The sequence below is a fragment of the Schistocerca cancellata genome, chromosome 2, assembly GCF_023864275.1.
Source record: "Schistocerca cancellata isolate TAMUIC-IGC-003103 chromosome 2, iqSchCanc2.1, whole genome shotgun sequence".
In the NCBI taxonomy this organism is placed as follows: Eukaryota; Metazoa; Arthropoda; class Insecta; order Orthoptera; family Acrididae; genus Schistocerca; species Schistocerca cancellata.
Genome location: NC_064627.1, coordinates 370,362,829 through 371,477,351, shown reverse-complemented (window position 1 = coordinate 371,477,351; position 1,114,523 = coordinate 370,362,829). Strand labels below are relative to the sequence as shown.

General features: G+C 40.4%; 3 protein-coding genes across 5 annotated transcripts; 2 read left to right on the top strand and 1 right to left on the bottom strand.

Moving 5' to 3' along the window:
• Positions 1 to 74,433: 74,433 nt before the first annotated feature.
• On the top strand, positions 74,434 to 139,120 carry LOC126161771 (transcription initiation factor TFIID subunit 5). Its single transcript, XM_049917839.1, has 12 exons — positions 74,434 to 74,593; positions 89,451 to 89,639; positions 90,722 to 90,924; positions 98,611 to 98,807; positions 110,233 to 110,431; positions 113,489 to 113,608; positions 117,881 to 118,026; positions 126,871 to 127,008; positions 137,795 to 137,988; positions 138,260 to 138,373; positions 138,469 to 138,646; positions 138,801 to 139,120. The coding sequence occupies exons 1-12, from the start codon at positions 74,531 to 74,533 to the stop codon at positions 139,007 to 139,009; spliced, it is 1,950 nt and encodes a 649-aa protein (XP_049773796.1). The 5' UTR covers positions 74,434 to 74,530; the 3' UTR covers positions 139,010 to 139,120.
• A 129,004-nt stretch (positions 139,121 to 268,124) lies between these two features.
• Positions 268,125 to 870,057, top strand: LOC126161767 (ATP-binding cassette sub-family A member 7-like). 2 transcript variants are annotated; one of them, XM_049917824.1, is made up of 49 exons: positions 268,125 to 268,303; positions 286,937 to 287,009; positions 293,471 to 293,564; positions 311,585 to 311,723; positions 314,480 to 314,625; positions 343,238 to 343,368; positions 345,716 to 345,913; positions 349,047 to 349,174; positions 365,069 to 365,236; positions 365,319 to 365,477; positions 391,834 to 392,011; positions 422,157 to 422,278; positions 422,362 to 422,434; positions 442,569 to 442,726; positions 468,779 to 469,000; positions 469,110 to 469,332; positions 469,438 to 469,659; positions 499,158 to 499,362; positions 499,470 to 499,592; positions 525,580 to 525,751; positions 537,210 to 537,341; positions 543,478 to 543,669; positions 559,421 to 559,506; positions 589,874 to 590,088; positions 597,676 to 597,712; positions 599,011 to 599,201; positions 599,285 to 599,357; positions 604,276 to 604,365; positions 617,170 to 617,324; positions 617,701 to 617,924; positions 618,398 to 618,542; positions 636,446 to 636,534; positions 656,078 to 656,246; positions 694,720 to 694,895; positions 729,391 to 729,568; positions 743,956 to 744,065; positions 752,026 to 752,170; positions 782,496 to 782,619; positions 792,009 to 792,148; positions 792,401 to 792,448; positions 800,152 to 800,268; positions 823,006 to 823,116; positions 824,493 to 824,690; positions 826,082 to 826,216; positions 828,986 to 829,182; positions 831,542 to 831,779; positions 838,892 to 838,944; positions 842,726 to 842,860; positions 869,606 to 870,057. In XM_049917824.1, exons 2-47 carry the CDS (start codon positions 286,944 to 286,946, stop codon positions 838,925 to 838,927), a joined length of 6,678 nt encoding a protein of 2,225 aa, XP_049773781.1. In that variant the 5' UTR covers positions 268,125 to 268,303; positions 286,937 to 286,943; the 3' UTR covers positions 838,928 to 838,944; positions 842,726 to 842,860; positions 869,606 to 870,057. The 2 variants fall into 2 exon arrangements, with proteins under 2 accessions (XP_049773781.1, XP_049773780.1); XM_049917823.1 differs by having other exon boundaries at positions 604,276 to 604,377.
• A 9,443-nt stretch (positions 870,058 to 879,500) lies between these two features.
• Positions 879,501 to 989,539, bottom strand: LOC126161770 (U7 snRNA-associated Sm-like protein LSm11). Of its 2 annotated transcripts, XR_007534953.1 has the most exons (7): positions 989,092 to 989,539; positions 944,956 to 945,013; positions 937,296 to 937,414; positions 895,226 to 895,364; positions 879,934 to 880,100; positions 879,745 to 879,851; positions 879,501 to 879,653 (listed from the first exon to the last, which is right to left on the bottom strand). XR_007534953.1 is itself a non-coding variant. In XM_049917838.1 (6 exons), the coding sequence occupies exons 1-5, from the start codon at positions 989,263 to 989,265 to the stop codon at positions 879,949 to 879,951; spliced, it is 642 nt and encodes a 213-aa protein (XP_049773795.1). In that variant the 5' UTR covers positions 989,266 to 989,539; the 3' UTR covers positions 879,693 to 879,851; positions 879,934 to 879,948. The 2 variants fall into 2 exon arrangements, 1 of the variants encoding a protein (XP_049773795.1); XM_049917838.1 differs by lacking the exon at positions 879,501 to 879,653 and having other exon boundaries at positions 879,693 to 879,851.
• Between the last annotated feature and the right edge of the window lie 124,984 nt (positions 989,540 to 1,114,523).

Sequence of the window (1,114,523 nt, the reverse complement as noted above, 5' to 3'; positions counted from 1 at the left end):
GTGAATCGACGGCACAATAGATGCATTAGCTTAACTTGTGCAGGAGTATGCACCAACAACAGATATTAGTGTTAAAAATACATACAGGAATGTAAATGTGCCAGGTCACTAAAAAGTAGTAATTCTGCTGATTACTAAGGTGTTTCTAGGAAAATATTAAAATCTTGTTCTGGATTGATAGGATTACCAGTAAACTATCTTTGTGATCAATCAATGATTTGGGCATATTTCCTGACAGACTTAAATATGCTGCAGTAATACTCATCTACACAACAGGAGAATCGCATACTGCCTCCAATTGCAGACCTATACTATTCCTCTCAATCTTTTCAAATGTGTTTGAAAAGAAACATATGATGGAATAGTGACTCGTTTAACTGAGTAGATCTTAATAATTGCCTCTGAGTTTTGCAAAGGATACTCCACAGAGAAAGCTGTAGAAGGTCTCAAAAATAAAGACAGAGACAAACAAGAAAAAATATATAGTTGTTATATTTTTGATCTTGCCAAAGTATCTGCTTATGTAGATCAAAATTCTACTTGGCAAACCATAGTGTTATGACCTTAATGGACTCACCCACATGTGTGGTGTCTTACTTCAAAACAAAGAGTATCGAGCCTCAACAGATTTTCACAAGCATGAAACTAATTTCGGAATGAGGGAACATAATATATGGAGTGCCACTGTTGCCGCTCATGATTCTGACCTACATAAATGATTTATTAGTGGCTATAGAGGAATGTTCAGAAACTGTAATGCTTGTTGTTGACACAAGCATACTAATTAAGAATCCAAAATCAACCTTAGTCTTCAACTCTCCAATTTACAGTGTTGTCTGCTCCATATATACTTCTTGAATACCAGTTACTCCTACTTCTGGACCATGTCACTGAGCAATGGTCCCTCCACCTTCCTTTGGAATTGTTGTGCTAAGGCAAATTATGCAAAAATTTCATTGTAATGTAGGGTCTCGTGCTTTACTGATGAATCAGTTGTTCCTGTTCATGAGGTTTCACAAAAGGCAAATTTTCACAGCTCCCTCAACAACACAATAACAACACAAGAGGAGTGTGCAACAATTTTTAATATTTTTTTACTGCTTAGCTTATTTACATGCCAGCATGTGTTCAGCAATGGCTGACTTCTTGGGCTGAAGCAGCTTGGTGTGGAACATGTGTTCACCTAGTTGCTGTTGTGCCAATTCTTCTTACTGTCCAACTGGCGTATTCCTTTCTGCAGTCACACTGAATGCAATACACTCCTGGTTTTCGGACCAAGAGATTGTTTTTGAATGTGACTACTAGTGCTCATGTTTTAACCAGGTATTCTTCTCCAATATGTGTCTGATTATTCTTCCTATAGGACTGGTGTATAGTAGGAAAGCCATGAAGTGTGATTCTTCCTGTGATGATTGATCTGTTTGCTGCCACTTCTGGAATTCATGTGTTACTACTCTTGAGTAACTGATTGCTAAGGCAAGTGTGATGCTTAAGAAACATTCCATTATTGAATTCTTGCGGAGGTAAGCTTACAAGGTAGTTTAGGTGGTGCTGTTTACAATTTCATAGTTGCAGAAGTGTAATTACAGCTACAGCTGTACTGACTTATAGTTTTGCAGGAGATAATTCACATAACAATAAGGAAATGATCGCATAACACATTTCAAGGAAGTTAAGTTCTAGTTTTTCCAGAAACATCAGTATATTTATGCAATTAAATTTTATATCACTTCACTCTTATCAAAACTATTGCAGAAATTCAAAGAAAATTAAACTAATAAAGCAAATGTGGGATGTAATTCTTGGAACATGTATGTCAGACAACAAAAAAAAAATTGCATACAGATGTACAGAACTACATAGCCGCGATGGTTCACTTGAATGTCAGTATAAACATTTCACTTCAACCCTTTCCCTAAATGTTTATATTGCTAATAAATTCAGTAATTAAAGCATTTCAATACCTATTTTAAATATTCAAACCAAACACATAGTACTGGTTTGGGGGTGGCCTGCCACGAACTCCTCTCCTGTGCCAACCTCTTCATTTCAGAGTAGCACTTGCACCCTGCATTCTCAATTATTTGTCAGAAGTATTCCAATCTCTGTATTTCTCTACAGTGTTTAACATCTACAGCTGCCACGAGTACCAGACAGGTTACTCCCTGACGTCTTAAGAGATGTACTATCAGTGTCTTCCATACACTCCTTTCCTCACTGATTTTGTGGAGAGCCTCCTCATTCCATACCTCATCAGTCCACCTTATTTTCGACATTCTTCTTTAGCACCATATCTCAAATACTTTGATTCCCTTTTGTTGCAGTTTTCCCACAGTCTATGTTTCACTACCGTACAATGTCGTAGTCCAAATGTACATTCTCAGAAATTTCTTCCTCAAATTGAGGCCTATGTTTGATACTAGTAGGCTTTTCCTGGCCAGGTATGCCCTCTTTGCCAGTGTTAGTTTGCTTTTTATCTCCATCTTGCTTCATTCATCATGGGTTATTTTGGTGTGTAAGTAGCAGAATTCCTTGACCTTTTTTATTTTCACTACATATTCTGTACTCACTAGACTGTTTATTCCATTCAACAGATCCTGTAATTCTTCTTCACTTTCAGTGTGGATAGCAATGTCATCAGTGAATCTTATTATTAATATGCCTTCACCTTGAATTTTAATCTTGTTCTTGAACCTGTATTTTTCTTCTGTCTTTGCTTGTTCCATGTATAGCCCAAACACTTGGATGAAAGACTACCTCTCTGTCTTACACCTTTTCCATTCTTGGTCTTCTGGTCTTATTGTTGCCTCTTGGTTCTTGCACATATTGTATATTACCCATCTTACTCTACAGTTCACTTCTATTTTTCTCAGAATTTTGAACATCTCGCACCATTTACCATTCCTGAATGTTTTTTCCTGGTTGACAAATCTTACCAATGTCTCTTCAGTGTTCTGCAATCTTGCTTCAGTTATCAACTGCAATGTCAGAACTGCATCTCTGGTGCTTCCTTAACTATACCATTGTTGTTGTTGTTGTTGTGGTCTTCAGTTCAAAGATTGGTTTGATGCAACTCTCCATACTAATGTGTCCCGTGCAAATCTCTTCATCTTCAAATAACTGCTGCAACCTATGTCCATTTGCAGGACATCTACTCAAACTTGTAAAAAAATTCCCTGAGAATTCCAGATGTGGTGGGGAAGATGGTGTCAAGAAGCTCCTCATAAATTAATGGTATTATTGGTGGGCAGGTTTGTGGGGAGTGGCAGTGCAGTAGCCACCAGAAAGATCGCGGGAGGCGCACATCGGCACGGCGCGTCACGGACGGTAGTTGCCGCAAGTAGAGTCCCGTCCACCAGAGGGTACCTCTCACGCCGCAGGTCAACAGCTGGAAGCGAGGTGCGACGTCGCGGCGGTTCAGGGCGGCGCATCCGCGTCCACTGTGTCTGGGGTGGACGACGTGCGAGCGGTACAATCCGGCCGTTACGGCCACTCCCGCACGGCGCGTAAGTAGAATTCCGGCCGCCGGCCCCTGTTGCCGTCCTGTGCGTCGTGCTGTATACACTCCTGGAAATGGAAAAAAGAACACATTGACACCGGTGTGTCAGACCCACCATACTTGCTCCGGACACTGCGAGAGGGCTGTACAAGCGATGATCTCACGCACGGCACAGCGGACACACCAGGAACCGCGGTGTTGGCCGTCGAATGGCGCTAGCTGCGCAGCATTTGTGCACCGCCGCCTTCAGTGTCAGCCAGTTTGCCATGGCATACGGAGCTCCATCGCAGTCCTTAACACTGGTAGCATGCCGCGACAGCGTGGACGTGAACCATATGTGCAGTTGACGGACTTTGAGCGAGGGCGTATAGTGGGCATGCGGGAGGCCGGGTGGACGTACCACCGAATTGCTCAACACGTGGGGCGTGAGGTCTCCACAGTACATCGATGCTGTCGCCAGTGGTCGGCGGAAGGTGCACGTGCCCGTCGACCTGGGACCGGACCGCAGCGACGCACGGATGCACGCCAAGACCGTAGGATCCTACGCAGTGCCGTAGGGGACCGCACCGCCACTTCCCAGCAAATTAGGGACACTGTTGCTCCTGGGGTATCGGCGAGGACCATTCGCAACCGTCTCCATGAAGCTGGGCTACGGTCCCGCACACCGTTAGGCCGTCTTCCGCTCACGCCCCAACATCGTGCAGCCCGCCTCCAGTGGTGTCGCGACAGGCGTGAATGGAGGGCGAATGGAGACGTGTCGTCTTCAGCGATGAGAGTCGCTTCTGCCTTGGTGCCAATGATGGTCGTATGCGTGTTTGGCGCCGTGCAGGTGAGCGCCACAATCAGGACTGCATACGACCGAGGCACACAGGGCCAACACCCGGCATCATGGTGTGGGGAGCGATCTCCTATACTGGCCGTACACCACTGATGATCGTCGAGGGGACACTGAATAGTGCACGGTACATCCAAACCGTCATCGAACCCATCGTTCTACCATTCCTAGACCGGCAAGGGAACTTGCTGTTCCAACAGGACAATGCACGTTCGCATGTATCCCGTGCCACCCAACGTGCTCTAGAAGGTGTAAGTCAACTACCCTGGCCAGCAAGATCTCCGGATCTGTCCCCCATTGAGCATGTTTGGGACTGGATGAAGTGTCGTCTCACGTTGTCTGCACGTCCAGCACGAACGCTGGTCCAACTGAGGCGCCAGGTGGAAATGGCATGGCAAGCCGTTCCACAGGACTACATCCAGCATTTCTACGATCGTCTCCATGGGAGAATAGCAGCCTGCATTGCTGCGAAAGGTGGATATACACTGTACTAGTGCCGACATTGTGCATGCTCTGTTGCCTGTGTCTATGTGCCTGTGGTTCTGTCAGTGTGATCATGTGATGTATCTGACCCCAGGAATGTGTCAATAAAGTTTCCCCTTCCTGGGACAATGAATTCACGGTGTTCTTATTTCAATTTCCAGGAGTGTACATCATGATCGGTCAGAGTGCCCCCAGCGTTGGGCCGTTTGTCGCAAATGTAATAAAAAAGGTCACATTGCTAAAGTTTGCCGCTCAGCCTCAAAAGAATCTAAGGAAGCAGGTACAGAGGACATGGACGTTGACATTCAGGAAGTTTCATCGGACCAGGCTCCCGACGCATCGGCACGCAAACTCTTTATCGAGGTGTCGGTTCGGTCGCGCCAACTGCAAGTAGATACAGGTGCGGCAGTTTCGTTGTTGAATGCACAAACTTATTCCGACCTTGGATCACCCCCGTTGGCGCCAGTTTACCGGCGTCTACGTGGTTATGGTAAACAGTTCATTCCCCTACTGGGTCAATTCACTACCGACGTGACTTACAAATCAGTCACTCGGCCTATTACTTTTATTGTTGTCAGTGATGCGAGCTCCGCTAACCTTTTTGGCCTGGATGCCTTTCAAGCTTTTGGTTTTTCTATCGCTGACACCATACAGTTGGTCTCTGAAGATGTTCCCTATCAATTATTGGAATCTTTGATCTCAGACTTTCCGGATATCTTTGAGGAGGGCCTGGGGCGTGTTTCAGATTTTTAAGCTCACTTAACGTTGAAGGCGTCGCCTCGCTCGCGTTTTCCACGCGCGAGGCAGATCCCCTTGGCTCTCTGCCCTCAGGTAAAGAAAGAGCTAGACCGGCTGGCAGTCCTAGGGGTCGTTCTTCCCATTTCTTCTAGTGAGTGGGCTTCGCCCCTCGTTATTGTAAGGAAGCCCTCGGGAAAATTACGTCTTTGTGGCGATTTCAAGGCCACCATTAATTCCCAACTGGTGGTGGACACCTATCCTTTGCCTCGTGCTGATGAATTGTTCTCCGCCGTGGCGGGAGGCCAATATTTTTCGAAAATCGATCTTTCGGAGGCTTATCATCAGATACCACTTGATGAGGACTCCAAACGGCTGGCGGTCGTCAACACCCCGTTTGGCCTTTACCAATACCAGCGGTTGGCCTTCGGAATATCCACTGCCCCGGCGATATTCCAGCGTTATCTTGAGCATGTAACGTTGACAATCCCTGATTGTATTAATTACCTGGATGACATAATTGTCACAGGCCGCAGCACGAAGGAACACTTGCATAACCTTCGCACCCTCTTTCTCAAAGTCAGGTCTGTGGGCTTGCGTTGCAACCTGCATAAGTCAAACTTCTTCCAACCGTCCATTGAGTATGTTGGTTACACCATCTCTCGGCACGGCATCCAGCCACTAGGCAGTTTGGTCCAAAGTATCGTCGACCTTCCTCGACCTGCTTCGCTGAAAGAGTTACAAGTTTTTTTAGGCAAGATAGCCTATTACCACCGGTTCATTCCAAGGGTTTCCACCATAGCCCGCCCCCTGTACTGCCTTCTGCGCAAGGGTGCTCCTTTCGATTTGTCGCCTGCATGCGAGCGAGCGTTCACCTTGTTGAAGGGCCTCCTCACGTCAGCGCCTTTATTTGGCTACTTTTGACCTCCATAAGCCATTGGTCCCGGCTAAAGATGCTTCGTAGTATGGGGTGGGGTCGGTCCTGGCCCATCGCAACACAGATGGTTCCGAGCAACCACTGGCGTTTGCGTCTAAAACTCTTAGTCCTGCGCAGGCCAATTACTCCCAGGTGGAAAAAGAGGCTTTGGCCATTGTCTACGCTGTTACCAAGTTTCACCCTTTCTTGTATGGTATGAAGTTTCAGTTAATCACTGACCATAAGCCATTAATATCGTTATTTGGCCGCGCCTCTCAGATTCCGGATAGGGCGGCCCATAGACTACAGCACTGGGCCTTGTTCCTCTCTAAGTACCATTATGACATTCATTTTTGCCCTCCTGGACAGCATGCCAACGCCGACGCTCTTTCCCGTCTTCCGGTGGGCCTGGAAGCCATCAACCGCCAAGCTGATCACTAGTTCTCGAGTCACCAGGGAAACGGCAGCTGACCCGGTTCTCCGGCAAGTAGTTCGTCTCATTCAGCAGTGGTGGTCATCCCGCCCTCCAGGCCGGGCCTCGGACCCTCTTCGTAACTATTTTATTGTACGAGACTGCCTCTCGGTCTTCGAAGGAGTTCTCCTTCTGGCTACCAATGATACAGCTCCTCACGTGGTTGTTCCTGCAAGTTTACAAAGGGAGGTCCTCAGGTTATTACATGCGGGGCACTGGGGTGTTTCCCGTACTAAAACCTTGGCTTGCAGACGTGTACTGGCCCGGTATTGACAGAGAAATTGAGCACTTGGTGGACGCCTGTTCCCAGTGTGCGAGCCAACAGGCATCTCCCAGGGCAGTGTTCTTTTCATGGCCGCCGGCAACCCAAGCATAGGAATGTGTTCACATCGATTTTGCGGGCCCGTTTCTCAATGGCTTTTGGCTCATTGTCATTGATGCTTATTCCCGATTCTCATATGTGGTTCACTGCTCCTCAACCACTTCAGAAGTTGCAATCCAGGCACTAGCAAAAATCTTTTCTGTGGAAGGTCTGCCAATCAACCTGGTCTTGGACAATGGACCGCAGTTTATTTCGCAGACCTTCCAGGATTTTTGTAGGTGCTTCGGTATTCGGCACGTTTGCTCTCCCCCCTTACATCCCCAATTGAACGGGGAAGCCGAGTGCATGGTGCGCACATTTAAGACGCAGATGAAAAAGTATGTGCACAAATTTCCTGTGGAGGAAGCATTGACGTTTTTCCTGATGGCATACCAGACCACACCAATGGGAGAACGCAGCCCCGAGAGGGTGATGATGTTTGGTTTGTGGGGCGCTCAACTGCGTGGTTATCAGCGCCCGTGAGAACGCAGCCCCGCAGAGCTCCTCCATGGGCGCCAACCTAGGACTCTGCTGCACCTCCTCTGGCCTGGTCCTTGCCAGTCTTTGCAAAACGGAGCACCTGGCTTTCCACTGGGTATGTCGGTCTGGGCCCGTGGGTTTGCTCGCAATCCACGTTGGATACCGGCGGTGGTCCTGCGCTGAAATGGCCGCCGGCTCTATACCTTGCAGGCAGGGGACCGGGTGGTACGTTGTCACCAAAATCAGCTACGTCCACGTTTGCGCACCCACCCCCCGACCTCTCGGACACCGGCTTCCCCATTGCTGGCACCCGTGTTGGTTTCTCAGGGGACGTTACCGCCTCTCCCGGCTGTGACTCTGCTGCACTGCGATGGTTCTCAGCCTTGGCAGCCTCCAGTAACTCCAGCACCGGCATCGCCATCGTTCGAGATGCCCCAGTGAGAGCCGGCCCCCCTCGCAGGCCCGGTTTCTCAGGAGGATGGTTCACCTGTGGTCGTCCCTTCCCCATCGTCCCCGCCGCTGGGTCTTGCCCCTCCCGAGGTGGAACAGGATCCGGTGTTCGACAGTTTCTCGCCCGTTCTGTCCCGGGCTCCGGTGGTGGGACGACGGGGGCCTCTTCATGTGGGTCACTTCCAGCCGTATTCGAAGGTTCCAGCTCGAGGGTTGGCAGATCCCCTCGACTCCGGCCCTCCACATCAGAGGTCATCGCTCCTGCCTGACGCTCCACCTTCCGACACAGTGGATCACAGTGGCTTCACTCCCCGAAGGAGGAGTAGTGCAGTAGCCACCAGAAAGATCGCGGGAGGCGCACATCTGGACGGCACATCACGGACGGTAGTTGCCGCAAGTAGATTCCCATCCACCAGAGGGCACGTGAGAATTTGGACGCAACCTCTGCCGGCGTAACAACAACAACTCAGGCAGCACGGGCCGTGCCTAGTCAGTTAACATCGGGCCTGCCTAGGACACAGTCCCGGTCTATGCTAAGTGAAGTACTACTTAAATGTGAACAGTGTTACTACAGGCAGCATAACACAATAATGACTTTTCTTTCCTCTCAGCAGAGCTATATACCAGTCACAGGCAGTAGTTTAACCACAGTTTTTGAACATCGATAATTTATATGGAGTAATATTCATTTAATTAACACACTTTGAGATATTAAGCATTTTAAAATTTGTGATTTATAAAACTCAGTAAAACTGAATGTAATGCTAGATTAAAAATGCAGAATCTCCTGATATTTTATGAAATTTCTGGAGATTTTCCTGACCTAACCCCTGTCAAACACACAGACACAGACACACACACACACACACACACACACACACACACACACACACACACACAATTTTCCTCCAATGCTAAACTGGTGATCCCTTGACGCCTCAGAACACTTCCTGTCAACTGATCCCTTCTTTTAGTTAAACTGTCCCATAATTTTCTTTTCTCCTCAGTACTATTCAGTATCTTCTCATTAGTTGCATGACCTACACATTTAATCTTCAACATTCTTCTGTAACATGACATTTCAAAACGTTCTGTTCTCTTCTTGTCTGAATCAATTATCATACATGTTTCACTTCCATACAAAGCTACAATTAAATCTATACTTGATGTTAACAAATTTTGTTCTTCAGAAACGTTTTGCCAGTCTACATTTTCCATCCTTTACAATCAGTTATTTTACTGTCCAAATAACAAAACTCATCAACTATTTTTAGTGTCTCATTTCCTAATCTATTCACCTCAGCATCACCTGATGTAATTCATTTTGCTTTTGCTGATATCCATTTATATCCCCCTTTCAAGACACTGTCCATTCTGTTCAACTGTTCTTCCAAGTCCTATGCTGTCTCTGACAGAGTTACATTGTCACTGGCTAACCTCAAAGGTTTTATCTCTTCTCCCTGAATTTTAATCCCTTCTCCAAATCTTTCTTTGGTTTCCTTCACTGATTGCTCAATGTACAGACTGAATAACTTCGGGGATAGGTCACAATCCTGTCTCACTACCTTCACAATCAGTGCCTCCCTTTCGTGTCTTTCAACTCCTCATAACTGCTGTCTGATTTCTGTGCAAGTTACAATAAACAACCTTTTGCTCCCTATATTTCACTCCCACTGTCTTCAGAGTTTCAAAGAGTGTATTCCAATCAACATAGTCAAAAGCTATCTCTAAGTCTACAAATGCTATAAATGTAAGTTTGCCTTTCCTTAATCTATCTTCTAAAAGAAGTTATAGGGTCAGTATTGCCTTGCGTGTTCCTACATTTCTCCGGAATACAAATTAGTCTTACCCGAGGTCGGCATTTACCAGCTTTTTCATTCTTTTGTAAATAATTCCTATCAGTAATTTGCAACCATGCTTTGTTTCACTGACAGTTTGGTAATATCCACCCATGCCAGTAAGTGCCTTCTTTGGAATTGGAATTCTTATATTCTTCTCAAAATCTGAAGGTATTTGCCTGTCTCACACATCTTACGTACCACGTAGAATAGTTTTGTCACGGCTGGCTCTATGAAAGGTAGCAGTATTCTGAAGGAATGTCATCTAGTCCAGGGGTCTTGTTTCAGCTTAGGTCTTCCAGTGCTTTGTCCTAATTCTTCTCACAACAGCATGTCTCCCATCTCATCCACATCCTTTTCCCTTCCTATAATATCGTCTTGGAGTTTCATTTCTCTGGTGCATCCCCTCTTTATACCCCTTCCAACTGAGAGCTTTCCCTTCTTCGCTTAGTACTGGTTTTCTGCCTAGGTTCTTGATATTCATACAACTGCTTCCCTTTTCTCCAAAGGCCTCTTTAATTTTCCTGTAGGCAATATCTATCAGTCCCCTATTTACATATATACCTCTATAGTCTTGCATTTGTACTCTAGTCATTGCTGCTTAGCCAATTTGTATTGTCTGTCAATCTAATTTTTTAGATATCTGTGTTCCCTATTGCCTTCTTTATTTGTTACATTTTTATATTTTCTCCTTTCGTCAATTAAATTCAATATCTCCTGTGATAGCCAACGATTTCTACTAGCCCTTGTCTTTTTAACCTATATGAAACCATTCATTTTCTACTTTATTCCTTTCCCCTGTTTCAGTCAGTTGTTGCCTAATGTTCTCTCTTCAACTCTCAACAACCTGTGGTTCTTTCAGCACCAGCATTCAAGAATGGTAGACTGAAAACTCCTATCACCAACTTGCTGGCAGTTGTAATGGTCGCCTGGTCATAGATATTGCTAATTGCTATAATCACACTATTTCACTCCCATTTACGGAGCTTGTTAGCACTCGATGTTAGGTTGGCGCCATTAAAATGCATTGTGTTGTAGTAATCGCTGCTACTTGCTGGATCGCTGCTGTCTCTCGATGCTGATGCTGGCTCTACATCTGGTTGTCTAGGGTTAAAAACATGAGGTCCCGTGTTTTTTATGTGCTTTTGATGATAAAGAACGAGCGAAACCAACAAATATGTAAACTTCAAATATTTATTACTCTGGTGGCCATCTTAATTCCACTGTCCACCAAAGATCATGACACAACACAAAGTAGTACTTCCGTTACATGATCTTTGCATTGTTTATCCACCTCAAACAATAACACACAAACACGCTTTACCAAAGTGACATTCCGACTGCCTCTCGACCGTTCTTGCTGCTTGTATTTATAACATTGTCAAAGAACTACTAAAAAGAGATATAGTTTACAAGTCACATGTACATCTGTTATCATAATTTGTCCAGAAAAGTTATTAATTTGCATCGAGTGACATAATTTAACATGTTATTAAAATGACAGACAGATTTGTTAACTTGACAGAATAATTCTTTGTTACAAAAAGGCCGTTTTTTAGAAGTTTGTCAATTGACTTCTCTAATTTGCATAAATAAGTAAATAACATGAATTATTAAGAATTACATTGGTTTTCGTCTAAAATAGGATTGCTTACGTGAATACTGAGTGAAAACGCTCCTAGTGAACAAATAGGTTTCACTGGGTGATTTTTATTTAAGGAGATCCAAAATACCTAAGTTGGCCACTATTTTTCGTACTTCATATTAATTATTTAAGATGAACTTAGTGTTTTTACAGGATGACATTTGTTGTATCAGTGATCAAGTGATATAAACTTTTGTGTGGGTCAGTTTCTGAGTATAATTTAATGGGTTGACTGTTTATGCAGACATGTAATGCAATCATTGTTAACATACACAATAACTTTTCTATAATCATAAATACTCATTAAACTGGTTGAATTTGGAGGGTATCGCATACTTCGGTACAGTAAAGCCTTTAATGTGTTCCGTTACACAGTCAAGAATTTCCACTCTCCAGAAGCATCTACAAAGGCTTTCACTTAGCCCCAAGATGCCTCTGCTGTGGACAGTGTCGCCAACTTTAAAAAACCCGAGTCGCTAGATTCAATATCAAAAGTCGCTAAAACTGATTTTACTAGGGGTGCACTGAAGATTTCGTGCAGTGAATGGTGCAATAAGCCTGTGGGGGGGTAATAAAATATTAATAAAAATTGTCTCATATGTAATTGCTATATTGTCTTAATTAAATGACGCATCGCTTGCAACAACATACATATAAAATACGCTTAAGTTCAATTAAACATGTTATCATAATTGACGCAATACATAAATTGTTGTTTCAATCACAGTAGTCAAATATACTAGAAATATACAACTATATTTGTAATAAAAGAAAGCAAGAACTCAAATTAGGTTACAAAATATATACATACCGGTATATGAGCTATTCATCGTCGTCACTCAGAAGATCGAATAACTCTTCTGTTTCATGCTCTGACAGAACTATAGTTAATGTAGAGGGTTGAACGTCACTCAAAAGATGATGTTGCAGTTCGACTGGTTTTGTCGCAAAAGAGTAATTTTTGTTCATTCCAATAAGCTCCAATACGTCTGACAGTATGTCAAAAGATGCACAATCTTTATTTTGTTTCTTCAGCTGGTCTCTCAATATGATCAAAGCATTAATTGTCTTTAACGATGATCTGTTACGTTGTTTAGTTTTTATAATTTTCGTACAACTGAATATTCTTTCCACTTCTGCATTTGAATGCAGTAGGCATAGAACAGTCATTGGTAGCTGTGAAATCAAAGAAAAAGGATTCGCCCCTGTTTCATTTTTATACTGCAAAACCTCGCTCCAAAATCGAACAGTTTTAGTAGTGTTATTCCACCTAATGAAGTTGACATTTTGCCATTCTTGCAGCATATCGTCTATGAAATCGCCACTAAAACCCAATTCTTTGGCTACATCCGCTACAGCATTATTTTTATTCACTTTAAGTGTTTTTTCAACATTCTGCATTGACATTTTTTTCAGGATCGTAACGTTACTTGGCAGTCTTTGTTGAATTTCTTTTATGAGTTTCAGATTAAACTGAATGCATCTCTTCTTCAAATAAACTTTAATTTCTTCAGACAAACTTGACTAAGATAATTTCTGTTCAAACATAAAGCCAAGGTTCGGATTTGCGTACATACATTCGCTTGGAAATGGTGTTGTCAACAAATCAACAGTTGGAAAAACTATGTTTTGTCCGAGTGACTGCATGAGAAATACAAGTGTATCTAGTAATTTAGTGGGGTCATTGTCTTCTCCTTCAAAAGCTTTTACTGCTATTTGTACGTCTTTTATAGCATGTTTAAAGTAAAAAATGTAAAGATGGTTTGAGTCGTCACAATACATCTTGTACAAAAGATTGGCAGTGTAACAATTGTCTTGAACCATGGCAAGTGAAAAATGTAGATTTAGTTCTTCCCACTGCTCCAGAATTGCTGGTTCAATTGAAAGCCAACATGTTGCACAGACCTTCAAAATTTTTGGTGGCTGTTTTCCACAATTTGTCTCATAAACCTTTTTATGTCCCCCTTGACTTTTGGGTGAAATGGAGAACCAATTGTAGGTTTCGCGTACAAGAAACTCTATGTTTTTAGGTATGGTATTCACTGAGGTGTGCGAAACTGCAAGCTGAAGAGAGTGACAAATGCAACGGATCAATACCAAATGCTTCAAACCATATTCTCTCTTGAGTTGTTCGAAAAGTCCATTGTTTATTCCAACCATTGCAGAAGCATTATCTGTGCCAATTCCTACCATATTAGCGAATGAAAGTTTGAGATCTTTCAAAGAATTCACAAGAACAGCAGCCAGATTTCTTGCATCTGTAGTTTCTACTACAGCGAGTTTGAGAAATGCTGATCTAATGGTTTGGTTGTGTACACTATAGTACCGTATAACGATACCTAGCATTTTAGATATTGATATTGATTTAGATATTGATCTGTGGATTCATCTATTAGTACACTGTATTTTTGGTTACCTATATCTTCAACCAATGATTGTGTAAAATGTGGAGCCAAAACTTCAGTTATAACGTTAGTGCACTTTGTACGATGTAATTGCATGTTTTTAGCGCCCTCATCACCTGAAAACACCTTCTTGTACAGTATTCCTATATGATCTACAGCTAAAATAGAAAAATGTTCAGCAATAAATAAAGAAAGGGCACCTTCAGCTCTGCTTGCTATTCTAACTGTAGTTTTCCGAACAATTTTCACAGGTAAGGTGGTCTGTGTTTTTTTTTAATCAATTTTTGTTTATGCTTAATAGTTTACGAATACTTTCTAATATCACACAACTTAGCATAAAATTCTGTTGCACATACTTGACATCTTGCCTTGGACAAGTCTCCAACGACTGGTTTCAGCCACCCATTGAATTCAAGTTCTGCTTCCCACGCATCCCGATATTTTTGAGCATACTGCTTCTTCTTCTACGGGAAATTGATTATGTACGCCACCACAACATAAGTTTCACCAATATATAATCACTGAAAATACATTAAAACTCAGGTGAACTAGAGGTCATGAAACAATCTACTCACTTGGTAACTCGATATCAGTCCTATTGTTCATTGTTTAAAACGTAATAATGTCTGAGATACCCCCACCAAACTGTTCTTGCGTTACCACTGTGCATGTGGTAATAATTTGACTGCAAGTTAACATTTCGAAAAATTAGAGGTTGCTGGACAGAAATGTATTTTATTATACTTAATATTACGTATGTTTTTTGTCAATTCGAAAAATAAAGGAAGTTCAAAAGTTGAAGAATTATAGATCGATACACTATCGACGATAACAGGCTAGTGGGTAATAAATAATTAATTGTTCTATAGTCAAGGTTTTCTTACTCTGTAGGCAATTCCCACATTCAGGTTTACTAAATGCTGAACAATGCTACATGATCAGCTAAGAACTTAATTTAACTTAGTAAATCTAGAACAAAGTAAGTGTAGTACCCATTCTATAGTTAAAATCTTAGTTTTGTTAATGAAAATACTGGCCCAAAATAGTTTTGATTTGTACTTCAAAAGTCGTCAGTACTCCAAAAGTCGCCAGATAAGTCGCTAAATAATTTTTGTCGCTAAAAAGTTTTCTTTTTGTCGCTAAGACGAAGGCAAAAGTCGCCATTTCTAGTGACAAATTTGCTAAATTGGCAACGCTGGCTGTGGAATTATCTTCATTCCATTTTTGGAGTGGGAGAACTCGCCATTTGTCCTAAGCATTGTTGACATTTTCAGCTCCAAGTAGTTCCTTAAAACTGGTCATTATATTTCCCACATTATATTCTCTGGATTTGACTAGTGGCTGAGCTGGGTGTAATCTTTCCCAAGAACTTTAGATTCCTTGGAATCATTTTTGAAATCTTTGGCATAATTGACAAGGAAATGATAAACAGCATTTTTTATAACCCTTAAATCATTTTTGAAATGAAATCCTAAGTTGATACGTTCAATATTCATCATGTAATGCCTGAAACTAAATCCTGTAAAATCTTGTCTCTTGACAGTATTTAAACACTCTGCGGGAACTAAAGTTGACAGATAGGTCAACAGCAAACTGTATAGTTCTTGTAAAAGATTAAGAGGTTCAAGATTATCAGCCTGAAGCATATGATTACAATCAATGATTGTTCTTAGTGAGTGATTCAAAACAGAAGATATAACTGACTCAGATTTGATAACAGCGTATGATGCAATTTTCAGCAGTCTTTACCCTTGGCCAGTTTAAAGTGAAGCTCTCAAGCATCCAATTGGTCAAAAACTTTGGTATCAGCTCTACGTAAACCAGCCAGCATACTCCTGACTAATTGTCTATTTAGAGTAGTTCTTTCCAGTCAATTTTTCGTGCTACAGAGAGTTCAGTTTGTCACTTTGAACTGCACAAAAACCAGCTGTGAACTTCTCCAACAATGTATTCTAAATGCAAAAGTAATACAGTACTCACAATTGTTACCTTTGGCAATGTGCTGAGTGTGACACATATTTTCCAAAGTACAATAAGGCAGAGATTTTTTCAAAACTGAAGAGCATGAATGATGCTGTCCTATTACTACATTAGTACCATACATACATATATCCATCAACTTTTTAAAATCAAGGCCATCTGCAACTAGCTGCTTCTTAAACGCATTAATTAAACGGTCAGCGTCACCAAATTTCTATTTCCAGTAGTCTGTGAAGCATTATTATGATCTTTTCACGTTTTGGCTAGAATAATGTACTACAATGCACGACATTTTCTTGGTGTCAGTGCGCATACTCTCATCTATTATTATCTAACAAGGGCTATCACCAATATCTTGAAGAAAATCCTCAAGAGAACATCGCAAAAATCACATTTAATGTGAATAGTAGTCTGCTGTGAACATTTAGTGTGATGTCGCTTTCTTCCACTGAGTGCGATAAATGACTTGTACAAAATTCACAACAGATCTCCTAGATGATCTACTGCTGACACCAAACAAAGCTCTGCAATGAACGCTGCCACTTCCAGCTCTGCTAATTTTCTTTTTCTAGATATATTTACACCATAAATTTTTTGTTAATTTTGAGTTGCTGCAACTAACTCATGAAAATTTGAGAGCCTGTAAATGTTTCTTGCAATTTACTTGGTTAACCAAATCTATTTTGTGCACTTGTAGCATGCATTTGCACTACTTTCAAAACTTTATGGTGGTTCCACTACCTTTTTTAACATCTGAGCCACCCCAAAACAATTATAAAAGTTGACATTATAATAATTCCTCACAAACAGCCAATTTTTGTTTAATGGCAATACTACGCAAGGAAAGACAGGCCCACAGATGGACTAAACCAAGGACTGCACTACATCGTTCATTTCTGACCAATGAGAATGGAACAGATTTATGTATATTTCTTCACTCGGTCCATTGTTCAGCATCATATGGTCCTATCATCTATTGGTGCTTTAACGAGCCCATAGAGCTAGTAATGATATTTTCAGTAATTCATAGAGTTGCTTTTTACTTTAATGGCATGCAAATCAACCTAAAAACCCACAGAGCGAACTCAGCATAAATAATATCACAAACTAGCAACCAAAACCAACCTTACATATTTCAACACTACTAAGCACTCATCGATCTCACTCAATAAGTTGGTGCTCACTTGAGTGTTTAAGGAGACCAAACAGATAAGATCATCAGTCTCCTATTTACCCCCTATGGGCAGATGTAGTGTACCCATTCTGATTGTTTGTGGGTTAAGTTCTGTGTGCAAGTTAGAGAAAGTGTTGTAAATGTATGTGTAGCGTGTATCTGATGCACAACATGGAACCAGCATTATATTCACCTAATGAGATGTGGAAAACCGCCCAGAAACCACATCGACAATGATCCCTTGTCATTAATCTGCTGTGTGGATTCTATCCAAGACTAGCGCACCTATCCTCCTGTAAGGGGTCCCGTTAACACGCCCATCTATGCGGGCACTTCAGTAAATAGGTATCGCAATGCTATGCTTTCGTATGGTGTGCTTTTAACATAACTCTATCTATTCTAAAAATAAAATGAAAATCGCTTTTTTTGAAGATTCGTATCTCTACATTAGACAAGATTGAAACTCCATTTTGCATCAAACAAAGTAACCCATCCTAGAAATTGTAGGAATTTAGGAATTGAGCTTCGGTTTCCCATGCAGACTGATATCTTTGCATTATAATTAGTTTAGGTAACTTTCAGTTAATACACAGACACAACAAAAAACTAAATGATCACCACAAAACGTACATCCACGCATTCGTATCATCTGAGATCTGGCCACAAAGGATGGGGAAGGACCATCTGGAAGGTGTTCTATAGGTCATGGAAATAACTGTGACGCTGCGCGCCATCTGTTCATAGAACTGTATACTACTCTTCTATGCGCTCTCACTAGTCACTAAATTTAGCACAAACAAAATTGGTGTCAAAGCAGTGGCTGATAGGAGTGACCATAAAGGTATTTCACATGTACAATCGTTCCCTTAAACCACTGCGCTGTTTTTCAACTTCGTTTGGGTGGGTAGTAGCAATATAGATCATAACAAATTCGAGTGACTGTGTAAATAGTCTGTTATTGTAATTGCTCACAGATCTTGTTCTCTGAGTGTTGATGGGCTACTGCTACAGGGAACCTTAAAGTTCGTAACTGCATTCCAGAGTCCAGTTATAGGTTGTAGAAGCTGGTGATACTCCCAGAGAGGGTAGTTATTGAAGTTAACAAGTATTTTCATACTGCTACGGAACTAACCGACAGCCAGAAATCATACAGTGTAGGAATTTTGTAACAATATAGTGACAGTTATTGTAATCGCTCACAGGTCTTGTTCTCTGAGTGTTGATGGATTACTGCAACAGGGAACCTTAAAGTTCGTAACTGCATTCCAGACTCCAGTTATAGGTTGTAGAAGCTGGAGATACTCCCAGAGAGGGTAATTATTGAATTTAACAAGCACGTTCCTACTGCTACAGAACTAACCGACAGCCAGAAATCATACAGTGTAGGAATTTTGTAACAATATACTGTGTTAATTTTGGTCAGTATTCAAAACTCATGTCAGCAGTAATACAAGATATTGCCCATCTCAAACTTTCTCAAAAAAATGATCTTAATAATTTTTGGCATTACCTTGAGGAAAAACACTCATTGTGTGTTATCTCGTACATAGTACGGAAACCTATAAAGTATTGTAAAGAGTATGCAACATGTTAATAATTTTTAGAGGTTTTACACTTACTGAAATATTTGCGTATTGTGGGTGATGTGAAATGGAAAATAGTTGACTGTCTTATCAAAGTATACCATATCTGCAATGCTTAGTGATCATTATCCTGGCAATATTTTCTACAAAGTATTAAGCACATCAGTTTTATAAAGGAAAATTGTACAATGGAATATTTACACTTTATGCACATTTATGGCAAATTAAGTATTTCATGGAGGCACATTTGGAATGAATACAGGTGTTTACAACATTAATCTGGTCAGTTATTTGTCAGTGCTATTTAAATAAAAGTATGGAGTTATTTACATTAGGGCCTACTAGTACTTGTGCACACTATATGAACATTTAGGATAATATATACTTTTTTGGTTTCAAAGAGCTCAAGTTAGTTACTTTTCTTATATATAAGGTAACACTGAAAAACTCATTACCATGTTGAGGTTTTGTTATATACAAAACTTAGCCCTTAACTTTGAGTCGTCATCTGTCTCATTCATGAAGTAGCCTGTAATATATTTAGACAGTTAACTGTCATGATACTAAACTGTAAAAAGAAAAAGCAACCGATAACCTATATGTTATTCGCGCAAAATACGTTGATACTGTGTGCGATTGGTGATGGGAGCAACCGTAAAGCCATTTCCCATTTACGGTTGCTCCCAGCAGCCACCGCACCGAGTGTCAACTTAGTTTGCACGAGTAGTGCATATAATATGAAATAATCGTTCAAACATCAACTGAAATGTACTGGACTGTTAATATGCTGAGGTTATCGCTTGACTCATGCGACATTCCTGCCACTCCGCGCTACTCGCAATTTTTGACAAACTAAACTGATGGACTCCACCTAGTTATTTAACTGTAACCCCTTTGGGAGAATTCGGTAGTGAGGAATAACTGACAGTTACTTATAATCGTTAAAAATAACTGTAACTGTGATTACTGATACTCCAAAATAACCATTTGGTCCATCTCTATGTAACAGGCACATGCAACGCCACTCATGTTAGCCTATATCGTCATTGGCTGACTGCAGTATGGAGCAAAAAATCTTTGGTATGTAAATACATTAGTTTGAGTACACTTTCACACAGCTTAGCTGGATGGTTATGTGCTTGCCTCCCATGCAGTGGGCCAGGGTTCGATTCCCGTATGGGTTGGGGATTTTCTCCGCTCGTGGGCTGGGTTTTATGTGGTTCTCATCGTATTTCATCCTCATCACCGGTACGCAAGTCGCCCAATGTGGCATAGACTGAAACAAGACTTGCACTCGGCGGCCGAACTTCCCGGATGGGGCCTCCCGGCCAACAATGCCACATGTTCATTTCATTTCACAACTTTTTGTGGGAACTGGCGTAGTGACGCTGTGAAGACGGCAAGAAATGAGGCTACCGATGGGTGGATCGCTATAGCGCCGAGCTGATGTTTGGGATGTGTTAGTGAGAAGAGGACCTCACAGCTGAGCACCAACATTCATATTCTTCCTTGTCGCAAATATTCCGCACGTTGCGCAGCCGCAAACACACTGCTATAAAGAGTTCTCATTACAACTTCTCCTCTCACCAAAACATCCATAAACATCAACTCGGCGCTACAGCGACCGACAAATCGATAGCCTTGTTTCTGGTAGTATTCACAGCGCTAGTACGTCACGATTACGTTAGTTCCTGCAAAGAGTAGTGAGAAACGTACTCGACCCAATGTATTTTAGGTCACGGAAATAAGCAACATTAGAACACGTCCTGATGTCGATATGTGCGACATTTCTATCGATATCTTGCAGCCGTCATCAGTTTACTAGAGATGTGGCAGATTTCATGAACTGTGATCATTCCACCATCATTCAACATTCACATGCAATGGGGAAGATTAAAAATCGGGTGTATAGGTATCACATGCTCTAAACCAAAATAACAAAAATCAGTGGGTAGCCATATGTGCATCTCTGCTTGCTCATCGGTTGGCTCATGAACAACGTTGACTATTCCTATCTGTATCGCTACTCATGACGAGGAATCGTGGCTTTATGCTAACACAAGGAAAAGAAAGGAATGGTTGACCCCAAAGAAGCAGCAACTTCCCGTACAAAGCCCTGCACTGAGCCACAAAAAATAATGTTGTGCATCTAGTGGAACAGCAATGATGCGGTGTACTATGAAAGGCTTCCCCTAAAGATAACCATCATTGCTACATTCATTATCAACAACTGAGACGTCTTGCAGACGCAATCAAAGAACAACGACCAGGAAGACTGCTTGAAGCGATGCTACTCAACAATAAAGGCCGGTTCCCACTAGGGCTGCCGCGCGTCAAAACCGCGCGTCAGAGGCGTGGTTGCCATGGAAACGGCGTCAGCGGCACGGCGCGGCGGGCTCTGCGTCGCGGTTTGACCATGTCGAACCGCTTCCGCTGCCGCGTGATGCGCCCCAGGTGCGCGCCGCCAATCACAGAACGCGCTGAGCGTGACGTCAGGTACGCAACCCCCGGGCCACAAGAACTTTCGCCGAACCGCTGGCGCGGACGCGGCGGCAGCTATGAAATACTTATCATCCGATTCCAAGGAAACTATTCGGTAGAAAAATTTGATTCTTGGGCATGTTACAGCCTGATATCTTCTCTCGATAAAGGGCCGAATTTCTTTTCGATATTCGTCGTGGTTACTTGCTGTATCTCATTTACGTAAACCTTTACACGAAATTTTAATGAGTGTGCAGAGGTAAAAACGCATTGCGTGGACTTTGCGTACAGTTCATTTTAGGTAATACTTTATTGCGTATGAAATTTAGTCAACATATCGAAATTGCTTTTAAAGCTGAGAGCAGAACGATAGCTATCACCGTTCTCGAGATATTGAATGATATGTCGGTGGACAGGCTGTGTGGTGACCGCGCGCGGGTCACTCGCGACGCGACCGATACTTCGTCCTGCTCGTTGTAAACCATGTGGTTGTATCAACTGCAAAGTTCGTAAACGGTTCAAGAAATCTAAAAGCGTTTTTTTGCAAACGATAACTTGTAAAAAGTCATGTATTTCGTCGCATGATAAATATCCAAAATCTGTTTATCTACCGACATATGAAAGAAACTACAGTTTTCCAGAAGGGATAGATGATTTTTTTTAAACAGCATTTCATAGCGTGTGGAATGAGAAGTTAAACAGAAACTAATTTACTGGTATGTCATAAGATGTAATTTGCTAAGTATCTACAGCTACTGATTATTTCCTTTGGTAAGTAACAAACGTTTTTTTTCTTTATAGAGTGTACTTTATTGGTTCAAGACGCGTCTCACCTTTTACTTTAAGGCATTTTCGGTGGAATCTAGAATGATTCAGTTTTGTTTTAAATGCATAACTGATTACTTACAGTGAATCGAGTTTTAGGCGGACATATACGTATCCCCTCACCTGGTCATATGAACTAAAACTTAGATTATGGAACATAAGCACATTTTCATGTCTGCTCTTTTTTCTTCTGTCACTAGCTGTAGACATTTTACCGAAAACACTGATTTGAAGTCGTAACTACAGTGTGTTCACCTCATGCCCCTTCCTGTTTGGTTTGTTTATGTACATGTTGCCAACCTAAAGAATTATATGCTGAAATTGTTTGTTTATTTCTGTTCTCCTTATATCTGTATATGTGTGGGGCTAGCCAGTGATAGTTATAGAAAGTTGAAAGTGAATGCAGTAGTTGTCAGACAGTGGTTGAAAGGTTTGGTGTTCAGCTGATTTCAGTTCTGGTTTAAATGTTTTGTGGAGGAGTGCATGGAAGACTAAATTCACTGCTTACATTAACAGATAAAATAGTAGAATAGCATTTGAACAAATGAATATTATCAGAATACCATCACCCAACCCCTTTGTCCTCACTCTTTGACGCCTCATAATATGTTCTGTCAACTTACCCCTCTTGTAGTCAAAGTTGTGCCGTAATTTCCTCTTCCTACTCTATTTAATTCCGTACCTCTTCTTTAGTTACACGATCCTCATATCTAATCTTCAGCATTCTTATTGATCACCACGTTTTGAAAGCGTCCATTGTCTTCTCGACAGAACTGTTCATCGCCCACGTTTCACTTACAAGGCTGCACTCCACACAAATACCTTCGTAAAATAGTACCCAATCATTACAATTTATATTCCATGTGAACAAATTTTCTTTTTCAGAACGCTTTTCTTGCTATTCACAGTCTTCATTTTTTATCCTCTCTACTTCTGCCTTCTCAATTACTGCTTCCCTTTCAAGCCATTGAAGTCTTAGAAATGCAGTTTGGTTTCTGTACAAGTTGTAGATAATCTTGTGTCCCTGTGTTTTATCGATGACATCTCCAGAGCTTCAAAGAATGTTTTAATTAAGATTGTCAAAACCTTTCTCTAAACATGCAAATGCTATAAACACAGTTTCGCTGTTCTTCAGTGTGTCTACTTAGTCAAGGGGTAGGATCAGTATTGCCTTGCGAGTTCAGACATCTCACAGGAATCTAACATTGTACTTGTATTAGTTTGTACAACCCCTCCCCCTCTCCTGTCTACATATTCCTTCCACTATCTAGCCTTCTCTTATTTGCTTAGTTCTGGCTTGCCAAATGAGTTCTTGACAGTTGCTTCTCCTTTGAGCAAAGTTTTCTTTGTTCTTTCTCATTTTCATTCCCTTATGTTTTCCAAGTGCAAAATCACGTTGCAATTTTGGACTTTCTGTCAACGTCATGTTTAGACATTTCTATTTCCAATGGCCTACTTTATTTGCTGCATTTTTATATTTTTCCCTCTTGTCAGATTTAATATTTCACGTTTTATCTAACGATTTCTACTGTACCTTCTTCCCGTTCTCATACTCTGCTGCATTCACCACTTCTTCTCTCAAAGATATCCATTCGTATTCTAGCGGATTCCTTCCTCTGTTTCAGTCAGTCGTTGCATTACGCTAACTTTAAGATTATCGAAAAACTGTGGGTCTTGACTTATTCAAGTTCCATTTCCTTAATTTGCTACCATTTACTGTCTCTTTAGTTGTAAACTGCAGCTCGTAACTAATAAAGTATTGTAGGTTTGCGTCTGCACCGGGAAATGTCTTATAATTTAAAATCTGGTTTCGAAAACTTTGTTCCAAATATGTATTATTCTTTCATGATTCTTAAGCAATGTGCTAGATAGTGAACAATGATGAACGGTAGTCATGAAATCTGTTTATGGTGAAATGAGAAAACATGCATAATGGAATATGTGAAAGAGTACATTCTACAGAAAATGAAAAATTGGTATGTCTTCATCCAACTTCGTCTTTCCTCCATGTAGGTGTAAGACATAGTTTTTCAAACGCACCGGGAGTTTCAGTTGGTCCCGACCCGTACCTCAGTAGCTGTCTGTCATTGGCTACCGCTAGCGTCTGCCGCTCCCACATGGGAACGCCAATTCCGCGAGCCGCCGCGTCAAAGCGGAAAACGCTTGCCGCTGCCGTTGCCGCACGACGCGCTGTCGCGCTCTAGTGGGAACCGGTCTTAACCCTCGCCCGCATCCTGGTAAGACTCACAAAAAAGGTATATACGACTTGTGTTGGGAAGTTATTCCTCACTCACCCTATTCAGTTGATTTTGTGCCCTCAGATTTTCACCTTCCCTGCTCTCTATCGAACAACCTTCAATGAACTTACTTTCAGGATGAAAATGCGCTCCAAACATGGCTCGACGAGTTCTTTGTCTCAAAACCATGTTGTTTCCGAAATCACGGAATCGGAAAGTTTCTCCAGCGTGGGCAGACTGTTGTAAATAGTGAAGGAGACTATATTATTGATAACTAAAGTTTCTGTTAAATACATCCGTTTTTGTTTATTAAACTATGGAAAAACGCTATGAAGTTATGCGCCAACCTGATCTTAATCCATCATTGACATACAGAGCTGTCATCTATTAGTCCTCGCAGACTTCTCAACAGAACAGGTGGGGATCTGCCTTACTTTCCACAAAGCCAAGAATCACTATGAAGTCCTTGAACTGTTCATTCCCTCACCTGATCGATTGCTTTGGTTCATATGAACTTTTATGAAACTTGCACACCAGGCTAGTGCATTAAATAAATCCTTCAACCTTCTTTTAGGAATCGATTCAAGAAAGCAGATTTTATATAGAAGATGCTCGCTAGTGGCCACAATCAAAATTGCTCAAATTGTATCATATCTAGCAACAGGACTAAATGTTCCATTATAGTCAATAATATCTTGTTGGCTAAATCATCGAACTACTAACATGGTTTTATAGCGATCAATTTTACCATCAGCTTTACTCTTAATTGTACTGTATAAACCCAATTGTTTGCAGTCTTCTTATTGTCTGGCAGCAGATGTTGCAAAGTCTGTGTAGCATTTTCCTCCAATGTAACCATTTCTTCCTTCATTGCTTTTTTCTCGTCTGCATGGCCTATGGACATAACAGCCTCTGTATAATTCTTGGGGTCCTCGTTTTAGCAAGTATTATTTCAATTTCATTTCATTTCAATTTAATGATGGATGTACCCTAACACAGTGACATGTGGGAACACGTAATACGCCCAGGAAAATTGTTGAACATGATTATTGTGGTAGTTCAGATGTTATGATATGAGGAGGCATAATGTTGCATGGATGTACTGATTGCCAAATGAAACTTCCTAGCAAATTAAAACTGTGTGCCAACCCTAGATTCAAACACATGACCTTCGCTTATTGCAAGCAGGTGCAGGACTGAGCTACCCAAGCACGACTCATGGCCCATCCTCACAGCTTTACTTCTTCCAGTACTTCATTTCCTCATGTGTGAGGATACGTCGTGAGGTGTGCTTCAGTAACTCAGTTGGTAGAACACTTGCCCACAAAATGGCTCATAAGGAGTCATAAAGATAGTCGTTTTTCCCTCGCACTATTTACGAGTGGAACAGGGAAGGAAATGACTAGTAATGGTACAGGGTGCTCTTCGCCACACACCGCATGGTAGCTGGCAGTGTGTTTTCGTAGATGTACACACAGACGAAAAAGCAAAGCTCCCAAGTTCTGCTCTCGGTCTGGCACACCGTTTTGATCTGCCAGGAAATTTTATATCAGTGCACACTGTACTACAGAGTGAAAATCTCATTTCGACCACCAAATCTTTGAACACGGAACACTCACCTATCAACATTATTGTGACACAGTACTTCTTCGACACATGTGTCATTTCAGGTGTGTACTTGCCCCTGACTTTATTTTTATGGATGTCAATGCACGACCGCATCAGATAGCGCAACTGGAGGAGCTCTTGGAACCAGAGGATATTGGGCAAATGGGCTGGCCTGCTCGTTCTTCTGATTTCAATCCTGTTGAGCACATGTGGTATGTGGGAGATATATTGCAGCACTTCCACATGCGCCAACGACGACCTGGCAGTTGTCAATCACACTGATGGTGGAATGGAACGCCCTACCACAAGAACTTCTTAGCATCCTTAGTAGCCAGCATGGGAGCACGTTGCAGAGCATGCATTGCCATTCATGGTGATCACAAATCCTATTAAGAAACATGTACTGGCTTTTGCAATGTCCAGGGAACCACAATAAATCGTTGAGACTTCAGTGAAGTTATTGGCTTTGAATAAAAATGTATTTTATGTTTGTCTCATCACGTATTTCTTTTAGTTATCTTTTGTGCTACACTGCAGCAATTCTTTCTATTTATGGTCCAAGTTTCGTCGAGCTCTGTCACTTGGCAGTGACACATCATGTGAAGATTATTTTCATCCTTCAAGTTTTGCACACCAGTGCATCTAGCTATTATATTTGCAACGTGTGGCTATAAAATAACGCGGCTGGTTCTCTCAGAGTAAGTACACATGCACCAAAGATGAACGACCAATAACTGTGAAGGGTGAAGCCTTTCTAGTAGAATGCGGCCTCTCTGGTTTCTGTAGACAAGTCTTTGTGGCTGGGGCCTTCGTTTATGTAAGTTTTTATTTTGTTTTGCTGGAAAAACGTGAATGTAATAATAAAGCAACGAACTGTCGTGAAGTTTCACATTAGACGTGCAAAAACTGCTATTGAAACCTATAGTTTACTGAAAGAAGTCTATGGCGAAGGTTGATTATCATGTACGCGGTTTTTTGACTGGTTGAAGCGTTTGCAAGTTGTCAGAGAAGACGTTGATGATGACACACGCCCGGGACGCCCTTCAACGTCAGATACGAATGAAAATATCGAGAAAGTAGGTGATTTGACTCGATCTAACAACTGGTTGAGTATTCAATAGATTGCTGAAACTGAAGGAATTGACAAGGAATGCACGAGACAAATTTTACATAACAAGTTTACTGTGAGAAAAGTGTGTGCAAAACTGCTGGCAAAAATTCTCACGATCGAACAAACAAGAACTTAGTGAACATTTTTGACTGATACCTTGAATACAGTTGAAAATTATCTTAATTTCATCGATAACATGTGATAAATTTTGGCTTTTCACTTACGACCCAGAAACCAGGCGCCAATCCATGCTTTGGAAAGGCCCAATTTCACAGAGGGCGAAAAAAGCTCTAATGACCATGTCAAGATTCAAAGCGATGGTGACTGTTTTTTCCAGTGTTCATGCAATTGTGTATCTTCGCTGGGTTCCTGAGGGTCTAATTATTAATCAGCTTTACTACATTGCGATCCTTGCTCAATTTCATTGTAACTTACCTACAACTAATATGTAACGTGTTCGTCTGTGAAAATGGACTGGATAACCAACCTGAACCATCAGTAATCAGAATCTAACCTGCATAACACTGTGTGCGCGTTGTGTGAGTGTCAGTTTCAAAAGATCGTTACATGAAAAACTTAAAACAACATTTGGGTAAGCTATTTGATTGCGTATTTCAATATGAAAAACTACAGGAACAAATGAACCTGTAACAATGAATACCTAAGCTATCTGGCTGTATATTTGAATAAGAATTTACAAGTAATACAGAATCTGGCTTGTGCAACGGAATTCGCTGGATTAGAGTACATGACATGTTGTGGTGTGTCAGTGTCTCCTTTTTGGCCCCAAGTTTTGCACTCACCTCTTTAGATTACTGCCTTTTTCCAGGTGGTTCACAGCAGCAGACAGCAGCAGTGGCCAAAGCTTATTGTTACTAAGAATGAATTTAATAAAAAGGAGTTTGCTTGGGTCCTCTAAACTACTAAATAACTTGTAAGAAGGGATTTCATACGTTAAGTCTATTTAAAAAATTCAGAAATTATCATGACCAATAATAGTTTGACAAGTATTAATAATGGCGAAATGCCTGACAATGACGTAAGTATCAATAATAGATTAGTGCCAGATTAACAAATTATTTCAATTTCAAAGTTACATTAAAATTTAATAACCACACGGTCGCAGGTTCGAATCCTGCCTCGAGCATGGATGTGTGTGACGTCCTTAGGTTAGTTAGCTTTAAGTGGTTCTAAGTTCTAGGAGACTGATGACCTCAGAAGTTAAGTCCCATAGTACTCAGAGCCATTTGAACCATTTTTAATAACCACAGCATATTTATTTGGAGGATAAGGAGGGTTCTTTAACTGACAAGAATGTGTGTGTGTGTCTAGTGAGTGAAGTGCTATGAAACAATGTGTGTATAATGTGTGCAGTGACTGATAGTGAGATATGAGTGAACAATGTGGCATTACATTATTTAATAAATTATTTGTAAAAGAAGTATTGTAAACCAGGAGTAAATCCAATGATTGTCTCTAACTAGAGGTCTGTAAATATACGAGTATACGAATTAGCTTATTTTAAATTGATCTAAATTTGTAAATACTTTGACATGTCCTCTATCCTTGTAAAATGAGATCTACAGATGAATAAAGCCACTACTAACTTCACTTAACGAAGGTTTATTCAGCACTTGCACATACAAGAGTGCAGAGCGAACTGCCTCAGGCCAGAACACATACAGTATATATACAGCTACAGAGCATTCCAGTACAATGATTCTTGATATTTGTGGGTACTTCTAGAATGTACTCGAACCGAATGTTGAAATTAAAACTATACAGTCCAGGTGTGTTTTGAACTCATAACCCTCCATGCAACCGTTTAATGTCATAACCACTACACCACATTGCTACTTAGCTTCGTCAGTGACATTGCTCCCTTCTTCCGAGAACAGCGTCTCAGTGTTACGTAGTCCAACTCCAGGAACGAGTCATCAGTCCTGCATACTTCGACTCCTGATGACTGATTCTCGCACTGGAGGTGATCTTTTTTGAATTTATTTTGCAGCTATGCTCTTCGTCACCTTTCCGCTTGTTGCCTGTCGCTGGAACTTCGAATTTATCCTAGGTTGCAGGATCCTTTTAGGGCTTCATTCGAAGGACGTGGACCATATCTCTGATCTTTCATCGTCTTGTGTCAGGGTCGAAATCTTCACCTTCGTAAGTAACATCAGACAACTGTCTTACAACCTTATAAGGTACAAAGTAGCGCCTGAGGGGCTTCTCAGAGAGACCAACCTTCCAGATAGGAGTGAAGATCCAGACGAGGTCACCAAGCTGGTAGACAACAGGGCGGTGGCTTGCGTCATACCTTCGGCGATCGTTTTTTTGAGCCTGCAGCGTGCGGAGTCGAGCTAACTGCCGAGCTTCCTTAGCTCTGGTTAACACCTGGCTGATGTAGTCGTCGTCCATGTCATCAGGGAGTAATGGAAACACAGTGTCCATCGTCGTAGTCGCCTCACGCCCATGCACCAGGAAAAATGGGGTAAATCTTATGGTGTCTTGTTTCGCGGTGTTGTAGGCAAACGTCACGAAAGGTAGCACCTCATCCTAGTTGCTCAGCTCAACATTGACGAACATTGATAGCATGTCGGCCAAGGTCTTATTAAGGCGTTCAGTAAGCCCGTTAGTTTGTGGATGGTAGTCAGTCGTCAAGTGATGAGTAACGTTGCACCGACAGTTTATCTCTGTCACAAGAATCGATTGAAAACTTTACCTCGATCCGTAATTAACGACCTTGGGGCACCGTGTTTTAATACAATGTCTTCCATGATGAATTTGGCTACCTCGGAAGCTTTAGCTGTTTTCACAGCTTTTGTAATGGCATAGCGTGTCAGATAATCAGTGCATATAATAATCCATCTATTGCCACTAGCAGACGTTGGAAATCGTCCGAGAAGGTCAATCACAATACGCTAGAAAGGCGTTTTGGCTGATGGAATTGGTATGAGTCGACCAGGTGGTTTCTGAGGAACTGCCTTTCTCCTCTGGCACTCTCGACAGTGCGACACATAGTGACGGACATTCCTAAACAAACTTGGCCAGAAAAATCTCATGGTGATTCTAACGTATGTCTTAATAAATCTTAAATGTCCGGCCTCAGGTGTGTCATGGAATTTCTGTAGAACATCTAAGTGCATGTGTTTAGCAATCACTGGTAGCCACCTCTTTCCAAACAGATCAAAGTTTTTCTTGCAAAGTAATCCATTAACTACCTTAAATTGTCCTTTCACATCTTCTGACCGATTTAAGACAAGCATAAATTGAGATATCTTGGCGCCGTTCTTCTGCTCAGCAGAGAGATCCTGAAGTGCAGCAAGACAGTCACTATCTTCTTTAGAGTCTTGATGGTCTTGCACAGGGTTTCTTGAGAGACAGTCGGCATCTTGGTGTTTTCTTCCACTTTTTTTAAACTGTGGTAATGCCATACTCTTGAAGACCACCTGACGAGTCGTCCTGTTGGATTCTTAAGACCTGTTAACCAACAGAGTAAATGATGGTCTGTAACAACTGTGAATGGCCTTCCATAGAGATACTGTCGAAATTTGCACATGGCACAGATAACAGCAAGACATCCTCTTTCTATAGTTGAGTATCTTCTCTCGGCTTTTGTAAGTGCCCTAGAAGCATAGACTAAAACCTTCTCTTTTCCATCCGAAATTTGCACCAGAACAGCACTGACCCCATGCCCGCTGGCATCTGTGTGTAGTTCTGTAGGTGCTCTCTCATCATAAGACCAAGTACAGGGTCAGTCGTCAGAGCTTTTTCGCAGCACATCAAAAGAATCTTGTTGAGCACCACCCCAGATAAATTTAGCATCAGCTTTTGACAACTCTTCGAGTGGCCTGGCTTTGAAACAAAAGTCTTTGATAAAACGACGGTAATAAGAACATAATCCGAGGAAGCTTCTCACATCTCTAATACTTTTAGGAGTAGGAAATTCCGTTATAGATCTCACCTTTTCTTGATCTGGCCGCACACCTTCGTTTGACACAAGGTGACCAAATATTTTGATTTCTTTGCTCCAAAGAGACACTTTCTTGGATTAAGTTTTAGTCCGCCTTGTTGGAGACACTTAAGAACTGCCCTCAGCCTCTTTATATGTTCATCAAATGTCTCTGAGAACACTATAATGTCATCTAAATAACGAAGACACAACGTCCACTTCAGGTGCCTTAGAAGATTATCCATCATCCCTTCAAAAGTTGCTGGTGCATTACACAAACCAAACGGCATTACCTTAAACTCGTAAGGCCTTCAGGGGTGATGAATTCAGTTTTCTCACGATTAGCTTCATCTACTTCGATTTGCCAGTATCCCGAGTACATGTCCATGGTTGAGAAAAACTTAGCCCTCTTCAGACAATCTAGTGTATCGTCAATTTGTGGAAGAGGGTAAACGTCCTTTTTAGTTATCTTATTAAGCTTCCTGTAATCAACAGAAAAGCGTCAACTGCCATACTTCTTCCTGATGAGGACCACTGGTGACGACCATGGGCTCTGCGAAGGCTGAATGATATCATTCTTCATCATTTTCTCTACCTCGTCGCGAATTATTCGACAGTCCGTTGCTGACACACGGTATGCTCTCTGGCTTATTGGTTGATGGTCTCCAGTTCTAATCCGGTGCATCACCATCGATTTGTCTAATTTGCTCTTTACCTGTGGATTGAAGCATTCAGAGAACTCTTGAAGAATGGCAAGTAGCTTCTTCTGTTGTTCCTTAGTGAGATCTGATGATAGTCGAGCTAGAAGATCTTGTCTCGTAGTGGTAGCGCCAATTTCGCCCACAGACTCGGCATAGGAGGTTTCTATGACGCTCAGCTGTTCTTCAATTAACAGCTCAGCGTTTGCTATGCACATGCGTCTTGGAAGGATCAGCAGTTCTCAGCGACAGTTAACTATCCACAATTCACCGAATCCGTTCTTAAACGAGACGACAGAGGCTGGGATGACCAAGTTACTCTTCAGTGGTATGTTTCTCTTACATTTCACTACAAGATCCATGGGTTGATGCATGCCATGACACATGACAGTTACCTTTCTAGCACTGACTGCAGGAATGATCACTTCATCCAGCACACATATTCTCCACACTCTCGGATGTGCATCTTCCTGTCCACAGTATCTCATCTCGTCTAGCATTATCTTCGAGCGACCACAATCTACAATTGCCTGAGAAGCTTTCAAAAAGGCCCATCTGAAAATGATCTCATGACCACACTCTTGTAAGACTATGAATTCTAAGGGCTGTGTATGGCCACTTATACCTACACGAATGGTACATCTTCCTGTGGGTTTTACATATTTCCCATTAGCCACCTGCAGCAGAGATGTTTTGCTGTCGACGAATGCGGTTTTCTGCAACTGGCGACGGTACTTATCCGAAATGACTGATGCTCCAGAGTCCACAAGAACTTGGGCTGGTCAGCCGTCCATGAGGATATCGACATAGTTTCCTATCATTTTTATAGTGATCGATGGCGGAGGATTTTTCTCTTCGGCGGCTTCACCTCCAAGGAAGGTCGCATCCTTTAGTTTTCCAGGTTGCAGCGGCTAGATAATCGTCTGGAGCTTCTAAACGTCGCTGGAGACCTCGATCGGCCTTTTGGGGAGCGTCCTCTCCAGCGGCTAGCTTGCGGCGATGGTGACCTACGTCGTCCTGCACCCACATCTTCTTGTTCATATTCGTCATCCCGGAGTTGGCGTCAGTTAAGATCGGTCTGCTGTCTCCTGGCGAGGGCGTCATCAAATTCCGCCGCCTTTCTCGACAATAGCGTACCACATGTCCTAGCCGTCCACAGTGGAAACGTACTGGTTGGTTATCCTGGGTCCTCCAGACGTCAATCTTCCTTGGTGCCGAAACAGGCTCCTCGTGTGGCATTGCAGGAATGTAGCTCCGCTTGGGTCTCGACTTTTTCACCATTTTAAAGGGAAATGAAGGACAAGAGATTGGGTTCAATGTCTATTCCACTACCTCCCTTATGACCTCTTGAAGTGTCTCCGTTTTTTTGCTCGCCGTGCAATCCAAGTGCCTTCTGAACTTCCTTTCTCACTATCTGACGAAGAACACTTGTGAAATCAGTTTCTTCCTCCATCACAGACATCGATACGACGTTTGGAAGCCGTTCAAACTTCTTCCGTGTAATTCTTTTTTAGTGCATTGTCTCGACTGGCACCATTTTATCAGTTCGTCTGCTGTCTGAACTTCCTTCAGGAGCAGGGCTTGATACATGTCCTCAGCAATATCCTTACTGAGATGTGCAACCTCATCTTCCTCCTTTATTCTAGGATCCACTGTTTTACACAGCTCCAAGACGTCTTGAATGTAGGATGTTGTAGTTTCTCCTGGTCGCTGTGCCCTGCAGTTTAATTTATCTTCAGCCTTGCACTTCTGTCGTTGCGTGTCGCCGAAATACTTGCGCAGTTCCGCCTGGAATACTTCCCAGCTTGTGAATTTCTCGTCATTGTTGTGCCCTCCAAGTAGAAAAATATGTTAGCCAAACACGCGGTTTCATTACATTCGTTAAATTTGGCTATACGCTCATATTACTGCAGCCACTTGTTTGGATCTTGCCCATCGTCACCAGAGAACCAGGAAGGACGTCTCATGTGGTGGCACACTGTTGCTGTCATTATAACGTCCTCGTCTTCTTCTGTCTCTGATAGATTGCGATCTGTTGAATATGGCTCGAAGTCGGATTTCCCACCACGTAAACGGCGGCTCTGTCGTGCCGTGATGGGAGCCACTGTGTCGTCGATAATGTGCGCTATCATAAGTTCCAATACCCGGCACCTCCACCAGAATAATGTCACTTAGAAGAAGGTGTAATTAGATGAATGACGAACACTAACTTCACTTAACGAAGGTTTATTCAGCACTTGCTCATACAAGAGTGCGGAGCGAACTACCTCTGACCAGAACACATACTGTATATATACAGCTACAGAACATTCCAGTACAATGATTCTTGGCATTTGTGGATACTTCTAGAATGTACTCGAACCGAAAACGGAAATTAAAATTTTACAGTACAGGTGAGTTTTGAACTCATGACCCTGCATGCAACAGTTAAGTATCATTAACACTACACAACAGTGCTACGCAGCTTCTGCTGTGACAATATAAATATCAAAGTGTACTGCATTGCACAGTGTCATACACAAAACGACACAAAAAAATTTTATACTGCGTAAGAAACGCTTTGCATATTTCAGCATCATACACAAAATGGCACAAAACATATTATATTGCATAATAAATGCTTTGTATATATGGACATAGGATATGCCACTTGAGGCAGCTATATGCAAGGATGCTAGAAAAAAGATATTGTTCTGCACAGGCAATACTTGGCGCATATTGATTAAAAATCTTAACAATGACATATATCAGTATTTTACTTGAGTAACCCTATTCTCTTAATAATCATATATTGAATAATATCGTATTGTTCTAGCAGTTATTTGTATGATCAGAAGTGCACTTTTCTTGGGCAATGGAAGTACTATCCTACCACACACCAGCTACCGCAAAACACACAGGAAACTATACTACACATAAATTAGTCTACCCAGTTGGCCATGCGGTCTAACGCACGGCTGTCCTGGCAGGAAGGAGCGCCGGTATCCGGCACGAATAAGCCCGGCGGATTTGTGTCGAGGTCCGGTGAGCCGGCCAGTCTGTGGATGGTTTTGAGGCGGTTTTCCATCTGCCTTGGCAAATGCGGGCTGGTTTCCCTTATTCCGCCTCAGTTATACTATGTCGGCAATTGCTGCGCAAACAAGTTCTCCACGTACGCGTACACCACCATTACTCTACCACGCAAACATAGGGGTTACACTCATCTAGTGTGAGACGTTCCCTGGGGGGGTCCACCCGGGGGCCGAACCGCACAATAACCCTGCGTTCGGTGTGTGGCAGTGGAGGGGTGAAGTGGACTGTGGTAGTCGTCGTGGGGTTGTGGACCTCTGCAGCTGTGGTGGGGACAGAGCCTCTCCATCGTTTCTAGGTCCCCGGTTAACATAACATAACACATAAATTGGATCCATCTTTCTACAGGACATGGATTGTAGTAAAGGGGATTGGTATAGTTAGCTTTTTCATTGTTGTATTCACTGCAGAATACTGTTCAATATATGTTCTCTCTTGTCTTTTCATCTGAAAAAATTGATTAGTCCTTATTCTAACGGTAGTATAAATGTTACATAAAATCATTTCTTTTCATGGAGATAATCAGCTCCTGTTATTTGGAAAAATTATTATTAAGTCTTATTTTCACGTTCATGGTTCATGTTGCAGTGGGTGCTGGAACATTGTCATAATTTTGGTTTCTAAAGGAAGAAATTCGTTAGTGTCTAAGCTAACAAGTAATAGGTTTTCTTCTCTCTGGAGTGGCTTCCAAGTTCAGTTTCCTCTGACACCTGCAAAAGAGATTATTAGTACAGGCAATATTTTTGTTTTTCTTAAATTAACCTTTTGTGGTTCACTTGCTTTCGTTTTATTATGAATTACTTCCATCTCTGGTCCTTTCCTTTCTTATTTAGTTTCTATTATTATCTGAAAAGATTTCATTAGTGGCCTTGCATAGATGCTTTATAAATTCTACAGCGCTGTACTTGTCTACATTTACTTGTGACAGTGGAAAACTGTATGAGACAAACCTGAATGTTACCTTGTTCCACAGTTTTAGTTTTACTTATGTCCATAATTGGTGTTGTTACCATTTCCACCTTTTTTTGAGCTATGCCATGAACTATACTTCTGTGAGACTATCCTTTGACTCCTTAGAAAAGTTTGCTTAACCTAGAATAATCGTATCAATGACGATTTATTAATAATTTAATAATCTAAGTGTCTTCCACAGACCTTCTTACATCTACAATGGACCCTCAAGGCATCTTACCTTCTTGTACTTACTTTAATATGGAGGAATTCGTTTGAATCCTCTTGTATTACTTAACACTAATCCTTTTCTGGGAGTGGTATCATCTTGCTATTTTAATTGTGCTTTCTGCATCTGTTCCTACTGACAGCTCATACAACTGATGAGTGTTATTATGCATAAACTTCTGGAGTGTTCTGAAAACTAGCAATATGTTTTAACAAGTGGAAGTTTCTATATGTAACATGTCTCGTCGTAATCTGTCAAAAATAATCATTTCATTACATAGTAAGCTCTGGATTCTTCTATTAAGTCGATGATACAACTATGTGTATCGTTTATTATTTAAAAGTGGAAGGACAGAGGAATCATTTTTGTTTCCATGGAGGCAACGGTAACCATTTCCTTTCACGAGGTAGTACATCTCTTTCTCTCTTAAAATGAACACTTTCACGGGGGCTGTGACGTATTTTACGACCCGTCTAGTGGAGTTACACACAAAAAAGAAGGTAAACTGGGAACCGCGTCCTGGGCTGGGCGACGAACTCCTGCTAATGCGTTTGTCCTTGACCTACCTTGTGGCCAGCTGCGTGAAGCTAAAAGAAAAAAATAAAATGCTTCACTCTTGCTTCGATTTCTCTCGAAAGCTTATTCTGACGTCAAGTATTAGTGCACAAAATTTAGTTCTGTAGTGTCATTATCGTTTCTTCTATAATGTGCTTTTGCTACTGGCTGTGCTAGTCACAGTGCTATTTCATGGGAATTGTTTCTAGAATCTGGTGAACTTATTTCAACAAATACCCGCTGACTTTGCTGCTTTACATCGTCATTGGGTTGCTAATCTGGAGCTGACGGTTGCAGTTGTCTGCTGTGAAAATTCGGAGCAGAATTATTATGACTATTACTCTGAGTAGAAACTGCCCAACCTCGTTTGTGTTGGCATAACTATTAGATGGCGAATCACGTTGATTCTTGTAGCTACCTGTTGTCAAAACTATACTGATTTGCATTATTATAATGCATGTTCTCGGGAGTATTGTTGCCCTGGAAAATGTCACTGTTACAGTAAGTGTTTCTTCTATTATCCTTGTTTCTGAAATTTTTCTTACCATTAAAGTGTCCATCCTGGAAATTTCCATTGCGTCTGTACCTTTGGGCCGGCCCAAGTGGCCGAGCGGTTCTAGGCGCTACAGTCTGGAACCGCGCGATCGCTACCGTCGCAGGTTCGAATCCTGCCTCCGGCATGGATGTGTGTGATGTCCTTAGGTTAGTTAGGTTTAAGTAGTTCTAGGGGACTGATGACCTCAGCAGTTAAGTCCCATAGTGCTCAGAGCCATTTGAACCATTTGTACCTTTGGACATTACGAGTTGCTACTGAATTGTTGATTGGGCACACTACCTTGTTTGCTGATGGTTTTGTTTGTCGTAATTGTTGCAGTTGTTAGGACTACTGTTAAAAACTTGCATAGGCTTATTGTTCTCGGTAAACTGTAGACTCTGTGCAAATTGTTGGAATAGGCATATTGGTATGCATGATTTTCGTAATCATAATGGTCATTTCAGTGGCCATTATTACTGTACCGGTTCACAGAAGCTTATTTCTGCCTTTATTATTATTAGAGCCCTGTCTATTGGGGTGATTGTCATCATCATCTTCCAGTTCTTACAAAAGACCTGTGAACTCGTCAACACCGTCTTTGCTTCGACTAACAACAATGACATGTTTTATATAAGTGGGCAGTTTTGTTATGCAAATACCGGTAAGCCCCGCTGGACTAACCACATTGTCTAAATGCTCGTTTTTACTCATCGTGCCCTCAAATACAATGTTGGGGTGGTAAATTCCGATCTTTCGAACGGTTTACGGTTTAATATGCTGGTTTTTACTAGTGACTGCGTTGTGGGAGACCAGCATGCCGTCAAAAAGGTGTGCTGAAATTCTGCCAATGACCGTCATTGTTGTGCTATTGAACGCTTTCTAGAAGCTGGCTCATTTTCCAAATAAGAGCATATGAATTCCAACTTGTTTGCAGTTGGCCATTCAGGGAGTAAAGAATAATAGAACTGATCGAGCCAGGCCCTTGCATGTATTTCTTCACTAGGATTACGGAATGTTTTAAATTTCCGTACCTGAAGGAAGTGTTTGCAACCGATCCAATCGCCCCTTCTTGGTTCAATATTGTGGGAATAGAATCTCATCGATTGGTCTGGTTGTTGCCAATCGTAATGTTCAGGGTGATGGACACTAGTGCATATGCGTTATGAATGAGGCTGTCCTCCAATGTTGTCAACTATGCGGTCGACGGATAACTGTTCTCTGACGCAGTCCGATTGTTGCGTAATTTCACAATCTGTTTGCGCTTCAGTAGGAGCTGGAATCTTTTGAGCGTTAAGAATTTTTCATTCTAAAAAATTTAATCTATCTTTTACTTTCGAGTTGATGAGCACTTGCCCTTACTGCACACTTTACCTTTTTAAATATTCTTCCGTTTGGGAGGAGTGCCGCGGGGCAATGAAGTCCGAGTAGCGTCTACATTGTTGGACAAGTCTGTAGCTTTTGTCGTTAGGTTGTCACTTTTCTGAGAAATTGTGCCTAATTGCTCTACAATAGAATGAACAACTTCTTGTACGGAATCTGTTTTGGTGCTAATTTCAGCAACTTTGCAGGCATTGTGATAGCAGTACTGTTTGAGATCTGTAATCAAACAACTGGGTATTGCTGCTTTGACGGCAATTAACATATCCTGGTTGTGCTTTTGGAAACTTGTCTCAGAGATTCTTTCTCTTTGTTGAGTTTGCACAGTCTCAACGGTGTTAATATTAATTTCTAAAGTCTGAATGAACAATTGTTCATTCAGTGTTTTGGTCAGTTCATTCATAATTGTTTTATTTCTTGTTGACGACGTCGTAATTTGAGTGTGCAAGCCTGTTCGCGGCGTATTACACTCCTGGAAATGGAAAAAAGAACACATTGACACCGGTGTGTCAGACCCACCATACTTGCTCTGGACACTGCGAGAGGGCTGTACAAGCAATGACCACACGCACGGCACAGCGGACACACCAGGAACTGCGGTGTTGGCCGTCGAATGGCGCTAGCTGCGCAGCATTTGTGCACCGCCGCCGTCAGTGTCAGCCAGTTTGCCGTGGCATACGGAGCTCCATCGCAGTCTTTAACACTGGTAGCATGCCGCGACAGCGTGGACGTGAACCGTATGTGCAGTTGACGGACTTTGAGCGAGGGCGTATAGTGGGCATGCGGGAGGCCGGGTGGACGTACCGCCGAATTGCTCAACACGTGGGGCGTGAGGTCTCCACAGTACATCGATGTTGTCGCCAGTGGTCGGCGGAAGGTGCACGTGCCCGTCGACCTGGGACCGGACCGCAGCGACGCACGGATGCACGCCAAGACCGTAGGATCCTACGCAGTGCCGTAGGGGACCGCACCGCCACTTCCCAGCAAATTAGGGACACTGTTGCTCCTGGGGTATCGGCGAGGACCATTCGCAACCGTCTCCATGAAGCTGGGCTACGGTCCCGCACACCGTTAGGCCGTCTTCCGCTCACGCCCTAACATCGTGCAGCCCGCCTCCAGTGGTGTCGCAACAGGCGTGAATGGAGGGACGAATGGAGACGTGTCGTCTTCAGCGATGAGAGTCGCTTCTGCCTTGGTGCCAATGATGGTCGTATGCGTGTTTGGCGCCGTGCAGGTGAGCGCCACAATCAGGACTGCATACGACCGAGGCACACAGGGCCAACATCCGGCATCATGGTGTGGGGAGCGATCTCCTACACTGGCCGTACACCACTGGTGATCGTCGAGGGGACACTGAATAGTGCACGGTACATCCAAACCGTCATCGAACCCATCGTTCTACCATTCCTAGACCGGCAAGGGAACTTGCTGTTCCAACAGGACAATGCACGTCCGCATGTATCCCGTGCTCTAGAAGGTGTAAGTCAACTACCCTGGCCAGCAAGATCTCCGCATCTGTCCCCCATTGAGCATGTTTGGGACTGGATGAAGCGTCGTCTCACGCGGTCTGCACGTCCAGCACGAACGCTGGTCCAACTGAGGCGCCAGGTGGAAATGGCATGGCAAGCCGTTCCACAGGACTACATCCAGCATCTCTACGATCGTCTCCATGGGAGAATAGCAGCCTGCATTGCTGCGAAAGGTGGATATACACTGTACTAGTGCCGACATTGTGCATGCTCTGTTGCCTGTGTCTATGTGCCTGTGGTTCTGTCAGTGTGATCATGTGATGTATCTGACCCCAGGAATGTGTCAATAAAGTTTCCCCTTCCTGGGACAATGAATTCACGGTGTTCTTATTTCAATTTCCAGGAGTGTACTCTGCGTGATTTGAGTTTTCAAGCCTTCTATCATTGTTTGTGTGTCCTGTTTATAGACTCGATAAACATGGTTTGTGTATCTTGTTGGAACTTGTTAAAAATGCTTTCTAACAGTGTTTGCAATGAGTCATTCATACCAAATTGAACATTACTGTTATGTGAAGCCGTATGAGGTCCTGCTTGTGCCTCAGAATGACTTACAGAACCTGAATTTACTATCTCTGGAAATATTTGCAGTGATGTGACACTGCGCTGTGATAATTCACTATTTGTTAATCCGGCAGTGCTTCCTGCATTCCCGCTGAGTTCATCCATTACATTGTTTGACCCTTATAATGAGGCAGTAGAAACTTGTGTTTCATTATCTGTGTGAACGTTTTCTGCTTCAGTCTCTGAAGGCTGGTAATGTTCTAGAGAATTAATGTCATCGTTAGTGGTGACTGCATATGGAAGTTCCCTGCGGTCCCTAATGCGACACTCGGATCTCCTGTTATGAGCTGTCGTTAGTAACAATCAGAAAAAATCGCTTGCTAAACGGAGATAATGAGTTGTGCTAACGCGAGATAAATTTCCTCCCACTTACCATTGATAATGTCACACGTAAAAAGAATGTTCCTAACTCTTAGTTCTAGACAATGAGTCGTAAAATATGTCACACGCAATTCTTATAATTAACATAGACAGATAATAATCACAATTATTGCTGAAAAAGGAAGTTCATATACAATTAGTAACAAGGCAGCGCAGCTGTAACCATTGTGTGTGTAACGTTGATCCGCCTGCTCTTTTTTATGATTTTCTCTGCTGTCGTCTAGCAAGAGAGTTCGCCGTATGTAACTTACCTACAAAAAACATAGTCTAAGTTCGTCTGTGAAAACAGACTCGATAAGCAACCCCAGCTATCGGTAAACGGAATCTAGCTTGCATAACACTGTATGCGCGTTGTATGAGTGTCAGTTTCACTGTCATTTAAGCCCTCAACATATCGTTACATGAAAAACGTAAAACTAACATTTGGATAAGCTATCTGACTGAGTACTTGAATATGAAAAACTACAGGAACCAATGAACCTGTAACAATGAATACCTAAGCTATCTGACTGCGTATTTGAATAAGAATTTACAAGTGATACAGAATCTGGTTTGTGCAACGGAATTTACTGGATTAGAGTACATGACATGTTGTTGTGTGTCAGTGTCTCTGTTTTGGTCCTACGTTTTGCACTCACCTCTTTAGATTACTCCTTTCTCCAAGTAGTTAACAGCAATTCGCAGCAGCAGTGGCTAAAGCTTATTGTTACTAAGAATGAATTTAATAAAAATGAGTTTGCTTGGGTCCTGTAAACTACTAAATAACTTGTAAGAAGGGATTTCATACTTTAAGTCTAGTTAGAAACTTCAGAAATTATTATGACCAATAACAGTTTGACAAGTATTAATAATGGCGAAATGACAATGACGTAAGTAACAATAATAGGTGAGTGCCAGATTAACAAATTATTTCAGTTTCAAAATTACATTAACATTTAATAAGCACAGCACATTTATTTGGAGGATAAGAAGGGTTCTTTAACTGACAAGCAAACATGGGATTATTGCAGACTCGGACTAACAATCACGAGCCTAACGCTGCAATTGCGCTTTTCGTTGTGCTTGTGAATTTTACCTTGAATTTCATCTTCAAGCGTAGTTAAGAGATCTAAATCTCTCCTGGTCATATAAATGAAATCAGGTCTTGAATGTGATAAGATCTACCATCACCGATGTGAAGCCAGTGTGACATGTCTTCTGTCTCCAAGCTCTCGACCAACACTACTGACTCGTCTCACAACAATGTTTAGAATCGCGCTTCCATGTATCCCCTCAGATTGTTACTATCGATATCTGAGTGCTTATTTATTTCCAATCTTACACAATGAGAAGAAATAGGCTATATTGTTTTCGATTCTAAATATAATATTAGGGAGAGTTCTGACACGCCTTACATAGTGAGAAAATAAGAACAAAATGACCCAGATTGTGGAAGATCATGTGAGGGGTTCTGCAACAGAACAATACATCGCCTCATACCGCGTAGTCTGTCAAGAGGTTTCTAGCAAAGTGAAGCATCCCATTATTAGACCACACACCTTATTCGCCTGACCTAGCACCATGTGGCTTTTGTCTATTATCCAAGGTCGAATCTGCATTAAAAGGGATAAGATTTCAGTCTGCTAAAGCAGGGAAAGAAAAAGTAGCACACATCATCAAAGATCTCAGAGAGGAAGACTTCCTAATTGTTTCCACCAATGGAAAACTCGCATGGGGCTTTGCAGGGACAGAGGAGGGGACTTTATTGAGAGTGAAAATAACCAAATATGTGTGTTTTTGAAATAAATTGTTTTACAGCAATAGTCCCATTGTGTTATAGCCACACCTCGTATATCTGACGAAACCCATATGATGTACATGAATATTAAGAATTTATACTTCGTCTTTTTCAAAAGCAGCGATAGATATCTCTGTTGTCATAGTATTGTTATGAATGTGATAGCTATTCCAGCAGATGAATTAAGGCAACACCTCATTATATCTTCAGTTGGTATAGTCATTACTGTTTTGGAAATTATTGCTGCCCTTTCTCTCTTTGAAAGTGAGAGCCTGCGAACTTAATCTCATTATTTTCATTTGTCTTGTGAAAAACACTTTTCGAGAAGCTTCCCCAATGGTAAATAAATGTACTGGTTGTATGAAGTCTGGTCTAATTTCTGCGAAAAAATACAGTTCACTGCGAGAAAAGTAAGCTTCTTCCTTTGCACTTGAAAGTAACTGGAACAATGAAAAAAAAAAAAAGCCAGTAGGAACAGATCTGTATCGGTACCACAATACTTATCTTCCGCATATGTACTTTAATTGAAGATGTTCTTGTATGGAAAAGTTGTCTCCTAAAATAACTATCTTATAATTTTTTTATAATTTATAGGCAGCTGAGACTGAGTTGCCTTTGAATTCTTTTTGGACTATGCCACTCTTACCTGTGTTTTTTTTATTCTCAGTGTTAGTTTGTGTTACCAGATGATCAACGTGTTTTGAATATTTAATCACATTTGCATATTTCATGCTTAATTTGTACATTATTGAATATGACAATTCACTCCTGAGAGAGTATCTAACACCAAATACTACAGAATATGTTTCTAATCAGTTAATAAGAAAGCCCAGAATCTTTCAGAAACACTGTAGGTGAATTAAAAAAATGTTTGAAGACAGAAAGATACAAACCAGATGTTTTGGATTTAGGAAGTCCACACCTCTAGCCACTGCCCTATAGTGAACATGTGCAACTTGAGACCATGTCCTTTGTCACAGACTCCTGAATACTTTAAATGCCAATTTGTCATTACCTGACATTTAATTGAAACAAACTGTACCACACTTCATTCCTTTTCGAATTTTCTCAAATGACTGGTGTTTTGAAATGGCATATATTCATAGCACATAACTTATATTCATAACACATAACTTATATAAAACTCAGCAAATATGAGCTTCAACTAAAACAGATGAAATCTATTAAGGCACCTCCCAAGTTCTTCAGCCAAAGTGTATCGTTGAAAGGAGTAATGTGTATTTGAATAATGGCACACAATTATACAACAAGGTGGCATCAGTCATATTGCTGGGAATGTTTCCCAAACTGTCATAGTGTGAATATCATGTTACGCTCTGAGTAATGCGACCAGCTCTGGCTGTAGCATTCTGCTGAACGTATTAAAGCAGTGTTATGTATATCACTAGATGCAGTCTTGAAAACTGTGCCAGTATAATATCTGATTGTGCATGAATCAAAACTAACTAGCCTCTGAAGATGATGGTGGGGGATACACATATAAGTTTTCTTTGTCTGTGGGAACACTGCATGAAATATAATAGTCAATGTAGGAAACTAAAATATCTCAACGCAATCTGTCATATCACACCTGGAATGATTTACTTCTTAATGCTTCTGGTGAGAATCTACTTGCATGCCTAATAGCAAGAAGCATTGAATCTGACCAAAGCAGTATGTATCACATCGCAATGATTTTCAGTGTCTTCCCTACACTTTTTTAGTGTAAACTCAACTGAAAGACAGCTGCAGAATGAATATAGTTATAGTTGGAACATCTGGCACACTAGAAAAACAAAATAAAGCAGTTTGCACAAAACCAAGAAATGGTTAAAATGGCTCTGAGCACTATGGGACTTAACTAGAACTACTTAAACCTAACTAACCTAAAGACATCACACACACCCATGCCCGAGGCAGGATTCGAACCTGCGACCGTAGCGGTCGCGCGGTTCCTGACTGTAGCGCCTAGAATCGATCGGCTACCCCGGCTGGCAACAGGGAACAGATGCACTTTCTGCACATTCAGAATTCTACGTAACATACTCAGCAAATGGAACAGTGTGTAATTCCTGTTTTGTCCCAAGCAGGCCTCTGACAACAGAATGATTTTCACATGCTTCTCCTCATGAAAGTTCAGTTTTATCACATGATGCAGGAAGGAGGACACAGTGTTGGCACTTTTTTTGGAACTCAGTCCATTAAGTGAGACATATAGGACACCGGAGTATTTACATGGTTAATCCATTCGACCGTTTTATATTATAGTTAAAATACAGCCACTGATGAATGTGAATGACGCCATGGTGATACATCAAAATAATTGTCATGATGAGGGTGCAATAATGAGTATGGCTATGGAGCACAGCAGAACTGCAGGCAGCGACTAAAATTCAGCAAAGTGGTTGAAAGGGAAGGAAAAAAATGGAAGGATGGTGCGTTGTGGGGCGTTGTGATTAGGGTTGGAAAGAATGTTATATCTTGGAATGGATTTCATTAGTCTGGAGTGGAAGTTGGTTGAAATTCTGGTAGGAGAATATGATAAGGCATCAAGGTGCATGGAAGGTGGAACAGATGCTGTGGCACAGCAGGGTACCTGGATTAGTTAATAGTGAGTGGGAGATTGGGTGCTGGGACTGATTTTTGCTATTAATGTGTCGGATCTGAAGATGCTCTAGGAAGAGAAGAAGATATGGGAAATGGATGAGTTGGTACAAGATGCGAGTTGGGGAGGGTATGAAGATAAAAGGTGAGGCGAAGTGTATGCCTTCCCAGGATTTCAATGGACTTATAGAATTTAGGGGAGACAGAGATCCTACAACATGGCACAGGTGAGGGTGTGGTGGATGAAGTATTTGTAGGTGATTAATTTTAATAATGGACAGCCTCAGTTGCACCGTTTACTATGGACAAACGATGATACTGTCATTCTGAAGAAGGTTGGGTTATCCCAACTGAAACCTAGGTAAATTTCTAGGTTAACGGTGCAACTGAGGCTGCTCATTATTAAAATTAAAATTAATATTTATACAGTTGCTGACAGGGCCGTGAAACGTTGAAGATATTTATGGATGAGATTAATGGTAGAAGGATCTACGAAGTATGGCCTGTTAGTAGCTTCAGTGGGTTTAACTGGTTTCAGGATTTTTGTTGGCTAAGGAGATGTGAATTCCATGTTTCTGTCAAGAGTTAGTCCTAAATACTTTACTGTGTTAGTCATCTGAATGGGTTGGTTGTAGATGGGTAGATGGAAATCTGGATGATGGAAACGCTGAGTGATGCGACCGAAGATGGTGGCTTGGCATTTCTATCAATTTATTTGACGTTTCAAGGCATTCCATCACTCAACCAGGAGATTCAGTTGGCTTGGGAGGGAGGCATAGGAAAGTTGAAGAGTGTGATGAGTGGCTAGGTAGGGTCGTCAGCATATTCAAGATGTATGCTGGGGATGGTGGTTTGGGTTTATCTGCAGTGTACAGGATGTAAAGGAGGGGTGAAAAGAGACAGCCTTGAGGTACACCTGCAACAGAGTGAAAGATGCGGGAGCAGATGTGGTTGATTGTGACACATGTAGGACAGTGGTGAAGGAAGTATGCTATAACGTGGACATTGTCAAATGGGAGTGCATAGGTTTGGAGCTTGAAGAGCAGTCCAGAATGCTATACCCAGCATAAGGCCTTTTGGATATCGGGAGAGACAACTAAGGCGGACTTCCTTTTATTTAATTGATGGGAGATCAGGTGGAAAGGTAAAGAAGTTGGTCACTGATGATTTAGTTAGAACGAAAACAACACTGGGTATTGGGAGTGGGTAGGTGGGTTGCAAAGTGCTGAAAGCTGTCAAGAGGCTGATAGATCGATAGGATGAGGCCTGCGAGTGGTTTATCAGGGTACAGAAAGAGGAGGACTTTGGATGTTTTCCACTGTTCTGGCTAATAACCTTTGTAAAGGACGGCAAGATTTTTGTAACAGGCTCTAGAACATTCCTTGAGGTGGTACTAGGTAAGTGTTTCATGACAGGGTGCAGTGTTTCGCTTTTTAGCAAGTGTTCATGTAATGCCATCAGCTGTTATAGGCATGATAAGGTTGCTAGTCCACAACGCTAACTTTATCCCAAAAACTGGTGCAGAGACGCATGCACAAAGGCAGTCGTTGTATGAGCGACCTTTATCGAATTTCACGCCATCTTCGAATATTGCCCTACATATGGCGCTCTGGCGCATACGAATCGCGATACCACATGCCCGCTCTCTGCCGGTATAGAGCTTCGCGGAGTTAAAATTCAGTCATCAAATTAATAACAAATTAACTGTCATTAGACGTGTCATAGCTATAAAAAGTTTCCTTTCCTTTCCTTATCTAATTGAGAGATGCCTTCACGATTAATAAGATCTGCCGCCAAATGTATTTCCACCGATTCCTTTATAATTAAATCCGAAAAAGATCTCGTAGAATCCAGGATTTCATTGGCAGAATAACCCACAGAATGTCCTGTGTAAATACTATGCTTGGCTATGGTTGACTTACTGGGCAGAAAACGGTGAGTTTGGTGATAATGTTCAATTCACCTTTCATGTACTGTGCTTGTTGTTTGACTAATGTGGGCTTTGGTACACTGGCATGGTATTTTGTCGATTCTGCCCCCCCCCCCCCCACACCCCACCACCCACCCGCAGTCATTGATCGTCCTTTACCGAACCGAGAAGATCACAAGTCTTTGTACCTGTAGCTTGCTGGAAGATTACTTTGACGTAATGTTTCCTTAGGACTTTGCCTAATTTCGATGAAATGTTGTGGACATATGGGAGATGGAGCAATATTCGATGAGGGTGTGAAACTCGACAGAGGTTGCTCATGTAGCAACTTACCAACTTACCTTTGCGCAGGGGTCTGCGCACCAATTTTGATATAAAGTTAGCGTTGTGAACTAGCAATCTTCATTGTAAAACACTCACACGAAGACGACTGAATGGTTGTCAGCCGAAATATCCTGGCAAGAAGTACACGTCTTCCGGCTACAATCGCAAAACTTCAGGAAATACTCCTTACACCAGGGAAATTTCATGAATCACATCATATACCTCTTCAGGAAACAGATGGCATCACACAACAAGAGGCTGGATAAGTTATGTAGTGAGCGAACGAGACTGTGAAGTTCTTAGTATTTTTAACTGAATTATTGGGGCAGTGGCCACATTCCAGAGTTTTCCAGAGTGACATGTTTTATCAAGACCGCCACTGCGAAGATCGTCACACAAAAGACAAACCTAGCGCTAGAAAAGTAGAGGATTCGTTTCACTCTCCGTGAACTGGACGCCATTTAAAAACAGCTGTTTTATTTGCACATGGAAATTGCTTCCAATTTCCTATCCCTCTCCTGGGAATGGTTCGACGACATAATCTGGGCCAAGTCAGATCAGTTCCATAAGGAACCTGCTTCAAGACAATCTCCAAAGCTCACCCACCTGTCAGCAACGTTACCCAAGAAGACGCTTTTCGACGTTCCGTACTTAATTTTACGGGTAAGATTTTGGGAAACATAATGCTGTCGGTGCTTGGGAAAGACTGGAACTTTGCACCTATACCTAGAACCTTGCCTTTAACTGATTTTATTAGTGTTATTGAAAAAGCCGTTAGACCTCTTCCCACTGACAATGCAGAAGAAATAAAGCGCGAAACATGTCGCTCACTTGTGAGAGCTCCACCTTAGAAGAATAATGCTTTTCCGATGGAGAGGGCCGCACTACGCAAGTTACGAGGAGATCCTCTCACGATGATCCTTCCAACGGATAAGAGAAATGCCGCTGTGCTGTTGCCATGCGAAGTCTATGATCAGAAGATTTGTAGCTTGCTGAGTGAACCAAAGTACTTGAAGGTTGATGAAGACCCCACAGGGAGAGCAGAAGCAAAAACCAGCAAAATCGAATTCTTCTTCTCTTCCGCGAGAAGTTGCGACAAGATAAAGACCTCACAGCTCTGTTCCACCAAGATTATATGGCCTTCCAAAGATCCACAAAGAAGACCTTGCATTACGTCCTATTGTGAGTAACATCGGCGCTCCGACGTATAACTTAGCAAGACATCTCGCTTCTTTGCTGAGACCTTTTGTGTGGAAATGGTTGCATCATATTCGCAACTCTCGTGAATTTGTTGATAGACTGAAGCCACTTCGAACATATTAGTAAGCTTCGATTTCGTTTCATTCGTCACTAGCTTCTCTCTAATGGATTCATTGTCACTCATCAGGCGTAAGTTCTAAGCCAATATAACACTGCTATTTCATCATGCCCTTTCCTCAAACCACGTTTTATTAAACAATGAATATTTAAACGTACTGACAGTGTTGCCATGGGTAGTCCTCTCTCCCCTATGGTAGCAAACTTTTTATGGAAGACTTTAACGAGAGGGTACTTGATTCGGCCGAACTTAGACCAAATGTCTATTGGTTGGCGTTATATATATGTGTGGCCCCATGGTGAATAAGAACTGTCACGCTTTTTGTAGCGTTTGACCTCAGTCAACGAGTGTATCTAACTTACGATTGGAGTAGAGAAGGACGACTGTCTGCCGTTTCTGTACTTCTTGGTGAGTCGGAAAGTGGATGGATCCTTGGGGCATTCCATCTACCGTAAGCCCACCCATACATAAACCAGGACGTCCTTCGAACGTTGGTGTACTAAGCATATGTTGCGTGGGGATAACATCTTGGACCTACTGATAACAAACAGACCCGAACTTTTCCACTCTGTAAGCGCAGGACAGGGAATCAGTGATCATAAGGCCGTTGCCGCATCCCTGAATATAGAGATAAATAGGAATATAAAAAAGGGAGGAAGGTTTATCTGTTTAGCAAGAGTAATAGGAGGCAGATTTCAGACTACCTAATAGATCAAAACTAAAATTTCTGTTCCGACACTGACAATGTTGAGTGTTTATGGAAATAGTTCAAAGCAATCGTAAAATGCGTTTTAGACAGATACGTGCCGAGTAAAACTGTGAGGGACGGGAAAAACCCACCGTGGTTCAACAACAAAGTTAGGAAGCTACTGCGAAAGCAAAGAGAGTTTCACTGCAAGTTTAAACACAGCCAAAACCTCTCAGACAAACAGAAGCTAAACGATGTCAAAGTTAGCATAAGGAGGGCTATGCATGAAGCGTTCAGTGAATTCGAAAGTAAAATTCTATGTAACGACTTGACAGAAAATCCTAGGAAGTTCTGGTCTTACGTTAAATCAGAAACTGGATCGAAACAGTATATCCAGACACTCTGGGATGATGATGGCATTGAAACAGAGGATGACACGCGTAAAGCTGAAATACTAAACACGTTTTTCCAAAGCTGTTTCACAGAGGAAGACCGCACTGCAGTTCCTTCTCTAAATCCTCGCACGAACGAAAAAATGGCTGACATCGAAATAAGTGTCCAAGGAATAGAAAAGCAACTGAAATCACTCAACAGAGGAAAGTCCACTGGACCTGACGGGATACCAACTCGATTCTACACAGATTACGCGAAAGAACTTGCCCCCCTTCTAACAGCCGTCTACCGCAAGTCTCTAGAGGAACGGAAGGTTCCAAATGAATGGAAAAGAACACAGTTAGTTCTAGTTTTCAAGAAGGATCGTCGAGCAGATGCGCAAAACTATAGGCCTATATCTCTGACATCGATCTGTTGTAGAATTTTAGAACATGTTTTTTGCTCGCGCATCATGTCAGTTCTGGAAACCCAGAATCTACTCTGTAGGAATCAACATGGATTCCGGAAACAGCGATCGTGTGAGACCCAACTCGCTTTATTTGTTCATGAGACCCAGAAAATATTAGATACAGGCTTCCAGGTAGATGCCATTTTCCTCGACTTCCGGAAGGCGTTCGATACAGTTCCGCACTATCGCCTGATAAACAAAGTAAGAGCCTACGGAATATCAGACCAGCTGTCTGGCTGGATTGAAGAGTTTTTAGCAAACAGAGCACAGCATGTTGTTCTCAATGGAGAGACGTCTACAAACGTTAAAGTGACTTCTGGCGTACCACGGGGGAATGTTATGGGACCATTGCTTTTCACAATATACACTCCTGGAAATTGAAATAAGAACACCGTGAATTCATTGTCCCAGGAAGGGGAAACTTTATTGACACATTCCTGGGGTCAGATACATCACATGATCACACTGACAGAACCACAGGCACATAGACACAGGCAACAGAGCATGCACAATGTCGGCACTAGTACAGTGTATATCCACCTTTCGCAGCAATGCAGGCTGCTATTCTCCCATGGAGACGATCGTAGAGATGCTGGATGTAGTCCTGTGGAACGGCTTGCCATGCCATTTCCACCTGGCGCCTCAGTTGGACCAGCGTTCGTGCTGGACGTGCAGACCGCGTGAGACGACGCTTCATCCAGTCCCAAACATGCTCAATGGGGGACAGATCCGGAGATCTTGCTGGCCAGGGTAGTTGACGTACACCTTCTAGAGCACGTTGGGTGGCACGGGATACATGCGGACGTGCATTGTCCTGTTGGAACAGCAAGTTCCCTTGCCGGTCTAGGAATGGTAGAACGATGGGTTCGATGACGGTTTGGATGTACCGTGCACTATTCAGTGTCCCCTCGACGATCACCAGTGGTGTACGGCCAGTGTAGGAGATCGCTCCCCACACCATGATGCCGGGTGTTGGCCCTGTGTGCCTCGGTCGTATGCAGTCCTGATTGTGGCGCTCACCTGCACGGCGCCAAACACGCATACGACCATCATTGGCACCAAGGCAGAAGCGACTCTCATCGCTGAAGACGACACGTCTCCATTCGTCACTCCATTCACGCCTGTTGCGACACCACTGGAGGCGGGCTGCACGATGTTAGGGCGTGAGCGGAAGACGGCCTAACGGTGTGCGGGACCGTAGCCCAGCTTCATGGAGACGGTTGCGAATGGTCCTCGCCGATACCCCAGGAGCAACAGTGTCCCTAATTTGCTGGGAAGTGGCGGTGCGGTCCCCTACGGCACTGCGTAGGATCCTACGGTCTTGGCGTGCATCCGTGCGTCGCTGCGGTCCGGTCCCAGGTCGACGGGCACGTGCACCTTCCGCCGACCACTGGCGACAACATCGATGTACTGTGGAGACCTCACGCCCCACGTGTTGAGCAATTCGGCGGTACGTCCACCCGGCCTCCCGCATGCCCACTATACGCCCTCGCTCAAAGTCCGTCAACTGCACATACGGTTCACGTCCACGCTGTCGCGGCATGCTACCAGTGTTAAAGACTGCGATGGAGCTCCGTATGCCACGGCAAACTGGCTGACACTGACGGCGGCGGTGCACAAATGCTGCGCAGCTAGCGCCATTCGACGGCCAACACCGCGGTTCCTGGTGTGTCCGCTGTGCCGTGCGTGTGATCATTGCTTGTACAGCCCTCTCGCAGTGTCCGGAGCAAGTATGGTGGGTCTGACACACCGGTGTCAATGTGTTCTTTTTTTCCATTTCCAGGAGTGTAGTTTCTTGCAGCAAAGACATCTCAAGCCGGCTAAACCTTTCTGTCTGTCTCAATGTGGTCATCTCACGAGCCCAGTCTGACTTGACCGACGTTACACCATCCATCCAGTTCCAAGAATTGTAGGGTATTTCCACAGATATCTTCAGACGGAGGCAATAAAGGTGTTCAGAAACCAGGTTCAACTGTCGATGGGTAAAGTGGGTTCTGTCCCTAACAATTGCAGCACCAACATTCTTTAAAATCTAATTCATGGCAGGCAGTTTTACAAAATTTACTATCTTGGCAAACTTAGGAACTATGCCACAGTCTGGCACCTTAACAAAACAAATTAAAGCACTCAGCAACCTCGCTCTCAAGTGACCTAACGTATCCAATCGTCGAACACTTAAAACCATCCACTCCCTGCAGAGGTATCTGACGTGCATCTTTCGCAGCAAAATGATGGTTCCATAAAATTTCGCACGTGCAGCCGCTTAAATTTCACTTTTTCTTCTGATATTTCGGTTGTATACCGTCCACTCATAGCCAGAGTGAGCCGGGTGACTACCACTACTTCACTTGCTAAATACTTTTACACTCGCGGACCGCGCCACTACACATGCGGCCACAGATACACAAGGCGCCATAGACGTTGACTGGCGGCAAAGAGGTATAACATATGCTTGAAATCAGATCTATTTCTGCACAGTCGAGCCACACAGTGATATTGATGTATCACTGCGAGCTGCACCCTTGCGGCGTCTTTGTGAGTTTATTACAGGAAGTCCTGGACTCCATAATTTGTCCAAACTGAAGCTGCTACATCTATTAACTAAATTCATCGGCTTCCGAATTTCAATTGCTTCTTTCACCAGCGAGTCTCAGAAGGATGAAGCCGAGGCTAAAATTTCGACTTTATCGTACACAACAGAGTGCCCAGTGTCAATACACTGCTCTGCCACCGCCGTTATTAGGTTGTAAGAGCCGAAGCAAGAGCTGGAGAATCAGTTACTCGGCTCGTTCTGAAGATGGCTGAATGGAATATAGCCGAAATATCACAAGAAGACGAGAAAATTTATGCTGCTCCGCGCCCGAAATTTTATGGAATGGCCACTGCGCCACGAAAATACACTGAATAGCCAAAGGAACTGGTACAGCTGCCTAATAGCGTGAAGGGCCCCCGCGAGCACGTAGAAGTGCCGCAACACGACGTGGCACAGACTCAACTAATGTCTGAAGTAGTGATGGAGAGAACTGACACCATGAATCCTGCAGGGCTGTCTATAAACCCGTAAGAGTACGAGGAAGTGGAGATTTCTTGGAACAGCACATCGTAAGGCATCGCAGATATGCTCGATAATGTTTATGTCTGAGGAGTCTAGTGGCCAGCGGAAGTGTTTAAACTCAGAAGAGTGTTCCTGGAGCCATTATGTCGCAATTCTGGGCGTGTGGGGTGTCGCATTGTCCTCCTGGAATTGCCCAAATCCGTCAGAATGCACAATGGACATGTGGATGCAGGTGATCAGTCAGGATGCTTACGCATGTGTCACCTGTCAGAGTCGTATCTAGAGTATCAGGGGTCCCATATCACTCCAACTGCACACCTCTCACATCATTAGGTCTACAGAGCCCATACCAGCTTCAACAGTCTCCTGCTGACATGTAGGGTCCACGGATCCATGAGGTTGTCTCCATATCTGCACACATACATCGGCTCAATACAATCTGAAACGAGACTCGTCCGACCAGACAACATGTTTCCAGTCATCAACAAATTCGCCCAGGCGAGGCGTAAAGCTTTGTGTCCTGCAGTCATCAATGGCACACTAGTGGGCCTTCGGATTCGAAAGCCCATATCCATGATGTTTCGTTGAATGATTCGCACGCTGACACTTGTTTATGGCTCAGCATTGAAATCTGCAACATATTGCGGTAGGGCTGCATTTCTCTCACGTTGAACGATTCTCTTCAGTCGTTGTTGGTCCCATTGAAACATCCCCTTAGAAAAATTTATAATGACAGTGCTGGTAAACCTTTTACGTTATTTGATTTTCAAACGACTGAGCAAAACTGAACGTACTCAGACATTTCTCTCTTTACTTATTGTGATCAACAGTTAACTGACACACAATATATTTTTTTTAGCGCAGCACAATCCGACTTTCAGTAATCCCTACAAAAGAATGGCCCTGACTAACAATAAGCTATAGCTTTCATGAATCACTTACCTCACAAAAACCTTTGTTACTCAAACTACTGCAATACAGCGTGCGGCAGTACTGCCAGCTAAATAAAAGATTTTTAACTACTGAAGGCACTAACTACTGATAGGCATAGTTAGCAAATGAAAGATTTTGATGGAGAACAAACAATGTATTTACCTTAATAGTGTTCAAAAGTAATAATATACATATCAGTTCATGACATCCGCTCTTACAAATTTCGTTTTTCTGACGGACACACGTCCAGATGTCCGCTCTCAAAATTCTGCCATCTCTCTCCCCACATCCACCACCACTGGCGCCTCACCTCCAACTGCGCAACGCTACGCGCTGTTCACATCCAACTGCCCAACACTACAATAACAAATACTCCAACAATGCCAACCAGCCACAGATTGCACACAGCACAGTCAGTGATTTTCATACAGAGCACTACGTGGCGTTACCAACATAAAAAACTAAACAGCCTACTTACACCATTCTTGATGGATCTTTTGCCGGCCGCAGCGATGTCGGAGATTTGACGTTTTACCAGATTCCTGATATTCACTGTACAGTCGTGAAATGGTCGTACGGGAAAACCCCACCTCATCGCTACCTCGGAGATGCTGTGTCCTATCGCCCATGCGTCGACTATAGCACCACGTTCAAACTCACTTAAATGTTGATAACCGGCCATTGTAGCAGCAGTAACCGATCTCGTTGTCTTATATAGGCGTTGCCGACCGCAGCACTGTATTCTGACTGTTTATATATCTCTGTATTTGAATACGCATGCCTATACCAGTTTCTTTGATGCTTTAGTGTATGAACATGCACATGATTCATAAAGCTTGTTTGCTGAATCACTGGCCACAATTAGTTTCAATAGACGAGCAAATGATCCCGTTTCATTGGAAAGTGCAAATGAAAAAATATGTAACAGGAGAGCCACAACACGTTGGCCTCAAAAATTTTGTAATCTCAGTAGATTTTATTTTGTATGAGGGCGGTGGAAGAAAAGTGGTACCTGAAAAAAATTGCCTTCCAGAAAATATAGATTTTGGTAGCAAGATTGTGTTGAAGTTGTCAGACAATTTACTTGCTGATACCATTTTCTTTGATCGTTATTTCACCTCATTACCATTTTTCAATGCTTCGTCGTCCTGTAGACTCATATGGGGTGTGGGATGATTAAGGCTTCAAGAATCCCTGAGCATTTGGAGCTAAAGAAAGACAATGAACTAAAACATGAAGGCAGAGGCAGTGTACACCAAGTAGGTAGTAGCGATGAGAAAATTGCAATATTGAAGTGGTTTGATAACCGCCCTATTCATTTAACTCTTATGCATTTTGGAATAAATCCAGTAGAATAGTGTAGAAGATGGTTAAAACAGCAAGGGAAACACATAAAAGTCCTAAGTCCAGTTGCAATTAAAATGTATAACTTGCACATGGGAGGTGTTGACCTTCTTGCGAGGACTATTAACAAATATTTTTTTGACTTTGCGATTGCTGCATCTTACATTGAATACGAACAGACTGCTATCGAAAATAAGCACGCGAAAAAGAAAATACTGGCCCAGTACGTATTTAAACATGACGTTTCAGAAAAATTGATGTATTATCAGTCAAAAACAGAAAACATGTAAATGTCAGCGAACCTGGAAGAGGAAGAAAACCCAGAAGGATACGAAAAGGAAAGATATGAAGCAAAGAAGCGTAGACCAATACAAAAAATCCCACCAGCGGGGGAAACATCCCAGAAATGCGTTGCATTTGCCAGAAATGTACACTGGGAGACGAAAGTGTAGATCTAGATGCAGACTGCAAGGTTGTCCCAGTCATACATTCGTAAAATGCCAAACTTGCAATGTGTCCATAGGTTTCACTACAAAAAGAATTGCTTCAAAAGTATCCACAGAATTTGAAACAACTTACAGTATGGAAACATAAATCCTAAGTTCAGTAATTTTTATATCTGCTTAATCATGTATGTTATTATACAAGAATATGTAATGAACATTGTTTTGCAAAATTTAGCCTCTGAAATGATTGTATCTTTGATATTTTTACATACTGTACTTTTTAGTTTCATAAAAAGCCTTCAAAGAATAAACAAATTGTGTATACAAGCTCTGACATCTGACACGTATTGTTTCCTAACCCAAAATTCCTTTAAATTCCATAAACAGCAATAAATTAGCATTTTATACATTTGACTATTTTAGCTTCATAGAGACCTGATGTATCGTATTTGACATGTGGGCTACAGTTACTTTTGTTGGATAGAGACCTGCTGTGTCACATATGATAAATGACCTATAGGTCATGAAGGGAATGATGAATATTTTTTTTTACAAACTGTTGGCTTTTAGTGATGTTAAGAAGTTAAATATTACAATCTTTCCAATTCTTTTTTTAGAAGTTTACTTTTAGGTCTCTAGGGATTAAGTCACAAAATCGAAGAAACTCGTTCCTGAGAGAGCACGCTCTTATATGTAACCTAGCAAGCTTGACAGTGTTTCACAATCGCTAAATTTGTGTGGAAACTGGATACACATCCTTATCTTCTTCTCTCCCTCTCTCTGTCCATCTCCTGTTTCACCCTCTCTTTTTGTCCATCTCCTCTCTGTTTCCATTCCTCTGTCCATCACCTGCTCTTCCCCCTTCTCTGTCCGTCTCCTCCCCCTATCTCTCTCCACTTCATCCTCCTGCTCCTATTTGTCCATCTACTCCTTACCCTCTCTACTGTATATCCATTTCCTTTCCTCCTCCTGTTCACCTCTTCTTTCTCCTTGACTTTGACCTTGAACATTATTGATTGTTATTACCAACGAATATATATATATATATATATATATATATATATATATATATATATATATATATATATATATAATTTCTTGCCGCGATATTTCGACTGACAACCATACAGCCATTTTCAGGTACGTGTTCTGCACTGGATATTGCTATTTCACAATGCTAACTTTATACCAAAAATTGACGCGGAAACGCTTGCGCAAAGGCAGCCGCTAAATGAGCGACATTTGTCGAGTTTTGCACCCTCATGGAATATTGCTCCACCTAGGCCTCGTTGACGAATGAACTCTCTGTGTCGAAAGGCGGGTTTGCGGACTTAAAATTTAGATGTCAAATTAATAAAATTTCTGTCTCTATACATTCACTAGTCTTAAAAAAGTTTCTGATATTAAAGATATCACCGCGTCTCACACCTTATCCAGTTGAAAGTCGCCATCACGATTAATAAGATCTTCCACCAAGTGTGTTTCCATCGATTCCCTAATAATTGAATCCCGGAAGGATCTCGTCGAGACCATGATTTCTGTGACAGAATAAATCATAGAATGTTCTGTGTAAATTCTATGCTCGGCTGACTTACTGGGCTACGTAACGCGGGTGTGGCGATTATGTACAACGCACTTTCACTTACTCTGCGTGTTGTCTGACCAATATAGGTTTTGTAACACTGGCACATTATTCTGAAGATTCCAGCCCGCTGGATTCTCAGATTGTCCTTTAACGAACCAGGAAGAGCACATGTCTTTGTAGGTGGCCAGAATATTGCTTTGATATAATGTTTCCTTGGTATTTTGCCTACTTTTGACGAAATATTGCCGACATATCGGAGGCACGCCCTGGATTTGATACGCTCCTTCTCCTCTTGCTCATGTGTGTGGTCACGTTTCTTCCTCCCTAATGCCGTGTTGAAATGATATGGAGAATACCCACTGTCTTTGAACACAGATTGTAGCTTTTCCAGCTTCTTTGAAAGACTGCCTCTGTCTACATCTGCATCTACATTTATACTCTGCAAGCCACCCAACGGTGTGTGGCGGAGGGCACTTTACGTGCCACTGTCGTTACCTCCCTTTCTTGTTCCAGTCGCGTATGGGTCGCGAGAAGAACGACTGCCGGAAAGCCTCCGTGCACGCTAGAATCTCTCTAATATTACATTCGTGATCTCCTCGGGAGGTATAAGTTGGGGGAAGCAATATATTCGATACCTCATCCAGAAACGCACCCTCTCGAAACCTGGACAGCAAGCTACACTGCAATGCAGAGCGCCTCTCTTGAAGAGTCTGCCACTTGAGTTTGCTAAACATCTCCGTAACGCTATCACTCTTACCAAATAACCCTGTGACGAAACGCGCCGCTCTTCTTTGGATCTTCTCTATCTCCTCTGTCAACCCGACCTGGTACATACCCACACTGATGAGCAATACTCAAGTATAGGTCGAACGAATGTTTTGTAAGCCACCTCCTTTGTTGATGGACTACATTTTCTAAGGACTCTCCCAATGAATCTCAACCTGGCACCCGCCTTACCAACAATTAATTTTATATGATCATTCCACTTCAAATCGTTCCGTACGCATACTCCCAGATATTTTACAGAAGTAACTGCTACCAGTGTTTGTTCCGCTATCATGTAATCATACAATAAAGGATCCTTCTTTTTTCGCAATACATTATATTTGTCTACGTTAAGGGTCAGTTGCTACTCCCTGCACCAAGTGCCTATCCGCTGCAGATCTTCCTGCATTTCGCTGCAATTTTCTAATGCTCCAACTTCTCTGTATACTACAGCATCATCCGCGAAAACCCGCATGGAACTTCCGACACTATCTACTAGGTCATTTATATACACTCCTGGAAATGGAAAAAAGAACACATTGACACCGGTGTGTCAGACCAACCATACTTGCTCCGGACACTGCGAGAGGGCTGTACAGGCAATGATCACACGCACGGCACAGCGGACACACCAGGAACCGCGGTGTTGGCCGTCGAATGGCGCTAGCTGCGCAGCCTTTGGGCACCGCCGCCGTCAGTGTCAGCCAGTTTGCCGTGGCATACGGAGCTCCATCGCAGTCTTTAACACTGGTAGCATGCCGCGACAGCGTGGACGTGAGCCGTATGTGCAGTTGACGGACTTTGAGTGAGGGCGTATAGTGGGCATGCGGGAGGCCGGGTGGACGTACCGCCGAATTGCTCAACACGTGGGGCGTGAGGTCTCCACAGTACATCGATGTTGTCGCCAGTGGTCGGCGGAAGGTGCACGTGCCCGTCGACCTGGGACCGGACCGCAGCGACGCACGGATGCACGCCAAGACCGTAGGATCCTACGCAGTGCCGTAGGGGACCGCACCGCCACTTCCCAGCAAATTAGGGACACTGTTGCTCCTGGGGTATCGGCGAGGATCATTCGCAACCGTCTCCATGAAGCTGGGCTACGGTCCCGCACACTGTTAGGCCGTCTTCCGCTCACGCCCCAACATCGTGCAGCCCGCCTCCAGTGGTGTCGCGACAGGCGTGAATGGAGGGACGAATGGAGACGTGTCGTCTTCAGCGATGAGAGTCGCTTCTGCCTTGGTGCCAATGATGGTCGTATGCGTGTTTGGCGCCGTGCAGGTGAGCGCCACAATCAGGACTGCAGACGACCGAGGCACACAGGGCCAACACCCGGCATCATGGTGTGGGGAGCGATCTCCTACACTGGCCGTACACCACTGGTGATCGTCGAGGGGACACTGAATAGTGCACGGTACATCCAAACCGTCATCGAACCCACCGTTCTACCATTCCTAGACCGGCAAGGGAACTTGCTGTTCCAACAGGACAATGCACGTCCGCATGTATCCCGTGCCACCCAACGTGCTCTAGAAGGTGTAAGTCAACTACCCTGGCCAGCAAGATCTCCGGATCTGTCCCCCATTGAGCATGTTTGGGACTGGATGAAGCGTCGTCTCACGCGGTCTGCACGTCCAGCACGAACGCTGGTCCAACTGAGGCGCCAGGTGGAAATGGCATGGCAAGCCGTTCCACAGGACTACATCCAGCATCTCTACGATTGTCTCCATGGGAGAATAGCAGCCTGCATTGCTGCGAAAGGTGGATATACACTGTACTAGTGCCGACATTGTGCATGCTCTATTGCCTGTGTCTATGTGCCTGTGGTTCTGTCAGTGTGATCATGTGATGTATCTGACCCCAGGAATGTGTCAATAAAGTTTCCCCTTCCATGGACAATGAATTCACGGTGTTCTTATTTCAATTTCCAGGATGTGTAGAACAAAACATAAAGTCATCATATAAAACAATGTTTTTACATGCAGCAAATAAGAATGGGCTGCAGGGATCTGAAGTCTAAACCTCAGTCTCGTTTGAACAATTTGTCTCTTTCTTCTAAACCTTCCAGACATTATACAGTTTTATTTTTGGACTTTTCAAAATCATTTGACACAATGAGTCATGAAAAATTGCTTTTAAGTTTAAAAAAATAGGTATTGGTGAAGAGAAAATAACTACATTGAATCATACCATATATTGCTGCAAGGAAACAGTTTGCCAAAATCGAGCCAGAGAGAAATTGCTCAGGTGTTAAATGTAACTGAGACTTATTAAGGGTAAAAAATGGTGTCCCAGAAGTATCTGCTGTGTATCTAACCTGTTCCTTTTCCGTAAAAATGGCTTAAAAAATAACATACAAAAGAAGTTTCAGTTTCTTGATGATATTGACCAAAAGTATCACTGGTAGAACATGTCCACAAGACCACATATAGCACTTCAATTTACTTTTCTTCTGACTGTTTGTTAAGAACACAGAGAAAACACTTGCTATGAAAAAGCACACAGTCCATAAAAGAACTCCATTATCTGCTCACATTGAAGTATGAGATCAAACTATCATAAAGAGAGACTGTATACAATTTTGGGGATCTGTGGATACAGCTGTATCTTCAATGAAATACATGTTTAAATAAAACAAATTAAATTCAGTTTGTTACTTGATGGGAATATTAAAAGGTTGTACAAGAAGCAAAACACTCGCACACTCAGATCCGCATATTTCACATTTGTACAGTATAGTGTGTTGCTTTGCAACATTAGTGGTGTCAGCCTAAACTCTTTCAGACTATAAAATAGAAAGAGGTATTTCTAACCCGAAGAAAATCTTGCAGAACAGTTTTTTCAGTATGTTTCCTGTTCTTTGTATGTACATTTTGAAATATGTGCACAAGAATTGGCAGTGATTTGCAATGTATGTACAAACAGTATAACTTGTGTCAATTGTAACTGTAGCCACTAGTAATACTTTTCCCACGTCATTATTAACAGGCACAGAATCTTAATCAAATTGCCTCATAGGGCTTGTCTTCCTGCTCAACTGACTAGTTGGCTGCTGCTATTGCAGTTTTGAATGTTTGGTTCCAAAATAACGTATGTAATGAAATATGAGATCAGTTCACCCTCTGTAATAATTGACCAGTGACAAATACGAGCACACTTCTGGATTATCGTCCTCTATACAAAATTTCCCCAGAGAGAGAGAGAGAGAGAGAGAGAGAGAGAGAGAGAGAGAGCAATTTTACTATACTCATTTATTTCTCTTTTACGGATGAAAACTGCTCAGCACCCATCATATAATTTGCTCAAGGGAGTACATAATCGACTGCAAAATTGAAAAAAAAAATATTACTGGGTGCACAGTTCGGCTCCACACCATAGACTTTTCGTGAAAACATTGTCATAAAATCATAACCAGTGTTTAGTATTAATATGTTAATGAACTATCGATCTTTAATGCAGTGATTACACAGAGTGTCTAATGATTACAGAATAGTCCGGACATTCGCTGGTCACTGTATGCCTGATGGGCCACCTACACCATATTATGCACCATCTCATGACAATTTTGAGAAGAACATAGATTGGGGTGTGTGAATCCCCAGCACAATACCGAAGGTTTAAGTGTATTGCAAATTATGTTTTTACCTAAATATTTTGATGCATTCCAGACCACAAATAATTTATAGCACCTTGTAATAATACATTTTGTGGACCATAATTATAGTATAGTCCTGTCAGTGATGTGAGAGTTCTCCTCTGTTCAAATTTAACTGGGGTTACATGTATTAGAGGTCATACAGCTGAAATGCGGCAACGCCACACTAAAGCCTCTGTGTGGCTGTTGCTGTGTGGCTGTGAAATGAAACGTTTGTTTGTGTTTTTTTTCGTCTTTTTGTTTAAACTGATCTTGCTACTAAAATTATAGCATACAGCCGCTAGTACAATCAAAGTAAAGACACAAAAAATTACATAATTCTGTAATGCTTATAGTGTTCCTACACGTACATTTGCAGCTGTATTATCTAAATGACTTTCATCAACAGAAACAGAAATTAAAATATTATATTATGTTATATTACATTATATTGGACAAGTGATTATGGATTAATAATATGAATATTTCCATACATTCGCCTCAATTCATAGACTTAGTTTTGTGATACCCAAGTAGTATAACAGAACACTCTATTGAAATTCTCAGTTGCTATTCATTCATGATTGTAGTTTGACTTAAGGTAGGAACAGTGTATGCATGTGTTTCTGGTTGCACAAAAAGTATTGGATGAAATAAAAAGGCACCAGCAAACATCTACAGCACCATCAACAACAGTAACAGTAATCAATAAAAGCAAGTTCATCACAAGTAGTAACAACAACAGAAGCAACAGCAACATCAAAATCATCACCAGTAGCAGCAGTAAAATTATAACAATTGGTCAGACCAACATCAGTAACAGCAACAAAACCATCGGCAGAAACAACAGCAAAACCAACAGATATTACAACAACAGATCCACCATCAACAGAAATAGTGCCAATAAAAGAAACAAAGGCAGCAACTGGAAAAAGAATCCTGTCAGTGCCAACACTACAACCACTACCTCCACCACCTCCAACGGCAGAAGCAGCAGCAGCACCAACAGCAGCAGCAACAGAACCATCAGCAACAGTAACAGTAACAACAGAACCAACAATAACAGAAGCAGCAGCAACTAAACCAACAACAACAGAAGCAGCAGCAACAAAACCATCAACAACAGTTGCAGCAACACAACACTGCTTAAGGAGGAGTCAAAGTCAAGGTATGTCTACATGATTAAATAAGGATTTTTTATGGCTTCAAACAAAGAAAAGGAAAAGATTTTGACAAATCAGCAAGAAAATTTGCAGATAAGTCACAACTACTATGGAAAAAGCAGCACATTGCCAGGTAATGACAAAAGAAAAAATACTTGCAAACCAGTCAGGATAATGTGTCAGAATATTCAGTGCCTCAAAAACAAAGTGCTAGATCTAGAAGTAGCTTTAAACAGTCTTACTGATGTCTCTTGTATTTGTTTACCTGAACATTGGTGCAAGGCTAGTGAATTAAGTCTCATAAACACAAGCAACTTTAATTTAGCATCACATTATTGCCAAAGTGTTTTTAAAAATGGTGTGGTACGCATTTACTCTAGAGTAGGACTGCAGTTCAAAGTGAAAACAGAATTGGTCCATCTAAATACAGAAAAACATTTTGAATCATGTGCTATAGAGTTAAAAACTGAGGAGAAGAGTGAAAAACTAGTTGTCATAACAGTATATAGATCACCACTGGGTGACAAAAACATATTCTTCAAAAAAATAGAAGCAGCATTAAACACTTTTTATAGTAATGAAGTGAAATTATTGTTATGTGGGGATTTTAATATTAACCTGTTAATTGAGAGTGATGAAAAAAGACAGCTTTTGAGTATACTAAGCAGCTTTCACATGAAACCACTCTTTACAGATGCCACCAGAATAACAGAACTGTCATCTTCTCTTTTAGACAATATTTTCACATATATGGATAATGGTATCACTGAGGTACTAAACGTAAACTTAGGTCTTTAAGATCACAATACACTATTAACATACATAAATTCCTCTGTACCCAAGGCAGTAAAATATAAGTGGGAATACAAAAGTCACTTTTATACAGAAGAAGTGAATACTTTCATCCAGTTGTTAGCTAATGCAACTGGGGAAGATGTCTTTCGCAAACAACAACAGAGGAATCTTGCAATGCTTTTTCTAGTACATTCATGTCCCTGTTTGAGATGTGATTTCTAAAAAAACTCACAAAGATCAATGTCATGTTGAAGACAATGGATAACACCTGCTACTAGAGTATCTAGTCAAACACTAAAACATATCAGTCAACTCAAAAAAAGACAACAAAGATGGACACTTCACAGATTTTGCTAAGACATATAAGAAAATTTACAGGAAGGTGATCAAAAAAGCCAAGAAAATGCACAATGACAGTGTAATTGCTGGGTCAGCAAACAAATCGAAAGCTATATAGAATGTAGTAAAAAAAGAAATAGGCCCTAGCAAAAATGTTAGAAATCTAGGTGACTTTGTTTAAAAAGATGATCAAGGTGGGCTAGTCAGAAATCTTACTTTAGCAAATTACGTTAATGACTACTTCATAAATAGTCCAATCAATCTGAGTAAAAATTGTTCTAGGATTAGTAGAACATCAATCCCAGGAGAACAAAGTGTTAATTCAATAATGCTACCTCCCACAAACAAATTGGATGTTAATCGAATAATAAAAACAATGAAGAATAAAATGTCCTCGGGGATTGATGAGGTACCTTGTTCAGTCATGACGAGATGTGCTAGTGTCATATCAGAACCACTCGCACACACCATAAACATATCATTGTCAGAAGCAATCTTTCCACAACGATTAAAAATTGCAAAAATAAAACCATTGTATAAAAAGGGCAATATACATGAAGTGGGAAACAATAGACCAATAGCTTTATTATCGGTATTTTCAAAAGTAATAGAGACAGTCATGACAAACAGAATTACAAATTACCTCTAGAAATTAAATCTATTGTCTGTAAACCAACACGGCTTTCACAAAGGAATGAGTACAGAGTCATCCATCACCTAATTCATTGAAAATATTGTAACGGTGCTAGATAGGAACAACAGTGCAATAGGAATCAACTTGGACTTATCAAAGGCATTTGATACTGTCCAACATGATATCCTGCTGGACAAATTAGAATATGTCGGTATATGAGGAGTGGCAAAAAAGTGATTTGTCATATCTTCATAATAGGAAACAAGCAGTAGAAATTGCAACAACGAACAGTAAAAACCAAAGTATTGTTTACAGATCGGATATTAAGACAGTGCCAATTGGGGTACCGGAGGGGAGTGTTCTAGGACCTCTCCTATTTCTTCTTTACGTAAATGATATCAAGATTCCAGTAAATGGTACTCACATAACCCCGTTTGTGGATGACACAAACATTGTAGTAACTGACATAAACCGGGTATTGCAAACATCTGCAACCAGAGTTATAGAATACATGCAAAATTGGTTTGAAACGAACAAATTAAGCATAAATATCTCTGAAACTAATTATATCCATTACAGGAAAACAAAGTCACACTCTGGTCTGGATCTCAGAATACAAAATAAAGAAATAGCGAGAGTTGCTACCACAAAATTCTTAGGTGTACATATAGACGAAAATTTAGACTGGAAATCCCACATCCTGTATCTCTCTCACAAGTTAAGCTCTTCTTGCTCTGCATTGCGTGTTATTAGCTTTGTATGTAGTAGGGAATGTAGCAGAACTGTTTACTTTGCTTCTACACATTCTGCTATTACCTATGGCCTCACCTTATAGGGTCATAGTAAGAAAAATCTCAAAACCATCTTCACTCAACACAAACGAGCTGTTAGAATAATTACCAACAGTTCAAGGCTAACTCCTTCAAAGCAATTATTTCAACAGCTAAATATTCTATCCCTACCTTAACTCTGTTTACAAAAAAGCGTAATTAATGTAAAAAGAAATATTGACAATTTCCAATCCAACTAAGACCTACATACTTACAACACAAGAAAGTGCAATGCCATTCAAATTAAAAGAGTTAACAAGGCTTTGGTGCAGAAACAAACAAACATACAAGGAAGTAGATAAGTAGATTGTATAACAAACTATTGGTAAAGATAAAAGAAATAAAGAAAATGTCTTCACTTACAGAAGCAGTATTAAAATTTTTAATGACCAACTGCTATTATAGTGTAAACTAATACCTGGTATAGCTTCATACAAAACAATTACATTTATGTACTCTGTACCAAAAGTAATTTTTATCTTACTGTTGACGTGATCAACATAAATAATATGTACAAAAGTGTTAGAATTATTATGTGTTATATCTAAATATCAACTGTGTATTCCATGTAAAAAGTCTTTCTCATACATTAATGTAATTGATCAAAGTTGTACATGCTATTTCAATGCGGTCTGATGTTGTGTAGTCTACTATGTACATTTGTGTTGTGTTGTGTTGAGTATTGTTTACCCTTTATGTATATATATATATGTATATATATATATATATATACACTCCTGGAAATGGAAAAAAGAACACATTGACACCGGTGTGTCAGACCCACCATACTTGCTACGGACACTGCGAGAGGGCTGTACAAGCAATGATCACACGCACTGCACAGCGGACACACCAGGAACCACGGTGTTGGCCGTCGAATGGCGCTAGCTGCGCAGCATTTGTGCACCGCCGCCGTCAGTGTCAGCCAGTTTGCCGTGGCATACTGAGCTCCACCGCAGTCTTTAACACTGGTAGCATGCTGCGACAGCGTGGACGTGAACCGTATGTGCAGTTGACGGACTTTGAGCGAGGGCGTATAGTGGGCATGCGGGAGGCCGGGTGGACGTACCGCCGAATTGCTCAACACGTGGGGCGTGAGGTCTCCACAGTACATCGATGTTGTCGCCAGTGGTCGGCGGAAGGTGCACGTGCCCGTCGACCTGGGACCGGACCGCAGCGACGCACGGATGCACACCAAGACCGCAGGATCCTACGCAGTGCCGTAGGGGACCGCACCGCCTCTTCCCAGCAAATTAGGGACACTGTTGCTCCTGGGGTATCGGCGAGGATCATTCGCAACCGTCTCCATGAAGCTGGGCTACGGTCCCGCACACCGTTAGGCCGTCTTCCGTTCACGCCCCAACATCGTGCAGCCCGCCTCCAGTGGTGTCGCGACAGGCGTGAATGGAGGGACGAATGGAGACGTGTCGTCTTCAGCGATGAGAGTCGCTTCTGCCTTGGTGCCAATGATGGTCGTATGCATGTTTGGCGCCGTGCAGGTGAGCGCCACAATCAGGACTGCATACGACCGAGGCACACAGGGCCAACACCCGGCATCATGGTGTGAGGAGCGATCTCCTACACTGGCCGCACACCACTGGTGATCGTCGAGGGGACACTGAATAGTGCACGGTACATCCAAACCGTCATCGAACCCATCGTTCTACCATTCCTAGACCGGCAAGGGAACTTGCTGTTCCAACAGGACAATGCACGTCCGCATGTATCCCGTGCCACCCAACGTGCTCTAGAAGGTGTAAGTCAACTACCCTGGCCAGCAAGATCTCCGGATCTGTCCCCCATTGAGCATGTTTGGGACTGGATGAAGCGTCGTCTCACGTGGTCTGCACGTCCAGCACGAACGCTGGTCCAACTGAGGCGCCAGGTGGAAATGGCATGGCAAGCCGTTCCACAGGACTACATCCAGCATCTCTACGATCGTCTCCATGGGAGAATAGCAGCCTGCATTGCTGCAAAAGGTGGATATACACTGTACTAGTGCCGACATTGTGCATGCTCTGTTGCCTGTGTCTATGTGCCTGTGGTTCTGTCAGTGTGATCATGTGATGTATCTGACCCCAGGAATGTGTCAATAAAGTTTCCCCTTCCATGGACAATGAATTCATGGTGTTCTTATTTCAATTTCCAGGAGTGTATATATATATATATATATTCTTTTTTGACGAAACCCATGTAATGTACATTGTCTCTGGATGAATAAACTACTACTACTACTATCACAAATCCAGCAAAGAAGAAGGGGAGTGTTTGTACGTCTTTTAGGTAGTTTGGGGGAGGAGACCAAACAGCGAGGTCATTAGTCTCATTGGATTAGGTAAGGATGGGGAAGGTAGTCAGCCATGCTCTTTCAAAGGAACCATCCTGGCATCCGATTTAGAGAAATAATGGAAAACCTAAACCAGGATGGCCAGATGCGGGATTGAACTGTCGTCCTCCCGAATGCGAGTGCAGTGTGCTAGCCACTGTGCCACATCGTTCAGTGTTGTTGTGCATCAGTGCTTAGATTTCTGCTGAAGAAGAAAACAGAAAATGCTGGATACAAAACGTTCTAAAAAGTGGCTGGAATCCATCCAACATGAGGAACATGATGTTTCAAGAGTGGAAATTTACGAAAGCACTGATGGGAATTGCCCAGAGATCCCTAGTCAGACTCCACTACTCTCACGAGAAGTCATGCAAAATTACTTCCTGGTATTTGAGAAAGGTACAGATTCTAACAAGGTGTGATCCAGAAATCAGAACGAAATGTTCAATGAAAAAGAAGCGAAGAAGAACTGGTCTTGGTCAAAGAATGACGATTATACCAAATGTTCAACGTTTGTGCGCTGAGTAGCTAGCAAGAAACAATAAACAATGTAGGTCAGTGGAATGTAGGTAAGTTCAAGAGAATAATTTTCTTATGTTGTAAACTTTTCTGAAGACATACCTCAAGTCAGCGTGAGTGTTTAAGTCAATAATAAACTCATTTCAAATGTATTGTTACCAAATAAATGTTTACTTCATTATTAATGTGTATTCATATTTCTGTAGTGAAGAACAACAGATGTATGCTACTGCAACATGCATTTTTGAGCTATAATACAAAATGTAGTCTGTTGAGACTAAAATGTCAACAACAGTTGGCATATATTTACTGTGAGCTGTTTGAACCTTCTTGTGGTCATGAAGGATATACAAAACACAGTGAAATATGTTTTTGGTGCTCTGCATTCCAAACTGTAGACCTATGGTACACAATTTATTTAAGGAAGAAGGACATCTTATTCAGTTGATAAATCGATTTCATTGTGGAAGCACTTCAAATTATGTAACAGATGCCAAATATAATTAGTTTACAATATTCCAGAGCCCAAACTGCGGATCCATTGCATTATGTTATTGTTGTTGTGGTGTTCAGTCCAGAGACTGGTTTGATGCAGCCCTCCATGCTACTGTATCCTGTGCAAGCTTCTGTATCTCCAAATAACTACTGCACTCTACATCCTTCTGAATCTGCTTAATTTAATCATCTCTTGGTCTCACACTACGACTTTTATCCTCCACACTTCCGTCCAATACTAAATTGGTGATCCCTTGATGCCTCAGAATGCATCGTACCACCCAATCCATTCTTCTAGTTAAGTTGTGCCACAAATTCCTCTTCTCCCCAATTCTGTTCAGTACCTCCTCATTAGTTAAGTGATCTATCCATCTAATCTTCAGCCTTCTTCTGTAGCACCACATTTCGAAAGCTTCTATTCTCTCCTTGTCTACACTGTTTATTGTCCACATTTCACTTCCATACATGGCTAGAGTCCATACACATACTTTCAGAAAGGAGTTTGTTGTGTCTAGACAAGACAGCCTAGACACAATGAGAGGAAGCCGAAAGGCACGCGCTTAAACACACGCAGTCTGGCGTGAGGTCTGAAACAGGATACGTAATGAATGCTATAAAGAAAAGTACGTAGCTTCTCGAATACTTAACTTTAATCCACATTTGTAGAACATCGCTCTTGATGATACATTAATAGAATCTCAATATCTATACTGGTAATGGCTCCTTGCTAGGTCGTAGCAAATGTAGCTGAAGGCTTTGCTAACTATCATCTCGGCAAATGAGAGCGTAGTTGTCAGTGAACCGTTCCTTGCAAAGTCGGCAGTACAACTGGGGCGAGTGCTAGTCAGTGTGGTGGCGCTCGGTCTGCAATTACTGACAGTGGCGACACGCGGGTCCGTCGTATACTAGCGGACCGCGGCCGATTTAAAAGCTACCACCTAGCAAGTGTGGTGTCTGGCGGTGACACCACAGAGTTCATGACACTTAAATCTATAATCGATGTTAACAAATTTCTCTTCTTGTCATAACCATTCTACATTTAATATCATCTCTACTTTCACCATCATCAGTTATTTTGCTCCCCAAATAGCAAAACTCATCTACTACTTTAAGTGTCTCATTTCCTAATCTATTTCCATCAGCAACACCTAATGTACTTCGGATTCCATTATCCTCGTTTTGCTTTTGTGGATATTCATCTTATATCCTCCTTTTAAGACATTTTCCTTTCCATTAAACTGTTCTTCCAGGTCCTTTCCTGTCTCTGACAGAATTAAAATGTCATCTGCAAACCTCAAAGTTTTTATTTCTTCTCCCTGGATTTTAATTCCTACCCCCTTTATTTTGTTTCCTTTACTTTTTGTTCAATATACAAATTGAATAACATCGAGAATAGGCTACAAACCTGTCTTACTCCCTTCTCAATCATTGCTTCCATTTCATGTCCAACGACTCTTATAACTGCCATCAGGTTTCTGTACAAATTGTAAATAGCCTTTTGCTCCCTGTATTTTACACCTGCCACCTTTAGAATTAGAAAGAGAGTATCCTGGTCAACATTGTCCAAAGCTCTTCGAAAGCCTACAAATGCTAGAAACGTAGGTTTACCTTTCTTTTACCTGTGTTCTACAATAACTCGTAGGGTCAGTATTGCCTCGCTTGTTCCAAAATTTCTATGGAATCAATAGTGATGTTCCTCAAGGTTGGCTTCATTCAGTTTTTCCATTTGTTTGTAAAGAATTCGTATAAGTATTTTGCAACCATGACTTATTAAACTGATAGTTCGGTAAATTTCACACCTGTCAATAAGTGCTTTCTATGGGATTGGAATTATTATATTCTTCTTGAAGTCTGAAGATATTTCGCCTGTCTCATTCATCTAGCTCATGAGATGGAAGATTTTTGTCATGGCTGGCTCTCCCAAGGCTATCAGAAGTTCTAAAAGAATGCTGTCTACTCCCATGACCTTGTTTCGACTTAGGTCTCCCAGTTCTCTGTCAGACTCTTCACACAGTATCATATCTCCCATTTCCTCTTCATCTATGTCCTCTATATACTCCTTCTACCTTTCTGCTTTCCCCTCTTTACTTAGGACTGGTTTTCCATCTGAGTTCTTGCTGTTCATACAGATGGTTCTCTTTTCCCCAAAGATCTCTGTAATTTTCCTGTAGGCAGTATCTATCTTACCTCTCTTGATATATGCTTTTGCTTATATTTATCCACTAGCCATTCCTGCATAGCCACTTTGCACCTCCTGTCGATCTCGTTTCTTAGACGTCGGTATTACTTTTCGGATGCTTTATTTACTGCATCTTTATATTTTCTTATTTCATCGATGAAATTCAGTCTCTCTTCTGTTACCCAAGGATTTCTATTAACCCTCGTCTTTTTACCTACTTGATCCTCTGCTGCCTTCGCTATTTCATCTCTCAAAGCTATCCAATCTCCTTCTGCTGTATTTTTCCCCCTGTTCTTGCCAATCGTTCCCTAATGCTCTCTCTAAACCTCTCTATGGCCTCTGCTACTTTCAGTTTATCCAGGATCCATCTCCTTAAATTCCAACCTTTTTGCAGTTTCTTCAGTTTTAATGTACAGTTCATAACCAATAAATTGTGCTGCAAGTCCACATCTGCCCCTGGAAATGTCTTACAGTTTAAAACCTGGTTCGTAAATCTCTGTCTTACCATTATATAATCTGTCTGAAACCTTCCAGTGTCTCCAGGCCTCTTTCATTACACAACCTTCTTTCATGATTCTTAAACCAAATGTTAGCCATGTTAAGTTAGGCTCTGTGCTAAATTCTACCAGGCAGCTTCCTCTTGCATTCCTTACCCCCAGTCCATATTCACCTACTACTTTTCTTTCTCTTCCTTTTCCTACAATCGAATCCCACTTCCCAATGGCTATTAAATTTTCGTCTTCCTTAACTATCTGAATGACTTCTTTTGTCACATTATACACTGTTTCAATCTCTTCATCATATGAGGAGCTAGTTGGCATATAAACTTGTACTACTGTGGTACTGCAATATGTTATACAATCCGAAATTGTGTGTTATAGACTAAAATTAGTGGTTTTATAAAGTGACCACAAGACTATTTCCATCATCTCCATGTAGACATACTGTGTTGATGCAGAGCAGAAGGAGTCTTTTTTTTTAACTCTTGCCCTGAACCTTTCATGTTGAAATTAATAAGTGTTAGAGGTGATCACTATGAAATAATCTATAAAATGTGGATACATTTCAGTTTAAAAATAATGCACAGTTCATGCTTCTTATACAAAAACCACACGAAAATCTCCAGTTCACTCTCTCTCAGAAAGATATTTAAATTATTTTAAATAGATATGTATGATCTGAGATGGAAAAAAAAACATTCAACATTCTGATGAACAATACAAAAACGTTTGTTAAAGTAATTATTGAGTCATGCCCATGTATAGAACTGTGAAAGATGTTATTTTGAAGTTATGAGTAATTTTTATGCTTGTATAATGCCATTTATATCAGAATGAACGTGATTATATATTTCATGTAACAGTATATTGAAGTAATTGAATACCGTGAGGTTGATGAACTTGTAATTGCAAATCTCTGATGAGAAACTACTACATCTGCTGTTATGAAGTAGACATGAGTTACCAAAAAATTTCACATAAAATTTTTCGATCGTTGCTATGAAATGAGAATAAAATATGTAATCGCAGCAGAAAGTCGGCGTATTACTGCGAGATATTAGTTTTTATTTTGGAAATTTATTTCTTGAACTCATAGCTACAGTCAATTGGGGCAACGTTGTACCACTTTCTACCATTTTTTGAAAATACTAGAAACAAAGTAAATTACATATTGCAATAGATATTGTAAATTTTACTTCTGTAGGTATTGCTTGTTAAAGTGAAAACATATACTAACTATTGGAGTAAAATTCCAGGTTTACTCCTTTACAGCGTTACCCTGTCGTTCAGGATAACATTAGAGCAATCTTTAAAAAAAGGATTTTTTTCTACATGTAATGCTCCGAGTAAATTTAGATAGTGCGAGAAGGAAATCATATGCTAATAAGATGTAAAAACGAACAGTGTTAATTCACTACTTTGAAATATCAGGGTATTTGTATTGGCCTGGAATTCTTCAACTTAAATCATTGTCGCCAAATGTTTTCTTCACAGGCAACGCAATTAGCGGATTATCACAAGCCTAAGACTTTGTAGGAAGTTGGAAAGGCATCTGAAAATCTAACTAGAAATCTCCGAGGTAATAAAAGTGTTACATTTAGTACAAAATAATGCAGCTAGGTGGAGCAGCAGATGTTTGTAACAAATTTCATAAGTGGTAAAAATATACCCTGACAGGTTCAAAGTTACCCTGATTGACTGCACAAAAAGAAACTGATTACAAAGTTAGGGTAACTGTCATTCCGTCTGTACTCGATGAAATCAGATGTGTAATCTCGGTCTAGCGAGCCGGTACACTAATGTCACAAGCTACGTCGTTGTCAGCTTGACTACTCCGGACTCGATTCCATGGTTTAACCCAAAGAATTCTTCTCAATAACTCGGTCAGACTTTTTCGGAATAATGTGGATGAGATGCATCTCTTTTGGAAGTAAGGTTTAGACAGCAACCTCTGCGTATTTTTTGTGGTAGCTCTACTTCAATGTGCGTGACAAACCGGGGCGTTGTGATACTTTCTAACTAATTGTAATCACTCTTAATTTTTTTATGTTGTCTTGTTTAACATTTAACGATAATGTGCTGCAGCTTTAGTGAATATAATTTGTTTCTAACATCGTTTATATCTCTATAATTACTATAACCTTTCATTTTCTACTATGTAGAGAGACAGCGAGGACACGAGGAACGTATTATATGATTGTCATCACGCGCCTAAATTTTCACGTTGGTGATGGGAACAATGGAAATGTTTAATTAGTGAGGAATGGACGTCTATTGTTTGTAATCTTCCTATTTCCTAATTTGTAACACTGAAATCTTGATGATACCAATGAAGTGCTTGCGAATTATGATATAAACCTGATTACAACTGGCGTAAAGATGTTAGCATGCCATTTTTGGCGGCAGTAGCTTGCAGACACATTGCTCCATCGCGAGGACGCTCTTTTTGTTTTAAGAGCTTTGGAATGTGTACAATACTGCTGTTTGTGTGTATACAATTATGAATGTCAGTGTTGACGTCTCTACAGAATTTTAATCGTAAGCCAAACAGCTACAGATGGCTTCCGACAAACAGACACTCTTGGCTGTGTTGCAGCTACTACGTCGATATAACTTAAAGGTAACGTGATATTTTTCCTAATAAGTCAGAATTATTGCTATATCTTACAGTAGAAAAGCCGAGATTTATACGATGCTGCTGTTGACCCATGGATAACTGTGACGTAAATGCCTCGAGAACCAGTGTAACCTCAAGACAGTATGAAGGAAACTGGTACATGTGTTCTTAAGCATTTGATGTTGGACATATGTAGCAAACAATCCCTGCTTGTGACTTGTATATTGAAGACACGTTCCGTGGATGCCAGATATCCCCTTTACAAACTAGTGATAAATATCAAAGTTCGCCTCATTTTTCCCGCAAACAGTGGTTAAAGTATTTACACTCTAAATCTGTGGAGGAGATGTACTGTGGAAGCCTGAGAGGTTGGAAATGAAAGGAATGATTGGTTCCAGCAAACAAATGGTTTGAAAGAGGGTAGTGCATTGTCACTTCTCCTCTTCATTGCGGCCTTGAAAGAGATAATGACTAAAGTGACAGAAAAAACTGGAGAAGACAAGGTGATAGCAATGATGTTTACATATGTCTTTATGATCTGCGGAAACACGGAACTGGGGATTCAGAAATAGCTGGATGCTTCAGAAGAAACTCTGGACAGAATGGAATAAAATTTCAGCTCAACATATGAACAATCCTGGGGAAAAACCTGATAAGTCACAGTTCTCATTTTTTTCAGGGGACGAAATTTGAAGTTTCAAGGCTCATCAAATTTTCATTTTTCACGTTATATTCTTTAAGTTGATAACACATTTTCCAGAGCAATGGTACTGCTTAAATTATACATATCTGATGAAAGTTTACAACTATATGATGCATTTTTATCATGAATAAAGCTTGTACAGAGGAAAAATTTGACAATCTCATAACATATTGCAGGTAGCTATAAGATTTCAGAGACTTTACACTTATTTAAATTCTCATTATAACTAATTATCTAATGTACTCTTGTAATAATACACTAAGAAACATTGTGTCCTTTTACACTAGGTTGGCGTAACGCCGAAGACGATCGAAATACACTTGTACTTCACTATGGCAAAATCTTTTCTAGTCCTGCAAATCTCTGTATTTCTCAGCACAGATGTTTTAGGATAACCTGTGAAGTAATCAGAAACCTAAATTCAAATAGTTATATGGCTAATATAAAAAAAAAACTTACTTTAAGAATTAAAATATTGTTGTAAAGTTACCTTATCGAGTAGACGGGAGGTTGAATTGGCCTTCTTGCAAGTCGGTAACTCGCCATTACTTTCCTGGAAGAAGTAACAAAGTTTGCTTGTAAGCTCCATTGTAGCTGCTTCCAAAATAAACCAGTGCTGCATTATGTTGTATGACTTCCAATTCTCCTATTGACCGGGTTTGGAAAGGTAGTTTCTTCTTGTATATTGTGTTATCCAGATGCACTGTCCATTCTTTGATATTTATAGCTGCTCCTCAACACCAGTGACAACAAATGGCGAAGGGTAATGTGTGAAGTCTGGAAAACCTGACACCAGTCCATCAGCATATGACATTCTTGAGCTTGGTCGATCAAACGAATATTTTTATCACATTCTAGGGATGAATGACTGCTAATGGGAAATGTCATCTTTAAAAAGTCCAGTTGTTTTTCTGTGTAGACTAGATGTTGACGGAATCTCAACACAGTTGCATTCTTGTTTTGCCCTCTACAGGAGTCACAAAAGATAACCAGATGTCTGACTTGTGGATCTAGATAGTAGTGTACAAAATGAAGAGTGAACGGTGAAACTTTGTCTGCTTCTTTTTGGCCCGTGGTCTCTTGATACGCATGACAATAACTATCGCCTTCTGCCAAAACATGAACATTGAAAATAAATACAGACAGCTGACATTTGTAATTTGTCTTTATATTTGGACAAGGGAAATTTTTGCTGTAGTCCATCATTATTGCAATGTTTGATGTGTTTTTTTTTTCCCCCTGTCATACAACACTTTTTGCTTTCTAAGATGCAATTTGTGAGGTGTTTTATTGGATCGAAGTTCAGAATGAACTCTTACTTTATGTTCTACAAATGATGTTAAAGTCAGTTTGGCTAGATACTCATTGCAGGAACCACAAGTTTTAGATCAAAGTGTTATTGAAATATGAACAGAACAATTTTTTTAATATTCAAAGACTCTGTAATTGCTGTTGCAACCTTTAAATGATATAATGTACCCCCGTTATTTCATGTATTCGATCCATTAAAGCTTGTGCGCGGGTTTTATGTTTTACTCTGCCATCTCGCAGAGATTGGTCTCCAGATTTAAGTTCCATGAGTAAATGATGTACCTTGCTCTTCTTTATTCCATGTAATGACGTGTGCAAGCAAGCATTTATGTAATGACATAAATGCTTGCTAGCACACATGTATTTCTTGGATAGTTCCAGTAAGGGTAATATGAACACAGAATTTATAAGATGCTTCATGGAACTGTGCTTCCTGCTCTTCTCTTCTAGGATGCCTGTGCTGTACAGGGACCACTGTGATTAAACTACTTAAACAGAGGTTTATTTCATCATGATTTTCAGATTGGTTCTTATTATTAATAAAATTTGTTTTATTTTCATCACTGACAATATCAAAACAATTGTTTTTACACTTGTGTGATTCTCTTGTTTCATGTGACCACAGTCTTAAATGTTCTGCTCCTTTTAGGCCCGTGGTCTCTGGATACGGATAAAAATAACTATCGCCTTCTGCCAAAAAATGAACATTGAAATAAATACAGACAGCTGACATATTATAATGAACTTCATTTGTCTTTATATTCGGACAACAGAATTTTTTGCAACTAAACTTCTTCGTTTTCTTAGTCAGCTTCACCAACGACATTCTATATTTTTTTCTTCATGAATAGATGAGTCTTCTTCATTTTACATTGATACAACATAATGTTAGGTCAAACTACTATGGTCAAATTATACACAACAATGACTGTGAGAAAAATGATAATATTAGCAGAAACAGGACTTACACAGGCTTGGAATCTGTTTTGCGTGGACTTGTAAGGTCCTCCCCCCCCCCCGCACATGTTTACAAGATATTGAAATATCCCTCAACTTGTCAGATTTTTGACCAGTTGTGCAACATCATCTAAAACTACTCTGGCTGAAATATTAAACTATGGAGGGAAAACTGGAATTTTGGACGTATCAGGTTTTTGTTCTGGACTCTTCAAACGTGAGATCCTGGTTACAGCTAGCAGAATAAAAATTGTAGGTGAATAGTTGAAGAATGTGGAGTGTCAAGCACTTGGGAAGAGCGATAGAGCCAAATAGAAGAAATGAGAGAGAGACTAGTTAACATTGCAGCCAGGCAGAAGCATTCCTGCAAAGTGTAGGGAGTCTGGTTTGGAATAAAGACATCCCACAAAAAAGCAAAGAAGTAATACGTATATTTTAGTACATCCCAATACTGACTTATGTACCTGGAATGTGGGTAAGAAGAGGATGGGGGTAACAAGGAGAGACAGAATGAAGAATGAAAGGGTAAGGGAAATAGTGAAAGTAGAACACCTGCAGAGCAGGATAAAAGCATCAAGGCTGAGATGGTATGAGCATTTGAAGGGAATGGAAAACAAGAGAATTCCAAGAAGATACATGAAATGGAGATGTGAAGGAAATGACAAAGAGGAAGACCAATGGACAGATGGCTGAAAGATGCAGAGGAGTATGTTGAAAAATGAGGCGAGAACTGGACCAGAATGAATACCGAAAGATGGTGGGAAAACAGGACTAGATGGTAAGGCTTATGTTCCCAACAGATCCAGCCGGAGGTTGGAAACTGTTCAAGGTGATGATGACACACCATATCTAGCTATTCAAATGTCTAGTCAGTCTTCATGCGTAGATTTGATTTATTCATTGTTGGCATCTATCACAAGGTTGTGAAATGCATGTTGTGCCCATCTACAAATGAAATGTCAATAGGTGTGCCAAACCTTTGGTGACATCAGTAATGACCTAAATAGTTAGAACCACATTTCTAACCAAAATCGCCAGTTTTCACAACCAGAAAAAAATAATTTGGGCTACTGAAGATAGTTAGTTGTTTCCAATTACATTAGCCATTTCGGTTGAATGCAACAATGATTTATACATTCTGCATTATCTTCTTTTGTAAATAGGGCTTTGCCAGATCAACATCTACATACTTACTCAGCAAGTCACCACACAGGGTGTACCTGTCTCATAAACTAGGTCAGATCATAGAAAATGTGTAGTAGTATTACTAATTTTATTCATCTGTAGATGACTTTCAGAAGGCTATTGGACATGTCATGATATCACAGTTTCAGAACAAAATCGATGTAATTCATATATACAGGCGTTTACATACATACAGTTCTAGCTTGACAAGGTGAGTCTGGTGCTGTGATCATATATAGGAACCATCTTGCCATTTGACTGAAGTAATTTAGGGAACCACAGGAAACCTAAATCAGGGTGGCCAATCTGTTTAAAACAGAGCAATCTTATTCAGTTTTCCCCTAGTGTACAATACTGTCTTGTCTATACATTCTTGAAACAAAGTTACTTAATAATGTAAAAAACTAGTGTTACAACGATTCATCCATTTCTCAAGAACATTGTGAAAGTATATTCCTCCCACCACGAGCTGTAGACCTTGCTGAGGTGGTGTGGCCTGTATACCTCAATGCAGATACCCATATCATATGTTCAACCACAATGGAGGGGTGTCTGTGTAGTGGCCAAAAAAATGTGTGGTTCCTGAAGAAGCACAGAAATTGTAGGGGCAACAGTCTGGCATTGTAACATCAGCCAACCTGGCCTTACTGTGCTGTTACTGTGAAAAGCTAGGGAAACTACAGCCATTATTTTTCCTGGGGGCGTGCATCTCTACTGTATTGTTAAATGATGATGGTATCCTCTTCGGTAAAATAGTCCCCCTTTCAGATCTCTGGTCGGGGCTACTCAAGAGGACACCACTATCAGGAAAAGCAAAACTAGCATTGTATTGGGTGAAGTGTGGAATGTTAGATCCTCAGATTGGGCAGGTACATTAGATAGTTAAAAAAAATAAATGGTTAGTTTGAAGTTAGATATAGTGGATGTTGTGGCTGTGTCCTCTTGAAATGATTTATGGCTCCTGGCTGGATGAGGAGAGAGTGGTATGATAGGTGGGTGGCCGGGTTCTTCTGACTACAACACAAAATGAATATGTGGTTAAAATACACTTTATTACAAGTACCAATTGAGTACTTAACCTCAGTGGTATCCAATCTTAGGTTCTGTGGTTAACAGCAATCAAACAACGTATACTGATTCTTGAATCTTGACTGTGTGTGCATCACAACTTTATACAATGACTAACGTTCCCTCACAGCTAGCTAAGGTGCTAGGTGACGACAAACACTGTGGAAGAATAGAGCCCAGTGCGATGTATAGAGGTGCAATGCAAATTGGGTCCTGATGCGACATACAAAGGTACTGAGGTTGAGGCTGCTCGGTCGGCAGCGGTGGCCTATATGCACGCTTTTGGTGAGGAACTATAGATTCAAACAGAAATAAATGTAATAGGGTGGAAATTTAAGGAGATGGGACCTGGATAAGTTGAAAGAATGAGAGGTTGTGGAGAGTTTCAGTAGGAGCATTAGGCAACAATTGACAGGAAAAGGAGAAAGGAATACAGTAGAAGATGAGTAGGTAGCTTTGAGAGATGAAATAGTGAAGTGAAATGAAACTATATGGTTTCAGACACCTTTTCAAGCCTCAGACATCTATGATGTATATATTCAAACTGAAGTGATGAATGAAAATTTGTACCCAGTTCGGGATTCAAACTTGCTTCTCCTGGTCACCAGGCAGATTGACTAAGCACGACACCATTTTGGTGCAATGGCTTTGCACAACTGCACAGACTATCAGCACACCTCCCTCCTCAGACCAAATTCACATTTACACCTCAGCCCACTTGGTATTCCCCCTAAACTTCAGCAGCGTTGCAGAAGCTGTCTCATTCATCGCTTCAGTCTGCATACAGGTATATATGTAATAGATATTTGAGATTTAAAAATGTCTCTGGAACCATATATTTCATTTGAATAAATTGCCTATGCCTGGGTTTCAGGCATAATCCCCTGTTTTGTTTGATGCTGAGGTGCTATTCCAAGACAGTTGGAAAACCTCTGCATTACTTTTTGAATTTAAGAGAATACTGTGTGGGTAGAGGTATGAATGGGGATTTGGATTGATGAAGGAGGCATGCTAGGTTTAGTCTGTGCAAAGCCACTGTGCAAGGGTGGCTTAGTGGTAAGTACATCTGCCTAGTGAGCAGGAAACCTGGGTTTGAATCTCAACTTTGGTACAAATTTTCATTCATCCCTTCAGTCTCCATATATATCTACATTATATCTAAAAGATATTTATGTCATGAGTTGTTTGTGGTAATGTTCTTTCGGATTAATCTACTATGGTGAAGCTATGCTAAATGGGAGATCCTCAGTCAAAGACTGTTCCATATAGGACACATTGTGCTATTCTTATCCACTAAGAATTCTGGTGGGCCAACTGACTGGAATTAGGGGGGGGGGGGGTAGTTGAGGCTGTTCCACAATCAACCAGTAGATTTAACTGCAAAAGGTCTGAGATGCTATACTATGCAACGGACCGGACCATGCACAAGCCAAAACAGAACGGTGTGAAGATGCTATTTGAAATAAAACAGTGAGATGAAACACCAGAAGATAGGTCTAGATCTACATCTATACTCTGCAAACCACTGTGAAGTTGCAATCAATGAGTGGGGGATTGTAGTATATTCCTAAAGTCATCATTTAAAGCCAGTTCTTGAAACTTTGTTAAAAACTTACTCGGGATAGTTTATGTCTGTCTTCAAGAGTCTTCCAGTTCAGTTCCTTCAGTATCTCTGCGATACTCTCGCATGGACAAAACAAACCTGTGACCATTTGTGCTGCCCTTCTCTGTATACGTTCAATACTCCCTGTTAGACCTATTTGGTATGGGTCCCACACACTCTAGCAATAGTCTAAAACTGGTTGCATGAGAGATTTGCAAGCAGTCTCCTTTATGGACTGATTGCACTTCCCTAATATTCTACCAATAACTTACCCACAACTGAGCCAATGTGATCATTCCATTTCATATCCCTACAAAGTGTTACACCCAGATACATTTCAACAGTGACTCATTGATGTCATAGTCCTAGGATACTATGTTTTTTTTTTTTTTTTCATGTTGTGAAGAGCAAAATTATACATTTCTGTATATTTAAAGCAAGTTGCCAATATTTGCACCACTTTGACTTCATATCAAGATGTGACTGAATATTTATGCAACTTCTTCATTATAGATAACTGCATCATCTGCGAATAGCATGTTTTTATTATTAATATTGTCTGCAAGCTCATTAATATACAACATGAACAGCAAGGCTCCCAATACACTTCCCTGGGGCACACCTGAAGTTACTTCTACACCTGACAATGACTCTCCATCCAAAACAACAAGCTGTGCCCTGCCTACCAAAACATCTTCAGTCCAGTCACATATCCCATATGATTGTACTTTTGACAATAATGGTAGGTGTGATACTGAGTCAAATGCTTTTCAGAAATAAAGAGGTACTGCACCTCCCTGACTGCCCTGATGCAAAGCTATCAGTATGTGATGTGAGAAAAGTGTGAGTTGGGTTTCACAAGGTCAATGTTTTTGGATTACATGCTATCTAGCATTGAGGAGGTCGTACTGTTCAACATACCTCAGTATGTGTGAGCTCAGACTGCATTCTAAGATTCTACAACAAACTGATGTCAAGGATATTGGATGGTGGTTTTATTTATCGCTTTACTATTATTGTTGGAGTCAAGTGTGACCTGTGCTTTTTTCCAAGAACTGTGTATGGATTTTTGTTCAAGAGATCTACGATACATTTTGGTTAGAAGGGGGCTAACTCAGTCACAAATTCAGTATAGGAACTGACACAGATTCCAGACCCAATTTTAAAGATTTCATCTATTTCTCAACACCACAGACACTAATATTTATGTCATTCATCTTTTCAGTGATACAAGGATTAAATGGGGGCTATTCTCCTGGGTTTACCTTTGTAAATGAACATTTGAAAACAGAGTTAAATACTTCAGCTTTCACTTTGCTAACCTCAATTTCATTTCCTGTCTCATTCACTATGCATTGGACACTAACTTTGGTGCCACTAACAGCCTGTACGTATGACCAGAATATTCTGCTATGGTAGTCATTGAAGGCATCATGCATTGCTCTCTTGACAGCCAAATGTTTTTCATTCGGCATATCTCTGTCTATAGCCCTATGCTTTGTTTTACACCTATTATCCAATAATCTCTGTTTCTTTAGAAGTTTCTTTATAGTGACTATACAATGGAGGTTCGCTCCCATTATGAACTGTTCTACTGGGTATGTATCCAGTGCATGGTCAACTATTCTGTTGAACTTGACCAGAGTCCTTCTACATGTTTCTGCCCTGCACTGAAGGTTGTTGCCAGTTGATCCAAAATATTTCCATCTTGAGTGGGGTTCCTATCTATCTATTCTAGGTAGTTTTCAGAGAAGGCATTTAGTAATGTTGTACATGATGTCTTATCACATCCTCCACTAACAAAACTGTAATTTTCCCAGTTAATTGTTGGATGATTAAAGTCTCCACCAATGATTACAGTATAATTGGAGAACTTACGTACAAGTGAACTGAGGTTTTCTTTAAAGTTTTTGGTTACATCAAGAGATGGGTCTGGCAGAAGATAGAAGGATCCAATTAACAGTTAGGGGGACACTATAGTTCTCAACACCTATGGCGCAAGTCCAGGAAGTTGCAGCCTCGCTTCTCACAGAGCCTTTTAAGTCTCCGGTTTAGTCTCTCCACTCAACTCAGAACCAAAGGGTCACGATCATCAGTTCTGAAATTTAAAAAAAATTATGCATGTTCCATGCTTATGTCAGACTAAACACTTAGTGTTCTTCAGATCTCTACTATATTGCAGCATACAGCTGCTGCATCGCCACAAGCAAGCACTAATAAATTGTAGTCTTCAGCTGGATGGCAGGTATTTATACCTTCCACTCCTTTCATATGATGCCAAACACAGTTTCAACCACCCCCTGCTGATCCTGGGGTTCGAATGGGCGCGAAGGATTCCTGCCTGTTTTAAGAGGCAACTAAAAGGAGTCTCACACATTTCGGCCTTTATGTGATGGTCCCCTGTAGGGTTTGACTTCCGTTCTTCCAAATTTTTCCAAAGAGCGAGCCAAGTAGGGCAGGGCACCTTACATGGTGCATTGTTTCCATCGTACACTGAGATCTTTAACCCACTTTATCGTCATGGATTTGCAGTTCTGGTCATTCTCCAGCTGTTGGTTGAGGACACCTACCCGATTGCCTTTCCCTTCATCCACTGTGCGATGTCTTTTTTTGTGCCGATGATGATCATGGACTTATTTACACCTCGTATCCAGTGTGGTAGCCAGTCTGTTGTGGTGGCGTTGCATGTACCCTATTGGTTATAGCTCCCTGACTGCACAGGGATCGCTCTGCTGATGCTTACGCCGGTAACTACCCACGTATGCCAAGGAGTAGATGCCTATCTCCCTGGGTCACCGGGACTCCCGGCAATGGTCATCCTGCCAGATGGCCTTTGCTGAGGCTGGGCGGCAACTTTGGGGAGGGCCCCTGGTCGGAGTGGGTTGCATCAGGGTGGATGACACGCCATGAAGCATAGTCTCTAAGTGGTAAACTTTAATGTGAAGAAGTATGACCCCAAATCGTTCCCCTTCAAGGCCACACCATGGGAGGAACGCCAGGCTAAGGATGTCAGTGGACCTTATTCGCCCCAATACTTTGTATGTACAGGAGCTGATGGGTAATCTTTCATGTCAATGAAGCCTCAGTTTTTTGTGGAGCATTTAGATAACAAGTTTGGGGAGATGGAGGGATTGTCCAATACGCATTGTAGGTCAGTCTTGATAAAATAATCATCCTCTGCCCAGGCACTGGCATTATTCGCCTGTGACAAACTGGGGGATGTTCCTGTTTCCATCACACCCCATAAGAGTTTAAATGTGGTCCAGGGTATTATATACCAGAGGGACCTTCTTTTACGGTGTGGTTGGGAGCTGCACGCCAACTTAGAGGGATGAGGCATTCACTTAGTCCAGCACCTCCTTTCAGGGTCTGAGGCATTCACTTCGTCCAGCACCTCCTTTTAGGGTCTGAGGCATAATCAGGTTGCCACCAGTGCTTTCATCTTGGCCTTCGAGGGTGACACATTACCCAAAAAGGTCAAGGTGATGGTATACCACTATGATGTGAAACCATATATCTCTTCCCCGATGTGGTGCCTTAAGTGCTGGAAGCTCGGGCATATGTCTTCCTGCTATACTTTCAGCATTACCTGTCAAGATTGTGGACGTCCTTCACATCCCAATACTCCATGTGCCCCATTTCCCATCTGTGTCAGCTTCAGAGAGCACATTCCCTTTGCTCGTCGGACTGCAGTTTTCTACAGAAAGAAAGGAAAATCATGGAGTATAAGACCCTGAACAGAATGACCTACACTGAGGCTAAGAGGAAATTTCAGAGGCTCTATCCTGTGCAAATGACAACCACTTATGCCGCCGCTATGACAACAGTTCTAGCACCTTCATTTCCAGTGTGTACCGCTGGCTCTCAGAGCCGTCAGACTCCACTTGCCCCCTTGATGGTAGGGGAGGGGGGGGGCCTTCTATCCCTGTTGCTCCTGCATCACCTCCTTTGGCAGCAATGCCAACCCTCCACCCCCCACCCCAAAAAACCATCGGGGACACGGCCGACTACAAGCGACATTTCCTTGTCGTCTTCAGCCGGATCTGGTGCGATGGCATCTTTCCATCACAATGGCAGGAGAGCACCATTCCTGTGTACAAACCCGGTAAAAACTTACTTGATGTGGATATCTATCGATCCTTCAGCCTCACCAACATTCTCTGTAAGCTGCTAGAACATATGGTGAGTTAGCCATTGTGTTGGGTCCTGGAGTCACGTGGCTTACTGGCTCCATGCCAGGGCAGTTTCCACCAGGGTCACTCTGCCACTGATAATCTTGTGTCCCTTGAGCCTGCCATCCATCAGCCTTTTCCAGGCACCAACACCTGGTTGCTGTCTTTTTTGATTTCCGGAAAGCGTATGATACAACCTGGCGACAACATATCCTTGCCACCGTATGTCAGTGGGGTCTTCAGGGCCAACTCCCGATTTTTATCCAAAACTTCCTAACACACTGTACTTTCTGTGTCCAAGTTGGTGCCTCCCCTAGTTCCCCCCATATCCAGGAGAATGGAGTCCCGCAGGGCTCTATATTGAGTGTGTCTGTATTTTTAGTGGCCTTTAATGGTCTAGCAGCAGCTGTAGGGCCGTCGGTCTCACCTTCCCTGTATGCAGACGACTTCTGCATTTTGTACTGTTCCTCTAGTACCATCCACAAGGCGCAGTAATGGGCTCTAGCCCATGGCTTCCAGTTTTCAGCTGCGGATTCATGTGTCTTGCACTTCTGTTGGCATCGTACCGTTCATCCGGAACCAGAAGTTTACTTAAATGACGATCCACTTATTGTTGGAGACATATCAATTCTTAGGATTGGTTTTCAACGCTCGATTGACTTGGCGTCTTCATCGTCATCAGCTTAAGCAGAAGTGCTGGCAGCACTTCAGTGCCCTCCGCTGCCTGAGCAAAACCAACTGGGGTGCAGATTGCTCCACACTGCTGCAGCTCTACAGAGCCCTTGTTCAATCCTACCTTGACTATGGGAATGTGGTCTATGGTTCGGCGGTACCCTCAGCGTTGCATTTACGCACCGCTGCAGAGTTCGACTAGCAATAGGAACTCGACTAGCGACAGGAGCTTTTAGGATGAGTCTGGTGACCAGTGTACTGGTGGAGGCTGGAGTCCCTCCATTGCAGATCAGACTTCCACAACTGCTCACCAGTTACATTGCACATATTTGTAGCTCTCTTGAGCATCCTAATTACCATCTCCTTTTCCCAACCATGGCGGTTCATCTCCCGCATTGGCAGCCCAGGTCAGGGCATACAATTGTGGTTCGCATTCAATCCCTTCTGTCTGAACTGGAGTCCTTCCCCTTACCAGCTCTACTCGAGGTCCATTCACGTACACCTCCATGGTGTAAACATAGTCCGAAGCTTCGTCTGGACCTTTCACATGGCCCTAAGGACTCAGTTAACCTTATGGCTCTCCGCTGTCACTTGGATTCTTGATGTGTACCGGGGCCATGAAGGGGTTTACACCAACGGTTCGATGGCTTATGGTCATGTTGGCTTCGCCTATGTTCACAGAGGGCATATTGAACAGCACTCCTTGCCAGATGGCTGCAGTGTTTTCACTGCAGAGCTGGTGGCCATCTCTCGTGTTCTTGAGCACACCCGCACATGCCCTGGCGAGTCGTTTCTTCTCCGTAATGACTCCTTGAGCAGTCTGCAAGCTATCTACCAGTGCTACCCTCGCCATCCTTTGGTAGCAACCATCCAGGAGTCCATCTATGACCTGGAACTGTCCAGTCATTCAGTGGTGTTTGTCTGGACCCCAGTACACGTCGGCATCCCAGACAATGAACTTGCTGACAGGCTGGCCAAACAGGCTACATGGAAACAGCTTATGGAGATCGGCAATCCTGTAACTGACCTGCATTCCTTATTATGCCACAAGGTTTTTTGGCTTTGGGAGACGGAATGGCATAACAGAATGCACAACAAACTGCATTTCATTAAGGAGACTACAAATGCGTGGAAGTCTTTCATGTGGCCCTCTTGCAGGGACTCTGTGGTTCTCTACAGGCTCCGCATTGGCCACATTTGGGTGATCCACAGCTATCTTCTGCACCATGAAGATGCACCTCAGTGTCGGTCTGGCACCTGGTTGACTGTGGCACATATTCTGTTCCGCTGTCCTACTTTGGCTGCCCTGCGACATCATCTTTGGTTACGGACTCGTTAACATTAATTTTAGCAGACAACGCCTCATTGGCTGATTTGGTTTTACGTTTTATACATGAGGGTGGGTTTTATCTTTTGATCCAAGTTTTAGCGCATGTCCTTTGTACCTCTGTGTCCTCCACCCTAGTGCTTTTAGGCTGGAGGTTTTGATGTGTTGCAGAGTGGCTGGCTTATCCATTTTATTCTCGTGGTATGCCAGCCATGATAATCTGCTCTCATGCTTGAATCTCTTCCTTCCTGTTTCTTGTGTCTCTCTGTGGTTTTATTGTCCTATTTTGTTCCTTGTAGTCTTTGTTGCCCTTTTGTCATTCTTGTGTTTTTCCCTTCCTCTCGGTATTATGCCGTACGTCTCTTTGTTTTATTCTTTCCCTTGTGGAATTGTTTTAATAGGTACAAGCGACCGATGACCAAGCAGTTTGGTCCCTCCCCCCCCCCCTTTTTAAACAAACCAACCAACCAACAATTTCAACCTATGTCAGAAGCATCCTCATTCAGCATTAGTTTCTGAATGCTCGCATCTTGCAGTTTTGTGATACATTACTTCTTCTGTTGTCATATTGAAGCAAGTTAGCAAGCATCATCATCTCTGTTGATGATGGTCTTGACAGCCACTTTCAAAGTGCAATTTCGGACAATCTTAATAGTTATAAAGAGGAAATTTCAAATATTCGTATTATAGTGTGTGCTTTGTTCATTACAGTCATATGTTTTGTCACCTTCTTGCAAATTACGACTGTTGCCTCTTTTCAGCTTTTGTCTTCTTTTACCTATCATAACAATACAATATTTTGACAAGTTGGGGTGATAACACATTGAATTTTATATTTCCTTAACGAGCATCTCCATTTTTAGTAAACATTACTTTCAGAAAAAGAATTATATGGCAGTAAGCAGGGTTCCTAGCCAAAACTGACAGTCCCTTTATTGCACAAAACATTTTAACAACTAACCTCATTGTTTTTTTCATATACAGTGAGAACTGGTCTTATATATGGGCTTGTTGCCTGTACTCTGTCACTCCTCAGAATTACATCTAAGAATATTTATTACTATCAAAGAAATTGGAATACTTTGACTTGTTGCTTAGGTTTTTTTTTTCCCCTTGAAAGTAGAATTATTGCTTTGTTGGGATTAACCTGTTAGGACCAGTTTTCCAGAAGGCTACATAATAGTTAAACACGTTACCCAACATACTAAGAATATTTCTCCAAGCTTGATCATAAAATCCACGCATATGGACCTCAGCTTAATTTAGTAGATGTTGTCACAGATTTCCAGTAACATTCACAGAGCTATGTGTATGCTAAAAGTACTACTTGCAAACCTTAGGTTGTTTAACAGTGTGTTTTGTAAGTACTGGAAAGATTAAAAATTGAGTAAATACATTTGCGGTTTATTTTCTGTGACACTCATGTATTTTGTTATGCTAACTATACCTACTTAATGAAATTGGATAGATAAAAAAATGTACTCATCAAGCGATGGCAGGAGAATGTACATATAAAATAAATATTTTTAATCCGTCTCAGCCTGTCCAGTAAGTCTCCTTGACCATTGGTTCTGGGCGACTTTTCCAAACTTTACTCCTGTTCGTAAACCTCTCCAGTTTTTTTTTTTTTTTTTTTTTTTTCCTTTCACCCCTCTTCCTTCCCCTTCTACCCTTCTGCTGGAAGAAAGAATCCTGGCTCCAACAGCTTGCATAAGTAAAAGCCTGTATTTTATTTTATTTATATGTATGTTGTCCTGCTGCCACTTGGAGAGTAGATTTTTTATCTGTCCAGTTGTATTCTATTGTCAATAATTGGTTAGTTTCATTGTTATAACTGTGGTACCATATCACTGATATTACAGAGTACAGAAGAACTCTTAAAGAAGGAAGCAAATCTCACTGATGTTGAAACACCAGGTGAGACCCCTCAGACAGATTCTGAGGTCAGCAGTGTTCTGTCAGCATACAAAAGCGAGGGAGATCCAGATGTGTATGAAGACGCTTATGTGGACTTAAAGAAATTTGTGGAGGGTGCACTAGATATTTACAAAGTAAGTCATTTAACTAATAGTTACTAATTACATATATTAGGCCTATAGGTAATTAATCAGGTAAGCCAAATTGTAGATCTAATGAAATTGTTTGAGAAGTTATGGATTTAAGTTCTGCATTCTGCAGCCAATTTATATCTCAGATGCTGCAGCTTAAATAATTGTAAACTATTATCTTTCTTCTCCCATACTAATTTTGGTGATAGAATACACTGCTCATGTAAATTTAGTGTTGGTGTACAATCAAACATTTCAAGAGGACTGACAAATTTGAAGAAATGTTATACATAGTAACACACCCAGCTGCAATTGTGAGGATACTATAGACATTTCATTTGTTATCTAGCCTGTGGTATGAAAGAAACTTAACAACAGGATGTAGTGTGTTCTCCCTGATATATGGAAGTGGCATTTTTGTCAATTTCAGTAGCACAAAACATTACAATATCTTCATTTGTGCTCTGCATTTGACCACATGGTATCAGGTGCAGGTAACAAAGTATATTAGTATCATTTCATTCCTCTCCCTACTCCATTATCAGAAGACATGTGAGAAGAAATGTGATTCATACATCTCTGTATAAGCACAAATTTTTCTGATATTTCCATCATGATTATTAGGGGAATGTACTTAAGAGGAAATAATTTTTTTATACGTCATATGCTGTTGGAATTTAAAACTAAGTGTTTCAGTGCTACACAATGACGTCTATCACTGGAGATTGTCGAGCCTATCTGTGAAGCTCATGTACTGATAAAAAATATGCAGTACAAACTGCTAATCTGAGTTCATAACAGCTCCACACTGTTGTCACAGAAAACTTATTTTCCTTGTTTCCAGCCTCAGCAAAATTTCTAAGCTGACCGTTCTTTTTCAAGTCTGATTTAGAGTGATGCCGGTGATTTATTTCCCACTCTGAAAATGTTATTGTAGTACGATTTTTTTTGTTCTTGAAGTTTCATGAAGGGTATCTAAGTCCAAAATGCCTTTGTATTTATGTAAACCTTTCTAAACAAGATGTCTGTTTTTTAATCATTGATTATAATTGACATACATTGTAATAAGCTGTTGGAACTTTCAGCACGAGTTGGGCATGATACTTTACCCAGTGTTTGTACACATGTACCTAGAACTTGTTTATAATGGTCACGAACAACAAGCAATAAAATTAATGGAGAAATTTGGTCCAGATCAAGAAGAATACTATCAAGATGACCTGAAAAGACTTTCACATGTTACAAAGAAAGACCATATGAAAGGGAATGAACTTACTGACACATTTAAGTAAGTAAACATTATTTCTATATAACTGTAGAGAAACCTATTTGTGTGTTAGTTTTATAAGAGTTGTATTGGGTATCTGCACTTGTAATATAATTGTGATTTTTGTAACATAGTAAAGTCACAGTAGTTCTAGCCAATCAATATGAACATCCATTTAATCTGAGGTGGACGGTGAGTGACTACTATGTTAAACAAAATCAAAGCAATATCATAGATAAAATTGAAAATATGTACGGAGTGGGTGTGATCAGCGGCCGTGATTCACGCACCTATATTGTTTATGACAGTGCCCGCTTTAGCCACTACTGTTGTTTCACCCACTGCCAGTAGCCAGTGTCTGCTTAGGCTCAGTGTATTGTGTACATGTAGCCATGAAGAAAAGCCAAGAAGAAAAGATTGAACAGTGGCGAGACGATAAAAAAAGTAGCAGCAGAGTTGGACACTGACCAAGTATCTGTAGGCGACCGGTGATGAAACATTTTTCTAAAAAGCATGGAAATTCACTTATTGTAAAACCATGAAAACATCAGCTTACAAAGAGACTAGTGAAGACCTCTACTTGTAGGTTGCACAGTAGTGAGCTAAACGAAATCCAAAATCTGTGGTAAAAAGTTATCCGCTGACAACACAGCTGCCAAAGGTACCCCCCAAAAAATAAAAAATATGATAAATCATAAAAATCTGTCACTGGATCACATTTATAATTATGATGAGACAGGACTCAATTGCAGCGTGCTTCTAGTAATATGTAATACTTAATACATTAACTGATTAAATAACTTTATTTACTGTAATGATACATTGAACATCAAGTTCTGAATCTGTTTGTAAAGAAAAGGACTTTAAAATTGTCACTGTTTGTGTAAATGGAGCTCTACTTGGATCCAGTTACCTTGAAGATTTTACTGTATATTGTTTTCAGGTTTAATGAACACCTGAGAGAACAATTCCTGCATTTAAATTGGATGTCTTTTCTTGCCTTAGCAGTGACATGAAATTGAGTTTGATGTTATCACCGTTGCTGGTTGTGTCAAGTAATTTGATCCTTCTTTATAGAGGGTGTCCCATTTGTCTTGTCCACCCTAAATAACTGTTTGTCCAGATGCAAATTACAAAATGTTTCAAGCAAATGTTCTTTAGCCATCAGGGGGACATCAATCAGCATCAGAATCAAGGTCAATTTTGTGTTATGTTTATACTTGGTTTTCATTTGTTTTCTGATAACTCTAGCAAGTGGACAAGTTTGTGATCCCGGGCTCAAAGTCAATGTTGTGTTACGTAACAAATAACGTTGTTTTCCAGTGAATGGTACACTGTGATACATTTTTGAATAGGTCTTTAGGAGAGTAAATGAATTACTGAATAAAAAATAGAGGGTGTCATTTAAAAAAGTCATACCGCAGTTCATATCTTTGTAAAAAACAAAGCTACAATGAAGGCAACCTTGCTGATTGATGTCCCCCTGATGGCTAATGTGCATTTGCTTGAAACATTTTGTAATTTGCATCTGGACAAACAGTTATTTAGGTTGTTCAAGATAAATGGGACACCCTGTATACTGGCTTTTTCATCATTAGTGCATTGTGACATTTTTGGTACATCATGAACCAAGCCTTTGACCCAGCACACATTGTCACCTGAGATTAGCAATCTTTGCTGCTGTGACCTTTATTTATCTCGTACATCTATTTTGCCTTTATCAAATTCCTTGCTACAGAACCACACCTGTTTTCATGATATTACGCTCAGTCTGTAAACTTTAATTAGCTGGTGATATTTTCTTTAAATTCAAAAATCTTATTACACTTTACTCATTATTTGCGGTACATATAGTGAGGGCATTTGGAAGCTCCAATTGTCTCTTCTGTTTAGAAATTAAATTAATTTGCATGAGAGATTTGTGTGCATCTGCAGGAGCTCTTGTTATCTTACCTACTGAACCACCCTCATATTATTACTTACACAGCTGAAATAGAAGACATCAAAATAACAGAGAAGCCAGTACTTTGAAGTTGCTTGTTCAGTTTTACTGAGTAGCTGCTGTTTACATGTTTATGCTCGTTTAGTATGTACATGGTTCCACTCAGTTTAGTGAGGAATAATAATTATCTTGCTGCTTTACAAGTGGAGTCTTGTTTGTATGGAATGTGTTTATACTTGTCATACAGTTTTACAAGAGTCCACCCAGGTAACCATGTGCGTTAAAGCACCACCTCAAGGATTGGAATGTACGCTGGCCCCAGATCGAATCTGTCCAACGTATTAATGACTAAGGTCAGTCTAGATGTGGTTTTTAGGTGGCTTACCACATCCCAACTCGTGAATACTAGCTGGTACCAAAGTCCCACCTCAGTTACACTATTTGCAAATATTTAGAAAACTTTCACTCATTTTCACATGAATAACACTACATGCCAAACATTTACAACAATTTTCAGTTTATGAACCCAGATTAATTTGTAGGAGTGGCTAGTAAGTCAGCAGTTTTTTCCCCCTCCAGAAATTCGCAATTCCTTGCCTTTTGCCTGCTAACATCTAGTAAACACTTTTATACCAGAAAACAGAACCCACCCTCAACCCTAAAAAAGGAGGAAGAGCCTACAAGAAAATTATTTTTATGCTTTGTCATGTCACATGTAAACTGCTGCTGGTTTTAAACTGATCTATTTGTGTTCTGCAATTCCAGAAGGTGCGAGAGGACACATGCTCACTTTTCCATCATCCTGTTGCAGGGTGTAGGCATTCCAATGATTATTGTCTTACATTTAGTTGATTCTTATTTCAGGATGACATTTCAGTTGTATTGGAGATACCAGTGATTAAACAACCACCTGTCCTGGCCTCATAAACATGCTTATATACACTGTGTGATCAAAAGTATCCAGACACCCCCAAAAACATGCTTTTCATATTAGGTGCATTGTGCTGCCACCTACTGCCATATATTCCATATCAACGACCTCAGTAGTCAATAGACATCGTGAGATAACAGAATGGAGCGCTTCGTGGAACTCACGGACTTTAAATGTGGTCAGGTGATTGGGTGTCACTTGTGTCATACATCTGTATGCAAGATTTCTACACTCCTAAACATCCCTAGGTCCACTGTTTCCAATGTGATAGTGAAGTGGAGTGGAAACATGAAGGGACACATACAGCACAAAAGTGTACAGGCTGACCTCGTCTGTTGACTGTCAGAGACCACCCACAGTTGAAGATGGTCGTAATGTGTAACAGGCAGACATCTATCCAGACCATCACACAGAAATTCCAAACTGCATCAGGATCCATTGCAAGTACTATGATTGATAGGCAAGAGATGAGAAAACTTGGATTTCGAGGTCAAGAGGCTGCTCATAAGCCACACATCACGCCTGTAAATGCCAAACGACACCTCGCTTGGTGTAAGGAGCATCAGCATTGGACGATTGAACAGTGGAAAAACATTGTGTGGAGTGACGAATCACGGTACACAATGTGGCAATCCGATGGCAGGGGTGGGTATGGCGAATGCCCAGTGAACATCATCTGCCAGCATGTGTAGTGCCAACAGTAAAATTCGGAGGTGGTGGTTTTATGGTGTGGTCATGTTTCTCATGGAGGGGGCTTGCATGCCCAATGTAGGCCTACCATACCACAGGCCTACATTGATGTTTTAAGCACCTTTGTGCTTCCCACTGTTGAAGAGCAATTTGGGGATGGCGATTGCATCTTTCAACATGATCGAGCACCTGTTCATAATGCACGGCCTGTGGAAGACACAACAGTAAGATCCCTGTAATGGACTGGCCTGCACAGAATCCTGACCTGAATCCTATAGAACACCATATTTTGGAGCGCCGACTTCGTGCCAGGCCTCACTGACTGACGTCGATACCTCTCCTCAGTGCAGTACTCCATGAAGAATTAGCTGCAATTCCTTAAGAAACCATCCAGCACCTGATTGAACATATGCCTATGAGAGTGGAATCTGTGGGTCAACACCATATTGAATTCTGGCATTATCGATGGAAGACACCACAAACTTGTAAGTGATTTTCGGCACGTGCCCAGATACTTTTGATCACATAGTGTATTCTGTGTGTATATATGTTGGAGCTAATTATTTTCATTGTATTCTGATGACAAATCCTAATCACTGAGACGTGATCACTAGATAAATGTTGTTGTTGTTGTTGTTGTTGCGGTCTTCAGTCCTGAGACTGGTTTTGATGCAGCTCTCCATGCCACTCTATTCTGTGCAAGCTTCTTCATCTCCCAGTACTTACTGCAACCTACATCCTTCTGAATCTGCTTAGTGTATTCATCTCTTGGTCTCCCTCTACAATTTTTTCCCTCCACGCTGCCCTCCAGTACTAAATTGGTGATCCCTTGATGCCTCAGAACATGTCCTACCAACCGATCCCTTCTTCTAGTTAAGTTGTGCCACAAACTCCTCTTCTCCCCATTTCTATTCAGTACCACCTCCTCCTCATTAGTTATGTGATCTACCCATTTAATCCTCAGCATTCTTCTGTAGCACCACATTTCGAAAGCTTCTGTTCCCTTCTTGTCCAAACCATTTATCATCCATGTTTCACTTCCATACATGGCTACACTCCATACAAATAGTTTCAGAAACGACTTCCCGAGACTTAAATCTATACTCGATGTTAACAAATTTCCCTTATTCAGAAACGCTTTCCTTGCCATTGCCAGTCTACATTTTATATCCTCTCTACTTCGACCATCATCGGTTATTTTGCTCCCCAAATAGCAAAACTCCTTTACTACTTTAAGTGCCTCATTTCCTAATATAATTCCCTCAGCATCACCCGACTTAATTCGACTACATTCCATTAACCTCGTTTTGCTTTTGTTGATGTTCATCGTATATCCGCCTTTCAAGACACCGTCCATTCCGTTCAACTGCTCTTCCAAGTCCTTTGCTGTCTTTGACAGAATTACAATGTCATCAGCAAACTTCAAAGTTTTTATTTCTTCTCCATGGATTTTAATACCTACTCCGAATTTTTCTTTTGTTTCCTTTACTGCTTGCTCAATATACAGATTGAATAACATCGGGGAGAGGCTACAACCCTGTCTCACTCCTTTCCCAACCACTGCTTCCCTTTCATGCCCTCGACTCTTATAACTGCCATCTGGTTTCTGTACAAATTGTAAATAGCCTTTCACTCCCTGTATTTTACCACCTTCAGAATTTGAAAGAGTTTTTCAGTCAACATTGTCAAAAGCTTTCTCTAAGTCTACAAATGCTAGAAGTATAGGTTTGCCTTTCCTTAATCTATTTTCTAAGGTAAGTCATAGCGTCAGTATTGCCTCACGTGTTCCAACATTTCTACGGAATCCAAACTGATCTTTCCCGAGGTTGGTTTCTACCAGTTTCTTCCATTCATCTGTAAAGAATTCGCGTTAGTATTTTGCAGCTGTGACTTATTAAACTGATAATTCGGTAATTTTCACATCTGTCAACACCTGCTTTCTTTGGGATTGGAATTGTTATATTCTTCTTGAAGTCTGAGGGTATTTTGCCTGTCTCATACATCTTGCTCACCAGATGGTAGAGTTTTGTCAGGACTGGCTCTCCCAAGGCTGTCAGTAGTTCTAATGAAATGTTGTCTACTCCCGGGGTCTTGTTTCGACTCAGGTCTTTCAGAGCTCTGTCAAACTCTTCACACAGTATCGTATCTCCCATTTCATCTTCATCTACATCCTCTTCCATTTCCATAATATTGTACTCAAGTACATCGCCCTTGTATAGACCCTCTATATACTCCTTCCACCTTTCTGCTTTCCCTTCTTTTCTTAGAACTGGGTTTCCATCTGAGCTCTTGATATTCATGCAAGTGGTTCTCTTTTCTCCAAAGGTCTCTCTAATTTTCCTGTAGGCAGTATCTATCTTACCCCTAGTGAGATAAGCCTCTACATCCTTACATCTGTCCTCTAGCCATCCCTGCTTAGCCGTTTTGCACTTCCTGTCGATTACATTTTTGAGACGTTTGTATTCCTTTTTGCCTGCTTCATTTACTGCGTTTTTATATTTTCTCCTTTCATCAATTAAATTCAATATTTCTTCTGTTACCGAAGGATTTCTACTAGCCCTCGTCTTTTTTCGTACTTGATCCTCTACTGCCTTCATTACTTCATCCCTTAGGGCTACCCATTCTTCTTCTACTGTATTTCTTTCCCCCATTCCTGTCAATTGTTCCCATATGTTCTCCTTGAAACTCTGTACAACCTCTGGTTTAGTCAGTTTATCCAGGTCCCATCTCCTTAAATTCCCACCTTTTTGCAGTTTCTTCAGTTTTAATCTACAGTTCATAACCAATAGATTGTGGTTAGAGTCCACATCTGCCCCTGGAAATGTCTTACAATTTAAAACCTGGTTCCTAAATCTCTGTCTTACTATTATATAATATATCTGAAACCTGTCAGTATCTCCAGGATTCTTACATGTATACAACCTTCTTTTATGATTCTTGAACCAAGTGTTAGCTATGATTAAGTTATGCTCTGTTAGATAAATAAGTAAATGAAATTATATGTAATACATGAAATTAACAAATTTGGCCATCACCACCTATCTTTATATCATGATGGATGCCATAAATCGCTCCAGTGACTGAGGAAATTGTAGTACCATTGAAAGATGGCTAGTGATGGCTGCAATTGGTAATTTCATATTGAAACTTTGTGATTTTACCAGAAAATAAATTATCTTCATCTTGCTGTTAATTACTTCAATGAACTCTATAGTCATAGATGTCGGAGTTCATCCTAAAAATGTAGTTAGTGTGTGCATATCTGCACCAGTATACGATCAGTTTTGTAACAGTTCAAATAATCATTCCAGCAGATAACATAAATGGCTGACTGCTTGTTATATCATAATTTTCCTGTCACTATATGCTGTAAACTGAAGACAATACAGAAATTATACCATGAAATAAAGTGCAGTTTACATCTGTCATGAATCTAGACTTGAGAAATTGTTAAATTTTCATGGTGGTTCCCAGTTAATTGAGCTTTGTTACATATTGATGCCATTTAATGCACCAATATTTCATTCACTTGTCTTGCATGATGAAAAAAAGTTTAAAAAAATGCTGTTAATTATTACGTAGGCTCCCCACAATAGTGTCAAGTTTTTTAATGTTAATACTTGATAGCGACTTACTGTAGATACTGGACTACCATCAGTGAAAAATATGCCTGTCTCCCCTACACAGCTTTCAGATCTTTCTGCAATATTTTACAGCTTTCTGTAATATGTCGGTGGAATTATAATAGTACCAGCATACAAAGTTTAACAATTATCTGAGTATTAAATTCTGCATTGGTGCTCAAAAATAAATAAATAAATAAGTAAGTAAATTAGTAAATCCTGGGAACCTTAAATCAGATTGGCCCGACAAGTAATTGAAACAGATGGTTCCGATTAGAACTACTTTAGAAAAAAAAAAAAAAAAGATAGAAAGAAAAGAAAAGAACAAGAAGTGAAAGGATGTGAGTGAAATAGTGGCAGTGATGGAAGAATGCACAATGTGTTTTATTTTTCAGGTGTTGTTCTCTAGTGTGTATTTCAATCAGTCTGGCTAATAACATATTATAGTCCCTTTTTTCATTGTTTTATAAAGAATGATAATCTTGAAAGTGGAGTCTAACAGAACTGTTACCGGTTCACAGGTCAAGTGAATTTATTATCAGGATGTCACGTGATACCCTTTCAATCTTGAAAAGACACCTTCAAGAAAAGAAACACAGTGTTGTCCTCAATATCATACAAGAACATTTGTATTTTGATATGTACGAAGGTGTAGCTCGCAATAAGCAACAAATTGAAGCCACATCCGGAGCAGTAGTAGGGGAAGCAACACGGCAAGGTATTTTATTTTAGCTATAAAAACATTTATTTAGGTAGCTTCGATTACATCATAAAATATTTCTAGTTGAATAGTTCTGAGAGTTATTGCCAAATTATCTTCCATACAAAATTCATGTGATGGCTACATATGATTTTTCAGTTGGCTTCATTAATTTTAATTTAAAACTTGGGCAAAAAACTACCTTAGTCAGCATACATCTCTTCTGTTAAGTTACTCTCTGATATGTTTGTTTGATCATGGCCTATTTGTTGTGTATGTAATTTAATGAAAAATTTTCTTAAAGTAGTGGAACATATTTTATAACATTTAGGCAAGAGTAAGATCCAGTTTCTGCAGATTTTAACAAATCTATTAGTGTAATATGTTATATACTGTTTTTGGACATCATGCCTTGTAACCAAGATATGTTTATTTTATATCACCTTCACAAACATCACATAGCTGTACCAATATTTAATGTATTGCATAAGGGAGGAAAAATCATCCTGCAACTACCAAATATGTTTAGTTAGCTTCCTCTTTTGTGGGGTTATTCTCTTAATGTACTTTTGGCAAATTTCTGTGTTTAGGGTTGTGGATTCATAAGTACTGTAATTATTAATTTCTTGTCCAGCGTATGGAGCATGTTGATGCAGATTTTGCTACAGAAGTATTGATTTTGAATGAAATACCAGCACCAGCACCAGTGTGGGTATCTGAAGGGAAATTGTGCTGGCCAAATGTTAGCATGCGGCCGCTTAAATATTATGCCTGGGTTATTAATCTGCATCTGTGATCTGTTTGGTGGGTGCATTAAATAGTTCTAGGGTTCAGCACTTTCTGTAATAACAGATGTAACAACTGGCAAACGACTGGACTATCTGAATTTCTTGTAGCAGAAACATAAAGTAATTTCTGGTATTTGCACCATCTAGGAGGCAACCAACCATATTTTGTGTGGTACCAAGCTGACATTGCTTGGAATGTGATACCCTACTGAAATGTGATGCTGTGTACCATGTTTGGTGAAGACACAGTAACATCGTGTTGAACAAAATACCACATCCTAAAAATAACTTCCAGAAAATCTTGTGCCCTGATCAGCCCATTTTCTTTCTATTTTTCCACTGTTGTTTCTCTTTGTTTTTATTTTTATCCATCTTGTTCTTTCATTGCCAATCTTCATTTATGTGTTCTCTGCTCCTGTATCTGTATTATTCTGTCTTCCTTGTTTGTCGCTTCCTGTTCCTCTTCAGAACCTTGTATGTGATCCATAGTTGTTGCAACTTCTTGTAATTTGGATGTCCCACACATCTGCTTCTTGTACTTACTCAGTGACATAGTCAATCTTCATCATCATGCTCACCAAACTTGTTTAGGCATTGCAAACATTTTTGCCAACACTACATAATAAATGTTATCCAGTGGCCTGAAATGATGGTACTATCATCTGCCAAAATAGCATATAGCTGTCAGTCATATTGCGAATTCTATTTATGTCCATTATATGCCCCATTGTTATTCCTTATGCACTTCTCACAGCTCTAAGAGTAAACTCTGTTGATGCTGTCCTGTGACAAGTCTATCTTTTGAGAATTTTATGTGGAGTACTGACTGCACAATGCGCATTTCTTCATCTGGGCCAGTGCTTTGTATCATTGAAGTTTCTTCAAAAATTTTGTATTTCATTCTTGTGGTGTCATCAAGAAATTTGCTCTCTGACTAGGCTTATTCAACCTTCAAAATTTTTCTGTTGTATACACATTGATACAAAAAACAGGTTGAACCTTGAAAATTTCTCAGGTATTCAGCCGGGTAGCGTTGTCCAAAAGGCTTCATATTTTGGCTAGCTGACTTCTTACCATCATCAGGCGTTCTTGGTGTCTGATTGCTCTCTTATGGATGCCGACTTTATATAATCTCCACCCTTCTCCCGCAGCCTCTGTCTGGGCGCTTCGAACGGTCCGCGGCCGGTGGTGGGGGAAGGGCAGTGCTGGGTGGTGGGGGAAGCGCGGCGCCCCGCCACAGATCATGGGCCACAGTCCTTCCACGGCTACGGCCGCTTGTGGAACTCTGCCATTGTGGTGACAATGCTTCTTCTTCTTCTTCTTCTTCTTCTTCTTCTTCTTCTTCTTCTTCAGGTGTCCTGACATAAGTGGATTTCCGTGTAGACTGTCATTGTGTTTTAATCATACTCATAGCTGGATCCCAGGCTTTGCTTAACTGGAAACCGCTGTCTTTATTTATTAGTTCGTCATGCAGCTGGATCTCCACTGTCTCTTTGAGGAGACAATCCCAGAAGTTGTTCGATTGCTGTAACACCTTTGTGCAATCGTAGTTCATGTCATGTCCATGAGAGATGCAGTCCTCTGCCGTGGTGGACTTGGTCAGCTGTGCGTTGTCTGTGTGGCGTTTATGTTCACTACATCTCTCCTGTACCGTCCGGATGGTCTGGCCTATATACATTTTCCCGCGCTGGCAAGGGATGCTGTAAACTCCCAGTTCCGGAGTCCTAAGTCATCCTTGACTGATCCTAATAATGTTTTTGTTTTGGATGGAGTGCGAAACATGCACTTGACATTATATTTTCTGAGTATTCTGCCGATCTTTGCCGATGTGTTCCCGACACATGCGCACACTGGTGCACAGAGCATGCGAAATCTCAGACTGTGACAGCCTAGCAGCTGAATTGCAGCAGTTGCAGGGTGTGTTCCGCATGAACGGTTAAAACAACCAGCAGATAAAATGCACCTTAAGACTGAAGAAGCCGAGACTGCAGCCTTCCGAGGATGAAGACAAACCGGTTGCAACAGCAATCATACCATATGACGGGAACACATCAGCAAGGATTGACAGAATACTCAGAAAATATAATGTCAAGTACGTGTTTCACCCTCCATCAAAAACAAAAACATTATTAGGATCAGTCAAGGATGACTTAGGACTCTGGAAACCGGGAGTTTACAGCATCCTTTGCCAGTGCAGGAAAATGTATAAAGGCCAAACCATCCAGACGGTACAGGAGAGATGTAGTGAACATAAACGCCACACAGACAACGCACAGCCGACCAAGTCTGCCGTGGCAGAGCGCTGCATCTCTCATGGACATGACATGAACTACGATGGCACAAAGGTGTTACAGCAATCGAACACCTTCTGGGCTTGTCTTCTCAAAGAGGCAGTAGAGATACGGCTGCATGGTGAACTAATAAATAAAGACAGCAGTTTCCAGCTAAGCAAATCCTGGGATCCAGCTTTGAGTATAATTAAAACACATCGACAGTCTACACGGAAATCTACTCCTGTCAGGACACCTGAAGAAGAAGAAGCATTGTCACCAAGACGACAGAGTTCTGCAAGCGGCCGTAGCCGCAGAAGGACTGCGGCCCATGATCTGTCTCGGGGCGCCGGGCTTCCCCCACCACCCAGCACAGCCCTTCCCTCACCACCGGCCGCGGACTGCTTGGAAGTGCCCAGACGGAGGCTGCGGGAGAAGGGTGGGGATTATATAAAGTTGGCATCCATCAGAGAGCATTCAGACACCGAGAACGCCTGAAGATGGCAAGAAGTCAGCTTGCCGAAATATTGTGCCTTTTGGACTACTCTACCTGGCTGAATAACCAAGAAATTTTCAAGATTTCTGTACGCCAGGAAAACCTCAGATCACACATCAAGTACCTCTATGGGGAGGAGATGCACAGCAAAATCAAGAAGCTGGACAAACTTCGGAACAGGAAGGAGCGCCTCTTGGCCTCCCTTGTCTTTCTACTGAGATGCCGAGAGGACCGAATCAACCATCTATTGCGAAGGTCACTCATCATATCAGAACCGCAGCCACCAATGGATCACCAGAAGAGCTAGCCTGACCCTGCTCAGGGAGAGGATCCGGTACAATCGATGCAGACTCGACGAAAACTCTAGAGAACTCTTCTCACTTCACTTACAGCTTGCCTCGACACTCTCCCCTGTCTCGTGGGAGTGGGTAGATGCAGTTAGTTGGCCTCAAGCCAACAGTGTTTGGCAATTGGCCACCTGCAGACAAACTGCAAAATATGAACGTCTTGCAGCCAAACCACTGCAAGAAGAACCACAGAGAACTGTCATCAACTGTACAGGGAAATTAATTGATGATGCTACCTTATCCGTACTTAAAAATGGGCTGAATTTCGCACCAACACGGACAACATTACCAACAGAACAATTCATCAGTGCAGTGGAATAGGCCACTCTCGCCCTTTCACATGATGCTGGTGAGGAAATATAATGGGAAACATGCCATGTAGTCACCAGGGTGGCTCCCACGGAGCCAAACATCTCCAAGGAAGAGAGGAAAGCACTGAAGCGGCTCCATAATGTATACAAGCAAAAATGTAGGACCTATTAGAAGACGACATCTACTGTAGAGTCGAAGACGATACTACCAGCAGAGTAAAAAGGAAGACTACTGAGCTTCTCCAGCACGCTTTTGACGATAAGAAGATGGTGAAGAAACCTCGTCTATGAGCAGCTGCACCTCCTAGACTTTATGGACTACCTAAAGTCTATGAAGACGGATTGCCTCTCCGCCCGATTGTAAGCATCATTGGAGCACCAACATATGAATTAGCAAAACATCTGACTTTGATACTCAGTCCCTTTGTGGGCAAGTGTCAGCACCACATCAGAAACTCCATGCATTTTGTTCAGCAGCTACATAACTTCCGATTGAGCCAAGAAGACCTTATGGTGAGCTTTGACGTGGTATCCCTCTTTACTAGGGTACCTCTAAGAGACTCCCTAAGCCTCAAAGGAGAAAAATTCGGACCAACAGTAATGAAAGTTTTCGAATTTGTACTTATGTCAACATACTTTCTGTTCGATGGAAACTACTGCGAACAAACAGATGGGGTAGCGATGGGCTGTCTGCTACCACCAGTAGTGGCCAATATGTTTATGGAGGGCTTTAAAGAAGAATTATATGTAGATGATACATTCATAATCTGGCCACATGATGGACGACAACACATCCAAGACTTTCTGTAGCATCTGAACTCACTGCACTAGAATATCAAGTTCACGATGGAGGTAGAAGAAAACAACCAGCTTCCATTTCTGGATATGCTCGTCAAGTGAAGACCAGATGGCACACTAGAACACAGCGTCTATTGTAAACTGACACATACAGATTTGTACCTGCATGCCTTCAGCTGTCATGCTCCTTCACAGTGAGAGGGTGTTCTAAGCACACTGGTGCACAGACCACGCGAAATCTCGGACTGTGACAGCCTAGCAGCTGAATTGCATCACTTCCAAGCCGTGTTCCGCACGATCGGTTACAACAACCGGCAGATAAAACGCGCCTTAAGACTGAAGAAGCCAAGACCGCAGCCTTCCGAGAACGAAGACAAACCGGTTGCGACAGCGATCATACCATATGTCGGGAACACATCGGCAAAGATCGGCAGAATACTCAGAAAATATAATGTCAAGTGCATGCTTCACCCTCCATCCAAAACGAAAACATTATTAGGATCAGTCAAGAACGACTTAGGACTCCGGAAACCGGCAGTTTACAGCATCCCTTGCCAGTGCGGGAAATTGTATGTAGGCCAGACCATACGGATGGTACAGGAGAGATGTAGGGAACATAAACACCACACAGACAACGCAGAGCCAACCAAGTCCACTGTTGCAGAGCACTGCATCTCTCATGGACATGGCATGAACTACGATGACACAAAGGTGTTACAGCAATTGAACACCTTCTGGGATTGTCTCCTCAAAGAGGTAGTAGAGATCTGGCTCCATGACGAACTAATAAATGAAGACAGCGGTTTCCAGTTAAGCAAATCCTGGGAACCAGCTTTGAGTATGATTAAAACACAATGACAGTGTACATGGAAATCCGCTCCTGTCAGGACACCTGAAGAAGAAGAAGAAGAAGAAGAAGAAGCAGCAGCAGCAGCAGCATCGTCACCATGACGGCAGAGCTCTGCAAGTGGCCGTAACGGTGGAAGGACTGCAGCCCATGATCTGTTGCGGGGCGCTGCCCTTCCCCCACCACCCAGTGCCTCCCTTCCCCCACCACTGGCCATGGACCACTCGGAAGTGCTGCTGGAGAAAGGTGGAGATTATATAAAGTCGGCATCCATCAGAGTGCAATCAGACACCAAGACAGCCTGAAGATGGCAAGAAGTCAGCTAGCCGAAATATCATGCCTTTTGGATGATGCTACCCGGCTGAATAACCGAGAAATTTTCAAGATTTCTGAACGCCGGGAAAACCTCAGATCACACAAAAAAAAGGTGACGTACTACAAAGGTCTTAAACAATTGGGGCAAAAATCGGTAGCAGTGATGTATATGTAGAGATAAACAAATGATTACTATTACAGAAATATTGGATGATTTATTCAAGAGAAAGAGCTTCACAAATTGAGCAAGCCAATAACATGTTGGTCTATGTCGGGCCCATATGCAGGCAGTTACTTGGCTTAGCATTGATTGATAGAGTTGTTGGCTGTCTGCTGAGGGATATCATGCCAAATTCTGCCCAGTTGGTGTATTAGTTCATCAAAATCCTGAGCTGGTTAGAAGGTACTGCCCATACTGCTCAAAAAATTCTGAATTGGGTAGATATCTGGCAACCTTTCTGGCCAAGGTAGGTTTGGGAACCATGAAGGCAAGCAGTGGAAACTCTCACTGTGTATGGGCAGGCTTATTTTTCTGAAATGTAAGCCCAAGATGGCTTGCCACATAGGGCAACAAAATGGAGCATAGAATATCATTGACGTACCACTCTGCAATGAACGTCATATCATCACTCCTTGTTATCACACCGTATGGCAGACGACAGTCAAGTTGGTACCCCGCCGTTGTCTAGGGTGTCTCCAGACATGTCTGTGCTGGTCATCAGGGCTCAGTTCAAAGCAGAACTCATCTGTGAAGACAGTTCTACACCAGCCAATGATTTCTAGGCTGACGACATAGACAACCTTATAGGTGGGCAACTAAAACTATGAATATTCATCTTGGGTATTAATAATCACTTCAGCTGATTTGGAGAAGCAACCCCTATGATACAATTTGTTTTGGATCCATCCACTATATTGGAAATTGGCAGTTTTTGACCCATGACATACCATCTTTTAGCAGTATTTTGTATTTGACAGACAACAAATGTTGGGAAAAAGATTCCAAGATTTTTTGCTCTAATGTTTTAATCATACATCACCTGAAGATATGGCTTTAACGCCATGAAACCGGTAGTGGTACAGTATTAAAGGACCAAAATACAATGGAAGTGATTATTAATACCCAAGATGATGACATAAAATTTAATCCACATTGTGACATAGTCTAATGCTGAGAAAGTATGTGCAACCTTGTTGTCTAGTATGGCAGTTAAGTATAGATGAAAATGTACTCTCCATCATTAGAATTTGAACAAGCTAAGCATTGTTATAGTACAATTGCAAAAGAGTGTGAAAATCTCTTTAATTTTCGTGTGTTTTCTGTCAGAGAACTGGAGCACTTCTATTTTCCTTTTCATTAAATTCCTTTTATTACTCAATTTTCATTACATAATTGCAAATATCCACAAAGTGGTTTCCATATAATTTATCCTATCTCTAAAATCTGATCAGTAAGCTAAGGTAGGGTATTATTTTATTACCCTCCTAATGATTATTGAACTTGGTTCTCTCTTCACTTATAGTTTTATTTTACATTTCATTTTAGAAATTACTCTTCCATTATTATAACCTTCAGTCATGTCAGCACAGTGTGATATACACAAGTGCACAAACTGTCTGCTTACTGCAAGATTTTTTACTGGATTACGGAAATGAAAATGTTTCTTCCACAGCCATCTGGGGTGCCATGGTAACATTTAGTCTCAAAAAGTATAACATGGTGCCTCCAGGGATGTTTTTCATTCTTTTAACTCACAAACCAACATGATAACTGCTACTTGCCTGGTACATCAACAGCTTCTTGAGATTTTATCTTTCAGTCACAGTATTCTGATTCATCAAAAATATATATGACATTAGCCATAATTACTGTTGTTATAAGAACAATAGTTTGTGACGCTTTTGTATCCTCAGCTTTATAAATAGATGTAATAACAGCATATAGCATCATGTCTGAAAACTCAGTTTAACAAAGAAACATGTTTCAGATGTGAGCCAATGTATTTGCTTATTTCATTACACCATAATTTCAATAGCTTTATAAAAATATCTCCTATGATAGTAGAGGTTGTATTTTCTATTGAGGATCTTATTTTTCGTGTTTTATTGGCAGTAACAGTTGCAAAAAAAGATTCAATTAGTTCATGGAAATAATGTTTATGTTTCTCTGCAGCCTGACTTTAGTCACCAGTGCAGTTTATTTCACTATTACAAATAAAATATGGTAGTTAAGAAGTCAACTCTGTCTATGTTTCATATCACAATGCTGCAACTATTCTACTTCACAGGAAAGAAAACTGACAACATGTAAAACAGCTATAGATATGTCAGACTGCTCACCATAGTGTTCTGTATATTCACCTAAATTTTTACCCTACTGCAAAGAAAAACCAATAAGCAAGAAAGGGAGCAAACTGGCTATAGAAGTGGGTGCAGTACATGGAACACTTGCAAGTCTCGAAAGAAATTACTGCATTGAGAAATGTGTATGAATTACTGTGTTGTCTATGAATGTACATTTTAAGAAAGTTAGACTCAGTTTCAACAAAGTCTGTACTAACAGCCTGTGAGAAATATGGCATTGATTCAACTTATTATAGTATACTGAAGAACATGAACATTGATGAGCCAACACGTTATGACCACTGCCCACCACAAGACTGACTGTCTGCCAGTGGCGTTTTGCGGATGTGATATGTTAAGGGAAGTATAGAATCAGAGCAGAGGAGAATGGGGAGAGATTCTAGCAGTAATAAGGGCTACAAATGGGGAACTGGGGCAGGTCTGATGACATAGTACAGTTGTGATGCAGAGACAGGTGTTTTGGAGCACATCATTCAGTGCACATTGTTGAACATGAGGCTTCACAGTAGACGACCCCTACCTATTCACATCTTGATCTAACAGTATTGTCAATTACAATTGTTATGACCACAGGATAATTGAATTTGGACCCTGCAGCAATGGAAATGTGTTACCTGGTCAGACAAATCATGTTTCATGTTGCACCTGGTTGATGATTGTGTTGAGATACCCCATCATCCAGGCAAACGACTGCCCCGAACATGCACTGTGACATGAACGCATGTCAGTGGTATCATTAAGCTATGGGTGACATTCCCTTGCACTCCCATAGGAACTGCAGTGGTAATCAAAGGCACCATGGCATCTGTAAACTATGTGAACTTTCTTACAAACTGTTGTAACACTTCATGCTTGATCTTTTCTCCAATAGTGATGGCATCTTCCAGCATGGTAACTGTCTATGTCACAAGGCCAGACTCATGCTAAAGTGGTTTGAGGAACACGATAGTGAATTTATGTTGATGTCTTGACCACCAAATTTACCTACCTGGAACACAATGAAACATCTGGGATGCTATTGTGTGCCCACAAACTAGCAGCCCATAATTTATGGAAATTGTGTACTGTGTGCACGGATATCTAGTGCCACATTCCTCCACAAACCTACCAAGGACTTGTTGAATCCTTGTCACTGAGAATTGCTATGTACAGGGTCCTAGAGGTGGACCAAAGCACTATCAAACAAGTGGTCATAATGTTTTCATGAATCAACGAATGTTACACCTTCCACTAGACGTACAGAGCAAGAGCAAGGTAGCACTATGATAAAGTCTCTGAACTCACAATCTGGAGCAAATCTCTGTCCAGTATTTGGTTTTCTGTAGTTCCCATAAAGTCCTCAAAGCAAGTACTGAGATTTTTTTGCTTTTAAATGAACAAGACCAATTACTTTCTCCACTCTTCCCCAATTTTACTTCTTAAACTTGTGTTCCATCTTCTCTAATGATGTCCGCCCCGACAGCTGAGTGGTCAGCATGACGGATTGCCATCCTATGGGCCCAGGTTCGATTCCCGACTGGGTCGGGGATTTTCTCTGGTCAGGGACTGGATGTTGTGTTGTCTTCATCATCATTTCATACCCATCTGGCGCGCAGGTCGCCCAATGTGGCGTTGAATGTAATAAGACCTGCATCAAGGCGGCCGGACCTGCTCCGACACCAAACGCTCATTTCCATTTTTTTTTTCTAATGATCCACCAACAGAACGTTAAATCCTATTTTTCATATTCCTTTCACTACACATTGTCAGAATAGTGGGAAATTCAGAATTGAAAGAGAAATCAACAAGTAAATTCCATATCAAATATAGTCCTAATCACCAAAATTATTTGCAGTAGTCCTAGAGGAAGTTTTCAAACCCTTAAACTGGAAAAATAAACAAGGAATATGAGCTGTTGGTACATATGTGAACTAGTTTCTTTTTATTGATAATTTTCTAGTTTTCATCTCTAGTGCAGATAAACTTTAACAAGTAAAGGAATGGTGTAATGGAGCAAGTTTGAAAGGGACTTAATGCAAAAAGCATTAGAGAGACGCATGCTTGCAATTACAAGAAGAGAAAAATGGACTGGGGAATGAACTGAAGTGGAAGAGATAATGATGACTGTATTGAAAATGAAATAGAGGTGGACTGGATCTGCAGCCAATGAATGAATGAATGTTAGGTGGACCAAGAAAATGTAGGTTGGATTTTAAGGGATAAAAAAAGTTAGAGAATGTGAATTGGTGAAAAGTATCCGAATGACATTAAAGAAACTTGCAGAACAATTATAAAAGTCAGCAGCTAAGACCATAATATACTGAAAAGTGTAGATGAGGCTCTTATCTATCTTTAAGAGAAGACACATTAAAATGCCTTATGTCCTGTCAGTTTTGGAATTGGTGGAATTGTTTGAGTGGTGGAGATTGGTTAATGAATGGCATGCTTTTGGATGTTCTGCTGAGTAGTTGTTTCCTTTTTATGCACATCAATTCACACTGCATGGTGGAGATTGATTTGCAGTAGACACAGTTTTCTCGTTGTTTCTGGCTTAAGCCAAATGCTTTAAGAAAGATAATTTCTTTCATTAATTTTACATGCAGAGTAAAAAATTATATTGTATTCAATAGGCGTTTTGGAGACTCATTTTATAAATTAATCTGTATGTGGGAGTCTTTTTGTTGTGCCTGCCTGAAATTCAATTTGTCACCTTCATGGTGAGTGGCAGTCTATCATTGTAGTTATATTTTGAAATTTGTTTAATAGTATTTAAGATTTTTTAATTAGACTTATGCATATTTATAACATTTATAATAATATGAAACTGGTCTTTCTGGCATGAAATCAGATTTATAACCTAAGGTGTTTAGTACTTTATGGTGACACTGATGTTGAATATGACAAGTAAATGGTCCTTTAACATTTCAGATAACAAAGCTAAGGTTTACTATGGATTGCTGAAAGAACCAGACATTCAGTATCTACCAGTTGAAGAAGAAGAAGAAGCTGATGCAGATAATGCTGATAAACCAAAGAAGAAGAAACCAAAGAAAGATCCTTTGTTTTCCAAAAAAGCAAAATCAGACCCAAATGCTCCGCCACCTGATAGGATGCCTCTTCCAGACCTGTAAGTACGTTTCTTTGTTAGTGAGCTTATATGTACTTATTGCAGTCATTTACATCTCCTTATATATTTTTATGACTTGGAAGATGATTTGATCAGAGTGGATAGTGTCCTAAAAAGAGGTTTCATGATATCCAAAATCAAAACACAAAACTAAATATGGTCAGATTAAATCAGCTGATGCTGAAGACTTAATATTAGGAAACGAGACACCAAAAGAAGAAGACAAATTTGGTTGGTGTTAATGAAACTAAATATTGTGTGACAATTGTCAAGTAAGAAATCCTGTGGTTGTCCTGTATATGTAGTCTTGAGATGAACTTTGGAAATTGAATGTCAGTGAAATGGTATGTCTCAATCTCATTAGTTTCTCTTCACTCTCAGGGGTGATTTACATCTTTACAGTAAATAAAATTTTGAGATATTTATTCTAGATTAGGCTTAATAAAATCAATTCATACTAAAAAGGCATTCAATAAATGATACCAAGATTCAGTCACAACTTTGCCATTTTGTATATGATATGTTGGTCTTTCTGTCTCATCCTGTCCAATAAGTCTCCCCCAACCTGGGATTTTGGCCGACTTTTCCATAACTCTCTTTATTTCCTGAACCTTGCCAACCTTTTCCTTCATCCCTCTCTCTTTCCCTTGTACCCTTCTGCCAAAAGAAGAGCCACTGGCTCCAAAAGCTTGCACATTTCGATATCCTTCATATGTGTTTCCTCTTGCTGCCACTGGGTGAGTTGATTTTTTTATCTATCCATATTATACAATATGATAAATTAGGTTTGCATTTTTAAGCCTCATTCATTGGGTTTGATCATTTAATGTTTTGTGTTCCAGAGAAAGATTGTGTTAGCCTTCTTTAACAGTATAAACATATTCAACATCAGTGTTACCATAAAGAACTAAACATTTATGTTTATAAATCTGATTTCATGTCAGAAAGACAAGTTTTAGTATAGGTGTCTTACTAGGCACTGTATAAATCATAACAAATATATTCAGTCACAGAGATATAAACTGTAATGGCTGAATTTATCAAAAAGTATTCATGGCTTTTAGAATTAAAGCATTACAGATATCCAGTGATTTTTTTCCCACCTAGTACGTAGGTGTTTTCAGCCATGTTGAGTAGTATCTGCTAATTCAATTATTTTATACTTTCACTTCTGACAGGTACACTCTGAATATTGGATGAAGCCTTTTACAACTTGAGTATCTGTCTCATGGCACTAAAGAACAGAAAGAACTGACTGTTAGAAATTATGTAGGTGTTCTAGAGAAAGTAAAATGGAGATTTTATATATTTATTTAACTAGATATATGCAAATGAATTGCAGCAGTGTTGTTGGGGAGACAAGAAGAAAGGGCAGATAAAAATACATTCTATACCTAAATTGTAACAATAGAAAACTGTTGGTAGAATGTAATATATTTGAATAAAAGCTCATAAAATTAGTAATTAATTTGGAGAGATCCACTTCAGTTGTACTTATATTTATCCAATCCATGACCAGTTTTGGGATTTTAAAATCACATCTCCAAGTGTATGAAATTATAGTATTTGGTAATACATAACATGTGGTCAGGCAAGTCAGTCCAAGAGTTTCAATCATTGCAAAATGGCAGAAACTGTCCACTGTCGGGCAGCCATATGGTAGAAATGCGAACCATTACTTGAGCAGCTGGTGTTCCTACCGTGTGACTGCCCAGTGGCAGAGTGTGTCCACCAACATGAAATGATTGGAACTCTTGCACTGACTGGCCTGACCTCATGTTGTGTATTATCAAGTACTATAATTTCCTACACCTGAAGATTTGTGTATCAAACAAAATTTGTGCCTGGATTGAGGATGTCATCTTGGATGGCAAGTCATCGACAGAAGCAGGAGTAACTTAAGGTATGCCCCAGGAAAGTGTGATGGGATCCTTGCAATGACTTGGCAACAGCAATGTTAATTACCTCAGACTTGCAGATAATGCAGTTATCTATAGTGAAATACAATCTGAAAACATCTGCACAAATATTCAGTCAGATCTTGAAGAGGTTACAAATTGATTCAATGATTGGCAGCTTGTGTTAAATGTTCGTAAATGTAAAATTATGCACTTTGCAAAAAGCAATAGTCTGAACAACATCATTGCGTCACAATTGGAATCAGTCAAACAAATACCTGGCATTAACAATTTGTAGGGATCTAAAATGGAATGATTACACAGGCTCATTTGTAGGTAAGGTATGTTACAGACTTCGGTTCATTGGTAGTACTAGGAAGAAGCAATGAGTCTATGAAGAAGATCCATGTGACGCATCCTGAAATATTGCTCAGATATATGGCACACATAACAAATAGAACTAACGGGTAATACTGAATGTATACAGAGCAGGGCAGGACGAATGGCCACAGGATTGTTTGGTTCATGGAGGAGTATCACAAAATTGTTGAAAAACCTCAATTGGCAGATTCTTGAAGATAGATGCCAATTATCCTGTGAAACCCTACTTACAAAGAACTCCAGAATATAAACAGAATAGTGTCTATCAGCTCTTGGACAGCCTTTAGCTGAACTTTGCAGCTTTGGCCTTTTATATATGATTCCTGTCTCAATCTTCTATGCACAACAAAACTGTGGAGTTTATGTGCAGAAGCTATGGACTTCCTACTGGGCTTTGTTCATAGCTTTCAACCAAACTACTGAGCAAGGTGGCTTAGTGGTTAGCAAACTAGACTTGCATTTGGGAGGACGAATGGTTCAAACCTGCATCCAGCCATCCAGATTTAGGTTTCTGTGATTTCCCTGAATCACTCCAGGCAAATGCCAGGATGGTCCCTTTGAAAGGGCATAGCCAATTTCCTTCCCCGTTCTTGATAACATCCGAGCTTGATCTCCGTCTCTAATGATCTCATTGTTGATGGTATGTTAAACTGAATCTTCTTTCCTTCAATCAAACTACAATTTTCAGGGTTACTTTGTGCTGGACTTTTTCTATTTGTTAAATGAATAAAAATGTGTATATACCATCGTCCTTATGAATGTTTTGTATTATTTCCAGGAAGGATGCAGACAAAGTAGAGAAGGCTAAGGCTATGAGAGAGGCTTCAAAACGGGTAACTTTAGGTCCAGACTCACTTCCATCCATATGTTTCTACACATTACTAAACTCTCACAGTATGTAAGTATCATAATAAAAAGTAAATAGCTGTTCTGTTACCTCTACGTATTGTTTTAAATTGCTTATTTTCATATTAAGATGTTACCGCAAATAATGTCATTCAGATGGAAGTACTTTACACCCTTCTGTTGTAATATTCAATGTTTAAGAACCAGAACTGTTTCTTTAAGAACTAGACTGAAGAGAATAAAGACCCTAGAAATTTCACAACTTTGACATAGGGAACTCCTCCTATATAATTACTGACAAAAAAACAGGGTATATACTATGCACTTAATGTGTCCCTTTTTTCTACCTCTCTTTCCCTCCATCATATTTGGTTGTAAATCACCTGCCCTCGTCAGCTTTTATATTATTTTTATGTTAACATCCCCCCCCTCCCCCTCCTCCCTTGCAAATAAAATGTGACAGTGTTTTCACTGATTGAGTAACAACTTCATTTATTAATGATACTAACAATAGCAGATAAGTTTATTATTTTTTTGATCTGAAATGCTTTATTTTTGGCTGTCAGTATTGTAATTTTAGTGAGAAATTCGACAATATTTAAGCCTATAAAATCCAATGAAGAACTGTGAAAAGAACTTTTCTAAAGTTGGAACTGGCAATGCTGGTGACATATTGTGATGTGAAATTAAGTAGTAGTCCATTCATGGCAAAATCTTGCAACAGATACCAGTGTCACATAATTGACATTTGAAATTTGGAAAAGGAGGCAACCCAAATGTGTGCAATAATCTATAAAGTGCTTGTCTTTCCTGCTGCAAAATAAAATGATTTAACTTTACAGAAAAGAATGCTACTGATTCACACGATTCTAGTCTTCAGTGCATAAAACTTACTTCCAGATATTATATGTTGACACAATATTGCCTCTGATGTTCAACACACCTGAGTCAGCATTAACAAGCAGGAGTCCAGTAATTAATATTTCTTAGATTCACGTCTCTCAGGATGTCCAGTGAACCTTGCAATCTTGAAAAATTGAAAAGAGCTGGAAATTTTCAAAATTGGGGAAAACCCTTAATTTTATTCAAAAAACTCAATTTTTAAAATTTTGTCAGTGTATCCAGTCCATATTATTATTATCCAGTCCATATTATTATCAGTTTAAACCATATGTGATGTTTCTCAGTTTAAACCATATGTGATGTTTCAAATAGCATTTGAATATTCAAAGGAAAATCTACATGTTGTAGACGTACTACCTGTTTGTGATCCAGTGTGTACACAAAGATTTATGACTGTTGTATTCCTGTTGAGCTGTCACATGAGGCAGAGATCCAAGGCAGCTGACTGGTGCTAGCACATGAGGGCTGGGGAGAGTGGGGAATTCATTACTTCCAAGTTGGACACAAAGCTGCTATGATGGAACTAACACACAGAACTAATACATTTTGTAAAAACACTTTATAGAGCTGTTTGTGCACAATTTAATACAATATCTGAAACTAAATTAACCCTGTTGTAACACTTATTATAACAACTGTTAGATCATTGCTGTTGCAGCAGTCGAAAACAAAATGTCATAGTTTTGAAGATTACCAACTTGTACTGATATATATTGAACAGACCTATGGGACAGAACGACTGCTCAGTGGTGACAGACTGACATATTATTATGGCTGAAGAAGATAGCCTTCAGTTTACCTTCGGGTTATCCACCATCTTGTGACGATAAATCGATAGCTTGTGAATCCTTGCATGGTCACCTCACTGAGCAGAGGGCTAATAATCTTCAAAGCAATGGAATGAATGCTTAGGCAGCTGGCAGCCACAGGGTGACAAAAGGTGCAGGGAAGCAGTGCTGTGGTGGAAGTGACATACAGGAATAACAAGCTTTCATGGAGGCACATTTATAGAGATGTGCACAGTAAATGTGATGCTTATTTGTACTAATGAAAATAAATCAAGGCTGTTGTAACACAACTGTTCAGGTAGGAGCAGACGAATGACATTTTAAACATTTATGATTGTGTCTGATTTTACAATGTTAATACAGTTATCAGTTTTAAGTAATTATTCACATCATCAGTGTGCTCACCTATTTCCATCTTCATCCGTTTGCAGCACTGCATGGCATTTATAATAATATTTTTCACTTCTCCCTTTGTTAATGGAGTTATGTATGGACCAAGAGTAGCTTCTTTATTCATCATTTTTCCACTCATGCATCCACACAGATCAGCTTCAAACAAGTGACTTTGTACTGCATAATGACTACTTAATACAATGCCACACACTGTTTGAATTAAACCAAAAAAATGCCTTATTGCTCAAACATATATATATGACAGATTCGCTAATAGAGTTGATTATTTCAACATCTACAAAAGTCTTTTCGCTGATTCCGCAATGCACATTCTTTGTACAAAGACAATATGAAAAATAAGGAGAAGGATGGTGAAAGAGGAAAGGAGAAATGATTACTGAACAAACAAAAGCAAGCTGAAGTCAAAGAATTAGAAACAAAAAGAGTAAATATGTTGAATGAAACCTCAGAGATTTTGGCAGATATAGAAAATTTCAAGGAATGATTTATTCATCTCTATTGCTCATTTCAATCAGCAAGTAATAATTTAAGTCTACTGAAGAGCCAAAGAAATTGGCACACCTGCCTAATATTGTGTAGGGTCCCTGCGAGCACACAGAAGTGCCGCAGCACGATGTAGCATGGACTCGACTAATGTCTGAAGTAGTGCTGGAGGCAACTGACACCATGAATCCTGCAGGGCTGTCCATAAATCCATAAGAGTAAGAGGGGTGGAGATCTCTTCTGAACAGCATGTTGCAGAGCATTCCAGATATGCTCAACAATGTTCATGTGTGGGGAGTTTGGTGGCCAGTGGAAGTGTTTAAACTCAGAAGAGTGTTCCTGGAGCCACTCTGTAGCAATTGTGGATGTGTGGGATGGCACATTGTCCTGCTGGAATTGCCCAAGTCCATTAGCACTCAAAATGGACATGAATGGATGCAGATGATCAGATAGATCTAGACATATCAGGGGTCCCATAACACTGCAACTCCACATGCCCCACACCATTACAGAGCCTCCACCAGCTTGAACAGCCCACTGTTGACATGCAGGGTCCTTGGATTCATGAGGTTGTCTCCATACCTGTATGTGTCCATCCTCTCGATACAATTTGAAACGAGACTCATATGACCAGGCAATGTGTTTCCAGTCATCAATAATCCAAAGGCGGTGTTGATGGGCCCAGGCGAGGTGTAAAGCTTTGTGTTGTGCAGTCATCGATGGTACATGAGTGGGCCTTTAGCTCTGAAAGCCCGTATTGATGCTGTTTCATTGAATTGTTTGCACACTGACATTTGTTTATGGCTCAGCATTTAAATCTGAAGGAATTTGTGGAAGGGCTGCATTTCTGTCATGTTAAACAATTGTGTTCAGTCGTCGTTGGTCCTGTTCTAGCAGGATCTTTTTCCGGCTGCAGCGATGTCGGAGATTTGATGTTTTACCGGATTCTTGATAGTCATGGTACACTTGTGAAATGGTTGTATGGGAAAATCCCCATTTCATCACTACCTTGGAGATGCTGTGTCCCATCTCTCATGCACTGACTATAACACCACATTCAGACTCACTTAAATCTTGATAACTTGCCATTGTAGCAGCAGTAACCGATCTATCAACTGCGCCAGACATTTGTGGTCTCATATAGGTGTTGCCGACCGCAGCACCGTATTCTGCCTGTTTTTGTATCTCTGTACTTGAATACGCATGCTTATACCAGTTTCTTTGGCACTTCAGTGATGTGGGTACAAACAGAATTTGTAATTTGTTATTTGATATTTTCCAATATCTGTAAATCAAAATATAGTATTTAACATTTTATAAAAATTTAGTTCATATCTCTAAGTTATATTACTAAAGAAACATTTTGTAATTAATTATAGATATTCTCATAATTATCAATACATACTTTTGAAAGAAAGGGTGTATTAGTGTCAAATTTAATAAAAAAAGTAACTAGGAAATAAATTGCCTTAGAAGACTTGGAAAAGACCTCGAATATGAAAAAAATGACGGATCGCTGGACACCCCATCTCTTAATTTATGAATAATGATTTGTTGGTGAAGTTATATTTGATGGAAGAGCTATTCGTCTTACGGCAGCGTAATTTCTAGCTGACCGCACTGAAGCATTTTTGAAATAAGTTTTATGTTTGAAACCCACTTTCCTTTGAGTTTTGAAAACTTTTGTTTCTTATTTATATATTTATTTATTTTTGTTGTTGTTGTTGTTGATGCAGGGTCACAAGCGCAGAAATTGCAGAAGACTCAAGTCTCTTGGCAGTTGGATTTGCTGACTCTGTGATAAAAATCTGGACCCTTGTACCTCAAAAACTGAGGGCAATGAAATCAGCAGAGCAACTTCAGGACATTGATAGAGAAGCAGGTTTGAAACAACTATAAGATATTGAAATTCTTGACATACATTTATTTTTTGAATTAATGGAATTTAATAAGACTTTTGCTTATTTGTGCACAAAATGAAATCATCAACTTATCCAGAAATCAGAAACATACTAGTTATCATACTAGGATAACTTCAAAAATATCACATTGATAATTACCCCTCCCCCCAGTTATGGTTTGTAATTACTATTCATTACTTCTACCCCTTCTTTCCACTGCTATCATCATTTTTTCAAGCCTGTTCTTTTAATTAAATATCCATGTTTATTACTGAACCAAATGGCACCAGTGATTAAGGCAGTGGACTCACATTTAAAGGGAACAGGGTTCAAATCCCCACGTTGACATCCAAATTTAGGTTTTCCATAATTTCACTAAATCACTTACGGCAAAAGCTGGGATAGTTCCTCTGAAAAATCCAAGCTGATTTCATTTGTGTCCTGAAATATGCTATCTCGGTGAGACACAAAGTTGGAATATGCTCACTATTTTTTATTTACTTAAATTTGGCATATTTCGTGACAGTACCTTTTCCGTTAGATGTATACAAGGTGATATTAGTCTTGGCTTCAGTTGTCTAGTTGAAGTATGATTCCACAATGCATCTTTGTCGGCTGCAGAAATGACCTGGTTCAATGTGTTTGCCACATTTTTGGTGCTTCAAATACCATTTCTTCGAATGTAGTTTCTTCTTAGAGTTTATTTTAAAAAAATAGTAACATAATTCAAAATTATTTATGACGGCGACCTGCACAGTGTTCTACCGTCAACACACACCACGAGTTCACTGCCGACTGAGTACAGTCAAAGACGACTCCAGCGTCAAAGACATTTTACACAACACACAATCTTCCACTTGTAATCAGTCTCTTTGCTATTCTTCGACACATTACTAATAGTAATCAGTATGCTTTCGCTCTAAAAAATATAAGTAAATTAACATATAATAAGGCAAATTATAATAAAAAATTCTGACAAAAAATATAAGAAAACATTTACAATTTGGTATCGACAAATCCGGTAGAAAATAACACATCTCCCAGATCCATTACAGTCCTATGCTATCTTACGTTCCATCTACAATGGTCTCACCATTGGTGGGACGTTAGACCCTAACCATCCTTCCTTTTTTATCATGTTTATTTACCTTTCCTTTTTCATATTTCATGGGGTTTCTTTTGATTCACTTCTTACGTTAGTATCATCTCATTTTATGCCCACCTATATTACATTATCTCCAGAGAATTCAGTTATCAGTAGTACTTAGCTTTCATAATGTGCACAGACCTTTGCCAAAGGTGTGTGTGGTGTTGATTCTGGAAATGACTTTGACTGTTCAATTGAACCACGATGCCATACTGTAGTTTGTAAATTTGACTTATTACAGTGGAATCATATGGTGGTCTATTAAGAAGCTGGCAAATAAGAAGCTTCTTCAGAACTTATTAAATGTTTTATGACATTGGGAGATGAGTGTTTATTCAGCTGTCCATCAATATTAAGTGTGAAATCTGTTACCATAAAATCAGGTTTGGATCTCACTGTAGTTTGCAGTTGTAAATTATAGTTTAGCCTGAGCCCAAATAGTTCCAATGGCTCAGTGTTCAAACTTCAAATCGTCTTAGGATTTTTTTCCCTACAGTTAACATGACTTTCACACATGGCACGGCGTGTATGTGTGTGTGTGTGTGGGGGGGGGGGGGGGGGGGGGGGGCGGGTAGACACTCAGAGTTTGCTGGAACACTTCTGGTGGTCAAAATTCTAGTTTGTGTACACTCACAGCCATCTACCAGTATATATTGTATGCACTCTGCACTAGAGTGATTGAAAAACAAAACCTGTCACAAACATGGACTAGCATAAATTCTTCTCCTAACATTTGAATAGAGTTGTTATCAGTTCCACTTCTACACTAAGTGTCATGCTGCTTCACTCTGTAGCAGTTCAAGCATGGGTCTCATGGTTATGAATGCCCCTGAAAGATTGAAATTAATATTCTCCAGATTTTGTAATCATTAAATTTATTGGAAAAAGAAAAAAATGTTGAGGAACACCTTAAATAAGAGATGTATTCAGTTCACAGGCAGGAAAATCCTGCTGCTTCTCAACAGAACAATCATTTGTTGAAAGCATAAATAGAGAGAAAAGAAGAAAACAAAGACCATTTCAGAAGAAAATGGTTGAAATTTTTGCAAAAGCAAATATTCCTGTCAAAAAGTTTCTCAACCAGCACTTTCTTAGCAGTCAGTTTCAAAGCACTGAGACCTTGTCTTCACAGATGTAGCATGACAGTCTTTTACATTTGTGTATCTAATCACTTAACAACAACAAAATAACTGTGAATTTCAAAGACGGCAAGTCCTTTGGATCCGCCTTTTTTCCATTTTAGTTGTTCAGTCGAGCAGACACAGTTATGGTACTTTCATTAGGTTGGGAAAGGTCTATGGTCAGTGAAAATATTAAAAATGGTTGATAGTGGTTGCAATACTGAAATCAATGGTATCCAGGTGCACAAAATTACTTGAGGTAGTGGAACTGAGCATGTTTTGTTGGACAGCCATGACTGTGGTGGGGGATTTTTATTGGTGTCAGTTTGGAGAACAAGGCTGGTTGAGAGAGCAGTTACAATGAGCAAAGGGAGACTCTGTCTGGGGCGTTCGCACAGCAGAAGCCTAAGCCATAGGGGATCCACTGGCCACACTGCTTTAAGTAAGATGCAACGGACCAAGGCACTGACAGTTGTTCTCAGATGAGGAGATGTGTGCATTCTGCCATTTCTGCTGGGGTCCTCACAGTGTTTCCTGGAAACTGTCCTGTAAGATTGGTATCTGTTTAGACCTATTAAAAGATTTCACAGAAGCAGCCAAAATGTGATGGCACTTCAGGGTGTCCAACACTGTGTTGCTGAGAGAGTTGTCACCTTTTTTTCAAGGTCACATAGGAACACAAGCCATTTTGTGTCCCACATGTGCAAAATAACTGTGTGTTGATTGGGTTTCCCACTGTAACGGTAGAAAATGTAACAGTGGACATCTGTTCAACGTCCTGAGATGTGTTAAGATTGGAGGCACCGTTTTTTCACTTGTATGAAGGGAGGCTGAATGGTGATATGCGATTGGTGCAGGAGAGCAATACCATTTTCAATTTATGGTTTTTAGCTTTTTGGCACATACTCCATGTGGAGTGTTTCGCAGTCTTACATGAAGTGTGAGGAAGGGAGAATTTTGTCTGCTTCATGGATAAGTGTAGGATTCAGTCATGTGCCTCGGAGGAAGGAAGTTGATATGAGCTTGGGCGGTAAAGTCTGGGCATAAAGGTGGACCTGAATGAGAGGTGGAGGTGGATGTCCACTGTTCAACCCAATGCAGAGGTACACTGACCACGACATTCAAGATTTCTTCATGTGCTTGGTGAGCACATCACACCACCAACACTAGGAACCTGTGGAGTGAATTTCACCACATGCTCACAGCAGGAGCAGTCGCTGTCCAATTTAAGTGCATTGCAGTAGTTTGTTCCAGTCAACAGTTCACAATCACTGTCAGTCACATTACCTATAATCAAATCACATTAGAGTCAAATTTCCACCCTCTCGTGGACTTTGTCAACTATATGTGGTACACTCCATTTTATGAACATGAGCATAAATGTAATTGATATCATTATGTTAAGCTATGTTCCATATCATTCATGTTTTGTAGAAATAAATCCATCTTGATATTGAATTCTAGTAGTTGTTCAGGTAGACAATATTCCTTGATCATCTTTATTGATGTTATTTATCTGCGTGGGGAGCATAGGAGTGGTCTTGGAATAAAAAACATTATGTCATCTTCAATTTCACTACACAGAGCCAAATATCTTCTCATTCATGTTTAATTTCCATTGAGTATAAAACCTAGAGTAGTGTAACTAAGGGGTGGGTCTGTGTCAAAAGATATTCAGAAGCTGTAGCTCATCAGAGGTACCCACATAACTGCTCACCAGACAGGACATTTTGTAAATTTCAATAAAAATAGATGTGTATTTTGCCAAAAATAGATGGAAAATTTTGCCACAAATAAGATGTTACATTTTCCAGTCCCTATTTATCAGAAGTGGACACTATAAAAAATTGTAGATGGGTACACTGAAAGTAACTGACAGGGAGATGTAGAAGAGCCTAATGGAGTGTTTTCTGACAAACTGTCTATGTAATAAATATATACACATGAGAAAGAATCAGAGCCATGTGGACTGGATTGACCATAGCAGATGAATGGGAATGGTGCATAAGTGGTAACCAATGAGAGAAAGCCCATCAACTCAGATTTTCTGTGGCATATTGAGCGACTGTTGAGGATTAGAAATGTAGAGTTGTCATTCCCGGAGGACAGTGGTAGCAATGACAAATTATGTACATAACACATTTTTATTATATCATTATTATGTTTTATTAATTTTGTTTATTCTTCTTGCTTAACACTAAAAAAATTATTAATATAACTGGACTGCTGTGCCACACTGAGTTCATAATACCACCAGAAAGGAGGGAAAATGTGGAAGTAGTTGTGGACAACATGTGATGCAACCACAAAAATTGAAAAATGTTTATGATGCCTGTATTACATTTTCAAGAAATTAAAAGGCTGTCATTATTCAAAAGTGAATAAAAATAGATTGTTTTATTTCTTGTTAGCATTTGCATCAGTTTCTACAAATATGACTGCCTCTTTATAGCAGGATAAACAGACACTGTGTCTGAACTTTATCAGTACTGTGGAAAAGTACCAAAGCAATCTGAGTACTTCTCGGTATCCTCCTAAAACAAACTAACTGCCTTTGATATGGAATACTTAAAACCTGTTACAGTACTACAGTGGAACTCAGGAAAGACACCCCTGCCTGCAACTTGTACCCTAGCTTACATGCCACTTTCTCCTGCAAAAAGGGCTTAGAGGATCCTTAGGGAATCACAGTTTTATCTAAAAAACTTTATTCCATATTTAGAAAACAAAATAGTGTAGCATTGGACCTTAATTGCAATTGGCCTCAGGGGAGTGAGTATTGGTCAAGAAAGTGTTTTGTACTATTGTGGGTCATGAGGTGAGTCGGTGACAATTGTTCTGTCCTCTACAAAGTTTTGCGTCCATTCCATGCATAAAACATTGAGAAATCAAGAAACATATAGTCACATATAATTGGCAGATTTGTTGAAATATCGTGGGCTGATATTTTGACTAAGTTGCACTAGTAGAATAATGTTTTATATAGTTGTATGCTTGTATTATTATGCTGCTTGGAAGCTTCCACTTAATTTCTACCCTTATTTCTGAAACTGAGTACAGAAAATTAAACTAGAAAAGATCTCTTCATGAAATAAAAATTAAATTATTCTAAACAATCTTCACTCTCTTCAAAACCACTGAAACCCAATTTGAAGACTTTCAAATCTTCCATTCATTAATTACTTCATTTCAAACAGTGGAAAGTCCAGGATGGAATAATGACAATATTATGAAAAAGAGATATTGCTACTCAACATATAGCGGATATGCCGAGTCACAGGTAGGCACAACAAAAAGACTGTTAAACAAGTAAGCTCTAGGGCAAAAAGGTGTCCATTGGAATTAGACAAAACACACACACACACACACACACACACTATCAAATGCAACTCACACACACATGACCACAGTTTCTGGTTGCTGAGGCCAAACTGTGAGCAGCAGCAATTAAGAAGGGACAAGCAATCTGGGTGGTGGGAGTAAGGAGGAGGCAGGGGTGGGGAGGGGGAGGTATAGCAGGGTAGAGGTGGAGGATAGTAAAGTGCTGCTTGTGGGAGCATACATGGATGAGGTGGAGAGAGGGTAGGGCAACTAGGTGTGGTCGGGAAGTTAGACAAATGGGTGCTTGGGGGGAGGGGGGTGGTGCGGAAAAAGAGAGAAGTAAAAAGACTGTGGGTGCATTGGTGGAATAGAGGGCTGTGTCGTGCTGAAACTGGAACACGGAAGAGGTTAGATGTGTGAAGGACAATGACTAACAAAGGTTGAGGCCAGGAGGGTTATGGGAAAATAGGATATAATGCAGGGACAGTTCCCACCAGTGAAATTTAGAAAAGCTGGTGTTGGTAGGAAGGATAGAGATGGCACATGCTGTGAGGCAGTCATTAAAATGAAGAACATTGTATTGAGCAGCGTGCTCAGCAACTTGGTGGTCCAGCTGTTTCTTGATCATTCATGCAGACAGCTTGTTGTTTATCATGCCCACATACAATGCCGCACAGAGGTTGCAGCTTAGCTTCTAGATCACATGACCGGTTTTACAGGTAGCCCTGTGTCTGATGGGATAGGTGATGCTTGTGACCGGAATGGAGTAGGTGGTGGTGGGAGGATGTATGGGACATGTCTTGCATCTAGATCTACTACAGACGTAAGAGCCATGATGCAAGGGGTGGCAGCAGGAGTTGTGTGGGGATGGACGAGGATATTGTGGAAGTTTTATGGCTGGTGGAATACCATGCTGGAGGGGTGGAAAGGATAACATCAAGGAAGGTAACTTGTTGGGTTGAGAAGGACCAGAAGAAGCATATGGGCGAAAAGGTGTTTAAGTTTTGGAGGACTGTGGATAGGCTGTCTTCACGCTCAATCCAGATCACAAAGATGTTATCAGTGAATCTGACTGAGGTAAGGGGTTTGGGATTCTGGGTGGTTAGGAAGGATTCCTCTAGATAACCTATGAATAATTTGGCATGGCCTCACCAGCCAGAGACTGTGGTCATGTGTGTGCATATGTTGTGTAATTCTTATGAAGGACTTTTTGGCTAAAAGCTTACTTGTTTGACAGTATTTTTGCTGTGCCTACCTGCAACTCAATGTCTCTGCTACATGGTGAGTAGCAATCTATCCTTTTCATAATAAAGACTTCATTTCTATTGTCTTGTCATGGAAAAATTACTGTTACACAGTAACAAAATTTTCATGTTTTCCTGATTGACAAATACTCATTCTCTCAGACCAATTGCAATCAAGGTCTAATTAGGTCTAAACTCTTTTATGCTACAGTATTTTTTTTTACGGGATAAGTCTTTTAGAGAAATTTGTGATTCCATGGGTATCCTCAAAATCCTTTTCTTGGAAGCCATTGGTACATAAGCTATAGTAGAGCCTGCAGGATTATTTTCTTCAGTTGCCCTGTAGTACTGAAACAGGTTTTGAGTATTCTGAAGAAGAAAAAAAAAAAAAAAAAGGCCGATAGTTTCTTTCATGAGGGCCTATACATGCAGTCAGATAGCTTTGGTACTGGTTAAGTGCAGACACAGTGTCTGGTAATCCTGCAATATAACTTGCTGTAGCACGATTCAACAAGAGTCTAGCTTCAGTATTATAATACTGTGATATTAAATCACCTTGACTAGGAATTCACTGACGTTCACTTTCTTTTGAACTGTAAATCATCATTGATGAAATTGTCTGCAGCAGCAAATGATTGTCCCATAGCTATTGAAAAGTTAAAACATTTGTTCAATCAGCATCTTATTGAAGACTGCTTGCATCAACATGATTCCTTCTTGTGTGACATTTGTTGCTTCCTCCATTTTTCATCTATCTGTACTTCAGATAAAATCAAACAGTGGGAACTCCAGGTTGGACTATCAATGATATTAGTAAAAGGATAGATTGGTACTCACCAGAAAGACGACATGAGTTGCAGACAGGCACAACAAAAAGATTGTTACACATTTAGCTTTCAGCCAAAGCTTTTTTCAAAAAAATATAACACACACACACACACACACACACACACACACACAGAAGCAAGCAAGCAGAATGTCAGTGTTGACGTCCCTACAGAATTTTAATCGTAAGCCAAACAGCTACAGATGGCTTCCAACAAACAGACACTCTTGGCTGTGTTACAGCTACTACGTCGATATAACTTAAAGGTAATGTGATATTTTTCCTAATAAGTCAGAAGTATTGCTATATCCTACAGTAGAAAAGCCGAGATTTATACGATGCTGCTGTTGACCCATGGATAACTATGACGTAAATGCCTCGAGAACCAGTGTAACCTCAAGACAGTATGAAGTAAACTGGTACATGTGTTCTTAAGCATTTGATGTTGGACATATGTAGCAAACAATCCCTGCTTGTGGCTTGTATATTGAAGACACGTTCCATGGATGCCAGATAACCCCTTTACAAACTAGTGATATATATCAAAGTTCGCCTCTTTTTCCCGCAAACAGTGGTTATAGTATTTACACTCTAAATCTGTGGAGGAGATGTACTGTGGAAGCAAGCAAGCACACCTGAAGCACCATCTCTGCCAGGGCAGACTGGTCAGAGCTGCTGGAGATGGCGTCATGATGTGTGCTTGCTTGTGTGCGTATGTGTGTGTGTTTTCTTTTCTGAAGAAAGCTTTGGCTGAAATGTAAATGTGTAACTGTCTTTTTGTTGTGCCTGTCTGCAGCTCTATGTGTCATGTTTATGGTGAGTAGACTATCCTTTCCCTAATACTGCTGTACTTAAGGTAATTGGTTTGTTATAGCCTTCCCCAGAGGCAATAGTCAATGTAATGGGTGTTGTGAACCAATAATGACATATGAGCCATGTATAGTTTGCAATTGTAAGTTTTTCAGTAGTTATCTCGTGACACTGTCATTCAGATGGAATAATACTCTTTTCAGTTGTTAATTAATAGTTTTTGATTAATTATTTTTTTGAACCTTTAACTAAAAACACAATTTTCTTTGGATTTGAGGGAAAAAATGTGCCTTTTTAATATCATTTACTTCAAGATTATTTCTGAAAATTTTGTATGTTATATTTTATATTTCCAGAGGATGTGTGGGTCCGAATGATGGATGACAGGTCAGCTGAAACATCTCGAGTTTTCCATGGCCACACAGGTCCTGTGTACAGGGTGGCATTTAGTCCAGATAGGAGTCTTCTGCTGTCTTGCTCTGAAGATACAACAGGTATGAATATATTTATCACATCTAATTAGTCTAATTAGTGTAACATGTAGAATTTTAGGCAGTTGTATTGTTTCTCACTCATAAAAATCCAATGAATATTATTCATTTGCTACTGAAGAATAGGTAAAGTTCATTAGCAACAGTAATAAACACATTCCCAACCATAGTTCATTCATTAAGCAGATCAAAGTCCAGATCCAAAATGTTTTTTATCAGTTGATAACAGCAAACTCAAAATAAAACACTGCACGGTTCTATAAGTGGCTGGTGATGGCCTAGACAGCAATGAGCCAGCAATGCTTTTCACTGCTAGGCAGTCTGATGGAAGGGTGTACCCACTGTGCACTCCCTTGTGATGGTTTCAGTAGTGACAACTTACATGTTATCTCTTGCCACCACTTTGACATCCGTCAGATATACAAGATAACTGCCAACTAAATTTGATGGGTACGGCCTAATATTACCAAGCTTGTTCTGGGCATATGAAGGGAGGGCAGGGAAGCTGAAGGTTTCTTTATGTGAACTCGTGACTCTTCTGCAGTACAGCTGTAGCCATTAGAGGGTACAGTGGTGCTGCAGGAGCAGTGCATTAGATGGTAAATAACCTCGAGGGCAGATGTGCGTGTTGTGAAGGTATCACCAAATACCAACAAGGGGACTTAAGGCATAGAGCAGGGTGCAGTTTCTGTAGCTGTCTTGTCCTGGATGGCATTATCACAGCTAGTTTCAAAGAGTGGTGCACGTTTCTGCTGTTGGTGGCTTTAACAAACATTTGAGCTTTACAGTATTTGTGCAAATTGAAAGTTATATACAATAATACACTCCTGGAAATTGAAATAAGAACACCGTGAATTCATTGTCCCAGGAAGGGGAAACTTTATTGACACATTCCTGGGGTCAGATACATCACATGATCACACTGACAGAACCACAGGCAACAGAGCATGCACAATGTCGGCACTAGTACAGTGTATATCCACCTTTCGCAGCAATGCAGGCTGCTATTCTCCCATGGAGACGATCGTAGAGATGCTGGATGTAGTCCTGTGGAACGGCTTGCCATGCCATTTCCACCTGGCGCCTCAGTTGGACCAGCGTTCGTGCTGGACGTGCAGACCACGTGAGACGACGCTTCATCCAGTCCCAAACATGCTCAATGGGGGACAGATCCGGAGATCTTGCTGGCCAGGGTAGTTGACTTACACCTTCTAGAGCACGTTGGGTGGCACGGGATACATGCGGGCGTGCATTGTCCTGTTGGAACAGCAAGTTCCCTTGCCGGTCTAGGAATGGTAGAACGATGGGTTCGATGACGGTTTGGATGTACCGTGCACTATTCAGTGTCCCCTCGACGATCACCAGTGGTGTACGGCCAGTGTAGGAGATCGCTCCCCACACCATGATGCCGGGTGTTGGCCCTGTGTGCCTCGGTCGTATGCAGTCCTGATTGTGGTGCTCACCTGCACGGCGCCAAACACACATACGACCATCATTGGCACCAAGGCAGAAGCGACTCTCATCGCTGAAGACGACACGTCTCCATTCGTCCCTCCATTCACGCCTGTCGCGACACCACTGGAGGCGGGCTGCACGATGTTGGGGCGTGAGCGGAAGACGGCCTAACGGTGTGCGGGACTGTAGCCCAGCTTCATGGAGACACTTGCGAATGGTCCTCGCCGATACCCCAGGAGCAACAGTGTCTCTAATTTGCTGGGAAGTGGCGGTGTGGACCCCTACGGCACTGCGTAGGATCCTACGGTCTTGGCATTCATCCGTGCGTCGCTGCGGTCCGGTCCCAGGTCGACGGGCACGTGCACCTTCCGCCGACCACTGGCGACAACATCGATGTACTGTGGAGACCTCACGCCCCACGTATTGAGCAATTCGGCGGTACTTCCACCCGGCCTCCCGCATGCCCACTATACGCCCTCGCTCAAAGTCCGTCAACTGCACATACAGTTCACGTCCACGCTGTCGCGGCATGCTACCAGTGTTAAAGACTGCGATGGAGCTCCGTATGCCACGGCAAACTGGCTGACACTGACGGCGGCGGTGCACAAATGCTGCGCAGCTAGCGCCATTCGACGGCCAACACCGCGGTTCCTGGTGTGTCCGCTGTGCCGTGCGTGTGATCATTGCTTGTACAGCCCTCTCGCAGTGTCCGGAGCAAGTATGGTGGGTCTGACACACCGGTGTCAATGTGTTCTTTTTTCCATTTCCAGGAGTGTACATGGCACTGCCCAGTGCCAAAAAAGGCTGAGATGCTGGTTTGCATTGTGGTGTAGGATAACCACATTGAGCTGAGAAAGGAAATGTAAACCCAGTTCCATAGAATGTCAGGAACTGGTCATTTAAGGGCTACAAGGCTAAATAATGGTTGTGCATGCATGCCTGGGAAGTAAATGTGATTTATTATTTGTCAAGCAATCAAAATCAACGGGTAGTAAAAGAGATACGGCCTTTTTAGCTTAAGATCATAAATATTACATCCTTGGAAATGAAGTATCAGCCTGTACTACTAAACTTCCCAGTCATCGTAGGAGGCATCAGAATGTGGCAGATGATGTGACAAAGTAGATGCTGCTAGCTGAGAATGCTCTACCACTGCTTGAAGATACCACAGCAGACATGGGGTCTGCTTCTTGTAGTGGTTGTCTTACTTCTCTTGAACCTCATGGTGTACTGTAAGTCAGTGCACTGCTGCTATAATTCTGACAGTTTCTGCACTGTATGATCCATACTGACTGCACTCTCAAATGTAGTGAAACTTTCCATGGATCACCTCACTGTCAATGTAAAGTTCTACGTAATTTTATTCTGTCAGTCACAAAATTCAAAACCATTTACTTCAAATTTGTCATGAGCTTTAAGAGAGGCCTTCCGGCATATAATCCACTAAGTGCCTGAAGAATAGCTACAGCCCGTCAGGAGCAGTGAGACTTACAGCTCTAATTGTAGTCCATTCATTAACCAAATGAACAGTCTAAACGAAAAACTGGTTGAGAACAGCAAGCTCAAAGGAGAACATTGCACTGCTGTGTGCATGTGTGTGGCAGGAGGTGGCTCTTCTTTGTACCACTGGCATTGCTGTCACTGCTGTTCATTGTGGAGGAGGTGTGGATCCACCAGACACTTTTTTTTTATGTCAGTGTCCATATTGCTGACTCTCATGTTAAACTCTGGCCTCTAAATCAAAGTCTAGTAGAGATATACAACTTTTTTGTGTAATCTAATTAACCATATTGTACTTTGGTGTTCCAGTTTTGATACGGTATATGCACTGCTTAGCATTGTCTTTCTTCACAAAGTATAATTAAGATTATTAGATATGGAACATTCAGTATTCCTTTAAATGGACAGAGGATTAAAAATGGAAGAAAATAATTGAAACTGATCTGTATAATTACTAGATGAAGTTACTGCTTCCAAATTACTCTCAAAGGGGGAATGAAAGAATCAGCTTAATCTTTTTATTTAATCTAGGGGACAATTTTCCAACCATTGGAAAGTAGTTACTGTGATCCTCTTTAGTAACCAGGGGAATAACTGAAAAAGCAGCAGGAGTTATCATAGGGATATCATGAGAAAATAAAATGTGTGAGTCAGCAATAAAAAGCTTGACTACATGGCTCTGTTTCTGCTTTCAGAGTGATTTCAGAAGAGAACATCCAACCATTGACAACCTGACCTGCTGTGGGTGGTTGTACAACATTCATTCCTGTACAGACAACAGCTGTTAGATATATTTTCCAAGCTTAACAACATTCACATTCTGTTTGGAAACAATTCATCATTCGACAACTTCATTAATTGGGTTTCTCGTATAGAAGTGCTTCCCCTCCTAACATTATTTTAAATATTGAGTCAGTGATGCCTAATTGGACCACTTCGATCATGGAAATGCTATCCGTCATAGTAGCAATTTTTGTGTCTTATCTTTTTGCAATTGCAGTGTTGTAAAGCTGTGACAGATGAAAAGTTAATCATCCTAACATCCCCAAGAACAAAGAAACTCTGCTTTCAAAAATAAAGTATTCAGATGGTATTGATCATGTATTTCGATAACAGGCATGATGAAGTATACCAAGTGTTATGGACTGACAAGACAGCCAATCCACTATGACAGGAAGCCTAAAGACACGCGTTTAAGCTCACGCAGGCTGGCGTGAGGTCTGGAACGTGACAAGGAATTGAGACTAGCAAAAATAGTACGTATCTGTTGGAATACTTAACTTTAATCCATAATTGGTGAACATCGCTCTTGACGGTACATGTTTTACAGCATCAATAGTAACTGGTAATGGCGCCTTGCTAGGTCGTAGCAAATGACGTAGCTGAAGGCTATGCTAACTATCGTCTCAGCAAATGAGAGCGTAATTTGTCAGTGAACCATCACTACCAAAGTCGGCTGTACAACTGGGGCGAGTGCTAGGAAGTCTCTCTAGACCTGCCGTGTGGCGGCGCTCGGTCTGCAATCACTGATAGTGGCGACACGCGGGTCCGACATATACTAACAGACTGCGGCCGATTTAAAGGCTACCACCTAGCAAGTGTGGTGTCTGGCGGTGGCACCACATTCCTCCCCCGCAAATCGGCGGACGGTTGTGGCATAAGGCTTCCGCCCGCCGTGGGGAGGACCCCATGTTGACGTATGCGACGAGGTGGGGAGCCTAACAACAGGCGAGGCTGTGCCACCCGCACCCTGCCATTCGGACCGAGGGGAGCTAGGAAACGCCTGAAAACCTGCTTCAGGGTGAACACCAACATGCGGTGTATGCGCCCGTAGAGACACAGGAGGGGCCGAAGGGTCGACCTCCATCGGGCCGGGGCACCCGACGGGCGAAGACGACAAGTGGTCCGGAGCGGGCAAGAGTTCCATGGCGAGGACAACTGGTCACAGGAAGCGATCGGCAGCGCGCAACCCAGGGTGGCGCCCAGTGGTTGCAGCGACGTGTCCACTGCAGGCGTCGCCGGTGGGAGGACAGGCGGCGGCGGCGGTGCGTCGCCATGGGGCAAAATGGAAGGCATCGTCGGGAACACCTGGGGCTGAGGCGAGCCAGTACATGGGTCCCCAGGGCGCTGACCGGACGGCACTGTCGCTGAAAGCAGACGGGGAGCGGCAGATCCCGTGCGACGACAGAGGCGCAGCTGATTGAGATGCCGACGCACCTCACCACAGGCCCCCAAAACCAGATACATAGCGCGGCCGAGGCAGCGAAGAATGCGCCCTGCGAGCCAACGCCGTGAACCTCGATAGTTGCGGTAGTAGACAACGTCGCCTGGAGCAAAAGCAGGTGTCTGCCGCTGCAGAGGAACCTGATGCGGCGGATGTAGCAAAGACATCAAGGTGCGATGAGGGCGACCATGAAGCAACTCAGCCGGCGAGCAACCATCTCGAGGCTGAGAGCGATACGAGGACAAAAAGAGCAATAACGCGTCCTCCCGAGAATGAGACTCTTTCAACTTCAACATCTGTGACTTGAAAGTCCTGACCAAACGTTCAGCGGCACCGTTTGACTGTGGCGAAAACGGCGTGGACGTCAGATGTTGAATACCATTGGCCTTGCAGAATGACTGAAATTCTGCGGACATGAATTGTGGGCCATTGTCGGAAACAATAGTCTGTGGAAGACCTTCAATGCAAAAGATAGCGGATAACGCTTGGATGGTGGCAGAAGACGTCGTGGAAGACATCCGGACAACAAAAGGAAAATTACTGAATGAATCGACCAGAACCAACCAGCGAGCATTCCAGAAGGGACCAGCAAAATCGATGTGTAAGCGTTGCCAAGGGGAAGTGGCTCTGGGCCGTGCAAAGAATAGCTGCGGTGGCGCAGATTGTTGTTCGGCACACACCATGCAAGAAGAGCACATATTCGTAATCGCGGCTTCGATTCCGAACCAAGTACAGTGCTGACGAGCAAGTTGTTTCGTTCTCACTATACCCCAATGTCCTTGGTGGAGAAGCTTTAAGACAGAGGACTGTAACGAACGTGGGACCACGACCCTGGACTGATCATTATCAGAACGCAACAGCAAAACACCACGTCGTACAAAAAGTCTCTCCTTGTGAGTAAAAAATCGGCAAACCAATGGATCCCTGATCCGTGACTTTGACAAGGGCCATTGAGTAGCAACAAGACGCAGAACGGTAGCAAGTACAGGGTCGGCAGCTGTGGCTGTAGCTACACGACGAAAATCAATTGGAAATGAGTCAACCACGTCATCGGTTTCCGAATCAATGAACAAGCAAACAAGTTCAGAGGAATCAAATGCCCTATCCTCAGCAACAGGCAAACGGGACAACGCATCGGTGTTTCCGTGCTTAGCAGTGGACCGATACAAGATATCGTAGCAGTACTGCGAGAGGAAAATAGACCAGTGAATGAATTTCTGCGCTGTACATCGGGGTACAGGCTTGGTCGGATGAAAAAGCGATGTCAAAGGTTTGTGGTCTGTGATGATGGTAAAGTGACGACCACACAAGAAATCATGAAACTTTGTAACACCAAATACGAGAGCCAATGCTTCTTTCTAGATCTGTGAATAATTTCTTTGCGCAGACGATAGCAATTTGGACACAAAGGCAATAGGACGATCGTGCGAACCATCTTTGTGCGCAAGCACAGCACTGATCCCGAAATCCGATGCATGCACCATCAATAAAAGGGGTTTCCAGGGATCAAATGGCGTAAGGCAAGTATTGGAAAGCAACGCCGATTTCAACTGGCGAAAGGCACGTTCACATTCCGTCGTCCAGACGAACGGAGCACCTTTACGGCATAAGCGATGAAGCGGAGCTGAAATGGAAGAGGCGTGGCGCACATAGCGATGATAATAATTAATTTTTCTCAGCACACTCTGTAGCTGCTTCAAATTCTGCGGCGAAGGCAAGTCTTGTATGGCACGGAGGTGCTCAGGACTGGGATGTATGCCTTGGGCATTGAGTACATGTTCCAGGTAGGGTAAGTCACGAGCAAAAAACACACATTTGTCCTTCGGCAAGCGAAGACCATTTTGTCGCAAGACCTGAAATAATATTCTGAGATTGGCTAAATGTTCTTCTTCCATCTTTCCGGAGCTCACAATATCGTCCAGATAGTTTGCTGCCGTAGGGACCGATGCACAAACAGTTTGTAGATATTGCTGGAACAATGCAGGGGCGGATGCACACCCGAATGGCAGACGTTTGAATCGGTACAAACCAAAATGCGTGTTAACCACCAAAACGCGCTGGGATTCTTCGTCCACCAGTGTTTGCAAGTACGCATCTGCTAGGTCCAACTTTGAAAAATATTTACCCGGGCACAGTTTGTCAAAAAGATCTTCCGGGCGGGGTAAAGGAACAGTAGCAGTCACTAGGTGTGGATTCACTGTTGCCTTGAAGTCCACAGAAAGTTTCAATTTGCCGGAAGGTTTTTGCAAAATTACTAAGGCTGATGCCCAGAGAGAAGCCTGCACATGTTCAATTACACCTTGTGATTCCAAATCGTGTAATGTTTTTGCGACCTCATCACGCAATGCGTGGGGAACATTGCGCGCTCTGAAAAATTTCGGTTGCGCGTTTACTTTCAGTTCCAAATGTGCTTTATAGTTCTTAGCGCAACTGAGGCCCGGTGCAAAAATGTCTGCAAATTCTTCAGATAGACGAGAAACACTGGCTGAAGGCACAGTCTGGTTCACTGATAGGACCTGATTGACTATAGACAAGTTAAACAACTGAAATAAATCAAAATCAAACAAGTTCACTGCAGAAGAAGAACGAAGGACGTAAAATGACACAAGTTTTGTTTGTCCTTTGTATGTGGCAAGAAGGCTGCACTGTCCTAACACAGGGATCGCTTGTCCTGAATAACTACTTAACTTAACATTTGCGGCATGCAACGGAGGTGTGCCCAGCTGTATGTACGTGTCTTGATTGATCAGTGAAACTGCAGCTCCGGTATCGAGCTGGAATGGTATCACTTTGCCGTTAATGTCCAAGTCTACAAAAAGTTTATTGTCCTGCTGACGACAAGAGCTACTGTCTCGTGCAATGTGAACCGACACTGGTACAGAATCACTTGCGACTTGACAGGATTTCCGGCGATGTCGATGCACACTTTTTGTGGGATGAACACAGTCACTGCTAGAGAGAGTGGCACTGGGCAGAGTGGAATGAACTATATGAATTTCCATGGGTGAAGTGTCGCGAGCCTGAGAATCCTTGGTTCGATTCCGATTCCAGCGCGAAGCAAAGGGCCTGGAATGGTTTTGAGCGTCCGATCGGAGCTTTTTCTGGCAAACACTCTGAACATGTCCTTTTTTATTACAGAAAAAGCAAATAGCCTGGCGTGACGGGCAATTCTCACGTGAATGTCTAGTAGCACACCGCGGGCATGATTTCACTGCATTTGCTGGCTGGCGCGGTACACGTGGCTGAGAGCCAGGCGGCTTTGGCGCGGCCGGGCGCGAGGACTGTTTACTGTTCCGTGCAGCTCGCCCGGCGGGCTGGTTAACCTGTTAACCTGACACACGGGTGGCGAAGTTTCAAATGATTCCTGAGCAAAGTCATGTGTATCCTGCCGATCCAATATGTCCATCACTTGTTGAAGGGAGGGATTGACTAGTTTCAAAATCTGTTCCCGTATACGAACATCAGAAACGTTCTGTGCAATTGCATCACATGCCATAGTATCTGAATAAGGGAGTCCACATTGACACTCAAAAGCACAATCTCTAGTAAGGCCTTGCAAGGTTGCAACCCACTCCCGATTAGTCTGACCTGCCGTACGTTTTGTATGAAAGAACGTATATCGTTTGGCAACTGCATTGACTGATTCTTTGAAATATGCATCTAATGCAGACAAAATTTCGTCGTAGGACAGAGTTGCTACGTCGCGTCGGGGAAATAATTTGACTATCACACGGTACGTTTGGACGCCGACGGATGCTAACAAAAAAGGCTGCCGCTCATTACCTTGAATTCTGTAGGCGGCGAGATGGAATCCAAATTGCCGTGACCACTCCGTCCAGCTTTCCAGTGCCGCATCAAAAGGATGAAAAGGTGGTGCAACTGTGTGTTGTGGCTGCGGGAGTGGTGGAGCGGCGGCTGCTGCATCGTTTTGCATTGCACGTTGACCCTGGATGAGCTGTCCAAGGGCATCCAATAAGACCTGCGTCCGCTGTTTCTGTAAGCGATAAAATTCGGACAGTACATCTGGAGATTGTGGCGAAGCCATTACACAAGTAAATCAGGGCAGTATAGTTACGAACGCAAGTTGGCCTCGTCGCCAACTGTTGTGGACTGGCAAGACAGCCAATCCACTATGACAGGAAGCTGAAAGGCACGCGTTTAAGCTCACACAGGCTGGCGTGAGGTCTGGAACATGACAAGGAATTGAGACTAGCAAAAATAGTACGTGTCTGTTGGAATACTTAACTTTAATCCATAATTGGTGAACATCGCTCTTGACGGTACATGTTTTACAGCATCAATAGTAACTGGTAATGGCGCCTTGCTAGGTCGTAGCAAATGACGTAGCTGAAGGCTATGCTAACTATCGTCTCGGCAAATGAGAGCGTAATTTGTCAGTGAACCATCGCTAGCAAAGTCGGCTGTACAACTGGGGCGAGTGCTAGGAAGTCTCTCTAGACCTGCCGTGTTGCGGCGCTCAGTCTGCAATCACTGATAGTGGCGACATGCGGGTCCTATGTATACTAACGGACCGTGGCTGATTTAAAGGCTACCACCTAGCAAGTGTGGTGTCTGGCAGTGACACCACACCAAGAATTAAAGTGGCAAATGGAACTCTTGCTAGCTTCAATCCAACTAGTTTGATCAGATTTGTTCAATTGTCCTGATTTTTCTTTGCAGCATAACAAAGTCTTTCTGAAAATGTTCGGAAGGGTGACTCAACTTGATTCAGGAGATACAGAAGGCTGTGACTGACAAGACTTGAGATAACTATGAAAGACTTTTTTGAGGGCATGAAGAGAATAAAACTCACTGAAAATGTATCATTTCAAGTGAAATCCAAGTCAAGAAAAAAATTGAAACTCATATATATTTTGTTTGGAATTGTTATTGTCTTACAAAGAAACATCTCCAACTTCACTTCATATTTTAAGGAAGAAAAATCCACTTGCACAATATCAGCCCCAGCAATCAGTCCTTTGCAAAAATTTGGGCCAAAATTCTGATAATAACTAGTTATGGCCTTGTGAATCAATTTCCCACCCATAGAATTCAGAAATATGATATAGAGGGAGACTTCTAGATTGTACAGATTGTGAAGCAACAGTCCATCTTTTTTTATGAGCAGCTTGCTTAAACAAGCACTCCAATAAATGTACACAGCAGGCAGAATGGTGTGGTACATAGACATTACAAATGTTTGGGAAGACTGTGCCACTATGATAGGTTCCCAAAACACTTCGGAATCTAAAGAAATGAGTTACAGATACAGTTGCCTAGGGGGCTTTCAGGGACTAGAAAGCTGGACAGTGTCCATTGTGGACATTACTCACACATTTGTAACTGAGCTGCTACAAAGTATTTCACTAATCCATTTTTGCTGGCACAATAAGACTTTATAATGAATAGTGATTCCACATTTGGACTTAACACCCAAGACTCTCAACTGTGTCTTTTGATGGTATTTCTTCTGCCCAGCAGGAATGCAGGAACCTCTCTTTTCCTATGAGCGGTGTATGTTGTGTGGATATCTACAGTGATTTTGTGTACTTTGAGGATAAGCAGTGAAGATACTTTGTGAAAGCTGCTACACATAGTTTTGCTTTTCAGTCAGGCTGTGGAGTCTGCAGACATGGACATGTTTGGTGTGCTACAAAGGACACTGTTTTCCTGTGTGGGATGTACGATTTGCCCCTCATGGTTACTACTTTGCCACAGCAGGACATGATAAAACAGCTCGACTTTGGGCCACAGATCAACATCAGCCTTTAAGAATATTCGCTGGTCATTTTTCAGATGTTGACGTAAGTGAATTTTTGTATTTTTCATGAAATTTGCATTATGAGATGTATTTTTTTAAACTGATAAAGAGAAAAACTAAAAAAAGAAAAAAGAAAATCGGGTGTGTGGCACACAGGCCTGTTTGTTAATAAAGAAACTCAACCAATTGTTTGGAAATTCTGGTAGCATGGTATTTCTTATTGTTCTCCTGGCCACCTGCTATAGTTCATGCTGTCGTCCAGATTTTTGTGTCATAACTGTTTAAACTGATATGTACTGATTTTGATATTTCAGTGTGTTCAGTTTCATCCAAACTCAAACTATGTGGCAACTGGATCAAGTGATCGCACGGTTCGTCTTTGGGATTGTGTTACTGGCAGTCATGTTCGTTTGATGACAGGCCATAAGGTACACTTCATTTAATTTTTTTCATGTCCTGTGATGTTGAAGTATTTTTGTGTATATAGTAGACTAATAATAAAATAATTTTATATGCTTGACAGGCGCCCATCTATTCCCTTTCTTTTTCTGTGGAAGGGCGATTCCTAGCATCTGCTGGCTCCGATTACAGAGTATTAATATGGGATTTGGCCCATGGACACCTTCTTGCTGAGCTCAGCAGCCATACTGCACCTATACATAGCCTCGCATTTAGCCGTGATGGACACATTTTAACATCTGGTATGTTCATAAAAAAAATGCTTGTGTTCTAACATTTTTTCCTCTTTTGTGCTACCATGTGGACAAGCACAAGATTTGCAACCCTTTTAGAGTGTATTGAGTCTCACCATATGTAATACTTAATATTAATTCTGTGTTTCCTTTCTTATTCCAGGTTCTTTAGATTGTTCAATTAAACTGTGGGATTTTACAAGACTTGTTGAAGAAATGACACTAGAAGATGTAAATGTGTCTCATAACCCTGACATAAAGAAGAGCGAAAGTTATTTATTGCGTTCCTATGGAACAAAGAACTCTGGAGTGCTTGGTTTACATTTCACAAGAAGAAATCTACTGCTAGCTGTTGGAATCTATGACTCTTGACATGTCGTAAATGTTGTACAAAAGTGTAATATTTGGTATTAATATTTGTTATTGAAAAGTGTTGGTATGAATGCAAGCAGATGGAAGAATATACCACTAACTGTAAGACTATATTTATGCAATCTTAAAATCTAACCTCACTAAACATGTCTTTTTAGATGATCGCTGATTAGATACAAATTTTGAAAGGCTCGCTAGTTTTTGAAACTTGGATGCATTTTCTTGGGAAAAATATCATTTAAAGACTGTAGCAAAAAGGACCTTTGACATTAAGACATAGTGAGATGCAAAGTAAAATAGTAAGATTTGCAAATCTAAAAAGTTAAAACTAAACATTTTGTAAATACATTCACAGCATTTAAGGCATGCACTTGGAAGTGACAGAAAACAAAAAGCTAATCAAAAACTAACATAAGAGACATAGGACTCATGTGGAGACATACAGATAGTAGTTTTTCCCTTGCTCGATTTACAAGTGGAACAGGAAAGGAAATAACTAGTAGTCGTACAAGGTACCCTCCACCATGCACCACACAGTGGCTTGTGGAAAATGTATGCAGATGTAGATATAACCTCAACCAAGTACCTCTGATCCAGATATCCCTCACAAACTGTGTGCTGAAATCGAATTGGACATCACTTAATCATTGTAAAATTACACAATTAAAAAACAGTCTCTGGAAGCAGTCACATCCATGAAATATCTAAGAGGGCACCTATGGGAAAGTTTAAAGTTCAACAACTATATAAAACTAAGGCCAGGCAACACACCTGCAAGATAGATTCATTTGGATAATCCTCAGGCAATGTAATCCATTGACAAAGGAGGTAGCTTACAGAACCCTTGTTTGACCAATGACTGAATACCATCAATCTGGGATCCATACCAGATAGGATTGATAAAGGGAGTACAGAAAGTCCAAGGAAGAGCAGCACATTTCATTACAGGTTCATTTTATAAGTGCAAAATTGTCTTGAAGATGCTCGCCAACTCCAATGGCACATGCTGCAGAAGAGGTGTTCTGCATCAGATGTGGTTTATTGTTAAAATTCCAAGCACATATGTTCATAGGAGAGCCAACCAATATATTAAACTATGTGATGAAATTGAGAAATTGAATTGGATATCACTTAATTGTTATATGGTTATACTTATATCGTGATAAAAGATTGTGAATGTAAAATTATAGAGATTCAAGCTGAAAAACTGTTCTTCCAGGGAACAAGAAAAGGTGGAAAATGACAGTGGTATACAAACAAGTATAAGTGTACATACAAAGGGTCCTAGAAAATTTTTGTGATACGGCTTTATTCGTTTAATTTTTTCAAAGTAATTCTCCCAACTTTCTGAGGGAGTAAGGCACACTCGTTGTTCCAAGCCCTCAGGAGGTCTTCATCCCTTGAAAACTGCACTCCTTTCAGCCTCTCTTTCACATGCGAGAACAGTGCAAAGTCACAAGGAGCAAGGTCTGGACTGTAAGGAGGGTGCTCAAGAAGTTTCAGTCCTGTATCCCTCACATATTCAATGCTTATTGTGGCCTGGTGAGCAGGAGCATTGTCGTGATGGAGGAAGCATGTGTCCATTCCTGACTTTGGTTGCATGTTCTTCAAAGATTGGGTGATTTGAGCAGGCATTGCTCAGGGTACCACTTAAATGTGACTGTCTTCTGTGTGTCCAAAACAACATGCTCCACAATTCCACTCAATTTGAATAAAAAAAAACAGCTATCATTTTCTTCTTTACTGATCGGGATTTTCTGACAGTTAAAGGTATATCATTGTCTTCAAGGACCCCAACTTTGTTTTGGGTCATAGTCGGCACGCCGTAATAGGACAGCCCAGACTCATCACCTGTCACAATGTTATTCACATACTGAGCACCAAGTCACACGTCATGTCATCCGCTCTTCCATCAGTCAATGCGACACTCAGAGGCAATGAAGTTTCTTTACTTGCAAATTATCATGCAGAGTTGAATGAATTGTTGGTGGTTGAGCCCTAAGGTATCCCCTATCTGCTAATAGGTCACTCGCCTGCCTTCGTCGACTTTTCCTTACACCATCAATGTTTTTTCTCCCTAACTAATGATCATGGCCTTCCCGTTCTCTCAGTGTCCTCCAGAACGAAATTTCCTCTTTGGAATTCTCTGTACCACCTGACTATAGTTGTATGATGTGGACACACATCACCAAGTGCAAGAGTCATTTCTTTGAAGCATAGGTCTGTGTTTAAACCCCACATGAAGCTGCACCATAAAACTGCCTGAATCTCACTTCGTGACCACAGTGCCACAGCAAGCAGTTCAAACTGACCCTACTAGTGAATGACTGCACCCACAGGTTTGGCACAGCAGCTACAATGCAAGTATGAAGTATTCTCAGAACAAAGCAACAATCAGTCTCGTGTGACTTATTGTTGTGTCGTATTGCAAAACTTTCCTAGTACCCTTTGTGTAGACACAAAAACACATCCATACTCCTATTTACTAATTACAGACAATCATAGATTGAATTAAAGTTATTTTATTTCTCATACATGTGTATAAACTAACCATCTCTGTACTCAAGGTCGCTAATGCCTTCTGTGGTTACTCTCAATTTGAAGGTAAGCTGGTTCAAATCGTGGTGGTAGATGGAATTTTCATCGCCAGTATTTGGTCAGCAAGGGCAGGAGAGTTGCTGAGGTAAAGTTTCTGATCACCAGTCTTCATACCAATGTCCTGGATTAAATTCTGAACCTCTCCACTCTGTTTCATGAAGCGAGATTATTGAGACAATGTTGATGGTGATCCATCTGATGGGATGTTAAGTTTGGCGGTCCCCTTAGGACTTTCTCAGATGAGTAGGTTATATGCGAGCACCAGGCTTCACCTTCTCCCTTCCATTAACTCCTAAACAACACAAGCATGACACTACACTGTAGAAGCACTCGTTATAGTCATCCACATAACACAGATACACACTTGACACTTCATCACAGGTCAGAGGAAGATCACAGCAAACCACCTCCATTTGGATCATGCCATGAGTGGCAGTGAAGATTTCTTGCATCTGTTCCTCCTAAGCTCATTCCCTGAATATTGGAAAATAAATTGTTATTATTATTTATAAATTAGTATTCCATAGCTGAACGGTAATGTGTGTGCCATGTGAAAGACTGGGCTGAATTTCTGGTCCTACCAGGCAGTTTTCCTCGGTGGGAGAACTGTACAGGCCTCATGAGTCCAATTGAGACAATACCTGAATGAGAAGCAGAAGCTCCAATGTCTAGAAAGCTGACACCATGTGGTTGAGGACGACATGGCCGCCAGTTGGCACTGCATGGTCCTCTGGACCCAATTGTAAAGCTACCTTTTTAAAAAAAAACTAGTAGCCACTGAGTAAGCTGCTGTGCAACAGGGGAAAGTTTTATGGCGGCCATATTGGCTGGAGATAAGAGTGGAACATAGTTCACCATCTCACTGCAGGGCACTATTGTGGCTTCTCTTCCATGTGAATGTATGCAAGAAAAGGGATTGATATTTATTATGTAGAAAAACACTTCTGATTTGGATACTCTCATCATTCTTATTTTACCCATTATTAAATTTATCTATGTATAGCACTACAACAAATCATCAGCATGTGCCATTAGAGAAATCTGTATTTATGTATGGGATGTTATGTGGGGAAACAGGCTTTCTCAGTGAACTTCAATGATGAAGTCTTTTCAGGTTATCTGGTGAGTCAAGGTGTTATGTGGCAAAATTTTGACAAGTTTCCCATTCATCATCTTCAGTCAGAGTGTTAGGTTCAATCTCACTCTCATCTAACACTTTCCCCTCTCTGGGGAAATATGTGGGAGAGTTTGTAGTCTTGTGGCTTTTACTCCACTGTGTACTTGTGTGTGTGTTTATTTCTGTGATTTTTGGGTGTCTGCGCGATGTGATAATTCTTCTGTGTGTGTCTGGTACATGCCTGGGGTTGGCGAGATGATTGATATTATGGAGGAGGGAGGAGGATCAGGAATTGGATATAGGGATTTTCTCTTTGACTTAATTGTTGAAGACCGTCATTAGGCATTTGTGCTTGTCACGGGACACGTCATACCGACCTAGGGAGTGGATGAGGATGTTTCCTGATCTGCAAGAGCTTTCATAGAAGACCCTTGCCAGATCTTGGAAATGATCTTTTAGGAGTGGGATTTCAGCTGCGGCGTGTAGGTCATCAGTAGGAAATCCAAGGGGTAGACACTGCCCTCCTGAGGGTGCGGTTCTGCAGCCTCTGGAGTTTGTCCAGGTCCTGCTTTGCTGTGTTTGCTCAGAGAGGGCATGCATACTCTATTACTGGCTGTATCAGGGACTGATATACATTCACACCCACAGGGCAGAGAAGGGAGCTGGTTGAGTTGAGGCCTGGGTATAAGATGGACATTGTGGCACAGACATTCCTGTGGACCTCGTCTATGTGGGGTTTCCACATAAGATGAGAGTCCAAGGTTACGCCAAGGTACTTGGCAGTTCTGCACCAGGGGAGTTGGTTTCCATTTATGTTAAGGTGGAGAGGGGGCGGGGCGGGCGTTGAGGAGGTCCACGCTTTCTGAGCCTCCTGGTGATCAGCATAGCCTGTGTCTTTTCAGAGTTGATGGTAATGCCCCAGCGATGGGTCCAAGTTTCTGTGTCATCTAAAACCCTTTGTAGCCTACAGATGATCAGGTCCTTGTTCACATTTCATGTGTAGAAGACTGTGTCATCTGCACACTGCGCAGTGTGCACCAGGGGGGCTGTTGGTGTGTCCGCAGTGTACAGACTGTACAAAATACTGCGGACACACCGATGGCCCCCCTGGTATTAGGTTCATGATCAGTTCATATCTTTATAGACACTGATCATAGGCTCCTTTGCTTTGTCTGCAACAGCTGGGCCAATTGTATGCCTCCAGAAGGTGTGTCATGCGTGGTGGTGGGGGCAAGTTGCTTACAAATGTGGGAGGGGACTCCTGGCATGTTGGAGGGCTCTAGCATCACGTGCTGGTTGTGCCAGTCTTTTCCATCTGCCACTTTCACATCAGAGCACTCTTTACATATTCCTGCTAGCACTACATCCCATGTGAACTTCAGTTGGAAACTTCTATCCTGGTTGACAGGATCATCAGGACCCATATCTGCACTGCCTCTTTGTCAATCAAGTCCCAAAACCCATTCGTCCAACACAACACCACTATCCATTCAAAATGAAATGTATGATTTTCATTGAGGCTGTGCTCTGTGGCTGTAGATTTGTCAGTTTTGCTGAGGCAAATGCTTCTCATAATTTCTGTGTGGTGCTGCAAAATACACTGATGCTGTAGACTTTAGGTGCCCATAGTCATAGTTTGTCTTTCATTGAGCTAAGCATATTTTTTATTTTTGCCATTGAGCGAAAAATATTTTTAATGTTTTCTCCAATACCCTGTCAATTTGAGCTGTGAGCAACCCAGGATATGGTAGGAACTCCAGATGCTTTATGATTTCTTCTGGATCTTCTTCGTTTTTCTTCTTGTGCAGCTGGATAGTGCATCTTATCTGTGTCTCTGAGTAGTCCTTTGTGCCAAATGTTTCCCTCAGATACTGTAACTCGGCAGATAGATTCTTCTTGTCACATCTCATGCTGCGTGCACTCAGGTGGTGAGCGCAGACTTGCATTGTGCTGGATGGTGGCAGCTATTGGCGTTAAGTACAGGTTAGTGTGTGTCTTTTTTCTATAAACAGAATGTCCCAGTGTGCTATCAGTTTTCTTCTTTATCAGGATATCAAGGAAAGGCAGGCATCTTTTCCCATCTACCTCTGTGGTGAGCTTTATAGTATTTTATATACAGTTAAGGCTTATATGCCATTGTCAAGTACAATGCTAAAAGTTCTTATACCATTAACATATATTTGTAAAGACCTGAACAGCATGACATGTTAATGGTCTAAGAACTTTTAGCATTTTACTCAACAATGGCGTAAAAGCTGAAATAGTACAGAAGATAGACAGTAATACATAGTCAAATGGTGGTTTATTCTTTCAATAAAAAGAGTGTACATAAACATTATTCTTAATCGTGTATTCTGGTTGTGTAAATCACAGGTCCTCTGAAAGTGAATTGTACTACTAGTTGCTAATACACCAAGAAGGAGTTTTGTGATGTAAATGAAAGTTGGTAGGTGGGTTTCTACATCTGAAAGATGTTTATTCAGCTTTTGCACCAATAAGAGTGTTGCTAGTAATGCCACTGTGAGGATTCAAATCAGGTTTGGTTTAAATACTCACTGTAACAGTCGTGAGTGTAAGTTATCTTTGAGATCGGACATGCCTTAGTTTATGCTGGTCGAGTATGCTTTTAAGGTGACAAAGACACCATTATCAACAGCTTACTGAACTGGAATGAGGTTGTGCATTAGGGTTGTGAGAAGCTGGATGTTCCTTCTGCTATATCGCAGAAAGACTTGGCAAGAATGTAACGACTGTACACGATTGATGGTGGCAGTGGTCACAAGTGTGATGTCACCGCCAGACACAACACTTGCTAGGTGGTAGCTTTAAATCGGCCGCGGTCCATTAGTACATGTCAGACCCGCGTGTCGCCACTGTCAGTGATCGCAGACCGAGCGCCACCACATGGCAGGTCTAGAGAGACGTACTAGCACTCGCCCCAGTTGTACGGACGACTTTGCTAGCGACTACACTGACGAAGCCTTTCTCTCATTTGCCGAGAGATAGTTAGAATAGCCTTCAGCTAAGTCCATGGCTACGACCTAGCAAGGCACCATTAACCATTTCTAGAGAGAGTCTCACTTGTATCATCAAGAATGCTGTATACAAATGATGGATTAAAGTTAAGTATTCCAGAAGCTATGTATTTTTCTTTATAGCATTCATTACGTATCCTGTTTCAGACTTAACGCAAGCCGGCGTGAATTGACGCGTGCCCTTTCGGTTACCCGTCTCTGTGGACTGGCTGTCTTGTCAGTCCACAACAACAAGAATGTACGGTTGCAGGAAGACCAAGCTCTGGACAGCAACGTGACACTACCAAGAGGGAAGACCATCGTGTTCGGCATATGGCTCTGGCACAACGTACTACACCTGCAGCAGCAATTTTAGCAGCAGTTGGCACCACAGTGACACAGTTGACTGTTACAAATTGATACTTCAAGGACAGCTCCAAGCCATAGCATGCATTCCACTTACTCCAAACCACTGTCATTTGCGACTTTAGTAATATTAAGCAAGACCTTGTTGGGGGGCGGGGGACAAGATGGAGGTCTGTTGAGTTTTCTGTTGAAAGCTGGTTTTGCTTCAGTGCCAGTAATGGCCTTGTGTTGGTTAGAGGGAGGCCAGTTGGGGGCCTGCAGCCAACCTGTCTGCATGCTAGACCCAGTGGACCTACACATGGAGTTACGAACTGAAGTGCAAGGTGGTTATCCCATGCACCCTGACTGCAAATTTGTATGTCAGTCTGGCGATTCAACCTATTGTGCAGCCATTCATGAGCAGCATTCCGGGAAGTGATTTTCTACCAGGATAATGCTCGCCCAAGTACAGCTCTTGCAACCCACCGTGCTCTACAGACTGTCGACATGGTGCCTTGGCCTGCTCGATCACCAGACCTGTCTCCAATTGAGCATGTATGGAACATCATTGGATAATAACTCCATCATCATCCACAAACTGCATTCATTAACCACTCCTGTATTGGCTGACCAAGTGTATCAAGCACAAAAGTCCATTCCGCAAACTAACACAATGCATGCATGTTTGTGTGCTTGCATTCAATATTCTGCCAGTTACACCAGTTATTAATGTACCAGGATTTCACATTTGAAATGGCTTATCTCACACTTGCATTAACCAGTGACTTGCAATGTTAATAACTTACACGTCACCTAATACGTAAAATTTCATTACTCTATATTAATTATTTTTTGGTGTTGCAATTTCTTCCTTGAGTGTATAATTAAGGACTAAATGGAAACAGAAGTCAGTGTAAGAACTGAAAGATCTCTGTGTAGATATTCAGTTATCTACATTAGATAACATTTTCACTTTGTCATCTTTTGGACGTGCAAGTCGTTGTTGTGGTCTTCAGTCCCGAGACTGGTTTGATGCAGCTCTCCATGCTACTCTATCCTGTGCAAGCTTCTTCATCTCCCAGTACCTACTGCAACCTACATCCTTCTGAATCTGCTTGGTGTATTCATCTCTTGGTCTCCCTCTACGATTTTTACCCTCCACGCTGCCCTCCAATACTAAATTGGTGATCCCTTGATGCCTCAGAACATGTCCTACCAACCGAGCCCTTCTTCTAGTCAAGTTGTGCCACAAACTTCTCTTCTCCCCAATCCTGTTCAATACTTCCTCATTAGTTATGTGATCTACCCATCTAATCTTCAGCATGTTTCTGTAACACCACATTTCGAAAGCTTCTATTCTCTTCTTGTCCAAACTATTTATCGTCCATGTTTCACTTCCATACATGGCTACACTCCATACAAATACTTACAGAAACGAATTCCTGACACTTAAATCTATACTCGATGTTTACAAATTTCTCTTCTTCAGAAATGCTTTCCTTGTGATTGCCAGTCTACATTTTATATTCTCTCTACTAAGTTAGGAAACTACTGCGAAAGCAGAGAGAGCTTCATTCCAAGTTTAAATGCAGCCAAAACCTCTCAGACAAACAGAAGCTAAACGATGTCAAAGTTAGCGTAAGGAGGGCTATGCGTGAAGCGTTCAGTGAATTCGAAAGTAAAATACTAGGTACCGACTTGACAGAAAATCCTAGGAAGTTCTGGTCTTACGTTAAATCAGTAAGTGGCTCGAAACATCATGTCCAGACACTCCGGGATGATGATGGCATTGAAACAGAGGATGACAAGCGTAAAGCTGAAATACTAAACACCTTTTTCCAAAGCTGTTTCACAGAGGAAGACCGCACTGCAGTTCCTTCTCTAAATCCTCGCACCAACGAAAAAATGGCTGACATCGAAATAAGTGTCCAAGGAATAGAAAAGCAACTGGAATCACTCAACAGAGGAAAGTCCATTGGACCTGACGGGATACCAATTCGATTCTACACAGAGTACGCGAAAGAACTTGCCCCCCTTCTAACAGCCGTGTACCGCAAGTCTCTAGAGGAACAGAAGGTTCCAAATGATTGGAAAAGAGCACAGGTAGTCCCAGTCTTGAAGAAGGGTCGTCGAGCAGATGCGCAAAACTATAGACCTATATCTCTGACGTCGATCTGTTGTAGAATTTTAGAACATGTCTTTTGCTCGAGTATCATGTCGTTTTTGGAAACTCAGAATCTACTATGTAGGAATCAACATGGATTCCGGAAACAGCGATCGTGTGAAACCCAACTCGCTTTATTTGTTCATGAGACCCAGAAAATATTAGATACAGGCTCCCAGGTAGATGCTATTTTTCTTGACTTCCGGAAGGCGTTCGATACAGTTCCGCACTGTCGCCTGATAAACAAAGTAAGAGCTTACGGAATATCAGACCAGCTGTGTGGCTGGATTGAAGAGTTTTTAGCAAACAGAACACAGCATGTTGTTATCAACGGAGAGACGTCTACAGACGTTAAAGTAACCTCTGGCGTGCCACAGGGGAGTGTTATGGGACCATTGCTTTTCACAATATATATAAATGACCTAGTAGATAGTGTCGGAAGTTCCATGCGGCTTTTCGCGGATGATGCTGTAGTATACAGAGAAGTTGCAGCATTAGAAAATTGTAGCGAAATGCAGGAAGATCTGCAGCGGATAGGCACTTGGTGCAGGGAGTGGCAACTGACCCTTAATATAGACAAATGTAATGTATTGCGAATACATAGAAAGAAGGATCCTTTATTGTATGATTATATGATAGCGGAACAAACACTGGTAGCAGTTACTTCTGTAAAATATCTGGGAGTATGCGTGCGGAACGATTTGAAGTGGAATGATCATATAAAATTAATTGTTGGTAAGGCGGGTACCAGGTTGAGATTCATTGGGAGAGTCCTTAGAAAATGTAGTCCATCAACAAAGGAGGTGGCTTACAAAACACTCGTTCGACCTATACTTGAGTATTGCTCATCAGTGTGGGATCCGTACCAGATAGGGTTGACGGAGGAGATAGAGAAGATCCAAAGAAGAGCGGCGCGTTTGGTCACAGGGTTATTTGGTAACCGTGATAGCGTTACGGAGATGTTTAACAAACTCAAGTGGCAGACTCTGCAAGAGAGGCGCTCTGCATCGCGGTGTAGCTTGCTGTCCAGGTTTCGAGAGGGTGCGTTTCTGGATGAGGTATCGAATATATTGCTTCCCCCTACTTATACCTCCCGAGGAGATCACGAATGTAAAATTAGAGAGATTAGAGCGTGCACAGAGGCTTTCAGACAGTCGTTCTTCCCGCGAACCATACGCGACTGGAACAGGAAAGGGAGATAATGACAGTGGCGCGTAAAGTGCCCTCCGCCACACACCGTTGGGTGGCTTGCGGAGTATAAATGTAGATGTAGATGTAGATGTACTGCGACCATCATCAATTATTTTGCTCCCCAAATAGCAAAACTCCTTTACTACTTTAAGTGACTCATTTCCTAATCTAATTCCCTCAGCATCACCTGACTTAATTAAACTACATTTCATTATCCTCGTTGTGCTTTTGTTGATGTTTATGTCATCGGCGAACCTCAAAGTTTTTATTTCTTCTCCATGGATTTCAATACCTACTCCAAATTTTTCTTTTGTTTCCTTCACTGCTTGCTCAATATAGAGATCAAATAACATCGGGGAGAGGCTACAACCCTGTCTCACTCCCTTCCCAACCATTGCTTCCCTTTCATGACCCTTGACTCTTATAACTGCCATCTGATTTCTGTACAAATTGTAAATAGCTTTTCGCTCTCTGTATTTTACCACTGCCACCTTCAGAATTTGAAAGAGAGTATTCCAGTCAACATTGTCAAAAGCTGTCTCTAAGTCTACAAATGCTAGAAATGTAGGTTTGCCTTTCCTTTATCTATCTTCTATGATAAGTCGTAGGGTCAGTATTGCCTCATGTGTTCCAGTATTTCTACGGAATCCAAACTGATCTTCCCCAAGGTTGGCTTCTACTAGTTTTTCCATTCATCTGTAAAGAATTCACGTTAGTATTTTGCAGCCGAGACTTATTAAACTGATAGTTCATATCTGTCAACACCTGCTTTCTTTGGGATTGGAGTTATTATATACTTCTTGTAGTCTGAGGGTATTTCGCCTGCCTCACACATCTTGCTCACCAGATGGTAGAGTTTTGTCAGGACTGGCTCTCCCAAGGCTGTCAGTAGTTCTATTGGAATGTTATCTACTCCCGGGGCCTTGTTTTGACTCACGTCTTTCAGTGCTCTGTCAAACTCTTCACGCAGTATCATATCTCCCATTTCATCTTCATCTACATCCTCTTCCATTTCCATAATATTGCCCTCAAGTACATCGCCCTTGTATAGACCCTCTATATACTCCTTCCACCTTTCTGCTTTCCCTTCTTTGCTAAGAACTGGGTTTCCATCTGAGCTCTTGGTATTCATACAAGTGGTTCTCTTTTCTCCAAAGGTGTCTTTAATTTTCCTGTAGGCAGTATCTATCTTACCCCTAGTGAGATAAGCCTCTACATCCTTACATCTGTCCTCTACCCAATCTGCTTAGCCATTTTGCACTTCCTGTCGATCTCATTTTTGAGACGTTTGTATTCCTTTTTGACTGCTTCATTTACTGCATTTTTATATTTTCTCCTTTCATCAATTAAATTCAATATTTCCTCTGTTACCCAAGGATTTCTACTATCCCTCGTTTTTATACCCACTTGATCCTCTGCTGCCTTCACTACTTCATCCCTCAAAGCTACCCATTCTTCTTCTACTGTATTTCTTTCCCCCATTCTTGTCAATTGTTCCCTTATGCTCTCCCTGAAACTCTATACAACCTCTGGTTTAGTCAGTTTATCCAGGTCCCATCTCCTTAAATTATTAAATTATTTGTAGTTTCATCATTTTTAATCTACAGTTCATAACCCATAGATTGTGGTCAGAGTCCACATCTGCCCCTGGAGATGTCTTACAATTTAAAACCTGGTTCCTAAATCTCTGTCTTACCATTATATAATCTATCTGAAACCTGTCAGCATCTCCCGGCTTCTTCCATGTATACAACCTTCTTTTATGATTCTTGAACCAAGTGTTAGCTATGATTAAGTTGTGCTCTGTGCAAAATTCTGCCAGGCGGCTTCCTCTTTCATTTCTTAGCCCCAATCCATATTCACCTATTACGTTTCCTTCTCTCCCTTTTCCTACTGACGAATTCCAGTCACCCATGACTATTAAATTTTCATCTCCCTTCACTATCTGAATAATTTCTTTTATTTCATCATACATTTCATCAATTTCTTCGTCATCTGTAGAGCTAGTTGGCATATAAACTTGTACTACTGTGGTAGGCATGGGCTTCGTATCTATCTTGGCCACAATAATGCATTCACTATGCTGTTTGTAGTAGCTTACCCGCATTCCTATTTTCCTATTCGTTATTAAACCTACTCCTGCATTACCCCTATTTGATTTTGTGTTTATCACCCTGTATTCACCTGACCAAAGTCTTGTTCCTCCTGCCACCAAACTTCACTAATTCCCACTATATCTAACTTTAACCTATCCATTTTCCTTTTTAAATTTTCTAACCTACCTGCCCGATTAAGGGATCTGACATTCCATGCTCCGATCCATAGAACGCCAATTATCTTTCTCCTGATAACGACGTCCTCTTGAGTAGTCCTCGCCCGGAGATCCGAATGGGGGACTATTTTACCTCCAGAATATTTTACCCAAGAGGACGCCATCATCATTTAACCATACAGTAAAGCTGCATGCCCTCGGGAAAAATTACGTCTGTAGTTTCCCCTTGCTTTCAGCCGTTCGCAGTACCAGCATAGCAAGGCCGTTTTGGTTAGTGTTACAAGGCCAGATCAGTCAATCATCCAAACTGTTGCCCCTGCAACTACTGAGAAGGCTGCTGCCCCTCTTCAGGAACCACATGTTTGTCTGACCTCTCAACAGATACCCCTCCGTTTTGGTTGCACCTACGGTACGGCTATCTGTATCGCTGAGGCACGCAAGCCTCCCCACCAGCAGCAAGGTCCATGGTTCATGAAGTTATTGTTAGATTATAACCAAATTGTTTACCATAAACCAGTTTTAACATTTCTGGGTTTCATGTGAATGAATTTGGATCCTTGATTAAAATGCTTTTGTCATCAACAAACGTTACAGCTTTAGAGAAGTCTCGGAAATCTTTTGCACATCATTTCTGTAGATTAAGAAAAGGAGTTGACTGAGCCCAACAGAGCCCCCATTTTGGCTTTAATTTATTGCTGTGGTGCACTCTGTAAATTTTCCCCTCCGTTTCTGACTATGGAAATAAAACTCTCAAGTAGAGTCAACCATATGATTTGTTGAGACATGTCTTTTCATATCGGCACCAGATTTTAACACTGCCCAAAGATCTATCACAGAGTGAAAATGTACTTATTTTCAGCAATCTAATGACTGTTGCAATCTAGTGTGCAAAAGTTAAACTTACAGGCAAAACAGGAACATGATGCAGAGGAGATGAACTGTCACTGTAAATGATCACTAATATTTACCCACTAGGTGAGATGACTGTACTGCCTATATATAACACAAGTATTCTCTCTATGTAGTGGTGCTTCCACCTATGGTGCCACCACAGCTTCAGAATTCATATGTGGTGCCGCTGGTGAGAGACCAAAAGGAGAGCACCTGCTACACTTGCTCATTTGGTGCCAGTGCCACCCCCAGCCTTGTGAATTCTGCCCTACACTGCCAGTGTAGCCACATTCTCCCTCACATTGTTTTTGCTTTATCAAGGTTCAGCTTGCCGATTATGACTGTTTCTTGATTTTGTTACAACAAACTTAGCCTTTTACCTGGAATGGCCTGAACTGTTCTGCCTCTGTTTAATGTTCATGGGGACATGTAACTCTGCACTACAGTTGTATTTTACTTTGTAAAAAGAACTGTGCACAATACAGTTTTTGCCAATGGGGTTGTTTTCATATTCACTTATGTTTCACAAGAGCGATGGATGCTACATTGGTGCAGTTGTTACAACAACTATGAAAGCCATGCAGCCATTGCCTATGGTGGTGCGAAACTTGAAATCCCCAAAGGCAGAACAAAAATTGAAAACCATCACCAACTGATACGCAACAAAAAATGTTGAGGCCATTGCTAAAAACTGATGTGAAACTGGATCTCCTTACTAATGGTGTGACACAACATAAAAACCTGGAGTGGTGGCCCTGGAGGAAATGAGACACTGAAAGCCATTACCCAGAAACTGAACAAATGGAGATCTTCATGTAAGATCTTAGAATGAGACATTTTAGGCTGGCACCATGAAGTGGAAAGAATCCTAACAAATTTTTATCATCATCGCCAATTTTTATAGCCCAACATTCAATTTGACATGGGAAAATTGATGCCGAGGTAGACTGTTAATAAGCAGTTTATTGCTGAAAGCAAAAAAGCTTCTCTTCTCCTTCTTCAGAGCTTAATTGCACAGACAAAAAATAGTTCTCAATCAAGTCTGGTCTTGAAGTGGGTGAGAGCTGGTAAGTCACTGTACTGTCAGCCATGGAAAACAGATTCACAATTATTAAAGTCACAGTTAATGTCTCACAAGGTGCACTAGTTGTCTTTGATTACATGGACACTATGGCACACCATAAATGTCCTGGAAGCTCACAGGGTAGAGGCCATGTCTCAGTGTAGCATGACAAAGACTGCTGTCAGCTCCACATAGCAATGGAGGTGAAGGTCCAAGCTTGGGACATTGGCTGGCATTGGAGAGCCAGCCACTGGATGTTCCAGGAGAGACTCTGATAGATGGCCCGCAGCAGTGGTCAGCATAAAGCCCAGAGATCTCATCCATGGAGAGCTTGATGTGGACTGCTAATTCTGAATAAAGTGTACACAAGAAAAGTGGGGGACTTGGGCATCAAATGATTAATTGCATTTGTGGAAAAATGCTCTCATACTGGCCCTGGTCTTGTATGTGCATAGCCGCAGACACAGCATTGACTGTTAAACTGATCAACCGATTTCTATTCAAGGCCAATTTATGATCAACATTGAGTATCAGCATGTTTTGCAGATGGTCACATTTTTGGCCATCAACAGCGTTATGTCCAAAAACTGTTTGGTCTTGATTCAGTCATGGTTTCAGGTTTTTTAATTCAGGGTGCCGTGCATCTCATTTCTGATGCCGTCCTCATTTCAGACATTGGACAACCTCTGCCACATGTTTGGGTCTCTTTTTTTAGCTGGGACTGGGTACTGCAAAAGACTACAAGGCCCACATCACCCGTACTTTGACATAAGTTCACAAAGTTGTTGTTCTTGACCTATTATATTGCCATGGAAGGACTAGGTAGGTTGCAAGGCATGGGCATAATTGACCCATTCCTTGCAGCCAGTGGGCTATGCCGCAGGTTGTTATCTGAATGTCTCTGGGGGCACCTGATTTATGTGGGGATTTTGAGGCCACCATTAATACTGAATTGGTTGTAAATTGCTATCCTATTTTCTGCCCTAAGATATGCTCACGAAATTCGTGGGTGATGAGCAGTTTCCTAACAAGGGCTTGGCGGAGGCTTACCTGCAGCTTCGGCTGGATTCTGACTCTCAACAGGTTATGATCATCAGCACTCTTTTCACATTGTACTGTTATACATGCCTGCTGTTCACCATCACAATTGCGCCTGCCATTTTCCCGTGATTTTTATAACATTTCCTTGTTATGCAAACTATCTTGATGACATTATCGTCATGGCAGAAACATCTTGCTAACCTTTAGATTCTGTTCACTAAATTGCATGAAGTGGGCACATCAAAGTTTTTCCAGACAGAAATCAAACGTGGGCCACCTTCTTTTAAAGGGCAACATCAAAGCTACAAAGCACCATGCAGCAGCAATTGATAACCTGTCTGCACCATGGAACGAGAAAGAACTCCAATCATTTCTGGGTGAAGTCAATTATTGTTCCAAATTTCAGACTAACAAATCAGAATGGGAGACTAATCAAGAATCTTTTGTGAATGGATTGATCATCATGACACTTTCTCTATTACAGGCCACATGTCCGATGGATTACACACTGTGTGTGTCTAATGCAGCGGTTTCCACTGTCTTCTAAATTTTCATGCTGTTGATCGTTGCTGATTATTACACCTTTTAGGAGCAATTTTCCATCCCAGACACAAAAAGTTGGCCCAAACCTCTGTCTGCTCCTTCATCTTATATATCTACATGTCAAGTTCCAAAGGACCAAATTGAGAAGCAAATCTCCAAGGTCATGGAACGTGCCAGTACATGATATTACAACATAAAAGTAGTAACAGATAAAAATAAAATGTTTATGAACCCAAAAAAGTCAAGCCATAAGTTTAAGTAAATGCAATTGAATACTTGTGGTAGCTTATTAAAAATGGATGCAACAGTATACTGCACACCTTTCTGCACAAGAGTTCAGGAAGTCTGATCCAAATGCAGGTTGGATTTCTGACAAGTATTAACTGAGTGAAAGATGCTTATTCTTGGGAATAAGCGGATATTGTTAACAACAAATGACAGTAAAGAATATATATTGTGTGGCCAATTCCAAAATACCCAGACTAGTGAACAGTTGTAGCCAGGAGGTTTGCAAACTTATACCACTTATTGCCCAAACCACCTGTTTCTGAGCCAAAAATATACTTATAGAATGGATAGAGTTAGCCCAAAATATAATACCATACAACTTTAGCAAATGAAAATAAGCAAAGGAGACTAATTTTCATGTCAAATGATCACTTACTTCAGATACCATTCGAATAGTAAAAATGGCAGCATTAAGTCTTTGAACAAGATCCTGAATGTGTCCTTTCCACAACAGTTTACTATCTACCTGAACACCTAGAAATCTGAATTGTTCAGTTTCACTGATCATATGTCCATTCCGTGAAATTAAAATATCAGGTTTTGTTGAATTGTGTGTTAGAAACAGTAAAAACCGAGTCTTACTGTGATTAAGCATTACTTTATTTTCTACAAGCCATGAACTTATGTCATGAACTGCTGTATTTGAAATCAAGCCAATGTTGCACACAACTTCCTTTACTACCAAGCTAGTGTCATCAGCAAACAGAAATATTTTAGAGTTACCCATAATACTAGAGGGGATATCATTTATGTAAATAAGGAACAGGAGTGGCCCCAACACTGATCCCTGGGGCACCCCCATTTGGCTATACCCCACTCAGACCCCACATCATAGCCATTATCAACACTGTGAATGATGACCTTTTGCTGTCTGTTCTTAAAGTAAGATGTGAACCAATTGTGAGCTACTCTCCGTATTCCGCAATGGTCCAATTTCTGGAGCAATATTTTGCGATCAACACAATCAAACGCCTTAGTTAAATCAAAAAATATGTCTATCATTCGAAATCTTTTGTTTAATCCACCTAGTACCTCACAAAGAAAAGAGAATATAGCATTTTCTGTTGTTAAATGACTTCTAAAGCCGAACTGTACATTTGTCAGCATATTATGTGATATAAAATGATCAATTATCCTTTTCAATAACTTTAGCAAACACTGATGGCACATAAATACACTCCTGGAAATGGAAAAAAGAACACATTGACACCGGTGTGTCAGACCCACCATACTTGCTCCGGACACTGCGAGAGGGCTGTACAAGCAATGATCACACGCACGGCACAGCGGACACACCAGGAACCGCGGTGTTGGCCGTCGAATGGCGCTAGCTGCGCAGCATTTGTGCACCGCCGCCGTCAGTGTCAGCCAGTTTGCCGTGGCATACGGAGCTCCATCGCAGTCTTTAACACTGGTAGCATGCCGCGACAGCGTCGACGTGAACCGTATGTGCAGTTGACGGACTTTGAGCGAGGGCGTATAGTGGGCATGCGGGAGGCCGGGTGGAAGTACCGCCGAATTGCTCAATACGTGGGGCGTGAGGTCTCCACAGTACATCAATGTTGTCGCCAGTGGTCGGCGGAAGGTGCACGTGCCCGTCGACCTGGGACCGGACCGCAGCGACGCACGGATGCACGCCAAGACCGTAGGGTCCTACGCAGTGCCGTAGGGGACCGCACCGCCACTTCCCAGCAAATTAGGGACACTGTTGCTCCTGGGGTATCGGTGAGGACCATTCGCAACCGTCTCCATGAAGCTGGGCTACGGTCCGGCACACCGTTAGGCCGTCTTCCGCTCACGCCCCAACATCGTGCAGCCCGCCTCCAGTGGTGTCGCGACAGGCGTGAATGGAGGGACGAATGGAGACGTGTTCTCTTCAGCGATGAGAGTCGCTTCTGCCTTGGTGCCAATGATGGTCGTATGCGTGTTTGGCGCCGTGCAGGTGAGCGCCACAATCAGGACTGCATACGACCGAGGCACACAGAGCCAACACCCGGCATCATGGTGTGGGGAGCGATCTCCTACACTGGCCGTACACTACTGGTGATCGTCGAGGGGACACTGAATAGTGCACGGTACATCCAAACCGTCATCGAACCCATCGTTCTACCATTCCTAGACCGGCAAGGGAACTTGCTGTTCCAACAGGACAATGCACGTCCGCATGTATCTCGTGCCACCCAACGTGCTCTAGAAGATGTAAGTCAACTACCCTGGCCAGCAAGATCTCCGGATCTGTCCCCCATTGAGCATGTTTGGGACTGGATGAAGCGTCGTCTCACGCGGTCTGCACGTCCAGCACGAACGCTGGTCCAACTGAGGCGCCAGGTGGAAATGGCATGGCAAGCCGTTCCACAGGACTACATCCAGCATCTCTACGATCGTCTCCATGGGAGAATAGCAGCCTGCATTGCTGCGAAAGTTGGATATACACTGTACTAGTGCCGACATTGTGCATGCTCTGTTGCCTGTGTCTATGTGCCTGTGGTTCTGTCAGTGTGATCATGTGATATATCTGACCCCAGGAATGTGTCAATAAAGTTTCCCCTTCCTGGGACAATGAATTCACGGTGTTCTTATTTCAATTTCCAGGAGTGTAGGTCTAAAATTATCTACATTAACCCTGTCTCCCTTTTTATAAAGTGACTTTACTACTGAGTACTTTAATCATTCAGGAAACAGACTATTCCTAAAGGAAAAATTAGGAATATGGCTACGTACAGGGCTAACATGTGCAGCATAGTACTTAAATATTCAGCTAGTCATGCCATCATATCCATGAGAGTCCTTAGTCTTCAGTGACTTAATTATTGACTCAATCTCCGCCTTGTCTGTATCACAGAGGAGTATTTCAGACATCAATCTCAGAAAGGCATTGGCCAATAGAGTCGTACGATTCCCCATGGAAACTAAATTTTTACTTAATTCATCAGCAATGCTTCAAACATGATTGTTAAATACGGTACATATATCTGATTTATCAGTAACAGAAATATTTTTACTACGAACTGACTTTGTATCATTGACCTTGTGCGGACCAGACACTTCCTTCACAACTGACCATAAGGTTTAATTTTATTGTGTGAATTAGCTATTCTATTTGCATACCACATACTCTTTGCCTTCCTAATAACATTTTTAAGCACCTTACAATGCTGTTTGTAACGAACTACTGTAGCTTGATTGTGACTATTTCTAACACTTTGATATAATTCCCGCTTATCCCACTAGCCATCCACCCAGGCTGTCTTTTACGGCTAGTATCCTGTTTAGAACATTCTAATGGAAAGCATCTCTCAAAGAGCATGAGAAATGTGTTAAGGAAAGCATTATATTGTGATCTATGTTGTCGGCACTATAAGCATCCTGTCACTATTGTTCCTTGATGATGTTTAAAAAATTCCCCATTGCTGTTGGATTAACTTTCCGGTATAGTTTGTAGTTGTGTGTGCCATTTGTTTGGGTACAAAAGCCTTTTAGTGTTAAATTTGTGCATCATGGTCTGAAAGGCCATGCACCCTTTTACTAATAGAATGTGCCATCTAGTAATGATGAATGAACAAAAATATTGTCTACAGCTGTGCCACTGTTCCCCTGCACCCTAGTTGGGAAAAACACAATCTCCATCAGATCATATAAATTTAGGAGGTCTACCAACATCCTTTTTCTTGCCCAATAGTATACAAAATTAATACTGATGTCACCACATACAACTAATTTCTGGTACTTCCTATAAAGTGAATCAAGAATCCTTTCTAGCTTGAGCAGAAATGCTCTGAAGTCAAAGAGTTAGGGGACCTATAACAACAAAAATTAGAAGTTTAGCTTCACTAAATTCAACTACCCCTGCACAACATTCAAATATCTGCTCAGTGCAGTGCCGTGATACGTCTATGGACTCAAATGAAATACTGTTATTTTACATACATGGCCACCCCCTTCATTCCACTAGGAACTCCTTGAAAAATAGCCAGATAATCTGTATCCTGGTAAAGGAAGCCTCTGAATTGTCAAATTATTTAAGTGGTGCTCTGATATACCAATAATTTCAGAGACAACATCTATAAGCAGTTCACTAACTTTATCTCTAATACCTTTTATATTTTGATAAAATATGTTAATTCCTTCTCTACTTGGAAACATGATGTCCTTTGAAGGTGGTTCCTTAGAGGGACTTCCTTTAGGCAGGTATACCTATCAGCTGACTTCAATCTAAAAAAGGTGCAGCTCTAACACCAACTACTACAGGAATTTTTCCATGAGTGATGCTACCACCACTCACTATACTGTCACCTGTAAGTTTTGCCAGCCCCCCTTCCAATACCTATTGATATGCAGGTCATGCCTAGTGAAGCCCAATATACTGACAGCCTCAACTGCAGTGTTACCCATGCCTCTGTTATCAGTGCCTTCTCCAATCCCACATTAACACACCTAACAGCCACATTAAGATGAGGCTGATCATGACACTGAATCAGTTGCACATTAGGTGCCACTAGTTTGAGTAGCTCTCTTTACCAGGTCACCACCTACATCATATTCCCCAGCTCCACACACTAACACTATCTGACCCTCCTCCATAAAATTCACATAACTCCCCTGTGCTGTCAGTCACCTGAGCCAACCTTGCACTAGGCTTCACGATGCTGGTGACCTGGTAATCACTCCCCAACACTTCCTGCAACTGCTGGCCCACATGGCTACCATGTGAACTACCTAGCAGCAGAACCTCCTTCTTTCTGTTAGACTTTGCAACTGACTTAGGCCTCCCAACTGCTGAGGACTGCTGCACATTTCCTACACCTACAGCTACAAGAGGCTCCTGTCTTTCAATTCTGACAGTTGGTCAAATCTAATCACCTGAATATGTAGGCCAGTAGCCTCTATGATACAGAGAGCTGCAGTAGGTGCAACCACATTGCTTTTTCAGTTGCTTTTTCAGTAGTTGCTTTGGCACCAGTCTGGATGACTGACTGATCTGGCCTTTTAACATTAGCCACCTTGGCCTTGTTTTGTAAGCGCTGTGAGCAGCTGAAAGCAAGGGTAAACTACAGCCATTATATCTCCTGAGGCCTTGCAGCTCTAAGTATGACTTCATGATGATGAGATCCTCCTGGGTAAAATAATCGAGGGATAAAATAGCACCTCATTCAGGCCTCAGGTGGGGACTACTCTACAGGAAGTTGTCATCAGGTGTAGCAAAACTGGCATTCTATGGATTGTAAAATGCAATGTTGGATCACTTAATGGATAGGTAGGTTAGAGAATTTTAAAAGGCAGATGTATAAGTTGAAGTTAGATATAGTGGGAAACAGTGAATTGTGATGGCAGGAAGAACAGGACTTCTGGTCAGTTCAGTGTAGGTTATCAACATGAAGTTAAAGTGAGGTAAGGCAAGAGTAGGTCTAATAATCAATAATAATAAAAAAGGGAATGCAGGTTGCTATTATGAACAGCATAGTGAATGCATTACAGTAGCCAAGAAACACAAAAAGCCAACACTGACCACAGTAGTAGAAGTTTATGTGCCTGCTATCTTTACAGATGATTAAATTGAAACAATATACCACAAGATAAAAGAAATAATTCAAATAATTAAGAGAGGCAATTTATAATTTTGATGGGGGACTGGAATTCGATAATCAGGAAATGTGGAGAAGGAAAAGTAGTAGGAGAACATAGACTGCAAGAGAGAAATTAAAAGGGAAACTGCTTGGTAGAATTTTGAACCAAGCACAGTTTAGTCATTGATAACACGTGTTTTAAAAATCATGAAATAAGATTGTATAAGCGGAAGAGTTCTGGAGACATAGGAACGTTGCTTAGAGATTACATGATTTTTATGTTATGAACTGCAGAGTAAACCTGAATAAATTACTGGAAGACAGGAAATTAGGGAGATGGGACCAGCATAAATTAGAAGAACCAGACATTGTTGAGAGTTTCAAAGGGAAGATTAGGCACTGATTGAGTGAAACTGGAGTAAGGAACACAATAGAAGAGGAATGGGTAAACTTGAGAGGTGAAATATTGAAGACAGGAGAGTATCAAATAAGCAGAAAGATAATATCCAGTATATATTCTTTCATAACACACAAGATTTTTGAATCTCATTTGAAGTGTTCTGGGCTTGGAAAGAAAACATAAGAATAAGGTTCTGTCTTCTTTTATCAATGCAATTATTTTACATTCCTTAACAGAAATGATCTCCTATGATCAATACTGACGCTCAACATGAAGTGCAAAAGTGTCAGTAACCTTGAAGGAAATCTTGGACTAAATGGAAAGTTCACAGAAAACTTGATAACACAATCATCCTATTATTGGAACATCCAAAGATACTACCTATGATATGATACAGCCCTCCCATGTACACAAACACTCAGAAATCTCTGTGTTTACACTTCAACTGGGAGGCATAGATCTGAACAGACTGCTATTTAAGGTTCTGACAAGAAGGCCTTTCAGTCTTGTCAGAAGAGTCTGAGAGCAAGAATGATACAACAGTTTCCACAAGTACATCACCAAACTTAGCACTGCCCACTGGAGATGAAGGCAACATGTGGTAGGAAGCAGTGCTGGGTCTGCAGTAGAAGACATCAGCTGAATGGCTGTGACAGAACTGCCTAGATCAAGACTGGCATGGTCCTATATATTTGCATGGTGGTGGCATACTTGGCTTCATTTGGCTGTATGTGACACAGTGGAGGCAAAAAAAGGGGAGTGACCCCTGTTGTGGTTGTGCACACCACATGTTCTCATGTGGATGCAGGACCAATGAGTGGACCCAGAGGACCATGGAAAATATCTATGGGCCATGGCAGCTTGTGTGCTCTGCCACTTGTAGCAGGCAGCGACCATGTTAGCTATTGTGGCGTCTGTGCCCCCCCCCCCCCCCCCCCAGCAGACAGGTTGCTGTGCCAGCCACTTAGCCAGGACCACTCCCCAGTGACCATTGTGGATAAGCTCAAGGACTCTGTCATAGAGGGCATGCAGGACATATGTGCATGTCTGGCCATTGTCATTCTGGATGAGGAGGATGTCTTGCATTGTAAAAAGTTCCTGTCAACCCACCCTAAACAACTGGGAGGTCAGGACGTGGCAGCATCTTGAAGTTCGAAGGCCAACCTCAGTGGACATATTGTAGGATGTTATGGAGGACAGGGTTGCCGGCTGTATGATGCCGGACAAAGTTCACATGAAGGGGAGACCAGGTAACTACATCTTCTGCCTCTGTATCAAAGCGGAAGCAAAGCTCTGGGTCAGTATTGAAGGTCAGATCTTGTCCTATGGGCAGCATGGAAAGAATGTTGGCATTAACGTGATGTGCTGTGGTATCATGGAGCAGAACTGGATCTCATATGTGTAGCTAGAGACGAAGTGAGCTCAGTGTTGCATGCATTGCGCTGTCTTGGTGAGGTTGGGGAGGTCGTCTTGAGCAGGGGAAGCAGCGGCTTGTGGTCAGTCAGAAGGGTGAGCTGACAGCCTTAGAAATAGTCATGAAACTTTGTAATCCCAAGGATGGTAGCCAGGGCCTCCTTCTTGAACTGACTGTAGTTACACTGCATGGCACTCAAGGTTTTAGAAACAAAAGCGAGTAGTCATTCCAAGCCATCCACAAAATGGAAGCGAACCACCCCACGCTGTAATCCAATGCATGAGCTGCCAAGACCAGAGCCATGGAAGGGTCATAGGCTATCAGGTAGGTAGGATGCAGGAGTGTGCACCATAGGGATCAAAATGCTTTGTCACATTGTGGTGACCAAGTGCATGGTAAGTTCTTGTGAAGCAGATGGCGCAAAGGTTCATCCTGCACTGTGATGTATGGAATGAATCACTGGTAATAATTGAGTTGTCCAAGTACCAGTTTCAATTAAGATCTGTCTTTGAGCACTGTCATCTTTTGAATAGCCTTGGCTTACTGAGGGGTGGGGTGAAATTTGGAAGCACTAACCACTTGTCCCAAGTATTTTGCTTGTCGATCAAAGAGGTCACACTTGTCCTTGTTGCACTATGGATAAACCCAATAAGAATTAAAAAGAGAGCATTCAAGTTGCTTCCATGTTTCTAAGCAACTTACCAGAAACCAGGTATCATCTAAGTAATTAGCCATTCCAGGGACATTATGGATTAACTGCTCAAGATATTTCTGAAAAATGATAAGCGCACTAGCGATGCAAATATGAGCTGGTTGTATTGAAACAAGCCAAAAGGAGTATTGATCAAGAGCTCTCGCAGCAAGCCTCTCCATGTGACAGTGGATGCCTCTGAGTATAGGATGGGGGCAGTCTTATCCCATGTCATCAACGGGATTGAACATCATGTTGCCTTTGTATCCAAGATGTTTTCTGTGGCCCAAGCTTGAAAAAGAAGCTCTGGCCATTATTTTTTATCTCAAAAACTTCCATGATTGCGTCTGTGGCTGCCACTTTACCTTCTTCACTGAACACAAGCCCCTACTTTCTCCATTCAATGAATCAGTTGCTATTACGATTTGGACGATGTGCTGACTTCAATGTTGGGCCTTGTTTTTGTCCAACTACAACTATGATGTTCATTTCCAGTCCACTGCTCAGCATGCAAACGCAGATCTTCTCTCATGCTTGTCTCTGGTATAGGATCCAAAATTCAACATTGATCCTGAGGTCTGCTTCCACTTGGACACCACTGCGAAAGAAGTGGTGGCCAATCTGCCTCTCAATACCAAGCTCGTCATAAACCACATGGTGGAAGACCCAGTACTCATTAATATTCTTCACTTGCTACATCACCACTGCACTTCAGGACTGTCAGCGCCTTCATCATCCCAAGGTCCTGGCGTACTATCATCACCATCACACTCAACAGGATCCTCTTGATCCAAGCATCTGCTGAGATTAACACCTTCTGTGAATCCGACAGCATCAAACTCATCCACTAGCCCCCCATCCACCCGTCATCTAATGGGCTGGCTGAACATTATGTCCATTCTTTCAAAACTCAAATCTCCAACTCATTCGCCATCGCTCCTTGGAGGAAGCTATCACTTCGTTTCGCACATTGTACTGCTCCAACCCTCTGGAAAGATTGACCCTAGGCAAAAAATTGCATTGCCACTCACATACGTCACAACTTTTCATTCTTCACACTACTCCTGCCCCATCCTTATCTTTTCGTTTGAAACATCGTAGGTTTTCTGTCCTCAGTCCTGTTTTGGCCCTTGTTGCTTCCAAATGCCGTCAACATTAACTTCCAGACATCGTGTACCAACTTCTGAGCTGCTCTAAGGTGGAAATAAAACCACCTGCGATAAATATGTGAACCACTTGTGGCCTCGCTGTGGTCCACTCACTGGGTCCTCCAATTTACCTCTGTATTTTGTTGGAGATGTGTGACGTTTTCAGCTTCCCATCCTGGCCGATGTGGCTGCCAGTGTCTCACCAGACCAGAGCACTACCATAGGTGTTGCTACAGTATACTCCAGCACTTCCACCTCCAACACCCATGGTATTGGACTTTGCTTCCCCAGCCTTCTCTGCAGTGTGTGCCTGCAAATGGTGAATGGGTTTCCAATCTCTCAACTTCAATGGCGTAAGGGGAAGGTACGCACTTTCGTGGGCCTACATCTACTTTGCCTCCTACCCACATAAAATCCAAGTTACAGGAGCAGCCAGCTTTTTTATGGCTGACATTTGCTGGCTGTCACACTACACGCAGCCACCAGATGGTGACTGAAGTGACAGCAGAGGGTGCTGGCCACACGGACCTTTTTTCTAAGCTGGCCACGTGACAGGGAGCAAGACCGACGGTATCCTGGCACCGAGTGCCGTACTTAGGCTGGCGCATAGTCCCTGGGCAGGCAGTTCACTCCTAGTGGGCTCCCTGGGCCAGGCACTAAATGATTATGCATTTCTTGAATCAAGTGCTCACTCCAGAGTCGTCACTACACTGTCACCGCCTTCCAAACCAGCCTTCTCAACCAGGATCCTACAAAATGGCCATCCATAGAAAGACTCGACCCAAATGAAGTGACCGACCAGTGGGCATGTTCTATTTCTGTGTTCGCCCAGAATATTGCAAAGTGGAAGAAGACAGTGTCAGACAACAGTGACCAACCAGCGGATTCGTAATATTTCAGTGTTTTAATTCGGTTTTGACAGACTTAGAATATTTTTTCATTGTGAACTCTGATTCAAACTAATCCCTTCCGAACTTTGTTTCCATTTCGTTTCTCTAATACCAGGCCTTCTGCCTGAAGTGCTGCTTTGTGTTCAAACCAAAGGAGTTTATTTTGTCCACGACCATTTCAAGATTTGTTTCCCAGAACAAAATTGTGTTCTCTTAATTAAAAATCTTGGTGTTCATTGTATACCTGGGCCTTTACTTCCTGACTGCCTGCGCCAAATACTTTACCCTGAGCCCTTGATTTTCCTAGTCTGGTACTTCAGTAATGAGATGCATTAGCCCTTATGATTGTACAACATGATCCAAGGACGAATAAATCACATTATTTTTATACACCACCCTTTTTTTCACAACGTGCAACAGTAACTTAAAATCTATTTTTAAACTTAAATGTTGTGGGAATGTATGACAGTGCTTTTTTTTTTTTGTTTCACAATTGTCAGTCTGTCTGCTATCTGCAGGGAAAAGGAATTATCCTATTTGTTTTCACATACGGTAAGCGCGAAAAATGATATTAATTAGTACTTCAAGCTCAATGGTTTGCGTTGTTCATTGTCATTTGACGCTTTACAGCACTGCAGATTATAAAACATTTCGAAAGACTGTTTTGAAAATATTGTGACGAGCGATAAATACCCTTTAGAAGCAAGCAGTCTTCCAGTGGCAGCCGGTGGTATCTGAAATTGGGTGTTGGTCTGAAGTTTCAATGTTGCATTTTTATATGCTAAGCTTACAAGGCAGAAAATTCTTTATCTCCTGTCTTGGCTTCCTGTCATTCGTGATCCGTGAGATAGTATCACAGAGATACTAAAGGAACCGAACCGGAAGATTCTTTACGATAGACTTAAACTATCCCGAGAAAGTCTAATAACGATGTTTCAAGAACCGGCTTTAAATGATGACTCTGGGAATATACTACAATCCGCTGTTTATCGCTCACTCGTTTGCAGAGAATAGATGTAAACGTAGATGTTACAATGTAAACTGTCATGGTGTGTGGAGGTCGCAATATTCAGTTTGTTAAATCCAGTTTACGATCCTGCGAAAAGTTAGAGATACGTACACTATATAATCAAAAGTATCTGAACACCTGGCTGAAACTGACTTACAAGTTCATGGCGCACTCCATCGGTTAAGCTGGAATTCAGTATGGTGTTGGCCCACCCTTAGCCTTGATGACAGCTTCCATTCTCGCAGGCATACGTTCATTCAGGCGCTAGAAGGTTTCTTGGGGAATGGCAGCCCATTCTTCTCAGAGCTGCACGGAGGAGAGGTGTCGACGTCGGTCGGTGAGGCCTAGCACGAAGTCGGCATACGAAAGCATCCCAGAGGTGTTCTATAGGATTTAGGTCAGAACTCTGTGCAGGCCAGTCCATTACAGGGATGTTACTGTCGTGCAACCACTCCGCCACAGGCCGTGCATTATAAACAGGTGCTCGATCGTGTTGAAAGATACAATCGCCATTCTCGAATTGCTCTTAAACCGTGGGAAGCAAGAAGGTGCTTAAAACATCAGTGTACGCCTGTGCTGTGATAGTGCCAAGCAAAACAACAAGGGGTGCACGGCCCCCTCCACGAAAAACAAGACACCACCACCTCCGAATTTTAGCGTTGGCACTACACACGCTGGCAGATGTTCAACGGGCATTCGCTATACCCACACCCTGCCATCGGATCGCCACATTATGTGCCCTGATTCGTCACTCCACTCAACGTTTTTCCACCGTTCAATCATTCAGTGTTTACGTTCCTTACAGTAATCGAGGCGTCGTTTGGCATTTATCGGCGTGTGTGTGTGTGGCTTATGAGCAGCCGCTCGACCATGAAATCCAAGTTTTATCACCTCCCGCTTAACAGTCGAAGTACTTGCAGTCGATCCTGATGCAGTTTGGAATTCCTGTGTGATGGTCTGGATAGCCTATTACACATTACGAGACCCATTACAACCGTCGGCAGTCTCTGTCAGTCAACAGACGAGAACGGCCTGTACGTTTTTGTGCTGTATGTGTCCCTTCACGTTTCCACTTCACTATCATATCTGAAACAGCGGACCTAGGGATGTTTAGGAGTGTGGAAATCTCGCATACAGACGTATGACACAAGTGACACCCAATCACCTGAACACTTTCGAAGTCCGTGAGTTTCGCGGAGTGCCCCATTCTGCTCTCTCACGATGTGTAATGACTACTGAGGTAATGACTATGGAGTACCCGGCAGTAGGTGGCAGCACAGTTTACCCAATATGAAGAACGTATGTTTTGGGGGGTGTCCGGATACTTTTGATCACATAGTGTATATGTCAGAAACACATCTATCGACTATCTAGAAAAACTGTTATCATTACATAATTTGCTACATTTCTAGTAAAAGTGAAATGCGTTTTGAATTGCTTTGAGCGTTCCTTTGAATAAAGTTGCCTTATTCAGATGACCTTTTAGTGCTACATCCAGTTCAGCGCGAAAATTGATCAGTCCTCTGGAAACACTACTGTTTGATGACGATTCAGTTTCTTTATGACCCCTTAAAACCAATTCAAAGGAACCACAGAAACGGATACAATTCATTGAAATATTTAACATATACGTACTACGCCGAATTGTTTCATTGTACCCCGCAATTTTCCTTCTATAAGCACCACTCAATTGTTCAACTACATGCAAAGTTCCAAAAAAAGTGTTAGTCTTCAACAGTTTTGTATGTGAACAGCGGAAGTTTCAAGCTTCTTCGCCTTGGCACGATAGCAGCTTATGTCTGTAACTCCCACTTTCGTCCTCGAACGTTCCCCGTCAAAGAACAGGCATGGGAAGCAGAATAAAGCGTTTTTAACTTCACAGCCACTTATCCAATCACAGTTTTTGTAAGTGTCCATTTTAAACGCTCTCTTACACTGTCGGTTTCCAGCAGCAATATTTCGCACACTTCTAGCAACGGTCGTCCTAGTCTCTTTACAAGCTTCTCCTCCTTAAACAGGTGGGAAAAGTCTGTACTTTAAAAATTATTTACTGTGGTGTCACCGCCAGACACCACACTTGCTGGTGGTAGCCTTTAAATTGGCCGCGGTCCGTTAGTATACGTCGGACCCGCGTGTCGCCACTATCAGTGATTGCAGACCGAGCGCCGCCACACGGCAGGTCTTGAGACACTTCCTAGCACTCGCCCCAGTTGTACAGCCCACTTTGCTAGCGATGGTTCACTGACAAATTACGCTCTCATTTGCCGAGACGATAGTTAGCATAGCCTTCAGCTACGTCATTTGCTACGACCTAGCAAGGCGCCATTACCAGTTACTATTGATGCTGTAAAACATGTACCGTCAAGAGCGATGTTCACCAATTATGGATTAAAGTTAAGTATTCCAGCAGCTACGTATTATTATTGCTAGTCCCATTTCCCTGTCCTGTTCCAGACCTCACGCCAGCCTGCGTGAGCTTAAACGCGTCCCTTTCGGCTTCCTCATAGTGGATTGGCTGTCTTGCCAATCCACAACAGTTGGCGACGAGGATGGGATTTCCGGAAAGACGGAAGAAGAACATTTAGCCAATTTCAGAACATTATTTCAGGTCTTGCGACAAAATGGTCTTCGCTTGCGGAAGGACAAATGTGTGTTTTTTGCTCGTGACTTACTCAATGCCTAAGGCATACATCCCAGTCCAGAGCACCTCCGTGCCATACAAGACTTGCCTTCACCACAGAATTTGAAGCAGCTACAGAGCGTGCTGGGAAAAATCAACTATTACTATAAATATGTGCGCCACGCCTCTTCCATTTCAGCTCCGCTTCATCGCTTACGCCGTAAGGGTGTTCCGTTCGTCTGGACGACAGAATACGAACGCGCCTTTCGCCAGTTGAAATCGGCGTTGCTTTCCAATACTTGCCTTACGCCATTCGATCCCCGGAAGCCCCTTTTGTTGATGGTGGATGCATCGGATTTCGGGATCGGTGCTGTGCTTGCGCACAAAGATGGTTCGCACGATCGCCCTATTGCCTTTGCGTCCAAATTGCTCTCGTCTGCGCAAAGAAGTTATTCACAGATCGAGGAAGAAGCATTGGCTCTCGTATTTGGTGTTACAAAGTTTCATGATTTCTTGTATGGTCGTCTCTTTACCATCATCACAGACCACAAACCTTTGACATCGCTTTTTCATCCGATCAAGCCTGTACCTCCACGTACAGCGCAGAAATTCATTCGCTGATCTATTTTCCTCTCGCAGTACCGCTACGATATCTTGTATCGGTCCACTGCTCAGCACGGAAACGCCGATGCGTTGTCCCGTTTGCCTGTTGCTGAGGATAGAGCATTCGATTCCTCCGAACTTGCTTGCATGTTCATTGATTCGGAAAGCGATGACGTGGTAGAATCGTTTCCGATTGATTTTCGTCGTGTAGCTACAGCCACAGCTGCCGACCCTGTCCTTGCTACCGTTCTGCGTTTTGTTGCTACACAATGGCTCTTGTCAAAGTCACGGATTGGGGATCCGTTGGTTCGCCGATTTTTTGCTCACAAGGAGAGACTTTTTGTACGACGTGGTGTTTTGCTGTTGCGTTCTGATAATGATCAGTCCAGAGTCGTGGTCCCACGTTCGTTACAGTCCTCTGTCTTAAAGCTTCTCCACCAAGGACATTGGGGTATAGTGAGAACGAAACAAATTGCTCGTCAGCACTGTACTTGGTTCGGAATCGATGCCGCGATTACGAATATGTGCTCTTCTTGCATGGTGTGTGCCGAACAACAATCAGCACCACTGTGGAAATTTTTTGCATGGCCAAAAGCCACTTCCCCTTGGCAACGCTTACACATCGATTTTGCTGGTCCATTCTGGAATGCTCGATGGTTGGTTGTGGTAGATTCATTCAGTAATTTTCCTTTTGTTGTCCGGATGTCTTCCACGACGTCTTCTGCCACCATCCAAGCGTTATCCACTATCTTTTGCATTGAAGGTCTTCCACAGACTATTGTTTCCGACAATGGCCCACAATTCATGTCCGCAGAATTTCAGTCATTCTGCAAGGCCAATGGTATTCAACATCTGACGTCCGCGCCGTTTTCGCCACAGTCAAACGGTGCCGCTGAACGTTTGGTCAGGACTTTCAAGTCACAGATGTTGAAGTTGAAAGAGTCTCATTCTCGGGAGGACGCGTTATTGCTCTTTTTGTCCTCGTATCGCTCTCAGCCTCGAGATGGTTGCTCGTCGGCTGAGTTGCTTCATGGTCGCCCTCATCGAACCTTGATGTCTTTGCTACATCCGCCGCATCAGGTCCCTCTGCAGCGGCAGACACCTGCTTTTGCTCCAGGCGACGTTGTCTACTACCGCAACTATCGAGGTTCACGGCGTTGGCTCGCAGGGCGCATTCTTCGCTGCCTCGGCCGCGCTATGTATCTGGTTTTGGGGGCCTCTGGTGAGGTGCGTCGGCATCTCAATCAGCTGCGCCTCTGTCGTCGCACGGGATCTGCCGCTCCCCGTCTACTTTCAGCGACGGTGCCGAACGGTCAGCGCCCTGGGGACCCATGTACTGGCTCGCCTCAGCCCCAGGTGTTCCCGCCGATGCCTTCCATTTTGCCCCATGGCGACGCGCCGCCACCGCCGCTGCCGCCGGTTCTCCCGCCGGCGACGCCCGCAGTGGACGCGTCGCTGCAACCGCCGGGCGCCTCCCTGGGTCACGCGCCGCCGATCGCTTCCCGTGACCAGTTGTCCTCCGCCATGGAACTCTGCCCGCTCCGGACCATACGTCGTCTTCGACCGTCGGGTACCTCGGCCCGATAGAGGTCGACCCTTCGGCCCCTCCTGTCTCTCTACGGGCGCATACACCGCATGTTGGCGTGCACCCTGAAGCAGGTTTTCAGGCGTTTCCTAGCTCCCCTCGGGCCGAATGGCGGGGTGCGGGTGGCACAGCCTCGCCTGTTGTTAGGCTCCCCACCTCGTCGCATATGCCAACATGGGGTCCTCTCCACGGCGGGCGGAAGCCTTATACCACAACCGTCCGCCGATTTTGCGGGGGAGGAATGTGGTGTCACCGCCAGACACCACACTTCCTACATGGTAGCCTTTAAATCGGCCGCGGTCCGTTAGTATACGTCGGACCCGCGTGTCGCCACTATCAGTGATTGCAGACCGAGCGCCGCCACACGGCAGGTCTTGAGACACTTCTTAGCACTCGCCCCAGTTGTACAGCCCACTTTGCTAGCGATGGTTCACTGACAAATTACGCTCTCATTTGCCGAGACGATAGTTAGCATAGCCTTCAGCTACGTCATTTGCTACGACCTAGCAAGGCGCCAGTACCAGTTACTATTGATGCTGTAAAACATGTACCGTCAAGAGCGATGTTCACCAATTATGGATTAAAGTTTAGTATTCCAGCAGCTACGTATTATTATTGCTAGTCTCATTTCCCTGTCCTGTTCCAGACCTCACGTCAGCCTGCGTGAGCTTAAACGCGTGCCTTTCGGCTTCCTCATAGTGGATTGGCTGTCTTGCCAATCCACAACATTTACATTATTCATTTTCACTCTCACTCCACAAACAAGGAACTACGTGACGCACTAGTTCCCACCGTCCAGACCGTATCATATACAGCAACGTATGTAAAACTGCGGTTACAAGAACCGAAACACTCAGCTATCTTGAAACACATCTACATACAAGGTTCATGGAAACATATTCATAAGCGCTATAAATATTACTGCTGTAGTAATACCGGGAGTTGCCATATGTGAGAGAAATCCCCTGAGTTTGCATCGAGACCGGCAGCGTTTTTGAGTCCGTTACAAGGCAATAAAACGTTGGGCGAGAAAAAATAGTCGATTGTACCATATTTGATGGTATATATTAGGCTCCGTAAATTAAAAAACAAAAATACAAGAAAAGGGGACGTTAGAAGTGTAAAATTATTGGCAGTTGTGCAACACTGCAATAATACTACGAACCGTCACTGCTCTCTTCCACTATACAGCTAGAACAAATAATGGAAAATCCAGGATGAAATGTAGTAATTTTATGAGAAGAAAAGTTGCTACTCACCATATAGCGGAGATGCTGAGCCGCAGATAGGCACAACAAAAAAGCTCTCACAATTATAGCTTTCGGCCATTAAGGCCTTCGTCAACAATAGACACACACACACATACACACACACGCAAACGCAACTCTCACACACGACTGCCTTCTCAGGCAACTACCAAAGTTGCCTGAGACTGCAGTTGTGTGTGTTGGTTCAAATGGCTTTGAGCACTATGGGACTTAACTTCTGAGGTCATCAGTCCCCTAGAACTTAGAACTACTTAAACTTAACTAACCTAAGGACATCACACACATCCATGCCCGAGGCAGGATTCGAACCTGCGACCGTAGCGGTCGCGCGGTTCCAGACTGTAGCGCCTAGAACCGCTCGCCCCCACCCCCCCTGCCGGCAGTTGTGTGTGTGAGCTGCGTTTGCGTGAATGTGTGTGTGTTTGCGTATGTGTGTCTATCGTTGACGAATGCTATAATGGCTGAAAGCTATAATTGTGAGAGTCTTTTGTTTGTGCCTATCTGCGACTCAGCATCTCTGCTACATGGTGAGTAGCAACTACGTAACTAGAGTGATTTTATATATAGATCATTGTTCCACTAAGGACAGTTTCGGCACCCAGTGACCAAGACTGTGACTTTTCTCTTATTTCTCAACTGCCTGGCAATATTTAATGACTGGAAAACGGGGAAACGACAGAGGCAACAACAAAAGAGGAAACTTCGTCCTGCCGCAAGACACAGTCCCCTTGACTGTTCAGAGATGTCACTAAAACCGCCCAAAGATGTAAACAACCATGCACGAGCAGCACCTGTGCCGGTCGTTGTGACCGAGCGGTTCTAGGTGCTTAAGTCCGGAACCGCGCTGCTGCTACGGTCGGAAATTCGAATCCTGCCTCGTGCATGGATGTGTTTGATGTTCTTACGTTAGTTAGGTTTAAGTAGTTCTAAGTCTAGGGAACTGATGACCTCAGATGTTAAGTCACATAGTGCTTAGAGCCATTTGAACCATTTGAGCAGCGCCTGTTAAACAGAGGGGGGTCCGACAGCCGATCAGTTCCCGTCAGTCCACCAAGAAGGAGGTACACGGCTCGTGTTGTCTGTAGTTCAACCATGCCGAGACGGTCAATACCGCGTTTCAATCGCGTCCGCATTGTTACTTTGTGCCAGGAAGGGCTCTCAACAAGGGAAGTGTCCAGACGTCTCGGACTGAACCAAAGCGATGTTGTTCGGACATGAAGGAGATACGGAGAGACAGGAACTGTCTATGACATGTCTCGCTCCGGTCGCACACAGGCTAATACTGTAGTGGATGACTGCTGCCTACGGATTATGGCTAAGAGGAACCCTGACAGCAAAGCGACCATGTTGAATAATGCTTTTCGTGCAGCCACAGGACGTCGTGTTACGACTCAAACTGTGGGCAATAGGTTGCATGATGCGCAACTTCACTGCCGACGTCCATGGCGAGGTCCATCTTTGCAACCACCACACCATGCAGCGCGGTACAGATGGGCCCAACAACATGCCGAATGAACCGCTCAGAATTGGCATCACGTTCTCTTCACCGATGAGTGTCACATATGCTTTCAACCAAACAGTCGTCGGAGACGTGTTTGGAGGCAAACCGGTCAGGCTGAACGCCTTAGAGTCTAGTGGAGCAAGATGAAGGTTCCCTGCTGTTTTGGGGTGGCATTATATGGGGCCGATGTACGCCGCTGGTCGTCATGGAAGGCGCCGTAACGGCTGTACGATACATGAATGCCATCCTCCGACCGACAGTGCAACCATATCGGACCGTATTGGCGAGACATTCGTCTTCATGGACGACAATTCGCGCCCCATCGTGCACATCTTGTGAATGATTTCCCGCAGGATAACGACATCGCTCGACTAGAATGGCCAGCATGTTCTCCAGACATGAACCCTATCGAACATGCCTGGGGTGGATTAAAAAGGGCTGTATATGGATGACGTGACCCACCAATCACTCTGAGGGATCTACGCCGAATCGCCGTTGAGTAGTGGGACAATCGGGATCAACACTGCCTTGATGAATACAGGCATGCATCAATGCAAGAGGACGTGCTACTGGGTATTAGAGGTACCGGTGTGTACGGCAATCAGGACCATCACCTCTGAAGGTCTCACTGTATGGTGGTACAACACGCAATGTTTGGTTTTCATGAGGAGGGCGGAAATGATGTTTATGTTGATCTCTATTCCAATTTTCTGTACAGGAGCCGGAACTCTCGGAACCGAGATGATGCAAAACTTTTTTGGATGTGTGTATATTAAACGCTACCTTACTGCAATCAGATTTTTAATACAAATTAATTTCATTAAATTTATGCAAACTAATAAAATTAATACAACGATTGAAATGAGGCATTCAAGTATAAAAAATTAAATTTAAAAAAGTGTTATAGTTAAAACCAAATAAAATGAATAAAAATAAAGACCGCAATCATTTTGATAAGGACTTTTAAAAAATGCTATTCTGTAAGTACTGAACACGAAATGTTTAGCTTACAAGCATAGAGTATTTGCCATTTCGCTACAGAGCTAGTGGGTAAACACAGGTTATTTTTGGTTAGTGTCTCACTATACATTCTTTTCATCAAATTTTCACCAAATAATGGTCCACCAGTGTGGATGACTGCACGATCAGAAACCTGTCACCCAATCCTACTCCACTGTAATGGTGTTTGGCCGGCCGGTGTGGCCAAGCGGTTAAAGGCGCTACAGTCTGGAACCGCGTGACCGCTACGGTCGCAGGTTCGAATCCTGCCTCGGGCATGGATGTGTGTGGTGTCCTTAGGTTAGTTAGGTTTAAGTAGTTCTAAGTTCTAGGGGACTGATGACCTTAGAAGTTAAGTCCCATAGTGCTCAGAGCCATTTGAACCATTTTTTTTGTAATGGTGTTTTAAAAAAAGCATTCCCAACACTAATGTCTCAGTGGAAGATAAATCTTTACTGTATTCGGAAATAAATGAATTCTAAGGACTTTTTTTTTTTTTAACTCTGTAACGAATACATACAAAGCAAATAAACTTACCTCACTCTTCAGTTTTTCGTTTTCCTATCGTCAAATTTCGCAGTCGCTAGATAAAATTATATTTTAAACTCTACAACATGAAAGGGCGGAAAATATACAATGTTACTTAACATTCGCGAATTTTGCTAGTCCATGTTTTATTCACAGAAAGCTGTAATTTATAGTTTGTGCGCTAGTTAACACTTAAAAGGTTTCAGTGGTATGTCACAAATAAATAAGTACAAATGTGGTTGTTGCTGAGAATACCAGATTGGCAGAAGCTGCGAACTGGTAAATAGGAATGATCGTTCGGCGTCATAGGCCGGGAGGCCCCGTACGGGGCAGGTCCGGCCGCCTTGGTGCAGGTCTTATTACATTCGAAGCCACATTGGGCGACCTGAGCGCCGGATGGGGATGAAATGATGATGAAGACGACACAACACCCAGTCGCTGAGCGGAGAAAATACCCGACCCACCCGGGAATCGAACCCGGGCCCTTAGGACGGCAATCCGTCACGCTGACCACCCTGCTATCGGGGCGGAGTGCGACTTCGTAGCAATTGCAGTCATAAATTTTACGAGGAGTTGATTATCTAGCGTTAATCTCTTCTACCACTGTTCAACAGTATTGTTATATTCTATTAGTCCAGAGCGATCGGGAAAGAAACGAAGGAACCACGGAACGACAACGTGTTTACAACAGTCCACCAACACGAAAGCAACCTTCACTTTAGACGGTTCGTATCAAAAGTATTTGGTTGTTGCATAAGTCTGTAGCGTTTTTCCATAAGTTTGACAAGCACAACAGATACACATAACAGAGACTTTAGTTATCAATATTATGTCCTCCGTTACTATTTACAACAATCTGTCAACGCTGGGGTAATTTTTCGATACCGCGACTGTAGACAACATGTGGTTTTAAGGCGAAGAAATCGTTGAGCCATGTTTGGATCGCATTTTCATGCGGAAAGGAAGTTCGTTGAAGGCTGTTCGATGAAGAGCGGAAAAGGCGAAAATCTGAGAGCGCAAGATCTGGTAAATAATGCGGAATGAATTCCCAGCGCAACTCCTGTGTAATGTTTTTTTGTCAGACTAGCAGAATGTGGACGCGCGTTATCGTGGAGCACTGTCGGTACCGGTTTGAATTACCGCGAACGACGGTTTAACATCTGCGTGTGCTTGTAGGCTGAATAAGGGAAGTAGGCTTGTCTCAGCTTGATGTAATAATTTATTTACGAAACCCTGAAGTCGGAAGAGACAGAAATACACTGCAACCGATACTTCGAGCGAAGGCGTGAGAAAAGTTCAGTACGGTAAATTACTCCGTATCTAACACACTTGGATTCACGCTTTCACCAAGGATTAGAACGTGGTACCGAAATCAACAATCAAAGAGTAAATCACGGAACAAATGTCGCTTGTGTATAGCGTCTCAGGCGACCAGCGAGAAAGTTTCGCGGCACTGTACACCCGCGCATGTCACGGGGCTGGACGATGACCGAAGACGCCACAGTACCATCACTATACACAGTCTTCCTCATCGTTGTTCCTGGATTGCGTCTGCAATTGCATATTTTTGTATCGTTTCTCTATAAGTTTGACAAACACAACAGATACACATACAGAGACTTTAATCGTCAATAATACATTCTCCTTCACTATTTACAACTGTCTGTCAACGCTGGGGTAATTTTTCGATACCGCGACTGTAGACAACGTGTGGTTTGAGGCGAAGAAATCGTCGAGCCATGTTGGGAACGCATTTTCGTCCGGAAGGGAAGTTCGTTGAATTGATAGTAAATGTCAGCAACGAATGTTACATCTCGGCGAAGATAATCGCAATACACCACACTGTCGCTGTTCCACCAGATGCCATTAAATACTGCGGATGCGCCCAGCTCTTTTGTAAGGCGAGTTGCCGCTTTGTTTGGACTCAACCTTTTCTTACTTTTCTTTATGTCAGCCGGCCGATGTGGCCGAGCGGTTCTAGGCGCTTCAGTCTGGATCCGCGTGACCGCTACGGTCGCAGGTTCGAACCTGCCTCAGGCATAGATGTGTGTCATGTCCTTAGGTTAGTTAGGTTTAAGTACTTATAAGTTCTAGGGGACTGATGACCTCAGATGTTAAGTCCCATAGTGCTCAGAGCCATCTCTTTTTGTCAGTACAAAGACACTATTCTGCATTACCAGTTTCGAAACAGGATAGGAATGGCCGGTGTTGTTCACGAGCCAATCCACAACGAGCAAGCAGAGATGCACATATGGCCACCCGCTGATATTTGTGATTTTGGATTGGAGCATGCTGTCCCGTACACCTGGTTTTTAACCTTCCCCATTGCATGCCCACAATGGTTCATAACATTTTCCAGTTCTCGAGTACACTGACCTGGATCATTGTGGATTAATGCATATAAACGATCTTCATCAAACTCCGAAGGTCCTCCTGAATGTGGAGAGACACTGTAACGTTGTTACTTTAATTTGCTATGAAAGCGGTACTGATAGACAATAAAAGCGGGTTAAAAGCTGTGAGTTATCTGAGGAAGTTAACCTTGCATTACTGCGCAACTGTTTCACCAGGTATCCAGTCTAGCTTACCAAATTCCCAACCAGACTAACATTAATTATAATCTTTTAATAGTCATACGACAACCGGTGATATATATATATATATATATATATATATATACACTCCTGGAAATTGAAATAAGAACACCGTGAATTCATTGACCCAGGAAGGGGAAACTTCATTGACACATTCCTGGGGTCAGATACATCACATGATCACACTGACAGAACCACAGGCACATAGACACAGGCAACAGAGCATGCACAATGTCGGCACTAGTACAGTGTATATCCACCTTTCGCAGCAATGCAGGCTGCTATTCTCCCATGGAGACGATCGTAGAGATGCTGGATGTAGTCCTGTGGAACGGCTTGCCATGCCATTTCCACCTGGCGCCTCAGTTGGACCAGCGTTCGTGCTGGACGTGCAGACCGCGTGAGACGACACTTCATCCAGTCCCAAACATGCTCAATGGGGGACAGATCCGGAGATCTTGCTGGCCAGGGTAGTTGACTTACACCTTCTAGAGCACGTTGGGTGGCACGGGATACATGCGGACGTGCATTGTCCTGTTGGAACAGCAAGTTCCCTTGCCGGTCTAGGAATGGTAGAAAGATGGGTTCGATGACGGTTTGGATGTACCGTGCACTATTCAGTGTCCCCTCGACGATCACCAGTGGTGTACGGCCAGTGTAGGAGATCGCTCCCCACACCATGATGCCGGGTGTTGGCCCTGTGTGCCTCGGTCGTATGCAGTCCTGATTGTGGCGCTAACCTGCACGGCGCCAAACACGCATACGACCATCATTGGCACCAAGGCAGAAGCGACTCTCATCGCTGAAGACGACACGTCTCCATTCGTCCCTCCATTCACGCCTGTCGCGACACCACTGGAGGCGGGCTGCACGATGTTGGGGCATGAGCGGGAGACGGCCTAACGGTGTGCGGGACCGTAGCCCAGCTTCATGGAGACGGCTGCGAATGGTCCTCGCCGATACCCCAGGAGCAACAGTGTCCCTAATTTGCTGGGAAGTGGCGGTGCGGTCCCCTACGGCACTGCGTAGGATCCTACGCTCTTGGCGTGCATCCGTGCGTCGCTGCGGTCCGGTCCCAGGTCGACGGGCACGTGCACCTTCCGCCGACCACTGGAGACAACATCGATGTACTGTGGAGACCTCACGCCCCACGTGTTGAGCAATTCGGCGGTACGTCCACCCGGCCTCCCGCATGCCCACTATACGCCCTCGCTCAAAGTCCGTCAACTGCACATACGGTTCACGTCCACGCTGTCGCGGCATGCTACCAGTGTTAAAGACTGCGATGGAGCTCCGTATGCCACGGCAAACTGGCTGACACCGACGGCGGCGGTGCACAAATGCTGCGCAGCTAGCGCCATTCGACGGCCAACACCGCGGTTCCTGGTGTGTCCGCTGTGCCGTGCGTGTGATCATTGCTTGTACAGCCGTCTCGCAGTGTCCGGAGCAAGTATGGTGGGTCTGACACACCGGTGTCAATGTGTTCTTTTTTCCATTTCCAGGAGTGTATGTATATATATATATATATATATATATATATATATATATATATATATATATATTTGTTCTTTTTTCCATTTCCAGGAGTGTATATATATATATATATATATATATATATATATATATATATATATATATATATATGTGTGTGTGTGTGTGTGTGTGTGTGTGTGTGTGTGTGTGTGTGTGTGTTCTTTTTTCCATTTCCAGGAGTGTATATATATATATATATATACATCATGGTGTGGGGAGCGATCTCCTACACTGGCCGAACACCACTGGTGATCGTCGAGGGGACACTGAATAGTGCACGGTACATCCAAACCGTCATCGAACCCATCGTTCTACCATTCCTAGACCGGCAAGGGAACTTGCTGTTCCAACAGGACAATGCACGTCCGCATGTATCCCGTGCCACCCAACGTGCTCTAGAAGGTGTAAGTCAACTACCCTGGCCAGCAAGATCTCCGGATCTGTCCCCCATTGAGCATGTTTGGGACTGGATGAAGCGTCGTCTCATGCGGTCTGCACGTCCAGCACGAACGCTGGTCCAACTGAGGCGCCAGGTGGAAATGGCATGGCAAGCCGTTCCACAGGACTACATCCAGCATCTCTACGATCGTCTCCATGGGAGAATAGCAGCCTGCATTGCTGCGAAAGGTGGATATACACTGTACTAGTGCCGACATTGTGCATGCTCTGTTGCCTGTGTCTATGTGCCTGTGGTTCTGTCAGTGTGATCATGTGATGTATCTGACCCCAGGAATGTGTCAATAAAGTTTCCCCTTCCTGGGACAATGAATTCACAGTGTTCTTATTTCAATTTCCAGGAGTGTATATATATATATATATATATATAAGAGAATTTAAATAAATAGAAATAAATCAGTTTATATTTGGAAATTTATTTTAACATTGATCATTGAAATTTCAGCATATTAAACTTGAGTCGTAACTAAGCTGGTGCCTTATTTAGGATTGTGAAAATGTGAGATTGTAATCTTACGGAGCACATCAAATATGGAGCCAAGATTGGGAGACTGCATACAACACTGCATTCATAAAATAACACACGAAGAACGTTGAAACTTATGCAAGAGGAAATTAACCACAACCAACCGATTCAATTTTCACCCAAAGAAATTACGTTCGTAGCACAATCCTGTCTGTCATGTAATTACCACACACTGGTATACTAAATTCATACTAACTCTCTGTGAAATCTTCCCAAAAAGAATAGCTGAGGGCTACTTTGATGATTACACCACATGCTTCACGTGGTCAACTTGGTTTGCACAAAGCGTGTAACTCCACAATAATTTTGATAATTAAAATAAATTAGATCGAAAAGCAATTTACAAAAGAAAAACCTCAAACTGGTTACTTACATCTTACTATTAACCTGATGGGTCAAACAATTATATAAGCACGTGGTAGTGGTCTCACAAAGTACACCCCACGTGGGTTGAACATAAAGAAAAGTTGCTATATTGAAAAATGTTGCCAAGACGAGATGTTATAATCTCACGCACACTCGCATTTAAGATTGATGATCTTAGTTAGAGTTACTGATCGACACGTGGTTCCACTTTACTCACAAAGTAGTGACAAAGCAACTACTGGAAAATATTCTGAACTTCACACTCGAAATACACTGCGTTGCAATTTAAGATAACATTAGATATTTTAGAGCTAAACCTGAAATAAAGGTGATTAAATTTTCAGTTAGGCTGAACTTAAGAAATCCATTGTCCTTAGCATTGTCCTTAGCATACACGCGCTTAGCCGGAGATCTTACCACTTCAGACGCTCGCCACAGACAGACTGACCTGGTCCCTTCCTGAGGGTGGCTCACAAATACAAACGGAAGTGGCCAAAGGGGCAGCTTCCTCTACCAACATGACAAGGGACGGACAGGACCATACTAAGGATAGAAACCTCTTTGCTTTTAGAAAGCGTAGCTACCTGTTCCGACGTTGGTCCTACTGTTCTCTAGCAGACAGGCTTGTCTGCTACCCTCAAGCATGCAACTAGAAATACATTTGCTCATTCATCCTCTCACACAGAAGGGAAGGGGGATGACAGTATCTTATCATATACAGTATATAAAAGAAAGCGGACGTAGGTTCCGTATGAGACTGTGTGACATGAATTACATATAAACTGTGTTTTAAAGTGTAGTAGTGTGACAGATCGTTCTTGTTTATGTGTAAAAGTAACACGTTCCACTACTCAGTCTCCTCCCAGATAGTCAGAAACGCCACAGTAAATTTAGAAGAGGAATTTATGCCGTAAATGGCAACATATTTTAGAAATTAACATGAAAGGAATCCAACAGAGACCTTTCAACACTAACGTCAAAACGATCCTCCTGAAAACGAGAAGACCATTTTCTTGCCATGATCTGTCCAATGACATTATTCCCATACACGGCGCAAATGCTTCTGGCTGTCTCCGCTGTTGTCATCCCTCTACTGAACTCAAACAGGAGAATATGTCGGAAATATTAAGATTTCTCCATTTGGCACTCCATTTCCTAGCGGACACAGCTCCACTCACTTTGTGACAATATGTAAACTCAAAAAGCAACAGTGAACTACAAATAAAAAATGACATTCGATAAATAAACCATAGCAACCGGAATACCAACGTGCAAAACAAAAACGCTACGAATTTATGCATCAACCTAATACTAGAAGAATGCTACATATTGCCAAAGGAATGAACGACTGTAATACTAGACTTTATTGATTTCTTACTGATAACCAACAGAACCCAAATTCTAATTAATAGCGTTATTGCAGTTAGCTCAGACAACATTAGGAAATTTCCCGGTAAGTGCTGCGGCGTTGTTAACATACCGTAAGGTATGGTCAGCACTCACGTTTAGAAATGAGCTAAACTTCTTACAACTCATTCTAGATTTGTGAATGAAGTTAGAATAAAATCCAGACTTTTAGCGGCTTACAGGCGTTGATAAATATCAACGAGGACAGTCATTTGTGTGCCCCGACCGCGACTCGAACCCCGGGTCTCCCGCTTACATGGCAGACGCAGAGGACACAGAGGATAGTGCGACTGCAGGGACTAACTCTGGCAAGCTTCCCGTAAGACCCACACTCCCAACATACTGTCCACACACTACATTTGTAGTGCCCCTGCCCACTATAGACCTACTCATTACTCGCGGCAGTCCATCTACCGATTCCCGTAAGAGTTCGGGCTATGTGAGTGCATTTGCTCTGAGTAAGATCATTGGCCTGTAAGCCTGGACGTCATGGGTCATGGTCTTTCCACTGGATGGCATGTAGAACACCATTCCTGCCTAACCTGAGAGACCTTTATACGCCGGGGATCTGCCCCCTCATAGTTGCGCCAAACGCATTCTGAGTAAGCGTGCCCGCGTCACGCGATAATGACGAAGCAGTTTCATTCAAATCCTCAGGACGCCTTCTAAGACGACGTACCAGCTCTTCTCAACTTTGTTGCCTCAATGACGTCACCATCGTCCAAGGCCACACCGTGACTTGCAGAGACCTTGGCGCTTTCGTCTCCTGCTACAGACAAGATTTGCCGCTAGCTGCAGAACAAGGACGCTGCTTTCCGTCGTACATTGCCAGGTCTACTGCTCAGCCAGTACACAATATTCTACCGTTATATCTTGTCCAATGAGCATCGCAATTCTTAAACAGACTCCTACTTATCCATCAACTCAAACTGGGGCCAGAAACAACCCTATTCTTCTCGAAGGCAGTGTTGTAAATATCTTTAGTCCACCGATGACTGATACTAAACGTGCATCAGTCGCTGTATTATAAAAGTAAAGTGTTACAACTTAGCTGCTTCTTTTCAATAGAAATTACACCTGCCGGAATTTACTTTCTAAGTGGTATTCATCCTCAAAAGGATCTTCATCACATCTCTATCACAGTTTACACGACTTCTCAGTAATTCAAACTTAAGTGACTGACAGAGAGCTCTTCGAACCACCTTCAGACTAATTCTACTTTCCAATAGCACATAGGAAAAATGAACACTTAAATGTTTCAGTGCGAGCTCTGATTTCTCCTATTTTATTACGATGATCATTTCTCCCTGTGTAGGTTGGTGACTATACACTATTTTCGCATTCAGAGGAGAAAGTTGGTGATTGTAATTTCATGAAAAGATCTCACCGAAACGAAACACGCCTTTGTTTCCATGATTGCACCCAAATGCTCTTATCATATCCGTGACACTCTCTCCCCTGTTGCACAGTAATGCAAAAAGAACAGCCTTAGGACTTTTCCGATGCTCTCAGTCAATCTTATCTGGTAAGGACCCCTTACCGTACAGCAAAATTCTAGGTGAGGACAAAGAAGCGTCCTTGTAGGCAGTCTCTTTAGTAGACCGTTGCCTCTATTAAGTGTTCGTCTAATAAAAAGCAGTCTTCGGTTCTCCTTCCCCATAACATTATCTACGTGATCACTCCAATTTAAGTTGTTCGTAATAGTAAGTCTCAGGTATTTAGTTGACTTGACAGACTTTAGATTTGTGTGATTTATGGTGTAATCGAAAGTAAACGGATTTCCTTTAGTACTCATCTGGATGACTTCACACTGTTCCTTATTCAGAGACACTTGCCACTTTTCGTACCATACAGGCATTATGTCTAAGTCATTTTGCAATTGGTTTTGATCTTCTGATGACTTTACTAGACGGTAAATGACAGCGTCATCTGCAACCAAGAGGGTTGCTCAGATTGTCTCCTAAATCGTTTATATAGATTAGGAACAGCAGAGGGGCTATAACACTTTCTTCAGACAGATAGTACTTCTGTTTTACTCGATGATTTTCCGTCCATTATTGCGTATTGTGACCTTACCGACAGGAAATCACGAATCCAGTCGCACAACTGAAGCGATACTCCATAGTCGTCGAGAGAAACTAAAAAGAGAGTTTTGAGAAAGACGTCCAACTTCCTTGCTCTGTGGAAGATATTGCCTTACGACTACATTGCGGGACAAACGCATGCAAATGGGTCCAAGTATAAAGCGCTTTCCTTTTCTGAACAGTATATGATATGAATGATTTATAATCAACTTGAATTCAAATTGATTCTTCTAATTTCATGTGCACAGTTTTTCGAAATAATATATTTTTGATATCGATAGGTATTGTCCTAAAATTACCGGTAATTAAAATTCGAAATTGTAAATCTTCTAGTTAAAGAGTCGAATTTACAGTACATTTGACAAGTGTGCATCCTCTACAATGCTGATGATGAAACTTGTAAGAAACGCATTTTAGGTGGAAAAAGTCATCACCTAGTACGTCAAAGAACAAAAATCAGTAGATTTGGTCGTTTCTATGTTGGACTGGGATGGAATTTTTACTTTTTTTATGGATCCAATCGCAATTAGTTTTCGAACAGTACTAAGTATCTGCTTTGAAATCAGCACATCATTGTTATATCTCGAGCACTATTGACATCATTGTCCGTAACCGATCTTGGCAGCACAACAATAAGGACGATTCATACGACCCCAACGTCACGGGTAAATGTTGGCATCAGTTCTTTATAAAATTGGCATTTCTGAGTCATTCATGTTTTCATCTGCTACAGTTCCCCACCTATAACGACATCACATTTAACGAAAAGTAAGGCAAAAAATAAAACAATGTAATTAGCCTGATCCTGCTGAATGCTTGTGCATTATTGTTGAACCGAAATGAATGGAAGATGAGGATGAAATTTATGAAAATGCAATGGGATGGAATGATATCGCCGGCCTGGGTGGCCGAGCGGTTCTAGACGCTACACTCTGGAACCGCGCGACCGCTACGGTCGCAGGTTCGAATCCTGCCTCGGGCATGGATGTGTGTGATGTCCTTAGGTTAGTTAGGTTTAAGTAGTTCTAAGTTCTAGGGCACTGATGACCTCAGATGTTAAGTCCCATAGTGCTTAGAGTCATGGAATGATATCAGAGAACATAGATCAGAAATGCTGAATCGGCGATGTACTGAACATATTGTGACTAATGAAACTTTTTTTGCCATCTTCTGACTCTGATCAGCCTTTTCTGTCTTTCACGAGCAGTCGCTACCTGAGAACGACTGCACGAATAGCTCAGAGTTTCATCGTCACTGACGTTTTACCGTTAACATCTGAACACTATAACCATAGTCTCTAGAAAGAATTTGGTGAATTTCCGTGGCTGACTAATAGGCCTTGTTATGCAGTTAATCGCGAAAAGCAGGAAATTAGGGTTGAACTCGTGGTATGGCACTAATTTTCATTAAATACAACTTATTAATTTCGCTGTTATCACACAGTCCTAGTACCAGTATTGTGAACACCAAGTATATGCGTAGCTGCATACTTGACAAGCACGCATGCGCATGCCTGAGCACAAGGGCAGCGTCTTACAAGTAGCTTGATGGAATTTCGATTACGCATGGTTGCAGAAGCGTTCAAGTGTGTGCAAGCTTGAGCGTTCAGGAATAACATACAAGTACGCAACAAGATCAGGCTAATTACGTTGTTTTCTTTCTGTCTTACTTTTCGTTGAATGTGAGGTCGTTATAGATGGGGAACTGCAGCAGTTGAAAACAGAGGTGACTCAGAAATGCAGTTTTATAAAGAATTGATGCCAACATTTACCCGTTATGTTGAGATGTATGAATCGTCCTTGTTTTGTTGCCAAGATCGGTCACGGACAATGATGTCAATAGTGCTCGGGATATAACAAAAATATGCCGATTTCAAAGCAGATGCTTAGCGTTATTCGAAAACTATCTGCAATTCGATCCATATACAAAGTAACAATCCCATCTCAGTTCAACATTGAGACGACCAAATCTATTTGATTTTTGATCTTTTTCGCACTAGGTGACGACTTTTTCCATCTAAAATACGTTTCTTGCAAGTTTCATCATCAGCAGTACATCAATACAAGTGTGCTTCCTATAGGACTGATGTTCTGCAAATACAGCTCTTTAAATAGAAGGTTTACAATTTCGGATTTTAATTACCGATAATGTTAGCACAATACCTATCGACATCAAAAATATATTCTTTCGAAAAACTGTGCACATTAAATTAGAAGAATAAATTTGAATTCAAATTGATTATAAATCACTCATATTATATACTATTCAGACAACGAAAGCGCTTTATATTTGGACCCATTTGCATGCGTTTGTCCTGCAATGTAGGCATAAGGCAGTATCTTCCACAGAGCAAGGAAGTTAGACGGCTTTCTCCAAAACTCTCTTATTAGTTTCTCTCGACAAATATGGAGCATCACTTCAGTTGTGCGACTGGATTCGTGATTTCCTGTCAGTAAGGCACAGTACGTATTAATTGACGGAAAATCTTCGAGTGAAACAGACTATTATCTTTCCCAAGGAAGTGGTATAGCCCCTCTGCTGTTCCTAATCTATATAAACGATTTCGGAGACAATCTGAGCAGCCCTCTTGGTTGCAGATGATGCTGTCATTTACCAAGATTAGGGAGACTATTTCAAGCATTCGTCAGTGATTTGATTTGATTTAATTTTTAATTGACCCAGTTAAATTACATTCTGTACAAAGGCTGAAATGTAATGTAAGTCAAGTCCGAGGATACAATATTACATGGAGAAAATATTTGTATTAGTATGCTTGAGCCATCTGGAGGTGCGAGGAATTTGTGCATGCTTGCACAATCATGCATTGAACAGTTCACTGTTTGCAGCATATTGTTAATAAATAGACTTTTGGACAGTCTTGTTAGGACTGACCACTTGTACGTTAAGCGTTAAAATTCTCCAAATTTAATAAGGGTCTCATCAGTGCTAAGTTCAGAATATTAATATTCTACATAATAGAGAAAATTCTCTTAGTTTAACAGCTTTTGGCGAAGGGGTTGATGCTTTTCAAGACTTGTTTTCCTTATGCTTTGGACTACATCCATGAAACACTGATTAGAGGACGTCTGATTCCGCTGGGGCTGTCTGCTATCTAAATATAGTGTTTTATTTATCACTATTGGTCACGATCGTTATCAGAGTCCAAGTAAACAAAACAATGCACAGACGCTGTGGTGACAAGTCATGGGATAGCGATATCCACATATACCATGGCGATAGCATTACTTACACAAAGTGCAAAGGGGCAGCGCATTGGCGGAGCTGTCATTTGTACTCAGGTGATTCAAGTGAAAAGGTTTTCGACGTGACTGTGACTGCAGTCTTTGGACGCGGAATAGTAGTTGGAGGTAGGCGAATTGGACATTTCGTCGTTAGGGAAGACAGTATTCCAAGGTCCGCAGTGTCAAGATTGTGGCGAGAATATCAAATTTCAGGTATTACCTCTCATCACGGACAACACACGGCCTTCACTTAACGACCAAGAATTGCGTAGAGTTGTTAGCGTTAATAGACATATAAATAAGAATAAATGTGATTTTTACTGACAATACCAGATTGGTAGGAACCGCGAATTGGTACAACAGTATTATTGTGTCCTATTAGTCCACAGTGACCGGGAAAGTAAAGTAAGAACCACGAAACTACAAGTTACACAACAATCCATCAACAAGAAAGTAACCTTCCCACTAGACGGTTCGTATCAAAAGTATTGGGTTCTTGCGTAAGTTCGTAGCGTTTTTCCTAAGTTTAACAAACACAACGGATACACATAACAGAGGCTTTAGTCATGAATAATATATTCTTCTTCACCATTTTCAACAGTCTGCCAACGCTGGGGTAACGTTTCGAGTCCGCGATTGTTGACAACACGTGGTTTTGAGGCGAAGAAATCGTCGAGCCATATTTGGAAAGCATTTTCATCCGGGAAGGAAGTTCGTTGAAGGATGTTCGATGTAAAGCGGAAAAGGCGAAAATCTGAGGGTGTAAGATCCGGTGAATAAAGTGGGTGCGGAATGAATTCCCAACCCAACTCCTGTTTGCGTAGAACAGCGGCGTTTGCGTAGAGTTGTTAGCGTTAATAGACAAGCAATACTGCATCAAATTACCGCAGAAATCAGTTTGGGACGTACGACGAATGTATCCGACAGGACAGTGCGGCGGACTTACGTGTTAATGGGCTATGGCTGCAGACGATCGACGCGAGTGCCTGTAGTAACAACACATCGCCTGCAGCGCCTCTGCTGGTCTCGTGGCCATGTTGGTTGGACCCTAGACAACTGGAAAAACGTGGCCTGGTCAGACAAGTCCCAATTTCAGTTGGTAAGAACTGATGATAGGTTTCGAGTGTGGCGCAGACACCACGAAGTCATGGACCCAAGTTTTCAACAAGGCACTGTGCCAACTGGTGGTGGCTCCATAATGGTGTGGGCTCTGTTTGCATGGGATGAACAGGGTCCTGTGGTTCGACTGATCAGGTCATTGACTGGAAATGGTTATGTTCGGCTACTTGGAGACCATTGGCACCCATTCAAGGAGTCACGTTCCCAAACAATGATGAAATTTTTACGGATGACAGTGCGCCATGTCACCGGGACAGAGTTGTTCGCGATTGGTTTGAAGAACATTCTGGACAATGCGAGCGCATTATTTGGCCATCCAGATCGCCCAACATGAATACCATCGAACATCTATGGGACATAATCGAGAGGTCATTTCGTGCACAAAATCCTGCACTGGTATCACTTTCGCAGTGATGGCTGGCTACAGAGGCAGCATGGCTCAATATTTCTGCAGGGGCCTTCCGACGACTTGTTGAGTCCACGCCACGTCGAGTCGCTGCACTACATTGGACAAAAAGGAAGTTCGACACGATATTAGGAGGTATCCCATGACTTTTGTCACTTCAGTGTATATGAAAACATGAACAAGGAGAATATATACACAGAAAGTGCTAATCAACATGGATATACAGTAATTGCTATGTATATGCACTGCTGACCATAAAAATTGCAGCAACAGGAATGTGGCAAGCAACAAACGTCAATTTGACAAAAGTATACTGTATCTTTGGATATACTAATGACTATCATTTCAGCACAGCGACACAAAGTAGGTAGAAGTAACGCCATCCACATTATTTAGACAGATTACGCGATGGTTTTTTTCGTTCAGAAATCACAACTGAATGTTGGCTTTTTATGAGAAGTTCATGGTGCTTCTCATGGAAGGAGCAGGAACGTCTAACAGCATGTTCGACAGGAGCAGAGTCGCAGCTTATCGAGACTGTGGTTTATCCATCCGCGATATAGATGCATACAGTGGGTGGAATTCCACGACTGTCATTCGAATGTTAAAGTGGAACCACTGGCTCAGGGCGGCCATACTGAACGCCATGCAGGATGTCAACAGCCCCACTCGCATAGCGCTCGAGAGGATAGCCACGCCATGTAGTTTGCAGCAAGAGAAGTGTCCACACGGACTGTGCGACGAGGTCCGTAGCACCAATGACTGTCAACACAGTGACAATTGCAGTTGCTTCCCTTGACGTGGCGGGATCAGAGACACGACGACAGTGATGCTTCCAGTGACAACGCTTGACACAGGAGTGGCGCCACTCAGTCTTTGTAAACCTGTCTCAGTTCCGCATACAGCATCGTCATGAACACATCCGTGTTTGGAAGCTCCGAAAATGAACGTCATTGGGTTAAATTCGTCATAGTTATAACAATGCAACACTTATCCTTACGGTTTGAGTACACAACACGATCACCTCAGGTTCGCGCAGTCAGTTATTTTGGACAGCAGTTTGTTACATTTCTGACGTGTTAACCTTCAGGGTTTCCATGACATTATCTTTCAGCAAGGTAACACAATACTGCTTGTTGCCCTTTCTGTCCTAACCTGCCACAATAGAGAGGAAGTTCGACTGTTTTCCTGGCCAACACTTTCTCCAGATACCTCACCCACTGAGTGCATCAGGCCATGGGCTGCCGAGACCGGCACACCACCACTCGCCCAGTGGCTACGACTGAGGAACTCTGGTCTAGCGTTGAAGTAGCGTGGAATTATTTAGTCTATCTATCGTCCAAGCTAAGCTCGACTTGATGCCCAGTCAGGTGGCAGCTTTGCGTCTACCTTTCCTAACCTGTTGATGTTGTGATCTTGATTCCAGAGACTGTTTTGATATAGCTCTCCACGCTACTCTTCATCTCTCTTCACCTCTGCCTGAGTGGTGCAAACTACATCCTTTTGAAGTAGCTTCCTGTATTTATGCCTAGGTCTCCCTCTACAAGTTTTGTCGCCTACACTTCCTTTCATTACCAAAATGACGAATCCTTTCTTTTAGTCATGATGTGTCACAAATTCCTTTTTCCCCTCAGTTCCAAAGACAGAATAGATGCAATCATCACTGACGACCAATTTGGCTTTAGAAGAGGTGTAGGCACACAAGAAGCAATACTCGGCTTACGATTAATTCTTGAGAGAAGATTAACAAAGGCCCAAGACACATATATTGCTTTCATCTACTTAGAAAATTCAGTTGAATGGGTACGTTGCTGAGAGAGAGAGAGAGAGAGAGAGATGTATAAAGTACAAAGGCAGAAGATTAATCTTACCTTGTTCAATGGATACATTTAGAGGGCAGCAGATGGAGTTAGGGAGAAAGAAAGTAGGAGCTGTCGGAGGAGTTAAAGTTCATGGGAAGAAAACATGATGATATAGCAGTTTAAATGAGGATGCGGGACAATCAGAAGCGATGCTGACCCAGATGGAAACCTCCCTCGGCTCTTCTTATAACAAAAAAGTTAATAAAGGTAAAATAAAATTCTTAGTGATGATTAGACAAAATACCCTTTCCCAAAGCACACTTACCAATAAGCGACTGGAGACCGTCGAATCCTTTCCCTACCTATGGAGGAAAATTACAATAGACGGAAGATCAAGGAAGGATATTGCAAGCCGTATCCACTAAGCAAAAGCTGCATTTAACTGGAATAGAAACCCTTTCACATCCAGCTGCGTAGACAAACACCTCAGGAAAGGCCTCTTAAAAACCTTTGTTTGGAGTGTGCTGCGGTACGGATGTGAAACATGAACAGTTGGAGAAGATTAAAAACACAAAATAACAACCTTCGAGTTATGGAGATACCACAGAATGCTCAAGATTTCCTGCATAGACTAGATATCAAACGAAGAGGTCGTCCACAGAGTGGAGAAAAAGTTAGCCATGTCTCTTGAAGCTTATCCAACACAGAACGGGCGCATGGGCCGCCCATCTGCTAAGATATGATGACATCATTAAAAGTATCGTTGAAGGGACAGTAGAAGGGAAGAACACATGAGGCAGACCGATACTAGAATACGTCAGCCAGATCATGGAGGATACCTACTGCACCCCGTACACCACTCTCAAGAGGAAGTCTGAAGATGGAAAAGCATGACCAGCGTTCGTCTCTAGTACGTCGTTTCAAAAGCTTCTGTTCTTTTCTTGCCTACACGAAGTGGCGCAGTAACTAGCATCCGTACTCGGTTCAGGAGGATGACGGCTCAAATCCCCGTCCGATCATCCAGATTCAGGTTTTCTATGGTTTCCCTAAATCGCTCCAGGTAATTAATTGTTGGGATGTTTTCTGTGAAAAGGGCACGACTTCTTTTTTCCCCCTCCCTCCGCCCTTTCATAATCCGAGCCTACGCTCTCTTTCTAAAAATGGTTCAAATGGCTCTAAGCACTATGGGACTTAACATCCGAGGTCATCAGTCCCTTGGACTTAGAACTACTTAAACCTAACCTAAGCACATCACACACACCCATGCCCAAGGCAGGATTCGAATCTGCGAGCGTAGCAGCAGCGCAGTTCCGGACTGAAGACGCTCCATTTCTAAACGACCGTGATGTCGACGGGACGCAAAACTCTAATCTTCCTTCTTCTATTCTCTTCTTGTCTGAACTGCTTACCACCCACGTTTCACTTCTGTACAAGGTTTCACTCCAGAAAAATATCTCCAGAAAAGATTTTCTAACACTTTAGTTCATATTAAATGGTATTAGATTACTATTTTTCAGAAATGCTTTTCTTGCTGTTACGAGTCTGCATTTTATGTCCTATCTACTTCGGACATCAGTTATTTTGCTGCCCAAATAATCAAACTTATCCACCATTTTAGTGTCTCATTGCCTAATCTAAATCTGTCAGCGTCGCCCGATTTAATTGGACTACATTCTACTACCTTTATCTTACGTTTGTTGATATTCATCTGATAACTTCCTTCCAAGATACTATCCAAGACACTGCTCTTGCAAGTCCTTTGCCCTCTCCGACAAAGCACAATGCCATCGGCAAATCGCCAAGTTTTCATATATTCTCTGTAAATTAAAATTCCCTTTCCAAATCTATCTTTGTCTTCCTTTAATGCTTGCTCAGTGTGCTGACTGAATAATAGAGAATAGGCTACTGTCATGTCTCATTCCCTTCTTAATCACTGCTTCCTTTTCATGTTCTACTGCTGTATGATCTCTGCACAAGTCTTTCGCTTCCTGTACTTTTTCCCTGCTACCTTCAGTTTCAAAGAGTGTGTTAGAGTGCATTGAAATTATTACATTTCGCCTGTTTCAAATATTTTGCACATCATGTGGAATAATTATGTCGTAGCTGAGTCTCCCACGGAAAAGAATAATTCTGGGGAAATGATATCTACGGTGGTCTAGCGGTTCTGGCGCTGCAGTCCGAAACTGCGAGACTGCTACGGTCGCAGGTTCGAATCCTGCCTCGGGCATGGGTGTGTGTGATGTCCTTAGGTTAGTTAGGTATAAGTAGTTCTAAGTTCTAGGGGACTTATGACCTAAGATGTTGAGTCCCATGTGCTCAGAGCCATTTGAACCATTTTTTTTAAAATGATATCTACTCCAGGGGTATTTTTTCCACTTACGTCATTCAGCGCTTTGTCAAATTCTTCTTATAGTGTCATATCAACCATATGATTTTCATTAAATCTTCTTGCCTTCTTATAATATTGCTTTCTCATTCAATTCCCTTATATAAACCTATATGTTTCTTCCATCCTCCACGCTCCGTTCTTCGTATATTAATTGCCTGCACCTGAGCTCTGTATATTCATAGAGCTGCTTCTCTTTTCTTTAAACATCTCTTTTAATTTTTCTATCGACGTAATCTATATTTCCCCTAATTATGCATGCTTTACAGTCTTGAGTTTACCCTCTTGCCATATTATCGTACCTATTTCGCATTTCTGTCAGTCTCACTTTTTAGAAGTATGTATTCCCTTGCGCCTGCTTCATTTGATGCGTTTATACAGTATTTTCTGCTTTCGTCAGTTAAACTCAATATATATTGTGTTATCCAAAGATTTTGTACTAGGTCTTTTGTACTAGGTCTGTCTCTGGAAATGTTTTGCAGTTTAAAATCTAGTTTTATAATCCCTGTATTACCATTCTACAGGATAGTCAGAAACACTCTGAAAAGCTTGTAAAGGGTGTTACAAGGTAAGTTGTGCTGAGAAATAATCGTTACAGAAAAAATTCTATACGTTTCAGCGTCTCCGATTTAATTATGCATTCAAGCTAATCAATCGGCCGTTGCGTGCGCAAGTTCTAGCGACCCGAGACAGACAATGTCACCAAACGTGTTTGGTTTCCTAAAGCCGAACAAGAGATCGATACAAACATTGGACCTGGAACGGTAGTAAGAATTGAACCTGAGCCAAATGCTAAGCAGGCTCGTGCGCTATCAACAGCCTTGGCTGCAATGAAAGACACAGAAGTGTGTGGTATGGGACACGAGGGTTTGTCGAATTGCTCTGTAAATTGCTGTTTTAACTTTGACCTGTCGATGCAACGTTCATCTCGTCCCTCTCATACCTGTCACTATTTTAGAAAGACTACTTGTTTGTACAGCTGGTACAGGAGACATGCAATAACCTTTGCTTATCGAAACCGGTAATAAAGGTTAGCCGGCCGAGGTGGCCGAGGGGTTCTAGGCGCTACAGTCTGGAACCGCGCTACCGCTACAATCGCAGGTTCGAATCCTGCCTCGGGCATGGATGTGTGTGATGTCCTTAGGTTAGTTAGGTTTAAGTAGTCCTAAGTTCTAGGCGACTGATGACCACTGCAGTTGAGTCCCATAGTGCTCAGAGCCATTTGAACCAATAAAGGTTATTTACAAGCTATCTTAGCTACGACATTTACTTTCTCTCAATTAATTATCACAGATCGCGCCCCCCTCCCCCCACTCTAGATGGGTAAATTAATAAATTTGTAGAATACCTTTTTATTGAAAGACAGCATCCCAACAGCTCTTATTTAACTTGAGAAGTCATACCTATCTGGCATTTTTTTTTTTAAAGATTTAAGTCTGGTGGAAGATATGACCGCTTAACTTTATTTCTATAATAATGAGAAGATATGCATTTATACTTGAGTATATTTTTTTGCATGGGCTGTGTCTTCACTTCGTCCCTTTCTTGCACCTTGCAAGCTACACTTCCTCAATTCTCCTTAGACACTATAGTTAGGTACAATACGCCTGAGTCTGCCTCCGGACATTCCTGGAAAAATAGAAATGAAATAAATATAAAATGTTTAGACAGTTCTTTTCATTTTAGAAACTTTTTGTTTAGGCTATAAATAAACTCATACTTACCTATAACTTTTCTGAATTTTAAGACACTTACAGGAATCTGTCGACCTACTTCATCTCTTATACTGAGTTTGACAATATCTTTGTTTACTTTTATCGTCTTCCTTCCCTCTGCATCTTTTAGGCAACTTCACTCTCATATATTATACGAGGAGCGTTGAATAAGTAATGCAACACATTTTTTTCCTGAAGTCAGGTTTTTTTTTTCAGGATTCCAATATACTACACTACTGGCCATTAAAATTGCTACACCAAGAAGAAATGCAGATGATAAACGGGTATTCATTGGACAAATATATTATTCTAGAACTGACATGTGATTACATTTTCACGCAGTTTGGGTGCATAGATCCTGAGAAATCAGTACCCAGAACAACCACCTCTGGCAACACGATACCACAGTTCATCAAGAGTAGTGACTGGCGTATTGTGACGAGCCAGTTGCTCGACCACCATTGACCAGACGTTTTCAATTGGTGAGAAATCTGGAGAATGTGCTGGCCAGGGCAGCAGTCGAACATTTTTTCTGTATCCAGAAAGGCCCGTACAGGACCTGCAACATGCGGTCGTGCATTATGCTGCTGAAATGTAGGGTATCCCAGGGATCGAATGAAGGGTAGAGCCACGGGTCGTAACACACCTGAAATGTAACGTTCACTGTTCAAAGTGCCGACAGTGCGAACAAGAGGTGACCGAGACGTGTAACCAATGGCGCCCCATGCCATCACGCCGGGTGATACGCCAGTATGGCGATGACTGTTCGAAGTGCCGTCAATGAGAACAAGAGGTGACCGAGACGTGTAACCAATGGTGCGCCATACCATCACGCGGGGAGATACGCCAATATGGCGATGACGAATACACGCTTCCAATCTGCGTTCACCGCGATGTCGCCAAACACAGGCGCTCCTGTCTGTGATGCAGCGTCAAGGGTAACCGCAGCCATGGTCTCCGAGCTGATAGTCCATGCTGCTGCAAACGTCGTCGAACTGTTCGTGCAGATGGTTGTTGTCTTGCAAACGTCCCCATCTGTTGACTCAGGGATCGAGACGTGGCTGCACGATCCGTTACAGCCACGCGGATAAAATGCCTGTCATCTCGACTGCTAGTAATATAAGGCCGTTGGGATCCAGCACGGCGGTCCGTATTATCCTCCTGAACCCACCGATTCCATATTCTGCAAACAGTCATTGGATCTCGACCAACGCGAGCAGCAATGTCGCGATACGATAAACCGCAATTGCGATAGGCTACAATCCGACCTTTACCAAAGTAGGAAACATGATGTACGCATTTCTCCTCCTTACACGAGGCATCACAAGAACGTTTCACCAGACAACGCCGGTTAACTGCTGTTTGTGTATGAGAAATCGGTTGGAAACTTTCCTCATGTCAGCACATTGTAGGTGTCGCCACTGGAGCCAGCCTTGTGTGAATGCTCTGAAAAGCTAATCATTTGCATATCACAGCATCTTCTTCCTGTCGGTTAAATTTCGCGTCTGTAGCACGTCATCTTCGTAGTGTAGCAATTTTAATGGCCAGTAGTGTATATTAACTCCACTCTTTTGACTAGAAAACCATATTTTTCAACCTAATCCCCGTTCAATGTTACGGCCTTACGCCACCTTACTGGGAAGGCCTGCATGCCTGCATAGCACCACTCTACTGGTTAACGTCAGAGCCGACGCCTTGCTGGGTCAATAACCTTCCAACGTCCACGTACTGATACGCGCAGCGCATCCTTCATTGGGCCACACAGACGGAAGTCGGAAGGTGTGAGACCCGGGACGAGGGAGAACAGACTAATGGAATTTTGTGAGATCCTCTCGCGTGCGCAGGAGTGTGTGAGTCTTGTCTTGTCACGGAGAAGCAGAAATTCATTTTCATTTTTGTGGAGACGAACACGCTAAAGTTGTTTCTTCAGTTTCTGAGGTAGCACAGTACAATTCAGAGTTGATCATTGCACCACGAGGGAGGACATCAAACAGAATAACCCCTTCAGGGTTCCAGAAGACGGTTGCCATGGCTTTACCTGCTGAGCGTGCGGCTTTGAACTTTTCTCTTCGGAGAAGAGGTGATGTGGCGCTGCAACAGCGCTTGTCCTTTCTCGTCTATTTTGTAGTGTTGTATTGGATACCTGCTTTATCGTTAATGTTTACTACATAATTTGAAAATAATATCTAATGAACAAGTACCTAATTAGCCACCAATCACTAACCAAATAATAACTGGACAACTACAGTGCGTCTTGACCGTGACCCAGCTAACAAAGAGGCTATCAATATCCGAAGACCCTGCGCACTGTATGATGACCGTTGTAATTTCATTCATTTCACACCAGTATAACTTCCTACCTGCTCATTAATTTCTTCGTCAGAGATCCACTTTACCTGGGCAATGTACCAACCACAGCTTACATAGAACAATTACACACCGTAAGTGTTTCCACCTAGAAACCTGAAACCTCTAGGCTTTCCAAGCGTTGTTTTTTGTAAAAACGTTCTGCAGTCTCTGAATCTACATTTAGATAGAATCTGGTGTCTGAATCGAGCTCCTTGATAGAAACAAAACACACATAAACTCAATACTCTTGAAAGAGCAATCTTATCTGTACTAAACAAATCATGTCTTACTAATTTCAGCTGTGAGATCAGAAAATTAACCTTGCTTTACTACGGAGTCTGGTTACTTTATTTTATAGTGACTAGATATTAGCTACCTTGCTGTCAGTTTGCTACTGCTGTTATGAATGCTACAGGAAAACTATACAAATCTACATGTAAGTAGTGCTGTTTCTATAATGTAATGTGTAATGATGCTAATGTGAAGAACTTGAAGGCTATTTGGATGTATACATCTACTTTTTGAAATTCTGATACTAAATATTGAGCTGGCAGAAATGTAAATTATTTCAGTAATGTTCTGAACAAACTAAAGCTTCTAACTAAAGTTATGAACTAAAATCATGCTATGCAAACATTTAATGAAGTAGGTAGTAGTTATTCGTTCATTATTATGACAGTTAATTTCATATATAATGAAGTATATTATCTGGCAAGTCTAAAGCTGCTATTCGCCTGCCATTCAGTAATACCAGTTAACTATGAGGCCAGAAATTAATCTAGTTTTACTCATTAAATGTCTCAGTAAAGAATCTATACAATTAACAGTGTATTTTTATCACCTGGTATACTTCAGTCAACACTAATAGCTCTTTTTCCTGAATCCAAAATTTAGGCTTCATTGCTAAAAAAATTTCAGGGTATAATGACGTTAGTTTTGCCAAGAAACCTTATACACACACGAGACACTGATCCAAATATGGTTGGCTGCTAAATAACAAAAAAGTAATCATTTACTTTATATTTTACAAAGAACAATTATGGTCATAACGAAATCCACCTTTACAGATAAAAAAACTTAAAGATTCCCTTGCTTGCTGATATGGTGTTTGACTGCACTTTATAGCAGTGCTTACTTAACAATGGAGATTAAACATAGGGCTGCTAGATGTGAAAGCTACAGATGTTTTGCTCGTATTGCTCTTGCTGAACCAGCTTTACCAGTTATATTCCTCTTGAAGTACCCTTATGCAGACGTTCATTTGCAGCTGGTGATTATTATTTATAGAGTAATGAGCTTTTACCATTTCCTTGCCCTCTCGTCGTGTAGTCTTCCGTGCATATAAAACGACGGTACGGCGTAATTACTCTTTACACAACTTCAAGCTCTGAATTTCACTTCACCAGCAAAACAGTTACTTTTATAACTTCTCAGGTATATGCTAGGTCTTTCCATTCAGATTTTTGCTCTTTCAGACTGGTCTTACTACACAGTTCTATTTTAAACTATGAACATACAGAGAAATGATGTTACCCCAACCACGCCATAATAGCAACATTATTCGCCTATCTTTCTACCACAGTAATGCGCGCTTCCCATTTTTGGCGCGCTCCATGTCATTGCTACGCTCATACCAACTGTACAATACGTCTGCAAAAATGACCACACAAAATTGCAATTATTATAACTTCATAAAATTACATAAAACATTGTTGAAGAAACTTCTTGTAATACTAAGCTAACAAAATCTTTTAAAAAACTGTGTTGGCATATAATGCAGAAAATTTTCATATTACTGTTAAGAGCTTACAGCGCCACTCCATGGACTGCCGTTTTGTTTCCGGTTCGAAGTGATGAAACCATGTTTCATCGCCTTTTAGGATGTTCAACAAAAAATTGGCGCTATCAGCTTTGTAACGCGCAAGCAATTCCATAGAGAGGTCCTTCGTTGCTCTGTATGATCTCCTGTCAGGCGCCGAGGGACCCAGCGGGCAGATACGTTCGGTACCCCAACTGGTGGACGAGTGTATCAGCACTACCAACAGAGATTTCCAGTTGAGCAGCAGGGTGTTTGACTGTGACCCGCCAGTCACCTCGAATGAGAGTAGCCGCACGTTCCAAAGCTGCAGGAGTCACAGGTGTGACAGACGTCTCACTCAACGACTCAGCGTGCTTTTGTTCATTGCCACGTCTTCGTAGGCATTCTGCAAGTGCCAATGAATATCTGCGATGCTCGATTTTCCGCCAAAAGAAAGTCAATGACATCTCTCTGCTTAGAACGCACCTCTGTTACAGACGCCATTTTGAAGGCTACTTATAGTGCTGCCACCGATAGGGGTGAAGGGGAAATATTCCACGATGTCCCACAACAAATTCCGCATTTTTCAACAGAAATGGGCCGAGGAAAAACAAGCTTTGAATTACTTATTGTACGCTCCTCGTAAATTGTCTTATCCATGTACAGGCTGTCTCTAAAATGAAAATTGAAACACAGACATCCTGCTTTATATGTTATTTCCTTTATTTTTTCAATGTGGCTACAATCTGTACTCAGGCTTTCATGAGACGGTGCAATCGTGCACTTCTTAAGATTTTGACGTTGACGGCTCCTACTTTGTTTTACATTTTTCACCTCCTAGTCTGTTCCAGAATATTCCGAATATTCTAACTTCTCAATAATGCTGTTCCAACAAGACCGTTATACAACAGTCCTATAGTGAAACAGTAGTTGAACATGAAATAGAATTGCGCGGGACAATATACATGTTGTCTAACAGTCGCCTGCCAGATGATAAACACATGCGAGTGAAAGGGCTATTATTAAATTTAATTTTTAAATTTTATGTTCTAAGTTTCAACCAATTAGTGTAAAAGAAGCCTTAGTTGATAAATGTGTACCCTCGAAAGACAGAGAATTCGAGTTCTGTGAATATTTGCTACATTCAGAAGCCTTTTACAACGGCAAATATTCTATTTTGTCGTATTTTTTGTTAGCCATTATGTGAGGCTCATATTAAAGCGCCACAATCTGTTAAAAGCGCATTTTGGAAAAAATTGCGTTTGTTGAGTTTTTTTTGTTAAAACAGTCTTCTGTTGTATCAGGCGGGCCGCTTGAATTTGCACGCGCAGTGGCCTGAGAGTTCTACTAGGCGGCTTCTACTTCATTCCTGATGGTGATGTGTCGGGTTGGGCGCACGACAGTAACGTCTGTAGCGCCTTTCATTCCGCTCCCCCAGTCCATATTCTCCTACTGTTTTTCCTTCTCTGTCTTTTCCTAATATTGAATTCTAGGCTCCCATCACGATTACATTTTCGTCTCCCTTAACTATCTGAATAATTTCTTTTGTCTCATAGTACATCTTTCATTCTGTTCATCGTCTGTGGAGGTACTTCGTATACTGTATAAGCTTGTGCTATTGCGATGAGTGTTGGCTTCATATTTATCTTGAATCCAATAATGCGTTCGCTACGCTGTTCGTAATAGCTTACGCGCATTCCAGTTTTCTTATTCACTGTTAGATCTAAGGCCTTCTCGTGGGTTGCCTCTATTTGATTTAGTGTTTACAGTCCTGTATTCACATGAACAGAAGTCCTGTTCTCCCTGCCACCGTTGTTGTGGTCTTCAGTCCAGAGACTGGTTTGATGCAGCTCTCCATGCTACTCTATCCTGTGCAAGCTTCTTCATCTCCCAGTACCTACTGCAACCTACATCCTTCTGAATCTGCTTAGTGTATTCATCTCTTGGTCTCCCTCTACGATTTTTACCCTCCACGCTGCCCTCCAATACTAAACTGGTGATGCCTCGATGCTTCAGAATATGCCCTTACCAACCGATCCCTTCTTCTAGTTAAGTTGAGCCACAAACTCCTCTTCTCCCCAATTCTATTCAATGCCTCCTCATTAGTTATGTGATCTACCCATCTAATCTTCAGCGTTCTTCTGTAGCACCACATTTCGAAAGCTTCTATTCTCTTCTTGTCAAAACTATTTATCGTCCACGTTTCACTTCCATACATGGCTACATTCCATACAAATACTTTCAGAAACGACTTCCTGACACTTAAAGCTATACTCGATGTTAACAAATTTCTCTTCTTCAGAAACGCTTTCCTTGCCATTGCCAATCTACATTTTACATCCTCTCTAATTCGACCATCATCAGTTATTTTGCTCCCCAAATAGCAAAACTCATTTACTACTTTAAGTCTCTCATTACCTAATCTAATTCGCGCTGCATCATCCGATTTAATTCTACTACATTCCATATACTTCATTAATTCCCATTATATCTAACTTAGAGTCTCTGACTTACCTACCCTGTTAAGGAATCTAACACTCCACGTTCCAATCCATAGAATGCCAGGTTTTTTTTCCCCTCACGATTACAACATTCTCCTGAGTAGTCCCCGCCCAGAGGTCCGCGTCGGAGACTATTTTGACTCCGGGACATTTATGCCCCCAGATGGACCACAAATTTAATAATGTGTGCGCACAAAAAGTAACATTTCGTTATTTGCTCTCCTGTCTGGTTTTCCGCGTTTAATGGCTAGCAATATATGTCTTTCAGCAACGTGCGCGGACAGTCGTTGTAAAAGCGCTATTCTTGGGACGGGGAAGTGCATTGGCACCGGATGGTATTCGTCCGGCGGATGTCGATATGCCAGCCAGCCTGGATGTGTGCATTTTCTTTCGGTTTCCCACACTTTCACATGAATAATACTACTCACAGACAGCTGGAGTACACATATTCCGTCCTGGGGTGTAACGGGGTGGCGACAGGAAAGGAATCGGGCCACCTCGTAAATTATCTAAATTATCCATGTCAAATGCGTTAATACTCATATTGACAATAGCTGAAGCGGAACAAAAGCACAAGAAAAAGAAGAGTGTCTTTGTTCTAGTACATGCCGTCATATGTGCCCGTTGTGTTTACTAGAACTCTTGACAATGACGGCAGTTTGCCGTGGTGTTAATCTGATTCCGCTTTGAAGTAAACAGAAGTATATCCATATCACCATTGGGTAATCAGTTCAGTCATGCTAGCTGACAAGGATTAAGCCATTGGTATAACGTCGTTGGAAAACTTTTCTTGACGGGATTTACCTGTAAACCCTGCTGTCGAAAATTGTATGATTATATTCAGCCTGAGTAAGTACACTTGTGTCAGGGCCAATTGGAGAACATTTTTCCTCACAAGCGACTTATCATTTACCCCACTACCCCTCAGATATTAGTTGCCTTTCCTTGGACTCTTGGTAAAATCTTATCAATGTATCTAAAAGTAGTGAGTGAGGAAATGGATTGCGCCTTTTCTTATAAAATATAAGGGGGCGATCTAAAGTTCCCATTTGAGGGCGTTGGTGCAGCGAAAGTAGCGCAATTCTGATTCGGGTTGTAAGCACCGACACGCAGACAAAAGATTACAGTGCCATCCGTATCTTTCCGACACGCTTGCGGTAAATGCAGAAACGTAAACTATGGCGGAGTTATTACTAAATGCGTCTAAACAGGACACGCTGCTACTACTCTTTTCGTGGCTGCTAAAGGACAAATACCGGAAGACATCCATCGGAGAATGAAGAATGTGTCTGGGGCAGCACGTCTGTCGAAAACCACGGTTGTGGATGGTGCTGATTCATGAAAACGCACGTTCCCACATCACAAATGTCGTAACGCAGAAGTTACGCCAACTTCAGTGAGCGACATTCGAGCACCTGCTCTATAGTCCTGATCTCTCGCCATGTGATTATCACACCTTCGGTCCCTTAAAAGGGGTCTTGAAGGATCGACGATCCCTGTCCGATGATAATGTGTAGCACGTAGATGCGGACTTCTTCTCGCAGCAGGGCACTGTGTTTTATCAAACGGGTATCTTCAAGCTCGTGCGTCGGTGGGGTGATAGCCCCAATGTACCCAGAGCGATTTTGTATGATTGGCATATCGATTCTGGACAACACAGCCATCGAACGGAAACTTTTTGATCGCTCCTTATACACTGACTAGCCAAAACATGACCTTAACATCGGTTTGTTGCAGGATTCTCGAACGTATTCTCAGTTCGAATATAATGAACTTCCTTGAGACAGAGCCGGCCGGAGTGGCCGAGCGGTTCTAAGCGCTACAGCCTGGAGCCGCGCGACCGCTACGGTCGCAGATTCGAATCCTGCCTCGGGCATGGATGTGTGTGATGTCCTTAGGTTAGTTAGATTTAAGTAGTTCTAAGTTCTAGGGGGCTGATGTCCTCAGACGTTAAGTCCCATAGTGCTCAGAGCCATTTGAACCATTTGAACCTTGAGACAGGGAAGTTACTGTCCATGCATCAGCACGGCTTTAGAAAGCATCGCTCCTGCGAAACGCAACTCGCCCTTTTTTCACATGATATCTTGCGAACCATAAACGAAGGGTATCAGACGGATGCCATATTCCTTGACTTCCGGAAAGCGTTTGACTCGGCGCCCCACTGCAGACTCCTAACTAAGGTACGAGCATATGGGATTGGTTCCCAAGTATGTGAGTGGCTCGAAGACTTCTTAAGTAATAGAACTCAGTACGTTGTCTTCGATGGCAAGTGTTCATCGGAGGTGAGGGTATCATCTGGAGTGCCCCAGAGAAGTGTGGTAGGTCTGCTGTTGTTTTTGATCTACATAAATGATCTTTTGGATAGGGTGGATAGCAATGTGCGGCTGTTTGCTGATGATGCTGTGGTGTACGGGAAGGTGTCGTCTTTGAGTGACTGTAGGAGGATACAAGATGACTTGGACAGGATTTGTGAGTGGTGTAAAGAATGGCAGCTAACTATAAATATAGATAAATGTAAATTAATGCAGATGAATAGGAAAAAGAATCCTCTAATGTTTGAATACTCCATTAGTAGTGTAGTGCTTGACACAGTCCCGTCGATTAGATATTTGGGCGTAACATTGCAGAGCGATATGAAGTGGGACAAGCATGTAATGGCAGTTGTGGGGAAGGCGGATAGTCGTCTTCGGTTCATCGGTAGAATTTTGGGAAGATGTGGTTCATCTGTAAAGGAGACCGCTTATAAAACACTAATATGACCTATTCTTGAGTACTGCTCGAGCGTTTGGGATCCCTATCAGGTCGGATTGAGGGAGGACATAGAAGCAATTCAGAGGCGGGCTGCTAGATTTGTTACTGGTAGGTTCGATCATCACGCGAGTGTTACGGAAATGCTTCAGGAACTCAGGTGGAAGTCTCTAGAGGAAAGGAGGCGTTCTTTTCGTGAATCGCTACTGAGGAAATTTAGAGAACCAGCATTTGAGGCTGACTGCAGTACAATTTTACTGCCGCCCACTTACATTTCGCGGAAAGACCACAAAGATAAGATAAGAGAGATTAGGGCTCGTACAGAGGCATATAGGCAGTCATTTTTCCCTCGTTCTGTTTGGGAGTGGAACAGGGAGAGAAGACGCTAGTTGTGGTACGAGGTATCCTCCGCCATGCACCGTATGGTGGATTGCGGAGTGTGTATGTAGGTGTAGACGTAGACCACCGCCATATGGAATGCTCCATGGTGCCGTTGCGGGCACGTGGATCGATAAGGAAAGAACAGCCTATGAAGCTTGGTTTATACCGAAGCGAGTGGAAGCAAACGCAATCGAACGAGCATTCCCAAACAGTTCACCAGTGTTGCATCTGTAAACACGCATTTACCCAGGAGAGAATGCGAGAGAATACAAGAGAACGACCACAGCCTATGATGATTGCGTCATCGTTTTTCGGCGTTAATAACAGGCGTACAGTTTACAAGATTACGTACATAGTTCGAGACACGATGCAAAACTTTGATATTCAGATAAGATTATTTTGCATGGCGAGCGTACTGTTTTGTGATGGAGTAAACAAAATGGGCTAGGAAAAGTGGAATGCATTGTATATGCATTTGTATATAAACATGAAATCGGTGGAGGTAGTGCACTGAAAACTGAATTGCAGCTTTCCTTCACATTATTCCAAAATTTTGCACACACATTACTGACGCGTTTTGCTGTCTTCTCATTACAATTGAGGAGCAGATTTAAGACTGCACGCAAGTCGCCCAATGTGGCGTCGACTGAAATAAGACTTGCACTCGGCGGCCGAGCTTCCCCGGATGGGGCCTCCCAGCCAACAATGCCATACGCTCATTTCCATTTCCATTTCAATGACTTTATTGAAGTACTATAAGGATATAATGTCAATGAAATATTATTAATAAGATGTAAAATATAGTACTATGACATCTCATATAGGCTACTTGACAAAATCTGCTATTGAGTTTCTTAGAGGAGAGAGAGCGCGATCTCAGGCCAGTTCAATCACTTCTGTTTATCATCGAAAATCTGTAACATAACAGTGATACACCAGACATGTAATTACAGCTACCCATGAACTTATGCAACGAGAATGATTAGCTCATTCATATATTTTTAATTTTTATCAGTGTAATAAATACATATTTTTTTCATTTTTGTTTTTATGCGGCATTTGCAGTGTGGATCTCTGGATCCCGGAAGTACCTATGATATCTATAGGGCGTTTCAAAATTCATATTGCACTCGTCGAGAGGTTGTGGAGGCGACTTAGATCAAGTTGTACATAGGAAAGCACGCATCCAACGACGCTACAGATCGTCAAAGTTTTAGTCGCCGCAGTCTGTAAATTTATGTACATACATCGTGATTGCGTGATGAAGCTACAGACTTTCTAGGGTGATGGTAAAGGACAAATATATAATTTTGAGGTAAGGTCCTGGTACGAGAAACGAACGAGTCGGAAGTTATAAGTGAAAACCGTTCTGGTAGCTCTGACATGTACTGGTAACGTTGTTGCTAAGACAGTAGGGCGGGCAACTTTCGGGGGTGATAGTATCGGCCAAAATAAGACAAAAATATCCTGTAAACATGTACTCTAAAATGCATATCTGACGAGCTATGAGTGCTTGTCCATGTTCGCTACACTCCTCTATTGAATAAATGCTCGCCGGCCGGAGTGGCCGAGCGGTTAAAGGCGCTACAGTCTGGAACCGCACGACCTTGGTCGCAGGTTCGAATCCTGCCTCGCGCATGGATGTGTGTGATGTCCTTAGGTTAGTTAGGTTTAAGTAGTTCTAAGTTCTAGGGGACTTATGACCACAGCAGTTGAGTCCCATAGTGCTCAGAGCCATTTGAACCATTTTTTTTAATAAATGCTCATAGCTCTTAAGATATGCATTTTAGAGCCTTTGTTCACTGGGCGTTTTTCCTTGTTTTGGTCCATACTACCACCTTTGAAAGTTGCCTACCCTACAATCTTAACAACAAAAGCACCAGTACATGTAATCCACTTTCAAAGGTATCAGAACGGTTTCCGCTTATATCTTTCGACTCTTTCATTTCCAGTACAGTGACCCTTACCCAAACTGATACGTTTATCTCTTCCCATCACCCTAGAAAGTCTGTAACGTCATCACGGAATCACCCTGTATGTACATACTCACATTGACAGGCGTCGACGCCTATAACTTTTACTCTCTTTAGCGTCGCTGGATGACGTTTCCGGACCTGGATTCCTATTAAAACTTGATCCACTAAGTCCCCTCTACAGCCACTGGAAGTATGTAACATGAATCGTGAAACATCATGTATATTCTTCTATCAGCAACACTAAATTCTCCTCACACCATTCCATCGCTAATGTAGCTCATGGCAAGGTCAGAAGTAGACATTGCAGACTGAAGATTTTTGTATTGCTAGCGCCGAACCGGAGAGGACGCGATCTTCCTTTGACTGTCCGCAAGCGAGTAGTTGGGAGGGCGAACATAGCATGAGCTAATGCAGTTCACTCGCGCTCGGCTTCCGGTTAAACATGAGAGAATTCTTGGTCATCAATGCTAATTCGCCTGCGTCGCTCTGGTGTAAACCAGGCCGAAGCAGAGCAGAAGGGAACGGGTGACCATTCTAGCGCTGCTGCGAGCCGCAAATGGGGAAATCTGTTGATATAAGCGACTGTGATAAAGGGCAGTCCTGAGAACTAGCATCTCGGGAACGGCGAAGCTGGTCAGCTGTTATAATGATAATAACATGAACATCCATGGAAAATGGTAAGTGATGGTCCTCCACTGCTCATCACAGAACGTGGTCAGAAGCTAGACCACTCTATAAAAGAGAATAGGTGGCGATTTGTGGCAGATATGACGACAGAGCACAATGCTGGTGCAGGAACATATGTTTGAAGCACACAGTTCAGCACGCGCTGTCGAATATGGGTCATCGCAGCACACAATCTCTGTATACTCACATGTCCAACCAACGACTGTGCCACGTCGAACGGAATGGTCAGTTCCACCACCGCCATCACCAGAGACTGTTTTCGAGTTGATTGGAACGTAGGGACAGCGGTTATCGCTAAAACAATCGTTTTTTTTCAATACCAGTTTCTCAATGCCAATTTTTTTTTCATTGTCAGGTTCTTCAATGCCAGTTCAATGCCGTCAATGCTCAAAATAATCGGTATCTCGAATAACTTATTTTCTGTCTTTTATTCATATTATTTCCTGTAATAAACGTAGAAATCGAACAAAGACTGAGAAATTTTGACTCCTTCAGTTTCAAGATACATACAATCAAAATATTAAATAAAGTATCCAAATAAAAGAAGACTTAATCCGTTCGGTGCTTTTCTCGAAAAGTGAGAAGTGGTTGAATACTACAAAAAATCACCAACAGTCTCCCCATTAATTACAATTTTTTGAAACTCTGCTCAAAAATAATGTTGTACTCGAGGATAGTACCAGTATTAGGGGATTCCGAATTGTCAGTGCTAAAAGGAAAACTGGGGTTGAAGAATTATTTTTCACGTCGATTTGTCCGTTTCAAAAGCTACAAGCGGGTAAAGACATATTATGTAAACACAGACAAACACAGACAACAGATCATCTACTTTCTATTTTTATTGTAAACTATTAAGTTTCAAGTTTTCTCCTTATATGATTTCGCAAGTTTGTTGCGACTCCTCCCATTCTTAATCTTTCAAAGCAAATGGGTCACTGTTAGACTTGGCCACTGTTTCTGTTTCAATACAGTGTATCGATACGTGGAACTGTTTCAGTGTTTCGGAACGGCTACGGTTCACTGTTTCGAAACAGTGGTGTTTCATTCCACCCCTGTCTCGGATAACTGGGCCAGATTCGGTCTCGAGCCAGACACAGAAACTGTATCGTTGTTTCAAAATAAGGCTGTTTCAGTCCACCAGTGCTTGGAACGGACTAATTGTATCGAAACAGTGATGTTTCATTCCCCTCTGTGTCGGACGAGATTCGGGCTCGGCACAGGTACTGAAACACATTTAACATACCACTTCATGAAACACTTTCAAGAGTGTCAAAATCTTTTTGACAAGCAATAGCATGAAGCTTAAGATATCCGAAAATAAAGCTTCGTTTCTAGCTGACTGTCATATTCCGAAATAGCGTAACATCGGCTTTATAAACACTAACCAAGCAATAAACAACGCATACTATTCACATTCAAAATAATAAATATGTGAAAATCATTCAGTTAAATTACACTTTTTGATAACATACGCTTCTCTGTTCATGTACAGTAATCATATTAAGAAACGTATGTAAGCCTACAACATTTTGAATAAAAAAAGGCGTAGAGTGACAGTTATTAGACATATACATAAATCTGATGTAGGTATAATTGCAAGCAATCTGTTTGACATATCACTGATAGTGTAATGGTGAACGGGAAGGACTAGGAAGCATGGTGAATTTATAGTAACGGTTCGAAACACCTTGAAAGACAAAATTTTTTTCTGTTATATTTTGTTATTTATTCGAATTATTTGGCGTTATTTGTGAGTCTATAGTCACTGTGCCTATTATCCTCAATGATTCTCTTTGTGTGCATGGCAATTAACAGGATGGGTATATTACCCATACTAACGGAATGTGGGAATTCCAGTAGCATATACGTTGTTTCTGCAGTTTGCTCCCACCTCCAGTACCGTTCGTGGTGGCCTTTCTGTCTTCAGCTATGGCTGTCCTCAGCCAATTGAAAAGTATGAAAGCCACACGACACGAAAGCAGCGCATTTTCTGCAGAAATACGAAACTGCGAAGACGCCTAAGTGATAATTTCATACTTTCTGCGATATGATTAGCGCTCTCGCAACTCATTCGTGTTTATGTGGACATACTTATACAGTAGACATTCAAGATGATAAAATGTGTAGGTTTATTAGATTACAAAACACAAACTGTTTCACTGTTTCGAAACAGCGTATCGAAACATTACACTGTACTGTTTCACTTGTTTCGAAACAGTAACGTGTTTCAGTTTGCCCATCTCTAGTCACTGTTATTTTGTTGGTACCCCACTTCGTAAAATACTTCCGGACTGGGGATGGTCCCATTCTGTAATACAACTAACACTCGACGCCAACAGCGGGAAACTACCTTATAGAAAAGGTTGAGCAAGTCCTACTCACTGCATGTACACAAGTACTATCTAACAAGCAACGCCACAGAGTAACAGATATAGTATTGTCTCAGCAATGCTGTAGCAATTCTTTTCCATCTGTTTGTTGGTCGTTTCTGTTGGCATTGTTATTAAAATTAAATTGTTATTAAAATTAAAATTTCACTGATGGCTTTTCCCATTTTCTATAACAACACAATATTTCAAACCAATGGAAAATTTACGAATAAAACTATTCCTTTTTTTAACAAAAATATTTATTTCAAAACCAAAAATTATAGCACTGCTGCCATCGGTAATTGATACTTCGGTTTTTTACCCGGTTATTAGTAAAAAATAAAAAAAATACATGTTATAACTGAGACTAAACAAATACGGAAAAATACCGGTTATCCAGAAATAAAATACCGGTGAGTTTTTCGCATTCCTAGTGTCACGGTCTGCCGCGAGAGGGCGGACGGAGCAGTGTACGTGACGCACGAGTGACATGAAGTAGAGTTCTGGTGGAGCCAAGACCGAGAGTCTCAAGAAGCTGGTGTGCAGGATGGTTACTGGACAAGATGACGGTCAGCATGTGTGCCGTGTAAACGACAGCCTGGTGGAACCGTTCTGTCTTTCTCGGACAGACGCTTAGCAATGCAAAGGAACTAATTCAGCGTGTCATAAGGAGTGCTTTTGCTACTGATAGTGCCATCCTTGTGGCATTGTGACTGAGGCGTTGCACTGAATGCAGCCACTTATAAACAACTTCCTGCACGTGTAACTATTTATTTCTTATTTATGGCATGCAGGCCAAGCAACAGAGTCCGCTATGAGGCAGAGCTGGCATAATTCTTATATTATTACAGACTGTGTGCATGATTAAGTGTGTTAAGCACAAATTGATTGTACCGGGTGATCAAAAAGTCAGTATAAATTTGAAAACTGAATAAATCACTGAATAATGTAGATAGAGAGGTACAAATTGACACATGCTTGGAATGACGTGGGGTTTTATTAGAACCAAAAAATACAAAAGTTCAAAAAATGTCAAAAAAATACAAAAGTTCAGAAAATGTCCGACAGATGGCGCTTCATCTGATCAGAATAGCAATAATTAGCATAACAAAGTAAGACAAAGCAAAGATGATGTTCTTTACAGTAAATGCTCAGTATGTCCACCATCATTCCTCAACAATAGCTGTAGTCGAGGAATAATGTTGTGAACAGTACTGTAAAGCATGTCCGGAGTTACGGTGAGGCATTGGCGTCGGATGTTGTCTTTCAGCATCCCTAGAGATGTCGGTCGATCACGATACACTTGCGTGCCAATAATCGCACGGATTGAGGTCTGGGGACCTGGGAGACCAAGCATGACGAAAGTGGCGGCTGAGCACACGATCATCACCAAACGACGCGTGTAAGAGATCTTTCACGCGCTTAGCAAGATGAGGTGGTTCTAATAAAACCCCATGTCATTCCAAACATGTGTCTCAATTTTTACCTCTGTAACTGCATTATTAAGAGTTCAAATTTATACTGACTTTTTGATCATCCGGTATATCACTGTAAATGTAAATCAGCTAGTTAAACCAGTTAACAGTATTAAGCCAATCCACACTTGCCTTCACAGCAGCGTCACGTCATGACACCCTTACCACCCTCACGTCGGGGTGTATTCAGCTTGGAGATTTATAAAAAAAAAAACAAAAAAAACCGTATGGTGCTATAGACCTACACTATTCGTTTTGAAGCCAGAGTGGGCGGGGCCTTTCGACATTTTAAATGGCCCACAACATTAGCAGACTACTATTTACGATTGCTTCTTGTTAATAATTTCTATCGTGAGCACGCAATTTTAAAAATTGTAGTGCTTACGATAATAACATAGTGCCAGGAAGGTAATTTCGAACGTTTTTCTGTCTTTGAAAGCGTAATTGCTCTAGTAATACGACATATTTTGTCACCTTAATGTAACATGTTTTTCGTTGATATATTTAGAATAACCAGGAAGAGAACGATGTGTTGTGAAAATGATACTTTCGTAACCCATTTCATTCCGTTTCTATTGTACTTGTATCGACAAATGGAGCTAAGTTCCAAAACAGATGCGAGTTTGCTTACTGCTACTGCTTCTTGTTCGTCACATTTTCAGCTTTCAACAAGCACGCACTACATTTTTAATGTTGACGATTGGAAAAAACTTACCTACGCCTTAGTTCAAAATGGTTCAAATGGCTCTGAGCACTACGGGACTTAACTGCTACGGTCATCAGTCCCCTAGAACTTAGAACTACTTAAACCTAACTAACCTAAGGACAGCACACGACACCCAGCCATCACGAGGCAGAGAAAATCCCTGACCCCGCCGGGAATCGAACCCGGGAACGCGGGCGTGGGAAGCGAGAACGCTACCGCACGACCACGAGATGCGGGCCACGCCTTAGTTGTTAACCCATCGTGTGCAATGAGGGAAGAAGCAAGGCATGCCATAGTATCTTCTGTATATCAACAAAGTGAACGATTATTAAAATGTCGAAGAAACAGAACTGTATAGGGGTTGATACGAAGTGTAAGGTCAAGTGACGGAAATAAAATCACTACAATAAATGTAAACAGCGCAAGCATGATTCGTGTATACAAAAGAAAATATTGCTTGAACAGCTCCACTTACAAATGAAATGTAATTCTTTTAAACTTTAGATTACGATCGGATCGATTATTACACCTGCAAACGAAGCAAGCTCGCATTTTTGATGAACCAACTACTTCTCCACACAATCAATGCACCAGATGTTATTTGGGATATGACTACGAAAGTCAATAGGTATCTCCAATGGTCGAAACTGGGCACGGACACGTCAGAGTGACGTCATGGAGAAGTACCATCGCGGTGAACCATGGAAGTACAAATGCGGTGAACGTAGTGTTTTGGACTGTATAAGATGGCGGATGTCGCCTTCAAGTTTGTGACATAATGACAACTCCCTTCTTTTATACCTCCATAGCATTCACACCGTCCGTCACAGTCTAAATATACAGACACGACAGTTTCTGGTGTGAAAGTCGTTACCGTTTGACGGCTAGAACTACACTATTGTTCGCATCATGTAAGAAGGCGGCCCAAGTTCCAGCCGTTCTGTGAATCCCCCTCCACTAGCCCCTGGTGGCCAATAATATTCTTCTCTTTCCGAGTGTCAATCAGAGAGTTGCAGCAAGAGAGCGTGAACCTCGCTCCTACAAGCTGTACTGTTGCCGCACTTCGCGACAAACGAATTATTCAACAGGTTTTTTTTATTTCCTTTTTTTTCTTGCAGCAGTATAGCCACGAATGTGTATCTTCTAAATGTTTAAGTGTGATTAAAAAAAACTCAGGTGACGGCAATAAACGTGAAGTGCTTCGCAAGCAAGCGAGGCGATTTATTTACCGCATTTATAACTTTTTCAAACGTGAATTTAAAAGAAGGTCTCCTACTGTTGACATTGGAAAACACACGAAGGGACTCCAGAACCATGTGGTGTCGGCAAGAGAACTGTAAAGAGAATTGGAAAGTGTCAAAGCTGTAGGAACCATAGAAACAGTTGCTTTCGTGTCACGTGGAAAGCATCGAATTCGCAAGAAACCTGTAACACAAATGGATAGTTTTAACACCGATGTTTTAAAGTGCTCCATGTGAATGATGAATGCCCGGCATAACAAAAACGTGTTACAGTTATGCAGGCTTCAATGGTAAGCACTTTGCCAAGGTAGAGAATTTTAAAATAGGTTGGTTCCAGATACATTAAGAAGAGAGATTTTAGTTCAAAGAAGTGACCTAGGTGCAGCATGAACTATATCCCATATGAAGATTCATGATACAGAAGAAGGAGGTAGTTCAACAGTGAGTTACCTTGATGAAATATGAGTCAATTAGAATGATTCCAAGAAGATCTGCTGGAAAATGAGTGATGGTACTGACAGTTTTAAAGTTCTCACAGGGATAGATTCTTGGATAATTATTCTGCATGCTGACTCTTCTGGTTTTATTTCTGAGAATAACCTTGTATTTACGTGCAAGAAAAACAGCAGTGATTAACATTCGGCAATGAATGCTGTCAGTTTCGTGACGAGACTCACAATTCTTGTCATACCTTGCTTCGAGTTATAAATCAACTGTTACAGAGAAAACACCAAGTATAGACACCAGAAAAGAGGATATTTTTCACCGGCTTAAAAATAAAAATATTAAGAACCGTATAAACCAGACTCATGCCGATCTCCTGCAGATCGTTAATTTATACTGTACAAGTCACGTGAAAGAATGTACAAACTTGACTTCCTTGCTTGTGAATGGGATCACACAGTTTTGTGTTTACCCACTTGTCACTGTCATTGTAGCCCCATGGAATTAATTTGGGCAAATGGTTTAAGGACATGTGGGAGAAAAAAACAAAACACTCAAGATAACACACAGTGAATAGCTTGTGCATGAAGCAATAGACAATGAGGCAACAGACAACATCCTACCTGTAGCGTAGGCACGGACTGTGTGGCTTGCTGAAAAGCTTCAGAAAGAAGAATTTGACAGGGAAGTGATGATGGATATAAGCCTTGAACTTGTCATCGTAAATTTAAAATCCGATTGTTTGGTAACAGACTCAAATAGAAGTGACGATGGTATTACGATGTAGACAATGGAACAAAGTAAAACTATTTCTTAGTTTTAAAGACTCGTGATTTTTAAAAAAAAATGTGTTTGTCAACATATCAGTTGCATACATAATAAAAAGAATTTCCTAGTCTTTTTGATTAGGACTTTGTATCCTTTTAATTGTGCAGACCATAATGTTCAACATATTGCCCCTGCCATGTTGTAGACCTTTGTCATTTTCAAGGCACGAACTGGATAAGGCACTAAAATAACAGTAACTGTTGCGAGATATTGGTGGTTTTTGACGTTATCGATCAGATTCCCTGGAGTTATTAGCAGATGACAGTTAATTGTTTGCTTGTTCAATGTATGATAAATGCGGCCTCTCACTGTAATATCATACTTGTTAGTTTACACTCATAATGCCTGTTAACAACGAAAAATATAACTAACTGACCATTTTTACGATAGTATTTCACATTACTCTTTTCTACCACTAATTCTTTTTTTACGCGCAGTGATTACACTTAACTATCGACACACACATACGATTACACTTAACTATCGACACACATACACACACACACGCACGCACACCTTACACATTTTAAAAAATTCTATTGAGGAGAAGCAGTTGCCAAGCAAATATACCGATTTCGGCTTGTGCTTGAAGTTAATTTTGTTGTTTAGTAAATTTTTACTTATAATGCAGTTCAAATCGCAATAAATGGTTATTATTGCAAGCAGTTTCAATGTTAATTCTGAGAAAAACTGTAGTTCACATCTTCACGAAGCTGTACCAGCTGTTCTCGCCTCCTGACGTCACACAGAGTAAATCTGTGGAGCAGTGGAAGTGAATTAAAGATGTAAATTAATATTTCTCTCATGACGATTGATCGAAATTGGTTTTAATGTTTATTATTCCTTTCATAGATTTGAACGTATAATACAATGTACCGTCAACGTGGACATTGTTTGCCCGCTCTCTGCTGCCACGCATGCGCAGTTCTCATCCCCCCCCCCCCTTCCGCTTCCTTTCCGCTCCGCCACTATTCGAAGAAGCGCCATCCTAGGTGACGCAGGCCTTAGCGCTCCAAGCGGTGAGACAGCAGACTGTCACATGTATCGTAAGGATAATGTTTTTGTTACTTATTTTCTATTTAATTAACGAAATAGTTGTTGCATTTTTGCGTTCCATCCCTTAGGAAATTTCTAAGATGAATCATCGTGAAATACATTTAAAAACAGCAGAGTAACTTTTATTCAATGACGTAACTTACAACTTATTCACGAAGAATTACTTTCAAATATGTCGATATTTGCAGCTTATTCCGCTGAAAACGAAAGAATATAAACACATATTTCATGCATACAAGCATATATTTCTGTTAATGTCTGTTGTCATTATCATAGCTGTATCCCTTGACACTTAGAAATTTTTTATGGGTTCTAATGAGTCACCCAGTCTTATACTTAACTCGACTTTCAAATACATGGATACTTTGTGTAAATTTAATTTCTTTTGCCTCAAAAGCGAATCTGCTGTAGGTTTTTGCTGTTTGCGGCTCGGATTAAGCAACAACTGTGGAATTCGTTTGTTCTGTGCTGGGAAACAGATTTATTGCTTTTGACGATTTTATTATGACGCCTGTGTAATTTTTCCTTAAATTACAGTTATGATGGTTTATTTGGTACATCAAATAATGTAGGTCTTACATTCCACATAGGTTTCCTACATAGCACTCACTGATTTGGCAGAAAGCCTAGCAAATAAAACTCTTCTTTGTTGGGCAGACATAGGACATCTTCCTGCCAAAGATTTGGTCATCTGATAATTACTAGCAATCTTTAGTTATTAAAGGAAAACGACATTTTTCAGCAAATGTCGTTACGTTACAAAAGAATCGTAAATAAAGTGTCCTGCTATGCACCGCGTCTTACCTCTCACAGTACTCAGGAAACTAAATGATGGCAAATGTGGTATCATTTCTTTTAGTTACTGTAGACTTTTAGGCACTACAAGCAATCCCTATTGTAAAAACTGTGTTACAAATCAACATAAACGTTAATATTCGCACTCATCCGATATCGCATTCGGAAATGCCGTTTGCTGGCCGCTTGGGGCGCTACTATCGGTGGATGGGCGGGAGGGAGGGGGTAAAAAAAAAAAAAAAAAAAAAAAAAAAAAAAAAAGCAAGACAGAGTGTCTCGACCGTTATGTTAGACTGTGCTGTCCATCATGTCTAGTCAATTCTCTAAACTCGCATGGCTCTCCTAAACTGCTTTTTCGCGTGAATTGCTGTCTTTGCAAGATGATTCTGAACTGTTTCTAAGCCCAAAGTGCACATACACAATGTGGTAGAACACATATGTGGATGCTAGAGTCTACGTTTGTACGAAAACGAAATTTATTTCACTCAAACAGTTTGTAGCTTGCACGGATAGCTATATAGTGTATTAAACATGGAAGACACAAGTACAAAACAGCGCAAAAAAGAGAGGGGGTCCGTAAAATGTCATTACGTGGTACAAAAAGGGGAATTTGACATGCTTTACAGGGAGCTATAGGAAAAGGAATTCGCATTTTACAAATATTTTAGAAAGCTGGACCACCAGTGTGTTACGAGCTTCCATCACAGTCAGTGAAAATCTGATTTTGTTTAAGGTTAAGTTTAGTTGCCAATCCAGTGCAAATTTTTGGGAAATAGTCATATATCACTCAATATCGTTCCCTTCAAGCTTTATATGTTTTCATTACCTTTGTGTTTGGGTTTAATAATTCAAGTGCCTTATTTGAACTGGGGTTAGCTAGTGAAATCACTTAAATACTGACCACTGATTCCTGCAAAACTGTTTCATACACAATCCAGAAAGCTACTTAGCAATAAATAAGCCTGCCTCAGATACATGTTTAAACAAAAACTCTTGCACAGTCCTTAATGTGTAGTTAACAAAAAAAAAAATTTTGTCATTGTTGCAGTGTCTGACAACATACAAATAAATTCCACTTACTAATCGCCCATGAGTGTACACAGAGTACTTTTCTCGCTTCAAGTTTCAGCGATATTGCAATCCATTTCATTGTAAAATATTAAATTCGGTACTAGTATGTGTAAAATCCACTTTAGTAGAGGGTAAGTAATTTATTATGCTGACGCCGTACAGTTCAGGCTGCTGGCTCACGGTTTCAATTAATATTTCGTCGTTAATTATCAAATTATAAATTCAAATGAAACAAATAACGAAACAAAACGATTTACGATAGCTAATGAATAACAAAGATTTCCAGTAACAACTGATATCAACCACAAAAAGCACAATGAAACGAAGTACAGAGATCAGTGCATGGCTGTGTATTAGGAGGAAGTGAGCTATGGAGTCATGAGATCAACTACAGAGGATGACGTCAGCCGTCAAAACTTCCTTCTCGAGAAACCCTGACGGCGCCATGATATGAGATGACGTGACGGCCAGTGTGGATGCCGCCATTTGAAATGCATTGCAGAATGTTTTGATGGGATTGTGACGTGACGTGACATGACAGCATGAGTGAAATGGCCTTTATTGATGTGAATAAACATGTGGCTCACACTTGTTGCATAAGATTTTGTTGATATTACTTTAATGTGAAGGAGCTGTTATATACGTTATTGTATAAAATACTATACAGATAAGAGCTGAGTAGCTTGGTAGTGTTATTGTAGTGGGTATTTTAGTTGTCTGGTAACTGTAGTAATAGTGGGTCAAGAAGTAGTAGATGTTACATTTACCGATCCTAGGTAAGGCTAAATATTCTTTGACATCACAAGTTTTACAGTTATTATCTCTGTTTGTGGCCAATTGCTATGAATTTTAAATTGTTACGTTGTTACCTGGTTGTCCATTACAGAGCAATATTGAATTTATTCTGTATCTGAATTTTTTCTGTTATTGTTGTAATTATAATTGTGCTATTTGTTATTTTGGCCCTACTTAAAGTTGTTTCAGACTATAAAAATATATATTTAGTTTTATTGTAAGTGGTTTACTATTTGGTTATTTGAAGTTTGGATACTCAATAAAATTATTTTAAATTGAGCTGCACATCTGCACAATCTCTAGGCCGAACCCCACTCTGTCTAAACCCACACCACAGATTGGTAGCAGTCCATGGTTTTGATCCACAAATCTGTGCGTGGTTCCTGGGTCCCCATACCTAACTTTTTCTACCAATCCTTGAATGCAACTGTTGTAAAATCTTATGCTTGGAGCCCCCACACTCACTGGCTATCAAGCAATTGATTTGGGACATGGATCACACAATACTGCAAAGTGTTAGAATTATGGTTGTAATTCTAAAGGAATTGGATTCATATCCCAGACGAGCCTCCAATTGCGATGGTACCTAACGTTACTGCAAAGTAGTTGCTCCTCTAAACAGCAGTGCATACGTACAAACCAGTTGCACCTTTACCTCCAGTTACTTGTACCTTAGATCCTGGGGCTATGCATAGCTCTCTTTAATAAGAATAGCTCGGTTTAGTCATAGGGTAGAACTGTGCATGTCTGATTTCATGTCTCATGGATAATTCGCTGGAAACAATATCCTGTTTCTGTGGTATTGCAGACAAATAGTCTAGGCATTAGCTAGAATTGTGAATTAACAAAATACACAGTTATACAAAAGAAAAAATAGATGGATAATGTACTAAAAAGGACTCTATTCTAACGTCAGTAATTGATGTAGCTGACAGAGAATTATTTTGAATAATATTTATTCGAGAAAGAACATCTCAAAAAATGGGAAGTGGTCTTACGATATTCAATTGCAATACATATAGAAAATATCCTCATCAAATGCAGAAAATTATGTTGAGAGCGTTACGAGAATGGTAGCAAAATCCTCAAACTAAATAGCCATAAAAGGTATGTGGAAACAAAGTCCATTTTGTGATCATAATACATGAAATATTTTATCAACTCGAAACAGTTCAGATTTCAACATGATGATGCACAAATTGTCACATGTGACACAAAGAACAGTAACTCTTACGCTGTCTATCCTCAGTTACTTAGTACAAGCGGACAACGTAAGATACCTACTCTGGAGTACATTCAGATCTGTCAAAATATTAAGTCCTCTCGAAAGTTAGAGTATTGTAGCGGCCTTACACCACCCAGAATCAATCACCTGTGTGACTGACAATCATACACTTTACCATAAGCAGGGCTTCCTTCTTCCAGCAGTAGACACAAAATGTCCAGAATCGCTCCTTAGAGCTCTTCAATCGAAAAGTCCCAGTCTCCACTCGACTCCCAAAGTGTTCTGCTACTGTCTGCTTTTTCTAGTGGCTGAAGACCAACTCTACCAAAAATACATCGTTATTACATGCTACAGACATGATTTGACTCATCTTGGCCACTTTCCAGCACTAAACTAATATATTCCAACTATATTTAAATAAAAGAAATGTTATAACATTCAGCCACTTTCAGACCACGTAAAATAATTACAAATTAAAGATTGTACATAAATAAATAAGCCAGTATGCTTGTGTGAGTGCACCCAAAATAAATGACAACAGATCGTCTTTATACACTCCTGGAAATTGAAATAAGAACACCGTGAATTCATCGTCCCAGGAAGGGGAAACTTTATTGACACATTCCTGGGGTCAAATACATCACATGATCACACTGACAGAACCACGGGCACATAGACACAGGCAACAGAGCATGCACAATGTCGGCACTAGTACAGTGTATATCCACCTTTCGCAGCAATGCAGGCTGCTATTCTCCCATGGAGACGATCGTAGAGATGCTGGATGTAGTCCTGTGGAACGGCTTGCCATGCCATTTCCACCTGGCGCCTCAGTTGGACCAGCGTTCGTGCTGGACGTGCAGACCGCGTGAGACGACGCTTCATCCAGTCCCAAACATGCTCAATGGGGGACAGATCCGGAGATCTTGCTGGCCAGGGTAGTTGACTTACACCTTCTAGAGCACGTTGGGTGGCACAAGATACATGCGGACGTGCATTGTCCTGTTGGAACAGCAAGTTCCCTTGCCGGTCTAGGAATGGTAGAACGATGGGTTCGATGACGGTTTGGATGTACCGTGCACTATTCAGTGTCCCCTCGACGATCACCAGTGGTGTACGGCCAGTGTAGGAGATCGCTCCCCACACCATGATGCCGGGTGTTGGCCCTGTGTGCCTCGGTCGTATGCAGTCCTGATTGTGGCGCTCACCTGCACGGCGCCAAACACGCATATGACCATCATTGGCACCAAGGCAGAAGCGACTCTCATCGCTGAAGACGACACGTCTCCATTCGTCCCTCCATTCACGCCTGTCGCGACACCACTGGAGGCGGGCTGCACGATGTTGGGGCGTGAGCGGAAGACGGCCTAACGGTGTGCGGGACCGTAGCCCAGCTTCATGGAGACGGTTGCGAATGGTCCTCGCCGATACCCCAGGAGCAACAGTGTCCCTAATTTGCTGGGAAGTGGCGGTGCGGTCCCCTACGGCACTGCGTAGGATCCTACGGTCTTGGCGTGCATCCGTGCGTCGCTGCGGTCCGGTCCCAGGTCGACGGGCACGTGCACCTTCCGCCGACCACTGGCGACAACATCGATGTACTGTGGAGACCTCACGCCCCACGTGTTGAGCAATTCGGCGGTACGTCCACCCGGCCTCCCGCATGCCCACTATACGCCCTCGCTTAAAGTCCGTCAACTGCACATACGGTTCACGTCCACGCTGTCGCGGCATGCTACCAGTGTTAAAGACTGCGATGGAGCTCCGTATGCCACGGCAAACTGGCTGACACTGACGGCGGCGGTGCTCAAATGCTGCGCAGCTAGCGCCATTCGACGGCCAACACCGCGGTTCCTGGTTTGTCCGCTGTGTCGTGCGTGTGATCATTGCTTGTACAGCCCTCTCGCAGTGTCCGGAGCAAGTATGGTGGGTCTGACACACCGGTGTCAATGTGTTCTTTTTTCCATTTCCAGGAGTGTATAATGTTTCAACAGTTATTCATTCTTTCTTGACAGAAGAGTCTTTTGGTTCTCTTTTCAATGGTGGTGTCCACTAACACATGTGATTGACCACTTTTAAATTAGCACAGTTCTTAATGGCACTTGCAATTAACATTTAAATAAAGTTACTGGCAAAATTCTATCTATCTATCTATCTATCGCTTGCGCCTTGTCCCGCAGTGATGCAGGGTCGGCCATGGTTAACCGGATTTGGCATGTTAATGTTAAGGGGTAGCCGGATGCCCTTCTTGCTGTCACCCCATCCCCCCTGGGACGGAATTAGTGTACCCCAGCTGTCTGCGTCTAGTGTAAATCGTGAAATAGCTTGAATGTGTTTCAAACGTCTGCAGGTTGTGTAACTGAGGCGGGACGTGGGGACCAGCTCGGTATTCATCCAGTAGGATGTGGAAAACCGCCTAAAAACCACATCCAGGCTGGTCGGCACACTGGCCGTCGTCGTTAATCCGCCGGGCGGATTCGACCCGGGGCCGGCGCGCCTACCCGAGTCCAGGAAGCAGTGCGTTAGCGCTCTTGGCTACCCTGGTGGGTAAAGTTATTGGCAAAATAGAAAATGTTTATTAAGTACGAACACAAGTATGGCAAAATATGACGTACTGGTTCTGTGTTCATTTGCTGCGTAATTGCGGAGTATGTAATATTCTGGCAAATACTTGCATAATAAAAAGTATATAAAAGATGTTATAAGTTTATAAATAAAATAGATACTTATGAGTGGTTTTCTGAGGTGATAGCTATCACGCAATGATATCATCTGAGATATTGTTTGTTGAAATCGTATGAAACGTTTAAAAGTTATTAATTCAGTGGTTCATTGTGAAAATGCTTATTCACTGACAAATATTAACTTCCGTATTTTTAAAGAGATTAAAATTATTGTTGTGTCGTTGGATGCGCCTTATTTTTATGAAAACGGGAATGTATTCAAATTTGCATTAATATCTGCACTAATATCTGCCCCCCCCCCAAGCGACCATCTGTCGCCATAATCCCCCGTGCTGGTATTAATCCACATTTCGTCCTCTGCTGATGCACCTGGTTCACCTGGAGCAGCTGCAGTGGTCTGCCCTCAGTCCTGGGCCTGCTAGCGCTGAGTCATACTGTACCTCAGATGCACCTTACCTCATAGCAATTCTGGATGACTGGCTAGCTCACCCAAACATGTGTAGCACTTCGACCATAAATATAATAGACTTGCCCTGACGTCATTTTCGTGCCTCCAACATCTCTGGGCTGAAGTCACGTGAATGTTGGCAAATCATGGTTGTTTCGTGTTGCGCTTATGGCTGTACTCAGCGTTTTGTCGGGGAAATGGCATTACATTTCACGTGTAAGTGTGTCTAAGATAGTGCAGATGCGTTTATTGAAATCTGCTGAAGTGACTTTTATATGTTTTTTACACTTGAAATAGAGTATTACGTAAATTAAAGTGTTGAAAGTGATGCCTGTAAAGTCAGACTCATATTACATTTTGGAAAGTATCTGTGATAATTCGGTTACAGAAGTAAGTATAATCATTTCTCGTTCCTACTCATAGGTTCCCTAAGGATGAAAACCGAAGGCAGCTTTGGATACAGGCCCTGAAACGGAAAAACTTTAAGCCGTTTGCACATACGCGCCTTTGCTCGAAGCACTTCGCGGAGAAGTGTTTTGATAGGTTAGTTATTATTTACAATGTATATCTATAATTTGTATTTACAATGTCTGTCATTTTTAAACCTAGGCTCCAAAATTATTTTCTGAAACTGCAAAGTCTCACCTTTCATATAAAATATCATTTTTTTTAACTGATAGTTTAAACTTTTGTAAAAATAGTGGGAACTGAACCTTTGAAGTGCACCTAAAATTGATACTCTAAAATGGATCTGCTCCTAAAGTAAACAATTTTGACACCTATAGTTGACATAATTCCCATAGCCCATTTTCTTTTATAAGTGACTAAAGCTCGAAACGTGGCGAATACAATGTTTAAAGTTTTGACACGAGCCCACTCTTACTGTTTAAAAGAATTTTAACGACATTTTACTATAATTGATAGTTTATAGTAATTTCGTCCCGCTGCTCACCAGAGTGGCGTTCGATGTATTTGTTAGATTTTATAAATGGTACTTTGAACAAATCCAGGTCAAATGTAGTTCTGGCATAATTTTTCACAAATAAAAAAGTAGTTTTTGTTGGAAGCGTTTGGCAGTCAATTGAGAAATGTGGGGAAAATCCGATACAAACACAGGATGGCAGACCGCTGATTTGAAATCCCGCCACGTTTTGCCAACAGTCACGTGGTTTATGTTGGAGCCACACTAGCTCCATAGCTTCTGCACAGCAAGGCCAGTCTACTAGTATCTATGGTCGAAGGTGTAACATTACACTGTCATGTTCTGTTTCAATGCCGTTATGGCCAAAGAGTGTCTGGACAGATGGTTTCGATCCATTTACTGATTTAACATAAGACCAAAACTTCTTAGGAATTTCTGTCAAGAAGGTAGACCGGATTTTACTTTGGAATTATTTGAACGTTCCAAGCGTGGCTCTCCTTGTACTAACTTTGGTTTGTTTCAGTTTTTGTTTGTGAGGCTTTTGTTACATTTAAATTTACAATGAAGCTCATTGGTTTCATAGTAGGTTTCTAACACAGCTGTCAAATCACGGAGTGTCTTTGCCTTTCCTTATAATTTTTCTCGACAAGACACATATCTAAGGCGTATTTTACACTCCTCTTGAACTTTCTGAACTGATGCTCAACTTTTTTGATCTTAGAGATGAATTTTTTATGTTGCCGCTCAAGTATTCTGAAATCTGTTTTTTGTTGTTCTCGCTAAGCAGAAATATCTTTCTACCTTTCTTTAAATTCTTGTTTACAGTCACATTCAGTGATGCTGCAATGGCCTTATGATCACTGATTCCCTGTTCTACGTTTAGTCGAAAAGTTCGGGCCTCATGGTGATTTATGAGGACTTTGTTCATCTGAACTGGAAAAACCCAAGAGATCGTAATTTCATCATCTACTATAGGAACACTATTTTTCTTCTGGGACTTTAACTGGAGTGAGAACTTACTCTGAGACTGTACTCTGCAAAATTTTATTGTTGAATAATCTCTGGAATATTAAAATAAAGCATTTTGTTGCTCCCTATACTTTGTTATAGCTTGTTACTGCTTAATAATGTCTATATCTAATTCCAATTAAAATCAACTGACTTTTCATTTAATCCTTGTGTGTAGAGATTAATGATTTTGAGAAAAGTACACTAGTTAGGAAAAGTACTGTAATATGGTTCGTAAAATTGTTATGCTCTACTAAATATGTCATAGGTCACAATCCATGGCCAGCTACAGCTATTTTTGTGATCTAGAGGCTTCCCCTCCCCATTCCCTCCATCTCACACAATGTCTCTTCGTCTTATATTCAGGCACCAAGGCACCTACAAAGAAACTTTAAAACGAAATATTATGCTGTTTCAGCGGATAATATAACAATTACAGAATACTAGAAGTTGATTTACTAATAAAAAAATAAGAACAGGAGAGCAACTATGTTAGAGAAGTATCAGGCTTTTTCGGAAGTGAATAAATGCTCAATCTAATTCTCAATTAAGCGATCGTGTTTGAATGTTGTTATTCCGTTTGCTTTTAGTCGAGTTTCTGAAAGCTATGAACACTAGAACATCCACATAAGTTCACACGAAAGTTTTGCGTACAAGTTCGTTAGAGATCTCTGTTTTGGTTCTTAAAATTACACATGCCTACATGAATTGCGATAATTATAGTTTTGTAAGTGGTGTGGGTGACAAAACATCCTACGAAAAACACTACATGTTTTCTCTGATAACTGCTTGGAACAAACAGATCGTAAGCAAGCTCATGCCAGAAATATAAAGCATCTAATGGTAATAAATAGAGCGTCTAACACCGCTCTCACGCCTATTCGCTGACATTGCTAATTGGAAGCAGACGCTTCCTTCGTGACTGGCCTTGGCCGTACTAAAAGATCGGACAAAACCATTTCATTTAGGGAGGCAACTTGAGGTTAGTCCATCTCTGGATAAATTGTCAACGAAAGCATTTAGACCGTCTCCTACCTACTCGGTGTTGCACTTTTTCGTAGTCGGTAATATTATCATGAAGTAACTGATAATGTGCGGCTTCAGACAGATTACGGGCAGATGCCGTTAATAAATGAAAATTAGAGATGCCATCATTGCGATTTTACTGTGAATAAACAGCGTGAACATGACAGAAATACACTTCTGATATAAATGAACACAATTAATTCGAAAATAGAAAATATTACGACTAAGGCCTACTGGGACGTCTCGTCTAAACCAAATCGACGATTGACTTGGGCGCGATGCAATTAACACGTACTATATTTTTGTATACTCTTGGATGACACTATCCCCATATCTTATTTAGCAACCTTGAAGTTTGCTGCCCTGTAATGCCATAATTCCGGCAAATAACTGATAGACTTCTCCTGACATTTTCTACACTTATGCTCATGAATTAAGGATAATGCTGATACGTGGTGAAACAGCGCTCTGGTGGGCGGTTTGCGGATTTAAATCACCTCGGAGTATGACCATGCGGTGCATTTGACCTGCGGTCATCGCACGGTGGCGCTGGAAGCTGTCCACATACGCAGAGGTGTGTTGGTGCATGTCAGAGTACGGTGCAGCGAGTAAGTGTGCAGACGTTTTCAGACGTGTTAATGGTGACTGTGTGTTAAAAATGGCTTAAAAACACATACTGATGACGTTGTGAGGGGAAGAACACTAGGGCACTGGAGGCTGGTCAAACACAGCAGGTCATAGCACGGGCCCTCCGTGTGCCACAAAGTGTGATCTCAAGATTATGACAACGATTTCAGCAGACAAGAAACATGTCCAGGCGCTACAGTACGGGACGTCCACAGTGTACAACACCACAAGAAGATCGATATATCACCATCAGTGCCCGCAGACGGCCACGGAGTACTGCAAGTAGCCTCGCTCGGGACCTTACTGCAGCACTGGTACAGTTGTCTCCAGACACGCAGTCTACAGACGACTGAACAGACATGGTTTATTCGCCCGGAGACCTGCAAGACAGGAGACCTGGTCACAGGAGAGCCCGTAAAGCCTGGTGTCAAGAACATAGTACATAGTCACTGGAACAGTGGTCCCAGGTTATGTTCAAGGACGAGTCCATGATTCTCGCCGGGTTTTCATCTGGCGTGAACCAGGAACCAGATACCAACCACTTAATGTCCTTTAAAGGGACCTGTATCGAGGTCGTGGTTTGATGGTGTGGGATGGGATTATGATTGGTGCACTTACACCCCTGCATGTCTTCGACAGAGGAACTGTAACTGGTCAGGTGTATCGGGACCCCATTTTGCATCGGTATGTCCGCCTTTTCAGGGGTGCAGTGGGTTCCGCCTTCCTACTGTAACGTTCTACCGAGCTGCCATCGTGGAGGAGTACCTTGAAACAGAAGATATCAGGCGAATGGAGTGGCCTGCCTGTTCTCCAGATCTAAACCCCATCGAGCATGTCTGGGATGCTCTCGGTCGACCCCTAGGACACTTCAGGAGCTCCGACAAGCACTGGTGCAAGAATGGGAGGCTATATCCCAGCAGCTGCTCGACCACCTGATCCAGAGTATGCCAACCCATTGTGCGGCCTGTGTACGTGTGCATGGTGATCATATCCCATACTGATGTCGGGATACATGCGCAGGAAACAGTGGCGTTTTGTAGCACATGTGTTTCGGGACGGTTTTCTCTGCTCATCACCAACATCGTGGACTTACAGATCCGTGTCGTGTGTGTTCCCTGTGTGCCTATGCTATTAGCGCCAGTTTTGTGTAGTGCCACGTTGTGTAGCACCACATTCTGCAATTATCCTTAATTTATGAGCATGAGTGTACATTAAAAACGAATTATTAATTTATAATTAACATTACGAATGTTTGGCGCTCATTCGCCAGGTCGTTCCGCATCTATGTATTAGCATGCAACATACATATACACTGATCAACCAGGCCATTATGACCACGGACCTACTATCGATATAAAGCCCCCCCCCCCCCCCCCCCGCTTTAGGCAATAGCAGCCTCATCTGGCGAGGAATGACTGCTAGTCAGGCACACGCATGGCGCATGTACTATCAGTAGGCGCGCTGTCTGTGTGTAGAATAGGGAAGGCGCGCGATCTGTCTAAGAGTCAGTTTGACGGAGGGCAGGCAGATTGTGATGGCTTGGAGTCTCAACATGAGCATTTCGGAAACTGCATGACCTTTCGGATAGAGGAGTGCTGTGGTGTGTGTCTCCAACAAGTGGCGAAACCAAAACGAAACCACTTCCAGACGTCGTGGGGTTGGGCAGCCACACCTCATTACAGATGTCGGACTGGTAAAATAGCATAGGCGAGGAACAGTGGCTGAACTAACATCAGCCTTCAATGCTGGGCAGAGTACAAGTGTGTTGAGTGCACAAGGCACCGAACACTCCTAACAATGGGCCTCATCAGCCGAACGTTCACATAGGCATCCATGGGTCCAGTGGGCCTCGTGCAAGGTACCGTGATGGCCAAGGAGTATCGTAGACTGCTTGCAGACCACGTACTCTCCTTCGTGGTGATAATTTTTCCGGACGGCAGTGACATTTTCAAGCAGATAATGCGCCATGTCACAAGGCCAGGAGTGCGATGGAGTGGTTCAAGCAATACAGTGGCGAGTTACAGTTGATATGCTGGCCCCCAACTCGCCAGACCTGAACCCGATTGAACACATCTGGGATGTGACTTACTGTGGCATCGTAGCTCACTTACCCCTCTCCGGAATTTCTGGGAATTAGGCTGTTAGGCTCTTAGATAGGTGGTCATAACGTTCTGGCTTATCAGTGTATTCTTATGTAGTGAGCCATGTGTCACATCACCAACCTGCGATAAGCACCCTCTTTTGCAACACTTATGCTACTCATGCAGGCTCTAGTCGTGGCAACAAGCTCCCATCATGATTATCTAGCTCTATAAGCAACTGTTTTAGAAAATATTGTAATGTCTGAGTATTAGTTGTTGTTGTGGTCTTCAGTCCTGAGACTGGTTTGATACAGCTCTCCATGTTACTCTATCCTGTGCAAGCTTCTTCATCTCCCAGTACTTGCTGCAACCTACATCCTTCTGAATCTGCTTAGTGTATTCATCTCTTGGTCTCCCTCTACGATTTTTACCTTCCACGCTACCCTCCAATACTAAGTTGATGATTCCTTGATGCCTCAGAACATGTCCTACCAACCGAACCTTCTTCTAGTCAAGTTGTGCCACAAACTCCTCTTCTCCCCAATTCTATTCAATACCCTCTCATTAGTTATGTGATCTACCCATCTAATCTTCAGCATTCTTCTGTAGCACCACATTTCGAAAGCTTCTATTCTCTTCTTGTCTAAACTATTTATCGTCCATGTTTCACTTCCATACATGGCTGCACTCCATACAAATACTTTCAGAAACGACTTCCTGACACTTAAATCAATACTCGATGTTAACAAATTTCTCTTCTTCAGAAAAGCTTTCCTTGCCATTGCCAGTCTACATTTTATATCCTCTCTACTTCGACCATCATCAGTTACTTTGCTCCCAAATAGTAAAACTCCTTTACTACTTTAAGTGTCTCATTTCCTAATCTAATCCCCTCAGCATCACCCGACGTAATTCGACTACATTCCATTATCCTCGTTTTGCTTTTGTTGATGTTCATCTTATACCCTACTTTCAAGACACTGTCCATTCCGTTCAATTGCTCTTCCAAGTCCTTTGCTGTCTCTGGCAGCATTACAATGTCATCGGCGAACCTCAAAGTTTTTATTTCTTCTCCATGGATTTTAATACCTACTCCGAACTTTTCCTTTGTTTCCTTTACTTCATGCTCAATATACAGATTAAATAGCATTGGGGAGAGGCTACAACCCTGTCGCACTCCCTTCCCAACCTCTGCCTTCCTTTCATGTCCCTCGACTCTTAGAACTGCCATCTGGTTTCTGTACAAATTGTAAATAGCTTTTCGCTCCCTGTATTTTACCACTGCCACCTTCAGAATTTGAAAGAGAGTATTCCAGTCAACATTGTCAAACGCTTTCTCTAAGTCTACAAATGCTAGAAACGTAGGTTTGCCTTTCCTTAATCTATTTTCTAAGATAAGTCGTAGGGTCAGTATTGCCTCACGTGTTCCAACATCTCTACGGAATCCAAACTTATCTTCCCCGAGGTCGGCTTCTACCAGTTTTTCCATTCGTCTGTGAAGAATTCGCGTTAGTATTTTGCAGCCATGACTTATTAAACTGATAGTTCGTTAATTTACACATCAGTCAACACCTGCTTTCTTTGGGATTGGAATTATTATATTCATCTTGAAGTCTGAGGGAATTTCGCCTGTCTCATACATCTTGCTCACGAGATGGTAGACTTTTGTCATGACTGGCTCTCCCAAGGCTGTCAGTAGTTTTAATGGAATGTTGTCTACTCCCGGGGCCTTGTTTCGACTTAGGTCTTTCAGTGCTCTGTGAAACTCTTCACGCAGTATCATATCTCCCATTTCATCTTCATCTACCTCCTCTTCCATTTCCACAACATTGTCCTCAAGAACATCGCCCTTGTATAGACCCTTTATATATTCCTTCCACCTTTCTGCTTTCCCTTCTTTGCTTAGAACTGGGTTTCAATCTGAGCTCCTGATATTCATGCAAGTGGCTCTCTTTTCTCCAAAGGTCTCTTTGATTTTCATGTAGGCAGTATCTATCTTAGCCCTAGTGAGATAAGCCTCTACATCCTTACATTTGTCCTCTAGCCATCCCTGCTTAGCCATTTTGCACTTCCTGTCGATCTCATTTTTGAGACGTTTGTCTTCCTTTTTCCCTGCTTCACTTACTCCATTTTTGTATTTTCTTCTTTCATCAATTAAATTCAGTATCTCTTCTGTTATCCAAGGATTTCTACTAGCCCTCGTCTTTTTACCTACTTGATCCTCTGCTGCCGTCACTATTTCATTCCTCGAAGCTGCCCATTCTTCTTCTACTGTATTTCTTTCCCCCATTCCTGTCAATTGTTCCCTTATGCTCTCCCTGAAACTCTGTACAACCTCTGGTTTAGTCAGTTTATCCAGGTCCCATCTCCTTAAATTCCCACCTTCTTCCCAGTTTCTTCAGTTTTAATCTACAGTTCATAACCAACAGATTGTGGTCAGAGTTCACATCTGCCCCTGGAAATGTCTTACAATTTAAAACCTGGTTCCTAAATCTCTGTCTTACTATTATATAATCTATCTGAAACCTTCTAGTATCTCTAGGGTTCTTCCATGTATACAACCTTCTTTTATGATTCTTGAACCAAGTGTTAGCTATGATTAAGTTATGCTCTGTGCAAAATTCTACCAGGCGGCTTCCTCTTTCATTTCTTAGCCCCAATCCATATTCACCTACTACGTTTCCTTCTCTTCCTTTTCAAACTGTCGAATTCCAGTCACCCATGACTATTAAATTTTCGTCTCCCTTGACTACCTGAATAAGTTTTTTTTATCTCATCATACATTTCATCAATTTTTACATCATCTGCAGCGCTAGTTGGCATATAAACTTGTACTACTGTAGTAGGCGTGGGCTTCGTATCTATCTTGGCCACAATAATGCGTTCACTATGCTGTTTGTAGTAGCTTACCCGCACTCCTGCTTTTTTATTCATTATTAAACCTACTCCTGCATTACCCCTATTTGATTTTGTATTTATAGCCCTGTATTCACCTGACCAAAAGTCTTGTTCCTCCTGCCATCGAACTTCACTAATTCCCACTATATCTAACTTTAACCTATCCATTTCCCTTTTTAAATTTTCTAACCTACATGCCCGATGAAGGGATCTGACATTCCACGCTCCGATCCATAGAACGCCAGTTTTCTTTCTCCTGATAACGACGTCCTCCTGAATAGTCCCCACCCGGAGATCCGAATGGGGGATTATTTTACCTCCGGAATATTTTACCCAAGAGGACGCCATCATCATTTAATCATACAGTAAAGCTGCATGCCCTCAGGATAAATTACGGCCTTGCTTTCAGCCGTTCGCAGTACCAGCATAGCAAGGCCGTTTTGGTTAGTGTTACAGGGCCAGATCAGTCAATCATCCAGACTGTTGCCCCTGCAACTACTGAAAAAGGCTGCTGCCCCTCTTCAGGAACCACACGTTTGTCTGGTTTCTCAACAGATACCCCTCCGTTGTGGTTGCACCTACGGTATGGCTATCTGTATCGCTGAGGCACGCATGGCTCCCCACCAACGGATGGCAAGGTCCATGGTTCAAGGGGGGGTGGGGTGAGTATTAGTAATAAATCAAAATCAAATTGAAGCAAACATAAAGAGATGTCACCATTGAAATTGGTGTCAGTGACCATGAGACAGTAGTAACAACAATGATTTCCAGTGTACCATGGCAGTTAAAACGAGTAGAAAAATTATTTGTTCAGTAAACTACATAAAGCAGCGGTTTCTCAGGGAGAAACTTGAAGCATCGAGTTCTGGTCGGGAACATATGGATTAATTGTGGCTCGAATTTGGAAGAATTGTTGGCCTTGTAGAACAGCTCATGATGATAAGGCTCCTCCACAGTATACGGTCTCTGCAAAGAAACTTCTAAAGGAACGGCGTTTACAACATAATAAATGTATGACGAATTATAGGGCTATCGATCGATGCTGGATGAAACGGGTTCGTTCGGCTGTAAAAAGGGCAACGTGTGTAGCCTTCAATACTACCTTGTCGAAAAATCTCCCACAAAACCCAAATAAATTCGAGTCATATTTAAAGACTGTAAGTGGCAAAAAATTTAATGTCCCGATATTCAAGGATGACACAAGAATCAATTTGAGGGTATCACAACAAAAGGAGAAATGCTGAACTCCATTTTAAAATGTTATTTTGTAAATAAAAATCTAGAATTACTGCCCCAGTTTATTTGTCACATCACTGCAAAGATGTGATGCACTCGTTAATTAGAGTCAGCGGCGTTGAGAAACAGGTGAAATCGATAAGATTAAATAAAGTATAACCCCCCAGTGAAATCACTGTCAAATTATATAATAAATTCGCAGCTGAGTTATCCCCCTTTTAAATATAATACACAGTAGATCCATCGAACAAACAGTTGTACCCAGTAATTGGAAGAAAGCAAGGATCACACCCGTCTGTAAAGTAGAAGAGTAGCAGAAGTGCATCGTCCAAAAGCAGTTATATGCATGTTGCATATTTTGAGCTCAAAAGTATTAACGTATGTCGAAAAGAATGATCTCCGTTCTAGCCAGCTTGAATTCCGAACATATCGGTCGAGGGAACACGAACTTGGACTTTTCCCGCACGACATCCTGAACGCTGTTGAACAGAGCTATCAGGTGGTTACAGTATTACTTGACTTCCAAGAAACATACAACATAGTACCAAACTAATATTAATTAACGAAAGTACAGCCATATGGGGAGTCAAAGACATTTGTGACAAGAATGAGGGTCTTATTGATAGGGAGGACACAGCACGTTATCTGGGATAGTCATCGACGGAAATAAGAGTAATTTTCAGGCGTGTCCGAGAGAGGAGTATTGTGATCATCGCTTTTCTTGTTGTATGATAATGTTTTGACATGTGTAGATTTCTGTTCTTTCGGACATACTGGTGGACAGGGGGCGCTAAGTAAGTAATGTGCAACAAGATGGGAGTTTGGGTCGGATGCAAAGCGTGCTAGGATAGCCGAAGCAGGCGTTGTCTGCCTTTGGTAGGGCAAAAGAGCAGACACGTGCGTCTCTTCCGTGTGCGGAGCCAAGCTCGCCTTGTTTACATCCTGACGGCCGTTGCTTAAGTGCTGGTTTACCGTCTACGATACATGGCGAACCGTTACCGTAAATCTACACTCCGGTTTACTTTCTGCAACGATTATGCCCTACCCAAAGCACTCGGGGTGCAGCGTTTTCTGTGAGAGAAAGTGAAGGTACCGCCGACCGATATTATAGGAACACATTTGTCGATCGTCAGCAGCATGGTCTATGTTATAATCATTAATGAAGTGGCGTGCGAACGCATCCTAAATGAGACCAAATAGGGGCTCCGCTTCTGTCATGCTGATGGCTATGTTGGGACGGTAACCGTCGACCACGCGGGCTTAGGTATGCGTACGATAAGCGTTTTCGAATTGCCATTCGAACTTCCTGCTGAGGAAGTCGTCACGGCACTCCGATCATACGGCACAGTACACGGCCATACTGCGGAGAAGTGGACACAGTTTCGGACACATCCTGCCCTAAACGGCGTCAACAGGTCACCATTGATATCCACAACCATGTCCCGTCCTATTTACAGATCGGCGGATACCGTGCAATAATTATATATGACGGCCAGCCTCGGACCTGTTCCGAGTGCTGCAAAGAAGGTCACCTTAGATCCGAATGCCTACAACGGCGTTTTACGCAAATTCCAGCTGTCGAAGGACCACCCACGTCGCAACCTACGGTACTACCAGTGACCTGTGCCGCTGCTCTTGCTTCTCCTACCTCTTCGCAACGCCACCCGAACGCCACAAACGAGTCCGACCGTTCCACGACGGAGAGCGCCTCGGATGGCCCGCCGCCTCAGCTGGCATCGACCCCGCTCTGACGGTGCCGACGCTAACGGCCGCTGACAAAACACTCGGCAACACGATGGAGATCGACTTACTCATCGTCCCTACGGCGGCCTTCCTGCGAGAGCTACGCGACTCCCTTCCATCTTCGGACACGGAGGATCGCATAAGGAAACAATGTTCTCCGAAACGTCGCAATGTAAGGCGCCGCACTGTTTCCGTCCAAGAGGAGACGTTGCAGATCGAGGACGACGACGCCGTCTACCCGCACGACGCCCCCGAATCCGCTACTGCCTACGAAGACGTTATGAGCGTGGAGCCATCCACCGGTGTGCCTGCGCCCGTCTCCCCAACGCCCCATGCGGACGCTGAACTATTTAAAGGACATAGCACAGCCGAAACTACACAACGACCCACTACATCATCTTCTGAAGACAAGATGGACGATACAAAGATGCCCGCCTTCACGGCATAGCACGGGGAAGTCGAGGAGCAGTGCCCGTTACGGGACCCTGCGCCGTCGGGGCCGATCCATTAATCATACTCTTCCCACAACGCCCTGGGGGCGAGCGGCATAATGTTGCACTGCAACACGACGCCAGTGTGGACCAGCCTCCAGCAGTCTTCCACCGGGCCTATCGGATAGGAACCATCAGCACTGACAACATCCGTTCCAGGGTGCAAATCCGTCTTCACTCCGTGAGTGATCCTAGGGGCCGTGGAGTGGCCATCTACGTCCGCCACGAGATTTCTGTCACCGACATCGCCTTACTTCCATCAGCACGGGGCATGGCACTCACTGCCATAGGGACATGCTTCATTAATATCTACGCTCCTTCAGGCCCTGACCAACGACATGAACGGGCCCAGTTTTAGTCACAGGAAATCGCCCCCATGTTTTTAGGGCGATACGGCCACTGTCGAATAGGAGGTGATTTTAACTGCGTTCTGCACCCCAAAGATCAGGTTACACACTATACTACATGACAGGAACTACGTGTAGTGGTGCGGGACCTCCTGCTTCACAATACCTGGTAAGTCCAACATAACGACCGTTCAGGACATTCCTTACTTACCAGTTATTCCGCAAGCCATCTAGGCAGGATATATGCCTCACAGACTCTTAGATCTGCGATATGGGGCGCCGAACGCTGGCCACTGGCCTTTTCCGACCATTGCGCTTACATCTGCACGGTCCTCCTTCCACCCAATCTGTATGGCGCTGTTGTGCGCCATGGAAACTAAACACTTCTCATCTGCATGATCTGACTTGTCGCCAGCAAGTCACTGAGACGTAGGCAGCCTTCTCCCGTTACCGCTCGGCATTGACATGGTGGATGGACTGCATCAAATCAGCGATCCTGAGGACATTGATGAGATACAGGAAGGACTTGGCTGACTGGCATCGCAATACTGTCGACTTCTGCTATGTGGTTCTCCGAGATCTGGACACTCAGCCGCCAGCCCCAGACAACTAGCTAGAATGGAAAAGAACTAAGGCGAGAATAATTCTGCCGGCACGCCAGAAATTAGGAGTGGTGATACGAACGCGGCGTCACGATCATGCGGGTTTGGAAATACCATCTAACCATCATACAGCGTCCGACAAACGACAGCGACGTCGGCAGATCATCGACACTCTGGTCACGTCTCATGGTCTGCAGGTGACCAACCAGAATGACCTTCTACATGCATTCACGCATTCGTCAAACACTACCGTCGTACTTATAGGGAAGAGTATGATGATACTGAAGCAGACAATTCCATGTTGCGTTACGTCAAGCGCACCCTCCCTCACATGGGGAAGATACTTTGACAGTGGCGGTCACACGAGTCGATAATGCAATCGACAAGGGAGCAGTTAACAGATCGCCCAGCATTGACAGTTTACCGAATTGAGTTTTACTGAATCTTCCGTGACCTCATAGCACCGCGATGGACGATTATGTATCAATAACTGATGACATCTGACCAAGCAATACCACCCGCTCTGTTGAGGGCATCATCATTCCGATCCACAAACCATCCCTTGGTTCAAGGGTCATGAGTAACAGACCGCTCACCCTACTCAATCCCAATTACAAGTTTACCGCTCGCTTACTGGCAATGCGTCTCCGAACAATACTCACTCATATCCTCTTCCCAGAGCAAACGATGTCTGGGGGACAGGTTGACATACAGGCTGCCACAGGGAAATGCCGCGACATTATTGCAAAGTCGGCGGCCTGCTGACTCAGCAGTCGTCGCTCTAGATTTCGATAGCGCCTTCGATAAAGTTCACCACTGTATCCTGTTTTCGATGGCAGCCTGAATGGGCATCCACCCTCACTTCATCAACGTCTTCTGGCGTCTTTACAACAGTGCCAGTTCACGTGTCAAGGGACTTTTAGCAGAGCCGGTACCATCTGTCGTTCCATATGGCAAGGGTGCCCCCCTCTTTACCCTACTGTATGCCATTGCCCTAGAGCCTTCATTGGGGATCTGACAATCAAGCTCTCTGACTTAAGCCTTCGCCAACACACTTTTCGCTGTCAGATATATACTGATGACCACCTCCTCCTCATCCTATGAGATTCGAGCAGTGCTCGAATTGATCCTACGATATGAGGTTGCTGCTGGAAGTGCCATAAATGTCGCCAAATCTTCTGGAATTACATTGGACGAGGCCTCCCGGAAGGTGAAGTGGCACCCCTGCCGCTTGTGTGGGCGTTCCGGTACTTGACCATTACCTTTACCCGCACGGTCTCACAAGCAGCGGCAACGAATTTTCGTCGCCTGTTACACATCATCTGTAATGATGTCCGCCAGAACCTCCTGTGCCACTAGGACACACTTCAATGCGTTGGGTCTTTTAATCCTTATGTGTCTTCAAAATTGGTCCACATTGCACAAGTCATCCCTCTGTCTGGCCTGAGGTCGAATGAGTTGAGTGCGGGTGCAAGCTTCGCAGTTCCTCGGTCTCTTTACAGTGCGTTTTGGTGTGGGCCAGTCTGCGCCAGCGCGCCGTAAGGCATGGAGACTTGCACCAGGGTGTATCGCTTCTGGTTGGGCGTGCCATGACAGGCCTCACAAGGGGAAGTGATGCGTCACACATAGCCTCTCCTCCCAAGTGGCTCTTTCCACCTTCCCGGGGTGCCAGATGTCAAGATCGGCATTTCTTGGGCCTGCCCGGATGTTGCCTTGCATCAAAAGGGAGAGCTGCGACCCAGCCTGATGTGAAAGCGAAGGGTGCATGGCACAGGGGGAGCTGTGTCAAGGGACCAAAGATCAGTCCCTCAGGGGGTGGGTTGAGCGGGGCTGCTAGGCTGCGGGGGGTGTTGCACTCTGTGTGCGACCCCTCTGTGCTGGGCGGCTGCTGCTCCTCTCCTTCTCTTTTTTGCAGGGCACAGACCAGCAGGTGCTCTGCATGCCAGCGACCTTGTTTGTTGGCATGGGATCTCGGCGCGAGTCGGCAGGGGTGCTTCGCCGCATGTGTGGGTAGCCGGGGCGTGTTCTGCCAAACCCAGGAGGTGGTGACATCGCGTGGGTCAGGTTAGCTGGGTTCAGACTGCCGAACGACTGGGTGACCAGCCTACCACCTGAGTAGGAGTGGGTCCTTGGGCGAGAGGTGGAAGCACTGGCTAGTAGGTGGCAAAGGGTGAGAGGTGCATCCACCTCTCTGGAGTGCGGGGTGCACTTGCTGAAGAGTGGTGGGTGAAACTTTCAATGATGGGGCCACTGGGGGGGAACAATGCGCTGGTGACGGCGTGTTGAACCTGGCAGCTCGGAGTGCCCTTGGCCTTGGGGCGAGGTTGGTGGGCGAGCTGCATTTTGTTCTCTGCCCCATGCCAGAGGAGCTGGTCCGGGGCAAGGGATGGGCTCCCACCTTTTTATCACTCGGTACTAAGATGGCTGAAATTGAAACGAGTGGGGCACCTGTGGCATCTGCTCGCTCTCCATGGGACGAGATAGGACAGGCAGAGGATGAAACTGTCACACAGAGACATGCGAGAATTACACTGCTCTTGGAGCAAAATATTAAAAATGGTAAAATCAGTCAAGCGGCTTTGTCTGTTATTAAAAACGAGTTGGCTGCATGGGCTTTAGCCAATGCAGAACTTGAAGGCCGCGTTGTAGAATTGGAGAAAGAGAATGATAGATTAATAAGGAGGCAACCTACTAAGACCTGGGTGGGTGTGGCTGCACAAGCGCCAACCAAGCCACAAACGACAAAAGATATGATCGAAAGAGTTACCAAGCGGCCAGACACCGCGGTCTTTCTTAGGACCCTGCCTGGCCATGATACTAGTATCAGAAAAATTCAAGAATTGTTGACAACTACAGTTGATCCTGTCAAAGATAAAATTTAAATTAAAAGGGTAAACCAAGCAGAAACTCGGTGATTGTAGAAGTTTTCACCGAGGAGGACAAAGAATAACTATCAAAAGTTGAATTCGGTGGTCAAGTGTGAACCATCTAGGAAAAGGAACCCCTTAGTCATTCTGTATGACGTACCAACATTAATGACGAACTATATGAGACAATAAGGGCACAGAACTTTGAAGACGTAAGTGATGAGGAGATCAAACATGCTTTCAAACTGAGATTTAAAACGGGGCCTCGAGACTGTAATGTTGTTCGTCACGTTGCCGAGGTCACTGCACAAATGTGGAAAAGAATCAGACAATGGGCAGACAATAAATAGCTTTCCATGCGGTAAATACAAGGGATTATATCGTGGTACCTCGTTGCCACAACTGTGGTGACCTGCACCATATTCTGAGGCACTGCACCAGGGGGTCGGCATGCTCCAAGTGTGTTGAGAGTGGTCACACTCGAAAAGATTGCAGAGTAGCAGGAGTTTGCATCCCATGCAAAAGCCGTGGCAAGAAATCCTGTGGAGCCACTGGACGGAACTGCCCCACCTACTGAATGCTTGAACAAATATTGATCTCAACGATTGATTATGGCTGAGCAGGGCACAGTGAACAAGATGCCAAAGCGAAAATCCCCAAGCAAAAGGATGAGGGATGCCATGAGGGCAAACAAATTTATTGAATTTCTAAGGTCGCTTTCGGGCGCCACCAAAGTTGAAACTGTGGATAAAGGAAGTCAAACAGAGTTCCCCACGATAGACATACGTATTCAAACAGATCTCCCCCTGAAGATCACAGCTCCCTCCTCCCAAAACCTGGGAATGAGGCCGATTAAAGACCAGCAGCGAGAAGAGCATTCCGTGGTGGTGGCCCCGCCTGTGGCGATCTCTGAAGACGAACAGAGCAAAGTAGAGCGACAGCCACTCCAAGAATGCATAGTCACCAGCTTCAGTGCACACCCATGTAATCAGGTTACCGCCTGTCGACCCGGTTAGGGTGTACCCCAACATTAAGTATACTATGCAATTGGCAAGGCTGGAGCAGCCGACTACCCTGACCACTGCCTTAGGACATGTGGTCCGGGTGGGACATAAGAATGGCAGGAAGATCACCTTTTCGGTAATGGAGGCTGTGGACAGGATACAGATAAAGTCAGTGAATCTCCATACCGACTTTTGAGTCCTGTGGGTTTTACTTAAGAAAGGTTTTGAAAGACATGGCGAGAAATTTGACCTCAGTGACATCTACACTCAGTCAGTTTTGGCAAATGGTCGTATGCCTTCGAATGGAGCAAGACCTGGCCTGACGATAGAACACATACTTACTTTCCATAATGACTAAAATAACCATTGGCCAACTGAACGCACACAACAGCAGACTGGTGATGCAGGAGCTGCGAAGGGAGGTGGAGGACAGGAGGCTTGATGTGCTCTCCCTGCAGGAGCCGTACTCTGAAGCTGGGAAACTATCTTTCGCAGCCACTACATGGCAGGTTGTCAGCAGTGGGGATGCCCCCAAAGCGGCAATGGTAGTTACAAACAAAGCCCTACCGGTAACGACACTTTCACAGCACTCCAACAGTCACTGCAACGTCGTGGAGATACAATCTCCTGTGGGGGTTATAACTCTCGTTAACATGTATTTCCAGTATGGAGACAACATTGAACAACACTTAGATCACTTGACAAGAGTAGCCATGGCGTTGTGGGGGCGAAAAATGGTCATAAAAGCTGACATGAATGCAAAATCCCTCCTATGGGACAGTGGCACAAGAGATGAAAATGGTGGAAAAGTGGAGGAGACGATCATGGCTCTGCAACTTGTGGTGGCTAACAAGCCTGGAAATCGTCCCACCTATGCGGCGGGAGGAGGGCAAGGTACCAACATCGATGTGACCTTAGTCACACCGAATGCCGTAAACATGTTGCAAAACTGGAAAGCTGAACACAATGCCACCACAAGTGATCACAATCACATTACATTCACTTTAGGAGACAGAGAGTGCCACTGGACCATGGGGTGGGAGGTGCAAATGAACTACAAAAGAGCAGATTGGGAGCGTCTAGCGAGAGAGTGCGACATTCCTTCATTGCCAGAAGGTGACGAACATCAGGACGTTGACGTAGACAAGAGGACTGAGGAACTGGTGAGTGCAGTAACCAGAGCGGTGAAGGCAGCCCTACCAACTAGGAGAAGGGCCATGGCGGCCTCTCCATCACCATGGTCAGCTAGACTAGAGGGATTGCGTCAGTAAGTCAGAAGGCTGATGAGGCACTACCAACGCGGTGTCGTCTGGTGGGAAAAGCAAAGATGGTTGTTGCTATACCAGGAGGCGAAAGAAAACTTTCAAAACGAACTTCGGGCGGTCAGGATACAAAGTTGGGGAACTTTCGTGCTGAATCAATAAGCTTTGGACCCGTGGGGAGTACCCTATAAGCTAGTTAGGGAAAAAATCCGCTCCCCAATGATGATATCAACGATCTGGCATGGGGACGGGATGACGGAATCCTGGCAGGAGACTGCTGAGGTCCTCCTCCGGTCCCTGCTGCCTGATGACGATACGGATGGAGACACTGAAGATCAGTACCAATTACGAAACGAAGATCTCGACAGGCACGTAAATGACGGGGCAGTCTACCCCTTTTCTGAAGAGGAGGCGGCTGACCACATTAAATCTCTAAAGAAAGGGAAAGCCCCCGGGCCAGACGGCATTGCGGTGGAGGTGGTGCAGTTCTTAGCCCCCCAGCTGGTAGCTCCACTTACCCATCTATCCAATGAATGCCTTAGGCAGGAAAGATTCCCGAAAATCTGGAAAGTCGCTAGTGTGGTAATTATTAAGAAAGGCCCTGATAAAGACCCAGCTGAGGCTAAGTCCTATAGACCCATTTGCTTATTAGACGTGCTTGGAAAACTCCTAGAGAAATTGCTAGCTGACAGACCGACTACACACTGAGAGCTGTGTGGGATGAGTAGCAGGCAGTTCGGCTTCAGGCCTGGGCAATCGGCAACTGATGCAATCTCCCTGGCAGCTGAAGTTTGCGACTCAGCCCTGTGCAAGTACGTTGTTGGCATCATGGTCGACAAGAGTGGCGCCTTTGACAACCTGTGGTGGCCTTCGTTCTTCTCCTGCTTGCGGGAGAAAAAGTGTCCAGGGCCGCTATATGGTTGCCTGAGGAGCTATTGTGAAGATCGGGAGGTCTGGCTATCACACCCTAGCGGTAAAGTTGGAAAAACCTTAAGGAAGGGATGTCCCCACTGGGACATCCACATGGAGTCACTTCTGGACAACCTCCAACAGAGTGAAGAGGTGCTAGAGGTGATAGCTTACGCTGATGACCTCTTCCTGTTGGTTGGCGGCCGGAGCCGCGAAGACATTGAGCCAAAAATAGAGAGAGCCATGGAAAAATTGCAACTGTGGTGCCGAAATACCAAGATGTCAATTTCACCAACAAAATCAACTTACCTTCTGCTGAAAGGACAGCTAGTGAGAAATCCTACTGTTAGAATTGAGGGCTCACCAGTCCTTAGGCGCCATGAGACACGCTACTTGGGAATTATCATCGATGAAAGGTGGAACTTCGGAAGGCACATTGAATCCGTGACCCAAAGAGCATTACAGGTACTTAATAACCTCACCTCTATAGGTCATGAAAAATTTACCTTCCCCCTCAACTGATAAAATTGTACCACAATAGCATACTAACGTCAATAGTGGGTTACGACTCGGGAGTCAGCAGACAGGCTCACGAGGATGATGCCCGTCATGACAGTGAGAAGAGTACAGAGAAACATGTTGTTAAGGTCTGTCGGGGCTTAAAGGACATCTCCAGGGGGGGGGGGGGGGCTATTAGTGACAATGGGGATCTGTCCTCTGGACATCAAAATCAGGGAACAAGCCGCATGGTATTGGGCTAAAAAAGGCGATGATATGAAAATAGATGACATTTTGGGAGTTCAGGTTAGGGACAAGGGTGAGATAAGGAAAAGAGGCGAAGAACTATGGCAGGAATCATGGGAAACGGACGAATCTGGCAGAAGAACTTTCCAACTCTTACCAAATGTAAAGAGAAGGTTTAGTATGGGGTATTTTGAGCCAACCCGGGGTTTGATCCATTTTCCTACTGGTCGTGGGCCCTATCCGACATATTTATGCCGGTTTGGGAAGAGGGCTACGCCCGCGTGTGACTGTGGCACATCGGAGGGTACTCCCTTTTCGACGATGTAGCAGCTACATTACGACAGCAGCTAACAACGACACATACGACTTGCTGAGACACGAGGAGACATTCCAAACCTTGAATAATCTGGCTAACGAGGTATCACGAAAAGTTCTGACAGCATACTTGAGGGACATTCGTGATCTATAGCAAACTACCGAACGTGTCCTAGTACCCTAATCCTGTACCGCCTGCGCGTGGACAGGTCGACTTGTAAGTTGGAATCCGCTACGTGCAGGACTAGGGGGAGTGGGGTACATTAACTTCACAACAATGAAATGCACCGGACTTGACGTAGTTAGTAGGATTTAGAAATAGAAACCGGAACAGGAACCTGCAGCGATTAGTAATTTTGGCCTGCTTAGTGTCACGGCAGGCTCATCGGGATTAGCTCGATGAGCAAGGCATTGCAGTAGGTTTATATCTACACTGAAACACCTGTGACGCTGCAGGCAGTTAAAATTAGCTATAAGTAGGTATTAGTATGTATAGCCTAACATAGAACTTAAGTTTGTCCATTAACCTGTATTGTCTGTAGTTCACAAGTAAAAATGTAATTAGCTGCAAATAACAACATTTTAACACTTGAGACCCACTAATCATTAAAGTGGTGGGTTACGTTTGTATAATTATAATGTGTTGTGAATAAGGAATTAAAAAAAAAAAGTTTTCCCTCTGCCAGAGGCGATAGGGCGCAACCTTGAGGCAGCTGTAACGCCGGAAATGCATCTCCTCCTATTTCCATCTATTGTACTATAATTTTTTTCCTTGTTTTGTTACCTCAAGATATGACATTTCTGTGTCTTTATATATTGTAATTGTATTACTATTTGTATATATATGCATTTATGTCGATGTATAATTGGTTTGTTTTGTGAATATTATTTGTATTTATACGCTGGGTCTGGCCTAGGAAAAACTATGCTATCGAATGAATACATCGATAGGTTGTGTGGAGAACAAAAGTGTTTAGGATCTTTGGTAGTGTTAACTCTGTCGCGTGGAGTGCGGGAAGAGGGAGAGTCTGGCTCGGGTAGTGCAGTGGAGCAGGTGTGTTGTGTGACGCTCCCGCGAGTTGCCGCGCTTTCGGGGTTGGGCAGCATGTAATTGCGCTCGACTTGCTATGATAGTTTCTGACACGGAGTCGCGGACGGAAAGCATTAGCCTGGCGCACATCAAGAGCCCGTTTCGCTTGGTGGCCGTGTCGAGAAGAAGGCGCGCCAACATCCAGCTTCTGCAACAGCGACGGCCGACAATGAGTGACTGTCGCCACCTCCTCGATCGACGGCTTCAAACCTTCAATCAAGCAACAAGGAAGACTGGAAGCACGTAAAGTTTTAGAACTGTATGGCAGGCCTCAGCTTTTCAAACTGTTCAAATCACAAAATTACAGCAACGTAGCATGAACCTTCGTTGCTCATTGTCCCAATTGCATTACCAAGCAGGGTCCCTTCCTTTTCCAGAATGAACCCGAGTGTCGTTGAAATTCAAACGCCAGCATAATTCGATTTCACTGCTTTAATTTCAAAGTTCAGTTAAGGTATTCATAGCTGGCTACAATATTTAGATTACACAAGCACAAATTAAGAGTGCGAGTTTTGTTACCGTATTTTAGCTTACCTGTGACTGCAGCTCAGCTTGGTACGTACTAAATTTTACTATTGTTAATTGTTCAGAATCATTTAATTCAAGATCAAAGTTAAATCTCTTATTTCTAAATTGCGTAGATTCAAGTAGCTTTTGAAATGATTGTTGAGGTAGTCCAAGACTAACCGTATTTTACTGAATTTCGATGTGCTTCAGCAAGAAAGCACACTATTAACTTCAGTCACTAAATTAACTTTCAATTTTCCGGTTTTATTAATTCTTTTGCTAAATTAAGTCAGAGTGTAGCGAAATTTATTACTTCTGACAAACATTCAGTTTTCACACTACACGTGTCAACCTTCAGTTGCCACGCTTCTAGTGCTAATTATATGTGTAATAACCTTTCCTTTTTCAGTTACTATAGTAATTGTCCTTAGGACTGGCGACCGTAATTTCCCCCAAATCTCAAATATCTAATTACTGCTAGTTAATTGTTAACGTAACGGCCGCACATTTACTTTCTTTATTAACTTTACCCCTTTTCAAAATTAATTTCCACCAGTTTCATTTGCATTTTTCCTTTCATTTAGATGTAACCCTTTCCTCCCTCTTTACCGACAAATTAACTTCGGTGACGATTGCTTTTCCCAAATTTCCATTAGGTACACGCGGTTTAATTTTTCACTGTCATTAAGGTCGATAAGTGAGGGGGAGGTTACACAGCCTTTGGATGTTATCTCACAGCTGGTTCCATGTTTAATGTCCCTTATGAGACACATACCCTGCCCCCACAGGATGGTGGCCTCGGGCTCGTCAATGTCCGTATGTGAGCTTCGGCCCTGTATATGAGTACCGTGAGGAGACAGTGGACAGGCCGGGGCACATCTCTAACACGCAGCTTACTTAAGTTGCTCCTGCCAGCTTTCACCACTGGCGTCTGTCGGCCACATCGCACCTCATTTGTCTCACATTTCGACCTTTTTCGTGGACTACAGTTACACATATACCAGTCTTCCAGATACATGCTCGCCCAGAACTAAGGATTTGTACAGCCTACTATTGCGCTGTGTTCCCCGGAATGTGATGGAGACCAAACATCCCTCCATCCAGTGGCCCACAGTGTGGACTACCATCCACCAGCCCTTCCTCCCTACAGATGTCCGGGCACTGTGGTATCACATAGTCTACAGGAAATTTGTCACGAAACAGCAGCTGCACAACATTGGTTTGTCGGATTCCCCTCTTTGCCTCCTTTTCCAGAAACTCGACACTGATGGCCACCGTCTGACATGCGCCTCTTCGCAAGATATCTGGCGCTTCGTGCGACAAATCATTGTCTGTTATCTCTGGGTACCACCATACACCCGCGAATATTTCTATACCCGGAGGACAAACATTTTCCCGCCGCCAGATGTCATGCCATTACGTGTGTCAAGGGGTGGGCGGTCGCTTACCTCTTTCATGAGGGACGTAAATCCCGCCTCGACTTCTGGACCTATTTACGAACAGCCTTTGCAGCTCTCGGAAACATGCCACGTTACCCAACACTATTTGCTAATTATATTCTGGGGGTCTTTGTTAGACCTTTACTAAGTTGGGGGGATGCCTGAAGCTGGGCACCTACCACTGCACCCCCACACCCCGGTGGTGTCTGAGTTTAAGCCGCCCATGATCGATTCTGCCTCCGGCCTCCGCAGATGGGAGGGCGCGTCATAGATTGCGCGAATTTTATTTCTTTTTCTTTTCTTTTCCTTTACCCAGCATTTATATTTTTTTCTCTGTCGCTGACGTATGTTCCACATCATTGCATAATAATAGTGAATATTATAGAAACAAAATGCAAATAAACAAATAAATAACAACAAAGCGTTCCACTTCTGTTGATTCCTGTGTCTCCCACTTCCCTAAGCACCGCAAGCTCGGTGGTGGTGAGGGGGACACTGTGGCCAGGCCTCAGGTTTCGACGCCTGCCCACTTTGCCCCCTGAGCCCCCACCAGACCACAATCCCCTTAAATAAAAAAAAAACGGTTAAGGGGATCGAAAAAAAGCGGTTAAGTCGATCGGCTGCAAAGTGGGAAATCTGGGTTCGGGTCCCAGGCCAGCACTAATTTTCGCTTGTTGCCACTGAATTCATTATAGTGTCCAGTTGCGGTCGATATCAGAATTTAATTCATTTCATCATGTATAATAATGATCTGACACACAATAGTAATAGCAAGCTTAGATTTCAAAAATGGTTCAAATGGCTCTGAGCACTACGCAACTTAACTTCTGAGGTCATCAGTCCCCTAGAACTTAGAACTACTTAAACTTAACTAACGTAAGGACAGCACACACATCCATGCCCGAGGCAGGATTCGAACCTGCTACCGTAGCGGTCGCGCGGTTCCAGACTGTAACGCCTAGAACCGCTCGGCCACACCGGCCGGCGAGCTTAGATTTTTTTTGGAGGCAATGAAGTTATTTACAATTTTATATTATCTGTAAAAGTTGCACAAACATTCATTCAGATTTCGATAAGATTTCAAAATGACTGGGAATTTGCTTTGAATGTCCAGGAATGTAAAACTGTTCCTTTCACAAAACAGTGTCAATGAGTAACAGCTGGAATCAGTTAACTCGCGCAAGTGCATCACCCTCCCTATTACACAGGTTAATGTGGACCCGAGACTGCACGGATACCAGAAGACATAGATAATCCAAAATACACGCGTTTTTACCGGAATATGCCATTTACCATATGCACAAAAGTCATATTCGAAAGCCCACTGCATCATTTGAGGCGGGAAGTGACAACTAAAGCTGCGAGCCGCAGAACGCTGCTTGGAATGTCTTCCTGTAATCGGGACTGTGCGCCCCAGAATGTAAAAAATGAACATGTCGTTTGTTATAATTCGACATACGTGATAGTACTACCTCCTGACACCGTTTTTTTTTTTTAATTCAATGAAAATTTTGAGCTATTGAAATACAGAAATGGCTCTGAGCACTATGGGACTTTACTGATGAGGTCATCAGTCCCCTATAACTTAGAACTAATTAAACCTAACTAACCTAAGGACATCACACACATCCATGCCCGAGGCAGGATTCGAACCTGCGAGCGGAGCGGTCGCGCGGTTCCAGACTGTAGCGCCTACAACCGCTCGGCCACACCGGCCGGCGAAATAGAGAAATATTTAAGCTTTTAAGAAAAGTTGGTTTCTCACGCTATACTATTTGACGTACAACTTAACTTAATCATTTTAAATGAATCAACTGTAGGTTCTTGGTGAAACATTGTAAATTAACTAAACAAACACTGTTAACTTATGTTTGTAGTTGGCCTCAGTAGTATATGCCCATAACGTGTGCCAATTTCCTGGCCAGTAGTCAGTAACAGTGAAATAATAAATTAAAATGGTACGCACGACGTTGTGTTTTTAGCAAACCGACATCCGAAAAGTAGGAGAAGCGACAAACTTTTTCCCTTTACACTTTTTGTGAAAAAGGGGGGGGGGGATGAAAGCGAGAAAAAGATTCCGAGAGCTTTGAATTTATTTTTATTTTTATTTTATTTCGAATTTATTTTTACAGTTTGTTGGAAGGCGGCAGGTGCTACAGCTTCCCCTGGATGAGAGCAGTATTGTGTGGTTCACTGGTGCGACGCGAGTTCCGGCGCGGCGAGAACATTTTGCCGCTACAGGCGCGGTTCGGTGCGGCGTGAGCGTAGTAGCGGAGGCAGCGAAGGCAAAACACGCAGCGCAGTGGTCGATCTAAAAACCGAAAGTACATGGAAGTTATGGAAGAGGGTGAAGACTATGCCGGCCGCAGTGGTCTAGCGGTTCTGGCGCTGCAGTCCGGAACCGCGGGACTGCTACGGTCGCAGGTTCGAATCCTGCCTCGGGCATGGGTGTGTGTGATGTCCTTAGGTTAGTTAGGTTTAAGTAGTTCTAAGTTCTAGGGGACTTATGACCTAAGATGTTGAGTCCGATAGTGCTCAGAGCCATTTGAACCATTTTTGATGAAGACTATGTTATGGGGAAGAGTACTCAGGAAGCACAAAGCAGTCACACGAATGTTATTACATCGTGAACATTTCAATAACAAAATAGTTGCTCGACGATGTGGAGGAATGACAGGTCCCACTGCCTCATAACTGAGACATATCAGAAATTAATGAACTGCCCAAGGACAAAATGATACTCTTGGTAGCAGAGGAGCAGATTCACTGATTAATTCAACGGGGCCAATTTTAATCGTCGTTCACGGTACTGACCACAAAAGACAACAGCATCTGACTCATTATAACTGTGGTTAGTGCAGATATATTTACAAATGTATTACACTGGACATAATGAAACACATTTCTTCTTACGTCAGGGCCGGTCACGGTGTGCCAAACTTCATGTGTGCAGCACGTGTGGGCCGGGCCACAGAGTAACATATCTTTTATCTGTGGCCTGGCTCGGCCTGTCACTCGGCCTTGCTCGGTCCTTCTCGGGAGTACCCAGAACAGCGTGACATTTCATTTAGTATTGCGATGTGGCATTTGGCGTTCGGTACAACTCTCTGAGTTGGACAGAATCGTTGTGACAGGTCTGTTTACCCTTCGCTATTTGTTCGTGGTATGAAGGAATTTCACATTTCCAGTGGTTGTTTGCACAAAAAGAGGCAGCTAGGGACCTATCGCCACAATCCTTTAAAATGAATGGGAATGACAGAAGATAGGAATGAGAATACTCAATTCGCATAAGCTATGGGTACTATTTATTTGCTACGAAACAACATTATAGTACAATGCAGAAGTACTTCAAATTTGCGAGATGAAAGCAGAGCTCACCATTTGCAGCATAGTGGACTGGACCGATTGCAGACCTCTGGTACAGAGCCGAGTGAGGGTCTGAATCAGAGGCTCAGACGGTTCTGCGACAGTGTAGGCTGCAGATACCTCGACTTACGCCATAGGTTGGTGGGCTTTCAGCTTCGCTAAATAGGTCAGGCATCCAGTACACGCAGGAGGCGGGTACACGCCTAGCAGAGGATGTGTGACCTGGACGGGGCAGTTTTTTAGGTTGGAGGGTCTCGGGGAAACACAAAAAGGGCTTCAGGATCAAAAGGTGCAGGTCGAACACAGGAAGAACGTACATCTAGGAACCATCAGTATAACATAAATTTTTGTAGGTGTGTTGGTAAAGTACCAGGGCTTCAAGCGCTAATAGAAAACACTGATGTTTCAATCGTTGTAGGCACCGAAAGCTGGCTAAAGCCGAAGATAAATTCAGCCCAAATATTTGCGGAAGTCCTAACGGTGTTCAGAAAGGGTAGGCTAAATATAATTGGCGGTGGCGTCTTTGTTGCTGTTAGAAGTAACTAACGTTTTACCAAGCTCCCAACTCATGATACAGTTGCTGAAAGGTTCAAATAAAACTTGAGCCTAATTTCAAACACGTACTTAACTCATGCAATTAAATCGCTCGTTATTGAAAAGCACTAAGCCCATATTTTTGACGAATTCGTTTTAAGACAGAGATGCGTGTTCTGGTGTTGAAAGAAACCACATGCTGACAGCACTTGTGCCATTACAACAGCCGTCAGGTTAGTTGTTCCGTGTTATAAGGAACTTAGTCCTGCAGATAATGCGTTTGTTTCAACACGGAATGTCTATCAGCGCTAACCAACCTATGCAGAGAGCGCTGCTACATTGAAGTGCCAAAGGAACTGGTATAGGCATAATACAGAGATATGTAAACAGGCAGAATACGGCGCTGCTGTCGGCAACGCCTGTATAAGACAAGTATCTGGCGCAGTTGTTAGATCGGTTACGGCTGCTACAATGGCAGGTTATGAAGATTTAAGTGTATTTGAACGTGATTTATAGTCGGCGCACGAGTGATGGGACACAGGATTTCTGAGGTAGCGATGAAGTGGGGATTTTTCCGTGCGACCATTTCACGAGCGTACCGTGAATATCAGGATTCCGGTAAAACATTAAATCTCCGATATCGCTGCGGCCGGAAAAAGATCCTGCAAGAACGGCACCAACAACGACGGAAGAGAATCGTTCAACGTGACGGAAGTGCAACGCTTCCGCAAATTGCTGCGTATTTCAATGCTGGGTCATCAACAAGTATCAGCGTTCGAACCATTCAACGAAACATCATCGATATGGGCTTTCGGAGCGGAAGACCCACTTGTGTACCCTTGATGACTGCACGACACAAAGCTTTACGCCTGGGCCCATCAACACTGACATTGGACTGTTGGTGACTAAACATGTTTGTTGCCTGGTCGGACGAGTCTCGTTTCAGTTTGTATCGAGCGGATGGACGTGTACAAGTAAGGAGGCAAGATCATGAATCCACGGACTCTGCATGTCAACAGGGGACTGTTCAAGCTGGTGGAGACCCTGTAACGGCCTGGGGCGTCAGCAGTTGGAGTGATATGGGACATATGACTGACAGGTGACACGTGAGTAAGCATTCTGTCTGATCAACTCCATCCATTCATCTCCATTGTGAATTCAGACGGACTTGGGCAATTTCAGTAGAACAATGCGACACCCCACACGTCCAGAATTGCTACAGAGAGGCTCCACAACACTCTTATGAATTTAAACACTTCCGCTGGCCACCGAACTCCCCAGACATGAACGTCATTGAGCATATCTGGGCTGCCTTACAACGTGCTGTTCAGAAGAGATCTCCACCCCCTCGTGCTCTTACAGATTTATGGACAGCGCTGCAGGATTCATGGTGTCAGTTCCTTCCAGTAGTACTTCAGACATTAGTCGAATCCATGCCACGTCGTGATGCAGCACTTCTGCGTGATTGCGGTGGCCCTACACGATATTAGGCGGGTGTGCCAGTTTCTTTAGCGCTTCAGTGTATGTTTCGGATGTCAAGATTGGCACGCTTCTTTCTTTCGTTTACGTGGATATTGAGTGTTGTCTTTGACGATATATCCTATGTGGTTGTTGTGCCGTGCAAGTTATTAATCGTTTTCTTGCTGTGCTCATAAACGTATTTTCATCGTGGACAACGAAGTTATGGCAGTAAAACAGATGTCAACTCAGAGAAGAAAATTATGGCAAGAATAAAGTAAAGCGATCGAGGGTAATGGGTACTTCGTATACAAGATATGCAAGAAAGGTAGTTACTCAAAAAAGTATTGGGACTCCCTGCAGATTTGATGGAAATCATAGTTTTTACCTGTTTATTATCTGTTCAACCATTTCACTTCCATAAGAGGGATTCGAACGATTATTGATACTGAAGTTATGATTACTTAATGGATGTCTGACAAAAGTTTTACCTAGGTAACTTGTCTGTTTGTTTCTCGTGAAATCGTCACTGCTTCAATATAATGCGCACCATTTCTCCCTTCCTATAGTCGACCCACCAATCCACCGTCACTTAACAAGCTCCGGCCATTCTGCCGAGTCGCTCTGTATCTCCAGGGCGCCTCTGGTCAACCACATTTAGATTCCTCCTCTACTGCCGGTGGATAGGGATGCTTTACATTGCCGAACTCCAAGTTTAGTATCAACAGCTGAAAGCTAAACATCACTGCCAGTCCTATTACGGTCAGCAACAACAGTGGTTTACGTCACTTGACCGCGCCCTCCGTCCTTCTTTGGATGGGACTGCTGAAGAAGTACTCAAACATGTGTAAACCCAGTGACCTTGCAGTTCTCAGGAGCAAGAATCAAGCTTGCTGCCTTTGCTAAGACGTTCCTTTTCGTGGGCATCTTCTACAGTGACGCCTTACAACAGCGTCTAGGCGGTGGATGGAGTTACCAGTTTATTCTCTGAAGTGAAGCTTCTCCCCTGGAACAGCTGCCTAGAGTGTGTGCAATTTGCAGGGCTCTGGTGTTACTTTTTAGCTCCGGTAAACAAATCGCTACCACTTGTGCCTACACTCTGCATTGTGTCTCTGATTTCCTGTCTTGGAGTATATTTGATGGCTCCCAACAGCGTTAAGAGAATAACGCACAAGTCATTAAGTTGTCAATATATGACACATCACACAGACCATTTGTCTCAGCCTGGACCAAGAAATGGTCCTCTTATGAACCACTTGAGGAAAGCCTATGAGGAAAGGCGACTATCGATCAAATCAACAAAACAAGACGATCTCAAGAAGGTTCATCTTATGTCACGACTTCTGAGGCAAGTAAAACTTTCATTGATGAAGTACTAGAATGGCTGTGTCGGTGAAAACGCATTACCTACCTTTGCTGGCAGTATAACTTATTTTTTTAAAAAAATGGTTCAAATGGCTCTGAGCACTATGCGACTTAACTTCTGAGGTCATCAGTCGCCTAGAACTTAGAACTAATTAAACCTAACTAACCTAAGGACATCACACACATCCATGCCCGAGGCAGGATTCGAACCTGCGACCGTAGCGGTCGCTCGGCTCCAGACTGTAGCGCCTAGAACCCCACGGCCACTCCGGCCGGCACTTATTTTAAAACTGTTTTGTTTTTCGGTACTTGTGACTACAGTGCAGCTGTTTTACCTGTAACAGAATTGTATAAAAATACCTCATAAGAAAATAATAAACAATTCCATGTGTTATATGAAGAAAATAATATTTATTCCATTTATGGTTCAAATGGCTCTGAGCACTTGGGATTTAACTTCTGAGGTCATCAGTCCCCTAGAACTTAGAACTACTTAAACCTAACTAACCTAAGGACATCACACACATCCATGCCCGAGGCAGGATTCGAACCTGCGACGTCGCGGTCGTGCGGTTCCAGACTGTAGCGCCTAGAACCGCTCGGCCGGCTATTCCATTTATGTTGCCTTTTATTTTCATGCTTGAATATGCATCTATTCATTTAGAAATAAAGGAAATGAATCAAGAACGTGACTGTTATTGCTGACTTGGATTCTGTTCCTTCCATATTGAAAGGAACTAAGCGCAGTTACATAATTTGCCAGTAAAAGCGTTAGTAACTTACGGAACAATGCTATTGTGCACTTCACACGTACAAACAATTACGTCTCATATTACTTTACAAGAGAGGAAAAACATTCATTTGTGCTTATATCAAAACTTTAATAATCGGACGTAGTGCCTTTCAACAACGAGCGATTGTTATAGCTGGTGGTGACTTCAATTTACCCTCGATATGCCGGCGAAAATATATGTTTAAATTCGGAGGTACGCATAAAACATCATCCGAAATTGTGCTAAAAGCTTTCTCTGACATTTATTTCGGGCAGTTAGTTCATGAGCCAATTCGAATAGTAAACGGTTGTGAAAAAACACTTGACCTTTTAGCAAGAAATAATCCTGAGCAAATAACGAGCGGATACAGATGCTAGTGAACACAAGGCTATAATAGCGAGACACAGCACATTCTGAAGGGAACCGTCCCAGAAGAAAAAAAATCTTTTCTTTTTACTGTTGCATTAAGTGAGTTGGAAATTATTGACCTTTAGCTTCTAGGGAAACAAATGATTACAATTTAAGAAAAACTGAATGATTTATTCAAGAGAAAAAGCTTCACAAATTGAGCACATCAGTATTGCGTTGGACCACCTCTAGCCCTTATGCAAGCAGTTATTCGGCTTGGCAGTGTAGTAGTAGTAGTAGCTTTATTCATCCGTAGATCTCTTTTTACAAGGATATAGGAAATGTGATTGACATAATTGTTGGATGTCCTCCTGCGTGATATCGTGCGAAATTCTGGCCAACTAGCAAGTTATATCGTCAAAATCCCGAGCTGGTCGGAGGTCCTTGATGCACATAGTGCTCCAAACGCTCTCCACTGGGGAGAGATCCGGCGAGCTTGCTGGCCAAGGTAGTGGTTGGCAAGAACGCACGCAAGCAGTAGAAACTGGCCGTGTGCGGCCGGGTGTTATCTTACTGAAATACACTACTGGCCATTAAAATTGCTACACCAAGAAGAAATGCAGATGATAAGCGGGTTTTCATTGGACAACTATATTATACTAGAACTGACATGTGATTATATTTTCACGCAATTTGGGTGCATAGATCCTAAGAAATCAGTACCCAGAACAACCACCTCTGGCCGTAATAACGGCCTTGAGTCAAACAGAGCTTGGATGGCGTGTACAGATACAGCTGCCCCTGCAGCTTCATCACAATATCACAGTTCATCAAGAGCAGTGACTGGCGTATTGTGACGAGCCAGTTGCTCGGCCACCATTGACCAGACGTTTCCAATTGGTGAGAGATCTGGAGAATGTGCTGGCCAGGGCAGAAGTCGAACATTTTCTGTATCCACTAAGGCCTGTACAGGACCTGGTACATGCGATCGTGCATTATCCTGCTGAAATGTAGGGTTTCGCAGGGATCGAATGAAGGGTAGAGCCACGGGTCGTAACACATCTGAAATGTAACGTCCACTGTTCAAAGTGCCGTCACCGCGAACCCCCGAGGTGACCGAGACGTGTAACCAATGGCACACCATACCATCACGCCGGGTGATACGCCAGTATGGCGATGACGAATACACGCTTCCAATGTGTGTTCACCGCGATGTCGCCAAACACGTATGCGACCATCACGATGCTGTAAACAGAACCCGGATTCATCCGAAAAAATGACGTTTTGTCATTCATGCACCCAGGTTCGTCGTTGAGTACGCCATCGCAGGCGCTCCTGTCTGTGAAGCAGCGTCAAGGGTAACCGCAACCATAGTCTCCGAGCTGATAGTCCATGCTGCTGCAAACGTCGTCGAACTATTCGTGGAGATGGTTGTTGTCTTGCAAACGTTCCCATCTGTTGACTCAGTGATCGAGAAGTGGCTGCACGATCCGTTGCAGCCAAGCGGATAAGATGCCTGTCATCTCGACTGTTAGTGATACGAGGCCGTTGGGATCCAGCACGGCGTTCCGTATTACCCTCCTGAACCCACCGCTTCCATATTCTGCTAACAGTCATTGGATCTCGACCAACGCGAGCAGTAATGTCGCGATATGATAAACCGCAATCGCGATAGGCTACAATCCGACCTTTATCAAAGTAGGAAACGTGATGGTACGCATTTCTCCTCCTTACACTAGGCATCACAACAACGTTTCACCAGGCAACGCCGTTCAACTGTTGATTATGTATGAGAAATCGGTTGGAAACTTTCCTCACGTCAGCCTGTTGTAGGTGTCGCCACCGGCGCCATCCTTGTGTGGGAAAAGCTAATCATTTGCATATCACGGCATCTTCTTCCTGTCGGTTAAATTTCGCGTCTGTAGCACGTCATCTTCGTGATGTAGCAATTTTAGTGGCCAGTAGTATACAAGCCCAGGATGGTTTGCCATGAAGGACAACAAAACGGGGCGTAGAATATCGTCGATGTACCGCTGTGCTGTAAACGTGCCGTGGATGACAACTAAAGGTGTCCTGCTACTGAAAAGAAATAACACCCCAGATCATGACTCCTGGTTGGACATATGGTAGGCGACAGCTAGGTTGGTACCCCACAGCCGTCCGGAGCGTCTCCAGATAAGTTTTTGCTGGTCATTGGGGCTCAGTTCGAAGCGGGACCCATCTCTGAAGACAGTTCTACTCCAGTGAATGAGATCCCTTAGGAAGATGTCCAATAACTATCAATTAATGCCAGGCGAATAACTGCTTGCATAAGGACCAGACCAGAGGTGGACCAATGCATTATTATTATTATTTGTGAAGCCTTTTCTCTTGAATAAATCATCTATCTTTTCTGTAATTGTAATCATTTCTCTGTATGTAGTTGCACATTAGATCTACAGTTTTCCGTCCCAGTGGAAAAGTCCTTCGTTCTGTGTCTTTTCTTTTTTTGCTTATAGTGTACGTCAGGGATGGCTGACAGTGGGACCGGGACCCGCACCATCTATCGGCGGTATTGAATGTGTCATATTTACACTAATGTATTCTAAATGAAAATATTCGTTCCAATTGTACTCGAATACTTCAGGTTTCATTTTTAATTCTTTTAAATCAACGAGAACTATGCAAGGATGATCCACAAGGGTATTCAGGCTTCATTTCTAATTTTTTTTAATCAATGAATTATGGAACGATAAGCCGCAAGCCAGATAATCCATATGTTGGATAATATACACCCAGATTGTGCGAAGCCTGATGTACCTGAGATTTTGTGAGAATCCCTCCATGAACCATGCACCTTGCCGTTGGTGGGGAAGCTTGCGTGCCTCAGTGATACAGATGACCGTACCGTAGGTGCAACCACAACGGAGGGGTATCTATTGAGAGGCCAGACAAACGTGTGGTTCCTGAAGATGGGCAGCAGCATTTTCAGTAGTTGCAAGGGCAACAATCTGGATGATTGACTGATGTGGCTTTGTAACACTAACCAAAACAGCCTTGCTGTGCTGGTACTGCGAATGGCTGAAAGCAAGGGGAAACTACCGCCGTAATTTTTCCCGAGGGCATGCAGCTTTACTGTATGGTTAAATAATAATAGCAACAAGACGATCTCAAGAAGGTTCATCTTATGTCACGACTTCTGAGGCAAGTAAAACTTTCATTGATGAAGTACTAGAATGGCTGTGTCGGTGAAAACGCATTACCTACCTTTGCTGGCAGTATAACTTATTTTTTTAAAAAAATGGTTCAAATGGCTCTGAGCACTATGCGACTTAACTTCTGAGGTCATCAGTCGCCTAGAACTTAGAACTAATTAAACCTAACTAACCTAAGGACATCACACACATCCATGCCCGAGGCAGGATTCGAACCTGCGACCGTAGCGGTCGCTCGGCTCCAGACTGTAGCGCCTAGAACCCCACGGCCACTCCGGCCGGCACTTATTTTAAAACTGTTTTGTTTTTCGGTACTTGTGACTACAGTGCAGCTGTTTTACCTGTAACAGAATTGTATAAAAATACCTCATAAGAAAATAATAAACAATTCCATGTGTTATATGAAGAAAATAATATTTATTCCATTTATGGTTCAAATGGCTCTGAGCACTTGGGATTTAACTTCTGAGGTCATCAGTCCCCTAGAACTTAGAACTAATTAAACCTAACTAACCTAAGGACATCACACACATCCATGCCCGAGGCAGGATTCGAACCTGCGACCGTAGCGGTCGCTCGGCTCCAGACTGTAGCGCCTAGAACCCCACGGCCACTCCGGCCGGCACTTATTTTAAAACTGTTTTGTTTTTCGGTACTTGTGACTACAGTGCAGCTGTTTTACCTGTAACAGAATTGTATAAAAATACCTCATAAGAAAATAATAAACAATTCCATGTGTTATATGAAGAAAATAATATTTATTCCATTTATGGTTCAAATGGCTCTGAGCACTTGGGATTTAACTTCTGAGGTCATCAGTCCCCTAGAACTTAGAACTACTTAAACCTAACTAACCTAAGGACATCACACACATCCATGCCCGAGGCAGGATTCGAACCTGCGACGTCGCGGTCGTGCGGTTCCAGACTGTAGCGCCTAGAACCGCTCGGCCGGCTATTCCATTTATGTTGCCTTTTATTTTCATGCTTGAATATGCATCTATTCATTTAGAAATAAAGGAAATGAATCAAGAACGTGACTGTTATTGCTGACTTGGATTCTGTTCCTTCCATATTGAAAGGAACTAAGCGCAGTTACATAATTTGCCAGTAAAAGCGTTAGTAACTTACGGAACAATGCTATTGTGCACTTCACACGTACAAACAATTACGTCTCATATTACTTTACAAGAGAGGAAAAACATTCATTTGTGCTTATATCAAAACTTTAATAATCGGACGTAGTGCCTTTCAACAACGAGCGATTGTTATAGCTGGTGGTGACTTCAATTTACCCTCGATATGCCGGCGAAAATATATGTTTAAATTCGGAGGTACGCATAAAACATCATCCGAAATTGTGCTAAAAGCTTTCTCTGACATTTATTTCGGGCAGTTAGTTCATGAGCCAATTCGAATAGTAAACGGTTGTGAAAAAACACTTGACCTTTTAGCAAGAAATAATCCTGAGCAAATAACGAGCGGATACAGATGCTAGTGAACACAAGGCTATAATAGCGAGACACAGCACATTCTGAAGGGAACCGTCCCAGAAGAAAAAAAATCTTTTCTTTTTACTGTTGCATTAAGTGAGTTGGAAATTATTGACCTTTAGCTTCTAGGGAAACAAATGATTACAATTTAAGAAAAACTGAATGATTTATTCAAGAGAAAAAGCTTCACAAATTGAGCACATCAGTATTGCGTTGGACCACCTCTAGCCCTTATGCAAGCAGTTATTCGGCTTGGCAGTGTAGTAGTAGTAGTAGCTTTATTCATCCGTAGATCTCTTTTTACAAGGATATAGGAAATGTGATTGACATAATTGTTGGATGTCCTCCTGCGTGATATCGTGCGAAATTCTGGCCAACTAGCAAGTTATATCGTCAAAATCCCGAGCTGGTCGGAGGTCCTTGATGCACATAGTGCTCCAAACGCTCTCCACTGGGGAGAGATCCGGCGAGCTTGCTGGCCAAGGTAGTGGTTGGCAAGAACGCACGCAAGCAGTAGAAACTGGCCGTGTGCGGCCGGGTGTTATCTTACTGAAATACACTACTGGCCATTAAAATTGCTACACCAAGAAGAAATGCAGATGATAAGCGGGTTTTCATTGGACAACTATATTATACTAGAACTGACATGTGATTATATTTTCACGCAATTTGGGTGCATAGATCCTAAGAAATCAGTACCCAGAACAACCACCTCTGGCCGTAATAACGGCCTTGAGTCAAACAGAGCTTGGATGGCGTGTACAGATACAGCTGCCCCTGCAGCTTCATCACAATATCACAGTTCATCAAGAGCAGTGACTGGCGTATTGTGACGAGCCAGTTGCTCGGCCACCATTGACCAGACGTTTCCAATTGGTGAGAGATCTGGAGAATGTGCTGGCCAGGGCAGAAGTCGAACATTTTCTGTATCCACTAAGGCCTGTACAGGACCTGGTACATGCGATCGTGCATTATCCTGCTGAAATGTAGGGTTTCGCAGGGATCGAATGAAGGGTAGAGCCACGGGTCGTAACACATCTGAAATGTAACGTCCACTGTTCAAAGTGCCGTCACCGCGAACCCCCGAGGTGACCGAGACGTGTAACCAATGGCACACCATACCATCACGCCGGGTGATACGCCAGTATGGCGATGACGAATACACGCTTCCAATGTGTGTTCACCGCGATGTCGCCAAACACGTATGCGACCATCACGATGCTGTAAACAGAACCCGGATTCATCCGAAAAAATGACGTTTTGTCATTCATGCACCCAGGTTCGTCGTTGAGTACGCCATCGCAGGCGCTCCTGTCTGTGAAGCAGCGTCAAGGGTAACCGCAACCATAGTCTCCGAGCTGATAGTCCATGCTGCTGCAAACGTCGTCGAACTATTCGTGGAGATGGTTGTTGTCTTGCAAACGTTCCCATCTGTTGACTCAGTGATCGAGAAGTGGCTGCACGATCCGTTGCAGCCAAGCGGATAAGATGCCTGTCATCTCGACTGTTAGTGATACGAGGCCGTTGGGATCCAGCACGGCGTTCCGTATTACCCTCCTGAACCCACCGCTTCCATATTCTGCTAACAGTCATTGGATCTCGACCAACGCGAGCAGTAATGTCGCGATATGATAAACCGCAATCGCGATAGGCTACAATCCGACCTTTATCAAAGTAGGAAACGTGATGGTACGCATTTCTCCTCCTTACACTAGGCATCACAACAACGTTTCACCAGGCAACGCCGTTCAACTGTTGATTATGTATGAGAAATCGGTTGGAAACTTTCCTCACGTCAGCCTGTTGTAGGTGTCGCCACCGGCGCCATCCTTGTGTGGGAAAAGCTAATCATTTGCATATCACGGCATCTTCTTCCTGTCGGTTAAATTTCGCGTCTGTAGCACGTCATCTTCGTGATGTAGCAATTTTAGTGGCCAGTAGTATACAAGCCCAGGATGGTTTGCCATGAAGGACAACAAAACGGGGCGTAGAATATCGTCGATGTACCGCTGTGCTGTAAACGTGCCGTGGATGACAACTAAAGGTGTCCTGCTACTGAAAAGAAATAACACCCCAGATCATGACTCCTGGTTGGACATATGGTAGGCGACAGCTAGGTTGGTACCCCACAGCCGTCCGGAGCGTCTCCAGATAAGTTTTTGCTGGTCATTGGGGCTCAGTTCGAAGCGGGACCCATCTCTGAAGACAGTTCTACTCCAGTGAATGAGATCCCTTAGGAAGATGTCCAATAACTATCAATTAATGCCAGGCGAATAACTGCTTGCATAAGGACCAGACCAGAGGTGGACCAATGCATTATTATTATTATTTGTGAAGCCTTTTCTCTTGAATAAATCATCTATCTTTTCTGTAATTGTAATCATTTCTCTGTATGTAGTTGCACATTAGATCTACAGTTTTCCGTCCCAGTGGAAAAGTCCTTCGTTCTGTGTCTTTTCTTTTTTTGCTTATAGTGTACGTCAGGGATGGCTGACAGTGGGACCGGGACCCGCACCATCTATCGGCGGTATTGAATGTGTCATATTTACACTAATGTATTCTAAATGAAAATATTCGTTCCAATTGTACTCGAATACTTCAGGTTTCATTTTTAATTCTTTTAAATCAACGAGAACTATGCAAGGATGATCCACAAGGGTATTCAGGCTTCATTTCTAATTTTTTTTAATCAATGAATTATGGAACGATAAGCCGCAAGCCAGATAATCCATATGTTGGATAATATACACCCAGATTGTGCGAAGCCTGATGTACCTGAGATTTTGTGAGAATCCCTCCATGAACCATGCACCTTGCCGTTGGTGGGGAAGCTTGCGTGCCTCAGTGATACAGATGACCGTACCGTAGGTGCAACCACAACGGAGGGGTATCTATTGAGAGGCCAGACAAACGTGTGGTTCCTGAAGATGGGCAGCAGCATTTTCAGTAGTTGCAAGGGCAACAATCTGGATGATTGACTGATGTGGCTTTGTAACACTAACCAAAACAGCCTTGCTGTGCTGGTACTGCGAATGGCTGAAAGCAAGGGGAAACTACCGCCGTAATTTTTCCCGAGGGCATGCAGCTTTACTGTATGGTTAAATAATAATAGCATCCTCTTGGGTAAAATATTCCGGAGGTAAAATAGTCCCCCATTCGGATCTCCGGGCGGGGACTACTCAAGAGGACGTCGTTATCAGAAGAAAGAAAACTGGCGTTCTATGGATCGGAGCGTGGAATGTCAGATCTCTTAATCGGGCATGTAGGTTAGAAAATTTAAAAAGGGAAATGGATAGGTTAAAGTTTCATATAGTGGGAATTAGTGAAGTTCGATGGCAGGAGGAACAAGACTTCTGGTCAGGTAAATACAGGGTTATAAATACAAAATCAAATAGGGGTAATGCAGGAGTAGGTTTCATAATGAATAAAAAAAATAGGAGTGTGGGTAAGCTACTACAAACAGCATAGTGAACGCTGTTTATATGTACAGTAGGACAAGTTTATATGCCAACTAGCTCTGCAGATGATGAAGAAATTGATGAAATGTATGATGAGATAAAAAAAATTATTCAGGTAGTGAAGGGAGACGAAAATTTAATAGTCATGGGTGACTGGAATTCGACAGTAGGAAAAGGAAGAGAAGGAAACGTAGTAGGTGAATATGGATTGGGGCTAAGAAATGAAAGAGGAAGCCGCCTGGTAGAATTTTGCACAGAGTATAACTTAATCATAGCTAACACTTGGTTCAAGAATCATGAAAGAAGGTTGTATACATGAAAGAACCCTAGAGATACTAGAAGGTTTCAGATAGATTATATAATGGTAAGACAGAGATTTAGGAACCAGGTTTTAAATTGTAAGACATTTCCAGGGGCAGGTGTGGACTCTGACCACAATCTATTGGTTATGAAATGTAGATTAAAATTGAAGAAACTGCAAAAAGGCGGGAATTTAAGACACCTTTGGAGACAAGAGAACCACTTGTACGAATATCAAGAGCTCAGATGGAAACCCAGTTCTAAGCAAAGAAGGGAAAGGAGTATATAGTGGGTCTATACAAGGGCGATGTACTTGAGGACAATATTATGGAAATGGGAGAGACTGTAGATGAATATGAAATGGGAGATACGATACTGCGTGAAGAGTTTGATAGAGCACTGAAAGACCTGAGTCGAAACAAGGCCCCGGGAGTAGACAACATTCCATTAGAGCTACTGACGGCCTTGGGAGAGCCAGTCCTGACAAAACTCTACCATCTCGTGAGCAAGATGTATGAGAGAGGCGAAATTCCCTCAGACTTCAGGAAGAATATGATAATTCCAATCCCAAAGAAAGCAGGTGTTGACAGATGTGTAAATTAACGAACTGTCAGTTTAATAAGTCACAGCTGCAAAATACTAACGCGAATTCTTTACAGACGAATGGAAAAACTGGTAGAAGCCGACCTCGGGGAAGATCAGTTTGGATTCTATAGAAATATTGGAACACGTGAGGCAATACTGACCTTACGACTTATCTTAGAAGAAAGATTAAGGAAAAGCAAACCTACGTTTCTAGCATTTGTAGACTTAAAGAAAACTTTTGACAATGTTGACTGGAATACTCTCTTTCAAATTCTGAAAGTGGCAGAGGTAAAATATAGGCCTGTGTGTCTCCCCATCACATCCCAGACATGCTCTGTGGGTGACAAATCAGGAAACCAGTACACCAGTCAAGGACCAATACATATATCAAGACGTTTAGGTGTCAACTACATTATGGCATCTTGCATTTTCCTACTGGAATATGCCATTTGGTACCATAGTCATGGAGGGTACAGCATTCTTTTCATATACTTAAGAAATTTGCAACTAAATAAACCAGGTAAAACAATGGTTTATCTTTCTCCACAAATATTCACACATATCACTTCCTAATAAAAAGTGACATGAACAATGATTTGACTGAGAAAAATAAAGTGCGGCAATGGGGAGGGGCAGAGGGACTGTCAGAATTATATCACTTTTTCACCCTCTATTATTACGTGCTGGGTGGAAACATTATTTATTGCTTAGTAGCGAGCCATAGGTACAGAGCGCGCAGAATAACGTGGCTGCTAGATGCGCAATCGGCAGGGCGTGAGTCGGGAGAATGTTAGTGGTAGGATACTGGACAGGCACTGCAGGGGAAGTGCTGAGCGCTGAACGGGAAGTGCCGTTCTATAGCGAAGTCTACGCTCACATTTTTTTGTAAATATTAAGTGGAGCCCCTCCACATGCACACTTGCATGGTGACCATTCAAAAAATTTGTCGCCTCTGCTTTGGTTAGTATCTAAAAAGCATTCCGCTAAAAATGCAAAAAAAAAAACAGCAATTTATCTTCGCCTGACTTGTTAACCATTTGTAACTTTCAGAGAAATATCATGAGTGGGAGAATTTTGAGTAAAATATACATATTTCTCTTGTTACCACGTTGAAATTTGCTTCTTTTGCGTAAACACTAAGGAGTTTACACAATGTTTCCTCACTAACATGTTGTGCAGTCGCAGTTGCGAGAGAAATCCGAAGTAGTGGTTTATTAAGTGAGGAACTGAGGAAAAGTAAGGGCAGTTACTTAAGAAATGCATATACAAAAATAAAAGTGCAATGTCTTCACTTATGTTATTCCAAAAACCATAGCATTTCTTGTTTCATCAGCTATCGATGCCCTTAAAAATTACATTGTTTTATCGAAGAAGTCTATAATTACTAGAATAACACGGTAGAGAATGAAGTTTTGCGTAATAACCATACGGCAAAATATTCTTCTCTTTGTGTGCTGTCATTTGCCAAAATCTCATTTCGATATCTCAAACCATTTATGAAACGTGATGAATGTTGCAGGTAATTCACTCTCACTTTACCAGTGGTGTGTGTGGTCACAAATGAGTGCGCTATGTCCTACATCAGACCATTTTTCTCGAGATTGATGGCAGATAAAGACCTCCACCCATGTCTAAAGAAAAATTTAACGTGCTAGCGAAATTATATAATCAGCAACATTTTATGCAATACGCACCAAACGCAAATTCATAGGATACCTATTTTTCATTGCAAACATTTTCGAGTTTCGCGCAGTGTCTTACTTCCTTATAAATATCACAATAACTATCACCATTAACGAAATGATGGACACATCATCTTGAAGCTGACATATAAAGTTATAAGTAATGCAAAAATGATTTTTTTACCTAGTAGTTTCTGTAAAATAGTTTGAGAAAGACTCCAGGGCGTGTGCCTCGATGTTATCATCCCCGATCGGCCGAAAGGGGGAAACACTGTCGGCCTCCCCTTACGAATAAACGAACGAATTCGTCCAGCGCTTTGGACGAAAATTGGTCGCTGTGCATAGACCACCGTATCCTACCTGGACTCTAGTACTGTACCAGATAGTGTTACAGCATTATTGATTTTTTTTTACTTTATTGTAATTTTAATACCTGAACAATCAGGTAGGCTGTCAGAGGCACACTACGCCGCTCTTCAGCCATAGTGTTGACAATAGTACAAGAATGGAGAATTATAATGAACATAGTGACGGGCAAAAGATAGAGGTCACATAGACACAAAAAACGCGGAGCCCTTCACACGCGACGATAACAACACTGAAAACACGTTGACACGGCGCACAGAACACTGATGAGTCCGATGACACAAGTGAACGTAGTAGCGAGACGGCGGACACTGAAAACACAAAACGACTTCACACACACGAGACACAGATGGCGATGATCTCCGGCGCGCGAATGTTCACTATGTGAGTGCGAGTCCGGGGACCTGCCAAAAGAGGAGGAGGAGGAAGGGGAGTGGGAGAGCGAGAGGGGAGAGCAGTGATGCCACGGGCAGGGGAGATAGGGGGGAGGGAGGAAGGGGGAGGGGAAGCCTGGGGGAAGAGGGGTGGAGGGAGGGGACGGGGGAAAAGGAAAGAGAAGGGAAGAGAAGAGAAGGGAGGGAGGGTGCCGAAAGGAAAGGACACCGGAAGTGGGGGGTGGGGCAGGGTCAAAGTTGATAGGAGGGGTAGATGGAGGGGACGAGGACATCATCAGGGAGGGGGAGCTGGCGGAAGCCACCTTGGGAGAGGGTAAGGAGGGTGGAGAGATGGAGACCGGGTGGGACGTGGGAATACAGGCGCGGCAGTGGGCGGGGGTGGGAGAGGATCGGGGACATGAGTGGGTGAGGAGGATCAAGTTTACGGGAGGTGTACAGGATCCGTATCCTTTCAAGGAAAAGGAGGAGGTGGGGTAGGGGATGAGATCATACAGGATCCGCGTGGGGGAGGGGAGACGGATGCGATAGGCAAGGCGGAGAGCATGGCGTTCAAGGATTTGGAGGGATTTATAAAAGGTAGGGGGGGGGGGCGGAGATCCAGGCTGGATGGGCGTAACAAAGGATAGGGCGGATGAGGGATTTATAGGTGTGGAGGATTGTGGAGGGGTCCAGACCCCACGTAAGGCCGCATATTGATCGGCCTGTGGAGCCTTTATACTACTACCAGGAGACAAAACCACAGATAATGCAAACTAAAGGAAAAGGAACCTATTGAATTTTCTGTATTCTGGACTTCCGCTCAAAATAAAATATACTACAAACGTTGCGTAAATACTGTGTACAAGACAAATTAGAAACAAATAAAATGTGTATGTTACTAGTAAGTTGGTCAATTGGTGGAGGGGATTGTAGTGGGTTGGGCGAGTAATTAATCAGTTAATGTTGAATATTCTGGTAATAGATTATGGATATATCGATGTTTCTTTTACGTATGTTAATTTTATATAATCTATTATACTTACGATTAATCGTTTTAACGTTTCATTTTTTTGTTTTGTGTTACAGCCGGTTGAGTGTTGACAGGCTGTCTACAGCTTGGCTACGGAAACGTGTCCTACAGTCCTGTAGTACCCTTGGTGTCGGCACAAGTCGGAACATTTCGTGTCGACTGTGTTCTGTTTACGATTGGTGCCAACATCAGCGATCTAACGGTAGTGGCTCTGCACAGATCGCGGAGCAGTGCAGCGCAGAACTGCGCAGTGTTCGAAGATATTCCAGTGTGCCAGCGTGTGTCATTAGAAATGGAAAACGAGAAACGCTGTTCAAATAGACTGCTGCACGAACAAACCATTTCCTTGGATGTACCGACACTGCGCGGAACTTGTTCGTCGTTGGGCAGAGCGACGCGGTTTGACATCCACACAGACCGTGCCGACGTCTTTCTTTGGTTTTGAGCGGCGCCCCGCAACTGGTGTGGGCGTGGCTTCAAGTAGCGTGGGTTTCAGAACGTTGAGAGCGATTTCAGTTCCTCGTTTCAAAGGGCTCCATTTTCAGGATCCCTTGGCATCAGTAACTACTGCCGGTGGCACATGAAATGCCAGTTTTCAGAAGTAGCAGACACAGAAAGTAGCCAAAGTCGAAAAATCACAAGTACAGTTACCATCTACTGCAGAAGAACATTTGTGGAGCATTCATGAAACGTAAGTTTCGGAACAGCCAGGGCCGGCTCCAGGAATTTTGTCGCCTCTTGTGAAAATTTTAAGTGCTCTCCCATCCATGCATTTTCAGACATAGCCAACCATTTTCCCAGTGTCGCTCATCTATGACGTGTTATTTTAACATAATACACTTACTCATATGTATTTTTGACGTGAATACATTTTTAAGACCAGAGCCAGGAAAGAGAAACTCTTTATAGTGTAGTCCTAATACACTTTGAGTTATAATTCTAAAATTAATTACGTCACCCAAAATTAAGTCACTCATAGAACATACAACTAAAATCTGTTCGTTTTTCATTCCATGAGCGCCGCGGATGGAGTAACAAGAGAACGTAAAAAAATCCACGCCTCCCTGTCTATTGAGAAACGGAATGCCGCGGTGTAGCTCTTATCGCTTCTATAACAACTGTTCACACATCCTCGGACAACTTATTGTATGACACCTGAAAAATGTTACCATGTTTAACTACTAACAATACAGATTTTTACAACAATTAACACCCAGTTTTTTACTAATATGCTACATCTACGCAGTTTATTCTGTATTTTCACACTCTCGCATCTTTTAATATCGTTTCAGTGAGAAAATTTGTCTTTACATAGTGATCAGCGGTCGTTGTATGTCTAAGAGAAACCTGTTACTAGACGTATCACACTTTACAACAATTGAAATCAAAACTATCGCAATTCGAATTTCCCTAAATACAGTACTGCTTCGGTAGTAGGCTGTCTTCATTGCATTGCCACTTGTCATGATCGCAACTGGTGTGAAGTCGACTGTACAAATACCCTTAAGGCCTTAACTTTATAAGATAGTTGTTGAAAAATAATATAATACTAAACATTTTTATTTATACTATTTTCTATTGAAATTTCTAGTATAATTGTCATCAGGCTTTTCAGAATGAAAGCAACTTTTTGTTTACGATTGCGTTGTAGTCTTTGTTTCAGATAGTGAAATGTATATGTTACCCATCCTGTTACTGTGTAATACTATTGGCACTTGCGGCGAGTGGTGGGGCAGTGTCGAACTCAAATTCCTTTCAGAAACATGCGGATGTTTGAAATAAAATTTTAGATGACACCTTAGAAGGAAACGTCATTAATGTTCCTATAAAAAATGAAAAATTCTACTTGTCGGACCCGACCCAGCTGAATAAGGCTCTGTACGAGGCACAATCTGTGAGTTAATAGGCTATATTCAATAATCAATAGGGCTCGATGTGTTTTGCTGCAGCTGTCAATTTCACGAATACCTACGTAACAAAATATTGACACGGTGTAAGCTTGTAGTTTTTTAAAAGTATTATTATGTATGATTTATTTCAAGTGTATTAAGAGTTGCCCCGCTGTCATTTGGTGGTGATCTCACTAGGTTGAATGATGCTAATTACTTGCGTGCCCGTCATATGATTTTCCGTACCGGAATGAACTATTTCTTTCCTAAATAGCAGTTGGAGTAGAAGCCTGTGACATGTTGTAATCAAAGGAATATTGTGTAGAAAATGACAATTTGCTTTTTGTTCCTGATGCCCGGTTAGTATTACAGACGTATCAAATTACTTTGTTAAGTAATGTAACCCGTTTAGATAGCGTGCATCAACTGAGGAAACTGCACATTCTGAAATAACACCAACGGGGAGGTTATGTTTATCGCAGAACATCATATACAAATAAACAGCGAGTTTCAGTAGCTCAGTGGTAGTTCAGCATGCTCATAGAATTGACATTAGGCCTATTTCTTATATTAATTTCAGATTGTCTTTTAGAGTTATTTGTTTGTACCAGTCCTCACTAAATGTTCTCCCCGTATTCGTCAACCTTAATTCTTATTAATAACTCATATTTTGCAGTGAGGTCAAAAGGGAAAAATCACTTATATGACCACTGTGACTTCTTAACTTTATCTTGTAGTAGCCCATGTGCCGTTGTGGCATGATCTAAGTTTTAGAATAGGTTAGCATTCTTGAAATAATGTGTACTAAACAAACCTTCAGTTGAAAATCTCGTTCATAGTATATAGATCACTCTTGTTATTTGGTGTGGGGTATATAGTCTCTTTAAATTGTGAAAAGTGATTCATCTGGTTGTGAATTATTTTAGTTATAGTTCTTTCCAAAGATATAAACAATAACTGACACATGACCAGTACAAACTGTTTTAGCTTTTAAGTTATTGCTGTATTGATTAATAGTAGCTGAAGAACTGACGCTTCCTTGTTGATGGTTACTTGATTGTGACATTTTACTTTTCTCTTGTTGTGGACATGGTTTTCCTTGTCGTGGAGATCATAAACTAGTATTTACTAATATTATTAAACACTGATGTGACATTTCATCATTGCAATTACTATTTTCGCTATTTTTCACATGTAAGCAGTTGGGGAAATAGAGTTTCCTTCTAGATCACTATTACTGATTTCATTTATTGCTGTACTGGTTAAAATTTGGATTTTCAGAGAATCTAAATTTCTTTGGGTTAGTTCTGTTTGAGATATGTCAAGATTTGTTGTCCTACCATTTGTACTGACTGTTCAACATGAGACTTGTGTAGTGTGTGGAAGAATTAGGTACTTCACAGTATTTTGTTGGTAGGGATGTAACAGATAATATTGCCCATACAGAAATTATGTAAAGATTACTATATACTCTGCAAGAGGAAAATTCAGAGTATAATAATATTCAGCAATTGCTGAAAAGATATCTGCTATGTACTGCAATCGTTTACTGACCTTGCAAAGAATTTTGCGAAAATCCTTAGGGATGTGCAGTAATAAAGTTTAAGTACTGTAGCCATTGTATATGTCTCAGCACAGTGAGAAAAAGTAATGTACACCTATAGAAAGTTTAGTATGCTCCATTTGATTCTTCTATAATATACATCAATTTCATAAGAGCAATTAGGTACTTCCCATGGCATTTTTTTTTTTTTTTTTATAGATGACGCAGGCCTACAATATAAGCACCAAAATACTTGAAGAGTTATCTCTAATGTCCTCCTGTACTTTTGAATTTGTCTTGCAGTATGTTAGGAAAAGAATGATATATATGGAATTTATTTATCCAACATTAGACCATTCAGAACAAAAATATCAAACATGTCAGATACATTACATAAATATTATATACATGTATATAAAGTGTGGACAAAGTGGGATAGAATTAGGTGAGAATAGCTCAATAAATCAGAAATACACCTTGGACTATGCTGGGGATCAGTCTGTTATCACAAACTGTATTTTGTATTTGCTTTCATTGGCTTCACCAACTCCCTCCCAAATTTTCACCTTCAAACCTAACAAAGACCTTTGTCTAGGTTACGTATCAGTTTATTAGTAGAAATTATCACATACTAGCAATAAATTGTGTATTAGTGTGTTTATTAGTTTACTGCCAAGTTTTTGAGTTACTGAGAGTTATGTAGTTCTAATTTTTACATTTATTTAGCAAATGAACCATTAATTTGCACTGGTAACATTTTGTCGAGTCATTGGCTTGGCTGTAGATTTATGTGATTATCGTCAATGAATAAAACTATTTTTCATTATTAGGCCGTCTCTCATATTTTTGAGGGTGTTACACGATTTGCCATAAAGACATCTACTTAAGGAAAGTAATACTGAATTCAAACAAAATGTTAATGCGATTTAAAGAGAGAGAGAGAGAGAGAGAGAGAGAGAGAGAGAGAGAGAGAGAGAGAGCAATGTTCTACCTACTTTATTGAATCCATATTTGATATTGTGTTAGCCTGAGGTAAATTTGGGGCAGATAAATCGGAAGTAATTAATAGGCAACCTCAGGAATATGAATTTTTGTCAAATAACTTTTCTTTTGATACAGTTGTATGTATTTTAAATCAAACTATTTTCCTATCATGTTTACAGGAACATTGGTTTATAAAAGTCTCTAATAATGATGATTATTATTTTCTTTCATCAACTTCTAATTTAATTTCCTGTTGTGCCTGTGCATCAACAGTAGCTTAAATTTTCTGCAAATTTACCAGCTGACATTGTTCTTTATGCAAGAAATAACATTTCTACACCATTAGAGTGGCAGAGAACGGAACTGCACCGGCCGGAGTGGCCGAGCGGTTCGAGGCGCTTCAGTCTGGAGCCGTGCGGCCGCTATGGTCGCAGGTTCGAATCCTGCCTCGGGCATGGATGTGTGTGATGTCTTTAGGTTAGGTAGGTCTAAGTAGTTCTAAATTCTAGGGGACTGATGACCTCAGATGTCCCATAGTGCTTAGAGCCAGAATGGAATTGCAACAAGATAAAAAAGTTTTCATGTGCTTTGGGGTAGTTTTCAGACAGCATACAAAATAAATTTTATTTATTTCAAGGAGAAAGTGTCAGCTGTAGAAAAGAAAGGTATTCAGACACAGAGGATGAACTATTATGAGTGAATACAAATGTGATTGGAAGTCCCAATGTATCAGAAATATTACCAGGAAATATGATCAAAGGACAGACTTATTTCCTTATCTGTAAGGGTAAGGAGATGGAACAGTTGGAAGGAAGCCAGTTATTAGAGATGAAGAAGTGGATATAACAGTCACTGAATTGTGTGGCCAAATGGGGTTTTGTACTAACAAAAGATGTGAAAGACGCTATAAAAATTAGATGGCCTGCATTTACCAGTAATGTACCACAAGAAGATTGGTTGTAAAACTTTAAGAAACACTTTAATATAACATTGAAGAAATGAGAGCTCTCATAGCAAACTAGAAGACGTGTTCTAAATGATCCATTCATAACTTACAGTTTTTATGGTTTAGTTGAATGTGAAATGGAGGGACGTGGTATAAAATTTGATCCCGGATGTATTTATAATTTGATTAAACCATTTTCTGCCTAGATCCATGTAAAACAAGTGAATGACCTAATGGAAAATGAAATGATGTTTTTAGAGTGGTTAGGAGAGAGTAGATATATGTAGCTGGTCATTGACAGAACAAGTGGAAATTGTTACAGAATGTTTCTTGTTGTTTGAGCCAATAAAGATGAAGTTGATTGACCTGTTTAAATACTGAAATTAGTGGTGATGTAAAACAACTCTACGGTAATGTCAAAAAGTTTCAAAAGGTGCTCTTCAAAGTTAGGAACATGAAATTGTGTTTCTGAAATACTATTTCTGTTTTAAACATCCATATTGCTGAACAATTATTATTTCATGGTTGTCTAATAAATACCACATTACATGGGCTAATTTCTATGTGGATCACTTTTCTAGTGACGGTTTGACTTTAGATACAGAATTGTTGTCATTTAAAATGGTTTGTAGCATATGCCCAAGGATTATATGACTTTCCTGCAATATGGGTAAAGGTATCATACCTGATTCCACAATGTGTAGTATGGAGAAACTAAGCATCTCACATGATTACACTTTGTTTTTGCAAGTAACAACGGAGTATGGTGGCTCTGTGATTTAAGGCAATGGACTCTGCATTCAGGAGGAGTGGGGTTCAAGTTGCCATCATATTTAGGTTTTCCCAAAGTAATTTAGGACATTGCTAAGATGCTTCCTTTATAAAAGGGCACAGCCTATTTTCTCCTCCATCCTTCTGCAATATTAGCTTATGCTCCATCTCTAATGAGTTCTTTCTCAAAAGGACAATAAACTCTAATATTGCTCCCTACCTCTCTCTCCCTCCTCCCCATCCATCCATCCCTCCCACTCTGCCTCCCTGCAAACTACAGGTATGTTCAAAATTCGGCATCAGCACATGTTGGAAACCCAGACTCTGCATTAATGAACATAAGTAGAACACGTATAGGTTGGCGAACCAACATATATTCCTGGTATGAAAGAAGAAGCAATTACTGTATTGCAGGAATATTTGCCTGTATGTGAAATTGACCCATGCAGTGAGGTAACAGTGGAAATCATTAAAAAAAAAAAAAAAAATCTGGATTGTGATTTGTGCAAATATGTTTTTCTATAAAAGTAGTCAGCAGGAATGAAGGTCTTTCAATTGCCTATTTTGGCAATGACCATACTATGGTAAGCACTTGTGCTGTCACTGCAGATAATAATAATGTTTCAACTTAACTTTTGCTAGATGGCGAAGTTGACAAAAAACTAATGACAAAAAAGATAAAATCAGCCCACAATGTGCAACATTTATGCTCGGATCCTGCAGTGACTGAAGTGATAATACCGATTAAAAATGCAAGAGCAGGAGAGCTCCTTTTCTCAACAGTGTAACAGAACAAACCTTTAACCCAACATTTACTACTTTTTTGTAATAACTGTCTAATCTCAAAACAAATGTGAAACATATGGTGGACAACCAAAGTAAATGCAATAGTTAGTGCAAAAGGACCCATCTTTTTTCAAAAAAATAGTTTTCCCATCTCTTCTTTGTGCTGCTTGAATAAGATATTTGAAAGAATACTGCTGAACCACTTGAATCCAATAGTTGATCTCAAGGTCCTCTCACATCAGGCAGATTTCGGAAAGAGTAGAAACTGCATGGCACATTTTACCAAGCTACTCCACAATACTGAAGATAACTTTGACAGGCATTTGGTAATGCAGCCAGTATTTTTAAACTTAACCTGCAACACATGATGGGTGCAGCTTAACACCATGCATCAGAAACTGTGTTACATAATTTTGGACTTCAAATTTGCAAATTTAAAAAGTCCTCTCCTTCAGAATTGAATATTTTTTGTGAATTTACGAGGCAGAAGTAGAATCTTCATAACAATGCTCTGCTGTGAGTAAATATATTGTTACCTACCTTACTCAACATTTATCGTAGTGACAAACCCCAGCTCCCTCTGACAAAAGTTCTATATGTCAGATGAGCATAAACTATCTGTGCAGCTGAAGAATTTTGAAAAAGTGGAGGAACTTCTTACAAAACAAATTTTGATTTTTTTTTATTAATGCCATAAGAAAAATACATAGAAACCTAGTCTATACAGAATGCTAATACACACGTTTCACCTATAATATAAAAAAAGGTAACAGATATTGTAATTTAAACTACATACTAACACTGTGTGTTCATGAAACAGAAAGTAGGTACTCAAAACAGTATTATAAGAAACTTGCAGGTAACACATATGGTTCACACAAAGTAAAACTACATACATCAGCACTTTCCTGTTCACTTGCTTCGTTTGTTTGAGATTCTCATTCCCAGTTTTCAGGCTGTTGCAATCTGCTGCTTTGTCAAAGAGACGTATGTCAGTGAATTTTCCCAGTTGCAGGTTGTATCGCTGCTAGAATGATTCTCTAGTCGCCTATGGGCCACTTGTATACTTTCCTGACTGTGTTGGGCACCTTAAGCCCCAACAGATGGCATTTTGTTTTGTGGTGGGCAATAGCCTCAATGTTCTACCTCGTCAGTGTATATGAACATAAAGACATGCTTTACGAGGAGAAAACATAATTTACACAGAATTTTTTCCGGTAAATGACCTTGGTGGCTGGTAGGACACAAATCTCCCCGATTGAAAATCAATGGATTTAGCCATAGTGTGTATCATTTCATATGGTGTGTAATGTGATGATGGAGGTATAATTCTCTGAAATACTAGTGGGAAGATAAATAAGTGTGTGGTTCTAGTTATTTGTGTATTTCATTTTATTTATGCTTGTTCATGTGTTTTGTCTTTTGGTCACTTAATGTGGTGATGCAGGAGATTACAAATACATTGCAGAGATATTAAAAGAAGGGAGACTTGCATTGAACTGTCTAAGGATATATTTATTACTGAATTAACAACAACAACAACAACAACAACAGATAAATGCATACTTTGCAAACATCAAATAGAAATGGTAGATCACATCACAAGCGGATGTACAATACTAGCAAATACAGAATACACCAGAAGACATGACAATGTAGCAAAAATAATACATCAACAACTTGCCATACAACATAAACTAATAAAACAACACGTTCCCACATACAAGTATGCACCACAAAATGTACTGGAGAATGATGAATACAAATTATACTAGAACAAAACCATTATAACAGATAAAACACCACCACATAACAAACCTGACTACATACTCACCAATAAAAAGAAGAAATTAACACAACTAATCAAAATATCTATACCCAATACAACAAATATACAGGAGAAAAATTGAAAAATACATCCAACTGGCTGAGGAAGTCAAGGATATGTGGCATCAGGATAAAGTTGACATTACACCAATTATACTATCAACTACAGGAGTCATACCACACAAAATCCACCAGTATATCAACGCAATACAGCTATATCCAAATGTATATATACAACTACAGAAATCTGTAATTGTTGATACATGTTAAATTACCCGAAAGTTCCTAAATGCAATGTAACATATACCGCACAGTTAAAAGGAAGTCATGCTTGATCAAGGTCCGCGTCACTTTCCATTTTTAACCAGACATAATGTCTGAGAAAGGAAAGAAATAATAAAGATTACATATAGGTGTACATACTACTTGTAAAACCTACATGAATAATGAATTACATATATTGAAGTTCATGTATTCACTTAATGAATAGAAGCAGTGGTACTGTAGATATTCTTTCATATCTTTCAAATAACTTTGTATTTAGTATTCATTTGAAAACATGTGGCATGTTTTGAAGTGTTACTCTCATATATCATATACCTGTTTGACACAAACTAGTGTTAGATGGGATTATTTGTTTGTTTCCTTATAATCCACTCATAGTGTTGTGATTATGTATATCAGAATTTTTTCTCTTTGGTCCTTTAAGTCGTGGCATTCAGTATAATGACTCTGAAAACCACAGGGAAAGTAAACCTTGGTTGCTGGTTGGGAGTTTGTATCTCTGCTCCTTTTAGATGCAAGTACAGTGTCTTAATAACTGTGTACCTTGCTGAGTATTTTATTTGTGAAAGAAATAGTCAATATTGTCACATTTGTAGAGATATAGATAGCTTCCATCTTGCATAAAAACCTTAAACAGTTAAATTATTGGTATGGTACATGAATTCTTTGTTTCATTAATCTTCCCACATAAACATGAAGTCCTGTAAACACTACTTCATTCATAATACATTCATTGTTCTTCTTATATTAAACTAACCTCATTGAGTTGGTGTGCTCGCAACTGAGAAACAGTTTTGTGTAACCACACACATAGTAAAAGGAGTAAATTTGTTATTGGTAAAAAAATATACTCTTTGAATATATAAGTGATTGGGATTTCTGTGAGCCAACAAATTCAGTTAAATTGTAAAAAAAATTATCAAGTTCAAAATTATACACCAATATCAATAAACTTAGAATTATAATAATATGTATGCTGTTATCTGGAGATCCTTCTGGCAGGGATATAGTATTCATGTTTAAGAATGTATGAGTGATCACTGAAGATGCCATTAGTTTAATTCTTCTTACTGGTTACTTCATACTCACTGTTTGTTACATTGACACAACCTAATTTTTTGTTCATGATATTGTACAAGTAACTTTGATGTCTTAACAATGGCATGTCTCCTAAACACCATCATATCTGTGCTGTTGTTTCATTCTCCATAATGACATACTTATTGCTCATTGATCAGTGTCAATTAGAGCTGGCCAGTGGAACCACTTAGCCTGTGAACAACAGTAAGTTTTTCAGTAGTCCATTCCCCTGGTTATCTCCACTAAGATTGTTGTAGGCAACAAGCAATTAGAGCAGGGAGTCGTTTGACCAAAGCACAGCTGGCTGGCAGGTGCCGAGTAATGGAATAGTGTCTTCTGAATGATTATTTAAAAGTAAAAAACGTATCATGCATATTTGATGACATAGAATAACACTATTTGCAGAGGTACATGAACAACATTATCTCTGAGAACACTATTACACTTGTAATCATACAATATAATATGTTTATATTTAAAAAGAAAGATGATGAGACTTACCAAACAAAAGCGCTGGCAGGTCGATAGACACACAAACACACACAAACATACACACAAAATTCTAGCTTTCGCAACCAACGGTTGCCTTGTCAGGAAAGAGGGAAGGAGAAGGAAAGACAAAAGGATATGGGTTTTAAGGGAGAGGGTAAGGAGTCATTCCAATCCCGGGAGCGGAAAGACTTACCTTAGGGGGAAAAAAAGGACTGGTATACACTTGCGCGCGCACACACACACACACACACACACACACACACATATCCATCCACACATACTGTGTATGTGTGGATGGATATGTGTGTGTGTGCGCGCAAGTGTATACCTGTCCCTTTTTCCCTCCAAGGTAAGTCTTTCCGCTCCCGGGATTGGAATGACTCCTTACCCTCTCCCTTAAAACCCATATCCTTTTGTCTTTCCTTCTCCTTCCCTCTTTCCTGACGAGGCAACCGTTGGTTGCGAAAGCTAGAATTTTGTGTGTATGTTTGTGTTTGTTTGTGTGTCTATCGACCTGCCAGCGCTTTTGTTTGGTAAGTCTCATCATCTTTCTTTTTAAATATATTTTTCCCACGTGGAATGTTTCCCTCTATTATATTCATATCAATATAATATGTTTAGATAGACAAATAATATAGCTTAGTAAGTAGGTATCAGGCTTCAAATCCAAAGTCTAGGATTCAATCCCTAATTGACACAGGGTGTTAAGTCTGTCACTAAGCACTTCTTCCATTGTGAAAAATGCTGAGATGCACTGTGGCATGTATTTCATGTTGAAATTCTAAGGGTGGAAGAGGCATACCAAAGGCAACAGAATCATTCTCAGTAAAACACTGTAGGGTTGAAACCAACCTTGAAGACGACAGCTTTACTTTTTGTTGTGGACACTAAACATCAGTTCTGCAACAGAAGTTTTAAAAAGAAGTAAAGCAAAAATAACTTTTGTTTGTTTGTGGGAATTATTATACATGAGTCCCTCCTGCGGGCCCTGGGGGTTATATTACGTCAGAGGCATTCCTGCTTGTTGTAAGAGGTAACTAAAAGGAGTCTCTCACATTTCAGCCTTTATGTGATGGTCCACTATAAAGTTTGACCTCCGTTTTTTCAAAATTTTCCTGCTGATGGGGACTACTTTGTCTCAGTGAAGCCTCAGTTCTTTGTAGAGCATTTAGAGGACAAGTTTGAGGAGTGGAGGGCTTGTCCAAAATGCGGTCAGGGTCAGTTTTGATAAAAATGGCATCCTCTGCCCAGTCATGGGCATTACTCACTTGTGATAATCTGGTTAATGTTTTCATTACCATCACGCCTCATAAGAGCTTAAATATGGTCCAGGGTATTATATTCCACAGGGACCTACTTTTTCAGTCTGACAACGAGCTGTGCACCAACTTAGAGTGACGAGGAGTTCATTTCGTCTGGTGTGTCCATTGGGGTCTGAGGGATAATCAAGTAGCCACCGGTGTCTTCATCTTGTCCTTCAACGGTGTCACATTACTCGAAGGTAATGTTAACCCATATATCCTTACCCCAATGTGGTGCTTTAAGTGCTGGGAGTTCGGCCACATGTCTTCCCACTGTACTTCCAGCATCACATGTCGAGATTGTGGACATCCATCCCATCCCAATACTCCATGTGCCTCGCCTCCCATCTATGTCGACTGCATAGAGCATCATTCCCCTTGCTCCCCAAACTGCAGGATTTTACAGCAAGAAAGGAGAATCATGGAATAAAAGACTGTGGACTGACTGACGTACACTGAGGCCTACATCCTGTGGCTATGACCTTATCTTATGCCGTCGCTATGAGAACAGTTGTAGCCTCATCGGTTCTGTGAGTTACAGTCGGTTCTTGGAGCTGTAAGACTAAACCTGCCCCCTTGATCGTGGGGTGGGGGGGGAGGGCCCTTTTGCTCCCGCACCACCTACCTTGGGAGCACTGCCCCCCCCCCCCCAGTCGGGGACATCAGTCCCCACTTTTCAGCCGGAGAAGCATAAGTATTCTTTGGCTCATCTCACTAGGGAGTCCCTTGGATCACTTGTCACTCCCTTGCTAGGCTTCTGCTAATGGGAAAGATGATGCCCACCAGTGGCTGAAGTGCCCAAAAGCAGCTGGTTGTAGGGCTTCACAATCCTCAGTCCCGGAGACTGAATCAGTGAAGCCCTCCCCTCCCAGCCAGAGAAACCCAAGGACTAATGAGAATAGCCCAAAAAGATGACCCCTAAGACCAAGGAAATTGCGGTGGCATCCACACCACTGCTACCTACAAGCTTGCATGTGAGGATAAAGTGGAGATTCTGGCTGCCTCTGAGGACCTAGATCTCACCAGACCCTCAGACCCAATGGATATAGACTGCTCAGGCAATAAATTGGTGGCAGCATGTGACCCTTAGGCGTAAACTGCCTCATTGAATGTTCCATGCTTTCTCAGTCTCTCGGTGATGTCATCCTCCAGTGGTATTGGGGCAGTTTTTTCCACTGCCTGGCTGAGCTACAGCAACTGTTAAGCTTTACACTTGCTTTCTGCATTGCCCTCCTCCCGGCAGTGCGGACTCCTGCCCTTCGTGGCTACAGGGGATATTACAGGAATTGTAGTGAATGTAGTAGTGTTAGGTGGAGTTTGCATTTATGTCTTGAACTCGGTATGTAGGGAACCTGTGGCCCTTCAAACTCCTCTTGAAACTGGCTGTCAGGATACGGATGATGCTGGGAACAACTGTCTGCAATGTATATCTCCCTCCAGATGGTGTGGTACCCCTGAACATATTGACTGCACTGATTGGCAACTCCCTAAACCTTTCCTACTTTTGGGAGATTTTGTTGCCCATAACCCCTTGTGGGGTGGCACCATGCTTACTGGCCGACGCAGATATGTCACAACTTCACTGTCTCAGTTTGACCTATGCCTCTCAAATACTGGGGCCGCCACACATTTCAGTGTGGCTCATGGTAGTTATTGGCCATTGATTTATCAATTTGCAGCCCAGGACTTCTCTCATCTATCCACTGGAGAGCACATAACGACCTGTGTGGTAGTGACCATTTCCCCATCTTCCTGTTTCTGCCCCAGCATCAGGCCCACAGACGCCTGTCCATATCGGCTTTAAACAAGGCAGACTGGGAGACTTTCACCTCTGTGGTCACCGTTGAGTCTTCCCCACACAGTAACATTGATGTGATCGTTGAGCAGGTGACTACAACAATCGTTACTGCTGCAGAAAACTTGATCCCTCGCCCTTTAGGACCAGTGAAAAGCAGTCCCTTGGTGGTCTCCAGAATTCGCTGAGGCAATTAAAGAGCATTGGTGAGCTCTACAGTGGCATAAGGGGCACCCTTCCTTGGAGCACCTAATAGCTTTTAAGCGGCTCCATGGCTCCATGCTCGCATTTGCCAGCTTTTCAAAAGGGGGAAGCAGGAGTGTTGGGAGAGAGATGTGTTGACCATTGGGTGCCATATGTCACGTTGCCAAGTCTGGACCAGTATCAGACGTCTTTTTGGGTACCAGACCCCAACGGGTATCCCTGGCATCAACATCAATGCTGTGTTGTCTACCAAAGCAAATGTGATTGCCGAGCACTTTTCTTAGTACTATGCTTGAGCCTCTGCGTCGGAGAACTGCCCCCCCCCCCCCTCCCTCCCAGCCTTTCACACCCTCAAATGGTGGATGGAAAGGAAAGTCCTCTCGTTCGCTACATGCCACAGTGAACCATATAACGCCCCATTTACAGAGTGGGAGCTCCTCAGCGCCCTTGGACATTGCCCCGACACAGCTCCTGGGCCAGATCGGATCCAGTCAGATGATTAAACATCTCTCATCTGACTACAAGTGACATCTCGTCATGATCTTTAACCGGATCTGGTGTGGTGGTGCCTTTCCATCACAACAGCAGGAGAGCACCATCATTCCTGTGCTTAAACCCATTAAAAACCCACTTTATGTGGATAGCTATCAGCCCATCAGCCTCACCAACGTTTTTCGTAAGCTGCAGGAATGTATGGTGTGGCGGCAGTTGGATTGGGTCCTGGAGTGATGTGGCCTACTGGCTCCATGTCAAGGTGGCCTCCACCAGGGTCACTCTACCACTGATAACCAACTGAACAGGCTTTTCCATACACCAAAACCTGGTTCCTTTTTTTTTTTTTACTTATGAAAAGCATATAACACGACCTGGTGTCATAATATCCTTGCCACATTGTACGATTTGGGTCTCCGAGGCCTGCTCCCAATTTTTATCCACAATTTCCTCACACTTCGTACTTTCCATGTCCAAGTTAGTGCCTCTCGTAGTTTTCCCCCATATCTGGGAGAATGGGGTCCTGCAGGGCTCCATATTGAGTGTATCTCTATTTTTAGTGGCCATTAAGGGTTTAGCAGCAGCAGCTGTAGGGCCATCCGTATCACTTTCTGTATGCAGACGACTTCAGCAATTCATACTGCTCCACCAGTGCTGGTGTTGCTGAGCTGCACTTACAGGGAGCTATCCACATGGTGCAGTCATGGGCTCTAACACATGTTTTCCAGTTTTCAGCCGCAAAGTCATGTGTTAAGCACTTCTATCAGCATCATACCGTTCATCCGGAAACAGAAATTTACCTTAATGATGATCCCCCCACTGTAGTGGAGACATATAGATTATTAGGACTGGTTTTCGATGCCCTATTGACTTGCCTTCCTCAGCTCCGTCAGCTTAAGCAGAAGTGCTGGTGGCACCTCAATGCCCTCTGCTGACTGAGCAACACCAACTGGGGTGCAGATCGTTCTATGCTGCTGCAGCTCTACAGAGCCCTTGCTCAATCCCACCTTGATTATGGGAGTGTGTTTTATGGTTTGGCGGCACCCTCAGTGTTGCGTTTACTCGACCCAGTGCACCACTGTGGCGTTCGCCTAGCAATAGGAGCTTTTAGGAAGATTCCAGTGACCAGCATCCTGTTGGAGGCCGGAGTCAACTCCATTGTGGCTCCGATGTGCGCAACTACTTGCCAGTTATGTTGCACACATTCATAGTTCTCCTGTGCATCCGATTTACTGTTTCCTTTTCCCACCTGCTTCAGTTCATCTCCCGCATCGGTGGCCCAATTCAGGGCTCATGACTGTGGTTTGCATGTGATCCCTTCTCTCCAAACTGGTGTCCTTCCCTTTACCACTTCTACTTGAGGTCCATTCATGTACACCTTCATGGTGAACACCTCGGCCAAAGCTTTGTTTGGGCCTTTTGCATGGCCTTAAGGACTCCGTTTACCCCACCGCTCTCCACGGTCACTTCCCTCGCGATTCTTGATGTGTTCTGGGGCTCTGAAGTTGTTTACACCGATGGCTGATGGTAATGTCGGCTTTGTCTACGCCCACAGAGGCCATATTGAACTGCATTCCTTGCGTGCTGGCTGCAGTGTATTCACTGCAGAGCTTGTGGCCATATCTCGTGCACTTCAGTACATCTGTTCCTGTTCTGGTGAGTCATTTCTTCTCTGTTCTGACTGCCTGAGGAGCTTACAAGCTATCGACCAGTGCTACCCTTGTGATCCTTTGGTAGCTAAAATCCAGGAGTCCATCACTGCCGTGGAACGTTCCAGTCGTTCAGTGGTGTTTGTGTGGACCCCAGGACACGTCAGAATCCCAGGCAATGAGCTTCCTGACAGGCTGGACAAACAGGCTATGCGGAAACTGCTCCTGGAGATGTGCGCCTCTGATACTGACCTGCGTTTTATCTTACGCCGCAAGGTTTTTCGGCTTTGGGAGACGGAGTGGCAGAACAGTACGCACAACAAACTGCATGTCATTAAGGAGATTGCGAATGTGTGGAACTCTTCCCTGTGGGCTTCTTGCAGGGAATCAGTTGTTCTTTGTCGTCTCCGCATTGGCCATACGTGGCTACCTCCTCCGTTGCAAGGACCAACCTCAGTGTTGCTGTCCATTGTAGTGTGCGTTGTCCTTCTGTCGTTCTTCTGGTTCTTCCTTTCACCTGTTATTGTGCCAAACGTCCTTTTTCTTCTTTCCCTTGGGTAATTGTTCTACTGGGAACAGGGGACTGATGACCTCGCAGTTTGGTCCCTTTTCTCCCCTTTTAAACCAACCAACCAATACATGAGTCATTACAAATTAAATCACAATATTCATATTACTTTAAATTCAGTTGGTGACTTCATATCTTTTAATATCCTTCTGACAAAATCTATTTGTATCTTATTAAACATAAGATCAGTTTTTTGCTTAATTCACTATTATGAACTTAAAAATTTTATTCCCCTGCATTCAAAATACAGCAACAGATTCTTAACAGTTTTATTCTTCTCTGCATTTCTAATTTCTCTGAAGTACACACAAATATAGTAATATCTTCAGAGTTTTGTATCTGAATGTATCAAAAATTTTTGACGAAAATAGAAAGCCGTCAGCTCGAGCCACCTATTTGAATTTCCAGTGCTTTCTGTCTAAGCAAGCAAGGAAGTCTGTGACCAGCACTAATGCAAAGTATTGGAATCCATCATCTAGTAGTCACTGTTACAGATATTGTTGACTGGAGTAACGTGTGTAACTTGTTCTCACATCAGCATACAGTAGAGGATGAAGGACTTAACATAGATCTACCAATTTTTTCTCCGTGTTGCACATTTTTCAAAGTGCGACTTTTTTCATCACAGTTGGGTACATTAAAGGGGAAATTGTGTCAAATGTTAGAGGGAATGTGAAAGGGAGAGCTGAGAGAAAAAAAGAAAATGACAGGGGCACTAACAAGATGTCATTACTAAGAGACCTAGGAAGATGGGGAATGTTTACTGGTGCTTGGAGTGACACTGGTAGAAAAACCAATGAGAAGGAAAGTAAAAGTACATGGAAAAAGATTAAGAAATGGAAGAAAAGAGAAAGGAAAAGTGACTGAATTCAAGGCAACAGTTAACAGTATTATAGAGACAGAGTTGGAGAAGAAAGTGAATAGAGTCTTAGGCGCTGGGAACTGTGTAAACCAAAATTATAGCAATGTCTGTCCCATTTGGAGACAGAAAGAGGAAATGAAGGTAAACTCATTGAAAGCTGGAAAGGTGTGACAATAAATATATTTCTCTCATATAAGCTGAGAGGAAGAGATGTGTAAAAAAGGGAGTAGGAAGATTTCATTTAACAGTTCATAACTAACTGAGGGAGACAAGATATTTTGTCAAAGGTGTATAGTAATGCATAATTGACAACAATGATCAAAACAAATTACAATACATTTTGTGAAGGCTGCGAAGCAAGTCATATTTCAGAACTGCGAAGAGCTGCTGATGAAAGAAATCTTTATTAACTACTAGTTTTGATCCTCTCATCACCTTCAGTCATCATAGGATTATTTACTGCTGCCTGCGTAGCAATGTTATTGCTGTGGCATCAAATAAAATAATTATATAAAATGTAATAGTCAGCCAACTAGTTGCACACAATAAAAAAATAGTGAGTGAGTGAGTTGTGTGTGACTGGTTGGCTGACTATTACATTTTATATAATGGTATCACGGTTTCTCAGCTCACAGCCACAAAATGTTTAAAATATCAAATAAAATAAAAAACCATCTAATATCACTGCCATTAGTAGTAAAATACAGTACCGTACAGACTCAGTAGTGAAACATGATATACAAACAATTGTAAAATGCATTGCTATAGGTAATCTTTGTACACTATCATCAGATTCCATCCTTTTGTGTGGAGTGCACTTTGCATACTGAGACAGAGTGGTCAACATGCAGAGGGCTTTCCATGCAGAAGGGTAGAATTTTGTTATAAGATAGTGCTATACTGGGCTGTTTTGTTCCCTTTGTGGTCTACTGTTATCATCTAGTCATCTTAGCAAACTAATTTTACATTTATGCTGTGCTGGAAGTTCTGTGTGTGTGCTCCCAAGATTTGTTCACATGAATAAATGCTTGCACATATGTACACTCATGCTCATAAATTAAGGATAATGCTGATACACAATGCAACAACGCTCTGTTGGGCAGTTTATGGGTTTAAATCATCTCGGGGTATGACCATGCGGTGCATATGACCTGCGGTCGTCGCACGGTGGCACTGGCAGCAGTCCACATATGCAGAGGTGTGTTGGTGCATGTCAGAGTATGGTGCAGCGAGTAAGTGTGCAGAGGTTTTCAGACATGCTAATGATGACTGTGTGTTGAAAATGGTTCAAAGAACGCATATTGATGACATTAAGAGGGGTAGAATACTAGGGCGACTGGAGGTTGGTCAAACACAGCAGGTCATAGCATAGGCCCTCCATGTGCCACAAAGTGTGATCTCAAGATTATGGCAATGATTCCAGCAGACAGGAAATGTGTCCAGGCACTACAGTACAAGATGTCCACAGTGTACACGACCACAAGAAGACCAATATATCACCATCAGTGCCCGCAGACAGCCACGGAGTACTGCAGGTAGCTTTTCTCGGGACCTTACCACGGCCACTGGAACAGTGGTCTCCAGACACATAGCCTACAGATGACTGAACAGACATGGTTTATTCGCCCAGAGACCTGCGAGGTGTAGTCCACTGGCCCCTGGTCACAGGAGAGCCCGTAAATCCTGGTGTCAAGAACACAGTACATGGTCATTGCAACAGTGATAACACATTATGGTTACAGACGAGTCCAGGTATAGTCTGAACAGTGATTCTCGACAAGTTTTCATCTGGTGTGGACCAGGAACCAGATACCAACCCTTTAATGCCCTTGAAAGGGAAAGGGACCTGTAAGGAGGTCATGGTTTGATGGTGTGGTGTGGGATTATGATTGATGCATGTACACCCCTGGATGTCTTTGACAGAGGAACTGTAACAGGTCATGTGTCTCGGGACGTCATTTTGCACCAGTATGTTCGCATTTTCAGGGGTGCAGTGGGTCCCACCTTCCTACTGATAGATGATAACGCCCCACCGAGCTGCCGTCATGGAGGAGTACCTTGAAACAGAAGATATCAGGCGTATGGAGTGGCCTGCCTGTTTCCAGACCTGAACCCCATCGAGCATGACTGGAATCCACGTACCGTTGCCAGTCTTCAAACCCCTATGACACTTCAGGAGCTCAGACAGACACTGGTGCAAGAATGGGAGGCTGTACCCCAACAGCTGTTCAACTACCAGATCCAGAGTATACCAACCCATTGTGCGGCCTGTGTACATGTGCATGGTGATCATATCCCATATTGATGTCGGGGTACATGCACAAGAAACAGTGGTGTTTTGTATCATATATTTTGGGACAGTTTTCTCAACTTATCACCAATACCGTGGACTTGCAGATATGTGTCGTGTGTTCCCTATGTGCCTATGCTATTAGCGCCAGTTTTGTGTAGTGCCACCTTGTGTGGCGTCACATTCTCCAGTTATCCTTAATTTATGAGCATGAGTGTAGTTTTATAAAGTTTACTGTTGTAACTTACCTAATCGTAGTGTTATATGATTTGTGTTGCATATATTTTCAAATCTACCTCATTTTACATCCAAATTTACATTTATTGAACACCTTAAATCTTGATTAGCTACTGAATAATTCTCCTTCCTGTATCTTTTATTTACTCGCAGTGGTTTTAATTTTGTCCCTGTCTTTGCTCAAGAAAACCATCCCTATAGCTATATTTTAGAATTCTTAATACACAATTGTTTACATGGATGATTCAAATGACATGTATGTTACAATGAGGATTATGACATGGTTATCAAAAATATTAATATTTTTATGAAAAGAAAGAATATTTAGAATGTTTATACTGATATGGTTTTTAATTCTGGCAGTTAAATACAAATTAAACTATTGGTAGTTCTAATTTGTGTCAATATAGTTGATTTGCACAACCATTTTATTTGTCTTGTAGCTTCAAACATTATTTGTCATTGTAACTTTATGTACAGTTTCTTATTTTTCATGAACTTAAGTGACTGTTCCTTTCTGTTATAGATGCAGAATGGCATTTTTCAGACAGTTGCAATTATTAATATGGAAAAATTTGATGTTACGAAAGAGGCAAAAGGTAAGTTAAGGAAAAGAGACATTATGAAAACAATTTTCTGGAATAAAATTGAAGTGAAAGATAAAACTATTTACAGCAAGCACTATATGAAAATAAAAGTGCGTATGCTGTGGCTCTTACAGTACACATAATATGCAAAGTAATATGCTGGTTGCACTCTATAGCACAGTGAAATTTGCTTTTGTTACATTCTTATAAATGTCAGATACTTAGGTGTTCTTTTATTGTGTAACAGAATTAAATAATTAAAAGTTAATATTTAGAGTTATCATTGAGACTTTAAAAAATGATAAACCATAACAAATTCTTCCACTTCTTATCTAATATGGAAGACGATAAGAATTGGCAGTCAGTTTATTTGGTGGCTTGTGGAGTTACACTTCTTTATATCTACAACTGCATTTGTATTCCCCAAGACCCCCTCCATTTTGATTGTGTACACAATAGTGTAAAGAAGCAGAAACTGTTAATAGGCCTCTGTAGAATATTGAGTTTATTCATGACAAGAAAGAAAAGCTTCCAAAATAAGTTTTATTGCCCAGATTGCAGTTGATACATAATCCTGATTGCTAGTTTTGCCAAATTTCAGATTTGTAAGTGTTACAAATATGTTACAGAGTTTATAATTATCACACATAATTAAAAAAAACAATAATTCAGGCTTACATACCACTGAGTGTGTGAATTATAAAGCCAATACATGTGGTACATTGCCATCTGGCCATTGAAAACATGGAGGTTAACTGTGAAATATATATATCTTGGAATGTTTCCCTCTATTATAATCATATATATGTATATATAAAAACAAAGATGATGTGACTTACCAAACGAAAGCGGTGGAACGTCGATAGACACACAAACACACACACAAAATTCTAGCTTTCGCAACCAACGGTTGCTTCGTCAGGAAAGAGGGAAGGAGAGGGAAAGACGAAAGGATTTGGGTTTTAAGGGAGAGGGTAAGGAGTCATTCCAATCCCGGGAGCGGAAAGACTTACCTTAGGGGGGAAAAAAGGATGGGTATACACTCGCTCGCGCGCGCACATATCCATCCACACATATACAGACACAAGCAGACATATACAGAGGCAAAGAGTTTGGGCAGAGATTTTGCCTCTGTATATGTCTGCTTGTGTCTGTATATGTGTGGATGGATATGTGTGTGTGTGTGCGCAAGTGTATACCCATCCTTTTTTCCCCCCTAAGGTAAGTCTTTCCGCTCCCGGGATTGGAATGACTCCTTACCCTCTCCCTTAAAACCCACATCCTTTCGTCTTTTCCTCTCCTTCCCTCTTTCCTGACGAAGCAGCCGTTGGTTGCAAAAGCTAGAATTTTGTGTGTATGTTTGTGTTTGTTTGTGTGTCTATCAACCTGCCAGCACTTTTGTTTGGTAAGTCTCATCATCTTTGTTTTTAGATATAGTTTTCCTACGTGGAATGTTATATATATATATATATTTTTTTTTTTTTTTTTTGTGTGTGTGTGTAAAAGAAAAGTAAAAAAGTGTGTAAAAGAAAGTGTTAAAAACATTTTGTGACGACTCCAACATTATAGACTAAAATAAGGTTTACCTCCTAGAAAAGGTCCTTATTCAATTTTACAGTTGTCGTCATTTGGTAAGGGACATGTATGTACACACATCTAAAGCAGTTTTGCACACCTCGGTTCGGAGAGTTCCGGAACCTGTACAGAAAATTGGAATAGAGATCAACATAAAGACAATTTCTGCAGTTTGTATTGCTCATGAAAACAACACATTGCATGTTGTACCACCTTCGGAGGTGGTGGTCCAGATTGCTGTACACATTGGTACCTCTAATACCCAGTAGCAGGTCCTCTTGCATTGATGCAATCCTATATTCATTGTTACATACTATCCAAAAGTTCATCAAGGCACTGTTGGTCCAGATTGTCCCACTCCTCAGTGGCAATTTGGTAGATCCCTCAGAGTGGTTGGTGGGTCATGTTGTCCATTCTATTCCAGACATGTTTGATAGGGTTCATGTCTGGTCTGGAGAACATGCTGGCCACTCTAGTCCAGTGATGTCATTATCCTGAAGGAAGTCATTCACAAGATGTGCTCGATAGGGGCGTGATTTGTTATCCACGAAGACGAATGCCTTGCTAATATGCTGCTGATATGGTTGCACTATTGGTCGGAAGATGGCATTCATGTGTTGTACAGCTGTTACGGTGCCTTCCATGACCACCACCAATGTACATTGGCCCTACATAATGCCACCCCAAAACAGCAGGGAACCTCCACCTTGCTGCACTCACTGGACAGTATGTCTAAGGCGTTCAGCCTGACCGGGTTGCCTTCAAACACATCTCTGATGATTGTTGGGTTGAAGACATATGTGACACTCATTGGCGAGGCAACCGTGATGCCAGTTGTGAGCTATCCATTCGGCATGTTGTTGGGCCCATCTGTATCGTACTGCATGGTGTCGTAGTTGCAATGATGGACCTCGCCAAGGACGTTGGGAGTGAAGTTGTTTGCTTCATGCAGCCTATTGTGCACAGTTTGAATTGTAACATGAAGTCCTGTGGCTGCACAAAAAGCATTATTCAACATGAAGATGTTGCTGTCAGGTTTCCTTTGAACAATAATCTGCAGGTAGTGGTCATCCACTGCAGTAGTAGCCCTTGGGCAGCCTGAGCGAGTCATGTCATCGACAGTTCCTGTCTGTCTGTATTTCCTCCATGTCAGAACAACATCGCTTTGGTTCACTCTGAGACACCTGGACACTCCCCTTGTTGAGAGCCCTTCCTTTCACAAAGTAACAATGCAGATGTGATCGAACTGCGGTATTCACCTTCTAGGCATGGTTGAACTAGAGAACACACGAGCCGTGTACCTCCTTCCTGGTGGAATGACTGGAACTGATTAGCTGTCGGACTCCCTCCATCTAGTAGGTGCTGCTCATGCATGGTTGTTTTCATCTTTGGGCGGGTTTAGTGACATTCTTGAACAGTCAAAGGGACTGTGTCTGTGATGCAATAACTGCAGTCAACATCTGTCTTCAGGAGTTCTGGGAACTGGGGTGATGCAAAACATTTTTTGATGTGTGTATATGAGATAGTAATAAGTTGTTTCATTCTCCTTGGGATGTCAGTTCATGGAGTTTTGACTGATTTGTAGCACCTCTTTTGTAGCTTCTGACACTGCATTAAAACATCGTTTATAGCGTGTTTAATATATCCACATTCATTATGATTTTTAGCCACTGGCTTCATCAGATCTGTGATTAAGAGTGAAGTAACAAAATTGAAAAATGTTATTCAGGCTGTTGCAGAAATACTTTGACAGACTTTTGGGACAGGTTCGTTACACCAATAAGAAAAAAAGTATAGTAAGCATGGGCTCTGAAATGCATAGTTTGAAAGCTATGAGCACTTGTTCAATAGAAGGGATGAGTTTCACAGAAGTGAAGATGAACAAGTGCTCATATCTCTTACGTATTTTAGAGCACAGGTCTACTAGACTTTTTTTTATGTAAGGAACATGTCCCCAAAGTTTGTAAAAGTGTTTCTGAAACACCCTGTATATACATTATAAAATTCATGCATAGAACATTTTAAGCAAAGTTCAGTGTCTCTTGCAGTGAAACCTGTGCCTAAATTGGCTGAGAACAGCTGACTTGCTTACAAGTTTACAGAAATAAGTGCTACCTGGGAGGTGGCAATATTAATGGAGAAAGTGTTGCTTTAGTTTAGCAGGTCAAACTCAAAACACAAAATGGAAAAGGGAACAGAATCAGAAAAAAAGGACTAACTTGGTTCTGACTGACAATGCTCACTCAGCGAAGTCTATGGAGTTTGACGTATCTTTAAGGGAACCAACAAAACCCATCATTCAAACCCACTGCAGTCATTGTCTCATCTATTTTACAGAAGCCACAAAGCAAAGAACAGCTACTCTGTTAAAGTGGCTCCCATTCCTTGTGGATCATTAGTATGTTCAGGACTCATGTGGACAAGTAAAGTCCTGTAATACAGGAAAGACTGTCATCAATTTGCATGTAAGAGACTGTTTTAAAGAGACTAACAGAACGTATGACAGTGGAAATAGGGCTAAACTTGGCTTTGCCATAATTAAAAATCATGGATTTAACAATTAATCTCTCTTGTCAGCAGCTTACAGGCAGTTGCTTCTGCAATGCAGTTGCGGTAAAGTGACAATATGTAGCCATTACCTGTCCACTAATGATGCTGTAGGCAATGAGGCTCTACACAACATTATCACACAAACATGCCATCCACTCCTCCTCTTTGAGGAATTTGACACTTGTCATGTGCTACAGGTTTCCTCAACCAACTGCCCCCATGATTAAGTTGTCAAGAGGCTCCTGGTATTAGGAAAACTGTGCTTTGAGAACACAGTGCTGAGAGAACACAGCAGAACCGCTATCAGTTTATCCATATGATCTCCAAACCTCTATAGTGTTCAGCAGCAAGTGGTCAATGATCTGACTTCCAGTTGTCACTTCCTAATTTAGATACAAGTACCGTATTTACTCGAATCGAAGCCGCACTTTTTTTCTGGTTTTTGTAATCCAAAAAACCGCCTGCGGCTTAGAATCAAGAGCAAAGTGGAAGTTCTGAAAAATGTTGGTAGGTGTCGCCACATTTAACTTCTGCCATCGAATATATGTAGCGCTACACAGGCATGCTTTGCAGGCACAAAGATAAATACTGGCGCCAGAACCTCTGAGTCAGTAAATAAATTAAAAAAAAAAGGTGGAAGACGAGCTTTTTTCTACGCCCTGAGGCTGGCTAGACTGTCTGGGATGTTTGTCAATATAGCCAGCTCTACGTTCTGAATTTTTTCCTACCTGTGACAAGTGATGGTTGCTAATAGGAACTTTTATGAATTGTGAATCACATGCAGTATTCTCTTCACCATAAGAGTAATTCGAATGTAAACATTTTGCCATGTATTCTTTCGTGTTTGCTGCTATCTCGTTTAAATCCTGTCTGCCTAATAAACTACGAAACTAGAGTGAGACAACAGCAAACGCGAAAGAATATACATATCATGTCATGTTTATATTCGTATTATTCTTATGCTGAATAGTGATACAGTCAGAAATGAAGCACGGCAACTGACTAGATTTTTAAATCTAAGATGACTCTAATTTCTATGCAGAATGTAATGTACTAAAGAGGCGTCTGCAAAGATTTTCAAACGGAGAAAAATTTTTGCTAAACTCTCATTCACATCTTCTATCATACGCAGTCTATTATTTGGTTCTCGTTTATCATTATCAAAGAAAGCAGCAGTGCAAGTAACAACAAATAGCAGTCTCTTGCCATTGTTTCGCTAATGAGACAATTCCTCTCTTTTTCTATTGTAAGTGGCGGTAGCGCACACAAAAGCAAGCGATGCCGTGAGCGGCGACAGGCCGTAAACACTCGTTATCAGAATGCAACAAAAAATGCATAACACAGTACAATAATGCATTTTCAGCTTAGAGTGACCTAAACACCTATAACAAAGAGAACAGCACTTATCAGATCAAAGAAAAATAAGCAATCAATTCAAACCAGACGAAGCACGCGAAAAAGGAAGGGTAGCCGTATAAATACGGATGGAGCGCCTGACGCATAGCAATGGCTACCTGGTAAAGCTTAACTGCTAAGCTTACGACTCGAACCAAACTACTGTAGCTGTATCATCATTCATTCGACCTAAATTGTGTCTCATATTACAATGGACCAACTTTGTTTCAATTTGAGGGTGCGGTGTAAAACTTTTCTCTCCCCTTGCATTTAGAGTCTCAAATTTCAGGTGTGGCTTAGATTCGGGAATTTTTTTTTCCTTGATTTCGAGTCTCATTTTTCAGGTGCGGCTTAGATTCGAGTGCGGCTTCGATTAGAGTAAATACGGTAGACTGATCACTGCCTGAAAGAAACCCATGGGGATGGGTGCAGGTTGAGCAGTACAGCCAACTGGCAGTGTTTGAAAGTAGACAGTGTTAAGGAACAGATGAATTGCATAACTAGTGTGATCCACCACACCTCTGAAGCATATACACCAAAGTCATTAGGACTGCTGTGAAGATGTCTCTTCCTTTGGTGGAGTGTTGAATGGTACCTAGTAATCAAGTACAGATGAATTGCTCTGTGGAGGTTACAGGACATGCTATGTGCTCAGTGTTGAGCACAGAAAATCGTGTCCTACTTCCTATCTCAGCTTTTGTGATGCCATCACACATTTCAAATCATATGTGCTGTTGTAATTCATATGTACTTACTGATGTTTCTAAGTTCAGACATCAAAAGTTCATTACTTGTAGAACGTGTAGCTCCATAAGACTGGTGTATTTTGAGATAACCAATGATTAAGTTAGTTAGTGAAACAATTCCTTTGTCTTTCAGCACCTTTTTTCCAAAGACAGCATTTTAAGTTTTTGTTACTTTTGCCACCTGTGTCATATACCTGTTCTTTTTAGATTCGTTGCACTGTTGAACTGTTATGGCCGTTAGTGCTTTTCCTGATTCTTATGTGGGTTCGCACAAGAGAATTGAAGAAGTATATACCAGAATGTAAGTATTTTCCAGGTAACAAATATGCAGTGTAAAAAAAAAAAGGTCCTGTTGGGTGGTATGTTCAGCCACTGGGTGGTCCAGCTGTCTCTCGTCTTTTTCTGCATTGGTGTGACAACTAACAAGCTGTCTGTCTACACGAATGGCCACTGCCAAACTGTGGCCAAGAGACTGCCAGACCATCCAGTTGCTGAGTGTGCTGACCAACTCGATATGCATCACTTTAATTATTGCCTCATAGCCTGTGCAATGTTGATTTTTCCCACCAACAAAACCTTTTCTGAATTTTGCAGATGGGAACTCTCTCTGTAACATGTCTTTTGTTCCTGTAACCCTCCTGATGTTTTCTGTATTTTTCCTGAAAACATAAAAAAAAATTAAATAATGGCGAGACAGAATTGCTTATTACTTACCTTCAAGAAGTTAAGTGTGTAATACTGCTCAGACAACTTGTGGGACTACAGCCCCATGATGTCTTAGACAGCTACAGATATTTCAGCAAGTGAGCACCTTGTCATTTTCGAGAGACAATTGTAATGAGAGAGCTTTTTGCAAGCAACTTTAATGCATTGGTAAGTGGGGCTACAGCAACCAAGAACTATGTACAGTGTATGCAGGAAGATAACACACACATCAGTTAGTACCAACACACAACAAATGACAAATGTCAGAAGTTATTGATAGTGAATATTAATAACCAATGGATAAACAAGTAGCATTAACTTCATCCCTCTGTTTGACGAGAGAGAGAGAGAGAGAGAGAGAGAGAGAGAGAGAGAGAGAGAGAGAGAGAGAGCGCAAGCGAGTGCAGGATTGTTAGTATAATTTAAGCAAAAACCTCCATCTCTATTTATAAGTTTGTAATTATTTAATCACATCTTCCTCAAAAACACTATCACAATACCAGGAAGTGCATCCAGAATTTCTGTGTTATATTCCTTAGGATGAACGGTACTAGGACATTGTTCTGCAATAGCAAATTTGATCATCTGTTGGAAGCTTGTGTGATGCTTTCTCTCTGGACACCGATCCTTCAATCATGACGGTCTAACCAAAGTGTAAGATGACACATCAGCATTGGAGAAGGTAGACACCTTAATGCAAATGAATATCAACCTGCACAGACCCTTAAAGGGGTGTAATCTTAGATCATGCGAAAACCACAGATCTTGAGGTTTGTGCTCAATTTCACAGAGAAATCTTGGGTAGATCCATACTAGGGAAAGGTTGGAATTGTACAAGGGTTACTCAATAATTGGAGACAAATTGGTCTGCAGAAAAATATGTTTATTTTTACAAAACATATTTTTTCTACAGTTCAACATAATCCCCTTGAACATTTATGCACTTGGTCCAATGGGCTACAAGCTTTTTTATTCTGGCTGCTAAGAACTCTTTATCTTGATGTTTGAACCAATTTCCCATAAACTTTTACATGTCCTTGAACCTCTTCCCATGTGAAGACTCCTTCAGTGCACCAAAAAAATGGAACTCACTAGGCACTAAATCAGCACTGTAAGGGGGTTGAGGCAGTACTTCCCAGCACATTTTGTCAGTGTTTCATCGGTTAGTTGAGCAATATGAGGATGTGCGCTATCTTGCTGGAGAATCACATCTCTCCTCTGAGATCCATGGTGACTCTCTCTCAAGGCTGGCTTCACCTTGCTTAAAAGCAAATCCAAGTAGTGTTGTCTGTTCATTGTATGCTGCAATTACAAAAAACTGGACCTTCTGTGTCCCAAAACACCATCAACATGACTTTTCCTGCTAATGCTTGGGTTTTGAATTTTTTCTTGACATGTGAGTTGGTGTGCTTCCACTCCATGCTTTCTTTTTGATTCTTGCTCATAATAGTTAACCCAAGTTTCATCACAAGTTAAAATTTTGTTGAGGAAGTGCTCACCTTCTCTTTCATAATGTTCCTTTAGCTCTGTGCACACTCTCAACCTTGTTTCCTTTTGTAGCTGTGTCAACTCCTTTGAGACCCATCTTGCACATGTTTTGCGGTACTTCAGTTCGTTACAGATAATGTTATGGACTGTACCAGTACTAATTTGAACCTTTTCAATTATCATTTCAACAGTTACACGGCAGTCAGCACAAATAATGTCATCAATTCGACTTTCAAGTGAAGGAGTTGAAACTACAGCTGGTTGGCTAGAATGTGTTTGTCAATCATTGAGTTGTGACCATTTATGAACTGCTTTACCCACTTGTAAAAATTTGCATGATTCATACAACCTTCACCATAAACTCTAGACATATTCACTTGTTTCTCGCCTTTAGCAAGTAAAAAATGAATAACAGAACATTATTCAACTAATGTGGACATTTCAAGTGGACTCGCCATCTTGAAATGTATTTTTGAGGTTATAAACAAAACAATGTTGATACATCAGCTGATCAGGGCTCATCCCAGTGAAACCAACTTAAAGCCATAAAAGTACCAAATCTGCCCTCCCAACAATTCCCCCCCCCCCCCCCCCCCCCAGTTATTTGTTTCTTTAATTATTGGATGACCCTTGTACACTCTTCACTCCATAAGACTTCACAAATGGGCTATTTTCAGACTACTTCCAGACACTGCCAAAGCTATTAGGGGAGAAGCATAATCTACAATTTTATTTGCAAGTTACAAAGTACACAGTAAATACAGTTGCAGTGATAAAGCCCAGATGAGAGGGATGCTTTGCACTCATTCAGGGTGGGCTCTAACTTTATCATCATACCCACAGACAAGGGCAGTGCTACTATTGCGTTGGAAGAAGAGAATTATCTTCAAAAGATACAGTGTTTACTGTCTGATCCATCTTAGCCTGGACTCGGTGCTGACCTAACAAAAGACTAACAATGTCCTGAAAAAAAGTTCCTTGTCGCAATAGACTGTCAAGAGTCTTTATACTTAGTGTGCTATCTTTCCTAGAGAATGTGGCCTATTCAAGATCCACAAGGAAAGGGTTTTTTCTTAGTCATTTTGTCAGCTACATTAGTGCTACAACATACCTTGTAGCCACACATTTAATCCTTTGTTGAGCCCACTAACAGGTCATTTTGTACATCACATTAGAAATTTGGATGATTTCTTACGTCAGTCGAGGGACTGTGTTTTAATGAGTTTGATATTTTTGTAAGCTCTGAATTGGTTTTCGTTTGTGCTCCTCTGTCTGATTTGTTACTTTTAATTGATATTAGAATTGGTGTTGAGTTAACCAACCTGTCAGAATGTGTTCACTTCTATTTACTTCATATTCAGTGGCCAGTTTTATGAGCAGAGAAATGCAGTTGCGATAGGAAACCTCCTTCTCACCTACTGTTGCCTATCTGGTTATAGAAAACTTGGTAGAACTGAAACCTGCCTTTCTTCTTCTTCTTCTTTTTATTATTGTTATTATTATTTTCCGCAGCTTTTGCACAGCACCTGAATTGAATCCACCTGAGTATTCACTGTACATGGGAGATGGAAAAGAATGGCTGTCTTCTGTTTGTTGATGTGGACACTAGTAGGTAGGTTGATGGGTAAACTGGAACATGCCGTTTATAGGAAGGTCACATGCACACTGATTTGTATCTTCTGGCTGGTAGTTCTCACCATCTGGTTAAGTGTGAATGTACTTAGTACCTTGTTTCATAAGACCCATGTCATCTCATACTCTGAAAGTTTCAGCTGAGGTAGCCTACCTTGAAGTCACCTTGCTCCAAAATGGTTCTAGTGAAAGACAGATCAGAATAGCATTGCACTGAGATCAGTGATGAACTGGGTGAGTAAACAAAAAATGAGAGAGTGCGTAAGTCTACAGACTGTTTGCCTTACACAGGTTATATACATAAGATTGCCACAAGTTTTGGAAATCAGGAAATTTCAGATGTATCAGGGAAATATCAAAGAAATTTGAAAAAAAAAAGCACTGGGAAAATCTCCTATTTGTCTCAGTAGATAAAGTGGTTCCTTTACTGAGTTGTAGTTCATCATCTCTGGCTGGGGACAGCTGAGAACATGCACTGCTTCCCTACTCCCTCATTCTGATTGCTTCTCCTCTTCCTACCACTCCCTCAGCCTGCAGACAGGGCTGCCACCATTTCTTGCCAATATCCTAACAGCTAACAGCAAGAGGCAGGAATGTGTGAGGGGTGGTTTGTTTGGATCTGATTCTCAGAGACAGTTGATGCAGCTACGGGAGACTGCAATCATATGTGCACGAGTTGTGTCTGAGTGATTATATGAACGTGTGTGTGCTCTCATTTCCTGATAAAACCTATGGCTGAAAATTTTGTCGTGAGTGAGATTGTCTTTTCTAAGTGCCTGGCTGTGGCTCAGCAGTCGTCTTCACAGTGAGTTGTTACCTATCTTCATTAGTATTGATTCTGAGTATTTGCGCAAGTTATCTGTTTCATGGTTTGATCACTGCAGTCTCATCTCATCAACATGGTGTCTTTAACACATGAATAGCTGACAACATGAGTGGACTTCATCAGGCCAAAACCACAGGCCATTTCTGTGGGTATCTCTAATGGATCAGGCCTGCCAATCTGAAACACATTGTTTCCCACTAATGTGCAGGCTGTGCCTGTCGCCGGCCGCGGTGGCCGTGCGGTTCTGGCGCTGCAGTCCGGAACCGCGGGACTGCTACGGTCGCAGGTTCGAATCCTGCCTCGGGCATGGGTGTGTGTGATGTCCTTAGGTTAGTTGGGTTTAAGTAGTTCTAAGTTCTAGCGGACTTATGACCTAAGCTGTTGAGTCCCATAGTGCTCAGAGCTGTGCCTGTCGGATATAGTGTCACTGATCTGTCCACAGGCCAGGCCTATCTGTGTATGGCATAATGCGGCAGATTTTCATGATTTATCTCTTGCCCAGGACGGCAGTGTTCCTTGGCAGGCCAGAGGCCATGGACAATGGATTTCAGGAATTGCAACTGTCTCACTGCAAGAACATTGTACAGTGTGGTGTTTTATAGACATTTTATTTGTTCTAGTACATTTTGGCACTTTGAAAGTAGTTCGTATATTAGAAAGTATGGATGATAAAAAGAAGAAAATTGTGGCAGTCGCTCGCAGTTTGTACACTATGTACTCATATATTTCTTGAAAGAAAAACCACACAATACCTGTAAAATGAAATGATCGTGTGGCATTGACGACCAGGAGGCCCCATCAGGGGGAGTTTGGGTGCTGGGTTGCAAGTATCCATTCAGGTGATGCCACTTTGGGTGATTTGTGTAGGTGATCATGAAATGATAATGACAACCCAACACCCAGCCCGCGAGCGGAGATCATCTCCATCCCGGCCGGGAATCAAACCCGGGCCCGCTGCATCGTAGGCAAACACATTACCACACAGCTAAGCAGGCGGGTACAAAATTCCGCTAAAATTATAATGTCACACAGTGGGTAATAATTGACAATAATGAACATAGGAGAATCAACATTTTATTGGTGGTCACTGTCTTTCAAAAGGCCCAATTTTTCAGAGGTTATTTATTTATTTACACATGAAGTTCCATAGGACCAAATTGAGGAGCAAATCTCAAAGATCATGGAACGTGTCAGTACATGATATTACAACATAAAAGTAATAACGGATAAAAATAAAATGTTTATGAACCCAAAAAAACTCAAGCCATACATTTAAGTAAACGCAATCAATCATACAACAACAATCGGCTTAATTTTTCAAGGAACTCCTCTACAGAATAGAATGACCCATGAGGAAACTCTTCAGTTTAGATTTGAAAGCATGTGGATTACTGCTAAGTTTTTTGAATTCTAGTGATAACTTATTCAAAATGGATGCAGCAGTATACTGCACACCTTTCTGCACAAGAGTTAAGCAAATCTGATCCAAATGCAGTTTTGATTTCTGCCGAGTATTAACTGAGTGAAAGCTGCTTATTCTTGGGAATAAGCCAGTGTTGTTAACAAGAAATGACAGTAAGAAATATGTATATTGAGAGGCCAATGTCAAAATACCCAGACTCTTGAATAGGGGTCAACAAGATGTTCATGAACTTACACCACCTATTGCCCAAAAACACCCGTTTCTGAGCCAAAAATATCCTTTTTGAATGGGAATAGTTACTCCAAAATATAGTACCATATGACATAAGCGAATGAAAATATGCAAAGCAGACTAATTTTCGTGTCAACGATCACTCACTTCAGATACCATTCAGATCATAAAAATGGCAGCATTAAGTCCTTGAACAAGATCCTGAATGTGGGTTTTCCACGATAGTTTACTATCTATCTGAACACTTAGAAATTTGAACTGTCCAGTTTCACTAATCATATGCCCATCCTGTGAAATTAAAACATCAGGTTTTGTTAAATTGTGTGTTAGAAACTGTAAAACCTGAGTCTTACTGTGATTTAGTGTTAATTTTCTACAAGCCATGCACTTGCGTCATGAACTGCACTATTTGAAACTGAGCCATTGGTGCAAACAACATCCTTTACTACCAAGCTACTGTCACCAGCAAACAGAAATATTTTAGAGTTACCTGTAATACTAGAAGGCATATCATTATATAAAATAAGGAAGAGGAGTGGCCCCAACACTGATCCCTGGGGCACAACCCTCTTGACTGTACACCACTCAGACCCCACATCACAGCCACACTGTGAATAATGACCTTTTGCTGTCTGTCGCTAAAGTAAGAGGTGAACCAATCGTGAGCTACTCCCCGTATTCCGTAATGGTCCAACTTCTGGAGCAATATTTTGTCATCAACACAATCAGATGCCTCAGTTAAATCAAAAAAATATGCCGAATGTTCAAAACATTTTGTTTAACCCATCCAGTACCTCACAGAGAAAAGAGACTGTAGCATTTTCAGTTGTTAAACGACTTATAAAGCTGAACTGTGCATTTGATAGCAAATTGTGTGATATAAAATGATCAATTATCCTTACATGCACAGCCTTTTCAGAAAATTTAGCGAACACTGCTGGCATGGAAATAGGTCTAAAATTGTCTACATTACTCCTTTCTCCCTTTTGATAAATTGGCTTTACTACTGAGTACTTTAATTGCTCAGGAAACTGACCGTTCCTAAAGGAAAAATTACTAATATGGCTAAATACAGAGCTAACATGTGCAGCACAGTACTTTAATGTTCTGCTAGGCACTCCATCATAACCATGAGAGTCCTTAGTCTTCAGTGATGTAATTACTGACACAGTCTCCCCCTTGTCTGTATCGCAGAGGTGTATTTCAGACATCAATCTCGGAAAGGCATTTGCCAAGAGATTTATACGGTTCCCCATAGAAATTAAATTTTTATTTAATTCACAAGCAGTGCTCAGAAAATGATTGTTAAACAATATGGTTTTAATTTTACACTGTGAATTAGCTATTTTATTTGCATACCACATGCTCTTTGCCTTCCTAATAACATTTTTAAGCACCTTACAGTACTGTTTGTAATGGGCTACTGTAGCTCGATTGTGACTACTTCTAACATTTTGATATAATTCCCACTTTGTTCTACATGAAATCCTTATCCCACTAGTCAGCCACCCACACTGCCTTTTACTGCTAGAACCCTGTTTAGAAAGTTCTGAAATCAGTGAAGGTATTTTAAACCTGTCTTGCAACTCCAAGGAAATGTGTATTTTTGTTACCACATGTGCTTCATTTTACTGAAATAAAATGACATCATTTGTCTCAATGAAACACACATACCATGTAGCCTGCTTCCTCCATCTAAAAGCAGTTCATTACAAAAGATGTTGATGTTAGTACTTAAGATTTTAGCTAACATATTTAGAAATACAGAAGTCCCTCTATTTTTTTGTCAACTTAAGTCTTGAGCTCTCAAGATTTCTCAGAGAAAAATGCTAAAACTTTTCTGGCAATCAAGGAAATATCAAGAAGCTTTACTTGGGGAAACTTGTGGCAACCCTGATCCAACAGGATCGGTTGTATTCTGCAGAAACACTGTGAAGTATGTTTTTTGACCAGGATCTGAGATTCTGTGTCCTCAGAGTCTTTCATGATGGCATGTTTCAGTAAAATCTTTTCGATTTACAAGCCACATCATTTAAAATGAAACACTTAAGTTTTCAACATCTGTGCCCACCATTGTCATTTGTAGTTAAAATAACTGACTACTGGGGCTGGCGCTGTGTGCTGCTTATGTAGAGGGTACTGGTACAAGACACGCCGGATTTTTTGGCTCAAAAATTTCCACATGGGGGTCATCAAGCTGGTCTGCAATACATAAAGTACAACATACTACCTGTAAAACAATGAATATTATGCTATGGGATCCCCACTGTCTCCAGCCATCTTGAGCTTTTTCGTAGAACAGTTTGAGGAGCAATATCTGAATCTGTGAAGTTGTGACCATCTTACTTCTTACATTATGTTGGTGACACCTTGCTAACTTGGCCTCAAGAGAAAAATGCGTTGCAATAGTTCGTCAGCTACATGATCGGAGTCCATCCCACCATTCAATTTACTGTTGAGAATGAGAGAGAGGGCAAGGCTTCCACACTTGGATGTTTTAGTTGGGCAGAAGGCAGAGGGCTACTTTGATCATTCAGTGTACAGGAAATCTTCATACTAAGCCAGTGCTTGAAATCTAACAGTTTTCACGATGCTGCATGGAGGAAGCGGTACTGAACATGTTAGTACGCAGGGCAAATATTATTTTTGACGACAACTATCTATAGCCTGAATTTCAGCATTTGAAGTGTGTATTCAGAGAAAATGGTTACTGCAGGGGAGAAATTGCTAAAGCTTTCAGGTGCCACTGATGAAAGATGTCTCATGAATCGGCAAAAGAGGCGAGGCTGTCTGTATTCCTTCCACACTTTGGAGTAACAACTATCAAGATAGAACAATGTTCAGGTTCACCTCCAAGTCATGGAGATATGTTATGTCCCATTAAAGATAACAAAGGTCTTAAAGAGTTCCTGGGATGTATAGTGTCATCTATGAGTGTTGTATCATTTACGTAGGGCAGACTACTGAGCATTTTGTAGAGCACTCTAGAAATATTTAGAAAAGGGAACTTGAGAAGTTGGCCATGGCTGAAAACTCCCTAGAACATGGACGTGAAATAAAATTTGAAAAGATGAATTAGACATCATGATATTCAGATTCTGTTACAAGAAAAAGCAGCTGAAGTTAGAGTAACCAGCAATAATTTTAACAGAGAGCAGAGGTATACACTTAGTAGGGCACGTATGTGGGCTTCTGGCATTGACCAAAAGCAAAGATGTAGGGTTGATGCTTGTAGGGAGGCAGGAGTGACAGATTCAAACGTGCCGTCGCCCCCTGCACCACATAACAACACTCAGTCCAACAACAGGACAGAGCTGCTAGGAGCTACCCGACTTGCATTTTGTGCATGCATCACTTCAGCTCTCTGGGGAATGTTCCAGATGCTACTGTATCTATGAGAATGTGCTGAAAAGTAATCCTTCAGAATTTTATATGTGAAAACTCTTAAAAGCTTTTTAAATGAAACAAACGATATTATCTTTCTACATCTTTATTCCACAAGTGTTCATATTTGTTTCTCAGTTTCATCATGCTGGCAAACAAACACATTTCTGCCAATGAGAGACCAGTTTGTTGATACCATCTCTATAGAATGTTTTACTTTGATGGAGCCACAACCTCACCTCTGCTTGTGTCACTTCATTGCTATCAAAGTGAAGTTCTTGAAGGTGTTGAAGTTGTGGAAACACGTGAAAATAAGATTGGGCCATATCAGGACTGTTTGAAGGATGATTTAAGACATGAACCAAAGGCATCAGATTGTTGACTATGTCCCAGTGCTCATGCGTGGTGCAGCATAGTCACGCTGTAGGAGAGGGTGCTCCATGTGTAGGTAAATTCTTCGCATTTGTGCTCTCAGTTGTCTGCGGTCTCACCTGCCCTGCAGCATTTATGGTGGTAGTGTAGTAGAACTGACAGTAATATGTGAGACATGTAATACCTCTCAACCAGTATAGAGAACAGAATAAAAAATTTGGAGGCATTACTTTTCAGCACACTCTCGTACATGTGCAGAACACCGTGCTGGGCCTCACAGTCAGTGATTTTCACATCCTAATGGTGGAGGAGGCAGCTATTGAAAGCTCGAGTGTTTCAATCGAAGTGACAAGGCTAGTTTAGTATTGTTAAGGAAGTTGTTGTTGTTGTTGTTGTTGTTGTTGTGGTCTTCAGTCCTGAGACTGGTTTGATGCAGCTCTCCATGCTACTCTATTCTGTGCAAGCTTCTTCATCTCCCAGTATCTACTGCAACATACATCCTTCTGAATCTGCATAGTGTATTCATCTCTTGGTCTCCCTCTATGATTTTTACCCTCCACACTGCCCTCCAATGCTAAATTTGTGATCCCTTGATGCCTCAAAACATGTCCTACCAACCGATCCCTTCTTCTAGTCAAGTTGTGCCACAAACTTCTCTTCTCCCCAATCCTATTCAATACCTCCTCATTAGTTACGTGATCTACCCACCTTATCTTCAGCATTCTTCTGTAGCACCACATTTCGAAAGCTTCTATTCTCTTCTTGTCCAAACTAGTTATCGTCCATGTTTCACTTCCATACATGGCTACACTCCATACAAATACTTTCAGAAACGACTTCCTGACACTTAAATCTATACTCGATGTTAACAAATTCCTCTTCTTGACAAACGCTTTCCTTGCCATTGCCAGTCTACATTTTATATCCTCTCTACTTCGACCATCATCGGTTATTTTACTCCCTAAATAGCAAAACTCCTTTACTACTTTAAGTGTCTCATTTCCTAATCTAATTCCCTCAGCATCACTTGACTTAATTTGACTACATTCCATTATTCTCGTTTTGCTTTTGTTGATGTTCATCTTATATCCTCCTTTCAAGACAATGTCCATTCCGTTCAACTGCTCTTCCAAGTCCTTTGCCGTCTCTGACAGAATTACAATGTCATCGGCGAACCTCAAAGTTTTTACTTCTTCTCCATGAACTTTAATACCTACTCCGAATTTTTCTTTTGTTTTCTTTACTGCTTGCTCAATATACAGATTGAATAGCATCGGGGAGAGGCTACAACACTGTCTTACTCCCTTCCCAACCACTGCTTCTCTTTCATGCCCCTCGACTCTTATAACTGCCATCTGGTTTCTGTACAAACTGTAAATAGCCTTTCGCTCCCTGTATTTTACCCCTGCCACCTTCAGAATTTGAAAGAGAGTATTCCAGTTAACATTGTCAAAAGCTTTCTCTAAGTCTACAAATGCTAGAAATGTAGGTTTGCCTTTTCTTAATCTTTCTTCTAAGATAAGTCGTGTTCCAACATTTCTACGGAATCCAAACTGATCTTCCCCGAGGTCGGCTTCTACCAGTTTTTCCATTCGTCTGTAAAGAATTCGCGTTAGTATTTTGCAGCTGTGACTTATTAAACTGATAGTTCGTTAATTTTCACATCTGTCAACACCTGCTTTCTTTGGGATTGGAATTATTATATTCTTCTTGAAGTCTGAGGGTATTTCGCCTGTCTCATACATCGTGCTCACCAGATGGTAGAGTTTTTTCATGACTGGCTCTCCCGAGGCCATCAGTAGTTCAAATGGAATGTTGTCTACTCCCGGGGCCTTGTTTTGACTCAGGTCTTTCAGTGCTCTATCAAACTCTTCACGCAGTATCGTATCTCCCATTTCATATTCATCTACAGTCTCTCCCATTTCCATAATATTGTCCTCAAGTACATCGCCCTTGTATAAACCCTCTATATACTCCTTCCACCTTTCTGCCTTCCCTTCTTTGCTTAGAACTGGGTTGCCATCTGAGCTCTTGATATTCATACAAGTGGTTCTCTTATCTCCAAAGGTCTCTTTAATTTTCCTGTAGGCAGTATCTATCTTACCCCTAGTGAAATAAGCCTCTACATCCTTACATTTGTCCTCTAGCCATCCCTGCTTAGCCATTTTGCACTTCCTGTCGATATCATTTTTGAGACGTTTGTATTCCTTTTTGCCTGCTTCATTTACTGCATTTTTATATTTTCTCCTTTCATCAATTAAATTCAATATTTCTTCTGTTACCCAAGGATTTCTATTAGCCCTCGTCTTTTTACCTACTTGATCCTCTGCTGCCTTCACTACTTCATCCCTCAGAGCTACCCATTCTTCTTCTACTGTATTTCTTTCCCCCATTTCTGTCAATTGTTCCCTTATGCTCTCCCTGAAACACTCTACAACCTCTGGTTCTTTCAGTTTATCCACGTCCCATCTCCTTAAATTCCCACCTTTTTGCAGTTTCTTCAGTTTCAATCTGCAGTTCATAACCAATAGATTGTGGTCAGAATCCACGTCTGCCCCAGGAAATGTCTTACAATTTAAAACCTGGTTCCTAAATCTCTGTCTTACCATTATATAATCTATCTGATACCTTTTAGTATCTCCAGGATTCTTCCAGGTATACAACCTTCTTTTATGATTCTTGAACCAAGTGTTGGCTATGATTAAGTTATGCTCTGTGCAAAATTCTAAAAGGCGGCTTCCTCTTTCATTCCTTCCCCCCAATCCATATTCACCTACTATGTTTCCTTCTCTCCCTTTCCCTACTGACGAATTCCAGTCACCCATGACTATTAAATTTTCGTCTCCCTTCACTACCTGAATAATTTCTTTTATCTCGTCATACATTTCATCTATTTCTTCATCATCTGCAGAGGTAGTTGGCATATAAACTTGTACTACTGTAGTAGGCATGGGCTTCGTGTCTATCTTGGCCACAATAATGCGTTCACTATGCTGTTTGTAGTAGCTAACCCGCACTCCTATTTTTTTATTCATTATTAAACCTACTCCTGCATTACCCCTATTTGATTTTGTATTTATAACCCTGTAATCACCTGACCAAAAGTCTTGTTCCTCCTGCCACCGAACTTCACTAATTCCCACTATCTCTAACTTTAACCTATCCATTTCCCTTTTTAAATTTTCTAACCTACCTGCCCGATTAAGGGATCTGACATTCCACGCTCCGATCCATAGAACGCCAGTTTTCTTTCTCCTGGTAACGACGTCCTCCTGAGTAGTCCCCGCCCGGAATCCGAATGGGGGACTATTTTACCTCCGGAATATTTTACCCAAGAGGACGCCATCATCATTTAATCATACAGTAGAGCTGCATGTCCTCAGGAAAAATTACAGCCGTAGTTTCCCCTTGATTTCAGCCGTTCGCAGTACCAGCACAGCAAGGCCGTTTTGGTTAATGTTACAAGGCCAGATCAGTCAATTATCCAAACTGTTGCCCCTGCAACTACTGAAAAGGCTGCTGCCCCTCTTCAGGAACCACATGTTTGTCTGGCCTCTCAACAGATACCCCTCAGTTGTGGTTGCACCTACGGTACGGCCATCTGTATCGCTGAGGCACGCAAGCCTCCCCATCAACGGCAAGGTCCATGGTTCACGGGGGGAGGGGGGGGGGGGGTTAAGGAAGTAGTTGAGATTAAATTAGCTAGATATCATAAATAGACAGGTTTTTGCTGAAACTATACTAGGAATCCTGCTCTCTCCCTGGTCAAACAACTGAGGGACGGAGTGAGTGTTATTTGTTCACCGTTTGGTAATTAATATTCTCTATTGATTACTTCTGATGTTGGCCATCTTTGATAGCATGATGGCACTAGATGTTTATTTTGTGTTAGTTGATATATATATGCGAGTGTATACCTGTCCTTTTTTCCCCCTAAGGTAAGTCTTTCTGCTCCCGGGATTGGAATGACTCGTTACCCCCTCCCTTAAAACCCACATCCTTTCGTCTTTCCCTCTCCTTCCCTCTTTCCTGATGAAGCAACCGTGGGTTGTGAAAGCTTGAATTTTGTGTGTGTATGTTTGTTAGTGTCTCTATCAACATACCAACGCTTTTGTTTGATAAGTTAAATTTTATACGCCGGGAGAAACTCGCGCAAGTTTAGTACCACCAATTGATGCATATAAAAGTGATAGACTTCCTAGTTTTTGGCTCTAATGGTTGCTTCCTTGGGGAGGAGGGATTGGCAGCTTGTTGTTGTGGTCTTCAGTCCTGAGACTGGTTTGATGCAGCTCTCCATGCTACTCTATCCTGTGCAAGCTTCTTCATCTCCCAGTACCTACTGCAACCTACATCCTTCTGAATCTGCTTGGTGTATTCATCTCTTGGTCTCCCTCTACGATTTTTACCTTCCACACTGCCCTCCAATACTAAATTGGAGCTTCCTTGATGCCTCAGAACATGTCCTACCAACCGATCCCTTCTTCTAGTCAAGTTGTGCCACAAACTTCTCTTCTCCCCAGTCCTATTCAATGCCTCCTCATTAGTTATATGATATACCCATCTAATCTTCAGCATTCTTCTGTAGCACCACATTTCGAAAGCTTCTATTCTCTTCTTGTCTAAACTATTTATCGTCCATGTTTCACTTCCATACATGGCTACACTCCATACAAATAGTTTCAGAAACGACTTCCTGACACTTAAATCTATACTCGATGTTAACAAATTTCTCTTTTTCAGAAAAGCTTTCCTTGCCATTGCCAGTCTACATTTTATATCTTCTCTACTTCGACCATTGGTAGCTTATGGAATGTTAAAATGATGGGCAGTTCACTGAGACACAGGGATGAAAGGGATCCACATATAGTGAGGCCTCGGAGAGGGAAATATCAAGGGAAGGTGTCAGAGATAGTGGGTCAGAGGTAGTACATTATAAGCACTGAGCCAGCTTCAGTATACAGGTTATAAGAACAGAGAGAGACATAAAGATTGATTAGGGAGAAGATAAATGATTTGTGTGATTAAGAGTTAGGGTAGTACAAAAAGGAAAAAGTCATAATGTATACATAGTGGAAGTACAATGAAGAAAGAATTTGTAATTGTAAGGAGTGGGCATGTTTGTTTACTTGAGGTACCAGTAAGGTGGAATTTGAAACAAAGTTGTCCTGATTGACATAATTATGAAGATCTTTTAGAATATAATGATTCTTTTCATGATGGAACAGTATTATAGTACTGTGAAAACAGTATGCTCTGTTGGACAAGTGCCTTTTGACAAAAGGAAATTGTGAAAAATAGTTTAGCAAAAGCCTTTAAGTTATATGCAAGCATGGACATATTTGGCTATTGTCCGTTTCAGGAAATTCCCATCTGGATGTGTGGGTGCTTCACTTTGCAATTGTAGCCTAATGTTAGTTGATGCTAGAACATGTTATGGTCATACCAAAGACTCTTCAGGTCATTTTCAAAATGAATATTTCAGTCAGTAGTGAAGTGTGTGTTATATGCAAACAACGCAATGGATTAAACCTCATGGCCCCAATTTAAAACTTCAGTGTGCCTTCTCTCTCTCTCTCTCTCTCTCTCTCTCTCTCTCTTTCTCTCTCTTTCTCTCCCTTAAATTCCACAGAGGCTCTCTTGCAGTCTTTTCTGTAAGTTATGCCTCGATAGCTTTCTCTGGGGTGAATAATGCCTCAAAATAAGAAGGTTCAAATTCCAGTCTGATACATAACCCCTTTCAAGGGAGTTACATTAGAAAAGTAATGAAACTTAATTTTTCAATGTAGTATTGTTCCACTTCAGGGGACATTGCCGTCTTACAACACTGACCATGTGGGCAAGATGTTTTTGTGTTTATATGAAGTTGAGAGCTATAAAAGTATTCGCATACTCACTGGTAAGTTCTCCTATGCTGGACGGGTACCAGTAAATGAACAATATGATGTCCCACCACTGTCCTGTGTACTTTTAACTCTTCACACCATACCACTGTATGACAGTGGCCCAAGCAAATATCATTCCATACAGACTGACTGAATGACTATCCTTAATAGGATAAACCTTGCTGGCACATGTTTAGCATGTGAACTGGTTGTATGGGTGTCCATCATCGACATTGTGTTATTGTGAAATAGGGAAGTGTGTGTCATGGTTATGATATACGAGTTTGGATGCCAGTCATTAAATCAAAGGGGTTTCTCATTGTGGCGAGATATTGTCACGAACTTTGTCTCCACCACTGTCCTCAGAGTGGGAAAATATTTTGTTGACATCCATCTATGAGGGGAAAAATGGCCATTGTAATAAAATTAAAGAAATCGAGAGCTTGCACAGAAAGATTTAAGTGTTCATTTTTAGTGTATGCTGAGAATGGATGGTAGAGAAAAAGTGTGAAAGTAGCTCAATGTACTGTACTTAAGTATGAATGGCAGAGTAGTAAGGCAGATGTAGAAGCAATCAGAAATGGACTGAAACTGCTATGAACTTTGCACTATCAAGGTTTAGCAATGGACCTATGTCTATCAAACTCTTCAGGCCTTCCAGGTTAGTGCACCATGGCTAGCCTTGTCGGAGGCCCTTTTGCCAGATGCAACTTATAGGGTTATCAGTATCTTGATCTGCATTCAAGCATAATGTGGGGTAGTAGACTCTGGGAAACTTGGGCAGCATATTTGTGGCACAGAGCATGTCCATTTACTTCTGTGCCTGCATCTTGATATATGAAGTAGCAATATTGCGACTCGTATCAACCTGAGTGTTTCTGACTTGCTCCATTTAGGGACCATGAATTGCAGGATGTTTAGGACTCAAGGTGGACTGCTGGAACTGGAAGCAGAACCAGATAATATCAAGTGGGATATCACTGTGTTATAAAAGGTATGGGCAGGAGGAGGGCAGGAAACTGACATGGGAACGACAATATATTCCCCCCTCCCTGAAATCAACCTGACTAGTTTGATGCAGCCCACCAAGGCATCCTTGATAGTACCAACCTCTTTATCTCAGAGCAGCACTTACACCAAATGTACACAATTATTAGTTGGATGTACTAGCATCCCATATAGTGGACTAATGACGTTCTTTGCTGGATTCCTGCAATAAGAAAAGTCCTAGAGCAGTTGTTGCCAACCTGGGAAGGTTAAAATGAAATTTTCTGAGGGGTAAAAACTAAACAGATTCGATCCTGTTTCTGCCACAAAACTAAATCATTTTTCAAAAATTGTTACTATTATCACAATTTTGTAATACTCTAATGTTATTTATATAAATTATCAATAATTACTTTTTCTCAGTTAGTAGCAATAATCTGATAGAGGTTACAGATTTCTCACAGAGCCCACCCATTACACACACCTGTTAGTACCTGTAGTCATCCAGAAATTACTTCGTTACTCTTTTTGAAATGAATATATGAAATTGACAGCATGAAACATTAGTAATTACATAAGGCTGTACACAGTGTTATTATTATTATTATTATTATTATTATTATTATTAGACTGGTTAGACACAAAGCTGTAACAGCCTGAAGTTATCCAATTTGTTCCAGTTTAGAAGTGAGGGGTCAAGTGATTCACAAACAGTAAGTATAGTGCAAAAATCTGAACTTGTTTGATTTTAAATGAGTTTGCAGGGTGGAGGTCATGCAAATGGCACAGTGGGGAGGAGTAATGCAGGGGAAGTATGTTTTGTACCAAGTGTCTACTCTTGCTTAGCTTTCTCATCTGAGGAGGAGGTGGGGCAGATTGAATGAATGAATGAATGAATGAATGAATGAATGTATCATTCATACACGCATGCGCGCGCGCGCACACACACACACACACACACACACAAAAATATCATTCATCTTCCATATCTTTAATCATTTTAAAAATAAGTGTTCCAAAAAAAGTCCTTTAAATTTTAATTAGGTGCTAACGTTGCTGGTAACGTGGTGATGGGGAGAGGGGGGGGATAATAGCTAATGTTGGATTTCACTCAGGGATAATGGTCTAAGAAAGGTTGGGAACCACTGACATAGAGGATGGCCAGTTTATTGACAACATAAAGTAACAACCACGGCCAACTTAGATACAAAAAGTTGATCTCTAGACTGAAATTCAATGTTTTAAATACAATTTCTAGCAATAAATTTAACTGAAAGTGCTACATAGACAAGCAGTTGGAGCTTGCAGTTGTATACTGTTTAACACTGTGTGTAGTTTGTTTTTGGACACTATCTGTAGAAATGTTGATACCAAACTTTGGATTGTTCCAGGTCATTACCAGGAGAAACCTATGCCATCTGCTGGCTATTACCACTTCCTTTATGGTTTTATATGTGCATTTAATAACACTTGCCATGGATCATTGGGAGACTCGTATGGCAGCTTTCAAAACACAACAAATAAAACACGGTAAAATGATAAATATAATGTAAATAAGAAATCAAAATATGAAGGATTAAAGTAAAACTGAAAATTAGGAAATTCTAGTGGATATTCCAAAACATTAGATTTCCTTTTTTGAGAGCTGATGATGAAAAGTAACATGAGGAAAAGAACCTCTGGTGAAAGTACTATAGTTTTGCAGAAAATTGAGAGTTCTTCAGGAAAAACTGTTTGTTGATATATTGACCAATGTTGATACTAGAGTAAGTGACATGTTTAGTTATTTTCATTACTGGTATTAAAATGTTAAGATAACAGGCCTTTCACATGGTCAGACAACCAAGAGAGCTAAGTAGTATTTACATAGGAAAATAGAAACAGGAAAATTTAATTTGTAAATAATTTTAAGAAACATAGGAAAATTAAATTGATAAAACTAGTAAATATGAGACAGAAATGTTGGCCATTACTTACATTCTGGAGATGAAATGTTTAGTATTGGTGACAGACACACATGTGAAAGTAAAAGCAGTGACATGACATTACATCAGCTTTTGGAATTATTACTTCCTTCCTGTAGGAGGATAGAGGTATGGAGAGGGGAAGGTTAAAATAAGGAAAGGCAGTTTACTTGGACTCCAGGATGATAGGAGTCATCTATAGTGAAGATAAGAGTAGACATTGCTTCTTTTAACTTCCTTGGTCCATATCTCTCTCCTCTCCCCAAGGAAAGAAGTAATAGTTCCAAAAAGTTTGCAAAAGAAAGTCATTGAGAAATGAACCACATTCTTTCAAAATACAAGCTGTCAACCCCAGACATGATGAGCTGAACATAATGGTCATCATGAGCTCTGCAGTGATCCTCTCATTGTAGTTCTGTGTACAGACAAGGCTAATGCAGTTGTCATTATGAAAGGAGCTGATTGTGACATGAAGATCTGGTTGATGCTGATGGAGGAGATGCATCAAAAACTATCAAGGGATCCAACATCCAGAATAATGAGGAAGATGTTGGAGCTTCTCAAGCGGTCTTCACTGGAAATGAATGTTGTTAAAAAGTTCCTGCCTGGGAACCTTAATTGCCTACATTGCATGGCCTTCCAATGATTCACAAGAAGAGCACACGTCTATGTCCTATCGTAACCACCATTGGATCATCAACTTACAGGCTCGCAAAACATCTGGCCAGCCTCCTTATTCCACATATTGGTCATTGTGTGCACAATATCAACAATATAACAGGATTTATAAGTTGAGTTAGATGCTTGTCTAGAAGAGGGAGACGTGATGGTCAGCTGTGATGTGGTGTCATTATTCACACATGTTCCCATAAGAGATTCTATAGATCTGCTTTGATGACACTGTTGTGGATTTATGTAAGCACACCCTATTTCATCATATTTTTTGTATGGCGGAGACTATTTTAGCAGATGGATGGTGCCACAATGGAAAACCCATTAGCTCCAGTGATAGCTAACCTCCTTATGGAGTATTTTGAGGACATTGTCCTTGACATAGGGACTGCAAAGCCCAGTTGCTTTTATCATTATGTCAATGGCATTGTTGTTGCCCGCATAGATGTGGAAAGCTACGAGAATTCTTGGGCCACATCAGCAGCACCCATGACAACATGAAGTTTGTCATGGAGGTAGAGACAGATGGTGCCTTGCCTTTTCTTGATGTCCTCGTCTGCTGTAAAGATACTGGGTGTTTCACCCACACAAACCAGTATCTGCATGCTACCAGCTATTATCACCCTTCACAGAAAGGTTCTGTTTTGAGCACCTTGGTGCATCAAGTGAAAGCCATTTCAGATGCTGAATATCTTCTGAAGGAACTGAGCCACTTACAAAAAAACATTCAAGGAAAACTGGTACTACAAGCCACCTTGCTGAAGAAACATAAATAGAAGGCCCCTGAGGAGGACTTTTCTGTATTCTGCCATAATCAGAATCAAAGCTCTCTTGAGTATAAACAATTTTCCATATATTGTTGAATCTTTCGGTGCGTATCACATAGTTACAAGGGGGCCAGGCCATGACTTATCTTCCTTGGCTATTCTCCACAACCCCTTCAGATTCACCCTCCCAACTAACTTTCCAGAAATTACAAAGCCTACAAAGATGTTACATTTTGATAGTACAAAGAGTTTCAGATGTCAATGCAAGTCAGACTGCGATAACCTATGTCAGAAATATTTGAAATAAAAAAAAGTTTTGCAAAGAATGAATCATTTTGTAATAATAAATATTATTTCTGTAAAGGATTTTTAATAATTTGAGTATTGCCAAAAATAAATTTATTTTCATAATTGGCAGAAGTAACAAATATGAGTACATAGGATAATTAATGTGTTCAGTGATAAAGTGAAAAATAAACTGATTTTCAAAATATAATGGAAAAAATATAATATGATAAATGAAATGTTGATTTATAGTTGCCAAATATAACAAATCCTGAAAACTTTCTTTTAGAATGCAAGGTATGCAAATTTAAAAAAAAAGATTTTAGAAAATGAATGGTTTCAAAAGGGTCATGTCACACACCTGTATTGTCATCTACTGCTGAACAGATGTCACAAAAGAGTAAACTTGTTTCAGCATAGACAGTGTCTCGATCTCCGATATGTGTGGAATCATACTCTGTTTAATACTGTCCTATTCTGCTACATTGCAATACCTTAATGTGAAATGTATGATGTTTAAATTTGATAATTTTATTTTATCTAATACATATTCTGTGGTGCATTACTCAAACGATTTCAGTTGTGCTTTTTATTCCAGATTGTCTGCAGTATTAGATGATGTACAGAATGTCTTCAGAAATGAAACTATAGCTTATAAACTTCAGTCACTGAAAGGAATTGCTGACGATGTAGAAGACTTAAGTAAATTTTTTAGAAACCTCTCTCATGGGCAGAAATTGCAGGGTTGGTATTGCATGTAGATTGTGTTTGTCGTTTGGTAAAGCCTCATATGTCTTACCTACAGGACTTTCTCTGTAGTTTCTTTAATTCTCCTTGTATGTCCCACTATCTCTCTACTAATTTTAAGCTTTGTTAACTGTGTTCTGTTCAACTGTCATAATTTTCTTGTGGTTGATGCAGTAGTTGAAACAGAGATGTTCTCTGAAACATAGGGTATGTAATCACTAGCTCCAAAGCATTTAAGTTTTTAAGAGAGGAGACAATTATTACAATACTAATGTGAAGAATTTGAATCAAGCTGTGGGAGAAGAGCAGGAAGGAAAAAACAAAGGAATACAATTGGAGTAGAAATGCGTGCTTCTGAGAATTTAAATATTTTTCAAAGTGCAATAGTACTGAGGAGGAGGTAGAAAACATAGCAGTTGTGTAGACATTCTGGTAATGCAGCTGAAAAGTAGATTGACAATGGTAGTATGGTGGCCAGTCAGGGATCAGCATTCACGGCTGAAGCACCAGGAGTCTGGCAGGTAGCATATTTAGCTTCGCTGTTTGTGTTCTTATTTTAATTTTTAAATTCTTTGCTTTCTTTCTTGAGTTTGCAAAGTTTACTTCTTAAGTTCATTGCTTATTTTTGCCTTTTCGAGGTATAGTAATGCGTTGTAGTAATGGTCATGTGTACATTTGCACAGTTGTTAGTTGTTTATCGAAGGCCAGTAACTGTTGACCACAGCTCAGTCAGCTGCCAGCCTCTGTTGGTGAAGCACCAGGGGCCGTGCGAGTCACATATTTAGTCATTTCTGTTAGCATTCATAGTTAAATTCTTAAGTTCCAAGTAATAGGAGGATAGAATGGACTGTGTGTGTGTGTGTGTGTGTGTGTGTGTGTGTGTGTGTGTGTGTGTGTAGGAGCAGCTGGTCACAGTTCATGAACAGATGCTGCCATCTGTGCAGGCTGCTGCCTCATGCTATGGTGGCAGGAGAAACTGGTGCATCACATGGGACACCTAGGGTGAGTGACAGCTTCTTATGCTGTCACATCACTTGAGGCAATGTGGCAGTGTGGCAGTGTCGAGGCTGCCATACCACATGACCAATTGACGCAGTGGGTCGACAGGTGGTTACTCCTTCAGCACGGTCTGAGCAGGCACAGAAGGGGAGGGGTTCAATATTTATTGGGAGATCCAGTGTGAGGCATGTTATAAGGTACCCTTTGGGAAATAACACCCAGGGCCGGAAAGAATTTCAGTGTATACTCAGTGTGTCTGTGAGGGGACCTCAGCTGATATCTGGAGAAGGCCTTGCCTGTGGCTATTGAGGGTGAAGGATGCATTGGTCTAAAAGTTGTTGCTCATGTCTGCACCAGTGATGCCTTTCACATGTGTTCTGAGGACATCCTCAGTTCCTATGGGTGCCTAGTAGAACTTTGGTTGGGGACCAAGTGGGGGGGCTCAACCAGGCGCTATGTCGATTCTTTGATGGTCGTGCCGATTTATAGACCTGCATTATAGGGCACAGAGCTATGGGATTCCCCTTGACTAGGCAGGAGTGCCCTATACAAAGGAAGCAGCTACTCGGGCAGTTGAGTACTTGTGGAATGCTCATGGGCCTTTTTGGGCTAGGCGGTAGTTTGAGGTTCTTTGATGAATGCTCGCCAGCCAATATACAGGGAGCAAAATTAGATCACATAAGAAGTGGACATACTTCACTGTCAGGATTTTAACAGTAAACTGTAGAAGTGTTCATAACAAAGTTCTCGAATGTACTGGCCTCCAGGAAATTTCTCTAACTGAAATTATTCTGGGGGCCAAGAGCTAGCTGAAACCTGAAGTAGAAAGCTCAGAGATATTTAACAGGTCATGGAACATTTTTTGGAGAGGCAGGTTAGATGCCATAGGAGGGGTGCGTTCATTGCAGTTGACAAATATATTGTCTCTACTGAGGTCAAATTTGAGTGTATAACAGGTCTAGATGAAATCAATGGAAACTCAAGATTGGAATATCAACAATGTAGGAAAAGATAAATTGCTACTTATCGTAAAGATGACATGTTGAGTTGCAGACACATACAATTAAGACACTTACACACAAACTTTCAGCCCTAGTGTAAACACATACCATTCATTCCTACAAGCAAGCACACCTTATCCACACATGACCACCAACCATCTCCAGCAGCTTGGACTATTACCAAGATCAAGCAGTATTCATTGGAGGTGATTTCAACCTATTGTGTATTAACTGGAATGACTGTGGCTTCACTGCAGGCAGTATGGACAGACAGTGATGTGAAGTACTTCTGAACACATTTTCCAAAAGCTGCCTTTAACTAGTTAGACAACCCAAGCACAATGAAAATATTTTAAACCTTATAGCTACAAAGGGGCTAGACATTATTGACAATGTCTGTATTGAAATGGGGATTACTGATCATGATATCGTGGAAATGATTATATTATTACTGAAGTTAATAAATCTATCTAGGACAGTACTGTTCGTGCTATAAAAAGCAGATAAGCAGTTGTTTGAATCTCTGTTATATAATGAACGGTCATCATTTAGCTCCAGTATGAAGAATGTATAAGGATTATATGCAAAGTTTACAATGATTGTAAATTGTGCTTTGGAGATGTATGTACCAAATAAGTGGATTAAGGATGGAAAGGATTCTCTGTGATTTAATAATGAAATTTGGAAAGTGCTGAGGAAACAGAATTGTTGCTCTCTCAGTTCAAAAAAGCATATTCATATATTGGAAGGGAAAAGATAGTAGAAATACGTAGGTCTGTAAGAAGAGCAATGTGCGAAGCATGCAACTACTTCCACAATCATATCTTAGTGAAAGATCTTGCTGAGAACCCAAGACAATTCTGGTTGTACGTAAAATCACTAAGCAGATTTAAGGCTTCTATCCAGCCACTCGTTGACTAGTCTAGGGTGGCAGTAGAAGACAGCAGAAGGAAAGCTGAAGTTGTAAATTTCATGTTTAAGAAATCATTCACACAAGAGAATCGTACAAACATACCATCACTTGACTATTGTACAGACTCACACATGGAAGATCTAGAAATTGACATCCTTGGGGTAAAGAAACAACTGAAAGAGTTGACAACAAATAAATCACCACATCCGAATGGAATGCCAATTTGATTTTAAAGAAAGTACACTGTGGCACTGTCTGCTTAATTAGCCTGCGTTTATCACGAATGTCTCGCCAGTGAAAAGTTCCAAATGAAGGGGAAAAAGTATGTAAGAACTGACCTGCGTAATTACTGATCAACATCCTTAACATCAGGTTGCTTCACAATTTTTCTGGACTCGCATTTGGAAGGACGACGGTTCAATCCCGCGTCCGGCCATCCTGATTTAGGTTTTCCGTGATTTCCCTAAATCACTCCAGGCAAATGCCGGGATGGTTCCTCTGAAAGGGCACGGCCGACTTCCTTCCCCATCCTTCCCTAATCCGATGAGACCGATGACCACGCTGTCTGGTCTCCTTCTCCAAACCAACAAGCTTCATAATTTTTGGAAACATTCTGAGTTTGAATATAATAAAATTTCCTTGTGAGGGAAAAGCTTCTGTCCACAAATCGGTATGGATTTAGCAAGCACCACTCGTGCAAAACTGGGCTTGCTCTTTTCTCGTAATAGCCTACGAACCATGGATGGATGGCAACAGGTAGATTCCATATTTCTAGATTTCTGGAAAGCATTTGACACGGCGCCCCACTGAAGATCGTTGACAAGGTCCGAGTGTACCGTTTAGGTTTAAAGATGTGTGAGTGTCTCGAAGACTCCTCAAGTAATAGAACCAGGTACGTGGTTCTCAACTGCGAATTCATAGGCACAAGGATATTGTCAGGAGTGCCCCAGGGAAGTGGGATAGGACTGCTTTGATTCTTCATACACATAGATGACCTGATGTACAGGGTCAGCAGCAGTTTATGGATGTTTGCTGATGGCGCTGTGGTGTGTGGGAAGGTCTCATCATCAAGTGACTGTATGAATTTACAAGATGACTTGGGCAAAATTTCTAGCTGGTGTGATGAATGGCAGCTTGCTCTAAATGTAGAAAAATTGAAGTTATGCGGATGAGTAAGAAAAACAGCTCTGTAGTGTTCAAATAAAGCAATAGTAGCGTGCTGCTTGACACAGTCACTTCAATTAAATATCTAGATATGACATTGCAAAGCGATCTGAAATGGAAAGAATACATCAGTTTGGTAGCAGGGAACTTCGTTTTAATTGGAGTGTTATGGGAAAGTGTAGCTCATCCATAAAAGAAGACAGCTTGTAGAAAACCTTGTGTGACCCATTCTTGAGTACTGTTCGAACGTTTGGGATTCCCACCAGGTTTAATTAAAGGAAGACATTGAAGCAGTTGAGAGGCAGGCTGTTAGGTTTATTACCGGTAGGTTTGATCAGCCTGCAAGTATCAAAGAGATGCTTCGTGAACTCGAATGGGACTCCCTGGAGGGAGCTCTTCACGCTAGGCACTGTTGCACAAATTTAGAGAAGCAGCATTTTGAGGCAGTTTCAGAATGATTCTGCTGCCCCAAATGTGTATTTTAAGATAGTATTTTAAGATAATATGTGAGAGATTAGGACTTGTACAGGGACTTTTAGACAGTTGTCTCCCCCTCACTCTGTCTGTGAGTGGAATAGGAGAGGAAATGATTAGTAGTGGTACCTTTACCCTCCACCATGCACTGTGTGGTGGTTTGTGGGGTATACATACTCTGCAGACCAGTGCACTGTAGATTTAGAATAAGAGACTCTTGGCTGGGGAACAACAATTTGAAGGCGATAAGTTCCTGCAGACATTAAGATTGTGTATTACTCACTGTACAGTCCAATTTACACATAGAGATTTACATTATAGCTTCTTGAGGAATAGTGCTTTTGTTGGCTTTGCACATCATTGTAACTACTCTGTTCCATGGGAAACAGTGTAAGACTTTGATACATGTATAACTGGAACACAAAATGTTGATAATTTAATAACTTCATTATCTTGGAAAAATTGCCTTTTTGTGTAAGATTACAAATTCAGATAATTTTGCTACTGCAGTAACTATTTGTTGCAATGTGCTTGCAGTGTGTTTCATTATTTATTGCATATTCTGTGTACCATCAGGTCAATGTTCTTTCTTATCTATTCTCACATTATTGAAGCATTAACTCTAAGTAAAAGTCCGCCGCTCGTGGTCTCGCGGTAGCGTACTCGCTTCTTGAGCACGGGGTCCCGGGTTCGATTCCCGGCGGGGTCAGGGATTTTCACCTGCCTCGAGATGACTGGGTGTTTGTGTTGTCCTTATCATTTCATCATCATCCAGGAAAGTGGCGCAATTGGACTGAGCAAAGGTTGGGAAATTGTACGGGCGCTGATAACCACGCAGTTGAGCGCCCCACAAACCAAACATCATCATCATCATCATCATCTAAGTAAAAATATGGCATTTCTCCTTTTTAACTTTCAGTAATCCTCAGTTAATGTTTTCTGTCTAGATATTTTCAAAATACTTCGCATCACATCTTTTTTAATCTTAAACAACAAACTCGGCTTCCTTTTAGTTTCCTGGGTGTCAATGTATTAATATTAATATTGTAGTTATGAAGAAAATAATAATAATAAAGGAAACAAATTCTGTTTATGAATCTGCAGTCTTATTGCAAATCAGTTAGTGATTTACACAGAAAACATTTGGTGGACTGCATTATAATTGCAAATTTGTGCAAAGTATTTTTTCCTATATTTCCAGTAATCTTTGTATAATAAAGTTGTATCATAATCAATAGTAACAACTGATATAAATGGACATACACAAAAAACAAAAACATTCCAGTAAACTAGTGTCGGCAAACTAGCCGTTTGTGAGATGACTACGTATGTGTGGTTATGATCCACCACCGACTTCTGTATTAAATATTCTTCTAGTCAGCACAAATGTATTTGTAATATATGCTTTTCAATTAAATCTCCATCTAATTTGACTCAAATTTCAGCCATGAACTACCTTAACGAGAAATACAATACTGCTTCAGCATGTTAAAATTTACTGTGCATTCATACCTGTTAAAGGACATGTTCCGCTTGTCATCCTTGCACTTGGATGCGGTACTGCACTGATATCTACAATGAGCTATGTTTTTTTTTTTTTTTTTTTTTTTTCCCCTCCCCAAACTCTAAAAAATCATCTTGTAAATATTTGACAAGGCTATACAGTTTGCTGCTCCAGTTCTTCAATCGTATCAACAGGAGTGCTGTACACTTCACTTTTAAGGTGACTCAGAACTGAAAAATCCCGAGGATTTGATGTTGGGTGAACTTGGGAGGCAAAGGTACAGACCCAGCTCATCACATCAATCTTGGGTTATGTTGGTATGTTGGTGCTCTGTCACACTAGCAACAAAACATGCTGGTGCCTCATCATGCAGCTACCACATTCCTGTAACATGGACCATAGGTGAAGTTGAAACCAATTAGATAAGACTTAATTGTAAAGTTCACATGCCAAATACATTTGTACTGACTAGAATCTGAAGTCAGTGGCAGCTCATAACCACCCATTCACAAATGACTCGTTTGTGTACCTATGTGTAATGGAATAATTTTACTTCTATTATTGTACAATTTCAACTCTGTCCGTTTTTGCTATTAATTATGATACATCCTTTATTTTCTTGTCTAAGTTCATCTGTAAGGTCATGTAGAACACTAGTGGGACTCATTCTTTTAACTACTGTTCGAATGTTTGGGATCCCCACTATGTCAGATTAACAGTTCATGAACTATATATTTTGCACAAAAATCAGCATTTTACGTTAACCAATACAGTATGTGATTACTTAAGGAGACTGTTCAGTGCTAAATGTCATACATTTCTTTTGTCTAAAAATTGTTTGAAAAGAAAACATGTTTATAAGTTTCCAACTGTGCATGTAAAAGTTCATCGGAATATCTTCTAGCATGTGCTGGTCATTGCTAAACACATTCTGTTGAGTGGAACAGGAGATGCCATGATGTGTAAGCAAACAGTGAGTAAAAGTAAAATCCTTTGCATTAATTACATGAAACATAACACAGAATACAACTTGAAATTAAAGATTTGCTCATATGAGGTGTTAATTATATTATCTTTACTTCATTTATTGTCACTCAGTTTGGTGGATCATAATGATCAGTGAAAAGTTTTGTACCATGCAAATTGTGTTTTATAGTTTTATGTGGGGAAATTCCTCTCCAGCAAGTGGTTGCTTCCTGCCATCCATTAGTTGCAGCTAAGTTCCTGCTTGGTTTTCCAGTATTACCTTACTTCCTTGTCATATTCTTGCCATTATTTATCCAATATTCTGACACATTTTTAATCTTTGTCTTCTTTCTTTATTTCTTCACAATCTTCTTTCATTTCAATATTCCACTTTTCTTGTGTTTTGATTTTTTGCTTCTTTTCTTCCAACTCTTATGTTTAATCTTCAGTCAAGTTCTTTTTCGTTATTTTTGTCCTTCCTGTTTATTTCCACTAGTTGTTTCTTAGTATCACTTCTCTGATCTTTTTAATTTGGTAAGAGAGTTTGCATAGCTTTGCCATAACTCAGTAACTGCACCCTATTTAATTTGTTATCATGTAATTCAATAATCCATTTCTGTATTGTGAGCTTAAACTTTGTTTATCCTAAGTGAATACAAGGGAATGCTCATACACCGTCAGTGCCTTTGTTCCTTATCAGCGGAGCAATGTAGAACTAAAATTTTGTGTAAATTAAAAGAGCAGCCTTTTTACAGTATTGAAGAATTCTTCTCTGGTGATAAAACAGTGTGTATATTACTTTCAACTTAGTGCAGTGACTACAACAGCAACTTCGCTGTTTAACTACACTATTTTGTAGTATTGGTTTTATAGTTGTAAAGTGATCTAGTTCTTAACTTGAATATGTTTTATAGTGTCCTCTTTATTGTCATAGTTTAAATTACAGTATTGCATTCATTTTACTGTGGTTTTAGTGTTGTAATCTTGACACAGTTTGTCCATCCATGGCTGGTTGGTAACAAGTAATGATGAAGTCTGATATATAGTTTGTTAGAGGGCAGATAGAATGATCAAAGGACAGCAATTTGTACTCATTCAGCTATTACTTAAAACCCCTCCAAAATAAAAGTGATAAATCACCCACGGAATTAGAACTGCCATGAAACATAAACAATGAGGATGATCAGGTTTTTGGTATGTTTTTAATTTTACAATACTCAGCATAAAAAATATGTATTCATAGTTGTTTAATTTCAAGGAAATCTATTATGCCATGACTTTTTTAATAAAAAAGAAATACCTGGCTTTTGTGCTTATTCACTCCATCCTGCCTGCCTAGTTTGTCATGTGCCCATTGGACCTTTGTGTGCTTCAGTAATTTCTGACAATTGTATTTCTTTTGCTTTGGAATTTGTGCTGTTGATTTTTGGCTCCCACAAGCACCTGTTATATATTCTTTTATCAACACTATCATTCACACAACTCATGTCTGCAAAAATAGTAGTTCACACACAAAACACCAGTTGAGTGTTCTTTGCACTGCTAGTACCAGAGCAGACAGAAAGCAAACGTCCATTGTTAGTTTGCTGGAAGACTGACAGTGAGTGGGCACCAGGGAATGTGAACTTTAAGCTGGGAGAATTATTGTTATCGGATGCTCGTTCACTCCAGTGGGAACCACGCTTTACATCCTAGTGTCCCAATGTTTTATTTTTGTTATTAAAAATGTTAGTATGAGCATATTGTAATGAACTTGGACATTGACAGAGTGCACATACTTCTCCATACTCAATTCGCATTTTTTACATATTGGTCGCACAGGTCACTTTCTTACAGTAATAAAGGTTGTTTCCCGACTGTATGACATGTTTGTTCATTGGGACTATTAATTTCTTCTGAATCATGTCGGTACATCTACTACTTTATATGACTGAGCAAAATCTTAGAGGAATGCAAACTGAAAAGGTAAAAATAAAGGTGGCTGCCATCCACACAAAAGTTACCCTGTATCAGAAAATATGCTGCCGGCAATTACAACTGCAACACCGGAAATGGTATAAAATAAGTTTTTCCTGTTGTGCTTATGCAGTATAGTAGGAAGAAAGTTGATGTAAGGTATATAGGGTGCAAAATTTAGTATGCTGATTGTAGTGTAATGTACCCAATGTTGATTCTCATTTTGTAAAGCTGGTTGTCCTCTTGAGCTGTAATTGTAGCTCAGCATTTTTTTTTTTTAAAAAAAAACCTAAACTCCTCCCAAACAGACCATGAACGCCCAACGGTACTGACCGGCCGCTGTGTCATCCTCAGCTCATAGGCGTCACTGGATGCAGATACGAAGGGGCATGTGGTCAGCACACCGCTCTCCCGGCTGTATGTCAGTCTCCGAGACCAGACCTGCTACTTTTCAATCAAGTAGCTCCTCAGTTTGCCTCACATGGGCTGAGTGCACCTCGCCTGCCAACAGCACTTGGCAGACTGGATGGTCACCCATCCAAGTGCTAGCTCAGTCCGACAGCGCTTAACTTCGGTCATCTCACTGGAACAGGTGTTACCACTGTGGCAAGGCCATTGGCCAGCATTATTTAGCTTGATTTTATTCTTGACCATGCATACTAAATGCTTGGACTTAATCTTCTGTAGATGCTGGAATTCAAGAATTTAGCACAATATGGAATTGTGTAAACAAACAAAATGCTTCAGATCTATGTGCCATATATTCAAGAACAATACAATTAACTTTTCATAATGAAGTTCTTCCTACAGGAACATTATCATAACTTTATAACTCAGAATCTCAAAACAAACATCAGAGCAACAGTTTGGAATATCACAGTAGTGAAAACAGTTTACACGCTTCATTTGTATTTTTCCAGTCAATCTCAGTGTTGTGGCTCTTGATCCAGGGCCTATGTGCTGTTCCTTTTGTGAAGCTACTGCAATTGCCATCCCACTTTGAAGACACCCTTCTTCCTTGACAAGACTTGCCACATGCAAAATACAAAGCAAAACTGCAAAATAGTTGCGCTGTTCTACATATTAAATCATTATAGCATTTCATTGTTCATGGATGTAATTTATTGAAAAGGTAGTTGTAGGGATAAACATCACTCTTTTGGAGCAATAGGAACACTGCAAGCTCTGTCACATTTAGCAGCAACAATGGACATAATCTAATAAAGTTTGGGTGACAGATGGAATACTCCTTTCTGTGCTGCTGCAGCTGTATGCCAGGGTTCATCACTCATAGTGGATGACTAGTGGTGGCATACTTGTCTCTCAGCAAACCATGACAGGATGTTCTCGGTGGCTGAGAGTTATGTGTAACATGGTGGCCCAGGCAAAAGTGGATTACTCTCTGCGTTGAAGTAGGTCAGAAGAGCATGGTGTAAGACGCCATGTGGTCTTGCTTAACACATTGCAGTCGGGCCACAGATACTACTGCAATCCCTCAGAAGTCGTAGACTTTTGCGCCTTTTTTAAATGGCTCCTGACCAAAAGGTAATGAAGGAAAGCAAAACCTTTTAACTGATGTGTGTGTTATCATCCTATATCTAAACATTTGTTTAAAGTTTTTTGTAAGATATCATATATTTACAGAATTATTATATTTTGAAAATTAGATGATTCAGAGGTAGAAAAAAAGTTTGAAATTGCAAGAAATCAGAATTTATTATAAAATAAATGTACAAAATTATTTCATTGAATTTTTGCAACTCTTTTCATTGAGTAAAATTTGTCTTTGTGTGATATTGCTTGAAACAGTCAGGTAGACACAATCCTACATTACATTCTTCACACCACCATCTCGTCTCCCTTCTCACTCGTTTGCCAGTACTCCGTGCGCCCTTCTCAGAGCAAACAATGCAATATCTTGATGCATATTTCTTGCTTGTTGTCGATGGGACGTGAGTGGGGAAATGCCTTGCTGTTAGCCTGTTTGCTGCTGAACCCTGCTTTTCATTTTTGTTGAAAACTTCGCCGGATTTCTCCAGTATTTGTTTTCCCAGGTTCACCATAAAAGTAAACAACCTGGTTCGTTTGTGAGTGACAGGCCGAAGTTTCATGTACAGAATGTAAGAATTGAACATGCACATCATAAATACATGAAAAAATACCTTTTTCCACCATTTCATTGTTCGTCGTTGAAAATAATAGAAGGTCACCAGCTGATCTCCATGATCAACACCAGTTTTATTTTTATTATAATCAAGTATGAGATCAGGCTTCAGTTTTTCTACCATTCCAGCCTTGGATTTTGTCTTGGTAACACTACTTGCCTTTCTATTTTTGGTAGAAAGGGCAAACACATCCCTAATATCTTTCCAGTGAAGTGCTAGCACGGAATTTTTTCTCTTGAATACGATTTCACCTCTTCTTAGTTTATTCTGTTTGAATTCCTGTGGTAGGCCTCTTCTGTTTCTCATTACTGTGCCAACAGCAGATGTGCCCTCATCAAACAACTTTTCAAATAATTTTACAGAAGTATAAAAGCGGTCCATGTACAATGTATGACCCTTACGTAGATAACTGTTGCACAAACGTAGCACCACTGAATCTGCACTGTTGTCTTTTTCACCTGCACCGGTGTACACTTCACAGTTCAAAACATATCCTGTTGCTGAATCACTTAGAATGAAAAATTTTATACCATACCTGCTCGGTTTGTTCTTGATACATACTCGAAATCGAATTCTCCCTCTGAATGGACATAAACCTTCATCATCTACATCTACATCTACATCCATACTCCGCAAGCCACCTGACGGTGTGTGGCGGAGGGTACCTTCAGTACCTCTATCGGTTCTCCCTTCTATTCCAGTCTCGTATTGTTCGTGGAAACTGTGAGATTCTCGCCAGGAGAAAAACTGTTCTTGCTTTTCAGTACAAAGTTATCAAAAAAAGGTCGGATTTTGTGTATAGGATCATGGTTTGGTTGACCCCTTCGTACATAATTGTCGTTGTTATTTACGTGAAGCATAAAGTAAATTGACCTAAATCTGTCTCTTTTCATGATTTTTGCAGGTAAGGAGGAATCTAGCATTAGGTCATTGCTCCAATAGTCCGTAATATTTGGTTTGTGTACAAGGCACATGTGAATAATTATAGCAAAAAACTGATACATCTCATGTAGCTTCACAGCAGACCAATTGGCCCAAAGCGACCTGGAACTTATTTTATTTTGCATCCGCAATTTGGAAATTGTTGCTGCAGCGTAGCGGTTTGTTTCTGTCTTTATATTTTTGATGACATTTGCGTCAATAAAGACGCTCCAACAGTCAAATTCAGTGCTTTCGGCGCTCAAAGGTGCCAAGACATTACTTACGCCTTCAAAGAGTGGTAATTGTTGTAGGACTTCGTCATTTACCCATTCAACAACATTGTTTTGGGACTGCTGTTGTTGCATTCTGCCTCTGCCTTTTTGAATGGGAGCTTCACACTCTTCTAATACGTCTGATGGCTCATTTTCATTTTCGGACCACTCGTTGTTACCTTCGAAATAAATGACATAAGTCAGTGAAACTGCCGAGATTATAATTGTGATTCGTAAACACAATGACTGACCATTATAATTACCATCTATTTCAGAAGAACTATTTTCAGTTTGAAATCCATCATCGTCAATTTCAGATCCAGATTCTTCCAGCAGCCTCAGAATTTCCTCTTCAGTCAAACTGTCCCCCATTTTACGACAAACGTTTGCGATAAAGACAACTACATAAGCACACTGCAAGAGTGAATGCGCGGGAATTGTTTTGGCGCCTTTTTTGAGTGACATAGCGCTTAGAGGATGCAGGAACACCATCTAGCGGTCGTCCGATGTACTACAAGACCGAAACACTCAACTCCAGATGTCACTGCACGGATATAATGCGCCGCAACCTGAAATAATAATCGAGAAGGCGGCGCTCGGAGAATCTCAGAGCGCCGACTGTTACGGAAATAAATGCGCGCTCGTAGTTTCTACGGGCAACGACCGGAATGTGTTAACTTGTTGAAAGGTAATATTTTGTAGACCTCAAAGGTAGGCACAGCCATTGGCCTTAACATGACAGAAATGTGATCACTACTGCCCAAATTACTGGCTGCATGAAGCAGAAGGGGTTCTGCTGTGTACACAGTGGCACTGTATACCATCATACCTGTATGCTGACAACCAATTCCTTATGGCAACTTTCATTCTCATAAGAGCATCCACACCGAAGCTGTGTCCAACACAATGCTAAAACCAGAACTGGGAGAATATGTCCATTGTTGTCATTGGACGTACCACTCTCTCTTCTAGGGAAGCTGCAACGATAGTCAGTGTATTGATAATATGTGATGCTCTTGAAGTTGTCATGCATAGCTGTGGGGTTATTTGTCTACAAATAAAGCCCAGTTCGACATTTTGCTTGACCAAGTCAGCAATTATCTGTCCTCTCTGGCACAAATCATGGGGAGCATTTGATATCCTACATGGCATTGAGTATTTGAGTATGACTCCTGAACCTATTGAGTCCATATTCACGTGACAGTCGTGGGATTCCAAACAGTGTGAGCAGCAATATTGTGGATCAGTAAACCAGTTTTCATAGATCTCAGTCCTGCCACTGCTGAATTCAGATGTGTGCTGATAGACATTTCTCCTTCCTAAATGAGGCATTACGTGATCTTCTCACATAAATCATTCTGACATGAAAATGCTTATTGTTGCCATATCCAAGCCTGTAGTACAGTTCATGCCAATTTATCATTCATGGTCTTATTATTTTAATGGACTGCAGTGTATTTGTCTTGAGAGTTGCCTTTGCTTTTACAAATTCTCAGAAATCTCTTCTGGTAAAGAGAGCATTTTGACTGAATGCAAACCAGCACAACTGGAGCCAAGGTAGATGGTTTAGGTTGGCAAGTGACTAACATGTGAAGGTACTTCGGATCTTTCTGAATACCCATTGAAGCGTGGGAAATATCATATTTAAAGAACACCAAGAGTTTAATGAATTATGCTGAATATGTGAAGGTTGGAATTTACCAAGTGGACATACTGCTGTTACTTAAGGCACATTCATCTTGTTAAGTTTTGTGTCCTCTGTCCATTTTTAGCCAGGACACCCCTGACTCTTAAACTCTTATTTTTCCCCTCTCTCATTGCTCCCATAAAAATAATTTTAAGAGATTCATGTCATTATTAGAAAATTGTTTAACATATTAAAAACATTTAAATATCAAACCATGGAAAGTCCAGGTTGGAATATCAACGATTATGAAAAGGATAGTGCTACTCACTGTAAAGATAACACATTGAGTTGCAGACAGGCACAATAAAAAGATTACTTGATCTTCTAAACTTTTGAATAACATCTATTGCTTTCAAGTATCCATTTCATTTCAAAATTGACATTTTGTATAGGAGTTCAATCTACAAGCAGATGATTGTTTCTACTCATTGCAGTGGAAGTTTTGTTTTAGATTAGCCTACTTCATCCAGTCCAGATAATGATAGCTATAGTAAACCATACACTATCATCATCCAAATAAATGGACCCCACAGATGGGACTTTCTAAGATCTTAGTGAACAACTCAGAAAGCTCTCAAAAGAAAATGCCAGTGGCAGAGTGTGAAGCACTCCTAAGAAGTAGTGGCACTCTCATAGTGCTAGAAATGGACAGTAATGAGATTTTTGGGCTAAGTGTAAACATTATTGAAAGGATAGCCTAATTGAAATAACTGGTGTTTTGTCTCGGTAGATAAGAAACTCAAATCTACTGACAGAAATTGAAGCTCTTTGTGGGATTGACTAAGGCTCTTATTGACCACTGCATTGCCCTCAGATGAAACCAACTTTAGAGAAAACCTCATCTTATTAGAATATATGTTTCCCCAATCACACTCCATTGTCTGGCAGAGAGATTAATCATCCAACAGCCAATTCAGATACATGTGGTTTTGCAAGTGATGGACCTGTTGAGATATCTGTAAAATAATACTGAATGCTTTTTCCGAAAACTAATTAGAACAGATAGTTTGGATGTTCACTCATGATGGAATGTGGTATGTCTATATTGAAGATGGTATCAGTGACAGTAAGTGATTTCCAAAGCACAAAGGACAGCTGAAACAGCTAGAAAAATAGGCAATAGGGAATTTCTTGTAGAATGCAAATACTTTAGGATTAAAGGAGACCAGTCACTGAAAAGCAGAAGCATTGATATGTTTGTAGACACACACAAAATAAGGAAAAACTTGCTATTTTTAGACGTTATCCTTTGATGAGCTACTGCTTAGTGTGTGTGTGTGTGTGTGTGTGTGTGTGTGTGTGTGTGTGTGTGTGTGTGGGGGGGGGGGGGGGGGTAATGTATTTTACTCTTAGCTTGACCAAGGATAACGTGGAAAGCTATCAAGTTTTCCATCTTTTGTGTTTGCCTGTTGACAACTCAATGCTTCTGCCTTATGGTGAGTTGTCTTCTTTAATCCTAAAGGATTTAAAGAAGCAGTAATGTCGTATATCAAGAAGGAACATAAAACATTTAGCTTGAGGCAGAAGCATAAAATGCAGTGATAGTGTGCTCTGCAGAGCACTGGGGCTGCGCAGGGCCTCTTCAGTGGTTCAACCAAAATAATATTAACCTAAAGAACAAAAGACATCAGGCATTGTCATACACCAAGAAAACTGACACTTACAGATATATCATTGTTGGTTTTATAAAAGTTATTTTTTCTCTGAGTGCATAATAGCTGAAAATGAGGTGATTTGACACATAATGAATCTACACTAAGGCCACGTCAAAAACTACAAACAAAAGAATTTAGCTTGTACAAGTAGGTGTATCGCAACTCGATGCTCATCACTTCACAGACAAGCAGTGGCCTTGATAATGTGCTCTCGCTCTTGCTACACAGTGTCATCTACACATGCTGCAACACCACACCACACCACAACACACAGCACAGAATACAGTCTTACATGTATTTATGTTTGCAATGTGTAGCCCAATTTATCACAGGAAATCTACACACCACTCTCAAACTGCAGTATATTCAGTTTGTGTTTGTTATTGACTACAGTTGTAAAATTCGGTACCTTCTGGCAATATTATTCTATGTCTGTGATATTGAAAATTAAACTGTTTGTTTTAAAAGATAGATTGGAGCGTTGGTTAAAGGTGTTGCAACAAAATCTTGCAGCAAATGTTCACAGGTTATTTGTCCGGAAGATGCAGCATCATCAGATTTCTGATGGATACAGAGATACAAGAAGTGATTTAATGACTTCAGGCTCCACAGTTTCAACGAGTAAGGTATCTAATGACTCACTCAAAGTGAAAAAAAGGAAGTATGACAAATCTTAAATCAGTATTGGGTTTGTTGAGTCCATTGGAACAATTGTATCAGTATTTTTACAGCAAGACGATGCTGCCAAATCTAAAATTGATTTTTGAGGAAGCAGTAAAAATATTTCAGTTATGTTAAATCCTGCCCTCTACAGGTCTGATCATTTTCAATATTGTGTGAAGTTTAACGGAGCAGACAAAACACTACTGCTCCACATTGACATTAGATGGTTAGCTTGGGATGAGACGCTAACAAGATTGTTGGTACTAAGAGCTCGATTGCAAGCTTTTACGACTGATATTTCTTTTAAATTAAAAAACCTTTTGAGTGACATGATTTAATTGTTTAGATCAACATTTTGGCAGATATATTTGGAAAATGAATGAATTAAAACTATCTGTAGAAGATAAGGAGAATAGTTTTCAGTACTGATAACAAAATAACCACTTCAAAAAATTAGATTTTTGTATTGTTTGTGTTGGCATGAGAGCTTTTTAACACAATGTGATTGTTGGTGAGACAGCAGAATCATCAAATGAAATATTTGAGTATTGGTCCAGTGCCTTTTTAGATATATTTTACCGAAGAGCGGAATACAGAACTGAAAATGAGTCCATGGTTTGAGAATCCTTTTGTACTGAATTTGCAGAAGCCAGAAAATATCAAACAAAACCTTTGAGGCCACTTTAGAAATGGCATCTGATTCAACCATGGGATCATTGTTCAAAACAATGTTACTAGATGATTTTTGGTGCAGAGTTTGTGATGAATAGCCACAATTTGCCACACAGACTCTAATTGTCCATTTCCCACTCCAACAACATACTTTTGTCATATGGGGCTCTCAGCAAATGCAGCTACATCATCAAAATACCGCAGTAGAGTGGATGCTGAACCTGATGTGTCTTCAACTCTCATCTACCAAGCCTGACATAAAATAGTTGGTCGGAATTAAAATAAAACTTCTTACTTCCCATTAAATGGAAACAGTGTTATCAGTTTCCAGTGGAATCAGCAACATTATTTTGTGGTTGTACACTAATGGGGAAAAAATTGCAACACTAAGAAGGAAATTGCTAGGCATGTTTCTGTCTGAAAGATGATGTATATTTAAATTTAGCACCAGTCAGATAAAAGTGGCACTAGTAGCACCACTATGAGAATTCAAATCAGTTTCGCTTTAAATTCATGCTGTAATGGCAGTGAGTCCTAGTTACCCTTAAGATTGGTCATGGTGAGTTGATGTTAGTTATGAATGCCTTTAAGGCAGTAAAGACGCCATTATGAGCACCTCAGTGAGTTTGAAATAGATGGTTTATAGGTTTACAAGAATTTGGATATTCTTTTTGTGATATTGTAGAAAGACTTAGCAGGAATATAGCCACTGTACATAATTGCTGGCAGTGGTGATCATAAGATTGTACTGTCGCAAGATGATCGGGCTTCTGATGGCCATGCAGCATTATTGAGATGTAATACCATCGTGTTTCGTTTATGGTGTATTGTATTGCATCTGCAGCGGCAATTTGAGCTGTAGTTGCCACCTCAGTGACACAGTGAACTGTTACAAATCAATTACTTCAAGAACAGGTCTGAGCTAGGAACCCTATAGTGTGTGTTCCAGTGACCCAAACCAGTACCATTTGCAACTTCAGTGGTGTCAAGTGAGAGCTTATTGCAGGGTAGGATGGAGATCTGTTTCATTTTCTGATGAAAGCTGGTTCTGCCTTGGTTCCAGTGAGGTCTGTGTGTTGGTTTGGAGGAGACCACTTTTGGGCTGCAACCAACATATCTGAGTGCTAGACACACTAGACCTATACCTGGAGTTACGTTCCAGAGTGCAGTTTTGTATGACAGCAGAAGCACACTCATGGTTAATCCCATATGCCCTGACTGTAAATTTGTAAGACAGTCTGGTGATGCAACCTCTTGTGCTGCCACTCATGAACAGCATCCCAGAGGGTGTTCACCATCAGGGTAACACTAATTCACATGTTGTATCCCGACATGCTCTACTGAGTGTTGACATGTTGCCTTGGCCTGCTCAAGCCCCAGATCTATCTCCTATAGATCATATATGGGGCATATCAGATGACAACTCCAGCTTAATCTACAACCAGCAATAACTGTCCCTGTATTGACCGACTAAGTGCAGTGGACATGGATCTCCATTCCACAAACTGGCATGCGGCACCTGTGCAACACAATGCAGGCATATTTACATTTACATGCTTGCATTCAACATTCTGGTAGTTACACCAGTTATTAATATACCAGAATTTCACATTTCTGAAGACTTCTCACACTTGTATAACCTGTGATCTTGCAATATTAATCACTTAAATATGTTACCTAGACAAATGTATTCGTTACTCTACATTAATTATATAAAACTAGGTTTCGCTTACTTTAGGGCTCCATAAAAATTTAGTATTTCAAATGAGTTCTCTCGCAAAAAAAGTTTGAGAACTGCTGGTATAGAGGAACTGTGACTCAAGTTAAATAGAATAATTCACTGAAAAGTGGATAGATATGTACATAATATAACATATTCTGATGGGGTGGACTCCCTGTGGTACACAGTCCCTATAAAGAAGCTGCTAAAGAAACTGAATATTGCACAACAGGTATAAAACGAAACACATGGCTGTAGCTAGAGACAAGTTAAACAGAGACTACCTCTGTCTGTGAAAAGCTTTCGGTGACTTCTGTAACATAATCTTATCCAAAGAAGTTTGATAAAATCCAAAGAAATTCTGTACATATGTAAAGAGTGTCAGTGACACAAAAGTTAATGCCCAGGCACTCATGAATGACACAAGAATCAAACCTTACGACATCAAAGCCGAAGCCGACATTCTAAATACTCTTTAATAAAGGAAAATCCAGAGTACTGGCCCTGTTTGGTTCTTGTTCCACCATAGGGATATTAGTGTTGCTGGAATTAACACTTCCGCTGCGGCATCGGTGCAGGCGCGCAACTCTCCAGTGCGGCCGGGCAACGCTCGAGTGCGGGCCGGTAACACTCTGAAAGTGCAGGTACCGCTCGTAACCGACGCTCCTAAGCACACCTGAGTTACAGGCTGACGTCAAGATCTTGTAAGATCTGTAGGGTCATGTTATATACTGACTTAATGATGACACCTTAGATGCATTACTTCAAATAAGCTTCGTCTGTATTGTGGTCTTGTTTTAAAGTCTCTTTGCTGTCTGACACCTATACGGGTCACACAGGCGTCATTCAGATGTTCATTAGCCGCCATTACGAACAATATACATTCGATAACTGATCACAGAAAACAAAAGTTTACACGCTATGATGCTAGCTTAGACACTGCAACTAGACTGAGTAATCCGATAGTGAGCGCGGACGCTTCTAAGCGTCAGCCGCACTGGCTCATGGCTTGTTGTGATGCTTATAAGCGTCAGCCGCAGCGAAAGTGTTAAGAAATGGGTGAAATTGCCGAAACTGATCAAAACTGAGTAAGCCCATATTTGACTTATACTGTAACTCCCTGTGTAGGGGGGAATGTGTGTAATAGCTGAAAGAAAGCGTATGCCATTCTCATTTACAAGAGTGGTAGCATATGTGACCCACAGAATATTGTCCAATATCTTTGACATCCATCTATTGTAGAACCTTTGAACATATACTGAGTTCAAGGTATCTTGAACTGAATGATCTCCATGCCAATCAACAAGGATTCCAGAGAGAGAGAGAGAGAGAGAGAGAGAGAGAGAGAGAGAATAATTTGGTGCATGTGACAATAAAAAGTTGTTGATGAAAATTGTAGTTGAAGGGATTGTAGAAGGAAAGAATTGCAGATGCATTCTTAAATATGTGTATATAAGCCTGATCATCGCTGGTGGAGGATGCAGCTGTTCCACTAAAAAGAAGAAGACAGTTGGCAAGTGATGAGAATGTAGGGCTGCATCAAACTAACATTATGGTATGTAACAGAATGAGCAGCAGCAGTATGCAATAAATCTAGCCCACATATTGCACAATGCTTCCTCATTGTTAATTCTTGATGTAAAATGTATCGTATACTATCTTGTAATCTGCCTATATCGTCAGCTATTCGACACAATATTAGACACCAATAGTCCAATACCATTTGTGCACATAGGCTATTTCTTAATTATTGAAAGTGTAAGAGCAGACTCCTTACTAACCATGACTTTATCCAAACCAAGAATAGGTATAGAAAAATGAGATCTAAAAGCACTTGCATAACATTTTTAGGTTTCAAACAAGAATATGATTCAATTGACAGGAAAATGGTATTCAGTGCCTTAAAAGAGTTTGGAGCTGACAACAAATCAGTGGCAATCATGAAAGACACACTAACAGATACAAAATGAAAAATTAAATTTTTAGGCAAAACCTCCAAGGCTTTTGGGATCAACACTGGCATAAGGCAGGGAGATGGACTGTCCTCATTGTTGTTCAATTGTGTGCTGGAAAAGATAATCAGGGAATGGAGGAAAAGAACAGAAGAAGAAGGAATTGGAGAATCACAGTTGGGAGAAAAGGGGATAATCTGAGTTTTGATTGCCTGGCTTTAACAGGTGGTGATGCCATCTTTGCTGAATTTGTAGTAAATGCAACAATGCAGATAAATCTCATACAAGAGACAACTCCAGAAGCAGGCCTACATATATCTTTTTAAAAAACAGAGTACATGACATGTTAAGGAGGCACTGAAATATATGGAAACTGATTATCGTAGAAAGAAAGACTACAAAATTTAAATATCTAGGTGAAATAATATAACCAAATGATTTATACAAAAAAAGCTAACCTAGCAAGGGCAACGAGAATGGAGGTGGCTTTTCATCTAACAAAAAACCTGAATAATGAGAAATCTGTTTCCATAACTGCAAATCTTCAGCACTACAATACTGTCATTACACCTGAATGCCTTTACCGTATTTACTCGAATCTAAGCCGCACTTTTTTTCCGGTTTTCGTAATCCAAAAAACCGCCTGCGGCTTAGAATCGAGTACAAAGGAAGCGGAAGTTATGAAAAATGTTGGTACGTGCCGCCACAACTAACTTCTGCCGTCGAATACATGTAGCGCTAAGCAGGCATGCTTTGTAGGCACAAAGATAAATATTGGCGCCAAAACCTCTGCGTCAGTAAATAAATTAAAAAAAAAAATGGAAGACGAGCTTTTTTTCTCCGCCGCGAGTTTCGACCACTGCATTTTCATACATAATCCAACGAAGTAAATACAAATTCCGTATTGTTCATCTTCGAATGTAGCTCAATTCCAGTGTACTACAAAAATCTGACTGGCAAGACTGTTTGGGATGTTTGTCAATATGGCCAACTCTACGTTCTGAATTTTTTCCTATCTGTGAGAAGAGATGGTTGCTAATAGGAACCTGATGAAATTTGAATCACATACAGTATTCTCTTCACCATAAGAATAATACGAATATAAACATTTTGCCATGTATTCTTTCGTGTTTGCTGCTATCTCATTTAAATCCTGTCTGCCTAATAAACTACGAAACTAGAGTGAGACAACAGCAAACGCGGAAGAATATACGTATCGTGTCATGTTTATATTCGTATTATTCTTATGCCTAATAGTGATATAGTCAGAAATGAAGCACGGCAAGTGACTAGATTTTTAAATCTAAGATGACTCTAATTTCTGTGCAGAATTTGATGTAATAAAGAAGCGGCCTCAAAGATTCTCAAACGGAGAAAAATTTTCGCCTAACTCTCGTTCAGAACATGTTCTATCATACGCAGTCTATTATTTGATTCTTGTTGATCATTATCAAAGAAAGCAGCAGTGTAAGTAACAACAAGTAGCAGTCTCTTGCCATTGTTTCGCTAATGAGACGATTCCTCTCCTTTTTTTTTTTTTTTTTTTTTTTTTTTTTTTTTTTTTTAAATTGTACGCGACGGTAGCGCGCACAAAAGCAAGCCATGACGCGAGCCGCGACAGGCCGTAAACACGCACTATCAGAATGCGACAAACAATGCATGACACAATACAGTAATGCATTTTCAGCTTAGAGTGACGCAAACACCTATAACAAAGAAAACGGCACTTATCAGATCAAAGCAAAATAAGCAATCGACTCAAACCAGACGAAGCACGTGAAAAAGGAAGGGTACCCATATAAATACGGACGGAGCGCCTGATGCATAGCAATGGCTACGTGGTAAAGCTTAACTGCTAAGCTTACGACTCGAACCCAACTACTGTAGCTGTATCGTCATTCATTCGACCTAAATTGTGTCTCACATTGCAATGGACCAACTTTGTTTCGATTTGGAGGTGCGGCTTAAAACTTTTCTCTCCCCTTGAATTTCGAGTCTCAAATTTCAGGTGCGGCTTAGATTCGGGATTTTTTTTTTTCCTTTATTTAGAGTCTCATTTTTCAGGTGCGGCTTAGATTTGAGTGCGGCTTAGATTCGAGTAAATACGGTATGCATCAGAATGCTTTTCATTAAATACAGCCAAACAATCAGGTGAAATAGAAAAGAAGGAAAGGAAAATAAACAGGAAAATGGGACCAAAATATGACAACTGGAAATGAAAATTAAGAAGTAATAAAGAAGTGTGTGAAAAAATAGAGTGAACATCAGACACCATGAGGAAGAGAAGAGTTCTGTGGACACCTAAAAAGGATAGATGAAAACAGGATACAAAAAGAATTTTTAACTTCTTTGACTGAAATCCCAAAACTTCAGTGGTGTGGGTAAAAGAAGTTAAAGCAGACCGAGGGAAATGGAAATAGTGGAGGAAGAAATAGGAGAAAGAGAGAGGTTCAGAGCAAAAGTAAAAGATGTAGCTGTGTACAAGGTTGTTATGTTTTTAGAATATTTTTACAAAATATTGGAAGACGTGAAGATGATTTGTGTGTGGTGCTAAGACTGCCAGCTGACTGTGAAATAAATAATTACAATGTAATGTGTATAAATAGATGAAAGATGTAACTTGTATGAATCTGTGATTGATGATTGGCCTCTGGAGTCAGCCAAATATGTAATCATATCTGATGGGGGTAATCTAAGATGCCGTAGTCACACAAATTTGGTTTTGGGAAAGATGAACCATGGACCTTAACATCAACCAAAATGGCCTTGCTATGCTGATACTGCAAACAGCTGAAAGTAAGGTGAAAGTACAGTGCAGTCTACAGTATGGTTACAGTATAAGGCATCCTGGTTGCCAAAATGTTCTGGAGATAAAATAGTCTCCCATTTGTATCTCCAGAGTGAATCTACTCAGGAGGACGTTGTCATAAGGAGAAATAAAACTGGCATTCTACGGATTGGAGTAAGGAATGTTAGATCATTTAGTGGAGCTGGTACATTAGAAAAATTAGGAAATTAATAGATTCAAGTTAGATATAGTGGGAATTAGTGAAGTTTGCTGGTAGGAAGGATATAACTTCTGCTCATGTGAATACAGGGTTATAAATACAAAATCAAATAGGGTTAAGTTTAGTAATGAATAAGAAAATAGGACTGCGGGTAAGCTACTATGAACGGCATAGTGAACACATATTGTAGCCAAGACAGAAAGCACCGCAATAGTAAAATTTTATATGCCAAGTAGCTCCACAGATGATGAAGAGATTGAAAAAATGTATGACGAGATAAATGAAATTATTCAGATAGTAAAGGGAGACAAAAATGTGATAGTCATGGGAGACAGGAATTCAACAATAGACAGTGGGAAAAGAAAGAGAAGGAAAACTACTAGGTGAATATGGACTAGGAGAAAGGAATGAAAGAGGAAGACACGTGACAGAATTTTGTGCAGAGCATAGTGTAATCACCGCAAGCACTTGGTTTAAGAATTATGAGAGAGGGTTGTATATGTGGGAGAGACCTGGAGACACTGGAAAGTTTCAGACTGATTATATAGTGATAAGACAGAGATTTTGGAACCAGATTTTAAATTGTAAGGCATTTCCAGGTGCATTTGTGGACACTGATCACAATGTACTGGTTATGAAGTATAGATTAAAACTGAAGAAATTGCAGAAAGGTAGGAAGTTAAGGAGATGGGACTTGGACAAGTTGAAAGAACCAGAGTTTGTTTAGAGGTTCAGAGGAAGCATTAGGCCATAAATGACAAGAAAAGGGGAATGGAATAAAGTAGAAGACTAACGGTTAACTTTGAGAAATGTAGTAGTAATGGAAACAACGGATGAAATAGGTAAAAAGACAAGGCCTAATAGAAATCTTCGGATAACACAAGAGATACTGAATTTAACTGATGAAAGGAGGAAATATAAAAATGCAGTAAATGAACCAGGTGAAAGGGAATACAAACATCTAAAAAATGAGATTTACAGGAAGTGCAAAATAGCTAAGCCGGAACATCTAGAGGACAAATGTAAAGATATAGAAGCATGTATCACTAAGGGAAAGGTAGATACCACCCACAGGAAAATTAAGGAGGCCTTTGAAGAAAAAAGAAGCAGCTGTGGGAATATCAAGAGCTCAGATGGAAAACTAGTCCTAAGCAAAGAAGGGAGAGCTGAAAGGCTGAAAGTATTAAGGAGTATATAGAGGATCTTATAAGGGAGATGTACTTGAAGCAAATGTTACAGAAATGGAAGATGAAGTAGATGAAGATGAGATCGTAGATGTGGTACGGCAAGAATAATTTGACAGAGCAGTAAAAGTCCTAGGTCAAAACAAGGCTCTGCAAGTAGATGACTTTCCGTCACAACTACTAACTGCCTTAGGAGAGCTAGTCATGACAGAACTCTCTGGTGTGTAAGATGTACGAGACAAGCAAAATATCCTCGGACTTCAAGAAGAATGTAATAATTCCAAACAAAGCAGGCACAGACTATTAATTTAATAAGCCATGGTTTCAAAATGCTAATGGTAATTCTTTACAGAATAATGGAAGATTGGTAGAAGCCACCATCGAGGAAGATCAGTTTGGATTCCAGAGAAATGCAGGAACATGTGAGGCAATACCGACCCTGCAACTTCTCTTGGAGGTTAGGTTAAGGAAAGCCAAACCTGTGTGTACATCATTTGTTGACTTACAGAAAGGTTTTGACAATGCTGACTGAAATACTCTCTTTGAAATTCTAAAGGTAGCAGTGGTAAAATACAAGGAGAAAAAAGCTTTTTACAATTTGTACAGAAACCAGACGGTAGTTATAAGATCAAGGGGCTGAAAGGGAAGCAGTGGTTGAGAAGAGAGTGAGACAGGGTTCCACCCAATCCCCGATGTTATTCAATCTGTATATTGAGCAAGCACTGAAGGAAACCAAAGAAAAATTTGGACTAGGAATTAAAATCCAGGGATAAGAAATAAAAACTTCAATGTTTGCTGATGACATTGTAATTCTGTGAGAGACGGCAAAGGATTTGGAAGAACACTTGAATGGAGTGGACTGTGTCGTGAGAAAGGATATAAGAGACACATAAACAAAAGCAAAACAAGGATAATGTAATGTAGTTGAACTAAATCAGGTGATGCTAAGTGAATAAGATGAGTAAATTAGACACTTAAAGTAGTTGACGAATTTTGTTGTTTGGGCAGCAAATTAGCTGATAGTGGCCAAAGTAGATAGGATATAAAATGTAGACGGACAATGGCAAGAAAAGTGTTCCTGAGGAAGAGACATTTGCTAACAGCAATTATAGATTTAAGTGTTAGGAAGTCTTTTTCTGAAAGTGTTTGTATGGAGTGTAGCCATGTATGGAAGTGAAACACGGACAATAAGCAGTTTAGACAAGAAAATAATAGAGGCTTTTGAAATGTGGTGCTGCAGAAGAATGCTGATGATACTTCAGTAGATCATATAACTATGAGGTAGTGCTGAATATAACTGGTGAGAAAAGAAATTTCTGACACAAACTGACCAGAAGAAGGGATCGGTTGATAGGACACATTCCGAGACATCGAGAAGGGCAGTGTGAAAATTCATAGAGAGTGATCAAAAGATGAATATAGTAAGCATATTCAGAGAGATGAGGGTTGCAGTAGTTATTCAGAGATGAAGAGGCTTGCACAGGAAGAGTAGCATGGAGAGCTGCATCAAATTAGTAGTCAGGTTGAAAATAACAGCAGCATATAGAATTCCACCGTTTATAGATAGGTGGCGACAGTGGAAAGTAGCAGTTGAAAGAAACAGATGTCAGGCAGTTAGCTGGGACCTCAGCCAACATAACCTCATTCAAACATTAGTCGATTTGTGTCTACATCATAAAGTTGTTCTTGATTGAAAATGTCAGTTTACAAGCCTAATTCTCGTCATTTGCGGGAGGTGTTACTGTTTTGTTTCAGTATGAAGAAAAAAAAGCAGCCGAGTCTCATTGAATGCTCTCAAGTATGTATGGTAAGGACGCTATTAGTGAAAGAATTTGTTGTGAGTGGTTTTAACACTTCAAAAACAGTGATTTTAACGTCATAGACCGGCATAATGGTGGAAGAATGTTTTCGAAGATGCAGAATTGGAGACATTGCTGAGTGAAGACTCGCGTCAAACTCAAGAAAAATTAGCACGATTAGTGGGAGTGACACAGCAATCCATTTCAAAATGTCTCAAGGCTATGGGCATGATTCAGAAAGAGGGAACTTGGGTCTCGTGTGAGCTGAAACCCAGAGATGTTGAACGTAGTTCGTGTGTTTGTGAACAGATGCTTCAGAGGCAAAAACGGAAGGGATTTCTGCATCGCATTGTAACCGGGAACGAAAAATGGGTTCATTATGATAACCCTAAATGCAAAATATCATGGAATTTCCCGGCCATGCTTTTGTGTCACCGGCCAAACCGAATTTTCATGGCTCCAAGATCATGCTCTACATTTGGTGGGACCAGCTCAGTGTCATGTACTATGAGGTGTTAAAACCAAGTGAAACAATCATAGGTGCTCGTTATCGAATGCAATTAATGTGTCTGAGCAGAGCATTAAAAGACAAATGGCCGCAATACAGTAAGAGGCACCATAAAGTGATTTTACAGCACGAATACAGTAAGAGGCACGATAAAGTGATTTTACAGCACGACAACGCCCGACCCCATGTTGCCAATGCTCGACCCCATGTTGCCAATGCTCGACCCCACATTGTAAAAGAAGTCAAAATGTACTTGGAAACATTAAAATGAGAAGTCCTACCCCACCCACCGTATTCTCCAGACATTGCTCCCTCTGACTGTCACCTGTTTAGATCAATGGCGCATGGCCTGGCTGACCAATACTTTCGATCTCATGAAGAAGTCACAAATTGGATCGATTTGTGGATCGCTTCAAAAGATGAACAATTGTTTTGATGCGGGATTCGTACACTGCCCAAAAGATGGGAGAAAGTAGTGGCCAACGATAGAAAATACTTTGAATGATACGTGTGTAACCAGTTTGTTTCATTAAAGCCTCAAATGTTGTGGAAAAATGGTCGAAGCAAAATTGTACACCTTATAGATTGATGGGAAGGACCGTTAAGGTATTGTATTTCTCCTATGAAGGATTTACTTACAAAGACCTCATTCAATTGGTTCTTGGGGAATTGTTGGCTGATCAGTGACCCTTACCAAGTTTGACTGATAAGAGAGACAGAAAAGAGTCAAAGAAGAACTATGCAATTTGCCACGAGTTGTTTAGTCACTGGTAAAGAATCACAGAAATTTTCAACCAACTGCCATGTGATATGTTAAAAAAAAGGTGTTGTGCATCACACTCAGTCTTACTTTCAAAGTTTTGAGAGGTGAGATTCCAGTGCGAATAAATAAGCAATTACTGCCTCCAACATAAGTCTCTTGTGATGACCATGGCAATATAATTAGATAAATTTATATTTACATTCCCTTCTGCCACAATTGAATAATGGAGTGCGGAGTACAAATGTAGATGTAGCTAACACATTTAAAATATGTTAATACTTGTTGTAATATGTGAAACACACCCATATTTAATACTAATAATTTGGAACGAATCGGTATGACAATGTAGTTTTAATAAGCACTTCTCTGGTTCAATTTCAAAATTGTCTTCTCCTCTAAATCTTTGGCATCATTTTATGGTACTGATAGTGGAGTAGTTTGTTGATTATTACAAGGATTTTAGAGAACACTGAGTGTTACTTGCATGTGTCTTTTACACAGTAATAATTTTGATAAACTGTTGTAATGTTTGTGATTGTGCACATGCATATTATGCAACATAGTCATGTTTAGCCATCGTTTTGAAACTGTTTGCTGCACTCACTTTTTATCTCTAGTGCTTCATTTTCTTTTTGTATTTTGAAAATGATAATTATTTTATAGGTTTCATCAGCATTAGCAACTTAACTCAAGACGAAAAGAAATTCAGACTGTTGCTCAGAAATGCAGGAATTAGCAGTGATAATATAAATAAATTTGTGAGCTCCAAGATAGCATTGGATCGCATCTCTTTGGTACGTTGTCAATATTAAATGTTTCATATAATTTCTCTGTGATCAGAAGTTACACTCTGAAGCTGCTTCAGTTACTAGAAATCTGTGCGCGTGTGCATGTACGCATGTATGTGTACCATTCTGGGTTTATTAATGTGTTGTAGATGTAGATAGATGTAGCTACATTAAGAATTTTTTGGATGTATACAGCCATTTAGTTTGCAACAGCAATAACATAATAGTGGATAATACTAAGCTTCACACTTGACTGTATAGATTTTGAGTGACTGTATAAAGGTAACAGTAAGTGTTCTGTCAGATTCTTAATATTGAGCTCGGAAAATTGTTCTTGTGGTTGGAGCATTATCATGGGCACTTGGACGTGGCTGATACATAGCTTCTCACCCATCACAGTACATACACAATAGTCCTCTTCCATTAAAACTACTAAAAGAATTTGATGGTAGCATAATAGCACTCATGCTATCACTATAAATTAGTTTACAATGAAGATTTTTATTTTATTTTCTTTCTATTTAATTAATTTTAAAAGGATGAGTAATTGTTATTTTGCAACTCTGTCATTCACAAAAGACAATGTTAAAAATGATGTCCAACAGAATAATATTTACATTATTGCAGCAACGCGATAAATAGATATGGCAGTGGAAATACAAGGACCCTTGTAAATAAAAAAATTAAGCAATTTGTCAATATGCCCTTATTTTTTGTAATCTTCACCATTATTTGAAGAATGCTATTATCATTCTACCATTTTAGTTCAGCAAGTAGAGTATTAATTCCACAGAATCCAAACATTGTCATACAAAATTACAAGGTAATTGGTCTTATTTAAATGAGGAAGGTGTAGCCCCATTCATAAAGAATGGGATTAAAATTACGTCCAGCTACTCTGTGGGATATTTTATGTGTTTCCTTAAATCACTTAAGACAAATGCAGGGTTTAAAAATTCCATGGTTTATTTATTTCCCCACCTCGTACAATTTAATCATTTGCTCCATCTCTACTGGCCATAGGATGTTAAACATTCACTTTTCTTCCATTTCTTGTTTAATTCTGCCAAGACATCCTCTGAAAGGTCATATGTGACTTTACAAAAGCCCTACTGTGAGACCATTAACAAGTTTGGCTTAGAAAAATTGGCCATTGTTCTATTGTTAGCCTCTTTTCTATTGTGAGCCTCTGTCTCAAAAATTTTGTCCTCAAATGATTGCAAAGGTCAGTGGTTGTGCTGTGGTTGATACACCAGCTCTCATCAGAACACCGAAGTTAAGCACTGTCATATATGATCAGCATTTGAGTGGATGACCATCCAGGTTGCCATGCACTATTGACCTACTGGATACACTCAGCCACTTGATGCCAATAGAGAGGCTGTTTGGCAGAGCTGCAGTGGATTCAGCTCAAGAAAACTGACAATGGCTGAGAGAATGGTGTGCTGACCTCACACCCATTCCATGTCCACATCTGATAATGCTATTAGGCTGAGAATGACATGGCGGTCAGTCAATACCATTGGGCCTTCCAAGGCATGTCAGATGAAGTTTAGTTTATTTTTTTAGAATGGTTTCAAAGAATGTCGTATTACACAAGCACAATTTTTGATACTTTGCAAGCAATTACAACTAGAAGAGTTATTAGTTTTACTCACCTTATTTTTTTTATCTCCTCCTCTGGGCGTTAGTTTTGAAATTCTATATAGGAGGTGTACACAGGGTCCATCGGAGCGCACGCGCGCGCACACACACACACACACACACACACACACACACACACACAGCTGGGCAGCTACATTGTCCCAGTACACAATACTTGGATTGCAGTTCAGCAGATGGGATAGGATGTGTGCACATGCACATGCCCATGGGGATGCACATGCACGTTTTCTGTAGCTCATTACAGGATTTGTCTGAGTGCTATCAAGTTTTCATTCTTTTTTTGCGTGCACATTGATGACTATATTTCTACTATTCAGTGAGCAGTCTCTTCTACACCTAAATTATTTATTATTTAATTTAGTTTGATCAGATCACAAACTGAAGTAAAGTAGCATTTTCGAAAAAAGGGGGAGGATGTTTGAATAAATTTGTTTTAAGTAAGATCAGCCAGTGCCTTATTTTACCTTATGTTTTAGTTGATCTGATCATCATATGTACTCTTACGCACCATGTGTTTTTCATCTGGAGATGAATGATTGTTTCCCTTATATGTAATATCCATCTTGGTAGTCCTATTATTATTATGAGACTTATTTATTAAGTGACCTTCTAAATGATGTATTTTTATGTTAGCTGCAAATTTTGAATTTATTTATTTATTTATTTATTTATTTTTTTTTTTTTGCAGCAACATTTTCGCATGCTGACGAGCAATCCTGAGATATTTCTATGCAATGAGACAGTATTATCTGAAATATTGATACCAGCAAGACCTGAAGACATTCACATCATGTCTGAAGCATTCTGTGATAGCTACAACAGAAATATGACAAATATTGCGTCTGCTATAGAGGAGCTGCAGAGTACTCCAGAAGCAGTTAAGCAGGTACATTTGCTGTGGGGAGAGGCAGAGGGAGGAGGGGTAGGGGTTGGGAAGAAGAGATAGGTGGGAGGGGAAGAGAGAGAGAGAGAGAGAGAGAAAGAGAGAGAGAGAGCTAGGGTAAAGGAAGGGGAGGGAGAGGCTGATACAGATGCATACAGTTGTATACCTGTTGTCTATTGTGCAATGAGACAGCCAACTAGGATCCTTTTAATCAATTCTGTCTTCACTTTCTGATAGCGTTTCATACACCAGTGACTTGCTGTAACTCCAAGAAAAAAATACACCCCTGATATATTATAACAGATAGCTGTATACTACTTGCATGGTAGTGCTACCAACATCAGTGTGCAATCTCAGGTAGTTTACAAACACAACATTCACACACCTAGCTCATTCTAGACCTCATTCCACCTGAAATATTCATTTCAAGCAATTTGTTCTTTATCTTGAAATACACAGTTTAGGATTCTCTACCATATGTATAATTTTTACCTTAAAGATTTGCTTTCATCCAAATTTTGATGTGTTATAATCAGTTTCATTCATTTTATTTGCAGACAAATGGACACATCCAGGCTTTTGTAGAAATTAGTAATCTATTTTAACTGGTGATGAAATAGATAGAGATGTGATACAAGTTTAGAAGCTCTGTCCAGTGTTTAAACAACTTTTAGCACCAAATTTTTAATTCTTTTTCATTAGTGGTGACTGATTCTCCCCTCCTTCCTCACCTTTCTCTCTTTCTTTCTTTGTTTCTTCTCCCAACACATTATTTTTCATTTTTGTTTGCTTGGAAAGGTTGATAGGGACTGAAGAATTGTCTCAAAGATAGTATGTATATATTTTTTAATAGAATTGTTTTCTGCAAAGACTGTATGCAAAGACACAGTGGCAAAGGTGCAGGTGAATCTAAATTAAACTGATTGTGTTTTTTGGATCTGTGATGTGATTATAGTGTTAAAATGTCAAATGAGTCAGATTGTTACAATAAAATCATACATAATCAGCTATATGGATTAAAGCCATTTTGGTAGATAAGCAATCACATGAATAGTGAAATTCAAGTTTGCAGATTTTATGTGGTAAAACTTAAAATCCATTTAAATTAAGAAGTATCATATATTGTCAAAAATAGCTCTCGAGAGTAGAAAAACTTATTTGAAGATAAAGTTTTAGATGTATTTCAAATATGGTAAGGTCACCAATAACTAATCTTGTGTGAGCTGATATTACATCATATAACTTTATGCTTGAATGATATACCTGTATATACACTGAAGCGCCAAAGAAACTGGTATAGGCATGCGTACTCAAATACAGAGAGATGTAAACAGGCAGAATATGGTGCTGTGTTTGACACATATATAAGACAACATGTCTGATGCAGTCGTTAGATCAGTTACTGTTGCTGCAGTGGCACGTTATCAATATTTAAGTGAGTTTGAACATGGTGTTATAGTCAGCACATAAGTGATGGGACACAGCATCTCTGAGGTAGTGCTGAAGTGGGGATTTTCATGTACGACCATTTCATAAGTGTACCGTGAATATCAGGAATCCAGTAAAACAACAAATCTCCTGTTGTACCTGTAAAAAGATTCAGCAAGAATGGGACTAACACGACTGAAGAGAATTGTTCAGCATGACAGAAGCACAACCATTCCACAAATGCCTGCAAATTTCAGTGACGCGCCATCAACAAGTATCAGCATGCGAACCACTCAACGAAACATCATTGATATGGGCTTTTGGAACTGAAGGCCCATTCGTGTACCCTTGATGGCTGCATGACACAAAACTTTATGCCTTGCCTGGGGTCATCATCACCAACATTGGACTGTTGATGACTGGAAACATGTTGCCTGGTTGGAGAAGTCTCATTTCAAATTGTATTGAGCGAATGGACATGTATACAGGCATGGACCCATGGACCCTGTATATTAGCAGGGGAGTGTTCAAGACGGTGGATGCTCTGTAATGGTGTGGGGTGCGTGCAGTTGGAATGATATGGGACCCCTAATATGTTTCGATAAGACTCTGGCAGGTGACACATAAGAAAGCATCCTGTCTGATCACCTACACTCATACATGTCCATTGTGCATTCCGACAGACTTAGGTGATTCCAGCAGGACAGTGTGACATCCCACACATACAGAATTGCTACAGTGTGGCTCCAGGAACACACTTCTGAGTTTAAACACTTCCGCTGACCACTAAACTTCCCAGACATGAACATTATTTAGCATATCCAGGATGCCTTGCAACACGCTGTTCAGAAGAGACCTTCACCCCCTCGTACTCTTATGGATTTATGGACAGCCCTGCAGGATTCATGGTGTTAATTCCCCCCAGCACTACTTGAGACATTATTCAAGTCCATGCCACATCCTGTTGCGGCACTTCTGCGTGCTCAAGGAGACCCTGATCGATATTAGGCAGGTGTACCAGTTTCTTTGGCTCTTCAGTGTATACCGTCTTCAGTTTATTTTTTATTTATGTGTAAATCATGATAATCTCTGTTCACTTTGAAATGGTGTGTGTGTGTGTGTGTGTGTGTGTGTGTGTGTGTGTGTGTGTGTGTGTGTGTGTGTGTGTTCGTAATGACCCATTAGAAAAATGTCATAGTAGCGCTCAGTGAGGATCCTCTGTTGTTTGAACAAGTTCCTCGTGAGGAAAGGTGTGATTTCTGACAGGGATACAACTAAAACTGCATGCCTAGGCTATTTCCATTCACTCTTGTTACATGCCGTTATATTCTTGAGAAACTTATCATGAGAAAATAATGGAAAATTTGGGAAATTGTTGTCACAAGAAAATAAAGTTTTTATCATCAGGAGACAGTCAACATGATCTTGAATAAAGTCATTCTAGAGGCTGTTGCAGGAACTCATTCAAACAACAGTTTCCAATAGTGCTTTTTGTACTCTTCTTCATTTCGTTTGATTGTGTAACCTCATTTATCTTAATATATTATGAGCATTTATTGCCAGTATTGTTGAATGCTTATTCGGACTCCCACTATTAAATAATGTTTCATGCACTTGATCATTTTAAAGAGCAGCCATCTCTTGCAGTATATGAATATAAATAAAAATATGTCTAATCATTTGTCTAATGTGTGGTATTTACTTTTAGGCCATTAATGTCATTGAAGAAAATTTAGGAAGGAATCTCAGTTGGGGTGATTGGAAACAGTTCAACAGTCTAATACAAAATATTTCAAGAGATTTATCAGAATTAGATTCATTTCAACAATCTTCTAAGTAAGTTTTGCTTTAGTTGGTCGAATTTGATTGAGGTTACAGAAATTCATAACTACCATTTTTTTGTTCATTCATGTAGAATCTAAAGAAGTTTTGTTTTAGAAAAGGTAATTGAAGGGAGGAGACTGTTTTTCTTTTCAGGCCATGTAAGTATGGCCTAGAAATATCTGTGTATCAATATATGTGTTCTAATAGTTACAACAATTGAACTTCTTGTTAAATCTTTCTGTCCACACCCCCCACACAAGTTGTTTGATAGCGCAGTCACATTTAAGAAGTATGGTATTGCTGTGACTCAGTGCAAGAGCAAATCATTTGTCATCTATATATATGACAGGCAAGATTTTTGTACAATTTTCCATCCAGATGTTAGGTGTCCATTGCATCCAAAGAGTCATGGGTTTGGTGCTTCATCAGTCTAAAGCTGGATCAAATTCAAACTGTAATTTACCTTTAACCGGATACGGGTGGGAATATGCACAGCTGTTGTTTTATTGAATGTTATTTTATGATCTATAAGAGCAAACAGAAGCAGCCACAGCTTATGATTGTTTGCTGAACAGGACTGAAAATAATCTATATTTTTAAGATGGTACTAAATACAGTTTGCAGAAGAAATACTTTTAGAGACAAAAGTGTATGACTGACAACAAATATTTTCAGCAGTACAGGAAAAAGTGGAAAACAAATTGTGCCAGTGATGATTATGGATAGGTATCTGAATAAATCATTGTTGTGAGTTCATTGTCATGTGTTATAATCTGTGAGAACTTCGGTTACAACAAAATTTATGTGTAGTGGGTCTCTGTCTCCTTAGCATGGAAGTGTAATATATTTATTACTAGACTTTTACTCTCACTGAAGGAGAGATTTGGTGACACATGGCTGAAAATGTGAACTTTTTTAATGATGACAAAGAAAATGTGAAATTGTGCCAGTCTTTGCTGAAATATATTTGTATTCAAAAAAACATTGAATGTTATGTATTTCAGTTTTAGAGATATTTTGTTGATTGACTTATTACAATTTTTTAACTGGAGGGGTGGGGGTGGGGGGGGGTGGGGGGGGGAGGGAGGGAGAGTGCTGCTCGTAACTGCCACCCTTCAGTAGAGGTGAACGCTATGTATCCAGCGATTTATATCAGAGGCCAATCCCAAAATTTAATAAACACGTGACTTTTTGATCACTGTTCTGGTTTCTTGTCCAGTCTATTATGTTTAAAGATACCTTAACGGCAACAGTGATGAGAAATCCAAAGTGGAATGTAATATTATATGAGAATTGGTCACTATTCACCAAACAGAAGAGGTACTGAGCAGAGTGCAAGCATATAGCAAAGATAAAAATTTGTCTTCCTATGGATCTAATAAACACACACATATCAAAGCAAGCACTTGCAGTGAGTGGTGGGGAAAATGGTAGGAGTGGCAAGGAGGAGGAATTGGACAGGAGGTGGTTAGGGTTATTGTGCTGGTGTGTAACAAGTAGTTGAGTCTAGGGGCTTGTTAGAGGACTACTTGGGGAAATATGTGAAAAAAGTGGAACTCAGGGATGAGCTGGAAGGCTAACAGCAAGAGAAAGCAATAAGAGAGTGATACATTATTTTACTAGTGGAGCATATTCTTTATTCCCACAAAGCTCCTGACCTTAATCTTTACTAGTCCTTTTATGCAACTGCTTGTTTGAAACCAATTAAGTCACTGTTCTTGCATAACAGTAATTGGGTCTGCAGATCTTGCAGGCAACAGGCTTTCGAGTCAGGGTAATTGTCTTTGCATTTGACAGTGTACGCTAAGAGGAACCAAGTGTGTCTTAGGAACTAATGACCAGTTTTTATTACAATATCATCTAATTGGATAGGAAAAAAATCTGCTCACCAAGCAGCGACAGGGAAACACACATATAAAAAAGATTTTACATAACGTGCAAGCTTTCGAAGCCAGTGGATCCTTTTTCTGGTAGAAGACTTAAGGGGGAAGGAAGATGGGCGAAGGAAAATGACTGGAGAGATTTAGAAAAATGGCTGGTGTTCAGAAAATTCATCCAGAACTGTGGGTCAGGGGAGACTACCGGATGGGATGGGAAGGAAGGATTGATTGTTGGGGACTGCACCAGAAGAGATTTGAAAACCTGAGAGCTTAAAGGTAGAAGACAGGGTAATTGCAAGACAGAAATTACTGCTAAAACAAAGTGCACAAGTTAATAAGACTGAAAATCTAAGTGCATTGTATGTAATAGAGGTGGGAGGGGGGCAGCAAAAAATAGACAGGTCAGAAAATGGAAGATGTGGAAAATTAAAACACAGTAAAGAAAGTGTAAATGGACATTCAATGGAGTATGACAAAACTTCGATTTTGGCCATATCAACAACTTTTTGGGACTCCATTATCAAAGAATCCATTGAAATACTCATCGTGGGGAATCTATTGAACCGTGACAGTGGTTACCAATTGAATAATGCGTGGAATCCCGTCATCTCCAAAATTTGCTTGAGACGAAAAAGCCAGAAGACTTTGATAGCTGTGGCCAGTGACAATACCAATGACAGTTGAGTCTTGCAGTTCCACCAGCGAGGGTGCTGTCACTGGGCGGAGTGGTCCTTATCTCTCCGCGACTGCAACGCATGCGCAGCAGTACCATAAGCGCACTATATAAGACAGAGCGAAGAATGTCTTCGACAGTCCTCGTTCGGCTCACCTAAAGATGGCTGGCAGTTGTCCAGCTGAAATATCATCCAATGAAGTATACGAAGACCAGCTGCAAGCCCGAAATCATTTTGAACAGGATGGCAACTGTCAAAACAAAAGTACTGCAGTTTGTTAGCAAGTTTAGTGTGGACAGCTGGCCTTTGGTGAGGATGGGATCAACATCAAGAAAAGTGGCATGGGATTTGGAATAGAAACAAGTGAAATTTAATTGGGAGAAGGTATTTAGAGATTCCAGGAATTTTAACAGGTCAGCCTCACCATAAGACCATATGGCAAAGATGTCATCAATTTATCTAAACCAAACCAGGGGCAGAAGGCTTATGGATCCCAGGAAAGCCCCTTCCAAGTAACCCATAAAAGGCTGCCATAGGAAGGAGCCATCCTGGTTCCCATGGCTATATCCCTGATCTCTTTGTGTATCTGTCCCTCAAAGGTCAAGTAGTTGTTGGTAAGTATAAAACTGATTACAGTGAGCAGGATGGATGCCATAGATTTGGAGTCAGATGGGCACTGACTGAGGAAATGTTCAGCAGCAGACAGACCATGTATGTGGGGGACGTTGGTATGGAGGGAGGTGGCATCAATGGTGACAAGTTTTTTTCGCAGTAACCCATTCAGCTCCCCTGAAGATGGCTGGCAGTTGTCCAGCGAAAGTATCATGCAATGAAGTTTACGATGACTGGCTGCAAGCCCGAAATCTTTTTAAACAGTTGATTTGCTGGTAAAATTTCAAATTTTACTTGAAGTTTCCATCCTTTCCATGTCAAACGTTCCCTCCCATACAGCCTTGGCATTTTAGGCAAACATATTTGTTCAGATGCAGACTCTTTACAGCAGTACATCACCATTCTCATCTCGGCCTTCACTGGATGTAATCAACCCCACAGCCTAGTTCAAAAGCAGGTTTCCTGGGCCACAGCACCCAATCCTGGTACTGCTGATTCCTCCGAAAAACAACATTGGAGCTCACTACTTGTCACTCGGTATTATCCTGATGGTGAATGTATTGATCAGCCACTTCGACAAGGCCATGTCTCTTTAAAAGAGTGCCCTGAAATGTGGTCCACTGTGTCTGAGGATTTGCCAACCACACCTAGACTAGCTTTTCGTCACCCTCCCAATCTCTGCAATATCCTTTTTAAGCCCTATGCTCCTCCTGCACCAATCTGTATCCTATTGCACCTACCCCTGTGATCGTCCCTGCTGCAAGACTTGCCCTATGCACCCTCCTACCACCACTTATATCAGCCCTATAACTGACAAAACATGTACTCAGAAAGAGAGAGCCACCTGTGAAATGACACAACATATATCAGCTCTTACATAAACACGGTTCGACCTTTTGCATTAACATGACTACTACCAAGTTATCAGTCAGGATGAATGGGCATAGGCAGAGGGTGTATACTTGGCAACAAACAATATATTATTGTAGAGCATGCTCTAAACATGGCAGTTGTGATCTTTGTGCCTCTTTGACCACATGTGCCAGCTGGATTCTTCCTTCAGACACCAGTTTCTCAGAACTTCACAAATGGGAATTAGTGCTACACGTCCTTGGTTCCTGCCACCCACCAAGTGAGGTGGCGCAGTGGTTAGCACACTGGACTCACATTTGGGAGGATGATGGTTCAATCCCACATCCAGCCATTCTGATTTAGGTTTTCCGTGATTCCCCTAAATTGTTTCGGGCAAATGCCGGGATGGTTCCTTTGACAGGGCACGGCCAACTTCCTTCTCCATCCTTCCCTAATCCAATGAGACCGATGACCTCGTTTTTTGCTCTCTTCCCCCAAGTCAATCCAACCCTGCCACCCACCTGGCTGTAATTTACATTAATTTCTTCCATCTCAGCATTTCTTTACAGTAACTACTCCTTTCTCCACTGCATTTTAGTTTTCTACATCTTTCATTTTCTGACCTGTCTATTTTTTGCCTTCCCCGCCCACCTCTATTTCATATAATGCACTTAGCTTTTCACTCTTATTAACTCATGCTCCTTGCTTTAGCAGGAATCTCTGTCTTGCATAGGATCCTGTCTGCTACTTTTAAGCTCTCAGATTTTCAAATCTTTTTCAGTGCAGTCCCCAACATTCAGCCTTTGCTTCTCATCCCATCCAGTAAGTTTTCGCTGCCACAGAGTTCTAGGTGACTTTTCCAAACTCTACCCCTTTTACTAAACCTCTCCAGTCCTTTTCCATCACCCCTCTTTCTTCCACTACAACCCATTTGACAGATGGAGGAACCACTAGCTCCGAAAGCTTGCATATATAAAACATTTTTTTATATGTGTGTTCTTGTGTCACCACTTGGTGAGTAGATCTTTTATCTATCCAATTATGTCACACACACAGAAGGATTTAACTTTTTCTCATCCCGCCCGGTAAATCTCCCCTGACTTGCAGGTCTGGGTGACTTTTCTGAACTGTAGCCCTTTCCCTAAACCTCTCCAGTCCTTTTCCTTCACCCCTCTTCCTTCCCCTTCAACTCTTCTGCCAGATGAAGGACACACTGGCTCGGAAAGCTTGTAAAAGTTAAATCCTTTTGTGTTTCAATTGCATTATTAGGAGCAAGTGACTGTCTCTGTTAGAGTGTGATACAGGGTAGGCAGCTGATTGCAGCCTATTTTTTATTTTTAAATTTGAAATTTCACGGAAGTGTAATGCTTTTACCATTTATAATTACACTCTTCTTAATTAGGCCTTATGCTTTTTTAAATTCTGTGTTTATCTGATGTGCATATTGTGGTTATTAACAGATATGAGGGATTATATTTATGTTAATTTTTCTGTTGTGCATGACATGTTGTACAGCTGTATTAGTTTTGTATGTCTTCATATGTTTATAAAATCTGTAAATACAAATGCATTATTATATGGCTAATAAACACTACCCATCAATTTTACAAACTTAAGAAGTCTTAAGTAATGCTTCAAAATTAAATGATATTTGTGGTGAGAATATTTACTGTGATTTAGGTGGTATAAATCATCAGTTTGGATTCTGTAGAAATGTTGGAACACGTGAGGCAATACTGACCCTACGACTTATCTTAGAAGCTAGATCAAGAAAAGGCAAACCTATGTTTCTAGCATTTATAGACTTAGAGAAAGCTTTTGACAATGTTGACTGGAATACTCTCTTTCAAATTCTGAAGGTGGCTGGGGTAAAATACAGGGAGCGAAAGGCTATTTACAATTTGTACAGAAACAAAATGGCAGTTATAAGAGTCGAGGGTCATGAAAGGGAAGCAGTGGTTGGGAAGGGAGTGAGACAGGGTTGTAGCCTCTCCCCGATGTTATTCAATCTGTATATTGAGCAAGCAGTAAAGGAAACAAAAGAAAAATTTGAAGTAGGTATTAGAATCCATGGAGAAGAAATAAGAAGTTTAAGGTTCGCTGATGTCATTGTAATTCTGTCAGAGACAGCAAAGGACTTGAAAGAGCAGTTGAACAGCATGGACAGTGTCTTGAAAGGAGGATATAAGATGAACATCAACAAAAGCAAAACGAGGATAATGGAATGTACTCGAGTTAACTCGGGTGATGCTGATGGAATTAGATTAGGAAATCAGACACTTAAAGTAGTGAAGGAGTTTTGCTATTTGGGGAGCAAAATAACTGATGATGGTCAAAGTAGAGAGGATGTAAAATGTAGACTGGCAATGGCAAGGAAAGCGTTTCTGAAGAAGAGAAATTTGTTAACATCGAGTATAGAGTTAAGTGTCAGGAAATCTTTTCTGAAAGTATTTGTATGGAGTGTAGCCATGTATGGAAGTGAAAAATGGACAATACATAGTTTGGACAAGAAGAGAATAGAAGCTTTCAAAATGTGGTGCTACAGAAGAATGCTGAAGATTAGATGGGTAGATCACATAACTAATGAGGAGGTATTGAATAGAATTGGGGAGAAGAGGAGTTTGTGGCACTACTTGACCAGAAGAAGGAATCGGTTGGTAGGACATATTCTGAGGCATCAAGGGATCACCAATTTAGTATTGGAGGGCAGTGGTAAAAAACGTAGAGGGAGACCAAGAGATGAGTACACTAAGCAGATTCAGAAGGATGTAGGCTGCAGTACGTACTGGGAGATGAAGAAGCTTGCACAGGATAGAGTAGCATGGAGAGCTGCATCAAACCAGTCTCAGGACTGAAGACAGCAACAACAACAACAACAACAACAACAACAACATCAAAAAGAACTCCAGAACTAATTAGGCAGTTAACTTCTAGGATTATGCCCATGAGCCCTGGAATGACAAATAACTTTAAAGTAGCATTATGTAAATATTCACACTTGCTGAGTTAAAAGAGAAGATTACTCTTTATGAAAAACTGAAGTTCATAAAATACAAGAAATCATACAGTTGTAATAATGAAAAGTTTCATAGGCATGGGTGTAAAAATGTTTTCAGCATGCTTAAATGATTTCTCAGATAGTCAACTGCACTCTCAGACCTTTCACTAACTGTGCTGTTGTCTGTGGTAAAGTGTAGAAGGTTATAAGGAAACATAGAATGATGTAGACAGTATTCCATGTGATGTTCAGCAGTCTTTAAATGTGGGTAAAGGGAAATTTTGCTTCTACAGAGGAGAGGTAAACCTATAGTACGTTACTGGTAAACTCCTGCAGCCTGTCTCATTATTTAAACACCAAAGGGTAACATTAGAAGTAGATGTGGAGTGGAACAAACATGTGGAATCAGTAGTTGGGAAGGTCAGTGTAAAACTTAGATTTATTGGGAGTTTGTACAATGCATTTCTTAAAGAGAACTTGTATGAGGTCCTAAAGCCATCTAATCTAAACTATTCAACAGCATTTGGGGTCATTAAGTTGACCTCATAACAGATAGCAAAGGAATGGGTGATACATACTAGGCAATATCCTTAGAAGGGAGTCAGCAATCTTCTTGCCAAATTTAAGGACTATTATTCAAGCTAGACTGTGTACCAGTTCTACTGCATCCATTTTCATTTTATGTAGGTATCATGAGAACAAAATAATCGAGATCAGGGTAGGTACTCAGTCTTAAGGTCAGTCATAGCTCCCTCGTTACCATGTGTATTGAATAGAGATATTCACCATCCACTGTACAGTCACTTTTAGAATATACAGATAAATTTCTAACAGTAGTTTTATTTAAATCAAACAATGGAAAAATCCAGGATGGAATGTAACAATATTATGAGAAGGAAAACTGCTGCTCACCTTATAGCGTTGGTAGTACTGTTTATGTCATTAACACAGCAAAATCTATCCAGATAACTCCTGGCATAAATTTGCTACAATGAAATACATGAAGTTTGCTTTATATGAGGTTCACAAATTAAAACTGATAAAAATTTGGTCTGAAGATCTTGTTTGAGTCCCAACATTTGCTTCTCAGTTTACATGTTACTGCATGTTTAAGTTTGAGCCAGTAGCCTGTAAGGCAGACATTTGTAAACACTCCAGCCTAAAGTCTGAAATCTTACTCAAGCAGAATGTTCCACTTTTTGTCCTGTACTTGAGATTCTGTAATGTAACATATCACTTTGATGAAGTGATGTGGTGCACAAACATTTACTGAACCGATGAATGATGAATGCCACTGTAAATAGTTTATTTAGGTGATGAATTGCTGTAACCTGCTTTTTGGATGTATGTTTTAATTATGTGAATGCATAATGGAATGGATGGACGCAGACTATCTGCAAGCCGGGACAATGATAGACATCTTACATTCAAGGACCTTGTGGTTGGGCAGTTTATGCCATGTCTTTGTGTCATCGCTTGGAGATATGAAGTGAGCCGTGGCGGAAGAGTGGATGTGACAATGCCAGTGATATCATGGAGACGAGAGAAAATAGATCTGAATAGTCAGTTTGAGTTTGTTAACTAAGACAGTCTGTTTCTTGGACATAGTCTGCATCAGTGTGTTTGTGATTTACTGGAAAATGAACTAACTTTGTTATATGTGTTCATTATAAATGAGAGTATTATGTATGACACATTGTCTTTGAGAATCATTGTATTTATTTTGAGAATTGGATTTTACTCTTAACTTCCAGCAGTAACTGCAGCACTTTGCATGAAGTCTGATCAGATGATATTGATGAGTGTGAGGAAATAATAAGGCAGAAAAAAGGACAACTGATTGCTGCACTCTATAATTTATAAAATCATATCACAGTTGCTTAGTGCACCCATGTTCCTAATGGAAGGTAACCTGATTCTGAAACATCTTGGCCCATTGTATTTCACAGGGAAGTGTTCTACCATCTGGGTTACCCAAGCATGAGCCATGACCCTTCCTTTCTGCTTTACTTCCGTTATTACCTCATCTCTTATGTTCCAAACTTCACAGAAGTTCTCATGTGAATCTTGTGGGACTAGCAAAGGATCCAGGTTTGAGTCCTGTTCAGTCACTTAGTTTTGATCTGCCAGGAAATTTTATACCAGCACACACTACACTACAGAGTGAAAAATTTATTCTGGATACACCTCCCAGGCTGTGGCAATATCCTTTCTGCCAGGAGTGCTAGTCCTGCTATTTTTGCTGATGAACTTCTGTGAAGTTTGGAAGGCTGGAGATGAGGTACTATTGGAAGTACAATTGTTGAGGCCAGGTCTTGAGATGCACTTGGGTGACATGTTTCACACATGAATATGGATATGTGTAGCCAGAATATGCACTACACCTCTGGCATGTTACTAATGTAAAGACTTACTGTAGGCCTGATCCCATTTGGTTTGCACTGGACTGCTCCACATGCTGCAATAAGCCCACCACACAATGTTTTTAAAGCTTTGACAATGAACATTTACCTGCTGGGGTATTTTTATGTGGGGTACTTGATGTACCTGTCATTATCAAGCGATCCAAAGATGTCCAAATACAGGTGGTATGTGTTATTAGGAAGTAATAAAAATTTTAACACTGCAACCAAGACTGCTTGTTTCTTCTCATCACACATACTGATTGCTATACCAACCACAAAATAAAATGTAAAAAGTCTGCCAGGAAGTTTTATATCAATACACATTCCACTGCAGAGTGAAAAATTCATTCTGGTAAAAAACGTTATTTATATGAAAAAAAAATAACTCTCTCTAGAAATATCCACAATCTCCATTACAGAACAAAATGCTCACTACTCATATGTTATTGTACAGCAGTTCAAACAGAATCCAGGATTATTTTAGCAGTCTCTTCACTCAGGCACGTCAGTATACTTGCCCTGTCCGGTGCACTTTTTACATCTCTTTCTAATGATTTGCTGTTTTCCTTCAGCTGGTTCCTGCTTTTGCACAATTTGTGTTTCATTATGTCTGCTTCTCGCATCTCTTCAAATTTCCCTTTATAATTTTTATTCTATAATCATACAGTGTCATTTTACTTCTCAAGTATTTGTTATAAAGATAATGCAGATTGAAAAGTATCATGTGAGTTAAATGGAAGAATAGCTTTTCAGGCTAGTGGATGGTCTCCTATTCACATACATAATTGACAGCAGCTGCTCTTGCTTATCAGTCCCAGACATATATACATTGTATTTGACAATTGGCAGCAGTTTTGAGACAGTTTGCTGGTGTGAATTCATAATTTGTACCAATGTGTTCTAAAATTCTGCAGAAAGGTAATTAACATTTTGTTTGGCCTTCTGTTTTATGTAAGTAGCGAGAAATTGTATTTCCTTTACTCAGTTTTGCGGCTGCTACTTCTTTAGGAGTGTTCCTTCTATTTAGCCTTGGTGTCCCAGTGCAGTACATTTTCAGATTCAATAAGATTTTAGCCAACACAAAGCTATTGTATTAATTGCCCATGTTTGTCCTGCATGAATTCATCCACTGAAGTGTTATTATTCAGTGGATGAATTCATGTGGGACAAACTGGAAATTTAAGCTGGGTACAATGTGTTATCCTTATAGTGTCATTATTCATTATAGTGCCATTATTTATTAATCATTGTAATTGTTTTATAAATTTTGACATGTCTCCTGTATGCAAACCAAATGGATTGCAAATGTACGTCATGAGATGAATAAAACACAATTCACACAATGAAATTCACAATATGATGGCCAGTATGAAGCTTCCTCCAGCAAGTGTGAAACTGCCTTCTCACCATGAGATTTTCCACCCATATCATCAGGTGTCCCCATGTACACAACACACTTAGTTATAAAAGCATCTAGATAACTAAGCATGTACTTTTGTGTGCCATATTTATGCCTTTTTTTATATATATATTGTCCAAAGGATGATCTCCCCGTCCATAGAATCCTTGATACATTTAAAGATAGGGTGATACACTTGACACATTCTATTGATTAAGTAATTTAGTATGGGTCATATTTCATATTATCAATAATCTGGTTTTGGGTGTCCTGATTGTGGATTTTTAGCAAAATGTAATAAACATAAGATGATCATATATATGTCTCTCCTCACGCTCATTGCTATTCCTTTTGGAACATTGGATCTTTCTTCCAGTAATCTTGTAATTGGGTGGTGTTCTGTGTTACCCATATGTAATGAAATTCTTAGAAGTCAAATATTTTGTCTACACCAAAATGTTTCCAGCTACAAATCCTAGACACATCCTTTGTATTATTGCTTAGAAATACAGTCACAGCTCTGTCATTTATTTCATCAGCTATACACTGGAATCTGTCTTCTGTAAGTAGTAACTTAAATAAATCATTGGTGTTTTGCTAGTGAAATAAATTGTTAAACATTCTCATTTTTGTCATACGATGCATCATGCCATTTATCATCTGATTTATTAATGTCTGTCGATGTGGGTTCTCCACCATGAATGACTTCATCACCATCATTGTCTATATCTTTTGATTCCACACATGAAGCTCTGCTTCCATGCTATCGTTATTATGGCACATTTCTGTATTCTTGAGGTTCCAGTTACAGTCCTCAGATCTTCAAACTTGAAATCACATCCTTATAATATGTTCATTTACTGATCAGCAGTGCATTTTTTGTTCTTCCTACCCTTTTTAGCATTTGGAAGCCCCATTGTTTTTTTATAAACTGCCATTTGGACAGCCTACCTCACAGACAACTAAACACCTGAAAAAAGAAATGGTAGGCACAAATTCGTTCCCAGAGACTTTGTTGCTTGTACAAACACATGGTCACAGCTGCAAAATGAAAGTGAACACTACACCTGTGGATGTGCATGCTTATAGGCGGCTACATCAGTGGCACATTGGTTGCAGAAATGCTTATAAGCATTAATAGCACTGGGCTAGTGGCTTGTATTGACACTAATAAACATCAGCTGCAGCAAATGTGTTAATGTCAGTTGTTTCTATGATTAGGGTGCTGCCAATGTGTAAAAATTCTGAGACTTAATAATAAATCTGTCATTGTTACTGATGACTACATTCTGCATGTACCTGTAAAAACAATATAGTGCACCCTGGCATAAAACTGTATGGTGTAAATAGGGTTAAAAGGTTAAAATTTTCATATTGCATTTTACAGTAGAACAAGAAAAAAATATCAAAGCATTGTTAATGAAGTTGTGTTACTCTTATAAAGAATGACTGTACAGTACTCCCTGACAAATTCCAGACAAGCCATTGATGACTGTTCAAGAGAAATACATTGCAAATAGAAACTGGACTGGACAGTGTTACCTGTAGATCTGATGGAAGAAAAACTAAAGAAAGAAAAATGCTGGCTAAAGCAGAGACTGCTATCTATTGTGGATGTACAAAGACAAATCTTGTGTGTATATGATCTCACCAGAATAGATGATCGCTGAATCAAATGTCTGTGGAAAGTATAGGATTGGACTTATTGAATAGAAAAATCTAATATTTTACTGGTTTTTAAACTGATGCAGGTAGCAGTGATGATCTGATATGCTGTTATTCTGTTTACCTTAAGATTCTGAAGCAGTGGAAAGAGTATTTGTAGTTAAAAGGGTATGGTGTTTGTCCACAGGTTGTTAAATTCCACTACTGCTGAACTAACTGAGCTGAAATTATAAATGAACTTAGCTAACATGCTTGGTTGAAACATAACTCTATTTTTTTAATATTAAATTTTCAATTTTTAAGGGTTTATAGGTGAAACATCTCATATCATGTAATATTTTTCAGATAATTTACTATAAGTTATGTATAGTTTTGTGATATTTTTTATAGTTAATAGGTATTTGGGGCGATGGAGAGGACTGAAGGGAGGACACACTTTCATCTGAATGCTGCACTTACTCTTCAGTACTGTCATACCATTTTCCATTCACTTAGCTGACATATTAATCTCGTTTCTATTTGTCAGCATGAAAAAAAAGAAAAAAAAGGAAATGATTTTCTTTGTACAGTAATCAGGAGTGCCGTGTGTTTGTTGCTAATTTAAAATGCTAGCCGTGGCTGATACTTCTAAGTGTTAACTTGAGCCACTAGCCCAGTGGGTTAACTAATGCTTATAAGCATTTCTGTAACTAACAAGGGGGAAACAGGAGGAACATCCCCTAAAGATGGTGTATCCATAAAACCTGGAAAAAGAAATAAAATTGATCAATATTCATGGGGTGTTATGACTGGAAAATGAAAGGGTAGAAGTTTCCACAGAATTCTGTAATAAGAGTGTGGCCCATAATTGTGGAACCATTATTCTGAAACAAAAACAGGTGAATAAACAGAAGTTTAAGCCCAAATAGTATGAGGTGGGATTGAAGGGGAACCTGTGAAGATATGTTATCAACATGGTGGCGATTTTGGAAGCTGCCACTTGGACAGAACTCGTAATTTTCAAATGGAAAAGGGGTCATGTGCTGTATCAAACAGAGTTAAATGAAGAAAAACAAAGGTGTCTTTAATTTGAGTATAGCTTTATTCATTTCTGAGTTAATATCCCATTTTGTATGGACTTCAACCTACTTTGTGCTGGAATACAAACACAAGCACCAACAACCGATTTCCTGATGTGGACAGGATTTCTGCTCTTCACCTCATAAACAATTGCCTTCACTTGTCCCCATAGATATAGATCTAATGGACTTTAATGCAGAGAACTTGGCAGCTGCTCTGCCAGACATCTGTGACCTGTTTATCTCTGGCAAAACTGGATATTCGGTTACCTCTGGACAGCTAGGTTGTAGGGATGTGGGACACCATTGTGCTGAAAGAAATTTGGAAATTTCCTGTCTTCAGTCAACAGCAGTGGCAACACACCTTTGTCTAACAACTGGAGATATGGCACTGTCAGTGTATATTAATGAAGAAGAGCCCAGCAATATCAGAGCCATGCATTCCACACTAAACCATCGCTTTTGATGTGCCAACTACCTTCAGTGGATCCATCCGGTGAGGACTAACACCTGAGCAGTATCAGTGATTCTGTTTGTTTGCCTCTTCACCCACTGAGAGACTGGCTTCATCTGTAATGGTACATCAAAGAGTAAAGAGTGATTTTTGTCCGGCTTTTATGTCATCCATTCTACAAATGGAACCCAACGGTTTGGATCATCCATGTGAAATGACATAACATTTGTGTTTTGTGTGACCAAACTTCCTGGTATTGATTTACAGCTGAACCCAGTTTATTGTAAGATTGGTGAATATTACACTCTGGATTTTTTACTGAATAATGCCAGAAGAATGGTTGGTGTGGCATCATCCATAGCTGTTTTTGATTGTACAGCTGTTGATTTGTCTGTGACACAGACAATTTCACAGAATTTCATTAAGTTTCACCATTACACTGTGAGTAATTGGTGGTCTGCCTGGGTGGCATTGGTTGAGATATTTTGTGACAATATGGGTGCTCCTCTCTCTTGATATTAGGATGATCTCAGTGCATGGTTCATGCCACCAGCTTTCATATCACCTGTAAGGAAAAAACGTGTCATAACTTGCGAATGAATAAAGCTCTGCTCAAAAGAAAGACACCATTGTTTTTCTTGTGTAAATCTTTATCTGTTGGACATGTCTAACTTTCCTCTTTCCATTTGATAATTACGAGTTGGATCCCAGATTGTGACTTTCAAAATGGTTGCTGTGTTGGCAACACTGCCTCACAGGTTCCAGTAAACATAGTCTTCCGCAGCCATCATCACAGTCAATACAATTCTTAAAATTCTTAGCAACAGACCCTGAGCAAGGCGTCTTGCAATAGTTGCTGAAACTGTGGAATATTATAGTTGACAATGCGGACACAAATCCAGAATAATTTTATTGACTTAGCTATAAATGTCTGTTCATTGAGCTGTTTTGCTGCAGAAGTGTGGTTCCACAAATGTGGGCCACCCTGTACAATGGTACAAGTGTTGAATTCATACTATCACATTATCTCATGCTAGCATATTATCTCAAAACGATGCCAGTTGTTAAATATAATGGAAATATGCCTGAGACTTATAGGTGGATGCCGTCATATTACTTATGTGCACAGAATAGTGTCTGCTGACCTAAAAAGATTATTATTTTATATGACTGACACCTACAACAAATACTTGGGCAGTAAAATAGCACTGGTTGAATGTAGAATAACCATGTCCTCCACTGTAAATTCCAAGAAACATGAGAAAGACACCTTGTATGAAGACACACGTTGTACAAAAGCAGGAACCAACAAAAGGCAAATAACAAGTCAACGGGTTGCAAAAAATGTGCAGAATGGAGCAGGTGCTTTAACACAACATATGAGAGCAGGGAAAATCCAAACAATCTGTGTCTCTGTTTGAATTGCTGTACGACTACATTTGATCAGTGAACATTTTATTTTTTAATGGATGTTCTTAATATTTCCAGAGACATCTGTTTAAAGAAATGAATTTTGTTGTTGTTTCAGTTGTATTTTGTTTGCATTGACAATAAATCAGAGGTGTTATTGAGATTGTTTGAAATAATGCATAGGACATTTATAAGTGTCTGGTGGTATGCAGGTTTCATCTCGTGATTTTAGTGCAAACTGATGCTAGCATGTGATTTGCATCTAGAACCCCCCCTCCCCCCTGCCCTTACCTGTAATATGCAGACATAATATTAGCTCTCAGTATGACTTAAATACAGAACATGAATTTTGGAATTTTGCTTCAGTATGATTTCAGCTCGAAGCATATGCATCACTACAAGTTTTTCCCTTGTGGGCTAGTGGCTCATACTCATACCCACAGGGTATGTGGTAGTCTTGGTATTTTTCCAAATAATTACAATCCTGTTCTTTTCTCAGAGATCTCAACAAGGCTATGCAGGAATACAGAGAAATTTCTGCAATTCTTGAGCAGCACAATGTATCTAATGAATATGCGGCTTTCCTGATGATTCAGCATTTTTTCTGTGGCAGAAGTACTGAAGCTCTGTTGGGAATGTTAAAATTTCACGAGGATACATCAGACAGGTAACTCATTTGAAATGTTTCCTTGTGTAACTATTTTGTGAAATATTCAGGAAGTTACTATATTCTATTGTTGTTTTTCCAGGATTGATGAACTCCAGCAAAAATTCAGTGGGCTGCAGTATTCATATGAAACTTCAGTAAATGATACTGACATTAGCCCCAAATGTAATGAAATGTTCCAGAAGATGAGCAGTAACCCTGCGATTCATCTTGTATGGCGTCAATTGAAGCCATTCTTTCTGTAAGTATGCTCAAAAACTGTTGATAGTCATTGTAACAAGAGGTTTGTTTTGTTTTTGGTTTCAAACACACAGTAACTTGTCATCCTTCGAAAGTTTTGTAAAAGTCCATAACTTTTTGTAGTATTTACTGTTCATAATATAATAAATCAATAAAGAGTTGAACCGGTTTTTCTATGACACTTCAGAACTCATTTTCCTGTTTAAGAATGATGTAGTGGTCCAGGTTGCTGACCATTATACAGTCACTCGAGGACAGCAGGATGGCCAGCTGGGCATTAGGTTGCCAAGTATGAGTAACCTCAGGGAATGGGTAAAACCGGACCCAGAGAATGATCTCAGAAGATAAACAACTGTTGTTGGTAGCTCATTCTATACAGAAAAGTCGGCCAATGCGTATAGTCAAGAACTGCTGAGGTGGTGGAATCTGATGTTGGCAGAGCTGACAACAGGCAGCTGGGGTGGCTTTGCTGAGTAGGCCGTGTCAGCACAGAGAATTAGCCAGGAGTGAGTGCTATTGGCAGACAGATAGGGAGCAAGTCTGACACAGCATGGCCAGGGCAAACCCACGAGTTCCACGGATGGAGCGCTAGGTGCTGGTATGCGCTGAATGGCTTCTTTGGGGCAGACACAGTTCAATGCCTGAAAGTATCAGGCTATCTGGTGCTAGGAAGCCCATGACTATAGGGGGCATGACTAGGGGGCAGTGCGGTCAGAGGAGGAAACCAGCTAGTGTTGAGACTACATTTGTGTTGAAATCAGGGCTGAAGTTGAAGTGCAACACTACACCAGTGGTGGTCATGTTAGAAGCCCAGTCTGACATCAGTATGGGACTGGTATAATGTTGAGTGACATGAGACAAGTCCTCAGTTCCAGCACTCTTTGGCTTTGCTGGATGCCCAGATGTACTCATCTTTGCTGCATAGTTCTGACAAAAAGCCCCTTGCTGCACATACACCTGAAAAGTGCTGTGCCAGACATAGTTTGTGAAGCAACCTGGTCCAGCATAAGGCAGCTTGAAGAGTGTAATACTCTGAAATAACAGTACTACAGTGCTTGCCACTGGATTTTTGTAACGGGCTGCTACTTGTGGCCCACTAAAGCCAGTGCCGCGACAGTTCTTCCCCCCTTGGGGAGAATTCAGTCCTCCGAATTATAGTCTGCTGCTGAGCCTGTGATCTTACTAAATTATTTGATTCTGTACCATTTACATTTCCACGTTCCCACACCTATTGTGTATGGTTTATCCTTTATACTCATTATACACCGTCACTACTCATGGAATAGTTTCTTTTGGTGCATCGCTTCATTTCACATATGGTGGGTGAGCCTTTGTGTAGGCAGCTAATAGACTGAGAGATCAGTGGAGCAGTTCTGCACTGATAATGGACATAGATGATACAAGTGGCAACCAAGATTAAGAAAGTTCCTGAGGGCAAGATTCCCATTAGCGTGACCTGATGCTGGTACTTGTTATGGCACTGTTGAATATGGTGAATCTGTTACCCTGCACTAATGTGCCAATTCTGTGCAGCTGTTAACTTGCTGAGAGAATTTAATGTGGTTGTGTCAAAGGTATAATTCAGGTAGAACAGCTTTTTGCTGGAAAGACTCTGAAAGAACTGCCAGGCAGATACAGTAGAGGATATGTTAGATTCAAGGCTGTAGCCCCTGTTATAGCTGCAGGAAGCAAAAAAGTTGGTCACAAAATGTCACATTGGGTTCCATACAGCAGTAATCCACTGTCCTGTAGTTCTGCCCACTCTGCCTTCTGTGGGTGCCCTTGCCCATAGCAATTAATAATAGCTACAACTGCATCACTCACATTATGTCCAGTGCGTTCCTACTTCCTGGAGATATGTTCCTGTAAAAACAGCTCCATTTCACATGTGCACATGGTAGTTTGAACCACTGTGGTTGGGCATATTGAAGCCTGCTCTCTCTGACACCAGCACAGCTCTTCCACTTGATGTTGATGATGATGTCAGTTCTTTCTTTCTTTCTTTCACTCTTATCCTAGAAAGGACATGTGCAAAAAATTGCAGCACACCAAAACCGTTCACCTACCACATCCTCTCTAAAATACACTAAGTGCCAACTGTGAGCTACGTTTTCTTCCAATGCTCCATCTAAACCTACAACCTGAAATACTCATAGCTATACTTACTTACTCTATATTCATACAACAAAATAAACAAACACAATCTCTTGCTATCTGAAGCCCATTGCAAATTAAGACAAACCCCCAGATTATTACACTAACAGGACACCAGTATCAATTCAAATAAACAACCTGCTTAATATCTCCCAATTAACTGTGAACGTACCACAAGAATGAAATTCATTCACACATTATAACCTAGAAATTAAGATTGTTCTTTCCACCTGTCGACATCTCCTGAACATCGGTCTGTAACTGTACAGTGGTATAGACACCCCAATGCTTTACACCTTGGTACATTCTCCAGCAGAATACATATAAATAAAAACAAAATACCTTATCATTTATACATCATTCACTTCACATATTCTCATTCCTGTGGTATGTCACATGAGATATATGGAAATTCACCTAATAAACCCCCTCAATAAATTTTAAAACAGTATCCCTTCCTCTTTATATCACGCTAACCTTAGATCTTAATGCATATGGCAAAATATGTTCAGAGTTTGTGGGAGTGGCTTGATCAACTTGCTGTGCCATGTTATACTTCTTACTCTTTCCCCCCTTTCTTGGGACCAGTGCCGGTAACAGTGACAAAGCTTCTGGTTTGCCCTGAGCGTGTCTCCGATATTATGGTGACTGTTGACATACTGACTCAACATCTTTCCTGTTGTCCCGTGCACCCATTCTGTTTTGTTATTTGCTTGAATGTGTAAACATCTGTTCATAACTTGCAAATTTGCAGTAAAAAACACAATTGTTTTATTAGTTCTGATATGAGTTTAGTATCTTGGTCCTTAGATAATAACTCTGGGATTCTGAATTTTAGCAACCAACTGTTGACCCATACTTGTCATACCATATCTTATAGAGTATAAGATGCTATGGACTATTAGACACACCATAATTTTTAAGCAGTTTTTAAAAAAATAACATTTTTACCATTTTTATTGTTAGATTGCAAAGTCAGACTGAAAAAAAAAAACTTAGTTTGTAAAACTGAACTCACCAGTTAAATGCCTGAAAATCATCATTTGAACTTTCTTCTTCTTCTTCTTCTTCTTCTTCTTCTTGTTCCTCCTCCTCTTCATTCGCATCATTGTCCTCTTCATATATAAGGTGGCCTTCACTGCCATTGAGAGTGTTACTCATGCCACACTTCATGAAAGATTTAACAATAATATCTTCTCTCACTCTAGGCTGTGACTGTTTCATCCACTGATATACTTGTGTGATTGCAGATTAACCATTTGTTACATTCCTCTCCGATACACACTTTAAATGGTTTATTTACTGAGACATAAAGAGGTTGCAGTTGTGAAATAAGCTCTGCCAGAATAACAGCAAGGTTCTGTATTTCCCTGTCTCAGTTTCTCTTTCACAGAATTTTTCAGATGAATACTAAACTGATCTAGCACAAGAAGAGAACTCCTTTTCAGTAAAGCACCTTTTCTTCTCTCCCATACTCTGTTAATCCATAATTTCAGCCTTGTCCATCCAGCCCTTGTCATGTGTGTGAACATCAACACCTGGCGGTATTTCAGAAGGTTTTGGCATTGTTTTGTGCTTGAAAATGATCATTGGATTAAGTTTAGGACCATCAGCACAACATGAAAGGGCAACATTGTAGTGCATTTTTTCATGTCAACTTGTTTTTATATTTACAATTTTGGCACCTTTCATGGCAACATTTCTTTTACCCGATGCATTAAATATCAGAGGAGTTTCAGCTGTATTCGCTATTTGGCTTAATGACACATTGGTTTCCTCTCAGTGTTCAATAATAAAGATAATATTTTCTCTTCATACTCTTACGGCATTTCCTGAGATAGTTTGGGTTTTGTTTGCATGCTATCTCCATGATGCTTCCTAAACCTGTAACACTGGCCAACTCCACCCTTAAAATCTGTTAAGTTCCACTGTAGTGCTAGCTTATGAGCATGTATTTGAATCCTTTTTATATTAATTCCAGTGCAATTTTGATGGTGTTCTTGAACCCATTTCAAAACATCATCTTCTGGTTTTGGCCATTGTGCATTCAGTCCTCTTTTTGCACATTTAGTCTTCCTCATTTTTTGCAGTTCTTCTTTAGTAGCCAGCCAGTCGTGATGGTTTCTTCTATTGGTGGAGGGCTGAAATGCCGCTCAGGTGCTGTGTTTCCATGTTCATCTGCATATGCTGTGACTTTCAATTTATAGTCCACATCATATGAATACCTTCTATTTTTTTCCATTACAAAAGTAGCTACTAACAAAAATATTGTACTATTACCGATAACACAAATCATTTCCAATTCAAGTTCACTGGCACCGTAGACTGCAATGACACATCATAGGCTAGACAGTGTTCTGGATTTGTGATGACAGGGAGGGAGGGAGACAGTGTAAGCAAGCTTGTGAATCCCCGCAGCTAATGTTCGTCACATTGGTGCACTGCTGCTGACAATTGAATCCTGTGTTACCAAGTAGAGATAGGTTTCCCTTGACTACATGGCCATTTTTAAGACAGGTGAGAGTATAAAACACACCTGAATTTTGGAGGCAATTTTTCGAAGAAAAAGGTGCGTCTTATAGTATGTAAAATATGGTACTGTGCCAGCTTGTTGACTTGGAGCAGCTACGATCTCCACATAACATGAAAAATAATGTATTATTGTTAACACACAATTATTTCCCTTTGGCGTTTGCCCAGAAGGACCCAAGATGTCCAAACGGATCATCTCAAATGGTTTGCTGGGTTCTGGTAATCTGTGTGATGGAATTCATTGCTGACTTTACTCACCAAATTATGTGCATGGTAAACTGTTTTTTATGTGCCATCCTACGCCCTGTCTCCATGTTTGATACCAACATTGCTATATATCGTTCTGTGGTTCTATGGCCCCCATGGCTAGCTAACATATAATCAAGTACCTGTCTGATTACTTCCTCTTGCAGCATGGCTGGTACAACAACACAAGGTCCAAGGTTGGTTTGGCTCCATAACAGTCCATTGTACATAATGAATCATGTTTCCATATGCAGCAAATAGCTGAGCCTCGGTTTTCTGCCATTCCACAGTTGTGTGGTCCACTCTTTGTAATATACAAATCTTTAGACTGAAGCCATCTGCCTGAAGATCAAATTCACTGAGAGTAAGCAATCAGTGCATTAATCTACCTGATGGATCTTTTAACCCGAAAGCCACTTCAAGGCCATATGACATACTATGACTCTTAATTTCCTTACATACAAGTAATACCATAATGCACTCAGCATTTACTTCTTGGTTGTAGAGTAGTTTTTTCCACTTTACTCAGCTGTCATGGTGCATAGGCAACCAGATGTTCTGAGCTGTTCACAACTTGGCCCAGTACGTACCTGAGAGCATTATCGTGTGTGTTGTGGGAGAGCACAAATTCCTTCTCATAATTCGGGAAAACCAGTACCAGTCCAGTTTTTAACAATTCCTTCAGTCGACCAAACACTCTTTCGCACTTTTTTGACCTTTGAAATTTAACCCCTTCTTAACACATGAGTTAGCAACTGCGCAACTTCTGCAAATTTTGGTTCAAATATACGCTAGTGATTTGCTAACCCTAGAAAAGATTGCAGTTCCTTTTCCATCCATGGCATTGGAAAATCCTGTGTGGCTCTTATTATCCTGAGGTCCATTCAGAATCCCTCGCCCCCCTGCGGGTCCGGGGGTTAGAATAGGCCCGAGGTATTCCTACCTGTCATAAGAGGCGACTAAAAGGAGTCCCTCCCCCTAAAGGGGGTAGTTAGTGCCTGCGTCTGGAGACGGACGGTTCCACGACCTATATTTGCGGTCATTTTGGTTTTTCACTACTCGTTTCTTCCTTCCTTTGGTTGGTTCCTTTCTTTGTTCTTCTCCATCTCACTGTCTTCCTTACTCTTTCCCTTACCTTCTTCTCCTTGCCTTCTTCTCCTTTCCTTCTTCTCGTTTCCTTCTTCTCCTTGCTTTCTTCTCCTTGCCTTCTTCTCCTTGCCTTCTTCTCCTTGCCTTCTCTGGTCTCCGCCTTGGCGTTTGAGACAGTCTGTCCTCTCTCTCCCTCTCTATCTTCTTTTTCCTCTTCTTCCTTCCTCCCTGTGCGCGCCTGAAGGCCGACCCACGTGTTCGCACGCGTAGCCGGTGACGGGGTAACGCGTAATTCCCCGCCCTGGGTAGACAAGTAAGGCACGCACGTACCCCCTGGTAAAGGCCAGGCCCAGGGAGGGGTGATTGCCTGAGCTGATACCTTCTGACCATGCCGATTGGTCCCTCCGTCTGTTTCTCGGGAGGTGTGACCTGAGGTGTAAACATTCACCTAAGACGGGAGTGCCCTCTGAGAGAGTCCCCACAAGGAAGGAGCGCGCCATCGGAGACGCTGGCAATCATGGGGGATTCCTCCGCAATGGATTTCTCTTCTTCTTCTCTCTCGACTTCTGCCCACAAATGGAAACTTGACCAGCCACCAGTGACAAAAGTACTACCGCCTGCCCCACAGTCCCTCGTAGTTTCTCGATCTGAGGACGGAAAGGGTTTTTCCTCTGTCAACCCTTTCATTATCCAGAAGGGCGTAGATGCCATAGCAGGATCTGTCAAGTCTTCTACCAGGTTGCGTAACGGTACCTTGTTACTAGAAACTGAGAGCACCTTTCAAGCACAAAAACTGCTTCAGGCCACACTTCTGTACACGTTCCCTGTCCGGGTGGAGGCTCACCACACTTTGAATTCGTCTCGTGGTGTGGTATATACTAGATCACTTGACGGATTGACTGACGAGGAGATTCAGTCTTTCCTCGCTGAGCAGTGCATGACGGCTGTCCATAGGGTCATGAAAAAGGTCAACAATGACCTTGTACCGACTCAAACACTTTTCTTGACCTTTGATAGTGTTCAACTGCCGTCATGCATCAAAGAGGGCTACGAGGTTATTTCTGTTCGCCCCTATGTCCCGACACCTACGCGCTGCTACCAGTGTCAGCATTTTAATCACACTCGCCAGTCTTGTTCCAATTCGGCTAAATGTGTCACTTGTGGCAGGGATGCCCATGAGGGTGACTGTCCACCTCCGTCTCCTCGTTGTGTGAACTGTCAGGGTGACCATGCAGCGTCCTCCCGTGACTGTCCCATCTACAAGGACGATCGCTGTATCCAAGAAATTCGGGTCAAAGAGAAAGTGTCAACCTCGGCTGCTTGCAAGCTATTTGCTAGTAGGAAGCCCATGCTGCTCCCAGCGGGGAAATACAGTACTGTCCTCGCCTCTCCTCGGACTACCATGGAAGTGGCGACGCAGACATGCGATCTGACCTTCAGCACCACGGTCGTTCGTTCGGCCAGTGCTAAGATCGTGTGGTCGACGTCTCCTCATCCTCCCATCACCCCTCAGACACAAGCACCTTCATCAGCTTCTGCCAAGATGAAGACCCAGAAGTCAGATGCACAGGCCTTCAGGAAGGAACCGTCCCGTGCAGACTTCCTCCGTACCTCGAACTCCCAGCCGTCGACCAGTACTTCCACGAAACGTCCTTCCAAGAAGGCTCGTAGGAAGCACAGTTCTCCTTCTCCGCCACGGCGCATTTCTTCTCCTGTGCCACACAGCGGTTGCCGCTCCAGGCCGTCATCTGTTTCACCTGGCCGCATCGCTGGTAGCCGAACATCTGGCCGTTCACCTGCAGAGGAAGCTCCCCCTCCCGGCCATCTTAACAAGATGGCTGATGAACCTATAGAACCAATGGACGATGACTGTCCGCCTACTGATAGCGGCGGCAGTGCTCGCTCGAAGCCAGGCCCTCAGCCTTTTTTTCTCACGATGGCACTTATTCACTGGAATATTCGCAGAATTCGCTCCAACCGAGAGGACTTAAAGTTGCTGCTCCACTTGCACCGTCCGCTCATCGTAGCCCTCCAGGAAACGAAGCTACACCCATGCGATCAAATTGCCTTGGCACACTACACCTCTGTGCGCTTTGACCTACCCCCTGTAGTAGGTGTTCCGACTCTTGGAGAGGTTATGTTGCTGGTCCGGGATGATATTTACTACGATCCCATCACATTGCACACCAGCCTGCAGGCAGTTGCCGTCCGAATTACTCTCCCCCCTTTTACATTTTCCATTTGTACCGTTTATGCTCCATCGTTGTCTGCCGTTACCAGGGCAGACATGATGCAAATTATTGCTCAGCTACCTGCACCTACTTTTCTTTTGGACACATCTCACACCTATTCCCATTTAGACCTCTCTATATGTACTACCCAACTTGCACGCCGGTTTGAGTGGTATGCACTTTCTGATACATATTCGAGCGACCACTTCCCGTGTGTTATCCATCTCCTGCATCATACCCCCTCTCCGTGCTCCTCTAGTTCGACCATCTCCAAGGCAGACTGGGGGCTCTTCTCTTACAGGGCGACCTTTCAGGATCAAACCTTCACAAGCTGCGATAGTCAGGTCGCACACCTCATGGAAGTCATTCTCACTGCTGCTGAATATTTTGTCCCTCACACTACTTCTTCTCCATGTCGCATACCTGTCCCCTGGTGGACCGCAGCATGTAGAGACGCTTTATGTGCTCGTCGACGTGCTTTACGCACCTTTAAACGCCATCCTACGGTGGCGAATTGTATCAATTATAAACGATTAAGTGCGCAGTGTCGTCGTATTATTAAAGAAAGCAAGAAAGCCAGCTGGGCTGCTTTCACAAGCACCTTCAACAGTTTTACTCCTTCTTCTGTTGTCTGGGGTAGCCTGCGCCAGCTATCTGGCACGAAGGTCCACTCACCAGTTTCTGGCTTGACGGTCGCGAATGACGTCCTTGTGGCCCCTGAGGATGTCTCCAATGCTTTCGGCCGCTTTTTTGCAGAGGTTTCGACCTCTGCTCATTACCACCCTGCCTTCCTCCCCCGAAAACAGGCAGAGGAGGCTAGGCCACCTAACTTCCGCTCCTCGAATCTGGAAAGTTATAATGCCCCATTCACCATGCGGGAACTCTAAAATGCACTTGCCTGGTCACGGTCCTCCACTCCAGGGCCTGATTCTATTCATATTCAGATGCTGAAGAACCTTTCTCCTGCGGGTAAAGGTTTCCTTCTTCGTACTTATAATCGCATCTGGATTGAGGGACATGTTCCCGCATGCTGGCGCGAGTCTATTGTTGTACCGATTCCTAAGCCGGGGAAGGACAAGCACTTGCCTTCCAGTTATCGACCCATCTCGCTTACCAGCTGTGTCTGTAAGGTGATGGAGCGAATGGTTAACTCTCGTTTGGTTTGGCTGCTCGAATCTCGACGCCTACTTACCAATGTACAATGTGGATTTCGTAGGCGCCGCTCTGCTGTTGACCATCTGGTTACCTTGTCGACCTTCATTATGAATAACTTCTTGTGGAAGTGCCCAACCGCAGCTGTGTTCTTTGATTTGGAGAAGGCTTAAGACACCTGTTGGAGGGTGGGCATTCTCCGCACCATGCATACATGGGGCCTTCGTGGTCGCTTCCCTCTTTTTATTCGTTCCTTTTTAATGGATCGACAGTTCAGGGTACGTGTGGGTTCTGTCCTGTCAGACACCTTTTGCCAGGAGAATGGGGTGCCACAGGGGCTCAGTTTTGAGCGTCGCTCTCTTCACCATAGCGATCAATCCAATAATGGATTGCCTCCCAGCTGATGTATCAGGCTCCCTTTTCGTGGACGATTTTACCATCTATTGCAGCGCGCAGCATACATGTTTCCTGGAGCGCTGTCTTCAGCGTTCTCTTGACCGTCTTTACTCCTGGAGTGTCGCCAATGGCTTCCGTTTTTCTGCCAAGAAGACGGTCTGTATTAACTTCTGGCGCTACAAAGAGTTTCTCCCACCGTCCTTAGGACTCGGTCCCGTTGCTCTCCCATTCGTGGAGACAACAAAATTTTTAGGTCTCACATTTGACAGGAAACTTAGCTGGTCTCCACATGTGTCATATTTGGCTGCCCGTTGTACCCGTTCTCTAAATGTCCTCCGTGTTCTCAGTGGTATGTCGTGGGGAGCGGATCGAACCGTCCTACTTCGCCTATATCGGCCGATCGTCCGCTCCAAGCTGGATTATGGGAGCTTCGTCTACTCCTCTGCATGGCCGTCCATCTTACGCCGCCTCAACTCCATACAACATCAGGGTTTACGTCTTGCGATCGGGGCGTTTTATACTAGTCCCGTCGAGAGTCTTCATGCTGAAGCCAGTGAATTGCCACTCACCTACTGGCACGATATACTGCATTGTCGGTATGCCTGTCGGCTACTGTCAATGCCCGACCACCCGTCTTATCGTTCCTTTTTTGACGACTCTCTCGACCGTCAATACGGGTTGTATGTCTCTGCCCTGCTACCCCCTGGAGTTCGCTTTCGTCGCCTCCTTCAACACTTTGATTTTTCACTCCCTGCAACCTTTCGAGTGGGCGAGAGCCACAGGCTCAGGTTCACGTTCACCTTGACCTCAGCTCGCTCCCAAAGGAGGTTACCCCCGGTTCGGTATACCACTCCCGTTTTGTCGAACTTCGTTTGAAGTTCATTAATATGACCTTCATTTATACAGATGGCTCTAAGACCAATGACGGGGTCGGGTGTTCTCTTATTGTCGGGGCACAAAGTTTCAAATACCGGCTCCATGGCCATTGTTCGGTCTTCACAGCTGAGCTCTTTGCCCTCTACTAGGCTGTTCTTTACATCTGCCGCCACCGACATTCTGCTTATGTCATCTGCTCCGATTCCCTGAGCGCCATCCAGAGCCTCAGTGATCCGTATCCGGTTCACCCTTTCGTGCACCGGATCCAACGCTCTCTTCAGCAGCTGGTGGATGACGGTTCTCCGGTTAGCTTTATGTGGGTTCCTGGCCATGTCGGTATCCCTGGGAACGAAGCTGCAGATGCCGCAGCCAAGGCTGCGGTCCTCCAGCCTCGGGCAGCTTCCTGTTGTGTCCCTTCATCAGATTGTAGCAGGGTCATTTGTCGGCGCATTTTATCACTGTGGCATGCCGATTGGGCTGCACTTACGGACAACAAGCTTCGGGCCTTGAAACCTCTTCCCGCGGCTTGGACTTCCTCCTCACGCCCTTCTCGGCGGGAGGAGGACGCTTTGGCCCGGTTACGAATTGGACACTGCCGGTTCAGCCATCGCCATCTGCTGACGGCTGCGCCGGCACTGTTCTGCCCATGTGGGCAATTGCTGATGGTCCGCCACATTTTAACGTCCTGTCCGGATTTTAATACACTGCGTCTTGATCTTGGCCTGCCATGTACTCTAGATGCCATTTTAGCGGATGACCCAGGAGCAGTTGCTCGCATTCTTCGTTTTATCACCTTGACAAACATGTCTCAGGACATTTGATTATGCTGTTTTTTTTTTTTTATCCTATGCCTGTCAATCTGTCTTTTATCATGTTTTCCCTTTTAGTTGCTGTTTTAAACTCGTGCCTCACGGTGCATTCCTAACGTAGTCTGGGCGCTAATGACCGTTGAAGTTGTGCGCCCTAAAACCAAAAAAAGAAAAAAAAAGAAAGACTCCCTCGCAATTAATTACGTGCCCCAAGTACTGCACTTCCTCTAGCACAAAGTGACATTTCTCTACACGTTAAGTGCACTGGATACAATTGCTCAAACACTTCTTTTAGCCTTAAGACATTCTCCTTCATTATTTTGTGAGGAAGATATGTGATCTAAATATACCATACATTGTGTAGGTTTCAGTCCTCACAGAACTCAGTCTAAGAAATGCTGAAATGTGGCTGGAATGTTCTTTAATACAAATTGTGTACGCCAGTGTTAACAATTTTCGAAACTATATTATGGAGTGGGGGTAAGGAATGAAAGAGGAAGCCGCCTGGTAGAATTTTGCTCAGAGCATAACTTAATCATAGCTAACACTTGGTTCAAGAATCAAAAAAGAAGGTTGTATACATGGAAGAAGCCTGGAGATACTGACAGGTTTCAGGTAGATTATATAATGGTGAGACAGAGATTTAGGAACCAGGGTTTAAATTGTAAGACATTTCCAGGGGCTGATGTGGACTCTGACCACAATCTATTGGTTATGAACTGTAGATTAAAACTAAAGAAACTGCAAAAAGATGGGATTTAAGGAGATGGGACCTGGATAAACTGACTAAACCAGAGGTTGTACAGAGTTTCAAGGAGAACATATGGGAACAATTGACAGGAATGGGGGAAAGAAATACAGTAGAAGAAGAATGGGTAGCTTTGAGAGATGAAATAGTGAAGGCAGCAGAGGATCAAGTATGTAAAACGACGAGGGCTAATAGAAATCCTTGGGTAACAGAAGAGATACTGAATTTAATTGATGAAAGGAGAAAATACAAAAATGCAGTAAATGAAGCAGGCAAAAAGGAATACAAACGTCTCGAAAATGAGATCGACAGGAAGTGAAAAATGGCTAAGCAGGGATGGCTAGAGGACAAATGTAAGGAAGTAGAGGCTTATCTCACTAGGGGTAAGATAGATACTGCCTACAGGAAAATTAGAGAGACCTTTGGAGAAAAGAGAACCACTTGCATGAATATCAAGAGCTCGGATGGAAATCCAGTTCTAAGCAAAGAAGGGAAAGCAGAAAGGTGGAAGGAGTATATAGAGGTTCTATACAAGGGCGATGTTCTTGAGGACAATATTATGGAAATGGAAGAGGATGTAGACGAAGATGAAATGGGAGATATGATACTGCTTGAAGAGTTTGACAGAGCACTGAAAGACCTAAGTTGAAACAAGGCCCCAGGAGTAGACAACATTGCATTACAACTACTGACAGCCTTGGGAGAGCCAGGCCTGACAAAGCTCTACCATCTGGTGACCAAGATGTATGAGACAGGCGAAATACCCTCAGACTTCAAGAAGAATATAATAATTCCAATCCCTAAGAAAGCAGGGGTTGACAGATGTGAAAATTACCGAAGTATTAGTCAGTAAGTCATGGCTGCAAAATACTAACGTGAATTCTTTACAGACGAATGGAAAAACTAGTAGAAGCTGACCTCAGGGAAGATCAGTTTGGATTCCGTAGAAATGTTGGAACACGTGAGGCAATACTGACCCTACGACTTATCTTAGAAAATAGATTAAGGAAAGGCAAAGCTATGTTTCTACGACTTGTAGACAGAGAGAAAGTTTTTGTCAATGTTGACTGGAATACTCTCTTTCAAATTCTGAAGGTGGCAGGGGTAAAATACAAGGAGCGAAAGGCTATTTACAATTTGTACAGAAACCAGATGGCAGTTATAAGAGTTGAGGGACATGAAAGGGAGCAGTGGTTGGGAAGGGAGTGAGACAGGGTTGTAGCCTATCCCCAATGTTATTCAATCTGTATATTGCGCAAGCAGTAAAGGAAACAAAAGAAAAATTTGGAGTAGGAATTAAAATCCATGAAGAAGAAATAAAAACTTTTTGAGGTTCGCCGATGACATTGTAATTCTGTCAGAGACAGCAAAGGACCTGGAAGAACAGCTGAATGGAATGGACAAAAGCAAAACGAGGATAATGGAATGTAGTCGAATTAAATGGGGTGATGCTGAGGGTATTGGATTACGAAATGAGACGCTTAAAGTAGTAAATGAGTTTTGCTATTTGGGGAGCAAAATAACTAATGATGGTCAAAGTAGAGAGGATGTAAAATGTAGACTGGCAATGGCAAGGAAAGCGTTTCTGAAGAAGAGAAATTTGTTAATATTGAGTATAGATTTAAGTGTCAGGAAATCTTTCCTGAATTTGTATGGAGTGTAGCCATGAATGGAAGTGAAACGTGGACGATAAGTAGTTTGGACAAGAAGAGAATAGAAGCTTTCGAAATGTGGTGCTACAGAAGGATGGTGAGGATTAGATGGGTAGATCACATAACTAATGAGGAGGAGGTACTGAATAGAATTGGGGAGAGGAGAAATTGGTGGGACAACTTGAGTAGAAGAAGGGATCGATTGGTAAGACATGTTCTGAGGCATCAAGGAATCACCAATTTAGTATTGGAGAGCAGTGCGGAGGGTAAAAATTGTAGAGGGAGACCAAGAGATGAATACACTAAACAGATTCAGAAGGATGTAGGTTGCAGTAGGTACTGTGAGATGAAGAAGCTTGCACAGGATAGAGTAGCATGCAGAGCTGCATCAAATCAGTCTCTGGACTGAAGACCACAACAACAAAATTACCGCCATTTGACTGTGTAGAGTATATTTACTTCACAATCTAGATTTTGGCCTTAGGCCATTTTCAAGTGCTACAGCATCAAAAAACTTCTGACCTGAGTGAGACACATGGATGTTTTTTGACAATGTGGCACTTGAAAATAGTCTAACGCTGAAATCTAGATTGTGAAATAAATATATTGTATGCAGTCAAATGGTGGTTATATCATTTCAAAAATTCTACGTTAGTGTGGCCCCACAAAAGAGAAAACAAAATGATTGTATATTGATAATGCTCTGATGAAACTGCAAATGCTGTTTTTGGGTGATCCCCTGGCACTACTTGTAGCTAATTATAGCCACTCTGCAGGTCCGTGGTAGAAAAATATTTGCACTGCCTCACATTGTCCAAAGTTTCCGTTACATTTGGTATCAGATAAGCATCTGGAATCATAAGCATATTAGGATACCTGTAATCACAACAAAAACAATAAGCTATGGTTCAATCCATACTCTCCTTTGGGCTGATCCCATCTGGTGTCTCCCTAGGGTTTTGTCCTTTCCTCAATAATACAATCTCCTAACAGCTCGTGAATAAATTTGTCCATCAGTGGTTGGAGGTGATGAGGCTTGTGGTATGTTCTACAATACACAGTTGGCTTATTCCCAGTTGGGTTTGCGTGTTGTGTTGTTGGGGTGTTTGACAGTGGTCCATGAGAATCAAACAAATCTTCAAACTCTGATAACATATGCTCCATTGCTAACTTTTCTGATCCTTTCAAGGGCTTCCCTTATACCGTAAAGCAGCTGTACTGGTGGCTGGCTTTGTTGTATCCAAATAATCTTCCTCTGAAATATTCAAATTCGCTACTGCCAACCCTTTAGACAACTCCGTGTCCATGGTCCCAAAGGTACCTGTTGCAACGGGCATAAGCTGATCACAATCTAATTTCCGTACTTGAACCACGCTGCTGTGTACGAAACATCGCACTTTATCCAACTCCCAATTTTTCACACACAACACGTTTGCCATCAAACTAGTTCTCACCTCCCCTAGTTGTTTTCCTACACCTTCTTGTACATTATCATGGTAATTGATCCTTAGTTGCTGCGCATGGAGTTTAAATGGTTCCCCTTACACTAGGAATGAACCTTTTGGCTATATGAAAGAAAATTTTCATACAGGCCCAAAAATTCTTTGCCACTGAACCTAGTGAGTGTACTCTACATGACCTACATCGTGGTGGACCTACATAGTGGTGGACCTACCCTCTTTTCACCATGAGATCCAAAGCTGTCACAGACACCTGCACACCCATGTACGATAAAAAGTTGTTTTCTTCCATCCACTAAGCTATCTAACCAAAATTCCACCACTGTGCATGTTTTAATTGTTCTTATATTTAGTGGGGATTTGCCAGTTACCTCCATTGGGTATCTCTCCATTGGAAATGGAGAAAGCTCGATGGGTATGCTGCCATCAGAGTTGGAGGGTAGTGAGAAAATAAAATATTCATTGTGAAAAAATTACTGGACTAGTCTCCCAGGTTCAGGGTTGGGCACTGGGCTAACAGCGCATCCCATAAAAAAGAATTTTTTGAAATGCCAAGAACATGCCTCGGGTGAAACAGGAAACAAAAAATATCAAAAATGGCTTACAAACAGGACTTAAGATTTGGAACATGGAACATTAGAAGTTTGGCAACACCTGGGATTCTCAATAATCTGTGTGAAGGACTTGACAAATATGAAATGGATCCAGTAGCACTGCAAGAAATGAGAAACCTAGGAATAGGAAAATTAAAATGATGCAAACACATTCTATATTACAGTGGATTGGAAAATGTAAATTTCCAGAAGGGTGTAGGTTTTGTGGTGAGTACAAGAATAGCAATGGCAGTAACTGATTTTCAACCAATTGATGACAGAATAGCTTTTAGGCTAAGAGGTAGATTCACGAATATAATGATAATTACACTACATGCCCCAACTGAGGTAATGGAGGACAAAAAGACAGACAGTTTCTGTGATATACTTGAAGAGTTAAGTAAGACAGCAGGATGTGATATGAATCTCATTGTTAGAGATGCCAATGCTAATGTTGGAAGGGAGACTACTTGGAAGGGAACAGCAGGTATAGAAAGCTTCCACATTGAAAGTAATGATAATGGAGTGAGACTACATAGTTGTGCAAGTGCAACCAACCTAAAAATTTATGGGTGCCTACTTTCCAAGGACGGACATTCACAACACAGTTGAGGCAAGGGCACCTATACCTGGGGCCAAGAGTAGGCCACTCCTCCCCCCCCCCCTCCCCCCCCCCCCCCAGAAGACAACTGCAGCATTGAAGGCCAGTGAGAAATGATAAAAACAGATGTGGGAGAGGTAACAGAACTGTTCAGAAAAAGGAAAGAAGAAAGAAAAATCTATGGTTCTCCGAAGGAAAACACATACAGGAAGATTCCGACGAAGGCAAAGAAGCATATGAAAACGTTAATAGAGAATCAAAAATTTTCTCAGAGGGAAAAGAGAAACGTGTGGAAAAACTAATTAAAAGAATAAAGCTGTAGGGAATGTGAGAGATTTTTAAGGGTTAATTATGTTCATCAGAAAAGGGTGCGTACCACTACTAATGTATGGCATTAAAGATGAATTCTGGACAAATGCAAGTAAGACTCATGCTCTGAGGGTTCCATATAAACGTAATTATGTGTATAAATGAGAATAATAATAATGATAATTTTGTGTGGTTCAGTGGCCTGGCACAAGCCTTTCTATTGCATATCACTTCAGCAACTTTCATATATGTATCCTACCCCAATTATCCAATTGAAGAAAGGAGACCTATAGTTTAACACAGAATCTGAACCATGTATTGTTTCTGGTGCCTCCTCACATCATAGGGAGGTGAAGGTTATGTTAAAACATGACTAGCAAACCTGTGACCAAGATTCAATCCTATGCCCTCTCAGTTTGAAGGCATGCCCTTTACCACTAGACTATCAGGCCAAACATGTAAGTAGATAGTTCAGCTATAGGTTATGACAAGTGAGTTTGTGAGTATCAAGATATATGACTTGTACCTGTTACTGAGAAAAAGGGGTCTCAGCAGTTGGACAACAAAGTGATCCTATAAAGGTTTTGTTTTTACCGATTGAGAAACAAAACCCAAAAAGTGGCAATACAGTATTGAAAAGAACAAAAGATATGGAAATTTGGAAAGAATATTTTAAGGAGCTTTTAGATGTTACAGAAATGGATGAACAACCATAAATGGAAGAACAGTATAAATATCAAAACATAGAGCCCTTAGTTGCACTGCCGACAATGAAAGATACAGTAGACACAATCACAGTACTATAAAACAACAAAACTCCAGGGAGAGATGTAACACCTGCTGATCTACTTAAAAATGGAGGAGATACATTTGCGAAACAAAAAAATAAACTTGTTACCAACATTTGAAATGAAGAAACGGTGTCAGCTGAGTGTAAAGATGTGATTGTAGTATCGGTCCATAAAAAGGGTATGTAAGCAAGAATGCAAAAATTGTAGAGGCATCTCATTAATTAGCCTAGAAAGTTTTCTCCAACATTCTCCAAAAAAGTTTGGAACCACATTTAAAATAAGTAATAGATGATAAATAACTGGATTTATGAAGATTTGATCTGATAATTGTATTGAATTCATACGAGGTGCATTCAAGTTCTAAGGCCTCCGATTTTTTTTCTCCTTACTGGAAAGAGATAGAAACATGCGCATTGTTTTAAAATGAGGCCGCGTTCATAGTCAATACGTCCCAGAGATGGCAGCGCTGTACGGCAGATGGAATTTTACCGCCAGCGGCGAGGATGAGAACTGTTTTAAATACTTAAAATGGCGACGTTTTCCTTACTTGAACAGCGTGCAATCATTCGTTTTCTGAATTTGCATGGTGTGAAACCAATTGAAATTCATCGACAGTTGAAGGAGACATGTGGTGATGGAGTTATGGATGTATCGAAAGTGCGTTCGTGGGTGCGACAGTTTAATGAAGGCAGAACATCGTGTGACAACAAACCGAAACGACCTCGGGCTCGTACAAGCTGGTCTGACGACATGATCGAGAAAGTGGAGAGAATTGTTTTGGGGGATCGCAAATGACTGTTGAACAGATCGCCTCCAGAGTTGGCATTTCTGTGGGTTCTGTGCACACAATCCTGCATGACGACCTGAAAATGCGAAAAGTGTCATCCAGGTGGGTGCCACGAATGCTGACGAGTGACCACATGGCTGCCCGTGTGGCATGTTGCCAAGCAATGTTGACGCACAACGACAGCATGAATGGGACTTTCTTTTCATCGGTTGTGACCAATGGATGAGACGTGGATGCCATTTTTCAATACAGAAACAAAGCGCCAGTCAGCTCAGGGGAAGCACACAGATTCACCGCCACCAAAAAAATTTTAGGTAACCGCCAGTGCTGAAAAAATGATAGTGTCCATGTTCTGGGACAGTGAGGGCGTAATCCTTACCCATTGCGTTCCAAAGGGCACTACGGTAACAGGTGCATCCTACGAAAATGTTTTGAAGAACAAATTCCTTCCTGCACTGAACAAAAACATCCGGGAAGGGCTGTGCGTGTGCTGTTTCACCAAGACAACGCACCCGCACATTGAGCTAACGTTACGCAACAGTTTCTTCGTGATAACAACTTTGAAGTGATTCCTTATGCTCCCTACTCACCTGACCTGGCTCCTAGTGACTTTTGGCTTTTCCCAACAATGAAAGACACTCTCCGTGGCTGCAAATTCGCCAGCCGTGCTGCTATTGCCTCAGCGATTTTCCAGTGGTCAAAACAGACTCCTAAAGAAGCCTTCACCGCTGCCATGGGATCATGGCGTCAGCGTTGTGAAAAATGTGTACGTCTGCAAGGCGATTACGTCGAGAAGTAACGCCAGTTTCATCGATTTCGGGTCAGTAGTTAATTAGAAAAAAATTCAGAGGCCTTAGAACTTGAATGCACCTCGTATCAAAATACTAGAAATACAACAGAATAGTGCAAGTATTGTTTGCAATTTTCAGAAATCCTATGACAGCATAAGCAGAGAAAAGTTGTGGAAGAGAATGTAGAAGTTTGGAATACCAAAGAAGATTACAAAGCTGGTAAAAGTTACACTGGAAGACTCAAAAGGGGTTATGAAAGTGGATGGAGAATATTCCACAGCTTTTGACATATGAACAGGAGTCAGACAAGGAGAAGGAATATCACAACTCATGTTCACCAAAGTAACACAGAAAGCACTGGATGCAGTGAGTGAAGCAGATGACCTGAAAATACTGGCAGGAAAGCTATTGGAGAAAACAAAGGAAGTGGGATTAGAGATAAATGACGCCAAAACAAAATTTGTGAGAGTAGAAATTAAAACACAAGAAGACAGGAAACCATGCAGATTGATAACCAAATGTTTGAAGAACAGATAAGTCTGGGGGCTATAGTAAACACCAGAAATGATAAGAAACAAGAAATAGAAATGAGGATCAGTGCATTATCTAGAGCTTCACGTTCACTCAGCACATTTCTATCATCCAAAATTTTTTCAAGAGGAACCAAAATATGGATTTATAAAACTAGAATCAGACCAGTATTACTATATGGGGCAGAAAAATGGAAAACAGATAAGTATACAGAGAGGAAGACAAATTGTTTTGAAAATTAAATGCTGTGAAGATGTAGGGAGCAAATAATGGGCCGGACACATCTGTAGTGCAGCAGAGGGATCAAGATTGAATGAGGTGTCAGAGAAGAAACCCAAAGGATGCAGACCTCCAGATAGACTGCAAATAAGATGGAGAGACCAGGCAGCCAAGAATCTTCAGATAATTGGAGCAAAGGAAGATGATGCCAAGAACAGAATGCTGTGGAGGAGACAACTTGAGGCCGAAAACCAACTGTGTGTTTATGGGGCGAGGAAAGTGAGAGTAAGGAAGTGAGTACAACTACTGGGAGTGGTGCTCAGTGGCCATGAAGCCCCAATTGCCATTTAATGGTGGGTTACTATTCCCATTCCATGTGTCTCTGTCATGCCTCTTATTAACTTTCTGTCTGCAGTCTCATTCCTGATGTCCTACTTGTCCACATTTCTTATGTGTTGGCCGATGACATCCTTACCTTATATGGCCTGTCTGCCCACAAGGACAACATTGGACTTGTGCTGAAAAAATTCCCCTTCTATCTTGACTCAGGTGACTGTGTATACTTCTTCCAATGCTATTGCAGTCCCTCCGGCTTCTGTCAAGTCTTTGGGAATTTCGCCCATACTTGATACTGTGTGAGGCATCCTCCCAAAAATTTGTCAAATGATCTTTGTGCTGCCTCTTGCAGAATGACCCTTTAGTGACATTGCTCTCTGTTAACTCCCAAGTCTTAACGTTTAATTTCTAAATCCTGTCTACAAAGTTCTGAATACACTCCCCCTGTTTCTGTGACACATTGTTTCATTTATCCCTATAATGCTTACAGATGTCCTTCTTTCTGTGCTGTAACTATCCTGCTCATAGACTCTTGGACACAGGTGCATTCTGTGACTCCTCATTCTACAACATGTATGACTTAGCATCTCCCACCAGACATAATTTTGACATCTGCAATAAATCTTCCTCTAATCAACATCCCTGCTTAGCAGAAGTTAATAAGATATTCACAAATGCCAACTCATACTCTGCTGTGTTACCAGAAAATGGAGAAACTAAGCTAGCAGTATTAACATTTATGATGGATGTCATTGTAATGAATAAAGATTGTTCTCTTGTGTCTTTCTTCAATGCCTCTAACTGGTTGCGTAATTCTGTATTGTCTGCCTGCATCTGTACCATTTGATTTAGTAAGGTGTAGAATGGTCAGTGCAGGTGACCTCTACTCCCATTTCAGATATTTCAAAGCCTGTGCCTACAATACAAGGAAAATATTCCACAGGAAAGGAACCAACACCAAACCAAGGGTGAAAAAATGGTGCAGTGCACTCACCATGTTGAAGTGTCGTCATAGACTGATGCCCCCGTGATGTCACTCACGGTTTCTGTCTGCACTTCTGATAGCAAAGTGTAGCAGTCCAGGTTGCTGACCTCTACGTAGTCACCTGAGGACAGTGGAAAGACCACATCGCTGTCAGGATGCGAGTTTGGGTGACCTCAGGGAATGAGTAATGTCGGGTATGTGGCGATGGAGCAGCCAGAGAATGCTCTCCGATGATGCAGAGCTTTTATTGGTGGCTCATTATATACAGCAAAGTCAGCCATTGCTCATATTGAGGAACCACTAAGATGGAATGCGATGTTGGCAATGCTGGCACCAGTCAGCTGTGTCAGCCTTGTTGAGTATGCAGTGACAGTACAGCCTGCCATGGAGAATCAGTCAGCAGCAAGCACTGTCGGCAGGCTGACAAGAGGCAGCCCATACTTGAAATGGCCCGGGACAAACCCAAGACCTCCAGAGATGATGGGGTGGTAGGTGTGGGTATGCACTGAATGGCTCCACGAAAGTGGACTTGGTTCAACGCATAAAAGCATTAGATTAGCTGGCACTAGCAGTGCTGTGACATGTGTAATAGCCAGTGTGGTCAGAGGTGGCAGCTGGCTGGTGCTGGACTACATCGATACTGAACTGAAGTCTAAGTTAGGCCAGAAGTTCATGCACAGTACAGCACTGGGGGTAGTCAGATCAGAAACCAAGTCTGACATCCGGACAGGACATGCCTAATGGTGGGTGATGGGGAGACAAGTCCCAAGTGCAAGTGATCTACGGCTGGGCTGGGGTTCCAGATATACTTATCTGGGCTGTGTTGCGACAAAAATGCCCACTTGTTGTCTCACACACCTGAAAAGTGTTGTCCCAAGCATTGTACATGGAGCAAGCCAATTTGTCATAAAGCAGCTTGCAGATGTAGGATACAGATGTAGCAATATTACAGTCTTACCACTGGCTTTTCATAACTGGCAATTTACTTCTAGCTTTTCAAACCAGTCTTACAACAGTGACAAATGTGGAACTATTCTTGGTATAAAATATTTGTTTATGTTTCACGCTTTCAGTGTACAATACCTCATAACCAAAAGCTAGGTCACAACATAAACAAAAACGTACTAGCAGAACATAAACAATTTCATATTTTTATTTTGAGTGTGATGTCATTTCAGAACAAATGATTCTTTCTGTAGATTAGGCCAGAAAAATAGGGTTACCATTTTTTCTGATATTTGTCTATAAACCATCATTGTTGTGTTTACTGCTAATCAATAAACACAGTGGCTTTCCTCTTATTGGACTAGTAATATTTTAAAATGGTAAATATTTCCAGGAGGAGGTGTGGAATCTGCTTATAATATAATGCTTACAAAATATAAAGAAATCACGAAAAAAGGATTGGAAATTAAGAAGGTGAGATACGAATAACTTGAAACAACCACAGATTGTTTAAAATTTCAAAGCAAGCATTTGGCAGTGACTTATTGTTGTGAGAAAAGGAATAGTAAGGAAAAAAATAAGGCCTGGCTGAAATCCTTGGATAACACAAGTTAAATTTAATTTACAACAGAAGGAAATATAAAAATGCTGGCAGTGAAACAGTTAAAAGGAAATGCACATTCCTAAAAGAGAGAGAGAGAAGGAAAGTGGAATATTGCAAAGTAGGATTGGCTGGAAGAGAAATGTGATGGCACTCATAGGAAAAGTGAAGAAATTGTTGGAGAGAAGAGAGGAGCTACTGTATGAACATGAAGAGCATCAACAACCCAGTACATAAAAAAGAAGAGAAGGCTGAACCATGGAAGGAATAAATACAGGGGCAATGTAATGGAAAGAAACATAAAGGCTATTTTATGGAAATGAAAGAGTTGGATAAAATGGAGATGGGCAATGTGGTACTGTGGGACATATTTGACAGTGCACTGAAACACCTAATTCAAAACAAGGCACTTGGAGTAGACTACATTCCTTAAGAATTATTAAGATCCATGAGAGAAGCAATTATGAAAAAACTGAAACTTGGTATGCAGGATATATAAGGCACATGAAACATCACCAGAGTTCCAGAAGAGTGTGATAATCTCAGTACTAAAGAAGACAGATGCAGAAATGTGTGAGTCTTACTAAATCGTCAATTTAATAAGTCAGTATTATGACGTAAACTCTTTTGTTGGTCTGTGTTTGTATAAAACAATGCCAAGCTGGACCCACAATTTCATATTATTAATAAATTGTTGTTGAAAAGTACTAACATGAATTAGCTACAGGACAGTGGAGTTACAGGTAGAAGCTGACCTTGGGGAACATCAATTTGGATTCTGGAGAAATGTCTAAATGGATCATGCAATACTGACTCCACATTTTATCTCAGATGATAGAATGAACAATGGCAAACCCTTATACACTGAGGTGACAAAACTCATGGGATAGTAATATACACATATACAGAGGGCAGCAGTGTTGCAAACACAGGGTATGAAAGGACAGTGCATTGGTGGAGCTGTCATTTGTACTCAGGTGATTCATGTGAAAAGTTTCCGATACGATTATGGTTGCATGAAGGGAATTAACAGACTCTAAAAGTGTAATGGTGGCTGCAGCTAGACATATGGGACTTCCATTTCGGAAATCATTAGGGAATTCAGTATTCCAAGACCCACAGTGTCAAGAGTCTGCTGAGAATACCAAATTTCAGGCATTACCTCGTGCTGACAGACAATCAACAGTGCATGAAATAACCATAGAAATCAATGTGGAACATTGTGTGGCATTAATGGGCTATGGCAACAGACAGTTAATGCGAGTGCCTTTGCTAACAGCATGATGTCGCCTGCAGCGCCCCTCCTAGGCACATGACCATATTGGTTGGATCCTAGTTGACTAGAAAACTGTGGCCTCATCATATGCGTCCCAGTTTCAGTTTGTAAGAGTTGAAGGTAGGGTTCTAGTGTGGCACAGACCCCACGAAGCCACGGACAAAAGTTGTCTACAAGGCACTGCGTAAGCTGGTGGTAGGTCCATAATAGTGTGGGCTAACACACTATTGTTTGGCTACTAGGAGACCATTCATGGACTTCACGGTCCCAAAGAAAGATGGAATCTGTATAGCTGACACTGCACCACATCACCGAGACACAGTTATTCATGATTGGTTTGTAAAATGTTCAGGACAATTTCAGCGGATGATGTGGCCACCCAGATCACTCGACATGAATCCCATTGAACATTTATGGGACATAATCGAGAAGTCTATCCCTGCCAAACTCCTGCACCAGCAACACTTTCACAATTACGGACACCTATGGAGGCAGCATGGCTCAATATTTCTGTAGGGGACTTACAACAAATTGTTGAGTCCAGGCACTACACTGACCAAAAGGAGGTCTGACACGATATTAAGAGGTATCCCATGACTGTTGCCACTTAAGTGTACATAGCATTTATAGATCATTAAAAGTGTTTAGACAATGTTGACTGCAATACACTTTTTGGAATTCTGATGTTATCAGGAATAAAACAGAGGGAGTGAAAGGTTATTTATGACTTGTTTGAAAATCAGACTGCAGTTATGTGAGTTGGAGAGCATAACAATTGCTGAGACGGAGAATGAGTCTGGGTATAGCCTATCTCCCAAGTGATTCAGTTTGTATAGAAAGGAAACAATGGAGAAATTTGAAAAAGAAATTGAAGTTCAGAGAGAAGAAACAAGAGCTTAGAAGGTTTGCTAATGATACAGTAATTCTACCAGTGATGGCATGGCAAAGGACTGGGAATGCAATGAATAATGTTTTGAAAAGAAGTTATAAGATTAACACCAATCAAAGCAAAACAATGGCAATGGAGTGCAGTCAAAGTAATTCAGGTAATGTAGGGGGAAGTAGGTTAAGAATTGAGATGATAAAAGTAGTGAACAGATTCTGCTATTTGCTCAACAAAATAACAGATAATGACAGACATAAAAAGGATATAAAATACAGACTAGCAACATTAAGGGAAACGTTTTTGAACAAGAGGAATATATTAACGTCAAATATAAATTTAAATGTTAGGAAATCTTTTCAGGGAGTATTTTTATGGATTGTAGCTTTATATGGAAGCTGAATATGGATGATGAACAGCACAGACAGGAGGAGAATAGAAATTTTTGAAATGTTATGTTACAGAATAATGCTGAAGATTAAATGGGTAAGTTGGGTAACAAATAAAGAGGTTAGAAAAGAGCTTTATGGTAACACCTGTCTATTTTAAAAAGTTGAGGTAGCAGCAATAACAACAAAAACAAAACTGTGGCATTCAAAATAATTTTTTTTTCTTTTTGTAAAGAAATCACCTTTCAGTATTAATTCATGTATGCGCAATTGTAACATCGAAAGGTACTGCAAATACATAATGACAGCTGCTTTATTACAGTTTTTCCCCAAATTAAAGGGATTTGACAGGTGATATTTTTTGCTGATGAGAAATGCTATATATTTAATGCTACAGGTTCTTTGGTTTCTCCTCTTTCTATTTAAGATTTTGTTATTTGTGTCAGCTAAGACTTTATTGTTTGTGGATTAGGTATGTAAGTTTCATTCTGTCTTTGCTGTAATTTTTGTTGGTAAAATTACTGCACAACTGGTAAAGCTATTTTCTACTTCCATGACCTCACCTCTCATTTTTATGGCTCCGTGTGTGTATTTGTATTTCTCCTCTCCATTTTATTTGTTCTATATTTCTTGACAAAAGTGAAATGTAGTCAAACACAAGCTAGTCATCCTCTGATATATTGTATGGCATAGGCATGGTTAATCTCCAGAGTAGTTCTATAAATCAGTGGTACCCGTTTATTATTTTTCTTTTGTGTTCTCCTTTTTTTCACATCTAATCATGTTAGCAGCTAAAATCATATACCTTATCCAAACTTGTTAGGTTGCTTTTGTACAGGTGGTTAGCACAGCTGTCTTATCTGGAGTGAGTAGAGGTTATTAGTTCAACTCATGAAATAATGTGAGTTTTGTATTTGTGATTGCTGTGTAGGTTAATAATGTGTTGGTGATATTACATGATCAACTTTATTTCAGAGGGAAAATCCTGTTCACTCCACGTACTCCTGCTGTAGAGAGGGTGATACAAAAATTGAATGAATCTTTTGAGGTTGTAGTTCAATTTAGGGAGCTGTTGCACTTTTGGAACAATGTCTCCTTTCCTATTATTAAGAAAAATTATCATAATATTACCTCTAATATGCAGTTCATTAAGGTGAGTGGTTTTTCACACTTTCGTTAACATAGTATGAAATGATAACTGTTGACAAGCTGAAATACTTCTTCAATATTACATACAGTAGTTAATGTGATTTTGTCCACTTCTCACCTCTGCAGTCTCTCAACAATACAGTAGGACACTGAATCCTTAATTTACAAGATCATGATTCAGATTATTGTCTACAGTTTCTAACTGGGATTTTCCAATAATCCCTGAAGTAAATTCAGAGACTGTTGGGATTATTCCCTCAGAAGGGTACTCCATCCTTCTCTAACTAACCAACTAAGGTAGCCCTCCATCTCTAATGATAGACTGATAATCTCTAAGCTTCCTTCCTTTTCTTAACAACATCGTAAAGTGTGCATGTTTTAGGCAGATATGAACTACTGAATCCATACAACGTAAGGAATCTTTGGATGCACACAATTGTCAGTCTTTAGTGGATTAGATTCATTATTCATCCAAAAAACTTTGCGGTTCCCATGATAATGAGAGCTATCTCATATTGGTTGGAGGTCATAAATCAGCTACAGTAAAACTGACTCAATCCATATCAAAGCAAATGCTCGCAGTTATAATCCACAGAGCATGCAAATAAGAAAGTGGCAGCCAGGCATGGAAATGGTTGACCACCACAACAGAGTGACAACACTGTCGTCCAAGAACCTCTGAAAAGTGCTCATAAAGTGGAGACTTTGTGTGGGAGTTTTGAATATATGGTAATTGATCCTGAGGGATCATCCTGGCAGTCTCTGAATTTACTTAGGGGATCAAAGGAAAATAATTTTGTGATCTCAAAATCTGTAGTGAGGATATCCTGCTTCTTGTGGAATTTGCTAATGATTTATTGCCACTTTGCTACTAAGAAATTAACTTTGCAGTAATAAATACTGTGATTTGAGGTGGGAAGTATTTTGTGATACAATTTTTGCTTTTGCCTCGTTAAAAATTTCCTGTGTGAAACTATGAGACAAGATATGCTAAACCTTAAAGGTAATAATTATGCAGGTGGTAAAGGATCCATAACTTTGTATTTTGAGATAAGAAACTAATGACTGGAAAGGATTTTTGTTGTCATTGTCATCGTTGTTGTTGTCATTGTTGTTGTTGTTGTTGACATAAAGAACTTACATCATAAAAGTTACAGCTTCATTTGCAGTACCTATTCAGAGTGACAACTGCCGGTCTCAATGCATGAATTACAATGTTGTGTACAATTTTGCTGTGCTCTCTCAAGTATTCCTGTTGTATGTTGTACCATAAGACAAGCAGTTAGGTTACGCCTAACCACACCACTTCTTCAATTTGTTCTGTGGTCTCATTACTGTGTAGTCCTACAGGGAAAAAATCTGTAGTAGTGGGATCTGGTGATTGTCCAGGCTATAGGATAAGATCTTGTCTCCTTGTCCAACAATGAAGATAATCTGTGTTTATGGGCAAGTACACTGTATGTTGGACAACATGTTACTGTATTGGCAGGCAGACTCATTGCCAAAGTTCTGGTTTACAATGTCTGACCACCACAAGAGAGCATCACCACATAGTGCACCAAGCGTATTGTCACACATTTACATCTGTGGCTGCCATCCAAGAACAAGTAATAGACTCCCTCCAACATTGTATGTTATCCCACACCACCAGTCGGAGACCAGCAGCAGCCGAACTACGGAATTACCACCTCATGCGTAGGCTGCTGTTAACGCCACAACAAAAATAGCCTAATTTGGAGTGGTACTGTGACCAGGAAGCATGGACTGCTGATGAATGCCATTGCTTTGTGTTTGGAGATTAATCATGGCTCTGCACAAACCCTGAAGACAAGTGTTGGTGGGTATAGTGGCGACCTAGAGAGAAGCTCCATTCATCCAGTGTTTTGGAAAGGCACAGCAATGTTACTCCCAATGTCATGGCAGGAGAGCGATAGGGTCATGGTTGGTTGAGGATTCTGATGGCTTAACAGTACCTCGTGGATATGCTGTGGTTTTACGTTTTACCTTTAATGTGACGGTATCTGGTGCCATTTTTCAACAGTACAACACTCGTTCACCCATGGTACATGTCTGGAAGAACTGTCTTCGTGATGTCAAGGCACTCCCTTTGCAACAAGATTCCCATATCTGTCCACAATAGAATATGTATGGGACCATCTTTTACATCAACTCCGTCCCAGTGCCAGTGCCAGGAAATCAAGGATCAATCAACAACAGTTATGGGCCACCTTGCCTCAGGAGAGTATACAATGGCCTTATGAGACCCTTCCCAACCAAATAGTGCATGCATCCGGGCCAGAGGTAATGTAATGTTATATTGGTAAGTGGGCTCACATTGCCAAGTTCTGTGATAACCGAAGTACGATCACATACCTTCTCAAACCATGAAGTTTCATTTCATTACTTCCTAACTTTCTGGGTACTTTTTTTCAGGCAGTGTGTATTGAAGTGGGATGGCACACTTTTGTGTTGAAACCACATCCTCTTGTAAAAAGCAGGGGACAGTCTCCAAAATATTTGGAAGCACTTCTCAAGGGAACACCATGTAACATGCAGCAATCAACGGAGGTGGCAGTAAATGAAGTCATGTTAGCTGATCTTGCATAATTGGAGCCCCTAAATTGACAGACAGTTACTGATGATAGTCTGAGACAAGTAGGCCATTATGATTTTCACCACTGCAGATGCGGCTATTGCAGCAGTTGGAGAGACCATAACAGCTGAAAGCTGCCTTAGACATGGACAACAAAAACTGTAGGAAGTTAGGCACTAAAGAACAGTGGCGGATAATCCAGTCACATTCAGCATTATCTGGTGCCATTGGCTGCATGTTTTATTTATGATATGGGTGTAATTGCTGCTCCACCAATACTCTTCATACTATATTCTTCGAATTGAACGCTGAACAGGAAACATGATGACTACTTGATTATGTATCTTTTTCTACAGGATCCAACATCATCTCTAATTCTTTCGCGCAAATAATTCTTTGTCAAGAACTGTGGGTTGTGGGTTGAATGACTCAGTTCTTGTATGTGATAAATTGTATGGTGATAAATTTCTTCAAATAAGAATCATGTCTCTTGTAAAACTTTGATCTGTACATTTCAACTATGTAGACACTAAATTATTCTGCATCAGATATTAAATGCATGTTGATGAGTTCCTTATGCCAGTAACGTTAAATCTTTGTTAACCAGTCATCAACTATAAACAGTAGCAAACTTCACCATTCATTCATACTGCAAAAAAGGGCCATTAGAGTCATGGTTGGATGCAAACCTAGAGACTCATGTAAACTTCTGGAAATTTCTCCTCTACTATGTATCTAGTTTATGGTATGGCATTCCTCCTTTACCGTCTATCTACATTATGGAAGCCTTATATTCTTCAAAGTAAATGCCATAGATAAGAACAGTAGATTGGAGTGGGGGGGGGGGGGGCAACACACTGTGATATTCATGATAACTTTATGAGACAGAACAAAAACTTACATATTACCCAAATCAACACATCCCTCCACAGAAACTGTACTATGCACTTGGGAGTTAAACTTTATAACAAACTTCCCAGAAACACAGAAGCAAATACTGAGGTCTAAACCTCTAGAAGATTTTTAAACCTATATTTGCAGCATCAGTGATTTGCTTCATCAAAGAATGTTTAACGTATGAAGTATACTATATAAATGTTTAAATTTATGAAGTTTGTTATTTATAATTTTAAACATGTATCCATGGACATCAACTTCGCCTGTATGCATATAAACTGACTTGTCCAATATTGTATGCATAAGCTGCTTTTGTAGACAACAGGACCAATAAAAAGACAACACAATACACACCACACACAAATATGTCTTGTTTTATTCATGGTAGTGACACTACATCATTGTGTTAAGTGGTTATATGTTATGAAACATAAATCATTTTACAAACACATTTCTCACACATACATTCCTCATTTAAAACCCCACACGATCTGAAATATTCATTTTACATCATTGATTCCTTATCTCAAAATACTTAGTTTAAGATCTTCTATCATCTGGGACATGCTGCATTATCAGTGAATATGTTGTATTCCATGGGGCAATTTTAAGGGTAAGCCTTTTTGACTATTACTTTACAAAATTAAGTTTGTTTCAAGGGTAAGCCTTTTTGACTAATACTATACAAAATTAAGTTTGTTCTTGTGTCAACATCAGTATTAGCTATAACATTGACATGGTGTTGATATTAGTTCTCCCCGTTTTCGTCTTGGTGTCAAAGGTATTGACTAGCATTTTATTTTGTACTACTATTCAGTGGAATAGCTCAATTTTTATATTACTAAATAGTTCAAACAGTGCATGACATGGGACTCTATTTGCAAGTTACCTATCTAATAGCTTCCAAAGACAACAAAATGTGTTTTTCAAACAATGGAAAATCCAGGATGGAATGTAACAATACCAGAGAAGAAAAGTTGCCACTCACCATACAGCGGTGATGGTGAGTCGCGATAGGCACAATAAAAAGATTCACACAACCATAGCTTTCGGCCATTAAGGCCTTTGGCAGCAGGAGACACACACACACTCACACACACACACACACACACACACACACACACACATTCACAAACACAACTTGCACACACGTCTGCAGTCTCAGAGAGCTGGAACTACACTGCAAGCAGCAACACCAGTGCATGATCGGAGTGGCGACAGGGTGGGGGTAAGGAGGAGGCTGGGGCGGGGAAGGGGAGGGATGGTATGGTGGGAGTGGCGGACAGTGAAGTATTGCAGTTTAGATCTAGGGCAGGAGAGAAGGTGCGGAGGGGGGAAGGGATAAGTAATGGAAAGTAGAGAAATAAAAATAAATTAAAAGACAGGGTGTGGTGGTGAAGTGATGGCTGTGTAATGCTGGAATGGGAACGGGGAAAGGGGGGGGGGGGAGCTGGATGGGTGAGGACAGTGACTAATGAAGGTTGAGGCCAGGAGGGTTACGGAAACGTAGGATGTATTGCAGGGAAAGTTCCCACAGGTGCAATTCAGAAAAGCTGGTGTTGGTGGAAAGGATACATATGGCCCAGGCTGTGAAGCATTCATTGAGATGAGGGGTATCATGTTTGGCAGCATGTTCAGCAACAGGGTAGTCCACTTGTTTTTTGGCCACAGTTTGTTGGTGGCCATTCATGCGGACAGACAGCTTGTTGGTTGTCATGCCTACATAGAATGCCGCACATGGTTGCAACTTAGCTTGTAAATCATATGACTGGTTTCACACGTAGCCCTGCCTTTGATGGGATAGGTGATGTTAGTGACCGGACTGGAGTACGTGGTGGTAGAAGCATGTATGGGACAGGTCTTGCATCTAGGTCTATTACAGGGTTGTGAGCCATGAGCTAAGGGATTGGGAGCAGGGGTTGTGTAAGGATGGACGAGTATATTGTGTAGGTTCGGTGTATGGCGGAATACCACTATAGCAGGGGTGGGAAGGATAGTGGGTAGGACATTCCTCATTTCAGGGCACGACGAGAGGTAATTGAAACCCTGGCAGAGAATGTAATTCAGTTGCTTCAGTCCCAGATGGTACTGAGTTACGAGGGGAATGCTCCTCTGTGGCAGGACTGTGGGACTTTGGGAGGTGGTGGGAGACTGGAAAAATAAGGTGCGAGAGATTTGTTTTTGTACAAGGATGGGAGGATAATTACGGTCAGTGAAGGCTTCAGTGAGACCCTCAGTATATTTAGAGAAGGGCTGCTCGCCACTGCAGATGCGACGACCACGGGTGGCTAGGCTGTACGGAAGGGACTTCTTAGTATGGAATGGGTGACAGCTGTCGAAGTGGAGGTATTGCTGGTGGTTAGTAGGTTTGATATGGATGGAGGTACTGATATAGGCATTCTGAGGTGGAGGCCAACATCTAGGAAGGAGGCTTGTTGGGTTGAGTAGGACCAGGTGAAGCAAATGGGGGAGAAGTTGTTGAGGTTCTGGAGGAATGTGAATAAGGTGTCCTCACCTTCAATCCAGATGGCAAAGATGTCATCAATGAATGTGAACCAGGTGAGGGGTTTAGGATTCTGGATTTTTAGGAAGGATTCCTCTAGATGGCCCATGAATAGGTTAGCATATGATGGTGCCTTGTGGGTGCCCATAGCCGTACCGCAGATTTGTTTGTAGGTAATCCCTTTGAAGGAGAGGTAATTGTGGGTGGGGATATAGTTGGTCATGGAGACTAGGAAAGAGGTTGTTGGTTTGGAAATCCATAGGGCATCTGGAAAGGTAGTGTTCTATAGTGGTAAGGCCAAGGGCATTTTGAATATTAGTGTACTGGGAGGTGGCATTAATAGTGATGAGCAGAGCACCGTGTGGTAAAGGAAAGGAACTGTGGTGAGTCGGCCGAGGAAATGGTTGGTATCTTTTATGTAGGAGGATAGGTTCCAGGTAATAGGTTGAAGGTGTTGGTCTCTCTAAAGAAAGTGCTGGCAGGTCGATAGACACATAAACAAACACAAACATAAACACAAAATTCTAGCTTTCGCAACCAACGGCTGCTTCATCAGGAAAGAGGGAAGGAGAGGGAAAGACGAAAGGATGTGGGTTTTAAGGAAGAGGGTAAAGAGTCATTCCAATCCCGGGAGCGGAAAGACTTCCCTCTTTCCTGACGAAGCAGCCGTTGGTTGCGAAAGCCAGAATTTTGTGTGTATGTTTGTGTTTGTGTGTCTATCGACTTGCCAGCGCTTTCTTTTGGTAAGTCACACACCTTTGTTTTAGATATATTTTTCCCACGTGAGACTTACCAAACAAATGCGCTGGCAGGTCGATAGACACACAAACAAACATAAACATACACACAAAATTCAAGCTTTCGCAACAAACAGTTGCTTCATCAGGAAAGAGGGAAGGAGAGGGAAAGATGAAAGGATGTGGGTTTTAAGGGAGAGGGTAAGGAGTCATTCCAATCCTGGGAGTGGAAAGACTTACCTTAGGGGGAAAAAAGGACAGGTATACACTTGCACACACACACATATCCATCCGCACATACACACACAGACACAAGCAGACATTTGTAAAGGCAAAGAGTTTGGGCAGAGATGTCAGTCGAGGCGGAAGTAAAGATGCAAAGATGTTGTTGAAAGACAGGTGAGGTATGAGTGGCAGCAACTTGAAATTAGCGGAGGTTGAGGCCTGGCGGATAACGAGAAGAGAGGATACACTGAAGGGCAAGTTCCCATCTCCGGAGTTCTGACAGGTTGGTGTTAGTGGGAAGTATCCAGATAACCCGGACGGTGTAACACTGTGCCAAGATGTGCTGGCCATGCACCAAGGCATGTTTAGCCACAGGGTGATCCTCGTTACCAACAGACACTGTCTGCCTGTGTCCATTCATGCGAATGGACAGTTTGTTGCTGGTCATTCCCACATAGAATGCTTCACAGTGTGGGCAGGTCAGTTGGTAAATCACGTGGGTGCTTTCACACGTGGCTCTGCCTTTGATCGTGTACACCTTCCGGGTTACAGGACTGGAATAGGTGGTGGTGGGAGGGTGCATGGGACAGGTTTTACACCGGGGGCGGTTACAAGGGTAGGAGCCAGAGGGTAGGGAAGGTGGTTTGGGGATTTCATAGGGATGAACTAAGAGGTTACGAAGGTTAGGTGGATGGCGGAAAGACACTCTTGGTGGAGTGGGGAGGATTTAATGAAGGATGGATCTCATTTCAGGGCAGGATTTGAGGAAGTCGTATCCCTGCTGGAGAGCCACATTCAGAGTCTGATCTAGTCCCGGAAAGTATCCTGTCACAAGTGGGGCACTTTTGGGGTTCTTCTGTGGGAGGTTTTGGGTTTGAAGGGATGAGGAAGTGGCTCTGGTTATTTGGTTCTGTACCAGGTCGGGAAGGTAGTTGCGGGATGCAAAAGCTGTTTTCAGGTTGTTGGTGTAATGGTTCAGGGATTCCGGACTGGAGCAGATTCGTTTGCCACGAAGACCTAGGCTGTAGGGAAGGGACCGTTTGATGTGGAAAAGGTGGCAGCTGTTATAATGGAGGTACTGTTGCTTGTTGGTGGGTTTGATGTGGACGGACGTGTGAAGCTGGCCATTGGACAGATGGAGATCAACGTCAAGGAAAGTGGCATGGGATTTAGAGTAGGACCAGGTGAATCTGATGGAACCAAAGCAGTTGAGGTTGGAGAGGAAATTCTGGAGTTCTTCTTCACTGTGAGTCCAGATCATGAAGATGTCATCAATAAATCTGTACCAAACTTTGGGTTGGCAGGCCTGGGTAACCAAGAAGGCTTCCTCTAAGCGACCCATGAATAGGTTGGCGTACAAGAGGGCCATCCTGGTACCCATGGCTGTTCCCTTTAATTGTTGGTATGTCTGGCCTTCAAAAGTGAAGAAGTTGTGGGTCAGGATGAAGCTGGCTAAGGTAATGAGGAAAGAGGTTGTAGGTAGGGTGGCAGGTGATGGGCGTGAAAGGAAGTGCTCCATTGCAGCGAGGCCCTGGGCATGCGGAATATTTGTGTATAAGGAAGTGGCATCAATGGTTACAAGGATGGTTTCCGGGGGTAACAGACTGGGTAAGGATTCCAGGCGTTCGAGAAATTGGTTGGTGTCTTTGATGAAGGATGGGAGACTGCATGTAATGGTTTGAAGGTGTTGATCTACGTAGGCAGAGATACGTTCTGTGGGTGCTTGGTAACCAGCTACAATGGGGGGCCGGGATGATTGGGTTTGTGAATTTTAGGAAGAAGGTAGAAGGTAGGGGTGCGGGGTGTTGGTGGGGTCAGGAGGTTGATGGAGTCAGGTGAAAGGTTTTGTAGGGGGCCTAAGGTTCTGAGGATTCCTTGAAGCTCCGCCTGGACATCAGGAATGGGATTACCTTGGCAAACTTTATATGTGGTGTTGTCTGAAAGCTGACGCAGTCCCTCAGCCACACACTCCCGATGATCAAGTACCACTGTCTTGGAACCCTTGTCCGCTGGAAGAATGACGACGGAACGGTCAGCCTTCAGATCACAGATAGCTTGGGCTTCAGCAGTGGTGATGTTGGGAGTAGGATTAAGGTTTTTTATGAAGGATTGAGAGGCAAGGCTGGAAGTCAGAAATTCCTGGAAGGTTTGGAGGGGGTGATTTTGAGGAAGAGGAGGTGGGTCCCGCTGTGACGGAGGACGGAACTGTTCCAGGCAGGGTTCAATTTGGATAGTGTCTTGGGGAGTTGGATCATTAGGAGTAGGTGCACGGCCAGCACATCTTGGCACAGTGTTACACCGTCCGGGTTATCTGGATACTTCCCACTAACACCTACCTGTCAGAACTCCGGAGATGGGAACTTGCCCTTCAGTATATCCTCTCTTCTCGTTATCTGCCAGGCCTCAACCTCCACTAATTTCAAGTTGCCGCCACTCATACCTCACCTGTCTTCCAACAACATTTTTGCCTCTTTACTTCCACCTCGACTGACCTCTCTGCCCAAACTCTTTGCCTTTACAAATGTCTGCTTGTGTCTGTGTATGTGCGGATGGATATGTGTGTGAGTGCGCGAGTGTATACCTGTCCTTTTTACTCCCTAAGGTAAGTCTTTCCGCTCCCGGGATTGGAATGACATCTTACCCTCTCCCTTAAAACCCACATCCTTTCGTCTTTCCCTCTCCTTCCCTCTTTCCTGATGAAGCAACGGTTTGTTGCGAAAGCTTGAATTTTGTGTGTATGTTTGTGTTTGTTTGTGTGTCTATCGACCTGCCAGCGCTTTTGTTTGGTAAGTCTCATCATCTTATACACTCCTGGAAATGGAAAAAAGAACACATTGACACCGGTGTGTCAGACCCACCATACTTGCTCCGGACACTGCGAGAGGGCTGTACAAGCAATGATCACACGCACGGCACAGCGGACACACCAGGAACCACGGTGTTGGCCGTCAAATGGCGCTAGCTGCGCAGCATTTGTGCACCGCCGCCGTCAGTATCAGCCAGTTTGCTGTGGCATACGGAGCTCCATCACAGTCTTTAACACTGGTAGCATGCCGCGACAGCGTGGACGTGAACTGTATGTGCAGTTGACGGACTTTGAGCGAGGGCGTATAGTGGGCATGCGGGATGCCGGGTGGACGTACCGCCGAATTGCTCAACACGTGGGGCGTGAGGTCTCCACAGTACATCGATGTTGTCGCCAGTGGTCGGCGGAAGGTGCACGTGCCCGTCGACCTGGGACCGGACCGCAGCGACGCACGGATGCACGCCAAGGCCGTAGGATCCTACGCAGTGCCGTAGGGGACCGCACTGCCACTTCCCAGCAAATTAGGGACACTGTTGCTCCTGGGGTATCGGCGAGGACCATTCGCAACCGTCTCCATGAAGCTGGGCTACGGTCCCGCACACCGTTAGGCCGTCTTCCGCTCACGCCCCAACATCGTGCAGCCCGAATCCAGTGGTGTCACGACAGGCGTGAATGGAGGGGCGAATGGAGACGTGTCGTCTTCAGCGATGAGAGTCGCTTCTGCCTTGGTGCCAATGATGGTCGTATGCGTGTTTGTCGCCGCGCAGGTGAGCGCCACAATCAGGACTGCATACGACCGAGGCACACAGGGCCAACACCCGGCATCATGGTGTGGGGAGCGATCTCCTACACTGGCCGTACACCACTGGTGATCGTCGAGGGGACACTGAATAGTGCACGGTACATCCAAACCGTCATCGAACCCATCGTTCTACCATTCCTAGACCGGCAAGGGAACTTGCTGTTCCAACAGGACAATGCACGTCTGCATGTATCCCGTGCCACCCAACGTGCTCTAGAAGGTGTAAGTCAACTACCCTGGCCAGCAAGATCTCCGGATCTGTCCCCCATTGAGCATGTTTGGGACTGGATGAAGCGTCGTCTCACGCGGTCTGCACGTCCAGCACGAACGCTGGGTCAACTGAGGCGCCAGGTGGAAATGGCATGGCAAGCCGTTCCACAGGACTACATCCAGCATCTCTACGATCGTCTCCATGGGAGAATAGCAGCCTGCATTGCTGCGAAAGGTGGATATACACTGTACTAGTGCCGACATTGTGCATGCTCTGTTGCCTGTGTCTATGTGCCTGTGGTTCTGTCAGTGTGATCATGTGATGTATCTGACCCCAGGAATGTGTCAATAAAGTTTCCCCTTCCTGGGACAATGAATTCACGGTGTTTTTATTTCAATTTCCAGGAGTGTATATATATACACTCCAGGAGTGTATATATTCTTATTTCAATTTCCAGGAGTGTATATATATTTCCCACGTAGGAAAAATATACCCAAAAACAAAGATGATGTGAACCACCAAACGAAAGCGCCGGCAGGTCGACAGACACACAAACGAACACAAACACTCACACAAAACTCCAGCCTTCGCAACCAACGGCCGCCCCGCCAGGAAAGAGGGAAGGAGAGGGAAAGACGAAAGGATCTGGGCTCCAAGGGAGAGGGCAGCAGCCACCCCAATCCCGGGAGCGGAAAGACCCACCCCAGGGGGAAAAAAGGACAGGCACACACACATCCATCCACACACACACACACACATCCATCCACACACACACAGACACAAGCAGACATTTGTAAAGGCAAAGAGTTTGGGCAGAGATGTCAGTCGGGGCGGAAGTACAGAGGCAAAGATGATGTTGAAAGACAGGTGAGGTATGAGCGGCGGCAAATTGAAATTAGAAATTAGCGGAGATTGAGGCCTGGTGGATAACGGGAAGAGAGGATATATTGAAGAGCAAGTTCCCATCTCCGGAGTTCGGATAGGTTGGTGTTAGTGGGAAGTATCCAGATAACCCGGACGGTGTAACACTGCGCCAAGATGTGCTGGCCGTGCACCAAGGCATGTTTAGCCACAGGGTGATCCTCATTACCAACAAAAACTGTCTGCCTGTGTCCATTCATGTGAATGGACAGTTTGTTGCTGGTCATTCCCACATAGAATGCATCACAGTGTAGGCAGGTCAGTTGGTAGGTCACGTGGGTGCTTTCACACGTGGCTCTGCCTTTGATCGTGTACACCTTCCGAGTTACAGGACTGGAGTACGTGGTGGTGGGAGGGTGTATGGGACAGGTTTTACACCGGGGGCGGTTACAAGGGTAGGAGCCAGAGGGTAGGGAAGGTGGTTTGGGGATTTCATAGGGATGAACTAAGAGGTTACGAAGGTTAGGTGGACGGCGGAAGGACACTCTTGGTGGAGTGGGGAGGATTTAATGAAGGATGGATCTCATTTCAGGGCAGGATTTGAGGAAGTCGTATCCCTGCTGGAGAGCCACATTCAGAGTCTGATCCAGTCCCGGAAAGTATCCTGTCACAAGTGGGGCACTTTTGGGGTTCTTCTGTGGGAGGTTTTGGGTTTGAGGGGATGAGGAAGTGGCTCTGGTTATTTGGTTCTGTACCAGGTCGGGAGGGTAGTTGCGGGATGCGAAAGCTGTTTTCAGGTTGTTGGTGTAATGGTTCAGGGATTCCGGACTGGATCAGATTCGTTTGCCACGAAGACCTAGGCTGTAGGGAAGGGACCGATTGTTTGGGGGGGGGGGGGGTGTACACTCCCACACACACGCATATCTGTCCGCGTGTGCGCGGGCACAGGCGGACATTTGTAAAGGCCTTTACAAATGTCTGCTTGTGTCTGTGTATATGCGGATGGATATGTGTGTGTGTGCGAGTGTATACCTGTCCTTTTTTCCCCCTAAGGTAAGTCTTTCCGCTCCCGGGATTGGAATGACTCTTTACCCTCTCCCTTAAAACCCAAATCCTTTCGTCTTTCCCTCTCCTTCCCTCTTTCCTGATGAGGCAACCGTTGGTTGTGAAAGCTTGAATTTTGTGTGTATGTTTGTGTTTGTTTGTGTGTCTGTCGACCTGCCAGCAGTTTCATTTGGTAAGTCACATCATCTTTGTTTTTAGGTATATTTTTCCTACGTGGAATGTTTCCTTCTATTATACCAACAGTTACTTTACTTCGTCCTAAGGAACAGTAAAGACCAAAAGACAAATTCATATACCAAAGTTATTTTTTTTTAAACAAGCTAACAAGATAAAATTAATAACCAAAAAGGGGTAGTGATGTCGCCACTTGGTCTGAATATCAGTAGTAATAAATATTTGAAAATATTTAAAGTTAGTGAGTTAGCGCTTAAAACCAGCCCATGCTCCTCACCACTAGGAAAAATTTACAATCAGCTTTGCCAGAACTGCCTGCTTTAGCTGTATGGCACAGACCAGCAGAACAACTAGAAACTTCACCAATGTGGCAAATCGTCCACAAAAGGCATAACAGAAACTCTCTGTAACACATAAAATAAATATTACTAAACGTTGAAACACATGGTTCAAAATATAATGCATATCTAGGCAGGAACTGTTAATGATGTCCTCTGGCCTTTGTACATCTTCGACTTGGTAAATGTGATGGCCAGTACTAAATAATAATAATAATAATAATAATAATAATAATAATACTCAACAAATTGCAAAATACAAGATCGTTATTGCACGTGGGTCGGAATAAAATTTCAACCACAGATAATATTTTAGGTTCAGTTATTAAGGCACAGAGAGTTAACACTCTTTTCTAGTGATAGTTACACTTGACAGTGTAACAGCAGATCATTGAATCAGGATTTCGGACATGCCTGAGCCTACTAAAATTGAGAAACACCTTGGCACACAACCTTAGAGCAAAACACACCCGACGACATGGCAGAAATTGAGTGAGACACATCAGGTCAAGAAATTCTCACCATTAGTCCTGAAGGCAGACAAGCATTCGGCGACAGGTTGCAATCAGCACCAGCTCAAGTTATGGTAATCGCCCCAGTTCCGCCATAGCAACGCAGACACATCGCATCAATAGTTGCCACGCCGAGCTTCCTTATCACACAGCCCGTCCAGAACGTTTGCTGCCGTCCCTAGTACAAACGCTCGTAGCAATCATGTGCGTCCACAGGAAGCTGTACCACCTTTCCTGCAACATTGCGCTGCCACACAACCGGAAACTAAACTCCACGTCTCACTCCGGCAGCAGCACTCGATACTCTCGTCGTCAGCAGGCCTCTCCCCAGAACGCAGCGCCCTCCGAAATTTAAAAGCAAATGGACCAATCGCGGCAGAGCAAAGCCAAGGCTTCAGAAGACGACACACCACAGCTAGGCAAAGATTAAGATGATACAGTTCAATCTCCCCCCCCCCCCTCCCCCCTTAAAGGTGGAACTGGGGGTGGAAAATCTGCATTTGCTCCGACATTCTGAACGGTGATCAACCATACTCAATTTGAGCTGACTCAGGTGTGCCCTCACTCTTCTTTTAGTTTTAAGGTCCTGCAGTAGAAGGTTCACCGGTGCGAGTCTCTTAATAACCTTATATGGACCCACAAATCTTGGCAGCAACTTGCCGGTGACACCTGTACTGGCCTGACTCTGACCCCAAAAATTCTTAAGATACACTTCCTGCCACACCTGGACTTGCGCTGGTTGCCTACCCGTATTGTAACGCAGCTGCTCCTGGCAATGTACCAGCCGGATGTTTCTGCTTGCTGCCTCCCAGTTGACTTTAATTTCCTCCGGGTTGACCTGCTCTGGGAGCAGGCGACCACAAATTGGACAAGGGAGAATTCAACTGGAAGGAAAACATTAATTTAGCAGGAGAAAATTTATGCGCTTCGTGGTGAGCGGTATTAAAAGCAAAAGGTAACCAGTTGAGAGACAAATCCCACTGTCATTGTGACCCGGAATGGTACGCGATGAGTGCGGACTTTAAATTCCTATTGATTCTTTCAGCGAAGGACGATTGTGGATTATAAAGTGTAGTGGTAATATGAGAAATCCCCCGATTAAAACAGAATTGTTTAAACTCTTTAGAAATAAAAGTGGGGGCGTTTTCGCTCACTAGCATCTTTGGCGGGCCAAAGCTAGCAAAAACCCTTTTGAGATGTTGAATACTAACACTAGCAGTAGTACCGCTGCTAGCAATTAACCACACAAACCTGGTGAAGGTGTCCGCCATGACGAACACAAAGCGATTGCCTCTCTGGGTAAGCAGTAAGGGACCCAAATAGTCAATATAGATATTATCTAAGGGTTGAGATTCTCGTGTAAATTGCAAGAACCCTTTCTTGGGCCCAGTATCCAGCTTCGCCATCTTACAAGACTCTCACCTTGTAACGAGCCTTCTTACATCGCAGACCAATCCCTTCCAAGTTAACCTTTCGCTCACCTTGAGCCGGGTTTTATGAAAACCTAAATGTCCCCCGCACAAGGACTGGTGAAAATATTTGAAAACTCCAGGCACTGAACTCAGGGGTATGCATAATTTAGGGACCTTATCGCAGTTAGTGTGAAGGCAGAGAAACCCCCGTTCCAAGGAGTAACCCGGAACAGTTTCCCGGGCGCTAAGTTTATCTATCACGGTTCGCAATTCGGGGTCCTGTTGTTGTTCCTCCTCAAGGTTACTGAATAGAGATGGAATATCAGTTAACACCACCATATTACAGGTGGCTAGCTCCAAATGATCGTCCCCTTCCTCGACTTGAAACATGCGACTCAAAATGTCCGCCACTTGATTCTGTCCCCCTCTTATATGACAAATATCGAACTGGAATGCCGAGATTCTCACGGCCCAACGCGCTATTTTTCCTGTCTTGCGTTGCCGAGCAAGCACCCAACTCAGGGCCTGATTGTCAGTTCCTAAATGAAACCGACAATATTCCAAGTAGAATTTATATTTTTCCAAGTCGAATATTACCACCAAAGCCTCTAATTTGTACACTGGGTACTTACTCTCAGCTGGTGACAAAGCTCGTGATGCATAAGCAAGAGGACGCCTTTCCCCGTCCTGCTCCTGCAGCAAAACAGCCGCCACCCCTATGTTTGACGCGTCAGTTTGAACAATGAATGTACGATTGAAATCAGGGGTCCCTAATACTGGTAAGGTGCTTATTGCAGCTTTCAAGGCGACAAAGGCTGCCTGTTGAGAGTTGCCCCACACAATCCTTTCGCCTTTCCTGCGCAATTGGTTAATAGGTGTGGTCAGTTGATCGAAATTCAGTATGAACTTCCTAAAAATATTCACCATGCCGATGACACGTGCGACAGCTCTTTTATCTTTAGGAATCTGAAAGGCATGAATAGCATGAGTCCTGCTGTAATCAGTAGTTACTCCCTTGCACGACACAATATGTCCCAAAAAGGATATTTCGTTCTGGGCGACAGTTACCTTGGACGATTTAACAGTTAGACCTGCCTCTTTCAGTCGTCCAAAAACCTGACGTAGGTGTTCCAAATGTTCATCGAAGTTCGCGCTATATATATGACAACATCGTCCAAATAATTGAACACAAACTTGAATTTAAAGTTGCCTAACACTGAGTCTAACAGGCGTGATAAGACCACCACACCTGTTGCTAGTCCGAAGGGCACTCTATTAAACTCAGAAAGATTGTAATCGGTATTAAATGCCATTATCGGCTTCGATTTGTCAGCCAACGGTATGTGATAGTACGTTTGGTTCAAGTCCAGGACAGTGAAAACTTTGGCTCTCGTGAACCCAGCAGGACAACTGTGCAAATCCGGGAGAGGAATAGACTCCAGGACAACCTTCTGCTTTAAAGCACGATAGTCAACCACGGGTCTAAACCCTTCATGGGGCTTGGGCACAAGAAATATAGGTGCTGCGTAAGGTGATACAGAAGGGCAAATGACACCATCCTCCAGTAGCTGGTTAATGATTTTATGGAGTTCCTGCTCTTTGGGTGGAGATAAACGAGTTTGCCGCACCGGTATCTGATCAGTAAGCTGAATGCGATATTCGATCTTATTAGTGATCCCAAGCCGGTCGGTCAACACCTCTGGAAATTCATCCAACGCCTCTAATAATAACCTAGCCTATCTTGAGTAAGATGGTCAACATTAACCTTGGCCGGCTGTGCCTCGACTGTACACACACCAGCCCCCAACCCATGAGCACAGAAATGAAAACTAAGCTCTGGTCTAAACTTGAAGTAAAAACTTTTGTTCACAGTCTATTACACACCGAGTTAAATGCAAGAATTCACACCCCAAAATAAACCTGACAGATAAATTTTTAACCACCAAACAGACAAGTTGGCAAGAGAACCTTTGAATGCCAAGCTTATAACGTGCCTTGCTGACCACTTCAAGGGTTTGCCCACCAGCGGAATAACACACATGATTAATAGTGCTTAATTTTGGCAACTTAGCCAAGCCTTTGTAATGTTCGTACTAATCATGATCAATCAATGAAATATTACTGCCACAATCTAACAAGGTGCAAATAGGTTCACCTCCTAGGCTAGCGCAAGCATATGGAAGCCGCCCGCCTTTCACCGCACATACTCTACGACATCCAGGAGGGAATTTCCTGACCAAGGCAGCACACTCCCATTTCTGCTGGCGTCAGCTGTTCGTATGTCAGCACTTCGGTACGGTACATTGCTTAACAAAATGACCGGACTTCCCACAACAGTAACACAAGGCCTTGCCCGCAGAAGTTACTTGACTAGACTGCACCTTATGCGTGTCATTACCGATGGACATATCGTCATTCAATCTTAAGTCTCCCCTCTTACCATCAGCGTAACACAGACTTTCAATAACAACCTGCAATTTATCTAAATCAGAAAACAATGTTGGTGTTTTTGCGAACATGATTCTAGATCTATCCGCAAGCTTCAAACCCTCCAAAATGTGCGCCACTGCCTTCTCTTGAGATATTTCAACACACAATTCGAGTATACTAAGCCGTACCTCTCTGACGTAATTGGCAAACGTTTTGTGTTCAGCCTGCACACGGTACACATGTTGATCCACTAAATCCTTCAACTCACGACTGCCCAAACACCTAGCCAGTAACAACTTTCTAAAATCCCACAGTGAATAACCACCTTCCAGAGTTTCCACAATTATTCTACCCAGACGCCCTACCGCCAGCAGATAAATCAACTGCAAAATTACCTCACAATCAACCTGTAATACATTAGCTTTCTCATGGAGTTTTACTAACAGCCACAATAGATATACCAAATTTCCGGTACTGTCTACTGACAAACTAATTACACCTTTAAGGATAGCCATAAGGGGATTCGGTAATTTGCTAAAAGGACTACTAAATTGTTGACCCTGTCTTTCTTCATTAGCCCCCATTTTGCTTATCGTCAAGCCAACTCAAACACAACATTTGTTGCTGTAACCCCGCAACCTCGTCTTGCAACCTTTGTATATTGGACAAGACTTTAGTGTCGCGACAAACATTTCTAATATCACGGACTCTGTTTGCCAAATGATACAACGACACCTGCATACGACAGATTTGACTATGAGATGGGTAGGCAACTTCACAGGCTGATACATCATCCTGAAGCTCACTATCTAACTGAGTACAAAATGCAACCGCTTGACTCACCTCACCCACGGTCTCACTAGTAGTAATTACCGATGCAGTCAAGGCGGCACTTAGGCACTGGCAAAGTTCCGCCACAGTCCCTTCTATCTCTTGTTCTCTTATAGCCAGCTCATACTGCAGACATGGTTTCCTGAGACTTGCCACACCAATGACCTTTCTAACTGCTGGAGCGTCCATACTGAAACAAGATACACCGCCAACACTACCCACACTAAGGATTTTAAATACAACAGCAGAAATAACTATATTAGTACCAGTGCAAGCCGTAACCTTTCTCCCCGTGAAAAAAAAAAAAAAAAAACGCAACCACGCTGTACTACCAGTGATACGCCATGGTATGGGAAAACTTAACCAAAACGTAAGGTAATCAGAGCTCAAAGTCTGCAGGGAGTGAAAGCGTAGACCCAAATGAGGTTACAGTTTCAAACAATTTAATTTTATTAAATGTTGATGTGGAAAGGGTGGCAGCTGTCATAATGGAGCTACTGTTGCTTGTTGGTGGGTTTGATGTGGACGGACGTGTGAAGCTGGCCATTGGACAGATGGAGGTCAATGTCAAGGAAAGTGGCATGAGATTTAGAGCAGGACCAGGTGAATCTGATGGAACCAAAGGAGTTGAGGTTGGAGAGGAACTTCTGGAGTTCTTCTTCACTGTGAGTCCAAATCATTAAAATGTCATCAATATATCTGTACCAAACTTTGGGTTGGCAGGCCTGGGTAACCAAGAAGGCTTCCTCTAAGCGACCCATGAATAGGTTGGCGTACAAGAGGGCCATCCTGGTACCCATGGCTGTTCCCTTTAATTGTTGGTATGTCTGGTCTTCAAAAGTGAAGAAGTTGTGGGTCAGGATGAAGCTGGCTAAGGTAATGAGGAAAGAGGTTTTAAGTAGGGTGACAGGTGATCGGCGTGAAAGGAAGTGCTCCATTGCAGCGAGGCCCTGGACATGCGGGATATTTGTGTATACGGAAGTGGCATCAATGGTTACAAGGATGGTTTCCGGGGGTAACGGATTGAGTAAGGATTCCAGGCGTTCGAGAAAGTGGTTGGTGTCTTTGATGAAGGATGGGAGACTGCATGTAATGGTTTGAAGGTGTTGATCTACGTAGGCAGAGATACGTTCTGTGGGTGCTTGGTAACCAGCTACAATGGGGCGGCCGGGATGATTGGGTTTGTGAATTTTAGGAAGAAGGTAGAAGGTAGGGATGCGGGGTGTTGGTGGGGTCAGGAGGTTGATGGAGTCAGGTGAAAGGTTTTGTAGGGGGCCTAAGGTTCTGAGGATTCCTTGAAGCACCGCCTGGACATCAGGAATGGGATTACCTTGGCAAACTTTGTATGTGGTGTTGTCTGAAAGCTGACGCAGTCCCTCAGCCACATACTCCTGACGATCAAGTACCACGGTCGTTGGACCCTTGTCTGCCGGAAGAATGACGATGGACCGATCAGCCTTCAGATCACGGATAGCCTGGGCTTCAGCAGTGGTGATGTTGGGAGTAGGATTAAGGTTTTTTAAGAAGGATTGAGTGGCAAGGCTGGAATTCAGAAATTCCTGGAAGGTTTGGAGAGGGTGATTTTGAGGAAGAGGAGGTGGGTCCCGCTGTGATGGAGGATGGAACTTGTACAGGCAGGTTCAATTTGGATAGTGTCTTGGGGAGTTGGATCATTAGGGGTAGGATTAGGATCATTTTTCTTCGTGGCAAAGTGATACTTCCAGCAGAGAGTACGAGTGTTGGACAGTAAATCTTTGACGAGGGCTGTTTGGTTGAATCTGGGAGTGGGGCTGAAGGTGAGGCCTTTGGATAGGACAGAGGTTTCGGATTTGGAGAGAGGTTTGGAGGAAAGTTTAACTACTGAATTAGGGTGTTGTGGTTCCGGATTGTGTTGATTGGAATTTTGAGGTTTTGGAGGGAGTGGAGCTGGAAGTGGGAGATTGAGTAGATGGGAGAGACTGGGTTTGTGTGCAATGAGAGGAGGTTGAGGTTTGCTGGAAAGGTTGTGAAGGGTGAGTGAGTTGCCTTTCTGGAGGTGGGAAACCAGGAGATTGGATAGTTTTTTGAGGTGAAGGGTGGCATGCTGTTCTAATTTGCGGTGGGCCTGTAGGAGGATGCTCTGAACAGCCGGTGTGGATGTGGGAGAGGAAAGATTGAGGACTTTTATTAAGTATAGGAGTTGACGGGTGTGTTCATTGGCTGAGTTGATGTGTAGGTGAAGGATTAGGTGGGTGAGGGCAATGGATTGTTCAGTTTGGAACTGGTATAGGGACTGATGGAAAGAAGGGTTGCAGCCAGAGATGGGAACTTTAAGTGTGAGGCCTTTGGGGGTAATGCCAAATGTCAGACAAGCCTGAGAAAATAAAATATGCGAGCGTAATCTGGCTAGGGTGAAGGCATGTTTGCGAAGGGAATGTAAATAAAACGTAATGGGGTTGTTGTGGGGGTGTTGTGAGGGTGACATGGTATTAGAAGGTGGAAAGTGTAACATGAGGTTGAAATGAAAATGAAAATAACTGGAGAAAGTAACTGGAGATCTGTTGTGAAAAAAGGCGAAAAGTGTTGGTTAAAGCTGGGCTATGTTGATCCTGTGGTGAACTTGGCTTGGTAGACAACGATGTGCACAAAGGTTAGGTGGTTGTGTTGCTGTCAAAACACGTTAAGGATGGAGAAATTCGGGAAAATTTTGAAAAAACTGCGTGTAAATGTATTAAAAGGAGTGGTTTTGTGGTGTCAGATTATGAAAATGAGGCTAACAATTGTCTGGCGAAGAAATAATGACGTTAAAACCCGTGGGAAGCGGCTAAAAATTATCAGTGATGTGCGAAAAACGGAAATGGAAATAAAACGAAAGTTATCAGAACTAGATGAAATGGTTGTTTAATACGTGAAAGGAACTGTTTGTGGACTAGAAACGGTGGATTTTATAGCAGCGGTAATGTTGAAAGCGGAAAAAAACAAAAAAAAATTTTTTTTGTTATGATTTGGAAGTGGGTGACGTATTATTGAGTATATATAGGTGGGATAAAATTGTATAGTAGATTACGGTAAAAAGGAGAAGGTGAATACAAAGTGAAACTACTGGCAAAAACAAAAAGAGAAAATAAGACGACAGAAAAGATTTCGAAATGCAACAGTGGCAATAGCAAACGTAATTGTTGGGTTCAAATTAATGATATGAATATAATAGAGGGAAACATTCCACGTGGGAAAAAATATATCTAAAAACAAAGATGATGTGACTTACCAAACGAAAGCGCTGGCACGTCGATAGACACACAAACAAACACAAACATACACACAAAATTCTAACTTTCGCAACCAACGGTTGCCTCGTCAGGAAAGAGTGAAGGAGAGGGAAAGACGAAAGGATTTGGGTTTTAAGGGAGAGGGTAAGGAGTCCTTCCAATCCTGGGAGCGGAAAGACTTACCTTAGGGGGAAAAAAGGACGGGTATACACTCGCGCACTCAACACACACACACACACACATATATATATATATATATATATATATATATATATATATATATATATATATATATATATAAGGAGGAAACATTCCAATATACCTAAAAACAAAGATGATGTGACTTACCAAATGAAAGTGCTGGCAGGTCGACAGACACACAAACGAACACAAACATACACACAAAATTCAAGCTTTCGCAACAAACTGTTGCCTCATCAGGAAAGAGGGAAGGAGAGGGAAAAACGAAAGGATGTGGGTTTTAAGAGAGAGGGTAAGGAGTCATTCCAGTCCCAGGAGCGGAAAGACTTACCTTAGGGGGAAAAAAGGACGGGTATACACTCGCACACACACACATATCCATATCCATATATGTGTGGATGGATTTTTCGATCACAGCACTGTCTAAGGCCATTTTTACGTGTGTGACAATGGAAGAAATTACCCTGTTATTTAACTGTAGTGTTAATTGGCATTTTAGGCCTTTATTCAAGAGTGCTATTTGCTGTTAACTGAATGAAATATTAATGAGATTAATTATTGGGTCAGCAAATGGAAAGCTGTGCTTCTCTGCACTACATGACTTATTGTTAATGTGCTTGAGCTTAACTAACTTCCTATTTTGACCATCACTAATGAGTTGAGCTTCATCCCATACACATAAAATAGCAAGAAATATTATATTGTCAAAACAATGCACATCAAATGTTTTAACAGCCTTAAAGTAAGCACTGTATGTTAGGGCATTAAGCCTATCTTTAACAATATGCCACCTCCTAATTTCATTCAAAATTATAACCTTGGCGCGTTTGAACATACCAGGAGATGCTTTATCAAAATGCTTAATTTTGAGGTACCTGTGCACATATACAAGAATAACCTTATCATTTAAACAATTCTTATTGAAGGTAATATTCAAGCAAGCCTTCACTATTTTGTAATTTAGTTTGTAATATTCCAAATCCCTTTTTTTGTTTTTTGCCTGACTAGGCAAGTTGTAACGAAAGTCCTTCCACTCCATTCGCAAAATCTGTGGCACTGGTACAGAAACTGCGGTAATGTGATAGAGAGAATTCGGTTGTGGTTGCAATGAAGATGGATTTATTAGTTCTTCATGTGTGACGTGTTTCACGTGTGCTGAAAGACATCTTCAGACAATCTAGAAAAATTAGAAAACCCAGTACAAATACGATGGTCATATACAAAAATTCTAAAACACTAAACTATGTAAATTCATAAACTCATTTGAAAATGCGCATCATAGCATCAAAAAACATCTGATTTTTCAACAATAACTGTTCATTTAAAATCTTCGATGATTTGAAGGGAATATGTTTTGAAATTTTAAATTCCTCAAGCAAATTTAAGTTTTGCCCTTTATTTTCTATGTGCAGGATTGTAAGATTTTTGAAACTAGGGGACTGATGGCCTGAAACTTTCAGATGTTCAGTGAAGAACGAATATTTTTTAATTTGCTCTTATCTCATAAGGAAGTGTTCACTGAGTCTAACAGTAAATGATCTCGCTGTCTGTCCGATGTGTTTCGAAACATAGTTGCTCAAAATTTCTGAGGCTTTTAAAGGAACAGTCCCTGTTGAAAACTCAGACATTTTTCTATGCTATGATGCACATCTTCAAATGAGTTTATGAATTTATATTAGTTCAGACACTGGGTGTTCTTGCTAATTTTTTACACAGAGCCTTCCATTATTAGAAGCCATAGTGTCACCACCTGGTGAGCTTCTGACTATTACGACACCATAGACCTTAGTTTTCATCAGTCAGACCAGTACTAGTATGTAAGGTTGTGCATACATGACAGTTATTGACAGAACCTGCATTTTTAAAAAGTCACATTTGATCTTACCGTGTGAGAGTTCTTCTTTATTACCATTATTGGCTTGCGATGTGTTATCACAGTACTGTAAACCTTCACAAGGGAAGCTTTTGCCTGTTTCTCTTTTATGGTTATTGCTAATAATCTTGATATGACCTTATGTCATTCTTGTTTTAGGTACAAATTGCCACCATTTTTTTCATTGTTCCATATTTTTGCATTATACATGCACTTGGTCCATTCTTTCCTGGGTGTACTTTTATATGTTTGACTCCTCATTTCATGAGATGATTGTTTAACCATAGTTCAGTAAGTGTTAAATTTTCGTATTTCATACTCTGGGAGCTAGTACACTCTTAAGTTACCCCCCCCCCCCCCCCTTCCCACCCAAATGTAATTTAGGACCTGTAACTTTTATGATGTAGGATTAAAGGATGTTTTCATGATTTAGAATTTTTGTGTAAGGGCATTATATTTGTACTGGGTTTTATAATTTTTGTACATTGTCTGAAGACGCCTTTATCAGAGGCAAACACATCGCAAATCAACTAATAAAGCCGAAAGAAGTGACAATGTTTCATTTAAACATATGAATCATGCACATAAATGATTCTTTATACTGTATTTGAAGTAGCGTGAGGTCTGTTCAGATGCCAATCTCTGTCATGCTTATGAGAGGCTGTTCTTGACTTAACTTGTCTCTGAAGAATCTGTAATCGTCACTGGTCAATAGAAAAAATATAAAATAAAGTCTTTTACTGAGCTTCTTTTGCATGGACTTCGTATGTGGTTGTGAGAATCATCTGTCTCCAAGGACTTGCATCAGTTTTCCCTTTCTTCTGTCCATCTGACTCGTTTACTTCCGTGCACTTCAGTGAAAATAAAGACTGTTCATTTTTATTTATTCAGTCCAAAAATACACAAGAACTACGACCTAATGTTAATGGTTGAGATAATTTCACGCTTTTTGAATCCAGTGTTGAGTAGTCAAAACAGCAAAGTCAAATCACAGGGTCCGCTCAGATTAGTGCAAACCAAGGTGTTCAGTGTCCTGCCATGCTGCACATTCATAAAATTCGTTGTCACACCCCACTTCTTCAAATTAATTTTACACATTGTCACTCCTCTTCTGAATCCATTGAGTGTCTTGGCAAGTCCCACATGGGAGATGGCAACCTGATGGTAACTTCTCTTTTGCTGCCCATAGTCCTCTGAGAGTTTGTTCTCCATAGCTCAATGTGGTGGTCTTCTGCTGAAGTAGAAATTTGTACCGTTGTATTAGGAAGCTTTTCTTGTATTTCAGTCATGATGGATGAGTGTGAGTTCCAAACAGTGGGTGCCTTGAAACTGTTTCTTGCTGCTTTTGTTCAATTTCTGCTGCTGTCTTTCTTATTACATCTGGAGGTGCTACTCCAATGATTGGAAAGACCTTTTTGACTGGATTTTGTCTTAGGCATCCTGTGACTATGTGGCCAGTCTCATGAAGAGCCTCTGCAACATGATTAGCATACACAAAATTCCTCCAGACTGAAGTGGCATTTGTCAGTTGTGGATGAGATTGTTTTAGTGCATGCCTTCTGTTAGGTGTCTGTACAGTGTTGTTTGTAAGTTAAGAAATGATCCAACTTTAACCCCTAGTACTTGTTGTGAACAAAGTTATTTAAATTTTATCCTTTGCAGGTGATGTTCACCTTTCTTCTTACCTTATTATTGCATAAGTGAAATGCGCAAAAACTTAGTTTTATCTGGATTGGGTTTCAAGTACTTGTTATCATAGCAGACAGCAGGTTCTTCGAAGGCAATTGTTAGCTTTGATTCTACTTGTTCAAGTGTTGCTTCTTGAACAATGCCAGATGCGTCATATGTGTAAATAATGGACTGGTTTTGAGTGTTGAGTGGCTGATCATTGGTATATATGTTGTATAATATTGGAGCCAGCACACATCCTTGGGGAATGCCATTTTCCTGCACTCTGCAATGGATCCTTGTGTCATAACATGGTATTCTCAGTACACCCAAACTTGACTTTGAGGTTTATGCCTTTATGGACACCTGTAAAGCAGGCATTCTCACTACACACTTAATCCTGAGAAGAAAAATGAAGTAAGATTTCCACCAAGTTTTGAAACATGCAAGTTGTTTGATTCATTTTTATGCACATGGATAAGCTAACATCGTCTTATACTATGTGTCACTATCAACCCTATAAATGTTCACTTTGTTGATGTTTATTTTATTATGTTGTCTATTAACATTATTTTCAAGTTAATGGACTACATATCTATCTTTAGATATATCTAGTCTGTATTCTTTACAAGGTGAATAAGGAATCCATTGCATTATACAAATTGCTTATACAAAGAGCTGCATTACAAAGCTTGTACACAGTGTTGTTCCACTCAACTTTCTCAGAGGTTTTTTTGTTGGGAGCAAATTCTCTTTTCTCTGTATACACTCAAAGCGAGAGTCCCAGAGCTTTTTCCCTTCTATTGTCTTTCCTCTAGTTAAATTAATTTTCCTTTTTCATGCATCTAGCATTTTTGCTGTATACAGTAGTGGTCTAGCAAACAACATGCAAAACACTTGAGTGTGATCACTTTTAATGCTGTGCCTGGACAGGTACTGTGAGAACTATTACGACTAGCATAACAGAATTTTGTTGTAAGTAGCTGTATACGACCAAAAGTCCAACATCAGATAAAATGAGTCAAACATTGTATTTGCACGCTCCATATGAAAAACAACACAGAGAGAATAAAACTGCTTCATTGCATTGCAAGATTATTCAGTAAAGTAGTAAAAAGGAGTCAGTTTAATTAAGTATTCTTTTAGCTGACAGTTACAAGTATCAATTTTAATGATGAACCAATTTGTTTTCTGACTCTTTTAATGAGCAGAACTGACTGTATACAGTAAACAATCCCGTTTAATCATGTATACTACAATAGGCATTTCTTTTCTTTCAAATTAAGTCATATGATTCTTGTTCAGATGAAAGAAGAGCTGAAAATTAACATATCTAAAATGCTATAATAATGTCGTGTGACTAGGGCCTTCCGTCAGGTAGACCATTCGCTGGGTGCAAGTCTTTCGATTTGACGCCACTTCGGCAACTTGCGCGTCGATGGGGATGAAATTCACACGTCATCCTACAATTGTCTCTGTTTTCTGTTTTTGTCATGTGATAGATAGAATGTTTTTTGTATGCATGACAGTGCAGGTCTCCCCTAAATAAAAAATATATATCAAGCAATTTGTGATTTTAACACTGTAATTTGTATAGTGTTCACTAATTTTCATCTGTGGTTACAATATGTTTCAAACAACTGGATGTCTGGCATGAACATAACTTTTTCATAGATTCAATAAATATCCTCTGATGATTAGTGTTTATGCGGATTTACACAGGGTGTCCCACATAAAACTGGTACGCCTCATGTCTGAGATAGATTCAAGTAACAATGAACTAACTAAAAATAATACATAATAGTAACATCAAGAAACATTTAATTACCTGTTAATTAAGATGCTGACCATGGGCATCCAGGAATCACTGACTTTGTGTGATGACGTTACCAGCAACACACTATAATTCTGCAGGTGTGGTGTTGCTAATTTCTCTAGTAATGTTCCATTTAAAATCATCTGTTGTGTGAGGATTGTTGACATACACTTTGCTTTTTAGTGTGCCCTATGAATAAAAGTTACACTATGTTAAGTCCAGGGACCTTGGGGGACAGAGGCCTCTACTGACAAGTCTGTCTTCAGGAAACATGTTGGTGATGTGGTCCGTACTTTGGTTGGATGTGTGAGCTGTTGCTTCATCTTGTAGGAATACTGCATACAGCTTTTCTGCATCTGTTGATTGTTCATAGACAGAGTCAAAGATCTTTAGATATTTGGCACCGTTTAAGGTGTAACTGAAAAATATGGGGCCACTAATGTGCATGCCGGACATGCATACCAAACACCTCTGTGAGTGAAGAGGCTCTTCATGCAGAATATGTGGATTGTCCTGTGACCAGTATCTAGTATTGTGGGAGTTTACATTACCTGACAAATGAAACCAGGCCTCATCTTACGTGAAGTAAAGCAAGGGATCCAAGTAACTGTTAGCAATTGATGTTAACAGCCAGTTATGATAATGAACTCTTGTTTTTTCCCCGATTCTTAAATTTCAACTCTTGCACCACACTCACACAACAGTATTTTAATTTTATATTTTTTAGTACAAGATACACCAACCTGCTGTGATAACCTTCTTACTGACATGCAGCAACTTCTTGAAATTTCTATGCGAATTCTGTGGCCGATTTCTGCTACAACTCGACAACATGAGCTTCTCACAACGACTGATGCACGAACACACAGCTGCACTCAACTTTTCAATAAAATGAATTGTAGTCAACTTTCTAGCCTGTTTTGCCACCTGTTTTCACAAGCAATTCGACTATAGATGATCATCTATGTGGAACACCCTGTATATTTATTTTACTAATTGCAAATTCATTCTAGCTATGAATCTGTGAAATTAGGAGCATTGGCCATTACTCATTACAGTATGTAAACATTTTTAAAAACAGCCACGTCCAAAAATTTTGACCTGAAATGGAAATAAAAGTATTGTACATATTTGGGACCAACAGCATCCTCTGTTCTGTGACTAGAAGAGTCTGTGATATGCAAAGTTGAGACAATGAAGAATTTTCATAGAAAATGGAAACATTGAGGCAAGTGCCATATTGGTGTCAAAAGGTGCAATATCTGCTAGTGAATCAGTTCATATGGGCTGAATGATTGGATTTGGGAATCAGGTTTCTGTGAAGTTTCAGCTTGTTATGGGCATGTTGTTATAGCAGTGATATTTATGTAGGAATTATGGATAGAAGGAATTCAGATGCAGCAATAAGTGGGTAATGGCCTTGAAATGTAACCAGAGCATGTATTGACCTTCAATATGTCTACTTAGCCATGACAGATCATACAGATTTGTACACATTTTGCCTTGATATTGGAATGCTGAAAATACTGTGAATCAGTCTACATCAACTGCTGTCAATTAATACTGGTGGCATGCATGTCACAAATACTCAAGATGGGAATGTACACATGAATGACATCACTGTTGTGCTGAATGTCATAAAATATAGTGTTTTCAGCTGAATTGTGCTTCAAACTGTTCTACAATGATGGCTGCATGTGTATTGAATGCTATCTTGGCAGTTGCAGTTTTGTAGGCTGTGTAGTAGAGTGGCAAAGGAAACAAATATCAGGTATGATTGTTTGGGGCAACATTCAGTGTGATCTTGACTCAAACATATTGGAGGCAATCTGAACGGCAGCCACTACATCATGGAGGCTTAGGAATGTGAGTTTCTAACTCTCCTTCAGGGGACTCCACATATCATGTTTTGGCTGGACACTGTGTGCCCACATGATGGGAGAAATGTGCAAGCTTTCTTCAAAGATTCACAAGCTGTGGCATCGTCGTGAAAAACACAGTGACCCGTATATGTAATAAGTTTCCTTTAATTTACGCCTATGGTCACAATCTTTTTTGTTTAACAGATTACCGGTTTTGGTCTTTAATGACCATCATCAGATCTGTTTCATAAAAACAAAGTCCTAATGTACTGCAGCCATAGTGGCATCGTCAAATGTTAAATGCGGAATGAGCACCAGTGTGCATGTGATGTGATTTATATGTATTTGATGATGCTGGTGCTGATTCCACATTTAACATTTGACAATGCCACTATGGCTGCAGTACATTAGGACTTTGTTTTTATGAAACAGATCTGATGATGGTCATTAAAGACCAAAACCAGTAATCTGTTAAACAAAAAAGATTGTGACCATAGACGTAAATTAAAGGAAACTTATTACTTCTTCAAAGAATCATGAGTTCTGTGACATATATGATTACACTACATGTAGACCTTTGAACATGTCTGGGATGCTTTGTTGACCATATACAGATTGAAATATGGTATTTCAGTTACCTAATCTGTTATGTAATGTTCATTTAAGTCATATGTATCCTTCTTGGTGTTGCATTTTCAGAAATATTAGAGAAGTGAAACATTTGATCATAATCTGGAGCTACAGTTCAGTAGAGCCACATCAAAAAGTTGTTCATAGGTAGTACACTTATGCAATGAATCTGCAATGATTTACTGCAAAAAGAAATAGAAAAGTCAAATTTGTTAATGACATTTCTATCATGAACTCAAGCAATTAAGTACTATTGCATAATAAGTAATGTTCCAGCCATTCACATGTTCACAGCAAGACATAAAGGAAACGTCCTTAGAAATTGGTAACTTTGTAACTGGCTTTCAGTTCTTCTCAGTGTTAGCCAGGAAAGAAGTGCCTTCAGCAGTTACTATTTAGTTTTGTTGTCTTGCAGTTATTGTAACAGGAATGATTTTTTATTCAAACTTTTCAGAATTTCATTAATTCAAAATCTGGCCAGTTGTTGATAAAGAATCTTTTAAAGATGACTGGTTTACCTAACAGATCAATGACTTATGAACAAGATATGCAGCTTATGAACAGTCTCACAGACAGGTATGAAATTAATTATATTTTATTGCATTAGTCTTATTTATTTGTTTGTCAACCAGTTATCATATTTTCTCTTCTAATTACAGGCTTTTTAATGTAACTGACGCAGATTTTGAGACTATAGAAAGTATACAAACCAATTTCAGTCTTTTCTTAGAGGTAAGGGATCAGTAATGTAATAATAGTCACTAGATCTTATAGTAAATTTCTGTATAAAGTGAACATTAATATTTCTTTGTGTAAAAACAGTTGAGAAAGAATTCTTTTTCCAGCAGTTATCTTTTACTTCATCATTAATTTGTAAAATAACTCCAATGATAGTATAAAAATCTTAATTGGACTGACTTTTGACTAATTTTTAGATAGTATTCATTGTAAAGAATGTGAAACGAAGTGATCCCAGAGTTGTTGGTTGTGTGTATTTGGACTTAAATGTATTCACTATAATGATTTATATGCAAGGGATAGTCAGAAAATTTTAACTAGCACCTTGAAAAATAAAGTTCAGTACATAAATTTTTGTTGTTTGAAAGTAAGTATCTTCAATCTTGGTACACATTGAAATCCTTGAACCACAGTACTGTAGCACACCACTGGAGGAGCCAAAACATAAAGGCACAGCTAATTTCTAATTTATCAATGGACTCTGCCATTTTGTTTTGGATCCCATAGCAGTGGGCATGCGCAATATGGATTTCAGTGTGTACGAAGACTAAAGACATACACCTGCAAACAAACAAAAAACTAACTACATATAAAAAATCTACTTGTGGCAGTGGCAGGAGAACACACATATAAAGATACTTAAATCTACAAGCTTTTGGAACCAGTGGCTTCTCCTTCTGGCAGAAGGGAAGGAAGAGGTGTGATGTAAAACAACTGAGGAGTTTAGGAAATGGGGAGAGTTTGGAAAAGTCACCAACAATCCCGGGTCAGGGGAGACTTAGCTTATGGGGTAAAATACCATAAGAAGTGAAATGCAATTAACATGATTCATAAGCATCCAACTGAAAATCTCCACAGTCAATCTTTCAATTACTACAAACACTTAACAGTACCTCCAAAGTTCACTTGTGGACTCTACCCGAGTGTCAAATTACTCGTTATAACTGTAGATAACAGAGTTTAACAAGTTGGGGGCCAGCTTAGGTTTCTTAATAAGACCAGCAATGATCTGGTCCCTCACTTGGAACAACTTTCGATCCAAAATAATCATTTACTTTAAAGCAGCTTAATAGATGGCAATGCCGATATCAACACTCTTTCCCAAGCAGTACTCTAACTGGAGACTGTAGTATTGAAGTAAAGCTTACACTACTCACAAGTGTGATATACGTGCCACCAACATGCACGTTTTTAGAATTCTTATTGTTCACCTCGTACACCAAACTTGCTGTAATTCTTTGTCGGAATCCAAGGGCAGAACCAAGAAATCACTTCTCAGCCCTCGACTGACCACACGATGATGGGCAACACCGCCCCTCCACACTAGGTTCTTCAATCCCACAGCATTCTCTCCCCAACCGACTGCTTCTGCGGGGCCCACCGACCAAGCAGCCTTGCCCTCTGACACCGGCGTTGCTCCTCACCCACTATCGAGAGCTAACTCACTGCAACCCCCTTATTCCTTGTTCTGTCACCTCGTGGCACATGGGAAGCCAGCTCACCAAAGATGTGGTGACCAGAGACTCCAGTCCAATCTCGATATTGACTATTGACATTGTGGCGATTACTGAGAAGTTGGGTGATTCCAAAACAAACAAAAAATTTAAATAGTTAGCTGTACTGGCTCAGACAGGAATAGGATATGCATGACAAAAATTAGGCCAAGCCATGTATTTCAAAGGAATATGAGCAGAAAAATTTGTAGGACATGCTGTACCCTCTGGAAACAAATCTGAAAACTCCTCCCACTGTGTTTCCAATTGAGAATACAAAACCTGATTGGACACAAGGTGGACTGCATCAGTAATAGAAAATCCAAATGCCTGGAATGCACCCATACCAGATACGTTCTCAACACCGGCATCAGCAACCACCAAAAATGTAACGGAATGAATCACTGATTTGTAAGAGGCAGATTGTGTAAATTGTCCCACTGGCACACTGTCCTGTTAGTTATAATGGACCAGCTTCTGCATGACCTGTGTCAATGTGGTGAGCCTGAACTCTCGTAGGTATGAGAATTCAGTAACATCACTGCAGCACCTGTGTTGACTTATAGCCGGACTACTTGGTGCAAAACACTTAACTCAATAAACAACTTGGGAGAAGCCACAAGCATTAGAGTTACACAGTTTATGTCCATGTCCATCTCCTGAGCAATCTTCGGTGAACAACTGGCAAGCAAACTTCTGGCAAGTAGCCCAGTGCTAAGGGCACTCCGAATGTTTGTGCTGGACAAAACAGAAAGAATAAGATGGAAACAGAGAACGCCGACACTGACTCTGTGGTGTTTGTGGCTGCTTGGGCCAGTCTTGCTCTATTTGGTACTGAGCCTGCCTGTTTACTGCCACCACTGCCGCTTCCTCATGCAAGCTGTCTATCATCCTAATGGAAACATCTTGTGACACTATTGCCACATCACCTCATGCTTCATTGATCACCTGCTGCCCAGGGAATTTCAAAAGATTGTGCTATTTGCAAAACTTCTGCCAAGAGGGGTTTTTACAGAGTGAAGCCTTCTGGTGCACTTCTTTGTCCGAAGCTAAAGAGATAACTGTGCTGCACACCATAGAGTATTGACAATTAAGGCTAAGGCCATGAAGTTCCACTGCCCAGGCTCTGTATGACTGCTATGGTTTCTTGTGGCATTGGTATAATTCAACTCACACCGTTATGACATGTTCATTTGCAGTGGTAGTTGGACAATAAACTGCACATGTGTATCAAAAGTAATAGTTGCTGGTTCTTGTAAAAGGGCAAGCTGACACAGTAATTGATGCACCTTAGGCTTTGCATAAGTTCGAGTCCTTCACACTGAAAGCCAAAAAATGCTGTCTGACTCTTTTTTTGTGAGCTTCCCAGTCATCAACTGAATCGTCATATGGCAGAAAAGGGGGTAGACAGACTGGTCGAATGGTATCCTGTCTGTTAATGGAAGCCAACAAAGTGGTCAGTGCCATAGTATCCACAGTGACTAAACCCGATGAGACCACACTCAAAGACTGCACACGCGGAAACCATTCCAGTCTCGTTGCCAATCATGTAGGAACCAAGTAATACATGAGACCAATCCAAGTAAAACAAATATATGGCTTTACTATAACTCTGTGAACAATAATGGAAATAAGTCTCTCATGACTCTTCATGTAACAATACAAAAGAATCATACAGGGGTGCAACATAAGTGATACACACAACTGATGTGAGCATTACAAACAAGAACGTAGTGATGTTAAGTCAGTGCTGCTCCACATGTATATAAGCCTGAGTTAATGGTAGATGGTGCAGCAGAGACTGTGGCATGCGCACACTTCCTACGGGTGGCCTCTATTGGCCAGCCCATGCTGATATAGTTGGCAGTTGATTTAAATACACACTCATCGCAACACTAAGCTTGGTGCACTCACACTCACATGCACGGGTAGTGGGATGCAGCCAGTGTCACTTGCATAATTTAGGGAATCTCTGACATCTATTCTGTGGAGATTACTGGGGAAGTTTCCTTGATACAAGCACTTTATTATGATGAACATTAAGTATCAACTACTACATGTGCAATGCAAAAACCACAATTTTTTTGGGAGCAGGAGGTCATAGTTTATGGTACTGTCAATTACTCTGCTGTTTAGTTTCTCTTCACTCTTTTTTCCATGTGTTAGATGCCATCCCCCCCATGAACCATGGACCTTGCCGTTGGTGGGGAGGCTTGCGTGCCTCAGTGATACAGATAGCCGTACCGTAGGTACAACCACAACGGAGGGTATCTGTTGAGAGGCCAGACAAACGTGTGGTTCCTGAAGAGGGGCAGCAGCCTTTTCAGTAGTTGCAAGGGCAACAGTCTGGATGATTGACTGATCTGGCCTTGTAACAATAACCAAAACGGCCTTGCTGTGCTGGTACTGTGAACGGCTGAAAGCAAGGGGAAACTACGGCCGTAATTTTTCCTGAGGGTATGCAGCTTTACTGTATGATTAAATGATGATGGCGTCCTCTTGGGTAAAATATTCCGGAGGTAAAATAGTCCCCCAATCGGATCTCCGGGCGGGGACTACTCAAGAGGATGTCGTTATCAGGAGAAAGAAAACTGGCGTTCTACGGATCGGAGCGTGGAATGTCAGATCCCTTAATCGGGCAGGTAGGTTAGAAAATTTAAAAAGGGAAATGGATAGGTTAAAGTTAGATATAGTGGGAATTAGTGAAGTTGGGTGGCAGGAGGAACAAGACTTCTGGTCAGGTGACTAAAGGGTTATAAACACAAAGTCAAATAGGGGTAATGCAGGAGTAGGTTTAATAATGAATAGGAAAATAGGAATGCGGGTAAGCTACTACAAACAGCATGGTGAACGCATTATTGTGGCCAAGATAGATACGAAGCCCACACCTACTACAGTAGTACAAGTTTATATGCCAACTAGCTCTGCAGATGACGAAGAAATTGAAGAAATGTATGATGAAATAAAAGAAATTATTCAGATTGTGAAGGGATACGAAAATTTAATAGTCATGGGTGATTGGAATTCGAGTGTAGGAAAAGGGAGAGAAGGAAACGTAGCAGGTGAATATGGATTGGGGCTAAGAAATGAAAGAGGAAGCCGCCTGGTAGAATTTTGCACAGAGCACAACTTAATCATAGCTAACACTTGGTTTAAGAATCATGATAGAAGGTTGTATACATGGAAGAACCCTGGAGATACTAAAAGGTATCAGATAGATTATATAATGGTAAGACAGAGATTTAGGAACCAGGTTTTAAATTGCAAGACATTTCCAGGGGCAGATGTGGACTCTGACCACAATCTATTGGTTATGACCTGTAGATTAAAACTGAAGAAACTGCAAAAAGGTGGGAATTTAAGGAGATGGGACCTGGATAAACTGAAAGAACCAGAGGTTGTACAGAGTTTCAGGGAGAGCATAAGGGAACAATTGACAGTAATGGGGGAAAGAAATACAGTAGAAGAGGAATGGGTAGCTTTGAGGGATGAAGTAGTGAAGGCAGCAGAGGATCAAGTAGGTAAAAAGACAAGGGCTAGTAGAAATCCTTGGGTAACAGAAGAAATATTGAATTTAATTGATGAAAGGAGAAAATATAAAAATGCAGTAAATGAAGCAGGCAAAAAGGAATACAAACGTCTCAAAAATGAGATCGACAGGAAGTGCAAAATGGCTAAGCAGGGATGGATAGAGGAAAAATGTAACGATGAAGTGGCTTATCTCACTAGGGGTAAGATAGATACTGCCTACAGGAAAATTAAAGAGACCTTTGGAGATAAGAGAACCACTTGTATGAACATCAAGAGCTCAGATGGAAACCCAGTTCTAAGCAAGGAAGGGAAAGCAGAAAGGTGGAAGGAGTTTATAGAGGGTCTATACAAGGGCGATGTGCTTGAGGATAATATTATGGAAATGGAAGAGGATGTAGATGAAGATGAAATGGGAGATACGATACTGCGTGAAGAGTTTGACAGAGCACTGAAAGACCTGAGTCGAAACAAGGCCCCCGGAGTAGACAACATTCCATTGAAACTACTGATGGCCTTGGGAGAGCCAGTCCTGACAAAACTCTACCATCTGGTGAGCAAGATGTATGAGACAGGTGAAATACCCTTAGACTTCAAGAAGAATATAATAATTCCAATCCCAAAGAAAGCAGGTGTTGACAGATGTGAAAATTACCGAACAATCAGTTTAATAAGCCACAGCTGCAAAATACTAACACGAATTCTTTACAGACGAATGGAAAAACTAGTAGAAGCCAACCTCGGGGAAGATCAGTTTGGATTCCGTAGAAATACTGGAACACGTGAGGCAATACTGACCTTACGACTTATCTTAGAAGAAAGATTAAGGAAAGGCAAACCTACGTTTCTAGCATTTTTAGACTTAGAGAAAGCTTTTGACAATGTTGACTGGAATACTCTCTTTCAAATTCTGAAGGTGGCAGGGGTAAAATACAGGGAGCGAAAGGCTATTTACAATTTGTACAGAAACCAGATGGCAGTTATAAGAGTCGAGGGACATGAAAGGGAAGCAGCAGTGGGGAAGGGAGTAAGGCGGGTTTGTAGCCTCTCCCCGATGTTATTCAATCTGTATATTGAGCAAGCAGTAAAGGAAACAAAAGAAAAATTCGGGGTAGGTATTAAAATCCATGGAGAAGAAATAAAAACTTTGAGGTTTGCCGATGACATTGTAATTCTGTCAGAGACAGCAAAGGACTTGGAAGAGCAGTTGAACGGAATGGATGGTCTCTTGAAGGGAGGATATAAGATGAACATCAACAAAAGCAAAACGAGGATAATGGAATGTAGTGGAATTAAGTCGGGTGATGCTGAGGGAATTAGATTAGGAAATGAGACACTTAAAGTAGTAAAGGAGTTTTGCTGTTTGGGGAGCAAAATAACTGATGATGGTCGAAGTAGAGAGGATATAAAATGTAGACTGGCAATGGCAAGGAAAGCGTTTCTGAAGAAGAGAAATTTGTTAACATCGAGTATAGATTTAAGTGTCAGGAAGTCATTTCTGAAAGTATTTGTATGGAGTGTAGCCATGTATGGAAGTGAAACATGGCCGATAAATAGTTTGGACAAGAAGAGAATAGAAGCTTTCGAAATGTGGTGCTACAGAAGAATGCTGAAGATTAGATGGGTAGATCACATAACTAATGAGGAAGTATTGAATAGGATTGGGGAGAAGAGAAGTTTGTGGCACAACTTGACCAGAAGAAGGGATCGGTTGGTAGAACATGTTCTGAGGCATCAAGGGATCACCAATTTAGTATTGGAGGGCAGCGTGGAGGGTAAAAATCGTAGGGGGAGACCAAGAGATGAATACACTAAGCAGATTCTGAAGGATGTAGGTTGCAGTAGGTACTGGGTGATGAAGAAGCTTGCACAGGATAGAGTAGCATGGAGAGCTGCATCAAACCAGTCTCAGGGCTGAAGTCCACAACAACAACAACAACAACATAGATGCCATCAGTTTCATTTCAGGGTTGCAGTTAGAAACATTGAAATCAGACATAAGTAGCAATTGTGTGTGGCATCCTGTGGGAGGAGGGCCACATAATCAATTTGTTGAATACTTTGGTGTCCAGCTATTCATAAAAGTTACTAAAGTTCCATACCTTTGTAACTCAGGCATTATGTTCATATGATGATGATGATGATGATGATGATGATGTTGTTGTTATGTTGTTTGCCTGTCTGTGTGTATTCCTGAGTTGTTGAGAGCCAGTTGTTGTTGTTGTGGAGGTCTTCAGTCCAAGGATTGATTTGAAGCAGTTTTCCATACTAGTCTGTCCTGTGCAAGTCTGTCATGATCACCCTCTACAATTTTTACCCTCACTCCCCCCTACCTCCCCCCCCCCACCGTCTCCCCCTCCCTTGCCCCTCTCCACCTACCCCTCCCTTGCCCCTCTCCACCTACCCCTCCCTTGCCCCTCTCCCTCTCCTCCTGCCCTTCTCCACCTCCACCTCCACTGTCCCCTCCCCTGCCCCTCTCCCCCTCCCCCTGCCCCTCTCCCCCTCCCCCTGCCCCTCTCCCCCTCCCCCTGCCCCTCTCCCCCTCCCCCTGCCCCTCTCCCCCCCTACCCCTCTCCCCCTCCTCCTGCCCCTCTCCCCCACCCCTGCCCCTCTCCTCGCCCCTGCCCCTCTCCCCCTCCCCTGCCCCTCTCCCCCTCCCCCTGCCCGTCTCCCCCTCCCCTGCCCCTCTCCCCCTCCCCAAGCCCCTCACCCCTCCCCCTGCCCCTCCCCCTGCCCCACTCCCCCTGCCCCCCTCCCCCTGCCCCCCTCCCCCTGCCCCTCTCACCCTGCCCCTCTCCCCCTCCCCCTGCCCATCTCCCCCTCCCCCTGCCCCTCTCACCCTCGCCCTGCACCCCTCGCCCCTCCCCCTGCCCCTCTCCCCCTCGCCTCTCCCCTGCCCCTCTCCCCCTCGCCCCTCCCCTGCCCATCTCCCCCTTGCCCCTCCCCCTGCCCCTCTCCCCTTCGCCCCTCCCCCTGCCCCTCTCCCCCTCGCCCCTCCCCTGCCCCTCTCCCCCTCGCCCCTCCCCTGCCCCTCTCCCCCTCGCCCCTCCCCCAGCCACTCTCCCCCTCACCCCTCTCCCTGCCCCTCTCCCCCTCGCCCTTCCCCCTGCCCCTCTCCCCCTCGCCCCTCCCCCTGCCCCTCTCCCCCTCTCCCTGCCCCTCTCCCCCTCGCCCCTCGCCCTGCCCCTCTCCCCCTCGCCCCTCGCCCTGCCCCTCTCCCTCATAACTGTGCTTCTGCTCTTTCGGAAAGAATGATGGAAACGTCCTCAGTTTTATATATTGACCAACAATATTACTTCTCTCAACATCAGTCTGTTTAAGCTTCTTTATCCGTTGAGAAAACTGTCATCAGATATGTATGTTACAATTGTATCACGGATGTTTTGATACAAATATCATGTACAATGAGAATATGTTTTGACAAGCAAAAGACCAAGAATGTAAAATGGAATGAATGTTCTAAAAGTCTTTTGTTCTTCTTCTGTGACATCACTACTGTTGTCGTTGTTGTTGTTGTTGTTGTTGTTGTTCTGAGCACCATTCTTCAATGCCCATAACACACCTTCAATCCGTGACATCTAAGAACAAGCAGCCCACAGCAGGTGGAGACCCTGGACTCATTGTCCCATGTTGTAGATACCGTATTTACTCGAATCTAAGCCGCACTCGAATCTAAGCCGCGCCTGAAAAATGAGACTCGAAATAAAGGAAAAAAAATGTCCCGAATCTAAGCCGCACCTGAAATTTGAGACTCAAAATTCAAGGGGAGAGTAAAGTTTTAGGCCGCACCTCCAAATCGAAACAAAGTTGGTCCATTGTAATATGAGACACAATTTAGGTCGAATGAATGACGATACAGCTACAGTAGTTTGGTTCGAGTGGTAAGCTTAGCAGTTAAGCTTTACCAGGTAGCCATTGCAATGCGTCAGGCGCTCCGTCCGTATTTATATGGGTACCCTTCCTTTTTCACGTGCTTCGTCTGGTTTGAATCGATTGCTTATTTTGCTTTGATCTAATAAGTGCCGTTTTCTTTGTTATAGGTGTTTACGTCACTCTAAACTGAAAATGCATTACTGTACTGTGTCATGCATTGTTTGTCGCATTCTGATAGTGCGTGTTTTACGGCCTATCGCCGCTCGCGGCATGGCTTGCTTTTGTGCGCGCTACCGCCGCTTACAATTTTTAAAAAAAAAAAAAAAAAAAAAAAAAAAAAAAAAAAAGAGAGAGAGAGAGAGAGTAATCGTCTCATTAGCGAAACAATGGCAAGAGACTGCTATTTGTTGTTACTTACACTGTTGCTTTCTTTGATAATGATCAACAAGAACCAAATAATAGACTGCGTATGATAGAACATGTTCTGAACGAGAGTTAGGCGAAAATGTTTCTCCATTTGAAAATCTTTGCGGCCGCTCCTTAAAGTACATCAAATTCTGCACAGAAATTAGTCGTCTTAGAATTAAAAATCTAGTCAGTTGCCGTGCTTCATTTCTGACAGTATCACAATTAGGCATAAGAATAATACGAATATAAACATGACATGATATGTATATTCTTCCGCGTTTGCTGTTGTCTCACTCTACTTTCGTAGTTTATTAGGCAGGCAGGATTTAAATGAGATAGCAGCAAACACGAAAGAATACATGACAAAATGTTTGATATTCGTATCATTCTTATGGTGAAGAGAATACTGCATGTGATTCACATTTCATCAGGTTCCTATTAACAACAATCTCTTCTCACAGGTAGGAAAAAATTCAGAAAGTAGAGTTGGCCATATTGACAAACATCCCAAACAGTCTTGCATGTCGGATTTTCGTAGTACATTGAAATTCTGCTACATTCGAAGATGAACAATACGGAATTTGTATTTACTTCATTGGATAATGAATGAACGTGCAGTGGTCGAAACTCGGGGTGGAGAAAAAAAAGCTCATCTTCCACTTTTTTTTTTTTTTTAATTTATTTACTGACGCGGAGGTTTTGGCGCCAGTATTTATCTTTGTGCCTACTAAGCATGCCTGTGTAGCGCTACATATATTCGACGGCAGAAGTTAGTTGTGACGGCACCTACCAACATTTTTCAGAACTTCCACGTGCTTTGCACTCGATTCTAAGCCGCAGGCGGCTTTTTGGATTACAAAAACCGGAAAAAAAGTGCGGCTTAGATTCGAGTAAATACGGTAAGCTGCGCCCATGTACCCTGCATGTAATAATAAACCATTTCTCCAACAAAATGCTGCATGAAAACTTAACTGGTCATAAAATATAAGATGTTGTGATTATCTTTCACCATTTAGAAGGATCAAGAGTGTAACTCTACATTTTTCCTAAAATGACATGTTACACCTCACATCTCACCACAGAGATGAAAGATGTTGTGAAAGTTACTTTCTTTAAATAACTAATAACAACTTTTAATTCTTTTCATTTCATTTAACAGAGCAAATAAATGTTGGTGCATTTTACCTAAAAATACTAAAATATTTTCAACCAAAAAGAAAAAATTCCATTAGAATAGAAAAGAAAAGAACAAAAGCATAGCTCTCCTTTTAGTTAACAACTTCTGTTGATCTCTGTTCCTCTCTCCAGTTTTATGACTGGCTCTACAGAGCACATATATATGGTTAACCTTACTGTAACCTCCATTAATTTTAGTATTTCTTTCATAAGTTTTATTTTATTTATATTTGGGGCTTATTGTTAATTATTTGTAAGAAATTCTACATTCCTTTACAACTCGTGGTAATATGAATCATTTGTCTTCACGTATTTAAATAATCAATAGGTACCAATTGGACTTGGTAAACTAATTGTTCCAGCAGTCCTGTTGCAATGCACTAGAGTACACATATAAAAAAATTAAGTAATCTTTGTTTTAGCTCTCCACCTCAAATTATCTGCTGCTGCTTTATGCTCAATGAGGTAATTACCAAATTGATGGTGTGATTTACCCTAGCTTGTACATAGCCATTTTTATTTTTTATTTTTTTTTTAACAAACCTTGCTCCATCATATCCGAGGAGGTACTTGCTCTGACATGTGCTCTTTACATTCTTGCATGTATGGTCACATCTCCCGTCTTCCTGTACTAATTTTGAGAACTCTTCGCAAATGGGAAACAAAATTAACTAATGTTTCTTACCTCTGTAAGAACTGTGTAGACATAGTCGTCTGTAGGATGATACTTCTCAACCATTTACATTCATTACAGTGCTAGTGTTCCCCTCAGAATCTATCTCCTTAACATGGTGTAAGTCCTCCCTTTCCTGGGTCTACATAACTCAGAACCTGGCGGTCATCAATCAGCCAAATCTCCTGAGAGTCTGAATCATTTTTTTCCCTCATATCAATGTTATATAAACCTTTCTCCTGACCGTCCTGAGATTTGCAATACGCAAAGCTGTAGTAATGGAGTGCCAAACATTTCATATGGTCCATAGTAACCTGTAAAGAACTTATTGGTTTCTTTCTTCAAATTTGACAGTAAATAAATAAATCTCTCGTAAGGCTAATATGCCTCAGATAAGAAAATAAAATTACAAATGTGTAAAGTCATGAACTTAATAAAACTCTTTCCAGTTTTACCACCAGTTATATTAGGAATATCACATTTGCAAGGATTACATGTGCCCTCAGCATAAAATAACAAACCGCCATCCGGGTTTCGAGAATAGGTATGTTTTAAATCTTTACCTCCAATCAACGCCTTAAACGACATACTTCCTACTAGTCAGAGCATTACCTCTACAAAATGTAGAATGTCTGTGATTACACAGAATCTACTACTTGCTAACCTTCCTTTCACAGACGGTGATTCACATAACAGCTTATGTAATATGTATACGTGGTTTATACCTACCCGTGCATATCTATGAATGTTACAATAGTCGTACACTTTAGTACACTCACTAGGACACCTCATATTGATATTCACTGACTGTGTGTTAAATGCAGATATAAAATAAATACAAGTATTTTCTGACTGGTGTAACATATCAGATAGGGTTTCGACTGATTTGTGCCCCGAAACTAGTAAGAGGGTAGAAGTAGGTTGTGCACTAATAATTATATTTGAATCCTTAGTCTACTCTAATATGTTCAACATCAAATGTCTTCCGAGTTGGAATATGTTGTCATTGTAAAAATAACTGTTAATTGAGTGACTGCATGTCATTTCTTCAAAAACGGTGCTTCTGCTCTTGCTAGCAGACTACTTCTCCTTTGCAGTGTCTTCAGTTCTAGAGGCTGGAAGAAAGCTGGAATCCTTCTCAGTTTTACCTAATGACCAACAATATTCCTTCTTTCAACACCAATGTATTTAAGCTTCTTTAACCAATGTTCAAATTGTCATCAGATATGTATATTAGAATTGTATCACAAATATTTGAGTACAAATATGCTCTACAATGAGAATACATTTTGACAAGTAAGATGACGAAGAACATAAGACTGAATGAATGTTTTAAAACTTCTCTTGTTCTTCTATGACAACACTATTGTCAACACTATTGTCCACAGCAGGTGGACATGCTAAACTCATTGTCTCATGTTGCAGATGTGCTGCGCCCATGTACCTTGCATTACCTGCTCATCACAGTAAACCGTTTCTCTTATCATATGCTGCACAAAAACTTAACTACTAATAAAAACAGTTATTATATGTCACAATCATCTTTCATCATTTAGGAGAACCGAGGGTGTAAGTCATCATTTTTCCTAAAATGTTGTGTTACACCTCATATGGTACCTTCTGATCACCTTGATACCCAGTAACAAACTTGCTCATCTCTCTTTTACCAAGGTAGGATGTGCCAACAGCTACATGGCACATATATCAATGCCCTACCAGCCACATCAAAATTTTGTTTGGATGGCCTATTCTAATGGTTTTATGTGATGACCTAAAGAAAGAAGCCAGTGGATTTTTAACTCCCATACAATCTATTTTGTGGGCTACCCATTTCGGAGTCCTTCAGTAACAAAATGGCAGACTACATATTTATTTTGATTTGAAGTCATCTGAATGCTAACAGCACCTCTTTTATTTCATGTCTTGAGGAACTGATGGCAAAACTGGCAGTTGGCCGTAACCTTTCCAAAACTGACTTTGCAGACACGGGTCTGAAACTTCTGGTGGATCTGAAATTGTATGCTATGATGGTCATTAACATGCCATATGGACTCAGATCAATACAGACTCAGATGTCACAGGTGAATAAAAACCTTCAGAACCACTAGCAACATTGAAAGCTGTGGCTGTGAGATCTTATTTTCTGTACAACAGCCAGTATTATGATTAGACAAACAACATTACAAAGGGAGCCCATTAACTGTTGTGAATCTCTTCACAGAGAATTTGAAGATATTTCTGTAGACATGATGCTGTTAAAGCATAGATCTTTCTTTCGATATGTTGATACTAAATTTATCACTTGGCCCGATGGTTGTGAGAAGCTTGACGAGTTCTTGGAACATCTCAACAACATTAACAGTAACTAGTTGATCTTCAGGCCTCTGACAGAATTCTAGCAACTACCGAACATGTCTCAGAACACCTGGGGTCTAGAAGATATGTGGTGAGTGTAGTGTCTTATATTGGACAAACAGTATGCATTGTAAAACAAGGCAGGAAGAAGCATGAGAAGTTTTATCATGTATTTATCATGTACACTACCCCAAGAAATCCATTTTAGCTTAGCATGCTTTAGAAAATGGTTACTAGTCAAATTTGATAAAGCCTTTGTTGTGGCTCACACTATTGGCTACTGTGACTGTGTAATTGAAGAAGCCATTGGCATAAAAATCACAGATAACACAAGTTTATAGAGAAGGTGGCCTGCAGCTCAGTGTGGTGTGGGATCAAGCAGTTGCATAGTTGAAGTGAGCATGCTGAACCCTTGAGTCAATGTATGCCCATATATGATGATACCATGAGCACCACTGATGCCACAGCCTGCAGCTAATGTGTATAAGGGCATACCAGCAGTCCACTGGCAGTCATACCACTTAATAATGGCCAAGGAGTGCTTGGCTAAAAGCTCATGTAATTTTAATTTCTTGACACTGCTGAAAATTTGAGAACTTATTATTCAATGTTACCACTCTGAGACTCTGCATTCTTACATCATTTGATATGATTGATATTGGTGGACACAGAAGTGTTGTGATTGTAAATGAACCACGTAATAGTTTCATATGAGCTGCATTAGTAACTGTAACATATGGAGTACTATTAATTGCTAATATGTGAGATTTTCCAGTAAGAATAGGGTTGTGTCTCCTTTCCCATCAATCTGATCTTCTTAAATTATGTTGTATTCGAGAATCAAAAATTATAGGAGTTAAGGTTGGACCATGTACCTGCAATTGCCTAATTGGATGAATGGTGTGCATCACTTGAAACTGGCTTCCTCTGTTAGATCTCATTGATAGTGCATACCATTTGACAGCTGGAAATCTTATTCATTGACTTAGAATTATCTGTATAATTCTGAAGTATTACAGCTCTAACATAGTTACAAATGCTGTCTGTCTGGGCTTGGGCATTATTTGGACCCAGAGTGTTATCCCTAATCTGCTCTAGACACAATTGTTATGGTACAGTTGGGTATCTTGTCTCCCGTCTGACTAGGAAATATGTTTTGGATAGTCAGAGACAGTGGAAATTGTGATGCCTCATAAGTTATGTTAGAGACATATCTGTCTCTTCCTTGCAATCTATTCCTAACAGTAGTTCATGGTGCTTTCAAATATACACCTCTGCCATTGCTTGCAGTACACATAAAAGCAAGCTGTGGTGACTGTACTGCTGTAAACTGTTGTTGGTTTTGTATATCTGGCATGACAGATTTGATTTGGATACTGATCATGATGCTCATAGTGGGCAAGCAATACTGTATGCATGATATGTCTATAGCAAAATGCTTACCATTGCAGCTTGAACATTTAACACAGGGGTTGTTAGAAGACTCAACTGCATGAAAACTACCACATTTGGAATACCTGCTTTAACTCTTGCATTGTTTACTAATGTCTTCAAAGTGGAGGTACTTGAAACTCTACTTCATAATGGGAATATATTAATTTCCGTGCAGCTGACATTACCTAAGTGCCACCAGTGCTGGTATCTCATTCCATGAATAATAACAGAGGTTGGTAAGTCTGAAGTGTCATATGAAAGCAAGTTATGCCTTAAGTTCAATAACAAGGGTTTAACTGTTATAAGCAACCCTCCTGGTAAATTTTTTGATGCTGGCAGCACGTTCCACAGTTTTAATTTCATCAACAGCCTTGCTTTTGATTGGAAGCTTTTCAGGCACCATATTAGGGGTGTCATGGAAATTACACAATATTCCAATGAGGCAGCTGTTCATCATCTTCAGGTGCTGCTGAGTGGAGCTACAGGGGATCGTTAATTTATATGTTGGTTTGCTAGAAAATTGCAGACATGAGGAGGTGGGGCAATAACTTTGTCACTAGTTCTTGACATCCAGAGCTTCCTGCCAAGAGAAATGAACCGTGGACTCCAAATGTGTAGTGCTGGAGAATCCAGTTGCAAGCAGTGCATCCCAGCATATACATATGTCAGCGTTGGTGCCTGGCATAGCTGTCATGGCTTCAAACCCACATTGGTTTGAGCTTGTTAAATGAATTTCTGTGTGGCTGACAATGTCTTACTGCCACCAATGCTGGTTCTCACTCTGTTTTATGCTGAAATCCTGGATTTCTGTTCATTAATTAATTTGCTATACTTATTTTCACCAGTTCTCGAAAGGCAGAATAACAGTAGTTCAAGGCAGAGGAGAGGATGTAGGTCTCTCTGTACTTAGCACCATGTTCAATATCGAGAAAGTTCCTACCGTTTTTCCAGCAGGGTGTTCTGGATGTCATTTTCCCATGCGATGCTGCATGGTCCTGTCTCCTGGTGCTTGCAGTTTACTACTAAACCAACAGATAAATTGTTGACCCACTACAGCTCTCTACAATCACATCTGAAGGTGATGAACATCTGCCTTGATGAAATATTATGCATTGTCCATGCTACTTATGACACAGTATTCAAGTAGTTATTATATCTGGAAAACCTCAAAGAGCAAAAGTTCCACTTTTATCAAAATTTTGTATGGCTCCTTGGGAGGGAGCCAAATGCTTGGGAATATAGGTATTAATTTTTTTTTTATTTTATTTTTTTTTTTTCCCCTGCCACATGCTTGAATTTACAATTATATTTTCGCTTATAGTTGAGTTCAGTTGTGTTTGTATCTTGTATTGTGTTCCTCCCATTATTCAAAATGTTAACAATATTGCCCGTGAATGATGATGTTGAGTCATAAAATAGTTTCCCCAATAACCACAGTGTGAAGGTTTTTAGTCTCTCATCCTTTCCTTTCACAAACACCTTAAACTGCTCAAGGTCCCTGTTAGAAAATGCATTTTTGAACAATTTTACTGGATCAGTACCAGCTCTGGAGTTAAGTGCACTGTCCACCATCATGTTGTGATTATAGGGTGAGATATTGCTGAGGACAGTTTATGAGCCCTCTTATACCACCAAGTTTTTGGATTTTTTGCTACAATGGCCAACAAACTCTTCATTCTGACACTTTTGGCACTGCCGTTCTTGGCTTGGAATGGTCATGGTTTCCTTAGTATCTCATAAAGTGACATTGTTTTATCTAATGCATTCCTGTTGGTTGACAACCTTACAGGTTTTGTATAATTCTTCTGCTAGACAAGTTTGGAGAGTTACTATGATCAACTGTCATGGTAGTTTAGATGAGTTCAAAGAGAGTTGGAGTCCAGTTTTAAAGTTTCCACCTTTCCATACATCCCACAAGACATGGTGGCTTGGTGATGGAATGGAAACACTAAGTTAATGATGTAGTATCATGAAAACTTGTCTTATGAATGCCACAGTGGCACTTAGAGAGACAAGACCACATACATTCTGCAATTTGAAGGAGACTTGCCAACAGATCATGCTCACAAATAATCACACTTGACAACTTATTGAATTCATCTAAATAACTGCAAACAATTGAGTAGTGATCTTCAACAGCAACTTCTATACAATGTCTGTTACTAAGCCACTTATCAAAGGTGTTAACTTACAAAGTGAGACCTTGATTTAAATATATTACATGTATACTGTTAAACTTGTTAAGGGAGACAAAAACTTAATAGTCATGGGTGACTGGAATTCGACAGTAGGAAAAGGAAGAGAAGGAACGTAGTAGGTGAATATGGATTGGGCTTAAGAAATGAAAGAGGAAGCCCCCTGGTGGAATTTTGCACAAAGCACAACTTAATCATAGATTATATAATGGTAAGACAGAGATTTAGGAATGAGGTTTTAAATTGTAAGACATTTCCAGGGGCAGATGTGGACTCTGAACTGTAAATTAAAACTGAAGAAACTGCAAAAAGGTGGGAATTTAAGGAGATGGGACCTGGATAAACTGAAAGAACCAGAGGTTGTACAGAGTTTCAGGGAGAGCATAAGGGAGCAATTGACAAGAATGGGGGAAAGAAATACAGTAGAAGAAGAATGGGTAGCTTTGAGGGATGAAGTAGTGAAGGCAGCAGAGGATCAAGTAGGTAAAAAGATGAGGGCTAGTAGAAATCCATGGGTAACAGAAGAAATATTGAATTTAATTGATGAAAGGAGAAAATATAAAAATGCAGTAAATGAAGCAGGCAAAAAGGAATACAAACGTCTCAAAAATGAGATCGACAAGAAGTGCAAAATGGCTAAGCAGGCATGGCTAAAGGACAAATGTAAGGATGTGGAGGCTTATCTCACTAGGGGTAAGATAGATGCTGCCTACAAGAAAATTAAAGAGACCTTTGGAGAAAAGAGAACCGCTTGTATGAATATCAAGAGCTCAGATGGAAACCCAGTTCTAAGCAAAGAAGGGAAAGCAGAAAAGTGGAAGGAGTATATAGAGGGTCTATACAAGGGCGATGTACTTGAGGGCAATGTTATAGAAATGGAAGAGGATGTAGATGAAGATGAAGTGGGAGATTTCATACTGTGTGAAGAGTTTGATAGAGCACTGAAAGACCTAAGTCGAAACAAGGCCCCAGGAGTAGACAACATTCCATTAGAACTACTGACACCCTTAGGAGAACCAGTCCTGACAGAACTCTACCATCTGGTGAGCAAAATGTATGAGACAGGCGAAATACCCTCAGACTTCAAGAAGAATATAATAATTCCAATCCCAAAGAAAGCAGGTGTTGACAGATGTGGAAATTACTGAACTGTCAGTTTAATAAGTCCCAGCTGGAAAATACTAATGCAGATTCTTTACAGACGAATGGAAAAACTGGTAGAAGCCGACCTCGGGGAAGATCAGTTTGGATTCCGTAGAAATATGGGAACATGTGAGGCAATACTGACCCTACGACGTATTTTAGAACCTAGATTAAGAAAAGGCAAACCTACGTTTCTAGCATTTGTAGACTTAGAGAAAGCTTTTGACAATGTTGACTGGAATACTCTCTTTCAAATTCTGAAGGTGGCAGGTGTAAAATACAGGGAGTGAAAGGCTATTTACAATTTGTACAGAAACCAGATGGCAATTATAAGAGTCGAGGGACATGAAAGGGAAGCACTGGTTGGAAAAGGAGTGAGACAGGGTTGTAGCCTCTCCCCGATGTTGTTCAATTTGTATATTGAGCAAGCAGTAAAAGAAACAAAAGAAAAATTTGGAGTAGGTATTAAAATCCATAGACTAGAAATAAAAACTTTAAGGTTCACCGATGACATTGTAATTCTGTCAGAGACAGCAAAGGACTTGGAAGAGCAGTTGAACGGAATGGACAGTGTCTTGAAAGGAGGATATAAGATGAACATCAACAAAAGCAAAATGAGGATAATGGAATGTAGTCGAATTAAGTTGGGTGATGCTGAGGGAATTAGATTAGGAAATGAGACACTTAAAGTAGTAAAGGAGTTTTGCTATTTGGGGAGCAAAATAACTGATCATGGTCGAAGTAGAGACGATATAAATTGTAGACTGGCAATGGCAAAGAAAGCGTTTCTGAAGAAGAGAAATTTGTTAACATCAAGTATAGATTTGTCAGGAAGTCGTTTCTGAAAGCATTTGTATGGAGTGTAGCCATGTATGGAAGTGAAACATGGACGATAAATAGTTTGGACAAAAAGAGAATATAAGCTTTCGAAATGTGGTGCTACAGAAGAATGCTGAAGATTAGATGGATAGATCACATAACTAATGAGGAGGTATTGAATAGAATTGGGGAGAAGAGGAGTTTGTGGCACTACTTGACTAGAAGAAGGGATCAGTTGGTAGGACATGTTCTGAGGCATCAAGGGATCACCAATTTAGTATTGGAGGGCAGAGTGGAGGCTAAAGATCGTTGAGGGAGACCAAGTGATGAATACACTAAGCAGATTCAGAAGGATGTAGGCTGCAGGACGTACTGCTCTCTCTCTCTCTCTCTCTCTCTCTCTCTCTCTCTCTCTCTCTCTCTCTCTCTCTCTCTCTGTGTGTGTGTGTGTGTGTGTGTGTGTGTGTGTGATAGAGAGAGAGAGAGAGAGTGGGTGGGGGGGGAGAGGCGGGGGGGGGGGGGGGGAATATATTGGTGCTGCCACTCTAGCTGCAATTTCAGCTCGGGTAATAATTGGTTACTGTCAAAGTTGAGGATATTTTAAAGAATATCCTCCAGCTCCAGAGATATGCCTGAATTAGACTCTTCTTATGTATACTGCATGTAAAATTACTTGGTATAAATCATATGATTAGTTTGTTTACTTAATATTTTAGTGAATAGAGAACTAAACACACACACACACACACACACACACACACACAAGTTACCTCTCTTATACCACCCTACAGTGGTATAGAACAATATATGTAAAATGGCATAAGTGCAGTCTGTTTTGTGATAATCAGGTTTATTATCTAAAAGACTTTGTGATCAATGAGAGGAAAAAAAGTTGATAACATACTCTTTCATGTACAAAATGCGTGTGCTAGGTTTGTCCCTCTGTATTATTTAAGTTTGATTCATTATGAGAATTCCTATTGTTGTGTTAAATTTGTGATGTTAAAGACTAATTTATTTGAAAATTACAGTGTTTTGAAACACACAAAATTGAAGGATTTGACAGTGAAGAATCAGCTGCTGTAAGAGGAATGGAATTAGTTAACAAACAGAAACTTTGGGCCTTGGTGAGCTTCCTAGAACTGGACTCAAATTTTTCTTTACCTACATTTGTGAAATACAAAATCAGGTATGTTAAATCATGGTCACTATTTCTTTTTGTGATTCACTTGAACATCTTAAAAATAAATTTTCCTAAAATATAGTTTTTTTCGGTAAATGAATCTAGCTTCACAATAAATTGAAATCTATATTGGTCCTCTTTTATCATTTGAAAATAATATCCAATGATTGTAATATCAATGAAATTGTGCAGATCATACAAATACCTGAGTGTAACGATTTGTGGGCATATGAAATGGAATGATCATATTGCCTCAGTCATTGGTAAAGTAAGTTCATTGTTGGAACGGTAAGGAACTGCAGTCAGTTTACAAAGGAGACTGCATATAAAACACTCATGCAATCCATTCTGGAATGTTACTCAAGAGTGTGGGACCTATACTAAATAGGACTAACGGGGGATATTGAATACGTAGGGGCAGCACAATTGGTCGCATATTTATTCTACCCACAGGTAGTGGGTAGGTAGACTTGAAGGTAGATGCAAAATATCCCATGACAATCTAATTAGAAAATTTCTAGAACCAACTTTAACTGATGAATCAAGGAATATATTACTCCTTCTTACATGTCGCTACCATAAAGATTCAGAAGACCAGATTAGGCTAATTACAGTGTGCACAGAGGGATTTAAGCAGTTATTCTTCCCATGCTCCATATGGTAATGCAAAAGTAAAAAGCCCTAATAACTGGTACAATGGGATGTACCCTCTGCCATGCATTTGACAGTGGTTTGTAGAGTAAGGATATAGATGTAGATATACATACCTCATTTTATATCTGTCTTGTGATTTCTTTTTGGCACCGCCCTTATTTCCAAGTTATTTAGTTCTTCAGTAACTGCAGTGCTACTCTTTTATGCTTGCAGTAATGTCATTGTGCTATCAGTGTTGGTATTATACAGTAACACAACACTATGTCTCTACTTCCTCCAACTTTTTTATTACTTATAACAAGTTCATGACTTATACTAAAAAAAATGATTTTAAGTACTTTTTTTATTTATTTTATTGTAGGTTCCATTGATCCCAATAATATTAGAGTTGTTCGTGTTTTTACAATATTTACAATCATGAAAATTGTATAAAATTTGCAATAATGGATACAATAAGGTGCAATAATACAAATTCATGACAGCACTCATATCAACTAATGTTATATCATAATACAATGAAATAAATAAGGTACATACAACAAGACATCAGAATTACCATTAATGCATACATTACAAGATATTCATATTAGTAATATTTCAACACACATAAAAGCAATGTATCTTTTAAGACAAAAATATTTTATGTTAATACTTGCACTAAAGGGACATACCAGTTATACAACAACAAAACTACACATATGCACACTCATTTGTGCTAAAACATTCACAAATCGCGTAGAATGAGTTTTATGGCAAGTACTCTTTCAGTACGCTCTTTTAATTTTAATTTATCAAGAGCAAGACTTTTCATGTCCATAAATAGAACATTAAAAATTTTCATGCTTGAGCAGTTTAATCCTTTCTGCAATGAAATTTGTCTTGATATTATGAAACTCTTGTTTTGACTTCATATTGTGACCAGGATATGCACTATTTGATTTGAAAAGACAATGGTTTTTGTTAATGAAACATGCAAGGGAGAATATGTACTGAGATGTTATTGTAAAAACCTGTTGCTTCTGTAACAGATATCTGGAAGAGTGTTTTGGCTGAACTCCAGTCATAATGTGTGTAATTCTCTTCTCAACAGTGAAGTGCGTGGGAGGGGGGGGAGGGGGGGGGGGAAGTGAATTCCTCAGGCTGTTCACCCCAAAAAAACGAGGTAATAAGATAACAATGTGATTGAAGTTCCTCATAATGAGTAATGAGAAAGAATGATCTGTATGTACTTTAAAGAAATTTTTCATGGTCACATCATCAGCTTCCGATCTTTAAACTGTTTTGGTTGTATATCATATTCCATTCTGCATTCATTACTCATGCCGTGTTAACATTTCAGTGGAGAGTATATTGCACATACCTCAAGGGTTTGTGAAAAATAAAATTACAAAAAGGTTTGTCACACGTAAAAATATGTACAGCTAAAATGCACATTATGCAGCTTGGCGTGTCTGTAATAAGTAGCATCCTTTTAATGCTTGTCAGTTGTTAAAATCCAAAATGTGTAGTAAAAGTGCATATTTATGCAAATTTTTATTTACATGATGAGTGAAGCACATTTAGAACCTCACTCGAAGGTGGAGACCAGGCCACTTATGAAAGCAGCCATGTCACTTATCAGCTATCTACCAGGATGAGAGGGTGGGTGGGGGATGGGGTCTTCAGCTCATCCCACATCTCAGCCTCCAAGATAACCTATTTTGTGTGCCCTCAGTGGTCAAGTTTCTGTTGGTTACTCCCTCTCTGTCCCTTGAATCCATTTAAGTTGCGGTCTTTCTCTGTGCGTTCTGCTTGTTGGCCTATATTAAAATATATTCTTGCAACAATGTTACGAAAAGGATAGTTGCTACTCACCATATAGTGGAGATGCTGACTCTTCATCTCCACTATTTGGTTAGTAGCAAATAACCTTTTCATAATATTGTTACATTCAGTTCTGGATTTTCCATTGTTGAAAATATATTCTTGGGTATTCTTTCTTGTCCCTTTCTCATTAAATGTCCAAACTAGAAAAGTTGTCTGTGTTCTATTCCATCCAACATAGTACTTTTCTTGTGTGTTATTTCTCATGCATCTTTATTTGTTCTATGTTCCAAATTGGAGAGTCTTGATGCTTGTCTTAGATAGTCCATTTCTGCAGCTTTGATCTTCTTGCAGTTCTCCATAATCATCCAGCACTGAACTGTAGGTGGTAGTTGGCTTTCTACATGTTAAGGTTTCTTTTAAATCTGAATTTTGTGGACCATAAAAGGGAGTTCAATTTTAATATTGCTCCCCTTCCTGAGCTCGGTTTGTTTCTTAAGTCCTCTTCACGTGTTCCATATTTATTGATTATGTTCCCTAGGTATTTATATCTTTCACAATTGTCAGTGCTGACAGTGTCTGATATTTCAAATTGGCAAATGTGTCTCCAAATTTCTTTCAGATCTCCATCAGTAAACACTTCCGGGCTAAGTTGCCGTGGTCGATCTGTAGAACTTCTTCTCCCTGACGTTTTGTTCTCAACTACGGAGAACATCTTCTGAGGTGACTGGCTGCTAGGAGCTGGGGCCGCCGCTTATATGGAGATCGTAGAGGGCGCCACCGCACGTCACGTGGCGTCGATGTGCAGCTATCTCTGGCTATCGTCTGTTCTCTCGATTGCAGGCAATCGATTGTCACATGATTGATGCAACGTCGACCGCCATATCTTGTCCAATTTTAATCCTTCTTCTTTACGATTAAAATTGTATTGATGTTTGTGGACTTCAATTGCCTGTCTATACATACATGTATAATAATGCGACGTCCTCGATAGCACGCTTGTCTCACCAAATTTTATTTCGTGATCTCCATCCTTAAAAACATGTTCCGCTACTGCCGATATGTCGATATGTCCCAAGCGACAGTTTCTTTTGTGCTCCGTCAACTGTGTATTGATGCTTCTTTTTGTAGTTCCTATGTAAACCCTGCCACAACTACACGGAATTTTATATACTCCTGGGGTGGCTAGGGGGTGACGAGCATCTTTTGTTGATCTTAGGCATTCACTAATTTTCTTAGTAGGTCTGAAAATAGTCTCCACCTGAAACTTGGCTAGTACTTTCCCAATGCGATCCGTGATGTTATGGATGAACGGAAGAAATACTTTTCCAGCTGATGGTTGTTGCTGTCCCCTATTTTTAGGCATTTTTCTACTTGGGTGAAGTGCTCGATTAATCTCATTTTTCGTATAGCCATTTTTCGCAAAAGCCATTCGTAAATGATTTAGTTCTTCTTGTAAGTAGCCTGGTTCACAAATTTTATTGGCCCTATCCACTAGTGTTTTTATGACCCCCCTCTTTTGCCTAGGGTGGTGGTTTGAGTTCTTATGGAGGTAGCGATCAGTATGTGTACCTTTCCTGTAGACCTTATGGCCTAAGGTCCCATCTGCCCGTTTGATAACTGATACATCCAAAAAGTTAAGTTGTCCATTCTTTTCTTTCTCCATAGTAAATTTGATCTTTGGGTTGATTTATCGAGTAATCGAATTCCAACGGATTTCTTTTGGAACTCATGTGGATCACCTCACACTTTTCGTTATTTAGCGTCAACTGCCACCTGCCACACCATACAGCAATCTTTGCTAAATCACTTTGCAACTGATACTGGTCTTCGGATGACCTTACTAGACGGTAAATTACAGCATCATCTGCGAACAACCTAAGAGAACTGCTCAGATTGTCACCCAGGTCATTTATATAGATCAGGAACAGCAGAGGTCCCAGGAAGCTTCCCTGGGGAACACCTGATATCACTTCAGTTTTACTCGATGATTTGCCGCCTATTACTGCGAACTGCAACCTTCCTGACAGGAAATCACGAATCCAGTCGCACAACTGAGAAGATACCCCATAGGCCCACAGCTTGATTAGAAGTCGCTTGTGAGGAACGGTGTCAAAAGCTTTCCAGAAATCTAGAAATACAGAATCAACTTGACATCCCCTGTCGATAGCGGCCATTACTTTGTGCGAATAAAGAGCTAGCTGCGTTGCACAAGAACGATGTTTTCTGAAACCATGCTATTACGTATCAATAGATCATTCCCTTTGAGGTGATTCATAATTTTTGAATACAGTATATGCTCCAAAACCCTACTGCAAACCAACGTCAATGATATAGGTCTGTAGTTAGATGGATTACTTTTACTACCCTTCTTAAACACTGGTGCGACCTGCGCAATTTTCCAATCTGTAGGTGCAGATCTATCGGTGAGCAAGCGGTTGTATATGAGTGCTAAGTAGGGAGCTATTGTATCAGCGTAATCTGAAAGGAACCTAATCGGTATACAATTTGGACCTGAAGGCTTGCCCGTATCAAGCGATTTGAGTTGCTTCGCAACCCCTAAGGTATCTACTTCTAAGAAACTCATGCTAGCAGCTGTTCGTGTTTCAAATTCTGGAATATTTCATTCATCTTCCCTGGTGAAGTAATTTCAGAAAACTACGTTCAATAACTCCGCTTTAGCGGCACAGTCATCGGTAACAGTACCATCGGCACTGCGCAGCGGAGGTGTTGACTGCGTCTTGCCGCTTGTGTACTTTACATACTACCAGAATTTCTTCGGATTTTCTACCAAATTTTGAGACAATGTTTCGTTGTGGAACCTATTAAAGGCATCTTGCATTGAAGTCCGTGCCAAATTTCGTGCATCTGTAAATTTTAGCCAATCTTCGGGATTTCGCGTTCTTCTGAACTTCGCATGCTTTTTCCGTTGCCTCTGCAACAGAGTTTGGACCTGTTTTGTGTACCACGGGGGATCAGTTCCATCTCTTACCAATTTATGAGGCATGAATCTCTCAATTGCTGTTGCTACTATATCTTTGAATTTGAGCCACATCTCGTCTACTTTTGCATAGTCAGTTTGGAAGGAATGGAGGTTGTCTCTTAGGAAGGCTTCTAGTGACACTTTATCCGCTTTTTTAAATAAAATTATTTTGCGTTTGTTTCTGGTGGATTTGGAAGAAACGGTATTGAGCCTAGCTATGACGACGCTCTCTATCAGCTCTGGATTGTTTGTGGCTAAGAGGTCAAGTGTGTTTTCGCAACCATTTACAATTCGTGTGGGTTCGTGGACTAACTGCTCGAAATAATTTTCGGAGAAAGCATTTAGGACAATCTCCGAAGATGTTTTCTGCCTACCACCGGTTCTGAACAAGTATTTTTGCCAACATATTGAGGGAAGGTCCCCACCAACTATAACCATATGAGTGGGGTATTTATTTGTTACGAGACTCAAATTTTCTCTGAACTGTTCCGCAACTATATCATCGGAGTCTGGGGGTCGGTAGAAGGAGCCAATTATTAACTTAGTTCGGCTGTTAAGTATAACCTCCACCCATACTAATTCGCATGGAGTATCTACTTCGACTTCACTACAAGATAAACCACTACTGACAGACACAAACACTCCACCACCAATTCTGCCTACTCTATCTTTCCTGAACACCGTCTGAGACTTCGTAAAAATTTCTGCAGAACTTATTTCAGGCTTTAGCCAGTTTTCTGTACCTATAACGATTTCAGCTTCTGTGCTTTCTATTAGCGCTTGAAGCTCAGGGACTTTCCCAGCACAACTACAACAATTTACAAACCCAATTCCGACTGTTCCTTGATCCAAGCATGTCCTGTATTTGCCATGCACCCTTTGAGATTGCAGCCCACCCCATACTTTCCCGAGGCCTTCTAACCTAAAAAACCGCCCAGTCCACGCCACACAGCCTCCGCTACCCGTGTAGCCGCCAGCTGAGTGTAGTGAACTCCTGACCTATTCAGCGGAACCCGAAACCCCACCACCCTATGGCGCAAGTCAAGGAATCTGCAGCCAACACGGTCGCAAAACCGTCTGAGCCTCTGATTCAGACCCTCCACCTGGCTCTGCACCAAAGGTCCGCAGTCGGGTCTGTCAACAATTAGTTCATATCATAACTGTAACAGCCTGAGGAGAATTGATATTCACTATGACCTGACAGAACGGGAAAAAAATGATGGTGTAGAAGGGGGTTCTGTGCAATAGCATCAACATTTTTAATGTCCTCTCATAAAGATCTGGTTGGGAACATGCCCAGGTTTAAAGATAAACTAAAACTTTTTCTTTTACATGGATTTTATTGTAGTGTACATGTAGTACAGATGAATTTCTTAGCCGCAATATAATATCTTAATGTACCTGTAATTGTAACAGGTGACTAAAACAACAATGATGATCATAAAATGTTATATATGAAGTCTCCTCTGAAAGTAAGTTTGTAAAAGTAATCATAATTTGAAACTCCTGGTATATGCAGTTAGTAACTTCAAACTAGGGGACTTAATGTATGTTATGTTATTAGGTTGTCTGAAATTTTAAGAAATGAGATGAGAGGAAAAATGTATGTATGTAGCCATAAAAAAAATTCTAATTTGCCTTTGGAGAGATGTATGTTGCATAAATTCACTTAATTATTTTAAGCACATTTTAGCTGCTTGGTGCGCATAAACCAGCTTTTATGGTCCATATGGTGGATTCACCATTCATTGTTAATGTATAACATAACACAAACTTAAATTTATGTAGTTCATTGTGTTCTGAAGTTGAATGTACTTACTTACTTAACAATAATTTGTAATAACTGGCTCAGTTCAGTAGCCAGAGACTGTTCACATACAGATATAAGAACACAAAATATAATTCTAATTTTTTATGGGATTGTTAGATATCCTTAGTGATTCATATTACTTTATTTTTACTGTAGCCAACACACTCGTCTTGGGAAAGTTCTAAAAAAAAAATGTATAATTTATTTTTCCCTGTCATCCCTCTCCACCCCCCCCCTTTTGTTACAGTGTGATCAAAAGTAGTGATATAGTAAAAAATATATATATAACAGTGATGAAAATGATACTGTATATAAAAGTTTTCAAACTTTCTTTTTGTTCTACAGGGAATTCTGCTCTCTCTAGTAATCCAGGGTTTCCTTTTATAGCCTCAGGATTGGTTCTTATGATTTTTTGGGGAACACAGCTTCAAATAATGACATGAACTCATTAGAGAACAAGCTAAATGTGTTAATAACATTCCTTTTCCTATACATGGTGTTCCAGGAGGAATCGTCAGTAATCAGGGATATGACAGGAACAGTTATTCAAAGGAAAATACTCTAGTAAATGTGGGCTCTAAAATGCCTACCGTTGTGTTCATTACTGTGAAACTCATCTCGTCTACTGAATAAGCGCTCATAGTTTTTAAGTTATGCACTTTAGAATCCATGTGTACTAGACAATTTTTTTCTGGTTTTGGTCCATACAACCACCTCTCAAAATACAGAATGCAAAAAGCTTGCAATAGAAGAGATATGAATCACAATATTGAAGATAAAGAAGTGTTTATAGGTCTTAAGGTATGCATTTTAGAGCCCATGTTTACTAACTTTTTTGCTTTGAATGATCGTTCTTGTCATATTCCTGGGAGAAAATTTATGGTGCTGGTAATATATCTGATAAATTTAATATCTTTATGGATACAGTTAAATATCATTTTGATGTAGCATTTCCACTTAAAGTAAGGAGGTCAAAACTCACTCATACAAACAAATGGATCACTAAAGGTATCAGAAAACCATGTGCAGAGAAACGGTCTACGGAATTACAAAAACATGTTACACAACAGCAGAATTTGATAGGTATTTTAAAAACTATAAAATAATTCTCAGGAAAGTAATAAAGAGTGCCAAAATTATGGAAAATGACGCACACAAGAAATGTATCCAATTAAATGAAAGCTGTTTGGAATGTTGTAAAGAAAGAAACAGGAAGTAACAAAATAAAAACTAATAATATACAATTGAATGAAAATTCTCACACTATCTGCAAACCAAAGGAGTTAGCTAATACATTTAACAGTTATTTTGTAAATGTAGCAGAAAAACTTATCGAGCAAAAGGTACCCCAAAACATCCCTCACAAATAACATCAAAAATTGAACAGGTAGAAAACACAATATTTCTCATACCAACTAGTACACAAGAAGTACCGCAAGAAATCAAGCTTCTAAAATCAAAACCTTCATCAGGAATAGATAACATACCAGTTTTTGTTGTAAAAAAATGTGTAGACTTAATTTCTGAACCACTGACTTATGTTGTAAACCTGGCTTCTCAACAGGCAGCTTTCCAACATGTTTAAAAATTGATTAAGTAAAACCACTACACACAAAAAAAGAAACCAGGAACAGGTGTCAAACTATAGACCAGTTTCTCTACAGAAACTCTTTTACAAGAGAGTGTCAAATTTCATAAATAAATATAATATACTAATGGCATCTCAGTATGGATTTAGGAGAAACCACTCTACTGAAACAACAGTCTTTTCTTTTCTGTATGAAACTCTACAGGGCCTAGATAGGCAGGAACATACATCAAGTGAATTCATAGACTTGTCAAAAGTGTTTGATACCATCAGTAATGATAAATTAGTAAGTAAGATTGAGATCTGGGGTATTAGGGGAGCAGGGCATAACTGGATTAAATAATACCTTCATGACAGAAAACAGTTCATAGAGATAACATATGAAGTAAATGGGACAGTCAAACCTCATCAGTCAGATTTATTAGTGGTCAAACATGGAGTTCCCCAAGGTTTCATTTTGGGTCCAATTCTGTTCTTACCATAAGTAAACAATTTACATATAAACAGTAAAAACAGTAAGCTATATGAATTTGCAGAGGTCACCAGCATCTTAAGTACAGGAAGCAGCAAAGAAAACTTTGAAAATGACATTAAGACTGTCACAGAGAAGATAGTACAGTACTTTGATGCAAACAATTTAATTATAAATATGGAAAAACTGTTGCAATGGATATTTTCACCACCCAGAATAGGACACCAGCTAATCCTCATGTAGAAATACGTGGACAAAAAATGATAAAAAACAGGGAATACAAAATTTCTCGGTGTGTGGATTCAACAAAACATGAAATGGGATACACACATGGACTATGTGAACTAGAAACTGAGCAAAGCATGTTTATTAATGACAGTAATAAGAAATTGTATATCACATGATAATATCAGAGCCATATACATTGCTTCTGTTCATTCTATACTAAAATATGGTTTAGTGTTCTGGGGAAATTGTTGAGCTAGTCAGAAATCATTTAGATTGCAGGAAAAGGTTATTAGATTAATGGAAGAAATAGATCAGTGATCATCAAGCAAGCCACTATTTAGGAAAAATAAAATACTACCATTTCATGTATTTATATACTTGAAATTGTAATTATTATAAAAGAAAAACTAAATAGCGACAGTCCAAGCATCACCTGTAATGAATCTGTACATAGCTGCCACACAAGACAAATAAATGATGTACATGTACAACAGACAAACACAGCACTACTACAGAAAAGCAGGCTCCAACCAGGCATTAAACTATACAATGCACTACCCAAATCCACAAAAATAATAATGGACTTAAACAAGTTCGAATCAACTGTGGAGCACAGCTGCTATACAGTAATGGAATACGTAGAAAAACAAAACTGCCTCACCGATTAAGAGTGTTTTTATAAAATGTGTAGACTAAGAAAATATTGTCTAATTTTATCTGTTGTTAAAATGATGTCTGAAAATAAGAAAAAAAATCAAGGAATGTATATTGTAGTTAATGAATGGTCCAATATCTTTTGTACACTGTACAGTCCTAGAGTTACAGGATCAATAAATAAATAAATAAATAAATAATAGTCAAACTTTGATATCAGATACTTTTGTAATGTAACTTATTAAGATAATCATTTCGTGACCGAATAATTAGGTTCTCACAGTCCCCTAATTACTCATGCCAGTACTTAATCGTGGCAAATTCCAAGTACATTGAGCAATCATGCTAAAAGGGCCCACCAGAATCATTTTAACGGATGCTTATGCATGGTTGTACCAGTCCATCAAGTGCACATTCCCTAATAGCATTCAGCAACAGCTGACAGAACTGAACATCAATAATATCTCTTAATTTTACTCATTCAGTATTAAATCCCAACCAAATAATTACATGATTTAACATGCAGTAATGCTTTAGCATGTGTAAAGATTTAATTCAGTTCTGAACTTAAACTCTATCTCTGTCCATATCTGTTTATATCCTGTGCTATATGGCTCCTTCCCACCAACACCAGCTTTTCTGAATTGCCCAGGTGGGAACTTTCCCTGCAATACATCCTATTTTCCTGTAACCCTCCTGGCCTCAACCTTCGTTAGTCACTGTCCTCACCCATCCAGACCCCTCCCTGTTCCCATTCCTGCACTACACAGCCGTCATTTCACTGCCACACCCACCTTCTAATTTCTTATTATTTCTCTCCTTTCCGCTACTTCCCCCCCCCCCCCCCCCCCATCCCCCTTTCCACGCCTTCTCTCCTGCCCTCCGTCTAAACTGCAACACTTCACTGTCCGCTTCCCACCATACTATCCCTCCCCCTCCCCGCCCCAGCCTCCTCCTTACCCCCACTCCCCCACTCAGTCGCCACTCCCATCATGCACTGGTGCTGCAGCTCGCAGTGTGGTTTCAGCTCTCTAAGACTGTGTGTGTGTGTGTGTGTGTGTGTGTGTGTGTGTGTGTGTGTGCATGTGCGTGCGAGCAGTGTGGTTTCAGCTCTCTAAGACTCTGTGTGTGTGTGTGTGTGTGTGTGTGTGTGTGTGTGTGTGTGTGTGCGCGCGCGTGTGCGCGTGCGTGCGTGCGTGCGTGCGTGCGCTCGCGCGCGCGCTCACGCCTACTGCTGACAAAGGCCTTAATGGCAAAAAGCTTTAATTGTGTGAATCTTTTTGTTGTGCCTATTGCGACTCAGCATCTCCGCTATATGGTGAGTAGCAACTTTCCTTCTCTGGTATTGTTACATTCCATCCTGGATTTTCCATTGTTTGATTTTTGTTTATATCCTATTTAGTATTTAAATTTTCTGCAGCGGTGGGGCCAACAGATTTGCTTGCAACATGCAGGGACATACATTTCTCTCCCCCTGCAATAAACAGCTAATTGTATAAATAAGGATGCTGTCCTCCAGTAAGCAAATAAATAGAAAGAGCTCTCATGGTATAATATCTGCTAGTGAAGCTTTAACGTCACTGAAAATCTCTCCAGCCCTCTGACTGGCAACATGAGGCACACCACATCTTTAATAATCTCCAGTGCACTCAACACGACGCAACATACCCACCACCAGGATTTGGCAGTAGACAAACCTCAAGTCTTTACTTCCTACCATGCTGTTTAACAATTCTTCACTTAGCAGTAAATAAATCACAACTATAGAGTGTAGACTGTATGACACATTACAGATAATTCTTCTTGAATAGTCACAAAATTTAGCCAGTGACCTACAAACACTGTCAAAAAATACTCGGATTTTCTTCTCCTCTGGTTTTAACTTTGAACATTGCTTGGAAAAACGTGTTACATTTTCTAGTTGCAGTTTTTCAATTAAATTGAAATTTTACTCTCCTGACAGTCCACTACTGTCCATTAGTTGTTGTGTATTTACCTTCTCATTTGTTTTCGTGAGCTCATCCCAGGTTTTCAGTACATCCTCACCATGCCTTTATGAGAGTGCTTCGTACTGTGCTGTATTGACAGTTGATTTGATTTTCTTTTGTACATTCTGCTCTATTAAGTTGGTTACTCAGTCGTCCAAATTATCAAGTGTGGATCTGGGAATAACCATTAAATCTGATTCTTTGGTATGTTTTAATACAGCAAATCTTGACTGTGTAGCTGAGATTAGTTGCTTTACTGCTTTAAATTGTATTTCTGTAAATTCTTGAAATTTTTTACGTCATTGTTTACCTCATGAAATTGTCCATTGACCTCCTTTCTTCCTAGATTGAATTGTATATGTACCTCGTCATATAACTCCATAGTTAATGTCCTTATTGCAGTTTGCAACTCTGTAATTTTAGCATTTATTTCTTTTTTTTCTTGTTAATATACCCTAATGTGTGTTTCTAAACTTGTTATTGTCAAAGGCAATTTGATTCTTTAGTCAATAATACAAGAAGCTTGAGTTTTTATGGTTGTTATTTCAGTCTTTCAATCAACTATACTTTTATTCAAAATCTGTAACCACTCAGTGACATTTGTTGTCATGGCTCTGGTACCTGCTGGCATGCGCTAACAAAATCAGTATCACAAGATTCTAATTTGGTGTCTACTTAAATACAGCTCACCAAAGATTGAGAGCAGCACACATCACCTCGGGATGTCAGTGAGGAGTAAATTCACCTGATGAAGCAGACTTTGTTGCTGACAATTAGTTGTCTGCAACTGCAACTGATGCTAGAGTAAGCAGCACTACCAATGCAGCCTTGTCGACTGCAGATGTGTTAATCCATGCCGAGTAGATGAGTTAGCAGCTTAATGCCAACTTGCATGTTGCTCTTCCCACTTGTGGTCTTATTTGCTTCTTTAATGGAATTGCTGTTGAGGGATTCAGGAATTTCCCTTCAACATACTTACTTTTTGTAGAATTTGTGCATTTGCAGAGCAAATAACAGCTTAAACACTGCCGCAAATGCAAGTTGTTGCTTCTGTTGCTAGGGGCGACAATGTCATTTTCTGACAAAAGTTATTTGCATTTTAAACCAAACTTATTTCTTTTCCTCAACAAAATCTTCTTATTCACTGACACAAACCCATCCAGATGTCCTGTCACAGTTGCCAGAATGGAATGTAACGTGACTACCATTGTTCAGGCATCGTATGGAGGTGGACAATGTAGACTACAAGTTTTGGTGGTCGCCTTTACTGTTCACTGTTTTACTGGACTGTGTTGCTCTATCTTGAAGCAGCAGACTCTATTCTCAGAGATGCCCAGTTCTTGCCAGCTGGAAATCTCAAACACTAGTCACTACAAAATAAATTCACATGCTGTTTCTTTGTTGTACATGTATTTCATCTCTGGTATTACATTCCATGTTAGATTTTACTATGTCAAAGCATTAACAGTGCCCACAATACATAGATGTCTTTGTCATTTAGCTCTGTCTGTCTTCTATGAGCTTCTGTTGACAAGTGATGTCATGATCATTGTCTCTCATGGTGAGGTTCTGTGGTCTGCAGCAAATCACCAACATGGGACGGTGTTCTCATGGAATAACTTTCCCAATAAGCACTTGTCTTCCTGCACAGGAAGCCAGATGTCCATCAGCCCTGCCTTGCAGATACGCTGCATCCCCTTCTGCTCTCATGACAAGCACAAAAGAAACAAAATTTCCCACACAATATGCAGCCCAAAACAAACACTTACTTACTAAAATAACAAAAATGCTTGTTCAAGGTCACGATTGTCGGCCATCAGTTAGAGAGGCAGGGGGAATAATGCATTGCTTTCGCCAAAGTGATATGTTACACTCCCAAGATACAGCTGCTTTCACCTCTGTCAGTGCCAGTTAACTTTGATGGTTACTTGTTACTCTAAAGGGAAAGTTAGCTACAGCAATTGAGTTGAATGATTCCATCAGGTGATCTAGTTCCCCACCCTGTTATCTCTGCCCCTTCCTTGCCTCACCCCAAATTGCTATTCATGTGACAATCACATTCTGGTTAGAGCTGGTGGTGGTAGCAGTCATGTGTGTGTGAGGTGTGTTGCTTGTGTGAATGTGTGTGTGTTTAGTTTGCTGAAGAAGGCTTTGGCCAAAAGCTATAATATGTAACAGTCTTTTCATCTGTCTGTCTGCAACTCAGCAAGTCTTCTTTGTGGTGAGTAGCAATCTATCCTTTTACTAATAGTACAATAATGAAAATAATCAATTAGTGATAATACAATATCAATGGACAGATAAAAGATCTACTCACCAAGCAGTGGCAGGGGAACACACACACAAAAAGAATTAACTATGACAAGCTTTTGGAGCCAATGCCTCCTTCTTCTAGCAGAAGACTTGAAGGAGAAAGAAGAGGGGTGAATGAAAAGGACTGGAGAAGTTTAGGGAAAGGGGTACAGTTCAGAAAAGTCACCCAGAATCCCAGGTCAGGGGAGACTTGCCAGATGGGATGAGAAGGAAAGACTGATTGTTGTGGACTGCACCAGACGAGATTTGCAAACCTGAGAGCTTAAAGGTGGAAGACAGGGTAATATGCAAAACAGAGGTTACTACTAAAACATTGTTCATGAGTTAATAAGAGTGAAAAGCTAAGTGCATTGTATATAACTGAGATGGGAAGGGGGACAGCGAAAAATAGACCGGCCAGAAAATGGAAGATGTAGGAAACTAAAATGGAATGAAGAAAGAAGTAGTTACCGTGAATAAATGCTGAGATGGAAGGAATGAATGTAAATTAAGACCAGGTGGGTGTTGTAGTGCTAGTTCCCAAGTTCTGTGAAACTGGTGTCTGGGGGAAGAATCCAGATGGTGCGTGTGGTGAAACAGGCACATAGGTCATGACTGTCATGTTGTACAGCATGCTCTGCAACATAATATGGTGTGTTGCCTGTATACACCCTCTGCCTATGCCCATTCATTCCGACTAATAACTGGTTGGTAATCATGCTGATGTAAAAGGCCAAACAGTATTTACATAACAGCTGGTATATGATGTGTTGTTTTGCAGGTGTCTCTCCTTTTGATAGTATGTGTTTTGTCAGTTACAGGGCTGGAATAGGTGGTGGTAGGAGGGTGCATAGGGCAAGTCTTGCAGTGAGGATGGTCACAGGGGTACGAGCCATAGGGTAGGGAGATGGGTGCAGAAGGAGCGTAGGGTCTGACAAGGATGTTGCGGTGATTGGGAGGACAACAAAGAGCTATTCTAGGTGTGATGGGCAAAATCTCAGACAGAATTGATCTCATTTCAGGACATGATTTTAGGAAGTCATGGCCTTGTCAAAGCAGCTGATTGATACATTCAAGACCAGGATAATATTGGGTGACAAGTGGTGTGCTCTGAAGTTGTTTTTTGGAGGGATCAGCAATACCATGATTGGATGTGATGGCCAGGTAAATCTGCTTTATAACTAGTTTATTGGTATAATTATGTCCAGTGAAGGCTGAAGTGAGAGTGGTAGTGTATTGCTGTAAAGAGTCTGTATCTGAATAAATACGTGTGCCTCAAATGTCAAGGCTGTATGTGAGGGAACGTTTGACATGGAAAAGATGGCAACTGTCAAAATGTAAGTACTGTTGTTTGTTGGTAGGTTTGATGTGGATGAGAGTGTGCAGCAGTCCCCTTTGGTGAGGATGAAATCAACATCAAGGGAAGCGGCATGGGAATCGGAATAGGACCATGTGAAATTTAATTAGGATAAGGTATTTTGAGATTTCAGGAATTTTAACAGGTCAGCCTCACCATGAGTCCATACGACAAAGATGTCATCAATGTATCTAAACCAAAGCAGGGGCTGATGGCTTATGGATCCCAGGAAAGTCCCCTCCAAGTGACCCATGAAAAGGTTTCCATAGGAAGGAGCCATCCTGGTTCCCATGGCTGTATCCCTGATCTGTTTGTACATGTGCCCCTCAAGCATGAGGTAATTGTTGGTGAGTGTAAAGTTGATGAAGGTGAGGAACAAGGATGTCATAGGCTTGGAATCAAGTGCGTTTTGACGAGGAAATGTTCAGCAGCAGACAGACCATGTACATGGAGGATATTGATATAGAGAGAGATGGGATCAATGGTGACAAGTAAGGTGTGTGGTTGGTGTGGAGTGGACACAGATTTTAGACAATCTAGGAAATGGTTGGTATCTTTAATGTAGGAGGGAAGTCTTTGTACTATGGGTTGCAGGTGTTGATCAACTGAGGCAGATATACGTTTGGGGGGTGCTTTGAAGACAGCAACTGTTGGACAGCCAGGATGTTTGTGTTTGTGCATCTTAGGAAAAAGGTAAAAGGAGGAGGTGCATGGTTTGTGTGGGGTAAGAAGTTCTACGGATTGAGGTGTAAGTCCTTGTAAGGGGCCTGAGGTTTTTGAATCATGGGGATGGGATCTTGATGGCAGATGCTGTAAGTAGAGGTGTCTGACAGCTAACGTAGATCTTCAAAGAGATAATCCTGTCAGTCAAGTACCACAGTGGTAGATACTTTGTCTGCTAGGAGGATAATGATGGAGTGATCAGTTTTTAGGGAACATAGAGCCTGGAGTTCTGCAGAGGACAGGTCAGGGTCATTTTGTAGGGACCTGAGGAAAGCTTGTGAAGCAATGCTTCATGTGAGGAACTCTTAGAAGGCTTGTAAGGGTTGGTTCTGAGGTAGTGGTGGTGGATCATGTTGGGATCGTGGTCGGAACTGTTTAAGACAGGGTTCAATGTCAGGTTTGCTGCTAGATAGGTTTTTGGATTGTGTTGCAAAGTGATATTTCCACTTGACATTATATGTAAGGGAAAGTAGGTCCTTCACCAAAGCAGCATGGTTAAATGCAGGTTTAGGGCTGAAGGTGAGACCGCTGGATAATACAGATAACCCAGGGGAGAGTGAGTGCTTTGGATGAGAAGTTGAGAACACTATGCTGTTGTGACTGTTTCTTGTGATTATGAGTTATTGCAGGTCTGGGAGCCAGTGGTGAAGGTTGTGGATTGCTAACGAGGTTGGCCAAGCTCAGTTTGTATGAGAGGAGTGGTGGTTGATGGTGTGACATGTTCGATGTTAGGCCTTTGGGAGTAACTACAAGGGACAAGCAGACATTCCAGAAAAGAATGTGGGACCTTAAATTTGATAATGCAAAAAAATGTTTTTGAAAATAACAGGTATAATATGTGATGGGATTCATCATGGCAAGAGAGGACGGTTTGGAATTTTAGAAATGGTGGGAGTGGCAAAACCAAGACTCAGAGGGTGGAAAAAGATAGAAAAAGGGAAGAAAAGCAGGGAAAAAATTCAGAAAGATCGGAAAACTTTATATGAAAATCGTGAGAATAGACAGTGGTTAACAATAGGCAATGACCGGGTGAGAACTTCTTGCTACAAGAGTGGTCTATACGATCCAAAAAAATTATTGGAAAAAAAAAAAAAAAAAAAAAAAAACAGGCAACTGGACAGATCGAAAGAGAAAGTCACAGGAGATAATGTAAACTACTTTGCTTGGTAAATAAAGTAATGTAGAAGATGGCAGTAAAAGTCGATCATCTTGGGTTGGCAGAAAACAAATGCACAAAAACATGAAAGAATTGCTTATGAACAGGGTAAGTGGAGGATAGGAAAGAAAATAGCTGTCAAATTTGAAAATAAATCAGCGAGAGACGATCGGAAGAATGCCCTGCAGTGTAGTAAACTGTAGGCAAATTCGTAAATAATGGTGAAATTCTTATGTGCAAATTTCAGATAACAATATCCTGTCTACGTGTATGAAAATCGGTACTAGAAAATATGTAGGGGCAAAGTGTTGATTAATCTGGGTGGTGTAGATAAGTATATGATTGGAATACTAGCACAAAAGGTAGAAAACTGACAGTAGTTTCAACAAAGATGACAAGAAAGACTGACTAGGGGGTTACATAATGAGGAACAAACACACACACACACACACACACACACACACACACACACACACACCAAAGAATTCAACTATAACAGGCTTTTGGAGCCAGTGGCTTCTTCTTCTGGCAGAAGAGTTGAAGGGGAAAGAATAGGGGTAAAGGAAAAGGACTGAAGAGGTGTAGGGAAAGGGGTGCAGTTCAGAAAAGTCACCTAGAATCCCCATATCAGTTGGAGTGATTTCAGTTCCATAAGCTTCAAAGTGGAACACTACCCAGTGATAACTTTCATGTCTGTATTTCAAGATACTTTGTATATAAGCTCAATTTACAAACTTCAGGTTCCTTTTTTTATGTGAGAAGATAACGATAGGGGAGTTTCTGTCTTGGAGGTCCCAAAACCTATTGTCACATTAATTTCTCAACATTACCAGTAATTTTCGAATTAAAAACAGTTTTGGTTCCAAGACATACATACATACATACAGTTGCTGTACCAGACAGCCTAATGGAGTGGAAGATATTATATGTAACTAATTTTTCAACCTTACTTACTATGGTGAGAGGGATTATTTGCTGTTATAAATAAACACACGCTAGTTTAATTTCTCCACCAGACTAACAATTATTTTTTACTCAAAAGTAAATATATTAGTGTGCTAGCAAATATGTTGTTGTTGTTGTTGTGGTCTTCAGTCCTGAGACTGGTTTGATGCAGCTCTCCATGCTACTCTATCCTGTGCAAGCTTCATCATCTCCCAGTACCTACTGCAACCTACATCCTTCAGAATCTGCTTAGTGTATTCATCTCTTGGTCTCCCCCTACGATTTTTACCCTCCACGCTGCCCTCCAATACTAAATTGGTGATCCCTTAATGCCTCAGAACATGTCCTACCAACCGATCCCTACTTCTGGTCAAGTTGTGCCACAAACTTCTCTTCTCCCCAATCCTATTCAATACTTCCTCATTAGTTATGTGATCTACCCATCTAATCTTCAGCATTCTTCTGTAGCACCACATTTCGAAAGCTTCTATTCTCTTCTTGTCCAAACTATTTACCGTCCATGTTTCACTTCCATACATGGCTACACTCCATACAAATACTTTCAGAAATGACTTCCTGGCACTTAAATCTATACTCGATGTTAACAAATTTCTCTTCTTCAGAAACGCTTTCCTTGCCATTGCCAGTCTGCATTTTATATCCTCTCTATTTCAACCATCATCAGTTATTTTGCTCCCCAAATAGCAAAACTCCTTTACTACTTTAAGTGTCTCATTTCCTAATCTCGTACCCGACTTAATTCGACTACATTCCTTTATCCTCGTTTTGCTTTTGTTGATGTTCATCTTATATCCTCCCTTCAAGAGACTATCCATTCCGTTCAACTGCTCTTCCAAGTCCTTTGCTGTCTCTGACAGAATTACAATGTCATCGGCAAACCTCAACGTTTTTATTTCTTTTCCATGGATTTTTAATACCTACTCCGAATTTTTCTTTTGTTTTCTTTACTGCTTGCTCAATATACAGATTGAATAGCATCGGGGAGAGGCTACAACACTGTCTTACTCCCTTCCCAACCACTGCTTCTCTTTCATGCACCTCGACTCTTATAACTGCCATCTAGTTTCTGTACAAAATGTAAATAGCCTTTCGCTCCCTGTATTTTACCCCTGCCACCTTTAGAATTTGAAAGAGAGTATTCCAGTCAACATTGTCAAAAGCTTTCTCTAAGTCTACAAATGCTAGGAACGTAGGTTTGCCTTTCCTTAATCTTTCTTCTAAGATAAGTCGTAAGGTCAGTATTGCCTCACATGTTCCAGTATTTCTACGGAATCAAAACTGATCTTCCCCGAGGTCGGCTTCTACTAGTTTTTCCATTCGTCTGTAAAGAATTCGTGTTAGTATTTTGCAGCTGTGGCTTATTAAACTGATTGTTCGGTAATTTTCGCATCTGTCAACACCTGCTTTCTTTGGGATTGGAATTATTATATTCTTCTTGAAGTCTGAGGGTATTTCGCCTGTTTCATACATCTTGCTCACCAGATGGTAGAGTTTTGTCAGGACTGGCTCTCCCAAGGCCGTCAGTAGTTCCAATGGAATGTTGTCTACTCCGGGGGCCTTGTTTCGACTCAGGTCTTTCAGTGCTCTGTCAAACTCTTCACGCAGTATCGTATCTCCCATTTCCTCTTCATCTACATCCTCTTCCATTTCCATAATATTGTCCTCAAGTGCATCGCCCTTGTATAGACCCTCTATATACTCCTTACACCTTTCTGATTTCCCTTCTTTGCTTAGAACTGGGTTTCCATCTGAGCTCTTGATGTTCATACAAGTGGTTCTCTTATCTCCAAAGGTCTCTTTAATTTTCCTGTAGGCGGTATCTATCTTACCCCTAGTGAGATAAGCCTCCACGTCCTTACATTTGTCCTTTAGCCATGCCTGCTTAGCCATTTTGCACTTCCTGTCGATCTCATTTTTGAGACGTTTGTATTCCTTTTTGCCTGCTTCACTTACTGCATTTTTATATTTTCTCCTTTCATCAATTAAATTCAATATTTCTTCTGTTATCCAAGGATTTCTACTAGCCCTCTTCTTTTTACCTACTTGATCCTCTGCTGCCTTCACTACTTCATCCCTCAAAGCTACCCATTCTTCTTCTACTGTATTTCTTTCCCCCATTCCTGTCAATTGTTCCCTTATGCTCTCCCTGAAACTCTCTACAACCTCTGGTTCTTTCAGTTTATCCAGGTCCCATCTCCTTAAATTCCCACCTTTTTGCAGTTTCTTCAGTTTTAATCTACAGGTCATAACCAATAAATTGTGGTCAGAGTCCACATCTGCCCCTGGAAATGTCTTACAATTTAAAACCTGGTTCCTAAATCTCTGTCTTACCATTATATAATCTATCTGATACCTTTTAGTATCTCCAGGGTTCCTCCATGTATACAACCTTCTATCATGATTCTTAAACCAAGTGTTAGCTATGATTAAGTTGTGCTCTGTGCAAAATTCTACCAGGCGGCTTCCTCTTTCATTTCTTAGCCCCAATCCATATTCACCTACTACGTTTCCTTCTCTCCCTTTTCCTACACTCGAATTCCAGTCACCCATGACTATTAAATTTTCGTCTCCCTTCACTGTCTGAATAATTTCTTTTATTTCATCATACATTTCTTCAATTTCTTTGTCATCTGCAGAGCTAGTTGGCATATAAACTTGTACTACTGTAGTAGGTGTGGGCTTCGTATCTATCTTGGCCACAATAATGCGTTCACCATGCTGTTTGTAGTAGCTTACCCGCATTCCTATTTTCCTATTCATTATTAAACCTACTCCTGCATTACCCCTATTTGACTTTGTGTTTATAACCCTTTAGTCACCTGACCAGAAGTCTTGTTCCTCCTGCCACCCAACTTCACTAATTCCCACTATATCTAACTTTAACCTATCCATTTCCCTTTTTAAATTTTCTAACCTACCTGCCTGATTAAGGGATCTGACATTCCACGCTCCGATCCGTAGAACGCCAGTTTTCTTTCTCCTGATAACGAGATCCTCTTGAGTAGTCCCCGCCCGGAGATCCGAATGGGGGACTATTTTACCTCCGGAATATTTTACCCAAGAGGACGCCATCATCATTTAATCATACAGTAAAGCTGCATGCCCTCGGGAAAAATTACGGCCGTAGTTTCCCCTTGCTTTCAGCCGTTCGCAGTACCAGCACAGCGAGGCCGTTTTGGTTATTGTTACAAGGCCAGATCGGTCAATCATCCAGACTGTTGCTCTTGCAACTACTGAAAAGGCTGCTGCCCCTCTTCAGGAACCACACATTTGTCTGGCCTCTCAACAGATACCCCTCCGTTGTGGTTGCACCTACGGTACGGCTATCTGTATCGCTGAGGCACACAAGCCTCCCCACCAACGGCAAGGTCCATGGTTCATGGGGGGGCTAGCAAATATAGCTTGATTAATTTCTGAGATGACAACTAATTTATCATCCAAGTGGCAAGCAGAAAGCAAATTCTGAGTTGAGTATGTTCTAGCTTCTTTTTCATATCTTTTTTGTGCTATGGGTTACTGGTTTGATCTGTTTTATTTATTTCTGCCCACCTCCCTCATCCTCCCTTCTCTCCCCCTCCCGTCTACCTCTCTCCCCCCTCTTCCTCCCCCCCTTCCCCATCTCTTTCCAATGCAACAAAGAAAAAAAAAACCTTTCTGTAATTCATTCCATTCTGGGCCCATTAATACCAGATTTTGCCTTTAAGGGACAGTTTTGCTTCCTGGTGTTGCTTAATGATTTCTGCTGCTGTGTTGAAATGGTAGTGACATTTCCATTTTCAGTTTAGCAATCATCTTAAGTACAACAGCTGATGAACTTATATGAGGATCCTAAATATAGGTTTTCCATTTTAAGTTCTTATCAGTAACAATGCTCTGAAATTGGGAACATTTCATTTTACATATTGATTGACTCTCATGTTAATGTATACTGGGGGAACCAGTTCAAAGCCCAGTCCATGCACTTTCGCCATTGTTATTGTTGATGTGTGGGATGGTGCATTATGATGGTGAAAGAGCACTTTCTTGCATGCCAATCTTTGTCTTTTTTTTCCACCAACGCAAGTTTCAGACAGTTCAACAATGGACCATAATTGGATCCAGTTATGGTTCTGCCTTTTTCCAAGTAATCAATGAAGACTCTTTTATGGGAATCCCAAAGAAGTGGCCGTCACCTTTCTAGCTGAGAAAATGGTTTTTGCCTCCTTCGATTCACTGTCACCAGCCTTTATCTATTGTTTTGACTTCCATTTTGACTCTGGTGCATATTAATGGATCCAGGCTCCTTCAACAGTCACAAATTGGTGCAAAATGTCTAGTGGATTGTCATTAAACACAGCCAGACGTTGTGTTGAAATGTTATGTCAAATGCACTTTTGGTCGATTGTGAGCATTTGTGACACCCACTTCACACACAGCTGCTTCATAGCCAATTCTCAATGCAGGATATTATGCACTTGCTCAGTTGAGAAGCCTACAGTATCAGCAATCTCATGAATATTTGTTTGGCAGTCTTGCATTACCATATCATGGACTTCGTCAGTGATTTCCTTTGTGGAGACTTCAGCTGCATGGCCGGAGTGCACTTTGACTTCGGTACTCGTCTGACCATGTGTAAATTCATTAATCTAAAAGTAAATGGTCTTAGTGATAGTGCAGAGTCCATGTGAACTTCATCCAGTTCTGTTTTGATTTGTGCAACAGTCCAACCCTTCAGGTGAAAATGTTTAATAGCAGCGCAAAACTCGGTGTTCTCCATTTTCAATCGCAGTCAACACACTGACCAATCCAGATGGCTGTCAGTAATGAACTGTGCACTGTATATTGTTTTAGTTCTTTATATGATAGTTAGAATAAGCAAGCTTACCAACCTGGAAGACACAGCAAAAATATTTTGTTCTTTCACGGAATTTACCAGAATTTTCAAACTACCCTCATAGTAGTTACGGTTTGTGTCTAGCCACAGTCTGGAGTGCTTGCTGTGAATGTCTACATCTAGTTACGTAAAAATGAAGTTATGAATGTAATGACATGAAATTTATATTCCTTGAAAGAACGTTGTCTTTTATATAGTGACACATTCAACATGAGTCTCTAAAATTGCCCCTGGTAATGTATTGTTAGTTAAATATTTGATTATGTTGTTGGTGAATTAGTAAGTGATACATTGAGTGACAAAGTGTAACTAAATTGTGATTCATCAATTACCTTTTCAAGAAGGTACGTCAATTATAGCTTTATTTAACAGTGGCAGTGACAAAGTAAATGTTACTTCACAAACAGTGACTTGCGACATATCATATAATATTAGGGTTGTTTCAACTCTGAGACTTTGTTCCAAATGATTCAGCAGTTGATCACTAGGATTTTAATCATTTCATCTGTAGAAGATATTTGTTTGGGCCTTACATTAAGAATTAAGCATCTTCTACAACAATCACTGTCTGTATTGGAGGGAAAGTTGCCTGAGCTTAAAAAACAAGCTTGTGTGCACTCACAAAACTGTCAGTCACCTTGATAGCAGTCTCTGATGAGTAGTGCACCTCACTGAACCTTTTAAGGTGTATCTACATTTCTTAGCCCTATGGCACAAGTCAAAGAAATTATGGCCTAGCCTGTCGCAGAACCTTTGAAGTATCTGCTTAAATCCTTCTAATCAGCTCAGAACCAGAAGGTCCCAATCATTTCTGGGGATAATGCTGCATAATATGGGCATCCTTGAAATTGTGTGAGCAAGGGTAGCCTTCTCAACCTTTCTACCAGTTACTGGAATGAATCATTTGAAGTATATATCAACCTAAACATGTAAGTGTCGATCCTAGCAAGAAAATAAGTAACTTTTCTGATTTCTTGATTGGCCATTGCTGCTGACAACAAAAAAGAATTTTTTAATAAATTTAGACATTGTGTTTCATAGTTGTGTGCTAATAATGAGCATTCATATTGTGGAGTTCTTAATCACACAAATGCCACCGAAAGCGTAATGTTTTCTACATCTACTCCGCAAGCCACCATAAGGTGCCTGGCCTGCTTTCTTTTCTATTCGCCTCACAAATAGAGCAAGGGAAAAAATGACTGCCTATATGCCTCCATGTGAGCCCTAATTTCTCTTATCGTATGTTCGTAGCCATTATGTGAAATATACATTGGTTGCAGTAGACTCATTCTGAAATCAGCTTCAAATGCAGGTTTTCTAAATTTTCTCAATAGAATTTCAAGGTCCCCTTCCCTCCAGGAATTTCCATTTGAGTTTCCAAAGCATTGCCGTAATACTTGCATGCTGACCGAACCTACTGGTGACAAATCTAGCATCCCACCTCTGAATTGCTTTGACGCCTTTCTTTAATCTGACATGGTGGGGATCCCAAACACTCAGAAGAACTCAAGAATGGGTTGTGATACTGTTCTACATGTGGTCTCCTTCACAAATGAACCATGTTTTCCTAAAACTCTTTCAATAAAATGAAGTCAACTATTCATCATCCGCACTACATTCCTTACATGCCCGTTCCATTTCGTATTACTTTGCAATATTACACCTTGATATTTTATTGACATGACTGGATCAAGTAGCACACTACTAATGCGGCATTCAAACATTACAGGATTGCTTTCTTACTCATTTGCATTAATGTACATTTTTCTACTTTTATGGCTAGCTGTCATTCATCACATCAATTAGGAATTTTGTGACCAAGTGAGGTAGCGCAGTAATTAGCACACTGGCCTGGCACCCACATTTGGGAAGATGACAGTTCAGACCTGCATCCTTCCATCCTGATTTAGGTTTTTCCTGATTCCCCCAAATTGCTTAAGGCAAATACTGGGATGGTTCGTACGGCATGCATGCTTTCCTTCTCCATCCTTCCCTAATCTGAGCTTGTGCTCTGTCTGTAATGACCTTGTTGATTTTGAGATGTTAAATAATAATCTTGTCCTCCATAGAAATTTTGTCTATGTCATCTTGTACCCTCCTGTATCCTCTTGTATACTTGCAGCAGCTCATGAACGTATCATTGTCCATTAAGTTGTCTATTCTCTCTGACATACTGAAGTCTGTATATCCTAATGATAGTTTCTTTAGCTATTAAATAATACTGTTGTTTCCATCTTTTATTTATAATTATTATCTAGTTTCTAATGGCAAACAAGTGTTCTTTGAGAGATTTACTAAAGGAAGTATTTCTGACAAATTTCTACTGAAGTACCTTACAGTATTTAAAAAATGCTCTACAAGTTAGTTAAATAATGTGTCTGCATTTTATTTTTCTTAGTTTTGTGTAATAAATTAATGATAGACATTTTCACAGCTTCATCTTTCATTACTGGTGTTAAGTTTTATATTTTCTTTCTATTTGTTACTTAATATCAGTCTCATATTCCACAGGATGGATGCCAGTAGAGTGGATAACACATTTCAGATCGAAGACAGACTACCGAGACCTGGACCTAGAAGTAATCCTAATATTGATTTAAAATATATATCGTATGGTTTTGCATACCTACAAGATATCATAGAACATAGTATTATAAGTGAACAAACTGGCTCAAATAGAACAATTGGCATTGTGCTTCAGCAGTTCCCATATCCATGTTATGTGATTGACAGGTATGGAGTAAATGTATAATTTCTGTTAATCAATGTAAATACATAAAGAATTAAGTGAATGGTCATGAGCAAATTTAAGGTATCTTAACCATAAACATTTTGCTTGCAGATTTATTCTGGCGATCTCACGCCAACTTCCTATGTTTATGACCCTCTCATGGGTGTACAGCTGTGCAATGATAACTAAATCAGTGGTGTATGAAAAGGAACATCGCCTCAAAGAAACTATGAAAATAATGGGCCTTGGAAATAGCGTTCATTGGTTAGGCTGGTTCATTGACAGTATTATACCAATGCTTTTAACTATTATATTGCTAACTCTTATTCTGGTTGTAAGTACAGCTCAGGGCAGAATTCTGTAGCATTATTTCATGATTACATACTTCTTGTTGTTAAGACTGGATTAATGAACTAATTTCTTATTGCTTTTTTTATAGTATGGAAAAATTCTTGAACACTCAGATCCATCTGTAGTGTTTTTGTTTCTCCTACTAAACTGTGTTGCAACCATCAGTTTGAGCTTCCTCATATCAACATTTTTTTCAAGAGCAAATTTGGCTGCTGCAGCTGGAGGAATAATTTTTTTTGTCTTTTATTTACCATATCCAACTATGGTCATATGGGAGCAGGATCTCACTTCAACTCCAAAGATAATAGCAGTGAGTATATCATATTTCTGTTGCCAAGTTTGAATATTCCTTAATAAAAATATTATGAAAATTATTAAAATAAAATGTGGTAATGGTGGTAATACTAAAACGTGTGTGTGTGTGTGTGTGTGTGTGTGTGTGTGTGTGTGTGTGTTTAATGACTGAAATGATAGAAAATTTCTGTACTTGGCAGACTAAAGTGGCATATAATTAGTGTGAAGTGGCAGGTAAAAAGTGAAGAACAACTAAAAGGCAAAGGAAATGGACATGGAATTAGCAGGAAAGGATGGAAGAGAGAGTTTGCAAGTGGCAGCTAGGAAATTGATTGAGAGACTGTTGATTGTATTATTGAACATTTTGTGTGATTGAATTCAGGAAGGCAACTTTGGGAAAATTTCATATGATACAGGTGCCTCCTATAAAGAAAGATATTACTTCAAAGCAGTGTTAATTTTTTCTCCAGTGTACCGTACTACGTACCATGTTTACCTTAGTACAGAGAGAAAAAGGTTAAGTACATTAATGAACACAATAGGGGCAATAGATAAGATATCACACATTCTGTGAAGATAATCATTTCATTCAAACTGACACAATGAAGGTGAGAATGGAAAGAAAAGCCATTACCTGCATCATTGTGGTCATTGATGAGACTGACCAGTGTGGCCAATCTGAACATTCACAGTGTGCAGCTGCTAATATCAATAAAGTATCCACCTTTAGGGATTATTGTGTGACAAACAAGTATTCTAACGTTCTGATGACTTAAAGTGTGAGTGTGGATCTGGGTTGTATTGACTTATTCCCCCAAATCACCTTCCACTTCTTTACGAGGTGACTTTCTTGGAATTTGCAGCCGCTCTTCTTTACTGAATAGCTGGCTGCTGGAAACCCTCTTGACTTCTTCTCCATCGAATAACGCTTGGTACAGGAAATTTTAGACTCTTTCTACATATGAAATAAGTAGACATACGAACTTTACTTTTCGTCAACTAACAATGTATTTGACCTCCATACACAATAAAAATTTCACTTTCCACATGAATATGTAACTTCCTGCAAGTCTCTCGTACAGTCGGACATTAGAAACAAATTTAATTACAGTTAAAAGAAAGTTGGCTTGGATACCATGATCTTTCTTAACATGAATCATAAAATGAGTCTTGCCTCTAACAAGGTTGCATCAAGTCTACAAGACTACTTTTTTCAACTGTTCTTGTTTTAATAACAATAGTCAGTGACACAATAAGCACAGAGCTGCATAAAAACTCCATGGTTCTTCCTTACACACTCACTAAAACATCTATGGATAGCCAGACAGATGCTTGTCAGTGCCGTCTGACCGCCATGTCGCCGGCCGCGGTGGCCGTGCGGTTCTGGCGCTGCAGTCCGGAACCGCGAGGCTGCTACGGTTGCAGGTTCGAATCCTGCCTCGGGCATGGGTGTGTGTGATGTCCTTAGGTTAGTTAGGTTTAAGTAGTTCTAAGTTCTAGGGGACTTATGACCTAAGATGTTGAGTCCCATAGTGCTCAGAGCCATTTGAACCATTTGAACCACCATGTCTACTTTCTTCCCCTGACTGATTTTAAACCTGTGTGCACAAGCATGTGTCGCACAGTAGGTAGGATTCTACCATCCCACACTCATATTCAGAATATCGTGTGTTCAAGACAGTAGAAGGCTGAGTGGTTCTAGAATTTACACAGAAATTCTTGAATCACTACAGTATGGAACGTTAGCATGAAATCTTTCTGGGTGTGGGGTCACATGGTATTGCAAATAATTATTACTGATGTAAGCAACATTTCGGCCACAGTTACAGTGGCTTTCTTCGGAGTCTAATGCAGTATTTTTGTTTTCCCCAGTCACTTCTGTTTTGCCATGAATGCTTGGCTGAGCATGACATTGCATCACGAAAATATTAATGCTTACTGGGTGTGGAAGAAGGAGGAAACATTATTGTAATAAGCCCTTGCTGCTGGTTCTGATATCGGATGATAGATTAGCTATAAGGCCCTGTGATGCCACGGAGCAACATAGGGTTTGTGAATACACTAGAGCACAGAGTAGAGTGGAAGCCAACATATGTGGGCTTGTACTTACACACCCATTCCCACCACCACCAGGCACAGAAGAACTCAATCATCTTTTCCCTGACTATTTGTGCACGGTACCTAAGTGATGCTCTCAGTATATGATCTGAACTTAAAAAGCTATGAACAATGTTCTTGGGCATTGGTTACAACCCCAAATTGATCCTCACTGCCATGAGAATGAATAAAAGAATCCAAGATGGGCAGGACATAAACAAATAGCAGCCAGTAGAGTGCTTACCTTACGTGAATAATGTCACTGACAGAATTGGTAAACACCTTCACTGGGCAGATCTCCAGCCCACCTTCTGTGGCACCCACAAAATCCAGGATGTTCTAGGCTCCACCAGGGACAAGATAGATTCTCTGCAGGCATGGACAGAGTGACTGTGAATGTGGAAGTTTCATCATAAAAACTGGCAAGCCAGTAGCAACATGTATATGGGGGCCATGAGTGGTACAGTCGGCTTGTGCAACACAACAAATCTACAATGGCTGAACACCAGGAACATTGGGACAAGAAAATGAAATTCAGTGAAACTTGAATACTTGCTAAGCTAAGAGGGATGGTGAAATGCAAGATCAGAGAAGCCACTGAAATATTAAAAACACCCAAATGACATGAATGTCGAGGGTTGACTTACACTTGCATCATCCTGGCTGCCAACTATCAGAGTCCAACAAGCTGCAGTTCCAACAAGAGATGCGCACATTGCCACTGCAAAAATGCCACAACATGGCCTAAAATCCTCATTCCTTCCACGACAGGAAACATATTACAATAAAGCTTCCTACTCCTTCCACCATTAGTGACCAATAAAATTGTTTCTCACTTGTGATGCGATCTCATTCATAGTAGAGCAGTCGTGACAAAATATAAGTGACTTAGGAAAACAAAAATACACCATTAGTCCCAGAAGTAAGCCACTGTAATCATGGCCAAATGTTCATTTCATCAGTGATAAGTAATTACAATATGACGTAGTTCCATGCCCAGTAAACTTCTATGTTAACTGTCTCTGGCTGTAGAAGCCAACACAAAATATGGAATGACTTCTCACCAACTAGCAACTAGCAAGTCAGAGTTGGGAACCCTGTAAACTTCAATGCAGACATGTTGCACTAAATAACTACTTAATGGCCATTTTGATTTGAGAGTACTGCTAGCATGTGATTATGTGTGAACTGGTTGTGTTGAGTCAAGGTTCTGACATTTAGAAACACTCCAACCTGGGCTGAGGCAGCTGAAAACATTGGTCTGCCAAAGTTTATTGCTGTTCATATGACCTGCCAAACTCATCGGGCCCTTGCATACTTATGCAAGGTGTGTTTGTCATAGGGCCTACTACCACATGTGAATTCCTTGAACATCAGCCTTCTGGTCTGGCTGAAAAACAGTGGTAGTAGTGGATTGTGGGAACTCGGAATGCCCTTAGGGATGGGGCATGTGTCACTGTTTCTGCACTCAGAAGTTTTTACATGAAGTTTGGCTAAATAAATAATAATAGAGACCTTAAAACTACTATTACTATCTTTTTTGGTGGCAGTAAAATGCAGAATTTTAGGATCCACAGGTTGGTTAGTGGAGTTGGAAAAGGAGTTAAATTAAGGTCAAAAAGGGTTCAGTAGGGATGTGATTAAATAGGATTAAAATTAGATCAGATGTTTTACTTTAGAGAAACATAGCATGGAGAAACATTGTGTGTAATCTTTATTTTAAATTTCAAAATTAAAAAGTGTGACAGATATTGAAATAATCTCAAACAGAATAGCAAGAACAGTTTTAAAAATAAACCAAAAATTTTGCATGGAAATAATTAGAGTCTTTGCACCAACATACTCGCATTCCGATGAGAAAGTAAAAGAGCTCTATGAAGAGTTACACATAATGATAAATGGCAGGAAGTCTCCATATGATATGGTGATGGGATATTTGAATTCAAAAGTAGGACAAATTCTAAAGAACAGTTTTTTAATAGGTACTTTGTGTGTGATAGTATAAATGTCAATAAAATTTACCGCAAAGAACAAGTTCATCCTTTACATGCTTTCCATAAGAAAACAAATAGCAAATAAACTTAGGACTGCATGGCTACTCAAAATGAAATGGACTATATTTCATCAAACAATGAGGAAATGGTATAGAATTTGATGAACCTGAACTGCTTTAAAATTTCTAGAGATGTTAGAATAATAAAATATAAAGTAAATGTAGACACAAAGCTACAGAGAACCTGACAGAAAATAAGATATGCAAGTTATGATGCTTAATTTAAAAATAGGGCACATAGTAAATTATATTAAGCAAAAGTGGTGGTATCTTTGAAAATTAATATATACAAGTATAGAAAAAATGTTACTTAATGAAGGTATTTTGGCAAACAACAAAATTTGTTGTTGTTATGGGGACAGCATCCTTTAAAACTAAGAGTAAATTGTTTTTACATGTGTCACTATTTCAGTCATATTCCCTCACAACAAATACTCTCTGTTCACCACTCCTCTGTAATCACACCGAATTCTGCGTTTTGTGCTAGGGAAGCGTTACTGGCCTTGAAGTCCACACTTTTTCATGTCCCTTACCTGCCTGTATGTCTGTCCCCCTCCTTTCCATCTCCCTCGCCTATCACAAGGCAGTGGCTGTGCCAGATTCTAGGGCAACCATTGCCCTTACTTTCAGCTTTATACTAGATTTGATTCACGGTGGCTGTACACTAAAACAGGGGCATACAGATAAGTAGTCATTACTGGCCCACTTGACTGATTCAGGTCCATATTTTAGACCTCAGCGTTGTGTTCATGTCCAAAAATAAGGACAAACAGCCCAACCAGATGTTCATTGAAATTAAAACTCTCAACAGAAAGAAAGTGTCTTATCTATGTAATATACAATCCACCCAAAGCAGGACAGTTCTCTAGCTCTGAATCCATACTCTTGAATCTTAAGTTTTTGTATGAGCACATAATTTTAGCCAGAGAAGTGAACATAAATTTTCTAATCAGGAGACCTTCAATTTTAAAATTCAAGTATATCCTGGTCAAATCTTACACTGCTTCCACTAGGGCTAACTTATACAGCAACCACTCATACCTCTTTTGATATTTTCACAACCAAGTCTCCAAACAGAGTAATTCACACTTATCAGATCTCTGCACCTGGCTTATATGCTCATGATGTAATATTTGTGACATACTTGCAGTGTCCAAAGAACAAAATGCAGTTGGCCACTTTTAGAGATTTTGAGCACTTGAATATGTCTGAGCTTACAGCGGACACCTGTCATATCTCTTGACAGGGAATGACAAGAAATAACTTTGACATAAATTATGAAGTATCTAATGTCACTGAGTGTCCCAATGATTTATGCAGTAAACAAGCTCTGATAAAAACTGTAGGTGTCAGGAGAAAACCTGTATCATGGCTCATCGATCAACTCAAACATCTTAAGAATATCAGAGATGCAGCATGCAGGAAATACAAACCCCACTTTACCTCTGAGAATCATCTCTCCTACAAGGAACTATGCAACTGAGTTAGTCAGTCTGTGAGAAATGCAATTCAGGTATGTCCACTCATTAACTGAGGACTTTCACAGGCTCTCTATCTTTTGGAAAAGTCTACAACGTCAAGAATCTGCAGCTGAACCTCTAATTCCCATTGGAGTTCTAAATGAGTATTTTGCCATTGCTACATCTTTACATGATCAACGCATAAGAATGCAAACCATTTGTGACACTCTCCCACTTTATTTCTTGGTTGATAGTCCTTGGTGTCGATGTACTGCATTGTTATACTGGCTGAGAAATGGGGGGTGGGAATGGGGAGGGGGGTGGAAGTTCAACACTGACTACTGTAAATGATGTAGCCGACAGTTGCACAGTTGTGTTTCACTGTTCTTTACCTTCACTGTTCACAACCCCCCAATATTACATAGCTATACAGCCAAATGGCTATACAGGTAAATGTTAAGCCTCATTACCAGGTTGTAGGCAAACATCAGCATACTGCTACAATAGTTTGCTGTTGAACATCTATGAGAAGTAAATACCTAAGCATACAATTCACAGTTCTTGAGGATAATAAGGTAGACTTGACAGTTGACACTCTTTCTCAAATAAATTGAACAGACATTGTCATTGTTCCAATCCATGACCTATTTGTGTTACACTAATTCCACTCTTAAGTTGATACATTGTTGCTACTTGAAAAAGTACATAATTTCCTTCTGAGAATTGGGTATGGACTGGCTGACTCGGGACCAAAAATTGGGCCTTTATATATCCTCACAATAATAGGCACTGAAACTATACATTGTTCAGTATTTAAGTTACAGAAATTTCAATTAAAACATAACGCATTCAATTAACTGAATACATCAAAAAATTCCTTCTTTTTAACAGTTCCTTCTATCACAAAGGTTAGGCTGAATTAAAAGTATTTGTGTAAACAATGAAATTAACAGATAGAGTTACACAAACATTGCTTTTGACAAGTCTGGTAATTATTTTGGAATTAAATAAAGGCTGGCTTTGCTAACATGTTTTTGAATAGAGCCAAATAAGTACTTTAAGAATCCTAGTTGTCCTTCTTCCAAACATTTATAATTATTGCAAAATTTATCTTCGTTTGCAAGTTAACAATAGAATCTAAGTCACAATACAATTACTGGTTTCACCGTATAACAAAATATATTAACTAGGAATAGTCAAAATAAATTAAAAAACTAAGCACAAAATTAGAACTGGTGCTATATTCTTTAAGACTGAGGGCCAACCTTTCTCTTTCATGGAAATGCAGATTATAGTCCTGTATGTCAATGGTAATTAGAGAAAAAATGAAAATAAAATTAATTTAAGGAGGCTGATGGCAAAATAAGAGAGGAAGTAAAAGGATCCCAGCTTGCTTCGTCACACATTGAGTCTCTTGAACTATCACTGGTTAGTACAAACGCTGAATTTTTTTCTGCATCTGGTAAGCCTTAACACAGTCAGGAAATCAATGGGACTGATATGTTCAGCAGCTGCAGGACATGACAGTATTACAATAAATGCGATTCGTTTCCTCATCGGTCCATTACTGCCCATAATATTTTTAACCCTTCTCTCACCTCCAGTATTTTCCCAATAGCCTGGAAAGGGAGACACATAAAACCTCTATCGACAAAGGAATCTGACAAAGACAGGCCCATTTGCATTCTACGTTATATAAGGCTTTAGAATACATAGTTCATGATCAGCTTACCAAATACTTAACATCAAATAACCTTCTGGATGAATACCAAAATACCAATCTGGTTACCAGAAAAACTGCTGCACAATGACTGCTCTTATAAAACTGATGGATGAAAGGAATCAATCTATAGACAAACAAGATGCAATTGTTGTGTGCTTTTTGGATATCAGCAAAGCTTTCGACATTGTTGACTTTGATATTCTTCTTGTTAAACTCGAGAATCAAATTTTCTTCAAGTGGTGTACAGAAGTTCTAGTCATTCCTTACATACTGGGTCTAGTTATTGGAACAGAGAGGCCACAATCGAAGAATGTGGTATCAGAGGTCCCACAGGGATCAGTATTGGGCACACTACTTTTCTAATTTGTAAATGATGTGTCGACTGTTATCTCCCATTGCAAATTTCGTTTATATGCTGATGATCTTCAGTTATACTTAAGTGCATGCATAACAAATTTGTGCACAGCCATCCAGAATGTAAATGCTGACTTACTTGCTTTGTCAGAATTGGCGCAGACCCATCTAAAACCCAAGCTTTCTGAATTGCTCACAAAAGAATTATTGCTCCACAGTTCAGAGAATCTCTTCCACCCTAAATCCTGAACAGCACAGAAATAATATTGTTTTCATCTGCAAAGAATTTGGGGATAGTCCTGGACCATCACTAGACTAGACAGAATACATACCTGCTGTCTGTAAGAAGGTGTCAGCACCACTTCATTCACTACAGAAATGTAAAAACATATTTGCTGTTGATCTCAAAAAGAAAATCATATAGTCACTAATACTCCCCAACCTTGTTTATGGTTATCCCATTCAAATGGTTCAAATGGCTCTGAGTACTATGTGACTTAACTTCTAAGGTCATCAGTCCCCTAGAACTTAGAACTACTTAAACCCAACTAACCTAAGGACATCACACACATCCGAGGCAGGATTCGAACCTGCGACCATAGCGGTTGTGCGGTTCCAGACTGTAGCGCCTAGAACCGCTCGGCCACCCGGCCAGTGTGATCCCATTCTCCTAGGGTTTTGATATGTGAGATCATATCAGCTGGAACTGCTGATGAATGCTTGTGTGCAATACATTAGTGATGTTCGTTATTGCAACTATATCACTCGTGCCTACGAACAGTTATCATGGCTACATGCCGGTAAGTGTAGAGGTTAAATCAAACAATGCAAAATCCAGGATGGAATGTAACAACATAATGAGAAAGAAAGTTGCTACTCACCATATAGCGGAGATGTTGAGTCGCAGATAGGTACAACAAAAAGACTCCCACAATTATAGCTTTTGGCCATTAAGGCCTTTGTCAACAATATACATACAAATGCACTTGCGCACATGCACACACAAACGCAACTCGCACACACAACTGCAGTCTCAGGCAACTGAAACCACACTGACTGCCTGAGACTGCAATCGTGTGTGCTTTGCATTTGTGTGTGTGTGTGTGTGTGTGTGTGTGTGTGTGTGTGTGTGTGTCTGTTGTTGACGAAGGTCTTAATGGCCGAAAGCTATAATTGTGACAGTTTTTCTGTTGTGCCTATTAGCGACTCAGCTTCTCTGCTACATGGTGATTAGCAACTTTCTGTCTCATAATAAGTGTAGAGATTATCATACCCTGTGTTTGCTGTATTGTCTTCTCAATCATTGCACTCCTCCCTATTTATCTTCAACCCTAACACTATTATCTCAACAACACAGCAGAAATACTCATTCTCAGAAAAGTAAAATCCTCTCTGACCAGCTACACAACACTGGCATGTTTTCTAAATAATTTTCTGCATCAGGAACCTGACTTTGGAAAAATCTCCCTCGAATATTAGAGAAACTAAAATCCTTTAAAACTTCAATAGAAAGAAAATCACCCACTTTCTATCACAATAGCTATCTTTTCTGCAGCCCGCTCCTGTTAACCCTCCCTCCTCCACCACTTATCCCTCAACTTGTCTACAGAGTTCTCTGTTGAAATTATCTTCTTTCCTAGCAGCCATTTTCACTTTAATTTCAATCTTCTCCTCATTCATTATCCCTTCCACTACCCCTAATACCAAACACGGCTTTAAAACTGCTAAAGTAGTGAACATCATTCTTAATGCCTCCATCATTATTATTATTATTATTATTACTTTTAATTAATAATGCAAATTATTGTTATTGAGACTCTTACATAAAAACTAATCAGTATCATTCTTCATTTCTCCATTATTTTATCATCATTATTAGTGTTACTATTATTGTTATTATTATTATCATTATAATTATTATTATTAATATAATTATTATTATTAATATAATTATTATTACAAACAATCCTGCTGGAAGAACATCCGCAACTGAGCATTATACCAGAGGTTGAAAATACCGTTTCAGTTGTAAATTTCTTTTTATTACCTCACAATCGGTTTTGGGGTGTCATAAGCCCATCCGCAGGGTCTCACTGAAAATAGCAAGAGACGGGAGATAATTTTCACATGCCGCAACACACATAAAAAACAAAAAATTTCATAAAAAAATTTTAAAAAACATTTTGAAACTGCCAGTCAGGCTAGGTGCTGTTAAACCTATGTCAATGTTAAAGTGACACCAGACAATACTGTGGATTACTGACTGGGTAGAGAAATATATAAAAATTCCAGGACACTTACACTGCTGTGGCTCCCAAGCACCACGGTGGACGTGTACTAGGTGTGGTGTGCTACCTATGAGAGCAGAATAGGGAGTAGCAGATGTGAGCAAGGAAGCAAATTGGTGTACCAGAGTGGCAAAAGTGCTGCCATCTATTGGTGAGTGGCGAAAGTGCTGCCATCTATTGGCGGAGAGGCGAACGCAGGGCCATTAGCCCGGCCGTTCACAATTTGAATTTGTGGTTTACATTTAAAATGAAGAAAAACAAAAAAAATACATACAAAATACACTAAATAAGTTAAAAGTGCATTATGCATAGTAAAGAAGTGTATTGAACAGGTCGGTACAGAACTGTGGAAGAATGCTTCCTCGTTCACATACGCTACTTCCTGTTCTGCGCTCATAGGTAGCACATCGCGCCTAGTATATGTCCACCATGGCACTCGGGCCACAGCACAGTGTAAGTGTCCTGGCATTATTTGTATATTTTCCTACCCAGGCAGTCATCCGCAGTACTGTGTGCTGTCACTTTCGTATTGACATAGGTTTCACAGCACCTATCCCGACTGGTGGTTTTGAAATGTTTTTTAGAAGGTTTTTAAAACTTTTTTTATGATTTTTTGTTTTTAATGTGTGTTGTGGTATGTGAAAATTACCTCCCGTCTCTTGCTATTTCCAGTGCGACACCTGAGGATGGTCTTATGAGAGTCCGAAACTGGTCATGTGGTAATAAAAGAAATTTACAACTGAAGCATTATTTTCAACCTCTGTTATTATTATTATTATTATTATTATTATTATTATTATTACTTTTTTGAATAATATAAATTATTGTTATTATAATTGTTATGTAGTATTTTTCTATATCTGTTGTTCCCAGTCAGATGTAAGAGAATGTCTTAAGATTCTAATCTGGTCAGAGTAAATAAGCAATAAATAAATAAATAAATAAATGTATTGAACCAAGTAATATTCAAGAAAATGTTAATGATAATATTAATATGGTACAGTATGCTGAACTAAACAGAATTATTTGGATGTGTATTTGAGAGGCTTTGAGAAGGCACAATGAAAATTTGCTTAGATAGACAGTTGAAAAGAATAAGAATTCAAGCAAACAAATCAGAAATTTATGTTAGACAGACATTATGCTCCATCAGTTAAGATGGTACCTTGAACAGTAACTAACAGCAGAGAGAAAACTGTACAAGCTTGAATATTCCCATCAGAGATTAAATAGTTGCAGAAATTGATACAATTTGGAGGGTATCATGAATGCATAATATGACACTGCACCACTGAAGACATCAGCATTAGGTTAGCAGGTGATGTTAAAAGACCCCACACATCAGGTACTACCAGTGCTATGGTTTGAACGTGCTCTGTATGTTTACAGGCTCAGAAGTGGTAAGCTGTGTAGAGTATAGCAGAATGGTTTATATATCCAGGGTGGATTAAATTTGAAGGCTAAAGACATTCCCTGTGGCAGGTAGCCTAACTTGGCTTCCATTGTTTATTATGAAATGTTATACAGAAGGGCTCTTGTAACAGATTTATTAGCCCACTTGCCTGGATCATCATAGGTTTCTTAGTTAATACCCCATAGGGAATTTTTTGAAACAGTGGAATTCATGAAAAGGTACATTACAATGAAGAAAAACTGAAAGCTGTGGCCCACAGAGGGACTGTTGCCAGATCAGCCTTTATTCTTCCAAAGCCCCTGAAGAAGAGAGTGCTTACAGTCTTAAGCTGCTATTCTTGGCAGTTTCAAAGTGCCATCATATGACCAGCAGAGAACTGGTTTGATTGACTGAACTTAATGTGGCCTCCTGCAGGTGCACGGTAAAGGCTGATAAACAGTTACATTTTATTCGTAAACCTTGAACTAGGCACAGGTGCTTGGCTGTAACATTCCAGGGCTGTGCTTGCAGTTACAGAATCAAACATGATCCTAGAAGGAGATGTGATTAACTCCATGTAACCTGTACAAAGATAGTCTTACCTGTTTGCTCCACAATAAGACTATGGATTTGCTTTAATCGTCTTAGGACATTATGGCACAGTACATCACTATGCTGCATGCTGACAATTGGTGCTTGCACTCAGTATTATGATCTACTCTTAAAACTTGTACATATATAATTGTGAAGTAACATTTTCAGATTGGAGATTGTATGTACTTTTTGTGCCAATGGATCCTTGGAGAGAATAGCCTCCAGAATATAGAACATGTCAGGAAACAAGAAATGATCCTTATAAATGTGAAATAAGTAAAAAAAAATTAAACATATAGTTTTTGGAAAGAATCTAATTTTTGAAAATATAGTGTAATTGCGTAGATAAAAAATCTAGTCACCAAGCGGCAGCAGGATAACAAACGTATAAAGATATTTAAATTAGCTGCTGCTTGATGTGGTGAGTAGATTTTTCTCTCTCTCCAATCACATTATTTTTATTGAAAAGGTAATAAATAACTCATTACAAAACATGTAAATGTTCATTACATTGAGGTGCATATGACAATTCTTAGGCTATTGTAGCCACACATCATCAGATAGAAAAGTCATTTTACAGCACTAATTTACCACAATCACATTACTGCATTGCATTCGTACAGAAGTCAGATTGTACTAATACTTGCATTATTTTATATTATTAGTAACTTGTATACATCACTAAAAACTTCCTGGCTGATAGGCCGTAGTCGAAGTATAAAACTCTCTCCTGACGTTTCGTCTCCGACTGCGGGAGACATCCTCGGAGGTAAAGCGAGACGAAACGTCAGGAGAGAGTTTTATACTTCGACCACGGCCTATCATCCCGGAAGTTTTAAGTGAAGACAATACCGGCCGTGAAAGCTTACATTGTATGATTGTATACATCAGTTAGTTCTGCTAAGAAATATGAGGGTTGGAACTGAAATAGTGGCAACTATTTATTCACAACTGATACAAAAGAGTTACATGTTTGCACCTGTTGTTGTCCTTCAAAGCAGTCACCAGCGATGTGTAGAACTTGTTGCCAGTGATGTGGAAGGCGTAGTATACCTTTAGTAGAGCCTGTTCTGTTGATGGTGCGAATGGAGCGGTCTACTGCCTGTTGAATCTCTGGAACAGTTCTGAAGCAAATGTCATGAAGTGGTTCCTTCATCTTTGGAATAAAATCAAAGTCACAAGGACTTAAGTCCGGGGAGTATGGTGGATGGTACAGTACTTCCTAGTCCCATTGACCGAACAGAGCAGCCACAGCTTGCGCTGTATGCGCCCGCGCATTGCCGTGCAAAATGATGGGTGGGTTGCGCAGAAAGTGTCGCCGCTTCTATCGCAAAGCTGGTCGCAGGTGATGCTCCAAAAACGAACAGTAATACGACTTAAGTGCATGTGACTTTGATTTGATTCTGAAGATGAATGAAGCACTTCGTGGCATTCACTTCAGAACTGTTCCAGAGATTTGACAGGCAGTAGAAAAATGGTTCAAATGGCTCTGAGCACTATGGGACTCAACATCTTAGGTCATAAGTCCCCTAGAACTTAGAACTACTTAAACCTAACTAACCTAAGGCCATCACACACACCCATGCCCGAGGCAGGATTCGAACCTGCGACCGTAGCAGTCCCGCGGTTCGGGACTGCAGCGCCAGAACCGCTAGACCACCGCGGCACAGGCAGTAGACTGCTCCATTCACACCATCAACAGAATAGGCTTTGCTAACGGTATATTACGCCTTCCACATCGCTGGCAACTGGTTCTACACAATTTTGGTGACTAGCTCCAACCCTGTATGGTAATGGACTAGGAATTGGCCATGAATAAATCCTTCAGGCTCCTCTTAAAATGATCTTTATTAGTAGTAAAACTTTTTATGGCTGTTGGCAAGTTATTAAAATGTCTGTTCCTGAGTTATGAACACTTTTCTGGACCAAAGTAAGTGACTTTAAATAATTGTGAAGAATATTCTTAATTCTAGTATTGATTCCTGACCTGAAATGTTGGTTTGAAAAAGAAATATGTTTTTAATGACAAATTTTATTAAGGAATAAACATATTGGGAAGCAGTAGTTAGTATCCCTAGTTCCCTAAACAGATGCTAAGGATGTTCTTGAGTTCACACCACAAATGATTCTTATTACATGTATTTCAACCCAGAATGCTTAAGATTGGTTTGGTGAGTTACCCCAAAAAATAATCCCACATTTCATTATGGAGTGAAGTTAGCATAGTAAACTAGGTTTTTTATTTTTATACTACCTAAGCCTGACAACATTCAAACTGCAAATAGAGATTTGTTTAGGCACTTGAGCAATTCTGTTTTGTGCTCATTCCATCTGAATTTATTGTCAAACTGAAATCCCAATATTTAACACTGTCAACTTCTATCTGTTTATCATTGTACTTTAGGCATGTACTGGTGGGATACCTCATATGAGTTCTGAACTACTCGTAGTGTGTTTTCTCGAAGTTTAGTGACAAAAAGCGAAAATAAAAATGGTTGCAAGGTTTTCTTAATGTGAGCATCAATTGTTTCCATAACAACTGTGACTGTTCTGAGTAAGTTCTATTAGAAACATGGATTAAGCATTACTTGAACTATGTGAGAACTGACATCACCAAATAATTGTGTTGTAGCATCAACATCAATTGTAAATACTGAGACTAGATATTATGAGCTGACTGCCAAATACCAACATTGCTGTACTTACCGATAGGAAGTCACTGCATCAAGTTAGCTGATGCTAACACTTGCAGTCCACAAAAAGTGTAGCATTTCAGTTAAATTATAATGCACCAGTGTCACTTATCAGTGTAGACACTTTTGTGCAAATTGGTTTGTTGGTTTTCCTGTGAACTCAGAGATGATTGTTAAATTAAACTAATCTACCTATTCCACCGAGCGAGGTGGCGCAGTGGTTAGCACACTGGACTCGCATTCGGAAGGACGACGGTTCAATCCCGTCTCCGGCCATCCTGATTTAGGTTTTCCGTGATTTCCCTAAATCGTTTCAGGCAAATGCCGGGATGGTTCCTTTGAAAGGGCACGGCCGATTTCCTTCCCAATCCTTCCCTAACCCGAGCTTGCGCTCCGTCTCTAATGACCTCGTTGTCGACGGGACGTTAAACACTAATCACCACCACCTATTCCACTGAAATGTCAATTCACAGTATCAACTAATATAATAATATTATCCACAGTTGAACTCTCCATTTAGTAATTTCTACAGTTGCTAATATTTTTGGTTATCACAATTTTGCTACTTTTACGAGGTGCATTCAAGTTCTAAGGCCTCCGATTTTTTTCCTAATAAACTACTCACCTGAAATCGATGAAACTGGCGTTACTTCTTGACGTAATCGCCCTGCAGACATACACATTTTTCACAACGCTGACACCATGATTCCATGGCAGCGGCGAAGGCTTCTTTAGGAGTCTGTTTTGACCACTGGAAAATCGCTGAGGCAATAGCAGCACGGCTGGTGAATGTGCGGCCACGGAGAGTGTCTTTCATTGTTGGAAAAAGCCAAAAGTCACTAGGACCCAGGTCAGGTGAGTAGGGAGAATGAGGAATCACTTCAAAGTTGTTATCACGAAGAAACTGTTGTGTAACGTTAGCTCGATGTGCAGGTGCATTGTCTTGGTGAAACAGCACATGCGCAGCCCTTCCCGGATGTTTTTGTTGCAGTGCAGGAAGGAATTTGTTCTTCAAAACATTTTCGTAAGATTCACCTGTTACTGTAGTGCCCTTTGGAACACAATGGGTAAGGATTATGCCCTCACTGTCCCAGAACATGGACACCATCATTTTTTCAGCACTGGCAATTACCCGAAATTTTTTTGGTGGCAGTGAATCTGTGTGCTACCATTGAGCTGACTGGCGCTTTGTTTCTGGATTGAAAAATGGCATCCACGTCTCATTCATTGTCACAACCGACAAAAAGAAAGTCCCATTCATGCTGTCGTTGCGTGTCAACATTGCTTGGCAACATGTCACACGGGCAGCCATGTGGTCATCCGTCAGCATTCGTGAGACCCACCTGGATTACACTTTTCGCATTTTCAGGTCGTCATGCAAGATTGTGTACACAGAACCCACAGAAATGCCAACTCTGGAGGCGATCTGTTCAACAGTCATTTGGCGATCCCCCAAAACAATTCTCTCCACTTTCTCGATCATGTCGTCAGACCAGCTTGTGCGAGCCCAAGGTTGTTTCGGTTTGTTGTCACACGATGTTCTGCCTTCATTAAACTCTCGCACCCACGAACGCACTTTCAACACATCCATAACTCCAACACCGCATGTCTCCTTCAACTGCCGATGAATTTCAATTGGTTTCACACCACGCAAATTCAGAAAATGAATGATTGCACACTGTTCAAGTAAGGAAAACGTCGCCATTTTAAGTATTTAAAACAGTTCTCATTCTCGCCGCTGGCGGTAAAATTCCATCTGCCGTACGGTGCTGCCATCTCTGGTATGTATTGACAATGAACGCGGCCTCATTTTAAAACAATGCGCATGTTTCTATCTCTTTTCAGTCCGGAGAAAAAAAATCGGAGGCCTTAGAACTTGAATGCACCTCATAGATTTCAAATTAGAAACTTAATAATGTACCGTATTGCATACCTCTCAGAAATCTGAAGACACAGTGTCAAACATTTTAACCAATTTTTTTACAAGGCTTCCCAGTAACGTGAAGTTTTTGGTATTACATTGTTTTTGTCATCGGGAAGACTAATAGAGTGTTATCAGAACCAATAAGTTATGATGCTGGTCACCTTTGGTCTGTCAGCAAAAACTATATGGAGATTTGTGCATTTTAAGGAATGCAAAGTAATGTCTACTGAAAAAACAGATTTTGATGTTATCAGTTTCCCTGAATGAGGGAGGCCATTTCTTTGCAAATATCATCTCCACTGATGCTTGGCTACATTCACCTTTGACAGAGACTCCAAGAGAATGATGGTCGTAAGTACACTTCTTAGTTTATTTCAACTCAACTGTTTTCAATTTGGAGAGGGTAGTGCCCTCTATGATTTTTGTACCACACCTACATACTTGTCATTGGATTGGCGATAGAACAATGTTTATAGAATATTGGGGAACTACTTTAAACTCTCCAACAAAGTGACCTTAATTGTAATTCAGAAAAGCATAAATTTTTACAATCTGGTGTGGATTAATTAGGTCACATTTTCAGTAAATTAGGATAAAATCAACACCACAGAATGTGGAAGAATCAGCTATTACCATTGTCAGTGATTATTGAGGAACTCTGATCATTCATAGGAAAAGGCAATTAGGAATCGGAATAGTGATTGAAATACACTTTCGAAACACTGATGCTAGCACAATTGAATTATTAACAAAATAGGCATTAGGAAATTTCATATTTTCCTCTCATTATAGACTGTAAGGTCCATGAATAAACTTACCTGAAAAGACAGCTGGTTCATGAACAAGTTTACCTGAGAAGACAGCACAATGGCTTTAGTGGTGGGCTCTGTGTTTTTGTAGTTTTAGTGATCCATTGTTGGCCCCCTGTGCAACACACATTTTATGGCTGAGGGATCATGAGGTGCATCTCAGTTCCCGTGAAACTAAATTTTAGTTGGGTCATGAATTGCAGCACAAAGTTGATGACTTTCTTGTAATATTTTGGGATGTAGGCTATGCTACCACCAAAGACCTGCTGCCAGTTGGATCTTTATCTTTGTCTAATATTATTAGCCAGACAGATTACTTAAGGTGCCCTAAACGTTTTGTCCTTTTTGTGTCTTGTAACTCATGAAAGAGTCATCAATATATGTCATCAACACCAGGCTCCTCTGTCTAAAAATCATCCAGTTGGTGTACCAAGTGCATCCAGTGCTGTCAAGGGTGGAAAACATTTCTTAGCACCTGTTTTCTGGCCAGACATTAATACAGAGACTGGGAGAGTAATCTGTACATGATCATAAAGTGCCTACAATTAAGTGACACTGCAGTAAAACCAGAGCACCCATGGATAACTAGTTCACATAGACTTAACATGGTCTTTTCTGGGATGCATGTGGATTGAGATCATTGAACCCTTTTCAATTTGCTCCTTATTGCCAATTTGTCATCAACAAAAGCCAGAGTCATAATCATAACAAGGAAGAAGAGTTTATCAATTGACAGTTTACCTTTTACTATAAAGGCAGAAATATTGGGATTCAGTGTCCTGCCAATAAAGAGGCCATCAATTAAAAGACAGAGCAAAAGGTGAGACTGGGAATGGGTAATGAAGAAGGAAATCATCCATGTCCTTTTTGAAAGAATTAGCCTATCATGTGCCTTAAGCAATTTAGGAACATAACTGAAAACGAAAATCTGGATGGTGGGAAAGTGGTTTTAACAGCTGTCCTGAATGCCAGTCTAGTGTCATGACTGTTTCATCTACATCGACATCTATGGGATTACTATGCTATTCACAATTAGGTGCCTGGCAGAGGGTTCAATGAACCACCTTCAAGCTGTCTCTCTACTGTTCCACTCTTGAACGGGTCATGCGGGAAAAACGAGGACTTAAATTTATCTGTGCAAGCCCTGATTTCTCTTATTTTTTCATGATGATCATTTCTCCCTATGTAGGTGGGTGCCAACAAAATGTTTTCGCAGTCGGAGGAGAAAACTGGTGATTGAAATTTCATGAGAAGATACTGTTGCAACGAAAAACACTTTCGTTTTAATGATTGCAGCTCCAATTCACATATCATGTCTGTGGCACCATCTCCCCTATTTCGCGATAATACAAAACGAGCTGCCCTGCTTTGAACTTTTTCAATATCATGTGTCAGTCCCACCTGATACGGATCCCGCACCACACAGCAATACTCCAGAATAGGGCAGACAAGTATAGTGTAAGCAGTCTCTTTAGTAGATCTGTTCCACCTTCTAAGTGTTCAGCCAATGAATCGCAGTCTTTGGTTTACTCTACCCACAACACTATCTACGTGATCGTTCCAGTTTAGGTTATTAGTAATTGTAATACTTAAGTATTTAGTTGAAAATGCAGCCTTCAGATTTGTGTTACTTATCGCTTAATTGAAATTTAGCGGATTTCTTTTAGTACTCACGTGAATAACTTCACATTTTTCTTTATTCAGGGCCAATTGCTCTTTTTTCACCACAGAGATATCTTACCTAAATCATTTTGCAATTCATTTTGGTCATCTGATGACTTTACAAGATGGTAAATGACAGCATCATCTCCAAATAGTCTAAGAGGGACACTCAGATTAACTCCTATGCTGTTAATATAGATCAGGAACAATAAAGGGCCTATAACACTTCCTTGGGGAAAGCTGGATATTACTTCTGTTTTACTCGATGACTTTCTGTCTGTTACTACAAACTGTGACCTTTCTGACAGGAAATCATGAATCCAGTCGCACAACTGCGGCGATATTCCATAGGCACACAGTTTGGTTAGAAGATGCTTGTGAGGAACGGTGTCGAAAGCCTTCTGAAAATATAAACATATGGAGTCAATTTCACATTCCCTGTCGATAGCACTCATTACTTCATGAGTATAAAGAGACAGTTGTGTTGCGCAAGAACGATATTTTTCTAAACCCATGCTGACTATGTGTCAGTAAATCATTTTCTTCGAGGTACTTCATAATGTTTGAATACAGTATATGTTCCAAAATCCTACTGCAATTTGATGTTAGTGATATGGGCCTGTAATTCAGCATATTAGTCCTATTTCCCTTTTTGGGTATTGGTGTGACTTGAGCAACTTTCCAGTCTTTAGGTATGAAACTTTCTGTGAGCGAGCAGTTGTATATAACTGCTAAATATGGAGCTATTGCATCTGCATACTCTGAAAGGAACCAGACTGGTATACCATCTGGACCAGAAGCCTTGCTTTTATTAAGTGATTTAAGCTGCTTTGGTACACCGAGGATATCTACTTCTATGTTTCTCATCTTTGCATTTGTTCTTGACTGGAATTCGGGAATATTTACTTCATCTTCTTTGGTGAAGGAGTGTCAGAAAACCATGTTAAATAACTCTGCTTTGGTGGCACTGTCATCAGAGACTTCACTATTCTTATCATGCAGTGAAGGTATTGATTGCGTCCTGCCACTGGTGTGCTTTACATATGACCAGAATCTCTTTGGGTTTTCTGCCAGATTCTGAGATAGAGTTTTGTTGTGGAAATTATTACACAAGTTCACCTTTCTTCCCTATACTATAGTAGTTGATAGCACCCTACACCTTGTTTCAGCACACTTTGAAAATTGCTTTTGTAGGAATTGAATTAAACACCTAAAAACTGCTCCATTCTCCCCTACATCCAGTTCAGAATTCATGGTGTTTGCCATTACATCCAAGACTACATCATACGAAGATACCTGAAGATTGTTTCTGTCATTATAGGGGTTGGGTTCTTTGGGGGAGGAGACCAGACAGCGAGGTCATCGGTCTCATCGGATTGTGGAAGGACGGAGAAGGAAGTCGGCCGCGCCCTTTCAAAGGAACCATCCCGGCATTTGCCTGGAACGATTTAGGGAAATCGTGGAAAACCTAAATCAGGATGGCCGGACGCGGGATTGAACCGTCGTCCTCTTGAATGCGAGTCCAGTGTGCTAGCCACTGCGCCACCTCGCTCGCTCTGTCATTATGTGATAAACTGTTGGTCAGTTCAGGAGTGATGTTGCCCACTGTTGCCAACAGCAGTAATTTCTCCATCCAATCTCACACATCTGGTCATGTGCTTGTTTGGAGCCCTCAAAGGCAAATCCTGATCATAGCCTTGGCACTATGTGACTGAAAGCTGCCCATTGAATTGCCACTGCAAGTGACTGTCACAGTTATTGCTCCATTAACATCTTTACTGCTGCAGCATGCCCATTACTACAACTTTTGCCCATGTAACAACCTGCCACCATCACAGCCACTGATTTCTGTACAACCTCTGGATTACAAATGTATCACCTGTACACCACTCGTGACATCAGTGGAGCCTTTAACAAGTCAGACCAGCACTGAGTCCCCCCTACCACCCATCACATGTGTAGACCTGTCCGGCACCTATGTACTGAGTGTAGCTCCCAATACATCACAGCCCCAGGTGGAGTTAGCGGTTCCCTCTGCCTCCCTTTAGTGGCTCAAATACCATCAATGCATTTCTGCTCCCACGAACATGTTTGAAAGGTGAAGGGAATTATTAACACAGCCCCCCCCCCCCTTCCGATGCTGGATAGATGTAGGATTCGAAACAGTTGGGAGACTATGTGGTTCTTGTGGGCAGATCTTTTACTGGCTGACATAAAATAACATATTATACAGGTATTTAACTTTTACAGCGTGTGGACAGTTGATAGTGTTCTCTGAAATCAGTGAAGTTACATGCTTAATTTGCAATAGTGCAGAAACACAACAATTGAGCAGTTTTGTCAAAAACAGCAATGTTTTCTTTTCACAGGAGCTCTCTTCCATCTTATATGCTTCTAAAGTAATATATAAGTCATTCCTATAAATGATCAGTGTTAATATATGAGCAGTAGTCATAATTGGCTGTTACCGTATTTACTCGAATCTAAGCCGCACTTTTTTTTTCCGCTTTTTGTAATCCAAAAAACCGCCTGTGGCTTAGAATCGAGTGCAAAGTAAACGAAAGTTCTGAAAAATGTTGGTAGGTGCCGCCACAACTAACTTCTGCCGTCGAATATATGTAGTTCTGCCGTCGAATATATGTACCTCTACCCAAAAAAAAAGAAAGAAAGAAAGAAAGGTGTAAGACGAGCTTTTCTCTCTGCCCCGAGTTTCCGTATTGTTCATCTTCGAATGTAGCAGCATTTCAATGTACTACGAAAATCCGACTGGCAAGACTGTTGGGATGTTGTCAATATTGCCAACTATACGTTCTGAATTTTTTCCTATCTGTGAGAAGAGATGGTTGCTAATAGAAACTTTTATGAATTGTGAATCACATGCAGTATTCACTTCACCATAAGAATAATACAAATATAAACATTTTGCCATATATTCTTTCGTGTTTGCTGCTATCTCATTTAAATCCCATCTGCCTAATAAATTACGAAACTAGAGTGAGACAACAGCAAACGCGGAAGAATATACATATCATGTCATGTTTATATTCATATTATTCTTATGCCTAATAGTGATAGTCAGAAATGAAGCACGACAATTGACTAGATTTTTAAATCTAAGATGACTCTAATTTCAGTACAGAATGTAATGTAGTAAAGAGGTGTCTGCAAAGATTTTCAAACGGAGAAAAATTTTCGCTACGCTCTCGTTCAGAACAGCTCTCATACGCAGTCTATTATTTGGTTCTTCTTGATCATTATCAAAGAAAGCAGCAGTGTAAGTAACAACAAATAACAGTCTCTTGCCATTGTTTCGCTAATGAGACGATTCCTCTCTTTTTTTTTTAAATTGTAAGCGGCGGTAGCGTGCACAAAAGCAAGCCATGCTGCGAGCGCCGTCAGGTCGTAAACACTCATGATCAGAATGCAACAAACAATGCACGACATAGTACAGTAATGAATTTTCAACTAAGAGTGACGTAAACACCTGTAACAAAGAGAACGGCACCTATCAGATCAAAGAAAAATAAGCAATCAATTCAAACCAGACGAAGCACGTGAAAAAGGAAGGGTACCCGTATAAATACAGACGGAGTGCCTGACGCAAAGCAATGGCTACCTGGTAAAGCTTAACTGCTAAGCTTATGACTCGAACCAAACTACTGTAGCTGTATCGTCATTCATTCGACCTAAATTGTCTCACACATTACAATGGACCAACTTTGTTTCGATCTGGAGGTGTGGCCTAAAACTTTTCTCTCCCCTTGAATTTCGAGTCTCAAATTTCAAGTGCGGCTTAGATTCGAGAAATTTTTTTTTCCTTCATTTCGAGTCTCGCTGTGACTGCACAGCTAGACTCATTCTACATCCCAGAGGTCTGTCCTTCATAAAGAGATTTATGGAACACTGTCTGGGAAAATATGTGGTTCGTATTATGCAAAAATCTATAACTCCAGTTTTTAAAGCAAATTTTCAATTTCCATATTGCCCCAGCCCTAAAATGGGTTGGTGTGTTTTTTTTTTTTTTGGGGGGGGGGGGGGGGGGGGGATCGTTCATGGTTGCAGTTTTGCTCATCAGAGAAGCAGTTATAAATGCAGACCATTCATCTGTTCATTCTGTCATTCATTCATCAGGTTTTCTGTATTCCACCAAGAAAGAGGATATTCAGGGATGTGAATCAAATCTACACAAGCAGACTGTCAAAATTAAATTGCAACAAACATAGATAAACAAATTTTTACCTTTCAAGTTACAGCAGAAACAAGGTTACATATACAGCCACTAAATTATTAGCTTCAAGAACCTGAGGTTCCTTCAGTTGCCAAAGCAGAACAGTTGACTGGAGGAATCAATGCTAATTGTTAGAGTACTCAACCAGAACTTACACAGAGCAGGATATACCAGGGTTTGCCAAGAGGGAAGCCAGCAGTGAAATGCTAACAACATTCAAAACTTGAAAACCCATGGGAGACAGTGTGTTCAGAAAGCATGCAGAGCCTCTTTATGGATCAGAGCTCACAATCCGGCCTAACAGCTAGTCATACTACAAACTCTATCAAGAAAGCCTACTTACACAGTTTTTGACAATTAATGTTTTTTTTTCTTCCATAAAGGAGTAGTATTTCAAAAAGGTACGTTACTCTTGTTCCAAAAATTATTTTCATACAGAAAAGATGATCTGAATGAAAGTTTGATGTCATGTATAAGCCACATGTAAAAAATTAGATGCGCATCATTGTGGTTATCTGTAGCTTTATAGAACTGAATATCAAAACCACAATTACCTTTGAGGTTTTCAACCAATTGATAATTAAAGTCTTCAGCCTTATCAAGTATTCAATAAGTAACAGTGTTGCCTGACAAAAGCACTCTTGCCACTTGCTTGGCAGCTAATTCACCTATCACAGTAGATACCATGTATAAAGCTGCTGGTAAAATAAGATCTTCCATTATGGTGTGGGCTTTCTTGCTCTGTGTTACATTGTAGGCAACTTTGCAACCTGAAAGAAGGATCTTTGCAGGAATCATAGTTTGTTTAGTGACAGTTCTTTTAACTTGTGGGGAAAAGTATTTTCATGATTTGACTCCAAATGTCATTTCATTTTATTAAGAAGCATACTTTCAGCAGCTAGGACTTTGAAACAAATGATGTGCTGTGGTCATTCTTCACTTCCAGAAGGAGTACATGTAAAACCAAAATTCTAGAAACTATCATCATACTTTCTGAGTTTTCATCTATTCATGTTGTTAGAACTGCATGATACATTTGAAATATAAAGTTTTTTGTAAAAATGTGAATAAATGTGAATCACTGAAGAGAAACAACCAATAAAAATGACCTGCATTGGCCAAACCTAATTTTTACTGAATAAATCAAATGAGTCATTGTATGATTTGACTGATAACTACCACGCCGACATAGTAACAACACTTACTTGCCAGCACACTGGGTGTCACTACTAACTCGCATGTTGTTCCTTTTCACAAGAGGAGCATAAATCAAATTACTAGTGGTGGAATTAATCCAGACTGTTCTCTCTCTCTCTCTCTCTCTCTCTCTCTCTCTCTCTCTCTTTTTCTCTTTCTCTGTCTCTATCTCTTTCTCTCCCCCCTCACTCCCTCCCTTTCTCTTTCTTTCTTTTGAGTTGCTTCTGCTCTACTATTTCCTTTTTGAACATACCTACAAAACTTATTTATTTTCTTTTTCTTTACTTCATGGTTTGGGCTGCTTCCTGTTCTGGCTCACATTTTAGTCCACCTCCTATGTAGGCTCCCTACATGCCAATTCGTTGCTTAATGGTATCTTATTACTTGTTTAGGAAACATACAAATACAAAATCAAATAGGGTTAATGCAGGAGTAGGTTTAATAATGAATAAAAAAATAAAAGGAGTGCGGGTAAGCTACTACAGACAGCATAGTGAACGCTTTATTGTGGCCAAGATAGACATGAAGCCCATGCCTACTACAGTAGTACAAGTTTATATGCCAACTAGCTCTGCAGATGATGAAGAAATTGATGAAATGTATGATGAGATAAAAGAGATTATTCAGGTAGTGAAGGGAGACGAAAATTTAATAGTCATTGGTGACTGGAATTCGAGAGTAGGAAAAGGGAGTGAAGGAAACATAGTAGGTGAATATGGATTGGGGGTAAGAAATGTAAGAAATGAAAGAGGAAGCCGTCTGGTAGAATTTTGCACAGAGCATAACTTACTCATAGCTAACACTTGGTTCAAGAATCATGAAAGAAGGTTGTATACATGGAAGAATCCTGGAGATACTAGAAGGTATCAGATAGATTATATAATGGTAAGACAGAGATTTAGGAACCAGATTTTAAATTGTAAGACATTTCCAGGGGCAGATGTGGACTCTGACCACAATCTATTGGTTGCGAACTGTAGATTAAAACTGAAGAAACTGCAAAAAGGTGGGAAGTTAAGGAGATGGGACCTGGATAAACTGGCTAAACCAGAGGCTGTACAGAGTTTCAGGGAGAGCGTAAGGGAACAATTGACAGGAATGGGGGAAAGAAGTACAGTAGAAGAAGAATGGATAGCTCTGAGGGATGAAAGAATGGGTAGCTTTGAGGGATGAAGCGGTGAAGGCAGTAGAGGATCAAGTAGGTATAAAAGATGAGGGCTAGTAGAAATCCTTGGGTAACAGAAGAAATATTGAATTTAATTGATGAAAGGAGAAAATATAAAACTGCAGTAAATGAAGCAGGCAAAAAGGAATACAAACCTCTCAAAAATGAAATCGACAGGAAGTGCAAAATGGCTAAGCAGGGATGGCTAGAGGACAAATGTAAGGATGTAGAGGCTTATCTTGCTAAGGGCAAGACAGATACTGCCTACAGGAAAGTTAGAGAGACCTTTGGAGAAAAGAGATAGACTTGTATGAATATCAAGAGCTCAGATGGAAATCCAGTTCTAAGCAAAGAAGGGAAAGCAGAAAGATGGGAGGAATATATAGAGGGTCTATACAAGGGCGATGTACTTGAAGACAATATTATGGAAATGGAAGAGGATGTAGATGAAGATAAATGGGAGATACGATACTGTGTGAAGAGTTTGACAGAGCACTGAAAGACATGAGTCGAAATAAAGCCCTGGGAGTAGACAACATTCCATTAGAATTACTGACAGCCTTGGGAGAACCAGTCCTGACAAAAATCTACCATCTGGTGAGCAAGATGTATGAGACAGGCGAAATTGCCTCAGACTTCGAGAAGAATATGATAATTCCAATCCCAAAGAAAGCAGGTGTTGACAGATGTGTAATTACCGAACTATCTGTTTTATTGTCACAGCTGCAAAATACTAACGCGAATTCTTTACAGACGAATAGAAAAACTGGTAGAAGCCAACCTCGGGGAATATCAGTTTGGATTCCGTAGAAATGTTGGAACACATGAGGCAATACTGACCTTACGACTTATCTTATAAGGAAGATTAAGGAAAGGCAAACCTACGTTTCTAGCATTTGTAGACTTAGAGAAAGCTTTTGACAATGTTGACTGGAATACTTTCTTTCAAATTGTAAAGGTGGCAGGGGTAAAATACAGGGAGCGAAAGGCTATTTACAATTTGTACAGAAACCAGATGGCAGTTATAAGAGTCGAGGGACATGAAAGGGAAGCAGTGGTTGGGAAGGGAGTGAGACAGGGTTATAGCCTATCCCCGATGTTATTCAATTTCTATATTGAGCAAGCAGTAAAGGAAACGAAAGAAAAGTTCGGAGTAGGTATTAAAATCCATGGAGAAGAAATAAAAACTTTGAGGTTCGCCGATGACATTGTAATTCTGTCAGAGACAGCAAAGGACCTGGAAGAGCAGTTGAATGGAATGGACAGTGTCTTGAAAGTGGGATATAAGATAAACATCAACAAAAGCAAAACAAGGATAATGGAATGTAGTCGAATTAGGTCGGGTGATGCCGAGGGAATTAGATTAGGAAATGAGACACTTAAAGTAGTAAAGGAGTTTTGCTATTTGGGGAGCAAAATAACTGATGATGGTCGAAGTAGAGAGGATATAAAATGTAGACTGGCAATGGCAAGGAAAGTGTTTCTGAAGAAGAGAAATTTGTTAACATTGAGTATAGATTTAAGTGTCAGGAAGTCATTTCTGAAAGTATTTGTATGGAGTGTAGCCTTGTATGGAAGTGAAACATGGATGATAAATAGTTTTGACAAGAAGAGAATAGAATCTTTTGAAATGTGGTGCTACAGAAGAATGCTGAAGATTAGATGGGTAGTTCACATAACTAATGAGGAGGTATTGAATAGAATTGGGGAGAAGAGGAGTTTGTGGCACTACTTGACAAGAAGAAGGGTCCGTTTGGTAGGACATATTCTGAGGCATCAAGGGATCACAAATTTAGTATTGGAGGGCAGCGTGGAGGGTAAAAATCGTAGAGGGAGACCAAGAGATGAAAACACTAAGCAGATTCAGAAGGATGTAGGTTGCAGTAAGTACTGGGAGATGAAGAAGCTTGCACAGGATAGAGTAGCATGGAGAGCTGCATCAAACCAGTCTCAGGACTGAAGACCACAACAACAACAACAACAACAACAGGAAAAGTATCTTCTTTCATTTACTTCAAATGCTTTTTGCAGTTTCTCTTACTTGCAGGGTGTTCCATCTTACTTTTGCCCACTTGTAGGCAACTTGAAGCCTGGGAACATAGGTGGGCAGGGGTGGGTAAACAGCACATGTGTGGACAGGCAGAGAGCTGGCCCGCAGCATATGTAACTGTTTGCTTCAGCCGAGTGTCCACAGGCAGGCATGGGCAAAAGGCAGAACAGGGTATAAATGCAGTGCAAACATTGCTTTTGTTTTAAGTTTTGATATTTTCATGCTGTATTTATATTTCTAAGGTAATTTTCATAAATTAGAATTTGATTAGTACCTCGGTGAGAAGGGCGTTGAGTTTCACAGCTGTAGATAATTGGTGACAATAATAGCAAATCCAATTGGAAAATGGCTTTTTAAATTTTTTTAGATACCAGTACTGTTGGTGCTGTCTTTGCCTCCCAGTAATTTGATTATTAGCAAATGGCAGGGTGGTGATTCAATTTTAATGCTCTTTCTTACCTTATAGTTCCATTACCTGAGAATATCATCAATATAAAGTTAAATAATATTGGAGGAAGATTACAACTTTACTACAGACCCTGATTAGTTTTTAGTGGGTGTAAATGGTATGTTGAGCTTTATTGCAAGTATTTCTACATAGACTTCTGGCTGTGCCTGAAGTGCTTTGGAAAGCCTCTTACTTTCATGTAGACCATAGTTTTTTCGTATCTACCCAGTCAAAGACCTTTTAAAAATCGGTAAAGACAATGTGAGTCTCATTAAACTGTATTCTCATTATTATACTTTAATTCAGTTTAAAAATATTCTTTTTAATAAAATGTTCTGTTCTGTAACCATTCTGTCCATTTGTTTAAAAGATGGCAGCAATTAGTTTCAACTCATATCAGTAAGCATTCAAAATCTTTATTATCTAGTGTGAAAGCAACCTGACTGCTGTTTTCACTGTTATTTTAATATCTTTTTTTCAAACACAGGCTCTTTGGCATTCTTTAGGGATTATACACTTTTAGTAGCGTGTGTTGTGCTGATGTTGGAATCTCAACTGAGGTAGTATATCTGTATTTTAGAAGTTTCATATTGGCACTGTTGGCATCTTTCATAGTTAACTGGTTCCACATAATTATTTCGGTGTTATTATTCTTCCTTATCTAGGACTTCCTATAAATTCGTATAGTGTTCTAGCCACTTATTTGATTAACATGTGCCGTTACCTTGTAAATTGGTTATAATCATTCTTGTGCGTCATTCTCAGTTTTGTTGATGAAATTTCCGTGTTAATGTCAGTTTATTTTACAAATAGTCTTTTTGGTTCCATTCTTTTTATAATTACACTCTCTTTTTCCTTGTCAGTTTGACTTTGGGGACATGTACAGCACACTGTTGGTTTCTCCCATGTTACTTGTTGACATTGTTCATTCCGTTAGCTATCTCCATTCCTTTTTCTGATTTTTTTTTCTCGTTTCCCTTGGTTTCAAAGACTACTTTTTCGCTACCAGAATAAATCTATTCTATTAACCGTTGGCACTATTACCTGCTGGGATGTTTGATACATAACCATTAAGGCTTTCTCTGTGCTTTCATCTTGTAAAAAGCATACTCTATATCAGTCTTTTGTATTGTTTCTATTCCTGGAGCATAGTTGACCCAGCTAGGTAGCGGTTTGAGTATATATGTTCGCCCTTATAAACATGGGTAACTCAGATTAGAGATGATAATTTATCCATCACTATGATAAAATTTGTATATTATCTTAAATCTTTAGGACTCCAAGTGGATTTGTGGATGTCTTTATGTTTATTACAGTACTAGTGCAATTACCTTAGTTTGAACTCATGTAACAAGTCAACTTTGTTCTTGTTTCAGAGCCTGATATCTAATGTAGCCTTTGGATTTGGCTGCTCCTACTTTGCTCAGTATGAGGAATCAGGAATAGGAATACAGTGGCATAATTATAATAGAAGTCCACTTCTACAGGATTCCTATAACTTGCGTTATGTGATGGTTATGTTGGTATTTGACTCCATTGTATACTTTCTTCTTGCTACCTACATAGAAGCAATTCATCCAGGCAAGCCATTCATCATGAAATTTTTCCATAATATAAGAAAACTTGTGACAAATGTATAAGCCTTTTTGTTTCTGAAATGAAAATATATTATGTTTTATTGATCTCAGGCATGTATGGTGTACCAAAACCTTGGTATTTTCCATTTTCAAGATCATTTTGGTGTGGTACTTCATCAGTAGATGTACTGGAAATTGGCCTGGAAAATGGTTCAGCACTGAAGAGTGACAACAGTATGTATATGTAAACAAAGACTTTAAGTGATTTTTGATTTCTTATATCGTTTTGGAATAGTTAAAAAATGTTAACTTTTTGAACTGAAGCCTATAGATAGAGTTTATATTCAGTGTAAAACCTTAAACAATGTGTATGCTTAATTTGTTTGCAAATTGTAAGAATCAGGAAAGAAGACTTTCTGACAGGTCCCCATATTGTCAAAATGATGCAACAATAACCATGCACAAAAGTGTAGGGTTCAGTGCAGCAGGACCCAGCAGGTTGAGTGGTGCTGGTAACAGGCCAGAGGGCCCAATAGACTGACTGAAAGAAATGCTGTATTCAACTTTAAATACACATTGCATCATTACCTAGGTGAGGCAAACATGCCTCTCTCCTACAAGCCTGGCTAGCAGTGGCTTGTGCAGCTGTTTCCTTCTGGGAGATGAGTAAGTGCCCTGCGATGCCTGACCAATGGCCTGTCACTAGGTCACAACCCCAAGCTTCCCGATTACACTCCTTCTGTTGTGACCCCTCCTGGCGACTCAACCCCACGTGTATTCACTGCAGTGACCCATGGAGATTGCTGTGCATGGGATGTGACCTGTTGCCATCCAGCAGGTGTCAGACATTGGAAGTAGTGAACAGCATGTCAGCAGCACTGTGGTACCATGTCCCACAAGGAGCTCAGTGCTGGCAGCAGCTGGCCCTATCCTTTCACAAACCCGTGGCTGCAGCTGGTGATGCCCAGTCATCCCATTCTCTGGTATATCCATGGTGTCATCGGAGCGTGGAATGTCAGATCCCTTAATCGGGCAGGTAGGTTAGAAAATTTAAAAAGGGAAATGGATAGGTTAAAATTAGATATAGTGGGAATTAGTGAAGTTCGGTGGCAGGAGGAACAAGACTTTTGGTCAGGTGATTACAGGGTTATAAATACAAAATCAAATAGGGGTAATGCAGGAGTAGGTTTAATAATGAATAAAAAAATAGGAGTGCGGGTTAGCTACTACAAACAGCATAGTGAACGCATTATTGTGGCCAAGATTGACACAAAGCCTATGCTTACTACAGTAGTACAAGTTTATATGCCAACTACCTCTGCAGATGATGAAGAAATAGATGAAATGTATGACGAGATAAAAGAAATTATTCAGGTAGTGAAAGGAGACGAAAATTTAATAGTCATGGGTGACTGGAATTCGTCAGTAGGAAAAGGGAGAGAAGGAAACATAGTAGGTGAATATGGATTGGGGGGAAGGAATGAAAGAGGAAGCCGCCTTGTAGAATTTTGCACAGAGCATAACTTAATCATAGCTAACACTTGGTTCAAGAATCATAAAAGAAGGTTGTATACCTGGAAGAATCCTGGAGATACTAGTAGGTATCAGATAGATTATATAATGGTAAGACAGAGATTTAGGAACCAGGTTTTAAATTGTAAGACATTTCCTGGGGCAGATGTGGATTCTGACCACAATTTATTGGTTATGAACTGCAGATTGAAACTGAAGAAACTGCAAAAAGGTGGGAATTTAGGGAGATGGGACCTGGATAAACTGAAAGAACCAGAGGTTGTACAGAGTTTCAGAGAGAGCATAAGGGAACAATTGACAGGAATGGGGGAAAGAAATACAGTAGAAGAAGAATGGGTAGCTCTGAGGGATGAAGTAGTGAAGGCAGCAGAGGATCAAGTAGGTAAAAAGACGAGGGCTAATAGAAATCCTTGGGTAACAGAAGAAATATTGAATTTAATTGATGAAAGGAGAAAATATAAAAATGCAGTAAATGAAGCAGGCAAAAAGGAATACAGACGTCTCAAAAATGATATCGACAGGAAGTGCAAAATGGCTAAGCAGGGATGGCTAGAGGACAAATGTAAGGATGTAGAGGCTTGTCTCACTAGGGGTAAGATAGATACTGCCTACAGGAAAATTAAAGAGACCTTTGGAGAAAAGAGAACCACTTGTATGAATATCAAGAGCTCAGATGGGAACCCAGTTCTAAGCAAAGAAGGGAAGGCAGAAAGGTGGAAGGAGTATATAGAGGGTTTATACAAGGGCGATGTACTTGAGGACAATATTATGGAAATGGAAGAGGATGTAGATGAAGACGAAATGGGAGATAAGATACTGCGTGAAGAGTTTGACAGAGCACTGAAAGACCTGAGTCGAAACAAGGCCCCGGGAGTAGACAACATTCCATTTGAACTACTGATGGCCTCGGGAGAGCCAGTCATGACAAAACTCTACCATCTGGTGAGCACGATGTATGAGACAGGCGAAATACCCTCAGACTTCAAGAAGAATATAATAATTCCAATCCCAAAGAAAGCAGGTGTTGACAGATGTGAAAATTACCGAACTATCAGTTTAATAAGCCACAGCTGCAAAATACTAACGCGAATTCTTTACAAACGAATGGAAAAACTGGTAGAAGCCGACCTCGGGGAAGATCAGTTTGGATTCCGTAGAAATGTTGGAACACGTGAGGCAATACTGACCTTACGACTTATCTTAGAAGAAAGATTAAGAAAAGGCAAACCTACGTTTCTAGCATTTGTAGACTTAGAGAAAGCTTTTGACAATGTTAACTGGAATACTTTCTTTCAAATTCTGAAGGTGGTAGGGGTAAAATACAGGGAGCGAAAGGCTATTTACAGTTTGTACAGAAACCAAATGGCAGTTATAAGAGTCGAGGGGCATGAAAGGGAAGCAGTGGTTGGGAAAGGAGTAAGACAGGGTTGTAGCCTCTCCCCAATGTTATTCAATCTGTATATTGAGCAAGCAGTAAAGGAAACAAAAGAAAAATTCGGAGTAGGTATTAAAATCCATGGAGAAGAAATAAAAACTTTGAGGTTCGCCGATGACATTGTAATTCTGTCAGAGACAGCAAAGGACTTGGAAGAGCAGTTGAACGGAATGGACAGTGTCTTGAAAGGAGGATATAAGATGAACATCAACAAAAGCAAAACGAGGATAATGGAATGTAGTCAAATTAAGTCAGGTGATGCTGAGGGAATTAGATTAGGAAATGAGACACTTAAAGTAGTAAAGGAGTTTTGCTATTTAGGGAGTAAAATAACCGATGATGGTCGAAGTAGAGAGGATATAAAATGTAGACTGGCAATGGCAAGGAAAGCGTTTCTCAAGAAGAGGAATTTGTTAACATCGAGTATAGATTTAAGTGTCAGGAAGTCGTTTCTGAAAGTATTTGTATGGAGTGTAGCCATGTATGGAAGTGAAACATGGACGATAACTAGTTTGGACAAGAAGAGAATAGAAGCTTTCGAAATGTGGTGCTACAGAAGAATGCTGAAGATAAGGTGGGTAGATCACGTAACTAATGAGGAGGTATTGAATAGGATTGGGGAGAAGAGAAGTTTGTGGCACAACTTGACTAGAAGAAGGGATCGGTTGGTAGGACATGTTTTGAGGCATCAAGGGATCACCAATTTAGCATTGGAGGGCAGTGTGGAGGGTAAAAATCGTAGAGGGAGACCAAGAGATGAATACACTAAGCAGATTCAGAAGGATGTAGGTTGCAGTAGATACTGGGAGATGAAGAAGCTTGCACAGGATAGAGTAGCATGGAGAGCTGCATCAAACCAGTCTCAGGACTGAAGACCACAACAACAACAATGGTAGTACTGCTAAACTCCAAAATAAACTGCCTCAGAATCCAGACCTATTTAAACAGATCTGGGACACTTTTGTTACCCTGTAACCTAGCCCCCAGTCATGTAGCTCCAACTAAAGTCTTGCGACGGTGTGGTGTCATTGTTGTTCCTTCTCCAGCTACTACCAGTGTGCAGTGTGGTTTTCCTTTGAATGGAATTAGCCCTACAAGCAGTCCTTTTGCGTACATGTTATTGTGACCCACATGTCACCATACCGGGCTACCCACCTGTGCTTGCTACTGCAATACATTGCATGGCTTTCTTACCGCTTCTTACTAATTTCACTAAAACTGTGTGGGAACACTATATTACCCCCTTCCCCTCCCCCCCACAGGGAAGGCCCAGTTTCCCATCGTAGACACTGCTTGACTGACTATTCTTAAACACTCTACATTTACTACACTATTACTTATGACTGATCTCCACCTTCTTCACACTCCGTATATGTACTTTTCATCTCTTGCTCAGAAAATCCAGTCTTGGGGAACTGGAACTACCCACTGACTGGGTTCTGAATGGCTAATTATCTCAGATAAACAAAATTTATACACAGCAAAATCTGAGTCATTATGACACTAGGAACTGCAACACTCAAGATCATAGTGTACCCAATGTCTGCCTTCCTGATACTGTTCCACACACTGCATTAACTTCTCTGTAGTGATTCACCCCTCCTGCACGGCTATCATCTTACTTAGTGAATGGATAAGGCTTGGCTTCCAGGTGTCATTTAAGGTTAGGTTTCATTTAGACAACATCCCAGAGGTTTGTCTAGCTGCATTAGCATTACCTTTAACAGAGCAATTCCCATCATTGTAGCTGGTAAATGAAATATTGGTCCCATAATATCACACATTTTCTGTTGATTAAACAAACCATTGTGTCTTAACTCCAAGTGCCTTGCTCCCTTGAGCAGCTAGCAACAACTAGAATGTTGTTATACACTGAGTATGTAAACCAGCTTTCTGAAAGTATTGCTTTGGTTTCAAGGCCTTTTTATGGCATGGACAACCCTCTGCCTTGCCCTTGAACAGTTGTGATATGCATGAGCTGCCACTGATCTGGACCTCATATTTAGGGCACATGGTGACCACAACTTTGGCATTGCTGTAGCTCACCCAGAGTCACACCACATGCCAATCCCCATCTTCCACCACTGGTGACATCCCATCCTCTTTCACTAGCCAACTATCTCTAACCACATTGGAAAACTGTGCACTGTGTAACACTTAAGCAATGTGTGCTTGTCTGCTAGCTGCATCTTTACTGACATGTACAGTACAGTGATCTGTTGTTACATCCACAGTCGCTCCATAGTAGTTGAAAGGAAAGTTCTGTCTAATAGGCTCTGGTGACAGGAGAATTGTAGTTCTGGCGGAAATTCTCCCCACACTTTTGTCAACTCCTTCACATATTGCTCGGGTGACAAGCTCAAATGTAACTGCCCGTGTAGTGCCTGATAAATGGTGGCCTGCAACCTCATCAACTCAACTTTTGCATTCCAGATACTATCCCTTACTGACTGCAGTAGTCTTGCCAGAGTTATTCTTGCATCTAATATTTGTGTCCGTGCTTGAACTGTTTCTAAATCCCAGTTTAGAGTTCTGACTGATACCCAGGCATAATTCATTACTTCTCTAGTAGGCTGTTGTAGCATGCATGTGTTGTTCAATGTGCCACTCTCCAAACTCACAATTTGTGTGGAATGTCCCTCCATAGTCACCCTGTTCTCTTTTGCTAATTTTCATGTGGCTTCCATCATCATTTTCAGCTCACTTATGTCACTTGTGTCCACTATCTCAAATATGGTACTCAGGAACTTGCCTCCAGCATCTGTCCATCTCCTTTTTATTTACCCTCTGTGAGTCATGCAACACTACTCCGACCACTTCCTGCATCTACTCCTTCAATCATGCATATGCCAGGAGCAACTTCCTTTGTTCTTTTGGTTCTCCCTAAGCACTCTATTACTTCTTGCTAATTGCTGCAAACCTGAAAACACTTCCTCCAATCCCCTTATCTCTTTCTGCAGCTCCCGTACATGGAATACCAAACTTAAAGACCATTGATGGCTAGATATACCATACCCTGCTGGCTGGAAAACAAAACTCCTCTGAGAACATCTAGCAAAGTGGAATAATTGTAGATTAGCAGCTTCTGTTAATCAGTACAACAAAAGCAAATTGTTTTATTTACATGATGACCAGTTTTGGTCTGGGACACATTTTCAAATCATCGTAACAGATAGTCAAAATGGTATTTCCGAAGATGCAAGAACCATGTCAAAAATGTGCAGACAGTTAAAGTGCATACAGACCTGTCCAGGCAATGATCTCACAGTGCCCCTACTCCTCTCCAGGTGAAGAGGTACAGCAATACCAAAATTAGCATTCTTCTTCCCTTCCCTTCCCTTTCCTTCCCTTCCCTTGCCACATGGCAACATTGACTAATTCCTCAGCTTTAATGCCTGTGGTACATGAGGTACATGGACCTCCTTTCCCTGCTGCTTATTTTTCCACTTCTTCGTCTTTGCTTCCTTTCTTTATTCCACTAATATTCCCCCTAGAATCACTTGTGGCACACCTTTGATCTGCCAATCAGTGACTTATTAGGCAGTTGTAGCTTCACATTCACAGGTGATGTGGTTGCAGTCACTTGTTACGGGCCCTGGTACTGTGACTTTCATCTTCACTTTCAGAGTATACGGACTCAACAACAAAGCCCACTGATCCACTTTGTACTGAGGTAACATCCCCACATGTTTACTGTCTACTCTTACTTTTCAAATGCCTTAGTGTTTTCTTGCTGGACCTTCTTCCACACTTCTCTTTCCATACTCATAAATTCTCAAACTGTTTCTCCAATCCTGTTTCCTTTCTGCTTAATCATAGTCAGTGGTGATGGCATCTTCTTATCATACACCAAACAAATGGTGAAAACTCTGTGCTAGTGTGTAGTTTTGAATTATATGCACATGTAATAACTAAGCATCCTCCCAATCATCCAGTGAACAGCACTGTTATTCCATTTGATTGAGTATGGAGTGAATTAGTTCTTAACATCTTTACTTTCAGCAACTGATACAATTCCTTCATCGGATCTGACGTAAAGTTCATTTCTTGGTCCATAATTATTGTCTCTGGCACCCAAACTTCAACACTCATCCATTCACCAATGGTTGCACAACTGTGACTGCATGGGCACCATCTCAATGTGTCAAGAAAAATGATCTTCGACGGTTGACATAAAACAATTTTCTGCTGGTGTTCGGCTGAATGGTCTTAACACATTCACCCCAATAAAACTAAATAGTTCGGCTGCTTCTGGCAGCTTCTGCAATAGTACTTGTTTACAATTCAAAATCTGCCCATTGTACACACTGTACACAATTACTGACATGCTGATTGGCATCAATTTTCCTTCCTCTCCACCACTGTTTTTGTGTCGCCCTCCAACTCATTGCTCTACATCCCTCATGGTGAGATAAAATATAATCATGCATTTACCCCAGCACCACTTGCTTGCACTTCACTGGTACATCCACCAATTGTCTTATTTCGTATTCCTACACAATAATCCATCATACATACCAGACTGCTGTTGCTTGCTACATTGTTTACACTCTCCATGGGCACTCTGTGTTGTTTGCCATTCAACAAGGTCTTGACCTAGCGCTTGAATCACTGCTATTATTGCTTAATGTGTCCACATTTCTGGTCTTCCTCTTTGGATTGTGGTTTACTTCATACACAAATTCACTGAGTTTTACTGCCCATCTCATCAGTCTGCTGGATGGTTCCTTCAAACCTAGTAACTACTTGAAAGCAGCACACACTGTCACTATCTTAAACTTGCTTCCATCAGGCTAACACTGGAAGTATGTTACTCTGTCCATGAGACAATGCATCTCACTCTCCTTTCTAAAATAATTCCTCTGAGCTCCATTCAATTGTTTTGACATAAAAGCAATAGGGCGTTCCTCTCCAGTGACCTCCTGACTCAAAACACGCCCTATAGCATGGTTGGACGCATCACATGATAATGTAAATTCCTTTTGAAAATCTGGGAATGTTAACACTGGACTTGACCTTAATACCTACTTTAATTTGACAAACACACTCTGACCTTCCTCAGACCAGACCATGCAAATGTGATACCTTTCTTTAATAACTGTGTAGGAGGCCGTGCCATATCCGCAGATCCCTTTACAAATTTTCTATAGTAGTTTACGAGACCCAGAAAAGACTGTAACCTCTAGATTGTTCTTGGTACTGGATAATCTTACTCCAACTGTATCAGTCTCGGATCAGTCCTCCTGCCATACTTACTAATTATGTGGCTTAAGTAATTCACTTCTTCCAATGCAAAGTGACATTTCTCAGTACTTGGTGTTAAATGGGCTGCTGTAACCTCTTGAATACCTCCCTGTTGTTGCTTCTATTCATGCATATTTCCTCAAAAAGATGGTTATGTCAACCAGATATACCAGACACTGATGATGCTTTACTCCTTTCAGCACTCCGCCAACATCCAATGGAATGTTGCTGATGATTTTTTAAAACCAAATGGCATTTGTCTATACTGATAATGTCCCCAAGGTGCTGAAAACAGTGTCTCACTCTATCCTCCGGAGCCACCTAATAGCAAAAAAAGTGTACATTTGAGTTTTGGTTGTGTAAGTTGGTTTAGTTTAGTTTGGTATTGCTCAGTAATATTTTACTTGTATCCTGTACTGTGCATCACGATGTTCTGTTGAAGGATTACCTTCTTTTAATGAATCTAGCTTCTATGCAATTCAGGTCACCGCGTAGAATTTTGTTGACCAGCTATTGTGTACTACTGCCATGTGGACTTCTTTGAAGCATCTCCCATGCTGCAGAATATTGCTAAAGCTTTCTGAATAATGACTAATACCAAATTATCAAATGACGACTGAACACGTATTTTCACTTTCAACCATCTGTTTCCAGATGTCTATATGAGAACTGCATTTACAATTCAGTCTATTAACATGACACTTATACATTCTTACTCTATGAGAATGTGAGACGTAGCTTTACATACAAATTTAAGACATTTCTTTAAGTATTAAGTAAAAATTTAGGTTGTTTTCTTTACACATATATTTAGTAGTACCGTATCGACTCGGGGAATTAAAGGTTTTAAGTTCTATCTTTTATTTCCTTTCAACACGTGTAAAGTACATATCATGCATACACTATCTTAGGCCTAATTTTTTGGGTCTACAGGTTTTGATTCTTAACGTTAGTTTAACTGCATTACGTTACTATATTAATAGTATGTGCATATATTAGTGTTCCACATAACTTTAGTGATCTGTAGTTAATAGAATATTATTGTTATTGCCTAGATAAATTTTGTAAAATATATTGCAAACAACCATGAGTGAAAAGTGTTTGAGCTACCGTAGGAAAGTCAGTTCTGGGGTTCAGTGCAGCTGTTGTTGCAGATGGTTACATTGGGGTGAATATAGTGGCATGAGAATCAGGGAAGTAAATGGGTCCCTTCCATGGTATTGCAGATTATGTGCAAGGGATAGGAAAATAGCAGAACAGGAAGGGAAGATTAGAGCCCTTCAGGCTGAACTGGATAGTGCTGGGGGGAACTGATGAGGTTAAGGGGGGAGGAGGGTGAAGACAGGTGGGAAGTGGTAGCAAGGAACAGGGACCACAGAAAGAGAACAGTATCAGACAGTTTCATCATTGGCACAAACAATAGATTTACCTTGCTACCTCAATCAGCTAAGGAATAGGCTCAAGTAGATGTGAGTGTAGTCAGCACTCAACAGACTTTCACTAGGAAACCAACTGTTGCAAAAAAAAAGTAAAAAGTAGGAGGAAAGTTCTGTTGTTAGGTAGTAGCCATGGAAGAGGTGTGGGCCAGATTTTGCAGGAAAAATTAGTTGACAGGTACCAGGTCACAAGTATTTTCAAGCCCAGTGCATGTCTTAGCCAATTGAAAGAGGACGTAGGATCATTGTGCAAAGGTTTTACATAGCAGGATCATGTTGTGGTAGTGGGTAGAGTGGGAAACAGTATTGATAGGGATCAGGGCTACAATTTTGCGTGTGACCTGGTGAAAATAGCATCTGCAATGAACCATACAAATGTTGGCTTGGTTCCTGCTTTCATGCGGTATGACCAGCCCCAATTGAACAGCTCTGTCAGGAAGGACAATATGGAGCTAGATCAGTTGCTTCAAACATAGGTTTGGTTCCTATTGATGGTGTTGGTAGGCGGGACTTAACAAGTCATGGCCTGCATCTCAGTAGAAAAGGGAAGGGTAAACTGGCTGGGATGATAGCCAAATCTTTAAGAGGGGGGGGGGGCACTGAAACTCATGGGAGTACTTTTTTAGGCTAAGATCAGTATCCAATCGTCCTACATTGATTGAAATTAAGCTTAATGAAAAGTTTAGACAGGCAGGTACTAGTGATGTGAAAATATCACAAGATTCCCATAACAGTACAGTGAAAAATAATGTTAGCATGTCACAAGATTCACATAAAAGCACAGTAAAAAATAATGTTAATATATTGGATCAGAATATCAGGGGATTAAAAAACAAAGTAGATGAGCTCTTTGTTTGTATAGAAGATTTGGAAACTGAGGGTGGGACAGATGTACTGTGCCTGTCTGAATATCATATAGTCACAGGTATGGAAAACGTAAATGTAGGTGGATATAAGCTTTCAGCACGTGTAAGTAGAGACACTATGGAGAGAGGAGGAGTTACCATACATGTTAAAATCAGTCATAGTGTGAAAAATTTGGAAACTAAACAATTTTGCATAGAGCAACACACAGAAGCATGTGCATGTGAGTTTAAACTAAATAAAGCCACTTTTATAATTGTAGCCATGTATAGGTCCCCATTAGGAAATTTTAACTATTTTTGAAAAACTTGGATTTTTTGTTGTGCTACTTGTCAGACAAAGGAAAGTAAATTATTGTTTGTGGAGATTTCAAAGTAGATTTTCTGAAAGAGTCAGATAGAAAGCTTGACCATGAAATATTACTTGGTTCTTTCTATCAGACATCAGTTATTGATTTTCCTACTCAGGAAAGCAGCATATTGATAGATAATGTTTTCATAGACCAAGATAAATTCAATCAAATAGAAACTTTTCCTATTAAGAATGGTCTGTCTGATCATGATTCACAGCTAGTTACAGTATATGATATAGCTTCATACAGTAATGCAAAACAGTCCTCCAAAATGGTGCATTCCATTAACAATTTAACACTTCAAAATTTTAGGGAAAGATTGCAACAGTTAGACTGGGATGAGGTGTACAGGGAACATGATGCTAATTTAAAATTTAACCTATTTCATGATACATTTGTGAGTATATTTGGAAACAGTTTCCCTAAGAAAACAGTGAAATATAACTGTAAGAAACCATGTAAAAATCCATGGCTTACTAAAGGGATAAAAATATCCTCTAAACAGAAAAGGGAAATGTATCTTATAGCTAGGAGGAGTAATGATCCCGAAACAATGAAACATTATTAAAACTACTGCACTGTATTAAGAAAAGTTATTTAAAAGTCCAGAAGTATGTGCATTATGTTTGAGATTAGCACATCTGATAATAAAATTAAAACAATTTGGAATATTGTGAAACGGAAAACAGGGCAACCGAGAGCACAGGAAGACTGTATTTCTATCAAACACCATGAAAAGTTTGTTAATAAGAAGTCAGAAGTAGAAAATATTTTTAATAATCATTGTTTAAGTTTTGTAGAGAAAGTAAGTTCCGCCTATTCAATAGAAAATGCAAGGCAGTATATGGAAGAGGCAGTACCTATGCAGTTTGATAAAATTGAAATTCAACCCACCTCTCCTACTGAAATTAGGAAAATAATAAATTAACTCAAAGGTAAAAGCTCACATGGAATTGATGGCATTTCCAACAGAGTACTAAAAGCTTGTTCTCAGCAAATAAGTAGGATTCTCAGCCACATATGTAGTGGCTCACTGAAACAGGGAATTTTTGCAGATGGACTGAATATCAAAGGGGATTGATCTGATGCTAACAACTACCGCCCAATCTCACATCTGACAGCTTTATCCAAAATTCTTGAAAAAGTAATGAATTCAAGAGTAGCATCACAAGTTTGTAAAAATGAAGTACTAACAAAATCTCAGTTTGGTTTTCAGAAAGGCTTTTCAACAGAAAATGCTATATATGTTTTCACTGATCAAATATTAAATGCAATTAATAACCAAATATCACCCATTGGGATATTTTGCGATCTCTCAAAGGCTTTTGATTGTGTGAATCATGAAATTCTTCTAGATGGTTTGACTCATACTTAACTGGAAGAATACAGAAGATTTAAATTAACAGTACAGATAGTCTACAAAAATCAGCGAAGTCTTCTAACTGGGGAAGTATCAAGAATGGTGTCCCACAGGGTTCAGTTTTGGGTCCCTTATTGTTCTTAATACACTCCTGGAAATGGAAAAAAGAACACATTGACACCGGTGTGTCAGACCCACCATACTTGCTCCGGACACTGCGAGAGGGCTGTACAAGCAATGATCACACGCACGGCACAGCGGACACACCAGGAACCGCGGTGTTGGCCGTCGAATGGCGCTAGCTGCGCAGCATTTGTGCACCGCCGCCGTCAGTGTCAGCCAGTTTGCCGTGGCATACGGAGCTCCATCGCAGTCTTTAACACTGGTAGCATGCCGCGACAGCGTGGACGTGAACCGTATGTGCAGTTGACGGACTTTGAGCGAGGGCGTATAGTGGGCATGCGGGAGGCCGGGTGGACGTACCGCCGAATTGCTCAACACGTGGGGTGTGAGGTCTCCACAGTACATCGATGTTGTCGCCAGTGGTCGGCGGAAGGTGCAAGTGCCCGTCGACCTGGGACCAGACCGCAGCGACGCACGGATGCACGCCAAGACCGTAGGATCCTACGCAGTGCCGTAGGGGACCGCATCGCCACTTCCCAGCAAATTAGGGACACTGTTGCTCCTGGGGTATCGGCGAGGACCATTCGCAACCGTCTCCATGAAGCTGGGCTACGGTCCCGCACACCGTTAGGCCGTCTTCCACTCACGCCCCAACATCGTGCAGCCCGCCTCCAGTGGTGTCGCGACAGGCGTGAATGGAGGGACGAATGGAGACGTGTCGTCTTCAGCGATGAGAGTCGCTTCTGCCTTGGTGCCAATGATGGTCGTATTCGTGTTTGGCGCCGTGCAGGTGAGCGCCACAATCAGGACTGCATACGACCGAGGCACACAGGGCCAACACCCGGCATCATGGTGTGGGGAGCGATCTCCTACACTGGCCGTACACCACTGGTGATCGTCGAGGGGACACTGAATAGTGCACGGTACATCCAAACCGTCATCGAACCCATCGTTCTACCATTCCTAGACCGGCAAGGGAACTTGCTGTTCCAACAGGACAATGCACGTCCGCATGTATCCCGTGCCACCCAACGTGCTCTAGAAGGTGTAAGTCAACTACCCTGGCCAGCAAGATCTCCGGATCTGTCCCCCATTGAGCATGTTTGGGACTGGATGAAGCGTCGTCTCACGCGGTCTGCACGTCCAGCACGAACGCTGGTCCAACTGAGGCGCCAGGTGGAAATGGCATGGCTAGCCGTTCCACAGGACTACATCCAGCATCTCTACGATTGTCTCCATGGGAGAATAGCAGCCTGCATTGCTGCGAAAGGTGGATATACACTGTACTAGTGCCGACATTGTGCATGCTCTGTTGCCTGTGTCTATGTGCCTGTGGTTCTTTTAGTGTGATCATGTGATGTATCTGACCCCAGGAATGTGTCAATAAAGTTTCCCCTTCCTGGGACAATGAATTCATGGTGTTCTTATTTCAATTTCCAGGAGTATATATATATGAATATATTAGAGGGAAACATTCCACGTGGGAAAAATATATCTAAAAACAAAGGTGATGTGACTTACCATACAAAAGCGCTGGCAGGCCGATGTTGTTGTTGTCTTCAGTCCTGAGACTGGTTTGCTGCAGCTCTCCATGCTACTCTATCCTGTGCAAGCTTCTTCATCTCCCAGTACCTACTGCAACCTACATCCTTCTGAATCTGCTTAGTGTATTCATCTCTTGGTCTCCCCCTACGATTTTTTCCCTCCACGCTGCCTTCCAATACTAAATTGGTGATCCCTTGATGCCTCAGAACATGTCCTACCAACCGATCCCTTCTTCTGGTCAAGTTGTGCCACAAACTTCTCTTCTCCCCAATCCTATTCAATACTTCCTCATTAGTTATGTGATCTACCCATCTAATCTTCAGCATTCTTCTGTAGCACCACATTTCAAAAGCTTCTGTTCTCTTCTTGTCCAAACTATTTACCGCCCATGTTTCACTTCCATACATGGCTACACTCCATACAAATACTTTCAGAAATGACTTCCTGACACTTAAATCTATACTCAATGTTAACAAATTTCTCTTCTTCAGAAACGCTTTCCTTGCCATTGCCAGTCTACATTTTATATCTTCTCTACTTCGACCATCATCAGTTATTTTGCTCCCCAAATAGCAAAACTCCTTTACTACTTTAAGTGTCTCATTTCCTAATCTAATACCGTCAGCATCACCCTACTTTATTCGACTACATTCCATTATCCTCGTTTTGCTTTTGTTGATGTTCATCTTATATCCTCCCTTCAAGACACCATCTATTCCGTTCAACTGCCCGGACGGTGTAACACTGTGCCAAGATGTGCTGGCCGTGCACCAAGGCATGTTTAGCCACAGGGTGATCCTCATTACCAACAAACACTGTCTGCCTGTGTCCATTAATGCGAATGGACAGTTTGTTGCTGGTCATTACCACATAGAAAGCGTCACAGTGTAGGCAGGTCAGTTGGTAAATCACGTGGGTGCTTTCACACGTGGCTCTGCCTTTGATAGTGTAAAACTTCCGGGTTACAGGACTGGAGTAGCTGGTGGTGGGAGGGTGCATGGGACAGGTTTTACACCGTGGGCGGTTACAAGGGTTCCTATATAACACCTTTGGGATGTTTTGGAATGACGACTTCATACCCGGCCTCACAGACTGACATCGGTACCTCTCCTCAGTGCAGCTCTTGGTGAAGAATGGGCTGTCATTCCCCAAGAAACCTTCAGCATCTAGTTGAACATGTGCCTGCGAGAGTGGAAGCTCTCATCAAGGCTAAGGGTGGACCAACACCGTATAGAATTCCAGCATTACCGATGGAGGGCGCCACGAACTTTTAAGTCATTTTCAGTCAGGTGTCTGGAAACTTTTGATCACATAGTGTGGAATGTAAAATGGCATTATCAGTTCAACAGTTCAAAATTGACATGAAGAATGAGAAAAGGTCATTGAAGTTCTGAATCTTCAAACAATTGTTTAAAAACAAGACTTTAATGGTTTCTAAGAGGATTGACTAACTAGGATGTCTTATTTTTAACCCCTACGTGTTACACCTTACCTCAAAAAATTCTAATGCATACATGACTCCTGTTCTTAGCATTTTAAGAGCAATTCCAATAATTCACATATTATAATACACCTTAGCCTGGACTGTCCAATTAATTCTTATATTTCCTAATCAGTAATTTACAAAGTAATGTGATACTTTGTTGCTGTTTTAAATTCTGCTTAGTCCAAAATTCTTATTCTGTATGAGTTAACGAAGTTCTACAAACAGCAACAAAGATAAAATAATTGGAAAAACCTGTTCTTCTTTTGAGTACTATGTTTGCTTCCCTCCAAAAGTTATGTGCTAAATATTTCGTCACTCAAGCAAGCTCCATGGTGACCTATAGACATTTACACATTACCTTTTAGATTTATGTCTGGATTTAGAAATAAAGACAAAATAAATCCTAGAATATAGCACTACTTATTTGCGCAGGTTAATAGGATCACTCACCAAAATAAAGGGATGCCCTGTATTGGTTCCAGGAACAATTAGAGCTATGTTTAGTGACATTTTTGGCAACTGCTTCATTTTCTTTGAGAAATCAGTGACTAGTTGTTACAGTATTCTGCATACAGAGGGCATGCCTTTAATTTGAAGGTACGTGGCTTGCAACAAGTTGGAGTTGGCAAATTTTCACTGTTCTAAGCAGTAGTCAAATGAAAGTGATGTAAATTTCAGGATTCCACATGTGTTATATTAATTAGTGAGTGTTTCATGTTTTCAGGGGTGTTTATGGTTCTCATTGTAAATTAATGACTCATGTACATGAAATTTGTTTTAACCTACATAGTCATTCCTTTCCTGTATAAAACATTGTACACAATGTGTGTGTGTGTGTGTGTGTGTGTGTGTGTGTGTGTGTGTGTGTGTGTGTTTCAGGCAACATATTAACAAATTCCTTGTATTGTACCTTTCTGCTATACCAGTTTATTCCCTTTTTCTGTGCTACAGTTGTCTGTCGCTTCTACATCTGTCCTATCTCTTAGTATTTTCTAAAGATTTCTCTGTTGTATTCATCAGATGTAATAAAGTGGATGGATGTACAGAGTACAGTGGAGTACGTAAAATTATGTTACGTATTGGTTGACACCCATGTATTTCTGTATGATTTGCTGCAGTTATTTCAAGTGTGACTGTGTTGAAGGTACCAAAAAATCTTAAATATGCCTGTAAATTCAGCAACTGTGTGACAGTAAATTTAAGAGGTTGACAAATCAGCCAACCAGTTGCAAATGAAGGTTTATTGGAACTGTGGACCCAGGTTTCAACAATTTTTAAAAAATTGTCTCCTTCAGAGGAAGCAATGCAGCCTAAAAATTACATTAGTAGTTACTATAGTATTTTAAACAAAACAAAGATGTGAGAACTGTAGACAAACATTGTTTGGTAAGTGTACTCATTTGTTACATCACATGCTCATAAGGTACACTGAATAAAGCCAAATGGCTCTTGTCATATGAAACATTTGTCTTTAGGAAACAATTAGTCACAACCCATAGCTTAAGAACTCTAGCAACATTGTATCTCAGGGGTGAATATTAAATGCCAAGTTTGGTGGTCCATTGATATAAGGCTGTTGTCAGTATAAAAGTTGACTTATACGAAATCAAACATAATGATGATATCTGGATTATAACAGTATGCATCTGGCAAAGGTCAACTCCCCAACTGTACAGGCTCCAGCATGAAGGAAAGCTACATACAGAGGATGTGAAATGTGTGCTTGTGAGAAATGAGCCTTGACAGCATTGAATAGTATGTAAATTAAAGCAGAAAAAGGAAATTGTGTCTTTCATAAGGCCACTGTTATTCTAAAATGTTATAAAATCAAACAAATATAAAATTCTGTTTAAAAATGGAAACTGAAAACATCCTTACAACAGAGTAACAATGCAATGACATTTCACTGTGCATGTAATGAAATGTCCCATTAAAAGTAATAAATACTGTAAAGAAGGGAGGAAGGGGAATATGAACTAAAATTATTGAAATCTAATTGCTAAATGGGAGAAACCTCCATTTAGCATTAACAAAGTTTATAAACTGTAACTTATGACAAAGTAACATTGCACCTTCATTTCGCAGTGCATGTGGTAAACAGTTCTATTAAAAGTAATAAATACTGCAAAGGAGGAGGAACATGAACTAAAATGTACTAAAGCATAGTTACAAAACGGAGAATCTTCAAATTTTCCACTTAGCATTAAAGAAGTTTTCCAACAGTAGATAAACGAGATTAGCCGACAAATTCCATATCCACATTAGGCTAAAAAACATTACAAGATTGTGTTGAAAAGGCATAAGAATAACACTATGTTAAGTAAAAATTGGTATACAAATGTAAGACAGTATTAAATTACTGCACAGAGATAGAATTTTGAGGAAAGTGACATGCTTGCCAAAGCTAGAGGATACCGGTAACTGCATTGCTATGCAGCTGTGAGCAGCAGCTTAAAGCCACCAAGGAAGTTCTTACTTGCCAGCTGCATGTGAGCATTCAAGATGTTACCATCCTTATTAGCTAAATGGTAATCTGTTTGGAATTATGTATACAGAATAACAATGGTGACGTTGATATTTGTCATATGCCAACTTACTCTGACAATATTATTCCAGCAGACTCCTTTTACCCACAGCTTAAAAAAGTAGCCTTTTTCCATTCAGTAATAATCAAACTTAAAGAACACCATTTCTCCTCTACGATTTTCAGAAAGAAATTAATTTAATTACCGTAATCTGTTTCAAGCAATAATGACTATGAACGGCATATAGTTGACCATGTCCTTAGTACTAAAGTGACCGAAAAATGTTTGATTTACAGGATTAGGTGCCTCTTGACTAAAAAATATGACTGTAAGGTTACTTTCTGCACCAACAAGGGTTTGAAGAAAAATTTGGTGCTCATGTTAAACAGTGTAGAAGATTAATGTACAAACTGGCATTTTCAAAATGTTATGGAATAATTGTTCTGATTGTTATATAGGACAGACTGGAAGAGGTATTAAAGGCAGGTACAAGGAACATCCACCTGAAAAGAAAGCTGGCAATCTATATAATTATTCTTCTGCAGAGCATTTGCTTATTTCTGATCATTCTCCAAGGAAATTCGAAGACAGTAATTTCTTGTGAAGAGGTAACAGGCCAAAAATTACGTTTGTTAGAAGAACTTGAAATATTCAACCGTTTAGCTAATAGAGATGGTAACATCTTGAATGATCGGATGCAACTCGCAAGTAAGAACTTGCTTGATGGCTTTAAGCCACTGCCCACTGCCTCATAACAATGTGTCTGTAGTCTCGGCTAGCTTCGGCAAGCATGTTGTTTTCCTCAAAACACTTCCTCTGTAAAGTAATTTAATACCATTTTCCATTTGTATGCCAATTTCTACTTGCATGTAGGTTATCCTCATGCCTTTCTGACACATTCTTGTAATGATTTTGAGCCTAATCTGAATCTGGAATTTGGTTGGCTGTTCTGCTTCATTGAGTATCCATGAACTTCTTTGATGCCAAGCAGAAAATTCTCCATTTTAATAATTATGTTTTAATCAATTTTAGTTCATGTTCTCCTCCCCTGCCCCCCTCCCCACTCCCTTATTTACATTATTTATTACTTCTAATAGCACTTTTTATTATATGCAGGGCGAAATGTCAGTGCAGCATTATGTTTTTATAAGGATGTTTTCAGAATCCTTTTAACAGACACTTTCTGTATTTGGTTAATTTTATATCATTTTAGATTAACAGTAGCCTTCACAAGAGACAATTTTGTTTTCCTACTTTAATTTACATAAGCTACTCAAGGCAGTTTAGGTACATTTCTCACATGCACTCATTTAGCACACTCCGCATGTAGCTTTCATTAGCACTAGAGTCTGTACATTTGGGCAGTTGACCTTTGCTGTTTGCCTCAAGCATACTGTTTTAATCTAGATACAGTCATAGTGTTTCATTGTGTATAAGTCAACTTGTACATCAACAGGAGTTTTATGTCAATGGACCACCACACTTGACATTTAATCTTCAAACCTGAAATATGATTTTGCTGCAGTCTTAAGCTATGGCTTGTGATTATTTGTGTCATTAAGATGAATTTTTCATGTGACAAGAGCTGTTTGGCTTTATTCAATGCAGTTGTGATGTAACCAGAGTGTACACTTATCTTACAATTTTTGTCTGCGGTTGCTTCATCTTTGTTTTGTTTAAAATAATATTGTGACTACTAATGTAATTTTTAATGTGTGTTATGCCTTCTGAAGAAGACAGTTTTTAAAAGAATTGTCAAAACGGTGGTCAAGAGTTTCAGTAAACCTTTATTTGCAGCTGGTTGTCTGATTTTTTCAAATTGTCCGAGTTTACTGAAAGATGTTTTGCTGCATTCTATTGACTTTGTTATAATGATTTCTGTGAGAGTTCAAATTTTTATGCATACCTTTGCAAAATGTTGGTTGTGATGTGGAATGATTTTAAAAGTCTGAATGTACAGCCGTGCTGTATAGTATAGTTGTCTAACAACCAACAGGTAGGGCAAAAATGGAAGGTGTTTTCATCAAGGAAGGCATTCAAGTTGGAGAAATTAAGTATTGTGGAAATTCCAGTTACTTATTTCCTATGAAGAGTTAGATCTTCAACCAGAAATTAATCGAGTAAAGAGTGGCAGAAGACTACCAAAAAATAGCAAAGGACTTATACACAAATACATCATTTGTTACCAGTTCGACTGTAGTATGACACCTACCAGAGCTCAAGGAACTTGATAGCCACTTGCACATCCCAGACCTTCAGTAATGGTTGCTTAATTATATATGTGCATTGGTTGTACACCATCCCTGCTGAGTTCATGTGGTGAATAGGGGGATGCCAACCATAAATTCTTCAGTTCTGTCAGTTTGTCTTGGTCCACAAATGCTCTATTGGAAAATCTACTAAAACTGAACTTCCCCTATTGACTTCAGCGACATTGTTATTATTGGAGAAAACCTACGAAGTCTTCTGATTCATATTATTTGCTTTAACCAACCTGGAAAACAGTCTTCAAAAGTGAAATATACTCAACACTGCATGAAAATGAAAAGTTTTGAACTGATTTTGTGATTACATTTAATGTAAGTTATCAACCATGAACCATGGTCCTTGCCGTTGGCGGGGAGGCTTGCATGCCTCAACGATACAGATAGCCGTACCGTAGGCGTAACCACAACAGTGGAGTATCTGTTGAGAGGCCAGACAAACGTGTGGTTCCTGAAAAGGGGCAGCAGCCTTTTCAGTAGTTGCGGGGGCAACAGTCTGGATGATTGACTGATCTGGCCCTGTAACACTAACCAAAACAGCCTTGCTGTTTTGGTACTGTGAATGGCTGAAAGCAAGGGGAAACTACAGCCGTAATTTTTTCCGAGGGCATGCAGCTTTACTGTATGATTAAATGATGATGGTGTCCTCTTGGGTAAAATATTCAGGAGGTAAAATAGTCCCCAATCGGATATCCGGTCGTGGACTACTCAAGACGACATCGTTATCAGGAGAAAGAAAACTGTCATTCTATAGATCGGAGCGTGGAATGTCAGATCCCTTAATCGGGCAGGTAGGTTAGAAAATTTAAAAAGGGAAATGGATAGGTTACAGTTAGATATAGTGGAAATAAGTGAAATTCGGTGGCAGGAGGAACAAGACTTTTGGTCAGGTGAATACAGGGTTATAAATACAAAATCAAATAGGGATAATGCTGGAGTAGGTTTAATAATGAATAAAAAAATAGGAGTGTGGGTAAGCTACTACAAACAGCATAGTGAACGGATTTTTGCGGCCAAGATAGACACGAAGCTCACACGTACTACAGTAGTACAAGTTTATATGCCAACTAGCTCTGCAGCTGATGAAGAAGTTGATGAAATGTATGATGAGATAAAAGAAATTATTCAGGTAGTCATGGGTGACTGGAATTTGACAGTAGGAAAAGGAAGAGAAGGAAACGTAATAAATGAATATGGATTGGGGCTAGGAAATGAAAGAGGAAGCCGCCTGGTAGAATTTTGCACAGAGCACAACTTAATCATAGCTAACACTTGGTTCAAGAATCATGAAAGAAGGTTGTATACATGGAAGAACCCTGGAGATACTAAAAGGTTTCAGATAGATTATATAATAGTGAGACAGAGATTTAGGAACCAGATTTTAAATTGTAAGACATTTCCAGGGGCAGATGTGGACTCTGACCACAATCTATTGGTTATGAACTGTAGATTAAAACTGAAGAAACTGCAAAAAGGTGGGAATTTAAGGAGATGGGACCTGGATAAACTGACTAAACCAGAGGTTGTACAGAGTTTCAGGGAGAGCATAAGGGAACAATTGACAGGAATGGGGGGAAAAAACAGCAGAAGAAGAATGGGTAGGTTTGAGGAATGGAATAGTGAAGGCAGCAGAGGATCAAGTAGGTAAAAAGAAGAGGGCTAGTAGAAATCCTTGGGTAACAGAAGAGATACTGAATTTAATTGATGAAAGGAGAAAATACAAAAATGCAGCAAGTGAAGCAGGCAAAAAAGAATACAAACGTCTCAAAAATGAGATCGACAGGAAGTGCAAAATGGCTAAGCAGGGATGGCTAGAGGACAAATGTAAGGATGTAGAGGCTTATCTCACTAGTGGTAAGATAGATACTGCCTACAGGAAAATTAAAGAGACCTTTGGAGAAAGGAGAACCGCTTGCATGAATATCAAGAGCTCAGATGGAAACCCAGTTCTAAGCAAAGAAGGGAAAGCAGAAAGGTGGAAGGAGTGTATAGAGGGTCTATACAGGGGCGATGTTCTTGAGGAGAATATTATGGAAATGGAAGACGAGGTAGATGAAGATGAAATGGGAGATATGATACTGCATGAAGAGTTTGACAGAGCACTGAAAGACCTGAGTCGAAACAAGGCCCCGGGAGTAGATAACATTCCATTAGAATTACTGACAGCCTTGGGAAAGCCAATGCAGACAAAACTCTATACCATCTGGTGAGCAAGATGTATCAGACAGGCGAAATTCCCTCAGACTTCAAGAAGAATGTAATAATTCCAATCCCAAATAAAGCAGGTGTTGACAGATGCGAAAATTACCGAACTATCAGTTTAATAAGTCACAGTTGCCAAATATTAACGTGAATTATTTACAGCTGAATGGAAAAACTGGTAGAAGCCGACCTCGGCGAAGATCAGTTCGGATTCCGTAGAAATGTTGGAACACGTGAGGCAATACTGACCCTACGACTTATCTTAGAAGAAAGATTAAGGAAAGGCAAACCTACATTTCTAGCATTTGTAGACTTAGAGAAAGCTTTTGACGATGTTGACTGGAATACTCTCTCTCAAATCCTGAAGGTGGCAGGGGTAAAATACAGGGAGCAAAAGGCTATTTACAATTTGTACACAAACCAGATGGCAGTTATGACATGAAAGGGAAGCAGTGGTTGGGAATGGAGTGAAACAGGGTTGTAGCCTCTCCCTGATGCTACTCAGTCTGTATATTGAGCAAGCAGTAAAGCAAACGAAAGAAAAGTTCGGAGTAGGTATTAAAATCCATGGAGAAGAATTAAAAACTTTGAGGTTCGCCGATGACATTGTAATTCTGTCAGAGACAGCAAAGGACTTGGAAGAGCAGTTGAATGGAATGGGCAGTGTCTTGAAAGGAGGATATAAGATGAACATCAACAAAAGCAAAACGAGGATAATGGAATGTAGTCGAATTAAGTCGGGTGATGCTGAGGGAATTAGATTAGGAAATGAGACACTTAAAGTAGTAAAGGAGTTTTGTTATTTGGGGAGCAAAATAACTGATGATGGTAGAAGCAGAGAGGATATAAAATGTAGACTGGCAATGGCAAGGAAAGCGTTTCTGAAGAAGAGAAATTTGTTAATATCGAGAGAATTTGATTGAGAGTATTCCAGTCAATTTTGTCAAAAGGTTTCTCTAAGTCTACAAATGCTAGAAATGTAGGTTTGCCTTTCCTTAATCTAGCTTCTAAGATAAGCCGTAGGGTCAGCATTGCCTCACGTGTTCCAATATTCCTACGGAATCCAAACTGATCTTCCCGAAGGTCGGCTTCTACTAGTTTTTCCATTCATCTGTAAAGAATTCGCGTTAGTATTTTGCAGCCATGACTTATTAAACTGATAGTTCGGTAATTTTCACATCTGTCAACACCTGCTGTCTTTGGGATTGGAATTATTATATTCTTCTTGAAGTCTGAGGGTATTTTGCCTGTCTCATACATCTTGCCCACCAGATGGTAGGGTTTTGTCAGGACTGGCTCTCCCAAGGCCGTCAGTAGTTCTAATGGAATGTTGTCTACTCCCAGGGCCTTGTTTCGACTCAGGTCTTTCAGTGCTCTGTCGAACTCTTCACGCAATATGATATCTCCCATTTCATCTTCATCTACATCCTGTTCCATTTCCATAATATTGTCCTCAAGTACATTGCCCTTGTATAGACCCCCTGTATACTCCTTCCACCTTTCTGCTTTCCCTTGTTTGCTTAGAAATGGGTTTCCATCTGAGCTCTTGATATTCATACAAGTGGTTCTCTTTTCTCCAAAGGTCTCTTTAATTTTCCTGTAGGCAGTATCTATCTTACCCCTAGTGAGATAAGCCTCAACAACCTTACATTTATCCTCTAGCCATCCCTGCTTAGCCATTTTGCACTTCCTGTCGATCTCATTTTTGAGACGTTTGTATTCCTTTTTGCCTGCTTCATTTACTGCATTTTTATATTTTCTCCTTTCATCAAATAAATTCAATATTTCTTCTGTTACCCAAGGATTTCTACTAGTCCTCGTCTTTTTACCTACTTGATCCTCTGCTGCCTTCGCTGCTTCATCCCTCAAAGCTACCCATTCTTTTTCTGCTGTATTTCTTTCCCCCATTCCTGCCATTTGTTCCCTTACACTCTCCCTGAAACTCTGTACAACCTCTGGTTTAGTCATTTTATCCAGGTCCCATCTCCTTAAATTCCCACCTTTTTGAATTTTTTTTCAGTTTAAATCTCAGGAAGTATTTTCTGTAAGTATTTGTATGGAGTGTAACCATGTGTGGTAGTGAAACATGGATGATAAATAGTTTAGACAAGAAGAGATGAGAAGCTTTTGAAATGTGGTGCTACAGAAGAATGCTGAAGATTAGATGGGCAGATCACATAACTAATGAGGAGGTATTGAATAGAATTGGGGAGAAGACGAGCTTGTGGCACAACTTGACTAGAAGAAGGGATCGGTTGGTAGGACATGTTCTGAGGCATCAAGGGAACACCAATTTAGTACTGGAGGGCAGCGTGGAGGGCAAAAATCATAGAGGGAGACCAAGAGATGAATACACTAAGCAGATTCAGAAGAATGTAGGCTGCAGTAGGTACTGGGATATGAAGAGGCTTGCTCAGGATAGAGTAGCATGGAGAGCTGCATCAAACCAGTCTCAGCCGGCCGCGGTGGTCTAGCGGTTCTAGGCGGTCAGTCCAGAGCCGCGCGACTGCTTCGGTCGCAGGTTTGAATCCTACCTCGGGCATGGATGTGTGTGATGTCCTTAGGTTAGTTAGGTTCAAGTAGCTCTAAGTCTAGGGGACTGATGACCTCAGATGTTAAGTCCCATAGTGTTCAGAGCCATTTGAACCAAACCAGTCTCAGGACTGAAGACCACAACAACAACATCAAGGTAATAATTTTGGCTGTTAGGAGACTCTCCCAGATAGCAAAAATTATAAATGGAAAAAATTACATGTGTATATGAGAAATCTTCCACAGAGTCTAAACTGGATGACCAGGGAAACCCTCTTTTCTACATCTACATCGAAACTCCGCAAGCCACCATTCAGTGCATGGCGGAGTGTACTCTGTCACTGTTTCTGTGACTTTGACATAATATGAAATTCAATGTTTTCCTACTATGCTGTTGTCAGATGTGTTTGCTGACATGAAAAGCATAATACTTTTATAATTCACACACAATAATACTTTCAATTATGCTGAATTAGGAGGAAAATTGACCAAGCCAAATAATTTTGAGTTTCCCATCGTAACACTGCTCACAGCACAAAAAATCTGTTTCACACATTTGTAAATCAAGATACAGTATAAGTCTGCCAAATTGTAGTGCAGGGAAAATATCTGAAATTTTCAGCAAATGACATACACAGCCACAAGCTGTATATCTGGATGCAAGTGACTGTGACATCATACAAGCAAACTAAATAACTAAAATTTTATTGACGTTTGTTTCTCATGAAATCTGTTCACTTTCTCACTTTGCCGAAGTCTTGAAGTGGTAATAGGAGATTATTTGTTTATTCCTTCCCTTATTTTGGAGAGGCATAGTGTTACTCTTGGCATGATAGAATGGAGAGTCATTGGGTATGACTTCGGGCCATGGCTGGCAGTGATTTAGGGACTCTGACAGCACCATAATATGTCACAGGCATCCAGGATCCTCATGTGACAGTAATGAGGTGCCATTTTTCAACAGAACAAAGCATGTCCAAATGTGACATGTGTGTCTATAAAGTGGGTACGTAGTTCGGCTATACTCCTATGTTCAGGAAGATCCTGATATCTGATAGAACATGCGTGTGGTGAACTTAAATGTCAACTCCACCCAATACAGTTATGGGCCAGCTTGCCTCAGTAACAATAGGCATTGCCATTCAATTGATGGCCATTCTACAACTTCCATGTAGTGTTTGTGGCCCTATTTCTGTAGACAACATTAAGAATCTTATTTTCAGATTTTGTCTTTCTTTTCTTTTTACTGTTTTTACACGTTTCTACATATTTAATAATATAAATTTTCAAATAAATGACAGAAAGACTTTTTTGTTGCAGGTGATAGTTTTGAACCTGATCCATTACATCTCAGACAAGGAATTTCTGTTCACAACTTGACAAAAGTTTACAGCAATGGAAAAGTTGCAATAAACAATTTGACATTAAATTTTTATGAAGACCAGATTACTTCATTCTTGGGTCACAATGGTGCTGGGAAGACTACAACCATGTGAGTCATTTTTGTCACTTTAGTCATCAGTTTTGTGTTACATTTTCATATTAATTTGCCATAATACCTAATTAATTTGTTTCCTTCAGGAGTAAAATGCTGCCCAACGAGGAATCAAAATGCCTTCTAATTATCGATACCCCATTTGGGCTTTATCAATACCAGCATTTTTCTTTTGGAGTGGCAAGCACACAAGCTATTTTTCAACACTTTTTAGAGCAACTTATAGCATCAGATCCAGGTTGCATCAAATATTTAGAGGACGTAGTAGTCTCCGATGCCTCTAAAGAGTAACATTTGCAGAACCTTCATGCTCTGTTTTCTATTTTGCATCCTTCAGGGTTAAAGAACAATTTGGACAAGACAGTTTTTTCAACCATCCAGTATTTATTTGGGTTTTGAAGTGTCATGTGCTGGCTTGAAACCATTGCACCAACATAGTAATGCTATTTCTGCATTGTCACACCCCATGTTCTTTGAGGAATTACAAACATTTTTAGGCAAGATTGTGTACTGCCACAAATTCATACTGTACGCTGCTGCTGTCGCACAACCATTTCATGCTTTATTAGGTAAGATGCTCCTTTCTACAGGTCCCTGACGTGTGACTGGGCATTCAAGTTGAAATCTACACTTCTTGTTTGCTTATTTTTCCCCCAGGCCAGCACCTTGTATTAGTGACAGATACAACTCAGTTTGGCCTTGGCGCTGTCATTGTTCATAAATATATGCCTCTAAATCCTTAAAAAGCAGCGCAACAATGTTATACTCAGATCAAGAAAGAGGTGTTGGTGGCCTTGTATGCTCTGAAAAATTTTCATGATTTTCCAAGTTTCACCTTATCACTTACCATGAACTACTGGTGTCTCTTTTTAGCCCATTAGCATCCTTTGCTGAAGAAAGTCACACATCACTTACGGCAGTGGGCTTTTCCTGTCACAATACAATTATGAGATACATTTCCAATGTATGACGCGACACGCAAATGCTAACACCTTTTTGCAATTGCCAGTTGGTCTGGATCCATAGTTTTGATAAAGAGGAAATATTATGTTTTCATTTAGACATGGGTGCCCAGAATGTTGTTGATGGTTTTCCTGTTACTAGCACTAAAATTGTAGCCACAGATTCTGTTTTAAGTGAAGTTGTATCTTTTGTGAAAAACAGCTGGCCAGGTAAACCCCCAGACCATGTTTCTAACCCTTTGCATTACAGAATAATCTATCAATTGAAAACATGATGTCCAAAAATGAGTTCATGATCATATTGTTGCATTTTATTTTATGGGTCTGTCTTGGTCACACAAACTTTTACATTTTACTATTACCTGTTTTGGCTACTGCCATCTTCAGATCATAAAATATTCTGATGTAGGTAACAAGGTCAAATTATACATGTAGTTACATAGTAAGTACTTACTGTGTACCTACATGTATAATTTGATGTTGATACGTACATCAGGCAGTAGCCAAAACCGGTAATTGTGAAGTGTAAAAGTCTTTGTGATCAAGACAGGCCTGTAAAACAAATTAAACTTTTTGTTTGGGACAGAGTGCTGCTGTTAGCTACAGAGGATACCACTCCTCTGGTTGTAGCCTGTCCGCCCTTTTGTGTGAGGTTATGCGTTTATTACACCTGGGCCACTGCAGTGTCTCAGGTACAAAAAATGTTAGCATGCAGAAATGTTTTTTGGCCAGGCATTGATGAGGAAATAGTGCGAGTTGCTGCAGTCTGCCCACTGTGTGCCAGACATCAGGTGACTCCCCATGCTTCTTTGCCACCAAGGCGAGATCCACAGCAACCTTGGGAATGAATTCATGTAGATTTTGTGGGACCTTTTTGAATTTCTTCTGGTTATTTATAATTGATGGGTGTTCTAGGTTTCTGTATGTGGCTTATTGTCTGTCTACTTATACAGAAGCAACAATTTCCTGTTTGTCAAACATCTTTGCAATGGAAGTTCTTCCATATAATTTAGTTGTTGACAATGCTTCCAGTTCACGTCTCAGGAATTTGAAGATTTTTGTAAAAAAAAAAAAAAATAAAAAAAAAAAAATAAAATAAAATAAAAAAAATAAAATAAAAAAAAAACGAAAATAGCAATGTTTGCCACACCACGGCTCCTCCTTTTCACCCTCAATTGAACGGGGAAGCAGAATGACTAGTAGGAACATTTAATACTCAGATGAAAAAACATGTTTTGGATGTGTCACCGGAAGTAGCTCTTGACTGGTTCCTAATTCTTCACAGTTCACCACTGTTGGTGATAAGAGTATGGCAGAATTGTTGCACGGTCATCAGCCCTTGACTCTGCTACATCTGCTTTGGCTGACACTAGGCTCTTCGCCAAAAGTGGTGCTGCGGTGCTTCCAGCCTGGCACAGCCATTTGGGCTTGTGGGTTTGGCTGCTGGCCAAAATGGGTACTGGCAATAATCGAGAGTAATCAAGGCTGACTCCTATGTGTTGTCTGCATGGCTGAGGGGCAGGCATTGTGACACATTGACCAGCTATAATCTCATGTGGGCAGCTGTGCAGCGGTGCACCTCTGCTGCCCCTGCGCCCTCTACCTGACCGTCTCCTACATTGTGGCCAGTGCCGTCACCTTCTATGCCATCACTGCCAATGTTGTCATGATTGTGTCTTCTCTGCTATGGTTGCCGCTTTCAGCTGTTAGGGCCAAGGCAGGACTGCCAGCTCCGGCACTGTCGCAGCTGACATCTCTGCCACTGTCACCTCTACTGCACATGGCACCGCGTGTTCTGCTACCTTCACAGCAACTACCTTCCCTGTAATTGTACCCAGATGTGGAAATGGACCCTCCGCCAGTGTTGTCTGTCTTACCATTTGGCCTCTCATAGTGGGTGGGCACCACAGGTGTCCGCAATTGTGTCTCTTCCAATCCTACACCCTGGTGGTAGTGCGTTGCATGACTCGGCAACCTATGTCGACCACAGAAGAAGTGGGTGTGATCACAGTGCTCACGTCTTCGCAAAGGAAGAGGAGTGTTATAACTACCAGTTTTGTGTGTACGCCACTATATAGTTTGTACGTAATGTTTGTGTTTGATTCAGCCACTGAAGGCAACCCAACCTGCTAATACCACAGAAGTTGCGTGCGCAGCCTGCTGGCTGCACCCCCTATTGGTCCTAATCGATATGTAAGCCGGAGCGCAAGGCTCTGCCAGTCACTTGTGTATTGCTAATTGTAGTATACTTTAACTTCCACGTATTTGTACTGTTAGCACAATAAATTGCAGTGTTCTTGGGTTAGTAGACCTAAACATGTTCAACAGATCATTGACAAATTTCTCAGCAATTAGTACCAGCGAGTCTTTCAGTGTGATACATTGCACCTCAGATTTCAGCTTAACCCTTTCAGTCCCTCTGGCTATAATTGTGTAGATTAGATTTACTTTCATTCCAATTGATCTGTAGTGAAGAGGTCCTCCAGGATGTAGAACATGCCAGAAAAACAATAATACGTAATACATGACAAATATTTACAACTCAAACAAATAAGCTAATGTACCATTCCACAGGCCCAAATGGCATGGTCGTCATTTTTTAATGAACGCTATATGAAAGAATCATTTTACAAATACTAATGCACTGAATTTAAAATAAGAAAGTTTATTATTTTTTTATAAGGTAATAAATGTGTAATACAACTACTAAATACTTTTTTACAATGAACACATTACTGCACTGAACTGGTGCAGAAGTTAGATTTTACTTACACACACACACACACACACACACACACACACACACACACACACACACTTATTTACAATGAACATATTACTGCACTGAAATTGTGCAGAAGTTATATATATATATATATATATATATATATATATATATATTTAAAAAGAAAGATGATGAGACTTACCAAACAAAAGCGCTGGCAGGTCGATAGACACACAAACAAACACTAACATACACGGTTACACAAGTACACATAGGAAAAGAGAAATGATATGTCCACAAGATTACACATAGTTAAGTAGAGCATCAAGTATTTTTTCCCCCATTAAGAAATGTCAAATTGTGAAACTGCAGCAAGCAATGATTGAGGATAAGGCGGCTTCTTTTTTGTTTGATTATCTCAACAGTGCTTTAAAACAGCTATTTACTGAACTGCATTATGCATCAAAGTAAGTAATTATCAATGACAAAGTATTTTTCATTAGCTTTAGTGGTTTCTCCAAGTATGAGGTTATCAATTTAGCTTATAGTTCCTTGTATTACGATTAAATAGCTTTGAGAAATTTCTCAGTTATGTTAATATGAAAATTAACTATTGATTATTTACAGTGTGAAGCAGTCTTGATGACTTTAAATGAGTAGGGAATAGCAGATAAATTGAGAAATACACTTGACTCTCGCTCATAAGGCCCTCAGTAGTCTGGCCTCTCAGTAATCCAGCGCACATCCAAGAACACATGCACAATGAATTATCGTGTGCAGCAATGCTTAGTTAAACAACACTTGATATACTGTATTTGATATTGTAGCTTTATTTACAGCTCGGAATCATGTCTTCTAAAAGGGAACACGTAATGCTAGACCTCAAGCAGAAACTCGAAATTTTAGATAAGTTAAATCGAGGTCCTTCACAAAAAGCCATTACTGTTGACTTTGATGTTGGACGAGCAATTATTTATGACAGCAAAAAGAAAGAAGACGTTATTCTCCAGTATTCAAGACAAATGGATAGTTAATTGGGACAATGGAAGGTTATGCGAAAGAGTGAGGATGAAGAACTGGACGTAACTATTTATAGATGGTTCATACAACAGCACAGTAAAGGAATTCCAGTCAGTGGCCCAGTGATAAAGGAAAAAGCAACCACATTTAACAAACTACTTGGCAGTAGTAACTTGTTTGCAGCAAGTGAAGGCTGGTTATCAAACTGGAAAAAAAGACATGGCATTCAGCAGCTGACAGTCACCGGGGAAAGTTGCTCAGCTAACGTTAAGGATGCTGATGAGTTTGTAAGCAAGATACGGAAGATAATAAAGGAAGAAGATTTAACTGCTGATGCCTCGTATAATGCTGATGAAACAGGACTCTTTTACAAGATGCTTCCTTCAAAAACATTAGCTGCCATGAACGAGAAGGAAACTCATGGTTACAAGCAACAGAAACAGCACATTAATGGCATATTGTAATGCAAATGGGAATCATAAACTACCACTTATGACAATTGGAAAATCCCAACATCCACTGACATGAATGCTCTACCAGTGCAGTACTGCACTCAGAACAAAGCGGGGATGGACAGACAAATATTCTCTTGGTGGTTCCATGAAACATTTGTACCAGCAGTGAGAAAAGAGCTAAAAAAGAAAAAGCTTCCTTGTAATTGACAATGCTCCCAGTCATCCTTCAGATGTTTCTCTAAAGTCCAGTGGTATACAAGCATTCTTTCTCCCACCCAATGTGACAGCCCTAATTCAGCCAATGGACCAGGGAATTTTGGAATCAATTAAACGTCATTATTGACATTCAATTCTCATCTCCTTGCTTAACAAAAGTGAAAACGACTCTATCGAGACTATGATAAAGGCATGGAAAGCAATTAACGTATGTGATGTTGTTTTCCAAGCAGCCGAAGCACTGAATAAAGTGGAGAGCGCTACCATAATGAAGAGCTGGAGAAAATTGTAGTCATTCATTGATGCCGAATTGGACCCAGTAGTGAGTGACAGTGATGAGCCAGTCAATTCGGAATTATCAATTACTTTGTACACTGACATGCTCCACAACCTTCCAGGAGGAGAAGAAATTATTGATGAGGATGTTACTAAGTGGCTAAATGAGGAAAACTGTGATATGGACCAAACTTTAACAGATAAAGAAATAATCAAAAGTGTGCAAGAAAGTAATGCTGAAAGTGATGGAGAAGAGAACGCAGGAGGAGAAAGCATGAAGATTTCTCACACTGGTGGTGCTGAAGCTGCCAAGGTCTTCCTGGAGTACATTATGCAACAACCGGATACATGTAGTACCGATGTAATGCTTGTAAAGTGGTTGTGTAACAAAGCATGCCACTGTCGCGTATCATCATTGCGACAGTTAAAAATTAGGGACATGTTTCATAGTGAGTGATATGACTGTATAATTATGTACAGTATACACTCGAGGACTAAGTTTCCTTTGAAAATTAATGTATTTTTTGATTTAATAAAGTATATCCTCTATTTTTTTAAATTGTATCCTTCAGTTTAATAAAGTGCAGTAGGCTATATTGCCTATGTTTTCAAAATAATAATAATAATAATAATAATAAATAAATAAATAAATAAATAACTAAAATGAATAAAATAAATTTCAGACACTCAAAAATCTGGCACTTCTGCTAATCCTGCATCCATATGTGCCAGGAATGGCCAGATTAGTGAGAGGCTAGTGTATTTGACTCAATATTTGACTGAATGTAATGCAAAGTAGACTTGATGTCTTTTGATGTCCAAGTGGTACTAGATGAGCTGAGACAATTTTTACTGAATACAAAGCAAAGTAGACTCGATGACTTCAGATGGACAGGTGACAAGTAGATGAATTTAGAGAATTTTTACTGAATAAAAAGCAAAGTAGACTTGATGACTTAAGGTGGTCATGCAACTGCAGATCAGTTTAGAAAATTTTTACTGAATACAGAGCAAAGTAATCTCATTCTCTTCATGTACTCTTTGTCATCGGGATCAGTGTGGGAAAGGAGGCTGGTCCTCTGGTATTGATGTCAGATAGGCACCATCAAGTGATCATTTAATTTGCAGCAGCCTCTGTAGACAGCTGGCGATTGTGTACAGACAGCTGGACTGGCGGGATGCTGCCAGCGTTCCTCACCAGCATGCAGCAGTCATTATGAAACAAAGTCAGAAGGCAGTATCAATGTGATGTAGGGGCTGGAAAGTGCATAGCTGCCATTATTTAAATCCCCTGATCAAATTGCCTATTGTTGTGAATCAAAACTTCCAGTTACTTCATGTGATCATGATCTGCATCTACAGGGCTAGTGTTATTCACTGGTTTTATGTTGGCACTAGTATTTATATTTACTGGCTTTGCAAACTAATTATACTATAGGTATTCTGATTTATTCCTGGTCCTACTGGAGTTCATGGTTAGTGTTCTTTTATTTACTCTGAATACTTCACCATGTGCACCGCGAGAGCATCCTTCCATGGCAGATAGATGTAACCTATGCACAGCGAGAAGTTAAAATTTGTCTGCACACTCAACACAACACGGCTACAACTAGATCCGTAGCAGAGCGCAATATTATCAGCTGCTACTTTACACAGAGGACTCTTCATGGGAATACTACACAGAGCTGTGGCACATCTACTTTTCAAAGGTGTATGTGTTACTAGTGTTGTACATATTCACAGGAATTTGTGTTTTCACCAAAGTAATGCCTCGTCTCCACCGTACTTACTGCTTAGCAGTACCTCTTCACTGTGCACATTCATATAAAGTACACGGTTCATGTATTTATGCACCCATTGTATTCATCATTAAAACTAGCATTTCTTTCATTCCAGTCCACTGAGCATGATAATCTCTATGTACAAAGTACTTTCATGCTATTCGTGTTTTTCTTTCATGAAGTATAATGATATGGTTCACATAGATTTTTAAGTATGGATACAATTACTTATTGACTGTGTTTCCAACTGTGGTACATACTGGTAAGACATTTACATCTTGGCCCGTACTCTAAACAAAAGAAATAAAATCATGGAAAGGATCATGATACCAGGCTTTCTAGACCCAAACGTTACGTGGTTTGCATAAAAGCAAATCACAAAAAACATGACACACACAAATGGTCAAAGCATAAAAGAAATTCCCTAATTTCTTCATAAGCTCAAACTTTTACAAAAGCATCCCCTGGCTCAGTTTACCTTTTGATATCATGCAACTTTAGTGCAAAGAAAATAATGGAGACAACATTACAGGGAGAAGGCAAGTCATTACCGAAATCATTAGCAGATTAGTAAAAACACAATGTAATAATTTACCATCTAAGCAATCATTTCCTCTGGCTTGCTACACAAGCTAGGGAACGTCAGTGTGTGTAATTTATCGCATGGTCATTTCAGTGTACACACAATACTCTGCTACGGGCAGAAGATTTTCAATTCTAGATGATGATTAGTACTAGGTCTGTGTATAATGAATGTTTTTTACTTTTTTTTTTATTTTCTCCCAAGTTAAGGCTTTTGCTGATCATATATTATTGCTGCTAAGTAATAAAATAAACCTAAATTCTAAATCAATGTTTACAAAATAGAGAAATGTACAAAAATGGCACTGTATGGTTTACTAGCTATGTGTATTTCTCATTAGGACATGGCTTAGATTCTGCTACTGTAGTTATGATCGGTTCATGTGACACATTTGTCTATATCTTACATTTCCATGGAGTTCATGAGCTTTCACATAGGGAAGTGCCCCATCATGTATCATACATACAGTCCTGCAATAAAACCTACAAGACATAATCCTAGGTGTTTCCTTCTTCACTGCATCCCTTTTTGCCCATGGAATGGAATAGGTTTTGTGTGAAAAAAGGTATCATGGGGAGTGACATTCACGTGATGTGCATAAACTCTTATCACTCCAGATTTACTGGAGGAAACATGAATAAGTGACAGCAATAGCTCCACCATTCAGTCTTTTGATGCTCGCTGAGGCACCCAGATTCTTGCACCTTGGTGTAAATCTTACTGATATCAGGCAAATCACTTTTTACTTTTGTTGACACAGGCTTGTCACATGTGTGGTCAACAAGGTCACTTTCTGCCCACAGGACCTTACTTCTACCTGCTAGTTTTAACTTAAGATTCTGGCAGAATCTGCCCTGAGACGGTCTAGTACAAATTAAATTTAACACTTTCCTTTTCCCTGAATTTAGCAGGGAAGTTTGACTTTGGAGGTAGGCTCTTGCATCCTCTATTCCAAGAATTTCATTCCCAGTAAGCATGGAATAGATAACTCTTTCACAATGAAAAACCTGCACTCAGTGGCTTCATTCTCAAATTTTAACTCCACCTGAACCTACTCTTCTGCCGTCTGTTTATGGGCACCTGTAGCCTCTGACACAATACAGTGGTGCACTGGCAATGTCAGAATCCTAGAAGTTTCACAGATATAATTGGTGAAATGCGGTGTGAACTTGGTGTCCAAACTGTTCTGTAAATATATGATTATCATGTACCTCATCATTTATATCCTTTCCATCCTTATAACGTAACACATGCATTGCTGCATTACAACATGTGCCTCCATACCATTCCGCAGTCGATGCCTGGGAGCATGGTAAGACTGCCTGTAGTTTGTTGACTGTTTAGAGGTGGGAGGCCATTCTTCAGTGACTTCAACCACTCTTATAGGTTCTGAATGTTGCTGTGGCTAGTCAGGAATTGGTTTAGAATAATTTACTGACCTATTGCGGCTACCATTAGCATTTTGTACTGGTGGTGGTCCCTGAAAATTCGGTTGCTGCTGGTTCCTGTTTTTGAAGGAGCCCAGTACCTCTGATTTGGCATATTCCTTCACGTCTGGTATCCATGATGGTACTGATGCTGACTATCCTTATTTCACCTTGAGAACTGTTTCTAGGGCCAGGTGTAGGTGGGACACCATTGCTGCAAGTGATGGGTTTCTGACCATTGTTGTTGTAGTTAATGAAATGATGAGTTGCCGCCCAAGCATTTGTCAGTTGTCAATGTCGACATGGACTTGTTTTTCTGTATCGAATTCCAGTTCCATCTTTTCTGGTTTCCCAAATTTTGTCATAATTTCAGTCTCCCAGAATATCGTAATAATTAAAAAAACAGAATTAACCCCACAGTTTGGGTTGTGTGTCATACTGGTTTGGTGGGTACCTGTGAAGCACTATGTTTAAAAGAACATCCATCTGTCTTCATGCAGATCCATGTATGGCGCACTCTTCAGCCAGGAAAGTTGTCCTCCTCTGCGAAAGGCTTTCTGGCCAACCTAGAACTGAACAGGATATTTTTCTTGCACTCATGCACTATGGTGCAATACTTTAACATATTTTAACCTATTTTAATCTTAGTTCTGCACCCTTGTGAATTTACATTGTAAAATGCACCTAAAGATGGGACACATGTCATGAAACTAGGTAGTGATTTCCTGTTTAGAAATAAATAATTTTAACATCTATAGCAGATTTTATCTTTGACAGTTACTAACAGTTGTGAATGTTCTGTGAATAGAAGTGTGTGACATTCATAATAGGTGAAGTATTTTTTACAGTAAATTATGTGAATAATATGTGTTTTTGAAAAGTTTAAAGCTAGTTTATGAGTGCAAAACAATTAATAACAGTAACAAAAAAATTGCTATATTCCCTGTTGTCGCTTCTTTGATCAACTTGATGGTAAGGGTTGTGTCATCTGTAAAAAGGACTAATTTTTCCTCCTTATTCAAACAAAATAGTAGAGCAAGAGTAGTAACAGGCCATTGCTCGAACTCTACAGACTGCCTCTTGTGATTTCTTCTCATGAAGTGATTTGGTGTCTCTGTTTGTACGACTCAAATACCTTTGTGTAACACGGCAATCTGCTTACTGTTATAGGATTAAACTAGGCATGTGCTGAACCATGTATTCCATAACAACTTAATTGTTCTAATAGAATATTGTGACTGATACAGTCAAATGTCTTTAGTAAGTCACAGAAGATACCAACTAGAGATATTTTAATATTTAAAATTTTTGTTATGTGCTGATTTAGTGTATAAACAGGTTCCGTGATAGAGTATGCATTTTGAAATCCAAACTTTGATTCACAGAGTATCCCATTGTGATAGAGGTTGGTGACAACCTTGGCATATAATACCTTCTGATGCATTTTAGAAAATAATGTAAGAAGTGAGACTGGCCAAGTTACTGACATTTGTGAAGTCACTTTATAAAGAGACTAACAGTGGCATATTTTGATATTTCTTTAACTCAATACAAACTTTTAGTTTCGAGGGTCATTAGGGTCTTTCTTATTTCAGATGGGAATGTGTGACAAAGTTTCATTTCACTAAATAATCTCTGCATTGTTAAGTTGACAATTATTACTTTGGATATGTCTAATTACAACTGAACAAAACAAATTTTTTGTGCCATATGTGTTTCACCTGTAATTTTTGAATGGCATCTTCAGTGGCCTGAAATATATAGAGATTTGTGTTTATACTATTTTGTGTTATAAGTTGGTAGGATGAGGTGCCATGATTCTGCCAATAAGTGATCTGAATGTGTTTGAAGTTGTCTTCAAAGGAACTATGAACTTAAAAACAGACAAAAAAATTAAATGCAAACATAACACAATTTAATTTTAATTTTTGTAACCATTTATTTAATTGTAGTGAAATCAGCCTTAATACTTTTTCGAATTTTCTGTTATCACTGTTTTCTTGGTTTCAGATCTATTCTAACAGGCCTATTTCCTCCAACTTCTGGAACTGCAACTATATATGGTTTAGACATTAATCGTGAAATGGACAACATCCGCAAAAGTTTGGGAGTTTGTCCACAGCATAATGTTCTTTTTGATAAGTAAGTTTTAATTATTTTCTTGTATAATTAAACAATGAAAAATCCAGGATGAAATAAAGATATGAATAGTAGGATAGATTTCTACTCAGAATTCGAAACTTTTCACCAGTTGTGATTCATTGGTGATGCCGTCACAATCTGGGTCAGGGCTGAGAATATTGTATTTACATTTCTCCAGAAGCCCAACACCTTCAGTACCTCAATTTAGTCAGCTGCCATCCATTCTGCATACGGCCTAGGCACCTGTGGTTGTCGCATCTACTGTAGCGACTAGTCCTTCTTCAAATCTGCCAATGGTCTTGATGAGGCCTTCCCAGGTCAAAATTACCCTCCACACTTTTTCCAGAAACAGTTATCCTATGTCTTGTCTCCTACGTAACATATCATACCCATTGACTGGCCACAACCACAAAGGAGAGCACCCCTCATGACTCAGTACCATTCAGACTGGAGCTACTGAATCACATTCTCTGCCCTGGTTTAGACTATTTCTTGTCATGGCCAGAAATGAGAAATAACCTCTCCATTATTGTCCTCATCTCTCTCACAGTGACATTCCACCACCCATCAAATCTATACAATATATTTGTCTGTCCCTGCTCTGCCTCTGTTCCCAATTTTCTGACAGTCTTTTTTTTAACCCATCATTGATGTGGCCAATTGCAAAAGCAGTCAACTTAGCTGCATCCAATATGTGGTTTTCTGGATGAGTATGACCACTAAGAAGTGGTCTACTTGCATGAGTGGCCATTGCCAAACTGTAGCCAAAAGACATCTAGATCCCCAGTTTCTGAGCATGGTGTGCAACACAGTGTGCTTGATTTCAGTGACTGCCGAAAAGCATTTCAGAATTACACTGGTGAGAACTCTCATTGCAACATATTCTTCATTCCCCAAAACCTCTTGGCCTCAACCTTCAAGAGTCGCCCTGTCTCAACTTGCCTCTATCCCGTTCTCTGCTCCTACTCCAGTCTCACATGTGCCTTTTATTTTTTCCTACAAAAGCTGGTAGCTGTCTTAAAAATTTCAATTTTATTTAAGATTTTTATTGTACCTTCTGTAAGCTGGTTTTATTTAAACAATTTGCTTTAACGTTTCTAAATTCAGACAAAAAAATTTGAAGCTCATTTATCTTAGAGCTTTTGTCACCAGAGTATTCAGCTTTTAATCCATTTACATTACAGTGCATGATATATGTAAGCTCTAGTTATAATTTTATGTTTACTGTTGGTTGGTAGTCATTTATGTTGCTTAACATCGCCATTAACATTTATTATTGTCCCTTATTATATGACAAGTATCAACGAACGTTTTGTTAAGGTATTCAAAATATAAAGTTTTGCAAATTTTGCATGGAAAAATCTGTCATTGTGTCACTATGTATGTAAAGATATTGCTGTTTTTGGCACATATTCACAAGTTCAAAATTTGTGTATTAGAGCAAGAGAAAAGATCTTGCCCTGTCACAGAGAGAACAGCATTCTTATCAATTAATCTTGTTTTTAACATTGATACATACTTCACAGTGATGAAAGTTCCAGCTTTATCTATGTAAAAGCTTGAATGTGAGATTTCTTACACTAAAGGTGGAAGACAGTGTGGAGTTTAATGGCCTATTGCTGATGAGGTCATTAGAGATTGAGCTGGATATCAGTTTTGTCCCTTACAATTAAATCATGCTGGAAATTGCCTTTAGCAATCTAGATAAACCATGGAAATCTAAATCTAAATCTGAAATGGGGGATTTGAACCCTTTATCTTCCTAAATAAGAGCCCAACATATCACTTGCTCAGTGCTTTTTAAATGGTTAACAATATTTGTTTTGGGTTATTTATCGTTAGTTGCAATCCTTACAAGGATGGTGGAAGTTTCAGATTGGGGAAGAATCATCATCATCATTTAAAACTGGTTATGCCTTTCAGCGTTCAGTCTGGAGCATAGTCCCCCTTATAAAATTCCTCCATGATCCCCTATTCATTGCTAACATTGGTGCCTCTTCTGATGTTAAACCTATTACTTCAAAATCATTCTTAACCAAATCCAGGTACCTTCTCCTCGGTCTGCCCCGACTCCTCCTACCCTCTACTGCTGAATCCATGAGTCTCTTGGGTAACCTTGCTTCTCCCATGCGTGTAACATGACCCCACCATCTAAGCCTGTTCGGCCTGACTGCTACATCTATGGAGTTCATTCCCAGTTTTTCTTTGATTTCCTCATTGTGGATACCCTCCTGCCATTGTTCCCATCTACTAGTACCTGCAATCACCCTAGCTACTTTCATATCCGTAACCTCAACCTTGTTGATAAGGTAACCTGAATCCACCCAGCTTTCGCTCCCCTACAACAAAGTTGGTCGAAAGATTGAACAGTGCACAGATAACTTAGTCTTTGTACTGACTTCCTTCTTGGAGAAGAGAATAGATCGTAGCTGAGTGCTCACTGCATTAGCTTTGCTACACCTCACTTCCAGTTCTTTCACTATGTTGCCATCCTGTGGGAATATGCATCCTAAGTACTTGAAACCGTCCACCTGTTCTAACTTTGTTCCTTCTATTTGGCACTCAATCTGTTTATATCTCTTTCCCACTGACATTACTTTCGTTTTGGAGATGCTAATCTTCATACCATAGTCCTTACATTTCTGATCTAGGACTGAAATATTACTTTGCAAACTTTCAATCGAATCTGCCATCACAACTAAGCCATCCGCATATGCAAGACTGCTTATTTTATGTTCACATATCTTAATCTCACCCAGCCAGTCTGTTGTTTTCAACATACAGTCCATAAATAATATGAACAACAGTGCAGCCTTGTCTTACCCCTGAAACTACTCTGAACCATGAACTCAATTTACTGTCAACTCTAACTGCTGCCTGACTATCCATGTACAGACCTTTAATTGCTTGCAAAAGTTTGCCTCCTATTCCATAATCTCGTAGAACAGACAATAACTTCCTCCAAGGAACCCAGTCATATGCCTTTTCTAGATCTATAAAGCATAGATACAATTCCCTGTTCCACTCGTAACACTTCTCCATTATTTGCCGTAAGCTAAAGATCTGGTCCTGACAACCTCTAAGAGGCCTAAACCCACACTGATTTTCATCCAATTGGTCCTCAACTAATAGTCGCACTTTCCTTTCAACAATACCTGAGAAGATTTTACCCACAACGCTGATTAAAGAGATACCTCTGTAGTTGTTACAATCTTTTCTGTTTCCATGTTTAAAGATTGGTGTGATTACTGCTTTTGTCCAGTCTGATGGAACCTGTCCCCACTCCCAGGCCATTTCAATTATCCTGTGTAGCCATTTAAGACCTGACATTCCACTGTATTTGATGAGTTCCGACTTAATTTCATCCACCCCAGCTGCTTTATTGCACTGCAATCTATTGACCATTTTCTCCACTTCCTCAAATGTGATCCTATTTCCATCATCATTCCTATCCCATTGTACCTCGAAATCTGAAACATTACTGATCGTATTTTCACCTACATTGAGCAACTCTTCAAAATATTCCCTCCATCTGCCCAAGGAATCCACAGGATTCACCAGCAGTTTTCCTGACCTGTCCAAAATACTTGTCATTTCCTTCATACCTCCCTTTCGAAGCCTGCTAATTACACTCCAGAATGGTTTTCCAGCAGCTTGACCCAAAGTCTCCAACCTGTTTCCAAAGTCTTCCCAAGATTTCTTCTTGGATGCTGCAATTACCTGTTTGGCTTTGTTTCTTTCTTCAACAGAACTTTCTCTGTCTACCTGAGTTCTAGTATGTAGCCATTTTTGATACGCCTTTGTTTTCCTTTTACAGGCTGCCTTGACTGTGTCATTCCACCAAGCTGTTTGCTTCATCCTACCTTTACACACTAGTGTTCCAAGACATTCTTTAGCCACTTCTAGTACTGTGTCCCTGTACCTTGTCCATTCCTTTTCCAATGACTGTAATTGACTACATTCAACTAACTGGTACCTTTCTGAGATCATTGTTATGTACTTGTGCCTGGTTTCCTTATCCTGAAGTTTCTCCACTTTATCCTCCTACATATGGGCCTGACCTCCTGCACTTTCGGCCTCACAATCCCAATTTCACTGCAGATTAGATAATGATCAGTGTCATCAAAGAATCCCCTCAATACACGTGTGTCCCTCGCAGCCTTCCTGAATTCCTGATCTGTTATTATATAGTCAATGACAGATCTGGTACCCCTGCCTTCCCAAATATACTGGTGAATGTTCTTATGTTTAAAAAAGGAGTTTGTGATTACTAAGCCCATATTGGCACAGAAATCCAAGAGTTGTTTCCCGTTCCTGTTGGCCTCCATATCCTCTCCAAATTTACCCATAACCTTTTCATACCCTTCTGTTTGATTTCCAATCCTGGCATTAAAATCACCCATGAGCAGAACACTGTCCTTGTCCTACATCACTACATCACTGAGTGCCTCATAAAAACTATCCATCTTATCTTGATCTGTCCCTTCACAATGCAAATATACTGACACAATCCTAATTTTCTTGGGGAAGAATAGAGAACAAAATTAGTTTTATCCTTTACAATTGAATCATGCTGGAATTTGCCTTTGGCAATATAGATAAACCATGGAAATCTAAATCTGAAATGGGGGATTTGAACTAATAACCTCCTAAATAAGAGCCCAATGTGTTATCACCGCACAATCTTGCTCAGGGCTTTTTTGAAATAGATGTGTCATTGTGCATTTTGTTCAAATGGTTAAAAATATTTGTTTTGGATTATTTATCATAAATTGTAATCCTTACTTGACTGGTGAAAGTTTATAAGAGGTTCGATCCTTCATTTTTAACACTTAAATAGGGAAGTAGCTGTGTCAGTCTACCAAACTCTGCATGTGACTGACAAGCCAAAACTGTAACCAGAGATGAAAACAATAATCAACAATCACCAGAAGAAAAAGTACAACAAGTGATTCATGAAGAAGAGACTGAGAACGTTTTCCTCAAAATGGATACAACATTTGCTGAGTCCTTGTCAAAAACAAAAGCAAAAAAGAATTTCTAAGTGAGACTCATGAGTCAGAACAAGAGTCATCTACAGTATAAGCAATTCAGGTGCAGGATTGGAAAGAATACGTTGGTTGAAAGTGTTTCAAGTGAATTCTGGGACTGTTCTGTCAACAAGGCCACAGCTGACATCCTCCGATATTCCTGTCCAACTAAAGTAGTGCTCTGTAACAACAAAAATAACCAGTTATTGGTAATATAATGTAAATGGACAGATAAAAAAATCTACTCACCAAGTGGTGGCAGGGGAACACACACACAAAAGCATTTAATTTTCACAAGCTTTTGGAGCCAGTGGTTCCTTCTGGTGGAAGAGTTTAAGGGAAAAGAAGAGGAATGAAGAAAAAGGATTGGAGAGGTTTAGGGAAAGGGTTACAGTTTAGAAAAGTCACTCAGAACCCCGGGTCAGGGGAGACGTTTGGACAGGATAATGGGAGACTTGTTTCATATGACCCAGTGTCATTAATTCTTTAAACTTTGAACTTCCTTTAATTTCATTACATATCCCTGGAAAACTGCATATGTTAAAAATAATTTCACTACATATATCATATAAAATGAATAATTAAAACAATATTATCACAACCAGTACTGTTTTATTAAAAAATATACTGAGAGCACACGAGATGCTCGTTATGTTGAATGTGCAAGGGGCTTGAGGGTGCTCAAATTGGGTGAATTGAATGGTTATTTGAGCTGTGAGAGTGAATTGTATGCTGTCGCATACTAAAAAAAATTCTGCATGTTACTCATTCAGCTGGAAAATTTCAAGAATAGAAAATGAGTGCGTACACTCTAATCTTCTTCAGCCACATACCTATTGCTATCATAGAGATCATAAAAATAAGATCTATAATTATTTCATTGAGCTCAGAGACATATAAGCATATGTTCTTCATATGGCCCATGTAGTAATCGAACATAAAAAACTGTACTGTATTCTGTGTTAGACACCATAAATGACAGTCATAATATAGATGTAGAAGTGAAATATTTATTGATAACATCTGTTGAAACAGGAACTCTTAACTGCTGTTAATCTTTAGTTGCCTTTGATTAACTTTATTACTTTATTTTTATTTTTGAATAGACTGAGTGTTGAAGATCACTTGTGGTTTTTTGCCCAATTGAAAGAATATCCAAAGTACCAGACTTTGCATGAAATAGGGCAAATGCTTGAAGACTTGAAACTTTCTGATAAGAGGACAGCACTTGCATCTGAATTATCTGGAGGAATGCAGAGAAAGTTGTCAATTGCTGCAGCATTCATTGGTGGCTCCAGGTAAGAACTTATATTTATATATAAAAGGCAATGTCCTCATTGACTCATCATCACCAAACTAAGGCTAGAAACCTGAAATCTGGCAAGGATGTTGATCTTGTACTCCTCGAATTGTTTAAGAAGGAACTGTTCAAAATTCCACTCATAAGGTAGTGATATAGGGATGAAAAGCATTTTGAAAATGTCTTTATTAAGGCAATTTTGATGCTAGAAGTATGAAAATTAATATTTGCTTTCTCAGTCCAAAATAAAAAATTACATTTTTCAACATTTTTTGTAATTCAACCATTGGGGGGGAGGCCATTGAGGGGGGGATAATGGGTGAAATTACTTTTTAAAATAAATCATTATATAAGAATCATTTTTAAAGCTAAATCTGTGAACATTGGTGTTTGACTTTATGTTTGGAAATAAAGAACACGTGTTTCAGTGTTTTTGGAAATACAGCCCCCTAGGAGATGAAATAGGAGATGAAAAGTGTTATGAAAGTATTTTTAAAGCTAAATCTATGAAAATTTGAGTTTGGTTTTTCCTTAGAAATAAAAAAAGTGTGTTTTAGTGTTTCTGGGAATTCAGTCCATTAGGGAATGAAATAGATGATGAAAATTTTAAAGAAAATATTTCGTTATATTAAACAATTTTTGAAGCTAAATCTATGGAAATAGGTCTTGCCCTTCTCAGTTAGATATACATAAATATCTGTTGGGGATGTAAGTTTCTTTGGAAATATCACCTGTAGAACCCAAAAGGCATGATTAACAAAAAAGTTGGACACCAGCTACAGAATTGCTTTTTGGTCAGAAATACATTTGAAAATGACCATGTTTCCATGGCCTTAATTAGAGTGAAAAGTTTAGAAGGTGTTTAAATTTGTGAACAACATAAAAATTTGAGTAAAGTAAAATAAAAAGATAAAATAAAATGATCTGTACAGATCGTATAGTCTACATGATCCAAACAGCAGGCATAAAACTAGTCAATATCGTAGGGGAAACACCCCTTAATTCATGCCATAAAATGTTTAATTTAAATTAAATTACACACACTGTTTGTTCTCCAAAGCCATGCTCAGAAGTTACTAAAGAATGTCGTTGGTACATATTTACAAAAGAACTAGTATGCTACTTCTCCTTCCACAAATTCAATGTGAAATCATTAATTGATTTTGATATTTTGAAATCATCAATTGATTTTGATATTTAGCTTCTTTTCATTTTCAAGATTTCATGGCAGACATTACAACATATTTTTATTAGTCAGGTTATTTGAAAATGGTAATTTAAGGTGTTCTAAGCTAGCGTTTGCTGAGCCTTAAAACTCCATCTTGTCACTAACAGACACAAAATGTTTGTCAAATATTTTGTGCAATACAATTAAATGACCTAAAAATTTAAAATGTTATGGTACTACAGAGGTAATATTATTTGTGGTATAACCTAATAGATTAATTTTTAGAGTTTTCCTGAAGATATTCTTCAGTGGCATAGAAGAAAGTGATGAAGTGAGATATTGTATTCAATCTTAAATTCCACCGAATTACCCAAAAATACACACAGAATGCTTTGGCAGGTTTTGAATACAAGTGTGTCCACATATCTGACTCCTTTCTGTACTAATTCTCGGACCTGAAAGTCTTTGTAGAGGTGGTTTTTGGTCCTAGTATTATGTTAATGATATTCACTATGATTCTGAGCAATGAAAGATAGATAGCAACAAAAGCATGTTTGTGTTCTGAAACAGAGGTCAAAATTCCAATTTTTTTTTAAGAAGTCTCTTCAGAATGTTTTAGAACTAACACCAGATATAATTCTTGTACAGGCTTCTTTATTCTAAAAATATTCTCCTCAAATTTGAGTTACTCCAAAAAAACTATTCCATAACTCAATAATACCTAAATGAAAATATGTGGAATAAAGTTCTCTGTTTTAAAATCACTTGTAACAGTAATAATGCATGCTGCAAATTTAACTGAACTAAGGCACTTCATTTATTCTTGGGTTGCGTCATCCAATTAAGGTTGGTATTTATCTGTTGTCACAAAAACAAAACGCTGTGTACTTGAGGAATTTCTTTATTTGAGTAGACTATGTATATAGCACGTGGAATTCTATGAGGAGTACTGAATTGTCTGTACTGAGTCTTGTCAAAATTTAATGGTAATCCATTTGCTGTAAACCATCTGTTGATGTTTTCAACTATTTCATTAGCCTTTTCAGGGAGAGAACCAGCACTACTTTTTAGTCATATGCCCATATCATCTACAGAAACAACAAAATTTTCTTCTTCTGACAATGTAAAAGGAACATCGTTTATATATACAAGAAATAATAGAAAACACAAACTAGATCTCTGTGCGACACAATGTGTGATAGCTTGAAATTCTGAGTACCTACTACTGTTACCAACCTATTTTTGTTATGCAGATAGAAAACATGAAGCTGTTATTAACTTTTGCATAAGAACATCATAATTCTCAATCAAAAGCCTCACCCGAGTCATAAAATATAATCAGTGGCAGTAATGTATGATTTATTGATTCAAATACACTACAGGCTATTAAAATTGCTGCACCAAGAAGAAATGCAGATGATAAACGGGTATTCATTCGACAAATATGTTATACTAGAACTGACATGTGATTAAATTTTCACGCAATTTGGGTGCATAGATCCTGAGGAATAAGTACCCAGAACAACCACCTCTGGTCGTAATAACAGCCTGGATACGCCTGGGCATTGAGTCCAACAGAGCTTGGATGGCGTGTACGGGTACAGCTGCCCATGTAGCTTCAACATGATACCACAGTTCATAAAGAGTAGTGACTGTTTGTGCAGATGGTTGTTGTCTTGTAAACATCCCCATCTGTTGACTCAGGGATCGAGACGTAGCTGCACAATCCGTTACAGCCATGTGGATAAGATGCCTGTCATCTCAACTGCTAGTGATAAGAGGCCATTGGGATCCATCACAGCGTTCTGTATTACCCTCCTGAACCCACCAGTTCCATGTTCTGCTAACAGTCATTGGATCTCGACCAACGCGAGCAGCAATGTCGCGATATGATAAACCGCAATCGCGATAGGCTACAATTCGACCTTTATCAAAGTCGGAAATGTGATGGTACACATTTCTCCTCCTTACATGAGGCACCACAACAACGTTTCACCAGGCAACACCGGTCAACTGCTGTTTGTGTATGAGAAATCGGTTGGAAACTTCCCTCATGTCAGCATGTTGTTGGTGTCTCCACCGGCGCCAACCTTGTGTGAATGCTCTGAAAAGCTAATCATTTGCATATCACAGCATCTTCTTCCTGTCGGTTAAATTTTGCATCTGTAGCACATCATCTTAGCGGTATAGCAATTTTAGTGGCCAGTAGTGTATATCATGAGCCTAGGTACACAGCCAGTTTAGTTGAGACCCTTTCTGATATGCAAATCATTTGTTATTAAGAGTATTTTTCCATATAAGTGTTAGTAAATTTTATGGTGCATGATCTCATTAAGAATTTTTGAAAATACGGACAAAATGAAATGGATTGATCATTCGTCATTGTTGTTTTATGTCTGGATTCCTTTCTTCATTGTTCTTTAGTATTCTTTGTATTGAGCTACTGTATCAACACTGGGGTTGACTGACAGATAAAGATTCCTTTCCAAAATGGAAAATCCAATTATTCCCTGCTTTAATTTTTGTTATTGTGGGCATTGGCCTAAATTAAGATGTATTTGTGGAAAAATAATTTTCATGTAATGCAAACACTTAACTTGTTAAAACACTTAGCTTGTTGTTGTTGCTCTTCTCAGTCCTGAGACTGGTGTGATGCACTTCTTCTTCACACTACCCTATTCTGTGCAAGACTCTTCATTTCTGAATAACTACTGCAACATACAGCCTTTTGGCTCTGCTTACTGTATTCAGCTCTTGGTTTCACTATACAATTTTTACACCCCACTCTTCCCTCCAACACTCATTTGGTGATCCATAGATGTCTCAGCCTGTACTATCAACAGATCCCTCCTTCTAGTTAGGCTGTGCCACGACTTTCTTTCCTGCCCAGTTCTATTCAGTGCCTCCTCATTAGTTACGTGATCTGCCCATCTAATATCCAGCATTCTTCTGTAGCACCACTTTTCAAAAGCTTCTATTCTCTTTTCATCTTCTCTTTTTATTGTTCATGTTTCCCTTTTCCATACATGGCTACACTCCATACAAATACTTTCAGAAAAGACTTCCTAATACGTAAATCTATATTCAATGTTAACACATTTCTTTTCTTTGGGAACGCTTTCCTTGCCATTGCCGGTCTGCATTTTGTATCCTTTCTACCTTAACCATCATCAGGTATTTTGCTGCTCAAATAACAAAACTCATCTACTACTTTAGGCACCTCATTTCCTACTCTTTTCCCTCAGCATCACCTAATTTGACTACATTCCATTATCCTTGTTTGGCTTTTGTTGATGTTCATATTATATCCTCTGTACAAGACACCATCCATTCATTTCAAGTGCTCTTCCAAGTCCTTTGCTGTCTCTGACAGAAGTACAGTGCTGTCAGCAAACCTCAAAGTTTTTGTTTCTTCTCCCTTAATTTGAAATCCTACTCCAAATTTTTCTTTTGTTACCTTTACTGCTTGCTCAATGTACAGATTGAATAACATCAGCAATAGGCTACAACCTTGTCTCATTCCCCTCAACCACTGCATCCCTTTCATGTCCCTTGACTCTTATAACTGCCACCTGCTTTCTGTATGAGTCGTAAATAGCCTTTTGCTCTCTGTGTTCCACACCTGCTACCTTCAGAATTTCAAGGTCAACATTATCAATAGCTTTCACTAAATCTGCAAATGCTGTGAATATAGGTTTGCCTTTCCTTAACCTATCTCCCAGGACAAGTTGTATGGTCAGTATTTCCTTGCATGTTCCTACATTTCTCCAGAATCAAAAATGATCTTCCCTAAGGTTGGCATCTGTCAGTTCTTCCATTCTTCTGTAAATAATTTGTGTTAATAATACTTTTCCACACTGTGATTTGTTGAAAGCCTTGTTCGCTTGACGCAGCAAAATCAGCCTCACTGTAAACTCTCATATTTTATTCTCTGTCATACCAGAATATGTGTTTCACTCGATTTCATCCCAATAGTTGCTTTTTCCATAGCTCAAGCAACTTTATTTACTGCTAAAGTCTGCTACATCTTGATGATTCTCTTCATATCCAACAGGAGTTGAAATTGTGTCAGGTTCTGCCCGTTGAAACTCTCCAATATTTGTTTTGTGTATTTACCTTGACTTCTGGTAATTGTTCCATCTTCATTTTGCTTTATCTTTATTCCAAGGAAACTGTCAATGACCCCAGTTGTTATATCAGATTTACATTAAAAAGTGTTCAGAAAAGCTGTAAATTCTTCTTTATCACTGCCAACAATTAGACAATCATCAAAATTCATTGCTACATAAAGTCTGTTTTCATTGTATTTGCAATCAAACAAAGTACAATCTGTAGCACTGTTGTGAAAACTTGATGTCTTTGTTACTCCCATAAAACATTTGTTCCAGCAGAGTGGTGCTTGTTGAACTCCATAGACACTCTGTTTCAGGAGACACACTCGAAGAGTATTATCTTGGAAGCCTTCTGGTTATTCCACATACACTTCATCATGAAGTATTTGATTCATTTCTTTGAAGCAGCTATCACTAGCAAAACTCAGATGATGTTATAACATGCAATAGGACTATATGCATTTTCATAATCAGTTCCTGCTTGCTGAATACACCCATTAGCAACTAATTGGGCTTTGAGGTGAGTGCTTCCATCAGCTGCAGCTTTTCAATGTAGAACCTAGCGTTTCTGCAATACTTTGGCATTCGTTGGTCATCCAGTTGACACCCAAATATTGTTTCTCTTTAGTGTTTTTATTTTTTCATTAATAGCTTGCATCAATCTCACTTGACTTCAGTACTTCAGAAAAACAGTTTGGATCTTTATGTTAGCAAGCACTAATTTTTGTTAGCATCAAGAAGTCATCACTTTCTACTCACACTCATTTTCTTCATTGTCATCTGTTCTTATAAGTTTCAGAGGCTTTAGCTTTCTGGAATTCTGTTAATTCTATGTTATTGTTATCTGATACTTGACTTACTCCAGAGTCAAGTATGTTAAATTTTTCTTTGGATTGATTTGCTCTGGAAGCAGACTGCAAAGGAATGTAAAATTTTATATGAGCACTACAGAAACTACAAACATTTCTGCCTTAAATTTTACATCATAACCACTTTCTTTTTGGGAGGAATCCAGACTCTAAACCCAACAAGTTGTCCAAAAACAGCCTTGTCATCATACTTTGAGCAGAAATATTTGTTTCTGTGAACATAGCAGCCTGTGCAAAAATTCTGAGTTGATAAACTTTTCCTACTGGTTGGCTGTACAACAGAAAATTCATCTTGAACCAAATACCTTCCAATATGCTTTAAAATTACTGCCCACAATACTCTTGGTAGTTTACTTACATTCAGCATCGTATATGCAGCTTCAAGAATTGTTTTATTTTCACATTTGGCTACACTGTTTTGTTCAGAAGTATAGGTGGAGGAATAAGTAATTGTGTTCCCATATCTCTGAGCAATACCTTAACTCTGTTGTTATTAAATTCTTTGCCTCCATCACTTCTAAATTGTATAACAGCATGTCCTTTGCTTTGAGTAGTTTCATTTAAAAATTGTTGAATCATGTCATACATTTTATTATTATGCTTCAGAAAGAAAATTCAACAAAATTTACTGAAATCAACTTTAGAATATTGATTGGTCCACTGACAACTGTGTGGATTAATTCACCAGTAACTTGGAATGGTTTGCTCATTGTTTGAATCACATTATTTCGATGACCGAATCTTTCATGGTATGTTTATAATGTTTCGCAAGATGTAACTACGTGCACTTGACTATTCTTTTATTGCTGACAACATGTATATTTAACACGTACAGCTCATTTTCCACATTGCCTGTCATGACGATGAAGTCATCGGTGGCTTCTTCCCGAATCCTAATGCTTTTACAATTGGACTTTATAATGTAGCTGTTACGTACAGCTGCTCTGGCTGAGAACAAAGGAGCATTCTCATCAGGCACATATAAAACATTTTCCAATCTGGAACTGTACCATTCATTGTTTCATCTTATTTCAATATTAACTGTTCCTTGACCTAATATGTGCATATTAATATCTTGTCCTAATGATACTACTTAAGGAACACCAAGTTCACTGTACAGAATGAATTATTGTTTATTCAGAGTGATATGCTTCATAACACCACTATCACAATACCATTTATTTATGTCAATATAATTTCTAGTTGATAAACCTATGGTGCATGAAGTAAATACAGCATTTCCGCTCAGCTTCTCTTCTTGCCACACACTAGTGCAGTCAAGAACATTCAGTGGAAACTTTGTTGACTGATGACCTATTTGTTTACATTTATATTTTGGTTTGCTCACTCTTTCAGCATTATCTTTTTCCATGCATTAGAAATGTCAAATACAGTTCTTGTCAAATACAGTTCTGTCCATTGTATTTTGCTCATGTAATTTAATGACATGAAGTTTTACAATAAGTTAATTTATACTATTGCTTTCTGCTGGTATTGTATCCCAGAGATCTTTAAAGTTATCGTGTGGAAAAAATTCAACTATTTAATATTCTTTCGGATGATGTATTCTAGTCATGTTTGTTTAATTCATCATTTGGAGCTGCAAAAATGTTTTGCTGCTTTGCTACGTGTGTGCTAATATCTTCTGTTTCATCATATTTGACCACAAAACATATTTCAATTTTCAAGTTTTGCATGCTGCTATGTTTAAATCGTGCACATTGTTTCCATATTTCTTTACTTTTTTGCATGTCAGCCCAAGTTCAGTAACTGGTTTGCTTAGAGCACTTGCCGTCAGACATGCTACTTTCATGTAGTTTTTTTGCCATTCTGCATATGCTGCCTTCTATTCAGTTTTTACTTTCTAAGGTAATGCTACAGGTTGTAATGTCTTAGAGTTCATATGGAAAAGGATTTAGAAGCATATTTCGCTAGGGAAAGATAGATATGGCCTACGGAAAAATTAAAGAGGCCTTTGGAGGAAAGAGAAGCTGATGTGTGAATATCAAGAGCTGGATGGAGATGAAAAACTAGTCCTAAGCCAAGAAGGGAAAGCTGGATGGTGGAGGGAGTATGTAGAGGATACATACAAGGTAGATAAACTTGAAGGAAATGTTATAGAAATGGAAGAGAACATAGATGGAGAGGAGATGGGTGATATGATACTGCTAGAAGAATTTTACAGTGCACTGAAAGACCTAAATCGAAACAAAGCTCCAGGAGCAGATGACATTCCATCAGAACTACTAACAGCTTTGAGAGAGCCATCCATGACGAAACTCTTCCACCTGGCATGCAAGATTTATGAGACAGTTGATATACCCTCAGATTTAAAGAAGAATGTAATCATTCCAATTCCAAAGAAATCAGGTACTGACAGCTGTGAATATTACTAATAAGTCATGGTTGCAAAATACTAACATGACTTCTTTATAGAAGAATGGAAGAACTGGTAGAAGCCGACCTTAGGTGAGATCAGTTTGCATTCTGGAGAAATGCAAGAAAGTGTGTCGCCATACTTACCCTACGACTCATCTTAGAAAGGCAAACCTACATTTATAGCATTTGTAGACTTCGGGAAAACTTTTGAGAATGTTGATGGAATAGTGTCTTTGTATTTCTGAATGTAGCAGGGGCAAAATACAGGGAGCACAAGGCTGTTTACAACTTGTACTGAAACTGGACAGCAGTTATTAAGTGTCAAGGGGCATGAAAGGGAAGCAGTGGTTGAGAAGGGAGTGAGACAGAGTTCTAGCTGTAAGGAAACCAAAGAAAAATTAGGAGTAGGAATTAAAGTTCAGGTGAAGAAATGAAAACTTTGAAGTTTGCCTATGACATTGCAATTCTGTCAGAGACACCAAAGGGCTTGGAATAGCAGTTGAATGGAATGACTTGTGTCTTGAAAGGAGGATATAATATGAACAACAACAAAAGCAAAACAAGGGTAATAGAATGTAGTCAAATGAGGTAATGCTGAGGGAATTACAGTAGGAAACGAGAACACTTAAAGTAGTAGATGAGTTATGCTACTTGGGGAGCAAAATAACTGATGATGGCCAAAATAGAAAAGGTATAGAGAGGATATAAAATGTAGACTGGGAATGGTAAGGAAAGCATTCTTGAAGAAGAGAAATTGGTTAACATTGAATATTGATTTAAGTGTTAGGAAACCTTTTCTAAAAGTATAGAGTGTAGCCACATAAGGAAGTAAAACATGGGTGGTAAACAGTTTAGACAAGAACATAATTGAAGCTTTCACAATGAAGTGCTACAGAAGAATGCTGAAGATTAGATGGTAGATCACGTAACTACTGAGGAGTTACTGAATAGAATTGGGGAGAAAAGAAATTTGTGGCACAACCTGACTAGAAAAAGGGAATGGTTGATAGGACACATTCTGAGACTTGAAGGGATCACGTGCTTAGTATTGGAGGAAAGTGTACGGTGTTAAAATTGTAGAGGGTGACCAAGAAATGAATTCAGTAAGCAGATTATGAAGGATGTAAGTTGCAGTAGTTATTCAGAGAAGAAGAGGTTTGCACAGGACAACTACATATGGAAAACAATGATATTTCAAAAATTACCAAGGAATAACACTTTAAAGTGAATGTAAAAACATTGCTTTTTTTTTATTTTATCACAACAGTTTGGACACTATAATCTGTAACCATTGGGACATTACCCATCCATGAAGTGTTTTAATGACCTGTTGTCAGACTTACTTGTCAGTAATTCTTTAGAATGTGTCACTGGAATTTCTCCATCTAGTGCTGAAGTAGCACCAGCATTAATGATAAAGACAGCTGCCAATACCGCTTTTGATCAAAACTGCTTCCCAAGTTTGCATCCAAGGAACCATGCAGTGAGCCTTTTCAGTGATAGTACCTTTTAGTCATACTGCCACTTCATTTTGCAGAGGTATGTACTTTATCATAACTTGAACTGTAGTCCCTTTGCTTCAAAGAACTTGACCATCTCATTTGGAAAATATTCATGGCTATTGTTACATATAAATTTGCTGATTTTCTCATGTTTAAATGAGCAACAGATATGCCATAGTATGATTTAAAATAATAAAACAAATAATGAAACACTTAAAATTTTGATTGAAATAATCTATATTAGGTGAAAGGCAGCCACTCTCCTATAGCCAGTTGATGTTGTTGCCTTTCCTGTATTTTATATGTTGCTCCACCCAGGAATTTCCATTATTGTTATAAAATAATACTTTTGTCTTTACTGATTTTTCTACATTTTTGTCTTTCAGATTCTTATTGAAAGCTTAATGTTCCATGTCTACACTTACACACGTCAGAGGCTACCCTCTTTCTAATTGAAGTTAGCAAATCAAACCTATTTCTACAGCAGTTAACACAAATCTGCCTGAAACTGTCCTATGTCAGTTTCCTCTGATTTCTGTTTCCACTTCCCACCTCTCTTAACCCCTCTCTATCTGTAACAATCCACATTTTTTTCTATCTTTATCGAATTCAGCCTAAAGAGCAGTAGTCTTCCCCTCTTCTTCCACTATCTGTCTATCTCTATTTGATATTCTGCATAACCACTGGTGTGTCTCATTTACTTCCCTAATGCCCACACCACCCCGTTGGAGAGAACAACCACCACTGCAAAGCGATACCCAAAGGTAATAATCTTACAGGAGATCAAAACTTTATGTTCATTGTATTTAACAGCAATTTGGCAAGAATAATATAATAGTTTATGGAGCAAACAGGAAAACACATTTAGAAAATTTGGGCCCATGTGCCAGTAACTGCAAACAAACAAGGACGTGTTCAGACTGTCGAACCAGAACACTTATGACTTAAACTGTCTTTCATGAACTTGACAAGGTAATAAACAAGTAATACAGTAGAACTTGATCAAAGCTGAATGTCTATAATTTGGAAATCTGGCCAAACTGTACAAATATTTCAGCCCCAATTCATTCAATACACTTTTATATACTAATTTCTTTGCATAAACCAGAATGTGCCTAAAGTGGAAATGGAATGAAAATTTTAAACCCAATTGATAATTCATTGTATAACATGGAAAAAAAGCTTATACAGTACTAATGCATTACTGTATACCTTAGTTATTCATGTTTCTACAAGGATGCTACTTTTTACACAAAGACTGTACAACCTTGACACTGCTGTTATTTGAAAGAGGTGACTGTTGTTCCATTAAATAATGTTTTACCAGGTAAGGTCAAGTACTCCAAAGCTATGCACTACCTGCATTATTTCCTGACAATCTCAGCTGACTTGTAGAACTTTTAAGAGACAAAGGAAGAAAATCTAAAACTCTGCTCAAACAGGCCATGAAGGCCCAACAATACCGATTGGCCGCCATGTCTGTCATCCTCCGCCCACAGGCATCACTAGATGTGGATATGGATGCATATGTGATCAGCACACTGCTCTTCCAGCTGTATGTTAGTTTAAAAGACCAGAGGCGCTACTTCTCCATCAAGTAGCTCCTCAATTAGTGACAGCACAATGTACAACAAAAAGTATGTGCCGCTAAAACATACTAAGATTAAGGTAATCAAGATAAGTGAGAAGGAAAAATGCTCTGTGCAGGAAATAATGCTGCGTTTCGGATGTGATAAAATACAAATTTATGAAACTTAACAAACAAGGATAAGATATGGGATGAATGGATGAAAAGGAAGGGGCAAATGAAAAAGGCAAAGAAGACGGAGAGTGAAGACCTCAACAAGATAATGTGGGAAGGGTTTGTAAGTGTGTGGGCCAAAACATTATCTTTCTCTGGATCTGTGTTACACAGGGAAGCTCTGAAAGTCACTAAAGGGCTTGGGAATGTGGAGTTTAAGGCATTCCAGACCTAGGCATAACATCTTCTGTAATTAAGTGTGTGGGGAAGCTAAGAATGTGCACAAAAACATAGCAACAGAGTGGATGGCAATACTGCACAACTTAATTGCGAATAATGACCAGAAAGACATTATCAGTGCAAATGAGGTGGGTCTGTTTTATCACATACTTCCTTCGAAATCTCAAGCAACTCGTGGTCAAAAGTGCATAAGCGGATAAATATCCAAGGAAAGACTCAATATACTGCTATGTGGAAACATGTTATGTGAAATGGATGAGCCAGTGATGATTGGGAAGGTGGCAAAACCCTGTTGTTTCAATAAGCTTCCAATCACAAGGCGAAGCAATAAAATGGCATAGATGGTGAGTGTTTGTATGGAGGAGTCATTGGGCCCTTTGAATGCTAAAATGAAGAAAGGACACCACCAAGTTCTTGTTTTCCTACCTGCCACCAGAAATTCAAGTTATCAAATGTGAAATTGGCTTGGTTCCTGCAAGATTCAGTCAGCTACACACAACCAATGGACCAGTGTCTTCATATTCAAGTCCCATTACAGGTGATTATTGATGCCGTCTCTTATTCTTTGTGTTGAAGAAGCTGAATGTGCATTTTCTCTTGCACAGTTAGTTTTTTGTCCTGGATGCAGTACACTGGACTGGTTTTGCAGTAATGGAAATAAAGCCTGAAACTTTTACTAAATGCTTCAATAAAACAGGGTTTGGAGGTGATGAACGAGATGCTTCCATACTCATAGAAGCTCAAGAAAATGCAGCAGAAATTGCTGAATTAATTCAAGCCCAAAAACATTTCTTGTAGTCCAGATGACTATATTCTAAGTGAAGACTTTTAGCCAGCTCACTCCTCTTTTACTTCAGCAACAGATCTAACAGAAATCTGTAACACAGAAGATTATGAGGAGGAAACAACACAAGAAAAGAGGAGAAAATGATGTGTCTAAAAAAAATCAACTCACTTGAAGAAGCTATTGCATGCATAAACAATATTATGCAGTTTGCAGCACACACAAATTCTCCCGACTATTGGAACTATTGTATAGTGGAAAAAATTGTGTGAAAAAGAAACAATTTTGAATAAAATATTCAAACAAGTTTACCTCCTTGATATTTGGTGAAAAGGGCCCTTTTTGTAGCAAGGACATTATTTACTTAAAGCAGATGCTCAAACTGGTGACCCTCTGATGTGACACATGCTTGGTAACGTCGAACAGTGTTTTGTCTAACTCTTTCAAAGATTCCTGGCATTGCTCTGATGTGATTTGTGGCATGTTGAATGTGATCCATTAATTCCTCTTTGTTTCTAGATAGTTTGTGCCCAGGTGGGTGAACTAGAACCTTGAAGAATCCCCACAGGAAAAAGTCCGATGACGTGAGGTCTGATGATCACGGGAGCCATTTTGTATGAGCACCTGTGCCACTTGCCTGGCTGTCAAAGAGTTCATTTAAATATACGCGCACAGCATGACTATTATGTGCAGGCACGCCATCATGCTGCAACCACATGCATAGCTGTATGTCCATGGGAACATCTTCCAGCAGGCCGGGTAGAGTTTCTTGCAGAAAGTGAAGGTAGTTTGCCCTGGTAAGTTGAGGAGGTAGTCGACCCAGCCCAATCAGATGGTCACCCACAATGCCTGCCCAAGTGTTAAGTGAAAATCGTTCTTGGTGTCCGCGGACATATGTGACATGAGGATTTCCCCTTGCCCAGTAATGAACATTTAGAGTGTTGTAAAGGCCATCCCAGTGGAGGTTGCTCTCATTGGTAAACAACATAATGGTGGGGAAGTCGGGATCTTGTTCAACATGTCGCAGAAACAACCAGCAAAACCCGAGCATGTGTTCGTAGTCCACCACAGGATTTAGGACTTAGACAAGGTGGAAACTAAATGGATGCTGGCCGTCATCCCTCAAAACCTACCAGACTAACCAAGGAGGGACCCTCATATCATGTCCAACCACTCAAGAACTTGTCGTAGGTGCTTACTCGAAGTGCTCGAGAACAGTCTCTTCAAATGGAGCATCCCATCGTGTTTGAGGTCTTCCACCATCACCGTGATGTCCCGTTAATGAGCCTGTTTCGCTAAGTCGCCAGTGAATTGCAGTAACAGTTTGTGGGTGTGGGTGGCATCTTGTTAGGTACTGTTCCTCATACAACCGCCGAGCTTCATGCACGTTACTGTCGGCTAGTCCATAAACAAAAACCAATATCTCATTGTTCTTCAAATGAATATTGTGCCGCCATGCTTACTGTATGACTAAATTGCAGGTGACGTGTGTATGCTCCGAAGCAAAGCTTACATGTGAATGCCTCTGACATGAGGTGGAGACAAATAGCAAGACTTTTGACATGTGTGCCTACCACATTGGGGTAGTGATGGGGTGAGGGACTTTTGTGTGTATGAACCGACAACCATAGCACTGCCTGTCAACTGACGACCGCCAGCAGGGCAATCCCATGGCCAATCGGAGTGTGTGGCACCAAGTTTTTGTAGTTCAAAAATAGTGCGTTGTTGACCTACACAATATTAGTTCCTACTGGCATCAGCTATACAGGATTAAAATTTTGAGACACAATTTTTCTCCACCCTCTATATGTACAACAATAAATTAATTTAAAGTTACAGAAGAAAATAAAGACATGCTGTGTTATGTATCAGTTGGTGTAACAGCCTAGTGATATATTGTACAATATACAGTATGTCAGCATTAACTGTACAGGAGCAAAGCCATCCAAGTACATGTATAATGGTATGCTTTGGTGTGTGCCTGCTACTTGAGAAGCTTTATGTAGCCTTGTTTGTTTTGTGTGCTGTGGAAACTTGTAAACTTGTCCAATTTGGAAAATTATTTTAGTTCCATGAGATTCTGTTCAGAGTAAGTTTTACTGTACCAACTTAGTTAATTTGCAATGAAAACTAATTAAACAAAATTATCCCTGTTTTCTGTGCAAAAAATATAAACAAAATTAATGGCTACAATGTTATTTAGAAACTTTCCCTGTTTTTTCAAATTCATATCAAAAGGAAAGTGAGACTTCCAGTAGAAAGCTTAGAACAGACACACATTAATACATGAATTTAAAATTTACAGTTGTTATAATGATTAATGGAAAATCTCATATAAAGATGTGAAACAAATACTAACAAAGAGATAGAGGGGCTGGCCAGTACTCACCTCAGCTCAGTACAGCCGATAGATACACAAAACAGAACAGAAAATTTACGTTCCTAGCTTTCGGAACTTTGTTCCTTCATCAGGGAGTAGAGAGGGGAAAGAAAGGGAAGAAGGGAAAGTGGATTCAGTTACTCAAAACCCAGGTTATGAAGCAACAGGGAAAGGAAAACAGGGAGGGTAGCAGGGATGGAGGCATGCCTCCATCCTTGCTACCCTCCCTGTTTTCCTTTCCCTGTTGCTTGTGAGTAACTGAATCCACTTTCCCTTCTTCCCTTTCTTTCCCCTCTCTCCTCCCTGATGAAGGAACAAAGTTCCGAAAGCTAGGAACGTAAATTTTCTGTTCTGTTTTGTGTATCTATCGACTGTACTTAGCTGAGGTAAGTACTGGCCAGCCCCCCTCTCTCTCTTTGTTAGTAGTTGTTATAATGAGTTAAATAACTTGTCTTCATGGGAACACATAAACTGGAGTTACTGTTAACTATTCTTGCATTTGGATGCATTTAGGTTACAGGGACTATTTGAAAGTAAAAATAAAATAAAATAAAATGTTTCTTTGCATGTACAGGACAGTTATACTCGACGAACCAACAGCTGGTGTGGATCCATATTCGAGGAGAGCAATCTGGGAAGTGCTTGTTAAATACAAAACAGGTAACATTAACTTAAAATTGTTCTCTTTGTTTTGTGTACATTATCGCACTTGTTATGTGCCCTACATATTTTTGCCGTGTATCATATTGATTGTAACACTACACAGGTAACATACTTGACTTTCCTTCTGGCAGCTTGATTATTGCTTGCTATTCTGTGTTGTGTGCACATTTATCTTAGCATATCTATCACATGGTCTTCTCTGTCAAATTTGTAGTTATTGTTCATTTCTTATATTCTGTGGTTGATTGTTCATTTCTTATGTTCTGTGGTTGATCCTATCTTCTGATTTATTCAGCTCTTTGTTTACATACCTTCATACAGCTGCAGCAATAGAAAGATAATGCTGACACCTGTTTGTAACCACACTATCTCCATTATTGTGGTGTACTGACTAGGATGGTAATGTGAACTGTATTGACGATGATTAACTGCAGCAGTACTTTTATGTAGTTTTTCAGTATACTATAGCATAAAAAATTACCATAGGAAAATGTGTTGCAAATAACACTTTACTTGCAATCTTTTTCTTCAAAAAGAGTTCTGTAGTCTTGAATGAATTTAGTAACTTTACTTTGCTGATGTTGAAAGCTTACTTCTCTGATTTTGTCGTGGATTCATTTTTACATCACATTCTTTGATGAAGCGAAGCCTTCAATGACCGTCGTAGCAGAATATTATGAAAGTATCTTTCACAAAATCTAAAGAAATTTTGTTCAAATGTAATGGCTGTTAGAGGCACCTAAGATAGTGTCCAGTAACTGACAAATGAGGCAGGAACTGGAACTGAGGATAGTAAAGCAAAGGCAGAAATGCTTAACTTTGTTTTAAGATGTTCCTTTACAAAGGAAACACAGGAGAACTGCTCCAATTTAATCCTCGTACCACTGTAAATATGAAACAAGTGTTAGTGTCAGTTGTGTTGAGAAACAGCTGAAACTTTTAAAACTAAGCAAAGCCCCAGGGACCAATGGAATTCCTATCAGGTTCTATACTGACTTTGTGTCTGAGTTTGCGCCTCTTTGAACTATAATGTATCGTAAGGCCTGGAACCGAAAACCATGCCCAGTAGTTTGAAGAAAGCACAGGTCACATCTGTTTATAAGAAGGGTGTTAGAAATGATCCACAGAACTACTGTGTCCAATATCCTTGGTATCAATTTGGTTTAGAATCTTAGAACACTTTCTGAGCTCAAACAGAATGAGGTATCTGGAACAGGATGACCTCCTCCTTGATAACCAGCATGTCTTCTATAAACACTGATCACATGAAACCCAACTCACACTTTTCTGACATGACATACTGAAAACTTTTAATCAAGGCACTCAGGTAGATACAATATTTCTTGATTTCGAAAAAGCGTTTGACTCAGTACCACAACTATGCTTATTGTCAAAAGCATGATCATATGGGGTATCAATTTTTACTTGTGACTGAGGATATTTTTGGTAGGGAGGCAGCAGTATGTTATCTAGGATGGAGAGTCATTTTCAGATGTAGAAGTAACATTGGGTGTGCCACAGGAAAGTGTGTTGGGGCCCTTGCTGTTCACATTGTGTTATTAATGCCCTTGTGGACAATGTTAATAGTAACCTCAGACTTTTTACAGATGATGCATCTGTAATGAAGTACTGTCTGAATGAAGTTGCATAAATATTCAGTCTGATCTTGATAAGATTTCAAACTGGTGCAAATGTTGGCTATGTGCTTTCAATGTCCATAATTGCAAAAATGTGCACTTCACAAAATGAAAAAAGGTAGCATCCTATAATATCAATAAATCATAGTTGAAATTGGCCAACTCATACAAATACATGGGTATAACGCTTTGTTGGGATATGAAATGATTTGATCAGTCTACAAAGGACACTGCGTACAAATCACTCATGCAAGTCATTGTGGAATATTGCTCAAGTGTGTGGGACTGTACCAAATATGACTAGCAGGAGATATTGAATGTATACAAAGAAGCATGAATAGTCACAGATTTGTTTGACCTGTGTGAGTTTGTTATGGAGATGCTGAAAAAACTGAACTGGCAGCCTCTTGAAGATAGATGTAATCCGTCCTGGGAAAGACTAAAAAAGATTCAGTAACCAGCTTTAAATGGTGACCTTAAGAATATACTGCAACCCTAGGAATTGTGAGGACAAGATTAGATTAATTACAGCACTCACAGAGGCATTTAAACAATCATTCTTTCTGCACTTCAAATGTGAATGGTACAGGAAGAAACACTAATAACTAGTACAATGGGATGTACCCTTTGTCACACATTTCACCGTGGCTTGCAGAGTATAGAAGTAGATAGTTTGTAGGACATCTTTTGTCTGCTTCTCATTTATTGTAAATGTCTTAAACATCTTAAATTAAATGAGACATTTTGACAAGTGTAAGGAAAATTACAAAAAAATATTTTAGTAATAAAGACTTAAATAACAGTGATAGTATGAAAGCATTATAATACTAGGGTCATTCAGTAACTAAAGGGACAAACATACGTAGTAAAGGCAATGCCTAATACACGTAATTGGAACTTTTGTAAGTGTTAGTTGGCAACCTTACTGTGAATGTTAGTCATTTTTTTTTATTAATGTTTATATAATAGAGGGAAACATTCCACGTGGGAAAAATATATCTAAAAACAAAGATGATGAGACTTACCAAACAAAAGCACTGGCAGCTCGATAGACACACAAACAAACACATACATACACACAAAATTCAAGCTTTCGCAATAAACGGTTGCTTCATCAGGAAAGAGGGAAGGAGAGGGAAAGACGAAAGGATGTGGGTTTTAAGGGAGAGGGTAAGGAGTCATTCCAATCCCGGGAGCGGAAGACTTACCTTAGAGGGAAAAAAGGACAGGTATACACTCGCACACACACACATATCCATCCGCACATACATAGACACAAGCAGACATTTGTAAAGGCAAAGAGTTTGGGCAGAGATGTCAGTCGAGGCGGAAGTACAGAGGCAAAGATGTTGTTGAAAGACAGGTGAGGTATGAGGGGCGGCAAATTGAAATTAGAAATTAGCGGAGATTGAGGCCTGGCGGATAGCGAGAAGAGAGGATATGCTGAAGGGCAAGTTCCCATCTCCGGAGTGACAGGTTGGTGTTAGTGGGAAGTATCCAGATAACCCGGACGGTGTAACACTGTGCCAAGATGTGCTGGCCGTGCACCAAGGCATGTTTAGCCGCAGGGTGATCCTCATTACCAACAAACACTGTCTGCCTGTGTCCATTCATGCGAATGGACAGTTTGTTGCTGGTCATTCCCACATAGAAGGCTTCACAGTGTAGGCAGGTCAGTTGGTAAATCACGTGGGTGCTTTCACATGTGGCTCTGCCTTTGATCGTGTACGCCTTCTGGGTTACAGGACTGGAGTAGGTGGTGGTGGGAGGGTGCATGGCACAGGTTTTACACCAGGGGCGGTTACAAGGGTAGGAGCCAGAGGTTGGGGAAGGTGGTTTGGGGATTTCATAGGGATGAACTAAGAGGTTACAAAGGTTAGGTGGACGGCGGAAAGACACTCTTGGTGGAGTGGGGAGGATTTCATGAAGGATGGATCTCATTTCAGGGCAGGATTTGAGGAAGTCGTATCCCTGCTGGAGAGCCACATTCAGAGTCTGATCCAGTCCCGGAAAGTATCCTGTCACAAGTGGGGCACTTTTGTGGTTCTTCTGTGGGAGGTTCCAGGTTTGAGGAGATGAGGAAGTGGCTCTGATTATTTGCTTCTGTACCAGGTCGGGAGGGTAGTTGCAGGATGCGAAAGCTGTTTTCAGGTTGTTGGTGTAATGGTTCAAGGATTCCGGACTGGAGCAGATTCGTTTGCCACGAAGACCTAGGCTGTAGGGAAGGGACGGTTTGATGTAGAATGGGTGGCAGCTGTCATAATGGAGGTACTGTTGCTTGTTGGTGGGTTTGATGTGGACGGACGTGTGAAGCTGGCCATTGGACAGGTGGAGGTCAACGTCAAGGAAAGTGGCATGGGATTTAGAGTAGGACCAGGTGAATCTGATGGAACCAAAGGAGTTGAGGTTGGAGAGGAAATTCTGGAGTTCTTCTTCACTGTGAGTCCAGATCATGAAAATGTCATCAATAAATCTGTACCTGCCAACCCAAAGTTTGGTACGTTTGAAAAAGTTCTCTTTGAAAAATTATCCTTGATTATTGAATGAAGTTATGTACTTAACTAATTCAGAAGGAAAAACGTATAAGCTAAATACTGAAAAAAAATTACTTTGTTAAACATATATCATGAAATCTATATACAGGTCAGATATAGAATCAAGAATCAAGAATTTTATTCACTGTAGATCATTTTATAATGATATTGGCTTCGTCATACAAGATGTACTAGTACATACAGAATAATAAAATAAACTTTTGTCAATACATTATTGAATACATTTGAAGCATGGCAGTGTACCAAATTACAAAGGATAGCTTTTAAAAGTTAACGCAACAAGCTATCTTATAATCTAATATAATATGGTATTTTATTGTTTATAGTATAAACTTTGTAATTACACACGATTAACCATAGCACAAAATAATATGTTTACCTACAGACAACTTTTAAATGCTTATATTCTCCTCAGGCATCTCAAAGAATTCTTTAATGTCACAGAATGGATGATCTGACAGCCAGCTGTACCACTTAATTTTAAAAGAATTTGTATCCATAGACTGAACATGAACTGGCAGTTTATTGAACATTTTGAGTGGGTTAACTTTGTGGGAATTTCCTGTTCTCGCTAATCTGTGGCGCGGTATGTCTAAATTACGGTTAGCCCTGGTGTTGTGTTCGTGTATTTCCCTTCTGGCAATAAATTCTGAAATATTATTTTTAATATTGAGTACAGACACATAGATGTATAGATTTATAATTGTAAGTATTCTGAGTCTGGAAAAAAAAGAGGACGACAGTGCTCCCTATGACCTCTTTTACATATTATACTTATGACTTTTTTTTGTAAATTTCAATACTTTTTGATATGAGGGTAGTGCCCCGATATAATCAAATCATATGAAATATGTGACTGGAATAGCCCAAAGTATGTCACCCTGAGGTACTCCAAGCTCACTACCTCCCTTAGTTTCAAGAGAAGGTGTGCCACCCGAGATATTTTTTCACATACGTGATTGACATGTTCCTCCCAATATAGTTTTGAGTCAATGTGAATACCTAAGAGTTTTACCGACTAATTGCCTACTTCATTTGATGTTCCCATTAGAAGTTGTTGTGTTTTGTCAGGGTTGCATAGGAGCTTATTGGCTGCAAACCAGTCCAGGGCCTTATCTAGTGTTTCTTTTGTTAGTATATCTACAAACAAAGATGATGAGACTTACCAAACAAAAGCGCTGGCAGGTCGATACACACAAACAAACTCAAACATACACACAAAATTCAAGCTTTCGCAACAAACGGTTGCTTCGTCAGGAAAGAGGGAAGGAGAGGGAAAGACGAAAGGATGTGGGTTTTAAGGGAGAGGGTAAGGAGTCATTCCAATCCCGGGAGCGGAAAGACTTACCTTAGGGGGGAAAAAGGACAGGTATACACTCGCACACACACTTTGCCTTTACAAATGTCTGCTTGTGTCTGTGTATGTGCGGATGGATATGTGTGTGTGTGCGAGTGTATACCTGTCCTTTTTCCCCCCTAAGGTAAGTCTTCCGCTCCCGGGATTGGAATGACTCCTTACCCTCCCCCTTAAAACCCACATCCTTTCGTCTTTCCCTCTCCTTCCCTCTTTCCTGACGAAGCAACCGTTTGTTGCGAAAGCTTGAATTTTGTGTGTATGTTTGTGTTTGTTTGTGTGTCTATCGACCTGCCAGTGCTTTTGTTTGGTAAGTCTCATCATCTTTGTTTTTAGATATATTTTTCTCATGTGGAATGTTTCCCTCTATTATATTCGTTTCTTTTGTTAGGTTATTCATATGTGAAATGTTCTGATGTGTGGTAAGTAGTGTTGTATCGTCAACATAACACACAACAGGGTGAGCTATATTTTTAGGTAAATCATTAATAGCGACAATGAAGAAGAAGGGTCCAAGGATAGATCCTTGTGGTATACCTGTGCTGATTTCCATGATGGAAGAATTTAAATTTCTGACTGAAACGAATTGTTTTCGGTTACTTAAATAAGAATTTATCACAGATAAAGTGCTCCCTCCCACCCCATAAAACTCTAGTTTTGCCAGTAGTATGTCAACAGGAATGCAATCGAAAGCTCTGCTTAGGTCACATAATACCAGTGATACCATGTTATTATTTTCAAAAGCTGTTAAGGTTTGGTCAATGATTTCCAAGAAGGCCCCTGTTGTGTTCTTCCCCTTTCGAAAGCCAAACTGATTGTTACGTAGGATATTGTGTTTTTCAAAGAAGTTGCTTATTTGTGTGTGTATCAGTGCCTTTTGATACCTTGAGTGCATCCGGAAAAACTCCAAATTCTACACATTTATTAAAAATATAAGCTAATGGTTTGGCGAAAATTTTGGATACAGCTTTTATAACATCAGCAGGTGTGACAGCCCTCCATTGAAATGCCAGCTTAACAGGCAGTGGTGTTCCAACAAGGCTCATTGCAGATGAATTTGTTGCTTTGATACTGTTACTTATTTCTTTAACTGAGTTTAAAAAGTACTCATTTAATTCTTCAGGATCAAGCAGAGCTGTTTCTGTGCATTTCGGTGTATTCTCTTGTTTTATTATTTGCCAGGCTGCCTTGCATTTATTGGGAGCTCTTTCTATATAGTTCTCCACTGCTTGCTTTCTTGCCAGAAGAAGTTAAGCTTTATAGTATTTTTTGCATTTCAGATATGACCTATGTATGTTCACACTCTGTTCTGCCCCTTGGTCAGAGGTTTGTTTATGCATCTGGTACAGCATACGCAAGTTTCCTCTAATTTCTACTAGCTCTTGTGTGAACCAGTTCAGACTTTTCCTTTCATTTCATTTGGATATCTAATTTTTTTTACTGGTGAGCTAGAATACCATAAATCTGTGTTCTTTTGAAAGAATTTACCAAAGCTAATTTCAGCTTCCCTTTTTCCAGATTGACAATTGTATATAAAGTCCCAATCTGCACTTCCTAATCTATCAACAAACATATTTATGTACTCTTCCTTCTGTCTTCGTACCACTACTACTTTAGATTCTTCAGTTTTAACTGGCTGCCTCTTACAGAGTGTAAGGAGTAGTGGCTCATGATCTGCAAGTCCACTTCCTGCAAGTCTAACTGTAAAATCCTCCCTTTGGAAATTCACAATAATATTGTCTATACAGGCATTCTTACGTGTGGCACAGTTATTTGTACAATAGAGGTCTAATGATCTTAGCATATTCAAAAATGTCCTAGCAACTGGTCTCTGTGTATTTACCATTTCTATGTTGAAATCACCACATATAGTAATTCTCGTTTTACTCTTCAATTTTTTTTTTAATTATTAATTCACATTTTCCAGTAAACAAATTTACATCACCATCTGGCGACCTATATAGACTAACTACCACTATATTTTCATTCATTAGTTTTACACAACTAAACTTCCCATCTAGCTCTGAGGAGTTTGTAGATACATCAATTCTGGAAAACATTATTCCTTCTTTGACAAAAATTCCCACCCCACCATTCTTACTCTGTTTTCTACATATCATGTCTCCCACAACATACCCTTGGGGAATGAACATATTTACTTGTTCTTGTGTTAACCAGTGCTCAGATACACATGTAACATCTACATGCTCTGTGTTACATAAATGTTCTAATTCTAAAATTTTATTTCTAATGCAACGTATGTTAACTTGTAGAAAAGTAAGTAGTTAGTCTCTGTCTGTATTCCTCTGAGAGCATTTGACTTTATATTTGAAGTTGTAGGTTCCGTTAATGTCTTTAATCTTGATGCACTGTGTTCATATGTGTTATGATAGTCACATACCTATTCATCCACTTGATGACTCACTTTGTTAACTGCTTTCGTCTGTGAAACCACTGCTGATCCCACCAAAAATCCTGGTCCCTCGGTTGTGGTTTCTTTTTTCGGGTTGACTGCCGTACTCCACGTGTTGGTATTCTCATCCCTTGAGCTTGATTTGCTGTTCTTCTTTTTGCAAGTAGGTCTCTCTTCTTATATGGTGCCTTCTTTCCTGCCATCTCATTTGCTGCTTCTTCAAACTTTTGCACTGTTCTCTGGGTAAGTTTATTGCTTGAGTAATTGTCCTCTCCACACAAACAGAGTTCACTTTTAAGGATTCTGTTGTTATTTGTGCTGGAGTTGTGTCAGTAACAATTCTCACTGATTCTTTATCTGAGACTTCAGTATCCTTCCATTTCAGTTCTATTGCTGTTTTGTACACTTTCCTGTTTGTTTCCACTGATTCATAAATCCTTGTGGCAATTAGTTCTTTACCAGTTGCATTAAGGTGTTGTCCATGTGCTGTATAAAGCTCCTTGTTACTAGGAGTATCAATAAAACAAGTGTTATGGAAGCCTTTCACTATTTTTTTTTAGTTTTGTGTTTGCAGATTGAATTTCTTGGTTTACACAAGACCATTCAGGCAGGTCATGTCTATGTGGAACAGCAACTACAATCACCTTTGTATTTGTATTTTGTAATGCTGACAAGTCTTTATGTAGTGAACGAATTGCCAACTTGGTTACATTCTTTGCTACATCATTAGCCCCTGCCCAGATAACTGCAAAATCTTCACTTGTCAACTTATGGAGGTCATTGCATTTTTTTAGTATTACACTAGTGGGGCACCTGGTATCACCTTCCCTTCAACATCATATTTATTTGAAGCTAAGTTTAAAATGTTTCTTGCACAGTCTCAGCCGTGGCTATCTGAGGCAACGAATATTTTGGGTCTCCTATTCACTGACTGACTCTCAGGAGCAAAGGTTTGCATTTTCATTGCTGCACCCATAGATTGATTTCCTTTTTGAACTGCATTCTGTGTTGTGGTATGCACACTGTGTTCTGAATCGTGATTTATGTTGGGTGCATCAAATCTGTAGTTTTTGCACATTTCTATCTTGCCTGATTCTTGCTTCTGTAGTTCGTTTGTTAGCAAACATATAATTGTTTTCGAATACTTAAGTTCCTTTCTTACTATTCTGAGTTCATTCTGTAACTTTTTGCACACACACGTTTTTAACGGGTCTGTTTTGATTTCGTCCATATCGTCACTGTCAGTACGAAAACAATCACTGCATTTCCAGCTTTTCACTCTATTCGTTGAATTTACACATGAGTAATGGAACTTCCTGTTACACTTTACACAACACATGCCTTTTCTTGCTGTTTTGTTACAGGAACACGGTTTATTCCACGCTTCCTCACTTATTTCGTAAATAGTATTCAAATTTTCTGAACTGGTCACGGCCATTGTGCACTAGTTAGTTTCAAAGCACAATATGTCCCTGTTCTTTGAACAGATCGCCGTATTTTTAGTTACTCACCGAGAACAATTACTAATCCACATATACACACCATAATATGTTTAACTTAAGCTTGTTAAACGATCAAAGTAACTTATTTTGTTCACACATTTATCAGCACACACTATACAGCCATTCCAAAGATCAATACCATATGGTAAGGTTGTTCACATAAAAATACTTGTACTCCTTAAGTAAAGGTCATTACTTCAAGTGAGTAAGTAGCACTTTGTCTGCTAATGTTTGATCATACATAATAATTTTTTTAATCTATTTGGTTGCATAGTCCCATAACTTTGTTACTGAACGGTATTTTCAATAAATAGCTTCCTTTTTACTCCAAAGTACAGCATATGATGTCCTACAAAAAGTTTCGTGTGGGGCAACCTCCGTATTAAACACAAAATTCTTTATGGTTCCAGGTTTATTAGCAAATATTGACATATAATTTTCAATGAGATTTGCGAGTCCTATCTTCTGTGTTTGGTCCCGATAGGTTGACTCTGATACTTTTGCTGCAATTGATGCGATGTAAGATTGTTTTGCGTGTGAAGATAGAGAACACAAAATGGCTGATTTGGCCACACAATGATAAAAGAACATCATAGTCAGGAAAATTATTTATTGTATTAACATTATTTAATGTTATTTATATATATGTGTTACTGTTAAGTATTAACATTCGTATGACGAATTTTTCCCAATTTTTCGAAATTTCATATTATGGTCAAAGCCGGTAAAAAAGAGAATTTACCAATTGAAACCATGGCTTCACCATCAGATTTCGAAAATGAAGCGTTAACTATAAACGAATCACTCACAGATTTCACTGCAAATGAGTTAGAAAATCAAACCCCAGACTTAAAATTGAAAATCGCAAAAAATAACGATAATGGTCGTCTAGCCACTGCAATTACTGAAACTGCAGTGGGTATGGATCAATTTAATGGGATGATGGAAGACAGTATTGCTCTTGGCCTGTTTGCTACCTTCCTGAAAAAGTTGGAATTAAGCGCCCGCGAATGCAATCAGCGGGAAAAAGAGAGGGAAGCTTTATGCAATCACGATTATGGGAAAAGAAAAATGAACAAAGAGATAAAGAATTAAAAAATGAAATAAAAACCAAATTAGCCAACATCAGGTCCAAGCTAATGAATATGAAGCAAGCATATGCACCAATATTGAGTCAAGTCAATAAACTGGACAGTGACGTTGAAAACCTAAAAACTTTGCATTCCGCAATAAAGTCAGATGTGGAAGGCTTAACATCTTCTGTTACGAACCTCAAAATAAATAACCAAGAGATTTTGGATGAAGAGCTAGAATCTCACAAAAGACAAATATTGGAATATCCAATTGGATAACCACTAAAAAGACGGAACTCGATCCAAAAATTAATGTTGCCATCGATAACGCTGTGCAGTGCATGCAGGAAGAAATATGTTCTGCCGTACAAGCGAATTCAGGCGCAGCGCACAATGTGTGAGACAAAGAAAAAGAACCAAATGAAGAAGTGCCTTTGTGGAGGCGGGAAATGAACGCTCGCGTTTGAAATTTGGAGAAAGCCATTTCGACGGACAGCAGAATGGAAATGAATTTTCCTATGCAGCCACCGAACGACGACAGTGCATGAAAGATGAAATTCGGGAATGAAAGAATTTTCCAAATTCCCCACTTGTCGCCAGCAAAATGTAACTGCAAAGACAAGCGTATAATGAATTCAGCGAAGATTGAGCAAAGTCTACTTAAGCATCACCATTTTCAAACATTTGCCGAGGACAAGAAGTCCATTCATCCAACTGTATTTATACGCATATTCAGGAATGTCTTACCCAGATACTGGTCTGAATATCAAAAAATTCAGTTTGTGATGTCACACATCACTGGTGACGTGGCACTATGGACCAGCGAAACTGCCGAACTATGTAATACGCTCGCTGAATTCGAGAAAGCTTTCCTTGCAAAATATTGGTCCACAGGAATCCAAGAACGTTTGCTCAAAGAAGTTTATACCCCGGAACTGTACAATCCAAAATAAGGAGCTTGCACAAGTATTTTGAATGATACATTGCGAAAACAAGATACTGCTGCATTTATTATCTTCCAAGTGCAGAAATTCTGACATGACAAAATCCTTCAAACTGTGGAGTATGTGTTATGTGCATTTGGAGTCATAATTAACCGTAGTGCAATTCTTTTGCCTTTGTCTGTAACCATGCATTTTCCCGCAGGTAGGTCAATCTTTGCATTTCTACCACATAGAAATTCCCATCCCAGGATGCAAGGAACTGATAAATTTTTAATTAGTAACAAGTGGAACATATGTTGCGCATCTTCTACATAGAGTTTGGCCTGCACCTGTTGCTTAACTATCTGTGTGGCAGCACCTAATGTGCCAGACACTCTGCAATTTTGCACAGGCAATTTAGGTAATCTCTTTATGTGATTAATCTGGTCGAACAAGGTATGATTTATGACACTTGTAGTGGCACCAGTATCAATGATTGCTTCCACACCACCACCATTAATAGTGACTGTAATTGCAGCTGTGCCATGTATTCATCGTCATATTTACAGATGTTAGCTTCTTCTAATAATTTGTCCCTGATGTCCCAACTGTCATCGTAATGTAGTGCTTTCAGGTTGATTTCGGGATTGCCTCCACTTATAAATCCAACCATGCTCGGAAGGCCGTTCAGAACAGTCGGCTCTAGTTGGACTGTTGCTGTTGCCCGGATTGTTCTCCAACCTCGCATAGAACGACTACTGTCAATATGATTTTGACTGTTCGTGTTTGGAAAGATGGGCACAGCTTGCATTATATTCAGCAATGGTTACCAAATCATAAAATTGGTTGCTGGTTTGACTGTTAATTGCCATTATTACTATTCGGATACTGGTTATTGTTCCATTAATTTGTGTTTGACCGATTCGGAGGATTGTTGTGGTTGCTCCAGTGATTTCCATTCTGCCTTTTCCATAGTGCCTTTTTATTGTGGTGATTGTCATGGTAATTATTTCCATCTCCGAACTTGCGCTTATGATTTGTACCGTTTCCCTAGTTACTGTCACCATAATTCCATTTACTGACTACGTAACTGGTAGTCACATCATTCGAAGCATGGTTTGAATTATTATTCTTACCAGGCATGTTTGTTTTGTCATATCAACCTTTTCTGTGCTGATTATGTTTACTCTGTTCATTACTGCTCCGGTTATCAACACTGTGACAATGGTTGCATTTATTCGCGAATGCTTGGTAGGGCTTTGCGTCTTCTTTGATTAGGTCTAAGGAGTCGATCACCAAAAGGAAGTCCTCCGAATATTCATCTGGTACATTTATTAACTTCTCCCTATGGTTGATCGGTAATTTTGTCTGTAATCTGCGTAGTACTTCTTTGTGTGAGATAGGCTCAGACCAGTATCTCGTTTTTGCAATATATCATTCAAAATACTTGTACAAACTCCCTTTTTTCAGATTGTACAGTTCCAGGGTATAGTCTTCTTTGTGCAAACGTACTTGGATTCCTGTGGACCAATATTTTGCAAGGAAAGCTTTCTCGAATTCAGCGAGCGTATTACATAGTTTGGCAGTTTCGCTGGCCCATAATGCCGCATCACCAGTGATGTGTGACATCATGAACTGAATTTTTTGATATTCAGACCAGCATCTGGGTAAGACATTCCTGAATGCGCATATAAATACAATTGGATGAATGGACTTCTTGTACTTGGGAAATGTTTGAAAATGGCGATGCTTGAGTAAACTTTGCTCAATTTTTGCTGAATTCATTATACGTTTGTCTTCATAATTATGTTTTGCTGGCGACAAGTCAGGCATTTGGAAAATTCTATCAATCCCAAATGTCGTCTTTCGTGCATTTTCCTCGTTTGGCTGTTGCATAGGAAAATTCATTTCTGCTCTCCTGTCCGTTGAAACGGCTTTCTCCAAATTTCAAATGCGAGCGTTCATTTCCTGCCTCCACATCGGCATTTCTTCATTTGGTTCTTTTTCTTCGTCTCGCGCATTGTGCGTGGTGCATGAGTTCACTTTAACGGCAGAATATATTTCTTCCCACACGCACTGCACAGCGTTATCGATGGCAACATTAATTCTTGCATCAAGTTCCTTCTCTTTAGTGGTTATCCAATTGGATATTCCAATATTTGTCTTTTGTGAGATTCTAGCTCTTGGTTATTTATTTTGAGGTTCGTAACAGAAGATGTTAAGCCTTCCACATCTGACTTTATTGCGGAATGCAAAGTTTTTAGGTTTTCAACGTCACTGTCCAGTTTATTGACTTGGCTTAATATTGATGCATATGCTTGCTTCATATTCATTAGCTTGGACCTGATGTTAGCTAATTCGGTTTTTATTTCATTTTTTAATTATTTATCTCTTTGTTCCTGTTTCTTTTCCCATAATCGCGATTGCGTAAAGCTTCCCTCTCTTTTTCTCGCTGATCGCATTTGCTGTTGCGTAACTCCAACTTTTTCAGGAAAGCAGTAAGCGGGTCAAGTGCAATATTGTCTTCCGTCATCCCATTAAATTGACCCTTACCCACTGTAGTTTGATTAATTGCAGTGGCTGGACGACCATTTTCGTTACTTTTTGAGATCTCCGAATTTGCGGTGGACATATTCAAGTCCAGGTTTTGATTTTCTAACTCATTTGCAGTGAAATATGTGAGTGATTTATTTAGAGTTACTGCTTCATTTTTGAAATCTGATGGTGAAGCCATGGTTTCAATTGGTAAATTCTTTTTTTTACCGACATTGACTATAATATGAAATTTCGAAAAATTGGGAAAAATTCATCACACAAATGTTAATATTTAACAGTAACACAAAGATATAAATAACAATAAATAATTTTAATGCAATAAATAATTTTCCTGCCTACGATGTTCTTTTATCATTGTGTGGCCAAATCGGCCATTTTGTGTTCTCTATCTTTACACACAAAACAATCTTAAGTTGATTTTTGCAAAATTGGATTTTTCTTAATACACACTTCCAAAATCACAGAGCTAAACTACAACTAACTACAATTTTACTTTTTGTAGAGAATCAAAGGAAAAAATGCTGTAGAAGTAAGGTACGATCTTGACAGAGCAAAATTTCATTTGAATTAGTTTTTACCATAGAGATAAACAGGATTGGTTGACCTTTTTGCATGTTGTGGTACAATACATCAGATGGATACAGGGTTGTCCATTGATAGTGACCATGCCAAATATCTCACGAAATAAGCATCAAACGAATAAACTACAAAGAACGAAACTTGTCTAGCTTGAAGGGGGAAACCAGATGACGCTATGGTTGGCCCACTAGATGGCGCTGCTGTAGGTCAAATGGAAATCAACTGCGTTTTTTTTTAAAATAAGAACCTACATTTTTTATTACATATTCTTGTAGTACGTAAAGAAATATGAATGTTTTAGTTGGACCACTTTTTTCACTTTGTGAGAGATGGTGCTGTAATAGTGACAAACGTATAAGTACGTGGTATCACGTACCATTCCACCAGTGCAGATGGTATTTGCTTCATGATAAAATGGACCGTTTACCAATTGCGGAAAAGGTCAATATCGTGTTGTTGTATGGTTATTGTGATCAAAATGCTCAACGGGCGTGTGCTGTGTATGCTGCTCGGTATCCTGGACGACATCATCCAAGTGTCCTGACAGTTACGTTATTTAAGGAAACGGGAAGTGTTCAGCCAAATATGAAATGTCAACAACGACCTGCACAAATGATGATGCCCAAGTAGGTGTTTTAGCTGCTGTCGCGGCTAATCCGAACATCAGTAGCAGACAAATTGCGCGAGAATCGGGAATCTCAAAAATGTTGGTGTTGAGAATGCTACATCGGCATTGATTGCACCCGTACCATATTTCTATGCACCAGGAATTGCATGGCGATGACTTTGAATGTCGTGTACAGTTCTGCCACTGGGCACAAGAGAAATTAGGGGATGATGACAGATTTTTTTGTACGGGTTCTATTTAGCGACGAAGCGTCATTCACCAACAGCGGTATCGTAAACTGCCATAATATGCACTATTGGGCAATGGAAAATCCACGATGGGTGCGATAAGTGGAACATCAGCGACTTTGGCGGGTTAATGTATGGTGTGGCATTATGGGAGGAAGGATAATAGGCCCCCATTTTATTGATGGCAATCTCAATGGTGCAATTTATGCTGATTTCCTACATAATTTTCTACCAATGTTACTACAAGATATTTCACTGTATGACAGAATGGTGATGTACTTCCAACATGATGGATGTCCGGCACATAGCTCGTGTGCAGTTGAAGTGATATCGAATAGCATATTTCAGGACAGGTGGATTGGTCATCGAAGCACCATACCATGGCCCGCACGTTCACCGGATCTGACTTCCCTGGATTTCTTTCTGTGGGGAAAGTTGAAGGATATTTGCTATCGTGATCCACCGATAACGCCTGACAACATGCGTCAGCGCATTGTGAATGCATGTGTGAACAGTATGGAAGGCGAACTACTCACTGTTGAGAGGAATGTCGTTACACGTATTGCCAAATGCATTGAGGATGACGGACATCATTTTGAGCATTTATTGCATTCATGTGGTATTTACAGGTAATCACACTGTAACAGCATGCGTTCTCAGAAATGATAAGCTCACAAAGGCACATGTATCACATTGGAACAACCAAAATAAGATGTTCAAATGTACCTACGTTCTGTACTTTAATTTAAAAAACCTACCTGTTACCAACTGTTCATCTAAAATTGTGGGCCATATGTTTGTGACTATTACAGCACCATCTATCACAAAGCGAAAAAAGTGGTCCAACTAAAACATTCGTATTTCTATACGTACTACACGAATATGTAATAAAAAATGGGGGTTCCTATTTAAAAAAATGCAGTTGATATCCGTTTGACCTATGGCAACGCCATCTAGCGGGCCAACCAAAGCGCCATCTGGTTTCTTCCTTCAAGCTATACAAGTTTTGTTCTTTGTAGTTCTTTGATTTGACGCTTATTTCGTAAGATATTTAGCCCAGTCACGATCAATGGACCACCCTGTATATGAAAGAATTTTATATTAGAAATTGGAATTTTAATTGCTTTGGCTAGCGTAAATTACGATGGATGTAACCTAAGCTTATAGTATATTCATATATTGGCAGTAGTTCAATAATTGAATGACTGTTAAGCAAAGTTTCTTCAAACTTAATGTATCCCAATTAAATTTGCTGTTCTACTATTATTTAAATATAGGCATTGGACTAGTTACTTTTAATACTTAAATATTCACACACAACTATTAGTATGTGGAATAATTAGTGGTATCACTTCTTATCCTTAATTAAAAGTAAATGAATTAGATATTTCACACACACGCCACCTTTTTTGACTTTCTTCTTCTTCTTTCGATTTCGGCCATCTTTGGACCACGTTCAACAATTCACTTGCCCGGCTTTTTGATCTTTTTTTCTCTCTTCCCAATATTTCCTCATCATTTTCGAGTGGTTCCTCCTCCGCTCTTCCGACCATTTCCTGTTATTATTCTTTAGTTTCGTTACTTCTGGAAAACACTTAATTTCGTTCACTATTTGTCTAAATTTTTCCCTGTCCCTGATTGACTCACGGGTGACATTAAAATAGGCCAAATCCTTTTTCAACATCTGTATCCATTTATTGTTGGTTTTTTCGTTCCTGTTACTATGTTCAAACACTTTTCTTGTTAGTCTGTTTCCATCCATCCTCGACAGGTGACCATAAAACGTTAGTCTGCGTTTACGCATTGCCTCACTCACTTTCTCAATAGTTTTGTATATTTCCTTATTACTCTTTAGCTTGTACTCTTCCCCAATCTTTCTCGGTCCTAATATTTTTCTCAAAATTTTCCTTTCTTTCTTTTCCATGTTTTCTATTTCCCCCTTTTTGTTAAGAGTTAGGCACTCCGATGCATACAGGCATTCTGGTCTAATGACAGTTTTATAATGTCTTAATTTAGCTTGAATCGAAATGTTTTTTTTTGTTATATATGTCTTTGGTTTTTTGAAAAGCAAATTCCATTTTCCTTGCTCTCGCCTGGTTTGCACTCTTGTCTAAACCATTCACTTGAATTATTTCACCTAAATACTTAAATTTTTCTACTCTCTTAATATTGCCGTATTTAGTAATAAGATTTTTCTTGTTATTTCTATGATTAGACATATACACGGTTTTTTCAAATGAAATCTGCAGTCCAGCTCTGGCCGAAACTTCTTGTAGTTTCTCCAAGTAGTTCTGAGCTATTTCTTCGTTTTCTGTAATTATTGCCAGATCGTCTGCAAAAGCTAAACAGTCCACTTCTATTTTTTCTTTTTTTGTTCCAATTCTGATGTCATTCTTGGTGCCTTTGAGTTCTTCTTTCCATATTCTCAATATCTTTTCCAGTGCGCAGTTGAAGAGGATTGGGGATAAACCATCACCTTGTCTAACACCTGTTTTAATTTCGAACTTCCTTGAAATTTCACCCATAAATTTAACTTTGGCCTTACTGTTTGTTAGCGTCTGTTTGATAATTTGAATTGTTTTCTTATCGACCCCAAATTCTTCCAATACTTTCAGTAATGTTTCTCTATCTACCGAGTCGTATGCTTTTTTGAAATCTACAAATACTATTGCAAATCTCTGGCCTCTTGAGATTCTGTAACGAATTAGTGTTTTCAGGTTAAATATTTGTTCAACACAGGATCTACCTTGTCTAAAACCTGCTTGATATTCACCTATTTTTTTTATCCAGAACTGGCTCCACGATTTGAAGTAATTTCCTTGACAAAATTTTGTATCCTACTGGTAGTAGCGAGATCCCTCTATAATTATATTAACATTCATCTTATCCCTCTTTTTGTGTAGTGGGTGTATCAGGGCACACTGCCAGTCTTCAGGAATTCTTTCTTCGTCCCAGATCTTCTTAAACATATGTTCCAAAACTTGTGGGAGGTTGGTATCCATTATTTTTAGGATTTCTGGTACTATGGAGTCTTCACCTGGGGCTTTATTGTTTTTTAGACTGTGTATTATGTGTTTTATTTCTTCAGCGTCTGGAGGTTTTGACTCGGTATTAGTATTTCGGTGGTTTTCAAAACTCATTTTATCTTTGGGTGGTTCACAATTTAGTAGATTCTCGAAATATTTTGCTAGTATTTCACAATTAGTCTTGTTTGTCAAACCTAGCTTGTTCTCTTCATCTTTAAAACATAAATTTGGGGATTGGTATTTGGTTAGCTGTTTTCTAAAAGTTTTGTAGAAATCTCTAGAATTATTTCTTTTAAAGTCTTCCTCAATCTGTTCTAGGTTATCCTGAAATTGTCTTCTTTTTTTATTACGGAAAAGCTTAGCTGTTTCTCTTCTCTGGATTTTAAAATTGTCAAGATCTTGAGGATCTTTTGTGGAGTTCCATTTCTGCCACAATTTCTGTCTCTTCTCCAGGTTCTCATCACATTCATTGTCCCACCATGGATGTCTTCTTACTCTTTTCACGAGACAATTTTCTTTTGCTATTTCAACTATTTCGTTTTTGATCTCCTCCCATCCCGCTTCCTTATTTATTGTGGATATGCCATCGCTATCTTTGTGCAATGCTCTTTGAAACCGTTGTTTAATTTCTTCATTTTTTAAAGTTTCTGTGTTATATTTTGGAATTTTGTAAAAGGTTTTCTTCTCTTTTCGAAATGGGAGTGGTCTGAATTTAATTGTAGTCAAATAGTGGTCTGAATCAACATCAAGGCTTTTCAGCATTTTAGTGTTTTGAATTTCTTCTTGACAATGAAGTGAGATAGCCACATGGTCAATTTGGAATTCTCCGAGAAGTGGATTTGGTGATCTCCATGTTTTAGTTTTTCGGCTCAGCTTTTTGAAATGTGTTGTCATTATTTTCAAGTTGAAATGCCTACATACCTCTATAAGCCTTTCTCCATTTTTTGAAGTTCTTTTGTGACCTGGGAAGAGGCCTACTGTTCCATGGTATTTTTTCTCCCTTCCTATTTGTGCGTTAAAATCGCCTACTAACATTTTTATGTTCTTCTTTGAGCATCTATCCAGTTCCATTTCAAGTATCTCCCAAAATTCTTCAACTTTCTCCGGGTTATTTTTGTTGTCCTGGTTTATGGGTGCATGGCAGTTGATTATAGAGTATCCTTTGTTTTTACATTTAATCTCAAGAATGGATAGTCTCTCAGAACTCGAGTAGAAGTTAGTAACTGAATCTAAAATTGAGTGATGTACCAGAAATGCTGTTCCCAGGTATGGCATTTGTTTCATTAAGATTTTACCTGGTTTTCCTTTAAATAAACGATAGTTTTCAAAATCTAAAGCAGTTTCATCTAAAAACCTTGTTTCTTGCAATGCACATATTAAAATTTCTTTCTGGTTCAGCTTTTCAATCAATGATTTCAATTTTCCTACTTTAATTAGAGAGTTTACATTTAGGGTTGCAAACATAGTTGCTTTCTTAAATTTCAGTGTTGAGGGCTGCATACATGTTGGTTGGGGTCCTCCAAAATCCTTTGACCCCTTTGCATTGTTTCTACGAACAACGGAGGATTTGCCATTCGGTCTACCTCTTGGAGTAGTGTCTATCTTTGACGACGTTCCCATCATGCTTTGCAATAATTGTTGGATAATAAATTGGGGGATCGGGTTGCCCCGAATCCGAAATTAAAACCAAGGTATTAAGCCCTGGAGTTAGCTCTTCCGCTCTCTCTGCCGTTGGGAAATTGTTCCTCTTCCGCCATTGAGACCGTTGGCTGAGTTTCACCTAGTAACCCTAGGCAGGGGCCCCATGACAGGGTGCTACCATCTGGAGCCGGACGGACCCTGGTTTTTTTACGAGGTTGTTACTCCTCCCCCTCCACACTTCCCCATCCTCTTGTTTTTAGATGGGCCCGGGCTTGGGACCGGCTTGCGGCGGTGTTCTTTTTTGACTTTATAATAAAAATTAGTTTTATCAGAAAATTCACACAATACTATTGAACACACAATATTATCACTTCACTTCTTAATTTATTTTACTCTTTTTACCTTTTTTGCTTGAAGTGAAGATCAATAGGAAAGCAGCAAGCCGAAAAACGGTGAATTTGTATTTTTTGCAATCTCAGGGACATTTCTAACTGTCTTCTCGCCTCGCGAGTGTAATTTGATTTAATCTGGTGAGTATAACGTCGGCACCATAAGAAAAAATGTACTAAAGAAATATCTATATATTTATAAATTGGAAATTTGGGACTGCTACTACAGTATGGAAATGGAAGAGGATGTAGATTAAGATTAAATGAGAGATACAATAGTGCGTGAAGTGTGTGACAGAGTGCTGAAAGACCTGAGTCGAAACAAGGCCCCGGGAGTAGACAACATTCCATTAGAACTACTGACGGCCTTGGGAGAGTCAGTTCTGACAAAACTCTACCATCAGGTGAGCAAGATGTACGAGATAGGCCAAGATGTACGAGACAGGCGAAATACCCTCAGACTTCAAGAAGAATATAATAATTCCAAACCCAAAGAAAGCAGGTGTTGACAGATGTGAAAATGACCGAACCATCAGTTTAATAAGTCACAGCTGCAAAATATTATTGCGAATTCTTTACAGACGAATGGAAAAACTGGTAGAAGCTGACCTCGGGGAAGATCAGTTTGGAATCCGTAGAAATATTGGAACACGTGAGGCAATACTGACCTTACGACTTATCTTAGAAGAAAGGTTTAGGAAAGGCAAACCTATGTTTCTAGCATTTGTAGACTTAGAGAGAAAGCTTTTGACAATGTTGACTGGAATGCTCTCTTTAAAATCCTAAAGGTGGCAGGCACAAAACACAGGGAGCGAAAGGCTATTTACAATTTGTACAGAGACCAGATGGCAGTTATAAGAGTCGAGGGGCATGAAAGGGAAGCAGTGGTTGGGAAGGGAGTGAGACAGGGTTGTAGCCTCTCCCCAATGTTATTCAATCTGTATATTGAGCAAGCAGTAAAGGAAACAAAAGAAAAATTCTGAGTAGGTATTAAAATCCATGGAGAAGAAATAAAAACTTTGAGGTTCGCCGATGACATTGTAATTCTGTTGGAGACAGCAAAGGACTTGGAAGAGCAGTGAATGTAATGGACAGTGTCTTGAAAGGAGGATATAAGATAAACATCAACAAAAGCAAAACGAGGATAATGGAATGTAGTCGAATTAAGTCGGGTAATGCTGAGGGGATTAGATTAGCAAATGAGACACTTAAAGTAGTAAGGGAGTTCTGCTATTTGGGGAGCAAAATAACAGATGATGGTCGAAGTAGAGATGATATAAAATGTAGACTGGCAATGACAAGGAAAGCGTTTCTGAAGAAGAGAAATTTGTTAACATCGAGTATAGATTTAAGTGTCGGGAAGTCGTTTCTGAAAGTATTTGTATGGAGTGTAGCCATGTATGGAAGTGAAACATGGACGATAAATAGTTTGGACAAGAAGAGAATAGAAGCTTTTGAAATGTGGAGCTACAGAAGAATGCAGAAAATTACATGGGTAGGTCACATAACTAATGAGGAGGTATTGAATAGAATTGGGGAGGAGAGGATTTGTGGCAAGGGACCGGTTGGTAGGACGTGTCCTGAGGCATCAAGGGATCACAAATTTAGCATTGGAGGGCAGCGTGGAGCATAAAAATAGTAGAGGGAGACCAAGAGATGAATACACTAAGCAGATTCAGAAGGATGTAGGTTGCAGTAAGTACTGGGAGATGAAGAAGCTTGCACAGGATAGAGTAGCATGGAGAGCTGCAGCAAACCAGTCTCAGGACTGAGAACTACAACAACAACATCATTACAAAATGAAAGCAGAAATGTTAAATTAAACAATTATTATTTTAGAATTTCTTCCAATCCATACCTATATGTGGCATATGCATTTCTGAGTGTCTGATCACTGGTGAATTTTTTATCTGTTTTTGCTATTTTATATTTTATATTAAGGCGATGTTGGCCTGCTATATTCGACGATGCCCTTTGGCTACACTGTCTAATGGATCCTTCTAAGAAATACCAAATTGAGGTATTTGCTCTTTCAGTATTTGATCTGTTTATACATGCTTTTAGGTTATCCAAGTCTGCACAATGCGATTGCAATTCTTACATAGATGTATTTGTTCTCTGTTTTCTATGTAGATAACATGAAGATGCCTGAATAAGGCAAAACATGTAGTTGAAAAATAAAAAACTAAAATTGCAACTAAGACTGTTTTTAACCAATATAATTATTATTTAATAAAGTAAATAATTTGTACAGAAATCTAACATTTTGTGAATAATTCTCACAGTCTTGAACATAACAAAGAATTATGCCATATTTTGGCAAAATACTTGGAAATTACAATAATCTTAGCTCAGCTCAGGAGCAAGAGAATAAAGCATTCATAATGAGGTCATATTAGTACTCGCAATTGGCGGTAATAATAGAATGATTAAATAAATTCCCAGCAGGAATACGAGTTTAGTTCATTCAAACAAAAAGGATGAAAACAGAGGTCTGATAGTGTAAGATGCTGTCGGAAAGGCACGCGATTAAAGAAGAGAGAGAAAAGATGGGCACGCATTCTTATATAGAACAAAATACAGATGATAATGATACACTGCTCTCATTATTCTGGACATACATATTCACTGACTGGCAGCGTAGTTCATTGACTCAGTGGTTAAATTATATCTTTAAACCTTAATATTGTGATAGAAAAAGAAAATAGTATGTTGTTACATCACAGGCAGGACACAATATTATAAGGTGCTCAACGATAAGATGGCGCTTGTTCCTCATTGAGTGTAACACAAAAAACAGTTCATGCAAAATATGTGTGAAATCTTTTGTGCAGTACTGTAGAACTGGTAGTGTTTCGGCATAACTTCTGGCAAAATGACGTGAAATGTCAAAAAAACTATACCTATCTGATAATAGTTCAGACACTAGAAAACATTGTTAAGCAAAGGGAAGCCTGGAACAAAGTCCAAATAAATCTTAAAGCCATTTATTTGTGTAAGTGGGGCTGAAGAGCTCGTTGTGTCAAAACATTACCAATAGGGATGTCCATCTGTATTCTTACAAATTTATTGCTGTGCACAGGTTAAAGAATCCAGATAAACTTTTGCATGCTGATTTCTGCCACTGGTCTCTGAGTGAAGTGGAATCATGAATTTTGGACCCTCAGCTTTTCATTTCTTCAGATGAGGCCAGGTTCTGTCTGTTAGGGTGTGTGAACTCACAGAACATGCACAATTATGCATGAAAAATCTTCCTCTGTGCTTTGAAGATTCTTGTGTAATCCTAAGATTGGTGTATGGTGCATAATGTCAGGTGTTCACATCATAACACAATTATTTTGCCCAACCATTAATGCTATCCAGTGTGCCCAGAAACTATTTAACCCATGTGTAAATCAGCTCACTGAAGATAATCATCTGTATGGATATTTTCACAAAGATGGAGCAGCAGCACACTGTGTCTTGATAACCTTGGCACAAATGCATTAGGTGTACAGTGAAGAGAGGACAAATTGAAGGGTCATGTGTACTCAAATAATCTCACATACTGGAAGAGGTACAGGAGATCATTGAAAATACAATTATGTTAGAAAAATAGCTACCAATCACGAGTGGAGTGTAAAGACATTTTTGTTCAGCATATTTTATTTCTCTCTGCCATTACTGGTTTTTAATGTTTGTTCATTGTCAGATGGTTGCATTATAGGATGAACTGCTGATCAGACACTGGTTGTTTTGTTTGCCATGTTGCCAGTAAACGTGTCCTGATACTTTTGAAGGTTGAGCCGAAATGCTACACGTTTCTCACAGTTTGACAAATTGAGCACAGTGCTTAATTGACATTGACAGTTACCACTTCTAGCATCTTCTTTGATGTTCATTAACAAGGGCCAATCCCTCATCAGTCACATTGTAAATAGTTTCTAAATCTGCTTCATTTCGGCCTTCCTGTACATATTATACATATTATGTTGCACTGTGGATTTTTCATCAGTGTAAATATCTAATATTGATGTTAAATGGCAGCTGCACCAGTAATAAATCGTCTTTATTATAGAGAGGCCTGAAATGATTATTTGCCTTTTTTGGTTTATCAATAAATGACATGTACTGTAATTTCAGTGGTCACTTATGTCCTGAATTCATTATGATTCTGACCTGCTAATTAGATCCAAATAACTGTGTCTTCAGTGGTGGAGGATGAAAGAAAGCTTGTATTCTTGTCCAGTCTATGTATCGATGAAGAAGATTTCTTTTTTCAGTTATCAATCTATTGAAGCTTCTTTTTAAATCAGCAAATAACTCCCATCAGACAAGTATAATATAATCACATTACAACTGCTTGGATTACTTAAGTCATGTCTCATTAGACTGCACATCATGAATACATATTGACAAAGGAAAACTAGAGAATGAATATTATCAGAATGATAGCATAAAAAATTCTTTTGTTTTTGCTGTTACAGTAACACTGTTGTTGTCATGAGCACCATTTTCCAGGATGCGACACACCTTCAAGCTGCAATTTCTAAGAATAAACAGCCCACAGCAGTTGGAAATGCTAAGCTCCATGTCCCATCTGTGTACCTCACATTATCTTCACTTATTACTAGACTATATTTCCCAAAATAGCTGTCTGAAACATAACTATTAATACAAAGAAATATTAAATATCACGGTCATCTTTTATTGTTTAGAACAGACCCGTCCAAACTGTGCACCTGGGGCGCTAGTGCCCGTGATCACCTGAGGCCAGCACCGTGGGTGAATTCGTGGCTGAGCTGTGTTGCTTAGCTGACTGTGCAGTCCGCCCACCGTGCCTCGCCATGCAGCTATATGTGCAGCTCATACGGAAGACAGACCGCCATACCAGCAGCTGTCAAAAGCATTGATACGTGATACCGACACACAAAGCCATTAGTCAACAGACTTAAAAAAATAGTGGGGGGGGGGGGGGGGGGGGGGGCCTGCAGTGCGTCCATAATATTTAAACCCTAGTGAGAAATTAATTTTTTATGTACTGCTGTCGAAAATCATGCCAAATGTTTAGTATGACATCGGAACCTCAGGCATTTAAAGAAGTACTCGATTGAACAGTACTTTAATGCACGTTACAGAGATCAGTTCGAAAATTTGTCACAAGAGAAACGCCAGTCAGAACTTGAAGAACTGAAAGAAAATTTCAGGCAGCATTACGGTGAAGTGTTTCCTATTGTATGACTCTTTATTATTTATAAAAATGATAAATAAAATTATATTTTATAATCTGATATGTCACTTAGCAATGTGCCAGTTATCGACTATCAGATTGTCAGCAACAAGGAACATTTCTTTTTGGATAATTTTTATATTTGGGTTGCATTACATCGCTTTGTACAGACATAAGAAAAAGTTACAGGTGCGTTATTTGTTGCCACTTTCTGAAAAGCCATCACAAATGCTCTTTCGGACAACAAACTGTCATTGAGAGTCATTCTTTGTTTTTGTTTTTGTGTATTTGTGTTTTGATGGATGGGAACACACATGTCATAATTTGATCTATGTTTTCAATTAATTAAAATGCAAATATTCCAATAGATAAAAATTTATTTTGCGACCACATTTTGCTGTCCTTGCTAGCATCTATGACCACTTTTCAGAGGAAGTTGGGTAAAATGCACATAAAACCAATCTTTTTTTGTTAGTTTTTTATGTGGGTTTCAATGCATGAAACAATTAATTGTTAAAGTGATAGAAGTGTTTAAAAAACAGGATTTACAAAATTAATTGTAAGGTTTTTTTTGCTGTTTTAGGAACAGGAAACAGATTGGCATAGTTTGCGTACAAGTACAAATGCTTGCTGAGAATTGCGAAAGCAGGGAAACCCTTTGCAGGTGGTAATCTCACGAAGGACTGCCTTATTGACATGACGGCTTGTATTTGTCCTGCAAATCTCACAGAAAAATTTGAAAAAATAACTCTATCGCCTCAGACTGTTGCTCACCGAGTCGTCGAAGATATGTTCTGAGATATGGAGCAGCAATTAGTCGAGAGAGCAGCGAACTTTGTTTCATTTTCTATTGCTCTTGATGAGTCCTCAGATGCTGCGGACATATCTCAGCTCGTCATATTCATTCGGGGTGTCAATTACAATCTGCCTGTCACCAAAAAATTTCTCGACCTTATGCCATTAAAAGACATAACCGTGGGTTTGGATGTTTTTCTAGCCGTGGAAAATGTGTTTGAGTCAGGTGGGTTTAAAATGGGAACGCCTGACCAGTGTAACAACAGATGGAGCCCCTGCACTATGAGGGATACACACTGGATTCCTGGGTTACGTCAGGTCAAAAACGGCTGAAGTCGGCTGTTCCTTATTAAATGGCAGTCCATTGTCTCACACACCAGGAGGCACTTCTTGCGAAGGTTGTCAGCATAAAAAATGTTACAGATGCAGTTGTTCGAACAGTTAATTAACTCACTCACATGGACTCACACATCACCAATTCAAAGAATTTCTGGCTGATATCGAAGAGGAATACCTGGAGATCCCCCACCGTGCTGAAGTAAGATAAATGACCAGAGGGAAGGTGCTTCACCATTTTTTCATCTTGTGCAACAAAATCAATACCTTTTTGGAAATGAAAGGACATCCAAAAGAATTACTTCGTGATCCTAAGTGGGTGGTGAATTTGGCTTTTTTGAATGCTCTAACTGGTCATTTAAATATTTTGAACATTTCACTCCAAGGCAAAAATCACTCTCTTGTTGATTTAGTGCAGACAATTCCAGCATTTCGAAAAAAAACATTTTACTGTTAATGTTGTTCACAATACACAGCACCACTAATTGTCTTCTGACGTGAGCACATTATCAGAATGATACATAGTGTGTGGCTGATGTTATAAGCCTATGTCTGACTACAGTATCACAGTAGGAGGACTAAGTACAGATATCAACACAACCAATGAGCAGTGAACATCAATGGGAAGTCTGCCTACTACAGTGAGTATTTTTTCTGAACATGTGTGTACAAGACCTTTTTTTCTAGTTTTTATTAGTATTATCTCATTTAAGAGGCAGGGACACTCTTTATAAACACCTTGTACACTGCACTGTTACTACTTACTGGTGGAACATCCTGGCATTTCTGAAATAATGAAATGAAATGAAGTGATCATGACGACGACGACGTCGTCAATACAACACTCAGTCCATGGGTGGAGAAAATCGCCAGCCTGCCTAGGGATCGAACCCAGGCCCACAGCATGGAAGACAAACATTTTATCACTCAGTTAAGCCGTTTATTGGTTAGAATATTACGCTATAGTCAATTTTTTTTTGTTATTGCAGTATTTCATGACATACTAAATGGGGGCATTACTTCATAATTGTCAATTGTAATTTATTTTTATGTACTCTAGTTTAATAGGAAAAATGAATATAACATGTCATTTTCAACAGGCATTCTTACTTTGTTACTCACTTTCTCATTTTTGATTGCATTCAAACTCCAGAATGAATGTTTTCCTGTGTGGTGAGGAATACATTTGAAGGATTCTTTCTAACATATAAAAATTATGTGCTGTACTGGGAACTTTACATTGTTCAAGATGGTGATGATTTGTAGTTTAGAGTGCTGAACAGCAAGGTCATCAGTGCCCTATGTTGTTCAAGCCATGTTTTTATTAAGTGACTATTCAAGCATGCTTTACAGCTCAGTTCAAATCTTCAGTCTTCAAGTGTTTCTCTGCATATTTTGTCAGACTGGCACACAGGAGGAGGAGGAGGAGAGAAAGGCAGATGGTGACTTAGCCACAATTTAAGAGACATTCTCAGACTTTGCAGCAATGTGTTCACTATCAAAGTAACACTATCAAAGTAAAACTATTTGCCTTTCATCAAAATAAAGCTGTTAGCCTTTCATGGGGACTGATCGTACCTACTTCACCATTCAGGCATGCCACATGACCTGATTTGAAACTTTGGAAAGTTGAATAGACTGCTGTCTAATTTTAGCTCCGTGTTAGAATGTGAGAGAATTTGAGTAGCTTAATTTGCAAAAGTAGTACCAACAAAAGTTAAAGACCAGGTTTGTTTTGCAGTCCAGGGTACAGTTTTATTATGTTAAGATATTTATTGGAAATTGTTCATAGCACTTCCTACAGTTCCTTTAAGGATTTGTGGCAATTAAACTGCCTGAGCAGCAACCAGGGGAAGAGGATGAAGCAAAATGTCATTTCAGTGATTACAAAGTAGAGTCAAATTTATGAAGAACTTGACTTATTAGCCTGTTTATTAGCGTGATTTTGCACCGTCATCTGGCCTGGATCCGTGCACTGATTTCATTTGCAAGTTGGCCCACAGTTGCTGTTTCCAGTCTGAGCTGGTCCCACACATGCTCTATAGGGGACAGACCTGGGGATCTTCCTGACAATGTGAACACCTCAACATATGCAGACAGTTTATAGAGACATGCACTGTGCATGGATGAGCATTGTCATGAGCATTGAAAAATGGCACCATGATACTGTCACATGATAGGTAACACTTGAGGGGATAGGATCTCTCTGACGTACCATTGTCGCATCAGAGTTCCCTCAATCATTACCAACCATGACCTGAAGTCATACTCAATGGCTTGCCACACCATTACACCAGGGCTAACATCACTATGACACTCCAAAACATTGGAAGAATCTGATTTCACGCCAGTTTGGACGATTATTGTTTGGTGTTGTGCAGAGCGACAATTCATCGCTAAGCAAAATGTGATGCCATCATCAACAGTCCATGTTGCCCAGTCACAGCACCACTCCAAACGCAGTTTTTGGTGTTATTGTGGCAATGGCAGCCTGTGCATGGGATCCTGATTCCCTAGCATGGCTGCAGCTAGTCCCTGACCAATGGTGCAGGATGACAGTGAATGTTGCAGGGAGTCCATTACTTGTTCTTAGATGGCAAGAGAAGATGTGAAGGACTTAAGATGTGATTGTTTCGCACTGCACCAATCTTCCCTTGTGGTGGTTGACAGGAACCTTGACAATGAATATGCCTTCCCTTGTATTCCCATAAAGTCCAGAATCAGGCCATTGTCACATCTGTATGCACCACATACCTGGATATTGATCAATTTGACCAGCCTCACAAATGGAGATACACAGTGAGGCTCCTTTCAAACTCTGTCATGTGTTAATAATGCTGTCTCATACGAGTGTGAGTTATTTCCGTGTCCTTCATAGTGCTCACTCAACATCTGATCTCATGGTCTAACGGTGGTTAGCATTGCTGCCTCTGGATCACAGGGTCCCGGGTCCAACTCACTGCAAGGTTGGGGATTTTCTCCGCCTGGGGACTGGTGTTTGTATTGTCCTCATCATTTCATCATCATTTGGGAAAATGGTAAAACTGAACAGTGAAACAATTGGGAATTTGTATGGACGCTGATAACCGTGCAGTTGAGTGCTCCTTAAATGAAAAATCATCATCATCTGATGTTGTTCACTCCTTTTATGTACTCCATGAAGTCTGGTAACAACACTAAACATGAACATCACAAACACATCGTGGCTGCTGTTTTATCTGTAACAGAATTGAAACTGCAATTGTTTACGTGCTCACATATATGTGTGCATGTAAGAAGCTACATTGACATCCACATATGTCTTGTGAGTGCTTCAGTTTTTTTGTCAAGCAGTATTTTTTACCTTTTGTAATTTAATTAATAACATAAATTGCAATTAACCAGTATTGTGTTTAAGTAGCAGGAAATGAGTTTTTATTCAGGCAATTTTCAAATGCAAACAATCAGTAGAGGAGTAGACAACTCATTCTAATTATAGTAATAAGTTATTGATTTGATGATATTATTGTCTTGTGTTTTAGGTCGAACTATTATTCTGACAACACATTTTCTGGATGAAGCAGATATTCTTGGTGATCGTATTGCTATCATTTGTGAAGGAACACTGCGCTGTTGTGGATCTAGTCTGTTCTTGAAATCTAGATTTGGAAAAGGTTATTATTTAACTGTGGAAACTGTCTCTTCAAGTATAAGAGACCATGGTAATAATTTTGGTTCACAGAATTCCAGTGATGTGGTATGTATCTTTAATTATGCAGTACATCAATTTTTCTTGTACTATCATGATTGTATTTCAGCGCATGTATAAATATATTTTTGAAAAAAGTTATGGTCACTGGTGTATACTACACCCATGTTCAGTAAAAACAGAACACCTTGAATGACTAGAGTTTTTTTTTTAATTTTATTTATTTATTTTTTGAGTCATCAGTCTTCTGACTAGTTTGATGCGGCCCACCATGAATTCCTCTCCTGTGCCAATCTCCTCATCTCAGAGTAGCACTACCAACCTACGTCCTCAGTTATTAGCTGACTGTATTCCAATCTGTGCCTTCCTCTACAGTTTTTGTCCTTTAAAGGTCCCTCTAGTACTATGGAAATCACTCCCTTATGTTTTAACAGATGTTCTAGCATCCTGTCCTTTCTCCTTGTCAGTGTTTTCCACATATTCCTTTTCTCTCCAATTCTGCGCAGAACCTCCTCATTCCTTACCTTATAAGTCCACCTAATTTTCAACGTTCACCTATAACACCACATCTCAGATGCTTCGTTTCTCTTCTGTTCTGGTTTTCTGACAGTCCATATTTCACTACCATACAATGCTGTGCTCCAAAAGTACATTCTCAGAAATTTCTTTCTCAAATTAAAGTCTATGTTTGGTACTAGTAGATTTCTGTTGGTCAGGAGTGCCGTTTTTGCCAGTGCTAGTCTGCTTTTGATGTCCTCCTTGCTCCATCCGTCATTGATTATTTTGCTGCTTAGGTAGTAGAATTACTTTACTTCATCTACTTCATGACCATCAGTCCTAATGTAAGTTTCTCGCTGTTCCCATTTCTGCTACTTCTCATTATTTTTGTCTTTCTTTGATTTGCTCTCAATCCATATTCTGTACTCATTAGACTGTTCATCCCATTCAGCAGATCGTGTAATTCTTCTTCACTTTCTCTCAGGATAGCAATGTCATCAGCAAATCGTATCATTGATATCCTTTCACCTTGAATTTTAATTCCACTCCTGAACTTTCCTTTTATTTCTATCATTGCTTCTTTGATGTAAAGATTGAACAATAAAGCTGAAAGACTGCATCCCTGCCTTACATCCTTTTTAATCCAAGCACTTTGTTCTTATTGTTCACTTGTATTATTCCCTCTTGTCTCTTGTTCATATTTTATATTAACCATCTCTCCCTCTAGCTTACCCCTATTTTTCTCATAATTTCAACCATCTTGCACCATTTTACATTGTCAAATGCTTTTTCAGGGTCGACAAATCCTATGAATATGAACGTGTCTTGATTTTTCTTTAGCCTTGCTTCCATTATCAACCACAACATCAGAATTGCCCCTCTGGTGCCTTTACCTTTCCTATAGCCAAACTGATTGTCACCTAATGCATCCTAAATTCTGTTTTCTATTCTTCTGTATGTTAGTCATGTCAGCAACTTGGAAGTATGAGCTGTTAAGCTGATTGTGCAAAATTTTTACATTTGTCAGCTCTTGCAGTCTTCGTAATTCTGTAGATGATATTTTTTGGAAAGTCAGTTGGTATGTCACCCGACTCATACATTCTACACACCAACATGAATAGTCATTTTGTTGCCACTTCCCCGAATGATTTTAGAAATTCTGATGGAATGTTATCTATCCCGTCTGATCTTAAGTCCTCCAAAGTTCTCTTAAATTCTGATTGTAATACTGCGTCCCCCATCTCTTCTAAATCGATCCTTGTTTCATCTTCTATCATTCAAGGTGCTATTTCCACCTATCCGCTCTCTCCTCTGCATTTAACAGTGGAATTCCCGTTGTACTCTTAATGTTACCATCCTTGTGTTTAATTTCACTGAAGGTTGTTTTGACTTTCATATATGCAGAGTAAGGCCTACTGACAATCGTTTCTTTTTCGATTTCTTCACATTTTTCATGCAGCCATTTCATCTTAGCTTCCCTGCACTTCCTATTTATTTCATTCCTCAGTGACTTGTATTTCTGTATTCCTGAACTTCCCTGAACATTTTTGTACTTCCTTCTTTCATCGATTAACTGAAGTATTTCTTCTGTTATCCTCAGTTCTTCGCAGATACCTTCTTTGTACCCTACTTCTGTGATTGCACTTTTTAGAGATGTTCATTCCTCTTCAGCTGGACTGTCTACTGAGCTATATCGTTTTCCCGTGTCTATAGCCTTAGTGAGCTTCAAACATATCTCATCATTCCTGAGTACTTCTGTATCCCACTTCTTTGCATATTGATTCTTCCTGGCTAATCTCTGAGACTTCAGCCTGCTCCTCATCACTACTACATTGTGATCTGAGTCTACATCTGCTCCTGGGTACGCTTTACAATTGAGTCCCTGATATCGAAATCTCTGTCAACCATGATGTAATCTAACTGAAATCTTCCAGTATTACCCAGCCTTTTCCAAGTATACATTCACCTCTTGTGATTCTTGAACAGAGTATTCACTATTACCAGCTGAAATTTATTGCAGAGCTCAGTTAGTCTTTCTCCTCTCGCATTCCTTGTCCCAAGCCCATATTCTTGTGTAACCTTTTTTCTACTGCATTCCAGTCCTCCATGACTATTAGATTTTCATCTCCCTTTACTTACTGTATTACCCTTTCAGTATACTCGTACACTAGCTCTATTACTTCAGCTTCAGCTTGCGACATCGGCATGTATACCTGAACTATCATTGTCGGTATAAGTTTGCTGTTGATTCTGATAGGAACAACCCTATCACTGAACTGTTCACAGTCACACTCTCTCTGCCCTGCCTTCCTATTCATAATGAATCCTACACCCATTATACAACTTTCTGCTGCTGTTGATATTAGCCAGTACTCATCTGACCAGAAATCCTTGTCTGCTTTCCATTTCACTTTACTGGGCCCTGATACATCTAGATTGAGGCTTTGCATTTCCCATTTCAGATTTTTTAGCTTCCTTACCACATTCAAGCTTCTGACATTCCATGCTCCAACTCATGTTATCCTTTTGTCAGTTATTCAATCTTTTTCTCATGTTCACCTCCCCCTTGGCAGTCCCCTCCCAGAGATGCCAATGGGGAGATCATCAAGTCACTTTTTCAATTCCAGGAGACATGTGCTGTGGATAAACGTTATGTACAGTGGTTTCCATTGCCTTCTGCATCATCGTGCTATTAATCATTGCTGGTTCTCCTACCTTTAGGGACAGTTACCCACTCTAAAGATGATGGTGTGCCCTGAACCTCCGTCTGCTCCTCTGCCCTCTTTGTCAAGCCCATTGGTACAATGGGGTGACTTCTTATGATGGAAGTTTTCAGCTGGCAGTGCTGATTTTTAATCAAAATTTAAGTGGTGCCAGGTTTCGAACCAGGGACCAAGGACGTTTTAATTATTAATCTAAGACAACATTTTAATTACTAATCAAAGATGACATTTTAATTACTAATCAAAGACACTACCCATAGACAATGGGTGCAACTAGAGTTAGAAAGTTCATATTCACAGGACATGTACATTAGTATGTCCTGCCGAAAAATTTAGCATTTCTGTCACCTCAGTTCAGCGTGTGTCCAGTTGCCTAGTAGGCACAGGGTTTGCCATGAGTCCTGATAATTTGTTTCATCACAATGGCATTGACACATATAAGGCGTGAATGGCATCCTGTGGTATAGCCATCTAGGCTGCATTCACCTGGTTTCGGAGTCCATCTGTGGTGGTCAGCTTTGGTTCACAGTGCTGCACCCATCATTTCACCGTATCTCTCACATTTTTGACTGGCGACAAGTCTGGTGATTCAATTTCATTCAGGTGACAAGTCTAGTGATCTGGTGGGCTAGGGCAAAAGGCTGACTTCCTGTGACACCAAGAAGGCATGTGTTCATTCAGGGACACATATTGTCGTGCTGAAAGGTGGCATCTGGGGTTTTTTGCAGAAAGACTATAGCTGCAGGTTGCTGGTGTCATTAACTTACGTGGCACTGGTCACATTACCATGGACATGCAGCAACTCTGATTTGTGGTTGTAGTCAACATCACCACACACCATAAGGCACTGAGGTGGTGCTGTGATGCCACTGTCCATGTCTGCAGTAAACCAAAATATGGCCATGATTTTCAAACAAGCAGAACCTAGATTCATCCAGAAACACTATCTGATGCCGATCCTGTCATAGGAAATATCACTCCATACATCATTGACATCTAGCATGGTTCTGTACATTCATCAAAGGCAGGTGGAGAAGTAGACAACGTGCATGTAACCCATGCCATAATAAATGGCAATGGACTGTCACCTCCAATAATGTATGATGTGTTCCACTGTTCCACTGCTGTGCTAGAGACAAGGAGGATGCAGATCTGTCCTGCAACGCCATTCGGTTGAGGTGTTGATCTTCTCGGGGCCGGTCTAGGTGGTTTGACCTGTCCCATCTCGTCATGTTCGGCATCCTTCTGTGAATGAATGATTCTGCTGACGCCTGTTGCACTGCTGAAATACTTCGGCCCACGAGTAGCAATTTCCTTGCGTCCTCTTTCAAACTCACTGATTTGAAGGTATGGTTTGCATATATGCCTGCGAGGCATCCTATACATCTGCTCAAGTCACACTGATCCATTATCTTCAGTTTATAGTAACAATAAGAGCCACAGGCACATTTTACCTGTAAGTGGTGGTGTGCTGTGATATTGACCTTAAACCTGCTGGTTCAAATGCTAATCATTTTTGTAGAATGTACTAATGTACATGTCCTGTGAATATGAATGTCCTATCTCTAGCCATTCAAGGTGTTCCGTTTTGTATATAGCAGATGACTTGAAAGAACAGGATTACTGAATTATTTATGAACTAAAAAATTAATATGCTCCATGTCCCTATCTTCTCACTCTGTTTTTTTTGTTTGCAGTTGGTATGTTATTGAAGTATGTAATTGATTCCAGTGGTCATACACGTCATATAGAATGTTTTAATTCTGTCTCGGCTCAATGTTCATGTTGATCATGTCATTAAAAATGCACACACTACAAACTTACTCATCATAATACATTTTTATATCAAATGAATTCATGAGTTGTCGAAAGAGTTCCTGTTTTCAGAACACATTCGTTGGAACGGACATATTTTTTCAATTTCTAAAATACGTGGGAAAACTGGAATGATTAAGACAGCTTGTACTCTGCAAAGTCTAGAAGTACTGCATCTCAGATTCTATTTAAGCATTAATGGATATACTAAAATTCCTTTAATTAGTTTGGAAATACTGCTGTGGGGGCTCTGAGTGTACTCTGAGGGTGGGCAACTCCCTCTGAAATTTACTGTTATGGTCCTACAGCATGGACACTAGTATCATTTACCATTGTTTATTGATTGTGATTAGATTTCTCATATGCTGACATCATATCCATAATTTGCTTGTGATGTTCTTGTTATCTTCTTTCCACATCTCTTCATTTCATCATATCCTCTTCCCTCACCTAGTGGAATATACCACTATTTACAAAGAACTTTGCTTCGAGGACTCATAATTCCATACCAATTAATGATCACTCACACTTGATACAATGCCTGTGGGATTTAGTGTGCAGTTTTCTTCCTTGTCATACTGTACATCATGTGTCTTGAAAAATCAGCTAGTCCAGTATTTATAAATTTGTTTTATTCCCAGCAGTGTGCATGGTATTTGTACTATTTGTTTACATTCTGGCAAATCCAGTTTTTTCTTTCCCTTTAATTTCTTTACATTTTTTTGTAGTGATCTAATTCCACCTAACATTTAGTTCTAGTTTACAGATTCTATAATCTCCTCCCTCTTCATGGCTTTTATATAACAAATGAACTGACATTAGGTTGTTATTGTACTCAAAACTTTTCCATGATTTCTTCTCTCTTCGTCTTACAGAATTATCAATGTCTCTTTGATTGAGTATTCAGTTTAAGCATAAACGAGACCACTCACCATATAGTAGAAGCATTGAGTTGTCGCAAGACCCACAGAAGAGAATGAAAGTTTGCTAGCTTTCAGATAAACCCTTTAACAAGCTGGAGAGCACATATGCAGGGTGAATGTTAATAAAACATACGAACTGGAGGGACAGATTCCAGACTTTAATGGAGGAAAAAAGATGCTATGAATGTGTCTGGAAATGGATTGTTGCCATGGTAGATGGTGCTGATGAGTAAAAGTTTCTCTGACAACTTGCCATGTGTTTCTTATGTGTTTCAGGCAGTGTAATTGATGGAGCATACTGTAAGCAAGAGAATGGTCCAGCACTTATGTCAGAAACAAGCCGAGATGGTGTTTGTATACGGCCAAGTGATGGAAACGGCAGTTGAGAGGCAGCACAGCTATACTAAAATAAATACCCTCACAGACACCAACAACATCATGCAACATTTCAAGCTCTTTTTGGGTGTTTGTGTGATCATGGGTTGTTTCAGACAGACAAATGTGCATGGAGGAAGCTGCTCTGTGTACACCAGATTTGGAGGACCAGGTCCCGCCTCTCGACTGTTTCCATGTGCTTGGCTGTACACAGACACTATCTTGACTTGTTCCCAACATTAATACCGTACCATTCTGCTGCTTACACTGTGCTGTGTTAATGTAAATGAGTAGATAAAAAAATCTGCTCACCAAGTGGCGGCAGGAGAACACACACACTGGAAGGTTTAACTATTAAAAGCTTTTGGAGCCAGTAGCTCCTTCTTCTGGTAGAAGAGTTGAAGGGGAAGGAAGAGGAGTGAAGAAAAAGTACTGGAGAGGTTTAGCAAAAAGGGTACAGTTCAGAAAAGTCACTCAAATCCCCAGGTCAGGAGAGACTTTCCAGACAGGATCAGAAGGAAAAACTGATTGTTGAGGACATACCAACAATCAGGCCCCAATCAACAATCAGTTCCCAACAATCAGTCTTGCCTCCTCATCCTGTCTGGTAAGGCTCCCATGACCCGGGATTTTGGGTGACTTTTCTGAACTGCACCCCTTTCTCTAAACCTCTCCTGTCTTTTTCCTTCACCCCTCTTCCTTCCCCTTCAATTCTTCTACCACAAGAAGGAACCACTGGCTCCAAAAGCTTGTAAAAGTTAAACCTTTCTGTGTGTGTGTGTTTTCTGATGTCCCCACTTGGTGAGTAGATTTTTTTATCTATCTGTTTTAAAAAAATGAGATTGTGTACAGAGTGTGAACGATCCTTCTAAGGTAAAGAGCATTCTATGCAGCTGATCAGTTAACTGAGAAGTAAGAAGGAAGCTAGACATCAGGTAGAAGGTAGAATAGGCTGGCTGTCTTCATTAAAGGCAGGGTACTGTGACGCAAATGTTTATTTTTGCTATTTTCAAGAAATAATCAATTGGTTTGTGTGGTGAAACAGTTGGAAATTGCTAGAAAAATTGTTTTTAGTGGTGGTCGCCATTGGCTTCAAGTCTTCAGAAGATGACTTTGTAGTCTTCAGAAGAAGACTTTGAGAAGATTTTCAGCACTTAATTAAATACTATTTCTTGTTCAGTTGTTCACGAAATGTACAGATAATTGTTTTAAATTTATCTTAGTTTTAAAGAATTATTTTGAGATTGCTTTTGATTACATCTGTTTTTTTCTGACTTTTTGTCTCTCTATCTTATTTCAAGGAAACTATGGAAGCTGGAACAGAAGTTGCTCATGCAAGTAAGTATCTATGCTTATGATTATAGTCTACCAACTTATTTTACAGATGAATAAAAAAGAAAATTACTAGGAAGTACTGGGAAGCTTAAAAATATTTTGAATTTTAATATGCCACTTTTGAGGATTAAAATTCTCGATATCCTCTCATTAATTCACTGCTGTACAGTATTTGAGCTTTCACAGACAGATATTAACATAATAAAAAAAGGCAAAGTGCTACTTATAAGTGGGGTATTGCTTCATTAGTAATAGTAACTCAGTGGTGCTTACACTACCGATTGCTTCCTTGCATTACTATGCTGGTTTTGTTAAGTAATAACAGTTACCTGCACACTGTAAACGTAGAGGTTTGTTTGCAATGAAAAACATTAATTATCAGGCTATTAGCAAGAATTTTCAGTCCTTGAATCCAGATACTCATGTAACTTGTAAAAGCAATGGCTGATTAGAGCCATTAAAAGGGTGCTAGCAGACAACTGATATAGCCTGTTGCTGTAGAACTCTGTATTTCAATAATGGATGGAAAAAAAAGATTGTGTGGCATTATTGGCAATATTACACCTTAAAATAGTATGTCCGCAGATGCAATCCACCCCCTTCCCTCTACATAAATAATATAAATTTACATTTGTTCCCATAATTTTAACTGTGTTAAACATTATGTGAGCTGCATCTGTATGAAAGTGACCTGTCAGTGCACTTTTTCACATTGTGGCTTAGGATTAACAATTGCCCTTTACATACAGATGTACCAGTTAAACTGGTACTGGTTTTGACATGGCTAACATGTTCCTTGAAACCCTTACCAGTTTAGTGTTGGCTACCAGCAAGTGAATAATTGGGAGTGTGACTAATTTCCCATTTTTTCTCATAAGATACTTCCTTTGAAGTTGCATGATAATCATATTAATGCCTAATAATTATTGCTAAATGTTTATGCAGTGCTTAGTTTTAATAATCTGAAAGTCTGCTGTACACCCCTAAGACAATCTTCACATTGGTTGTAATAATAAGATTAGCTTCTTACCTTGAAAAATGTATTTTATTACGTTCCAAACACATCTGAAATTGTGTTCCGCAGATTTTTTACACTGAAATATTAGGCATAATGGGAAATGTTCTGAAAAAAAAATGCTAATGTGAAAACAAAATAATAGTGTGCAGAATAATTTGCCCTGGACAATGTCTAAAAGTGGAAAATAGTAACATGTAATCCTTCCTCACTGATTTCTTTTGTTTTATTTTCTTATACTTTTCAGTTTCTATTGTATATTTAAATTTTTGATATGTTCTTACAGCCATAACTGAATTCATAAAAAGTAAAATAGAGTCAGCACACTTGGTTCAGAGCTTAGGATCAAGTTTTGTTTATATATTGCCTCAGCGATATGCCACAGATAAATTTGAAGAATTGTTAAGAAGTCTGGACGAAATGTCGGATCAACTAAAAATCTGTTCTTATGGAATAAGAGATACATCACTTGAAGAAGTATGTAGAATTTTTGTGATCAAATGTCTTACAGTTCTTCAATAAATTTGCTTTAAAATTCATTCTGAACTTTTATTTTACAGATTTTTCTGAATGTTTGTACAGATGAGGATTTTGATTCACTCACTGAACCTGAGGACAGTGTGTACATGAAAGGCAAGTTCTGTTTGTTTCATATTTTACTTCATTACTGAAGAACAAAAACTACTCTATGCACAATTGGCATGATGGTTGTGGGAGTAGCAGTATGAGTCGCAAGGTGATGTGCTACTTTGGACTGATATTCACTTGTTTCAGATGCCTACGAACCTTAGCCTAATATACAGTGTTCTGTACAATGGCACTGTTGTTGCCATTCTACATTTTTTTTAATTGTGCAAAGTTTTGTTCTATGTTGTGTGAGCAATTACTGTTTATGGAGTATTCAAAGTTGAGTGGTAAGGCACCACAAGCAATTGCTAGCTTCACATGTCACATATGCTTTCACATGGAAAAGTAAATAATGCACTAAACTCAATGCTATCTGCTAATGAAGGGAGGCATGGTAGGGAGTGAATAGTGAGCTGTTCATGCTGCTCAAGATCCTTTGTTGTACATCAGTTCAGCTACATCCATCAATCACTGCGCTGAGTGTCTTTATGGAGGACACATCTAGTACATCAGCACTGATAGTGTAAAAATGTTGTTATGTCAAAACAAACTCTTCACTCTTCTTTACTTTTATGTACTATTTTGAGAACCTTCAGTTTTCGAAAAACAATAAGTAACTCCTCAGTTAATATTCCCCGTGATATTATTATACTGGTATGCATTGTACCACCAGTCCTGAATACTGGAACGGGTTGGTTTATCACTGCTGAAAATGCATGTAATTTGTTTTACAGGTCAATGGACATTCGTTAAATTTGTGTTTGATTTGAAATATTTCTATTTTACATCTCCTCATTCTGTATCACTTTTAGAAAGTTTGTTGCCAGCTGTGACTCACAATCAGTGTGATAGTATTACCCAAACTTCAGAATAGTTAGTTTAATATGTGGAGTACAGGATATAGGCATTCATTCATCTTGTGAGTACCGATGTTTCCCTGAATTTTTGTAGTTTGAGTTGTGCTCTATATAATTTTTACTGTCTAGGGCATGTTGAAATGGCAGTCTTATGTAATTTATGATCTTATGTAGCATAAAAAACTACATTTGTATGATTGTGGCAAATATAAGAGCAGCAATCATGTGAGTCTTTCAGTCATGCAGATTCCATGTCAACAGCTTACTTTGCAGTTTTATACCTCTCTGTACTCCCAAATGAGATTGTAGTACATCTTAGAGACATAGCAGAGTTACATTTTTTGAGCATGCACTAAAGATAGTCTAGGTTTCTGCTAAGTTACATAGGTGTGTTTTGTATCCTGCTAGTTAGTTACATGTCCCGTAGATCACAATAAGTATTATAGTGTGAAACACACACACACACACACACACACACACACACACACACAGACAGAGAGAGAGAGAGAGAGAGAGAGTTGTCTTTTTGTCTTTCATATATATTCACAATAGCAAAGATGAATAAGCGCCTGTAGTTCTTAAGGTATGCATTTGAGAACCCATGTCAGCTGGACATGTTTTTCTTGTTTTAGTCCATACTATCATCTCTGAAAGTTGTGTACCCTACAACCTTAGCAACAATGGTAGTGGTAAATATATTCCACTGTCAGAGACATCAGAACAATTTTCACTTATAGCTTTCAACTCGGTCATTTCTAGACCAGGTTCCCTTACCTCAAATTGCTACATTTACATTTCACCGTCTTCCTTGAAAGTTTGTAGTGTCAGCATGGAATCACCCCTGTATAAAATTATGGCTAATGAGATAGATTAGTACTCATAAATTAATAATTTTTTCTCATGAGAAGGAACAGTTGTATACAGCTGGCCATTAAATTACACCACCATGAAGGTGGCATGCAACAAATGTCAAATTGGCATTGGCATGCTTGTCTGCAAATGATTAGCACTTCAGCAGAACCATACAAAGTAGATAGGAGTAGAGATGACTATGTTCTGTAGTCAGAGAAAATTACACATCATGTTTCTCATTCAGAAGTTACATTTGAACGTTGCTTGTTAGTGAGATCACTTTATGGCTTGTGTGAAGCAGAAACATCTCCCAGTGCATGTCAGATTTCAACATTGACAAGATCTTGGTTTGTTGAGACTGCAGTTTACCGTCCAATGATATTGGTGCTTGCATTTGTCAGGATCTCATGATTGTCATGTGAATATCAGATTGATAGGGTTGCCACTTTAATGCCATGCAGGTTCTCAATTGCCCATATAACTTATGCCCAAAGAGGACAGATCTACCGTTCACTTGGCTGTGCAGGATTGTATAGCTATGTCATGTGCCTTGAGTCAAGAAGTAGGCTTGTTTCGAACAAGACTGAATTACTAAGCACGAGCAACTGTCAGCACAGTGACCATTGTTGTGGCTTCCTTTCATTCAGCAGCACTATATTGTTGTGTGTCCTATCCCCATCAGCTGACACGGTTAGGACACACAGTATTGTGCTTACCACATTTTACGAAGTGGAAAGGTGTTTGTAAAACTGAAATTACGCAAAGTACATCAATATTTGTGTGCAGTACCCTCAGAACGCAAAAGAAGAAGGATCAGTCATAACAAAACATGACAAGCTGTCAGTGCAGGATGAGAGACAGATGATCTTGCAAAACCATGTAACGTAAACTCACATTTTCAATAAACAAAACCCATTGATGATGGCACACAGGTGCAAAAACATGTTTTTGTAACAAGAGAAAAAACAGTGTTTTTGCGTAAAAGGCAGAACCTACATCAAATAATATTTTTGACACTTTGTGCAATTCTGTCAGATAGCTCATTTTCAGCTAGAACTGATGTATCGTTTGCAAATAAAAATGAGTGAACATCAATAGCAAGTGGTAGAACATGCACATAGAAGAAGAACAGTTAGGGACCAAATATTGAACCTTTTGGGATTCCTTGGGAAACTGTTTGCTAGTTTGTTTTTAATTACTTGAATTTGTAGTTAATGTTACTTTTTGTTTTCTGTCTGTTAAGTAAGAGTTGACCTACTGTAAAGCAGTATCCTAGATTCCATGTATCTGTAATTTGTGGAAATGGAAGGGGTGTTTAACTCAATCAAATGCTTTAGTCAGATTACAGGATATTTCTGTGACCCTTATATCATAAACTAATGTGAAGCTTATCTTTTTTAGTAAATTCATTGACGGCATTTACATTTGAACTGGAACTGGTTTTTAAAAATTATGTTATTTGTAACAAGAAATTTTTGAATTTTTTTCTGCAATCTTTTCAGATACTTTATAGAAGACAAGCAGAAAAGGGAGAGGACAGTTATTCTTCATATCTTTTGTCCATCCTTTTTGTGGATAATGGTTTTATCTCAGGGCATTACAGTACATTTGGAAAGATCCCTTTTCAAATGATTAGTTTATAATAATCAATAGTGGTTGTGATATGATACTATACACACCTTTGATTATAGATGTGGGTATATCATATCACCTAGTTAAGGCTTTGTTTTTTAAAGAAAATATTTCATTTTCAACATATCTTAGGACGATTTTTTTCACACCCTTTAAAAAGTGTCCCGGTGGTGTTACGAGCTTATGAAATTAGCCTTTCTTGATTGGCTGATCTTGCTACATTTAAGAAAAGTTCATTGAAACAACTGGACATTTGGGAAGGGTTTACTACAATATAGCTTTCAAAATCTCTTGACTTTTAACTTTGACTCCTAACCCTGGATAAAGAAATGATCATAATACTTTTCTATAATTTCTATTTTGGAAGATGAATGTTATTATTCCCCATTTTTAGCTGGTGGTACAAATTTTCTGAATACAGCTTTATAGTTTTTAACATACATAATAAAATCAGGGTTTCTGTTTGGTTTTGTCTCATTGTAGAGCTGTCTCTTCCTGGCCCTAGCGATTTTTATTCTTTTTGTAATCTATTTAAGTTTATTGCTTACTTCCTTTTGCCAAGTTCTGGGAGGAAAAGATTCACTGAATACATCTAAGAAATAATTTATAAACTTGTCATAGCTTTTGGTGCTTGAAATGTAGTGGTCTACGGGCCAACGTACAAAACTTAGTTTACTGCAGAAAACATCTGTATTACTTTTGCAGAAATTTATTATTATATACATTTTGAGAGGCTTAAGCTTTCCACATTTGGGAGGTACATAAGCAGAGCTGAATGATTAGAAGTCTCTAGATCTAAACACTTCTTATTTGCATTTTCAAACTGGTATTTGCAATAATACTATCAGTGCAGATCAGTGATGTTACTTCGTAGCTACGCTTTTGTTGATCTGGTCTGAATTTCATCCTAACATTTCCTCAGATTAAAGGAAGGTTAGGACATACCACATGCAATTGGACCATAATACTCCACTGTCAACTTCAAGCCACCCTTTAAAGGCTAGTTTTACTCAGACAAGAATCATTTGTTCAAGTAATTTGTGTTTTAAAATGATAGCACCAATACCATTTCAATTTTGTTTCAGCCTGTTCTGTTTATCTTGTCTAACGTGAATTTCTGGTATTTCCATAACTCATTTCTTGCACTGTATGAAGCACTTTTAGTTACAATTTCATGCACTGAATTGTGAAATAATTATTTTTCAGCAATCTGTTTTCCAAAATTGGGCATTGATAACTTTAAAGCCAGTATCAAGTCTCACTTGTATTCCAGGTAACATGATTACCTGTTACAAGTGGATGTCAGAATAATCTGTCAATCCAGGAAAATCATTTTTGGGCCATATATATGATAGAAGCCCCCTCTTTGCACACAGAATCACAGCCAGTGCCGTCAATATTTACTTGCCTCTAATGAAATGATGATAAGAAATTGACTTCTGTAACCTCCATTTAATAATGAGATAATTACTTGCATATGTCATGGCTTCATTACGACCATAGTTACATGTTTGATGGCTTGGACATTTTTGTAACATTTGTTTCTGTAGTCTGCACAGTCAAAGATTTGAATATGATTGCAGGTTTTAAAAGAGCGAAAGTCCATTATAAGAAACATAAAGATTTGAGTGAGCCCACAGTAACAATTAGTGAGCAGTCAACAATATCTGCAGGTAATGAACAAGATACGTTACATTTGTATTTGAAAATATATTTAATAATTTTTTGGGTAATGTGTGAATAATGTGCACATGAACAAAAACTCTCATTATTAAAATTTATTCATAATATTTATTAGTCAGTACAGTATGCATAAATGTGTGGTATTTCATCAGACAATACGACTGACAGTACATATTCTGGTATATCTCTGTGTATTTTGCCTGATGATTTTTGTTATGTGGGCTTGAGCCCATGGTCAAAGGTATGTTTTGGTGTCTTTCATATTGTCTTTTAATGCTAAAGACATAATCATCTGATGATCGCCATAGATGAAAGACTGCATTGTATGATCATTATTTTTGTATTAAAGAATTATTAACTTCATAATATTATTTGTGAAAATATCCTTACTGCTGATAGATTGTGCAAATGACGAGCCAACAGATGCATAGAATGAGTTAGAATACTTTCAAACTGTGGTGCCCGGCAACAGTGGTAGGACTGTGCCAGATGATTGGATTGAGGTTGAGTCTTTGAAATTGGCAAAGCCACAGCTACTCATAGATGGCTGATAGCTTTAGTCTTCTTAGGGACTATCAACAAAATTGTACATATGACCCAACGAGATAACAAGAAGTCTGAAAAGTTCACAAGAGTGCAAGTGCATCTAATGTCAAAGATAACCAGTATCCAGTGTTTCAGCAGACAGTCCCCCCCCCCCCCTTCCCCTGCTACCCTAGAAAATAGAAGGCAACTTCTGTAAGTGAGGCTGTCAATGCTTCACAACTTAAACCAAGACCATGGAAGATGAAATACATATTAACCACTTACTAGTGACTAAAATCAGAGCTTACTGCAGCACATGTCTTACTTATGGCAACAATTCCTTGTGTAGCATAATAAACGGTGCCAGGTCATGCAAAATACAAAGAAAATCATATGTCTCTGTTTGCAAGGTCATGAAATAATTTTATCTCAGTTGATTCCATTAGAACATTATCTCATTGGTTTGAAGTAAATGCAAAACTGTTATTGAAATATTGCAATCGGTGGCTAATAGCAAGGTAGTACTCTGGAACTGCAAAGTTTATAACAGTCCTCTTCTCTCCTCTTCTCCTTAACTGCCCCAAGTAGTGTGAAGCACATAATGTGCTATGGTTGAAGCACACCAGTTCTTTGTGGTGTACACAATCCTTCTACATGACATAATTGCCATTTTTTTTATGTTAGTGATCAGAATTAACAGAAACCCACATGTCAATTTTTTGACAAAATTGAGTTACCTGTGTCTTTGGACTTTAAGCGTATAAGCCGGTCATTATGTAGAGAAAGTCCATGTGTTCTGGCATTTGCTGTGTTGTTTAGCAGCCATTGTATCACCTAAATGAAAGAGAAACCCCACATGTACTAAAGATATGGCCTTTCTCAAAATTCCATGTTGTCAGCAGTGTTTTAAACATAGAGAATAAGCTATATTCCCTCTTACTCTGTGGTTTATTTGATTTCTACTATTATTGGTGCTAACATGGCAGACAATGGCAATGCTCCTGACAAATATCAGGAAATAATTATGAAAAGGAAGAATGCAATGGAGTTTCTGAAGCATACAGCCATAAAAGGCGGATGAGTAAAAAATGAAGCATATAATAATTGGAAAGAAGATAGAGTTCAACCAAAACATCATTGTTATGACTGCAGGTGAGCTCTAATCTGAAATTTAGTACTGATTCAAAATTAAGGTGTAATTATCCCTGCAGTTAAAGAGGAAACAGAAAGAGATTATACCATTGCAGGCCTTTCATTTGATTTTATGCATAACGTGCAAATGCCTCATATACCAATATTAGACATGTTTTACTTCAGTCTGCTTTCAGAAAGCATCTTAAATGTGCTTACAGAGTGGATGAGGCAGGTTTTACCTCTACCAAGAAAGAATAGCATGAAGAAACCCTGATGAAATATCTTCATTTATTTTTGATTTGAACAACATGTTAAACACCTTCACTGATTCTGTGATCCTTGTGGAGGCCAAAATAAAAACCATGCAGTTGTGAGATTTTGTTGAATGCTTTTGGCATAGGGAAGATTTCAGTTAAGCACCCATTACCTTCCAATAAGAGGCCACTATTATCTGCTGTGTGATAGAGATTTTAGCATAGTAAAAAGGAAAATTAGAAAGGTGAATAGGATGTATTTGCTGAAAGAATGTGCAGAATTAATAATAGAGTCCAGTACAAAAATCAAATTTGAAATGAAAATACTAAAAACAGAAGAGATGCTAAATTTTAATGGTGACAAAAGTTGTGGCTACACAAAGAGATAAACAGCACTTTGATATAACACATATCATACAGTTTTCAAACAATGGAAAATCCAGGATGGAATGTAACAATATTATGAGAAGGAAAGTTGCTACTCACAATATAGCAAAGATGCTGAGTCGCAAAAGAATTTCACACTTAAAGCTTTAGGCCAGTAGCCTTTGTTAACATTACTCTCTCTCTCTCTCTCTCTCTCTCTCTCTCTCTCTCTCTCACACACACACACACGCCGCAACAAACACACACACACACACACACACACACACACACACACACACACACAACTGCAGTCTCAGGCAACTGAAACTACACTGCGAGCAGCAGCACCAGTGCATGATGGGAGTGTGACAACTGGGTGAGGGGTAAGGAGGAGGCTGGGGAGGGGAGGGGGAGGGATAGTATGGTAGGGATGGTGGACAGTGAAGTGCTGCAGGTTAGGTGGGCGGAGGGCATGGGAGAGATGGTGATGGTGATGGTGGTGATGATGATGATGATAATTATGATGATGATGATGATGATGATGTTAGGGGGGGAGGGGGGGGGGGAGTAGCACAAAAGAAAGAAATAGAATGTTTCTCTTGTCACCTTACAAACCGCACTGCATGCTCTACTTATGAGCTGCACTGTATTAACCGTCTCGGCCGTGCACAACAGAGAGTTACAAGACCATGCTGATTCTTGGTGCAGCATCTTGTGTCCCACATTACTCCCACTGATATAATTAATCCTGTACTTTAAAACTGCTGACATTCCCTGCATCATTCCCCATATTTTTGCATGTTTGCTCCCACACTCTTCTGGTGCCATACAATATTGTCTCTCATCCTACGAACTCCTCCTCAGCCCTGACACTTTCTCTGTTCTATCCCAGTTATGACTTCTTGCCAGTTTTAGTGATTTTTCACATTTCGCTATTGTCGAGTCCCACAGATTTCATCTTGTTTCCCTCTTTTGCATCCATTTCATCCTTTTCATATGTTTTCACACGTATTTGGGTGTATTTTTGCGAAATGTTTTGGCTGTTATTCTACATTATTTACTTAATTTTTTGCATTTTTCCACCACCGTGGATCCTTACTCCTTCCATCTGCATCAATACAGAAAAGTCTCCTTATTGCTAGCCAGATCCCAGTCCCTCATACTGTTCATGAATTGTTCCTTGGCTCATGGAATCCCCCCTAATCACCTTACCATCAGATTACCCATATCTGGCTGCCACCCCTCCTTCCACAGTGACCTCCACCTGTCAAATTCCGCTAATCCTTAGCACTCACCAACATAGTCCTGCAAAACCATATCAACCAAGCCCAAATCTCCTTACAGTACCTTCTCTCCATCCACAAGATTCTCCTACTTTGCAGTCCCAAATTCCTGTAATCCATAACACACATTGAATCTCTTGCCCTGCAGGACCTTGAGCAACATGCAAAATGCTGCCTCAAAAGCTCTCCATCCTGCTCACTTTCTACTCCCACCTTGGAGTAGCACTGTCCACCACCTCTGCAACAACCTCCAAACCTCCCCCTCACCCCCTCTAATAGCCGACAAACCCTGTCTCGCAGACCTACTAAACTTACCCCACCCTTCAAAACTTCTTCCAATCACAACACAGAATCCAGAACCTAAACAGACCCACAACATAGTCATGAACCTTTCCTCCAGAAGCCTTAGTCCCACAGAAATATCGATCCTTTCCAAAGGCCGCACCGTTTGCCCCACTACCAAATTCAATCGTGCAGGACTTGTTAAAGACCTTCTCTCCTTCTCCTAGTCCTTACAGTGGAAACACTTTTTTGCCATCAGCTGTACCAATCAAACTCAGCCAAAGACCAATATTGAACCTTGCCTAACTCAGTTCACTCCTCTATCCAACAGTGATCCACCCCCATTGCCCTTAGACCACCCTCTGTTGTTATTATTGTTGTTGTTGTTGTCTTCAGCCCTCTCCATGCTACTCTATCCTGTGCAAACTTCATCTCCCAGTACTTACTGCAACCTAAATCCTTCTGAATCTGCTTAGTGTATTCATCTCTTGGTCTCCCTCTACGATTTTTACCCTCCACACTGCCCTCCAATGCTAAATTTGTGATCCCTTGATGCCTCAAAACATGTCCTACCAACCAGTCCCTTCTTTTTATCAAGTTGTGCCACAAACTCCTCATCTCCTCAATTCTATTCAATATCTCCTCATTATTTATGTGATCTACCCATCTAATCTTCAGCATTCTTCTGTAGCTCCACATTTCAAAAGCTTCTATTCTCTTCTTGTCCAAACTATTTATCGTCCATGTTTCACTTCCATACATGGCTACACTCCATACAAATACTTTCAGAAACGACTTCCTGACACTTAAATCAATACTCATTGTTAACAAATTTCTCTTCTTTAGAAATGCTTTCCTTGTCATTGCCAGTCTACATTTTATATCCTCTCTAGTTCGACCATCATCAGTTATTTTGCTCCCCAAATACTGTCCATTCTGTTCAACTGCTCTTCCAAGTCCTTTGAAGTCTCCAACAGAATTACAACGTCATCGGCGAACCTCAACATTTTTATTTCTTCTCCGTGGATTTTAATACCTACTCCAAATTTTTCTTTTGTTTCCTCTATTGCTTGCTCAATATACAGATTGAATAACATCGGGGAGAGGCTACAACCCTGTCTCACTCCCTTCCCAACCACTGCTTCACTTTCATGTCCCTCGACTCTTATAACTGCCATCTGCTTTCTTTACAAATTGTAAATAGCCTTTCGCTCCCTCTATTTTACCCCTGCCACCTTCAGAATTTGAAAGAGAGTATTCCAGTCAACATTGTCAAAAGCTTTCTCTAAGTCTACAAATGCTAGAAATGTAGATTTGCCTTTCCTTAAGCTATTTTCTAAGATAAGTCGTAGGGTCAGTATTCCCTCACGTGTTCCAACATTTCTGCAGAATCCAAACTGATCTAGGCTGAGGTTGGCTTCTACCAGTTTTTCCATTCGTCTGTAAAGAATTCGTGTTAGTATTTTGCAGCTGTGACTTATTAAACTGATAGTTCAGTAATTTTCACATCTGTCAACACCTGCTTTCTTTGGGATTGAAATTATTATATTCTTCTTGAAGTCTGAGGGTATTTCGCCTGTCTCATTCATCTTGCTCACCAGATGGTAGAGTTTTGTCAGGAATGGCTCTGCCAAGGCTGTCAGTAGTTCCAATGGAATGTTGTCTACTTCCGGGGCCTTGTTTCGACTCAGGTCTTTCAGTGCTCTGTCAAACTCTTCACGCAGTATTGTATCTCCCATTCATCTTCATCTACATCCTCTTCCATTTCCATAATATTGTCCTCAAGAACATCGCCCTTGTATAGACCATCTATATACTCCTTCCACCTTTCTGCTTTCCCTTCTTTGCTTAGAACTGGGTTTCCATCTGAGCTCTTGATATTCATACAAGTGGCTCTCTTTTCTCCAAAGGTCTCTTTAATTTTCCTGTAGGCAGTACCTAGTAAGCCTCTACATCCTTACATTTGACCTCTAGCCATGCCTGCTTAGCCATTTTGCACTTCCTGGTGATCTCATTTTTGAGACGTTTGTATTCCCTTTTGCCTGCTTCATTTACTGCATTTTTATATTTTCTTCTTTCTTCAGTTAAATTCAGCATTTCTTCTGTTACCCAAGGATTTCTACTAGCCCTCGTCTTTTTACCCACTTGGTCCTCTGCTGCCTTCACTACTTCATCCCTCAGAGCTACCCATTCTTCTTCTACTGTATTTCTTTTCCCCATTCCTGTCAATTGTTCCCTCATGCTCTTCCTGAAACTCTGTACAACCTCTGGTTTAGTCAGTTTATCCAGGTCCCATCTCCTTAAATTCCCACCTTTTTGCAGTTTCTTCAGTTTTAAGCTACAGTTCATAACCAATAGATTGTGGTCAGAGTCCACATCTGCCCCTGGAAATGTCTTACAATTTAAAACCTGGTTCCTAAATCTCTGTCTTACCATTATATAATCTATCTGATACCTTCTAGTATCTCCAGGATTCTTCCGTGTATACAACCTCCTTTTATGATTCTTGAACCAATTGTTAGCTATGAGTAAGTTATGCTCTGTGCAAAATTTTACCAGACGGCTTCCTCTTTCATTTCTCTCCCCCAATCCATATTCACCCACTATGTTTCCTTCTCTCCCTTTTCCTACTCTCGAATTCCAGTCACCCATGACTATTAAATTTTCATCTCCCTTCACTACCTGAATAATTTCTTTTATCTCATCATACATTTCATCAATTTCTTCATCATCTGCAGAGCTAGTTGGCATATTAACTTGTACTACTGTAGTAGGCATGGGCTTCGTGTCTATCTTGGCCACAATAATGTGTTCACTATGCTGTTGGTAGTAGCTTACCCGCACTCCTATTTTTTTATTCATTATTAAACCTACTCCTGCATTACCCCTATTTGATTTCGTATTTATAACCGTGTATTCACCTGACCAAAAGTCTTGTTCCTCCTGCCACCGAACTCCACTAATTCCCCCTATATCTAACCCTCTGTTAACTTTCCAGAATTTCTTAACCTCGAACCTTGCATCACCATCATTCCCCAAGTCTTTCAACATGCAGACTAACCTTACATCTGCAGAAAGAACTGCAGTCCACCATCTAAAAACTTATCCCGACCTTATAATCCTACCTGTGGACAAAGGCCCAGCACTGTTGTTCTGAACCACAAGAATTACCTGACGGAAGGTCTCTGCCAGCTGTCAGATACTTCCACCTACAAACCTTGCCACAGTGACCCCATTCCAGTAATCCAGCAGGATCCCCAGTCACTACTCAAATCCTTAGACCCATCCCAGAACCTCTCCCCGGAGTCAATCTCTCCACCCACCCCTACCACTTCCTGCACTCCTACCTTCTACAAGCTTCCTAAAGTCCATAAGCCTAACCACACAGGATGCCCCATTGTGGCCAGTTACTGTGCCCCTACTGAGAGAATCTCTGCTCTTGTAGACCAACACTTTCAGCCTATTACCCAGAACTTACCTTTCTATATAAAAGATACCAATCATTTCCTCCACCGACTCTCTACAGTTCCTGTCCCTTTACCACACAGTGCCCTGCTCGTCACTATTGATGCCATCTCCCTGTACACTAACATTCCTAATGCCCATGGCCTTACTGCTATTGAGCACTACCTTTCCCAATGCCCAATGAATTCCAAGCCAACAACCTCCTTCCTAGTCGCCATGACCAACTATATCATCACCCACAATTACTTCTCCTTTGAAGGCATTACCTACAAACCAACCCAGGGTATGGTTATGGGCACCCCCGTGGCACCATCCTGTGCCAACCTATTCATGAGCCATCTAGTGGAATCCTTCCTAAAAACCCAGAATCCTAAGCCCCTCACCTGGTTCAGATTCATTGATATCATCTTTGCTGTTCCTCCAGAACCTCAGCAACAACTCCCCCATTTGCTTCACGTGTTCCTACTAAACCCAACAAGCCACCTTTCTAGATGTTGTCCACCTCAAAGATGGCTACATCAGTATTTCCGTCTGTGTCAAACCTACTAACCATCAGCAGTACCTCCAATTTGACAGCTGTCTCCCATTCCATACCAAGAAGTCCATGGTTGTCGCATCTGCAGTGACATACAGTCCCTCTCAGAATATACCAAGGGTCTCACTGAAGACTTCACTTACTGTAAATATCCTCCCAACCTTATACAAAGACAAATCTCCTGTGCCTTATCTTTCCAGTTTCCCACCACCTCCCAGAATCCCACTATCCGGCCACAGAGGAGCATTCCCCCTTGTAAGTCAGTACCACACAGGACTGGAGCAACTGAATTACGTTCTCTGCCAGGGTTTCGATTACCTCTCGTCGTGCTGTGAAATGAGAAATGTCATGCCTATGGTTAATACAGTGTGGTTCGTAAGTAGAGCGTGCAGTGCAGTTTGTAAGGTGACAAGAGAAACACTCTATTTCTTTCCTTTTCCGCTACTCCCCCCCCCTCCTCCCCCCCTCCTGCCCGCCTCTCCCCTGCCCTCCACCTAACCTGCAGCTCTTCACTGTCTGCCATTCCCATCATACTATCCCTCCTCCTGCCCGCCCCAGCCTCCTCCTTATCCCCATCCAGTCGCCACCCCATCATGCACTGGTGCTGCTGCTCACAGGGTGGTTTCAGTTGCCTGAGACTGCAGTTGTTTGTGTAAATTTCATTTATGTGAGTGTATTTGTGTGCGTATGTGTGTCTGATATTGACAAAGGCCATTGGCTGAAAGCTTTAAGTGTGAAAATATTTTTGTTGTGCCTATCTGCGACTCAGCATCTCTGCTATATGGTGAGTAGAAACTTCCCTTCCCATAATTCATGGAGTTTTGCTATTCACATGAAAGTGTTGGTGTTGTTTTAGTTTGGTTATTCATTGATGGAGTAGAAGAGCACACATTCTGGCTGACTGAGCCATCCGTAATTCCATCAAGAACTTTAAATCAGGCTTATCAATATCATTGCCCATAAATAAGAAGAAAATACATGATATAAGACAATTTCTACCATTCCCACCAATTCATCCAAAAATTCTACTCTGATATATGCAGTTGGCCAAGATGTGTTAAAGAATGAATCATGTGTGGAGCTAATGCCAAAGAGAATGGAAAATAGATGTAATTTGTTTGATTTTTGTCTCTATTAATGATAAAGTATGAGTTAAGTGATAATTTATGCTTATTTATTACAAAATATCGAGGAAGCCCACGTGTCTGCTACAGAAAGTTTAATTTAACATCAAGAAAATTTATCCAGACCGTCTACAGCGCATTGGTGTTCCTCCATCTACATTCATTTTAACAAAAAAATAGGAAGAAAAATGGAATTGCAGCTTAATTTTAAGATCTGGAAGTTTTATGTATCTCCTGAAAAATTAAGTTTCTTGGATTTGTAGAGTTTCTCAATATTCCCATTCAATTGCTCTTAGTGAAATTCTGCTATGTGAATACTGGACTGTAAACACAGAACACTGAGAATCCCCCTTTAAACTTTGACTACTTACAACGTCCATGGCAAACTCAGCAAATGGGGGTCTTGGAATGAAAATTCAAAAGAATGATGAACAGAAAGTCATTCCAAAATTACATACTTCAGCTTCCATTGAAAAATACAGTTTATTTCCACTTAAATAATGCTTTCCAAGTATTTTCTGTAATGAGCATCTCTGGCAGATATGGATCACCTCCCCAAACTAATAAAAGTCAGTCACCAAACATTAAGAACCACTGTGTCTAATCATTGTAACTTTGAAAGTCACAATTGCCATTCAGTTGTCACTAAGAGCTACCTCTGTAAAAACCTACATTCACATACTAAAGTGGCATAAGTCATCTACAAAACTAAGGACTGCTGATACATTATGTAGCTTAGTCTGCCAGTCTAGCTTCTTTGTTTTTTGAAAATGCATGAATGACTCCTAGATTGTATAAGTTCAATATAACTCTCCAACTGTTGAATATTTTTAGCTATCAACACTGTGGCTGGAAAATGATTGGCTTCTGTTGAATATTTTTAGCTAATCAACACTGTGCCTGAAAAATGATTGCCCTTTTCCCTTTCCATTGGTATCCTCACTGGTTTAGCTTTGTCTGCGGCTTATAACCTCCCCTCCCTCTCTCCCCACCTACTTGGTGCTGCCACCTAGCAGAATATCTCATAATTTAATAATGTTGCCAGAAAATGGTCAGTGTGTGTCTTTAACGTTGTAGGAAACCCACCCAAAATTCGCCAGAGTAATTGTTAGCCTTGAAACTCATTCCCAAGTGCCACACCAAGAGCACATATCAGAAGAATTCACTACATGCCTTAAAGCGCCATAAAAGTGTGTATCATCTCCTACACATTTTGAAATGAAACATCTGCAAACACTGCTGATGCTCATGTCTGTCACAAAAACTGCTCCAGTCTCTTACCACATTTAGTGCACATAAAATTACTTTCCAAATTACATAATTATTTCTCCTACAATTAATCCCTGTCAGCTCAGAAAAGATAAGTTACCATCTTCTTTGGGTGTTTAACCAATAAAGGTCATCACAGTATGAGATTTTCACTCTGCAGCAGTGTGTGCACTGATATCAAATTTCCTGGCACATCAAAACTGTGTGCCAGACCGAGACTCGAACTCGGAACCTTTGCCTTTCGCGGGCAAGTGCTCTACCAACTAAGCTACCCAAGCACAACTCGCACCCTGTCCTCACAGCTTTACTTCTGCCAGTACCTCGTCTCCTACCTTCCAAACTTTACAGAAGCTCTCCTGAGAACCCTGCAGAACTAGCACTTCTGAAAGAAAGGATATTGTGGAGACATGGCTTAGCCACAGCCTGGGGAATATTTCCAGAATGAGATTTTCACTCTGCAGTGGAGTGTGCGCTGATATGAAACTTCCTGGCAGATCAAAACTGTGTGCCGAACCAATACTCAAACTCGGGACCTTTGCCTTTCGCAGGCAAGTGCTCTACCAACTGAGCTACCCAAGCAAGACTCACGCCCCATGCTCACAGCTTTACTTCTGCCAGTACCTCGTCTCCTACCTTCCAAACTTTACAGAAGCTCTCCTGTGAACCCTGCAGAACTAGCACTCCTGAAAGAAAGGAAAGATGTGAGGACGGGGCGTGAGTCGTGTTTCGGTAGCTCAGTTGGTAGAGCACTTGCCCGCAAAAGGCAAAGGTCCCGAGTTCGAGTCTTGGTCCGGCACACAGTTTTGATCTGCCAGAAAGTTTCGTCATCATAGTGTTTGTAGATATTCTCACCAAAGGTATCCATCACAGGTAAAATTTTTGCTAGAAGTAGGCACCCAGCTCTCTTGATTCTGTACTTGGTAGTCACGTTATATGAAGTACAAGCTGACTCGGTCAAAGACTTTTGATACTAATATATACTGCTCTTCGCACAAAAGAACTAAATGAGCTAAAACTAGTCAGTTAATTGTTATAAAAGCACAAAAGTTCATGCATAGCCTGCACCAGGCAAATCCTCCCAGACTACAATATGTACATTTCAGACAAAGCACTAGAGAAAGTACTTCTTTTTCCAATAAGGGAATATGTTTCCAAATGATGATATGTGCATACATGATGCAGAGAAGACTTTTGAGTACCAGTATAGCTCATATTGGCTTCAGTAGACTATCACATTGTGTCTTCATCGTAAAGTGTACAACAAACTTATAATGTATCAAGGTGTTGCTGTTTCTGCATTATTAAATAGCTGGTCACTATATTGTTGTAATATCAAAAAACTTTAGAGCTCCCACCAGAAAAACTTAAGAGCATTTCTGAATGTTGTAGGGGAGGGCCTCATCACAATCACCAAACTCCTAAATAGATCTCTTGTCAATAGCATAGCATGTCATCATCATCATCCACCATTAGTGAAAATGGATGAAATATGTCCACCATGTGAATGAGAGCAGACTTTCCTGCCAAGTCTCTTACAGCAAAATTGTATGTAGAGTGTCTGTGCTTTGAGGCCATACAACAGGAAGACAGCAGACTCAAGCTTAATTCCTCTACATCCACCATAAAAAGATTGCTTACTATTCAGGATAAAGCATGCCTCACAGTGAAACAATTTCTGTTCAAAGACCTAGTCATGGAAAGAAAAATATCTGAAACTGTGGTCACAACTGTCAGAGGAACTGGACTAAGAACAACACCACATCAAATATGCCTAAAATATCATAATCTTTCGGACAAAGCCCATGCATGTGATGTAACTTATACATTAATTTCTTGATATGGTGTTCATGCTGGTCTAGCAGAGGGCTTAATAGTTTAGTGAAGTGGTCAGCTACATGATATATTACAGCACCCATTTTACTCATAATAGGCTGAAGAGTAGTGGATAGTCTTTATGATCAGGTAGCACAGACATCTCAGAATCTTCCTTAATGCCAAATCGTGAGCACAAATAATGCCTGTGCTTGAAGGAACTGGAGAAATATTGTGTGAAAAATAGAACTGTCAAGTCAAATGGTGAAAAACACCTGCGTTGTGAGGCAAAATTCCCTTTCTGAGAGCACATACATAGAAAATTTCCTTTTGTTTTGCAATGACATTAATCACTGAACACTTAGACCATGTTTTTTGGTGTTAATGGTGAAGAAGTTGTTCAAGTTTCAACACTTACAAACTAGCAGTGTGAAAATATAGCTGGCTATATTGCTGGTTTTGACACTTTTAGAAACTATTACTTCACTGACAGAAAAATGACAAAACATGAGAGAAAAATACAAAGCAGATACAGTTTCAAAATACAGTAAAATAAGTATGTGTTGTGCTTAGAAACCGTGTGTCCTTACTTTAATGTATAACAATTGAATTTACTTTGCATCGTTGGCATATGAATGTGTAAGATTACAACCCTTGCTCAATCCATTGTATAAGTTCCCATTTCTTTAGGAATGGTAGTATTTATAAACTATAGTTTGCAGTTGTATCTGTCATACACTTTCAGGTCTTCCTTTTTCTGGAAACAATACCACTCTTCATCATGTTGAATCACAAAGCAAACACAAGATAGAAGACAGGCATCCACTGAAACAGTTCTCAGCACTTCATATTAAACATTATAACCATGCAAAAAGAAATATCAAAGGATTATTTTGTGAGGTAAGTTGCTTTTCCAAAAAATGATGTGCAGTATCTCAGAATGATTGTTGTGGTAAGAACAAGAAGTAGCCTCGTAATATAATGTTAAAAGTAATTTTGTCACAATGTTGTGAATGTGAAGTACTTTGCAGTATCATTACTCATTATTCAAATTCCTCTATTAAACATATATTTCTGCTAAGACATTTAAGTTCTTTTATTCTGTTAATATATAATTAAGTTCTGTAATAGTCTTAAGAGTAACAGATTACTCTTGGCAACTGTTCATAACAGTCTGAACCTCTTGAACATATACAATTATTAATACTGTGGCCTTTTTCTCTTAATCTTACAGTGCAATCTTGCTAATTTGTACAATATCTTTCTCTCTTTTCAGCTTATTTTCCCAGCCGTTTTTGTGTTTTTGTCCCTGCTTTTTACATTTGTATTTCCGGACTTGACACAGCAACCAGCATTGGTTATTGATCCATGGGTTTACGGATTCCCAAATTATGTTTTTTTCTCCTCTCAAAATTCCTCGTATACATCACAAAGGCTTGAGAAAGAGCTTACTGGACCCATTGGGATGGGAACAAGATGCATCAGTAAATATAATGAAATGTAAGTTCATGTCTTGAAGATAAGTGTGTCTATTACAATCATCATAATCATCATCATCATTATTATTATTATTATTATTATTATCATCATTGTTATTATACTATATATGGGGCACATTTCATACTGAATATGTGTTAGTAGTGAGTACATCCAGAAGAAACATACGAATGGTCTAAATTGTAGGAACATGTAGTTTCCTCCTTCATTTCAGTTTCTCGTCACATAGTCATAAGAACTGATTAAAAGAGTCAAACATAAAAATATTATTTAGCAGAATAGGGGCCTTTATCAGGACAGTGCTGAAAGCTGAGTAAAATAAATCACATCCTTCAGAGATATGAGACCAAAACAAATGCTGTATGCACTCAGTAAATAATAATATTGTGTTAAGGACCACTTCTAAGTTTAACTGTTTCAAATTCATTTCATTGTTGAACAGCTCCCATTATCATTCTTCATCTTCTCATTTTCAGTGAAAACCATTGTACAGCTAGAAGCATTAATATGTCTTATGAGCATGATGTTATCTTAACACCAGTGAAGGAGCAATGCTCTTGCTCTGGTGGCACTCCACAGTGTGCAAAGACAAACAAGTGGCAAGAACTACCAAGTGCAAAAGTAAGTTTTTTTATGATTATTTTTTCTGTATTTTTGAGTATTATGAGTGTGTCACAATGAAGAGAACCCTTATATGAGAAATTTCATTGTTTTATGCAGGTCAAAAACTGCTCATGAAAATAATTGCTAACCAAAAGTGTGGTAAAAATTACAGGGGAATACTCATAATTACAATAAATGTGAAATGAAGCAGTTAATGCAGTGTGAATGCTTTATTTGTAGCCTGTTAGCCAGAACTGGTTGGTGTTATCAGACTAGCAGAATGTCTCAACCAAGAGGCACCACCACTTCTTTCATGGTCTCAGATTGGATATCATGACCTATTGACACTGCCATTAATATGCTTAAATGATGTATCAGGCATGTGCTACAAACAAGGAGCAGCAGGACAGCCACTTAGTTAGCAGACTACATGCATTATCCACATAATAGTTTGTTATTTCAATTGATGTGTTTGGTAATTCTAATCAGTATTATTCTTTACATTACTTCTGTAAGAAAATTCAATTTTCAAGTTGTTCCAGTCATCAAAAGCTGCATAGTACACTGTAAACATTATCCTGGAAAGTTACTGAAATATTTATGTTCAGATTCCAAAGAATTATCAATAAGTCACAGCCATACATAATGGCAGGAGGAAAATATTTTCAGCTAGGCACTAAAGATGGTATTATGTTGAAAAGGCATTTAATTTTTGACAAAGTCTTCTTTTGGTTAACTTTGGTCATCATTTTCTAGCAAGTACAGCCTTGAAGTACATTTCTCGAAGGTTTGCGATATTCCCAAGTACTGTTAACAGGCCTCATAATAAAATTCAGTATGTTTGCCTGATACAAATTTGGAGATAAGTGGAAGTCAGGTGGTGCCAAGTCGTGTGAATAGCGTGGATGCTCAAACTACTTGTACTTGGGATATATTTGTGGCATTTGGATTGTACCAGATGATGAACACTGCAGGAAGCTCAGTCCCCGTATCCTAGATATGGGCTGAGTGAACCCATGGTTCCCAAGCTGGTGACTAGTGAGCATCACCAATCATCTGTAACTATAGACTTTGTGCATCCTTCAGCAAGCACCATGCAGCATTGCAGTGGAATGTAGAGAGTCACAGGGAACAAGGACCTTAACTGAACTGCCTGCACCATGAGGTCACTATGAACATCTATACCATAATTAAAAATAAATAAACAAATAAACCTCTGTCTCGAGGTGTGCTACATCTTGATGGTGTTGATGACTGTTGAGCAGAAACCATCATTAGTAATTCAACCCCTGAGGTACTTGCCAAACTCCATTTGTATAAGGCTTACCCAAGCAAGAAAGGCTGTGTCATCTTTTATGTGCAAAATAGATTGCAGTGTAGCAGGAGCTCTGAAATCTCTTGAGAACTTAAAAAATAGAATATTTCTGGCGGAATCAGCTACCCCACACCAAGCTGAATGGATACAGGAAGCAAAGCTAGAATTGTGAGTGAGCTGTACATCATCCTAAATTGTAGCAAGGGGGTCTTATCCTGTTGAGACATAATGTATGAAGATGTGATGGAAGAGTAAGGAGGTGTTGCTGTGACAGAAGTAAAAATAAAATAAAAACCACTTTGTCTGACAACATTACAGCAGAGTTCATCTGCCTGAAAGTGAGACCATATGACCTAACCCAGTACAATGCTTCAAATGTCAGCACTGAGGGTACACCAAGCATAGCAAGCATTGGGGGTACAACATGTGAAAAATGTGGCCAAGCTGCACATGAAGTAGTTTACTTCTTCTATGCTATATGAACTGTAAAGAGTATGATGTTGTGCACAGCTGTGACTGTTGAATATCATTGGATGAAAAGAAAATTTATGTGATAAAAGAAAATACCTCTTTACCAATCTTTGTACCACCATTTGCTTCATTGACAAATAACAACTCACAGACAAATAACTCTTCAAGTTTGAAGTTCATCCCTATATGCAGACATACAGAAGTTGAACAAGTGTGTTTGCAATGATGGAGTAACTGCTCCATCCATCAGAGAAGTAAACTATAGTGAAGAGACCTCGAACTAAATGAAATAGTCATAAGCTTTCAGACCACATTGAACTAGTCATGTGTGCAATCTGATGAAGAGGAATGAACAAACGAGAATATACAAAATCTCACCATTTAGATACCTCCCATTTTATAGTGGGATGATATGAGATTCAAGACACGTGGAGGAGGTAAGAGTTCCAGCATAGGATAGTTCTTTGTACTTGTGTTTACAAGGGACACATTTTAAATTATCTGACTACTTATGTTACAGAGCTGTGTGCCATCACTGTAAAGATGAGTGAATCAGGGAGATTGCTAGAGGAGTGTATCAAGTAGATTTCCGTTTTATTCCCTGTCAACACTAACCTAAAACAGTTGCTATTACAGTATGCATGCAGCATAGATTTATTGTATACAGTATTTCCTCTGTTTCTCCTACCCCCAATTGTACTTGACTGGTTTTTCTCTTTTGAGGGGTAAAATAGATACTGCCTACAGGCAAGTTAAAGAGACCTTTGGAGAGAAGAGAGCCACTTGTATGAATATCAAGCAGATAGGTGGAAGGAGTATATAGAGGGTCTATATAAGGGCGATGTATTTGAGGACAATATTATGGAAATGGAAGAGGACATAGATGAAGATGAAATGGGAGATACGATACTGCGTCAAGAGTTTGACAGAGCGCTGAAAGACCTGAGTCAAAACAAGGCCCCGGGAGGAGACAACATTCCCTTAGAACTACTGACCTGGTGATCAAGATGTATGAAACAGGCAAAATACCCTCAGACTTCAAGAAGAATATAATAATTCCAATCCCAAAGAAAGCAGATGTTGACAGATGCAAAAATTACCGAACTATCAGTTTAATAAGTCACAGCTGCAAAATACTAACGCGAATTCTTTACAGATGAATGGAAAAACTGATTGAGGCCGAGCTCGGGGAATATCAGTTTGGATTCCGTAGAAATGTCGGAACACGTGAGGCAATACTGACCCTACGACTTATCTTAAAAGAAAGATTAAGGAAAGGCAAACCTACATTTCTAGCATTTGTAGACTTAGAGAAAGCTTTTGACAATGTTGATTGGAATACTCTCTTTCAAATTCTAAAGGTGGCAGGGGTAAAATACAGGGAGCGAAAGGCTATTTACAATTTGTACAGAAAGCAGATGGCAGTTATTAGGGTCGAGGGGCATGAAAGGGAAGCAGTGGTTGGGAAGGGAGTGAGACAGGATTGTAGCCTATCCCCGATGTTATTCAATCTGTATATTGAGCAAGCAATAAAGGAAACAAAAGAAAAGTTCGGAGTAGGTTTTAAAATCCATGGAGAAGAAATAAAAACTTTGAGGTTCGCCGATGACATTGTAATTCTGTCAGAGACAGCAAAGGACTTGGAAGGGCAGTTGAACGGAATGGACAGTGTCTTGAAAGGAGCGTATAAGATGAATATCAACAAAAGCAAAATGAGCATAATGGAATGTAGTCGAATTAAGTCGGGTGATGCTGAGGGAATTAGATTAGGAAATGAGACACTTAAAGTAGTAAAGGAGTTTTGCTATTTGGGGAGCAAAATAACTGATGATGATCGAATTAGAGAGGATATAAAATGTAGATTGGCAATGTCAAAGAAAGCGTTTCTGAAGAAGAAAAATTTGTTAACATCGAGTATAGATTTAAATTTCAGGAAGTCGTTTCTGAAAGTATTTATATGGAGTGTAGCCATGTATGGAAGCGAAACATGGACGATAAATAGTTTAGACAAAATGAGAATAGAAGCTTTTGAAATGTGGAGCTACAGAAGAATGCTGAAGATTAGATGGGTAGATCCCATAACTAATGAGGAGGTACTGAATAGAACTGGGGAGAAGAGGAGCTTGTGGCACAACTTGACTAGAAGAAGGGATCGGTTGGTAGGACATGTTTTGAGACATCGAGGGATCACCAATTTAGTATTGGAGGGCAGTGTGGAGGGTAAAAATGGTATACGGAGACCAAGAGATGAATACACTAAGCAGATTCAGAAGGATGTAGGTTGCAGTAGGTACTGGGAGATGAAGAAGCTTGCGCAGGATAGAGTAGCATGGAGAGCTGCATCAAACCAGTCTCAGGACTGAAGATCACAACGACAACAACGGTGTTTTTAATGAAAACCATATCTTATGGGGCTCTTCTATTTCACCCAGAGTCAAGTTGTTGAGAATCTCTGTCTTTTGCTTGCAGAAGTTATGTCTTCTGAAAATGGGACAGAGAACACACAGTTTAGAACTGCAGTAAGATCATCCTGTGTCATCAAACCTTTTTGTGCTCTCCATCTCATAAACAGATTGTAGGGGGAATGCTGCATGTATAAATACTGAACCCTTTCCCCCCGAGGAGTATGAAGATGAAGAAAACAAGCTATGTTATAGAAATATCATGCAAAAACAACCCAGATATCGGGCAGAGTCCCTAACACCTCAAAGAAAATATACTTTATTCCTGGGGAGTTCAAACATTTACTATAATGACCAGCTTTTACAACACGAAAAATAATTAGTGCACGTTTACTGACCAGCATGTGCAATCACAGTGGTGAAGCTATCAAAGGTGGCACAAAATAGACAAAACATATTTATCAGGTGAACACGTGAAACCAAGGAACATATTTATAGAATAAAAGTCCACTTCATTTGACAGTAATTCTCATAAATTTATTCCACGATCAGTTTTGAAGCTTAAAGCTTTATCTTCAGCCACCACCAACTGCAAAAAAGAGGAGGGGCTACCAACAAACATGAACTATGGGGTTATCATACTAAAATGAAAGCTACAACTGTGGAAAGTGCTGTACCCACATAATTATGGGAATATAAATGTGTGGCAGTCGGGCTTGTCAATCATGTGGGATCGTACCAACTTCAAGCACACACATGTGACTGGAACAAAAGCACTAACTTTGAGAAGGGTTCCGGACAGAAATAAACTCAATTGTAATATAAATAAATAAGTACCTGTACTCACATGTAGGGTTAGCAAGCACAGCACCTGCCTGGACTGTATGACGTGGAAGTGACTAGTGCAGGCAGCCCAGAGACCAGCTTACTGCAGTGGCAGAAGCAACTGACATAGGATCCATTGAGGTGGGGAACTGAAGTAAATAGCTGCAAAAGAGCAGGACACGGGATTTGACTGGTCTATCTGCTTAGATAAGTGTGATTCACAAGATTGATACAAAATAGAACTGCAAATAAAAGAATAATGTAACAACATACAAATGTGGGGAATCGGTAAAAATACCTAAAAGCCAGTGCAACAGAGTGCATCAGATTAAAAAGATATAAGATAAAAATACAACTAAAACTGTGGATATGGATGATATATCAAAATATATCATGAAATTGAGCAACAAGGGAAAGAGAGGTGAGGTGAGGTGTGGTAGGAGAATTATGCTATTAGGATTGGTATCCACATGTAGGCTCATCTTGCAGAGCAAAAACATCTTAGTATAAGAAGCTTAATTAGGATTAAAATGATAAATGCAACAGGAATAGCAACGCACACATATAAGACAACACTTTTCAGACACACAGTAACAGACATAATAAAATTAAATGAGGTGTAAAAGTGGCTATAAACTAGGATGAAGGAAAGTGAGTAAAGAAATTAAGCCTATGTGTACAGAATGGGGTTACTGTGGTTGGAGTAAAATAGGATCAGTGCAATGGTAGAGACATTGAAAAGAAATAATGTAAACTAACTTAGATACATGGGAGAATCACCTTTAAGACACTAAATGTAGTAACGCATTAACATAAGTATTCTAGCAAATGCCTAAATGTCAATATGACACATTGCACAACAATAAAAAGATAAAAATGAGACAAAAACAAGGGGGTACTGATGGTATACATAGGGTGTATTCAAAAATTGGGCAGTAAGACGACGACAGCTGAATGATGGCAAGAAAAAGATGGTGACCACTGAGATCGGTCATCATGTAGAAGATGAAGCTTTAAGCATCAAAACCAGTTGTCGAATAAGTTTAAGAAAATTCCTGCAACTGAAGTGGACTTTTTATGCTATAAACAAATAGATAGTTGACATTTATCTAACAAATGACACAGTTCACATTTAGCACAGTGTTGTAACCAAAACCAACTGCAAGAACGCCTTGGGCTGTGGATTGGAGCCGCCAGGCGGGGAAGCCGCCGGCGGTGGAGCACGCACCACCGGGTAAACACAAGGATGAGTTAGATGACAGACCAATGACAACTGACAACAACCGACCACGACCGACTGTGACCGACACAACAAGATAAACAATGGAGGCTTGTGGAAACCACAACACCAAACACCAACCACCAACAGTAAATCCACTCGGAACCAGAGCCAGGCAAATGTCAACAACGAGAAATGACCAGAACGCAGTACCGTCAAGATAGAAACGAAATCCAGAGCGAGTACCCGACTGACTGGACTAGGGCAGAGCGGGTCCCTATATACGAAACTGGAGGGAGCGGCTATTGGCTGCTGTCTGCACATGGCGTAGCGGTGGCGCCCTCGCTGCGCGGAATAGCCGCCACAGAGGCGCAGCCCTCTATGGGCTGACCACGTCCATTCCGCGGCGGAAGGTACTAGATCCCTCGCCCCCCGAAATTGGTGCATAGGGGCGGAAATGCCCCGGACGATGCTGAGGCGGGTGGAATGAGGGTACAGGTTGTGAGATGTCCGGAGGGACCACTGGGGAAGGGGAGGGCAGACTGTCTGCAACATCCGTTAAGGTGTCACCAGAGGGCAGGGGGTCAGAGGGCGTCTCTATACCCTGGCGAGGCGGAAGAGGTGTCTGCAGAGCTGTCGAGGAGATGGAGGTTGAAGGGAAGGGCTCCACATCAAGGGATGTGTCCGCACCAGGAAGCAGGGAAGGCGGTGGGGGAGGAATCAAGGCAGGGGCCCGAGGACAGAGTTGGTTATGGTGGTGACGCTCGAGCCCTCTGTGTGTCTGTATGGTCGTCACTTGCTGCCGTCACCGTAGCGGGCTTGCATGCAGGTGTGCTGCCGTAGGAGCTGGCCCACACGGCCATGCCCGGGGCATAGCGCAGGGAGGGGCGAGAGCGGGGCCCAAAAGAGGATGGTGTCAGCAGGTGGAGGAGGGTCCGAGGTTGTCGCCCGTGAAGGAGTTCGGCAGGGCTATGACCGGCCACTGGCATAGTGCGGTAGGTGCTGAGAAACAATGTGAGGGCCAAGGTGGTGGCCAACGGCTCCACTGATTTCATCAGCTGCTGTTTGAAAGTGCTTACCAGGCGTTCTGCCTCGCCATTGGATGAAGGATGGAAGGGGGGAGAGCAAATGTGTTTGATACCATTAGCAGAGCAGAAGGTCTGGAACGAGGACGCCGTGAATTGGGGCCCGTTATCTGTGACCAACGTCTGAGGAAGGCCTTCAACACCTGGGCCAAGGCGGTGAGGGTTGCATCAGTGGTGATGGACGCCATGCGGACCACATATGGGTATTTGGAATAGGCATCAATGATGAGGAGCTACATGGAGCCTAAGAAGGGGCCCGCAAAATCTAGAAGGATCCTGTCCCAGGGTTGGCTGGGTGTTGGCTGGGGCGCGAAAGATTGTGGAGGACTAGCCTGATGACACGCACACACTGTGCAACCACGGAACAGGTGCTCAATGTCTCCATTGATCTCTGGCCAATAGACATGTCGTCGAGCCAACACCTTCATGCGAGACATCCCCAAGTGCCCGCGGTGTAATAAGTGCAGGACGCGGTGGCGTAAGTCCGGAGGGATGACCACCTGATGGGTGTCACAGTCTGTGGACAACGGAGGGACCTTCTCCATCACCGAAAGTCTGTGTGAGACGTGACGCCGCGGGCTGAAGTCAGTTTTCAAACATCGGGTAAGGTAGGGAAGCCAACCATGGGTCACACAGCGGAGGACTTGCCACAGAATGGTGTCCCTGCACATGGAAGCGGCGATTTGCCTAGCCGTCAGAGGAAATCCATCGAGAGTCTCCCGGTGGGCAGAGTCAATGTGGAAGCACAGGACTTCCTGCTGATCAAATGCCAGATCGGGTCCTGCTGGGAGACATGACAAGGCATCTGCATTAGTGTGTTGACTGGTGGGCTTATAGCGGATGGTGTAAGTGTAATTACGCAAGAACAACGCCCAGCACTGAAGACGCTGAGCCGTCCGTTCTGGGAGGTGCGAATGGGGCCCGAAAAGTGACACTAAGGGCTTGTGATCTGTGAGGAGGGTGAACTGTGCCCCAAATAGGTAAATGTGGAATTTCTGAACTGCAAAAATAATGGCAAGAGCCTCCTTTTCGATCTGAGAGTAATTCCTTTGTGCAGGGGTTAACATCGTGGATGCATATGCCACAGGTTGTTCTGACCCGTCCTCATTCCTGTGTGCCAGGACTGCCCCAATCTCGTACGTTGAGGCATCGGCCGCCACCACCAAGGGACGATCCGGAGAGAAAGAAGTAAGGCAAGGGGCAGATTTCAGCATCGTCTACAGGCGGGTGAAAGCCTGATAGCAGGCAGAAGTCCACGTGTAAGGTACCCCTTTGCGAAGCAGGTGATTTGGGGGATGCGCGATGTGGGCGGCTTGGGGTAAGAACTTTAAGTATTAATTGACTTTCCCCAAAAATACCTGGAGTTCGGATAAGTTTTGTGGCCGGGGAAGGGCATTGATGGCTGCGACATTGTGGTCCGAAGGGCGAATGCCATCTGTACTGAGCCAATGTCCTAAGTACTCCACTTCCAATTGAAAAAAAACTGCACTTCTCCAGCCGACAACGTAAACCCGCAGCCTGCAGGGCGTGAAATAAGGTACTGATGTTGCCCAGATGTTCCTGGTGCGTGCGTCCCGTGACTAAGGTATCATCGAGGTAATTGACACAAGCCGGTATTGGTTGCATAAGTTGCTCGAGATACCGTTTGAAAATCGCAGGGGCAGAGGAAATGCCAAATGGAAGACGCTTGTATGTATAGAGACTGAAAGGCGTGTTGATGACGATGATGGCCTGCGATTCCTCATCCAACGGCAGTTGGTGATAGGCTTCTACTAGATCAATCTTAGAAAAGTACTCGCCACCTGCCAGTTTAGCGAGAAGGTCTTCCATTCGAGGAATGGGATAAGTTTCGACCAAAGACTGAGCATTGACCGTAGCCCCAAAATCCCCACAAAGACGAAGCGATCCATTGGGTTTCTTGATGACCACTAAGGGCGTTGCCCAGGCACTCGATTGTACTGGCTCGATAACCCCCGCAGCCTGGAGCCAATCGAGTTCCTGCTTGACGGCCGCACGCAAAGCTACCGGAATAGACTGAGCCCGACAAAAGTGAGGCCGTGCATTCAGCAGTAAAGTTATGTGTGCCTGGAAATCGGAAGCGCAGCCCAGGTCTGCCGAAAAGAGGTAGGAAAAGGACGCGCACAGATCTTCTAGGTCCTGAAATGGAACTGCAGTTGAAACAAACTGCACTTCGTCTTGAATGGAAAAGCCAAACCATGTAAAGGCATAGAGTCCAAAAATCTCCGAAGCTGACGGGTGGTCCACCACAAATAATGTAAGGGGCCGGGTACATTTTTGTGGATGGCCATAACAGAAAACTGCCCACAGAGAGGGATGGAACCATCGCCATAGGCGACCAACCTTCGAGAGGGTGGGGACAATTCAGGAGACCTGAGACGTGCATACGTCATCAGATTGACCAAAGAAACTGTGGCCCCCGTATCGACCTTGAAACGGACGTCCTCATTAAAGATGCATAGGGTGAGGAATAACTTTAGAGCCAATGTGTCAGTCCGAGGGGAAACTGTGTGTAAAGCATGGACGGCGTCCTGTTGGCCTGCAGGGGCGGGAAGGGGGCGGGTCGAGTGGCTACGACAGACTGATCGAAGGTGTCCTTCTTTCTCACAGAGTGAACAGGTCTTCCAGCGATGGGGACAGTCAGCTCGAGTGTGGGCCGAGAAGCACTGGGGGCACGATGGTAGGGGGTCACGCGGCTGATGTCAATGAGCGACCGGTGGTTCGGACGCCATAGAGACGTCAGACAGCGAGGAATCTCGACGGCGGTGCCCTCTGGAGACTGCGCCTCGTCGACGGCGGGAAGGAGTGGATCAGGAAGTGGACTCGACCGCTGCCACCTGGGGCCGCGCCATGAAACGTTCGTTCACCGCCTGAGCAATTTTGAAGGAATGGGCAATACGCAGAATGTCTTCCAACGAGGGGTCGTCCAACTTTAACGCCGCAGTGCGGACCTATGGATCGGACGCCAGTTGAACGACCACATCCCGAATTAACAAATCTGCGTATGATGCCTTGCACTGCTGATTGGTGCACCTGAAGTTGCATTTGCGGCTGAGGCCTTGCAAATCCGTCACCCAGGAACAGTAGGACTGACTCGGTTGCTTGTGGTATTGATGGAATTCCAAGCGAGACGCACCCACGTGGTATCGCTGGGAGTAAAAGTTAGTTAGCAGCACACAGATCTCGTGAAAGGAGAGAGCCACGCGTTCGGCCAACGGTACCAACTTGCGGAGCAAGAAAAATGTGTCTGGTGAGGCCCAAGACAAGAATAACGACCACTGCAGAGAGTCATCCGACACCTGAAAGGCCGTGAAATGTTGCTTCAGATGATGCAGGTACGTGTCCCAATCCTCTTTTGCGTTGTTGAACGGTGGGAACGACGGCGGACGTGGGAATGTGTCTGAAAGCGGGGCACCTGGGAGAAGAGGTGGGAGGGAATCCTGCTCATTGACCCTGTCCGAGAGCAACTGCACAGACATCTGTAAGACCTCCAACTGCTGCTGCTGCTGCTGCTGTCACATGAGCTGCTGCTGTTGCTCTGAGAGTGTGATTAATTTCTCTTCCATACTCCTATGTTCCGTTTACCTCGTCGCCAATGTTGTAACCAAAACCAACTGCGGGAACACCTTGGGCTGTGGATCGGAGCCACCTGGCGGGGAAGCCACCGGCGGTGGAGCACGCACCACTGGGTAAACACAAGGATGAGTCAGACGACAGACGAACGACAACTGACAACCACCGACCATGACCAACTATAACCGACACAACAAGATAAACAACGGAGGCTTGTGGAAACCACAACACCAAACACCAAAAATTAATCCACTCGGAACCAGAGCCAGGCAAATGTCAACAACGAGAAATGACCAGAATGCAGTACCGCCGAGATAGAAGGAGAGAGCCACGCGTTCGGCCAACGGTACCAACTTGCGGAGCAAGAAAAATGTGTCTGGTGAGGCCCAAGACAAGAATAACGACCACTGCAGAGAGTCATCCGACACCTGAAAGGCCGTGAAATGTTGCTTCAGATGATGCAGGTACGTGTCCCAATCCTCTTTTGCGTCGTTGAACGGTGGGAACGACGGCGGACGTGGGAATGTGTCTGAAAGCGGGGCACCTGGGAGAAGAGGTGGGAGGGAATCCTGCTCATTGACCCTGTCCGAGAGCAACTGCACAGACATCTGTAAGACCTCCAACTGCTGCTGCTGCTGCTGCTGTCACATGAGCTGCTGCTGTTGCTCTGAGAGTGTGATTAATTTCTCTTCCATACTCCTATGTTCCGTTTACCTCGTCGCCAATGTTGTAACCAAAACCAACTGCGGGAACACCTTGGGCTGTGGATCGGAGCCACCTGGCGGGGAAGCCACCGGCAGTGGAGCACGCACCACTGGGTAAACACAAGGATGAGTCAGACGACAGACGAACGACAACTGACAACCACCGACCATGACCAACTATAACCGACACAACAAGATAAACAACGGAGGCTTGTGGAAACCACAACACCAAACACCAAAAGTTAATCCACTCGGAACCAGAGCCAGGCAAATGTCAACAACGAGAAATGACCAGAATGCAGTACCGCCGAGATAGAAACGAAATCCAGAGCGAGTACCAGACTGACTGGACTAGGGCAGTGCGGGACCCTATATATGAAACTGGAGGGAGCGGCTAATGGCCGCTGTCTGTATGTGGCATAGTGGTGGCGCCCTCGCTGCACTAGACACAGCCCCTTTCCAACTCATGAAATTTAATTACACTTCACTGGCCAATTTACACGAATCCATCACATGGATTACTGAGCCCCACAATAGTTAGTTTCAACGACAATAACATTATGTACTCTTGACAAACCCAACACATTTCAATCACAGTGTTCGTTAATTAGAAGTTCTGTAATCAACCAAAAGCTTTTTGCATTAAAGTCATTGAGTTTTGTGGCGAATCAAATGCATAGTCTTGCACACTGAATACACATAATTGTGGTTCAAGCCAAACAATGAGAGCATTTACAACCTAGCTAGTAACTGTTCACTTTCAAACAATGAACTGACTATTCAGGGTGACATCTGACTACTTTTAAAGGTGCATAAGAGCAAACTATTATTTTAAAAATTAATGCTCGGTTGTAATTTACTGTTTTTGATGACCTACAAGAACGAGTGGAATTTTGGTTCCAGAAGTTGTTACTTGTTATAAATTTATAAAAATACATATATACTATTTTTCTTCTGCATTGTGATTTCCTTCATTTATAGGAATGAGCACTAAATTGCAACTTAAATTTAAATACATAAATCTTTAATTAGTAATTAAGGTAACAAAAGTAGAAAGTACGCAATTTTAATTAACAGTGCCCTGATGAAAATTAACACACAGATGGGATCGGAACAGTTAAAATAGAACCTGAATAATAAATTCCAGTGCAATTTTGTCTAAATAAGAACTTGAGATTTTCAGGTAAGTGTTATGTCACTCAATAAATGTATTGAAAATCAGACAAAAATCAGCGAAAATATTTGGTTATTTTTGGGAGTATAAAAACATAACAGATGTTATCCACATTTACATGCATATACTAACTCCACATTTAATGCACCTGTGTCAGCCTTGCGATTGCAGGAGCCCATGCTCTGCTAAGTTGTAGGCACCATCTCTGTTAAGGGTGTTGTCACTGATTTTTATGTCAATGGCTTCTTTAATTATGCTTTCCCAGAAGCATTTAGTGTGAGCAATGACAGAGGTTTCCTCAAAGTTGATCTGGTGAACATTCTCTGTTAATGTGAATTTTTCAAGTCAGCATTGATGATAAAACCTATGTTGACCCTCCTTCCTGCATTGTTCTACAATGTGCTTTGTTTGTCTGGTATAAGACTAACCATACTCACAAGGTATTTTGTAGACTCCAGTTGTTCTGAAATTTGTTGCATGTTTAATTGGCCTCACAAGGTAACATCATCAACTTAACATCATATTTTCTAGGGGAAAGAAAGCGCACTTGCATGATATTGGTCTCAGCAATGAACCCAATGTGACAATTTGGACCATAGTTCTGATAGTACACAGTTTCAGTCTTCTGAAAGTACAGCTTTTAAACACGCACATGCGCCAGTTGTCACTTGCTCCACACCACTCTCTCTTTACAAGCATGTATCCCGACTTGCGGGGTCTGCTTTGTAAATACTGATTTGGCATGGTTAACTTTGAAGGGGTGGCTGGATGCTCTTTCTGTCACCACACTTGCTCCACCCCACTGTAGATACTTAATGTCCGAGTGCAAAGTACTGTACAGTGGAGTAACAGATTAGTGAAATACTGATTTGTTATTGGTAACATGCTTTGTTCACAATGTCCAAGTGTGTGGTTTCTAACCCGTAGCTGGTGTCTGAGATCTGTTTGCTTTGAACACTTTTATGTTCAGATTCACAAGCCTATTGTAAATGAATGAAACAAATGAGAGTGTCATCAAAGAAGTAACTTAGTGCTGTTTAATTATTAATTTCACTGTTGCGCAATATTTTTGTCGGGTTTTAAAGCTGACACTGTTCATGTGAAGTACATTTGCAGGAGGTACACTGTTCTTCAGTGTAACTGACATGATTAAATTGTAAATCTAAAATTATTAACATCATTTCATCACAATTCTGCAGTTTCTTAGGTTTCTTCATTTTGATTTTGAGACGTATATAGCAGCAGAATATCAATATGAGAAAATTGTTAAAATGATATTGAATGTATATGTGTGTGAGGTTGATGCAGTATGTACTCACATTACTCACCTATCTTTCGAAACAACTCTGGCAACTCCTTTATGAAATAATATGTAAAATAAAGGGTAGGCAACCATTCACCTATAGCTGACTGATCTATGGCACATAGAAACACACAACAGTAAACAGTATTTACACTAACTTACAAGCTCTTGCTCTTTCCCCCAAGTCACACATGAACAGGTACACAGACATCCAAATGTACACGCTTGTAGCCATAGTGAGACTGACTGTTCAGTCAAGTTGGGCTTGTTAAAGAAGTCCTCTCCTTCTCCCATTCTACAGTGGAAACACATTTTTGCCACCAACTCTATGAATTAGAACCAACCCAGAACCAATACTGAACCCTGACTGAAGCAGTTCACGCCTCCATCCAGCCGTGATCCACTCCAGCTGCCCTCAGATCACCCACTCTTAACTTTCTAAAATTTCCCAATCTCGAATAATGCCTCATAGTCATTCCCAAAATCCCTCAGCATGGAAACCAACCTTACATCCACAGAAAGAACCACAATCCACCACATAAAAACTGTTCTTGACCTTATAGTCCTAACCACTGACAAAGGCTCCCTCAATGTGGTTATGAAGCACAGGCATTAACCTTGTGGAGGGACTCTGCCTGTGTCATATATGTCCCTCTACGAACCCTGCAACAGTGAACCCATTCCACAAATACAGCAGGATCTCCATTCCTTCTTCAAATCCTTAGGTCCATCCCATGCTTTCTGTAGTCCTTAAACTCGACCACTCAGGACGTCTCATTGAGGCTGGTTACTTTGCTCATGAAATATAATTACACTTCACTGGCCCATTTAAATGAATCCCTCGCATGAATTACTAAGTCCGACAGTAGTTAGTTTTCAAGAAAATAACATTATGTGCTCTTGATAAACCCAACACATTTCATTCACAGTGTGGTGCTGAGGGAATCCCAATCCCCTCACCTGGTTCAGTTTCACTGATGACATCTTTGTGCTCTGGACCCAGGGTGAGGGCACTCTATTCACATTCCTCCAGAATCTCAACACTTTTACCCCCATTTGGTACACCTAGTCCTTCTCAATCCAACAAGCCACTTTCCTTGATATTGACCTCCATCTTGAGAATGGCTACATCAGTACCTCTGTCTGCATCAGACCTACCAACCACCAAAAGTATCTCCACTTCGACAGCTGCCAGTCATTCCACATCAAGAAGTCCCTTCCGTACAGCCTAGACACCCATGATCATCACATTTTAGAGGTAAGCAGTCCCTCCCAAAATATGCCAGTGGTCTCACTGACACCATCTTAGACTGAAATAACCCTCCTAACATTGTCCAGAAACAAGATTCTTGTGCCTTGCCTCTCCAGTCATCTACCACTGGCCACATACCCACTGTCCAGTCACAAAGGAGCATTCCTCCTGTGACTCAGTACCACCCAGGATTTCACAGCTGAAAACATTCTCTGCCAGGGTCAGGACTACTCATTATCATGCCCTGAAATGAGGAATATTCTCTCCACCCCTCCCATAGTAATTTTCCGATGCCTACTGAACCTATGCAACATACTTGTCTGTCCCTGCTCCATCCCTGCTCACAACTCCTTGGCTCATGGTTCACTTTCCTGCAGTAGACCTAGATGCAAAACTTGTTCTGTACATCTTTCCATTACCATCTACTCCAGTCCTGTCAAAGACATCTTCTACTCCATCAAAGACAAGACTACCTATGACAACAGTTGTATGATCCACAAACTTAAGTTGCAGCTACTGTGCCCCACTGTCTGTGTGGGCATGACAAACAAGCTTGGGGTTACACCTGGGCAGCAGTGTTAAAATACTGTGACATTTAGAGAAGTGTCATTGTCATCATCTTCTGAGAAAGTGTTGAGATATGCGACCACTGTAATATTTACACTACTGGTTTCTCCTGCCCATCAGGTTGTTGGCAGCCAGGTACTGCCCAACTGGAGGGTGGGGAGGGGGTAGGGCAGCAGTGGTGTCTGTAGTAGGTATGTCATTTGCACCTCTGTGTGGGCATTGTGGATGCTTCGTGTAAGTTAGATGGTGCTGAGTGCAATCTCATTGTATTGCCACTAACACAAGATTCCATGCTGCACTTAGTTGGTATCCTCTATCTGTGTGGAATGGATTCTCATGAAACTGTATTTCAATGGATTCTTTTATGATGCTGTCCTTGTAGCACATTGCTCCAAAAGCACCTTCACAATCTGAAAGTGTGATGATATGCTCTGCTGTCACTAATTCATCTGTTAGTCCCAGTAAAACATGCCTGATGTGCTCCTCGCAGCATTCCAAAATACAGCACTGTGTCTGCTTAATATGCTACTGTCTCAAAATTTTAAGGCCCAAATAGTTAAACTCTTTGAGCATGCGCTTACAACCACCTGTGTCAAGTGCAATGGGAAGTCTATGAACGGATGAGTGGAGAAGCAATGGGCTCCCTGGCACCAAGGATTGCAAATCTCTACATGGAATACTTTGAAGAGATGGCCCTTCAAAGTGCTCACCAGGAGCCCAGTTACTTTTTCTGATATATTGACAATGCTTTTATGGTATGGGTGCATGAAAGACAGGCACTGGATGAGTTCATGGATCACCTTAACAGCATCCATCAAAACATTGCCTTCACTTGGTAATAGAGGAGAATGGTTGTCTCCTTTCCTTTACATACTAATAAGATACAAGGCAGATGGTACACCAGGCCATTCAGTATATAGGAAGAAGACCCACATGGACCTGTACCTGCATACAACAATCTGCCACCATCCAGCGCGATGGCGTATAGTGCTGTGTGTCTGATGCATAAGGCTCGCATTACCTGTGATAAAGAAAGCATCGCAGATGAACTAAATGCTCATTTGATTGAAAACCAGGGTCAAAATTAACCTGTGCAGACACGAAGAGAGTTTGACATGGGTGATTGTAATTGGGCGGTTTAAACTGAACTTTCTATCTGATGATTTGAGCTCTGCATACCATCAGATGATTTGAGCTCTGCTTGCCACCACATGGTTGGAGTTCAGCAACCTATCAGGTGGTTGGAGCTCAGCTTGCCATCAGATGGTCTGAGGTCCGCTTGACATTAGATAGTTTTGGGTTAGCTGGAGTATCTAAGTGAAATAAAACAAATTTGGATCATCTCACCAAAACAGTAAATGTAATTTTGATAGATTCCAGTCAAAATATTCGAATCCTTTATAGTCTCTAGAGGAAATTTTAGTGAATATGGGCATGTGCTCATACCATACATACTACACACATTTCCCGATGACATATACAAGTACAAATTAATTCACATGAATTACAAGCAATTGTCAGAAGGCAGCATTTTGAAGTTATGGACTTTCTATACAAGGAAGTGTACCATCAAAGAAGGAATATGTTTGCTGATTATCTCCTGTATTAGTAAGTAATGTTTCTGATAAAACATTTTTAAGTGATGAGCAGTAATTTGATAGGAATCAAAGGCGATGGATTTAACATTTATAAATGAAAACTGATTTTTAGTAGAAATCAAATATATTTGATAATATAGCAAATGTCAGTCATATTGACCTGAACTGGTAACCTTCCTTATTTCATGCTTTTTGTTTTTTCTGCCTACCATCTATCTTTTATCTCATTACTGAACATTTTTGAAAGTGTATTTTATGCTAATTTTTTATACTAAAACTGCTTTTTTACTTCAAGGAACTTTCTTCATTTGAGAAGATCATTATATTTACCTCATCGTAAGATGAAGTATGCGATTTGATCCCAGATGATGTGTGATAACTTTAATGACAACAATAACATAATTTTTCTCTTTAGGTTTCAACTGGTGATACAGTGATCAACATGACAGGTCATAATGTGTCGGATTGGCTTGTGAAAACCAATAGAGAGTACTGGCGCAAGAGGTATAGTGAACACACTTAATTGTAATTTTATAGGTTCCTTATTAATTTGTATATTAATAAGAAAATCTTGAAAAAAGTGTGTGTAACATAGTTAGATAACATTTGTTCCAATAACTAACATCTTCATTGTGTGTATCAGGCACCAATTTCATGATGACTACTGTGATGTGGAAGCTGTTGCTGTTTGTTCAAAATCAGACCTGAACTGATAACCTTCCTTCTTTCATGCAAAACTGCCCTGATGTCAGCCATTTGCCAATCCCTGCCCACATGTGTCCATTCCACCTGGCAGCACACCAGCAGATACACAAGCTGGAACAGCCTAATCCAGAGGGCGTGTTTCTCTGAGACTAAAATAAGAGGTATAAGCCATGATGCAGGTGAATCCCTGTGCACCACTATTTTGTGGTTCGATTAGACTTTATACAGACAACAGTCCAACTCTACTAGTGTCTGCAGCATTTCAAGCCCCAGTGTACAATGTAGCTATGATTTCGCTTTTCTGAAGCTTCAGTACCCATCTTGCCAGTCATCCTAATTTAATCTTCTGACTTGTCAGTATAAAGAGAGGTGGTCAGTCATAACAGTGAATGATCTAACGTATAAATGAGGTCAGAACTTACTGATCTGCCAAACAACTGCAAGGCCCTCTTTCTCAGTCATGGGGCTATTAGTGTTGGACTTGGAGAGAACTCAGGAGGCATAAGTGATCACTATTTCAGTACCTTCCTAGATGTGCACTGGAACTGCACGTATCCCATAACCACTAAAATCACTGAGTATTGCCAGCCTGGCATTCTTGTTAAAAATTTCAAGGACTTGTAGAGCAGTCAGCACCTCTTTATGGATACAGCAAGATTTTTCTCACTCAACATTCCAAGAAAATTTGGAGTCTCTCTGAAGCAATTCTTTTAGTTTATGTGTTTAGCAACCGAAATCTCTTCCAAAGTGTCTGTAAGTAAGAGCCCATTCCAAGGAAACCTTTTGCATCACATGTGTGCTGAGCAGCTTTAAAATCTTTTCTGGCTCTTATTTGTTTTCTGGATCAGGGTGGACTCTGTTTCCCTTAATTCCTTCTGAATTATCAGTTGTTCAGTTGGAGACAGCCTATTTGACTGCTGACTGATGGGACAGTGATCCCTATCATTGATATTTTGTATCACTTTAGGCTGTGCAGTCTGCCTTGCGCCCACTCCAACATGAATGCACCCAGAAATTGACAGAAAATAGCCAATACTCACCAACTTTATTCTCAGATCAAGCAAAGACCTATTTGCAGCAGAATAGTAGTGTCATGTGGTGTGTAGTTGAAAATGGTTATGTTAAATGTTTATACCACTGAGAGATCTCAGATGATCTTCCTAAACCAATTCTTGTGCCCATATGCACATAGCAATAGTGGCCATTCATGGCAATTTGTGACCCAGAACTTTCCTTGTCCATTTTTTATGCTTATGATCATAAGTGACATATACATTTCTTTTGTGAAGCCAAGTACTGTTTTTTTACTTTACTAGAGCATCACAGTTTGAGACATAACATGGTGGATGTAACTCCACTTGCTACAGTTATACTCCTTAAATACAGAATTTTCTTTCTTTTCTGTCTTGTGTGTAAATGCACTATAGTTGTGTGCGCTAGCTACTACGGATGAGAAATACCCATTTGCGAGCTTCACTGAGTTGACAAAACCATTTACGACATGCTACAGTTTCTCTCTATGTGCGGGATCAGGAGAAACACACTGGTTGCACTGGATGATCACAATAATTTTAGTTCAAAGTCAGTTATCTAGTAAAACTAGATGGCTCGAGCCCCCACGTGCTTTTGCACAAGGGGGGGGGGGGGGGGGGGGTTATTATATATTATCACCCAAGCACCTACATAACATGCCTCCCCTTGGGGTTCCGTAAAATGTGGTTGGACTTATTAAGTAAATTGACTACTTTAGGTCTGAGGGGTGCCAGCCACATCCACTGCACTATCCCCAGTAATTTTAAATTAATGTCAAGTTTATAAAAACAAATGTTAACAGGCAGAAATAATTTTTTAGTGAACACAACACAGTGTTAACTAACTGGAGTTTTAACTTGTTCAGGACAGATTTGACTGAATTACTGTTAAGACTTCTTGATTTGACCTCAGATATTTACCGAGTTAGTTCAACAGTACCACTCAAATATTAATCACAATCATTCAGCAGTTATTCACTTAATGTTTCTTTTAAAATAGCTGAAACCCCAATATGAACAAAGTTCCAAGATGATCCGGACATATTCTAAGTCCAATTCATGTATGGACTGTTGCTAGTCACTCATGCTACCCCTTTCAACTCAAATGAATGACTGCCCCTATCACAGAAAATGGCCGTCCTTAAAAGCCCTCGGTTTGAACACACTGAAATCAAATCAAGTTTGTTTGCACATAAAATTTACTTTTACACTTACAGTAAAATGCACATAACACTTCTATTCAGACGGAAATTTTCCACTGAATTCAGATTCATTATCAGAATTTCGGTACGGGATCTTATTCTCATAATATTAAAGTTTATGTGCTCTTCATATAGAACTTTCATTATTTAAAATACTTTCAATGCATAAATAACTGATATTATTATTGTATTACCTATTTCTTTATGTCTACTTTTCTGTACTACCACTGTCTTTATAGTTCCTATTTTATATTTATCAAAATTCTGCATTTTTAATCATGAAAACAGCATTCTGGCTCCTCATTTGAATTTTTAAAACATGTAAAAAAAGCTGCATAGATATCTTAATACTACTCACTCAGACCTTTCATTTGACACCTTGTTCATAAAATTCTGTGAAAGCGTCTCCAATATATCCAATTTATAATCTTACTTAGTTATTAATATATTAAATTTATTATAATTCATAAACTACCAGGGCGACTGGAGGTGCGTTTATAAGAGCACAACTAGCTAATTTTCTGCTTTAAAATGAGCCTATAAGCTCCTTTGTGCCACATTGGGATCTGTTTTTATTTATCTCTACATCAGACATTCACTTTAGCTCTATGCTAAAAGCGGCCCGGAGAAAGCCCGCCATGAGCCAGTGTGCCGGCTGTTGAGTTTCCCCGTCACGATGTCAAACTGGCCATACTCATTTTAAAGTACCGCCATCTGTCAGTCAGTGCTGAAACTAGGACGATTCTGCTGCTGTCAAGATGGCTGACACACACCCATCTTAGATGTAACCACGCCCGATTCTCGACTGCTACTTTGCCATGATTTTTACTACAGAAACTGCGGTCTTCACATCGCCCCCCCCCCCCCCCCAAAGTCTGAAAGTCTGTCACCTTACATGTGAAATGACTAACTTCTTAATCGAGCCAATGTTTACAAATTTTTATAGTTCTGTGAGTAATTTCATGGTTTCTAACAACAGTAAAATAAAAAATTGTTAAGTCTTTCGTGGCCACTTGTTGACAAGTTGTCTGTTGGCACCTTTCTCACCTGACATTTGTTTGATGATTTTTCTGATGTTTTGCTGGTATGAGTGGCTGGCATTGTCAAATCTTCACTCTGGTGCCACAGAGGATAAGTCCTGTGTGCCAATTTCCAAGAGCTTTTCCGTGGTCATTACCACTGCATTTGTCCCCTTATTGCCTGCAATGGTCATTTGCTGCAGCACAGACTTCTTTCTTGTTGAAACTATTGTCATGTCTGTGTATTTCTATAGCTTTCCTGTACAAGAGGATGTGATATCTTTTCTCAACAACAATAACTTCCATGTTGGTGAATTGTTTTTTGCGTTGGTGAATTTTACTATGTGGTCAATCTCACATAGCGCTTGCTTTTCCATGGCTGATTTCTCCACCTGCAATGCCACTTATGGTCAGTGATCCTGGCGGTGATTGATCGTCCAGTCATTCCAACACAGACTTTTCCACATGTCCCTGATATGCAATATATTACTGACATTGACATTGAAAGTGGGTCTGTTTTCTCCTATGCCTATGTGAGGCCCTCTTTAATCTTCCTTGTCGGTCTGTAAATAGTCTACATCATGTTTACACAATATATAGGTGATGCTATTTGTCACACTGGGAACATATGGCAGAAAGGCCATACCTGACGTTTCATTTTCTGATGTGTCGCAAGTGTTTGATTGTGTGACACTTCTTATGTAACTGGTGGAGTACCCCTTATTCCTCAAAATGATTTCCAATCATTGCATCTCACAGCTGAGGTGCTGCAGTTAACATATTTGCATTGCTCATGTTACGAGCATATTAATCATGCCTCTTTTTTGGCTTGGATGGTGATTTGACAGTTTGTGGATGTATCATTTCATGTGTATCAGTTTTTTATACAAGCTGTGTCCCAGGTTTTCACCATCCCTCTTGACCAGCACTTCTAGAAATGGTAGCTGTTGGTACTTTTCTACCTGCATAGTAAATTTTATGTTGTCATGGAGACTATTCAGGTGACTTAGGAAGTCACTGAGCTGTTCCTCCACACAATTAAGGCATCATCGACATATCTATACCACACCTCAGGTTTACAAGGTGCCGAATCCAGTGCCTGTACTGAGCAATGCCTTCCAGCTGTTAATAGAAATTGCCTTTCCACATGAAGTAGCTCGTGGTGGGATATGCACAAAAGAACTTGGTGATGTTTTATGGGGAAATGGAACCGATGTACTCCAGAGAATCATTGAGTGGCTCCTTGGTAAACAAAGAAAAAACATCAAAGCTGACAAGGATGTTGTTTGATCAAAGTTTTAGTTTCTTCAGCTTCTCAGTGAAAAGTCCTGAGTGCTTTATGTATGTATCAGTACTTCCCACATGCGACTAGAGCAGAGAGGCTATGTGTTTCACCAGTTCATACATCAGAGAACCAGGAGTGCTAACAGCTAGTCTTAATGAAACATTATTCTTATGGATCTTTGCTAATCAATACAACCGAGGTGGCAGTGCTTCTGTATGTCAGCCGAGAGAAAGGACGCCTTCATTAACCAATTTGTATTCAATGTGATCTGCTGCATGGAATCTGTGTTTAGTTTTCAGTACCTTGTCATGTCTAATAGGTCCTGGATCTTCTTGTCATAATCTTCATTCTTCATTATGATGATCACATATCTCTTATCAGCAGGCAGTATCACTACATATCTGTTAGCATTAAGACTGTTAATAGTTTATAAGTCTCCTCTACTCAGGTTGGAAGCTGGTGGTTTTGCTTTTCACAGCATCCTGGCAGTTTCAGTTTGTATTTTCTCAGCTCTTTCACAAGGAAGGGTACAAATGGCTACTTTGTTGTTAGCAATGATTTCCTCCACAGGTATAGTGAATTTAGTTCTTGAGGTGATAGTGAGTGTCCCTCCTTTTTGAAGGACAGACTGTTCCTCATTGGCCAGTTGTTATCCACTGAAGTTGACGACTGTGCATGACATATTGGAAATTACTTTGTGAATTTGCTTCCCGCATCTTACAAACTTTTCCTTCTGTTGCTCGGCGCACTGGTTGAGCTTGTTCTGCACGCTCCTACAAGTGATGCTGTTGATCTTTCCCCAATTGTCCGAAGATGCTGCTATGTAGTTGATTGAAAATATCCAAAAGTTCCTCATCAATTTTTGCCAAGTATCTCTTTGTTGCACAGATAAGCTCACAAACAAAAGTTCGTTCCGCTCTGTCGTGGTGACTAGGTGCTTACATTTCAAGATCGTTGGTGTGGCCTCTTCAATCTGACACTACAACAGAAAGGTGACAGAGGACGACAATCACACTTTCTTATGGACAAAAATCGCAGTATCTTATTCTGTTGTTGTTATTGAAGGCATTGGTACCCTCTGCAAATCTCCTCTCCATAGAGGCGTAGCACAAAATTGTTAAGGCTTTTGTGTCCAAGCTGTTTTCATGTCTGTGCAGTTTTGTAGCCTCCCAGAACAAGCAGGTGTGATAGCTCTTCTCTACAGCAAGCTCTTCCATGTCAGCAAATTTTACTATATTCTCGGTCCCACACATTGTGTGCTCCACCACAGCCAATTCTACACCTGCGCCAACCTGCCAATATCTCCACAAACTGTCAAATCACTGCCTGAGCCAGAGAAAAGGCATTATTCCTCATAATGTGAGCAAGATGAAAATGTGAGCTGCGGCACCTCAGATATAAGACACAATGTCTGGAAAGTGTTCTGAGGAGAAGTGGATACTCCACCAGTTATGTAAGAAGTGTCACAGAATCTAACCCTTGATAAAGTGACACATCAGAAAAAGAAATGTCAGGTACAGCCTTTGTGCTGTTCATTTCCAGAGTGACAGACAAAATCACCCATATATTGCACAAACATGGCATAAAGATTATTTATAAACTGATAAAGAAGAATGAAACATGTCACAGTTCAGTAAAGGAGAAAAGTGACCCATTTGCAATGTTAGGAATATACTGCATACCATGTACATGCGGAAAAGTCAATGTAGAAATGACTGGATGATCAATCAACACCAGGATTGCTGAACGTATGTGGCATTGCAGGTTGGGGCAGCTGGAGAAATTGGCCATGGCAGAGCACGCACTGTACAAGACAGACCACATAATAAAATTTGCCAACACAGTAGTTCTGGCTGTAGAAAAGAGCTACCCCATCTGCTTGTTCAGGATTTCTTTAAAAATACACAAACATGGCAGTAGTTTCAACAAGAAAGAAGCCCCAAGATGAACAGATCCTGGATTCCTGTGCTGCAGCAAACAAGTGTTACATGTAGGAAGGGGAGAACCGCAGTATTCGTGGCCACAGAAAAACCCTTGGATGTTGGCGTGCCAAGCACATATAATCTTCAGCACTCCACACCACTACCAGCAATGGAGTATGTATCTCTGACAATGCCAGCCACTCGTGCTGGTGAAACGTTAGGAAAAAGGTCAAACAAATGTCCGCAAAAGAACCCAAGACAGAAGTCAACAGGCTATTTGTCAATAATAAAATAATTAATTTACCTGGATACTGTTTATTTAAGGAATTATTCATGATTTTTTTAAATTCCTATAGATCTTGTGGAAATAAGCAAATAGCTAGTTATTTATGAAATGATGTACTACAGTCTAAAGCCCTCAGGCTCCTCATATCTGTAAACATCTCACTTTCTTAAATTTCAGTAGTTATTCATAATAACAGTTGTTGTCTTCCATAATATTCCAGTGTTTATTTGTGAGTATTTCAAAAATTCAGTACAATAGTTTTGTAGTCCTGATTTATCTGATTCTGAAAATGCCAATTTCTACCGATAAAACTTTTTCGTTTGAAATTTATTTGATTTAGAAAATTTCATATCTTTGGCAGGATTTGTAAATCCTCATTGGAGTATAATAATATTCATGATGTACTTCCGATACGGTTGTCAATTTCCCCATTATCCAACTCATAGTTAAACAGGTTTATTCTTTTGTTCATTATAATTTCATGTCCACTAATTTTGTTCTCTTTCATGTTATAAATAAAAACATAATACCAAATTTTAATTGTTATTCATATGCACCTCTATAAACAATTATAGAGAAGAATAATTCAGTTAGTTGGCACCTAATAGCGTAACTGTTGTTAACACCTGCATCTTGCTAGCTGGTATGTCAGTCATCACCTGGTAGATACACTGACAATGTTAGTATGTAAAATCCTTCACCTACACATCAACTCAGCCAATGAAGACACCCGTCAACTCCTATCCTTAATAAAAGTCCTCAATCTTTCCTCTCCCACATCCACACCGGCTGTGCAGAGCATCCTCCTACAGGCCAACCACAAATTAGAACAGCATGCCACCCTCCACCTCAAAAAACTATCCAATCTCCTGGTTTCCCACCTCTGGAAAGGCAACTCACTCACCCTTCACAACCTTTCCAGCAAACCTCAACCTCCTCTCATTGCACACAAACCCAGTCTCTCCCATTTACTCAATCTCCCACTTCCAGCTCCACTCCCTCCAAAACCTCAAAATTCCAATCAACACAATCTGGAACCACAACACCCTAATTCAGTAGTTAACCTTTCCTCCAAACCTCTCTCCCAATCCGAAACCTCAGTCCTATCCAAAGGCCTCACCTTCAGCCCCACTCCCAGATTCAACCAAACAGCCCTCGTCAAAGATTTACTGTCCTACACTTGTACTCTCTGCTGGAAATATCACTTTGCCACGAAGAAAAATGATCCTAATCCTACTCCTCATGATCCAACTTCCCATGACACTATCCAAATTGAACCCTTCCTGGAACATTTCCGTCCTCCGTCACAGCGGGACCCACCTCTTCCTCAAAATCACCCTCTCCAAACCTTCCAGGAATTTCTGACTTCCAGCCTTGCCTCTCAATCCTTCTTAAAAAACCTTAATCCTACTCCCTACATCACCACTGCTGAAGCCCAGGCTATCCGTGATCTGAAGGCTGACCGATCCATCGTCATTCTTCCGGCGGACAAGGGTTCCATGACCGTGGTACTTGATTGTCGGGAGTATGTGGCTGAGGGACTGCGTCAGCTTTCAGACAACACCACATACAAAGTTTGCCAAGGTAATCCCATTCCTGATGTCCAGGCAGAGCTTCAAGGAATCCTCAGAACCTTAGGCCCCCTAAAAAAAAGGGAACAGCCATGGGTACTAGGATGGCCCCCTCGTACGCCAACCTATTCGTGGGTCGCTTAGAGGAAGTCTTCTTGGTTACCCAGGCCTGCCAACCCAAAGTTTGGTACAGATTTATTGATGACATCTTCATGATCTGGACTCACAGTGAAGAACAACTCCAGAATTTCCTCTCCAACCTCAACTCCTTTGGTTCCATCAGATTCACCTGGTCCTACTCCAAATCCCATGCCACTTTCCTTGACGTTGACCTCCATCTGTCCAATGGCCAGCTTCACACGTCCGTCCACATCAAACCCACCAACAAGCAACAGTACCTCCATTATGACAGCTGCCACCCATTCCACATCAAACGGTCCCTTCCCTACAGCCTAGGTCTTCGTGGCAAACGAATCTGCTTCAGTCCGGAATCCGTGAACCATTACACCAACAACCTGATAACAGCTTTTGCATCCCGCAACTACCCTCCCGACCTGGTACAGAAGCAAATAACCACAGCCACTTCCTCACCCCCTCAAACCCAGAACCTCCCACAGAAGAACCACAGAAGTGCCCCACTTGTGACAGGATACTTTCCGGGACTGGATCAGACTCTGAATGTGGCTCTCCAGCAGGGATACGACTTCCTTAAATCCTGCCCTGAAATGAGATCCATCCTTCACGAAATCCTCCCCACTCCACCAAGAGTGTCTTTCCACCGTCCACCTAACCTGCGTAACCTCTTAGTTCATCCCTATGAAATCCCAAACCACCTTCTCTACCCTCTGGCTCCTACCCATGTAACCGCCCCTAGTGTAAAACCTGTCCCATGCACCCTCCCACCACCACCTACTCCAGTCCTGTAACCCGGAAGGTGTACACGATCAAAGGCAGAGCCACGTGTGAAAGCACCCACGTGATTTACCAACTGACCTGCCTACACTGTGACGCATTCTATGTGGGAATGACCAGCAACAAACTGTCCATTCGCATGAATGGACACAGGCAGACAGTGTTTATTGGTAATGAGGATCACCCTGTGGCTAAACATGCCGTGGTGCACAGCCAGCACATCTTGGCACAGTGTTACGCCGTCCGGGTTATCTGGATACTTCCCACTAACACCAACCTATCCGAACTCCGGAGATGGGAACTTGCCCTTCGATATATCATCTCTTCCCGTTATCCACCACGCCTCAATCTCCGCTAATTTCTAATTTCAATTTGCCGCCACTCATACCTCACCTGTCATTCAACAACATCTTTGCCTCTGCACTTCCGCCTCGACTGACATCTCTGCCCAAACTCTTTGCCTTTGAATATGTCTGCTTGTGTCTGTATATGTGTGGATGGATATGTGTGTGTGTGCGAGTGTATACCTGTCCTTTTTTCCCCCTAAGGTAAGTCTTTCCGCTCCCGGGATTGGAATGACTCCTTACCCTCTCCCTTAAAACCCACATCCTTTTGTCTTTCCCTCTCCTTCCCTCTTTCCTGACGAAGCAGCTGTTGGTTGCGAAAGCTAGAATTTTGTGTGTATGTGTGTTTGTTTGTGTGTCTATCGACCTGCCAGCGCTTTCTTTTGGTAAGTCACATCATCTATGTTTTTAGATACATTAGTATGTAAAAATGTTTGTGAAACTTGTCTTTTGAGTGGTTATGCAGTAGCCATTCACAAAGTCAACATTATGCAGTCAGCTGCATGTTCAAGTGTGTAGTCTTGGCTCTGCTATCAAACTATGACCGTCTCTCTGTTGTTAGGAACAGCCATACAAAAACTGAACATTTCTCTTTAAGCTACTGTGTTGATAGTATACAGTCAGTCATTAATATAACTTGAATATCTATTATGGACAACGGTGATATAAACAAACCCAATTTCACGTTATGTGACAGTCAGGACTGTAGAGTGAAAGTATACTGAAAATATGAAAATATTTTGCAAGTGTCAAATTCTTCATAGTGTTGTGGAAGTGGCAACCTGCAATGAATTTTCTGTATAAACTATTGAATACAAGCTGATCATCATAATATTATGAGTGTCAATAAATGTGAAAAGGTGTCAAATAATTAATATATCATTGCATCCATCATTTCAAACTAGTCATTAAAGTAGATTACAGCAAGAAAACTGACTGTGGGGAGCAGCACTTACACCACATAGGAAAAATCCAGGTTGTCACCTTCTAAGTTGAACTGATTGTGTAGACTGTTGACTAGAACTCATCTCATTAATGACTAGAACTCATCTCATTAATGATGGCAAGATAGGTGTATTCAGTAGTAGACAATCACTCAAAGCAATCTGTGTTGCCTGAACTAGTTGGAATCAGTTTGCCAGTCATGAAATCCAGTCTTCCACAGTTTATGTCTGTGATGCAAGAGGTCCCATCCAAGGACAGTATGACTTCATTCTGGTAAAATGAGAAATTCAGAGGGTTTTGTTCTTTCTTGATAGTTATTCTAACAAGAGAGAGATTCATTTTGCGCTGTGTTTGTTTTCCATTTACAATCTTCAGAACAGTGCCATTTGGATCTCCGAACATATTTTCCTAGGTCATCAGCTTCTGCGGTTTTCATGATTTCAGCAGCTGGGTGAGCAATTGAAGTTTCTGTGTGGCAATGGAGAATGCCTGTAACACAATGAGTGATGATTTCCATGACAACAGGCTTTGTCTCACAGGTCAGCTGCAGTCACCTGCAGTTGCTTGGCATGCATAGAATTGCCCATTGTTTGACACTATGTGGTATAATGGTAATAAAACACTCTTATTCTTTCTTTACAATAGTGCACAACTTGCCCAGGGTGACCACACAAGGAAACTTACTGGAGTGTTGGCCTCCATTCTTCAAATCTCCGATTTTCTGCTAAGTGATCGAACCAGTAAGGGAACCAGCTGTTTGTTTTGTTGAGAAACTTTGATGTTGTCTGATGACTGCAGCGGAAGTTTTAGGTTTCTGACTACATTTTTCATTGTAGGTTTGCCCTCTAATGATTGGTGCCAATAATCAATGAACCTCTACCTGAGCTGTCAGCTTCCTCCAAACTGGGTTCAACATTCAACACTGCTGCTTTTGGCTGTCTTTGTTTGAGATTAACAGGCAACATAAAGCTCATATCTCTTCTCTTACAATTCATCATATTAATGAAGCAAGGTCCTGATGGTCTCGCACGAGTGCCATTGATAAAGGATATGGAAGTTTGTCAAACATCATTCAGCATTCTCTTTACCTGTGCATTAGCATGATATCCTGGCACCACGTGATAAAGTTTCTGTTATGGTGATATCTTTCACACTAAGTGTTTGATAAGTATCTTCTGCCAGGTTCTTCATTACTTTGTCTGCTTCTGTTGTATCTAAGATCTCTGAGTACACCCTGTATATATGATGGCATGCTAAAAAGTAATGCTCCAAATTATTTACGTGAAAACTCTTAAAGCTTTTTAAATAAAACAAACTTTATTAGCATTCTATATCTTTATTCCTCATGTCTGCATATTTATTTCTCAACGTAGTCACACTGGCGACGAACACATTTCTCCCAATGAGAGTTGATATTACAAGTAAAGTAACCAAAGAAACTGTGTATGAACTGTGGCCATACATTGTAGTGTGATCATTGATATAAAATAAGTAAAACAAACAGTGAGTAACCAAGCAGAGTATTAGGCAATGTTCCCTGCACTATCTGTTGTTAAAGTTCATACTGCAAATAAGTGACTGTGGTAATCACCAGCTACATATGAGAAGTTCTATCCACATTCACCGACATTGTCTGCCACTAATGAAAATTCTAATGTTCACAATGGTGTCTTTAAAAGTCCAGTGTGATTACAGAAATTTATGCAAAGTCTGAAATATGCATTCTATACATAAGTGGCACTATGCCCAAAATCTCACCAAGCCATGAACAAAAAGGCTCAGGAATCATCAGCAAAAAAGCCCCAAGCTCTGCCTGTTCACTTAAACCTTCCTTATGCCAAAGTATCACAATATTTACAATTCCATCAAATTTCATTTTTTATATATACATATATTCACAGTTTCTTATGTATTCCACCACACTCATTAATCAAATAGCTTTCGACATAAAATGTATAAATTACATGAATCGATAAAATCAGAAACTCTTATGTCCAGCACCATACATTTTTCGGGAGAAGCAAAAATGTGGTTATCAGAAGGAATTCTTGTACTGAGCTTATAGCCCAGCTCAAGTCAAATGCATGACTGACTTCCACATGCTGTAGCAGCATTGTACTTGTCAGTCCAAACACAGTCAACATTAACAATCATAACAACCTGTATTTGCACTAATAATTACTACATTGTACTTATTTCAAGTGGAAAATGCTTCTGCTAATAATTTGTGTTCATGTGGAGGACTCTGTTTTGGCCAATGTTTTAATAAAATAAATAATAATTTGCTTAATAATTTATAGGTGCATTAATTGCATCCCCACACTGTCTCACCATGTAGCTGAAGTCAGTACCTTTTCTTTGCCATGCCATATGTTTCCTTAACTTGTCTGTACACAGTCATAATGTAATTATAAATGATAAATGTTTAAACAATAATACTTTCTAAACCATACGTCATACAACTTTGGTGATAATTTTGTTGGAGTCAATAGCTCCTGCCAGTATTAAAGGTGTCTTTGGATTTCTTTACCACACTTGCAAGTAATTTTAACAGTTTAGGTGAATATACAATATTTTCAGCATAATATTTCAGTTGTTGGCCCATGATGGCTTCCATTCCTTGCTCACAAAGCCCCCCTCCTGCCAAGACATTGCCCGGGAAACCATGCAGCTGCTTATTGGCTGGTCGCTTGCCACCACATGTTAGTCATGTCTTTGCCATGACTCACATCAGGACGTGGCCCAACCGTACACAACAGTCTGCTAGCACTTGAGCCTAGTGATGACATCGTAAAAATAATCCAGCCAAACTTCTTGAATGCAACAAACTTCATATTCAAACTACCACTGCCTACAGTGTTGGCAGCTTGTGCATATTACCAAACTTAGAATTACAAGGTGAATTGTCACTTTGGCAGTTGGGTCAGATCAACCACTGTGCTAACTAGTCAAAAGTTTGTGTTGTTGTTTTACAGTAGATTCAGCATGGTGTTGAATAGAAGAGGCTCACTTCTTTTGGCACAAATGATAAAACTGGCTCCAACTGAGAAAGTCATTTGTAGAATTTTCTGCCATTAGCTCACCAGTGTGGGTCAATTTTATTTAAAAACTGTCTTAATCGCATCCAATATCAACTTCTGCCCAGTTTCAGCCTTTCAGTTATGAGCCATCATCAGAGTTTTCATTGTAATAACAAAAGTAAAAGTGCTATATTACATAGAGAAGCCAATGATGTAAAAGTATACTTCAAATTATGCATCATTACTTGTCTGGATGCTGGCGATGATGGCTGACCCACTGTGGAGGCTGACCCACTGTGGAGGCCTCAGTCACTGTAACTGATGGCTAAGCAGCCATGCGTTATGTGTGGTAGAAAGGGGGGGGGGGAGGGGGGGGGGGCTCCAGAGCCTGAGGCATCCCTGTCAGCCAATGAGGGACAACATACATATCATTTTGGTTCTTCATTTTTAAATATTTATCTTTTAAATTTAACTAATCAAGAAACAAATTTATATTCATTTATGGTTCATACTCTATGTTACAGCCAGCCTCATAAAATACATTAAAATTTAGTTGAATTCATTAACTGAGGTCCAGAGTGTCATCTGGAGGAAGTAATCAGCACTATAGGATCATCAATTCTATAGCTAATGCTGTTTATTCATAATAAAACCAAATGTACAGTGTATTAATATGAAAATTATACATACTGACTAATTTGTATTATTAGTCAGTTATTTAAAGTGTTAAAAAACACGAGTAAAACTAAATGCATCATTATACATGTATGCCATCTCTTCATGCCTGTAATAACATATAGGAAGCAATTTCCATGCAAACATCCAATTTGATATATCTGTCAGTTGTCAAAGATGTAATTGACACTTGTATAATACTGGAGGTCGAAATCACTCAGCAGAAATAAAAGGGGTGTTGTTCACAGATTATTCACAATAACATAATGTGGCTCAACTGGTGCCATTTCTGTGAACAAATAAAATGGTTACCTCCATGACTATTAATTACTGTCACAGAAACTTCAGCTAGGTTTGTTAGCCACTAGAGATTACAGTACAATAAAAACTTTCACTAATTTAATAAAATGGAATGTGACTCAGTTGTGACCAGAAAATAAAAAATAAACTGTTCACATAGGGTGTCTACAGGTCATGAAAGTAATGAAAATGAACAAGTGGCTGCAACATTTGCCTGCTTTATTTCTCTGTTAATAGTCTTCGGTGTCGACATACTTCGTTGCTCGGTGTCAACATATTTTGTTACTTTACTGACTGAAAAGTAGGTTGGGGGGGGGGGGGGGGGGGGGGTTCAACACTGGCTACATTTAAAGTAGCTGACACAATTGCGTTTCACAGTTCTTTACTTTCACTGTTCACAAAACCCCAGTATTACACAGCTAATATTGCCAGTGCACTATTGCTTAACTTTTGATAAGCCTCATTAATAGTTTGTAGACAAACATCAGCATACTGCTACAATAGTTTACTGTTGAATATCTATGAGCAGTAAAAACCTAACCACACAGTTCTTGCAGAGTAATACATTACATCTTGAACAGACACTGTCATTGTTTTTGGCCATGGACTGACTGTCTCGGAACCAAAAATCGGGCCTTTATATATCTTCACAATAATAAGTACTGAAGCTATACATTGTCTGATGTTTAATTTACAGAAATTACAATCAAAACATAACTCATTAAATTAATTAAATACATCGAAAAATTGGTTCTTTTTAACAGTTTCTTGTACCAAGAGGGTTAAGCCATATTATTTGTATAAATGATGAAATTAACAGATATAGCTATACAAATAATACTTTTGAGAAACCTGGCAATTACTCTGGAATTAATTAAGGGCTGGCTTTGCTAACATGTTTTCGAACAGAGCCAAATAAATACATAAAGAATGCTATTAGTTGTTCCTTCAAATTTTTATAATTATTATAGAATTTATATTTGTTTATAAGTCAACAATAGAATTTAAGAAACAAATACTGATTTCTCCCTATAACAAAAGATATTAAATAGGAATAATCGAAATAAATTAGGAAATTGATGACATACACAAAACTAAGCACAAAATTAGATCTGGTATTATATTTCTTAAGATCCTAGTTTGCTTTGTCACATGGTCATGAAAGTAATGAAACTGTAATTGGGTGGGTGATCGTGAATTAAGTGTCTCAGTAAGGTGCAGCTGCAGAAAGGAGTAGCAAGTTAGTACCACCTCCAAAAGTGTATCCAGCAGTCTATGTAATAAAAAATTTTATATCTTAAAAGTCTTTGTTATCTGTTGGGAACTTGTATGTCTATCTGTGCAAGCCCCATTAGCAAAGCCTCTAATACTGCGGTTTCAACTACAACCTTGATGGGCAGGTGGAGATGGAGAAATTTGAAGGTGTGGCTTTGTTGTCTATATGTGGTGCATACACCTAGTGGAAATGACATATAAATTATAGCTCCACCCATGACTTTGCTGCCATCTCGGGCATTGCTGGAAGAGTGTCACTTAGAATAGCTGTTCCCTTAACTCTGTCCACTTCCACTTCTGTTTAAATTATATGTTTTTGGGAAGACATTTCTTTACAGATTTTTAATAATGAATATATAACTGTTGTAATTTTAACCTCGTTTTAAAGATGTTAAGGACTATCAGAGTAAAATCAATTTCTCACCAGCCATAACGTTTCCCACACCATTTTAGTACTACTCGCCAACTGTAAGTCGCACCTGTTGAGTGTCTTATAACATTATCAATCAAATTTGAGGAGCTTTTAACTATGTATCAGTCAAATTACTCTCTCTTCCCTTTTTTGTTCAAAGATTTGTTTAATCTAATGTATAGAATCACTTCTCCATTCATAAAAAAACTGTTTTGGAAGTGGTGACAAATTCCAGCAAATTACTTGTTATTGATGTTACCAAAGCATGTAATCATAAAACAAGTCATTATGTAGATATTGTATTTGGTGCCACTGCTGCTAGCAAGAACTATACAGAAAAAAAAATCTTTATTTTCAGAAATGAGTGCACAGGTATTTTACAAAGTCTGTATCTAAAAATTGCTGAGAAGAGTTCTTCAAAGTTAGCAATAGTCGAAAGTGGCTCATGTTTAGGCAGAGATATGTTTTGAGAAAATTTCGAGTGACAATTGCATTGGAAGAATTTGTGTCAAAAAAATATGACTCCACCAATAGCAGACATAGCGAAGAGAGGTTACTTAAAATTTTTTGAATATTCTGAAAAACAACTGAAACAATTCACTTATAAAAAGAACAAACTTTATCACTTTTTGATGAATTTACTGAAAAATGTGAACAATGACTTCATCAGGTTCGTGCAGAAGCTGTTATGCATTTTTCATGGAAATGCTGCAGTTGACTTTCCTATCAACAAAAAGTTTTAGTTGAAAACTTAGAAAAAAATACATTTTTTACTTAATAGTGGCAAACAGCTGAATGTAGACATTGTAAAATCAATTATATTAGCTGTAAAGAATGCTCCATCAAAGAGAGTAGAAGCCTTAACAAAGAAGAAATGTGATGAAACGACCAATTTTAAAAGAAGAACTGTTTTAGAAATTAGATAGCTCAAAAATAAAAAAAGAATGATTAAAGTAAAGGCAAAAGAAGAAACTGAAGTTTTAGATGGGAAAATTTCAAGTTTAGCTAAGAAAGTTAAATACTGAATCTTGTTCTGTGAAGTTTAACTTTGACTTTTGTTTCTTCAAAATTGTTATATTGTCTTAAGCAAAATTGTAACATTTCACTACATTACACTGTTAAAAAAATTTCTATTTTAATTGAGGTGATTCAGTCATACTCCATCCTATGTGTGAGTTTAGTGCTTCTGTAGTCTTTGATGAATGGTTTACTACAAGTGATAAATGTTTACATTATTCATGCTGACATACAGTTTAAGTGATATAAGAATTATTACATTTGACTTTCAATTAGTTCAGCTTTCAGGTTCGTAATAAAGTGTTTTTGTCATTGTTCCATGCACATTTTTGAGAGTGAGAGTTACATGAATGTAATTAAAGAGGTAATGGAAAGTCATGAAAAGGTAATGAATTTGATCCTCTGAAAATCTGTAGATAGCCTGTCACAACATTCAATACATTTCTTATAATTCACTTCTTTTCATTGTACAGTCATAATGGGCACAAGAGGTGTGTATAGCTTCAGGCTTCTTGTTGTGCTGAATGACTGTCAACCATGTGAGTATTGAATCTGGAAACACGATGATCCTGTTCTGTGCAAATAACTGCCTTCAGCGCTCACCAGATCTCAACAACACGAATAGTGCAAAAGTAAAAATAAACAACCAGACAATTTGTGGTTTTACTAAGTAAATATTATCACAAAATCATTAAATTAACAATATACCATACTATATATCATACCATTCTGTATATCGTGTAGGTGGCAAAGCTCTTTGTGAATCAGAATTAGACTTTGGTATGCATGTTAGCAATGATGCAGGAGTGATATGCAGGACAGAATAAGAATTCTCTTCTCTACTACCTCATTCTGCACCAGATTCAACACCATAGAAAATGTATGGGCATTGACTAAACAGACTGTAGAAGAAAACTGACCTGACCATAAGCCAAGACCCCGTGATGACATCTGATACACCACCCTTTCTGCCTAGGAGATGTAGACTCCCTTCCTCACGTACAACAGAGAGTAATTGAAGTTGGAGGCATGTGGATTAGATATCACGTGTTAAAGACACCACATGCTGTGCCAAAAGTTTCTCATGAAGAACGGTGAACTGTCCATTCCCTTAGTTTCATATATCCTAAAAATTAAAATAGTAACTAAGAAAAGTGGGATTTGAACTGAACTCTGTATTGGAAGGTCACCTTCCAGCCTGTCAGCTATTTTACCAAACTACAAAGATATTATAGTAACAACTGCAGCATGGAGTACTTTTATTGCTATTCAGCTTTGGTTCCACCTCTCTTCCTGGGTCTGAAACTCTGCAAAATGACATGGTGTAGTTTTTTTGTGTGTCTGTATTGAAAGCATCAAGGCAGTGTTAATCTTTCAATTGAGTTCACTATCAGAAGTGTTCTGTATGTTTATAATGTAATCGGCACTGGTTTAATGTGATGGTTAGTTCAAATTTTAGCTCCACCATTTTTTGTGCTGTCCAGTTTACCTAATGTACAGTGTAAGCACGAGATATGCAAGTGCGCTGTGTGTGTTTGTTGTGTGTTTCTGTGCCTCGTAGAACCCATAACTGTGTTAAAATTGTCTTAATTTTTATTCAAAATTACAAGTTTTACCCAAGCAGAGATTATTTAACACAAGGTTCAGATTTTTATGAGTTACAGACACCTAAGCTTTCAAATAATAAAATAATTCTGTGTGTCTCGTACAATTTGGGTTTCTGTATCATTTTTATGTTATTATTTTGTATGGCATGCACGTTCTTCTGCTTAGTCTTCAGCAGCCTGATGTTTACTGTGAACAGTGTAATTCTTCCAGATTTTTTTCCCAAGTATATAAATAAATTTGGGAAAATTTTATAAAGATTCTTATGAAATTAAAGAAAAAATTTCATTCCTATAATTGGTGTTCCTAAAACATGTTTTGAGACATAATATCTTTCTACTGGAGTTCTTAATTTTCTCACGAGCATTAACTGTTTGTTCAGCAGCATTCTGGTTTGTGACTTTCTAGTCTGTTTGAAATTTTTTTTTAATGTATGCTGCCTTAGCTTTTTGGCTTTCTGACAGCTTCTTCAGGGCTGTATTACTATAAAACTCACATAATAAACAACCCCATCTTTTTAGGTATGGAGGTTTCACATTTGGAATTTCTGATGTTGTCCATAACTACGAGTTCAATAATGGACTTTCACTTACAAATAATACATTCAACAAGATCATATATGAAAACAACAGCATTACAAATGGAGGGCATAATAGTGATGATACTATGAAAACACAAGAAATAATAAAGGTAATGTTTCTGTTTTTTCCATTGTTTTATAATGTTTCACATTTTGCGCCAAGTTTTTCACATGTGTCATATGTATCAACCTTAGCTGATAAATTGTATGATACTTATTGTTTTTTGTGTGCATCACACTAAACAGAATTGGACGTTTCGGTGTTGTAGTTATTTTTAAAACGGAAGAATGTGCTTACTGTGTCAAGATATATTTTCTGTTTAATGCTGTAGGTACATATTGGCAGCAAAATAAAACCTTACCTTTGTGTAATCTGTTTCTTCCAAAGTATTGTTAAACAGCAAATAACATAAGCTAAAAAAAAAATCACCATTGAAGTACATATTATATTCTATTCTCACCATGCCACAACGGTGTGTGTTAAAGTTATTTAAAGACATTTATTATCCATTTTATGTCCGCCTCTGTAGCGCAGCAGTAGCGTTACCGCCTACCACACAAGGGGGCCTGGGTTCGATTCTCAACAGAGGACTGGGTGTTGTGTGTCCTTCGTTATCATTTACATCATCATTGACACCCAAGTCGCCGAAGTGGTGTCAAATAAAAAGACTTGCAATACTGCGACCGAATCCCAAAGGGGATATCCTGGCCAATAAATGCCACACGATCATTTCATTTCATCCATTTTATTATTTGGTATAGCGAAACTGGAAGCCGCATTTGCTGAAATAAAGAAAATAATTGCGTCTAAAAAGGTTGAAAATCTGCCTGATGTAGACTGTGTCACACTTCTTGGAGGCTCAAGCGATGTGTACAAAAATGAAACTACCAATACTACACACAGTCCTGAATAGTTTCTGAAAAGCCTTACACATACTGATGTTCTAATTGTGAATATTCCATGTCAGCATTATCTTGGGAGACAATCATGTAAATGCAGAAGTACTATGTGCCAGCAATCAGTTTTCCAAAATCATCAGACATTTTTAAAATGTGAACTAATAGTGTGTACATTTCACACAATATAGTCTATGCTTCAGTGGTTGCAGAGAGAATATTGGTGATACTGGCAAAAAAGATAAAATAATAATAATAATAATAATAATAATAATAATTTCAGAACCAAAACAATAGTACCAGTTACATCATCAGCCATAGTGTCCACAGCATACACATTATAAGCTGGTTTATTTTCCTTGGCGGTAGCCAGCGGATCTTGCTTCAACATATCATTTTCAAATGGAATTTTCTTTGCATGAAAGCCAGTCTATAATAGTCTGTTTACTGGAGCCTGTGTTTGGATTTTTTTCCTGGTTTGTAGGTCTGGTATGGTGTATTATCATGTATCATAACACAATAATCCTCAAAGTGAGGAAGAACTTTGGAAAACCAAGATTCGAAAACTTGGTATTCATTTCTTTATGATAGACAGCAATCTTCTTCGACTCAAAAGTCCACAAACACTCCTCAGCAAAATCTGTTCCACTACCAATACTTGTTATTAGTCATTTTCCTTTCCCAGCTGACGCTTTTGTTTCCTGTAGACAACCTAGACAGAAAGTCTTCCTTAGCTGAAGATACTGAATCATCTATCCAGATTTTATTCCGCATATGGTCTACATTTAGCCATGTTTTGTCTAAGTTATAAATTTTCCTACCTCCCGGTGTTCTGATTTTATTGTCCTTAAATAATGTCTTCTCCATAGACTGATCTCTTCTTTGTCAATTAGCACACTTTTGCACCCTTGATTAATATACCTGAAATTTATCTCCTTCAGTAAAGAGTGAAATGCTCTGCTTCTGAAGTCCGGCCGATCAGGATCTTCGTTAACGGAAGCAAGGACTTTATCAGTGGTAGACAGCTGATTGTGAAAGAAAAACTGGTGCACTTTCCCCCTAATGGCATTTCTCTCAAAGTTGTGAACCCTTTTTTTTTGTGGCCTGTCATTCTGTGGTGATTTCAAGATGAGATGAACTTTGTTTTTGAAGCACTTGGTGTCGAGATGAGCCACTGACCCCAGTGGAATATAAGTTTTAGCAAGTTATTGTTGTTGTTAATGTTGTTGGATGTAAATCACATTTCTACATCTACGCTCTGCAAACCACTGTGAAGTACATGGCAGAAGAGAAGTCTCATTGACATGTTATTAGGATTTCTTACGATACCATTCACATCTGGAATTCAGGAAGAATGATTGTTTGAATTCTTCTGTGTGCTGTAATTATTCTAATCTTATCCTCTCAATTCCTATGTGAGCAACATGTTGGGAGTTTTAGTATATTCCTAGAGTCATCATATAAAGCTGGTTCTTGAAACTTTGTTAGTAGACTTTCTCAGAGTAGTTTACATCTGTCTTCAAGAGTCTGCCATTTCAGTTTATGCAGTATCTCTGTGACACTTTCCCATGGATCAAGCAAACCTGTGACCATTCGTGCTGTTCTATCTGTATACATTCAGTATCCCCTGTTAGTCCTAATTGGCACAAGTCCCACACACTTGAGCAGTATTCTAGAACTAGTCACACAAGTGATTTGTAAGCAATCTCCTTTGTAGATTGAGTGTGCTTCCCCAGTATTCTACCAATACACCAAAGTCTACCACCTGCATTACCCACCACTGAGCCTCTGTGATCATTCCATTTCATATCCCTACAAAGTGTTATCCCACTTATTTGTGAGAGTTGGCATTCCAATAGTGACTGATATTGTGATTATAGGGAACTATGTTTTCTCATTCTACCTTGTACAAATGCTGGATCATTTTCTTCTCTGAATTGCTTAATGCTGATCCCTTCACTCATTTCTTAGGTGGACTGAGAATGCCATTATGTTTTGCAGTTTTGGTAGAACTTAAAATTTTGATGTTAAACACTGGAGGAAACAGAAAAGATAATATCAGAAAAGAAGTAGAAGACAAAACACACAAACAAAAAACCTGTGTTAAACAAAAATAATAATACTTACATTTCCTCCTTACAGTGTACAAATTCCACTTACACAATTTCACTGACTTACACTAGTTCACTGACACATTTAACAGTAGATCACAAGGCGACAATAGCCTGTACTGAAAGAATTGCACACTTGTGTCTACCCATGGCAGCAGCTGCTAATGTGATGCCACTAGCATGTGATTCAGACTATTTACCTTTGCTGTCTCGTCTCAGATAATGATCTATACAAGATATACTTTCTCGAGTCGGTGCCCCACAACTTTTCTATATTTGACAAATGTCATATTACCACCTTGAGCTGCTGGTAAAATATTTTATTGATACAACCAGTCTCAGTCATCTGATTATCAGCAGGTTCATAAAAGTATTCACAGTACCATGTTAGGCAAAATGTAAAATTGTTATCATCAGGTAATAAAACCTGAATAATATGCTGTTATCATATTGTAATATGAATTATGTAATTCATATTATGGTGTGATGACAGTGTATTATTCATGGTTTTATCACCTGATGATAATGATTTTATATTTCACCTAACATGATGTGAATACTTTTATGAACCTGATGATAGTCAGATGATTGAAACTGGTTGTATAAATAAAGTATTTTACCAGTAGCTCAAGGCAGTAATATGACATTTTTCAACTACTAAAAGAGGTAGAAGCAGCAGTACCATCAGCAGAGCCAACAAAAAATGCAAAAAAAGGCAAATAATCAACAGCAGTAACAGGGTGTAGTGAAGCAAATGGCAAGAAAATTATTTCTCCTCATCACTGAAAAGAGTTTTTACTTATAGACAGGAAAAACAGGAAGTTTGCAAGTAAAACATTACTACACACAGAAGAAGTAGTGGTATCGCAGAGACAATACCAGAACCATCAGCTAAAACATCACCACCACACACACAGCAGAATTCATAGCAACACAAACAAAGGCTGTTCCATCAATGCCAGTAGATGCATCACATTTTGTAGAAAGAGTTTTAGAAATTAATAGATCAATCACTATGAACAGAAATCTCCCAAGCCTTAAGCATTTTTCGTATCTGCCTCAACAAGCATACAAACTTAGTACAGATAAGAATACAAGCCAGTGCATGTCCCAATGATTTAAAATTTATGAGCCACCCACTCCTCATTACAGTTGGTTGTGGGTGGGAGTAGCGTTGACTAAAAGCAAAAAAATCTGAATTTCATGTTTTCTTCCAAATCTGTAAATCATAAAAAAGACAGCCATTTAAAGCAGCATATATCCTTAGAAAACCATTCAGAAACTGTAGATTTGCATTTTGTAGGCTGAGCATTGGCTCAAATGTATTGAAATTACCTTTTTTTCCCTTCCAAGCTACCACTGTGTTTATCATTTCTGGAGATCTGACAAAAAGAGAGGCTACTGTTTAGTTCTTCCAGTTCCATACTTAAAACTAAATGACCGAACTACAAAACATTTTGAATGTGTAGCAGATGAGATTAAGTTGACGAAGGTTTTAGTTATATACTGCACTTCTACCGATCCCTAATGGTAACATATCTGTATTCATTTCAGAGCTAGATACACTGCTACAGCCGAAAGTACCCTAATATTTTGCTATGTGGTGATCTTAATATAGGTGTTTTGGAAAAGACCTCAGGTTGACAAGAACTAGTGAATGCTGTAACTTGGAAGAAATGAACCACAAGGCTACAAGCATAAGAGCTACTAGTTCCTTTGCTATAACAGCATTTATGTTAATACCAACAGGTCATCATTATGCACATTAAACAACTTTTTCAATGGTATAGCAGATCAGAATTGTTTGATGTTGAATGCAACTGTGCCAGACACAGAAAAGCAGACATAAACATAAAAACATGTGTACAAATGAATATCAGTGGGCAGCAAGAACAGTTTAGCAACTTTCACACATTTGCCCCATAAAGCTCACTAGATGACTGTTTATTGTGTCTGTAACATTGACAATAAGGTAGATGAACTGATGGGTACTCTTCAGTGTTGTTGTGATGTAGCATTTCCAATCAGTTTCACATCCAAGCAGCACCAATACAAAAAACCTTGGAATAAATGGTTAATTTTAGGAATACAGATATGTTGAAAAAATAAAAAAAATAGTTGCTTGTATACAGCAGAACTATGGAAAATAAGTTATTTCATGACTATTTCAAGCTGTATAAAAATTCTCTGTAAGATTAGTCATGAAACCAAGAAGCTATAGTACTGGAAGTCTACAAGTCTCAGCTTTAGAAATAAATTTAAAGTCATGTGGAAAGTTATCAATGAGACATTTGGGAAAAAAAGCAAGTGTCACTCAAAAACATACATTAAGAATGAGGGTAGTGCTGTCTGTGACCCTAAGAATTACACTACTGGCCATTAAAATTGCTACACCACGAAGATGACATGCTACAGACACGAAATTTAACCAACAGGAAGAAGATGCTGTGATATGCAAATGGTTAGCTTTTCAGAGCATTCACACAAGGTTGGCACTGGTGGTGACACCTGCAACATGCTGACGTGAGGAAAGTTTCCAACCGATTTCTGATACACAAACAGCAGTTGACCGGCATTGCCAGGTGAAACGTTGTTGTGATGCCTCGTGTAAGGAGAAGAAATGTGTACCATCACGTTTCTAGCTTTGATAAAGGTCAGATTGTAGCCTACCGTGATTGTGGTTTATCGTATCGCGACATTGCTGCTCGCGTTGGTCGAGATCCAATGACTGTTAGCAGAATATGGAATCGGTGGGTTCAGGAGGGTAATACGGAACGCTGTGCTGGATCGCAACAGCCTCGTATCACTAGCAGTCTAGATGACAGACATCTTATCCGCATGGCTGTTATGGATTGTGCAGCTATGTCTTGATCCCTGAGTCAGCAGATAGGGACGTTTGCAAGACAACAACCATCTGCACGAACAGTTCGACGACATTTGCAGCAGCATGGACTATCAGCTCGGAGACAATGGCTGTGGTTACCCTTGACGCTGCATCACAGACAGGAGTGCCTGCGATGGTGTACTCAACGACGAACCTGGGTGCACGAATGGCAAAACATCATTTTTTCAGATGAATCCAGGTTTTGTTTACAGCATCATGATGGTCGCATCCGTGTTTGGTGACATTACGGTGAACACAGATTGGAAGCTTGTATTCGTCATCGCCATACTAGCATATCACCCGGCGTGATGGTATGGGGTGCCATTGGTTACACATCTCAGTCACCTCTTGTTCGCATTGACGACACTTTGAACAGTGGACATTACATTTCAGATGTGTTACGACCCGTGGCTCTAACCTTCATTCGATCCCCGCGAAACCCTACATTTCAGCAGGATAATGCATGACTGCATGTTGCAGGTCCTGTACGGGCCTTTCTGGATACAGAAAATGTTCGACTGCTGCCCTGGCCAGCACATTCTCCAGTCTCTCACCAATTGAAAACGTCTGGTCAATGGTGGCCGAGCAACTGGCTTGTCACAATACGCCAGTCACTACTCTTGATGAACTGTGGTATCGTGTTGAAGCTGCATGGGCATCTGTACCTGTACACGCCATCCAAGCTCTTTTTGACTCAATTCCCTGGTGCATCAAGGCCGCCAGAGGTGGTTGTTCTGGGTACTAATTTCTCAGGATCTATGCACCAAAATTGCGTGAAAATGTAATCACATGTCAGTTCTAGTGTAATATATTTGTCCAATGAATACCCGTATATCATCTGCATTACTTCTTGGTGTAGCAATTTTAATGGCCAGTAGTGTATTTGACATATTCAGTAACCACTTCATAAACAATGGCAACAAACTTTCTTTTCAAATTGATGTTTCAGTCCTTTCTTTCTGTTCAGAGCTAGAGTTATTTCCAAAACATTGTTTCTTGATTCAATCACACCAGGTGAACTCTGCAATATTATAAAACCAAAAGCAAACTCACGCACTTGTGATTTTGATGCCATGTACGATTACCTTCTCAGACAAACCTGCCATCATTTGTCTTATTCGTTGTCAGAGATAATAAACTGCTTCTTGCTGTCAGACAAATCACTCAGAATTTTCAAGGCAAAGTGTTTCCTCTCTCTATAAAAGGTGAAAGGAGTGGTGTCAATAACAACAGACCCATCTCAATCCTATCAAGGATATCAAAGGTTCTTCAGAAAGCAGTGTATGACCAGTTTATTAAGTTCCTGAAAAGCAGCTATTTACCGAACCCCAATTGGTTTGGATTTCAAAAAGAGAGATTAATAAACAGGTCATTGTATTCATTATGAGATGAAATTTATAGTGTACTAAATGAAAGAAAGGATACAAAAGTGGTTTTCCTTTATCTCACAGAAGCCTTAACTCTCGTAAACCATGAATTACTTATGGACACGAAGTGTGGCTATAAAATAATAGAACTGATGCTGTCACAGAGCAAGTACACATGCACCAAAGACGAACAAATAATGGCTGTGAAGCATGAAGTCTTTTCAGTTGACTCTGGTGCCTGTAGACAAATCAGTGTGGCTGTCGCATTTTTTCGTGTAATTTTGTTTTTCCAGAAAAATGATAATTGTAATAAAAGAGCAACAAATCCTTGTGAAGCTGCACATGAAACTTCGAAAAACTGCTGCTGAAATGTACCTTTTACTAAAAGAAATGTATGGGGAAGACTGTTTATGATGTACACGAGTTTTTCAGTCAAGTATTTCCAAGATGGCCGAGAAGACGGTGATGGTGACCTTTGCCCAGGATGCCCTTCAACATCAAAAACGGATGAAAATATCAAGAAAGTACGTAATCTGATTTGTTTTGACGATTGGTTGAGTATCTGATCGATTGCTGAAGCTGTAGGAATTGACAAAGAGTGCGTAACGCAAGTTTTACTTAACCAATTTCACATGAGAAAAATGTGAGTGAAACTGGTGCTGGACATTATCGCAATCACATAAAATAAAGCTCTTGAAAATGTCTATACTCTCACTTTGAATACCATTGAAAAGAACATAATTTCTTGAAAAGAATAATAACTTGATGAATCTTGGTTTTTCACTTATGATCCAGAAATTATTTGCCACTCTGTGCAGTGGAAGTGTCCAACAACATTAAGAGCAAAAATAGCTGGACAAGATCTCAGTCAGTTGAAGCAGTGAAAGAAAAATCGGCACACTTTATCAAGGCGCTCACAAAGACAGACCTCCAGCACTGTTTCCATCAATGGAAAATTTGTGTGGAGCATTTCAGGGATAGAGGAGGGGAGTATATTGAGAGTGACAATAAATAAATGTGTGTGTTTTTGAAATAAAGTGTTTTACAGCAATAGTCCTGTTATTTTACAGCCACATCTTGAAAACTGCTATAATATGGAACTTTATGAAAAGTCAATGAGTGGTTTGGAGCATATTTCTCAGAGAGAATACACAAAGTTTTAACAACCACAAAAAATGCGGGAAGTATACATCAAAGGAGCAAGTTGTAAGATGAGACATTCTTCAAAGTTCCACACTTGGTGCATTTCTGTACACACACACACACACACACACACACACACACACACACACACACACACACACACACACGGAAATTTCCAAATTTGGCAATTGCAGAGCATTTGGAGTCACTTGGTGTAGAATCCTCAGATCCTCATCAAATGCTGGAAGTAGGCACTCCTTAACAATGTAGTCTACTGTTTGTACCTCCACTTCACAGTTGCTGTCAGCTATGGATGTAAAGCCCACTTCTTCAAAGTGAAACGTCTCACTTGGCCAATCCTAATGCAGTTCAGCTTCAACCAGGTTTGGTGTGGTAGTTGGAATCTCTCAAGCTTCCTTGTTGGATCTTGTACCAGGTGGGCATTACTGAGTGGATGTTTGTCTCAGTGTTGCTCCACTTGGAGGTCATGTTGAAAGAACTGATACTTAATTATAAATTTGTGAGTTCAGATAAGTTGTTGATGGATCTTGTAGGGGATCATACAAGGGATAGTTCTCATGAGAAGTGGCCTCCTTGAACAGTTTTACCTTAGCTGCTTTCCTCCTCAGATCTTGCAGAGTGATATTAGCTAGGGCAGGTAACTACTGAAGAGGAGTAGATCTACAAACAACAGTGCTAATTCTCATGACTTCATTAAGCTGCACACCAACATTTGTTGTAAGGGCACTGCTTTCCTACGTAGGTGCGAAATATTCACCAGCAGACTATACAAGAGCGAGTGCAACAAAGAATAAACCATCGGCATCAGCATCCACTCACCATTTGTTTCGGGCAATACTGCTAAGTAGTTTTACAGTTGGGCCAAGTTTCTTAGATATCTTGGTGCACTTTTGTTTGAATGTCAGGGACCAATCCAATGTGATTCCTAGATATATTGGATTGTAATTATGGAGTACTTTGATTGCGTCAAAAGTCACATGCAGTCTCCTTTGAACTTCTTTATAACACAGTAACCTCTTATTATTTGGGTTAGGCTGTAGTCTCTATTATGCGAGTAATACTCAATTTTGTCAGCTCATTGTCAGCACAGGCTTACAGTGTGTAAGATCTGAACTATGGAAGACTTATGCAAGTAACCTGCACTGGACTTTCACAGATTCTGTCTTGGCCTGTCATGGATATATGGGTTAAACAAAATGGGACCAGAACTCATCACTGAAGTACGCCGTTACTTAGTCTTCCATCTGCTAGCTTATCCATTCAGGAACACTGTAAAATGCATGGCAAAGAGCATGTTGCTCACTAGAAATGCCAGCTTTTGATAGGGGGTGATTTCAGTAATCTTCAACATCAACCTTTCCTGTTTCATAATCTGTCTTAAGAGCCATAAAAACTGCAGCTGATTTGAGACCTCATCAAAATCCAGCTTCTCAATATTAAAACCTGAGCACAGCAGCTCCAATGTTTCCTAATGCCACCTTGTTCAACAGGGATGATTTTACGAATGGCATATTGAATGCAATTTAAAATAATCCTTTCTAGTAACTTATAGTAGGTCATGCTGAGTAGTGATATTGGTCAGAAGTGAGAAGCATTAGTTCTGTGTTTGCCTGGTTTTAGAATAGTGATTATCTTAGCCTATTTAGGCTGTGATAATTTGCCAGTTCTCAGAATGTCATTGAGAAACTCAATGAGCCACATTTTTGTTTTAGGTTTGATGGCTTTAAGAAACTGTGCATATATGCCATAAAATCCAACAGCTTTGTTTACCTTTTAGTGTATTCAAGGTTATATCAAATTCCTCAATGCAGAAGTCATGTGAGTAGTCTGGATGTGGTTTTAGATGAGACCTGTATATGTACAATTCATTTTTCACAGTGTGTGTTCGCGGTGAGTTTTCAAAAATCCCCATTACTCTGGTTCCAACAACAATTTCATTCACACATGTTACTGTGTTTGACATCCTTGGATCTGTGAAGAGTTTTCTTATAAGGTGCCAGCTTTCTGATTAGAATGTGTAAAGTTGAGTCCTGCTGTTGTTTTGTGCCATTTTACACTTCTGTTCTTATTGAGATCTCTCAAAAGGTCATCAGCTGTTGTGTCTTTGTAAGATTCTTGATATTTAGCATACTACTCATCACACTCTTGAGGCCCTCCAGGGATGTGCTCCTTCCAAAACTTGTGACACTAACAGTAAAATCGATGTGTGGCTCCTTGTCTAATGTGGGGATGATTGTTCCCTCCAGTTATTATCACTTCAAAATAAGAAATAAAAATAATAAAGTTGTCTCTGATCCTCACTAGCAACAGACTAACATTACAGTGATCATATGTGCAGCAAGCCTAAATAATGTATCCCACCTACAACTGATTAGTTTAACAAATAAAGTTAATTGTTCATAAAGACATACTAAACTTGTTTGCTAGTGATTGTTGTTGTTGTTGTTTTTGTTGTGGTCTTCAGTTCTGAGACTGGTTTGATGCAGCTCTCCATGCTACATCTCCCAGTACCTACTGCAACCTACATCCTTCTGAATCTGCTTGGTATATTCATCTCTTGGTCTCCCTCTACGATTTTTACCCTCCACCTTGCCCTCCAACACTAAATTGGTGATCCCTTGATGCCTCAGAACATGTCCTACCAACAGATCCCTTCTTCTAGTCAAGTTGTGCCACAAACTACTCTTCTCTCCAATTCTATTCAATACCTCCTCATTAGTTTTGTGATCTACCCATCTAATCTTCAGCATTCTTCTGTAGCACCACATTTTGAAAGCTTCAATTCTCTTCTTGTTCAAACTACTTATCGTCCATGTTTCACTTCCATACATGGCTACACCACATACAAATACTTTCAGAAATGACTTCCTGGCACTTAAATCTATACTCGATGTTAACAAATTTTTCTTCTTCAGAAACGCTTTCCTTGCCATTGCCAGTCTACATTTTATATCCTCTCTACTTCGACCATCATCAGTTACTTTGCTCCCCAAATAGCAAAACTCCTTTACTACTTTAAGTGTCTCATTCCAATCTAATTCCCTCCACATCACCCGACTTCATTCTACTACATTCCATTATCCTTGTTTTGCTTTTGTTGATGTTCATCTTATATCCTCCTTTCAAGACACTGTCCATTCCATTCAACTGCTCTTCCAAGTCCTTTGCTGTCTCTGACAGAATTACAATGTCATCGGCGTACCTCATAGTTTTTGTTCCATAAAAACACGGGAGAACTGCCGGATATCAGTAATGTCCTGCCACAATATTTCGGCGCAGAGTCTTCTGGCCATCTTCAGGTGAATGCCACTGTAGTAGTACTGGCGAGTACGCGCTGAGCTCCACTATTTAAAGCCGTACTGAGGTGATATCGCGCTACTCAGCGTGCGCTACTCGCCAGTACTACTACAGTGGCACTCACCTGAAGATGGCCAGCACCAAAATATCGTGGCAGGACGTTACTGATATCTGGCAGGTCTCCCGTGTTTTTATGGAACAATCAGTACGCCGGGAAAGCTTTAAACATCACACTCAAAGTTTTTATTTCTTCTCCATGGATTTTAATTCCTACTCCGAACTTTTCTTTCGTTTCCTTTACTGCTTGCTCAATATACAGATTGAATAGCATCGGGGAGAGGCTACAATCCTGTCTCACTCCCTTACAAACCACTGCTTCCCTTTCATGTCCCTCGACTCATAGCTGCCATCTGCTTTCTGTACAAATTGTAAATAGCCTTTTGCTCCCTGTATTTTACCCCTGCCACCCTTAGAATTTGAAATAGAGTATTCCAGTCAACATTGTCAAAAGCTTTCTGTAAGTCTACAAATGCTAGAAACGTAGGTTTGCCTTTCCTTAATCTTTCTTCTAAGGTAAGTCTTAAGGTCAGTATTGCCTCACATGTTCCAACATTTCTACAGAATCCAAACTGATCTTCCCCGAGGTCAGCTTCTACCAGTTTTTCCATTCGTCTGTAAAGAATTCGCATTAGTATTTTGCAGCCGTGGCTTATTAAACTGATAGTTCGGTAATTTTCACATCTGTCAACACATGCTTCCTTTGGGATTGGAATTATTATATTCTTCTTGAAGTCTGAGGGTATTTCGCCTGTCTCATACATCTTGCTCACCAGATGGTAGAGTTTTCTCAGGAATGGCTCTCCCAAGGCTGTCAGTAGTTCCAATGGAATGTTGTCTACCCCCGGGGCCTTGTTTCGACTCAGGTCATTCAGTGCTCTGTCAAACTCTTCACGCAGTATTGTATCTCCCATTCATCTTCATCTACATCCTCTTCCATTTCCATAATATTGTCCTCAAGTACATCGCCCTTGTTAGATCCTCTATATACTCCTTCCAACTTTCTGCTTTCCCTTCTTTGCTTAGAACTGGGCTTCCATCTGAGCTCTTGATATTCGTGCAAGTGGTTCTCTTTTCTCCAAAGGTCTCTTTAATTTTCCTGTAGGCAGTATCTATCTTGCCCCTAGTAAAATGCGCCTCTACATCCTTACATTTGTCCTTTAGCCATCCCTGCTTAGCCATTTTGCACTTCCTGTCGATCTCATTTTTGAGACGTTTGTATTCCTTTTTGCCTGCTTCATTTACTGCATTTTTATATTTTCTCCTTTCATCAATTAAATTCAATATTTCTTCTGTTACCCAAGGATTTCTACTAGCCCTCGTCTTTTAACCTACTTGATCCTCTGCTGCCTTCACTACTTCATCCCTCAGAGCTACCCATTCTTCTTCTAATGTATTTCTTTCCCTCATTCCTGTCAATTATTCCATTATGCTCTCCCTGAAACTCTGTACACCTCTGGTTTAGTCAGTTTATCCAGGTCCCATCTCCTCAAATTCCCACCTTTTAGCAGTTTCTCCAGTTTTAATCTACAGTTCATAACCAATAGATTGTGGTCAGAGTCCACATCTGCCCCTGGAAATGTCTTACAATTTAAAACCTGGTTCCTAAATCTCTCTCTTACCATTATATAATCTCTCTGATACCTTCTAGTATGTCCAGGATTCTTCCATGTATACAACCTTCTTTCAAGATTCTTGAACCAAGTGTTAGCTATGATTAAGTTATGCTCTGTGCTAAATTCTACCAGACGACTTCCTCTTTCATTTCTTACCCCCAATCCATATTCACCTACTGTGTTTCTTTATCTCCCTTTTCCTACTTTCGAATTCCAGTCGCCCATGACTATTAAATTTTCGTCTTCCTTTGCTATCTGAATAATTTCTTTTATCTCATCACACATTTCATCAATTTCTTCATCATCTACAGAGCTAGTTGGCATATAAACTTGTACTACTGTAGTGGGCATGGACTTTGTGTCTATCTTGGCCACAATAATGCTTTCACTATGCTGTTTGTAGTGGCTTACCCACACTCCTATTTTTTTATTTATTATTAAACCTACTCCTGCATTACCCCTATTTGATTTTGTATTTATAACCCTGTATTCACCTGACCAAAAGTATTGTTTCTCCTGCCACCGAACTTCACTAATTCCCACTATAGCTAACTTTAACCTATCCATTTCCCTTTTTAAATTTTCTAACCTACCTACTCTATTAAGGGATCTGACATTCCATGCTCCGATCCATAGAATGCCAGTTTTCTTTCTCCTGATAACAACATCCTCCTGAGTAGTCCACACCTGGAGATCAGAATGGGGGACTATTTTACCTCCTGAATATTTTACCCAAGAGGATTCCATCATCATTTAACCATACAGTAAAGGTGCATGCCCTCGGGAAATGTTACAGCTGTAGTTTCCCCCTGCTTTCAGCTGTTTGCAGTATCAGCACAGCAAGGCCGTTTTGGTGAGTGTTACAAGGCCAGTTCAGTCAATCAACAAGATTGTTGCCCCTGCAACTACTGAAAAGGCTGCTGCCCCACTGCAGGAACCACACATTTGTCTGGGCTCTCAACAGATACCCCTCCATTGTGGTTGCACCTACAGTACGGCCATCTGTATCGCTGAGGCATGCAAGCCTCCCCACCAATGGCAAGATCCATGGTTCATTGGGGGGGGGGGGGGGTTTGCTGGTGATACTATGTAATTAAGTGAAACGAAGTTAGTTCGAGCCCCCAATACAGTGGTTAGAAAATGCACTATATAAATTAAATAACAATAGCTGAAAAACTGAAGCAGTGTTCAAGGCTAAAATTATTTTAAGTCAGACTCCACACTGAGACTAATAATTGGTATTCTAATCATTACATGATGTATTAATTGTAAGTGTTGGTCAATAACAAAAAATAATTTAAGTCCCCACTGGCAAAGTGAATTAAAAGTCACTCGGTGCAACTAATTCAAGAGCCCAACTCGGCTTCATGTGCAAAAATGCAAGTTCTGGTGAACAACTGGTAGAAACAGATCAGTCCTAACTGCTTCAAAATCCCTACATAATACATATCAGAGTATCACAACTAATGGTGTGAAAAATTTCTATCGCCTAAAAGCGTGCAACTTCACCACTACTCAGACAAGCAAAGGTCTTGTTACTCCAGTTCAGTCTTGAGCAGTGCAGAAGAGAAAGATGGCCTGCACTCTTTTAAGTCTTACCGAGCAAGATGGCATAGTGGTTAGCACACAGGATTTGCATTTGGGAAGATGACGATTCAAACACACATCCGGCCATCCAGATTTATTTTTTCCATAATTTCCCTAAAATCGCTCCAGGCAAATGCTTGGATGTTTCCTTTGAAAGGCCACATCTGATTTCCTTCCCCATCCTTGACGTAATCTGAGCTGTGCTTAATCTCTAATTACCTTAATTTTGATGGGACATTAAACCTAATCTACTTTCCTACCTTCTTTCCTTATCTTAAGCTCTCGGTTCACTGCTCCACATAAAATCCACGTCTGTATATCACTTAATGGCTCATGCTATCACCAGTCCCTGTTACAGCTTTTTACATATTAATTCAATTAAGTATACGATTGTGCCATTATAGGTGCACTAAAATTCTAAATAGGATTGATACCTCAATCAAATTAACTTTAAACAGTTCCAAATGGAAGCTAACTTTGATCGCACCCATAAAATGTTCATAATTGGATAAAATTTGGGAATACACTGAAAGGTATTATCAAGACCTTTCTGCAACAGTTCCTAGTTTGCAGGTTGAAAATTCTGTTGAAATTGAGGGATGGTGGTAACTATTGGAACTTCAGTACTGTAATGAATCATGACTATCCTGTGCTGTCTCTGTGGGAAAGTTCAGATGGCCTTCTGTTGTGTCATGTTGTTGTTTCCAGATTTAGATATGATGCACAAATTTGGCAAATAATTCTTTAGTCATCTACCAGATGGGAATGTTCCTGGATCTTTCCATATTGTACACCATCCATTGCTGTCTTTTTCCTGATAGCCCCAGACATGACTGTTGAAGTCACCAACATACACAACTGGGTGACTGAATGATCTTACTGGTTGATTTGGCCAGTTGACTTTTGTAGGTTTGTAAACATTTACAACAGTGATGCCAGCAATCTCTACAGCAAAGACAGACAACTGCTGTTTTATAAGTTTTTTTGTAATCAGTGAGATGGGATATGATATGAGTTACAGTACTTTATTGGTCATCATTTATGGCCCAAACCAGAACAGATCCATGTATTCTTCCTCTCACGTAAAGCTCTGTGTTATCATTAGTGTGAGTCCCCTGTATTGGTATAAGTCTATAGCATTAGAATTCAGAGATATCGACTCTTAGCAGATGAGATCGATTCAACATTCAAGTGATATATCCGTAAGTTGTTACCAATGGGGACTGATGAGTGTTCCTCACTTGGATGCTCCAGAAAAGAACTGTTCATAGATAAGTTCTTGTGTGTGCTTGCTTCTGTGTAGCAGTACCTTCTTGGAAGAATTAGTCAGAATTAAACTGTTACCCAGGGATCACTCAATTGCAGTGACCACAATTTTTGGGGAAGTATCTTTGTTTATGTACGATATTCAAAACACTGTGCTACTACAATTTCTGATACAAACACTAAGTGGGTTAATTGAAGAAGTATGAAGAGGCTGTTACTAAATAAGTACAAAACTTTGCGTGTAAATTTTTGGCAGTCACATGTAATTTCATCAAGAATAGATGATATCGGATTTGAAAATATACCTATAAACCAGGAGGTAACCACTACATTGCTCGAAGTGTGGACTCACATAAAAAAAGTTAGTAAATAGACTAAACAGTTTGTGCTATGCAAATAACATTCTGAGTAAAATCTATGGCAATGAAACACTAAAATGTGTATATTTTGCTGTTGTACCCTCAGTACTCCATATTTCTTTCTATTTTAGGGCATCTCACACTAAGAAACATGAGTATTTATTATGCAGAGGGGAATAATTAAGATAATGGAACAAATGATTGTTTCCTCCAGCACTAAACATATATTTCTGGAGCTCAGTATCCTGCCAGTGTTTTGTATTTATATTCATGAAATAGTGTATTTTATTCATGAAAATTGTATATTTTCACAAAAAATAAAGATATCCACCATCATCAGACGTGTTATTCCATTGTTGTGTGTATAATTAGTCAATGGCTACATAAACGAAACAGCAGTGTGAGGAACATGAGAGTTGTTTATACAACAGGCTACCCAATAGCTTAAAGTTATTTTCCAGTGCCCTTTATTCAGCCAGTGCTGGGTTGGGACAGGTCTCCAGTTTTGTGGAGAACCAACCATATTCATAATATGCTGTTATTATAATACAGCAGCCACTCCCAAAAGCATTTTAAAATCACTGCTATCATCTACCTCTCTTCCGAATCCCCATGGAGGAATTTGCATACCCTTTCTGTCTACATTGCACAGTTAAATGTGACGTCATTTTTGAAAATGCTCACCCATCATATATCTGAGGCAGTGATCACGAGCCAGTCCAATAAGTAGATGTGGAAAACTGGCTAAAAAGCCATGTCTAATGTGGCTGGCACACAGTCCTGGTCATATTGAGTCTGGGACTGGTGCGCCTCCCCATGTCCCAGAAGCAGGCACTTAAATATGCTTGGTTATTTGTGTGGGCCTGTGAGTTTATTGTACTGTAACTGTAATTATGACTTGTCCCATATCCACGTATAACAATGCCCAAGAAAATCCCTGGGGTCACATAAAATCAAATCAAAGTATCATCTCTATCTGGTGCCTTTTCTGAGATATTACACTTGAAAGCTCTGGCTTAGTGTCTGTCTTAGTGACTTGTTGTAGTAAGTTCTTTTGGAATAAATACATACTCCCTTATGCCCCTACATGATGCCAGCTGGATTAACATTGCCTATGCTGTTTTTCATTAGGAGGACATTTGTGATGGTGTGGATAGATGGTGAGTAGGGCAGGAGGTAGTGAGAGGGATTATGGGTGGGTGGTTAATGACTTAGAGAGAGGTGTGCAGTTTGCTGGCTAGGGATGTGGGATGGAGGGGTGGCAGGTATACTGGCTGGTATGATTGAAGAGACAAATGCTGAAGGTGATGTGGGAACATCAGTGGGGAGGGGTGAAAGGATGAAGGAAGGGGAAACTATTGGTTGGAGGATGTGGGGGCAGTGCATTACCTGAGATTGAAGCCAGGATGATTACGGGAGCAGAGGATGTGTTGTAAGAAAGATGGTGGTGGAAGGAAGGCTCCAGATGGCTCAGGTTGTGAAGCAGCCATTGAAATTGTGCATGTTGTGCTCAGCTGCATGTTGTGCCACTGGGTGTCAACTTTGTTCTTGACAACAATTTGGCAGTGGCCATTCAACCTGGCAGACAGCAGGTTGGTAGTCATACCATCATAAAAAGCTGTGCAGTGTTTGCAGCAGATCATCAGTGACCCTGATCCAGACTAAGGGTTGAGAATTTTGGGAGGCTGGTGAGGCTTCCTTTAGATGGCCCTTAAACTTGTTGGCATATCCCATCTGAGTGCCCATGACTGTGCCGCAGTGTGTTTGTAAATCTTCCCTACAAAAGAAAAGTAGATGTGGATCAGGATGTAGTGGATAAGGTGTGTAAAGAATGAAGTGGTGGGTTTGGAGGCTGAAGGATGTTGGGAGAGGTAGTGTTTGATAGGGGCAAGGCTATGGGCATGAGGGATGTTGGTGCATAGAGAGGTGGCACCAACAGTGATGATTAGGGATCCAGGAGGTAAATGGTTGGTGATGATGGAAAGTCAGTTAGTATCTTTGATATGGGAGGCTAGCTTGCAGATAATTGGTTGGAAGTGTTGGCCAATCAGAGCAGAAAATCTCTCAATGGTAGCACAATAGCCAGCTACGACGGGATGTCCAGGATTGTTGTGTTTGCAGGTTTCATGGAGAGTGTAGTGGGTGGATGACTGATATGTTTTGTTGGGGTGATTACGGAGATGGACTCAGGTTCTGGGAAGAGCCTATGGATATCAGTAGGGATTCGAGGTTATGTTAGACTTCTAAGGTGGGTGCACTCTGGCTGAGCTTGTAGGTGGAGGAGTCGGACGTTTGGTGGAGGCCTTCAATCATGTAGTCACTGAAACTCATTACAACAGTGCTGGAGCCTTTGTCTGCAGGGATGATGATTAGGTCTGAATCTGTTTCATATTGTGTATGTATGTATGTATGTATGTATGTATGTATGTCTTATCCTCTGACAAAAGGCTAGTATTCTTAGGAAGGGGCCTGAGGAAGGATGGTGAGGCCAAGTTGGACCTAAGGAATTCCTGGAAGCTGACTAGGAGGTGGTTAGGTACAAGGGTCACAGTTGGATGGTGATATGAACTGGGAGAGGCAAAGTTAAATGTTGGAATTAGGTTGGATTTGGATTGAGGGACTGTTGTCAAAGACCAGCTCTCCCTCTTCTGATCCCTACTGTGGATACACTTCTTTGTCAAGTCCAACATGGTTAAAATTGGGTGTAGGGCTGAAGGTTAAGCCGTTGAATTGGACTGAAACTTCTGTGAGGCTTAGCTTTTTGGTGGTGGCCTTTACAACAGTGCTTTTTGTTTCCTTGGTTTCTGGGTTTTGTGCGGTGTTGGTAGGGAGTTTTGGAGGATATGTTATACTGAAGAGGTCAACTATGGAGGTCTGGTTACTTTGAAGGGCTAACGAGATATTTCACTGTGAGTAGGATGAGTGTTGATGGATAGTGGTGTCCCAAGGTGGGAGTACGATCTCAGCAGGTTGGATAGTTTATGGAATTGGTGGCTGGAGCGTTCCTCCAGTTTGTGTTCCTATTGCGGAGATGTTATGTATGTAGTGATGAAAGCACAGTAACAGTATCGTGTAGAGGGAATAGAGGTGATTCTGGGATGCTTGTACCATGGAGCTGCTTTTTTAGTAGCAGGTTCATGAGCAAAAGGAACGGACAGAATATGAAAAAATGTGAAGGTGGTTGTGAAAGAAGGGGAGGCATACACAGAAGTGGATTTTTACGATTAGATCATTGGGAGGGGGGAGTTTCCATTGTTTTTCCAGCTTCCAGGAACTCCTTACCTCCAACTTGGCCTCATCATCCTACCTCAAGTCCCTTCGTAAGAACACTAACCTTTAGTCAGAAAAAAAAGAGCCTTACATAACTTAAGAGCAGATCCTACCTGCAGACAGAGACTCTACCACTGTCATTGTGAATCGTACTGACTACCTGGTGGAAAGCCTCTGCCAGCTGTCTGACTCTTTGCTGGAAGGCGAGTGTTCATCAAAGACAAGGGTATTGTCAAGAGTGTTCGAAGAAAGTGTGATAGGACTGTTGTTTTTCTCTGTATACATAAACAATCTAATGGGTAGGGTGAGCACCAACCTGTGGCTATTTGGCAAGAACAATCTTGTGCACAGGAAAGTTGAGAGGATATAAGATGATTTACTATTTTGTATGATGAATGGCAGTTTGTTCTAAATGTAGAAAAAAATGAAAGTTAATGCAAATGAGTAGGAAAAACAATCCCTTGATGTTCAAATACAGTATCAATGGTGTGCCACTTGAAACAGTCATGTCAGTTAAATATTTAGGTGTAATATTGCAAAAAATATGAAATGGAATGAGCATGTTAGTTTCGTAGTTCCGTAGATGAATGGTTGACATCAGTTCATTGGAAGGACTCTAGGAAAGAGTAGCTCATTTAAAAAGGAGACTTCATATAGAACATTGGTGTTACCCATTGTTGAGTACTGCTTTGAGTGTTTGGGATCCCAATCTGGTGACAGTAATCGAAGAAGTTGAAGCAATTCAGAGGTTTGCTGCTACATTTGTTACCACTAGGTTCAATCAGCACATGAGTATTACAGACAGATTTTAATAATTCTAATTTGAACCCATGGAGGGAAGACAACATTTCTTTTAGCAAACACCATTGAGAAAATTTGGATAACTTGCATTTGTGTTTGACTAGAACGTTTCCCATGCCTCCAATATACATTTCATATAAAAACCATGAAGACATGATATGAGGAATCAGAGGTATATAGACAGTTGTTTATCTGTCACTCAATTTGGCAGTGGAATAGGAAAGGGAAAAATTGATAGTGATATAAGGTACCTTCTGCCATGCACTATACGGCAGCATGTCGAGTATACACGAGGATTTCCCAGAAAGTAATACATACATTTTTTTTTCTTCAACAGTTCTTTATTGAACGTAATAAGAATTACACATGCGAAAGAATGGTGTTTTATCTACACACCCTAATTTTCCATGTAATCTCCATCTCTTTCTATGGCCTTCCTCCAGTGCAAAACAAGGACATGTATGCCCTGTTCGTACCAATCCTTGTCCTGGTGGCAGAGCCTGCGCTTCACTGTGTGAATTGCCTCCTTATTGTTCTCAAAATTTCTTCCATGAATGATATCATTTAATGGCCCAAACAAGTGCAAGACCAAGGGCGCTAGATCAGGTCTGTCAGGTGAGACAGCTGGGGATAGTCTCCCCGACCGCTGCAAATTGTGGAGCTCCACTGAACTGCGTTCTGATGACCACACCCTCTGTGCCCAGTGACTAACTGTACTTCTGTCAACAGCAGATGCTCCACAGAGTTTGCACAAGCATTCGTGAATATTCCCCGCTGTTTCTTTCTCTGCAGTTTCTTCTCTTGTAATGAACATCACCTACAGGTGCCGTTTTGAAACTGTCCTGCAGCTACGCTATCCATTGGAAGTGATGGAAACTTGGTACACTCACTCAAGAGATTTCAAATAATACATACATAACATTTGACTTTCATAGAATTGTTTTCGGCTGACAAAAAAAATGTGGTGCATTACTTTCTGGGCAGCCCTAGAACGTAGATATAGAATATCCAGGACGATTTCAAAAAATTGGTCAGTAGTGGTAAAAATACTAATATCTGAAGAAGTTACTAAGATATTTTACACTGAGAGAAAACACGTGTTTGTCTTTGTAATTTGTAAAAAGGCTGATATTAACATTTTAGCAGAGCAATGGCAACAATAAATAGGCAACTTTGCATTATATCTACAAGAACACTTGCAGAAGTTGACATTTTGTCAAAAAGGAACACAATGAATTTTGCAGAGCGAGAAAGAAGTGGTAGATGAAATATTGGTATTTCTGCAAGATGAGTCAGTGGAATATTTTGTGTCATTTACGGTTGACTGTGCAGATGATGTACATGAAGAATCAATGATGACCATATGTGCTTAACAAGTGAAAGTGATGCTGAAACATTTGTCAAGCCATGTAGTCCATCATCCTTACAGACAAGAAGCCACAAATCCTGTCAACAGTGAAACATAATAAGGACAATCATTGTCCAAGGTGTGGGTACTAAACATAATTATGTACATGGGAGATCATCTGCAGCATAGTAAAGCATAGTAAATAAACAATTATGAATGGATTTCAAATAAATCTGAAGCAAATGACCGTTAGTGCATAAGGAGAACTATGGATATTCAAGGAAGGAGAAGGCCCACTTGTTACAGAAACTGATGTGTGCACATTTCAAGGATGCATAATACAATTTATAGGATACACATGATACTGACCTACTACATTATGCCCATCAAATTATGTGCAACATAAATTACAGTGATTTAAAGGGAAGCAGTGGATGGCTGCACAACTTCAAACAGTGCTACAGAATTGGAAGGCGTAAAATAATGAAATTTCAAACAAAATATCAACTTGACAATGCACAACAAATTGCAGAATTGACCGAAAAATTTCTAAACAAGATAAACAAACTTATCCCATTGTTCAATGAGGAATTTGTTTTCAGCTTTGACCCTGTCTGTGGATAATGTTGCAAAGCGTTATGAAATAGAATGGGCATGTAAAGATTGTGGTAAGCAAGGTGGATGGTTGACTTAAGTTTATTGGAATAATTTTGGGAGCATATGGTTCATTTATAAAGGAGACCACATTTAGGGCACTAGTGCAACTTGTTCTTGAGTACTGCTCAAGTGTTTGGGATCCCCACCAGGTCGGATTAAAGGCGGGTATGAAATCAAGTCAGAGACAGGCTGCTATATTTGTTGTTAGAACAACATGCAGGTATTATTCAGATGCTTCAGGAATCCAAATGGAGTTTCTGGAGGGAAGGAGATGTTGTTTTTGAGGAACGCTGTTGAGAAAATGTAGAAAACCGACATTTGAAGCCAACAGCAGAATGATTGTATTGTTCCCAACATACATTTCAACAAATCAGGACTCATATGGAGGTATATTGGCAGTCATTTTTCCATCACTGTTTGTGAGTAGAACAGGAAAAGAAATGACCAATAGCGTTACAGGGTACCCTCCGCTGTGCACCATACGCTAGCTTGTAGAGGATGTATGTAGATATAGATGTAACACAGTACTGCAACTCATCATGAACGCTATGCAATACCTTTCATGAGTAGTTTCTGCTTCCTGGTCATGGCACCACTCCAAATGCAACCACATTTTTTGTGGTGTTAATGGGAAGCTATAAAGAGAACGACAATTCCCTAGTTCAGTTGCTGCTAGTCTCCGATCAATGGTACAGGATGACACAGAACATTGTAGGGAATCCGTCACTTGTCCTTGGATGGTAGGCTCAGATCTGAAGCGTTACAATGTGCTTGGTGCACAGTATGGTTATCCTCTCTTGTGGTACTCAGATGTGGTTGACTGGAACATTGGAGATGACTATGCCTGCCTTCCCATTCCCATGCCATCCAACATGAGGCAACAGTCACATCTGAATGCCTCAAAAATCTTAATATTGTAAATTTCAACCAGATGGCCAAATGGAGATCCACAATGATGCCCCTTTCAAACTGTGTCACACAAGTACACAGCATCGCCATGTCCTTCAAGGTCCTCACTCTACGAATTACACTGTTCATGCTCCTTATACACCCCACCAGGCTTGGTAACAGCACTAAACACAATCAGCGTGAATGAACTCTGGTGACCATTCTTCCTGCAAAGAGAATTGCAACTCTAACATTTTCATACATGTCAAAGGTGTCTTCTTGTATAAAGTTACACTGACATCTCAGTGCTTCACCTTTTTATGAGGCAGTGTATTTCACAAAACAAAGGTTGTTCAGATATAGTTCCTTAACATATATTCCATTTCCTTGCTTTTTCCAGTTTATTCAAGAAGTTCTCGTATATTGTTTTTTCCCCCCCCCTTTAAAACATATGTTTTTCATCAATTCACTGCATCTGCCTTAGTGATCATTACAACATTTGGCACAAGTTATCGGTCTCTTAGCTCAGAAAATCCTAAATGTCAGGATAGCTGTTACAGTTTTGTGTGTTTTGTCTCTCTGCCCATTTCATCTAATCTTTTTTAGCATTCATGTACCATGGCACTCATGTTTATGATTTGGATGAAAGATGTTGAAGATGTGTTTCCACCATTTGAAATCATTCAGTCTTTGTGTAAACCAAGCTTCATGTTTGTGAGGGGTTTTTTTTTTTTTTAACTGTGATATATATTTCACATTTTTTTAAAAAACAAGTGTCTCATTTTTATAATTCAAACACATTGTATCATGTAAGAATTTTTTCTCCTTTTGTCCTAATTCTGCTAGTAAGACTCTCTGATGTGTGTAAACACACTGGCTTTATGATAGAGTTGTAATACCTAATTTTGATATTTACAGAAGAGCACTGTTTGCTGTTAATGTTTTCTGTCATTTAGAAACAGTTTTCAAAGAAACCTTGGATTAGTACAGGTATTAAAGTGTTTTCAGAAAGAATTAGTAAAGATCCAGAAGTAATTTTACACTATAAAAATTATTGTAACATGTTGAGAAAATTTGTCAGAAAATCAAGAAATATGTGTGCTAAAGATGAAATTAAGAACTCTGGCAATAAAATCAAATCAATATGGAATGTTGTTAGACAGGAGACAGGAAAAGTAACTACTGGGGTAGGTATTATTACTATTAAAGAGAATGAAACCATCTTAACCAATAGTGCACAAGTATCTAATGTGTTTAACCATTTCTCAAGTATAGGTGAAAAATTGGTGAGAATACCTCAAAAGAAAAAGCCAAGCACTACATGTAAGAGGCAGTTTTGATAAATCTTAGTCAGATTAATTTTTGCCTAACAACCTGTTGTGAAATCATTAAATCTTTGGAAATTAAATGTTCTGTTGGAGTAGATGACATCCCTAATAAGATATTAAAACATTGTGGAGCAGGTACAGCTGATGTTCTGAGTCACATACATAATGCATCACTAACTCGAGGTATTTTCCCAGAAAGCTTAAAATAGGCCATTGTCAAGCCTCTCTGCAAAAAAGGGGACATCAAAGATGTCAGTAATTGCTGAACAGTATCGTTGCTTACAGCATTTTCGAAAATTGTCAAAAAAGTAATGTACTCGAGATTGGGTAGCCATCTCAAAAGTAATGGGGTACTTATTAAATCACAGCTGAGATTTCAAAAATGCTATTCCGTGGAGACAGCAATATATAATTTCACTGCCCACATAATGGTCTTTGAATAGTAAAATGTCACCAATAGGAATTTTCTGTGACTTATATTAAGCATTTGATTATGTAAACCATGACATTATGTTATAGAAATTACAATTCTGTGGCATAAATGGAACAGCGTATGAGTGGGTTAAAGTCATGTCTACAGAACAGGAAGCAAAACGTTTCTTTATATGATCAATAAAATTTTTCAGCGTTTGTGACCGCATTGTCAATATGTAAAACTACTGACATTTTGGTCACTGTTGCAAGTGACCTCCTTCAAGTGGTTTTGTTTATTGTTGAATGAAAAAACTTTGTTTCTTATATACCTGCAGACATGGCTGTTATCTAATTCTGATGGGCTGTTAAGAATGGAGGGGAAGGATTTTTGAAGTTCTTTATTGGTGTTTTTATTATTTCTTTTCGTTGTTGGTAACCTGACATTTTCATTGGTGTTTGCATTACTGCTTGTGATTGGTGTGATCCAGCGAATGGAAAATCAAGTGGCAGTTGTGACATGGCATTGTTTTCTTGCTTTCTAGCACCGGCTGAGGTGTGCCAGTACTCTATGTGCCTGCGGCCGCAGCGGTCTCTCGCATGCCTGTGTGTATTGCTTCATGCGAGCTGTTGTCCCACAACATTGTTATGGCTGTCAGCCAAGACATCATAAGGCAGTATCTGTGTTCTCTGTTCATGTTGGTGGGTCGCTTGGCTATTTCTATTGCCTCTCTAATCTTCCTCCTGAAAATAAGAGGCTGTTTTGCCAGTATGCGAGCTTCACCAAAATCAATCTGTTTTCTGCCATCATCCTAGTGTTCTGCCACTGCTGACTTGGTGTGTTATCTTAGTCAGATACAGCATTCGGGTTCAGATTCTGTGTGCTGATGAGTCGCCCCATCTTGCCTACATACACCAGTTCACATTCACACCTGATTTTGTAAACTCCAACAGCATGTAGTTTGTTGTGCGAAGACCACCTTTTATTCTGTTACTGCTATGGAAAATTGGCTTGATGCCTGCTAGGTGTAGAATTTTGTCCACATACTCAGTGACACCTTGAACATATGGTAATAGAGCGATATTGTGTGCTTCCTTCTTCTCTCCTCTATTGTCTTCATTCTTTGTCGCCATAGTTTTATCTATTAGTCCTTATCGCTGATCCTGTGAGCCCTCATGGTTAAAGTGTGCCGGGCGGATTTCTTCTGCATAGGGTAATGATGAGAGAAGGCATGTAGGTACCTGTCGGTACTGGTTGGCTTTCTATATATGCTATGGCACAGTTTACCATCAGGCTTTCTGTAAACTCCCATGTCAAGCAATGGCAGTACTCCATTCTTGTCTGTCTCCATACTGAATGGGATTCTGCTGTGCTGCTGGTTGAGGTGTTGGTGGAAATTTTGTAGATCTTCCTCTCCATGTCGCCAGATAATGAAGGTGCCATCAACATATCAGAGACAATGTTCTGGGCATAATGGCGTGGACTGGAATGCTGTTTCTTCAAATGCTTCCATGAAGATGTCTGCAGCAATAGGTGAGAGAGGGGAGCCCAAACTAAACTATCTGTGTGTTCGTATGAATTCGCCTTTCCACCTGAAACAGGTGGTCGTTAAACAGAGGTGCACTATCTCACAGGTATCGGGTGCCATGCATTCCTTAACATACGAATTTGTGTGGCTCACCAAATGTTGGAGCTATGGAGCCTGTTCCTTTGCTAGACTGTACATCAGTGAATTAATGGTACTCACAATTGGTCATAAAGGTAAGGCCTCTTTATGGACCTTCAGTGCACCATATATCTTGATGCATGTGGGGATGAGTCTTCTGGTTGTGTCAAAAATAATTCTAGTTTGCTTTAGCAGTGCTTGCCTCAGTTTGATTATCTTGGCAATAGGAACTCCCTTAAGCTTCTTATAAATGGGTTCACTCAGAAGATCCTCCATTTGTTTGTTAAAATCTTGTGTGTCGCATTTCCCTTGTCTGCTCATGCTATTACTAAATGAGAGCTGTTCTCCAATTCCATGATAGTGTCATGTTCTTCCTTGCTGATGTTTCGTTTCAGAGGCTTTGCGTGAGTCAGGACCATACCGTTTTTTGTCTAATCTTCTCCACCTCAGCTTGTGGTAGATGAAGAATCAAAGCCTCGACATATTCGATAATGTCTTCTTTCAGAACTCATTTTGGTGTGACTGCAAAATTCATCCCTTTAGCCAAAATCTGTGTGGCTGCGTCACTTAAGATGTGGCTTGGAAGGTTAACCACCATCCATCAAGTGTCCAACATCAGTCCTTCCTCTATGGTTTTCTGCTGCAGTTTGTTGAACTTCCTCATCTTATGGATGGCAGTACTAGCGCTTGATCTTGTGGCCTGCTGAAAGGTTATCATGTCAATCTTCTCCCAGTCATCCATGTCCAGTTTTTCAGCAAGGAAGAGGTACAGTTGACAAAGTTTCCTGTTGTTTGTGTTGAGACTTACTCGAATGTGGTGGATCCTTTCCCATAACAAAGTCTTGCTGGCTTGTTCATAGATATTTTTCACCTTGTTTGATTTTATATGGGACATCAGCCGTTAGAATTTTGGCACTACACAAGTGTCCCTGCAACTCTTCAAAAAAGGCAAGATCATTCAGCATTTACCTCTTCTTAGCTGCAGAATTTCCAGCTGCCGATTTTTCCATGGGCTTCCTGCCCATACAGGTTGGTTAAATATAAATGTAGACTTCCGTAGCCATTGTCACAGTCATTAAATTTTTTATGGATTTATGACCGCTTTGTCGATATGTAAAACTACTGATGTTTCGGTCACTATCGCAAGTGACCTTATCAGCGTGTTTTTGTTTACTGCTGAATGAAAAAACCTCGTTTTCTATATGCCTGCAGATATGGCTATTATCTAATTCTGATAGGCTATTAAGTACGGAGGAGAGGGATGTTAGAAGTTCTTTATTGGTGTTTTTATTATTTCTTTCCATTGGTGGGAACCCGGAATTTTGATTGATGATTGCATTACTGCTTGTGAATGGTGTGAATTGGCGAATGGAAAATCAGGTGGCAGTTGTGATGTGGCATTATTTTCCTGCTTTCTAGTGCTGGCTGATGCGTGGCAGTACTCTATGTACCTGCAGCTGCTGTGGTTTCCTGCTCGCCTGTATGTGTTGCTTCATGCAAGCTTTTGTCCAGGAACACTGTTATTGCTGGCACCAAAATGTCCGAAGTCAGTACCTGTTTTCTCTGTTTGTTGATGGGTCACTTGGCTATTTCTATTGCCTCTCTAATCTTGCTCCTGAAAGTAAGAGGCTGTTTTGCCAGTACACGAGCTTCATCAAACTCAATCTGTTTGCTGCACACATCCTGGGGTTCTGCCACTGCTGACTTAGTGTGTTTCCACCAACACCTCAACCAGCAGCACAACAGAATCCCATTCACTGTGGAGACAGAAAAGAATGGAGTGCTGCCTTTCCTCGACATGGGAGTTTACAGAAAGCTTGATGGTAAACTGTACCATAGAGTATGTAGGAAACCAACCAGTACTGACAGGCACCTACATGCCTTCTCCCATCATCATCCTATGCAGAAGAAATCCACCCTGCACATTTTAACCAAGAGGGCTCACAGGATCAGCTATAAGGAGGATGTGAAGGGTGAAGTACAAAACCTCTAGTCCATTTTTGGTGGCAGTGGTTATGGGATGAAACTAATAGATAAAACTATGGTGACAAAGAATGAAGGCAACAGAGAAGAGAAGAAGGAAGCACAAAACATCACCCTATTACCAAGATGGGTACCGACTTCCAACTTCTTGACCGCCAGCAATAACAGCATTACAGCACGACAGCTCACATGAAGCAATACATGCAGGCACATGGGAGACTGTAGTGGTCACTTGTACACAGAGTCCTGGTGTGCCTGAGCCGGTGCTAGAAATCAGGAAAACAATGCCACATCATTACTGCCACTTGATTTTCCATTTGCCAATTCACACCAATCACAAGCAGTAATGCGAACACCAGTCAAAATGTCAGGTTTCCGCCAATGAAAAGAAATAATAAAAACACAAATAAAGAACTCCTAACATACCTCCCCTCTATCCGTAAGAGCCTATCAGAATCAAATAACAGCACCCTGAAGAAGGTCACTTGCAATAGTGACCGATAAGTCGATAGTTTTACATATTGACTATGCGGTCACAAACCCAGAAAAGTTTTATTGACTATAGCAGTGGCTGTGGAATCCTATGTTTATATTTCTTTTTATGATTTAAGTGATTTCAGAAGTTTGCCAGTTCATCAAACTGGGATGAAATTACATTAGGTGTTCCACAGGGTTCGATCATGTTTCCCCTTCTGTTCTTGAAATATGTGAATGACTTCCCTTCTTATCTGAAACAAGAAGCTATGCTGGCACTATTTGCTGATGATACAAGCATCGTTATTAATCCAGTAAAAGTAACTCCAATAGAAAATTATACAAGTAATGTCTTCGAAAAGTTATTAATTGGTTTTCTGCAAATAGGCTTGCTCTGAACCTTGAAAAAACACAGTACATCCAATTTTCTGCTGCAAGGAGTACAGTTCCTTCAATATATATAACAAATAGACAGAAGTCAGTAGCCGGGGTAGAGCATATTAAGTTTTTGGGTGTATGTATAGATGAGAATCTTAATTGGAAAATTCATATTTTGGATCTCCTAAAGCGACTAGGTTCAGCAGCTTAAATTAGTAAGCTAACATACTTTGCATAATTTCACTCTCTGATGTCACACGGAATAATATTTTGGGGTAAGTCAACATTTAGGTAAAAAGTATTCACTACTCAGAAGAAAGTGGTTAGAATAATATGTGGGGCGCATAATCACACATCTTGTAGGCATCTTTTTAAAAGGTTAGGAATTCTTGAAATAGCCTCACAGTACATTTACTCAGTAATGAAATTTGTTCTCAACTACATGAACCAATTTAAAAACAATAGTGACATTCATGATTATAATACCAGAAGAAAGAAAGACTTATGCTATCCTCTACTTAACCTGCCTTTGGGACAGAAAGGGGTAAAATATGCTGCTGTAAAACTTTTCAATAAATTACCAGGTGAAATAAAATGTCTGACAGACAGCAGTAATAGTTTAAAAAAATAAATTGAAATCATCTCCTTTTTTTTTTTAATAAAAAAAATGGAACCCTGAGTCATGTGTGCATATATTATGCACTTGACACATTCTACATCATAACTATTACCATGAGATTTATCAATGAAACACATAACTAGCTAACTAACTATCAAAACTGTTTCACTTGTCCTAAAGCATATTTGTAAGTTAAAAAGAAAAGACTGTCATAGGACATAAATAACTCAAAAATATGAAAATGTGGAGATTCTAAACATACAAACAACTTCCAGTATTAGCAGTCAGTTGTAAAACACTAGCAAGGAGCTATCTGTCAGCACATCTTTCACAAAGCATATGTTACCTTCAGAGCAGATGTCAAAACAACCTTCCTGGATCTCCAAGCCTTTAGTGACTTGTTGGGTCTTACTTCTCTGTACACTTTGCAACATCCCTAGTTACAAGAGCAGCATGGAAGTGCATTACCAATTCATCCACATTCTTTTGTGAAGTAGAACAAACAGGATCGTGTAAATGTCCCCAAAGGAAGAAATGCAGGGGATTTTGATCAGAGTCCATGAAACTGTACTGCCACTACTGATCCATTTCCCAGGAAAGGCTCTACTTTAGCACGAATGGAAAACTTGGAGGGATGTGTGTAGTAAGAGAACAAAGTGAACGTCCGAGACAAAACGTCTTTAAAATTGGGATGATGATGATGATTCTCTTATTTTCGTATTATAATATGCATCACATTGTAAGGCAGCTCCCTGCAGAGAGGGAGAGTGATAGGAAAGTGTGTAGGGGATGAGGCTGAAGTAGCTGCAATGGTAGAGAGGTGGCAAACAAAATCCATGTTGGATAAAAGTTCCCGGTAAATTTACCATGTCAGATTCGGCTAAAAGCGCAAAAATTTCATGTTTGCCTCCTTCATCATCATCAGGTGCTAAGTGAAACTGGTGAGGTCTCCGCTTAAAAGCAGGTCCGCTTAAAAGCAGACAGCATCTGATCGGCTAGATTACAGCCTGACTGTAAGACTTAGCTCTTCATCATGAAGATGATGATGATGATGATGATGATGATGATAGCAATCAGCAAAAGCTGGGGATTTTATCTGAATTTGTTACAGCAAGTTAACCAAGAATTTTTGATCCAAGGACTCCATTGCGAAAGGCTTCTTAGCCATAGTCCACATTGTCCAACTGTTTTGCTGCAGTCAACAATCAGGCTTATTTGGCTACAGTACATAGTATCATACATTCAAATCTATGAAGAGAATAACAAATGTTGTAACTGATTTTGAACAGTCATGTACATAAGAGAAATCTTATTTCACTTTGTGATGAGACTGCATGAACTGAGTGAAAATTCCCACGTTACAAGCCTTAAGTGTCCAAGCTCTGCAACTTTTCCATTACGGATGAAAATATCAAAAAGCTGATTTACCTTTTCTACATTCATTCAATAATTTGTTATGGCGTCATATTCTTTGACAACTTTTCTTGGAGGAAAAAAACGTTCATCTCTCTTAAGTGTGTGACAAGCATAACATGTGATGTCTACTCTTGAATCTCTCGAGGACAGCTCATTAAACAGTTAGGTGTATAGGCAACAGTCTTACAGTACATTTGCTACTGTATGAAGTTTGTTTTCAACAATCTGTTGTAGTTTTAAAAATAACAGTAACATTCATCATTACAATAATAGAAAAGGAGATTCTTTACACTAATCACCCATCATCCATAATGTGGGACAGAAGTGAGTGAAGTATTTAGCCCCAAAAGTCTTTGGCTATTAACCCATTCAAGTGAAGAATCTCATCATCATATTACGAATATCCTACGACACTTTCTTTGGCCATCAGCAATCATCAATTGTTTTTAGATGTCTTTAGCATTTAAGAAATTTCATCACTATGGTGTCTGTTATTGATTCATCGATACCCTTAGCCTTATTCAGTACATGGTCCAGCATTGAGATCCCACAACTTTTCCTTCTTAATGTACATCTCTAGTGCATGCAACTTGTTTCTTGGACACTTGTTTATTACCCATTTTTCTGCTCCATGTGTAGCGATATTTCAACAACTGAATGCTGTATCACCTGTTTCATCCTTTTTTGTTATTCCAAAGGGCTGAGTTCAGTTGTCGTAAGACCCTCCTGTCCTGCCCTATTTTATTATTTGTGTCATATTCACTTTTTTTTGTGATGATATCATAACCCCCAAGACACTTAAAAGATGTACAGCCCCTGATTTACTGGCTCCAACTTCCGGATCTTTTATGGCACTGTCACCAGATTTCAGGGTTTTTATCCAAGCTAATTGCGAGGCCCCTTCATTCATACCCCTTTTTTAACTTCTGAAGCAGGTACTCAACATCATCCTGGTCTCCTGCTATGATGACCTGTTCATCAGCAAAGAAAAGTGTCTACAAGATTTTTCCCCCCCACAGGGATTCCTATGCCTCCACATTTGTTCCTCCATGCTTTAAGTGCTTTCTCCACATAGATTTTAAATGTTGTTGGTGCTACATTATGCCCTTGATGTAGAATTTTGTAACACGAAACTCTGGTGACACTGAATGTCCTATTTTGCTGGCATTCACACAGCCTGTATAGAATTGTTTAACTGCTTCAATTTAAATAGTTGACACATCACTATTCTTCATACTTGTCCATGCATTGTTTTGTGGTACTGTGTGTCCACAAAAATTAAATAGGTCTCTATTTGTGTGGCAATTCTCTTCTCTGTTATATCCCATAATGTGAATATTCCTCCAATACATGGGCATCTTGGTCTAAAAACCACTCTGTTCTTCAGACATTATAGCTCTCATTTCTATTCTTTCTTTTAAGATTTTCCTGTATAATAGTACTGGTTATGGACCAATAATTTCCACAGTCCTGCCTATTCCCCTTCTTATAGACCGAGAAGTAAGAGCAGAACTTTTTCATTCCTTTGGTATCTGCTTTACAGATTTCTTTTGGGGTTATCCGATGTGCACTTGGATGTTTGTCTTCTTCTATCAGATTTAACATTACTTGTATTGACTGTATGATAACACAGCAGAAAAAATGCTGTTTGGTAAGGATGTGGGAGTTTTATGGGGCCCCAAATGTTGGTCATAGCATTACGTGTTGGTTTCAGGGATCTACTTTCGCTTTATATGGAAATTGGTGGTTGATGAAGAGTTCGCGATATAAAGTCTTCAGATGTCATTATAATCTGTTAACTTTGGAGGACAACTCAGCATGCTTCCTCTGTGGACTTAAACTATCAACCATGGCCTTACATATGAAGGACAATATTGTAGAGAATACTGTCTGTCTAAGCGATGATACATGAGGCAGCCTTTGAAGCTTTGGTGGAGGAAACAAAATTTGGATTAGAGAGGAGGAATCCATGACAGAATGAAGAAGTAGGGAAATTGGTGAAGATAAAAAAGGAAGCCTATAATGAATGACTGAGCACTCAGATTGATGAAGACCATAAGATACATAGAGCTAAACAAAAAGAAGCACAAAGGGTCATTACCAAAATTAAAAATTAGGTGTGGCAGAAAGTGGAATATCTAAAGGATAATAAAATTAACTTCAAACATAAACTGAAATCATTATAATTGCTTGACAACTTTTTCTACTCTTTAGAATGTTTTAAGGATGTGTAAGTTTCTAATGTGTATATGTGGGTGTGTTTGAATGTGGTTAAGTGTAAATCAGTGTGTGCAAAAAATAACAGGTTGCAAAGATTATTGCAAAAGACTATCATGTAAATGGTCAGTATTTTGTCATACTTTTTGTGGAGAAAGAGCATTATGAGTATAAACTAAATCATCCACAATACAGTGAAAGCAACATTATGATCCATGGAACAAGTAAATAAGTAACTGTCTTCTTCAAATAATTTGAGAGAATGCTGCCTGTTAAGTTTCTTGAGGACCACCAGTGTTCCAAAAGGTAGGCCTCCCTGTCATTTTAAGGCATTGCCCAGTTTGTGCCTTGAAAATGACAAGTGAATTAGCTATCGAAGTATTGGAGTTTTTGACAGATTTTTCCCATGAGTTATTAAAGCATAGTACGCACTAGGAAGATTTAAAATTCACAACTAGCTAGCTAGTTGCTTGTATGTGGGCAATATGTTGAAAATCATAATTATGTCACTCACAACAAGTGAATGTCTGCATACTACATAGGATACAAATTCCCAGTCAATTAAAGATAGCAAGTTCTCCTATCCTATTTAGGTAGATGATATTCTGACAGACAAAAGCATGATTTCAAACCCTGAGTCTTTAAAACCAAAAACTATTATTACCTTACTTTGTTTCACAGTCTATAACATAGTACTATTGTCACTGCTGTCTGAGTCTGTGTCCAAACCATTTGATTGTAAATTTAAGATGACTTGTTCAAGACTTTTATATCCATCTACATCTCCCAGTAAATCCTCTTCCTTGTCAAACTGCTGCAGAACAAATCAGTTTACAGGATATGTATACATAATTAGTGTTAATGTTAATGAGCATATTATTTTTCAGTCCTACTCATGTACTCACAACACTTGACAAAACTAGCATGTCTTTCCCCCCCCCCCCCCCCCCCCCCCCCCCCCCCAAATACAAATTTGTCCACGGAATATTTTTCTTTTTATCCCAGGGCACAATTCCCACTTTTCTGTTGTTTGTGCTTTATGTTTTTTCTGTAACAGCTGAATGATAACTGGCAGTGTCAATTACAGTGACCAACTTCAGAACAAGGTATCATAAGAACTGTTCAGTGGATCACTTCTTAAAAGTGGCAACATACATTTTTGAATGATAGTCTCTGCTGTTTTTTTACACCTGAATACAAGTTTGCTTTCAGGAGCAAAACCAGAGGAAGAACCATTATCGAACAACTTTTTCCTGTGGGAACTTTAAAATTGTCAGTACTATCACTCATTTTCCAGCATGTTTTCCCAGAATGATTCTGCTTCATCCACATTTCATTAAGGTAATACACTGTTGAACTACCACTCTTACTTCAGGCATCTTTCTCAGGAATATGACTCGTGTTGCAGGTATGTCACTTTTTTACATTTAAAACTTTTTTCTATTGTGCAATGGAACATCCTCCTCTAGCATTGCTTTTCCTCAATGGTAATTGTCAATATCAATATTATTTTTTGAATTTCGACAGGTCAAAATTATCTCAGTTGCTTTTTTTTTAAACTTTCATTTAATTTCATGCACAGTATGTTATACTTCAAGCTAAAATTTATGAAAAGGAATTACTTAGTAAAAAATATTAGTCTTGATGTTACAGTCGATAAGTACTAGCTCTGAATGTACAGTTTCTCTCTCTCTCTCTCTCTCTCTCCTTCTAATTTTTTTTTTTTTTTTTTTTTTTTTTAATTACGACAAAATATTTGCACACTTAAAATTTCTGTTGATAATTATGTAATCCTGCACTGTTTACTATGTTTATTTCTGGATTCATTTACGAAATAATAATGTAAAAAAACTAGTAGAATTTAATTTGTTAGGAAAAATTGTAAACCCTTTGAAATATTGTTATATCCACAGAGTGTGAGAGTCGTAAGCATGCCTATGATGTGATCGGACATATTTTTGTGTGAACAATGTAATTTTTGTTAATGTGAAAAATCAAAATACTGTATGATATACTAAAATGTGAGAAAATATATTTATGCAAAAAAATGCTGCAACAACAATCTTCAGATTTATTTAGTTCAAACCAGCCATGAGGACCTGACCTGCTCCTCTCAAATCTTCATAAAAGACATTTGTAATGAGGACTGTAGATGGAAGTTGGAAGGAGGGGGTGGATTACAGTTGTTACTTTTAATGTATTTAACACCAGTATCTTTTAAAATTCCTCGCAGTGACCACTGCATTTGAACCCAGTTTTCTCATGCTGGAATGACTGCTTTCACCCATGTTTCATCAAGGTAATACACTGTTGAACTACCTTTTTCTCTTATTTCAGGCCTCTTTCTCAGGAATATGACTCATGTTGCAGGTTTGTCACTCCTCTACATTGAAACTGTTTTTTCATTGTTACTTTTAATGTACTTAATATCAGTATATTTCAAAATTCTTTGCACTGACTCACCACTAGATTTGAAGTCAATTTTCTCATGCTTAGTTAGGATGGAGAGTCACCATTTATATATATTTCAAACTTGCAGTGCCTTAAAACATCCTTGTAAGAACTACCCAGCTGTGTTATATGTTTCATGCAATTTCAGTGCATTCCAGGCAAAACAAAATCAACTTTTCCTGATGTTTTCACAGCTGTAACACATTTCCAGTTAGGTGTACTGTTCTCTTGCAGGTACCACATGCTTCTGCAATCTGTTCCTGTCTTCAAAATGTCAACATAGTGTTCCCACTAGAAAAAATGATAAACATGGTAAACAGTCCACCTTGCCTGCTTGTGAAGCACTTCTCATTTATTGCCCTCACCTAACATATTTAGTTAGAAATCACACTAAAACATTTTAGACACACATTCACAGCTATAATGCTAAAAGAAAGTACCAACAGTTGAATGAAGAATTTGGTTGCTTTGTGGATGAAGTTGTATTATGAATGAAATTGAATGACGATGTATGGCAACATTGCTGCCTGCAGGAGAGAGATTCTCACCATCTTACTAGGTGCTCAGAAACAGAAGCATCTAATGGCAGGTGATGTGTCTAACAGCTGAAAATTGGGTCACCTTCCTACATCATTCAGATTACAGTATTAAGTAATTCCTGAATTTTGTGTAAGACATTTTATAATTACTGTGTAATGGCTGAAAATCCAGGTTCCATACTATGCAATCTAAAATTATTAAATAAAAAAATTATATACTGGTACATCTAGATCTAGAATCAAATTCTCCACCTTCTGTATTCTACTCTACTTGGTGCCCTAACTGACAGCATTGCTGTACTATGTTGAATGAAGTAAATGTCATATGTGTGTTTATAGTGTTGCCAAATTGTAATTTTTTGATGTCTCTGGTCTAGAGACAATATGCATGGGGCAAAATTGTGGTAAAGACATATCTGTAATGCCTGTATATTTACTTACTTTTAAATATTAATAATTCTGCCTTGTTATCAAAGCTTTTGTAGCACAGATTAATGAATTTAATAGAAATTCATTTTTATATTTTTTTTTATTTTTCTATTTTTAATTTGTATTTATTTATTTTGCAATGTAAAAATTGAGTTTTCTTTTTATGAGGGGACTTCAAAAGCAAGCTACATATTATTATGGCAGGCCAAGTAAATTCTACTGAACACTGCACTACGTTTCAAAGGGACAGAGATACATATCACTATTTTCCAAAATATTCACCAAGTTTCTGTAAACAAGTCAGAACATTCTACTATTCGTTCAATACCTTGATGATAGAATTCCACTCATTTGTCACAGAGCCATTAGAGAACTGCCATGTGAACATGCTCATCCTTGTAAAAACTCTTTTCTCCCACACGTTCTTTCAGCTTGCCGAAAATCTGGAATGGTACACGATATGGACTGTATGGCAGATGTTGTCAGGACTCCCATTAAAAACAATGAAGCAAACCTTGTCTTGTGTATACCATGCTAAGTGTTGCATTATCATGCAGGAGAATAGTGCATTGTCATGCAGGCGAACAGTGCCTTTGCTTAATTTTCCACTCTTCTTGTTCTCTGTGTTTTGCCCACAAGAATAGAACCATCCCATGTACTTCAACTTTGGAGTAAGCTTCCAGGTATTGTGCACCATTTCACTTGCACCCTGTGATGCGCCTGTTATCCTTACTGCAGCAGAACTGTGTCTTTAGGAAACTCAGAACATATTCTCTGTCAGAACATATTCTCTGTCCTGACAGTGCATTAATCATGTCATGCAGTGCTCTTATGGGACAACATGTGTCACTTAGTTTTGGAAGCCCTTAGTTATAATATTTTCATGTGTTTTAGTTTTTTTTCTTTCTAGCTGTGTGAGATTTAACCTGTGCTCTGAATGCTGAAGATGGTTTTAAAAATTTTTATTGCGATAGCCTAAATCACAAACGGCAATTTAAAATTGAGATTGTTACAACAAATATATTTAAAAATATATGGTTGCAACATCTCTCATGGCAGTATGTCATCCATTATCAAGATTGTTTCTCTTACGTTATTACAGGTTTGGTTTAACAACAAAGGATGGATTTCGTCTGTAGCATACATGAATGCCATAAATAATGTCATACTAAGGATGCTACTGCCAGAAAATAAAAGTGAAGTTACACATAACTTTGGAATTCAGGTCATTAATCATCCAATGAATTTTACTTTGAACCAGATGACTGAAGTTTTAAAGTAAGTGTCTTTATTAAATGTGGTTTCTGTTGTGTTTAGTATACATTTTACACTGTAAACAATTGACCATATTATTTATTGTTATTGTTTTTCAAGAATTATGTTACAGTCACATTGTATGCCTGCAATGCAGTCTAAAAATGACTCACAATGTTCAATGTCTTTCTCTCAAGGATCGTAAATTGCTTTTTAAGTGTGTAGTTAGATATATTAATTTCTTTTCCCATAAACTACAAAAAAAATTTTGATACCACTCTTAAGACTTGTATCTTTTGATTGGAAACCTCTTTCTCAATATTCTACAGGAAATTGCTATGTACAGGTAGCCAAAGTGGTGGAGAGAAAAGTAAATCTGCATTTTCAGTGCAGTGCAGTAGTGTGTGTGATATTTCCTATCTTCAGTGGGACAGTGTGGCTTGGGTGCACTACTCAGTCTGTCAACAGGCCTCAAAGGTTCATTTCAAGTCTTGCCCATCTGCACACCATCACTTCACTTCACAGCGACAGGGGTGCACACCATCACTTCACAGCGACAGGGGTAACTAGCATGAGAAGTTGCCTGGAGAATTGGTGTGCACCACAGCTACTTCATTTGAACATTCAGCCATTGTTATGAGACTCAGAAAATTGAAGACCTGCCTCGTGAGGGTTGCCCATGATTAACAATATCCATCTAATAACTACTACTTTCAGATTATTTCTTGTTAGTACCCCAAGGAAAATGCAACGCAACTTAACCCAGGCAGTATGCGACTTTTTTCGCATGCTCAGTTTGACTTCTAGGTGTCCTTTATAAACAACAGTAGAAAATGTCGCACACTATGGGTCAGTGGTATGGGTTTCCTTCACCAATTGTAGGATTTGTCTGACACCTGATGGTAGTCTTAGAAGAATGCCAGGGACCAATGTATGTTGCAGGTATGTAGTTCCTTGGTTTCAGCAGGTAGTTCAGCCAGTTTCATGTATGGTTACTGGATGCTACTCATTGCTATCAAGAATCATTTTAGCATTGTAAAGCACCTGGAAGAGATCCTCTAACCTATTGTCTAGTTAATAATTCAGCAATTGAGCACTGAGTTCACCTTTCAAGATGATAATGTGTGAGCACACCAGGCCCACCTCACAGACACCTTCCTGCATCAGGTGAGAATCACCCTATTCGAATGATGTGTGGTATCTGTTGACATCAACCAAACTGAGCATAAACACCTTCCAAACAGGTCTTGGAAGGCCCAACGATACCGACTGGCCACCATGTCATCCTCAGCCCACAGGCATCACTGGATGGGATATGGAGGAGCATGTGGTCAGCACACCAATCTCCCAGCCGTATGTCAGTTTATGAGACCAGAGCCGTTACTTCTCAATCATGTAGCTCCTCAGTTTGCCTCACTAGTGCTGAGTGCACCCAGCTAGCCAACAGCGTGACAAGGCCACTGGCAAATTGAGAATGCTTGGGTCATATTGAAACTTAAGTGCGTAGTCACAGGAATATTCCACACACTGGAAAGTCATCATCAAAAAGTAGGACAGGCTTAAGCAGCAATGTCTCAAACCCTGTGTGGACAGCATATGAAGTTGTTACAATACATGAGGTGTAGCAACAAAGTATTGAATGTGATCTGTGGCTTTCCCATTGTATGTGCTGCTTCCTAGAATCTCAGGTGTACTGCAGGATCCAGTCGTTGAAGGTCCATAATATTTTGGTGATCAACTATTCTGTTATCAATAGTTGCTACTGACAGAATTAAGTGCCTGTGGCTTGCTGGCAGTATTTATACCTGCCAGTTCAGAGTTTTGCCCTTGCTTGCCCTGTGCTGTCCTCATTGGTGGGGGTACAATGATGAGTGGAGGGGGTAGGGAGCCTCGGTTACCTTCTGCCCACTGTTTCTGTCACATCTACCGTCTGGATGTCACATTCTTCTTTGATGGAGCTAAGTATCGGCTCCCATATCTTGCTTAGTTGAAAGCCTGTGTCCCTGTTGATTAAATTATCAGTTGCATGGACTTCAGTTCTTTGAAAATGCAGTCCCAAGTTTTATCAGTGATAGCCAGGACCTTCATCTGCTGGTTATTCATTTTATGTCCATCTTCAATGCAGTGTTCTGTTATTGCTGAATTGTTGGACTGCAGTAAGCTGGTATGGCACTCGTGTTCTGCGCATCACTCTTCAATTGTGTGGATCATTTGTCAACATAATTTTTTTAGGATCACACAGAATGTGATACACCCTCTCTTTTTTCAGGCTCTGGTCATCTTTAACTGTCCCTAATATAGCTTGTATTTTTGATAGTGGGTGGAAAGTTGGCACTACATGGTGTTTTCATGGTAGTGTTCCATTTTTTGACAATATTTTGCCATCAAATGTTATGAAAGTGGTCTTCTTATCATGCTCTTCTGTTTTTTCATCACCCACGTTATTCTTGTAGCTAATGAGTCACAGGACTGCCCGAATCTATCGGTTGCTGTATTGATTCTTGTGGAAGACTGATTTTAGGTGACTCAACTCTGCCTTCAGACTTTGGTTTGTCGGAAATGGAGTGTGCCTTGCTTAGTAGAGTCTTGAGGATGCTGTACTTCTGTGAGTGGATGGTGGCAGCTGGAGACATGGAGATATAAATCTGAATGCATTGTTTATTTATTTATTTATGTATTTACATGTCAAGTTCCATACGACCAAATTGATGAGCAAATCTCCAAGGTCATGGAACATCACAGTACATGAAATTACAACATGAAAGGAATAACAAGTAAAAATAAAATGTTTATGAACCCAAAAAAAAGTCAATTCATAAGTTTAAGTAAACGCAGTCAGCAGTACAACAAGAATCAGCTTAATTTTTTAAGGAACTCCTCAACGGAATAGAAGGGGTGACCCATGAGGAAACTCTTCAGTTTTGATTTGAAAGTGCCTGAATTACTGCTAAGATTTTTGAATTTGAGTGATAGCTCATTGAAAACGGATGCAGCAGTATACTGCACACCTTTCTGCACAAGAGTCAAAGAAGTGTGATCCAAATGCATATTGGATTTCTGCCTAGTATTAGCTGAGTGAAAGCTGCTAATTCTTGGGGATAAGCTAATTTGTTAACAAGAAATGACAGTAAAGAACATACATATTGAGAGGCCAATGCCAAAATACCCAGACTCATGAACAGGGGTCGACATGAGATTCGTGAACTTACACCATTTATTGTCCGAACCGCCCATTTCTGAACCAAAAAGATCCTTTTAAAATGGGGATAGTTACCTCAAATTATAATGCCAGATCACATAAGTGAATGAAAATAACCAAAGTACACTAATTTTTGTGTCAAATGATCACTCACTTCAGATGCCGTTTGAATAGTAAAAATGGCAGCATTAAGTCTTTGAACAAGATCCTGAACATGGGCTTCCCACAACAGTTTACTATCTATCTGAACACCTAGAAATTTGAACTGTTCAGTTTCACTAATCATATGCTCATTCTGTGAAATCAAAACGTCAGGTTTTGTTGAATTGTGTGTTAGATACTATAAAAACTAAGTCTTACTGTGATTTAGCATTAGTTTATTTTCTACAAGCCAAGAATTTAGGTCTGAACAACACTACTTGAAACCGGACCAATGTTGCACACAACATCCTTTACATCATCATCATCATCAGCAGCAGCAGCAGCAGCAGCAAACAGAGATATTTTAGAGTTACCCGTGATACTAGAGGGCATGTTGTTGTTGTGGTCTTCAGTCCTGAGACTGTTTCGATGCAGCTCTCCATGCTACTCTATCCTGTGCAAGCTTCTTCATCTCACAGTACCTATTGCAACCTACATCCTTCTGAATCTGTTTAGTGTATTCATCTCTTGGTCTCCCTTTACGATTTTTACCCTCCACGCTGTCCTCCAGTACTAAATTGGTGATCCCTTGATGCTTCAGAATATGCCCTACCAACCGATCCCTTCTTCTAGTCAAATTGTGCCACAAATTTCTCTTCTCTCCAACTCTATCCAATACCTCCTCATTAGTTATATGATCTACCCATCTAATCTTCAGCATTCTTCTGTAGCACCACATTTCGAAAGCTTCTGTTCTCTTCATGTCTAAACTATTTATTGTCCACGTTTCATTTCTATACATGGCTACACTCTAGAGGGGGCATATCATTTATGTAAATAAGGAACGGTAGTAGCCCCAACACTGATCCCTGGGGCACCCCCATTTGGCTGTACCCCACTCAGACCCCATACCAAAACCATACTCAACCTCCACCCTGTTGCCACTCCCATCATGCACTGCTGCTGTTGCTTGCAGTGTGGCTTCAGCTGTCAGAGGCTGCAGTCTTGTGTATGTGTGTGTGTGAGTTGTGACTGAGTGTGTGAGTGCTTGTGTGTCTGTCATCTATTTTTGACAAAGGCCTTGATGGCCGAAAGGTTACATTGTGACAGTCTTTTTGTTGTGCCTATCTGCGACTCAGCATCTCCATTATATGGTGAGTAGCAACTTTCCTTTTCATAATATTGTTACATCCCATCCTGGATTTTCCATTGTTTGATTTCATTTTAGTGTAAAGGTCATCATACGAGGTAGAAGCTTCATGAAGTAATATATTTCTTGACTCACTTTGGACATGTTCTCTTCAAACTGATTTAGTAAGGCTGCTAGCAGTGCACATCTTCCTTCTTGTAATGTGTCCAACAGCAGTTCATTGAGCAGTTCCATGACACTCTCAAAATGAGTGCACAACTCATGAATCGTACAGCTTTTCTTTGACTATTTTCTGTCTCTTCCATTAATACGGGCAGATAGTCAATACTCAAGAATTTGCAGAACAAGATTTTTGTAATTTTTTTCTTTCATGTGTAAATTACACATTGTTAGAATTCTACCAATAAATCTGATCCACCATAAGTAAAATCAGACACATATTCTAATATACCTGAAGGTTGTGAGTAATTCTAGAAATTTATCACTGATCATCTAATCAGTGGTATCAGTTCATTTTGTGCATTAAGTTACATTTGTTCATGTCAAGGATCAGCTGCTAATCTTTGCTCCAGGCACTGATCATCTCCAAGTTTCTGCACATTTCACAAGAAATTTCTGAAGATTTCACATCCCTGTGCTCAGCTGCTTAATTTGCTAGCTGTCTCACAGGTCTACAGACTTTCTCTACAACATGGTTTATCTATACTATTGGCCATTAAAATTGTGGTATATGAAGATCGTATACAAGAAACATAAAATTGGCATAAAGTGCAGTACATGCTTGGATCTGCAAATTATCAGCATTTCAGTACCACTACACAAAGTAGCAGCGTTTACATTCTGTACATAAGCAGGGCTTAAGCAGTGGGTTCTCATTCAGAAATCACATTTGAATGCTGGCTGTCTGTGAGACGGTCATGTTAGATTTCATGTAAAACGGAGATATGTCTACCAGTTCATGTTGGAATTTAACAGCGACAGGATCGTGGCTTATTGTGGGAGGACATTCAACACAAGAAATAAAGAACACATCAGAGCACATAAATACAGTACAAATCATTCAACATTTGCGGATCATCCAACAGAACAACACCATAGACCAAGCAATATTGAAAACGATGTATCATAAAAATCAGTGAAGACAGGCACCTTCTCCCTTTCCAACAAACTTTCCACATACAGAAAGCATTAACACAAAATAAACAGTTGCTCAATGACCAAATAAATATTGGAAACCAGACACTCGATGGAATAATTGATGAAATTACATGGAAAAGAAAAGAGCCTTTTCCATCCTTCAGCCCCTCCACTCTCCCACAACCCCTCTCCCCACTCACCATTTCTTTTCACTTCTCACTTCTCACCTTCTCCTTTAAGTCACACCCAATCACACTGCTGTATACACCCAACAACAACCACCACCTTCACTATTCCTTCTCTGCTCTTACACAGAAACATGATTAAAAAGAATTACAAACATACATTAATTTAATTTTAAAGAAATGTTGTAGGTCAAAGACAAAATAGTGGAAATGTTATGTTGGCAACACTACAAAACACAAACAACAACACATATTTGAAGTACAAAAATGAACAGAATACAGTGGTGTGCATAAAGTGTGTTGTGAAAAACTTAAGAAATGCATAGTGCTGCAGAACGCCTAAAAATGAGACCAAAATTATCGTGTCTAGCACAGAAAAACAGCGATGTGTTAGCAGGCAGCATTTCCCGATGTAAGTGAGAAATCAGCCGAAAAATCACTGTTAGTACAAATCAACCTATTGTTAATGAACTGTTTTTGTGTCTTAAAGCAAATAAAAATGTAAATAACTTAATTACAGACCACTGATGATGCTTTACCTCAATAAAGCGAAATGCGTCAGGTGCAAAAATCGTGCATTTTGTAGTTACAATGACAGAACAAAAATACCCTCAAGAGCATACAATTATTGCGACATACTACTTCAGTGGTCTATTTGGCCACCACATTCAGATGAGAATGCTGTTTTCTCACTGAGAGAAAGTAGTTTTGAGTAAGGATGAACTTGGTTAGAGCAACAATAACTGACATTTTAGGAAGAATTTCAGTTGGCCATTGGGAGGGGTAGTGTTCCTAGGTAGAGAGAACATGATATATTGTGGGAAGTTGGTGTAAAATGAGTGGTGAGAACGGATTTGAGATGTTCCAGGAAGCAGTTGGTATCTTTTACGTAGGATGGAAGCCTCTGTGTGATGGGCTGCAGGTACTGGTCAACCAAGTGTGAGGTGTGTTCTGTGGGAGCCTGAAGCCAATAACTATGGTGGATCAGGACGGTTGTTTTACTGTACTTTGGCGTGAAGACAGAAAGTGGGGATGTATGGATCACGGTGGTAAGGTGTTCTAATGAAACATTTGAGAATACTTGTAAGGGGCCTAGGGTTCTAAGAATTTTCTATAGTTCATTCTAGATATGGAAAGGATGTGGAGTCATTAGGAAACAGTTTTGTGTGTGAAATTATGTGACAGCTGACAATGTCTATTTTCTACATACTCCTCTCAGTCACAGGGCTGGAGAACATCTTTCTCCATAAGCAACTTATCATTTGGCACCCCTCTGTCCCTCTTTTCCCTGGTACACTCACCCATGTCAGTTTTCGCTATGAATTGTATTATTCACTGTGTATAAATTTTGCATTTGGGGACTCCTGACAACCTTCTCAGAGTGGTGACCCGAGCTCTGCTACTAATTTTGAAACATCCTGTACAGAAATTTTTCAGTTGTGGCACCTCTGGCTCCCTTATCCACTGTGTGCCCCAAGTAGGGATGTGTGTCGCTTAGATCTTAAATTGGCCCTGCACAGTCAAGTACAACAGTAATGGAGACTGTGTCTGCAGAAAGGTTGATAATAAGAGTGTTCTTCCCTCCGATCATGCATAGCTCATGGCTTAGCTTCAGCAAGCTTTGGGCTTTCAGTGATATTTTTCAGGAATGATGGAGAAGGCCAGGTATGGGGTGTTGGCTAAGAGGGCTCTTGTTGTGGATGGTGGCTGAGGTAGAGGGACACTACATTTGAAATATTTGATCAATAAGCTGGACAGTATCATTAAATGGTGTGAAGTATTTTGTTCAAGTTTATGGCTGGCTTTGCAGAGAGTCTTATAAAGTTTTCTGGCACATCCAGTGACTGAAAGATGTACGATCTTGAATGGAGGCAGCAGCTGTTGGAAGTGGTGGTTGACAGAGGCAATGTATCGGTCAAGGACAAGGTGAGTAAGGGCTAAGGACTGATCAGTCTGAAATTTAAGGAGGGATTAGTAGAAGGAAGGGTTGCAGTCAGAACTGAGGATATAAGTTTATTTGTTTACTGCTTTTCTGTATTTATCAATCTTCTCACATTTCCTTGTCATCTTTTTGCTGTTCAGCAGTATTCAGTGCATATTTAACGTCTGACTGTTACCTGTTATTTTCTGCACCCTCTTTTAGTGTACAGTTTTCCTGGGTATAGCTACCCCTTTTCTTGTTCTACTTTCTTCCCCTTTGCAGTATTACTGTGATCAACCCAATTCATTAATTCACAATCTCATTATGTTTACTAACTCTATACCTCATGCCATTTATATATTTGTTTATTTTGTCTCACAATTTCGTTTTTGCTTTTACTTTATCATCTTCCTTCTATGTCGTCGTCGTCGTCCCCTCCCCCCCCTCTCTGGTTCATAACTGTGCTATTCATTTCTCTTCCTCTTTATCCACTTTTCATTCCTCGTCATCTCTGGATTGAAACTGGCACAGTACTTATCAGTGTACTGTCTTTATTCCCTACTCCCTCTGATAAGCTGCCCCCTCTCCCATTCCGCTCCCAATTCATCTCCCCCCCCCCCCCCCTGTTCTTACATTGATGGCGGTATTATAAGTCCTAATATTCCTTCTTTTTTGTTTTTGTTGTCATGACTGCTGGGTCCCTGTCATGCTGAGACTAAGTGACATATCCTTTATTTCTAACCTTCCCCAATTTGTCCCTCTATCCTCCCTAAGAAAACAACTGTTAGTTCCGAAAGGTACAATGTGCATCCTTTATATCATGTTCACTCCTTTCCAAGCTAAGTAAGACACTGCAAGGGAGTCATGTCAACTTCTTTTTATCATTGTATTTGTGAATACCTGTATTACTCCCAAGTTCATATGGATTGTTAACAATAGACATATCAATTAAGGTACTTTGAGAGTACAGTTACGATTCTAACACTGCACTCAGATGCCTACACTATGTAGTGTGTGAATCGCCCACATAAATTAAATTAATTTTGTTTTCCAAGGAAGTAGTTACCACTATATGTTATCCCATAAGACTTCAATTAATGAAAATGTGAAACTTACTTATTTCTCTCTTTCCGTAGTTGGCACTTTTAGTTTTGGTAAAACTAGCTGAACATAAATATTTTAGCAAAGTTAGTTTATGTTTTAAGTTTTCATCACTGTGTGCACTTAGAATGCAGAACTTTCCACTCTGTTTATTATTTCTTGTTGGTACACTTCACTAATAAAACTAGTATGCTTTTTACACTGCATAAGTAGAAAATCTGAAGAAATAATCAAGAATGCTGTATATCGACCAGACCTTATTTTTGTCCACAATGGATGACATTAAATATACTGATTGTTAATGCACAATTAACTTGCAATATTCTGTATCAATCACAACTCTGAAAAAGCAGTCAATTATGAGCATACTAAATAGCAGTTGGCATTCATGGATCCATGATACCTGCTCTCTTCACCTCCTCAGCATGCCATCATGTTGTGTTATATGATCTGAAGATGATCACATTTTGACTCAAAGTGCTTACCATTTTTAAAATACAGGGTTATTACAAATGATTGAAGCGATTTCACAGCTCTACAATAACTTTATTATTTGAGATATTTTCAAAATGCTTTGCACACACATACAAAAACTCAAGAAGTTTTTTTAGGCATTCACAAATGTTCGATATGTGCCCCTTTAGTGATTCGGCAGACATCAAGCCGATAATCAAGTTCCTCCCACACTCGGTGCAGCATGTCCCCATCAATGAGTTCGAAAGCATCGTTGATGTGAGTTCGCAGCTCTGCCACGTTTCTTGGTAGAGGAGGTTTAAACACTGAATCTTTCACATAACCCCACAGAAAGAAATCGCATGGGGTTAAGTCGGGAGAGCGTGGAGGCCATGACATGAATTGCTGATCATGATCTCCACCACGACCGCTCCATCGGTTTTCCAATCTCCTGTTTAAGAAATGCCGAACATCATGATGGAAGTGCGGTGAAGCACCATCCTGTTGAAAGATGAAGTCAGCGCTGTCGGTCTCCAGTTGTGGCATGAGCTAATTTTCTGTGGGCTATGCGTGAAACTTGCCCGCACGCGTTCAACCGTTTCTTCGCTCACTGCAGGCCGACCCATTGATTTCCCCTTAGGGAAGCATCCAGAAACTTTAAACTGCGCATACCATCACCAAATGGAGTTAGCAGTTGGTGGATCTTTGTTGAACTTCGTCCTGAAGTGTCGTTGCACTGTTATGACTGACTGATGTGAGTGCAATTCAAGCACGACATACGCTTTCTCGGCTCCTGTTGCCATTTTGTCTCACTGCGCTCTCGAGCGCTCTGACGGCAGAAACCTGAAGTGCGGCTTCAGCCGAACAAAACTTTATGAGTTTATCTACGTATCTGTAGTGGTCGTGACCATATGTCAATGAATGGAGCTACAGTGAATTTATGAAATCGCTTCAATCATTTGTAATAGCCCTGTATTTTATTGGGACCATTGATTGTCTCCATATGCAATGTTCTCAAAAAGTAATAATAATATTGGATGTACTTTGATTATTGTAGTTTAAAGCTACCTCATTTATTAATTGATTCCACAAAATACCCTTCCCTACTTTCTCTATTTATCTTTATGTTCTTGACTGCAAAATAATCATATTTAGTCTGTGTTGAATCAAACAGCATGGTAGATTATTAACATAGAGCACGAACAGCAATGAGGACATAATTTGCCACTTTGTTTTGCCCACTGTACTTTCTCCCCATGCAAGTGATATGGTTCTTCTTCTTATTATTCTTCTTCTTCTTCTTCTTGTCTTCATTTTCTATTGCTTTGCACTTCATTGTGAACCTGTTGCTCTTCACCTATTCTCTATGAATTAATATGAGCCACTGCCCAAGCTTTCCATCACTTACAGTCCATTTTTTGCTGGACCTCCATGTCTCTGTCCATCCATTCATGCATCCATCTTATTCTTGGTTGAACCAGTACTCTTTGTCTCTTTGAATTTCCAACTAATATCCTTTTTGCTACTTCTGTGTCGTGTTCCCCACCCATCTCAATCTGGTTAATTCCACTGTTCTTCTAATATGTGGATCTTTGTGTACAGTGCACAGCTCATGATTGTACCACTACCTCCTCCACCTTCCTCTTTTTCAGGTTAGTCCAATGATTGTACGATTTGCCTGTCCCTCAGATGCGTCTAGCATTCCAATATCTTTTGATGTTAATAACCAAGTTTCAAAGTCTTATACAGGGTGTCACAAAAAGGTACGACCAAACTTTCAGGAAACATTTCTCACACACAAAGAAAGAAAATATGTTATGTGGACATGTGTCCGTAAATGCTTACTTTCCATGTTAGAGCTCATTTTATTACTTCTCTTCAAATCACATTAATCATGGAATGAAAACACACAGCAACAGTACGTACCAGCATGACTTCAAACACTTTGTTACAGGAAATGTTCAAAATGTCCTCCGTTAGCGAGGATACATGCATCTACCCTCCGTCGCATGGAATCCCTGATGCGCTAATGCAGCCCTGGAGAATGGCGTATTGTATCACAGCCATCCACAATACGAGCACGAAGAGTCTCTACATTTGGTACCGGGGTTGCGTAGACAAGAGTTTTCAAATGCCCCCATAAATGAAAGTCAAGAGGGTTGAGGTCAGGAGAGCGTGGGGGCCTTGAAATTGGTCCGCCTCTACCAATCCATTGGTCACCGAATCTGTTGTTGAGGAGTGTACGAACACTTCGACTGAAATGTGCAGGAGCTCCATCGTGCACGAACCACATGTTGTGTCGTACTTGTAAAGGCACATGTTCTAGCAGCACAGGTAGAGTATCCCGTATGAAATCACGATAACGTGCTCCATTGAGTGTAGGTGGAAGAACATGAGGCCCAATCAAGACATCACCAACAATGCCTGCCCAAACGTTCACAGAAAATCTGTGTTGATGACGTGATTGCACAATTGCGTGCGGATTCTCGTCAGCCCACACGTGTTGATTGTGAAAATTTACAATTTGATCACGTTGGAATGAAGCTTCATCCGTAAAGAGAACATTTGCACTGAAATGAGGATTGACACATTGTTGGATGAACCATTCGCAGAAGTGTACCCGTGGAGGCCAATCAGCTGCTGATAGTGCCTGCACACACTGTACATGGTATGGAAACAACTGGTTCTCCTGTAGCACTCTCCATACAGTGACGTGGTCAACGTTACCTTGTACAGCAGCAACTTCTCTGACACTGACATTAGGGTTATCGTCAACTGCACGAAGAATTGCCACATCCATTACAGGTGTCCTTGTCGTTCTAGCTCTTCCCCAGTCACGAGTCATAGGCTGGAATGATCCGTGCTCCCTAAGACTCCAATCAATTGCTTCGAAAATCTCCCTTTCGGGACACCTTCGTTCTGGAAATCTGTCTCGATACAAACATACCGCGCCACGGCTATTGCCTCGTGCTAATCCATACATCAAAAGGGCATCTGTGAACTCCGCATTTGTAAACATTGCACTGACTGCAAAACCACGTTCGTGATGAACACTAACCTGTTGATGCTACATACTGATGTGCTTGATGCTAGTACTGTAGAGCAATGAGTCGCATGTCAACACAAGCACTGAAGTCAGCATTACCTTCCTTCAACTGGGCCAACTGGTGGTGAATCGAGGAAGTACAGTACATGCTGAAGAAACTAAAGTGAGCTCTAACGTGGAAATTAAGTGTTTCCGGACACCTGTCGACATAACATCTTTTCTTTATTTGTGTGTGAGGAATGTTTCCTGAAAGTTTGGCTGTACCTTTTTGTAACACCCTGTACAAGCACTGGTCTAATAAGTGTCTGATAAATGATTTGAGCAAATAGTGGAGTCTAGGATGGAATAACAACAATATGAAAAAGATAGATTACTACTCATTACATACAGGAGGCATTGGCTCGCAGAAAGGAGCTATGAAGAGTACTGTTAAAAACTTAAGTTTTATCCTGAATTAGAAAACACACACACACACACACACACACACAGACTAACACAAACACTCAGATGTATAGCTTCTGTCTCTAGATGTGGGGACCCGGCGTTCCCCTGACCATCCCTATGTCACCACATCCATTATATTATTGTAGAATATGGAAAACCTAAAGATTTTCAATGTTTTACAGTTTTTAATCTGTACACTTCTGCTGCAGCTCCCATTGTTACCCAAACATATAATGTTGTCCACCATCATTTCCAACCCAGCAGTGGGAGTGTTGCTAATTCTGCCTGTTATGGCTAGGCTGACCAATCTCTCCATCTTTTTGAGTTCCGTAGCAGCCACCTTCTTTTCACTTTATTTCAGCAAACTGTAGTCCCATAAACTATCTCATGGTCTTATTACATAGATATTAATCCAGTGCATGTTCTTGGAACCAACACTCCAGTTTTCTCCAGAGCCCCTCCTAGAGCACATTTTGCCTTGGAACATATATTCTTTATCTGGGGGGTCCATGTTAGTTTCACATCCAGGTCACCCCTAGATACTTCTCATAACCCCCTCTGCTGATAGAATTGTGTGAAAGAGCTTAAGATTTCAGTGTGTCATATGTGTCCTCATGAACAGCACATCGTTTTTCCTGGGTGTAATCCTTAGATCTTGTTTCCTATAGCAATTTTGCACATTGTTCCAAGTGCATTGTGAAGTCAAACATTACTTGCAAGGTTGCAGAGTATTGGTATGACTAAATCATCTGTGTATCCTTGATAAAAACAGTTTTTAGTATTTACCTCCTTAATGAGCTCATTCAACACTAGGTTCCATAATAGGGGGATGAGACCCCGCCTCGTGGTCACTCTCTGATCGTGTTGATCACCATTTTCATAGCCACCATGGTGGCTTCTACCTTTTGTCTACTCGTAATAGTATTAATCCACCTATATATACTGGTCTTGAAGACATGCAGATCTTCAGCTTTAACCATTGGGATTTAAATGTTGTATTGTTGAAAGCCCCCGCTCAACATCCAGGAAGATACAGAGCTCAGTTTCCTGAAAGTGTAGGTCTTTTTCTACTGTCCCAACAAGTTGGCGAAGTGCAATTTTGCATGATTTGCTTGAGTGTTAGTTTTGATTCAGAGGAACCTTAGTTAACCAGTTTCTCTAATGTGTTTAGAAGGAATTATGCCAACTGATGTCTTGTGTCCTTAGTCTTGTTATGATCAGTGCTCCCTGATTTCAAAATGAAAAGAACCTTCACTTTCCTTTAAGCGTTTTGAATGACTGCTGCAACTAAGCTGACTGCATAGAAGTTTGATTAATCCCTCTCCTGCTTGTTGCAGGATAGCCGGACAAATATTATCTGGACTTGGTGACTTGAACAGCTGAAACATCCTCATCACCCACTGGATTTTATTGAAACTCACACATTCCTTGGCTGATTCCCAGCTCTCGCATTGTTTACTTGTAAACCAGTAACTCACAGGGACTGTATCTCAGTCTGAATCATCTGCCGGAAAGCATTGGAGGTAGTGAGTCTTGAGCTCTTTCAGCATCTCATCCGCTATCCTTTTATACTCAACATCCTCCCTTCTTAATGTGCCTTCCGGATTAGTTGTATCCTTGTGAGAGTTTTGTGAAATCTGACTCTGGCAGTTACACCTTCTACATCCTCAAAGAATACTTTCAGGATGATTGCTTTGCTTGCTTAAAACAACACTGTGCTTCGCCAGGGCATTTCGACATTTTGCCCATTGTCCTTTTGTTCTTGCAAAGTTACACAGTCTTCTTACTTGCTTTGTGCAGTTCCAAGTTGTTGTTACACCAAGGTCAGTTTTCTAAATATGGGCTCATGACAGCAGGTATTACCGTATTTACTCGAATCTAAGCCGCACTCGAATCTAAGCCGCACCTGAAAAATGAGACTCGAAATAAAGGAAAAAAAAATTCCCAAATCTAAGCCGCACCTGAAATTTGAGACTCGAAATTCAAGGGGAGAGAAAAGTTTTAGGCCGCACCTCCAAATCGAAACAAAGTTGGTCCATTGTAATATGAGACACAATTTAGGTCGAATGAATGACGATACAGCTACAGTAGTTTGGTTCGAGTCGAAAGCTTAGCAGTTAAGCTTTACCAGGTAGCCATTGCTATGCATCAGGCGCTCCGTCCGTATTTATACGGATACCCTTCCTTTTTCACGTGCTTCGTCTGGTTTGAATCGATTGCTTATTTTGCTTTGATCTGATAAGTGCCGTTTTCTATGTTATAGGTGTTTACGTCAGTCACTCGAAGCTGAAAATGCATTACTATACTGTGTCATGCATTGTTTGTCGCATTCTGATAGTGCGAATTTACGGCCTGTCGCTGCTCGCGGCATGGCTTGCTTTTGTGCGCGCTACCGCCGCCTACAATTTAAAAAAGAGGAATCGTCTCATTAGCGAAATAATGGCAAGAGACTACTATTTGTTGTTACTTACACTGCTGCTTTCTTTGATAATGATCAACAAGAACCAAATAATAGACTGCGTATGATAGAACATGTTCTGAACGAGAGTTTGGTGAAAATTTTTCTCCGTTTGAAAATCTTTGCGGCCGCTTCTTTAGTACATCAAATTCTGCACAGAAATTAGTCATCTTAGATTTAAAAATCTAGTCAGTTGCCGTGCTTCATTTCTGACTGTATCACTATTAGGCATAAGAGTAATACGAATATAAACATGACAAGATACGTATATTCTTCCGCGTTTGCTGTTGTCTCACTCTAGTTTCGTAGTTTATTTGGCAGACAGGATTTAAATGAGATAGAAGCAAACACGAAAGAATACATGGCAAAATGTTTATATTCGTATTATTCTTATGGTGAAGAGAATACTGCATGTGATTCACATTTCATCAGGTTCCTATTAGCAACCATCTCTTCTCACAGGTAGGAAAAAATTCAGAACGTAGAGTTGGCCATATTGACAAAAATCCCAGTATTACCAGTCGGATTTTCGTAGTACATTGAAATTCGAAGATGAACAATACGGAATTTGTATTTACTTCGTTGGATAATGTATGAAAATGCAGTGGTCGAAACTCGGGCGGAGAAAAAAAGCTCTTCTTCCAATTTTTTTTTTTTTTTTAATTTTATTTACTGACGCAGAGGTTTTGGCACCAGTATTTATCTTTGTGCCTACAAAAGATGCCTGTGTAGCGCTACATATATTCGACGGCAGAAGTTAGTTGTGGCGGCACCTATCAACATTTTTCAGAACTTCCACTTGCTTTGCACTCGATTCTAAGCCGCAGGCGGTTTTTTGGATTACAAAAACCGGAAAAAAAGTGCGGCTTAGATTCGAGTAAATACGATATATTGTCTGCCATTTCCGCTAAGTCTATTGGTTTTCTTATCAAAGTTTTAACTTCAAACAGATATAAGTTCAGGTCTTTGTCATACAAATATCAGGATTCGTATAGGCTGTGGTCTGTTTAATACTCATTTACACCTTAAGCTAAATATACGATGTCTGTTCAAAAAATTCTGGAATTTTGTCCACAAATTTTTTCTATGTTTGCCATTTACTTATTGAGCTTGGTCTCCTGTGAAATACGCTCCTCCACAATTTTTGCACCATTCCAAATGTCATTTCTACTTCTGGAAGCAGTCTTGGTACAACTCTTGCTGTATCATGTGAATTTTCTTTTAACTTGTCCTTTCACTGGTGTTTTCAACTTTGGAATTAAAAAAAAAGGATGAAGCAGCACAGCAATTTCATTTTTTGTGCAGTAGTTATGCACTAACAGGGATGAATGTGCAGGTGCGTTATTGTGATACAAGAGCCATGAATTGTGCCATCATATTTCATGCCATTTCCTTCTCACATTTTTTTCACAGGTGTCACAACACATCTGGATAGTACCATCAATTAACAGTTTGTTCCTGTCACACTAATTCATGATGAACTAATCCATCAAAGTCAAAGACTACTATCAGCATAGCTTTGACATTTGACATGGCCTGATGAGCTTTTTTTTGCTAATGGAGAACATTTCCCAACCCACTGTGAAGATTGAACCTTGGCAACATCATAACCATAGACCTATGTCTCATCACCAGTTACGATTCTCTTAAGAAACGTCTCATTCTTATTTGCATGACCCAAAAGCTCTTCACAGATTGTGTGGCAAAGGTCTTTCTGGTCTTGTCTCATGAGCCGTGGGATGAACTTTGTGGCAACACAGCCAAGATGCTGTGTCAGGTTTTCATGACATGATCAGTCACGACATGATCCAACTGAAATGTTATATTCTTCTGCAATCTCTCAGACAGCAGTCTTCAATTGGCACACACAATTTTGTTGACATTGCTGACATCAGTGTCATTGGCAGACGCCAATGGGCCTCCTGAATGTGGGTCATCTTTAACTTCCATCCTGCCATTTTTAAACCATGTGCACCATTTGTAACACTGAGTATGGATTAATTGCTCATCAGCGTAGGCTTCCTGCATCATTTGGTGTATCTCTGTAAATGTTTTCTTGAGTTTCATGCAAAATTTAATTCAGACACGTTGTCCTCTACCTCTGCCATCTCGAAATTCACAAACTGTGTAACAACTTTCTACTCAATAAATACTGAACAATACCTAACAGATGTACAAGAAGGAAACCATAGGCAGTTACACATTAAACACAGGCTTGTGTAGGGATTCCAACTGCATTTCACTCCAACATACCATTGGTGTAAAATTACAAATGTTCTGGCATTCTTTGAACAGACGTTGTACATGTGGTCAGATAACGATGATTCCATTGCCATGTGACATTGTTTGATATAACTTCCCTCCAATATTGTCCCAGAAGTAACATCAGTTACTCCTTCTCTTTCAGTATTGCTGAAGGTAGCTTCCTTACCCTTATTCAAGATCTCTGGATTACTCCTTAATAGATATTCAAGTAGATACTCACTTCTGCTCTTGGTGGCACTACTTCCCTGCACCAGGTTATGGGCATTGGCCTCACAAACAACCAGCAGTTGTTCTTCAGCTGCAAGCAGCTGCCTATCAATGTCCTCACTTTCTGGGATCTGGGATTGAGGAGCACTATCCTCATGAGGAAGATATGCTGACGCCAACACCTCATGTGCTCTCTTCCTTACATTGTTTCATTCAGAAGGTCACTAAGTCTCTGGAACAGAAGTTTGCCATCAGCATGCCTGAAATTTTATTCTAACATTGATGGGTGTTTTGGAGGTTTTTAGATTCCTTGCATAAACCAGCTTGCCTCCAGGTCAGATACATCCCCTTTATACAATTAGGGTGCTTGAATCAAGGCCATCGCCAGCTTTATCTGCAACACTTCCAGCTGCCAGCTCGCTTCCATTGTCATTTTTTATGTCTTTAATCACCCTGACAGTCACCTGCAGAAATCCCAAACACAGTTTTAAATCTCGCATTGTATCCAGGAATTTGTCTCTGACTTTCACCACAAGGATTTGGTTGTCAGTTACAACAGTGTGATTAATTATGTTCCAGTCCTCTGTCAAGAATTTTCTGGTTGTGAACCTATCCTTTCTCTGACGGGTTTCCTGTGGGAAAATGCTGGAATAGTTTTGTACCCAGATTGATATTTTAGCAGTCTTAAATAGTTCCTCTGCTGTCTTGACCAGCAGCTTCACCTCATTCCATGGAGGTTTCTTGGGTGCCATATCTTTCAGCCAAACCACTGTGCCGATCCCTTCATACTTAATGATCAGATCCACCTTATCTAAATAGATGCTCCTGAATTTTGGGGCTTGACTTATGTTCTCACAATTTTTTCAAGAAGAACCATCTGTACTAGCTCCTCCTGCTGTTTGGTTATGTTAACAAGAGGGTAGCCTTGTTGGATAACTGCCTTTCCAAAAATTGAGACTGCAATACTATAGGTCCTGCCTTTGTTTATTCTGTTGCATTTCTCTTGTGAGCATGGGAGTATCAGATTTCTCTCCAGCGTAATACCTTGATAGTTATTACAGCCCAGCAACATATCCCCACTCTTGTAAACAGAGCCTACAATTCCTTCTCTCCATCACTGGGACATTTTTTCCTCATACCATACTGGAATGATAGCTTTAGGAGAATCTGTTCAGTCTGACTGCCATCTTACTTGAACAGTTCTTCTGGAATACTTCAAAGTATTCCCCACATCTTCCAGAGTTGCTGGGCCAGGATTTTCAGCAGAATCATTTACTCCTTGTATATCTAAGGGTCCTCTTGGTAACATTCTAGAGTTGAGGAGTTTATGAAAATGTTGGTGCCTTCTTTCACTTATCTGTTTCCCCTCACTTATATTTTCTCTGGGTCATCCTTTATCAAACTAGTCTCTCCATTGAAGAGATTCTGGGCAATATCTACTTTCCCATAAAATTTCATTGCCTCATTCTGTTTCCTCAGAGGTTTTTTGATACTGCCATCTACTATCATTTTTCATTGATAGATCCTCCTTTTTTTCTTTCTAAGCTTCCACCATTCCTCTTACACAATTCTAATATAAAGTTCTTCTGTATTTCTCATGGTTTTCCTATTTTGCTATCTCTCACTCCATGTAAAACCACAGAAATCTTAAGGACCTTGCTTCAGTTCTCATTGTTTCATTTGCTGGCATCTTCACTGCACTCTTTATCATTTCGCATTAATTCTTGGTGTTGTTATGCTCTATAGCCCTTTCAGTTATCTGAAATAGTCTTCCTTGTTAATGCTCTCTAATTTGAGATGATTCCAGAGCTGTTATATTTATTTGTTGGCTCAGGTTTCTTTGGATACATTGACAATTCTAGCCTTCATTCATGTCCATATGCCGAAGTAATCTGAATCTACATTTGGGACTCTGAGGTCCCTCACAATGAAGAGGTACAATTAGTGTCCTTTTATCTACCAACACATCTATCTTTCATATATCTTGCATGGCCCTCTGTGTGTGTCTTTGTGTGGGAACAGGGAGAAACCCACAACACATCCTGAAGTATTGTGAGTAAGATGAGCCTTATTCCATTAGTATTGCTTGTGGCATGTTTGTTTTGAGGGAAGCTATTGTTCATTTAAAAATTGTTCTTTCCAAGAGTTTGTAGAACAAGTCCTTTTCTTCCTTCTAATCTTCTTTAGCTGGTGTATGAGCACTAATTATAGAATAATTGGAAAAATTTTCCCCTTATCCTTAGTGCTGAAAGTCTTGGACTAATAGATGTGAAACCAACTGCAAGGTGCTTAAGCTGGTGGAGTACCACTTATCCTGTATCAAATGGAATTGATCTTTTGCATCAATTGTATGATTGACTCATTGTTGCAGTCAGATGACAATTCTTGAGTATGTACATTCACCATCATCATCATCCATTTGATATGTATAGCTCAATAAAGTATGTGTCTCTTCATTTCTCATTAAGTGACCATCAATTTTGAACATTTTTCACATGGATAGATCAAATCTTACTGTCATACAGACAACACTATAAATTTAGACTGATTGTAAGCTTAGCTTTTCAGGCACATTATTTAATGCTTGACTACTTGACTACTGTTCTCCCTTATGCATTCCAAGTACAGTTGAAATTGTATCACAACAGGCATGTCGCAATATTTAAGAAATTGAGATTAGTAAGCACAGTATATTTTTACTTACCTTTTGTGTCACTGGTTCATTGATGGCACAAGATCGGCAGCTTCCGTTATTGTCCCAGGTTCATCGTGATTTTTGTATGCTGCAAGTAGAACTGATGTTTCTTGTTACCTTGTAACTTATTTTGTTCCCTTTTTGGCAGAAACATTAATTTTTATTTCTTTATTACAAAATGTTACTTTTGGTCACAGATGTAAAATGTAAATCTGAATCAAGCCAATACCAGAGCTGAAGTGGAATACATATGATTACCAAAGATATTAGAGTTATCAGGAATAATTCTACAATGAAAAAACTTTACATAGAATGTTTAGAAATATTAATCATGTTGAATAATTATTTGTGATTTAAGTTTCTGTGTATTAACAATAGTTCTACATCTACATCTACCTCCATACTCCGCAAGCCACCTGATGGTGTGTGGCGGAGGGTACCCTGAGTACCTCTATCGGTTCTCCCTTCTATTCCAGCCTCGTATTGTTCGTGGAAAGAAGGATTGTCGGTATGCTTCTGTGTGGGCTCTAATCTCTCTGATTTTATCCTCATGGTCTCTTCACGAGATATACGTAGGAGGGAGCAATATACTGCTTGACTCTTCGGTGAAAGTATGTTCTCGAAACTTTAACAAAAGCCCGTACTGAGCTACTGAGCGTCTCTCCTGCAGAGTCTTCCACTGGAGTTTATCTATCATCTCCGTAATGCTTTCGCGATTACTAAATGATCCTGTAATGAAGCGCGCTGCTCTCCGTTGGATCTTCTCTATCTCTTCTCTCAACCCTATCTCGTACGGATCCCACACTGCTGAGCAGTATTCAAGCAGTGGGTGAACAAGCATACTGTAACCTACTTCCTTTGTTTTTGGATTGCATTTCCTTAGGATTCTTCCAATGAATCTCAGTCTGGCATCTGCTTTACCGACGATCAACTTTATATGATCATTCCATTTTAAATCACTCCTAATGCATACTCCCAGATAATTTATGGAATTAACTGCTTCCAGTTGCTGACCTGCTATTTTGTAGCTAAATGATAAAGGATCTATCTTTCTATGTATTCGCAGCACATTACACTTGTCTACATTGAGATTCAATTGCCATTCCCTTTACCATGCGTCAATTCGCTGCAGATCCTCCTGCATTTCAGTACAATTTTCCATTGTTACAACCTCTCAATACACCACAGCATCATCTGCAAAAAGCCTCAGTGAACTTCCGATGTCATCCACCAGGTCATTTATGTATATTATGAATAGCAACGGTCCTATGACACACCCCTGCGGCACACCTGAAATCACTTTTACTTCGGAAGACTTCTCTCCATTGAGAATGACATGCTGCGTTCTGTTATCTAGGAACTCCTCAATCCAATCACACAATTGGTCTGATAGTCCATATGCTCTTACTTTGTTCATTAAACGACCATGGGGAACTGTATCGAACGCCTTGCGGAAGTCAAGAAACACGACATCTACCTGTGAACCCATGTCTTTGGCCCTCTGTGTCTCATGGACGAATAGTGTGAGCTGGGTTTCACACGACCGTCTTTTTCAAAACCCATGCTGATTCCTACAGAGTAGATTTCTAGTCTCCAGAAAAGTCATTATACTCAAACATAATGTTGTTAGATGTACGTAAATAAAGTGGGACTGACTTTTTGAGACATTTTAATTTTATACAGTAACTGAAAAAAAGTATATTAATACACACACAAGGATTATTACAAAACTGTTACTTCAAAAATGAATCTAATTCCCACATAACAAAAATAACGAAACAGATTGAACAAAACCTCCTCCATCAAGTAATGAAGAGACCGATACCTGGCAAAACTGCATCCCGTACCCTTAAAAACATTGCAGTTTTAAGATTGGTCTTGAAAACCCTGTTTAGTTTATCAAAAGCACTTCATGCTATTTCAATCCTCTCTCTGTTGCTTTTGATATTTGCACATTTAATTTCTTCGATTGTCCTAAATACAGAAACACATCAAATATTCCTTTTCACTATGTTATATAATAGAGGGAAACATTCCACGTGGGAAAAATATATCTAAAAACAAAGATGATGAGACTTACCAAACAAAAGCGCTGGCAGGTCGATAGACACACAAACAAACACAAACATAGACACAAAATTCAAGCTTTCGCAACAAACGGTTGCTTCGTCAGGAAAGAGGGAAGGAGAGGGAAAGACGAAAGGATGTGGGTTTTAAGGGAGAGGGTAAGGAGTCATTCCAATCCCGGGAGCGGAAAGACTTACCTTAGGGGGAAAAAAGGACAGGTATACACTCGCGCACACACACACATATCCATCCGCATATACACAGACACAAGCAGACATTTGCGGATGGATATGTGTGTGTGTGTGTGCGAGCGAGTGTATACCTGTCCTTTTTTCCCCCTAAGGTAAGTCTTTCCGCTCCCGGGATTGGAATGACTCCTTACCCTCTCCCTTAAAACCCACATCCTTTCGTCTTTCCCTCTCCTTCCCTCTTTCCTGACGAAGCAACCGTTTGTTGCGAAAGCTTGAATTTTGTGTCTATGTTTGTGTTTGTTTGTGTGTCTATCGACCTGCCAGCGGTTTTGTTTGGTAAGTCTCATCATCTTTGTTTTCACTATGTTCATTATATGTCATTTTAGTCATATTGTAATTGATTTCCAGACCTGGTTTATTTCCACGCATCTGTTATTAAGTTCTTCCATTTGTTGTTTATGTTGGTCTGCACTAGAGACAAAGCATCTGACATTATCTTTTAATCTGAAGTCCATACTATCCTGCTAAAGTATATAATGGAAGCAGTTTCATTTATGCATGTACTCCTCATTATACTGGGTGTTTATAATTAAAGTACATCTACGCACAGAAGTCCATTGTGGGCTGTAATTATAGCAAAACGTGGCAGATGTTCCAATGCATTAATGCAAAACCAATTTACGCTGGGGAAAAAAATTAGTTCTAGTTTTGACCACTGGGTTAAATCTGGTTCTGTGAATACGAGAAAGACATATAGAAATGTTTCCATTTGTAATGGATCAGGAACAAGATTTGGGCAGAAGAGGTCATACAAGTAACAAAGGCATTTTATTATTAATTGTCGCTTATCCAGTTTGTTCAATACAAGCACCAGAGATGTCGACGAGAGGTTACATTGATAAAAGAAAGTGATCAACATATGCTCACAGGAATTTTGGTAGAATCTGAGCAACCTGTTCCTATATGCTGGACATGTCCCTGGTAAACATGTTCTTTTAGAGCCAAAAGTCACATGGATTCAGTACAGGTTATCTTGCAAGTCATGCATCTGGACGACTTCTGGAGATAACATGTTCATGAAACGATGCATTAAGCAGATCTTTCACTGGGCAAACAACATGAGCTGTTGCCCCATCTTTTCATTAAAAGAGTCATTTCTATGTAGTTGCACTCTTCCAAATCAGGAATTACATACTTTACAAGGAGGTCTCGATAAAGTGCAGACATCATGATACACCTGACTGAGAATGAAGGTGCTTGTGAACTCACACGTCACAGTCACATACAGCATCTGCAGTGGCACCTTGTGCATGACACATAATATAACAGTATCCCAAATTTGGTAGTTTTGTGTATTCACTGCCCCCTGTAGTGTAAAATGTGCCTTGTCACTCTATAGAATACTGCTCAGCCACATGTCATCAACTTTGATCCATGCCAGAAACCAAAGAGCAAATTCAGAACATTTCTGCAGATCGTGACATTTCAGTTGCTGCAACATCTGCATCTCGTGTGGGTACCAGTGTAATATAGACTGCAAACTTTCCATACTGTTCACCATGGGATGCACAATTCACCTGACACTGCATGAGAACTGCGGTATGTGTTGCATTGTAAGTTGCAACCTGGTCAATAACTTTCGCTAGGATAGGACACCTTTCTCTTCCAGGTGCCACACCAAGCTCACCCGTGTTTTTTAATTTCATTACCATCATCTTTAAACCATGTAATGACAGTGGGCTTCTTGTCAGACCTTTCAGCGGGCAATACCCTCTCAGTGCAGCACTATAATTGCTGCTACTCAGTAAACCAGTTTCATTAACAGACACAGTCTGTCTTCTCAATACTCAATAGCCATATCATTCAATCATGTTATGGCTTGCCAGATAAGAGTATGGAAGTCATACTGTCACAGAAACAGTGTACAGCACCATATTTGCAGGTAGTGGCCAAAACTCGAACTACTTTTTTTCAGCATAAATTGGTTATGCATTAACTCCTTAGCATACCTACCAAGTTTTGAGCTACATGGTAATTACAGCCCGCACTGGACCTCTGTGAGTAGCTGCACATTAATTATAGCCATCCATTACAGGTGGGGTTTGATGATGCAGTCCATGTTAGTGTACTTGTTTTTGAAGACAACTTGGTTATGGCTTCATGGTGTCTGCACCACATTCGAACCCTACCATCAGCTCTTACCAACTGAAATTGTGACTTGTCTGACCATGCCACAGTTTTCCAGTCGGCTAGGGTCCAACTGATATGGTCACGAGACCAGGAGAGGCACTGCAGGCAAAGTCATGCTGTTAGTGAAGGAACTTGCATCAGTTGTGTGCAGCCATAGCCCATTACCACTGAATTTTGTCACACTATACAAACGAATATGCTCGTCGTATGTTCCATCTTATTTCTACATTTATGTCATGCCTGCCTGTTTCTTTTTTTGCCTTTTTTCTGTTTCCTTGTCTAAACTACATTTGTGTCCAAAATTAAAGCAACAAAATGAAATTTTGCAAGACTGTGTTTATTTTGCCACAAAACAATATAAACAGGCAATAATAAAGTAGAAATAATGTAAAGTACACAGAAGGCAAACAACTGCAACATGCATAATGGTGGACAAAAATGTGCTTTGTTTTTTTCCAACTTAAAAGATTTGCACACATACATTCTGACAACTGGTTACTGAGCTCAGTTTAGGATGCAACCACCTCTGGCAGCAATACAGGCCTGACAGCGGTGGGGCATTCTGTAAATGATGTCATTAAGGGGAGCCGAAACGATCCATCTTCTCCATGTTAATTTTAGCAAATAGAAGAAACATTTTTTCTAAAAGCATTAAACATATTGCTCTGAAATTTGGACTACATGTTCACTGAATATTTCTCTACAAAGTTATAAAGCCATGTTAAAAAATATTTATTGGTTTTTGTTTTACAATTTTTTTAAACAGATGCTAAATTTTTTCTCTAAAATTTTGCACTTTTCCTTCTATAACTCTTGAATTATACAATATTTTTTTACAATTAGTTATACAAAATGAAGGAAAAGAAGTAAACAATATTTTGTATAAATTTCATAGACATACTGTTAGCAGTTTTCAAGAAAATGTTCCTCAAAGATGAAAATTTTAAAATTACTGGAAATGGCTTCCAAAGTTTTTTAATACATTCCTGCCCCATATGATATATTATCAGCATCCTCTTCTTTTTCCAGTGTTAGTTTCCTTCTCACTGATCTTTTCTTCTATTTTGCTGCATGTTGTAGGCTTTTGCCTCTTCTTCCGGCACCTCTTAGTCTTTCTTCATCAATTAGGTGCATTATGGAAATGGAGTTGTGTCCTGGTTGGAAACCTAAACGTTTCAGCACATCGCATTTGATAATATCTCCTTCATTGTATGTTGCCACTGTATCATACACTCCAAAATGCAATGTTTTTATTTGTACAAACACTCTTTTGGGATCCTAATCCAAATTAAATTATTTACACTTTCATTTGCATTTTGTGTTTTCCCTTTTGCAATAAACTTGGTTGTGATAAATCTCTGAATATGGGCTTAATTACATCAATCACTGCATTTGGCAAACTGTTTTAATGGGCATATTCCTTTCCTGATTGGTACTTACACCATGAGTCATCACCTGTGGGGTACAGTGCATGTTGTGGGTGCTCATTTGTTGATGCAGTATGAAAAAATAATGCCCATACTGCTCTCCTCATATGCTCATTGCTTCTTGTATTATGCCTAATTGCACACTCATAATACCTCTGCAATCTATCAATTGCTTCATCTGTCAATCTTCCTCTTCCTCCAAGGGTCTTACCATCACTAAGCTTCTAGGATCCTAATGTCTGCTTTAGTTTGTGCAAGCGAGCCCCAATGTGCTTTTGCACATGTCCAGTGCACTCCTGTTTCTTAATGTGAATTTCATTGCTTTAAGGTTTGAGTTCCTCTACAGCTTTATATCCCTTAGAATCACCATCTCCTAGATAGTTAATATATCATACATTATACCACTCCTGTGATCTGGAAAAAATTGCTTTCATTCCCTCTGCTTCCATCGCTCCACTCGTGCAGTGAAAATTTGCTTACAACTTTCACTATGTTCATCCTTGGTATTGCCCTTGCATCTACAATGTTTTGAGAGGATAGCAACATCTATTACTTTGCAACTGTCTCCACTGGTAGCTGTGACAACTCCATTTAGAGATTTATGACCTCTACATTGCCATGATCCATCTAAAGCAACAGTTAAATCTCTACAATTCCCATTATTTGTCACAGCTTCTTCAATTGCTTTCTTCATTGTTGCTTGAGCAATATCTTCAGCAGAAGATCCCACCAATTCATTATAAAATTCAAACTTGGTTGTTGGTTTTGACAAGTTCATAATTCCACATAACATTGTCCCTGCAGCACTGCCCTTGCCAATGCAATGCAAGCCATACACTAGCCTAACATTTATATCATATACTTTCTTTCCACTATTACCACTATGAGGAATACTGTTAGAAATAGAAAACGAAACTTCTGCAGCACATTTGTTACGCTTCAACAACATTTTACATGCTAAACCAATGGGTGAAGTTATTTTCAATTCCAGTCCTCTTTCTTTGCAAACTTGGCATAATACGTTATGTTTCAAAATATTAGAGAGCAAGGAAATGTTAATTATTTCATTTACATCATTACTGTCACTTTCATAGTTTTCAAATTTTTCTTTGCTGTCACAAAGTTTCTTGCTGGAAGAAGTTCTATCACATTCATTTGGAGTAGTCGGTGAAGCAGTCTGAACAGCATCTCCCTTCAAAACATCAAAAGATTTCTCCTTCCACTCATTGTGCCATTTCTTAAACACGTGATTGCAGGAACGGGGCATATTGATATCCACAAACCAAATACGTAAAACAAGTACGAGCAAAATTCATCAAATACGCAAAATTAAACAGCTAAACAACACAAAGCAAACTCCACAAGTCAACACACGTGGTATAGCATTTATGTTTACCGATATGAACAGTCACTTGTCACAGAGATAAAGCCATACAATGTTCGAAAATGAAACACTGTCTAATTCCACAAAGATACCCTGTTTGCACCCAGCGAGCGGCACCATCAGAGGTGACACATCAAGTCGCTACAACCGTTTACGTGGCACGTCAACTTCGCAGCAATAAAAAACACACTTGGAATTCACTTAGAAGGGTGAAACTTGATTTGTTTTATTTAGAAAACTCCGAATAATTTTATAATGAAAAAAAAAATGTTAATTTTGCCATTTTCATCCTTCCGGCACCCCTTAATCTCATGTTAAGGCAATAACAATCATTCTTCCTGCAAGAGTTGTTCGCAAGTCTTGAAGAGTGGTTCGTGGATGCTAACAAGATGCAACCCATCCCGCTAGTGCATCCCAGACAAGCTCTATGGGATTCAAACTGGAGGGTGAACAGGCCACACTTGGCATACAACATCTTCCGTTACCAAGAAAACATCAACCACGCGTGCTCTATGAGGTCAACACAAAGTATGGGCACACAGCACCTTGCAGCAACCACACATAAGGTCCCAAGATCTCATCACAGCACCTTACAGCAGTTAAACCTTGGTGATTTGCCCATACAGTTCCATGAAGAGGTGTTCAAATGGTCAACATAATCCCCGCCCACACCATTAGGGTTCGTCCTCGATATCAGTTCCTGAAATCGTGTTCCATGCTCTCCACAGATGAGAATCCGATGAGAATCACTCTCCAGACCAAATCGGGACTCATCTGTGAAACAAACATTGGCCCACTGTTTTATTGTCCAGGTGGCATGTTGATAACTCCACTTTAGGCGTTCCCTTCTGTGAAAATGCGCAGAGGTACATATACAGTAATTTTCTGCTAATTAAGGCCACTCTGCCAAAGCCTTCTGTACACCGTTTGTCTCAGTACAACACGTCATGTGGATGCAGCGAAATCAGATACCAGTTGCCGTGCAGTACTAAGGTGGTACCATCATGCCCTTACAGCCAAATAACAGCCCTGCCCTGGTCTTTGGGATACAGTTTTGGTCTCTATAAACTGTAGCCACATCTTACAAACAACAGAAAGATTCACATTAGGCCATCCTGCTTCCATTCTTCATATGGCCCTCCACCGCAGAGGGTTTGGTAGGCGTCTTCTCTGTGCCATACTGTCTTTGACTGTATACACAGCAATTTTGGATGTGGGGCTACCCAGCAAACACCACCCCATTTGATAGGTGCCCTGATGTCATCATTGGTGTGGTTGTCTGTTGAACATAATGACATCATCTGTGCAGAACATGATAGTACATACATCTGTTGACCACCTGTATGATTATATAATAAATTAGTCACAGGATGGGAAAATAGTGGTTTGTTGATCTAATTTTGGACACCAATGTACTTGTAGCAATTTTCTTGCTTTGTTTCTACAAGTGATTATTACACATATAAGCTGTATTTGAATTACCTGTGTTGTTGTTTTCAGTCTGAAGAATGGTTTTATGCACTTCTTCAGTAGTGTATCCTGTGCAAGCCTCTTCAATTTTGCATAGCTAAGCAACATATATTCTCTCTCCGTTACCAAATTGATGATTTCATGATGCCTCAGGCTGTATCCTATCAACAGAGGCCTCATTTTTAGTAAATTTATACTCAATATTTTTCCCTCTTTCATTCAGTTTAGTATCTCTTCATTTGTTAAGTGATATACCCACCAAATCTTCAGCATTCCTCTATAGAACTGCTTTCTGAAAGATTCTACTCTCTTCTCGCTTGTCCATACTTCACTTTTGTACAAGGCTAAGGCTACACTCTAGACAGAAATCTTCAGAACTTCGTAACATTTAATTTTTTATTCACTATTGACACATTTCTTTTTTTCAATAATGCTTTTCTTTATGTAACGAGTGTGCATTACATATCCTCTTTACTTTGGCCATTGTCAGCTGTTTTCTGCACAAATACCAAAACTTTTCTACTGCTTTTGGCATCTCATCTCCTAATCCAATGCCCTCAATGTCATCTGATTTCATTCAACTGCACTGCATTACCCTTGTTTTACTTCAGAATTTCAAGAAGAGTATCCAATCAGATTTGTCAAAAGCTATAAACATAGGTTTGCTTTCCTTAATCTATCTTGTAAGAGATAGTCATAGGGTCAGTATTGCCTCACATGTTCCTGCTTTTCTTCGGAATCCAAACTGATCTTCCCTGATGATAGCTTCTACCAATTTTCCCTTTCTTCTGTAAAGAATTGGTATTAGTATTTTGCAACCATGTCTCATTAAACTGATAGTTCATTAATTTTCACAACTGTCAGCACCTGTTTTGTTTAGAATTGAAATTATTATATTGTTCTTGAAGTCTGAGGATATTTCACCTGTCTTGTACATCTTGCACACCAGATGGAAGAGTTTTGTCGTAGATTGTTCTCCCTAGGCTGTCAGTAGTTCTGATGGAAGGTTGTCCACACTTGGGGCCTTGTTTCAACTTAAGGTCAGATTTGACATGATCTTTTTCAAAGTACTCTTCTCCTACTTGAATGCACTCTTCACAGCATCTCTGCCAGTCCTTGAACATTTGGTGCTGACCATTCTTTGTAAGGTCTTTGAGAAATACCTCACTCTTCTCAAGCTCTGCTTCAGAGTTCTTAAATCGAATGCCCTGAAGCTTTGCCTGTAGTAATGGGAATTTAAAAAGTAACAGGTTGCAAGATTGGGGATATGAGGTGCATACAGTACACAGATTATGTTGAATTTAGCCAGAAATTGCTCGACTTGATTTGTGACGTGAGAGTGCACATTGTCATGATGAAGTCGCCACCCAATCCAAGAAAGTTGTGGTTGTTTCCCTGCAAAGTGCTTCCTGAGTTTAGGCAATACTGATGTGTAGTATGCTGCTGTAACAGTAGTGTGAAGGGAACTGCATGCTATTGACTTCAATCACAGCAGAAGCCAAAACACCAGGTTCACTTTGCTTAACAAATACAAGTTGGTCTCCTTTGAAGTTCTTAAACCACCTAAATACTGATGCATGAGGTAGTGAATTTTCACTGTACACTTGCTGCAGCTTTTCATAAGTGCCTGTATAGTTTAAACAAACAGCCGCATGGAGTGGCCAGGCAGTTTGAGGCACCATGTCACAGATTGCACGGCCCTTCCTGCCGGAGGTTCGAGTCCTCCCTCGGGCATGGGCGTGTGTGTTGTTCTTAGCATAAGTTAGTTTAAGTAGTGTGTAAGCCTAGGGACCAATGACCTCAGCAGTTTGGTCCCTTAGGAATTCACACACATATGAACATTTTAAACGAACACAGATTAGTACTGTGTAATATTGCTCCTCCAGCATGGTCTCCATTGTTTGGTATGTGAAATGCAAAGAGCATCTACCAAATACAGCATTACTACCAACTTATGGATATGAGAGTGGTGCTGCCTATGGGCATTAAACATAAAAACCAACTCTTTTCAAATGTTCATGGTATAGACAGAAAACCATCATGGAAGCTATAAGAAAAAACCAGTCTCACTCTGTTTTGTTCAACCTTCATAGTACTTATTAAAGCCACAGTATTTCCTGTCGTACTTGGCGATACTAAACCTGCATTTTAGACAGTCATTTCTAGAACTGCATGAAAATTCTGTAATGAATCAAAAGTGTACACCCCAGATAACAGGTTGGCACAAGTGCCCCTCTTGGCTCCCATTACAGATGGCAATGTCTACAAAATATTTGTTCAACCAATGATTGAGTATTGCTCATCAGTGTGGAACCCTTGGCAGATAGAAGATACAGAGGAGATCCAGTGAAGAATGGCAGGTTTACTCACAGGATCTTTTGGTCAGCACAAGAGTATTAAGGAGATTACTGACAAAATCAATCAGCAGATGCCACAAGAGTGGCACTGTGCATCATGGAGAAATTTACTGTTGAAACCCCAAGAGCAAAGGTTCTAAGAATTGTGAGGCAACACATTACCTCCACCACGATACAGAATGAGATAGATATAGGCCTACAAAAATCTTCATTTTTACAAATGCCACTGATCTTGCAGTAATCTACATTCTTTGTCACAGGTGGTCTTACATGAGACTGATTTTATTAATTTAATATTTTTTCTTGCTTGCTGTGATACTTCTGGCGAGGAGTACTTGCAATTGTGGTAGGTACCACTATTTAAAGTCTGCAGCTGTAGATTTTGCCATAACTGCAAAATCATTGTTAATTAGTCCTTGTTTTTATTATTAACTGTTAGTTTCTGAGACTTATAGAACAAACACAGCAGTTTCAAACAGTGGAAAGTTCAGGATGAATAACAACAATGTGGAAACAACATGGAAAGAATAGAGTGCAACTCACCATATAGATGAAGCAATAAGTCCCATATAGGCACAATGGGGAAAAAAAGGCTAGAAATACGTTGGTGTGCAAAACATAAGTACTAAAGTAACTTTTTCACGTAAGTGTCACTGTCAAATAATATATCTTGATGAAACATGAAACATATATAGAAAGAATTGCTGCAGTATAAGAAGCGATGAGATGAACAGAAATGACTTTTTTGCTCAAAAACAACAATTATACTGAAGTCATCATGCTTCTTGATGGTCCTCTCAACCCCTCGACATTACAAGAGGCAGGACATGGCTCTTAATAGGGTGTGTGATCACCATGGATGACAGGGAATGTTCCCATGCTAGCCACACGTTTGGTAAGGAGCTGTTGTAGGACATTCCATTCCTCCAGCCGCACAGTTGACAGCTGTTAGATGGCCGTTAGTGCCTGTGGATGAGCTGCAGTTCATCTCCCACATGCATCCCACATGTGCTCCATGAGATTTAAGTCAAGGGAATGGACAGTTCAGCCCATTTGCGAACATCCTCTTGTTCCAAGAGCTCCTTTCCCTGTGCTGTTTGATGCAGTCACATATTGTCATCCATAAAAATTAAGTTACAGCCTAATGCACCCATGAAGAGAATGCACATGGGAAATTAGTGTACTATCACAATAATGTTGACCAGTTACTGTCCATAACACCGGGACCACAAAAGAGATCATGTTCAACAATGCTGGAGATACCCACATCTGATAAGAGGTGGAAACACACCAGGAACATTGTCAAGCTTGATCATTTTAGGGTCCAGGTGTTATGGTGTGAGGAAACACAATGTTGCATGGACGTGCTGACATCCAAATCTTTGAACTAGCACATTCACTAGTCAATGTTGTTGTGCATGTTTTCAGGGGGTGCATTTGACCCTGGAATAATTTTTGTGGATGACCATCCAAATTTGCATTGGAGAGCGGAGATGGAGGAGCTCTGGGAACTAGATAGTGTTTATTGAATGGACAGGCCTGCTGTTTCCCCAACTTAAATTCCATCCAGCATGTGTGGGTTGCATTGGTGAGACGTGTTGCAGAACATCCACATGCTCTAACAACCATCAAGCCATGTCAACTGTGCTGTGGACAAATGGAAGACCCTACCAACCTTGTGGCCATCATAGGAGCATGTTACAGAGCATGCATTGCTATCTATGGTGATCACACACCCTGTTAAGAACCATAGCCCTCCCTCTCCCCCCTCCCAACACCCCCCTCCCATTTTTATTGCTCAGGGTACTGTCATAAATGTTGGTGATTTCAGTGTAATTATTGTCTTTGAATAAAAGTGTCATTTCTGCTCATCTCATTAAGGACACCTTTCAGTTACTTTTGATACTGTACCGTGATAGTTTTTGCTATGTCTGATCCAAGTTTCAGCAGTTAGTAAGTTAACAATAATATCTTTTGTTGATGATACTGACATGAATTGATTTATAAGCTGAGCTACAGACCCTCATGGGATATTACTGGAATTAACCAAATAAAATCCCTTACAGAAACATAAGCTTTCACAACAAACATATCTGGTGTTAAAATATTTCTGGTTAAAATAAGGCATCATGATTTTAATGTACCTCCTGGTTTTGAGTGCACTGACTTACTTCCTAATGTCTTCTTCTTTGTAATAGCTTTAATACCTTTTGGTCATCTCAGTATCCACCATTGGCAGCAATAATTCCATGGCCAGGCTGCCGATCTCCTTAACCAGACTATGTGGTTCATATCTCATTGAGGTACAATAGAAGCTAGTTGTACCTTCAGCTAAGTGATGGAAGGAAAAATATGAACAACCCATTATACCTTCATAGTATTTTCAAGACTGAAGGGAATGTTTAACATAGCATGGTGGAATAAGATGTTTGAAATCCTTAGAAAAATATGGAAAGATGAAGAGGCAGACTAGTTATCTGCATTGCCTATAAACACCAAGTAGTAATAATAAAGATGAAGGTTTGTGAAATACAAGATCATCCTGATATATCTGTAAGACAGAACTGTAGTTTACCACCACCATTGTGTAACTTAGTGTAAAAGAATCAGCAATAGAAGTTAAAAGAACTTTCAAAACATGAATAAAGTGCAAGAGACTCAAATGGCAAAACTGTTGTTCATAGGTTTGTGGTAAGTATGTAAATGAAAAACCATTGAATGTCAGAGAAACTTGTTTGCAATACAGTATGGGTTAGCAGTAAACAGAGCAAAGACAAAAGGTGACTAAAGAATTTGAATATGAAATTCAGTTTAGTTTGATGCTGAAATAACTGCGACTAAAAATAAACATATGTAAAAAAGTTACTTACTGCTTCCTTTATCATATTGTCAGACTTATTACACTCCTATCTCTCTCTTTGAATAAAACTAATTTGATACAGAACTGCATTTTTGTGTTAATGTTCCTGATACATTGTGGATATTTTGTGCTGTATCATAAATTACCGTTGTATCATTTCATCTTTTTCAGCATCAAGTCTGCTTTGAGTCTCATCCGTGCAGTGTCAGTCATATTTGCTCTGAGTTTTGTCCCAGCATCATTTGTTGTGTTCCTGGTAGAAGAACGAGTCAGCAAATTCAAACATTTACAGCTGGTATCGGGAGTGAATCGCCTGGTCTACTGGCTTTCTGCATTCACTTGGGATATGGTGAGTGTATGATCCATCTGATTTTGTAGATAGTTTTAAATTAGAGTGTACCTGCCAAATAAGAAAGAAAATATTGATTACCAGTCATTTATTTCAGAGGTAACACATTTTTCCTTTACAGTGTAGGAACATAAACAGTACAGTTGCCAATTCTTGGCGCCAGATAGCATATACTAACTTCTAACAGTTCTTGTTTCATTTGTCCAGAATATTATTCCATTAGGAAAATGGCAGTGAAAGTATGCAAAATATTCTTGCATTTTTCTCTGAACAAAGAAAATGTAGAATGAGGTACATGCAAAAACAAAACAAGCTACACTAAGCTTTTGATCAGTTTATCCCTACGTTGATTTTGTTCTGATTTGTTGGATAATGTGTAACATTATTGCATGGTTGTGTTGAAAAAGGATTCAAGACCCCACTATGCCTCTTCTGATTCTTACCAAGCAGTAAATGTCTCAAAACTTTTTGCTTGTTAAGATTGTGACAATAAGTTAGCAATTATATTTTGTTTTGGTTGTGGGATTGTGCCAGATTCAGCAGTAACATAACTTTTCCACCTCATAACCAAAAAATTATTGACAAGAGGAATACACATTTAGTTCGTAGTCTGCAGACATTTATTGAGCGGTTGCTATTATTCGAGGTCACGAAGTTGTAGCCACAGATATCCTCCCTCCTTGTTGGCAACTTACATCATGCTGGCTGGATTGCATTTTGGCAAGTGGACTAGGATGGGGAGGGTGTTTTGTTGGGTGTGAAGGATAAAGGAAGAGAGCGGTGAGGGCGGGAAAAGTGTTTGGGAGTGGGTATTAGTGGCTCGGAGAGTGGAAGTAGATTTGCTGGCTAGGAATGCAGGTATGTGGGGTGCCAGGTGTGTGGCCTAGGCATGTGATACATGGGTACTGGAGCCAGTGGGGTTCAGCACACAATGAAGGTGATGTGGATTGGGATTGGCTGGCAGGACACTGGAAGGGGTAACTGTGAAGTGAAGGGTGTATGGACTGTGCGTTAACAGAGACTGTGGCCAGGGGCTTTACAGGAGGGAGGGATGTGTTACAAGTAGAACTCCCATCTTTGTAGTTGAGAAAATCTGATGGAGGATGGAAGGGCCCAAATGGCTATAGACCATGAAGCAGCTTTTGAAATCAAGCAGGTTGTGTTCAGGTGCATATATGCCATTGGGTGGTCAACTTTGTTCTTGGCCACATTTGATGGTGGCCTTCATTGGATAGAATAAGCGTGTGACAGAGTTGGGTTAAGGAGTTGTAGGTGGGTGGATTGGACAGCTCTTGCACCTGGATCTTCCATAGGTATATTATACATGTGGCAATGGGTAGGGAGTAGGAGTGACTGTTGTGAGGTTTGGAGGTTGATGGAATACCACTTCAGGTATTTGTGGGGAGGATTGCGTGCCTCAGCGATACAGTGTCTGTCTGTCTGTGAATACTGTCATGAGACCTTCAGCATACGAGGCATGGGAGTTCTTGTCACTATGCATATGCCGTGCATGGGTAGGCTAGCTGAATAGCAGTGAACTCAAATAGCAGACAGAGTTGCTTGAGCACAAGGTTTCAACCAAAGACAGATAGTATGATAAAAGTTGTTTGAATATAGTGCCAAAGAAAAGATATGATTGGACAAAGTGATGAGGGGGCAGTATTTTGTAAGGATGAAAGCATATCTAAAGTAAGATTAAAAGTATGTAGTATTGATCCATGATAAAGATAGAGGTGCCAGGGGCAGAAGATTAACTAATTTAATTGGAGGAACAGAAAGCAAAAATAGGTTAGGAGATCGTGCAGTAGCAATTGAGATTAAGATAATTATTATCTCCCCCAATCCTTTCCACTTCTTTACCTCAATGTGACCACCACATCCTTTTTGTTTTGGAATTCTGTACTCCCACGACATAAATATATGTAGTGGTGAACATAGGAATGAATTGATATAATGTGCTAGTATTCTGTTAGCTTATGACTTGATTTCAGTCATCGGTGTAGGTACTGTGTACTATTTAGTCCATAATTGCAGGTCATTAGAAATGGAGGCATTACAAGATGAAGTCTGAAATTTCATGTTGGCTGTTCATTAGCAGATAGCTTGACATACCCCTCTGGAGTCTAGGGCATACATTTGGACACAGGAAATGTTGGTATCTGAAAAAGATTGAGATGGGGGAAACAAATATATCAAAGATGCCACTAGAAAATTGCGAGTCAAAGATGAACTTGCCTGTCCTACGAGGAACTTTCTCCAACCAGAATCATGGGGTAGGAAAATGTGGGAATCCTATCACAACACCTTTCTGGTGAATTTGTTTAACAGATGGACAGTGTAACACCAAGATGACCTCATGCAAGCTAAGAGTTTTATATGGTACACAGTAAAAGAATAAATGGAGCTGAGCAATTTAAATATATAGTTCTGTTTGATTGGAGCCTTCGAGGAGGACACTTGTCATGCAGTTCACTGTTCTTCTGGATGCCTGAGAAAATAAAGTTGCCTCAATAACCACTGCTGCTTTGAGATTGTAGTTCAGCCAGTGTCTGCCACTCTCACCATGCCCACTCTTTGCTGCTGATAGCACTGCAGGTTTTTCTTTTGTGGTTTGAGATTCATCACACCTAGCAGAAGATAAGAGCTGCACTGGTCATTTCAAAGCTCACTACCTCCTGCATCTAGACAGCAATCTGTTAACCAAAGTTCGAGGCTCTACTACTTGACCTTTTCTAAACCTCTTCCTGCTCTATACAAGAACTTTTGATCCTGTATAACATGTCTGTCTAGTGGAGTAGAGAGACTTGAGGATTGAGGAAGGATTTTATCCTGAAGGGTAAAATTAAATTTCCTGAGGGGTTAAAATCAGAAGTTTGACTGTGTTTGAGTCATGAAACTAAATTAGTTTTAGAAGATCATCACTATTATGACAATCTTGTAAGATATAATATTGATTATATAAGTTGTCAGTAATTATGTTTTTCTCACTTACTAGCACTCTGCAGTGGGGATACAGGTTTCTCCCATATTCCACCCACTACACACATACTTTGCACTTTGTACAATACATCAGTAATGATAAAAGTGATATACAGGGTGAGTCAGGAGGAAAGGCACATGGTTTGATGAGTTATACTACTGGTGATTCTGAACAGAAAACTTCTAATAAACATATACCCTTTTATTAACCGCTGCCGGGTAAACCAATGAAAACAGCTAGGAATGGGAAAGGTGCAGGTGACAGTAAATTAACATATTGTTTTGGTATGGTTTGTTTAATTGTGTACATTTCCTCACAGAAGATGTTCAAACAGTTCACCGTCAACTTCAATCCATGTTGCAGCTCTTGTAGACAGGCGTTGTGGTGCGATTGGAGCTCGGTTTTGCATTCCTTTACCTGGGCACAAGCATGTAAAATATGAATGAGAAGTTCCTCACTTGTGTTCACTGTGCACTTGTAGATGTCGCTCTTCAGCCACTCACACAAACAGTAATCCAATGGGGAGAGATCAGGTGGCCTCGATGGCTAAGCAATGACTCCATGGCGACCGATCCAACGACCAGGAAATGTTTGTTGAGATACTGTGTCACTGGCCGTATGGAATGTGTAGGAGCCCCATCATGCTGAAAGTACATATGAGCTCGTGTTGCCAAAGGGATACCCTCCACGCAGTCTGGTAACACATTTTGAAGAAACTCAAGATACTGTGTCCCAGTAAGACGGTTATCTAAAACAACTGGACCAATGAGTTGGTCACCAATAATACCGCACCACTCATTGACTGAGAAACATAATTGGAAATTCATTTCCACAGTAGCGTGCACATTTTCATTTGCCCATACATGAGAGTTGCTCGTGTTGTTGATTCCGTTGTGGGTAAATGTTGACTCATCAATGTACAGAATACATGGAATTAATCGCTCATTGGCAATGATCTATTGACAAAACTCTTGCCAAGCAGCAGCCTCTCCTTCATGCAGATGTTGTACACTCTGCCGATGAAAGGGATACAGATCATGCTCTTGTACTGTATCACTCGTGTTTGTTGAATACCAAGCTGGGCAGCAATTCTTCTAGAGCTAGTACAGGGTAGCGTTCCACTACTTGAAGAATGTTCTTAACTTCATTAAGAATTTGTTGTACGGGACATTCAGAGACAACATTTACACTGGGAAGCGTAACAAGGTCACACAATCCATGAAACACCCTGCTAAACATCCTGCTATGTGGCACTTTGCACTTCTGAAATAGTTCTTGGTATTCTTGCACAGCAGTTCTGGAATTCCCATTGGACAAACCATAGACAAACACCATGTCACCATACTCTGCACGTGTGGAGATTCGTGGCATTTTCACTACACAAAACTGTATTCATTGTTCATGTAGCAACACTGTAATACCGTGCACTACGACAAGCACTGTTGGACTGAGACTTGAGGTAAACAACTGCACCATGCACAAATGAACTGCGTACTGACACATTTAGTATGGACAATGCTACACGTTTCTCGTTCCTAGTTGTTTTCGTTGGTTTACCCGGAAACGGTTAAGAAAAGGACATATGTTTATTAGGAGTTTTTGTTCAGAATCACCACTAGTATCACCCCTCAAAGCATGTACCTTTCCTCCTGACTCACCCTGTACACATAAAACACACACACTTACAATCTCTTGAAAATCTATTCTCGAACTTGTAAACAGTTCCTGCAATAGACCAGGAATTGCTTCATTATTTACCTCGAAACAGATAAATGTACTAATTGACAGCACTACACAACAGTAACCACATAACGTCTACTATAGTTCTGTGCACAGTATTATTATTATTATTATTATTATCATTATTATTAGACAGAAAAAAAGCATTGACAGCCTGAAGTCTTCCAACTTCTCCCAGTTCAGATTAAGGAGTCCAACAGTCGGTTTACAGACAGTAAGTGTAGGGCACACATTTTAACTTTATTGGTTTTAAATTGGAGGACAAAATGTGGGTGAAGCTAGTGTCACTAGGGAGAGGAGTGGTGCAGATGGAGCATATTTTGTAACAAGTGTCTACCTTCAATGTGGATAGTCAACTTTCTTTTCTGAGAATTAGTTGTAGGTAGGACTCATGATGCACCAGTAATTTCTCATCATCATTCATTCTAAAACAAACACACACACACACACACACACACACACACACACACACACACATACACAAACTGAAGACAACACCTGAAAAAGAAATGTGGTTAGATTTATAGATGTGAAAGTAAGTTTTTGAGTGTAATAACAGTGAAAATAAAAACAAGGAAATGTGTGGACTTGGAGCATGCTTTGTTAAGTACATTGACTGCGGAAACTTAAACATAAAGAAGGTTATTAGATGTAAGCCGTACTAATTGTCTCATTAACCATTAGCTCATGACCCAATAAAACACTCACTAAAACTAAATATCATTCACCTTTCATCATTTTAAAAATGTAAGCGTTCAAGGGAAATTCCTTTTCTATTCTAGAGTTTAGTTAGGTACTGTAGTTGGTGGTGGTGGGGTTCAGTTTAGTGAGAGGAGTGGAAGAGGGAGGGGGGGTTGGGTATACTAGCTAATATCTGATTACACTCAAGGGTACTGGTTTAAGAAAGGTTGGGAATTCCTACTCTTGTGATACCCTGGCAAAATGCTGTGGGAGAAATTTGCTCCTGAGCATCTTGTTCGAATTTAATTTTCTCAGGTAGTCATTTGATTGAACACATATACAACATTTTTATTTCATTACCTTTTACCCTCATCCTAAAGTTCCATGTCACATTTCTAACATCTCTTATTTTTTGATTGTGTGCACATAGTAGCATGTTTTAATTGGCTTCTAGTAATCAGCCTTTTGCTCTTATTATTGAATTAAATGAACACCTTAATCATTAAATAACTCCACATGAATTAATATTCTAGGGGTTGTGCATTTCAGCCATAACATGTGGCACCCAGGATAGGCCAATATGCTGGGTGTCCCAATTAACTGTGCCACCTCAAATATTTCTGAAATGAAACAAAATGTGAAAAAAATCAATTGGCCAGGGATGCACCTATGTCAGGGTGTGTAACCCCCCCCCCCCCCCCCTTTTACGGAAATGAAAACTAGATGTACAATTTAGTGACAAGATGTGTTTCTAGTGTCTTAAACAATTATTAGTGGCATATAGCCCACAAAAACTTCCAGTTTTGCATGGCATTCAGCATGGAAAATGCACTCAAAAATTACCAGTAATGTCACATCCATGAGTTTGTGTCACCTCAACAGATGTTCAAAGTGCCCAACGTTTGCATCTGCACGCTTGTGGAGATGGAGGATTGGGCTGGCCAGCTCACAGGACCTCACCATCCTATCCACCTATTTAGAAACATTATATCCACAACGTCATTGGAAACACGTGTTATATGTAGGGCATTCATCATCCTGGAACTGCATTTATAGGTGCATTTCCAATCCTGTGTCCTCCATGAGAAGGAGGTAGAGTGTCTTGCAGAAATGATGCATATCACCATGAAGTTAATGTTACCTTATAAAAATGGGGATCTACAACACTGGTACCAATCATGCTGCATCAGACTTAGACCCTTACTGTCACTGATGAGAAATTGTGTCAAGCTAATATGGATTTTGCAGGGACCCGTAGCGCATGTTTTGAAGATTCACATGACCATGATTTGTGAAGGAAGCTTCATCCATAGACAGTGTATTACATAGGAAATCAGGATGATCTTGCAACTATTGAAGTGGAAAATGACGGAATTCAGTGCGGAATTCAAAGTCATTCCCATGCAGTTCTTGGTGGAGTGATATATGATATGGATGAATCATGTACCTGTGCAAAAATTCTCCACCCATTATTGTGGCTTATTCCAGAACTGGGTGCAAGGTGTCATATACTCACCTCAGGACTGTGTGCTACAGCAGTCAGAACAGCAATTTTGTTGTCATTGTTAGTTGCTGTGTTTGTACGTTGATGATTTCTGAGTGTCTAGCTGCATGTTGCCACGAAATTTGTGCATATGGTGAAAATGGTATGAAGTGAAGTACGCCGTCAATCCGGGTAGCGATCATCATACACTGCTACAGCTGTGGTTGGACTTCCGTGACATTCGCCATACATTTCCTCTTGAATGGGCACCCTTTTTGTAAAAAGTGTGCCAACCACAGATAACATTCTCTTGTAACATTCCATTTTTGTTTTGCAACTGCGAGATGGTATCTATTCCTTCATTATTGCTTCAGCTAACACTGTGACAACTTGTGCTGTCATGTGTCCAAGAGAACAGCAGCAATATAAAATAAACAGTAAGCCAGGCTAGAAAAAATTACTATCTGTGCAAGAAAATGATCCAAATTCCAAGCTAGTAGCTCAATCTCACGATTTTTTGTGAGATAATAAGCAATCAAATAACCAGTCAGCTGAGATCTGATGCAACTGCACTGTTCACTGCTTCAAGTGGGTCATCACTGTGGGGTAACACCTGTACGCGGCAACAGAGTGATATAATGGAACTTTATTTTATTATTGTTTAATTAAACATTGATTTAGTTGTTATAGTGTAAGATTATTGTATCATTGTTGAATTAAACTAAGATTAAACTACAATACTGCTCATAGGTGCTTCCCTTGGTAACATAAAGACAGCTGTTCTTTACATGTGTACAAAGTATGACGTGCACCCACTCTTGTTATAAAAAAATGGCATCCTTGCTCTAGGATTAACATCTTATCTAGTTTTTCTTCAGTACTGAAGCCTGCCAGATGAACAAGATGATTATAAATGTCACAAGCCACACGAACACAGAAAAAACACTGTCCAAAATGTACATAAAATGCTTCATAGTGCAATTTCTTTTGACACTGACAGCAATACAACAGCCCCGAGCAGGAGACACAAGTAGACTGAAAAGTGTAGGTTGAATGTTCATACTGATAGTGGCCAGTTTACAGCAGGCTGCAGGACAGTGCAGGCAACCCTTGCCCTGTGCATTATGGTAGAAATCACAGTGCCGTGCCCTCCTTCAAAGTCTAATATTTCAGAATGAGCAAGCTTTAGAACAGTGAAACCAAGTCTGCCATAACTAATTGAATTACTAAAACAGGAGAAGTTCTGTTTCAAGGTGGAATTTGTTCTGGTAAAAACCACACAGATCCAAAGAAATATCGTTTTGAAAATCTTGCTCTTCTCCAAAAAGCAGACCAGTCCTTATTATTTCTACAATAGCCAGACATGCAGCTGCACCTTCCTACAAGTTGGGAATTGAAAGCAGGAGTATTCTAATCTGTACAGTAGCATTGCTTTGCTTTCTCGGAGTAACCAACCACATATTGTACAGAATCCAGAACAGTACTGTAATGTATGGGCAGTCTCCAAAAGAGAAAAGAATTTACCGTAAAAAATAGACCAAAAAAAATATGCCAGAGGCAATTCTTCAGTTGACTGAATGTCATGTAAGACCCTTTAAAGCAAGACAATCACAATACTGTCGACATCAGGCTGTTCCAACCGAGCTCCAGGGAGCCGGAGCGCTCCGGAGCGCTCACTACGGCAGCTCGGAGCCCGCGTGGAGGGGGAAAGCGAACTCACTGCCCCCTGGCCGCATACAGCCGCAACTGACGCAATAATCCGTGTTCAATGACAGCTATGACTAGCCGCAGGAGCCCTGTACTTCTATTGGAGGATACCTTTCTATTCATTGAGAGGGATGGTCGTCGGCAGTGTCTTGTATGTCATAAAGTATTTGATTCTGCGAAGAGGTACAATATACAACGACATTATACGCGTCTTCACGCAGCGCAATACGATCAGGTAGAAGGCGTTTCACGCAGAGAACTTGTAGCCAGGCTTAATAACGACATACCAGGAGACGTAAGTTTAAAAACGGTTTCGTAATACGGAAAGTATCAAAATATGCAACATAGTTCGTGTTCTGTAATGCGTGTATAATTTTCAGATGAATGAGAGCGGAGAAAACACTACTGAATCTGCAGTGCGAGCAAGCTGCAGGATCGCTCACATCATTGCGACGAGCGGCAAGCCGTTTTCAGTGGGACAACTCGTAAAATCATGCATGGTAGCAGTTGCAGAATGTTTGTTTCCAAGGGAGGTGCAGGCAATCGATGGGGTTTGCCTGTCGAAGCAGACAATGTCTCGTCGAATCCTGGACATGGCAGCGGATTATGAAACACAGATCAGGAAAAAGGCAGAGAGCTTTGTTGAATTTTCGCTAGCGCTTGACGAAAGCACCGACATATCGGACTGTGCTCAGCTTGCAGTCTTTGTGCGTGGTGTTGACATGGAGCTGAAAGTAACTGAAGAACTCTTGGATGTGGTACCACTCGATGACACCGCAACAGGACGTGACATTTTTGAAGCTGTTTGTGAATCAGTGGACAATATGAATTTGCCGTGGGATAAGCTCCATTCTGTAGCGACATACGGTGCACCACAAATGATTGGGCGTCACCAAGGATTTGCTTCTCGTTTGAAAAATAAACTCAGGGATGAATTCGGGAAAGACATTTTGACTCTCCATTGTTTTATTCACTAAGAGGCACTGTGTGCTGCAACAGTAGAGCTAGGTGGCGTAATGAAAGATGTCGTGAAATGCGTGAATTTTGTGTGGCGTCACGGTATGAATCATCACCAATTCAAATGATTCCTGAAAGATATGGAAGCGGAGTATGGGGATATACCTTACCACAGTGCAGTTCGTTGGCTAAGTCGGGGAAAAGTTCTTGATGTTTTCTTTGCCATTCGTGAGGAAATATCCCATTTTCTCGAAATGAAAGGGGAAGAAATGCGTTGTCTGAAAGATATAAAATGGATATCTGACCTGGCGTTCCTATCTGACATAACTATGCATCTGAATAAATTAAATCTGTCATTGCAGGGCAAAGGGCAGCTAATCGTTGACATGCACGACGAGATCGAAGCGTTCATGGAAAAGTTACGTTTATTTGAGAGGCAGATGAGTAATGAACATTTAACGTTCTTCAATCGTCTTGCTTCTTTAAAAATACCTGAAGGTACTACTTTCGGCGATTACCAAGCAAAGTTAAAGCAGCTCATCAAGTCGTTAGAAACACGATTCCGACACCTCACTAGTTTGGAAATGGAACTTAAGGTGTTCAGCACTCGTTTTTTCAGTTTCCCCCCATGCTTGTCATTGTCACTTCAGTTAGAGATTATTGATTTGCAAAGTTCAACTTTGTTAAAAGAGAGGTACTACAACACGTTGGATCTGTCACGATGGTATCGTTCATTACAGCAAAAAACATTTCCCAAGCTTCACAACAATGCCACTCAGATCATGTGCATGTTGGCACGTATTCTTGTGAGCAGCTTTACTCAGCAATGAAAAGAGTAAATAGTAAGGAACGATCGTTTCTTCAGGATGTAACAATGAAGCTCATCCTCCGCATTAACGCTGCGAACACTTTGACGCCTGATATTTCCGATCTTGTAATGAAAAGAAAGTATCAAGCTACAGGGGCCCAATAAATTTCGTATGCAATTTCTTATAAAACAGTTGTTTCTTATTTATTTCCCGAACATCGTATTTCCTGGTGTAGCATGTCATCACGTCTTATCAGCTAAGAGTATGAGGTTGTCGATCTTGTAAGACGCAGCTGGCACATCAAAACGCTTGCCTTGCCACCTGCCTCAGCCAGCCGTGCCACACGCCGGCCCACTCGAGTGGCCACAGCGAGCGACGCGGCTCCCTGGAGCAGGGAGCGCTCCGCGGCTCACACCAGAGCCGACCAGCTGGAACAGCCTGGTCTACATGATAACCCAAATGAAAAATACTTACCAGAAGATTTGACCATAAGTGATACGTGTCTTGAATTTTTACCCAAGTACATATCATTCTTCCTTGTAAAAGCCACTGGACAGAGCATAAAACTTTAAATGTACATTTTGGATATCCCAGGTCTGATACATGTACTGTATGTGATTCATTGAAGAGCAGAATAAAAGCTAAGCAAAAAGATAGTGTGAAAAGTCAATTTGTAATACATTGCGCACGAGAACAGCAGAAGCTTTTGTAAGCATGAAATAAGACTTTATTCTGAAAGTGAAACAAGGGCTCATTAACTGTATTTCATTTGATTATATGCTAAACTTCCCCCTGCTACATATTCAGTCAAATTCCATTGACTATATGCAAGGCAATTATGGTACAAATTGTTCGCAGTTCACAATCTGCAAATATCTCAGTTTCAATTTACCACTCTCTTCAATGTGAAGGAAGGAAGGGTCTTAATGAAGTCACATCTGTGAACTAAATAAATAAGACTCAGTTAGAAAATTGAAGAGATGAATTTCTTCGGCTTAGTGATGGGTGTCCTGGGCAGGAAAAAAGAAAAAAAAATGTAGTTCAGTCCTTGTACAGTGAAGTGCACATCTTCCAAGGTCTACAAAAGGGTCATATATTTGTTTTCAGTGCGAGGACACAGCTATTTACCAAATGATCGAGACACATAAGTGATAGGGCATGCAAAGCAGAAGACGAAGACGTGGGTCAGAAAAATTGTTGAAGCCTGTGCATTACCTCTCCTATTCGAGCTGAAAAATAATGAATTTCATAGACATTAAACATACTACTGAGCCATTTTGTTTGAAAATGGCTAAACCTCCACTCAGACTGCAGCAGGTACAAATGATTCTCAGCGATGTAGAAGGCAGGTTTTGTGTCTCATTGCGAAACTCTTACTTTGGCCAGTGGAATAGGCATATCATTTTTGAGAGAAGTCCTACTATAGAATTTACTACTGTGGATATACATCAGTTGTACAACAAGAATGCAGGTATTCAGCTAGCTGAAACTAGAGATTTTTGTAATTTGATGCAGTTCCTGGAAGAAAAAAACAGAGCCTTCTACAAAATCTCCATTTATGATACCCCAGATGAAAGCTGGGATGAAGAGGAGGAGATGTAAGTTGACAATGATAATAACATTGATGAGTGTGAGGATGAATAACAACTAATAATGGGAGCAATGGAATAGCTAAACACAATAAATTAGCCAAGTGAAAAATATTGCAACTTGTTTTTGTTAATTTTCAACAAATACCAGACAAGTCCAAAGAAAAAATGCTCCTTAAGAATTAACTATAGACTGTAAACTTCAAAACAAATATCTATGAAAAAGGTGTTCCTGTTTAACATGCTATGAATAACATTTGGACACTTTTTATCCTTCAGCTGAAATGGTGGAAAGGCCTTTTTTGGAAAAATGTGGTTATCTGTAAGGAAGTAGCAATGCCAGAAGACAGTATTGATTTGCAGAATGACGCGCAGAGGAGTGATGAATGGTGCAGGCTCTGGTAGCTAACACTGAACATAAATAAATGTAACATATTGAGCATACTTAGGAAAAGGTTGGTTATTTGGTTGGTTGATTTGGGGGAGGGGACCAACAAGTTCATCAGTCCCCTCGAATTAGGGAAGGATGCGGGAGGAAGTCAGTGATACCCTTTCAAAGGAACCATACTAGTATTTGCCAAAAGCGGTTTAGGGAAATCACGGAATTCCTAAATCAGGATGGCTGGATACAGGTTTGGACCATCATCCTTCAGAATCAAAGTCCAGTGTGGTAACCACTGCACCATCTCACTTGGTATGGGAAAAGAAATCTACTACTGTACAACTATACTATTGATGACAAATTTCTGGAATGGTATCTACTGTAAATTATCTAGGAGTATCCATACAGAATGATCTTAAGTGGAAGGACCATATAAAACAAACAGTAGTAAAAGCAGATGCCGTACTCAGATTGATAGGAAGAATCCTAATTAAATATGTTTCATCCATGAAGGAAATGGCTTAAAAAGCATTTGTTTGACTGATTATTGAGTATTGCTTATCAATCTGGAATTACTATCAGGTAGGACTGATAGAAAAATAGCAAAGGTCCAACGAAGAATGGCATGTTTCAGCATATGATTATTTAGTTGACATGACAGCATTACAGAGATGCTCAACAAACTCCAGTGGCATATGTTACAATAGAGGCATTGTGCATCATGGAGAGGTTTACTATTGAAAAATTTGAGAGAAATTAGAACTAAATTAGAGGCTAACTGACAGTCATTCTTCCCACGCATCATTTTCGAATGGAACAGGGAAGGGGGGATCACTTAGAGGTACCAGAAGTACCCTCCAACACATATTACATACTAGAGTCTTCTGTAGATGTAGATCAAGATCATAACAGCATTTGTACATGTTTATTTCACTCATACTGCTCATTTCCTTACTTCAGTATTTCCTTACTTTAGGTTTGGCTCTCATCTTTTTTGACATGTCTCTATCTTTTAAATTTATCCCTTGTCTTTCAATTTCTGTTAGGAATACTCTGAACTTTGAAAGTGAGCTGTTAGCCCATTATTACTTCATAATCATTTCCTGCAACCTGTTATTCTCTTGATCTAGGTGCAACATTTGTCCACATTTTATTTCCTTTTCCTGCTTCCCATTTTCATCTTGATGATCAAATGTTAGGAAATTATTTAAGATATAATTACTTTTAAATTTGCATTTATATCAGTTTTGCACATGTTGATTCCCCTTTGGGAGTTTTTAATTAATGCTGCTTTCTGTCAGAAATACTGTTATCATTAAAATGTAACATTTATTTCGAAATGATAAATATTCGGAATATAACATTTGATTAATCAGTTTTGAGTTTAATTTTCTTCCTATGCTTTGTATTAGCATCCATCTGTCTTTCTACTATAAATAACTCAATTGTAGAATCCCCGCAATCAGACCACCAAACTGTAGAAAATATTAAACATACATAAACATGGGTAGATCACATAACTAATGACGAAGTATTGAATAGAATTGGGGAAAAGAGGAGTTTCTGGCACAACCTGATAAAAAGAAGGGACCGGTTAGTAGGACATGTTCTGAGGCATCAAGGGATCACAAATTTAGCATTGGAGGGCAGCGTGGAGGGCAAAAATCGTAGAGGGAGTCCAAGAGATGAATACACTAAGCAGATTCAGAAGGATGTGGGTTGCAGTAAGTACTGGGAGATGAAGAAGCTTGCACAGGATAGGGTAGCTTGGAGACCTGCACCAAACCAGTCTCAGGACTGAAGACCACAACAACAACAACAACAACAACAACTTGTCCCCTTTTCAATTACTTTGTGTATCATCTGTTATTTATTTAACTCAACTCTTGCACTTGAAGAAAATGTTATCCCTTACAGCTATAACAATCTTACCTAGTATTACACCACTTATCATTCTAATGGGTCATTCTATTAAATCCTGTATATCTCCTTTGATATTAACTCTTTTAAAATAGTATTTATTGTACTAATCATTGTTTTAATTTTTTTCTCTTTAAAGGCCAATTACATGCTGTCCGCATTACTCTGTTTCCTCATATTTGTGAGCTTCAAAGAGGAGGCCTATATCTCAAATGCATCGGCTCTTATTCTCTTGCTGTTTCTTTATGGGTAAGTAAATTTGATGATATATTCAGTGAATTTTCATAAAATTGTCCTGCATCTTATACTGGAAATTAATGACACTTTTTAATTAAAATTATTTATGACTGTGGGAACAAAATAAACATAAAATTTGTTGTTATAGCAGATAAAGTGTGGCATATAAAGACAACCACTCACCTATAGCAGACTGGTTTATGGTGCAAATGTAACAGAAGACAGTGTTCACTAGCTTTCAAGAACTGCTAATTTTTCTAGTATAAAATACAGACTCGCCACACGCAGCCAGAAGACACCAAAATGCACACTACTACATCCTTGATGACACTGATTATTGTTTATCTGTTACTGAGAGCAATGGCCTGGGCTGGTGGATGTGGTGAGGGGGTAGGGAAAGATGCATGAAACAAGGAGGGGGTAGCAGGGTAGTGGGAGACAGGATTGGAAGATGTACTTCACTTAGCAGCTGCACAATAAGATGAAAGGAATTCTGAGGTGGTAGAACATCCACGGTACAGTCACATTAATGTGACCACTGTCTGTGTTCAATGTCACCATGCAATAACCACTCACAGACGGCAGGTGGCAGCACTAGCCAGGCAGGGCAGGCATATAAAGTGTGTACGGGGGACATGTAAAGCAGTGCAGACATTGTCGTAATATGGTAACTGAGTGATTTATCTGATGTCCAAAAGGGCATGTTCATTGGGTTCTGAGCCAAGGGTGGAAGCACTTCAGAAAGGCTAAGTTTGTAAACAGTTCTTGTGCTGCTGTGCTTAAAGTAAACTGTGCATGGCAAAATGGCTCTATCCAAAACTGTTGCCAAGGCAACTTTAGTGCATCACAGGCCATAGATGACAGGGGTGAATGATGGGTGTGGAGCTGTGTATAGGTGAACAGACCAGCAGCTGTTGAGCAACTGACTGCCCAGCTGAACCAAGGGACCACAAACAGTGTCTCCTCAATGACAGTTCAGAAAATGTTGCTGCATATGGTCCTCCATAGCAAGCAGCACATTCATGCACACATGCTGACTGCTTTTAATTGATGACAAAGGCTAGAATTTGCATACCAGTACTGCAACTGGACGTCCCCTGGTTGGTGACACTTGGCCTTTCCAGGTGAATCACATTTCATGCTACATTGGACAGATAGCCATTGGTATATTCAGCATGAAGCGTCTGAAAGCGAACAACAGTCATCAGAATTGTCCAGGCTAGAGAAGAGATCCTTATAATCTGAAGAATGTTTTCATGACATTCCCAAGGTGATCTCACCATTCTGAAAGATAGAATGGATCAACACAAGTATGCATCTATCCCCTACATGCAGTATGCGCCCTCGACATAATGGCAACTACCAGGACAATGCAATTTTGTCACACAGTTTCCAGTTTGTATGTGTGTGTGTGGTCCAAAGAGCACCAAGATGTGTTTACTGTACACCCCTCACCACCAAACTCTTAGGAGCTACATGGCTCCTCATAACTGTTGATACCTTCCAGAGCCTCAGTGACGCTCTTCCTCGATGTCTCATAGCAGCCTGTGCTGCAAAAGGTGGTTATTGAGGCTTTTGACAGGTGGTTACATTAATGTGACCGGACAGTGTATAAGAGATATAGGAAGAAGAAGAGGGATGGGGTGGAGAGGAGGGGGAGGGGGAGAGGGAGAGATGGGGGGGGGGTGATACCTGCTGGGGGGGGGGGGGGGGGAGGAATGTTAGGAGAAGGCAGAAAAATTGTTCATTGAACCTGTACTTCCCACCTGGGACCATAGCCACGATTGCTGGGCGAGCCTTCTACTACTGCTAATTGTAATTGGCAAATCCATTTAGTGTTACATTCATATGAAAAACCTCTGTAGTTGAAGAAACAGTGACAATGGTTAATTTATTTTAATGTTGTCCCACTATTTATTGAATTTTTACAATTGTGTATGAGGACACACCTGAGAATCAGTTGTTTATCTTGCAACGATTCTCAGATTGTATGAAATTTCTTCCTCCTCCACCCACAGCACAGAAACACACTTGCATGTTTTTAAGGGATCAATGCTGAGGCTTTGTCCTCTGAGATTCTGCAAACATGCCTACATGGTGGATAAATATTTTATATTGTGTAGCTGCTAATAAGCTTGGTACAGTGTTCACAAAACGAGCCACCGACCAGCACTTATCTATCAGCTAGTATCAACTAGGCCACAAAAAGCAAAGCTCAACCATATCCTTCATCAGGTTTTTGACTACCTCTCATTGAGCCCTGTGATGGGGGATATGCCACCCAAATCACCCAATGCAGTGTTCCAACACATACCTACCCTACAGAACATCATATTCCAGTCCTGCGGCCAATGCTGGACCACAAGGGTCATCCCCTTGTGGAGAACCCAGATGCAAGTCATGTCCCGTATACCCACCCATCACCTCCTGCAGCAGTCCAGTCACAGACATTTCTCCCTCTAGAAAAGCCTGGGCCACATGGGAAAGAAGCAATGTTATATATCAGCTATGCTGCAATTACTGTGCAGAATTATATGTGCTTGTGACAGGTAACCACCTTCTACATGCATGAATGACTACTGCCATACTATGGCCAACCACAAACTTGACCGTCCAGTTTCCAACAAGCTGTGCATCACAACACAAATGACTTGAACAGCTGCTTCACTATGCATGCCATTTGGATAATCCCTTTCCACGCAAGTGCCTCTGAACTACTCAGGTGGAAATTGTTTCTCCATCGTATCCTGCTTTCTCAAATTCTCCCTGGCCGAAACCTGTGCTTATCTGTTTCTCACCCACTCCAGTTGATTTCACCACTCTTCCTCCCCCTCCTATGTAGACATCTCTCCCTCTCCCTCCCCCCTCTCTCTCTTTCCCTCCCCCCTCCCATTCTCCCTTTCAAACCCTCTTTTCAGTCTCTCCTCCCGGCCTCCATACCCATATTCTTTTCCTCCATTCCCTCTTCCCTCTCCCTCTTTGTATGCCTTTTATATCCTCGCCCCCTTCCCCTTCCTAACTCATTTCATCTTGTTGTACAGCCGCTTAGTCATCTATCTTTCCCATTCGTGTCTCACATTATCCCACTATCTCGCCCTTGCCTTGTGCAACCTTCTCTACCACCTAGTCCCTCCCTACATCTATAGGCCAAGGCAACAGTTCTAAACAATCAGTGTTGCCACAAATGCTGCAGCCTGTGTTTGGGTGTCTGTGTGGTTGTATGTGTGTGAATGTATGCATTTTTATTTTGTTAATAGTTGTAATTTTCAGCAACTGTAGTACATATTTTTTTAAGTGAAATTCAGTCATCAGTTGCAAATATATTTTTATTGTGCATTATACTAACTAATTTTCTGCGATATACTTCTTACACTTCACATAAATGTTTAGTAAAGGTCTAAAGATTTATAATATCCCTAATTTTATAATATTCTGAAGATGACAAATTAATTTGTCAAAACTGGTAAAGGGTAAGAAAAATATATTTACATCTGACTGAAAAAGGTGTGTATTTTTTTACTAGAAACTGAAGCCACACCTCGATAGCTCGAAAGCTAGTGAAGACTGTTTTATGTTAAATGTGTCTGTGTGCCATGCATTAGACTGTTGTAAGTGAGTGGTTACCTTTCCCTTATTTTTCATGTTGTTTCATTGAAGAATTTTCATCTACACATTTATATATGTGACCCAGTCATACTTTAATATGTGTTGATATCATTACGGAAATTTACTGTCACTTTGCAGAGCTGATTACTGTGCTTGACATGGCTTGAAGAACTTATATACCAGTACATCTTTGTGTACCCTCATTCGCATCCTCTCTACATGTGGGGCCCTCTCGTCTTGGGATCTGTGTGACCTACACTTCCTTTTAACCATCCCCAACCTGTGCCTTTACCTTATTTGAGGAAGGAATTTTTATTTCAAAAGCTAGGAACTGTATCATTTTTATGTGTGTCTGTCGACAGTACTACACATTTTACCTGCTGAATGTAAGTGATACTATTGTTATCACTTGTGTAGAAGTCCAACCACACATATCAATTAAACATATAAATGTGTATTGTCACATTATCAAATACAGCGTAGATTGATGCCTAGACTGACTGTGAGTATTAAAATTGCACAGAACATCTGTCTCTGACTGGAACTGGCACTAGATCTGTAGTGTACACATGGTTGTCCTTAAACACTTCAGTAATCATCACTGAATAATGATTCATTATTGCCACTTTTAGAGTTACAGATTTACAATGAAGACTTAAATATTCACAGGATTTTAGGTATGGCAGCATATTCTGATAAACAAAGAAAACATATGAAATAATACTTTTTGTTGGATATTAACTTGTTCTACACAAAAATTCATGTCTAAACAGTGAATTTCGAAATATTCAAATTAACTTTTGAAATATTCTAATTGCAAAAAAAATATTTAAAAATTACTGTTGCTTTCTTTTACAGACTTCCAATGTGAATGTTTGAAATATTTACATTTTGAATGATCAGCCATCTTGTCTAGACATCTTCTTCTAGAAATTTCTGTAATATAAATTTTTGTATTTTAATCAAACATTATATTATTCTTTCTTCTGGGTCTGAAGCTACTAATCTGGTTAAGCTGAAAATTATATACACAAAATTTTTATCTGCATAATTTTTTAACTTGCATGTGAAATGAGATGAGAAAGTTTGCTGTCTTGATTTCATATTATTATTTTAATCAATCTTGGAGAGTGGTTAATATGTGTGACAGTAAGAAATATAGTCACAAATTTAGGTCACATAATAAAAATACCATGTATCGAATGCTTAGGTAATCCCAGGTTATCATGTAGTTCAATTAAAAAGTGTATTGCCAACTCCTATATGACTCTGGTACTAAACACTGCATTAAATAAATTCCCTGACCTTGCAGTTACATGTCAATTAGAGTCAACTGTCCTAGTTTTCAGAACTGTTAGTTCCATCCTCAAGAAGGAAAAAGGAGTACAGTGGAAAAGGTTAGAATGAAGGGGCAGGTCACTCAGACATCAGGATTAGAGGGCTCAAGCAGACAACAGTGACAGGGGAGGTGTCGGAGAGAGAGAGGAAGACATCATAAATAGCAAGGTTATTCTAAATGATGGCCCCATTTTCAAAAATTAGTATGTATTCAATTACAAATCCAAAATGAACAAGCTTTATACCAATAAAAAGAGGAAGTTTCAAAGTTTTTGGTGGGCAGCAGCTGGCAGGCTGTGATGGTTTCAGAAGTGGCCGGTAGAGTTCACACGGCAATAGGGCCATCATTCTGTTTCACTGTCAGTTGTGAGTGAGATGGTGACTGTGAGCACAAGGTTTTCTGCGTTCTTGAGTTTGCAGTTGTTTGTGTGGGATGAGTTTGGCTACCAAGATGGTGTTTGCCATGCAGCCAACGGTGGCCACATTGAACATTTATGACATTTACCACATTTCTAGTTATTAAAAACTAATTAATTACAAATTATTAAATGTATTAAAGTGATATCAAAATTATGGGGAAAAAAACTTTGGAGCTTCCTTGTTTCATTAGTATAAAGCTTGTTCAGTTCGGACTTGTACTTGAATAAATATGAAGTTTTGAAAAGTGGTCCATCATTTAGAATAACCCTGTGTATTATGATGTACTATACCTGCTGCAGAGATCATAGAACTGAGTGGCAAGTTAAGATAGAGTGAGAGAAATGAGAAGTGAATGAATACTGCAGTTATGAGGTAAGAGAAATGTGGAAGAGAAGAAGGGGTAAAACCAAGAAGGCAGATAGAGAGGGGGGGGGGGGGAGAGACCAGAGGTGGGAGGGGGTATACAATTTGGTTATTCGAAAGCAGAGAGAATGTATTGTGCAATGCATGAGCTGTTTGTAGGTACATGTTTGAAGTCTTGGTACACGTTGAAGTCGTGCAGTACCTTAGCACATTGTTAAAGGAGCTTAAAAGAAATGGTGGTAATTCAGTTTCTTCATGTGAAAGGTATCAAAGCTGCAATAGTTTTAAAAATCAAAAATGTGTAGAGTTGATGGAAAGTGTATGTCACCAATGGATTTATCATGGGGCACAGTGGTTAGAGGGCACAGATGCTTCTGTTGTGTCCAAGAAGTTTGAATAATGAAAAATGAAATGGCAGACCATTGGTGTGTATAGTATTAGAAATGGACACTTTGGCACGCAAGGCATTTAGTGGAAAAAATGAAAATCGTCCATGACAGGATTTCAACATTTTGAACATGGCGAAGGTTACTGCCTGCTGGCTTCCACCACTGCTTACACTCACTCAGAAAGCTCAGCAGAATGAGGCTGCAGCAGAAATAATGTGGCTGTGTCAGGCTAATCTGGGTGATTTCTTTAGGTGTGTAATCATCAGGTGCAAAGCATGCATTAGAAACATGTGAGTTCACGACTGCTGAAAAAGGCAGAGGCTGTACCAGCATCAGAGGAGGTTATGCTATATAGTTTTTGGGACTGCCATGGTTTGTTGCTAACATAAGGGACAAATGGTCACATGAAAATACTACTGAAATCTTCTGTAGAAGTTGTGGGAGGTTGTCAGAAGGTTTTGATTTATGACAACACACCAGCTTTTTTTGTAGAAAACAAAGTCAAAGATGTTGCACCTTTGAATTATCAAATTTTCCTCACTTCCCATATTCTCTTGACATGGCACCCAATAATTTCCTCTTTCCTTAGCTGAAGAAACCTTTGCATGGCAGGAATTTCCAGAATGATGGCAGAGTGTACCCACTGAGTATTGATACACACCTTTCCACTTTCAACCTATTTATGTTTTGGGAATGGGTAAATGTAAATAGTTCTTAGACTTCTACAAGAACAACATGTACTATTTGTATTAATTTGTATAATTAATACTATGAATGTAGTCACAAATATACAATCTGTGGGAGCAATGAGACAAATAAAGTAATTTAGTTTTTATTACTGTACAAGTTTTGATTAATTAAAAAAGTATCCACAAGACTCTCGCTAATCTGGCCATTCCTTGCACCTGTGTGTGCCAGATTAGTGGAAGTGCCGCATTATTGAGAATGTCTGAAATTTAATTTAGGCACATAGGGACTGTACCGTATTAAATCCAAAGTTACATTCATTTTCATAGAAAACTTAGTTCTTGAATGTGAATGTGTACTGTAGTATCACTTACTATGAAACACATCCCAAATTTTTAGTTGTCGCAACAATCAGTGCTGCATGTATGTGGTTGATGAATGATGTATTCGAGGAAGATGCAGCATCAGCAGTCTGCAAAATCTTCATCCTATCTCTTCCTGTGACCTCTCCTTCATCACTTTGATCATTACTTTTCTACACGCTTTTGATTATGTCTCCATGTGTTAAAATTTTTCTAGTTCCCAGTTTTCCTCATTCAGTGACTTAGCAACATATTCTTTATCAATTTCTCCTCCTCCTGGAATGTACAGCATTGCTTAACATTGTAATTAACTGACAACATTGTCACACTCAATAATTCGTTGTTGTGTGCATCATTTCTGCTTGACTGCCCAGAGGCCGGACTGCTGAGAGCCAGATTAGTGAGAGTTTAGTGTATTAGTAAATTTCTGTGCAGCATATTATTTTCATCCCTTCTCAGCCTTTTGTTTCTCACATAAAGGTTTTAGATATTTATGTGATGTACAATAATACATCTTTTAAATTCCAAGTAAATGACTGTTGCTGTAAATCTATATGCTATAAATCAGATGTACACAGTAACAAACACACTGTCTGTTATATGACCAAGGCTACAAATGGATATACATCTTCCATTTTCAAAATACTGGATGCATCTACAGTAATGCCTGCATATTGTGATAGTATGTGATAGTATATTTAAACATATTAGTTGTACTGTAACCTTTTCTCCATGAGTGCAGTAAGCTTGTATTATATTGATGATTACTGAATTTGCCTGATTTTTATACAAAGACTCGTATTTCAGATGGGCAAGCATACCTCTTTCATACCCAGTCAGCTTTCTTTTTTCTATTCCAAGTACAGCATTTGTGACTTTGGGCTGTGTCAACTTATTTCTTGGTGTCATCACAACAGTTGCTACGTTTATGTTGGAGTTAATGGATGATGAGGTATGTACAGTATATTGTGCTGTCCAGGCTGCAGTGTGACATTTTCTGTATTTTTCAGTTCTTCTAATTTACTGGACAATTTAGTAATTAAAAAAGCAGACTTATACTAACAAAAACAATGGTTAATATAAATCAGTTTTCTTGGTCAATTTCAGTCGGATTTGTAATGAGATGTCACCATTCTTGAATAGGGCTAATTGGATTTACTCTGTTATGAATTTATTTTTCATCAAAATTTTCAGTCAGGAAAATTTAACACATTGAAGTAGTATATTGTATGACTGATATTTACTATATCTTCACAGTAAGGACAACTGATTTCTACTCTGTGTATGTTTTAATCTTCAGTGTGATTTGTTGTCACTCAACAGTAGTATTGCAAATAGCCAAAAGACAAAAATAAAAGTATTATAAAAATATTATAGTTCCTTTCTCAGGGAGGAAACAGAAAAAGGTTCCATTGCCATGGCCAGAATTGTCTCATCTTGAGATCTGAGTGACAAATTCCTCCTTTCTTATCTTCCCCAATCCCTCTCCATTTCTTCATGAAGAAGGAACTAATATTTCCAAAAATGAGGATAGTTTCTTGTCCATTTATGTGTGTGTATAAGCATTACTGGAATTTTGCTTCCTGAAGGTAAGTACTGGCCAATGATTCTGCCTCCTTGTAATTTTTTTTTTTTTTTTGTATTCTCAAGTGAATCACACACACTCACACTGTTGTTCTGTATGAATTTGTTCTGAAACAGTCTACAATATTATTTTATCTGAGAACTGTGTTGATGTGTTGTGCCCAGCTTGATACATTCATCATAATGAACAGTCCTTCCACTTTTTGCTCATAAACATGTTTCCACGAAGAAACACAAATGTTATAAACATCTTGAATAGTGCTAAATTAGTTTTAAAAATTAATTAGACAGGTTTGCACTTTGTGAAAAATCACAAGGACATTTTTAATTCCTTTTACTTATTTTTATTATTATGTACATTTATAGCTCATACAAACAGAAACAGAGTAAAGCTAATTCATGAATTATATTTTGAATAAAGCTTAATTACTTGATGCTAACTCATTTTATCTTTTAACTGTGTCATCCATTTGACATCCACTGCTGGATAAAGATGTACTCTTGGTTATTCGGTGTATTATTGACTTCAGATATATCCTTCCATGTTGCTGTTGCATATTTTTCAATGTCATTTATCCCTCTTCTTTAAAGTCATCATCTCAGTCTTTTCTTACATCTTAAACCTATCAAAGAATATCCATGGTCCACTAACCACTCACCTGACTATGTATGCTTCCCAGCTGCATTTCACTCATAATTACATCTGTAACACCTGTTTTTGGTGCAACAAAATTGTGTTATTGCACTGATCTTAAGAGGATGCAAAATATGTTGATAGTTTGGAAAACCAAGAAGTGCCTTGACATCTCAGTGATGATAGTCAGTTTGAGTATTCACCAGAAAAGTCTGTAATAACACCAGAGTTCAGTCAGCTGCCCTCTACATCTACAGCTACATGACTACTCTGCAATTCACAGTTAAGTACCAGGCACCAAACCACTTTCCCACTATGTCTGTACCATTCCACCATCAGTGAATGGGAAAAACAAACACTTAATTTTTTCCATATGAGCTCTTGATTCCCTTATTTTGTTATGATTGTCATTTCTGCTTATGTAAGTGGGCATAAACAAAACATTTTCACATTCAAATGAGAAAATTGATGATTGAAATTGAATGATAAGGTTTTGTTGCAGTGTTGTTTTAACTCTCCAGCCACAAGCAGCTCGGACGTGTTCGTCCAACACTTTCCAGACATTTTTGCAGGCTGTGTGGTTATCGCTTTGGACATAATTTATGAGCTGTTTGTGTGTCTGAAGCCACTATTTTCTGTAGAATCTTTTTCTGTTGCTCTGCACATTGAGAGTTGTATCTTACATGTTCTCAAGTCTCATGGCTGATGGAAGCGGACCTGTTTGATGGCATCATACAATATATACCAGGTACCACACAGTTTTAAGCAACAAACTTTGCTAATAGTTTATGGTAATATTATGAAAGTCATGTCTAAGCTGCAACAAAAATCTGTAAATGTGATTTTCCACTAAGCCCTGATGAATCTTCTCATCAAATAAAACTGCAATTACACCACTAATTGCATCAAATTCGTTATGCTACTTCACTTACTGTATAACTAATGTCAGCATTTTTTACTACTGGATGTCACTTGAAAATGGACATGATTCATTCCTTCAGTTATCACTCAGTGCCTGCACATTGACCAAGCGAGGTGGCGCAGTGGCTAACACACTAGACTCACATTCGGGACGATGACAGTTCAAACCCGCCTCTGGCATTCTGATTTAGGTTTTCCATGATTTCCCTGAATCGCTTCAGGCAAATGCTAGAATTATTCCTTTGAAAGGGCTTGGCCAATTTCCTTCATCATCCTTTCCTCATCCGATGGAACCGATGACTCACTGTTTGGCCCCTCCCCCAAATCAACCAACCAACCAACCAACAAGCGGACTGTCAACAGTAGAAAATATTGTAACAATTTACATTCAGTTGTGAACCAGCATTCGTGACAGAGAGCCTATGTTCTCAATATGTCAAAACGAGCAGTGATATCTAGTGACGAGACTGATGGTATTGAATACTGATGGTATTGAATCCACTGATGGCTCTGTAGATTTTGGAAGTGGGAAAGGCAGTTCCGAGGAGAACTTAAGAGACAGCACTAAAGAACTGGAGAAAGATGATGAGTTTGTCATGTTTGTCATGTATGGAATGAAACTGATGTGAATAATTTTCCTCCTGCTCCACCAGCCTTCCCTTTTACTTCAACCCTGGGAGTAAACACAGATTTAGAAACAAATGCTGCACCATTTGAGTATTTTGAAATATTTCTTGATGATATGCTGATTTGTGTTATGGTAACTGAAACAATATTATAAGTATGAATACCAGGAAACTTCCGAATCGTCCAAAAATATGAGTTGTAGTGCAAAGAAATGGGTGGATGCTAATGAATATAAAATGAAAGTTTTCATTGGTATTTTGTTACTGCAAAGTACAGTCACTTCACGTGAACAAGAATGAACTGATCCAAATCCAAAACAATTTGTATCCCGAGATTTTCTTAAGTCATGCCACAAGATTGAGATATGCACCCAATTCCAAAATTATGAGTGTTTGAAGTTACTGAATATGTACAAAACATGTCCAGCTCAGCTTTAGTTCCACAAAGGAATGCTAACATGGATGAAAGCTTATTATTATTCACAGGAAGGCTTCACTGGAAACAGCATATACCAAAGTAAAGATCTCACTTTGGTATAAAATTATTTGTTCGGTGTTAATCACAATGAGATTACTTTAGCACTTAATACTTTATGTAGGTAAAAGTAAATCATACTTGGATAAATATGAGGGATATTGTGTGTCTACCAAAATTGTTTTAGATATAATTGATTCTCTATCAGACAAAGGCTATTGTGTAACAAACTGGCAATTTTAACACACCACCTGAACATGCCAATTATTTGGTAAAATGCAGAACAGATGTCTGTGGAACTCTTCAAGCAAATAGAAAGGCTCTACCAACTGTGTTTGCAGCCCTAAAATTTAAGAGAGAAATCAGAGCTCACCAAAGAGGCAGAGTCATGGTCCTAAAATAACAAGACAAATAAAAATTTGCACTTTGAGCACTGTACACATCATCACACACAATAGAAACAAAAAGAGGTGATAAAATCAGTAAGCCTCAACCGATATTCAACTATCACAATACAATGGGCACCATTGACAGAGCTGATCAATAACTTTCATATTTTGAGACCACATGGAAACAGCAAAAGAAGTATTACAAGGAAATATGTTGGCATCTTATTGATCACACTTTACTCTATGCATTTATTATATTAAAAAAATAATCTTATTGATCACGCTTTACTCTATGCATTTATTATATTAAAAAAATAAATCAGTATGAAGAAAACAATTTTGGAACTTAGAATGGAAGTAACTGAAGTTATTATCAAGAAATACATATGTATGTTACCTTGACCCATACAAGGAAATTCAAGAATAACAAGACTGTCAGAAAGGCACTTCATATCTCACATACCTCTGAATCCAATAAAACAGGAAACTTGGAGAAGGTATGCTATATGCTGTTCCAGAAGAAATGCTGATGTGGAAAAGAAACAAGAACTTTGTGTGAAGATTGCACCATGGGCTTGTGTATGGAACCTCGCTTCAAGCTTTACCACACTCACAAAATTTTTTAATAAGTTTCTCCTGTGTTCATAATGTTGAATGTGATTTTCACATTTCCCTCATTATGTAAGTTAAATGCCAATCAAAACTCACTTCTAAATTCTGTTCATGATTTTTTCTTACAGTCCTTTAATACTGTCCTTACAACTATTCTAACTATCTACTAAAAATTCCCCACGACTTCATACAGAAAAATCGGAAAATCACCCGCATTTGGAGGACTAATGACTGCCACCCCAACTCATGTATCACATCTGTGATGCTCTCCTCTATTTTCAGTAACACAGAACTAGCTGCCCTTTGTTGAACTTTTTCATTCTTCTCCAGCAATCCTATTTGACAAGGATCCCATGTCGCACAGCAGTACTCTACCAGAAAATGGACAAGCGTATTGTAGGCAATCTCTTTAGTGGATTTGTTGCAGCTTCTAAGTGTTCTGCCAATAAAATGCAGTCTTTGGTTCACTTTCCCCACAACATTATCTATGTGATCAGTCCAGTTTAAGTTGTTCCTAACTGTAGTTCCTAGGTATTTATGTGAAGTGGCAGCCTTTAGAGTTGTGTGATTTATCATGTAACTGAAGTGTAAGAGACTTCTTTTAGTACATATGCAGATGACCTCACACTTTTTCTTGTTTTGAGTCAATTGCCACTTTCTGCACCATAAGGATACCAGATGAACAGTCCAAAGAATTAACTTCATTTTTGATTTGTAGTATTTTGTTTTCGAAGTGATGTTTGCTGATTTGATTTCCAAGTCTACTTCCAGAAGTCTACTTCCTTTTATTATATGTGTTATATTATCATCTGTGATAAGATAAAATAAATTATTCAAATAGAAAAAAGTTTAATGATGATGGGGAATTAATTGAATAGTAGGAAAAGGAAGAGAAGAAAAAAGTGTAGGTGAATATTGACTGGGGGAAAGGAATGAAAAAGGAATCCACCTGGTAGAATCTTGCACAGAGCGTAATTTAATCATCCCTGACACTTGATTTAAGAATCATGAAAGAAGGTTGTATATGTGAAGAGGTCTGGAGGCACCAGAAGGTTTCAGAGTGATTATATAATGGTAAGCTTTTAAACTGTAAGGCATTTCCAGAGGCACAAATAGACTATGACCACAATTTATTTGGTTGTTGACAGTTCCTGAGGGAGCGTTAGGCAATTATTAGGACATGGGAAAGGAATACGGTAAAAGACTGGGTAGTTTTGAAAGATGAAATAGTGAAGGCAGCTGAGGACAAATAGGTAAAAAGACAAGGGCTAGTAGAAATCCTTCTATAACACAGGCAATATTGAATTTAACTGATGAGAGGAGAAAATATAAAACTGCAGCAAATGAAGCAGGTGAAAAGGAATACAAATGCCGAGAAAATGAAATTGACAGGAAGTGCAGAATGGCTAAGCAGGAATGGCTCGAGGACAAATGTAGGGATTTAGAAGCATATTTCACAAGGGGTAAGATAGATACTGCCTACAGGAAAATTAAAAATGCCTTTGGAGAAAAGAGAAGCAGCTGTATGAATATCAAGAGCTCAGATGGAAAACTAGTCCTAAACAAAGAAGAAAGCTGAAAGGTGGGTGGAGTATTTAATGTGTCGGTACAAGGAAGATGAACTCGAAAACGATATTACAGAAATGAAAGAGGAAGTAGTTAAGAATAAGATGGGAGATATGATACTGTGTGAAGAATTTGACAGAGCACTGAAAGACCTAAGTTGAAACCAAGTACCGAGAGTAGACACCATTCCGTCAGAACTATTAACAACCTTGGGAGACCCAGTCATAACAAAATTCTTCCATTTGGTGTGCAAGATGTATGAGACAGGTGACATACCCTCATACTTCGAAAACAATGTAATAATCCCAGTTCCAAAAAAGCAGATAATGACAGTTGTGAATATTACAGAACTATCAGTTTAATAAGTAATGTTTGCAAAACACTAACTAGATTTCTTTTCACAAGAATGGAAGCACTGACAGAAGCTGACTCGGGGAAGATCAGTTAGGATTCTGGAGAAATATAGGGACACATGAGACAGTACTGACCCTACGACTTGTCTTGGAAGATGGTTAAGGAAAGGCAAACCTATGTTTATGGCATTTGTAAACTTACAGAAAATTTTGACAATGTTAACTGGAATACTCTCTTTGAAATTCTGAAGGAAGCATGGCTGAAATACAGGGGGTGAAAGGCTATTTACAACTCTTACAGAAACCAGGTGGCTGTTATAAGAGCCAAGGGGCACAGAAGGTACTGGTAAGCAGTGGGTCAGAAGGTAGTGAGACAGGGTTGTAGCCTATCACTGATGTTATTCAATCTGTGCATTGAACAAGCAGTAAAGGAGTCACAAGGGGACAAAAAAGATACTACCTACAGGAAAATTAAAAATGCTTTTGGAGAAAAGAGAAGCAGCTGTATGAATATCAAGAGCTCAGATGCAGTCATTTAAAAATGACTGGGAACTGCAATTCTTTTTTGTAGCCGTTGGTGAAAACCACAGTGTTTGCTGTGCTGCCAAATAATAGGTGGCCAGTGTAAGTTTTCAATTGAAAGACAGTACAATATATGTCACAAAGATGAGTGTAGTGTACTCAACAGTGAAGAATGGCAAGCAAAATTAAATTTCCTTAAGAAAATGGATGAGACACATCAACTTGATTTTACTGTACGTCAAAGTAACTGATACTTCTTGAACTCTTAGTTTCTTGTGTTACATTTATGTCTGTTTTACTGTGCGCTGAACAATGTACTGTTTTCAATTTTCCAGAATGACAACCACACTAAATCTTCATTGCGAGCAAGTTTTAAAATCGCATTAAGAATTGCACAATCTGGGAAACCCTTTTCCGAAAGGGAGTTTGTGAAAGGGTGTCTGATTGATACTGCAGAACTTGTGTGTCCCATGAACATTAGCAGGTTTCAAGAAATTAGTCTATCCAAACAAGCAGTGACAAGACGTATCATTGCTATGGCCGGCGATGTGCACAGGCAGCTAATAAATAAGGCTAAAGACTTTGTTGCTTTCTCTGTTCAGATACAGCCCAGGTTGTGATATACATATGAGGTGTCGATAACGCAGTTTGTGTAACAGAGGACACTTTGGACTTTTGAAAGGGACTACTACAGGTGTGGACTTACTTCAAGCTGTCGAGCAAGGGATTGATGGTGTCGGTATGGACTGGAATCAGTTAGTCTCATTGACCACAGATGGAGCACCATCAATGCAAGGCCATCAGAGAGGACTCATAGCATGATTGCGCAAAAAGCTAGGGTGCACAGACGAGATGATGTGTGGAATTCACTGCATTCTGCATCGAGAGGCGCTGTGTGCAAAATCAGTAACAGCAAACGTCATGCACATTGTTGTGCGTACTGTAAACTATCTGAAGACACATGGGCTTATGCATCGCCAGTTTCGGCAGTTCTTTGAGGAATTAGGAGTGGAGTACGGTGACATACCTTACTATATCGAAGTACACTGGCTCAGTTGAGGTAAAATGCTGAAAATATTTTTTTTTTATTTACGTTTGGTCATAGTAACATTCTTACATGAGAAGGGAAAAAGTGAACCCATGTTGGAGGACACTTGTTAGATATCAGACCTTGCTTTTCTCGTGGACATTACGTCTCACATGAACAGCCTGAACGTCAGTTTTTAAGGTGAAAATAATTTAATTTCTGACATGTTGGAAAAAGTAAATGCCTTTGAAAGGAAGCTTGCACTTTGGGAGAGCCAGCTATTGACAGAAAACACTGCACATTTCCCGACTCTTGGACTGGTCCATGAAAATGCTAGATTTCAAGAATACGTGTCAATAATTGTAAAAATTAAGGAACAATTTCGAGCATGATTTGCAGATGTTACGAGTTTGTCTCCTGTCATTCTCCTCTTTGCTCGACCGTTCTCTTCGTCAGTTGAAGATGTTCCGAATGATCTACAGATGGAACTGATCGACCTACAGTGCAGTACAAGACTGAAGGACAAGTTCTTTGCAGTGCGAAGTACAAAAGAATTCTACGAAAATTTTTCACAACAAGAATTTCCACACCTGCATCGAGAAGCCGCAAGAGTTAAGTCCATGTTTGGGTTGACGTATGTTTGTGAAAGATTTTTCTCGCTGATGAAAATGAATAAATCAAGGTTTCAATCAAGCATAAGTGATGAAAATCTTCACAACTGCTTGCGTTTGTCAATGAGCCGTGCTTTTGTTCCCAATATTAACTATATCATTTATCATGACCAGTGATAAACATGTTTGGATTTATTCCTTTCGTAATTAAAAATTATTGTTTACTAACTGTGCATTATTGACTCATTCTGCTCCATGTTACATTATTATCAGGAAAATTGGTCATTAAACTGATTGTTCCAATGTATACTTACATTTAGGGTTTTTTTAATGTGTGAAGGGCTACGCTCAGCTGAAGTTGATAAAACATAACATTCATCTAATTGTCGGTTATTATGCAGATTTCAGATGGAACTGATGAAAGATATAGCAATAATGGTATTGAAATAACAGGTGATCATTGAGAGGTCTGTGGTTATCATTCTGTTCAGAGATCAGTGAGACAGAAATTATGTGGGTGTAACTGAGGGCACCAAGAATTAGTTATAGGAAACCTTGCATTAGTTTAATGTTATTTGAAATCATGAATAAGGTTCGTTGGAGGTCGCTAAGTGCTCTCTTTCTTAAATACTACATCAAAAACATTTCACGTATTTACGTGCTGTCAGTCAAGCTGCCTTAATAAAAACCCACGGTTGTTAACTGTATTACTTGTCTTACTGGGTTAAACTGTTAACATAAAAGTAGACGTCTCAATGAATAGACTGTGACAGTATTTTAAATGTTTAATACGCGCAATACCTTCCCATGGTTGGCTTGAAAGCTGTGGAAAGAGCACTAGAATGCGCCAGTACAGAGTATTCCAGCAAGTGGATAAAGCGACATCTGTGCGTAGAAACATGCACTACATGAACGCTGACGGCTGCTGCGTGCATGCTGTGACCCGGAAGTTGCACATGTGCAGCAGCACCGTACGCGTGCAGAATTTCTGGCTGGCCCTGGTTTAAATGGTGAAATAAATGCTGCTACTTAAGTAATAGACATTTGTGAAACAACTTTAGAACAGTTTCTAGTCAAGAAGAGTTAGCATAACACTTCACCAAAAGTTTTCAATCCAGGCTTTAGTCTCCATCTGGCTCAAAAACTAAGCTTTATAATAAAAGGCAGTTTTGAGAACACATCTTTATGAACCACAAGCGAATGCTACAGTTAGGATAGCATAAACTATTTCAACAGCTTACTAACCATGGAAAAATTATCACAGATTTATAACATTAATGTCCTGAATGAAAAATGTAAAACCTTCATTGATGTAAAGGAGCAGTCGAATGAAACTAGATAGATTATATAATGAGCATGGCACAGATGTTGGTAACGCAGGTAGGTGTATGGACTATATGATGAGCATGGCACAGATGTTGGTAACGCAGGTAGGTGTATGTGCATGTAGAACTGCCCTCTATTGGGAATCAGGAAGGAACTGTGCAAATGTTCACAGCTGCGCCATTTGTCTGTTAAACATGCTCAACATTTTGTCAGTGAGTCATGTTTGAGTCCGACTTCACCGTGGAGGCTGGCAAGAGGAACATTGAGATATAGTGTGGTTTGTGACAGTAGAGGGAGAGTCAAGATGTGAAACTCAGATTTGAAAACCTCATCCGATGCAGTCCCCAACAATCAGTAAGTCTCCCCTGACCCACAGTTCTGGGTGACTTTCCCCAAAATCTACCTCTTTTCCTAGACCTTTCCAGCCCTTTTCCTTCATCCTTCTTCCTTCCATTTCAGCCCTTCTTCCTGAAGAAGGAGCCACTGGCTCCGAAAGCTTGCCAATCACAACAGTCTTTTATGTGTGTATTATGCCACCGTTTGGTGACTAGATTTTTTATCTATCTAATTAAATAAATAAATCAATAACTGTAACATTTATTCCATTTCTCTGTCTCCCTTGCACTGAATACTAAAAAGCTCATTCACAAAACAGAATTCACATTTTTGGAGCTTTCCAATGGCTATACAATAAACATTATGAGTAGGCAACATGTTGTTTGATCATTGTACACTTTGAAAATATTTTTCATTAGAATGTTGTCATTACCACTATCCCCAAAACAGAGGAATACAGTGCAGTATTGACATCAAAACATGAATATCCACAGAGATAATTTGTGTGCTATGAACAACACAGAGTTTCAAATAAAGTTGTCTACTGTGAACAGAAAACATATGCCATGTCTGAAAAAGTGGTCTCCAAAATGAGTAAAGAAAATTAAACTAGCTATCATGAAAGAAGAAGCAGTTGTCACCAGAATGTGGGACAATAAACACAGAACACTGACAGTTATGTCTAGAATAAGTCATCCTTAAGTGAAACCACCATTAAGTCTACAAATACCAAAAGATTGACAAAAATAAACTACTTATAATGATTACAATATTACCACTGCTGACACTTTGTCAATAAAAGTGAAAAGCGTCTATATTAAAGAGCTTTTCAACTTGCAGTACACTTAAGACAGAGAGAACCCAAAATAAAAACTCACTCACCAAGTTGTGTGTGGTGCTGAGATTCTACGAAGTGTCTGCGCAGACCATTATTATTAATTTACCCCCTGTTGTTTTCACATGAATGGCACCTCTATGCCACTATCATATTCAGGTGTGAATTATCAAGTTGTAATGGAATGGCATAGCAGGGTAGACAGTTGTAGAAGTTGCTGAGACTATCCATATGCTGCTGATTCATAATGCCAAACTGCCACTGTGTTAGATTATAGCACAGACTTAATTTCTGCCTCTTAAGGCATTGCTCAACACTGGGTAAATAGCATCAACACCCCCTGCACCCACACACAACAGACTAATTATATGCCAGTTAATTGCAGCAAAATGCTCTGTTTCCTTTGCTGCAGACTGTTACCCCATTGTGGAGGCGAGAAACAGGTGTTACAGTCTACCACACCATTGTTCATGCACCTCTTCCCGTCCACCGCACCTGCTGCGGATGTCTCATAACATATGATAGTGGATGTACATAATTCCGTGATCATGGTACAAATTTTCAGGTTGATGGAGAAAAGTAATTGTATGAATTTGAAGTGAGGGACCCTAGTCGAGAAACTATGGAACTGAAAGTTATAAGCGAAAATCATTCTGACAACTGTGACATGGCCCCCTCCTACTGCAATGGATAGTCTCGGCAAATTCTACCACCATCTGCCCATTTGTGCCATCACATTACAACTTGGCAATTCTCTTACAGATGCTGTTGTAGCCTAGACCAATTTTTAATATGAAAACATCAGGGGCTAAAGTAATAAAATTCAGTGCAGGTACCGCACAGAATCTCAGCACCACACTCAATTTAGTGAACCTGTCATTATTTTGGGTGTGCTCAGTCTAAAGTGAACTGCCAATTGAAAAGTTTTTCACCATAGGCACTTTTCACTTTTATTGACAACACGTCAGCAGCGGATATATCCTGGGGTGACAAAAGTAATGGAATAGCAATATGCATGAATACAAATGGCTCTAGTATCACGCACACAGGGTGTAAAAGGGCATTGTGTTGGTGGAGCTATTATTTGGTTCCATTCATGTGAAAATTTTTATGATGTGATTACGTCCGCATGATGGGAATTAACAGACTTCGAACATGAAATGGCAGTTGGAGCTAGAAGAACAGGACATTCCATTTTGTAAATCATTACAGAATTCAGTATTCTGAGATCTGAAATGTGAAGAGCTTGCCGAGAATGTCAAATTTCAGGCATTGCCTGTCTCCTTGGACCATGCAGTGGCTGATGACCTTCACTCAGTGACCTTATGCAGAATTGCATAGAGTTACCAGTGCTACCAGACAAGCAGCATTGTGTGAAACAACCACAGAAACCAATGTGGGAGTGCAACAAATGTGTCCATTAAGACAGTTCAGCAGAATTTGGCATTAATGGTTTATGGCAGCAGATGACCGATGCGAGTGCCTTTGCTAACAGCATGACCTCGCCTGAAGTGCCTCTTGTGGCTTATCACCATATCAGTTAGACCCTAGATGACTGGAAAACCATGGCCTGATCAGGTGAGTAGCAATTGGTAAGAGCTGGTGGTAGGGTTCGCGTGTGGTGCAGGCCCCACAAAGTCGTGGATCCAGATTGTCACCAAAAAAAGCACTGTGTCCATAATGGTGTGGGCTGTGTTTACATGGAATGGACTGGGTCATCTGGCCCAGCTGAACTGATCATTGACTGGAAATGGTAATGTTCAGCTTCTTGGAGACCATTTGCAGCCATTCACGGACTTCACATTTCCAAGTACCGATGGAATTTTTATGGATCACTAAGCACCATGTCAACACGTTCTGGACAATTCGAGAGAATGACTTAGCCACCCAGATGGCCTGACATGTATCCTCTCAAACATTTACGGGACATAATCAAAAGATGCGCTGCCTACTCCTGATGTTTACAATATAACCTCTGGAGATGCTTCAAAAATGTTAATCACGTCTGGTGAATGACCTTTTTAGTTTTCAATAGGCTTAAGACTGACAAACACAAATAATTGTGACATTTATTGATTTATTGTGTTTAATTTGCAGTCAGTGCATCTGAGTTATTAGTAACTACACTCTATTTGTTAAAAATAGTTAGCAAAATGTGAGCAAGACTCATTGACATATCTTTTGGGGATTGTGGCCCTCAGTACCTGTCTTCGAGACACCAGCTGTGGTCACTTCCCAAGCCATTCCAGGAACACATCAGCTGGTATTCTTTCTGCTAGTATTATAAGTGAATATTGTTAACAAAGCAGGATGTGTTTGGCAACTCTGTGAGCAAAGAGTTACTTCCTGGATAAGCATAGAATTATCCTTCCAAATTCATTTGTATCGTTTCCATTGAATAATCTGAGTGATATTCACATAAGGTGTGAAATAAGGTTATCAATTTATGGTTTTACATCCAGGAAAGTTATTCCACTTGAAAATTGCAACTATATCATCTTTTACATTGTGATTTATCCATCCTGTCCACCACTGGGGCACTAATGGAGAGGGAAATACCACAAGGCTTTACTAGCTCTGTGATAACTTAAAATGAAGTCTGCTTTGGATTGTGGTTCCAGTTTTGCCAAAGGCCAGACTTATAGCCATTTTGTGACAGACCTACAGGCAGTCAGACTGAAAATGCAACATTTTCATTCTAGTTGGGAGTGACCTAGGACAGCAAGTACACATAGACCATTTCAAAGTCCACTAATTCATCCCAAGTTACAGATACCATATGTTTTATTAAAATAAACTTTCATTGTAAGGTTATTGTGGTATATTGTATTTCATTTGTATTAGTACAATGCACATTTTAATACTGTTTTACATTAGTTTGTTGAACACATCAGTAAACGTCCGAGAGAAATGAATCTTCAACATTACATTCTCTCACATTATCTAAAATAGTCTGACAGTGCTCAGATAGTTTACCAATTCCACACATTTAAAAACTGACTGGTTCTGAGGTAAAGATGTCACCAAACCAGGTTTGAAGTGCATTTTCATCTAGAAACATATTTTCTTGGCTGTTGTTCATTAAGGAGAGGGAAAGGTAAACATTCAAGGGCATAAGATCAGAACTGTAAGTGCTTGTGGGATATCTTCCCAAACAACCCCTTGGATTGTTTTATTTTTGAAATCAACTGAGTGTGTTATTGTTTAGCAGCAACAGGTGCTGCATATTTGTCAGTGGTGGCCTAAAAGCATCTCAGATTGTTGGCGACAAATACCAGCTGCGATGGACACAATCCTGGGGAGTTCATAGTGCACAATACTCTTTTTGAGGCACCATACGCAAAATATTATGCTCTCATTACCCTTTGCTTAAGTCCAGGGTGATTATAATTGAGTTAAACTTTCAAACCACTGTAGAAATAACACAAGTGGTCGAATAACATCAAATTGCAACGGAGTATTATCAGAGAAGGAAGGAAACATATGGCAGAAGAAAAAGAAATAGTTACAAAATGTAGTAATAGATGGCGCGCTGTAAGCATCATAATTTAATAGTGGTCGACTACTAATGACAAATGAGTCATACAATACCTAAGGTGTACATTTCACGTTAAAAAAACTGTACTACTCGGTGTGCATGGGTGTACAGGTGTTACTGTTAGTTATGTAAGCCCATCCACAATGGCAAGGTCATACCACATTGGATGGGCAAAATCAATTTTTAATTGTCCTGAGGCCAAAAGCCACATACAAAGCATCACTCACATTGGTTTTTACTTATCCTGAAGCCAAAAACTGCATAAATCACATTGGTTTTTAATTGTCCTGATGCCAAAAACCACATAAAAAGCATCAATCACATTCAAGAATGAGATTTTCACTCTGCAGCAGAGTGTGCGCTGATATGAAACTTCCTGGCAGATTAAAACTGTGTGCCCGACCGAGACTCGAACTCGGGACCTTTGCCTTTTGCGGGCAAGTGCTCTACCATCTGAGCTACTGAAGCACGACTCACGCCGGGTGCTCACAGCTTTACTTCTGCCAGTACCTCGTCTTCTACCTTCCAAACCTTACAGAAGCTCCGCAGGAGAGCTTCTGTAAAGTTTGGAAGGTAGGAGAGGAGGTACTGGGAGAAGTAAAGCTGTGAGTACCGGGCGTGAGTCGTGCTTCGGTAGCTCAGATGGTAGAGCACTTGCCCGCGAAAGGCAGAAGTCCTGAGTTCGAGTCTCGGTCGGGCACACAGTTTTAATCTGCCAGGAAGTTTCATCAATCACATTGGTTTTTAATTGTCCTGAGGCCAAAAAATGCATAAAAAGCATCAATCAAAATCAAATTGGATTATTAATTTCCATGTGACTGGTAAGAAACATGTTCAGTATGCTGTCCACTGTTTTCTGCAACAAGTTGAAATCGAGAAATAGTATGTTCCACAACTGACCGAAGTGTTTCCAGGGTCACATTCAGAATGTGTTGCGCAAACCATGCCTTCAGTGCAGCTAAGTTTGCAATTGGAATACTGAACACAACATCTTTCAGATAGCCCCACCACCAGAAGTCACACAGATTAAGATCAGGTGATTGGGACGGGCAGGCTGTAGGGAAACGGCAGCTGAGAATTCCAACAATACTGAAATGGCGCTTCAGGAGCTGCTTAACTGGATTTGCAATGTGCGGAGGTGCGCTATCTTGCATAAAAATTATCCCAGCCATACATCCATGCTATTGGAGAGCTGGAATAATGTGGTTGTGCAAAAGACACTCGTAGCACTTACCAGTGACGGTAAGGTAACAAGACCGAAGGACCTGTCTCTTCGAAAAAATATGGCCCTATGATAAATGATGCCGTAAACCCACACCACACAGTGACCTTTTCAGGATGAAGTGGTACTCGTTTATTTGTGTGTGTATTTTCTGTTGCCCATATTCAACAATTGTGTGTGTTGATATATCCTGTCAGATGGAAGTGGGGTCCATCTGTCCACAAAATCTTCCAGGGCCAATCATTGTCCATTTCCATACGAGCAAGAAATTCTGAAGCAAAGGTCTCTCTTGCTGGCAGGTCATCATGAAGCAACTTGTACACATGGGTAATTTTGAATGGATCAAAGAAGAATGTTTTCTAGGATTTTACGCACTGTGCTCATGGGTACATCCAATGTTCAGGCAATTCTCCATGCACCTCATGTTTGCACACCACCACTTGTCTCCTCCAGTATTGTTGTGGCCACTGCTTCCACTGACACTGAATCAATATGTTTCCTCCCTCTACCAGGTTGCACGCCAAATGAATTCGTCTTTTTGAATTTCTGAATCATTTTCTCCAGATCCATGGCAGTCATCAGACCAATACCTTTTTTTCAAACCCTTAAGTGCCCAGAACTCCTGCAGAGTGAAGTGTGCACACTCATCATACTTGTAATGCAGCTTTACAAGCAGAGCGTGATCCTGCATTGAGACAGTCATGGCAAATGTCATACATGCAAAAGGAGGAAAATCCATGTACCCGGCTTCAGTGGGTTATGCGCATGACAGGCATTTTCCTTTACATATTCTGACACACACAGCACCACCTATTGATCAATTTTCACACTTTTTTTTTTCTTCTGCCGTATGTTTTCCCCCTTCTTCTCTGATAATATTCGGTTGCAATTTGACATCACCCTGACCAGTGGTGTTATTTCTACAGCGTTTTAAAAGTTTCACTTGAATTATAATCACACTGTATATGCCTTTTGTTGGGGCTGATCCATTAATTTATTCCTCAAAAGTTAACATAAAGGCATCATAACTTGTCACCAGTAACAATAGTGCAGGGTAATGATCAATGAACAAACTGATGACATTCAAGCAAAACTGCAGTAACAGTCACCCCTTTGATTTCTGTTGCTTTGAATTAGGGCATGCAGTATTCCTACTCTCAACTTCTGAACCTTGCCCACTGAACGCAAATATGCATGACACTTGAATGATTGTAGTTCATCACATATTTCTGCTATCAAGACTTCCTGAATGTGGAGAATCATTCTTGCCAGAATGATCTTCCTTTAAACAATAAAATCCTTTTTTGACATACTTTTCCCAAAGTTTCTCACCCCACACACATTACAAAGGTTCCAAGTTGCTTCTGGTGCCTTCACTCCCCTATTAAATGCAAAGCAAATAATATGTTACAAATGTTAGACATTTTTCCACATTCAAATCTATCTTGCAACTCTTGAATAACATTCATAAATTTGAAGCAAGGAAAATCTAATATGTAACTGAATGATAAATACCAGAAATTCAAATAAGAAAATGACAGTTGATAAATACACTCATAGTCCCGTACCACGTTCACTTGGCAGATGGCGCTTGACATTAGGCAGTAGGTAGTGTGTGGCCAATTGCTGGTGGATGGTGGCCACTGTAGAGTGAGAAGCATAAATTGTTAAGATCTTGAAACAGCCACAAGCTCTTTGGTGGAATAGTTTCTGGAAGTTTTCACTGTTACGGTCGGGTTAGAAGGTGAAGCAAATTATCTTTGAAGTTCCATCAAACCTATAACTTTAGTAGTCAACCAAAATGCAATTTAAAAACATAAGGAATAGGGTGGACTCAAACCTGAGACTTTGTATCTACATTATGTGACTTACCATGAGACCATGAGCAGATGCAACTCTGTAACATCTCTTGAAGAGTCACAGCACCCCCTCCATACACTTCTGCATCCTACAGCATTGCTAGATTGTGCATATGTGGAGACTTAAGATTCTGAGGAGCTCCCGGTTATAATGGCCGCCATATATGGTTGATTGGTTGTTTGGGGGAAGAGACCAAACAGCGAGGTTATTGGTCTCATAGGATTAGGGAAGGAAGTCGGCCATGCCCTTTCAAAGGAACCATCCCGGCATTTGCCTGGATCGGTTTAGGGAAATCACGGAGAACCTAAATCAGGATGGGTGGACGCGGGATTAAACCGTCGTCCTTCCGAATGCAAGTCCAGTGTGCTAACCACTGCGCCACCTCGCTCGATCGCTGCCATATATGAGTGACTCTGACTTGGTCTGTGCTGTAGCTAGCCGGCCAGTGTGGCCGAGCGGTTCTAAGCGCTTCAGTCTGGAACTGCGCGACCGCTACGGTCGCAGGTTCGAATCCTGCCTCGGGCATGGATGTGTGTGATGTCCTTAGGTTAGTTAGGTTTAAGTAGTTCTGAGCTCTAGGGGACTGATGACCTCAGTAGTTAAGTCCCATAGTGCTCAGAGCCATTTGAACCATTTTTTTGCTGCAGCTATCTCGCGGCCAGGTTTTATGTCTAAGACTATACATCCCATTCCCCTTATCAACAACAGACTGAAAAGTAGTGTAAAATTATTTATCGTGTCAGAACCAAACTAAAAACAATATTAGATACATTACTACATACATACATACATACATTATGGTTTATAAATTAAACTAATCAAGAATAAAATAAATGATTAGACACAGATTATGTTGTCAAACATAAAGTAATTTTAATCTATGAAGTGGATGCCCAAAAATTTGCAACGTCCAGTGCACTTTGTGTAGCGTTTACGAGGTCCTCCATGGTGCACACAGTTGGAGGTAATGTGCATTGTAGTAGATGTGTTGATGTCTGCACGGCAGCTCCGCAGTCACACTGGAGAGAGTCCACCTGAAAGCCCCACCTCTCCAGATTACTCTTGGATCTTGTGACAGAAGAACGCAGGCGGTTGAGTGATTTCCATGTGGACCATTTCTCTGTGTGGCCTGGGGGAAGAACTTCTTGCGGGATGAGCCACTCCTCCAGATGCTGGCATCTGACCTGCCATCTCTTCTCCCGGTGTTGATGTGGAGTGTCAGCGAGTGGTTCTGTACTGTGAAGGAAGCTCTTTCTAGACACAAGTCTTTGCTGTGCCGGTTGGTGGCCATGTAGTGGGTGGGCTTCGGATGTTAATGCCTTCTTCATTTCACTCCGTGCTGCTGTATCTCTTCGGATGTCCGGGGGGGCTATGCCGGATAAGCAGTATAGTTTTTCTACAGGTGTGGCTCTTAGACAACCCGTAGTGATACGACATGTCTCATTCAGAGCAACATCAACTTTCTTTGTATGTGTAGATCTGCACCATACTGGGCAAGCGTACTCAGCTGCAGAGTAGCAGAGGGCTAATGCGGATGTGCGCACTGTGTCTGGCTGTGCTCCCCATGTTGTTCCAGTCAGCTTCCTAACCACATTGTTCCTGGCAGCCACGTTTTGCTTTGTTTTTAAGCAGTGTTCCTTATATGTAAGAGCATGGTCCAGAGGGACTCCGAGGTATTTTGGAGTCTTGCAGTGTTCTAAAGAGGTTCCTTCCCAATCTATCTGCAAGGTTCTACCAGCCTGTCTGTTTCGGAGGTGGAAAGCCCAGGTCTGGGTCTTAAAAGGATTTGGTTTCAATTGATTGTCCCTGTAATAGGCAATTAATTCTTTCAGAGCATCAGTTAGCTTCCGCTCCACCCTCTCAAAGCTGTGATCTTGTGCTGTGATTGCTCGGTCATCTGCATATATGAAGCTTTGTGTTCCTTCTGGTAATGGCTGGTCATTAGTGTATATATTGTAGAGGGTGGGTGCCAGTACACTGCCCTGCGGCAGCCCATTTTTCTGCTGCCTCCATCTGCTTCTTTGTCCTTGATATTCCACAAAATATCTTTGGTTCTGCAGAAGATTTCTAATTAGACAGGTTAGTTTGTAGTCCTTGGTGAGGTTGTATAGCTTCAACAACAAGAGTCTGTGGTTGACAGTGTCGTTGGCAGCTGAAAGATCTATAAACACCACTCCTGTTATCTGCCGCCTTTGGACGCCGTCCTCTATATGCTGTGTGAAATTCAACACCTGTGCTGTGCAGCTCTTCCCTTGTCTGAATCCTGCCTGTTGAGGGATCAGTAATGGTTCTATCATATCTGTAATTCTTTGGAGGATCAACCTTTACAATACCTTATACAGGTGGCATAGGAGGGAGATTGGCCTATAGCTTTTGGGGTCATCCCGGTCTTTCCCTGGTTTATGTATAGCTATAATTTTTGCTTTCCTCCAAAATTTTGGTATCTTGCCGCTCTTGACACAATTATTCATTAGCTCAAGTAGCCAGCACTTTGCGCCTGGACCAAAGTTCTTGATCTGTTCACTTCTTATGTCATCTACCCCTGCTGCTTTTCCAACTTTGCACTTATTTAGAGCTGAGTCAAGCTCATTCAAACTGGATGGTCGAGACAGAGTGTTTCCCTCTTGTTCAGGCTCCCTTTCCAGGGTTCGTCTCCCGATTTTACTGGTATGGTCAGGTTTACCATTTTTCAAAAGCTGGGTGTGTGATCTGGTCTGCCTTCACATTTGTATGCGTATTAGATTGGGAGGGATCATTGTTAAGGTGTCGTAACAATCTCCAGGCCTTTTGACTACTTCTACTCATCTCACATTCTGTCATCAGTTTAATCCATTGTTCTCTCTTTGCCTCAGAGATTGAGGAGAGAGTATTTTACGCAGCCAGATAAGTCTCCTTGCTATAAGGGTTTTCTTCATATAGTCGATAATATCCGTCCAGCAGAGCAGCTGTTTCAGGTGTCACACCCTGCAGATGCATTGTCCTACACCCTCTTGGAATTGATGCCCGGGAGCAATGTTTGACAGTTTGAACAAAGCTGTCATACTCTTCAGGAATAGGTTGCACAGACTTAATCTCCTTGTCCAGCATCTTAGCAAATTTTTTTTCCAATCAGCTTTCTTGAAATTGTATCTCCGTTTGAAATTCACCTCCTGTGGCCTTATTGCTGGAAGAACTTGACACAGTAGTGGCCTGTGTTGCGTCTTTGGTATGGGCGAGCACACTGATTTGGAGCAAAGCTGTGTGATGTCTTCACTCACAAAGAGGAGGTCAGGGTTAAATCCACGTTGCCACCTGCCACTGTTGAAGGAAGGGGGTAGCTTGCTGTCATGTATAAGAGATAACTGGCAGGATTCAGCCCAGGAGAGGACTGCCTCCCCATTTTCGTCATCTTCAGAGTATCCCCACAAATGACTATGGCTGTTAAAGTCACCGATTACTACAGATGTCTTGCTGTTATGGAAGTTCCTGGGTGGTGTGAAGGAAAATGCAGCTGAAGGGGGCTTGTACACAGAGGTAATCATGCAGTTACTCAGCTCCACTGAGATGACTTTGATGTTATTTTCTACGGTGTAGTGAGCACTGATTATCTGAAGCCCTGGTCTTACAAATATAGCATTTCCATACTGAGAGTGCGGTGTTTCTGCAGCTAGTTTCATGCCCGGTACTTTTGGTCATCTCTGTCGCTCATCTCTATGCGTCTCTTATATACACAGGACGTCGCATTTTTTGTCCCGGCATAGGTTGGATAACAGATGTTCTTTGGCTGATGATATGCCTTCAATATTTATAGATATGATAGTTAAAGTTGGCTCTGATAAGGACCGTTTATTTACTCGCATGTTTGTTTGCTTCTGGTGTGAGAGAATCAGCCGTCTAGGTATAACTAGATATCCAGGGGACACCCGGATGTGTAAGGCTTAGTTGTCAGGACACACCCTTCGTGGAGGCTTCTCTCATGTCCCCCAGTGTAAAATGAATTAATCATATAGATTTTCTTAGTGCAAAATTCAGCAAGACCTGCTTACCTTCATTGTTCACTAAAATGCTGCTGTATATCAGGTTTCTCGAAAATCCTAGAAATGCTTATGTATACCAGAATAGTTAATTATTTGGACAAACATAACATTCCCATACCCTCACAACATGGTTTCAGAAAGGGTAAATCTACAGAATCGGCAGTTGCCAGTCTAACAGAATAAATTTTACAGTCCTTAGATGAAAAAAAGGTTGTCTTGTCGCTGCAATGTTTCTGGATCTTTCAAAAGCATTTGACACCATTGACCATGACATGCTGATACAAAAATTAGGCAACTATGGCATTCGAGGGCAACCAGGTGAATGGATAAAATCATACTTGTGCAACTGCAAGCAGTATGTATCATTAGGAAACTCATACCAATCAGAAACCAAACCCATCAACTATGGAGTGCAGGGTTCAGTAATGGGGCAATTGTTACTTAATGTGTTTGTTAATGATATAGGTGTTGAGGAGGAAGAAAAGAAAATGCTGTAGGCTGATGACATGACAATACTAAATAGTGACCAAAATATGGAACAGCTTGAGAGAAGAGCATACATATCTGCAAATGTCACAGCTCAATGGCTGTTGGAAAATGAACTAGTTATAAATCTAAAAAAAGACTATGTATGCAGTGTTTAAACACAAGGAGAAGGCTGTAGACATGGATTTAGAGGTTGATGGAACAAGGCTGGAAGAAGCAGAATCTGCTAGATTCTTAGGTATTCTTGTGGATAAGGAACTGAATGGAAAAAACATATTAATAATGTCTGTAAGAAACTGAGCTCTGTCATATTCTTAATGGTGCATCTACCACAGTATTCAGACAAGTACCTTCTGTGTACAGTGTATCGTGGACTTTTCGAACCATACTTACAGTATGGAGTGACTGTGTGTGTGTGTGTGTGGGGAGGGGGGGGGGGGGGGGGGGGGGAGAGAGAGAGAGAGAGAGAGAGAGAGAGACACAAAATGAGTGTTCACATTACAAAAAAAAGCAATTAGGACCATTTTAAGAAGAAAGACCTCTGAAATGTGCAGAAACTGTTTAAAGAGTTAGGTATCAACTTTATCATTGCATATATACAAAACAATAATGTACATCACAAAAGGTAGTGAGGACTGGATTACAAATGCTAGTGTACACACCCACAATACAAGAAGGAAGTACGGAGCATACCCCACCGACTGGCAATGCTAGAAAAAGGACCCCAGTACTCTGGTATCAGACTACTAAGAAGTCTGGCTAAAAACCTGCAAGATAGTGTACTTGACAATTACTTTCCAAAGAAACTGAAAGACTATCTCATTGCAAAAGAGTTTTACAGTGTTGCAGAATACTTAAGCCATTAAATTTGTATATATTGTTATTCATTACCAATTATGTAAAAATGTAAGCTAAAGGGGTAGAAAAATAAGTGATAATGAATGTTACTACTTTCACATGTCCTATGTTACACGTACATTTACTGTACACAATGTAATCTTACAGGACCAAATAAAATTCAATTCAAAAAGAGTAAAGAGTGAATGTCATGCCTACTTCCACTCTCACCTTGAATCTTTGGTCATGTGGGGAAATTGTAACTCTGGTATTTGTCCTTTACTGTGTGTCTGTCTGTTGTATACATATAAGTTAAATAGTCCACTGTCATTTATAAACTGTTTTTGTAGACAACAGGACTAGTAAAAATACAATAATACAATAAAATACAACAGAAAAGGAGAGCAGGACAGCAAGGGGACAGGATAGGGATGAAAGAAAGCTTACACAGATTAAATTGAATCATGTTAACAACAAGGATATGGACAGAGGGTTTGTGTGGGGAGATGGAAGAGTGCAAGACGAAGGGATACCACTGAGGATTAAAGCTGACCAAAAGATATATTGAAGGGATAGTTCACACCTGCCCATTGCAGGGAAGTTTGTTTGACACAATACAGAACAATTTCAGTCCAAAATAACAATAAATTGCCATGCCATTCCCTTTTTGCCCATAAAACAGTAAGAAGCAAAAAATTTTCTGTACTGAAATAGTTTATTATCAAAGAAAAGAGATTTTCTGCATGCCTTCTTCGCATCAAGTCCACTGCAACACTTTCATGATCATGTTGCATCTGCGTTTTCATCAACAGAGATCCATGTGCTTCCATGCTTCAGATAATCCTGACTGTTACAAATTACACCTTCAAGACTCTATTGCAGATAATTTTGTGAAATTCAGACTCTGCAGCAATTTATTGAGTGTTTATGTTCATAAAATTACTTAAAGCTGTGCAGTATTTGGTTTCTGTGTTGATTGATTAATTGAATAAATGAGTTTCACATGGAGACAAAACAATAGTGGTACTAGCCCACTATTGCCTGCACCAAGACTGAGTTTATTGTGTAGTTTATTTCCCTGTAATTTTAGTAAAATGAGCCAGTACTCTTAAAGAATAGTAAGAGACCATTTACTAGTTCTTTATGACACACAATTTCTTAAGGAGTTAATTACCTGAATATTCTGTGTCTTTTGACTTCCAGTGTGAACCATTAGAAGATGAATGTGGTGTTGCTTCATTCCCCTCACAACATAGTCTGCACTTAAGGGCTTCTTTCTTGATATCCATTGTGTGAAGGTCTTTCTTAAAATTCCTACAGCCAGACATCAGGCTTACCAGTCTCCTCTTAAAGCCTTGGATTACAGAACTTCTCCTGAAATATGGCTTTAGCTTTAAAACAGGATACAGGGTGGATGGATGTAGGCAGTAATTCTCTGAGATCAAGTGCCACCACCGTGGTTGCTGGATAAGGGGAAGGGTTTGCTTTTGCTGGCCCATGTTGCACTGACCAGGCATAGCGGCTCTGCACTGAAAATATTACGCAGTGCCACACCCACTGGTGTAGTACACGGAAGTTCCTCGTTGATACTTAGGTGGGCAGGGATGGCTGGACCCCCACTCCTTAGTCCTGAGAAGACAGTAGAGTGCCAGAGCACCTGTATATTCAGGCAATGGGCAGAAGTTCAGAGCCTAGTGATGGTAGAGATCACAGTGACATTGATATCTGAACAACACTGGCTGCTTGTCACATTGTTGAACCATGTCGAGATGGTTTGATCAGGTTTAAATACTTTTGCCGCTGCTGCGTGATTGCTGATTGTGGGGCAGAGGCTGGGTTTGTGTGTCACACTGAATGATCTGGAACAGAGGCAGTGACCAGTTGTCGCAACCAGCTGTGGGTTGGGCTGTAGTACTTTGTGGATACTGGCTCAGGCATCAGCATGTGAGGTCTGAGAATACAGGTGTTTTGGAATTGCTGATCATGCAGCTCAGTGATCTACATTGGCTGATTGTGGCTGTGGCTTCATTATCACTCAGCACTCAATAGTTGGCTCTAAATACTGTGACAATTTATCTTGTTAGAATCCCCCGCATCCTAAAATCTGTCCTTGAATTTCTGTTGAAAATCTTGCTGTAAATGGGCACTAATTTGTTTACAAGTATTTACACATTACATTTGTAACATAACTTAGTCCTTTTTCACTATCTACACTTCTTTTTGTGACCACACTAGCCTTGGCTTCAAAGATTATTTTTTTTTTTTTTTTTTTTTTTTTGTGGTTAATTCTGTCTTAGTCAGATTGTTTCTCATTGCTGAGCGGTTTTTTACTCCACTATGTGGGTAGGAGCAGGTTTTAGGATGGCTTCCTAGCATTACAATCTGATTTGCTCATCTGTTCCTCCCTGTATTACCTTTTACAAGTTGATGCTAATAACTTACTACTTATCATTAATAACTACAAGGAGAATACATGTACTGTGACTGTGGGCTAAACTCTATTGGCAACAGAACTGACCTGTGCATATAGAACAGTTCATACAGTGCCCCACTGTTAGGCGATAGTGGTCTGCATGAACTGTGACCTGCCATTTGTGTACCATCCTTTTGCTCTCCATTCTTATATTTTACCAATTCAGAAAAGTTTATTTATAACAGTAGGAGATCCATGGTAACCTTGCTTTGGTCATGGTCTCAAGACATCATGACTGGGGAATCTATCCAAACTCCTGTAACCTATTGCTCTTTTCACTCTCTATTAACTCTCTTTTAATTCCTCTCAAGCTGAGAGATTTATCCAACAATAACACTGATCTAGCTACAGGCACTATACCAGCCCCACACATGCTGTGCAGTAACACTGTAATTTTCCAAGCTACAGGTGCTATACGAGCCCCACTGTGCTGTCCTTAATTCTTCCCCAACTACAGACCCTAGATCAGCCCCACCTGTGTCATATATAACAGAAGAATCACTTTAATTCCTCTATGTTCACATACCTTGCAACATGTAATAGTGTTTCCCACTATGTAGCTTCTTTTGCTTGGTTGGCCATTGTTGGTGGGTGTACTGCTATCATGGACATTGCTTCTTGAGGGATCTGGAACAGTTTAATTGATGGCATCACTTCTGATAACCATCTTGCATCCTTGTGGTATTTCATTGCTTTACCTGCGTTGAGTAAATGCTGTGTGATGTCAAGACAGTGAAACCTAACCAAGCAATAACAATGTCACTGTTTATTCGTGTTCTAATTTATCAGCACTGTACCATAGCTTAAACCAGCCTTAATGGGTAAACCTTAACTTCTTTCTGTAGGGTCACATTTTCCAGTTTACCTCTCCAAAAATTTTTGTATTAGCTGTAAACTTAAATCCTACATGATATCTATCATTAATTATTAATATACATGTTACTGTATTGTCCTTGCTCATCCTAAAGCAATTAATCTAGGCAATTCATATTTACAATAAAACCTTATGCATATTCCAGCATATCCTTAAGAAATTACTGAAGGTTTCCCATGCCTTAGCCAGACATGCTCTCTGTACGGGCTGGTGTAATACTCTTTCCATCAACATACCCAACAAACTATGAGATGTGACCCAGTGCACGGAAACATTCAACCTTGAAGCTGATCAAAATAAATATGTCGTTCAGCATCACCCGGTGTACCGACCTCCGACACCACTGCCACAGATGTGTAATGGAACTGTTTCATGTTTCCCGGTCCATGTAGTGCCAACCAGGCACAGCTGCTGTGCATTGAACATGTGATGCTCCACCATATCCAGTGGTGTAGGGTCTAAAAATTCCTCATTGATACCTTGGCAGGGGTGGTAATGGATTGACTCCCATACCATAGTCCCAAGAAGACAATAGAGTATCCCAGTGCTTGGATGCTCAGGCAGCAGACCAAGGTTCAGAGCCTGTTGATGGTAGAGATGGCCATGATATTGACCTGATACTGAACAACAGAGGCTGCATGTCACTTCCTAACCAACTGTTTTAACACAATGGGCTGGTTTGGTGGGGTTTAAATGCTGCTGCTGCTGCTTGCTGACTTTGGGGTAGTGGTTGGGTTTCTAATCATGCCAATTAATTTGGAACAAAGGAAAGACGAGCTGTTGCAAGGCCTGGGTGTTGGTACATGAGGCCTATGATCATACAGTTCAGTGACCAGCAATGGCGGGCTGTGACTGTGGCTCTGGCCTGATTATCACTGTGGGCTCCATCCTCAGTTATCCCATTCCAGCCTCATCAGTTTGTCGTATTTTTGTTTTCAATCTTAGTCCAGTATTCTGTGTGCTGCCTTGTAATTCAGCCACATAGTTTTACTTTTGACACCACCTTGGTGACCATTATGACATGTTTCAGTCCAACAATTGAAGTCATTGCACCTGTCCCGATCAGCCTATCAGCTTATTCATTGTCAGGGACCAACAGGAGTTTTACCCTGTTGGTTTGCTCTAGCTTCACAAGGGCATCATGGCATTCTGCATTGATCTTTGATCTAGTTGTAGGGGCTGATAGAGATTTCAGAGCTGCTTGGCTGTCTGAATGAAAGTAGATGCCATTATCCTTGTATTACCTATGGAGTTTCTCCTCTGTGCACAATCCTGTCACTAAACCAGACTATGTTTCCTGAATGGTATTGTGATTTGTTCTCGCACTGCTTCCCTACTTCCAATTGTTACCTTGAAAGATTTAATGAAGCAGCTGGAAGTTATTCCTTAGTCAGTCAGAATTTTCCCTACCATTTCTATGTTTACCACAATCACTGTATTACTGTTGTATTCTGGATATCACTTCTAGTTTTTAGCCTGTATTCCTCTGCTGTGATCTACATTGTAGTCCAAAGGTATAATGGTGTCACATCAAGTGTAGTCTTCAGCCTAACAGTGGGTGTGCCACTTTTTGTTCTATCATTCCAACCATACCGTAACCCCATAAATTATCATAGGTCTGATTACAGTGGTACACTGAGGTGACAAAAGTAATGAGATAGTGATATGCATCTATACAGATGGCAGTAGTATCATGTATGCTAGGTATAAAAGGGCAGTGTATTGGCAAAGCACTCATTTGTACTCAGGTGATTCATTTGGAAAGATTTCTTACTGGGTTATGGCCACACAGCAGGAATTAACAGACTTTGAATGCAGAACAACAGTTGGAGCTATGGGGCATTCCATTTCAGAAATCATTAAGGAATTCAGTATTCTGAGATCCACAGTGTCAAGAGTGTGCTGAGAATACCAAATTTCAGGACTTACCTCTCACCACGGACAACACAGTGACTGACTGTCATCATTTAGTAACTGAGGGAAGAGTTGCATAGAGTTCTCAGTGGTAACAGACAAGCAACACTGCACTGAATAGCCATAGCAATCAATGTGGGATGTATGACGAATGTATCTGTTAGGACAATTTGGCAAAATTTGGCATGAATGGGTTATGGCAGCAGATGACCAACGGGTGCCTTTGCTAACAGCATGACATCACCTGAAGTGCCTCTCATGACTAATGACGATATCAGGTGGACCCTAGATGACTGGAAAATCATGGCTTGATCAGATTAGTTCCAGCATCACTCGGTAAGAACTGATGGTACAGTTCAAGTGTGGCGCAGTCCCCTCAAAGCCTTGGACCCAAGTTTTCAACAAGGCACCATGCGGGCTGGTGGTGGCTCCATAATGGTGTGGAATGGAGTGGGTCCTCTAATCCAATTGACTGGAAATGGTTGTGTTCAGCTACTTGGAGACTTTTTTCAGCCATTCATGGCTCATGTTCCTAATCAGTGATGGTATTTGTTCAGATGGCAATGTGCCTTGTCACCAAGGCACAATTGTTTGCAATTGATTTGAAGAACATTCAGGACAATTTGAGGGAATGATTTGGCCACCCAGATTGCCTGACATGTGTCCCATCGAATATTTATTGGACATAATTGAGAGGTCACTTCATGTACAAATACCTGAACAGGCAATACTTTTGCAATTATGGACAGCTCGAGACAGTATGGCTCATTATTTCCGCAGGGGACTTCCAGCAACTTGTTGAGTCCATGCCCCATCAAGTTGCTGCAATACACCAGGCAAAAGGAGGTCCGACATGATATTAGGGGTTATACCATGACTTTTGCTTCCTCACTGTATACATCCAGTACATACTCCTGGGGATTAGACTCCAGTTATTGCCACAGTCCCTTCTAGTGCACATCAAAACACCTTTCACCTTGGGACATATATTTTATATGAGGGGTCAACAATAGTTTATATCCAGGTTTATGCCTTACGCCACAATACAGCCTGTATCCCCGCATGAGACCTCTCTACTGGTCAAGACTGGAGCCAGTGTCTTGTATCAGTAACCTCCCCATCATCCACATACTGCTTCCTGTAGAATGCATTCTTCATTAGGCCACACAGATGGAAGTCAGAAGGTGCAAGATCCACACTGTAGGCTGGCTGAAGAAGGAGAGTCCAATGAAATCTTGTGAACTCCCCCTGGGTGCAGACTTGTGTGAAGCCTTGTACTGTCATGGAAAAGCAGAAGTTCATTTGCATTTTTGTAGTGAAGAACAACCCGTTCAGCATTCCAGAAGACTGTCACCCTGGCTTTACCATCTGAGGTTGAGTCTTTGAACTTTTTCTGTTGAGGAGAGGTGGTGTGACACCACTCCATGGATTGATGTTTTGTTTCTGGTTTGAAGTGATAAACCCATGTTTCATTGCCTGCTACAATGTTCAACAAAAAATTATTACATTCAGCCTTTTAACGTGCAAGCAATTGCCTGCAGATAGTCCTTCATTGTTCTTTATGATCTTCTATTAGGCAGTGAGGAACTCAGGGGGCACACACCTTTGAGTATCCCAACTGGTGGATGAGTGTGTCAGCAATGCCTCCAGTGACATCAAGTTATGCAGTGAGGTGTTTGATTGTTATCTGTCAGTCACCTTGAATGAGTGATTCTACATTATCCAACATTGGAGGAGACACAGCTGTGTGCGGCTAACCAGTGTGTAAGAGATCAGACAGGCTTGTGCAACCTTGTTGCGATGATGACAGACACCTCACCCAACAACTCACCATGTTTTTGTTCACTGCCAGGTCCCCATAGACATTCTGCAGGTACCGATGAATGTCTGTGGTGCTCTGGTTTTTCAGAAAAAGGCACTTAATGGCACCTTTCTGCTCTGAACGCACCTCCATTACAGATGCAATTTTGAAGGCCACATGAAGTGCTGCCACCTATCAGAACTGAATGAAACAATATGTGCTGTAGCAGGCCAGGTCCACAATGTCCCACCATAAAATACACATTTTTTCTACAGAAATTGTCTGGGAGAAAAGAATGTGTTACACTACTTATTGAAAATATATATTGCTGCATTTAAGAAACATATTGATGGATGATGTCTGGCAAACTCTCTTACTTAAAATAACTATTCTATTTTAGGCACATTCATGACATGTGGTTTGTTTTTCTTACTTTCAGGAACTGCAATATATTGGATCCATAACAGGAAAAGTATTTTTAATATTCCCTCAATTTTGCTTGGGCCAAGGCCTTATGAACATGGCAACACAGCATTTCAGTAGAAAAATACTATCTGCATATGGTATGTATTCTAAAGTAGGTATGTCTTTATTTTTGTTGATATGAGGTAAATCAGTGAATTTATGTCATTTATGAATATTGTACAGAGGAAGATATTAAGTCTGCTATCAATCTAGATTATTACCTGCACCCCTAAAAATCACAATATGATCCTGTTGACCAAGATCTTTTTGTAATGACCTTAAATCATTTTAAAGCCTGCACTTGATTTAAGAAATACTATAATCTTATTAAAATTACTTGTCATTTGACACTTCATGCCTTGGACCTTAGTTCTTCAATCATAGCTTGCAATTTCACAAGTAAACTGTCTGCCATTGTCAGTGTGCTACAAAAAGCACCATTTTCCCATGTTCGACCATCTGTCAGCAAATTTCTCTTCTTATTCTTACACACTGCTCTTTTAGGTCTGTGTTCAACAATTCTTATAACTTTTTTCAAAATTTTCTACTTTCTTATTCATATTCTTCATCCATGTCCTTTATCTTTCTCCTTATATCTTTCCTTTTTTTCCTCCTGAACATGCTTCCTAGCTCTGTCCTTCTTTCATTGTACAATGTCCAGTTGGAGATGTATTCCATTGTAAACACCCTGGTTTAGATTCCTTTGTATGTTCCAGTCTTAAGTTCCATTTATTATTGTTTCCATAGTATTTCATGTGCTGTTATCAGAACAGCATTTTAATTGAGTTCTGTTCTATATCTTTATGTGTACTGTTCTCTGTTTGTAACTTCTGTTTCAGCCTGTTCTGATACTTTTTAAATGTGGATCCAACATTTTGTTTTTCTTTGTTCCATTTCCTTACTTTAACAATGTTTTCTTTAACAGGCATTTCAAATTTTGTACTCATTTTAGTTTTTCACTAAGTAAAGATCAGAATGAAAAATAGCTCATCTGAAATATCACAAATTTTTCATATCATATGCACATGTTTTTGATACCAATATATGTTCTGGTTAGTTTACTTCCTTTTTTCTGACATTTTCCATCCCCTTTACTTTTTTTCCTTACTGGGAAGATTTGTAAATGCTGCTTTCTTTTCCAGTTTGACAGTATAGTCAGTATTATTTTGCAGTAATATCTAGGTATTTAATTAAAAGCATCCTATAAGTGATAATAGAAACAGTCTAAATTACCATCATCTGGTTCGTCTCTTGGGGTATACACATTCACAAGATCACATTATGAATTTTCCCTTTCACACAGAGTACAAATTCTAGAAGTGTTGAGTAATCAACAGACACACAAAAAGAAAGGAAAACTATATTAGCTTTTGGACAAATCCTTTAATGTGTTGGAGTACATATACATACAAACACCCACACATACTCCACTCTCTCTCTCTCTCTCTCTCTCTCTCTCTCTCACACACACACACACACACACACACACACACACACACACACACATTTGTACAGTTACGCTGTGCTGGCTGAACATTTACTGTGGCCACTTGTGGATGGTGTATCTCCTGTGATGAAAATTCCCTTGCCGAGTATGCTGAAGGTAAAAGGAAGGCCTTCACAGATAGACATCACCCCCAAATATAGTCCCCAAACAAATTTTCCACACCATATCCTCACACCCCCCTAATCCTCCCACCACCCCCAAATAACAACTGCAAAGAAGCACATCCTCATTGTCCAATATCAGCACAGACTGTGTGTAAGACCACAGTGCAAGTCCTACCTAAATCATCTACTCGACAGGTCCTACTCTAGTTCTGTCACAGGCTTATCCTGTCGCTTTAGAGGCTGGGCCAACTGTGAAAGTAGTCATGTTGTATACCAGTTCTGCTGCAATTTCTGCACAGCATTTTGTATGGGCATGACTAGCAGGCAGCTGTCTACCAGAATGAATGTACACCAAACTGAGAACAAGAGCAGTGTAAATTTGGAAATTTGTGGTAAGTTCCTATGGGACCAAACTGCTGTGGTCATCGGTCCATAGGCTTACAAACTAGTTAATCTAACTTAAATTAACTTACGCCAAGGACAACACAAACACCCATGCCCCAAGAGCAGTGTAGACGACTCACCGCCAGAATATGCTGCTGAACACAACATGCTTGAGTTCAGTGGCTGCTTCACTTCTCCTGCCATCAGAATCCTTTTACCCCAGCACCAGCTTTTCTTAACTGTGCAGGTGCAAGTTATCTTTGCAACTTCTGTAATTCTCCTGGGCTCAATCTCTACTAACCTATTGCAGCCACACTCCCTACCCCACAGTCTCACCATCCTCTGTCCTGTCACCACCTTCCAATCCATGCCTCTGGATCATCTGAACTGTGCACCACACAAACCCACCAGTTCCAGTACCCATGTGTTGTTTCTTTCCTGTCCTGTGTGCCTGCTTCCCGTACCTACCCAAATTCCTGTCCCACACAACCACACACCTGCTGCCTCTCCCTCCTGAATTCTTGTCCTGTACACTGGCTGCCTGCCTCCGAGCCGCCAGCTATACTCCTCAACCCCTCTTCCCACTTTCCACCTCTTTATCCCTCTATCCACCCCACCTGACAAAACCCCTTACCCCAGTGTACCGGTTGAACTGCAGTCACAGCACTGTATGTTCAGCTGGCACACTGTACCTGCCCAAGTGCTCCACAGGAGTGTGTCTCTAAGATTCTACAGGTTTTTATCCCTGGAGTGAGTGTGGAGCAAAATGCTTTTCAGCACAAAACCAGCTAGAGCTTATTAACTTTCCACTGTTATTGAATAACTCTGGATAAAATGCATGGCAGAGAGCTAGGCTACTTATTTGTATTGTCTTCCAGTGTCCTTTGTGCAAAAGTGACTGTATCTGGGTCCATAGCGCCTCCAATTTACCACTTCATGTTGGTCCAATGGCGTACCTGTGACAAGGACCACTCTGTTATTGGTAATAAATGTCACTGAAGGAAGAAAACACACATGCAGGGTTGGATATTTTTGAGTGACTCTTTTTGGATGTACAGTATGACTTCTGTCAGCAGCGTGTTGCATTCCATAACTCTTTTAATAAGTTTTGCTATGTTGGAATCTCATGAGTGATCATCTTTAGATTCTGAACAAGTCAAAAAAGACCCTTTTAAACAAAATAATATATTTTTTTAAATTATGATTTGTTAATCTCATAACATACTTGCACACAATCTAAGTAATTTGATTCAATTACAGCAAGTGTGGCAAAACTGTAGTAATATTTAACGATAAACATGGAAGAACTGAAGTTAATAAGAGTGTCCTAACAATAATGCAATTCTGCTATACACACACACAAAGTAAAAAATCTTATACTAAGTTGTCTCTTACTCAAATTATCATTTCATCCTGCATGAACTCTTCTACTAAATAGGTAGCATTTCTCCTACATTATCTGCAGTAGCCTTATTTTTAGAGTCTCTGGTTATATATTATATATGCTTTTGCCCCTTAATTTATTATACAGGTTGTTTCAAAAATTCTTTTACAAACTCTGAGGACAGATTCATATAAACATTTGTCCAAAGAACCTTCATTTCTGAGTCATTACTGAAAGTTTACAGTTTACATGATGGGAGCTCGTCACCACATAAATTCATAATAAATGCTCTAAATATCCTCCTTGTGATTCTAAACTCATAGGCACTCATCAAATGATGGACTGTCACACCCTTTCAGATACTCTGATGATTTCAAATGATTTCACAGACTGACATGACATGTCAATGGGGGGTTTCTTCATCTGGGTGATGTGCTGCATAAACCTTTTGTTGGAGGTGTCTCTCCAGAGATAATAATACAAAGGAGAGAGGTCGACAGAATGTGCAGCCTATGAAACTGGTCCTCCTCTACCTGTACATCTGTCACAGTAGATACCGGACAGTGAATCTTAACCAGTGAGACTGAAATTTTCTGGAGATCCATCATGTTTTTCTTATTTGCTGGATCACGTATTTGATTAGGTCTTGGGGGCGTTCTGAGCATGTAGACTGTGATGGGCCCAAATGTGTTGGTTATGGATATTTGTTATTCCATCTTTTCAAAACATTGCCTTGTCTGTAAACCAAACAAACAATGGATTGGCAGTTTGTGCAAAAAAACCGTCAGGAAAAGTTGTCTTCTGGTGGGTGATCAGCAGGTGTAAGACACTGCAGATGTTGATATGGGCACATGAGTTTCTCGTGAAATATTCTCCGTGCTGAACCTGGAGATGCACCACATCAAGGGCACTGATCTAGTGCTGATACTTGATTCTTCTTCAACAGCTCTTCCTGGTCAGGCATACAAGCAACACGTGATCTTCCTCAACAAAAGTCTGTGGCACTTTGGATCCTGTATCAACAACACAACAATACATTGTTATTGTTATTTATTGAGCATCCATTATATCATATACAATGATATAGGAGTTGTCATGTTACATTATATGAGTTTGTAAGTATACAGTAAACTAATAACATAAGCCTACAGTGGTAAAACATATAAAAATATATATCTCGTGCAGTGTATAGTAGAGAATAACAAAACAAACAATAATTAATTATTTATAGTGCATACTATTTTCATACATTTGTTTTTCAGATATGACTTATCATTATCATTGACCCCTATAGTAGAGAATAACAGAACAAACAATAATTAATTAATTACAGTGGGTACAGGCAGACTATTTTCATACATTTGTTCAAATATGAATTATCATTATCATTGACCACTATGTTCTGAAAATCCATGTACTCTGTAACACTGTAAAAACATTCTGACTGGCAATGGCAAGGAAAGCGTTTCTGAAGAAGAGAAATTTGTTAACATCAAGTTTATATTTAAGTGTCAGGAAGTCGTTTCTGAAAGTATTTGTATGGAGTGTAGCCATGTATGGAAGTGAAACATGGACGATAAACAGTTTGGACATGCTATCAAAGTTCATCAGTGTTGAGCACAGCAACTAGGATGAGGTGCTACCTTTCATGACGTTTGCCTACAACACCACCAAACAAGACACCACAGCATTTATGCCATTTTGCCTGGTGCATGGGCATGAGGTGATGATGGACACTGTTTTTCCATTACATCCTATATGGGCCAGGTGTTAACCAGAACTGAGGAAGCCCGGCAGTTAGAATATTGTCATGTAGAAGAAGGTGTAAGTAGATGAATGACGAACAACTGAATCACAACATTAAAGCAAAAATAAAGGGGATACTCAGCACACAAAAACAATCAACCAGTCACCAACTTAGAAACATAGACACACAGAATGTAAATAGAAACACAAGAACACACGAACAAGACACACCCATGACAACAAGAAAATGGTACACTCCCACTTACAATGACAAAACAGTCCATATATACAATACAGCCTACAGGACAGGCAACTCAATACAGGGCAAACTAAGAGCAACCAACACAAGCACAGACAAATGCAACACACGTGGTACATACCAACTAACATGCCAAGACTGCAAATCAATCTATTTAGGGCAGACAAGCGGAAACTTTAATACCAAATACAAAAAACACAGAAGAGCATTAAAAACGAACAGCTCTCATTCTACATTTGCTGAACACCTTATGGACACGAAACACAGCTCAACAAGCATCAACACTGACCTGAAAATTCTCAAATGCAGCAACAGCCCCCCCCCCCCCCCCCACACACACACACACGCAGTTGTTGTTTGTAAACAGCGACATGAAAAGTTATTTAGTGCAGGCCTTCACAGTGAATGTAATGGGGAAACTGGCAGAAGTAATTGAAAATAACTGCTCTACATTAAGTTTTATATGGTTGCAGATGAGAAACTATGAAACAAAACAACTACATTGAATTACACAAAATCCAGAAAATCTACAGCATGTGGTAACAAGGTATATAAACAAAATTTTATCTGTTTTTCTTTGAATATGTAAATACATATGTGTAAACTCAAATTTTCTGTGTGTACTAATAGTAAAAAGCATTTTTTATGTTTTGTAGAAGGTAACATAATACCCACTGATGATCTTCAGCGAAACATGTCTGTGGAATAAAAGAAAAAATAAGAAATTGTGTGAAATTGCGTGGCAGATTAAAACTGTGTGCTGGACCGAGATTCAAGGTCAGGATCTTTGTCTTTCACGAGCAAGCGCTCTACTGACTGAGTTACCCAAGCATGACTGAAGACCCATCCACACAGCTTTAATTCCACCAGAATTTCATCTGGAAACGTGATGTGGCTAAGCCGAGTCTCCAAAGTATCCTTTCTTATCCTTTCTTCCAGAAGTTCTAGTTCTGCAAGTTTTGCAGGAGAGCTTCTGTGTTTGAAAGGCAGGAGACACGGTACTGGCAGAATTAAATCTGTGAGGAGAGGTTTTGATTCGTGCTTGGGTGTCTCAGTTGGTAGAGCACTTGCCTGCGAAAGGCAAAGCTCCCGAGTTCAAGTCTCAGTCTGACACACAGTTTTATTCTGCCAGCAAGTTTCATTTCTGTGCACACTCCATTGCAGGGTGAAAATTTCATTCTAAGAAATTCTGTTTTGCTCAAGGTGGACCCTCTCCAAAAACAAATCTGTTTGAAGAAGTATTTTTGAGACAGATTGTATTTTTTCATTCTTATATACTGTGGAATCTTTGCATATAATTTTGAGTTGTGTGTGTGTGTGTGTGTGTGTGTGTGTGTGTGTGTTTTGCATAAAATTCTCTTTTTGTCTCATGTTGTATGTGTTTTTCTTAAATAAACTTTCTCTGTTGCATAAGAAGATTACAATTTCATAAATGTATACAGAGGGAGGAGTTAGGGTTTTTAGTTAATGGGCAGAATGATTTTTTTCTGTGCAGTATACATGTGTCTGACAATTTTCTTCTGTAGTTTCAGTATTCGAGGTTTGCTATTTGAACTTCCCCAGGAAACTATACCATACCTAATGTCAGGTTAAACAACTGTGATCTGATATTTTTTATGTACCATGCCAGTAGAATTTGTTAGTATTTACATTGCAAACACAATTTAGTTAATTCATTTAATAGGAAGTCAATGTGTATATTACTACAGCCTAACAATATAAAAACATAGGTTGCTACTCACTGTAAAGATGTCTTGTTGAGTGGCAGACAGGCACAACAAAAAGACACTTATGCTTTAGCTTTTGGCCGAAGCATTCATCAGAAAAGGAAACACACACATTCATTCATTGAAGCAAGCACACATCACACACATGTGACTGACATCTCTGGCAGCTCGGCGGACCAAAATGCAGCTATCACATAGAACGGAAGCAGCAATTTGGAAGGGGCGATGGTGCGGAAGATGAAGGGATAGCAAGGTACAGGTGGAGTGAGAGAAGAACATTGTCTCGCAGAGCACGCAGGGATTAGGCTTCCAGGAGGTGCACCGTAAATGGGGGAGGGGGGCAAAAACGTTAAGGAGTGCGGAAGGGGAAAGGTGGGCAGGTATGTTAGCCAGAGGACGCCACAAGAATAGGGAGGAGGTGACAGAACAGAGGTGGTAAAAACTGTTGGGTGAAGGGTGTGGGGCAGAATGTTACAGCAGGTTGAGACCAGGAGAATTTCGTGAGTGGAGAGTCTGTTACGGATAACTCCCATTTGCGCTGTTCAGAAAAGCTGGTGCTGGAGGATCTGGACAGCTCAGGTGACGAAGCAGCCAGTGAAATCAAGTATGTTGTGTTTAGCTGTTTGTTGTGTCACAGGGTATCCTATTCTGCACACTGCTACAGTTTGGTGGTGGCCATTTATTCTGGCAAACAGCTGCTTGGTAGTCATACAAATACAAACAGCTGTGCAATGATTGCAGCAGAGCTGGTATATGACATGCCTGTTCTCATAGGTAGCCCGGCATCTGATGACATAGCGTAAGCCTGTGACGGGCCTGAAATAGGAAATGTTGGGTGGATAGATTGGGCAGGTCTTGCACCAGGTTTTCCACTGTGATATGGTTCCTGTGGCAAGGAGTCGGGGATGGGAGTGGCTTAAGGATGGCCTAGGATGTTGTGGAGGTTGGATGGGCAATGGAATACCACTTTAGCAGGGGCAAGAAGGATCTTGGATAGGGTGTACCTCATATCAGGGCATGATGAAAGGTAATCAAAGCCGTGGCAAAGGATATGGTTCAATTGTTCCTGTCAGGGGTGAATTGGGTGACGAAGGGGCCACTCCTCCATAGTTGGTTCTTGGGGCTGTTGGGAGTATTGAGTGTGTGGGGGGAAATGGTATGGGATATCTGTTTGTGGATTATGTCTGGGAGATAGTGCCTGTCTGTGAAGTGCTTGGTGAGACCCCCAGCATATTGGGCAATAGAGTTCTTGTCACTCCAGATACACAGACCTTAGGAGGCCAGGCTCTATGGGAGAGATTTTTTTGAGTGTAAGGGATTACAGCTGTCAAAAAACAGGTACTATTGGTAACTGATGGGTTTAATGTGGACAAAGGTGTGGGTAGAGCCATCTACGGTGCTGCTTATTGTAATCAGTGTTGCTGCATGATCTAGTTCAGTAGCAACAGTTGGAGTTCAGTGTCTGCATCTGCTTTTTTCTTGCTGTTCCTGGCATTTGTCCTATTGTGCAGGGTGCTTTTAACACAGCACCATTTGCTGATAACATTTGTCTTGATGCTCCTGGAGTCATAATTGTAGTACAAGTTGCTGCTGTTACTGTAGTAGATTATTCCTGACTGTGCTCTGTTTCTCTGTATTTTGCATTCAGATTACTTGAGTCTTCACCACCAGTTTATGTTCACACAAATGACAGTACTGAACAAATTATCTGAATTCAAAGAGTAATCACCACATTAAGATGATTGTGTAATGGAAAGATCACTAAAGGGGACTGTGTCTGGAGAAAGTAGATTGGTATAATCACAGCGTAATATAATTCTGAATAGCAAGATCCACTGTATAGAGTTCCAGTAATGGATACAGCATGGGAATACCATAAAAGTTATTTTCCACAAATCTACCCTGCCTAAACATTGTATTTGCATCCCCCCCCCCCTATCGCCCCCTCCATTTCTTTCTTTGTTGCTCAGTTTTGTGATGTCACCTTGTCATTCTCTTCAGTCTCATTTTGACAATGCTACTGAGAGACACCTGGTTCCATTTGAGTCATGCTTCATATTGCCTCCACATTCCCTCCTTTCCCCGTAAGCCTTACACCCTTCTAGTTGTCAAATGCATTTCCTACACCCCATTGCCCAACCACATCACTCAAACTGAGCCAGTGTTTCTGCAGCCTCCTGTATTTGTGTGCTTTAGTGAATGTAATTAAATATCAAAATGAAAGGTGGAATGGAAGCTGCTATGTCCCCACACTGTTACATATTACTAAGCACCATACATCAATCAGTTACAGGCAACTGATTACCTTATCTTTGTTTATTATTTACTTCTTGGAATTTCTGTTAGTTTTCTGATAGGACTGTTAATTATTTTCAGGTATCACTACGCAGTTGAATGTGTTCTCATGGGATTTCTTAGGAAGAAATTTCTTTTGCTTATTTATGGAAGGAATACTATTTTTCTTAGCAACACTGCTAATTGAATACAAATACAAAGTGTTGAGATCAGTAAGAAATGTAAGTTCTGTATATAGTGTTTTATTTGAGTCACATCATCTTAATTTCCTTAGGTCATACCTCATTCAGTTTTTTTGTCAATGTGCATTCTATTTGGTCGATTGTAATATATGTCTCTTTTCCTTGTTGATTAAATTCATATGTTGTTGCTGAAAGATAGAAGTCACAATAACTAAAAATGTGCGATATTTGCATGTCCTTTTCTAATTTCTTTGATTGGTGTATTGGCTAAAGTTCTTATATCTTTTCCAGGTAATCTCAAAGCTTTCTCCAGGGCATTCAAACAAGTTATACAATAAGGTAATTTCCTTCTTATGGTGCCATGCAGAAATATCCTACCAGACATCACATTAAGAACAGAGATTTATTAAAATATGAAGTAGGATGTTTGAAGCTACAGAAGACAGAAAATGAGTCTATACTTCAGAGTTCATAAGAACAAGAGCAAATGCATGTACATGCATGAGCAAGCGTGCATGCACATGAGAGAGAGAGAGAGAGAGAGAGAGAGAGAGAGAGAGAGAGAGAGTGCTCAGTTACTAAATAACTGGTGATATCCCGAAGACTGGCTCTGAGATGGAATTGACATTGTTTCTACTGGGGACAGATCTGACATTCTTGCTTGCCACAGGGGTATCTCAACATCATGTAGACAGTTCATAGACACATATGCTGAGTGTGGATGAGCATTGTCCAGCTGAAAAATGGTGCCATGATACCATTGCATGAGAGATGGCACATGAGGGTGCAGGATGTCCATGTCTACCATTGTGGCATAAGAGTTCTCTCAATCACTATCAGCCATGGCCTGAAGTTGTACCTAATGCTCCCCCTGCTGTGACTCTAGGAGTAACATCAATGTGCCTCTTCAAAACACTAGAAGAATGGATCCTCTTCCTCAGTCAACATCATACTCGCTGACAATGGTCACGAGAACTAGTGCAGAAGTGCGAATCATTGCTGAACAGTATGTGACTCCATTCTTCAGCACTCCAATGCAACCATTTGTGTTGTGATGTTAATGTCAGCCCTTGCATGGAAAGGTAATTCCCTCTTCTGGCTGGTGCTAGTCTCCAACCAATGGTGTGGATTGACACAGAATTTTGCAGGGAGTCCTGTACTTGATCCGAGATGGCAGGCATGATCTGAAGGGATTATGATGTGCTTGGTGCACAATATGGCAATCATGCCTTGTGGGAGTCAGACGTGGTTGAACAGAACCTGAACACTGAATACACCTGCATTTGCGCTCCCGTGCAGTCCAACATTGGACAGCTGTCACATCCTCCGTGTCCTTAACAATTATCATTCACCATCTGACAGTTTGCCTCCCCTCTCTCCTACGTACCCTGCCAGGCTTGGTAACAGCATTAAACATGATCAAGACTAATGCACACTGGTGGTTGTTCTGCCTGTCACAGAGAATTAAAAGTCAAATCATGTGCATACTCATCAGTTGTGTGTTACATTGCCATCTGACTATATCTTCTAGATGCTTCACTTATTTTGACAGGCAGTGTATTATCAAATTTCCAGCTTACTAATACTGAAGTGCTGTAAATTAGGAGCACATAATACGAAGCAATCCTTGAATCCAGCAACAAAGAATACATACATACATAAAAAATCATTTAAACAGCAAAAGATGTTGGGGGAGGGGGGTGGGGGGTGGGGGAGATGAGTAAGGCAACTACTAAAGACAAGATAGAAGTTTCAAGCGAATAATAATAGGAACTCAGAAGACAAATGAGGAATTTATGCTTTATGGACATCACATTCCAACGTTTGAGAAGGTAATTGTCACATTAGCTAACAATGAGCAGACAACACTGAGCAGTGTTGTACCTGTCAGCTAGGGAAGTTGTTGAAACCAAAATGACAGCATGGCTACGACCCCAAAAACCTGTAAACCATCATTTTGCTGAGAAGGCCAGAAGGATCACAATGCTACAGTGGGTCTATTTTGCAAGAAAAAAATAGAGAAAACTGGGGACCTATTAGACTCCTCTGTATACTGTACAAGTTATTCCCTAAAATTATCATTAGATGCATAGGAAAATTTGACTTCAGTCAGGCAAAGGAACATACTACTTTTAAAGTAGTTACAGCCAAATACACTATTTGCAAGTCATGAGCAAAATTTTACACCTGGGAAATGATTATGACTTGACCCTGTGTGTGCTAATCAGAGCTTTTGAGAATGACTTTGAGTTAGTTTTAATGAAATCTGTTCTAATAGCCCTTTAGAAGCAGGGCACAGTGTCTAAATATATTGCTATACTGAAAAATTAGTGCCAGTACTGCAGCTTCTGTTAGACTTAATCACAATATGAGTAATTCAAAATTAAACGAATAGTCACGCAAAGAGATTACACATCAGTTAAACTATTCTTAGCAGTCCTAGAAGTAGTGTTCAGATCTTTAAACTGGGCTACTGAAGAAGGAATATGTCTATGAAATGTATCTGAATCACCTTACATACAAACATTAATCCTTGTTGCATAGATCATGAATACAACATTTCGTAATGATGCGGAAAGTGTCACTTTAACATAAGTTTTCTTTACACAAAATAATTAATTAGTTTCTTTTTTCTTTTTATTTATTTAGTTATTTATTTTTTTTTTACAGTCATATGTAAGAACTCTTCTATTGAGTAGGAGTTATCATTCAGAAATTCTCCTAATTTCCTTTTGAATTTTGGTTGGCTATTTGTCAGACCTTTAATACTATTTGGCAAATGACCAAAGATTTTTGTGGCAATATAATTCACCTCTTTCTGTGCCAAAGTGAGATTTAATCCAGAATAGTGAAGTCTATCCTTTCTTCTAGTGTAGTAGCTATGCACTTCGCTGTTGTTTTTGAATTGGGATGGGTTATCAATGGGTTATCAGGTGATGCTGAGGGAATTAGATTAGGAAATGAGACACTTAAAGTATGAAAGGAATTTTGCTATTTGGGTACCAAAATAACTGATGATGGTCGAAGTAGAGAGGATATAAAATGTAGACTGGCAATGGCAAGGAAAGCGTTTCTGATGAAGAGAAATTTGTTAACATCGAGTATAGATTTAAGTGTCAGGAAGTCGTTTCTGAAAGTATTTGTATGGAGTGTAGCCATGTATGGAAGTGAAACATGGATGATAAATAGTTTGGACAAGAAGAGAATAGAAGCTTTTGAAATGTGGTGCTACAGAAGAATGCTGAAGATTAGATGGGTAGATCACATAACTAATGAGGAGGTATTGAATAGGATTGGGGAGAAGAGAAATTTGTGGCACAACTTGACTAGAAGAAGGGATCGGTTGGTAGGACATGTTTTGAGACATCAAGGGATCACCAATTTAGTATTGGAGGGCAGCATGGAGGGTAAAAATCATAGAGGGAGACCGAGGGATGAATGCACTAACCAGATTCAGAAAGAGGTAGGTTGTGTTGCACTATTTACTCAGAGATGAGGAAGCTTGCACAGGATAATGTAGCATGGAGAGCTGCATCAAACCAGTCTCTGGACTGAAGATCATAACACAACAACATCCTTAGTGGTTCGGGTGGGCAATGATGAGACAGTGAGTCAGTCAGTTGGAACATTGCCTTTTATATACATATATAAGGAGAGAGGTTACTGTAATGACAAATTTGTTCTAATTGAAGATGACTGAGTGCTCCAATGGCAGCAACAAGCAGTAATGCAGAGGACAGTTCTACAATTCCACTAGTGAGAGTGCTGCCATTGGGAAGTGTGGTCCGTCTGTCAACTTGATTGTATTTGTATGGAGTGTAGCCATGTATGGAAGTGAAACATGGACGATAAATAGTTTGGACAAGTAGAGAATAGAAGCTTTTGAAATGTGGTGCTACAGAAGAATGCTGAAGATTATATGGGTAGATCACATAACTAATGAGGAGGTATTGAATAGGATTGGGGAGAAGAGAAATTTGTGGCACAACTTGACTAGAAGAAGGGATCGGTTGGTAGGACATGTTTTGAGACATCAAGGGATCACCAATTTAGTATTGGAGGGCAGCATGGAGGGTAAAAATCGTAGAGGGAGACCAAGAGATGAATACACTAAGCAGATTCAGAGGACTGTAGGTTGCAGTAGTTACTGCGAGATGAAGAAGCTTGCACAGGATAGAGTAGCATGGAGAGCTGCATCAAACCAGTCTCTGGACTGAAGACCACAACAACAACATCAATGAAAAATTTTATAAGTGAATCTATGTATCATGAAGGTGCTGTGAATATCACAAGTCCCTTGAATAAATGTCTGCAAGGTGATCTTGGGTGGGCTCCAGCTATTATTCTGTTTACATGCTTTTGTGCAATGAATACTTTCTCTCTTAATGACGAATTGCCCCAAAATATGATGCCATATGAAAGCAGTGAATTAAAATAGGCAGTGTAGGCTAATTTACTGATATATTTATCACCAAAATTTACAATAACCCTAATAGCATAAGTAGGTGAACCTAACCGTTTCAGCATATCATCAATGTGTTTCTTCCAATTCAATTTCTCATCAATGCACGCACCCAGAAATTTTGAGTATTCTGCATTAGCAACAGACTTCTGGTTATAGTCTATATTTATCAATGGTCTTATGGCATTTACTGTACAGAATTGTATAAACTGTGTTTTCTAAAAATTTAGTGAGAGTCCATTTGCAGATAACCACTTAATAATTTTCTGAAAGACATTATTTATATTTCCTCAGCTGATTCTTGCTTGCTGGGTGTGATTACTATACTTGTATCATCAGCAAAAAGAACTAACTTTGCATCTTCACAGATATAGAGTGGCAAGTCGTGAATATATATTAAGAACAATAAGGGACGAAAGACTGAACTCTGTGGGACACCATTCTTGATACCTCCCCAGTTAGAAGACTCTGCTGATTTTTGCAGACTATCTGTACTGTTAATTTCAACCTTCTGCATTCTTCCAGTTAAGTATGAATTAAAACATTTGTCCACTGTTCCACTCATACCACAATTTTTAGCTTATTTACACTCCTGGAAATGGAAAAAAGAACACATTGACACCGGTGTGTCAGACCCACCATACTTGCTCCGGACACTGCGAGAGGGCGGTACAAGCAATGATCACACGCTCGGCACAGCGGACACACCAGGAACCGCGGTGTTGGCCGTCGAATGGCGCTAGCTGCGCAGCATTTGTGCACCGCCGCCGTCAGTGTCAGCCAGTTTGCTGTGGCATACGGAGCTCCATCGCAGTTTTTAACACTGGTAGCATGCCGCGGCAGCGTGGACGTGAACCGTATGTGCAGTTGACGGACTTTGAGCGAGGGCGTATAGTGGGCATGCGGGAGGCCGGGTGGACGTACCGCCGAATTGCTCAACACGTGGGGCGTGAGGTCTCCACAGTACATCGATGTTGTCGCCAGTGGTCAGCGGAAGGTGCACGTGCCCGTCGACCTGGGACCGGACCGCAGTGACGCACGGATGCACGCCAAGACCGTAGGATCCTACGCAGTGCCGTAGGGGACCGCACCGCCACTTCCCAGCAAATTAGGGACACTGTTGCTCCTGGGGTATTGGCGAGGACCATTTGCAACCGTCTCCATGAAGCTGGGCTACGGTCCCGCACACCGTTAGGCCGTCTTCCGCTCACGCCCCAACATCGTGCAGCCCGCCTCCAGTGGTGTCGCGACAGGCGTGAATGGAGGGACGAATGGAGACGTGTCGTCTTCAGCGATGAGAGTCGCTTCTGCCTTGGTGCCAATGATGGTCGTATGCGTGTTTGGCGCCGTGCAGGTGATCGCCACAATCAGGACTGCATATGACCGAGGCACACAGGGCCAACACCCGGCATCATGGTGTGGGGAGCGATCTCCTACACTGGCCGTACACCACTGTTGATCGTCGAGGGGACACTCAGTAGTGCACGGTACATCCAAACCGTCATCGAACCCATCGTTCTACCATTCCTAGACCGGCAAGGGAACTTGCTGTTCCAACAGGACAATGCACGTCCGCATGTATCCCGTGCCACCCAACGTGCTCTAGAAGGTGTAAGTCAACTACCCTGGCCAGCAAGATCTCCGGATCTGTCCCACATTGAGCATGTTTGGGACTGGATGAAGCGTCGTCTCACGCGGTCTGCACGTCCAGCACGAACGCTGGTCCAACTGAGGCGCCAGGTGGAAATGGCATGGCAAGCCGTTCCACAGGACTACGTCCAGCAACTCTACGATCGTCTCCATGGGAGAATAGTAGCCTGCATTGCTGCGAAAGGTGGATATACACTGTACTAGTGCCAACATTGTGCATGCTCTGTTGCCTGTGTCTATGTGCCTGTGGTTCTGTCAGTGTTATCATGTGATGTATCTGACCCCAGGAATGTGTCAATAAAGTTTCCCCTTCCTGGGACAATGAATTCACGGTGTTCTTATTTCAATTTCCAGGAGTGTAGAAGAATTTCATGATTCACACAATCAAAAGCCTTTGAGAGATCAGAAAATATCCCAGTCGGTGATGTTCAGTTATTCAATGCATTTATTATTTGATCAGTGAAAGCATTTTCTGTTGAAAAGCCTTTCTGAAAACCAAATTGACATTTTGTTAGTATTTCATTTTTATAAATATGTTATGCTAATCTTGAATACATTACTTTTTCAAGAATTTTAGATAATGCTGTCGGAAGTAAGATTGGGCAGTAGTTGTTAGCATCAGACGTATTCCCTTTTTTATGCAATGGCTGAAAAATAGTGTATTCTCAGTCTGTCTGGAAAAATGCCCTGTTTCAGTGTGCTACTACATAAGTGGCTGAGAATCCTACTTATTTGCTTTGATGATGACATTATACTGTTTGCCTCTAATGAACAGAAGCTTCAACGTTTGAAGAACTTAGTAGAGTAAATTTGAAAGCGGGTGTGAAAATCAGTTATAATAAGACTAAATAATTGCCCATAAATTTGGTGACAAGGGAATAGTGCAAATTTACAATGAACACCCAGTACCATTTGATAAGTTTTCCTGTTTATGATAGTTGTAGACAGCTACTGTAGAAATAAACAGAAGAGTAAAAATGGCGTGGAATGCTTTTAGTAAACTTTATCGTTTTTACAAAACTAAGCTTCCAATATATGCAGAAATGAAAGGTAAATAGATAACATTTGAACACAACAGGAATGAAGTGTATGTGTATAGCTGAAGACGTGATGTCGGATATGTGTGAAGGAGGCCAATACCCAGCAGTAGATGTCAAATGTCATGATGGTGGATGATGGCAGGTGTAATTGAGAGCAGAAGAAGGGGGCAAAATAAATTTAAATCTGAATCATAAACAGATACATGAACAGAGAGAAAATGTTAACTGAAAATAAAGAAATAAAAGGCAAATTGTGGAGAGAGAAAGAGTAAGTGGGGAGGGACTAGTTAAATTAACAAAACTTTTGTTGGAGTCTTTACCTGTGTCTAGAATCTGAAAGCTTTGCTAGTGGAAGGGAAAACAGCATGTAAGAGCAAGTGTTTATTAGTGAAAATAAATTGATTTATGCAGAAATTAGCTTATGACGTTTGCTGGTTTAAGTTATATGGGTTACAGATTTAAATTCATCCTTCCCCCCTCCTCTGATAGCCATTCACACTTTTAGGTTTTGTTAAAAGTGGCATTTATATGTAATGGAGTTCTAGAATTTAAATATTTTTTATGGCCTGAACTTGAATCTCCTGTTAATGCTCTAAAACTTTCAAATAATGCTATTTTTAATTTGTTTGTTTCTTCAAGAAACAAATAGTAAATAAGCAATGAAATGATAAGCAATATAAACATCTGACAGATAAAAGCTATATGCCTGACTAGAATTAAATCCTAGATTTTTGAGTTCCATGAAGTATATGAGGTGGTGCAGTGCAGTTCAAATCCTAGTTATGCACACAGTTTTAATTTGCAGGATGGTTCATTGTGGTGGAGACTTTGATGCAGAGTGAAGTATTGATATTAATAAGAACCAATTAGTAAATTGTTCATTATTTCAGGAATTTCCAGAGCCAACTGGCAAGAGGAAGGGAGATGACGATGTTGCTGAAGAGCAATCCAGAATTTCCAAGGGCAATACTAGGAATGATATTTTACTGCTGCGTGATGTTTCAAAGGTAAGTGCTATAAACTGAAGTACAATCTAATTTCATTAGCAATTTTGTGTGATATAAGAAACAGAAACAGTTTACAGATGGGAATCAGTTTAGGAACAGTGAGCTTAGGAAAGATAAGCTTCCAAACTTCTGGGGAGATTTGAATGAATCCTGTTTTCGAATTTGTCAAGTGTATTTTATGCTTGTATATGACACAGAATAAATTAACCAGGCTTTTTTGGTAATGCAAAATTTCAGCAGCAAAAAGTCTGCTCTTACACCAGAAAACAGAATCATCCGGAGAATAATAGGCAAATTGTAGAACAATAAGATGAACATTAGATGACACTTGGAAATCAAGGAAAGATATGAGGAAATAGCAAATTAGATTACAAATCACACAAAATGAAAGACAGACAAATGGGGGGCTCCAAATCAAGATCAACAAACAAACAATGAGAAGAATGATTGTGGATTAAGAAAAAAGTTGAGATCAAAAAGAATGAAGAAGTAGTGGGAAAAGCCATGACAGAATTATCTGAATGAGACAGATATTGGTAGATGTGATGTACATTTACAGACAAAAAATGATAACAATTTCAGAAAAAACTGTATGATTTATTCAAGAGAACGAGCTTCACAAATTGAGCAAGTCTATAATTAGTTGGTCCATCTGTGGCCCTTATGTATGCAAGTATAGAGTTGATAGAGTTGTTGGATGTCCTACTGAGCAGGATCATGCCAGACACTGTACAGTGGGTGTGTTACACTGTCAAAGTCACGAAATGATTGGAGGGCCGTACTCATAATGCTCCAAACATTCTCAAGTGGGAGAGATCTGGCTATTTTGCTGGCCCAGGTGGGGTTTGACAAGCAGTAGGAACTCTTGTGTGTGGGTGGGCATTACCTTGCTGAAATGAAAGCCCTGGATGGCTTGCCGTGAAGGGCAACAAAACTAGGTGTAGAATATCATTGACATACCACTGTGCTGTAAGGATGCTGCAGATGACAACCAAAGAGACGTGATAGAAAATGAAATGCACCCCATACTGTAGTAGCCACCAGAAAGATCGCGGGAGGCGCACATTGGCACGGCGCGTCACGAACGGTAGTCGCCGCCAGTAGAGTCCCGTCCACCAGAGGGCACGCGAGAATTCGGACGCGACCTCTGCCGGCGTAACAACAAGAACAACAACAACAACTCCGGCAGGACAGGCCGTGCGCAGTCAGTCAACATCGGGCATGCCTAGGACACAGTCCCGGTCTACGCTAAGTGAAGTGCGACGTAACGTGAACAGTGTTACTACACAATTGGCAACGAGTAGGGTCGTTCTTTCGCGTGTTGCGTCGTTGTTCCGGTTTCGCAGTTTCTCCACGGCATGGAGGATTTGGTGCGGGTTTTGGTTGCGCAGCAGACGGAGCTCATGGCCACCATGAAACAAGTGCTTCCGGCGTTGCTCTCCGCGCCGTCTGCTCCGGCGCAGTTCCCTCCTCCCTTTCCCCCGTATGACGAGACGGCAGAGGATTGGGACGCATATGAACATCGCCTTCGGCAGCATTTCCAGGCGTTTCATGTTGCCGATGCGGAGGTATGTCGTGCTCTCTTCTTGTCTTGGATATCTCCCTCGCTGTATCAAGTTTTGCGGCAGCTAGTGCCGCTGCAGGAACCCTCGTCCTTGTCATTTGACGCATTGTGTTCATTGCTGTCTTCATATTATCGCCGCCGCACGCATGTTGTGGCGGCTAGGGTCGAGTTCTATCAATGCAAGAAACAGCCCCATCAGTCTTACCGGGCGTGGGCCGCTACCCTGCACGGTCTTAGTCGCAAGTGTCATTTTGTCACGGAGCAGTCGCGGGAGTCGTATGCCCATGTTATGGTCCGCGATGTCATTGTTCGTTCGGCCCCTGATCGGGAGGTCCGGCAACGGGCCCTGCAGTTAGAAGACCCTTCCCTCGAGGAAGTCCTGTCCATTGCTCAATCGTATGAAGTCTCTCACGCAGCAGGTCAACAGCTGGAGGCGTGGTGCGACGTCGCAGAGGTTCAGGGCGGCGCGGCCGCGTCCACTGTGTCCGGGGGGGACGACGTGCGAGCGGTACAATCCGGCCGTTACGGCCGCTCCCGCGCGGCGCGTAAACAGAATTCCGGCCGCCGGCCCCTGTTGCCGTCCTGTGCGTCGTGCTATATACATCACGATCGGTCAAAGTGCCCCCAGCGTTGGGCCGTTTGTCGCAAATGTCATAAAAATGGTCACATTGCTAAAGTTTGCCGCTCAGCCTCAAAGGAATCGAAGGAAGCAAGTACAGAGGACATGGACGTTGACATTCAGGAAGTTTCATCGGGCCAGACTCCCGACGCATCGGCACGCAAACTCTTTATCGAGGTGTCGGTTCGGTCGCGCCGGTTGTAACTGCAGGTAGATACGGGCGCGGCAGTTTCGTTGTTGAATGCACAAACGTATTCCGACCTTGGATCGCCCCCGTTGGCGCCAGTCTACCAGCGTCTACGCGGTTATGGTAAACAGTTCATTCCCCTCCTGGGTCAATTCACTACCGATGTGACTTACAAATCAGTCACTCGGCCTATTACTTTTATTGTTGTCAGTGATGCGAGCTCTGCTAACCTTTTTGGCCTGGATGCCTTTCAAGCTTTCGGTTTTTCTATCGCTGACACCATACAGTTGGTCTCCGAAGACGTTCCCTATCACTCATTGGAATCTTTGATCTCAGACTTTCCAGATATTTTTGAGGAGGGTCTGGGGCGTGTTTCAGATTTTGAAGCTCACTTAACGTTGAAGGCGTCTGCTCGCCCGCGTTTTCTACACGCGAGGCAGATCCCCTTGGCTCTCCGCCCTCAGGTAAAGGAAGAGCTCGACCGGCTGACAGCCCTGGGGGTCGTTCTTCCCATTTCTTCCAGTGAGTGGGCTTCGCCCCTCGTTATTGTCAAGAAGCCCTCGGGAAAATTACGTCTTTGTGGCGATTTTAAGGCCACCATTAATTCCCAATTGGTGGTGGACACCTATCCTTTCCCTCGTGCTGATGAATTGTTCTCCGCCGTGGCGGGAGGCCACTATTTTTCGAAAATCGATCTGTCAGAGGCTTATCATCAGATACCACTTGATGAGGACTCCAAACGGCTGGCAGTTGTCAACACCCCGTTTGGCCTTTACCAATACCAGCGGTTGGCTTTTGGAATATCCAGTGCCCCGGCGATATTCCAGCGTTATCTTGAGCATGTCACGTCGACAATCCCTCATTGTATTAATTACCTGGATGACATAATTGTCACGGGCCGCAGCACGACGGACCACTTGCACAACCTTCGCACCCTCTTTCTCAAATTCAGGTCTGTGGGCTTGCGTTGCAACCTGCAGAAGTCAACCTTCTTCCAACCGTCCATTGAGTATGTGGGCTACACCATCTCTCGGCATGGCATCCAGCCACAAGGAAGTTTGGTCCAAGGTATCGTCAACCTTCCTCGGCCCACATCACTGAAGGAGTTACAAGCTTTTTTAGGCAAGATAGCCTATTACCACCGGTTCATTCCCAGGGCTTCCACTATAGCCCACCCCCTGTACTGCCTTCTGCACAAGGGTGTTCCTTTTGATTGGTCGCCTGCATGCGAGCGAGCGTTCACCTCGTTGAAGGGCCTCCTCACGTCAGCCCCTTGTTTGGCTACTTTTGATCCCCATCAGCCATTGGTCCTGGCTACGGATGCTTCGCAGTATGGGGTGGGGGCGGTCCTGGCCCATCGCAACGCAGATGGTTCCGAGCAACCACTGGCGTTTGCGTCGAAAATGCTTAGTCCCGCGCAGGCCCATTACTCCCAGGTGGAAAAAGAGGCTTTGGCCATTGTCTACGCTGTTACCAAGTTTCACCCTTTCTTGTATGGCACGAAGTTTCAGTTAATCACTGACCATAAGCCGTTAATATCGTTATTTGGCCCCGCCTCTCAGATTCCGGATAGGGCAGCCCACAGACTCCAGCGCTGGGCCTTGTTCCTCTCTAAGTACCATTATGACATTCGTTTTCGCCCTACAGGCCAGCATGCCAACGCCGACACTCTTTCCTGTCTTCCGGTGGGCCCGGACCCTACATTTGATCGAGAGGAGATTATGTGTTTTCATTTGGATGTGGCGTCCCGCCAAGCGGTTGATGGCTTCCCGATCACTAGTTCTCGAGTCGCCAGGGAAACGGCGGCTGACCCGGTTCTCCGGCAAGTAGTTCGCCTCATTCAGCAGGGGTGGTCGTCCCGCCCTCCGGGCCGGGCCTCGGACCCTCTTCGTAATTATTTTCTTCTACGAGACTGTCTCTCGGTCTTGGAAGGAGTTCTCCTTCTGGCTACCGATGATACAGCTCCTCGCGTGGTTGTTCCTGCAAGTTTACGAAGGGAGGTCCTCAAGTTATTACATGCGGGGCACTGGGGTGTTTCCCGTACTAAAACCTTGGCTCGCAGACATGTGTACTGGCCCGGTATTGACAGAGAAATTGAGCACTTGGTGGCCGCCTGTTCCCAGTGTGCGAGCCAACAAGCATCTCCCAGGGCAGCGTTCTCTTCATGGCCGCCGGCAACCCAGGCATGGGAACGTGTTCACATCGATTTTGCGGGCCCGTTTCTCAATGGCTTTTGGCTCATTGTTATTGATGCTTATTCCCGATTCCCATATGTGGTTCACTGCTCCTCAACCACTTCAGAAGTTGCAATCCAGGCACTAGCAAAAATCTTTTCTGTGGAAGGTCTGCCAATCACACTGGTCTCGGACAATGGACCGCAGTTTCTTTCGCAGACCTTCCAGGATTTTTGTAGGCGCTTCGGTATTCGGCACGTTTGCTCTCCCCCCTTCCATCCACAATCGAATGGGGAAGCTGAGCGCATGGTGCGCACCTTTAAGACACAGATGAAAAAGTATGTGCACGAATTTCCTGCAGAGGAAGCATTGACGTTTTTCTTGACGGCATACCGGACCACACCAATGGGAGACCGCAGCCCCGCAGAGCTCCTCCATGGGCGTCAACCTAGGACTCTGCTGCACCTCCTCCAGCCTGGTCCTCGCCAGTCTTCACAAAACGGAGTACCTGGCTTTCCACTGGGTATGTCAGTCTGGGCCCGTGGGTTTGGTCGCAATCCACATTGGATACCTGCGGTGGTCCTGCACCGCCATGGCCGCCGGCTCTATACCTTGCAGGCGGGGGACCGGGTGGTACGTCGTCACCAAAATCAGCTCCGTCCACGTTCGGGCACCCACCCTCCGACCTCTCGGACACCGGCTTCACCATTGCCGGCACCTGTATTGGTTTCACAGGGGACGTTACCTCCTCTCCCCGCTGTGACTCTGCCACACTGCGATGGTTCTCAGCCTTGGCAGCCTCCAGTGGCTCCAGCACCGGCATCGCCGTCATTCGAGATGCCCCAGCGAGAGCCGGCCCCCCTAGCCGGCCCGATTTCGCTGGGGGCTAGTTCCCCTGTGGTCGTCCCTTCCCCTTCGTCCCCGCCACTAGGTCTTGCCCCTCCTGAGGTGGAACAGGATCCAGACTTCGACAGCTTGTCGCCGGTGCTCTCCCGGGCTCTGGTTGTGGGACGACGGGGGCCTCTTCGTGTGGGTCACTTCCAGCCGTATTCGAAGGTTCCGGCTCGAAGGTTGACAGACCCCCTCGACTCCGGCCATCCAATGGATGTGGAGGTCATCGCTCCTGCCCGACGCTCCACCTTCCGACGCAGTGGATCACAGTGGCTTCACCCCCCGAAGGAGGAGGAGTGTAGTAGCCACCAGAAAGATCGCGGGAGGCGCACATTGGCACGGCGCGTCACGAACGGTAGTCGCCGCCAGTAGAGTCCCGTCCACCAGAGGGCACGCGAGAATTCGGACGCGACCTCTGCCGGCGTAACAACAAGAACAACAACAACTACTCCGGCAGGACAGGCCGTGCGCAGTCAGTCAACATCAGGCATGCCTAGGACACAGTCCCGGTCTACGCTAAGTGAAGTGCGACGTAACGTGAACAGTGTTACTACACATACCATCACTCCTGGATGTCAGGTCATACATTGGGTGACAATCAGATTGATATCCCATTGCTGTCTGGGGCATCTCCAGACACACCTTCACTGGTCATGGGGGCTCAATTTGAAGCAGGACCCTTCAGCGAACAATCCATGCCAAGGTGAGTGTCCAGAGGTGGACTAATGCATTATTGTTTTGCTCAGTTTGTGAAATTTGTTCTCTTGAATCCAATATTCCTCAAATTATTATCATTTGTTTGTCTGTAAATGTATATCACATATAGCACTTTCTGTCCCTTTGGATAATTCATTTGTGATGTGTTATTTGTTCTTGGCTTAGAGTGTACAAATAAATTTAATTGAAGATCCTGTATTAATGATTGTTCAGTTCTGCATAATATACCCAGATAATGTTCTAGATAAATACATCACAGTTAATGGATACATTCCATATACAAGTACATAGAGGTTGATACTATATTATAATTGTCTTCCCAAATTTAACACTGTCATTCTTGTACTACCTTTTGGTGTCTGTATGGTGTTTGGTGACAAAGAATACGCATCACTAACATTTTCAACATACAGCAAATTCTACTTGTTTATAGGCTATGGAATGATGATGTAAACTGGTTATTGTAGGCTCCGTGAGAACAAGTGTTATCTGTCACTGAATGGCAGCAGTTATGTTGTAGCAAAGTAGTAGCAGATGAAACTGCATAACTTTTTGATACATCAGTGTATGGCTCTATTCTCTACAATTTAAAGCATCCAAACTATCCTAGAGGATGTGGGTGTTCTCTAGTGGAGGTGGTGGGTCACAGTGAATCAAATCCACTCAAAGACAGTAAAGTCCCTTTATTACTTTTCAGTAGTTTGTATTAGTAACTTAAGGCTACATGTGATGGACACTGAAGGTGGGCACTAACACACAGATCTCAGCAGCGAAGCATTGTTGTGAAGACCACTGCACCTGCTATGCCAAACACAAGCCAGGCACGGTGTGACCTTGCATAGTAAGCATTCTCAGCTGGTGACTGAGCTGTGTCGGGAGCTGACATAACTGACTTGCAAAGCTAGGCCGATTGCGGGATGGGGTGGCAATTGGAGCCAGACAATGACGCTGATGGGAGCTTAAAGTCTGGCGAGCAAACCCTGGTCTACTGTCTAGCTGGTGGCATCTGGCTTTGGCAGATGCCAGTTGCTCAGTAACTACAGTGGTCTCTGTTCAATCCCAGGCTCATCAATGCTGTGGCTGGACCTCTTGGCAGGTTTTGTGTCATGACGACAATGGTGTGGTAGTGACCTCATGGCCCAAGCTGACACTTAGCAAGCATCAACTCAATTACTTGCTGATTCAATGACCTACTTGGCCAGATGGCCAGTATTTATATACAGCAGAGTGGGTTTGTTTTAGTGTTGATGCTAGAAATGTCATGTCACCATGTTCCGAAGTGTCCCTGGTTTCAGTAACTAGCAAGTAGCTGACTGTCAGGCTGGTGGCAGTGCCCAGTGGGTGTCATGGAGTAGTGCTGTGCTGGTGTATTGTGGCAAGTGTCATGTTTATGACATTGGGCTCTCTTGCCTAGCTCTCTGCTTTTATACAATTAACACTCGCCATTAAGTTGGCAGTGTTTAGTGAGGCAGTTGTCATGACATCAGCTTAAGTAAATCATCAGAGCCGGCCAAGGAGTATGCAGGCCAGTCACCTGAGATAGGTACTGCTGTAATAGTGGCTTAGCATTCTGCAGCACAATATTCTAAGGCCAGCAGTGGCATAACACAGTTCCTGCAGCCATCTACATGTTGTTAGCCTAGCTCTAGTCATAATACCTTCGACTGGAGCAAGTGCGTTTATTCCCAGCTCAGCCAGTAGCAACATTCCAATAGCGCCACACATTAGTCATCATTTGAATGTGTAGCTGAGCTTCTACAGCCTCATTGAGGAGGAGATACCTTTCAGGGCTGGAAAGAAAGCCTGTGTGTGCTCTGCTTGTGTGCCAGGGGGGTCTCGTGTTAAATGTGGGGGCGACCTTGCCTGCTGTTATCAAGTATGCAGGGTGCAGTTGTTTCAAAGGTCTGGCACACATCAGCACCAACAACTCTTTTCGCATGAGTTCTGTGGCCGTCCTCAGTTTATACAGGTGGCCAGCAGAAGCGTTGAAGGCTATAGCGTTGGTGAAGGCTGCAGCCTCAAACATGGGGTGCAAGCAGAGCTCACAATTTGTAGCTGATTGGAGGGTCTCAACCAAAGGATTCGTTGACTCTGTGATGGTCTTGGATGCAGATTCTAGACTCTTGTTATCAGTTTGTGGGTTTGTAGACTCCCCTTATTAGATTAAGGGTGCAATACCTAAAGGGGACAGCTACTCGGCTAGCAGAGTACTGCTGGAATGCACATGGGGTTTTTTTAAGCTAGGCGGTAGTTTGGAGTACTCTGATGAACACTTGCCAGTCGACAACCAAGAGAAGGCAGACAACATTCAAAATAAAGACACTTTGACTATCAAAATATCATCAGTAAATTGTTGAAGTACTCATAACAAAGTTCTTGAATTTACTGCCCTCCAGGAAAGTACTCGCACTCAGGTTATTCTCAGGACCAAGAGCTGGCTGACCCCAAACTGGAGGACAACGGTTCAATCCCGCCTCCGGCCATCCTGATTTAGGTTTTCCGTGATTTCCCTAAATCGCTTCAGGCAAATGCCGGGATGGTTCCTTTGAAAGGGCACGGCCGATTTCCTTCCCCATCCTTTCCTCACCCGAGCTTGCACTCCGTCTCTAATGACCTCGTTGTCGACGGGACGTTAAACACTAATATCCTCCTCCTCCTCCCAAACTGGAAAGCTCTGAGATATGTAGCGAGTCATGGAATGTATATTGGAAAGACAGATTAGAGACCATAGGAGGAGAAGTGTTCTTTGCAGTTGACATAAAATTGTTTCTATTGATGTCGAAGTTGAGTGTGACAGTGAAGTTATCTGGTCACGTATAACGTGTCTGGGTGAAACCCAACTAAATGTTGGATTTTTCTCTGGCCACCTGATTCTTCTGTGACAGTCCTAGAGTTATTCAAAGAATGTCTGTTATCAGTAGCACGCAACTACTCAGATCAAATATTACTAGTTGGAGGCGTCTTTAACTTACCAAGTATAGACTGGGATGTCTATGGATTCAGTGCAGGGGGTAAAGACACACACTAAAGTGAAGTACTTTTGAACATGTTTTCTGAAAACTGTCTTGAGAGCTAGTTTGGCAACCCACACGCAATGGAAGTATCTTCGACCTTGTAGCTACAAATAGATCAGACCTGATCGACAACGTCAGTATAGAAATAGGAATTAGTGATTGTGATGTCCTTATAGTAACTATTGTTATGAAGGTTAATAAATCTGTTGAGAAGAGCAGCTAAGCAGTTTTTAGCATCTCACTTAGACAGTGAATTGACATCACTTAGTGTCAGTAAGATGACATAGATTGTAAATCTTGGTCTGAAGAATCATATGCCTAATAAGTGGATTAGGGACACAAAAGATCCACCATGGTTTAATAACGAGATTTGGAAAATGCTGAGGAAGCAGAAGCTGTTGCACTCTAGGTTCAAAAGAGAATGCACAAAAGATGACAGGCTGATGTTAGTAGAGATCTGTGCATCTGTGAAAAGAACTATGCACAGTGCATACTACTGCAACTGTCATATCTCTGCAAAAGATCTGGCAGAGAACCCAACAAAATTTTGGTCCTATGTAAAATTGGTAATTGGGTCTAAGGCTTCCATCCAGTCACTTGTTGACCAGTCTGGTGTGGCAGTTGAAGACAGCGAAACGAAAGCTGAAGTTTTAAATTTCATGTTCAAGAAATCATTCATGCAGGAGAAACATATAAACACAATGTCATTTGAGCATTGAACAGACTCCCGTATGAATGACGTAGTAATAAGCATTCCTGGCATAGAGGAGCAACTGAAAGTGTTGAAAACAAATAAGTCTGGATGGAATCCCAGTTTTTCAAATTGTTCTCTAAGGCATTGGACCCTTACTTAGCTTGCATTTATCATGAATCACCCAGGGCAAAGTCTCAAGTGCCTGGAAAAAAGTGCAGGTGACTCCTGTGTATAAAAAGGGTAAAAGAACGTGCCTGCAAAATTACAGACCAGCATCCTTAACACTGGGTTGGTGCAGAGCCATTGAATGTATTCCATGTTTAAATATAATAAATTTTCTTGAGACTAAGAAGCTTATGTCCGTGAATCAGCATGGTTCCTTGAATCAGCATGGTTTTACAAAGCATCACTCATACAAAACTGAGTTTGCCCTTTTCTCACATGATATACCATGAACTATGGATGAAATACCAGAAGCACATTCCATATTTCTGGATTTCTGGAAAGCGTTTGACATAGTGTCCCATTGAAGGCTGTTAAAGAAGGTACGAGCATATGGAATAGGGTCACAGTTACGTGAGTGACTCAGACTTCTGAAGTTATAGAACCCAGTATGTTGTCCTCGATGGCAAGTGTTCATCAGAGACAAGGGTATCATTGGGAGTGCTCCAGGGAAGTGTGATAGGACCACTATTATTCTCTACTTACATAAATGACTTGGCAGGCAGGGTGGGCAGCAAGCTTTGGTTGCTTGCTAATGATGCTGCAACATACAATAAGGTGTCAAAGTTGAGTGACTGTAGGAGAATACAAGATGGCTTGAACAAAATGTCTAGTTGATGTGACGAATGACGATTAAATGTAGGAAAAAAAGTTAGTTATTGTGGATGAGTAGGAAAAACAAACCTGTAATGTTCAGCCACAGCGTCAGTAGTGTTCTGTTGACACAGTCACATCAAATTATAAAGAATGTAGCAACCAGTAGTGGAAATGTAATTTATTTATCTTGTTGCAAATCAGTTTCAACTGCTATCAGTCATCATCGGTGTTAAAACAAATACAACAACTGCTTTAACAAATGAAAAAATTGACAATAAAACATAGTTACATAAATTACAACATATGCAGATGTCTGAAAGTTAAAATAAGGTGTCAAAGTTGAGTGACTGTAGGAGAATACAAGATGGCTTGAACAAAATGTCTAGTTGATGTGACGAATGACGATTAAATGTAGGAAAAAAAGTTAGTTATTGTGGATGAGTAGGAAAAACAAACCTGTAATGTTCAGCCACAGCGTCAGTAGTGTTCTGTTGACACAGTCACATCAAATTATAAAGAATGTAGCAACCAGTAGTGGAAATGTAATTTATTTATCTTGTTGCAAATCAGTTTCAACTGCTATCAGTCATCATCGGTGTTAAAACAAATACAACAACTGCTTTAACAAATGAAAAAATTGACAATAAAACATAGTTACATAAATTACAACATATGCAGATGTCTGAAAGTTAAAATTCAAAGTCATAACGTACCATTTTTCTAACCAATACATGCCATAAGTAGAAGTACTGTCCTTGGCAGATTTATATTATGAAGTGACACATCATAGATCAACACTACAACAAGATGACATGAGGGGGCACCACCTTGCAATAAGTGCCCTCTATGTAAAATACAAAATTAATGTGAAATACAAACAATAGGGAATAGTCACATTACAAAAAATTACACAGTGAAGGTAATTGATAATACCAATTTAGATAATCACACCAAGTGAAAATGTCCGAAACATTGTTTGTCAGATGACAATAACAAATTAAATATATACGTCAAAACTACTATCGTCAAAATTGTAAGAAAGAAAACTCACTAAAATATGATTCCATTCATACAGATTTAGAAAAAGAAACTTATTTGTCATAATAACGAAACCGAGTAGTGGTATCAATGGCCATCTGCCGTTCTACATACGAACTACAGGTGCTTCAAAAGGCACGTTTATATTACTTCCAATAGATGACACTATATTACTGAATGCACAAATCCAAACTTGACAGAGTCAGGTAAAACTTACAGTATGAGATAAACAATCGTATTACTTAGATAATGCGATTAACAAAGTGTTGCTCGTATAAAAAACCATATATGTGGATAATGAGTTTAAATCTACTGTGCGAACTATAGCCTCATAAACAAATGTACCGTGCACCCTTATATTTCTCTTGAGTATGGTGGTAAACAATACAAAGATTGCCATCTCACTGACAACCACCGGTGATAAAATAGGTGCTCAAAAGTCAATCACAAAACAACACAAGCAACCCGCTCAAAATATGTAAAACCAACTCTAAACACCGAAAACCACTTACCATTTGACAACCACATTTTTGAATAAAAATGGCTCAGTTTAGGTCCAAAAATTGGCAATTGCATCAGCTTTCACAAAATACATATTTTCTTTAAAAGTTAATACATATAAGGAGATACAAAACCATTTATTAAACCAAAAGTTAAAATTGTACACTACTGACCATTAAAATTGCTACACCAAGAAGAAATACAGATGATAAACGGGTATTCATTGGACAAATATATTATACTAGAACTGACGTGTGATTACATTTTCACGCTATTTGGGTGCATACCTCCTGTGAAATCAGTATCCAGAACAATCACCTCTGGCCGTAATAATGGCCTTGATATGCCTGGCCATTGAGTCAAACAGAGCTTGGATGGCGTGTACAGGTACAGCTGCCCATGCAGCTTCAACACGATACCACAGTTTGTCAAGAGTAGTGACTGGCGTATTGTGATGAGGCAGTTGCTCAGCCACCATTGACCAGATGTTATCAATTGGTGAGAGATCTGGAGAATGTGCTGACCAGGGCAGCAGTCGAACATTTTCTGTATCCAGAAAGGCCCGTACAGGACCTGCAACATGCGGTCGTGCATTATCCTGCTGAAATGTAGGGTTTTGCAGGGATCGAATGAAGGGTAGAGCCATGAATCGTAACACATCTGAAATGTAACGTCCACTGTTCAAAGTGCCGTCAATGCGAACATGAGGTGGTAGAGATGTGTAACCAGTGGCACCCCATACCATCACGCCAGTATGGCGATGACAAATACATGCTTCCAATGTGCGTTCACCACAATGTCACCAATCATGGATGCGACCATCATGATGCTGTAAACATAACCCGAATTCATCCAAAAAAATACCGTTTTGCCATTTGTGCACCCAGGTATGTCATTGAGTGCACCATCGCAGGCTGTGATGCAGCGTAAAAGGTAACCGCAGCCATGGTCTCCGAGCTGATAGTCCATGCTGCTGCAAACGTCATCAAACTGATCGTGCAGGTGGTTGTTGTCTTGCAAATGTCCCCATGTGTTGACTCGGGGATCGAAACATGGCTGCATGATCCGTTACAGCCATGTGTATAAGATGCCTGTCATCCCGACTGCTAGTGATACGAGGCCGTTGGGATCCAGCACTGCATTCCATATTACCCTCCTGAACCCACCAATTCCATATTCTGCTAACAGTCATTTGATCTCGACCAACGCGAGCAGCAATGTCGCGATACGATAAACCGCAATCACGATTGGCTACAATCCGACCTTTATCAAAGTTGTAAATGTGATGGTACGCATTTCCCCTCCTTACATGAGGCATCACAACAATGTTTCACCAGGCAACGCCAGTCAACTGCTGTTTGTGTATGAGAAATTGGTTGGAAACTTCCGTCATGTCAGCACGTTTTAGGTGTCACCACTGGTGCCAACCTTGTGTGAATGCTCTGAAAAGCTAATCATTTGCATATCACAGCATCTTCTTCGTGTCGGTTAAATTTCGCGTAAGGTGACATAAATAATCATCAGGAAGAGAACAACACAACATACTGTATTATACCGTTCTCATGTGAAAAAATATGAACAATCTTGTGATCACAGATCATCTGCTCAATACAGCAGAACTTATATTCCAAGGCCTAAAATATTCGTTGAAATAACGATTAGCTACGTAAGTTTACCCAAAAAATATAAAGGCCACTATATATCGAGTAAGGTGATACTGATAACGACATGTTAGCCATTAGAAAATGGAAAAACAGTTACGACATAATCTGTTAATCTACTCCTTCAGTGAACTACATAGAACCACTGAGGCCATCTACAGGGAAAAAGCATAGTTATTGATGAGCACACATCATTTCCATGACAGTAGATGGCACTGCAAGGGACTAGAACTATCAAGTATGGTGTGCATTTTTTACCTAGCTAAATGGATGAAAAGCTATTATTTATTTTTCATTGCTGGTAGAATGGGTAAAATCAAGCTTCATTAAAACGCTCGATAAGCGAACATGCTCAGTTCCCTCAGCAAACTATTAGCAACACAGAATGGCCACATTAGCATAGAACAGTTGTTCCAGCATATTCAACAATACCACAACAGTTATCTGTGCCAAGTCACATTAGTGGGAATTTCATCCTTGGAAACTTTCTTAATCCTGGTCATCACTTGTGTAGCCTATGACCAACGACCCCACCAATCTCCAAGCCCACCATCAACCCAGTGGATCAACCACAAGATTTGAACAAAGGGACAGAACATTGTGGATGTACCTCTCATAACACACAATGTGATGGAATGCGTAGGGACGAATAACAGATAATTTATGAAGAGTAAATAGTGGTGTGAGAGGGAATGCTCTATAGGTGCAGGGGGAAAATGTAAACTAGTAGTACCATGTTGTTTTAGTATTTCGCAGGATCAGCAACACGCTGGAGTTTGGAAGACTAAAGTCTCCCAAGGAGGAGGAAATTTTTTGGTCTTGGCCTCAGGCAGGCCATCAAAACCAGCCAAGTGGTATGGCAGGCTGTGGCACTTTGCAACATCCTATGGTCAGCAGTGGACTATATTGATTGCTACATACTGTAGTACAATGCTGCATTTCTGCAGCCAGCTCTTTGAAGGGAAACTTGCTCGTCATAAAAATCTCAGCTGGAGTGAGTATATATACTCCCAGCTTATCCATTAGCAGCATTCCATTTGCCGTGCGTTTGACCAGCACAGCCTCTGTATCAGTCATTGCTCGAGTGTGTGGCTCAGCACGTACAGCCTCACTGAGCACCATCATTAACTAGGTACAGCCACTGGTCTACGAGATGACAGCTAGCCCCGATGACATTTAATTGTCTTCGCTGCAGCAGGGCTATCCATTGTGTCTCATCACCTGACATACCAGCCTCCATGAGTCCTGGGTTCAAGTCAGAACATCTGTGTGCCCCCACCAGACACTTTGGTCTGTGTGCAGTGTTTGCAGCTCAAAAACAGAATGTTGTACTGTGGAGCTGACACTTGAAGTTATCAACAAGGCCACTGTCACTGCCAGCCACTGTTATGGTACCTCAGTATCCCACTGCCTTGTGTATTTGGTCGTTGCCCACTAGCAGTGGCCAGCGCCAGGGCCACAGTCATCAACGTCTTCTATGTAAGCATTGATTAATAAAGAATGTTGTTGTTAGTAAGTGGTCTCGACTCTGCATTTACGCAGTGCTGGTGATCCTATCCCACAGCTCCTCACACATTCAACTTTGGAGGCAGAACGGACCATACTGCAGCCTTAAGCGTCAGTGTAGCAGTCATAACACTGTGGCCACTACAGTGTAAAATAGTGCTATTGCATGTGTTCTCGGAGTCTTTCGCAGCAGCATTCATGAATAAAACGTTCTCGGTTTTCAAGCCGCGTCAATTCGAATAAAATCCTTGAGCTTTCGATAACCATCTCTGCCATCATCATCAGGAGTTCACTGACTGTCAGGTTTGCTACAGTTTCTCACTTATAGAGGCATGATGACATCATCAGCTGGTGGAGCTATTGCCCTTGGCAGCACTGGTGGCGCCAGGGGCAGGTGCCGCGTTTGAAACTGCCGCTCCCGCGTCGCGCATCTGTCTTTGCTTTCTTTCGATGTCCAACGCCCACCCCCAAGCCCTGCTGAGTGTGTATCCCCAGTCTCTGTTGAAATTGTTGTCGTTTAAACAAATCTCGGCCGCTTCCTTTATAATGGAGTCCCAATATGTAGACGTGTAAGCCAACACTTTTGCATTTTCGAACTGTATTTTATGTCCATTTTCTAGGCAATGCTCCGCTATGGCTGACTTGTCAAGCTCCCTTTGTTTTATATGGTGCTTGTGCTCAGTACTACGCTCTGCAACTGTGCAAATTGTTTGTCTGATATACATGCTGCCACATTCACAGGGTACACCATACACACTGGACACTGGAAGAGCAATGTCATCTTTAACAGGGTGCAACATATCTCGTAACTTAGGGGTGGTCCGGAACACTGGTCTTAGCCCCTGTTTCTGCAGCAGACATCCTAACTTGCTGCTAGTTGCTCCAAATTATGGCAGAAATACAGTCTGTTTGGCCTCTTCTACTGATTCACCAGGTGTCTTTCATCGGCGGCCCTTGAAAGCGTATCTGATGTTTCTTTTTCTGTATCCATTTTCCCCGAAAACACATTTTAAGTTCTGCAATTCGAATAGACGGCTTGAAAACTGAGAACGTTTTATTCATTGGTGCTATTGCATAATGTGGGGCTAAATTGACACCCTCAGACACTGGATAATTACTTCTGCTCTTCACTCAGTCAATTTATACAGGCACTGCACTTTTCTCCATTCTGTGCAAGAAAGGAGAATTGTCACAGAATCAGTTAGTTGATCATTTTAGTACTTTTCACTCGTTTAGGTCTGGAGAATCAGTATTTTCTAGTGAGAGTACTTTAGATTGTAAAGGATAACAATAATGAAAATTTCTGGATGGAAACATATGTAAAACAAGGGAAAGGCAACCACTTGCCAATGGAGGATTGGTGTGGCAGACACCCAAACATGGTCACAGTAGCAACAAGACTACTACTACGAGCATGGATTTTGTGTGTGTGTGTGTGTGTGTGTGTGTGTGTGTGATGAAAAGTTCTGAGACTGATTTTATTCCTAGTGTATAAGCGATGTCAGTGCAGTAACTAAGGTAGCAGCTTGAACTAACAACAGTAATCAACAGCTGTACATATTCTACTGGTAACTTATGAGCAAGCTGTGTTAAGTAGTTGCCACACAGCCATGATGTGTCAGTGTTTTTGTGTCACAAATCTCAGTGGCACAACATCTCTGAATCAAGTGTACAAGATGTTCTCCAGAACATTTTGAGCAAGAGAAAAGTGTGTGCAAAGTTTTTCCTGCACCCCTTGACTCCTGAACAAAAACAACGGGTGGATGCCTCCTGTGACTTGACTGAAATGCAAAATGCAGACAATTCTCTTATGGAAAAAATCTTCAGGGTTAATGAGACTCGGTGTTATCGATACAAACCTACCACAAAACGACAAAGTGCAGAAAACTGCAAAAAAGACCAATGTTTGGATGACATAGCCAGTTTTGAAACCAATATCAAGTGCGAGTTGGACAACATCCCAAAGAAGGATTCTTCTGTTAGTTTCACATGATTACATGAACCTGCTGTGCATTGTACTTAAGCAGGGAGGGGATGAGGGTCTATGTGAAACATCTAATGTATTAAAACCACCATCTTATCTTTCTCTATTTTTTATTTGCCCAGTTTCAAAACTACTTGGGTTTTGGGGTACATTGAAATAAAAGCAATGTTACCTTTAAACTGATACCAAAGCAGGTGTCATGCTGTCAAAGAAGAATATGGTCTGAAATGGTGCAGCCATGGACAGGTGCAGTTCCCATTCTCCCGCCAGAGACCACAAAGAAGCACCAGTGATGGAGGAGCTGTATCCATGTCCACCTCTGGGCAGGCACTCGGCTACGTAGGCAGAAGAGGAGACAGAGACAGCAGCAGCAGGAGCAGCAGTGGCAACAGCGGCCACGGAGATGGAGGTGGGTTGGCACTAACTATTCCCTCTAGTGGTAGTGGCACCCATAAAAAAGACACCACAGGAGCCAGAGGGAGCCTGGATCACTCCACAGTGGCTGGCATGGATGGTGGAGGTGGCTGTGGGGTGGTGGATCTCCAGTGTTTGGTTAGTCGTGTGTAGGCAGAGCTGGCCGTAGTGTCAGGACACCAACCCATCGAGGTGCGCACAAAACACAGGCAGCATGTGCAGCAGTGATGGACGACTGCCACTATCCACTTAGGGTGCCAGCCAATCCCACATTCCTAGTCAGTGGAGCCCAGATGGAACTGCAGTGGGGTAGGTGCCAGAGGATGGCTGGGGGGCCTGGTGACGAAGAAGCAGCTCTGTCAGGTTGTGGTCGCCAACTAGAGTTAACCTATATGAGCTCAAGAACCTATCGAGGGCTTCTTTGGGAGAAGATTGTGCGACATATTTTTTCATCTGAGTTTTGAAAGTATGAACCACGCAGTCCAACTCACCATTTGACTGAGGGTGAAATGGAGGAGCTGTAACATGCCAAATGCCACTCTTTGCACAAAATGCTTCAAAATCTTGAGACACAAGTTGCGGGCTGTCGTCCACCACAAGAATGTATGATAATCCTTCCAAAGAAAAAAATCTTTGTGAAGGCCGTGGCTGTAGCCATCATGGATGTGGAAGAACAATGAACCACATAAGGAAATTTTGAGAAAGCATCAACTACAACACACCAATAACAGTTAAGGCGACAATAACAGTTAAGGAAGGGTTGCACAAAATTAGCACAAATATGTTCACAGGGGTGCTGGGGGTGGGCCACAAGGGTTAATAGAGATAGGCCGACACAACACTTGTGATTTCACTGTCAATACCCAGCCAAAACACGTGACAGGTCAGCAAACTTGTACGAGAAACACCCCAATGGTCCAGGTGGAAAAGGCGTATGATGTCCCGCCACATTGTGCATGGGATCACAACCCTATCTGCTGACTCTTCATTAGCCAACAATAACACACTGCCAAGTACCCCACACTCAACCCTGTGATTTATCTGGCCAGCTGTGGTGGACAAATCAAACAACCTGACGTAAGACAGGATTGGCCACAACAGCCACCGAAATTTGAGACCTGGTAATGGGAAAATCATGCAGTGTTTTGGGCTTCAACATCTAAATGGAAACTTGACAGTTCATTCTGATCAAATGCAGAATCAAGGCCAATCAGCAACTGAGAAAGAGCATCCCCATTAACATATTGTGCTGTGGGGCAGAAATGCATCCATAGGTATAGCTTGACAAAAACACATCTCAGTATTGCAGGCAATGGGCTGCTTTGTCCAGAAGAGACAACAAATGATGGAAAAGTAAAACCAGAGGTTTATGATCAGTAATCAAATGAAATTCAGTACACAGAGGAAAACATGAAATTTTTAGAAAGGGCTTCTTTTTCTGTCTAGGAGTAGTGCTGTTGTGTTTGATTCAGGGATTTGGAAGCATATGCATAAGACATTTGGAACCGTCCACATATTTATGCACAAGAATGACCCCAGGGCCATATTGTGTGGTGTCTGTGGCCAAAACAAGTTGTTGCCCTGGTTAGGAGGTAACTAAGCAAGGTGTTGAGTGTAATTTTAACTTCAGCAGGGTAAAATCATGGTTGCAGGTGGGCGACCAGTGCAAATTAACACCTTTACTTATGGCAGCACGAAATCTTTCCAAGAAAAGCCTACAACCCTTTGACATTGGTAGAATGCAGAAAAGCTGCAATGCCATTGACATGCTGGCGTAAAGGCTTGATGCAAGCATGTGTGACTAGAAAACTGAGGCAGATGATAGATGATGATGATGTTGATGATGATGATGATGATGATGAGGTCCCATACTCTGAGGAGCGTAGGGGACATTGCGGGAGACTCGCACTGCTGTACTAGGAAAAGTCCTAGTGGAGGTGGTTTGCCATTGCCTTCCTCCGACTGTAATGGGGATGAATGATGATGATGATGAAGATGATAGATAACTGAAGAAATTGCAATTTGTCTAACTTACATTTCAACTCAGTGGCCTGCAGCACTGAACAAAGCTCCATAAGTGTTCATCTGTAGAGGAACTGGAGACCACAATATCATCCAGGTAGTTAATGCACCCCAGCACAGACGCTGAGTTGCACCAAAGATGTTTGGAAAATAGCAGAGGCACAAACTCCACTGAATGGCAAGTGATGGAATTCTTATAACCAGAAGTGAGTATTCACTACAAAGATATATTTGGAATCATTGTCTAGAGGCAGCTGCAACTATATTTCAGACAAGTCTGTTTGGGAACAGTATTGACCCCCACTAAGCTGAGCTAAGAGTTCATCCTGATGGGGTAAGGGATGGATATCTATAACAGACAGTGAATTTACAGACTGTTTTTTAAGATCAGCACTGAGCCGAAGGTGGTTGTTAGGTTTTGCGACAATTATCAATGGAGTAGACCATTCTCTAGATGAGACATGGATTACAACACCCAAGGTTGTAAGTTGATCAAGTTCCACTTTCAATTGTTCCCGTAAAGCAATGGGCATTTGGTGGGCATGAAAAAAATGGGGGCACGCCGTCAGTTTCATTGTGATGTGAGCCTTGAAATCGGTAGCACACCCTAAACCTTTCAAAAACAGTGAGGAGAATTCTGAGCATAGCACAGTCAGTTGTTGGTAAAGAACTTATCTGATACCAGATGCTCTTCATCAGAAATAGAGGATCCAAAAATTTTGAAGACGTCTAATCCAAGTAAGTTTTCAGTATCAGCATCTTCTTCCACTAGAAAGGTCAAAAGCTGAATAACTGCTTTACACAAGATGGGAGTAGAAAACTGTCACAGTACGGATATTTGTTGTTGTAACTCACCAACCAACAACAAGAGAGAGGGGATAAAGCCAGTTATCTGAGATCCACATAGGTTTGAGAATTTCACGAAGTCACTGCTGCACCTGTGTCTACTTGCATTTGTAACATCTAGCCCATAACAAGCACTTCAATGTAAAGTTTGTTTGGGGCTACAATCACTTGGAAAACACTGTTCACATCCACGTTAATATATAGTGAATGAGACTGAGAGCTGCTCACGGATTACAAAAGTTGCAAGTCACTCAACGCTTTGGGGGCTTGGCCTGTTCTTGTTGAACAAGGCAATGAGGGCACAATGTGGGAGGAGCACATGAGAGCTGTTGTGAGAGAACTGTTTCTGTGTAGCATGGCACTGCCCCAAGTGATGTGGAGACCATGATTGCACAGCCACAATGTCATCTGCCCCTCATGAGCTAATCAGTAGTATCTGACGAGGAGAGGCAATGGCAGCTACCTCACAACAAGCTTCTATCCGATTTCCTGTTTCCCTACATACATTGGTATAAAAGTTAGTATAGTGAAGATCTCGAACTTACAGTATGCCAATGATACAGCTTTGTTTGTGCCATCCATAGCCGAGCTACAGAAAATACTTACAGAAATAGATAATGCTGGTTATCATTTTGGAGTCAGAATAAATGCCAAGAAAACTAAATGGATGTCAATTGAAAGAACTCCTGGTCAAAACAAGTCCATAGTCATTAATGGTAGTAAAATCGAGAAAGTAATCAAATTTAAATATCTCGGATCTGTGATAAATTCGAAACTTGATTATGATGAGGAAATTAAGATTATGTGGGACTGCCAAGGAAACATTCCGAAAGCTATGAAATGTGCTGATATACACAGACATGCTGCTCCAACTGAGAATAAGGGTGATACAGTGCTATGTTATCCCCGTCCTACTCTATGGAGTGGAAACTTGGTCAATTAAAGCAGCTTCTGTAAAGAGAGCAACAGAAATGTGGTTCTTGTGCCGATTACTAAAAATACCATGGCTTGAGAAAGTGAGCAATGCTGAAGTGCTGTGTAGAGCCGGGGTGGATAGAGAACTAATGGGGTCAATTAAAAGAAGAAAGACTTTGTACCTGGGACACATTATGAGAGGAAAGAAATATGAACTTCTGCAATTAATTTTAGAAGGCAGTATAGAAGGAAAGTGCCCACCAGGTAGAAGGAAGCAATCATGGTCACAGAATATCAAGACATGGACTGGCATCAACAACTTTGAAGAGCTGGTTCAAGAAGCAAGGGAATGCCGCCTGTTAGCAGTCGATGCACTACAAGTGTATGGCACCAAGAAGAAGAAGAAGAAGAAGAAGCAGAAACACAATATTGAAATTCCCACAACCAACTTATAATTTGCTTCCACATAAAAGAAAATACAGACAAACTGAATGAAGCTGTAATAAGTACAACACACTAAATCAGGGGTTACATTAATGCACAGTATAACAGTAATGTGTTCCAGAGTGCTTGCTGTGCCAATTGTGCCAATGCGAGGCAGCCTCTTTAAGCCAGCCGTAGATGCGTGTGATATTTAATTTTGCACAGTCCCTCTATAGGGCTACAACAATCTCTTTCATGGATGTATCAGGCTTCCTTGAGTTGAGATTCTTCCAGTGGATCTCAACCTGCCATACATTTTCCCAGCAATATTTATCTGCTTGTACCACCTTAATTTTCTGCAAATGGAACCTCTATATAGATAAAGGCTGTGAATGATTCCAACATCTTGTGCATTACAGGTCATCTGGTTATACAGCATGTCTGTTACATCTTTGCATAATGCGCTACTCTGGATCTGGAGTTTATGTTAAATTTAGTAAAAAGCAGATAGCTTGGTGTGAAGTACACACATTCCACCAGTTTCCTTATCATCCATTACTGTTTCCTGTTCTCTGGCATCTTTCTCTCTTACCATCTTCCAACACTCTCTCTCCCTGACAAACTGAAATCCGTATTACTTGGTATGATGCAAAATTTGTGGCACACAAATGCATCTCAGTTTTATTCGAAGAGTAAGTAATTATTGTTTCTTATGTCATTGTTAAAGAAGCATAATTTTCACTTGCAGGTCTATAGAGGAAATACTACTGCTGTTAATCAATTATCATTTGGTGTACAACCTGGTGAATGTTTTGGTTTGCTTGGTCTTAATGGTGCAGGAAAAACAACTACTTTTAAGGTAAGCTGTGATATGTATTAAAACAGTCCATTAACATCTGACTGTTGCATATGCATTGAATATTTCCTCTAACATTTCTTTATACTTGTGACCTTAAGATATAAATTGTCTTATAATTGTGGCATTTACATAGATCACCTTTTAGGGTAGCATGTAGCCCAGATACTGGGAAAACTTGTTCCATGGGACAACATAACTGTATGTTGTGAGTGATTTAACACAGAAACTTCTTTTTAAAAAGATTCCAAAATTAAATTTTTGCACAAGGTGCTAAATGATTGGTGGAGTATTGATTTAATATTTGCAAATCGATTTCCCTTATTACAAATGGACGGGAAACACAGTGATACAAATATCCCTTTCTAAGCTTTAGAACTAAATGCTTTATGTTAGTAAATATCTGTATAATTTTCTGACTTTGTTATTGCTTAATGTGTATGAACACAACAAAAACAAAATTTGATTGATATTAATGCACCTAATCCTTATATTTCTTTTGCTGTAGTAATAACAGTTCTTATAAAATAGCTCAAGAATCTTGATTTACAAGTGTTCATTCTGTAGCTCTGTTAGCAATAAGACTCTAAAGTTACCCAACCTGTACTTCAATTGAAATGTTTACTTAAAATAATCCGTACTGCCCTGAGGGGTCTTCCGTAACATCTCTGAATCTGTCTAATAAACTGGGACAGGTCTCCATTAGTTTTGTGTGCAGACCACTTTTACAAAAGTGGCAATGGCTTAGGACCTGTGATACATGCAGAATCAAACTTTGAACATTTTAAGATTACAAAATTGTTAAGGCTTTCGTGGCCACTTGTTGACAAACTGCCTATTGGCTTCTGTCTCGGGTTCTTCGGCCGACGTTCATCTAATAATTTTTCTGACGTTTCGCCAGCACGAGTGGCTGGCATCTTTTCTCCTTTGCACTCAGCCCTTGTGAGGCAAACTGAGCAGCTACTTTATTGAGAAGTAGTGGCTCTGGTCTCGTAAACTGACATATGGCCGGGAGAATGGTGTGCTGACCACATGCCCCTCCATATCTGCATTCAGTGGTGCCTGTAGGCTCAGGATGATATGGCAGCTGGTCGGTGCTGTTGGGCCTTCCGAGGCCTGTTCTATGGAGTCTAGTTAGTTTATTTAGTTCTTACGTGATCTGCAATTTAACTCACCCTCACCAAAATTGAGACATTGTTTGAAGACATCTAGTGATTGCTTTAAGACTTGCATTTGCGAGTTATGAAATAAAAACAAAATATTTCCTTGTTTGAAAGGTGTATTCTCCAATATATTAAGGATCTGAAGGTCCCGTACAAATAATGAGTAAGAAGCAGTTGAACTGTGCAATCTTATAAATAATACATTTCAATTTCTAGATTCTGACTGGTGACATAGAAATGACTTCTGGAGAAGTGTTTATTTGTGGCATTAATATTGACATTGGTATGGCACAAGCTCAGAAGCATATTGGTTACTGCCCTCAGTTTGATGCACTTGATCCTCTACTAACACCAAGGGAACATCTGGATTTGTACAACCGTTTGCGTGGTACTCCTGACAGACTGCGAAAACAGGTTTGTGTCTGCATATCTGTGGGCCGGCCGTGGTGGCCAAGCGGTTAAAGGCGCTACAGTCTGGAACCGCGCGGCTGCTACGGTCGCAGGTTCGAATCCTGCCTCGGGCATGGATGTGTGTGATGTCCTTAGGTTAGTTAGGTTTAAGTAGTTCTAAGTTCTAGGGGACTGATGACCTTAGAAGTTAAGTCCCATAGTGCTCAGAGCCATTTTTTGTATATCTATGATACTTTTATACATATTAATTCTACTTCTCAGTTGACGGATCACAAGCACAAAAAATGTGATTGATATGTAGGGGGCTGAAGTATATTTCTAGATTCTTCATTTAATACTGGTTCTTGAAATTTTGTGAGTAGAAATGACAGCATTTCCACCTTCCACTGTAATTATTCTTTATTTTCCATCATTGACCAGTTTCGGCGATTATGTCATTTTAAGGTGGTAGTTGACATGCATAAGGACAAACCGTCCAGCCAATAGCATATTGCTGGCAAACCTAAAACTTATGACAATTATTCCTGCATATAATTGATATAGAAACAGTTTAAAAGTAGTAGTAATAGTAGGAACAATAGCACTGCCCGTTTAAGTCAAATATAATAAAATAAACCATTATTGTACTGGCAATCATCAAACAAGAATCAGATCAGCAACTAAGTGCACAGTGAGACATTGTTATCATTCATGTCAATAATTTGATATAGTCCTTATCTAATGGTCTTAGGTAGAATTTTATGTTAGATAAAATATGCACAACCTTCCAACAAAACTCTTCTTACTCTACTGGAAAACACACCAGATACTTAGAAATAGAACCTGTTATATGTGTTAGCCTATGAACAATTGCCAACAGCAATGTGTACACACAGGAACTATCACCTACCCAGGCATGATAACCAGTTGTAGTGGTAGAGATATTATCATTGCTATCCTGTATCCTATAAAAAGAAGAGCTGTGAATTACTGGCAAGTTTTGAAATCTGCAAGGTTGTTAAAACTCAGAAATAGATTTCAGAAGGGGAGCATTAAGTTAGTTACCGAATCTCAAAAGTGTTCAAATAATAAATGTCATAGGGAGCATGTGCCCTTGTGAAGAATTGCCTACCTCTACTGATTTAATTTGCTTTGCCACTGGCACTCCCCACATTTTTTTCCTGTTTGATTACCTAGACATGTTTTACCTACATCAAGTTATTTTGATTTTCTTATATTTACTTACGTATTTTCTTCATGGTTGTTTCCACATAATCTCTCTTATGTACTGATATTAGCTGACATGTGCAATGCAATTTTGTCTTTGTTTATCATAGTTAGTTTTCAATTTGTAAGGCTATATTGGATATTAAATTCTTTAACTGCTGAGAAACTGTAATTATTTATGTTTGCAGATGGTGAATATTGGACTTCAAGAACTAGAACTATCTGCTTACCAAGATAGACTTGTGGGAACATTATCAGGAGGCAACAAACGAAAACTTGCTACAGCAATAGCATTAGTTGGTGAGCCAGCCCTTATTTTTCTGGTAAGATCCATATATTTCTATCAGTTTTTACATTAGGACAAGAGTCCTCATGAACTGTAAATGCCCTAAGAAGAAAGATTGAAGTTAAATGTCTAATCCATGATGAGCACATTTGAGACAGACCATAAGCTCAGTTTGGCTAATTATTGAGGTTAAAACTGGATGTTCTCTTTCCGAGAAATCATCTTGGCATTTACCTTAAGTAATTTAGGGAAATCACATAAAAACCTTAAAATGATTTTAATGTAATCGGATAGATTAAAATCTACTCACCGAGTGGCAGCAGCAGAACACTCATATAAGAAGGTGTTGAAATTTGGAAGCTTTCAAGCAGTGGCTCTTTCTTCTGGCAGAAGTGTTGAAGAGGAAGCAAGAGGGGTGAAGGGAAAGGACTGGTGAGGCTTAGGACATGGGGAGAGTCAGAGATCAGAGGAGACTTACCAGATGGGATGAGACTCCCATCTGGTAAGTCTTCCCTGACACTGGGTTCTGGGTGACTTTTCTGAACTCTGTTTTGTGAGTAGATTTTTTTATCTAACCAATTACATAACATATTTTCAAAAATTGGTTATTTACTTTCTGTATTAAAATTATTTTAGTTGGGATAGCTACATAGTCTGCTTGTACTTGAATCTCAGTGGAATATTTTCGAACAAAAGAGAGAAAAACAAGTAGAACGATATTCAAAAAGTTGATTTGTTATGAGCTAATGGGTATGTTCTGGAAGAAAAACACTCATATATAACTCATTGTCATATAGACACACTCTGTTGTAGTGTTTATAGCCACTACAGTTTCAATACAAACTGAGTGTGGCAGGCATGGTTATCAAACCACACCAGTTTTAAAGAAAATGATGCCACGATTCTGTAGTGAGTGGTGATGTGATGAAATGGAAGCACTGTGGTTCTAGCAAAGAATTCTGAGTATGGCTAAGGCACTGTGCCAACAGTTAAAAAAATTAATGTTTTCAACTTCAACATGAGAGCACTCTTGTGCCTTAATTTCAGGCTGTAATTGAATGAGGCTGTAATAAAATGGTTTCAAGAAATGGAATTGTGTGTATAAAATCAAATAGTTACTCCAGGTCCTTTGAGTTGTATGAAATTATCAATTCTATAGTGGTTTACATTTCCAGCTGAAAACCTTGTAAGACACCTTAACAAGCCTAAAGACCTGTTCTCGATGCTGTAATATTAATGCAAGGAAAAATATTTGCAGACTATCACTTTTTATTAGTGAAAAATTTAGTGTATGATAGAGAGCTACATCACTTCTAAGACAACTCATGTCACATATTGTTCCACTTGAGGGTAACACTTAAATTACTAGGCCACAATATTATGAAAAGGAAAGATGCTACTCACCATATAGCGAAGATGCTGAATCGCAGATAGACACAACAAAAAGACTATCACAAATATAGCTTTCAGCCAGTAAGGCCTCCATCAAAATTACATGACAAACACACACATACACACTCATGCAAATGCAACTCACACACACGCATGGTTGCAGCCTCCGGCAGCTGAGGCCACACTCATCTGTGACTCAGCATCTCAGCTATATGGTGAGCATTAACTTTCCTTTTCACAATATTGTTACATTCCATCCTGGATTTTCCATTGTTTGAAATTACTAGGCCAGGAACGTAAGTGAGGTGTAGAGGAAAAAAGATACAGGCAAACAAGAGCACTAATTTCTAAACAGAACAAAAAGCTCATTGCTGGTTGTATGCCTCATAAATATGTATAATGTTGATGAAATGCAAACAAGAAAGATCAGACTCAAAGACAGCTCCATACACTGGAAACGAGTGCTGGAGGTAGATGCTAGTTGGAGGTAGCTGCCAAAAATCCCATATTTTGCTCTCTGGGCACAATGACCTAATGGAAGTGATGTACTGTTGCCTTCCTCTGACATGTTAATAGTATGTCTGTGCTGTGTGGGTGATTGTGATAAGTGATTGTTTGGTGTGGTATTGTGCCTGTGTTGTTAAGTATGAAGGGGAGGAAGAGAGTGAGACCCAGTGCTGGCAAATAGTGTACTCCTCTTGAAAAGCACCAAGGGACTTGCTGAACTTAATATCCCCTTCCGATGGACAGATCACTATCAATATAGCATATCTTCATTCCATGAGACACTGAAAAGAGGTTTGGAATTTAATCCAGGAAATTAGTGCAAAGTGTAATTGTCATGAACTGTACCAGCACTTCTTTTCCTCAAAAACAGGCAATGAAAATTTCTTGTGCCACGCAAATTTGAAATGGCTACCTCTGAGACAAATGCCCCAGGCAAGCACTAGCAATCTTAACCACAGAGATGTGTCTCAAGAACTATAGCATAGTTGTTTCTCTTCTTTGTATCCTCTGAGGAAACTAAAAATGTTATGCAGATTCAGTACCAAAATATAAATTTGGGGGGGGGGGGGGGGGGGGGCACTCTTCATTAAGTTTGTCATTTTTATTCTTACATTCCTGTGATATGCTCAAGCAAGATTTTCAGTGAATATAAATATTTGGAAATTACATAGCATACAAACCTACAGCCCAAGATGAATTCTACTTACACTCTCTTTACAGTCTGATGTTAGCAGTGCACTTTAATGAATAGGCATCCAAATAGGCTGTGGGTCATTTGCTAAATCCCATTGGAAATTCAAAAATTTCATTGATCTTGACCTCTATTGTCTCTCTTTATGTTACCAGTTTTTATTATGATGGGAACTCAATTGCAGAGGATGTTCTGATTTTTTTTCAATATTTTAAGGATGAGCCAACAACAGGAATGGATGTAAAAGCTCGCCGTTTTCTGTGGACATGTATACAGCGAGTGGTTCAAAAGGGCCAGTCTGTTGTCTTGACATCACACAGTATGGAGGAGTGTGAAGCATTGTGCACTAGACTTGCTATAATGGCAGATGGACAGTTCACTTGTTTAGGGAGCCCACAACACTTAAAAAATAAGTAAGTTCCTTCCCATTTTGCTGTAATAGATAAATATTCATTTATTCCTGTAAATACAGTGCTTTGAACCAAAGTGTTGATACCATTTTAAGTGAAGTATATTATTCATAAAAAACTGAAACTTACAAATGCTATCGGGAAATAAGTTGTGCAGATAATATATGTTGTGCACTTTGAATGTGCACAACCTCAAATGTTGCACTGTGTGAAAAGCTGTCAATATTTCACAATTGGTATGTACACAAGCCGGATTTGGAAATTCCTTATTGACTGACGCTTGAATTTCAGAAAGTTTATTAGAAAGCTATGCCTTTTTTTTAACATGTCTATCAAGAAATACACAGCTCTGCATATTACAAAACTGTATTTACTTTGATGATTATTTAGTGTTAATTAATCATAAATGAGATAGGATACCTTCTAAATTCCTTTTCTTTCCGTAAACAACTTTCCAATGAAACTGCAGTCAGATAACAATAAAAATATCTAATAATCAATCCTGAACAGACTTATCACCCATACTTATTTTGATTGCTGGGAAACCAATTTTAAATTATTGCAAGGCTTGGACCACACCTGTTCCTCTACCCCAACTCAAGCTATGCCCCCCCCCCCCCCCCCCCCCGCTCTCTCTCTCTCTCTCTCTCTCTCACACACACACACACACACACACACACACACACACACACACATGCACTCCAAAGATTTTTTTTTTCTTTCAGGTTTTGGTAATTTCTGGGTGCATTTTGTTATTTGTTACATTTGAAGTGCACAAGAAAGAATAACTGCTGTATTATCATCATATGTGTTGCAGGCCCAGTTAAAAGCAGATGTCTCTCGACCTAACCCACAGTGATCCCCATTTACCCCCCTTTCCCCCCCACTCCCCCCCCCCCCCCCCACCCACCATTTTCTTCTTTTTCTTATATAATGTGATACACAACACTGATACAGATCTGTTCATGTGAAATGTCAATGTTTCATAGGAGACAGAATGGACATACCCTTTGTTATAGAACTATACTTAAAAAGTCAGTCTGATGTCCAAATCAGACTTTGTATTCACCACTGGATAGTTAGATAACAGTATTCTTGACAAGCTTAAAAATAGTTTCTGCAACACTATTTTGATACTATATTCATGCTACCTAATTACTTTCTGTAGCATCACAACACTCGAATTTGCATGGATATGAACTTTCTGGTGTGTAGCATCATAACAGTAGAATATTGTGTGGAAATGTATGGTCCATAACTTGCCAGAATACCATATAAGCTTTCATGCTGGTACTGACATCACTTAAAACTTGCAGGCTATTAGGCTGTGGTCAATGTAAAAAACTTTCTCCTAACATTTCCTCTCTAACTGCAAGAGACATCTTTAGAGGTAAAATGGCTGAATGGCACTGCAGTCAACCATGGCCTAATAGCCTGGAAGTTTCAAGTGTTGCCAGCATATGTTGGGACAAAATGTGCGTACTTGGTAAGAAAGAGAGAAAGAATTCTGTTAAAATAGATGAAGTATCTGAACAATCTTACTAATAAAAAACAATACATAAAAAAAGGAGTGCAAGAGAAATTTAACTTTACTGCAAAGGTCTCCAACTCCTGAATTCATTTCGACAAATCCACTGTACCAAGATACAGACAATTACAATATGCTCCACTCAGCACTTGTTTTCTGTATATTGCATTTATGAACAAGGACATGAGGTTGGTATGGGGTCAGACACAGTCCTACTAATTGCTGAGATATGCAATATACAGAATACTCTTAAGACAAAAGCCCTTGCATCAGATCAACTCGTATAAATGTTTCATGTGGAACGATTACTCCTCTAAGAAGATGTTATATGATAGTTTATTTTCTTTTATTAATTTATATTCCATAGCAATTTTTGTGTGTTACGCGTTTATGAAGAACATCAGTGCAGTAGCCACCAGAAAGATCGCGGGAGGCGCACATTGGCACGGTGCGTCACGGACGGTAGTTGCCGCAAGTAGAGTCCCGTCCACCAGAGGGTACGCGAGAATTCAGACGCGACCTCTGCCGGCATAACAACAATAACTCCAGCAGCACGGGCCGGGCCCAGTCAGTTAACATCGGGCATGCCTAGGACGCAGTCCCGGTCTACGCTAAGTGAAGTGAAACGTAAATGTGAATAGTGTTACTACAATCAGCTTTATCCTGTAGCAGTTGAACCAGAAAAAATTATGAATAATTTAATTAATGAGAGCTGACTAAAGTTAGCCATTGTGAGAAAGGTATCATAAATGGACAGATAGGTACTTAGTACTGTTAGGTAACTGTATTAATTTGAAATGGAATCTGTTAATGCATGTAACTTTTTCATTGCAGATATGGAGAAGGTTACATCCTGCTAGTGCGCGGAGAAACTGGAGTATTTGATTCTGCATTGGAATTTGTGAAACAGTATTTACCTGAGGCAGCACTGAGGGAAATACATTGTAACCAAGCTAAATATCAGATTCCTCAAAACACGGTGAACTTGGCCAAAATTTTTCATGAAATGGAAGTATGTCGAAAGTCTGGTTTTATACAGGATTATTCTGTTTCACAGACTCAACTGGAAGAGGTATTTTCTTACTGGTCTTTTATTGATATTTGTTTATAAATGGTAGCTCTCTATTTGGTTAAATTTTTGCAAAGCATAGTTTTGTTTATAATATTTTTCACTACACAGAACAAAATGTTTGCTAACAAGAAAATGAATGCTTGTTTGTTCATTCACCCAGAGAATCATTTGTTACACATATCAGCTTAACGCAATACTGAAACACAGTTAAAATTTAACAAATGTTCAGGTGTGTAATTACTTACAGTCTTAGTTAATTCCAATTGTTACACTATCGATTCAAATCTTATCGCAGTCACACTCTGGAAGTATATTCTGGGTTGAAATATTGTATTTTTTTATCATTTACCAACCTTTAATTTATATTGTTTCAACAACCTTTACTGTGTAGTATATATTATTGAAGATGATATGCTTTAACTGCCTTTTTAGACTTGTTAGTTTTAGGTGTGTTTTCTGTTTGCATAGGCGATACAATGTAGTTTGATTCACTGACTTCAAAGGCTAGTTCCCCCTTCCCCCACCACTGGCATGTGTAAGCAAAGCCGAGCTCTTGTTCAAAGATCATGAATAGAGCTGCTTTTTATGCACCAAATGGATTAATATATATGTAAACATATGGCACAAATAGAATCTCCAACTCTCAACACACTTTTACAACTTGCTGATTATTGCTATTCATTTATAATTCTCATGGCCCTACGTTATGTGCTTGATCCCCAAAAAGTGTGTAGCATAGCTAAGGATTGAGAGTAAACAGAAACATTATATAAACATGTGGTACTTGTTACACACTGATGAAGAACTTGTGATGAAGCAAGCTGTGATCTTTTTACTTCCTCTCTTGTTTTACCATCTGCCTCCTTAAATTTATTTTTTCATTTTAAATTAATTACTATTAACATACACTCCTGGAAATGGAAAAAAGAACACATTGACACCGGTGTGTCAGATCCACCATACTTGCTCCGGACACTGCGAGAGGGCTGTACAAGCAATGATCACACGCACGGCACAGCGGACACACCAGGAACCGCGGTGTTGGCCGTCGAATGGCGCTAGCTGCGCAGAATTTGTGCACCGCCGCCGTCAGTGTCAGCCAGTTTGCCGTGGCATATGGAGCTCCATCGCAGTCTTTAACACTGGTAGCATGCCGCGACAGCGTGGACGTGAACCGTATGTGCAGTTGACGGACTTTGAGCGAGGGCGTATAGTGGGCATGCGGGAGGCCGGGTGGACGTACCGCCGAATTGCTCAACACGTGGGGCGTGAGGTCTCCACAGTACATCGATGTTGCCGCCAGTGGTCGGCGGAAGGTGCATGTGCCCTTCGACCTGGGACCGGACCGCAGCGACGCACGGATGCACGCCAAGACCGTAGGATCCTACGCAGTGCCGTAGGGGACCGCACCGCCACTTCCCAGCAAATTAGGGACACTTGCTCCTGGGGTATCGGCGAGGACCATTCGCAACTGTCTCCATGAAGCTGGGCTACGGTCCCGCACACCGTTAGGCCGTCTTCCGCTCACGCACCAACATCGTGCAGCCCGCCTCCAGTGGTGTCGCGACAGGCGTGAATGGAGGGACGAATGGAGACGTGTCATCTTCAGCGATGAGAGTCGCTTCTGCCTTGGTGCCAATAATGGTCGTATGCGTGTTTGGCGCCGTGCAGGTGAGCGCCACAATCGGGACTGCATACGACCGAGGCACACAGGGCCAACACCCGGCATCATGGTGTGGGGAGCGATCTCCTACACTGGCCGTACACCACTGGTGATCGTCGAGGGGACACTGAATAGTGCACGGTACATCCAAACCGTCATCGAACCCATCGTTCTACCATTCCTAGACCGGCAAGGGAACTTGCTGTTCCAACAGGACAATGCACGTCCGCATGTATCCCATGCCACCCAACGTGCTCTAGAAGGTGTAAGTCAACTACCCTGGCCAGCAAGATCTCCGGATCTGTTCCCCATTGAGCATGTTTGGGACTGGATGAAGCGTCGTCTCACGCGGTCTGCACGTCCAGGACGAACGCTGGTCCAACTGAGGCGCCAGGTGGAAATGGCATGGCAAGCCGTTCCACAGGACTACATCCAGCATCTCTACGATCGTCTCCATGGGAGAATAGCAGCCTGCATTGCTGCGAAAGGTGGATATACACTGTACTAGTGCCGACATTGTGCATGCTCTGTTGCCTGTGTCTATGTGCCTGTGGTTCTGTCAGTGTGATCATGTGATGTATCTGACCCCAGGAATGTGTCAATAAAGTTTCCCCTTCCTGGGACAATGAATTCACGGTGTTCTTATTTCAATTTCCAGGAGTGTATATGAGTATAATCTGCATTTCCATAAAAGAGAAAGGTTGGCCCTCAGTCTGAAAGAAATATAGCACCAGACCTAATTTTGTGCTTAGTTTTGTGCATGTAATTAATTTCCTAATTTATTTTGGCTATTCCTAGTTAATATCTTTTGTTTTAGGGTGAAATCAGTAATTATTTCATGACTTAAATGCTATTGATGACTTATAAACAGATATAAATTTTGTACTAATTATTAACATTTGGAAGAAGAACTACTAGGATTCTTAAAGTATTTATTTGGCACCATTTGAAAACATGTTAGCAAAGCCAGCCCTTAATTAATTCCAAAATAAGTACCAGGTTTGTCAAAAGCATTGTTTATGTAACTATATCTGTTAATTTCATTATTTAAACAAATAATTCGGCCTAGCCTTCATGGTAGAAGAAATTGTTAAAAAGAGTGGATTTTTCTATATATTCAGTTAATTGATGAATTATGTCTTAATTGTAATTTCTGTAAATTAAGCAGTGAACAATGTATAGTTTCAGTGCCTATTATTGTGAGGATATGCAAAGGCCCTAATTTTGGTCCCGAGACTGTCAGTCCATGGCCAATGTTCAGACAGGAAATCTGTATCAGTTTCAAGTTACAATACTGCATTAATGTAACAGTGGAATAAGTGTAACATAAATAGGCCGTGTCTTAAAGCAACAACAGTGTATGTTCAATTCATTTGAGAAATAGTGAACTGGGTGGTTAGGTATTTACTGCTCATAGATGTTCAACAGCAAACTATTGTAGCTTTATGCCGATGTTTGCCTGCAAACTATTAATGAGGCTTATCAAAAGTTAACAGTAGTGGACTGGCCACATAACTGTGTAATATTGGGGGTCGTGAACTGAAAGTAAAAAAACTGTGTAACTGTCAGTTACATCTTATACAGTAGTCAGTGTTGAATTTCCATCCCCCATTTTTCAGCCAGTAACAATGCAGTATGTCAACACTGAGAACTATCTGCGAAGAAATAAAGCAGGCGAATGTCACAAACTCCAATAATACAACATTCTGATCTCATTCTTTGTACTAGTATCTTTGTGCACCCCATTCCATTGCAAGTAACAGTCAGTATTCAACTGTGAAAAGGTGTTTCTTACATAACTTAGGAAATTTTCATCTACATTTAATGTGTTAGTATTGTTTTCCTTCTTCAAACTCAAATGCTTGCTGATTGTCTCCTTTGTGTTCAGAAGTAATTTCATAACCAATTGTAAACATTGCTGAGGGTTTCATTTGCTTTCTCTACGTGAGTTCTGATATTTTACTCGTAATTATAATGTTCCAGTTATCCTCAAAGAGAGTGTTTCCTTGTGAATCATATTGTCTGCAAAGTTATTAACGTATACCAAGAACTCCCTACCTTAAGAAACCCATATGTTAATGTATTTTGAATCTGATAAAATTTTTGCTTCATTTAAGGCTTGTACAATCATATCCTCTGTACCTTGTTCTGTAGATCTGGTCAGATAATTCATTCAATACACTTCTTGTCCACAGTAACTCTAGTTTCATTAGTAGAACTGTATGGTGAACAGTGTCAAAGAATTTCATTGTCAAGTGCGTGAAATACTGTACTGCAGCTGATTCTGTATGTTGATAAGGTGACATTTGTTCAGATAATTTATTAGTTGGTATTTTATAATTTTGAAGAATGTCAGCGGTATAGAGACAGGCCAGTAATTTTCTGTGCCTTGTAATTCACCTTTCTTTACTAGGGACACAAATTTTGTTTGTTGTGGATACCCTGGAAAGTTACCTAAGGTGTGGGACTCATTTGTTATGTCAGTTGAGGGAACGTGCATGCCATCTAATGCATTTCAAGTACATAGACTAGCACTTCTTGTTTGCCTACAGGCTATTTTTCAATTTGTGTTTCCTAACTTCACACTATGTTGTGGATTTCACCATCATCACCATCTACTTGCTCCATAACTTATTGCAGAAGCTGTATATCTGTTTCTGGGAATTTCTGTTGTATCTTTAGTGCAATACTGGAATGTCGTGTGGCTAGGGCCTCCCGTCGGGTAGACCGTTCGCCTGGTGCAGGTCTTTCGATTTGACGCCACTTCGGCGACCTGCGCGTCGATGGGGATGAAATGATGATGATTAGGACAACACAACACCCAGTCCCTGAGCGGAGAAAATCTCCGACCCAGCCGGGAATCGAACCCAGGCCCTTAGGATTGACAGTCTGTCACGCTGACCACTCAGCTACCGGGGCGGACAATACTGGAATAATGTCAATTCATGAAATTGCTAAGCCCTGTGGGACATTTATTGAGATTTTCTCATTCTTTCACTTAAGTCAGTAGTATCTGTTATTTTTCCCTGTTTTCTATTTTACAATCTTCCAGATTTATTTTCCTTTATTTCCAGAACTAAATATTATCTTGTCATTTGAAGACTTATTTACAGCAAGCAATACCTTCCTGTAGATACACTGAAACACCAAGGAAACTGGTATACACATGCATATTCAAATACAGATATATGTAAACATGCAGAATACGGTGCTGCAGTTGGTAGCACCTATATAAGACAAGTGTCTGGTGCAGTTGTTAGACCAGTTACTGCTGCTGCAATGGCAAGTTATCAAGATTTAAGTGACGTTGAATGTGGTGTTATAGTCTGTGCACTAGCGATGGAACACAGCAACTCCAAGATAGCAATGAAGTGGGTATTTTCCCATGCAACCATTTCATGAGTGTACCACGAATATCAGGAATGTGGTAAAACTTCAAATCCCTGACATCGCTGTGGACAAAAAAACATCTCGCAAGAATGGGACCAACAACAACTGAAGAGAATCGTTCAATGTGACAGAAGTGTAACGCTTCTGTAAATTGCTGCAGAGTTCAGTGCTGGGCCATCAACAAGTGTCAGAGTGCAAACCATTCAACCCTGCATCTCATCTGGAGACTGTTCAAGCTGGTGGAGGGTCTGTAATGGTGTGGGGCATGTGTAATTGAAGTGATATGGGACCCCTGATATGACTTTGACAGGTGACGCGTACGTAAGCATCCTATCTGGTCACCTGCATCCATTCATGTCCATTGTGCATTCCTACAGACTTAGGCAATTCCAGCAGAACAATGTGACACCCTACATATACAGAATTGCTATAGAGTGTCTCCAGGAAGACTTTTCTGAGTTGAAACACTTCCGCTGGCCACCAAAACTCCCCACACATCAACATTATTGAGCATATCTGGGATGCCTTGCAAAGTGCTGTTCAGAAGAGATCTCCACCCCTCGTAGTTTTACAGATTTATCGACAGCCCTGCAATAGTCATGGTGTCAACTCCCTCCAGCTCTACTGCAGGCATTAGTTGAGTCCATGCCATGTTGTGTAGCGGCACTTCTGCGTGCTCACAGGGCCCCTGCACAATATTAGGCAGGCGTTTCTTTGGCTCTTCAGTGTATTTTTATAATGGCTATGAAATGAGTTCTGGCTCACTATGGCTCTTTTCCATGAGCCAATAAGCATCTACATTCACATTCATACTCTGTAAATCACTGTGAATTTCATGGCTATGGTAGCATTCCATTGTGCCAGTTCTTAGGGCTTTTTCCCGTTCCATTCATTTATGGAGCTTGGAAACAATGATTGTTAAAATGTCTCAGTGTGTGATGTGATTAATCTAATGTTGTCCTCATGTTCACTTGGAGAAATATGTAGGGGGTTGTGGTATATTTGTAGAACCATCACTTAAAGCTGGTTGTTGAAACTGTAACCTGACTCAGGTTTATTTACATCTATCTTCAAGAGCCTGCCAGTTCATTTCTTTCAACACCTCAGTGACACTCTCCTGTGGGTCAAACAAATCTTTGACCATTCGTGTTGCTCTTCTCTGTATACGTTGAATATTTCCTGCAACTCCTACTTGGTTGAGCCGCACACACGTGAACAGTATGCTAGGATGCATTGTACAAGTGATTTGTAACAATGTGATTTGTAGACTGATTGCATTTCTCTGGTGTTCTACCAATAAACTGAAGTCCACTACCGGCTTCACCTATGACTGAGCCTTTGTGATGGTAACTTTCATGTCCCTACAAAGTGCTACACTTGGGTATTTCTATGAGTTGATTAATTCCAACTTTGACCTTCTGGTATTATGGTCACAGGATGTGACACTTTTTTGTTTTGGGAATGAATAATTTTACATTTAAAGCAAACCTACAATCTTTGCGCCACTTTGAAATCTGACTGAGTACTGTGCAGTTTCTTTCAGACTGTACTTCACTACAGATAACTGCATCATCTGCACAGAGCCTGAAGTTACTGTTAATATTGTCAACCAAGTCTAAGGATACTTTTGGAATATCTACTAAAAATTCAGTTTAAATTCTGAAGAGAATTTTGCATATGCTTACACTTCATCTCAGCTGTGGTTTCAATAACACCTGCGATACATACTATGTTTTGAAAAATGTCTTTTGTAGGCTTGTAGATTGATTGGCTTTTCCAAACAACCTTTTACTCTTTTTATTTGGGCACAATATTAGTTACGCACTGAAAAGAGCACACTACTTACTTTGGAGTGCTGTTGGCATTGTAGAACAAGTACTAGGGGGCACGTGGCCCACCAGGGAATGTTGCTCCTTTCTTTAAAAAAGTGCCGCTGCATTGATAGTTTTAGTGATAAACTGTTAATTTTATCCATTAATGCAATTTTATTTTCATATGGTACACAATTCTTGAAAAATCACCAATAAAACAATCACTTTCTATTTTCATTGTGTTGCAGGTGTTCTTGCACTTTGCAATGGAGAATATGGGTTGAGAACGATGCTCACTAAGGTAATTAGTACAAGATTTCCTGAAATTTCAGTAACGTACATTATCAATAAAGTGTAAAGTGTGGTACACACAGGATAGTGTCTGTGTCTTTATTGTGATAAAATATGAATATGGTTCTGCTGCTCTGTTTTATAATATGCACTAATGTACCAACTTTCACTTGTAATACATAGTTGCATTGTGTCATAAAAAATATCAGATCTTGAGAATTAATGTAACATAGTGCAAAATCCCTTACCATTTAATGGAACAATAGAGTAGTGTGCGATAAAAATTTTCTGTGAATATGTTGTACATAATTACCAGAAGTGATTGTGTCAAATGGCAGTTATGAGATCAGAATGAAAATGTCTCAACCTGGCATTGTAAGACTGTATTTACACCTAAATGCACCTATTTTTTTACTTAATGTTCTTTTAGGTCCTGATCATGGTGCGATGGCTTGTGAAGTGCTCAAAACTGTACGTAATAGGTTGGATATTCAACAATTTGTACTGCAAATCCCTCAATTTTCTCATTTCCAAAGTACAGGGTGTATGTAAAATTCAGGAACACTTTCAATTATTTCTTGCACAAGAACTAAACTTTGTAAAGATGTCATACATATTGTATTTTGAAGAAAAACTCTGGAAGCTTTTTTCTTACACACATTAGATACGCTAAACATGAGTGACCTGGCCGACGGCAATACGGTGATCAAATTCTTGCTGTACCCGTCCCAGCATGGCATTGTCACCTGTGGCAGTCGCTTCCCGTATTCTCTCCCGGAGCTCTGCTACATCACATGGTAGAGGCAGTACATACACCAGATCTTTGATGTGTCCCCACATATGAAAGAAATCACACGGGGTGAGATCTGGTGATTGGGGAGGCCATTTCATGAAAGAGCTGTCCCCTTCTCTAGCACGGCACCTGAACTCACCATGTTTGCGACTAGTGCTGACTATCGGAAAATGACTAAACTACACTGTGGTGGTATACATAAAAAAAAAAAAAAAATAAAATAAATAAAAATAAAAAAACCTTTCAGGGTTTCTCTTATAATTGACATATGTGAGATATCTGTACAATGTTTGGTTCTTGTGCAATAAATAATTGAAAGTGTTCCCGGACTTTATGGACACCCTGCATATTTTTGTGAATGTACTTTGCCCTTATGAAAGGTATCTCTTTATCTTCCAGAATCAAGACACCTCCTCAAATAGGTTATCATCCATTTCATTGAGAAGACTGACAGTTTCTGTCACTTATTACTTTACTCTTGAAAGGCAATCAACAAGAAATTGCCCATTTGCATCTCCTAGAACACCGAACACCACCCATAACATTTGCAACCTCTTTTTTTGTGCAGAGATGTCAATTGAATTCTTTCTAATCCTGTTTAAACATGGCTGAGGAATTATATTTCACATTTGTTCTTGTGGTTAATTCTTAATGTAAACTTTAATTACACTTTTTTCTGATATGGCTCTGGAGTGTATTGTCTTATGCATCTTTAAATGTCAGTCATTTTGTTTGATAGTATGCCCCTTTGGAATGTGCTTCATGCGGATCTTCATGGCTTTATTTGATTTCATTTACCTATTTCTTTAACTGATGAAAATTAAGAAGCAGACTCTCTACGAACCTATATTATATGAGGATACATGTCCGTAGCCATATCTCCTAAACAAAGAATTGGTTTATGTCTGGGAGATGGTGTAGAGTAGGTGTTAACCACAAACTAAAACTGTTGATAGTAATACACTAGACTCTCGCTAATCTGGCCATTCGCAGAAGTGCCAGATTATTGAGTGCCTGAAATTTAATTTAATTTATTTTATTTTATTATTTTATTCATTTATTTTGAAAACATGTGGGACATAGAGTACTGTACTTTATTAAACGGAAGGATACAGTTTTAAAACATACATGATATACTTTATTAAATAAAAAAATACATTAATTTTCAAAGAAAACTTGGTCCTTGAGTGTATACTGTAAATAATTATACAGCCGTATCACTCACTATGAAACATGTCCCTAATTTTTAACTGTCGCAATGATGATACATGACTGTGGCATGCTTTATCACACAACTGCTTTACAAGCATTACATTGGTATTACAAGTATCTGGTTGTTGCATAATGTACTCCAGGAAGACCTTGGCAGCTTCAGCACCAGCAATTGGAGAAATCTTCATCCTCGCTCCTCCTGTGTCCTCTTCTTTATCACTTTCATCATTACTTACTTGCACGCTTTTGATTATTTCTTCATCTGTTAAAGCTGTGTCCTTATCACAGTTTCCTCGTTCAGCCACTTACTATCATCTTCATCATCACGCTCTTCACTTTATCCCATGCTTCGGCTGCTGGGAAAACATCACCACATATGTTAATTGCTTTCCACACCTTCAGCATAGTCTCGATACAGTCATTTTAACTTTCGTTCAGCAAGGAGACAAGAAGTGAATGTCAATAATGGTGTTTAATTGATTCCAAAACTCCCTGGTCCATGGGCTGAATTAGGGCTGTCACATAGGGTGAGAGAAAGAGTGCGTGTACATGTAGACCATCGGACTTTAGAGAAACTGGGAGCATTGTCAGTTATAAGGATAGCTTTCAGTGGAAGCTTTTTCTTCTTTCGGTCTTTTCTCACTGCTGGTACGAACGTTTCATGGAACCACAGAGAGAATATTTGTCTGTCCATCCACACTTTCTTCTGAGCGCAATACTGCACTGGTAGAGTATTTATGTCAGTTTGTTGAAAACAACATGGATGTTGGGATTTTCCAATCACCATAAGCAGTAGTTTATGACTCCCGTTTGCATTACAACACACCATTAATGTTACACACTGTTTCTGTTGCTTGTAACCGTGAGCTTCCTTCTCATTCTTGGCAGGAAATGTTTTTGAAGGAAGCATCTTGTAAAAGAGCCCTGTTTCACCAGCATTATACAAGGCATCAGCAGTTAAATCTTCTTCCTCTATTACCTTCCGTATCTTGCTTACAAACTCATCAGCATCCTTATCGTTAACTGAGCGACTTTCCCTGGCGACTGTCAGCTGCCAAATGCTGCTGTGTTTTTTATATATGTATACAGTTTGATAGCCAACCTTCGCTAACTGCAAACAAGTTAATACCACCAAGTTGTATGTTAAATGCAGCTGCTTTTTTCCTTTATAATTGGGCCACTGACTGGAATTCCTTTACTGCATTGTTGCGTGAACCGTCTGTAAACAGCTATGTCCAGTTCTTCATTCTCACTCTTTCGCATAACCTTCCATTTTCCCAACTCACTATCCATTTGTGTTGAGTACTGTCAAATAACATCTTTCTTTTTGATGTCATAAATAATTGCTCGCGCAGCATTGGACTGCACAGTAATGGCTTCTTGTGAAGAACCTCGATTTAACTTATCTAAAATTTCGAGTTGCTGCTTGAGGTCTAGTGTAATGTGTTTCTTTTTAGAAGACATGATTCTGAACTGTAAAGAAAGCTAGAATTTCAAATACAGTATATAAAACATTGTTTAACTAAGCACAGTAAACATGTTTTTGGATGAGCGCGGGATTACTGAAAGGCCGGACTACTGAGAGCCGGATTAACGAGAGTCTAGTGTGTATATAATTATAATCTAGTGAACATTGCAATTTTCTTTGGATTCAACCCATTTATCACCAGGAACTACCTTAAATCTAGAATTGTAAGTTTTAAATTGATAATATGTTTTTCCATCTAAAATAAAAAGAAACTAAAGTATGAGTAATGCCACTATATAATTTTATATTTTCCAACAGGTGTCCATGTGACAAAAGAAGATATTGCAAGGCTTTGAGAATCTCCAATGGATAAAAAATATTCTACTTAGAAATTTGATCTGATAAGCTGTCACGTGGACAGTACCAGTTCTTCAGAGCAACCCGAAATCATTGGTAAGCATTGTGATTTGGTGGTGATCACAGTTATAAAACTTATCCTGTTGATAAATATAGAGACAAATTCTACTTACCAGGTGGCAGCAAGTCACTTACAGTAACACACACACACTTTTGGACTGGTGATTTCTCTTATCCAATAGAAGAGGTCTATGTTGGAATAAATGACTAAATCAAAAGACAACAAGATAGGACAAGGGAGAAATTGACAGTTCAATAAAAACAGATGAGCAGCCAGAGAAATCCAGACCAGAAAGAGCTATGAAGTGGGAATGAATAATCCTGGAGACACTGGAGGTCAGTAACAAGCCTGATTTGTTCCAGCTAGATTGTTTTGGGGAGGGGTGGGCAAACAGCTGATGAATGGGCAGTCATTGAACTAGGCCACAGCATACGTGATTGCACTGCCCTGGCCAATTGGCCAGTGGTGGCCAAGTAGTTCACGCCCATGTGAAATGTGAGCATTAGGACTGTCCTGAAAGTAGTCTATGCTTGTGCCTGTCCACAGGCAAGCTGATAGGCAATCATGGGTGCCCATGCCCCTGGGATAATGTTGGGACAGCATAATTTAGAGGAACTAACTTAAAATGTAGAGTGTGTTCCCACTTGTGAAATCCCAGACACAGAGAAGCAGGCTCTGCCATCAACATGCAAATATTATGTTACATATTGTGGTCTGTGACACAGGCTGTCACTTATTGCCAGTTGAGACTGTGTTTCTGTTTAACTAAAAGCTCAGTGGTGGTTATTCCAGTACAGAAACTGAACAGTGGTTCCATATCAGGCACTGTAGGGCAATTTAATATCTCCATTTAATGGAACCGAGTATGGTTGCACATTGGTTATGACACTAGAATTTTGAGCAGAAATAGTGGGTTCAAAATCCTGTCCTGCTACTCAAATTTAGATTGTTTGTATGTCTTATTACTGACAAGAACATGGTTTGTGAAGGTTAAGTGGTGACAACAATTTTCTCTGGGATAAATTTGAAGAACACTGGGTATGCTAGACCTCAGAAAATACTAACTATGGTGTAATGTCAGTCAATATATTGTGCACACTTGTCCTGGAGGCCCATTAAACAGGAGTGTCAGGAAGCCTCAACCACAAACATACACTAATATTTTTCTCTTCTTGCTGTAAATTGTGAGTGTTCATTCCAGAGGAGTCTTCACACACTGCCATAGAGGATCAAGAACAGCTTCATAATTCATTCCAGGACAAACGATTCAAACACAGCACAAAGAAACAAAACTGAACATGGCAAATACAGTGGTAATGGGTGGTTTCTTTGCCAAAGAAGTTTTGTAGAGAGAGGGGAAAAAGTGCTAATGACCAAAGCTTTTGGACATATTAGGGAACTGAGGGCTAAAGGAAAATGGCATACACAAAACAACCCCTTGTTGCTTTTGACAGATATCAGTAATATTGGGGATAGGTGATGAAGCACAGAAAACTACCTTGTAACCAAGGTGGTGCAGTAACAACTAAAAGTTAAGACAGTGACAAGATCGTTATATACCTGTGCAACAAATCTTAACATTTACTGGGAATGGAAAGTTGCAGAGGAGGAAGCATTTCCCTAGAAATAATAGAAACTTTGAAAGCACAAGTAAAGTTTGTTTGTTGGTAAGCCTAACAGATACTGAACAATTAAATGTGATGAGTACCAGTACTGAAGAAATTCATCATTCAGAACAGAACCACAGGACTTCTCTGTGAAAATATTGTGTTACAGAATTAGACCAGTGTATGGAAAGCACTCTCTAGATAAACAATGCACAGGTTGAATATCCTAGTTCTCATGTTTGCCAGAATTAGAGCTTCGTATGGAAAGCACCCTCGAGATAAACAGTGCACAAGTTGAATATGCTAGTTCTTATGTTTGCTTGCAAAAGATAAAACAATTATGGGTAAGTCTAACAAAATGAGAGTGACAGAAAGTGCAAAATGGTTGATCAGAAATGGTTAGAGGACAAATGCAAGGGTGTGGAAGCATGCATAACTAGGTGAAAGGTAGGTGCCACCTATAGAAAAATTAGAGATACCTTTGGAGAAAAGAGAAGCAACTGCATGAATATCAAGAGTTTAGATGGCATGCCAGTACTAAGCAAAGAATGAAAAGCTTGAAAGGTGGAAGGGCTATGTAGAAGTTCTATATAAGGGAAACAAACTTGATGACAATGTAATGGAAAGAAAAAGAATAGGAGATAGCTGAGAATGAGATGGGAGTAATGAAACTACCAGAAGAATTTGACAGGCCATTGCAAGCCCTAATTCAAGACAAGGCCCCTGGATTAGACAACATTCTCTTAGAATTATTGAGATCCTTGAGAGAACAAGCCATGGCAAAATCATTCCACCTGGTGCACAAGATATATAAGACAGTATGCTACCCATATTTTGGGGGCTGGGATAATTAGGGAGCAGAGACTGTGTTGTAAGGATAAATCCCATCTGTGCAGTTCAGAAAAACTGTTGGTGGAGGGGAGGATGCAGATGGCTTGGGTAGTGAAGCAACCATTGAAATCAAGCATGTTATGCTCAGCTGCATGTTGTGCCATAGGGTGGCAGTGGCCTTTCATCCTGGTGGACAGCTGGTTGGTCATCATCCCAGTATAAAAAGCTGTGCAATGATTGGAGCAGAGCTGGTAAATGAGGTGGCTGCTTTCACAGGTGGCACAGCTCCTGATGGGATAGGATAGACCGGTGACAGGACTGGAATAGGAAGTGCTGTGTGTGTGTAGATTGTGCAGGTCTTGCACCTGGGTCTTCCACAGGGATATGATCCTTGCAGAAAGGGGTTGGCATTGGGAGTGGCATAGGGATGGACTAGGATGTTGTAGAGGTTGGGTGGGCAACGGATCACCACTTTAGGAGTGGTGGGAAGGATCTCAGGTAGGATGTCCCTTGTTTAGGGGATGATGATAGATAATCAAAGCCCTGGCAAAGGAAGTGGTTCATTTGTCCCTGTCCGGGATTGTACTCGGCGATGAAGAGTTCCCCCCCCCCCCCCCCCTTTGTGGCTGGTTTTTAGGGGTGGTGGAAGGATTGGGGTTGTGAGGGGTAATATCTCAGCACACTACGCAAAGGAGTTCTCAATATTCCATCTAGGAAAACATGATTGCTATCAGTATTGAGAGAGCTGCATCAAGCCATTCTTCTAATTGAAGACCACCACCACCACCACCACCACCACCACCACCACCACCACTATCAACAACAACAACATTGAAATTAATGTTAGGTGAAATGTCCTACATTGGTTGTCAGTTAGTCATCAATGATGACTACTTAATTTGTGTAAGACAGGAGACAAACAGATTTCCAGGGTCTAGAAAATGTTTAGGGTCTTCTATAATTAAATGAAACCCCTGGGCAATAAATGACAGATGATTATAACTCAAAGCAAGAATATGTTCATCTGTTTGTTTTTGGTACCTGGAGCTCCTGGTGACTATGGAGATCAGGTTTGTGTATGACGATAGGATGCAGAAGTGCAAAATTCACGTGTAATAAGAATCTCTATAGGTCAGGTGTGAGGTCTTGTAATACAGCACTGGTTTATGGGAACACTATTGTAATCACCTCACAAATGATAGGAAAGCTATCTGAATCTCTGAGTTACTTTCTCCTCTCCAACCATTTTCTGGCTTTTGCCTGATGGAGGAATCTTTGCTCCAGAAAAGTAACATTAACGTTGGATTTTTTGTGATTCCTCTGCCACCTTTTAAGTTTAATTTGTTCTATATTTATCAACTGTAATTCCAGTTTTCATATAGTTTATTTAGAAAATCATTTATGTATTCTGCAATATCTTATATTTGCCAGGTACATAATTAAGCAATGAAAAGTCCATCAAAAATACTATGAAAAGGATAGATTGCTACTATCTGTAAATATGACATGGTGGGGTGGGTTGTTGACAGGCACAATGAAAAGTCTGTTCAACCAAAGTCTTCTTCAGAAAAGAAAACACACACTCACACAAGCAAGCACACCTGATTCACACAACTGCTGTCTCTAGCTGCTGTGGCCATAATGCAACTGTCGCATTGAATGAAAACAGCATTCCAGAGTGGGACTAAGAAGGGGGAGAGAAGAATGCCAGGGGCAGTGTTGGGTGGCTGTGAGGGGCAGGGGAAGGCAGTGAGCCAAAATGGGAGGAGCAGAAAAGACCAGTGTGTGAACTGGAAAAAGGACTGGGGAATGTGTTGTAAGGATAACTTCCAACCTTGAGTTCAGAAATCTGAAGGTGGAGGGGAGGATGTCCCAGGCTGTGAAGCAGCCATTGAAATCAAGCATGTTATGTTCAACTGCTGTTGTGTGACAGGGTGGTCCACTTTGATTTTGGCCAGAGATTGGTGGTGGCCATTCATCCTGGTTGACTGCTGGTTGGTAGTCACACCAACATAAAAGGCTGTGCAACGATTGCTGCAGAGCTGGTATAAGACTTGGATCCTCCCCTCCACCACCAGATTTTCTGAGCTGCATCGATGGGAGTTATCCATTCTCTGGATCTGAAATTATCCCAGCCTCAACCTATGGTAACTTACTATCCCCACAATCTCCATCCAACTGTTTACTGAGTGAGGTGGCACAGTGGTTAGCACACTGGACTCGCATTCGGGAGGACAGTGGTTCAAATTCTCATACAGCCATCCAAATTTAAGTTTTCTGTGATTTTCTTAAATTGCTTCACACAAATGCTCCTGGCAAATCCTTCGATAAGGACATGGCCAATTTTCTCCCCATCCTTCCATAATCCAAGCTTCTGATACATCTATAATGTCCTCTTCATCAACAGTTTCCACCCCTTCTGTTCAATCAGCTGCTCCCAATTCATGTCCCTTTACTGTCTTTGTGCGCCACTCTCTGCCAATGCACCAACAGGTCTTTTCCCATTTCTCTGTTCCTCTCCTCACTTCCCCCCCCCCCCCCTCCCTTCCCTGTAGCCTCCCAACACTGTGCCTGGAAGCCTTGTCCTGCCACCTCCTTGCATGCTCTGCCAGACGGCACTCTTCTCTCCCCCCATCCATACCAAGCTATTCCTCTCACTGCCCCATCCCACTACAAATTGCTGCTTTTGTTCAATGTGACAGTTGCACTCTGGCTGCAATAGCCAGAGATAGTGGTCATGTGTCCATGGGGTTTGCTTGTGTGTGTTTTCTTTCCTAAAGCAGGCCTTGGCTGAATACCCAATGTGTAAGTCTTTTTCTAGTGCGTGTCTGCATCTCAAAGTGTCATCTTTATGATGATTAGCAATCTGTCCTTTCCATAATATTGTTAGCTTTGTAATTAATAGACATCTCTTAAAACTATGGTTGCTCTTCAGTGTATGGCACTCTGTGGCTGTGCTCTGCATAGTAGAGTCATTGTAATATTGATTTTGTTTATGATAATGATGGAATGTTGTACACTACGTAAACTAACATCTTTGCAGTATAGAGCTCAAAATCTTATGTCGAATAATCTACTACTTTTAACTAATTATTAGTAGTCCTAGTTACTCATATGGAGGCACTGGCTCAGCTTCCAGTGATCTCAATTTTTTTCCATAGTGGTAACGTCTGTAACGGGGTCCACTCAGCATTGTCAGGTCAATATAAGGTGGTTTGGACACCAATATACGCAGGTTAACACTGGGTGTTATCAATGGTTAATGATTATAGTGTGATCCGTGAGCCTCCCAGTGACCTTCTCAATTTTCTCCTGTAGTGGTAAAATCATTAATAGGGTCTGCTCAGCATCATCAAGCCACTATGAGAATATGTGACACCAGTATATGGAGGTTAACATTAAGTTATCAATGCATGATGATTATAGTGTGCCCCCAAGCAATGTAATGGTAGGCTCCATACACACCAATACCTATAGTTAAAGTACAGACTTGATGACTGTATGCCACTTTGAGCATGGTTGCAAAACTTCAGTTACTTGTTGCCAATTTAGTAGTGGTGATTAACCTCCATAGAGTATCTGGAATGAATTTTTATGTTGGGTCTTATATCCATATGCTACAATTCAGAAGCTGTGGAAGCAAAGACAATTCAAAAACAAAGTCAAATTGATGATGACAGCTAAGAGCAAGGAGAGCAGTGTGATGAGTGTTCAGTGAATTCTAAACTAATTGCTGTTTTGTGTTCTGAAGAGACAGTAAATCAACTATTCAGTCACTTAGTGATCACACTGACATAAAAATTTACCAAATTCAAAATTGTGAAATTGTTTCACTGCTGAAGATCACATAACACAGTTTCTCCTTTCATTCACTACATTAATGCTTAAGTGACAGATATCGAGATAAACAAAAAAAATCGATTAACGTAGCTTAAGAGTGATAACTGATGAGAACTGTATAGATTGTGTAAGAAGGACCTCTCTCATTCTAGCAGCAGTTTATTGGACATGCATGAGCAGTGAAAGGTTCCATTTGATTTGATATCAGTAAGAATTGACACATATTTTGCCAACAATGATCCTGTGAAACTCAACTAAAAAAAACAAACATTTGAGTCTGACAACAGTAAGTTCCCGTGCCAAGCAACTGGATATTGGAAGAGTGTTATAAAGTAATTCACAGAAATAATGATCCACAAGAACTTTGTAAATAAGGATAAAAGTTACTGCTAAATTTAGCTTGAAATTCCATATAGCATCTATACTTCAGGAGCACACCCAGCCATGAAGCAGCTCATGAGGCAGATCAAGAATGCCCATGGAGAAATTCGAGCACAGCCTCTGACCCGAACTTATCCCCTCCTTTCCCCCTGGCAGGCAGCACAAGACTTAAGTGCCCACAGCCAAGTAAAGGAGTGGCTGCCTCACGAGTATAAATATGAGGAAATCTGCAATATCTCGACATTTGAACAGAATTTGTTACGTACGCCACTTGTGGAAACATCGCAGCATCTCAACACTGTCACCCAACTGAAAACTAGAGAGATTGTCAACTGTAGTATGTGCTAAGAAAGCCTACATTCACACACACAGCAGCTCTACGGGGAGGATGTACTCTGCAGCTTCAAATTGCTGCAGACAGAATTCACCAGCAAGGCAGAACTTCTCAGCACATTGGCCTTCTGCCAGCAGTGCTGAATTGAGAAAATCTTAATGTTTTTCAGAACTGCAGCATCCAGTGAAATCTATGGAAACCACTCAGATAATATGATGGGTGGGCATGGCCGTTGAAACGAAGCTCAATTGCTTCACACAGAGCTGGACAAAAATGAATGAATACTGTTCCCATGACACCACATACCAGGATTTACAGGGACTGCTGCTCATATGTCAGCAGGGAGGTACAGAAACAGCACACTTCCACAATGCAACTTGGGATAATGGCAGACTGCTGGAAGCACAGACTGCAAACTAGGAGACAAACAATATTAGATCAAGTAGAAAGAACAGTGTTCTGTCACAACTTTGGCCCTCTCTAAAGGGATGAACTTTTAACGTGTCCCATGAAACCATAATGAAATGAGACATTATTAGTGGCTTGGAAGAAACAAAGTAAGGCTTGTTAAGCAAAGATGAATGGTGAAACAGAAGGCTCTGTGAGCACTAAGGAAGATGTTGACACACTTTTCCTACCTGCAGACTGAGGGAATCCAGTGGTATCAATGTGTACCGAAAGTTATGCTGGACTTGTTTTCAAGAGGGGCAAACCCACGTCTGGCCATTCTGATTTAGGTTTTCTGCAATTTCCCTAAATCACTCAAGGCAAAAACCAGAACGCTTCCTTTGAAAGGGTATGACCACTTTCTTTCTCCATCCCTCCCTATCTGAGTCTGTGCATTCTCTCTAATTACCTCATTGTCAATGAGATGTTGAACAATAATCTCCTCCTCCTCTTCCTCCTCCTCCTCCAAGGACCCAAGAACCGTGGTTGTTAGGATAACAACTGTTCTGCTGATTAGCTCAAATCTGCCAAAGGCAGTGAAAAAGTAGCTGTATTCTAGGGCACCAGGCACACCACACCTGTATGGATTTTCCAAAATCCACAAGGAAAAAGTGACAATGGTTAACAGTGAACACCACTAACTCACTGATGTACAGACTGTCCTAGTACTTAGTTATGCTACAAAACCCCATGTGGGACACTGCAGTCATGATGTGAAGAATTTGGCTTATTTATGAACTTCTGCTTGAGACTATTCTAAGTCTCTGAGGCATTCCTGGCTCATTGCTTTGAGCTTTACACAGTAAAACTATATTAGCCATTGGTTCCCCACTGGCCTCTAGGATTGCAAATATCTGCATCAACACTCTGAGGAGATGGCACTTCCAACCCAAGAACTACTTCTGTCACGTCAGTGAAATATTTGTGGTGTGAAAGCACAGCAGACAGGTGCTCGATGGGTTGCTGGATCATTTAAATGGCATTCACATCCTAATAATGGAGAAGGCCCATGAAGACCTGTGCCTGCATGAAATGAGCTGCTACCATCTGGCACAGGGCATACAGTGTTAATCACCTTGGTACATAGAGTGCTATCATATGTGACAAAGAAAACCATCTAACCAAGTTACGACACAGTAAGGAAGTCAGTGGCTGTGATAAGGCACATAGACCAGTTCCCATCAGATTACAAAAGTTAAGCACCATCGGGTGTAGCCTGTACTTGGATGTGGAACCATTCAGGTATGCCATGCCCTGTTGACAATTTTCTCTTTGCCTCTACAGCAGAGAGGGCAGGAGGGTTGATGACGTAATGTCTCTGACAACCCGTCTTTGCATTAAGGTCCTGAATTCAGTTTCAAATCTCTCAACAGTGTCTCATGGTATGATGGTGTGTGACACTGATGATGGTAATGTGTCCCTCAGATGTGGACGTTCTTAAGTTCAGCGGCCCCTAGGTGCTCTTTGAGACAATTAGGCAATATGACAGCACCAGGTTTCACTCTCCCTTCTCTCATCGTCCCCAACATGAACATGGCATAATACACACACAATTACAGTCACCTACACTTAACACATACACCTAAAAAAACAGCTCTCATATTTCATGAAGGGAAGAATCCGCCAGGCATGAAGGATAAGGAAACCTTTCCAATTAGGCGGCTGAACCTGCCCTTCTGGGTCTCCCAGCCATTCATGCCATATGACTTTACCTTTTAGCTTAAGGAAATGAAAAGGTATGCAGTGCAATCCAGTTTGGATTGGTGTTCAAAGAAAGAAAAGATGTTTGAAGAAGAGAGAACAGACAAGAGACTCATTTTTCTTCGTAATTCTTCAGTTCGGAACCACACTGCTGCTATGGTCGCAGGTTCGAATCCTGCCTTGGGCATGGATGTGTGTGATGTCCTTAGGTTAGTTAGGTTTAAGTGGTTCTAAGTCTAGGGGACTGATGACCTCAGATGTTAAATCCCATAGTGCTTAGAGCCATTTGAACCATCTTCATAATTTTGGGCACTCTCAGCCAAGCTCATGATCCTGCTTGAAAAATGTGACATCGAAAGCATATTCCAATAACTCCACTGGGAAGAAACCACCAGAACTTAACAACCCAGGAATTTATAGCATGCCATGTAAATGTAGTCTTCATTACATTGTGAAAATGTGAGGAAGACTTCAGATTTGCAGGTTTAGGTAACAAAGAGAAATCAGCAGGGGAGTAGCACAGAGATTTGAGTGCAGCCTCTAGTGACTCCCACCCTCACCCACGGGCCTTACAAGACTCTTGCATCCACAGCCTTGTGTACAGGTGGTGACCTCACCAGCATAAATATAGAACATCCACAATATCTCGACATATGACACAGGGTGAAATGTCACAGTATCTTGACACTACAACTTGTTTGGACACTCGACAGATTTTCATCACTTATTAAGAGCTGGCTGAAAATTTGTGCAGCTTTTTAAGAATAGAACTTAATTATGGATAACTGCATAATTTGTGAAAATTTTGAGGTTATTACTAATACTGACTGCCAGCCCATTAACATACAACATAAACAACAAGGAGCGAAACACATTTTCTTTGGGCAAGACCTGAAATTACTTCTACATTTGTCACTCCAACTAAACTAACGTGCAGCATCTGCCCTACCAAGAAATCCTCACTTCATTCATAAATTTCACTTGATACTCTATATTATCATACTTTTATTGATAATTGGTGATGCTGTATGGAGCTAATTTTTTTCAGAAGTCTAGAAACACTGCATCTAGCTGATTGCCTTGAGCCAAACATCTGAAAGTAAAGTCTGGGTTGAGTTTCACATCACCTATGTTTTTAGCATTAGTACCAGTTGGCGTGAAGGTGGTCTCTTCACAATACCTCTTTTTGTTTGAGTTCAGAATATGTCCTAAGATCCTGTAGCATTTGGATAGCAATGACATTGGACAACTGCTTTGTGGATCACTTTGTGGAGATGGATGTGACCTCTGCCTTCTTGAAGTATTGGGTACAGTGTTTGTTTGAGGGATCTACAGAATATTATGATTAAAAGAGAGGCCACCAGTTATGTATAGAATCTTACAGGGATTCCCTTTGTCCTGGGACATCATAAGCACCATTGTCCTATTTAGGGTTGGAACCTTAGTATGATTCTGCTGAACTATGCTGAGAATACAAGTTTACTTTTATTTCTGTTATGCAGATGGCTGTACTTAGCATTTCCTCTTGTCAAAAACAGTATAGAAGGTGTTGCAGAAGTTTATTATTACTGCAAGATAATCATCAAGTAAGATCCTTTTTTATATCTCAGAGAACACTAACCAGAGACTTGCTAGTACATACAATAAACTTTTCCTTTTTTTGTGCCAGTCCTCATACTTTGACTAACTCATTTGGTTGCTCTTTTCTTTATGGTATGAAGTGATGGACTCATGCCTGAAAAATACATACAAAACCAACTGGACTCGAGTGACCAAACATTGCAGAAACTTGGCCTGCCTGTGGCTATTTCACACACTTTTAATAATCATTTGCCCAATACCATAGTATGCACTTTCTCAAAATTTCAGTCTCTGATTGCAGTTTTTGCATGTCAGGCTTCTGAATTTACAGGAGAAGGCTAACACCTTTCTATTCAGCAGCTTTCTTCTTAACTGTTGGAAATGAAAAGTATCCATTTTATAAAACATTCATCAACTATTGATGGCATTCTTTTGGGGATAAAGCACCCAAAACAATTAATTTTATCAACACACAGTATTAAAATTTATCCATTTGGGCAAAGCAAATGATCACTTTATTTACGGCATATTTTGTTTACATCCTGTTTTCAAAGTTGATACTTAATTTACATTTTCTTGCAACATAGCTCAGCATGACAAAAATAAAATTTTATTTACATTAATACTGCCTCTGTCATAGGCCCATAAATTTTTATTGCCTTTTACCAAATCATAAATGAACACTCAGTGTATGGAAAAACACAAATTGCCATTTTTCTGGAAGTATCTAGATTGCTACATTAAGAATGCATTTTACACTCTCTCTCTCTCTCTCTCTCTTTCTCTCTCCAAAGTGAAAAGTGATTAATTCACCGATATATTTATTCCATAAATCTCAGCGTGCATGAAGAAGCAGTCACTGCATACTGTTTCTGTAAGGTATTGTAACAACACATTATCACTAGTCCTTATCTACACACAATGACGTAGATGTAGAAATACAGGGTGTACAAAAAGAATCATACAGTTGGGCACATCTTTATTTCTGAAACTAATAAACATGTACAATGAGTTTTGTTTTTTGACGAACAGGAAACTCAAAAAGCTTTCTTTCATACATTTTCATAGGTGTTCAATATGCTCCCCTTACGATCCATGGCATATGTCAATACAGTGTTCAAATTTTTCCCACACTGCAGCAAGCATGTCTTGAGTTACAGCTTCCATAGCTGCTGTTACGTGATGTCTCAGTTCATTCATTGTTGTTGGTAATGGAGGCACATAAGCAGAGTATTTTATAAACCCCCACAAGAAATAATCACATACAGTCAGTGCTGGTGACCTTGGAGGCCAGTAATGTAAGGCTTAAACATTGGTCCAATGCAACCAATCCATCGTTGAGTAATCCTTTGATTTAAAAATTCCCACACTTCCAGATGCCAATGCCCCATACTGCTGGTAAAAAGTGAAGTCAATTGAATCAGTCTCCAACTGTGGGAAAAGAAAGTTCTCAAGTATATTGAGATATGTGCTTCCTGCAGCAATGTTGTCACCAAAGAAAAATGGACCATACAGCTTTTCCCGTGAAGCTACACAAAAATCATTAAATTTTGGAGAGTCCCTATCATGTTGTACAACTTCATGTGGTTGTTCCATACCCCTTATTCTCACGTTATGACAGTTCACCTTTCCATATAAATGAAATCTTGCTTGTCATTAAACACTAAGCATGGGTGAAAACTGTCATCCTCCATCTTGCCAAGAAAGAAATTACAGAACTTCACGTTTTTGTTTGTCAACTTTATGAAGAGCTTGCAGTAGCTGAATTTTGTACGGTTTCATGTGTAAACATCAACGCAGTACACACCAGACGGACACAGATGACATATTAAGCTGGCGAGCTACATGGAAAATGGATTTCTGCAGACTCCTTGTGAAACTATGGTGGCTACGATCGACATCTGTCGAAGACACACGGAGGTGACTTGGCGATTTGCCTTTACACAAACAACCTGTTTCTCAAAATTATTCATGCCCATCGAATGCTCTGTGTTGTAGGAGGATCCACACCATACCTAATACAAAAGTCGCGTTGAACAGCTATTACTGACCCACACTGCTGCTACCTAGCAGTAACCATGTAAAATTCGAGAGTTTGCTCTTTCCTATATTCATGCACATATCTCAAATAACATAACTTTAAGTCAGATGGTTCTTTTGGATACACCCTGTATAAAATAAAGACAGTACAAAAAGTAAGTTACATTTATTATGACAGGCCAATCAACTTTTATTGAATGCCACACTGCACTTCACTTCAAAGATACACACAGATATATGACACATTTTTTGAACAGTCATCAAGCCTCTGTAAACAATGTTCGGAATGTTCTACCAATCCTCAACATCCATTTCTTGTAGAATCTTAGGAAGTATTCTGCCTTCAACATAATGGGGTATCTCAAACAGAATGACCATCTCCATGGCAACCTGCATGCATTCCAAAAAACATCCCACTTTTCTCATATGACATTCTGAAAGTCATGGATCAAGGTAGGCAGGTAGATGCCATATTTCTCAATTTCCAAAAAATATTTGACTCTGTGCTACACCCGTGCTCATTATCAAAAGTAATATCTACAGGTTATCAACTGAAATATGCGACAGGATTGAGATGTTTTTGGTAGGGAGGATGCTTCATGTTGACTTGGATAGAGTGTCATCGACTTTTGGTTTGTCCCAAGGAACTGTATTGGGACCCTTACTGTTCAGTTGTTTATCACTGACCATGCAGATAATATTAATAGCAACCTCAGACCTGTCGCAGGTGATATATAACGTACTGTCTGCGAATATTCAGTTAGTTCTTCAAGTGGTGCAAAGATTGATAGCTTGCCTTAAATGTTCAAAAATACTGTACACTTCTCAAAATGAGAGAATGGAGTATCCTATGACTACAATAGCAATGACACCCATTGGGAATCTGTCAACTCATACAAATATGTGAGTGTAACATTTTGCAGCAATATGAATGGAACGATCACATAGTCTGAGGCATAGGGAAAGCAGGTAGCAGGCTTCAGTTCATTGTTAGAATACTAGGAAAATGCAGTCAGTCTAAAGGGAGATTGCTTTTCAATCACTTGTGCAACCCATTCTAAAATACTATGTTTGGGACCCATACCAAATAGGACTAATAGGGGATATTGAATGTATACAGACAGTGGCAGTATGAATGGTCACAGTCTGTTTGACCAGTGGGAGAGTGTCATAGAGATATTGAAGAAACTGAACTGGCAGACCCTTGAAGTTAAGAAGCAAATTATCTCAAGAAAGCCTACTTAAAATGTTTTAAGAACCGGCTTTAAATTATGAGTCTAGGAATGCACTACAATTCCATGCTCATTGCTCCCAAAGCAATTGTGAGATCAAGATTAGATTAATTTAGTGTAGGCAGAGATATTTAAACAGTCACTCTTCCTGCACTCCATATGTGAAGGGAGTGGGAAGAAGCCCTAAGAACTGGCACAGTTAGAAGTACCCTCTACCATGCATTTCATAGAGGTTTGGAGAGTACTGTTGTAGATGCAGAATGATAATTATGGGAATTATTTATAGATTACTCCATATATGTGCAGTAAGAGGCAAAAAACATCTACTTTGAAGAAATCTGCTGCTCTCCTCTTAACTTTTTATGTAATAATAAAGGATGCTTGACATCTGTATTCTATTAAGTTCGTGGCACAGTTATACTATTTTCAGTTGTCATAATGAAAAATGCAGTGAGTGTTTGGCAGAGGCTTTTCAAACTATGTGGAATGTTTGGCCAACATCATGCTCTGAATAAGTCGACTGGGATTAGACTGATTTCTGTATGTGAGAAAACCAGTTCAGTTGTGAGCTTTGAACCTCAGGGCATCCTCATGTTAGTCTTTCTGTGAAATACATCATCATTGTCAGTAATAACATTGATTTAAGTCCAATGAAGTCTATTTGCTGAAATTCATAACAATTGGATATTGCCAGCACCAGCAGGCAATGAATTCTGAAAAGATATCAGCGCTTTTGGGCCTATAAAACAGACAACAATTTTCTCAAGAAAACAGTCTTCACTGACGAGGTTCACCCTCTGAAGAATGACTTTCATGAACATGTAAAGCTGCAGGATTTGGCAGAGAGAAAACCCTGGAATAATTATGGAGAAGCTATTACGTTCATAACTATTGACCGTGTGGTGTGGGGTTTGGGCTGAGGGTTTAACTGGGTCTTACTTCTCCGAAGACATTGTTAGAAATGCATTAACAGTGGATGGTGAATGCTACAGCTATATGTTAAAGAGTTTTTGTGGTCTGAACTGAACTGAATCATAGGAGGAATCAGAGGTTTGGTTTCAGTAAGATGTCTCTACTTGTCACACATTGATTGCAACAATGGGCGTATTACAAGAGGTTCCCTGGCTGGGTGACTTCTCACAGTGGTGACATGAATTTGCCACCAAGAGTTTGCAATTTGAGTTGATTTGGTTTCTTTCTGTGCAGATACTGTAAGTACGCTGTTAAACCATGCTCACTTCCAGAGCTCAAGATCAAGATTAAGGGTGTACTTTCAGAACTAGAGATGCAAGTATGCTGCAAAGTCATGAAGGACATTTGAGTAATATCATACACTGTGTGACAGAAAAATTTATGCACCCAGAAGACATGGTCAGGTCTAAATCGACCGTCATATGCGTACACACCATTGGTGGGAATACAAATGATTAAAGTTGTAATTCTCTGTGACAGGTAGAACACCCACCTGACTGCATTAGGCTGGTGGGAGTGTGGACAGCGTCAGGTGTTGAGTGATCACCATGAAAGACATAGATGCACCACATACTTGTGTAAGATGACAATATCAACACACCTGTCAGAGTTTTAAAGTGGCATCATTGTGGATCTTCATTTGGGCGGCTGGTCAGATCTTGAAATATCCAGATTTATGGGGCACTCGGATCTGACAGTTGCCCAATGCTGGACTGCATCATAACATGACAGTAGGCATACTTGATTGTCATTGATGTTCAGGTTGATCACCACAAGGGAGGATTGCAGTTTTGTGCACCAAGCACATTGTAAACCTTTGCATCTTCCCTACCATGTGAGAACAGTTAGTGGGCTCCCAGCAACATTCAGTCATCCGTCAGAGACTTACAGTAGTCAGACTAAGAAATCGCTGTCCCATGAGCCGGCTGATATTAACACCACAACACAAACAGCTGTGACTGGACTATGCTGTGAAGAGGGAATTGCTAATTAAGTATTTTTTTCCTTTGTATTTGAATATCTGGGGATTTTCATTTCCTGCTTGATGCGAGTCAGTAATCTGTTATGGATTTTTTCAGCAGAGTGTAAAACTCCATAGTTTATACTTTTATTTCAGTATTGTGGTTATGAATTGCACAGTTTACCTTAACTCTTATAAACCATGAATACTATTAGGAATATGGGTAAGCTACTATGAACAGCATAGTGCACGCATTATTATCGTAGCAAAGATAGGCACAAAACCCAAGCGTACTGCTGTAGTATATGTTTGTATTCCAACTAGAGCCACAGATGATGAAGAGACAGAAGAAATGTTAATGAGATAAAAGAAATTATTCAGATAAAAATAAAAAAATGGAAAATCCAGGATGAAATGTAACAATATTATGAAAAGGAAATACTGAGTCACAGATAGGTGCAATAAAAAGACTGTCACAAATTAAAGTTTTTGGCCCATAAGTTGTTCGTCAAAAATAGACCACCCCTCCCACCCACACACACACACACACACACACACACACACACGACTGCAGTTTCAGGCAACTGTAGCCACACTGCAAGCAGCAGCACCAGTGCATGATGAGAGTGGTGACTGGGTGGAGGTAAGGAGGAGGCTAGGGATAGTAGGGTAAGGATGGGACAGCGCAGTACTGCTGGGGAGCACACAGGGACAAGGTGGAGAGGGTAGGGCAGCTCTGTGCAGTCGGGAGGTTAGACGGAGGGGAGGGGAGAGGGGGTAGCGAAAAAGGAGAGGAGTAAAATGACTTGCATGGTGAAATGAGGGCGGCATAATGCTGGAATGGGAACGGAGGCTGGATGGGTGAGAACATTGACTACTGAAGATTGAGGCCAGGAGGGTTACCTGAATTTAGTATATATTGCAGGGAAGTTCACCCCTGTGCACTTCAGAAAAGGTGGTGTTGGTGGGAAGGATCCATATGACACAGGGTGTGAAGCAGTCATTGAAATGAAAGATGTCATGTTTGACAGTGTGCTCAGCAACCGGGTGGTCCACTTGTTTCTTGGCCTCAGTTTTTTGGTGGCCATTCATGCAGAAGACAGCTTGTTGGTTGTCATGCTCACATAGAATATAGAACAGTGATGACAGCTTAGCTTGTAGATCACATGACTGGTTTCACAGGTAGCCCTGCCTTTGATGGGATAGGTAATTTTTGTGACCGGACTGGAATAGGTGTTGACGGGATGATGTATGGGGCAGGTCTTACATCTAGGTATATTACAGCTATGAGGTAAGGGGTTGGGAGCAGAGGTTGTGTAGGGATGGACAAGAGGTTGTGTAGGGATGGACAATTATATTGTGTAGATTCAGTGGATGGTGAAATACCAATGTGGGAGATGTGGGAAGGAAAGTGCGAAGGCCATTTCTCATTTCAGGGTACAACGAGAGGTAGTCGAAAGCCTGACAGAATGTAATTCAGTTGCTCTAGTCCTGGGTGGTGCCGAGTTACGAGGGGAATGCTCATCTGTGGCCGGATGGTGGAACTTTGGGAGGCGGTGGGAGACTGTAAGGATAAGGCATGGGAGATTTCTTTCTGTACAAGGTTGGGAGGATAGTTACAGTCTGTGAAGGCTTCAGTGAGACCCTCAGTATATTTCGGGAGGGACTGCTTGTTGCTGCAGATGCAACAACCACAGGAGGCTAGGCTATATGGAAGGGATTTCTTGGTATCGAACAGGTGGCAGCTGTCGAAGTGGAGGTATTGCTGATGGTTAGTAGGTTTCATATGGACGGAGTTACTGATGTAACCATCACTGAGGTGGAGGTCAACATCTAGGAAGGTGGTTTGTTGGGTTGAGTAGGACCAAGTGAAACAAATGAGGGAGAAGTTGTTGAGGTTCTGCAGGAACGAGGATTGAGTGTCCTCACCCTCGATCCAAATTGCAATGATGTCATCAATGAACCTGAACCAGGTGAGGGGTTTAGGAAGGATTCCTTTAGATGGCCCATGAATAGGTTGGCATAGGATGGTGCCATGCAGGTGCCTATAGCCATCCTTCAAATTTGTTTGTAGGTAATGCCTTCAAAGGAGAACTAATTGTGGGTGAGGATATAGTTGTCATGGTCACTAGGAAGGAGGTTGTTGGTTTGGAGTCCATCGGGCATTGGAGAAGGTAGTTTCAATAGTGGTTAGGCCATGGGCATTAGGAATATTAGTGTAAAGGGAGGTAGCATCAATAGTGACGAGCAGGGCACCGTGTGGTAAAGGGACAGGAATTGGGGAGAGTCGGTGGAGGAAAAGAAAGGAATATAGCAGAAGACCAAGCAGTTCTTCAAGAGGCAGAGGATCAAATACATAAAAATACAAGGCTTAATAGAAATCCTTGGGTAATGCAAGAGATATTGAATTTAATTTATGAAAGGAGAAAATATAAAAATGCAGCAAATGAAAAAGGTGAAAGGGAATTCAAATGTTTAAAAAATGAGATTGACAGGAAGGGCAAAATGGCTAAGCAAGAATGGCTAGAGGACAAATGTAAGGACTTAGAAGCATATTCCACTAGGGGAAAGATAGATACCACTGAAAGGAGTATTAAAGAGGCCTTTGGGGAAAAGAAGAGCAGCTGTATGAATATCAAAGGCTCAGAGGAAAACCAGTCCAAAGTAAAGGGAAAGCTCAACAGTGGAAGGAGTGTATAGAGTGTCTATACAAGGGAGACAAACTTAAAGGCAGTATGATGGAATGGGAGATGTGAGGAGAATAATTGAGAGAGCTCTGGAAGATCTAAGTAAAAAAAATCTATCAGAACTACTGATTGCCTTGGGAGAACCAGCCATGACGACTCTCTCCCATGTGGTGTGCAAGATATATGAAACACATGACATACCCTGAGACTTCAAAGAAAAACATAATAATACCAATTCCAAAGAAAGCAGGTGTGAAAACTACCAAACTAACAATTTAATAACTCATGATTGGAAATACTAACACAAATTCTTTACAGAAGAGGGAAAAGCTAGTAGAAGCTGACCTCGAGGAAGATCAGTTTGGATTTTAGAGAAATATAGGAAGTGGAGAAAATGGTCAATAGATTGCATGCGATAAAGTGGCTGGGGTGGATGAAATTAAGTCGGAACTCATCAAATACAGTGGAATGTCAGGTCTTAAATGGCTACATAGGATAACTGAAATGGCGTGGGAGTCGGGACAGGTTCCATCAGACTGGACGAAAGCAGTAATCACACCAATCTTTAAACATGGAAACAGAAAAGATTGTAACAACTACAGAGGTATCTCTTTAATCAGCGTTGTGGGTACAATCTTCTCAGGTATTGTTGAAAGGAAAGTGCGAGTATTAGTTGAGGACAAATTGGATGAAAATCAGTGTGGGTTTAGGCCTCTTAGAGATTGTCAGGATCAGTTCTTTAGCTTACGGCAAATAATGGAGAAATGCTACAAGTGGAACAGGGAATTTTATCTATGCTTTATAGATCTAGAAAAGGCATATGACCAGGTTCCTAGGAGGAAGTTATTGTCTGTTCGATGACATTATGGAATAGGAGGCAATTAAAGGTATTTACATAGATAGTCACGCAGCAGTTAGAGTTGACAGTAAATTGAGTTCATGGTTCAGAGTAGTTTCAGGGGTAAGACAAGGCTGCAACCTGTCTCCACTGTTGTTCATATTATTTATGGATCATATGTTGAAAACAATAGACTGGCTGGGTGAGATTAAGATATGTGAACACAAAATAAGCAGTCTCGTATATGCGGATGACTTAGTTGTGATGGCAGATTCGATTGAAAGTTTGCAAAGTAATGTTTCAGAGCTAGATCAGAAATGTAAGGACTTTGGTATGAAGATTAGCATCTCCAAACCGAAAGTAATGTCAGTGGGGAAAGAGATATAAACGGATTGAGTGCCAACTAGAAGGAACAAAGTTAGAACAGGTGGACGGTTTCAAGTACTTAGGATGATTCTCACAGGATGGCAACATAGTGAAAGAACTGAAAGCAAGGTGTAGCAAAGCTAATGCAGTGAGCGCTCAGCTACAGTCTACTCTCTTCTGCAAGAACGAAGTCAGTACCAAGACTAAGTTATCTGTGCACCGTTCAGTCTTTCGACCAACTTTGTTGTATGGGAGCGAAAGCTGGGTGGATTCAGGTTACCTTATCAATACAGTTGAGGTTACGGATATGAAAGCAGCTAGGATGATTGCAGTTACTAGTAGATGGGAACAATGGCAGGAGGGTGTCCACAATGAGGAAATCAAAGAAAAACTGGGAATGAACTCTATAGATGTAGCAGTCAGGGTGAACAGGCTTAGATGGTTGGGGTCATGTTACACGCATGGGAGAAGCAAGGTTAACCAAGAGACTCGTGGGTTCAGCAGTAGAAGGTAGGAGGAGTCGGGGTAGATCAAGGAGAAGGCAGCTGGATTCGGTTAAGAATGATTTTGAAGTAATAGGCTTAACATCAGAAGAGGCACCAATGTTAGCACTGAATATGGGATCATGAAGGAATTTTATAAGGGGGACTATGCTCCAGACTGAACGCTGAAAGGCATAATCAGTCTTAAATGATGATGATGATGATGATGATGAAGGAACATGCAAGGCAATATTGACCCTATGACTTATGTTAGAAGACAGGTTAAGGAAATGCAAACCTACATTTACAGACTTAGAGAAAGGTTTTGAAAATGTTGATTGGAATACTGTCTCGGAAATTCTGAAGACAGCAGGAGTAAAATACTGGGAGCAAAAGGCTATTTACAGCTTGTAGAGAAAGCAGACAACAGTTATAAGAGTCAAGGGGATATGAAATGGAAGCAGTGGTTGAGAAGGGAGTGAGATAGGGTTATAGCCAACCCCCAATGTAGTTCAATCTGTATACTGAACAAGAAATGAACGAAACGAAAGACAAATTTGGAGTAGGAATTAAAGGTCAGGGAAAAGAAATAAAAGTTTTGGAGTTTGCCAATGACACTGTAATTTTGTCAGAGACGGCAAAGAACTTGAAAGAGCAGTTGAAAAGAATGGATTTTGTTTTGAAAGGAGGGTGTAAGACAATCAACAACAAAGGGAAAACAAGAGTAATGGAATGTAGTGAAATTAAATCAGGTGATTGTATGGGAGTTAGATTAGAAAATGAGACATTTAAAGTAGTAGATGAGTTTTGCTATTTGGGCAGCAATGTAACTGACAGTGGCCAAAGTAGAGAGGATATAAAATGTAGACTGGCAATGGCAAGAAAAGCTTTTCTGTGGAAGAGAGATTTTTTAACATCAAATATAGAGTTAAGCGTTAGGAAGCCTTTCCTGAAAGTATTTGTCTGGAATGTACATGGACAATAAACAGTTTAGACAAGAAGAGAATAGAAGCTTTTGAAACATGGTGGTACAGAAGAGTGTTGAAGATTAGATGGCTAGATCACTTAACAAATTGGGAAGACGAGAAACTTTGGCACAACTTGACCAGAAGAAGGGATCAGTTGATAGGATACATTCTGAGACATCAAGGGATCACCAATTTAGTGTTAGAGGGAAGTGTGATGTATAAAAATCTTAGAGGGAGACAAAGAGATGAAACAGTAAGCAGATTCAGAAGGCTGCAGGTTGTGGTAGTTATTTGGAGATAAAGAGGCTTGCACAGGATAGAGTAGTGTGGAGGGCTGCATCAAGCCAGTCTTCAGACTGAATACCATAATAACATTATTTATGAAATACACATGAGTGTAAGAACTCCTTGGTCCTTCAAGAAGCAACTGCAAGATGTGTGATTGCATGATAGACTCTTTACATGCTTCTGTAGAATAAATACTTTTTTTTACCTTAACCACAGTGCCCCAGAAATACTAGCAACCCTATCTGCAGGTCAACACAATGCAAGAAGTTTCTAATTGCAAAGGAGGAGTTTTTTGGTTGATTTATCCAATTGCTGTTGCCATCTTTGTTTATCACACAGTTGGAATCCTAAGAAGTGATCTTTGTGATACCTTCATCTGGTATCCATAATAAATCAGTTAAAAACTTAGAATAAATCAGTTAAAAACTTAGAATTTTGTTCAAAAACTACACTGATCTACTAGCCAAGCTATTTTGTTCCTGTGCCTCCTATAGTCAGCCATGTCTGATACACCTACATTTGTGTTTACTCCATGGTGCACATGGCAGAGGATATTTCTAGTACCATAAACATTTCCTCTCTTCTTATTTATTTGCAAATGGTAAGTGGGCAGAATAAGTGTTACAAATCTGCTGCATGAACTCAGTTTCTGTGCTTTGCAGTCATGATCATTTGATAACGCATATGAGGAGGAAGTAATACAGTACATTTTTTTCCTCTTTTTGGAACATGCATTCTTGGAATTTTAATAGGAAACCTCTCTGAGATGTAAACCTCTCTCTAGTAGAATCTGCCATTGGGTCTGGATGAGATACCCCTTGGCATTCTTGCACTTACAAAATGAACCCATGATAAAACACACTGCTTTCTGTTGGATATTTTCTCTCTCTCGTATTGGTGGCAAGGGTCTCCACTACTTCCATTTAGCTTTTTTTTAAATCTCCCTTCCTACTTGGTAAGGCTCTCATACTTCTGAGGAATTCTTCCAATGAATCTCAGTTACACCTCTGCCTTTCCCAAAACTAATTGTATATGGTAATTCAACTTTAAATTGCTATAGATGCCTACTCCAAGATCCTTAATAGTTGAGACTGCTCCTGGTGACATTGCAAACAATAATGGATCTTTCTGTCTGCTCATGTGCAGTAAGTTATTTATTTATTTTGAGGGTCGTTTGCTAGTCTACACACTTAGTGTCTATTGATACAATTTTCTTCCATTTCAGCTTCCCTTTTACACCACCATAACTCGTGAACTACCTCACAGATCTTCTCCTGTTATCCACCATATCATTTAGAGGACTGTATGTTTAACAAGACATGTAACACACTGTTGGGTATTGAGGAATTGTGGTTTATTCATATCATAATGTACATTTGCAATCCATACTGACAGGAGACATGTCAGAAATTTATAATACAGTTACAATTATTTTTACACTGATAAGTAATAGCAGTAAAATAAATTATAACACTGTAATTATATTTCTTGGGATATTAACACATTGTATCCAGTTCAAATTTCCAGTTCATCTTACGTGAAGTCATTGTCTGAGTAATAATATAACGGTGTCAGTGCCTCATATGAGTAATAATATTACAGTGTCAGTTCCTTATATAGATATCTCTTAAGTGGATCTAAATTCATCTGCATTAACTTGTCCCCTTTTAATTTATAATAATTTTCATTCCCATGTATTGATGTCCCTGGGCATACAATTTGAGGTGGTGTGCTCAAAGTTACTTACATTTTTGAGAGCTCCTCCTTGTTAAAAGCTCACTTCTATTTCCCAGAAAGAATTCACAGTCCAAACAAAAAACTGATCTATTATTCCATAAGCAAGTATTCACTATTCAACAGCAGATAATTGTATTGAATGCCTTCTGGAAGTGAAAGAACATGGCATCAATTTATTGTGATTATCTAGGGGTGCGGCCTGAAGCCGTGTCCTAAAAATATGGTAGGAGTGAAAAAATTGTTATTTAATGTGCTAACTGATTTTCAATAGAACACTGTTGGTATAATCCAAGTTCATTCCTACAATGAGATTCTCAGGCTTCAGAAAGGCAATAAAATGTGTTCCATAATTCTGCAACTGACCAACATTAGTTATATACCCTATAGTTATACATTTGTCTGATGTCCAGTTTTAGAAGCAGTAATTACTTGTGCCTTTTTCCAGTCACTTGGAACACTTTATTATTTCAGTGAGTTGCTGTAAACTGCTGCTAGGAGGGGAGCATGTTCTCTTGCATGATTTGTGTGTAATCCTATTATGTACACTCTTTAAGTTGATCCTACATTCTGTCGCCACACTTCTGTCATTTCAGTGCCCATGTGATGACTAAAAGGGGGACAGTAGTGTGACTTCCCTCAGTAAATCATTTTTGAAAGACTGAAGTCAGTATATCTGTCTCTTTGTTTCAATGCAAGTCACTCAGTGACTTGATAGATCCGTTTATTGAGTTTACATAAGACCAAAACTTATTACAATATTTTTACTCATTGGTAAGCAAAATTTTACTTTTGAATTCAATGAATGCTTCTTACATTCATTTTAGCTTCATTCAGCTTTTGTTTGTTTACTAGGGACGAAGCTCTCTGCTTTCATAGCAGTTGTACAGTGTGGGTACTTAACCAGGGCAGGTCTTTTCCATCCCTCACAACTTTGTCAACAGTTACATATCTGTGCCATACTTAATACTTTTGAATTTTCTGTATACACATCGTCACCCTCAGAGATAAATTCTTGGTGTATATTTCTCAAACAATCTGCATACTGGCAGAAAAATTTCTGTACCTTGTTCAAAATATTTTAAATTGCAGTAGTTATTGATTCCCTCCCCTACATTAACCAATTTTAAAAGTTTAGATCTGTTAATCATATGAAGTCCTGTCCCTGTCATTCACAAGGTGTGAGAGAAAAGTATTGAGACTGACAACACTGCAAGCGACCTGGCAATGCACTGTTGTTCTACTTGTGTAGGCCAATGTGTTCATCCCTTCCAAATGCTCAGTCCGAGTTTCAGCTTCATACAGCCATCACGTGACATTTTAGAGTGCCATCACTGAAGTTGTGCTTTGGTTGTGTAGAGCAGTGTTACGCCATTAAGTTTTGGACTTGAGGAATCTGTGAGTGTGACCTTTGAAAAGTTGTAACACACCTATGGTAAAGATTCCGTATCAAGAGCACAAGTTTTTCGCTTGCAAAAATCATTTTTGGAAGGCAGAGAACAGACAACTGACAAACCTCGCTCATGAAGACCTTCAAAAACCAACAAAAATATGAAACGTGTGCATGCTCTTGTGAGATCATACCGACATTTAACAACAAGGATGATGGGTGACCTGTTAAACACTTTCACCATACATCAAATTTAGACAGAAGTTGTCCACATGTGAAAGGTTTGTGCCATAATGGGAACAAAACTAGCAGAAGGATAATCAAAGAAGTGTGTGCATTTATTTTAGAGGGTTACCAATGACTATGAACAGTTCAGTTATGTGATCAATGAATCCTGCATTTGTAGTACAATCCTGAAACAAATCAACAAAGTGAGGAGTGACACACTGAGACATCTCCTCGACCAAAAACAGCTTGAATAAGCAAATCAAAGATCAAAACAAAGTTGATTTGCTTTCTTGACAGTAGGGGTATTGTGCATAAAGAATTTGTTCCTCCAGAACAAACTGTCAACCAAGAGTTTTACAAAGAAGTTCCTGAAAGGGTCAGGAAAAGTGTGAATTGAGTGAGACCAGACATTGTAGACAGGTGGATGCTGCATCATGACAATGCCCCATGTCACACAGCCACTTCCATCACAAAATTTTTGATCTCAAAAGGCATTCCCATTGTTCCACAGCACCCCTATTCACCTCATCTGAGTCCTTGTGACTTTTTTCTTTCCCAGAAATTGAAAAATTGTCTTATAAGGACTTATTTGGAATTCTGGAGAATATTCAAAAGAATGTGACCGATATGCTCTACCAGTTGAAGCCTTTCAGTGCTGCTACCAAGACTGGGAACAATGACTCTGCTAATGTGTAGCTTGCATAGGGAATGACTTTGAAGGAGAAATATTGCTGTTTGAAAAAAATAAATAAATAAATGAAAACTATTGTAGATAAAAAAATCAGTCTAATTACTTTTCTCACACACCATGTGTTTCTCCCATTTTATAACTGGAAAGCTTACCACAATCTGGAAATTTACACACATTATTATAAAACTTCTTCAGTTCACATAAGCATTCTGCTATTATGGCTCCGAGACAGATAGTCTGTAGAGGCATCTGATTACCACATTTTATGCCAAACTTCACTTAAATAATTCACGTATGGCATCTTTAGCCCACAAAAGATGTAATCAATATAATTGACTTCTGTACTGCCAGAAATATGACACCACTATTGACATCCAGCCTGTTTTAGCAATATAAAAATTTATTTTCGTAACACTAACTGGGTTTACTACCATTAATTAATGAGTCTAATTTTAGGAGCTTATCATACACACTCTGCAATTAACTATGACTATATTAACATTTGCCCCACAATAACTGTGTCCTCTGTATTTAACATGCATTAGTATCTAAATTCTCCATATATGCCTACACAGGTCTGACAATCAATTGTGTGTCCCAACAAGAGCTACTTACTGGTCCTCTTACATTTGTATGGTGTAAGATTAATGTTTCTTGCACTACCAATGAGGTTGTGACTGGTAATTCATGGATGACTTTAGCTATAGTGAGAGGAAACGAGAAACCTCTTGCTGGACTTGAGTCATATTATGAGAGATACATTATATCATTTCGTACGTTTGCTGTAGGAGTTGTAGCAGACAGGAATTATGGTACCTGTGTAGTTACTACAGACAAGCCATTTTCATTGTTAATGATCGTCAGACCTGTGTATGTATTTAACCTGAAAGACGCTCAGGAGCACACCAAATATATTCTGCTACCCAGGTAGCACCTTCCTGTGTATAATGCATGCTTGAGTTGCATAAAACGAACACTAAAATTCTCTTTCCAGTCATCAGAGACTAGCCTGAGACTCTGATCTATTCTGGGAGTGATGCTGCAAATACTGCTAGTGGTGAGAGTATCTCAAGAAAATTTAAACTTACAAGAAGCAAAGTTTCATGAGCAAAGTTTGTCATTATGTTTTTGCAATTCTTGTTGGTATTGACAGTTCTTAATGTGTTTATTTTTCCTTGCAGGTCTTTTGCAGCTGAACATGAACCTATATTAGCCACCTGTGGAGTTACACAAGTATTGTTTGTCTGAAAGATCTCACTAACTTATAAATTATTATGCAACTATTTATTCAGAAACATTACAATTGAAGCTTTCAGAAAGCTGTGGTGCTGTCTAAATATGCACTTCTTCAGACAGTTTTGATTTTTTTATAATGTAATATTTTTTTGGTGCTCACTATCATAATGTGCCTTAACAGTATTCGTCAAAGAAATGTGTCAGTATTTTTATATACGTATTGCTGCACTTTATTTTTGGCATGTGATATTGTGCATTATGTGTGCATTTACAGTATTCATTGTTAGAGATTGATCTGAAAACTTGTATTAAGGTACTTAATATTTGTGTTTTTGCACTATTGTGTGTTCTGTTGGCACAAACTGTTAATTAAATAAAATTTTACTCCACGTTTTAACTTTTGTTTTCTGGGATCATCATAAAAGTCATGTCTTGAAAACATAAAAAGCACCAAGAACATGAAACAGTGCAAACATCTCAAAACTTGTGAAGTGAAACGCTTTTCAGAACCAGTGCTGTGTTGTTTAGTAAACAGTAGCAAGAGAGGAAAATCTACATGCAGGCTCTTATGTCTACTTAAATATGAAGAATGCAGAACTGATTGCAGGAGATTAATATCCCACTTAGAGAAATAATCATAATAAAAAGTTTGTTAGAAATAGCTCCTAATTCATGGCTGACCAATCAAGTATGAGTCATCCACTCTGAGAACATATTTCCCCCAAGTGAGGAAATCAGATTTTCACAAAATTTTAAAGTACATATTAAGCAAGTTCTTTGTCTGCTGAAGTTGAACCATAGCTCCAAATAAACTCACTATTGACCTCTTGTCAGTACATAAAATGCAGTCTGTTGAAAAAGTTGTACACAACCAACATCATTCACTGAATAGTATTCTCACCAGAAAAAATTAACTGTTGTCCTGCTCAACTTGAGGTAATAGCATGCACTAGGTCATCAAAATTCTCAGAGCACAACGGTTGTGTGGTGGTCGTGCTTACAAGGGAACCTCCCCATCGCACCCCCCTCAGATATAGTTATAAGTTGGCACAGTGGATAGTCCTTGAAAAACTGAACACAGATCAATCGAGAAAACAGGAAGAAGTTGTGTCGAACTATGAAAAAAATAAGCAAAATATACAAACTGAGTAGTCCATGTGCAAGATAGGTAACATCAAGTATAGTGTGAGGTCAGGAGCATCGTGGTCTCGTGGATAGCATGAGCAGCTGCGGAACGAGAGGTCCTTGGTTCAAGTCTTCCCTCGAGTGAAAAGTTTACTTTCTTTATTTTCGCAAAGTTATGATTTGTCCGTTCGTTGATTGACGTCTCTGTTCACTGTAATAAGTTTAGTGTCTGTGTTTTGCCGCACCGCAAAACCGTGCGATTAGTGGACGAAAGGACATGCCTCTCCAATGGGAAATGAAAACATTTGATCACAAGGTCACAGGTCAACCGATTTCTCCACAGGAAAACACGTCTGATATATTCTATACGACACTGGTGACGGCATGTGCGTCACATGACAGGAATATGTTGTCGACCCACCTAACTTGTACACTTGGCGAATGGGTAAAAAGATTCTTCTACCTTGCCTGATTTAGGTTTTCTTGTGGATGTGGTAATCATTCCCAAAAAGTGATGAAAACATAAGAGTTTGTCACATAAACTGCAACAAATGAATGCAATAGTTTCACAGTCGCACAGTTTTCCCTGTGCTCTGTCAAAACATATGTTTTTAACGTTCTCAAATTTTTCTGTGTGTAGATCATCAAATCCTGCATACATCGAAGAAAATCTGAATATGTCCTGGAATTTTGGAGAGTGAAGTTGATTATGTGTGAGTGCCTGAACTTTGATAATTGTCTGAAAATAAAAAATTAAACTTTTCACTCGAGGGAAGACTTGAACCAAGGACCTCTCGTTCCGCAGCTGCTCACGCTATCCACGGGACCACAGCACTCCTGACCTCACACTGTACTTGATGTTGCCTATCTTGCGCATGGACTACTCTGTTTGTATATTTTGCTTATTTTTTTCATAGTTCTACACAACTTCTTCCTGTTTTCTCGATTGATCTGTGTTCAGTTTTTCAAGGCCTATCCACTGTGCCAATTATAATTAAATCTGAGGGTGGTGCGATGGGTAGGTTCCCTTGTTAGTAGAGTATCCATGAGACCGTGCATGTCAACCGTATGCACTTACCTTGTTCTGATTATGTTCCCAGTATACATGCAGTTACTCATTACTGATTTGTAGCAGTAATTCCACAAAATTGTATCCAGTCAGTCCAAGTAACATTTCACAATTGCCCAGTTTCAATTATCTCTTTGATGTTTGCACAACAGCTTCTGTCTTGCCCTACAAATTTTTAACACTGGAAGTTCTATATTTATTGGATCAGGGGCACAGACTAATGTAATACCATTAATGAAGAATATTCTTGTAATGCACAACAGAAAAATACACAGTCACTTCTAGAATAAGTATTTCTGATCACAAGTACAAGGTCTCACAACAAGTGCAGTATTCAGGTTGCCACATGATGAGATAGTTAGAAACAGTTCAATAACAAAGTGAACTGCACATGGAGCCAGAGCTGAATGAGGGCAAGTGCCGGCCGGTGATCGCCTACACAGATGCATGTGGCAGGTGGCACTGAATGCACCTGTGCAGTCATCATGCACTGTCACTTGGCCACCATGTCTCCTCCAGTGCCCAATACCTAGCTGGTAATCTAGTAGGTTACCACACCCCTTCGGCCATGAGAGAGTCTTGAGCTGCATCTCAGCATGGTGACCCACAACTGGCCAGGGGTCTGGCAGTGCAAACCAGGCCAACGTCATCAGGGGTGTTGGACAGCCTCTCTGGCTTCAGCGGCTCCTGTTCAGTGCAGATAGGAGCCCATGGCCAGAGTGTCCCTGCGCAGAATCGTGATTGGCATCGCTGAATCTCTGCCAAAGGTAGCAGAGGCCACACAATGTCCATGTTGCGTCCCAGCATGGAAGAGAAGTGTAGTGGCTGGCATGGCACAGTCAGGACTGGTACCACAGCCTGGTTGTCTGCCAACATCCGGTCCACCTCAGGTGGCATACAAACAGAAGAAGATGAGAACAGGACTGTGGTGCAGGTTATAAGTTCTCAGCTTTAATATTTCAGGCCACCTGTCTCAGTAAGCTTCTCGATGTCAGTCCACTTCACCATGCGTTGGTAGACACTTGTCCAGCCAATAAAAATATTGATGAAGAAAATGCGTCTAAATACTTAACAAGCAAAGGCCAGATAACTCAAGCTTGGAGGCAGAATCTGTAAGTTCGTAAAAATATTGGGCATTAGGGGTTCTAATTAACTTCCTTTAAAATGTTTTAAAGCTCAACTAATTGGGCTTTACTGCCTCCAGAGCATATTTTTAATGATGGTCAAGTCTGTATTTACTGACCAGTTAATACTGATGCCAGTTAATGACAGTTGTGCTACAAGTTCTCCACACAAAAGCAGCCAGAAGTTCACCATCCGATTTTCATGCTCTACAGAGTCACTGACCCATAGCTATTTGTGAGTTACTATGTCAAGTCGTTCACTGGGCTTCTTAAAAAGAAGTGCTCACCATAATGTATCGTGATGGTCACAAAATGTGCCACATAAAGTTGTAAGTACGACAAAGTTTACACACAAGTAACTTCCAAATCAAAGCATTTAAAAAAATCCAGGCTTTCACTGAAATTTTCAAACATGTAGTCACTTCTTAATTACAAAACAAGAACCAACAAAATGCAAGATTTCCTTCCTATTGGTACAAATTTGCGTATCATGGTTTACCACTGATTTACAATAAGATGGTCCTGGAGCAACTCCCAGAGATATAGAACTGTAGCAGAAATCATTACACGAAGTGCGGGAAATGCTTAACTTCTATTGGCTAATGATTTAAGCAGCCAATCTGAACAGCTCCGGTTTTTATACATTCATGGTAATTCCCAAGTCATCCTACAGAATCACAGAAACAGTTTATAAAAGAAATTCTGTATTTACAAAACTAAATTTAATTTAAATAAAAGAAATGACAGTTGGTTTATCACCAAAAATGAAATGCTAATTGATTTAACCACCTAACTTCTCTTTTGGCTGCTTTTATACAAAAGTGTACACACTAGAACACATGTTACATACAACACGATTTATGATTGCACAAGAATTTTCCCAAGCACATATTTTACGCAGTGTTTAGTAAAATAAAATATCCACCCTCTCTTACAGTCTCTTCACAATGCTCACATAACAAAATATAGTTAAATAATAATTTTTGAAAGTGGTTACTGTTGCAACAGAAATCTTTTGTAGTAAAAGTAAATAAAAGTCTAGAAAAATAACATCCATGAACTGAATCTTTTTAGTTATAGTTCAGCTTATATTATATATGAATACAGTGCAGTCCCTAGCTCTGTTTCGTAATCCCAGAGAATTTATTTCGGGCTTTAGCTTTAGGTAACAGTTTATATCTCTAAAAGTAGTGAAGATATTGAACTGTGATTTTTACAGTATAGGTGTATTGTCAATATAAGACTGTATACAGAGTACAAAAAAGACCAAATAAAATTTAATAATACTACATCAGATTCAGAGGATGTGTACATAACATATTGTAGGCATGCAGTAGCCAAGCACCTTGCCCCATGACAGCTGTGCTGATGTGAGAGTGAAAAAAAAAGCTGGTCTCTCTCTGGCAACAAAATGAGACACACATCAAGATCACTTACTTTGCTGTGTGAGATGGGAAGACTTGGAATAATTTGCTATGTTACAGTGGGTGTTACATAGGTCAGAGAGTCTGAAGGCAGAAGAGCCCAGGACCAGGAGAGAAGGAAGCAGAGGCTGTGACAGAGGAGAAATGAAGGACAGTGATGTCATCACAATGGCTGAGTACTGGAGGCACTGGAGGAGGAGATGACTAGGTCCACAGGCACAGCTGAGTTCAATGGCACATCACTGTCCTTTTCCCCATGGCCAGGGTAAACATATGGTGGCCCCAGTGCTGCCGGAAGACTGCCATAATCTACCTGTCCTGGCACCCAAATTCCTATGACTTCATGCAAGTGCTCAGTCAGAAACGGGGAGATGGCACTGTGGACAGCCCCACAGGCAACAGTAATATGAGTTGGAGAAGTGTGCAGGGCTCATCTGGAGAAATATCAACCACGTACTCCCGTATCTGTGTCCTGAATGTGTGCATGAGACTTTCGGCCTCACCATTCAACTGAGGGTGGAAAAATGGTGACAGCAGGTGGTGAATGCTATTGTGGCAGCAGAATGCACTGAAAATCTTGGAAGAGAATTAAGGTCCATTGTCTGACAACAGCGTTAGAGGAAGATGACCTTCAATAGTGAAGATTCTGCAAAGCACAGTGACTATAGCTTCCACAATTGTGGACCGACAGTCGATCACAGATAGAAAGTTTGAGTACGCATCAATGATAATCAGCCAGGTATTATAAAAGAAGGGTCCTGCAAAACTGACATGAAACCCCACTTCCACAGGCAGGAGGGCATAGGCCAGGAAGGGAACGTGGGGTGCGACCTGCTATTCTTCACACTGTGAACAGCTGGAAGTAAGATGCTTTACCTGCTATTCTGTGCCCAGCCAGTACACAGCGCCAGTCAGGGCGAGCAGGTAAGTGTGAGAGACTCCCCAGCAAACTTTGTGCCAGAGACACAGTATTGTCAGGCACATAGGTTCCGGCAGTACCACACAGGGAGACTGTTGGCCAGTAGTGGAGGAGGATAACATCATCCCCTAGGATGAGCTGACGCCAAAGGTAAAAATGCTGCAACAGGTTTAAGTTCCCAACGAGAATATGGTCAGGCCAGATCTGTAGGATGTACAGCTGCACCTGTTGTAAGATAGTGCCTTTCACCATCGCTGCAGCCACACGGGTTGCATGACAGACAAGGCATCCATTGCCAGTTGAGCCTCTTTGTCCAACTGGAAGCACAAGATCTAATACTGGTCAAACTCTGGATTGTGACCCACTGAGGGGAGGGGGGGGGGGGGGGGGGCAGGAGAGGTTGTCCACGTGATGTATTATTGCTAAAGTGAATTTTGTTGTGGTACCTGCTGAGAAAAAGTGCCCGGCAATGGAGCCACTGGGCAACCCTCTCAGGTAGTTTCACTGCTGGCCCAAAGAAGGAGATTAACAGCTTATGATCCATAATATGGTAAGATGTACAAGGGGAGTGCCAGGGTTGGGAAATGTTCAGAGTGGGACGGCGCGTGTTTGCAGCACCACACAATAGAATTACAATGCCCCAGCCATACGGCCAGATGGCCAGCCATTCACGAGAAAAACGCTCCGGAACTTTCAGTCCTACAGTATATAATACCCATGCGTCTGCTCACTGAACCGAATGGCATGGTGGTCGATGCAATATTGGTAACAATTCGTGCTTCACATTTTCAAAGTATCTATTTGCTTTTCATTATTGGAAAAAAAAATAAATAAAAAAAAAATACAATGACTTTCAAATTGAAAACTTTTCCAACCAAATTATTTCCTTAAAATATTCGTTTGTATTGTATATTGAAAACTGTGTGCATGGCGGAATAACATTCATATTGTGAAGACTATGAATAATGATATGTTTATTAACTGAATTCCAAAATTACACAAGAGCCAGAATGATATTTGTCAAAAATACTCAAAACAAAAGATGTGTCTTTCTGCGGTTAGTTTCAACGTGAACCATGCGTATTGGAGCATATTGTGGAAGACAGGAGATTATCACTGATGGTGAACGATTGAGTGAATTTTAATACAATCTTCTCGTGAATTAATCTCTCGTTCCTGTTCAATTAACGTGGTGCAATTTTACAGGCATTTAATGAAATTTTTCACCTGTCTGTAAAAATAAACATCACAGGGCTGCACTAGTGGTATACACTTTGGTGGGTTAACTTTGAGGATACAGGTGGGACATAGTGCGTCATCCTGGAAAACCTCGTCAAACAGTTCTGGTTGTGTTTGCCCTCCCCAGGAGTTGACGATGAGGAGAAACCTTTTGTTCCCAAGATAGGGCTTCAAAGGGGTTTTTTAAGAAACTTGTTGTACGTGTTTGTAGTCAGCCTTCCAGATTTTGATGATGTCATAATGATGTCCTTGTATGTTTTGGCGAATTCATCGATCGTCTTCTGGACTCGGGGTCCAAATGCACCTGTTGTCTCCTGCAGGCATACGAAAACATTCGGCAGGACACGTCCAGAAAAAGTAATAGCATATTGTGCTGTATATGAATGAGTAACTTTCTTCATGTCCACTTTCTTCACAAGTACGGTCTTGCTTCCTTTGTGGGTGAGCGTCTGGTTGAAAGTAGACTGGTGTTGACATCCTGGAAGCAAATGAAACAGCGTGATATTTAATGACGGAAACGATTGTACAATTACATGATTATATAAGAGAATTATTCAAATGGGTATTCGTTGTTTGAAATACCATTTATATAATGTGATTTCATTTTGTGTCACATACCTGTTTGATCCTTGTCGATAATATAGTCAAAAGTGGGTATTAAATCTCGAGTTTCTAGCTGGAAAGTTTCTGCAACAGCCAAGGTTTCTTCCAGTGTCACTGTTTCCTTTCATGATACGAATTTTGTTACTTTCAGTTGACGAATTCTGTGCTGTTGTTTAAATCTCACCACCCATTGACTAGAAGCTTTAAATTCAAAGTTTTCTTATTGTGCGGCCGCTGCTAAAGCCCATTGTTGCAGATTTTGAGTGGTAACTTGCTGATAATTGTGCATAGCTTCGACAAAATGATCATAAGTCCATGAATCTATCACTGTGTATTTATCAAATACAGATCCACCCTTTTCAATTTCGTCTTCCCATCATGTTAAATATTCCCATCCTTTACTTTTCAGCACCTGCAGATTCCACCGAGGATGTGCTTTCACAATGTTGATGCATTGTATTTTGTATTCTAGCAGAATATACGTAGGCTCTTTGGATTTTTTCCCTGGGGGTCATAGTCGTCCGAAGAATCATCTATTGTAACCTCTTCGAATTCTACATCTTCACCACCTTCATTCTCGTGAAGTAACTCATCAACCACAATAGTGTTTTCACTCAAGAAATCTATCACAGTGTTGTACAACTTCTGTGCCATCAGCATAGCTTTGTGTGGAATTGACGGCGAACCTTCTGACGCTAGTAGATCGTTTTCAACCAGCAGTGCATTGGAATGGGTAACTGCATCTTTAATCAGCAACTTCGATTTTTCACTGTGTAAAGAATCGTCGGTACTTCTGCAAGTCCCTTAGAACTCACGATGTGTTTACTTCGAAGCACTGTAACAACAAAACGTTAGCAACAGGAAAAACTTTCACATATGTGTAATCGTTCTAAGCGCGCAAAAGCAACTGCTAGTTTCTTCTCCCCTGTTTGTAGTGCAGGGAGCGCGTATGCGCGGCTATCCCTTCGCTCTCCAAGTATGTCAAATGCCCCTTTGTGGGGACCCTCGTTTAAAGCGGTCTCATGACACTGAAGTCGATCGTGTACCTGAACTAGTCAGACAGAAGCCATACACTCCTGTTTGACGGATGTCATGTATACATGACAGAAATGAAATATTGTCAGTATACAATACGAACGAATATCTAAAGGAAATAATTTGGTTGGAAAAGTTGAAAATGTCGAAAGAACAAAAGTTTTCAATTTGAACGTCATTGTATACTTTATTTGCTTTTCCTTATTTTTTTTTTGGGGGGGGGGGGGGGGGGGGGGGGGGAATACTTTGAAAATACGAAGCACAAATTGTTACCAATATTGCATCGGCCACCACGGCATTCGGTTCAGTGAGCGAATGCATGGGTATTATATACTGTAGGACTGAAAGTTTCAGAGCGTTTTTCTCGTGAATGGCTGGCTGATGGCCATATGGCTGGGGCATTGTAACACTATGGGGTAGTGCTGCAAACACGCGCCATCCCACTCGGAACTTCATTTCCCAACCCTGGCACTCCCCTTGTTAGTCTGTTTACAAAAACATGAAATTTCTTCAGGGTGAAGATAATCGCAAGGGTCTCCTTTTTAGTTTGCAAATACCCCTTTTTCGCGGAATTGTGTGATGTTAAAGTGATCAGATATTCCAAGCCATCCACATCTGTATGAGCCAGGATGGCTCCAGGCCCTGTTCAGAGACGTCCACCAACACCACCTACTGTTTACAGGCTGAAATGTGGCAAGATATGGGGCTGGTATGAAGTGTGCTTCAGAGTCTTGAAAGCCCTCTCACACGCTTCTTATCGGACAAAGGTATGCTCTTCTGCAGATTGTTGAGCAGGTGCAAAATCAATGCCACACCCAGGATGAATTTTCCATAATTTGTGATCTTCTGTATTGGTACATAAGAAAAGCACTGACAAAAAACATTAGTGCAACTGCTGCAAGCGTCAGCAAAAGATAAAGTTTTCTTTTCTTCTGCGCATCATCTCAATGTCAGGTCAACAAGCGGCCTGCATCGAAAGAAGCCGCCCAATTAAGAATTAAGAACTGTTATACACACGGTCAAGAGATAAGTACTATGGGGAATCTTGAAAAACAGAGTTGTGCATTTTCGGAACAGGATTTTTTCAAGGATTGTAAGTTGTCGTATTCTGCCTTGTAGAATGGAATTAAACTCTGATACCAAGGTTTTGGTTGCTTTTCAGTCTGTGCATGAAACTTTTTTATTAACAATAACATAGAACTCTCAGGAGTCACTGTAAGTGGTGCAACTGTTGATAATTCTAGAACTATTTCTAAACTGACATTTTCCGTATTTGCCTCATCTCCATTGAACATTTCTTTCTGTATTCTTAACCGAGAGATGTATGAAGCTGTTAGAACATAATATTATACATACAGAATCCATTGGTATCAGAATCTCAAACTTACCAGAAGTGGACTTTGATTGTTTTTCCCTGTACACTTTAAACAATATGGGCATCCATTTTGAAAGTCACTGCAAAAACATAACATTAAATCATTTGACATGGACAAACACAAAATATAATTTTCTTTATTGTCAAATACTATATTTTTGGATATTATACAGCAATTGAGTGTCATCTGTTTGCCATGAGTCATCTGTTTGCCAAAGTCAAGTAGTGTCTTTACAGACATTCTTTGTGCAGTCTTGAGGGCAGGAGCTGCATGAAACCTGAACAGATAGATCAAAAGTGTTTCAGCCTCTTTAGTTTTTTAATCTAACTGTACAAAATTATTAATGTAAATAGACTTACGTAAATTATGCTCAATCAGCGTAGAACAGAAATAATGGCAACATGTTCACCCCTCAAGAGTAACTGCGGAACATGTCGCTCAAGGAGCTCCTCTTTTTTGCCAGATTTCAGAACCAGTACAGTCCGACCTGTTGCAGGTGTGCTTTCTACCAGTGTACCACAAGAACCTTACAAAGAGCGCAATTGAAAGATGTAATACCACTTTAGAAATGTTTAGTTTACTTAATATTCATGATTGTTTCCTTGATATTACACTGGAGCACCAAAGAAACTAGAACAGGCATGCGTATTCAAATGCAGATTTATGTAAGCAGGCAGAATATGGCGCTGCTGTTTGCAACAGCTATATAAGACAACAAGTGTCTGGCGCAGTTGTTATATCAGTTACTGCTGCTACAATGGCAGGTTATCAAGAATTGAGTGAGTTTGAACATGGTGTTATAATCAGTGCACGAGCGATGGGACACAGCCTCTCCGAGGTAGTGGTGAAGTGGGGATTTTCCCATATGACCATTTCACGAGTGTACTGTGACTATCAAGAATCCGGTAAAACATCAAATCTCTGACATCACTGCAACTGGAAAAAGAGCTTGCAAGAATGGGACCAACGATGACTGACAAGAATCGGTCAACATGACAGAAGTGCAACCCTTCTGCAAATTGCTGCAGGTTTCAGTGCTGAGCCATCAACAAGTGTCAGCGTGCAAACCATTCAATGAAACATCATCGATAAGAGCTTTTGGAGCTGAAGGTCCACTTGTGTACCCTTGATGACTGCATGACACAAAGATTCACGCATCGCCTGGGTCTGTCAATACCAACACTGGGCTGTTGATGACTGGAAACATGCTGCCTGGTTGGACGAGTCTCATTTCGAATTTTATTGAGTGGATGGAGGTGTATGGGTGTGGAGAAAATCTCATGAAGCCATGGACTCTGCAAGTCAACAGGGGACTGTTCAAGCTGGTGGAGGCTCTCTAATGGTGTGGAGTGTGTGCAGTTGGAGTGATACGGGATGCCTGATAAGTCTAGATACAATTCTGACAGGTGACATCAACATAAGCATCCCGTCTGGTCCTGTCGCATTCATGCCCATTGTGCATTCCGACAGAGTTGGGGAATTCCAGCAGAACACTGCAACACCTCACACATCCAGAATTGCTATAGGGTGGCTCCACGAACACACTTCTGAGTTTAAACACTGCCGCTGCCCACCAAACTCCCCAGACATGAACATTATTAAGCATATCTGGGAAGCCTTGCAACATACTGTTCAGAAGAGATCTCCACCCCTCGCACTCTTACGGATTTATGGACAGCCCTACGGGATTCATGGTGTCAATTCCCTCCAGCACTATTTCAGGCATTAGTGGAGTCCATTCTACGTCATGTTGCGGCACTTCTGCGTGCTCAAGGGGGCCCTACTTGATATTAGGCAGGTGTACCAGTTGCTTTGGCTTTTCAGTGTATATGCGCTGCATTTTCTGTTTATTTACTTACTGTCACTATTGGCTGGAAGGAAGAGAATAAGAGGGAAACAAAAATTAAACAGATTAATAGTGTGAGGTATATTTTTGTTACAATATTTATGACAATTTGACAAATAATTAAAGTTTCTCTGGGCTTTGGTTAAACTGTGCAGTATCTGTGCTCTGCTTCACTCAAATTATTTTTGTTTTACGGTATTAAACATCTTAATTATTGGATCCTTTTTGGAGCCACACTCAATTTATTAATTCAAGTTTCCTTAAATTTATAAGCTTTTGGAATTCTGATTATGAAACATGATATAATTGCATTGACTGTTCCCGCAGATACACTTGGAAACCCCAGTTCCACTTTCAGAGTTCATAGTATACTGGAAAAATGATGAAAAGTGTCAAACACTTCAGAGGAGCCACCTATATAAAAATTACTATATAAATATATGTATTACTATACAAAAATTAATATTTATATGCATCAATTTCATTGTTATTGTTCTTAAGATGTTGATATAAATACATCACTATAATATTGCCTTAGTGAGAGAGACTGCTAACAAAGTATTTTAATTTAGGGTGTGCTTCCAAGTGTTTTGCTGAGTTGTTGTTTCCATTTTATGCACACTATTTCTATGACCAACCCAGTCATTTTCTTCAGGTGTTGTGATTTTGCTGTTATGTGTACTCCCTGCTTGGTCTCCAGCCAGAGTGTGTGAACTATCTACATTTACATCTACACAGATACTCCACAAGCCACCATACGGTGTGCACTGAAGGCTACCCCATATCATTATTAGACATTTTCTATCCTGTTCTACTCGCAAATAGAACGAGGGAAAAATGACTATCTACATGCCTCACTATTTCTCGTATCTTATCTTCATGGTCATTGCGAGCAAAATATGTTGGTGGTAGTACAATCGTTCTGCTATTGTTGGCCTTGCACCGCTATTTATAGCAGAGTTCGATTCCCAATGCTTCCTACACTCTTCGATGTTGTTCTGTTTTTCGGAGCTCACAATGATATTCTGTGAAATGCAAATTCTCTCAGCATTTCTCTGTCCTGGTCAATATGATGAAAGACAAGATTTTAGTAAAATTAGTGCTGGACAACAAGTGTTGTTTAAATTGCAACTGCCATTCCCGTTATTAGGTTTTGTGATGACTTTATTTTGGTAAACTCCTTAAATATACTGTTTCAGGAACTTGTCATTTGCACCATGATACTGGCTTCATTGTATTTCACTTTGTGATTCTATTTGAGGTACACTTGGAAAAGGCTGGGAGATACGGGAAAATTTCAGTTAGATTTCATCATGGTCAGGCAGAGATTCCAAAATCAGGTATTGGAGTGTAAGATTTACCCAGGAGAAGATATAGACTCAGTACACAATTTATTAATTATGAAGAGTACGCTGAAGTTTAAGAGACTAGTCAGGAAGATTCACTGTACAATCAAGTGGGATTTGGAAGAGCTAACGAATGAAGAGACACACTTGAAATTTTCTGAGGTTATAGATACTGTGATAAGAAATAGCTCAGTAGGCAATTCAGTTCAAGAGGAATGGACATATTTAAAAAGGACAGTCACAGAAGCTGGAACAAAACAGGAGGTACAAGGAAGAGAACCACAAAGAAACTGTTGAATAACACAAGAAATACTTCAGTTGAGTGACAAAAGAAGAATATACAAAATGTTTTTGGGAAATAAAGAAATACAAGTCACTTAGGAGCAAAATAAACAGGAATTGCAGGGAAGCTAATGAAAAATGGCTACATGAAAAACGTGAAAAATTTGAAAAAGTAATGATTGTTGGAAGGATGGTCTCAGCAAATAAAAAGTCAAAACAACATACGGTGAAATTAAAGTAAGAGTGGTAAAATTAAGAGTGCAGTGGGAATTTCACTGTTGCGCAGAGAAGAGAAGGTAGGTGAAAAGTGTACATTGAAGGCCTCTATGAGGAGGAAGACTTATCTAATGACGTGATAGAAGAAGAAATAGGAGTCGACAGGGCAAAGATGGGGGATTCAGTATTATAATCAGAATTTAAAATAGGTTTGGGTGACTTAAGATCAAATAAGGCAGAAGTGATAGATACCATTCCATCTGAATTTCTAAAATCATTGGTGGAAGTAGTAATAAAATGAAAATTCACACTGGTGTGTATATGAGTCTGGTAATATACCACCTGACTTCTGGAAACGTATAAGCCACTGACAAGCAATCACTTGTGATTGCTGAAATCTCCTAGTGTGAAGAATTCTTGGTTGACTCATTTACAGAGATGAGTCAAAGTGTTGCATACAAGTGGCTCATTTGGTGGCAGATATACAGAGCAGAGGTTGTAGAGAGCTTCAGGGAGAGCATTAGGGAACGACTAACAACAATGGTGGAAAGAAATACAGTAGAAGAAGAATGGGTATCTTTGAGATATAGATATGTTAGACATTTCAGGATTTAAGCTAGCTTCCTACTTCTGCAGAGTAGATACGGATGGAGGAGGAGTTGCCACATTTATTAAAAACTGCAATAAATTCAAGAACATTGACATTAATAAATTCTGTTTATAGCAGCATCTAGAAGCATGTGCAACAGAAGTAGAGTTCCATAACAGATCCTATATAATAGTAACTATTTACCGAGCACCTGCAGGAAATTATAATCTATTCATAAATCATCTAGAAGCTCTTTTGAGTTATTTAACAGGCAGAAACAAAGAAATTTTGATTGCTGGTGATTTTAATACAGATTTTCTAATGCAATCTTCCAGTAAACATTTACTGCAGTTAGTAATGTTGTCTTTCAATCTAACTCACACTGTAAACTTTCCAACTAGGATCACTAAATCCTCAAGGACAGCCATTGATAATATTTTTATAGACAAATCAAAGGAACAAAATCATATCATAAAACCTCTTATAAATGGACTATCAGATCATGACATGCAGCTCATTGTTTTAGATGTAAATTCTAAGCAGATTATCAAGACTGCTAAATCTGAGTACAGAAGAGTAGTCAATCAACCAAAAATTGAGTGTTTTAGAAAACTGCTCAAAGATATCAACTGGAAAGATGTTTATGGTGCTCATGACATGAATGAAAAATATAACACATTCATGAACAATGTCAGTACCATGTTTGAAAACAGTTTTCCTCTAAAAGTTACTCAAATTAAACAGAAGTCTATAATAAAACCATGGACTACACAAGGAATAAAGATTTCCTGTAAGACAAAAAGGAAAATGTATCTGTCGATCAAGAATAGCTCCAATGCTGATGATTTAGCTAAATACAAGGAATACTGTAAAATATTAAAAAGAGTAATTCAGACATCTAAACAAATGCGCTACGAGAAGAAGATAGCAATGTCAGGGAACAAAATAAAAACAATATGGGATATAGTGAAAGAGGAGACTGGTAGAACCAGAAAGGAACAGGAGCAAATAGCACTAAGGGTAGATGACACATTAGTAACCGATGGGCATAGTGTGGCAAATCTATTTAACAAGTACTTTATATCCGTTACTGATAGAATGGGATTGTCAGGATCAGTGAATAATGCCCTTGAATATCTGAAACTAGCCTTTAAAAATAGCTTCAGGTACATGAATATGTCACTCACTTCACCAAAAGAAATAACTTCCATAATAAAATCTTTAAAAACAAAGCATTCTAGTGGTTATGATGAAATATCAACAAAGTTAATTAAGGTGTGTTCTTGCGAATTTAGTACAATTCTGAGTTACTTGTGTAACCAGTCAATTATAACTGGGACATTTCCTGACTGGCGAAAATATGCAGATGTTAAGCCACTATTCAAGAAAGGGGATAAAGAGATACCATCATACTACAGACTGATTTCACTTTTGCCAGCATTCTCAAAAATTTTACAAAAAGTAATGCACAGGCAGCTTCTCAACCATCTGACCACAAACAACATAATATCAAGAACACAGTTTGGATTTCTGAAGGGTTCAGATATCGAGAAGGCTATTTACACCTACAGTGAAAATGTACTTAATTCATTAAATAACAGGTTACAAGCAGCAGGTATTTTCTGTGATTTGTCAAAGGCATTCGATTGTGTAAACCACAACATCCTTTTAAATAAATAAGAATTCTATGGTGTCACAGGCAGTGCTGCAAAATGGTTCAAGTCATACCTCGCTAACAGGAAACAAAGTGTGTCAGTGCAAGGGACTAGTGAATTAAGTCATCAGTCATCATCAGAATGGGAAGAAATTACATGTGGCGTCCCACAAGGATCCATCTTAGGGCCGCTGCTTTTTCTTGTGTACATTAATGATCTCTCATCAGTTACACTGCCAGAAGCAGAGTTCATTTTGTTTGCAGATGACACAAGTATTGCAATAAATAGTATATCGAGTGTAGTTCTAGAAAGATCTGCTAATGATATTTTCATGGATATTAATTAATGGTTTAAAGCCAACTCACTGACATTAAACTTCGAAAAGACTCACTATATGCAATTCAGAACCTGTAAGAGGTTTCCACCCAGCATATGCATAAAGTATGAAGAAGAGCAGATGGAAGAGGTTGTTGTATTGCTGTATTTGCAATTCGAGTATTAGCAGACATAGGCGACATAAAAATAAAAAAGCTTGCATACTTTGCTTACTTTCATTCCATAATGTCATATGGTACAATTTTGGGGCAACTCTTCAAGTCAAACAAAAATTTTCAGAGTCCAAAAGCGTGTAATACGTATTATTTGTGGAGTAAATTCACGGACGTCCTGTAGAAACCTCTTCAAAGAACTGGGTATACTAACTACTGCCTCTCAGTATATTTACTCCTTAATGAAATTTGTCCTAAATAATATATCTCTTTTTCCAACAAACAGATCAGTTCATACATACAATATCAGAAACAAAAATGATCTGCACAAGGACTTAAAAGCACTTACTTTAGTTCAAAAAGGGGTCCACTACTCAGGAACACTCATCTTCAATAATTTGCCAGCAAACTTAAAAAACTTAGTTACAAATAAAGATCAGCTGAAAAGTAGCCTGAAAGACTTACTAGTGACCAACTCCTTGTACTCCATTGACGAATTTTTTAATAGAAACAAATGATGTATTGTATATATAGTCATACTATTCTACTCCATTGACGAATTTTTTAATAGAAACAAATGAAGTATTGTATATATATATTCATACTATTCTACTCCATTGACGAATTTTTTAATAGAAACAAATCATGTATTGTATATCTATTCATACTATTAGTATTGTTATTTCAGCTTTTTATTAAAAAAAAAAAATTGACATGTTCCACATCCACGAGGATCTCCTCAGCACAGATCTATGGAACGAAAAACTGATCTAATCTAATCTAATCTAATCTGAGAGACAAAATAGTGAAGGTAGCAGAGGATCAAGTACGTAAAAAGATGAGGGATAAGAGAAATCCTTGGGTAACAGAAGATATATTAAATTTAATTGATGAAATGAAAAAATATACACATGCAGTAAATGAAGTAGGCAAAAAGGTATAAAACGTCTCAAAAATGAGATCGACAGGAAGTGCAAAATGACTAAGCAGGGATGGCTAGAGGACAAATGTATGGATGTAGAGGCGCATATCACAAGGGGTAAGATAGATACTGCCTACAGGAAAATTAAAGAGACCAATGGAGAAAAGAGAACCACTTGTATGAATATAAAGAGCTCAGATGGAAAACCAGTTCTAAGCAAAGAAGGGAAAGCAGAAAGGTGGAAGGAGTATATAGAGGCTCTATACAAGGGCGATGTACTTGAGGACAATATTATAGAAATGGAAGAGAATGTAGACAAAGATGAAATAGGAGATATGACAATGCGTGAAGAGTTTGACAAAGCACTGAAAGACCTAAGTCGAAACAAGGCCCCGGGAGTAGACAACATTGCATTACAGCTACTGACAGCCTTGGGAGAGCCAGGCCTGACAAAACTCTACCATCTGGTGAGCAAGATGTATGAGACAGGCAAAATACCCTCAGACTTCAAGAAGAATATAATAATTCCAATCCCAAAGAAAGCAGGTGTTGACAGATGTGAAAATTACTGAACTATCAGTTTAATAAGCCATAGCTGCAAAATACTAAAACAAATTCTTTATAGATGAATGGAAAAACAGCTAGAAGTCGACCTCGGGGAAGATCAGTTTGGATTCCGTAGAAATGTTGGAACACGCGAGGCAATACTGACCCTATGACTTATCTTAGAAAATAGACTAAGGAAAAGCAAACCTATGTTTCTAGCATTTGTAGACTTAGAGAAAGCTTTTGACAATGTTGACTAGAATGCTCTCTTTCAAATTCTGAAGGTGGCAGGGGTAAAATACAGGGAGCGAAAGGCTATTTACAATTTGTACAGAAACCAGATGGCAGTTATAAAGAGTCGAAGGGCACGAAAGGGAAGCAGTGGTTGGGAAGGGAGTGAGACAGGGTTGTAGCCTCTCCCCGATGTTATTCAATTTGTATATTGAGCAAGCAGTAAAGGAAACAAAAGAAAAAGTCTGAGCTGGAATTAAAATCCATGGAGAAGAAATAAAAACTTTTTGAGGTTCGCCGATCACATTGTAATTCTATCAGAGACAGCAAAGGACCTGGAAGAGCAGTTGAACGGAATGGACAGTGTCATGAAAGGAGGGTATAAGATGAACATCAACAAAAGCAAAACGAGAATAATGGAATGTATTCGAATTAAATCGGGTGATGCTGCGGGAATTAGATTAGGAAATGAGACACTTAAAGTAGTAAAGGAGTTTTGCTATTTGGGTAGCAAAATAACTGATGATTGTCGCAGTAGAGGATATAAAATGTAGACTGGCAATGGCAAGGAAAGCGTTTCTGTAGAAGAAAAATTTGTTAACATCAAGTATAGATTTAAGTGTCAGGAAGTTGTTTCTGAAAGTATTTGTATGGAGTGTAGCCTTGTATGGAAGTGAAACATGGACGATAAATAGTTTAGACAACAAGAGAATAGAAGCTTTCGAAATGTGGTGCCACAGAAGAATGCTGAAGATTAGATGGGTAGATCACATAACTAATGAGGAGGTATTGAATAGAACTGGAGAGAAGAGAAACTTGAGGCACAACTTGACTAGAAGAAGGGATCGGTTGGTAGGACATGTTCCGAGGCATCAAGGGATCACCAATTTAGTATTGGAGGGCAGCGTGGAGGGTAGGAATCGTAGAGGGAGACCAAGAGATGAATACACTAAACAGATTCAGAAGGATGTAGGTTGCATTAGGTACTGAGAGATGAAGAACATTGCACAGGATAGAGTAGCATGGAGAGCTGCATCAAACCAGTCTCTGGACTGAAGACCACAACAACAACAACATACAGAGCAGACTGACTTTGCAATACATTTTATCACTACAATTGAGTAGTTAGAGCCACAGGCAAGGAGTGTTATCTTTCATAAATAAAGAACAGAACTTTTCCTTTCATCTTTCTCCACTATGATCGCCACCACCGCCACGATTTTTATTTTACAACACTCAATACTGAAGTTATTAATGCCTCTGCTGAACATGATTGGATAAATTTAGTGAAATAAATGAAGTCATTTTTCACCAATCTCAATGTGACAACGATCCTTGGATTTGTATTAACAGCTTTTTATCTTTTTTTCTAACTGTCATATTGCAGTGCCAACATTTGGGAGGAAGAGCACAGAAATAACTGCCAACATCAATGTCTAATGCTGTTACAAGTTGCCACTGCCTCACAGCACTTCCTTTCATCACTGGAGGAAAGACTGATATGATTAACAAAGAGCAAATAAACAGTATGTTACTATGAGGATAATTATGCATTACCCTTTCTAAGAAGAAAGTCTACTACCAAAATAGTTAAAATTATAACAAGCATTTGTAGACAGTTGCTCCTGAAGTCAGATTGATAACTATGACTTTAAACGTTCCATACAGAGTCAGCCAAAAGAATGTATACACTCTTTGTCAGAATGTATCACGATATCAATATTATCAACTGATTTGAATTATGAGTATGTTGTAGTAAGGCCTTTGGCTCAACAGATGTCAGTACTTTCATCACGATAGTGAGAAAATAAAATGGCTGAAAACAGGCTTGATGGGCGAGCAGTAAAAATGCATTCTGAAGTTTTTTATCAAGTCTGATGATGCCGTTAAAGTCCAATGTCACTGGAGTTGGGTGTTTGAAACAGAATCCCCAACCTGCCTAACAATTAAACACATTACTGATATAACTGAGGCAAATGGAGTGTTTTGTGATATTCACAAAATGAAGATCTGGAAGACTGTGTACAGCTACAAGTCCTGCTTCGTTGGCTCTCGTATTGAAAAGCTTTGTTGCTTATGCTCATAATTCTGCTATGTAATGTGCACATGAAGTGAGGATTAGCAGTAGAAATGTATGGCAAATTCTAAAAGCTGCTAAGTGGAAAGTTTCTACCCCACAATTAAGGCATGCAATTAATGACGATAACTGTGACTGCTGAAGGCAGTTTTCAAATAGTATCAATTAAAGCTAATTGTAAATGAACAATTAGAGATGAAGGTAGTGTGGTGGTCTGAGGAGGCATAGTTTAAACTTAATGCAACAGTGAATTGGCATAACTGTATCTACTGGGCACTGAAAAATCTGCATGTTAATGTAGATAAGGCAGTCAGTCTATCAGGAGCTCATGTGTGGTTTGGAATATCATCTAGGAGGCTAGTAGGGTCATTTTTCATTTGTGATACTGTCACCAGAGAATTGTAACTAGAAATATTATGTGAATTAATTTTACCAGGTGTAAGTGTACTTTCTGGAGCTGACAATGAGGTCTTCTACCAGCAGGATAGGGCACCACCACACTACCATCCAGCCACATGAGCTTTCCTGGATGACAATCTACAGGGACATTAGATTTGATGAAGACGGCCCACTGAGTCCCCCCCCCCGAGTCTCCAGATCAAACCATTATGGAATTTTTATTTGCAGGGAACTGTGAAAGTTCAAATCTATTGATTTAAGCAACAAATGCTGGAAGACTTTTGCCAAGAGGTTACAGCAGCATGTTTAGAAATTTTCATTAAAATATTGACCGCTGTAGCTGCAGCGACTGCTTGTCATTCCGATACTTGTCTGGCTGCCAATGGCAGTCATTGTGAACATCTAACCTAACCTTTTCCCTTGCTGAAGATAGTATTACATGTGTGATCAGTATCTAAATGTAAATCAGACACACAGCAAACTGTTTTCACTCCTTAAAGTGTGAACACATTTTTTGACAGACTCTGTACATTTGACAGAATTTTAAAATAGATGCTAATAAATAAAATTTGTAGTGAAAAACAGGTAAAGCTAAAAGAGATGAAAGATAAAATAACACTGTAGATGAAAACAACTGACTGATAAAAAATGAATGAGGTAGACCATTATATATTGCCCGACAGCAGTTTAAGGAGGAGACCCACCTTGATGTAAAATTTTAAATTTTAGCAACACTGGTGTTATCATACAATAAATTTGATGGCAATTTCCTGGGAAATACAAAGGCTGCCCTCTTGTTAACTAGTAAACCATAACAGTTTGAAATATGGTGAGCAGAGAGTATCAGATTGCTAGCTTACTTAATGGTGGATTCTCTAAAAAAAGTAGCTGTGGATCATGGAGCAGTGCCTTGTTTTAAGTCTGCTGAACACAGCTTCCTGCCATCTCTGTGGTTGAGAGGACAAGTACTTTGGTCGATTGTTAGCTTTGTTGGTTGTAGCTTCTTCTTTGTAACATCAAAGCAACTCTTATTTCCACTGTCTCATAATTTTTCTTCCTATCATCAATTAAAGAGCATGTACTCTGCTGTCCCTAAATGAATATTTGGCTGCCTCATGTACAATGCTGTTGCTCGTAATTCCCACATGCCCTGACATCCAACAGAAAGATACTGCCTTCCTTCACTTTCAGGCAGTGTCTTTAATGCTCTGGATCCTTTTATTTATTGGTTACATTTCCACTATAGATAGGAGGACACACAGAGTCTGAGCACATGACAAATTTCTTGCTAGGATGACCTCAGCCTCTCAAGGGTCTTCTGTGCAGGATGAAGTCTGGCATCATACCTGGTATGCACACCAGGATCAAGGAACTGTTAAGTTGTGTACGGAAGAATAACAAAGCAACCAAGAGAAAAATAACAATGTTTATTTAAAATAAAGATCAAAAGATTGTTGAAAATGTTATGTGAACCAGTCTTAGTGCAACCATGTTCAGGATGGGACTGGGCAAATGCCCTTTAAGCTTGCAGTAGTCCATACCTGTCAGATCCCTATGTTTAGTGGCTAAGATACTTCAGGGTGATAACTGCATTTTGACATCTGACTCAGCCAAGGCAATTTACTACCAAAAAATAGAGCCAAACATCTAAATGAATTTCCATAATTTGCAATGAAGTGTGTTTCAGAGCTTCCCATTTAGCTGATGGGATCTCAAACTGTAACCGGGTCATTTGTGGGTGCTGCTCTTACTGAATTAGCTATCTGGCATGACTCATGACTCATCCCTGAAAAGCAGTATTCCAAGTATGAGTCATAGTTCAGCAGATATCTTTCTTTATGTTCTGGAAACAATCCCCAAGGCCATGGGTAAGCCATTTCTCTTTTATTTTTTTTCTTCTAATCCTTCCTTCTATCCAGCAAGGTACATAGGAGAACTTCTGTGAAGTCTGGAAAATAGGAGAATGGTACTGATAGAACTATGAGGACAAGTCGAGAGTCATTTCTGCATAGCTCATTTGGTATGAGCACAGTCCACAAAAGGCAAGAATCTGGGCTCGAGTGCACAGGACAGAGTTTTAAATTATACCATTCATGTGGAACTCAGTAAGTTAAAAAGAACAATTAAAATCCATACAAATGGTTTATTTCTGATGAAAGTTTAAAATTTATTTTTTCTTCAACCCATTGTTCCACCCTTTAATCATCAACTAAGTTATTATGGTATCAGGATGAGATTATATGAAGAAAAGAATTGAAAGCAACAATGGAGAAGCTGTCTATTGAGGTAAGGAAAATATAGGAACAAAAATGGCCCACATTGTTCACACAAACTCCAAAGTCCATACAGAATTTAAGAATACAAAAGCAACAGTAATTTCTTGGAAGCCAACAAGAAGTAATTACCACATTTGCATATATACCAAGCACTTCAACAGGAAAGGAATGTCTAAATAAAATTAAAATCCTGTGTAAAAGAGAAAAGTCAGGCAACAGAACACTAGTTCTATCCAATGGAGACTGTTCCTTCACATGACATTAACTACTTGCAAGTAATGAATGAAAGCACAGAACACAGTGAATGAATTTGTATGTGATATGTATGCTTTTGCTATAGTTAAATACAATACAACCCTACAAAGAATTTATATAATTCACTGCTATATGCAGGCCTGCCTATCGATAGGGGCTACTCTGAACTACAAGTAGCCATATTGAGAAGCACATTGTGTTTTACTTTACTTTGATTCAAAAAACAGATTTAAACTTGAATATGGTTTTATGATAAAAATTGATGCATCTTGAATGGTGATAATAACCAAATTGTCACATTGGTCTACATTGTTGACACAAACAACAGTTTTTACAGTAAGCCAGTTAGAAGAAATAAAGAATACCACAACCAAACACACACACACACACACACACACAAAATCAATGTTTCTGGCTACCAAGAACCTTTCATGGGCAAGTGCTCTACCAAATGAACTACTCAAGCATGACTCATGACCCACCCACACAGCTTTACTGCTGCCAATACCTCATCTCCTACCTTCCAAACTTCATATGTGTAACTTGCAGAACTACTGGCGGTGGAGATGGTGATAAGGGCACCTGACGGCAAGGTCTTTAGTGCCCACACAAAAACAGATTGAGATGAGTGTCAGTAAAATACTCAGTACGGAAAGATAAAACAGCAAGTAAAACACATGTAACAAAGGGTGGAAAACCATACGGACCCACACCGAAGCATGGGACAAAGCATGGTGTCAGCATTAAAACATGAACGACACAGGAAGAAAGTGGTGGAAGGACCTAAAACAATATAGCAGATGTATGTGGCTGGGGGAACGCATGAAAAAAAAAAAAGAAAAAAAGAAAAAGAGGAGGCGCCAGCCACTCCGCAACACACTAAAATCTCCAGCCTAAAAATTTAGGCCAGAAACCGGACACATCACAAAACTTTGAAACCCTAACTACACTCGTCTCATCTGTTAAAATGTGGCAGATAGAGATGTGCTCACCACAGGCATCACAAAACCGGGGATCCTACCACCATAATAGAAAGCTTTGTGTGAGAGGACAGTCCCAATCCTAAGACGAGTGAGTGTGACTTCATACCACCTGGGCAACTGGCAGCAGGAATGCCATGGCTGTGTTGTGGACTTAACCAACCACAGCTTATTGATGGCACTGCCAGCCATTCCTCCTCCCACAACTGCATGCACTTCCTATGTAGGACAGAAATGACAGACTGCAAGGGAATAGGACAATGTATCACGTCCTGTCCTATTCAGGCCTCCTTGGCAGCCTGAGCAGCCTATTCAGTGCCCCATATCCTGACATGACTGAGCACCTAGCAGAATGACACCTGCTTACCCTGCTGGTGGAGCACGTACAGTTGGTCAGTTATGAGCCAGACCAACTCCTCAGCTGCGTACAGGTTCTGCAATGATTGCAAGGCACAAAGGGAATCTGAGCAGATGAGAAAACGTCTGCCCGGAAGACGATGCACCTGCTGCAGTGCCTTCAGGATTGCATGGAGCTCTGCTGAAAAAACAGTATACTCGGTAGGAAGGTGAATCCTGGTGACACAGTCTAGGAACACTACAGAGCAGCCAAGGGAATTCCCGTATTTGGAGCCATCAGTGTAAACGACCGTGAAACCGTGATGCATATCTAAAATGTTTGCAGAACTAGCACTCCTGGAATAAATGATATTGCGGACATCGGAGACATGGCTTAGCCACAGCCTAGAGGAATCTTCCAGGATGAATTTTCACTTTGTGCCAGAGTGTATGCTGATATGAAACTTCCTAGCAGATTACAACTGTGTGTCGGACAAGGACTCGAATGTGGGACCTTCACCTTTCATGGGCAAGTGGTGTATCAACTGAGCTACCCAGTAGTCATGCAAGTGTGAGTTGTGTTTGTGTGAATGCGTGCTACTTTAGAAGAAGGCCTTTTGGCCAAAAGCTCAAATGTACAGCAGTCTTTTTGTTGTGCCTGTATGAGTCAGTGTCTCCTCTATATGGTGAGGCACAATCTATCCTTTTCATAATATTGTTGTTATTCCATCCTTGATTTTCCATGGTTTTCTTTAGTAATAAACATTTGTTTTAAGCAAAACAAGGTGAAATATTAAGAAGTTTGAGACTTGCTCCAGTGAAAATACTCAAATATCAATTTGTGAAACATTACAGATCATTTGCCATTCTTGAGCCACCATATTAAATTTGTACTGTATGGGAGTATAATATTGACTGTTGACAATTTCATAGAAGCATACAGAGTTCCAGCTGAATCCAATAATGGGAAGTAGTATAAACACTGATCATAAATTTGCAAATACATGAAATTGGTGACTTTTTTTTAGGTAAAAAGTGGTAGAAGGAGAACACTGATGACGCCTGATGCAATCAGTTGTAATTCTTGGAGAAGAATCAATATAAAATGATATCACTATTTATAACTGTCTCATAGCATCCCGAATTCGATAACATTGGAAGTAAATTACATACAAAGTGTAAATCATTATAACTTTTATATATTTACCAATAGAAGGTACTTTAGCCTTCTTCTTTCTTGTCCAAACTTCACGTATATCCTTTAGTGCCAGATTCCAGTGCCTGTCAAAGGCAACAACAAAGGCCTCACAGTAACCCCTGATACCATTCATACTTCTCGTAACTACCTGGAAAAAAAGGGAAACAAATATTTTAAAAGTCTGGTTTTAAAAATGTGGCTATACAACCTGATTAGCAGCAGAATTTATGGAACCTGTCTGAACTTGTATCAAAATTGAATGATCATAGTAATCATTCTGAAATTATTAACTACTAAACAGTGTGCACAACTCAATGTTACCTTCATTTCAAACCTTTTGCCTTCCCATTCAGCAATTTTCATACTTCTGGCAATTCTTCAACAATATGTAAGATAATTTAATGTTACAATAATGAAAGTTACATGGCATTTCTGTATGAAGAAGGAAGAATTTATCACAGAGGCCACATATAAGGTCGTCCGGCTATGCATTGTTGCTACAACACTGTAACTTCAATCTCTTAATGCAGCCCATAAATGAGAAGATATAAAAACATATAACATATATAAGAAAACTGTAGTCTGTTTACTGTCCACAATTCAAACTTATATTGAAAGTATATAGTGTGTCAAAAAGTTATTCATAATATAGTATCTACTGGGAACCTCTACAATTAGACTGACAAAATAAAGAGGCAGCCAAGTAAGATACAAGTTCAATAATTTAATTTCTAGATTAGAATCTAGGGGACTAAATAGGAAACTATGGACCACTTGGTTATTAAGAATCTGCTGGATTAATAACCTGTCCAAACTTCCTTGAAATCATAGTATATTGTCACATAAAAACTGGAATAAAATACCAGTTATGATAGCAGGGTTGTTAACAAATACTAACACATCATACTGAAAATATGTTGATTATATACATACCAAAATACAGATAAAGCTGAACTCACTGTACAACACTGCTTCTTCCAACCAGCTATCTGGATTTGAAATAAACAGACATCATACACTGTCATATCCCTTCTCTCATTATTTGTTGCATTACCAAAGCAAGATATTGATGGTCTTCCATGGCTGCTGTTGGTACAACACTTGAAAGTATGTTTTGGTATACTCTTTTCTGGTGTATTGACTCAATGTTTGGCACCAGCTGATTATGATCTATGTCTAGTGCCACCCTTCAATAAAAAAGGTGCTTGATGGATGTCCTCTACCAGACACTTCATTACCACGTAACACAGCCCCAAAAGAGCCTGTATATATGACTGTGTTGTCTGGCTTGATGCTGGCTTCTGTTATTCAATTATTCTTTGGCTATACTGACCTGCTGCTCGTTGGCCAATGTCTCTGGGTCATTCCATATCAAGTCATCCAGGCTATGATATCCACTATCTAGCAGAGAAATGAGATTTTGTGTAGAGCTTTTGTAGTTAATTTCATGAACTGTTACCAGTTTTTATTGCTTCATATGCATTCTGTTGCTAGTGATTGCCAAAGTTTGATGCAAGGTGTTACTTCAAACCAAGCTGCGAAAATTTAAAAATTGGTAGCAGTTTTTAAGTGGAAAAAAGTATGCTGCCAATTTTTCCCTTAATATTCTTTCTGAAATCTAGTTTATGAAAATATGAAAGAATTGGCCATACAAACTTTTGTAGATTTATTTTATTTTATTTTATGTTACATCAGAAAAAAATAATGGCCACTTCCCCCACCCCACCCTCCCACCTCTGAAAATCATTGGAATTATTAGACAATGATCTACAAATAGTACAGTTTCATCACAAAAATATTTTTTATGTGGATTTTGAAAACATCTCCACTCAGCCATTAGCATTCCCACAGTATCCTTGAGAGAAATACTGTTAGCTATCAAAGAAGCATTAACAACATAAGTGAGCCTAAAATACACAAGTACAACAAAAACTGCAGTATAAAACAGAAGTACAAACTATAAAATGTTCATAAACATTGCACAATATATGAACATTACAATGGTAACTTCTGTGTCATAAATGGATTAATTCAATGCAGTGACATCTAGGGTTTTGTTTACAGTACTTGAGCACTTTCTCAAAAGTCACTATCATGTCAACACAAAATGCTGCTGCCGCAATCTGCATTCAAGTTCATTTAGAAGTATACATGTGACAAGTCACTGTAATGTTTCACATTTAATAGTTCTTTGTATAAGGACTACTTTTCTCCCACCAACCTTGAAGAGTTTTTGCTTAGAGAATGAGTATGGCCTTTTGCTTTGGTGATATCAACACACAGAATATGACAGAATGGAATGTCACAAACATCATTATCAGTCCAACAGAAGGACAAGAATGGTGCATATGGATGCACGATCTTCCTGTTACATCTCCTTCACTGTCATTCACTTTCTCAACAATCCCCAAATACCAAGAAGAGCCATGCACACATGCAAAATAGCAGCTGGGCTGCACAGAGCATTCTGGTGTTAGTGACAGAAGCGCAGAGAAAACATGCATGGTACTAAAATCTGTACCACCTCTTAGCCTTTTTGCTCCAATCTTGGTTGATGACATTGGTATAGTGTGATGCATGGATTGTGTTCCATAATCTGTTTTTGTACTTTCAGAGTTGAAAAAAGAATTTGTAACTTGTTTCTCTTGAACAAAAAGCTGTGTCCAGTAGCTAGAAGAAAGCATAGATTACACCTGTCTACAAGAAGGGTGGAAGAAATGATCCACAAAACTACTCTACAATGTCCTTGACATCCATTTGTGTAGAATATTAGAACATATTCTGAGCTCAAACATAATGAGGTATCTTGAAAATAATGACCTCATCCACGCCAATCAGCAGGGATTTCGAAAACATAGATCAAGTGAAACCTAGTTCGCACTTTTCTCACATGACACCCTGAAAGCCACAGATCAACGCAGTCTGATAGAGGCCATATTTCTTGATTTTCAGAAAACATTACACTCAGTACCACATCGATGCTTATCATCAGAAATACGATCTTATGGAGTATCAGACAAAATATGTGCTGGACTTAGGATTTCTCAGTCGGGAGGATGCACCACATTATCATGGATGGACAATAATGGACAGATGTAGAAATAACTTAGGTGTACCCCAAGGACGTGTGTTGGGTCTGTTGCTGTTCATGTTGTGTATTAATGATCTAGTGGACAATATTAAAAGTAACCCCAGACTTTTCACAGATTATGTAGTCCCTACAATGAAGTACAGTCTGAACCAAGCTGCACAAATATTCAGTCAGACCTTTATAAGATTTCAAAGTGATGCAATGTTTGGCAACATGCTTTAAATGTTCAAAAATGTAAAAATGTGCACATCACAAAATGAAAGAAACATAGTATCCTATAACTATAATATTAGCGAGTCACAGTTGGAATCTCTTACAAATACCTGGGTGTAACACTCAGTAGAACATGCGGTGGAACAATCACACAGGCTCAGTCGTGGGCAAAGCATGTACCACACTTCAGTGTACTGGTACAATAGTAGGAAAATGCAATTAGTCTCCAAAGGAGACTGGTAACAAATCACTCATGCAACCCATTCTAAAATATTGCTCTTGTGCGTGGGATCCATACCAAACAGGATTAGCAAGGAATATTGTATGTACACAGATGGCAGTTATAAGAGTCGAGGGACATGAAAGGGAAGCAGTGGTTGGGAAGGGAGTAAGACAGGGTTGTAGCCTCTCCCCGATGTTATTCAAGCTGTATATTGAGCAAGCAGTAAAGGAAACAAAAGAAAAATTCGGAGTAGGTATTAAAATCCATGAAGAAGAAATAAAAACTTTGAGGTTCGCTGATGACATTGTAATTCTGTCAGAGACAACAAAGGACTTGGAAGAGCAGTTGAAGGGAATGGATGGTGTCTTGAAAGTAGGATAAAAGATGAACATCAACAAAAGCAAAATGAGGATAATGGAATGTAGTCGGATTACGTCGGGTGATGCTGAGGGAATTAGATTAGGAAATGAGACACTTAAAGTAGTAAAGGAGTTTTGCTATTTGGAGAGCAAAATAACTGATGATGGTCGAAGTAGAGAGGATATAAAATGTAGACTGGCAATGGCAAGGAAAGCGTTTCTGAAGAAGAGAAATTTGTTAACATCGAGTGTAGATTTAAGTGTCAGGAAGTCATTTCTGAAAGTATTTGTATGGAGTGTAGCCATGTATGGAAGTGAAACATGGACGATAAATAGTTTGGACATGAAGAGAATAGAAGCTTTCGAAATGTGGTGCTACAGAAGAATGCTGAAGATTAGATGGGTAGATCACATAACTAATGAGGAAGTATTGAATAGGATTGGGGAGAAGTTTGTGGCACAACTGGACCAGAAGAAGGGATCGGTTGGTAGGACATGTTGTGAGGCATGAAGGGATCACCAGTTTAGTATTGGAGGGCAGCGTAGAGGGTAAAAATCAGAGGGAGACCAAGAGATGAATACACTAAACAGATTCAGAAGGATGTAGGTTGCATTAGGTACTGAGAGATGAAGAACATTGCACAGGATAGAGTAGCATGGAGAGCTGCATCAAACCAGTCTCAGGACTGAAGACCACAACAACAACACAGAGAGTGGCATCATGAATGGTCACAGGTTTGTCTGACCCACACGAGAGTGTCACAGAGATGATGAAAGAACCAAACTACCAGACTCTTGAAGATAGACGGAAACTATCCTGAGAAACCCCACAGACAAAGTTTCATGTACTGGCTTTAAATAATGAATCTAGAAATATACTGAAACCCCCTATGTACAGCTCATATAAAGGTAGTAAGTATAGAGCCATTTAAATAATCATTTTTCCTTCACTTCGTATGTGAATAGAATGGGAAAAATGCTCCAATTACTGATACAATGAGACATATCCTATATCGTGCACTTCACAGTGGTTCACAGAATACAGATGTAGATGTAGATTTCATTTTTTGAAACAGAGAACTGAAATTCCTTGCAGACTCTCCTGGCAGAATTCAAATACCAGCAATGCTGCAAGTTTTTATCTTTATACAGTATCTGCAAACTTCTTCCTGTGACAGGTCTTTTAACAGTGCGACCAATACCACTGCAAGTATATTTGCCATGCCTGGTTGCAAAAAAAAGACCAGCTGCACTTAACATTGAAATCACATTCACAGACGCATATAAATTTTGTACTGTGCAGCACATCCATCAGGGAAATATTACGCAGAAGCAAGAGGAATTTCAGGAAATTCACAGACTTCTGAGTCTGATACATCAGGGCCACATGGTATTTTAGATCATCAGAAATAATACAAAAACACGTGCATGTAACTGTGTCTATTTTATACAAAAAACAAAACTGTGAAGAGGGCAGCTACTACTGCTTCCTTCTTAATTTTTAGGTAATCAGACTGTGATTGAGAAATGAAAGAGTACGGAGTAAGTTTTATGCTTTCTTACTTAGTGTGTCACAGAATTCCAACATAATGGTGATTTGAACAATTAAAGTCAATCTATCAGTTGATACACATTACAGTATTGAACCATGTCATCAGGGTCTTCTATTTCATTTTGCTCCTGTAACCGTGGTGTAGGGGTAGCATCTTTCATTAGTAATCAAAATGTCCTCAGTCCCGGGTTGGAGCCCATCACTGCTGAAATTCTGAATAAAAATAAGTGGCACTGGCAGCTAACTTCTGGCATAAAAATGGCGAAAGACTTCCTGCACAAGAAGTCACCCTCATTCTGCCAATGGCCACGTCAAATTGAGCGGAGAAGAGAGGACAGAGGTTCAGGGCACTCTCTTGCCCTTGGGGTCGAAAACTGCCTCTAAAAGCAGAAGAATCAGCAATGATCAACGGTGTGAGAGCACAGAAGGCAATGTAAACCACTGCATTAAAGGACATGTGGCATTTAATAGGAAAAATGTCATGATGATTCTCCTTTGCAGAAGATTCTGGACTACGGTAGTCACGCATTCTGATCTCCAGAATAGGACTGCAAGGAGGAGGTCACCATGAGAAAAAGCTTGAATAACCAATGAAAGAGTAATGTTCTACAAGTCGGGGTTTGTATATCAGAAGTCTGAAAGTGGTGGGGGTGCTAGAAAATCTGAAAATGGATATGCTAACACTCAATCTGGATGTAGTGTGGGTCAGGAAAGTGAGATGGATTTCTGGTCATATAAGTACAGGACAATATCAACAGCAACAGAAAATGGTATAACAGGACTAGGACTTGTTACAAACAGGAAGTTAGAGTAGAGAGTGTGTTACTGTGAACAGTTCAGTGATAGCGTTATTCTCAACAGAATCAACAGCAAACCAACACCAACAATGACAGTTCAGGTATATTTACCAACATCGCAAGCTGAAGTTAAAGAGACAGCCAAAGTGTATGAGGATATTGAATGGATAATTCAGTATGTAAAGGGAAATGGAATGCGGTCTTAGAGGAACGAGAAGAAGAAAGGGTTATGGGAGAATACGGGGTTGGTACTACAAATGAGAGAAAAGAAACACTAATTGAGTCCTGCAATAAATATCAGTCAGTAATATTGAATAACCTGTTCAAGAATCACAAGAGGGGGACATATACTTGAAAAAAGCTGGGAGATACGGGAAGATTTCAGTTAAATTACATAATGGACAGGTGGAGATTCCAAAATCAGGTATTGGATTGTAAGAGTTACCCAGGAGCAGATATACACTCAGATCACAATTTAGTAATTATGAAGAGTAAGCTGAAGGTTAAGAGACTAGTCAGGAAGAATCAATGTATGAGGAAGTGGGATACAGAAGTGCTTACGAATGAAGAGACATGCTTGAAATGCTCTGATGCTATTGATACTGCAATAAGAAACAGCTCAATGGCCAGTTCAGTTTAAGAGGAATGGACATCTCTAAAAACTGCAATCACAGAAGTTGGAAAGAACACCATAAGTACAAAGAAGATAACTATGAAGAAACCATGAGTAACAGAAGAAATAATTCAGTTGATCAATGAAAGAAGGAAGCACAAAAATGTTCAGAGAACCTCAGGAATTCAGAAATATAAGTCACTTAGGAATGAAACAAACAGGAAGTGCAGGGGAGCACAGGAAACAGCTCCATGAAAAATGTGAAGAAATAAAAAAAAAAAATTATTGTCGGAAGGTCAGACTCAGCATACAGGAAGGTCAAAACAACCTTTGGTGAAATTAAAAGCAAGGATGGTGACATTACAAGCGCAACAGTAATTCCACTGTTAAATGCTAAGGAGAGAACGGAGAGGTGGAAAGAGTACAATAAAGGTCCCTATGAGTGGAGAAGATTTGTCTTATGTTATAGAAGAAGAAACAGGAGTCGATTTAGAAGAGGTAGGGGATCCAGTATCAGAATCAGAATTTAAGAGAGCTTTGGAAGACTTAAGATCAAATAAGGCAGAAGGGATAGGTAACATTCCATCAGAATTTCTAAAATCATTGGGTGAAGTGGCAACAAAATGAGTATTCATGTGGGTGTGTAGAATGTACAAGTCTGGTGATATACCATCTGACTTCTGGAAAAACACTATCCACACAGTTCTGAAGACTGCAAGAGCTGACAAGTGAGAGAATTATTTCACAATCAGCTTAACAACTCATGCACCAAGTTGCTGACAAAAATAATATACAGAGAACTGAAAAGAAAATTGAGGATGTGTTAGATGAGGATTACCTTTCAGAAAGGTAAAGGCACCAGAGAGGCAATTCTGACGTCGTGGTTGATAATGGGAGCAAGACGAAAGAAAAATCAAGACATATTCATAGGATTTGTCAGACTGGAAAAAGCATTTGACAATGTAAAATGCTGCCAGATATTCTAAATTCTCAGAAAAATTGGGGTAAGCTACAGGGAAAGATGGGTAATATACCGAAGAACACATACATAGCCAAGAGGGAATAATAAAAGTGGAAGACCAAGAACAAAGTGCTCAGATTGGAAAGAATGTAAGACAGGGACGTAGTCTTTTGCCCCTACTGTTCACTCTATACTTTGAAGAACCAATGGCAGAAATAAAAGAAAGGTTTGAGAGTGGTTTTAAAATTCAAGGTGAAAGTATATCAATGACAAGATTCACTCACAACAGTTGAATGTATTGAACAATCTAATGAGTACAGAATATGGATTGACAGTAAATTGAAGAGAGATGAAAGCAATAAGAAGTAACAGAAATGAAAACAGCAAGAAACTTTACTTCAGGATTGGTGACCACAAAGAAGATGAAGTTATGGAATTCTGCTACCTTGACAGCAAAATAACACGTGATGGACGGAACAAGGAGGACATCCTAAGCAGATTAGTACTGGAAAAAAGGGCGTTCCTGGCCAAGCCAAGTTTACTAGAATGAAACTTAGGCCTTAATTTGAGGAAGAAATTTCTGACAATGCACATTTGGAGCACAACATTTTATGACAGTTAAACATGGACTGCAGGAAACCCAGAAAAGAACAGCAAAGCATTTGACATTTGGTGCTACAGAAGAATGTTGAAAATTAGGTGGATTGATAAAGTAAGCAATGAGGGGGTTCTGTGCAGAATCAAAAAGGGAGAAGTACACACATCAAAAAAAGTTTTGCATCACCCCAGTTCCAAGAACTCCTGAAGATAGACGTTGATTGTGGATATTATATCACAGACACAGCCCCTTTGACTGTTCAGAGATGTCACTAAACCCGCTCAAAGGTGTAAACAACCATGCATGAGCAGTGCCTATTAGGCGGAGGAGGTCCGACAGCTGATCAGTTCCAGTTATTCCACCTGGAAGGAGGTACACAGCTCATGTTGTCTGCAGTTCAACCATGCCTAGATGGTCAATACCACAATTCGATCGCGTCGGCATTGTTACTTTGTGACAGGAAGGGCTCTCAACAAGGGAAGTGTCCAGATGTCTCAGAGTGAACCAAAGAGATGTTCTTCGGACATTTAGGAGATACACAGAGGCAGGAACTGTCGATGACATACCTCGCTCAGGCCGCCGAAGGGCTACTACAGCAGTGGATGACCGCTAAGTACGGATTACGGCTCGGAGAAACCCTGACAGCAACGCCACCATGTTGAATAATACCACATAATGTTATGACTCAAGCTGTGAACAATATGCTGCATGATGCACAACTTCACAGGATTGGCATCAAGTTCTCTTCATCGATGAGTGTCACATATGCCTTTAACCAGTCAATCGTCGGAGACATGTTTGGAGGCAACCCAGTCAGGTTGAACGCCTTAGACACACTGTCCAGTGTGTGCAGCAAGGTGGGGGTTCCCTGCTGTTTTGGGGTGGCATTACATGTGGCCGATGCACGCCACTGGCGGTCACGGAAGGCACCATAATGGCTGTATGATATGTGAATGCCATCCTGCGACTGATAGCGCAACCATATCGGCAGCATATTGGCGAGGCATTCGTCATCATGGATGACAATTCGCACCCCCATCATGCCCATCTTGTGAATGACTTCCTTCAGGATAACAACATTGCTTGACTAGAGTGGCCAGCATGTTCTCCACACATGAACCCTATCGAACATGCCTGGGATAGATTGAAAAGGGCTGTTTATGGACAACATGACCCACCAACCACACTGAGGGATCTATGCTGAATCAAAGTTGAGGAGTGGGACAATCTGGACTAACGGTGCCTCGATGAACTTGTGAATAGTATGCCATGACGAATACCGTATTTACTTGAATCTAAGCCGCACTTTTTTTCGGTTTTTGTAATCCAAAACACCGCCTGCGTCTTAGAATCGAGTGCAAAGCAAGCGGAAGTTCTGAAAAATGTTGGTAGGTGCCGCCACAACTAACTTCTGCCGTCGAATATATGCAGCGCTACACAGGCATGCTTTGTAGTCACAGAGATAAATACTGGCGACAAAACCTCTGCGTCAGTAAATAAATTTTTTTTAAAAAAAGGTGGAAGACGAGCTTTTTTTTTCTCCGCCCCGAGTTTCGACCATTGCATTTTCATACAGTAACCAATGAAGTAAATACAAATTCCGTATTGTTCATCTTCGAATTTAGCAGAATTTCAATGTACTACGAAAATCCGACTGGCAAGACTGTTGCTAATAGGAACCTGATGAAATGTGAATCACATGCAGTATTCTCTTCACCATAAGAATAATACGAATATAAACATTTTGCCATGTATTCTTTCGTGTTTGCTGCTATCTCATTTAAATCCTGTCTGCCTAATAAACTACGAAACTAGAGTGAGACAACAGAAAACGCGGAAGAATATACGTATCATGTCATGTTTATATTCGTATTATTCTCATGCCTAATAGTGATACAGTCAGAAACGAAGCACGGCAACTGACTAGATTTTTAAATATAAGATGACTAATTTCTGTGCAGAATGTAATGTACTAAAGAAGCGGCTGCAAAGATTTTCAAACAGAGAAAAATTTTCGCCTAACTCTCATTCAGAACATGTTCTATCATACGCAGTCTATTATTTGGTTCTTGTTGATCATTATCAAAGAAAGCAGCAGTGTAAGTAACAACAAATCAACAAATAGCAGTCTCTTGCCATTGTTTCGCTAATGAGATGACACCTTTTTTTTTTTTAAAAAAAAAAAACGGTGGTAGAGCGCACAAAAGCAAGCCATGCCGCGGGCGGCAACAGGCCGTAAACACGCACTATCAGAATGCGACAAACAATGCATCACGCAGCATTTTCAGCTTAGAGTGACGTAAACACCTAAACAAAGAAAACGGCACTTATCAGATCAAAGCAAAATACGCAATCGATTCAAACCAGACGAAGCACGTGAAAAAGGAAGGGTACCCGTATAAATACGGACGGAGCGCCTGACGCATAGCAATGGCTACCCGATAAAACTTAACTGCTAATCTTACGACTCGAACCAAACTACTGTAGCTGTATCTTTTTTCATTCGACCTAAATTGTGTCTCATATTACACTGGACCAACTATGTTTCGATTTGGAGGTGCGGTCTAAAACTTTTCTCTCCCCTTGAATTTCGAGTCTCAAATTTCAGGTGCGGCTTAGATTCGGGAATTTTTTTTCCCTTTATTTCGAGTCTCATTTTTCAGGTGCGGCTTAGATTCGAGTGCGGCTTAGATTCAAGTAAATACGGTACAGGCATGCATCAATGCAAGAGGACATGCTACTGGGTATTAGAGGTACCAGTGAGTACAACAGTCTGGACCACCACCTCTGAAGGTCTCGCTGCATGGTGGTACAACATCCAATGTGTGGTTTTCATGAGCAATAAAAAGGGTGGAATTGATGTGTATGTTGATCTCAATTCCAATTTTCTGTACAGGTTCCGGAACTCTCGGAACCGATGTGATGCAAAACTTTTTTTGATGTGTGTATATAAAAAACACTGACAAGAGGGGCAGGATATTTTATCTTTTCTGCAAGTATTGTTAAAAGATCGTCAGGATTATTACTCGCATCAATAGCTAGCTCCACTCAATATACATATAAAATTTTAAGTTTCAATACCCCAGTTGCTGATTCTAATTTACACTTGGCTGCTGCATACTGACTATCAAGAGCCAGTGAATGCAGCTTTTCAAGAGATGTTCCCAGGCTAGTTCAGACAGTATTGAGCAAAGCTTTCTTAGGAGTCTGCACCTTCACATTTCTAACATTTATATCATCAAATGACAAGTCGTCACTTCCTTGCTTTCCAGCAATAAGTATGCTACAGGACGGGCACATTTTTTCTCCACTAAATCCTCTTAATTGTGAAGTTCTTTGCCAGTTCTACACTAACTTCACATGATCCAGATGACACAGACCATTTATGATGCAGAAAGGGACCATAGCAAATTTTCTTATGTAGGGAGAAGCTGCACAGATATATATGTCTTTATGTTTAACAAACACTTATGAAACAGATACACAGTAAGAATGACTGTTGCTTCTCCCTAATAGAAGTTCTTGTTCTTCATCAGTCAATTAATTCACATATGTCAGGGCACCATCACATGAATCTTGAAAGTACTATGCAAGAATACACCACCTACTTGTACTTCCCATATACATAAAACCACCATTTGTCATAAATAATAGAAAAGATGTTGAACTAATCTAAAAAGTGATTAAATAATGACAAAAGCATTTTGTTCAATTGTTTCATCACAAAAGTATTTCACATTTTTATTTTAATACTATTGTTACTATTTTCAATAGATAGATAGCAGTTCAGAAGTGAATAGCTGAAAAATTTCTACAAATAAATTCTTGACCAACAATGAACTATAGAAATCTTTTCATTGTGCCTGTCTGCAAATCAACTTTTCCTCTGTATAATGAGGAACAATCTATCATTTTCATAATATTTTTATTCCATCTTTGGCTTCCCATTGTTTGATTTCAACAATGAACTGTGTGATGCAACTTAGTACCAAGAGCTCCAGATTGGATGCTCAGTGAACACACGACTCAAAACAAAGATGTGCATTATGTAACACATTTAGTGGTAATTAATTTAAATTTTTTCCTTAAATATCATTTGTCCCTAGGAAAACCCAATGTAGCCTCCTCCACCTTTAAGCAGTTTGAAAGTGTGACTTGGTAGTCATGTTGTTGTTGTTGTTGTTGTTGTTGTGGTCTTCAGTCCTGAGACTGGTTTGATGCAGCTCTCCATGCTACTCTATCCTGTGCAAGCTTCTTCATCTCCCAGTACCTACTGCAACCTACATCCTTCTGAATCTGTTTAGTGTATTCATCTCTTGGTCTCCCTCTACGATTTTTACCCTCCACGCTGCCCTCCAATACTAAATTGGTGATCCCTTGATGCCTCACAACATGTCCTACCAACCGATCCCTTCTTCTGGTCAAGTTGTGCCACAAACTTCTCTTCTCCCCAATCCTATTCAATACTTCCTCATTAGTTATGTGATCTACCCATCTAATCTTCAGCATTCTTCTGTAGCACCACATTTCGAAAGCTTCTATTCTCTTCTTGTCCAAACTATTTATCGTCCAAGTTTCACTTCCATACATGGCTACACTCCATACAAATACTTTCAGAAATGACTTCCTGACACTTAAATCTTTACTCAATGTTAACAAATTTCTCTTCTTCAGAAACGCTTTCCTTGCCATTGCCAGTCTACATTTTATATCCTCTCTACTTCGACCATCATCAGTTATTTTGCTCCCCAAATAGCAAAACTCCTTTACTACTTTAAGTGTCTCATTTCCTAATCTAATTCCCTCAGCATCACCCGACTTAATTCGACTACATTCCATTATCCTCGTTTTGCTTTTGTTGATGTTCATCTTATATCCTCCCTTCAAGACACCATCCATTCCATTCAACTGCTCCTCCAAGTCCTTTGCTGTCTCTGACAGAATTACAATGTCATCAGCGAACCTCAAAGTTTTTATTTCTTCTCCATGGATTTTAATACCTACTCCGAATTTTTCTTTTGTTTCCTTTACTGCTTGCTCAATATACAGATTGAATAACGTCGGGGAGAGGCTACAACCCTGTCTTACTCCCTTCCCAACCACTGCTTCCCTTTCATGTCCCTCGACCCTTATAACTGCCATCTGGTTTCTGTACAAACTGTAAATAGCCTTTCGCTCCCTGTATTTTACCCCTGCCACCTTTAGAATTTGAAAGAGAGTATTCCAATCAACATTGTCAAAAGCTTTCTCTAAGTCTACAAATGCTAGAAACGTAGGTTTACCTTTCCTTAATCTTTCTTCTAAGATAAGTCGTAAGGTCAGTATTGCCTCACGTGTTCCAGTATTTCTACGGAATCCAAACTGATCTTCCCCGAGGTCGGCTTCTACTAGTTTTTCCATTCGCCTGTAAAGAATTCGTGTTACTATTTTGCAGCTGTGGCTTATTAAACTGATTGTTCGGTAATTTTCACATCTGTCAACACCTGCTTTCTTTGGGATTGGAATTATTATATTCTTCTTGAAGTCTGAGGATATTTTGCCTGTCTCATACATCTTGCTCACCAGATGGTAGAGTTTTGTCAGGACTGGCTCCCCCAAGGCCGTCAGTAGTTCCAATGGAATGTTGTCTACTCCGGGGGCCTTGTTTCGACTTAGGTCTTTCAGTGCTCTGTCAAACTCTTCACGCAGTATCGTATCTCCCATTTCATCTTCATCTACATCCTCTTCCATTTCCATAATATTGTCCTCAAGTACATCGCCCTTGTATAGACGCTCTATATACTCCTTCCACCTTTCTGCTTTCCCTTCTTTGCCTAGAACTGGGTTTCCATCTGAACTCTTGATGTTCATACAAGTGGTTCTCTTATCTCCAAAGGTCTCTTTAATTTTCCTGTAGGCAGTATCTATCTTACCCCTAGTGAGATAAGCCTCTACATCCTTACATTTGTCCTCTAGCCATCCCTGCTTAGCCATTTTGCACTTCCTGTCGATCTCATTTTTGAGACGATTGTATTCCTTTTTGCCTGCTTCATTTACTGCATTTTTATATTTTCTCCTTTCATCAATTAAATTCAATATTTCTTCTGTTACCCAAGGATTTCTACTAGCCCTCGTCTTTTTACCTACTTGATCCTCTGCTGCCTTCACTACTTCATCCCTCAAAGCTACCCATTCTTCTTCTACTGTATTTCTTTCCCCCGTTCCTGTCAATTCTTCCCTTATGCTCTCCCTGAAACTCTGCACAACCTCTGGTTCTTTCAGTTTATCCAGGTCCCATCTCCTTAAATTCCCACCTTTTTGCAGTTTCTTCAGTTTTAATCTACAGGTCATAACCAATACATTGTGGTCAGAGTCCACATCTGCCCCTGGAAATGTCTTACAATTTAAAACCTGGTTCCTAAATCTCTGTCTTACCATTATATAATCTATCTGATACCTTTTAGTATCTCCAGGGTTCTTCCATGTATACAACCTTCTATCATGATTCTTAAACCAAGTGTTAGCTATGATTAAGTTGTGCTCTGTGCAAAATTCTACCAGGCGGCTTCCTCTTTCATCTCTTAGCCCCAACCCATATTCACCTACTATGTTTCCTTCTCTCCCTTTTCCTACACTCGAATTCCAGTCACCCATGACTATTAAATTTTTGTCTCCCTTCACTATCTGAATAATTTCTTTTATTTCATCATACATTTCTTCAATTTCTTCGTCACCTGCAGAGCTAGTTGGCATATAAACTTGTACTACTGTAGTAGGTGTGGGCTTCGTATCTATCTTGGCCACAATAATGCGTTCACTAAGCTGTTTGTAGTAGCTTACCCACATTCCTATTTTCCTATTCATTATTAAATCTACTCCTGCATTACCCCTATTTGACTTTGTGTTTATAACCTTGTGGTCACCTGACCAGAAGTCTTGTTCCTCTGCCACCGAACTTCACTAATTCCCACTATATCTAACTTTAACCTATCCATTTCCCTTTTTAAATTTTCTAACCTACCTGCCCGATTAAGGGATCTGACATTCCACACTCCGATCCGTAGAACGCCAGTTTTCTTTCTCCTGATAACGACAGTCCCCGCCCGGAGATCCGAATGGGGGACTATTTTACCTCCACAATATTTTACCCAAGAGGACGCCATCATCATTTAATCATACAGTAAAGCTGCACGCCCTCGGGAAAAATTACGGCCGTAGTTTCCCGTTGCTTTCAGCCGTTCGCAGTACTAGCACAGCAAGGCCATTTTGGTTATTGTTACAAGGCCAGATCAGTCAATCATCCAGACTGTTGCCCTTGCAACTACTGAAAAGGCTGCTGCCCCTCTTCAGGAACCACATGTTTGTCTGGCCTCTCAACAGATACCCCTCCGTTGTGGTTGTACCTACGGTACGGCTATCTGTATTGCTGAGGCAAGGTCCATGGTTCATACATTACCAATTTAAGTAAACTTTTTTCTGTTTTTTAAAAAAAAGTGTTTTTCCACGCTTTCCATCATATCTACAGACTGATTCTTTTTGTGTGAAAAAATGAAACACTATTATAAATATTGTAAAACTCCCACAGGAATCTATGAGGGAGGAATACCTTTAAAAAATTAGAATGTCCATGTATTGGGTTTGCTTAAAAGAAATTATTTACAACTTTTTCTAAGTTATAAATTATATTCAATACAAGCAGCTTGAACATAAAAATATGAACCTTTCTCTTTAATTTGAAAAAAAAAAAAAAAAAAAAAAAAAAAAAAAAAAAAAAAAAAAAAAAAAAAAACTATTGCGCTTTTACATTACAAAGGTGCTCGACTATGAAAGCCCGAGTTCTTGAATCCATATTACTTCTTTGTATCACTACTGAAGAAGTACTTGACCTGCAACACTTACATTTTGGAAATTTTGATCTATCTAGGTAAACTTCTATTAGACAAGATTTCAAGATTTTGTGTGAGGATATGTGCCATAACCTAATATTGCTGCATGATTTGATGTGGAATGACTCATTCTCAATTTCTGCTTGTAACTTTTTCCAACTCTTGAGCTTATCCTTGTTGTTCGTGGAGCATCAGTAGTCTGTGTTGTCAAAGTAAAAGTACAGACTAACTGCTTGGTATGATGTCAAATTTGAACAGCATATTACTGACGCAGAGGAAATGTCAATGTCACTGGGGGAAGTGTTAAAAAACAAATAGATGGTGCTATAAGTATCAGAATATGCTCACCAACAGACAGGCAGCTATACTTTAGTTTGCAGCCAAGATGCCCAACATGACTGCCTCTATGAAGGCTCACGCACTGCTGGCAAAAGTGCAATGTGGTGGAGGGAGGAAATCAGTTGATCCAACGTCTGTCGAAGACGTGGCCAAAGCACTGGAGGAGGGATCAAGTGGTGGGCGCAAACATGTAGTGCACGAGTAATTGCCCAAATCTAGACATGCCTACATGCATGGTGCATAAAATCCTAAGAAACATCATGCACTGCTATCCATACAATATCACCACGTTCAGGAGTTGCTTCTTGCTGACCTTCCAGCAAGACAAACGTTCACTCTGTAATTTCTTGCTCTCGTGGAAGTTGTAATGCCCCAATGACCACCTTAAAGTCGATTAAGAAAGAACAAGAAGTAGGGAAAGTTATCTTGGCAGTTACGACAACTTTGCCGATGAGCTAACACGAAAGAATTTTGTCAACAACTACATTGTACACCACTGAGCATATTTGTTAGCGAAAGAGAAAGAAGAAACATCGTATTTCAGCAATGGACAAATATCCATGTGACAAATGTGAAATTAATATCTCAAAAGTTAAGTCCAAAGGAATGTCATCAGAGATAACTTTTATGTGGAAGAGAGTTGTAAGCGCAACGAAGAAATTCAATGCACCTACAATGCTCTTCCACAGAAGGAGTCGCTTGCTAGAACTCATCCAGTGCAGACGTATGAGAGCAGCTCTGATCTGAATTATTGAGATTGCGAATCGTGATGAGATTGTTTTCGAGTTTAGAAGTGTTTGTTGCATGACGGGATTCACAGCTTAAGAAACTGATTTTATGAACTGAGACAGGAACAGATAGACTCATTTAACCGTGCACTATGGGTTAATTGAAATCTAATAACAGAATTAGTGAACATTGGACTTGACTTTAAATTAGTTGGACCTAAGGAGAAGTGAACACTCAATGAAAGAATACACGCAATTAGTCTTGAGTAGGACCCAAGTACACGACATCATGAAGATAAAACAATTACACTAAAGTGTTGAGTTGTGGTAATTGCCAAGAAACTATAACTCAATCGGACTGACTTAACTAAACTATTCCGTGTGCGTGTGGTGCGGGAATTATAAGTATTTAGTGATGAAATAACAATAAGCTGTTCGTTACTAGTTAAGTACCCGGTGTGGACTACATCATTAAATAGTTTGATAAATGACTAAATCAATGACTACTCATGAAAGACTATTTCACTGAAGTGCAAATATTCATGTCATTAGTTGAGAAGTGAACTTTAAAATATTTTCGTATTACGACGCAATGTTATGGAATGTTATGCAATGTTATGGAAATGGAAGAGGATGTAGATGAAGACGAAATGGGAGATAAGATACTGCATGAAGAGTTTGACAGAGCACTGAAAGACCTGAGTCAAAACAAGGCCCCCAGAGTAGACAACATTCCATTTGAACTACTGATGGCCTCGGGAGAGCCAGTCATGACAAAACTCTACCATCTGGTGAGCACGACGTATGAGACAGGCGAAATACCCTCAGACTTCAAGAAGAATATAATAATTCCAATCCCAAAGAAAGCAGGTGTTGACAGATGTGAAAATTACCGAACTATCAGTTTAATAAGTCACAGCTGCAAAATACTAACGCGAATTCTTTACAGACGAATGGAAAAACTGGTAGAAGCCGACCTCGGGGAAGATCAGTTTGGATTCCGTAGAAATGTTGGAACACGTGAGGCAATACTGACCTTACGACTTATCTTAGAAGAAAGATTAAGAAAAGGTAAACCTACGTTTCTAGCATTTGTAGACTTAGAGAAAGCTTTTGACAATGTTAACTGGAATACTCTCTTTCAAATTCTGAAGGTGGCAGGGGTAAAATACAGGGAGCGAAAGGCTATTTACAGTTTGTACAGAAACCAGATGGCAGTTATAAGAGTTGAGGGGCATGAAAGGGAAGCAGTGGTTGGGAAAGGAGTAAGACAGGGTTGTAGCCTCTCCCCGATGTTATTCAATCTGTATATTGAGCAAGCAGTAAAGGAAACAAAAGAAAAATTCGGAGTAGGTATTAAAATTCATGGAGAAGAAGTAAAAACTTTGAGGTTCGCCGATGACATTGTAATTCTGTCAGAGACAGCAAAGGACTTGGAAGAGCAGTTGAACGGAATGGACAGTGTCTTGAAAGGAGGATATAGAATGAACATTAACAAAAGCAAAACAAGGATAATGGAATGTAGTCAAATTAAGTCGGGTGATGCTGAGGGAATTAGATTAGGAAATGAGACACTTAAAGTAGTAAAGGAGTTTTGCTATTTAGGGAGTAAAATAACCGATGATGGTCGAAGTAGAGAGGATATAAAATGTAGACTGGCAATGGCAAGGAAAGCGTTTCTCAAGAAGAGGAATTTGTTAACATTGAGTATAGATTTAAGTGTCAGGAAGTCGTTTCTGAAAGTATTTGTATGGAGTGTAGCCATGTATGGAAGTGAAACATGGACGATAACTAGTTTGGACAAGAAGAGAACAGAAGCTTTCGAAATGTGGTGCTACAGAAGAATGCTGAAGATAAGGTGGGTAGATCACGTAACTAATGAGGAGGTATTGAATAGGATTGGGGAGAAGAGAAGTTTGTGGCACAACTTGACCAGAAGAAGGGATCGGTTGGTAGGACATGTTTTGAGGCATCAAGGGATCACAAATTTAGCATTGGAGGGCAGTGTGGAGGGTAAAAATCGTAGAGGGAGACCAAGAGATGAATACACTAAGCAGATTCAGAAGGATGTAGGTTGCAGTAGATACTGGGAGATGAAGAAGCTTGCACAGGATAGAGTAGCATGGAGAGCTGCATCAAACCAGTCTCAGGACTGAAGACCACAACAACAACAACAACAACAACAACGCAATCTTACAAAGGCTGAATCAAAGAGTATCTCTGGATCTCGCTGCTCATCAGCTCAACAATTCCACAGCAACGAGACAACAGCATAAGAAAAAACTGTTAACTAAAATATTTCCTCGCAATCAGTGGTGTGTGCTATGCAAACGAGAGAAAAATTAATAACTACTGAAAATCCGGGCAATTAACAATACAATATTAATAATAAAAAGCATCAATTATACGAGTTCGCATAAGTGGAAACACTGCAGACTTGTAATTGAGATACAACGACTACGCGAGGAATGCCTTTTCGGAAGTTTTTCATGTTTTTTCTCCCGTTAATCTACGGGGGCTGACGTTATATCGCATCGTGTGTCTACTCTGCCGCGAGAGCTGTGGCAGTAGCAGCTCTACGGCATTGACTACATCAGCACGTGGTTGGAGTCGAGGGGCACGCGCCACAAAGTGGACAATGAATGGCCATGGAACATCCTGTGGACAGAAGATGCCCATTTTCATCTCCAGGGATGTGCAAGTAAGGCACGCAGAATGCAGAATACAGACAATGGAAAATCTGCACGCATACCAACCAGTACAACTTCATTCAGCGAAGATGATTGTGTGGTGCAGGATGAGAGAATCATAGAGCCGTATTTTTTTGAGGAGGTGAGTCCTGCAGGTCCTGTTACCTGTACCATCACTGGTAAACACCATGAGAGTCTTTTGTACACCACTGTCACTCCAATTTTTCAACAGCATGGATGTGTGGGTGGGATCCTTTTTATGCATGATAGTGTTCCTCCAAACATTGCACAGCCAGTGGATGGGCTGCTGCAGAAGCATTTCTGAAATGCTAGAATAATCAGCCATCATCTTCCTACAGCCTGGCTGTCCAGATCACCTGATACTAGTCTATTTGGACTTCTGGCTGTGGGGTTACGTAAAGGGTGTTGCGTCCAGTGTTCCAATTACGAACATAGCTGAAATGAAGACATGCATTGACACACTTCGATCTGTATGGAACATGCCGTTCCTCAATTTCAACTTGTGGCAGAAAATGGCGGACAGCATTCTGAACATTTCTTGCGATAGTCTCACAACAATTAGAAACCAATGTCATTTGGATTTTTATGAGCTTTTTGGCCTGAGGACACTTAAAAACCAATTTTTATGATCAGATGTGGTACAACCTTGCCATGGTGGCTGGGCTTACGTAACTAACAGTGGCACAGCTGTTGACTTTCGAAATTGTGCAGTGATGGAATTGATCAGTACGGATTGTGTAATGTGCAACTCAAATCAAACCATGACTGCCTTGTTGCAATTCATGTCATTTGTAGCTGACCCCATTTACGTTAAGATGCTTACTGGTAAAATTATCTTTAATTCTTTTGTTCAGTGATGTTTTCTTCCTGCATTAATAATATGATATTTAAATTTGACATCATCTATGCAGTGTTTCTTCTTCTACAGAATTTTGAAACTGGAACTTTGATTATGGGCACCCTGTATATGTTGGCAAGAAACATTATGTCATCAAATCTGGTTCATTTAGCGACACAGTCAAATTCCTTAATGTATTTTATCAGATACTGTCCCACACCTCATAAAAACACTGCTAGGTGTCTGATGTTACCAGTAAATTTTCAGAGTGTTCGGAATAAAGTTCCTGAATTTACTGCCCTCCAGGAGGTGTGTGGCGCGAAAACTATTCTCGGGACTGAGACCTGGCTGAACCCTGAGATAGGAAGTTCTGAAATATTTAGTGAGGGCTGGAACGTGCAGTTGACAAAAATATTGTGTCTACTGAGGTCAAAGTAGAGTGTGATTGTGAAGTTATCTGGACACATTTAACAGGGCTAGGGGAAATAAAGTTAATTGTGGGGTGTTATTAGCAGCCACCAGGTTATACCGTGACAGTTCTAGAATCATTCAAAGGGAGTCTACATTCTGTATTGCAGAAGTACCTGGATCATGCTATATTAGTCAGAGGCGACTTCAACCTACCTAGTATAGACTGGGATGTCTATGGATTCATTACAGGTGGTACAGACAAGCCGTCGTGTGAATTACTTTTGAACACATTATCCGAAAACTGTCTTGAGCAGCTAAATCGACAGCCAACGCATAATGGAAATATTTTAGATCTGGTAGTCATGAACGGACCAGACCAGACCTCAACGACAGTGTCAGTGTTGAGACAGGGATTAGTGATCATGATGTTGTCATTACGACTATGGTTACGAAAGTTAAAAAGTCGGTCAAGAAGGCTAGAAGAATATTCTTACTAGAAAGAGCAGATAAGCAGTTGTTAGCATCCCACTTAGTAAATGAATTGACTTCATTTACTTCCAGTACGATGGACGTGGAAGAATTATGGCCAAATTTTAAACACATAGTAAATCACGCATTGGACAAGTATGTGCCGAAAAAGTGGGTTACGGACGGAAAAGACCCACCGTGGTTTAACAATGCAATTTGGAGAATGCTCAGGAAGCAAAGGTAGTTGCACTAGCGGTACAAGAAAGATCGGGAGAATGAGGACGGGCAAAAGTTAGTAGAGATTCGTGCTGCTGTAAAAAGAGCGATGCGCGAAGCATTCAACCATTACCACCGTTATACCTTAGCAAAAAGATCTTGCTGAAAACCCAAGGAAATTCTGGTCTTACGTAAAATCGGTAAGCAGGTCAAAGGCTTACATCCAGTCACTCACTGTTCAGTCTAGCCTGGAAACGGAAGACAGCAAAACGAAAGCTGAAATTTTAAACTTAGCATTTGAGAAACCTTTCATGCAGGAGGATCGTACAAACATACTGCCGTTTGAGTCTCGTACAGATTCCCGTATGGAGGACATAGTGATAGAGATCCCTGGGGTTGTGAAGCAGCTGCATGGGTTGAAAATAAATAAATCACCAGGTCCTGATAGGATTCCAATTCGGTTTTACAGAGAGTACTCTACTGCATTGGCTCCTTATTTGCTTGATTAGCTTGCATTTATTGTGAATCTCTCGCCCAACGTAAAGTCCCGAGCGACTGGAAAAAAGCACTGGTGACGCATGTATATAATAAGGGTAGAAGGACGGATCCGCAAAATTACAGACCAATATCCTTAACATCGGTTTGTTGCAGGATTCACGAACATATTCTCAGTTCAAATATAATGAATTTCTTGAGACAGAGAAGTTGCTGTCCATGCATCAGCACGGCTTTAGAAAGCATCGCTCCTGCAAAATGCAATTCGCCCTTTTTTCACATGATATCTTGCGAACCATGGATGAAGGGTATCAGACGGATGCCATATTCCTTGACTTCCGGAAAGCGCTTGACTCGGTGCCCCACTGCAAACTCCTAACTAAGGTACGAGCATATGGGATTGGTTCCCAAGTATGTGAGTAGCTTGAAGACTTCTGAAGTAATAGAACCCAGTATGTTGTCCTCGATGGTGAGTGTTCATCGGAGGTGAGGGTATCATCTGGAGTGCCCCAGCGAAGTGTGGCAGGTCCGCTGTTGTCTTCCACCTATATAAATGATCTTTTGGATACGGTGGATAGCAATGTGCGGCTGTTTGCTGATGATGCTGTGGTGTATGGGAAGGTGTCATCGTTGAGTGACTGTAGGAGGATACAAGATGACTTGGACAGGATTTGTGACTGGTGTAAAGAATGGCAGCTGACTCTAAATATAGATAAATGTAAATTAATGCAGATGAATAGGATAAAGAATCCTGTAATGTTTGAATACTCCATTAGTAGTGGAGCGCTTGACACAGTCACGTCGATTAAATATTTGGGTGTAACATTGCAGAGCAATATGAAGTGGCACAGGCATGTAATGGCAGCTGTGGGGAAGGCGGATAGTCATCTTCGGTTCATTGGTAGAATTTTGGGAAGATGTGATTCATCTGTAAAGGAAACCGCTTATAAAACACTAATACGACCTATTCTTGAGTACTGCTCGAGCATTTGGGATCCCTATCAGGTCGGATTGAGGGAGGACATAGAAGCAATTCAGAAGCGGGCTGCTAGATTTGTTACTGGTAGATTTGATCATCACACGAGTGTTACAGAAATGCTTCAGGAACTCAGGTGGGAGTCTCTAGAGGAAAGGAGGTGTTCTCTTCGTGAATCGCTACTGAGGAAATTTAGAGAACCAGCATTTGAGGCTGACTGCAGTACAATTTTACTGCCGACAACTTACATTTTGTGGAAAGACCAGAAAGATAAGATAAGAGAGATTAGGGCTCGTACAGGGACACATAGGCAGTCATTTTTCCCTTGTTCTGTTTGGGAGTGGAACAGGGAGAGAAGATGCTAGTTGTGGTATGAGGTAACCTCCGCCACACACCGTATGGTGGATTACGGAGTATCTATGCAGATGTAGATGTAGAAGTGTGTCTGACTCACGAACATGTTTATTTACATTGGTCCTAATCCCAACCAACTGACATAAGGGTCATAGCTGTGTGAAAGATCAAGATGCAAGACGTGGGCACATGGGACAATCAGTAAACCTTATTTCAGTCCTTTGAAAAGTTGCTAAGTAATATATCAGCTCCACTGCAACTTCTGCATAGCCTTTTAACTGTACATAACCACCAAACAGTTGTCCATTATGAATGGTTACTGCCAAACTATGAGCAAGAGCAAAGTTGACCAAAGTGGCAAAACATGCTGCTGAGCCAAATATGCTTGATTTCAATGGCTGCTTCATAAAAGACTACATGAATCCCGAAATGGGTAGATGGGAACTGTGACTGCAACACTTACTTTGATACAGCAGCCCCTTGGAGCTGAATCTCAGGTAGCCCATGTCTCACACCAATCTCCTCCCACTATCGTAAACATCAACCACCACCCCTCAACAGCTCCACACCAATCTCCTTCCACTACCGTAAACATCAACCACCACCCCTCAACAGCTCCCCACTATCTCATCAGCTTAGTTGAATCCAACCATCTATTACTCTACACCCTCTCCAGTCCTTTTCCTTCGCCCTCTTCCTTCCCTGCCGCTTGGTAAGTATATTTTTTATCTGTCCAATTACATTATATTGCCAAAAACTGATTATTTTCATTGTTATAAATATTGTTTATGTACCTCCCATCCAGTCAGTTGCCCCAATAGATAGTAGGGCTTGAAAAAAAAGGGAAAGAAGAGGCAAGGAGAGTGAGAGGGAGCAAGGGAACTCTTCCTACATTTTCACTCTGTCATACAACCTCTTATTGCTCCTTATTTGTCTATCAAGTCATAATTATGCCTGCCCACTTGCTTTTGTTCAAATTACTTTTACACAGTGGTGAGTGGTTATCATGTGCTAATGTGCTACAGCACACTGTAAATATTACACTAAAATTGTACCATTTGTCTTAGAGTGTGAGACAGAAATCGCACTAAAATTACGCCATTTTTGTGCAAGTGACAAGACGAAAAATCACATTACAATTAGGCCATTTCTCTTTGAATGCATGCTAGTATGCAAATAATGTGGACAAAAACATGTTTTACAGCAATCTCTCTGCGATAACTAGAAACAGTTGTCGGATGCTGAAATGACGGTCATCCGTGTTAAGATCATCCAAGAGATGGGGCGCAACTATCTTTTTCAACTGCACATACTCTGATGTGACATCAACCCTTCTGGCATTATGACTGCTACGTTACTCATAGCATCAGGTCAGTATTTTTCTTTGAAAGTGAGTAATAAACCCCCCCTCAATAAATAAACAGGATATTCATTATGTGAGTCACTTTTGTTATCTTTCCACTTTGAAATAATATTTCAATTGCTCTCTCTTCCTCTTCTAAAATTAAAAAATTAACACTAAATCACAAGAGCCTCTTTCACGAATTGCCTGATTTCATTCCTCACCTGCTTCATTTCAAATAAATCTGTTTGGTATTCACACAACTTTATTTCTTCTATCTGCAGCTTCCTCACATTCTTCAGCAACCACAGTAAGAAGTACCCTCTCGAATACACTTCACAGTGGTTTACAGAGTATGCATGTAGACGTAGATATAGATAGGTCAGAGTAGCAACATTTGTTAATTCTATACAATCATTTCTTCGTTCTGTTTCTCTACTGTCCACTACCTCCACATAAACCTTCTGACAGTTTCTAAGTAATTTACACATAACTCTAATGTTTCTTCTGTTGTACTTCTCAAATTCTTGAAACAATCATCTACCTACATCATTCCATATAAAACACTGTCCTTTCAACAACTCTACACACTGTACAGGAAGTGAGCAGATTGAGTGGGCTATGGGAAATAAAACAGTGAATAGGCAGTTCACATTCGAGTGGCTGGAGGCTAGTCCTGGTGAACAGAGCCATAGGCAGACAGCAGGAGCCACCTGCTCCGTTTAAAGGCTGAAGTGCAAGACACAGAGGGTTACACTTAGGTCCAACTCTCTGTGCAAAGGCTCAACAAATACAAGAAAGTGATAACTCTGCTCTGCTCACCACTACATGGCCAGCAACTCCACTACATGAACCCACTTTCACACCTCCTATTGTCTGAACACAGTGGCATGTGTAGCTGTGTAGCTAGTTTATCAAGCAGGATACCAGAAATGTGGCTTGACGGTAACTCTGCAGTTCTCACAGGCAAATGGCTGTGAAGGGGCTTATGCTGGACATAGATCACAGCTGTAAAAAAAAAAAAGTGCACAAAATCCTAAATATTATCAGACTGACTGGTCATTAGGAATATGTTGTTACACTCAATTTTGTGAACAGACGGCTTGCCCAGAGGCGGCTGATTGACTATGGTAGGCATCTGTTAAAAGAATTTTATTTAGTGTATAGGAGGGGTCTTACATATAATTATGTATCTCTTATCTGCCAAATAAGGAAAAACTAAACATTCAAATTGTGCATAAAACATCATAAACTACGTTGTTCAAACAGGACAGCAATTTTGGTTTACATGGCACAAAGATATGAAACTTCTAAACAAAATTCGAGAAATAATTTAAAGAAATCAGTTCAAGCAATTGAAATGACGTCACCAACCAATAAAATTCATGTCTCCAATCTCAAATGGGCGATACCAGATAGGAAAAATAAACCACCATATAATCTTAAAATATTAAGTTACACATCAGCTTCTAAATTCATAGTCCTATCTTCATTCAGTTGTCATAAAATAATCCTTATCGATTAAGATGAAAAAGGCCACATTAATAGTGATCACCAATGAAGGGAGACAATATATTTTTTAGCACAGCACTTAAAATGACTAAGTAAAGAGGAATGACCATTGCCCTATGCCAGTCACTTACAGTCCTTAACACACATTAAAATTAGAATATTCCGTATTAAAATCATAAGACTATTGTCAAATAAAACAGGAATAAATTTCACAATAAACAAAATCCAAGTTTACTATTTCACTAAATTAGCACATCACTCAACTGAAATTTCACCCTAAACTGACAACAATGCAAATACGCAGGGGTAACCCTACCTTAAGACAGTGAGCTGTTGAAAACCTGTCCAGTGGTAAAATAGACACCTGACAAAACTTTACATGCTAAGTGCAATGAGAGTGGTGCTATGTACAACAGGGATGGTGTGTGTGCGTGGGCACCTTCTTCTGACAAATAGAGCTCAAAATGGGAATACTTGATGAAAAGGCAATACAGCCCATTACTAACGAAAATCTCACGGCATCAATCTGTACTATGGTTGTGATACACCACTTAGATATAACAAGAAAGTGGCAAGAAGTCTGTTGTTCATTACATAAAGGAAAAAAAAAGAAAGCAATGAGCATGAGACCTGCAGGCCCAGAACATGGCTCGTAAGGTCAACTTAAGCAGCATGTGAACAAACATCTACTGACATGAGACAGCCACGTGTGTGCCATTGCGGAGGAAGAGATAAGGTACATGGAACTGCTAAAAGCATAATGGCCACTCCAACATAGGCTTTCAGAGAATGGTTACTTCACCTGAGGTAAGACATAACTTCTGTGGGAGGGACAGGGTGAGTAGAGGCAGCCACTGCCAGATGCAGAAGGCAGGGCAGGGAAGAGGGATATAGGCGCAATACAAGAGGTGTGAGGTGGGGCAGAGATGAGAGGGGAGAGTAACCAGTGCACCACAGTGTGTATGCACTCACATAAACAACCTTGGAGACCGCATATGTTTTAACAACATCGGGCAGCATGTACCAGCTACATGGCAGGAGCTATGCATAAGACAGAATAAGACAATGTTATTTGACAGAAAACAAGCACCAACAGCAACTTGTAGAGGTGTACTCAAAACTAGAATAACTGTTAGTAGAGATGAAATAGTAAGCACAATAAAATTTTGTCTTTACAATAAGGCAAAGAATAGCATCTCCAACAGGCAAAACAAAGAACAGGACAACTTACTTCAGAGTGACAGCACATAATCTGTATAAATCTAAAACAGCAGATGACAGAAAAATGGCAATGTATTGCTCACAGTTTAAGATTCTTAGGATGACTTAGCACATCTCTGTGCTGAATTCAGAAAATGTAAGGTTCCATAACGTTAGCCACCATTTTAGGAATCTGTCATCTGCACAGAAACAACAACAGTGGCACACCAAGATGACAAAAATTTTTGTATGAAAAGAAGCAGGTGTACTAAAGAATACAGCAACTTGTATTTCAGATAAATTACATTAGTTAAAGCAACCAAGGGGAAACAGGGTGTAGATAAATTTCATTAAGCATCAATGCAGGAGATCTATGTAGAGAAAGGCAGAATGAAAACTGTAGCATTAGTGGCAAAGAGGTCATTGAGGTTTCAGATGCAATTGCCTATGAAGAATATTGCAAATAAAGGTAAGTAGCCAATTATAGGACAAAGCTGAGTGTATTTTTTCAAATTCCAATGAAGGTCTACTATAAACATATAACCTAAAAATAAGGGGGGGGGGGGTCTTAACAAATGAAACAGAGAGATTAAAATCCTTATTTATGGAAAAGAATGAGGGAACATATCCACATCATAGCCTCTTCAAGAGAAGTACAGTATTAGAATCAGAATTCTACAATGTCACTTTATAAAAACTGCCAAGAAGAGAAATCTAAAAAAGCGTTGTTTATACTGGAACTCACTATGTAGGAACCAATTAAGACTGGGTTTCCTCAGCCAAGGCAATTTATCCCAATTATTCAGTACTAATGCATTTTATCTCCACATTAATTAACCTTATTGTCAGCATACATCATTTTTATCATCATGATACATCATTAACTTTGTGCATATGGCACATTATATCAACATATTATTATCACTTTCATGTGTGTTGCTGCCCCCCTGAAGCTACAGTAACATCACCATTCTCCTCATATTATTAATCACATTATTATCTCTTAAAATACTTTATAGCAAGTTGCACTGTAACCCACCATCCTGTAATTTTTCATAATCCTTAGTACTGAGTTCTAGTTTTGTTTTTTTGTCTTTTCCAACGAGAGGCATGTCTCATGCCTGTAAATCATCAGGCAGTTACACACAAACTTACAGAGAAATAATGGAAAAGGAAGGAGTAACCAAGACACAGAAGGTTGGAGAAAAGTATTTAATCCTTTAGTCCCACAATGCGATGTCACACAGCATCCAAGCAATTTTGGCAATACAGGTGTTAATCATATTGCTACAACTGTATAATGTCAGGGGCCTACAGTCACCTATTCCCAGTAGTAAACTGATACACACAACTGAAATTAAGGAGCTTAACTCTGTGGAGCTTTCTTTTCAAGGCTAGACACTGTAGTAGTGTCTGTATCTGGTCTTGAAGCAAAAACTCACTCCGATTGAGGTTCCAAGATTAGAGCCACTTCTTGGTGTGCCGATGATTTAATTTCCTTACAGACGGGGTGTTGAGTCACATGGGGTTGCAAATACCTTAAAGTGCTCATGTCTGTGGAGTAAGGTGTCCTTAGGGGCAGTAAACTACTCTCTTTGAAGAGCACAATCGGGGGTTAATAGGAAAGATGAAAGAGATATCTTGGGTCAGCATCAATAGCAAATGAACCACCAACAGTATCTGGATTTCAACAGCTGCCATCCCTGCCACACCAAAAAAGTCCCTCCCGCACAACCTGGCCACCTGGGGATACACATGTGCAGTGACAAGTGCTCCTTTGCCCAGTATGTTGATGGTCTCATGCAGGCCTTCACCGATATGCACTATCCTCCAGACCTAGTCCACAAACAGATTTCCCAGCCCTATCCCTACACAGTCCCAAACCTCCCACAACTACCAAGAAATAGCTACAAAGGAGTGCCCCTCCAACCCCTTGCCACAGGGGCAAGACCTGCCCAATCCATTCACTCAGCACCTCCTATTCCTGTCCTGTCACAGGCTTATGCTACCCCATCAGAGACTGGCCCACCTGTGAAAACAGCCATGTCATATATAAGCCCTGATGCAATCATTGCACAGCTTTTTATATTGATATGACCACTAACCAGCCATCCATCAGGGTGAACGGGCACCACCAAAATGCAGCCAGGAGCAAAGTGGATCACAATGGAGCACAACGTGCAGCTGAACATAACATGCTTCATTTTAATGGCTGCTTCACAACCCAGGCCATCTGGATCCTCCCCTCCACCACCCAGCTTTTCTGAACTGCACAGATGGGAGTTATCCTTACACCACACTCTCAGCTCCTGAAATCATCCTCAACTCCACCAACAGTAATCTACTATTCCCACACCCTCCAACTAACAGTTTCCACCCCTTCTACTTGATTACTTCCTCCTGGTTTCTAACCACTTACTCTCATTGTGTCCCACTCCCTGCTGATGCACCTACCACCACCCTTTCTGCCTTCTCTGCTCATCTCCTTTTCTACAACCCCCGCCCAGTTTCCCGAGTCCTTTAGCTATGCCTGGCCACCTTGTCTTGCCACCATCTAGTCCCTGCATGCTACAACAGGCAGCACTCAATTCTCTCACCCCCCACCCCCCTACCTGTGCACTTCTATCCCTCCCCCACCCCTGCTCCATTCCAGATTGCTGCTTCTAATCGATGCAGTTGCACTGCCAGAGCGGCCAAAGATAGCAGTCATGCATTCCTGAGATGTGTTGCTTGTGTGAACGTACGTGTGTGTGTGTGTGTGTGTGTGTGTTCCCTTTCTGAAGAAGGTTTTGTCTGAAAGCTCAACGTGTAACAGTCTCTTCATTGTGCTTGTCTGCAACTTACCTTTCCAGTAGTAGCAAGCTATTCTTTTCATAATATCATCAATACTCATCTTAGTAAGTAACACCTAGAAAACATGCATCTACAAATAAAGCTGTCTGCAGGCAGTATGCTTCCATCGTTCCTCACATTAATTAACCAGAAGAATGTGGCTAGTGCGATAATGCCTCACAAGTATATAAGAAATGTTCTGTTTATAAAATTATAACTATTAACAAATCAAAATGAACATCTTCCTAGTGACATTGTCACAAAGTATTCAATGTGATCATTAACCCCATCAAATAAAGTTATGTTCTAGTCTGTTCTCATTTATCTTAAACCTACTGCATTTGTTTTTTAGTTCACACCTTAATCTTCTACAAAAATTACAAATGAAGACAAAGAAAGAAAACTGTCTTGAACATAGTCCATTTAAAACTATAATTTATTGGTCTGAGAAGCCCTATTAGCCCTTGCTAACCAGAATGTCAAGGGTACTTATCCAGTAAGGCAAGATGTGGCGCAGCACGGTGCATTGCACGCTGGGTGACTACAGCTCACATGTGCCACAGGCTGTTACCAAACACAGCATTGATTGCGATCCTTTCCAGTACACAGTTGCAGAGGCAAGCAGTTATACTGAGTAGTGTAACAGGTTGGTGCACACTAACCAATACTGTTTCATAGTGTTTACATAGATAAATAAAACATACGAGAGGAAATCTGTCATGTACATATAAACATTTGTGGTAGAAAACCCTATTTTTATGTTCAGCCCTCATAACAACAGTGCAAGTAAAACTACATACATCAATGATATTGCGATTATGAGCAATGTGAGGTTCACACTTGCATCTCCAGATGTATAATAGCAGGGCATTTTGTTTATTTCAAGCGTCAACTTCGCTTTGCAATTTTTCAGGACTTAATAGAGTTATTGCGATGCAACCAACACCATTATTTTTGTGATTTTCCAAGTGACTGATTGTGTAAGAAATAATATGGATGTCCGTTTAAAAAAATATATATAAGTTTGTGCTGAAAATAAATTTGCTTACATTTTAGAATGCTTCATATTATTTACTTTCAAGAACCCCTGCCTTACATTCATACCCATGAAAGTTGTTCTTCAATACCTTTGTAGTGATGACATGATGATGACTATAAATGTTTTAAGGTGTTCAACAGCTGCGTTATCAGCATCTTTGCTGGCAAGAAAAATGTGTGTGTAGCATACCATACAAACCTCTTTCCTGTCAGACATATTAAGGGGTCCATGAACACATTAGTATCTCTTCGAGAAAGTTTAGCTATGTAAATGTTTGATAGGATGAAGGATGTCATCCCCCTGGGACAAATCTTCAGAGAGAGCCTCACAATGCTAACATTGCCTATCCTACTTTCATAAGACGTGAGGTGTAACACCTCATTTTAGGGAAAATGATAAGTTACTCAGCCCTTCTAAACAATGAAAGATGATCGTGGCATTTAATAAATGTTTTTATTTGGAGGGAAGTTTCAAACAGTATATTGTCAGAGAAATGGTTTGTTATTATGTGCACATAATTCAAGCTATGTGAGCACAGCATATCTGCAAGATGGGATGACAATTTTATTATGTCCAACTGCTGTGGCCCACTTGTTTTTAGAGGTCGCAGCGTGGGGATGTGTTGTGGCCATGGAAGAATGACACTCACAATAACAGTAGTTACATTGTAGAAGAGGTACGAAAGAAGTTTTAAAAACTGTTATGCTCTGTTCCATTCTCAGTTGTTTTGCTTGTAAAAATTTAACCTCGTTGTGCACATCATCTGTATCCAGAAAGTTACGATATAACTGTAATATATGAGGGCAGCCGGAAAAGTTCTCAGCCTGATAGTGAAAACAACAAATTATGCTTTCAAAGAAGTTTTATTGTTCAGCACAATCTTCTCTAATATAAATACATTTCACCCAGTGGTGTTACAGTGCCACTACTCCACCTCTGCAGTATGCCTCCCGAAGTGCTGCAATGCTCAATTTCCCCATTACCAAAACACTTTTGTGGCCATGTGCATTGCCCACAAGGAAGATGAATTCCCCCCCTTCCCCCCATCTTTAAGCCAGGTTTGTCTACGCGAATGCTTGTGTCCAGTTCCGTTATAAGTTGAGAGTAGTATTCTCTAGTTATGGTTTTATTTTCTTCACGTTACTCAATAAACAAAAATTCCTCTAGCTTCACTAAACACTGACACCTTGACCTTTGCTGCCAGTGGCACTGTCCCTGATGCAGCTGTAGTTTATTTATTTATTTATTTATTTACACGTCACGTTCCGTAGGACCAAACTGAGGAGCAAATCTCCTAGGTCATGGAACATGTCAGTATATGAAATTACAACATAAAAGTACTAACAGATAAAAATAAATGTTTATGAACCCAAAAAAAGTTAGATAATAGGTTTAAGTAAACGCAATCAACAATGCAACAAAAATCAGCTTACTTTTTCAAGGAACTCCTCGACAGAATAGAAGGAGTGACCCATGAGGAAACTCTTCAGTTTCAATTTGAAAGCGTGTGGATTACTGCTAAGATTTTTGAATCAATGTGGTAGCTTACTGAAAATGGATGCAGTAGTATACTGCACACCTTTCTGCACAAGAATTAAGGAGGTCCGATCCAAATGCAGGGTTGATTTCTGCTGAGTGAAAACTGCTTATTCTTGGGAATAAGCTAACATTGTTAACAAGAAATAACAGTAAGGAATATATATATATTGAAAAGCCAATGTCAAAATACCCAGACTCATGAACAGCGGTCAACAACAGGTTTGTGAACTTACAACACTTATTGCCTGAGCTACCCGTTTCTGAGACAAAAATATCCTTTTAGAATGGGAAGAGTTACCCCAAAATATAATACCATACAACATAGGTGAATGAAAAAAAGCAAAGTAAACTAATTTTTGTGTTGAACAATCACTCACTTCAGATACCGTCTGAATAGTAAAAATGGCAGTATTAAGTCTTTAAATAAGAGCTTTCCACAACAGCTAACCATCTATCTGAACACTTAGAAATTTGAACTTTTCAATTTCACTGATCATATGCCCATTCTGTGAAATTAAAACGTCAGGTTTTGTTGAATTGTGTGTTAGAAACTTTAACTTAGTCTTACTGTGATTTAGCATTAGTTTATTTTCTACAAGCCATGAACTCAGGTCATGAACTGTACTATTTGAAACCAAGCCAATGTTGCACACAACATCCTTTACTACCAAGCTAGGGTCATCAGCAAACAGAAATATTTTAGAGTTAACCATAATACTAGAGGGCATATCATTTACATAAATAAAGGAATAGGAGTGGCCCCAACACTGATCCCTGGGGCACCCCCCCCCCCCCCCGCCCCCCCCCCCCCCCACTTGACAATACGCCACTCATACCCCACATCACAGCCATTCTCAACATTGTGAATAATGACCTTTTGCTATCTGTTGCTAAAGTAAGAGGTGAACCAATTGTGAGCTACTTCTCATATTTCGTAATGGTCCAACTTATGGGACAATATTTTGTGATCAACACAGTCAAATGCCTTAGTTAAATCAATAAATATGCCAAGCATTCAAAACCTTTTGTTTAACCCATCCAGTACCTCACAGAGAAAAGGGAATATAGCACTTTCAGGTGTTAAACCACTTCTAAGGCCGAACTGTACATTTGATAGCAAATTGTGTGATACAAAATGATCAAATATCCTTACATATACAGCCTTTTCAATAACTTTTGCAAACATTTATGGCATAGAAATAGATCTAAAATTATCTATATTATCCCTTTCCCCCTTTTTACAGAGCGGCTTTACTGTTGAGTACTTGAATCGTTCAGGAAACTGACCATTCCTAAAGAAACAATTCCAAATATGGCTAAATACAGGGCTAACATGTGCAACACAGTACTTTAATATTCTGCTAGGCACTCCATCATAACCATGAGAGTCCTTAGTCATCAGTGATTTAATTGTTGATTCAATCTCCCTCTTGTCTGTATCACTGAGGAGTATTTCAGACATCAATCTCGTAAAGTCATTTGCCAATAAAGTAATACGATTCCCTGTAGGAACCAAATTTTCATTTAATTCACCAACAATGCTCCAAATATGATTGTTAAATACTGTACATATATCTGATTTATCAGTAACAGAAATATTTTTACTGCAAACTGACTTTATACAGTCAACCTTGTACTGCTGCCCAGGCACTTCCTTCACAATTGACTATATGGTTTTAATTTTATCCTGTGAATTAGCTACTCTATTTGCTTACCGCATACTCTTTGCCTTCCTAATAACATTTTTAAGCACCTTACAATACTGTTTGTAATGGGCTACTGTAGCTTGAATGTGACTACTTCTAACATTTTGATATAATTCAAACTTTGTTCTACAAGATATCCTTATCCCACTAGTCAGCCACCCGGGCTGCCTATTACTGCTAGTACCCCGTTTAGAACATTCTAATGGAAAGCAATTCTCAAAGAGCATGAGAAATGTGTTAAGGAAAGCATTATATTTGTCAGCTATGTTGTCGACACTATAAACATCCTGCCACTCTTGTTCCTTGACAAGGTTTAGGAAACTCTCTGTTGCTGTTGGATTAAATGTGACATTTGTTTGAGTACTATGTCTTTTAGTGTTAAGGCTTGTGCGCCATGGTCTGAAAGGCCATTCACCCTTTTAACAACAGAATGCCCATCCAGTAATGAAGAATGAATAAAAATATTGTCTATTGCTGTGTTACTGTTCCCCTGCACCCTCGCTGAAAACAACACAATCTGCACCAGATCATATGAATTCATGAGATCTACCAACATCCTTTTTCTTGCACCATCATATACACAATTTATATTGAAGTCACTACATGTAACTAATTTCTGGTACTTCCTACAAAGTGAATCAACAACCCTCTCTAGCTTGAGCAGAAATGCTCTGAAGTCAGAGTTTGGGGACCTATAAACAACTACAATTAGAAGTTTAGTTTCACAACATTCAAATATCCATTCAGTGCAGTGCTGTGATACGTCTATGGACTCAAATGGAATACTGTTTTTTACGTAAATAGCCACTCCCCCACCATGCAAGGAACTCCTTGAAAAACAGCCAGCTAGTCTGTATCCTGGTAAAGGAAGCCTGTGAATCGTCAAATTATTTAAGTGGTGCTCTGCTATACCAATAAATTCAGAGTCAACATCTATAAGCAGTTCACTAACTATATCCCTAATACCTCTTCTGTTTTGATGAAATATGCTAATTCCTTCTCTACTTGGAAACATTACATCCTCAGAAGGTGAGCACTTAGTTAGAGGGACTTCCTTTAAGCAGGTATACCTATAAGCTGACTTCAATCTAAAAACGGTTCAGCTCTAACACCAACTACTACAGGGATTTTTGTATGAGTGATCCCACCACCACCACCCATTACACTGTCGCCGATAAGCTTTGTCAGCCTCCCCTTCCCATACCTATTGAGCTGCAGTGAATCCCAATCTACTGATACCAACTTCTATCCAATACACAAATTGCTGTTTGGATTCGGATGTGTAGTGGTGAATCCATGTTTCATCTATTGCTATATGATGGGATAAAAGAAATTATTCAGGCAGTGAAGGGAGACGAAAATTTAATAGATATAGGTGACTGGAACTCAAGACTAAGAAAAGGGAGAGAAGGAAACATAGTAGGTGAATATGGATTGGGGCTAAGAAATGAAAAAGGAAGCTGCCTGGTAGAATTTTGCACAGAGCATAACTTAATCATAGCTAACACTTGGTTTAAGAACCATGAAAGAAGGTTGTATACATGGAAGAACCCTGGAGATACTAAAAGGTATCAGATAGATTATATAATGGTAAGACAAAGATTTAGGAATCAGGTTTTAAATTGTAAGACATTTGCAGAGGCAGATGTGGACTCTGACCACAATCTATTGGTTATGAATTGTAGATTAAAACTGAAGAAACTGCAAGAAGGTGGGAATTTAAGGAGATGGGACCTGGATGAACTGAAAGAACCAGAGGTTGTACAGAGTTTCAGGGAGAGCATATGGGAAAAACTAACAGGAATGGTGGAAAGAAATACAGTAGAAGAAGAATGAGTAGCTTTGAGGTATGAAATAGTGAAGGCAGCAGAGGATCAAATAGGTAAAAAGACAAGGGCTAGTAGAAATCCTTGGGTAACGAAGAAATATTGAATTTAATTGATGAAAGAAGAAAATGTAAGGATGTAGAGGCGCATATCACTAGGGGTAAGATAGATACCGCCTACAGGAAAATTAGAGAGACCGTTGGAGAAAAGAGAACCACTTGCATGAATATCAAGAGCTCGAATGGAAACCCAGCAAAGAAGGGAAAGCAGAAAGGTGGAAGGAGTATATAGAGGGTCTATACAAGGGCAATGTACTTGAGGACAATATTATGGAAATGGAAGAGGATGTAGATGAAGATGAAATGGGAGATACGATACTGCGTGAAGAGTTTGACAGAGCGCTGAAAGACCTGAGTCAAAACAAGGCCCCGGGAATAGACAACATTCCATTAGAACTACTGACGGCCTTGGGAGAGCCAGTCCTGACAAAACTCTACCATCTGGTGAGCAAGATGTATGAGACAGGCAAAATATCCTCAGACTTCAAGAAGAATATAATAATTCCAATCCAAAAGAAAGCAGGAGTTGACAGATGTGAAAATTATCGAATTATCAGTTTAATAAGTCACAGCTGCAAAATACTAACACGAATTCTTTACAGACGAACGGAAAAACTGGTAGCAGCCGACCTCGGGGAAGATCAGTTTGGATTCCATAGAAATGTTGGAACACGTGAGGCAATACTGAACTTACGACTTGTCTTAGAAGAAAGATTAAAGAAAGGCAAATCTACTTTTCTAGCATTTGTAGACTTAAGAGAAAGCTTTTGACAATGTTGACTGGAATACTCTCTTTCAAATTCTAGAGGTGGCAGGGGTAAAATACAGGGAGCGAAAGGCTATTTACAATTTCTACAGAAACCAGATGGCAATTATAAGAGTCGAGGGACACGAAAGGGAAGCAGTGTTATTCAATCTGTATATTGAGCAAGCAGTAAAGGAAACAAAAGAAAAATTCAGAGTAGGTAGTAAAATCCATGGAGAAGAAATAAAAACTTTGTGGTTCGCCGATGACATTGTAATTCTGTCAGAGACAGCAAAGGACTTGGAAGAGCAGTTGAACGGAATGGACAGTGTCTTGAAAGGAGTGTGTAAGATGAACATCAACAAAAGCAAAACGAGGATAATGGAATGAAGTCAAATTAAATCAGGTGATGCTGAGAGGATTACATTACGTAATGAGACACTTAAAGCAATAAATGAATTTTGCTATTTGAGGAGCAAAATAACTGATGATGGTCGAAGTAGGGAGAATATAAAATGTAGACTGGCAATGGCAAGGAAAGCGTTTATAAAGAAGAGAAATTTGTTAACATTGAGTATTGATTTAAGTGTCAGGAAGTCGTTTCTGAAAGTATTTGTATGGAGTGTAGCCATGTATGGAAGTGAAACACGGACGATAAATAGTTGAGACAAGAAGAGAATAGAAGCTTTCGAAATGTGGTGCTACAGAAGAATGCTGAAGATTAGATGGGTAGATCACATAACTAATGAGGAGGTATTGAATAAAATTGGGGAGAAGTGGAGTTTGTGGCACAACCTGACTAGAAGAAGGGATTGGTAGGTAGGACACGTTCTGAGGCATCAAGGGATCACCAATTTAGTACTGGAGGGCAGCGTGGAGGGTAAAAATCATAGAGGGAGACCTAGAGATGAATACACTAAGCAGATTCAGAAGGATGTAGGCTGCAGTGCATACTGGGAGATGATGAAGTTTGCACAGGATAGAGTAACATGGAGAGCTGCATCAAACCAGTCTCAGGACTGAAGATCACAACAACAACAACAACAACAACAACAACAACAACTGCAACTTAGCATCTTGGTTATATGGTGAGTAGTAATTTATCCTTTTCATAACATTGTAATTTTTCATCCTGGCTTTTTCAGTCTTCAAGAATGTAATGCCTCACTTTAAAATCCTGCCTTAATGTATTCTGGCAGCACTGTTGAATCAAATTTTGAGAATACAAAAGTTGTGGTTTTCCATTGCATGTTATTTACCTCTGTCAAATCATCTTTGTCTTCCTCTGTCTGCAGATCTTTCATACCATTTCAACTGTTTCCTTGCAAGATACACATCACCCTTGTTAATGTTGTGAAAATTTTGGTGTTTGATTGTAATTTCAAAATCTATTAGTTTTTAGCTAAGCTGGGGTGCTTGGAAGTATATGGAAATCAATCAGTAGAGTGCAGTAACTGTATATACTTGAAAATAATAATCTCAAGACCTGGTTCATACATCATCTTTTTTTATCTTTCTTACAATGGACACATTTTGACAATTTGAGCAACCATTCACAGAACCACTCATTTTCTATAATTTGTTAGGACTTTGATAGGTGGATCCCTTAATTGCATAAAAAGCTAATAAACAGGCCTGAGGAATCCAAACAGAACTGGGGTGCAGCAGGTGGTCCTGTGGTTGTCTACTATCAAATCAGGATCCTTGTTCTCTGAAACTCACAGAATTCCATTGTAATGCACAATGGTGACACTGAAGCATGACAACAACTTCTGGTAACAGAGTAGCAGTAGCTAGAAGTGGTGTTGACCAGCCCCATACTGAGGAATCCAGATACCACAGTGTGTTGCCACAGCTGTGGCATATAGCGTACGTCACTCATTTTGGACAGATGAGCAGCACTCACTTGTTCTCTTTCTACTGTACTACTTCAGTATCTTCAGCTGATTTAGTTGTCTTCCATTTTCAGAGGGCCCCTACAACTATGACATTCTTCACTTCCTCTGTTACCAAATATTTAAATGATGACTTACTTCCCACAGCATAATGCCACAGTTATTTATCTCAATGTAACTTTACAGTGCTTTCCGGTCTGTTTGGGGGGGGGGGGGGGGGGGGGGGCTCACAAACACAGTGAGACAGCTATGTTTGTCCTTACGTGTCTTCTGTTACTACTTGTCAGAAAGTTGTGCGCTGAGAGTTGCATTCATGCAACACCATTCCATTCAAACTGTTATCAATACTAAAACATCATGACAGTTCATCACTAACATTTGATAGAGCTTAATTGTCATACACTGTAGTCTTTTGCAAAAGGACATTTGTGTACTTGGCGGATTTGTTTCATGGGCATTAGGGCTTGGTCTAATGCACTTTCTGTGCTTAACACCACATCTCTTGAAGCTGGAGACATCATGAAAAACTCTAAAGACTCATATAGCAGTTTCAAACTTAAACAAGCTCAACAAGCTGAACAGTTCGGCTTGCTGAGTTTGTTTAAGTTTGAAACTGCTCTGTGAATCTTTACAGCCTCTGATGATGTTTCCAGCATCAGGTGATGAAATGTTAGGCACAGATATAGGCCTTGGACTAACATGCATAAAAAATTTACTTATAGCATAGTAATGTTTGGCAAAAAGTTATATTAATATAAAACTCTATACACAGGATATATGCCATTTCTTCCTGACAACTATACCACTTGAGGTTGGTAAAAACTACACTTACAATGTAATAAACACCCAACCAACAACACATTCCACGTCACCTCAGTTTTGTTATGCTTTAGTTCTTAAACCCAAACCTCCAGGTGTCAGACACGCAGATCAGTACCAAATGTTATATGTCAACAGAGTATCAACCAAAACTCCAATTTAGTTCACACTGTGCTGCCATCCACCAGAATGGGCATTAAAAGTAACACCAGAACTATGGAGCATAGGAAACGCATAACTGTGATTAACTAAACCATATAGCTTTTGAGGGGAAATTGGTAGAGCATTAGATCTTCATACCAGTGATCCTGGGTTCACAGCCCCATTATCACAATTTTTTTATTCTATTGTATGTTATGCATGAAAGTGTTATATGAGACTAATAATATTTCTGCACATGTGATGCAATTGTCTTTTTTATTTTTTTTTATCCTACTGTTCCAATTGTTTGTATTTATTCTGTGAAACTATAACTCCACTAGCTGCTTCATCATGAGCACTGTCTGTTCTGTAGCACGTCCGACAGAACACTACACCTGTCTATACAAATGTACTCTATAGCTTTGCTACTTTCAACTAATGAAGCGAAAGCAGACTGCCAACAGAACATTGCTACAAACACCGCAACATCTTTTCGCATGTCAGGAAAATGTTCTCCCATATGACAGTTTCACACATAAACAGTTAAAAAATATTGTCATCAGTGAGATTCAAACACAGGACCTTTGGTACAATCATATCATGCTCTGCCAACTCACCCACACGACTTCTATAAAGCAATGAAACACAAATACACTTTTCCTATCCTCCGTCATTCTGGTGTTACTTTTAATTACCATGTACGCATGTACTATTGGACAACAGCACATAGCACGAACTAAATCAGTGTTTCGGTTGATACTTTATCGATATACAACGTTTGGTACTGAGCTGAGTGTCTGACATCTGGAGGTTTGGGTGTTATGACAATCATAAGCAACACAGTATGAATACACAAATAGTTTCCCAGGAAAAATGGATTCTTGATATACGGCATTTCTCATAATGTTTATCAGGTATATTATCTCTTATGTTTTAGCAGTTATTTACAATTCCACTTTTACAATGTATAGATAGGGTCAGAGAAAACAAACACTGCTCATCACCTGCCTCAAGTGATGCCCAATGTCAATGGAAAATATTGCTTTGCTTTTTAATACAAACAAAACTTCTTTTTTATGTTAAATTTTATGTATCCATCTAACAGAGTGCTCTCAAATTAATCTAGTGCTATATATGGTTTAACAATATGTCTCTAGCACATATTAACATATCTGTACACAAGCTTTGCTAGCCTTCCTTACCCAACATCCTCTGTCTTGCGTGCCAGTCCACATTGTTTGTCTGCTCCTGTCAGATAGGAGCACTACACACTTGCTGCTGGAGTACTGATTATTATTATTGTTTTTCTGTTCATTTTAATCCACACTGTTAAAGCGAGTATTGTACTTCTCTAGTCTGGAATCACTCTGTCATACATGATCATAAAATTCTAATTTAAAAAGCATTCTGTTTGTAATAAGAAACAAACTAACATTTTCTGTTGACTCTGGTTATTATTCAAAATACATTTTAACAACATTTCTTTGGCTGACTCCATTTATACACTGCAACAACAAAATCATAAAAATCTGACAAAACAAAAATATGGTTAGTTGTGTTTTACTATAAGTAATCCCACATTTATAGATTAGATACAAAACAACATTTCAACTTACCTTAATCCTTATTTGAGAATTAACGCACTCTCTCAACACAGCCAGAGGCCCTTTCACAGACTCCATTCGTGTTAACACAGTCCGCCCTGGTCGTTTAAATCTTGGTGCTGACACTGGCACTGAAAATATCCTATGTTTAACTTTTATTTTATACTTTAAAACAAATGAGTTTAATGATACTCACAAACTTTTCAATATGATGCCTGCTCTATTCTCACTTTTTATGCAATTAATGTTTTGTGTATTGAGGGATTTAATGTTATTTATATGAACATAAAAGTTCTAGGAAATGAAAATTTGATGAACTGCTTCTATAAATAAGTCATGTTAGAGCAAATCAGTATAATTTCATTTGGTTTTAGTAGGTTCTCAATGTTTAATGAGCACTATATTTCACCACAATACTTCCTGGCATCTGGTGAAACACCTGTTAAATATTGTTATTTATATCAGCTTTTGCAATCAATGTTACTTTTAACTAAGCATATACATTTAACTTCCTTGTTTCAACAATAAAACACGGCTTTCCCTTTTTTCATTACTTTTTCACGTGTGGAAGTGTTCCACTATATCCCATAATATTACCTGCTAAATATGACCACACTTCTAACACCTGGGACAACCCAGTGAAACGTGTGATTAATAAAATGAGAGTATAAGTTCCAAAATGCAGTTAATAATTGGTACTGCCAAAAAGATCATTATTTGCACTGCAGCTGAGGAAATATTCCAAATCATATGACCGTTAAAAGTTTAAACTGACAAATTCAACTTTTGCAGCAGAGTCTTATTCAGATTTTAAATTATGTATAGTTTTTCTCCAAAACAGTGTTATGCTATATAGCCACATGGCTCCACACCACCATTGCTGTTCATTTCAAACATGTCAGCCGTGGAATCAGATGTGTTGCCACCATTCCAGTGTTTAACTTCTGGAGAATGTTTTCGATTATGTTCTGGTACACTGAAGATGGAATTTCTTCCCATTTAACTAAAGCATGGCTCCTGAGTTTTTGAAAAAAACGGTTTGGCATGCAGTAATGCTCTAGTTCATGTCAAAAATGTTTGACAGGGATCAAGTCACACTTTGAACGGGCCAGTCTTGAAGGTCTGCCCTCCGCCCCTCCCCAACCCCCAATTTCCTTTTAACAAAGATACAATAAAAATTACTTCTTGGAGAAGCTTATCTAATGTGGAAAGGATTAACACAGTGTGGAAAGCCTGCTATATGTTAATTTCTATTCTTAAATACGTGCATTCAGTTTATGATCACTCAAACAAGTGGTACTTAGCCAAACCATGAAACTTCTCCATTTTAGCTGTGGCAAATTTATTCTCTAATAAAGGAAAATGATATCTGTATTGTGATAATTGACATTACACTTTAAAAGAGTGGTGGTCAGTATCAGTTAATCACTTAGGGATAGCAAAGCGATATAGGAATTTAGAGCTTTCCTGACGTTTTCATTTCCCTTTAGCACCTCTCTGATTGTTATGGCATAAAGTCAGTGCCAGCACACCAGTTGGGAACAGGACAGAAGAGAAGGCTGTGAGAAGAGGTCAGCCAATGACATGCAGACCGACCCCCTTCCAGGACAACAACACGACAGCAGCGGCCCCTATGTGAAGAGGACATAAGCGCCGCACCCGACTGGTGGCGGCCCACTTCAATAGCAGCTTCAAGATTAGCAACTTGAATAGCAGCTTATACGTTAGGCACTTCGAGAGCAGCATCAATGATAGCCACTTCATTAGGAATCTCTATGTAGCATACACTTGTGTTTCTGTTTTCTGAAGAAGACTGTAGGATTGTAATTTTCTTGTTGTGATAGATCTCATAAATATGAGTTGTTTGTTTGTCTAGTGAACCGAGTACGCAGGCTTCCTAGGCACTACAACATTGGCGCCAAGGATGGACAGATAACACTGGAGGTGAGGTGAATGAATAACAGTGACAATCTGTTAACGTACGAGCCCCGAGCAACCACCTGCCACAGATTTTCTTTTGTCATGGGCTTTTGTGTTTTGCTTGTGCCTTAATTCTACCTTGTCTTTTCTTTGCAGGGGTGTGTTACATATTTTAATATTGTGTATTATAGTGCTTTTTCTATTCAATGTTTTCAGATGGGCGTTGCAGAAATTTTCTTAGCTTGTGTACTTACTTTTATTGCTTGCATTGTCTGTTTATTGAATTTGCCTATTCCAAAATGAGCAACCCACCTCTCTCACCCCCTGCACAGGTGCTTCAGTTGCAAGCAATAGATGCAACATAGCTACCACAGAAGTTTCAGTTTCCGGTGCAGCTTATTGCAACCCTTCTCAATACGGTAGAGCAGTTACTCACAAACCAAGCAAAGAACGCTGCCCAGCATGCAACAACTGTAGCTCCAAGTGCCATACCGCCACTTCGCCCGTTTAACAAAAAATAAGAGGAATGGCTCAAGTGGTTGCAACAGTAGTAAGCCCACATCATTGCTCACAGAGTGTCAGGTAATGTGAAACTGCATTACTTTTTGTCAATGGTAGGAAGTGCAGTCTTTCGCCTTATTCAGAAATTATTCCTAAATGCCACTTCCAGGAAATTTTCTTATGATCAGGTTGTAGGTTCACTAACTAACAATTATGAGCAACAAGTGAATGGAGTGGCAGCTAGGTACCAATTCTTTCATTGCAAGAAAAGGTCAGAACAAACTTATCGCGAGTGGGTACAGATTTGCAGGGTGTGATGAGGTAGTGCAAATTCAGGGGTGCTTGTGGTGCTTTATATTCAGACGTTATGTTGCATGACGGGATCATGTATAATGCAACTGATGTCAAACTTACAGAACACATTTTGCAACAGTCAGATCCATCATTTCAACATGTAGTGAAAATTCTAGATCAGTCTGATTCAGGTGCTGTAGAAGCCGATAAATCTGAGCAGCCACCAATTTGTTGGGTGGAGTTGTCCCTTGCTCACGACCAGCCCAGAAGGCAGCAACAGCATGCGCATACCAAGCCACGTAAATACTTCTCTAAACAGGTGGCTACATCAGTGAATAGAATTAAGTCATGCCCTCAGAGCTATTCACAGCACAAACGCCAAGACTGCCTGTCCAAACAAGCACAGTGTTACGCTTGTGGCAAGAAAGGTCACGTAAATATCCATATGTTTGCAACGGAACAAACATAAGAATTCTGCACACTCTCAAAAATCTAGTCACAAGGCCCATGTAATCAATGCAATGTATTCAAAGCCTGCAGCTGGCATTAGCAAACCTAGCAAGCAAACAGTTTCTTCAGTGGTACGCCAGTCCAACAAACTTTTTGTTCATTTGCATCTTAGTGAAAAACGTGTGAAATTTCAGTTGGACATCAGTGCCTCTGTTACATTGCTGAATCGTAACACATATGAATTGTTAGCCTCCCCACTCCTGTCTAAAACTTGCATGCACCTGATGGTTTATAATGGACAAGACATTCCCATTCTCGGAAAATGTACTTTGCCTGCCATGTATCACTCACATACATGAACTGTAACTTTCACTATGCTTCAGTCATGTGATTGTGAGAACATACTTGGCCTTGATTTGTTTGGCTTTCAAATTCAGGACAATGTGTTGTCAGTGACTACATTCAATGTCAAAGACAGAGTAGCTAGCTTGCTGAAAGAATTCCCTGAACTCTTTTCTGAAGGTTTAGGCAAGGCTAACAATTATGTTGCATATATTACTATGAAAGACAATGATCAGCCAAAATTTTGTCGAGCCAGAACTGTTCCCATTGCATTATGGGAAAAAGTGGCTGCTGAATTTTAAGAATTGCAGGATAACAAAGCTATTGCACCCATACAAGCCAGTCAAACCTTCAGGTTGCATTCACCTCCGTGTTTACATGAAGCCTACAGTCACCCCACAAACTGTGATTGACACTTCTCCATTGCCTTGTCCAGTGGATCTCATGGACAGATTAGGCGTTGGTTGCTACTTGTCAAAAATTGATTTGTGTGACACATATCTTCAAATACCACTAGACGAAGAATCTCAAAACGTGTGTTGTGCACACTCATTTGGGCTTGCTTAAATATTTGTGTTTGCCTTTTGGGAGTGCTTCCTCACCCACCATTTTCCAATGGTAAGTGGAACAGCTGACTGCTCAAGTACCGAACTGTTCAAACTATTTGGATGAGATTGTCGTAGGAAGTCGTACACCTGAAGAACACAATGCAAATTTGCCCGCTTTGTTTTGTGTGTTATCTGATGCAGGACTAACGTATAGACTGGATAAGTGTGATTTTTTTAAACCTGAGATGCAGTATCTTGGTCATATCATAAACAATCAAGGTGTACATCCTCTTCAGTCACATTTGTTAGCCATACGTGACATGCCAGTTCCTCACAATGTCACAGAATTGCAGTCAGTCTTAGGGAAAATTAACTATTGTATTCGGTTCATACTGAATGCTGCACGAATTGCAGTTCCATTGCATTGCTCATGTCGCAAGAATGTCCCCTTTGTTTGAACAGATGGGTGCCAAGAAGCTTTTCAAAAACTTAAATACGCATTGCTCAGTGATTGATGCTTGGTTCACTTTTATCCTGACAAAGCAGTTGTGTTGCAAGTTGACGCTTACTCTTACAGAATCGGTGCACTGCTTTCACACAAATTTGGTGATAAAGACAGGCCTATTGCTTTCACATCAAAAGTGTTGTCCAAAGCTCACAAATAGAGAAAGATGCATTGGCTATTGTGTATGGTGTCACCAAATTCCATTACTATTTGTACGGCAGAAAATTCTACTTAGTAACGGATCACAAGCCATTGCAGTCCTTGTTTCATCCGATGAAGCCAGTTCCTGTACAAACTGCTCAAAAATTGCAAAGATGGGTTTGGTCTTGTCTCAATTCCAAGTACAAGATTGTGTATTGTCCGACAGCTCAACATGTAATGTGGATTCACTTCCCCGTCTTCTGATTGCCCCTGATACAGACTTTGACGCTTCTGCTGCATCTTGTTGTCACATTGATGCTCACGATTCTTAATTGCTTCAATCTTTTCCACTGTACTATAGGATTTGGCCTCACTCATTGCATAGCATAAAGAACTCTCTAGTGCGCCAATACTTTGTATGTAAGCATAGCCTCAAGATGCAGCAAGGTGCGATTCTTGTTCAAAATGACGGTGGACAGTCACGTGTGTTGATTTCCAAATCTTTGCAAAAGAGAAGTGTTGCAGTAACATCACCAAGGACAACTGGAGGATTGTTCATACAAAACAGTTAGTGTGTCGACACTGTATTTGGCAGGGTATGGACACCCACATAGAACAGATGACATCACAATGTTGAACATGTGCGGACAACCAATCCGCTCGTCACAAAAATTCTCTGCTTGGCCTAAGTCACAATCACCATGGCAAAGTGTGCACATAGAATTTGTGAGACTTTTTTGGAACATCTGGTGGTTAACTGTGGTAGACTCTTATAGCAAGTTTGATTTTGCTGTGCCAATGAACTTGACAAGGTCACGTGGTATGGTTCAGGTGTTGTCATCTATTTTTTGCCTCGAAGGTTTGCCTGAAGTCATAGTGTCAGACAACGGCCCTCAGTTCACAGTACAAGAATTGGGAACATTCTGTGACTGCAATGGCATACAGCATCTAAGTAGTGCACCATTCCATCCACAGTGAAATGGCAAAGTGGAACATTTTGTCAGAATCTTCAAGCAGCAAATGGCCAAACTTTGGACCACACACACACCATGGATCAGGCATTGCAACTGTTTCTCACCTCATATCGTTCACATCCACGAGATGGACCGTCGCCAGCAGAATTGCTACACGGCCGACGCCATCAGATGGATGCTGCTCCACCCCCGCCCCCCGGGCATCTGGCGCCGAAGGAAGGCCACAAACCGCTGCATGATATTGTGTTTTTCAGGGTTTTTAACGGCAGCAGACAGTGGGCATGAGGCGAGATCCTTCGTCAACTTGATGCACACATGTATCTCATTTCAGGCCCAGATGGATTTCAGTGCCGCCATCACAATCAAATTCGCCACTGTCATGTGTACAGTGATCCTTCTGTATCTCTTCCCCCAGATTCATGCATCCCGGGGAAGCGTGCTCACAGCAGCTGCTAGAGGGTGTCATCACGACACTGTGGGGTGACCTCATGGAAACTGAGCCTTCACCTCCACCATCTCCTCTCATCCTACCGATGAAGCTGGAACCATCCACACTGCAGCAGCCGAAGCCTTCTACATATTGGTATGGGCCTCAGGAGGTGTACACATACCCTTCTGGGCATTTTCCAGGGATGTTTCCACCAGAGCGAAGGCTGGATGGCACAGTATGACTGGAAGTCTGACGTCCCCTGCAGACACAGCTCCCCCCCCCCCCCCCCCTCCCCGTCATGCTCCATATACGATGCCATCACTTTGGGGATGGAGGAATGTTATGATGTAAAGTCAGCACTGGCATACCAGTAGAGAATGAAAGAGAAGAGAAGGCTGTGAGAAGAGGTCAGCCAACCGTACAAGACTGGCCCCCTTCCAGGACAACAATGCAAAAGCAGCAGCCCCTATGTGAACAAGACACAAGCTATGTGCCTAACTGGTGGTGGCCCACTTCAATAGCAGCTTCAAGATTAGCAACTTTGATAGCAGCTTCTACGTTCGTAGGCACTTCAGTAGTAGCGTCAACGATAGCCACTTCGTTAGGAATCTCTATGCAGCACAGACTTGTGTTTCTCTGTTCTGAGGAAGATTGTTTATTTTGTATGTCACTCTTTGATTGTGGCACATTTACCAAAGTTAAGTATCGTAATTTTCTTGTTGTAATAAAACTCATGAATATGAGTTGTTTGATTGATTGTCTAGCGAACTGAGTATGCAGGCTTCCTAGACACAACACTGATGTAAAGCCCTAGCTTGTGGGCTACTATAATCATGTCACAATTGAACAAATTACATTCTCCCCATTGATTCTTTACAACAGAAAATATGACCCTAGTACATTGATCTGTGATACTTTATTTAAATATCCTCATATGTGTACCCTGACATCACATACAGTGCACAGTTCATAATTTCTCCTCTCTTCCTGCTCCATTCTGGTTCTGGCCCTGAGCACTATGGGACTTAACTTCTGAGGTCATCAGTCCCCTAGAACTTAGAACTACTTAAACCTAACTAACCTAAGGAAATCACACACACCCATGCCCGAGGCAGGATTCGAACCCACGACCGTAGCGGTCGCGCAGTTCCAGACTGTAGCGCCTAGAACCGCTCGGCCACTACGGCCGGCCCTGCTCCATTCTATTTCTCTCTTTAATGGAAAATTAAAAGTTAACTATTTTTATGTATCAAATCAATTTTTATTAAATCTGGGCAAACTGTTTTATGAGTCAGTTAACTTGGGAAGTAAAACATTGATTTCCTTGTTTGGATGTTACACCATCAACTTCAGCTCACATAAATGAATCTATCAACTGTCTTTTCAACAAATATTCCTCTGTTTTCAACTGCACCGAGTCGAAGAAAATGAAAACAAGTGAATAAGTTAACACAAATTACAAACAAAGCAAATTGTTACCAAATGCAAAACAATCAGTTGCCAATATTTTCTAATCAGGTACTGTGTACATGTAATAAGTTTAGAAACTAGATATATATTAACTTACTTTGATGAGGTAAAAATTTTCGTTCCCCTGATGTAGAAGGCTCTGTTTCTTTTGGCACCTGAAAGAATGCACAATGTCAAGTAGCGTATATTAAGTTTAGGCATGTCAAATTTTGCTTATGAAATTTTGCAAACTCCGATCTGGTCCTCACTCAACTACATTAAAGTTCAATAACTTACAGAAAGGTCACTTTATGTGTTTACCATAAGTAAGCAAAAATTAACATACATAAACTTTACAAAAGATGAATTATCTTCTCCTTCAGCTTTCATCAAGTACAGGATATGGTCTAATATGCAACAGGGTTAATTTTTCCTGGCCAATGGGGAGGGATGGAGATTGGTACCCATAGCAAGATGGATGGAGGGGTATGCCATGATGAGCTCAGTTACTCTCAGCTTCTGGAGTGTGAGCATCATATGTGAAGTGAAAGTACATTTAACACTTGCATTGGCAGCCAAGACACAGCAGACCATCAAATCAGGTGTTAAACTAAACAAATCTCCCATGGAGACTTTGAATATGATCCACAAGGTTTACAAGAATGTTGCCACATTCAGAACACTTGTTTCTGAGTGCATAAAAGACTCAATGGTAGCTAGAAAGATGTCAGAAAAAAGTAATGAAATGGATGCTCTACACTGACTCAAAAGAATGAAAATTTGGGCAATAAGTGAGACTCTTTGAACCGTATTTTTTCATAATCATAGGAGCAAACTCAGTGAAATTAATTCTGTATTCAACAGCAATAGGTGCTTTGCAAAAGTGGAGGGTTGGTGCTGGTTTTGTTAAATGAGCACAAGGAACATTGTATGACAATTTGTTGCCAACTGTTGGAATGTTCAGAACTAATCCAAATCTTTTAGAGAGAATGGCAACTGGTGATAAATTAAAATTTTCAAGTATGCTCCGCAGACAAAGGTAAAATGCTGAGTGGGATACAAGTGTTTGTCATAGACCAAATAGGCCACATGACCAAATCAATAACTGAGATGATGATCACTGGATTCTTTGACATAAAAAGTGTCATCCACAAGAAAATGTGATTTTTGAAGATCACTGACACCTGAATGCTGAAACATGACAAGGCACCCAATCACACGTAGTTAACTGTGAGAGAGGCAGTGGTTTAACACAGTATGTTAATATGGCCACAACAATGTGAAAATCCAACTTTGGCTTTTTCCCACCAACATCTTTTTGCTCCTTGGACCAAAATGAGTCTGAAAGGTCACTGTGTCTGGAGTAATTGAGGTGGTCAAAACAACTTTGATACAGTGCCTGAGCCACCTTGTGGTTACTGACCCCTAGGAGATGGATGAAGACCCAAAAAGGTTCTACAGCAGTGTACTGATGCTGGAAATTCATACCTGGAGAACATTAAAGCATTGTACAAACATCTTCAATTAATTAATTTTTACTTCAGTATCGTTATATACTGGACCAAACCTGAACAACATTATCATCCTTATTTTATCAGACCAGCAATGTAAAGTTGCATACAATTTTATCCACAGTGTGTGACGAAGCAAGCTGGGATATTTTTACTTCCCCTCTTGTTTTGCCATCAGCCTCCTTAAAATTCATTTTTTCATTTTTTAATTAATTACCATTAACATACGTGAGTATAATCTGCATTTTCATAAAAGAGAAAGGGTGGCCCTCAGTTTTAAATAATATAGGACCAGATCTAATTTTGTGCTTAATTTTATGTATGTAATTGATTTTTTAATTTATTTTGACTATTACTAGTTAATATTTTTGTTATAGGGCGAAATCAGTAATTGTCTCGTAACTTAATTTCTACTGTTGACTTATATACAAATACAAATTCTGTATTAATTATAAACATTTGGGGGAACAACTAATGGTATTATTAAAGGATCTATTTGGCTATATTCAAAAACATGTTAGCAAAACCAGCCATTAATTAATTCCAAAGTAATTAACAGTTTTGTCAAAAGTATTTTTTGTGTAATTTTATCTGTTAATTTCATCATTTAAACAAATAATTCAGCCTAACTCTTGTAGCAGAAGAAACTTAAAAGGACGGAATTTTTTGATGTATTCAGTTAATTTAACGAGTTAAGATTTAATAGTAATTTCTGTAAATTTTACTTCGAACAATGTCTAGTTTCAGCACCTATTATTGTAAGGATATATAAAGGCACAATTTTTGGTCCTGAGACAGTCAGTCCACACCTATGTTGGTTAGAACAACAATGCTTCAACTTAACTGCAAAATAAGTGTTACAAAATTAGGCCGTGTGTTAAAACAATGACAGTGTCTGCTCCATCTGTAATTTTCTATTCTTCAAGAAGTGTGAACTTTGTGGTTGGGTTTTTACAGCTCATAGATGTTCAATAGTACACTACTGTAGCAGTGCATGGAGGTTTGCCTGCAAACTATTAATGAGGCTTATAGAAAGTTAAAACAACAGTGCACTGGCCATATATAACTGTGTATTATTGAGAGGTTGTGAACAGTGAAAGTAAACTACTGTGAAATGCAACGGTGCATCTGTTGGCTACATCATTTACAGTAGACAGTACTGCACTTCCACCCCCTATTTTTTCAGCCAATATCACAACGAAGTATGTTGACACCGAGGACAATCAATGAAGAAATGAAGCAGGCAAATTGTCACAAGAGTTTATTACAACATACCAAATTTTCTGTATCTTCCAGTTTTGACAAGCCACGTCAATATTATCACTGTACTGACAAATTTATTAAGTTTGAAAAAAGTCAAATTTGTCAAAAGTGTACAAGTGAACAGGAATCTGCAGATTTCATCATACTCCTCAAGTAGTACAAGAGAACCAGAAAATACAATACAGACAGTATTTACAACATTCATGATTTTAATTACATGGGCACAAAAATGTGTCTTAGACTATATACTAATGTCCGCATAGCTAAAATGGCCTATGTAATACTAGAAAAATCAATTTATTTGTAGAAACAACAGAACACCTGAATTTGATACGTAAGTCAATTTATATTTGATATGTGGAGGTACATAATTTTGTGTTTTAGAAACTTAATGAATTAAGATAAAATACAAGTAACTGAAAATGGGGAAAGTAAAAATTCAATTTCTTCTTAAAATTAGCAAATTCTAAAAATCACTGTTGCTGTGTCATATTTGCTACACATAGTGCAGTGTTTTGCACTTTCATTGTTGTTGTCGTCTTACAGGCCAAAGATTGATTTGATGTAACTCTCAATATTAGTCTATCCTACGCAAACCTCTTCATCTTTGCCTAGCTACTCCAATATTCATCCTTTTGAAATTGCTCTCTGTAATCAAGCCTTGGGATCTCTCTTTACAATGTTTACCTCCACCCTCACCCCCTCACTTTCCTTCATTACCGAACTGGCCATTTCCACAATGGCTCAAATGTGTCCTACCAACTCAAGCCTACTTTTAGCCAAAATGTAGCATAAAACTCTTTCCTCCTCAATTTGATTTAGTGTCTCTTTATTAGTTATCCCACCCATACATTCATCAGCATACTTCTACAGCACTACATTTCAAAAGCTCCTGGCTTTCTCCTTGTCGGAACTGTCCACTGCCCATGATTTATTTCCATACACGGCTATACTCCAGACAAATGCCTCCAGAGAAGAATTTCTAAGAATTAAGTTTATATTTGATGTTAACAAATTATCCTTTTCAGAATTGCTTTTCATGATATTGTTAGTTTGTGTTTTATGTCCTGTCTACTTTAGCCATCATCATTTATTTTTCTACCCAAATAATAAAATTCATCTACTATTTTTAGTCTCTCATTTCTTAATCTAATTTCCTTCGCACTGCCTCATTGAATTTGATTACTTTCAATTATCCTTGTTTTTTACTTTTCTTGATATTTAACATGTAACTGCTTTCCAAGATACTATCCATTTTGTTTAAATGTTCTTTCAATTCCTTTGCCTTCTCTGACATTCAGTCAGTGGCCAATCTCAAGCTTTTTATTTCTCCTTGGTTACTTGTAACTGCAGTCTGGTTTCTGTAGAAATTGTGAATAATCTTTCATTCCCTCTGTTTTATCCCAGCCACCTCAGAATTCTGAAGAGTGCTTTCCAGTCAACGTTGTCAAAAGCAAGTCAGCAAATCCTATAAATGTAAGTTTACCTTTCTTGACTCTATCTTCTAAGATAAGTCATAGAATCAGTATGTATTTTTGTTTCTCTAGAATCTAAGTAGATCTCTAACAAAGGTCAGTTTCTACAGGTTTCTCCATTCTTCTATTAATAATTTATGTCAGTATTTTGCAAATATAATTTATATTCCTTCCACCTTTCAGCTTATACTTCCTGCTTAGTACCGGATTTCCATAAGAACTCTTAGTATTCATACATGTGCTTCTTTAATCTCCAAAGACTTCTTTAATTTTCCTATACGCAATACCTAGCTTTACCACAGTCATGCATGCTTCTACAGTTGTGTATTTCTCCTCTAGCCATTCCTGCTTTGCCATTTTGCACTTTTTGGCAGTCTCATTTTTTGACTCGTATATTCCCTTTTGCCTGCCTCACTTTAGATTAAATAAATCTATGTGTAGGTACAGATATTTTCTTTTTATTTGCAACTTTAATCCTAAACAATAATTGAATGTTACATTCAAGAGTAGTAGATACCTACTTCTTCATAAGTAACATCAGACAACTGTCTTACAACCTTATAAGGTCCAAAGTAGCACCTGAGGAGCTTCTCAGACAGACCAACCTTCCGAATAGGAGTGAAGATACAGAAGAGGTCACCAGGCTGGTAGACAACAGGGCAGTGGCTTGCGTCATACCTTCAGCGATTGTTTTCGTGTGCAGCATGTGGAGTCGAGCTAATTGCCGAACTTCCTCAGCTATGGTTAACACTTGACCAATGTCGTCGTCGTCCACATCATCAGGATGTAATGGAAACACAGTGTCCATCGTCGTAGTCGCCTCACGCCCTTGCACCAGGAAAATTGGCATGAATCCTGTGGTGTCTTGTTTGGCGGTGTTGTAGGCAAATGTCACGAAAGGTAGCATCTTATCCCAGTTGCTCTGCTCGACATTGACGAACATTGATAGCATGTCGGCCAACATCTTATTAAGACGTTCAGTAAGCCCGTTAGTTCGTAGATGGTAGGCAGTCATCATGTGATGGATAATGTTGCACTTTCCCTCGATCCATAATTAACGACCTTGGGGCACCGTGTTTTAATACAATGTCTTCCATGATGAATTTGGCTACCTTGAATGCTTCGGCTGTTTTCAGGCTTTTGTAATGGCATAGCATGTCAGATAATCAGTGCAAACAATAAACCATCTATTGCCACTAGCAGACATTGGAAATCGTCCACGGAGGTCACTCTCAACACACTGGAAAGGCGTTACAGCTGGTGGAATTGGTATAACTCAGCCAGGTGGTTTCTGAGGAACTGCCTTTGTCTTCTGGCTGACTCAACAGTGCGTCACAGTGACCTGACCAGAAAAATCTCTTGCGGATTCTATTATACGTCTTAATAAATCCTAAATGTCCTGGGCCTCAGGTGTGTTCATGGAATTTCTGTAGAACATCTAAGTGCATGCGTTTAGGAATCAATGGTAGCCACCTCTTTTCAAACGGATCCAAGTATTTCTTGCAAAGTAATTCATTAACTACCTTAAATTGTCCTTCCACATTCTCTGACCAATTTAAGGCAAGCATAATTTGAGATATCTTGCGTCCTCCTCCTGCTCAGCAGAGAGATCCTGGAGTGCAGCGAGACAGTCACTATCTTCACATCAGAGTCTTGATGGTCTTGCACAGGGTTTCTTGAGAGACAGTCAGCATCTTGGAGTTTTCTTCCACTTTTGTACACTATGGTAATGTCATACTCTTGAAGACGTAGTGTCCACCTGGCAAGTCATCCTGTTGGATCCTTACAACGTGAATGATGGTCTGTAACAACTGTGAATGGCCTTCCATAGAGATACTGTCGAAATTTGCACATGGCCCAGATCACAGCAAGACATTCTCTTTCTGTAGTTGAGTAGTTTCTCTCGGCTTTTGTAAGTGTCCTAGAAGCATAGGCTATAACCTTCTCTTTTCCATCTGAAATTTGCATCAGAACAGCACCGATCCCATACCCGCCGGCATCTGTATGTAGTTCTGTAAGTGCTCTCTCATCATACAGACCAAGTACAGGGTCAGTCATCAGAGCTTTATTGAAAGAATCTTGTTGAGCATCACCCCAGATAAATTTAGCATCAGCTTTTAACAACTCTTGGAGAGGCCTGGCTTTGATACAAAAGTCTTTGATAAAATGACGGTAATAAGAACATAAACCGAGGAAGCTTCTCACATCTCTGATACTTTTAGGAATAGGAAATTTCATTATAGATCTCACCTTTTCTGGGTCTGACAGCACACCTCCATTTGACACAAGGTGTCCAAGTATTTTGATTTATTTTTTTTGCTCCAAAGAGACACTTCCTTGTATTAAGTTTCAGTCCGCCTTGTTGGAGACACTTAAGAGTGGCCCTTAGTCTTTTTATATGTTCATCAAATGTCTCTGAGAATACTATATGTCATCTAAATAACAAAGACACATCGTCCACTTCAGGTGCCTTAGAAGATTATCCATCATCCATTCAAAAGCTCTGGTGAATTACACAAACCAAACAACATTACCTTAAACTCATACAGGCCCTGGGGGAGAGGGGGGGATGATGAATGAAGTTTTCTCACGATCAGCCTCATCTACTTTGATTTGCCAGTATCCCGAGTACATGTCCATAGTCGAGAAAAACTTAGCCCCCTTCACACAATCTAGTGTATCGTCAATTTGTGGAAGAGGGTAAACATCCTTTTTAGTTATCCTATTAAGCTTCCTGTAATCAACACAAAAGTGCCAACTGCCATCCTTCTTCCTGACGAGGACCACTCGTAACGACCATGGGCTCTGCAAAATCTGATTGATGTCATTCTTCATCATTTTCTCTACCTCACTGCGAATTATTCAACATTCCGTTGCTGACAAAGCTCTCTCTATTATTGGTTGATGGTCTCCAGTGCTAATCCAGTGCTTCACCATCAATTAGTCTAATTTGCTCTTGACCTGTGGATTGAAGCATTCAGAGAACTCTTGAAGAATGGCAAGCACTTCTTCTGTTGTTCCTTAGTGATGTCTGGTGAGAGTCGACCTAGAAGATCTTGTCTCATAGTGGTAGCACTAATTTCGCCCACAGACTCAGCATGGGAGGTTTCTATGATGCTCAGCTGTTCTTCAATTAACAGCTCAGCGTTTGCTACACACATGCGTCTTGGAAGGATCTGTGGTTCTTGGCGACACAATTCAACGAATCCATTCTTAAACGAGATAACAGAGGCTGGCATAACCAAGCTATTCTTCAGTGGTATGCTTCTCTTACATTCCACTACAAGATGCATGGGCTGATGCATGGTATGACACATGACAGGTACCTTTCTAGAGCTGACTGCAGGAATGATCACTTCATCCAGCACATAGTCTCGGATGCGCATCTTCCTGTCCACAATATTTCATCTCGTCTAGCATAATCTTCGAGTGATCAAAATCTATAATTGCCTGAGAAGCTTTCAAAAAGTCCCATCCAAGAATAATGTCATGACTACACTCTTGGAAGACGATGAATTCTAAGGGCTGTGTATGGCCACTTATACCCATACGAATGGTACATCTTCCTGTAGGTTTTATATATTTCCCATAAGCTACCTTCAGCAGAGATGTTTTGCTGTCAATGAATACGGTTTTCTGTGACTGGCGATGGTACTTCTCCGAAATGACTGAATATGATGCTCCAGAGTCCACAAGAGCTTGGGCTGGTCGGCCATCCATGAGGATATCGATATAGTTTCCTATCATTTTTATAGTGATCGAAGGCGGAGGATTTTTCTCTTCAGCAGCCTCACCTCCAAGGAAAGGTCGCACCCTTTAGCTTTCCATGTTGCGGTGGCTAGGTGATGGGCTGCAACTCCTAAATGGCAATGGAGACCTTGATCGGCATGTTGGGGAGTGTCCTCTCCAGCGGCTAGCTTGCGGCAATGGTGACCTACGTCGTCCTGCACCCACATCATCTTGTTCATCTTCATCATCCCGGAGTTGGCGTCAGCTAAGATCGGTCTGCTGTCTTCTGGTGCGGGCATCATCAAATATCCACCGCCTTTCTCGACTACAGCGCACCACATGTCCTGATCATCCACAGTGGAAACATACTGGTTGGTTATCCTGAGTCCTCCAGACGTCAGTCTTCCTTGGTGCCCAAACAGGTTCATCATGCAGCATTGTAGGAATGTAACTCCGCCTGAGTTTCAAGTTTTTCACCATTTTAAAGGGAAATGAAGGACGAGAGATTGGCTTCAATGTGTGTTCCACTTCCTCCCTTATGACCTCTTGAAGTGTCTCAGTTTTTTGCTCGCCGTGCAATCCAAGTGCCTTCTGAACTTCCTCTCTCACTATATGACGAATTACACTTGTGAAATCAGTTGCTTCCTCCATCACAGACATCGATACGATGTTTGGAAACCGTTCAAACTTCTTGTGTGTAATTCTTTTTTGATGCATTGTCTTGATATACTGGCACCATTTTATGAAGTCGTCTGCTGTCGAAACCTCCTTCAGGAGTAGGGCCTGATACATGTCCTCAGCAACAGCACACTACCATAATGATCAAAGCAGACGAAATGAATGCTGGGGTGACTGCCAATATCAGAGACCCCTGGCAGTAGTGACAATATGTGAGGGAAAAATGAATTGAAGTTTGTGTTGAGGAGGACACTCAGCTTAGGTACTTTGTGCAGCAATGTCGATGATCATACTGTGGTGGTGTAATGGTTAGCATTTCTACCTAGCAAGCAAGATCCTGGCCGCAGCACAAATTTTAATTCATTTCGTGTGCTTCGATATTATCATAGATAATAGAAAGAGATTTAAATGTCTCAGGGAAACGTTTAATTATAAGATCTATTTGAGTGAGATCGTTTAAAGTATTTGAGAATGGAGATGTTTACATGTCACAATGGATAACCGGGATGGTGAGTTAGAACAGTCTCTGTGTGACACAATGTAGTCATCACTTGGTAATTGGATGCTCACCACAATTTCTTGCAGCTCAAAGCATAAGTTAACTGCTTGACCAAAGGCTGCCACGAAATAGGTGTTACGGCGAGTTTGCTAAGCATATGGAACCATTGGATGCTATTCACCAAATGCCCCTGCACCCGATTCTTGAAACTGACAGACAGGAACTCAGCCTTGAACCACAGTGGACACAAGCTTCTTGCAAATTCAAATGCCAAGATCAAATCGGGTTCTGTGCATCGTGCAGAGATAACTTTTTCACTGAGCAGTCTTCAAGCATAAAACTCAATCCCACAGGATCCGCAGTGACCAAAAACACAATGTCACAGTGTCCACACTGCTCAACCGCCCATCACTTTGAGAGCACTTCCTGATTGCGACAGTGCTTAAAAATGCTGGCCCACAGACCTGCCCACTGCAGGCAACAAACTGCCTGAGACGCTATTGCAGCCAGCGCGGCTAATAATGAGCGGAAACCATTGCTATCAACACATGCCCGCATGGCCCGAAAGTGAGCCAGAAAGGGACTCCATTTTGGATTTCTGTCATTCATTATAATGTTCGCTTAATATAATCAATCAAAAAATAAACTTTGTGATGAAATGTTGGTGCTGGACCAGGATACAAATCTGGAAATGTGCCTGTTGTATGCAACTGTTACCAACTGAGCTATCCAGCTCACACCTACAGCTTCCATCTGTCATTATCCTCACCTAACTTTTCAAACTCAGCAGAGACTCTCATGTTTATCTGGAAGGAAAGATGTGGGAAAACAGATAAACAACAGCCATTGCCAGCTTTAGGAAAAGTCTGGAGGTGAAACAAATGTGGCACACAAATGTAATCTTACAGAGTTGTAATATTGTCGCAGAAGAAGCCGAGTAGCACCATGGTGTAGTGGTAATGATACTAAACTGTTGCATGGAGGGTCGTGAGTTCAAAACTCACCTGGACTGTACATTTTTAATTTCTATATTCAGTTCAAGTACATTCTAGATATATCCAAAAATGTCAAGAATCATTGTACTGGAATGTTCTGTAGCTGTATATATACTGTATGTGTTCTAGTCAGAGGCAGTTCGCTCCGCACTCTTGTATGTGCAAGTGCTGAATAAACCTTCGTTAAGTGAAGTTAGTGTTTGTCATTCATTTAATTACACCTTCTTCTACGTGACATTATTCTGGTGGAGGCACTGAGTATTGGAACATGTGATAGCGCAAATTATCGACAACCCAGGCCAAGACAGATCCGCCATTAATGTGGTGAGAAACCCGAGTTCGAGCCATATTCAACAGATCGCAATCTATCAGAGAAAGAAGAAGAAGAGGACGTTATGATGACAGCAACTGTGTGCTACCACATCAGACATCCTTCTGGGTTTTCTGGCAAGATCCAAACAAGTGGCTGAAGGTATATGAGTGTACAGCCAAATTTAAAAAAATGTGATGACACCATGTGTTTGACTAACGTATTTTTCTATCTGGAGGGCACTGCTAAGCAATGGTATGAGAAAAACGAGGAGAAGTTCACAAGCTGAGAAATATTACAGGCGTAACTGTGCAAGTATTTCGGCGACAAACAACAACAAAAGCGCAAGGCTGAAGATAAATTAAATTGCAGGGCATAGTGTCCACGAAAAGCTACAGCATCCTACATTCAAGACATCTTGGAACTGTGTAAAATAGTGGATCCTAGAATGAAGCATTCCTACCTAGCATTTCTACCTAGCAAGCAAGAAGACCCGGGTTCGAGTCCCAGGTGCAGCACAAATTTTAATTCACTTCGTCTGCTTCCATCATTATCGTAGATAATGAAAAGAGACTTAAATGTCTCAGGGAAACATTTAATTATAAGCTCTATAAGATCACCAAATGGTACAAGGACGTCCCATTATGTCCAATGCTGGGGTGCTTGCCAATATCAGAGAACCCTAGCAGCAGTGACAATATGTAAGGGAAAAATGAATTGAAGTCTGTGTTGGGGAAGGCATTCAGCTTAGGTACTTCGTGCAGCAATGTTGACCTACACCTACAGCACCGCCATTAATAAGTTTTTTGAGTGGTGTTGAAGAAGCTGTACAAAGTCTTCCTTTGGTTGCTGCAGACGAAATAAGAAAGTAAACTTGCCGTGCTCTGTTGAAGGCTCCTACTCAACGCAGTAATTTAACCTCTGCAGAAAGGGCTGCATTACGAAATCTGAGAGAGGACCCTGACGTAGTGGTATTGAAAGCTGACAAAGGTAATGCAACTGTTTTGTTACCTCGTGGTGTGTATAATGATAAGATGTGTGGTCTGCTAAGTGACTCTACCTATAAGAGGATTGATTACGATCCTTCAGGACGTGTACAACAGAAAACTTCAGCACTATTAAATTCCTCCTCATTACCGCAAGAGACCATCAAGAGGTTAAGACCACATGGTTGTGTACCTCCAAGACTGTATGGCCCTCCAAAGGTTCATAAAGAGGGTCTTCCTCTGTGTCCAATAGTGGAGCAACATTGGAGCTCCTACATATGATTTAGCTAAACATCTCGCTTCCTTACTGAAACCATACGTGGGCAAGTGCTCACATCACATACGAAACTCAGCTGATTTTATGAATAGACTGGGGGCTCTTCGTCTTAGCAGTGTAGACCTTCTAGTAAGTTTTGATGTGGTCTCACTTTTTACAAAAGTTCCTCTTGCAGATTCTTTGACACTGATTGGTAACATGTTTCCTATTGATACCACTGCTTTGTAGAGGCACACTCTTTCCTCAACTTATTTTATGTTTAATCAAGAATATTTTGAACAGACTGACGGTGTCACCATGGGTAGCCCTCTGTCTCCTTTGGTGGCCAACCTTTTTATGGAGGATTTTTAGGCGAGAGCGCTTGAATCAGCTGCCCTGAAACAAACAGTTTTTTGGAGGTATGTGGATGACACTTTCATAGTGTGGCCTCATGGAGAAGATAAATTAATGGAGTTTCTTCATCACGTTAACTCCATTCATAGCAACATCTGGTTCACCATGGAAATAGAGAAAGATGGTTGTTTGCCTTTCTTGGATGTCCTAGTTCGAAGGAAGAATGATGGTTCTGTGGGGCATTCAGTTTACTGGAAACCCATTCATACTGATTTGTATCTGAAAGCATCGAGTTGCCATCACCCATCGTAAACCATGAGTTCGCTTAAAACACTTGTTCATAGAGCTCATACTGTCTCAGATCTAGATAGCTTACCTCAAGAACTTGACCATCTAAAGACAGCATTCAGCGAAAATGGGTATTCCATCCGGCAGATTAACAAGGCACTAACAGTTAAAACCAAGAAGCAGGAAGTGAATAAAGAGGAGAACATGCCGGAACAATCTTTAGCTTTTCTTCCTTTCGTTGGCAGCACTTCGTTTAAAATAGCAAGAATCCTCAGAAAATTCCAGGTAAAAGTGGTTTTCCGCCCACCATCGAAGATTGCGGACCTTGTGGGATCAGTTAAGGACAATCTGTTACTACAAAAGGCCGGAATTTACAAGATACCGTGCCAATGTGGTATGGCTTACATAGGTCAAACCACACGCACCGTGAAAGAACACTGCACTGAACATCAACGTTACACCCACCTTTTGCAGCCAAGCAAGTCAGTTATTGATGAACATTGTATTTCTACTGGACATTCAATGCAGTATGAGAAAACAATGATTTTATCCACAGCAACGTCTTTCTGGGACTCCATTATTAAAGAATCCGTAGAAATACGACTGGTGGAAAATCTGTTAAACCGTGACAGTGGCTACCAGCTGGGCAGTGCATGGAATCCCATCATCTCCACGACTTGCTCTAATCGAAGACGACAGAGTGCGCCGACGGCTGCGGCAAACAGAAACGCAGAGGGCGACTGAGTTTCGCTATTCCACCAGCGAGAGCGCTGCCCATGGGCAGTGTGGTTCATCTATCAAGTTTTCGACGCATGCGCAGAATAGTTACAGTACGCTATATATGGTGGAACAGAGGACGTTTTCGCCAGTCTGCGACGGCTCACCTGAAGATGACTGGCAGGTGCCCAGTTGAAATATCATGCGAAGTATTGAACAACGACCGGCTGCAAGCCCGAAATTTGTTTGAATAATGTTGACCATCGTAATGGTTAACATTTCTGCCTAGCAAGCAAGAAGACCCGGGTTCGAGTCCCGGCCGCAGCACAAATTTTAATTCATTTTGTCTGCTTCGATCATTATCGTAGATCTCACTCAAGTTATGTTTCTGTGAATGTGTGTGACTAAAACTAGTGGTGCTTGAGTAGTTTGATTAAGTTTGTCATTTTGTTCGGAACCGGTGCTTCATGCGCAATGTTCACTTTTTTTGAAAATATATTTACAGTGTCTATTTGTATTGTAAATGCAACTTGTTAATCGGTGGTTCATATAATATAGGATAGCTTGATGTATCGGTTGTTTATCTTGTGGGTGCAGCTAATAAGGCCTGGGTACGATAAATACCTTTACTGAGAATGTCTGTCTCTCTAGTGGCTATCGCCATCCAGTTACGTGAAAAAATAGAAATTGCTTGGCTCTGCAACTCCTGCTTGTATCATACTTTGAATTTAATGTTATTCTGCTTACTTAGAATCAGTGATCTTACTTCTAATTATCTGCAAACAGTCATTTTATAGTGGATGGCTGATGTTAATGACCTGTGAGCTACCTTCAATATGCAGAATTGTTAAGGCTTTCGTGGCCACTTGTTGACAAACTGCCTATTGGCTTCTGTCTCGGGTTCTTCGGCCAACGTTCATCTAATGATTTTTCTGACGTTTCGCCAGCACGAGTAGCTGGCATTGTCAAAGCTTCACCACCACCGGCAATGGAGGGTGAAGCTTTGACAATGCCAGCCACTCGTGCTGGCGAAACGTCAGAAAAATCATTAGATGAATGTCGGCCGAAGAACCCGAGACAGAAGCCAATAGGCAGTTTACCTTCAATATGCTTTTGAAACTTGTAATGTGGAATATGCAGGTTAATCTTATAGATTTGCGATTTGATTAGACCTCTGTGCTAAGCATCTATCTTTTTTTTCCCCCCGAATGATGCTGTTCTCAAAAAAAATTGTTTTTAAATTTCATTCAGTCATTTTTGAAAGTTATGTAATATCTGCCAACAGTTGTGTTGTTGGAAATTTAATTAATTCTGGGGGCAGCTGCTCAGATTATCTTGGCTCATTTTCTTTGTTTTAATAAATTGGTTTGTGTTTTTAATAAGTGTGTTAATAAATTTATGGCCCAGTATCCTTGTACTTAAGACCAGCTCCCTACTACATTCCAACTTTTACCATCAAATTCAACCACTTTTTCTATTTTTCTGAGTATTTATCTCATTGTACAGGATTTGTGGTTTTTCATGGTTTGGCAATTTTACTTTATTTTAAATTTTTGGCTGGATGCTATTGCTGCTGCTACAGTCGTCAACTAACCTCAGGGAGTCGAGTTGTACACAGTATTTATCTGTGAGTCGTGTAAACTTTATTCTGTGTGTTAAAACACAATAACTGTTTGTATACATGTTTGGGGTTCTGACTGGGAACCAGCTCGGCATTTGCCTAAGTTGGGGTGGTAAATGGCCTAAAAACCACACTCACACTGGCCAGTCTACCATACCAATGACCATTAATCTGCAAAACAGATTCGATCCTTGTCTGACTCACCACCTCATTTTGCAAGCTTGTACACTGTTGTTAAGATATATGAATAGATCTGTCAGAATTGAACCAATAAATGTGATAAACATGTGCTCAACCTATTTTTGTATTTAAAAATAAATGTAGATTATATTAATGAGTTTAAACTGGACTAACTGTAAGCAAAAAGGAAGGAAGGAAAGAGAAGGTGATGTAGAAATTCAGTCATGTCCTACTCAAATTCACTCTAACAGGTATTCACATTAAATGAAGGAAACTATGGAAAGCCTAGCTCTGAATGTCCAGATAGGGATTTGAACCACCAAGCCAGAAATGAAAGGAATTATATGTTTTCTGCACTTTGATGTGACTAAAGCTACAGAGATTGTTCACTGTAAGCAACTGCAGAGTGGTGATAGCTGTCTTAGTGAATGAAAAATTGACTGGCCATGTATCTTTCTGCTACGAAGAGAGTTCAAGAAGCCCAACCATTTCGGAACTACACAGTAAAATCAAGAAAACTGAGCAAATGATTAACGATGATCATCCTGTCAGAATTACGATACTGTGAACAAGTTGAACAGTCACAGCTCAGCATTTGCAATGTCAATGAATCTCTGCACTTTTGAAAAATTTGTGCCTTTTGGGTACCATATCAACTGACAGACATTAACCAATGGGAACACTTAGAAATATCTAAATCACATATAAAGCACTCTGAAGTGGAAGGAGAAGATTTTCTCAGTCGCACAGTAACCACTGATGAGAAACTGGACAATCACTACAAACTACAGAGTATAATGCAGAAATTTCCATCTTCACCTACAGAAAAAAAGATCAAAGACCAAGCTTTGGCAAGAAACATGGTTAGACATTATTTTGAGATATGAAGTTTCACTCCTGATCAATTGCAATCCTAAATGTCAAACAGTGAATAGTAGCAGCTACTGTGAGATCTGAAAGTGCAAATAAAAACGAAAAAGATGGAAGCTTCGGAAAGGTGTATTTTTTCCAGCATAAAGAATACCCTCACATATAGCTGGGAAAACAATCCAGTGCATTTAAGATCTTGAGTCAGATTCTGGGGCACTCATCATAGAGTATTGACCTAGCTACAAGTGAGTTTCACATTTTTGGTCCAATGAAGAATAAGCATCTGCATAAGTCCAAGTTTTTGCTAGAGGATGAGGTTGTCAAGTCGGTTCAAGAGTGCATGTATATGGTGCCACAAAGCTTCTTCCAGGATAGAATTAGGAAGCTTTTCAAGAGATGGACAACAAACATACAGATTGAGGGTGATTCTGTAGACAGATAACATTGCTTGCAACTTTATTATCTCAATAAAAAGTGTTGTTATAAAGACTGTCTTTTCTTTTTGGCTTATCCATGTACATTCGGAGCTGAGTGGTTGGTATGGCTGACTGCCGTGCGGAGAACCCAGATTCATTTCCTGGTACTGCCAGAGATTTTCCTTGGTCGGAGGACTGGAACATGGTGCATTCACGCTCATATGCCAATTGAGGAGCTACTTGACAACTTAGTAGTGGCTCCAGGTCATAAAAATTAACTATTGCAAGAGCAGTGTGTTGACACCACACCCCACTGAATCTGATGACTCCATTGGCAGAGGATGATGCAGCAGTAAGTTGGTACTGGTGGGCCTATTAGCGCGTGTAGGCAGAGTTTGTCTATTGTACTATACTCATTTCTCCACTGTTTGTCTTTTTCCTTCATTCCCAACACATTATTGTACATAGCAGAATGGTAAAGTGTTTCTGACATCTCATACAAGAGTGCATTTTCATCAAGCATTATCTTGTACATCTAAGATACACACTGAGTAGTTTACATGACATTTATGGGGTTGGACCACGAGATCTATACTGGCTCGAACGTCACCATGTTGACTCTATATCAAAGAATGAAAATTCATTTAGACTGCATCTCTCGCAGTTCCAAAAGAAGAAAATAATGAACAAATTATAGCAACACAGCTTAGAGCATCACTGAAAGAAAACTGCAAAACAATGTGTTGCCTGCTGACACTCAATGCATTTATGTTTTAATAACTGAACCAATAATGAGTGAGGGTGTGAATAAGACAGTCACAGAAGCTAGAAAATATCCTCTGCGGATAGGGATGGAACAGGTTTCTGCAAGAAATAAATTGAAGCATAGCAAAATAGACCAGATTATTTTAACAAGTGTATGCACACATTTGGCTCCCAGAACTGGACTTGAAACACCAACAAAGAAACTCTGAGAAAATTGTTGTGTGTTTGGTACTTTGTTTTTAAAGATGCTAAACTAAACAAGTTGACGGTTTCCAAAAAGGCATACATATATAATTAAGTATCAGAATTAAAGCAGACAGTTGTTTATTCAGAGCAAACAAGGATTCACAACATTACACAGTGAATAATGCTGCAAAGCGTGCAGGAGTATTCTCAAACAATAGTGCTGCTCAACATTTAATTGTTGTGTTATGCAGGGCATTGGCATATAGATATGTAGTATGTGGCAGTGCTCCACTTGTAATGATACTGAAGCATGCGCTCTTTCTTGGACATAAACATGACAGTGCTGTTACCCTGGCCAGGTATTCAGTTTTCTTTGCTGGGTAATAGCTTAATAACACGAAAAATAATATTGCATTGTTCACTTAACTTCTCAACACTTTTCACTTCTCCTACCACATAAACTTGTAGATTGCTTTAGGATCAAACCATGCTGCCATGCTTTTTTGACATCCCCATGCCTGTCTGTCTGAAGAACTGATCAGTGAAATGAGCTCAGAAAAATGGTGAGACTTTAGTGTTGAGCACTAGTGTCTGGTGTGTTATGATCTTCTCATGAAAAGTGTACCGCATATACAGGATGTCTCTGCTAAGAGTCATCAGGCACATTCTCTGGCATTTTGGCAGATCTCTACAGTTTCAAGTTTCAAATGTCCAGCTGGAATCAGACCAAATAAACACCACTAATAATATCATTCATGCAGTGCCCAGTGTCAAACAAAAGTGAAGGTTTGCTTCCTGTTACAAATAAAATTATCTTTGAAGGAGAATTTTATGTGCCCATTTAATAGAAAGAGCCCAGATTACTCTATTGTGATGTGTGTTTTATCAATATACAGAGTGTATCAAAAAGAATCAATAAATTTCTTTAAAAAATCATGACTTTTTTTATTATTTGAGATATGTATGTGAACAATGTACTGTTGGAAAGAGCAAACTCTCAAGTTTTACACGGTTCCCGCTAGGTAGCAGCAGTGTGTGCCCACTTCAGTTCTAGTAAAAATTGCGTAGCATGGATCAGCATAAACTGTTCAGCATTACTTTTGTGCTAGTCATGGTGTGGATCCTCCCACAGCACAGGGCATTTGACAGTGGCATGAACACTTGTGAGAAACATGTTGTTTGTGTAAAAGCAAATCGCCAGGCCATCCCCGAGTGTCTGACACAGACATAGAACGCATCCACCATAGTTTCACAAAGAGTCTGCAGAAATCCATTCACCACGCAGCATATGTTGCATTGGCGTTTACACATGAATCCATACAAAACTCAGCTTCTGCAAACTCTCTGTGAAGGTCATACACAATGACTTGTAGAGTTCTGAATTTCGTTCTTGGCAAGATGGAGGATGACAGTTTTCTTCCACACTTAGTGTTTAGTGATGAGGCAACACTCCATTTAAATGGAAAGGTGAACTGTAACAATGTCACAATACAGGGTGCAGAACAACCACATGAAGGTGTACATCTTGAGAGGGATTATCCAAAATTGAATATCTTTTATGCAGTTTCATGTGAGAAGATGTATAGTCCATTTTTCTTTGTCGAGAACACTGTTGCAGGAAGCACATATCTCGATATGCATGCGATTTTTCTTTTCCCACAGTTGGAGACTGATTCAAACAACTTCATTTACCAACGGGATGGGGCACCGCCAGACTGGCATCTGGAAGTGCAGGAATTTTTAAATCAAAGGATTACTGAACAATGAATCTGTTGCACGGACCAAATGATTCAGCCTTACATTACTGCCCTCCAAGGTCACTGGACCTGACTGTATGTGATTATTTCTTGTGGTGGTTTATAAAAGACTCTGTTTATGTGCCTCTGTTACCAACAACAATGAATGAACTGGTACATCACATAACAGCAGCTGTGGAAACTATAACTCAAGACATGCTTGCTGCAATGTGGGAACAATTTTAATACCAATTTGACATATGCTGTGCATCTCAAGGGGGCATATTGAACACCTATGAAGAAGAAGAAGAAGAAGAAGAAAAAAAAAAAAAACTTTGAGTTTCCTGCCTCCAAAGTGACAGCAGCATACGGTTCTGTCCTAATCCCTGTCTACCTCTGTATTAACTCATCTACACTCTCTGAAATTGCTTAAGTGCTGTCACAGTGGTGTGCAGTTCTGTTCTAATCCCTGCCTGGCTCTGTATTAACTCATCTCCACGCTCTGTCTCTGCTTTAAGTGCAGACTCCATTTTGTTGCCTTGCTCTTACATCCCATCTGCACGGCATCCATCCTTCCTCCAAACTCCGTCTCCATCACAGTTATTCAGTCTGCCAGCTTCTTTTCACTAGACCAACCTGAGTTTTAATCTCCTCTAACATAGATTGGGTTTTTACATCCTGATCACTGAAATGCTTTCTAAGTCTCTAATTTTATCTTTCTATCCCTTTTATCTCACTTTCCCTTCTTATTTCCTTTTCCATCCCATTAAAATGACAATTTACCACCTCAAATTGATTATCAAGTTGACCATTTTGCTGTCACATTTCTGTCAGTTCCAACACTATGCTTCCATAGTGCTTGTCCACCTTACCCTCTAATATATCCATTTTCTTCCCTCAAAGATTTATTTGGACTTCCCATATCACCTCCTATTTGATCGGACCCACACTCACTAGATACCATATTTTATGGACTGTTAAGACACTCCTTAACTTTTAAATAATTTCTTTGCAATATAACATTTTTATCATTTTTATTATTAGACTCCAAAGCTTGTCTCAGCTTATAGAACTGAACCGATATTTAAAATCCCTGAAAATTGCCATCTGAACTTTCTTCTTCTTCTTCTTCTTCTTCTTCTTGCTCATCAGTGTTGTCCTCTTCATATATAAGATGGTCTTCAGTGCCACCGAGAGCGTTACTTATGTCGCACTTCTTGAACTATCTAACAACAATGTATTCTCTCACCCTAGACCATGACTGCTTCATCATTGACACACTTGTTTAATTATAGGGCATTTTAAAGCTCCCTTCAGCGTGAATTCATGTTGGGTTTCATCCATAATCCATTTTTTTTCCATTCCTCTTTCATATACACTTTAAAAGATTTATTTATTGAGACATCAAGAGGCTGCAAGTGTGAAATAAGTCCTCCTGAAATACCAGCAAGCTCTATATTTGCCTGTCTCAATTTCTCTTTCACAGAATTTTTCAAATGACTACTAAGCTGATCTAGTGCAAGATGAGAACTCTTCTTCAATTAAGCTCCTTTCCTTCTCTCCTACACTCTGTTAATCCATAATTTCATACTAGCCTTGTCCATCCATCCCTTGTCACGCATGTGAACAATAACACTTGGTGGTATTTCAGAAGGTTTTAGCATTGTTTTGCACTTGAAAATTATCATTGAATTAAGTTGATTACCATCAGCACAACATTAAAGGACAACAGTGTAGTGGATTTTTCCATATCCACTTGTCTTTATAGGTACAGTTTTAGCATCTTTCATGGCAACGGTTGTGTTACTTGGCACATCGAATGTTAGAGGAATTTCATCCATATTCACTATTTGGCTTAGTTTCATATTGGTTTTCTTTCGATGTTGAATAACAAAGTAATGGAAAGATATTCTCTCTTCACAGGCTACTCTTGTGGCATTTTCAGAGATATGTTGGCTTTGGTTTGCATGATAAATCCATAAACCTGTAGCACCAACCAACTCCATCCTTAAAGTCTGGTTAAGTTCCACTGTAGAGCTAGCTTACGAGTGTGTACTTGATCATTTTTGTATTAATTCTGACGCCAGTTTGACGGTGTCCTCGAGTCCATTTCAGTATGTCATCTTCTAGTTTTGACCATTTTGCATTCAGTCCTATATCTGCATATACTCCTCATTTTTTTTCAGTTCTTCTTTACCAGCCCACCAACTGGGAATGGTTTTTTCTGTTGGTGGAGGGCGAAAATGCCCCTCTGCTGCTCTGTTTCCATGTTTTTCTGCATATGCTATTACTTGCAATTCATAGCCTGCATAATATAAATTAACTTTTATTTTTTCCATTACAAAACCAGCTACCACTGGTAACAAAAATACTGCACTGTTACCGATAACACAAATCGCTTTCAATTCAAGTTCACTGGCACTATAGACTGAAATGGCACATCACAGGTTAGTGTTCTGAGTTTGTGATATCAGGTTAGGGAGGGAGACAGTGTTAGCAAGCTTGAGAATCCACAAAACTCATGTTCGTTGCTTCAGTGCACTTCTGCTGCCAGCTGAATCTAATCTTGCCAGATAGGGATAGGTTTCCAGCAGCATCGAACATTATGGTTATTTTTAAGACTGGCAGGAATTCTAAATCAAATACTGGACATTTTTATATTAATTTCGAGTATAAGACACACCTGAATTTTTGAGGCAATTTTTCAAAGAAAAAAGTGAGTCTTATAGTGTCCTTGTGTGTTGCGTGGCCAATGCTGCTATGCGATGTGCCCAGGTTGCAGCTTGTGCATGGACTGCACTGCACTGCAATGGAAACTGCCTCACTACTGCTGTGCTGATGACATTCATGGTTCAAATGGCTCTGAGCACTATGGGACTCAACTGCTTTGGTCATAAGTCCCCTAGAACTTAGAACTACTTAAACCTAACTAACCTAAGGACAGCACACAACACCCAGCCATCACGAGGCAGAGAAAATCCCTGACCCCGCCGGGAATCGAACCCGGGCGTGGGAAGCGAGAACGCTACCGCACGACCACGAGATACGGGCGATGACATTCATATATCCACAGCAAAAGGATTGAACTTTTGGCTCCTTCTCAAATAACTGGCTTTCTGCATCTACTCAATCTAACACTTGGGTCTAGCTGCCTAGCAAACAAAATCTTGGATGAGCCCCCAATTGTGTCTTCTACAGTTAAATACTTTGAAATAAAAGTTGTTTAGCTGTGTCTGTTCATTGTCTTAGACAATGCTGTCAACTGTACCAGTGCACTTTTCTTAAATAAGATAATAAATTGTTCCTGATGCATGAATCAGATTAAACAGTGTTAGATTGAATATAGAAGCAGTAATCTAAATATTATTCCACAACTATAATTTTTACAGTTCAACAATAACAGTCTATTCTGCTTTGCCACACAGTTAATGCAGACTGGTGATTAGTTTCATCAGTAAAGTTAAGCAGAATTCAATAGCTCAATTCCCCAATATGGTGAGTAATAAACTCACTACATACCATTACTAAAATAAGCAGAAATGCAGCACATGTTCACGGCTCAAAATTGTTCAAAGTTTGGACTGGCACTATATACAACAAATACAAGTCTGACTGTCACACAATGAAGTGATTCTTAATGTTGATCAGTGCTGAAATAAACAGAGACCCCACTAAAGAGCCTGAGTCAGCATGCGACTCAGTGTGAGATCATTAACTCTGAACCAGCTTAACAAGTAAAAATTGCAGTTATATTGAACTACTGGAGTATAAATCAGAATGCTAATCACTACAGATTTTTCCAACTCCCCACCAAGCTAACATGCAGAATATATCCAAATGTCACAACCATCATCACGAAAAAAGCATGCAGCTCGATCACTGCCCAGACCAGCATAGGCCCTTTCTCTTCAACTCTGTGCAAGCAAGAGCAAACAAGCAAGAAGGCCTCCTCCTTCTTATACGTTTAGACTAAACTACAGTAGAAAATCCAAGCATCTACCATCGCATTACCAATCCCATTTACAAATCTTTTTTACAATTCAATCTTAAACCTATATGCATCATCAGAAGTGCACCAAGAATCTGAATAAAACGATAGGAGGGGGGACCCAAAAATAACTTGAATCTAACTGTCATACATGCACACTTTGTAGTTACACATTGTGCCACTAGATAGTGTTAGTTTGGAGTCTCCCATGTCACTCAGTATGCTGGCATCAGCTGGAGTTAAGTGGTTTGTTTGTGGTGCTCTGTTGTTCACATTCCCATTTCAACCCCTCAGCAATTAATAGCATGTCCAGCAAGACAGAGCACAGAGTCTGTGTGACATTTTGTTTTCTGTTTGGGAAACTGCAGCCGAGACTATTGGGATGCTTTGGGGGAATCACAAGTTCTAGGAATCATTTTCTTGTTTCAAATCTGGCAACATGTCAATTGAAGACATGCCATGCTCCGGTCATCCTTCAACAGGAAGAAATGATGAAAGCATTGCCACAATCAAATGTGCAACTGATGAAGATCATTGAAGGACCATTGACCAAGATTCCGAGGAAACAAAAGTGGCAGGGAGGATGGTCCAGCAAATTTTAACTGAATATCTGCACATTAGACAAGTGTCTGCAAATTCGTTCCTCGCTTGCTCACAGATGACCAAAGAGAACACCATGTCAATGTTTGCTGCAACTTGCAGGGTGAAGTCAGAACAATCCAAATTTTCTTAAAAGAATTGTTGCTGGGTGTAGAGTTGGTGTTACAGGTACAATCTAGAGTCACAGTAAGTGTTAAGCCAGACAAAAACTCAAACGTCACCACAACACAAGAAAACACGAAAAGTACAATCCAATCTGAAAAAAATGTTGATCTGCTTTTTAAGTCAATGACATTATCCTCAAGGAGTCTGCTCCTCCAGGACAGAGTACCAACATCTTTATCTGGATGTGTTACAGAGATTACAAAAGAGTGTGTAATGAAAATGGCCAGAACAGTGGAGAAATTGGAACTGGTTGCACCAGCATAACAATGCTCCACCCCACACAGCTCTGATGGTCCGACAGTTCATGGGAAAAAAACAACATCTTACTTGTGCCTTATCCATCCTACTTGCCCGATCTGGCTCCATCTGCCTTTTTTTGTTTCCATGGCCGAAGCAAACTTTGAAATGAGAAGTAATTCAGTGTTGTAGATGGCATAAAAGAAAACACGTTAACAGCTTTGAACAGTATTCTGCCACACGAGTTCTAGAACTATTTTCAGCAGTAGCAAAAGCACTGGGACAAGTGCATTAATGAACACAGGCAATACTTAAAAGGGGACTAAAGTACTGTGAATGTAGAGTTCAATAAAAAAACAAAATAACAAAAATTCCAGTCAATTATTGCTCCCCTCCCCCCCCAATATATGGGCAAAACTGAATGAAATGTTGAATAATTAATTAAAATTGACAATTAAACATACAATTCTTATAATCTAAATGTTGTATGTGTGTGGTTATATTTGCCAACACACACTGCTATACTGATTTGATTTATTAATTAAGCTGACCAAGTGTTCAATTAGATTGCCTAACCCTGGTTAATTACGTATGCAATTAAACAATGATATAGATCAATCGACGAGTGCTACAAAGTGATGGGTTATCTCTTTTGTGGATATAACATACAAAGTGATGGCTTATCTCTTTTGTGGATATAAATTACAATTATTATTAATTATTTACTGAAAACTCATTATAGAAACTTATTTCATTCTGTATCTAATCACACACTTCATTTTCATTGAGTATATGCACTGAAGAGCCAAAGAAAATGGTACAACTGCCTAATATTGTATAGGGACCCCGCAAACACACTGAAGTGCCACAGTGTGACTTGGCATGGACTCAACTAAAGTCTGAAGTAGTGCTGGAGGGAACTGACACCATGAATCCTGTAGGACTGTCCATAAATCTGTAATCTTCTGAATAGCACATTGCAAGGCATCCCAGATACACTCAATACTGTCCATGTCTGCGGAGTTTGGTGGCCAGCGGAAGTGTTTAAACTCAGAAGAGTGTTCCTAGAGCCACTCTGTAGCAATTCTGGATGTGTGGGGTGTCGCACTGTCCTGATGGAATTGCCCAATTCCGTCGGAATGCACAATGGGCATGAATGGATGCAGGTGATCAGACAGGATGCTCACATACATGTCACCAGTCAGAGTCATATCTAGACATATCAGGGTCCCATATCACTCCAACTGCACATGCCCCAAATCATTACAGAGCTTCCACCAGCTCTTGAACAGTACCCTGCTGACATACAAGGTCCATGGCTTCATGAGGTTTTCTCCATATCTATACACATCAGTCTGCCCCAAACAATATGAAACAAGACTTGTCCAACCAGGTAACATGTTTCTAGTTGTCAACAGTCCAATATCAGTGTTGATGGGCCCAGACGAGGCGTAAAGCTTTGTGTTGTGCAGTCATCAAGGGTACACAAATGGGCCTTGGGCTCCAAAAGTCCTTATCGATGATGTTTCATTGAATGGTTTGCACGCTGACACTTGTTGATAGCCCAGCATTGAAATCTGCAGCAATATGCGGAAGGGTCGCACTTCTCTCACACTGAATGATTCTCTTCAGTCACTGTTGGTCCCATTCTTGCAGGATTTTTTATGGCCACAGTGATGTCAGAGATTTGATGTTTTACCGGATTCCTGATATTCACGGTACACTCGTGAGATAGTCGTGTGGGAAAATCCCCTCTTCATCGCTACCTTGGAGATGTTGTGTCCCATTGCTCATGTGCCAACTATAACACCACGTTCAAACTCACTTAAATCTTGATAACCTGCAATTGTAGCAGCAATAGCCAATCTAACAACTGTGCCAGACACTTGTTATCTTATATAGGCTTTGCCGACCGCAGCACCGTATTCTGCCTGTTTACATATCTCTGTACTTGAATACACACGCCTATACCAGTTTCTTTGGAACTTCAGTGTATATATCCACTAAATCATTTCTGTCTCCTCTTTAAGATGGTGCATCAAGATTTACTGTAAATACTATGGTTTGTGCTACACATACACTAACATGTCCAATGCTAAACAGTTCTGTCAGGCAAGTGTGACATGTCCGGATAGCATGCAGAGTCTCACAGTTGCATATGCTCCCAGCTTCACTGTGCAGGTCCTCCATGCTCCTCCAGTGCACCATCGATGCAGTGTCTGCTGGTCTCTGTGCTACTGCCCACATAAACCGAATGACTTGTACAACCAAAATCAATCACCTCCGTTCCCCCTACAGTAAGTCACATCACAAGTGCCTTTTTTAAATAAATGTGTTTTAGTTATTCCTTTCATCGCCTTGGGTAAATTATAATAGAGTTTTAATCCCTTATAAGAAATGTGTTTTAAGTTTATTCATTCATTTTTCCTCAGCAAATGTAAGCCCAAACTGGCTCTTGTTCCATGATTGTGTGTACAAGTATTTGCTACATACTTACTGATGTTTCTCCAGATGTGCACAACAGGTTGATAGATGAACTCACTGGGCACTGTGTCCGCCCCCGGTAGCTGATTGGTCAGCGCAATGGAATGTCAATCCTACGGGCCTGGGTTCGATTCCCAGCTGGGTCTGAGATTTTTTCTGCTCAAGGACTGGGTGTTGTGTTGTCCTAAACATCATCAGTTCATCCCCATCAATGCGCAAGTCACCGAAGTGGCATCAAATCGAAAGATTTGCACCCTGCGAACGGTCTACCCGACGGGAGGCCCTAGTCACAAGACACTCACATTTACTGGGCGTTGTAATGATACACAGTATATTGCCTTACAATGAGCCTAACTATTGCTTTTACTTACTATTCTTATAGCCCTTTTCTGCTGTTAGAAAACTGTGTCCATTTTTTGTGATCTGATTCCCAGAAAAGAATCCCACAACCAAGAATTAAGTGTACAAAGTGTGGTAACTCACAGGGCTCCTACACCTTTTGACGAATGTCGCAAACCATCGATGCAACCGCCTCCTCTGCCAGCCGCAGTTTCAACCAGTCTGTTCTCAGCCTCGCACCTAAAGGCCATCAAGTGCCCTTTGCCTCTGTGGCTGCAACCATGGGAGTGAGCGCAGTGTACCATGGAGGCTCGCCGATCCATTTGGGATGCTCATCCTGGGGCCCATCTGCCAGAGAGTGGCACCACAAATCTGCCGAGCATGATATCTGGGCTGACACCTGTTGCCAGGCCGATCTAAGACCATGTTGCAAGCTGCTCAACCACTTCTTCTCTCCCAGTCTACCTACTGTCTCTCCATATGAAATTACTCAGGCTGTTATTCTGGACTACTGTGTCAGTTTTGCTCTTTGAAACTCTTCATTACCCCTGTGAAAGTTTGTGCCATACTTGTGCTTTTAAATATAACTGTTGACTCTCATCCCATACTTTTATTTATGTTGTGTGTCACATCGAAAGTGGCAACAATAGTGATCGAACTTACTGTTATGTTGCATAAACATGGACCCAATGTAGCTACATCCACTGCCATTCTTGCCCATGGAGGTTATTTTTCAACAATTCTTGCATAGCAGTTGCTAGGACAGAAGTGCCAGGAGGTCCTCTTGGCAAAATTGCTATCAAATGAGATGGCAACACATATAATGCCGTTCCAAAAATATGATGAAACGGATCAATACTGGACTGCGCATGAGAAGCAACTCCAACAGCAGTTCACCATGTCCAAGTTAAGAGACACCGAAGTTGTTAGATCTCTTTTTGTCTTGGATTGAGCCCCAAATGTACAAATCATTTTGCAAGATTGTCACTCAAACTGAAATGGTGTAAGTTGAATTTGATGAAATGTGTGCTTATTAAAAACTTACTTCCATAGTCGTTGTCATCTTATATTGTCTCGAGTGGAATTCTATCAATGTCAGAAACAGCCTGACTACCCATACCGTGCCTGGACAACTGAACTACAGTGCCATTTCATTATACACTCCTGGAAATTGAAATAAGAACACCGTGAATTCATTGTCCCAGGAAGGGGAAACTTTATTGACACATTCCTGGGGTCAGATACATCACATGATCACACTGACAGAACCACAGGCACATAGACACAGGCAACAGAGCATGCACAATGTCGGCACTAGTACAGTGTATATCCACCTTTCGCAGCAATGCAGGCTGCTATTCTCCCATGGAGACGATCGTAGAGATGCTGGATGTAGTCCTGTGGAACGGCTTGCCATGCCATTTCCACCTGGCGCCTCAGTTGGACCAGCATTCGTGCTGGACGTGCAGACCGCGTGAGACGACGCTTCATCCAGTCCCAAACATGCTCAATGGGGGACAGATCCGGAGATCTTGCTGGCCAGGGTAGTTGACTTACACCTTCTAGAGCACGTTGGGTGGCACGGGATACATGCGGACGTGCATTGTCCTGTTGGAACAGCAAGTTCCCTTGCCGGTCTAGGAATGGTAGAACGATGGGTTCGATGACGGTTTGGATGTACCATGCACTATTCAGTGTCCCCTCGACGATCACCAGTGGTGTACGGCCAGTGTAGGAGATCGCTCCCCACACCATGATGCCGGGTGTTGGCCCTGTGTGCCTCGGTCGTATGCAGTCCTGATTGTGGCGCTCACCTGTATGGCGCCAAATACGCATACGACCATCATTGGCACCAAGACAGAGGCGACTCTCATCGCTGAGGACGACACGTCTCCATTCGTCCCTCCATTCACGCCTGTCGCGACACCACTGGAGGCGGGCTGCACGATGTTGGGACGTGAGCGGAAGACGGCCTAACGGTGTGCAGGACCGTAGCCCAGCTTCATGGAGACGGTTGCGAATGGTCCTCGCCGATACCCCAGGAGCAACAGTGTCCCTAATTTGCTGGGAAGTGGCGGTGCAGTCCCCTAAGGCACTGCGTAGGATCCTACGGTCTTGGCGTGCATCCGTGCGTCGCTGCGGTCCGGTCCCAGGTCGACGGGCACGTGCACCTTCCGCCGACCACTGGCGACAACATCGATGTACTGTGGAGACCTCACGCCCCACGTGTTGAGCAATTCGGCGGTACGTCCACCCGGCCTCCCGCATGCCCACTATACGCCCTCCCTCAAAGTCCGTCAACTGCACATACGGTTCACGTCCACGCTGTCGCGGCATGCTACCGGTGTTAAAGACTGCGATGGAGCTCCGTATGCCACGGCAAATTGGCTGACACTGACGGCGGCGGTGCACAAATGCTGCGCAGCTAGCGCCATTCGACGGCCAACACCGCGGTTCCTGGTGTGTCCGCTGTGCCGTGCGTGTGATCATTGCTTGTACAGCCCTCTCGCAGTGTCCGGAGCAAGTATGGTGGGTCTGACACACCGGTGTCAATGTGTTCTTTTTTCCATTTCCAGGAGTGTATGATGTGAGATGCTACTATTCCCACAGCCCCCAATATAAAAGTGCATCAAAAGGCCTCACAATTCAACATCTCCATCTTGGAGGAGGTATTGAACTTGACTCAGTCGTTCAGAGTTTCCCAGTTCATGATCTGTCAGCACGTTAAATGAGACCTCTTTCTCCCAAGATTATTCAGCAGGTTGTTATTTATTTATTACAAATAAATGTTCAGTGGGTATGCTAGTCTCTGCAGCTTCGGGAATGAATTTGGTACCTAAGTGTTTTTACTGAGTGAAGATTGTAGTTCCTTCAAGTTACAGTTCCTTCAAGTGGGAGAGCTGTGATTGCTTCCACTGGCTTCTTCACAGGCTAAATTCTGTTTTGGGAGATTATGTGGGTATTCCACTGATGGCTCAAATAATTTGGATTTGTTAGGATTACATTTTAGGCTGGTGGCCTGTAGAATGTGAAATAGTTGCCACAGGTTCTGTAGATGTCCCTTTGTTGTGGTCCCAGTGTCAACAGTATCACCTAAATAACTGATGCATCCAGGAATACCTTTAATTTTTTGAGGAGCCGCTGGTGTCGCGAGCTGCTCAAGCTACTGTCTCTGCATATGAAATTGCTCACACTGTTATTGTGGACTACTCTGAAAATACCCTGGTGACATCTTCAATTACATGGAGGTTTTAAGGCCATAGTAAACTTAGTCTGAAATCGACACTTATCCAATTTAAAAGCCAAATAACTCTTCATCATGCTACCTGGTGCGTAGCATTTTTCAGAAAGAGACCTTTCTGAGGCTTATTTGCAACATCTTTTCAAGGAATGATTACAAGATATTAGTTGTCAACACCCAGATAGAAGCCCAAGAAGATTTCATCAACAGTGCATGCCAGTAAGCCTACATTTCACATATTATACTACCTCTGTTAGTTACTGTGTCCTGCCAACCAAGAAATCTCCCATCCAGTCAAAAAACTTTGTTTCATACCCCATATGACTACACTTTCATTAATAAGTACTGGAGTGGTACTGGGTCAACTTCTTTTCTGAAATTACAAAATACTTCAAAATTCTGATTGCCTTGATCCATGTCTTTCAGAATGTGATGAGAAAAGAGCGAGTTGGGTTTTGCAAGACAGATATTTTCCAAGTCCTTGCTGGTTAGTGTGGAGGAGGTAATTTTGTTCAAAATATCTTACTATTTTTGAGCTCAGAATGTGCTCTAATATACTATAACAGATGTATGTCAAAAATATTTGACAGTTTTGTAGATCATTTCTGCTAAATTTCTTGTAAACAAGTATGCCTGCACTTTATTCCAACTACTGACACGGTTTTTCGTTTGAGGGGTATGCTATATATTATAGTTAAAAGAGGGGCTAACGCTGCAGGAAATTATATACAGAATCTCATAGATTCCATAGGGCCCAGGGACCTTGATCATTCTAACCAGTTCAGCTGATCCTCAATGCTGCTGCTGATGATGTTTGGTTTGTGGGGCACTCAACTGCGCGGTTATCAGCGCCCGTACAAATTCCCAACCTTTGCTCAGTCCAAACTCGCCGCTTTCAGGAATGATGATGAAATGATGAGGACAACACAAACACCCAGTCATCTCGGGGCAGGTGAAAATCTCTGACCCCGCCGGTAATCGAACTTGGGACCCTGTGCTCGGGAAGTGAGAACGTGACCGCGAGACCACGAGCTGCGGAGTCAATGCTGCTGACACCAATATAAGGGCAAACAAAAAGTTTATCTTTGAAGCACATATGGTGCAGAATTGGTATGCCAATCAGTCAAAATCATTATGGGCATTAAGGCAATTAGCCCACTGATACACCAAATTGAAGAAACTCATTTCATAAAACAGCCTTTCCTGCTGCATGAATTAGTCTCTAACTGCCTGTTGCACTTCCTTGTCCAATAGGAACCTTCAATCCTTCAAGGCTTTTTTTAAGGTACCAAAGGCATGATAATTGCATGGAGAGAGATCATGACCATAGGGTAGGTGCTCAAATGTCTCCCACTTGAATTGGCATAACTTGTGGATTATGAGATTTGCGACATGGGGCATGCATTATCATTGAAGCAGCAGCTCCCCCTGTCACAGTTTTCCCAGACTTTTCACCTGCATGCTGTAATTTCTCCGTGTTGCACAATACTGTTCCCTAATGATGCAGACACCATGTTCCTTGAAATCAATATGAAATGGGCCCTGGAAATCAATCCACCAGCATCTTGTGTCGAATCACGGCCAGCACAGAACTTGGTGCACCATTCCACAATGGTGGTTTTCGGTAGACATGCTGCCCCATTCACAGTCTTCATTCTCTGATGGATATCTACTGGTACTTGCCCTTCAGAAGCCAAAAAGAGAATAACAGCATGGTGATCCCGCTTGGATACATTTGGTAACATCACCACCATGGTTCATGTTTCTGCATTTACTGCAAGCACATTGGAAAGACATGAATGCCACACTAATCCCTTGCCTACATGTCAGTGCTTACAGATCGGCATCAGAGTCGTGCTATGTTGTATATACGCTGCAGCAACATCCTCAAACGGAAACTTTTTGATGTGTCCTTGTACATATATCACTCACATTTACAGAAGTGTGAGAATTAACCAGGAACTATGCTCCTGGACTGCAAAGAAACATCAATAAACCGAATTCAGTTTTTCTGCTTTTGCTTTGCTACCCACAGTTTCAGCTCCTCTGTCACATGAGTGTCTGGGCATTCTGTTTTTGCCCCACTGACAGTCATTACAAAGAGTAGAATTTCTATGAGTTTTGTGAGAGGCCTCTCTCAATATGATTCTGCTAAGGTAGTTATTCTATTTGGATGGTGAAAAACACATTTATTTATCTATCATCTACCTACCTATGATCTTACGCAGTGTTTTACACCTATTGTGCAGTAGTTACCATTTCTGCAGAAGTTTCTTTACACAGACCATATACTGTGGGCAGTCTCTCCCTTCATGAACTGTTTTACTAGGTACACATCAGAAACGATTAGGGAACATATGTAATAGTAACCTGAAATTTTCTCTAAACTTTTATGTCACATCTGAGGGCAAGTCTGTTTGTTGTGTTTTAGCCAGCTTTCTGTATCTAGTATTATGTGAGATATGCAGCTCTTTAGGAGTGCCACAAACTCTTAGAAATTTGTTGTAACTGCTTTAGCAGTTGATCACTGGGGGGGGGGGGGGGAGGGGGGGGCACGCATGCACATGTGTGGGCGTGGAAACGTGCACTCATACGCATGTCAGGCAATTTCTTTAGGACTAGACGAAATTACTTAAACTACAGAATTCTAGTGTGCACCCAAGACACAGTCAGCTACTTGGGCAGCAGCCTGATTTGTGTAGTCCACCCCTGAACTCATTTTGTGTGTTGTCATCTGCTGGATCCATTCCACTCAACGAGCAGTTTCAGGTAGCACCTGATGAAGGTAATAAGTCACATTGTAAAAGTATCATGCAAGAACAATGCTGATAAACAGCAGAATACCAGACACTTCAAGTCATCCTCTGCTTTCTGCTACAAAATCCACGAGAGAGGAATCCCATGAACACTGGACCTGTGTAGTTTCTTTAGTACAATTTCTGGTCTATATAACCAAAGTTGACAAATTTAAAGACTATACTGACAGAATAACTTTTCAGTAACACTTGAAGGCTTAGTCATAGGTACCTTTCTTTGTAAAGAATCATTTAAGAAAGTAGGTCTGAGCGGCAGTTAAGGAGTTCCACTCCGACATTATTTTAGACAGATGCCACTACTGCCTACGTAAACCTTTACGGAAACATGTCAAGAATAGGCTAATTGATTAGAAAGATCAACAAGGGGTGGTCCTAACAAGATGAAATAAGATTTTAACTCTCAACTAGAGAAACTATTGTAGGCAGAAATATTAGCACTTTTAATGACTACTTTAGAAGTAAAGGTAAAAACTCACTGAATAGTAGAGGCACTGAATTGTCGATAGGCACATTAACAAGACATACAACTTTGCCAGCATTGGATGAATTCTTTTTGAGCCAGGATACACAATGGAGGGAAAGACTGATGGAGTTAAAGGGACCAAACTAAAAGGTCATTGGTCCCTTAATCATCTGTGTGTCAAGCCAGGAATAGTCCCCAGAGAGAAAGGACACAAAAGGCAAATCACAATTGTGGCTGAGAATCAAGAAAATCAGGAGACACAAGCAAGTAGAAGCGAGAGTGAGGTAAAAGGGTAAAGGAGGGAGACTTGCCGTGTCCAGAAAGCAGTTGGAGGTCCCTGGGACACAATATGTGACCAGAGATGCACACTCTGCACCTGACCAGTGTTTCCGCACCCTCCATTACCACAAGAAAACTAATTACATGGATGATATGAAATCTTAGAAAAATGAACAACAACAATGAGTTTGTCAACCAACAACAGACATAATATGAAGATTTAAAAGGTGGGAAGGGCAGGAGCAGAGCCAGGCCAGACCATCAAACGAAGGCAACAATGGGCCCCTTGGGTCTGAGCAGGTAACCCTCCAATCCTTCAAGCAGCCAACAATGCTAATGTGCCCTATGTCACAGAGAGATGTAAAATCCACTTTCACGGGTATAACATAAAACCAAATCTGCTGCATTGGCGACATAAACTAGCACCAGAGGCAGTGTCAACAAGTTGAAGGTTTCACCTTAAGGTGACCAAATTAGGGCAGACCAGCAGGATAGGGACTGCCATGAGACAGGCACCACACTGACATGTTGGAGGATGTGGTCATAGGTCAAACAAGTATGGCAAATGCGAAGTTAACAGACGACAGTACATTCCCTGTAAGAAGTACAAAGGGAAGATTGCCACATGGTTGTGGTCTCCTTTGTGGTTATCCAGGTTTCAGTCCGGTACCACGCGGCTGCTAGGGTCGCAGGTTCAAATCCTGCCTCAGGCATGGATGTCCTTAGGTTAGTTAGGTTTATGTAGTTCTAAGACTAGGGGTCTGATGACCTCAGATGTTAAGTCCGATAGTGCTTAGATACATTTGAATCATTTGGTTATCCAGAGAAACCAGTGCACACCAATCCACACTCCAAGCTTCCAATAATTGTCAGCATAGAGTCGACTGATGGTCTGGTTCCAGGACCCCCCACCTCCTAAGTCGGCATCCTGTTAGCCAACTTGGCCAGCCAGTCAGCAGTTTCGTTCCTTAGGATCTCGATGTGACCAGGGGTCCAAACAAAGGTGACCAACCATCCAGCATAGTGGGGAACATGTAGTAGACGCCAGGTAGTCACATCCAACAGGTGTCAAGGATAGCAATGGTCAACAGCCTTAAGCCTACTCAAGGAGTCACTGCCCATGAAGACTTGCCAGTGCAAGAACAAAGCAGGCCGAGGGCTTGTGCAATGGCCACCAATTCCGCAGTGAATACACTGCACCAGTTTGACAGGGAGTATAGTTCACTACATCTGGAATGTGTGTACACAATACTGGTTTGTCCGTCGACCGTACAGACATCAATATAAACCACAACGGAGCCCCAAAATGTGTCGACATCCAGAAACAGGTGGCAGAAAACTATATGGTCTATTGGTCCACAGAAGACATTGAAGCAGATCCGAGGATTTAGTACACACCACGGGGTCGCATACAATTTCTCCCTAACAAGAGGCAACAGTCAGGAAAGCTGGAATTCAGAGAAGAGATTCTGTATGCGAACTGCAATACTGACTCCACACCTTGACCTCTGCTGTGGGAGGTGCATCTCCCTACCAGCAAAAAGGATGTGGTAGTTCAGATGCTCAGGAGAGCACCTAATATGTATTGCATATTAAGCGTTAATTGTTGGTGCCTGACCTGTAGGGGAGGGACACCAGCCTCTGTGAGAGTCAGCTGTTCACAGGGCTGGTCTGAAAGGTGCCTGCCACATGTTGAACCTCATAATGGTGTACCGTGTCTTGCATCCATGATCCTGAAGGCTATGCTGGGCCAGATATCGGGCTCCCATAATCAAGACACAACAGGATCAGAGAGGATCAGAGCACTGTACAGCCGTAAAAATGTTGGAATCCGGTATCCAAAAACATGTCTGATCTTCACCCAGACTTGGGAAGGTGATGTATGGCACCCAAAAGTCAAGACGTATCTCTCCCAACACTAAGGCTTCCATCGTTTGATAAGTCAGTGAACAGGAGCACAGAGCTGTTTAAAGGCTATGAGGTGCTCCAGGGAAGGGTGCTGCTCATGCCACTGTAGAGCTCGTCGACGCTCCTTAATTGTTTCAGCGACGTCCAGCAACCTCTAAGAGACTGGCTTTCACCAGGGGCACCCTAAAGAGCGAGGGATTGCTTTTTCTGCTGCAGAAACAATTGTTGTTGTCACCCGCTGCCATAGCTCAGCCAGGCAGTGGAAAAAAAATCACCGCAATTCCACTGGAGGATCACGTGATTGTGAGACTGGGAAGGCATGGAGCAATTAATGAGGCAGTTTCCACCTCAGGGTCACCTGCTGCCACCAACTTATTACCTGGGCAGTCTATATCCATTGTGTCTGGTTCGGCGAGATCTAGGTCCTCAGTGAGTGCCAGAATCTCCACCTCATCCACAGACGCGCATCTTGTAGGTAGCGGTGTTGCGGGTGCCACTGCAAGTCCTTTGATCTTGGGGACCTTCTTTTTTTATTTATCTCATTGTTCCTTGGGTTTCCCTGCCTGGGAGCACTTCACTGATCCAGTCTCTGGACACTAAGCTTCTTTTGGGCTCTTCAGCCAATGGTGGGTGTCATCTTTCCCAATAGCAGAAACCCGGGAAGGGAGTGACCCAAGGGACCCCTTCCTAGTGAGAGGAGCTGAAGAAGTTGTACACTTCTCTGGCTTTGAAGTGGAGACAGATGACTGGGGTTGGCAGAGCTGATGGGGCTACAACTGTTGTAGCAGCAGCGTAAGATGATGTCATGCATACAGGATGTAGGCATTCAAATTTCCTCTTAGCCTCAGCGTGGGTCAGTCGGTCCAGGGTCTACTCCATGATTTTTCTTTCTTCCTGAAGAATCCTGCAGTGTGGTGAACAAGATGAATGGTGCTCTCCGCAGTCGACACAGATGAGAGGCAGTTGGATTAAAAGCGGGGGAAAGGGACCAAACTATGAGGTCAACAGTCCCTTGTTCTGAATAAAACAATGCCACAAGTGTGACTTTAAAACAAATGAAACTGACAACTCAAAACAGAATTAAAGGAAAAATCACAAGTACGATGAAGGGCAATAAACAAGTAAATGGACAAAAGTGGACAAGAAAACCACAGAAACGCAAGAAACGGGATGAAGAGATTAAAAGAACAAAGCAGATTACCATGGCCAGCTGACCTTGAGAATAAAAAGGGAAAGACAGCCACTCTGCAACACATTAAAACCTCCATCCTACAAGCACTAGGGTGGAGGACGCAGAGGGACAAAGGACATGCACTAAAACTTAGATCAAATGATGAAACCCACCCTCATGAATAAAATGTAAAACTAAATCAGCCAATGACGCGTTGTCAGATAAAATTAGCAGCAATGAGTCCGGTAACCCAAAATTTCGTCGCTGAGTAGTCAAAGTGTACCAGAATATGGGGCACTGTCAACCGGGTGCAGCACCGACACTCTGGCAGGTCTCCGTGGTGCAGGAAGTAACCGTGGATCACCCAAGCATGGCCAATGCAGAGCCGGCAAAGGACAACTGATTCCCTGCGAGAGGCCCATATGGAAGACTTCGACACATTCGTAGTCTCCTGAATGACACGCTGTTTGTTGCATGTACTGTTATGCCATTCCGTCTCCCAAAGCCAAAAAACCCTACAGTGTAAGTCAGAACGCACGTCAGGTTCAGAGATGCCCATCTCCAGAAGCAGTTTCAGCATAGCCTGTTTGGCCAGCCTGTCAGCAAGTTCATTGCTTGGGATGCAGACGTGTTGTGGGGTCCACACAAACACCACTGAACGACGGGACTGGTTCAGGGCATAGATGGACTCCTGGAAGGACGCTACCAAAGGATGACGAGGGTAGCACTGGTCGATAGCTTGTCGGCTGTTCAAGGAGTCAGTACACAGAAGAAACAGTTCCCTGGGGCATGAACAGATACACTGCAGTGCATGAGTGATGGCCACCAGCTCTGCAGTGAATACACTACAGCCATCGGGCAAGGAATGGTGTTCAAAACAGCCTCTGTGGACATAGGCAAAGCCAACTTGACCATCAGCCATCAGTGTAAACCACTTCAGAGCCCCAGAACACATCAAGAATCGAGAGGAAGTGACAATGGAGAGCGGGATGAGTAACTGAGTCCTTAGGGTCATGTGAAAGTTCCAGACGAATCTGCAGCCCAGGTATACACCATGGAGGTGTGTGCAGACGGACCTGGATGGGAGGTGGTAAAGGGAAGGACTCCAGTACAAACAGAAGGGATCGCATGTTAACCGCAATTGCTAGCTCTGACCTGGGCTGCCGATGCAGGAGATCAACTTCCGCAGGTGGAAAAAGGAGATGGCTTTTCAGATGCTCAGGACAACTACGAATGTGTACAATGTAACTGGCAAGCAGTTGTGCATGTTGGATCTGCAATGGAGGAACTCTGGCCTCCTCCAGGATACTGGTCACCCGACTCATTCTAATAGCTCCCGTGGCTAGGCGAACGCCACAGTGGTGTACTGGGTCGAGCACATGCAACGCTGAGGGTGCCACCAAACCATAAACCAGACTCACATTGTCAAGGCGGGATTGAACACGGGCTCTGTAGAGATGCAGCAGAGTAGAGTGATCTGCACCCCAGTTGGTGTTGCTCAGTCAGCGGAGGGCATTGAGGTGCTGCCAGCACTTCCGCTTAAGCTGACGAAGGTGAGGTAGCCAAGCCAATCGGGTGTGGCGCCCCAGTATTTAAGAGACAGAGGTCAAACTGGGATAGTCAAGTTTCGACATCTCTGCCTCTGCCAGTATGCATGGTGCCACCCCACAAGGGGCTATGGGGGTTAAAATCCCCCAAAAGTAGGAAAGGTTAGGGAATTGATCAATCAGTGCAGCTAATACATTCAGGGGTACTGCACCATCTGGAGGAAGATATACATTGCAGACAGTTATTTCCTGTGTCATCCATAGTCTGACAACCACAGCTTCAAGAGGGGTTTGAAGGGGTACAGTTTCATTACATACTGAGATTAGGTCATAAATGCTAACTCCACCTGACACACTATTATAGTCGCTATGGTTCCTGTAAAATCCCTTATATAGCCACAGAGGCCAGTTTTCCTGGAGGGCAATGCACAAAGCAGGTGTAAAGCTTAACGGTTGCCATAGCGCAGACAGGCGGTGGAAAAAACTGCCGCAATTCCACTGGAGGATGACATCATCGTGAGACTGGGAAGGCATAAAACATTCATTGAAGCAGTTTACACCTCAGGGTCACCTGGTGCAAATGACTTTTTGCCTGAGCAGTCTATATCCATTGTGTCTGAGGATCTGGTGGACGCCAGAATCTCCACCCCATCCCCAGATGCAGAGCTGGTAGGTAGCGGTGGTGTGGGTGCCACCGCAAGTTCCTTGTTCTTGGGAGTCTTCTTTTTCGATTTCTCATGCTGTGTCCTTGGGTTTCCCTGGCTGGGAGGACTTTACTGAATCAGTCTCCGGTACTGGGGATGAGCATGAAGCCCTACGACCAGCTGCTTTAGGGCTCTTCAGACACTGGCGGATGTCATCTTTCCCACTAGCAGAAACCTGGGAAGGGAGTGAGCCAAGCGACCCGGCCATAGGATGCTATTTTTATCAAAACAGACCCAGAACGCATTTTTGACAGGCCCTCCACCTCCCCAAACTTGTCCTCCATATGCTCCACAAAAAACTGAGGCTTCATGGACATGAAAGATTCCCCATCAACACTCATACATATGAGGTACCAGGGCAAATAAGCTTCACTGTCATCCTTAGCCTGGTGTTCCTCCCATGGTGTGGCCAGGGAGGGGAACGACTTGGGGTCATATTTCTCAGCAATGAAGTTAGACTTTGCCCGCTTAGAGACTGCTGGCGGCGGATCACCAGCAAGAGATGACGTACTACACTTCACAGCATGTCATCCACCCTGATGCCACCCACTCCAACCAGGAGCCCTTCCCACAGGCGCCACTCAGCCTCAGCAAAGGCCACATGGCAGGACAGCCACTGCTGGGAGTTCTGATGCCCCAGGGTGACGGGCATCTATTCCTGGGCATATGTGTGGAGTTAACAGCGCAGGCATCAGCAGAGCAATCCCTGTGTTGTCAGGGGGCTACAACCAATAGCATACATGGTAGCCCCACCACAACGGACTGGCTACCATACTGGATATGAGGTGCAAAGAAGTACATGGTCATTGTCGGCACAGAAAGTCACTGCATAGTGCATGGTGGAAAACACATCCAGGAAGCTGTCCTCACCCAAGAGATGGAGAATGGGCGGGACTGCAATGTGACGACGAGAAAGTGGGCTGAAGATCTCAATGCACGATGGACACTATGCACCATGTAAGGCGCCCTTCCCCAACTGGCTCGCTCTTTGGGAAAATTTAGAAAGATGGAGGTCAAACCCAACAGCGGACCATCACATAAAGGATAAAGGCCGAAAGGTGTGAGACTGCTTTTAGTCACCTCTTACGACAGGCAGGAATACCTTGGGCCTATTCTATCCCCTGGGCCCGCGAGGGGGGGGGGGGGGGGGCTACAGACTGGAGTGTGAAATATTACATCCCTGTATCACGCAGGTAAGTTAGAAAATTTAAAAAAGGAAATTGATTGGTTACAATTAGATATTGTGGGAATTAGTGAAGTTCAGTGGCAGGTGGAACAAGACTTCTGATCAGGTGAGTAAAGAGTTGTAATTAGACAATCAAATATGGATTATGCAGGGCTAGGTTTAATAATGAATAAGGAAATAGGAATGCAGGTAAACTACAATGAATGCATCATTATTGTAGCCAAGACAGACACAAAGCCCACACCTACCACAACAGTACTAGTTTATATGCAAACTAGCTCCATTCATGATTAAGAGATTGAAGAAATGTATGATGAAATAAAAGAAATCATACATATAGTTCAAGGGGTAGGGGTGAAAATTTAACAGTGATGGGTGACTGGAATTCATAATAGGAAAAGGAAGAGAAGGAAAAATAATAAGATGAATATGGACTTGGGGAAAGGAATGAAAGAGGAAGCTGCATGGTAGAATTTTGCACAGAGCACAGTTTAATTATGACTAACACCTGGTTTAAAAATCACGAAGAAGGCTGTATACATGGAAGAGACCTGGAGACACCGGATGGTTTCAGACAGAATATAATGATAACACAGAGGTTTAGGAACCAGATTTCAAATTGTAAGACATTTCCAGGGGCAGATGTGGACTGTGGCCATAATTTATTGGGTATGAACTGTAGGTTTATACTGAAGAAACTAGGTACAAAAATGTTAGGAAATTAAGGAGATGGGACTGGGATAAGTTGAAAGAGCCAGATAATGCTGAGAATTTCAGAGTGAATATTAGGCAACACTTGATGAGAACATGGGAAAGGAATAGAGTAGAAGAAGAATAAGCAGCTTTAAGAGATGAAATTGTGAAGGCAGCAGAGGATCAAATAGGTGAAAAGACAAGGCCAAGCAGAAATCCCACGATAACACAGGATATACAGAATTCAACTGATGAAAAGAGAAAATATAAAAATGCAGTACATGAGCCAGGCCAAAGGGAGTACAAAAATCTAAAAAATCTCATTGACAGGAAGTGCAAAATGGCTAAGTAGGAACGGCTGGAGGACTGATGTAAGGATTTAGAAGTATTTATCGCTAGGGCAAAGACACTAACTACAGGAAAATTAAAGAGGGCTTTGGAGAAAAGAGAAGCAGCTGTGTGAACATCAAGAGCACAGATGGAAAACCATTCCTAAGCAAAGAAGGGAAAGCTGAAAGGTGGAAGGAGTATATAGAGGATCTATACAAGAGAGATGAACTTGCAGACACTATAATAAAAACAGAAGAGGATGTAGATGAAGATGAGATGGTAGACATGATGCTGCAAGAAGAATTTGACAGAGCACTGAAAGACTTAAGTCAAAACAAGGCCCCTGGAGCAGATGACATACTGTCAGAACTGCTAACAGTCTTGGGAGACCCAGCCATGACAAAACTCTTCCATCCAGTGTGCAACATGTGTGAAACAGTGAAATACCATCAGACTCCAAAAAGAATACAATAGTTCCAATTCCAAAGAAAGTAGTTGCTGACAGGTGTGAATTTTACTGGACTATTAGTTGATACTAACAAGAATTATTTACAGAAGAATGGAAAAATTGGTAGAAACTGACCTCAGGAAAGATCAGTTTGGAGTCTGGAGAACTGTAGGAACCCGCAAGGCAATACTGACCCTACAGTTTCTCTTAGATGACAGGTTAAGGAAAGCCAAACCTATGTTTATAGTGTTTGTAGACTTAAAGAAAGCTTTTGAGAATGTTGACTGAAATACTCTCTTTGAAATTCTGAAGGTAGCACAGATAAAAAACAGGGAGCAAACGGCTGTTTAAAACTTGTACAGAAAGCAAACAACAGTTGTAAGAGTCTAGTGGCATGAAAGGGAAGCAGTGGTTGAAAAGGGAATGAGATAGGGTAGTAGCCTATCCCTAATGTTATTCAATCTGTACACTGAACAAGCAGCAAAGGAAACCACAGAAAAATTTGGAGTAGGAACTAAAGTTCAGCAAAAAGAAATAAAAACTTTGAGGTTTGCCAATGACATTGTATATCTATCAGAAACAGCAAAGGACTTGGAAGAGCAGTTGAATGGAATGGACAGTGTATTGAATGGAGGATATAAGATGAACATCAACAAAATCAAAACAAGGATAATTGACTGTCGCCAAATTAAATCCAATGATGCTAAGGGAATTAGATTAGGAAACGAGAGACTTGAAGTAGCAGATGAATTCTGCTACTTACGCAGCAAAACAACTGATGACGGCCGAAGTAGAGAGGATACAAAAAGTAGACTGGCAATGGCAAAAAAAGGATTTCTGAAGAAGAGAAATTTGTTAGCATCAAATATAGATTTAAGTGGTAGGAAGTCTTGTCTGAATGTATTTGTACGGAGTGTAGTAATGTATGGAAGGGAAACATGGACAATAAATAGTTTAGACAAAAAAAGAATAGGAGCTTTTGAAATGTGATGCTTCAGAAGAATGCTAAAGATTAGATGGGTAGGTCATGTAGCTAATGTAACTGGGGAGAAAATAAATTATGGTTCAACCAGACTACTGACTAGAAGAAGAGAGAGATTGATAGGACACATTCTGTGACATGAAGCTGTCACCAATTTAGTACTGAAGGGAATTGTAGAGGGAGACCAAGAGATGTAGGTAGTAGTAGTTATTTGGAGATGAAGACGCTTGTACAGCACTGATTAATTGAGGCATTTCTTCTGTTGCCCATGGTTTCTTTGCTATTAGCTTTCTCTTACCTATATTTACCTGTCCAACTTCTGTGACTATCCTTTTAGGAGATGTCCATTCTTTTTCAACTGAAATTTCTATTCTAAGAACCACTACTGCAGCATCTACAGCCTTGAAAAACTTCAAATACACCTGATCATTCCTTAATACTTCAGTATCCCAATTCTTTCCACACTGTTTTTTCTGGACAATTCTCTTAAACTACCATCATCACTACTAGATTATGATCAAAATCCACATCTGCTCACAGGTATGCTTTATACTCTAGCTGGGATCTCCCCACACCTCCATGCCTTTTCCTAGAATACCATCTCTACTTATTTTTGAACAGTGTATTCACTATTACTAGCTGAAATTTATTGCAAAACCCGCTCTTTCTCCCCTCTCATTCTTACAACCATGCCCATATTCTCCCACATCTCATTATACTGGTGCATTCAAATCCACCATGCTTATTAGATCATAGTCTCCCTTTAAATAATGGCTTATCCATTGAATATCCTCATATACTTTCTCTATCTCTTCATCTTCTGCTTTTGACATTGGCATGTATACCTAAACTATTGTTATTGGTGTACGTTTGCTGTCAATCCTCATAAGAATAACGGTATCACCGAAATGTTCACAGTAGCTCATTTTCCTGGCTCCTTATTCAACCTACACCCCCCTTATAACATTTTCTGCTGCTGTTGACATCACCCATGTCCACCTGACTAGAAACCCCTGTTTTCTTTCTATTTAAATTCACTGATCCCCACTATATCTAGACTGAGTCTTTGCATTTCCCTTTTCAGGTTTTATACCTTCCTTCCACATCCAAACTTCTGACATCCATGCTCTAACTTGTAGAACGTTTCCCTTTCATTGTTTACTCAATCTTTTTCTGATGGTTTCTACCCCTTCACAGTCCCCCCTCAGAGATATGAAAGAGAGAGTAATCTGGAATCTTTTGCAGATCATCATGATAATTCTTCATTCACAGGCCACATGTCCTGTGGATACACAATGTGTGTCGTTATTGCAGTGGTTTCCATTGCCACCTGCATCCTCAAGCCATTGATTATTGCTGATTATTTTGCTTTTTAAGGTCATTTTCCCATCCCAAGGCCATGAAGGATCCCCAAACCTCTGTCTGCTCCTCAGCCCTATTTGACAAGGCTGTTAGATAACTGCATCATCTGTGACAAGTTTGTGGCTACTATTGTCTACAAGGTCATTAATGTACACCATGAACACAAGAGTCCCAACACATTTCCTGAGGCATGTCCAAAAGTTACTGTCACAAATTTCACTCAATACCCGATACAACAAGATGATAAGCATCTTAGGCAGTGCTGAATAATGAACAAATAAAGAGAATCACATTACTGTGTAATATTGATGATGACAGCAAGTGATGTAAAATTTATTGATATTTGCGCATTTTTTTTTACATACAAGTCATTATTACCCCTTCCAGCCATTAAAGAAATATCTGAATCTTCTCCGCTCTAGTGCTGAATAAGATCTGCTATTAATCCTCAAACAGTTACAAAGTTTTAATCTTACCTTCTTCCTTGATGGCTCTCTCTTTGGGGCAAGCTTCGTCGAATAAAATTTAGACACATTGTCGTATATAGGTGCATTTGGCACAGTGAGTGGCAACTTCGGAGCGTACAGGGCTTTTAAAGGATCAAATTTACTTGATGTTACGTCCAAACTTTCGTCATCCGTGTCCGACATAGTCTAATGCTCAGATACGACGTCGCCGATTCGTAAATGTCACATAAATTTTAGAAATCACACATGTACACGTTGGTATTTTTAACAAGAGATAATATTATAACGATGCCAATAGTGTTGACAAAAAAGTAATATCCCGAAAATTTTGTTTTAATTCACCACCAACAAATCACTTTCCAAAATAGAAAACGTACGACCACATTTACAAAACTATCATCGAATATCACCTTTCGTACCTGGCGCCTACAACGGACAACCAATTATTTGTTTGTGTGTAGTGGTGGGCAGGAAATCGCGTATCTGTTAGAAATCACAGTGACTGAGAAGTCACAGATATCACAGTAGCAACTTTACAGAATCTAACTGCGATTTCAGTCACAGTTAGCAGTCGCAAGTAGTATTTCATATTCAAAGACGTGAGCCATCTATTGCTCGAATTTAGCACTGCTTTCTGCGATTTCAGTAACAAGTCGCAAGTAGCAACTAAAAAGCGCGGTTAACAGTGGCATCTGTTGGCCAAAGTTTGTACTACGTCCATCTCTTCGATACGGTATCGGGTCTAACTGCGATTTCCGTGACAAGTCGCAACTAAGAGTCGCAAGTAGCAACTAGAAAGCGCGGTTAACAGTGCCATCTTTTGGCCAAAGTTCGTACTACGTCCATCTCTGCTATGCGGTATCAAGTCTAACTGCGATTTCCGTGACAAGTCGCAACTAAGAGTCGCAAGTAGCAACTAAAAAGCGCAGTTAGCGCTGCCATCTGTTGAGCAAAGTTCATACTACGCTATTCGCTACCGAGTCAAACTGCGATTTCTGTGACAAATCGCAAGTAAGAGTCGCAAGTAGCAACTAAAAAGCGCAGTTAACATACTTTTCCTAGTGTCATCTGTTGACCGACGTACGTACTTCGTTATGAGAGCCTTGTGCCTCACGAGTTCGATGTGCTGTGTGTGCATATGAAGGGCTTATTTCAATAGTGGTACAAGTCCATTTTTGTTCATTTTGAGATACAGAGTCGTAAAGTTAAACGAGCGCTGACAAATCTGCATTTGAGATACCAGAAATATTCAAGCATATGGCTTCTTGCTAGAGATGAACCTTTATTTATGTTTGTTTGGATCACTAATTTCAGACACATTATAGACAGAAAAGTGGAGGTAATGGACTTGTACCACTACTGAAATAAGCCCTTCATATTATATGACGACATGCACATTCAGCATCAGTTATGGTTGGTCAAATACTGCTGTGACTCTGAATGTATTATATTAATAAGAAACAACATTGCCTTTTTCTCCTGAAAATATCAAGTAACGTAACAAATGTGTTTGATTCTGCTTCCAATATGACAGTTTTGGTTAATACTCCACATGCCTACAGGACTTTGTAGTGTTAACACAGCAGAACTCAGACATCTGTATAAGTGCAGAGAAATGAAAACAGTCATATGAATGCCTCACTTTTGTTCCGACACAGTTCAAGACTCGGGAGAAAAGTTTTACACCTGGGGTTCTACATGGCAACTTCACACACAAGAACTTTTTGCCAACACTACCACCACCTACATAAGTAAGCTTTTCCTGTGTTACTTTCAAGTAATGCACTTAAGCTATTCCTGATTTAACTGGAAGATCTGTACTTCCCACTTTCATATCAACAGCCTCAAAATGCATATTGTAGACTTCGGGATAAGTTACAGGTCAGTGTCACACCAAGATTGTGGAGAAAGGGGGGGGGGGGGGGGGGCGGCATGTCACTCTCCAACAAGTGTTTACCAATAAGTAAGTGGCGGAAAATTATGGGTATAGGGCGGCTTAAACATGTGGAAAATGAGATTTTTATTATTCACTCACTGTATTTGACATTTATTATTCCTTTAAAATCGCACAACAACTTCAATAAAACACAGTTTAATCATTCACACACTTATTTCACAATTATTTCACTTTTAAACTGCAAATCCTCTAAGAATTGTCTTGAATCTTCACGTGTCTCTCTCAAAAACAGCCTTGATGTGGATAGATACGTACAGCAACCAGTAATCAGAGTCAGAACTGTGTCTGCAAAAACACAAGGATTATTAAACAATTTTTGCTGTCATTAATTACTAGCAATATAATTGACAGAGTAGATTGCTAATATTTGCTATAATGAATATCACATTTGCAAGAACGATCACACTGAAGTAATTAAGTCCATCGAAACGCTTAGAAACTAACCTCTCGTCTGACGAAAACGGTCCAAAGACGCAGTGGCAATTTCTTCAGATCTGTTGACAATGATATTTTGAGTTATCACTTTACTGAGTGACTGAAATGTAGTTCAGGTACCTGTGAACATAACAATATGTTACAATTCATTTTCTAAATACGAACTATTACGATACTGTACGGCTACTTACAAATTAATTACACTATTAATATTTTCACAGTTGTTTCTTTAATACAAAATTAAAGCCAACGGAAGAAAAAACGTAAAACATACTTGCCAAAGACAGGTTTGTTGAGATGCAATTTTCTGTGTTGACAGATGTAACTTTCTCATACGGTGGTAAGTCGCAGAAATCGCAGGAATCACAGAAATCGCAGAAGTAGCAGAAGTCACAGAAATCGCAGAAGTCGCAGAAATCGCAGAAGTAGCAGAAGTCACAGAAATCGCGGAAGTAGCAGAAATCGCAGAAATAGCAGTGGCGGAGGGATACACGACCTATGTTCCTTAACTGCGACTCTTAACTGCGACAAATCACAGTTAAGAATCACAGATACTCAAAAGTAGCATTCACAGAAATCACTGATATCGGAAAATCGCAGTTTAGCCCATCACTATTTGTGTGTATTGTGACCGAAACAAAGTTCATAAGAAGTGGTACAGACATGACATTCTATTTATACCAAGTAAATTTACATATAGTGTCGTCCAAAGATTACTAGTGCAAGTGTGCCACCATCATGGAGGTAACAATAAGTTACCTCCATGGCCACCATAGTCTACCATAATAGTCGCGACACTTCACCTCGATTTTGTTGTCTCGTGCACCAGCAGCGTGTCAAGCGGCCAGTAAGTTAAACTGTCGAGATAGATGCGATCATGATAGCGAATAGTAGTTGTTTATTTTGTTTGTACAATGGCTTATACAAATGGGAGCGTAGCATAAAACAATAGCAACAACAAGAAGAAGATACCTCGTCTGCCTTTTTTTACGTTTCCTAAGGACCCTGTGAAGTATATACCATCCTGTTACTAAACTGTATCGTCAGGGTTTGCTCCCAAAATAAATGTATATTGATGATTAATGTTTCGTTTTAGGAGCAGAAAATGGCTAGTGAATAGCAGACAAGAAGATCTTACGAAAAAAAGACCCTTTTTACTTGTATAGTAATGTTAAGTTTTGTCCTCTACACATCGAACAAAACGAGTTCATGGTTGCAGACAATAATAAACTCGTGTGGAATACAGTTAACCACACTGCTTGAGATTCCAAATAAGCCACTTCAACTGACGATGAAGGGGAAACTGCCACAAAGGTTCGACAATCCGTCTAAAGCTGTAAAACACGCCTATGGCACAGAAGCAGCTAGTTTAACTCTCCATACATCAGTGACAGATTCATCTCAATCGTCAACATCGATCTGCTTTGACGATGAAGTGGAAAAATTAGTGCAGTTATTTGTGTCAAAAAAAAAAGCGTGTGGGGTATCAGAATGTGCAGATCGCTAGACTTCGTGCAATATTGTTACAGTACAAGGAAAGTGCCTATCATTTTAAGTACAGACAGCAACAGAAGCTGTATCAGAAGGATCAAGTGAAGTAGGACAAACAAATTTTGAAGACTATAGGATCTCGAAAGTTAAATAAAGAGGCCCTTGACTTATTGTTAAGCCAGATTAGCGAAAATAAGCTGTTTGTTCTAATTTATTGTATTACAGCACTCAGGCGTACAGGTTTTGTCAGAACGTTTTATGTTTCCATCAGTGCGTACATTAGATGTAAATAAAATGTGTGATAAGTGACAATATGTTCCACTTTTAAAGCAGAAGGTTCAGCATTTCTCCGATGCTGATAACTAGTGCATATGTCATTGGATGAAAGGTCTCTAATTGCACATTTAACATACGGCAACACTTCTGACAGTGTTATTGGCTTTGAGGACTTGGGTTTACACTCATAGTATATTTCTCCCACTATTTGGCAGTTGCTTGTCTCACTTGGAATAATATAAAGATGAAGGCCGTACTTGTGGCAACAGGCGACAATGACTAAAAACACAGTAGGCCTAAGGAACCACAAATGGGATGTCGATCCCTTTTGTATGTGGAGGTACATGTCTGTGCTTCTTATGTGTGAATCTATGTGTTTATATTTCACTGATATAACATGGTAAGCTGCAGTTCTATCCAACTTCATAAGTGTTTCTTCACGAATGTGTCTTAACTTGTCACTGGATTCATGATTTTTATCCATACTTGCGCGTATTTTAGAATCATTTTTGAAAATATCTATGTCTTCTGATATCACACAAACTCTTGGAGGCAATAATATTTCGTAAATCACATACGAAAAGGATGCAAAATAAACATAATGCTCACGACGCATCTGAAGTTCTCCTTTCTCGCCGCTTGGAGCACTAGTGTCTTTCCAGCTGTCAAACGGTAACAACTTTTGCAGCAGTGAGTGTTTCGACTGTTATGTTAGACTGTGGGGCTACCAAGAAACATTCCCACGTGTAAATAAATGAGCTTGGTGAAACTTCGCAAGGATGTAGAGAGGTCAAAATAATGCAACATTTTTTTTTTCGTTTTTGACCAATTTTACTTTTAAGGGATAAAACACACTCCCAGCGATAACCTGGCATATTACGTTTAGTGGGAGTATTTTCGAAACTATGAAATATAAAAAAAGTTATTAATATAAAAGTTGAAATCTAATTAACGTTCTTGAAAACTGTATAATCAATCATAATGCGAAATTCTGCAAATACTCCATGAACATAAATCAATTTTGAAAAAAGAAAACCTTTGTTACAACAAAAATTGAAGTATCATTCATGTCACATCCACCCATGTGTAATAAAGCTGGTTTGTGAAATAATGTTTCTGGGAAATAAGCTGTACACAATGTGCTGCCAGAGTATTTTGAACTTAACCAATTAAAATATCTAAATTTTAACTATTACCCTAATTATTTGTTTGACTTACTTTCGTTTAATTTTTTAAAATGTTATTTGACATTTAATTTTCTTTGTTTTCGTTTACCTTTTCACATTTGTATTTTTCGTTAACTGAAAATCATAAATAACTCCTTATTATGGTGCAAAATTATTACAATAATGGTAATCTGTAAGGGAATGCTTATAACATTACCATTTTTACACCATGTGTATAAAATGAACGAAATACCTCACATAATGCACGCAATGGACAATACAATATAAAACAAAATTTAACAGGATTCTCATATTGTGATGGGTGATCCTTTAATCATTCTGATTTGTACAAAGCATATTTAAGTATATTCAAAAACCTTAGAAAAGGAAACTGATAATGTACTAGTATCTGCACCTTGATTATACTATTTATCAATGGAAGACAGGCACCAGAATCATTCAGCAGAACTAGATCTGGAAATCTTATCAGAAAGTTCTTTCAGTATTGAAAGCTATATTTGCCAAACAGCTGCACCTGTCCCATCAAGTCTTTTGGGACCACCAGATCAACCAGTTACTGATCCTCAGGTACGACACTCAAAACGGTTCTTTCACAAGGACCACCTGAAGAATCTAATCATAATCCATTTTTTTCTTCTGCACTGGGAAAGAAAATTTCTGTCATATAGCTTTAGATGTGGTCATACATTAGTTTACCAGATTTAGATGCTGTCACAAGAACATTTGGAGCTCCAAAAAGAGATTCTAGAACTCTCGGTCCAGTTCTTTTAAAACTATGAAAATGGAGCGTGGTTGGTGTGGAAAAAAATAGTCTTGAGCATCATACCTGAGGGCAAGGAACTTCTTCATCTGGTGATCCCAAAAGGCTCCACTGAATAGGTAAAGTCATTGGAGAAACTGGTTTTCGGTGTTCGAAGAACTTAGTGAGAAGATCTAGTACTGCTGAGTCATTACGAAGTCAATCTCCACTTGAGAAACAATATAATCACGCTGCAGGCACCAGTACATAATCAGTTCTCTTTGCCAAGGGTTTCCATGTAGTGAAATATTTCGATGTCGGAAAAAATGTGTGAGCAGATTTTCAAATCCACTCCTGTTGAATCACTATGATGTCAATCTCCACTTGAGAAGCATTATAATCACACTGCAGTCACTAGTGCATAAAGACAGCCACACACATAACTGCACTGCCTGACAAGGATGCACAAAGTCCTGGCACCTACATACGGTTCATGTGTGGTTGTACAAACCTTGGTTTGTTTACCAGAAAATGTCGCGTTCAGACGACGATGCGTTGACTTTGACAACCTTTTTGCTTGTTTTACGAAGAAAAAACAAAATATATAATATGATACGTGGAGTAAAGAGTGGTTAAAGAAATGGAAACATTATTTCCATGTTAACTATTTGGGGTAGACACGCTATGGAAACTATCTCACACTACTGTTGATTTTCTTCTGTTTTTTCCTATGAAATATTGTGTTCTTTAACCTGACCTACAATGCAGGAAAACCGTTGTAAAGAGTGTAATTAAAAAGAAACAAATTAAAAACCGAGCGAGGTGGCGCAGTGGTTAGCACACTCGACTCGTATTCGGGAGGATGACGGTTCAATCCCGCGTCCGGCAATCCTGATTTAGGTTTTCTGTGATTTCCCTAAATCGCTCCACGCAAATTCTGTTCCGTTGAAAGGGCACGGCTGACCTCCTTCCATAATCTGGTCTCCTCCCCCCAACCCCCAAATTAAAATTAAATCCAGCCAGATCACTGACTTTTCTTGGTACACACCCTCAAGGATACATATGCTTAAACGCTTGCACAAGTATGCATAATCGAAATTCGATCATGTATCAAGCTCTTTGTACAGTCCTGACACTTGTACGCATTTATCCTCCACACTCTCAAGCACACTTGAGCAAGGTCGCTTGTGCAAGTGTGCTTGTCAAGCAAACAGTTACATGTGGGGCCACCTTAATCAGTTCTCTTTGCCCTTGTTTCCAAGGTACTGAAGTATGCCTTATAGAAATCATTACATTTACAGCATCACCCACTACAATTTGAATTATTGATGAATTTTGTTTTACAATGTGTTGTCTGTTGCGTGCAGTATGTGAAAAATTTTGTTAACTCAATGTGCAGGGGGTAAAAAGAACATCTTGTTTTAATCGTTAAGTTAAAAATTATCATTACTGTAATGATTTTAAATCATGATCATACCATGACGAGACATAATAAAGTCGAATATCAGTTCTGTCAAAAGCTGCTAACATACTGTTCTCCATCATAAGCCAGAAAGAGAAAAAAATGGATGTGCACAAAATAAAGTAGAATACGAACAGCATACGTAAAATGCATTTAATTTGTGCATTTCACATATGAATTTCACTGTGAGCTGCAACAGGTAGAAGCTGTGCTTTATTGGTGCTCGACCTTTTAGCGAATTTGATCAGGGAGATAACCTCACACAGAAGTGCTCTTCTTTGACATGCCAGTGTAGAAGAGTGAACATAATAAGCTGAGTGAAAAATCCGTGCAGTATGCCCTTTGTTATATATATATATATATATATATATATATATATATATATATATATATATATATAATGACCATAGCTGTTAAGTCCCATAGTGCTCAGAGCCATTTTATATATATATATATATATATATATATATATATATATATATATATATATATATATATATATATATATAAAAGTCGATTTAGGAGTTTTCCATTGTGTGAGACCACATGTACTAGATGTTGTGTCGATTTAAAGTTCTAGTTTTGCGCAGTTCACTGTCCGTGTTGCTTCTGCCTAATTTTTAAGTAAATGAATCAATACCTGTTTGTATTGTGATATACTGTAAAATTTTGAACATTTGTGAGTGCAGCGACAAACTCGTACTGTTATTGTCAATTCTAGGATTAAACTAAACTGTGCTCTTTTAAATTTTTTGAAAACAGTTGGCCTATCCTCGTTCAAAATAATCTTTTCTAATTTCATCACATAATTACATGAGAAATAGGTTAGTTTGAAAGTTTTTGGACTCTTACAAAACTAAATGTTCGTAAGTTACCAGTACATGTGTTTGAATGCGTAATTTATTTCATAGCAAATCTGTGTTTGCTGTTCACAGTTACCGAGCGAGGTGGCGCAGTGGTTAGCACACTGGACTCGCATTCGGGAGGACGACGGTTCAATCCCGTCTTCGGCCATCCTGATTTAGGTTTTCCGTGATTTCCCTAAATCGCTTCAGGCAAATGCCGGGATGGTTCCTTTGAAAGGGCACGGCCGATTTCCTTCCCCATCCTTCCCTCACCCGAGCTTGCGCTCCGTCTCTAATGACCTCGTTGTCGACGGGACGTTAAACACTAATCTCCTCCTCCTCCTCCTCCTCCTGTTCACAGTTCAGCCAAAGAATACATCACCCCTGAATTTCATTGTATATCAATGCAGATAAACGTTCGTTTCTGAGAATTTTCGAAAGCTACCTTTGTCCTTTGCATAATTTACGAACAATTTGTATCAAATTGATGTTTGTAATTCAGTTACTGTAGCAGATCTGACTAGTGTATTGTGTTAAATCTAGTTTACCCTGAAAGAGGAGTAGAGCTATATATTATCTGAATTGATCGTAAATTAACCCTGTTTTAGAATTTGCTAACAACTGTAATTAACATCTAAACGTTTTAGGAAACTAGTAATTTTTACAACAGGTTTTTGTGTTGCCTTAGTAGAAATCTCGTTTTGTGTATTTGCTTCAATTCTTATAGGGAATTAGCAACATTTTACTTCAACAGATTAAAAGATAATCAGTGGTCAATTTAAAGTTATTTGTTCACTGTAATACATTGCACCAGCCAAAATGTGGCCCCACTGTGAGTGCTGTTCTCAAACACCAGATGAGTTGGTTGCAATCCGAAAACAGTTTGAAATCACCCTGACAACTGTCAAACGATTGCAGCTACTGTGAATCTGTGTGTTGGAAGAGATCCCGAGAGTCGTGTACCTGTGATGCCTGTAGCAGAGGTACCTCAAGTACTATCTCCTCCTGTCGATCCTGTCTCTTCTGCAGAAACTTGAGGATCTGTCACTACCTGTCCACTTGTCTGCGAATGTATGTCAATGGTACATCTAGGCGACCTGCACAGGGTAGGTGGGGACCAAGGAGGATTCAGAATGTTCTACTGATCCCCCTAACCAAGAAGTTTGAAGTAGTGCCTTTCATTGAAACTGAAACTGTTTTGGGAAGATCTGTTTTGTCGAGTGCCAGGAGGCAGAAAACGCAAAAGGGGAGGGATCTATCGATCATCGGCAGTTGAAATGTAAGGTGAATACGGTGAATGATGGTACCCCTTCGATAAATGGTAACAAGGGAAAGAAAAGGACACCAGATGCACCCAGTGTGTATGCCTCATTCAATAAGTTGAAGAGGTTATTCTGGCATTCATTGAGGGAACAGGGTACAACAAACTGCAGATTGGGCCCAAGGTGGAACAAGTTATGCCTATCATCTGGGCTCTGAGGTCATTCTTGGGTCATTCCAGCGACTAGCAGCCTTGTGAGTGGAGTTTCAACAATGTTCACAATTTGCAGCATTGTCCCCAGAATTGATCGTGACCTGTTGGTTCTGAGTTGAGTGGAAGGATTGAACCAGAGACTTTGAAGGTTCTGTGACAAAATAAGCTGCGACTTCCTGTACTTTCGCCATATGGTTGAGGGCTGTTGGTCCCCCTATACAGGGTCTTACAAAAAGGTATGGCCAAACTTTCAGGAAACATTCCTCACACACAAATAAAGAAAAGACGTTATGTGGACATGTGTCCGGAAACGCTTACTTTCCATGTTAGAGCTCATTTTATTACTTCTCTTCAAATCACATTAATCATGGAATGGAGACACACAGCAACAGAACGTACTAGCGTGACTTCAAACACTTTGTTACAGGAAATGTTCAAAATGTCCTCTGTTAGCGAGGATACATGCATCCACCCTCCGTCGCATGGAATCCCTGATGCGCTGATGCAGCCCTGGAGAATGGCGTATTGTATCACAGCCGTCCACAATACGAGCACTAAGAGTCTCTGCATTTGGTACCGGGGTTAAGTAGACAAGAGATTTCAAATGCCCCCACAAATGAAAGTCAAGAGGGTTGAGGTCAGGAGAGCGTGGAGGCCATGGAATTGGTCCGCCTCTACCAATCCATCGGTCACCGAATCTGTTGTTGAGAGAGTCGCCCGCATCTCGTGGTCGTGCGGTAGCGTTCTCGCTTCCCACGCCCAGGTTCCCAGGTTCGATTCCCGGCGGGGTCAGGGATTTTCTCTGCCTCGTGATGGCTGGGTGTAGTGTGCTGTCCTTAGGTTAGTTAGGTTTAAGTAGTTCTAAGTTCTAGGGGACTTATGACCGCAGCAGTTGAGTCCCATAGTGCTCAGAGCCATTTTGTTGTTGAGAAGTGTACGAACACTTCGACTGAAATGTGCAGGAGCTCCATCGTGCATGAACAACATGTTGTGTTGTACCTGTAAAGGCACATGTTCTAGCAGCACAGGTAGAGTATCACGTATGAAATCATGATAGCGTGCTCCAATGAGCGTAGGTGGAAGAACATGGGGCCTAATCAAGACATCACCAACAATGCCTGCCCAAATGTTCACAGAAAATATGTGTTGATGACGTGATTGCACAATTGCGTGCGGATTCTCGTCAACCCACACATGTTGATTGTGAAAATTTACAATTTGATCATGTTGGAATGAAGCCTCATCCGCAAAGAGAACATTTGCACTGACATCAGGATTGACACATTGTTGGATGAACCATTTGCAGAAGTGTACCCGTGGAGGCCATTCAATTGCTGATAGTGCCTGCACATGCTGTATATGGTACGGAAACAACTGGTTCTCCCGTAGCACTCTCCATACAGTGACGTGGTCAACGTTACCTTGTACAGCAGCAACTTCTCTGACGCTGACATTAGGGTTATCGTCAACTGCACTAAGAATTGCCTCGTCCATTGCAGGTGTCCTCGTCGTTCTAGGTCTTCCCCAGTCGCGAGTCATAGGCTGGAATGTTCCGTGCTCCCTAAGACGCCGATCAATAGCTTCAAACGTCTTCCTGTCGGGACACCTTCGTTCTAGAAATCTGTCTCGATAAAAACGTACCGCACCACGGCTATTGCCCCGTGCTAATCCATACATCAAATGGGCATCTGCCATCTCCGCATTTGTAAACATTGCACTGACTCCAAAACCACACTAACCTGTTGATGCTACGTACTGATGTGCTTGATGCTAGTACTGTAGAGCAATGAGTCGCATGTCAACACAAGCACCGAAGTCAACATTACCTTCCTTCAATTGGGCCAACTGACGGTGAATCGAGGAAGTACAGTACATACTGACGAAACTAAAATGAGCTCTAACATGGAAATTAAGCGTTTCCGGACACATGTCCACATAACATCTTTTCTTTATTTGTGTGTGAGGAATGTTTCCTGAAAGTTTTGCCGAACCTTTTTGTAACACCCTGTATAGATCAGATGTGTACTACACTTCAGATGCAGTGTTCCTTGGTTTCTGAAAAGTATCAAGTGAAATTTGTGACTGGATTGAGGACTTTTTGGTAGGGAGGACACAGCATGTTATCTTGGATGGAGAGTCATCATCAAATGTAGAAGTAACTTTGAGTGCGCCCTAGGGAAGTGTGTTGGGATCCTTGTTGTTAATGTTGCATATTAATATCCTTGCAGACAATATTAGTAGTAAAATCAGGCTTTTTGCAGATGATGCAATTATCTATAATGAAGTACTATCTGAAAGAAGCTGCTACTCAGGTAGCTGACTCTATGTGGGATACACGTTTTCTTTTTTTTTTTTTTTTTTAGATTAGGCGACTTTCCATCAAGTCCAGATAACGACAGCTGTTGGAAACTGAGAAGTATCAGTGTAAGACCGAAAGAAATGCCTCCCACAGGTGAGAGTATTAAAATCCTAATGGTAAACTGCTGAAGTATACTAGATACAGAAAGCTGGTTGAAATCTGAAATTGATAAGAGTGAGATTTTAGGGTAAAATTTAAGTGTATATTGAAAGGATAGGCAAATGGGAAATGGAGGTGGTGTATTTGTTGCAGTAGACAAAAATCTCAGACCCGCCAAGAAACAAATTGAAGCTGCATGTGAGATTGTTTCCGCAAGACTCAGTATGAGGGGTGGGCATAAAATGATAGTTGGATCCTTCTATTGACTACCACACTCATCTCCTGATGCAATCGAAAACTTCAGACAAAATCCTAGTTCTCTTGTACATAAGTTCACTAATCTTTCTGTAATCATCAGTGGAGACTTTAATCATCCAACAATTAACAGGGAAAATTACAATATTGTTGGTGGTGGGCATGATAAGACATCTTGTGGAACTCTACTAAATGACTGAAAACTTCCTAGAGCAGATAATTAGGAACCCCAACCATGATCGAAATATATTGGATCTAATTGCAATGAACAGACCTGACCTCTTTGAGGATGTCCACATCGAAACTGGTATCAGTGTCCATGACGCGGTTGTGGCAGCAATGATTAACATAGTACAAGGGACAACTAAAACAAGCAGAAAGATAAATATGTTCAGTTAACTAGACAAAAAAATCAGTAATTTCTTATATCAATGAAGAAATTGAAACTTTCAGTATAGGTCAGGAGCACGTAGAAGAACTCTGTTTCAAGTTTAAAAGAATAGTTGCCTTATAAAGAAACAGAGATTACTGCATAATAGATGTAAAACAAAGTGTAGGGGATAGACAGAGAAATTTGCTGACTTACACGTGTTTGGCTGTCAAGAAAGCTATGTGTGATGCATTCAGTGACAACCGTAGCAGAATATTGTTCAATGACATTTCACAAAATCCAAAGAAATTCTAGCACCAAAGTTAGTGTCCAGTCCCTAGCGAATGAGACAGGAACTGAAATTGAGAGCAGCAAAACAAAAGCTGAATTGCTTGACTCTGTTTTCAAATTTTCCTTTACGAAGGAAAGCCTAGGAGAATTGTCCTAATTTAATTCTAGTACCACTAAGAAGATGAATAAAATAAGTATTAGTGTCAGCCTTGTTGATAAATAGATGAAATAGTTAAAAGTGAACAAAGCTCTAGGCCCTGATGGAATCCCTGCCAGATTCTACACTGGCTTTTTGGCTGAGTTGCCCCTATTTTTGCTATAATATGTCGTAGATCCCTCCAACAAAAAACCGTGCCCAGTTCGTGGAAAAAGGCACAGGTCTCATGTGTTTACAAGAAGGGAAGAGAAGTGAACCACAAAATCACTATCCAATATCCTTGACATTAATTTGTTGTAGAATCTTAGAACACTCTGAGTTCAAACATAATGAGATGTCTTGAACAAAAGACCGCTTCAGAGCTAACCAGCATGGTTTTCAAAAACATCGTTCATGTGAAACACAAGTTTCACTTTTCTCACATGAAACGCTTTGGATCAACGCTACCAGGCAGGTGCAATGCTTCTTATTTTCCAAGAAGCATTTGACTCAGTACTGTACCTATCTTATTCTCAAAAGTACGATCATATGGGGTATCCAGTGACATATGTGACAAGATTGAGAAATTTGTGGTCGAGAGGACATACCACGCTATCTTGGATGGACAATCATCATTAGATATAGAAGTAACTTTGAGTGTGCTCAGGGAACTGTGTTGGGACCCTTGCTGTTCGCTGAAAATTTAGCATTCTTTTAGGTTTTATTGATTTAATCCTTATTGCTTTAAAAACTCACAGATGTTATCAAAATGGAAAAAGACGTATTTCAAATACTTTACATTAGCATTTCACTGACCATAGAAAAAATAATATAATATAAAGTTTAATAATAACAATGTACTATAGCCTGGAAAGTCTTGATTACATTCATACCTGCATACGACCTAAAAATGTATGCTCCATGTGCCTATAAGCTTCAGTGCAGTGTGGCGGGGCAGGAGGGTTCACAGTGATGCCACAGCTCACAGCCTGCCTGTATGTTTCCTCTACTGAGTAGTCTGGTATCCAAGGTTTTTGCTGTGACTATAGATATGAGAATGTGCAACTGTTACAGATGCTTATCCAGCCCGTAATACACTCCTGGAAATTGAAATAAGAACACCGTGAATTCATTGTCCCAGGAAGGGGAAACTTTATTGACACATTCCTGGGGTCAGATACATCACATGATCACACTGACAGAACCACAGGCACATAGACACAGGCAACAGAGCATGCACAATGTCGGCACTAGTACAGTGTATATCCACCTTTCGCAGCAATGCAGGCTGCTATTCTCCCATGGAGACGATCGTAGAGATGCTGGATGTAGTCCTGTGGAATGGCTTGCCATGTCATTTTCACCTGGCGCCTCAGTTGGACCAGCGTTCGTGCTGGACGTGCAGACCGCGTGAGACGACGCTTCATCCAGTCGCAAACATGCTCAATGGGGGACAGATCTGGAGATCTTGCTGGCCAGGGTAGTTGACTTACACCTTCTAGAGCACGTTGGGTGGCACGGGATACATGCGGACGTGCATTGTCCTGTTGGAACAGCAAGTTCCCTTGCCGGTCTAGGAATGGTAGAACGATGGGTTCGATGACGGTTTGTATGTACCGTGCACTATTCAGTGTCCCCTCGACGATCAGCAGTGGTGTACGGCCAGTGTAGGAGATCGCTCCCCACACCATGATGCCGGGTGTTGGCCCTGTGTGCCTCGGTCGTATGCAGTCCTGATTGTGGCGCTCACCTGCACGGCGCCAAACACGCATACGACCATCATTGGCACCAAGGCAGAAGCGACTCTCATCGCTGAAGACGACACGTCTCCATTCGTCCCTCCATTCACGCCTGTCGCGACACCACTGGAGGCGGGCTGCACGATGTTGGGGCGTGAGCGGAAGACGGCCTAACGGTGTGCGGGACCGTAGCCCAGCTTCATGGAGACGGTTGCGAATGGTCCTCGCCGATACCCCAGGAGCAACAGTGTCCCTAATTTGCTGGGAAGTGGCGGTGCGGTCCCCTACGGCACTGCGTAGGATCCTACGGTCTTGGCGTGTATCCGTGTGTCGCTGCGGTCCGGTCCCAGGTCGACGGGCACGTGCACCTTCCGCCGACCACTGGCGACAACATCGATGTACTGTGGAGACCTCACGCCCCACGTGTTGAGCAATTCGGCGGTACGTCCACCCGGCCTCCCGCATGCCCACTATACGCCCTCCCTCAAAGTCCGTCAACTGCACATACGGTTCACGTCCACGCTGTCGCGGCATGCTACCAGTGTTAAAGACTGCGATGGAGCTCCGTATGCCACGGCAAACTGGCTGACACTGACGGCGGCGGTGCACAAAAGCTGCGTAGCTAGCGCCATTCGACGGCCAACACCGCGGTTCCTGGTGTGTCTGCTGTGCCGTGCGTATGATCATTGCTTGTAAAGCCCTCTCGCAGTGTCCGGAGCAAGTATGGTGGGTCTGGCACACCGGTGTCAATGTGTTCTTTTTTCCATTTCCAGGAGTGTATTATGGGCATCTTGAATAATTTGGGTCAGTGTCACTACTTTATTACTGTGGTTGTTAAAAGTGGTTCCAGTAGCACCCGAGGATAGATGAAAGGCATCGTTTTCAGAATGATGACGATATTATCAGTATAAGTAGATGTCATTTGGTTTAAAAATATAGCAGTTACTTTTCAGCAGTTATTGGATGGAGTTTTAAGAGCATTAAAGCTTAACACCTGTGTGGCTTATTTATAGGACATAACAGTTTTTTCAATGGATATACAAGAACATGTGAGATGATTGGAGTATGTTTTACAGCCAACACATTTCATGCTGAGCTTGGGTATGTGCCATTTTGTTCAAACTCGAGTTGCTATCTGGGATACATAATAATTGAATGTGTTGTGCAGATCGATCTCATCTTATAGAAGTAGCTCAAGATTTTCCAACACCATGAACAACCAAACCGATACAATTTTTTGCCATTTTATGTAACTACTATCATAGATTCTGCAAATATAGCTGAAACTTTGAACAGACTGCTCAAAACGAGAGGGGAGTTTTAGTGGACGCAGGATTGCAGCTAGCATTCAAAAAATTTAAGGAGGTATTGATTTTAAAACTTGGTATTGGTTCTTTCTTATTTTGAAAAAGAGTCCGTCCTCTTGTGCGATGCTTCCGGCAAAGCAGTCGATTGGTATTTTTGGTCAGATTGTGAATAGACTGGGTTATCCAGTGATGTATGCTTCAAGACAATTAAACAATGCAGAATGTAATTACTCAGCAACTGAAAAGTATATGTCAGTTATCATATGGTATTACATATTTTCATTGTTACTTGTGTGGTAGAAAATTTAAAGTTTCGACACATCATGCATTATGGAAATGGTTGTTTAAAGACCCATCTAGTTATCTAACATGTTGGACTCTCAAGTTCAGTGAATGGGATTGTGAGGTCACTGTAAGACTAAATCGCAAAGTAGCCATGTTGATTACATTGGTTGAAAGAGTGTTAGAATGGCAGCAAGCAGAGACAGAGGATAAAGGCTGTCAGGCTTTTATGTCATACCCCCATTTTATGTTACATGAGGTGTTCTTGTGCAGAGTCACAAGGTGCGGACCACTTGTCATGGTCCCAGCAACTTTTCAAAAGGAAGTGTTACAACAGACTCATGACCATTTGTTGTCAGTTCACAGTGGCCAATGAGTAACAAATAGACGTACTGCCGAGCAGCTTTGGTGGAGAAATAGAAAGCTTGATGTGAAGCAGTATGACATGAGCCTGTGTATCATGTGAGGACAGAGCAGATATATCACATCAGAAAATCCCTTTGCACAGGTTACCAGAGATTTCAAAGCCATTTCAAATGCTTGGGCTCAACATCCTCAGACTATACAGGGTGTTACAAAAAGGACTGCAAAACTTTCAGGAAACATTCCTCACACACAAAGAAAGAAATGATGTTATGTGGACATGTGTCCGGAAATGCTTACTTTCCATGTTAGAGCTCATTTTATTACTTCTCTTCAAATCACGTTAATCATGGAATGGAAACACAAAGCAACAGAACGTACCAGCGTGACTTCAAACACTTTGTTACAGGAAATGTTCAAAATGTCCTCTGTTAGCGAGGATACATGCATCCACCCTCCGTCGCATGGAATCCCTGATGCGCTGATGCAGCCCTGGAGAATGGCGTATTGTATCACAGCTGTCCACAATACGAGCACGAAGAGTCTCTGCATTTGGTACCGGGGTTGTGTAGACAAGAGTTTTCAAATGCCCCCATAAATGAAAGTCAAGAGGGTTGAGGTCAGGAGAGCGTGGAGGCCTTGGAATTGGTCCGCCTCTACCAATCCATCGGTCACCGAATCTGTTGTTGAGAAGTGTACGAACACTTCGACTGAAATGTGCAGGAGCTCCATCGTGCATGAACCACATGTTGTGTCGTACCTGTAAAGGCACATGTTCTAGCAGCACAGGTAGAGTATCACGTATGAAATCATGATAGCGTGCTCCATTGAGCGTAGGTGGAAGAACATGGGGCCTAATCAAGACATCACCAACAATGCCTGCCCAAATGTTCACAGAAAATATGTGTTGATGACGTGATTGCACAATTGCGTGCGGATTCTCGTCAGCCCACACATGTTGATTGTGAAAATTTACAATTTGATCATGTTGGAATGAAGCCTCATCCGCAAAGAGAACATTTGCACTGAAATCAGGATTGACACATTGTTGGATGAACCATTTGCAGAAGTGTACCCGTGGAGGCATTTCAACTGCTGATAGTGCCTGCACACGCTGTACATGGTACGGAAACAACTGGTTCTCCCGTAGCACTCTCCATACAGTGACGTGGTCAACGTTACCTTGTACAGCAGCAACTTCTCTGACGCTGACATTAGGGTTATCGTCAACTGCACTAAGAATTGCCTCGTCCATTGCAGGTGTCCTCGTCGTTCTAGGTCTTCCCCAGTCGCGAGTCATAGGCTGGAATGTTCCGTGCTCCCTAAGACGCTGATCAATTGCTTCAAACGTCTTCCTGTCGGGACACCTTCGTTCTAGAAATCTGTCTCGATAAAAACGTACCGCACCACGGCTATTGCCCCATGCTAATCCATACATCAAATGGGCATCTGCCAACTCCGCATTTGTAAACACTGACTTCAAAACCACACTAACCTGTTGATGCTACGTACTGATGTGCTTGATGCTAGTACTGTAGAGCAAGGAGTCGCATGTCAACACAAGCACCGAAGTCAACATTACCTTCCTTCAATTGGGCCAACTGGCGGTGAATCGAGGAAGTACAGTGCATACTGACGATACTAAAATGAGCTCTAACATGGAAATTAAGCGTTTCCGGACACATGTCCACATAACATCTTTTCTTTATTTGTGTGTGAGGAATGTTTCCTGAAAGTTCTGCCGAACCTTTTTGTAACACCCTGTATATCAAAACACATGTGCGGACTAGGTACATGCTTCCAATCATCAATCATTTTTACAGTGTCTAATATAGTGTATCATTCAACCACACAACACCTGCTGGAGGCTAACCTCTAAAATTATATGATACTTTCTGATGAAGACAAAAAGGTCAAGCAGTAATACACATGCAAGAAAAGAAAAATAAATAATAATATTTTAAACTTTACTTTTATTAAACCTGAAAAATGTTATAGCTGCTTTCATCATAAACGTACTGTGTCAAGGAATAATTATTATTGGAATTAGGTTACATTGGAACTGACTCCACATTAAAAGACATGGTATCATACAAATTATTACTAGCTTTATATTATGTGACATGAGCTTCTTCTCATGAACAGTATGGAAGTTCCTACATAAAAAACGCTTTTTATGAATGGTAAGTACAAGTTAATTTATCATGGATTTGAAAAAGTGTATTAGTTATAACATACTGCTGCTGCACATACATCAAGAATACAGTTGCAAAAGAAAGAAAATTAAGTCTGGTCCTTCTCATTAAGCAATGCTGAGAAGAAAAGTTCATTATTTCAAAATCTAGGCAACACAGTCAAGAAAGAAGAGATACTATATCGCGGATATAAAATATCAAAGAAGAGATACTATATCGTGGCTATAAAATATCTCAGAAAAATTTTTCTCATGCACGAAAAAAATCACAGCACACGGGCTTGGTAATAAAATACAAGAAACGCTACACCTTTAATGAAATACGCTGATTTCATATTGACTCAGGAATCAATTGCAATGAATTCCGTAAATGCACCTCCACTATTATTCTGTATAAATTACAGTATAATGGCGTCTTTGTATGACAGGATCTGTATAAAAATCTAATTATTAGCCTTTTATTCGGATCATTCGCGCGTTTTGACCTTGTAAACATAGAAGTACTAACATTGTCTGATCATATTGTTCCAGAATTGTTTGACTTCAAATGTACTAATACCTATAAGTTACTATTTCATGAAAAAGTTTCTGATATGTAAACAATATATATTCAAGAAATAAGAAGAATCTTAGAAAAGTACCAATAATTAAAGAACATAACAATCAAAGAAGGCATAAGTATTACAGGCAGCGACGTTTATAAATGTACTCGTCTTTGGAATATGAGAGTAAAAATTCAGTTAATAATATTAACTGATCATAATAGGCACATTTGCATCCTCTTGTACAACTCTTTAGGAAGTCTATTCCTAGTGCTCTCTGGAAAGTAGTTTTTCCTTCTTTCACACTGATAATTTCGTTTATTAGAATATTGTATTAAGTGTAGTGGTGGATGGCGTAACTGTTTGTATTTTCGTTACATTCTAGGTATAGATACAGACCATCCTGACAGCAAACTACTTACGTACATAGCAATAAGTAGTATTTCTAAGTAAATATAGACTTCACTGATAGAATTTTGCTATGGAAGTGAATAATATTACTGAGAAAAGCTGAAATAATGCAGTCTGAAGAAATGAATTACCAGCAACTGATAGTGAGTCATCAATGGAAACTGATGTGACACAAGACAACACTGAAAGTAGGACAGGGGATAACAGTATTTTAAACTCAATACAAACAACAGGCAATCGTTTGTCGAAAATAGATGATACAGTGATAAGGAAGGACAGGGGGCCATCTGGATTGACGCCCACAAGTGCATTCTTGCAGGATACTTTTTATCATAATGATTTACATGAATCACATATATTTTGTAGTCCACAAGCAGCGGAACAGGAAAGACACATTGAAAAGGAACAACAACAAAGAGTAGGAAGTCCTATCTTACTCAAATCTGGGGGTGACAGTTTTATCCTAGGATATCTTGAGCAGAAGTTTAAGCAATTTTAATAAATATCCTCTAAGCAGTTGAAACAAATTAGAAATAGATTTGGCCAGAAATTCCCGAGCTTAAAAAATGTAATTTTCGATTAAAAAAAAGATTTTTCGAGTTTTGAGGAAAAGGTATAACACAAGTTTAATGAAAAATTTTCCAAACTAGTAAGTGAAGAGGAGAAAAACACTCACCAGTGAGATGAGTGTACCTTAAAACAAAATAGTTTACAGACAGTACGTGATAGCTTAGCAAAGGCGGTATCTGAGGTGCAAACTAGAATGTTAGATTTATACAACACATTCAGTGATTTACAGGATCAAGTACAAAAATATTGGCGGATAAGAGATTTCTCACATTAGAACAGAAACGTATCAGTAATACCAAACTTACGACTACACAGTCGTGCTGATTTTGTGTTATTTGATATTGACACTACACTTGCAGAAAATTTGTAGGGGAACATCGCACTCACATTGCAGAAGTCGAAAGGATAGTAACTGAAAGGGAGGATAAAATTGTTAACAAACTCTATACCGATTTGAAGAACGCTATTTAACAAATACATAATGATATAGGCATAGGAAGCTTGGGTTCAAGTGAATGTTTCTCATTAATAACAAAAGAACAAGTGGTAAAACATTAAACAAACAAAAACAGTTTTTCACCTAGTACAATACATAATGCTAGCGAAGGAGAGTGTAGGGCACGTGAGCAGTTATCAGTACCTTATGTGCAGCAAGGGAATTATACATACATGACACTGGCAATTGTATGACGTGCACATGATAATACATATTGACTGTCAACGATCTTGGCTGATGGAAGCCTATTAAAATATAGACAGTTCCAGCTAAATTCTACAGAAACAACGGAGGTATGTGCTGTAGTATTCATTAGATCTTTTCGACATATTCTACCATGTAGCTGGAATGAACAGCAAAAGTTTCGCTATGTAGTAGGATATAGAAAAGGGGATACTTTGCTATGGATGTAGCTGAGCATTGTGAAACCCATGATGAATTTGAATGGGCTTTTCTAACTAAGTTTTGGTCATATGGACTCAGAAGAGCATTTTTTGACCCAGAACCTTTTAATAATAGACAGGTTGGACTAAGGAAATAATTGCAGAATATCTAAATAAGACTTGTTATCAGAATAAATCTGTCATATGTAGATGTTCTTAAACTTTTAAAGGATAGACTACCTGTATGCATTAAGGAGAAATTAGCCACCACACCACTAAATGATTTAGAGTACTTTCTATCCCTAGTTGATGCCACTGATCTCCTATATGAGAATGGATGTACACAAACAGGAAATACAAAATCGAAACACATATATTTCATTGTAGTACTATGGCAGGTAAGCAATAACACTAACCATAGTTGTAACAGCCAGTAACACTAGACGAACAAGACCTGACTAGCTGTAATATTAAAGCAAATGGAAAAGCAGAAAAATGGAGAGAAAATTGTTATAATCCTGGATGCTACAACATGCAAGGTAATGGTAATAACCAGAACAGACAAACCTGGTATGGTACACCCTACAATGAGAATCCCAACAATAGCAATGGTTATCACAGAAACTCAAAACGGCACATGAACCCTGTCTTATGTAATAATGTCAGACAAAGGGAAACAACTTTTCATAGTAATCAAAATAATAATTGGTGTGCTCATGTACATCCAATTCAAATAGCTGAGGTGGTTAATACTAATGAGAGTATTCTGATGGCACTACTGGAAAATGTTAGTCTGCTAGTTCTTGGATTTATGGTGGTGGAGTCAGCAACTATTTATTTTGACAAGACAAAGAACTGATTACAAAAGAATGGATTACAAAAAATATTTTTTGTTCTAGTCTTCTTGATAAGTAAGAGCCTTACTAACTAGACGTACAAATTATTGGCTGGTATTATTAACTACACAAATTTTCTAAATTTAGTCAAGAGAACAATGTTACATTTATGGACTATACACAAAAACAATTTGCTGTTGCAATACATAAATTAAGAAATTTACAGTTGAGGGTTGAGTAACACTTAGGCAGTATTTTTTCTACTGATTTTAATTGTATTAACTAGTTTTCGACTTATTAGGCCATCTTTATAAAACTAGTTATCTGAGAATGGTCTAGTAAGGCGAAAACTAGTTGATACAAATAAAAATCAGTAAAACAAAAAACGGCCTAAGTGTTATTCAAGCCTCAATATGGAATTTTTCCATCAAGAAGTAACAGAAGAAACCATAAATAAAATTTACAGTTTGTGGCACAGTCTTCAGATCTGAGATTCATACATTTACAATTTTTGACACAGTGTAAGACCTGAGATTCATATACACTCCTGGAAATGGAAAAAAGAACACATTGACACCTGTGTGTCAGACCCACCATACTTGCTCCGGACACTGCGAGAGGGCTGTACAAGCAATGATCACACGCACGGCACAGCAGACACACCAGGAACCGCGGTGTTGGCCGTCGAATGGCGCTAGCTGCGCAGCATTTGTGCACCGCCGCCGTCAGTGTCAGCCAGTTTGCCGTGGCATACGGAGCTCCATCGCAGTCTTTAACACTGGTAGCATGCCGCGACAGCGTGGACGTGAACCGTATGTGCAATTGACGGACTTTGAGCGAGGGCGTATAGTGGGCATGCGGGCGGCCAGGTGGACGTACCGCCGAATTGCTCAACACGTGGGGCGTGAGGTCTCCACAGTACATCGATGTTGTCGCCAGTGGTCGGCGGAAGGTGCACGTGCCCGTCGACCTGGGACCGGACCGCAGCGACGCACGGATGCACGCCAAGACCGTAGGATCCTACGCAGTGCCGTAGGGGACCGCACCGCCACTTCCCAGCAAATTAGGGACACTGTTGCTCCTGGGGTATCGGCGAGGACCATTCGCAACCGTCTCCATGAAGCTGGGCTACGGTCCCGCACACCGTTAGGCCGTCTTCCGCTCACGCCCCAACATCGTGCAGCCCGCCTCCAGTGGTGTCGCGACAGGCGTGAATGGAGGGACAAATGGAGACGTGTCGTCTTCAGCGATGAGAGTCGCTTCTGCCTTGGTGCCAATGATGGTTGTATGCGTGTTTGGCGCCGTGCAGGTGAGCGCCACAATCAGGACTGCATACGACCGAGGCACACAGGGCCAACACCCGGCATCATGGTGTGGGGAGCGATCTCCTACACTGGCCGTACACCACTGCTGATCGTCGAGGGGACACTGAATAGTGCACGGTACATCCAAACCGTCATCGAACCCATTGTTCTACCATTCCTAGACCGGCAAGGGAACTTGCTGTTCCAACAGGACAATGCACGTCCGCATGTATCCCGTGCCACCCAACGTGCTCTAGAAGGTGTAAGTCAACTACCCTGGCCAGCAAGATCTCCGGATCTGTCCCCCATTGAGCATGTTTGGGACTGGATGAAGCGTCGTCTCACGCGGTCTGCACGTCCAGCACGAACGCTGGTCCAACTGAGGCGCCAGGTGGAAATGGCATGGCAAGCCGTTCCACAGGACTACATCCAGCATCTCTACGATCGTCTCCATGGGAGAATAGCAGCCTGCATTGCTGCGAAAGGTGGATATACACTGTACTAGTGCCAACATTGTGCATGCTCTGTTGCCTGTGTCTATGTGCCTGTGGTTCTGTCAGTGTGATCATGTGATGTATCTGACCCCAGGAATGTGTCAATAAAGTTTCCCCTTCCTGGGACAATGAATTCACGGTGTTCTTATTTCAATTTCCAGGAGTGTATTTTTAGAAAAAGGGTCTTCCATCATACAGATGTACTAAATCTAGGAACTCATGTATGGAATACACAGGATTGTTTAGGAGCCCTAATTTTAATTTCTTTTAGTTCTTCAATGGGCAATTTGGAGATATTAGGGTGGAAGCAACTCAGTAGTTGTATGACTGCATAGTGAGGGCTTTTCTCATAAAGTGTGGTTCTGTGAGAGATATTGTGTGGTCTCTTTCTACCTCTAGGACTGTGGTCACGTATTTCTTTATTAAGTATTTTGTTGCTGTTTACTTCTATAATGGTTATCTTAAGTTATAAACAGTAAGTATTTTGAATTCTTTAATAAATTTCCACAGGATTCCCTGGAAAATTTCTTTCCCATAATTCTAACTGCCTTCTTCTGTAGGATAACTACTCTTTTCATATTACCTTTACTACTGGATCCCCATACCTCTATCTGATAGCTCAGATGGGATTCAAATCATGCAAAATATATCTGCCTCAGAGTGGTATTGTTACTGAAAAGGTGTCAGTTCTCTTAGGACATATGTGGTAGTAGATAGCTTTTTGCAAATATCACTTATGTGATCCTACCAATTTAACTCTGAATGAAGTGTCAGGTCAAGAAACCTGGTCGAGTATTTTTTAATGTATTCATCACCTATTTTTGTTTGTCATTAGTTTTTTGCGTTTCAAGATCAAACTCAATATAGAATGATTTGTTTGTATTTAATCTTAGTTTGCTTTCATTAAAATACTATAGAATTATGACTGCTTAAATAGTGGATTCCACTTCAATTTTCGAATAGCTAGGATTGGGGCATACTAATGTGATATCATCTGCATATAAGATACCTGTAGCAGGGTTTGTTATACACTGAATATCATTAACATAAATAATAAAAAAGTGGACCTAATATTGACCACTATGAAATACAAAAATTAATGTTGGTGGTGTTTGATTTACATGCTCCCTCTGTAGTGCTAATAGACATGAACTGCGCTTTTTGTAAGTCTAGAAAGATGCCACATTTGTTGTCTGTTGCTTGTGTGACATCTTGAATTCAATTGGATGCTGCTGTAATGGTGGATGGATGGCCCCTTGACAAACCCATACTGCCCCTTAGATAACACGTTTTGGATTACCAGGAAGTTCCAGATTCTTATGGATGTTTCTTTTTTAAAGATTTTGCTAGATTTCTGATTCTTTTTTTAAAAATAGGCACGACTCTAGAAATTTTCAACTCATCTGAAAATACACCATCTTCCATATGGAAGTTGATAACTGCTGATAAAGGTGATGTAATTTTATGAATACATTTCTTAATCACTATTTTAATTATTTCTTCTTCACTTGTTGATGCCAAAGATATACTTCCTGACACTGGTGTTCCTCTGAGTTTGTATTTGTGATTTTTAAGCTGACTGTTTACACTGGACTAACAGAGGCAAAATAATTGTTAAATAGATCTGTTACCTTATTTTGTTCATTTTCTGTTGTACCATTTATCAGCTGTTGTATATTTCCCAGATTTGCCTATTTCTCTATTTATTAGTGACCATTAAGTTTTGGAAATATTATTTGAGTTCTGAATGACACTTTCAAAATGGTTTTGTTTTGCAGATTTAGGAGGTCTACATAGTATTTCTGATATTTTTTGAACTCTTCTTTTAACTTTTTATTGCTCAAGTCATTTAACACAGCATACTTATACTATCTTAATTTTCTTCTAGTCCCAGTGGCTGAACTTGTTATCCAGTTTTGGTTTACTGAATGTCACTACATTCTCTTTTTTATTAATAGGCAGATATGGTTGAGAATGCAGTATAGTTCACTTGAGAATTTGCCTTAAATGTAATGTGTTAGAATATTGTTCCAATCTATATTCCTTAGCACATTAAAATCATTCATATTTCAGTCTGTACTTATCCTAACATATCCGTAGCAATGGTGTGTAGGAGTCTTTCTTATGGTCTTACCTAGTTCTACTGCATAATAGTCTGACAATGCACTTATAACAACAGAAGATGTAAGATCATAAAGATGAATATCAGTGATAATGTTATCTATTGTAGACTGGCATGTTTCACTCACCCTGCTTGCAATGATTCTGGGGTAAGTTACATTATACTCAAGCAGAGTATACTTGAATATTAAAGTGTGTAACTTATTTGCTACTACCTTTATGTTGAAATACCCTACAATTACAAATATCCTACAATCACGCCACAGAACTTTGTTAAACAAACTTCAAAGTTTCCACTTCCAGATCTGTATAAACATATAACATAAATATCATCACTTGGTATCTTTATACATGTGGAACATAATTGAATTGTCCCTACTAATGAATATTAACTTACATTTACAGAATTAAAATCAAATTTGGTTTTTATGTACCTTGACACACCCTTCCTCCAATGGAAAATCTACAAAACTTATTGACTAGTACCATGTTTAGAGGTTAAAAAGTTCTAATTTGGCATCAGATAACCAGTGTTCACTAATAGGAAGTACATCAGGCATAATTTCATTTGCAAGTACATCTAATTATTTTACTGTTGTAATTACCATGTTGTAGATTCCTCTGCTTTTCCGACTTAAATAAGGTCATATCTCTGTTTACCTTCTGGGCTTCATCCTCTTCCTGGTCACTAAAAATCATTTAGATGGGATGGAGGTACTGACTACCATCCGCTGTCAGAAGTTCTTTTAGTTGGCAGTGCTGTTTCTGCTAACGTTGGAGTTGGTTCTGCTGCTGTTATGGATGGTTCTGCTGTTGCCAATGGTGGTTCTGTTGCTCTTACTGTTGATTTTGCTGCTGGTATTAGCGATGGTTCTGCGGTTGACGAAGCTGTTACTGCATTTGTTGTTATTTCTGTAACTGTTCTGGATTTTTTTTCTACTTTTGGTGGAGATAGTACTGCAAGACTTGGTCCTGCTATTGTCGATTCTGCTGCTGTTGATGGAGCTGCTGCTGCTATCGTTGTCGGAGTTTTGTAATTGTTTCTATTGCTTTTACTATTTTTGGTGGAAATATTTCCACAGTTGCTTGCTTTAAAGCTAGTGGGAGTAGGTTGCTCATCACAGTTAGATCCTCTTCACATAAGATTTCTGGCTCTATTTCTTTTGTTTCTTTATTGGAAGGAGTATTTGCTGAGTGTTCATGCGTGAAAGAATGGGCTCTTGGAGCTGCTGGTAATGACATGTTGTCATTATGTTTGTTGAGTCTCTCCAACATTTCACTGATCTTCCCACACAAAAGAAGGATCCAGCGGAAGTGATAAATGAAGTAATAAATGTAAATGTGGGCAATATACCCATACACATAATTCTGAATCTGGTGTGTCTGCAAACATTTTGTCCAAGAATTTGTTTGACGTGATAACAAAGGACACATGTTTACTTACTTTCCCTACACAAAATTGGAAAATTGAAAATTGGATGGGCGAGACAGTTTTCATAACATGAGCAGCAGCGTGACCTATTTTGTACACTTGTAGATAATACATATCTTTATGTTTCCAAGGTAAACAGGTATGAGGAAAATCGCAGTTTAATCTTACTTCAATTAAACACTAATAAAATAAACCTACATTAAATGAGGTAAATCACTGTTTAATTAAACAAAAAATAAAGAAACTTTCATTGTGCCACTCTGTTTCTGTGTACAAGTAACTCCCCATGGTAATGCCCCTCTTGGAGCATTAAACAGCATAGTTGCATCAGGTCCCTTCCAAACGTTTATTCGATTGCTAATTATCGATTGACAACTGCCTTAGTGTGGGATTGTGCTGCTAGCTCGGAACATGTGCCAGTTTCTTGCACGGGTCGTACATTTTTCTCACCTAGCTCATTGTTGTTTTATATTACTGCTCCTCACTTGCAGTATGACATTATTATTTACCGCTGTGTTAACACTTTCGCATCTGAGCCCAATGCTAACCCGTGTGTTCAGATAACTGAGTATTTTTCATGGTTTATAGAATGCAATAACTTTCTAAGCTGTACTGCTAGACATAAAAACGTTTTCTGTTTTTGCAGACTGATCTCATCTTTTTGGAGAAATGGGTTGTGGCAGGCGAAAGAAAGAAACAAATTTTTGATAAAAAAATATTAGTATATATTTTCAGATTTTGAAAAAAGTCAGACATTGAATGTAAGTTATGTAATTTGTTTTTGTGTAGAATCCCCTGAAACATTCTGGTATTCATAAAGTGACATTCACCAACATGTCTCTTTCTTTCCTGATCTGCCAGTCTGCGCTTTGCTCCTTTCTGAACTAACCTTACAAACCCGTGTGGGGTTTAATTTCTTCTCTGTCGCTGGGATCCTTCAGTCATTGATTGAACTATTTACAGGCTCAGTTTCCCTGTGTGCTCTTTTCACAAGAGACTCACCAACCTGACAAAGAAATATCTTCAGACTACATTTTTTCCTGTCTTCAGAATTTCTTGTCTCCTTGTACAATACAGGGCTATTACAAATGATTGAAGCGATTTCATAAATTCACTGTAGCTCCATTCATTGACATATGGTCACGACACACTACAGATACGTAGAAAAACTCATAAAGTTTTGTTCAGCTGAAGCCGCACTTCAGGTTTCTGCCGCCAGAGCGGTCGAGAGCGCAGTGAGACAAAATGGCGACAGGAGCCGAGAAAGCGTATGTCGTGCTTGAAATGCACTCACATCAGTCAGTCATAACAGTGCAACGACACTTCAGGACGAAGTTCAACAAACATCCACCAACTGCCAACTCCATTCGGCGATGGTATGCGCAGTTTAAAGCTTCTGGATGCCTCTGTAAGGGGAAATCAACGGGTCGGCCTGCAGTGAGCGAAGAAACGGTTGAACGTGTGCGGGCAAGTTTCACGCGTAGCCCGCGGAAGTCGACGAATAAAGCAAGCAGGGAGCTAAACGTACCACAGCCGACGGTTTGGAAAATCTTACGGAAAAGGCTAAAGCAGAAGCCTTACCGCACTTCCATCATGATGTTCGGCATTTCTGAAACAGGAGATTGGAAAACCGATGGATTGGTCGTGGTGGAGATCATGATCAGCAATTCATGTCATGGCCTCCACGCTCTCCCAGCTTAACCCCATGCGATTTCTTTCTGTGGGGTTATGTGAAAGATTCAGTGTTTAAACCTCCTCTACCAAGACACGTGCCAGAACTGTGAGCTCGCATCGACGATGCTTTCGAGCTCATTGATGGAGACATGCTGCGCCGAGTGTGGGAGGAACTTCATTATCGGCTTGATGTCTGCCAAATCACTAAAGGGGCACATATAGAAAATTTGTGAATGTCTAAAAAAAGCTTTTTGTGTTTTTGTATGTGTGTGCAAAGTGTTGTGAAAATATCTCAAACAATAAAGTTATTGTAGAGCTGTGAAATCGCTTCAATCATTTGTAATAACCATGTACATATGAATTTGTGAGACACATCACAAACATGTGAAAATACAACTTTTTCCACCATTTAAACTGCTTCCTGCCAAATGGATAGTAAGTAACCATCTGATCAAAACGACCCACGCCTGTTTTATAAGTATTGTAGTCCAACACTACATCTGGTTCCATTTTTCTGATGTGGCCCTGTTTAGTACACACTGGCACTTCCGACATCGTGGCATTGTGACAAGTTGAAAGCATCAACATATCCCTTGTATCTTACCACTTCAAGCAAAGTAAGTGTTCTCGGCTCATAAATATCATTTCCCCTCTCTTTATCTTCTTTTTCACAACAGTATCTTTGTGGAGGTCTCTCCTGTTAGGCACGCATGTGCCAACTGCAGTGATATTCTTGTTCTACAGGTGGTCAAACACTTCAGGAGAGCTGTAATATCTGTCCATGAAGAAAGAACGACCTTTACCGAAATATTTTGAAAGTAGTCTGTCTAAGAGTGGTATAACATCACTCTCATTGGATCCTTTTCCCATGTACACTTCTAAGTTCAAACAATAGTCAGTCTCTGCATCACATACCATCAATAATTTCATCCCATATTATTCAGGTTTATTTTTCATATAAACTCTGAAGTGAATTCTTCCTCTGAACCCATACATGCCTTCATCTACAGTCAATTGTTGGGGTGGAGCATATGATAACTGACATGATCGAACCATACTGTCATAAAACGTTCTAATTTTGAAAAGTGGGTCATAATTCTGTTGCCCTTTAGGTTTGTAATTATCATTATTGTTCAGGTGCAAGTTGACAGAATTGCTTTGAACCTGTCCCTGCTCATTATGATAGGAGCAAAGGACGAAGAAAGCATGTAATTTGTCGACCAATAATCATGCATTCACGACTTTTTCACAAGGCACATGTGTAAAATACACTCCTGGAAATTGAAATAAGAACACCGTGAATTCATTGTCCCAGGAAGGGGAAACTTTATTGACACATTCCTGGGGTCAGATACATCACATGATCACACTGACAGAACCACAGGCACATAGACACAGGCAACAGAGCATGCACAATGTCGGCACTAGTACAGTGTATATCCACCTTTCGCAGCAATGCAGGCTGCTATTCTCCCATGGAGACGATCGTAGAGATGCTGGATGTAGTCCTGTGGAACGGCTTGCCATGCCATTTCCACCTGGCGCCTCAGTTGGACCAGCGTTCGTGCTGGACGTGCAGACCGCGTGAGACGACGCTTCATCCAGTCCCAAACATGCTCAATGGGGGACAGATCCGGAGATCTTGCTGGCCAGGGTAGTTGACTTACACCTTCTAGAGCACGTTGGGTGGCACGGGATACATGCGGACGTGTATTGTCCTGTTGGAACAGCAAGTTCCCTTGCCGGTCTAGGAATGGTAGAACAATGGGTTCGATGACGGTTTGGATGTACCGTGCACTATTCAGTGTCCCCTCGACGATCAGCAGTGGTGTACGGCCAGTGTAGGAGATCGCTCCCCACACCATGATGCCGGGTGTTGGCCCTGTGTGCCTCCTGATTGTGGAGCTCACCTGCACGGCGCCAAACACGCATACGACCATCATTGGCACCAAGGCAGAAGCGACTCTCATCGCTGAAGACGACACGTCTCCATTCGTCCCTCCATTCACGCCTGTCGCGACACCACTGGAGGCGGGCTGCACGATGTTGGGGCGTGAGCGGAAGACGGCCTAACGGTGTGCGGGACCGTAGCCCAGCTTCATGGAGACGGTTGCGAATGGTCCTCGCCGATACCCCAGGAGCAACAGTGTCCCTAATTTGCTGGGAAGTGGCGGTGCGGTCCCCTACGGCACTGCGTAGGATCCTACGGTCTTGGCGTGCATCCGTGCGTCGCTGCGGTCCGGTCCCAGGTCGACGGGCACGTGCACCTTCCGCCGACCACTGGCGACAACATCGATGTACTGTGGAGACCTCACGCCCCACGTGTTGAGTAATTCGGCGGTACGTCCACCCGGCCTCCCGCATGCCCACTATACGCCCTCCCTCAAAGTCCGTCAACTGCACATACGGTTCACGTCCACGCTGTCGCGGCATGCTACCAGTGTTAAAGACTGCGATGGAGCTCCGTATGCCACGGCAAACTGGCTGACACTGACGGCGGCGGTGCACAAATGCTGCGCAGCTAGCGCCATTCGACGGCCAACACCGCGGTTCCTGGTGTGTCCACTGTGCCGTGCGTGCGACCGTTGCTTGTACAGCCCTCTCGCAAAGTCCGGAGCAAGTATGGTGGGTCTGACACACCGGTGTCAATGTGTTCTTTTTTCCATTTCCAGGAGTGTAATAGCAAGAAAAGAATAAATGTCGCTCAGCTTTACAGGCTGCCACTTAGCAAACAAACAGTTTGTCTTTAGAGAGTTACTCCTTCTCATTTTATTGATGATACTTGCTACATATCTATTAGTTTCACTTTTGTTTTCGTAATTTCGTCTGTCATAAAAACACTGAAACAATCGCAAGCACTTGAGTTTCCATTTATTTGTGCAGTAACTCCATTATGTTCCCCAAAAACAGGAACATTCGCCAAAACATCGTCTTCTGTCCACACTGTACCTTTGTCTTCATTTCGAGAGCGCCATACCTTTTTGGGTGGCAGAGGAGTTTCAAATTCAGCATCATTTTTACAGCTTTCCTCTTTTTCACTTATTTCATCTGTATCGCTGTTCTTTGCAAATTACGATATATTTATCTTAGCAATGTTACCTTTTCTATACAAGCAAAGAGAAAAATCAAATAAAACCTCAGGAAATATATATTTTTCACATCGGCAACTCACCAACAGTAAATGTTTCATTATTGTCTGAAACACTTTCCCATTCTTCAATACCTGTTTCAGAACCAGAATCGTCTACAACTTCTTCTTCTAGAAGAGCTAAAATATCTTAATCCTTCAGTCTTTAGCCTATGATGTAGCTAATTCGTTTAGAAAACGATCATGCACACTTGCTGTCACTAGATACACATGCGAAAAACGCGAGAATTTTCGTAGTTGGAATTCACGCTACACGCATGCAAAAAGTGGGAGAAACACTCAACAGACGGCAGCACATGATGCAGGAAGCTCGACGGACAAAATAACAGCTGACTGCTGCCCGAGTCACACTCGGACTCAGGCCTCTCGGCAAACCAATCAGCCCAAGTCACACTTGGACGCCGCAACGAAAGTGTTAACTAAAGCAATGATGAAGGAACAGGTATGGGCTCACACTTGTAGAACAACTATGGAATGATACAAGACAATGTTATATTTGGCTGGCGCACTTTATACATAGGCGCGCCCACTCGAGGGTAAACAGCCTTAAGAAATAAGACTCAATATGTCAAGCTGCAAGCATGCATTCGATTTACCTTAGGTAATACTACGATCAATTGCAATTTTCTTGTTGTCGAGAAATTAATAGTAAATTATGTTCTAGGGATGGAGGCTTTCAGACAGTATAAGACAAACTTCGACATGGATAGTCGTAAATGCTGCTTGCAGGCTGATAAAGTGATTGTATGAATTAATTTGGTTATGACGAAGGAAAATAGCACTCGAAATAGCAATAAAGTAAAATTTCAACTTATCTATCCTGAAATACTTTTAATAAATGAACAATGCAGTGAAGACAGGTTAGATATGCAGGTAGCACATCATGTTATCAGTGAAAAGGTTGGGGAGTCTGGTTGTTTAGATGAGACACACAAAAAGCAGTTATATAAATTACTCATACAATATGAACAGGCGTTTTGTAAAAAAAAAAAACAAGTATTATAAAAGAGTTCAGTTACAAGATGGCCATATATCCAAATCAAAATTTTTATTATAATTCTTACCCAATCCCTTGGCTGAAGAAAGAGATGCTGAGTAAGGAAATAGAAAGAATGTTAAGTTGGCAAGTAATAAAACTTTCGAATTCTCCATATTGCAGCTCATTGACAGCTGTCAATAGGGCAAATAGTATTATTCGATTAGTAATTGATGCACAATCCATTAACAAAATCATTGTTCCTGTAAGGATGAAACCTGAAAATATCATTGAACAACTCTTAAAATTTCATCGTGTTATGTATTTAACTTCCCTGGATTTGCACTTGTCATACTGGCAGGTGTCATTGCATCTGGAAAGTAGGAAATACACCGCATTTGTATGTTCTACTACCAGTTGCCATTTTTGGGTATTACCTTTCAGACTCAGTGCTTGTGCTAGTGTCTTGATAGTAGCATTGGACACTGTACTGGGACCAGTACTGCGCAAGGCAGTCACCGTAAATGTCGACAACATATTGACTGCAACGAGTTCACTGACAGAACATTTAGATTTGTTAGAGGATGTACTTAAGAAATTTCTTGAATATAGTGTTACAGGCACAGTCACCCACTATACTGACAGTAGGGGACAACGGCAGCATCAGCGCAATTTCTTAGTGCGGGTTGCCTACAGGCAGGGGCAAGCATGCAATCAGGGGCATACCTATTGTTCTCTTTTGATTGACCTGTCCTTAACCTATTGTTCTGTTAAGAGGATTATGTCCCACTGGGGATAATCCTTCATTTTGATTGATAGGTCCTTAACATATTGTTCCCCAACCCCTCGCCCTCTCTTCCTCACAACTCTTCAGGAAACCTCCAACAATCCCCTCTCCCTCGATGGTACATGTACACTTTCAGGTATCAGTTATTCGAATAGCCCACTCTCACTCTATGAATTTGATTGCTTAGTTAAATTGATCAATTAATTAATTCCTCCCTCTCTGATAAACCCCAACTCTCTCCTCCCCTCTCCCCTTACCCTACCTGGAAATTGACCAGTCCATACCAGAGAGGAAGGATCTCAAGACGGGAAATTCAATTACATAGCATAAGGTATATTGTTATCACGATAACGATGATAGAATGTTTGGGTGGCAGATGTGAATGCACGCTGAGGGATGCAGATCTCCTTCGTACTGTAGTACCTGTATGTATTTTGGAGAGGTATGGCAATGTGGTAGCAAAATCCTTGTCCTTCTTGCAGTTCCAATACTGTCTTTTTCTGCTACTACCTCATGTTCAGCAGAAAGCTATATATATATATATATATATATATATATAATCAAAAAACTTTAATAAAAAGTGTAGAAATACGAAATGTGGGATGTAATGAAGTGTAGATATGAGAATGTGATTGGTTTAACTCAGCAGAGTATAAAAAGCTTAAGATATTAAAACAGTTACCTGGTACTGTTGATCCATTGAATCTGAGAGATGCTTTTTATGCATCAAAATTAAGAGCTAAAGCAGATGGTGTTAGCACAAAAATAACTTTTGATAATGTCTGCAGTCTTTATCCAACTGTACAATATTATGATTGTTATCCTGAACAACACTACAGAAAATATGTAGACCAAGGTATTATTTTAAAAATTGGTATGGTTTGGTAAAATGTAAAGTAGTGGCACCTAAAGGATTGTATTATCCTGTTCTACCAGTATGAATAAATGAAAAACTATTGTTCCCTTTGTGTGTCAAATGTATAAAAGAAAAAGAAGTAAGTAAATGCAGTCACAACAAGGCAGTAAGAAGTGTTATTGGAACTTGGGAAAGTGATGAAGTAAAGTTGGCTGTAGAAACGGGATCTAAAATTTTAGATGTCTATGAAGTATGGGATTTTAGAAATAAAATCAATGTGTTGTTTAAAAATTATGTGAAAGATTTTATGAAAATAAAATTTGATATGAGTCCACATGATTCTGAAACTGATGAAGAGTATATAAAACTGTTAAAGAGAAATTAGATATTGACTTAGGTCCTGATAGAATAATGGAAAATCCAGGAAAACGAGCTGTTCCTAAGATATGTCTTAATTCATTATGGAGGAAATTTGAGCAAAGGCAAAATATGAGTCAAACAGAATATGTTACAGATTTACAGTGATTTTATTAGATACTATTGGATGACCGATTGGATACCATAGATGTAAATTTTATTAATGCCAATATGTTTCAGATGAAGTACAATTTCAAGGATTTTTATGTGGAAAATAATACAGCTACAAATATTTTTATATCAGCATTCACTACAGCGAATGCTAGCCTTAGATTGTGCGACAGGCTAGATAAATCAGGGAAAAATGTTATATATTTTGACACCGATTCTGTAGCATAAATTGATGATGGCAAAGTCAATTTAGAAAAGAGTTGTATGTTGGGTGAATGGACAGATGAGTTAGGATATAATAAATGAATAACAAGTTGGGCTTCAACTAGACCTAAATGTTATTATTATGGGAAAAATTATAAAAGCACAGTGATGAAGGTAAAGGGCTTTACTTTAAACTATATAAATATTTAAAAGTTGAATGGCGAATCTATGATAAGATTAATTGAGAGTGAAGGAAAAGACACAATTAGAAGACAGTCAAATGACTAGTGTGTTGATACTAAAAATCTAGTCAACAAACAGGCTAAGAAAGAATTCTCATTTCAGTGTGACAAAAGAATAGTTCTAGAAAATTATGATACAGTTGAAACGTCCCCTTAGAAAAATTATACATGACTGTGCTTAAACTGACACACAATACTTTTAGCGCAACACAATCTGACTTTCAAAAATCCCTACAAAAGAATGGCCTTGACTAACATAACCTATACGTTTCACAAATCACTTACCTCACAAAAATCTTGGTTGCTCGAACTACTGCAATACATCAAACGCCAATACTGCCAGCTAAGTAAAGGATTCAAACTACTGAAGGCACTGACTACTGATAGGCATAGTTAGCAAATGAAAGATTTTGATAGAGAACAAACAATGTATTTCCCTTAATAGTGTTCAAAAGTCATAATATGTATAGCAGTTCATGACATCCAGTCTTACAAATTTCAAAACTCCGCCATTTCTCTCCCCACATCCACCACTGCTGGCGGCTCACCTCCAACTGCACAGCGCTACGTGCTGTTAACATCCAACTTCCCAACACTACAATGGCAGACAATAATGCAAACTAGCCACAGACTGCACACAGCACAGCCAGTGATTTACATACAGAGCGCTACGTGGCGTTACCAATAAGAAAACCTAAACAGCCTACTTACATAGCCCCCATGCTCCCCACAAAAAATTTTACAAATTGTTTTGGTCACTCGTCAATACATATTTGTTAAAATTTTTTTCACAATTACAATAACAAAGAAATCAAATGCACACACTTATTGATACAATGTTGGTCAAAAGCTAAAATCTTCTCACAGTCCATAAAGACAGTCCCGATCATTTATTACTGTAAAATTGCAGTGTTTTTCTCAAAGTCTGAGCAGTAGAAGAAAATGCACATGGAAGTAGTGGATTTCCATGCAGTCTTGAAGAAGTAGTGTTGTCCTTCCAACGGAAAGACAGTGCTGACTCTCGACATGCAGACAGGTAATGGGCCACAACAGAGGAAACCCACAGCAGAGTCATTCGACGTTTTGAAGAATATTGGTAGGTAGGCCATCACAGAGTAGACCCACTGTAGTCCTGGTAGAGATTACGGTATTCGTGGGCCACCAGAGGTGCAGACCCACTGCAGTCCTTGTAGAAATAATGGTATTGGTGGGCCATCAAAGATGCAGATCCACTGTAGTCCATGTAGAGATAATGGTATTGGTGGATCATCAAAGATGCAGACCCACTTTAGTCCTTGTAGAGATGGCCAGCAGCCATCTGTTTGACAGTGCAGGTGCACAATCACCATTGAAGAGTCTTGCGGATAATATACCAACTCCATAAACCACCACTTGTGCACTCACAAAGTATTTTTTTTTCTAATTGCCCTTAGAACCAGCAATGCTGTTAACCAGTCCCTTGCTGAATTATTAACACACGTGCAAACACTATCAGTCCCTACTTCTCACACGTTATCCATATACTATGACCAACAGAAACGTTTGCAGTGAAAGGTAACTTACAAGTTACTTAATTTGATGAACTGGTGTCAATTACAATTTTATAACATAAGAATACAATAACAAAGGTACAAAATACACCATTAAAGAACATAACAAAACAGATAACATTTGTAGTAATACAGGCTTTACAAAAGAGAATAGAAATAGACATATACATCAGTGTTACAGGAATTATGACACAAGTAAATAAATAAAATAATGAGAATAGTTTTCGAAACATTAATTTCACACATGAGAATTGAAACAGAACAGAATTAATAATGTGTAAACATCTTTACAAAGAAAATGACATATTATAAATGCAAATTATATTTGAGGATAACAGTATTCCTCGTCATTAGTGAATGTAGTTCTACAACATAAATCATATTAGCTAAACATATAAAGACAGGAAGAACATAAATACACAAGGGTACACAAACATATAGCGGAATAATACAAGGAAAGGACAGGGTTTGTTTTACTGCAGTATTTTGCAAACAAAACTTTCTTTACTTCTCGGGGATCTCCCTTCATTCTTCATTATTTCCAAAAGTCCTATCTATACCTGCTTTCTGTACTTGTCTCGTATAGCCTCTCAGTGCATTTCTTCAAATTCATCGCAACTCATTCTCTTATAGGCTACCCCCTCTTAAGTAACCTAAATCTACTGAGCTCAGATGCATAAACTAAGGAACGAGGCAATGCAGCAGCACAAAACAAATAACACAAACAGCAATGACCAAAAAAATGGAAAATTGCAAAGCAAGCTACAGTAAATCTAAATTACCAAGCAATGCAACATTACAACTAATATGAGCCAATGTGCAGCAACAAGAAAAATAAATCAGTAGTAAAACTAGCTTAACAGAGTAATACAAAGTGAAATTTAGTAGCACTACACCTGGCAAACAGCAGCAGCAAATGCAATAACTTATATCTAAACATGACAAAGCTCAAGCAGAAAAAAATATTACATTAAAGACAACAATGCAGATAAGGGAAATGTTTATTCACATCTTAATGTCTATGTAATTAAAGTGGTGCACCACAAGAAGTTATTCTACCAAAAAAATTACCAAGTAGTAGAAAAGAAAATTCCGTATGCAATTCCTGTGAAGGGAAATGTCTTTTTATGCTCCTTCGATTTTGAATACATCATAAAATTATTTACTGGATCTGTAGGCATAAAATATTTATATTAGTACATCTATTAAATTTTACTTTAACCAATGCTGCTGCAGCTAGAAACTTGATATTAAACAAAATGAGTAAATAAATACATAAAGCAAGCCATATGGCATTTCTCTCAACTAGCAAGACAATAGCCGTGAAATGTTTCTCATCGTTTCATTAGGCATTTTAGTAAATATCATAAATTAAGAGCTCCACAGTATAATCATATATTTTCAAGTTTGAGCGTGTCGTATTTGCGATGCTTTCTACAAAGGAATCTGCATAGCGAGGATAATGGCCTCCCTTTTTTTTCTACCTGTGCCTCTGAAAAGGCACACACTAATGGCTTTTTCTCCAGGCGTCTGACACAGCTGGGTGCCCGCGACGCATTACGTGCAGGTGGTCACTTAACTTTCTTACGGAAATATTTACGACAGCAGTTTCCGCTACAGTGACAGTCTCATATAAAAATATTTCACAGGTCAAGAATTTGCGTTACAAATCTGTAGACACAAAATCCTATTGATATAAAAGTGTCCAAAAAATTTTCGTTGGCATTGTGATACATTCGCGCATTTACATACATTTCATATCTCTTAAAGTACGATTCTTGGTTTCCAACAACCTTTTTCACAAATCAGCATCCCTAACCACTACTCATTATTCCTTACCTTATTACACATATACATATTCGTAGACATTCTTCAATATTTCATCATAATAAATACATAGCATAATCAAATTCCTCATATACCATCATCTCATTGATCATAAACATACCTCAACAGCATAATACACATCGTCGTCATAATAATAACATCATAACAGATCAATCACATCTCAAAATCGTCGTAGCTTTCTGAATATTTAAAAACCTACAAAAAATTCTCTGCTCATGTCAAAAGTGTCATCTACCTCAAACGTACTTTAAAAATCAAGATCCCATACCAAATACATCATTCAAAGCTCTCATAGTATCACAATGGTTCCGAAAAAATATGAACAGTTCACAAAGTACAGACAAAATACAGTTTCATAAGTGTGAAGTTATCCAACTGTGTAATTGTGTAAACATGTGTCACTGACATAGTAAAAAATGTTTGTGTCTCTCAGTTAAATGATCAGATAGCTGTGTATTTTATGTGTTAGAGGAATATGGTACCGATGTGTAAAGTTGTATAAGCAAATACCATATTGGCTAGGGCTCCCTGTGCTTGCCAAACACATGGTACACAAAGTAAGCGTGTACCCCCCCCCCCCCTGCGGATTAATGTAATTATACCCTCAGGTGTTACAGATTACAGCAATGGAATGAAATGTATCACGGAAAACTTTCTTTGTAATTCAAAAATCTTGAAAAATAAATGGTTTACGTACAAAATTAAGCACTCAAATGCGTGTCCTGTAGCGCTAAATGTGCGTCTTGCTGTAAGATAATTCTGTGGAAGTGTCGTAGTTATCGTCCTCTGTAAGCAAAGTTCTGCTGAAGTCAATGTACTTATCTCATCATAGACGAAAGTGAAATGCTTTGCGTATAGATATCCTAGTTATTACGTACCTTACGGTGATCAAGAAAGTACTATAATGTAACGTATTGTTGTGCTACGAAAGAGGCTGTCTCATTGTAGCTATACCACAAAAGTTACTACTAAAACATGTTTTACGTTACAGAATAATTCAGAAAAACTGTGCAGATATAAAACAGATACGCCGCAAAAGCAACATTGTAAATTGTCACTCATTAGTAGCGTCGTGATAAAATCGTGTAGCTGTCACATAAACTAACCACTGTCCCATCTGGTATCTCACAGATAGTACTTTAAATCCAGAATTTATTTTCAAGTAAACCAAAATGTTGCATTAAAATCTCATTAGCAGTACTGGTATATGTCCTAAGTATGTCATCCTTATAGTCGTTACGTAATCGTGCAACTAACAAGCAAGAATGTACACACACAATAACACTGTGTCGTCTGTTCACAATAACAATGCGTTCGTAATTTCTGTTTAAATAAGTTCTCTTTGTTCTTGACTGGATATTTAACTTCAAACATTGTTGCATGTTAACAATTTTTAAGTCTGACAAAGCATACTAGAAATGTGAAGTGTGGTGCAATCCTTTACTCTTCCTAGTACGCAGAGTTTCAACTTCAAAGCAATTATCATGTTGTATACGTCGGTAAGGAATGCTAAAATTTGCTCAAGGTTAGCGTCTATGTTATTTTTCTCTGAGCCAGCCGGCACACGTGGCTGCCTATGGTGCGAGTCATTGTCTGTTTCTTTGTTGGCGCGCGTCGTTATTGGGATTTGGAGGTCTAACTTCTACAAATTCACCTTGCCCAGAGGGCCCAGCCCTGTTTAAATCCCGCCAGTTGTGATGAAATTCAGGTCTGTCGTTATGATTATATCGTCTGTCGTCATGTCGGTAGTTCCTGTAGTTTCTTTCTTGTCGGTTAAGTGGTGGAGAATTTCTCCCTGAATTATCACTGCACGGTGGACCGTTGCGACTGAAATTATTCTGTCTCCCGTGATAATAATAGTTCTGGTTGCCATATTGTCTGTTTCTCTGGTTGTCTCTGTGATAGTCACTATCGTAGAGAAGTGATCTTTCCCTGTAATTATTACTACTCTGCCAACGGTTGTCATACGGGTGGTGTCTGTTTTGGTCACGATTTGCGTTGTGAGAATAGCCTTGTCGTGTCCAGTTATTATTTCTTTCATCGCGGAATTGCGACGGATGTGACCTGTAATTGTTGTGTTCCTGTTTTCACTGTGACAATCGTGAATGACCGATTGCATTCTTAAAGCTGGTTCATTCTCTAAATAGCCACACATAAATTCTAATCTGTGCTCTAATGACCAGTTGGTAGGAAAACAATGAGAGAATTGATGAAGCCATGCTTGTGGATGAATGTCGTTACCAGAATTCTTAAATGTTTTGAATTTACGTGTAGTAATGAACAGCGTTCCGTGATTGCCAGTGTCAATTTCTAATTCTTGTAAGAGTCCTTGAAAAGCTTCAGTGTCGTCTTTGCAACGTCCTGCCAAAATAATATGTCGTAAATGTTCAGGTAATTTGATTACGCAAATGCGGATGAGTTCTGAGGGGCTGTATGGGTTTGACAGAACTGATTCTTGTGCAACATTTCTTCAAAATATTTCACAAGACTGGAAAATTCAGATTGTTCGAAATGTTTCATCATTATGATGCTATGTTTTACTCGGTCTTGTGTAGCTTGAGACCAATAAGCTGAGAGGAACGCATGGTAAAATTCTCCTTCACTGTGACAATCGTGAATGACCGATCGCATTCTTACAGCTGGTTCATTCTCTAAATAGCCACACATAAATTCTAATCTGTGCTCTAATGACAAGTTGGGAGGAAAACAATGAGAGAATTGATGAAGCCACGCTTGTGGATGAATGTCGTTGCCGGAATTCTTAAGTGTTTTGAATTTACGTGTAGTAATGAACAGCTTATAGTCAAAATCATCATGTCGGCGAGTCACATGTCGGTCATTGTTACGTCGTTTCGGCGGTTCCATCTCAAAATTCGGTGTGCCTTGCCAATTTCTTTCATAATTTCCGAAGTGTCCTGTGTTATTATTTTGTGGTTGTTCCGTATTTCTAAGTCCCTCTTCCCGTGTTGGAGCGCGAGTGTCCTCTGAAATATGTAATTTTTGTATTACTTGTGCCAACTGATCTTGTACTTCCCGGATTTCTCTTTTGTGTTGGGTATTAATTTGATTCTGATTTTGTTTGAATTTCTTAATTTGTTCATACTCTTCTGTGTCAGTGATGGCTATAGGTCTTGTGTCATTCAGATCATCATCTACCTTTGTAGATAAGTTAGTGAACTGATCTGAAAGTTCGGCTACTTTATCTGTTAGTGAAATTATTTCCTCTGTGTGTTTTTCTGAACCAAGTTTCGGAGTGTCCATTTGTGTTGAAATCGTATCTACTGTGTCCTTTAAGTTTTCCTGAGTTTTTGCAAGTTGCATAACCGAATCGGTAGATGCAACTGAGTCAATTTTAGCTTGCAAGGTGTCGTGATTTTCATGAACAATAGTTTGCAGTTCTTTTATGGCTGCTTCGTGATTCTGTAATGCATTTTCATGACGAAAAAAATAGGTTGGAAATGGTCACAAATTTGTGTTTTTACGTCATTGCAGACTTTATGACATTTCGATTCGATTTTATGTAACTCAGTAGTTAAATCTTCACGTGTTTGTTCAAGTGTGGTGTCTAACTTTTGAAGATTTTGTTCCATTGCGTCTAACTGTTGCTGTGTTTGTCTCTGGTGTTGTTCCACTGTGTCTAACTTTTGAAGATTTTGTTCCATTGTGTCTAACTTTTGAAGATTTTGTTCCATTGTGTCTAACTTTTGAAGCTTTTGCTGTGTTTGTCTCTGATTTTGTTCCATTTGTTGCATTAGCTGTAATAACAATGCATTAGTGTCTGGAATCTGTTCCTCTACGCTTTTCGGCAGTGCATTTGCACCGGTAACATTCACATTTTGACAAGCAGAAAATGTGTCTTGACTTATTTGAGAAAACGGTGAGGGCGCAAAACCTGAATCTAGAGTATTTGCAAAATTGTGTCCTGTCATTTCGGATTCCTGAGGCGTGCTGTTGCCGAGCGATCGATCGATAATGCTTCCCTGTTCACTAATTGTTTCACTGCCTTCGCCATTGTTTGCCGCACGCTCCATTTCCCTAAGCACAATTACCAAATTACTATGTTGAACATTAGTTAGTTCATTATACGGTGGCGCTAACACACTGCTTTCGTCTTCACTGTCATTTCTCAGTTTACTTTGGAGCCTAGTATTAGGTTTTTCACACGCCATTATTGTCACAATATTTCACACGACAACACAGAAAAACACAATTTGAAGAGCAAAAATAAGGGAACACATTAACATAGCACTGAAAATAATATCTAGTTAATTGCAAGCGCAGCTGCGAAATACTTGCTGCAAATCTACATGCATGCCACAATGAAAAACTACAACTATAAAGGAAATTCTCTCTATAATTACGCGCTAGCAATAAACAAAAGCTACACTAATTACACAGACTACAAGAAAAAATCAGTAGATTCCAGTGAGGTATCCTCGGCTAAGGGTTGACATATGAAACGTCCCCTTTTGAAAAAAATTATACATGACTGTGCTTAAACTGACACACAATATTTTTAGCACAACGCAATCTGACTTTCACAAATCTCTACAAAAGAATGACCCTGACTAACATTAACCTATACGTTTCACAAATCACTTACCTCACAAAAATCTTGGTCACTCGAACTACTGCAATACAGCAAGCGCTAATACTGCCAGCCAAGTAAAGGATTCAAACTAATGAAGGCACTAACTACTGATAGGCATAGTTAGCAAATGAAAGATTTTGATAGAGAACAAACAATGTATTTCCCTTAATAGTGTTCAAAAGTCATAATATGTATAGCAGTTCATGACATCCAGTCTTACAAATTTCAAAACTCCGCCATTTCTCTCCCCACATCCACCTCTGCTGGCGGCTCACCTCCAACTGCACAGCGCTACACGCTGTTAACATCCAACTGCCCAACACTACAATGGCAGACGACAATGCAAACTAGCCACAGACTGCACACAGCACAGCCAGTGATTTACATACAGAGCGCTATGTGGCGTTACCAATAAGAAAACCTAAACAGCCTACTTACACAGTGCCTCATGGATACTAAAAATAATTTATTATTGTATAAATTTAATAAGATTAACATATAATTTTTCTGTATCTTCTAACTTAAGAATAAAATTCATACCACATTTGTTGTACCAATAGTATAAATTTATTAGTTGATTTTTATTGTATTCTCTGTCTTCTAAATCTCTAATTATTGAGTGAGAAACTACTAAAAATAATGAATAGGCTTTAATATAATTTTGTGATATTTTTTACTTTTTTTATAGTCATGAAAAAGAGAATCTGAGTTTTCTATTTCTTCCCATGTTTCTATATCAGTTTCATCATAATTATGAAATATCATTTTGTATTCTTCTTTATAAATTTGCTTTAATACATTAGTACTACCAGTATGGTCATGACTTCTCAAATGTTTTATAATTAAAGATGATTTAAAGTATTCTTTGGAAATCTTACATTCAACTTGTTTCTCTCTTGGTTTATTATTTTTGTCAACAAAAATTCATCCAACAAATTAGTCATATTTATATAGATAAAAAATTTAATAGGTATTTCAAAATAGGGATTTAAAATTCCTGTCTTGCAAGATAAATAAATGTTTATATTTATTGATTTAATTTTTATATTTTATTTTTGTGGGATTCATGGTTAAAGAATCTCTTAGTGTGCTGAAATTGCCCACTTAATACTAAGTTATGAAGTATTAAAAACTTATCTGTTTGTTTCACACAGGTTCGAATCTTACCTCGGGCATGGATGTGTGTGATGTCCTTAGGTTAGTTAGGTTTAAGTAGTTCAAAGTTCTAGGGGACTGATGACCTCAGAAGTTAAGTCCCATAGTGATCAGAGCGATTTTTTTTGTTTGTTTCTGTTGTCTCTGTCCACAACCAATCAAGTAGCACATTCCCCTGTTCCTTGCCTTTCTCTGGCGAAGTCAAAGGCGATCCCCAGAATAAGAGTCACACTATACTGTGAATGGAATCCCGTCTTTTTGTCTTATTTTCACGTTCCTTACAGAAGACACATTACAATATGCCCACTCCATTTGTCATTAATTGTTTTAAAATATCTGATTGCCAATATTGAGCAATAATAAAGAATAATCCAAGATACAAGGAACCCATTTGTTTCAGACTTCCTCAATAGTTATTTGTTTTAACATTACCAGAGGTATGGTTTAAGATTTAAGGGAAATTGTTTTCATATAATCTGTATTATTATCGTTTTGTTTGTTGAGACAATGGTTTTGAAGGATACAGGAGCGTTTTAAAACGTTGCGCGAATGCAGGGTGTCTGTGGATAGCTGATACACAATGATTAGTATTGCTTCTATACATAGTTCCGAATTCGAAAAGTTTCCTAGTCGCTATGGATAAATTCGTCATATATTGGTAGTCATCATCATGGATGGATATCACTAACACCAACAATAGCGAAAAGCATGTCCAACCAAAAAGTAAGGAACCCAGGAATGTCTTTTGCCAGTTCCTGTAGTACTTCAGCAAGAAGTGTCAAGAAACCGCCAGGCAGGTCATACCATGAAGGTTGGAAAACACATTTCCTTGTATTTATTACGACACATAATTGGACAAAGTGTTCTATAGTGTGTGTAAAGACGCTTTTGATTCCAGATTAGTGCTTCCATCGGTAACTGCTACTTCTGCATACAGGGATTCGTGTAATTCATTTGTTCAAAATTAATTTTGCAAGTGGCAAAAGGCCATTGAACATATCAGAGCTCATAAAAAATGTACACTTCACTGTTCGTCCATGATAGCTCTGGTAACTACGAAACAAGGCACCAATGTGGCATCGCTTATCTCAACACATAAATTATCAGATATGAGAAATGCATGCAAAGCAATTTTAGAGACATTAACAGCCTTGCAGTTTTTTAGTCAGCAAGGAACAGCAGTTCATGGTCACACAAACAAAGCATCAAATATTCATCAGTTGCTGTTATTTAGAGCAGAGGATACTCCTGACTTGGAATCTTGGCTGCAGCTAGCTTCATATAAGTAGGCGTCTCACGATATATTGAGTGATATTGTCTCATTAGTATCCAGTGACATACAGCAAACCAGTAGATGAGACGTCTGACATATCAGAGAAGGAATAACAGTCCATAAGTTTCAGATATGTCGATAAAAATCTTTAAGTTGAAGAAGGTTTTGTCTTTTATGAAGTAGCTTCAGGAATTTCTAGGACATTGTTTGAAGCTGTTGAGGATATCTTAAGACATTTCTCCATCAGAAAATACTGTCATGTCAATTTTATGATGGCGCGAGCACTGTACACTGTCACTGGACATTTATCAGGAATACAAAGTAGGATTACTTAGTTGGAGCCTAGAGTTGTATTTGTTTATTGATTGCCAGTGAACATTTAACAGAATTACAAAGTAAGATTACTCAGTTGGAGCTGAGAGCCTTGTTTGTTCTTTGCTCAGTGCATAACTTCAATTTGGTAGTACAAGATGCGATGCAAGTTATTAGTTATGTGTGAAACTTTCTGGTGATGCTTTGTGAATCAATATCATTTGTAAGACATTCGTAAAAGAGGCTAACAATGTCTAAACCACTACAAGAAGACAAGAAAGATGATGTTGTCAAAAGACTTTCACAGAACATTCAAAAATGGTTCAAATGGCTCTGAGCACTATGGAACTTAACTGCTGAGGTCATCAGTTCCCTAGAACTTAGAACTACTTAAACCTAACTAACCTAAAGACATCACACATCCATGCCCGAGGCAGGATTCGAACCTGCGACTGTAGCGGTCGCACAGTTCCAGACTGTAGCGCCTAGAAATTTCACAGAACGACTTTGTGACTCGTCTGTCCTATGAGGTAGTGTGTCAGGGTACAATGACTAAAATCGTTGGAAAGTAATTATGATGTTGTCTTGAAATTATTGAATGGTCTGTCAAAAGGGAAAAGTGAAGTCCATGGGAAGGTTAGTAGATATTTTCCAGAACTGAGTCAATTGAGATTTCTTATTTCCCTTAAAATGTTAATTTCAGTTTTTGGCAGGAATGAGCAACTTCATTCTTCTTTTCAGAAGAAATCATTGTGATATCAAGAAAAAATAACAATGATGGAAACTTTGTCTGCAAGTCTAGCTTCACAAAGGGCTCCAGCCAGTGTGGCCATGTGGTTCTAGGCGCTTCAGTCTGGCACTGCATGCCCACTACGGTCGCAGGTTCGTATCCTGCCTCGGGCATGGATATGTGTGATGTCCTTAGGTTAGTTAGGTTTAAGTAGTTCTAAGTTCAAGGGGACTGATAGTGCTCAAAGTCATTTGAACCATTTCTTTCACAAAGGGAAATGTTTTTTGAGTTGGGGAATGAAACCATTAGTGAAGTGGAGGAACTTAACTTTGATGAACCAGTTTTTACTAGATTAAGGAAGATGCCCCCCCCCCCCATGAACCATGGACCTTGCCGTTGGTGGGGAGGCTTGCGTGCCTCAGCGATACAGATAGCTGTACCGTAGGTACAACCACAACGGATGGGTATCTGTTGAGAGGCCAGACAAACGTGTGGTTCCTGAAGAGGGGCAGCAGCCTTTTCAGTAGTTGCAAGGGCAACAGTTTGGATGATTGACTGATCTGGCCTTGTAACAATAACCAAAACGGCCTTGCCGTGCTGGTACTGCGAACGGCTGAAAGCAAGGGGAAACTATGGCTGTAATTTTTCCCGAGGCCATGCAGCTTTACTGTATGATTAAATGATGATGGCGTCCTCTTGGGTAAAATATTCCGGAGGTAAAATAGTCCCCCATTCGGATCTCCGGGCGGGGACTACTCAAGAGGATGTAGTTATCAGGAGAAAGAAAACTGGCGTTCTACGGATCGGAGCGTGGAATGTCAGATCCCTTAATCGGGCAGGTAGGTTAGAAAATTTAAAAAGGGAAATGGATAGGTTAACGTTAGATATAGTGGGAATTAGTGAAGTTCGGTGGCAGGAGGAACAAGACTTCTGGTCAGGTGACTACAGGGTTATAAACACAAAGTCAAATAGGGGTAATGCAGGAGTAGGTTTAATAATGAATAGGAAAATAGGAGTGTGGGTAAGCTACTACAAACAGCATAGTGAACGCATTATTGTGGCCAAGTTAGATACAAAGCCCACACCTACTACAGTAGTACAAGTTTATATGCCAACTAGCTCTGCAGATGACGAAGAAATTGAAGAAATGTATGATGAAATAAAAGAAATTATTCAGATAGTGAAGGGAGACGAAAATTTAATAGTCTTGGGTGACTGGAATTCGAGTGTAGGAAAAGGGAGAGAAGGAAACGTAGTAGGTGAATATGGATTGGGGCTAAGAAATGAAAGAGGGAGCCGCCTGGTAGAATTTTGCACAGAGCACAACTTAATTATAGCTAACACTTGGTTTAAGAATCATGATAGAAGGTTGTATACATGGAAGAACCCTGGAGATACTAAAAGGTATCAGATAGATTATATAATGGTAAGACAGAGATTTAGGAACCAGGTTTTAAATTGTAAGACATTTCCAGGGGCAGATGTGGACTCTGACCACAATGTATTGGTTATGACCTGTAGATTAAAACTGAAGAAACTGCAAAAAGGTGGGAATTTAAGGAGATGGGACCTGGATAAACTGAAAGAACCAGAGGTTGTACAGAGCTTCAGGAAGAGCATAAGGAAACAATTGACAGGAATGGGGGAAAGAAATACAGTAGAAGAAGAATGGGTAGCTTTGAGGGATGAAGTAGTGAAGGCAGCAGAGGATCAAGTAGGTAAAAAGACGAGGGCTAGTAGAAATCCTTGGGTAACGGAAGAAATATTGAATTTAATTGATGAAAGGAGAAAATATAAAAATGCAGTAAATGAAGCAGGCAAAAAGGAATACAAACGTCTAAAAAATGAGATCGACAGGAAGTGCAAAATGGCTAAGCAGGGATGGCTAGAGGACAAATGTAAGGATGTAGAGGCTTATCTCACTAGGGGTAAGATCGATACTGCCTACAGGAAAATTAAAGAGACCTTTGGAGATAAGAGAACCACTTGTATGAACTTCGAGAGCTCAGATGGAAACCCAGTTCTAAGCAAAGAAGGGAAAGCAGAAAGGTGGAAGGAGTATATAGAGGGTCTATACAAGGGCGATGAACTTGAGGACAGTATTATGGAAATGGAAGAGGATGTAGATGAAGATGAAATGGGAGATACGATACTGCGTGAAGAGTTTGACAAAGCACTGAAAGACCTGAGTCGAAACAAGGCCCCCGGAGTAGACAACATTCCATTGGAACTACTGACAGCCTTGGGAGAGCCAGTCCTGACAGAACTCTACCATCTGGTGAGCAAGATGTATGAAACAGGCGAAATACCCTCAGACTTCAAGAAGAATATAATAATTCCAATCCCAAAGAAAGCAGGTGTTGACAGATGTGAAAATTACCGAACAATCAGTTTAATAAGCCACAGCTGCAAAATACTAACACGAATTCTTTACAGACGAATGGAAAAACTGGTAGAAGCCGACCTCGGGGAAGATCAGTTTGGATTCCGTAGAAATGTTGGAACACGTGAGGCAATACTGACCTTACGACTTATCTTAGAAGAAAGATTAAGGAAAGGCAAACCTACGTTTCTAGCATTTGTAGACTTAGAGAAAGCTTTTGACAATGTTGACTGGAATACTCTCTTTCAAATTCTAAAGGTGGCAGGGGTAAAATACAGGGAGCGAAAGGCTATTTACAATTTGTACAGAAACCAGATGGCAGTTATAAGAGTCGAGGGACATGAAAGGGAAGCAGTGGTTAAGAAGGGAGTAAGACAGGGTTGTAGCCTCTCCCCGATGTTATTCAATCTGTATATTGAGCAAGCAGTAAAGGAAACAAAAGAAAAATTCGGAGTAGGTATTAAAATCCATGGAGAAGAAATAAAAACGTTGAGGTTCGCCGATGACATTGTAATTCTGTCAGAGACAGCAAAGGACTTGGAAGAGCAGTTGAATGGAATGGATGGTGTCTTGAAAGGAGGATATAAGATGAACATCAACAAAAGCAAAACGAGGATAATGGAATGTAGTCGAATTAAGTCGGGTGATGTTGAAGGTATTAGATTAGGAAATGAGACACTTAAAGTAGTAAAGGAGTTTTGCTATTTGGGGAGCAAAATAACTGATGATGGTCGAAGTAGAGAGGATATAAAATGTAGACTGGCAATGGCCAGGAAAGCGTTTCTGAAGAAGAGAAATTTGTTAACATCGAGTATAGATTTAAGTGTCAGGAAGTCATTTCTGAAAGTATTTGTATGGAGTGTAGCCATGTATGGAAGTGAAACATGGACGGTAAATAGTTTGGACAAGAAGAGAATAGAAGCTTTCGAAATGTGGTGCTACAGAAGAATGCTGAAGATTAGATGGGTAGATCACATAACTAATGAGGAAGTATTGAATAGGATTGGGGAGAAGAGAAGTTTGTGGCACAACTTGACCAGAAGAAGAGATCGGTTGGTAGGACATGTTCTGAGGCATCAAGGGATCACCAATTTAGTATTGGAGGGCAGCGTGGAGGGTAAAAATCGTAGAGGGAGACCAAGAGATGAATACACTAAGCAGATTCAGAAGGATGTAGGTTGCAGTAGGTACTGGGAGATGAAGAAGCTTGCACAGGATAGAGTAGCATGGAGAGCTGCATCAAACCAGTCTCAGGACTGAAGACCATAACAACAACAAAGGAAGATGCCAAAATGCTGTGATGAAGGAGTGATCCTGATAAGTATCAAATGACAGAGGAAATGTACAGTCAAATACTTTTTGAAATAATTGATGTGGTTGTGGATTCACTAAATTGTAGATTTGACTGAATAGTTCTGGAACTTATTTCGCAATCTGAAGCTTTTGCTATCATTCAATTGGTGCTGATCGAATCCTACAGTTCTGTGGGGCAGAGTTTGATAAAGATAAGCTAACAGTGCATAGAGAAATGTTTCTAGATCTGTGCAGAACGAGGAAATAGAAAGTGGCCAACTTCTGTGACATTACAAATATTTTAAGTAGAGAAAACAGTGGTCGCACCCATGACATGATAATAGAATTTGTGAAGTCTGGTTTGTACCTGTTACTTCTTTTACCTCTGAGCATTCATTTTCAGCACTTAGACGTTTGAAAACGTTTTTATTGTCAACAATGACATAAAAAATATTGATTGATTTGGAAATTTCGCATGTTTATAAAGAAATGACTAAAATACTGATATTAACAAAATTGTAAACAAATTCATATGTGGATATGACATAAGAAGGAAAGTGTTTTATACTGAAATTTAGTATGTGATATTTATAAAGTGAGATATTTTGTAACTCTATTCACAAATAAATCTTTGCATATTTCTTTCCCAATAATTTAAAACTAACTGCTTTTGAAGGTTTTTTCATTTTAATTCGTATGAATAAGTTACTTTCTTTTAGTCCACAGTATCGAAAGTGATCTATTGATGCCAGTAAAATAATCACTACCGTCCACCACAGAAAGTACGCCAAATGGTCCAATTTCACAAGAGGTCAAGGTGAGTACAGTGAGGTTTTATAAGTACAAATCAATCAAACAACAGATAGAACCATAGCCTAAGCATGTTGATACTGACTCTGAATCACTATATTGTGTTCAGTTTTTAGTAACATTTATTGGTCTCAATAATTTTTGTTTAATTCTTCAAAAATAGTAAACGAATGCTCTCTTTGTTTAAATTACATGGGATTTCACAATACAATCAATTAAATTTCTATTTCTACCTATTGTAATGAAAGTTACATTAGTTTATGATAGGTTATAGATTTTAGGGTTGAGGGTCAGTACTTTTATTGTTTCAGGTGGGAAGTATTGTGTACATCACAGTTCTTCATCTGTGAGTTCGTCCAAGTACATTTGAAACTGAGTTTGATCTCATTTCTGTTGCTGTTAAGACAGCTGTGTCACCGTGTGAGCTAGGGCTGTCTCAACATATGCTTGTAGTAGCAGTATATTTTACTTTATGACAGCACAGATCTTAATGACACGTCCATAAGAGATTAGAAATGGAAGGTAGTCATTTTAAAAAATATCAAGACCCCCACAAAACATATACTACATTCTGCCGTTGACATGCACCCACAAAACGTTTGGAAAAACAGCGCCCTTGGTCATGACAAATGAACATCCCATAGCCCACCACTGTTTTGCACAATAGGAGAACAGTCTCTAGTGTTTGTACACGTTGCTGTGGATGCAGATGGTCGTCACTCTGAGCAATATTAGTAACCTGGAAATTAAACATGGTAGCCCACTAACGAATGTTACCCTCTCAAGTGGAAATTAAAATGTGTTTTTACCCTCTCAAGTGGAAATTAGAATGTGTTTCTGTTGTGGGTTGGCAGGAGAGCCAACACCGTATTATTAGAGGAGGCCGGAGGCACGCGTTTTAGCTCACACAGGCGGGTGTGAGGTCTGGAACAGGACAAGGAAATTAGACTTTAGAAAAAAGGATGTAGCTGGTGGAATACTTAACTTTAATCCATTAATGATGAGCATCGCTCTTGACGGTACATGATTACAGTATCAATAGTAACTGGTACTGGTGCCTTGCTAGGTCGTAGCAAATGATGTAGCTGAAGGCTATGCTAACTATCGTCTTGGCAAATGAGAGCGTATTTTGTTAGTGAACCATCGCTAGCAAAGTCGATTGTACAACTGGGGCGAGTGCTAGGAAGTCTCTCTAGACCTGCAGTGTGTTGGCGCTCAATCTGCAATCACTGATAGTGGCGACATGCGGGTCCGACGTATACTAACGGACCGCGGCCGACTTAAAGGCTACCACCTAGCAAGTGTGGTGTCTGGCGGTGACACCACATTCCTCCCCCGCAAATCGGCGGACGGTCGTGGCATAAGGCTTCCGCCCGCCGTGGGGAAGACCCCATGTTGACGTATGCGATGACGTGGGGAGCCTAACAACAGGCGAGGCTGTGCCACCCGCACCCTGCCATTCGGACCGCGGGGAGCTAGGAAACGCCTGAAAACCTGCTCCAGGGTGCACGCCAACATGCGGCACCCGACGGGCGAAGACGACATATGGTCCGGAGCAGGCAAGAGTTCCATGGCGGAGGACAACTGGTCACGGGAAGCGATCGGCGTCGCGTGACCCAGGGAGGCGCCCGGCGATTGCAGCGACGCGTCCACTGCGGGCGTCGCCGGCGGGAGAACAGGCGGCGGCGGCGGCCCGTCGCCATGGGGCAAAATGGAAGGCAGCGTCGGTAACACCTGGGGCTGAGCCGAGCCAGTAGTTGGGTCCCCAGGGCGCTGGCCGGACGGCACCGTCGCTGAAAGCAGACGGGGAGCGGCAGATCCCATGCGACGACAGAGGCGCAGCTGATTGAGATGCCGACGCACCTCACCAGAGGCCCCCAAGACCAGATACATCGCGTGGCCGAGGCAGCGAAGAATGCGCCCTTCGAGCCAACGCCGTGAACCTCGATAGTTGCGGTAGTAGACAACGTCGCCTGGGCAAAAGCAGGTGTCTGCCGCTGCAGAGGAACCTGATGCGGCGGATGTAGCAAGGTGCACATCAAGGTGCGATGAGGGCGACCGTGAAGCAACTCAGCCGTCGAGCGACCATCTCGAGGCTGAGAGCGATATACGAGGACAAAAAGAGCAATAACGCGTCCTCCCGAAAATGCGACTCTTTCAACTTCAACATCTGTCACCTGAAAGTCCTGACCAATCGTGCAGCGGCACCGTTTGACTGTGGCGAAAACGGCGCGGACGTCAGATGTTGAATACCATTGGCCTTGCAGTATGACTGAAATTCTGCGGACATGAATTGTGGGCCATTGTCGGAAACAATAGTCTGTGGAAGACCTTCAATGCAAAAGATAGCGGATAACGCTTGGATGGTGGCAGATGACGTCGTGGAAGACATCCGGACAACAAAAGGAAAATTACTGAATGAATCTACCACAACCAACCATCGAGCATTCCAGAATGGACCAGCAAAATCGATGTGTAAGTGTTGCCAAGGGGAAGTGGCTTTTGGCCATGCAAAGAATTTCCGCGGTGGTGCTGATTGTTGTTCGGCACACACCATGCAAGAAGAGCACATATTCGTAATCGCGGCATCGATTCCGAACCAAGTACAGTGCTGACGAGCAAGTTGTTTCGTTCTCACTATACCCCAATGTCCTTGGTGGAGAAGCCGTAAGACAGAGGACTGTAACGAACGTGGGACCACGACCCTGGACTGATCATTATCAGAACGCAACAGCAAAACACATGTCGTACAAAAAGTCTCTCCTTGTGAGCAAAAAATCGGCGAACCAACGGATCCCCGATCCGTGACTTTGACAAGGACCATTGCGTAGCAACAAAACGCAGAACGGTAGCAAGGATAGGGTCGGCGGCTGTGGCTGTAACTACACGACGAAAATCAATCGGAAACGATTCGACCACGTCATCGGTTTCCGAATCAATGAACATGCAAGCAAGTTCGGAGGAATCGAATGCTCTATCCTCAGCAACAGGCAAACGGGACAACGCATCGGCGTGTCCGTGCTTAGCAGTGGACCGATACAAGATATCGTAGCGGTACTGCGAGAGGAAAATAGACCAGCGAATGAATTTCTGCGCTGTACGTGGAGGTACAGGCTTGGTCGGATGAAAAAGCGATGTCAAAGGTTTGTGGTCTATGATGATGGTAAAGTGACGACCATACAAGAAATCATGAAACTTTGTAACACCAAATACGAGAGCCAATGCTTCTTTCTAGATCTGTGAATAATTTCGTTGCGCAGACGAGAGCAATTTGGACGCAAAGGCAATAGGGTGATCGTAGGAACCATCTTTGTGCGCAATCACAGCACCGATCCCGAAATCCGATGCATCCACCATCAACAAAAGGGGCTTCTCGGGATCGAATGGCGTAAGGCAAGTATTGGAAAGCAACGCCGATTTCAACTGGCGAAAGGCGCATTCGCATTCCGTCGTCCAGATGAACGGAACACTTTATGGCGTAAGCGATGAAGCGGAGCTGAAATGGAAGAGGCATGGGGAACATATTTGTTATAGTAATTTATTTTTCCCAGCACACTCTGTAGCTGCTTCAAATTCTGCGGCGAAGACAAGTCTTGTATGGCACGGAGGTGCTCTGGACTGGGATGTATGCCTTGGGCATTGAGTACATGTCCCAGATAGGGTAAGTCACGAGCAAAAAACACACATTTGTCCTTCCGCAAGCGAAGACCATTTTGTCACAAGACCTGAAATAATGTCCTGAGATTGGCTGAATGTTCTTCTTCCGTCTTTCCGGAGATCACAATATCGTCCAGATAGTTTGCTGCAGTAGGGACCGACGCACAAACAGTTTGTAGATATTGCTGAAACAATGCAGGGGCGGAGGCACACCCTAATGGCAGTCGTTTGAATCGATACAAACCAAGATGCGTGTTAACCACCAAAACGCGCTGGGATTCTTCGCCCACCGGTATTTGCAAGTACGCATCTGCTAGGTCCAGCTTCGAAAAATATTTACCCGGGCACAGTTTGTCAAAAAGATCTTCCGAGTGGGGTTAAGGAAAAGTTGCAGTCACTAGTTGTGGATTCACTGTTGCCTTGAAGTCCACACAAAGTCTCAATTTTCCGGAAGGTTTTTGCGAAATTACTAAGGGTGATGCCCAGAGAGAAGCCTGCACACGTTCAATTACACCTTGTGATTTCAAAACGTGTAATGTTTTTGCGACCTCATCACGCAATGCGTGTGGAACATTGCGCACTCTGAAAAATTTCGGTTGCGCGTTTACTTTCAGTTCCAAATGTGCTTCATAGTTCTTAGCGCAACCAAGGCCCGGTGCAAAAATGTCTGCAAATTCTTCACATGGACGAGAAACACTGTCGGAAGGCACAGTCCCGTTCACTAATAGGACCTGATTGACTATAGACAAGTTAAACAACTGAAATAAAACGAAACCAAACAAGTTCACTGCAGAAGAAGAACGAAAGTCGTAAAATGACACAAGTTTTGTTTGTCCCTTGTATGTTGCAAGAAGGCTGCACTGTCCTAACACAGGGATCTCTTGACCTAAATAGGTACTTAACTTAATATTTGCGGCACGCAACGGAGGTGTGCCCAGCAGTTTGTAAGTGCCTTGATTGATCAGTGAAACTGCAGCCCCGGTATCGAGCTGGTATGGTATCACTTTGCCGTTAATGTCCAAGTCCACAAAAAGTTTATTGTCCTGCTGACGACAAGAGCGACTGTCTCGTGCAACGTGAACTGACACTGGTACAAAATCACTTGCGACTTGACGCTAGTTCGATGCACACTATTTGTGGGACGAACAGTCACTGTTAGAGTGGCACTGGGCGGAGTGGAATGAACTATATGAATTTCGATGGTCAAAGTTTCACGATCCTGAGTATCCTTGGTTCGATTCCGATTCCGGCGTGAAGCAAAGGGCCTGGAATGGTTGTGAGCTTCCAATCTGAGCTTTTTCTGTCAAACACTTTGAACATGTCCTTTTTTATTACAGTAAAAGCCAATAGCTTGGCGTGACGGGCAATTCGCACGTGAATGTCTAGTAGCACGCCGTGGGCATGATTTTAGCACTGCATTTGCTTGCCGGCGCGGTACACGTGGCTGAGAGCCTGTCGGCAGTGGCGCGGTCGGGCGCGAGGACTGTTTACTATTCCGTGCAGGTAGCCCAGCGGGCCGGTTAACCTGACATACGGGTGGCGAAGTTTCAAATGATTCCTGAGCAAAGTCAAGTGTGTCCTGCCGATCCAATATGTCTATCACTTGTTGAAGGGAGGGACTGACTAGTTTCAAAATCTGTTCCCATATACGAACATCAGAAACGTTCTGTGCAATTGCATCACGTACCATTGTATCTGAATAAGGGAGTCCACATTGACACTCAAAAGCACAATCCCTAGTAAGGCCTTGCAAGGTTGCAACCCACTCCCGATTAGCCTGACCTGCCGTACGTTTTGTACGAAAGGAGGTATACCGTTTGGCAACTACATAGACTGATTCTTTGAAATATGCATCTAATGCAGACAAAATTTCGTCGTAGGACAGAGTTGCTACGTCGCGTTGGGGAAATAATTTGACTACCACACGGTACGTGTGCACCCCTATGGAGGGCAATAAAAAAGGCTGCCGCTCGTTACCTTGAATTCTGTAGGCGGCGAGATGGAATCCAAATTGGCGTGACCACTTCGTCCAGCTTTCCAATGCCGCATCAAAAGGACGAAAAGGTGGTGCAGCTGCGTTTTGTGGCTGCAGTAGCGATGGAGCGGCGGCTGCCGCATCGTGTTGCAGTGCACGTTGACCCTGGACGAGCTGTCCAAGGGCATCCAGTAAGGCCTGCGTCTGCTGATTCTGTAAGTGATAAAATTCGGATAGTACATCTGGAGATGGTGGCGAAGCTATGACACAAGTAAATCAGGGCAGTATAGTTACGAACGCGGTGTTGCCTCGTCGCCAATGTTGTGGGTTGGCAGGAGAGCCAACAACGTATTATTAGAGGAAGCCGAAAGGCATGCGTTCTAGCTCACGCAGGCGGGCGTGAGGTCTGTAACAGGACAAGGAAATTAGACTTTAGAAAAAAGGATGTAGCTGGTGGAATACTTAACTTTAATCCATTAATGATGAGCGTCTCTCTTGATGGTACATGATTACAGTATCAATAGTAACTGGTACTGGCGCCTTGCTAGGTTGTAGCAAATGATTTTGCTGAAGGCTATGCTAACTATCGTCTCGGCAAATGAGAGCGTATTTTGTCAGTGAACCATTGCTAGCAAAGTCGGTTGTACAACTGGGGCGAGTGCTAGGAAGTCTCTCTAGACCTGCCGTGTGGCGGCGCTCGGTCTCCAATCACTGATAGTGGCGACATGCGGGTCCGACGTATACTAACGGACCGCGGCCGATTTAAAGGCTACCACCTAGCTAGTGTGGTGTCTGGTGGTGACACCACAGTTTCTTCCAATGGTTATCTCTTCCATGAGTCCTTACAAATGTTTCCACAAAGTTTCAATCGTATTTAATGGGGGACCTCCCAAATAGCGAAAGTTTAACAACTATAGTAACTCAGTAGTTTTTGCTTTGCATCATGTATCTATAACAGTAAAGTAATGATATGTACATCACATGCGCTTAAATATCTGATATATTTATGTATGTTAATAGTTGTCATCATGACCACACAATGGGCATAGCCTGCTAATAAGTAAAACGTATTTTATAATGTGGCAGATTGTATTTAAATCTTCAGGGGTGCAATAGATATCTCGTTCTAGCATTCATCAGTTCCTAATAATCACATGTTTGAAAAAAAAGCAACACAGTATCGTTTGAAGTGATCTACAGTTTCGAAAAATATTATAACTGTGTGATTCTGAGAATCATACTACTGCAAAACAGTCAAAACTGTAAACATATCTTTAATTTCAGTATAATGGTGGGTGTAGATATCATAGTGGAATGGAAATTTATCTCTGGCTTTAGATATTTAAAACTAATCTTGACTTTCCTTAAAACTGCATGTAAGAATAATAGTGTCTATATCGGTGCTGTCATTGAGTAATGCCTGTTCTGCACAGTATTACAAATTTTGGTTACAAAATTAAGAACTGTAGTAGTAAAAAAACTATATTTACAGCGCATGTGACATATCTGAATCTTGACCAACTAAAAAAAATGTGAAACTGTTGCAAAAAGCTTGTTTTTCGATATATGTTCAGTGTATTGTAGACAGCATCCAAGAACTTTGCACTAAAAATTCAAATATAGTCCTCTTTGGAATGTAAAATGTCTACTGCAGGGATGATTAAGTGTCTCCAGTTGTCAGATTTGAAATGTTACTTCTAATTTTTAATCAAGCTGGCATGGTATATCGCATACAAATATTAGATTTTTGTAGAGAGGCAGAAATTTGGCTGAAAAGGAATTCATAGTTGATTTTACTCATTCAAAAATGATGTTCGTTCTCGGCAGATAGCTGCCTTATTAGCGCATTGGGTGTCTCCAAATATTTTCTTTGAGATACCCATTTTCGTGCCCAGCATTTGTGGATCCATTTTTTCTTTGTCAATATCGCTGTAAGTTCTTTCACTAAAACCTGCATGTACATTGTAACTCCAGTAAGATTAACTAAACTTGTTACCATTTCGAAAGTTGTGTGGGTAGTCTTTCCAGCTACTGCATGAGGAAATGCTGATTTGTTTACAAGTGTAGTGGAGTGGGATGCAAGTTTAAATAATTCACCATTTCTCACATGAGTATTCCTCCACCACTTTACTTACATGCAAGTTAGCTTTTCCATATGTCGAAGGTTCTGGGTCACTGCAGCTTGATCATTCTGCCTTTTTCTGTTTAAATATTTTCAAAACTTACCTCACAATGAAACTCAACTTCACTTGCATTCTGGGCCTGAAGTGAAATTATATAGACAGTTCTTTATATAGTGCATGGAGAATGCATCAGCCTATTTTAACATACAAGAAAAAATAGATATACCTAACAGTTTTTATAATTGCATTTTACATTTTCCAGTATATCTACAACAACTTTCCTGGAATACTGGGCCAAGTTATTCTCTTTAGAATTGTTATCCAAAGTAGTTCACAGCCCATATATCAGTGGTCAAATGTGGGGTACAGAGTACCTTAACACTTAAGAGCACAGGTTGAAAATATCATTGAAGGAAGTTTATGTCATTCTTAATAAGTAGGAGGGTGTTCAATTAGTAATGCAACATATTTTCTTCTGAAAGCAGGTTGGATTTATTCAAGATTCTAATACGCCACATTATTCCCCTCTCCTTTGACTACAAAATGCTGTTTTTCAATATAATCTCTGTTCAATGCTATGGCCTTATGCCACCTTACTGTGGAGGTCCTGTATTCCTGTGTGGTACCACTCTACTGGTCGACGTCAGAGTCAGCGTCTTGCTGCATCAGTAGTCTGCGCACCACCCCTATACTGCATCCCATAGAGTGCACTCTGCATTGGGCCAAAAATACGGAAACTCTGTATGATCTTCTGTGTGTCAGCACTAAAAAATAAAGAAATCCAGTGGAGCAGCGAGGTGTTTGATTGTTATCCATCGATGACCTTGAATGAGAGTGTCTGTAAGGTATAACATTGCAGGAGTAACGAATGTTTGTAGCCAAATGGCATGCAAGAGATTGGACAGGCTTGTGAAGCCCTGTTGCAATGCTGACACACGCCTCGCCCAACTACTGACCACGCATTTGTTCACTGCCATGTCTCCACAGGCATTCTGCAATCGCCTCTGAATATCATTGGTGCTCTGGTTTTCAGCCAAAAGAAGTTCAATCACAGCTCTCTGCTTGGAACACACCATCATTACAAACAATATTTTGATGACTATGAATGGCACTGCAGCCTATCGGAACTTCACGAAACTACAGGGACTGAAGCGTGAATGATCCATGCTGCCCCCAAAAAACAACGCATTTTTTCAATCGAAATTGGCCGAGAAATAATGTGTTATATTACTTACTGAATGCCCCTCGTAATTGTCAATATTCACTAGGTGATGCTAAGCTGAGAGTGCATGGGTTTATAGATTTAATTATAAATCTAATATATATAAAATTAATTATAGGGTAGACAAATGCCTACTCTTGTCCGTTAGGTTAAAACAAGTCCTTTACAGCAATGAAAAACTACAATGACGTCTGTGCAAGTTATCATCTGATGACTCCATACAAAAAAGATAAATAAAATACATATCTTACACTAGTGACAGTTGCTCTGAGCACTTTTGCAAACGATCTGGAATCTTTCCTAGTAACGTGTTTGGTTTTGTAACAGTTGATTGCTTTTTATGCTAACAAAGCTGTACAGGAACGAACCCTAGTGCTAGGTTTCATTAACACCTTAACTATCAATTATCCATGTGAAAATAAAGAAAAAAGACTACAAATATCACTTGTATACATCTGGAGAAATTTTTGAAACCGAATGTACTTTAACCAAAAGTAAGAATAATACGATAATCTCACGGAACATTTCTGACACCTAATGGGAAACACAAGACCTGCACAAATACTTTAAATCTTAGGTTTCTAAATGACCGTCCGTGTATTTCCATGTCATGTACCTTCACGCCTTCACGTTTAACACACTAGTTAGTGCTGCATGTATTCACTTGGTAGTTTTACTTGTGAGGTGCATTTTTTCAAAATCTTTAATGTATGTAAAAACTTGGCACCAGGTAACACATTAGAAACAGTGTCCTTCAGCGATTCGGCACACTCAGGGCCGTTACATGAGAGGATGGGTGAGAGAAATGGTGTGAAAGAGTGCTGATTGACGCCTAGGCGGGTAGTGAAACAGTAGTTGCACTAGCAAGCATTTACTTATAGCAGCAATTTATAGTGTGGAGGCTGTGCTCTAAGCCACCAGCGCACACGCGTCTGGCCATCCTGATTTAGGTTTTCCGTGATTTCCCTAAATCATTTCAGGTAAATGCTAGTATGGTTGATTTGAAAGGGCAGTTCCGACTTTCTTCCCCACACTTCCCTAATGGGGTGGAACTCATCAGTCCGAAAGGTGCACATCAGTCTTGTAAAGTATGTGCGTGTGTTTCGATACTTGCAAAGAAGATGAGTATGACCTGTAGTAAGGGAAGGTGTGGATTTGACGTGGAATACAGCGATAGCCGTAAAGGGAATGAAAGATTTTTTTACTTGGAAAATTATGTCAAGTCGTAAGAATGGTACAGATATTTCAATTTCCAGAGTTACAGTCGTCAGCAGGGGTATTTCTGAACTTCGTTTATTGTCGAATGTCTTCCGATTGAGGCTGCCATCATAATATTTAATTGTAAGTACAGTGATTAAATATATATGTGGCCCATTTCCTAGGACGATTCTGTCTGGGGGTACGTGGCGGGCGGCGGCGGTGGCCTGTGGCGGGAACGATTTGCGTTTCTGGCTTACGGCAGGAGTGATCCAAATGTAAAGGCTGGTTAGGGTACAGGAATATAACTGACGTAACCATGTCGCCCTCTAGACGGCTGAATAGCGAACTAATACTCAGTTTGTGTTGGACAGCCTTCGTGATCGCGTGTGTTCTCCGCGCAAATTTGAGAAGATTCAATATGGACGAGTGTTTGCGCTGCAGCATTATTGCCTCCCACGTAAATTGTTCAGTTGACTGCTTTCCTTTATTTATATGGTTGAGAGAACATCGATTGCAGTGTGTTTTGTATGCATCTAGGAGGTGAAAGACGGATGGAAGACACGTTTGCTGGTTCTCTAGACATGGAAACATCTCAGCTGACTTTGTAAATTATAAGGATGATTTGGAATCTGTTGTATCAACGACATCGGTATTTGTGAGTGGAATTACAAATTTCCTCCATTTTGTTTCGAGTTTTCACGTAAAGGTCTTCACTGGCGAGATAAGTTTCTCTTTCTCTGTGGTTTACAGCACGTTCCACTTCGCTGCACCTCGCTAAAGTTTCGGGTTTCTAGAGAAATAATTTCCAGTCTATATCTTTGGAATTATACTATGCAAGGGATACTGCTACGCAAGTGATATTGATATGTGCTTGATATCGAGAAGTAATGCGTAAATGTGATATTCTGGTTAACACGCGAAAACGTATATGTCCTTGTAATCCCAGAGTCTGGAGATGGGTGTAGGAAGCAAGCAGGCAAGCAGGTCAGGCTCAGAAACAGCAACGCGTTTGTGCCGAGGGGAACCGACCCAGCCGTTTGGAGAGTGACCTCGGTCCACTGATGGTGGTCTGGTCATGCACTGGGCCAGTGTGTGTGCAGGGGTAGATGACTTGTGACCGTCGGCTGCGGTGGATGACTGCCTTACCTCTCGGGAAATATCTAGTTCTCTGAGGAGTATATATGGTGCATGTGCTTATGCTGTCTGTCTTCTTGGTATATGTTCTAGTGTCTTGTGGTCGGGCCCGCATCTCGTGGTCGTGCGGTAGCGTTCTCGCTTCCCACGCCTGGGTTCCCGGGTTCGATTCCCGGCGGGGTCAGGGATTTTCTCTGCCTCGTGATGGCTGGGTGTTGTGTGCTGTCCTTAGGTTAGTTAGGTTTAAGTAGTTCTAAGTTCTAGAGGACTGATGACCGTAGCAGTTAAGTCCCATAGTGCTCCGAGCCATCTTGTGGTCGATAGCCATACACGGGATGAAGAAATGTTGATTTTGTATGGTGCAGGATACGAATTGTGTGTTTACTATATCGATATGATATGCAGTGATACGGCCGGGTTGGAGATTGGCTTCACGCTGAAATATTCAAGCTTTTCTCGACAGTAGCAGGGCAATGTAACTGAAGTAGTGTCTTTCATATTTCAAGATCTGTAGACCAATTTTGCAAGGTTTAACTGTCGGTGCAATATGCCGATCTGTGCAAAATAGTTTTGCCACTGAAAGTCTCGTCTGCAGAAAATGTCGGACAGTGCTCCCACACCAGCTGCAGTAGTTTGGGGGGTTTCAGAGCGAAAAATTCAAGCTTTTCTCAACAGTAGCAAAGCAGAGTAATTGAGGAAGTATCTTTCCGTATTTCACGATCTGTAGACCACTTTTTAAGGGTTTAACTGTCAGTGCACTATGTCATCTGTCGAGAATAGGTTTGCTGCTGAAAGTCTCCTCTGCGTAACAAAAATGGCGGACAGTGCCCCCACACCAGCAGCAGCAGCAGTTTGGTGGGTAAATTCAGTAAGAGCCAATCAGAATGCTCCATTCGTTCACAAGACACCCTTTGTGCTGGGGTACAGAAGCCTCTACAGACTGGTTCAAAGAAGATGGGAGCAAGGCATATACAGAAAGTTCTGGGTCTAATGTGATGTCTTCTTTGTTCAAGTGTTCGAAGACAAATCAAAGCAGACCATCCATCTATGGTGGGATGCTGAGCCTCATATGCCTTTGTGGCATTAGGACATCTCCAGACCAGCAGCTGTAGGACACTGAAAATTCCAGCCATTTCTTTCTTTTGTAGGACAGTGCTTCGAATTCTATTTGCTTGATTATTCTGATTTTCCCATCTGTGTTTAGACAGTGCTCTTTTCTAAACAACAAGAATATCAATATTATTATTAATGGTGTTTTTGCACAGTCATGATGAAGGCCTTTAGTGGTGAGAACATGAGTGAACGTTTACCGTTTCTGAGACATATGTTGAAAGCAGGACATTACGATTTCTGGGATGTGTAACATGTGTTGGATGGGGTGTCTCGTTTAGGACCATCAGGAAGAATGCGTTTGGTGTTGTTCTTGGATCTTTTCGTATACAGTTTCTGAAATCATTGCAAAAGATTTCTATAGCGTGTCCAGAGAGAGACTTACATAGGCAGGAGACGTCGGCATAACATTGAAACCTTTCAGCTGTGCCTCAGAGGGTGGGTCGCGAGGCAAACATCTCTCTCGGCAGTTAGTCTGGCGCTGGACCCACATGCACGAAGGCGATGCATCAGCGCTCCAGTCATGCTGGGCAGGTAAATATTGCGCACCCAGAGGTGTCTCACATGTAGGGACAGGCTGGACCGGCGTGCACCTGCCGCACCGGGGTGCACGCCATAGACATCTGTAGGGGACACATTGCTGATACGTCATGGTCAAATTTCATAACAATAGTTCGAAAGTGTTTTTACATGCAATTAGTGTTTGTGCACTGCATTATATCGTCTGTTTAAGCGTTGTGAGAGTGTTTGAAAAGCGTTTTACATACATTATTTTGCTAATTTTACGCATAGTGAATGTATCTGTAAGTCAGAGTACTGCATTATTGTTCGGACATACATTAATTCGACAGTTTACAATTAGTGAACGTGTTTTCAGAGCGTTTATTTATATTATTTTGACAATTTACAACTTGTTTGCATTGTCTGTACATCAGTGTAATGCATTATTTCAGTAATTTACAAGTAGTTTGCAGGTCTGTAGGCTTTTTATTGTGACACCAAGCACATCAGGGCGAGTGTTTTGTATCAGCATAATAAATAAACTAAGTGAAATCCACCCCTAAATAAATTGTTTCAACTTTGCACTGAAAATAAATACTCTCCTTCCTCTCCTGCAGCTGGACACAGACTGAGTCCTTTACCTGCTATTTTTTCCCCTGACCGCCTTCTTGGATTACATCGTAGGGAGGAGAGAAGGGTAGGGATGACAGTGCCCTCTGGTGGCGGTACTGTGTACTAGGTCAGTTGGACTCTGGACCTCATGGTGAACACAATGGATGGAGATACTGCCTATGACAACTCAAATTGTTTAAATAAGCAATGCATGTAAAATACATCCATCCTATCCAGCAGCCCAGCACAGATAGTCTTTTTCCCGCCAATTCCAGGGAAGAGGTGATGGTTGGATGACTTAAGTTAGTGGAGATAGTCCAATTGACCTTTTTCCGCCAAAATTTTCCAGCCATTTTCTTGGTGTGGAATGGGGAGGCTTTCCCCTGTATGTAGGCCACACGCACTGACACCTTGCACTGATGCTACGCTTGTCGCCCTACTGTCGAGGATATATTGATCACAAGTTCATGGAGGGAAAATTTAGGTTTGTTAGAGGAGTTACTTCAGAAATTTCTTGAATGTGGTGTTACATTTAATTTATAAATTTCAAATTTAGAAGAGAAGAAATAAAATTTTTTGGTCACATTAGCTCTGCCGCAGGAAATTTATCTGATCCTGGAAAGATTACAGCTATCACTTTTCTACACCACACGACAGAAAACAATTGAAAGCTTTTCTAGAACTAACTTCATTCTTTAGAATGTTTGTACCTATAGTGCGTTTAAAATTTGTAGCGACTTTTGACGTTTAGTTTACCAGAGGAGACATGATGCTGTTGCCAAGGTAACACCAATGGCGAGCCCACTTTCCCTACCATGCCACCAGCAGTTCGGTTGGTAAAGTGCCCCCATTGCAATGCTTTGATAAACAGTACCATTGGTGTTGCAGATTAGAGGCACATACGTTCATCAGCTCTCGTTGTAACGTGATACTTTCTGGCATTGAGCTGTTCTACAGTGATCATGTATTGTAACGAGCGTTTAGTGTTGGTTCTGCATTAATAATAACAGTGCAGCACGTATGAACACGAGATTCGCAGTAAAAGTGGTCGTCCAAGAACACGTTCACCAGCTGTAAAGGTAATGTTCTTTTGCAAAATGCCAATGCCTAATACTACTCTGTTGTGGTGGATAAACCTCCAACAGTGCAGCAGAGGTAAGTGGCTGTTTTTATGTGGGTACAAAGAAATGTTTGATTGGATAAACCTGATACTTGTTTGTGTAAAGCTAAGTTAATGGAACTTGTTGCACTGTACAAGCTAAATATTCCACACTAACAGATCGTTGAAATGGCTGACGGTTAAAGAGCATAGTTTAATCAAGTCCAGCTGCTTAGCTGAGTGGTAACGTGTTTGCCTACCATGCAGCAGGCCTGGGTTCCTTTTCAGGCTGGGTTGAAGATTTTCTCCACTCGTGGACTGGGTGTTTGTTGTCATCATAACTGACGTGCAAGTCGCCCAAGGTGGCATCACCTGAAATAAGTCTTCCAACCTGGAGGCCGAACTTCCCCGGACTGTTTCATATCATGTTTTAATAAGGCTTCCTCCGTATCATGCTCCCTTGAATCTGACTGAGAGTATAAGACCTAGGCGAAAAGTAAAATGGCAAACACAAAATGTACGCTCAGTGAGGTTGAGATGCTGACAAAAAAAGTCATTGCAAGTGTTGCACCACAGGAGTGCACTCAATTTTTCAGCTGTACCGAGAATTTAGTTGAGAAGACATGGATTCATGAAGGACTGTGTTGAATTTTGAGTAATACGTTACTTCTCTTGTTGCTGCATTAACATCTGCTTTTTTTGCCTCAACACAGCAGACGTCACAGGTATACATCTCACTAACATTCTAATGCAGTTGACATTTTGGCAGAATCATAAAACAGCGTATTGTTAAATTAGCAATTGAGGGTGACACATAACGATAGTTATGAAGAAACCTAGTCACAGTATGAAAATAATTGTTCAGCTTCTTCACTCATATTGTTGCAAAACCCACTGCAATTCTCGTTTCATATGCTACTGACGGTCCTTAAAATTACATTGTTTCAGGGAAAAAAGTCTGTGGTTGCATGAATGTCATGGTAGATATGGAAGTTCCGTATATTAATCATATGCCAAATACTCTTTGCGTGCTATCATTTTCCATAATCTTGTTTCGATATCTCAGACCAATTTTGACAAACGAGAGATTTATTTATATTTCATAGTGACTTTTTCACTGGTGAGTGTGATAGTGACAGACGCCTTTACATACTTGTACATTCTATTTTCTCGACATTGGATACAGATAGCGTTATTCTTCGTGGTTTAAAGAATAATTTAACATGTTATATAAATTTCATATGCAATAACGTACGACCTAATACATACCAATGTAAATTCATACTGGTCCCTATATTTCACCACAAACTTTAAGAATTTCTTGCAATAGTTCAGGTGAAACAGAAATATCACTATAACTATGACCATTAACGAAATGATAGGTAATTCGTCATGAAGCTGACGAATGAAACTATAAGATGTGCAAGATTCAGAGTTTATTACCTTATAGTTTCTTTAAATCTGTTTGAGAGAAAGACTCGCTTGTGCAGCTGACAGGTTACACGCCGACAAAGACTGACGTTATCATCGCCTGCTGAAGCATTCAGCACACTCTGGCAACCAGGCTCCTCTCCACATGCTCCTTACTCAACTGTCAAAAGTCGCAACTAATTTTAAATCCACTATAAACAGCTGTTAAATAGTGATTCCTTCCTGAAACCGTTAAGAAAAAATAATACATAATAAAAACTGGAGTATGCCAAAGAGACTTCCAATAAAGGAAACTTTAGTAAATCCAAATATTTAACACCGTCCAGACTGACACAAGATTTTTGTTTAAAACCAGATGCATCGTTTCAGATCTCGGTGCTTGTCCATACCAAATTAGATAGATAGAAAGAGCATGAGTTATATAATTAGTTTTGCTAGCTAAACACTCATTGAGTGTGACAGATCAAAAACGTCTATGAACTCGAAACGTTAGCGGTATTTTGGGCCTTTCAGAAGTTTGAATACTGTTTGTGGGAAAAACACAGAAAAAACTATTGTGACCACCAAGCTTTATCTTTTTTGTTGATCTGCAAGCTATTATGCAAGTGAGTTGCTCGTTCGTCCTTAATTTCAAAAGAATTCAATATTGCAATAATACACATAAAAGGGGAACAAAACATTACAGCTGATGCACTTTCTAGACTCCCACTAGAACTAATTGAGCTGACAGAACTAAATGAACAGACCTCAGTTTTCAGAAACTTACTAATACAAGACGAAAATTATAGACCTATTACTTGACACAGTGTTAAAAAATGAGTAATTTGCAAGGAAAGGATTCTCATTGGAGTTACGTAAAAGAGAAAGTGAACAACAAGGAATATGGAAATCTAGGTAAGTATTACACAATAGAAAAAACTGTAGTATTTCATCGGTGAGCGGCAGAATCGAATTGTTGGTACATCTGTACACCTGAAGATTATGTAACTGACTTTAATAACTTTATGCACCCTACATGGGTCATTATGGAGTAAAGATGTCTAGTGAGAAAATTATGTCATATTGTTACTCTCTAAATTTCTACCGCAAGGTCCAAAGGGGAATAAAAATATGTGGCATATGTCAGAACGTCAAACACTCGAACTGGTATCGCCTGAATGAATCAAATCCTATCATTACAACGAAATCATTAGAATGGTGTCATTTGACGCAGCTGGACCATTTCATCAAAGGAAGGGAGGTGTCAAATATTTGATTGTTGTGTATGATGTCTTTACGAAATACATGTATATGTATGCTACGAGAACCATTGTAACTTATACAATTATTAGGAGAATAGTAGAAGACTAGTTTCCTAGAATAGATAAACGTAATGCTGTATTAACTGACAATGCATCATATTTTACAAATCCTAATTGGAAGAATTTTCTCAAAGAATAACAAGTAAAACATATTTTAGTAGTCCAGAAGTACCTCTAGTTGTATGTATATTCAGAGAGTTTAATCGCTTTATTAGGACTCATTTACCAAAGAATCAAACGAAATGGGCAGAGAACATTGGGTTTCTTCCAACACATAGTATATAATTTATTACACCCATCTATAGGATTTACATCTGCTGAACTAATCTTAGTGAAAAATGAACTTGTGGTGAAGAGGTTTGTCACATACACCAGCACACAAACCTTCACTCAAAGAGAAAATAAGGCAAGCTCAGTTAATCTGAGTCAATAAGCACAAAAAAGGAATGCCAAGTATGACAAGAATTATGTGACCTTAAAGCATAAAGTGTATCATGTGCCTTGTGCAGTCGAACCACTAGAGATTCTTTCTTTCTGTCTACTGCACCATTGCGTACTGTGTAGTCCACAGATAATTGTGGTACCCCATCCACTATACCTTCAAATGGTTTTCACCAACAGACATGAACGAAAGACATTTAGGTACCAAATTGTACTTTTGCATTAAATGGTGAGGTTATCTCCACGACCTGATACAGTCCATGAAATTTGGCCAAGATCTCTCTCGTCTTTCCATCTGGTGTATAGCTATACACACTATACAATATTGTGGTAGTTTGCCCATGCATCTATTTGGCTGTTTCTGGCATTGCAGAATCTGTGTTTGATTTTTTGCACATTTTTCTGTACTTCCCATTTTCTTCTCGCAAATGTCTATACTGATTCAAAATATGGTCGCAAATTGTCAATTAAAACAACAAAGGGGGAAGACATCATCCACCTGCACAATATCTCAATGGTGACATGCCTGTTCCCATATGAGCCTTTCAGCTCTACATGCAAACCACTACAGAAGATAGATGTACCAAATATTGTGTCTAACTTTCAAGTAGGAAATTAGATGTATGTTACAAAATTAATTACAACTGATTCCTGAGTCACTTTTGTAATCCGTGTGTTTCATTAAAGGTGTGTACAATTTCTTGTATTTTATTACCAAGCCCTTGGTCAGCGAATTCATTTTGCACATGAGTAAAATTCTTCTGAGCTCTTTTGTAGAATGATGTTGTATCTCTTGTTTCTTGACCATGTCGCCTAGATTTTGAAATAATGACCCTTTCTTCTCAGCATTGCTTAATGAGAAGGACTAAACTTAATTTTCTTTCTTTTGCATCTGTATTCTTGATATACATCCAGCAGTGGTACATTGCAACTGATACACTTTTTCGCATCCATGATAAATTATATTCTACTTCTTAGTCATGAAAATCTTTTTTTATACAGCAACTTCCCTTATGTTTATGAGAAAAAACCCATATCATATAATATACAGTTTGTAATACTTTATGTGATACCACATCTGTTAATGTGGAATAAGTTAAAATGTAATCTAATTTTAATCATTATTTCATGATATGGAATGTTTATGATAAAAATTCTCATAACATTTTTCAGATTTTATAAAAGTAAAGTATAAAATATTTTTCTTTTTTTGTATACTTATTACTGATAGACCTTTTAGTGTTCATCAAAAAGAATCATTTAATTTTAGATGTTAGCCATCAGCAGGCATTGTACAGTTGAAGAATATGCTATTCTCGCCCCTCTGTCTGTCGTAAGAAATATTGGTGTTTTTATGTAGTACAGAAGACAGCAGGTACATCTGTTATGAATATATTTCTTTAAAGAGATTTTAGACAAAGAATATAGTTACTAGTTTTTTACATGTATTGAAAATACACATACATCTAAAATTTTCTTTTTGTCTGGTCCAGGGATAGAGAAATTATTTATTAGAGACCATTTCTTTGAAAATACGTGTCTGTTCAAAATCTCTCATGAATAACTTACAGACCATAAATAAAAATTAAAAATGAAGAAAATAAAAATAGTAAGACTGATAAGTCTTAACAATTCATATATCTATTGACATTTCCGAACGTTTCCAAGTTAAAACATTAGTCCCATACAGTTTTTAGATGGTGTTTGGTATAATGTTTATCTAATACAAATTTCTTTATTCAAATTCATGAAAGCATTTTGTGGATTATCGTAGTTCATGCTATATTCCCAAATCCCATTGTTGAGCATAGTCTGTATGCTCATAGTGGTTGATGCCCAAGATTGAATGAGCAATTTATATTGCTTGTTGCCTTGTCAGCATCTTGTGTGGAGTTACAAAGCCAAAGTGTACCCAATACACAGCATACCAGCTGCAGAACTCTGTCTGATAAATATCCAAATTATGCTGTTCTTTTTTAATTATTATCTTCTGTGTTCAGGAATTTCCTTCAAATGTGAATCAATTCGTCGTTGAGGCACTGATCAGCGATTTTCTCAATGACACCTCACTTTACATAACTTTACAGAACACTAAGAAATTTCCATGTGTTCTTTCTATGTAGCATTTGTTTATAGTTTTTGATCACTCACACTTTTGTTGATCCTTAAAGATTAATATCCCATGAGCCCTTACAATATATCACATACAGTTCAATAATTTCAATCAAAATAATATTTTCAACACAGTCACATACAAATTTATGTTGATTAATAGACACATAAAAATAAACTATAACTCTACTTTTCTACCTTACAGGCAAGGACAAGTTTTCACAGCCCAATGGTCATATCTATACACAATATCAACTTTCTGTAACACACATAAAAATAAACAGACTCATTTGAAACCATTGTATTTAACTTCAAACCATACAAAACTTTCTATGAAGCTCAGTATAAGAGACCAAACATCACAGAGATTTAAAAAAATAGAATGAATTACTATTCACAAAGGACAATAAAACTATTTCATCATAAAGTTACTTCATATCATCAACCAGGGCTTATCTGATTGTCAATACTTGGCTCACCCAGACTGTTCAGCATCTTGCTGCACCAATGTTGTCATTCAATGGCACATTTTGATATTTTCCCATTCATAAAACACTTTCACACAAAATACTTGTAACTGCATTACAAGCAGGGCCCACCATCACATATTCTGTTATTTGGAATTGGTATTTGCAAAGCATCATTTCCATCATATTTATCAAAAAATATTATATACTTAATTAACTAGTTAAATTCTGATTTCCCTCATGTTAACCAGATTATTCATACGTTCATACTCATTCACAAAAAGGGTTCTTAGACAAAGAATATCTTCCAACAAAATAACGTGTTTATATTTGTATCCTTCCGATTACAAATATTTCAATTAAGTTTATTACTCTTTCTGTTGTCAATTGAGCTTAACTTATCTCTCGGATGTATTTAATTATTTATACATCTTCTCCTCCATATAATACCCCTTGTCCTTGGAAGTTGCTCGTTTTTAGTATCATATGTTATAGCGCATTATAGCTGTAGATTTAGTATATATCTTGCAACTTACTGTAGTGGTATCTACTGTATCATATCATGAAAACATACCACACAATTTACACGCAATGCTTGCCACTCATAAATACTCCAAACTGTCATTATGTATAAAATAGTTGTGTGGTCTATGTATATGTCTTTTATTTAGCACTCGTCCCCAGATAATCTTCGTGCATAGTGAAGTTATATCCTATGTAGATAATTTTCAGATCGTTCTGTAGATGCATCTATGTACCAAAAATGGCTCTGAGCACTATGGCTCTGAGCACTATGGGACTTAACATCTATGGTCTCATTCCCCTAGAACTAAGAATTACTTAAACCTAACTAACCTAAGGACATCTATGTACCAGTCGCCAGTGGTTAGCTGGCATGGGCAGGGGCACAGTTAATGGAAGAAAAACCATTGTATTTAAGGAGTATAAGTACCATATTAAGGACTGAATAGTAATAAATTTCTGGAAACCATGTCTTAAGATTAAGCTCATGTTAACAGTTCACCAGACTCATGAGGGACACCTCGATGTTAAAACTGCATGTTGCTATCAGCACATACAGAGCTTTGTGGTTAAGAATAATTGTATTTAAGAAACTTGTCCTGGAAGATTTGGGATGGGTCATTCGAAAGAGAGGAAGCATGCTGCACCCTGGAAAAGTTTGTCATGTGAATTGTAAAATTTTTAAAAAGTTTTATTCCAGCTGCTGCTGGCCAGTAGAGACCAACTCAGTCCAATGTGCTGATCAAGTAGGTTGGGCAGTACTGCTGATATTATGTCAATCACTCCAGACAGATGGGTTTGTAAGATAACCCATGGGCGAAGCACATGGAGCAGCAAATGCTACAATTAAATGTGATCAAGAGTGAAGTAACATCTTGCAACTTGTACCACTTGCATGCTGCTGAAGGCTCACGAAACTGTGTGGTTAGAAATTGTTCTTTGCATATTATTTAATACGATAATTTCATTAGAGAGGTTAGTTGAATCTGTACTGGACTGTTGTTCAAGAGCTAATATTTTGCCTTTAACTTCCAGTAGATCTCGAGTAGTTAAAGCACCAAATACAGTATGAAGGATACTCCCTCCAAACGAAAACCAGACATGCTTATGCCTAATTAAACTTTCGTGTGGCGAAAGCTTTAAAAAACAGTAAATCTCTTGTTCATCCTTAGCAAATGTAGATTCTACCTGCATTTTGGCTGTGATCGAGTTATTATACCAAGATGTACCCATTTCCAAAATTGTATCATTACCCTTAACAGAACAAATTAAATCAATTTGCTTCTTTACAGAATTCAACTGTTTGCTGGATTTCACTCAGATTGTACCTGAGGACAAGTTTTACATTACTTGTTGAAACTACCATGTCTGATCTTGGTTCAAACAAAACTTCTGTACTCTGTGGTACTATTACTACAGCATTAGTAGAATAGTAAACATTAGAATAAAAATGAACATGGTTAATTATTTCTAAATACTAGAGTTCACGATGAACATAAAATAAGTGAGTTGGTTGTGGTAACCTGTGGAATAAAACGTTTAGTTTGACTTGTGCACTCATGTAATAGCTTCAATACTAAATTTTCACAACACATTCACATAAACACATGGCTGAAATAAACACACACATTGCACGTTCACACAGTACCACGTTTACGCAGATTGTAGGGGTGTCTGGGACAGGATTGCTCGGAACGTGGCGATGCCTCTGGTCAAAATCTGCACTGCGACCTCGCTATTCTCGCTTCCTGAGTTTGAGAACAGCAGGTCTGCCTCTCGGTCAGTCCTCATTGTCTTGCGATACTACAGGAAATCTATCCAGAAATGGCTTTACACTTTTGACATGATCGACAATCGAACGAAAGGGCAGTTGGAGCTTAATAGCGACTGGCGACAATACCTCCAAGATTGGATATGGGCCTTTCCAAAACTACTTTAACTTTTTGACTTGACTCTTCTTTAACACCACTTTGCTCAGACGCACAAGATCTCCAACTCGATACTGTGCTGCTGCTGCTTGGCGGTCGTGTTGTCTTGCTTGCTGAAGAAAGGACGGATGATTTCACTGTTTCACTCCCCTCCATGCTTCCTTTAGTTTGCGTGATAGATCCCTTACGTGTTCATTGTTGATTCTGGCAGTCGATCGTGCAAAGTCTACATCTACATCTACATTTATACTCCGCAAGCCACCCAACGGTGTGTGGCGGAGGGTACTTTACGTGCTACTGTCATTACCTCCCTTTCCGGTTCCAGTCGCGTATGGTTCGCGGGAAGAACGACTGCCGGAAAGCCTCCGTGCGCGCTCGAATCTCTCTAATTTTACATTCGTGATCTCCTCGGGAGGTGTAAGGAGGGGAAGCAATACATTCGAAACCTCATCCAGAAACGCACCCTCTCCAAACCTGGACAGCAAGCTACACCGCGATGCAGAGCGCCTCTCTTGCAGAGTCTGCCACTGGAGTTTGCTAAACATCTCCTTAACGCTATCACGCTTACCAAATAACCCTGTGACGAAACGCGCCGCTTTTCTTTGGATCTTCTCTATCTCCTCTGTCAACCCGACCTGGTACATATCCCACACTGATGAGCAATACTCAAGTATGGTCGAACGAGTGTTATGTAAGCGACCTCCTTTGTTGATGGACTACATTTTCTAAGGACTCTCCCAATGAATCTCAACCTGGTACCCGCCTTACCAACAATTAATTTTATATGATCATTCCACTTCAAATCGTTCCGCACGCATACTCCCAGATATTTTATAGAAGTAACTGCTATCAGTGTTTGTTCCGCTATCATATAATCATACAATAAAGGATCCTTCTTTCTATGTATTCGCAATACATTACATTTGTCTATGTTAAGAGTCAGTTGCCACTCCCTGCACCAAGTACCTATCCGCTGCAAATCTTCCTGCATTTCGCTACAACTTTCTAATGCTGCAACTTCTCTGTATACTACAGCATCATCCGCGAAAAGCCGCATGGAACTTCCGACACTATCTACTAGGTCATTTATATGCAGGGTGTCCCAGCTATCTTGTCCACCCAAAATATCTCTGGAACAATAACAGCTATTGGAAAACGACTTTCACCGGTATCAATGTAAGGCTGGGGCCCATGAATATACATATTTGGAAACACTCTAAAACGAAAGCATATGTAATTTTTAACACAAACTTATGTTTTTTTAAATGGACCTCCTATATTTTTTCTTCAGCAATCCATAGCATGACAAAGCACATACACAATGGCGTTGATTGCATCGCAATATTCCAATTACATCCCGAGATGAGACGCGAAGTTGACGCTTGAAACACCCGACATGCGCTGCTAGCGCACGTCCTGAGGTTCAGGCGCGAACCCCATGCTGCCCGTAATCGCGATGTGATTGACATACGTAATCACACTTCCATACTTATCAAGAGATCAAGAGGTCCGAAACGAATAATACGGTCTGCTGCGCGATTACGGGCAGCATGGGGTTCACGCCTGAGCCTCAGGACGTGTGCTAGCAGCGCATGTCGAGTGTGTCAAGCGTCAACTTCGCGTCTCAACATCTCGGGATGTAATGGGAATATTGCGATGCAATCAACGCCATTGTGTATGTGCTTTGTCATGCTATGGATTGCTGAAGAAAAAATATAGGAGGTCCATTTAAAAAATCATAAGTTTGTGTTAAAAAACGCATATGCCTTAGTTTTAGAATGTTTCCAAATATGTACATTCATGGGCCCCAGCCCTACATTGATACCGGTGAAAGTCGTTTTCCAATAGCTGTTATTGTTCCAGAGATATTTTGGGTGGACAAGATAGCTGGGACACCCTGTATATTGTGAAAAGAAATGGTCCCATAACACTCCCGTGTGGCACGCCAGAGGTTACTTTAACGTCTGTAGACGTCTCTTCATTGAAACCAACATGCTGTGTTCTGTTTGCTAAAAACTGTTCAATCCAGCCACACAGCTCGTCTGATATTCCGCAGGCTCTTACTTTGTTTATCAGGCGACAGTGCGGAACTGTATCGAACGCCTTCCGGAAGTCAAGGAAAATAGCATCTAATTGTGAGCCTGTGTCTAATATTTTCTGGGTCTCATGAACAAATAAAGCGAGTTGGGTCTCACATGATCGCTGTTTCCGGAATCCATGTTGATTCCTTACAGATTAGATCCTGGGTTTCCAGAAACGACATGATACGTGAGCAAAAAACATGTTCTAAAATTCTACAACAGATCGACGTCAGAGATATAGGCCTATAGTTTTGCGCACCTGCTCGACGACCCTTCTTTAAGATTGGGGCTACCTGTGCTCTTTTCCAATCATTTGGAAACTTTTGTTCCTCTAGAGACTTGCGGTACACGGCTGTTAGAAGGGGGGCAAGTTCTTTCGCGTACTCTGTGTAGAATCGAATTGGTATCCCATCAGGTCCAGTGGACTTTCCTCTGTTGAGTGATTCCAGTTGCTTTTCTATTCCTTGGACACTTATTTCGATGTCAGCCATTTTTTCGTTCGTGCGAGGATTTAGAGAAGGAACTGCAGTGCGGTCTTCCTCTGTGAAACAGCTTTGGAAAAAGGTGTTTAGTATTTCAGCTTTACGCGTGTCATCCTCTGTTTCAATGGCCATTATCATCCCAGAGTGTCTGGATACGCTGTTTGGATCCACTTACTGATTTAACGTAAGACCAGAACTTCCTAGGATTTTCTGTCAAGTCGGTACGTAGAATTTTACTTTCGAATTCACTGAACGCTTCACGCATAGCCCTCCTTACGCTAACTTTGACATCGTTTAGCTTCTGTTTGTCTGAGAGGTTTTGGCTGCGTTTAAACTTGCAGTGAAGCTCTCTTTGCTTTCGCAGTAGTTTCCTAACTTTGTTGTTGAACCACGGTGGGTTTTTCCTGTCCCTCACAGTTTTACTCGGCACATACCTGTCTAAAACACATTTTACGATTGCCTTGAACTTTTTCCATAAACACTCAACATTGTCAGTGTCGGAAAAGAAATTTTCGTTTTGATCTGTTAGGTAGTCTGAAATCTGCCTTCTATTACTCTTGCTAAACAGATAAACCTTCCTCCCTTTTTTTATATTCTTATTTACTTCCATATTCAGGGATGCTGCAACGGCCTTATGATCACTGATTCCCTGTTCTGCGCTTACAGAGTCTAAAAGTTCGGGTCTCTTTGTTATCAGTAGGTCCAAGATGTTATTTCCACGAGTCAGTTCTCTGTTTAATTGCTCGAGGTAATTTTCGGATAGTGCACTCAGTATAATGTCACTCAATGCTCTGTCCCTACCACCTATCCTAAACATCTGAGTGTCCCAGCCTATATCTGCTAAATTGAAATCTCCACCTAAGACTATAACATGCTGAGAAAATTTATGTGAAATGTATTCCAGATTTTCTCTCAGTTGTTGCTGCTAAGTCGGGAGGTCGGTAAAAGGAGCCAGCCTAGCTCGGTTGTTGAGTGTAGTCTCCACCCATAATAATTCACAGGAACTATCCACTTCTACTTCACTACAGGATAAATTACTACTAACAGCGACAAACACGCCACCACTGGTTGCATGCAATCTATCCTTTCTAAACACTGTCTGTGCCTTTGTAAAAATTTCGGCAGAATTTATCTCTGGCTTCAGCCAGCTTTCTGTACCTATAACGATTTCAGCTTCGGTGCTTTCTATCAGCGCTTGAAGTTCCGATACTTTACCAATGCAGCTTCGAATTACAGTACCGATTGCTGCTTGGTCCCCGCATGTCCTGACTTTGCTCCGCACCCTTTGAGGCTGTTGCCCTTTCAGTACTTGCCCGAGGCCATCTAACCAAGGGTCAATGCAGTCTTCTTCTGCAGACTATCTCATATGGATTTACGCTAGTTGAGCTGTGCATTTCGGCATTGTAACAACTTACCAAATATGGTAAACAGACATCCCAACTGTCGTGTTTGCTGCTCAGATAATAGCTAACCATTTTAATAATTGTTCTCTGGACTCTCTCGACTCCTTTAGGGTGTGCTTGTGTAATTCTTAACTAAGTTATTTACATGAGGTTACAAGTCTGTTTAAGTCATTTACTCAAAAAAATTCGTTCCTTGGTCACTAATTATACTTAATGGTGATCCAAACTTAAGAATCCAATCTTTTACAAAAACTTTAGCTATAGTCTCAGCGCTCTGACAGGTATTGGCATCATGAGAAGGTATCTAGAGAAATGATCTAACATTGTCAATATGTATTTGTTTCCATCTTTAGTCTTAGGCAACGATCCTACGACATCTAGTCCTACTCATTCAAATGATTCACTTGTCTCTGGCAGTTCTTGTAATGGTGCTCTACTTTTTCCTACATTATTCCGTCTGTTACAGGAATCACATTGTGAAACAAACTCGAAAACGTCAGCTTTGCGGCTCGGCCACCAAACCATTGGGAGCTATTTTAATGTTTGCTGTTTTTTTACCGCAGTGTCCTGACAATAAAGAATCGTGTTGTTCTCTCATGATTTGCTCTTTCATGCTTTCTGGAATAACTAGGCGGTTTCCTTTACTAGTGATTTTGTACAATAATCCATCTATTTCGACAAAACATGCATTGTGGATATTCTTCTTCAGCTGCCCTTAACTCTTCTTCTCGACTTATTGTAACGCAAATATTGACTTTTCGACTCATTACATCAGCATTCACATGTTGTTTACCAGGTTTGGTGAATAACCTTAAATTGGTACTCACTCAGTCTTAGTACCCATCTTGTTAATCTGGAACTTGGATCCTTTAAGCTCAATCACCATTTCAGTGCGGCATTATCTATTATAACGTAAATTCTCTTCCTGTTAAGAAACATCAGTTACGTATTATACCAAAACTCAAAGCACAAAGCTCTTTCTCAGTAGTAGTATAGCTACATTCTGCTTTGTTTAACTGTCTGGAAGCAAATGAGATTGAATGTTCAACACCATCAACTTTTAAGACAAGATTGCACCTATGGCAAAATTGGATGCATCTGTTGATAAAATAAAAGGTTTACTGAAATCTGGATAGGCTAACACTGGGGCTGTGATTAGATTAGTTTTAAGTTCTTCCATTGCATTTTTGCATTGTGTTGACCAATTACTGTAGCTGTGTCATTGGACGTGCTATATTTGCATAACCGGCTGTAAATCGCCTTTTCGCCTGTAGAAATTTGACAATCCCAAGAATGTTTGTAGTTCTTTCAAATTCTGTGGTTCAGGAAAATTCTTTACATCTTCAATTAATTTCGGATCAGGTCGAACACCTTTACTGATTATAACATGACTAAGATAGTTAACTTTACTTTGTGCAAAATGAGATTTATCTATTGAGAAAGACAGGTTTGCGCCTCTTATACGCTCAAAAACAGCTTGTAGTCTCTAAGTATGCTGCTTCACGTTTTCACAAAAAATTATTAGATCATCAAGGTAAACAAGTGCTTGTGTTGGGGTGAGCCCTCGTAAAACTGAATCCATCAGGTGTTGAAATGTACCCGAAGCATTACGAAGTCCAAATGGCATACAAAGATACTTGTATATTCCTGTTGCTGTTACAGAAGAAGTTTCTGGTTGATCATCTGGATGCACTATTAATTGGTGATAACCACTAATCACATACTGAAAAAATTTGACATCTGCCCAACTAATCCAAGGTTTCCACTAACTTTGGTAAGGGGTAAATATCGGGTGTGGTCACAGCGTTCAAAAATCGTTAATCGACACAAAAACGGAACTGTGATTCTCCAGAAATTGATTCCTTCTTTACAATTACATCAGTCGAACGCCACGGTGGGTCTGAAGGATCTCTTGGTTTTGTTCTTTAACCATGTCTTCTACAAACTCTCTTTGACTGAATGGTATTCAGTAAGAGTTCTGTGTCATTGGCGCTGAATTCCCTGTATGAATACGGTGCTGAACTAAATGAGTGACAGGTAAATTTGCACGTTCTCGGAACAAATCTGCATATTCCAACAAACAGGCGATAAAATCTTTTCTTCATCAGCTGTCAAATATTCTATCTTCTTCCAAATCTTATGCTTCAGTTCATTGTTAACCTCGTCTCCTCATTGTAATTTTGCTGTACTGTTACAAAAATCGGTTTTTGTAACTGCAGCATTTGTTACCTCATCTGGGATCTGTATTACGTCACTTTTACTTATGCTCGACACTTCAGCAACTTTCGTTCCTCGTGGCTCATATTCGTTATTATAACCGCAACTTTTGCGACATTCTGTTTCACCATTGTAGCGACACCTACACTTATAGCAACATGACAATGCATTGTATCCAGTAACCCACTTTTCTCGGATCGCTCAATTAATAACAAAGTTCCTTCCTTGCATCAGGGTAACTTCAACGTAGAGTGTCCTTCCTGCTCCCTTGTGAATTTGCTGAGGCTGATCAATTTGAACATCGACTCGGACGGTTTGAACTGATGCATCGTTTGGCCGGTCCATTCCCACGACGTCAGTACTGCTGCTCCTTTGAGTACGATGTAAAGAAAGATTTCCTAGGTTGCATTTGCTACGGCCTAGTCTGATCTTTCTTTCTGCGACAAATATCTCTGCCTCGTCAGCGGACAAGAAATCAAATCCAAGTTCACCGTCGTAACTCGATTCATTATTTGAAACTACTTGCACCTTTGCTGTGTATTTATCTTTATTTTCACCTTCATCTTGGTAATCGGTTTCCATTTATCCCGTTTATCTATGCCACGCCACATTAATGAGGTCTGTGCTCATATGTCAATAAGTAGTTCGATGTTTTTTCCCACGATTTACAGCACCTATCACGAAGGCATTTTCGGTCTGATTTTCACTGGAACTAACAGGAATCATTGTCTCTGGCAAGGTGCGGACGGAGTGGTGGCCCGTACGTCCCCATACTCGTTTAAAGATCTGGCAGACCGTCTGTTGTTCGCATTACCTTTCTTCTTGTTGCGACAATCTCTCGAAACATGACCCTGCATCCCGCAATAATAGCAGATTCGATTCTCTTCACAATCATTACGCTTGTGACCCAGCTTATTGCATCTGTAGCATTATGCTGTTGTGTTGAAAACTCTGCGTTCTTGTTTCTGCATCTCATTCGGTCGTCTTAGTGCTTCAACGAAACCAACAGCTGATTCTACTGCTTCCTGAAACGTTTTACATCGTGCCAATCGAACAGCTTTGCTTACTTCCTCTCCATGTAACCCATGAATGAATGTGTCCGAGGCTCTGTTTGGCTTCGAACAACTGAATGCGACTTTCATTTTCATCTTCTACTAACTGTCGGCAAACTGCTCGATACATTCGTCTCGTTGCATTCGCAAACTGTGAAGCTGCTCTCTGTAAAATCTGATCGCGTTTTTACGTTTAAATCTCTGAACAACAATCGTTCTAAACTCATTGTAATTTTCTTTTTTCACGCAAGTCGGCTCCGCGCGAGTGAAATCTTGTGCTGCTCCCTGAATTGTTAATTTGGCATCCACTAGCTTATCGGAATCTGTCCATGATCCTAACAGGGCGGCATCTTCAAGTTTACAAAAAAAACACCTTCACATCATCTTCTGGTTTCCTGATAAACACTGGTACTGATAGCAATAATGAAAAATTCTTTATTGTAATTGTACCTGTACTGCATGAACTATCATTTGACAAGTCTTTCGGAATATTACGTTCGCTTCTTTCGGCTTTTAACTGCCAAATCTCTTCTTGCAGTTCATTAGTAACTGTTTGTAGATCGACAACGTTACTCTGACTGCATTGCGATATTTCAGGTAATTTAACGCCACTGAGTCACTCAAATGGGAAATAAAAATTCATAACTGCCTTTCGTATTCTAGCCAACTTGGAGTAGACCGACCTGAATTCCAGCTTTGGATGTCCTGGGTAGACGGAAGATGTTCATGCTGTTGCAGCTGCTCGAAGTTCACGTTGTGCTGCACCTCTTCAGGACTGTAGATTTTCCATAATTATCCCACTTCTAACACCATTTCTATAAGGAGGTTGTTTGTGTTGTTGCCCCGGATAATAAGTAGACGAAATATTCCTCAGAATTTGTAAGTTGTGAGTCGTTGAGGTATGGCAATATGTGAACAGGAGATGTAAGTTTAAACTGTTTTATTAACAAAGGCTGATTATAAAACATTCATGCTACGCACACCCATCATCACTGTGTCTGACAGACAAATTATGATCGTATTGAAAAGCTCCATGGTTAGCTAAGGAAAGAGACATATTCGCACCTGAGGCCACGCCAGTTAATACGGCGCGCTACGGACGGCGGCAAGTCGCTTACTCCCTGCTTCACACTGCGGCCAGACGCACAAGTGCTGACCAAGCAAACTGTTAGCATTCCAGATAGGTCGGCTGGTGAGTGCGTGTTATGTACCGTATGGCTGCATGCAACCTGTAGACCCTTATATATATATATATATATATATATATATATATATATATATATTCCTGGAAATGGAAAAAAGAACACATTGACACCGGTGTGTCAGACCCACCATACTTGCTCCGGACACTGCGAGAGGGCTGTACAAGCAATGATCACACGCACGGCACAGCGGACACACCAGGAACCGCGGTGTTGGCCATCGAATGGCGCTAGCTGCGCAGCATTTGTGCACCGCCGCCGTCAGTGTCAGCCAGTTTGCCGTGGCATACGGAGCTCCATCGCAGTCTTTAACACTGGTAGCACGCAGCGACAGCGTGGACGTGAACCGTATGTGCAGTTGACGGACTTTGAGCGAGGGCGTATAGTGGGCATGCGGGCGGCCAGGTGGACGTACCGCCGAATTGCTCAACACGTGGGGCGTGAGGTCTCCACAGTACATCGATGTTGTCGCCAGTGGTCGGCGGAAGGTGCACGTGCCCGTCGACCTGGGACCGGACCGCAGCGACGCACGGATGCACGCCAAGACCGTAGGATCCTACGCAGTGCCGTAGGGGACCGCACCGCCACTTCCCAGCAAATTAGGGACACTGTTGCTCCTGGGGTATCGGCGAGGACCATTCGCAACCGTCTCCATGAAGCTGGGCTACGGTCCCGCACACCGTTAGGCCGTCTTCCGCTCACGCCCTAACATCGTGCAGCCCGCCTCCAGTGGTGTCGCGACAGGCGTGAATGGAGGGACGAATGGAGACGTGTCGTCTTCAGCGATGAGAGTCGCTTCTGCCTTGGTGCCAATGATGGTCGTATCCGTGTTTGGCGCCGTGCAGGTGAGCGCCACAATCAGGACTGCATACGACCGAGGCATACAGGGCCAACACCCGGCATCATGGTGTGGGGAGCGATCTCCTACACTGTCCGTACACCACTGCTGATCGTCGAGGGGACACTGAATAGTGCACAGTACATCCAAACCGTCATCGAACCCATCGTTCTACCATTCCTAGACCGGCAAGGGAACTTGCTGTTCCAACAGGACAATGCACGTCCGCATGTATCCCGTGCCACCCAACGTGCTCTAGAAGGTGTAAGTGAACTACCCTGGCCAGCAAGATCTCCGGATCTGTCCCCCATTGAGCATGTTTGGGACTGGATGAAGCGTCGTCTCACGCGGTCTGCACGTCCAGCACGAACGCTGGTCCAACTGAGGCGCCAGGTGGAAATGGCATGGCAAGCCGTTCCACAGGACTACATCCAGCATCTCTACGATCGTCTCCATGGGAGAATAGCAGCCTGCATTGCTGCGAAAGGTGGATATACACTGTACTAGTGCCGACATTGTGCATGCTCTGTTGCCTGTGTCTATGTGCCTGTGGTTCTGTCAGTGTGATCATGTGATGTATCTGACCCCAGGAATGTGTCAATAAAGTTTCCCCTTCCTGGGACAATGAATTCACGGTGTTCTTATTTCAATTTCCAGGAGTGTGTATATATATATATATATATATATATATATATATATATATGTGTGTGTGTGTGTGTGTGTGTGTGTGTGTGTGTGCTTTCCCACATATATACTAAGAAATAACTGTAACAGAGTACAATGTAAAGATTTATTTAAAAAGCTAGAAATTCTGACAACTGTGTGTGAATACAACTATAAAACATCATGTAAGTAAGACAAAATCTTACTCTGTACACCACAAACAGCACATACAGGACCATGGAACCAAATCCATTGCATAAAAACAGAAGAAACAATCCAAAACACAAATAGTGTATGATACTATGGTAAAAAATTGTACGACAGACTACCACAAGAAATAAAAAATGCAAATGATCCCCTTACCTTTAGCCAAAACCGAGAAAAATACTTACCAAATAATAGCTACTAGTACTACACTGTAAATGAATATTTAAAATAATTATAGATTGTAATTTAATGTTCATAAACAATGCACTATATATCTTCTGGAATGTTGTGACATGATTAGAAAAGTAGAACTAATTAAAATACTGTAACAGGAATGTTTATACTAACAAAAAATATTTTACAAACATGTATATTATTCTACAGATGAATAAATCAGTCAATCAATTTCAACTATGATCTTGTCTCTTATACACTGCCACAATTGTTTACAGTTCAAATAAGTTTTAAAGCTAACTGCCATGTCTTGCAGTTTTTTCTCTTCCCTTTAGTTTTTCGCCAAATGTCATTGCATTAGCGCTGAAGGAACTCATAATGATAGCTTTCAATATTTTCATCCTGAAGCGAACTTTTCTGATATAATGAAGATAAATATAGTTTTCTTTGCTTCATATAAATCGATGATTTGCGTAATGTGGACGAACTGGGTTCACTGGGCATATAACCTGTTGTTTTTTAGTACTCAAATTAAAAACGATTTCTACCAGACCAGCACAATTGACTGCCTGCTCCATCATTGTCAAATTAGGTGGGTAAGTATGTAGATGTTAGTTTATTTGAGTTACGTTATTTTTTTCTTCTTAAGTGATATACAGTGGAATAAAAGTGCTAATGTTACTGCATCATATGCATATCATGAATTCACGTACAGTTGCAAACAAGATGAATATAGATAAGTAGTACCATCGTCTTGTATGTGGTACGATTCTTGCTCATGAGAACAGTCTTAGGTACACTTGAAAAATAATTCAGAACAGCCTATCCTGTCCATACAATCGTCACTAATTATCACGTCATACTATCCACATATTTGTCTTGCTCAAAACATCCTATTCATTCTTTGTGCTGAACAGTAGATGTGGATAAACACCATGAGACTTTTTATCGTTTTCTGCTCTTAGAGATTTTTCACTGATTTTTCGAACACGATTTTTGTCAAGACATAGGCAACCTTAATCTCAAAAACGTTAAATTTATTGTGAGACTTCTCATCATAAAGTCATTGCACATCATTTAGTTACAGGAAAGGAATTCAGTTAATTAAATATGGAACGTCCAAGGGATCTAAATTTAAATTTCTGACTGATGTACAATTGTCATCTTGCTAGCCTTAGCATAAGGTTACTTTTTAAATCGTTTCATTGTCCTGAATACACCACATGTGTGATTGAAATAACATATGACTGATGACAATACAGACAGGTGAAGAGAGGAATATCCTATTACCAAGGTAATGTCAACAACAAGCCTGCTTCCATTCCTCCACAACCAAGACAACTAAGACAGTCACGCAGAAATAAATGCAAATAAGTACAAACACTGACAGCGCCTTTTCTGCACATACATGGAACTATTATGTTCTTAAAAGTAAACTGTACAATTTTGATGAACAGATACATGTAGTTACAACAATAGATATAAAGAAAACTACCACAGACTTAAGTTAAGTGATAAAGGATGAAAATATCTGGATGTATATTTTATAACAAACTTACAAGCAGGATAAAGAACTTAAAAACGCTGCTTGCTTTCAATCAAAAAGTAAGATATCATCTGATCTCAGACTATTGTTACAATGTAAAGGACACTCTACAAGCAAGTATAATCGTGTAGAGGATTTCTTAGATGCAAATGTACTAAATTCTTAAACAAGAGATTTTTCTGCAAATTCTGTGTAAATAGTGCAAAGACATTGTGCTGGCCACTGTATATATGCACAATTATATACATATTGCTTACCTCTGGCTGTTACTACTCTGTGTAGGTACTTCTGTAATCTTATTTATATGTTGTGAACTCTTTCCCAAATGCCTGAAAATGAGAGTATATCTCTGTTTATTATGTACATACCAAATACTTCCTAACATATCCATGTATATTCTGATGTATGCAATATCACTACCAAAACTGATGAAAGGATGAATTAATAAGTGAGTAAATACATAAATTTTACATCTTGTTGTTATATCATCAGCAAAAGTTTGCACAACTTATCAGGTGTCAGTGGCTTTCATATTCCCCAGTTCTCTCTGTGAAATGATACTTTCGAAAGTTGTAGTGCTCCATCAGTTGTCATTTGTTTTTGAATTAGTGTTGTTTTAGTACCACTGTGAAACTTCCAGCATAACGTTTGCTGCAAAACGCATCTTCAAAGAACATGTTTGAAGGCTTCAGACATATAGTGTGTTAAAAATGGAATGCTAATGGGAAATTTTACAAACTTTGGGACTCTGTATGTGAATACTTTGAATTAGAGTGAAACAGGTTGTACATGATTTTAGAAAGCAGTGGACAGAACGGACACTGTACTTAAAGCTGTAGATATACGACTCTAGCACTGATGTGCAAAGATGACAGGATAATTGTCCTTCAAGCTAGCTCAGCTCTTGGCCTTAGTCCTAAAACATGGATGGGCGATCAGTAGCCTGTATGCCAGATCCAGCCCATGGTTGGTACCAATACAGCCCACGAAAGAAATTCTGGGTGACCATAAAATGAATATATTCCAAAAACCCTGTAATTGAGGCACTACTTGTTGGCATGGCGTTTCAGGGAAATGGTGTCATTTTTATAGATGTTTTACCCTATAAGACATAATCATTAACATCAAGGACTTCATAGTTTTCACTTTATGTAGTAGGAGCGCTGCTGTATTATCACATGACGATGTAGCACACAGGATTAAGTAATATTTTTGAAAACATTGTCAGCGATCTTAAAAGTAATTGATATTAAAATTTAAAACAGTCTTGACTGCAATCTTGTTAAAATATTATTTTATTGGAATGAGTGACCAGTTTCGACTCTATGACTCTTTCATAGAATCGAAACCGGTCACTCACCCCAATAAAAAAAATATTTTAACAAGATTGCAATCAAGATTGTTTTAAATTTTAATTTTAGCTTAAGTAAGTATGTGAGTCAGGACTGCAGGTTACCAAAGGCTGTCAATGCCTCTCCTAAAGGGTAATGGCTCTTTTCCTCTTGGAAGCAAGGTAATATATATGGAAAAGTACATTACAGTTTTCACCAAATTGTATTCTAGCTTTGTGCACCTAAATATTCAAGTAGATATTTTGTTTTGGGTAGACAGAAATGTTCCATCAGAGAAACTCAAATCTGCCACTAATAGGGCAGAGTTAAGAGGTAACCGTAAAGCTGCACAAGCCAAAAAATTGACACTAATATTTTGACAAACTGATTACGGTGAACAGCCTTCATCTAACGATACTTTATCTGTACCCCACACCAACCCCATTTCAGTCCTGCTAATGTATATGGACACGGTGAAAAATATTACAGCATATAACTTCAAGTGTGCTCGAAATATAGACTTTCGTTCCTGCTTTGTTTTGTTGAACATTGGAAGTTTCTTTTTCCTTTTTTTTCTTGGATTTTCGGTTCCCTTGGGCATGGATGTGTGTGCTGTCCTTAGGTTAGTTAGGTTTAAGTAGTTCTAAGTTCTAGGGGACTGATGACCTTATAAGTTAAGTCCCATAGTGCTCAGAACCATTTGAACCATTTTCAGTGCTTTATATGGTAGACTGGAATACAAATTACTTGTATCTTGACGAGAAAACAAACTTAATTTCTTGAATGTCTGCATATTTTTCATAAGACATTGGCAGGAGATCTGCAGACATAACCCTATAATTATTTATTTGCAAAATGGTTACGTTTACCTTACAAAAAGTTTCATGTTTGCAAAAATTTACAAGTATGTGTTCGGTGAGACCATAAGAATTTGTCATGTCCTTGCAATGTACCATGCCTAAACATCTACCTGTACACCATGAGAATGGTCCAAATCTTCTGGTGCTCACTGTTCTTTATAAGTAATCATGTATTTGAAAAGCTTACCTTCCTTTCAACCAAGCTTCTCTGAGCTATTGTGTTTCGAAATAACATTTTACTTTATAACACGCTTTTCAGAAATTTGTCCAATCTCATATAATTTCTTGTTGAACTGAGATACCTTCTTAAGGCCTTGAATCCTGTCATGCAGTTTGGTAAGCAATAAACCACTCTTTTCGTAACTCAGCTGGTACGTTTTTTTTATGAAGTCAAAAGTTTTATCACATTCCATGTACGAGTGTTCCCTTATAGGAAATACTATTTTGACACTACCTACCGTCTTAATGGTACGAATCAGAAGGTGAAGGTGTGCATACTAAATAGTTCTTATTCTCTCCTGATAACAAACCACAGAATATTACAAGACTCCTTATTTACGGATCAAGAATTTCACTCACATAATTACGCAAAAAAGTAATAACTTTATTCACTCCTTTATTCACTACATCTTTAGTACAAGTATAAAATATTGCATCACTGTTAGACATATTTGAAACTGTAAAATGATAAATCCATTCGAAGAAATGCACACCTTTTCATAAACAGGAACTTCTCTTGTGGTATCATTTCCTCCTGTTCTTACAATGTATCAGAGAGCATAATCTCTGGCATTGGAATCATAGCGTCTAGGCCTTGTACGAGCAATTAATGTCACAGAAAGTAAACTGGTCATTCCAGTTACCTAACAAATTCAATTTCTTGATAAGCTGTTCTCCTTTGTGGAGACTGATTTGTCTGAAATGCTCAAACAATGAGCATTTGAAGTCACTGCCTAACTCGAGAGACACTGCCCTAAGGTTCCTAGTAAGACTGAGTCGCAGAAAGCTTCTCACTTTCGTCTTGAGATGACCCACACATTGAAAGTTGGACGTTAATACTTCTTTGCAAAGTTGACCAATGATTCTGATGTGATGTTCAAACACAAACTCTGTATCTGAGATATTATTGTCGCTACTAGTAGCGAGCCAAAAGTTGTTGGAGAGGAGACAGAAGTAGTCGGACGTAACGTTAGCGAAAGCCCCGGACGGTGCACAAGTCCCGCCCAGTCACCCCCCTCCACACCAATCCATATCCTAAGCTCCGCGCATCATGGTCTGCCGCATGTTCCAACATCAAAGTTGTTCGTATCACAGATATGCCAGTCATATCAAGGGAGAAAATCAGTAGTTAGTACGAAATACAGTTTTTCCGGTACCATTGTGAAAAGAATTAGAAATATGTTCATTGAATATGTGAGTTGAAAAATCATCAATAAGAATGAAAAATAAAAATGGTATCCACACTGTCTTTTATTTCATGAGCTTTCATCTGCACTATATCAAAAAATCTGATATTTGTTAACTGCAGTGAGCGCAAATTTCCCCTCACCTCGCGTAGTGTAACAAATTCTGTTGGGAAATATTAATTGGTAGTATCGCCAAGGATGCTGTCCATTATCTTGATTGTCTAAAGTCAATGTTGTGCATAAACAAGGCAAAGTCGATATATTGGTTTGTTTCTGATTACCTCATTAAGACTAAAGAATATAAGAGGGGATTATGTAGAAATGCGTAATGCAAGTAGTCAGATATTTATACAGTGACATTCTTCATTAATATTTGCCTGTGTAATGGGTGAAATTTTACTTGTGAACTCTTATGATTGCTTGCTTATAGCATACACGAGATTAGTTTGAGTTCTTCTTCAGTGTTTTAGAGCTTGAGAGCTGCATATTGTTAAACATATGTACATAATTTCGTCAGTGTCATTCCAACACATCTTATCGTACTTTAATGTCTGTTAGATATCAGTTTTGACACCAGTTGGCCACAACATTCAAGATTAGGTACCTTGTGTATGATAACTTTATTGAGAGTGCATATTTATGTTTCATTTTGACAGTAGTACACAAACTGCTATGAAGTACTAACAGCACAACACTGCTAGTATGAACAACTGCAGTAAAACAAAAAACGACGAACAAAAACACGACAGCGACGAGGACTACCATAGATCATATTGATGAAATGATGCGCTCTTGGCAGGTGTGGCGGGGGGTAGGTGTGGAGGGGGGTAAATGGGCGTGGCTTGTGCAAATGTCCTAGCAGTTGGGAGCAATCTGCAGAGGAGAGAAGCCACGTGACGTGAGAGGTCTCAGCCTGCCTTGATTGTGCTAGTCTGCCGTGATCGTGCTAGCAGCGCTGACGGAGCCTTGGGTATTAATAGAGGATTTTTGGTAATTTATCATTTTGCTGCACATTGTATACATGCATTGAGAGTAATATCCGTATCTTTGTTGTGGCCAGAGACATTTTTATTGAGTATAGACGTTGTCTATGTAAAGTTTTTCAGTGTTAAAATAATCTATATCGCGAATATAGTAAATTATTTACTGGTTTCTTTTATTTTTCTTACACCGTGTAAGGCTAGTTGTCCAAACCCCTCCTGATCATTCAATTTTTTTATATAAAACAAAATATGGCAGTAGTTGTTGCAATTATTATGGCCACGCATTGTACTATGTATGTATTGCAGTATTGCTTTTGAAATATTTTTAAATGTGACTGACCACGTAACTGCAGTGGCAAGGCGAGGTAATTTGTGTGTTGCATACAGGAGCATTGCAGAACAGTTGTTAGGAGTTGTTAGTGAATATTTTAAACCTCGCAGTCAGATACTTGAGAACTGGCTTTTTGAAGATTTGTAGGAAAAGTAATTAATTTCTGTTTCTTTTTGGTCTCAATCGGAATTCACAGGTGAATTTTGTCACAGGTGAAACGTCACATATTTCTGTATGTCTTTCAGGAGATCAGACAATAATTATAAATATTATGAGTTACAAAAAAACCTGCCTGCCAGAATTTCGTTTCGTTGACGAGTCTGCAAGTTAGAGATGCTTCATGTTCCTACTGCATTTCCAAATTCTGTGCAGTAGTACTGGGTCGCTAGCTGTTGCACAGCATTTTTGTTGCTTGCACCCTGCTTCACATTAATTCAAAACTTCTATTTCAGCAATTTCCTAGTTAAGAATTTATTTTGTAACAGTGAAGTAAACAGTTTTGTATAAGATAGTTGTTTTGTATTTTGTATTATTTACTTTATTGATACAACAATGAAAACTAGAGCACAGGCAGTAGTGGTCAAGACTTTAGAAGTAGCCTCAAATGAAGTGTTGGAAAATTTGAGACACAGTGTAGAAAATTCTTCTCAGCACAATGAAGTCAGAGAACATATGAACAATACTGTTATTAAGTAGGGTGCAGATTACTATTTGCCAGTCATGTGTGATGAACTGAAGGGAACTACACGGAATTCAGCAATTAAAATACAGTAAAACAATCAGATTTTTAGTAATAGCTCAACCTGATGAGATGAGAAAAATCCAATAATGAATGGTTTAGAAAATCCACCAATGAAATTAGAGACTTGAATTACGAGATTAAAAAATTTAATGACGAACTTCATGACAAGACCAAGGAATCTAGAAGCAAACAGGAAGAGAGATTAATGATAATTTAAATCGTGAATCTGTGGAAATCTCAGAACAGTTGAAAACTCAGCTACGTGAGGAACTCGAATCTGATATTAATAAAATTAATAATAATACATACTTGACCATTTACAGTCTGTTGATATTGCTGAACTGACTCAACAGACGTCACTAAGAGAATTGCAAATAGAGGAATTAGCACAAAAGTTCGATTCATTACAGTTACTGTACAGACTAACACTGAAGTTTCAAAGACGCTAAATCAGTTGATAACTGTTGCAAAATGTGTTGCAGAGTTATCTGAGATAGTCACATAAACGAAAAATGATTCAGACAAAAGGTCAGACGATACTCAGACGGTTCCATTCGCTGATACCGAAGAATTTCAGTCTCTGCAACGTTTTAAACAAGCCCAGATGCCGATTAACCAGCAAAATAAACGTAACGTAAGAAAGATACTGGAACAGCTTGCCAATATTGAAGAAAAGATCGGTCGTGATAACGATACCAGTAGGTTCAATCATTATCACGTTGAAAATCACAATGAATGCACTAATTTTGGAAATGCTGATCACTTCTCTCATGAACGTGATATGTCTGCAGTACACAATGAGAGGAATGCAAGTTACGATATGAGAGAATACTCAACAGTTCAGAAAAGCGATGATTTTAATCACAAACATTTTCTCACAGTAAGGAAATTTAAGATTTTTCTCAATGCTATTAATGAAATTCACCCTAGGGGGTAGTTATTACATCAATTTGACTATTCGTTACACCAACATGGTCAACTCGAAGGAGAATCTGCGACAAAAATGAGATCGACGACTACATGTGAATGTCACACATACTGTGATACTTATCCCATGGAGCTAAATATAAACTCCATGACTTATCTGTTTACTGGTCTGATGCAACTCATGATCTCATGAAACATAACATTATCATGATACAAAATTACGAAAAATCGAATTTTTGATCTCTTATGTAGTACCTTGAAAACATGATGCACATGAATAGATATTTAACTAATCCGCACAGGCCGTCGGAATTAATCCGCATTTGTCTGATTAAATTACCTATCAGATTAAGCCACATAGTTTTGGCAGGACGTTGTAAGGATGACTTGGAAGCTTTACAAGATCTTTGGCATGAAGTAGAATTTGACAATAATGATAAAACAATAATAATCAACATGGGAAAATTACCATCAGCAGCATAAGCGAATACGCAGATGGAATTTGTGTGAACGATATGATGAGAGATGCTACGAAAACAAGCATGATATGAGACATAAGCCACACAGTACAGATTACAGATGCTCCAGAAATGATTCTCGCGACCGCCGGAATTATCTGTACAGGAACAGAGACTGTGGACCGTATGAACAATAGACGTTATAGCAATAAAGACAATTACAAACGTAATGCTAATGACAGAGTAAATAAAAATTGGCGTGACCATACAAATCTTGGTCTGAACGTGGTGGTCAGGTGTTGAAATAGGGTCATCGAGCCCACAGGACAATAATATTAATAGTAGTTATGCAAGACGAAATAATTATGACAGATCAAACCAAAATTGGCACGATTCTAGAAATTCAAATTCCGAGCATGGTGTAATCTGTGGAAATCAGACCGCCCAACCCACGCAACAACGCCAGGCAAAACTAGCCGATACAACAATGATTAGCAGCCATTACTGCAAACAAACCAAGTTGTCAACAGTCTGCAGGCGAACCGTATTAATTTTGTAGGCTTTGATGACATTAGAGACACTTTGTTACAAGAAAATGACGACTCTGAAAATACACCTCTCCATTCTATTGTAGAGATTTCCACAGGAAAGGTTTTACTTTCTGCTGTACTTGATCCTGGTAGCACAGATAATGTGATTAGTGAGATGGTGTTTAGAAAATGTGCTCAATCACGTGTTTGTCCAACTTTGTCTCTAATAAAACTGAATTGAAGGGAGTGATTCAAGGCAAGAGTGTAGATATATGTAATCAAACTTCGTTAGTTTTCATGTGTCAGGGACACAAGTTTTCTGCGAAATTTCCAATGGTTTCTCTTTTGACAACAGAAGCAATTCTGGGTGTAGAGTTTTTACGCGAAAATAAAGCTATGTTAAACTTTTGTGATGCTGAAATAATGTTACAAGTAAATCAGGTACCTGTAACATTTATTTTTCAAGGTTGGTTGACAAACGAAGGTGTATATGTGAACTGTTTGCATTTTCTCTTTCCGCTCGAGACACAACACTCACTGAATCTGTCTGGCGATTGCATGAACGACATAAAAACATTTCATTTTGAAACTGAACAACTTAACAACTTATTACCACAGAAAAGTAAATTAAAAAGAAAGTACTCAGGCATGAAGTAGATTCTGATGCAGACACGCATGAATTATTAGAAATTTTACAGTCACATTCTGTTAAGGAACATAACAAAATTTTTGTACCACCATATGTTATTTTGTTGACATACAGAGAAAAGGTTAATCAGGGAATAGAATCGATGATAGACCAGGGAATAATTTGATCATGCTGTGAGTGCGTACAACAGGCCATTACACGATGTTAAGGAGAAAGACGATTCTATTAGACTTTTTCAGGGTTTGGGACAGATCAGCACCATAAGTTTTCTCTTGATTTACGATATAGTTTTTGGCAAATCGAATTACATCTAGAATGTAGGAAATTTATGGCCTTGCTCTGTTTTGAAACTACTATCAAGTTCGAAAATTACCATTTGGTCTCAATGTTTCATCTGCTGCATTTATCTGAGGTCTGAATACTATCTTACCTAAGCATTTAAAAGACAGGCTCACCACCTATGTTGACGATATTTCGACTGCGGAAAATTCGTGGACAGAACAAAACCAGGTACTGTGAGAACTATTACAGACATTTCTTGAGCAAGGCATTACAGTCAATTTATAGAAATTACAATTTGGTAAACCGCAAATTAAGTTTATTGGCCTCATTTCCTGCACAAAAGTTATGCCACATGATCCAGAAAAACTGGAAACAATTGAAGAAATGCCCATAAATATAAACAAACGACAACTTAGAGGATTCTTAGATCTTGTGAATTTTTAGCAAAGTTTCATAAGGTTAAAGAGCTTATCTACACCTTGACAATGTCAACTCACAGATAAGAATACAGTTTTGGTGTGAGATATTGTCACCCAGTCTGAATATGATGATCTGAAAACTACATTGCTTAATGCACCCATATAATCACATGCTGATTTTTCTCTTGATATTTGCCTTTTGATGGATAGTTGAGAACCTGGTCCTGGTGGACACTGTTTCAAGAAATTACAGAAAATGGAATACTTGCACAGAAACGCATAGCTTTTGCCAGTCAAGTCTTAACCACAGCCAAAAGTAACTATTCTGTCACTAAGTTCAAAGCGTTTGCATAATTTGGGCATTTGATAAAATTCATTACTTTCTAAGAGGTAAACACGCTAAGGTATATACCGATCATCGGGCACTTTAGTGTTTTTATGACAGATAAACTTCATTATGATCGTTTAAGATGTTTAGCTTCCTTCCTTTGGGAATTCAGTTTCATTGTGATTTATATTCTGGGTTTAGAAAACCTTAGTGTTGATGCCCTTTCATATGCACCTACTGGTTTAGTGCAGAGTAATGAGGAAGATGCCAAAGAAAAATATTTTAGTTTTTTATATATGCAAAAGTAACCCATGAATAGGAGGATTCAGTGTGGAAATACGTGAAGGAGAACTTGCAAAACAATTGAAATACTGCAATAAGACAGTTCTACCTTGTATGTAACAACATTTTATTTAGACATAGATGTCCTGACAGTCCTATTTGGGTACTGTGCATCCCAGATGAACTCATCAACAAATCATTTGGTTCACCATCTCAGTTATGCACACTTTGGTGCTAAGAAATATTTCCAGAAATTACAGGATACATGTTACTTCAACAACATGGAAGAGCGAATTCATACTGTCTTGGCAAAATGAAAACAGTGACAAAAGGCAAAACCACCCACTGTTATGAAAAGAACACCACTATTTCCGATTATTCCTGTGAAACTAAGAGAATTAACTGCTTTTGACATTTTCGGTCCTTCATTTGTTTTTATAGCTGTTGAGCTTACCTCTAAATTTGAGACATGCACACATTTATGGAAAGCTACTGAAAAATCTGTTTCTATAGTATACATAAAGAATTTCCCAAAAGAAGTAGAGCATATTGACACTTATATTCTAATACATGGCTAAAAACTTTGAGATGTAGAAGAATTAAAGCAGTATTTATATCACATCATAAGCCATCTTGTAACACTTCAGAACGCATTACGAAAGAAGTAGGTAAGGTTTGGAGATTGTATTGATGCTGTCAACAAAGAAATTGCGATTTACACCTATCTGATTTTCAAAATATCATTAACCAGCTACCCAATGATTCTACAACTTTGCTCCACTCCTTTTCTTAAAGAGTAAACCACCACCGGATTGAATAAAACGGTTAGTAGCCTTCCATACACAATGATGCTTAAGACACTGTGAAATAATGAATTTAGCATTGGAAAGCCACAGTGAAAAGGAAGAAACTGCAGAATCCATGAGCGAACATCAAGAGTTTACAGATAGGTCAGAAAGTGTTGGGCAAATAGCATCGTTTATCTCATAAAGGAAAGTCTTTAAGTAGCAAATGTTTTTTGGTGTATGGTGAATTGCACGTGCAAATACTGTGGAACTCGAAACCACACACATAAATCACGAGGTCTTCATCATGTATCGAACATCAGAGTACATAAAGAATAGTACCCTAGAGGGTCTCCTGTACTTTGGTAAACATATGCAGTGGCGAGCATAGGTGCCCCAGCTGTTGCAATGCATTCTCTTACTTAAGCTCTCAGCACTGTCTCATACTTTTCATAATTTGTATCTCTGTTAATGCACCTCTTACTGTTAATCTACTTAACAGGGAATTTTAATGAATGCTGATGATCTATGTGAAATGTGGTAATGGAAATGACACACCAAAATCGCGATAGTAATCCGTTGTAGTTGCTACATATTTTATTACAAACAAAAGCATTATAAAATCACAATCACAGTAATACAGGAGACTGCCTTACAAGGCCAGATCACTTGGAAAAATAAATAAATTTCTTTAACTGGAACAAGACCCATAAAACTTGAAATTTGAATATGACTAGGTAAATGTACTCAGGTAAAGCTTTACTTAAATACTACAAATGTCCATACAATTTCCATCAGAAGTCTCATTACTTCCAATCAGCTGTGGAACAGATTAAGGGTAAGAACACAGATCTTTTAAGGTTTGGCTAGCCAACTTTCCTAAATAAAACGATACACAAATGACTAAAGGAATTATGGAGGTGCTTTAATTTTGACCAAGCCAATCTTCAAATTTACTTAGTTGATTAATCAACAATATCCTTGGAATAATTACAACTAGAACATGACCATATGACAATACCCCTAAAATTAGGTCACTTCAATAGTGCGTGTGAATTAGCGATAGCTGTGAGCAGGTCAAGGATTCAAATCAATACGAGAGATCCATTAGACAGGAAATGGCATAGAAATGTACTCAACTTTGCACTGCAATTGAACTAGGGATGCTATAATTCTCCACTGGAAAGATGGACTCACGCAACAGTGACAACATAACTCAAGATGTAAAGGAGAGGATAGGGCCTTAAATATCTCTCTGCCCCTGTGGTGCTCTGCTCCCAGTATGCTCTCATCGACCTCTGCCAATTATCTGTAACACAACACACATCACCGGCAGACAATATTCTGAGACATAAACTACACAATTGTATCTAGAGAACAGGTGATCAATACAACTGAATAGAAACAATTTAGCCTCCGTGAGCTTCGATTAATAATTTCGCTAAAAATCATGCCCTGAAGTTAAGATGACAAGAATTATCTCCGTGCACATTTACACGCCAAACTACCAAATGAGCTAAAAGGTAGAATAGAGGATGTATCTCGGCGTATCTTGAAACGCCAGAGACGTACTTACTCACTACTCATTGCACCGCTAGCTACGTCTTTAACCACACTTCATGTCGGTAGGTTGGGTGTAGCCACACTGACTCAACTGCCGTCGAGATAGTTAGTCACGACACCGAGGTAGCTGATAAACAACAATGTACATTTTAGTGCATTGGGATATTCAAGTAAGCTGCACGCAACCCACCGAAGCAACTCGGCGACTCCAATTCAATCGGCCGGTATAGCTTATAACAGACTCGAAGGAGCTTATCCTTCTGACATCTTGGAAAACCAAATCACCATAGGCGGTGGATCTGCCCCGACTCGTCCTCTTGCCGTCCTGTCTACGTACACAGTCCCACGTGACTCTCACTCACCGCCGATCCCGGCACACCTCCCCATCAGAGCGCATGCGCTGCCGTTAAATCCGCGCCGCCAAAGATGAGCAGAAGACAAATAAGCATCGAAGTTCACTGAAAGATCAAAATGACCATCGATGGAAAGTGGTGGCAGAAAACGCACCAGCTCACTATGATTTGTGATATGTGAAGGAAAGTACCTTGAATTTGCTAAGCATAGTCTGGCAAGGTGATAATACAGTGAAAGTAGACATTTTTTTTCGAATCTGTATTTGCACTATGACAATATGGAATAGTAAGCCATCTGTGAACAATTTGTATTCGGCTGGTGTTATTCTGGGTTCACTAATGAAGTATCTGATTGAAATGTAATATTGTTATCTTGTTTCTTGAGATTGGAGCTCTTCTTTTGAGATCTCGGTACAGAAGAGTAGATTTGGTTTCGAGGTTCTAAGATGATCATTTTTTTTTTCTTCAGGAAGATAGTTTGCACATATAATGAAGTTTCTTGTGTCTTGTGATAACCTGTGATGTACATTTTGCTTTACCTCGACCAGACAGAAAACTATGTTATTTTTGAGGAAAGTGCATGAGATGACTTTTCTGTAGATACATGTTTTGTGAAGTAGGCCATGAATTCTAGGTTAAATTTCATTTAAACCACGAATGAATGCTGCTGAAGATACAGTAAGTCCAAACGGTAATTTCCGAAATTGATAACAGTTACCAAAGGCTAAAAAGGCAGTGTATTTTCTACAATCAGGGTGGAGTTCAATTTGCTAAAAACTTGCGCGCATATCAATTGTGGATAAAACAATAATTCCATTGAAATGTTGAAGAAGTCCATCTAAATTTTGTGGATGGTCTGTTTCAGGAATGATGATATTATTTATCTGTCTGGAATCCAGAACCAATCTAATTGACCCATCCTTTTTAAGAACGACATGTAATGGGCTGGTATAAGGACCGACTGCTGGCTCAAAAATGCCTTGATCTAACATGTATTGAAGTTCACTCTTACCCTTGTCTGTATAAGCCAAAGGAATAGCGTACGTTTTCCCCCGAAATGGTGTGTGTTCTTTTACTTTAAATAAATATTGTAAGCCTTGTATAGTTCTTGTGTGATGACTAAATACTGTAGCATGTGAGGTCAAAATTTGGTGCAATTCTTCTCTTGCAACGTCATCTGTCACTTCAGCTTTGTTAACCTTTTCATTAATTAATTCTTCAATATTAATCATATCATCCATCGTGTCTCTGGAGCTATTGTCTTTGTCGTGAATAAAAACATTGTCGTCATCAGGAGTAAGAAACCTTAAACAATTTGTGTCTGATTCAGATTTCGTTACACACTCGAAAAATTTCAAACATCTGGGCATTCCGACAACAGTCAAGTTCACACTTCCTTCCTTAAAGTTTAAAATTGCCTTATATGTGTTAAGAAACTCCATACCTAATATAATTTGTGTACTAAGTAATGGAACAATAATAAAATCAGCAGAAAATTCATATCCTTGACAAATGAAATTTAAGTTGGTCTGTTGTTTGACTTCCACACTTTTTCCAGAAATAGCTCCTTGAATTGTAGTTTTAGAAACAGGTAACACAGGACAAGCAATAGTTCTTACACATATACGAAAAACTGATTCACTAATAACATTCAATGGGCTCCCAGAATCTAAAACTGCAGCAAACTTATTCTTACACACACATACTTCAATAAGAGGATCTAAAAATGCGTCTACATTATTTTCCTTTTCGTCTAGCAAAATGTCTCTCTTGTCTTCCAAGCGTACGTAGTGTAAAGTCGTAGTGTCATTACTTTCTGAACCGTCTATATTGCTGCCAGAAGCGGAAGCTACGAGTCATTGTCGATTGTTTGTGTCACGTCTTTGATCATGTGACCAGTTACGAAGTTTCATAAGCGGTTGGCCCTGACGATTATTAGCACGCAAACTCACTGCATAAAATAAAATAAGGAATGACAAGGAATTTCCATTAACACAATTGATTAATTAAGTCCCCTGCAACTATAAAAGCTGCGAAACAACAAAGCACAAATGTAACTGTTCTGTGCATGGTAGTGTGACTCAATGTACATGTATCTGGCTCGGTTCTTTCTCAATACGACAAAATATTTAAAACACCATTTACAATGAACTAACCAAAAAACCAGAAATACTATAATTGCACATAGAAACCAGAATTACATGTCTAATAAATGAACACGAGCCAGATGCCTTGTTGACTGTACCTGTGAGCAAGAGGCATTGTCGTTAAAGAAAACTGTAATACATTTTTACCTCATTATATATTGACGAAAATTTTCCATTACACCACCATCATAAATCAAAAGCCCATCTCCTTTCCCAAACACACTCTGACAATTGCAGCTCCTTCCATCTATACATTACATCAACCGAACACCATCTACTCTCTCGTCCAACAGAACAACAACTGCCCTTGACATCCTCTGAACTACTACTGCACTAGTGGAGGTGGCAGAATAATAATCTTAGGCGCAATCTCTGGCGTTGTGACGCAGTGTAGCCACCTTTCAACGTTTTATAAAGATTTTTTCACTACTGCTGAATTATATGATTTATGCCTGAAATGAATTTTCTAGCTTGCAAAGTTGCAAAATGAAAGTCTCTCAGTGAAATCTTTTTCATACTTTTTACTGTTTACGCTCACTATGATTCTTTTTTGTGTGTGAAATGATCATAATTGAATTTTTGTCTATTGCAGAAGTAATAAAATGAACACAGAACTCTATTTATTTCTATGAACTAAACAATATTTTCAGATTCTAGTATAGCATATGTAGGAAGCGAGTTACATTCTAAAAATATGAATGTTGCAGTGGTCTGTTATGGAGAACTAGATCTTCTGGAAGTATTCAGTCATGATAAAAACATTCATTCCTGATGTTACACATTTTGACAAGTTTTTCTCTTCAGCTTGTAGTATATTTACACCTTGATGCATGTTGATCAGAGAAATTTTTATGCTTGTTGTAAATCATTACGTAAAATAAGTTACTTCAGTACTTTAGTGTCTTCCTATTTAAATAATTTTATTTCAGGCTCTCTCTTATGATCCTGTTACAACAGTGATGCACTGCTGATTCTATCACATTAAATTGATGATTGTAAGATGATTTTTTTCTCTTGTCTTTAACCAATACTGACGCTCAAGAGAAGTTATTTGCATCATTTTCGATTAATACACTATTTATTTCAGCTAATACTGAACACTTAGAGGATAAATCTCTTCTGGGTTGCATCTTGGATTAAGTTATGTCATTATTAGTTGCTTTATAAGATATATCTTTTGAATGTTGTATTTATTTTGCTGTTGTGATTAACTCTGTATGGCCATATGATTGTGACTCCATAAGATTATGATTCTATACAATTCTGACTCTATAAGATTATGGTTTCATACCATTTTGACTTGGTAAGATTATGGCTCCATTCGATTTTGACTACATACAGTTCTGACTCCACACACAGATATGTTGACATTTAACATCTGATGATATTGAGCTTGTTATGCTACTTACTATTTTCCGTTCAATGATTATCATGTAACATTACTATGATTTAAAAATGAAATAATTATGTTGTAATAATAAGGAACTACTTGTGATAATAACAGACTCATTAATCAATAATTGACTGTGTAATAAGTTATGAGAAGTAAATTGAATATGCAGTTATAAGGAATTACATTGTTTACTAACTTGCATTTTCTGGAGCTCAAGTGACGTATAATGTATAAGAAGGAATTGGATGTGTACTCACATACATTGTTTTTAATATGTTACACAGAAATTGGAATATATGGTCTTCATCTTTTGATTGTTTACCTGTAGTTTTACTGGCTATGTGAATGTATCTTCCAGCAATGCTAATTTTCTATTGTATGATAATTTAAATCGCATGTAATTACTAATTACGATATATGTATCAGCTCTGGGATCTACTATTAATTGTAACATTATTTCAAATATGTCACCATTAATGTCTTTGGAAAAAAATTGCGAAGTCATCAATGACCTTACGTGTCACACGTTTTGCACATTCTGAATCAAAACATGTACTTTATGGTATGCTATGTACTGTACTGTCAGAAAACGAATTTGTATGGAACAAATTTGCCATTATGTGGTTCGCATAAACTTCATATTTACAACTGTACCTCAGGAAATGTGCCACACATATGTAACTATCTATGGTCATACAAATTTTGAGTCATTTAGTGAAGACTGAGCTTATGTGCCTATTCATATAATGCTGAATTTTATAATCAAGTATTTATAACTTGCTATTATTCATCTATTCACTATCATTTGTTGTATTATTGTGTCATAAATGAGTCTTTTCAGCTTCTACATCAATTATAAGAGTCTGTTTTCTCAAAGGGATACAACATCAATCCTTTTATAAACGTCATGAATTCTTTGGTTCTCAACAAGACATACTTGTGCCTTATACTATTACTAGTGGTTCTGTACAGTATCTTTATCTGAATATGAAAAGGAGTGACACACTAAAACATTTTTGTGTGGTTGTCAGTGGACAAAATGTATGTTATGAGTCCCTGAGCCTACTTACACCTCCAACTTGTGTGTCATCAAATGAATATATTAACATTTCGATGTGGTAGTCAGTAGACTTAGTGTGAGTTGTCCATGAGTCTGCTGCACCTAAAACATGTGGTTCTTTACCTGGTTTTCAATTGTCAGATCATTTTTACTCTTTTGAACAACCATAAATAACTACTGTCAATGTCATGCAGATATGAGTGTTTACTGTGTAATGATACTTGTATATTTATTTTCTCTCTCTCTTTGCACTAATTGCAATTTTTGTAATATTTGTATCTACACAAATGAAAAACGTTTTTTACACTCTTGGAGAACTATAAATAACATTTTTTTGGAACTTAAATAGTGGCAACTATTTATTCACAACCGATACAAAAGAGTTACATGTTTGCACCTGTTACTGTCCTTCAAAGTAGTCACCAGCATTGTGTAGAGCTCGTTGTCAGCAATGTGGAAGGCGCAGTATACAGTTAGCAGAGCCTGTTCTGTTGATGGTGCTAGTGGAGCTGTCTACTGCCTGTCGAATGTCTGGAAAAGTCCTGAAGCGAATGCCATGAAGTGGTTTCTTTATCTTCGGAATCAAATCAAAGTCACAAGGACTTAAGTCGTATTACTCTTCGTTTTTGGATCATCACCTCCGACCAGCTTTGCATAAGAAGCGGTGACACTTTCTGTGCAACCCACCCATCTTTCAGCACGACAATGCGCAGGTGCACAAAGCGCAAGCTGTCGCTGCTCTGTTCGGTTGACAGGACTGGAAAGTACTGCACGATCCACCATACTCTCCAGTCTTAAGTCCTTGTGACTTTGATTTGATTCCGAAGATGAACTGTTCCAGAGATTCGACAGGCAATGGGTTCTACACAATGGTGGTGCCTACTTTGAAGGACGGTAACAGGTGCAAACATGTAACTCTTTTATATCGGTTGTGAATAAATAGTTGCCACTATTTAAGTTCCAACCCTCGTATCTGTTTTCTATACTACTTTGTACAGCTTATCAATTTCCTATTAGGTGCATAACTTATGTAATCTTATGCTTATGTTTATGTATTTTAACCCTTTTGTAAAACATCTGAAGCTATTTTCTCAATTTTGTTATGTAAGAGATTTGCTTTTGGCGCTTGGCAACATGTTAGGCAGGAATCATCCCACAAAATTCTTAAAAGTGAGGGAAGTTGAGCAATGATTCTGCTGTGGAGTGCATACACAAAATGTGAATCTGAGGTATTATCACACGTAGTAGCGAGTGAACAGTTGTTGAGAGTAGTCAGAAGTGGTCAGATGCAGCCTGCGATGGAGAGAAGCCATGTGACATGAGAAGTCACAGCCTGCCATGATCTTGCTGGTAGTGCTGGAGAAGACTTGGATATTAAACAAGGATGTTTTTGTAATTTGTCTTCTTGCTGCCTGTAGTTGTTGCTTTCTTGTGCTCTGGAGGGATTTTTTCAGATTTGTGCATGCATACATTGAGAGTAATATTTGTATCTTTGTTGTGGCCAGAGATGTGTTTATTGAGTATAGAAATTGTGGAATAATTAAGATCTGTGCAAAGTCTGTCAAAGTTTAAATAATCTATTTTGCGAATACAGTAAATTAAAGTCTTTATTGGTGGGTTTATTTATTTTTACACTGTGTGAGGCTAGTTGAACAAACCCCTCCTGATCATTCAACTTCCACATAAAAAAATATGGCAGTAGGTTCGAATGTTCGAATGTGTGTGAAATCTTATAGGACTTAACTGCTAAGGTCATCAGTCCCTAAGCTTACACACTACTTAACCTAAATTATCCTAAGGACAAACACACACATCCATGCCCAAGGGAGGACTCGAACCTCCGCCGGGACCAGCCGCACAGTCCATGACTGCAGCGCCCTAGTCCGCTCGGCTAATCCCGCACGGCTGGCAGTAGGTGTTGCAATTATTGTCACCACGCATTGCACTCGACATAAATCGCAGTATTGCTTCTGAAATATTTTTAACATGTTGCTGATCACACAGTTGCAGCTGCAAGACGAGATAAGTTGTCAATTTCATAAAGGAATATTGCAGAACAGTTGATATGAGTTGTTAGAGAATCTTTTAAAACTCGCTGTCAGATACTTGAGAATTGATTCCTTTATGATTTGTAGGAAGAGTAATAAATTTCTGTTTCTTTTTGTTCTCAACCTGAATTCTATTATTGTTAGTGATGAAAGGTCACACATTTCCATACATCTTTCAGCAGAACAAACAGTAATTACAAATATAAATGAATTAAAAAATTACGAATTAATTTGAACATTTTAAAGATCCGAAGAGAACCATACTACTGTCACAGTTCAAAACTAAACATTATTACGATAAGGAAACAACACGGACTCAGGAGCTCGATCGAACACATTTGCAGTCGCGATCCAATTGACAGATGCAATAGAAATAGTAGAAGCAAAACTTGGACTTGTCTCATTCTTTCCATGAGAAGACCAACGTAAAACGTTCATTTCATTACCACTAAAAGTCAAACCATTTGTATATCGGTTGCTTTCTATGTTGTATGAAAATCGTTCCAATTGCTTCGTTCTACTGATGGCTGACAACCAGAATATACTGTAAACTCATTTCTTAACTAATTGGCTTTTTTTCTGTGTATTATTCATACAGGGTGACAGTTACTGAACTATGTGAAATAAAATAGTCATAACTTCTGAACGTTTGCTTTACTACGTTCAAACTCCGCGGATGGCCACAAGGAATAATGGGAATTAGTATGCACTGTATTGTTTGGATTAGTGATGTAGCCCACATTCATTTGGATGGGTTCTTCAATAAGCAAGATTGGTTTGTGGGACTGAGAAGCCGCATTTCGCGATCGAGAATTCTCCTCACTCTCAATGGATGACTGTATGGTTGCAATGCCCATTCACAGAATTATTGGTGCGATATTGCTTGATGGGAAGGTGAGTACCGGATGGTACATGAAGATTTTGGAAGATGATTTCGTCTCCATTATCCAAAGTGATTCTGATTTCGACAAGATGTGCTTCATGCAAGATGGAACTCGACCCCATGGAATCAGGAGAAATTTTGATGTCCTGGAGGAGCACTTTGGTGACCGCATTGTGGCTCTGGGGTGCCCAGAGACCACTGACATGGGCCTCGATTGGCCACCAAATTCTCAATGAGACTCCTTTTTGTGATGCTATATTAAGGACAAGGTGTACAGCAATAACTCTAAAACCATTGCTGATCTGAAAACAGCCATCCAGGCGGACATCGACAGCATCGATGTTCTGACTCTTCAGCAGGTCATGCAGAATTTCGCTGTTCCTCTGGAACACATCATCGCCAATGATGGCAGGCATAGCAAACATGTGATAACCAAAATCTGAATATCTGTAGTGATGTTTACATGTGAATAAAGTGTGTGCACGCTGTAATTTGTAACTAATTTACATTTTTCACATGTAGTCCAATAATTGCCACCTTGTATATGTCCTGGATGCCATTTCCTTAGTACATAACAGTGCTTCCATAATGGCTGATTACCAGCTGTATTGGTACGTAGGAAAAGCCAAGGATATCCACTGTAAGCGCCCGCAAAAGATGTATTTTGCTACGCCGGAAGGCGAGAACAAATGATAAAGGCCTCACTCAATTTTTTGTCTCCTTATTTCTTGAGTTCTCGTGAAGAGAGGACGTGTTTACATATGAGCTGCGTGTAGTAGCTTTCACGTTATCTGAATAATAATTTTCCTCGGTGCAAAAATATGTGGCCTTTTTATTTTCTTCCGCGCACCACCAAAATGTCATGTCATGTATGCAGCCTGCCACTGGTGAAGAAGTCCGATAAATGAAAATTATATTACCTACACGGTCACGAAGAAAGGAAAATTTTGCAGTGTCGGAAGGAGAAGCACCTAACAAAAGTGTGTAGATCTCGACAATATGGAAGTAAGTTCAACTTAATATGGACGCAAAGGAGAGATACTCTAAGAAAGAATTTGGGCATTAAGTGAAAATAATTTATTTCTATTAATCTCTTTATTTATGAAACCTTTATTATTATTGCTATTTAGATATATGCATATGTACATTAAATTCGCACACTGCCACACATTGCAAGTAACCCTGGAATCCTAGGTGCAGGTTAGGAACAATCCTCTCATTCGCTCGCTCTGAGTGAAATCTGGAATCCGCAAGATTTAACTGCACTACACTCTCTATAGTCTCTACAGTCTACAGAGCGTACACCTACGCTGATAATGTCTCTCTGCTCTCAGTACACATTTCTTTGATTTCATTGGCTTATGTCTCAACTTGCAATGGGGCTTTCTCTTAAGCAGAATTGTCATATTTTTAAAGATATGAATAGAACCGAGACTTACTTGAGCAGATATGGTTTGATTAGCTTTACTGCTGTTGTTTTCTTTTTAAATTACCTTTCTTGTCATAGGTCTATGTTACACGCTTGACTTTTGGTAGTGAATTAAATCAGTTGTGATCACTGCCTGTTACATTCTCATTCGCCTGCCAGAGATCTACACTAACTGATAAATTGCCAACAGAAAACGTTATGTTTACAGAGAATTCGCAAATTCCCATTACAAACTTCTAGAACTTGTAGAGGGGAATGGGTACATAATATTTGAATAGGATCCAATACCTAAAAAAGCACCATTTCCGTCCTATTACGCTTTCAGTTCAGATGTTTAACTCACCCACTTCTGCTTGAGGAACTGAATTAGTTGTGACACAGTACAATCATTAGGTAACAATTCAAAAGGAAACATAACGAAACATTCATTTACCACAGTTCATGCAAAGACTCTCCAAGAGAAAGAGGAAGATCTGGTGGTATGAGTTCTGGGCACTACATTTAGAAATTGAAGCGACACCATGTGAGATGTAGAGTGTGTACCAGAACACGATTCATAGGTACAATGTCTGTAACAACTTTGGTGGTTGTCATATCAAGCAGCTGTTGCAATGTATCAATACTTACCTGTATGTAAGGTATACTGGGTTCGCTTTTGTTTTGGAATAATGTAAACACATACTTTTTAAGCATAAATACAAACAAATGAACTTAAGTGATCATGTGGATGTTTCGTTATGTTTCCTTTGCCAGGTGAAATACAGATACATGCAGGGTGCTTGAGAAGGTGATGATGCCGAAAAACAAAATTTCAGCAGCAGTGCACAGGGCACTATGGGCACTTTGGGAAGACAATGATATAGAGGTCCTAGCAGAAGACAAAGGGAATTCAACAGTACTGCTGAAGGCAGAAGATTGTTGGCAAAAGAGCGACATTCTTCTGCAAGATCTTGCTTACAAACAAGGGGAAAGGACGCAACTACATTGGTGACACACAAGATCATAGATTGCTCAACAACTCTTCAATTTAAAAGAACACTGTCAGAAAGCTGTACCAGAGGGCACCACCAACACCACGACAGTATATCCTACCGAAAATTAACAAGAAGGAGATTCCACAATGACCAATTTTGAACACAATTAACTTGCCAACTTACAGCATTGACAAACCTCTGGCTCAGCTGTTAAAATCACTATGGGGCACTGTCCACACCTTGTAAATAACTCGGTGGAATTCATAAAGGTACTCTAACGATTGTGATGGATGAGGAGCACCTGTTAGTCAGCTTCAATGTAGCGTCTAGTATGATAAAAAAAAGAAATTATTAGGTTAAATATATTTCAATTCTTTCAATTTATATCTGTGTTTCATACTAGAATGTCGTGTTCCCAGTTTGGCACAGCTTTGCCTCAGGAGACACAAAAGCGGTCGAAGACGTCCGTCTTCTGGTTGGCTCCTGATTGTTGTCAGAAGGAGGCTATTTTTTGATTATGCAAAGACTTCTTTTATTTGGAAAAGAAGCACCCGGATTTCTTTACGTAATCAGTATGAATGTTATAATTACCTAAGGGACCTTTAACAATGAACAGTAAAAAAAAATTGCATTTGCAAATGAAATCATTAATAAATGGGGCAGCTACGAGTTGTATAGAAGACAAGGGGCGGCCTTCTGTACACGACCAGGATACCGCAGTATTCTCTGCTGTAGTAAAGGCTGTTTGACAGTTATAAAAATAATATGGCGTGGAGGTTAAAAAAAGTATAAAGGAAAAGAACAGATTAAGAAATCTGGTAAACACTAAATATATTCAAGCAATTCTCACTAGCAAATTAGGGCTTATTTATAAACAATATAACTTACATAAGTACTTTTCTAACTATATGGCGCGATCAGATTTCAGCCTGCCCTTTGCTGTCTCCTTGGTTTACGTTTTTGGCACAAATTAGTCATGACTTTTCTCCTTTGTTGAAGACAATTCTTGCACTGTTCAACTCCTTCATAACAATAACTTGCCGATTTACAGTTTCGAACATAAATTACTTGAATTTTATTAATTAATAATGTTGTCTGCACGCTGGCAAGACTGCTCACTTTTCTAGCTTAAAGTCGACCTTCTTTTACGTTTTCACATTACAAGCAGAAGTAGTACATTAAAATCTGAAGATCTACAAGTTTTTTTACTGTCACCTTTTATTTTGATCGAAGCAGAACGTCAGTTCAGCTTCTGTTAAAATGTTTCTTTGACTGCGCAATCGATGTATTAGCGCCCGCGCTAGATGCGCATCTTTACAGTTACGTAAATTATATAAAACAAATGTCTTTCAAAGAATAGGTCTCATCTCATAAGTTGATCATTTAATATACAGATAGGTGAATGCCTTTCCAAGGGTAGTCACAGCTTTCATACTACGGAAATCCCAATAATATTACAAGCGTCATTATGCACATGGGTGCTGTTGGAGGATTGTTTAGCACTACCCGAGGGACTCTTCGATGAGGACACAGTGAACGTATTTCGACATGTACTAACCGCCACCTACTTCAAATGTGGTGGGAAGTTCTACGAGCAAATAGATCAGGTTACTATCGCCTCCCCCCCCCCCCCCCAGGCACCAGGCATTGCTATTCTGTACATGGAGTACTTTGAGGGGGTAGCACTGAATACTTCTCGACTTAAAGCGAAAGCATTATACAGATTTGTAGACAACATGTTTGTGGTACGGCCACGGCAAGGGAAAGCTGCTAGAGTTCCTGCAACACCTTAATAATTACAAGTGAGTATCAAGTTCACCAGGGAAATAGAGGAAAACAGAAGCTTAACCTTTCTTGGACGTCTTGATTATGAAAAATGCAGGAGACACGCTGGAATATTACATTCAGTGCACAGAAGACACATATGGACCTTTACCACAACGCTAGGAGTTGTCACCATCCAGTACAATGCAACTCGCAGGCTGGGTATGGTAGCAGGACAACCGGGAAATCCGGAAAAAACCGTGATTATTTTTTATCCAGGAGAAAACAGGGAAAAACCCGGAATTTTTTACAATCCTGTTAGAATCTAGTAGACGTCTGGTGTCATTAGTCTTAGAGGGTCTTTGGTCGTTCCAAGAATATCCCTTGAATTTTCTTCGCTGCCTGATGATTTTCCATTGTGTTAGTTTTCAGTTAAATTGTTGTTTTTTTTACTGGTAAAAACTGTTACTCTAACAATTTTACTTTAGCCCGCTACTGCAGAATAATACTGCAGCAATAAAACATAAACGAGGGAAAAAAGCAAAGTAAAACTTAAGTTGCCAAGGAAATACCCCATTTGTTGTTGTTGTGGTCTTCAGTCCTGAGACTGGTTTGATGCAGCTCTCCATGCTACTCTATCCTGTGCAAGTTTCTTCATCTCCCAGTACCTACTGCAACCAACTCCGGTACTAAATTGGTGATCCCCGAAGAAAGGCAGAAATACTGAATTCAGTGTTCCGAAACTGTTTCACTGCGGAAAATCGTAACACGGTCCCTGACTTCAGCCGTCGCACGGACGCCAAAATGGAAAATATTGAAATAAACGATATCGGAATTGAGAAACAACTGCTATCACTTAGTAGCGGAAAAGCATCCGGACCAGACGAGATACCCTTAAGATTCTACAGTGATTATGCTAAAGAACTTGCCCCCTTTCTATCAGCAATTTATCGTAGATCGCTGGAAGAACGTAAAGTACCTAGCGACTGGAAGAAAGCGCAGGTCGTTCCCATTTTCAAGAAGGGTCATAAATCAGATGCGAATAATTATAGGCCTATTTCGCTTACGTCAATCTGTTGTAGAATAATGGAACATGTTTTGTGTTCTCGTATTATGACGTTCTTAGATAATACAAATCTCCTTCATCATAACCAACATGGATTCCGCAAACAGAGATCATGTGAAACTCAGCTCGCCCTATTTGCCCAAGAAATTCACAGTGCCGTAGACACTGGCGAGCAGATTGATGCCGTATTCCTGGACTTCAGGAAGGCATTTGATACGGTTTCGCACTTACGTTTAGTGAAAAAAATACGAGCTTACGGAATATCGGACCAGGTTTGTGATTGGATTCAGGATTTCCTAGAAGAAAGAACACAACATGTCATTCTTAACGGTTCAAAATCTGCAGATGTAGAGGTAATTTCGGGAGTACCGCAAGGAAGCGTGATAGGACCTTTATTGTTTACAATATACATAAATGACTTAGTTGACAACATCGGTAGCTCCGTGAGGCTATTTGCAGATGACACGGTTGTCTACAAGAAAGTAGCAACATCAGAAGACTCGTACGTACTCCAGGAAGACCTGCAGACGATTAATGCATGGTGCGACAGCTGGCAGCTTTCCTTAAACGTAGATAAATGTAATATAATGCGCATACATAGGGGCAGAAATCCATTCCAGTACGATTATGCCATAGGTGGTAAATCATTGGAAGCGGTAACGACCGTAAAATACTTAGGAGTTACTATCCGGAGCGATCTGAAGTGGAATGATCACATAAAACAAATAGTGGGAAAAGTAGGCGCCAGGTTGAGATTCATAGGAAGAATTCTAAGAAAATGTGACTCATCGACGAAAGAAGTAGCTTACAAAACGCTTGTTCGTCCGATTCTTGAGTATTGCTCATCAGTATGGGACCCTTACCAGGTTGGATTAATAGAAGAGATAGACATGATCCAGCGAAAAGCAGCGCGATTCGTCATGGGGACATTTAGTCAGCGCGAGAGCGTTACGGAGATGCTGAACAAGCTCCAGTGGCGGACACTTCAAGAAAGGCGTTACGCAATACGGAGAGGTTTATTATCGAAATTACGAGAGAGCACATTCCGGGAAGAGATGGGCAACATATTACTACCGCCCACATATATCTCGCGTAATGATCACAACGAAAAGATCCGAGAAATTAGAGCAAATACGGAGACTTACAAGTAGTCGTTCTTCCCACGCACAATTCGTGAATGGAACAGGGAAGGGGGGATCAGATAGTGGTACAATAAGTACCCTCCGCCACACACCGTAAGGTGGCTCGCGGAGTATAAATGTAGATGTAGATCCCTTGATGCCTCAGAACACGTCCTACCAACCGATCCCTTCTTCTAGCAAAGTTGTGCCACAAACTCCTCTTCTCCCCAATTCTATTCAATACCTCCTCATTAGTTATGTGATCTACCCATCTAATCTTCAGCATTCTTCTGTAACACCCCATTTCTAAAGCTTCTATCCTCTTCTTGTCTGAACTATTTATCGTCCATGTTTCACTTCTATACATGGCTACACTCCATACAAATACTTCCAGAAACGACTTCCTGACACTTACACCAATACTCGATGTTAACAAATTTCTCTTCTTCAGAAACGCTTTTCCTTGCCATTGCCAGTCTACATTTTATATCCTCTCTACTTCGACCATCATCAGTTATTTTGCTCTCTAAATAGCAAAACTCATTTACTACTTTCAGTGTCTCATTTCCTAATCTAATTCCCTCAACATCACCCAACTTAATTCGACTCCATTCCATTATCCTCGTTTTGCTTTTGTTGATGTGGATCTTATACCGTCCTTTCAAGACACTGTCCATTCCGTTCAACTGCTCTCCCAAGTCCTTTGCTGTCTCTGACAGAATTACAACGTCATCGGCGAACCTCAAAGTTTTTATTTCTTCTCCATGGATTTTAATACCTACTCCGAACTTTTCTTTTGTTTCCTTTACTGCTTGCTCAATATACAGATTGAACAGCATTGGGGATAGGCTACAACCCTGTCTCACTCCGTTCCCAACCACTGCTTCCCTTTCATGTCCCTCGACTCTTACAACTGCCATCTGGTTTCTGTACAAATTGTAAATAGCCTTTTGCTGTCTGTATCGTACCACTGCCACCTTCAGTATTTGAAAGAGATTATTCCAGTCAACATTTTCAAAAGCTTTCTCTAAGTCTACAAATGCTAGAAACGTAGGTTTGCCTTTCCTTAATCTGTCTTCTAAGATAAGTCATAGGGTCAGTATTGTCTCACGTTTTTCAACATTTCTACGGAATCCAAACTGATCTTCCCCGAGGTCAGCTTCTACCAGTTTTTCCATTCATCTGTAAAGAATACGCGTTAGCATTTTGCAGCTGTGACTTATTAAACTGATAGTTCGGTAATTTTCACATCTGTCAACACCTGCTTATAAGTTTAATTGACTCTTTTCATGCTGACAGAGACCATGCTCTCGTTTCAGAGTTTTTAAAAGTGGGTTGCAGGTGCAAAGAAGAATGTTGCAATCGCTATTCCGTTGATGAATATTTGGAAATGCGTCGTGAATGTGATGAGGTTGATCATCATGAGAACAATGTCAACACATTAGATCAAGTAATTTTTAGGCCAATTGCGGTGTGTAACTTCAGATTCTTCTTTGTTCAAATGTGTGTGAAATCTTACAGGACTTAATTGCATCAGTCCCTAAGTTTACACACTACTTAACTTAAATTATCCTAAGGACAAACACACACGCCCATTCCCAAGGGAGGACTCGAACCTCTGCCAGGACCATCCGCACAGTCCCTGATTGCAGTGCCTGAGACCGCTTGGCTAATCCCGCGCGGCGATTATTCTTTGATAGCTCGTAAATATAACGTACAAACCGAGAGGAAACAAGCACATAGTAAATACTTAGTAAAAGGTCTGCATGTTTGTAAAAACACTTACATATTTTCCAATAATATTAAAATTAAAAGACTAAAGCGCCTAACAAAAATGTCAAATGATACAGGATTGACTGTCAAAGCTCATGGCAGTGCAAGAAAACTTCCTAAGAATGTGATTTCTTTTTCTGATTCAGAGTTTGTTGTAAGGTTTTTACGCAATTATGCAGAACAACATGCCATAATTTTACCAGGCTGAAGTTGCACACATTATAATGCAAATTTCAAACTTCTACCTTCAAGTGATAATAAAGCCAAAATTTTTGAAACAGACATGGCTTCCAGAATGAGATTTTCACTCTGCAGCGGAGTGTGCACTGATATGAAACTTCCTGGCAGATTAAAACTGTGTGCCTGACCGAGACTCGAACTTTGGACCTTTGCCTTTCATGGGCAAGTGCTCTACCACCTGAGCTACCGAAGCACGACTCAAGCCCGGTACTCACAGCTTTACTTCTGCCAGTATCTCGTCTCCTACCTTCCAAACTTTACACAAGCTCTCCTGCGAACCTTGCAGAACTAGCACTCCTGAAAGAAAGGATACTGCGGAGACATGGCTTAGCCACAGCCTGGGGGATGTTTCCAGAATGAGTTTTTCACTCTGCAGCGGAGTTCGAGTCTCGGTCTGGCACACAGTTTTAATCTGCCAGGAAGTTTCATATCAGCGCACACTCCGCTGCAGAGTGAAAATCTCATTCTGGAAACATCCCCCAGGCTGTGGCTAAGCCATGTCTCCACAGTATTCTTTCTTTCAGGAGTGCTAGTTGTGCAAGGTTCGCAGGAGAGCTTCTGTAAAGTTTGGAAGGTAGGAGACGAGATACTGGCAGAAGTAAAGCTGTGAGTACCGGGCGTGAGTCGTGCTTCGGTAGCTCAGATGGTAGAGCACTTGCCCACAAAAGGCAAAGGTCCCGAGTTTGGTCTCGGTCAGGCACACAGTTTTAATCTGTCAGGAAGTTCCAGACATGGCTTCCTTTACAAACCAGTATCAAGTAGAGTGTTTTGTAATATTTGAAAGGAGATATAGTTGTCATGAAGTCCAAATCAGATCTTTGCGGATTTTGCCAAAGGCATTTCACTTCAGGAACTGCAATGGCTTCAGTGCCTGAAGAAACTAAAATGGAAACTATTGAAAAAATGAGGTCCCATCTGCAACTTGTTGCAAAAGAAAGGGAACTATCCAAAATACTAAGGAAAATTTTGAAGATGGTGATAGAAGTTGTGTACACTACAGTTTTGACATGGCCCAGCAGGTTCACATACCCAGTAATCCATTGCAACCTGGAACTATTTATTTCTTGGTACCATTCAAAATAGGAATATCTGGGGTTATGTGTGAAACTGTGAACAAACAAGTAAATTATCTACTCCCAGAAATTGTAGGAACAACAAAGGTATCCAACATTGTTGTCAGTCTTTTCCACAACTACTTGGAAAACTACAGTCATGAAGAAGACACAATGTTCATTCATGCTGACAATTGTGTAGGTCAGAACAAGAACAATATCTTATTAGGATATCTTGCTTGGAGAATCAGTAATAACAAGAATAAGAGAATTGTTTTGTCATTCATGCCAGTAGGTCACACGAAATTTGCATGTGACTGGGCATTTGGACTTTTAAATAAAAGATTTAGGGTCACCTATATCTCTTCCATACAAGAATTCGCCGACTGCATTGAGAAATCTACACCTACAACACATGTTAACTAAGCTGTTGCTGTTGGAAATGAAATAGGTGAAGTTGGTGTGAATACATATGACTGGCTAAATTTCTTGAAGGATAGTAATGCTAACAAAGTACCTCACATAACTAAATACAACCACTTTGAGTTCAACGTTAGCTACAAAGGTAGATTACATTGCAAATTGGACATTGATGGAAATGAATTTGTGTACCGCATCTTCCCCAATGACAATGGACCCACTGGGTTTCCTACTGCAGTAATTCCTCCAGGCGTGACAAGACAACGAAAAGAGTATCTTTTTAAAAACATCAGGACCTATTGCAAAGAGAACTACAAAGACATTCTGTGTCCTGAAGTAGGCTCAGAACGTGAACCAGAAACACAAGTCAGAGACAGTGAAGATCCTGAAGAAGAACCTGACTAAATAAATATTCCAGAACCAAAGAAGAGGCGAAAACGCTCATTCAAGTCCTTTGGCAACTACAAAATGTGGAATCTCAGTAATCCATTTTGGAGGATTTGTGAATTCCAATTTCTTGTGGTTCTAGTCCCATTAATTGCTCCAGAATTAAAATTTGATTCAAAAGATGCCATAACATAGTGTAAAAATATAAATGTTATGCCAAAAAAATAAGCACAGGGCTTGCTATATTTTTCTCAACAAGGGGAAATTTATTTGGTTTCAAATGTATTTACACTCTGATGAGATATACGTCTGAGGGTGTAATCCACTTATTGTGAAGTGTTAATTTAAAAAACTCCAAACCACTTGAAAAGGACATTTTAAGTGTAATATATATGCAGAATTTGTTTCTTAAATATGTAAAGTTAAACAATGATAATAAAGTGAAACTTTAAAAGACCATATCTCAAAACACCTCTTTTATGTCATAAATATTCAACCTGTCACAACTTCCTCAAATTTAGAGATAGAAATAATTTTTTTTTTTTGCAGGTTGTTCAGAATTTAATGCTGAATGTCAAAACTACAAAACCTCAAATTCCTAAATTTTCGACAAGAGGTCCCTTTTCGCTTTCCGCCTCACATATACAACCGTTCACTCGACGAAAGATCTGTAGCCAAAGACTGGAAAATTGCACAGGTCACACCAATATTCAAGAAAGGTAGTAGGAATAATCCACTAAATTACAGACCCATGTCGTTAACGTCGATATGTAGCAGGATTTTAGAACATTTATTGTGTTCGAACGTTATGAATTACCTCGAAGAAAACGGACTATTGACACACATTCAACATGGGTTTAGGAAACAACGTTCCTGTGAAACACAACTAGCTCTTTATTCACATGAAGTGTTGAGTGCTATTGACGAAGGATTTAAGATCGACTCCGTATTTCTGGATTTCCAGAAGGCTTTTGACACTGCACCACACAAGTGACTCGTAGTGAAATTGCATGCTTACAGAATATCGTCTAAGTTATGTGACTGGATTTGTGATTTCCTGTCAGAGAGGTCACAGTAACAGATGGAAAGTCATTGAGTAATACAGAAGAGATTTCTGGCGTTCCCAAGATAGTGTTATAGGCCTTTGCTGTTCCTTATCTATATAAACGATTTGGTAGACAATTTGAGCAGCCGTCTTCGGTTGTTTACAGATGACGCTGTCGTTGATCGACTAATAAAGTCATCAGAAGATCAAAATAAACTGCAAAACGATTTAGAAAAGACAGCCGAATGGTGCGAAAAGTGGCAGTTGACCCGAAATAACGAAAAGTGTGAGGTCGTCCACATGAGTGCTAAAAGGAACTCGTTAAACTACGGTTACACCATAGATCAGTCGAATCTAAAAGCCATAAATTCAACTAAATACCTAGGTATTACAATTTCGAACAACTTAAATTGGAAGGAGTGTACAGAAAATGTTGTGGGGAAAGCTAACCACGGACTGCATTTTATTGGAAGAACGCTTAGAAAATGTAACAGACTAATAAAGAGACTGCGTACACTACGTCTGTCCGTCCTCTATTAGAATACTGCTGTGCAATGTGGGATCCTTACCAGATAGGACTGACAGAATACATCGAAAAAGTCCAAAGAAAGGCAGCACGTTTTGTATTATTGCGGAATATGGGAGAGAGTGTCACAGAAATGATACATGATTTATGCTCAACATCATTAAAAGAAAGGGGTTTTTCGTTGCGATGGAATCTTCTCACGGAATTCCAATCACCAACTTTCTCCTCTGAATGCGAAAATATTCTGTTGACACAGACCTACATAGGGAGGAACGATCACCACTATAAAATAAGGGGACTCAGAGCTCGTACGTAGAGATATAGGTCTTCGTTCTTTCCACATGCTGTACGACACTGGAGTAATACAGAATTGTGAAGGTGGTTCGATGAACCCTCTGCCAGGCACTTAAATTTGATTTGCATAGTATCCATGTAGACGTAGAAGCAGATGTAGATGTACCTAGCAGGAACCATGTAAAACTCGAGAGTGTGCTCTTTCCAACGAGATGTTGTTATGCACATAGCTCGTATACCATAATAGTTATATTTTTTTTAAATTGGGTGATTCTTTTTGATACATCCTTTATATAAGTACTTTATGACCATCTGTTGCAAGTTGTATGAGAGTGTAAGTGCAAATTAAATAAGAATGTGGATGTTTAGGCTCTTATTAAAAGGTTAATTACATAAATTATTACTGTGTTTCTCACTGACAATTTTAACTGATTTACAACTCATACATTATGAGATTCTCCCCCCCCCCCCCACCATGAACCATGGACCTTGCGGTTGGTGGGGAGGCTTGTGTGCCTCACTGATACAGATAGCTGTACCGTAGGTGTAACCACAACGGTGGGGTATCTGTTGAGAGGCCAGACAAATGTGTGGTTCCTGAAGAGGGGCAGCATCCTTTTCAGTAGTTGCATGGGCAACAGTGTGGATGATTGGCTAATCTGGCCTTGTAACACTAACCAAAACAGCCTTGCTGTGATGGTAATGTGAATGGCCGAAAGCAAGGGGAAACTACAGCCGTAACTTTTCTTGAGGGCATGCAGCTTTACTGTATGATTAAATGATGATGTCGTCCTCTTGGGTAAAATATTCTGGAGGTAAAATAGTCCCCCATACGGATCTCTGGGGGGGGGGGGGGGGACTAGTCAGGAGGACGTCGTTTTCAGGAGAAAAAGAAATGGCGTTCTAGGGATCGGAGCATGGAATGTCAGGACCCTTAATCGGGCAGGTAGGTTTGAAAATTTAAAAAGGGAAATGGATAGATTAAAGTTGGATATAGTGGGAATTAGTGAAGTTCGGCGACAGGAGGAACAAGACTTCTGGTCAGGTGAATACAGGGTTATAAATACAAAAACAAATAGGGGTAATGCAATAGTAGGCTTAACAATGAATTTAAAAAATAGGAATGCAGGTAAGCTACTATAAACAGCATAGTGAACGCATTATTATTGCCAAGATATATACTAAGCCCACACCTACCACAGTAGTACAGGTTTATATGCCAACTAGCCCCACAGATGACAAAGAGATTGATGCAATGTATGATGAGATAAAACAAATTATTCAGATAGCGAAGGGAGACGAAAATTTAATAGTCATGGGTGACTGGAATTCGGTAGTAGGAAAAGGAAGAGATGGAAACGTAGTAGGTGAATATGGAATGGGGGTAAGGAATGAAAGAGGAAGCCACCTGGTAGAATTCTGCTCAGAGCATAACTTAATCATAGCTAACACTTGGTTCAAGAATCATGAAGGAAGGTTGTATACATGGAAGAACCCTGGAGATACTAGAAGGTTTGAAATAGATTATTTCCAAGGGCAGCTGTGGACTCTGATCACAGTCTATTGGTCATGAACTGCAGATTAAAACTGAAGAAACTGCAAAAAGGTGGGAATTTAAGGAGATGGGACCAAGCTAAACTGACAGAACCAGAGGTTGTAGAGAGTTTCAGAGAGAGCATTGGGGAAGGATTGACAAGACTAGGGGCGAGAAATACAGTAGAAGAAGAATGGGTAGCTTTGAGAGACGAAATAGCGAAGGCAGCAGAGGATCAAGTAGGTAAAAAGATGAGGGCTAGTAGCAATCCTTGAGTAACAGAAAACATATTGAATTTAATTGATGAAAGGAGAAAATATAAAATTGCAGTAAATGAAGCAGACAAAAAGGAACACAAACGTCTAAAAAATGAGATCGACAGGAAGTGCAAAGTGGCTAAGCAGGGAAGGCTAGAGGACAAATGTAAGGATGTAGAGGCAGATATCACTAGGGGTAAGATAGATACTGCCTACAGGAAAATTAAAGAGACCTTTGGAGAGAAGAGAACTACTTGCATGAATATCAAGAGCTCAGATGGAAGCCCAGTTCTAAGCAAAGAAGGGAAAGCAGAAAGGTGGAAGGAGTATATAGAGGATTTAACAAGGGCGATGTACTTGAGGACAATATTATGGAAATGGAAGAGGATGTAGATGAAGATGAATGGGAGATACAATACTGCGTGAAGAGTTTGACAGAGCACTGAATGACCTGAGTCGAAACAAGCCCCGGGGGTAGACAACATTCCATTGGAACTACTGACAGCCTTGGGAGAGCCAGTGCTGACAAAACTCTAACATCTGGTGAGCAAGATGTATGACACAGGCGAAATACACTCAAACTTCAAGAAGAATATAATAATTTCAATCCCAGAGAAAGCAGGTGTTAACAGATGTGAAAATTACCGAACTATCAGTTTAATAAGTCACGGCTGCAAAATACTAATACGAATTCTTTACAGACGAATGGAAAAACTGGTAGAAGCTGACCTCGGGGAAGATCAGTTTGGATTTCGTACAAATGTTGGAACACTTGAGGCAATACTGACCCTACGACTTATCTTAGAAGATAGATTAAGGAAAGGCAAAGCTATGGTTCTAGTATTTGTAGACTTAGAGAAAGCTTTTGACAATGTTGACTGGAATACTCTCTTTCAAATTCTGAAGATGGCAGTGATAAAACACAGGTAGCGAAAGGTTATTTACAATTTGTACAGAAACCAGATGCCAGTTATAAGAGTCGAGGGTCATGAAAGGGAAGCAGTGGTTGGGAACGGAGTGAGACAGGGTTGTAGCCTATCCACAGTGTTATTTAATCTGTATATTGAGCAAGCAGTAAAGGAAACAAAAGAAAAATTTGGAGTAGGAATTAAAATCCAAGGAGAAGAAATAAAAACTTTGAGGTTCACCAATGACATTGTAATTCTGTCAGAGACAGCAAAGGACCTGCAAAAGCATCTGAATGGAATGGACAGTGTCTTGAAGTGAAGATATAAGATGAACATCAACAAAAGCAAAACGAGGATAATGGAATGTAGTCGAGTTAACTCGGGTGATGCTGAGGAATTAGATTAACAAATGAGACACTTGAAGTAGTAAATGAGTTTTGCTATTTAGGGAGCAATATAACTAATGATGGTCAAAGTAGAGAGGATATAATATGTAGACTGGCAATGGCAAGGAAAGCTTTTCTGAAGAAGAGAAATTTGTTAACATCGAGTATAGATTTAAGTGTCAGGAAGTCGTTTCTGAAAGTATTTGTTTGGAGTGTAGCCATGTATGGAAGTGAAACCTGAAGGATAAATAGTTTGGACAAGAAGAGAATAGAAGCTTTCGAAATGTGGTGCTACAGAAGAATGCTGAAGATTTGATGGGTAGATCACATAACTAATGAGGAGGTATTCAATAGAATTGGGGAGAAGAAAAATTTGTGGCACAACTTGACTTGAAGAAGAGATCTGTTGGCAGGACACGTTCTAAGGTATCAAGGGATCACCAATTTAGTATTGGAGGGCAGCATGGAGGGTAAAAATCATGGAGGGAGACCAAGAGATGAATACACTAAGCAGATTCGGAAGGATGTAGGGTGCAGTAGGTTCTGGGAGATGAAAAAGCTTGCACAGGATAGAGTAGCATGGAGAGCTACATCATACCAGTCCCTGGACTGAAGACCATGACAACAACATTATGAGATATTGAGAATCTGTGTTATACCATAATCCGCACTGTTTTTAAATGAACGAATTTTATTTGAGATCCTTCTTAATATAACCTCAAATGCTTGAATGTATCACAGAATATGGTGTTAACTGAACAGGTCAAATTACTATTAGTGGATTCAGGTTTTTTGATTTATAGTTTGGTTACCTAGTATTTTATTATCTCCATTTTCTTTCTTTCTATGAGGGCTATTTAGAAGTATATGATCCTATTTTTTACTGTTGAAATCAGCAATGGTATTGAGATGCAAACATTCTCTACATTGGTAGCCATATGTTGTACACACACATGACTTTTTCTAACAACCAGTCGTTGGCTAACTGTTGACACGTGTAAGTTGTAGTCTTCAGATTTTGTGTTGTAGGCAAAATCACATAAAAAGTGGAACAACTTTATTGCGTTTGGGGATGAAGCAGTGGGTATCCCACAGACAAAGGAGTGAAACTACCGCTACAGTGCAATGGCTGCTCATCAGTGAAGAGTGCAATACGTTCAGGCAAATCCTCAACATCTGCAAATAAGGTTTTTATTGTTCACATAACGGCACTGGTGATGCAGGATAGACGAATCATGATCAGAGACTTTGCAGACAAAATTATAATTTTTACCAGATCAATTCATTTCATTTTCATGGAACATTTGGACCTCAGGATGATCTTAGCAAAATATGTGCTAAATTTGCTAACAAATGAGCAGAAGCAACTTTGCTGAGAGATCACACAGGAGATGTTGGATACTGTGGACACTAATACCAACTTCCTTAACACTGTGATCACTGATGATGAGTCCTGAGTTAATGGGTACAACCCAGAAACAAAGTTCCAGTCATCACAATGAAGCATCCATCATCCTCTAGACCCAAAAAAGCAAGGCAGATCTGCAATCACATGAAAGTCATGCTGGGTGTCTTTTTTTTAACTCTAGTGGTATGGGCCATTAGTAATGCAAAAAGTAATAATGTCAATAATATGAAGAGTTGCTGTGTTGCCTTTGTGAACCAGTGAGAAGCAAATGGCCGGACTCATGGACAGTTTTCAACTTCACCACAATAATGCACCCCCTCACCGCTCTCAATTAATTTTTTGACTACATACAGCATGGTTGTGATTTGTCAGCTTCCCCATTCCCCTGACCTAGCTCTGAGTGACTTCATGATTTTCACTGAACTGAAAAAGACTCTGAAAGAGACCAGATTTCAGAACAGAGAAGAATTTGAAGAAGCAAATTGACACCATACCTGAAGACACTTTCCAGCGATCTTTCAGCAGTGGCAGCAGTTTGTTTCCTCCTTGCACATTTAGTGTAGTTGTACTGGATATGTGCAATGTGGTGTAGATATATAGAGTTATTACAAATGATTGAAGCGATTTCACAGCTCTACAATAACTTTATTATTTGAGATATTTTCACAATGCTTTACACGCACATACCAAAACTCAAAAAGTTTTTTTAGGCATTCACAAATGTTCGATATGTGCCCCTTTAGTGATTCGGTAGACATAAAGCCGATAATCAAGTTCCTCCCACACTCGGCGCAGCATGTCCCCATCAATGAGTTCGAAAGCATCATTGATGCGAGCTGGAGGTTTAAACACTGAATCTTTCACATAACCCCACAGAAAGAAATCGCATGGGGTTAAGTCAGGAGAGCATGGAGGCCATGACATGAATTGCTGATCATGATCTCAACCACGACCGATCCATCGGTTTTCCAATCTCCTGTTTAAAAAATGCCGAACATCATGATGGAAGTGCGGTGGAGCAACATCCTGTTGAAAGATGAAGTCGGCGCTGTCGGTCTCCAGTTGTGGCATGAGCCAATTTTCCAGCATGTCCAGATACACGTGTCCTGTAACGTTTTTTTCGCAGAAGAAAAAGGGGCCATAAACTTTAAACCATGAGATTGCACAAAACACGTTAACTTTTGGTGAATTGCGAATTTGTTGCACGAATGCGTGAGGATTCTCTACCACCCAGATTCGCACATTGTGTCTGTTCACCTCACCATTAAGAAAAAATGTTGCTTCATAACTGAAAACAAGTTTCGCACTGAACGCATCCTCTTCCATGAGCTGTTGCAACCGCGCCGAAAATTCAAAACGTTTGACTTTGTCATCGGGTGTCAGGGCTTGTAGCAATTGTAAACGGTAAGGCTTCTGCTTTAGCCTTTTCCGTAAGAGTTTCCAAACCGTCGGCTGTGGTACGTTTAGCTCCCGGCTTGCTTTATTCGTCGACTTCCGCGGGCTACGCGTGAAACTTGCCCGCACGCGTTCAACCGTTTCTTCGCTCACTGCTGGCCGACCCGTTGATTTCCCCTTACAGAGGCATCCAGAAACTTTAAACTGCGCATACCATCGCCGAATGGAGTTAGCAGTTGGTGGATCTTTCCTGAACTTCGTCCTGAAGTGTCGTTGCACTGTTATGACTGACTGATGTGAGTGCATTTCAAGCACGACATAACGTTTTCTCGGCTCCTGTCGCCATTTTGTCTCACTGCGCTCTCGAGCGCTCTGGCGGCAGAAACCTGAAGTGCGGCTTCAGCCGAACAAAACTTAATGAGTTTTTCTACGTATCTGTAGTGTGTCGTGACCATGTGACAATGAATGGAGCTACAGTGAATTTATGAAATCGCTTCAATCATTTGTAATAGCCCTGTATTAACATATACATACATTTATAACGAAAGGAATAAACTTGAGTTACATTGGACAAGGATTGGGCAGAAAATCGGCTATAGATATTTAAATGGAACACTTTTGATATTCGCCTTATTGATTAAGAGAAGCAATAGTTAACCTGAGTCTTAATGGCCGCACTAGAGTTTGAGCCCCAATCTCTGTGAATGTGAGTTCAGTGCTTTAACGCCATTATACAATGCTGAATATTTCTTTTGTAAAAAAAAAAACATTCCATAAAATCACCCTTATTTT

Excerpts from the sequence above, each read along its gene's own strand:
- LOC126161770 (XM_049917838.1), bottom strand. The coding sequence starts at position 989,265 with ATGTCGGACACGGATGACGAAAGTTTGGACGTAACATCAAGTAAATTT. Across the intron at positions 895,365-937,295 it reads ATTCTCAAATAAGGATTAAG|GTAGTTACGAGAAGTATGAA; the intron begins GTAAGTTGAAAT and ends CTTTTTTTCCAG. Across the intron at positions 880,101-895,225 it reads GGCTAAAGTACCTTCTATTG|GTTCTTGTGGTACACTGGTA; the intron begins GTAAATATATAA and ends GCTCTTTGTAAG.
- LOC126161771 (XM_049917839.1), top strand. The coding sequence starts at position 74,531 with ATGGCTTCCGACAAACAGACACTCTTGGCTGTGTTGCAGCTACTACGT. Across the intron at positions 98,808-110,232 it reads AGGGGAAGCAACACGGCAAG|ATAACAAAGCTAAGGTTTAC; the intron begins GTATTTTATTTT and ends TTAACATTTCAG. Across the intron at positions 118,027-126,870 it reads GGACATTGATAGAGAAGCAG|AGGATGTGTGGGTCCGAATG; the intron begins GTTTGAAACAAC and ends TTATATTTCCAG.
- LOC126161767 (XM_049917823.1), top strand. The coding sequence starts at position 286,944 with ATGGCATTTTTCAGACAGTTGCAATTATTAATATGGAAAAATTTGATG. Across the intron at positions 537,342-543,477 it reads CATAATGTTCTTTTTGATAA|ACTGAGTGTTGAAGATCACT; the intron begins GTAAGTTTTAAT and ends ATTTTTGAATAG. Across the intron at positions 590,089-597,675 it reads CACAGAATTCCAGTGATGTG|GAAACTATGGAAGCTGGAAC; the intron begins GTATGTATCTTT and ends TCTTATTTCAAG.